The sequence below is a fragment of the Mustela nivalis genome (assembly GCF_964662115.1).
Source record: "Mustela nivalis genome assembly, chromosome: 9".
Lineage (NCBI taxonomy): Eukaryota > Metazoa > Chordata > Mammalia > Carnivora > Mustelidae > Mustela > Mustela nivalis.
Window position 1 is genome coordinate 14752977 of NC_139028.1, and position 1066429 is coordinate 15819405.

Genomic DNA, 1066429 nt, shown 5'->3' on the forward strand with positions numbered 1-1066429 from the left:
CTTTGTTTTTTCACATTAACCTTTCCTTGGAATGTTTGATAATTAAAAAGTCACTACCTCACTTCAAGATAAAGTACCACACTCATGATACTGTTGAGAGAGTCCACACATAGATTCATGGAATAGGGTTAGAAAGTTCAAAAATCGACTCAAATAGAATAGGAAACATTTTTAAAATCAATACATTTGCCTTGATTGCACAATGACATGACATAATATTTGGACCACTGAATTAAATATTAAAAATTTTAAAAAGTAAACAGTATCTTTGAATGACACATTACAATAAGATGAATTAATAAATATGAGCAGAATAGTCTATCAAAACACCAAACAGAGGGGCGCCTGGGTGGCTCAGTGGGTTAAGCTTCTGCCTTCAGCTCAGGTCATGATCTGAGGGTCCTGGGATGGAGTCCCACATCCGGCTCTCTGCTCAGCGGGGAGCCTGCTCCCCCCACCCTGCCCCGCCTCTCTGCCTACTTGTGATCTCTGTCAAATAAATAAAATCTTAAAAAAAAAAAAAAAAAACACCAAACACAATACACATTCTTTTCAAGTACCTATGGATCACATGTGAGGCCTTAAAACAAGCATCAGTAAATGTAAGAAAGAGGAGGAGGAAAAGGAGACCTAAATTTCGTCAGGTCCCAGAAGTGCAGTGAGATAGTTATCAAACCATTCTGAACCCCTACAAACTCAACAGGAGATCAAAGAGAAGAGCAGCAATTCTAAGAACAGAAAAGCGACCACTTTCTGGAAGGTAGGATGTGCGGAGACGTGAATCCGAAGCCATGGGAAGAGAGACCGTGGGGGGAGGGGCTGGCTCCCGGCTAGCGGTGGAGCAGCGGAGCACAAAATCAGAACTTTTAGAAGTCTGCTCCACTGAGGGACGTCACTCCAGAGGCTAAATGAAGGGTGGAACCCTCGTGGGGACAGTGTGGTCTCAGGTCCCATGGGGTCACAGAAAGACCAGGGGTGTCTGAGTGTGGCAGAGCTGCCAGGGATCAGAGCGGGGAAGCCACTGCAGAGTTGGAGCTGAGGGGGCTGTCAGCTCAGGGTTACCTTAAACCATGATCTGAGGCACAGTCGGGCCACTGCTCTTCAAGCAGGGACCCCACAAGTGGCAGATCTGGGGAGATCCTCCTCCTTTCTCCTCCGGGAGAATGGGCACAAGAGCGAGTGGCAGGAATCTTCTGGGTTTGGAGACTCCAAATGGGACATGTGTCAGAGACAGAAATGCTCAGTCACAGGTCCGGGGAGCACAAGTGCCGCTGGAGACCAGGGAGATGGGAGGGACTGACGCTTTTCTCTGAGGTGCACTGAGGAGGGGGGCCCTGAGCTTTCGGCTCCTCCGGGCAGGAGACTGGGAAGCCGCCATCTTCATTCCCGTCTTCCAAAGCCGTAGGGAAACCGATCAGGGAACAAAAGCTCCGGAGACTAAAACTGCGCAGATTACTTAGCCCGGCCCCTGGCAAAGGCGGTGCAATTCCTCCTCCAGCAAAGACATTTGAGAATCACTGCAACAGGCCCATGACCCAGAAGATCAGCAAGAACATCCAGCCAAGACCAAGTTCCCCAATCAATGAGAATGGCAAAACTTCAGAGATCAGGGAATATTGCACTTAGAATTCATGGCTTTTTCCCACGATTCTTTAGTCTTTCCAAGTTAAATTTTTTCAATTTTTTATCCTATTCTTTTTAATTTTTCTCTTTTCCTATTTTAACCTCTTTAACTATTTTATCTTATCAAAACCTTTTTAAAAATTTTTTAAATTTTCATTGTTATAGTCATATTCTATTTCTTCATTGTATTTAACCTTATTTTTTGTATACAGAAAACTTTTTCTTTAAAATTTTGGGATACAGTTTCTTCTAACAGAACAAAATATACCCTAAATCTAGCATATGGCTTTGTTCTAGTCTCCAGCGTGATCACATTCTTTTTTTCTTTTTTCAACCAACTTATCAATTCCTTTTTATAATCTTTTTCTTTTAAAGGTTTTTTTAATTTATTTATTTGACAGACACAGATCACAAGTAGGCAGAGAGGCAGGCAGAGAGAGAGGGAGAAGCAGGCTCACCGCTGAGCAGAGAGCCCGATGCGGGGCTTGATCCCAGGACCCTGGGATCATGACCTGAGCCAAAGGCAGAGGCTTTAACCCACTGAGCCACCCGGGCGCCCCTAAAATCTTTTTAAATTTGCATCTTTACAGTCATATTCCATCCCTTCATCATGTTCACCCATATTTTTGTATATATGTAAGTTTTTCTTTCTTTAAAGGCATTTTCTTCTAACAGACTAAACTACACCCAAAATCAAGTGTGTGACTCTTCTCTATTCATCAGTCTAATCATAATACATATGTACATTTTATATATATGTATATACACATACATATATGTGTGTATATGTATATATGTATATACACACATATATGTATGTGTATATATGTATGTGTTTATATACACACATATATGTATACATACATACATACATATATATGTATATATACATACATATATACATATACATGCATATAAACACATACATATATTTTTTTTCTCCTTTTCCTCCCAGTTTCAGGTCTCTTCTGATTTGGTTAGTGCATATTTTTCTGGGGTTGTTGCTATCCTTTTGGTATTTTGTTCTCTCATTCATCTATTCTAATCTGGATAAAATGACATGATGGGAAAACTCACCTCAGAAAAAAGAACAACACACAGTACCAATGGCTAGGGATGTAATCAATATGGACATTAGTAAGATGTTAAAACTAGAGCTCAAAATAATGATTATAAAGATGCTAGCTTGGAATAAAAAAAAGTATAGAAGATACTTAGAGAATCCCTTTCTGGAGAAATAAAAGAACTAAAATCTAACCAAGTTGAAATAAAAATGCTACTAATGTAGGTGCAATAAAAAAATGGAGGCTCTTACTGCTAGGATGAACGAGGCAGAAAAGAGAATCAGGGATATATAACACCAAATGATGGAGAATAAAGGAGGTGAGAAAAAGAGACCCAAACAACTACTGGACCAGGAGGGGAGAATTTGAGAGATAAGTGATACCATGAGACAAAACAATATTAGAATAATTGGGATCCCAGAAGAAGAAAAAAAGGGGGGGGGCAGAAGGTATACTGGAGCAAATTATAGTAGAGAACTTTCCTAATTTGGAGAAGGGAACAAGCAACAAAATACAGGAGGCACAGAGAACCCCCTCAAAATCAATAAAAATAGGTCAACAACCTGTCATCTACTAGTAAAGCTTACAAGTCTCAGTGACAAAGAGAAAATCCTGAATGCAGCCTGGGACAAGAGGTCTGTAACATAAAACAGTAGAAATATTATGTTGGCAGCAGACCAATCCGCAGAGAGCTGGCAGGCCAGAAAGGACTGGCATGATATATTCAGAGCACTAGATGAGAAAAATATGCAATCAAGAATACTATATCCAGCTAAGCTGTCATTGAAAATAGAAGGAGAGAGAAAAAGCTTCCGAGACAAACAAAAACTAAAAGAATTTGCAAACACCAAACCAGCCATACAGGAAATATTGAAAGGGGTCCTCTAAGCAAAGAGAGAGCTTAAAAAGTAACAGACAAGAACAGAGACAATAGGGGCGCCTGGGTGGCTCAGTGGGTTAAAGCCTCTGCTTTCAGCTCAGGTCATGATCCCAAGGTCCTGGGATCGAGCCCCACATCGGGCTCTCTGCTTAGCAGGGAGCCTGCTTCCTCCTCTCTCTGACTGCCTCTTTGCCTACTTGTAATCTGTCTGTCAAATAAATAAATAAAATCTTAAGAAAAAAAAAAGAACAGAGACAATATACAGTAACAGTCACCTTACAGGTGATACAACGGCACTAAATTCATATCTTTCAATAGTTACCCTAAATGTAAATGGGCTAAATGCCCCAATCAAAAGACACAGGATGACAGAATGGATTAAAAAACAAGACCCATTGATATGCTGTCTGCAAGAAACTCATTTTAAGATTTTTTAAAAATTTATTTGACAGAGATCACAAGCAGGCAGAGAGGCTGGCAGAGAGAGGAGAGAGAGGAGGAAGAAGGCTCCCCAAGGAGCAGAGAGCCCAATGTAGGGCTCGATCTCAGGACCCTGGGATCATGACCTGAGCTGAAGGCAGAGGCTTCTTCAGGCACCCCCAAGAAACTCATTTTTAGATCCAAAGGCACCTCCAGATTTAAAGTGAGGAGGTGGAAAACTGGTTACCATGCTAATGGACATCAAAACAAAGCTGGGGTGGCAATCCTTACATCAGAAAAATTAAGATTTTAAACCAAAGACTATAATAAGAGATGAGGAAGGACACTGTATCATACCTAAAGGACCTATCCAACAAGAACAATTTTAAATATCTATTCCCCTAACATGAGAGCAGCCAACTATATAAACCAATTAATAACATAATCAAAGAAACACATTGACAATAATAGAATAATAGTAGGGGACTTTAACACCCCCACACTTAAATGAACAGATCATCCAAGCAAAAGATCAACAAGGAAATAAAGGCCTTAAATGACACACTGGACCAAATGGACATCACAGATATATTCAGAACATCCCATCCCAAACAGAATACACATTCTTCTCTAGTGCACATGGAACATTTTCCAGAATAGATCAAATTCTGGTTCACACATCAGGTCTCAACCAGTACCAAAAGATTGGGGTCATTCCCTGCATATTTTCAGACCACAGTGCTCTGAAACTAGAACTCAATCACAAAATACATTATATGTTAATAAAAAAAATTAGCCAAAAAAAGAAAAATGGCAAAAATAATTAATATTACAACTAAATGAACTAGAAGAACAAATGAGTCACATTAGTAGAAAAACTAAAATAAAAAAAAAATCAGAGTTGAAATAATGAAAGAAGAAACTAAAGGAAAACAAATCAATGAAACCAAAGCTGGATATTTGAAATTTAAATAAATTGATAAGTTTTAAGCTAGATTCATGAAGGGAAAAAAAAAGGAAAAAAATCAAAAGTGAAATAATGAAAGAAGAAACTAAAGGAAAATAAATCAATGAAACCAAAGCTGGATATTTGAAATTTAAATAAATTGATAAGTTTTAAGCTAGATTCATGAAGGGGAAAAAAAAAGGAAAAAAATCAGAAGTGAAAGCACAAAAGTAATATTTGACACCATAGAAATAGAAACCATTAGAAGAGACAACTTTGATATATATATACCCGTATATGTATATTTATATATACCAAAATATCCAGTAACAAAAAGGAAGCAAAGGATTACAACAATATCTCCCAAAAAAATAGATGGAAAATCTGAATAGAAAAATTTATAATGAAATTGAAGAGGTAATTAAAAAAAACCCTCAACAAATCCAAGTCCAGGGATTCGTGGATTAAAATGCGAATACAATGAGAAATTCAAGAAGCATTACTTTCTATTCTCAAGCTATTCTAAAAAATAAAAAAATATTCCAAACACATCCTTAAAAAGAAAAATTACCCAAGGCCAAAACCAGTTATTATAATAAAAGGAACTATTATAATAATATAACTTAATATCCAGATAAACACACATAAAGTACCTCCATAAAATATTAATTAACGACATTCAGAATTATGTTAAAATAATCACTCAACACGAACAATTCTTTATTCCAAGAAATACGAGGATGTTAGTAGAAAATAAATAAATAATACACCACATTAACAAAATGAAAGATAACAGTAAGGCAAATGTCTCCATAGATACAAAAATAGCAATGTCAACACTCCGCATGAGTTGATCACAAAAACTCAAAAAAGTGGGTTTCCAGGGAACATACCTCAGCATAATAAAAGCCATGTGTGACAAAGACACTGGCATCATGTCCAGTGGTGAAAAATCTAGTACAGAAGGACAATGTTCACTTTCAGCACTTTGATCCAAAGTAGTATCAAGTCCTAGCCACAACAACCCCACAAGGAGAAGAAATAAAAGGCATCCAGATTGCTGAGGAAGAAAACCATCACTTTTTGCAGATGACACTATACTATACCTAGAAAACCCTAAGGACTCCTCCGAAAGGACATTAGAAGATGTGAATTCAAGAAAGTGGCAGGATGCAAGATTCATACAGAGAAATCTCTTGCATTTCTATATACTAATCACCAAGTAGCTGATAGAATAATGAAGGAAATTATTTCAGATCCAAAGCATCAAATAGAATACCTAGGCATCAACTCAACCAAGAAGGTTAAAGACCTGTACTCTGAAATCTACAAAACACACACAAAGGAAACTGAAGAGAACACAAACGAATGGAAAGATATGCCATGCTCGTGGAATAGAAGAATTTTGTTCCAAGGTCCATCCTCCCAAAAGCAACCTACAGATTCCAACTCATCTGTATCAAAACACCAATAGCATTCCTTAAAGGATAAGTAATCCTAAATTTTCCATGGAACCACAAGAGACTCCAAAGAGCCAAAGCAAACAGGAGGAAGAATAAAGAGGCTGGAGATGTCATAGTCCCTGATTCAAGGTTTACTGCAAAACTAACATAGTCGAAACACTATTCTACTGGCACAAAAAGAGAAACATATGTCAATAGAACAGAACCAGCACCCAGAATTAAACTCACACTCATGGTCAATTAACCTAAGACAAAGGAGGCAAGAACATACAACGGGGGAAAGACAGGCTCTACAGTAAATGGCATTGGAGAAACTGGCCAGCCACCTGCAAAAGAAGGAAGCACTCTTACACCATTCACAACAATAAACCCACCATGGATGAAAGATCTAAATGTCAGACCTGAGACCATAAAACTCCTACAAGACATAGGCAGTGATCTCTTAGACATCGGCCCAGCAACATTTTCCGAGACATGTCTCCTCAGGCAAAATAAAAATTAAACACTAAAGCAAAAATAAATGCTAGAGATACACAAAATAAAAAGTTTTTGCACAGCAAAGGAAACCATCAACTCAATGAAAACCAAGTACTGATTGGGGCATGTTTGCCAATGATATAACCCGTGAGGACTTAATATCCAAAATATCAATCAAGAACTGATACAATTCCATACCAACCAACCAACCAATAAATGATCTGATGGAAAACCAAGCAGAGGGCCCAAACAGACATTTTCTAAAGAAGACATGCAGATGGCCAACAGACACATGAAGAGACACTCAACATCACTCATCAGGGAAATGCAGTTGAGAAATACACGGAGATATCACCTTCCGCCTGTCAGAATGGCTGATATCAAAAGCGTGAAATTAACAAGTGTTGGCCAGAACGTGGAGAAAAGGGAATCATTGTGCACAGTGGGTGGGAAAGTCAATTCGTATAGACACCATGGAAGACCGTATGGAGGTCCCTCCAAAAATCCCATAGAAGGAGAAGAAGAATCCCATAAAAGGAGATATCCCATACCATCCAGTAATTTTACTGTTGTGTATTTATCAAACATAACAAAAGTACTAATTCAAAACCATGTACCTCCCTATATGTTTATTACATCAGTATTTACGCTAGCCAATTAGGGAAGAAACCTGTGACCATCGATAAATGGTTAAAAAACATTGGTATATGTATCGTGGAACATTACTCAGCCATAAAGAAGGGTAAAGTCTTGCCTTTCTTGGCGACATGCACACACCTCCAGGGAACTAGGCTGAAGTGGAATTTGTCATCCAGAAATAGACAAATCCCAGAGAAGATCACAGATACGTGCGATCTGAGTAACAAACCACCACAAACAGACTTCCAAACACCGAGAACAAACCGCGACTGCCAGGCTGGGGGTGTGATGGTGGGATCAGCAAACTAGGTGAAGGGGATGAAGAGGTATTTACTTCCAGTTCTAGAATAAGTCCCAGTGATACAAAGTATTGCCTAGGAATATAGTCAACGATATCATAACCATGTTTCAGAGGGACCGAAGGCAACTTGTGCTGCTGACCACTGCATAGTGTCTAGAACTGTGGAGTGTCCTGGGCACCCGAAATGAACAGAGCATTGTAGGTCAGCCCTACCTCAATAACAGGCGTTCTAAAAATCGCATTGCCAGTATTCGCTGGGACATGCCTCATTCTCTGGAGCAATTACCACCCTCTGACTTAACATGTGGTTGATTTACTGCTCATCTCCCTGGGTTAGAACATAGACTCCATTAAGGCAGGGAGGGATTTACTTCAATCTCAGTACATAGGCGATGAACCAATGGACAAATTTCCCCTGTGGCCGCATTCCAGGCGTCACTTTCAAATGTGTCTAGGTCTGGCTGAGGGAGCACAGCTTGGGCAGGGGCCGGGATCCAGGCTCCACACACCTGCACACACTCTAGGTCTCAGGGCAATGGGTCCTAACTCGGCTCTAAGGCCATGAGCCGCTTGGGTACCCAGTTCTTCCCCAGGACCCTCCACTGCCTCCTCCTCAGGCAGCAAGAAGCAGAAAGAGCATAGATTGGTGGCAGAGCCTTGGGGCCTGGTTAGGAAAGGGGTCATGGCCCCGTACCCTCGTGTCAGATGTAGGAATTAGAAGGGTATCCCCAGAGAGGACAAGGGGCACAATCAGGACCTGGAATGTGCCGTCCAATGTCTCCCAACAGAGCACAGACAAGCAGGCATCAGGGCCTGCTTAACACACAGCCAAGGTTATCACGAGGACAGCCCGGCCCCCACAGCCGCCGCCTGGAGAAACAGGCAGATTCTACTCCCAGACACGGTTGGTCACCTCACACTCAGGCTCAGGACACGGGGACCCCAGAGTCAACGTTCGATGATCTGAGGATAAGCCATGTGTCTCGGGACCATCCCCACACTCCAGGCACTTCCCTGTCTCCCCCAGAGCTCTCCCTCAACCTCCTGGCTGACTTCAGGACAAGGCCAGAGCCTGAGGGAAAGCAGACAATGGGAGGGGAGAGAGCAGCGAGGCCGGCTGTGGGGGGTAGCTTCCCTGGAGGACAGGGGGCAATTCCCGGTTCTACGGTGAGGGCGCGCCGGCCTCCTCCCTGGCCCCAAGCACAGCAGTGGGATGAAGAAACCAGAGACGAGTGTTCCGTCAGGCCAGGGGGGACGTTGTTCATCAGAGTGGATACCAGAGCTCTTTGGCTTTGCCTGTAGGGCACCTTCTGGAACAAGCCACTTGGGGCGAGGAGAGTAGGCCGCCCCAGAACGGTGTACAACGAACATTGCTGAGTTCATTTCAGCCAAAAGGAACCAAAATGAGGTTTTGAGCCGCTACTGACTTGATCTGGGGAGAACGAATTTAAGTCCAGAAAGGTTAAACGAGTTGCCCCAAGCCACAGAGGAGAAAATGGTGGAGCTGGACTTCAAGGAAGGCTCATTTCAGAGCCCTGGGGACATCCACTGTGAGGTCAGAGAGGAGAGGAACTGGGTGGTCGCCTTCTCCTTGGTCTAACCACAACCCCAGGAATGTCACAGTGAGGGGCAGGGACGAGAGGTTTGGGTGCACACGCCTCCTCCCAGAGGCACCCGAGGTCTGGGGGCAGGGAGAAGCATGCTGGACGAGCAGCCCTTCCCTTAGGCCGGGGAGGGGGTACCATACCCAGCTCAGCCCCTTCCTCCTCTGCCACCAAACCATAACCTGCTCATGTCTGTGTGTCCTTCCTTTCCTGTCACTGGGCCCCCTCGAGGGCACAGGCGGCGGCCCTTAGTCCTGTGTGGCCATCTCCCTGCACAGGTGTCACCCTGGGGGGAGGAGGACATGGCTCCTGTGTACCAGGAACACCCCCGCCCCGTGTGGGTGGAGGGTGCCCAGTCGTGCCACTGTGGACACTGGGCCTGGGAGCTCCTTCATCCTGCCCACCGGTGCCCAACCATGGGAAATACGTCCAGACACGGCCAACATCCTGGAGCGGGGAGAGGGGGGTCTGGGGTGGGGTGGCTGGGGAGGGTAGGGGAGTCCAACTGCTGACAGGGGCAACAGGAAGGGCCACATGGGTGAGGAAGGAAGGAAAAGGGCAGGTGCAGCCTGAGCAGAGGCCCAGAGGCCGGACAGCGGGTGGGTGTGTGTGTGTGTGACAGGGGGACGGCTGTGCGCGAGTCAACAAGGCAGATGGGGAAAAGTGATTTTTATGAATTCCTGAGTTTTTAAGTAGGAGAAACCAGACACTAAAGAATTCACATGCTGCATGTCTGCATTTCTGTAAAGTACTAAGGGGTAAAGCTTCTCTCCCGGTTAGAATTGTGCAGCGGCACTCACCTGAAGAAGGGGGTCTGGGGCCTGGGAAAAGCCAGCGACACTCTGGGGCTCACATATTTTCCCCCCTGGTTTTACGTTCATTGCACGGGTACATTCAGGTTTTTGAATTCTTCAGCCTGGGCGCTAATAGGCGCACGTTGGTATCTCCTGGTCGGTGAAAAGTTTTCAAACGGCAGCCGCTCCCGCAAGACTGCGAAGCCGGGGTTCAAGGCCGCCGGTGCCCGGGCCTCTCCGAGCGTGTTTTGAACCTGGCCTTCTCCGCCTGACGTCCGGCCGCCGCCGAATCCCCCCACGTCCTACTTGGAACCGAGCGGAGGATAGTTTACACCCGCGGGAGCCTCCCCGAGGCCCCGGTGAGAGCGGACACTGATGTTCGGAGCTGCTCCCGCCGGCCGGGAAGGTCCGGGCTCCGGCCGCCGCAGGACGCGACTCCGCTGCCAGAACAACCGGTTCCAGACTCGCGGGCAGGAAAGGGGCCGCCTTCAACACGCCGCGCGCTCCCCGCGTCCGGAAACGGGGCCCCGGCCCCGCAGGCGCCCCGGGGAGTTGATCCGAGGTACGAACCCCGGAGCCCCGCGCCTGCCCGGGCGTCCGAAGGTGCGGGAGCGGAGCCGGCGTCGGCGCTTTAACACGGCCCGCAGGTGCGGGGCCGCAGGCGAGCGCGGGGATCCCAGCTACCGCGCATCAGCCCGGGCGGCGGCGAGAGCGCTCGGGCGGGGCGACCCTGCGTCCCGGCCGCGCCAGAGCCACCCTCGGACACGCTGAGCGAGCTTCCCGCAGAGAGCACAACCCAAAGTGGGGAGGGGAGGGGGGACGAGCCCCAGGTACCGCGCTCCTCTCCGAGCGCACTCATCCCACCCGTCTGGAGAGGAACAGGTGGGCGAGACGCAGGCGGATCCGCTGAGCGCAGCGCGCGGCCCACGGAGGGAGACGGTCCTTAACGCACTGCGCTGTGGCCGCCAGTGACTGGAAGGAGCCAGCCTTTCTCCCTGTCGGCTGCTACGTCCCGTCAGCTTTGCGAGAGCAGGACCCAAGGGCCCCACGGAGCCCTTCATGGTAGGGGTGGGCGGTTCGCGAAGAAGGTGGCGTTTGCTTCCTACCTGTCTGTCCCAAGGACACGTGTCAGCTGCCATCCTGCTGCTCTCCGCAGAACAGCCGGAGAAGAGAGCCAGCCGGCGGCATGTGCAAAGTGAGAGCCGAGGCTCACAGGTGGTCCGAGGGGCGGTGCTTGGACTGGCCTTTCCCCTTCCTAACTATCTCCTGCCTCTCAGTGGCCCATTTTTGCCATCCCCACCGCCTTCGCCTGGATCACTGAAGGGATGCCCCCCCCCTTCCATTGGCCCAAGGAGGAGAGGCTCGAATAACAGAAGGGCTCTCAGAAACTACTCAGGGCAAACACTGCACTTTGCAGCAGACGAATGGGGTGCGGAAGACTGGAGAGACACAGCCGGGCCCTGACACCCCATCAGAGGTCCTGCCGGCTGTGCCCAGGTGTGAGACCAGAGGCGGGTGCTCCCGCAGCCTCCAGGGCGCTGGGGACAAGCCTGTGCAGCGTGGGCTACACCGCAGGCTCTGGGGCAGGGCTTATCTGTTAACCCCCTACCACCCGAAGCAACTGATAATTTGTCTTTTTAAACACCCTTCTCCCCCCCGACCCCAAGGTCCTGGCCAGACTCCATGTGTAAGAAGGTCTGTGCGGTCTTCTTTCGCGGGAATTCACGGTGGGAGGCGCAGCCCACACTGTGCCTTCTCTACCCTCGGTCTCCAGGCCACAAGTGCCCGGGAGTCTGTTACAAGGTGGAGACCAGCCGCATTATCTGATCAGCCATTCCCCACCCGGACTGCAGGATTTCCTCGGGCGCTCAGGCCCTGTGGTTTTAATCCAGAAAAAGTTGTTTTTCAAATGCTGACCTAAGACCGGCCTGTCGGCCCCACCGCAGGCCAGGTGCTGAACAGTTTCACCTTTTACCTGGATTTCCGTTCATCATTGAAGAAGGGACAGAGAAATAGCAATTTGATGAGAAAACCACAACAATGTATGTGATTCTCTTTTAAGTTCTAAAAATGCCTGAGAACCAAAGATTTCAAATGAACCATGAGACCTCTTGGGAACAAAGTCTCCTCGTATGACAAACAGCAATACCCCTGCCAAATAAGGAAGTTATTTGCTCACGTGTCCCCTTTAGGAGGACACTGTTTCTGAAACAATTTAGTACCTTTGAAAAACATCAGGAACAGATGCAAAATTCAGTATCATAGAGCGTGCTTTGTGGGTATGTGTTTCCTGAAAAGCTTTAAGAGGTAACTGTGCACCCGCAGGTGTCCGTCCTATCATTGTAGCCCCAGACTTTCTTGGAGGGACTGTTGACAAAGCTCAGAAGGCAAACGGTCACCTGATCTTCTGAGCCTCATGCCTTGGACCTTTGAGATACCCCAGAGCACCAGGACTGGTGCCCCTTAGTGACATAACACCACTTCCTATCCCAGCTCTGCCACCAGGACCCTCAAGCCTCTTTCTCCAAACACTGGGTGACTCCACACCTAACGCTTGGTGAGATCAGCAAGACCGAGAACCGGACCCCGCGGCCTTCTGTGGGGATGCACAGACAAGTGGAAAGGAATGCCCCAGGCTGATGTTAGAACGTATTTATTGCTACATGTATATACAATTATACAAACAGCCCAGACAGGAAAGGGGGTGCTGCATGGAGTTTTCTGGATCCCACAGATGAACACAAGTACACAGAGCTGTATGCCACAAAGTTTGCTCTCCGTTCAAAGCCCAAAATAAGTCATATACGTTTTTTGAAAAAGTGGAAAATTCTTGGAAATTCTCTCCCTAGATCCCTCCTTACAAGCTAGTCATGCAGAAAGAAAGTGGGTTCTCAGAAGCTAATGCCTTCAGGCATCTCTTTAAGGGGTGGTGCCTTGAAGATGGGGGGCAGGGGCTGCGGGCTTGGGGCTGCAGAGAGCAGGGCCAAAACCCCAAGTCCTGGCCCACCTTTCTAAGGTCTGTCCCTAGGAAAGGCAATCAAGAAGGGTTTGGACAGAGACAGAATAGCCAAGAAAGGGAAAACCAACAGTAAACTGAGACGTGAAGAGAACCACAGCCAGAGCCCGGGTGGAAGGAAGGCTTGTCCGGCAGGTTCCCGCGGAGGCTGTGGATTCGGGACAGCAGGCGGCCTCGGTGTGTCCTTATCCTACAGCTCGCTGTGTGTCAGACGCCAGGGACCTGTGTGCAGACAGACAGCCAACAGGAAGGTTAGGCAGGAAAGAAGACAACACTTTAATAGGACCACACTAGGGCTGAAAAGGACACAGCCCCAGACGTCCCCCCCCCCCCCCCGCGTGTCTCGGGTGACCCTTGGCCATCGTGGAGTGTGCTGCGGGATCGGGCAGCGGGGACTGAGTGCTCAGGGGGTGCGGGGAAATGCGGGCTGCACCAAAACACGGGGGGTTCTGCGGAGCCTCCACTCAGCCCCGATACTGTCCTGATCCCAGAGAGGATCTAACAGGGGATCTTGCGGTGCTCAGACAAAGGACTGTGAAGTGGCTCTGAGACCATGGTAGAAACCCACCCCCTTTCGCGTCACGGTTCCATAAACCGCTGCGCCGGGAATCACAGGAGAGCCAGCTGAGTGGCCCGTGGGGCAGGCGCGCAAGCCCCCAGCGCCCCTCATCTCTAGCAGCTATGCCTTCCCTCCTCAGGCCTCTTCCCGCTCAGGATCCAGCCAGGGAGGGAGGGTCTTCAGATCAAGTCTAACACAGCCTCTGAGGCTCAAATGGCCTGGCACATCAGGGAAAGGACAAGGCCTGAAGGATGAGAGCAAGAAATCTGGGAGTCGGAACACTTTGCCTTTGGGAATAGTGGGCAAAGCGATCCCTGAAACCCGAGGCTGCGGGGCCTCTATCCCTGAAGAACCCGGTTGGCTCTCACTTGTCCATGACTATAGATGTGCCTCTAATTCCTCATCACCATAATCCCACAGGCTGACTTCTGCTAGAGAAACCCCTAAGGACGGTGGGAGAAGGGCCGGAAACCACTCGGAAGTCCGTGTCCTTCCTCTTGGGTCAGCAGCATTGTAATCAGCCAGAGAGGGGCCCCGGAGTTCTTCCAAGGCCGCCAGTTTGGTGGTGACATTTCTAGCTGAGGGATGTGGTGCTTGCCAGCTCCTTTGATCCTATAATAAATTCATCTCTGGATAAATCAAGAATCTCTGTCATTTGATCTTGACTTTTCTGGTGAGTCATGCAGAAACTTTCTTTTCCTACTTCTATGACAAGAGCATACCGTTAAACTCACTCAAAGGATTCACTCTAAAAAGCAAAAACATGTACAGGTGACAACCCATGAGGAAGCACTGCAAAACACCAGGTAAATTTTGATTGGGGGGTTTTCACCCATCACCTAACAAAATGGAAAAGAGTGACATAAATTCCTGTGTTGGAAGAAATGGCTTAAAGTCAAGTAACTGGGAAGAGTGCAATTTGTAGCTATGTACAGAATGTTAAGAACAGGTTTGAAGTATGGATTTTAGCTTGGATCCCAGCAGTAGGACAAACAGGACTCTCCCATTTTATGACAGCTATACTGCTTTCACGATGACAGATGTGTCACACGCCCTTCACATGGCCTTTGACGCAGTAGCAATGTATTGGTGATGTCATGGAATGTCAGAGATGCTTGCAGAACCTTAAACTCATTGCAAAGCAATCTAAAATTCAAGGCCAGGGGAGCCTGGGTGGCTCAGTTGTTGAGCCTCTGCCTTCGGTTCAGATCGCGATCCTGGGATCCTGGGACTGAGCCCCGCATCGGGCTCTCTGCTCAGTGAGGAGCCTGCCTCTCCCTCTCCCTCTGCTTGTGTTCCCTCTCTCAGTGTCTGTCAAATAGATAGATAAAATCTTTTAAAAAAATAAAATAAAATAAAATTCAAGGCCAAAGAAGCAAATCACTTCTAAAAATTCCCACCCAGAGTTGAACATATATGATCATTTTTAAAGTCACTTTTTTAAAAAAAAAATCTAAAAGATAATATCGTTATTACAGACATTTATTCACATTTTAAAGTATTACCTCAAACACATTCTCATCCAGCTAGAAGTAAGTTTATAGAACTTGGAGCAGATTAATCAGCAATTTGGGAGAACTCAAATATATCATTCAAGATATAATGGTATCTTATACCATCATATGGTAAACAAGGTAAACATCAATGCTTTGGTTTTACTTAGAAATGGGATGGGTCAGAACAGTCTCTGCCAAAGAAATTAGGGGCACCTGAGTGGCTCAGTGGGTGAAAGTCTCTGCCTTTGGCTCAGGTCATGATCTCAGAGTCCTGGGATCGAGCCCCACATTGGGCTCTCTGCTCAGTGGGGAGTCTGCTTCCCCCCACCCCTCTCTCTACCTACCTCTCTGCCTACTTGTGATCTCTGTCAAATAAATAAATAAAATCTTTAAAAAATTTTTTTTCAAAATAACCTGCTTCAAGGTAATCATGTTGATCCATGATTGTTGGTCCATGATGTTAAAGTATTTCCAAACTGAGATCAATGTGGAACACCAACCTGGCTAATGAACCAATTCTAGATTTCCTCATATATATATATATATATATATATATGTATATATACATATATATATAAAATATATGTACATACACACACATATATCTCCCTTCATTTTTAAATATATCTGAATTTTTTTAAGATAAGACAAAAAGTCTTCCAGCACCACGTGGTGTCCTATGTGGGGACTTGCACTGTAACACTCCACGTCACCAAAGAGAACAGTCTACAGTAGCACGTCCCATCGGTTCACATAGTTCACAGGTAAAATCTCATTTCATCTGACATCAAAATTATTACACGGGAGGAAGATGTTCCTGATTGGCCGAAAGCCCAAGAGAGTTAAACAACCGAGAAAGCACGGGGAGCGGTGGAACTAGGACCTGTAATGGCAGAGGCTGCTATGGGGGGCTCCTTTGGGAATTCACTCCAGGAGATTAAAGGCTCTGGGCTGTGGATGCACAGGTTTGGGTTTTATGGGGTCCTGGCAGGGGAGAGGCGTGGCAGGCCTCACGGAGAGGTGGGCTGGCTGCCGCAGCCAGTTGTACTTACCCAGCGAGGGAGGGAGCCTTCTTCCTAACCGTTACATTTGCTTTATACTGCTTTGGCAAGAACGCATCTGGAACAATGCATACAGTTTGGGTCCCCACCTTTCAAAAGAGACATCAAGGGGTTAGGAAACACTCAGCAAAAGAACACAGAAGGAAGTCAGACAGCACGGAATGACAGGAGCACCCTCATCACCCTGGATCCGGGAGGGCCAACGGGGCAGCCAACAAGCCAAAGTGATCTTCTCAAATTTTAACTTTTTTTTTTTTTTTCCTAATCCAATCTTGAATCTGCACTATGATAATGTGGAAATGAGGATAACTTGACATCTCCCTTTCAGATGGATGCTAGAATTCTAATTGTTGTTGCAACCCCATGCAAACAAGTTGGTTTTACACCAATACTGATGGATCTCAAAATCATACACACCCAAATTTTGTTAAGTATTAGAATAACACTGAAGACTCTCTCCTGATTCATCTAGGTACTCTTAAAATGTCCTTTGGGCACCAACCATTTATAGGCCCAAAACACTTGATGGTACTTCCTTTGAGATCAATAGTTGCTGTCTCTCTCTCTCTCTCTTTTTTTTTTTTTTTTTTTTTTTAAGATTTATTTATTTGAGAGAAAGAGAGCAGGGGGTAGGGGAAAGGGAAAGTCCCAAGTGGACTCTATGCTAAGCACAGAGCCCGAGCTGGACTCAAATCTCATGACTCTGAGACCACAACCTGAGCTGAAAACAAGAGTCAGTCGCTTAAGTAGTGAGCCCTCCAGGGGCCATGTTCCTGTCTTTGATTAAGCAAATTCTCAACAGGCTACACCTGCCTGCTCAAAGCCTGGGCTGGGTTAAGACCAAGGAACAGTAAAAACCACCTCCGCCCTAGCCACAGGGCCCTCCAGTGGTTAAAGAGGTCAGTGTCAGCCCTACTGTTTCAGGTCTGTTTCACCTGCCAAGCACGGGGTAGCCCTCGGAGACACCAAAAATGAGATCACAATGAACTCTACAAAGAAACCACTAACCCAGCCAAGCTTATCCACGCGTGAGGTCCCTGACTGGGGAGAATGCTGAGGACAGTAGTTTCTAAGCTGTGGTTTAAGCAGCTGGAAATGCAGGTAGTGGATGGCTCTGCCTTACTGATCAGTTATGTGCCCACAGAGCATCTGTGGGGGGCTGTTTCCCAGGGAGATGAACCGTAGTGCAGTTTAGCCCATGAAAAACTGAGGCTTTGCAGTAAAATATAGTAGAAACCCCACATTTGTCGGGTGCCTGGGTGGCTCAGTGGGTTAAAGCCTCTGCCTTCGGCTCAGGTCCTGATCCCAGGGTCCTGAGATCGAGCCCCACATCCGGCTCTCTGCTCAGCAGGGAGTCTCTTCCTCCTCTCTCTCTGCCTGCCTCTCTGCCTGCTTGTGATCTCTCTCTCTGTCAAATAAATAAATAAAAATCTTTTTAAAAGATTTTTAAAATCTTTTTAAAATCTTTTTAAAAGATTTTATTTTATTTGACAGAGAGAGAGATCACAAGCAGGCAGAGAGAGAAGGGAAGCAGGCTCCCCGCTGAGCAGGGAGCCCGATGTGGGACTCAGTCTCAGGACCCTGAGATCATGACCTGAGCCAGAGGCAGAGGCAGAGGCCTAACCCATTGAGCCACCCAGCCGTCCCTAAAATAAATAAAATCTTAAAAAAGAAAAAGAAATCCCAAATTTGTCAAAGCTGGCAGTAAAGGAACAGAAACAATGAAACTTACTAACAGTTTTAAAAATATTTTAAATTTTTCTGTAATACTTCATGTTAAACTGGGCAAAATCAATTCAATGATTAAGTAGTACTTGAAATTTGAGAATGTTTTTAAAGGGGACCTTAAGTATTTTCAAGGACTTTGAGAGTTAGCAGAGCTGTAACATTATTGGATCAGATTTCATTAAAAAGTATGTGCTGCATTTTTTCCCCTTAGTCACCAGCATCACTGTTACCACGAGTAACAGTAAGTGAGGTAGATTTACACTCATAAAAGAAGAAAACTAAGGAAGGAAAAGATTATTTGCATGAGTATATTGAGGAAGTATGGAAGAACCAGTGAAAAGGATGATGGGGGAGCAAATGGGAGAAATATAAAGGACGAGGAAGAAAACAGAATTAAATGACGGGTGTCAATGTAAACAGAAGAAACTATATCCATGTATTTCCCTGAAAGATACAGGAAGATAATCAAAGCCAGAAATTTCAAAGAACGCCACCAGGTGGCACCATGAGCTTAAAAAGAACTTGGTAGAAGACCGCAACCCTTGAAGGGGAAGGGGGGGTGTCGATACCTATGGAGGGGCAGCAATATTAAAAAAGACACTCTAGCAAAATAGGCATATGTATATAAAAGGAAGTTTCATTAACCCCATAAAAAACATGAGCTAAAGCTCTAGAGCAAACACATAGCAGCAAATGTTAGAAATGTTAGCATTCCTCTTAAATCAGAAATGAGATGTCACTTAGGCACAACATTGTACTGAAATTTCAATCAAGTCAGCTCAGTAAGATAAGACTAAGAAATCCACATTATAGGGATTGAGAAGACAGATTTAGAACTGACATTATTGGCAGGTGGCCATTTCTATAGAAAGCCCCCAAAACGTCACAAATTATTAGAAACAATAAGAACTAAGCAAAGTTCCTGAATATAGGGACAGCAAACAAAAATCCATTTTATTTCTGTATACCACCCACAAATAGTTTTAAAATGCAACTTTTAGAAGATGGTAAAAATGAAGGTGCTTAGTAATAAATCCAAAAGATATGTAGGATCTTAGGGCAAAAATGTACACTTTGCCGAAAGGCATTAAGGAAGATATCAATAAATGGAGAACTAGAACAAGTTCCTAAGGATATTTAATATTGTACAGATGTAACTTTTCCCTGAATTAATCTAATTAATATCAATTATTATTAATACACTTCCAAACAAAAGGTTTTTCCTCCCATATAATTTAATTTTTTTTAATTTAAAATTTATTTATTTTAAGGACAGAGAGAGTGCTCAGTAGGGAGTGGTCGAAGGAGAGGGAGGGAGAGTCTTAAGCAGACTCTGTGCTTAGCACTGAGCCTAAGGCAGGGCTCTAACTCACGACCTGGGATCAGGACCTGAGCAGAAACCAAGAGTTGGACACTTAACCAACCTTGTCACCCAGGTGCTCCCAATTTAAATGATTTCTAAAATTAATGTGGTACAAGGGGTGTCTGGCTGGCACGTGATTCTGGATCTCAGTGTTGTGAGTGTCAGCCCCATGTGGTGTGTGGAGACGACTTAGAATACAGTAAAATTTATGTAATAGAACAAAGGCCCAAAACTAGTCAAGAGTTTATTATTAAAACAAGGTAGAGAAAAAAAGAAAGCTTTACAGGATATTATGACTTGTTATAAAGCTAAGGCTAAAATTAAGAGAGAATGGTATTGACCCCTGGAACAGAACACAGACTGTATGTGTGTATCCTTGATGTAGGGAAGAAGTGGGGATGCATCAGTGGGAGAGGGATGGACTGTCCAAGCATTAAGACAACTGGTCATCTAGCTAGAAAACAAACAAACAAAAAAACGAATCCATACTTCATACCACACAAAAAGTTATTTCTAGCTGGACTAAAGACACAAATGTAAAAATAACCAAACATTTAGAGAAAATTTTAAAACTCAAAACATTTAGAAAAAAATGCAGAATACCTTCATGACCTCAAGGAAAGGAAGAATTTCTTAACCAAGATACACACACACACACACAAAAAAAAAAAACCTGCCAGAAAATCATAAGAAAAAAGATTTTTAACTTAAGCTACACTAAAATTTAAAATTTTATTGATCAAAAAATCATAAAAAAGTGAAAAGATGAGTTACAACTTGGAAGGAGATATCTGTAAAACATTTGTCAAATGATTAATAACCAAAATATAAAGAAATTCTTTGAAGCAATTAGACCAAGATCAAGAAGGTGATAGAAAACAAGCATTAAAAAAAAAAAAAGGTAATTTCAAGGAAGAGGAGACATGAAAGTCACATAAATATGAGGGAAAAAAACCTCTTAATTATATTAGTAATCAAGAACATGCAAATTACAAACACATTATGATACCATTTTAAACCCATCAAATTGTCACAAGTTTAAAAACTATGAAGTATTCCTGAAATAAATTGAGAAGACACAAAGAAGTGGAAAAGCGTTCCATGCTCATGGATTGGAAGAACAAATATTATGGAAATGTCTATGCTACCTAAACTAATCTACACATTTGATGCAATCCCTATCAAAATACCATCCATTTTTTTTTCAAAGAAATATAACAAGTAATCCTAAAATTTATATAGAACCAGAAAAGAACCCGAATAGCCAGAGGAATGTTAAAAAAGAACGCCAAAGTTGGTGGCATCACAATTCCACACTTCAAGATCTATTACAAAGCTGTCATCATCAAGACAGTATGGCACTGGCATAAAAACAGACACTGAGATCAATGGAACAGAATTGAGAGCCCAGAAATGGCCCTCAACTCTATGGTCAACTCATCTTCGACAAAGCAGGAATGCATGTCCAATGGAATAAACAAACGGTGTTGGGAAAATTGGACAGCCACATGCAGAAGAATGAAACTGGACCATTTACTTATACCACACACAAAAATAGACTCTAAATGGATGAAAGACCTCAGTGTGAGACAGGAATCCATCAAAATCCTTGAGGAGAACACAGGCAGCACTTCTTTGACCTCAGCTGCACCAACTTCTTCCTAGACACAACGCCAAAGGCAAGAGAAGCAAGGGCAAAAATGAACTACTGGGACTTCATCAGATCAAAAGCTTTTGCACAGCAAAGGAAAGAGTCAACAAAACCAAAAGACAACAGACAGAATGGGAGAAGATATTCACAAATGACATATCAGATAAAGGGCTAGTATCCAAAATCTAGAAAGAACTTATCCAACTTAACACCCAAAGAGCAAATAATCCAATCAAGAAATGGGCAGAGGACATGAACAGATATTTCTACAAAGAAGACATCCAGATGGCCAACAGACACATGAAAAAGTGCTCCACATCACTCAGTATCAGGGAAATACAAATCAAAACCACAGAGAGATACCATCTCATACTGGTCAGAATGGCTAAAATTAACAAGTCAAGAAACGACAGATGTTGGTGAGGATGCGGAGAAAGGGGAACCCTTCTACACTGTGGGTGGGAATGCAAGCTGGTGCAGCCACTCTGGAAAACAGCATGGAGGTTCCTCAAAAAGTTGAAAATAGAACTACCCTACGACCCCGCAATTGCACTACTGGGTATTTACCCTAAAGATACAAATGTAGCGATCCGAAGGGGCACGTGCACCTGAATGTTTATAGCAGCAATGTCCGCAATAGCCAAACTATGGAAAGAACCTAGATGTCCATCAACAGATGAATGGATAAAGAAGATGTGGTGTATATATATATAATGGATACTATGCAGCCATCAAAAGAAATGAAATCTTGCCATTTGCAACCACGTGGGCAGAACTAGAAGGTATTATGCTGAGTGAAATAAGTCAATCAGAGAAAGACAATTATCATACGATCTCCCTGAAATGAGGACTTTGAGTGGCAGAGTGGGGCATTTGGGGGGTAGGGAAGGGAAAAATGAAACAAGATGGGATCCAGACAGAGACAAACCATGTAAGAGACTCTTAATCTCACAAAACAAACTGAGGGTTGCTGGGGGGGGTGTGTGGAGAGGGTGGTTGGGTTATGGACGTTGGGGAGGGTACGTGCTGTGGTGAGTGCTGTGGAGTGTGTAAGCTTGGCAACTCACAGACCTGTACCCCCTGGGGCAAATTACACATTGTATGTTAATAAAAATAATTTTTAAAAATTTTTTAAAAATTCTAGTACTATCACATGTAGTAAAGGTGTGAATGTATCTTTACTTTAAAAAATAATTTGATGGCTACAGAGTCAAGTTGAAAATGGGTGTACCCTGTAACTGAATAATTCCCCTGCCTAGGTCTCAGGCTCACAATCACTAGATATATGCACAAAAATATGGCTGTACTGTTTGAAAATAAAAAATACTAGAAACAAGACAGATGTCCCTCATCAGGGGAATGGATAAATGGCAGTACATTCATAAAGTAAACACAATCACACAGTGCCAATGAGCCATGGCTATAGTCATCCAAACGGATGTGTTTGTCCATGTGGTGAAACTACATGAAGCTCGTATTCATGCAAACCTAGGCATCACATAAACCAGACATCATATCACTTGTGGATACAAACTTTGTAAAACCGGCAAGGCTGATGTGATAGAGAAGGGCTATAGAATGTCAAAGTTACTGGCAATGTACTATTTTTAAAACTGATATATGAGAGGCACCTAGGTGGCTCAATCTGTTAAGCATTTGACTCTTGATTTTTGGCTCAGGTCACGATCTCAGGGTGGTGGGATCAAGCCTTGCATCAGGCTCTGCACTGGGTGCGGAGTCTGTTTAAGATTCCCTCTCTCCTTCTCCTTCTGTCCCTCCCCAACCTAAAAAACAAAAAACAAAACAAAAAACCCAACACGTGAGTTTCTATTTTATATATACACAGACCCTTGAACAACAGGGGTTTGAACTGTGCAGGTCTACTTACAGGAGGAGTTTTTTTATAGTCTAGTATTATAAATGTATTTTCCTTCCTCATGATGTTTCTTCTTTCTAGCTGATTTTACTGCAAGAACACAGTATATAATATACATAACATATAAAATATGTGTTAAATGATGGTTTTTGGTAAGGCTTCCACTCAACAGTAGACTCTTAGTAGTTAAGTTTGGGGGAGTTAGAAGTTACAGATGGATTTTCAGCTGAGCAGTGGTTGGGCACCCTGAGCCCCCATGTAGTACAGGGGTCAACTGTGTAATATTATAATAGAAACATGTGTTAATACTTTAATAATATATATGAGAATATACATATGCACACACATATAAACATATGTGTGTGTGTGTGTGTGTGTGTGTGTTTCTCCTAGGCGTATTTCTTTCCCTAACACTGGGATAAAACATTCTCTAGTTTTTAAGTGTTCAAAAAAGTCAGAGATTAATGAAGGAAAAATACTACAACAGATAGCGAAGTTATAGATTTGGTACCAATTATATATATATTTTAAAGAGTTTATTAGTTTGACACAGAGAGAGAGAGAGAGAGAGACAGAGAGACAGAGGGAAAGAGCACAAGCAGGGGAAGCAGCAGAGGGAAGCAGCAGAGGGAGAGGGAGAAGCAGGCTCCCCGCTAAGCAGGGAGCCTGATATGAGGCTCGATCCCAGGACCCTGGGATCATGACCTGAGCCAAAGGCAGACGCTTAACCAACTGAGCCACCCAGGCACCTCATCAATCATCTTTGTTAAACCATTCGAGTTTTGAAGGTCTCACAGAAACCATCTTGGTAGAAAAGTCGATAGTTACTCTAAGGACACTGAGTAAAAGCAACCACGTTATTCCCAGGGTTGGACATTCTCAGCCCTGAAGTCAGTGGCTTCTCCTGAATGGTCCCAGCACAGCAGCATCAGCCTCACCTGCTAAAAATGCAAGTTCCTGGGCCCCATGTGGACTCACTGACTCAAACACTTGGGTGGGGGGGAGCCTGCAATCAGCATTTTAAACAAACTCTCCAAGTGAGATGTAGGCTAGTGAGAGCCACTGCTGAAAGTTTTTTAAATGTGTAAAAAAACCAAAAACAACAAAACCCTTTTCATTCTAGCAACATAAGACCTCTCTGTGATCAAACAAAATTCCAGACAGCCAGGAAAACCATACCACGGGCCTTTGGAGAACATGACTGATTCTCAAATCCTTTCATTTCAGGGGTCATCAAACCACGGCTCATGGACCAAATTCAGCCCTCCCCCACCCCCATTTTGGAAGAAACCATGATTTTAACACACATTTTTTAAATCAAAAGAAGAATATTTCACAATACATACAAATTAAATGAAATTCAGATTACAGTGTCCATACATAAAGTTCTTTCTTAAAAAGATTTTTTAATTATTTGAGGGAGAGAGGGAGAGCGTGCATACATGCAGGGGGAGGAGCAGATGGGGAGGGAGAGGGACAAGCAGACCCCACGCTGAGCACAGAGACCCACAGGAGCTTGATCTCAGGACCCTGCGGTCATGACCTCAAGGAAATCAAGTTTTAAGCTCAACAGACTAAACCACCTAGGCATGCCATACATAGTTTTTTCCAAAGGCAGCCTTGCTCATTCATTTACACATGCCTATATACAGCACTTTCTCACAACAGCATAGATGTGTCACTGATAGCAACTATTTGGCTGGGTGGCTCACATGGCTAAGCATCTGTCTTCAGCTCAGGTCATGATCTCAGGGTCCTGGGATCAAGTCCCTCATGGGTCTCCTTGCTCAGTGGGGAGTCTGCTTCTTCCTTCCCCTCTGCCTGCCCCTCCCCCTCCTTGTGCTCTTTCTCTCTCTCTCTCCCCCTGACAAATGAATAAAATCTTTAAAAAAAAAGAAAAGAAAAGAAAAGAAAAAAACTAGTTGGCACGTAAAGTCAAGACTGTTTAGTTTCTGGACCTGTACAGACAGAGTTTGCCAATTTCTACTTTTATTTGATAACTAGAATCTACCAATCTGAAAACAAAATATAGGCAATCACAGTGATTTCTTTTAAAAATGCAATTTTCATTTTTAATTCTGCAGGCAAAGATCTAGCAGCTCAAAGAATCCTAAGGAAATTTAAATCAGATCCACTTTTATCTATAAAGTATATCAAATAACACATTGAGGGGCGCCTGGGTGGCTCAGTGGGTTAAGCCATTGCCTTCGGCTCAGATCATGATCCTGGGATCGAGCCCTACATCGGGCTCTCTGCTCAGCAGGGAGCCTGCTTCCCTCTCTCTCTCTCTGCCTGCCTCTCTGCCTGCTTGTCATTTCTCTCTGTCAAATAAATAAATAAAATCTTTAAAAAAAAAATAACCCACATTGAGCATCTGGAAATTGTTACTAATGATGCTACTTCCTCTCTTTGAATATTCTAGTAAGTGACAAAGAAGCGACTGGTAAATTTTAATGAAACACTCTCTCACGCCCCACCCGTTCTGAAAGCTACTTTAGCAACCCCCGCTGGCTGACCTTCACTCAGGTGGCAAACTTTGCCTGTCTTTGCCTGAATGCTGCTCATGGTTTGCATTTCTCGGGCTTTCCACCGCAGCCGCCTTCCCCTCTTCCTCCGACGACTCTCCGGGCAAGAGCCTTCTTCCCTCTGATCTCCAACCCCTTGAATGTCTTCCAGGCTGAGTTCAGCTCTTATCACTCAGGACCTGCTCACCGGGATCCTGAAACTTTTATTCAATGCCCAGTGCGTGGCTGAAGCCTATTCTGTCCACATTCATCTTCACTTCTCTGATCCACTTGTATCTAAATGTCTGAGGACCCTTGAGTACAGACAGATCCTTCTTTTAATTTCCAAGGCTTTAACACTCAATAGAAAGAAAAGGATGCTTTCTCACCCCCACAAGAGTAAAACATGTAGTTCAGCTTTAAGTGATATTCAACTTATCTTGAAAATGGGAGCACCAAACTCTTGGCAGGTTGCTGTTAGTAGCCCACATGGAACAGCTGAATAAATAAGTCTGGTCTTCAACTTTGTGGGGTTTGATCTTCAGGTCACTGTTTCTCTGTATTCAACTTCACATTTAAAGCACTCTTCTTTGGCTTTTAAATTAATGGACACATCCTCTTTGAGCCATGCAGACAAGAATATCCACCAAGGGGCAGTGTCACATAAACCTCCCTCTCTTGGTGTTTTGTAGTTATAAGGATTGGGACCTCCAAAGAAAACCAAACACAAATGCAGACCATGGCACTGCGGTTCCATTTAGGCAGCTGACTCGACTGTGCAATGGAGTCACATACCTACCTTCAAGGACACCTGGGACATTTAGGACATCTTTGTGTGAATGAGGGAAAGTCTCCTTTCCTCCAGACAGCTGTGCCTGTGTGGCCCCAGGGTATGCGCTGGTTGAGTTGTGTGCACCCTGAATTTACACCTGCACTTGTGCCCTGGCTCCTCTCCAGCTTCATCTCATACAACACTTTCCTCTGGGCTCACTGAGCTCTGGACCTAGACTGCCCTCCAACAAGTCAAGCCCTTTCTTGCCTCTTGTCTTCACACAGGCTGTTCCCTCTATCTAGAATGCTTTAAAACAAGGATTGGAAATTGGTGTCCAGGGGGCCACTTTTGGCAAACAGATACACTGTCTGGTTTACAAAACATTTTCTAGGGGCACTTGGGTGGCTCAGTGGGTTAAGTGTCTGCCTTCGCTCAGGTCATGATCCCAGCGTCCTGGGATTGAGCCCCACATCGGGCTCCCTGCTCAGCAGGGAGTCTGCTTCTCCCTCTGCTCCCAGCTAGTCCTTGCTCTAGCTCTCTCAAATAAAATCAAATCTTAAAAAAAATTTTTTTTCTGAAATTTTTGATACAGCGGACATGTAAAACGTAGAAAATTTCACATAAAAATTATATTTCAGGGGCTCCTGGGTGGCTCAGCGGGTTAAAGCCTCTGCCTTCGGCTCAGGTCATGATCCTAGAGTTCTGGGATAGAGCCCCGCATTGGGCTCTCTGCTCAGCAGGGAGCCTGCTTCCTGCTCTCTCTCTCTGCCTGCCTCTCCGCCTACTTGTGATTTCTGTCAAATAAATAAATAAAATCTTTTAAAAAAATTATATTTCAACTTAATTATCTCAAGCATCATTCTTTGAATGTTCTTTTAAAAAAAAAAAAACTGTTTTCTGGCTTATCTTGGAAAACCAGAAGGTACAGCAACAGTGGGCTTCCTGCATCTGAGACGCGGCGGGGCTCCTTAGAACAGATTTCTGGTGACACACCAGCCCCACCAGGCCCAGGGCACTGCTCTGACCCCTCCCGTGCTGGCACTCGCCCCCGCCCCATGTAAATAAAAGGGAGAAGGCAGCCTTCTCTTCTTTCAGGGGGCAACTTACATACCGCCTTCTGCAGAGGCTTTTTCAGACTTTCCTAACCCCAGTTATCCTCATATTTTCCCCAACATAGTCACTTGTTTTTTTTTTTTCATAGTGTTGATACAAATCTGCTGCTTTTATAGGTCAAAGATGGTTGGATACTGGCAATTTCACAACTCAGACTATTTCACAAACTTTTAATTACTCAGCCTGTGTTTCCTGTATTTCTGTAGAAAGTAAGTCTGTTAGGATAATGATCTGGTCTTACTGACTCTTACATTCTCAATGACCAATATGTACACTGTGCCTCGAGGGGAGTAGGTACTAAAATATCTGGGTGAATAAATGCAAGGACTCCTCCCACCAAAAGTTCCTTAGCAGCTCCAGAACATACACAAAATCCTGAGGTCTCTAGAATTAGCCCAAGTTCGAAGTGGACTTTTCTAATCCACACCCCAGGGCAGTCCTACCACTACTCAGCAGTGCCCCCTATTGGGTTCTAGAGCTGGCTTTGGTCCCGGACTTCAGTCTCTGCCCATAGCTAACACCCCTAGCTCTAGCATTAGAAATGACGTGGAAGGTGGGACCTTCCTGTGCAGAGCATTGAGACCACCACCCGACATCCACTGAGATGTTCCTTCAGCCTTAAAAGGAAGCGGGACGGGGTTGGGGAAGGGTGCTTGTTCCGGAGGTAACTGCTGGCGATCTCCACAGCGTCCGTAGGTTTGCAGATGTCTCCAGCAGGCTGGCTACTGCCCAGATGTTTGTACGTGTTCTCTTGTTTACTTGTCTCTTTGTCACACTGTTTAACTCCTCTGTTTCCTTCTCTAGACTATGAATTTTTGAAAGGATCTGTGAATCCGCAAGCTTCTTCAAGTATTTAACAAACATTTAATGTAGGTTCAGTCATTCAGGTGCTACACGGAGCATCCCCAGAAGGTAGACCTGGAGACAGACGTTCATTTGCCAGACATCATCTCATGGACTTGAGCAGGGGTGCCGGGTGGGGTCCTCATCAGTGTCCGCGTCAGATGTCTGGAGGTGACGGAGGACGCTGCCAGGAAGAGCATTTTCCTGCATATGCAGAAGTTTGTGGGAATAAGTTCCAGAAGACACTGTACTGGTAAGTGAAAAAAGAAAACACTTCTAATTGCAGGGCAAGTCCTCTTCTCAATTACCTTCCTGTTGGAAAACCAGTGTCCACTTGAAATGCTGCGACAGATGTTTTTTCCTAGGACGCCAGCAGCCACCTGCATCGCTGTCGTGGAGGGGCTGTGTGGCGCTCTCCGGGGGGCCATCCCCCCTCTTCCTGCTTCGGCAGTGCTCGAATGCCTTACTCTCATCAAGGTTCTGTACGAAAGGCAGAGGTCTCTCTCCTTACATTCTACCTTGGCAGATTTCACTGGACATTCCATCCGCATTCCAAACTGCAGCTGTCCAAAAAGAAACGTCAGGGGCACAGACGTGACTGCTTCCCCTCATGATTTTCTAGGTTGCCTGACACCACTTTCCGAATCTCGAACTTCATGCTTCTCGACCGTAAACAAACAATCCCACCACAATCACTCCTGTTGTGCCTCATGTATTTGTGTAGGGAGTTCCTGCTGTCCGGAGAGTCTTCCTGTCTTTGTCCCCCTGATTAGGAATCACCCGATTCTTAACAACTTGGCTCAGGGATCGTCTCTCGCCCAGAGCCCTCCGGCAGGATGAGGGCCTTTCCTCCAGAGCGCCCACACTGTGCCCTGTTCACTCGGCAGCAACACCAAGCACGGCCCGTGCCAGTCATGGCTCTGGGCCCGGAGGCCGGAGGGCTGCACCACATGCCTGTCTTCGGGGAGCTCAAGTTCTGGGGGAGAAGGCTGGCAATAAATGCTGCAGACATTTCAGTGATGTGAAAATGCTACACATTCAGCAGAAACCGGCCTTCAAAATGTGAGTTCTGTAGGCTAGCGTTGCGCAACACCACACCTCCCGGTCAGCCACACCATCCCCAAGGTCAGCAACCCATACACTGACGACCGTTCTGTACCCAACTATTCTGTCTCTGCTTCATATAGCCTTCAGCCAATTACACGAGTCAACACTGGAGTACCACGTAGGCTTTGTGGTACACGATTTTGCCCGACTGCAGGCTCCTGTAAGAATTCTGAACCTGTCTGAGGTCAGCCCGGGGAAGCTAGGATGTTGGGCAAGTTAGGTGTATTAAATGCATTTTCCACTCCGGGTACTTTCAACTTACAATAGGCTTATCAGATGTAACCCCATATAAGCTGAGCAAGATCCACATACAAACATAAACATATAGTACACTAGATGGTAAGTGCTATAGAGAAAGATAACAGAAAGACATGTGTAGGAAATACTGAGAAAGGTGCAATTTTAAATAAAGTGGTAAGGGAAGGCCACAGTGAGGGGACATTTAAGCAAAATCCTGGAGATCACCTGGAAGTAAGTTAAATAAATATCTAGGGGGGAAAAGGCATATCAAGCTAAGGTAGTAAGAGCCCTGAGGTAGTTTAAAGATTAAGAAGGCAGCCAGTAGACTTCCATTTATGAGGAGAGGAAATCAATGAGGTCCAAAAGCAACAAGGGACCGGATCTCGGGCTCTGGATGCCACTGAGATTACGGCTTTTACTCTGAGATGGAAAGCCCCGAGAATTTTGAGCAGAAGTGGTAGGATCTGACTTACCTTTTAAGGCTGCTGTCTTAAAAAGAAACTGTAGTCTAGCAAGATAGGAATCAAGAAAACCCATCAGAAGGCTCTAGCAACAACCCACGCAACCCTGGAGTAGGAATCGGGGGCCAGCTGGGGAGGATGCACAAAATGGTCATATTCTGGACACATTATGCACTTTGAAGATTGGGCCAACAGGTTTGTGGTTGGGTTGGATGCAGGTATGAAAAAAAAAGAAGAGTAATAGATACGGTCAAGGTTTGGGCCTGATTCACTGAAAGAATGGACTTGCCCTCCACTGACTGGGTAAAGGACAGAGACAGGAGCAAGCAGATTGTAGCAGGAAGAGCCATGGAAAATGGCGACCACTATGGACTTCCGGGCCTTCCCGAGAAATCAGCCTAGAATTCACTGTGAGTCTCCTGGAAAAAGGGGAAGAAAGGGAGACCACAAGCCATGAAAGTCAAGGTTTCTTCTATCTCATTAACATGAAATATCATTAGCACTTTTGAACATCTAGCCTACATGCCCCGCTCCCAATTATTTGTGGCCCAAGAAAATCATTTAAGAACTAGGTCAAAGTTTAAAGGCACAAGAGCAATATTGGATCTAAAAAGAAAGTTCTGATATCAAAGTACATTTTCTTAACTTCAGAAAGACCACATTAGCACACTGAATTAAGAGAAGACGCACAAACACTGTAGCTTAGAAGTGTTTTTGAACAGGTTCAAAAAACCACTAAGTTGACCTACGTTCTTAAAACTAGAAAAAAAAAAAAAAAGAAACCCTCACAGAATCAAATTGCCTGTAATACTTTTTCTATTATTGTTTGGTGTCCTGGTAAAGTACCTTAGATCACTAAGTGTTTTACGAGGACCTGAGCTTGTTGTTGCTGTTTTAACAGAAATAGGCAAAAGCAGACTCAAACCCCTGAGGATATGGTGGCAATCAAAGGAAATCAAGAACCAAAAAGCCACCAACATACATTTAGAAAACCCTACCCTACTGACTGTTTTTTAAGTAACATTTTCTGACTACAGAATTTGAAGAAGTCAGAGAAGTTTTAGTTATCAGCAGATCTTTCTCACTTGGGCCCCAAAAGTGAAATGTTAAAACCATTATAGCTGGGTCACCTACCTTTGAAGTAAACCTAATACACAGAAATTCAATTAAGAGAGAGGAGAAATGTCTATTTTCCTATTAAAGGTGCTTCCATAAGCACATATTACTATTTAAATTTGTTAAATGTCAAAAGTACACCCACATTTAAATAAAACATAATCTCATAATTTTGGAATACCTAAAATACACAAAAGATATTGTCGACTTACCTCATGCCCTAGACTGTAACACAATTTCTTGGAATAAAACACAAGCAGTATTTGTGCAAGAATACGTAACAGTATTGTTTACCACAGCAAAGGGTTGGTAAAAACAAGAACGTTTCCTAGCAGTGATGTAGCAGCTGTACAATGAAATGCTACAGGAGTTTTGGACAATAGGTGATGATTTCCAAAACACACTGTGCAGTGAGAAGTGCACAACCATGCGTCCAGAAGGCTTGGGTGAACATGAGCCACAGTAAGTCCGTACGACACACACGCTTGGATACAGGTTACCTCCAACAGGAGGCACGGGTGGGAAACAACAGTGACCTCTGGGAGGAGCTGGAGATCAGCGGATGGAGAAAGAAGGCTTTTTTGAGTGCTATTCTAGTCTAGCTATTGACTTGTTCCATGTTTCAGAGATCACTTATTTTTTAAAAATTCTAGTGATTTAACATTTTAAAATAAGGCTTTAGCCACAGTAGCTAAACAGCACCTAAAGTGCAGAGTACTCTTAGAATTCGGCAACTTCAACACATGATAAGCTAACACTGGAAGCCAATGAAAAACACAGTTTTCCTAAAAACACTTGTAATTTAATACCTGCTTTCCTAGTTTTGTTTTTTTTTTTAACATTTTATTTATTTGAGAGAAAATGAGAGAGAGAGAAAGCAAGCGCACATGAGATGGGGGAGGGTCAGAGGGAGAAGCAGACTCCCCACTGAGCTGGGAGCCTGATGAGGGACTAGATCCTGGGACTCCAGGATCATGACCTGAGCCGGAGGCAGTCGCTTAACCAACTGAGTCACCCAGCACCCTCTTTTTTTTCTTTTTTAAACAATTTTCTTTAAGCACGGTGAAAAGTTTATTTTTGTTGTTTTTTAATAGAATAGGAAGGAATTGACAATAACTGGGCCATGTTAGTGTTTAAAAGTCTCCAAAGAAAAATTACCAAAAAATCTTGAAATACCTGTTTTCTGGGGGCACCTGTGTGGCTCAGTTGGTTGAGCGGCTGCCTTTGGCTCAGATCATGGTCCTAAAGTCCCGGGACCGGGTCCTGTGTTGGGCTCCCTATTCAGCAGGGGGGCTGCTTCTCCCTCTGACCCTCCCCTCCTTATACTCTCTCAAATAAATAAATAAAATCTTTTTTAAAAAAACCGTTTTCCCATGCTTTGTTATAAGCCATTATCATTATAAATTTACAAAACTCAACACAATTAACAAGGGTTTCAGAAGAAAACCCTACCTGTACTGCTGTACTGCTGAGGGAATATACATCCTAATATTTACTTAAGGTTAAAAAAAAAAAAGGTTTTGTAGTAAAAACTGCTAAACTTAATAGCAAGTTAAAACCAATAGAATGAAAACGTTCATTAATATTAAATTATGTGTCAATACTGGCTATCCTAATATAAACCATTATTAATAAGATGGCTTATATTAAATAAACTGTTGTAAGAAAATCAGACACATTTATGTTGGATGTTAAGGAATATGCAACTCCTCAGTGGCAGAGAAGCAAGTTAACAAATCTAAAATATTAGCTAGCCTGCCTAGTGATGAATTTATAAACTTCACTGCTCCCCAAGCTGCTGTCATTTTATAAATGAAGAAAACACTTCCCGGCCAGATCACTCAAGTTGGTATCATGCTTCTTATTTACTAATTAGGACCTAGTAAGCAACCTCTAACTTAACTCCCAACTAACTTTCCAACATTTTATTGCACCTTTACTTCTGCTATTTACTACTTGACTTTCTACATCTCAGTTTGGGTCCATGGCTCAACTCCGTGAGGGCCTCAGCCAACCCCTAACTGTGCGTTGCACAAACAGCAATTGCTCTGCAAATCCCTGGCAGAATGAATGTGCAAGTACATATGTAATAGTCTTATCACTTTATGGAAAAAAGCCATGCCTCCTTTGTCTCCCACGCAGCATTCCCTTCGTAACACCACTGAACTGAAAGACTTTTAAATTTCTCATGTCTAAAGCCTAAAGCACAATGGCTCAAAAATAAAAGGTGGTAGAGAACATTTTCTTACCTGAAAGCATCAGACCAGTAATCGAGAAGATACATTCACTTCCAGTGAATACTTATACTATAAGCTGATATGTATAATATAATGTGGCCCAGCATATAATACTAGACTATACAGTATACAGATGATTAGGTTCTAGGTTCTCATTCTATGGTTTATTAAAAACACTGTTTGATACCACATTTGCAAATACTATTTAGAAAGTAAAGAGACCTTGGAATTATTTCCTTTTACATACACTGAAATATTTTATGTGAAAGTACAGAAAGTACTTTTATTTATTTTCTTTTTTCAAAGATTTTATTTATTTATTTGTCAGAGAGAGCGAGTGAGCGAGCACAGGCAGACAGAGTGGAAGCAGAGACAGAGACAGAAGCAGGCTCCCCACTGAGCAAGGAGCCCCATGTGGGACTCGATCCTAGGACAACAGGATCATGACCTGAGCCGAAGGCAGCCACTTAACCAACTGAGCCACCCAGGTGTCCCTGAAAGTACTTTTAAAACACAAATTAAGGGGCACCTGGGTGGCTCAGTTGGTTAAGCATCTCCCTTCAACTCAGGTCCTGGTCCCAGGGTCCTGGGATCAAGCCCCACATTGGGCTCCCTGCTCCTCGGGAGACCGGTTTCTCCCTCTTCCACTCCCCCTGCTGTGTTTCCTCTCTCGCTGTCTCTCTCTCTGTAAAATAAATGAATAAATAAAATCTTTTAAATAAATAAATAAATAAAATAAAACACAAATTAAAAAGTTGTAACATTCTACATTCAAGCTACAATGGTAAGGTATTGTATCTTAAAGTTAGTGGAAAAGAAAACCATCCACTTGCAACTTAGATTACCAAAAGACTATACTTCCTTATGTCCAAAAACTTTTATGGCCTAAAAATTAATTAGTAAAGTATATTAGGAATTATCTGGGGAAAACAAAAAGTAAGAAAAACCCTAATGTATTATTTGGGCATAAACAGATGAATCAAATCCTACCTCTAGCAAAAGCCACACAGATGAAGCATAATCAAATCTTAACTTTTAAAACCTCAACTTTTAGAGTGCTTGGGTAGCTCAGTTGGTTAAATGTCTGCCCTCAGCTTAGGTCATGATCCCAGGGTTCTGGGATCGAGTCCCGTATCAGGCTCCCTGCTGAGTGGGGAGTCTGTTTCTCCCTCTGCTTGCCACTCCCCCCTGCTTGTGCTCTCTTTCTTTCTTGGGCAAATAAAAGCAAAAAAAAAAGAGCGGGGGGGGGGGTAAAATCTCAACTTTTAAAAACCTACAGAAATTTCCAAAGTTGTTCAAAGCTGTCACAGCCAGTGAATAATTTCATATGTATATTCTGAAATAATCAACAATCTGAGTTGTTTGGTAAGTAATTTGACCCGTTCATACTGATCTGAAAGGACTATTTTTCTAAGTCCTTAAAACCTATTTAAAAAAATCCTCTTTCTTCCAGTCACTACATCATCAGGACCAATGGGAAGCAGAAACGACACTGACGCCACGATTGCTGTAAACGCACTCTGTGTTAATAGTTTTTTTTTTTTTTTAAGACTTTATTTATTTGAGAGAGAGGAAGACAGAGAGATAAGAGAATGAGCCAGAGGAGAAGCAGAGGGAGAAGGAGTCTCTCCGCTGAGCAGGGAGCCCAATGTAGGGCTCGATCCATTAGGTTCGATCCCAGGACTCTTGAGATCATGACCTGAGCCAAAGGCAGACGATTAACTGTCTGAATTACCCAGGTGCACCTGCATTAAGAGTTTTCTTATGTTTCTTGTTTATAACAAGTATTAGTGATTCAAAATACATGGATATTAACCTTGGTCAGGCATTACATCAAAGTGTCTGAATCAGATTCCAGAGAAATATGCTGAAACAGACCATCAACTTTAGAACTCTGTAACTGCTAATAAAAACTGGAGTACAGGGGCACCTGGGTGGCCCAGTAAGTTAAGCGTCTGACTCTTGGTTTTGGTTCAGGTGGTGATCACGGGATTATGAGATTAAGCCCAGCACAGAGTCTGTTTAAGACTCTCCCTTTCCCTCTGCACCCCCAACCACTGCATTGTCTCTGTAAAATAATAAGTAAACCTTAAAAAACAAAACAAAACAAAACTGGGAGAGTGTAAGACCTGGTATTAGAACTCAGAATCCAATCCATTTGTTCTTGAACGTCTTTCAATTTTTATTCTTTTTGTGCCACTGAAGAAACTCTCCAAAAGGTCACAGATAAAAGAATGAAAACAGAGGTTTCAACTGTCCTCAAAGAGATCATGTGGAAAATAAGCAGAAGAAAAAATATTAATTACACATAGCAAATATGAGAATAAATTACATCTAGATATTTCCTTTAAATTCTCAGACGGCAGTAATACAATTCTTTACCATGACCACAGCCTTTCTTCAGGCTAATTACTGGATATGAAGTTCTTTACTAAGCTTTCCTTACATATCCACACTCTCTAGTATTATATCTTACTCAGCAGCACGAATTCTCCTCTGGAGCAAAGTTTAGTTATTGTTCCCTTAGTAACTGTGTTCCCAAAAAGCACCAGATGTCTTCAAATCAAACTAAACCACCTCAGCACAGGAGTCAAGGCTCCATAAACTCCTGGCCTAGCCCACCCTGACCTCACCATCCTGCTGTCTGTGCACAGTGAAATCACATTTCCTACCTGTCAAGACAGCCTACTCTTTATAGACTCGAACCACTGTACAAAACCATCCTCTGCTTTACACCTTTTCAGGAACACTTTAGTCAAAAGATGTTTTTCTCCTTAAAAAACATGCACAACAAAAGAAAACATACATTGACTTCATTAAAATTACATGCTTTTGTGCAACAAAGAAAACACTATCAAAAATGTGAAAAGACAACCCAAAGAATGGAAGAAAATACTTGCAACTCCTCTATCTAGCAAGGAATTATTTACAACTCATATTATCTGACAAGGGATTAAAATCCAGAATACATAAAACCAAAAAACCCCCTCAATTTTAAAGTAGACAAAACATGAATAAATGCTTCCACAAAGAAAGTATATATCTGGGTGAATAAGCACATGAAAAGATGTTCAGTATCAGAGAACTGCATCAAAGGGAAATGATCAAAACTGCAATGAGATACCACTTCACCCATTAGGATGGCCATTCTCCAAAACAAAACAAAACAAAACAAAACAAAAAACAAAAAATAACAGTTGTTGGTGAGGATGTGGAGAAACTGAACCCTTATGCATTTGCTGATGGGACTGTAAAATGGAGCAGTGGCTGCACAGATAACATGGCAATTCCTCAAAAAATTAAATATAAGATGATCATGATTCAGCAATTCTACTTCTGAATATGTACCCCAAAGAACTGAAAACAGGGGCTAGAAGAGATATTTGTGTACCAATGTACACAGCAGCACTGTTCATAAGTCAAATGTGGACACAATCTAAATGTCCACTGACAGATTTTTTAAAAAACATGGCGCATATATATATATATACATATATATATATATATATATATATGTATACACACACACACACACACACACACACACACACACACACACTGGGATATTAACCAGCCTTTGGAAAGAGTGAAATTCTGATACATATAACATGGATTAACCTTGAAAACATTATGCTAAGTGAAGGACGTCAGACACAAAAGGACAAACGTGAGTAACTAAAGCAGTCACTTTCAGAGGACAGAAAGTATGAAAGTGGCAGTAACCAGGGACTGGGAAGATGGAGGGATGGAATGAGTGTTTGGTACAGATTCTATTTGGCATGATGAGAAAGTTCTGGAGATGAACAGCTGGCGACAGCTGTACAACATGAATGTAGTTAATGTCACTGAACAGTACATACTTGAAAACAACTAAAATGGTAAATTTTATGTTTTATATATTTTAACAACTAAAAAAATGAAGATTCAACTGAAAACTGACTCCATGAAACTTCTAACATTTAACACAAATATTAAGAATTACTATGCTTGACTGGTGTGTCAGTAGGATACAAAACGAGTTTTACTACAAAGATAGAAAAACTTTTGCAATTAGGCACTTTTTAAAAGATATCTTTAAATACAGTGTTTAGGGTGCCTGGGTGGCTCAGTGGGTTGAGCGGCTGCCTTCGGCTCGGGTCATGATCTCAGGGTCCTGGGATTGAGCCCCGCGTCGGACTCTGCTCAGCAGGGAGCCTGCTTTCCTCTCTCTCTCTCTCTCTGCCTGCCTCTCCATCTACTTGTGGTCTCTCTCTCTCTCAAATTAAAAAAAAAAAAAGCTTTAAATACAGTGTTTAAAATTCGACTGATGCAATAAAAATTAAGTAATTCATCCGGGAATAAGCAAACTTGAAAAACTCGACTCTGCATTCTTATTCTCACCCTTATTCATTAATTTCTTCTACTGACCTTCTTTATGCTATAGTTTCTTTCATCATACAACTGTATCTTTTATCCAAAACAGCTAAAATTTTAAAGTAAACAATGACATAAATGGAGTCATAGTACAGGATTCCAGTGCTAGACTTGAATTACAGAGACTTTTCAGTTTAAACCAAAAGAAAGGGAGGGAGGAGGTATTGCCTTCTAAGTCTAAAATACACATGCATTTCTAGGTCTAACACATAAGTTAAGACATTTTAACTTGAAAAAAAAAAATTAAAAGGGTTATCATAGCATATGCTGTAACACAACAAAGAATTCCACATAATGAATCCACATTTTATCAAAAGGAATTTTTCCAAGGACCATCACCTAAATTTCAGAGATTCTGATGCCGTATTATCAGTAGGAAGACAGACATTAGCTCTTTAGATTCAGTCAACAGTACTGAAAACCAGTTTAACTACTTTTAGGAGTAAACTAAATGACATGCATAAATATCAAAGTGAATCTTAATTTTTTAAAATGATCATTAAATAAAAGTGAACAACTGAAACCAAGTAATAAAAATAATAAATTACATGGATGGAAGCAACTGACTTCATATAAGCATGGAGGAATCTGGGCATACAAACACCACGAATCAACAAAATGATGCTGCCATCTTAAGAGAAATCTAGTATTTTATCAGATTAATGCAAATGATCTAAGAGGTAAGAGAAATTAGAATTGAAACTTTCACATTGTAAGACAGTCCAAAACAGAATCACCATCATTCTAATCTTGCTGCCATATGTAGAGTATAGCATATAAAAATATAACAGCTAAATTAAGGTCTTTAAATTAGAATCTGGAAAACTCCAGAGCCAAACATAAACCTGAATTTAAAAGATGTGTCATTGGGTAATTATCTCAGTCATAACTTTTTACCTTAAAATTCTGTCATTAAATAATGGCTACTCCAACTCCTAAAGCAATATATGTAATCTGAAATCAGGTAACTCTTGTATCACAGAGTTTAAGGGAAGTCAAAATACTGAGGCAACAAAGCAAGGAGTCAGGATCTTTCTGGAAGGAAAATGGCAGCTCTTAAAATCTTGAAAGATGGATGTATTAAGAGGTAGGTCCAGTAGGAAAAAATGGGAGTTAAGATTTTTTCTTAAAAGAAGAAAAGTCAAGGATGAGAATGTGATAAGCTTTAATATGTGGAATATGGGAAATACTTTAATATGTGAAATACTATATGAGCCAAGGTCTCCTCACCACCAGTGTTGAATGTGAGGATTGCCTTGACATTTTATGAAGTTATGGGAACATCTGCAGAATCCACTGAACTTTTCAAATGTACTAGAATGTTGCCCTTTTACATAAGAAACCACAATAGTGTATTTGATAGATTATCTTCTAATTACAAAAATGAAGTGCAGAAAAAAAAAAATGCTTGAGTTCTGCTCATCTAAAAAACTTAAAAGAGGGGACGCCTGGGTGGCTCAGTTGGGTGGACGACTGCCTTTGGCTCAGGTCATGATCCCAAAGTCTCGGGATCAAGTCCCGCATCGGGCTCCCAGCTCCACAGGGAGTCTGCTTCTCTCTCTGACCTTCTCCTCACTCAGCTCTCTCTGTCTTTCTCTCAAATAAATAAATAAAATCTTAACAACAACAACAAAAAAAAACAACTTAAAAGAGGAAGGGGTCCCCAAAAAAAAAAAAAAAGGGATCTACGAGTATAGCTAGCTCCCTATTAAAAAGATTCCCTTGTCCTTAAGGATATCTAAATTTTGGTTTATTAATCAGTTCAGCAAATTAATGATAAAGGCTAGAATTCCTTAAACTTAAAACTTGAAGCTTAACAGTTTACAGCTTTAGATTAAAAACAAAAAAACAGACCTATTGTTTTTCTCATACATACATAGAATGGGATGTTTCTGAATCTAAAAAACTTTCACTTTCATTTCTACAAATGTCACTAATCAACAAAGTAATAAAAATTGAGACAGAAACTAGGGACATTTTTTATTTTTAATCCTAACACTAATACTGAAATTCTTCTCTAATAATCACTAGGAATGAGAATTCTAATATAGTCTAAGACAACTTTGTAAGTGGTAATTGTAGTTCTTAAAGAAAAACTGTAGATATAAAGCAATCCTATAAAATTCCCCTTTCTTTTCTGAAAAGACTGGAATAAAGAAATCACTACCTGACTTTGAGAAAAAAATAATCAAGTGACAGTTAACAGTTCAGTTTACTATGAACTGAGCAGACTCTCAGCTTTTCCTTTTAGAACAGATTTATGACTTAAGAAGAATAATCTTTATGTTAGAAATCAGGAAGAAGCTTTTAAAGACAATAACCTTCTAGATTCATGGTAACTGTGCTGTAATGTCACTTAAAAATACAAATATGTATTTAAATAAATGCACTTGGTATATAGTTCTTTAAAGAACATTTGTATTTTAATAGCAAGATTAATCAATGACAATCAAACTATATCTTCTTTAGGAAAAATAAACTATAAACAATATACAATTAAAGCAATGACTGGAAATCCTAAATGATTTCTGTTATCAAGAGAGTTAACAATTTAATTTTTCACAAAATTAATAATCACTATTACTTCCATACCAAAAGAGGTATAATTTGGCGGAAGATAAATCTGTGAGGATTTTGCAATTTTTCCCTATCCATTTCTCACTTTTAAGATGTGATGATTCATGGGTCTTATAGAGAATCTAATTTTGAGAAATATAAAAAAAATCCATGTTAAATAACAACAGTGGACCTTGAAGCCATGAGCTTTTGTCACTTTATTGTTAACCAATGAATGTTATCCAAAATTATAGATGTAATTGTAACTTAATTGTACAACACAAAATTATGCTAATGGTAAAAGTCTGTTGGAATTTACCAAATACTCATTAATATATTTTACATTGCTATATGAACATGTGCTCTCAACTGCTAATAAGAGTTATAACTGGTTTAATCACTATGAAACCATATTGCAAATAGTTGTTCCTGTTTAGAAAAATTCACACAGCTTTAAAAATGGATTAAATCCATTTTAATCCTAATCTACAAATAGATTATAAACAGCAAATATAACTGGTAGTTTTCCAACACTGATATCAAACTGATGTAGCAATGGTAGTGCACACAATTCAAAATGTAGAAAATTAATAAAAATCCAATGGAAGTCCAAGTTTCCACTTATTATGGCAATGGCCCTGATGCTTTGGAACAGTGAACACTTATGCTTTAAAGCATGAAGAGCAGAGTTCACCGTCTATTCCTCTAATGTGCTGCAAGGAGAAATATTTTCTTCTGCAGTGTTTTGAAGCATGTGCACAACTACCATACAACAGTCACTTCAAGGTTATTAACCAGTTATCTTTTGTCCTACAAAGTCCAAAAAAAATATATTAAGCGAAGCCTTTCCTTTTCATGTCTGCCCAGATTAATCCTTTTATAGTTAGCAAAATCAAAAAAGCACAAGAGATATTTTCAGACACAACTTGAATCTACTGTGCATGAAAAAATGCTTAACAAAATGGCAATTTTAATAGATAAATGTAAATTTGAGTGCATAATACCAAATGAAAAGTAGCTGAACCACACAGAGAAAACAAGGCTTTCCTTATCTCCAAGTCTAGATGTTTTACAATAAAGAAAATACCAGAACATGTAAATATTAGAACATCTTTCAACTGGAAAGATTTCTTAAGACATAACTGAACTCAATATAACCTAAAATTATAATTTCTAAAGTAGGATTAACAAACCAAATTTACGTATTTTTAGCTAGAGAATGAAAAAAATAAGCACAATGATTTAGAAACCAAATCTGCTGAAATGATTATGTAACAATTATATCAAGAAATGAAGGTACAGACATTCATATGCTACAAGGGCAAATCTCTCACTCACACACACACACATACATACACACACATACTCTCTCCCCCTCTCTCTCTCTCTTCCTTGGACATACAACATCCCTCCAAGAGAGCTGGTCCTGCAATTAAGCTCAACAAAGGCAGTTAAAAATTTAGCACTCTAAGATATTCTGAAGGAAATCTCAGAAATACTCCTTGCATGATTGAAAGTACTGGTATGTATTTTAGAACACAGAGCTTACACACTCCACTGGGTTGGAACAAAGAATCACCACAGGTGTAGGAGTGAGGTAGTATTACTGTCCCCTCCTTGGAACTGATGTTTTCATGTGCTGCCCTTCCAGAAAGGTCCAGGGTTGGTTTTTGTTTTTGTTTTTTATGATTATAATAAGTTACCAACAAATGATTTTTTTTAATTAAACACCTGTTTGTCTAAATCAGTGTATGAAAGAACAGACTTCTTAATCTTTCAGAGACAATTACTATTTGCAGGTAGTGTTTCATCAATAAATTCTCCCAGGGAACTACTACCTGCTGTCTACACCTTTGTGAACAGTAAGCAAAGAAAACCAAAAGACGAAAGGAGATGAAACCCCAATCAATTCGGCTGTCGAAGATGACTGTAATTAAGTAGGCAAATATCAAATATCCAATAATATAGCTGGGACTTAAAACATTAACCATCCTACACTATTAAACATTCTAATCCTTTTCATGATTCATAGCTGTCTTCTACACAATTATCAAAGACTGTCTACCCTGTTGCCTACCTTCATTTTAGCCATGCCGATGACCTGTATGATGGCAGAATGATGGCTATCAGCACAGCAAGGAGAAGGGCACGCTGGGGAAATATGAGTGAGACAGAATGTGGAAATACACATAGGCAAAATATGGAAGGGGCAAAAGAAAACAGGGCGCTCCAGCTAACCACTCATAAAGTCACCATCATCCTTTGAACTGTACAAAGTGCTGAAATCACGCATACACATTTGTCAGACATGATCCTTAGTGTTAATCTCCAACAGAAAAAAAAAAACAATGGAAACTGAAAATGTGACAGGAGGCGATGGAACGCTGTCCTCCACTCCCTGGGCCAAAAGGAAAAGAAAATCAAGCATGACATTACACTGCCTTAATGCTGAAGAGCTCCCCTCAAGTATGTCTTTAGCCACCACAGTCAATTGGTGTAAGTGCTTTGGCAAGGTGGGATGCGTTCCATCACATCTGCAAAGGCCTGCTTTTCTCTGTTGGTGGTTCAGCTTATGAAGAACACGTATGCAAAATAACAGCTCTCACATGGCTTCAAACTCATCAATCCGCTGCTTGGTGTTGCCTTGTCGAATCTGCCGCAGAGTCTTGTACTTATCGCGGCCGGCTTTAACATTCTCAGCGTGAAGAACATCATTTTGTGTTTTCTTGGTTTCATCCCTGGCTTGGGCCAATTCTGAACTTAGTGCCTATAGGTAAGAAAGAAAAAAATGACTTATTTTTTTGGTAGGTTTTAGAAAGATTATGAAAAAGTTTTAAAGACAAAAATACACAAGTCACAAATCTTACATTTTCCCATAGTCAAATTCCCCTTGTCACAAAACTGTTTTGCTTGTAGTCACAGCACAGGTAGAGGTGAGGGAAGAGTACCCTCCTTGCATTTCATTTCTCCACTCATCAACCATGATGACTTTGTGTACTATTGTACATTTCCTTAACTTTCTCATACAATACTTGAAATAACTTACAAAAAAAGAGTTCAATGGAAATATTACAGAATGCTATTTTAAGATCTGAAATGTATGCCGTCAGAGAAACGTTCTCCAAAGTCTTTATTAAAACTCTCCGATCACTTTTTATTACTATTTAAAGATTTCACCAATTAAAAATTTAGAGAACTTATATGGAAAAAAGGTCTAATAAAGTTAAAATTTCCTATTTTGGTTTAATTATGTGCTTTTAATAAACTGATCTTTTGCCATTATAAAATGTGAACAAATAATTCAGATTATGTAATGTCATACAGGTAGTCTATTATATGTTTTTAATGCAAACTTCACTGGTTAAAAACTAAATTTATTTGTCTTTTAAAATTAGCATTAAGGGGTGCCTGGGTGGCTCAGTGGTTGGTTCCCTGCTTTCAGCTCAGGTCATGATCTCAGAGTCCTCGGATCGAGCCCCGCATTGGGCTCTCTGCTGAGCAGGGAGACTGTTTCCCCTCTCTCTCTGCCTGCTTGTGATCTCTCTCTGTCAAATAAATAAATAAAATCTTAAAAAAAAAAAAAAGACAGCATTAAAATACTTCCTACCTTTTAACGTTGAGTCAAGCTGTAATTAAAGAATAACTTACCAGTTAAGGGTTAATCACCCAAGGCTAACGAACATTTGCTACAATGGAAAAAATAAAACAAGGTAACTACAGGCCAACCACTCACAAACCAACCACAAGGCCAGCTAGTGGTAAAGGCTTAAAAAAAAAAAAAAAAAACACCAAATGTTCTTCTGTAAAGAACTTCCCAAATTCAACACCCAAAAAATAAATAACCGGTCGATAAATGTGCAGAAGACATGAAGAGACATTTCTCCAAAGAAGACATACAAATGGGCAACAAGCACATAAAAAAATGTTCAACATCACTGGCCATCAGGGAAATACAAATCAAAACCATGATGAGATACCACCTTATATCAGTCAGAAAGGCTAAAATTAACAACACAGGAAATGACAAATGTTGGCAAGGGAATGGAGAAAGGGGAGCCCTCTTACACTGTTGGTGGGAATGCAAGCTTGAACAGCTACTCTGGAAAACAGTGTGGAGGGTCCCCAAGATGTTAAAAATAGAGCTACCCTATGATGCAGCAATTGCACTCCTGGGTATTTACCCCAAAGATAAAAATGTAATGAAAAAAAAGGGGCACATGCACCCCATTGTTCATAGCAGCAATGTCCACAATAGTCAAATCGCGGAAAGAGCCGAGATGCCCCTCAAAAGGTGAATGGATAAAGATGATGTGGTCCATATATACAATGGAGTATTACTCAGCCATCAGAAAGGATGAATACCCATCACTGGCATCAACATGGATGGAACTGGAGGGGATTATGCTGAGCGAAGTAAGTCAAACAGAGAAGTCACTTATATGGATTCACTCATATGTGGAACATAAGGAATATAAATAGTAACATAAATAGTGTGGAGGGCCACAGGGGAAGGGAGGGAAAACTGAATGGGAAGACAAACTGAGAGGGAGACAAACCATGAGAGATTCTGGACTCCGAGAAACAAACTGAAGGTTACAGAAGGGAGTGGGGAGAGGGATGGGGTAACTGGGTGATGGGTATTAAGGGGATGTGTGGTGATGAGCACTGAGTGTTATAAGCAACTAATGAATCGCTGAACACTGTATCAAAAAATAATGAGATAAGTTGGCTAATTGAACATGATAAAAAAATATATATATATAAAACTTTAAAAAAATAAAATGTTCCCATTTAATAAGTTTAGCTCAATAAACGGGGGAAATGCTACCCATATTATTAATGTGCATTCAACTGCAAATTTTAAATACCTGGAGTTGCTTCTTAACACGCTCATTTTTTTGAGTTTCTGTTACACGTTCCTCTTCACTCCGATGGTTCATCACTCCATCATTTGATAACTCAGCACTAGCCTCAGCATTATTCTCATCATGCTCATCATGCTCGTTTTCTGTTGGAGGAACGACTGGTGGTGGTGGAGGTGGAGGGGGGGCAGACATCACAGTTTTTAGTTCTTCTTTGGTCTTTTCCAAATCTTCCTGGGCTGCAAAAGCCTGAACATTAACAATAAGCTTATCAGCAACCTCCTTTTGAAAATTGGTAATTAAAAGCATCAAGTTATCCTTCCTTCCTAAAAGAAAATATATTTCAGGGTAATGAAAATAAGCCTTACTGATGAAAGCTCTGTTTTTATTTTTTATTTTATTTATTTTTTTATTTTTTTAAAAGATTTTATTTATTTATTTGACAGAGAGAAATCACAAGTAGATGGAGAGGCAGGCAGAGAGAGAGAGAGGGAAGCAGGCTCCTTGCTGAGCAGAGAGCCTGATGCGGGACTCGATCCCAGGACCCTGAGATCATGACCTGAGCCGAAGGCAGCGGCTTAACCCACTGAGCCACCCAGGCGCCCTGAAAGCTCTGTTTTTATAGAGAATGCCAGCAAGGAGAAGTGACAGAATTAAATTACATAACTTTGCAAAACCTACTAAAATTGTTAATACTGGCAAGAATGATCAAATGCTGCAAAAACTGTTATACAAATGGTTGATGAGAAATGGTACTAGTAAAATGCCAAAGAATGCCATGTCTAAGAGATCACATTTTAGCCACAAGGGGAAGCAAGTCACCGTAAATGGAGGAATCAGACCACCATTACTCTAATCCAGTGATCAATTAAAATCACTCATGGTAGGTTAACCAGATACTAAGTGTTCTTCTGAGATGATGCAATAGGAAGTATCCAACATACCAACTGCTTGGGTGGTATACTGTGTTGTTCTGTCTTAAAAAGTCCGGCTTTACACTGTTGTCATTGTATAATTATTAATAATAACACCTTTCACTCTAAAATACATTCTAATTTGGATGATAAATTATATGGTGGTCTCACCTAAGAGGCATCATAGCCAAAAACTTCTTAACTTGAATCCTTCAAGTTTTAAGGTCTGTTTTCCAATTTACAGGAAATACTGATACAAGGACAAGCTGAATAACACCATGAGGAAACAACTAGACAAAAAAAAAAGGGACAATCTGCAGGTCCTTCCAATAACTCAGTATCATAAAATGGCCTGTCCTCCAAGCAAGCACACACAATGCAAAGTCCTAATTTGGACCCTGGCCTGGCAAATCAGCTATAAAAGATTCTGGATCAATTTTGAATGCAGTCTGCCCAGGAATAAACCCACACAAACATAATTAATTTATAATGAAGCAGCCAAGAATATGCAACAGGGGCAATGACACCAGACCACTATCTTACACCATACAAAATTATCAACCCTAAATAATCAGATTTGAACAAAAGACCTAAAACCGTAAGACTCCTAAAAGAAAACACAGAACAAGCTCTTTGACATTGGTCTTGGTAATGATTTGTTGGATCTGACACCAAAAGTAAAGTTAAAAAGCAAAAATATGCAAGTGGGACTACATCAAACTGAAAAGCTTCTGCACAGCAAAGGAAACCATGAAAAAGAAAATGAAAAGTCAACCTGCCGAATGGGAGAAAATATTTACAAATCATATACCCAAATTATAAGGAACTCATACAACTTAACAGTTAAAAAACAATCTGACTAAAAAATGGCAAGGGGATCTGAATGGGTCTTTTTCCATACAAGACATACAGATGGCCAACAGGTACATGAAGAGGTGCTCAACATCACTAATCAACACAGAAATGCAAATATAAACCATAATGAGCTACCACCTCACACCACTCAAGATGGTTATTATCAAAAAGATAAGAAATAGCAAGTGTTGTCGAACATATGCAGGAAAGGGAACCTGTGTGCACCATTACTGAGTACGTAAATTCGTGCAGCCATTATGCCAAACGCTACAGAGGTTCTTCAAAAAATTAAAAATGGAAATACCATTATGATCTAACAATTTCCCTTTTAAGTAGTTATCCCCCACCATGAAAACCCTAACTCAAAAAGATATATACTGTCATGTTCACTGCAGCCTTACTTATAACAGCCAAGATATGAAGCAACCTAAGGATCCACTGACAGATGAATAGGTAAAGAAAAGTGCTGTATACACACACGTGAATACTATTTTGCCATAAAAAAGAAAATCTAGCTATCTGTGTCTGAACTGATGGAACTTGAGGCCACTATGCAAAGTGAAATAAATCAAAGACAAATACCATATGATCTCAATTATAAGTAAACGTAAAAAAAAAATCAAACAGAGCTCATGGATACAGAGAACAAAGTCCTGGTTACCAGAAGTGAGAGGTGGCAGGGAGGGTGAGCAAATGGGAGAAGTGTTTAAAAAATACCAACTCCCAGGGTGCCTGCCTGGGTGGCTCAGTCAGTTAAGCATCTGACTTTGATTCAAGTCATGATCTCTGGGTCCTGGGATCAAGCCCCACATCAGGCTCTGTGCTTAATGGGGAGTCTGCTAGAGATTTTCTCCCTCTCCCTCTGGCCCACCCCCTAAATCATGCTTGCTCTCTCTCAAATAAATAAAATCTTATTAAAAAAAAAAAAAGTACAGACTCCCAGCTATAAGATAAATAAGTCATGGGGATGTAATATACAAATAGCATGGAGACTCCAGTTAATAATACTGTATTGTATATTTGAAAGTTGCAAGTTGCTAAGAGAGTAAATCTTAAAAGTTTTCATGACAAGAAAAAAATTTTCTTGTGATGGGTGTTAACTCATTTCACAATATATACAAGTATCAAACAACAAAGTCATATACCTGAAATTAATAGGTTATACATCAATTATATCTGAATTTTAAAATTTAATGAATATAGTCTAATACAGGTGAGATGAGAAGTTGACTAAAATGGGAGCATATGTACAGTATGACCTCATTCTGAACACATAAGTGTGTATGTATATATACACGCAAACAGGAAAAGATCCTAGAAGGATCTGCACTAAGGTGTTAAAACAGTGATCCTGGCTTCTGGGAATGTGATTTTTCTCGTGTCACTTCCTCATTTCTATAATCCACAGGATTTGCCTCCCTGGTATTAATTCTAAAAAAGTTTATGTGTCTCAGAAATTCTAATAAAGAAAGTGGTCCAGGGGCGCCTGGGTGGCTTAGTGGGTTAAAGTCTCTGCCTTCGGCTCAGGTCATGATCCCAGCGTCCTGGGATCGAGCCCCGCATCAGGCTTTCTGCTCCGCGGGGAGCCTGCTTCCTCCTCTCTCTGCCTGCCTCTCTGCTTACTTGTGATTTCTCTCTGTCAAATAAATAAATAAAATCTTAAAAAAAAAAAAAGTGGTCCAATGGGTTAACCAAGTTCTATTGCTTTGAGAGTTACATATATACACATATACACATATACATAATTCTCACTATCAAAATTTCCCTATGAAATTTAAATTGCTACAAAGAGAATTTAAGAGGCAAAGAAAACTGTATTCACATTTATTGCAAAAAAGTCATAAAACTATATACCTGCGGGTGTTAAAAATTATTTTAGTTGCATTGAAGAGTTAACATTTAAAGTTTGAATTAAACTCTGATTTTTCATTTGTGTACTATTTCAGACAGCAGTGGCTTCATCTACTAAGAAACTTACATTAGAAATCTTAACTATGGGACGCCTAGGTGCCTCCTAGGTTGGTTAAGCATTGGCCTTCGGTTCAAGTCAAGATCCCAAGGTCCTGGGGTCGAGTCCTGTGCTGGGCCCCCAAACTGACTTTATTATTTAAGATCCCACTTAAAACTTACAAGAGTCTCCCCAACACCTGCTTCATTCCCACAGAAAGTAATCACCTCTTCCATTCTTAGCTTGCATCAACAGATTAGTAATTATGACAATACACACACATTCATACACACACGTATCTTTTCCCTCTAAATTGTGACAGTATCTTATATACCTCTACAAACTCGGCAGACTGCTGGGTACAAAAATAGATATTTAATAAATGATACTGAGTGGAAAACAAATGATCACCTTGTGTTGCCACTCAGTAGCTTCCTCTTCCTTTTTCTTCTTGGCTTCTTCCAGCAGTGCAATCTTGGCAGTGAATTCAGCAAGTTCTGCTGCCTAAAATAAAGAAAATAATTACCAATAATAAAATTTTTTTTTCAAAAATATTCTGTCTTTAAAGCTTTAATGTATATGCTTAGACTTTCTATGATTCTCTTAGTCTTTCATTTTTAAAAAGTTAGTATTTAAGATCATAAGCATCTTATTTATAGTAGGTCTAATCTACTAGTAAGAAGACAGTGAAAGCAGTTTTATTATTTTATGGATAAGCAGTTCTTCCCATTTCAGTAGCAGGAACTTAAAAAACAGCACCTGAATTGCACATTTTAACTTTGATCAATAAAGTACTTGCTAAACCCCGCAAAAGAAAAAAACTGCATTTTATATAATGCTTTATAACTTAAAGAGTATGCTGCCAAATAAGCTCATTAGATTCCCCAACAATCCTATTTGGTGCCTTTATTCCTTTTTTCAAAGGGAAGGATCTGGGGCTCAGAAAGACCCAAGGCCACATATCAAGTAAATGTTTGAACCAATATTTAATTCCAGGATCTACCTGGAATGTAGATCATGCCCACTCAATATCTGCAGTCCACTACACAAACAAACACCCAATAAATTATGGCCTATAGTTATCTTTTAAGAAGGTATCAGAACATACTGTCAATTTATCTAAAGTAAAACACACTAATGGCTTATGCAAAGTTTAAGTGAATCAGAAATCTTTTGTTAGCAATAGACTCTATTGACATCTCATTGTTTTATCTTTAGGTTTTTTGGGTTCTTTTTTTCATGCAGAAATAAAATTTTTAGGTTTATTTCCACACTTTGTGATTAGGTTACTTGTATCTTTGGTTTACTTTCCAGAAGATCTAATATACTTAGTTTTACAAGCTTTGCTTCATGCTTTTGTCTAAATTTTTCTTTCTCTCTGAGATAGAACCAAGACAGGTTCCTGACCAGCTGTTCCTGATTCTTCATCTGGTCGGCAGCTTGTTTTGCAATAGCGGACTTGGCTTCTTCAGCAGCTCGACGCTCCTTTTCAAGTCTTTCTGCTTCTTCCTTTGCTCGTTTTCGTTCCTGGTCCAGTTCCAGAGCTTTTCGAGTCTGTTCTTCTAGTTCTGTCAAATATATGTACACCCCCACAACAAAGGTTAATTCCAATTATTCTCATTATCAAAAGAAGAAGCCAAAATGGTTAACGAAGCATCTATCTTAAAATTAGCACACCTGCAAATGAACATATACTTTGTTTTTAACTTGGCAAAAGCCTAATAAATATTTTTAAGTACTACACAATTAAAAAACTTGAAGAAATGAAAATACTTTGTAATTTAACTCACATCATAAGGCTGGAAGTCATCTTTAGTTTTAAAAAATATGATCTCCAAAGTTTGACCTACAGAACTTGTCATCTGTTTCAAAACTATAAAACAATACACTTTAAAACTTACATATAATGTTTTACTTATTTAAGTATCAGATGAGTAAACCCAAGGCATTAAGACTGAAAACAATACTAATTCAGAAGAGGAATTCTGATGTGAATCACATGAATTACTATAACTTTTGAGTTATTGGTATATATCCATTCTTCAGGCATGAAGACAAAGTAAATACCTGGAGATAAATGACATCAATTTTGATCTTGCAGTGTACAGATCATAAAGTTAATTGTTCTCTTTTTCAGTGAGTTGAATAAGAAAGGAAAATATTATTAGCACAAATATTACTAGCACTTAAATTAATTAAAACTACTAATTTTAAACATTATTCTGAGAACTCTTATTTAAAAACAAGGACCTCACAAAACAAACTGAGGGTTGCTGGGGGGAGGGGGTTTGGGAGAAGGGGGTGGGATTATGGACATTGGGGAGGGTATGTGCTTTGGTGAGTGCTGTGAAGTGTGTAAACCTGGTGATTCACAGACCTATACCCCTGGGGATAAAAATATATGTTTATAAAAAATAAAAAATTAAAAAATATATATATATATATAAAAAAAATAAAATAAAATAAAATAAAAACAAGGACATTTTGTGACAAAAGATAATAGAACGTCACCTATTAAGAGGGTGCAATGTCCTACAAAAAAATGATTCTCCCTTTCTCTATACTCCAGAGAGGAGAAAAAACTAAAAATCTGTATGTCTGTGATAAGGTTTGAAAGCTAGCTGTAACATACACGCTTCTTACCACTCTCAATTTTGTTGCTCTTGGTCAGAATTAATTTAGTTAATTGCAGTTAAAATCTGCAAGGCTTAGAGAGGGGTAGGACGAAAAATGGTTAAATTTTAAATTCCCAATAAAATAATGTAAAAATTTTATGTGGCTCTTCGGCTATAAGGGTGAACAATGTATGTAACACTGAATGTTGTCACAACTAAATTCTAGGATTATTCATTTTAGAATTTGCCTTCTAAAACTGGGACATCAAGCTAACTTATTAAACTTTTCTTAGGATCATTCTTTCCAACTTGTTGATTTGATTAATATATAAAATAAAGCACACAATACTCAAGGTTGTATCATTCATCAAAACAAGCAAACAAAAAACAAAAGAAAATAACACTGCTTCTTTTCTCATAATAAAAATTTCTTCTGTACAATAAAGGAAGAAAGAAAAAGTAAGTTTGGCTTTTAAAGTTAAATCTTCAATTAAATATTCCCAATATTCATTATTTTCTATCAACTTGTTTCAATAAATATCATTTTCAAGAACATAGACAAGGCAATGGCTCTTTTGTGATTAAGAATTATACAAAAGTGTGGGCGCCTGGGTGGCTCAGTGGGTTAAGCCGCTGCCTTCGGCTCAGGTCATGATCTCAGGGTCCTGGGATCGAGTCCCGCATCGGGCTCTCTGCTCAGCAGGGAGCCTGTTTCTTCCTCTCTCTCTCTGCCTGCCTCTCTGCCTACTTGTGATCTCTCTCTGTCAAATAAATAAATAAAATCTTTAAAAAAAAAAAAAGAATTATACAAAAGTGTCAATTATTTTAAATGTTGAAAATAAATCGGAAAACTTCAAATCTACTCTAGTCTCTTCTAGAAAGGAAGGTTTTGAAATGACTTACTTATTTCCTCCCCAGTTAAAAGAGTTAGAACAGAGACTGGAAAACTATGGCCCACTAACCCAATGCCTTGTTTTTGTAAGTAAAGTTTCACAGGCACGCATACCCTCACTCAGTTCAATACCGTCACGTGTTTATGTACAGTACAAGACCGCTTACATTCTGCAACAGCAGAGCTGACAGTTGCACCAGGAACCGTGTGGCCTGCTGAGCCTGAAGTATTACTATCTGGCCCTGTGCAGAAAGGTTTACAAATCCACCTATTAGAATATTTTTATGAAACAAACACGCCTCTAAGGACCTTGGATCCCCTTGGAACACCTGCAGGGAAGGATTAGCTAAGATAAAGAACATCAACATTTTGCCTCTCTGGTTCATAAAAATCTAGGACCTACAATTTCTGAGGTCTGACACATGCTAAGAGGGTACCAAGGAATATGGCTTCTTTTAGAAGATCTGCTCTTTCAGGATAAAGATTAAGGTTTTAAGAATAAGCTGCTTCTCTCATTAACAGTATTGCATTGATATAGATGGATATGGTATTTAGAACCAAGAAGTTAAGCTCAAGCTAATAAAATTTGGGGAAGTCTCTTTCTCAGTCGGGCTTGAACATAAATTTGATTTCTGACAGGTCTAGGGCTTTGTAAGCCAAATGATCTCTTATGGGCAAAGCTTAGAAACTATGTAACTACACAAGAATTAGTAAAAAATAAATTAATGAATTAAATATCCCAAAAGTTGTAGAGTTTTCTTCCTTTGCTCAGTCTAAGGTAATAGTTTATGAAGTATCACATTTTTTTCCATAGGAAAAGAATATTGTTGTTAAAAAAAAGCAAAGAAGTTCCACTGTCATTAATTTTTAGAATTCACAGAATTAAGAATTTACTTACCAATTACTCACTAAAAATGCAATTATAAAATATCTATCCTAAATCTAAGCAATGGAGTGTTATACCATCATACAAAAAAAGTAAGAAAGATCTCTTTGTGAGTATACACATAGGACATTCAAGTGTGCATTAACTGAAAACAGCAAGGTACAGAAGGATACGTGCAGGATACTACATTTTATTTAAGAAAGAAGAGGAAACAAGAATATGGTTCATGAGGATACTGTGTATTTGCTTACTTTGTACACAAAAAACAGACAAAACAGAACAGCATTTAATATTCTCAGCGGAGCGGAATAAAAGTGAACCAGCACACAGCAGCCCTAGGCCTACAATACTAAGTCAGACTAAAAAGACACAGCTTGCAATTTGGGGGCTATCAAGGCATCCAAGGCTTGGGAGATCAAGATCCTTAAAAGGAGTAAATAGAAAGGTAGGCTCTAAAATCTGCATGCTATTTCCCCCCAAGAGGTTTGCCAACTCCTAAAATGTACACATATGAGGTAGAAAACTAGGGAAACAAACAAAAAACAGCTATAACTGGCTACAGAATAGCAGGAAGATCAACACTGTCGTGCAGCCAGGGGTCAACGGCTGGCATTGAGGGGCCTAGTCAATGAGCAGTCCTTCAGAAGACACCCTGAAGGGTCTACAGACTAGCAGGGAGGGAAAAAACACAAAGAGACCAACCTTAACAAAGCCTGAAACCTTGGTCAACTCCACCAGTGACCTGCACATATTCTGCCTGGCAAAAAAAAAAAAAACCAAATCCTCTCTAAAGTTAAATAACATCATTCTAGGGCTCCCTAATGTTTCAAACTCAACATTGGGAAAGCAACCAAAATTACAAGGCATACTGGGAAGACGGGACCAAATGACCCTTCCAACACCCCTAAAATCCCCCACTACTGTGTGGGCCCAAAGATTATCCAGGTAGTGCAGTTAGCAAACAAGGATGTTAACGTAACTATGAAAGATACTGCTTACCTAGGAAAACTGAAGAAAAAGCAAAGAACGAGGAGAGATGCAAAATCCAGAGAAACACTGACAACACTGCAGAAGCAGATCTTTAGGCATCCTACAAACCCTCTGCAGAGATGTCAAGGGCCAGAGTCCCCTTTATAATCCTGGAAGTTCAAGTTATTAATATTTTCCTTATGGTTATGCTATCTTCTAGAAACTTCATTCTCCCTTCAACATTTAGGTTCACATGCATAGCACCCATAAAGAAACAGGAGGACTTTGAGAGGGACACGGATACACTACTAATTTTATTTTAGCAAAATCCTGAGTGAGTACAATCATGTACTGAAGCACCATCCCCCCAAAAGATAAAATATTTATCACCACTAACCAACCAGTAAAACTGCAAATTTGAAGAGCATGTGAAGTTCCTCTTGCTGCTTAGAACAAATACTAAGGAAAGAAACTCTGAAAAGGCAAGGCTTCTAGGGGGCTGGGGGGAGTGGGGAGCCCAACAGAAAAGCTAAAAATAAATGTCAACTTGGTAGATCAGAGTACTAGAGCTTGTCACCACATTCAGCCACTATTACCAAATCCTCAACCCACAGAAGTGTGCAGCCAAGACATCCCAGTAGCTAATAACTTTCCTCTCTAGGACTATCCATCTCCAGAACTTCCTTTCCAGAGGCTCTCTATTCAGAAGAGGATTATGAATAGGAGATGGGAGGAGAGGAAAAGCACAGTTAGTATGGCAAACAGAAAGAGAAATTACCAACCCAGGAATGATCAGGAGGTGCATCACCTTACAATACCACAGAAGAGTTTGTGCTGTGAGATATGCAGAACATCCAGACTGCTGACTCCCACCGAAAGGTCAGTCTTGTCATATAATAAACTCTTCTGAAGCTCTAGTCTGTCCTGTTATAAACTTAATCGCTCCCTATAATAACTTTTTCAAGTTAATTGTTTTCCTTTTCTCAACTTCAGAATAATTTATACAAGTATGCAATGTGTAACCATTAACAACTAAAGTCATAAAAGATAATGTAAAATCTAAATAATCTGGAAGCCTAAGAACTTGCCCTTGTCTTTGAAACGTGCTTCCCACTATACAACATATACTTTCTTGTACGCCTATGATGCACTTATAAGGTATGTCAGTTTCAAGTTTTTCTAGATACAACTGGTGATTGAACAGTGTCCACTGACAATAAAATCAACTAATAGCTGAGTGGAACAGAATAGTCTGGAAGTAGACCTACATACATATTGTATTCTGGATTTGTGACAAAGGTGATGAATGTAGCTAAATGGGGAAAGAACATTCCTTGTAATAAAGGTTCTGGGTCAACTGAAAATACATATGGGAAGAAATAACACTGACTCCTACAAAAATCAGTTACATATGGATTATGGACCTAAACGAGAAAGGTAAAGCAGTATCCACAAAGTTGTAAAAAATAATATATTCACAACCATAAGAGAAAGAGTGATAAATGGAACTTAAAGAACTTCTCTTCATTAAAAGAAACTTACACTGAGAGAGAAAAAAGGCAAACCATAGAAAGATTTTCTTTTAACAAAATATGAGAAGAACTATAGATCAATAAGAAAAAAAAAGAAAATCCAATTTTTAAAAATAGGTGAAACTCATGAAAAGGCACTTTATGGATGCTATAAGCATTTGCAAAAGTGCTTAAAATCAAATCATCAGTCATCAAGAAAATGCACTGTACTAACTGTCCTCACCAGAATGGCTAAACTAACAAACAAAGAACGCAAGAGGAAACCCTGACAGTAAAACAAATCATCAAGTAATGAAGATACAGTGCAAATCAACTTTCATTCACTACTGGTAAGAATGAGCACTGATACAATCACTTTGTAGAAACAGTGGCAGTATCTACGATAAACTGTAGCAGTGACCCAGCAATTCCACTCTGGGGTACAGATACCTCCCCTAAATTAATACCCAGGGACTACACTTAAGAATGTTCACAGTAGCCTTATTTTATAATAGCCAGAACCAGAACTATCCCAAATGTCTATCATCAGTACAATTTGCTATCTACATGCAACAGAATATTACACTACCATGTAAAACAACAAACTACAACTCCAGGCACAAGTTTTGAACAAAAAGAAGCCAAGCAGAAGAGTACATGAATTCATTTACATGCAGTTCAAAAACAAGCAAGACTGTTCTTGGGCACGATACCAAATGCACAAGCAAAAAATAAATAAACTGAACTCCAGGGCCGTAGGTGGTGTAGTCAGTTATGCCTCTGACTCTTGGTTTTGGCTCAGGTCGTGATGTTAGGGTCATAAGATCATGCCCCACATCAGACTCCATGCTGAGTACAAAGTCTGCTTAAGATTCTTACTCTCCTCCTCCCCCCTGTGCACTCCCTCTCTCTCTCCAAATGAATAAATAGATCTTAAAAAGAAAAAAAACAAAACAAAACTGGACTTCATCCAAATTTAAAGCACTGGGCTTCAAAGAATATCATCCTCAAAGTGAAGGTAACCCACAGAATGGGAGAAAATATCTGCAGATCATATGTCTGGTACGTCATAAGACATCTGTACCGAGATACAGAAAGAACTCTTAACACCTCAACAACAAAAAGACAACACAGTTGAAAAATGGAAGAAAATGCAAAAATACACCTTTCCAAAGAAGATTATATATAAATGGCCAATAAACATATGGAAAGATGCTCAACATCATTAGCCACTTGGAAAATGCAAATCAAAACCACAGTAGCACTTCACACCCACTAGGATGACCACACTCCGAAAGACTAACATTAGTAAGTGCTGGGAGGTTAGGGGTCATCCAAATGATCCACTGATAGTGGGAATGTAAAATGGTACAGTCATTTTAGATACCAGTTAGGCAGTTTGTCAAAAAGTTGAACATAAACTTACCATATGACCCAGTAATCTACTCCCAGGTATAACTCAAAAGAAATGAAAACAATAACCAGTACACAGATGTTCATAGCAACATAGTCACAATAGTCAGATGGTGGGAACAACCCAAATGCTCACCAACTAATGAATAAAATGTAGTGTGTGTGTGTATGTATGTATGTATATATGTGTGTGTACGTGTAGATCATATGTATATAACATCTACATCTATCTATATATATATACATATATCTATATATCCACAGAATGAAACATTATTCAGCCATAAAAAAGAATGAGTGCCCGGTGCCTGGGTGGCTCAGTGGGTTAAGCCGCTGCCTTCGGCTCAGGTCATGATCTCAGGGTCCTGGGATCGAGTCCCGCATCGGGCTCTCTGCTCAGCAGGGAGCCTGCTTCCCTTCCTCTCTCTCTACCTGCCTCTCCGTCTACTTGTGATTTCTCTCTGTCAAATAAATAAATAAAATCTTAAAAAAAAAAAAATAAATAAAATAAAAAGAATGAGTGCCTGATACAAGCTCCAACACAATGACCTTTAAAAACATTATGCTCCATGAAAGACAGTTACTAAAGACCATATTCTACACAATTCCATTCATAAGAAATGACCAGCACATGTAGTCTACAGAGCTAGAAGTAGATTAGTAGTTGCCTAGGACTGGGGGAGGGAGGACTCAGAAAAATTTGAAGTGACTGCTAATGGGTATGGGATTTCTTTCTGGGGTGATGTAATTGTTCTAAAATTGTGGCATCAAGTGGCAAAACTCTGAATATACTAGAAACCGTTAAAATAAACACTTTCGATCATTAACTGTGTGGTATTGTGATTCATACCTCAACAGAACTATTAAAAATAAGACTAAACTCTATGATGAGGGTGCCCAGGTGGCTCAGTCGGTTAACACCTGCTTTCGGCTCAGGTCATGATCCCAGAGTCCTAGTCCTGAGATCAGGTCCCAGATCCCTGGAAGGGATCTTCCTGCTCAGGAGGAAGTCTGCTTCTCCCTCTGCCCCTCCCCCTGCTCATGCACATGTGCTCTCTCTCTTGCAAAAATAAATCTTTAAAAAAGTAATAAACTCTATGATGATATACATCAGAATGATATAAGTCATATTTGGGGTGAAAAAATGGGAAGGGATACAATGGAGAGTTCCTTAGTGCAGGTAATGTTCTGCACCTTGTTCTAGGTAGTCACAGGAATAAATTCACTTGGCAAAAATTCATTAAGCCTGATACCTAAGAGGCATGCACATTATTATATACATGCTATACTTCAAACACATTTTTTAAAAAAACTTTCCAAAAAATCTCAGAAAATTAAATTAGGGATTATCTACTTCCATTCTAGAAATTAGGAATCTAAGGAAATTGAGAGGTTAAAATGACTTGCTAAAGGTATTCTAAGTTAATGACAGAATTAAAGCTTGACTGTTTAATTCCAATATAAACAATGTATACATAAAACTGACAAGCCCCCCTATTCCCTACAAGAGCTTTCATCACACTATCATGCTTACCCCCCCCCAAGCACTTAAAACATAAAATGATCTTGATTATCTCTTAATTTTATTACTCTGTCTTTCCTCAATAAAATGTAAGCCACATGAGAGCAGGGACCTTATCTGTTCAGCATCGTATTCCCAATGCCTACAATGCCTCGTACACACTAGGTGCTTAATAAGTACAGAGGAAGCATGAGATCACTACTGGGATTTCACTTTGATATTTGCCAGGACAGTAAGTGAATCCCAGTCTGGCTCTCAAATAAACCTTCAGAGCTGGTTTAAAAATCATAAAAGTAAGTGAACCATGGAAATGTAAACGGTAGAATAGTCCTATTTAATAATTCATAACTCATTTCAAATAATAATGACTTCAAAAAAGTTCTTAATGAAATATAGAAAAGTTTCTTCTCAAACAAGAACTTAAAGGTTTATCTACTATATATTATGACTTAGATATGACCAGAGTTACTGCATTTGAGTGAGAATTTAGCATAAATTACAAGACAATCATGCATATTTCAGGACAGCCTGGCAACGCTTTATTATTAGAAAAAAAAAACCTCAAGAAACAAATCAGATGTCCTTTGTCATAAGATGACTGATTTGAAATTTTCTTGACAGGGATACTCTACATTCTTTCTTATGTTCTATCTTCCTTATATTCTTTAGTGCTTCTTGACTTGAGTAGTTTTCTGTGTGTAAATCATTAATATTTTTATTATGCACCCTAAATAAATAAGATTGAAAGGTTTAATAGGTAGCTGTTCTCTCAGAAAGATATATGTAAGTTAAAAAAACTTTATCACTCAATTTTTTTCTTTAAAATATACCAGTATCATAAATTTCTTTAAACTTTTTAAAGAAACACACATTCCATTTTTTTACAGCATTCTGCCTCTAAAAGTATTGCTTATTGTATTCACATGGCATTTACATTACCTCACTTTACATTTTTATGAATTTATCTTATTTCTGCCAACCACACAGTCTTCCCTCCCATGCATCCGATTTATTTGTATTCCTAAAATGCAGCACAAAGTAGGCACTTCATAAAGGTCTACTTTAATTGATGAAAAAGGCATCTGGAGTAGTAGAAACAGGATGAAGCTGAAATTCAGAAAACAAGTTCTGCCTTGGTGTTATAGTCTGCAAGCACATCTGTTTAATACCTCTGACCCCTGAACTAAGTAATTTTCTAGGTCTTTTCTAGCTCTGGGAAGTGAGGCTTCTAAGGTCAGAATAAAGCCTAGTGTGTATGTTTTCCTATTTCTTCTCTCAGAAATATTATTTCCAATCCTCTTGAAATTAGAATGATCTACCAGTTTGTGGGTTTATAGCAATCTCCATGACTTCCCCCTCTAGTTACCCATTTGCAAATTATTCTCCCCACTGCTCAAGAGCATCTCCCCACTATGGTAGCCTGATGTAAGGAATGAAAATAACCTTAAATAAGGTTATTATTTAATAAACTTTAAGGTTATTATTCTACTTAGAATAATAAAACTAATGGCTGCTTCTACTAGTTATCAGGAAAGCAGGTATTAATTCTAGTTTTACAAATAGTATATATTTCATATTATATCCCCCCCACGAACCTCTACTGCTTAAGAAGGAAAAAAAATCTTATTTTGCTCAATACCTTTTTTCTTCTGTTCTTCCTACTATTTGTTGTTTGAAAGCAGCATATCCTAGAGTTATTTACTGTAAACCACTCTGGAAACCAAATGTACCCTTTCTATACACTGTAGCATTTTGGTTACACTCTTCACAGGAAGTAGGTTCTGACCAAGGTGTTACCAAAAACCAACCCACTTCTATGTGTTGTGTATTTTTTTTAATACACCAAAATAAAATTTAGAGACTGAGTTCCGAAAGAGTTTATTATAGTCAGAATAGCTTAAAATGCCTTTAAATATTCAGATGCTTTGAAATATTTACATACCCATAAAGCATCAAATAGAATGGCTTTTGTTTAAATGCTGGTGAGTACTAAACCTGCCTGTTTGTTTATGAAACCCTGAACCGTAAGAGGAATAAATTAATATCTACAGTCATTTCACATGAAAACACCTGTGTATTTAAGTAAATGAGAGAGAAACTAGCACATGAATGTTGCGTGTCCCTTAAACATGTTTATGATGTGATTCCATTAAGTATTAAAGTGACAATTAAGTGCAATTATTGTACAGGACAAATGAGATTATCCAGCAGTGAGGAAGTATCGGACAAAGAGGAACAAGGGTGAACACAATGTCAAAAGGAAACTGCTACCTTTCTGGGCTTTCACCGTCTGCTCTTCGATTTGCCGCAGCCGCTCCATCAGCTCCTCTTTTTCCCGCTCTATCCTTTCCTTCTCCTTTTCTGCTATCTCCCTCTTCTTCTTTTCGTTCTCTAGTTGTGCCCTGAAGAGGAATTAGAATTGCTCTGTTACAAATGAATACACAGAAATATTTACATGAAACCCAAGTACTGTTGAGTCCACTAAAAAGAAACGTAGTATAAATATTTTAAGAATCTCCATTATATTCAGCTGGGCTTTAAAAAAAAAACCCATCCAGTTAAAAATACAGGACTGCCCTGTTACATGCACGTACACTGGAATACAATGCATTTCTTTTTGTGGGGTCACGGAATATGTATTCTAGGATTGTTTCAAAAGTTAAAAGGGGCACCTGGTTGGTTAAGCATCTGCCTTCAGGTCAGGTCATGATCTCAGGGTCCTGAGATAGAGCCCCTCGTTGGGCTCCCTGCTCAGAGGGGAGTCTGCTTCTTCCACTCCCTAGGCCCCTCCGCCAACTAGTGCTCTCTCCCTCTCTCAAAATAAATAAAATCTTAAAAAAAAAAAAAAGATAGTAAAAACTTAAGACATTTTGGAAATATTTTCAAGCAATAAAAAAAAGTAAAACTTTTGAAAGTAAAACTGTCAAATACACCCCTTATGTGCAAAGCATGTTTTTTAGGCAGACTTGAATGTGGGAAAAAATTAGATGAGATTTATCACGTGTATCCTTGATGAATTCTGACAATAAATCACAGGCCAGCACAAAAGCAGTTAACTACACATTTCCCACTGAGAGAAGTAAGAAAGGCTTGGAAGGGAGCCTAATTTTACTTTAGGCAGTTTAAGTCAAGTAACCTGGGAGGATAAGAATTTTCGATCACTAACATGAATTGACACATTATTAATTCCTAAGGTAGTACCAATTTAATCTTATATACAAATGGCAAACCAGTTTTATCTCCTTTGACAATTCCATTAGAATGACAGTAGATGTCAAACGCTGCTTAAGACAGATCAACCTGAGAGCTCACGGGAAAGACCACCTCCCTCCCTCAGCGGCAACCGCCAGGGGCCTAAAGAGATTGTTCCTTTTTTTTTTAAAGAATTTATTTATTTATTTGACAGAGAGACATCACAAGTAGACAGAGAGGCAGGCAGAGAGAGAGAGGAGGAAGCAGGCTCCCTGCTGAGCAGAGAGCCCGATGCGGGACTCCATCCCAGGACACTGGGATCATGAGCCGAAGGCAGTGGCTTAACCCACTGAGCCACCCAGGCGCCCCAGAGATTGTTTCTTTTAAATATAGCCAGACTCTCATCACTAACTACCAAGAGCCTACCATTGCAGACTCTATAAAGACTCTATATTTATAAAGAAATATAAAGACGAGTAAGAATTAGATGAAGCACTACCAGGTAATAAATTTAATCAATATTCAATATTCCCTTTGTTTTAATGGGAATAACTTTTTAGCTTAAAAAAATCAGTTATGATTTCATCTCTGATACTCATCTGAGTACATCTAAATATTCCCCAAAAATGACATCACTGCCATCTGAATTTCAGGCACAAAGACCATGTAGTCTGAGCATAAATAACATATTAATAAACTATGAATTCCCTGGACTAACATGCAGAAAATGTTTTAGGATATCTTACTTTTTAAAGAATATCAGATGAACCCAAATATATTTTTCTTAAGTGAAAATTAAAAGCTAATTTATATTCAGCTTCTAATCAGACTATGCATTAATGATATTAAGAAATATTATACGAGGTACTATTTATTAAACACCAGGTGCTTTGCAAACTTTTTAGTAACTTTTCACTTGAGTTCTACAGTGTCAACGACACTTTTAAAGCAAAATATCAGCGGAGCACCCAGGTGGCTCAGGCAGACGAGTGTCCAACTCTTGATTTCAGCTCAGGTCATAGTGGTGAGATCAAGTCCTACATCAGGCTCCACAATCAGCGCCAAGTCTTCTTTTCCTCCTCCCTCCCCTGCTTGTGCATGTGCACTCTCTCTCTCAACAAATAAATAAAATACTTTTTAAAAAATAAACAAAAATAAGGCAGATTTTTTTATTCAAGCAATTCTTACTCTGAAAGATTAAGTAAAAGTCACAAGCAGAACAAACTTGAAAAATCCCAAACTACTAGAGTACCCAAACCGAGGTCAATCAGTGAAAAGCAAGCATGTTTAAAAAATAAAGCACATCTATGAATTCATAAAAAGCTACTTTCTCAAAAATACCAAAGATTTCCAATTTGAAAAGTAAAACATTTTAAGAGTATAAGCATAACACTCAATTTTAATACGATGAAAACAATGTAAAAATGTAAACTCAGAGTATGTTAAAGAAATAGCATTCTTTTTAAATGAAACAAGATGGGATCAGGAGGGAGACATAAACCATAAGAGACTCTAAATCTCACAAAACAAACTGAGGGTTGCTGGGGGTAGGGGGGGTAGGGAGAGGGTGGTGAGGTTATGGACACTGGGAGGGTACACGCTATGGTGAGTGCTGTGAAGTGTGTCAGCCTGACGATTCACTGACCTGTATCCCTGGGGCTAATAATACATTATATGTTAATGAAAAAATAAATAAATTTAAAAAAAAAAGTAATAAAAATGTGACAAAAAAAAAAAAGAAACAGCATTCTTAAATTTTAAACCACCTACTCAATTAGGAATCAAAACCTTAAATTCCATACCTTTCCAACTGCTTCTGATGTTTCTCCTCCCTCGCCTGAGCCTTCATCTGCTGCACTTCAATGGTATCAGGCTTTCTTCTTCGCATGTATAGTTCATGGTTTCCCATACATAAAGCCAAAATCCGTTTATTGATTCTCAGACGAGGAGCATAAAAAACAAAATCCTAAACATAAAGTTTCCGAATTTAAAATCTTCCTGAAGGACAGCCTCTCTCACAATAATCTCTACTAAATTTCAATATGCGGTATGAATTCGAATGTCATATTACATAGTTTAGAAGTCACAGAATTTCCTAATTCCTAGTAAGTATGCCATATTTGCACATAGCTGTAAAGGCTACCAACAAACAAGTGTTTTTAACTGCTTCTTAGGAATGGTGATTATTTTCAATCACCTCCTAATAAACATCAATCACCTTACAGCTGAATCTCAATTAAAGTAAAACTAATATGCGCATGTTATAAAAATATCAAAACCTTCTATTTTTAGTAATTCATTATTTTATCAGCAGGAAAGTTAAACTATGAAAAGGGAATGTTTCTCAGGAGCAAATCAATAAACGAACAAGGCCACTCTTCAAATGGTATCACAGCAAAATGGTGGAAATTTTTAAAAAGTTAATACAGAAAACACTTATAACAGAATTTTACTTACAGGTGCCTTTTTGTCGATTGGCTTTATAACAAATTTTTTGTCATTAAATGAAATATTTCTGATTTCACTCCAGGGAAAACCAATTTTTGGTGTTAACCTTAAAAAAATGAAAGCATTCCTTTAATTAAAAGCAAAAAACAAAACACAAAATGTGCAAAACATTCTGGGGCCAAATTAGCTAAATGACCAGTCTTAAGAGAGCTAGATTTTCAAATGCATCAGCTTACTGATACTATTGACATTATTATCTTTTAAGGGGAAATTTGATCAATTAAGCCACATAAAACTATCAAAAAATTTCATGATGTGTCATGAGCCTTGAAAGCATTACATTTATTTTCTTAAAATTACCTAGAAAACACTAGCAACCTAAGGTGTAGAATTGAACTTCCCTTGGGGCTCTGTACTAGCTCTTCACAGATTCAAGCTACTACAAATATTATTTTAAATGTGTTTAAGAAGGGAGAGAGAGGAAAAGTCTTGGTAAGTTTTCATGTGAATTATGGACATGTTACTAAATACTAAATTTATTTCCTTCCTCTGTTTAGCTTAAAAATGAGTATTTGTAACATTAAAAGCACTAATTCTATGGTATATGAGTTGTATCTCAACAGAAAAAAATTAAGACATTCTCATACACAAATGTATGGATAAATGGAAGAGCTGGATTTCCAACTCTAAGAAATATAAGTTACCACCACTTTGCCACACTGCACACAAAAATTCAAGGAACCAGAATGGAACAGTAATTTTGTTTTTGTTTTTCATGAATTTTACTGTTTCAGACCACCCATCAAATGTGTCACTGTTATCCAATAACCAGTGTGCAAAATGATTATGATACCCATGCTAGCCAAAAGGTATCTTTCTAGTTAGTCTTCCAAGAACAAAGTATGAATTTCTACCTATTAATAGTCCTTTTAAGTCTTAAGATTATCAACTGCAGCTCACCAAGTAATTTTTCTACATAAAGCTTTCTTTACTCAATAGTTATGCGTTATACTGCCCCCTATTGGCTCTTCAGATGTCATTGTTATCAGTTTAAAAAGGAGCCTGCTGGAACATAGCATTTTTTTTTTTAAGATTTTATTTATTTATTTGACAGAGATCACAAGTAGGCAGAGAGGCAGGCAGAAAGAGAGAGGAGGAAACAGGCTCCCTGCTGAGCAGAGAGCCCGATGCGGGACTCGATCCCAGGACCCTGAGATCATGACCTGAGCCGAAGGAGCGGCTTAACCCACTGAGCCACCCAGGCGCCCTGGAACATAGCATTTTTAAGGTAATGCTATACTACATTTACATGTTACTTTGAAAATTCTAAAGCAATTTCCTCATGTAATTCTCACAACAATCTTGTAAAGTAAGCTTGGCAGTTATATGAATTTCAGAGGGTTAATAACTTGACCAGGATCACAAAGTAGCAGAGCTGGTAAAAGAACCTGAGCTTTTAAAGTTGTACCCTACTTTTTTGGTTTTTTTTTAATCTTTTGGAAATATAATAGATTTTAATTATTTTTAAAAAGTGAACCAGTAAAGGGGTGCCTGGGTGGCTCAGTGGGTAAAGCCTCTGCCTTCGGCTCGAGTCATGATCTCAGTGTCTTGGGATCGAGCCCCACATCGGGCTCTCTGCTCAGCAGGGAGCCTGCTTCCCCCCTCTCTGCCTACTTATGCTCTCTCTCTGTGTCAAATAAATTAAGGGGGAAAAAAAAAAAGGGGGAACCAGTAGAGATAAGACCAATCTCCCGTATCAGTCCCTCCCATTCTGAGCTAATCCCCTCTCTTTCATATTCCCCATCTTTACCTGTAATGTATCTATAATGGGTACTCTGATAGAAATTCAATAATTTTTAAAAGAAAGTAAAAAAAGGATTTGGTCCACAAAAATTAGTCTCTAAGTCCTTTTTGCTTTTCAAAAATTTCAAAATATTTTCTTCTTAATGATAGAGCGTTGTTAACTTGCTTTGTAAATAAAAAATACATAGCAGAGTAAAATAATTAAAATGCTCTCTTTTGGACTTAGTATATAGTGTTAGAAAAGTGTATCTTATTAGATATTTGTAATAATGAAACTAAAATTCTAGAATTTTAGAAGAGAAATGCCTTAGAAGGCGGCATTACTGGCATAGCAAATAAAGAAAGTATAAAGCATTCCTAAAGTACTATGAGAGTCTGACATATTCCATATTAACATATATCTTAATATAATATAAAAATTAACACCTGGTTAATTTTGAAACAAAATAACACTGTCCATTATTCTTAATACAGTGATATTCTACTTTACTGATGTCTGAAAATATTCAAAATCCCTATAAATGTCTTTAAAAAGTTACAAATATAATAAATCATATATCTATTAATTTCATTGTCTCATTGCTATTTCTTATACATGTTAATTTCAATTTCACCCCAAATGACAGACATATTTAAACAATCATTCTTCACCTATAAAGGGAATAAGTTTCAATTAAATTACCAGACAGAACTCACGAGATAGCAAATCCTGTCTGATAAATACGCTGAGCAGAATGCTAAAGCTACAGGTGTTGCAAAAATGTAAACATGACATCTAAAAACTTTGTCTCATTAACTAATCTTTTAAGTAGGGAGAAAAAAGAAGCAGCAAGAGTAATCAAGCCAAAAAAGAACTTTACAAACACAGTGTAAGATTAAAGCCATATAGATCACTGATTAATGACCAGTTCACTGTGCAACTAAATTTACTCACTTGTCATCATGCTCATAAATATTCAGACCCAAAGCATCAACACCTAGCCACAATTCAGTTCCCTTTTTATTTTTTATTTCAAAATAGTTGACTCCATACATTTCTAGATCTTGGGCAATCTTCAGGTACTCCATCATAGAATCTTCCCTGTTAAAAGAAAGCTTACTGTAACATAACTTAAGTAAAAGTAATACCAAACAAATTACAAAAATACTTTGGATTAAAATTTAGTGCTTTATATTTATTCATAAAAAGTGAATGATCTTTGGGGGATAATGTGATGTACTAGTAAGTGTTAGGATATAAAAATACTTGAAAGAAAAACACGAAGACAACAGCCACCCAAGTACCTCAGCATTCCTCTGTGTTCCTCATGCCAGTTCTGTATTCTTTCTTCCCACTGTTCTTTTGTCAGTTTGTGTTGTTCCAAAACACTGTAAGAAAAAAAAATATGAAAATGTTTCTATGATTCAAAATTAATATTTATTTAAAAGTACAGAATCATTCAATATCTTAACTGTAATGGCTGTCATAAAAACCTATATACACGATAAAATTGCATAGAACCGTAAACACATATACATACACAAATGACTGCATATAAAACCGATGCAATCTGAATCAGGTTGGTGGACTCTATCAATATCTTGGTTGTGACACGGTACTAGTTATACAAGATGTTACCATTAGGGACGGCTGGAGAAGGATACACAGAATCCCTCTATTTTTTACAATTGCATGTGAATCCATAATTATCTCAACAAGTTTCTAGGATCCTGAGATTATTTTAAAGATTACATGTTTTTAAGACAGTTATACAGACAGTTTATGGGAATTAAACTGTTTCAAGCAAATAAGCCACTGGACCAAAAAAAGGAAAATGACTTTCTTCATTATTAATAGAAAAAATTAGAGAAGAGAGAGAAAATCAAAATTCTGGAGCCTTAATTTCTTCTTTTACTCTACATATTTACTTTTCTTGGTGTCACATTTTATTTTCTATAGGCAATATATTTTTTAAAGATTTTATTTATTTATTTGACACAGAAAGAGAGGTCACAAGTAGGCAGAGAGGCAGTCAGAGAGAGAGGAGGAAGCAGGCTCCCTGCTGAGCAGAGAGCCCAAAGCGGGACTCGATCCCAGGACCCTGAGATCATGACCTGAGCCGAAGGCAGCGGCTTAACCCACTGAGACACCCAGGTGTCCCTCTATAGGCAATATTTTATATAAAATTATACAAGTGGGGGGTGCCTGGGTGGCTCAGTGGGTTAAAGCTTCTGCCTTCAGCTCAGGTCATGATCTCAGGGTCCTGGGATCGAGCCCTGCATCGGGCTCTCTGCTCCGAGGGGAGCCTGCTTCCTTTCCTCGCTCTCTCTGCCTGCCTCTCTGCCTACTTGTGATCTCTGTCAAATAAATAAAATCTTTTTTAAAAAATTAATAAAATCATACAAGTGGAAAGTTACACTTTTTACCACCCCATGTCCTCCAAATAATCTTTCATTGGTTTCTCTTTTATCCTCCCAGTGATCCTCATGCAAATGTAACCAAACATATTTTCTCTACTATTGATATTTTAACATCAAATCAGCAAATTCAACATATACACAATTTACCTGCTCTACACACTACAGATTATTTACTTGTTCTCTTTGGGTCATATAATGATTATTATATATTTTGCTTTGTTGTTCAAACCTCAGATCCTACATTACTACTAATAAAAACTGTGGCATTAAAATATTATTGTTTATGGGGCACTTAGGTGGCTCAGTTGGTTAAGTGTCTGCTTTCAGCTCAGGTCACAATCCCAGAGTCCTCGGATCAAGCCCCATGTCTGGGCCCCTGCTCAGCAGGGAGCCTGCTTCTCCCCCTCCTACCTGACCGTGTACTCTCTCGTTATTTCTGTCTCTCTCAAATAAATAAAATCTTTTTAAAAAAGTATTACTGTTTAGCTGTATAAAAATTCTACATGAAACCTAGGAATGTCTTGGTAGTATAAAGGAATCTCAGAATGTAATCTTTCCTTGCACAAGTTACTATTTAGAATAGATTCCTTAATGAGGTCTCAGACACACTATTACATTCTTACTATGCCCTGCTCCTTTTTCAGTATATCCTCTTTTAAGCTCTTGGGTTTTTTGGGAGAGGAATTCTGTCTTCCCTTATATGACTTAAGTTTCCACATTTTTCTTATTTTTATATTTTTTGCTGCCTGGCCTTGGGTGCTCACCAAAAGGAATGCCATCAGCCTTGAGAGCATAATGAGTGCAGCCAATTGCTGGTACCATGACATTAACTAAATCTGGAGATATGGATTAATTCAATTGGATGCCACTAAGATTTATATAAGTTCTAGCTTTTTACATCCAGCATTTCAAATCTCGTTTGTTTGCATTTTACATAATGTACTTGTACTATTCATCTGCATGACCTGTTTGCAAGTATTCAAAAATGCCTACCCTCTCTTTCCTCTGTCCAGAAAAGAGTCTTCCTTCATGGCCAAGGCCAATCCCTTCTACTTGGCTTTAAATCTGTCTGTCTGCACCTTTACAGGGCTCCTCCCCTCACTTTCTCCAGATCTATATTCCACCACTGATGATGGGGACATATTTACTGTCTCTTGCATACATGTATATATTATCATATCTACTTCTTTGTGTTACAGAGAGCAAAGACCACACCATATTGCTCACCACTATATGCCCAGTGCCAGTACTGAAGAGCTACTCAAATATTTGCAGAAAGAATAAAGGATTAAGTCAGTTCTTTCCCATTTTTAAAGAACACATCTATGAACTCATGGTTCCCTAGGTTTTTTGTTTTTGTTTTTTCCTCTTTCACAGCCAAACCTCTTTCGAGAGCTATCCCTATTCAATATCTTTCATTTCCAAAACCTCACATCGACCGCCTCTAGTCCACCATGATCTGGCTGCAACCACCAACATCACACTGAAGCTGTTTTCACTAAGGTCACTGCCAATCTCCTTACTGTTAAACCCAACAGACACACTACTCCCTCAGACTCAACCTCTTTGTTACTATTTGACACTGCTCATCAGTTTCTCCTTAAAGTTTCCTTGCACCTCGGCTTTCATGGTTAACAGTCCTCTGGTATTATTCTTCACTCTCTGGCCATTTTTTCTCAGTTTGCTTTACAGGAGCCTCTTCCCCTGTACTTTTAACTAAGTTCAAACAAAATCTGTCCTGGGTCCTTTGCCCACTCTATATGTACTTTCAGGTCCACCTCTTTCATTCCCATGGGATAATTATCTATTTGCTGCTTATTCCCAAAACTGTATGTATAGTTCTGCTCTCCATGGTCCAGATCCAGGCCTACCAATGAATACTGGCTATCTTCCTTGGTTATGCTGCAGAGGTTTCAAACCCAATGGATTCAAAAGTGAAATCTTCTCCAAAATGTATCTCTTCTTCCCTTTATCTTGGAAAAAGGTTCTCCAAACCCCAGCTACCTATATGTCCAAGTGAGAAACCTGGCACATAAAAACTCATGTCTATCTAGCTCTTTTCCAAGAAGAGAGCAATGTTATCTGGTGGAACTGATAATGTACACCACCAGACAGGACAGCTAAATGTACTGTGGGAGAACAGACTGCTTATCTGGACTTTTCTATATAATAAATTTTTTTTTTCCTCTACAAGAATTAAAAGCATCCATCAAAATCATCAAATTGTATGTCATTTATGGCCACCAAATAACCTGATTACTAATTCCAGGCTCAGGTACTTAAGATCGTGAGAGAAAGTATGCTATACCACATACACAGAATAAGTAAATCACTATGAAGGTCTTTCCTCCATTCTAAATAGAAAAATTAGTATTCTGATTTTATGAGTAAGCTTAGATAGCTTGAAATAGTTCTCCAAAGGCTACCAATTTGAAGAACACCTATTTCGATCTTCAAAATTAAAGACTAAATCTTAAAGAGCATGTGCTATCTTTCTTCTTTTTAAACAAAGTGGGTTACAGCACACATGCATTTAAATTAAAGAAATTTAATTGTGCTTAAGTGTGATACCAGTATTTAAAGTATTTTTTAAAATCACATAACTATTAAAAGTAAGCCAATTACTTCATGCTCAACCAGACAGCAATCTAATCTCACATTCAAAGAACCACCATCTGTGTTATACCTGAGACAAGACACGCCTATTCTTTTATGAACCATTAGGAAATTTCAAGGGCAATTTTGATTATATATAATATTTACCTTATATGCTGATTTAAAACCTAACCTGCTGTGCCTTTTACAAATTATATCTCAATTTTGGTACAGAGCTATGGACTGTACTGTACACTTGAAACTAATGTAACATCGTGTGCCAATTATACTTTAATAAAAAATAAAAATATATAAAAAATTAAACCTCAAGTAAGATAGAAACTAATCCTTATCTGAAACGAAAGTCTACTATGCCAGTAACCAGCTTTAATTCAATTCTTAAAACAAAATCTGAGACCAAGAGTTTGGAGTTGGAATAAGAATCAAAATTAAACCTTAGAGGCTAACAGGTGTCTCATATTCCTGATTCTTTGGTGAACAGTATGCATTATTTTACCTTCCAAGAAAACTATCATTGCAACAGCATTACAGTGTAACAGTAATAAACAGTGTAACATTTAATCATCAAATATTAAAGCTACTGTGCTTAATGATACCTTATAAAGCATATATTAACTCAACTTACTCCACAAAAATAAACATTAATGCCCACAACCAAATGGAATAAAAGTGGACATGAAGTAGTCTCCCTTTTTCACATTTATGACCTATGAAAAAGAAACTACCATCTAACAGCTTAAATACTGTTAAGTATTGCAACTGTGAAATTTAGGTTACTAATACACAATTTTGCATTTGAACAGAAATTTTAAAATTCAGGAATTCTGACTAAGAGAGGAACACTTTCTTCCCAGGTTCTAAAAAGATCTCCATGTACATTCTAGTGTGCAATTCTAATTATGAATTGAGATATTTTAAAGTAACATTTGATGCTGTACTTCTCAGATCTCATAAATACTACTACCAACCAACACTTGTACCACACTTTACGGTTAAAACTATAAACCAATCAGTTCTTGTTCCATAGTCATAAACCGTAAGGTAGGATAGCAGGATTACTATCCCCACTTCGCATACTCAGATACAGAGGCTGAGATTTCAGATTATGCACGTAAGGTCACCTAAGTAGTAAAGGGCAGAACTAACATTCAAACTCTAGGTCTTCTGCCTAATGATTTCTTCCTATGCCATGCTATTTTAAAGTGACGATTACAGAAGCAGCAATATACTGCATATGAGGACAGAGCACTAGACTAGGAGTCTGAAAACTGAGTTTAGAACACCTTTTAAGGGTGCCTGGTTGGTTCAGTTGGAGTAAAATGAGACTCTTGATCTCAGCGCTGTGAATATGAGCCCATGTTGGGTGTAGAGACTACTTAATTAAACATTAAAAACAAAACAAAAACAAACTTTTAAAAAGCTGGAAACTGAATTCTAACTCTACAGAGGAAATAGAGCATGGCACTTCTCCCGTCTGATTTTTTTTCCCCCTTCCTCCTCCAGCTTTATTGGATAGTTTAAAATTACATTTCTGGGGGCACCTGAGTGGCTCAGTTGGGTTAAGCCTCTGCCTTCGGCTCAGGTCATGATCTCAGGGTCCTGGGATCGAGTCCTACATTGGGCTCCTTGCTCAGCAGGGAGTCTGCTTCACCCTCTCTCTCTCTGCCTGCTTGTGATTTCTGTCTGTCAAATAAATAAATAAAATCTTTTTAAAAAATATTACTATTTTCTAGGACTTTAGTTGCTTTTTTCATCTGACTTTCTATTTTTCCCAAGCATGGCACTTCTTACAAAGCATTTAAGAACCATCTATCTGCCTGTTTTAGTGAGAATTTTTATCAAGCAACAATAGTCACATCCTCCCCCAAACCCAAATTACCACTACCTCCATTTATCGCTTATCCGTGGCAATGAGGAGAAGAGGTAGAAACTTTGAATAATTACAGCATATAGAAATCTATGCAGCTACAGGTCATGGCTTCTAAAAGAATATACTCTAACAATTTAAAAAATTGTCCTAATCTATTTATAAATTTCTTTTTCAGACAATTTAACGTAAAAAACAATTTTCACTTACCGCTGGGGTAGGAGTCTATCATTAGCCAGGTATCCTGGTTTATGCATCTCTTTATTATAATCTCCATACTTGGCTTGGACAGCATAGGAAGCCAAAAGAACTGCAGTTTCTGGTGGACAATATATCTCATCATTTAAGATAGCTTCCTTAACTTGCAAGAAGAAAAGTCTCTGGGTTATTTCTTGAATTAATTCCTCAGAAACATCTTCAGGAAAGAATTTAGCTCTAAATTTGAACTGTAAAGGATTCTCTTTTTTAACATCTTGCTGTGTCACCTGGAACAGTAATTTCAAGCATAATCGACAAAAATCCTAAATTCACATCAAATTCTTTTTTAGAAGAAAGTAGCATGTAAAACCCAAATAAGATTCTAAATCCATAACTAAGACTCTAGTGTGTAAGATTCTCAACTTATTGGATATGTGAAAAAAAAAAAAGATTCTATGCGCTAATGAACGTGATCTGTAACTCACAGGTCCTGTCTAATAACCAAGTTGAAACTTTCCCTAAGAAGTTTACCCTGTAATGTTTGAGCCAAAATCAAAGTACTCAGTTACACCTCATATTTATTATGTGTTAAGTTTTCAAACAGGAAAAATGAATGAACATTTCTCTAAGATGAGTTAATGGTAACTTACTGAATTAAAAGACATGAAACGTTTAATAATTGAGATAATTGTAAAAGGAGGTCTGACTGAATTCAGACAGACCCTGAGCTTTTCTAATACAAATTCATGATCACAATAACTTCAAAGTAATTTAATTATCAGCTGAATTTTATATGTATTTTTACCTTTTTATTTAGCTTAAGCCATGTAGAATAACCTTTGCTGTCCACATACTGCAGCCCAAAAAACCAAACTTCACGCAAACCAACTGTTTTCACCACCTTAAAAAAAAGAAGTTCAATTTCAGGTCAACATTCACAGTGAAAGTAAATGGTACTATATTTCAAAAGAAAAACAAAACTACATAGGTATTATAGGTATATTTCTTTGCTCTAGATATCTTTCTTAAATTTAATAATTTAATATTATTATTGCTAATAATAATTTAATTTAATTAATGACAGGGATGTTTCTAAAAACTTAAATTCAGGTTTTGTATATATTATATTTTGTAGTGTCATTTCAATCTTGTTTGATCCACACTTTTTTTTATACCACTTTTTCTTCCTCATCTCCCATCATGACCCCAACAGATAACAAGTCTGGGAAGCAGATACAAAGCTGTCATAATCCCACTTTCCTATTTCAGTGTACCCCCACAACTAATCCCACTTTCCTATTTCAGTGTGACTACACAACTGGGTAGGCAAGGCAAATAGTATCCGTTTGGTGATAAGAGTCTCTGAGGACATTTAAAAGCCATACCAGGTTATCCAACTGGTGATTTCACACCCACTTCTACCCTTCACTATTAAATATTCTGTTCTTCCCTCACTGAACAAGAAACCATTCTTGGAACATGCCCAAATTTTATCCTTACAGCTCTGTTCATGCCTTTTCTTTTGCCTAGAATGTTTCTTTTGTATTTTTACCACCCATTGAAAAATTTATTCCTCAAGCCCCAGTTCAACTAACATGCTTTCTGTGAATAAAGCTATCCTATTATATAGATAAAATTAATCACTCATTCCTTGATGTTCCCATAGTATTCTATCTATACTACTAGAACATTTACTCTATACTACTAGAACATTTACTTTAGTAGTGTTTTTATTTACCCTCCTTCACTGCTTAAAACTAAGAACAGAGATTACTGGGTCACCTGGGTGGCTCAGTGGGTTAAAGCCGCTGCCTTCAGCTCAGGTCATGATCCCAGAGTCCTGGGTTCAAGCCCCATATCCGACTCTCTGCTCAGCAGGGTGCCTGCTTCCCTTCCTCTCTCTCTGCCTGCCTCTCTGCCTACTTGTGATCTCTGTCAAATAAATAAAAAAATCTTAAAAAAAAAAAAAGAACAGAGATTACTGCTTTAGTCGTCTTAATCATGCCCTTTTAAAGAACCATTAGCCTGTGGCAGGTACTCGAAAGTAGCAGAATAAATAAAGCTAGGACCCACCCAAGAATGTACCAGCGCTTGGAAAGCTTATTTTTTTCTAGATCTATATTAAAACAAAATGAGGGAAGTGAGCGAGGAGAGGTGAGAGTTTTTAATATTTTTAAAGCTTTACATAAAGATTCAACATTAGTTTTTTTAAAAATAAAGTTCTGTAAGATTTTATTACTTATTTCTTTTTAAAGATTTATTAACTTATTTGACAGAGAGAGACACAGCGAAAGAGGGAACACAAGCAGGGAGAGTGGGGAGAGGGAGAAGCAAGCTTCCAGCTGAGCAGGGAACCGATGTGGGGCTCAATCCCAGGACTCTGGGATCATGAAGTAAGCTGAAGGCAGAGGCTTAACGACTGAGCCACTCAGGAGCCCCTATTTATTTACTTTAGAGAGAGAATGAGAAAGCATGTGAGGAGCGGTGGGGGAGCATCTCAAGCCAACTCCGTACTGAGCATGGAGCCCAATGATGGGCTCTATCTCACCACCTCGAGATCATGACCGGAGCTGAAACCAAGAGGTGGACGATTAACCGACTGAGCCCCCTAGGTGCTCCCTCAACATTAGTTTTAAAGTGATAAATATTCTCGGGGAGCCTGGGTGGCTCAGTGGTTTAGGCCTCTGCCTTCGGCTCGGGTCATGATCTCGGGGTCCTGGGATGGAGCCCCACATCGGGCTCTCTGCTCAGTGGGGAGGCTGCTTCCCCCCCCCTCTGCCTGCCTTCTGCCTACTTGTCATCTCTATCAAATAAATAAATAAAAATCTTTTAAAAAAATTAAAAAAAAATAAAGTGATAAATATTCTTGGCTTTTTTTTTTAAATATCTAAGGAAACTTATCAGGCATTTGATTTCAAGATAGCATACAGAACCTTTCAGAAAGTTTATTTTCCTTCTCTTGAAAAATTTTACTGAAATTACAGACACCAAAATAATTAAGAATAAAAAACCATTTAGCTGTGCTAGGAAAAGTTACCACCAAAAAAACAAAAAGTGAGAAATTTCTGGATGATACATCATCAGGACTCCCAACTGATACAAAAACTGATCAAAACCAAACCACCAACTCCGTAATGTAGACAAAGAAGATCCCAAATAATTTAACTTTGGCAAAAGACAGGCTGTCTCAGCCGAAGAGCCACAGAAAAGATTCCAGCTCAGAGTGGTAGAGTAGGAAATTTTCACAGGTCAGGAGCAAGTAAGAGAAGTGTCAAAGTTTCTAGCCTGTTTTTGCTTCTAGGTTGTGTGTGATTCATGATGCTGGCGAACTAAAAGTGGGATCTGCCATAGTGGGCACACGGGATAGTACCCTAACTAGCTTGAGACCATCACAACAAACACCAGGAACAAGAGAGCTCAGCTGTGAAACTCTTTCCCTACTACTTCTGGCAATGTTCTCAGAAACTTTCAATCACATATTTTTATAAATAAAAATATACTTGGGCATTAACGACAAAATATGTATTTTTACCTATAAATTACACACATGCTATATCACACATACATTAGAAAGCATTTACTTTTAAAGTAACTTTAAAAAGATAAAAATATAAACCAACATTTTAATATTTTTTTCCTTGCATCCTTTTTTTAAAGATTTTTTTTTTTTTAATTTATTGGAGAGAGCAAGAAAGTGCAGAGAGCGCGCGAGCGAGCGAGGGAGTGCAGAGGAGCAGCGGGAGGGGCAAAGGGAGAGGGAGAGCAGGTTCCCTGAGTAGGGAGCTGGATGCGGGACTCAGTCCGAGGACTCAGGGATCATGACCTGAGCTGAAGACAGATGCTTAACTGACTGAGCCACCCAGGAGCCCCTTTTTCTTGCATCCTAACAGATCATGTTGAATACTTCTTAGGGGTAAGAATACTCTCTAATCCCACAGGTAGAAGCTGGAAGAGGATGACAGTGTAGAAGAATCAGGGAGCAAACCAAAGGACCTCCAGCCCTCAAACAGAGCCCCCTACACACAGCAGCTAGCCTCAAGGGCATCGTGATCAGAAGTGAGGCTTTGCTACAGTTGGACTCATGTTGCTATGTACCCTCATTTGAGAGGACTCCTGAGTCTAGTCTGCTCCTGGCCTTAACCCTGAACCTACCTACCTGCCAATGCACTCCATATACTCCCTATACCCAAGGTAAAGCCTGCTTTAAGATCCTTTGATTTGGGCTCAAGAGAAGCTGTCAGGGAAAAACAGTGACTTTAAGAATTAACTGCTCAGAGAGCACATTACAGATACTACTCCCTAATCTAGAACTTCATCTACACTACGAAATGCTGTGTTGTGTGCATCAAATGCTGTCCTCTGTACTTAACACAGATTCTCATTTAGTTCTCACAACAACCCTCTAAGGGAAGAATACTATCATCATCCTAACCGTACAAGTGAAAAAAATAAGGCAAAGAGTAATTTGTTCCAAGTCAAACAGCTAGAGCGGGGACTCTGATGCAGGCAGTGTGGCTCTAGAACCCACACTTTTAACTACTACACAATACTGCACTTAATAAATGAGGCTTCCTTTCTCCTGGTGTCTAAACTAAAGCAATTCTACTTGATAAAAAGCTATTTATTTCTCAGTTCATAATACCAAAGAAGCCCACTTGCTGATTAGTTTTTGACCACCAAAAACATTTCACTCACTATAAGTAAGATTTCAACTTGTTAAGAAGTAAGTACAATGAATGCTAACTCCGTTCACATTTATATTCAATAAGATAGATGATATATTTACAAACAGGAAGCCTAGAGAAATCGACAGAACTAGCTCACAGTTCACAAGGTAAAATATGTACAAGGTATGCATGGTGCTTGTAGCTGCTTATGATTTTAAGAATTTGCTCACTCTACCAAAAACCTTTCATCTTATAAAAAGACTTTCTCAGGGCTTTCAAGATAATCAATTAACTTATCAGGAAGATTACGTATACTATTTTTTCAAGAAAAGAAACAACTTACCAGGAATTTTAAAATTTGGTGTATTTTAGATCTATGTGAGATACCTAAATAAACCCAAAATATCTACTAGGTAATTTACTGCTGTGTACTAGAAACTCTGCCTCCTGTTCTGTCCTCTTAAGGTCGAGGAGGTCTGACCATAGACTCCTTACTCTTCTGCCCAAATGTAAGTCCCTCTAAACATCCTCCCCTAAGTCTCACCCCCAATCACCCTCATTCCACTTGTAATCATCAAGTCACCTTCCTAATCACTTGGCCTCAGGGCACCAATCTCTCTCCTTCCCTTCCAAATAAAACATCACCTACAACATTACTTACTACTTTACCTGGGGAGCTTAAATAAACAAATAAGATATTAATGATTTCCAGTAGGACCCAGAGAATTTGAAATCAGAGTATCTGGATGTAGTCTGTAAGCACTACCCTTATTCTCTTTCAAAAGCCCCACAGGTGACTCAAATGTGCACTCAAGAGTGAGAAAAAGACAGCACCAGCAGTCCAAATTCCTCAACATGACACCCATGTTAGCTTATCATGGGGCTATGACATGGAACTGCTGTCAGGTGCCTACTTGTAGACTGTAATTCCCTGGGCCTTGCTCCTGACATCCCCTCTATCTAGGATTTTCAACCATCCCGCTAGGGACACTTTCTTTTCATTTCTTTGAGTCCTCATCACAGTGCTTTACTTAGAGGATGTTAAAGAAATATCTGTTGATAATTACCTTTTAAAAGTCCTCTCTTTCCCATCTAGAAATGAGAAAGAATAATAGCTCTATAGCTTTCCAGATAACTGAAAAGATACCATGAAAAATTCCAAGTGCAACACTGTTGCAATAGCAGTAAAGTTAGAGGAAAACATACAAAGAAGTTGCAACAGCTTCCACATTGTATGCTGTCAAAAGCTGCATACTTCCTGTGGCTAAATGATACCTGGTCAAAAAGCTGTTTGCCGGTGGTATTGGGCTGGATGGCAAATTCCAGCTCTGCATCCATGGTGGTCACTCGTACGTTGATCTACAATAAAAACAGAAGGGAAAATCACTAGGAAAGAAAATATACTTAGCAGCAATATTTTTATCTGATTTATAAAATAAAGTAAATACGTAGGCAGTGAAAAACTACACCATATTTGTACCTAAGATTTTCTTCATTAAAGTGATAATGTTTGATTTTAATCACAGGAAATCTTAAATCTGTTTTAAAAAGAAAGAGCTTACAAAGTCCTCTTTTAAAAACATTTATTGAATACTTGGCATACACTAGGCACTAGGCCATGAGCTTTCCATGTTTTCATTAAGCCACTGTGACAATACTAGGAAATATGTCATGTCTACAGAAACTAAAAGAGTTCCCCATTACTTACCCAAGGGCACAGGGATATCAAAGCAGAGCAGGTATTTCAGGAGAAACATTAACTACAAATTCTTTGAATGGCATTCACTATTCCATATTTTTCAACACAAAATTCAGATACTCAGTTTTATCCTATTGCAAAAATATTCATTTTATAAAAAGAATTCATCAATTGACCTATATTTGTTAGATTCTATTTTAAATTCTTTTTTTTATATAAATACCTTTGTAGCTGGACATTTCACCAAAAACTTGGCATGCCTTAACTAAAGTAATTTTAACTAAAGTAATTTTAAAGCATCTTCACTTAGAATTCACCATCATATGGTACAAATCGATCTTCTTAACTTTAATTCACATGAATTCTAAATCTGACTTATTTCTCCTTTCTATTTTTTCTTTTCTTTTTCTTTTTTTCTTTTTTTTTTTTTTAAAGATTTTATTTATTTATTTGATAGAGAGAAATCACAAGTAGATGGAGAGGCAGACAGAGAGAGAGAGGGGAAGCAGGCTCCCTGCCGAGCAGAGAGCCCGACGCGGGACTCGACCCCAGGACCCTGAGATCATGACCCGAGCCGAAGGCAGCGGCTCAACCCACTGAGCCACCCAGGTGCCCATTCTTTTTCTTTTTTTAAAAAATATTTTATTTATTTGACAGACAGAGATCACAAGTAGACAGAGAGGCAGGCAGAGAAAGAGGAGGAAGCAGGCTCCCTGTGGAGCAGAGAACCCGATGCAGGGCTCGATCCCAGAACCCTGGGATCATGACCTGAGCCACCCAGGCACCCCTCCTTTCTATTTTCTTACTCATTGTAACAACCATGGCTCTGCACATGTAGCTTTTATCTGAAATACAATCTCTAATCAAACAAGTCTTAGAGATCACAAAACCTTTTGTGATATAATAAATATATATTTGGTCTTCATTCTGTTTCCTGGCAGAGAGCACCTAAAACCTTTAGAATTTCCTCCGTGATAGAAATAAGTGGAGCCTTTTGTTATTCATAATAATCCCCTTTCAACCGTACCTCAGTTTATACTAGTAACTCCTAATAACCCATGATGGACCCCTCTGGACCTTCAGGATGGAGGTAGGTAGCCAGAAGAACCAACCATGTGATGAGAGCCCCACCCTAACCTCCAAAGAGAGGAGAAGCGGAAGAGAGTTAATCATCAACGGCCAAGTTTAATCCATCATGCCTACATAACGGAAACTTCATTAAAAGCCTTAACAAAGGAGTTCATAGAGCCTCCAAGGTGGTGAATGCATCCACATTCAAAGAGAAAGGTGGACTGCAAACTCTACAAGGACAGAAGCTCCTGTGCTCAGGACCTTTCTGGACTTTGCCCTACGTACCTCCTCTTCGTCTTTATCTTTCATTAGTACCCCTAATATCCCTTGTATTAACCAGTAACAAAAAGTGTTTTCCCGAGTTCTGTGAGCTGTTACAGGGAATTACAGTACCCGAGGAGGGAATCATGGGAATCTCCAATGCATAGCCAAGTTAGAAATGTGGGTAACATGGGGACCCGCTACTTGTGATTGGTGTTTGAAGAGGACAGCGGTCTTGAGGGTCTGAGCCCCTACCTGCAGCGTCTGTGCTAATCTGGGTGGCTGGTGTCAGAATGAGTTAAATTGCAGAATACAATACTGAGGTCTACATAGAAGTAGAGAAACGCTTGATGTGGAAAACTTAACACAGAAACTTTGAGTACAGAGAAAGTTTTGTTACCCATAAATCTACCATTCAAATTATTAACTAGAAATGGCAAATAATGCTATAGATCCCAATGTATATCTTGTGAATTTGTCTGTCCCAATCTCCCACAGGTAAGCACTAACCCGAATTCTCTATTTGTCATTCCTTTTTTTAAAAGAATAGTTTCAGCACAGATGTAGGTATCTCCATGTAAAGTAGCTTTTCTTGATTTTTAGGTGTATTAAAATTGTACAGTACTGGCTAAGAAAGTCTTCTTTCTTGATGTGGGCAATGATTACATGATTATATTTATTTTATGAAAACTCATCAACTACACAACTACATTCATCTCCGTATGTATACTCTATTTCAATAAAAAATTTAAACAGAAATTATACCACATGGCAGTTTGCTTTTTCACCATTTCTAAGCTTCACTGATTTTTCTGTGAATCGTTGAAATTCATTTAATTTTACTGCTATACAATTACTGCTGAACAATAATTTACCCATTTTCTTGTCAATGGATATTAAATTATTTTTAATCTTTTGGCTATCAAGAACAATACTGTTATGAACACTCTTGTGTATGTCTCCTAGTGACATACATCTGAGTTTCTCTAGAAGTACAGACACAGACAAACTCCTAGGTGATAAAGCACGAAAGCCTGCACCTCTACCACGTAAAAGTGAACTGGGCTCCCATGTGTCTGTACCCACTTACACTCCACCAATAGTTCACAAGCATTCCTGCGGGGCTAATTTTCACCAACAGTGGGTATTATCAGATTTTTAAAAAATATTTACAGTCTAGTGGATGTAAAATGGTATCTCAATATGGTCTTACTGAGCAGAGATCTGATTCCTAAAGAGGCTGAGACATAGTATGCAGAATTCTAAGACAGCCCCAAGGATCTCCATCCCCTAGTGTTACTCTTTTGATTATGTTACATCACAAGACAAAAGGGATTTTGCAAATATACTTAAGGTTTCTAATCAGTAGACCTCAAAATTGAGAGGATCCTGTGAGTGGAATCAAGCTATTCACAAGAGTCTTTTAAAAGCAAAGTGTTTTGGCTCAGTGGGTTAAGCCTCTGCCTTCAGCTCAGATCATGATCTCGGGGTCCTGGGATTGAGCCCCACATCGGGCTCTCTGCTCAGTGGGGAGGCTGCTTCCCCCCCCCCCCGCCTGCTTGTGATTTCTGTCAAATAAATAAATAAAATCTTAAAAAAAAAAAAAAAAAGCAAAGTGTTTTCTCTAACTGGTTGAAGAAGTCAGAGAAATTCAAAGTGTGAAGGAATCTGACCTAAGAGAGTTCTCCTTACTGAGCTGGAGGAGCCGGGGAGCAAGGACCCAGCACCAGCCTCTAGGAGCAAAGACCGACCCCTGGCCAGTAACTAGTTAAAAAAAAAAAGTAGGGGGGGGACTTCATCCTCCAGTAAAGAAGGATAGATAATTTTTGCAAAAAAATGAATTCTGCCAATAGGAGTAAGTTTGAAAGAGAACCCCAAGCTCCAGGTGAAAATAGATGGGCTAAACCTTGATTTCAGGCTGGTGGGACCCTGAGCAGAGAACCCAGTTACATCATCCCATATTCCTAACCTACAAAAACTGTGAGATAATAAATGTGGATTGTTTTAAGCTACTAAATTTGTGGTAATTTGTTACAGATTAACAGAAAACTAAATGGTACATTTATTGACCATTCAGTCTCCCCACCTTTGGAAATATCTGTTAACATCTATTGCTTATTTTTCTTTTTCTTTTTTTTTTTTTTTTATTGCTTATTTTTCTATTAGACTGTTTGTCTTTTTCTTTTTAGGAAATCTTTATATATTCTAGATACTAATCCTTTGTCTTTTTTTTTTTTAAGATTTTTTTTTATTTATTTGACAGATAGAGATCACAGGTAGGCAGAGAGAGAGAGAGAGAGAGAGAGGAGGAAGCAAGTTCCCTGCTGAGCAGAGAGCCCGATGTAGGGCTCGATCCCAGGACCCTGGGACCATGACCCACGCCGAAGGCAGAGGCTTTAACCCATCGAGCCACCCAGGCGCCCCCCTTTGTCAGTTATTTAAATCACAAAAAAATCTTTTCCCAGTTTATAGTTCGTCATTCTACATCTTCTTTATGGTAAACTTTAATATTTTATTTATTTATTTGAGAGACAGCAAAAGATAACATAAGATGGGGGAGGGGCAGACAGAGAAGGGGAAGCAGGCTCCCAACTGTGAAGGGAGCCTGACACTGGGCTCAACCCCAGGACCCCGGGATCATGACCTGAGCTGAAGGCAGACTCTTAACCACCCAGGCACCCTATGGTGAACATATTCTTAACTTTAACATTGACTTTATCAACGTTTTACATACAGGTATCAAATTTTTTTGCCGTATTTAAGAAAACCTTCTCTACTCTGGAGAAATAAAGATGTTCTTAAATTTCATCCTAAAGTTGTTTTTCTTAATTTGTCTTCAATGATTTTTGCTTATGATTTAAGGTAGAGTTCCAATCTCATTTTTAAATCTCTATAAGATAATGATATGGGGATTTAAAATATCTAAATGATGGGACGCCTGGGTGGCTCAGTTGGTTAAGCAGCTGCCTTTGGCTCAGGTCATGATCCCAGCATCCTGGGATCGAGTCCCACATCGGGCTCCTTGCTCAGCAGGGAGCCCGCTTCTCCCTCTGCCTCTGCCTGCCACTCTATCTGCCTATGCTCGCTTTCTCCCTCTCCCTCTGATAAATAAATAAAAATCTTTAAAAAAAAAATAAAATAAAATATCTAAATGATGTATAATGATTAGTTAATTAGCTTCCCAAAGACAATTATGTCACAGATCCAGTGTTCATGAGGTATGATTTCTGAATTTGTGTTCTCTATTCTGTTGCACTGGTTGACTGTTCTGTCAAAACCACACTGTCTTAATCACAACATTTTTATTTTTTTTTTTAAAGATTTTATTTATTTATTTGACAGAGAGAAATCACAAGTAGATGGAGAGGCAGGCAGAGAGAGAGAGAGGGAAACAGGCTCTCTGCTGAGCAAAGAGCCCGATGCGGGACTCCCTGAGATCATGACCTGAGCTGAAGGCAGCGGCTTAACCCACTGAGCCACCCAGGCGCCCTATCACAACATTTTTAAATAAGTCTTGGTAAATGGTAGGGAAAGTCTCCTCTCATTATCTTCAAAACTTGTGAGCTATTCTTGGTTCTTTGTTCTTGTCCCTGACTTCACACAAAATCATAAACTTTCTAAATTACCCCACCATAGGGTGCCTGGGTGGCTCAGCCGGTTAAGTGGCTGCCTTCAGCTCAGGTCATGGTCTCAGGGTCCTAAGATCAAGCCCCACATGGGGCTCTCAGGTCTGCTTCTCTCTCCCTCTGCCCCTTCCCACCACTCATGCACACACTTTCTCTCTCAAATAAATAAAAATTTAAAAAATATTTTTAAAAACCCATTATGGGGCGCCTGGGTGGCTCAGTGGTTAAGCCGCTGCCTTCGGCTCAGGTCATGATCTCAGGGTCCTGGGATCGAGTCCCGCATCGGGTTCTCTGCTCAGCAGGGAGCCTGCTTCCCTCTCTCTCTCTCTGCCTGCCTCTCTGTCTATTGTGATCTCTCTCTGTCAAATAAATAAATAATCTTTAAAAAAAAAAATTGCTTTAAAAAAAAAAAAACCCATTATGATTTAAATTGGAACTACACTAAATTCATCAGTCCCTTCAGGTGAGAAATAATAGCTTCTCAATAATGACTATTCTTATCCATGACTGTGGTTCTCTCTGTGCATTTATGTCTTCTTTAGCATCTTTCAAAACAGTGTTTATAATTTTCTACATAAAAATCATATTAATCAGAGCACCTGGCTGGCTCAGTCAAGAGAACATGGAACTCTTGATCTCAAGGTTTTAAGTTCGAGTCCTCTGCTGAGTGCAGAGATTACTTAAAAAAAAAAAAAAAAAGAAAATCTTAATAAAAATCATACTAATGATTTGTTAGAGAACTTTCTCATAAATCACTATCATAAATTCAAGTCCACAATCACTTGACATCCCAAAAGCATCAAAATCAAGGTTATAACCTTATATAAGCAAAACTTTAACATGAAGTGATGTGAGACTATTTGTTGGATTAATTTATCCAATTTCAAATGAATAGTCACACAATGACCTATAAAAATATTAATGTTTTTAGATGACACACCAAACCTTGAGGGAAGCTCCATGACAGAATGACATATGACATATGTATATTCACTTTTCTAAAATCCAAAAAATTCCAAATATTGAAACTCATCTAGCTTAAAGGGTTTCAAACAGAGAATTGTGAATTTGATGAAGTAGCTTTCCAAAATTGTTTTGCCTTTGTAGAAAAGCAAGGGATTTCTATATTGATCATTTTATCAGTTCCCTTGCTGATTGTTATAATGAACCCATAAATCCTTGTGTTTACATAATTCAGAGGTCAGAAAATGTTTCCTGTGCAGGGTCAAACTGTAAATATTTTAGGTTTTACAGGCTATACAGACTGTTTCATCTACTCAACTATGCTATTAGAGCATAATACAGATAATAAACAAGCATACCACATTCCAATAAAACTAGTCATTGAAATTTGAATTTCATATAATTTTCACAGGTAAAATATTATTCTTGTAGTTTTTTTAATGCATTGAAAATGTTAAAATCATTATTAGCATGTATGCTGTACAAAAACAGGTGGTGAGCTGAATTTGGCCTATGGGCCATAATTTGCCAATTCTTGGTACAACAAAGAATCTTAACATCTTCAAATAGTGTTTCTTCTAGTCCTTCAGCTTTTTTTTTTCTTCTGTGCAGGTTTCCCTGTTCAGTGCTGAATCAGCAACAATGATAGCATCTTTTGTCTTGTTCTTGATTTTTCTTTTTTTAAAAAAGCTCCCACTGTTAAGAAGAGCTTTTGCAATTACGGTTTCTTCTATACCTAGCTTAAGAAGTGTTGGGTTGTTTTTTGTTTTGTTTTGTTTTGTTTTAAATCATGAATAGTTGTTCAATCTTAGAACTCCTCTTTCTGAATTTTTCATATGATTTATCTCCTTTTAACCATTAAGTGTGGTAGAGACTGCTTGCTGTTTGACCCCCAAATTCTAACAGAATTACAGTTGGGTATATGGCTACAGAGCTGTAAACATTTCTCAAGGTCTCCTGCAATTAGATATGGCTCTATGACTAGGTTCTCACCCACAGAGCAGACAGAAGAGACAAGGCCACTCCTGAGCCTCGGCATAAAGCAGTGAGCATGCTTCTCTATGCTTTTTCCTCCCTTGTTGCTGGCTGACACCCAGACAAAGCAGTTAATTCCAAAGTATTTTATGACTTTGATGCTGTTACAAATTGATTTTTTTACTTCATTTTTCAAATTTTGCTACTAGTATGTAAGAAAGACTACTGATTTTTAAAAATACAACCTTGTGTCCAACAATCTTGCTAAGTTCAGTTATAGTTCTCGTAGCTGTTTTTCAGATTCCTGAAGATTTTCTACATAAACAATTATGCCACAGACTAATAGAAAAATTTACTTCTTCCTTTCTGATGTTTATGCCTTTTGTTTATTCTTCTTCTCTTCCTCCAACAATGCAAATTCACCGTTTGTTACCTTAACCTGCTCAGTCTTTAAAGTATTCCCAAAGAGATATTCATGCCAGAAAACTTCAATAGCTATAACCAATAATTTTCTTAAAAGATAACTGGGCAAAAGGAACATTGAAAAAAAAAAAAAACCCAATATTGTTAGATGAAATTTTAAAAAATTTCAGAACTATGTAATTATAAAGCTAAGGAAAATCATATACACTCTCTTGAATTAAAAAAAAAAAAAGACTATATAATATCAACATCAGTTATCACTAGCATCAAAGCTAGAATTATGAGAAAATTAATGCATTGGTCCTTCCAACCTCTCATTGCTTCCTCCTGTAACAAGAAGTTACTGTATACTGAGCAGTGAATATGTACGAAGTTCAACCAATTCTCACCAAACTCCCTTAAGTAACTAACCGTCTCCATTTTTTTTATAGGAGGAAATTAAGAATTGGAGAGTCTGAAGTAACCAATCGAAAGTCACGGGGCAGGGGGTAGGGATGGCGCCTGGGTGGCTCAGTGGGTTAAAGCCTTTGCCTTTGGCTCAGGTCATGATCTCAGGGTCCTGGGATCAACTCCTGCATTGGGCTCTCTGCTCAGCGGGGAGCCTGCTTCCTCCTCTCTTTCTGTCTGCTTCTCTGCCTACTTGTGATCTCTGTCAAATAAATAAATAAAATCTTAAAAAAAAAAAAGTCACAGAGGGGAAGCAGCAGAGCCAGGATATGAACTAAGACAGTTTGGCTCCAGAACCCACGAATTCCCATCTTCACTGCAATGTTGCCTCTACCTCTTCTTCACTGGCTCAGAGTACTTCATTGTAGCCACATTACTCTGAAACAAGCAATAGAGGTATCAGTGCCTTTTTCTTCCCAACAACTCTACCATGACATTTTGCCTTGTTTCAAAAGGAAATTAATGCTACTGATGTTTCATTAACTACGTAGTGGTAAAAGTAAAATACACTTACTGGTTTCGGCATTTTCCTTCTCTTTTTATCACCTTCTTTAAAAAAATTCACTTTTATGAATTCTGATGTCACCTGCAGTAACAGAAAAAAGAAAGCATAATATATCTATTACTTTTATATAATATCTTGATGTTAATAATTTGTATAGAATAAAAATTAAAACATTTTAAATTGTGAGTTTAACACAGAGCTCTCTAAAAATAAAAAATTTTAAAAAAGAACTGTCTTATTCTAATTTTCAATGTCTTTTACTATCATTTCACCTTTTCTAAAAATATTTATAGCTGTGATTTAAAAGAGCACATATCTCACACAACATAATCTAAAGCCTACCGATCACCAACCCAAAATTTCAATTTACTCAGAGACTACACATAGCAACGAATCAAGACTGCTAAGGACCCAAATGCTGTCTCTGTCTGTGTCCAGTTCACCTCTACATCCAGCCTGGGAGAGGAGAGGAACAGTAAAGGGGGAGATACAGATTCAAGTTCAAAAGAGATGAACTCAAGAATACTTTTCAACCTTTCTTCTGTACTGACAAAGACAAAAGGAAATTCTGATTAACATAAACTCTAAAAAGATAACCTTTTAAAAAAATTATTTTTCTTCTTGAAAGTTTAAAAACCCACATTAAAATAAACTGAGTAGTTTATTTACCTAAGGTGTATTAAACAGCCAAAGAGTACACACTAGCAATCTACATGCTACTCACCAGCAAACTGATGGCCTTCACTGAAATTTAGAGTTGTCCTTGAGGCCAATGTCAAATTTTATCTTCTCCCTGTAGAGCAAAACAAGTGAGTCCTAATCCAAGAAATCCATCATGCTATATTGTCTTAGGGTAAATGTTCTTAAAGACAGCTAACAAACCAACCGAAGGATCTAACATTCTTAATCTTTACTAGTTTGTTCAAAAAAAATGACCCATCATTTCAATTCGAAAACCTTCAGTAAGGTATATTACTACTTGAAAATCAGCTTTTGCTGATAATATCTCTGCCAAGAAAATTCATCCATTATACTAGCATCAACTAAATTAATATATAATTGTTCTAAAACTTCAGTGTCAATTGCTTTTTAATGTTACAATAAACCAGAAAATTCTCCAAATTAAAAAAAAAGTGAAACATCATTTCCCTACATTTTACTCAATCATGTGCCAAAGAGACCTCTCTTTAAAAGAAACTTTCACCTGAGATATTTATCTAATAATTGAGCTATGAAATTCATTTCCTTAAGTCTTAGCTAGGAAATCTTAACACTCCCTCCTACAGTCAGTCACCTGCTTTCATGAACCTAAACTGTACTTGAGACCTATCTTCTCTTTCTGTATCTTCTTTTCATCCCACTACTGTCTTAATTCATCCTTATCATCTCAGGTCTTAAAAACATCCTCAAAACTGACCTTTTCACATCATTTATAAGTTAGTAATTCTCAAATCTGTATTTCTAGAATTTGCTTGGCTAACTTGCCTTGCTCAATGTCTAGATTATCTCAAATGTAACATGGCCAAAACAGCTATAGCAAAATCTGGTTTTCTACAAGTCTTGGTGACGTTATTTCTAGAAAGTTTCATAGTATTTCCTCATGACGTTTGTATTTACTATGTTGGCAGTCACAATCTTCTATTAGTATTCCTAATACTATTAAATTTTCCCTTGCCTTCTGCCTGATTAATCTTGCCAGAAGTTTGCTTAGTTTATTGGTCTAAAGGCCAGCTTTTAGTTTCCTTGATCTTCTGTTTCTTTTATTGTTCTTTTTTTGTTAATTTCTTTTTCCTCATGACTTTTCTTTTTGTTAGTTGGCTTTACTCTGTGGCTCATTTTCTAAGCCCTTAAATTTAAACTTTAAGTAATTCCCATTTTTTTTCTTTTCTAGTATGTGCATAAAGGTCATAGATATGTCCAAGTATCAGGCAGTTTCATACACAAAGTATCCCCCCATATTGTCCAGAACATTTTAAAATAACTTTTATCATTTGAATATATCAAGGATGTAGGTATAACATTCGTATACTTAAATATTAAAAAACATGATCTTTATAACATATTGAAACAATACTTTTTCCTTCATCTATTTCACAGAACACAGAAGTTCTTTAAACTTGTCACACAAATGAGACAGATCATACAAGTACTTTTTATAAGTATTTTATATATTATAAAATATAAAATGATATAATATTATTACTAAAAGTCTACCCCAAAACACACTATTCATTCATATAAAACACTGGGATTTTTTTTTTCCTATTTGTACTGTTAGAATGTATTTTAATATCTATAGTGTAACCACTGTATTTTTCTTTTAATCCAGATCTGTTCTAGATTTGCCTTTTTTTTTTTTTTTAAATAAATGCTTAAACCACTACCAAATGAGCTCTCTAAGTTTTCCAAACTCACATGTTCCAAAGGCATTTCAGGTCAATGTGCCTGTTTTAGAACAAAGCAACAACAGAGTTCCTAAAAACACAAATATAAATCTCCTTTTCCAGGATTATTTTTCAAAATGTCTCGCCTTATATTTAAAACCATAACATTTTTCTGAGTGAAATAAGCCAATCAGAGAAAGACAATTATCACATGATTTCACCCATGTGGAATTTAAGAAAAATAGAGGATCATAGGGCAAGGGAGGGAAAAATAAAGTAAGACAAAATCAAAGAGGGTGAGAAACCCCAAGAGATTTTTAACTCTAGGAAACAAACTGAGGGTTGCCAGAGGGGAGGTGGGTGGAGGGATGGAGTAACTGGGTGATGGGCATGAAGGGGGGCACATGATGTGATGAGCACTGGGTGTTTTATCCAACTGATGAATCACTGATCTCTTCTTCTGAAACTAATAATCTACTGTATGTTAATTAACTGAATTAAAATAAAATAAATATCATTTTTCTAAATATCACTTTAGTGGTCCCCCCCCCCAGGTTTTTATATACAGTTTTTTCATTGGCTCTGCACATTTCCCTTTCCAGTTTTGATCTCTAATCATGACTAAGAAACTTTTTTTAACTTTCAAATGGTCTGGGAACAAAGTGTTTTTTATTATTTATTTCTAACTTTACTATACCATAGCCGAAGAGTTCATTCAGACTTCCTTTATGTTTAGTACATAATTTCATTTCTAACTTTCTGCCTATAAACGACAATAATGTATGTTTTGTGTTTGATAAATTAGATCAAGCCAGACCAAGTACTTAATGTTTTGTTTATAGTTTCCCTACTGTTGCTCATTTTAGTCTACTTAAGCAACTTGAGAAAAAAATGTATTAAAATTTTCCCAGGTAGGACTGTGCATGTTAATTTCTTCTTATACATTGTCACTTTTTAATTTATATTTTTTAAGGCTATGCTATTAGGTGAGTACAGGCTTAGAACTGTTATATTTCTCCAGTGAATACTTCCCTCCTCCATAAGGTAATGATTCAACTGCATGCAGAACTCTTAAATTGATTGTTGCTCCCTCAGGATTTGGAGGACATGATTTTTCTGGCATCTGTTACTGCTGATGTGTTATCTACAGTTAATCTAACTCAGTTCTCTGAGATAATCTGCCTTTGCTCTCTGCTTTCAGGAACTTTCTGGGAGGCATTCTTCGGATTTGCTTTTATTTATCTTGTTCAGGATTTGGTAAGCTTTTCCTTATTCTGAAGATGTATGCTTTTCTCAAATTCTGGAAAATTATTAGCCATTGTCTCTCTCTCTCTCTTTTCATTCAGCAATTCTCACTGGTCACATAATACATATTTTATTCTCTAGTCCAAACCTACTTTTTTATATTTTCCAGCTCTTTATCTCTCTCTGCAACATTCCTCGAATCACTAATTCTCTCCAGTTGTTTTTAATGTTTTATCTCTTCAGTAGTTCAGCATTTTGGTAATTATATATTTTTACTTCTAGAAATTTTTTCAGCTTTGTAAAAAAAATTTAATAATGCTATGCTATTTTATAATTTGTTTTAAATCTTCCTTTGATCCCTATGTTTATTTTTTTTTAAAGGTTTTATTTATTTTATTTGACAGAGAGAGAAATCAAAGTAGGCAGAGAGGCAGGCAGAGAGAGAGGAGGAAGCAGGGTTCCCACTGAGCAGAGAGCCCAATGCGGGGCTTGATCCCAGGATCCTGAGATCAGGACCTGGGCTGAAGGCAGAGGCTTAACCCACTGAGCCACCCAGGTGCCCCCTTATGTTTATTTTTTGTCACCACAAAATTTTCCTTTTTTCAGTTCATTATGGTTTATTTCTTTATAGAGTTTGTAATTTTGGACAGAAAACTCATGTCCCTAACCCACTAACCAATGAAGTAGTCCTGCAAGCCCTGAGTTTTATACATGTAGCCTACAAAACTAATTCAGGTTTGCTCATACCAGAGTATCAGGAATTTTTTTTTAAGTCATTTTTAATTTTTTTAAAAGATTTTATTTATTCATTTAAGAGAGAGAAAGAGAGCGCGTGCACAAGCAGGGGGAGCAGCAGAGGGAGAGGAAGAAGCAGGCTCCCTGCCGAGCAGGCTCCATCCCAGGACCTGGAGATCATGACCTGAGCAGAAGGTAGATGCTTAACCGTCTTGAGACACCAGGTGCCCCTAAATTTTTTTTTTCTTGATTTGGGGTGATGGGTTCAAGCCCCACACTGGATGCAGAGATTACTTTAATTAATTGATTGATTTTTTTTAAGAGTTTTAATTGCCCTCAGCTAATTTTTACCTTAACTTCTCATTCTGTATTGCATTACCATATCTGATCCCAAAGCTACACACTAAAGAAGTTTGATGACACTCAGGAGAGCCTGCACAGGCACCGATCATGTTATTTATTAAATCACGTGCCTGTTGCATCCTTCCTGTGCAATCTCATCAGTAAGGAAGAACAAGGGAAAGAAAGCAAGAACTAACGCCAGAGTATGTAAACAAAGTTAAAGCACTCAAGTTATAGAAAAAGTAGTTAGCAAACACAGGGTAAATAAATATCAAGTATGTAGATTTGCAGAAATTCTGAAGTTATAGGTTAATTTAATACTGGAATGAAACAGAGGTAGGTTTTTCTTTTTTTCCCTTTCCTTTAAAAAATGATTTATCCAAGTTTTCAATACTAGAGTTACTTCAAGTTGTGCTCTTTATAAAACGGACCAGACCCTTTCAAGAAAAAAAATTAAAGCTTTAGGTTTAAGAAGAGAGCTCTGAAGACATAAAAGAATAAAGGTATCATAGGCCAACACCCACAAAACCAGGTTTTTTACACTTGTGAACTAAGCTTTCAAAATCTCCAATAAACCTGAGGCGTCTGGGTGGCTCAGTGGGTTAAGTCTCTGCCTTTGGCTCAGGTCATGGTCTTAGGGTCCTAGGATCGAGTCCTGAACTGGGCTCTCTGCTCAGCATGGACTCGGCTTCCCTCTCTCTCCCTGCTTGTGATCTGTGTGTCCAAAAAAAAAAAAAAAATCCAACAAACCTAACCCAACCGAAACTGTGGGGAGTTGCGGGGGTGGGGGTGGCTAACAAAAGCCTCCATCCATAAGGATGTGGTGGATATCTAAAAATTCATGTTTTTATGTTTCTGTTTCTCAGAGAATACTGTTTCTCTCTTAAAAATCAGATTAATCTCCACCTTGTTTTGTTCTGTTTTTAAAGATTTATTTGACAGAGAAGAGTTTCAGTGAGCACAAGCAGGGAGTATGGGGGAGGGAGAAGCAGGCTCCTTGCTGAGCATGGAGCTAGAGCAGGGCTCGATCTCAGGACCCTGGGATCATGACCTGAGCTGAAGGAAGACACTTAACCAACTGAGTTGAGTAACAATGCGCTGTACTTAGAGAAGACTCCACAGTTGTATGCTCCTATACATTAATTCTCTACTAACAAAAATCCGAGAAGACCAAACAAGTCACATTATGGCTATTTTATAGTTAAGAAACAAGGACAACTGCACGAAGATTTCTTGTTCTCAGTCACGCGGGTAATCACTGGCCAAAGAGTCTTTTGACACCTATCCTAGAGTCCAGAGGACTACTATATACTCACCTGTCTTCCCCTATTTGATATTTAAAAAGTACTTGTGGAAATTTACCCAAAGAAAATAATAAATGTGTACAACGATAGAGCTGCAAAGATTCTAGTTACAGTGTTATTTATACAAGTGTATATAATACTGAGATATTAGTTAAGTGAACCATGGTATACCTATAGGTTCTGCTAGACTTCGATGCAACCCATCAAAACGTTACAGAAAAATATTAAATGAGATGGGAACATACCCACAAACTACTAAAAAGGCAGGTTATAAAACCACATGTACAGTATCATCACATTTCTTTTTTTACAGTATTAATGTAAAGACTAGTATGATTATACCCAAAATATCAAGTCTCTATGAATTAAAATGAATCTGTAAATTTCTAAAATAAAAAAGTAGAGCTTTTGTAATAAGAAAAACACTTTCTTTAAAATGAAAGAACAAAATTATTCCAATAAACTGAAGTCAGACCTAGAAATTCACCATAATATTTAATAAAATCTAAGTAGATGAATCTTTTTTCAAAAAGAGATTTTAAAAATTCAAATTTTTGAGGAAAATAATGACTAAGATACATACCTTATGATGAAAACAGATTAATATATTTTATTTAAAATCCTTAGACCCATAGAACAAAATAAATAGCAAAATAAAAGTAATGGAACAGAAAAATATCCAATAGTCACTACAAAAAGTTACTAAGGAAAGTAAATAAATATATATAAAAATATCACTACAAACAAACAAAAAAACAAACAAAGATATCACTCAGACCCCACTCAGTAAATGGTTAAAACACAAACTCTCTACAAACTCTTTACAAAATAAATGCACAACTGTGCTGATTTAAATCACAAATCAAAATGGCTTTAAGGTATTACTGATTATATCTCATTAAACTAGCAAAATAATTATTAATTACACATCCCAATATTGATGAAGCAGTATTGCTAAAAAAGTAGATAAATACTGCTGGTAGCACCATAAACTGGCTTAGTGTTTCTAAGAAATAAGTTGTCAATATTAACAGAAGCTCAATTTTTTTTTCTGAAAAGGAACTTCTCCTTCTGGAATATATCCCAAAGAAATAAAGAAATACAAAAGAAAGTAATCTGTAGCAAGATATTCTCAGCAGTACTCATGATAAAAGCCAATGATTAAAATTACAATGTTGAAACTCTGATAACATGATGGACTCTTACAGGTTTTCTCTGTATTATGACAAATTGTATAAACATTTACATTAGGATAAGTGATTATGTAACCATTCATTTTAATTATGTAAAACACAGGTATCCTTACAAATATCTTGAAAAACAAACTGGCCACTTAATAATCAGGGTCTTATTTTCTAAATTGGTTATATCTCAGTTTATGAGCTTATATGACATATATAAGAATCCCACTTTAAATCTTTTTAGGATCCTGCTGTGTTTTTAGTTATTACTGAAAAATATATATTTTAGTATGTATGTGTATTATGTATATGTATATGTAAATATGTATTTAGTTATTACTGAAAAATATATAACACTTAACACTAAAATAATATTTAACCTCAGTAATACATTTCTAATCTTTGCACAATTGCATTAGTTATGTTTTTTCTTTTTTCCTAAAACTAGCCATTTGTTAGTACCAAAATGGACAATTTAATAAAATGTCACATAAAGAGCTAAGATACCAAGACAACCGAGATACGTCTTTGGTTTCCATCTTTAACTGATTCATCTTGAAATCACTGTCTTTCAGAGTCTTCCTTTCTTTCTTTTCTTAAAAAAAAAATAAGATAACATATAATCACCTAAACCATTGTATATCAGCAACACTTAATACCAATCAATTCTTCTCCCATCTGCCCTCATAATACATAATTACTGAGAAAAAATTTACTCCCGCCTCCCTACTCTTCCTAAATTTTTTAAAGTGGTCTTACCCTAAATCTCTCTGCTATACTGACTCCCCCAGAAGCAAGGAAGCACAATCAAGGCAAAGACATACTCAACAAGTAGTTTTAAAAGACGCTAAGAGCATACACATTCCCCATTGCCAGAAAATTAACTGTATGGTTATGTACTCTAAATACAATGTTTAGAGGTGCCTGGGTGGCTCTGTTGGTCAATCATCTGCCTTCCACTTAGGTGGCGATCCCAGGGTCCTCGGATGGAGCCCCACATCTGGCTCTTGGTTCAGCAGGGAGCCTGCTTTTCCCTGTTCCAGTCACTCCCCCTGCTTGTACTCTCTGTCAAATAAATTAAAATCTTAAAAAAATACACACAATGTTTACAGATAAAGAATTTATATGAAACATTCTCTTCTTTGTCCTTTAACTCTGAGGGTGACCCTCAAGCCTCCTCTCTACCACAAACAATGGAAAAACAGCCTCATGCTAAACACCCTGAGCTCTATTAAGTCAGTGGCACAACAGGCTCTTCCCACCTGCCAGGTGGTAAAACAGGTGTTAAGTCTAATCCATACTGGCCTATACTGAAGCTTCAATAATTTATACCACAACGCCTAATCTTACTCTTAAGATCTCCTTTTCCTCCATGCCTAACTATAAATTTTTTCCTGTCTTTTGAGACACAGAAGCAATCTCTGAACCAACTCTGATTTCTCCACAGACCAAAAAGTTACAAAAGAATTCCTTTGCCAATTTACTGGGGAATTAGGAAGCAGTGTGACAAAGAGAAATATAAACTAAATTAATAAGGTAACTCTGGAAGTCAAAAACCAACACAATAACAACATCTACAATAAAAAAGTTCTTAATCACTTTTCCCCTGGACGGGCACTTCGGTGAAGCTTGTGAAGCCTTTCCTAGAAAAGCATTTTAAAAATGTGCAAAATAAAATACATTAACATTGCATAATTCCAATTATATTGGAATTCAATTATCGAAATATTAAAATCACACATTTATGGCACAGTAATATCTGTGCTTAATTAATCTTTAAATAAAAGTATTTACAAGTGGATCTAATGATTAAACTCCTAAGTAATGATGAGTTTATTTCTCTAACAGTAACAGACTATGAAAATATCTACAATTTCTATTGGTAGTACTGCTAATACTACCAGTTCCCTACACTAATAATGGAAGAAAACATGTTAAAAAGATGCAACATTTTTCCCTATCCAAGTTCAGACACAGGTTTAAAACCTCTACAATACACAGAACTATATTGTATTTTCAGCTCAGTGTTAATACTGAATTTAATAGCAATATTAATGCACCTTTAGCTACATAATGCCATGTCATTCCCGAAGTGAAGCAAAAAGGGCAAAAAAAATTTTAGCTCCATTATGCAAATGAAGGGCAAAACTAAGAAGGCTCGTGAATGAAAAAGTATCCGTAGAATACTCGCTCTCCAGACACTTTTACATCTATTACCTAATCTTCATAATAACTGCTCTCTTCCCTCTGCCCAAGATAGGATCCCTCATTCTTTTAATAAGGAATTTAATATTCAGATAAATGACCTGCCCAAAGTAATAAAGCTAGTTAACCATCAGAAGTCCTTTTAAACCCTAGTCCTAGGGCTCTTCTGGCTTTCCTATTCTGCCTTTTTTCTGACATTCTAGCTAAGCTCATCTCAAACAATTTTAAGAGCTTTTCAAAAAGCTAAAGCTCATTCTTCTGTTGTTTTCGGGTCAAAAGACTACCTCTAAAAACATTATAAGGTACAGGTTAATATTGGTATAATCACAGTGCACCTGAGTGGCTCACTTGGTTAAGTGTCCAACTCTAGACTTCAGCTCAGGTCTTGATCTCAGGGTTTGAGTTCAAGCCCACACCCAGCAAGGAGCCGACTTAAAAAATAATACTGGTATAATCACCTCTGTAAATGGGTTTCCTGTAAGGGTGATATGCAGTTCCAAATAAGGTATTAAGTACTTGCTTATGTAGAAAGTGATTTTTGTTCAAAGATATTTTCAAGGAAATGAAATATTCAATATTTTTGAGCAATTTTTACATGCTACTGAAAATGCAAAGCAAATTTCTAAAACTTAAAATATAAAGCAGAATTGCAGTATTAAAAACAAAAGCTTTGGGGTACCTGGGTGGCTCAGGTAGTGATCTCAGGGTCCTAGGATTGGGCCCCCGCATTCGGCTCTCTGCTCAGCAGGAAGCCTGCTTCCTCCTCTCTCTCTCTCTGCCTGCCTCTCTGCCTACCTGTGATCTCTCTCTCCATCAAATAAATAAAATCTTAAAAAAAAAAAAGCTTCACACTGAATTCAGATTCTCTTCTAAAAGAAATCTGTAAATTCAAAGGAACACCTTATCAATATTGTTCCCAAGGTGGGTAGAAAAACAATACATTACCATTTGCATTGATAAATTTTAAACGCTAAAAGCTAAGAAAGCTAAATCCAGTCCAAGTACTTCATTTAACACTTACGAAAACACCAAAAACTAATATAGTAAGTTTTCAAAGATGTAAAAACAGATTCATGTAAGTCACCTTAGCAGCAGGAAAGAAGCAAAGTTCCAAAATGATCTGAATTCTCACATGTAATTCTACGCTTTATAGGTTTCCAAACACCGGACTTTAAAGCAGCTTATTTTCAAGACGAAATAAAGTAATTATGTTTCTTAAATATCTCTTAAATTGGACAAAACTCTTTCATGCAGTCAATAAGGTTATATGCCAGTTCTATCATTAAATATCAAGAGTCCAGATGATGGCTAACAAAGTTTAATCTGCCCTACACACTCAGTAAAAGCCAACCGGTTCCAGATTCAATTAAGCATGGCTGACATTTCCTGTACCCCCATTCTCCCTTTTATTTGTTGCACTCATGTGCCCACTCATTCCATACACTAGCCAGGATTTTTGGTTATAAACAACACCTACTCAACTTATTGAAAGTTACTAGTTAACGTACACAAACAATAGGAAAATTTTAAAAATAAAGTAGGAAACAACACTCAAATCTCACATCACAGAAGACTCTGCTTAGAACACTGATGCACTAAATATTAACTCCCGTTCCTACATACAAGAGCATGTAGGCAGTGACCACACTTCATGGTACAGCACATCTATATTACCATTAGTGTGAAGTTCTCAATATCTTACTCCCCAAATACAGAGAGTATTTGGCACAGAAGTATATATGTACCTTTGTTATCTTAAAGTCTGCAAACTTTTTCCCTAAAGGGCTAGGTAAAGGGGCTCTTGGGTGGCTCAGTCTCATAAGCATCTGCCTTCAGCTCAGCTGATGATCTCAGTTCTGGAATCAAGCCCTGCATCAGGCTCCTTGCTCAACAGGGAACCTGCTTCTCCCTCTCCCTCTGCTGCTCCCCCTGCTGGTGCTCTCTCTCTGCTCTCTCAAATAAATAAATAAAAATCTTTTTTAAAAGGGACGGGCAAGTAAATAAACTTCTTAGGTTTTCCAAGGCCATATGGTCTCTATTGCAATGACTCTGGGGTTGTAGCATGAAAGCAGCCATAGATAATATGTAAACAAATGTACTACCGTGTTCAAATAAATTTTTATTTATAAAAATGGAATAGGCTGCATTTGGCTAACAGGCCACAGTTTGTCAACCCCTGCCTTCGAAGTATTTTAGCAGAAATCAATGCTTTTCATTTCTTAATTTAAATAAATGTAGTACCCAAGAAGTTAGGAACTGACATATTCATGCCAGATTATGTATAACAGATCAATACTGGATGTGACTTTGGCTGGGGAGAAAGAAAGAATTCAAAACACTTGGTATATGAATAAGGAAAACAATCTAGTAAGAGGAGAATCATAAGAAAGGGCAATCCCAAGGGGCTCCTGGGTGGCTCAGTGGGTTAAAGCTTCTGCCTTCAGTTCAGGTCATGATCTCAGAGTCCTGGAATCGAGCTGCATCCTCTCTGCTCAGCGGGGAGCCTGCTTCCTCCTCTCTCTCTGCCTGCCTCTCTGCCTACTTGTGATCTCTCTGTCAAACAAATAAATAAAATCTTTAAAAAAAAAAAAAAGAAAGAAAGAAAAAAGGGCAATCCCACTACCCTTACCAGTGACTAGCTAGGTATGGAATAATATATCCCAATCCCAGCCTATGCAACTAAGAAGACATCTGTTGGGGGGCTTCTGGAAAGGGGAGTCCTTCTCATTCCTCTGAGCACTGCAGTATGGATGGCATGCGAGTGCTGCTGAGCCAGACTGTAACAAGACGAAACAGTCTTACTATAAAGGTTAAGGGGGAACACCACAGAGCAGAGAACTGTAAAGAGTAGTCCTTGATGTCACTGAGCTATTCTTGAACCTCCAGACTTCATTATATAAGATCATACATTTCCTCAGTATTTAAGCCAGGTTGAGAATTTTCTATTATTGAGGCCAAAGTATCTTACGTGACAGAAGTCCTTGAAAAAAGATTGCTCACTTCAGTTTCATTGCAGCTAGTCTTATTTAACTTCAATTTTCCACAAATTAAAGAAAAATTTAAGGTCCCAAAAGCCCATAGAAACTACCTACAACTCAGAAAAAACTATCTGTTACACTTACTGATACTAAAATTTTGTAACTTTACAAATTCTATAATCATGGGGGGAAAACAAAACAATGTGCTGCTACCTCCTTCTTTGATACTGTACCTAAGACACTCCTTCAACAAGGTTTCTTTCCTCTGAATCAGTGGTTGGCAAACTTTTTCTGTAAAGGGCCAGAGAATGAAAACTTTAGGTTTTGCAAAATATATGGCCTCTGATGTTACAGCTCACAAAAGCAGTCATATATAGTATGTAACCAAATGGGATTTCTGTGGGATTTTGTAAACTTCATTTACAAAATCAGGAAAGCAGGCCACATCTGGCCTGCCAACTAGTTCGTTGACCTCTCCTCTAAATGACTAAAGCAAAGACAGTATCTTTCTCAAACAAATCAACTTGACTAAAACTCAAAAACAGTTTACTTCAAATGTATATAAATTAGGTAGAAAAGTAACCCAGCATGTCTTGAGCATTCTACTCAAATATATTAGAGTGCTTGATGTTAAAAAAAAAAAAAAAGTCATTACCTTACTTTAAATATAACATCTGCAAAATGCAATTTAGAATTGTTATAGAGTAATACATATTATAACAGAAAAACAATACAAAACATGCATATGCAAATTTATAACATCTACCTATTGAATAAAACTAAGTATTTTAAATTAGTAAATCTGCAAGTATTTCTACACTGGTTATTCAAAGAAAAAAACTATACAACTTGTAACCTGACCGAACCCTTCTTTTCCAGGAAGCTGAAGCTAGAATTCAGTATTAAATGCAATGAGGAAAGAAGTAAATCCTATGGACTATTTTTCCTTTCCAATCAGTTCCTAATATAAAGACACGTATTTTCAAAGGACACCACTTTCCACTACCAATCATATGCCATACTCTAGGGAGAAAACAAAAAATAAATTTCACCTTCAATCATTAAGCAAGAAAATTTGCACAAACACGTAAACACACTTTGAGATTATAGGAAATCAAACTGCGTGATTTCATATAGGAAATCCCATTGTGTGATTTCATTCAACTGATAAGAATCTGAGAAACATTAATGTTTAACACAGTAATAAACAAATACCCTTTCAAAGTCTGTTACAAAATAACCTTGTTTTTATAGACTTTAAAAATCACAAATACGAAATAAAGTATAGGTTAAAGTATAGGTTCATCCTTGCGTAAGTATTGTCATTTTCCGTACAGAAGGAAGTGCTAATATCAATTATCACTTACGAAAAACATGATGGAAACAGGTCGGGGGGTAGTTCTGGGGAGTAAGAGATTTTATTTTCCCTTTACATCTTTCTAGATTTTTAACGTTTGTCATAAAGTGTATTACTTTTATAGTCTTTAAAAATGGTTTAATATTTATGTTCAACAGAAATTAAAATAAAGAAATATACCAAGAACTAAATAAGTAAGAAAAGCAGGAGTCTGTGAAAGAGGCTAAAAACTAAGGAACTCTCTGGTCAGACTGGACACTTCGATCATGGAAGAGGTGAGCTTCACAGATTGCAAAAATAAGGGACCATCTGGAAGAACCTCGGCCATGAGTAACAACACTGCAAGGCTTAAAATAACCTTGTAAGAGGGGAGTCCACAACAACTTAACCCAGGTCCCCTGAGTCCATCACCCCATGGGTACCATCGGGGTAGTTACCAAGTGTCCATTAGCTTTTGGTCTGCTGGAGGCGCAACCCTTCGAAGACAGGGTGCCTTCCTTGAGTTCCCAGATTCACAGAAGTAGAATAAAATTATGTTAGTTTTACCCTATCAGGTATGCTCCACTGGCACAGCTCAGTCTCTCAGTCTTCGCAATCTTCACAGGACACATTTTTTTTAGGCTTTGGTCTTTGGGAAACATTGGTTAAAATTTGCCATTTTTAAATGGCCTAAGTTAAAATGCATTAAATTAAAAATGGATGAAAAAACAAGATTCCCACCGTCACTCCACATTGGAGACTCTAATTAGACTCTACACAAATTATATTAAAAGATTAAGAACTGAAATTAAAATAAAAATATATAAAGACTTCATTTCAACAAAATGCCAAAGATAAAAATGAATAAAATCCAATTCTACTCTTCCTAATGGTAAAGCAATCAACAAGAAACAACCCTTGCTCCCCTCCCTGAGACTACTGACAGGGAGAGAAGAGCCAAGTCTGTCATCTCTTACCACCAGGAAAAAGAATAATCAGTTTAAGTTCCAGTTAAGCAATGACAAAGTCTAAAAACAAAAGACAGACTCAACATACTTTACCCACACCAAAATTAATTATCTTTTTCTACAAATATTTCTGAGTCTCTCCTACACAATCTTCCATGTGTAGGGCTACAGGCAGGAACAAAACAATGTATAATCCACAAGAGCAAGAATTTAACATTTCTAAATGTCATAATCAAATTTTGCCTCATTGAAATAAAACTGTAAAGAACTGCAATGCGTATCTATTCATTCCTTAATAATAATATATCAACTGCTCGTTAAATTCCATCCTACATAAAAAAGTGATTAAGCAAAGAAATAAAGTCAGGACAATCCTTTTTTAAAGCATTATTATTAACTTCAAAAGGAGTGTTCTACCCTTTGTCATTTGTCACATTTTTATCCTATTAGTCTCCGAAAGATAAAACACACCGGAGTTCTGAAAAAAAAAATTTTTTTAAGTGCAATCCTGAATAGTAATCTCTTCTCAAATCTAATAATGCTGTTTTGCGGAATGGATTAGGCCATTATTTATTTACCCAGCCAAATGAACGGGGCAATTGTTTATTCAGAGCTCCGTCTGAAATATAAAAGAGTATTTAGTGTTCTAAAAAATGTATGCTTCCGAAACAATAGATTGCAATGTGGATGTCCAAGTACTCCTGTATCAAATAAACCCTGATTATCCTCGACTTTTACATTTGCATCATGCCAGCCTTAGGGCCACAGGACTGATTAAAACGTCCTCTACACATTCTCAACTCTATTTTTAAATTTATCTCTGGTGAAACTGACTTCACATTCCCAATCTCATTAATCACCACCACTCCTTGGGGTGGGGGGTGGGGGGGGGTAACCAAATGCTGGGAAGGGCTGAAGAATCCTGCCGTACCTGTACGGGAAGCGAGGCGCCTCACTGAACCGACAGAACCCAGCGCCCCTCTTTCGGAGGGAGCCCGGAAATGAAGTTGAGAAGCCGTCCCGGGAGGGGGGGACCGTGAGGTCCTCAACTTGGGTGGTGAGGTCTGAGACCCCAGGCCGGGCTGCCCGCAGGGCCGGGCAAAGTTGGGCGGCTCCGAGGCCGCCGCAGCCCCAGCAGCAGCAGCAGGTAGAGCGAGCGGGCCGGCCGGGAGCCGCGGGCCTGCGCTTGCGGGTGCGGATGCCCGGAGCCGCTCCGCGCCCCAAACCCCGGAATGCAACATCCCTCTTGCCACTAGGGAGAACGCACGCTCTCTAGTAATTCAACACCCTTACTTTCAAACTGGAGGCCGGGGGGGGGGGCGGTGGGTTGGGGAAGAAGTTCTAATAAATCCCCCCACACAGCCTGCAAAACGTAATTCTACCCGCGCGGGCTGGATTTTCAGAGTCCCCTGAAGGCACCGGCCAGGCCGCGCTGGGGCCGCGCCCAGGAGGCGGGAAGCCGCGGCTCCCGCGGGGCTGGGGGGTCCAGGGCCCACCCCGAGGGCGGCCCGCGCGCCCGAGCGGAGCAGAAACGCGCGGCGGCTGCTTCGGGCCGCGCCCCGCCGCTCTCGCCGGCCCCGAGGTTCGGCCGGGCCCGCCGGGCCGTTAGAGCGGCGGCGCCGCGGCCCGCGGGGCGCGAACAGAGAGACGCGCGAGGCCCTCGCGGCGCGGCCGCCGGACAGCGCGGGCCCCGCAACTTCTCGCCGCCACCTCAGCGTCTCCGGCGCCGCCTGGGGAACAGGAGTGGGGGAAGGGAGGGCGCCGGCGGCTTACCCTGAGAGCGAGCGGCTCCTTCCCGCCCCGAGCGCGGCTGGGGCGCTGCGCGGCGGCGCCGGGCGTCGCGGCGGCGGCAGGAGGGACAGGCGGCGGTGGGAAGCGCTGGGCCGCCGGAGACGAGAGGCGCCGCCACCGCCGCAGACAGCTCCGCAATATGGCCGCCCGGCGGCTCCTCGGGGGGAAAGGCGGGGCTGCCCCGCGCCCCCCGCCTCCCCCTGCCGGCCGGCCGGCCTCGCGCCGCGGCCTGAGCGCCAACGCCGCCGCCGCCGCCGCCGTGAGGGCCGCCCGCGCCCCGCCCCCCGCGCTCGCTCCGGACCGCCGCACGCCGCGTCGCCGGGGGTCGCGGAGCGGGGTGGGGACGCGCGAGGGTGGGCCTCCTACGGGGAGCGCAGCGGGAAGCCCTTCCTGGCGGGACTGGGCTGGAGGGACGCGGGCTGTGAGGGCGCCCGCCGCACCCCACCCCACCCCCCCCACCCCCCGCCAGTGGAAACTTGAAACTCCCGCTGGTGCCAGAAAACTCGCCCAGGGCGTTTCCATCGCCCCCGAGGAGGGACTCCTCTTCCCGGAGGGGATCCTGAACTGATCGGGCATGACTTGGCCGCTCAGCTGGAGAATCCAGGACCAGGAGACGGAAACCGACCTATCTTAGAGAAATTTGTGTCTAATGATTGTAGCAGTTTTTACCCAACTAGGAAAACTTGCTTTTTCGGATAACTCCACCAAAACCTCGATGGTTATGTCCCCAGTCGCGAGTGCAGATTTTTATCCTTTAGACAAGGATATTTGATCATTTTTTATTACCACGAACATTTTTGGGGGGGAGTTGACCAAGAAGGAAAAACTGGAACTGAGGCCCCCCAAAAGCAGCCAAACCTAAATTATCCTAAAATTAGAGGCTAGACAGTTGGTCCTCGCCTAACCCCAGGCCGCTCTCTTTAGTCAGTGGCTGGGACTAGACAGACTCTTCCTAGTCCCTGTTCTCCCATCCTCTCTGTGTCTTCTCCTGGGATTCAAAGAGCAACACCTGCTAGGAGTAAACATGAACGGTAGTGCACAAAACCAGATCGGTCCAGCTTGCCCCGTTTGCAGTCTTCCTGTAGTTTACCTTTTATGAACAAATTTGAGATTCAAATAAAATCTCAAGAGTGTACTTAATTTTTATAGAACAAATAATTCCTATCCTTCCTGCGTTAGCATTTGTCTTCCCTGAGAGGGTAGCGTTTCCAGAAACTCTTTCACTTAGGTTCACTAAGCTCCATCCCAGCTTCAGTGAGTCTCCCCCATTGCCCTCTGCGACCTCTCTGAACAATTAAAAACCCTTGGAGTTAAAGGTCTTTAGATGGCAAATTCCTCAAGGATGGGAACCAGGTGTGTGCTTTTTCTTAACTAAAAGATTACTCCCTGACTTTATCCCCAGGGTGCAAGGATCAGCCAGGTAATTGTTCAACCTTCCACAATCAAGTTGCATGAGTAAAGATAGTCAAAGTATTAGGTAAATTCCTGGAGAGTACACTAATCAAGCAAAAGTATGCAACATACATACTTAGCAGAAGTTGCTACACTTTTACATACTTTTGCAATAAAAACAAAGGATTCCCTATTGTTTGTCACATGCTAGGCACTAGAGCAACAGGCTTTTCACATGAGCATCTCTTTTGATAATTACAACAACCCTGTGTTTGGGGTCAATATTAACATTGACCCCTTTTTTTAAAAAAATCATCGAATAAAGAGCCTCAAAGGAGTTAAGTAATCTGTAACTCAGCCAGGAAGTGGCAGAGCAATGACCAAACCTAGTTATATTTGACTCCAGAGCCTTGATTTTATCCTAAACTCTACAAACAGACCAGAAAATGTGACATTTCAGTTGGCTATCATATTAGTAAATATTTAAGTAAAAGATAACATTCAAGGGTGGTGAGATAAAAAGGGTACTCTCAGACATTGTGAGTGGGAGTGTAAACTGAAACAACCTATTTAGAAAGCAATTTGGCACAGTGATTCAACCTATAAAAATGTGCATCCTCTTGTAACCCATAATCCCATATCTGGAATTCTTCCTGAATGAAGTCATCCGAAATAGAGCAAAAGCTTTATTCATAAACTGTAGATCACAATAGTATTTATAAGATGCAAAAATTAAACACAGAAACGAAGTCTCTTTTTGTTTGTTTGTTTTGGAAACGAAGTATCTTAAAGGTAGCCATATATGCTCTGTAACATTTTGGGTGAGGACTTTAAATGTTTATGTGATGTATATCACATGCGTATTTTTTGTAGTATTAAAGGGAGGAAACAAGTTACAAAACTATCCATGCATTATGATCACATATATGTTTAAAAGAAACATCAAAGAGGGGTCTGGGTGGCTCACTTAGTTGGGTGTCCAACTCTTGTTTTAGGCTCAGGTCATGATCTCAGGGTTTTTAGGCTCTGTGCTCAGTGGGGAGTCTGCCTGAGCCTCTGTCTCTGCCTCCGTCCCTGCCTCTCTCCCCATGCCCGTGCCCACACACTCTCTCAAAACAAAACAAAACAAAACAAAAACAAAACAGTATGAAGTGTTAGGAAAACGAAAAAGATTGAAACCCAGGGTTGGCTGCACAGTTTTCTATGGATTTTTTTTTCCTTTATTCTATTCTTCAGGGTTTTTTTTTCTTACTTTTACGGTATAAAAAAATTATTTAAGTTTAGTTTTACTATAGTGTGGATCATCAATGACACAAAAGCAGCATAGCCCCTGTTTCCTAAGTGTGAGGTTATTCTGTGAAAAACTAATGAACTGAACCGGCAGAACTTTATAGTCAGGGGTCAGTGTAACTGTCATCTATACACATCATTGTTTTCTTTTGTTCCTTACATCAAATATATGCATCTTTAATGAAATATGAGTGACTTAATTGAAAATTTCTTTCTCAGTTTTATCCCAACATTTCAGATTTCAAGGGGGAAGGTTCACATATTTGCTGAAACTACATTCATTCAGAAAAACAATCTGATGATATTATGAGTAGTTACAAAAAAATTCATATAACCCCTACCTAATATGCATGAAAAAGACAGACCAGGGGCACCTGGGTGGTGCGTTCAATTCTTGGTTTCAGCTCAGGTCATGATCTCAGAGTCCTGAGAGCACCCCTCTCTCAAATAAATAAATCTTAAAAAAAAAAAAAAGACCGAAAGCAATCTATTTCAATCTATTACTAACTCTTCTATGCTACAATCTGATTGCACTCCACCATAACATACTAATTCTGGATTCTAGAAGTCCAATGATAGTTACAAAGCATTTGTCTCACTAGCACATATAAAATTCCTTCTTGAAGAAAACTCCTTTTTGCAAGTGTGGTTTGTAAATGGAAGGTTTTCCCATCTAGAATAAACACTGAGTTCCATGCTGCTTGGTAGTTTGAGTAAGACTAGTCTCTGGCCCTCTGGATTCTGTAATGAGAAAGGCAAACAAACAGTTGCGCCATATGAACTGTAATAAAGATAGACACATCGTATCAAGTGAGACAGAAAAGAAGGGTGGTTCACTTTGCCTGGAGAAGAGAAAGTCCCTCAGAGGAAGGGCGGGGTGGGGTGTAGGGGGTGGGGGGTGGGGGGGTGGTTTGAACCCGTGAGTAGAGGGATCCCTAAGGGGGAAGAGGGGAAAAAGCAATCAACTCTGAAGACTGCATAGCAAGATGGGGTTGATATTGAGATAAGGATGTTTATGACCAGAAAGGTAAGTTGAGATTTGCTTGTGAAGATCAGAATTTGCCCTTCATCCTTAAGGAAGTAGGAATCCATATAAGGTAGTCAGAAGGGGAATAATGGGTTCCCCTTTGTGTTAGTAAAGTAACAGGCAGCCACGCGGATGACTTGGAAGAGTGGTTCTGTGTCTCAGTGATCGGTAAGATCGTCCGGGACTCCTTAGTTTTGCTGTAAAAGTCCAGGCCAGAGAGGACTCTCTGCCTACTTGTGATCTCCGTCTGTCAAATAAATAAATAAAATCTTTTAAAAAATTTTTTGGAGATAGGCTTCAAGAAGTAAGAGAAAAGAATATGTGAAAATGATGTCAGGGTTTCCAATGGGTACCATTAAGATAAATAGGAAGTATAAAAAAGTAGAAGGGAGCAGTGAAGATAATTAGGCAAGTTACAGAAATGCTGATTTGAAGTCTCTATGGGTAATCTAGGAGCAAGCATATATTCAGTAACTGGAAATCAGAGCTATAGCGAATGAGACATCCAATAAATTCTCACTGAATAAATGAACATCAGTAACATCTTTAAAACAGGCCTTTTATTTCTAGCTGCATCTTCAGAAAATACAGTTTTGTTCAAATCAAGGATTTGAATATTAAATATTAGATATTAAGTTAATCTAAGCATCATTATATACTGATGTATTTTTCCATTAAAAATTTATTCACTATTTTTTAAAAGCTATAAAGATGTAAAATCACAAAATAGACTTTTCTATTATGAACTGTGGTATTTCATACCCGATTCCACTATCCTGCATATTTAAGTACATATTCACAGTGTGGTCTCCAGTATAATGGCCCTCAGTAAAAAGAGACAAAGTAAATAAAACTGTCTTATCATCTGCTTTGTATGCCTAGTAGGCCATACAAATTTAATTGCTGATATAAGCTATAAAATTTCAGTACAGTCAACAGAGGTTTGATGGGTAACGTACCGAAAGGAAGACTCGGGAAACCGCAGGTCTGCTCCTGCCTTTATTCTCTATCAAAGATCAAATTACGTAAGTACATAATTCATAATGTGTTTGCAGATATGAGCATATTACTCTTCAACGATGACAAGGTAAAAGTTGTTACTTAATCCCTTCTGCTTGTATAACAGAAAAGCCAGTTAGTTTGTGATAAAAGGCAATAGAATTTCAGAGGTAAGCAACCAGAGTGGAGAGTCTAAATGAGGGAGTTCCTAACCTTGGCTTTAGTCCCAATTCCTACAAACAAGTTGCTAAATGACCTTGGAAGATGCGATGAGCTAGTCTGTAACTTACTTGCAGAGAGTGTTAAAGGAGAATGTGACCCCTATTGTAGGATAATGTTGACCCTCTTGCCTAGAGCTTGTCTGAAGGCCTCAGGGATTTTCAGGACCAGAAGAAGACCTCAAAGAGCATTGACTCCCCTCTCCAATATTATTGGGAAATGGCCACCCCATCAAAAGTGGTTTCCACTCACTAACTGTGTGAGAGCTCTAGGGAAAAAAAAAAAAACAATTTTTAAAAAAATTTCTATCAACTCCCAGTTTTCTCTACTATTAAATGGGGAGCTGGATTAGACTGACCATCTGTATACTTTCTTCAAGCTCTAAAATTCTTCAACTCTGATTCAGATTCTGACTCACCCGTAAAATATTTGGTTCTCATATATAACAAGTAATTTCTAGAATTTATTATGTATCTAATGACCTATACAGAAAGTAATTGTGTACAGAGAATCACTTCATAGTGTTTCATAATACTTGACCCAAATATCCATTTGTTTATGACTCAGTAAGCTTTGTCCTTCTCTCATGACAGAGATATAAGTATTTTTTTTTAAGATTTTATTTATTTGACTGAGATTACAAGCAAGCAGAGAGGCAGGCACAGAGAGAGGAGGAAGCAGGCTCCCCTCTGAGCAGAGGAGCCCTATGCAGGGCTTGATCCAAGGACCCTGAGATCATGTCCCGAGCCAAAAGCAGAGGCTCAACCCACTGAGCCACCCAGTGCCCCAACATATAAGTAAATAAGTGAATAAATATTCACCCTTTAGAACTTTAGCACTGAATATTCTAGACAGCTGTTTTCTACTTTGTAACCCTTTAGTTGTATTTTAATTTAGTTAAATGTAATACCACAGTTATTATTTATTATTGGAGGAAAGGTGTCCGGCCCTCATGAAGGGTCTTGTGTAGGAGACTTAAAGCTCTTCTGTGGTGGTTCTCACATACATCCGTGGGCTCCCTGATACCCCTCCCTGCAGAGGTGGGACCTGGTTCCCCTCCTCCACGAGGGTGGGCTAGATGGTGACTTGCTTCTAACAAACAGAAAAGTAGAATGTTGGTATGTGACCCCTGAAACAAGATCCTAAAAGGCACTGCAGCTTCCTCATTGGCTCTCTCTGGGATCCCCTGCTTTGGGGCAAACCAGAGGCCCCATCACCAGGAAGCTCAAGCAGTTTCTGGAGATGATCCATGGTAGGAACTGGAGGCCTCCTGCCGGGAGCCAGTGTGGACCTGAGGCCTTCCTCGAACAGCCGCGTGAGTAAGCCACTGTGGAACCCGATGACTCTTCCAGCCCCGGCAAACGGTCAGGCGACTGCAGCCCCTGCCAAGAACCTGAATGCCACCTCTTGAAAGACCCCCCACACCAGAACCACCCAGCTCAGCAGCTCCGGACTCCCTGACCCACAGAAATCATGAGGTAACGTTGTTTTAAGTCACTAAGGCTTGGGCACTATTTTTATGTAACGACAGATTACTAAAGCATTGATCTATGAGGATTTCCACTCAAGTTGGGGCATCTTTAGTTTCAAAAAGCGATTGAATTCTGGAATACAGTCAAATAGTTTTGAATCTGGACAGGACTTCAAAGAAGAGTCTGCCCCTCACTTCGCAGAAGCAGAAATGAGGATCTGCAGAGTTTGTGAGCTCACAGTCTGGGAGCTTCCATTATTCCGTCTTGACAAGAAATACAGGAGCCCTCCTTAACACTGCCCTCTCCTTCACCTCCTTCATGCCCAACCTATTCCTTAATCCTACGGCTCTTACCTCCTCTTGCCTCAGTCTCATCTTTCCCATCTCTACCACCTCCAACCAGATCACACGATGGTTCTCTCCTGGACCAGCAATAGGCTGGCAACTGGTCTTCTCATGTCAGCTCACGTGCCCCCTACAATTATTTCCCAATATTGAACCCAGCATTAATGCGCTGAAACGTAGTTATGACTATCTCACATCGGCTTCCCATTTCCTCTCCCCAGACCCATTGGTTGACCTCCTAACATTGGTCATTGGTTTGCGTTTATTCTCCAAGCTCAAGCCATTCTGACCATGCATAATTCCTAGAATATGCCAGTCCTCTCTCAGGGCCACTAGGAGTTTGCATATACAGCTCCCTCTGCCCCACTGATCTAGTTGACACCGGATAATCCTTCAGCTCTCAATCCCAGTCAAGCCTGCACGGGCCACCTGCCACCCTGGCACAACCTTCATGTGACTTGTCTTTGTAGGACTTCATAACAGTTGTATTGTTAATTCACGGATTTTTAAAAAGTTGATGTCTGTCCTATTAGACCACCAGTCTATAAATGTGGATACAATGTCAATTTCTTTTCACTCTTGTGTCTTAGCACTTAGCACGATGCATTATATGATATTCAATAAATATTTGCTGAATGAATGAAATGACCCAAGAAGTTAGTGTGAGACTAAAATCTAGATTTCCTGACTCCAAATCTCATGTTAATTACAATCTGCTGCTCTCAATTTGGTGTACTCAAGTCTGAGTCCCAACACAATGCATTAATTAAGTGCAGAGAAAATCACTCATACTTTTTGAATATTGCTTTTGGTAACACCAATGGTTTATAATGTCTAGGTATGGTTACTGTAGTAAAATAATGAAGTCCTCGCACGGGTTTGTTTACTTTGGGACTTGGCCACTTATTTCCTGAAATACATCTGTGATCGTTAAGTTTATTTGTCAATTTGACTGGTTTAAGGGGTACCCAGATAACTGGTTAAAAATGTTTCGGGGGGCGGGCACCTGGGTGGCTCAGTGGGTTAAGCCTCTGCCTCCGGCTCAGGTCATGATCCCAGGGGCTAGGATTGAGTCCCGCATCGGGCTCTCTGCTCAGTGGGAAGCCTGCTTCTCCTCATCTCTCTCTGTCTGTCTTTCTGCCTACTTGTGATCTCTCTCTCTGTCAAATAAATAAATAAAACCTTTAAAAAAAAATATTTCGAGGGGCATGTCTGTGAAGGTGTTTCTGGAAGAGGTTAACATTTGGCTCCAGGTACTGAGGGAAGAGAGCTGCCTCCACCAGTGTAGGCGGGTCTCACACAATCTCTTGGGGGTCCAAATGGAACAAAAGGTGAAGGAAAGGCTAATTCTCTTTCTTGTTGAGTTGGAACATCCATCTTCTCTTCTTGCACTCTTCTTGAGTTCTTGGTTCCCAGGCCGCCAGACTCCAGGACTTACGCCAGCAGCCCCTTTGTTCAGGCTTGGACTGGGAGACAGACCACTGTACTCCGAGTCTCAGGCCTTCAGACGCAGACTAAAGGATACCACTGGCTCCCCTCGCTCTCCAGCTGGCAGACCTCAGATCATGGGACTTCTTGGCCTCCATAACTGCCTGAGCCAATTCCTATAATACATCTTCTCATATATTTCTCTATTGGTTCTGTTTTTCTCTGGAGAGCCTCAAAGCGTACAACCCACCATTACTCAAAACAGTTCAAAAGCAACTTTTACTATAAATTGCTTTTACACAACATGAGAATTAATGACTTAGTTACTGCGGTCCGTCCTCATCCCTGCCAGGCAGCCTGTGGCCTGCCAGTTTCATTCATGGACAGAGCATTCTAGAAGCCTCACCCAGAGATGAGCAAGACTTCAGTGGGCTCGTGCTGGGGGAGCTTCTATATACTTCAGGAAAAGAAAAGAAAAAAAAATAAGTTAGAAATTGAATGTATGAATACTTTTCTCATCAAGAAGATAATAACATCTACGTAATGATGACAGAAAAGCTGGAGATGGTCTGAATCAGAATTGGCTATTCCCAGGAAATCCTTTGCTGTTACTGATAACTACGGGTGATGAAAGGGGGGGAAGAGGACAAACTGTAGGCCCTTTGCAAATCTGCTTGGGTCCTGGATTTAGTCCACTTATTAGTCTTGGGAATATTTTCCAAATCACTGGGCTGTGCCTCTGTTCCTGTCCTCAAAACTCCTTCTTTGGGCACAACGATCTGACTTGAAAAGAGGGTGACCAGGTGGCCCTGACACATGCGGTGGTGACAATCCACTGCTCTGACCTCCTCTCAGTTCTCCGTGAGTTGGTGCTTCCAGGCGCATTGCTAGATGCTATGGACAATTCTTCAGGGGGAAAAAAACCCCAAAAGAACAATTTTCCCAACTAGTGAAGGACCTTTTGGTCCAAAGGTATGCTATCAGCTTCTTTGGAATTTGAAAGGTGTTTTTCTCTTTTTTCCTGTGGCCATAACTGAAGGGTGGCTCTGTGCTGAGGCCAGCCTGCAGAAGCTCATGAAAACACAATGGACCCCATCCATGGTACTCTGCAGCCAACCGAGCTCTGTAAACATGTTTCCATTCGAACATATATGGAGTCGCAACTTGAAATGACAAAAATGTGTAACTTTTTGATGGATTGAAATTCATTCATTCATTTATTTTACTGCCAATCACTGCCCCAACATTCATAGAGCATTGACTATGTTGTAGGCTCAGTTCTAAGTTCCAGGAATACAAGATTAGCAAGGCTATTCCTCCCCCACAAAACTCAGTCTACTGGGAAGCACAACGTCACAAACAAAACATTACAAAATCATTCCAAAAGTGTTCTAACCAAGCCTTCTCCCCGAGATCCAGGCTCGTCTGTTCATTTCTTGTTTCCATCTCTCCTTGGTGCCCAGGGATAACTCACATTCAACATGCCCAGGGTGGGACCCATCATCTTCTCTACCTTCTCTGCTAAGCCTCATCCTCCCCCCTTCCTTCTCCTTTTCTTCCTTCGTGTGTGTTCCCTCTCAATTTGTGAAGCCATCTCCTAGCCAGACCTCCATCCTAGAAACCTGAGAATAATTCTGAACCCCTTCAGCCCCTGCTTCCGTCAGTCATAAAGTCCTGTGAATATCATCTCTTAAGGAGACTTACAGCCCACCTCCTCCTCCCTAACTTGGCTACTGTCTTAGCCAGGATGCTGGTAAACTTCTCAACTGGAATCCCAGGCCAGTGCTCTGACCCTCTCAGACATATCCTTCAAAGAGCGTGGTTGCCTGGGTTTTCTATTTGGAGAGCTCAGCACAGAGCCTGACCCACAGTAAATACTACTGCGACTAATACCAAACATTAACATAGATGAGAAGCGGGACGCTTGGGTGGCTCAGTGGGTTAAACTGCTGCCTTCGGCTCAGGTCGTGATCTCAGGGTTCTGGGATGGAGCCCTGCATCAGGCTCTCTGCTCAGCAGGGAGCCTGCTTCCTCCTCTCTCTCTGCCTTCCTCTCTGCCTGCTTGTGATCTCTGTCTGTCAAATAAATAAATAAAATCTTAAAAAAAAAAAAACCACATAGATGAGAAGCACTGACAGGTCAGCTTTCTGGATGGAGAGTGTTTTGTTTGCTTTTTGCTAGTCTGGAATGTCAGTATTCTGTTATCTCAAAGGTGACCAAGTCACTGGGCATCTGGCTCGCATACCCTCAATTTAGAAGAGATGATAGAATGTGATGTTGGTAAAAACACTGACGTCTGGATCCAGTGCCGCTGTTCCATGCTTCTGAACTCACACCTGATGATGTTTTTTCTCCCTTTCCCTTCATTTCATTCGTATGGAAGGCCAATTTTCTAGTTGAATAGTTAGGATTCAGCTTAGCAGAGGGTGACAGAAAACCCCACATAATAGTCTTCTAAAAAGATAGAAACTTTTCTTTCTCAAAATCATATCCAGATAGTCAGTCTAGACCTGGTGTGCTGCCTGCCCATTCCGCAGCGACCCCAGCTCCTGTTGTCTTTGCGCTCTGCCGTCCTCAACATACGGCTTCTACTTCGTGGCCAGAAGGGCTGCCCTAGCTCCAGCCATCATGCTCACATCAAAACCAGGAGGGGAAAAAAAAAAAAAGAGAAAAGCCTATCTACTCTTAGGGGTGCCTGGGTGGCTCATTGGTTAGATGTCTGTCTTCTGCTCAGGTCATGATCTCAGGGTCCTGGGATCGAGCCCTGCCTTGGGCTCCACACTCAGCAGGGTCTGCTTCTCCCTCTGGTCCTCCCCCTGCTCATGCTCTGAGAAAGATAAGGGCATGTCCATTCTTTTAAGGACCCTTTCCACAACAGGGAAACCTCAGCAAGGGGAGTCAGCCCGCAAATGGCACAGGTCCTGAGGGGCGTGACCATCACATGGCATCTGCGTGAAGTCAGAAGACGGGCAGAGCTGGTACACTCCAGCAGCAGCTGGGCCCAGACAAGAGACCAAAGTCTGAGACAGAGGAGGCTGAAAGATCTCAAGCATCGCCTAAGAGATGTTTGATGCAAAAAACATCTAGCAGTCTCCACCATACTCCACCGAGTTTGGATGACCCTCTCCCCGACAAAGCCAGTGTGGCCCTGGGTACTCAGCGCCCAATCCCGAGATACTCGCACAACTGTGTCAGTAGAAGCAACGACGGCATTGAGCAAACACCTGCTCCAGGCCAGGGGATCCGTGAAGAGCTTCAGAGGCCCAGTCACTGGATCCTCCCAACAAATGTGGCTAGAAGGTTGTACTTCTCCTTCTCCTTCCTCTTCTACCTCTGCTCCTTTTTCTCCTTCTTCTTCTTTTATGTTTTTATTTTATGTAATCCAGGAGATCGGGATTTCCCCTCAGGAAACCACCCAGGCCTTACGTGCTGCTGTGCCGCAGGGCATGATAATGAGAAAGTTGCCAAATCAGTGTGGGATTTTAAAAAGATTCTTTGGGGAAAGTAAACTTCATGATCTTTTTTTTATTTTATTTTATTTTTATTTATTTGACAGAGAACACAAGTAGGCAGAAAGGCAGGCAGAGAGAGAGAGAGAGAAGCAGGCTCTGCACTGAGCAGAGAGCCCAATGCGGGGCTCCATCCCAGGGTCCTGGGATCATGACCTGGGCCGAAGGCAGAGGCTTTAACCCGCTGAGCCACCCAGGTACCCCTAAATAAAAATCAACTTCATGATCTTAAAGAACGTGTCAGTATCTGATGATTTTTTTCTTCTCCGCTGTTGAGTGCCACCCGTCGTTCCTGCCTGGGAACGTGCAGTGCCTTCGGTGGCCAGCTTCTCCTGCATGTGCAGATGGCTGGGGACAGGTCTCCTTGCCAAGCCAGTTCCCTTTTTCATCCTTTTCTCCCAGATCCAGGTGGGACCCTGGCTTTCTTCTAGCACCACCCTGCACTCCCCAGTTGAGCTTTCTTCTCTTTTCAGCCCTGAACGCAGTGTCATTGTTTCTCCCGCCTTCTTCCTCTCTGCGCCAGAAAACGACTCCAAGTGTTTCTGAGGAATTTTACAGCTTTCAAAAGAAGAAAAGCATATACGGGGTTGAAATAACATCACAGAGAAATTTCAAACTTAGAAGCAGCCTTAAGAGTGTGACCGTTCCACCACTTACTCATTTTTCCTGGGAAAATGCAAATGTAACTAGGTCAGACTGTCTAAGGTTCCTTCTTTCTCTGGCCCATCATTTTGGTAAAAACTGGATCCAGACAACCCGGCTGACCTCTCATCTCCTCGCAGGGCCAGCACCTCTGAGACCTGCTTCCTTTGATGCAGAAGGCATCGTTCTCCCCACTCTCTCCGGATGCCTGCGTGGGGAAAAGTACGGACACGGACGGATACTGACGTAGAGACCCTAGGAAGCCTCAAGTCAGAGTTATTTAAATTACAAAGAAAACTCAAGATTGCTCCTCTTTACTGCCCTCAAGCCATTCTTCATGCCCAAGGTCATGTCATGTCAGGTGGTTCTGACAGTAACTTCCCCGTCCAAGTGTCTTTCCTGGGTCGCGGCTTTACTCTCCACCTGTTTTCTTGACTCCAAGCTAACAGCCACCTCCACCTGCAAACATCCAGGCACCGGCTGGAACAGATGTGCACGTAGCCTCTCCCTACCACTTGTCATCATCTCAACACAGTTTGATAACATCCTGCAATATCCAGCGAATATGCATTATTGATCTTTAAATCACCTTTAATCACAGCCTCTGGACAGGCCTGTAGGCCTCATTCACAGCACACTGAACCCCTCGTTGGCTTCAAACAGTACAACTTTTTGTCTGCTTCTTTACCACTTTTCTTCTTGAATATACCCACTGAAAGCTGATTTAACATTGACCCCTAGATGTTGGCCCTGCCCGAATTATCTTGAGGGCCAAGGGCCCTACTGCCTCACAGGCTATCTGAGGCTAGACCACTCATTGGTGCTAGACCAGCAGGAGCACATCAGTCATTTGGTTAAAGGCCAGAATCATCAAAGAAAGACCAGAAGACTCAGCATTCTGTAGAACTCACGAAAATAGAAAGACCCTAGCACTTAACCTGTGTCTTAGTTTTGTCTCTGATATAACACAATTAAAAAACAGGGAACCTATTTTTTAGATTTATCTAAATATAGATGTATCTAAAAATCTATTTACAGGGCACCTGGATGGCTCAGTTGGTTAAGTGTCTGCCTTCGGCTTGCGTTGTGATCCCAAGGTCCTGGAATCAAGTCCCATATCAGGCTTCCTGCTCAGTGGGGAGTCTGCTTTTCCCTCTCCCTCTGCTGCTCCCCTGCTTGTGCTCTCGCTCTCTGTCAAATAAATAAATAAAATATTTAAAAAACATATCTATTTACAAGAGGGATCTAAACAGGCTGTAGATCCTAGAATAAGTCTTCGGTTTTAACTATTCAGTCTATAAAATTATACTTGATATTTGTTTTTTTCTTTTTAAAGATTTTATTTATTTATTTGACAGAGAGAAATCACAAATAGATAGAGAAGCAGGCAGAGAGAGAGAGAGGGGGAAGCAGGCTCCCTGCTGAGCAGAGAGCCCGATGTGGGACTCGATCCCAGGACCCTGAGATCATGACCTGAGCCAAAGGCAGCGGCTTAACCCACTGAGCCACCCAGGCGCCCTATACTTGATATTTGTAGCTAAGTAATTGTCACTTCTTACCAGGTAACAGTTTCTACTGGAGACCTATCATTAAGTGAAAAAGAAATAAGCCAAACACATTACATGAGAAAGAAAGAAGAATTCACCATTTCACAAACCGGGCCTTAAAAATCTTTTAAGGGGGCCTAGGTGGCTCAGACAATTGAGCCTCTGACTTTTGATGTCAGCTCAGGTCTTGATCTCAGGGTCGTAAGTTTGATGCTGACTCCATGCTGTGTATGGTATGATGCCTACTTAAAAAAATAAATCTTAAAAATTTTTATGTGATCATGGATCAGAATCAGAGACTATTTAGAGCAGGTAATTTGTATATTAGCAAAAGAAAAATTGTGAGATTGACAAGCATTGTAATGCAATGTTAATGAATGTTAATTCCACTACTCATCTCATAAAAGTGATGCACTGGTTTTTACTTTTCTGAAAAGCTGACTCATATATTTTAAGAAGGATGTCATACGAAAATAATAAGTTCCTTCAAGGAATTTCCTTGTTTCCTTAACAATGAGAGGGGGAGAATGGTGTTAAAATATAAAAGCACTGTAAGATTCAACACCTTGGAGAATATAGTAAGATAAGCTCTCTCATATACTGTTATATATTTCCAGTGAAGATGAAGTTGGTACCATGTTGCTGAAAGCCAGTTGGACACCTTGTCAGGAGTCCTCAATATAGTCTTGCTCTTTAGTCATTAATCCATTTCTAAGAGCTTATACTGAAAAATAAGGAAATGGTTTAACACACACACACACACACACACACACACATACACACACAGATGTTTACACAGCCAAATACATACTACTGCAATCCTGGGGACAACATAAATGTCCCCAAACAAGGAAAGTTAAAGAAATTGTGGCATACCCATTACAATGTAATGTTTATTACATAAGAGAAAAAAATTGCATTTTGACAATTACATGTAAAAATGTTTGTAATATAATGCTACATACAGAACATGACATGCAATATAATCCCAATTAAAAGAAATTATTATGTTTATATATATGCATGAAAAAGTCTGAAAACAAAAATAGCAGCTGTTACTCCTAAGTGGTAAGAGATATACGTAATACTTAAAAAATATTTTCCACATTTTCTGAAGTAACTTTTAATAAGAATCATTAAACCACATTTTGACACCTTAAATATCATTTTAACTTAACAATGTAACTATCATTTAACTACTGAAAGCATAGAATTTTGAAATGTTGGGGGAAGCGATGCAAGTCTGGATTGCTAACATGGTTTTATTCATAAGCAAACTGGGCAGAATAAAAAGAACAGTGTTTAACAAAGCATTATTTTTTGTTTTATTGACACAATTTCCATGTGATAAACTGCATATGTATAAGATATAAAATGTGATGAGTTTTGACATATTTATACTCTCATGAAACCATCACCACAATGTGGATGAGGAATGTTAACACTATCATCCCCAAATGTTTCTTTGTGCCTTTTCTCCCTTCCCCCAACTCACCTTCAGGCAATGACTGGAAATTTTGTTGCTATATATTAGTTTGCATCTCCTAGAGTTTATGTAAACTTATGAAATTTATGTAAATGAACTCAGCAGAAACTTTTTTTTTTGGCCATGCTTTTTTCACCTTAGAATAATTACTTTGAGATTCATTCGTGCTGTTACGTATTTCCCATATGAACATATCACAATTTGTTTATCCATCCAATTTTGATGGACATTTGAGTTGCTTAAAGTTTTGGCTATTGTAGATAAAGCTGCCATGAACATTTGTACATAAATCTTTGTGTAGAACGTACTTTTGTTTCTCTTGAGTAGAGTGGTTGGGGCAGGAGTGGAAAGGTGGGGTCAAATTATAGGAACAACTAATGAAGAAACTGCCAAGTGGGTTTTCACAGTGGTTGGACCCCTTTGCACTTCCATCAGCAGCATGTAAGAATTCTAGTTGCTTCCTATTCTCACTAACACTTGATATTGTCGGTCTTTTTATCTTTTTTTTTTTTTTCCCCAAGATTTTATTTATTTGACACAGAGAGAGAGCACAAGTAGGCAGAGTGGCAGGCAGAGGAAGAGGGCGATGCAGGCTCTCCACTGGGCAGGGAGTCCAATGCAGGGCTCCATCCCAGGACCCTGGATGATGACCTGAGCCATTCAGACGCTTAAACGACTGAACCACGCAGGCACCCTGTCAGTCTTTTTAATTGTTGCCACTCTAGTGGTTGTGTAAGATATCTCATTACAATTTTAATTTGTATTTCTTTAATGGCTCACAATGACCTTTTCATGTGTGGTCATATATCTTTTTTGCTTAAGTGTCTATTCAATTATTTTGCACATTTTAAAGATTTTTTTAAAAATTTTTATTTATTTGACAGAGAAAGACACAGCGAGTGAGGGAACACATGCAGAGGGAGTGGGAGAAGGAGAATCAGGCTTCCTGGTAAGCAGAGAAGCCCAATGTGGGGCTTGATCCCAGAACTCTGGGGTGAGGACCTGAGCCCAAGGCATCCGCTTAATGACTGAGCCACCCAGGCACCCCTGTTTTGCACATTTTAAGTAAGGGTTCTCTTCTGACTAGTTAACAAGAGATATTTTGATATACTAGATAAGGTACTTTGTATGATAAAGGTTTTCTGAGGATTTTCTTCCAGTTTGTGTCTTCTTGTTTCACTTTCAGGGCAGTCTTTTAAAGAGCAAAATCTTTTTATTTTGACGAAGTACAACTTACTAATTTGTTTTCTTTTTCACTTCATGCTTTTTGTATTGTTTTTAAGAGCTCTTCAACAAACCAAAGGTCATCAAGATCTTCTCCTATATTTTCTTCTAGAATTACTGTAAGATTAATTTTACACTTAGGTCTGTAATACAGTTCAAGTTAATTTTTGCCTAAGATGTGAAGTAGGTATGAAGTTCATTTTTTTTTTAAGATTTTATTTATTTATTTGACAGAGAGAAATCACAAGTAGACAGAGAGGCAGGCAGAGAGAGAGGGAAGCAGGCTCCCTGCTGAGCAGAGAGCCCGATGCGGGACTCGATCCCAGGACCCTGAGATCATGACCTGAGCTGAAGGCAGCGGCTTAACCCACTGAGCCACCCAGGCACCCCTGAGGTTCATTTCTGAGGGGTATGGTTATCCAATTATTCCAGTACTATTTATTAAGAAAATTTTTCCTTTCTTCACTGAATTATCTTGGCACTTTGTGGAAAACCAATTGCATCTATTTCTGGACACTCTCTTCTTAAATGTTTACTTTATGCCAATTCCACACAACTTTGATTACTGCAGATTTATAATAATTTTGAAACCAAATGGTGTATATCTATCAACTTTATTCCTTGTTTTGACTATCCCAGGTAGTTTGCATTTTTATATGAATTTTAGAATCAACTTATGAACTACTGCAGAAAAAAGGAATCCTGATTTTGATTGGGATTTCACTGAATTTAAAGATCAATTTCAGAAGACTTGATATTTTAATACTTATTCTTCTATTTTATGAAAGCACTTCATGTCTCCAATAATTTAAGACCCCCCTAATTTATCTCAGCAACTTATTTATTTATTTATTTGACACAGAGAGACAGATCACAAGAGAGGCAGGCAGAGAAAGATGGGGAAGCAGGCTCCCTGCTGAGCAGAGAGCCCGATGCAGGACTCGATCCCAGGACCCTGAGATCATGACCTGAGCCGAAGGCAGAGGCTTAACCCACTGAGCCACCCAGGCACCCCTCAGTAATGTTTTACGCTGTTTGACATATAGGTCTTAACATGTCTGGTCAGATTTATCCCTAAATGTTTAATATTTTTGATGCTTTATTAAAGAAGGCATTGATTTTTTTTAAAATTTCAAGTTGAGATTGTTCTTCACTAGTATATAGAAATATACTTGACTTTTATATATTAATCTTGTATCTGTAACATTGCTACACTTAATTATTAATTTTAGCAACTTTTCTTATCATTCCATAGGATTTTCTATAGGTAACCATATGTTGCCTGCGAATATAAATAGCCTTACTTCTTCTTTTTTGATCTGTGTGCCTTTTATTTATTTTTCCTGCTTTATTGCAAAGCTGAAGATCTCTAGTACTATCTTAAATAGAAGTACTCAGAACAGATATTGTCGTCTCATTCCCAGTGTTAGGGGAAAAGCACTCAGTCTTCACCATTAAATATGATGATGTTAGCTGTAGGTTGTCCTTTATGAGGTTGAAGGAATTCCTTTCTATTTGTATTTTGCTGAGAGTTTTGTTAGGAATGTTGGATTTTTAAACATTTTGAGCATTATTTAAAGTTTGAGCAATTAATGGGGCATCTGGCTGGTTCAGTTGGGGTCCTGAGTTCAAGCTCCCATTGGGCGTAGAGCCTACTTAAATAAATAAGCAAGTAAATAAACAAATAAAACAACTAAATAAACAAAGTTTGAGCAATTACTTTAATATAACCTTAAATTTTGTACCAAATACATATAAGAGTAAATCATGTCTTAATTTTTCTGCAAATATCTTTTTAAGATTCTATCAATTCATTTGTCGATACTAAACAAGCAGGGGGAGCAGCAGACAGAGAGAAAAGTAGGCTCCCCACTGAGCAAGGAACTTGACGTGGGTCTTGATCTCAGAACTCTGCGATCATGACCTGAGCTGAAGGGCCAACGTTTCACTGACTGAAAATTTACCCTTTCCGTAAATTTTTCAATGGATTTATAGTATCTCCAACTAGTAAAAATGAATATTCTTCCTAGTATTAAAAAACAAATTCACAGCTCTATGGAAGCTTTAATAATAAATAGAATCTTAAGTGATTTGAGTTTGAGGATCATTTTCTCCCCACAACAAACAAAATTTTAGCTTGGGTATATTTTGACAAGAAGAGAAGTTAATTAGGCAGCAATTATTGCAATGTGCTAATAAATACAGATATTTGGTTTCAAAGACACGTGTGTGGGAACCTCAGGTTCTGCGGGTAGCAGCACTGTCTCTCCTTCGCACACCTCTCTGAGTGGAGGCCAATCCGCCACAGAGGCATTGCGGCAATCTTACTGTGCTCGTGCTGATGCGGCATCACAGTGGATGTACTTTAAGGGACTTGGACTAAGGTACATTCAGCCTTGAGGTAGACTAATGAAGTCAAAAGAACCACTGAGAATAAAACTCCACAAACATCCAGAATAAAAAAGCTGATACCAAAGACCCATTGTTTCTTATCATAGGTGCATTATGTACCATTTAATGAAAATATACAAAGATAGTATCATAACTTCTGGGCAGATTGCCAGGAAATCCTCTTTAAAAAAAAAAAAGAAAGAAAGAAAGAAAGAAGACAGCCACACCTAATTTAATATTATTTGAAAAAGTCCATTGGTTTGTGCGATTTACCCTAAAATAGACTGATTATCCACCTGGCCAGGAGCCAAGCCATTCTTCTGCGAACTCTGAGATAGTGGACCTTCATTGTTCTGTTTGTTATCGTTGCCGATTCCTGTCAGATTGGTTTTTAGCAGTTACGTGGGCTTCTGCCATTTATCAAGTCTGAGGCTTAAACGTCTCTCTCTCCTTGTCCAAAACGACAACTCATTTGTGTGGTAAACACACATTTGATAAAATTTGCAAGGTTCACACATAATTGGTAAGCGTCTGCTATTTGTAAACAGAGGAAAATATTACAATTTTCCTTCAGGTGGAATGGTTTTACAAAACCGTAGAACAGTAAGGTCAGCTTCATTTTCTTTGGTGGCGACATTTCCTCCCCTTTTTAATTTGGCAATGAATCATTTTAGATTTCACTAAAATATGAATTATTATTATTTAAAGGAAGTCATATTTAGTTAAAACGTAAAATAACAGTCTAGCACACAGAGTTGGTGACAGTGTTACAAAATTATAGAACCTTAAAGCAAAAAGGGACCTGAGAAGTTCTTGCAGAAGTCCTTCGCCAGCTTCGGTCTTCTCAAGATGAAGATTTCATTGTGTCCTGTGCTCTTTGGACCATGTAAGTTCTGTACTACCAGGCTCAGGAAGTTCTTTTGCCAAAATTTCTCTTTGCATTTTAATCACAAAATCCTCCAGTTCTGCCCTTTTTAGGACTAGGAATGATTTTCTCAGTGAGACTCTAACCCACGAAACTGCATCTTCACAATCTCTAAATGTGGGTTTATAAAACAATGATAACATCAGCGTGCAGATTATCCCATATATACTTGTAAGTGGGTTTCCTTTTGATCTGGGTGCATAAATCTCCATTACAAACTAGACTGCAAAGGAGAACAATGAAAATAGGAAGACAAATAAAGCTTGCGATCAGTTCCTAAATTCCCTTTGGAAAGCTTCTGAAAAGTGAGCACAGAAATGAAAAGTAACGAAGGGAAAGACAGGAAGTAGGAACATAAGTATTTACATATTAGTCACAGAAAATAATAATAAATTTTTGTTCATGTCATACTTCACTTGCTTATTTTCTGCAGAAGAGATTAAGGGAAGACAATACATAAAATCTTAACGCAAAGGAAGAAAATGTATTTTTTTCTAAAGCTAGGAACAGACTTCTGAAATGTCCCTTAAACTTGTGCAAGTGGCCGTGTGTCCCTCTTGCGTATCAGGGCACTCTCCACCAGTGAGAACTTTCTCTGGCTTCCTCCAAGCTCTTAAACATCCCAGGAGGTCACAGTTCTGAGTCCGCTGTTCTCTTCAAGGCTGTTGTGTCCCCGACCTCACTCCCTGGGGAAGAGGAGGAGGAAAGGCAGGGCCGGAACCAGGACTGGGATCACATGAGAGGGTCTGGTCACGAGGCCAACAGCCTGAACAACTGTGGGCCCCGCTTTTCAGTGAGCCACTGCCCCCGGGTGGGTGCCCTCAGACGGGTCACCTACCTTCACATGCTTCCGGAAACCTTGCAGCTGAACATGAGGGACGAACCTTATTGTGGTGATCATTTCTCCATATACACTTGTATCAAATTACCGTGCTGTACTCTTTAACCTTACAGATGTGATAAAGCAATCGTACCTCAATAAAGTCGGAACAAAATAAAGGCACAGAAGACTGTTTATTACGGGGGCCGTTCTCAGATATGACGACAGGATTTCCTGTGAGAGAAGACAGATGCTGTTCTTTAGAATAATAAACATTCCACAATTCCACAGAGGCCATCCTTTGTTTGTTTCTCCTGCCCCAACAATGGCAAGTCACAGGCCCCGTGCCCAAGGCCACGGTGCAGGCGCAGACTTCCAGGGAAAGCGCAAAGGAAAGGTAGAAATCCCTAGGAAGGAAGGTAGGTCCCACAGCCCCGGACCCCTCTCTGTCCCACTTCCTTGCTTTGCTCTCAGCCGCAGGCTCCCTGCTCTACGGCCACGGCCACGGTGGCCACCGTGTGGCCTCCAACGCATTGCCAATGTTTAGCCTGATTGAGGTGTGGGAAATCAGTTTCCCCTTGGTTCAGCTGGGACTTGGTTGGAATTAAAAATGAAAACAAAACAAAAGGCTGAAGGAAAAGAAAGCAAACAGAAGAGCAGAGAAAGGGATAGGTTTACATCGATGTTTTCCAATCTCACTGAGGTCCAGGCTGGTTGGCTTGGCTCTGCTGGCGGGGTTCGCTGAGGTCTGGTGCAGTTTCCTGGCCTCCACACTGTCTGGCCAGATAGGGGAGAGGCTGGCCTGAGCTCCTCAGATTTCTGGCCCAAAGTTACTTTGTTGTTTTGCTACCCCCCCCCCCCCCAACAATGATACTTTGGAACAAATGATCTCCAGTGAAATCTCAGGAAGGATTTTTGGTTCCTTCTGGAGCTTGGTTCTGTGTCCGTTTTCTGCGATGGGCCCTGGGCTTGTCAGCTCCAGCCTGAGGCTCCACTGATTTTCTCTCTCACCCCACCCGCACCTTCCCCAGATTCTACTGGTCCAGCTTTGCTTCTCTTTCTAAGCAGTAAAAGCATTTCCCTCCCTGACCCGTGAGGACCCTGCCCCTGGTTTTCAGATGGTCATGTGCAGCACCGCCTCCCCAGTCAATCTTTATGACTCTGGGCCTTGCAAGTCCTGCTCTGCTCTGTCCTTTCTGCTTAGTTGATTGGTCTCGAGTGGGTTGTTAGGCTTTACCTTTTGGGTGAAATATAGCCCAGTTTCTAAATTTTACTCTAAGTCACCATCTGTGGAGCATTCTCAACATATCAATATGGTCAAGTTGGGTGGTGGCTCTGTTCAGATTGTCTGTATCGTCACCTGATTTTCTGTCTAGTTGTTCTATCGATTACGGTGAGAAGAACACTGAAATCTCCAGTGGCAGCTGTTCGAATTGTCTATTTCTACCCCACTTCTGTCAGTTTTCGCTTCACACATTTTGGGGCTGTTTTTAGATATTATCCTTTTACAGTGTTACATCATGATTCACTTATCAACCCAAGGGCACGAGAAATACATAAGAAATACATAAATACATTTCTTAAGGCATATTTTGACTGATCTATCCAGTCGGCTACCAAATCGTTCGCTTGCATTATGTATCTCTTCCCACTCTTCTGCTTTCCACCTGTTTGACTCTTTGAACATGAAGTGTCACAAAGTTGCCCACACCAAGACGGAGACAAAGAGAAAAGCTTCTGTAAGTTTTCCTTCCTCAAGAGTTTCTTCTTGCCTGGGCATAGACGTCTTCCTGTTTATCCTATTTAAGATTAGTTGAGCTTCTTGGATCTGCAGGTTAATGTTTTTCATCAAATTTGAGAAGTTTTTGGCCATTATATCTTCAAATATCTTTTTCTGCTCCATTCAGTCTTTCATGTCTTTCTGGAATTCCTATTAGATATTTGATGTTATCTCATTGGTCTTTGAGACTCTCTTTGTTTTCCTTTAATCTGTTTTCCCTCTGTTCTTCAGACGGAATAATTTCTGTTGCTCTCTTCGGAGCTCGCTGATATCTCCTTCTGCAATCTTCAGGTCAGGTGTTGAGCCCAGTTAGTGAGTTTTTCAAAACGTCAGTGTGGTGTTTTCCAACTCTAGAATGTGAGTGTATGTGTGTGTGTGTGTGTGTGTGTGTTGGTGTTCCCATTTCTCTGTTGATATCCTTGAGTAGTTGTATTGTTGTCATAATATTTCCTTTACTTATACGAATGTATTTGTTATAGTTGCTTCAAAATCTTTTCCTGATAAAGCCTACATTGGGCTCACTAAAAGTCAGTTTCTATCAACTATTTTTCTCTCTCAAGGATGAGTCACACTTTCCTGTTTCTTTGCACATCTCTTTTTTTTGGTATTTTAGCTAATACGTTGTAGCAACTGTAAATTTTGACAATTTTTTTTTAGTGCTACAGAATTTCTTTTCCCCAGAGTATGCAGCTGCTGACATGTCTGCTGAGATTTTAATTGTAATTTTCATTTCTTTCAGCCTAACTCCCTAGGGTTTATTGGAGATCTGCATAGCCGAGGAGTCAGCCAGCAAACTGGGCAGAGGTTGCTGTCAAACTGCCCAAGGCTGTGAGGCTCCCACACTCTGCTGATCTGTCCGTGGTGGGTCAGGAGAACAATCGAAGCTAGGCCGGTTGTCCTGTGTCCCCTGGATTTGCTTTCCACTGAGCCCTCTCTGGTCGTCTCTGTGCCTCTGTGTAGTTCCCCAGTCAGTCAGGGGACAGCTTACGTGGCACATCGCAGATGAGTAATGCTTCAATGTCCCACTCAGATGCAAAAAGAAGTAAAAACCACAGACACATGAGACACTGAGAGAATTGCAAAAAAGTGTCTTGGGAGAGTAAAAGCTGAAGAAATGACTTATTAAATATAACTGGAAAGGAAACCACTATGAGGCCACTTACTCAGGTCCTCCCAAGGTGGTTCGTGGGTGTCTTAAAATGTGATGCTTACCTTATTATATTGTGACCCGATGGTCCTACACATAAAGGCCAACTTTTTAATACGGCATCAAATGTCCTTTAATGTTTAGTACAAACTCTTCCGATCAGCCTTATTTTTCACTCTACATCCACAGTCACCCCTTCATGCGGTCCCATGAATCATCTCCGGTGTTTCTAAAACTTCCCTCCACATGTCCTTACCTGCCTGAACACTTCAGAAAATGAGAGAAAATGTTGCATGTTTTATGATCCCATTTCTGATTTCTGCAGGCAAAGTACACTCAGCTCCCTTGTGTGTGACAAACAAGAGAGAAACAGGGGACGCAGAATAAATGATGCATCTTTGGCTGGCTCCGGCACAGACTGCGGTTCAACCTGGAGCCTCATCTCCCTTCACACAACAAAATAAGTATTTAATGAGCTAAAGATGAAGTTTTAAAAAGTGAAGTACAGGAAAAAAAAAAAAAGAGGGGTTTTGGTTAAACATGATAGACTGAACAAAAGAAAGGACTTATGGCTTTTCTCCTGAGCATGCAGTCAAATCGTTTAAATGCCTACAGGGAGAAGGTAAAAAGAAGTGAAATAGATTCTGCCCTTGAGTTCCAGAAAGATCCAGGCGTGCAGTCTTCAGCAACATTTGAAGGCAGGGGTGTGGCCCTGGGCTGACAGCAGGAGAGCTGGAAGAAAGGCGCAGGTGGAACAGCCACATCTGGTCCTCTCCCCTGGGACCCCTCCCTCACCTCTGCATAAGATGGGGGTGTAATTCACTCTCTGGAGAAACTGAACCAGATAGGCCTTGAACTCTGGAACACGAGGCATAGCTGAAAGTGGGGGTGACCCACCACATGCTGAAAAATGCATGTTTTGGGGGGGTCAAGTTGAAGTCTCAACAATAATTAGTGGGATTGCCCAGAATTTGCAGAGGCAGGCTTATCATATACCCTTCAGACAGAGACTGGAGGATTTCCAGTCTGCGAAACTGACCAGCTCTAAGCACAGGACTTCCACCCGCCGATGTGGGGGGGCTGCCCAGAGACACAGTGGCACCCCTACTTGTGCTGAGGCCCGTCCATTGACAATCTGGCCTCAGCACGAAGGGTTTCCAATCAGCTTTTCTTGTTTCTTCTTTTTTCCTCCCCAGCTGACTTCTAGAAGTTATTCTTCATTCAGTAAGTCTTTAAAATGTTAAGGAAAAGAATATTAATTTTAGTGTTGACCAGAGCCTGGGCCTTGGGGCGTTATTCAGCCTGTCTCCCCTCCTGAAGGGGTTCAGTGAAGAAACACTGCTTACCAAGCCTCTCTCCTCTGGGCAGACTGCTTCAGATCTTGTTAGCTGAGAAGAGCCCATGCTTCCGAAGAGTCGAATAGATGACGTGTCTTTGCAGTAGAGAGCCTCTCATCAGAATTATTATTCCAAGTTGCCTCATTTGTGATCTAAGTGTTTCCAGTACATAATTTACTTGTAATAAATCATAGTTCCCTATGCAGAAATGTCATCATCCAGTATGAGAAAAACCCTCCAACTTGAACACTCTCACCTTCCTCTTAGAAAAGGCACACAGGGGCGCCTGGGTGGCTCAGTGGGTTAAAGCCTCCTCCTTCGGCTCAGGTCATGATCTCAGGGTCCTGGGATCGAGTCCCGCATTGGGCTCTCTGCTCAGCAGGGAGCCTGCTTCCTCTTTTCTCTCTCTCACTGCCTGCCTCTCTGCCTACTTGTAAAATAAATCAAATATTTAAAAAAAAATGAAAAGGGACACGGAGGTTATTCTACTTCTCAATTATTTGGGGAAAAAAACAGGCAACAGACAGCAAAGGCCGCAGAGATGACAGTGCAGCCTGGTGACAGACCTGTCTTTGGCAGGTGGGTGGAATGGAGTAAGTCTTTCCTTTTGCTCAGTCTATCATATTTAACCAAAACCCCTCTTTTTATTTATTTCTGTACTTCACTTTTTAAAACTTCACCTTTAGCTCACAAAATATTTATTTTGTTGTGTGAAGGGAGATGAGGCTCTAAGGTGAACCGCAGTCTGTGCCGGAGCCAGGTGGGGACTGCTGCCGAGGGGATGGTGGCAGATGTGATCACTGTGGAGCTGGCGGAGCTGATGTGACAGGTGGTGACACGGCATCTCCTTGTGATAACTCCAGGAGCGACAGCGGCTGAGGTGGCTGCAGCCCAAGGACAACAGACCTCATCAGTATGGGACATGCAGCAGCTGTAAGAGGCTACAACAAAGTGGCTGTGACTCCAAGAATTGGACATGAGCCGTGAGAGCCCTTCTCTCACTTCCCACGGGAACACTGCTGCGGGTAGAGAGAAACTCCTGCCATCTGCAGGCAGAGCTGTTTCTGGTGGTTGTGAGCTGGGGACTAAGCTCTTCTCAAAGTTCAAGGTAAATGGTCTGTTCAGCTCTATGGGGTTTACAGGTGAACAACCTTGTCTGAGGCCCAGAGAGCTGGAAAATGAGGAGGGACGAGGGACTGGTAGTTAGAGACAGGAATCACAGGTCTGTGCGGGAACTCAGTAGTCCGAGCTTGGAGCTTTGCATTCCCTTTCATGGTTAATCTGGAGGACAGCCCACCATTCTGAACACTTGTGGGTCGAACCGGCATTGCTGACCACTCGGGGCCAGAGGTGGAGTGAGAGCCGGAGGGAAGGTTGGTAGGGGTGGAGACTGCACGAGCAGGGGTCTATAGACTCAGCAAAGCTGGCTTCTTCTGTGTCCTCTAACCCCGTGACACTCTTTTCTGTGTCACTGACCAATTGCCCAGTAAATGGCGGTAAATCAGGTCTGGCCAGATACTTTTTTGTCTTTCAATCACCCAAGGTCACAAATCTTCAGAACATATTCTCAGGCTCTTCCCAGACACTGTGCCCTTCATCCACACATGTGTGTGCAACCAGAATATTCTGGCTCCAGAAAAACTGCTTCACTTCAACCCTAATCCTCCTTTCCGTATTTGTGTCAGTGTCAGCGGGGGCTTTCCGCACGGCTGACCTAGTCCTGCTCTTGAAAATGAATTTTTTGAAGTTGAAAATCCAAATCAAGTTTGTTTATTGAAATGGTCTGTATATGTATTTATTGACAATGAGCCGTGGAGGCAGGAGATAGCGATGGTGACTTGAAGCCAGGTAGCTGAGGGCCACTGTGGTCTGTGCCATATGTTTTTGACCCAGGATCAAATCAGGAAGAAAAGCCTGTCAGGAAATAACGGAGTCACAGTGAGCCAGACTGGAGGGCCCTGGCTGGTGATATTCCGGACCTTCAGAAAAGAAAAGAGCCAGTGTCCGGGCAGCGGATAACCGTGGGCCATTAGATCAGAGCCACCCCCTCTCCAGATAGTCCTACAAACTCCCAACCTCTTCCCGTTCAGGAACAGACATCACTTTCTCCTCCTCTTTCCTACTCCCCACAGACGGCCATTCCTCTCCCACAGCGCGTCAACCAACACAGCACGGAGTGAATGTCTGGGACCTGAGGCTGAGACGCGAGAAGCCTCCCAGACTCCACTTGCCAGGTTGGAGGAGGGAGGGAATGGAGAGAACTGAGCATTTACTTCATATCCGCATCCCCACAACCTCTGGCTTATCCCACATTTGAGAACGTTCCCTAATAGGAAATAAAATCTGGGATCGAGCCCCGCATGGGGCTCTCTGGTTAGTAGGGAGCCTGCTTCCTCCTCTCTCTCCCTGCCTACTTGTGATCTCTGTCTGTCAAATAAATAAGTGAAATCTTTAAAAAAAAAAAAAAAGCATTTTTTGATGGTAAAGGAGGTGTATCCCCCTCCCAGGGTGGGATGGAAAGAACCAGCTGGAAGCTTCCCCATGCACTGGGCTAGCGTGGGTAGATAACCCTGGCATTTGTGGAGGCCAGACCTGGGCAGTCACGGCACCTCTCCCCTTCCACACACAAACAAGTGACTGGACTCCTGAGCTCTGACCTGTTAGGCTCTCAGTCACTTTTTGTTGTTGTTGTTATGGACGGATGTTTGTGTCCTCCTTCTCCCAACCATGTGTTGAAATGTGCTTCCTGCTGTGGGGGTCTTGGGACGTAGGGCCTTTGGGAGCTGCTTGGAATTAGATGAGGTCCCAAGTGTGGAGCCCTCGTGAGTGGAAACAGTGCCCTCATAGAGTTCACGAGAAAATCTGCTTCCTCTCCCGGCCCTGCCACACAGTGAGAAGGCAGCCGTGGGCCACCCAGAAGAGGACTCCCTCCAGAGCCACGCTGGCACGCCCACCTTCTACCTCCAGCCTCCTGAACTGTGAGAAATAACTGCTTAATTTTTATGTGCCACCCAGTGGGCGGTATTCTGTGATCGAAGCCTGGGCAAGACATCGTCAGAAGTCGTGGCTGGATCAGACTGGAGACGGGGCTCAGGAGCTAGGACTTGGAGCACAGGCCATCTGAGAACTCTGTGTAGGACACTGGCCTTTCTGACACAGATCCCCCAAAATGGAGACAAAGAAATAAAAATTCACTTTAAATCTGGACAGCTCCTTGGACCATTAATTCAGGACATGGATATTTTAAAATACATAGATACCTTTTCTGACAAATATTATTACTTTTGAAGTAAGACTGATGACTTATGTGGAGACACACAAAAGCAACACGAAAATAAACCACAAAACCCAAATAAATGCAAAAGGATGTGAATTCTATATTTGCAAACACTGTACCATAACAATTATGGCCTGTAAGGAGCTACTTTCTCTCTCAAATATATTCCAAGGAAGCAAATCTGCCATCTGCCAAAGAATGAGGGAACACGAGGCTGACAAGGACCTACTTCTGGGTCTCCATTAGAGACACCGCTGCATTCTCCTTGTATCGTACTTTCTAGAGGCAGTTCACATAACAAGTGTTATAAGTTTGGGAATAATGTTGAAATATCTCAGTTGCTAAATATCTAACAATAGATCTTGGGACTTTCAGGACTTTAAAATTACTCTGCCTTGTTTAACTGACTTTTAATTTAGCACATAGGCCATTTTAATGGAATTTGGCATCAACATGTAAATAGGCCACAAATGGCGATCTAAGCAGTACAGTCAAAATACGTGTTCCGAGTAATTTGTACACTCAGTTTGTGACAGTAATGACATGTCCAAAAGAGTTAAAGTTTGAACTTTGGAAAGGCCAGAATATAGATATTTTGACATACACAACTATGACCATACAAAAGAGCTCTCTGAAGAGGAGAAATGGTCAGCTACGCAGTGCGCCAGCTCATGTACACACACATTAAAAAGGAGCAACTTGGATATCAATTCTTGTCTTTTACGGACCTTGACAAACGGTCTCTGGGACAATGTAAGGTTTTCCTTATACAATTTTAGGAAAATATTTTTATGGACTTTAGAAAGATACTATTTTGTACTCAGATCTGCACAAAGAAATGAAGACCTCTGGTATATGTGAAGGTAAATATAAAAATCTTTTTTTTCCTTATCTTAACTTCTCTAAAAGATAACTGATTATATAAAACAAAGATCAGTTGTATCAACATATTTTGTTTTTGCAACATATGTGGAAGTTCAACGTATGCTAACTATAGCCCAAAGGATGGAAGAATAGAATTGGAAATACACTGTTGTAAGGCCCTTATACAATATATGAAGTCCTATAACAGTATTTGAAAGTGGCCACTTATGAATTAGACATGCATATTTAAATCCTAGAGTAAGCACTAACATTTTTTGAAGAGGAGGTAAAAACTAGTAAGTCTGTAGTAGTTTTAAAATGAAGCTCCCCCAAATGCAACACTCAAGGAATCCAAAAGAAGGCAAAAAGAGATGGAATGAACAAAAGTGGAATGAACAAAACAACTACAAATGGCAAATTTTAATTCCCATATCATAATTACATTAAATGCAAATGGCCTAAACACACTTATTAAAATCACAAAAATTGGATAAAATGAAAAGATTAGACAGAAAAACAATACCCAAGAATACCACGAATATACTATCTACAAGAAACTTAACTTAAACATAAAGACATAGGTTAAAAAAATGAAGTCTAGCTTAATCCCCTCTGTATGTTTGAGGGCAGATGGAAAGTCTAATGATAGTCAGGCATGATTCCCATCACTTCTCCACAGACAATCAGATCGCACAAAAATGTAAGAACCTGTAGGTCCAGGAGGCCTAGCCCTTAGTCTACACAGTTGCCAGAGCTACACTTACTCCTTCTACTACTACATGATGCCATTTTCAGTTGCTCCTCAGTTGTCTCCAAGCATTCAATGGGTAGACAGATACCTTTATGATGAACTTCTTTATTAACCACAGACTTAGCTATAGACGATCCTATCTTCACTCTCCGGACTGCGGCACTTGGTAACACAGATAACACCCCTCTGAGGTCCTGCCCCTCTGAGGCACTGGGTTGGAGCCACTTGAGGCCCCACTCTTTGTAGGATCTAATGGTTTCCCATTCTTCCCAATCTTGGGACTCTTTATCTTTCCTCATATTAGATCCCTCCCTTTTCTTAAATAATTCAGCTCTAGCCTCCAATTAGCCTATGTTAAAAAATAAAACATCTTAGCTCTTTCATGGTGACCAAGAGGTCCTAAGCTTCTGCTTACAAAGCCTGTAAAGGGGGCTGTGATGTGGTGAGGCAGCACCCATGTACTTATGTTCACTGGTAAACAACAGGAAAACCACCTATAGACACTTGAAAGACAGAAGCTTATTTTTCTCACTTAACAAGAAGTGCTGGCCTTGGTTCTCTAAGTTGGTGATGTCAGGTTGATGTATTTGATTCTTTTGACCTTTCTCTCCTGGTTACATGATGACACTGAAGGTCTAGCCATCAATTCTACACTCAAGAGAGAATTTCTCTTATCACCCCCTCTCCCTTGACTAGCAGCCCCAGGTGTGCCCCATGGGCCAGAACCGGGTCGCAGGGCCTCTCTGGATGCAAGGAAAGATGGAAAGCAAGGATGCTGCCTTTCAGGCTGTCGAATGAGAGGCACAAATAGACAGGAGGTTTTGGAGAGGCTTTTCAGGAGCCACTTACCATTATCTTCCATAACCTGTCATCTTTCCTGAGGAGTAGGAAGCGAGGCAGAGTGACCTTCTCGGACACAGCATCCGGGTCTTTGGGCCGTGTTATGACATAAATGGGATGTCCAGGCCCTGCGAGTCAGCCTCCCGCTACACTGGCAGGCTACAGAAAAAAAAGAGCAGAACATTCTGTGCCTCAGAATTTGGGGGCAGGAGTCCAGAGAAGAGTGGGGTTTAGAGGGCTGGGAGTGAAACAGGGCACGGTCACAGGGACACTGAGCTAGAGAAGCTCACAGAGGGCCACTGAAGGTGCACATCAGAGGCGGAAAGAGGGGGACTGAGAGATGTTGTGCTCTAGCCACAGGCCTCCCCAGAACAGACGGAATGGAGGCCTGCTGTGGGCCAAGTCAGAGTGGTGCTGTTTGATACGGTCCTTCTGACCTTCTCGTGTGCCCAGACTGCAGGGGGAAAACGGAAGTGACACAATCAAATCTGATATGTCAGTAAAGTTGTACCTGACGAATACAGTTTTTTCATAGTCTTTAAGAAAAGATACTTTGACATAAATATGAACTATCTGACAGTTGAGAGGTCACTAAGATTAAAAACACAGAAGGCTGAGAAACTTAGGTAATTCTCCATGTGACTGTGTCCCAATTCCATACATTTCAATTCTGTTCATGCTATTAACTGCGTTCCTTTCCTTCACAGACGCCCAAATCACGGACTTGTACCTGGGCGTGAGTACATATGAATTCACTCAGAAGAACCTGCTTTCTTGCTCCCTTTTCTCTTACCAACTAATTTATCAATTCAACGTCTAGAGCACCTTCTCTCTCCTTAAACCTCTCCTGCTTGCCTCACTTTAGACCTGCGGGAGTCGTGAGGAGAATGGCAGGTGGTAGTCTGGGCTGAGGAGACAGGAAACATATCCACTCCGGACAGAGACGCAGAAGCTTCTCTCCCTCTCTGCCTCTACCTCAGGGCCTGGAGGCAGAGATCGGTAATAAATGAGGAGGATCAATGACATGTCTAGTTGGCCGCTATCATGCCGGGTATGTCACAAGACTTCTCTCTGTTTCACGGCTTTTTCACCAAGACAAAAGTGCCATTATTGCTTTCCGCTCCCGCTCTTTTCATCTCTCTTGTCCAACTACCTACCAGATCTGTCACACAGATAAATGGGATACTGCTGGTCACATTTCTTTGGGAAAAAGTAAAACCAAATTATACATGAAAAACATTTCTCTTCAATAGAGCTTTTATGTTTACCCCCCGCGGGTCAGCTCAGAAGGAGGGTGTGCTACCGTCTTGAGACTATCAGAGAACTCTGATATCCACCCTAGCGCGGTGGCCTCTTCTGTTTAGAAATGCTCTCCAGAATGCGCATCCACCTTGTTCCCTGATGCCTCACTCTGTGTTCTGTCCACGTATGCTACCTTATCATCCCCTGCAATTTGCCTTTTTACCATCATTACATTCATTCATGCAACCTAGATGTGAAGAATCCCTCCAGTGTGCCAGACACTCATCGTTCCAGGCAGCGGGGATACGAAAGTGAATAAGACAAAACTTCCTGTGCTTTTGAGTCTTACATCCTAACAGAGACACAAAATAAACACACACACGACAAGCACATATATATGCGCACATGTGTGCGCACACACACACACAACACACACAAAGTGAGGGGGTGATAAGAACCAGAGAGAAAACAAAGTATGTCAAGAGGGTTGACAGAAAGAGATGGGGAGGGAGTGCTGTTTGAGTAGTTTAATTTAATAACAAGGAAAGTCCTCTCTGAAAGTTGACATTTGAACAGAGACATGCATGAACTGAACTAAAGAAAAGAGCCATCGTGATGTCTAGGTGAGCAACATCCTAGCGGACGGAAGCAAATGCCGAGATCCCAAAGTAGGAATGTACAGAGCAAACTCCAGAATACCCAGAAGAGTAGGAGGGAAGGTGAGCAGGGAGGCAGGTAAAGACCAGATCACGTAAAGCCTTACATGCCGTGGTAGGGATTTTACCCAAATGTGACGGGAAGCCATCAAAAGGATATACACAAGGAAATGATATAATCAAACCTATGTTTTACAAGGTTCTCTCTGACTGCTGTACAGAGATTAGAACAAGAGTGGAATCAAAGAGGTCAGGTGGGAATTCACTAGAATGATCCAGATGATAGAAAATGGTGTCTTGGAGTAAGAGAGTGGTGATGAGGGCAGTGGGAGATGGTGAAACTGTGTTATAGGATGAAAGAAAATCCAACAGGAGCTTTTGTTAAGTTGAATGAGGAGGAGGAAAGAAAAAGAAAGCTATGGACAATTCCAAGATTTTTGGCCTAATCACTGAATGCATAGGAGTTCTGTCTAGCAAAATAGTGAGCACTAGGGAAGAGGTAGGTTTGTGTGGAGTAGAAAAGGGGATTCAGGGATTCAGTTTGCGGCACGTTTAGTTTGAGATGCTAATACGCATCTGAGAAGGAATGCCGAGTAGGCAGTTAGACATATGGGTGTCAAATTTAGAAAAATGACCAGGGTTGTAACTGAATGTGGGACTCATGAATGAATTTAGAGATTACAAATTTTAGAGTATAACTGGAATTGGAAATCAACTGAAGAAATGTATATAAAAGGAGGGGGTGATCAACTATATCAAATACTTTTGAGAAGCTCAGTAAGACTGACCTCCATCCAAATGGATTCAGTTTCCTAGTGGGATCAAAACTCTCAGAGTTTTGATTAGACATGTTTGAGAGTTTTGATCAGACATTTATTATATGAAGACTTGTTATGTCCATCTTTCCAGCTGGAGTATAAATTTCATTAATGTAAGGATGAAGCCACTTTCAGGCACCATTTCATCTGCAGTGTTTGGCTCACTGCCTGGCACACAGCGAGCACCAGAGATATTTGTGGTGGATCCCATTCTGTTCAGATTATTGTAAATCAATTGATTACTAGAGATTCCACTAAGGCTGTAGACTGCGTGAAGATTTGTCGGTGATTGTGAAGAGGTGGGGAGGGCTGATGAAGCCATTAGAGGACTCCTCTTTCAACGTGACAAATACTGACTTTCTAAGTTCAAAATGGCGAACGTGCTTCAGGAGTACACGATGACAAGAGAGGCCTGGTGTGTGGTAATGTGAGATTAAAAGTGCACGTTTTCACTATCATTTGGTGTGTAAAGTAAAAAACTAACCCCGAGAGAAGTCATGAGGGGCAAACAGAATTTCTCCTTGGGTTATTTTCCTCGGAGAGGAAAACAGAGCAAATTTCAGTGTTCAGAGAGCCAGGTCTGTGTCTTTGAGCACATTTTCTTTACATGCTCACTGAATTAGGCCACATCAGTGCTTTGAGAACTGGTAAGATCTAAGATCATCCATTTATTCATATTAGCTCAGATCCTCCCTTTGACTAACTTCCTGGAAACAAATCAAATGCTATGAGAAGCTCGGCAATTTTTTTTCTCAGATCACTAAGGAACATTTGGTAAATTACTCCTTTAGTACATAAAATCACTTCTCCTATCCCAAAAGCTTTAATGTAGCTCCCCATTGGTACCTAATTTGCTCTGAGTTTGTGGAATGAAAATCCGACTCAGTGAGTCACTACCCCGAGCAGAAAGCTGGATGTGAGTAGTCCCATGCCCGGCAGAAATCATCATTCAAATTAGACAGGCCAACCAGATACAAAAATGACTGAAATACACTCAGGGAAAAATAAGGACCACTTGGAGAAATCACAAGACTTCTGCCATGGTCAGTACACCCCAACAACGATGGTGGGTTAAAATGGGCCCCTTGGAAAAAACCGCCTTTGAGAAGAAAGAAGGAAGGTGGAGCTTTCCCAGAACTGTACATGCTCTTAATACACAGTGCGTTTACAAACAGATTATCATACCTCGGGAAAATGTTAGGGGGAGGAAGAAGTCAATCACTGAGTGATGGAAGTCTGGAATGCAGACGCAAACCGTGACCTACACCAACAATACGGAACTCCTCCAAGCCTTCATGGTCACAGAAGCTGCCAATCCTGAAAAATGCACTGGAGTTCCCTGTTGTGTTTCTACAACTTCTTCTTACCCTTTAACCAGGAGAGGACAGGCACGTGGTCAGAGTCAAAGCTGGCAAAAGGCCAACTGGTTGTTACCAGTTGTCTTTTTGGACCCACAGGCCCGGAAGCCAACCTAACCTTTCCCCCTTAAATATTGGGTCTGAAAAATAGTTACATTTTACATGCTCTAGAGAATAGAATGAATTCTGGCTCTTTCTAAGTGCTTCAGTATCTCAGTTTTAGTTCTTTAAGGTAGAATCAATTTAGAGAAATACTTGTTCCATTTAAGAGTCTGTGGCTGAGGGGTGCCTGGGTGGCTCAGTGGGTTAAGCGTCCAACTCTTGGTTTGGGTACAGGTCATGATCTCAGGGTTATGACACTGAGCCCTGGGTGGGGTTTGCACTCAGCTTGGAGCAACCTGGCCGGGCCCCGCCCTGCTCCTCTGCTCTCTCCTCCTCTCAAATAAACAAATAAATAAAATCATAAACATAAATAAATAAATAAATAAATAAAGTCTGGGCTAGAAGCCTATTCATTCTCAGCCTGCCCCAACACTGACTATTCAGCCATGTACTTCTCAAGTACCGTTGAGCACCTACTATATGCTCTTCTTGGTGCCAAACCCTGGGGTTTTAGTGGTAAATCTGGTAAGCGGAGACAAACACGAATCCACAATGCCACAATGTTCTAGGTACTTCTGAGCAAAGTAGGAAGGACGCCATTAGTTCCATGGGGCATCTACTCACGAGGCTTCAAGGAGGCCTGCTGGGCTGAACCCCAAAGTACCTCAGTACTAGATGAGCAGCCATGGAAGGAGAAGGGGGGTACGAGCACAAGATGTGTGTATAAAGACGGAACTCATGTGGCCAACTGAGAGGCCACATAGCAAAGTATTGTGGGGCAAGGAGAGAGAGCTCTCGGGGCCCAGAGGCAGGGGTTGAACGAGGTTGGAGAGAGAGAGCAAGATGAAAAGTTGCAGGTGGTATGAATTCCCCTGCAGAACCACTCATAACCAAAAAAAAAAAAAAAAGGTCTTCCTCTTTGAACCTCAAGCAGATTTTGTGGTTAAAATGGAAATACACTGACGTGTTAGTTAATCTACTTCCTGGGATTCATAAGCCAAAATACATTCATACTATCTTGAAAAAACAAAACTGATCTTTTGCCTTCTGTCTGTTTTTTAGCTGGTCGGGGCTCTTTCCTCATTGGAGTGACCCAAATTTTCATTCCCAAGGGACCTGTGCCCCGCTATGTGGCGTTCTAAGCATGTCCTGTTGGCTTGTTACACTGCCGTGGGATCATGACGGGGTGTGTCGGGGGATTACTATTTGCTACAGTACCTCTCCTTCCCTTTATAATCAGAATTAATCACCGAGCCTACACTTGAACTTTCTTTTCTGTGTGCCAAAAAAAATGGCAAGATAAGAACTTAATTTTCCAATTCAGGGGAATCATGAATGAGTTCCTTGACTGAAGCCTTTGTCCCCTTGGATTCTAAACTCTAAGGCCATTGCTCTTTCCAGGAAGGTGGGCAAGACGATGCCCTTAGAGTTTTTTGTTTGTTTTTTAAGAATACCGTTTTTCTTTCTTTTCTTACAATCGATTCATTTTTGAAGGAATCTCATGACCCGAGATCAAGAGTCATACACTCCACTGACCGAGCCTCCCCTGCACTGCTTGGAGTGTTAACCGTGGGAAGATGTTCCTGCCCATTGTCCTTCAAGGCCCTCCCTATGTGGACCCACAGCAGTAGCTGCACTAGTGCGGGTGTCTCAGGTAAGATCCAGTCTTGAACACTTTCTTCTCTCGTCAGCAAGTCACGGGGTGTTCCCCCCACACACCCCTCCTCAAAGCCATGACGCTTGGGCTGGAAGAGGACCTATGGCCCCCAGCTCCTGCAGGAGGAGGAGGCGTATCTGTCACACCAGGACTACTCGCAGTGAGGAGCCTCGTGTCAGGCTTAAAGGCCCCTTCCCTTAAGAAATCATAAAAACATTCATCAAAGAGTTTTCAGTGCTTTGTGATTTTTAAAACATTTAAATCCTTATTTCAATTGGAAGTTCAAGGCAGAGATCCAGCTTTATTCTTTTCCCAAATGACTAGCCATGATGTCTGGTCTGAGTAACACATTTCTTTTCACCACTTTGTGCTATAACCAAATCCTGTTCCTGTTTGGATCTGCTCCTGTGCTCAGCATTTTGGTTGATCGATCATCTACCTGTCCCTAAAGCAGTATATGTCAGCGGTAAATACTGCAGTTTCAATGACTGCCAAAGTCCTCCAGAAAGTCCTTGTGTTTGGATCTTCCTTATATGTTTTTATTCTTCCAAACTCCAAAACTGCTTTGCCAAGTTCCAAAAAGATTCCACTAGAGTTTTTATTGGGCTATAATAAATTTGTAGGTTGGTTTTAGGAAAAAGGGACATCTTTACAATGTGTGTCTTCCAAGCCAAGAATAGGACATGGCTCTTTATTTATGGAAGTGATCTCTCTCACTGGACACTGAGTCTTAGGGGTATGAACTAGTTTCTTCTCAAGAGACTAGTTTTTTGTTTCGTTATCAGTCCTGCTGTAAGACGCGAGTTCAACAAAATGTAATCATTTTTTGTTGGGTCACCGAGTATTCCTGACAGCATAAACACAAGGGTGTATTGTTGAAAACTGTCTTGTGATGATTAACTATCCAAGAGTGCAGGTTGGGATTTTTTTTTTTTTTGAACTGAATATAGAGGGATGACCAGTTGAAAAAAACTGATTGGAAAATTCAAAACATCCAGAAACCACCAATGTGTAATTTTGTTATTTGTCTATGAAGGATTTCTTTTACTGAAAGGTTGCATCCTTATTCCAGAGCAGGAATGAAGGTTGTAATGTTATTATCTTGGCCACATATTTGTGGCCCATCTGAGACTGTTTGCATAAATGCATTGGTTAAAAGACACATCTCCTGGTCCAAAACCCATTCGAATATCGGTAAGACAGTAAAGAAAAATGGTTATTTAACAAAGCTTGCCAAGAAAGGCAGGAAAGCCAGCTTTCCTTTTCCACTGTTTACTCAATGTCTGGTATACAGTTGGTGCCTAACTATTTACCAAAGGAATGAATAGAATCTCTAGAAAGGATTTATTTATATATATGCTTTTTTTTTTTTAAAGATTTTTTAAAGTGATCTCTATACCCAGTGTGGGGCTTGAACTCAAAACTCTGAGGTCAAGAGTCACTCGCTCCACCAACAGAGCCAGCCAGGCACGCCCTGTGTATGCTTTTTAAGATAAAAACCTGAAGAGTGTAATCTGGCTGGCTGCTGTGGCAGAAGCAACAGCTTCTGGATTGGTAGCTGAGACTGGTGAGCCCTCCTGCCTGTGCCTCATCTCATCTTCCCCACGGCCAGCCTGCGATGCTCAGTCAATTCCCCCCAGTCTACCGTCCATCCCACTGGGGGTTGTTCCCTAAGAGCTGACTTCTGTTTCCTTCCCACCCAGCCTTCTGTTGCCAAAGATCCTTCGTGCCTCATACCAGCCAAGTCACAAACCTCGGACAACCACACTAACATTCTGCTGTTGGCACTAGAATCAGAGAGAACCACGTTACAATCTGAGTGTTGGAACAACGCGTTAACAACAGACTCTTGCCTGCTCTTTTCAGGATGAGTAGGCTGATGGGCTAAAATGACTCCGTCAGAGCCAGAATGGGGCAATGAAAGTAATTTTTAGCCTCGGTTGCAGATATGGGCTTATGAATGGGAACAATGTTAGGTCAAAGAGAATGCAGCATGAAAGAGAATCACGTCCATCCTAGGTAATCAAAGCCTGGAGTCTCTGCAACTGGTATTAGGAGCTGGAACAGAATGCCAAGAGATCGGAGACCAGAGAATGTTTAAGGAAAGAGCCAAGCCAGCTACAGCCAACAGTTGAGCTTTTTGTTCGCTCTCAGAGCTACATGGCCGCCTGAATTTATTTAAATGTCCTAGAATAGAGCAGACATAATGGAGAATGATCATAAAAAATGTAGATGTAAGTGTTAGGAGGCTGTTGCGTCTCAGCGAGAATTATCGAAAGAGTAGGGGAGTCAGGGTGTGAGCAGAGAGGCCGGGAACAGATTCTAAAGTCACGTCAGAAACAGGATTAGTGGGAATGAACGGCAGCACAGCCGTAAGTCATGAATTCTAGAAGTGTTCATTGACGCAGGGATAAAGTACAAACAGATAAGACTCAAATGGTACAACAGGATCCATAAAGACCAATAAGCATTGAGAAGATTTGGATAGTGCATGAATCACTCTCAAGGGTCTTTAAAAAACCGACTGTTCAGAACACATTGTCATCACTGCCCATGACAGTTCTGTACCAGTGACATCCTTTAGAATTGCCTCCGTCTTAACAGTTCTGTGAGTGTGACTCAACCAGGTTTACACAGAAGCTTGGAGGCGTATCTGTAAGAACTCAGGGCTTTGGATTTCCAAGTCCGACTCCCGGAGTCCACTCCTATTTGCAGTTCAGCTCTCACAGTGCTAAGGTCCAACCCCAATTTACACACACACACACACACACACGCACATGCGCACACACAAGCACACACATACACTTACTCCAAAATTTTAAGTATGACTTCTGAGACTAAAATTAGAGTAATTTCTCTATTTTTTTTATTTTAAAGAATTTTTTTTAAAGATTTTATTTATTTATCGGGTGGGGGGGAGAGAGCGAGCACAGGCAGACAGAATGGCAGGCAGAGGCAGAGGGAGAAGCAGGCTCCCCGCCGAGCAAGGAGCCTGATGTGGGACTCGATCCCAGGACGCTGGGATCATGACCTGAGCCGAAGGCAGCTGCTTAACCAACTGAGCCACCCAGGCGTCCCGAGTGATTTCTCTATTATCCATACTTCCAGATACAGGTAAGTAGATAGATTAAAAAATATAAATACCATAAATAGCTTTGGAACTAGGAAGGTGACCTCACTGTTACACCATTTTCCAGAAACTCTAGTGTGACAAGACCACGGATTCCTCCCTTTCCTCCTTCTTCCTTCCAACTTTTTTCCAGCAAACACTCATGGAGTGAGAACAATGTTCAGCTCACCCTGGGCTCTGAGAGCTACACAAATACAAAGATGGGGACTCCTAATGCCCAGGGCAGGGGAAGTCAAATTTGCATGAGGCCCCTCAGGGACAAGTTTAGGGTGCTTGGGGAGGATTTGAATGCTGAAGAGCCAGCACCCAGACCCCAAGATGAAGAAGGATAAGGACCCTCTCAGCCTTCCCAATCATGGCCGGAGATGCCTAGCATGGGTGGGTGGGGGGCAGTGGATGGCATGTGCGTCCTCCTCACGGGACACAGGGTGAGTGAGGAGGGACAAGAGGCTTGTGCGACACAGATGGGCAGGCACGCCCACCCCACCTCCTCTCCAGCACACGAGGGCTGTGAACTTGAAAGAATCAAGTGACTCCCGTTGGCAGGCACCAAAAGAGACGCATCCGTTTGGAGGCCATATCATCTGAAACCGGCTGAGAGGGCTGTCCTACTTAGGAGGAGAACCTTTCTCTTGGTTGTGGAAAAGCTGCGCATCGGGCCGTGGGGTCAGAGGAGGATTTTTCCCGTGTGGTTCACAAAGTGCTGGGTATAGACGCTGGGCAGCAGGGAATAACAAAGTGGCAAGACCCAGATTTCTGTCTTGTCTCCACTGCTTATTAGCTGAGCAAACAATTCCTATGAGCTCTAGTTTCTTCCCCTGTAAAAATCCCAAATAATAACGAGTAGTCCCATTTATTGAATTAGGTGGGTTTTTAATCTTTACAACAACCCTATGAAACAATCATTACTGTTCCCATAACAGAGAGGAGAGAAATGAGGCTGAGGGAGGTTGAGAACATTTTCAAAATCTATATATCTAGTAAAGGGCAGAGCTGGGACTTAAACTCATATCTTGATTGAAAACCTTGTCTTCTTAACCATTTATATCTTCGGCCTCTCATCTGTGGGTTTGTGTGAAGGGTAAAAAGAAAGCAAGTTTTACTGAAATGTTGGTAATTAACGTGACTATTAAATGCCTAATTGTTCTGATAGCTTTCAAACATAGTTTTATTTACAGCATAGATTTGAGTATTTACATTATTTTTAAGTATAATTACTTAAAATTTTTTTCATTCATTTTTTTACATTTTTGTTGTTCAGTTTGTTATACAGTTGCTGCTTGAGGAAAGGAACTTTTTAAAAAAAAGATTGTATTTATTTATTTGACAGAGAGAGAGAAAGAGAGTTTGCATAAGCAGGAGGAGCAGCAGAGGGCAGAGGGAGAAGCAGACTCACCACTGAGCAGAGAGCCCCACACAGGGCTCCAACCCCAGGACGCTGGGATCCTGACCTGAGCCGAAGGCAGACACTCAACCTACAGAGCCATCCAGGTGCCCGGAGGAAAGGAACATCTTTTTGAATATTACGAGAATGGTTAAAAAAAATTAGCATACTCAAGTCAGGGCAGTATATACCTTTACTAACTGTGATTATCCATAAATGGCCATTTATTTCTTGCTTTGGCAGTGACATGGAAACGGATATAAACTGGGAATCTGGGACCGGCTTTTAACCCTGGGTCTGGGTTCACTGTCCTGTGTTTATCTTAGCCCAAGTATGTTCTTTGGCTAATATTGCTTCATGTTTAAAACAAGGGAATTAAAACACGAGGTGGCTGGTAACCCTTTGCAGCATGAAGAGCCTATGATTCCTTATAATTTTAGAAGAGGATGTAGCTCAGAAAAATATACTTTTAGTTCAAATTCTACTGTAAGACTTAACATATGCAGGGGTTCTAAGCAAGTGACAGATGAGAAAATGAAACTGTGAATGAAAGCAATTTGGATAGTTTCTAAGTTCTTTCCATTTTTGAAGGTCTATCATCCAAATGATAATGACATTGTAATTTTTTTAAAAGATTTTATTTATTCATTTGACAGAGAGAGATCACAAGTAGATGGAGAGGCAGGCAGAGAGAGAGAGAGAGGGGGGGGGAAGCAGGCTCCCTGCTGAGCAGAGAGCCCGATGCGGGACTCGATCCCAGGACCCTGAGATCATGACCCGAGCTGAAGGCAGCGGCTCAACCCACTGAGCCACCCAGGCGCCCAACATTGTAATCTTTCAGTGCGTGGCGTAATATTTCAAAGGTCTTTCCTTTGATCGATCCTTTCTGACCCTCACACCAACAACGTGAAGCAGTGAGGAGAGTATTTTATCCACTCTCCACACAGGAAGGAACTAAGATGAAGTGCTGGCCAGGTCACCAGGCTGCTTGGGGACAGAGCAGGGTAAGACAGACTTTCTGTCCTCTACGCCACTGCATTCCACGGCTCAATAAATAAATATTAACTATGGCATCTTATTCTGCTTTGACAGAGGACTAATCCTCAGTGATGAATTCCTGTTTTTGAAAGTTCAAAGTCCTTAGTTCATCAGTTTTCGAGCCATTTGTAGGATCAACAGGGATAGGACACATGATACTGGTAACTTTTTCCAAATTCACAGTTAGAAAAGATGGAGAGTGGGTTTTACTTTTTCAACTTAAAAAAGTCAAGTAGGGGGCACCTGGGTGGCTCAGTGGGTTAAAGCCTTTGCCTTTGGCTCAGGTCATGATCTCAGGGTCCTGGGATCAAGTCCTGCATCCAGCTCTCTGCTCAGCGGGGAGCCTGCTTCCTCCTCTCTCTCTGCCTGCCTCTCTGCATACTGGTGATCTCTCTGTCAAATAAATAAATAAATTTGTAAAAAAAAAAGTCAAGTAGCTAATATGTGAAGCTCTCTTTGACGTGAGACACTTTTCCTTACAAACCGCGACCCTTTGTAAACATTTAGCAATGGTGACTAAGCAACTCCTCTTTGAATTACATATGCTGTGTTAAATATTATTGCTGTGTTTGTGGAAAAGATTCATTTAGGCTTTTTCCACTCTTTGAAAAATGATTGTATCTACTATTCTTGAAGTAGCTCGATGCTAGTTTATAGTTTTATATGCATGTAATAAGAAAACAATGTTATCGGTACAGAAGAGTCTAAAATAAATGTGACCTCTATACCCTGTAGCCCAGGCTGACGCTCTCCACACGGGCATTGTTAACAGCTACTGTACCCGTCACTACTATAATTTAAAAGAATATGCTTATAGTTCTGTTTCTCCATTTATCAGCTTTAGAAAGTGTCTACTGATTTCTGTCTGAGAGATAAGGAAGAATATTTACTTCCAACTTCTCTAGCTCCTAATTTGTTTTATTTTTTAAAAATTTTACTTGAGAGAGAGCAATAGAGAGACAGAGATAGCACGGGGGGGAGGGGCAGAGGGTGAAGCAGTCTCAAAGCTGGGCAGGGAGCCCAATGTGGGGCTCCACCCGAGGACTCTGGGCTCATGCCCTGAGCCCAAGGTAGACGCTTAGCTGACTGAGCCACGCATGCGCGCCTCTACCTAACTTGTGTTAGTTCTACTATTTATAATTCAGTTGTATTTCTAATTTCTCTAAAAACTGTATTTTAAATTATTCTTTGTAACTTTAAATAATACCCAAACTTCTTCTGGATTTATTTAGTTAGACAAGATGCTCTTATTCCTAGTCACTTGAGAGGTCTACTTTTTTTTTTTTTTTAAAGATTTTTATTTATTTATTTGAGAGTGAGAGAGAGAGCGAGCATGAGAGGGGAGAAGGTCAGAGGGACAAGTAGACTCCCCATGGAGCTGGGAGCCCGATGCGGGACTCGATCCCGGGACTCCGGCATCATGACCTGATCCGAAGGCAGTCGCTTAACCAACTGAGCCACCCAGGCACCCAAGAGGTCTACTTTTAAGTCTTTGTTTTATGGATAGATTTACACACAGACATCTCTCCATATATACGTGGTCATGGTTTACTATATTTATACTTGGCTCTGTTATTATAATTAAGTCTTCGGAAGATTAAAAGAGTTAATCCATATAAAGCACTCAGCACAGTGCCAGGCACATAGGTCCTCTGTTATGAAAAACTGAGTAGTGTGGATGAACCTCCATTGAGAAGGAAATGTAATGTTATTCAATTGCAATTCTGCAGCTTAAATGAGAGTCTTCTGAACTTTAAGAACTAAGAGATCCTTTCTCCCTCCTGTCCTTTCCTCCTCTTCCTGCTTTCTTCACTTCCTTTGGGTCATACTCAGATGGCATCCTTCCTGTTTTCTTTCTTGGATTACAATTTGTTGGATTACTTCTTTGAGCTTTAGTTTTGTTTCGTAAGGAATCTTGAATGTCTCAAAATGGTCTTCTTTGAGCTTTGGTTTTGTTTGGTAAGGAATCTTGAATGTCTCAAAATGGCCTCAAATTTGATTAGAAGTTTGGCAAAATTTAGAATTCAAAGATCTGTTTGTACCCCCTTAGAACCTGGAAAACATTCTGGTAACGACCCACCAGGGAAGGACTTTGGTCTCTGGTTCCCGATACATCATCACAAGGACCTGGAACAGTGTCTAGCCCACAGTATTCACTCAATATACATGAGTTTTATAAATGATCTGGTGACTCATATTGCTGAGAAGAAATTGCAATCACAGTCTGATTATTTACCCCCCTCTTTGGAAGCATTCAGGGTTTTCTTTTTGTTCTTAAAATTCTAAAATTTTTCCATGCTGCCTACATGTACTTTTGTTTCTTCACTTTTCCTGCTCTGTAATGAGTGGGTTTTGTCAATCTAGAAACTCTTGTGTGTACAGGAAATTTATTTCATTATTTTCTTGACAATTTCATTTTCTCCATGGTCCCCTATACCTTCTGGAATCACCTTTAGAGAAGTATTAGATTTCTTAGAGCTAACTTCCATGCATCTTATTTTTTTCTCATATTTCCTGTCATTTTACTTCAACTTCCGGTAACCAACTGGATCTTCTATTGTATTTATATTACCACTTAGAAATCCCATTGAAATTTTGATTTTTACTTTCCAAGAACTCTTTCATGCTGTCGGATGCAAACTATAATTGTCTTAAAAGTATGCAGATTATAAATTCTTCTGATATGAATTGGCATTTTTATTGCTCTTACTGAAATGGTTTTAAATAGTAATTGTATTAACTGGCTGACACAGGTGTTAAGAATGTGAGTGATCTACACGTGCATCATTCACTAGGGTTATTTTTATTGTTTTATTCTTTAACTGCTTGGATTATCTTTTTCCTCCAGCTTCAGTTATTTATTTTTCTAAGGCTTTCCCTTTTGTATTGTTTTTTCTCCCAAGTCTGAGGTTCCCTGCTGTCCTTTTATACAAATGAATGAGGAACTACACAAACACCTTAATTTAGTATCAGTAGCTGATGTGGGTTTCCTCCTGGGGGGGTTTACATTTGTTTCTCTAAGCTATTTCACTCCAACAGAACACAGCAGTTTCTAAGTAGGTGGAGTTTGTGGACCGGAGGGCTTCCGGCAGGGTTTCCTGTGGGCAAAGCACATCCCCAGATCCCAGAACCCAGAGGTTTCCAGGTTGGGGGGTGGAGGTGCATTTGAAGTCTGGTGATTTCCAGGCTGAGTTTACTACAGAGATGCAGAATTTCTTGGGGAGCCTGGGTGGCTCAGTCATTAAGCATCTGCCTTCGGCTCAGGTCATGGTCCCGGGGTCCAGGGGTCCCGGGGTCCCAGGGCCCTGTGATCGAGCCCCACAAGGGGCTCCCTGCTCGGCAGGAAGCCCGCTTCCCCCTCTCCAACTCCCCTGCTTGTGTTCCCTCTCTCGCTGTGTCTCTCTCTCTTGTCAAATAATAAATAAAATCTTAAAAAAATAATAATAATTTCTTCGGTATCCCCTCCAGACCACACAACCCTCACCAAGAAGGCTCTGTGAGCTGATAGCTTGCCTTCTGGAGGACAGCGCCGGCTTTTAGCCTGAGGGCAAAGTCTCAGCTGTGAAGCTCTGTTTACACAGGTCAGAGAAAGGGGCCCAGCTGTGCAGAGGGCTGTATCCCACTCCTTAATGAGGCCACTGCCACTGATGATGGCCCCACAGCCCATCATCATATCTTCGTCCTGTCCTCTGGGCAGGCACTCCCTCTGGGGCTCCCTTGGGAAGACACGTGCTCAGTTCTTGTGCCCAGGCCTACAGTTTTCTACACTTTCTCATCAGTCATCTATCTGACTTTTCCCTTTCAGAAATTTCTCAAGACTTCTGGTTTGCTGATGACGCTTTTTCTTGTTTCCTGTGCTGTTATCTCATTCTTCAAAGAATCTTTTCTGTTACTCTGATGGGGATGTGGAAGGTCGGAGAGGTATTCTCTCTCTCTCTCTCTCTCTCTCTCTCTCTCTCTCACACACACACACACACACTTAAAAAGATACAATAACACATCCAGTCAATCCTTTGGGGGAAGGTGCAGTTCTATAAATCACCAGAATACAATCCCTGAATTCTTTAGTTGGTCTCAGTGTTTTGCCCAGTTTATGCTTATTAAAAAAAACTTACTACTGAACAATGTGTCAGGAATTACAATTATAAAACCTGAAAACAAAAAAGTTTAAAAATCTGTATCCATAATGGAATATTTGCTCACCGATGCTTTTCCAGTTCTCCCATCCTTGGATTTCGACTTTAATACCCCAACTCCATAGTGCATATGAGGGGCCGCTTTACTTTTTTTTTTAAGTAGGCTCCACAGCCAGTGTGGAAACCAATGCAGGGCTTGAATTCACAATCCTGAGGATAAGACGTGAGCTGCTTAAGTGACCGAACCACCCAGGCGCTCCCTCAAGGCATTGTTTCAGGCATAATGCTGAAAGAAGGGCTGTTCTACTCTTCTATTCTCCAGGTATATCAGTGTCATTTGGAGTCTCCTGATTCAGATTCCTTTCCTTAGAAATTCTTTAAGCAAGTGTTAAAGTGAAAAAAAATTTTTTTTTATTAAAAAGAAACAGGGACACCTGGGTGGTTCAGTTGGTTAATCATCTGCCTTTGGCTCAGGTCATGATCCCAAGGTCCTGGAATCGAGTCCCGCATTAGGCTCTCTGCTCAGTGGGGAGCCTGCTCCGCCCTCTGCTTGCTGCTCCCCCTGCTTGTGCTCTCTCTCTCTCTGTTAAATAAATAAGTAAATTCTTAAGCATGCGCATGCGCATGCGCGCACACACACACACCCCACACACACCACAAACAAACCAAAAAAAGCCAAATAGACCCCAAACTCTGAAATTAGCAATATGCTTCCCAGTAGTAAATCCAAGTTTGAATCTGGTGTCTACCAGGCACTAATCCTGCCTTCCAGGCAAATGCCTTCAAACTTTCTAAGTCTTAATTTTCTGAACTTGTAAATGACCATAAAAATAGTACCTGTACCAACACAGCCTGGGTTTGAGAATTAAGATAATGTACACAATTCCCTTAGCACAGTTCCTGACACTTAGTAAGGCTTCAGCTGATATTAGCAATTAACATTTCACAAATAATTCACATCTATATTATGGAACAGTTCTGTAATAAAGATTTATTTGAGAGAGAGAGAGAGAGATAAAGGGGGGAGGGGAAGAGGGAAATGGAGACAGAGAATCCCTCGCAGACTCTCTGCTGGGCATGGAGTCTGACCTCACAACCCTGAGATCATGACCTGAGTCAAAACCAAGAGTGGGAAACTCAACTCACTCAGGTGCCCTGAGAACAGTTCTGTAATAGATAATCAACCCGGTCTTGTTAAGATATTGGTAAAATAAAGAAAAGTATTAATTCCTTGTTCCATCTGGTTGGTCTTTCGGCATGGGCTTTTTTATCATAATAAAATATATAATAACATAACATTTACCATTTTTATGTGTACCGGTCCCTGGCATCAAGTACAACCACACTGTAGTGCAACCATCCCACCATGGTCTCCAGAACTGAGACTCTGAACCCATTAAACAACACCCTATTTACCCCTGTCCCTGGCAATTACCATTCCATTTTCTGTCTCTACATGATTACTCTGGATACCTCAGATCGATGGAATCCTACAGTATTTGTCCTTCTGTGACAGCCTTATTTCGTGTAATATCCTCAAGGTTCACTGCAGTATGTGTTAATTTCATTCCTTTTTAAGACTGAATTCTATTCCAGGGCGCCTGGTCGGCTCAGTCAGAACACCATGCAACTCTTGATCTCAGGGTCATTGACTTTGTGGAGTGCAGAGATTACTTAAATAAATAAAAAAACTTAAAAAAAAAAAAGACTGACTACTATTCCATTGTATGCCTAGCCCACATTCTGCTTATCTGCTTATCTGCAGGTGAACACTGGTGACTTGCACTTTTCGGCTGTTACGAACGATGTGGCTATGAACGTGGTGTACACATCCATCCGAGTCCCAGCTTTCCTTCCTTCTGGGTGTGTATATTCAGAAGTGAAAGGGCGGGGTCATGTGGCAGCTGAGGTTTTTCTTCACTCTTCTCATTTGGTAACCCATGTCCGTTTGCTTTCTTGTGTTTGAGAGATTTAGGTCATATAACTAGATTTGTTTTCTTTGTGTCACAAAAATGCTGATGCATCTTTTCAAAGAGGGGAGACAGGGCCCTTTCCTGGGAGAGAGTCTACCTGCGTTGTACCGCCATGAAAACTCACTCGGCAGATCCACTCACTAGCGCCCAGGGCTCGTCTGGGGATGGGGGTCATCTCCATGGCCCTGTTTACGTAGGACAGAACACCCTTTCTCCTGGTCACCAGAAACAGTTCTACAAGGCCTAGTCCTCAGTGGCTCCATGAGTAAGAAATTGGTTAGGCAGACTCTGACTTCTCTGTGCAAATTCACTGCCAGTTAACAGTGCTGCAAATGGCTTCCGGACACCTGCAATGAGCCAGACACATGCTAGGTAATGAGGTACGGGGTGCTTGAGGCTTGGCCTCCCAGTTTGGTGGGGAGTTTACGGGGACCGCACCCCCAGCCCCCTCAATGCATAAGAGCTAGGCTGTTTCACACAAGGATAGCAAAAAAGTCGTCCAAGAGTATTTTGGTGTGCTTTGCCAGTGGGAGATCTGGGTTTGGTAGGTTCTGTAACGGGGTCATTTCTGGGCCCTGTAATTCCAAATCATGAATTTGAGTGGGATACAACATTTTGAAAGGGATCAGTGTTAGTGAGGGGCAGGCCTTGAAGTCTAAGTTTTATCAGCTTCACAGTAAACCTGCTTCTGGATTTGGGGAGGATTACAAAGATCCTTTACCTCTCAAGCTCTGCTTCAAGAGTCCCATTCTCTGGCATTATTTTCATTCCACAGTTAAGACACTGAAGAGCTTGGTGAGACCAGAAGTGTCTGGATACCCAAGGCCCCACCATCTCCAGCTTCCCAGGGCCCGAGGACGCTGACAGCAAGGAGGAGAAACAGGTCTTGAAAAAACCCATGCTCATTGGAGGCCATCTGGGAAGGTACCAAGTGAAAAACAATTCACTTACTAACTGCCCTGTTACCCAGAGATAAGTCATTGTCCACATTCATGGCCAGAATTCTCTCTCCAGCCTGCTTCACATCCCCTCAGACTGGTAACCTGCTTTTTGAACACAATGCTCAGGAACATTTCCAAAGTCATGGATTTTATAAATGTAATAGACATTTTAAGAATTTTTTTCTTACGAAAAGGAAAAGTAAGACATCCAACCACTATTGCCGACCTGATCCTCCAGGCTCCGCAGACTGATGGTGTCCGCTAAAACGCAGATGCTGCCACCTATAGGAAGAAGCTACAAATACTGCGATGACATTTTAAGAGGCTGCTTGAGATGGCACACTGTGATGTGAAGGGGGCTAATCACGTTGTTTTAAATTTTCCTTCCTCTTGCCAGACTGGTTTTCCTCCTCCCTTTAAAAAGTCATTCAAGGAGCTCCTGGCTGGCTCTGTTGGTGAAGCCTCTGCCTTCGTCTCAGGTCCTGATCTCAGGGTCCTGGAATCAAGCTCCACGTCAGGCTCCCTTCTCAGTGGGGAGCCTGCTTCTTCCTCTTCCTCTGCCATTGCCCCTGCTCCTGCGCTCGCACTCGGTCTGTCTCTCTCAAATGAATGAATTTTAAAAACCTTTTAAAAAAATGAAAAGTAGTAACTAGATATCATTTTAGAGAAGCTGCCTCTGCTCACTTTGGATTCTGGAGAGTGTGCATGGAGAAGAGAGTCCCCTCCCCAGAATCACTCCCGGGCTGATGAGAACACCCACGCCTCAGGCAGCAGGATGAGACAGTCGAGGCACCAGCTTACCTTATGGCTACGCCCCTACGCGGCAAGCTAGGACTCTATCACACTTCCCAGGGACCAAGGCCTGGCTGGTCCTCAACATGAACCTAAGAAACAAGGGCAACGTGTTCACGTTTTCACCCCATTTTGGCTACACCTCGAGGCAGTTAGCCAATTGCCTCCCGGGGGGCTTCTGTGCAGACTATGGCTGAGGATTTTCCCGTCATGGCCTTCTTTCCACTTATTTAAGGAAAATTTGGAGTATGCCAGGGTAATTGTTTTGCGTTAAAGCACCGTAATTCAGCTCCTTTCTGGACTTTGAAAACATGAAAGTATGAGTCACTTTCTATATAGCAGTGCTAGGAGATGCAAACCGAGTATTATTTCTAAAAATTTGCGATTTCAAGCTGGGTCTTTTTTTGTATTCGCTTGTTAGTTTCCGTCTTAATTGTGACACTCATATTATTGATGGAATGAGAGAATTTGAATCACATTTTGTCCTGAGCACTAATGTCACAAGCTGCTTCCCTATTTCACATGATTTCTTTTACATGTGGGTCATTATTGCTCAGTCTTGCTCTCTTCCACTCCTGAATGCCTGTCTCCCACCCACATATACACTTCCATCTCAGGATCCCAGATCCTTCTTTACGGGTGATCTGGATGTTTTTACATTCTACTTTGTTACTTCTCATACCTTCTATGTGTCCCTCTTTGTATAAGTGTGACTACCTTACACTTGTCCAACACTGGATCCTCCTTCTTGGAATGATATATTCAGTCTAATTTTTTGCCTTTTCTTGAGTGTGCCCAGAGAGTGAAGAAAGGAGCAGGTCAGCTGGAAGGAAGCATGAGTTGTGGACAAAGAAGGAGAGGAAGAGGTAGAAAGAGAAGAGCCTACGCCGTCTCCTCTAAATTTGCATCCAGTCTCAGAAAGCATACTTCGCTTTGAACTCTATGCAGTGCCTGGCACACGAGCTAAGGTCGGATTGCAAAACTGAGTGCTGCGGGCAATTGCCTGGCGTCTCCTACTTTACCCCCTTGGCTCTCCTGTGGAAACTTTACTGTAACACACTACCGCTTGCTTTACAAAATGTTTGTTTATGAAAGTTCTGAGGTGCCAGCAGAGATTTTAGAATCGGAAAGACTTGGTTTTAATTCTCAGCTTTGCTATGGGACCTTGGACAAAGTATACGCCCTCCTGAAGATTCAGTTTTTCCACAGTAAATGTTTCTCTCATGAGAGAAAAGGGAGAAAACGTATGTGAAAACCTGGGCAAAGTGCTTGGCACTTCATACAACCCAGAATTCCAGTTAATCTGTTTACTAGATATTTCCCGAATGTTTGCCACTTGCAGAGGCCTGTCTGCAGGGTGCTGAGCACACGGTGGGGGACGGTTAGGTCTGGTGCCCGTGGATGCAGGACTTACATTCCAGCAGGAAAAGCAGATAATAATCATGGAAACAAAGTGTAATTACAGAGGTTGGTTAGCCCAGGAGTAAATAAGCGGGATGCATGGCTCGGGGGTCGCAGGAGGACCTCTCTCTGCGAGGAAAGGCCGCGGAAGGCTTCACTGCCACCCGAAGCATGAGAATGAGCAAGCGGAGCCAAGAGCTGTTCAAGGCAGAGGCACGAACATCGTCGGCTTTGAAAGAGACTGTCCACCTCCCTGGTCAACTGACTGGCGACGGGCGCCAGCCCTAGGTGGCCGCCTAATGGGCTCTGGGGCTGGAATCCACAGAGGAATCCCACTTTCAAATCCCTCTTTGTGCGGTTTCGCAACCCGCTAGACTGCTTCCTTTCTACTCTGGCTCCATCTACTGAACGAAAACGACCAGTGCTGCCTAAATTTGTCTTACAGCTTTGTCCACAATCTTCAATGAAGTGGAAACAGAATACACTTTCCCTGAACATGGTACTTAGTTTTGACTCTGTTAAGCTCTATTTCCCAGCAGAACGAGTTTAAAGGGATTCTGATCATTCCTTCTGAACACATTTGCTTTTTTTTTTTTTTCCAGTGTCCCTTAATAGTAATTAATTACGTTGGCTAGTGTGGCTTATAGAAGCTGCAACCTTCCATTTTGTTTAAAAGAAAACCACAGGTTTGAAAGGAAGTCACTTATGGGGTGCCTGGCTGGCCCAGGCAGTAGAGCATGTGACTCTTGATTTTAGGGTCGTGAGTTTGAGCCCCACATGGATGTAGAGATTACTTAAAAATAAAATCTTAATAAAAAATGGAGTCAGTTAAGGGTTCCATGTGAATAAGCTAACTGCAGTTTCAACCCCCAGGCATGTACCCTTTCTTGGCCAACATGAATTTCCTGGTCAGTACTAGGAAATTTACTGATAGAGCTTCTGCTCCCCTTAGGAGGGGTACATTGCCTGAAACAATGTATCCTTTGCTAGTATTTTCCTCTTTTAAAAACCTTTTCTTTTCCCCAGCTCAAAAGAGCTCCTTTCTATTTGCTAGATGGTCTACTGTCCCACTCATGAATCATTCAATAAAGTCAATTTGATCTTTTAAACTACTCAGTTAAATTTTTTTTTTTTACTCAGTTAAATTTTTGTTGTTTTAACGATTTTCACTGATCCTCAATTACTGTTTTCAATATGCAAAAGTTGCCTTTCTGGCAAACTGCCATTGATAATTATTACCACTATTAGAATCCCAGGGGCTGACCTGGGTCTTGCACATAGCTTATGTGGCTTTCTGGTCCCTGGGACCTCTTTATTCCAGGGACATCGGGTCCACCAGGCTCTCCACATATTTCTAACACTTGGATTTGCATTTCTGGGTGTTTCCCTTTACTTCTACCCTCAAGTCTAGGGGTGAGCTTTTTCAGTTCATTAATCCTTTCAACTAATATTTATTAAATGCTTCCTATGGGCAAACGTTGATTTATTTAAATCAGAGGATTTACTCCACTCTTACTGGGAGTACATTAAAGTTGCTAACCTTCTGAAGAGTATGTTCTGGAAGGTGGGGGAAGGGTAGATATGGAGACAGACAATAAGGAAATAAGTATAAAATGTGTGAGATGGGGGCGCCCCGTGACTCAGTTGGTGGAGTGTCTGCCTTGGGCTCAGGTCATGATCCCGGGATCCTGGGATCGAGCCCCTAGCCTGCTTCTCCCTCCCCTTGCTCCTGTGCTCTCGCTTGCTCTCTCCCCTTCTCAAATACATGAATAAAATCTTTAAAAGAAAATGTGTGAGACAGCCAATAAATGCTGTACAGCACAGGAAAGCAGGGAAGAGGACATAGGGAAGGGGGGTGGGCAGTTGCTATTTATGGTTTGCAAAGGCCTCACTAAAAAAAGTAACCTTTGAAAAGACATCTAAAGAAAGTGAGGGAAGGAGGCATGTAGCTGTCTGGAGGGAAAGCCTGATTTCAGGCAGAGGGAAGAGCTGATGAAAAGGGGCAGGAAAGAAATAGGTGAGAGGTAGGAAGTGCAGTCAGGGAGGTACAACGGACAGGTCCTACCGGGTCTCGTAAGCCATCGTATCTTACTTTTGCACTGAATGAGCTGGGAAGCCATTCATGTACTCTGAGCAGAGGAACTGTAACTGAACCAACAGGATTTAGCTCGTTGGTGAGTCACATATAGAAACTACACCAGATGGAGTTGTTGGACAAAGAAAAATATTTGCAGCAAGTAAGGGGATCCGGGGAAGAATTTCCAAAGCCGTGACTCCCCGTGACTCCTTTTATGTAGGGTTAGGAGGAGTATTTCCTGGAGCCCAGTCATTGTGTAGGGAGAAGTGTGTGAGGTCACACAAGGACCTTAAGGACACAGGCCTAGAAGTCGCATAAATTGTAGGTTATATAAATGAGGCTTGTGTTCCTCCTTGGGTGGAGATTTCAGTATGGTAATGAGGTAAAAAGTACTGTCCATCTCTCCGTGGTCCATCTGGGCAGGTGTGAGTCTGGTGTCGAGCCCAAACTGGTCTGGGTGATCTGGGCTGCTGGAGTGCTCCCTCCAGGGAGGAGTTACTGCTGAAGGGATAGTTGTGATTTCCATCAGGGTTGCTTTGGTGGGGAGGGGAGTCTGGGGGGGGTCCTCAGTTTGAGGTAAGAGATACATTATGCTGGGAAGAGTTTAAGGAATAATGTGGGACAAAAGTGGGTGGAGATGAGAAGTAAAGGTGAGGCCTTGGGGTCTAGCTGGGGACAGAATGACATAATCTGATAAATTTTTAATAAAATTTGTGTTGAGAACAACAGGGAGAACAGATGCAGAAGCAGAGAGGTTCAATGGGGGGCCAACTGCAACAATCCAGGCAAGAAAAGATGGTGGTTTGCCTCTAGGGTGGTAGCAGATGGAGGGTTAGAAGTAGCCTAATTTTAATACATCCTAGGGGTAGAAATGATGGGATTTACTGACTACATGACAGGATGTGGGATGAGAGATTAAGCAAGGCCCCAAGGATAACTGCAAGGTTTTCAGCTTAAGAAAACTAGAGGACTGAGCTGGATATAAATTTACGCTTTAGCTGTATATAGGTAAATAAATTTTAAAGCCAGAAGCCTGCATGGGATCTCCCAGCAGAAAGAGGGGAAAATAGAAGGTTTGAGGACCAGTCCTTAAACTGATTTGGGACATTTAGATTTGGGCATATGAGGATAAACCAGCAAAGGAGACAGAAGGACCAGAACCAAGAAACGTGTTCTTGAAAACAAGAGAAGGAAGCATTTGCAGAAGAATATTGACATGACAAATGCTGCTTGCTGACCCTGAAGTAAGAGGACTGAAACTTGACAGTGAGAAGGTCACTGTGGAGGTCAGTGATGACCTTGACTCATGAAGTGATGGAGTGGAAGTCTGACTTTAATAATAATAATCCCTCCAAACACACTCAAAAAAACCCTCAAAATGGAACAGAGACCTAAATGTGAGACCTGAAATCATAAAATTTCTAGAAGAAAACATAGGCAGTAATATCTCGACATTAGCTGTAGAAACATTTTCCTAGATATGTCTCCTTTGGCAAAGGAAATGAAAACAAAATTAAGTTACTGGGACTACACCAAAATAAAAAGTGTTCACACAGTGAGGAAATCATCAACAACTAAAAGAGAGCATACTGAATGGGAGAGGATATCTTCTAATGATTTATCAAATAATGGGTTAATATCCGATATATATAAAGAACGTACACAACTCAACACCAAAAAACCAAGTAATCCAATTACAAAATGGGCAGGGGACCAGACCAGACATTTTCCCAAAGACTTACAGATGGCCAATAACACATGAAATGATGCTCAACATTACTCATCATTAGGGAAATGCAAATCAAAACCACAATGAGATATCACCCTTCACCTGTCAGAATGGCTAAAATAAAAAATACAAGAAACAACAGGTGTGGGCGAGGATGCAGAGAAAGAGGAACCCTCATGCATTGTTGGTGGGAATGCAAACTGGTGCAGCCACTGTGGAAATCAGTATGAAGGTTCCTCATAGATTAAAAATAGAACTACCGTAAGATGCAGTAATTCCACTACTAGGTATTTATCCAAAGGAAATGAAAACACTAACTCAGAAAGTTATATACACCCCTATATTTACTGCAACACTATTTTTAGTAGCCAAGATATGGAAACAGTCCAAGTATTCATCCATAGATAAATGGATAAAGAAAATGTAGTGATCGGGGTGCCTGGGTGGCTCAGTCATTAAATGTCTGCCTTTCACTTGAGTTGTGATCCCAGGGTCCTGGGATCCAGCCCTGCATCGGACTTGCTGCTCAGCGGGGAGCCTGCTTCTCCCTCTCCGACTCCCCTGCTTGTGTTCCCTCTCTTGCTGTCTTCCTCTGTCAAATAAATAAATCAATCTTAAAAAAAAAGGAAATGTAGTGTATATATAGTGTATATAAATATATATGTGTGTATATACATATATATAACAGAATATTACTTGGCTGCACAATCATTTTAAGATGATTTTAAACATACAAATGTTTATATGTATATTTATATACTATATACCATATAGGTACATAGTTGATATATTACTGTGTTATATAAAAATTATATATACATAATCATAGTATTACATATAAACATAATTATATATAACATATAATTATATATAATACTATAGTATATAGAATAGAGTATATATGTATAAAATTATATACAGATATAATAATTCATATTCGAGTATTACATAATTTATGTTATTATAATATATATTATATATTTATATATCTGAATGAAGTTGGTTTCCTTATGTGAGGAAAATCTTTTCTAACCACCAAATAGACATCAAGGAATATGTTAGTATACACAAAATAATTTTTATATATATATATATATATATATATATATATATATATAAAGTCTTCTTTTTTTTTTTTTTAAAGATTTTATTTATTTATTGACAGAGAGAAATCACAAGTAGATGGAGAGGCAGGCAGAGAGGGAGAGAAAGAGAGGGAAGCAGGCTCCCTGCTGAGCAGAGAGTCCGATGCGGGACTCGATCCCAGGACCCTGAGATCATGACCTGAGCTGAAGGCAGCGGCTTAACCTACTGAGCCACCCAGGCGCCCCATAAATAAAGCCTTCTATATATATATATATATTTATATTTATATATTTATTTATTTATATAGTATAAACATATATTTATATATTTATTTATATATTATAAATATATATTATATGTATATATAATATATATTTATATATATATATAATATATATATATATAAAGAAGACTTTATTTCTTTGAAAGGGTGAGAAAGAGAGAGAACACAAACTGGAGGAGAGGCAGAGGGAGAAGCAGACTCCTCGCTGAGCAGGGAGTCTGACGTGGAGCTTGATTCCAAAGGCACAAGCTTAACCGACTGAGTCACCCAGGTATCCCCAAATAATTAATATTTATTTATAATCTGTTAGATCCGGTGATGACACCAAAATCATATCTGATTGCACATATGAGATTTTTTTCTCTTCTCCATCCAAACACACTGGGCTATTACCTTTTCTTTGGTGTGCAAAGGTTCATATTGACTGATTTGCACATCAAAGCAGGAAAAACTGGTATAGTTAGAGGAAAATCAAGTACATGGAATTTATGAATTATTTAGGGATGGAAAGAGCATGAGATTTCATGTAAGAAAACCTAGACTGAATTCTTGACCCATCGCTTGCAGCCTCTGTGTCCTTGGGCAAGGAACTCAACCATTCTCACCCACCTCAGATTTCCATCAGTAAAATAAAAGCAATGATGACGATGACACTCAGGGAGCACATATTAGGTGCCAGGCTAAGTCCTTTACATGTGTTACGTCATCTACTCTTCACATCAACCCTCCGAGGTGAGGACGGCTGTATTCCCAACCTATGGATGAGGAAACCGAGACCTGAGAAGTACTTTGTCCAAGATCGCACAGCAAGTAAGAAATGAGCAGAGCCTGAAAGTCTAACTCCAGAGCCCGTGATCTTAACTACTACACTATAGTACTTTATGATCATATAATGGGATGGTCAAAGCACTTAATATATATTCAAATGCTCAGAGCACTTGACACGCGTTTTTACTGCATCAGAAAGGGAATCACTGTGGGGTGCCTGGGTGGCTCAGCGGGTTAAAGCCTCTGCCTTCGGCCCGAGTCTTGATCCCAGGGTCCTGGGATCGAGCCCCGAATCGGGCTCTCTGCTCAGTGCAGAGCCTGCTTCTCTCTCTCTCTCTGCCTGCCTCTCTGCCTACTTGTGTTCTCTGTCAAATAAATAAATAAAATCTTAAAAAAAAAAAAAAAGAAAGGGAATCACTGTAATTAATAGACAGCATCGCAATGTAAAGACAGAAGTACTGACATTGTTCATTAGGGGTCCAGAGAGTCTCGTCCCAGTTTCTCCATAAATTAGCTGAGTGACTGTGACAAGTCACTTAACATCTGGGGTCCAAGTTTTCTCAATGTATACAGATGTTTAAGTACCATTTAGATCCTGCTGGCTAGGAAATGATGCTGTTTTGCCCTTTTAAGCTCTTCTGGATCCAGCTTTCTTTAATGTGCTGGCTCTGAATTTTTTCTCACAGGAAAAATGTTGCATTTTTCTCCTTGTTCCGGCTTCTGAATGCTTTGAGTTCATATACAAGATTATCAAAAAGTGTAACATGCTCAGAAAAATCAGTGAACCATGGAAAGAGGACTCTTGTTTTCTTTTCAAAGATTTGCTTACTTTGTTTTACCCTGTTTTGAGTAGGTAACGCACTGGCATTGTCCAGAAGTTAAAACCCTATCACGAGGCACACACTGAGGAGTCTTGCTCCCTTTCCTTGACCCTGTCAACCCTATCCCTACTGTCTGCTTCTTTTTTTCTTATTTATCCTTCTGGGGTTTATCTATACAAGTTCAAGCCATACGAATGCAAATACTTACCCCCTTTTTTAAAGGGGGAAGCAGGCTCCCTGCTGAGCAGAGAGCCCAATGCAGGGCTCGATCCCAGGACCCTGAGATCATGATCTGAGTCGAAGTCAGAGGCTTTAACCCACTGAGCCACCCAGGCGCCCCTTTTCTCCTCTTTCTTAGACAAAAGATGATACATTATATTCACTCTGTTTTTTTCACTTCACAATACATCTTGGAAATCACTGTGCCTCAGTACACAAAGAGCTTCATTTACTTTTTTTCAGCTGCGTATTATTCCATTGCAGGGTAGCAGCATAGTTCATTTAATTTTTGAATGAAGGACACTTTTTCTATTTTTCTAATACAGACAGTGATGCTAATAAGTAACACTGTGCACACATCATTTTATATTATATAGCTACACACACAGGACAAACTCCCATGAGTGGGATTCATGGGTTAAAGGGTAAACGATTTTTGTAATATTATGAATATTATCATATTGCCCTCCACAGAAGTCAGACCATTTTACACAGTGACCAGGAGCATAGCAGAGTGTCTGTGCCCCATGGATTCACCAACATTGTGTTGTCAAGTGTTGAATTTTTTTTTAATTAATTTTTTAAAAAGATTTTTATTTATTTATTTGACAGGCAGAGATCACAAGTAGGCAGAGAGGCAGGCAGAGAGAGAGGGGGAACAGGTTCCCTGCTGAGCAGAGAGCCCGATGTGGGGCTCGATCCCAGGACCCTGGGATCATGACCTGAGCCGAAACAGAGGCTTTAACCCACTGAGCCACCCAGGCGCCCCAAGTGTTGAATTTTTATTTAACAGACCATTTATCTGTTACAGAAAATGGGAGGCAGAGTGATTTTAATCTGCTCAAAGATGAAGCTTTTAAAATGAGTTGGGAAGTTGAAAAGCTGGTCAAAATTTAAAGCAAGGTTTGATGGAAATGGATTCTTCACAGCAGACCCCAATCTGAGGCTAGACAGCACAGTAATTTTCAGAAACTCCTGTTAAGTGATGACTGACATTGGAAGAGAATAAAAATTTTTAGTAACCCAAAGCTGTAAGTCAATTATCTAAGGAAATTTGGCAATTGCTTTCCAGTTACTCAATCTTAATCCAAAGAAATCACTTGCTGCCCTACTGGAGCCTAGCTTTAACCTATCCCACAATACTGTTAACTGATTTTTTTTTTTAACTCTTGTTTTTTATTCTAGTCTGGTCTGTGCAGAAACGAAGGGCAAGCCAGCCCCAAATATGCCATTGTGGCATGCCAATTATTTCAAGCTTCTTCATTAAAAGACTCAGGATGAAATTTTACCGTCTAAAAGAATTTAGATCGTGAACCTGCTCTAGGAAGAGAACCATCACCATAGATACTCACGTTGCCATATGAACAGGGTATGGTTGGCAGGAAGCAGCCTAGCAAGGTCTGTTTGATCAAAGTCCTCTCTTTGTCTCATTGTTATTGAATGGCCTTGGAAAAACATTTGTTCCCCCCAAATTTACTCTTTCTCATCTTCTGGTGGATTGCTTTATTTGCCTCTGAAATTCCAGACCCCTTACTCCCTTTTCCTTAGTTCAGGAGGACATATATATATATCTCACTTGACTGTCTTTGGAATCTTATGTCTTTGTGGATTCCCTGTAAAACAAAATTCAACTTGACTTTTTCCTGTTGATCTGTTGCATGTCAGTTTAACTCTTAGATCAGTCAGAAGAACCTTGATAGATAGAGTAAAATCTTTCTTCCCCAACACTAGCATATTAACAACTCCAAATTAATATCTGCATATTAATTCTAAGGGTGAAATACACATTTAATGTTCTGAACAGGCATCACAGAGCAAAAATGGTAGGAACAAGATAAAAAAGAACCGAAGAAACCCCTTTCTACACTGAGTCACTCTCTCTCTTCACACATAATCATGTACACAGGCATGCGCACGCACACACACATACACACACACACACACACACACACGCTGGCATGTGCATTTCTTTCAGATTCAAAGAAAAGAAAATGTGTAGATTCCATTCTATTTTTTCTCTCAGATCTAAAGGTGAATATGTTCATTTTTGACCGAACATAATATAAAATACGTGGTACACTTTCTGTATTTGTATATTTTAAAAACCACTATACTAAAGGCTATCTGGTATCATTTCTTTTGATAACACCCTAAACCTTCATTTAATTTAAGTGGAAACTTCAAGAAACTTCATTCCTCAGTAAAATGGTAATGATGCTGATACCCACCTCACAGGGCTTTTGTGAAGGTTAAATAACTCAAAACATGTGAAGCACCTAGAAAAGTATTGGAATAGAGTAAGCACTCAATAAATGTTAGCTATTACCATATTTATTCTCTTGTAATACATTCTAGTGACTGCAAAATCTTTGATAGGCACAATGGTAGGCATAATACGTCTTACTTCTTTATGTTGAAGAAAATCTTGAAACCTTAATTAATGAACAGTGATCAGAATCAGCCCAGAAATTAGGAGTGGTGATGGAAAGGCTCCTCCAGTGGTTAAAGTTAATGCTGAAATTGTTTGATATTTAAACTCAAATGTGGGAGCAAAATAATGGTCCATCTATATGGCCACTCCCTAAATCTTGGAAACCTGCGAATCTGTTACCTTATATGGCAAAAGGGATTTTTCAGATGTGATTAGAGTTAGGGACCTTGAGAATGGAGGTTATCTTGGATCATCCAGATGGCCCCCAACAAATCACATGAGTTGTTAAAAGCGAAAATTTCTCCTATGATAAAGAAAGTTCAGGGAGGGGCACCTGTCTCAGTCGGAAGAGCATGCAACTCTTGATCTTGGGTCCTGAGTTCAATCTCCATGTTGGGGATAGAGATAACTTAAAATAAATAAATAAATGTTTTAAAAAGTAAAGAAAGATTCAAGGGATTTGATGATATCGGGACTCAACCAGCTGATCAGATATTGACTGGTTTCTTGAAGAAGTGAGCCCAAGAATGTAAGTGGGATTTTTTTTTTTTTTTAAAGGTGCCTGGGTGGCTCAGTAGGCTAAGCACCTGCCTTCAGCTCAGGTGATGATCCCAGGATCCTGGGATGGAATCCTGTGACAGGATCTCTGCTGAGCAGGGACTCTGCTTCTCCCTCTGCTCCTCCCTCTGGTCATGCTCACTCTCTCACTCTCACCCTCTCTCAAATAAAGGCGGGGGCGGGGGGGAACAACTCCAGGTGGCTCCCTAGAAGCCAGAAAAGACAAGGAAAAGATTCTCTCCTGCAGATTCTATAAAGGAATGTGGCCCTGGGAGTCCCATTTCAAATCTGACCTACAGAATAGTAACATAATCATTTTGATATGGCTGCAAAAGATTACATCAAGGTAGCAATCTTTTGCAAAGACATAGAACTTTTGGCCATTTACTGAGTGTTTTGTACTAAAAAATTTAAAGTGACACATTGTGAATGAACAGTTCCATAAACCATATATTCTCCTGACTTGGACCCTATGCACAATACGCCAATCTGCTGTTCTACAAACATTTACGATGACTTAGTCCAGGCCTGAGGCTAAAGAAGACTTTTGAGCTATTGGCAAATCAAATGATCTTTGATTTGAGCTATTGGAAAATCAAGTCACTGGTATCACTCAAGGGCAATGCTCAATCTGTCTCTGCTTCACACAGAGGTGTATAAGTGCACTGAGGGACTTTCATGCCTTGTGAAACTAGATCTTTGGAAACTATTTTGGCAAGAAGTAGTTTGGCCCAAATTTCAGAAATTAAAAACATCCTTCACTGCATTTTTTAAAACTGTAGAGTTGAAAAAATTTCTGGCCATTTTCTCCAACTTAAAACTGAATGAAAATGAATTAACATTGTGCAGTGAGTCTTTTTCAGTAATAACAGTGTGATTAAAGCACTACCAGTCTATGTTACTGACCGCTACTACAGTATAGTCCTGAAAACAAAATATGCCAACACTGAAGTATCAGAAGTCTGTAAATATCTCAGGGTAGTTAACATATATGTAAATCCAATTAGAAACTTTCTATCTCTTCATATAGATAAAAAGATGTATCTTTATTTATATAATACTTTTATTATGTAAATATACCTATATTCATAATATATGCTATGTTGTTAGATACTTGTAAGTTTAGAGTTTCTAGACATTCCAAATTGATTTAAATGCTTAGTATTTTTTTAGTGACCATGTTTATCCTTTATAATGCATTTTCCCTGGTCTATTTAATTGGATTTAAATATGTCCCTTTAATTTGACAGCAATAGGGCAAACTATCTTTTGATTGTATTTTTTTATCCTTTTATATATTTTATAATTTTGATAAATTTCTTCCAAATGTCATAGAATCAGAATATCCGCATCCTCGACGAAAGTCTACTTCTTCATTGGTGTATTTCATCCATTTACTTCTGATATATTGGGACTTATTTTCAAGATTTCATTTTATTCTTAAAAAAAAACATGCTTTAAATGATTTTCTCCCTTCTTTCATTCTTTCTTTTGGAACTTTAAGGATGTATTTGTCAGGATCAAGGCTACGCTGCAGTAACAAGAATTCTTCAAGTAAGTATCTTACGCGGCATCGGTGTTACGTTCTCTCCCGTGCTCTCCCGTGAAGCGTTTCAGGAGTGGGCTGGGCTCGCAGTGCAGGGGCTGCAGCACCGATGCTGGGAGGCAACTCTGCCACACACGGTCTCAGGGAACCCAGGCTGGCAGACCTGCTCTGACCGTCTGTCATCTCTAAGATTTAGCTTCTGTGTTTGCATCTCACGTGATCACCCAGGTTGTTGCCATTTTGCAGCCAGTGGGAGAGGAAAATGGACAGAAGGGAAAACACAGAGCTTCCCCTTAAAAAGGCTACCTGGTTGCACACATCACTTCTACCTGCAGGGTTTTAGCAAAAGCTGTTACAGGGACACACGCACCTGCACGAGCAGCTGGGAAGTGCGGCCTCTGGCTTGTGAGACATGTGTTCAGCTAAAACACAAGATATCCTGTTACCAAAAAGAAAGGGAGAGAAGATTGCGTCGGTAACACTTTTGGTCTTATTGCTGATTAGATGCCGGTTCAATAACGAATTCTACCTTGCTCTTATTTTTCTCTTCTCATGAGACCATAGTTGGTGTTATTATTTTTTACAACCAGTTATTACTTAAGACTGCTAATTTTCTGCTTATCATTTCTTCTTGCCTCTTAGTCCTTCCTTTTGGTTTCAAGTTCACGGTTCTCGAAGAACACTATATTAGCTGTCTATTGCTGCCTAACAAATTGCTCCAAAGTGGAATGAACAGGAACCACATTTATTTTCTGTTTCTGGATCTGGAGCGGCTGGGCTGGGCCCTCTGCTTCAGAGCCTCAGAGGCCATGGTTGAGGTGCTGGGTGGGTACACAGTCATATGAAGCCTCCGCTGAGGAAGGAGCTGCCTCCCAGCTCCCGCAAATGGCTGCTGACAGGATTCCCGTCTTTACGACTGGATAACTGGATGAAGGTCTCAGTTCCTTGCTGGCTGTTGGCTAGAGGCTGTGGTCAGTTCTTTGCCATGTGAGTGTCCCCAACATGGCAGCTTCTTCACCAAAGGAAGGCAACAGAGGAAGAGAACCAGCAAGACACAATTCACAGTCTCTGGAAACACAAGGCACAAAGGACACTGCATCATTTCTGCTGTGTTCTATTTGTCAGAAGCGATCACTAGGTCTGGCCCATGCTCTGGGGCGGGGGTGGGCGGTGGGGCGGTGGGGAGGGTCGTCACACCTCCGTGAGAACGCCGGCAGGTGGGGTCGCAGAGCCCTGTCGGAAGCTGCCTACTAAACAGCCTCCTTGTAGCAGTTCAGGGAGTCTGACAGCAGGAGCTCTATTAATTTTTGTTGGTGTAAAAAGGTCTTAAACATCTTCGTTTCAGTCTCATTCTCTCCTCTGGGAATCCAGACAGAAGTGTGTTAGACCATGTGATATCATCCAACAGCCCAATGATGCCATGGTCTTATGGTATTCTAGTCTTTTTTATCTTTGAATGTCATTCTGGAAACTTTCTATTGCTGTGTTTTCAGGTTCACTGATCTTTGCTTCTGCGGTGTTACTGACCTCTGACCTTTGTATATTTACACATTTATGACACTTCCACATGGCTCACCATCAGAGGAAAAATAGCATGGAAATCTGATAATATTTAAACCAAGTAATACAGAAAATATCACGTTTCAAACTCTTTGACACAACCAAACACACTACTTAGAGGAAACTTAAATACGTCGAGAAATTAAATACTTCTTACAAAAACTAAACTGAAAATTAATAAAGTAACTATCTAGATGAAGAAGTTAGAAAAAGAAAAAACAGGTAAATCCCAAGAATGCAGAAAGAAAGAAATCATAAAGATAAATGAATAAGGGCCCCTGGAAGTCTCAGTAGGTTAAGTAAGTGATTCTTGATCTCGGATTTGAGCTTCACGCTGGGTGTAGAGACCACTTAAAAATAAAGGATAAGATTAGAAAACAAAGATATAGCACAGGACAATCAGGCCAAAGCTGTTATCTGAGAAGACCAATAAACAAACTCTTGCTATGATTATTCAAAGAGAAAAGACTCAGAAAATAATATAAGAAATACAAAAGACTCAGAAAATAATATAAAAATTACGAAATGTAGTTATAGCAGAAAAATTTTTAAAAGATAACACTAGGGAAAAAGTTTATGCCAACAGATTTTGAAAATTTTGGTGAAATATACTATTTATTAGAAAATTATAACTTTTTTAAAAGTGGGGAGGGAAGGGGCGCCTGGGTGGCTCAGTGGGTTAATAAGCCTCTGCCTTCGGCTCAGGTCATGATCTCAGGGTCCTGGAATCAAGCCCCGTATCAGGCTCTCTGCTCAGTGGGGAGTCTGCTTCTTCCTCTCTCTCTGCCTGCCTCTCTGCCTACTTGTGATCTCTGTCTGTCAAATAAATACATAAAATCTTGGGGTGCCTGGGTGGCTCAGTAGGTTGGAGCCTCTGCCTTCGCCTCAGGTCATGATCTCAGGGTCCTGGGATTGAGCCCCGCATCGGGCTCTCTGCTCAGTGGGGAACCTGCTTCCTCCTCTCTCTCTCTGCCTGCCTCTCTGACTACTTGTAATCTGTCTGTCAAATAAATAGAATCTTTAAAAACAATAACTACATAAAATCTTTAAAAGAAAATAAATAAAGTGGGGAGGGCAGAGAAAGAATCTTAAGCAGGTTCCATGCCCAGTGTGGAGCCGGACAAGTGGCTCAATCTCACAGCCCTAAGATCGTGATTTTGAGCTGAAATCAAGAGTTAGATGCTTAACAAACTGAGCCACCCAGGTGCCCCAAAAGATTGTAACTTTTTAAAACAAGCTTTTGAATAAAGAGAGAACATGAATAAACTCTAAGTATAGCAGATGAATAAAGGGAAACATTAAAGTATTTATCCTGTGTTTCCCATACAGGTTCTACTTCAGATCTGTCTGTAGGAGTATGAAGGCCAATCTGTCTATAGGAGTAGGATGGGTGATCAATGGAGAAGGAATGACAGGATTAGAACACCTGTATTTTGCAACCCCACGTGAATTATTCATCACGAGCGGCTAAAAGACCAAAAAAAAAAAAAAGAAAAAAAAGACAACCAACTATTAACATTTGAAGGACATATTAAAAAGTTAAAAAGTATATAAAAAGTAATCTTAACAAAGAAACAGGACCGGAAACTGACCGAGTCACTTGATCCAAGCCTTACTTGCAGATAACAGTTAAAGTTGAAGCTGTGACAGAGGGATTTCTAGTGTGTAAGGCTCCCAAAGGCACCTATGTCAGAGAATGGTTCCTCCAAGGATTGGAGTCCTGGAGGCCAGCTCTAAGTCAGCCGGGTTCAGGCAGCCAACAGAACCTGCGGGGAAGAAGGACACAATGCGGGACCGATAGGCAGTAGAAGGCAGAGGTTGAGGGGAGTTGTGTGTCCAGCTGAGCAGTTTGTTTTAGTCTGTTAATAGATGGGGATGAATTGTCATTCAAGGATTTTCATTAAGAAAGTAACACAATCATATCAGTATCATTTTAACCATTTTATTTATTTGTCAGAGCGAGAGTGCGAGTGCACAAGCAGGGGGAGTGGCAGAGGGAGAGGGAGAAGCAGGGTGTGATATGGGGCTCCATCCCAGGACTCTGGGATCACAACATGAGCCAAAGGCAGATACTTGACCAACTGAGCCACCCAGGTGTTACAATCAGTATTTTAATGGCATCAGCCTCGGAGCAGTACACAGGATGTTTTAGAGCAAGACAAGACTACAGACAGGAGGTCAATTAATTTAAATACCAATTATATCTTTAAATTTAGGAAACACACCAATATCATCAACCTTAGCAATAAATACCTGGGGGTAGAGTAATTACTTGGGGTGAAATATACTCAGGTCGCATTTTCCTTCTAAAAAATTCAGAGAACTGCTGACCTTATCCCTAAATTATGTGGACCGTGTAGAATCTTAAGCATCTACTATTGAATACAGTCACATTTACATATGACATGTAAATACATATTAATGACATAAGATAAGTGGGGCACCTGGGTGGCTCAGTCAGTTAACTGTCTGACTCCGGATTTTGGCTCAGGTCATGATCTCAGGGTTATGAGATCAAGCCTCATGTCGGGCTCTGCACTAGGTATGGAGCCTGCTTGAGATTCTCTGTCTTTCTCTGCCCCTCACTCTCGCTGTCCCTCTCTCTCTGTCTCAAAAAAAGAACACACACACACACACAATAAAATTATATATGTGAATATTTAATAAAATATAATAAAATAAAAATATCATTTTTTGTGTTTATGCCCTGGACTTGGGAAGAGGAAGCAGGAAGACCTAGATTTAAACTTTGGATCTACAACTCACTAGCAGTATGATTCCAAGAAAGCCACCACTGGGCACCTCAGTTTCGTCTGTAAAATAAGAGGGCAGGGATGATTTTATTCACTGCTGTGTGTCTAGTACTAGCTTGGTGGTCAATGCACTGCTTATGTCAATAAATAGTTTCTGATCAAAGGCACTTATTGATTAAAGGCATGTCTACGCTACAGGGTTGCTGTGATCAGGAAATGAGATACACACTGTAAAAGTTCCTAATACTCTTAACGGGGACATTATTAAATGGCTGCTTTGTGCCCAGCAATGGGCCGGGTGCTGGGAATATGAAGATGACTAAGACAGCATCCTGACTTTGGGGGGGGACTTCTGTTTAGAGGGGCTCCATAAAGTATGTGCAATGGGGCACACGGTACCACGAAGTGCAGAACAGGTACTCAACAAACACCGAATCTGAATTTTTATGACACGTTTCAGTTTGCGAAGCCCCCTCATGAACGTTATTCTATTTGAAATAACAGGTACTGTCAGTTTTACAAGAACAGACAGAGGGCTTAGGCAACATTATCTGTTGGGATAAACAGGCACAACTTCATGGGAAAAACAGAATTTGAAAAGAGTTTCAAAATTATGACAGGAGTGAAAGATGGCAGGATGCAAGGTTCTTTTGTTTTGTCTCGTTTTGTTTTTTAAATAGACTCCATGCCCAAGGTGGTGCTTGAACTCATGACCCTGAGATTAGGAGTCATCTGCTCTAAAGACTGAGCCAGCCAGGTGCCCGGGGGGAATGGGAGTTTTCTTTTAATTTATATTTATTTGAGAGAAAGAGAGAGCAAGCAAGCATGGGTGAAGGATGGGAGAGGGAGAAATAGACTCCCCACCGAGCAGGGAGCCAGACGCAAGGCTCAATCCCAGGACCCCAGGATCATGAGCCGAAGGCAGATGCCCAACTAACTGAGCCACCCAGGAATCCCAGGAGTTTTATAAGATGGACAAATACATAAGCAAAAGCTCTTCCTCAGTAATTCCATATTGCTTTTTAAATCTGTGTTCAGAGACCACATGTTTATAAATCCCCTCTATAATCCTGCTGAATAGCTATTTGTAATCTTTGGGATCAAGACTTACCCATCTTTGAAAATCTGGAGAACGTTATTTCCATCTTTAATTTTCATGTAACTGCTTCATGAATTGTCATGATGGTACTAACAGAAGTTACACAACAACATTCACTTATTCACAAATATTTACTGCCCACTTGATATGCTCCAGGCCCTGTGGCTGGTAGCATGGGGGTTACTAAGAGGAACAACGTATACACACTACCACATGTGCCATAACCCAGCTGAACTGGATTTCTTGGCAGAAGAATATCTGTGCTCCCCGCCCCTCCCATTTTCTTCCTACAGATGAATTCATCTCAGTCTGAAGATTTGCTCTTATATACAAAAAAAACCTTAACTGTTCTTTTAAAACCTTCTCTTTCTGGGACGCCTGGGTGGCTCAGTTGGTTAAGCAGCTGCCTTCGGCTCAGGTCATGATCCCAGCGTCCTGGGATTGAGTCCCACATGGGGCTCCTTGCTCAGCGGGGAACCTGCTTCTCCCTCTGCCTCTGTCTGCCTGTGCTCGCTCTCTCCCCCGCCTCTCTCTGATAAATAAATAAAATCTTTAAAAAAAAAAAATAAAAAAAAATAAAACCTTCTCTTTCCGACTAACTTGTCTGGGTTTGTGGTCCCTTTCCAGCCTGAAAATTTCTCTCTTTATGGGAAGATTTAGGCAATTTGGGAGCCAAATGACTGCCTTCGCTCTGCCATCAGGTTCAAGGCCCAGCACACAGTGTCTCGAGAAACTTTACTCAAGTCTAGACTTCCTTGTTCTGAATAGTTTTTAAAGAAAGTATTTTAAAATATTTAATAACTATTTAATTCATTTAATTAATTTTTAAAGTATCTTTTATTGTGTGTAGCACATCCGCAATATCCGCTTGACTTTGACCTTTGGCATCTTTAAAGATGGCTTTAGGGAGGGGGGCCCAGGAAGCTGTCACATTAAAATTGGTGACGCATTTTGCCATTCCTTGTACTTTTTTTTTTTTTTTTTTTTCTGTAACCCTCAGAATGGCCCTGAAGACTGGAACATCTTATCAGTGTTTAAGTGTTTTGGTGGGAACTCTGATCCTTGACAATAATTCCCCCAAGGTCTCAGAGCTCAGGAGTGGCAGACCTTGGATTTGAACATCGCTATTTCTGACCTCAAAGCCCACGTTCTTTCCACCACAACGTATCAATCATGATAACGGGTATTTTTAAGTTCATCTTCCTTGCATTTTGTAGAAGCCCTTAAAAAAAACACAGTTCATCAAAAGGTTTCCAAACTCGTGGATTTCATGGGCTGAACGAGCATTTATTGACCCTGAATTAATACCGGCTTTCTCCAGTATCCCTTTATAATCATAACTGTTCCTCTGTGTATCACGTCTGCTGGCATTGTGAAATTTCCTACTGTCCTCGTTTGACAATGCCCAGAATTCCCTTTTTTCCCTAACCTGAACTCCAGGATGATAATCGCCCACACTGGGTTTTGTTCTGTTTTGAACGGGGAGAGGGCGAGAGAAGGGCGAAACAGCAGCGGTGGCTTCCTTACCTGCCGGTCCTTCTACGGTACCTTCCCGTGCGACGTCGCCGGCCTCTCCCAGCTCCGGCTTCCGGCGCGCCCACCGCCGTAGGAGCCGCTAGGTGCAGGCCAACCTGGTCGGGAGGGGCGCCGCCCCCGCGCTCAGCCCCGCCCCCGACAGGCCACACCCGCCTGGGAGGCGTGGGAACGGGCAGGGGGAGGCGCTGCACTCGGGGTGCCGCCGGGTTTATAGGTCACCCGGAAGGCGCGCGCAGCCCGCGGCCGCCGCACCGAGCAGGCCCTCGCCGGGACCCCAGCCGCCGCGCTCCTCCCCGCGGATCCCCGGGCGGCCGGCGCCGGCGCGGCGGCCTGTTCGCACTCGCCGAGCCGACCGCTGCCGTCGCTTCCGGTCGTTACGTGACCACCGGCTATGGCCGCCGCGGGGGGCGCCCGGCTCCTGCGCGCCGCCTCCGCGGCCCTGGGCAGCGCGGCCCGTCGCTGGCTGCTCGTCGCCGGACCCCGCGCGGCCCCCGGCTGGGGCGGCAGCGCGGGGGGGCTGCCCCGGACGCTGAGCGTGTCGACGCCGGCGCGGAGCAGGTGAGACGCGGCGTGCGCATGCGGGCGGGGGTCCCGGGCGCCGCGGCGGGGCAGCGTGGGCTTCCTCGTTCCGCTGCTTCTGCTCGGGCGCCAGCGTCCCGGGCCCTGTCCGCGATCGCTCGAGGTTCGGCCCTCCCGGCCCGTAGCGCTTCTGCGGGCCTGTCTCCCCTGTGTCCCGCTGACGCCTGCGGGAATAGGGGCCGCGGGACCCAGGCTCTCCCGCTCCCCGCACCTCCCGGGGTCCTCCAGAAAGCCGTGCGCTTTGCCGCGGCCCGCTCCCGGCGTTTGGCTGGGCGCTGACCTTTGATATGACCGGAGCCAGCAGTGACCTTCATAAGATGCTCCCCACGGATGTCCTGGCCAGCAGTTTTCGTCCTGGGCCTTTCCCCCGCCCTGTTGGGACATTGTGTTTCGGTTCTCTGGCAGAGAAATGAATGTCTGTTTGGAAAACACCCACTCTGTTCCCGGTACTGCCCTGACTGCTCTCTCCGAGCTGGTTCCGGGCTAAAAGGCTCTGCCTTGGGGTTGGCAAGGCAGGGTTTTAAACTGGCCTTAATGCCTAACTTCCTTCATCACTGTAGGCCTCAGTTTCCCCATTTATAAATGGGGCATAGCACTAGTGTAGGCGTCGTACAGTTATTTGAAGACTAAGTCAGGTATACAGGTAGTTTTGTGCCTCGCAAACTGGGGAGGGCTCAGGGGAGGCCCCCCGTGAACTGTAGCTACTGAGGCCCACAGTGTTGTGTTGTGTATTATATGTTGAAGTGACAAAATTTCCCCCAAATATGGTGAAGTTTTATATTCTTGGGCATGTTGGTTTTTCAAAGACACAGCCCCCTGCAATGTCCTAGAATTAAAATGTACTCATCATTTCAGAGTGCAGCAGTGTGGTGGGGCCGTGTGTGAGGCAGGTCCTTGCTGTCCCCCAGCAGGATGCAAGAACTGGAGGCAGAGTGTTGTCCACTGCCTTATCTGGTTTCTTTCTTTCTTTCTTTTTTTTTTTTTTAAAGATTTTATTTATTTATTTGACAGACAGAGATCACAAGTAGGCAGAGAGGCAGGCAGAGAGAGAGAGGAGGAAGCAGGCTCCCCACTTGAGCAGAGAGCCCGATGCGGGGCTCGATCCCTGGACCCTGGAATCATGACCTGAGCCGAAGGCAGAGGCTTTAATCCACTGAGTCACCCAGGCACCCCTATCTGGTTTCTTCTTGATAAGGTCCTGGAGAACAGAGACCAGGACTTAATCATCTTGCCCCCTTATTCCTGTTAGATAGAGTGTGCTCAATAAATTTTTGTTTCGTGGACTGTGGGGGAGATAATGGAGAAGGCAAGCCAGATTACTTTGTCCCTGTTTCCTTGACCTCTCTACATGTGTGTGTCTTGCTTTCTGCTATGGATGCATTCTTGAAAAATCGTGTATAAATTGGGACATATATCGAACATATTTGCAAAACCAGTATTTCAAGGGAACACGAGTGCTTTTGTAAGTGGGAATTATCTCCCCTAAACTTACTAAGTTTGAACTTGCTTAGACAAATTGTCTTAGAAGGAAGCACATCTGTTCTGTTCCCTCATAATCCTCCTTTCCCCACCTTGGCCCTGTTTCATTGGATGGCCTTGTGCCTCATATTGCAGACTTTGGAGCTACAGCTAGATTTTCCAAGTCTTGCTATCTGAGGCTTGTGTTTTCCAGTTTGGATATGACTAACCACATGTGGCTCTTTAAGATAACTTACATTAAATTCAGTGAAAAGATTCAGCATTCCAGTTGCACTGGCCACATGTCAAGTACTCAGCAGCTGCGTGGGGCCAGCAGCTACTGTATTGGACGCCGCAGGTACAGAACATCTCTGCTGGTGCAGATCTGTTCCACTGGACAGAGCAGCCTAGAGGCTGTAGTTCCGTCTTGGGAAGTTGCGCGTGTAGCTAAGTTATCAATAACAGAGTTGAAAAACTCCTCTTGCTCCAAAATACCCCGACACAATACTTTATATTTTGTTGTGATTTTGGTTCCAAAGGGCTATCACAAAACTTGTACTTCACTCTCAAGAAAATCCTGGGAGGTAGGTGGGGTGGGGGATACAAATTCATGTTAAGTAGCTGGCAAACTAGGTGTTTAGCAAACACCATAAGAATTGAGAAATCTTTAGCCCAAGGAGTCATTTGGAAGAGTTAGGGTGGCTATGGAAGTAGGGGCTCTTTCCCGGGACCAAATGCCCCAATCCCGCCCCCCCCCCATGGTAAAAAGGTGGGCAGCAGCCAATCACTTCCCTCTCTAGGAGAAGTCTGTCACGACCTTACCATGGCCACCCCTCACAGTTTCCTTAAAACATCTGTGGCCGAGCAGAATAAATGGCAGTAGGAAAAGGTAACAAATGAAGAAAAGAGGTGCGTGTGGTGCTGACTGACTAATTGACGATGGTAGAAGATTTAGAAGGACCATATTTCTCAGTGCGTGAATTCTTACCCTGAGGAACAGCTGAGGGCTTTTGGCGAGTTCTTAGAATTGGGGGGAAAATATAAAACCCACCAATACCAATGACTAATAGCAGACGGAAAGAGGTATTTGGGTAACGTACATGTGTATGGTGCTTTAAGGACCAGAGTTTCCACAGACTTTCCTTGAATGGTCTCAGCTGCTTGCTGAAGTCACTATTGCCTGCATCTCCCTGTCCCTGAGCAAGGAAGTGGGCGGCTTCCCACGGTCATCTCACGCGCGTGTGTCAGAGCCGCAGAGGTAGCCTACATCTGATTCTTGGGTTCCAGGCTCTGTCAACTGCAGATTACCCTTCCTCTCCCATTTCTGCTTCCTTTCCGAGCCTTTAGCAGACCTTTCATTGCTCTCACTCTGCGGTTTTTTCTGTGCACTGTATGCCTTTAGTACATGGCCCTTCAGGCTTTTCAGCAACAAAAGGACTGAGGTCTTAAAGTTGTGAATCTGTGTTTGTTGAGCACTCCTCTGTGTTAGGTATTTTGCCTCCGTTGTTAAAACTGGAATCTACATGTTATCCTGATTTTATAGAAGAGGAGTCTGATGTCACATTTCCGTGCTGTAAGCTTAGCTGTAGAATGCTTCAGAAGAGCAGCAGTGGTAAAACCTTGGCTTACAGTGGTGCACGTCGGGGATGGGATTGTTGCTATTGTCCTTCCTGCAGCCTTTAGCTCCCGGGCATCTGTCCTTCTCAGATCCCTAGACTGCGGTGCTGGGCTCAGACCCGTATTTCCATCTGGCTTCTGGACAGTCTTCTCTGGTTCTTTTCTTTTAGCTCAATTAAAACAGGTGTAGACTTGACCTCATTTCCATCTTCCCCAAGGCTGCTCCACCACTGTGAACTCTGGGTTAAACCAGAGCCCTCCTTTTCTGAGCTGCAGATCTTAACATTGTTTCTTCCGTCTTTCTCAGTCTTCCTTGTACAGATGGTCAACAGAACCTTCTCATTCCGTGTCCTGAGTATCTCTGAGGTCAGTTCTCCTACATTCTTTCTTTGTCTGTGTTCTTGGATTAACCCCAAGAGTCCGCCCTGTATCCTCATTCGCAGCCACTCTGCCTTGGGGAGGTGGAGGTTACCTAGTTCAAAATCAGGACTAATGTTCAGGAGTACTTCAAAAGTACTTTCTGACTGTGAAGAGAAGTTGGAGAGCACTGGCCCTTTTGGAGGGACATTCTCTCTCTCTCTCTCTCTCTCTCTCTTGGACACACATACATACACAGGTGATAATTTTTAATTCATACAATTCTCTTTTTTCAGCATTGAATTATCAGGGAGGGCATTATCTGAAAGGGGCTTTCAGTTGCCTCATGTGTTAAATAAGATCATTGGACTTGAAAATAAATGAAACAAGATGGGATTGGGAGGGAGACAAACCATAAGTGACTCTTAATCTCACAAAACAAACTGAGGGTTCCTGGGGGGAGGGGGTTTGGGAGAAGGGGTGGGATTATGGACATTGGGGAGGGTATGTGCTTTGGTGAGTGCTGTGAAGTATGTAAACCTGGTGATTCACAGACCTGTACCCCTGGGGATAAAAATATATGTTTATAAAAAATAAAAAATTATATTTAAAAAAAATAATAATAAGCTATGTATTTTTAAAATAAAAAAAAATTTGGGATTCTATAATTCTAGGGTTTTTCTTACATAAAAGTTTTCTTTGATGGATTATTACCATCTATTGGCGGTAGTGAAAATTGCAACTAATTCTTTTCAGCTGAAGTACATGTTTTCATTTGTGAGGCAGAAATTAAAAAATGACCGGCGGTGGATGACAGGCTTCTAGTTCTAACAGAATTTCTTCTCCCAGATTGTTCAGTGATGTTTGTGAGAAGTGAAAGTGCTTTAAGTCAGTCAGCTAACTCTGGTGGGTACCATAATATCCTGTAATGAAACGCGTAAGGAGCATTTTATTTATCCTCTCATGGATTCAAACACACACAGATCTACACTAGTCCCTTTGATTTTTGAGTACATGGTGAGGATGTTTAAATGCTCAGGAAACAGTTGGACTGCTGCCTCACAGCCACAGGGCCTACCAGACACCTGCGTGACAGGTGTCGTACTGACCCCAGAACGAAGGGCCTTTTTCCAGTGCTCCACGACCAAGCTCTCATCTTTTAGGGATGTTACATAGAGACATTGCTTTTAAGAGGGCTGTGGGAGAGCAACATAGATTTAATGACTGATGAGGATTGCTAAATGTTGTCATGTGACTGTGACCTATGACCATGACCCTTGGGGTGACACAACATGTGGCCTTAATAGAAATGTGGTTGCTCTATCCTTTAAGGTGGTGGGTAGAGCTTCCTCTCTGGTAGGTGGAGAGATAGACATACCTCAGCTTTGTGATGTCTTTTTCTCAAATAAGCTGTGGAAAGGAAAGAAAATACTATAGAAAACATATTTGTGAGCGTGGGTGCACCTCCATGGACGCACACCCTATTTTCTTTGGCCTTACAGGCTCTGAAAACAATGTTTTTTAAAAAAAAGATTTAATTTATTTATTTGACAGAGAGAGCACAAGCAAGGGGAACAGCAGGCAGAGGGAGAGGGAGAAGTAGTTGTCTCCTTGAGGAGCAGGGAGCCCAATGCAGGGCTTGATCCCAGGACCCGGGGTCATGACCTGAGCCGCAGGCAACCGCTTAACCGACTGAGCCACACAGGTGGCCCTGAAAACAATATTTTAAAGATTTTATTTATTTATTTGACAGACAGAGATCACAAGTAGGCAGAGTGGCAGAGAGAGAGAGGGGGAAGCAGACTCCCTTCGGAGCAGAGAGCCCGATGTGGGGCTGGATCCCAGGACCCTGGGATCATGACCCGAGCTGAAGGCAGAGGCTTAACCCACTGAGCCACTCAGGCGCCCCTGAAAACAATATTTTAAAGTATCCCTTGAAATGACTAAAAGTAATAAAGGACTGCTTCCTTTTCCAGCTCAGAAGATAAAATAACAGTTCACTTTGTAAACCGTGACGGCGAGACATTAACAGCCAAAGGAAAAGTTGGTGACTCTCTCCTGGATGTTGTGATCGAAAATAATCTAGATATTGATGGTTTTGGTGAGTATGGGACATTCCTTAAAATTTACAAGTGAAACCATTAAATGGGTTTCAACTTTTGGGGGCTTTTTTGTAGAATTTTAACCTTTACCATGCTAAGTAAAATACTAAAATTCATGACATGTTAGTGTTAAATTCTCATTTATAAAGAATATGAGTGATACTGCATTTTTCTTCTTTGTACATTGAATTAACCATGTGTCCCGAAGTCTGTTGCCTCATTCCCTTACTGATGATGACTTGTGTGCCACTAAGCTGGGGGTAGCAACTGGAGTTGAAAGACACTAGGTTAGAGGTCATGAATGTCATATCACAGAGGAGTAGTTTTGACTTATTCTTTTGGTTTTAACTTTATATTTGGAAATACCTTCAACTTAGAATTTTTCTATATAATCCTCACTAAGCTTCCCCTAATGTTAAAGTTTACATTACTGTGGTATAGTAATCAAAACGCAAAAGTTAATGTTGACTCAGTTACTCAAAAACTTGAGATTTAATAGAATTTTCCTTTTTTTTCCCAACTGTCTTTCGTTTTGGGATTCAATCTAGGAGGCCATGTTGCATTTAGGTATTATATGTCCATATTCCCTTCAGTCTGTGACATTTCTTTCGTCCTTTCTTATTTTTCACAACCTTGTACTTTTGAAAAGCACTGGTACATTATTTTATAAAATGTGTCCCTCAGTTTGGGTTTGACTGCTGCTCTCTTGTATTGATAGAGCTAATGCATTATTTTAAGTGAGTTAAGGAGTTACTTCTTTTTTAAATTTTATTTTTACTGTGCTATAATTGCCATTTAACTTTATATTCGTTTTAGGTGTGTCACATACTGTTTTAATATTTGTATGTATTACGAAATAGTCACCGCAACACGTCCAGCTAACCTGCATCACCACATGGTCTTGAATGTCTGTTCCCCTGCCTGGAAGGGCAGTTTATCTACCTCTTGTTAGAGAAGGAAATGTTTTAGTTAGAAAGTTTTTATGTCTTGCTCTGACTGTATTCTTTACCAGATGTTCCAGATGTTCCAGAAACTGCCTTCAAAGCAGATGTTCCAGAAACTGCCTTCCTATGGCTCAGGGACACACAGTTCTTTCACCTGGCAGTTTTGCTCAAGCGCTGTCTCTCTCTCTCTCTCTCTCTCTCTGGAGAGATGGTTCTCAAAGGGGGTTCCTTTTACCATTAGCTTCATGTCACTTGGGAAATGCAGATCCTTAGGCCCCGTGCTAGACCTTCTGAATCAGAAAGGCTGCGGTAGAGCCCAGCAATGTGTTTTCACAGTCCTCTGTGTGATTTTGATGTATGTTAAAGTTTGTGAACCACTGGCCCACAGGAAAGGCCCAAGGAGTATATCTGACTATGACTCATTCAAGGCATTGTTCACTCTGCACTTTTAAGAGCCCTTCCAGATCAGAATTATGTCTCCTCCATTTTCCCTTCGTGTAATAAATATGCCTGTATTAATACTCATCACGGTTTTCCTCTTTAGGGAGGATTCCCCTCTCCCGTATGAGATTACGAGCTCTTGCTCAGGTGCCTCACAGAGTAGATTTTGTCCAGAGTTGACAGTGCGTCGCATTTGCTGAATTCTTACATCTAACATCAGTTCAGGTTAATCATAACAACAGCCATTTGAGTGCAAACAACATTCCAGCATACGTTTTCTGTTCTTGTAACAAGTCTAAGAAGTAGACTTGTCTTTTAAAACCTTCTATGTTATAGATGAAGAAAATGAGGTTCGGGGAAATTAATTTTTCTGGGGTCATACATGGAGCAGTTAGGAGGTCTAGGACTCAAGTCTCTCACCCCCAAACCTCTGCTTTTCCCTTTCCTTTTGCCTTTCTACCATTTTCCCTAAGAGATGTCCTTCCTGAGTGAATACCTGCCCCAAAAAGAATTGATACAGTTCTAATTTTAAGGAGTTTTTTAGTTGAATGCTCTGGTTCTTGGCTGGGACTGAGTTTCAGAACCTCTACAGAACTTTAAAAAATGCAGACGTCTGCCTTCCATTCTAAGTAGTACAGGGAGAGGCAAAGTTGTGTAGGTAGACTTGTAAATAGTTGCACAGGGTTCAGATCTACACTGTGGTTAAGAATGACTAATTTAACAGAAAGGGAAATTAGAGAGTCGATTCTATTTACTATAGTACCAAGAACCATAAGATACCTGGGAATAAACCTAACCAAAGAGGTAAAGGATCTGTACTCAAGAAACTACAGAACACTCATGAAAGAAATTGAAGAAGACGGAAAAAGATGGAAGACCATCCCATGCTCTTGGATCAGAAGAATAAACATTGTTAAAATGTATATACTACCTAGAGCAATCTATACTTTTAATGCCATTCAGATCAAAATTCCACCAATATTTTTCAAAGAGCTGGAGCAAATAATCCTAAAATTTGTATGGAATCAGAAGAGACCCCAAATTGCTAAGGAAATGTTGAAAAACAAAAATAAAACTGGGGGCCATCGCGTTACCTGATTTCAAGCTTTACTACAAAGCTGTGATTATCACCAAGACAGGATGGTACTGGCATAAAAACAGACACATAGACCAGTGGAACAGAGAAGAGAGCCCAGATACGGACCCTCAACTCTGTGGTCAAATAATCTTCGACAAAGCAGGAAAAAATATACAGTGGAAAAAAGACAGTCTCTTCAATAAATGGTGCTGGGAAAATTGGACAGTTATATGTAGAAGAATGAAACTTGACCATTCTCTTACGCTGTACACAAAGATAAACTAGAAATGGATAAAGACCTCAGCGTGAGACAGGAATCCATAAGAATCCTAGAGGAGAACATAGGCAGTAACCTCTTCGATATCAGCCATAGCAACTTCTTTCAAGATATGTCTCCAAACAACAGACGAATGGATAAGGAAGATGTGGTCCATATACACTTTGGAGTATTATACCTCCATCAGAAAGGATGAATACCCTTTGCACTACTGGGTATTTACCCCAAAGATACAGATATAGTGAAAAGAAGGGCCATCTGTACCCCAATGTTTATAGCAGCAATGGCCACGGTCGCCAAACTGTGGAAAGAACCAAGATGCTCTTCAATGGACGAATGGATAAGGAAGATGTGGTCCATATATACTATGGAATATTATGCCTCCATCAGGAAGGGTGAATACCCAACTTTTGTAGCAACATGGACGGGACTGGAAGAGATTATGCTAAGTGAAATAAGTCAAGCAGAGAGAGTCAGTTTTCATATGGTTTCACTTATTTGTGGAGCATAACAAATAGCATGGAGGACATGGGGAGTTAGGAGAAGGGAGTTGGGGGAAATTGGAAGGGGAGGTGAACCATGAGAGACTATGGACTCTGAAAAACAATCTGAGGGTTTTGAAGGGGCGGGGAGGTTGGGGGAACCAGGTAGTGGGTATTAGGGAGGGCACGGATTGCATGGAGCACTGGGTGTGGTGCAAAAACAATGAATACTGTTATGCTGAAAAGAAATTAAAAAAAAAAGAATGACTAATTTAGGGAAAGAACTCATTGGTAATTTATGTAAAATATATATTCTATAAAATTTATAATTCGCCTTCCTCATGAGTTTATTCAGTAACATCTTTAAAAAATTTTTTTTCTTTTTTTCTTTTTTTTAAGTAGGCTTCACATAGGCTCCACATTCAGCATATGGAGGCCAACACAGAGCTTGAACTTGCGACCTTGAGATCATAACCTGAGCTGATATCAGGAGTCAGATGCTTAAATGACTGAGCAACCCCAGGCACCCCCGCATTCAGCTATGCTTTTAACTCAACTTAGTTTCTCTGATTTTTTCTCTCACAAATGAAAAGTGGTACAGCACACAGTGATTGAGAATAGACTGGGGAATCAGTTTATGGTTCACAAACCAGCACTAAGACATCTCTTACTGGCCGTGAGACTTGGAGCAAGCCACTCAAAAATCTGTATGCCCCAATTTCCTCTTCTGTGAGAAAGGATTATAAAGGTTCTGGCCTCACGGGGCTGTTGAGGATTCAACGGGCTATCGGAAGTGAAGTGCTGAGCCGAGCGCTGACCTTGGTAAGAATAGTAGCATTTGTGGCATTTTAACTTGGCCTTTCCTCATCCTCTCCCCACTCCTGCAGTCACTTTAAGACTCCGCAGCTTCAGAACTACAGGAGCTGTGAAGCCCAGCAGCCTCGCAGCCGCCGGGCGGATGGGATTTGGATTCCTCGGGAAGTCCCATCTCCAGAACGCGGTCACGAGTCCTACAGCTTCCCGGGAAAGCTCCATCCCAGGGCATTGTTCTTTGGCCTGCCTCCGAGACTGCTCTGTGCAGGGAGCTCTGTCCCTGTGCCTTTAGTCTGAAACATCACCTACAGCTGTTTCACACACCAGCTGGGCAAGCGCGAGCCTGGCCAAACATTTAGAAGGAAGATGTGGGGAACAAGATGTCCATAGCGGGCTTTGAAATGCCCTGGGGATCTGGAAGGGCCATGAACTCGTGCAGGACCCTGCTCGTGCCCAAGAAGGACGTGACAGCAGCCTAGCCTCTCACCCTGGCTCCCCGTCAGGTCCCACACGGTGAGGGCTGAGACAGACATGTAGGCTAGTTGAATGTCAAGGGAGCACACCACACACACACACCAAGCTTGTCAGCAAAGGGTAGAAGACTCACTGGTCCAAGCTCTGAAGGACACCCTGCTTGGGCATCTGGCTGACCACTAAGCTAACTGAGCAGAGACCTCAGTGGTGCACACAACCAGGAAGACAGACTTGAGAGAATTAGAACAGGAAAGTCCCCAGGAGCAACAGCAAACCTGGGGCACAGGGTGGAGACCTTCATTTCCACAGTTGCTACATCATGTTATCTCCAGTGTCCACTTTCAGTAAAAAAAGTTCAAGCACCAAAAGAAATGGGAGAGTGTGGCCCACACTCCAAGCTCCCCCCAAGGAGGCCGAGGCGGTAGACTTACCGGACAAAGACGTTACACCAGCTGTTACAGAAGTTCAGAATGCTGAGGGAAACGACATGGAGGTTTTCTGGCATCTTCACATCAGAATGTGTGGAGGCCATTGCTGCTCTGAGTGGGGACACATAAATGAAATGATGGACGTTCGTGCCCTTGAGAAAGCTGAACTTTTGAGAGCTCTGAGAAAGCTAATGTGGAGCCTGTGATCTGTAAATTGATTTTTATAAATTTCTCCACAAATTTGATCATATGCACTAGGCCTATATACTGGGCTATTACTGCAGAGATACTTGTAACAGCAAAAGATTTGAAACAACCAAATGCCCAACAATAGAGGGCTGGTGTGTAAGTTATACAGTGGGATATTATATATTCTTTCTAAGAAAAGAAGTCTCTGGAAGGAGTCTTAAAACCAAATATCCGTGCTTATCTGTTGGTAGGAGGAAGATTTTAATTCTACAACTTTTTTTCTTTTTAGGATTTTATTTATTTACTTGAGAAAGAAAGGGAGTGAGTGAGTGAGTGAGTGAGAGAGAGAGAGAGTACTCACAAGCCAGGGGAAGGGGTAGAGGGAGAAGCAGGCTCCCCACTGAGCAGGGAGCCCAATGTGGGGCTCCATCCCAGCACCCCGAGATCATGACTTGAGCTGAAGGCAGATGCTTAACTCACTGAACCATCTAGGTGTCCCTCATTCTACAACTTTTTATGCTTTCTGAGTTTTGGACAGTGTGAATGGGTTATGTGTCTTAAAAATGTCTGTAAGAAAAAACTTAGAGGAGACAACCTAATGATCTAACAACAGGAACTTTGTAAGTCTGCAATGACATTTCTAAAGTACAGTATGTGTCTGTTAGAAGTAGCATTTACAGTGTATAATCACATAGGTAGATGCTTATCAGTGGAAAACACAATGTTTTTAGTTGCTTTTGATTCTTCAGAATGCACTGCAAAAGGTCCTAGAGGATGTTCAGCCAGACAGTGTGGCTGTCGCTTCTGGATCTGATGGTGAGGTTCTCATCTTTATTCTACTTCTCTCTATTTTAACTGCTCCAAGTAAATGCAGTGATTTACTTTACTACCTGTGACTTGAGTAAGTCACTAGTGTTCCTGTGCCTCACTTTCATTAAAAATCAAATGAGGGCAATAATAGTATTCCCCTCATAGGACTTTCATAATGCTTAAGTCAATATTATGTCTTCAGAATATTATGACATTAGGGAAGTGTTAAAAATATTTGCACTAGTCTATTTTATTATATAAAAATCTGTGTATGTGATGAGGATACCACTTCAGGGCCATCAGTATGACTTCTGTCAGGAGAAGGGGAGAAGAACAGGTGTTGGCAGGGAGAAGGAGAAAGTGGGGGTCTGCTGCGGGGCTGCTGGGAACGCGGGACGGTGCAGCCGCTGTGGACGGCAGTTTGGCCGGTCCTCAGGGAAACAGAGTTACTGTGTGATCCAGCTGTGCTATTCTAGGGCATCCCCAGAAGAATTGCAAGCAGAGACTCAGATCCTGGTACACCAGTATTCACAGTGGTCGAAAGATGGAAACGACTCACATGTCCACCAGCAGATGAGTGGATAAACAAAATGTGGTATATATGTGGACTGGACTGTTCTTTAGGCATAAGAAGTGCTGAAGTTCTGATATCAGCTGCAACAGGATGAGCCGTGAGAACATTGTGCTAAGTGCGTGAGCCGGACACAAAAGGACAAGTGCTCTGGGACTCCCCGTACGTGAGCTACCCAGAGGGGGCAAATTCAGAGAGGCGGGGGAGAACAGAAGTTGCTGGAGACCAATGGGAGGAGAGAATCTGAGCTGAAGAATATCTTCTGGAAATAGCTGGTGGCGATGGTGGCGATGGTCGTACAACTTAATGAAGTACTTAGTGCCACTGACCCGTATACTTAAACATGGCTAAGGATGGTAGATTTTTTATGTTATGTATATTTTACTACAATTAAAAAATTGGGGTAAGAAAGAAAATCTGTGTAAACACAGAAAATTACATTTTTTTTTCTGATTAAAGAATCAGTGCATTTTCACTGTAGAAAATGTTGGAAAATTTAATAAGCATGTAAAATAGAAAATACACCCATTATTCTAATCTCTGCAACCACTAATGACATTACTATGCTTTTTAAAACCTGTATTGTGGTTACATTTTTTGCAGACATGAATTAGATAAAATAAGAGCAATATGAAACTATTGAGGTTTCGTACTCGACACAGTGTTTGAAATTGTGTGACTGTCTCCACATTTTTAAGATTCACTTAATTTGGGACACCGGGGTGGCTCAGTGGGTTAAAGCCTCTGCCTTTGGCTCAGGTCATGATCCCAGGGTCCTGGGATCGAGCCCCGCATCAGGCTCTCTGCTCGGCAGGGAGCCTGCTTCCTCCTCTCTCTCTGCCTGCCTCTCTGCCTGCCTCTCTGCCTACTTGTGATCTCTGACTGTCAAATAAATAAATAAAATCTTAAATTAAAAAAAAAGATTCACTTAATTGAAAAACTGACAGTCGTGGTGAATTATAACCCGTCTCTGTGCTAAAGCCACGAGGGGCTGCCGCGTGAGCAGGTAAACAGAAGCGTTTCCTGATCTTTGACAGCAGCACTGAGACTTGGTACTGTTAGACTGTTGAAAAAAAATGGAAATCAGAATATCCCGCAGCAGTGCTCACTAACTCACCAGGTGACGGCGTGGTGCTGGAATCCACCCCCAGGCTGGATACTGTGGGATGGAAGCTGAACGTGACCTAATGCCTAAGATGGTCAACAATCGCCCTGGCCTTCTGTGCCGTTAGTCAAGGAGTAAAGACTGTATAAGCCAAAGTGCTTGGAAAATAGGATTTTAAAAAGAAAAAATATATATATATATATTTTTAAAGATTTTATTTTTTTATTTATTTGACAGAGAGAAATCACAAGTAGAAAAATCTCTTGGAAATCAGGAGGTGTGAGAGCGGTGGGCGTGCCGCTGGGTGTGCCATGCGGCATCTGCAGCAGGTGTTGCTGGTCGGCTGAGTGACTGGCCCCCCTGCCCTGCCGCTCCTGGCCTTCATTTCTCTGAGAAAGTTAGTCTCGGCTGGATTTTTGAGTTCTATGCCTCCCTTGCATAAAAAAAGATGATTGGTTCTAAACGCGTTGGGTTTCTCCTCATTGCATATTCTATGAGAAAATATCTGACATTAAGTGTTCTTTTGTAAACATTGTTCGAAAGTTTGGGGGCACCTGGGTGGTGCCGTCTGTTGGGTGTCCGACTCGTGGTTTTGGCTCAAGTCATGATCTTGGGGTCGTGGGATTGAGCCCCGCATCTGGGCTCTGTACTCATTGGAGAGTCTGCTTGGGATTATCTCCCTCCCTCTCCCTGCCCCTCCGCATCTGTGCACACTCTCTCTCAAAAAAATAAGTAAATCTTAAAAAAATAAATACAATGCATATTTTTCTATTATATGGATATGACATGACTTATCCATCTCTTTCTTTGGACATTTAGGTGGCTTCCGATTTTCAACTATTCAAAATAAACTTAAGGTGAACATCCTCAGAAATACTTTTTATGTATATGTTTTATAATCTCACAATAAATTCTAGGGATAGAATTGCCTAGTAGAGTTTGTTTTATAAATGGCTCAAATTATTTGCCTGTTTTCTGATGAGGTATTGTGTGTTTTCTTGGTTAGCAAAAAAAATCATAAAAAAAGAAAACTAAACATTTACTTAAATGAGTTTCAACGTCTGTTACTTGAAGCCACATCTTTTCTCAAAGCATTATAAATGTTTTATTTGCAGTAGATAATTTTCTTGAGTTGCTTTCCATTAATTCCTTCTTTTTTTTTTTTTTAAAAGATTTTATTTATTTATTTGACAGAGAGAGATCACAGTAGGCAGAGAGGCAGGCAGAGAGAGAGGAAGGGAAGCAGGCCCCCTGCTGAGCAGAGAGCCCGATGTGGGACTCCATCCCAGGACCCTGAGATCATGACCTGAGCTGAAGGCAGCGGCTTAACCCACTGAGCCATCCAGGTGCCCTCCATTAATTCCTTCTAAATCAAAGCAAGCATAAGTATTGTAAAGATAAGTAAAAACATAAGTATTTAAAAGATACTTCAAGGTATCTTTTAAAATTTTGAAGATCTTTTAAAAAACGGGGAGGGGGGCACCTGGGTGGCTCAGTGGGTCAAAGCCTCTGCCTTCGGCTTGGGTTGTGATCCCAGGGTCCTGGGATTGAGCACCGCATCGGGGTCTCTGCTCAGCAGGGAGCCTGTTTCCTTCTCTCTCTGCCTGCCTCTCTGCCTACTTGTGATCTCTCTTTCTCTCAAATAAATAAATAAAATCTTTAAAAAAATTAAAAATTTGAAGATATATCATTATTATTGACCATGTGTTGCAGTATGCTGATTTTCAAACTGCAGGTTGCAAGTATTAGTGGATCGTGAAACCAATTTAGTAGCTCCCAACAAGCATTTTAAGGAAATCAGAAAGAACAGAATATATAAAAACACAAGATCTTTTGCAAAGGTATATTATTTCATGAACTGTTTGTTGAGCTATTTTACAAAGTATATGGTGTAGAATGAAGTTCACACTGAGTCACAATAAAAAAAAAAATTGTTTTTCAAGGCCATTAGTTGGTTGGGTAAGAATAGAATCTTTGTGCATAGGTTTGATTCTCAGCTCTGCCAAGTAACCTGCTTTGTGACCCAGGGTTAGGTACGTAACCTCTTGTTTTACTGAGGGTAGAGTGGGAATAATGTTAGTATCTACCTCATGAGACTTCTGGAAAGATCAAATGAGCTAATCAAAGCAAGTGCTTAAAGTAAACATTAGCTACTGTAGTTAGCGTGGTTATTAATATAGGTTCATTGTTCATTACAGAGCACTTCAAGAATACATTGAAAAAGGTTTCCCTGGATGCCTGGGTGGCTTGGTCAGTTAAGTGTCTGCCTTCAGCTCAGATCATGAGGGATTGAGCCCCAAATCGTGCTCCCTGCTCAACGGGGAGCCTGCTTCTCCCTCTACCCATTCTTCCACTGTGGTCCCTCTCTCTCAAATACATAAAATCTTAAAAAAAAAAAAAAAAAGTTTCCCACCCCGCTGAGGTAACCACTGAAGAATCTTCCCTCTTGCTACTCTAGGAATATAGAAAATTTAATGCCACAGTCTTTAGTAGTTTGATGGGAATTCTGCATTCACTTATGTGGTCTCTGGAGAGAAACTTTAAAGATCCATGACCTGATCATGTCCAGAAATTTGGGCATGTAAATACAAACTTATGGTAAGCTAAACCAGGTTCACTAAAGATAGAGTTAAGCCTAAGCCACTTTCTAGAATAAAGATGAAGGAAATGAGGTCAGGAAGTCTGGGGCAGCCATTTGGTTGATTCCTAACGTAGAATAAGGAGATTTTTTTCAGTGTTGCCCTTGTAGTTCAACTCAGGGGAGGCTGACCAAGTACACAGTCCTTTTTACAGTTTCTCCCTGGGTGATTTCATCCCTTCTGTGACCCTAAATCCCATGTTGATGTCCATAAATTCTTGCATTTACCTTGTTAGCTCCCCCTCCACTGAGCCTGGAACTTACAGAGCCACCTTTCTACCTTACATCTCTTCTTGGAAATTGCACAGGCCTTTTAAAGTCAGCATACCTAAATAGCATTTGATTTTTTTCTTCCCCACCGAAACTAGTTCTTCCTCAGGTCTCACCTGCCATCCAAACTGGAGAGTGTCTTTGGCTCTTCCTTCTCCCCTGCCCCCTGCCTCCGGTGTTGTCAGCAGCCACTGTCCGCTGTGCCTCCAACATACGCCTACCCGCCTCCCCGCGGTCACTGGCTTGGGGCTGGCCGGCCGCTGCCCGCTGGGAACTGTGCGGACCTGCTCCTGCTCTTGAGCCCTGCACTTGGGGTGACCAGGCACGTCCCCTGACGGCAAAGCATGAGTAACTTCCGTGTCACATAGGATACAAATCACATTCCTCACCCCAGCCTAGGAAGCCCCACTACCCTTCTTCCTTTCCCGAATTTCTCACTATTCTTTCTCTCACTGCAGCCACACTGGCCTTTTCTCAAGAGCTGACCTCACCCAGAAATTTTGCTTTGAGACATCATACACACTTTACATGTTTCTCTTGCCTGGGACACCCCGTCTCTCCTCTCTCCTGTACACGGGATTTTCATCTGCCTTGGCTCAGCTTTTACGTCACTTCCTCAGTGATGCTCTGCGCAACCACCCAGGCCGAAGTCGGACTCCTCTCTCTGCCCTGAGCCCTTTATTCTCTGCCACAGCATCTTCTGTCTTTCATTGCATGTATCACAACCTGTTAAGTGTCTGTTCCTTCATTTGCTTCCTCCTCAAAGCCTGTGATGGAGGATAAAATCATTCCTGTTTTATTCCTCACTGTATGAAGTAATGAGCATATATGAGTAAAAAGAAAAAAATGGTAAATTTTGGAAGTAACACACTTATAAGCATGTGTATTTTCAACTTTTTTTTGTTAATTCCAACTTTTATATTGATCTATATTTCTTGGAGGATTGGTTTTCAGAGTATATTATATTTCGTCACTAGGGGGCAGCTATACCTCTCTGATCAAATAGACCTAGTTTATTACCTCAAACCTTGGTTTTTTTTCCCCCCCTGCTATATCATCTATTTCCTTCATGTCTCTTTTGAGGGAAATTATTCAAATTGGGAGATCCTGATCATGTTCACATAAATCTATATGTATTCCTATCATGTTTTTTGATTCCCGTTGTTATACTGCATTACTGGTTATGCCAGATCAAACTTTACTCTGGAAAATTAGATTTTATACTTACATATTTTTATTTTACTATAATATTATATATATTAATATAATATTTTTAATATATAATATCATATTTTTAGTATATAATAGTACAGTTATCCTCTGGAAATTTGGGGGAAAGGGATTAGGTTGAATGGGCAGTCTTTCTTGTTAGCATCATCTCTCCACAAAATAGTCTTCATTTAAGCTACATTTGTGTGCACATGTACGCAAAATGATCTTTTTCCTATTGGCAAACACACAAATTACATGAAAAAAAAGGAACAATAGTCTGTAGATCTCTTTTTTCTGGGAGTTAATATTATGGCAAGAATTTTGTTAAATAAATAATCAAGCCAGGGGTACCTGGGTGACCCAGTCAGTTAAGTGTCTGACTCTTCATTTCAGCTCAGGTCATGTTCTCAGGATTGTGGGATTGAGCCCTGTGTTGGGCTTCACGCTGGGCCTGGAGCCTGCTTAAGACCCCCCCCCCCCACACACACCCGCTTAAAACCAAACAAAACCCAAACTCAGTCTGGAGAAATTTTATTTATTACCAATCTTGAGATTAGCCAATAGCCATACTTACTTATTCTTAAGGTAATTTTGAAATTATGTGAATTTGAAATGAAATTTTGTAGATTAACGGTGTTAAGGGTCTTACTCTAGTAAAATCAGAATTACTGTGAAAACCGAAAGTTTGTCAAGAATCCCATAGTTTCCAGGAGCGAGGCTGTGTCAGCTGTTAATTTTACATTTGTTATTGTAGCTAAAGTGATGCCATCTTCAGTCACTATCATGTAGACTGCTGTTTGTAGAAATCAGAATGTTGGTGTGGTTTTGTTGACAATATATAGTGGTGATGTTTTAAATTCTAGTTATAATTTAATATTTCTTAAAGCCTATAACGGTTTCAACCAAGCATTCATTAAGTGCTAGTGCTGAAAAATGCATCTGAAAATCAGTTATTTTGGAATAGAATTTAGATGTGACAAAAAGGTATGATAAAAGCCAAAAATCTGTCATGATACGTATTACTATTAATTTAGGAGAACTCTTAATCAGTAGCCAGAGTGCCACCAAAATAAAAGCAGCACTGAAGTGTGCATACTTTGAAGTTCATGAAAATTGTTATATAACCAGGCAAGGATGACTGATAAAGTGCTGGTGCCAGGGGCTAATACCAGTATGGCTATAATGTGTCCCTAAGTCTGATTATCATCTATGATAATCATATTTTAAGTATATTTATATATATTTTTTAATATATCATATTTTCGATTATTTGAAAGGTGGACATAGTAATGTAAAAAGTTTTATTTGAAATGTTTGTTCACCTAAGTGTATTTTATTATTATTATTTTTAAAAAAGCTTATTTTGGAGAGAGCACTTTTTTGGGAAAGTCTTTGTCTTTCTTTCATTTCTGAAGGACAGCTTTGTCAGAATGTTTTGGTTGGAGTTTTTCTTGTCAGCATGTTGTATATGTCATCTTGGTGCCTCCTGGCCTCTATAGTTTCTTTTCTTTCTTTCTTTCTTTTTTTTTTTTTTTTTTTTAAGATTTTATCCATTTATTTGACACAGAGAAAGGGAGTGCACACAGCAGGCAGAACGGCAGGAGAGGGAGAGGGAGCAGGAGAAGCAGGCTCCCCACTGAGCAGAGAGCCCGACATGGGGCTCCATCCCAGGACCCTGGAATCATGACCTGAGCTAAAGGCAGACACTCAACTGACTGAGCCACAGGCACCCCACCTCTACAGTTTCTGCTGAGAAATCCACTCCTAGCCTTATGTGGATTTCCTTGAAAATTACAAGCTTTTCTGTTGTTGCTTTTAAGATTCCTTCTTTGTCTTTGATTTTTGGCAGTTTTATTATATTGTTTCTTGAAAAAGATCTCTTGAAGTTGAGTTTGTTTGGGGACCTATGAGCTTCATGAAGTTGCATGTCCAACTCCACCAAATTTTGGAAGTTTCTCAGCCATTACTTCTTAAAATAAGCTTTTTGCCATCTTTTCCTTCTCTTCTCCATTGGGGACCCCAGGAATTTGTGGATTGTTTGTTTTGATGTTCAAAACACCAGCAGATCACATAGGCTTTCTTACTCTTTTCCATTCTTTTTTTCCATTTTTCCTTCTGGATAGTTTCAAAGGTCCTATCTTCTAATCTGCGGTCTTTCTTCTGCCTGGGCCATTGTGTCGTGGATGGTCTCTGTCGCATTTTCCGTTTCCATTTCTTTCACTGTGCTCTTCAGCTCCAGAATTCCTGTTTGGTTCTCTTTTATGATTTCTGGCTCTTTGTTATACTTAACCATGTTCATGCGTCATTTTCCCGATTTCACTGATGGTCTTTCTATGTTTCTTTGTAGCTCATTTAATTTCCTTGAAACAGTTATTAGGAATTCTTTATCAGGTAAATAGCAGACGTTCTTGTCTTTTGGGTCAGTTACTTGAAAATTAGTGTTCTCTTGGTGGCATTGTGTTTCCTTGATTTTTCATGTTCCTCAAAGTCTCGTGGTGTTGTCTTCACATCTGCAGTGGCTCACCTCCTCTACTCTTCGTGGACCGACTTTGGGAGGGAAGTTTTTGTCAGCCCTGCTAGGGATTCTCAGGCTTTGGGGAGCCTTCAGTCGATTTACCTGCACGCTTGCTTCCTCCTGTGGCACAGTCGTAAACTTCTGTGCCTTCTCTGGATTTTCCAGAGCCAGCTTGTGTGCTCACAACTTCCCTTTTCCAAGGGCGGCCTGTCCCAGGCCCACAGATGCAGGCTGGCTTCATGAAAATGTTTCCTGGTCATCTGCACAAGCTCACTCTTGATGCCCTTGGGAGTGTGCTTGGGGAGTTGGCCACAGGGTCAGAAGGAAGATGTATGGGTGAGACATGTGGACTGCTTGAGGTATCTATGCATGAGCTGGGTAGATCTGGGGGTGAGGCATCCCCAGTGTTCAGTGGGCCTCCTGCTAGAGCACATGTCATAGTTAGTAAGAGTCACATCCCTCTGATACATTCCGAGCCCTGACTGCTGACGTCCTTGCCACGTGCTGCCCTCCAGCGTTCAGCTCAAACTCAGCACGCTGGATGAGGTGAGGGAAGCAGGCCTGTTTGGCAGCATCTTCTTGAAACAACTCCTCATCCTCAGGCTGCACTGGAGTGTCAGCCCCACCTGGATCCCACAGCTCCCACAGAGGCACTTTGTGGACAGTGCCAAGTTGTTGTTGTGGAGGGTGGGGTGTGACCGAGGCCCATCTTTGTTGTCCATTTTGCTGCACTCAGTCCCTCACCACAGTTAATTTTAAAAACATTTTCATTATTCCAAATGGAAAGTCTATCTATACCCTTTAGCTATGACTCCCCAAACCCCCATTTCCGGTCCCTTAAACTATCACATCTTTTTCTATCTATAGATTTGCCTATTCTGGATATTACATGTAAGTGGAATCAGAAGTTGTCTTTTGTAACTGACTTTTTCTTTTTTTTTTTCTTTTTCTTTTTCTTTTTTTTTTTTTTTTGTAACTGACTTTTTCTGATTAGTATCCTATTTTTAAGGTTCATCTCTGTGGTAGCATATATCAGTGCTTCATTCCTTTTTAGGGCCAAATAATACTCATATTCCATTTTATGGATATTCTACTTTTTGTTTACACTTTCATCCCTTGAGGGATATTTGGATTGTTTCCAGTTTGTAGCTATGGCCAAGGTATGAAAGCAATTAATGAAGAGAGGATGTTCTTTTCTTTCTTTTTTTTTTAAGAGATTTTATTTATTTGACAGAGAGAGCATAAGCAGGGGGAATGGCAGGAAAAAAACACACTGGTGGGTAACTCACATGCTCAGGTAACCAACTGTCTTTCATGGTAGCTGCCACAGAGATGCGAGTGGCGAAGGGGCTATGGACACCTGTCTATCCACCTGTCCTCGCCCACGTCCAGCCCCTGGAGAGATGGTGGTTGCGAACCTCTGCAATGGGTTACGGGAAGCTGCTAAAGGATTTTGAGCAGGAAGGTGATGCAGCATGTCTTATTTTGGACCGATCTCACTGGTGGCTGTATGAAGGAGGGATTTGAGATGGGGACGACAGAAGCAGAAACCATGGGATTTCACCAGGGGGAGGGTAAGAAGATGGAAGAAAGTAGAGAGAGCCGAGAAGAGATCCCGTCCTAGAAAGGGAGTGAAAATAAGAATGTTTCAAATGGTAGAGAGCGCGCCAGAAAGGTGCAATGTGAGAAAAGCCCAGGGAAGAGGAGGGTGCGTACATATGGTCTCAGTCATCTTGGAAAGGAGAGAAAAGTTCATATACCCAGTAAATCCCTCTGGAAAAACTGGGACATTCCTTTTTGCACCACCTGGTCAAATGAAACGAAGAGTCACCAGCCATGTTCCAGCTCTTCATACATACACTTTCAACTCTTTTCCCTAGGAAACTTGAATTCTTTTAACCTTCTCTTAAAGATTTTATTTTCATTCTCTAGTATAATTTTCATTGCCCTCTCGGGAAACTTGCCAATTGTTTCCACATCTTGCTTAAGTTGCCAAACTCAGAGCTGAAGAGGATTCTAACAAGCATTTGACAAACGTTGAGTATATGCAGAAGATTAAACTTTAGGTTCCTGCAAGCTAAGTTCCTATAATACATTCTAGTCCCATATTTACTCTTTATGTCAATGCACTATATTCGTGATCACCCCATATTTTACAGTCCCTTCCAAACTTTGTCTGTCAACAGGTGTGCTTTTCTTATTCCTTGGGCTGGGAGGAAATCAAATATAACAGACACTCTTAGACGCAGAATGAAATCAACTCAGCCTGTTTAAGACGGCTAACATTGTACTAAACAGAATGGTCATATTGTGCTCTAAGTGTCACTTTTGAAAAAAAATTCTGCATCTATAATTCACAAGACCTCATGAATCACGATTAGAAGAAACAATCCTTTAAGACCCCCAAGATAATAAGACAATCTGAGGAGGTTTTTTTTTAGATTTAAAAATCTGTCCTATTTAAAAAAAAAAAAACAGGAAGACCTTACAGAAACTAGTGAAGATATGTCTCTGAAAAAAGTACTTCGTGGGAAAATACACATCTTTTTAAAAAGAGCCTAGAACTGTGAGAACAACAAGAGGCTATTTCAGAAAAGTTACTCCTTTCTTTTGTTCTTTTCTCAGCTCATAGAAAAAATATTTCATGATGTTTATTTCTTCCAATTTAGTAGGTTCTTGGTCTTGTAGTTAAAGGTAGTCCCCCAACTAGTAAGCACCTGACTTTTGCCTTTTTGGGAAACACCTGTATGAATTTTAACACAGTATAAGTTTGTGTAACCACCACCACAATCACCATACAGAACAGTTTCATCACCCCCAAAATTCCTTTGGGCTGCTCCTTTGGGGTCACACCCTCACCCATCCCTAACCCTTGGTAACCACTGGTGGAGTCTCCATCCTATAGTTTAGTCTTTTCAGAATGTTGTCTAAATATAAACTTACAGTACGTAACCTTTGAGACTGGCTTCTCTCACTCAGTATAAGGCCTGAGATTCATCCAAGTGGTCTCGTGCCCATAATTCATTCCTGCTTACTGCTGACAAGCATCCCGTTGTGTGGACGTAGCATAGTTTGTTTCTAGTGCGCATATCGTGGTATTGTATTGTGGTTTTCACCAGCGTTTTCTCCAAAAATTGAAGATGTTGAATATCTGGGGATTTTTTCGGGGGGAGGGATCGCCATCATTTTTTCCAAAGTCATCTGGGAGAATGGCCTAATTTTTCTCTTGTACAACTCGAAGAAACCTCTGAATGGCCCAGAGTTGTGCATATATACACATTTAAGTCCAGCTGCCCTTGAATATATTTTTATGTGCTTATTTGTCATCTCTGTATTCTCTTTGGTGAAGCATCTGTTCATATCTATTACCTGTTTTTTAATTGGGTTGTTTGCTTTTTCTTCTAGCATGAGTTTTGAGAGTTCCTTACATATTAGGGATCCTAGTCCTTTACTGGACATTATCCCACTCTGTAGCTTGTCTTTTCATTCTCTTGACCATGTCATCAGCAGAGTACAAGTTTTTAATTTTAATGAATTTCAACATATATGTTTTTTCTTTTACAGATTGTGCTTTTGAATTTGAGATACAGATAAAGATCTCTATATCTCTCCTGTCCCCATTTAAGTAAAATATATCCATTTACATTTTGTGTGAAATGTTCCAAATTTACACAAAAATAGAAAAGTCAATTACTTGCTCAAATAACCAATTTGTGTGTGTGTGTGTGTGTTTATATTGAGAGAGAGAGAGAGCATGCACGCGCATGTGGAGAGGAGGGGCAGAGGGAAAGAGAAACTCAAACAGACTCCATGCAGAGCATGGAGCCTGGCACGGGGCTTGATCCCGCAACCCGGAGATCCTGACCTGAGCTGAAACCAAGAGTTGGATGCCCAGCTGACTAAGCCACCCAGGCACCCCTGTATTTATGTTTATTAGATTATATATACTTAGTATTTAAGTAAGGTGACTTAGGTTATGGAGTCACAGGAACTAGTTATCTTCAACATTGGGAAACTTACTTGAAGCCGTGACTCATCTCTAACTAGCAATATGATCTTTAGTCTATTCATTTAACTTCTTGGGTTTAATTCCTATTGTATTTAAAAAGGAAGTTGAGTTATTTAAGATTCCTTATAACTTCCATAATAGTATTAATACATAACAATATTAATACAAGATTAATAATAATAACAGTAACAGTGTACTTACCTATATGTCATGGTTGCAAGGACGTATATTAAGTAAACACTCACATGTAATTCTTGCAACTGCCGTGTGAGGCTGGTAGGGTCACTCCTGAGGGAACTGAGGTGTGGCAGGTAAAGTAGCTCAAAGTGATGCAGGGATGCAAGCCTGAGAGCCTGGCTCCAGAGCCCGCCTGGGACTCCCGGGCTTCACTGTGTGGTCTCCTACTCAGTCCTGTTACTGCTTTAAATCAGATTTAGTAGAAATGAACATTTAAGGAAGTCTCTCATTTCCTTCTTGATTTTTTTTTTTTTGATAATAAAGTGTGAATGACAAATGTTTAAGTTATGAGGGAACAACTCTTGTTAAAATTATTAAGTCATTCAAGGGAAAATAAAGCAGGTTACGCGTTACTGATAATAGTTACATGTTTTATGTATTGTTTATTGACCAAAGAGAATCTAAATCAAACTGAACTTACTCCTAGGACCCTATAATCTTTACGGTTGTGTAAAGGCTTTAAAATTATTTAAAAAACAAGCAAGAATAATATTTTCAGGTGGATTTTAACCAGAACATGCTCCTGCATGGTTCCGTTTCATCACATCCTCCTTTGGACTCCCCATTTTTGGAAGATAAGCTCGGCCAGACCTGGGGTGGGATTTAGAGTATTAGTATGTGAGTCAAACTTGAAGTAGCTAAGCTTGGAGAGGGAAGAGCAGTCTCGAATATATGGAAAGCTATTGTTTAGCAGAAAGATTTAGTAAATAAACTGTTCATGAAATTCTCACAGAGAGTAGAAAAGTGGGTGCCAGGAGTTGGGGAAGTAGGGAGAGGTTGGTGAAGGGACACAGACTTGCAGCTGTACGTGACTAAGGTGTGAGGGGTTCACGTGTAACGTGGTGACTGTAACTGATGTATAATGTGTCATAGAACTGACATTTGCTAAGACCATAGAACTGAACTGTTCTCACCAAAAAAAAAGTGATAACTATATGAGAGATGGGTGTATTAATGACTTAGGTGGGGGGAATCCTTCCAAGTTGTGTACTTGGAGCTGATCCCGCGATGCACACTTCCGTAGCTTAAGTTTGGTCAGTTGCGCTTCAACATAGCTAAGGCGAGAAAAGAAGGCCGGGACTGTGTGGGCTCGACCTGGGTCAGCGGCAGAAGTTATCGCGTGACCGACCTGCTTACGCAGCGTGGCTTTACTGGGAGGCCATCCTGCAGACGCTAGGGAACCCGTGGGACCGGCATGCTGCGGAGCAGAGCCAGTCATGGTTTCCTCGGATCGCGTGACTCTTCAGTTCCCTTTCACAGTGCCTGGCATATAAGAGGCACTCAGAAACTAACTGTCAAATTCATGACTTTAAAAAAAACAGGATGGGAGAAATAGTCTTATCTCATTATTTTAAAACCAACATGATTCTTAAAATGACTTACTTGATTCTATCTTGGTTTTAAAGAGTGATCGAGAGAGAGGAATATTTAATTTGATTTAGACGTGGGTTTACTTGCTTTCTCATTCCTCTCATATAGCATAAGGCTTCATAAATTTGTGTTGAGTTCTCCAGAATAAAGGTAAATAACTTCGATAGCTATTATATAAATTACTACGTAAATTTAAAAATGCACACGTTGTTGTATGTGTGCATGTCTGAGTTTATTAATTTGTAAGCTCTTTGATATTAAGATTGTGGATTTTTGTGTTTCCCCTCACAGCACTTAGCCCAGAACCTTTTGGAAAGCGTATGTGAAAGATTTCAAATTATGTGTGTGTGCACCTGGGTCAGAGGGGATGGGAAAGGGAAAGGGTTGTCTCTAAATCTCATTATTATTCAGAAATAAGATCCTATCATTTCTGTATGCTAATGCTGATTCTAAAATTTAGACATAATCAGTTAAAGCTAGATCTGAATTGTGTGTAATATAGGGGAGTGTGTTCAATGTCTGTTGCTTTCTTAGGTGCATGTGAGGGAACCCTGGCTTGCTCGACCTGTCACCTCATCTTTGAAGAGCACATATTTGAGAAGCTAGAAGCAGTCACGGATGAGGAAAATGACATGCTCGATCTGGCCTACGGACTAACAGATAGGTAAGAGTATAGGACTACTTCAGCCATACTAATAATCTGGGAAGTTAAAGTTTTTAGTAGTTTGTATCTATCTGAGACCAGACGCACACATGTAATAGTGATCTCCAGGCACAGATAGATAACGGCCACAAACTCTGAATATCAAATATGTGACATTTCTTTTTGTTCTCACTCTTAAAATTTTCGCCTTTATGAAACTTTCCTTTCTGCTAAAGTAAAAAAAAAAAAAAAAAAATCCATTCAAGGTATAGGAGGTATAAGTTCTAGATCCTAATAAATCTCCTTTCATCTATTTTTATGCCAGGGATTAATATTTATCACAACTTAATGAGTTGGGATTCAATTTAATGCTTTTTATGGTGTTCTTGAAGGACAGATTTGATAATTGGATGAAATTATCATGGGAAGTTTAACCTACTTGAAAGAACAGAAGTTTTAAAGAAACAATATATAATGGTAACTATATTAAAAAGAATAGTTCTGTTTCTAAGTGTATTTTAATACACTTCGATTTAATTAGAGCTTGTTCTTGATATTAACAATAGGTAGAATTCCTCTTTAAAGTAGTCAGATTTATAGTAATAAGTGATATTGAGTGATACTTGATTTTCAGAAATTACCTAGCCTTTGAGTTGGAGTTAGAGGAGCTAGCTAGTTACGTTATTGTTTCAGGGGGGCAAGATCATAAAGGATTACTCAATTAAGGTGGCCTTTGGTTTTAACTATAATTTGGTGACCCTCATGAAAAATCACTGTTTAAGAAATTAAAAATAATAGTAATAATAATAGCCATAAATTGTATATATTATATAACCATAATTTTGTAAAATCCTTAATGTCAACCATATTATTTAATCCTCACAAAAATGTTTAGGTCACTGGTATTTATTTAGAGGTGATGAATCCCTTTATTCCCTTTGGTGGTTCATTTCCCTGCTGGTGGCAGTGAGACTGATTCCCAACAGGAGAAGCCGGGAAGACAGGGTCTCTTCAGAGCAAAGTGTCCGGTAGCTGCCCCATCCCCATCCCCCTTCACATCTTTAGGTGCCATCTTCTCTGTCGACCCCTGTTTTTGCTGGGGAGTAGCGCACAGAAGGCACACAGTGACTGTTGCGGGGAAAGAGAACAATGCTTCTCACAGGTAGCAGTTATAAGACACTGGGGCACCTCCGGAATGAAAATAATTTTGCTCACAGCCAGTAGCCACATGTAAACAATTTCGGGGGTACCACATGTTCCAAAACAAACAAGGAAATTCTTTCGGTTCCTGTATGTATTTTAAAGTTAAGTGCTGTGTAAATGTCTTTATTTCTTAAGATAAAACGCCGTTGTTTTAATGTTTATTATAGAGTCTTCTTCACTGTGATCACTGCTGGACTGGTGATACATGGGCTCATAGAGCACTTACTGTAATGGTTACCGGTCGCTTTTTTCCTGTATCTCCAGGGCCTGATTCACCATAGGGCATCACTCAACTAGTTGTGGAATTAATGGTCGATAGAAAGAGAAATTCAGGAATTACCTGTGGGTCCATATTTGGTGATAGTCATTGCTTGGTGCCACCAATTTCCAGGGGTAGTGGACACAGAGGCCTCAGTGTCTGTAGTTGGAAGATGAAGATAATAATCGTACCTGCCACACTGGGTTGTTGTGTGATGCTCTTAGAACAGTGTCTGGTGGAGAAAGCAGTCATTAGATAGTTTTTAGCATTGTAATTGTAAAAATATCAATTTATGTGCTGGGTACTTAATATCATGCCTAGGTACTTGACAATGATTTTTCTGACCTCCAGGGTTAGGCAGTATCATCACCATTTTGTAGGCAGGAAAATAAGGTGTAATTACGAGATTTGCTTAAGGCTGCGCACACATCTAGAGAATGATAGAGCCTTGATTTGCATCAGTTATATTGGGCCCCAAAGTTGTTGATCTTATACTTCTTTGAACTGAAGACCAACCCTTAGGAGTAAAGTAAACACACCCTCTAGTGTATTTCCACTGTCACGTATATATGGCAAAGGGGACTGGAGAACATACCATCAAGGTTTGTGCAGTGTCAGAATTTTGTGGAACTTTGGGTGAAATCAAGGCCACTGTGCAGTTAGTCTCCTGGTCTGGAGGTATAGATATTTTGTCCACTGGGTAGACCTAGAGCAAGAAGGTAGAGGAGAGAGGGGAGAAAACAGCTGCAGGCACCAGTGCCTTGTCTTCATGGAGCCACCATCCCTGGGTCTCCATAACACACTTCTGTCCTTTTACTGCGCTTCCCGTAAGCTGCCCCTTTTCACTGACAGCTGTTTCCATCTCTGTCTTGCTTACTAAATTAAAAGTGCCTTGGAGACTAGCATTATCTTGTCTGTATGTGAACACTGGGAATAACCAGCAGTCTCTCTAGGACTCGCCACAGTCAGACGAATTGGTCTGCATTGGCTTGACACATTTTCTGCCCTGCAGACAGAGCTCAAGGCATAATTGAGTACGGTCAAGGCTATTTGTAATCAGCAAATATGAGTTATTGGCAGAAGGGGATTATTGCTATCAGAAGTCAGTATTTCCTCTGGTTAAACTTACTCCCTTGCTCAGAAACTTCCCAGTGGTCCCTTATTGCTCACTAGTTAAAGCCTAAACTCTTGGTGTTCAAAGCTCTCTGTGGCCTGGTGGCTGTTTTAGCCCATCACCCTCCCTGCATAGTAGCCAAGCCAGGCTGCAAACCCATATGGCCTCAAATATGCCTTGAATCCCTTTACCTTTGCCTCAAATGACTTTATCTTTTATTAAGTATTACATTCTCCCCATCCTTCAAAGCCCATTCTAAGTGCCATCTCTTCTGGCCAGAAGTAAGTGCTTTCTTCTTTCTTCTCAGACCTTCTGGCTTTCTCTCTCTGTGGCATCGGTCACGATCTCACATGTTAATTATCTGTAAATGTGTCTCATCTCTTCTGTTTGATTGAAAGTTCACTATTTCATACTGACACTGGTAGTTGAGTCCCAGAGCAGTTCTGTGAGGACCCTGCTTATTCTTCATCTTTAGGATTAGGTTAGGAGACTAACGTCTGGCATTAGGAAACGGGCCATGTGCCGTGCTGGATTCTGGACCCCTGCCTGGTTGGCTCTAACCCGATGCTGCCTCCTTACAGCCCCCGGCACGTCAGCGTGTTCAGTGAGGGACGTGAGGTGCTCTTCCTTGCACACCCACTGACATCCAGTGGGTGCCTTTAGATGCTCAGGAAGTGCTGGATGGATACAGGAATGAGACCAAGACCTGCATGCCGAATTCCATCACAGTGTAGACAGTTTGACTGGATCACTAATACATTGTTTTTATGTGCCTCACAGAGAAAAACACTGCTGATTAAAATACTGGTATAAAGTTATCACTTGATATTTTGTGCATATTAAAAGAGCTATTTATACTTATTTAGACATATATTTGTAGGTCACTGTTTAAAAAAGTAAAATATAAATAAAATTGGTAGTAATTCTGAAGAAAAAAAAAGGAAAATGGAATTATATTCTTCCAGTGACAAATATTTGCTTTACTAATGCCAAATTTATGTCCTCCTATGTATGTTTCTTAACTTTCATAGTCTCTTTGGACTTATTTTGAATGGTAGTTAAGTTCACACCTGTAGTATGAACACCCTTCCCACAACTCAGTTGAAAAGACGCCCATCAAACAGTGTCACTGAGCCCACAGCTCCAATGTGACTGCCGCCTCCCAGTGCAGCTGTGATTGTAAGATGCTGTTGATTTTAAGACCCATGTCCGGGATGCCTGGGTGGCTCAGTTGGTTAAGCAGCTGCCTTCGGCTGAGGTCATGATCCCAGCGTCCTGGGATTGAGTCCCACATCGGGCTCCTTGCTCCGCAGGGAGCCTGCTTCTCCCTCTGCCTCTGCCTGCCACTCTGTCTGCCTGTGCTCACTCTCTCCCCTTCTCTCTCTGATAAATAAATAAAATCTTAAAAAAAAAAAAGACTCATGTCCATTTCAGAGATATTAAAAATGTGGCAAAAAAATGCATCTGATAATTGATGACTTAAGTCCATGTATTTATTTCAAATTTGTTTTAAAGGTTTTAAAAAGGGTACCTTTCTTTTGTCGTCCATATGGTTTCGAGGACGGTGGTGGGGGGGGGAATTGATGAATCGTTCTCTTGGTGTTGCTCAAACCTCTGTTCTCTTTCCCACTGTCGTGCCTTCTGATATTTTCATTGCTTGTCAGCCCTTTCAGTGAAACACAGTAGTTGTAGGAGATGCTAGAAACTGAAGACGAACATGCTTTGGCACACTGCTTTTTGTTCCGTCTCACGCTTGTATTTCCGTGTAGCCTCTAGTTTTGAAAGGGTTGGGTATGTCTTTCGATGTAATGGAGATTTCAAAGGTAAGTAAATCCTTCACTGCTTTGGGTAGGAAAATGTCTGGTCGACTGCATTGCCTTATGAATAGTAACACACTTGGTCCTAAACCATAACTTCTCCCTCTTATGCAGATCTCGATTGGGCTGCCAAATCTATTTGACAAAGGCTATGGACAATATGACAGTTCGAGTACCTGACGCTGTGGCCGATGCCAGACAAGCCGTGGATGCGAGCAAGAACTCTTAAGCCAGAAAGAATTGGAATATTTTCACAAAATTTTACCTATTTTTATAATTATTATTTCTTAATGTAATCACATGAGAACATGGGTGAAGGGGTTTGTTATTATAATTAGCTTTACCACTTTAATTGACCCTACATAACTGTTGCATTTTGTAGTTCTGAAAGTATGCAACTGTTATTTTGGTTCACTTACAAAAAGCAAATCAAATATTAGAAAATAGTTAGTATTATAGAACCTTACATATTTTACCTTATGTTTGTCTAACAACTTTAGCAAGATATTTTCACCTTAATCTTATTCCTAATTACATGTAAGATTGGTTTAAAAAAGGTATTATTTTTCCCTTTTAGATGCGGGTGAAGACAGAGATCAAAAATGGCTTGTCTAGAGCCATAGGACAAATGAGAAAATACGTACTAGAACTCGTATCTTCTTACTACACGTTTCGTGTTCAGACTGAAACTAGAGAAATTAGGAGTATCTTATCAACAGCAATAATTAAATGAACAAAACTAATTGCTCAGTAAACCACTTAATTTCAAAGACTATCGCTGCCTCTCAATAAAGATTTCAGAATTGTGATCCAGTGAAAGTGTCTGGACTTCCTCACAGCTGGGGCCTGGTTTCCGAGAGCCAGCACCCTGCGGGGCTGCTCAGGGGCCAGGCAGAAGCTGCATCCTGTCTGTGACTAGTTCTGGAAGTCACACAGCACCACTTCTGCCTCTCTTCTCATGAGCAATGAGGCACTGAGTCTGGCCCCTCGTTTGAAGAGAGTGTGTCAGAGAACTTGCAGACGTGGTTTAAAGCCACCACAGTAACCATTACTTTGAGGTTAGCTTCTGGCACGTTACTGCCTGAGAAGACTGGCCTTCTGAGTGTTCTGAACGTTTCAAGAAGGCCTGGAATTTGCTCTTACGTTGATTTTGAAAGATTCTTCTGTATTCTTTATTATGATGGTTCATTGGTTTTCTTCTCTAACTCCCAATAGTTTTCTTCCTGACAGTTGGTTAAAATCAGAGAGAATAATGGTGGGTTCCCTTTCAATTCTGTGTAATTTTAGTTAACATTTCTCTGCATTTTGCCATCAAGAAAGGCAGCTTCCTTTGGCATAATAGTATGTATAATTGTTGGTTACATGCTAACACTTAATATTGTATTTCGTTTTCACAAATAAAACCAACCTGTAATTACATATGTAATTCAGAGCTACTGAATTAGTTTTCCACGTGAATGATTCGAAGAATTTTGAAAACCTTTTGCCTAACTTTCACTGTGAAAAAATTTTCTAATTTTTGTCTTAAAGGACAACTTTCTTATTTTCTTAATGACTATTTTAATATTATGGTGATCTGTGTAGTTTCTATCCTAGTCATTTAGCATTTATCAGAATAATTACATTTCGCTTAAAAAATTGTTTTCTTAGGGGGAACTTAGATTCATTATATGTTTTCTCATCTTTTTCTTCTTGTTTTACAATTCTTTTAATTGCTTTTCCTGCTCCTAAACTCCCTGAAGTTTTGTGGCAAACCACATTTTGGATCAGAATTTGTTAGGTGGATTTCTTATTTATAGGCTAAGTTACCACTCTATAAAAACTAGAAATAATGTGTTTTATGCACATTCTAAAAATAGTACATGAAACTTTATTCTAAGTATAAACTGTTCAAAGGTATTCAAACATTATACACAAACTTTGATTCCTATTAGAGAAATATTTAAGAATAGAAATATGATCTTGGTTAAGCAACAACAGGATTCCTTTCATGTGTCAACACATCGCATGATATCAAGTTGTTTTTATCAGATTTTCTTTTGTTTATAAGTTTCTAGAAACTTAAAAATTAGAAAACCAGCTGGCAGGAGGAAGACATGATCACTTGCAGACACAGAGTGGTTATTACAGAACAGAAACGGGGTTAAAAGACCATTTAAATCTACCAGAGGCCATTGAGAAGTGGAGTGGATGGGAAAGGTCTCTGTAGTGAGACCCGTTACTCCTGTGGAAACTTAGTAAGAAATCATCTAATCATTGTCCTCATTCCTCTTTTCCTTTGACTCTCATCTGCCCATCTTACCACCTGGATGTAGGATTTGTCATTTACTTTTTAGACATGGTTTGATGTTAAAAAATTAAGCAGAGCCTTCACACCTTTCTGCTTCCCTCTGTCTATGAGCCGCTGCTGAAACCATGACCCCTCAGCGTGGTTCACCCAGTAGTCTTTACCCTCCCTCACCTGCCCGAGGCGAGGCCTCAGACTGCCCTTTACAGCATTTCCTGCATTTGGCATTACGTAGCCTTATTACATGCAGCACTTACTACATTTGTCACCTGATAAGACAAAGCTTTTTCAGAATAAGGACTGGATTGTGTTCATCTTGGTAACTGCGGTTCTACGGTGGTATTTGCCCCATAGTAGGTATATCATAAATACTTGAGTTAAACAAAATACTTGGTCTTCTAAGGAGTGTCTTGCTCTGTGGCAATCTCCCGTTACGGATGAGACCACATGAGCTCAATATGGGCCTGTGTCCCAAGCCTGCCTCTTAACTCCAACTTGAACAGAAATCAGGACACACCGGTTTTCCTGAGAGATCAGATAATTTCCACTGTATGAAGAAGGACTGTTCAACTCATCATCTTTTTTAAACATACCTTGAATGAAAAAGCTTTTGACTGGGCTAAAGTCAGGTCTCTCTGCTGGTCTTGGATCTTGCAGGTAGGTAGTTCTTGAAATACAAGTGCTGAGATCCTGTAGGCAGTACATGGTCTCCGGCCCCTTGAGTCACGTGACACCATCATGACGAAGCCTCCAGATGGGCGCTTCTCCATCTGGGGAGTGTCTGCCATCATGTATTTCGCAAAGCCTCAGTGATTTCCCATCAGCGTCAGGCTTTCCGTTGGTCCTAATGAGGATTCCTTAAGACAGTGAAAAGGGATAGTTAGTTCACAGACTATTTTCCCAAACCAAGCAAACCAAAGACTGAGGAAAATTGAGAAACACATTCTTCTTAATATTTTTATTTTAATGTCCTATCTTTAATAGAGTCTTAACTTGGTTTCTTTTTTTTTTTTTAAGATTTTATTTATTTATTTGACAGAAATCACAAGTAGGCAGAGAGGCAGGCAGAGAGAGAGAGAGGAAGAAGCAGGCTCCCTGCTGAGCAGAGAGCCCGATGCGGGACTCAATCCCAGGACCCTGAGATCATGACCTGAGCCGAAGGCAGCGGCTTAACCACTGAGCCACCCAGGCGCCCCTTAACTTGGTTTCTTGACTGAACTCCAAAGACTGAGTGTGCCTCAAAGAGATAGCAAGGTAGCTCTCCTTTGCCTTGAGGGAAAAGCATGGGGTTTATTGTTTGAAGACCTGGGGACTGTTTAAAAAAACCTATCTAAACCTTGAAAATAAAGCAAAAAGATTACTACTGCAGTTCACTTTAAAGTGGTACTTGGAGGATGTCTAACTGGGCACCAAGGATCACCTGATGCTCTGAGACAGGGGCATTAGCAGACTGTCCTGTAGGTCAAATCCAGCCCACCTGCTTTAGGTCACTCAGCCTTACTGGCGCGCGGCCCAGCTCATCTCTTACTTAGTGCCGCGGGCTGCTTTCATCTGATAGTAGCAGAGTTGAGCAGTTATGACAGAGACAGGTGACTTACAACACCTAAAATATTTGTTGTCTGGCCTTACACAGAAAGTTTGCTGACCCTGGCTCCAGGGAAGATAACTTTGACTTAGTACTTACTCGCGATTAGGACCCAGTCCCTCTAAAGTTAGACTATTTTTTAAAAAGGTTTATTTGTTTGAGAGAGAAAGAGAGTGCCCACGTGCACACAAGCAGGGGGAGGGGCAAACAGAGAGGGAGAGAAGCAGGGAGCCATCCAAGGGCTCTGAGATCATGACCTGAGCCAAAATCAAGAGTCAGACTCTAAACGACTGAGCCCTGTGGTGCCCCATCTGAAGTTAGATGTTAATTACCTTAGAGAAGATTGTTAAGTTGCAAAGGTTTTTTTGTTTTGTTTTTTGGTAGAAAAGTAACTGAGAGTTATGGTGTCTTGCCTTGTAGGGTCTCATCCTGTCCTCCGGCTGCCTGGGCAGTCTCCTCCAGCACTCTTTCCCGCTGCGTGTATGTGTGTGTGTTTGCTTTTCAGGTCCTTCTTTGATCCAGCTTTGTCATTCTGCTGGTCCCCTCATTAATGAGTTAAATAAATCTTTGATATGTGCTCACCGTGTATTTGTATGAGAATCCTTTATAATTCATAGGATATGATACAATTTTATTACAAAATTATATAATACCAAGACCTCTTGAGGCAGTCAAGCCTCTGGTTACACAGCTGGTAGTAGAGCTAATTACGCCCAGTACCTCAGCCGAGCTACTCTCTTGTCCATGTAATGAGATCCACTGGACAATGTTGTGTAGTTACTTAAAAGATGATGCATGTAAACATTTTTAACTATAAAGCACTGTGTGGAGTGTCACAGAAAGTGTTAGTAAAACTGTGATTGTTGATGATCACTTCTCGACAAAATCGTGACTGTGGGTAATGAACCAGAGGTGGAATTCTTATTACGTAGGAATGGCAGTCTGGGGCTCGATTCTTTGACTTACCCATTTAGAAGTTATTTTTAAGAAGTAGATGTATACAGGGAGTAATCTTAAGCCTAACTACCCATCCGATGAATGCACTCAAATGAAAGTGCTTTATTATAATCGTTTACATTAGAGAAACAGTCCACGGCTAAGTCCTTGAGAAGTAGCGACAAGTTGAAAATTTCTAGCCTGCAATAACTACAAAAGGAAGCAGATAACAATACAGCTATGAATGTGGGCTGGAGATAACTCAATGCCTTTTTATTGAAAGAAAAAAAACAAAGAGCAGTTCTCACAAAAGTAAAAGAAGTACCTGTCGCTGAAAATGGAAATATAAATTGTTTACTTTTTAGAGCAACATCAGTTCTTTCAAACCACACAACTCCTTGTAATACTCCAAAACACACTGCCACATGGAAGCCTGTTCTGAATGGGAGAATAGCACTCTATATCAGCTTACCTGTCTCCTACTAAATTGAGATTTAATATATTAATCAAGCTCAGAAAAAATTTTTTTACTTATTTCTTGGTAGCCCAATCTGACTTTTTCCAAGTATGGTCATTGGCTATATTTTGCATGAGAGAGAAACCATTTCTTCAGCATGAGAGAGAACACTTTGAAGAAAGTTTTAATAATCCCATAAGGGTTCCATTTAACATAATTCTGCTCTGGGGAAGTAGCATCCTCTGGCTACTCGGTTTTGAGCTGTGTCCTGTACAACCAAGTGAAAGGACTCGTGTATTCAGGAATTTCAACTGATATAGTTTACCTAAGATCAGATTTGAATTACAAAATCAAAAGTGACAGCTCCTCCCTCTTATTAAAATCCAATCTCTTTTATTCATGTTATATTCCAAATGCCTTGAGGAGTATCTGGCACATAGTAGGTGGTCAGTCAATATTAGTTGAATTTTTTTTTAAAGATTTTATTTATTTTTCAGAGACAGAGGGAGAGAGCGCGAGCGAGCACAGGCAGACAGAGAGGCAGGCAGAGGCAGAGGGAGAAGCAGGCTCCCTGCGGAGCAAGGAGTCCAATGTGGGACTCGATCCCAGGACCCTGGGATCATGACCTGAGCCGAAGGCAGCTGCTTAACCAACTGAGCCACCCAGGCGTCCCTAGTTGAATTTTTTTAATGACTCTCCTACAAAAAGGCTTTCTGGCTTGCCCACCACTGTTTCCCCGAAAGGTTTCTGGGATAAAATAGCAGGGGCTCCTGAGAGGAGAAAATCCCGGGGTTAGAGCTTTGGATTAATAAGCGTAATTATGTTAAATGAGACACTAAACTAAATAAAGCAAAGCAGATAGATAGGTTCTATACCATCGACAGCTTCCAAGGTTAAAGTCCTATTAGGTTATAGTTCCTGTCAGGATGATGAGGAGACAAACTTTCAAGTGTTTTTAAGTCTTTGTTACTTTTGCCAGATAGTTGAACTCTGCAGAAGGGCAAGATGATTATTTCTTGTGAGACTGCTGCCCAGTATCACGAAACCGAAAATCAAGTGTTCATGTACCCAGCGGGGGGGTGGGCATGCTTTGACCCGGTGCCCGCCTCTCCCGATTTCTGCTTGTGTGTCCTGCATGGTGTAGTGCTCAATGACCAGACCTTCAGAGTACTGAGGTTTCTTTTTTATTGTGCAGGGCAAAGAGAGCGTGGCCCTAGAAAGCAGACTTTCCTGGTTTTCTCTTACTCTACCAGCAACGAAAATGTTCATCTGACTGTTGCACCAGCTCTCAGCCAACCAGCTGGTTGCACTTGTGGGGGAATCACGCACGGCCCTGGAGCTCTGCCGGAGCCCCCGAGAAACCCTGTCCTTGGGGGGTCGGAGCCTCATCTTGATGTGGCTCATGGGCACACCTCAAAATACCCATTTTCAAGCCCAGAATACATGCCAAGCAGCAGGATAACAGAACTTACCACAAGGCATTCGATTATGAAACCACCTGTTGGCACTCATGTGGGTCTCCATTATTACACAACGTTTTTTATGCCGCAAGTCCAACTCTAAACCCACGAGTCTTCCAAACCAAAAGTTGTTTGGAGAGAGAGCAAAGGAAAAGCTAAACAGGAAATAAGTAAGCCAACAGTCATCACCTAATGCAACTGCACAGAAAAGTTGAAAAATATTTTAAGTGTTCTCAAAATGTTTGTAGATATCAAAGAGCCAAACCATCTGGGTGAAACATTCCATTACTCTTCACTTTTTTGTAGTTTGGAACTAGAAAAAGCTCACCCCTGCCCAAGGTAACATACTTTGCACTTAACACCTCATTCAAAACTTCCAAGCATGTTAAGTTCTAATTAGTAATAAAATTTAGAAGTGCGTGGCTATGAATGTTTTTCTTTTAAACACTTGTCCCTGAGGCTTGAAATGGAGAGGGAGTCTCTCCCTACTGGACTCACAGGGCCTGCCAAGACGTTAATTCCGTTCTAGCTCCTCCCCCTGCCCTGCCCTGCCCCCTCTCACATTTTACATTTACACATCTCCTTCAAGTCTTGTGGTCTTGAAGGAGCTGGGTAATATTAAGCAGAATTCTGATTCTCAGGGGTGCTCGGCCTCCCCTAATTCCTCACCTGACCCTGCCCTTTCCTCTGTCGGCCCCCTTTTGTAGTACCTGTATGTCCCTCTTCTCCAAGATGCCTTCCACATCCAGCCAAACACTATCACTGAGTAATTAACAGGAGAGAGTTTATTGGAACTTGTTAGTCTTGAAAGAATTTGCTAATTCGGTCATCTGATAAACCAGCCTGGAGAGGCGGGGCTATGATTTTGGATGAGGAATGCTTCTGGTCACCTAGGCAAGCCCCATGTAGGGACTGGCATATGAAGGCATGTCCGGTCCAGGGGGGAACAGAGACCCGGGGTGTGGGGTGGGCAGCAGCTGCTGTTTCTCTCCAGCCAGTTGTTGCCAAATAGGAAGGCAGGCTGGTGTTTTCAGATTTTTTTCCCCCAAGAGAAGCTGGGACCCAAGTTCTTATGTGAAATCTCCTGATTGTTACCTGTTTGTGAGGATTTAAAGTTTGGTTTATTTTTCATGTTGTATGGGATGAATGAAGCCATGAGCAGAAGAGTGGATTCTCATTTCACAAACTCTGGTCTAGAGAGCCCGAGAAGTGGGCTGGCTGAGTCCTAGATGATTAACACTTTATACTTAGAATGCTCGGACATGTCCACATAGGTCTCCTTCAGTGGATTTGATGTTCAAGTTACTTAACAACTCGTATCTGGGCTTTGGAGCCTGGCCAGACCTGGGGTGAGCCTCTACACTGACCATGGACTGGAGTAGATGGCCCAGCTTCTCTCGGGTGTCTGCCTGATTTTAAGATGGCCTCCAGGCTGCAAGGCTTCCTGAAGGGTCTACATCCTTTCCTGTCCCCAAGTGGAAAGAGCCTGGAATGTCATCCAAGAGCTCACCAAATCTTGTTTTAATAGTTGTAAGAAACCTTTAACAAGCCTGGATTAGAACCATCCTCCACTAGGATGATCAATCGGACAACATGTGATCTTTCACATTCCACGAGGGAAGTCCAAGCCCCTTCCTACAGCAAGAAGAGATCCTGAGATCCTGGTCTGGTAACACAAAATCCTTGTGGTTCCCTGGATACCTCATGCAGTTTTGTAACTCGGCATTTGCTTAACCTGGTCTCTGGAGCACATCCTGCCTCTGCTTGGCTTAGCTAACTCTTCGTGCTCTTTTAGACCTGTCTGGGATGTGCTCTGAACTTCCAATGGGGGCCGCCAGGAAATGGTTCCCTCTTAGCATTTACCATATTAGAGCATACTGAGATTGGCTGGTGGCTTTTGCCCTGCCACCGAGCTGTAGCTATAAGCATGTCCCAAGGATCATTCTGCCCAGAGTACGGTGCCTAAAACATACTAGTCAGTCAGTAGATGCTGGTACTGAAATGCGGGAAAGTAGGTGTCTTTGTGCTCAGCGTACAAGCCATGTGAACACACACATGCGCAGTGAACATATATTCCAAACTCAGGAAGGAGTAAGAGTGTGGCTAAAGGGGCCCCAGTAACATTACTCGTCCCTGGTTTGGACATTTTTTTTTTTTTTTTTTTTTGGTCTTGGAGTCCTTTAAATGTGTTTCATGGTCCCTTACAGTTTTTTCTTTTCTTTCTTTTCTTTTTTTTTTTTTTCCCCCCATACTTTGGAAGGGCAGAGACTTCTGATTTAATAAAGTGTGTGACCTTGGAAGAGGAAGGAAGGGAAGAAGGTAATATCCACCTATTTATTTAACAGATTTTCATTGAGCATCTACTAGGTACTGGGGATTCAGCAAAGACAAAACAAAACAATTAAATCACTGTCTTTACAGTTTACTTTCCAGTGGGAGAAATGGAAAACACATGAACGTATAGGGTTTTTTCAATGGTGAGTGCTTTAGAGAGGATAACACAGAGAAGATGGATAAAGGTGCTGACTGGGGCAGAGCGAGGGGTTAGGGCCTGATTTTTTTTTTTTTTTTTTTTAAGACTTTAGTTATTTATTTCACAGAGTGTAAGAGAGAGCACAAGCAGAGAGAGAGACAGAAGAAGAAGCAGGGTCCCCACCGAGCAGAGAGCCCAACTTGGGGCTCGATCCCAGGACCCTGAGAACATGACCTGAGCCAAAGGCAGAGATTAACCCACTGAGCCACCCAGGGGCCCCAAGGACCTTGTTTTAAGTAGGGTGGTTTCTGAAATGAAACGTGACAGGGAAGACAAGGCCGAGGGAGTGGGCAGAGACCGGGGAGGCCTAGGTCAGAAAGGTTAATGAGTGGAGAAGGGGAGTTTCCAGGTGGTGTAGGCCTTGTAGGCCATGGTAAGGATTTGGTTTTTCCCTGTGGAATGGAAGCTGCTGGAGGGTTTTGAGATAAACAATTCTGACTTGCCTACCAAACACCCAGCACTGTGCTAGGTGTTCACATAAGCTACCTCATTTATCTTGTACAGTACCCTGCAAGGTGTGGTATTCTCATCAGTTCTCATCAGTGGGTATGGACTTACATGACCTTCTCCAAGGTCAAATAAGCAGTAAGTTGGGGGGCCAGAAAGACTTAACCTCTGTAAGCCCTGGCTTCATCGTGTCTAAGGTAGGGATGCCTATAAACCCTATACAATTATTATGAAACTCAAATGATAGTCTACACAATAAAACTCAATAAATGTTAATTTCCTTCTTTGTCCCAAGGTCACACACATAATGAAGAGTAAAGGGAACACTAGGGGTGCTTGGGTGGCTCAGTTGGCTTAGCATCCCACCCTTGATTTTGGCTCAGGTCATGATCTCAGGGCCGTGAGATTAAGCCCCCTCATGGGTTCCACACTCAGTGTGGAGTCTGCCTGAGACTCTTTCCCCTTGTCTCTCCCCGCACTCATGTGCCCCCTGCCCCGTCTCAAATGCATAAATGAACCTAAAGAAAAGGCACCACTAGATAGGAGGCCTCACCGAGCAGCACATCCTTCTCTCTCCTTTCCTCTCTCCTGTCTCTGGTTCAGTCTCATCTTTAGACTGAGCCTGTGGGACTGTTCTCTCAGGCAATCTCTGGAAAGTACCTTCTTCGTTCTCCTTTGTCTTGGACGTTTGTTCTACCCTCTAAATGGCCCATGGAAGGTTGTGCCCATGTGGAGGAGGGTTCTGAAAGCCCAATGGGTGATTTCGGAGGTTAAATGCCACTGTCACATTCAAGTTTGATCGGGTCAGGGGTCTTGCCAGAAGGGCATGGTCCAGGGAATGTGTCAGGGAAGGTCTTGCAGTTCCTGAAGATGAATTTAAAGTACAGAAACGTCACAGCTCAATGCTGGAGGGATCCTGCCTCAAGAATGTCAGCTTCTTACTTCATAATTACCTTCTGACCTTCACTGACTCTGACAGTTGTGAATCTTTTAAAAAAGGATTCAAGAATATTACCATTATGCAGTTGCCTGGAAACAGGGCCTAAAATACATCTGGCTTTAATAGAAGAGCTAAAATGAGTTTTCATTTTTTGGCAGTGTCTCTCTTTCTCTTTTCTCTCTCCGTTCCTCCCTCCACCCCCCTTTTTTTTGTATCAACCACGAATTGCAGTGAAATTCCCCTCTAATCCTTTCTGAACTGTCCGAGGCCAAAATACTTAACAGAGGGAGCATTTTTCCATCACTGGGAGCTTTAGCAACACTGACTTGGCATTCTGAACCCTCATCCTTGGCCCACGTACACGCAGCCTGTATAGAATCTGTGTTGTCAAACCCTCACCAGCCTCCCAGAAGAAGCTTTTGCCAGTACTCCTGGGAACGCTGGGAAGGAGACCATACTCGTCTCCGCCAAGAGCCAGGTTCGACTGCAGGTTGCCAGATGGCTGCAAACACCAGTTTTCTGACCCGTACAAACTTCTGTTCACCCCTCCCCGCCTCCAGGCTCATTCTCGCTTCCCCTTCTACCCGCTCAGCTCACCCCTGCGCTGGGCAGTGCAGAGCTGGTGGTGCGCATCGTAAGCACAAGCCCTTGTAGCCTCAGAAAAAGGGAAAAATAAAACGTGAGCGAGAAGGAGACACAGAAAGTCGTCCCTTTCTTCCGTTGTCCAACATCACCTCCGGGCTATTTTTCTTCAAATTTGCCTTATCCTGAGAGTCACCTGAGGGTTTGTGAAAGCGGCTCATTCGAAGCCTGTCCTCCGGAGACCGAGGCAGTAGGCCTGGTGTAGGACTTGGAAAGCAGCTTCCAGCCGTCACCCTGGGAAGCACACAGGCCAGCGGGGCAGAGCCTGGGCACCTCAGAACTGCAGACGAAGCTCTCTGTGACCTTGCTCTGGACTGCGCCATCTCTTGCTCACATGTTAGGCTCCAGACATACCCCACCCCACGCACCACCCCACTGCACGACCCCAGACCTCGAGTGTGCCTGCTGCACGCGACCCTACAGACTGCACATCCTCATCACCAGGCTTCCTGTGCCTGAAGACTCAGTTGAGGTGTCCCTGCGTTGCTTTCTGAAGCACCTGCCCTGGACTCTACCACAGGAACAGCACCTACCAAAATGTCTCGTGGTTCCTGGCTCGCCTACCACTACCCCACATCCTGCTTTCTCCAGCTCACTGCTACCTTGGACTCCTCCTTTGAATGAGAGAGAACTTGCATGGCCCACATTCTTGAATGCCCCGGTCGAGACTCCTGCCAGAGAGCTGGGCACGTGGTGGGTGCTCCCTCTTTGTCGATTAGCCTCTTTGTCTGGGACTGGAATCTCCTGGACGGCGGGGTCTTTGACCCCTGCAACCCTAGCACCTCATTCTGTGTCCACCACTTCGATGTCAGGTGACTAAATTATTGAGAAGCTTGTCTTTATAACCAGATGTGGGTCCGCTCAGGGCTCTTAGAGGAGGGGGCATTAAGCCGATGCAACTTTGCAAGGGAATAAAGGGGCCAAGTAGGAGTAAACCATAGAAACATGTAAAAGGGCAGAGGGGAAAAAGACTTATAGAAGGAGAAGAGAAAGGCTAAGAATACGGGCTTTGGGAGGACAGACGTGTGATCTGGAGATGCAGCTCTACTGCTTCCTAGATATGTGACCTCAGGCAGGTTACTGAGCTCTCTAAGCATCACATCCTCAAGTGCGAAGTGGGGATAATGGCAGCTGTTTATTGAGCACTTACTATGTGCTGAGTACTTTGCACCCATTGGCTTGTTTGAGCCTGACGGCCATTCTATAAGAATACAGTTTCCACAAATACCAGCTCGTAGTGATCACTGCTTCATCTCTCTCCCCGCCATCCCTCTGCTCCCCCTACTCCACCCCCTGGTTCTTAAAAAAAATTTTTTTTTATTAACACATAATGTATTATTTGCCCCAGGGGTACAGGTCTGTGAATCATCAGGCTTACACACTTTACAGCACTCACCATAGCACATACCCTCCCCAGTGTCCATAACCCAACCACCCTCTCCATATCCCCCCAACCCATCAACCCCCAGTTGGTTTCCTGAGATGAAGAGTGTCTTATGGTTTGTCTCCCTCCCAATCCTATCTCGTTTCATTTTTTCCTTCCCTGCCCCCCCAATCCCCCCCTCTGCCTCTCAAAGACCTCATATCAGGGAGAGCATATGATAATTGTCTTTCTTTGATCGACTTATTCCACTCAGCATAATACCCTCTAATTCCATCCACATTGTTGCAAATGGCAAGATTTCGTTTCTTTTGATGGCTGCGTAGTACTCCATTGTATATTTTTACCACATCTTCTTTATCCATCTGTTGAAGGACATCTAGGTTCTTCCCATAGTTTGGCGGTTGTGGACATTGCTGCTATAAACATTCGCCACCCCCTGCTTCTTGTCAAGCAAACCCCAGATAGAATATCACTTCATCTGTCAATATATTTTATAAGGTTTTGGCAGCTTCACCTGCAGCTATTCTAATAAATAAACAAAAACTGGTTCTGGAAAGAAACACAGTGGAACGCCTTTCTTATTGTTGCCATTCTTGTCTTTCAACTTCTGAACCACCTTTCTTAGCCCACCGATGAGCTGATACCCTGCTCAGCAGGCGACCCTGGGGTGGGGCAGTGAGCGGAGGTACCCTGGTCACCGCCTAAGAAGGCTGGGCCAGTGGACAACATTATAGGACATTCTTTTGCCCTGGCCGTTTGTAGATCGACTGGGTCAGGATGCCTGCCATGATTACCACAGGCCACAGCCAAGCCTGGCCGTCTCCGAACATTCGTTGCCATGGCCACCACTGTCTTCCTGCCACCCAGCCACTGTGGCTCAGCAGAAAGCAGCATGCTCTTCTGGGCACTCTTCTGACACCACCGAGACCCCTTCAGGACTGGTCTCCTTTAGCAATAAGGAACTTCGGCAGCTAGACAGAACCGCAAAGCCGTCTTGACTGCCTTGTTGCTTGATCCTGTGACATCAGGCTATCGTTTTTAGCTAAGTTGTCAAAAGTTCTTTGCATCCTAAAACTGAAAGAATTCTAAAATACCTGAGTTCTAAGGTGAGCAGACTACCGTCCTGAGTATTTTTCCTTCTTTTCGGCATGGATGCCTTTTCCACTCTGAGACTAATGTGCTCTTCAAGGGTTCCTTTTCTTCTTTTCTCCCAGAGCTTATGTTGCTTCCTAAGCAACTGGTTCTAAAGAGATTGGGTCACCACTGCTCCAAGAAGAGAGCAATCTTGTCAAGCTGCAACTTCCAAATTCTCTCCGTAGATGAATATTGGTTCCACTTGAAGAGGACCCCGACCCTGACGGAGTCTCCTAATGTGTTCTTTGGGATGCTGTGAGGCAAATCTTGGTGAGCATGGAGCCAGGGGGAGCTTTACTCTTTTACTTATTTTTGGTAGCGTCGCTGATATTCCTATCACGCTCTAATTTCTGAGGGAGACCGTATTATGTCACCCTGCTTCAGATAAACACCACCTCCAGTCTTTCTGCTGCAGGAAGGCTGCTCTCTCCTCCTTGGCAGTGGGCTGGAGGTTGTCCGTGGTGAGCAGGCAAGTGCCACACTTTCTCTCTGTGACAGAAAGGTTTTGATGCCACCCCTTGGCGTGAATGGGAAACCAGTATGCCTGCCTATCTGGGCTCTGCCTGGGGACCAGCAGAGGTTTCTACCCCGCCATATCTGCACTCCAAAGCATGGCGAATCTTTAGAGGGATTGCTGAAACTCCTGTTTCTTTTTATTTTTTCCTCAAAGATTTTATTTATTTATTTGAGAGACAGAGAGATTGAGAGAGAACACGAGCAAGAGGAAGACGGCATGAGCAGGGGGAGGGGCTGCAGGAGAGGGAGAGCAGACTCCCCTCTGAGCAGGGAGCCCCACTTGGGACTCCATCCCAGGACCCTAAGCCGAAGACTTAACTGACTGAGCCACCCAGGCGCCCCTGAAATGCTTTTTGAAGATATCATTAACCTACTCACAGAAAGGCTGCTTCCACTACCTCTGGATATAGTTGTTTGGGTGGTGTCTGTGAGCTCAGTGTCATTTTTAGTTCAGAAAAATCTAAGGCAAGGGCGCCGGGGTGGCTCAGTTAGTTGAGCAACTGCCTTCAGCTCAGGTCATGATCCCGGGCTTCCAGGATCGAGTCCTGCATCGGGCTCCCAGCTGCTTGGGGAGTCTGCTTCTCCCTCTGATCTTCTCCTCTCTCATGTTCTCTCTCACTCATTCTCCCTCAAATAAATAAATAAAATCTTAAAGAAGGAAAAAAAAAAAAAAAGAAAGAAAAATCTAAGGCAAAAGGGTGACCCTGCTGGCTCCCTGCAGTTTAGTTAGCAGCACCTGACGACTGACAGCCCGACTGGTCCTGATGCAGCCTTACACCAAGAGACTGCTTCTCACTCGCATTAGGAATCTGGACTACACTGACAAAATTAATGGCAGCTGCCCTAACAGACAAACCGTAAACCTCAGTGACTTAACACAAAAAGGTTTCTTTCTCATTTCCATGAAGTGCAGTGTGGGTCTGGCTGCCCCTCTGTCCTGCAGCAGGGCCACTGGAAACAAGGGGATCCCAAGCCAAGAAGAAGAGGGAGGAGGAACCCGGCTCATTGTCCATTGGCCAGAATCAGTCACATGACCCCAACTTAACTTCAGGGGAGTCTGGGAAACAAATATTGGGTGAGCACTGGTTTTTTCCTGTCACATTGACTATCTAACTCCATGATTTTCTGTTTTCCGGCAAGTCACTGACACAAATGTTGAATAAGTTGAAGTCAGGACAACAGCCCTAAATTAACTCATGTGTTTTGGTTCAGAAAGCACCAGGTCTGCACTCCAAGTATCCAGCTCCACTGTGGGCTTCAGGTTAAGCTCTGGATCCTGGCAGGGGGACGGTCAAGGAATGCCACAGCACCTGTCCTAAAGGAAGGCTATTCTGCACAAGACTCAGGGCAAGAAGAAAGCTTTCCTTTTCAAGTACGCAAAACCATTCCTAGAAGAAAGGGACTAAAATGAAGATAGGCTAGGATAGTTCTCTTTTTGGTGGCTGATGGGTCTATATGCTCATTTTTGCTCCTCTCTTGAGGTTGGGTTCAAATTCCTCACTGGAGGATAAATTTTCTCATTCTGTGGCTCTGTGGCTAATGGACACAAGGAAGGTAGTAGCTATAGAAATTTCCTCACAAGGCAAAGGAATTACCAAAAATAAAATAGAATTCTTGTCCTATGTGTACCCTGGCTGAGAATGAGGCTGGCCACATAAAAAAGTACAGACAGGGAAAAATTTAGCAACTGTCAGAAGTCAAATAGTCCTCTCTACAGTTTGAGAAGCAAGCTGGTGCAACTCTGTGTGAATGGTAAGTGAGAGAAGTGTACCCTCCAAGGGTATACCACCATTATCTTGGAAGGATGATGGTTAGGGGAATGCAAGATTTTTATGTCAATCGATGTATCAGAAAGGGACCTGAATTTAAAAAGAAAGAGGAGTCTCTAGGTGGCTCAGTCAGTTATGCATCTGACTTGATTTTTGGCTCAGGTCATGATCTCAGGGTCATGAGATCAGGTCCCACATTAGAGAACCTGCTTAGGGTTCTCTCCCCCTCTCTCTCTGCCCCTTCCTCAGCTCATGTTCTTCATCTCTCTAAAATAAATAAATAAATAAATAAATAAATGGAAAGAAAAATGGGAGGAGGAAAAAAGACAAAGTCTTCCATTACTTCATAGTTAGCAAGCTTTCAAACCTAAGTGCACATGTATCATTGCTTGATAGGAAACTGAGCTGTGATCCAATGGTATAAAGCCTCATTTCATGTGGAGAAATCAGAAAACAGATTTTCTGAAGTGTGATGGCTAGATTTTTATCACCTGTCATTCCAGATCTGAGGTGACATGGTGAGGGGGCTTTCTTTCTTGTGGAAGAGGTTTTAAGTCTATGACCCCAATGTCACTAGGAACATTTCTGGCCCTTGAGATCTAGGTAATATCTTTCTATAACATGATGACATACTAACACAACCTAATAACTTCTGTTTTGCTGCCTGTGGAGCTCCACTGCTTCCCATAGTCCTATGCTTTTGGCTCTATGCATGTTGCTTTGGCCCTTATCATGTTAATCAAAACATGAAACTTAGCCTTCTCAACACTTTACAAACACACACACACACACATATACACACATCACAAAACATTTGCAAGCATATATTTATAACTTTGAGACTTTACTGAAAAACTGGGTACTGAAGTGAAGGCATACCAGTAACACTTAAAAATCTGTTTTGTGGAGAGATATACACCATATTGTTAAAATACCAATTCTTCCCAAATTGATGTATGGGTTTAACACACTGCTAGTCAAAATTCTAGGAGGCTTTGGCTTTTTTCGTTTGTTTTGTAGAAATTCACAAAAGCTGATTCTAACATCATATGGAAATGCAAGGATCTAGAATAGCCGAAACAATTTGAAGAAGAACTTACAATTTCTTAGTTCAAGATGTATTATAAATCTAAAGTAATCAAGACATTGTGATACTGGTATAAAGATAGCCATATGGATCAATGAAATAGAGTTCAGAGACAGACTCACATATATACGGTGAATTGATTTTGATAAAAAAGACAAAGGCAATTTGGTGGGAGAAGGATGATTTTTCTTTTCTTTTCTTTTTTTTTTAAGATTTTATTTATTTGTCAGAGAGAGAGAGGGAGAGAGAGCGAGCACAGGCAGACAGCACAGGCAGAGGCAGAGGGAGAAGCAGGCTCCCTGCTGAGCAAGGAGCCCGATGTGGGACTCGATCCCAGGACGCTGGGATCATGACCTGAGCTGAAGGCAGCTGCTTAACCAACTGAGCCACCCAGGCATCCCAGGATGATTTTTCAACCAATGATGCTGGATCCATACTTGCTCTGTGTGCAAATGAATTCAAAATGGATCATAAATTTAAAAGTAGGTGTAAAACCTAGAATTGTAAAACTTGTAGAAGAATAGGAGAATACTTTTGTGACCCTGAGTTAGGCAAAGATTTTTTCAGCCATGACACCAAAAGAATGATTTACAGAAGAAAATAATAAATTGTACTACACCAAAATTAAGAACTTCTGCTTCAAAAGATAACAGTGAATAGAATGAAAAGTCAAGCCATAGGCTGGAAGAAAGCATTTGCAAATCACATATCTGATAAGGGACTTATATCCAAATTTATAAATAACCCAAAACTCAATAAAACAATTCAATAAGAAAAATAGGGAAATATATTAGTGGACACTTAAGAAAGATACATGGATGGTTAATAAATGCATGAAGAGATACTCAACTAACTTTATTAGAAAAATGTCAATCAAAATAAATATTACTACATTTCAAATGTTAAAAATTTAAAAGACTGACAACACATGTGTTGGCAAGGATGTGGAAGGATTGGAATTCTGGTTTCTGGTACAACCACTTTGGAAAACAATTTCTAAAAAAGTTAAACCTAAAATAGGACCCTGCCATTTCACTAGTGGAATGAAAGCATATTCCCATACAAAGAACTGAACAGGGATATTCGGAGTAGCTTTATGTGTAATAATCCCAAACTGGAAACAACTTGAATGTTCATCAACAGGTGAGTGATAAAAAATTTCATGTATCAATACAATGCAATACTTCTAAGAAATAAAAAGGAATAAAATATTGATATGCCTTGAAACATGGATGAATCTCAAAATAACTATACTGAAAGATACCAGACAGAAAAAAGAGTGCATACTGTGTGATTTCATTTACATGAGATTCTAGAAAATGCAAACTAATCTATAGTGATAGATAGAAGATCCACGGTTGCCTAGGTTGGTGGGGATTATAGAAGGTTTTGGAGTGATGGGTCCATTCACCATCTTGCCTGTGGTGATAGTTTCAACTTTTCAAATGGTATGATTTAAATATGTACAGTTTACATCAATTTTATCTCATTAAAGCTGTTGCTAAAAACCCACTGTAGATACTCCTGTTCTTCAAAGTCCTACATTATGCTTCCGCACAACTGGGAAGTTCTCTTGGCCTTTCCCACATCATTCTTTGACCCTTTCCCCCTCCCCTCCGTTCTTTCTCCCCATCCACTTTCTTTTTCCTCAACCATGAATTTCTCTCCCTGTCTCATGCTGAACACTCTGCCCTCATCCCTGAACTCTGAACCTATGAGTCCAGCTCAGACCTGAGCCCTTGGCCTTGCCCATCCATCTCATGGAAGTCCAGACCTCAAGTTCTGGAGTCAGAGCATGTTGATTTACAAATTCTGCTTTCCTGCTTCCTAGCTGGGAACTCCAACAGGTTACTCACCGTGTCTACTTCCAAGTGTCCTTACCTGCAAAACAGCAGTGAAGTCAGCAGTACTCTTCTTGTAAGATTTGCTGTGAGGATCAAATGAGTTAATACATACAGGACACTTACAGAGTGTCCACTGTTACACTTACAATACTTGGCATCTAGTCACTATTCAATACATGTCAGCTGTTAGTATTACTTCTAGGACTTAAAATCACTTTTCTAAGTTCAGACAATTCTTTTTTTTTTTTAAGATTTTATTTATTTATTTGACAGAGAGAGAACACAAGTAGGCAGAGAGGCAGGCAGAGAGAGAGAGGAGGAAGCAGGCTCCCTGCTGAGCAGATAGCCCAATGCGGGACTCGACCCCAGGACCCTGGGATCATGACCCGAGCTGAAGGCAGCGGCTTAACCCACTGAGCCACCCAGGCGCCCAGTTCAGATAATTCTTAAGAGGAATTATGACAACAAAGAAGTAGTTTAACTATGGTCTATCCACTCAGCGGAATATCACATGTACCTTTAAAAATTATCTTTCCTATGAGTCTATAACAATTTGGGGAAAATGTTCGTTAAATAAAAAGCAAAGTAGGCTTCACAATCCTTTATGCAGTGTCATCTCAACTATACTCAAATGAAATTCATGCAGAGAGTAAGGAATGTAAGGAATTATACAGAAACGTTAAGTGTTATCTTTCATCATAGAAAAAAATGTTTTTTTTTTTAAAAGAATCCTCCAGTTATTAATGAATACCTCTGTTGGGGGGAGCTGTGTACACTATATACTTTAATTACATAGCCTCTTATCTAGCCACACCCTGAGCAGGAAGTGGTGCCAGGCAACCCAGGGTGGAGGGATATGTCAGAATGGGAAGGAAGAGGGTAAGAGAAGAGATACACGAAAGAGGAAAGAGGACACTGTAGGGAAGATGGGAAATGCCAAGGAAATGTTTGCTTTCCCCTTGTGCCTGCAGCCAGCAGCATTCACTGCCATGCCCACCCTCCTGCTGGTGAGGTCAACCAACCTACTGCTGAACCCCAGTGCCACCCTATGTGGAGACCCGGTTTGCCATGGGGCCCGCTCCCATATTTCTCTTTGGCTTGAGGTCTCCCACCACGGGAAAGGATATTGCTCATTCATGATGCTAACCGTCAAGGTCACGATTACATTATTAATAAGCCGCTCAAATCATTTCCTGATCTTCCATCCCAAGCAGAAATTCAGCTTTTGTCACACTGACAAAATTTTAATCCTAGTTCATGCATTAGTTATACATATTTAATTGCAGGGAGAGCACAAGTTTCTCTTTTCTCCTTTCCTGATCTTCTCTTACTTAGTCTGTGATTTTCTGGGGTGAGTAATTTGTTTCTATGATCACATACAACTCATGGGATGAGGCAATGCAAGCAGTTATCTAAGTTCCTGGGTGCTGGGTTCACGGTCTTCTGGAGGATTTGGTAATTTTAGCTGGATGCCTCCCTTCATCATACTAATTAGACCCTCAGCACTGTGGGCGGGGCGCATAGGTCATGAACTAATGTCCACAGAGTTCTACCAGGGACTCTGGATGTCAAATTTCTGTCTGCCCACTGCACCTTCAAGGCTAGGAAACTGGAGACAGCCCTAATGTGCATGGGCATGCATTCACTTTGGCTCAAGAAATCAAGAAAATAGAGCTACCATTATATAGGCTGTAGGCTGGGAAATGTGGCCTCACTCTATGAGGGAGCCAACTGATAAAAAATATTTGGAGCATTCCCTTGGGGGGAGTCTAGCAATAAACCCTCCAAAGAACCTTGGCAGCCAGCCTGAGATATGCCTATCTTGTCTGCCCAGCTGGAGTGAGAAGGTCCAGGTTACGGAGAGGGTGCTCCTGGTCCCCAGTGTGCCACCGCACTGAAGAGAAGTCTTCACTGAGGGCAATCTGAAATGGCACGTTTCTAAACAACGTTATTTTAATTTTGCCCTCTTGTTAAAACATGAAGGCACATGGAATTGGAAAATAAAGAAAGAAATCATAAAACAATATTTTGAGTATTTTCTTTTAATATTTCATTGCCCCCTTTTTATACAGTCGAGAACATACAATGTATCTGACTCTTACATCCTGCTTTTGTTGTTTTCCATGTGTATTTTTCTATAGTATTGAGAATACTTTGCAACCATTAGTTTTAATGGTTGTTTAGTATTCTCTCCTCCTCTGGTTTCTTTAGCCATTCTTCTATGGCTGGACATTCAGATTATTTCCTGTTTTTCAATATTACGAATAGTATAGCAATGAACACCTTTGATGATACAACTTTTTCATATTTCAGACTATTTTGTGAGCACAGAATACCAAAGAGAAAGCTAGGACTGGAGATAATAAAATGCGTAAGTGCCAGGCACTTTATGTTCATCAGATCATTTCATTCACATAATCCTATAGGATCTATATTATTATTTTCATTTTACAGATGAAAGAAGGCTTTGAGATTCACATACTTTCTCAGTGGCAAAATTGAGATTCAAATGCTGGTTGGTTTAATTCTAAAATGTATTTCTGATGGCTAATTTTATGTGTCAGTTTGGCTTGGGCCCCAGTGCCTAGGTATTTGATCAAACATTTTTCCGGATGGTTCTTTGGGGGTGTTTTTGCATAAGATTTACATTTAAATTGGTGGACTCTGAGTAAAGCAGACTGTCCTCCATAATGTGGGTGGGTCACATCCAAGCAGTTGAAGGCCTGAGTAGGGGAGGAAGGAAAGACTGGACCTTCCAAGCAAGAGAATTTTGTAGCAGATGGCTTCTGACTTGAATTGCAACCCCTGGCTCTTTCCTGGGTCTGCACACTGATGACCACTGATGACCTTTGAACCGGAACTGCAGCATTGACTCTTTTGTGGGTTTCCAGCCTGTTGGCCCACTACAGACTTTGGACTAACCAGCCCCCACAATTGTGTGGGTCAATCCTTAAAATAAATCTCTTTATGTGTGTAAACACACACACACACACACACACACACACACACACTTTCTATCAACTTTCTGGAGAACCCTAATAGGACATTCTCTCTCTAGAATATTTTTAAAGTTTTTGATAGTTATTTTCAAAGTAACTAAAAAAGGCTTAGCAGTGAATACTCCCCCCCAGCCATGTACGAGAGGGCATGAATTGACAGTTCACAAAGAGGACGAATACAGTGTGTGAACACCCGTCTCACCATACCACTGGGCATTCATCTTTTTAAAAAATCCCATTAATATACTATATGAAAAAGGACATTTCAGTTGTCAAATTCACACGTTCTTTCCTGAATAATGTAGTCAAGCACTTCTTTACAATTTTTTGAACAGATGAATATTTACATATACTTTTTTTCTGGTTTTCTTTTTTAAGGATTGAGTTTTGTTTTTTTTTCTTTTTTTTTACACTGAAGTTGCTGGAGTTTATTTTGGTGTAGAGCACACGATGAGGATCTGATTTGTTTCTTCCAAAATGGCTCATCTATGGATCTAATGCCTCATGTTGTCTAATCCACTGGACTGTGGTTTTCCCATCTACACAACGAGAAGACAGGCCTAGAAGTGGTCTGCAACTCTTACTGCACATTAGAATCATGGGGTACTTTTTAAAAGCAAAGTTGCTTGGGCAACTAGAGTTTTTGTTTCAGCTGGTCTGGGGTCTGAATTGGAGATATTTGTTCTCTTTTCTGGTGTCTTACATTATTGAGTGTGTAGCCAGGTTTGAGAATGACTGAGCCACAAAACCATGAGGTCATTCCACCTCTAAAATCCAGATGCCATGGGACACCACTGTGACACTAGGTGCCCCTGCTCTCCAGGCTGGCAGAATTTGGAGAATGTGGCGGGGAGGTGGGGACATGCCCTTTCCCTCTTCCCTGCTCCCTGTGTACACCTTCCGGAGCCTGCTGGTCCATGAAGACACTGGCCCAACTCTGCTCCCTGTGAGGACTTCCAAGCATAGAACCCAGTGATTCCTCAGACTCGGATTTCTCCAAAAATGTTGCCACAAGGAAATCAGGAGCAGAGCAAACCCGTGTATGTTTTCTGTAGGGAAAAATCAGGCTCCGGTTGATTTTGCTGATTTTTGGCTCATCGCCTGTCCTAGTCCTCCTCTGTAATCCAGGTGGTGTCCCTGGTCCAGTATTTCTGCCATCCCTCACCCTCACTCATCCCAACTGAGACACAGTCTCCTTGGGAACTGGTTCGCAAGCTTGGCTGCACATCAGACCCCCTAGGAATCTGTAAAAAATAGTGATGCTTGGGCCCTCTCCCTGTCGATGCTGAAGTTACTAGTTTGCAGAAGGCTCAAAGCATCAGTGTTTTGTAGTATTTCTCAGGTGTAGTCAGATTTGAGATCCACTGCCTGGCAGGTGGTGGTTGAACTCAGGCTGCATCTAGAAAAATATTCTTGCGAAAGAAAATCCTAGTCAAATTCATTGCTGTTTTTGGCAATAAGGGGAAAGGGAGGTGAAGCAGATGGCGTGGTGTGGACAACCCGTAGCAAAGGGCCAGCCTGAGTCGGCCAGCAGCAGGGCATGAGCTCCATCCCCTCCGCATGTCAGGAGCATCTCCCCTGTGCCTCTCTGCTCTGGGATACGGGGGGCAGGTCCAGGAAGACAGATCAGGTCTGCGGTTCATATACTGTGGGAGCAGGGTCTGGAAGTGGGGAGTGGGGGCACAATTTCTGCCAGATTACTGCTCCCCCTAATCTTTGGGGTGGGCTCATGGTCATAGTCACCCCTCGCTTCTCTCAGCCCCCCAGCTTCTGTCCATGAGAGTGACCCCTTGCAAAGAGTTCCTGAAAGGGAAGTGTCTGGTGTTACCAGTTCGGACATTCATAAAAGAGGTCTGCAAACCTTCAAAGAGACAGAATTTTCCTTCAAATGCATACAAAAAGCTTTTCTAATGTCTTGATAACAGTTTGCATCTTAGCCAAATACTTCAAGGATTGCCTTTGCAACTTGGAAGAGGATTTCCTTAATTTTAGAAAAGCTGGAATGAGCTATTGCCAAGGCAACCAATAGGCAACCCTAATATTTGGCCTCAGCCACATTAACCATGCCCAAGTCAATTGGAGGGGTCACAGGGAGGACGGAATTAGCCCTTCTAAGTAGCTCATCTTTGTTTCCATCCTACCCCTTCCTTCTGCTCTTCAAGTAAAGGCCATTTATTTCATCTGACAGCTGACTTTGCAGCTGTGGCGCAAACAGGCCATTTCCTCTTTCATCTCCTGGTCTGAGACGGCTCCCTTATTAACTACATGCTGGATTCAGGGAAAGGGAGCTTGGAGACAGGATTTCAGGGAAGTTCAGAGAAATCAATCTTTCCCGTCAGCTTTTCCTGGAGAATGAAACAGCCTTTTGACTGGTTCTCTTCTTCCGTGTTTACTCTTTTACAAGCCAGGCTCTTCACGGCTCAACCAGTGAAGTTTTCAAATAATAATCATGTTTAATTTCCATTAGTGGTTTTAAAAATCTCGATCAGGATAATATACAAGCTTCTTATGAGGGAGGCCCATGGGGTCCAGTGACCTCAGGCTTCACTAAGGCCCTCAGCCTTAGCCCTCACCACTCCCCCCAACTAGCCCACTCATACCTTCCTTTCTGTTCCTGGTGATCCTGGTTTGACCGTTTCATCCAGTTCTTCCTGGCTCCCCTGACCTGAGTGCTGGTGATGCTGCCACCACCTCACGCTCTTCTCTAAACAGATTAACTCTTAGGAAAATTCTTAGGTACTTCATGGAAAAATCCAACACCAAGAGACACGCCCACGTCTGTAAGATGACACAAAATATGACCTTACCATTAGATCATCTGGTCCTGGGAAAGAAGGGAAAAGAAAATAGGGAGAGAAAATGGAAGGCTTGGGGGAGAGGAAAGTGCAGAAACTGGGTGCACATAAGATATGAGAAGAGTTGCTGATAATATAATATTGTTGTAAGATTTAGTCACTATGTATGAAATGGTAGATTAATTCTGGATAGACTGTGATGAGAAGCCATATTTTATTCCCTACGTCAACTACTTAAATATATACAACAAAGAAACACTGGTGAAAAATCAACAGAGGAAATAAAATGGAATAAAAAATATTATATTAATTAAAAATTAAAAAGACAGGAAAGGAGGAAAAAGAAAGAACAGATGGGAAATCAAGAAACAAAAACCAAGATGGCAGACCCAAACTCAACTGTATCAATAATTATAATAAATCTGATGTTAGTTTCCTAGCACTACCATAACAAATGACCACAAATTAGGTGGCCTAAAATAACAGAAATTTACTCTGCCACGGGTTAGGTGGCCAGAAGTACAAAATCAAGGTGCTGAGCACCATTGGCTCCTTCGGGACACTCTGGGGGAAAAGCTGTCCCATGCCTCTCTCCCTGTTTCTGGTGATTGCTGGTGATTCTTAATGTTCCTCAGCTTGTATCTGTGCCAATCTGATCTCTTCACATGGTCTTCCTCTCTCTGTGTCTCTGTGTGTGTCCACTCCTTTTCTTAGAAGGATACCAGGGCCTGTTCTGATTTGGAATAATCTCATCTTAACTACCATCTGCAAAAATCACAATTTCTTTTTGTGTGTGTGTGTTGGATTGCTTTTTAGTTTTTAGTTTTTAATTTTTTATTAACATATAATGTATTATCAGCCCCAGAGGTACAGGTCTGTGAATCGCCAGGTTTACACACTTCTCAGAAAATCACAATTTCCAAATAAGGTCACATTTCGAGGTTCTAGGTGGACATGAATTTTGTGGGGACACTATTCAACCCACATAAATATTAATGGATTAAACACTCTGATTAAAAGTCAGAGACTATAAGGATTAGAAAAAAACAAGACTCCCCTATTTGGCATTTATAAGAGAGATACTTTAAACATAAAGACAGATTAAAAGTTAAAAAAAAAATGGAAAGAATACCATGCAAATTGATGTAACAACTTAAAAAAAAACTCATCAAAGTAAGGAATATGACTAGAGATAAAGAGGGATATTTCATAATGACAAAAGGCCAATGTCTTCATCAAGAAGACATAAAAGTACTCAAAGTGTGTGCACCTCAAAACAAAGCTCCAAAATATGTAAAATAAAAATAGATGGAACTGAAGAAAATAGAACCATCCATAACTGTAGTTGGATATTTCAGTCTTTCTCTCTTAGCACATGATAGAAGTAGATGAATAAACCAGCTATGATATGGAAGATTTGAACAAAAGCATCAACCAACTTGTTCTAACTGTCATCTATAGAACTTTATATTCAACAACTGAAAAATCTAAATCTTTTCAAGTGCACATGGAACATTTACTAGTGGACCTGGGCCATAAAACAAGTCTCTTTGTTTTTAATATGTATTTTTTGATGACTAGTAAAACTCAACAGCTTTTCATATGACTTTGACTATATTTTCTGGAAAACTGTATTTTTGTGCCCCTTTGCAAGTTTTTTTTTTTTTTAAATTGGGTTCAAACTGCATTAGCCATTTGACTTTGAGCTTGTCACTTTGTCTGAACCTCAATTCTTTTTTCTATATAAATTGTAGGCTCATTCATTCATTCTTCATCCCTGCATCTGGCAAATATGTACCAATATGTGCTTCTATTCTAGATGCTGAAAAAACAACAGTGATCAAGGCATAAACATCCTTTTTCTCATTAAGCTGACATTCTGATGGGAAAAATCACTGCCTATCTCATAGGGTGATGTTATGTACATGAACGCACTTCTGCACTATAGAGAAAAAACACAAGTGGTTATGACGGTTACTATTTTATCTTTCAACAATGGCGTGATTAGGAGGACACTAAAATATCCTCTGTGTCTCGAAATAGCAACTCCAATCTTCCTGCCTTGGACTTTATGTTACTGATGTCTTTATGCCAGATCATTTTATATAAGAGGAATGAATAACATTTATTAAGATTACTAGCTTATTAAATGAACCAGTCATCAACAGGACTCTCAATGTACTTAGGCATCTGTTGAGTTTAATTTTTATGTCATGAGACGGGTCAAAAAAGGCAAGAACAGGGGGGAATTGCCAGTGGAGGCCAAGCTGAAATTTGAGGCAACACCCATCCCCTGTGCTGGGAACTGGGACTGAAGGGAAAAAAGAAGACAGAAGTCTTTATCCTCAAAAAGCCAAAAACCTTCACTGGACCCTCCAGTCAGACTGCAGGCCTAACGAAGGAACAACGTGGAGCTGGGTGTATTGTATTCCCAGCACCAGACAGGGTGCCTCTGGCATACAGCACTCACTTAACAAATATTTGAAGCATTATATAAGTGCCTCCATTCCAGGTGTTATAGTTCAGCTTTAGCAGAAATCCCCCCAGGGCGCTAAGGAGTGGAGAACAAATAGGACTTCGTATCAGACTCCAGAAGACTGCACATGTGAGCCAGATAACCAGCCTTTCTGGAAAAGCATAGAAACTACAAACTATCTTTAAAAGGCCTTTATTTTAGGGTCAAGTGTCTGAGGAGGAAATAAACTCCCAGAGACCCAGTGACATCAGAGATAGAACGAAGTAGGACCGCAGGACCCAGAAATTGAGTTTAAGGATGTATCTCAGAGCAATGCAGTTTTGGGATGGTTCAGTTCCATTAAGGTTCTATTTACCGCATAAACACATGCATCAGGAATACTCAGGAAGAGAGAATGCACGTTTTGTTGTTCACATTTTAGTGAGAAAAATTGCCATTCGAAAGTTGTTAGCCACTTTTCTTCATTAGTAAAGATAAATCACCTTGGAAAGAACCACTTGAACTTCCTTTAAATTATTCAGTTAAAAACTATCATGGGTAGGGAGGCAAACTTTCCTGTTAAGTCAACAAAGTCTGTCCTGAAAGCGTCTAGGGAGTGAGTGGGCAAATTTGCATAAGAGCCAAGGAGCCCTTGGGAGAAATAATTAGAAAACTTCACCCCCCTCTTTTTTATGTAACAGCTTTATTGAGGTAGACTTCACATATCATAACATTCATTTTTTTTAAGATTTTATTTATTTATTTGACACAGAGAGAGAGAGAGAGAGATCGCAAGTAGGCAGAGAGGCAGGCAGAGAGAGGGGGAAGCAGGCTCCCCGCCGAGCAGAGAGTCCGATGTGGGGCTCAATCCCAGGACCCTGGGATCATGACCTGAGCCGAAGGCAGAGGCTTAACCCACTGAGCCACCCAGGCACCCCACATTCATGTTTTTAAAGTATAATATTCAGTGGCTTTTTGTATATTCATAGAGTTGTGCAACCATCATCATCACAGCCTAATTCTGGAATATTTTCAATACACCAGGAACCCTATACTATTAGCAATCCCTCCTCACTCCTCCTTGCTCTAGCACACGGTACCACAAATCTATTTTCTCGACTTATAGACTTGTCTATTCTGGACATTGCATATAAATGGAATCATACAAAATGTGGTCTTTTGTTTGCTTGCTTCTTCAACTTAGTATGTTCATCCATGTTGTGGAATGTATTGGTACTTTCTTTTTTATAATAGTAGGATAGGGACTATATTCCCTAGAAAATATTGTTCTATTTTGCCCATTTTTTTATTGTGGTAAAATATACATAACTTTAAAATGACTATTTAAAGTGTGCAGTTCAGGGGCATTAAGCACATTCACATTATTATGGAACTATCACCACTATTCATATCCTAGAACTTGTTCATCCTCCCATACTGAAATTCTCTACCCATTTTTTTTTATAGAGTCTGACTCAGCATATTTAACTGTTCTAGGTACCTCATATAAGTGGAATCATATGATATCTATACATTTCTGTTTAGATTAGTTCATTTAGTATGTCTTCAAGGTTCATTCATGTTGTAACATGTATCAGAATTTCCTTCTTAAGACTGAAAAATATTCCATTATGTGAATATACCATATTTTGTTTACCATTTATCCATTGACAGGCATTTGGATTAATTCCATATTTTGGCTATTAAGAATAATGCTCTTATGAACATTGGTATACAAATATCTGTTAGTATCCCTGCTTTCAGTTCTGTTGGGGATAGATAGATAGGTGGAATTGCTGCAAAATAGTCAATTTTATGCTTAAATTTTTGAGGAACCACCATGTTTTCATAGCTGCTTTACCATTTTACATTTCCACCAGCAACACACTCCACACCCTCACCAATACTTGATATTTTCTGATTATTTTATAGTAACCATCTAATGGGTGTGAAGAAGTATCTCATTGTGGCTTTGATTTTCATTCTCTTAATGGTTACTGTTGTTGAGCATATTTTCACACGTGTTCAATGTGATCATTGGCCATTTGTAGATCTTCTGTGGAGAAATGTCTATCCAAGTCCTTTCATCATTTTTGAACAGGGTTGTTTTGCTGTTGTTGAGTTGCAAGGGTTCTCTACATATTCTGGATAACAATTCCTTATCAGATATGTGATTTTCAAATATTTTCTCACATTCTGTGGGTTGCCTTTTTGATAATATCTCTAATGATAGTGTCCGTTGATGCACAAAAGTTTTTAGTTTTGATGAAGTGCAATTTCTGTACTTTTTCACTTGTTGCCTTTGGTGTCATAGCCAGGAAATCACTGCCAGATCCAATGTCATGAAATTTTTCTTGAACTAATTTTGCAAAGTCTGTGTCTTTGTCATATGCAGTCACTGAATACTCTGCTCAGTTGCTTTAGTGCTCAGCTAATGATTGGGCAAGTGATTTCCTTAAATGCCCCCTTTGTTGAGTGGTTTTGCATGTACGTTGGGGCACACCTTCAATGATTAGGCAGGAAATTTACAACTCTGCCTTAGCCTTTACTTCCTGCTTCACAAAGCCTCAAGTCCAGCTCTGTGTGAGAGAGTAGGGTCCTCTCAGATCTTTGTTGAGTAAGTTCATAGCCCTGAACGTGTGTATGGCCTTCTAGATTCTTAGGAATGTGTTGGAGCTTTTCAGAGGCTGCTGCAGACATCTCGCTCACCAGTTTTTCCCTTTGAGATTTTTGCTTAGGGTCTGGTTAGTCCCAACTGGTATCATCTCCTCAGGTAAGTACAGTGTTAAATAACTGCTCCTGATTTTTGGGGGGTGGGGTGGGGTGGGGACAACTGGCAAGGGATATGACTGTTTCAGAGAGAAAAGTCTGAGTCAGGTCAAATATAGACGAACTCTGAGGATGGAGTGTTTTTGGAAGCTGCCAGACAAGTCAAATAATGACAATTTTCTGGGAATGGAGTTTCTGGGACGTCTCAAACCCCCCTTTCCCTCTCAAGTGACCACAAGGTGGTTGCTTTGAGCAACTGTGGTTGTTACAAGTGCATCGGTTTTCAAGATTGAGTAGCTGGGAGGCAGAAGGTGGGAATAGGGCTAGTTAGAATGCCACAAACCTCACTGTTCTTACCGCAATCCCCCTACCCTTTTTTCCTGAAATAAATTCTCCTTGGAGTGTTGCAAAACCTCAATTAATTTCTAGAGTCCTGGATGGGTTGCTTTTGCACAATTTTTGCCAGTGTTTTGGTTTTAATGGAGGATATTTTTTTCAGAGGCCCTTACTCTTTCTATGCATGCTTCAGCCCCTCCAGTTTTTAGCTTTAATACAACGCTGAGTGAAGAAAGCCATTATGAAACCACTTAAGGATGCTTCCAAGGGGAAGAGGAAAGTTTGAACCAGTGGTAGAGACTTAACTCCAGGGTGTCACCGATGCTAGAGTCCCTCTGGCTCTGGGCACTGTTGAAGACAACTGGATGTGTAAACATTGGAGTCTGGTGCTGTCGGGATTTCGAGTAATGGACCCCAGCCCGCAGGGGAGAAGGAAACCATCTGAAGGCCAGTGTATATAGGCCATGTTTAGCTCATTTCCGTAACATCCAGGGAGCTTGTATGATCCCTGGAATCAGGTCAACATAATACGCCCATAGAAACCCATCCACAGGGACGCCTGGGTGGCTCAGTGGGTTAAGCCGCTGCCTTCGGCTCAGGTCATGATCTCAGGGTCCTGGGATCGAGTCCCGCATCGGGCTCTCTGCTCAGCAGGGAGTCTGCTTCCCTCTCTCTCTCTCTCTCTGCCTGCCTCTCCATCTACTTGTGATTTCTCTCTGTCAAATAAATAAATAAAATCTTAAAAAAAAAAAAAAAAAGAAACCCATCCACAGCAGAATCAGCCTTGTCAGGCAGGGCACCTGAGGATAGGAAATGAGTCTCTTAAGATGGCCATTAAAAATGTAGAACTAAATCAATAATTCTAAGCAGAAATCCAATAAATTTAAACTGTTTTAGTCAGAGCCCTGCCAGTGAAGAGTCAACAGATAACAAATAATCATAGTGCTTAGAAGACTCTTGTTTCCTCTCTCCGTGTGTTTGCTTGGTGACACTTTACAGAGTCCTGGAGCCTCTCCGGAGCTGACCAACGCCATGGAGGTGTGGTGGTGGCTTGAGCTTGGGCATGGGCGGGGGACTCGTGATCACAGCAGTTACCATCCGCTTGACCTTCCTCTGTTGCAGACGCTGTGCTCCTCACAGCAGGATCTGGGATCAGTGCTGATCCATAATCTGCTTGTTAATGGCTCCCAACAGGAAATACAGGAATCAACAACAAGTATTTAAACATTTCTGTACCAGTTTGACCCTGCTTCCATTTCCAAGTATGTGATCATTGTTTAAGCGTTTAAGGAAGTATCAGTCTAGGTTTGAAAAAAAAAAAAAAAAAAAAAGAAAAGTCCAAAACTGGTCCTTCATTTCAGGTAGTTGAGAAGCACTGTTCTATAATGTTGTTTGCATTGCATAGATGAGGAAACAGAGAAGCTCAGAGAGATGAATTGCTTGCCCCAGGGGACACAGTTAGCAGGTGCTGGGATTTGAACCCACTTGACTTGCCGTCAAGGCTGCGGTCTCAGGTGCAGGGCTGTGAGCCCCAGGATGCTGCACTTTGCCCCATTGACAATGGTAATTGTTCGGCCGCAGGTTGTAGCTGCAGCAGCCCTTCTCAGGGCCCTTCCATTTCATGCGTCCAAAGCCCCGTACAGACCTTGAGCTCACCCATCATGGGGCATGAGGTAAGCAGGGGCTGCCCGCGGGGCCTGGACGCTTGAGTGGAAGGCCAGGGCACAGGTATTTGTGTTATTAATCACTTGTGGCCAGGAAGCCTAGGTTTTCAGCCACAGAAATGTGGGTCTAAGCACTTCACACTAATTACCATGGTTTCACAGCTGTGATCAATTCACGTTTTCTCACTCTGGGCTCAAGCCGGGTCTGGGGGGACTGACGCGAAGAGGTGTAAAAATAAGTTCTGTTTCCAGCCAGATTAATTACGGGCTCTGCTGAGGCCCCAGTGTGACTGCCTGGGCTGCAAGACTGATTGACTCGGCCCCGGTCCAGCTGCGGGAGGGCCACGCTGGCCTGAAGGGGGCTGTCCGAGGAGGAGGAACGGGGAGTTGAGCCGTGGCTGGTCCTGCTAGGCACCCAGTCTTGGCTCTCTCTGGGCTGCCTCCACGAGAGGGCCCTTCCTCCCCTTCCCCACCCACCCAGCTGACTCATGTGCTGCGAAGAAGAAAAGGAGGCAGATCCGTAGAATGCCAAGGCCAGGATGTGGAATGTAGGGGATATGCTCCGCAAAGTCGGGTGTTATAATTATTAGTGTTATTTGTTTTTACAAATAACATCTGTCTCCTCCTAAACTCAGAGTTCCTTGAAGGCAAGGACTGTTTCTTATTTTCTTTTATTGCAGGGGCCCAGCAGGGTGCTAGGCGTGCAGTTGGATATTCTATAACTGCTTGTTGAATGAATAAATTACTTGATTAAATTGACTCCAATTAGCGTTATTTCCTCCTGATACCTAATTCATTTCCATCGTTACTGGCTTCCTTCCCCGTAATATCCATATCCTGCAAGTAACTAATTTCCAGATAGGCTTGCCCTACAATTCATAGAGAGCCAGCCCTGAGTCTGTTGCTTAAGAAGACATCGTGCAGTTCCGTGGTGGTCCCCCTACCCTTTTATAATTCATTCACACACATCAATTCAATCCATAAACATTGAGAGCCCGTTGGGATTGGGCACTGGGTTAACCCCAGGGAGGACAGCTGGGAAGGGCACACAGTCCCAGACATCAAGTTGTGTATCGACTGGGGTGAGCACATGGGAGGGACCTGAACGGAGGCTTGAGGGGCTGAGGAAGAGGTCCTGAGCAGAGGATGGCTCTGCTGAGTGTTGCTGGGTGAACTGGAAGAGGTGAGTGGGGCTGGGGAAGAAAGCAAGAGCAACAAAGGCCTTTGTAAGTCTTGATAGGGAAGCTGAATTTCATTTGGAGACACTGTGGAAAGCTGGAGGGCTGAGGATGGGGTGGGAGGGAGGTGGGAGCTTTGCAGTCTTGGATTGGCGGTGTAGACAGCTCAATTTCACCACAGAATAAGGGCTGGACTAAAAGGGAGAAAGCCTGGAGAGGAGATGCAAGTTTTTACTAGGCTGGGTTTGCTTCCATAGAAAGCCTAAAAATCCAGCACCCTCTTTGTTGCCGTGGCCTGAATTCTGACAGGCTCTTTTTATTGAACAAACAGCTGCACAAACCCTGATCCAATTCACAAAAGGCTTAAATACATTATGTATGTCAGTACTCCGAAAACAAGCAATACGGCACTGTGTATTTCATGAGGCGGTGAGTGAAGGGGGGTTAGGGTCATCACACTGTGTGTGTGTGTGTGTGCACGTAGACACACATGTCTACAGAGGTGGGGGGTCTCCTTTTGTGAAGGAAGTAGACAAATCTTGGAGACAATGGAATTTTTTGAGTGAAATCTGGAGAAGGGGCAGGCAAAAGTGACGGAAGTTTATCAAGCTAGCTAAGGACGCCCTGAAGACTGGAGCTTTCTGTGACATGGAGGGCACTGGCGTGCTGTGAAGTCAGGGGGGTAGGCAGGCGCTGGGTGTGTGCTGCGGGCAGAGCACAACTCACTGTGTACTCTGGATAAATGATTTTCAAGCTGCTAACTGAGTTATGAAGTTAAGAAATGACACCTCTGAGAAACAGCTAATCAGAGTTGTGCACTCTGCCTAGACTCAGCAGAAGTCGCAGGTGGTGGGTGAGGGGTGAGGCTGAGGGATATCTACGGTCTCGTGTGCAAAGGAACAACTGTGGGCGACAGATGTAAATGTTTTCTATGCCTGCTAACAGTGGGGGGATCAATGCACCGAAAATGCAATTGTTGGAATGAAATGTTTTTGCTGAAACAAAGTCTTCCTAGGAATTTGTGAGGTTGTCCCAAGTGAGCAGCTTTCTGAGAGCAAGGGTCCCGGCCCTGCTGGGAAGGAACCCAGCAGGACTGGTGGCCACAAACCCTGTCTGAGTGGTCAGAATGGTCCAGATGGCCTTGCAACAACATGGTCCCACCAGAGCCTGCAGGAAAACAGCAGCCATTGTCAGAGAAGGGGGCAGGACGCCTCCGAACAAAGGTCTGAGCTAACCAAGAATGGGAACCACTATGATGACGAAGACGGACTGAGCACCAGCTGTGGGCCAAACACTGGACTAAACATCTGCCCTACCTGATTTTGTTAATTCCTCGGAAGAACCTCTTGTGGTCAGTCCTAAGGACATCCCCGTTTTGCATATGAGCGAGCTGAGGCTGAGATAAGGTAAGTGGTTATTTGGTGTCACTGAAGGAAATAGATTCTGGGAATTTTGTAGCCCTAGGCCTCAATTTCCTCCTCTTCACAGCACATGGAGAGATGCTTTGATGGAGGAGGGTGGGGCTACATTTTCTGCAGCAACCACTCTGCCCATGTCATCGGTCTCAGGGGCCACTCTGGCTCTTGTCCTGATATCCTAGCCACTGTGCGACACAATACAGTTCCTTCCAGCTGGAGTTAGCCAGAATTGGCCGCTGGTGACATAATCATAGGCTGGCAGAGCATGGGGATTTGGGCCCAGGCCACCTGGCTCCAGAACTCGGCCCCCCAGCTGCTCCAGACTGTGCCTGTGGGCAGTGGCAGGCACAGAGCCGTGACTACGGCACACACAGCATGGACATTAGACACTCTGGAGGAGGCAATGAGGCCTGCTGAGAGGTGACAAGGAACCACAGCTTCTCTGCCCAGCAGAGCGCATCAGGAGCTAAGATTCCATGTTCCCAAGTTAGGTACTCACCATTTTCTGAGAGAAGTGCAGGCATGGGGATGTTGGTTCTGTGTCCTGATGCTGGGGGAGTGCTCAGGCCGGGAGTTCAGCTCCCAGGGTTGTCTGTGGAAGCCACAGCCGCAGCCCGTCTCTTCACCCCTCTTGAGTCTCACTAGCCTGGTCACAGAGTCCTTCAGCTTCTTTGCTTTCTCCCTCACGCTTCCTGAAAGGCCTGATACCAGCCATGCAAGCTGGGGAGAGGCCCCTTCCATGGCCATTCTTTCCTCTCTGCAAATCTGTCCCGGAAAGAAAGGTTTCGTTCCTGGGTAAAGACGCTTCAGGAGGTAGGTGAGTGAGACTGGGTGGGGCTGGGAGCTGATCCCGCTTGTCCGGGAGGGTTTGGCCCACGCCTCCCTCACGACGGGTAACCTCCAAGCAATTGGTCTCCACTGATCTTGGCTTCCTTCTATGGTTCCCCTGAAGATTGTTCTGCCTCATTGGCCAGATCTGCCACATAGGCAAGCCAGGAAAATGCCAGCCTGATCGTTTTCCAGTCTGTTGTGTTTCCTTGCCCAGCCACGGCTTCTTCCATCTGACTGCATTTTTTCCTATTTTTCCTGGCTTGTTACATGGCTTTCTGGCCCATCTCTTGGGCATCAGGCCTCCTAGAGTCCTGTGTTCAGCGCCCTGGGAAGTCAGTGAGGAGGCCCTGGGGAGAAAATGGGGCTTTTAAAAATACTTCTGTACTTTAAGAGAGAAAAAGGCACAGAATTTTTGAGTCAGTGAACTTACTCAACAATGTGGAAGAGATTAGTTTTTAATTACTTTAAACTTGAAAAGCAAAATAAATACTAATAGACCAAAGCAATCACTTCATTAATCTTATAATGCCATTTCTTTTCACCTGATATAATTGATTACATTCTCATCATTTTTACTTCATTTTTGAATAGGTGATATATGCACATGGTTCACAAACTAGTAAGTATAAAAACTTACACAGAGATACGTTTCCTTCCCAACCTTGGTCCTCATGTGCCTATACCCATCAATAACCACTACTTGGAATGTTTTTAAATGACTGAAATCTATCTTGGAAGCCAGTATTATCCTCCCCTAGGTTTAGTTTATACTTAATATAAAAAATATGTTGGATAAAATTACCTTTTGAGATGATCATTTCTTTAAAAAAATACATGTTATATAACTAAGACTGTGTTGCCACCTTTAAAATTCTTCTCTCTCTTTCTTTTTTCTTTTACAAAAAAAAACTTCAGGTGATCTGATCAGAGTTTTTGTGTCTCAAAATCCCAGAAAGATTTGTTGAGTGTGAACTTGAGTCTTAAGATAGTAAAGTTAAGATAGTAAATGATCAATACCATGGGGAAACTTATTCAGAGTGGCATCTGAATGTTAAAAACCCTAAGAAAGAATCTCTGGCTAGGCATGCCCCTTGTCCGCCCAAGGCCTCAAACTGTCAGTAGGAGTGTGTTCTGTTAGACCAGACAGAAAGATGTCCGGGGTGATGGTCTCCTTGGGAAATGCCTTCAACTCAGATCAACAAGTCCAGGCTCCATGCCAGGTATGGTGAAGGGAGAAAAAAACCATGATTTTGAGGTAGTTTGACAGTTGGGTATTTTGGCTTGAGGTGGTCATGTAGAGAAAGAGAGAGAATGTTAGAACAAGAACAACAGAAGAAACAATGTCCAACACTGGCCACATCTTAGAGTTGCCAAGAGGAGATTTTTAAAAACCATTGGTCCCCGAGCCTCACATCCTAGATTTCTGATTTATCTAACTTGGAGTGGAGCCCAGGTATGACTGCGGTGTTTTGTTTTTGTTGTTGTTGTTGTTGTTTTGTCTTTCCAATGCACTTTTAAAAAAATTTATTTTCTCACCCTAGCACATACCCTCTCCAATGTCCATCCCGCAGTTAACCCATCCTTCTCTCCTACCCTCCCCTCCAGCAACCCTCCAGGAACCTTCCTGAGATTAAGGGTCTGTTATGGTTTGAAGCTTCTCTAGGTGAGTCTACTGTGTAACCAGCAGACAAGCCACTACTCTAAGGTCATTCGAGTCCAATATATTCACCTTGAATTGCATTGAGATACAAAAGCATGTGAATACCATTTGTATAATGCAAGTGTCCTATTAAAGACCTTAATTTACTTTGCTATAAAAGAATAAAAGTGAACAATAAAAATGGTTCTCCCCTGAGGTAGCTGGGCAAAGCTATCTACTATCTATTTGAACTTGACTGTATACTCTGGAGCCACAGTTCAAACTAAATCAAGCCATGCAGGACCCAGCACCTTTACAGTTGGGCATCATAGGGGTAGCCCTGAGCTTCGTGGTTCCTTGTCTTACCTCTGCATGTCTCTCCCTGCTCTTCTCTTTAAAACGATCACTGCCTTCTTCTCTTTCCTTCTGAAAACAAAAAATTTTCTGTTCAGAGTTCTGAGCAGCACAGGTAGGATGCTACTTCCTAAATTGGTCCCAAGGTCACATGACCTTACTCTGTGCATAGCTCTGAGGAGATAAAGTGTGTGACTTTGTTTCATCCAGTGTTTCCCAAGCTTATTTGACCACAGAACATTTTTTGTGTTCAAGAAAGTGAGATGTTTCAGACACCCAAGCTTGCATCTTGAATGAAGCACTTACTAGTAGGTTAGTAGTCTCCAAGATGGCCCTCAGTGATTCTCACTTGTGATATTTATGCCCTGTGTTGCCCCTCCCATGCTGTGTGACCAAGGTGATAATGAGCAAGTAGTAGTGTGTGACTTTCCAGGCTAGCTAACAAAGGAGGTTGTAGCTTCTGCCTTGTTTTCTTGGACAGCTCACCCTGGTTGGAGCCAGTCACCATGTTGTGAGGACATTCAAGCAGCTCTGTGTAGGGTCCATATGGGAGGGAACTGAGGCCCATAAACAACCAGCACCAGCTTGTGGGTCAGCCACCTTGGAAGTGGATCCTGTAGTCACAGTCAACAGTGACTCCAGTAGATGGTAGCCCTGACTGACATCTTGACTACAACCTCATAAGAGATGCTGAGCCAGAAGTACCCCCTAAAATGCTCCGAAATTCCTGTCTCACAAAAACTGTGAGAAGGAAAAGATTTTTGTTGTTTTAAGCCACCATGTTTTGAGGTTATTTGTTATTCAGAATTAATAACTAATACAATTAGGGGACTTTACCCTTGGGTACCAGTTTCTTAATCTGTAAAGCAGAAATTATAACATCTTCTTCATACAGTGATTATGCCAATTTTTAAAGGAGAAAATGCTTGACTGACAGTATATGATCAATAATTGGGTGCTATTTTTTATTAACTAAAAATATTCTTTTTAGTTTCTATCCCCTTAAAATCTCACTATATCATTTCATTTTGCTATTTATACTTATATTAGCTCTTCCAAACAGATGGAAAGCTCCTCATATTTTATTTCTTTTGTCTCACCTGACAACAATTTGAAGGTGGTCCTTCACATTCACAATATCAGCAATTATAGGTGGCTTCCCAAAGCCTGTTGTGTCCTGAAAGTGTCTCCTTTGGAGATTGTTAAGAGCCACTACCCTGTTACATTCACCCTACAGCCACGTGTGGAGACTAGTCAGCTGTTTATAACCATTAAACCACAGGACAACCTGGTTCATAGCCTCGGGGATCCCCTCTTGCCAGGTGGGATAGGTCAGTGGGACCAGACAGATAGATATCAGAATCGACACTGCTAATGTAGAGCTTTAGGAGACTTACTACTCAAATACTCTAGTTCCCACTTCTGCAAAAGACCTCAGATCCCTCCACTGCTGTCTGCTCTCACAGCTGCCACCCTAGGCCAGGTGATTATCTTGCCTGAACTATCACAATGGCTTCATCCTACCTGGTCTTTCAGCTTCCAGGACCGTCCCTCTCTCCCTGCCCCAATCTTGCAGTTAGAATAATCTTTTTAAAGTTTACATTTGATTATGTCACTTTCCTGCTCCAAACTCTTTAATATGATTTATAAGACTTTGCAAGATCTGGTTCCTATCTACCCTTCCTTTTCCACCTCCTCACACGCATCTATTTGCAGTTCCTGAATGTGCTAACTTCTTTCTAGTCTGCTGAGCTTTGTATATAATTTTTTCTCTGCTCCAGGTCATGTGACATTTGAAGTTCTAGAAGGTACCTCCAAAACACCACCACCACCCAAAATACACAGATCTCTCATTTCAGACATGCTGTAGCTACTCCATAAAATCCTACCAAGAGTTTAAAAGACATTTCCTTCTGTTAGATGGTGGGTAAGTGGCATGGGCAAGTGGGTGGGGGTTGTAGAGTGTCACATGAGGTTGGTTTCTAGGCATTAAAAGCTATACTGTCCACGTGATTCCCAAAATCATTCTAATTGACTGGGATCTATGGAAGATTGGTATTGGTGGGTGAGAGTGGTTAGAAGTGAATGGAAAGCAGACAAGGTTAGAATTCTGGGATGCCTGGGCCAATGCAAGGACTGGACAATTTTTCTGAGTTCTAGACCTAAAAAAAATTGCCAATGGAACCTGTCTACTTGCTTGTCCTACAGGCACCTCAAACTGCACATGTCCCTGACCAGACTTATCATGGGCTTTCCCAAATCTTCTGCTCTTCTGGCATTTCCTTTCTCTGTGAATTAATGGTGCCATTAATTATCTGTTCCCTGAGCCAGAAAACCTGGGTGTAAGCATGTCCTAACCTCAGACAAGTCACTCAGGATGTCCTGTGTATTCTGTGTGTTAAATATCCCTTCTTCGTTGGTCTTCCTTTTTCCCCACGATTGCTATATCCTTGGTGCTAAGGATTCTCATCTCTTTCTCAGACTATTGTTACAAGAGTTTCCCAAGAGATTTTCTGCTCCCAGTTGTGTCTTCCTCCATACATTCCCAGAATGATCTCTGGAAAAGGCAAATCTCCTGTGGTTTAAAGTCCTCAGTGACTCCTTTATTCCATAAGATTGAGTCCCGGATCCTTGTCATTACACACAGGGACCTTGACGATGTGCTCAGGATTCCTCTCCAGCCTCCCCTTTGACCTGCACCCTGCTCCTATCCTGCACTCTGGCTGTGATGACCTCCACGTTGTTCTACTTTTCCTGGGCCAGACTGTGAGGGCTCACCTCTGCCCAGGGCCTCTCTCACGCTCTCTGCCTGGAAAGTCTGCTCTCACTCAGTCTACCCACCCAACAGACACCTCCCTGTGAGGTACCTTCTTAGAAGAAAGAAGTCTTAGAAGAAAGTCTTGAAAGATCTCTTAAGATGCAGCACAAGCACCAGAGGCTTCCTGACATCTTTCCCGACCACCACTCTGTCTTCCCCTCAGAGGAGTAGTTAACATGGTGGGTGTTCCCCATTTTAGCAGCAACTGGCTGACCGGGGGAGGGCGTGTGGGGGATGGAGTTCAAGTCTGTTAGGCAATGGTATGAGAAATTCGCTCATCAGAAACCATCAGTGGGAGGAAGGGGGATCCAGGATTAACTCGACTTTGGATTTGGCAACGACATTTTGGCCCTCGGCCTGCGTGAAACTGGAGTGGGCTTGGAGGATATGAGGCTGCTGGCTGGAAGAAATCAGTCTACGGGACAGCAAAGGATGGCAGACATCCTCTCTGGCCCCTCAAAACCTTCGTGCTTCTTGTTTGGGTATTGGAGGAGATCACAATGTGAGTGTATGTGTGTTGGTGGGGAGGGGAGGATGAGGTAGGCAGCAGAGAGAAAGGAAGAAAGAAGAGAGAGTCTTGAACACATCTCGGCCAAAGGCTTGGAGGAGTGGCCCTCAGGGGGAAGGAAGGAAGGACTCTGGGGTGGGTAAGGCAGAGGGCGAGTGCCATCCCATTTGACGGCTCTTTACCAGGCCTCTTGACATTCACGTTTGCAGCTCCTGATACTCCCAAACCAGAGTTCTGCTTCCAGGTTGCCTTAGAAAAGCCAAGGTGTGTGTATGGTTGGGGTGGGGGTGGTGCACGGGCCACCTTCCTGCCTCCAGCCACTTACCCAATACGCTACGGCCACAGGATCCCATTCCGCCACAGCAGACACCCTGATCTTGTAAATGGGGGAAAGTGAGCATGCAGAATGAAAGCTGCTGGGTACACTCCCGCTGCTGGCTCGGAGGGAGTCCCGTGGGGACCCTTGGCAGGGGCTGCCCTTGTTCCATTCCACTGGGACTTCCTCATGAAGTGACTGGTGCTTTCCTCCAGGAACACGGAGCTTTTACTTAACCGGTTCAAAAGGAAGTTAACTTTTCCCGAAGCTTCACATAATTGGAAACATGCATTCTGGCAAAGGGGAATGGAGAAATTCTTGGTACGCGTCCAGCAGAAGGGCCGATCTCTCACCCGCTGGGCCTGACAGGGGCTGGCCTGCCGGAGCCTGGCGAGTCTGGACGGGAGACAGAGCCCCGCGCCTGGTGTGTCCGCTGGGTCGCTGCATGAGAGGAGCTGCTCGGCTGCACGGAAAGGCAGGGGGGAGCTTTATCAAGAAAAGATGGGGGAGGACTGAGAGCGCGGAGCCATCCTCCCTGAAGCCCTGGTGTAGCTCTGACTGGTGACGTGCCAGCCCCTGAGTGTGACTATGACAAGCAGGTTGGGGGGGGTGGCCATGTGCTGTAGGGAAAGGAGGGGGTTCAGTATGCTACTTAGTAATACATTTCTCAGCTCTTCTAAACCTGTTTCCTCATAGGTAAATTGGGGAACATCGAGGCCTGACCATAGAGCTGTTACTAAGGTTGAAAAAGTACTTATAAAATATGCATAATACAGTCACTGGCATTGCGTATTAATGATGAGTCACTTGACATGATTTCCTCCACTGAGGATCAGGTCTTGTTGGCTAGCTAATGAAGGGAAAGGAGACACCACCAGAGCGAGTGTAGAAGGTCCCTGGATGTATGTAGGTGCCTGTATGGCCCTCAGCTCATCACCGACTCCCCGTGTGAAGCCCCCGCGACAGTAGCTCTACTTGGCTTGGCCCTTTGCTGCTCCAGACTTCACTCTCGGGGCTCTGGCCCAGCCTGCATGGGACTCAGAAGCCCACATCAGTGCTCACTGTGCTTCTCTCCTGACCCTGATCAGACTTCTCTCAGCTCCCAAGGCCACGGATGTCTTTATTCTCCCTTCTGCGACAGCTTCCTTTCCTGCTCCAAGACACTTCCAGGAATCATTACAATGATGGATGGCAGCCCGTCTTCTCCAGAACGACCTCATTCCTGGATTTGAGAGAGTTTCTCAGGGGCGGAAGGACAGTCTTTGGAGCACCTGGGCCTGAATTCTAATTCTGGCTCAGTTATATAGCCGCTGTGTGACTTTGGGCAAGTTGCTTAGCGTCACTGAACGTCGGTTTCTTTAACTGTAAAGTAAGAATAGTAATAGCAGCCTCATAGTGATATTATGAAGATCTAATTAGGATCCGGCCCTTGGGAAATGTTGGATAAATGGTAGTTTTAAGAATGGTTATGCTTACAGCTGTATACAGAGTGTAAGTCGGCATCATCCCTAAACTCTGCATCTCCGCCTGAATTCGTCTTTAGCCCTGGGGCCACAGAAGGGGAGCACACTCCTTACAGACCAGTTACTCAAGTGGGACCTGGCTCCTAATTCTGGCACTGTCTCTAATTAGCTGCATGGCCCTCCAGAAGTCACTCCCAGAGCATTTCCTCTGGGCACTTTGCTGAGGTCTGAGCATGAAGCGGGCACTCCCTCCAAACTGGGACAAAAGTGCTGGTGGACATGCACTAAGGAACCAGGTCCTAATAGGGTTTTCGAGCTGTTAAGACTGAGTTGTAGGAGAGAATGGAGAGGGGCTCTGATTCTCTTTCTCCTCCTCCAGCCTCTTCCCCAGATGCTCCTCTGGCTACAGCAGCCATGCAGGCTGCAGGGCACAGTTTTCTCCAGCCTCCGGCGGCCTCTCCCCTCCCTGAGCCAGAGGCTGCTGCAGAGCTCAGCCTGATTGTTTTCCTGGAGTCCCTGAACTTCTCCTTTGTGCCAGGTAACAGCAGCCTGTGTGGAAGCCTGCCGTGTGCTATGAAGGGGCTTTTACCCCCTGGATCTGGCCCTGGCGGGTGTCATAAAACCCTGGTGTTGCATATGGAGACTCCTGTTCTGACACATGGGCAGAATGCTTGAAAATCAGGTCCCTGAAAAGCTGGGAGTAAGATAGAGCCGAGATGCAGGGACCGTGGGTCCAGAAGCACAGGAAAAGAGCCAGAGGAAGGAGCTCAGAGACATCAAGATCCCCACCCGCCCCGCATAGCACTCCTTTAACACTTCACACGTATTTGTGCCTCGTTTATATTTCTGCAACAACTATGAAATAGCCCTATTACCAGTCCCTTGTTAGAGATAAAGAAGGTAAGGCTGAGAGTGGTCACCCAGCTTGTCAGTCACAATGTCAGGGTTTGAATCTAGGTGTTTCTCACACCACAGCACAATCCCTGAGCCACTGAGCCTACAGGAGCCATACATAAGGGGAGTTCATTTTAGAACTAAGACCCAGACTTCCCTAAGATTTGCAGCAGGGATCTGAACTTTGGTCAATCTCACGCCATAGCCTGTGTGAGACCAGTACCTTCCCCATCTCTCCAGCTGACGAGGAGAGCGGGTTTAGGTTCCTTCTGAACGCGGCAGACGCAAGTGGACTTATGGGGCCCCTGCTTCACTGAAGACTTTAAATTATTTTCAATATCACTGACCATTTTTGCCAATTTAGTAAAAGAAGTTTAACATCAAGAGGAAGCATAAAATTTGTGAGGGATTTGTTTAATCTGGTACCGTATTTTAAGAGTCATTTCAACTCACCCAAAGTATGAAAAGCATTTTGCATTTAAGCAAACAAGTCTTGTAAGTCCACTGATAATTATGCAATCCCAAATTTATGGTTCCTAGCTCTCATTGGATGACATGTGAAGTAGAAGAATAAACTTGTCAGATTATGACAAATTAAGAGAGGAATGTCAGATATTTATTAAAGCAACAGGCATTAATGAAATAGCTTGGGGCCTGATACTTGAGGAGGAGAATAAAAATCCTGAGAAAATGCCAATATTTCTGCAAAAGCAATATTCATCAACATCTGCTACAAACAGTCAAGGGACCCAGAAAATTTGCATAAAAACAATTAACAAATGGGGGGGGCGGGGCGTTGAGCTGGGAAACCAGGTAGCTGAAGAAGTGTGAAATGCCTTTAGAATGGCTGGAATTCTCCCTTTTCATATGTGTAGGCCAAGAGGTTCCCAGTTTAAAGGTGACCTGAGCCTATTTCTCAAGTGAACCTCACAATATGCCATAGTGCAGACCCTGAACTGATCAGATGGGATTTTACCAGCCCCCTTTTGAGAGTGGTGGTGAGTGGAACCGCTGACAAGCCTGTGTGGGTATCTACATTGTATCCCCCTCACCATTAAACAAACACAATTCTGGATCTTTTAGGCAAACACTATCTTTTTTTTTTTTAAGATTTTATTTATTTATTTGACAGAGAGAGATCACAGTAGACAGAGAGGCAGGCAGATAGAGAGGAAGGGAAGCAGGCCCCCTGCTGAGCAAAGAGCCAATGTGGGACTCGATCCCAGGACCCTGAGATCATGACCTGAGCCGAAGGCAGAGGCTTAACCCACTGAGCCACCCAGGCGCCCTAGGCAAACACTATCTTTTAACATGTATGTTTTCAATAAACTGAGGCTCACCTGGACTAATCCTGGGACTCTGAGAAGCAGTCCCAGCTGCCTGGGCCTCGCCTGCAGACTTCCAGGAGCAGAGAGCAGCCTCCTGAGCTGAGCCTGTCCATATTTCTGACCTGTGTAAACATGACAGGTCCGTGTGCTGTGCCGCTCGGTCTGGGTGCTTTGTTCTACAGCCAGAGATAAACCAGAACACGATGGAGTCTCCTACATTTTCAAGGCAACAGCTAATTCAAGACTGAAAAAACAACATCAGAGATACAATTATGCCAGTGAACAGTGTGCAGACCACGTGCAATTGCTCAACCCATCTCAGGAGACACTAATCTGAGACTTCGGCCTAGAGAGATTATAAATGGTAGGTGGTTGGTGACAACAGAGAACCAGGAGAGGGGACAGAGACGGCTTCAGGAAGAGGCAGTGGGCTCAGTGTTCGGTTTATATATTTATAATATAATTATAATTATATAAAAATATAATAACATAATATAATTATAAAATATAAATATAAAATAAAATATAAATACAAAATATAATTATATAATAATATATAATATTATATATAATAAATATATATTTATAATATTTGGTTTATATATTTATTATAGCAGTTTCTAAACAATTAATATTAAAGAGCTGAGAGCGCTCACTAAGAGGCCAGAGATCTTTAATACACCTGGAACATACTGGCTTCTCCCACACCCATTTCTTTTCTTTTCTTTTCTTTTTTTAAAGATTTTATTTATTTATTTGAGAGAGAGAGAGTGAGAGAGAGCATGAGAAGGGAGAGGGTCAGAGGGAGAAGCAGACTCCCCATGAAGCTGGGAGCCCAATGCGGGACTCGAACCTGGGACTCTGGGATCATGACCTGAGCTGAAGGCAGTTGCTTAACCAACTGAGCCACCCAGGTACCCTCCTGCACCATATCCTCAGGCTTCTCCGGATCCACACAAAAACCCCACTAATGGATATTTTTAATGCGCAAATACCAAGTATTTGTTTTCTGCAGAGAACCTCAGTCTGGAGGCTCTCATTTGTTTCTCCCTTACTTGGGAGCGGCCAAGGGCTGTGTTTTCCCAGGTTGAGTTGGGAGAAAACACTGTGCTAGACCAGGCAGGGGCCAATGCCAGAAGGATACGAGGCCATTGCAAACAGAATCCGTGCAAATAAGGCTGCTTAGACCCAGGGAGATCTGTGACAAAGTCTGGCACACACCAGCCCCGTTCATCTGCTGAGTAGCTTGTTCTCCGTCACCCTGGGACTGTGAAACCAGTTTATATGAGATTGCTGGGCATGGCAAGAGCTTATGATCCAGGCTTCTTATTTTATCGACTGGGAAATCAATACCCAGAGAGGGAGAAGGACCTGTTCAAGGTCACACAGCCAGTTAGTTAAAAAATTGGAACTGAAACTCCGCTTCCCTGACTTCTGTTGGGTAACCAACTTATTTTCTTAGACTTTCACAAGCTTTCTCTTTGACTTCATCTGAAGGTCTTCGGAGTATAGTTTGTATGTTTCTTCATGATTTCAATAATGCATGAAGAGAATATAGTTTTCTTTGAAGCTTGAATTTTTCTAAGCCACAACGTCATGCTCACTTTCATACTGTACCAACTGTGTACGAACGTCACAGATATATTTTATGTTGCCTTCCCAGCTTTCATGGTCACTGTTGAAGGGGATGCCCTTATGTGGCCATATTTGGGCCACAGGACCCTGTTTCCAACTCCTTTCTAATTCATAACTTAATTGACTTGAGGAAAGGTGGTCCGTCAGCTGGGCCAAAACAAGGGCTCTCTCTCTCTCTCTAAACTTGTCCCCAAGAGACTCAGAAACCAGAGAGAAGATAATGAGCATTTGAATGAAAAGGTTATACAGAGTCATAGGCATTAGAGAGAAGTCTGCACTGTGAAGTGGGTGAAGGAGAGCACAGCTGCCTGGGGCCCTGGGCTCCCTGAGGCAGTTGTGCACCCACAGGGCCTGGCAGATCACCTCTGTACTTGCACCAGCTGGCCCGAGAGTGAGCTGACCATCTGACATCGCGCCTTCCCTCAGCAGCCTCACAACACAACGGTGGGGATAAAATACATAACTGAGTAGCTGTAGATTCTATTTTGGTGAGTCTGGAAAGGAACTGGATGTTCTATTTCAGAAGATCTCCACAATCCTGAAGACGAGCCAAGATCAAGAGCACTGACTGCCTGAAGAATGAAGTCTTAGTCCTTTGCAGGTTCACATTCCCTTCTACGCCTTGGCCACTGCCCACCTTTTGACCAGTATCTGTTTCCCATTCCTGCTTCAGAATTTCGGCTTAGCACCTAGACCCTGCTTCTAAACATTTCCCTCTTTGGAGAGAGATTTTCGGTAAAATATGGGGGTACGGAGAGAAAATTTCTCTAAAATACAAGGGTACGCAGGGTGGCACACCCTCATGGGCGTCTTCAGAGGGAGACTCAGTCCTGCTGCCCCCTGCATGGGGTCTTCTCCTCCTGTCACGGCTCTCAGCGCCGTTTCTCCCCTCGGTGGGAAACCCTCCCTTCTCATATACAGGCTATCCTTTCAGGGCCCCAAGACCACCTCTGCTAGCAGAGATGAGTTTCCTCAAAGGGGCTGGGACAAAAGGGAAGGAATTCTAGTCCAGAGGGGGAGGAGGTCACCATCTTGTTTTCACACCCTGGACTTCCCTTGGGCCCCAAGGGACAGCATGGGCGTAATTAGGTCTTCCTCAAGGACCACTCCGCGTCTTCCCCTTCCTCTCTGCTCCTTTCTTCAGTCTGGTTCTCTGAGAAGCTCCCCTCACCTCCTCTGCCGTCCTCACTCTTCAGGACCTCCTGCCCCTGCTCTCCATGTGTCTCCCCAGATCTGAGCTGGTTAGGTTGTTTAGGTTTGGAGGAGGGTCTGGGCCTCTGGAGGACAGAGGGCTCTGCTGACAGAGCTGTGTGAGGCAGTAAGGAGGTGAGGCTAGTGCTCCTGGATGTGTCCTTCATATCCAGTTTTCTCTGGGACTGAAGGTTCACTTATTTTTATTTCTGTGGGTTTTTTTTTTCTTTTCTTTTTTTTTTGGAGCCTGATAGTTGACAGAAACACCTATATCAAGAATGGATATTTTTTAGGGAAGCTGGCTAGTACCATCTTAAGCTAAAATGAGAAAGCGTTTCCTTAATTAGCAAGACACCTTCTATTTCCTCAGAGCCGAGAGCTCCTGTTAGGGGAAAGAAACCACTCAGCATGTGGTTTCTTCCCACTCATCACTGGTGGCTTCCGTAACAATGAAGAAGCCACAGCATGCATCTGGGTTACTCTCCGTGATACCAGGAAGGGCGTCCCACTCACATTTCTGATTCTTGGATTATCCCACTTTTCCAGACTCCTTGTTCCTCCTCTTGCCTTTGTTCTAGCAGTTCCTACTGCCTTCAGAGTTCTTGTCCGTTAAGTCTTTACTACACTGACTCTTGTCTAGTCTCCTGAACATGACTAAATATTCTTATTTCCCATACAGAACTTTAGTAGTCACTACTTAGTAAGAGAAAATTCGAATGTCTGAGGTAGCATGTCCCCCCCGAAGCATTTCCTGCCATCCTCCTCCCTCCAAGTGCTTCCCCTCTGCTCTTACAGATTCCACAACTGCCTCTGTGATGCACTGATCAGAGGTCAGTTCAAGGGCTTGATGATGGCAGAGTCATGTCTTAGCAGAAGCCTAGAGCAAAAAGTATCAGGGCCAAAGCATGATAGTGGGGAGGCTCCAGCATGATTCTAGATGCCATGCAGCGAGCAGAGGAGCAACAGAGAAGTGGAGAACAAGGGACAGGGTGAGAGCAGAGAGGGAGGAGCCACAGACTGCACAGTGGGACAGACTGGGAAGGAGAAGGACTTCCCCATAAGGATAGAGTGGGCACAGAAACTGTGAAGAGAGGAGGAGGAGAAGGAGGAGTGCCAAGTGGATGTCTTCAGTTTTACTGGCCTGGGACTTGCAAATTTTTTGAACTATTAGTTGCATTTTTAAAAAAGATTTTATTTATTTATTTGACAGAGATTACAAGTAGGCAGAGAGACAGGCAGAGAGAGAGTGAGGGGGAATCAGGCTCCCCGCTGAGCAGAGAGCCCGATGCGGGACTCGATCCCAAGACCCTGGGATCATGACCTGAGCCAAAGGCAGAGGCTTTAACCCACTGAGCCACCCAGGCACCCCAAATTATTAGTTGTATTAAGACAAAAATTTTACTTCACAACCCAGCAGACATATGTCATATCCTACCTGGGATAAGTTTCACAGAACATGCATGAGAGGCACTAATATTTTCTTTTCTATCCTACTCCATTCCATTCCATCTTAGCCCATCCTGCCCCACCCCATCCTGTCCTATCCCAACCATCCCCCTCCCATGACGCCCCACCCCATCCTGTCCTACTCCACGCCATCCCAGCTTTTCCCACCCCATCGCATCCCATTCTCTTTCATTACAAAAATGTGGATAGACTCTCTAAATGGATCCTATAACCCAGTAACAGGTCAAAGGCACAGTTTGCATAGATATGTGTGTGTATGTGTGTTCTTTTCCAACATTTTATTTTGAAAAAGTTAAATCCAGAGAAAATTTTAAAAGAGTAGAGCAAGAACATAAATATACTCATCTAGATTCATAAATTACCATTTTGTGACATCTGTGCACCCTTTTTGCAGGTGAAAATAACATCTGTATGTATGCATATAAATATATGTATGTGATTATGTACAATCTACTTCCCTTATCTACTGTAGTTATATTCTATAAAGTTGCAGCAAACACTGAATAAGCAAATACTCAACCATTGCTCCTAGAGGAAATGTAAGGTTAGGTTCCTACAAGCCTCTGATCAATCACATTTTCATTAAACTTGTTTTATGCATGTTTCTGTTTAAAGACATGTTATTAAACATACATGTTGTTGATACATCAACACTGAACTCACAGACAACAGCACTATATAACTCATGCCTGAACAAAGCTTATCGAACACATGAATTTTCTCCGTACAGCCCGTTACAGCCTTCTTAAACTGAATCACTAGACAGCATGTGAGCACTATGCTGGGCACCATTTAAAAAAGGAAAATCTAAAAACAACAACAACAGCAACAACAAAAAACTCCAAAATACAACCCACAGCCCCACAACAATATGGAAAACATGGCCCTAACTAAACTGTGAAAGGGATCCTTGTTTTTAGCATGAAACAAGTGAAATGAAGACGGAGTGTCACCTTGTTCGACCTCTACTGGGAATGTGCTGCTTGTGGGACTCAAAGCTTTCACATGTCTGCAGGGGGCCACAGAGGCACCATAGGTATTGACTTGGGGGTTACAAAACAATCTCAGCCAGCAGGCAGATTTGCAAATATGGGATCTGTGAGTACTGTGGATTGACTGTAAGTGTGCTTGAAGGTTGCAGACGCTGCATCTCTTCACCTGTGCAGCTCTGCAGAGTAAGGACGTTCTACGGGGCAAATCGATTCCCATTATGTGCTTTGGGAAAACTAACTGCCATCCAATAACATCATCTGATATTCAGATGTCTCCAATTCTCCTATAGGGTTTTTAAGGACAGTTTTGGGGGACCAGAAGCCAATCACGGTTTGCCCCCACATTGCATTTAGTTATGTCTCTTTAGTCTCCTTTAATCTAAAAAGTCTCACACCCTTTTGTTTTAAAATGGAAATGACACTTCTGCAGAACTCAAGCCAGTTGTCTCTCCGAATATCCCACATTCTAGAGTTGCTGATCGGTTCCTTGGGATTCCACCCTCGTGACCACTGCCTAGGTGACTCTGTGTACTTCTTTCTGCACACCAGGAGAGGGCTCCTGACGTCAATTTGTTCCTCTGCTGGTGAGGCTGAATTGGATTTCCTGGTTAAGGTGATGACTCCTGGTGGTTTGAAGCACAGCTCTTGGGGCACCTGGGTGGCTCAGTTGGTTAAGCAACTGCCTTCAGCTCAGGTCATGATCCTGGAGTCCCAGGATGGAGTCCCATATCGGGCTCCCAGCTCTGTGGAGAGTCTGCTTCTCCCTCTGAACTTCTCCGTCTCATGCTCACTCTCTCTCTCTCAAATAAATAAAATCTTAAAAAAGAAAGAAAGAAAGGAAAAAAGCACAGCTCTTGGTGAGCTGGAGGCTGTGCTGTCCTCTGCAGGAGACGGGAGCTTGAGGGCCCAAAGTTAGGAGACAAGGCCGGGAATTACTGTGTGATGAATGGCACAGGACAGCCCGTGGCTGAGCCCCGGCACAGAAGAGCTGCAGTCTCCCTCTGAGGGCAGAGGGCCTGCATTGGCTGAGGAGCCTTTTGGTTGCCAAGAGCATGAAAGAAACACACTGTCAGTGTTTGGGGACTGAGTTTTAATTTCCAGTGAAATTGGGGCAAAGTTCCTTTAGGCTAGATATAATTCCTTTTTAAGCCTTGGGTTCAAAGCCTTGGAGCATTCTAAATGCTTGGGAAATTGTTATGGGTAGCAACGAAAGACAGACTAGCTAGCACCTGATGTACTGTGTTTCTATGCCAGTGCCACTAGATGATTTAATATTTAATATGATTATGGTCAAACCAAGTCTGAATAGAGCAAGCCCGAAGCATTTCTGGAGCTGTAGCCAAGTGGCCAGAAGCCTCAAATGATACAGCTGTGGTTCACTCACCAGCCTTGAGAGTAACCTTTGGGGCTGGTTGAACTCTCAGACACAGCTTGGTATTTCCTAACAATGATCTGTAATGGATTGGGGAAGCCTGTTTGAATCATCCAGTTAGACTGTGTTTACAAGGGGCTCTGGTAGGGCCAAGCAGAGTTCCCCTCTCTTTATAAGGCAGCTTCCTCTCTCCATCCCTCAACTGATTCTCACAACAGCCCTGTATAGGACCCCAGGCCAATGTGACTGTCCCCATGTGCAGACAAGGAAACTGAAGCTAAATGAAGTTAAAGGACTTGGGCGTATCACAAAATCATTGAATGGCTGCCATGAATAGAGGCCTTGACTTTCCAGCTAGGCATCCTTCCTACTGTGGCTTTGGGAGTTAAGCAGAAGTGACAGGCCATTTATTGGTTGGGAATTGCCCCTGTGAGCCACTGTCAGCTTGTGTTCCCATACTGGATTCCAGCAGTCCTTGACTCATCACAGAGAGAATCTGTGTGTTCAGAAGTGGTGAGAAGGGACCCACTAAAACCCTACTGATTTTCTACAAGGTCAGGAGGGCTCACTCCCGTTGTGCTACTTAAAGTGGTTCGTTCCATAACTCGGGGTTAAGGCCAGAGGCTTAGAGTCAGACCAAGATCGGAATCCTAGCTCTGACTCTTACGACTGTGTGAACTTGAGCAAGTTATATAACCTTGCTTAGCATTAGTCTTCTCTGTAAAATGTGGGTAATAGGACCTCTCTCTTGGTCTTATTATTGATGAAGACTGAGCTATTACATGTAAAGCACTTAGATCAGCAGTGAGTGCTCTATAGTTATTAACTGTTATTATGTAATATGTTCAATAAGCACTTAAATAATAGACATTGGGTGGCAGAGGAACATTTTCATCAATAGTGGTTGCTATTTGCAGACATTACTGAGCACGGGGTGTATTTTGCAACATGGCTCAAAGAGGCTAGAGAAGCCTCACCAAGCACAGAAGCCTGCGATTTACACTTACTTATGATGTGCCTCATGATGTGATTTTCCAGCTTATCAACAGCACGCACCAAGGTAAATGCCGTAAATACCGACAAACAGAGATAAAAGATGTCTTGCCTGCCCTCAGAGTTCTTCCAGTTTGGCCTGCGGGGGAAGTGTGCAAAGATTCATGCATTAAAAATAAAAGCCAGGTAAGGTAATGTTTGACCACGTGGAGAGGGTTGGGTCTCCTTAGAGACCCCTTGGGAGAATGTAGGAGACAAGAGCCGGGGCATCAGAGCAAGATCTGACAGAGGAAGTAGACTACAGCAGGGGTCCTGAGTTTGTATGAGGTCATTCCCATACCCTCTCACTGACCAGGGATGAGCGAGCCAATTCTTAGTGACAGGTCCTGAATTGGTGTGACCTTAGAGGACCTTGCAGGGGTAGTTACCTTGTAGTCAGCTCAGAGGGTCTAGGCTGGTGTGGTTGTCAGAGTCAGGGTCGGTCCACACGTGGGTCAGGGCAACTGTGCTCCTCTCTTTATCTGTGTGTCCGTCTCTTTGTCCGTTCACCCAGTTATCCATCTGCTTGTCCATCCTTCCATCCATCCATGTGTTTGTTCATTTGTCTGTCCGTCTCTTCCCCCGTATACCTGTGTATGTTCATGCATCACCCATCAGTAATCCTCCATCTATCTACCATCTTTCTGGGCATCTACCTGTCATTATTCCCATATTTCTATTTCCCATCTCATTCCAAGACAGATCTGCAGTGGATCACAAAAAGCTCATACCACAGTAAAAAACAAGCCAACAAAAACACACACGGGGAAGAGGAAGGAAAGAGAACAGGAAAATGTTGGAAGGACATAATTGGCTGCTGCTGTAGGTGAGCTACAGATTTGTTACTACTTATTTTTATGGCTATCCTCAGTCACTGAAGTACAGGTAATGCACCATGTGTTCAAGGGAATAAAGCCGCTTCTTTTTCTCAGTTCAAAAAATACTTGATCTCACGAGGTTTCCTTCAGTTTCCAGGAAGAGGCAGCAGTCTAGGTCTGGTGGCTCCAAACAGTGACTTCTAAATCAGACAGGTCTGAGTTCAAGTCCTCCATCACTAAACAACTGTGTGACCCTAGGCAAGTCACCGAGTCTCTCTGAACCTAACTTTCCTCATCTGTAAGAATGGGATAAGTGTAGTGCCTGGCCTCAAAGAACTGCAGTCCGGATTGAATAAGATTGTGCATGTGTGTGCATGCGTGTGTGTGTGTGTGTGTGTGTGTGTGTGGTAAAGGACACATAGTTAGCCTTCAGTACAAGGCAGCCATTGTTACTACCGAACAATCAATCTGTTGAATGTGGTTGGGAATTGGCATTCACTCAACTTCTGCATGTAGAAATCCTGGGGAGAGTCAAGGCCTGAGCACCTGTGACCGGGGCAGTGCTTGCTAGCCCTGGGTGGGTGGGAGAGACGCTCATTCCCACCCCCCAGCTTCTCCTGTCTGTTAGCAATCTGCTTTTCCCCAGCCCCCAAAGGTCCAGACAAGGTAGAGGGCCTGGTCAAATTGCTCTGACCCCATGGCCCCAGCTGGAAAGCAGAGACTTAGCAAGCTGCTGAGACTCACCTAATCTTTCCAGCAGCCATTCCCTTTGCACTTACAGATGATTAATTGCGTAGAAGAGAAGGTTTCCCTCCCTCTCCTTGGCTAGGATTCCCTCCCTCTATCCCTCAAGCCCCTCATGGCTGATAGTAATTCACTCTTAACCTTGCAGTCTGCCTGGACCTAATTTGCATCTACAAAGTCCCTATATCCCAAGTAGGAGCTGAACTGTCTCCCCTTAGAGACAAGGGGTGGGAGGCAGGGACAAGGAGGAGGTGATATGGCTTGTTCTGTTTGATAGCAAAAGCCCATGACTCAGTTGTGTGTGTATGTGTATGGGAGGGAGGACAGGGTGAGAGTAGAACCTTTTCATTCTGTTTTTGCTTCTAAGTATCATACAAATGGTCTCTGGAATCCTCTGGCAGCTGGTGGACTTTGGTTCAGCAAGCAATGAATTATATCCTCCAGTCGTGAGTAAAATTACAAATATCTTCAAGATGTTCAGTGCTCTGGGAAAGGGCAACCAAGCCTTGTTGGCTCTGTGGGTTGCCTCCTGTTGGAGGAGCAAAATGCAGCCCCTCTCTCTCTCAAGAAGGGAAAAAGGAGCATGGGGAGTAATGTGGGAGCAGGCACCTGTAACAGAGAGACCAGAGAGGAGTGTGGTTTCAGGACATAGTCCTGTATGGGGTAGGATGGAAGGAAAAGCCTGAGTGAAGCCCCATGGACCTCCTTCAGCTCTGCAGGTGATATGCACTCAGATGAGTGTCTGTGCTCACCAGCTCGGGTGGTAGACTGCACGCTCACTGACAAGGCCTCCTTCGTTGCAGCAGCAACTACTTACCAGGTCCCCCCATGTACTTAGGATCTGTAGTCACTAGAGCAAAACAAAGACATATAGTGGCTCAAAAAAAGGTCAATTATTCACTCAACATAGATTTTCTAAAAAAAAGATACCTAATTATAAGCTAATACAGAATAATTCATTCCATTTCTATATTTGAAAACTAATACAGCCAAGGCATATGCCACAGGGCACCCAGGACCCCTGCTGAACACCAATTGCGTTGAGACTGAAGGTAGTCTGATGGCTGAGGCTGGGTCTTCCCCACTAGCCTGTGAAAAATACAAGGGCAACGACTGGGGTTTTATCTATCAGGCATTATAATGGCATCTCCTCTCTTTAACACTTTTCTTGGCTTGGTAACTAGTAGCATTTAACCAAGTTTGCTAAACGAGTGAGATGAAGTTAACCTTCTCTTGTCTCTGTTGATGGAGTCAAGTGGAGACAAAGATAAAGCAAAGAGCACTCACCTTTTAAATAACTTCCCTGCAGGGGAGTTCTGGCCCTGTCCCAGCTCTCCACTGTGGCCAATCTCTGCTGCAATGCACCAAACCCAGTGCCTGGGAACTGACCCCTGGGATTTCCATCTTAAATAATATAGCTACTGAACACCTGTAAAGAACAGATATTGAGATTTTTCTGGGATTTCAAAAATAACTTATTGACTTAATGAGTATGTGATTTCTAAAAGCATTGAAATTTCATCATCAATGTAAGAAATGGATATTCAATAATTTATTATCTGAAAGAGGGGGAAGTTGCCCAGGTATGCCTGTACACATGCAGACACACACAAACATACTTCAGTGATCCAGACTTCTCCCTGCCAATCCACTCAGTGGTTACAGACCTATGAGCAGGTGGGAAAAGAAAATATGTCCTTCCTTCAGGTGGTCCCAGTTTTTATGAACCTTACAGAGAGGGAGTGCTTTGTTACTTCACTGTGGAAAGGTTTTTTGTTTGTGTTTGTGTGTTTAACATGACCCATCTACTCCCATTTCATACTCAGCTGAAGAAACAGATCTGTTATAACCATGAAGGAAACCATAGCCCTGTTGAACTTATTGGAGATGCGGTCTCCAACATGGTACTGTCCTCAGGAATTTCCAAGACTATTTTTAATCATTTGTGATTGTGTAAGTTCAGTTTTAGATGCATAAAATAGGAAACTCAAGTGACTTAAGCAAGATGATTTCATTCCAAACAAAAGAGGGGCCACAGATAAAGGTGGACTGGTGACTCCCATTTATGGCTGTTAGGAACAGTTTTTGGGGGGCTCTATTAGTACTGGCACACATTTCCAACTCAAGGTCACCTCATGACCCAGGATGACTACAGAAACATTTCAGAGGCCACAATCCAGGCAAGGAGGAGGAAGGGGGTGGAGGGAATACCAAAAAGGTTACATTTCCAGCCAGGTAAATCCATCTAAAGTGCTTTCCCAACAGCTCTGTACAATGACTATAACTTACCTATCACTGGCCAAACCCAACTTTAAGGGAAATATAATCCTATAGCGATGCATACTGTTACCCAGAATACAATTGGGGTTCTACTAATATGAAAGAAGAGAAGAGTGATTATTCGGGAGGCAATCAGCCTTTCTGCCACAGTGAGTTTCTGCTTAAGAGTTGACTTCAAAACCCAACTTTCATGGATGGTAAATCTCCAGTGCTAAGTCAGAGCCTTTAAGGTCCTCCTACATGGTTTCCAACTTGCTGGTTCCTGGAGGGCAGATGTGCTGACCTGTGCTAACCCAGAGGGCACCAGGTACCAGCCTGCCACGGTGTGAGTTTGCTCTGCTCTTTGGTTGGAGAGATGCTAGCCTTGAGGACAAAAAGCAGGTTTCTTTATCCTCATTTCACAGAGAGAAAAACACCTGTGGCAGTAGTAGGGTCTCAGGGGAAAGGGTTAGAATCAGGATGGGCAAGTTTGAGGGGAGCACAGGCAGGACTTTTTTCACCAGAGGTGGGGGTGGAGGGAGGACATTTAGCACTCAGATGACCAGTGGTGAGTTTGGGGTCTGTTGTTGAGGGTGTGTGAGGGTGTGTAGGAGTGTCCACTTACAGGGTGAGAATTACACCAGTCAAGACTTGCTGTTGGCTCTGCCCATCTACAAAATACACCCTTGTTGCGTCTAAGCTGGAGTTGGCCAGCTTTCTCTTACCCAGCTTGCAACTCTAGTCTGACTTGGGTCTGACAGTTCCTCAGAATTATTTGAAAACAAAAACAAAAATTAAAAAAAAATCCTGAGAAGATAGTAGAAAGGTACATAGGGTCTGATGGACAAGGATGTTCAATGCAGCATTGTTCATAAGAGTAAAACACTGGACACAACCTAAATGTTCTAAGTGTTCATTAAAAGGGTATCAGTTAAATTATGAAAGAACCATCTGAAGAATGTTATGCGGTCATTAAAGAAGATAATAGTTATATGTTCATCGGGATAAGATGAGCTCTGTGACAAAAAGAGTGATAAAAAGATCACAAACCCCAGGGCGCCTGGGTGGCTCAGTCAGTTAGGTGTCCAACTCTTAATCTCAGCTCAGGTCTTAATCTCAGAGTGGTGAGTTGGGCTCCACATTAAGCCCAGCATGTAGCCTACCAAAAAAAAAAAAAAAAATCACAACCCCTGGAACCTCTATTTATAGTAGGATTCCACTGATACACAATGTTACATATATAATATATGAAGAACAATAACAAAAGATGTTTTCCAAGGTGTCTGAAGTGGTGACATTTTAAATAATCTTTAACTTCTTTTTAATGTTTTGCTATAGTGATTGAACATACCAACTGTGTGTTGTTTTTAGAATCAGAAATTTTATGAAAAATGCACATAAGTAAAAAATTGGAAGAAAACTCACAAATGATCACATTTTTTTGGGAGGGGGGAATCCTAGAAGTCTTCTTTTTCTCTTTTCTTTTCCCCAGATTTTCTGTGGGGTGCTTATGCTATTTATGATAGGAAAAATAAAGTCCTAAGAGAATAATACTAATAATTGTAAATCGTTTTGCCCTTACAATCGTAGAGCCATATAACTCAACAACTGTTTGATCAAGCCAACAAATATGTGGAAAGGGAATGGGGAATGACTATAAGGGATGTTCATTTCCAGCAAATAACTAGCTACAAAAGCCTTGCCTGAAATTATAAACCAGGGAGTTGAGAGGGACTCTCTAGCTCGTCTCATCTATTTCCTATTGATGCAGGGTTCCCTTCCTTTATATTCTACCAGGGGGGATTCAATCTCACCTTGAGCACCTGCCGTGGTCAGTGAGCTCATCACCATGGAGGTCTGTTAAATCCACTGTTGAATGACTCTATTAGGAGGTCCCTAATCATACTGATCTCAACTCTTATTTCCTTGACCTCCTGCTCATTGCCTCTAGTTCTAGTCTGTGGGGTAACAAGAGGCAGGTCTTGACAGTGACTTCCAGACTGTCTTCTGTGAAAGCTGGGTTTCATAAGGCTGTCTCTTCTAACCATGCAAGAAAAGCAAGGCAGGAACTGAGGATTTCAGCTCATACCTGGGCTGATCCCCTCAGACCTACTAGGAACAATGTTTCTCTTGTCCTGAACCTGGACCTCTGTTTACAAATGGGGTTCACACTCCAACATTCCTGCTGCTAGATCTCTCCTGGGGTTCCTACTGCCTAGGTCAGACAGGTTTTTGCCCATTTTTGAACCTGGTTCTGTAGCCTTCCTGCCAACTTTCTGAGCACAGATGACTTTCTAATAAATGCTTTTGCTTTGTAAATCAGCTAAAATCTGTTTCTGTTGTTGTGGTCAAAGAGCCCTGTCTGATACAGAGGTCATTCACCTCTTTATTACAAAGAGAGCCCATTGATGGCTCCCACTGAGATTCTGGTCATCCAAACTTCCCCAGACTCCTCTATACCAAAGCTGCCTTACCTAAGCTAGATTTCTCCATCTTGGGCATGTGAAGGTGAACTTTATCCTTTCATCAATTTCCATTAAGCTTAACTTTGTTGGTTTGGTCAATTTCCATTGAGATTATTTTTAATGTGGATGCCTGACTCAGTTGGGGTATTTGGGGACCCAATTTTCCAATGTGTGTGTGGGGGTTCCCCACTCCCACAAGCAATTCCCTGACATCCTGTTGGTGTCCAAGAATTCAACTCTTTCTGACATTATCTACCCCGAGATAACATCGGATTCCACAGATTAAGGGCTCAGTCCTAGGAGACAACTGCCTCCATGTCCCAACTTCAGACGCCAATTGCAAGCTTAGGTTGCTACCCCTGCTTCTCACCGACCAGTTCTAGATTAGGGGTTCCCATGAACCCTTCCCTAGGTTCAGTTAATTTACTAGAGTGGCTTGTAGAACTTTGAGAAACATTTTACTTACTAGATAACCAGTTTGTTATAAACGGATAGAACAGCCAGATGGAAGAGATACATTGGGCCAGGTATATAGGAAGGGTGTGGAGCTTCCCTGTCTACTCTCTAGGAATGTCAGTCTCAGAACTTCCATGTGTTCACCAATCTGGAAACTCTCCAGACCCAGTGCTTTTGGGTTTTCATGGAGGCTTCATTACATAGGCATACTTACTTAAATCATTGCTCATTGGCAATTGATTTATGCTCCATCTAGTCTCTCTATCCTCCCCAGAAGTCAGGGTGTAGGACTGAAAGTTCCATCCCTCAATGCAGTGATGGTTCCACAAGTCCCTTCATTAACATAATAAAAGACACCTTCATCCTTCTCATCACTTAGGAAATTCCAAGGGCTTTAGGAAATCTGTGAGGGGAATGGGTTGAAGGCCAAATACCTATTTCTTAGTATAAATCACAATATCACACTGGCACTCACTTGTCTTGCTTCTCTAAGTTTTGTGTTATTTGCAGACACCATCACTGAGAATCCTAAATCTCTGTCCAAGCAACTGTTGAAAGCAGGCAGTCATAATAACAACTTAATTTTAATTATGGAATATTTTGCAAGTACAGAGGAGTATAGAAAATAACACAACACATCCATATACCTACCATCCAAATTTTGCCATATTTGCTTCTGAATTTGATAGTGGCAAGTGCTGGTGAGAATGTGGGAGTATAAACTGATACCATCACTTAGAGGAGAGACTGTAAGCAATTCAGAGTTAAAGATGGAGGCACCCATGCCCTACAACTGAGTAATCTCACTTCTAGGTACATACCCTAAATAAAGTCACACAACACTCGGAGTTAAATATATAGGAATGTACGTTGTAATAACAAAACACTGGAAATGACATAAATATCCATCAATCTAGTATATTCATAAAATGAAATACTGCTATTAAAATAGGTAGGTAAAATTTATCAACAATGGACAAATCTCAGATATATAATGTTGGATGAAAAATAGCAAGTTGTAAAAGGATACACCTGGTAAGTACTCATGTGAGTTTTGAAAAAGAAAGAAAAAGATACCACTGTTATTAAAGTACTTGGTGTTGCAGATGACCTCTGGGGTCACACTGACCTGAGTTAAATCCTGGCTTCAAACTTTATAACCACAGGCAAGTTGTATCGACTCCCTGAACATCAGTTTCCTCATCTAGTAGGTGGGAACAATAATAATAGCTATTTTATAGACTTGCTGTGAGGATTGGATTATATTATGTATGTAAATTGTTCAGCACAGTGCCCAGTATGTAATAAATGCTGAATTAAAAATCTTGGTTCCTCTACTCTTGCTGAGGCCAGTGAAATATAAATAGACATGGGTAGGAGTAGAAAATGGTAGGCAGGGGAGGGAAGGGAGGAAGTTAAATCAGAGCTGTATTCACAACTGGTGCTGGGAATAGCGTCCTGGGAGAGAAGAATGCCCCACCACTGGGAAAGTGCATAAAAGAAGGCAGGGAGCAATGCAGCTGCAGCTGGAAGTGTTCAGGGGAAAACAACCCAACACAGCAGGTAACTCAATCCAGTGGAATGAGCTGGGAAGTGTGGCAAACTGGTGACCAAGAGAGAAAAACCATTTGATTTCTTGGAAGGAAATGCAGTAGAAAAATAACACCCCTTTCCCCTGACCCAGACTGGGGGTAAGCAGGCTTGCCCTGGGTCCAGGCCTGACCCCAAGGGCTTCTCAGCCCTGTGTCCACCTTCCATGGGTTACACCCTCCTTAATGCTCAACTTTACTTAGGTTTCAGTCTGGAAACTGATGGAATAAAATTGTCCCTGCACTTCTCTGGAAACAACCTTCACCTCCCCTACCTGTACTTTCTGTGATGACCTTACAAAGTCTAATACTGATTAAAACCCCTCAAATGATGGTGTGAGTGCTTTCAAAGATGATTCACTCCTTCAGGTGGAGAACAAAGACTCCTCAGGGTAACACTCTTTTCTTTTTACCTTGAAAACTGCTTTCTATTCACCAAAAACACTTTTCTCATCTCCTGTCCCTTCTCACCCAGTGGCTTTCAGGGTCATTTTTCTGAGACGGAGTTCAAAAATTTACCATTCCTTTGTTTATAGCATTAAATAGCTTCCCTTTTGTTTGCAAAATTTAAGACCAATTCTTGGTTCATCCTTCAGAGAACCACCATACTTCTATTTAAACCCATTTTCCTAATTGTTTCAATTAGTTTTCTCTTGTGTTCATCTGCCAGCCTTCCTCCCAGGCTGATTGCTACCTCACCGTGTCCTTCCTGTCCTCCATCCACACTGTTTTCTCATCTTTGCTTCTTTCATCACACTGTCCACTTCATCCAAGGAAGGTCATTTCCTCCCGTTGCTACCTGTTCATATTTTCCCCATCTTTCACTCTACTTCATGCCATTTGTTTTCTAGAGTCTTCCTGGACTCACTTTCCTTCCTCCTGTGCTGGATATAACTATTCAGTTCAATTTTATTTAAGACACAGTTACTGACAGCCACCTTACAGGCAATACAATGGCACTAAATTTATATCTCTCAATAGTTACCCTGAATGTTAATGGGCTAAATGCCCCTGTCAAAAGACACAGGGTATCAGAATAGATACAAAAACAAAACCCATCTATATGTTGCCTCCAAGAAACTCATTTTAAGCCCGAAGACACCTCCAGATTTAAAGTGAGGGGGTGGAAAAGAATTTACCATGCTAATGGACATCAGAAGAAAGCAGGAGTGGCAATCCTTATATCAGATCAATTAGATTTTAAGCCAAAGACTATAATAAGAGATGAGGAAGGACACTATATCATACTCAAACGGTCTGTCCAACAAGAAGATTTAACAATTTTAAATATCTATGCCCCCAACGTGGGAGCAGCCAACTATATAAACCAATTAATAACAAAATCAAAGAAACACATCAACAATAATACAATAATAGTAGGGGACTTTAACACTCCCCTCACTGAAATGGACAGATCATCCAAGCAAAAGATCAGCAAGGAAATAAAGGCCTTAAATGACACACTGGACCAGATGGACATCACAGATATATTCAGAACATTTCATCCCAAAGCAACAGAATACACATTCTTCTCTAGTGCACATGGAACATTCTCCAGAATAGATCACATCCTCGGTCCTAAATCAGGACTCAACCGGTATCAAAAGATTGGGATCATTCCCTGCATATTTTCAGACCACAATGCTCTAAAGCTAGAACTCAACCACAAAAGGAAGTTTGAAAAGACCCCAAATACATGGAGACTAAACAGCATCCTTCTAAAAAATGAATGGGTCAACCGGGAAATTAAAGAAGAATTGAAAAAAATCATGGAAACAAATGATAATGAAAATACAACGGTTCAAAATCTGTGGGACACAACAAAGGCAGTCCTGAGAGGAAAATATATAGCGATACAAGCCTTTCTCAAGAAACAAGAAAGGTCTCAGGTATACAACCTAACCCTACACCTAAAGGAGCTGGAGAAAGAACAAGAAAGAAACCCTAAGCCCAGCAGGAGAAGAGAAATCATAAAGATCAGAGCAGAAATCAATGAAATAGAAACCAAAAAAACAATAGAACAAATCAACGAAAGTAGGAGCTGGTTCTTTGAAAGAATTAATAAAATTGATAAACCCCTGGCCCGACTTATCAAAAAGAAAAGAGAAAGGACCCAAATAAATAAAATCATGAATGAAAGAGGAGAGATCACAACTAACACCAAAGAAATACAAACTATTATAAGAACATACTATGAGCAACTCTACGCCAACAAATTTGACAATCTGGATGAAATGGATGCATTCCTAGAAACATATAAACTACCACAACTGAACCAGGAAGAAGTAGAAAGCCTAAACAGACCCATAACCAGTAAGGAGATTGAAACAGTCATTAAAAATCTCCAAACAAACAAAAGCCCAGGGCCAGACGGCTTCCCGGGGGAATTCTACCAAACATTTAAAGAAGAACTAATTCCTATTCTCCTGAAACTGTTCCAAAAAATAGCAATGGAAGGAAAACTTCCAAACTCATTTTATGAGGCCAGCATCACCTTGATCCCAAAACCAGACAAGGATCCCATCAAAAAAGAGAGCTATAGACCAATATCCTTGATGAACACAGATGCGAAAATACTCAACAAAATACTAGCCAATAGGATTCAACAGTACATTAAAAGGATTATTCACCATGACCAAGTGAGATTTATTCCAGGGCTGCAAGGTTGGTTCAGCATCTGCAAATCAGTCAATGTGATACAACACATCAATAAAAGAAAGAGCAAGAACCATATGATACTCTCAATAGATGCTGAAAAAGCATTTGACAAAGTACAGCATCCCTTCCTGATCAAAACTCTTCAAAGTGTAGGGATAGAGGGCACATACCTCAATATCATCAAAGCCATCTATGAAAAACCCACCGCAAATATCATTCTCAATGGAGAAAAACTGAAAGCTTTTCCGCTAAGGTCAGGAACACGGCAGGGATGTCCATTATCACCACTGCTATTCAACATAGTACTAGAGGTCCTAGCCTCAGCAATCAGACAACAAAAGGAAACTAAAGGCATCCAAATCGGCAAAGAAGAAGTCAAATTATCACTCTTCGCAGATGATATGATACTATATGTGGAAAACCCAAAAGACTCCACTCCAAAACTGCTAGAATTTGTACAGGAATTCAGTAAAGTGTCAGGATATAAAATCAATGCACAGAAATCAGTTGCATTTCTCTACACCAACAGCAAGACAGAAGAAAGAGAAATTAAGGAGTCAATCCCATTTACAATTGCACCCAAAACCATAAGATACCTAGGAATAAACCTAACCAAAGAGGCACAGAATCTATACTCAGAAAACTATAAAGTACTCATAAAAGAAATTGAGGAAGACACAAAGAAATGGAAAAATGTTCCATGCTCCTGGATTGGAAGAATAAATATTGTGAAAATGTCTATGCTACCTAAAGCAATCTACACATTTAATGCAATTCCTATCAAAGTACCATCCATCTTTTTCAAAGAAATGGAACAAATAATTCTAAAATTTATATGGAACCAGAAAAGACCTCGAATAGCCAAAGGGATATTGAAAAAGAAAGCCAACGTTGGTGGCATCACAATTCCGGACTTCAAGCTCTATTACAAAGCTGTCATCATCAAGACAGCATGGTACTGGCACAAAAACAGACACATAGATCAATGGAACAGAATAGAGAGCCCAGAAATAGACCCTCAACTCTATGGTCAACTAATCTTCGACAAAGCAGGAAAGAATGTCCAATGGAAAAAAGACAGCCTCTTCAATAAATGGTGCTGGGAAAATTGGACAGCCACATGCAGAAAAATGAAATTGGACCATTTTCTTACACCACACACAAAAATAGACTCAAAATGGATGAAGGACCTCAATGTGAGAAAGGAATTCATCAAAATCCTTGAGGAGAACACAGGCAGCAACCTCTTCGACCTCAGCCGCAGCAACATCTTCCTAGGAATAACGCCAAAGGCAAGGGAAGCAAGGGAAAAAATGAACTATTGGGATTTCATCAAGATCAAAAGCTTTTGCACAGCAAAGGAAACAGTTAACAAAATCAAAAGACAACTGACAGAATGGGAGAAGATATTTGCAAACGACATATCAGATAAAGGACTAGTGTCCAGAATCTATAAAGAACTTAGCAAACTCAACACCCAAAGAACAAATAATCCAATCAAGAAATGGGTAGAGGACATGAACAGACATTTCTGCAAAGAAGACATCCAGATGGCCAACAGACACATGAAAAAGTGCTCCATATCACTCGGCATCAGGGAAATACAAATCAAAGCCACAATGAGATATCACCTCACACCAGTCAGAATGGCTAAAATCAACAAGTCAGGAAATGACAGATGCTGGCGAGGATGTGGAGAAAGGGGAACCCTCCTACACTGTTGGTGGGAATGCAAGCTGGTGCAGCCACTCTGGAAAACAGCATGGAGGCTCCTCAAAATGTTGAAAATAGAATTGCCCTATGACCCAGCAATTGCACTATTGGGTATTTACCCTAAAGATACAAACGTAGTGATCCAAAGGGGCACATGCACCCGAATGTTTATAGCAGCAATGTTCACAATAGCCAAACTATGGAAAGAACCTAGATGTTCATCAACAGATGAATGGATCAAGAAGAGTGGTATATATACACAATGGAATACTATGCAGCCATCAAAAGAAATGAAATCTTGCCATTTGCGACAACATGGATGGAACTAGAGCGTATCATGCTTAGCGAAATAAGTCAAGCAGAGAAAGACAACTATCATATGATCTCCCTGATATGAGGAAGTGGTGAAGCAACATGGGGGCTTAAGTGGGTACGAGAAGAATCAATGAAACAAGATGGGATTGGGAGGGAGACAAACCATAAGAGACTCTTAATCTCACAAAACAAACTGAGGGTTGCTGGGGGGAGGGGTTTTGGGAGAAGGGGCATCAAGGACATTGGGGAGGGTATGTGCTTTGGTGAGTGCTGTGAAGTGTGTAAACCTGGTGATTCACAGACCTGTACCCCTGGGGATAAAAATATATGTTTATAAAAAATAAAAAAATTATATTAAAAAAAAATTAAAAATTAAAAAAAAAAAGAAACAGTTACTGAGCTATGTAGGTGTGAGGCAGAAAAAAAACAGATGGTCCATCTCTTCCATCAGCAGCCATCTAGTCAGGAAGGCAGGCACAAAACAGACCCTAAACCACATAATAAATGAGACAACAGCAAAGTGAACAGGACTTGCAGGGCTGCCAACGAGTTCCATTCTCTCATGTCTCCTAACTTGTCTCTCTAGTTCTTCTCTTGCCTAACCCCCCTTATATTTTGCAAGTACATTTGCAAGTACCGCCCTTATCTTAGATTTCCTTCTCCACACAACTGTTAGAATCATCATTTCAAAAGTCCATCAGATATGCCTTCCCCCTACTTAAAGCCCTCCAGAGTCTTGCTGTTGTATTTGAAATAAAATCCAAACTCCTCACTCTGATTTACAACGCCATTCAAACACCAAAGTGGCCCCTTTCCACCTCTGGGCCTTCCCTCTGCTATCTGCCTCTCCCCCTTTGCTGCACTGCACTAATCTTTGGTTCCCTAAACAAGGCAAAGTGTTTTCCTTCTTAAGACTTTGCCCCAGCTTTCCCCTTTCCTTTATCTGCACTATCCCTCCCTGCTTACTCTTAGCATTTTAGGTAGCCTTTTCAGTATCATCTGGCTGGTGAGAACTTCTGTGACCCACCCAGCTTAAATCAGCTCTCCAACTGCTCTTACAGCTTGTCTGCCATTTTCCCTGGTTGGCTGGCTATCATGGGAGTGTCCCACGAGTACCAGCTGTGAGAGAGGGAGGCTGTGCTCTGTGCTGCATTGTCCACAAGGTCTGGTGTAGGGATGGCACTCGGTAAATATCTGCTGAATGAATGAATGAGAGGATTTCATAGGAGCAGACAGTGGAAATTCACAGTACAGCAAAGGACATTTTGAGCAAAGGGAACAGCACGCATGAAAAGGAATGATGAAGGGGAGTGACTGAGACAGCCTCTGTACTTCCCAGGTATAGCACTTAAACACGTCCATGGAATTGCTTCCTGATTGGCTGTTTCCCCCAAAGACTCTTACATTTCTGGGGGCAGAGGCCTTATCTCTTTGCGGGCCATTGTACTTGCAGTGTCCCAGCCCATCTTGGGTTCCCCGTGGTCACTGAAGGAATAAATGAAGGTTCTAAAAGGAGGAGCAATAGGAAAGGAGGCTCATTGTTAAAAACCTTGAATGTTGAACAAAGGAGTTTCTATTTTGTTCTGTGAAACATGGGGAACATTGAAGTTTTTTTTTGTTTTTTACTTTTTAAATTCATCTATTTACTTTTTAACTTCAAATTTTGAAACAATCATAGATTCCCATGAGGTTGTATAGACAGGTCCAGGGAGGTCCCATGCACCCTTCCCCTGGCCTCCACTAATGTGAAGATCTTATCCATCCATAGCACAAAACCAAGGACCTGACATTCACACATCCATTGAGCTTATTCAGGTCTCACCAGTTTGCACGCACTGATCTGTGTGTGCATGTGCGCAGCTCTGTGCAACTACCTCATGCACGGCTTTGAGTAACTACCATCATAATCGAGAAACTCCGCTGTGCCATCACCACAAGCCTCCCCGGTATCCCTGCGTTAGAGCCATACCAGCCCTCATACTTGGCAACCACCAATCTATACTTCATCTATGTTATTTCATGATTGTTACATAAATGGAATCGAGCAATACGTAGCCTTTGAGAATAGCATTCTTTTTTTCAGTCAGCAGTATTTCCTTCAGATTCATTCAAGTTGTGTCATACATCAAGAGTCTGTTTCTTTTCACAGCTGGGTAGTACTCCATGAGTTTAACCACTCACCATTTAATGGACATTTGGATAATTTCCAGACTTTTTTAACCAAGGGGATAACATGCTGAAGTTTGTCTCTTAAGACAATAATTTTAATGGTGGAAGACAAGAATTAGACTGATATGAGGTAAGCATAAAGAAAAGGAGAGAAATAGGAGGTCATTTCAGTAACAGGGGAGAGAGGACAGCTGGAACCAAGGAAGTGGCAGTGAGGATGGAGAGGAGGTAATGAACTCAAGAGACGTTTCTGAGGTGGGGTTGACAGAAAGGAGTTTGTGATGGATGTGAAGTATAACGTAATGGAGGAAGATGTCAAATATGGCTCAAGTGCTTGCAAGATCAGCAGTAAAATGAACTGTGAAATGGTATTCAAGAAGCAGCAGTGTTCCGAGAGAGGATAACGAGTCCTATTTCGGACACCAAGAGTGTGTGATGCTCAGCAAGACCCGAGTGGAAATGTGCAGTGGCTCAGGATAGCATTCTGTGCAGGAGACTGAGTGGAGAAGCTATTAGAGCACAAGTGGCAGGAAGGTGAGCAGAGGACCGAGGATATAACCTTCAGGGACACCCATAGTTAATGCTACCAAGACATCTATCACAAGGCCGGGGGTTGGGGGGAGGTACTCTGCTGGCCCATAGGTGGTCACTGTGTGTCCTCTGCCGGAGCAGGTCTGTAGACAGAAGCATGGTGGGTCAGGTGAGAAGTGAAACCGTGGAGGCAAGAAGGATAATGTAAGCTTTTAAGGAGCTTAGCAACAAAGTTCGAGAGAGAGCTGGACGGGACAGGATCTGTACGTACTCATCCAGAAACCCAAGATGCTTGGTGCTTTCTGCGACCATAGGTAGTCACATAATAACTCATCAGATCTGTATTTCCTGTGAGTCCACACATGATGCCCTCAGGAAGGTCCGACCACCCATTGATCCAACTAGCTCTTGACTAAAACCTATGTGCCATCTTGGGGCTAGCCATGGAACATTGCTTTAGGACTCTAAGGAGTGAACACAGCTGTGAATTTCAAACAGGCCAAAGAACAAGGAGAGAAAAGGTAGGGAGCATGGGGACTGGCAGGGATGTTGGAGGAAGGCCTCTGAGTCTGGGGAAGAACATAAGTGGAAAGAATTTTTCCTTTTTCTGAGTCAGAAAGTAATCCAGTAAGAGTAGAAAGAGGTGATGGTAGTTGGGATGTGCAGAGGAGGGAGGCTGAGGGAGATCACTGTAGTCAGCAGTAAGAGAAGAGGGATCATTCGCTTGAAGGGAGAAAGATCCAGTCAGTACCAGTCGCCAACTGACATGCTCTATCTGTTCGCCTAGCCTACATTCCCAGGGTTTGGAACAGTGCCTGAGACATAATAGAGCTCAATGAATATTTATTAAATGGATGAAAGAATACATGAGGAGAACCAAAATGACTGGTGAGCCTCCTGGAGGCTCTGCTGAGATTGGAAATAACCCTCCCTCTCTGGATGTGGCCCTCTCACCTGTGCGGTCTCTTGCTGCCCTGCATCTGCGCTACCTAGAGTCACTGTGTCGTCTGTTCCTCAGTGAACATCTTTCAGAGCCAGTCTGTTGTGTGGGTCCAGCACAGTAGGGACTCAAAAATTATAGGCTGAATGAATGGTTATATGAATGGAATGCTAAGCAGCTCTGGTTGTTGCAAAGGTCCTTTTTAGGCTGCATCAAAATCCAGCTTCTTGTGACTGCTATGCATTGGTTGAAATTTTGCCATTTGGAGACATAAATGCTATTTCTACTTTCTTTACATAGATCTTAAAGTATGTGGCACCTTCCCATACTCTTTCCAGAATAAAGCCACAGGATTCTTGCATTTATTTATTTATTTATTTAAATTCAATTAATTAACATACAGCGTATTATTTGTTTTCTAGGTAGAGTTTAGTGCTTCATCAGTAGGCGTGTGATTCTTGTCCCTCATATGCCTGAGGTCTCTCTGGCTGGGGAACTCCTGGTCCCCATGGGTTATTTAAATACCATTCAACTATCCCTTTGCAGAGAAAGCAAGCATCCTTGCCCTAGAAGCAGATAGGTATGCCCTGCGGCCTCGTTCTTATCATCTCTTCCTAACGTTTTAAAGTGTATCTCTGTGTAAGGTCCAGTGAATCCTGAAATTAGGAATGAGTCTGTCATTGGAGCTGACTCCTGTGCCAACAATGAAATATCTCCCTGCCCAGTATGTAGGGTTACCTTGGGCCTAGTAAACCAGCTGCACTCTGCAGAGACGTACTTTATTCCTTTTGGACAACAGTGAGAAATGACTGGCAAGAGCCTCTGGTATTCGCCCTTTGAGTTTTAACAGATGAAGATAATAAATTAGGGGTCAGTATATCCCTAGCGTGAGGGGCAGAGAGAAACAGCTTTTTCAACACCACTATGCAGAGAGAGAGGCCTTTCCGTGAGAGTTGCTTTGCTGAAACTCTTCATTGCCTTCACCCCTGAGGCCCAGGCTGTTGGGGGAGTTTATTAGCTCAGATCTCAGGTTTCAGTCGGAGGGCAAGAAATTGGCCTCCAAGGAGTAAGGCCATAATCCTTGTGGCTAACACAGCAGGGTCCATTAAAAAAACAATTATTGAGATATGATTAACATCCAATAAAATACATAGATCTTTATAGTTTAGTTAGAAGAGTTTTGACAGTTTTAGACAACCTGTGTAACCACTACTCAAAAGAAGAGAACATTTCCCATACCCTCTAAATTTCCCTTATATCCCTCTCGAATCAATTCTACCACCCTCCTAACCATTTTCTGACTTCTACCACTATAAATTTGTACTTTCTGTTCCACTCAAGTGGCATCATACACTTTGAACTCCTTTGGGTTGGTTTTCTTTTACTCAACACAAAGTGTTCGCTATTCTACCATTTTGCTGTAGGAATCTGCCATTAATCCCTCTTCAGTGATGAGTAGTAATCCACTTCATGAACATGCCATAACTTACTTATCCATTATTCTATCACCAAACACTTAGGTTGTTTACTGGTTTGGGCTATTAGGAATAAAAATTGCAGTGAATATTTATGTAGAACTCTTTGTATGGACACACCTTTGCTGCTGTTATTATTATGAAGTATCTAGAGTGAAGGTGTGTTTAACCTTGTAAGACATTGGCAGCTTTCCAAAGCGGTTATACCATTTGATACATGCTGCCAGCCATGGAGGAGAGTTCTGGGTGCTCCACATCCTTCAGTGACATCACTTTAAAAATTTTTTAGCCATTCTCATGGGTGTGCATTGGTAAGTCATTGTAGTTTGGGTTTGCATTTTCTTCTGACTGATGATGTGGAGTTTTTCACATGCTTGTTGGCCATTTGTCTATCTCCTTTGGTTAAGTATCCTTTCAGGTCTTTTGCCCATTTAATAAATGCATTGTCCTTCTACTCTTGATTTGTAGGCTTTCTTTATATATCCTGGATTTGTCAGGTATTGGCTGTGTATATTTTTTCTCTCAGTCTGTGGACTATCCGTTTATTTTCTTAATGATGTCTTTTTAGGAGACATGCTTAATTTTGATGTTATTAAATTCTTTTTTTTTTTTAAATCACTAGGTAGGCTAATTTTCCTGAGAGATATTGTATTCAGCCACGAAGCACAGTAGGTCTAGAAGCCCCAGAAGAATCTAGGATAATTGGGAGTGGGGTGGAAGTGGTAAAACCTTTATCTTTTAAGTGTACAACAGCTCTGCAGCTTGGTATTTTGAAAAGACGTAAGGTTAATGAGTAATTGGGAGGTCTAGATTCAAGCTCTGGCTGGGTCATTTACTCATTGAGTAACCAATTCAGTCATCTGTAAAATGGGTAATCACGGTTGCTTCCAAGACATCTTAATGGGTGTTGGATAATGGGATTTTAAAAAATGCCTGAAATTCACAGCTATTCAACAAGCCATCAGGAGTATTATAGTGACACCACTACTACTATCACTAGCCCTATTCCAGTCTGCTCTCCTGCTTGTGGTATCTCATCCCTCCTCCTCTCCCCTCAATCCTCATTACTAAGCATCCTTACATCTTTCTTGGGGCACAGGCAGAAAGGAAACACTGTGAAACTTAAATCCATCTCTTATTATTTGTGTTTCCAGAAAAAAGTCCTTGAAGTGTGCCAGTTCCCAGGGGACTGTGTGTGGGTCTCAGAGCTCTGAGTCATGGGACGGCCACAGGCTGTCAGGGTGTCTCCCCTTTTCCCTCTGATGGCTCCTTTTGTTATGGCTCCCAGCACATCCCAGTTTCTAACATACTTCTCCACCCAAATAACCTCTCACTTTTATGATTTTAAGTAGTTTGTCAGGAGACAGACTTTTACTACAACCTGAGGTAGGACTAAAAGTAAAGGGTGTTGCTGCTATTGTCATTAGCCAGTGCGATTTTATAATGGGCTTTTCTTAATGTTGAAAGTGATGTGGTTACCTCCATTCCCACCTCGGAGAGGCCCAAGCAGGTGGGGGCCCCTGACAGGGAACTTCTGTTCACTGCAGACAGTGTCTTTGAAAAAAAAGGTACGTATGTGGAGGGCGATTTTTTCTTGCTTCAAAGCACAGCCCTCTTTCTTGGAAGGAGCAAAGGAAGCAGGCAGGGAATCTTCTTTATAAATTGTCAATTGGTGATGGAAACGACCCGTTTTCCAAGTTTGGGGTACTTGGGAAACATCTGCAGCTGGTGGTTTTGGACTCCTTGGCATGCAATGTCAAGATGGGTCATTCATATCAGAGCTCATCACACCCACTGGCCAAACCTGAGGGGCCCACCAGGTTATGGTAACCCGAGAAACTGGCCCATAAATGGAAACAGCACCTTTTCTGGGCTTGACCTGATAGCACAATGCTCTTTGTTATCTTCCTCCACAGGAAGCTGACAAAGTATAAAATCTACTTAAGGAAGTCAACAGTCTTGCTTTTCACACCTCTTTAATTTACTGAGGAGCCACAAAACTCCAAATCAAATATTTAATTCTAGGTTCTGTCCCTGTTTTGAGATGGGGCTCCAGGGTCTACTAGGGCACACAGCCTGTCTGAGTAAGATACCTGATAAAGGCAGGCATTGAGGGGTTGGTTTATGGTCCTCACCTGGCTAGAGCATCACTAAACAGTGAGTCCAGCAAACAGAGGGTGTTAAGGGAAGTGACAGGGTCCTTATGGCTTCAAAGCAGGAGTGGTCTGTGTTCTCTCTGGGGATCTGAGAGGGGAGAGCTGGGAGGTGAGGGAAAGCAGCAAAGATAAGAAGCAGCTGGGTGTCATATTACAAAGCTGAAAGGAAGAAGTAGAGAAACCAAGAACATGCAAAAGAAAGATCACAGAGAGTTATTATTATGCAATATGCCCACTGCAGACAGATAGGCGGCACTGGCCTTTCATCTTTCTTAACCTCAGATTCCAGAAAGCCTTTGCTGTAGCCTGGTCGGTCACACACAGGCACAGGCTGGGGTGAATGTCAAAGTCCTGGCAAATTCCAGCCTGGACAAGAGGGTAAACTTGAGAAACATCTGAGTCTTTATCAGTGGACTGACATACTCAGTCCCCATCCCAGTTATCAGCTTCCCAAACTTAGCTCCCTTCTGTTGCCTCCACCCTCTACGTCAAGCGAGTCAGACCACTAAAAGGCAGTGGGAAAATGGGTCTGTTGCCAACACCACAGACAGCAACTCATGCAGGGCCCCCACCTTCCCACCTACTTGGCAGGCACCACACTAGACACATGCCAACTTGTGCTGAGTGAAAAGTGAAAACCCAATCCACCAAAGAGTTGTTTTGTCTACATGACACTGCACCAACCAGTTGTTTACATTGGTGCCACATGGCACCAAGGGCTGTTCTGACCGACATCATGCATAGTTCACGGCCTGCATCTGACACCATGTGGAGGAAGGTAGAGCCATATGTAAGAGAATTCCTCGGACGCAGACTGGGTCTGGGCCCTGTTTTTGTATGCTTGCTCTTAAAGGATCAAGTGCTGTTTTGTCCACTGCCACCACTCTGAGTGTAAGCATGGCATCCGAACGGAAAATTTTGCAGAGGCTAAAAACCTGAAGGATGCCGTGCTGTGCTTGCAACTAAGAGAATTAGAAACCAGAGCTGAAAAGAAACAAAAGGTCAGCTAAGAAAGTATTTGGCATTTGGAAAAATGGCTTAGAGAAGTTAGTCTCCAGGTCACAGCCCGGACTTGGCTTAACCCAGTCGTGGGTCCTCAGCGAGTCTCAAATGACCAGCTTCCCAGGTAGGCAAATGCAGGGATGAATGTGGACCACGGAGAGAGCACTGAGGAACGCTCTGCCACTTCCTAACTGTGGAGCCTGGGCCAGATGTGACTTCTCTGGGGAACATTTGAGGTTGGCCTGCTGATGTCTTAGGTCACTTCAAATGGCTCTGATTCTAGGTAATAATCTTTGAAAAAAAGCTAGAGAAAAGAGAAGGAAAAAGACCATAACATACCTAGGACATCAGATTATTTCTCCCTCACCTGCACACATATACAATACTTTGAACTTTTTGTGTTTTCTCACTCACCACATTACCGGTCATGCTCTAGCCCTAGATATCCACAAAGCTCACTGCCTGGCTCCCCTCACTCTCTTCAACTTGTTAGGTAAACGTGCCTTCTCAGAAGCCTTCACTGGACAGCTGATTGAAAATTTCACCTGCCACTCCCATCTCTCTTCCCTGCTTTATTCTCTCTTTAGCACTTACCGTCATATAATACACTAAATATTTCGTTGTTTGACAGTTTATCGTCTGCCCTCCACATTAGAATGTAAATTCCACGAGGGCCAGAGTTGTTTCCCTAGCACACGGCTTGCTCACTGTTGTACCCAGCTAGGACAGCACCTGGCACATAGTGAGTGATTAATATGTATTTGTTGAACGAGCTAGCAATTCTTTTCTGTCCTTTAAGTAGAGCAAATACCTTTCATGAATACGCCAGGACATTGAGGCCAAGTTTTTCTAGGTCTCTGACTCCCAGCTTTTTGGAAAAACAAAACATTTCTAAGACCAGGCTTTTGCTCCCCCTGCCCCCACCTCAGGTGAGACAGGAAGGCTGGGGGGGACTGGAGTTGGGTATCACCCCACTGCCTCCATCTCAGCATGGAAGGCTAGAGTGGGCTGGAATTGAGTACAACCATTCCCTTTTGTTGGTTAGGCTCTGGTAAAACAGTTTTCCTTGAGGGCGGGCCTTGTTAAAAAGAACAGAGTGCTTCAGGCATATTTTAAAATGGCTGTTTTTCTCTTCTTGCTGGAAGCAGGACATTTTTTCCCCCTCTTCTCTTTCTTTCCCTCCCTCCCTCCGCCTCCTCTCTTTTCTTTCCTTTCTTTTCTTTTTCTCTTTCTCTATTCCTTTCCAGAAAGAGCAAATACTAAGAGTTTTTGGGTTTGTTTTTTGACCGATAGAACACATAAAACCAAGCAGAGAAGTCCCTAAGGAAATGATGGTTATATTTCATTGTTGTTTGCCCTTTGGTCCTTTGTCTTCTAAGCATTTATTATATTTTCTTATAAAGATAATAGACACTTATTTTTATCACAAATGCAACCCAAGTGTGAATAAACACATGTATTATCTTCTAACATCTATCCGTTCCTGCCACATTCCTTTAAATAGAAAAAATAGCTGAGTGCCCCTTCAGAGCCTATTTGGCCATAGCTATTCCACCTACGGTTTTAAAAACAGACTGTGACTTATCTTCTCAAATTCCCTCTTAAACTACATACAGCTCATTGTGTTAAAGAAATCCTGGGAAAGAAGTCCTCTTGGTATTGCTGATAGCCTCCAAAAAGGGAGGATGGTAGCCGGGCTGAAGGGTCTTCTGCAAACGGAGGACACTGGGAAATGTGCAGAGGTGAATCTTGTTGGCAAGATCCCAGCTCCTTGAGTCGAAGCTAGGAGAATGCCACCCATCATGGCTGACCCAACCACGGCCACTGGTCCATTCCTTACTGCCAGTATGGCTCCTATTACGGCACCACTTGTGATGGAGGTCTAGGGATCTTCTTTCCCTCTGACTTGAACCATACTGCAGTCAACTATGGAAAATAAAACTCCCCAAACTGCAAAGCTACCCCCCCAAGTGCAGAACCCTGGTTTTAATAGCTGTCAAACTCCCTCATAGTCTGTGGTTTACTCCCACTGGAGAATTGCAAAAACCTTTGACTGCCTGAGAGGTCACCTATGGTCCCCATCTGAAAGGCCCCACCACAATCATCTACAATTCGCCGAGGGCAAGGCTGTCAGGTGCACTCCTCCATCCTGACTCCACCTGTGCGAGAGATCTTTTTTCTGATCTTTATCATGACAACTCTATGGGGCTCCTGTTAGTAAAACTCACAAAAATGTGTCTAAGACTGGGCATCCTGGAGATTTTCACTCTCAAACGTGTCTACACTGAGTCTCCAACAATATAATATGTCAATTAGAATGTAAGTTGGCCAATTTGGGGTTGGTTCTAGCAAGGGTTTCTGTTTCTGGGCTTCTGCTCTGGTAAGCTGTCGTTCTCTGTATCCACTTGTCTACCTCTCTAAATTTGGGGGCAGCAGTTTTCCCTAGGATCTCCATTCTTTACTGGATCTGAGAAGAATGGCTGATTTTGTTTGTTCAGCTCTTTTCTTGGTGTGCAGAAAATTTTCAAACTCTTTACGTGCCAGACCAGATTAAAAAAACAAAACAAACAAAAAAAAAACTACTGTTGAGTTTTGAGAGTTCATATATTTTAGATACTAGTTCTTTGTCAAATATATGGCTTGCAAATATTTTCTCCCAGCCTATAGCTTCACATCCTCTTCACATGTTCTTTCAAAGCAAGTTTTTTTTTTTTTTTTTTGAACTCTGGTGAGGTTCAATTTAGTTTTATTTTTATGAGGTCCAATTCTTTCTTTCTATAGATCCTGCTTTTAATGTCAAATCCAAGAACTTTATACCTATCCCTGGACCCTAAAGATCTTCACATTTTTAAAGGTTGTATATTTTAAAATTTACATTTAAGTCCACGATCCATTTGTAAAGGAAGTGAAGTTTAGTTGAGGTTCTAGTTTTTTTTTTTTTTAAAGATTTTTATTTATTTATTTGAGAGAGAGAGAGAGTGAGAGAGAGAGCATGAGAGGGGAGAAGATCAGAGAGGGAGAAGCGGATTTCCCGCTGAGCAGGGAGCCCGATGCGGGACTCGATCCCAGGACTCCAGGATCATGACCTGATCCTGGCAGTTACTCAACCAACTGAGCCACCCAGATCCCTTTCTTTTTCCTTTTTAAAGACTTCATTTATTTATTTATTTGAGAGAGAGAGAGAGAGAGAGCATGAGATGGGGGAGGATCAGAGGGAGAAGCAGACTCCCCACTGAGCAGGGAGCCCAAAAGAGGTTCTAGTTTTTTGCCTTTGGATGTCCAAAGCTCCAGGACTGTTTGTAGAAAAGGGTACCCTGTCTCTACTGAATTTCTTTTGTACCTTTGTTGAGAATCGGTTGACTAAATTCGTGTAGGTCTACTCTGTTCCACTGGCCTGTCTTTCCAGCAATACCACACTGTCTTGATTGCTGTCGTTATATAGTAAGTCTTCATATTGGATGGAGTGATCCCTCTCACTTTATTCTTCTTTGTTGAAAATATTTTAGCTATTCTATGGCCTCTGCCTTTTCATATGTTTCAGAAGAAGTTTGTCTATGTCTACAGAAGTCCTTTCTGGGATTTTGGTTGAGACTGCATTAAACCTATATATCAATTTAAGAAGAGATGACATTTTACTATGTTGAGTCTTCCAACCATGAACACTGCATCTCTCCATTTGTTTAGGTCTTCTTTGATTTCTTTCACCAGAATTTCATCAACATTTTATAATTTTCAGAATACATATCCAGTGCATGTTCCATTAGATTTTCATCTATTTAAATTTATTTGGGGTGATTATGAATGATACTGCTTTTAACTTTATTTTCTGCATATTTATTTTTTTAAAGATAATATTTATTTATCAGAGAGAGAGAAAGCACAAGCAAGGGAGAGGGAGAAGCAGGCTCCCAGCCAAGCAAAGAGCCCGAGGAAGGGCTCGATCCCAGGACTCTGGGATTACAACCTGAGCAAAAGGCAACTGAGCCACCCAGGTGCCCCTATTTTCTGCATATTTATAGCATATACAAGTGAAAATGATTTTTGCGTGTTGATCTTCTATTCTGTGACACTGCTAAATTTAGTTATTAGTTCTAGGAGGGTCCTTATGTTTTGTTTTTTTTTTTTTCCCTTGGTAGATTCCTTGGGATATTCTATATGGACAATCACATCATCTGCAAATAGTTTTATTTCTTTGTTTTCAATCTGGGTATCTTTAAAAAAATCTTTCTTGCCCTATCCCAGTGACTATGCCTTATAGTAGTATGATGAACAAGAGGAGTAGGAGCAGATATCCTTGTTGTTTGTTCCCCAAAAAGCAAGCAATCTTTCATCATTATGATGTTAGCTGTAGATTTTTTTTTTGTAGATGTTGAGATAATTTTCTTCTAATTTGTTGAATTTCAAAATACACAAACGGGTGATAAATTTTGTCAAATATTTTCTGTCAACTGATATATTGTGATTTTTCCATCTTTATCTTGTTGATATAGATTACACGGATTTATTTTCAAATGTTAAACTATGCCACACACCTGGAAAGCAATTCTACTTGGTTATATTGTAGAATTCTTTTTATACACTGTTGGATTTGGTTTGCTAATTTTTTCATTTTTGGCATCTAAGCTCATGAGTGACATGAGTCAGTAGTTTTCTGTTTTTGTACTGGCTTTGTTTGGTTTCCTTATCAGGGCAATACTGGCTTCATAAATGAATTTGAAGTGTTCCAGTCTTTCTGTTTTCTTGAAGACATGATGTAAATTGATGTTAATTCTTCTTTAAATGTTTGTTAGAATTCTCTGGTGGAACCATCTAGGCCTAGAGATTTTTCTTTAGGAGCTTGTTTATGTAGTTATTTATTATTATTTTCAGTAGCTTTTAAATTGTGAATTCAATTTATTTAATAATTATAAGAATGTTCAGATTATTTGATCTTGGCCAGAGCTTGGTAATTTATGGTTTTTGAGGAACTTTTCCATCTAAGTTGTCAAATTTATGAATGTAAAAATGACTTGGGGTATTCTTTTTATTATCCTCTTAATGACTACAGGATCAATGATGATATCCTGTTTTAGTTCTGATACTGGTGCTTCATATTCTTTTTAAAGAATTTTTTGCCATCAGTCTCAGTCAGGTTTATCAAGTCAGGTTTATCAGTTTTATTAATTCTCCAATGAACTTGTTTTATTGATTTTCTCTATTGTTTTCTATATTCCATTTTACAGTCTATTCTAATCCTTCTCACTTCCTTCTGCTTGTCTTGGGTTTATTTTACTCTTTTTTTTCTAGTTTCTTGAAGTAGGAAGTTAGCTTATTAAGATCTTTCCTTTTATGATGTAAGCATTCAGTGTTATAAATTTTTCTCAACACTGCTTTAACAGTAACCCACATATATATGATAGGCATTTTCATTTAGTTCTAGGATTTCGAAAATTTTCCTTGAAGTGTCTTTTTTTTTTTTTCTTTACCAATAGATTATTTATGTTTTTAGGTTTCCAAGTACTTGAAGATTTTCCTGGTATCGTTCTTGTATTGATTTCTAGTTTGATAGCACTGTGTTCAGAAAACATACTCTGCATAATTTTAATTCTTTTAAAAAGTTGATGTTTATTTTATGGTTTTATTTTATGTTCCCTGGGCAATTGCAGAGAATGTGTATTTTGCTATTGTTGGGTGAAGTATTCTATAAATGCCAATTATAACCTTTTAGGTTCATGGCACTGGTAAGTTCTTTATCATTGCTGAGAGAGAAGCATGGAAGTTTTCAACTGTTTTTATTTCTGCTTTTAGTTAAGTCAGCTTGTTTTACATATTTTGAAGTTTTATTGTTTGTGCACATACATTTTAGGCTTGTGATGTCTTCTTGGTGGATTGTTATATAATGTCCCTTTCTGTCTCTGGTAATTTTCTTTGCTCTAAAGTCTATCTTACTCAATTTTAATATAGCCACCCTTGCTTTTTCTTTTTTAAATTTCTTTTTTTTTAATTTGATCGATGTTTGCATGGTATATTTTTCTCATTGTTTACTTTCAACCTACCCATATCATTGCATTTGAAATTTCTTATAGATAGGATATAGTTAAGTAGTTTATTTTTTAATGCATTCTGTCGATCTTTGTCTTTTGACTGGTATATGTAGATCATTTGTAAATAATGTAATTTTTTATATGTTAGACCTAAAGTGTGCCACTCTATTATTTGTTTTATTTTGAGGTTTTTTTTCCCACTCTGGTTCTTGTTTTTCTCGTTCTATTTGCCTTCCTGTGGGTTAAATACTTTTTAGAATTTCATTGTGATTTATTTGTGGTATTTTAGAGAGATACGCTTTCCAAAAATACAGTTTTTGTAGTTGCTTTAAGTATTACAATATACACATATATAGTATTCCATTTCATTAATATCAATACTTTACAACATTGAGTGAAGTATGAGAAACTCATTTCCATGTCGGTCCTTTTATTTTTTCCACTTTTAAATATCATTGTCTTAACTATCAAATGATGCTGTAATTTTTGTTTCAAGCACAAATATGACTTATAAAACTCATGAGAATAGTGTATCATTAAGAATTCTTATTTCTGCTTTCCATTGTCCTTTCCTCCTTCCTGATTTTCCATATTTCCTTCTTTTAGCATTTACTTCTTATTTAAAGAACTAGCTAAACTTTGAGACTATACCAACTGTTAGTGACAAATTCTTAAAAGTCTCCCTTCATCTAAGACTGTCCTTATTTCCCCTTCATTCATCAGGGATAGTTCAATGGAAATGGAATTCTGGGTGGACAGTTCTTTAACACTTGTACAATATGCCACTTTCTTCTGTTCCCTGTGGTTTGAAATGATAAATCTGAAAATTGGTGTTCCCTTATAGGTAAGGTGTTATTTTTGTCTGCTTTCAAGATCTTTCTTCTTGTCTTTAGTATCTAAACATTTAAGATGTACTTTTCACTTTTATCTACTTTGGATTTTACTCAGCTTCCTGAATATGCAGATTTGTGTCTTTCACCAGCCATTTTCAGCAACCATTTCTCTGAATACTGTTTTTAGCTTAACTGTCTCTCTGTTTTGAACTCCAATGATACAATGTTGGGTCTTTTGTTATTACCCCCCAGATCCTGACCTAAAGTCAGGGGTTGTGGGCCCATGGGCCATTTAATTTTCAGAGACTCTGTGGTGCTATTTTGCTCTGTTCTCAGCCAGAGAAGCCTCTTGGTCTCACAGACCTTAGATTTCCTTGGCTCAGTATTTTTTTTTGTGATAGAGGCCTCCTGTCCCTGCTGTCTGGCTATCTCAGAGTCTGTGTGTGTGTGTCAGGAGGGAGTCTTACACCTGTTGGGACAAAGATGTTTCCCAGGCTGAGCTGCTTGTTCTGACTGGGTCCCTCTTTCTGTTGTAGCCTGACCATTTTGGTATCTCCCAGTAAGGGAGTGGGGGATTTCAGGCTTAGCAGGAAAAGGATAACTCTCCCCTTGGCCACTTATTATTAGTGGAACATTCATCTATCCCACTTGCTGGTGATGTCTAGCTTACCTGAAGGTGTCAGAGAGACTCTGACTGATGGGGAGAGGGTGAAATGCACATATCTGGGCTGTCTTCTGTTGCTAGGTTGAGAAAGGTCAGGCCTTAGTCACTTTTTCTATTGGATGAAGGAGTATTAGATAGTTATTGTGTTGTTTCTCTAGTCCTAGAGTTCTGAACCAATTCGCCTTCCTATTACCACCATTTAGAATTCTCCTTTGGTTGTCTTTTGTATTATTTCCAGGATTTGTAGTTGTACTTAGTGGGGAGGAGATGGGAGACACAAGTCTATACCACTTCATCTGGAACAAATTTTTAGGCCATTTATTTTTATATTTGTCATGGCTTTCTGAATTATTTCCAATATTGGATTATTATTTTTTTATACTAACTTAGTAGAGTTTGGATTGGTTTTCATGTATATAAGTTTTGTCTGTTTTATTATGGGTGGAGTTTTATTATCATCCCTATTTTAAGGTGAAAAGCCGAGAAAAAAGAGCCAGAATCAGAATGAAACTCTAGCTGAATATACCCACCATATAGGGCTACTGTGAGCATTAATGAAATAATACATACTGAGAGTACATATTACTGATTGATACAATTGAATATAATTAATAATACATATTGTTAATATATTAGGAAAGCATGGAAATGCCCAGTGAATATTAATGTTAACTTTCTTCTACACAGTCCAATTTTTTCCTTAGCTGTTCCTGGGAGAGAAACAATCTGTTTGTTGTTACCTTGTATCCCTAGGATCTAGAATGATACCTGGTAATAAAAATTAAATGGCCTAAATAGCATTTATATAATTTGTAACACCTTCATCTCCCCAAAATACGCTCTTTTCCTCTTTTCAATTTTCTTTGACCTCCTTGTGATTTCAGTTTCTTGCTTGAATTGGCTAGCTCATCTATAGATTTTCTTGTCCTCTATGCATTTGCTGTGCCTACAAGCAGTATGCATCTCTGAATTCATGTATTTTGATAATTCTCAGTCATTTCATTCTTGCACAAAGACATAAAATGTTTCTTTTCCTCCTAAAAATTTTAGGCAGTAACAATCTCAGCCCCTGTGATTTGGAGGAGTATTTCTCTATACCATCCAATTTACTTACTTAGAAATGGGTCTACCTCCTAAGTACAGGTTCTTAGCCAACTTATTCACTCTTCCTAGCAGATCAAGAAGCTGCAAGGAGTTCTAAATTTGATTCCAAGTTATTGTAATTTAAAATCAAACCTATATGTAAATAATTAATATTTAAATCTTAATGTCTCCAAAATCTGCAATTTATATAGCCATTTAAAATAAAACCAAACTCCAGAAAACGTATTTACTTTGCCCTAACTAATTAAATAGGTGAGAAAAACACTTTGAACTCTATAAGTATATACATCTGTCCCTGATGCATGATGCAAAATGAGAACATGTCCTGTACAAAGTTAGGAACAAAGTATATCTGGTTCCGCCGTTTGTGTATGTTTCCTTGGGACTCCAAGATTTTCCCAATTATATACCTTCAGCAAATTCTACTATACACTTGACATTATGGAGAACTGAAACTCAAGGAGTTCACTATATTAAAAAAAAAAAAAACAAAAACAACCCACAAACAGTAAGGATGAAGGATTTATACTCACAGGTGGCTCAGAAAATGAGTAGGACTTCTACTTGGGGCAGACAGCACAGAACTCAAGAGAACTCTTCTTCTCAGCAGGAAACTTAGCTTATGAGATATGCTGATAACTAGAATAGACATTAAAGAAAGTTAACATTTTACCTGACTTTATTATTCATTTTTTTCTTTGTACCGAAATATGCAGTTTTCTTTGTATTGAAATATGGGGTTTCCAAAGACTTCCTCCCAAACATGACCAGTAGGAAAATATCAGCTAAACACTGCCATAACTTTGATTAAGATACATAATATTCTTAGAGTTTCTTTTCAACAGACAAAATATGCCAGTGGTTCAAGGATACATTAGAGCCTTTCAATTCAATGTCATGCCATGAAAGACAGAAAAACACAATGTGAGAAAATTCCTTGAATCTAGTGTTTTTAGTCGGTTTAGACTCCTTTTTAGCAGCAAAATTATCTTTGTATTTCTGTAAAATTTAGAAAGACATTAACATCAGTGTCTCTGTACATTGCCTAAATATAATCAGTGACATTTCTGACAGTGGGGTTGCTAGTCTTCAGTATTCTATTAAAGCAAATCATTTTTTCTGGACTAAGCTAGTTTTTATTTTTGAGTTTCTTTGAAATGGTTGTTAAACTTACACAGAGTGAAACCTCAGTGGATTTTGAAAAGGCAAATAAGCAGCAGCCATGAAAAATCAGTAACATTTAGTGAGTTTAGATGACCTTACAAGTATTGATGTGTTGGGGTATCTGAATCCATATATCTTGGAATGGCTGGATGTGTCTGGGATCAACTGGGTATTCTGGTACTCTGACTCAAATTTAGATAAGAAAATCATACAATCAATCAAACAGAGTTAATGGTTCTCCTGATATGAGAATATAGACTATATCTGATTCTAGGAGCAAAACGAAATCATAATGTCTAATAAAATGAAGACTATGTGTCTAAAGCATGACTTGTTTGGTAAATGATAAGATTAGGAAAATACAGAAGAAAAAAAAGCCCTCTTTTTCTAGAGAGAATCACCATGATCTACGACTAAAAGTTCAAAGTTCCAATTCAATATTAAATACATTTTATAAAATTTTCAATGTTAAGCAAAGACTGGGTTTATTAACTAAAACAATTCTACAAAAGGGCAATATTGCTCTGATGGGATCATTAATTCTACAGATTTTTTTTATTTAATAGACAGCATGGACTTCATACATATCCATTTTCAGTGCTTTGAAAACCAAACAACTTTAAAAGTTAGCAGCAGTCTGCAAGTACAAAAATACACATTTATTACATTACATATGGTAGTAAAATTTGTCAAGATATATTATACAAACTCAAAGCATTTTAGATAAAGCATCAGTCTAATATATTATAGATTGACAGAGTATAATAAAATGACATGTCGTCTTTCTTCCAATCATACAATATAATATATTACAGCAATATTAACAAACTATTCACATTAAGTATTACAGGAGCATCTAGGGGAACACAGAGAAGAAGAATGGTTATGGAAAACCTCAGCATCTATTTTCTTCTATGCTTCAAACTGGGTGAATAATTTTCTACCCACCCAGATGAAAGAAAAAAGGAGAGAACTATTATTTTGTTAAGTGGAGAAACAACTTCTTCCAGAACGACACTCCAAGCCGTAAGAACTTTATTCACATCTTGCAGTTCTGACAGTAGTATGCCCGAAGGGTAAGGGGAGGAACTTCCTGTTACCTTTATATATTAAATCACAAAAGATGCATATGGGCACTCAGGAATCTAAGCATAGAGTGGCTGTTTATAAGGTAAAACTGACTTCACATCTGTGACTGAGATGACCAGTGTCATGAAGGAGCTCTTGGAACACAGAGTTCTGAGAGTTAATTACAATGCGTAGGGCCAACACGGCCATGTTCCTTAGAGGTAGGTAGCACCTGTAGCTAATACTGAAAGGACTTCTACTCTACAGAAAACATTATTATTATTATTTTTTCTATAACTCAGAAATTCAACCTTTAGGACAACAGGGAAAGAACATTTGACACGAAAGTTTCCTGGTGGCTAAGAAAAATAATTTGGTATAAATTAGTGGGAGAAAGGACGGTGAACTAAAGAGGCCAAATTGTTTCTAAGCAACTTCTTCCAAGTAAGTAGTTAAAATGAAGGAAGATGCACATCCTTTCCTGATTCTATTCCTTCTCACTGGCTGGTGAGGCCTAATCATCCATGGAGATAACTCAGGGGATGTAGTGGTATAACCTTTAAGGCAAGGGAGGGGAGAAAAATTCATGGATTGCAGACAAACTAATGAGATATAAACCATGAATCATCTGGGACAAAAATACGTAAAACTTCCAGAGGTGAGAAAATCCAAAGCCAACGATGGTCTGAGAAGGCCTGACTGCTGATTGGTGGGCGTTTCATTCTGTGACTCTTTTATAACCTGCCAACTTTAAAATTACTCTTTCAACTGCCAATGACAATTAGAAAAGGGACGATTTATCAGTAATTTTTTTCTGGCTGGGTAATCTAAGAGACAGTGCTGTAGAAAAACATTTTTTTTTTTCAACAAAGACGAGCCATACTTTGGTCACATGTTGGCAACAACTTCATGTAATAGAGATAGAGAGAGGACTGGTGTTGCAATCCTTTCCTCTACACCAGGAGAGTCAATGCTGTCAGGAGGTCACCTTCTAATAGCAAAAGTTGCATTTCTGGAGAATGCTCTTAGCACAGGCACCTCTGAAAAGGATACTGAAATAAGCAACATTTTCTTCTCTCTCCTCACAGATCTACTTCCTGGAGCCTTTGTATAGTAGTGGAACACCAATGGAAAAATCAATCAATGAATACAACCAACGAATAAACTATGATACTCATGGCTCTTGAATTATTCTAGTCTACGCCACTGTAGCTGCATCGATGGGCTGATTCCTGGAATCTTCCTGTGAAGGCACATGACTACAGAACATCACAGAAATACCTACTGGCTTGGATTCAGAGGAATGTTTTACATGATTTCCTTCATTACTGGACATGCTTTCTCTTTTTAAAAGATACTTTGATTAGTGGCATTTTTCTTGCGTAGTTATTAAAAACATTCTATGGAATGTGGCTGTTTCTCTACACCCACCCCGCCTCTCCACAATCCTTATTCTTCACTTAGGATATCCTGGCCTTTTCAGTGTACTAATCTCATATAAAGCATGTTTTCTCTACAGAAGATGTTTTCTCTGGCTCTCTGCTAGTCATCTCCAAAAACATGGGAGAGGACAAATCCCTTGCTTTAATAAGGAAAAGCCTCCCAAACAGATGATGAAATTTTTTAGTCTAAGCTTTCTGCCAAATGGTCTCAGTAAAGAAAATTACTTTGTTGTCCTAAGTATTAGCAGTGATTATCCTTATGCTACCCATCCCATGTATTTATACAAAGGGGTCATAATAATCTTGTCTTTATATTATTATTAGCCCAGTTTCTGTTCTTGTAGACATCAGATTCTTAGACTTGTCTCTCTTCTTGTACACATCACATTCTTACTGTGGTTAAATGTCTTTGGCTAATTGTTGGTCCCCAGTATCACAAACCACTGTAGGCCCTGAGTCTGGGCTAGACAGATCATCCACAGACAAAGAGCCGGGTAAGGATCTCTTACAACGCAAAGTACCAGGGGAGCACTGCTCACTATTCTCTCCGTCCTGGTGGGACTTCACACAAAGCTTGAGTCCGTCCTCCACTAGGCTGAATGGAGAGCTACAGTGTCTCCCTGAGTCCTGGCTGGAGTAAGAACTGTACCACTGGGCTGTTTGCACAGTTCCAAGTTCTTCAGGTGCCCTTTGGGGCATGTCTTTCTGTCTCTCTTGTAGTGGGTTGGCTTCTGAAATACCAGCAGCATGTGGAGGTGGCTCTGTGGGTCCTTTTAGAGAACTTACTTTCTTTTCTTCTGGTCTGGATGCTCTTGCCTTCTTTTTGAGGGACCAGTTTTTCAAACTGGCCACACCATTTCTCAACCATGTGCTTGGATGAAGAGTTACAGAGTGTATCTGTGAATGCCATTCTACAGTATCCTTTTTCGTATAAGCCAGGTGGCTGCTGGCCTGCCCTGATGAGGGACCAGGAGTTGCAGAAATGAGGCTGGAATTGCTAAAATCAGAAGAAAGCTCGTCTTGTTTTCTTTGAGCTTGAAAAGTGCAATCTATTGGAGAGGAAGTTTCAGTGGGGGTAAACACAGAGTGTTCAGAAATCTGAGAAAAAGCGCTGTCTTGGGAGCTCACTGATGAGCCAGATGGGGAAGTGCCTGGAGAGGACAGGCTGGAATAGCTAGTCCTTGGGCAGATGTTTAATCTTGGGGGTAAACCCTTCTCTGTGTTTTGGTTTGTGCCACTACTCTTGCCCACTTCAATCCCCATGACCAAACTCTGATTAATGAGCTTTTGCCCCTCCATTTGCAATGACTTGTGCCGCTGGAGATAATCTTCCTCTCCATGCAAGAGACCAGCTTCATAGCTAGTTTTATGTTGTTTCTTTGAATACATTCCCCTGAGATAGGTCAGTTTGCAGTGCTGGTCATCCATGTTGGGCTCTGAGCAGCGCCGGTGCCTCCTCGAAGTCTTGAGGGCATCTGCTGTGTGTGGTGGGGAGTATCCTGATGTATCTGCACCAAAGGGCTGGTTCCCGGTATGATCCTGTGAGGACATGTGACTACAAGATGCCACAGAAATGGCCACTGGCTTGGATTTAGAAAAAAGTTTCACATGATTTCCTTCATTCCCAGGTAAGCTTTTCTTCTTAACATTTTTATTAGTGGCATTTTTCTTGCTCTCAGTGCCTTCGACTAAACCATGTTTAAAATATGTCTTACCCTCTTCCTGGAGGGGTTGATTCTGCTTCAGATAATCCTCATCTTTTTGTGAGAGAATTGCATCACAGCTGGACTTGCGTAGCTTTTTCTGATAAAATTCCCTGAGATAGGAAAGCTTAGAATCTAGATAATCGATGCTAGGCTCTGAGCAGCGCCGGTGTCGCCTCAGGCTTTTTGGAACATCTGCTGCAGCTGTGGACAGGTAGCTGGGTGTGCTCAGGCCAGATGCAGCCCTGGCATGGTCACGCAGCGGGACCTTTGCATACACTACTGCCACATTTGCTGGCTTGGATTCAAGAGGCCGTTCCATTTGAATGTCTTCATCTTTAGAACGGTCCAAGTCAAAGTCGCTTAGGGTTAAAAGGCCTTCCACCTCAGGCTGGTCGAGGTCATAGTCACTGAGGGTTAATACGGAGTCCATGCTTCTGCTACCCTGACCAAGTTTCTTTACCAAGTCACTACAGGGAGCATCGACGTCCTCATTTAGCTCATTTTCCAAGCTGTCATAGGAGGAGTCATTCAGTTGGAAGCAAGAGATATCTGTCAAAAAATCAAACCACAATTAACATTTTTACTTACCAAAAATACATGCTGCCTTAAAAAAAAATCTCTAGTACTTAGTTTAATTTTCTTTTCATAAAGATTGTTCAGATTCCTACTCTTAGAAAGGATCTTTCAGTCTCCCCAGAATTAAAAAAAAAAATGTTGAGTATACCGAATTTATCTCAGTTCTTGAAGAAAAAGGCTTTCTTAATTAAGGTCTCTTCAAAGCAATGAGGACATGTTAATATCAAGAAATGGTCCAAAATATAAAGGAACGAATGCCAGGAATATGCAGGTTCATGACTGCGGGTGAGCAGTTTGATCTCAGAGGAACCATTTATGAACCCAAGCTCTTCAATGTTTGCTACTTTAATCTCTACAACAATAATAAAAGTGAGACATTATGTTACCCACATTTATTGATTAAGATAATCATGTTCAGGGGCATAGAATGGTTATATGAAACCACAAATAACGAATCACTGAAAACTACACCAAAAACTAATGATGAGCTAATTGAATTAAAAAAAAAAAAAAAAGAAGAATTGGTCAAAGAAAACTAGTAATTGGTGGTCCAGGAATCTGTATTCTGGAAGGCTGATTGGTTTCAAAGTCCCCCCTGGCCCCATAGTACTAGTGGTTTCTACACTGTTCCACAGCATGAAGTATCTTGAGGGCCACTCAGAGGAAGGAGAGTGGGGAGAAGCCCAGGCCTGCCCCCACCTCTTTAGGACATCTTACTCTAATTTCAGCCACAGCAGTTCTACTACACATGTTAGGGATCTCTGTAAAGATATTTTTAAAAGAAGTTTAAAAACATAACATAAGATGCTTCTGGAAGTTCTGGACCTCATCTTACATATTTCTTAACCCCACCACACTGTTAACATAACCTGACCTATTAGCAGGTCTTGCAAGGAGGAGCAGAAACCCTAGGCCCATGACTGAGGTCAGAGGCTTCCTTCACTGAGCTGCGGCAGGCCCCAGGACACTGTCCCAGCATCTTCACTCACACATGCCTGTTTCTCACAAAAACCAATCCAATTATTATTCACAATACCTGAGGCATTCTCTCTAGTATCACATCTCACTGAAACCTGTCCCAAGAGGGAAGTGATTTCTTCTCCAAATATCCTACAGCAATTTTCAATCAGAAATTGTATAAGCAGAGAAACCTGCATGAAAAAGGACAGAAAGAAAGTGCTACTTTTCATATAGTCTCTAAAGCACATTTCATATATAAATCCTGATCTTACTAAAAGTGAAAAAGAATCTTGAGAAAAATTCATGTATGCTTTAAAAATACACAAAACAGTTCCTCCTAAAAAAACCATGATACTTGCAAGAGTAGTTTGGGTGTAGAAATCAATTTTATTTGGTACACTAAAGTTCCCTGTGGCCTTAGCTCAATGTTAATATTTTTATACTAATGCTACATCTTTAAAATTAGGGTAACTTGGGGCCCCTGGGTGGTGCAGTTGGTTAATAAGCACCCGACTCTTGATTTTGGCACCAGTCATGAACTCAGGGCTGTGAGGCTGAGCCCCACACTGTGCTCTTCACTCAGCATGAAGTCTGCTTAAGATTCTCTCTCTCCCTCTGTCCCTCTCCCTGTTCTCTTTTAAATACATAAAATTTAAAAACATAAAATAAAATTAGGTTAACTTAAAGAATTCTCTCTAGGGCATTTGGGGTAAAGAAATAAACTTGCTTATTAAAATTCATGAGGTATCATTAGATAAAGACTTATGACATATATTTCACATGTAAAAGGCAGTTGTCATAAGTGTGGGAAGTGGGCATCCTCTGTGGGTTCCCCTGTGAAGTAGGGAATAGAGCTAGAGATAAAACTTGCATTTTGCCTCATTGTCTTTACCTATGCAGTTCCTTCCCTTAGACTCCCTGGAAAAGGTGGGGTTGGAGGTAAGATTTTACAAGAAAGCTCCGTGCCTCCACTGAGATGTATTGAGATGTGTCCTTGGTTTCCTTGCCCCAGCAGCTGAGGCGAAGGAACAGGCAGAGTGTTGGGAGGTGTGAGAACTAATATCCCTAAGCCCCATATTAGCTAGCAGGCTCTAGAAGGGTGTGATTTCAAGTAACCACTGCCTGAAGTAGGTATCAACACCACCTCCATTTTTTTTAAAAGACTTTATTTATTTATTTGACAGACAGAGATCACAAGTAGGCAGAGAAGCAGGTAGAGAGAGAGGAGGAAGCAGGCTCCCTGCTGAGCAGAGAGCCCGATGTGGGGCTCGATCCCATGACCCTGGGATCATGACCTGAGCCGAAGTCATAGGCTTTAACTCACTGAGCCACCCAGGCATCCCACCACCTCCATTTTTTAGATGAGGAAACTGGATCAACAGAACTAATTTTATCCAAGATTGTACATCTGGCAAGTTTGGAGCTGAAGAATGATCCTTGGCTTGTCTAAGTCCAAAGTCCTTCTTTTTTATTTAAATCATATCATTTTCTTTCGTGTAACTCTAAGGTTTAAGTCAGCCATAGTGTTTTGCCTCCTTGAAGGGAGAAGAGAAGTAACCCAGAACTGCTATCACTGTTTTGCTCAAGAAAGTACCTTTCTATAATCTACCAGGGTAGGATAAACTCAATACACTCAAATTTCTAAGGAGGTATATTTAAGTTATTCCAGAAAACGTCTTTCAGAATTAATACCCTGAATTTAAGGTTCAAAATGGGGACTCAGTCCCCCAGGGCATAAAAATGAAAAACTTCATTACCTTTTTTGTAAATTCATTTTCTAGTTCTGGGCTGGAGGAAGTAGGAGGCCAAAGAATGCTTGGAGCAATGCACACGGCCAAATTAAATGCAGTCATCTGATTGGACGAGGAATGCTGCTCAATGTTGTATAATATCCCAAAAAGATACCTTAGGAGAACAACGTTGGCTCTTGGAAGTTGGTCTAATAGCCTAAAGACAGAAAAATGCACTCTTTAAGAAAGACATTTCATAAAAAACTTGTGTAGATAAGCAACACTTGCTTTTCATGGGAAACCATGCAAAGAAAGAACACAGTTCAGATATGCAAGAATTTCAGTTACTATGGTACATGCAACTTAGGCACTGCCTTACAGAAAGAATGGAAACATGGATGGGGGATTTACTTATTTATTTTGTACACTGTCTTCACAACCCAATGAAGATGAAAAATAATGCAGAAAAATGGCTTGTAAAAAACTGCTGACTGCCTGAAATATATACCTGAAATTAATGCAATGTGTTTTAACTTAGGCCAATCCTGTAATGTTTCAGAATATTCTCAACCAAGCCTCCCCCAAAAAGCTTTTTGATGAAATTAAACAATAATTAAATTTTAGTGGTTCTTTATTTCTCAGTAGCAATACAGGAATTCTATCTCTTGGTGAGAACCCAAACCTCAACTATTAAGACTTTTAGGTCCATTCTGAGAGCTTATGTTCTGCTCTATCACCTTGGGGTCAATTTTGTCCCAAACTTCTTTTTCTTGCTGGTATCACTCTCATATATAAGTCAAGCTTACAACAGTACATTTCCTACTGTTCCTATTTTGTAATTGATAGGGGATTTAAAAATTATTATTCATTGAAAATTATATGAGCTACTATCCAGAAAAAAGACATATACGTTGATGATCATGGTTGTTTCTTTTCAACAAAAGTCTGCAACCTGGGAGGGAAAATAAGGTAACGTGACTCTTGCTGCATAAACAGCACAAAGGCACTTATTCAGTGTGATGGACTGACACTGTTTCATAAGGTTTCATAAGGACAAATTATAAGAGATATTGAAATAAACTAAGAGATTACTGAGTGTGTTTAATGGAAAGTAAGGTGCTGTCTAGCATATTCTTCTGGGTTATCTGATTCCCTAGGGGCCCTATTATCTTTGAGCTATTCTACATCTCTGTAAATTGCAGACTACTGATAGCACTACATTTAACACTTGTCCATAGATGTGAAAATTCTGTCTGGTGGAGAGACATGATTTACTGCTCCCCTTCATGCTCCAGTAAAAAAAGCCAGTTTTGTGTCTATGTGTAAAATCATTTCAGCATTTCTGAAGCAACTATGGATGTTGTAGTAGTTTGAAGTCTCCTTCGAACTGGTGGTAACATCCAACTGGTTCTCTCATTAATTAGAGATTTAAATAAAAATTTTGTATTGTTCATTTTATATTTGAATGAGTCTTAATTTTACTTTTTTTTTTTTTTTTAAATCATCCTTTAACAGTTTGTAGGATACACAGTTTTAGACAATGAGCAACAACACAGAGAAGCTGGCTTCTACCTAATCATAATGGAAGCACAGATAGTATGTGTGACTTGGCTTTGATTTCTGGTGTCTTCAACGGTTGTAATATATTTTATCTAGTGTATAGATAATAATTCATATTTGAAATTTGCTCAAGAAAAAAATTGTACTAAACAAGCCTATGCAGATAAATGATACTAGGATTCTTGGGTTTTTACAGAACTGGGAGTACTGCCTTTTGTTAATGGACACTTCTTTCCAGTTCTCGTATAATGCAGGAAACAGTGAATTGGGTGGTGAGTTCTGCCAGCAATCTCCATTTGCATGAGAATAGACAATGCATTCTTTGTGATAGGACAGGCTTTTTCCTTGACACTTTTCAATAGTTAAACTGTCTCTCTGCAGTACCTCCTCCATATCTCTTTCGTAGCACTGATCTGCTATACCTATAATCCTTGGTTAATCTATCTACTCTACTAAGACAGTCAGTTCCTGAAGGGGAGGGAATTTTCTCTGTTTGAATTTAGTTGCTAAATGAGATAGACAAAGAGCTGTAGGTTTAGTTAAGTATTTACCAAAATTAAGATCATAAATTGTAGATTGAGTCTAGTTATTAGTTTAATGAGTTTCAGCTCCTATCAGATTCAGATATACAGGAGGTGTACAATGCTCAAGTATTCCACGTTAATAAGATTAGGGAAAAACAATAATAACAATGATAGTAGCTAGCATAAATCTATTTTTATTTTTTATTTTTTCTTAATTTTTCATAAATCTATTTTTAAACTGGTCTTCATGGATATGGCTTTGTGAGAGTCATCATTACTTGAGTCGACAAGCTTATAAAAGTTTTTTTTTTAAGTATTTTTGAGACATGACTAAATTAGAATAATTACCTTTGAACTGTATTTATTTTCTCTTCATCATTTCCTTGATCCATGACACAGACCCAATGGTCATAGAGATCTGATGAAAAAATACTTCCTGGAATATTTCGTAGAAAATCCTTTTACAGAAGGAAAATAAATATTTTAAGTCATTATTCTCATGCTATATATGTACTGGGGAAATAAAAAAGCAAACATTTTGTTGAAAAGTTAAGTCCTCCTTTTTTTGGAATACATGAAGCTCTGTGCCAACTTCCACTGTTGTGCGCACATAGAAACACAGGCTTTGATTTTTTTCTAACAAAAACCAGAGGGAAACTGGAGTCTGGGGTACAATGGGAAAGATAACGACAACCTCTTTGGGCTGGAATTTCGTTTGTGTAGGTTTTAACCAACTAGTACAACATGACAGGGTCTAGCAAACCAACCCAAGTCCTTTTTTTCTGCTCTCCAATCACCCATTCAAAGAAACACACTAAGACATTTGTGAGGTTCCTAATGTAATAGTCACTCATTTGGTCATTCTACACATAATTGCTCTAATATGCCAGGGACGGTTGAGGGGCTGGGGACAGAGAAGTGAGTAAAACAAAGTCCCTGTCATTTTGGAACTTTATATTCCAGTGGCATTGGTGAAAACTCCATCCAGAGGTGAAACTCAGAGTTTCTCCTGGCATTCCCCTCATATAATGGGGATGGGGGAGGAAGCATTCAAGGCTATGTATGTCTGGGCTCTGGGGGTCTGGGACAGCACCAACATGCCTGACACACACTTAACAGTATGCCCGGTACATTATCCCCTGAGACCCTAGTCTGTTGAGACTGCTGGTGGGGCTGGGTGTGGGGAAACCAGACCATATCACAAATAGGATATGATCAAGGGTATTTGATTTTTGTTTATAAAAAGCATAAAAACAAATTAAATTTGGTCCTGGTCCTATATTCATTTGTGATCTAGGCCAACTCTCTCTGTTGCTTAGGCTTGGTGCTAACAAGGCCAGGCTTGCAAAGGCTAATCTCTACCTCAGTGACGATTAGGCAGGAAAAAACTCAATCTCAGGTCTAAGCACTGTACTCATGGTCTTGCAAGTTCTTGCTTACAACATGGAGGCAGGTGAAAGTCTGCAGTTGCTCAGTTTTAACTCTTGCTGGAGAACCCAGTCAACAACTTTACCTATGTGCCTTACAGACGGCAACACACAACCCGTTAGTCTTGTGTTCTGTCTCTATCACTACTCGGGAAGCTGTGGCATCTGACTGTTAGGCTCTGCTGACTAGTTGTGCATCTTCTCCAGTATGAGCTCCCCCAGGGCAGGGACAGAACCCACCTTCTTCTCTGTACACCTGAATGCCACACACAGTCCCAGACAAAGTTGGCAGAGGTCATTACTGAACTGGTGCTATTTTTTCCATGGCCACACACTGATGAGGAACAAGGTAAGGCCAACGAACGATAACTGAGATTTTTAAGATAACTTAAAACACCTCTTTGTAGTCATGTCACCTGTTACCATAAATTTTTTTTAGAGCAGTTAACAAGTAGGAAGAGATTGCTTCAAAGTCTCTCTCTGTTCTATTATTTCTTCTGTAGAAATGTACCTGGATACTTGTAATTGAGATGTGTCATCACAAAAGTCATCTACTTTTGGGTAGCGCTATTACATTTTCATAATTCTGAACTAATTTTAGTTGCTGCACCTACTTTAAAAGTCAGATTTAGAAGAGGCAAAATTTGTTATTTCGAAGTGGGACAATGACAATAGTTCTCTTTTTAAATCTCAGTGGGAAACATACTTATGATCTGTCTTGAAGAAAAACATCATTAAATCTTAAACCTACACTTGAAAGATAATAACTCGTAACATCTCAATGAACTCTCCACAGCTGGAATAACAAGTTACGAAATACAACCACCATCACAGCTGAGAAAGGATGTGAGCTCTGGTTCTGAATTACAATCACCAGCTCACAGCACTCAACTGAAAGCCTCTTCCCCTTCAAGAGCAGAGCCCAGGTCATCAGCAGAACTCCCAAATTAATTTGAGATGAGATTCCTGTAGGATCAAAAATGAACTTTTCCTTAAAAGTCTAATGGATCAAAGTTACAGTGTCTCAAGCAATTTTCTTCCCATAACAGTTTGAAGAGTTAGGCTTGTATTTAAGCAAAACCAGCATAAGTAAAAAAATTAAAGGAAAACTTAAGTACCACTTCCAGATAGTCTTAAACACAAGAAACAAAACAAACCAGAAGCTCAAAATCTTTTGGCAAAAAGTATCTTCTTTCCTGCAACCACTGGGAAGAAATGAGAGTAACACACAGTTACATGATTACAAAACTTCAATTATTTGAAACCCATTTAACCAGATTTTTCAATCATTTGTCTTTTGATATTTTTGGACCAGTGATATTTCTGCAATTTGAAATATAATTTGACTCCTCTAGAACCATGTTTCTTGATAATAATCTCAAAAATTTAGTATAAAATTTTAAATGTGGTGCTATGAAGAATAGCATAGTAAGGAAAATTTTCTATAATGTAGGCTTTTAACTTTTTAAATTAAGAGATAGGAAAAAGCCTAATTATAAAATTAAGAGATAGGAAAAAGCCTAATTATATAAAGAAAAAAGGGAAAATTCATTATGCATATATATACTAGACATACATTTGGCTAAGCACACTGTACATATCTTTCTTGTATTTCAGGACAGAAGAGTAGTCACAAATCCTTTGCAAAACAGATAAAATGAGCCTAGCTCCAGCTCTCTGATTGTTTTTGACTGATACACTATTGCAAAAGTCTACAGCAGGGGTTAAGAGCAGAAGTGGCTCATTTGCCAGGAAACATCTGATTATCCATTAAGTCATGAAGGAAGATTCTGTAAGTGGCTGAACAGGAGGAGGGACACGGAAGGGTCATCTCCACCACGTTTTCCTCCACCTCTTGCCCTGGTGCTTTCCAGCTGGGCTGGGAGATGGGAGCCTGAGACCGGTCTGAGAAGCTATAGCTGGGGTGGTACTGACTCTAGATTTTTAAAACATGTGAGGCATCTGCAAGAATGTGGGGAGGAAAACATTTTAGAGGAGTTCAAACTCAACAATGGGTGTGAGTTAAGTAACCAAGGGGCAAAGGGTAAGTAAAAACCATAAAAAAGTGCCAAATGCGGTAAGGGTTTTATAAAAGACCCAGATGCTGGAGTCATTCCTACTCTGCTTTTACTTTAGAAAGGCACCAGGGGACAGGGGAAGGCATGATGATTGTATAAGTGAATGGAATTTTCAGTGATCTCTGTGAGCAATTTTTTGTTTTAGTTGTTAGGCAAATGTTTATTATGGTAAACTCTGTTTCAAAGTTTAATACAAGTTTATTTTGAAAATTTGCCTTTATTAGGAAGGATGTTTATTTTGGTAAATATGCAGTGCGTGCTTTGACTATTTGTAATTTAATTTAATTTTTTTTTTTTTTTTGGTATGAGGTGGCAGAATGAAGATGAGAGTGGTGTGGGACGAAAAAATTCAAAAAGCATTTCTGACTTGCCATATCGTTGGCAAGGACTTTTAAAGACCTATGTTGATTTTGTGAAGTGATTTTTGATTTTTTTTTTTTAACACTTTTTAGATTCTAAATCCATTATGGTTCTTTGCAGCTGGTAAAAATGTTGAAATGAGAGAAACCAGTTGTCTCCTCCCAGAGCTACACTGTGGGGTAGATGAAGGGAGAACCTTTCCTACCTTCAAGACAGATGCTATCACAAAAACAGATTCACAGTCTAGGTGTACTTCAACTCCAGAATTCAGTTTTTCTTTTAGCTCTCTGCAGGATTTCACATTGGCCGATTGTCTGAAGATCCCTTTTGTGAGGGGTCCTTTTTGATTAAGAAAGAAAAGCATATCCTATAAGGAAGCAAAGGAAAAAACCAAAATGGCACTTCACAGATACAAGCAGGGGAAGACACACTTGCCCTCTCTGGCCACCAGCGGCTAGGGTGTCCCAGGGGAAAAGCACTGGAGGAGGGGCTGTTACTTGGACTGAAGTCAGTTTGTGTTTTGGTATCTCTAAATCTCTTCCCCTACTTATTCTTGCTATATTCAGCATCTAAAACATTTTACTTTAATGAGATTATCTTTTGTGTTTAAAATCATATTTCTCTGACTGTTTTAAGGTCCCTATAAACTTGCCTCCCTCCTTCCCTTACTCCTCTTTTCCTATTATTCTCTAATGTGGACTCTTTCCATCAAATATGGACTCTTTCCTCCAAATATGGAAATATTCTTGCCAGACTCATTCTCCATTTGCTTGTCTTTCTTTTTATGTGACTCCATAACACATTCTATTTCCTGCATTTACTTCATTCTTTGAAAATCAGGCTAAAAAAAATCACCTCTTCCAGGAAGTTTTCTCTGCTGCATTGTGATCAGTCTTTCATTTAGTTTTCTTTCTAGCAAAGAAATGTCCTTTGCTTGTGGTGTAGGAAGGAGAATGGGTGTTGGGGAGCAACCCATGTGATCTGAAACCTGGTTATGGCATATATTTACTCTGTGACCTCTAGTAAACTTGAGACTTTTAAAATTTGTAAAGTAGGGCTGATGGTAGTGATAAGTGCTCAGTGTACTGTGGAGGGTGAGCACAACGATGGTGAGGCCAGTGGGCAGCCCATGTCACAGCACGATGTAGGTCAAGTCCCGCACGTCCCGTACATCCAGCACAGTGCTTGTGGGATGTAGGGCACTCAATGAATGCCGCTGAACAGTGATCATTCCATATATCAAGGACATAGTACAGACTCAGTGGTTTCATCTGAACCACTCTATTTATAAAAGGGAACTGAATGCCAGAGGATGTACATGTGTAGGCACCTGAAATACATCTAAGACATGTCAGATTTTAAAAAATTATAAGAATGAGTGGTTTCTGCTGCTAGAATGATTAAAGGAGGCTTACAGAACAACACAGGGTTCTGGAAAGGCCATGAGAGAAAAATGGGGGATAACGGGACTCCAGAGTGGACTCTGCCTACAGAGCCAAACTCTGATTTATCCGAGCAGGTTTACATGGCTCCTTCCTGAAACCAGCAGCCTCCATGATCTCTCCCCTTTATGTCTCTCTTAGGATTCTACAATAGCTTAATCGGATTTTTTTTCCTTAGAAGTAACAATAAAATTCTCAGCCAAAGCCAAAGCTGTGTCTATAGTTTTCCCATTTAAGAAGAGATTTCCCTCCCAGGGTTCTCCATTCCCATTAGTGTCACAGGCCCTAACGAGACTCACCAGGACAGGTTTGGGCAGATTGTCATTTTCACAAATACTTGGCAGAGAGACCCCGAAGAGCTGCCCTGGCACAGGCGATGTTGGTGACACCGGTAAGTTATCCAGGTGAGTGCTGGACCCACGCCAGAAGGCCCAGTTTATGATAGACCTTCTCCTTTTAAATGTCTTCTGACCTGAGTCTAAGGAAGAAGTGAGATTATTAGGAAAACTATTTTAACTCACTTAGTCTTATTTTGACAGTTTCCAACTTATAAGATGATGTTCATTTCTATGGTTCAATGAGAAAAATGCTTATAGATATCCTTTGTTACTGACAATTTAATCTAAGAAATTACATGGTAATATTTTATAAATTAAGGAAAAATCAAATATTTGGATTATTCTCTATCCCATCTTTGGAACATCACTTGTCTGTTTACTTGAGTTTTGTCACTGAATTTTCAAAGGCAAAGAAAAGCCTCTCTTTACTATAACAACTTAAGGCAAAAGGTGTTTCATACTGACACACATATCTTATTTTAAAATGAGACGAGGCATACAAAGAAGTTGAAGATTAAATCAGACCACAATTAAATGGTGAGAAACAGAAGGAAAGAGGCAGGAAAAAGAGGAGGGAGAAAGAGAAGGGGAAAAAGAAGAGGAAAAGGAAGAGGAATGAAAAACACCAAGAGTTATCTTTTATTAGGATGTTCTCTAGAAATAAATTAATGCTTTATTATTTTATGTCCCTCTCTATTGCTGAAAACAAAGACAGGAAGCTAATGTTCTACATTTCCACCCCTCATCCTTCTTTTGACTGCAAAGACTTTTTTAAAGGTATCTTTTTGGTTCTGGACTTTAAAAAGCATGTTTAAGGTAGCATAGATGTGTGCAAACATGAATGAGACTTGTTCTTGCCATCATGAACCTTAAAAGGGGAAATAGGTCTGGTGATGGTGGGGAGAGAAGCAAGGGAAGGGCAAAGTACCCAAGACATTCAGAAGAATGGTAAAGCGCATCTACCTATTAAGAGGGAGGGAACGAACCTGGAGGAACATGCATTTGATCTGGATTCTGAATGAATAAAATTTTAACAGAGCACCTGACATGGTGTCTTGCACCTTGTAAATACTCAGTAAATCATTCTCAAGTAGTAACTGAATTGAGGAGAGATTTAGATGGAAAGGGACAGCATGAACAAAATAGGCAGAAGAAAGGTCGACAGTGAATCATGATTTTGTGAGGTCATAGTGCTAAACAGTTTTGATGTCATCTGTATCTAATTTTAACTTGAAAGTTGATGGATTTGCACAGGATTTGATACATAAAAAGACAGCTCTCTAAAGTTCTTTGGGCCTGTTCACGCCATCCTCCAACCCCCAGCACATACACACAGATAAGAAATTAAACTCGAAATGAAATTTAAGAATACAATAGCCTACTTAAAGGCACCAAAAAGTGGCTGGAAGAAGGTGGGTACTGGAGGTAAAAGTCTGATACTTGCAACAGGGAATGGCACAGCACAGGGGAAGTTTCCCCTTCTTACAGCTTTTAGTCTGAGGATAGGCTCCAGGGTGGTAGGGTCACTACAACCTCGGCAAGTTTGCACTCTCGCTGGCTTGAAAATCTGCAGAATGGAGATGGAGGTAACCACAGCAGCTGGAAAATGTGTGTGTGTGCATGTGTGTGCACACATGAGCATGCGCATGTGTGTGTGTAATCCCAGAAAGAAGAAAAAAAATGCATATGGGAGCCCCAGATATTGTGTATGAATTTTGCCTCAATCTCTGGCTGGACCACCAAGCACATGTGTGAGGCAGATTCAAAACGCCCCGTGATTAAGACTAACGGAACTGAGATCGGAGGTGGTATGACATTCAGGAGGTGCCCACACAGGATCAAATGCTATTTTCTCCATTGACAATGTGTGGGACTTAGTCACCAACTCTACCGTGTGGCACTGACGGCTCACCAAGCTACCACAGGTGACGTTCAGCTGGTCAATAGTCCTAACAATGGGACACTGAAGGAGATGATCTTTTCAGGGTGGAAATGGTCATCAATGTCAAATGTCAATTTTTTATATATAAAATTCTATAAAGAATTTTAAAGAAGTGTTTTACACTGTTTGGTTCCAATGTCCCTTAGCATTTTATTTCCTCAGCATAAACATCTTAAACCAAACACCACAAACACCAAGTTGTGGGGAGACAATCAAATAAATAACATCTTGTCTTCCACCTCTGGCTTCCTCTGAATACAGTGAGTGCCTCGCCAGTGTACGTACATCCAGGTATAAAGCTCTGGGATCAGGAGCTCAGTTGGACTCCTGGTTCAGACACTTATGTGGGCAAGTTACTTCACCTGTTCTGCCAGCCTTAAAGTAGAAGTATGACCTATACCTCAAAGCCTTATTAAGAGGATTAAAAAGGATAATGTATGTTAAAGTATTGCTTTGCAAGGCTGTGGGTCCCAGCATTCTTCCCTAAAGCTGCGAAGAAACCCATCTCCTCCCCACAGAGAGGACCCGCTCCTCAAATCCATTCTCCGTTTAGTGAAACATCCTTTAGAAAGTGTGCAGACAGAAAGGAATACCAGACTGCTTAACCAGAGTGCTTCCTGCACTGACATTCCCAATCTTTGCCATTTTAAAAGACAGAGAAGGAAACGAAACCCATTCTTAAACCCAGGAGGGAGGTTCCTGTGTTTACCAATGTCAATCTGCAAATGTTCGTTTAATATGTGTGCTGAGCAGTTGTACTCAGTCTAGGTTCCTTGCATTTAACCTGGTTTCACTGTTTCTAAAACTATCAGATTTATTTGACTTTTTAGCTTTCACATACTTCTTAGGAAAAATGCCTCATCATAAAGTTATATGCCCGCTATCCTATGAGTGTTGACAGAGGAGCAAGTAGAAATCGAGGCCTGCACTTTATCAGAAACACTTTCAGCTGCAGCCATGCCTTTTGTTATGCACAACACTCACGTTTAGAGTTCAAGTTCACTCTGGGACTGAAAGAAAAAAAATTTCATTAAAGTTATTTTCTTACAGAGCTTTCAATGTATAGCTCTTACTTTCTAAATGTCAAAGGCGGATGAGAGAATATGCTATTACTATATAAAAAAAGGGAGATGCAATTGTAGGGGAAATTAAATTTATAAAAATCTAGCTTTACTAAATAATCCTGGCAAGATTCCAGTTAGTGTTTCTTCATGCTTAAATTAGGGATTTGAATGTTAAAAAGTTACCATTCTTAAAAGTTTGTGTTTATAAATGATCTTAGAAAAATAGTTTAAAAACCTTAATTAGAAATTCTAGCATGATGTAACTTGACATCAGGGAAATACAAATCAAAACCACAATGAGATTCCACCTCACATCAGTCGGAATGGCTAAAATCAACAAGACAGGAAACAACTAACATTGGTGAGGACGTGGAGAAAGGGGAACCCTCCTACGCTGTTAGTGGGAATGCAAACTGGTGCAGCCACTCTGGAAAACAGTATGGAGGTTCCTCAAAAAGTTAAAAATAGAGCTATCCTACAATTCAAATGTAGTGATCTGAAGGGGCACCTGCACCTCAAACTATGGAAAGAGCCCAGATGTCCATTGACAGATGAATGGATAAAGAAGATGTGGTATATATATACCATGGACTATACTCAGTCATAAGCCATATACTTACCACTTACATATTTTTAAAAATTTATTTATTTGACAGAAAGAGAGAGGGATCACAAATAGGCAGAGGGAGAGAGGGGGAAGCAGGCTCCCCACTGAGCAGAGAGCTCAATGTGGGGCTCAGTCCCACAACCCTGAGATCATGACCTGAGCCGAAGGTAGAGGCTTTAACCCACTGAGCCACCCAGGCGCTGTCTCTCCCAGCAGGACAGAAATGTAGGAAGATCCTGAACTCCTCTCCTTCCATAGACACACCTAGTCTACAGCTATATATGGAACCACTTCTAAAAAACCCTAAAAACTGGTGGAGCAACACCTTCACACTGGGCAAGCGAGAGGGAAATACCAAAGTGGGTAGGAAGGACTGAGACACAATCTCACCATAAAATCCACCCTGACATGTGATCCACAATTAGGAAGAAATTCAAAACCTGGAGTTTCTCCCTGAGGAGTGATGAGTTTGTAGCCCACATTAAACACCCCAACTTGTAAGACTGGCTGGCACCTGAGAGATCAGTCCCTAAACATATGGTTTTGATGACCACCGGGGTCATCAGCCATGAGACCCAGAGGGTTGTGCCAAACTGGAATGGTTCTTGAAAGGCCCATATGCAGACTCTCGGACCCCACAGCCCAGTATAGAAGCAGCTCTTTGAAAAGCACCCAGACTTTATGTGAAAGAGACTCATTTCCTAATTTTAAAGCATTGGTCTGAGGGGTAGAGATCCACTGGGATACTCTCTGGGAATGAAAGCTTCCTGGTCTCTGTTTGCCTTGCTAAAGCTAACAAGTATGTATATTATATACATATATTTTATAATTTTATACACACACACACACACACACACACACACACACACACACACACACTCCCAGCCAGCAGGTGTCATCTTTATGCTCCAGCTGGTGGGCACCATCTTCTACACTCTCCCTATGCCTAACTAAAGCTGGCAGGTACCATATTTTTTTCTTTTTAAATTTTTCTTTTTATTTCCCTTTACCTTTTTCTTTTTTCTTTCTTTCTTATTTTTCCTTTTCTTCCATCTTTATGGGCAAGTGCCATCTGTGCACTCCCCCTCTGCCTTGCTCCAACCAGTGGATACTATCTGCTCTCCTTCTGCTTGCTCAAGGTCTAGTATCTCCCAGAGATACCCACTTCTGGTGAACAGTCTTTGTGGCTGTCATGCTGGGGATGCCCAGTAATTGCGTGGTACTAAAGGCCAAGGGGGACCTGCAATTCTGGGTGACATGAAATTATAATAGGCAGAGACAAGTTCTTGGCAAACTACCATACCCTGGGTACTGCAGGCAGCAAATTGAAACATACCCCCATGATTTCTGTGAAAGAGACCCACTTTCCAGTCCTGGAAATTCAGCTTTAGGGGCTGGCTTCAGATTTGGCATACATCTAGAGGCTATGAAGTTATTCTCAAGGACCATAGGATAGGAGACACCATCTCTGCTCTTCCCCTCTGCTTCCCTGCAGGTCACCACTATCTCCCTGAAAGAAGCTTATACATGCATCTGGAGCCCTGACTTTTGCTATTGCTGCCCAGGGGACACCTTCAGATGGCCTAGCTCTAGGGACCAGCAGGGTGTATGCCTGTGGTCCCACAGCACTGTATATATTTGCATTCTTTAAAAGCTGCTGCTTGGGGATCTGGTTTCCAATCAGCTTAAATCTGGGTGCTGAATGAGATCCTTCTTTTTGGAATACTGACTGATCTTGGCATACCCTCGATTACTGGGAGACATTAACAATAACAATGAAATAAGCTTCTTGGACAATCACAAAGGTTTAAGAGACAACCAACAACCAGGGCAGGGATGAATGTTAAGGTTCATCTCCTACACAAGGTCAGCCCTTCAAAACTGGGACAGGTAACTATTTCATTTAATGTACAGAAAATTGTACAGAGAATTAAGCAAAATGAAGAAACACAGCAATATATTAAAAACAAAAGAAAAAACTTCAAAAAAAAACCTTAATGAAGTGGAGATAAGTAATGATAAAGAGTTTGGGGTGCCTGGGTGACTCAGTGGGTTAAGCCTCTGCCTTCTGCTCAGGTCATGATCTTGGCGTCCTGGGATCGAGCCCCGCATCAGGCACTCTACTTGGCAGGGAGCCTGCTTCCTCCTCTCTCTCTGCCTGCCTCTCTGCCTACTTGTAATCTCTGTCTGTCAAATAAATAAATAAAATCTTAAAAAAAAAGTAATGATAAAGAGTTCAAAGTAATGGTCATTAAGATGCTCACTGAAATCAGGAAAACAATGGATAAATACAGAACTTCAAAAAAAAAGACAGAAAATACAGGAAAGTTCTAAGCAGAAATCACAGAGCTGGAGAGTATAGAAAGTCAACCAAAAAAACCACACACACACACACACACACACACAAACACCACACACAGTAGAAGAGTTCAAAAGCAGAATAGAGAAAGTAGAAGAAAGGATCAGTGAACCTGAAAACCAGGTGGAGGAACTTACCTGATCTGAGCAGCAAAAAGAAACAGAAACAAAAAAAGAGTAAAGACAGTTAAAGGGGGTTATGGGGCAATATCAAGATGACCAAAATTTGCATTTTAGGATTCCCAAAAGGAGAAGAAAGAGAGAAAAAGGCAGAAAACTTTTGTGAAGAAATAATGGCTAAAAACTTCCCTAAGCTGTGGAAAGAAAGAGATATCCAAATCCAGGAATCCCAGAGAGTTCCACATAAGATGAATCCAAACAATCCCATACAAAGGCATATTATAATTAAAATGCAAAATGCTCTAAGTTAAAGACAAGGGGGGTGGAATCTTAAAAACATCAAGAGAAAAACCACTTGCTACATAAAGGGAACCCCCTTAAAAGTATTTGATTTTTAAGCAGAGATTCTGTAGCCTAGAAGTAGCATAATATATTTGAAATGCTGGAAAAAAAAAAGTTTCTAAGGAAGAAGAAGAATACACTACATAGCAAAGTTATCATTCAGAATTAAAGAAGAGATAAAGAGTTTTCCAGAAAAGCAAGAGCTAAAGGAGTTGATCACTACTACGCCAGCCTTACAAGAAATGTTAAAGGGACTTCTTCAAGCTGAAAAGAAAGGGTGCTAATTAGTGATAACTAATTAGTAACAAAGAAAAATATAACTCTCAGTGGTAATGGAAAACAATAAGATAGTGAATTAATCACTTATACAGCTAAAATGAAGGTTAAAAGACAAAAGTAGTAAGAATGACCAACTGCAATAATTAGTTAAGGGTTACACATGATAAAAAGATGTAAAATGTCACAACAAAAACATAAAACACAGCAGGGGTAGAGTAAAAATGTAGAGCTTCAGAAAGTATCCAAACTTGTATCAACTTAAACTAGAATGTTATAAATTTGTTCTATGTAAGCCTCATGATAACCACCCAACAAAAATCCAGAGTAGGTACACAAAAGATAAATGAGAAAGGAATCGAAGTATCCCACTAAAGAAAATCATCAAACCACAAAGGAAGAGAGCCTGAAAAGAAGAAAAAAACAGAGGAACTAAAAAACAGCCAGAAAAAAATAACAAAATGCCAAGAAGCACATAGATCAATTATTACTTTAAATGCAAATGGACTACAAGTTCCAATTAGAGTAGAAAACATAGAGTGGCTGAATGGATTAAAAAAAAATTCACGAGTCATCCATTTGTGACATCTAAGAGACTCACTTCAGACTTAAGGACAAACACAGATGAAAATGAAGGGATAGAAAAAGATATTCCATGCAAATGGAAACCAAATGAGAGCTGAAGAAGCTATATTTATATCACGTTGGACAAAACAGATTATAAAACAAAGTCTGTAATAAGTGACAAAGAAGGGTATCATGTAATGATAAAGAGGTCAATCCACTAAAGGATATAACACTTGTAAATATTTATACACCCAAAACAGGAGCATATAAATATATAAAGAAAATATTAACAGACCTAAAGGAATGAAGTAGATGGCAATATACTAACAGTAAGGAACTTTGATACCCCACTTAAATCAATGGACAGATCATCCAGATCAAAAATCAATAAGGAAATACTGGCCTTAAATAACATGGTAGACTAGAGGGGCTTAACATATACAGAGCACTCCATCCAAACAGAACAGCATAAGCACATTCTTCTCATGTGCAAATGGAAAAATTCTCTAGGAGAGATCTTATATTAGGCCACAAAAGTGGTCTTAACAAATTTAAAAAGGTGAAGTCATACCAAGAATGTTTTCTGACCATGATGGACTGAAACTAGAAATTAATTACAAAAAGAAAACTGGAAAATTCATAAACATGTGGAGATTAAACAACCAGTGAAAAACTAATAGGACAAAAAATTTTATTTATTTATTTTTTATTTTTTTTAGGACAAAAAATTTTAAAATAAAAATCAAAAATACCTTGAGACAAATAAAAATGCAAATACAACATACCAAAACTTACAGGACATAGCAGAAGCAGGTCTAAGATGCAAGTTCATAGAAATAAATGCCTATCCAAGAAATAGGACAAATCTAAAGTAAACCACCTAACTTTATACTTCAAGGAACTAGAAAAAGAATAAACAAAGTCCAAAGTTAGTAGAAGGAAGGAAATAACAAAGATCAGAGGAGCAGTAAAGGAAACAGAGACTAAAGTGACTAGAGAAAAAATCAATGAAACCAAGAGCTGCTTCTTTGAAAAGATAAAAAAAAAATTGGCAAATCTTAAGCTAGCTCACCAAGAAAAAGAGAAGGCTCAAATAAATAAAATCAGAAAGGAAAGAGGAGACATTACAGCTGATACTACAGAAATACAGAATATAATAAGAGATTTCCAGAAACAATTATACACCAACAAATTGGACAACCTAGAAGAAATGGATAACTCCCTAAAAACATATAACCTTACAAACCTGAAAAATGGAAGAAATAGAAAATCTAAACAGACCAATTACTAGTAAGGAGATTGAATCTGTAATTAATATCCTCCCTACAAACAAAAGTCCAGGACCAAATGGCTTAACTGGGAAATTCTACCAAATATGTAAAGAGGAATTAATACAAATCTTTCTCTATCTCCAAAAGATAGGAGGAAGGAACACTATCAAATTCATTTTAAAGGCCAACACTGGGCTCCTGGGTGGCTAAGTTGGTTAAACGACTGGATTAGACTCAGGTCATGATCCTGGAGTCCCAGGATCGGGCTCCCTGCTTCGGGTTCCCTGCTTAATGAGTCTGCTTCTCCTTCTGACCCTACCCCTTCTTGTACTTTGTCTCACTATCTCTCTCTTTCAAATAAATTAAAAAAATAATGAAAATAAAAGGCCAGCACTACCCGGATATCAAAACCAGACAAAGACACAAGAAAGAAAATTACAGGCCAATGTTCCTAATGAACAGAGATGCAAAAATATCATAAATATATTAGCAAACCAAATTCAACAATATATCAGAAGGATCACACACACGTTCAATTTCTTGCAGGGATCCAAGGATGGTTCATCATTGGCTAATCAATCAATGTGATACACCACATTCCCAAAATGAAGGATAAAAATCATATGATCATTTCAATAGACACAGTAAAAGCATTTGATAAAATTCCACATCTGAAGGAGGCAAACTATGCTCCATGGGCCAAATCTGGCCTGCCACCTCTCTTTGGATAGTCTGGAAAGTTTATGTTTTTTAAAGGTTGAAAAGAATCAAAAGAAGAATATTCTGACACACGAAAATTACATGAAATTCAAATTTGACCACTACCTATAACAGTCTTGCTGGAACACAACTGCGTTCATTCACTTATGCAGTCCTGTCCGTGGCTGCTTCCACTTCATGCTCCGCGGCAGAGCTGAGCGGTCCTGACAACGACCAGCAGTGGTGCTCTCACTGCTTTGCACTGCTGTCCACTACAGCAAACTACAGCGACACATTTATATCTGGATAGTGTTCTGAGTGCCTTGTATATCCTGATACTGTAAAATATTAATGTTTTATTACCTGTCATGTCTAGTGTTGAGCTTTTAAGGACAGAGCAGTGTGGATGACTTTGTTGTTGTAATAAATGACAGAGCATTGTGTTAATCATGCAATAATATGACAACTGTGCTACAAGAATACAATATATGCTGACATCATCATACTAAGAACTCATCACAATAGTCCCAACTCAGAAGAAAGTACTGATTATAAGAATTCAGGGTATTTAAAATGGAACATTCAGCACTATGGAATTTCTCCCCCTCCCCCAAAAGAACAACAACAAAAAACCCCCAAAAAACAAATAAAAATGAGGTTCCAATAAAAGTCAGTTTCTGAGTGGCTAATTACTAGTAATGCAAGGAAAGCCATTTACCAATTAGGAGTTGCTTATTTTGTGCACTTGCAATAGATGAAGAGATGTGTACAGAAAAACTAGACTTAAGACTATTAGCCTTCTGGGGCGCCTGGAGGGCTCAGTCAGTTGAGCATCTGATCCTGGTTTTGACTCCGGTTTTGTGGGACTGAGCCCCACATCTGGCTCCACACTCAGCAGGAAGTCGGCTTGAAGATTCTGACCCTCTCTATCCCTCCCCCAACTTGTGCATGTGCACACACTCTCTAATAAAGAAATAAATATTAAAAAAAAAGACTATTAGCCTTATGGTGAGAACTGTTGCTTGAATAGTCGAGGACATTCCCAGTAATATCAATAGGAATCTAAAAAAACCAAGATACTATTTCAAACCACTATCCTTGGTTCTTGATGAGTTGGCAGATGTTACCAATACATTCTACTCAGTTGTTTATTCAAGAAGTCAGTGCTTTGTTTGAAGTGACTGAGGTATTAGCCTTGACTAGTCTGCATGGAACAACTATAGGTGAGAATAATTTTAAAAAATTGGAGAAACTGTAATATTTCAGTATAGCCTGAGGTGGAATTTGCTATGGTAGTCAAAGTGTGTGGAGCAGAAAAGGATGTAATTTAACAAATGTACAATGTCTGTGAAAATGTAGTGTTTAATGCTTATTCATCAGTGGTACTGTGCGGGAAGTATTTGCATCTATCAGGTGTTACTGGATCAGTAGTGTCCAGGTAAACTTCATTCACTCTCTTGGACTTACTCGCTGCCAATTCTGTAAATTTCTTTCAGAAACAGAAGCTGAAGAGCCTGACCTGTGCTATCACATGGCAGCTCAGTGGCTAAAGAGGAGGTAAAGTTTTATAGTGATCTTTGAACTCAGGGCTGAGATTGAAATTTTTATGAATGAGAAGAACTTTCTTTGTGGTGAATGGCTTTGGAAATTAGTTTTTACTGCAAATTTGAGGATGTTTCTTAATGAATTCAACCTAAATTACAAGGCAAAAAATGCTTACATAAAAAAAACTTTTGAAAGGTACATTTTGAAACAACTGACATTTAATCACAAGAAACGTTGAACTATTTTTACACTTCTCATGCTGTCAAAAGTAAAAGCAGCAAGATTTCCATTCTTACACAAATTTGTAGCAGTCATTTTACCCCACTCCCATTACCTGCATGATACTATTTCCTATACAGTCTCACTTTCAGACTGAGGTTAGATTAAAGCTCACTGGGGTTAGGGTAAATAATAGTCCTCTTATGTTCAATATCATTTTTATCATTCTAGAGTCTTTATTATGGAGTACATAAAAGAGATGGCTATATTCACAGAGAATTCAGATTAGATTAGTAGACCAAGGAGAGATGTCTATGGGAATCATCTTAATTTTCCCAGACTTATCCATACTAAGATCCACACACGGCATCACAGTGTCCGGACACCCGATATGGACAGGCTCCTGCTTACAGTGTGACCACTGAGGGGAACACACAGTGCAATGTATCACAGCACAAAGAAGACATTAAAACACCTGCAGCATGGCTCAGCGCCTTGGACGTGGCAGTGAGCACAAGGTTAAAGGGGAAGGAAGAGGGAAAAAAGAAGAAACAGATGGTACTACTACTCGCTGCTGACTCCAAGTCAGTCATGTCTACTGATCATTTATAAAATTATCTTCTGTATATTTTTTCCTGTTTTGTCGAAGATTATTTGCCCATAGAGTCGAGGGTCCATATCTGGGCTCTCTACTCTGTTCCACTGGTCTGTGTGTCTGTTTTTATGCCAGTACCATGCTGTCTTGGTGATCACAGCTTTGTAGTAAAGCTTGAAATCAGGTAATGTGATGCCCCCTGTTTTATTTTTGTTTTTCAACATGTCCTTAGTGATTCGGGGTCTCTTCCGATTCCGTACAAATTTTTGGATTATTTGCTCCAGCTCTTTGAAGAATACTGGTGGAATTTTGATCGGAATGGCATTAAAAGTATAGATTGCTCTAGGCAGTATAGACATTTTAACAATGTTTATTCTTCCGATCCAAGAGCATGGAATAGTCTTCCATCTTTTTGTGTCTTCTTCATTTCTTTCATGAGTGAAATTACCTCTTTGGTTAGATTTATTTAATGTATCTTATGGTTCTTGGTGCTATAGTAAATGGAATCGATTCTCTAATTTCCCTTTCTGTATTTTCATTGTTAGTGTATAAGAAAGCCACTGATAAAACAGGAAAAAATATACAGTGGAAAAAAGACAGTCTCTTCAACAAATGGTGCTGGGAAAACTGGACAGCTATATGTAGAAGAATGAAACTCGACCATTCTCTTACACCGTACACAAAGATAAACTCAAAATGGATAAAAGACCTCAACGTGAGACAGGAATCCATCAGAATCCTAGAAGGGAACATAGGCAGTAATTTCTTCGATATCAGCAACAGCAACTTCTTTCAAGATATGTCTCCAAAGGCAAAGGAAACAAAAGCGAAAATGAATTTTTGGGACGTCATCAAAATCAAAAGCTTCTGCACAGCAAAGGAAATAGTCAACAAAACAAAGAGGCAACCCACGGAATGGGAGAAGATATTTGCAAATGACAGTACAGACAAAAGGTTGATACCCAGGATCTATAAAGAACTCCTCAAACTCAACACACACAAAACAGCTAATCATATCAAAAAATGGGCAGAAGATATGAACAGACACTTCTCCAATGAAGACATACAAATGGCTATCAGACACATGAAAAAATGTTCATCATCACTAGCCATCAGGGAGATTCAAATTAAAACCACATTGAGATATCACCTTACACCAGTTAGAATAGCCAAAATTAGCAAGACAGGAAGCAACATGTGTTGGAGGGGATGTGGAGAAAGGGGAACCCTCTTACACTGTTGGTGGGAATGCAATTTGGTGCAGCCACTTTAGAAAACAGTGTGGAGATTCCTTAAGAAATTAAAAATAGAGCTTCCCTATGACCCTGCCATTGCACTCCTGGGTATTTACCCCAAAGATACAGATGGAGTGAAAAGAAGGGCCATCTGTACCCCAATGTTTATAGCAGCAATGGCCATGGTCGCCAAACTGTGGAAAGAACCAAGGTGCCCTTCAATGGACGAATGGATAAGATGTGGTCCATATACACTATGGAGTATTATGTCTCCATCAGAAAGGATGAATACCCAACTTTTGTAGCAACATGGACGGGACTGGAAGAGATTATGTTGAGTGAAATAAGTCAAGCAAAGAGAGTCAATTATCATATGGTTTCACTTATCTGTGGAGCATAACAAATAGCATGGAGGACATGGGGAGTTAGAGAGAAGGGAGTTGAGGGAAATTGGAAGGGAAGGTAAACCATCAGAGACTATGGACTCTGAAAAACAATCTGAGGGGTTTGAAGCAGCGGGGGGTAGGAGATTGGGGGAACCAGGTGGTGGGTATTAGTGGGTGTGGTGCACAAATAATGAATACTGTTATGCTGAAAATAAATAAATAAATAAAAATAAAATTATCTTCTAAAACTCCCATCTTTTCCTTCAAAACACTCAGAAAATTAAAAAGAAGAAAAGACCTCATCTGGCTAAAGGTTGGGGGCTATGCATTTGTACTAACTTTGTTTCCAAGAATAAAACTTGTTGTTCAGTCTCCACAAAGGAGGAGAAGCCACTCACCACTGAGCTGCTGGGCCACGGCCAGGCGGCTGGGCCGCAAGGTGAATTGGCACTGTGTCTCCCGGGGCAGCTGCTCCATGAGGAGGGACTCCTGAAGGTTGGAAGGCGTGCCAGAATCCTTCGATCCCTGTGTCAGGAGCAGAGTGTCTCGAAGATGGCTCATTTTAATTCCATAGGGATATTCATGCCCTACACAGAGAAAAATCTAAATGTAGACGTTAGGCTGACCAGCCCCACGAGCATGTGAGCTAAATATGAGAATGCACTGTTGTTCGTTCCTAAAACTTTGGGAGTGAAGAGGTCTGCGCGATCACTGCGTGCTCCCACACTTGCAGACCCCACACGACACAGGTGGCCCCTTCAATGTAGTTTTAAGCAGGTGATGGTTGGGTGGGGGGAGTCAGAAAAAAGCAAAAGGAAAAAAAAATCCTTAAAGAGTATCTTCTTTGGAATGCACAGATTCGTCTATGAGCTGCAGGATGTTGACTTTTCCTATGTTTGCAGGATTATTTAAGGTACTCTAGTTCTCTTTTGACACTATATCTATAAATCTTCAGCAAGTCCTTGACATCTCTCATGGTTTAAAACATTGACTCTACTTATCACACAGTGATAAAGATCAAGTAAGTGAACTTTATAATAAAATTTAAATAGTAAGGGCAAAGAACTATGTATTTCAAGCATCACTATTCAACACAAGATGTCTGTCTGAAAAAGACATTTCATTACTTCTTATTAGTTAGGTCATCAGAGTTACTCCAGAGAATCAGGACTAGTTTGATTCATGCTTCTTTCCCTCTGCTGCCCTTTGAAGGTGGTGTTCACAGGCAATAATCAGAAGGAAGACTGCAGCAGGGCACGTGAAACACAGAAACAAGATTCAAAAAAGTAATCTACAAACTAGAACTAAACCCAAGACGTCTGACTGCAATATGACTTTCTGTTTTTTAATATTTTCAGTGATTGCATTTTCTTAACTTAAATCTTCAAGTACTCTTGTGCTGTAAGTCTGCCTTTTTTTCTTTTTCTTTTAAGTACAGAGAGTAAGTTCTGTTCTACTCCTCATCTATCACTGAATGTAACCCTGTGAACTCTTCCCTTCCCTTTCCATCCAGCACAGGTACACAATATCAACATTCCAATAATATTGAGCATTAAGGGATTAAGGCCAAAAAAAAAAATAGCTTGTAGCTAAACTTGAGTTGAAGTTTCCAAGGCACACTACTTAAATACACAATAGACAACTGCTGCTAAATCATGTCCCATGGTTATTCTCTTTTTTTAGTGAGTTATCAATGAAGCTTGAAGCTGTTTTAAGTCTGAAAGCTGACATCTAAATAGTTCTAATTAATATATTTTATGAAAATAATTATGTTAAGTATTTATTTGATTTTTATAATAACTTGGTTATTCAAGAATTTTTATGAAAATGACATTAAAAAAAGAATCTAGAAATGCAGTGAATTTGGGCCCCAGCTATGTACATGACAGCTTACTTTAAGTGTGAGAATGCATATTCTATAGAAAGGTTTAGTTTGAGATTATGCAGATCACTTGAAACACCCTGAATTACAAAGTAGTGCTCTCCCAGGTAAATGAAAGGATTACATGAGATAATGCACATGATATGCTTTGCACAATATGTGGCAGATAATGAGCATTTAAAAATTATCAGCAGAAATCATCCTCTTCATCATTATTACTGTCATTATTTCAAGATCTGCTACAGATACTGTCCTTTATTTCAATTGCTCTACTTCTGTTAACTACATGGAGTGACCTTACTGATCAAGAAGTATTTTTTTAGCTGAATAATTTAAACAAGGTGAGATGTAATCTATTAACCAATTAATTCCTCAGAACAAATGCTGGAAAATCCATCTAGAGAAATAGCAAAGTCGAGAAATAATAACCAGCTGATAAGTCAGTGAATATTTTTAGGACTCTAAATGGGTTAATCTCATTGTCATTATGATGCCCACGGCAGGTTTTGAACAGCACTGATCAATTAAGAGGCATGACAGGAGTATAGAAAGTCTTCCCCAAAGGCAATGTCGTAGGGAGGAAAGGGAATAGGAAATTCAAGAATTGAATGTGAAAAATAAATGTATAGGGAAAAGGAATACCAATACATATTGGTTTCTTATAGAAAAAAAATTTAAAAAGATTTGCAAAATAGCAGTTTATAAAGTGAAAAAATAGAAAGAGAAATTGACATTTCTCTTCTTAACTAACTATACTGCTAGCTGTTTGAGTGAAGGGACAGCATTTGCCTAGGACTTAGGAAATGGCTGTTAGGTATGTATCAAATGAATAAACAGATATATGAGATTTAATATTTGATCGTGCTTAACATTTAGGACTACCTGACCAATTCTTTGAGACATTTAGAATCATAATCTCATCTTAGATTTTTTTTTTTTAATATTTTATTTATTTATTTATCAGAGAGAGAGAGGGGGAGAGAGCGAGCACAGGCAGACAGAATGGCAGGCAGAGGCAGAGGGAGAAGCAGGCTCCCCGCTGAGCAAGGAGCCCGATGTGGGACTCAATCCCAGGACGCCGGGATCATGACCTGAGCCGAAGGCAGCTGCTTAACCAACTGAGCCACCCAGGCGTCCCTCATCTTAGATTTTTGAAGAAACTTACCAATAAGTGGGTACGGCGCTTCTTCTCTGCCAGAATTGACCCATAACTGGTAATCTCTCTCAGAGCCCTTGGGGATAAAAGAAGTAATGATAATTCTTTCATGTTTGGTAATTAAATAAGGAGACTTTTGGGGGTCATATTTATGTTTTGAAAAAAAGTGGGGTTGCTGTAAATGCTATTCAGGTTCATTGGGGTGGATACAATTTCTGAAGATGGCAATGTTAATTGCTACAACCTATCTTCTCCTGTCTCATCCCTAGCAGAGGACTCAGGACTTCTGCCCCTTTTCCCTAGTGATGACAAGGGGTCCACAGACTACAATGGAAGCAGGCCCTCACAATTATGGATAGCCCACAGAACATAAAATTACAGACCTCTTTACAAAGCAAAAAGAAATGTTCTGGTTTTCTACAAGGTTAATCTCTTCTTTAGAGTCCTAACTTCTGCTATGTCTCTGGACTTCTCAGAGAATACAGGACTTAATCTCCAGCAAGCCCTTGCAAAGACATCCTTGGTATTCAGAAAGCCAAAACCTTGCTGGGCCTGAGACGAAAATCTAAAATCTCAAAGGCTGAGTATTAGTTCAGCTATTTCTGAGCAGAAGGAGAATGACCAAGAGGCTCTGAGGAGATAGGTAGGTGGCACAGTCAACACTGATTTTTTTTTGGGCAAGTCCAGTCCTGGGAACAGCAAGGACAAAAATTCTGTCTAGAGAATTGGCCCAGTCATAGAAAACAATGAAATTGTTCACTAGCAGAATTATAGTCCAGCAATACTAAAAAATCTTATTTGGAAGACATAATACTAAATTATGTAGACTTTGCTGTATCCTTTAGGAGGGGATAGAGTAAAAATGTTTTAAGTGGGACTAGAAGAGATTGGCAATATTCAATATTCTTGCTTTTATTTTTTGATTAAAAATCATGGTCTTGACCTTATCATGGAAGGTTCTGGCTGTGGAGAACAGCCTCTGGCCCCCTCCTGTACTCTGTCACTTCCTGTCCCCGTCTTCTAATCATAAAATTTTATTGCAAATAGGGAGAACAAGCAATCTAATGAAAATCCTTTTTTTCTGGTAGTATATGAAAACATTGTAATAATCCTTTAGAATAGAAGAGTATAACCAAATAGCCTCGATTCTTAATTATAATGAATAGAAATATTTTTGGTCTCAGGAGATGGATCACTTTTTTCAAAGGAAAAGCATAAATAAAATAAGTCATGTCATTAATTAATTTCCTTTCCTTTCTCTTAAACTACTCCCTTTCTTCCCAGTGTATATAAATCTAATCATATCTTACATCTTTACAACCTTTACCAAAAGAAATCAGATTTCTAAAAAAAAAAAAATCAGATTTCTTACCCTAAAGTCTGATTTCTCTGAGTGCTTATGGGCTTATGATAGTACCGTGTCTGAGTAAATCCAAATGTAACTTAGCAGACTATGGCATACCCCAAACATGTGACATGTTACATCATAGTAACTACGCTTTCATATTTAGAGAGAATGTGACTCAAGAAATGGCATTATTCACGTGCTTCCTTTAGTTTCCAACCTTCTGAAAGTCACTTCTTGTAATGTAAGACCCACTGTGTGGTGCTTATCTACTGATAAGGGGGAGATGAGAACTTTCCAGTGTTCTCCCTACCTCATCCTCAAACACGCCAATCTTCTCCATTAATAGAATTTCAAAAACTTACCTTGGCCCCCAAACCAGAAAGAAGCAGAAGCTAAATGCAAAACAGGGGAACAGGTGGTATGCACACTAAAGCTCTCTAACTTCACAATCTAACTCAAAGCTTGTTTTTTTAATTTACCAATTCATTAGAGTTACCAGCCATCTCACCTTCTGGATCTACAGCCAGTGAATATAGATTCTAGCTATGGGTTCTTCATGTATACATTCTACTACAGAGCAAATCCTTCAGAATTCATCATCCTAAGATGGATGGAATCTTGGGATCATAGAAGAATAATTAGGTAAAGGAGAAGAATCAGAAAAGGAGATAGAGGTAGAGGGAAAGGACAGTCAGAGAGAGACAAGTAGGAAGGAGGTTAGAACTTTCTCATTAGAATCTTAGACCATGAAACCCCTCCATCTGTATACGTATATGGCATATACAGTAAAAATACACATTATTATCACTCTAACATTATAGCCTTATCATATTATGCTTTTGAGTTCACGTAAGTCTCATGTCAATAAGAAGTAGCATCTAATATTAAAGTTTTACTGTCCTTATTTTCTCCATTTTTAGGAATAAAACATGAATTTGGTATCACTAGTAATTAGCTGTCTTATGATGAAAGGGATAATATTTTATGACTCTAAAGTATCAAAGTTTGTTTTTAATTGAGAATATCTAGTAGAGTAACTTACAGTTATCCCTAGCATTGGTAGTGACATGTTGATAACTTCATTTGCTGTATCTGAATTTGTTACTGTTATAGTTTTAGACTGTAGGAAAAAAGAAATAAGAAATGTAGTTATAAATAAAGAGTATTAAATCAGGTGAATAAATAATTATTATGAAATGATTACCCAAAGGCAAATTTGATTTCAAGTGTTAACAGTGTAAAGCACATGACTTAAGTAGAACAACAAGCCCTTGATGATAATTTACTTTCATTCCATTATACCTTATGCCTTTTGATAAAACATCTATTTCTCTTAATATAAATAATGTGTAGCTCACAAAATATAAAACCTTCAGCAATTTCTTCCAACTTGTCACGTCTTAAGTAGAAGGTGGTTTTAGATAGTTCTTCATTCTATGACTCTATCTTCATTCTATGAATTTTTAGGAATTGAATCCCTTGGGTTAACAAATGGATGAGCTAGGAGAGAGGACATTTTTAAGGGATCAGCATGTTTCTGCCTCACAGTTTTTATCATATTGGTCAAATAACAATTAAGCCTATTTAGCCTTAGTTATTATGTATAATTTGATGACTAGAAATATAGAAAAAATGCCAAGACGTTATCAATGATGAACAAAATGGAAACTTATGGATGTTTTTATGATACTATACATTGCCATACTTCGCAACCGCTCTGGGTCACACTGGAAAAAACATAACAAAACAGTTATGTTTCGGCCAAAAGCAAAAGTTATGCAAATGTTCTGACATGAGTGCCAGATGTTACTGCTTGGGGGAAATACTCAAATTTTTATGGTGTGAAACTACAAAGATCTTACTGTAGCAAAGGGGCACGTGCACCCGAATGTTTATAGCAGCAATGTCCACAATAGCCAAACTATGGAAAGAACCTAGATGTCCATTAACAGATGAATGGATCAAGAAGAGGTGGTATATATACACAATGGAATACTATGCAGCCATCAAAAGAAATGAAATCTTGCCATTTGCGACAACATGGATGGAACTAGAGCGTATCATGCTTAGCGAAATAAGTCAAGCAGAGAAAGACAACTATCATATGATCTCCCTGATATGAGGAAGTGGTGATGCAACATGGGGGCTTAAGTGGGTAGGAGAAGAATAAATGAAACAAGATGGGATTGGGAGGGAGACAAACCATAAGTGACTCTTAATCTCACAAAACAAACTGAGGGTTGCTGGGGGGAGGGGGTTTGGGAGAAGGGGGTGGGATTATGGACATTGGGGAGGGTATGTGCTTTGGTGAGTGCTGTGAAGTGTGTAAACCTGGTGATTCACAGACCTGTACCCCTGGGGATAAAAATATATGTTTATAAAAAATAAAAAATTAAAAAAAAAAAACCTTCAGCAAGAAAGAAAAGGATTAACCACACATGAGAGAGAGAGTACATGGACCACCCTCCCAAACCACCTCCCCCACATCTAGTGCAGCCAGCGCTCCCTATCATCTCATAATTGTAAATTGTATTTCCGTAATGAGAGAGCACTCGATCACTTTCTCCTTGTTCCTGAGCACTGTTTCACAGTGTGGGTTTCGCAGTCATTTCTTTGGATGGTAAGAAGCTGAGGTAAAATCAGAATAAAAACTGGCTACAAAAAGACATTTAAAGTTTAGAATTTTTAAAAAACCACTATTTATGGAGCACTATGTCAAACACTGTGGCTACCGAGGTTTTCAGTGTTGAAATGTGCAGATACCTGAAAACCAGTGAATCTGGCAAACAGACTGAGAATTTTAGAAACCTTAATTCTGTTGCCAACTCTGCTATTGAATAGATCTCTGATAGCTCTGTGCTAAACAACATTTAGAAATTAATACTTAAAAACAGTTTGCAACAAACAAAAAAGGGATTAACAAGATTTGGGGGTATCTATATAGAGTTCACTGAATTCTAAGACATTTAAATGTAAGACAACGCTACCCTATCAAAAAAGAAGGATTTACTATGCAGAGAGGTTTTACATATTCTAATTACCAGATAAATCAGCAATTAGGGCTGTGTCCCTGATAGGACTTAAATGGCATAAATAAGTAGTATAGGCAGAAACAAAATGATATAAAAACAAAAATGTTGTACGAATAATGTTAAGTGAAATCCACTGACCATTCACCCCTTATCTTTCCATTACAGTATTTTTTTCCCTCTATGAGCTGATTATTTGACATGACCAATTGCCTCTTAAACTTGTTTGCTAATTGATTTCAAATTGTGCTCTTGAACTCCAAAGATAATGCAAAAGTCTCTCAGAAGCCAACAGGCAGGGCTTAGAGCACCCACCCCAGTGTCTGTATTCTACCAGAGTGGCACAGATGTTTTATATGTTGGGCTTTAATTTTATTAAAGGCATCTGCTTTTTTTTTTTTTTAAAGTCTGAAAACCTATCCTTAAATTAAATTTTTTTAAAAATAATTTTTTATTTTTTATAAACATATATTTTTATCCCCAGGGGTACAGGTCTGTGAATCACCAGGTTTAAACACTTCACAGCACTCACCAAAGCACATACCCTCCCTTAAATTAAATTTTAAAGAAATTCTCTTATGAGTCTTTTGTAAAATGAAGAATCTTTCCTGTAATACCAATAGTCACCTAATATATCTGGATTCTAAGACAGTGATTTTTCTTAATATTAGACACATACATTCAAAACTAATTATAGGTGTGTGTTTTTCCTTGCATGCCTTCCTGGCAGACTAAACAAATGAATTTCTGCAGATAGTATTCTTTGGCTAGTAAACAAATAAAGCAAACAGACAAAAATGAAAATGTGCCCCCCCCCCCGCCATGTTAGCAGAATTCATGGATAGGCTGCGTATAACTAAAGGCCAAGGATAAAGAATGCTTTCCATGCATACATACATTCCTGTTTTTGGGGGGGGATCACTCTTTCTGGAAGCAGAGCTCCCTGAAAGGAGACTCTTCTCATGATGGAACTTCAGAGAGCTAAGGGCAGTGTGTCCTATCATTGCTGAGTTAACCAGGGTACTAGTGATAAAAACAGAGTGTCCAACCTGACCACATCTCTTGTCTTCTCTTCCAAAGAGAATGGAATTCTGGGTCTTTCTCAAACACACACTTACAATGTTTAAAAAAAAATTCAAGGGGGTTTCCATGAATATCCCAATTATAACCAATTGCCACAACAACTGAAATCAAAGCTGGCAGCAAAATAGAGGTGGGTTTTTTTTTTTTTTTTTGTTAGTTTGTATTTTGCTACTTTGCTACAGTAAGATCTTTGTAGTTAAACACCATAAAAATTTGAGTATTTCCCCCAAGCAGTAACATCTGGCACTCATGTCAGAACATTTGCATAACTTTTGCTTTTGGCCGAAACATAACTGTTTTGTTTTTTCCAGTGTGACCCAGAGCGGTTGCGAAGTATGGCAATGTATAGTATCATAAAAACATCCATAAGTTTCCATTTTGTTCATCATTGATAACGTCTTGGCATTTTTTCTATATTTCTAGTCATCAAATTATACATAATAACTAAGGCTAAATAGGCTTAATTGTTATTTGACCAATATGATAAAAACTGTGAGGCAGAAACATGCTGATCCCTTAAAAATGTCCTCTCTCCTAGCTCATCCATTTGTTAACCCAAGGGATTCAATTCCTAAAAATTCATAGAATGAAGATAGAGTCATAGAATGAAGAACTATCTAAAACCACCTTCTACTTAAGACGTGACAAGTTGGAAGAAATTGCTTCATACCAATAGGAACTATATCCTTGTGAAAATGGCTTTACTTCAATCCTCTGCAGCTGCTTTTGAAAGGCTCCAGAGAAACATTAATGCCAGAGGGAGGAAAGAGACATCAGACAAGCAATATTCTTTCTGAGGATTAGTATGAAATACTGTAGTTCATGTGAATTTCTCTTGTATCATTTTCTCTAGGGTTTACTTTTCGCATATGCAAAGACATACATAGACCCAGGAAAATGCATTTTCCCACAATGGTATTTCTAAATGCTTGCCTTCTGTAGCACATCCACAGTCTGTCTGTCTGTCTGCCTGCCTGTCTCTTTTCATCCATGGTGCTCTGCTTTATGCAGGGACTTGGAATTTAATTTTCTGGCTTAGAAACACTTACATAGGCACAATTCCCAATGTCCTTGGCGAAGATTTTGAGGGGAATGCTCTTCGGGTAGTCCTTCTCTTTCTCTAGATTGATGTATCTAATCAAATGCAACAACAACCCAAAACAACACTGAGTCAGATGGATTTTGCTAATGGTTTATTTTAAAATCAATTTATTTTGCTAATATTTTCAATATACTTATATGCTACGTTTTAAAAGACAGATGGAAAGACTCAGCAAAATTGGATTACATTATGGGTTGGAAGAGAATCAAATTCTCAGGACATCAGGTAAGGGCACGAAAACAAATAGGAGATCTATTCCCAGTGAGGTCTGAGAAGCACAGTCAGGTTTAGGCACCTGTGGGTGGCATTTTGTCTTCCAAGCTTTCCCCCTTTCCCTGGACAGGCCTGGACACTTACTGACAAGTACAGAAGCATATATAATATTTTATTACACCAAACCAAGATAGTGTCCTTTTACTTCTCATTTAGCTCTTGGGTAGAGTGTAAATCTTCCCTGAGAAAGGTAGCAAGGGGAGGCAGGAGGAAAGGGTTATGGAAATAAGAGAGAAAACTCGATTCACCATTTAGTCTGTATATTCAAAGGTGAGGGAAATAATTGATTTTTGCTTGGCAGAAAACCTTCCATATATGGACACCTAATACATGTTTCTGAGGAAACTGTTTGCTCCAAATGGTAGGTTGGAGACATGGAAATGGGAGAGATTACTGACTAATTTCTGTCTAACCATAGCTCAATGTTCTCCTTCCTAGAAAGTAAGGAATACATGTACCAAAGAGAACACTGTTTACAGGAAGTAGTAGCTGGTCTACAGTTCAAACGGTATTTTATTTTGAGGACAGATGAGTAATTTCTACTAAAGAAAAGAGGAATAGTTTGGGGCACATCTCTGCATAGAAGAATTTAATTCTTTTAACTACAGATTGAAGATTAAGAATATGTTATACTGAAAAAAAATACCTCTGAAGGAGAGAGAGCCATTTGTCCTTTTGTTCTGGAGAACTGCAATCAAAGAAAACAGGAGAAAGAAATTAAACACGTAACACATTTATGCTAACGTATCCGAGACTGTCAATCCAGACAAAATATTAGGGGTTGTTACTGAGGAAGCGGCACACCAGGGCAGCTCCGGCCTAACTGTGCTCTGGAGAATCGCAGGGGAAAACCCCATCACGGAAAACCATACAGTCAAGTACAGTCAAACCACACCGTCTAGTCAAACCTCCAAATGGATCCAAGACTGGGACATTTTCTTACTTTATGGCTCTTTGATAAGTATAACCGTTACGGCGGAATGAGTATTTGATCTGGAATCTAAACACCTGGCTTCAAAAATATACGCAAAGCTACCTGATCATGAGTGAATCACTTCACATCTCTACGCTCGTTTCCACGTCTATAAAACTGGGCTAACTGTGGCTTTAATTGCCATATAAACAGAAAATGTGCTCAATTTGAGATTAGAGATTAAAGAGAAATTTGGCATGTTGATGGAAATATCTTGGCCCAGAAACCAATTTTCCTGTCAGGAAAAGAAATATTTACATATAGCAGAGTTTTAATTTAGTGAATTAGTTCACAGAAAAGCTATTCTTAATTACTACAGTCTTTTAAGATCAACTCATTTACAACTAAATCACTAGTGATAATTTTTCTGAAGTTATGGCTACATTTAATTCTTAAACTTGAAAATATTTCAGTATTTATTTCTATATGGTCTTGAACTCAGTTTTAAACCATATTTCTAATCTCAACAAGATGGAAATTCTTATTATTTTCTTGTTCCAGAAAAATACACTTAATAAGTATTTGTAATTTGTTTCTAAGTCTGTTGCTTAGCAATTTTCCCCAGACACAACTCCCAGGATTGGGCATCTGAAAGTACACTACATCTCTTTTACTAACCATCCAATTTTCACCTTCCACAGTTCCTTATAAACTTCTAATATATTCACCCTTCCCAAACAGAAAATTTTCTAGGTTCATTTGTATCAAATCTTGGATTTATTTGGCAAAAAACTGTGTTGAAAAATAGGTGAGTTTTCTTTGGACCTGTGAACTTTCTTCAAAGCAGTTAAAGAAATTGGCTCTTTAAAACACTTAATATTTTTTAAACTTTTTATTGACATGTAAGATACACAGAAAAGTTGTATAATGCTTAAGTGTACAGCCTGAGCATTTTTCACAAATTGAACACACCCATGTGACTAAAGCTCAGGTTATGAAACAGAAAATCACCTTGGAAGGACTGCTTGTGCTCCTTTTCAGGCACTAATTCCCACTATCCTGACTTCTTTGTCTTTTTTTTTTTTTTTAAAGATTTTATTTATTTATTTGACAGACAGAGATCACAAGTAGGCAGAGAGGCAGGCAGAGAGAGAGGGGGAAGCAGGCTCCCCGCTGAGCAGAGAGCCCAATGCGGAACTTGATTCCAGGACCCTGGGATCATGACCTGAGCCGAAGGCAGAGGCTTTAACCCACTGAGCCACCCAGCACCCCCACTATCCTGACTTCTAACAGAACAGGATGGTTATGTTTTCTTTATTATAAATGTAACCAGACAGTATGTACTATTTTGTGTCTGGCTTCTTTCATCCAACACTATGTTTATGAGACTTCCCCATATTACTGTATGTGGTTTTAGACTGTTCATTCTCATTGCTGTATAGTGTTCTATTGTTTGAATAAACAGCATGCATTCCTTTGAAAATAAACTTATGAAGTGTGTCAGGTTAACCCATTGAGACTGATCTATGTAGTCTCTTATGTTTTCCCCTCAACACAATCGGGAATTTCTCACTGACTGTGACAGTTTTCAGTCTTAGATTTCAAAGCTATTAGTCCTTTACATTTTTGGTTTCTTTATAGATATTGTAGTGACTGGCTAGGAGAACCTGCTTCTTAAGCTGCTATCCTGATGGCATTTTAAACTGATTGTGGCCTAGATTTTTCTTAATGTTGACTGATATATACCATTTCTGATGTTCTTCAACCCGTCCTTCCTTAAAAAACCTGTCTGCTTTTTTTTCTTTTTTCTGGGGGGGGGGGTAGCAAATTTCTGATGGAATAAATTCTTAGAGTTTAAAAAATCTTTATTTAATTTTAATTATTGAAGGCTATCTTTGCTGGATATAGTAGTCTAAGTTCAAAGTTTTTTTCTTTTAACACTTTTAAATAAAGATGCCATTCCACTATCTTCTGAAATTGCCATAGTTTCTGATGAAAAAGCCATGATGATACAAATCATTGTTCTCCTATATGTAATGTGCTGTTTTTCTCTGGCTACTTTTAAGATTTTCTCTTATCTTTGGTTTATAGCATTTGTAACACGACTAAGTGAAATTTTCTTCATACTCTTATTTGGAGTTCACTGAGCTTACTAAATCTATACATGTAAATCACTAAGCTTGGGAGATTTTCAGACTATTATTTCTTCAAAAATTCTGTCCTATTCCCTCTCTCTCCACTTCTGGAGTTCTAGTTACATGTATATTATATCTTTTGGTATTTTCTAACAAGTCTCTGATGCATTTTGAATTAAAGTTGTCTGTTTTGAGGTGCCTGGGTCACTTCGTTAAGCATCTGACTCTTAATTTTGAAAATTTTGGCTCAGGTATCAGGGTCATGAGATCAAGCCATACGCTGGGCTCTGTGCTGGTTGTGGGACCTGTTTAAGATGATCTCTCTCACTCTTCCTCTGCCTCTCTCTCTCTCAAATAGAGAAGTACATAAATTAAAAAAAAAGTCTGTTTTCTCTATTCTTCTGATTGGATAATCTGTATTGATCTATCTTCAAATTCACTGACTCCTTCATCTTTCATTTCCATTCTGCAATTAAAGAGCTATATATATATATATATAGAGAGAGAGAGAGAGAGAGAGAGTCAGATAAAATTTAAGATACTGCAGTTTTCAGTTCTAATATTTTCATTTGGGCTTTTTAAAATATCTTCTATTTCTCTACTGAGATAGCTTTCCATTCATTTCAGTTGGCTTTTCCTTTTACCTAGTGAGCACGATTAAAAAAGTTGGTTTAAAGTTCTTTTCTAAGAGTTCCAACAGGATTGGCCTCTATTGATTATCTTTTCTGGTTCTTTGTATGTGAGGAGATTTTAGATTGTATTCTGGACATTGTGAATATTTTGTTTGCAGACTGAGTGCTGTTACATTTGCAGGGTCAACATTTTTGCTTCAGTTCCTTTAGTGTTAGCTTCAAGTTGCTTTGAGTCTACTCCATGCAATCAGTCTCCAGCAATCAGTCTCACATGTGGGTAGAATCTATATACAAAATCTGGGGTTTCCCTCCTCTGATACTCTCCTTTTCTGATATTTCCCCCCTAACTTTCCTGTGGCTGTGGTTGACTCAGACCCTGCAGTCTGGTTGTTTGGCCAGAAAGACTGGGGGTTTCTGTCAGTTTAGCTGCCCTGCACAATGATATGACTGTAGCCTGCCCTTGGGCCAATGGCTTAAACACAGGAAACTCACCTCTGCTGGTGTCTCTGTCCAAGTCTCAATTCCTCTCCAAAATCTGCCAACTTGTGTTCACTTTGTAGAACCTTTATGTGGTTGTTGTTGTTTGAATTTTGTTCAGAGTTTACACTTGTTATCTATATGGTGCTTAGTCTGTTAAGGCCTTACTCTGCCATACCAAAACTCTTCAGCACAACTTTGTTTTTTCAAATAATCTTTTAAATGTGAAGTAAGTTGAGACTTTCAGGAATTTGCTAAGATAATATAGAGAGCTCTGGTATACCTTTTACCTTCCTGAAATAATCCTCTTACAATGGCACACTTGTCAAACTAAGAAGTCAATATTGGTACATTACTATTAATCACATTCTTGACTCTTCAGACTTTTGCGTTTTTCCATTAATGTCCTTTTTCTATCCTAGATTCCAACCCAGGATAACACATTGCCTTGAGTTATCATGTCTCTTTAGAGATTGGTCTAGAACAGTTTCTAAGTCTTTTCCTGTTTTGTTTTTCTTTTCTTTTTTTTTTTTTTTTTTAAACCATGATAATCTGGAGGAGTACTGGTCAGTTTAACCTATAGAATATCCTTTAGTTTGGGTTTGTTTGAAGTTTCTCTCATGTTTGGACTGGGGTTATGGGTTTTGAGGAGGAATAACACAAAGGTGCTCTTCTCACATTCTATTGAGGGGTATAATTAACCTTAATCATCTGGTTAGAGTACTATTTTTTTAAAGAATACAATGTGTGTAAAACTTCTTTCCACATCGTTTTCACTTCTTAAAACAAGTTAAATGGAAACTCCTTAATTAAAGATATCAGACTCAGGTAGTTAAATGCCTCAGGTGGTTAAGTACTGATTTCGGCTCAATTCATGATTTTAGGGTTGTGAGATCCAGCCCTGCATCAGGTTCCACACTCAGCAGGGATTCTGCTACAGGATTCTCTCTTTCCCTCCCCACACGGCCCCTCCTGCCATTCTCCCACTAAAGAAAAGACAAATAATAAAGGACATCATGTGGTTTTGCCCCTTACTTCCTTTCACCTGTAACGCCAAGGAGATCAAGCAACAGAAAATGATATTATCTGGAGAAATCTGTCATGGAAAATGAGATATGCAGAGAACAATACAAAAATATAGTTCTTCCAAACAAGTTCTTAAAATCTTGTGGTGGGCCAATAATGCATAATAGAATTTAATGATATGCCTGTTTTTATTAGAAGATTAATAGTTTGGGGGTGCCTGGGTGGCTCAGTGCGTTAAGCCTCTACCTTCGGCTCAGGTCATGATCCCTGTTCTCTGCTCAGCGCGGAGCCTGCTTCCCTCTCTCTGCCTGACTCTCTGCCTACTTGTGATCTCTGTCTGTCAAATAAATTTTAAAAAATCTTAAAAAACAATAAGAAGATTAATAGTTTGGAAAATTTGGGTTATTTAGAAAAATTTGGTTATTTAGTTACTTAGAATGATGCCTGAGGTGTCTAGTGGTAGTGGGGAAGCAGAAATTGAAAGAAAAACATGTGCATGTGAACTCCCAACTCCTTAAGTGTAAAACAAACATTGGACTTGAGCATGTACCTGTTCAAAATCACAAGTGTAAATTTTGATATGCTCATCCTGACCTGAGAAGTGCCAAATTAGCATGTTCAGGATAAGAGTCTCTATGAAACCCTGATGTTCAGTTCAGGCACCCCATTATTTTATGGCATTAACTTTATGTCTATATTTAAAAACTACTTCTTTAGGAAATTTGGGAGTTTAGGGGTGCCTTGGTGGCTCAGTTGATTAAGTGTCTGGCTTTTGATTTTGGCTTGGGTCATGATATCAGGGTCATGGAATGCGGACCCACATTGGGTGGGGGCAGGGGGCAGGTATCTCCATGCTCAGCAGGGAGTCTGCGTGGGAGTCTTTTCTCCCTCTCCCTCTGCTCCCCCCTCCTCTTGTTCTGGCTCTCAAATAAATAAATAGATAATCTAAAAAAATTTCGGGGAGTATAAAACAGTTATTTAAACTTAATTGGACTATTTTATAAAATTTTTCAGTAAAAGTCTATTTCATTGGGTTGAAAAGACCAATTTGAAAGCTCACTAGGTAAAGCGGTATGTGAACATGAGGGAAGGGGAGGCTTGAAAGGGTGGTGGCCCCAGAGCTTTGACCACCCCATTCCTCTTCCACAGGCCCTAGGTGCTTTAGCAGAGCCCCTTTAAAAATTACTGGTCAGACCAAGATAAACAACTCCAACGTTCTCAGTATTTACCATTACTCTCCACATACTTTAATGAGAAGTTCCTGGGGAGAAACAAGGCCTATTGGGGTATGTTGAAAGATGAGTTACTGATTTCAGAATAACTCAATCAGAATATAATATTTTCCTTTAAAAAATCAGAACAAGATTTGATTGACCTTTTTCTTTCCATCCTAGAAATCACCTGGTTGACTGTATTTAACATGTCAATGCAGGCACAGCTCTGGTTCTTACCTGAAAGTGGCCACGAAGTTCACAGTGGGCCAGCCCAAGACAAAGGATTTCAGGGCATTGGTGTTGCCTTCTCCCACTTCATCCACACAACTTGCTGTCCACATGTCACTTAGTTTTATTTTATTTTTTATTTTAAAGTTGTTGTTATATCTAAAAAGATAAAAACCAGATAGGACTTCTTGTTATTTTGTTTCTGAAATTTTATGAGAGCTTCTGTACTTGTGATAAAGGACAGTTTCCACTAATAATGGGCCAAGAATGTCTTATTCATTGTTTGTAACTTCAGTGCTTACTACAGGAAACTGTAGGTCGATTGGTTACCTTTGGCCCAAAATGGCCTTTGATACATTTGGTGTATTAGTCCTCACGCTTGTGTCTATGGGCAGCAAATAGCCATACAACGCCTACTTTATTTTTCTATGTTGAGCATTGTATTTGGAATTTACAATTATAATAAATTTTAAATTTACTGCTGCTCTAAAAATTTCATTTATTATTTTTAATGTACCTACTCCAAAAAAGTTTGAGTGGCTGAACAAAAGATTAAAGTACACATTATTTATGAAAATATTTATAAAATTTTCACCTTAAGAGAGATAGATGCACTTAAAAAAATATTTTCTGGAATTAATTAGAGAAATTTTCAATGTATTTCCCACTGAATGGGTACAACATTTTCTTGTCTTTACAAGCAAAGTTTTAATTTCCTTTCTTAAGACTTTGTTCATATCATTTTCTCTTATATTCTGACTACAATTAAAAACTATAGCCAAAAAACAGACCCTAACCTAGACTGGGGAAAAAAAAACCAACAGAAAGTATTATACTTCAGTGGAGTTAACACACTTAATATTTATCTCCAAGGACCCAGAGGGTGACCAACTTTAAGTTGGCAATGAAATTGCTTTTTGACAATTTCTACCTAATCTCCCTTAGAACCCGATATTGAAACCACCATTATCCCTTGACCTAAATTCACAGATTTAATGCTCACAATGGATCCGAGAGTGAGTGAGTTAGAAGGCACTGGGAAAGATAAAGAGAATGCTCAGGGAAACTTGCACACTTCCTACCATTCAGAATCATTTGTGGAAACAGAAAAAGCTAACATGAAATCAAAGATAATTCATATGGCAGTAGTCTTAAACTCCTTCATGGAATATTTAAAGTCAGAACTCTTTAGAAGGATCTATAAAATGAAAAAGGATCATGCAGGAACTACACAGGAAGGATAGTCTAGATTCGAAGCTTCATTTATACTTCCTGTAGGGCACACTTACTGTTTAAGTGTGATAGGAAAGAGCCTTGTGGCTCTAAAGATGTCTAGGTTTCTTTCAATTATTTTTCATCCTGTTGCTATGAATCTTTAGATTTTTCAAAATGAAACAGACTCAATTGAAGATAAAATTTTATTCCTTTGTATTTTTTGGTTAAAAAATCTTATTTTTTGAAAGTGCCTATTTAGGTAATATAAAACAGAAACTACAAATCTTTTGGAAAGAAAGGTATGTTCCCATTTCTCTTTTTACACAGTTTGTGTTTCCTAATGTGGGTCTCTCTCTGTATCAGATACTTCACATAACAGGTGGGAACTTCTCACATTTACTGCCCTGGAAAGAAGTCACTGCAATGATTCTTTCCCTAGATCAATGAAGCATCAAGATCATTCATCTCCTGATACAAGAAGTTAATTTCAATGTGTAAACAATCACTTTGCTTGTATTGGCTCATATTTACTAAGAACTTCCCATGTGCCAGTCAGTCATTGTGGTAAACACTTTACAGACATTATTTAGTTTAATCCTTACTTTATAGATAAAGAAATGGAGCCATGGAGAGATGTAGCTAAGCAACTTGCCAAGACTCAAACCACTGAGCTAGCATAGCTAGACTCTAACTTGAACAGTGTTGAATTCTGAGCTTATTTCATGCTCTGAACTACTGCATGTCTGTAAAAAGCACTGGATATTGTCAGTCTTGTACAGCATCTGGATGGAAGCATCTTACCAAGAAGTTCCCTTCAGTTTTTCTATTTCCAGCCTTATTTAAGTTTTATTTATGTAATTTCTACCCAACATGGGGCTCGAACTCCTGACCCTGGAGATCAAAAGTTGGATGCCCTTCTGACTGAGTCGGCCAGGTGCCCCCAGTCTTACTTTTCTCTCTCTGCACCTATAAGGCTTTCTGATGAAACTGTTTACTATGCAGGTGGACAGGAACCTCACAAACACTTATGCCCACAAAGATAAATGGAGTAGCTTCAAAATACTTGAAACCAGTATTAAATAAAATTTTACATTTAGTCCTGGTATCATAGTGTGTTTCTTCATATTTTTCACACAACTCCTAATAGTATTAGACTATTCTAACAGAAATTTAAAAGTTTGAATCTAACGTGAACTGGCTGAAAAAAGAAACAAAAATAACAACCCAAAAAGTAATTCTTTATTTCCACAATGTAGTTCCTTACTACAAATTTGTTAAGATGAGGATATATTTCCTTGTTTTCCTATGTTCCCATCATTATACTAGAAGGAATCCCAGTGAACTGTTGAAATATACAGGATTCTAGGGAGATTTCCCTGCACTTGAAGACAGAGATGTTTTACTAAGTATGTTTGAAGTAGTATATTCCACAAGCGTTTGATGGTAATTCTACTAATAATGAATAGTCATTTCCTTTCAGTAAATTACAAATGGTTGCTCTATAATTACTGATAGAATACTAATTTCTTTCTAAATACTTTAAAGTTTTAAAACATTATTTTGAAAGATGAAAAGCCATACTTCTACTGGAAAAATAGCCTTTTATTTAGCTTTCTAGTGAATATCAAAATTGGTCACAAAGTTCCCATTCAGTTGTAATACTTATTCTAATGAAATATGGAAAAGAAGGACAATAAACGCAACAGAATTTTAGGTAAACACTGTCAACTTAAGCGCAAAGTGAGTAAGATACCTTAGCCAATAAAAGCCAAAAATTGAAAACCTTTTGTACTAGCTCACTCACTAAAATCCCCTTAGTTTCACTAAATAAATATGGGACAGCTAGTAATTTGTTATCCCACTTGAATTTATTTCTATGCCATCAGACTGAAAGCAGTTTCTAAATGGAGCCTGAAGGTGAGCCAAAGAAATATTGAACTTAGTGCAGTGAATCTGTTCACCAAGTACATGATTAAGCTCTCACATCATTTCAACAAATTAACGGTCAAGGGTACAACCCAATCCTCTATCAAAGGGTGAGAAGTGATAGGGAAGACATTACAGGGAACTAGTTCTCCTGAAACATGTTTAAAGCTTTGCCTGATTTTGAGTTTCATTCCATTGTGGTTGGAAAAGATTTCAATCTTACCAATGCTGTTAAAACTTAAGATCTCACTTCACACTGTCAGAATGGCTGTTATTTTAAAAAAGAACCCCCAAACAGAGCAAAAAAGCCAAAAAGGCAACGAGTATTGGTAAGGACATAGAGGAATTGGAGCCCTTGCACACTGTTGGTGCGAATGTAAAATGGGGCAGCCACTAGGACAACAATATGGAGGTTTCTCAAAAAACTAAAAACAGAGGGGCATCTGGGTGGCTCGGCCACTGAGCGTCTGCCTTAGCTCGGGTCATGATCCCAGTGTCTTGGATCAAGACCTGCACTGGGCTTCCTTCTTGGCAGGAAGCCTGCTTCTCTCTCTCCCACTCCCCATGCTTGTGTTCCCTCTCTTGCTGTGTCTCTTTCTGCAAAATGAATAAATAAAATCTTTTAAAAAATTAAGAACAGAAATATTATATAATCCAGAAATCCCACTTCTGGGTATTTATTAAAGAACTGAAATACTAAGGGCACCTGGGTGGCTCAGTGGGCTAAAGCCTCTGCCTTCGGCTCAGGTCATGATCCCAGGGTCCTAGGATCAAGCCCCGCATTGGGCTCTCTGCTCAGCGAGGAGCCTGCTTCCTTCTCTCTCTCTGCCTGCCTCTCTGCCTACTTGTGATCTCTGTCTGTCAAATAAATAAATAAACAAATCTTTAAAAAATTTTAAAAAAGAACTGAAATACTGTTTCTTATTAGTTAAGAACTTCTACTCATCGCACAAGACTATACTGTTATAAAAGAAAACAAATACTTCCTGTGGAGGAATTTTCTGTGAAATCCTTTGGAAAAGGGGTAACAGAGACAGCAGATTTTGAAGTAAGATGAACCCATGTTCAAATGTGGGCTCAACTAATGACTACCTTTGGGATCTTAGTCAAATAATTTAACTTCTCTGAGTATCAATTTCTTCTGTAACAAGAGAAAAATAGTATCTGCCTGATAGAACAGCTATGCAGGTTAGTCTCTAGAAAAATACTTAAAATACAATAAGATCCAAATAACTGTGAGGTCTTTACCATTATTCACCCCAGTCATACTAAATTTATACTGCTTTGCAAAATTAGAATTTAGCTGTGGCCATGTCTTATTTATGGCATGGTATGACTTAGGTGTGTGAGTGAAGATAGCCGAAAAAAGTATTTACTATTCTCTAGTGATTAAAAATCCCTTTGATGGTACTGGATTTATTAAAATACTTTTATCTTCTACTGGGTTTGATAAACCATGAGAGTGGGGGGATGGAACAAGGAGCAACCACCATGTTCTAAGCAGAGAGTTAAATACATAGGCATTTAGTACTGAGAGGAAAGTAAATTCTTTTGGTTACCTCTCAAGTATATTCCAAATATGTGTGTCTCCTTCACTGAACTGCCCCTTCCCCAGATAAAGCCCTCATTGTGTTTCACTGGGACTACTCTACCCTCCTGCCCAGTCTCCTTGTTTCTCTACTCTTGCCTATTCTCTAATCCATTACCTCTCAGAGCAAGAAACAAGATCTTAAAAATATGAACTTCATTACAGTATTCCCCTAATTAAAATCTCTTTGAATAAAATCCCAACTCCTTAACATAGCCTCTGCTGTACTTGGCCTCCAAGACGGCCCCCAGCGATCTCCTGATATTTGCACCCTTGCATAGTTGTCTTCCCTGCTGCACTAAGGCTGGTCCGGGCGGCCAATAGCATATGTCAGAAATGATGGTATGCCGTCTGCAAAATCAGGTTACAAAGGGCTGTGGCTTCTGTCTGGGGTGTTCTCTCGCCTGCCTATGCTCCATCTCACATTCTTGGATCTTCCAGTTTGGAGGAAGCAATCCCATGTTATGAGCAGCCCTGGGAAGACACCCCTGTGGGGAGGAGCCACCAGGTCTGGCCAACAGCCAGGGAGGGACGGAGGCCTGCCAGCGTCCACATGAGGGAGCAGAGAGGTGAATTCGCGAGCGTCAGTCAAGCTGTAAGATGATTACAACCTGGTCAACAGCTTGACTGCAGCCTCACGAGCAGTCAGAACCATGGCAAAGCCACTTCTCAGCATGAGATTCCTCCGTACGGATGCATGTTCCTGTGTATGAGATGTTTGCAGTTATAAACTGTGGTTTTGGGGTAATTTGTTACATGGGAATAGATTACACAGCTGACAAGGTCCTGGTAACCTGAAACTTGTCTATTTCTCCAACCTCAATTCATATTCCTCTCCTGCTCATTATGCTCCAGTTACAGAAGCTTTCCTTTAGCTCCTTCAAAGGACCAAGCTTTCCTACCACCTTTGGGTCTGCTCTTCCCTCTGCCTAGAATGCTCACCCTCCTAATATCTGAATGGCTGGTTGCTTTTCAGTCTTCAATGATTTTTCCTCCTCAACTACGGCTACCTAACATATATCCCATATTTTATTTCACCCTGCCCCCAATTTTCTTCATAGCACTAATCACAATCTGTAATTTCTCCCACATGTTAAAATAAAGAGGCCAAAAAAGCAGGGACAATACCCATCACATCCTGTACTGTATCCCCTATATGTATTCAGAACATGGCCAGAGTGGGACCTAAATGAACACTTATTGAATAAAAAAACAACCGAAACTTTTTTTTTTATTTTTGCAAAAATAAAACAAAACAAAACTATTAAACTTACTTCAGATACTAGTTATGGTAACAGAGGCCAGACATTCTTTACAGTAAGCACTGAGCAGAAGGGTTATCTTTGTTAGTGGGAATGCAATTTTATAACCTGGGAGAGGGTTTACAGTATACTTACTTGATTTTGGCCACAACAAACAGATCATTGAACAGGAAAAGATGCCGCTCCTGCCTCTGCAGGCCTCTTTTGAGTTCTACCCGGCCATCAATTAGCAGAGTCCTACTGGAGCACACAAATGAGGACAGAAATGTACATGTATCCAAACTGGCAGAAGGACTTTCCCTGTAACAGATGAAACACAACAGATTTTTAGTCAAATGATCAAATATAGGATCGAGTTCTATAAAATTATAGCTTCTAGTTGGCCAAGAAATATAAAGCTCTCTGTATCTTTTTTAATGCAATAGCATAGTTTCCTAATTGGTACCTCAGTCTTTCTCTACACTGTGGTCTTTTACATCTCATTATGAAAATTTTCAAATACAGAACCAAGTTGTACGTTTTATAATAAACACATGTATACCCCAACCTGGATTTTACCATTAAAATTTCACTGCACTCACTTTATCATATATGCATCCAACTATCTGTCCTTCTATCTATTCAATAATCCATTCCATTTTTGGCATTTCAGTGTAAACTGTATATAGCAGTTCATTTCACCTTAAATACTTTGCCATGAACATCATTAACTAAAGTTCAATATTTGCTTATAATTTAAAAAAATGAGTGTACAATGAAATGCAGAAATCTTAGGTGTATATTCACTGAGTTTTAACAAATACTTTACCTGCACAGTCTTAAACTTTATCAAACTAGGAACATTATCATCACACCAAAGTATTTCCTCTGGTCCCTTCTCAGTTGTGTATTTTAGCTGAAGATGGCTTCTAAGTATTGGCTCTGGGTTGTTTATTTCGTCATCACTGGCTGAGACCAACAGCTCAAAAGTATATTGGAAGGGGAGATGAACCATGAGAGACTATGGACTCTGAAAAACAACCTGAGGGTTCTGAAGGGGCGGGGGGTGGGAGGTTGGGGGAGCCAGGTGGTGGGTATTATGGAGGGCACGTATTGCATGGAGCACTGGGTGTAGTGCAAAAACAATGAATTCTGTTACGCTGAAAAGAAATTAAAAAAAAAAAGTATATTGGCCCCAAACTCTCCCGATTATTTAAAAAAAATAGCTGAGCAGATTTTTAGCCATTTGTAGCTGGACTGTTTTGCATATGCCCCATAACTATTCCCGATCTAGCCTTGATAAGATAGAGCCTAGTGATGATAAGACTTCTAGTCACTGCTGCCCATCAGAGTTCTCCAACCCAGAGATTCCCCATGGTGCTACTGAACTCTATCCTGTAGACCTATGAGCTCCAGGGATACCCTCTCTAATCCTTCTCACCTCAGGAGTTCCCTTGCCCTCTTCCCCTTCTGGTTGGTGGTCCTTTGACCACAAGCCTCAAGATGGTCTCATGCCATGAGGGAATTCCTTTCTCCTGCAACCCTGCCCAATGATGTCTTTTTCCTTGTTCAATCCCTAAATCCCTCAATATTCCTTACAATAGTCAATCCCCATCCCATCATCCTTAAGGCAACCACTATTCTGACCTTTTTTCCACTGAAGTCTAGTTTTGCCTGTTCTACAATTTCACATAAGTGGAGCTGCCATATGTACTTCTTTGTGGAAGCTATTTTTTAGTCAGTATTTATCAGTAATCCATTTCTTTATGCTGCTGAATAGTATTCCACTACATAAATATATCAAACTTGATATATTTATCAAATGTTTATTCATTCTCCTATTGATGGACCTGGGCTCTTTCTAGTTTTAAGCTATTATGAATAAAACAACTACAAATATTGTACTGGTCTTTTTGTGACCTATGTTTTAACTTATCTTAATTAAGTATCTAAGAATGGAACTGTTGGATCACAGAGTAGGTAGATGTTTAATTTAAAAAAACCCCTGCCAGTTAGTTTTCTAAAGTGGTTGTACCAATTTTTATTCCCAACAATATTGCGGGACAGTGCCAGTTGCTCCATAACCTTGCCAACACTTGGTGTTGTTAGTCTTTTAAATTTTGACCATTCCATGGTTATATGGTAACATCTCATTACGATTTTAATTTATACTTCTCTGATGACTAATGATGTTGAACACTCTTGTCCTCTTTGGTCGTTTGTATAACTTCATTTGTGAATCATCTTAAAATCTTTTGCCTATGTAGAACAATTGGTTATATATCTTTTCACATGTATCTTGCTGAAGTTTGAGAACCACTGCTGTCCAAGACTCTATAACATCTTCTGGTCTAACATTCTAAAAGTCTACAATTCTGTATTCGAAGTGAGCGGAAGTAGCATGTATTTCTACTTCAGGTAAGGTGAACTTCTGAGAGCTGTTCTATCACTTCCTGTAATTTTGGGCTATAGTTACCTCTCCAAGGAAGTGAATTCCATTATGCTCACTAATTACTAATTAAGCACATACTATGCGTAATTTAAAGAGATGTGTAAGTTAGGAACAACGACAGGAAACCGGAGTCCTTGAAAGAAAAGGGAGTTCCTCTGTTTAATACTGCATATTAAAAGTAGGTAGTGAGAGCAATGGCCACGGTTGCCAAACTGTGGAAAGAACCAAGATGCCCTTCAATGGACGAATGGATAAGGAAGATGTGGTCCATACACTATGGAGTGTTATGTCTCCATCAGAAAGGATGAATACCCAACTTTTGTAGCAACATGGACGGGACTGGAAGAGATTATGCTGAGTGAAATAAGTCAAGCAGAGAAAGTCAATTATCATATGGTTTCACTTATTTGTGGAGCATAACAAATAACATGGAGGACATGGGGAGATGGAGAGGAGATGGGAGTTGAGGGAAATTGGAAGGGGAGGAGAACCATGAGAGACTATGGACTCTGAAAAACAACCTGAGGGTTTTGAAGGGGCGGGGGTGGGAGGTTGGGGGAACCAGGTGGTGGGTATTGCGGAGGGCATGTATTGCATGGAGCACTGGGTAAGGTGCAAAAACAATGAATACTGTTACACTGAAAAGAAATAAAAAAAAAAATGTCTAAAAAAAAAGTAGGCAGTGAGAAAAAGCCCATCATAGAGAAAAATCATTTCTATTTCAAATTCTTTGGGGATGGGGAGTGAGAGGAGGCGAAATGGCATCTTCTTTATGTAGTGATTTTCAAATTTATAGAAAAAAAGAAAAATTTCACTTGCAGTTATGAAAATTGATCAAGGACAAGGCTAGCAAGCAATGAGTAGATGAAGGAATGGTTAACATAGATAGCATCTTACACAGCTTTAGTTTCTCCATCTCCAGACAGAAAAGCTTTTGCAAAGAGAAAAGTCATCTTTTGCATTTTAGTTTTAGGTTCATTAAGTAAATGCTTTTTATTATAATTATAAACCATCAGATAGGGGCAGCTGGGTGGCTCAGTCAGTTAAGTGTATGCCTTGAGCTCAGGTCATAATCTCAGGGTCCTGGAATCAAGTCCCGCATTACGTTCCCTGCTCAGCGGGGAGCCTGCTTCTCCCTCTGCCTCTGCCACTCCCTCTGTACTTTTTGTCTCTCTCTCACACATACTCTCTCTCTCTCAAATAAATTTTATTTTAAATAAACCATTAGAAAGCAGTATGGCTTAAAATACGGATCCTCAAACTATTACGCAAATGTTGCAACGCTAAGTAGTTCAGGCTTTGTGGGCCATCTGGTCTCTTCTGTCAACTACTCAGCTCTGTTGCTATGTCTCAAAATCAGCCACAGATCATACCTAAATGAACAGGTGTGGCTGTGAGCCAATCAAACTTTATTTGCAAAAACAGGCTGCTTGTCTGGGTCATAGTTTGATGACCCCTGGTTTAAACAATAGTTCTATATCATTTAAATGCTCATAAATAAAGGCTAATCTGAAACAATTAGGGAATTAGAATTTTTTGTTTGTTTGGGGCTAGTGTAGGCCAAAATTTAATTAAGTTATTGTTTAAAAAATTTTTGCATTTTAAAACAACTCCAAAGGATTTTCATACATAATAACTCATTTTCTACCTCATAATAATATTTTCAAATAAGATTTGAGGGTGGTGTGGGGGAGAATCCACAACGAAGTTAAAATATTTCTTTTTCAGGGGCACCTGGGTGGCTCAGTGGGTTAAGCCTCTGCCTTGGGCTTAGGTCATGATCCCAGGGTTCTGGGATGGAGCCCCACCTCAGGCTTTCTGCTCAGCAGGGAGCCTGCTTCCCCCCATCTCTCTGCCTACTTGTGACCTCTGTCAAATAAATAAAAAAAATTAAAAAAAAATTTCTTTTTCAGTGTGGATTTATCAATGTACAAGTCTGCAGTTTGTCATTTTGAAGATCCACATGTAAGTATGGCAAGAGATACCTCACGACTTTAGCAAGCTAAGCATTGGTTAAAGAAAAAAAATATAACCAATATTTATGCAGTAGTCTGGAGTAAAGATAAACATCTCAGGACTCACATAATTTAAAATGAAAAAAATCTTTCCTAGAAGGAAACAAAAGTACAAATAACCTTTGTGTTTTTAAAACTACAATCTTAATCAGTGTTTCCTACTTAAAAATGTATTTCTCAATTATGTGACTCTGAAGTGTTTATTTTTATTCTGAGTGTAATGTAGATGTGTTTATTTTAGTCTTTTAGAGTATGGAAATGTGGAGAAGGGCAAGATTGTAACCTTCTATTTAGCCTCTTAATATAGCCTGATTAGCATTTACAAGTTATAATTAACAGAGCTCTAAAACGATCTAACAAATACAAGCTGAGTCTAAGTATTAACCTGCTGCCAGCTTCTTATATATTAACATTCCATTTTCAAATAGGTTTGTGAAGCCATTTCTAAAAGGCAAAAAGGAATTTTAGAAACTTAGTAATTTTTTACTAAAATTAGACAATAGCTTTCATGAAACTTGGCCACAGTAATACCTCTTAATATTTATTACTAAGTCTCACTTAGTAACTGACACAGACACTGTAAAAGTGAGTTTACTTTTAAGTACAGTTTTAGAGGTGGTGTTCCTTCATCTAAAATCACAGAAAAAAAGAAACTAAAATTCAGAATACATTTTGAAAACTTCTCTGTTTATAAGTGATAATTAATTACTAATTATGATAAGAAGTACTAGGTAGGATTTTGATAACCTCAAAGTCTAGCACATGGTCACCACTCATCCCAAATATCATCTCTTCCATAAAATTTTTCTTTCAATTGAACTCTGATTGGTATCTCTTATCTGATATCTAGCACTTAGATCCTGCCTGGTACCTCTGAAATATTCTAATTAAACATGTATTGAGTCTATAATAATAAATTAATTCTTTGCTATAGTGATAAGGGTTGCCTTTGATGTGTGCCTGCCATGTACCAGGTGCTGGAGACAGTCGTGGTCCTTAGTGTCAAGAAGTTAGTGTGACAGGTGTATCAGACAAGTGAGTTAAGTGCAGTAGGATAACTTCAGAGGACTGGGGGCACAGAGAGGGGCAACAGTAGGAGCCCGTATCTGTGACTGGGTTGGGTAGAATAGCTTCTTGGAGGAATCAGAGTCTTAAAGGTTGGGCTGACCACTGAAGACTGAGGGCAGTCTGAGTAGGAAGAAGAGTACAGCAAACATGCCTGGTGTGCTGCAGCAACTGTGGGGGGTTCATAAAGACTGGAGGGACAAAGGCCTGAGCAGGGGAGCAGCACGTGAGGAAGGGGCCGTATTATGGCTGTTTTTCCCATCACATTCAGACTTTATGTGAAAGTACTACCAGATTTTAAGCAAGACAGGGTGTTTTGTAATTTGGAGAAGAAAATAGATGAGGGCAAGCTTAGAGGAAAAGAGACCTTTAGGAATTTACTGTAATAATCTTAGGCAAGAAAGGTCACGAACCTGAGCTGGCAGTGAGAAAGGGACACAAGATACAGAGGAAAAAAACTATCAGAGAGTTAGCAAAAATACAAACTATGAAAATCTGCAAACTGATTAGTTATGGGTTGAGATAAGAGATAGAACTAAGAAAAAGGATATAAACTCAGGGTCCAACCTTTATTTATTTACTTTTACGTTTCATCCAACACATATCTGCTAAACAGATATGGCGTAAGCAACTTAGATTTATCCTCTACTCTTGTAAAACTGAGTCTAGCTCTACTGTCAGCTATGGTTCTTGACATCACCCACCGTTTTTGCTCCATTTGTAGCAGAGGTTGAAAACCACAGGCCACAATCATTTTATTTAGCCCACCCAGAGGTTTCAAAAACATTTGGTTTTAAACATCCGATTCACTACATTTCCCCTCTTACCATTTTTTTTTTTTCTGTTTACTGCACCTCCCAGGGGCCTGAAAGAATTTAAGTCTGTGATTCAAGCCTTAGTGTTACTGTCTTTTAATTTTTTTTAGTATCATTATAAAATATACATAAAATAAAATTTGCCACTTGAATAATTATAAAAGTGTAATTCAGTGGTATTTAGTATATTAACAGTGTTGTGCAACCATCACCACTGTCTAGTACCCAATAGTCTCACCATCCCTAAGGGAATACCTGTACCTGTTAAGTAGGTACTACCTGTTGCCCACTCTCCCCAGTCCCTGGCAGTGACAAACTTCTTCCTGTCTCTATGGATTTGTCTATTCCAGATATTTCAGATCCCATCATATGTGGCCTTTTGTGTCTGGTTCCTTCACTTGGCATGTTTTTGAGGTTCATCCATATTGTAGAATCTATCAGAAATTCATTCCTTTTCATTGCTGAATAATATTCCATAGTTTGGATGGACCACATTTGTTGATCCATTCATTAGTTGATGGTCATTTGGGCTTTTCTACCTTATGATTCTTGTGAATGGTGATGCTTTAAAAATTCATGTACATATTTTATTTGAACATTTTTTTTTAAGTATATACTCAGGAATGGAATATCTGGATCATACAGTAATTCTATGTTTAAGTTAATAAGAAACTGCCAAACTCTTTTCCACAGTGGCTATATGATTACACATTCCCATCAGCAATGTATGAGGGCCCATACTTTGACCCTTCTCTCTTTGGTCTCCACATATAATCACATTTTATCTTTTAAGGATATTCAAAATTAAAAATAAAATCTCCTTGAGTCTAGACACTCTCAACCTCTCCTATGGTTTGTAAAATTCCTGACTGGACTCTACTTCCTTGCTCTCCCTTCTTCAATCTGTACTACTCATTTCTTCCTTCTATTTCATCAATCTCCCTTATGCACATTGTCAGTGATTGGGGCATGTGCACTGTTTGAAGAGTCAGCCCAACATATTAACCTAGTTTTCAAGTTCTAACACCTGTTTTAACCTAACTGGTTGATGAAATCTCAGATTGGACCTCTCCATACTACCTGTGTAGAGGTAAAACTTGTGAGTCTTTTTTTTTTTTTTTAAGATTTTATTTATTTATTTGAGAGAGAGACAGTGAGAGAGAGCATGAGCGAGGAGAAGGTCAGAGGGAGAAGCAGACTCCCCATGAAGCTGGGAGCCCGATGCGGGACTCGATCCCGGGACTCCGGGATCATGACCTGAGCCGAAGGCAGTCGTCCAACCAACTGAGCCACCCAGGCGTCCCAAAACTTGTGAGTCTTAAGAGAATTAGTTCAGGAGTAATTTAGAACAAAAAGAGAGAACTACTGAAATGAAGCCCCAAACCCACTAATAACATCAAAATTTTATCTTATTCAGCAATAAAAATTTGTCAATTAGATATTCATCTCAAACAGTCAACACTAAAAACACATTTTCAGAAAATCTAGTCTAAAGCAATTATCTGTCTTATTGACAGAATAAAATATGGAAAGCCTGTTACTATATTTCAACAGTTTTTATTCAGAAAAAAATCACATTCAAATTACTGAAGAAAATTTGAATTTTCTTCATACATCACATTATCACGTGATGTGGCTGTACGCAATTTGTGCTACCGTGTCCACCCAAATTCACATCCGTGCTGCACCCTGTAGCTCTTATTACACAGTCTGAACCCTGACTTTGTTGTAGAAGAGAGCCTAGTGATGATGTGGATAATCAAGATCAAAGTGAACAAAGTTAGGATAAGGGTTTGTAGAGTACACAGAAAAATGGTTGGATAAACAGTGTGAGCAAAGCCTTAAAGCAAGAAATACAAAAAGGAGAACTTTTAAATTATCAAAATTCTGATCAGAACAGGCAGCATAAGTGATATAATGAGACCAACAATCTTACGTCAACAATGCTAATGTTTAAAGAACCAGGAAAACATAAACATTACAAAAGCAAAGACATAACAGCAATACGGAAGAAGGGAGTGGAGGACGTGGAAGGGCACTGATAAACACTTATACTAACAACACACAATCATACACAAAGAGATATTACTTCCAAAAAAGGGACCAAACTACATAACTTCTTTTTTTTTTTTTTTTTAACTTTTTATTTTTTATAAACATATATTTTTATCCCCAGGGGTACAGGTCTGTGAATCACCAGGAGCTTTTGATCTTGAGGAAGTCCCAAAAGTTCATCTTCACTTTTGTTTGCTTTGCCTTTGGAGACATATCTTGAAAGAAATTGCTGTGGCTGATATGGAAGAGGTTATTGCCTATGTTCTCCTCTAGGATTCTGATGGATTCCTATCTCATGTTGAGGTCTTTTATCCCTTTTGAGTTTATCTTTGTGTATGGTGTAAGAGAATGGTCGAGTTTCATTCTTCTACATATAGCTGTCCAGTTTCCCCATCACCATTTATTGAAGAGACTGTCTTTTTTCCACTGTATATTTTTTCCTGTTTTGTCGAAGATTATTTGCCTATAGAGATGGGGGTCCGTATCTGTGTTCCACTAGTCTATGTGTCTGTTTTTATGCCAGTACCATGCTGTCTTGGTGATCACAGCTTTATAGTAAATCTTGAAATCAGGTAACATGATGCCCCCAATTTTATTTTTGTTTTTCAACATTTCCTTAGAAATTCAGGGTCTCTTCTGATTCCATACAAATTTTAGGATTATTTGCTCCAGCTCTTTGAAAAATACCGGTGGAATTTTGATCAGAATGGCATTAAAAGTATAGATTGCTCTAGGTAGTATAGACATTTTAACAATGTTTATTCTTCTGATCCAAGAGCATAGAATGGTCTTCCATCTTTTTGTGTCTTCTTCAATTTCTTTCATGAGTGTTCTATAGTTCCTCGAGTACAGATCCTTTACCTCTTTGGTTAGGTTTATTTAATGTATCTTATGGTTCTTGGTGCTATAGTAATATAATTTCCCTTTCTGTATTTTCATTGTTAGTGTATAAGAAAGCCATTGATTTCTGTACATTGACTTTGCATCCTGCCACATTACTGAATTGCTGTATGAGTTCTAGTAGTTTGAGGGTGGAGTCTTTTGGGTTTTCCATATAAAGAATCATGTCATCTGTGAAGAGAGAGAGTTTGACTTCTTCATTGCCAATTTGGATAACTTTTTTTTCTCTTTGCTGTCTGATTGCTGTTGCTAGGACTTCTAATACTATGTTGAACAAGAGTGATGAGAGTAGGCATCCTTGTCATGTTCCTGATCTCAACGGGAAGGCTGCAAACTTTTTCCCATTGAGGATGATATTTGCTCTGGGTCTTTCATAGATAGATTTTTGAAGTTCAGGAATGTTCCCTATACTTTGAAGTGTTTTAATCAGGAACAGATGCTGGATTTTGTCAAATGCTTTTTCTGCATCAATTGAGAGGACCATGTCTCCAAAGGCAAAGGAAACAAAAGCGAAGATGAACTTTTGGGACTTCATCAAGATCAAAAGCTTCTGCACAGCAAAGGAAACAGTCAACAAAACAAAGAGGCAACCCAATGAATGGGAGAAGATATTTGCAAATGACAGTACAGACAAAAGGTTGATACCCAGGATCTATAAAGAACTCCTCAAACTCAACACACACAAAACAAATAATCATATCAAAAAATGGGCAGAAGATATGAACAGACACTTCTCCAATGAAGGCATACAAATGGTTATCAGACACATGAAAAAATGTTCATCACCACTAGCCATCAGGGAGATTCAAATTAAAACCACATTGAGATACCACCTTACACCAGTTAGAATGGCCAAAATTAGCAAGACAGGAAACAACATGTGTTGGAGAGGATGTGGAGAAAGGGGAACCCTCTTACGCTGTTAGTGAGAATGCAAGTTGGTGCAGCCACTTTGGAAAACAGTGTGGAGATTCCTCAGGAAATTAAAAATAGAGCTTCCCTATGACCCTCAATTGCACTACTGGGTATTTACCCCAAAGATGCAGATGTAGTGAAAAAAAGGGCCATCTGTACCCCAATGTTTATAGCAGCAATGGCCACGTTCGCCAAACTGTGGAAGGAACCAAGATGCTCTTCAATGGACGAATGGATAAGGAAGATGTGGTCCATATACAATATGGAGTATTATGCCTCCATCAGAAGGGATGAATACCCAACTTTTGTAGCAACATGGACAGGACTGGAACAGATTATGCTGAGTGAAGTAAGTCAAGCAGAGAAAGTCAATTATCATATGGTTTCACTTATCTGTGGAGCATAACAAATAGCATGGAGGACAAGGGGAGATGGAGAGGAGAAGGAAGTTGAGGGAAATTGGAAGGGGAGGTGAACCATGAGAGACTACAGACTCTGAAGAACAATCTGAGAGTTTTGAAGAGGCGGGGGAACCAGGTAGTGGGTATTGGAGAGGGCATGGATTGCATGGAGCACTGGGTGTGGTGCAAAAATAATGAATACTGTTACATTGAAAAAAAAAAAAAAAAGGAATTCACTTTGTACAAAGCACTTGAGAAGACATTACAAGAAGAAAGGGGAGAACGAGATGACAGGAGCTTTGTCTCTGAGAGCTTAAAACAACACCAACAAAACAACCCAGTTGTGTATCATACAAATGATACACAATGATGTAAACCAAGTAGACAATAACCTGAGCTTTAGAACACTGAATGCTCCAGTGAAAATAGCAACTCTGTGAAAACAATCTTATTTGATTATGAAATAATCAGCAGGAACAGAGAGATTCCAACTAAGGACTGGAGACTTGAAAGCAATTTAGTCATTTATATGGCCTGATGACTAAAAATACTGTGTATCTTAATTATCAACTAAAATGAGTTTGGGTCATCTTCTTGAATCAGATGAGAATGCTAACCATATTTAAGCTACTCAAGGAAATTTAAATTTCTATGTGTAGTGATTATAATGTGATATGGTTCTATGTTAGCTTGTTTAATTATTCAACAATGAATCAAACACCAATATGCTGGTTGGGCACTCCAGTACTTTGACTGATTTGGTTCAGTTAATAATAATGGTACACTGAAAGGAACAAAAGAATCACACTTGATTAAAGGTAGCTCTAACTACAGTTTCTGGATCTGCTAAAGCTAGAAAATATCACTAGATAATTTTTAGTTAGAAAATTAAGAGGGGCACCTAGGTGGCTCAGTTGTTAAGCATCTGCCTTCAGCTCAGGTCATGATCCCAGGGTCCTGGGATTGAGCCCACACCAGGTTCCCTCTTTCCCACATCCCCTGCTTGTGTTTCCTCTCTCTCTCTCACAAATAAATAAAATCTTAAAAAAAAAAGAAAATTAAGAAATATATTATATACCTGTGAACTAGAAAGTCATCAAGGCAGTACACTAAAGGCAAGGATTTAAGTTATTTGCTACTTCCAGCTCACTTCGGCCAAAATGTTAATATTCATGTTGATGCATAAGTGAGGTGAATCAATTAGTTAGTTTGTAATAGAGAAGAGTTGCCTTTGAAAGGAAACTTTAACTACAATTTTATCAAAATACCTACGTAATGTTTTTCAGAGTAAGAAAAAACCACACAATAGATACTTACTTTAAGCCTTTTTTTTTTTTTTTTAAGAAAATCACAGCAGTGAGTTGAAGTCTCTTAAAGAAAAAATTGAGAGGCTTTGAAATAAATTTTTGAGCACCTTCTTGGTCTTGATAAGTTTATTTCAAATTAAGTCAATTTGGGAAATAAAAAATAATTCTTTTAGTGAATGCTAGATAGAAAGTTCAATATTAAAGGAATATTTTAATCCAATGTATTTTCATCCAATTTTAATCCAAGGAATATTTTAATCTATATTGAGATAATTAAGCTATTTGATGAAGTTTAACCTTTATTTTTTAAATCCCAAATCATATTTCATGTTTACAAATAATTCATTTAGTCACATATTTATGACTGCCTACCATGAATTAAGCACCATTCAAGACACTAAGGATATAAGTTAGTGCAGCTGCCAGAGGCCATGAAGGTATTCCCTTTATTCTGAGTGAGACAGGAAGAGGGGATGGTTTGAACAGAGAAGTGGCAGGACCTATATGGTGAACAGAATGGAGGAAGACAAAAGTGGAAGCATGTATTTACATCAGGAAAATGTAAAAGAATTAGTAGTTATAGTTGGCTAAAGTTCCTTAAGTAAAAACTCAGAGGCTTTCTGAAAAGTAGTAACTTAGAAATCATGGTGGTTGGTAGTTATGGAAGTGGTTGGATATATTTCAAAGGTAGACCTTAATAGGATTAGATGATAGGCTGGTTTCTGGTGTAAAGAACCAGAGGAGGTGTGGGGATAAGGAATTTGGTTTTGGATTTGTTAAGTTTGAAACACCTATTAGATGTCAAAGTGGAGATTGTAAAGCTATGAAAGAGATCAAACCATCTAAGGAGTTAGTATAGACAACTGGCTCAGTTACTGAACCCTGAGGACAGCTAACATTTAGAAGTTTGCAAAGGAGAACTAGCAAAGCAGAATGAGCTGGCTGTCAGTAAACAGAACCAAGAAGCCTGGGGAAGGAAGAAGGGAGAGACTGGAGTGTCCAAGGCCAATGTCAAGGAAGATGATTTAACATTGGACCTAGCATTATGGCATTCACCAGTGACCCAGTCAAGAACAATTCTGGTAGGCACTCATCAGGAAAGGATTCCAATCAGGTTAACAGCAAATTTTGGTAATTGATGATTCTGCAGAGTCACTCTCTAACTTGTTCAAAAGAACATTCAAGTTTTGGAAGTAAAATTTTTTAAAAAGATACCAAACAAAGTTGGAAGCTCACAATAGTAGTATCTATACCCACAGAAGTGCTAATAAAATGGCTTTGGTCATTAGTTGGGAGGGCTATTACAAAGCTCCAACAGTGTTCTCTCATTATAAGCAAAAAAGCAACTAAGTTGAATAGAACATAAAAGCTATCTCTTAATTACATATGTTCTAGAAATTTCTCCCTCACAGTGCTAAGAAGTACTTTCCCTCAGAGAACGCAAAACATACTTTCTTATGCTTTGCAGCAGTAATTTCTGTCAAACACTAGCAGTTTTTCATAAAATCGGTGTTTAAGTCAAGAATTATTTAATATGTTATAAAAAGATGTCAGAACTTTCTTTGACAGACACTTAAGTTTTCAAGAAGAATATCATTTAAAACTACTTTTCATGTAAATGTACTTGAGTACCAAAAAGCCTAGATGCTGTCTCATTCAACCTTTGGGACTGAACAACTTTTCTGCCTACCAAACTCAGTCATATAGGTGACTGAGTCCTTGAAAACTGGATTTAGAAATTGTTAAGGACACCAGTAATTATAATTCCAGAAAAAGAAATGGTCTTATAAGTTCCATGCCATGAGACAAAATGCTTCTTATTTTTAAATTTTTTTTAATTACATTTATTTATTTTCAGCATAACAGTATTCATTATTTTTGCACCACACCCAGTGCTCCATGCAATCTGTGCCCTCTATAATACCCACCACCTGGTACCCCAACCTCCCACCCCCCCACCACTTCATTCCCCTCGGATTGTTTTTCAGAGTCCATAGTCTCTCATGGTTCACCTCCCCTTCCAATTTCCCCCAACTCCCTTCTCCTCTCCAACTCCCCATGTCCTCCATATTTGTTATGCTCCACAAGTAAGTGAAACCATATGATAATTGACTCTCTCTGCTTGACTTATTTCACTCAGCATAATCTTTTCCAGTCCCATCCATGTTGCTACAAAAGTTGGATATTCATCCTTTCTGATGGAGGCATACTACTCCATAGTGTATATGGTTATTTTTAAAATTTTGATTTATTTTTGAAAGAGAGGGTGCATGGTGGTGAGGAGGGGCAGAGAGAGAGAGGGAAAGAGAGAATCTTCAGCAGGCATGCTCAGCATGGAGCCTGATGTGGGGGCTCAATCCCATAACCCTGAGATCATGACCTAGGCCAAAATTAAGAGTCAGATGCTTAATTGACTGAGCCACCCAGGCACCCCCAAATGTTTTTAAATAAATAAATCTCTGGTGTGGCTTGCAACAAAATATTCTCATTTGTCTCATTTTTTTTTTTAAGATTTTATTTATTTAACAGACAGAGATCACAAGTAGGCAGAGAAGCAGGCAGAGAAAGAGGGAGGAGGAAGTAGGCTCCCCGCTGAGCAGAGAGCCTGATGCGGGGCTCAATCCCAGGACCCTGGGATCATGACCTGAGCCGAAGGCAGTGGCTTTAACCCACTGAGCCACCCAGGCTCCCCCTCATTTGTCTCCTTTTGATAAAAGTACTCAAAGTTTAAGTAACTGAGCTTTCCAGATAACCTGGTTGTTTATTTTACTGTATCAAATTCACTTATTATAGAATAAAAGCAGTAATATATTAAAAAGATATGTTATAATTTGTTTGAGTTAGGGCTGACTTATTATATCTCAAATGTTTCATGCAAGCCTATGTTGGGAAATCTAATGTTGACATTAGATTTTTAAAGCATTCAAATTCCAACACACCTTCCAATTTCAAACAAAAATAAACCCACGCCATAAAATAAAAGTTTTGTGTAGAACACATACAATACCTACTGTCAACAAACGTGGTAACATTTTTCAACAGTAAAAAACAAAAACTAGAACAAAAACAAAAACAACCCAAGTTTTATATTTACTACTGCATAAGAAACTATTTACCAGTTACTAATCCTTTTCACCTGGGACTGTCACCATTGGTGCAAGTATCTGCATGAAATTACGATGTAACGTAGCACTTGAAAAGTCTGGTATTTTAAATAACTTCTTTTATCTAGTACAATTTTAACATCTATTACCACAAGAAATGAAACACAAAAAATCCTCTAAATTGACAGGCATGTGTTGATTGGCATCTAGATGTGTTGAAAACAGTGTATGTAGATATAAAAAAGATATACGGTCACAGAAAAGAGATGGAGCCCCAAACTGAGGGAGTTTAGGTGTCAGAAAGTGTCCTTCAAGACGACGAGGTAGTGAAGTGAGAAGAGAGCGATGGGCCAGAAGGAAGATGAGAGATCAGAAAAAGTTTCTCAGAGGAGTCAGCATTTGACTTGAGTCCTTTGGAGAATTATGTTTTGGACAATCGAGAACAACCTCAGCACAAAAAGATCAGGTGGTTTGCTAAAGGTCACAAAACTGCTCACTGCACAGTCAAGTCTGCAACAATGGCTTCTCAATGCCCAAAGCAAGTAGGCTTTGGATTCGGCATTACATTTGTGACAGAAGCAGCAGTTTGGGCAGTACTCTTCATACAGTTTTTCTCATAATAAATGACTTCTATTTTTCTATTTTTCTGGCTAAACTAGGTCACAATTAAAAAGATATTAGCAAATATTTAGCAAAAGGACATGGAGAACAGGAAGAATGTCACTTTATGTTTAAATAACTTACAGAATATTTCTTCTTTTCATACACAGAAACCGTATGAAATCTTTTTCTAAAAATGTCAGTATCCTGGTATATCAGCAGTATTTGACTCATGAGAGGTATTATAACTATTTGCTGACAGAATGTACTACAGATGTGCTACGTGGCACTTGATTACACATCACTTTTTATGTCTTCTACTGATGTTGTGTCTGTACACCATGTTTCCCAGGGAGAACTTCACACTGTACATCGATGTGGGATCCATGTTTTATTTCTAATCCTGCGTCTAGAACTGTGATGAGTACAGAGGCCTCACATGTTTGCAGAATAAACTGCTATAACAGAACCTTAGTTTTTTCTCCACCCACAAAAAAAGTCAAGGGGAGAAATCCCTCAATTTATCCGGATCATTCAGAGACAAAAACCAAATCCCAAAGCCACTTTGTGATGGTACTAATACTTTCTAGCTGAAGTAGGGCAGGGATGGCTTCGGACTGATGATTACCACTGTTCTAACAGCCAGGGGAGCAGTGTTTGGAGAAAAGAACGAACTCCCTTCAGGGGAGGAAGACATATTTGATTATTTGCTCCTGTTCTCTACCTTACTTTATGGTTGTAGTTGCACCTTGACATCTATGCCACTCTATTTCTGGAATCCTTTTCCATCACTGCTCCTAAATAAAAATAAAAGAGGAGGGAAGAAGAATGCCAGAAAGATGAATATTTGACTTCACACAATTTAGTTCATAGTGGCAGGGCTTTTTTCAAGCGATCAAAGCATTCCAAAAAGTGGGAAAAAGCTAAAAGCTATTAGAAATAACCTAAGCCAACTGTCTCTCTTGCCCAAGCTAACAGACCCTAACTGAAACTCACCCTCTCAAAGATCTGGGCTGTGTGCACGTGTACAAAAGCATGTACTGGGATGCCCAGCATGGTTTTGAAATTCTAACCCCTGACGCAAGGGCAAATCTTTCAATTTTGCTCCTTACAAAATACAAAGTTTGGCATATACTCAACAAATGTTTGCTGAACTGAAACCCAAACTAAAGAAACACAAGAAACATTAATGTACTCTCCAAACAGATCCCAGCCATGGGGAACCACCTTATTAAAATCATATTTAAAAATCCTTTCATCATTCCCCCCCAAATTTTTTCCCTCATGTTCAAGTTATCAAGAGTGTAATTACAATGATCATAAATTAATGCTAAGTAACAAATGTTTAGTTTCTTTTCTCCTCTAAGTCTTGAAAAATGTTATTAATGAATGGGATACTTACCAATAACTGCTGGTGCATGTTAACATGTGAAACCCACATATTTAAAGCTAGACAAAATAAAAATTGACAGCTCAACTAAAACTAAAACACATTTTAAGTCATTTTTCACATAGCTAAAATGACATCATTGCCTTAACAAAGCAAAAAGCACGCATTGCATCTGTGTTGGTAGAGCTGAGCAAATACACATGTGGCCTGATTTATTTCCAGACTGTGAAAATTTTAATGTACTGCTTTGAGGTGCTTTCTCTGACCATTCGGCACCAGTGCTTAAAGCAATATGCCCTGTCATAGAGGCCTTGCTGGGAGGAGAGATTAGTGATAAAGTGCTCTACTGTTTCTATCATTTCCAATAAAATTACATTGGAAATAAACTCCAGAGATTTCTGAATCTGGGTTTGGAGAAGATTTGAGAATAAATCTTTAATCAGAACATGACCAAATTCCAATGGAAGTGTCATTCTCCTGATTCTTCAGAAAAAGCCTCTCCACTGACCTCAACTCTGGATAGCTACATGAAGTGTTAGGATTCCACAAAATCAGAGCCAAATTTGCTACATTTGAGCTACCTAAACTCTATTCTCCTTTTTATAATCAGGAAGCTAAGTAGATTTGACATTTGGAGAGAGAAGAAAACAAAAGGGTGGTGATGGTAGTGGGGGAAGGGAGGGGACAAGACATCTCTTCTAGAACCAGACCTTAATGTGTCCCAAATATCCAAAACAAAATCAGGGTCCCTGCCTTCCTTGAGGACAAGGGTTTCTGTCTGTCTTGCTCACTGCTGTGTTACTAGCAGTGCCTGGCTACAGGAAATACTCAATAAAATACCTGCTAAATGAATTATGATAAATTCTTATCTTATTATGACTATTACAGTCATGAGTCTTTTTTGAAGGTGGCAGGTCCTGTCAGGGTTAGTGACATGGGAAGAGGCAGGTCTCCGAAGTGGGTAAGGGTGATCAGATGTCTTCTCACTCTTTCTTTGATCTGGTGCTTTATAAAAGAGCACCTTGGGATTGGCACTGAGATGACCCAAAAGAAAGGGAGGAAAGAACAAGTCCTAATTTACAAATGATATTTCTGATGGTATGTTACTGTCTTTATTTCCTGTAGGGCCCAGCATTTCCCTAAGTATCTTCCCTGGGATGTTAATATCAATCCAGCTCAGAGAAGACTGCCCTGACTATCCTCCCTAGTCACTCCCTCTCTAGCTGTCCCATTTTATCATCTCATACTAGGTAATCCTCCTTTTATTATTTATTTTGAAAATATATTTCATATAATGTATAATACATAAATATTATATATTATATATTTTATATATATTTATTTTTAAGAAGATTTTATTTATCAGAGAGCAAGAGAGAGAGACAGAGAGAGAGAAGGAGTACATGAGTGGTAGGAGTAGCAGAGGGAGAGAGAGAGGAGCAGGCTCCCCACTGAGCAGGGAGCCTGATGCAGGGCTCAATCCCAGGACCCCGGGATCATGACCTAAGCCGAAGGCAGATGCTTAGCCGGCTGAGTCACCCAGGAGCCCCTATTATTTATTTAAGTAACCCTTACACTCAACATGGGGCTTGAACCCACGACCCTGAGATCAAAACTCACTTGCTCTACTGACTGAGCCAGCCAGGTGGCCCCCAGGTAATACTTTCTTTTTTCTTTCTTTCTTTCTTTTTTTTTTTTTTTTAAGATTTTATTTATATATTTGACAGGCAGAGATCACAAGTAGGCAGAGAGGCAGGCAAAGAGAGAGGAGGAAGCAGGCTCCCCGCTGAGCAGGGAGCCCGATGTGGGGCTTGATCCCATGACCCTGGGATCATGACCTGAGCCGAAGGCAGTGGCTTTAACCCACTGAGCCACCCAGGTGCCCCAGGTACTACTTTCTAATACTCTCATTTGTTGGTGTGTTTTGCTATCCATGTCCCCCACTAGAATGTAAACTCCATGAAAGCCGGGACCTTACAGCTATCTACCCAAATGTCTAGAAAAGAGTCTGATATATAGAAGTCATTTAAATATTTGTGGAATAAATTAACAGTTGCTAGGCAATGTTCTGAGTGATGAGACCCACAAAATGCCTGTACTGTTTATGTTTCATGATGACATAATATATATCATGAGGAAAAAGAAACCTGAGGGGAAAACCAGATTGAAGGGGCTTCTTTACTTCCCTATTTTACAAAGCTTTTACTATGCTATAAACACAGTGAAAACTGATGAAAAACCTTTCTTCCCCACAACTGAACATCTGACAGCAGTAATGTTTCTCATTTACACGGACACACTGAGGAATGCAGTCTCATGTCTTACTTAGGTAATCCCAGTTAGTCTCCCTTGTCTGTGAGGCTGGCACTAAGGGAAAATCACTGTATTTACACTGGGCCAGAGTCTTAAATTCACAGTGTAGTGATATCAGTGATACCTGGAGAGAGCTCCTCCATGGTGTTCCGGAGACAAGGGATAAGACTGAGTTGAGAGCTGTGGCCTTTCCTCCCTGCCTGAATACAGTGCAGGATGATCTGGGTTTTATTTATTCAGTTTGAGAGTTTCTGAGCACCTTCATTAATTTAGTAAAATTCTTGACCATAATCTTCAAATATTTTTTGTCTCATTTTTCTCTCTCTTCTTCTTGGACCGAATTACATGTATGTTAGACCACACACAGTTCCTGGATGCTTCATCGTTTTCTCTGTTGTATTTTACTTTGGAAAATTCCTATTAATTGATCTTTATGTTTACTGATTCTTTCCTTAGCTGTGTCATGTCTGCACATAAACCTATTGAAAAAATTCTTCATCTTTGATACCATGTTTATCTCCAAGATTTCCATTTGACTCTTTTTTAGTTTTCATCTCTCTGCTAAAATATCCCAACAGTTCATGAATGCAGTTCATCTTTTCCACTAAATCCTTTACACATTAAAAAAAAAAAAGTGATCTCTAAATTGGAGCTTGAATTCACAGCCCCAAGGTCAACAGTCCCATGCTCCACCAACTGAGCCACCCAGGTGCTACTAGATCCTTTATGTATTAATCACAGTTGTTTAAATGTTTCTGCCTGAAAGTTCCAACATATAGTTCATTTCAGTCTGGTTGACTGCTTTACCTTTTTTTTTTGGTTTGTTTTGTTTGTTTTTGATGTTTAAAAATAACATTTTAAAAAAGTTTTTATTTTTTGGGGCACCTGGGTGGCTCAGTGGTTTGGGCTGCTGCCTTCGGCTCGGGTCATGATCTCAGGGTCCTGGGATCGAACCCCGCATCGGGCTCCCTGCTCCGCAGGAAGCCTGCTTCCCTCTCTCTCTCTCTCTCTCTCTCTCTCTCTGCCTGCCTCTCTGCCTACTTGTGATCTCTGTCTTTCAAATAAATAAATAAAATCTTAAAAAAAAAGTTTTTATTTTTAGTTAACATACAAGTTTATATTCATTTCAGGTGTATAATATAGTGATTTAACAATTACATTCATCACCCAGTGCCCACCACAAGTGCACTACTAAATCCCCATGACCTATTTAACCCATCCCCCTGCCCACTCCCCTCTCGTAACCATTAGGTTTGTTCTCCATAGTTATGAGTCTGTTTCTCAATTTCTCTCTCTCTTTTTTTCCCTCCCCTTGCTCATTTGTTTTGTTTCTTAAATTCCACATAAGTAAAATCAAATGGTATTCCACAAATAGTATTTGTCTCTGATTTATTTTGCTTAGCGTTATACCCTCTAGCTCCATCCATGTTGCAAATGGCAAGATTTCATCCTTTTTTATGGCTGAATAATACTTCTGTGTGTGTGTGTGTGTGTACATTTTTTATCCATTCATCAATCAATGGACACTTGGGCTGCTTCCATATCTTGGCTACCTTAAATAATGCTGCTATAAACATAGGGGTACATGTATCCATTTGAATTAGTGTTTTTCTATTCTGTGGGTAAATATCAAGTAGTGTGTTTGTTGGATTGTAGGGTAGTTCTATTTTAAATTTTTGAATAACCTCCATACTGCTTTCTACTAACTCACCAGTTTGCATTCCCACCAACAGTGGGTTGAGGGTTCCTTTTTCTCCACATCCTCCTCAACATATTGTTTCTTGTGTCATTGATTTTAGTCATCTGACAGGTATGAGGTGATATCTCATTGCAGATTTGATTTGCATTTCCCTGATGGTAAGGGATGATGAATATCTTTTCATGTATCTGTTGGTCATCTTTGGAGAAACATATGTTCATGCCTTCTGCCCATTTTTAATTTAGATTATTTTCTGGGTGTTGAGTTGTACAAGTTCTTTATATATTCTGGAAACTAAACTTTTATTGGATATGTCATTTGCAAATATCTTCTCCCATTAAACAGGTTGCCTCTTAGTTTTGTTGACTGTTTCTTATATTGTGCAGAATACTTTTATTTTGATATAGTCCCAAAAGTTTACTTTAGCTTTTGTTTCCTTTGTCTCAGGATATATATCTAAAAAAAGTTCCATAGCTGACGTCAAAGAAGTTAGTCCCTGTATTCTCTTCTAGGATTTTTATGGCTTCAGGTTTCACATTCAGGTCTATAATCCATTTTGAGTTTATTTTTGTGTGTGGTGTAAGAAAGTGGTCCAGTTTCATTCTTTTGCATGTTGCTTTCCAGTTTCCCCAACACCATTTGTTGAAGAGACTGTCTTTTTACCACTGGATACATAAACTGTGGGTTTATTTCTGGGTATTCTACTCTGTCCTACTGATCTATGTGTCTCTTTTTATCCTAGTACTTTATTGTTTTGATCAACACAGTTTTATAATATAACTTGAAGTCTGGAATTGTGATGCCTCCAGTTTTGCATTTCAAGATTGTTCTGCTATTCAAGGTTTTTGTGTTCCATACAAATTGTAGAATTATCGGCTCTAGTTCTGTGAAACTTGTTGTTGGCATTCTGATATGGGAGGCTTTAAAAGTGTAGATTGCGGGGCGCCTGGGTGGCTCAGTGGATTAAGCCGCTGCCTTCGGCTCAGGTAGTGATCTCGGGATCCTGGGATCGAGTCCCGCATCGGGCTCTCTGCTCAGCAGGGGCCCTGCTTCCCTTCCTCTCTCTGCCTGCCTCTCTGCCTACTTGTGATCTCTCTCTATCAAATGAATAAATAAAGTCTTTAAAAAAATGTGTAGATTGCTTTGAGTAGTACAGATATTTTAACAATAATTTAAAAATTTAAAAAAGATTATTTATTTGACACAGAGAGAGAGAGAGAGCGAGCACAAATGGGGTAGCAGCAAGCAGAGGGAGAGGGGGAAGCAGTCTCCCCACCTAGTGGGGAGCAGGGGCTCGATCCCAGGATCCTGGGATCATGACCTGAGCTGAAGGCAGGAGCTTAACAACTGAGCCACCCGGGTACCTCTTTTTTTTTAAAAAATATTTTGAGAGGGAAAGAGAGTGAGCAAGAGAGAAGCAAGGGTAGAGGGAGAAGCAGACTCCCAGCTGAGCAGGGAGCCCAACAAAGGGCTTGATCCCAGGACCCGGGGGATCACGGCCTGAGTTAAAGGCAGTTACTTAACTGATCGAGCCACCCAGGTGCCCCACAATATTTAGTCTTTCAATCCGTAAGCATGGAATGTCTTTCCATTTCTTTGTATTACCTTCAGTTTCTTTCATCAGTGTTTTACAGTTTTCAGAGTATAGGTCTTTCACCTCTTTGTTAAACTTATTCTTTACGTATCTTATTATTTTGGGTATAACTATAAATGTTTTAACTTCTCTTTCAACTGCTTCCTTGTTGGTGTATATAAACCAACAGATTTCTCTACATTGATTTTATATCCTGTGACTTTACTGAATTTATCAGTTTTAGCAGTGTTTTGTGGAGTTTTCTATATAGAGTATCAGGTTATTTGCTAAAAGGGTTAAGTCTGACTTCTTCCTTACTAATTTGGATGCCTTGTATTTCTTTTTGTTCTCTGATTGCTGTGGCTAGAACCTCCCATACTATGTTGAATAAAGGGGTAAGAGTGGACATCCTTGTCTTGTTCCTGGTCTTAGGGGGAAAAGCTCTGTTTTTCTTTATTAAGGATCGTGTTAGCTATGGTTTTTTCATAAATGGCCTTTATTATTTTGAGGTAAATAATCTACTTTGTTGAAGGTTTTCATTATGAATGGATGCTGTACTTGGTCAACTGCTTTTTAACATCTACTGAAATGATTCTGTTGTTCTTATCCTTTCCTTATTGATGTGATGTGTCATGTTGATTGATTTGCAAATATTGAACCACCCTTGCAACTTAGGAATAAATCCCTCTTGATTGTGGTGGATATATTTTTTCTAATGTATTGTTGGATTCGTTCTGTTAGTAATTGACCAAAAACTTCCGCATCTGTGCTTTTCAGAGATGAACATCAGAGATACTGGCCTATAGTTCTCTTTTTTCGAAATGTCTCTATCTGGTTTTGGTATCAGGGTACTGCTGGCCTCAGAGAATAAATTTGGAAATTTTCCTCCTTTTCCTACATTTTTGGAATATTTTGAGAAAAACAGGTATTAACTCTTCTTTAAATGTTAGGTAGAATTCACCTGTAAAGTCATTTGGTTCTGTACTTTTGTTTATTGGGAAGTTTTTGATTATTGATTCAATTTCTTCACTGGTAATCAGTCTGTTCAAATTTTCTATTTCCTCCTGTTTCAGTTTTGGTAGTTTAATATTTCAGGAATTTATCCATTTCTTCTAGGTTGTCCAATTTATTGGCATATAGTTTTTCATTATATTCTCTTATAATTGTGTTTCTGTGGTATTGGTTGTTATTTCTCCTCTTTTATTCATGGTTTTATTTATTTCAATCCTTTCTCTTTTTTACTTGATAAGTCTGGTTGGAGGTTTGTTGGTTTTATTGATTTTTTTAAAAAAACCAGTTCTTGGTTTCATTGATTTTTTTTTTTTTAAGATTTTATTTATTTGAGAGAGAACAACAGGGAGCACTTGAGAGAGAGCAAGCATGAGCTGGGGTGGGGAGGGCAAAGGGGGAGGGAGAAGCAGGATCCCCACTCAACAGGGATCCCTCAACCCCAGGAGGGATCACAACCTGAGCTGAAGGCAGATGCTTAACTGAATGAGTCACCAGGTACCCTCCATTTTTAGTTTGTGTATCATTTATTTTTACTCCAATCTTTACCATTTGCTTCCTTTTGCTAGTTTTAGGTTTTGATTGTTGTTCTTTTTCTAGCTCTTTTAGGCATAAGGTTAGGTTGTTCTTGCTTCTTCAGGTAGGTCTGTATTGCTATAAACTTCCATCTTAGAACAACCTTTATTGTATCCCAAAGGTTCTGGACCATTGTGTTTTCATTTTCATGTTTCCATGAAACATGAAATACTCCTTTTATTTCCTGGTTGACCCATTCATTGTTTAGTAGCACGTTATTTAACCTCCATGTATTTGTGGTTTTTACAGACTTTTTCTGGTGGTTGAATTCTAGTTTTATATCACTGTGGTCAGAAAGGATGTGTGGTATGGCTTCAATCCTCTTGAATTTGTTGAGGATTGTTGACCTAATATGTGATCTATTCTGGAGAATATCCATATGCACTTGAAAAAAATGTGCATTTTGCTGTTTCAGGATGGAATGTTCTGACTATGTCTGTTACATTCATCTGTTCCAGTGTATCATTCAAAGCCACTGTTTTCTTGTTGGTCTTCTGTTTAGATGATCTGTCTACTGACTTAAGTGGGGTATTCAAGTCCCTTAGTATTACTATATTATTATCAATCAGTTCCTTTATGTTTGTTAACTGTTTAAAGTACTTGGTATTCTTATGTTGGGTGCATAAATATTTATAATTGCTATCTATAGCTTCTTGTTGGACTGTCCCTTTTATTATTATATAGTGTCTTATTTGTCTCTTGTTACAGTCTTTGTTTTAAAGTTCATTTTGTTTGATACAAGTATTGCTTCTCCAGCTTCTTTTTGACACCCATTTGCATGATAGATGTTTCTTCATCCCCTCACTTTCAATCTGCTGGTGTCTTTAGGTCTAAAAATGAGTCTTCTATAGGCAGAATTTGGATGGGTCTTTTTAAATTTTTAACCCATTTTGACATCCTATGCCTTTTGATTGGAGCATTTAGTCCATTTACATTCAAAATAATAATTAAAAATATGTATTTATTATTTTATTATATGTTCTGTGATTGTATCTGAAAATTTTCTCTGATCATTTATTGTCTTTCTCTCTTTGATGCTTTGTGGTATTTATTAGTGTTTTGTGATATACAGGTACCATTTGTTTGGTATATAGTATCTTCTATATATAGCAGTCTATATTAAGTTGATGGTTGTTTTAAGTTTGAATCCATTCTTTATTCTGCTACTCCCTGTGTTTTATGCATATGTTGTCTTTTTAATAAGATGTATTTATTTGATAGAGAGACAGAGAGTGCACACGAGTGTGGGTGGGGAGAAGGGAGGGAGAGCAGACTCTGTACTGAGCATGAAGTCTGATGCAGGACTTGACCTCAGGACCCTGAGATCATGAACTGAGCTGAAACCAAGAGTTGGATGTTAACTGACAGTGCCACTCAGGTACCCCAATGTTGTCATATTTTACATCGTTTTACCTTATGGATTACTTGACTGATTTCTTTTTACAGAAAACTTAATTTTTACTGCTTTTTTGTTCCCCTTTATACTGTCACTTGTCTCTCCTTTCCATTCAAAGAGTTCCCTTTAATATATCTTGCAGGGCTGGTTTAGTGGTCATGAACTTCTTTAGTTTTTGTTTGTCTGAAAAACTCTTTATCCAATGATAGCCTTGCTGGATAGAGTCTTCTTGGCTGCAGGTTCTTCCATTCTACATTTTGAATATATCATGCCATTCTCTTCAGGCTTAGAAAATTTCTGCTGAAGAATTCTCTGCTAGCCTTGTGGGTTTTCCCTTCTATGTTACTGTCTTCTTTTGTTTTTCTGCTTTTAAATTGTCTTCTTTTAATGGTATTTTGCCAATTTAATTACAATATGTCCTAGGGTGTCTCTGCTTTTGTTGACTTTGATGGGAATTCTCTGTGTCTTCTGGATCTGGATATATTTCCTTCCCCAGATTAGGGAAGTTCTCGCTGTTATTTCATCAAATAAATTTTCTGCTCCCCTCTTTTTCTTCTTCCGGGACTCCTGTAATATCAATGTTATTATGTGTGATGGAGTCATTGAGTTCCCTAAGTTGATTCTTGTTTTGCATAATTCTTTTTCTCTCTTTTGTTCAGCTCAATTGATTTCCATTACCTTGTCTTTTAGGTCATTAATTCATTCCTCTGCTCCCTCTAGCCTGTTGTTCATTCTGTCAAGCATGTTTTCACTACACTTATTGAGCTCTTTATCTCTGCTATGTTGTTCCTTATCTCTCTGTTAAGGGTCTTGCCCGTATCTTCTACTCTTTTAAGGATACTCAGTGAGTATCCTTATGACCATTACTTTAAATTCTCTATCAAGCATATTACTTATATCTGTTTTGCTTAGATCTCTGGCCATGGCCTTGTCCTGTTTTTTTAATCTGGGTTCAATTTCTCTGCCTTCTCATTTTGTCTGCTTGTCTGTCTCTGTTTCTCTGTTCTAAGAGGGTCAGCTATGTTTTCTCTTGAAAGTAGTGACTTTATGAAGAGGTCCTGGAGTGCCCTGGTCCTGCAGTGTCCCCTTTTCAACAGGACCTGGCACTTGGGTGTGCTGTTTACACCCTGATGTTTTGTCACTTTTCCTCTCAGTGCAGTCATCTGTACTGACTCTCTGCTTCTTGTGTTTGCTTTCTGTGGGGTTAGTGGGACCCAAGCAGGCCTGCTTTGTGGAAGCAGTGTGCTTGCCAGGGAACTTGGGAGTGGGCAGTGGTGTTAGCAAAATTTGTAGTGTGCCACTAGTTCTATGCCAGATTCTGTGAAGTGCTGCAGCAGGTAGGGGCTAGATGCCAGGGCAGCCAGGGGTGTGAGGCTGGGCATGGTGGGTGAGCATTGAGGGTCCATGGATTTAACAAAATCTGTCTTGAGCCCAGGGCAGAGGCTAGCAGCCCTGGGAGTGGGCACGTCCTCAGGAGAACTCGTGGGTATGGCGCACTGCTACCAGGTTAGGTGACAAGAGTCTGTGCAGTCCTGCCTTCCCCAGATGGCCTTGTGTTTATACTGGGAGGTGGGGGAAGAAAATGGTACCTGCCAGTTCTCTTGTTTTCACAGAAGTCCCCCAACACACTCCAAAATCATTATAAGAGATCTGTCTCCCATTTGTCCCTGATGTTGTATAAATTGCCATTTTTGTGTTGCCTTCCCATGCAGGTTGATGCCTCTTTAAGGGCAGCAGCCCAGCTATCACTGGCCTTCCCAGTTTGCCCAGTCATTTGACTCTTGAGGCTCCAGGTTTTAAGTCCCACGGGTATACAACCTCATTGAATTCAGCCCTTCTGATTTTCAAAGCCAAATGTTATGGGAATTAGTTTTGCTTATGTGAGTTCCCCTGTACAAGGGTCCATTTTTCTTCCCTCTCTGTGTGCAAGTTCCTTCCCTCCCACAGGCAGCTTCCCTCTACCTTTCTGACCTTCCTAACCTTTCAGATGTTGCTTTTGCTCTATATTTAGTTGTGGAGTTTGTTCTGCCAGCCTTTGGGTAGTTCTCTGGTTTATTTACTTGGATGTGGATGATACTTACTGTAAATGTGGGACAGGGTGAGCTCAGGGTTCTCTCACCCGGATATCTTTCCAAACTCTTCCTGACTTCTTTATCTTTTAACAGTGGGTTTCCTTCTTGCTACATGATGTGTTGTAAAATTTTTCATTGAAACAGGGCATTGTGATAGAACAACAATGGGGACTGATGTAAATAGTATTTACTCATGGAAATGGGCATGGCTCTTTCTGTTAGGACATTAGCAAGAGAGGTTGAGTCATTTCAGTCAGTCACAGAGTTGGGCTTGCATTTTGTTGTTGCTATTTTTAACCTCAGTGTACTATAGACTTCAGATTCTTCCAGTGATAGATTACTGTTGCCTTGTACTTAGTGTGAGGCTTAGAGATTTTCTCACCATCCCTGCTCCACTCTTAGTTTTAACAGTCTCTGAATGCCTGTACTATGTGAGGGAGAAGGGGGGTCTCTTGCTAGCTCTTGCTCTAGCAGTAGAATCCTAGTGCTTGTTACTTAGCATTAGGCTCTTTGTGGGGAGGGGCATGTGAGATTCTCAGTCCCCCTGCTCTGCCTCAGTTTTAGGCAGTGTCTGTGTACCCGGGCCTCTAAAGTGGGGTTTTATACTTCTCCCCCTCCTCAATCTCCATGACGACCAACTTCTGCTTTGAATCTGTGACAGCTCTTAGGCAGAAGAGAGTTTCTAGCTTCTCCCCAGTGGGAGCACACCTCTAGCTTTTATTGGTGCAAAATCCTGGGACCAAGGGGTTTTTCTGTTCCTCCTGTAAGGGCAGAAGGTCCAGGAGCAGGAGGTATTTGTGAGTTGTGTAAGTGAGGAAGAAGTTCCTCTCCAAGAAGCAGATGGGTTTTGCTTCTTCCCCTCCTCAGGAGGCAGTGTACCTTCACTTGGATCCTGGGAGTGAGAGGATTTGCTGAGCCTTCATTGGTGGCTAAAGGCTTTTGCTTAATAAGAAAGAAGATTCTGACAAAGGCAGAGTTTCATGCCTGTCTTCTGCGGGCAACCGATCAAGTTTTGCAAGCCTGTGCCACTCAGGTGGGCTCTTTTCTCTCTCTTGACCTACCTCCAATCTTCTTGTGAGAAAACCAATGGAGGCCCATGAAAAAATAGCCTGCAGGTGAATGTAAACTCTCATCGTGTTCTGAAGGTCAAACAATCTGTGTGTCCCATCTCTTCTTAGAGGGGCTAGTCACTCTTGGAATTTAGTTCACTTGGTTGTCTTACAACCTCAGTTTTCACAGTGGGTTTAAGAACAGTTACAATTTTGAAGATTACATGTTTTTACTCATTGTTATGAATGATGGTTTCCTGAGTATTTGTTTTATTAAGGAAAGCAGCAGTTATCAGATACTTAGTACTTTTTTTTAACCCTTAGTCCTTGAAGATATGAATTAAACCATTTTTGTTGTTGTTAAGTCCATTCCAGTCTTAATTTTGTAAGATTCTGAGACTATCATAGAAGGGAAACATAAATGAAGGCTGGAGCTATGCGGAAAGAAAATAAGAAACTAAATGTGGCTATGAGGTAGTCACCGGCCATTCAGAGAGACAGATACCTAGAAAATGATCATTTTGCAGTATGTGGTGAGAAAGATACAACATAGCTTAAATGGAGAATCATGATGGGAATTTAGTGTGAGGACCTGAGGTGGCTGAAGAGGAAAGACCGGAAGATCTGGCCAGGAAAGCAATCATAAAGGTATAAATTGAACTGAGTCTTGAAGTAGTTCTCTAGGTAGAAGAGCAGAAGAGAAGTATATGCAAGGAAAAGAGAGGCAAATAAAGCAGGAGGGTTTAGGGCTGATGGTGTGGGAAGGGAGTGCCAGGAGGTGAGGATAAGAACAGCACTTGTGGATTCAGACAGATCTGAGTTTGAAACCTGGTCTGCTGCTTCAAGACTTTGCAACTCTGGACAGAAGGTTAATCCCTAAAACTGCATTTTACCACCTGTCATACTAAAGTAGTAATGCTTACCTCTCAGGTTTGTTATGAGGATTAAATGAGATAATGCACCTAAGGTCTAGCTAAGCACAGTACACACAGCTGTGACCACTGGCCACCATGGCTCTCCATCACAGAGCAGAGGCATCACACACCCTTTGCAGCTCTAGTTCCCTGGGACTTCTTGAGAAATCATAAGAAGCCCAGAGGGTCACCTGCTTTAGGAAAACAATTGCCTCTGGGGGGACTAAGTATAATCCTCTTCTTCCTTAAGATATTACAGTTCCTATCTCTTCCTTGGCACAAAAACCAGAATATATATTTTAAAGTAGCTCAGAGACCCTCCTACTAGAAACAGCAAGTAACAATTTATGCCTGGCAAGTAGGAAGAACTACTAATTTAATCTGTTTCACTATGTCTATGTAGGAGGGAAAACAGATTTTAAAAAGTATGTGCTCAAAAACCATTCTTATTTACAGGGCAGAATTAAACCCAGGTTCGCATAATGCAAACATAGTGAAACACAGATACACAGTTCAGCAATGACTCTATTTCTCTACTGAGAACTAAGGGTTAGAGCCCATGCACAGGACATCTGACATCCGAGGCTCAGGCTATTGTTTATTGTTTGTTTGCTTTTGTCTTGGGCTACCAGAGCCTGAGGCAGCTCTCTCCAAACATTTAGTAATCTTGAAGAGGTCTGGAAATTGCCTCCCTAGTGTTGCTAAGAATTAACTATAGTGCATACATTTCATTCCTTGTGCTATGCTACCTGGTATGGAAATCACATCTGAGAATCAGACTTCACGGAGAGAATGCCCTAGGACTGCACTTTTCCAAATTTTAGGCTGTATCTGAATTATATGTAGGGCTTGTTAAAACAGGGGCCCTAGTCCTAGACTTTTTGATTCATTATGGAGTGGGGCCTCTAATTGATATTTCTAATCTATTCCTAGGTGATGGTAATGCTCAGGGCCTCAAGATCACCGTTGGAGGACCCCTACCCTCAGAGGTTTTTGTTTTCACAGAATGGTGTACCATCTACTTACCTGAGGTGTGTGTTAGAAGAACCCACTGTCACTGGCTTATAGAGGGAACTGTGAGAATGGGAGAGACAGTGAATAAACAGCAACAGGGTAAGGCAAGGGCAGAAAGGAAAGAGGCATAAACAGTTCTTCCATCAGTTTTTAAAAAGGGCTGAAGCCTGGGGCTTAACTTGGGAGTCTGTGGAGTGTTGGCAGGTCAGCCTTTATATAAATATATATGGGAGTCCATGGAGTGTTGACCTGGGAGCAAAAAAACAATATATCCAAACCTATCAACAATAGCTCCATCCTACTTATTACACCAAGGTTCAGTGGACAGTCTCAGAAACACAATCGCCAAGGACAATTATCCTGATCTTTCCGCAAAGGTCATTCTTCTCAGAACTAAGAGAGTTTACTCACATTTCTGGGTGCCTATTTTCAATGCCTTAGAAAACAAGTAGGCACTTTTGTTTTCCTCTTTATGACTGTCCCGCACTTGAATTTGTGGGACTCTTTTATACCCACTTTCCTATTGCTAAGGCTAGATAGGAAAGAAAAATTGAGACTAGGCTGAGGACAGTGAAAGCCTGGTTCCTAGCCCTAGCCCCAGCCCTAGTTCTAACACTCCCTCACTGGGTAAACGTAGGCATGCAATCTCTCTTACTCTCAGGTTCTTTATTCATAAAATAAAAGACTAGTGGAAAGAGCTACATGATTATTTTAGAAAAGTCTTTCCAATTCTAAAACCCCATGATTTCTAAGATTCCACATTTCCTTCCTAGTATGAAAAGAGGAATATTTGTATCTGAAATGAAGAGGCACAATAAAGGAACAATGAATTCTACCTGACTTTGTAATGACCCTTTATAGTCGCCTGGCTCAATGCAGTAGCTTCTAGCCACAGAGAGAACACTTTTACTTTCATAAAAAGTACCATCTGTCCCCACTTCTTTGGAAGTCTAATCACAAAAGAGTACATGGTTTTCTTTCTTTTTCCACTGAGGCACATTTCTTCTCTCTCCATTCCCTCTACCCCACCAACAAAACTCTGTCTGGAATCACCTTAAGTATTTGCCTTAATCTTAACTTTATGTTATAACTATAACTATGCATCAGATATATGTAACTTTATAACAAAATTCTATTTCTAGAATAGATGATTAGAAATGAGTTCTTTAGTAGTACAATAGGCTCAAGAAATTCTTAACATAGCACAGCTTCTCATCTGCCTAGAACAGTTTAGCTATGATTTTGTACATATCATAAATATATATCTGTATGTATGTTTGTATATTGTATGTATGATTACATTGTGCCTGTAATGTCATATGGCTGAAACACAGATAACAACCTTCATAACTTACTCCTCATACTTCTTGGTTCCTACCTGTATATTCAAGAGACTTCCTTTTTACATCATGTATAAAATTTTGGGTACGTCTCCCTTTCTTTCTATAAGCAGTACTGCCAATAACATGGGCTCTAGAGTCAGACATACCTGAGTTTTAATATCGGCACTGTCATTTACTAGTTGTGTGCCTTACCATTTATATCTAGGAGCTTAGAATTTTCTATAAATGGTGATAACTAAGAGTAACATAGCACTGTGAAAGTCAAAATGATGAAATGTATTTAAAAGCATTTAGATAACAAACACACAAAAAAGTTAGTTACTGCTATTAAAGATCACATGGAAGTCAAATTCTTTCCCAAAGAACAAGACATCTAGTGAACTATTAAACAATCAACTCAAAGACTACTTTCTAATTGCACCTTTATAAACGATATCAGATCACCTTGGCCACATATGACAACCTGACATTATGTACCTCCTGAAGCGAAGAATATGAAATACATATGAAGCAGTCTTCTTGCACACAGTGATGACTTGAGTACAATCAAGCAGTTAGAAACAACTTCCAGTTTATAAGAAATAAGGGAGCAATAAAGGAACAAATTAAATGACTACACACAAAAAAATGAGACAAATTCAGAACACAGGCTATAGAGGCCAGCCTCTAAGTTAGCATGACAGGATAGCTGCCTACTGGTATTCATACTCCTTCATCCCTCCTACACTGTATTAGTGTTGGGACTTATGACCAAGATAATATGGCATATTATCATATGACATATTGTCACTTCCAAGATTACATCATAAAAATAATCTAGATTTCATCTTGGTCACTGTGTATGTGCACCCACAGTATATGTATGTGTGCGTATCTTTTTCTTGGATTGCTCACTGTGGATGAAGTTGGCTGCCATTTTGTTAGCAACCCTATGGACATACCCACACGGTAAAAAAATGAGGCTTCTTGGCAATAGTCTACTGAGTGAATATTACTTGTAGTGGATCCCACAATATCAGTCAAGCCATCAGATGACCACAGTGCCAACTGATATCTTGATGACAACCTCATGAGGGATTCTGAGCCAGACCTACCCAGCTAAACTGCTTCTAGATTTCTCATGCTCCAAAACTGTGTAAAATAATGTTTGTTGTTTGAAAATTCTAAGTTTGGAATAACATGTTACAAAGAAACAATAAGTCAGCTATTCCACAGATAAAACCAAGATTTAGGACTAGTCTCTTATAAAAGTTAATAAATAAAAACTTAGGGATACCTGAGTGGATCAGTCAGTTATGCGGCCAACTCCTGATTTTTGGCTCAGGTCATGGTCCTGAGATTGAGCCCCATATTAAGTTCCATGCTCAGTGGGGAGCCTGCTTGAAATTCTCTCTCTCCTTCTCCCTCTACCCCTAACACCTATGCTCTCTTTCTAAAATAAATACATCTTTTTTTTTAAAGGTTTTTTTTTTTTTTTTAATTTGGCAGAGAGCCTAAGCAGTGGGAACAGCAGAGGGAGAGGGAGAAGCAGGCTCCCACATCTGCCTGATGTGGCATTTGATCTCATGACCCTGGGATTATGACCAGAGCTGAAGGCAGACACTTAACCAACTGAGCCACTCAGGTGCCCCAGTAAGTACATCTTCCAAAAAAACCCCCCCAAAAAACAAAAAACCAAACCAATTAAAAAGGATGTTTCAGGAACTGTTCTATATTACAACAGAATAAAGAGACATAACAAACAAATCTGTTTTAAAAAATAGTAGTTATTAAAAAAAGTGTAGGGCATTTTTTTGTCCAAAATGTTGGACAGTTTGAATATAAACATGTATTAGATGACATCATGGAAATTTTAATTTTCTTGGGTGTAATAATGATTTTGTTTTTGTATAGAGGAATGCTCTATTTTTAAGAGTTTTATGCTGAATTATCTTGCTGAAATCACTATGTCTACAATTTAATTTCAGATACTTCACAGAAAATATAGATATAGATAGAACTAGATGAAGACAGATGAAACAACAAATGTCAGCAATTACAGATAAAATACAGGTGGTGGGTATGTAAGTGTTCACTGTACTATTCTATAAACTTTTCTTTATGTTTACAATTCTTCCCTATTAAAAATGTTAAACTATGGAATATACCCCTCCAAATCAGAGTTACCTATAATTTTCACTAGATTAAAAAGATTTAAACCAATGAGAACTGAGTCCAGATTTCTATACCCAAGATTCAGTTCAGGAGTTTGCACAATTCCAAAAGAATTGTACCAGAGGACTATTATTGAACCAGTAGTTCCACTGAAAAGTTGATCCTATCTGTCCAATGTTTGCTGGTGGTTAAAAAATACAAATTTGGTACTGATTCCTCAGTCTTCTTTTCCTGTTTTCATCTTATTTTCTTTTTCATAAAAAGTACACAATTACTAAATCCAAGAGGAATTAGGCCGTTCCAGTATCCAGGTGCATAAACTTAACCATAAGCTCATTTTTATATAATAAATAAAGAAATTATGTGCTTATCCAAAACACAGGAGAGATAACATAGCAGGGGGAAAAAGAAGCAGGCAGACAAGGAATTCACATACAGAAGTTAACTGAAAAAAGTATTTTAAAACAAATCAATTAATTTGCAAGTTAAACAAAATTTTACTTCTTACTGTAATACCAATAGGAAAATATTATCTGGGTGTAAATTCTCAGTTTAAGAAAAATTCAGTGACACTCTCATCATTAACACAACAGAATTATGCTTTAAAAAAACAGACATAGGTAATTTATAGTCAAAACAATACCTTAGCATTTATTTTTATGTAAAAAACATTTTTATATTTTATATTTCTAAATTGTGAGTTTTGTTTTTATATCATGCATTTCCAATTATGCTTACATAGCAGAGTAAATATTTAAAAATTTACATTTATTTAGTATAACATATAATTTTAATATGTAAGTTTTACTTAACACCAGTAGATAATTAAATTAAAGCTACCCTGAACATTATATCAGTATACTCTTGTTAGTGAGGCTGTGGTGAGAACCGGAACTCTTCTGCACCAGCAGAGTGAAAAGAAATGGCACAACTTTTATAAAGGGAAAATGTGGCAGTATTTAGCAAAATTATATATGGCTATCCCACTTCAGATAAGTTCAAGATTTTCACTGCTGGTTTCTTTACAGTAAAAGAATGGAAAAAAAACAATTGGTCATTCATTAGTAAGGGACTGCCTTATGGTACATATAAACAATAGATTACCAGGAACTCTAAAAAGGAACGAAAATATCTCTATATACAGGTACAAAGTGATCATACAGATACACTGCTATCTAAATGAAGTGTGGTAGAAAGTATAGAGTGCACTATTGTTTCAGAAAGAGAAGAAATACATACATATTTGTATTGCTTATAAGAAATTGAGTTTTATCAAAGTTACTAATGGCAAAAGGGGAAAAAAAACGAAGTTGAGAAGACAGAAATAGAAACACAGCTTATTTGAATATAATTTGTTTTAATAGATTCAATATATACTATGTAAATATTTATATCACTATAAAATTTTATAAAGCTATACAGATTTAGTTTTTATACAAAACTATAAAATTACAATTTATGAAATGATAAATATTTTATAAAATTTTATAATTTTTAAGTGTTTTCCAGCTTTATTGCAATATAATTGACAAAATTTTATATATATATGTAAAGTGTACAACATGACGACTTGATATAAACATTGTGGAATGATCATCACAGTCAAGTTAATTAACACACCTGTCAATCCACATAGTTACATTTGTGTATGTGTGATGACAATACTTAAAATTTGTCTCTTAGCAAATTTCAAGTATATAATACAGTTATTATTTACTATAGTCTCCATGCTATGATTACTCTCTAAACAACATCTTGCTATTTTTTCCACTACCTAGTCCCTGGCAACTACCATTCTACCATCTGATTCTCTGAATTCGACTTTTTTTTTAGATTCCATATAAAAGTGAAATTGTATGGTATTTGTCTTTCTCCATTTGACTTCTTTCCTTTCTTGTCTGACTTATTTCTTTTCTCTGACATTCACTTAGCATAATACCCTCAAGGTCTATCTGTGATGTCACACGGGGCAAGATTTTCTTCTTTCTCACGGATGAATAATGTTCCATTATATATATCACATCATTTTATCCATTCATCTGCAGATAGACACTTAGGTTGTTTCTGTATCTTGACAACTGTAAATAATGCTGCAATGAATATCACCTGGGCTTCTGACTAACAGGTTATAGACTGGAGGTTCCTAGACCTCCTTGAGTTCCATTAATTTGCTAGAGTGGCTCACATACCTCAGGAAACCCATTTAGTCACTAGATTCCTAATTTACTATAAAAAAGATATAACTCAGGAACAACAAAGAGATGCACAGGGCAAGAAGGTATGGGAAAAGAATGAGAAGCTTCCATGCCCTTTCCTAGTTCACAACTCCCCGAATCTCCATATGTCCACCAACCTGGAAGCTCTCCAAACCTTGTCCTTTTGGGGTTTTATGAAGTCTTCATTACATAAGCATAATGGATTAAGTCATTGGCCACTGGCTATTGATTTAACTTCCAAACCCTCTCCACTCCCATGGAGGTCAGTGGGGTAGGACTGAAAGTTCCAGCCCTCTAACCAGCTAAGTTGGTCCCTTCTTCTAGAAGTACTGTCATTAACATAACAAGAGACAACTTTAGTGCCCTCCTCACTCAGGAAATTCCAAGGGTTTTAGAAGCTCTGCCCCAGAAATGGGATAAAGGCCAAATAAACATTTCTTATTATAATAACAATGAGAGACCTGAATAGACATTTCTCCAAAGAAGAAATGCAAATGGCCAACAGGTACATGAAACACTCAACATTACTAATCATCAGGAAAATGCAAATCAAAACCACAGTGAGGTATCTCCTCATATATGTTAGAACACCTATCATCAAAAAGACAAGAAAGGTGTTGGAAAGGATGTGGAGAAAATTTTATAATTTTATTCACACAATAGAATTATATGAAATCAGAAAAAATAAAATTAAAACAAATTAGCCAAAATAACCACCTAGAGAAAAACTATTCCAAGTGATTTTATAAAAAAACAGTAATATAACTAACTATCACTGCTGGGATATGCCATGAAGATAAGGATAATTGCTTAAAAAAAATCAAACTATTTTCAGTAATCATTTGTGGTAGTAATATTGATAATGTTATTCTGAAAGTGTTATTATGTATATATTTCAAGATAAGAGGAGTAATTATTTGGTATTCTACTTCCTATATTCCCAGAGTCACTGGGAATGCCATTCCCAGCATGAAAGAAAGAAAACATAAATATTAACATAGACTATGTTAAGTAAAATACCTGTAGTCTCAAATCTGAGTTGGAAATCAATTTATATTCAGTTATGACATATTTTGTCTCTAAAGAAGTCACAGTCTTCTTAGGATATTCACTGAAAAAAACTAAAAATGATGACCAACATAGAAGCAATGAATGCCCCAACTGCCCAGATTCTAGTCTCGAAGAAATACCTGATTCCAGGTCTGAGGCAGGAAATACACAAAATATACCTAGAAGATCTTATCATACTGAAAACTACACTTTTAAACAACCCATTTATCAAAGAGGAAATTAAAAAGAAAATTAGAAAGTGTTTTCAACAGAAAAGGAAAACATTACATACCAGAATTTGTGGATTCCACTGAAGTAGCACTTAGGGAGGAATTTTTGCTGTTCAATGCTTATGTTAGAAGAGAAGAAAGATCTTAGAACAACTATTTCAACTTCTACCTTAAGAAACTTAATAGCAAATTAAACCCTAAAAAAGAAGAAACGAATACTCAAGATCAAAGAGGAAATCACTGACATGGGAAATAGAAAACAGACAAAGTTAATGAAATAAAAAATGGTTCTTTGAGAATACTGATAAAAATTGTTAAACTTGGGACTCCTGAATGGCTCAGTCGGTTGAGCGTCTGTCTTGTGTTCAGGTCATAAACTCTAGGTTCTGGGATCTAGCCCTGAGTTGGGCTCCCTGCTCAGTGGAGAGTCTGCTTCCCTTTCCTCTGCCCCTCCAGCTGTTCATGCTCTCTCTCTCTCAAATAAATAAGTAAAATAAAATATTTTAAAAAACTGTTAAACCTCTGGTAGACTGACCAAACATAAAAGATAAAAGACACTAACGTTACTATTATATAATATAATAATACTAGAATTACTAGTATCAAAAATTTGTGACAAAATATGACTACAAATTCTACAGATGTTAACAGGACAATAAGGAAGTATTATGAAGAATTATATGGCTATAAATTTGACAATATAGGTGAAATGGAAAAAATCCTTAACCTATGTAATCTATCCTTAACCTATGTAATCTATCACAGTTTACTAAAAAAGAAACAAATAACCTAAATAGTCATATTAGGGACATTGAGTATATAGTTAAAGCCTTCCCACAAAATAAAACTCAATGCCCATAGAGTTATCACAGGTGAATTCTAAAACAGGAAGGAAAGAAGGAAGGAAGGAAGGGAAGAAAGGAAAGAAAGAAGGGAAGAAAGGAAGAAAGAAAGAAAGAAAGACTAACCTTACATAAACTGTTCCATAAAACTAAAGGGAAGAAACACCAACTCATTCATAGAAGCTAGCATTAACCTGATTACCAGAGCTAGACAAAGACATTATAAGAAAAGAAAACTACAGACCAGTATCCCTCATGAACACAGATGCCAAAATTCTAAAAATACTCTTTGGCAAATTGAATTCAACAATACATGAAAAAAGATGTTATATCATGACCGAGTGGGGTTGATCTCAAGAATGTAGTGTTGCTTTAACATTCTAAAATCAATCAAAGTAATTCACATATTAACAGATTAAAAATTAAAAATCTTATGGTTTTTTCAATTGACGGTGAAAAAACATGACAAAATTCAATATTCATGATAAAAGTCAGCAGTCTAGTAATAAAAGGAAATTTCCTCTTTCCTCCTAACATCAAGAATAATACAAAGATGTTTACCATCACCACTTCTTTTCCACAATATATTTAGGCTTCAGACAGAGAAATCAGGAAATTAGGAAAAAAGGAAATAAAGGGAATCTAGATTGGAAGGAAGAAATACAACTGTACTTATTTATAGACAACGATCATCTGTGTAGAAAGTTCAATAGAACAAACAAAAAAACTACTAAAACTAATAAGTGAAAATAGCAAAGCTGCAGGATAGACAATGTATAATGTACAACAATCAGCTATATTTCTACATACATGTAACAAACACCTAAAAAAAACCCACTGTTTACAAAAAGCAATAAATATGAAATACTTAGGGATAAATATGATAAAATATGTAAAATATGAGTACACCAAAAAAGAAAAAACACTGCTGAAGAATAATAAGGAAGACCTAAATAAATGAAAAATACATTTTGTTCATGTTGAGTTGGAAGACAGTATTATTAAAATATCAGTTCTACCCTGATTGTCCTACAGATTCAGAATCCTAGTAATTTGAAGAAATCATACAGAGTATGTTTTCTAATTACATGAGTATTAAAATAGCAATAAATAATAGAGAAACATTGGGAAAGTCCAGAAATTTTTGAAAATTAAATAGTACAATATAATAACCATGGGTATAAGAAAAAATTACAGGGAAAGCGAAAAACACTTTGAATTAAAGGAGAATGAAAATACAACATATCCAAATTTGTGAAATGCAGCTACAACAGTGCTCAGAAAAAATATCATGCTAAAGATGGAAGTTTCAAAAACACTAATTCAAGTTTCCATTTTAAGAAGTTTGGAAAAGAAGAACAAAAAAATATAAAATAAGTGAAAGGAAGGAAATAATAAAGACAAGAGGAAAAGTCATTAAGAGATTTGTGTTTTCAACCATGCTAGAAAGACTTATACAACTAAGAAAAGTAGAGGAAAGAAAGAAAAAGGAAAAGAAAGAGAGAGGAAGGGAGGAAAGAAGGAAGAAGCAACCATTTCAGAACTGGACAACGGAAGCACAGAACAGTGACTTCTAAGAGAAGAGAAACAAATGAGGTGTGCTCTAAGATTGCCCTAGAACACTGAGTAGATTGTACTCCACAGCTCAGGGAAGAGGAAGCCAAAAAGAGCCCATCTTGAGGAGACAGTTAAGAATTCAAGGAAGCCAGAGTAGCTAAAATTCACAAAGCAGAATAACCAATGAGGAAAGAGCTATCCAGAGACGGGCCTCAGAGACCTCCTGAGGGTTCTGCTCAAGTTTTCATCTAACAAATGACCAATGCATGTGTGAGGAAGTGACCAGAGGCCAGGGAAATAACCGCCAAGGAAAAAGCAGGCAGAACTAACACAGGGTAGAAATAGTTCATGCTCCCAATGGCCAAAGAGGAGAAACCTCATTAATATAAGGGGCATTGAATGAAACATGATGTGATTGTGAATGCAGAAAGTCCTAATGACTCTACTAAAAAATGCTATTGGAGCTAACAGTAAATTTAATAAAGTTGCCAGATACAATTGCTATGTGATTTTTCTATATATTAGCAGTGAAAAATTGGAAATTAAAAAGTTTAAACTGTACCACTTATATTAGCATGAAACAATTACCCTGGGTTAAATCTGACAAAATATATATAAGTCACTGAAAACTGTAAAATACTGTCGAGAGAAATAAAAGCAGACTAAAATAAATGAAGAAATATTGTGTTCATGCATGGCAAGTCTCAATATTGCTAAAATGTCAACTTTACTCACAGTGATGTCAATAAAATGTGGTTATCATCAACATTCTTACAGAAATTGTCAAACTGATTAAAAAAATTCTAAGGAAGCTTAGATGATTTTGAAAAGTAAGAACAAAGACTCTCACCACCTGATTTAAAAACATATTTTAAAGCCACAGTTATCAAGAAAGCGTGATACTAGCATGAAGAACAGAATAGTGTCCAGAACTGGACACACACTTGTACAGCCAAATGATAATGTGACAATGGTGCAGAGATAATTAAGCAGGGACAGAAAAATCTTTTCAAAAACAGTGCTGAAACAACTGGATAGCTGTATGCAGTGTAAGTATCAACACTGATCTCATATGATATACAAAAATTAACTCAAAATGTACCAGAGCCCTAAATGTAAAACCAGAAACTATAAAAATTCTACCACAAGGCACAAGAAGAGGTGCTGACCTTGGGTCTAGAAAAAAAATTTAATAGTATATAGAATGCACAAAAGTATAAAAGAAAAATAATTTAAAACTTGGCTCTTGGAAAGACACTGTTAATTGTAATGAAAAGGTAAGCTATATACTGGAAAAAATATTCACAAAACACATGGCTCAATAAGGGACTTCTATTTAGAACTATACTGACAAGTGAATTTTCTGAAATTATGGAAATACTTTCTGTCTGCACTAATAGTTAGCTGCTATTCGTATGTGACTAAATGAGCACTTGAAATGTAGCTATTGTGATTAGGGAACTGCATTTATTCAATTTAAAATGAACTTTTGGGATAAAAAGATTCTGCACAGCAAGGGGAATAGTCAACAAAACTAAGAGGCAATCCTCAGAATAGGAGATATTTGCAAATGATATTATGGGTAAAGAACTCATATCCAAGATCTATAAAGAACTTCTCAAACTCAACACCCCAAAAAACAAATAATCCAGTCGATAAATGTGTGGAAGACATGATTGGACACTTCTCCAAAGATGACATACAAATGACTAAAAGACACATGAAAAAATGTTCCAACATCACTAGGGAAATGAAAATCAAAAGCAAATTGAAATACCACATTACACCAGTTAGAATGACTAAAATTAGTAAGACCGTAAACAACAAGTGTTGGTGAGGATGCGGAGAAAGGAGAACCCTCTTACACTGTTGGTAGGAATGTAAGCTAGTACAGCCACTCTGGAAAACAGTATGGAAGTTCCTTAAGATGTTAAAAAAGAGCTACCCTATGACCTAGCAATTGCACTATTAGGTATTGACTCTAAAGATACAGATGTGGTGAAAAGAAGGGGCACATGCACCTCAGTGTTCATAGTAGCAATGTCCTTGATAGCCAAACTGTAGAAGGAATCGAGTTGTCTTTCAACAGATGAATGGATACAGATGTGGTTCATATATACAATGAAATATTACTTAGCCATAAGAAAGGATGAATACCTACCATTTGCACTGATGTGGATGGAACTGGAGGGGATTATGCTAAGTGAAATAAGTCAGTCAGAAAGACATTTATCATATGTTTTCACTCATATGTGGAACATAAGGAATAGGGCAGAGGACAATAGGGAAGGTAGGAAAAACTGAAGGGCAAAGAAATCAGAGAGGGAGACAAACCATGAAAGACTCTGAACTCTGGGAAACAAACCAAGGGTTACAGAAGGGAGGGGGCTGAGGGAGGGGAATGGGTGATGGGTATTAAGGAGCACACATGTGGTGATGAGCACCGGGTGTTATACACAACTAATGAATTGTTGAGCATTATATCAAAAACTAATGGGGTATCAAATGTTGGCTAATTGAACATAATAAAATTAACTGAAATTTAAATTTCCAGTGGTTCCTGGCTACCATGATGGGCAGCTTCGATCCAGAATTTATAAAGAATACTTAAAATTCAACAGTAAGAAAAAAAAACAAGCCCTCAAAATGTACAAGTGATGTGGACTGACACTTTACCAAAGATGACATATGGATGCCAAATAAACCCAAGAAAAGATGCTCAACTTCATTAGTAATCAGGAAAATACAAATTAAAACCACAAAGAGGTATAACACAGGTACAAGAATGACTAAAAATTTTAAAAGATGACCATACTCTGTGTTGGTGAAGATGTGGAACTGTGACTTTCATATATTGCTACTAGGAATATGAAATGGTGAAAACACTTGGGCAGTTTCTTAATATATCTACCATACAGCCCAGACATTCTAATTCTTGGCACTTACCAAAAAATAAAAACATATGAAGTAAAAGTACACACAAATGCTGTACATGAATGTACAAAGCAGCTTTATTTTTAATCTTGAAATTGTCAAAAACCCTACCAGTAGGTAAAAGGGATAAACAAATTCTGGTATACCCACACAGTATAATACTGCTCAGCAATAAAAAGTAACATGGCATATTTATATGAAATTCTCAGAAATGCAAACTAACCTATAGTGACATCAAACAGATCACTGATCACCTGAGAACAGGCTGGTAGGGTAGCAGGAAAGAAAATCACAAAAGCACACAAGGAAACTTATAGAGGTTATGAAAATGTTCATTATTTTGATTGTAGTGGTGGTTTCATGGACATAATGCATAAAAATTAATCAAACTGCATACTTTAAATATGAATACTTTACTGTCCATAATTATACTATAATAAATCCTTAAAAAAACAAAAAAAGATCAATGAAATTGACAAAACCAAAAGCTAGTTCTTTGAAGAGATAAACTGATCTGGGAAAAAAAATCCAGAAATTACTACTATCAAGAATAAAAGAAATCACTATAATGACAGTTCCCACAGATATTAAAAACATAAAAAATATAATGAATAACTGTGTTGATTAAGTTGACAACTGCGATGAAGTGCACACATTCTCTGAAATAAAAAAATTACCAACACTAATTCAAGAAGGAACATTTTATTTCTGTTAAAGAATTAGAATCATAATTTAAAACCTTTTCAGAAAAGAAACTCCTCAAACCCTTAATAACTTTACTAGTGAATTCAGCTAAGCATTTTAGGAGGAAATACTGGCATTCCCTTATATATCCTTCTGGAAAGAGGAGGGAACACTGCCCAGCTCATTTTATGAGTCCACCATTATCCTGGTGCCAAGACCAGATAAAGACAGTACAGGAAAACTGCAGCCCTATCCCTAATATACATGGACTGAAAAATACTTTATAAACCTATACATAACCCTGTTCTAACTGTAAGAAAACATCAGACAAACCCAAAATGAAAGACATTCTACTAAATGCCTCAAAATTGTCAAGGTCATAAAAAATATGAAGAGCTGTCTTAGTCTAGAGGAGCTTAAGGAAGATATAATGACTAAATCTAATATTGTATTTGGGATGAGAAAAAGGACATTAGGTAAAAATCTGGTAAGTACAGCCTTCAGTCAATAACAATGTATTAATGCTGGTTCATTAGTGGTAACAAATGTATTACGGTATTTCAAGATGTTAAAAAGGTACACTGGTTGATGGCACTCAGAAACTCTGTAAACATCTTGCAACTTTCCTGTAAATCTGAATCTATTTTTTAACATTTATTTTTATTTTTATTTATTTATTTGACAGACAGATCACAGGTAGGCAGAGAGCCAGGAAGGGGAGTAGGCTCCCTGATAAGCAGAGAGCCCGATGTTGGGCTTGATCCCAGGACCCTGAGATCATGACCGGTGCCGAAGCAGAGGCTTTAACCCACTGAGCCACCCAGGCGCCCCAAACCTGAATGTATTTTAAAATAAGTTTATTTAAAAAGAAATCACTGTAATTCACTATAGTAAGACTAAAAAAAAGAAAGCAACAGCAATATACAATCATTTCAAAGTTGCAAGAGAAGTATTTGACAAAATTCAACACCCATACTTGAAAAAACATTAAAAAACTAAAAAGATAATTCCTCAATTTAATACTGGACATCTACAAAAAGACTCTATAGCCAGCTAATATGTTGTGGTGAAAGACTATTTTCCTGCCTAAACTGAGGAACAAAAAATGTTAAGTCTGTTCACACCACTTCTATTAAACAATATACTAGAGTTCTAGCTAGTACATTGAAGTAAGAAAAGAAAAATTGAACATTTCAGAATGGAAGAAGTAAAACTGTCTTTATTCATAAAGGAAATGAATTTGTACATAGAATATTCTGAGAAATCTACATTAAAGCTAATAGAGTTTTTTTTTAAAAACCTAAAAATAAGTGAATTTAGTAAGATCAAAAATTAAAGGTCAATAAACAAAGACTCAACTGTATTTCTATATATTAGCAATGATCAAATGAATCACATGATAAAAAGTTACAATATCAACAAAAACCATGGAAATCTTATTAGAAAGTTCAGTAAGGAAGATATGATATTAGCAAGAATAGACAGAGTGATTGAAAAGAATGGAGTTCAGAAGTAGACCTATACAAATATGGTGAGCGGGTTTTTGACAAAGTTTCCAGAAGGAAAACAGGTCCTATTTTCCCAATTGGCAAAAGAAACTCTTTATAGTCATTGGTATTGCAGCAACTGGATATCTGCAAGGAAAAACAATAACCTCTACCTTTACTTTATATAGTATGCAAAAATTAAATCACCTTTATGATAGGCCTAGCATAGAAGAAAACAGGATACTATCTTTGAGACTTTCAACTATTCAAATATTCCTTAGAGAAGACACAGACATATAAGCTATAAAAAACTTGTTGAATTAGACTTCATCATAATTAAAAATTTTTGCTCCTCAAAAAGGAGTATTAAAGAAAATAAAAAGACAAGACAGATTTAGAGGAAATATTTTCACTATATACATCTGACAAAGGACCTATATATCCGGAATATATAAAGAACTCTTATAATTCCCTAGGTTTACAAATTAAAGAAACACACAAAAGTTCACTTCACAAAGGAATATGGGCAATAGTTACATGAGATGATGCCCAATATCTTAGTCTTCAGGAAAATGCCAATTAAAACTACACTGAGATACCACTATATACCCAGTAGAATGCTAAGCATTTTAAAATTGTCATTTATTTACTAAGTTTTGGCCAGGATGTGGAACAACTGAAGATCTCTTGCATTGTTGGTGGGTATGTAAAATAGTACAAACACTTTAGAATACTGTCTGACAGTATTCTGTGTGTGACACACACACAGAAACACTTATATATGACCCAGTAATTTAACTCTGTAGCATTTACCCACAGAGTGAAAACAAAAGCCTTGCATGCAAACATTCACAGCGGTTTCCTTCATAACAGCCCCAAAGTGCTGACAACTCAAATGTCTATTGACAGGTGAATGAAGAAGCTCACTGTGGTATATCCACAAATGGAATACTGCTTGGAAATAAAAAGGAGCAAACTTCTGATGTATTGAACAGGGAAGAATCTCAGACACATTCTGCTGAGGCAAAAGAGACAGAGACGAAAACAAAACAAAACAAATTGGACAAAGGAAAGATGTTTCCACTTGATAAAAGACAGAACTATTCTGAGTTTTATGGACCTCACAATATAGGTTTCAAACTAATAGAATAACAAGAAGAAACTGACATGTCCACAACTGAAGTGGAAAACACTACACTGGCTCTCTTAGTGAGTGACAGAAGAAGAGGACAAAATATTAGGAAGGACTGATGACTCACATAACTGGTAACATCCTTTTCAACATACATGTCATACTTCCAAATATCTGATTTTGCAACAAGTCTTAAAGAAAAGTTAGAAATAATATACCATGCAATCATATTCTCTGGCATAGGCTAGAAACTTAGATGTTAACATATAAAAAATATATGTAAAAAATATAGTAAAAAGTGAAAATATACCCAAGTACTACGAAATGCAATATACAACATTTCAACGTCCCTGCTTTATACTAGAAAATACCCAGAGTTAAGTAAATAATTACATTAAACAATGTAATTTAAAGGAATTTTTAGCTTCTTTGAGCTGGAGATAAAAGTAGCAGAAACATTTCAGAGCCATTCTATCATTTTCATTTGAAGTGATGATCTCTTGTCTGTCATGTACAACTACATCAGAGATAATCTAATGGCCACAAAGAGATTATAAGAGTACATTGAAGTTTCATAAACCTAGCTTCTAGAAATGTTCTTTATCTTATGAGATAGGAAATTCTCAAAACTGAAATGATTTTACTGAGGTAGTGTATAGTATGTTGGGTAAGGTCACAAAATTTAACATCACAGAGAATTAACTGAGGGTTTTGGGTGGGAGGGGGGTAGAGTGTTGGGTGAGCCTGGTGGTGGGTACTAAGGAGGACATTATTGCATGGAGCACTGGGTGTGGTGCTCCACATAAACAATGAATCTTGGAACGTGAAAAAAAGAAAATAAAATTAAGATGTATATATATGTATGTATGTGTATACACACACACACACACACACACACACACACACAAAATACTTAACTAGGAACCTGGTAAATGGTAAGCATTCAATTTAAATTGTAGCTTTTAAAATTAATTATTTTTATTAACATACAATGTTTATTTGCCCCAGGGGTACAGGTCTGTGAATCATCAGGCTTACACACTTCACAGCACTCACCATAGCACATACCCTCCCCAATGTCCATAACTCAACCACCCTCTCCACCTCCCACCCCGGAAACCCTCAGTATGTTTTGTGAGATTCAGAGTCTCTTATGGTTTGTCTCCCTCCCGATCCCATCTTGTTTCTAAATTGTAGCTTTTATTAGTATTTTATTAGTATTGCTAATACTAACACTTTGTCCTATACCATTAAAATTATCCATGTTGAAAATTTGCTCAATGGGCCAATCTGTTAATGTCACCACATTTATCCAGTCTTCAAAAGCTAGAAACTTCATTCTTAATTTCTTCTGTCTTATATCCACATCTAATTCTCCCTCTAAATTTTTCCCCTTCACCATGCAAGCTCTTCATTAACATGTGCCTGAATTTTTTTCAACTGTCTCCTAAATAGCCTACCTGCCTTGACCATCTCTCTTCCAGTCAATTCTCTGATAGAGCTGTCTTTCAAAAACAAAAATTACATCACATCATTAACTCTGATTTTCTACTATCCTGAAATCCAAAGTCCTGAGGCTGACGAAGGCGATTCCCAGTCTGGTCTTTGTTTTGCTATCCTCATCACCTGTCACTCCTTCCTTTGAACTTTGAACATTAGAATAGTGCACTGTGTCACCTGTTCCCTCTGCTAAGAAACTCCTACTAATCCATCAAACCCCAGCATCGACAGTATCACCTCTACGACACTCTCCCTCAAGGCCTAAGGCATTCGCTTTGTTGTTTTATTTCTACCTCCATTATAGCACTTGTAGTCTATTAAAGTAATTTATTTCTTTTTTTTTTTTTTTTTTTTTTTTTTTTTTTTTAGTAATTTATTTCTGACATTTTTTTCCTTAACTACTTGTTTGTGAGCTCCCTGAAGGCTAGTATAGAAAAACTCTTTATCTAGTAAGAGTGTCTCCCTCATGGTGGGCAGTCTTTGAATAAATAAATGACAACATTTTTGTAGGAAAAAGCTGAAATGTCAGAAATAAAACATATATACTGTTACAACTTCCAAAAGCTTAACATATTTATTCTTTAACTCCATTCTTCATGTTATAAGTTTAAGTAAATCCATTGAATTTTATTTATTTTTAATATATGTACATACATGATCTATAAATACAGTAAAGAATATTCCTACCGTGCACAGCATCATACATGATGGTGATTTGATCATAAAATTATGTACATAAACTTTGAAGCCAAGTGACAGTAAAAGGTATCAAGAAAGATACCCATGAATACAGACTAAAATTTCATTTTGTCCCTGTATTTTTTGTGAGAAAAATGCACATATTTAACTCTCTAACAACTATGTATTTAAAGAACAAACAAGAAAATAGATACTCCAGAAAGCCATGGTTATCAAAAAGTTTAAGATTATTAAATATCTTAATTTATAGAGTATGAATCACAGAAATCTGCTAAAGGACCATGCTTATAGAAATTATTTTTTTCCCCCAAAACAGAAGGGTTAGTTTCAATGAAGGAGAAAAAAAAGCAACCAAAGATACATAAATGCAAAATGAAGTGGACAACTGAAGCTTGGTTGGTCTTCAATTATCCAGATGTTTGAAGCTCAAGTGGTTTGGGGACCTCACAAGCCTCAAATTAGTGCCACAATCCTGTGCTTTGCCTTGTGTATATACGCACATAATGTTAAGAATACTGTTTGGCCACACATAAACAACTCTTTCAACTCATTAATAAAAAGACAAATAACCCAATTAAAAATGCTTTAAGTTTTAAATAGAACCTTTCCCCCAAAAGATACAACTGGCAGGTAAACACATGAAAAGATGATCAATGGCATAACGAAATGAGAAGCAGAAGAGGCGCCTCTTCATGCTGGCTGAGGCAGCTATAGTCAAAAAGCCAAAAAATAACGAGGGTTGTTAAGGGCGTGGAAAAAGCAGAGCCCTTACATGTTGCTGGCGGGAGTGTACGATGGTGCAGCTGTGCTGGAAAACAGTTTGGCAGCTTCTTAAAGAGCTAAACATAGAATTATCACACGACCCAACAATTCCACCCTAGGTATATCTCCAAGAGCAATGAAACACATGTTCACACAAAACCTGTATGTGAATTTTCACAGCAGCATTATTCGTAATAGCTAAAAAGTGGAAATTATCCAAACATCCATGAACTGATCAGCAAATAAACAAAATGTGGTGTACTTACCACCTAATGACATTGTATTTCACAACTGAAAGTAATGAAGTATAAGTATAAGGTACAACACGGAAGAACCTTGAACACATCACGCTAACTGGAAGAAGCCAGCCAAAAAAGACCACACAGAGCATGACTGCATTTATACGAAATGTCTAGAAGAGGTGAAGCTATAGGAAATGAAAAGAGATGAGTGGCTGCTCAGAACTGTAGACAGGGAAAAAGGGACATGGGAGATAAAGAGGAAGGACAGCTAATGGCTATGGCGTTTCTTCTAGGAGGGATGAGAACACTCTAAGTCTATGGTAACGGGGGTGCCTCCATGGCTTCAGTTAGTTAAATGTCCGACTCTTGGTTTCGGCTCAGGTCATGATCTTGCAGTCCCGGGGTGGAGCCCTGTGTCGTGTTAGGCTCCCTGTCAGCAGGAAGTCTGCTTCAGACCCTCTCTCCCTCTCCCTCTGCTCCTCCTATCACTTTACTTACTTATAAACAAATAAGTAAAATTAATTATATAAAAATATTTTATATTTATAATATATATTTTATGTTATAAATTAAATAAAATAAATAAAATCTTAAAAGAAGATGACTGTGGTAATACTTGCACAATTCTGTGACTATATTAAAAAGAACCGGATTGTATACTTTAAATAATTTTTTAAAGATTTTATTTATTTGACAGAGAGAGAGAGATCACAAGCAGACAGAGAGGCAGGCAGAGAGAGGGAGGAGGAAGCAGGATCCCCGCTGAGCAGAGAGCCTGATGAGGGGCTCGATCCCAGGACCCTGAGACCATGACCTGAGCCGAAGGCAGAGGCTTAAGCCACTGGGCCACCCGGTGCCCCGAATTGTATACTTTAAATGGATGAATTGTATGATATAAACTGTATCTCAATAAAGCTGTTTAAAGAAAGAAAGAGTGTCATCTGGCCTCCTTTCCAACAAATTACATGATCTGGAAAGTGACCATTTTCATTTATAAATGGCAACTGTATGTATTTCCATCTTTCCACCTCTACCTATAAGAATACATAAAAGGCACATGGGAGAAACATTCTAGAAAGCTAGTTTAATAAAGTGAAGATGACTACTCATTATCTATTGATGCCTTACAAACTACCCCAAACATAGCAGCTTAAAACAAGCATTTATCACCTCACTCATTCTCTACTGGTCAGGAACCAGGGAGTGGCTTAGCTGCCTGGGTCTGGCTGAGATTGCTTCTGAGGCTGAGTCCGGCTGGGGCTGTGATCTCTGAAAACTTGACTGGGGCTGGAAAATCTGATTCCAAGCTCACTCATACAGCTGTAGCTGGAGGCTTCAGTTCCTCCCCTATCGGCCTCTCCATAGGACTGTTCAGAACATGGTTTCCCACCGAACAAGAGATCAGAGAGACAGAGAGAGTATGATAACAAGACAGAAGCTTGGCCTTAATCTTAAAAGTGATACACCATCATTTTTGCAATATTGTGCTTGTTATACAGATCACTTCTGATCAGAGTGGGAGGGGACTAGACAAGAGTGTGAACACCAGGAGGTGGGAATTCCTGCGGTCATTATGGAGGCCAGCTACCAAAATGACATTATAACAATAAACAGACCAAAATCCCACACAAGTGAATGCTTGACCTTTGCAATGAAGGAGGACAGCCAGGATACATAGTTCTTAGCAGCACCACAGACATATTCCTGGGGATGCAAGAGTTGTGATAAAAAGGTTTGCAAGGAACAGTCATACCATTTTCTGTTCTCTATGTGATGAAGCTACAATTAGTATAAAGAAACAAAACTGTGAAGTTGAGGGCTGGTGGAAGAAGTACATAAATGATTTAGTCAACCTTACTCTCCCCTCCTTCCTACCACTGACAGATGAGCAAACAGTCCTTGTTGCAGAAAGGTTAAGTGACTCTACCGAGGTCATGTAGTGATTGAGGAGGAATAAGACCCCATTCTCTGTGTCTTCTCAATACACCAGGAGCTACACATCAGAGAACTAATGGCAGTGACTCATAGCACAGATGCAAGCATTACATCGCATCTATTAAACAGCCAGTCACTCCAGAAGTGATACTTCTTTCTGTGGTTTTCTGATGCTGGCTGTGTTACTTTCTCAGGCAGTAGTGGACTCTTACCCTTCTTTCCATTTCAACTGAGAGCTGTCCTACTTATCTGGAAGAGGAAGGACTCACTCATTCAGCTCAGTGAATATTACAGAGTCTCTCTTCCATACCCACCACTGAACACGGAGATGTGAAGAACGAAGACGTGGTCCCTTCACTCACAAAGCAGATAGACAAGTTGAGAAAACAAGTCCTAAACATGGAACACTAGGAAATTATACACCATGTGACAGGGTGGAGCAAGGATTTATGTATTTTCAACAGTTTTATTTAATAAAGAAAACTTACATAATACTTACAGTGTGCCAGATGCATTATAGTATCAACTCTCTGAATCCCCTATGAGGTCATCCTCGTTTTATAGATGAGGAAAGCGAGGCCTTAAGAGGTTAAGGAACTTGTCCAAAGTTCTTTCTCTTGGTAAGAAGCAGGGCCAGGTTCTACCCAGGTAGGATGGCTGCAAGGTCCACACTTTCTTAACCACCATTCTATGAAGCTTCTTGATAGTAGTGACAATTATTCTTCCACCTCCCTCCAAGTCCTTTTTTCAGGGTTCTGAAGGAAAGTCAGTAATGGAACTTTAAAGCTCCTCTGAGGAATCCTAGCTTTCAAACTGCACAGGGGAAGGGAAGACATAGTCCAGTAGAGTAAGAATGTCTCAGGACAGTCGCCAGCCCCATGAGAGGGGTGTGAATGGGGAGTAAATATCACTAATGAGGCAGTCAGTGCTTTCCTGGTGCCCATATGAAAGATAAAATTAAATCGTAACTGCAGTGAGCAAATTAAGCTATAGTTAGGAAGAAGAAATTAAATGGATGCACTGTTCTGCAAGGGCAAAAATAAATTAATTTGACTCTCAAATTGCACTAGAATGTGGAGACACTTAATATAATCTTCTGATGATGTCCTCCCAGCATCATGCCATAGGAAAACAGCACAACACACCAGGAACAGATGTCTTTGGTTATTTTTGAAAGAAGATGAAAAGTAGTTTGAAAAGAATAAGGTGATCTGTGGGTCTGGAAAGTCTTTTTCTTTTAATAAAGCAATGAGTTCCATTTTGGTAAAAATTTGCCAACTTTGCCACTTTATAAAGCAATAGCTGTCTCTTTCCTTTACAACCAAATCTTACAACTTTGGAAAATGTTCCTCACAAGGAAAGAGGGATCCTGCAGGCCGCTGGCAATCTTCAAGTATCTAAATCCTACTTGGTGTTGTTCTGATCACACACCTTGAATTATCTATGTGTCTTTCAATGAAAACCAATGGATGCATGTCCCAAACTCTAAGAAGAGGCCTCCTGCAGAGCCAGCTGGCACAGAGTGCAAGGTAGCACAATGATGAGTATCCGGCACAGGTTTTCTTCTAAGATAATGTGTCTATGTAGTTTTTTTGTGATTTTGAAAAGGTATTAAGGATTTTTAAAAAGTTCCTCTAAAATTCAATATCTTATTTCAAAGTCTTGTACTAAGAAACTGTATCTAGATAGGGAAGGTATACAGAGTTCCAAAAGAAAGTCTAGTAACTCACCTTTCTGGTAAATTATATTTAACTGTCACCACAACTATCCTAGGGTTTTCAGTATGAGAATGGCCTTTATGAGGCCATTCAATTCATTCCAGTTACCATATCTGGAAAGTTCACACTGAACAATCACAAGTGGAGGTAGTTTTTCATTCTGCGATGAAAGTAGACTTGGCCACACTCCTTAGTAAACCACCCCAGAGTACAAATGTACTCCTTGCATATTAAAGGATGATGTGTTATCATCTACTTTAGATAAGTATTAAAGTTATAATGCTAACATAACAGAGAAAAAAAGGAAATGGGGTAATGAGAAATTTGTAGAACACAATGGGGGATATCCTAGGTAAGGTAATGTTAGTGTGCATGTGTGTGTGTGTGTGTGTGTGTGTGCGCGCGCATGTATGTGTAGTCATGCACAACAGGAATGAACTGACCAAAAGGAAGCAGAAGCCAGCCAACAAACAGCTGCTGTCCTAGTTCTCCAGCACCTTCTGATGTGGCTCGCTCATCCTAGCATCCCTATCTCAGACTGGCCAGTTCTGTATATGTCTCATCTTGATTCATAGTTCGGCACATATGGCTCTCCTCAAGACCCTTCATCTGGAGGGGCCAAGCAAACCATGTCAATTCTCCTTGTCTTAGGACCTTATTTCCCAGAATCATTCTAGGCATACTTTGAACTTCTGCTTAGGGAGACCTCAAGAGTTGTCAGGGTCTACCAAGAATAAATACCAAATGTTCTGAGTTAATCCTGCATCAGGCCAGATCCAGAAATATAATTGTCTTGTAAAATGAATTTAGTATTAGAGACCAGTTAGCTTCTAGACTGCATCTTTTCCCCCTTTTTATTTCTAATCTGCTGTGGTGCTCAGGGAGTTTTTCTATGAGCATTCTGTATACTTCTACTTCTGTTGTTACTACTGTTACTGCTAGTACTACTACTACTACTACTAACAATAACCTTCAGACATACAGCACTGATTACAGGCTGGTGATTACATTAAGGAATTTACATATGTAAGACCCATTTAGTCTTCTTTACAATCTTATAAGATAGGTTATTATCCCTGGTTTAAAAACTTACCCAACATCATAAAGCTAGTAAGGACCAGTATCAGGAGTCACACCTGGCAATCTGGCTCAAGAATCCATGCTCTTAGACGCTATATCATAGCCCTTTGTTTGACTGATGCAAAGAAAATACCATCAAAACCAGAGACCTGCCACTTCCAATCCCGTCTCTTAAGTCTATAATCAACTGTTGACCTAGGGCAAATGTTTGACTCAATTTCCACCACATAAGGATCCAGGCTCAATGAGTTACTTCTGGTTATACAATGCTATAATGATGAAGTGGGATTTTTCACTAACAAATTTGACTTTGCTGGATGAGTCAGGAGGTTTAAAGCTTGAAAATGAAATACATCTAAGGGAAGGAAAGAGGCAACTAATAATAATCAAGTCAATTTTCTAAGAATTTTCACACTTCATATTTTGTGATGAAAGCATTAGATTTATACTTTACAGAGGAAAACACTGACACTCAGAGAATAAGTGATTTTTCCAAGGTCACACCGAAAGTCAGGATGGACAGCTGGCATGGGAATGCAGCTAAAGCCCCAGCCCTTCCTGTGGCATCACAGTGCTGCCCGGCCTGTCCTCTCAGCAGCAGGGAGCAGAGATTGAAAAGGGAACCTATGTAAAGTCCCTAACACGAAGTCTTGCAAACAGCACAAACACAGTAAATTAATTCGGATGTGGGGATGGAAATAGGTGAATATCAACTGAAAAGTGTTAACAGATTGTAACTAAAAACAAAAGTGGGTACATTTTTCCATAACTTCTACAGGGTGGTACCTATCAAAACAAGTGAATTTCTGGAGGGAAACTCTCTATGACTTGAAACTCTGTGTGACTTGAATCTGTATGACTTGAACTCTCCCTGAGTAAACAATGAAGAAATACCATGAGAATGCCAATAAATGTGGTACTTCTAGATCAGATACATGAGTTTGTGGGGTATTTTGCTGCATGAGAAAACTTCCTAACAATAACTCAGAGTCACTTTGTCAAAAACAATCTGCCTTTCTTCCTAGCTAGAATTTCACCAATAATACTGACGAACAAGGAAAGTCTCTCGTGTGTTGACTACCTACGGGAGGGCAGGAAAGGCAGAAATTTAAGAAACTACTAAACTGGGGAGGAGTCAAGATGGCGGAGAAGTAGCAAGCTGAGACTGCTTCAGCTAGCCGGAGATCAGCTAGATAGCTTATCTAAAGATTGCAAACACCTGAAAATCCATCGGCAGATCGAAGAGAAGAAGAACAGCAATTCTGGAAACAGAAAAACAACCACTTTCTGAAAGGTAGGACCGGTGGAGAAGTGAATCCAAAGCGACGGGAAGATAGACCCCTGGGGGAGGGGCCGGCTCCCGGCAAGCAGCGGAGCAACTGCGCACAAAATCAGGACATTTAAAAGTTTGTTCCGCTGAGGGACATCACTCCAGAGGCTAAACAGGGGCGAAGCCCACGCGGGGTTAGCGTGGCCTCAGGTCCCGCAGGGTCACAGAAGGATCGGGGGTGTCTGAGTGTCACAGAGCTTGCGGGTATTGGAACGGGAAAGCCGGCTGCAGAGACAGAGCCGACAGTAAGCTCACAGCTCGGTGTTACCTTGAACCGGTCGCAGGCTCGGTGAGCTCGGAGCGTGGCCGGAGGTCGGGCAGACGGGAGTGACTGGGCGCTGTTCTCTGAGGGCGCACTGAGGAGTGGGGCCCTGGGCTCTCGGCTCCTCCGGGCCGGAGACCAGGAGGCCGCCATTTGTATTCCCGTCCTCCGGAACTCTACAGAAAGTGCTCAGGGAACAAAAGCTCCTGAAAGCAAACCCGAGCGGATTACTCACCCCGGCCCCGGGTAAGGGTGGTGTAATTCCGCCTGGGGCAAAGACACTTGAGAATCACTACAACAGGCCCCTCCCCCAGAAGATCAACAAGAAATCCAGCCGAGACCAAGTTCACCTACCAAGGAGTGCGGTTTCAATACCAAGGAGAGCAGCAGAATTCCAGAGGAGGAGAAAGCCAAGCACGGAACTCATGGCTTTTTTCCTGTGATTTTTTTTAGTCTTGCAGTTAATTTAATTTTTTCTTTTTCATTTTTTGTTTTTTGTTTTTTTTTTTTTTCTTCTCGCCTTCGGGTAAAATTTTTTTTTTAACTGTTACCTTTTTCTTTTTTAACGATTTTTTACTAGTTTATCTAATATATATATTTTTTCTTTTTTACATTTTTCTCAGGTGTTTTCTTTTTTTAAAAAATTTTTTTCTTTTCTTTTTTTTTTTTTTCTTTTCTTTGTTCTTTTTTTTTCCCTTTCTTCCTTTTTGAACGTCTTTTTATCCCCTTTCTCCCCACTCACGATTTTGGATCTCTTCTAATTTGGTTAAAGCATATTTTCCTGGGGTTGTTGCCACTCTTTTAGTATTTTACTTGCGCCTTCATTTACTCTTATCTGGCCAAAATGACAAGACGTAAAAATTCAACACAAAAAAAGGAACAAGAGGCAGTACCGAAGGCTAGGGACCTAATCAATACAGACATTGGTAATATGTCAGATCTAGAGTTCAGAATGACAATTCTCAAGGCTCTAGCCGGGCTCGAAAAAGGCATGGAAGATATTAGAGAAACCCTCTCAGGAGATATAAAAGCCCTTTCTGGAGAAATAAAAGAACTAAAATCTAACCAAGTTGAAATCAAAAAAGCTATTAATGAGGTGCAATCAAAAATGGAGGCTCTAACTGCTAGGATAAATGAGGCAGAAGAAAGAATTAGTGATATAGAAGACCAAATGACAGAGAATAAAGAAGCTGAGCAAAAGAGGGACAAACAGCTACTGGACCACGAGGGGAGAATTCGAGAGATAAGTGACACCATAAGACGAAACAACATTAGAATAATTGGGATTCCAGAAGAAGAAGAAAGAGACAAGGAGCAGAAGGTATACTGGAGAGAATTATTGGGGAGAATTTCCCCAATATGGCAAAGGGAACGAGCATCAAAATTCAGGAGGTTCAGAGAACGCCCCTCAAAATCAATAAGAATAGGCCCACAACCCGTCACCTAATAGTAAAATTTACAAGTCTCAGTGACAAAGAGAAAATCCTGAAAGCAGCCCGGGAAAAGAAGTCTGTAACATACAATGGTAAAAATATTAGATTGGCAGCTGACTTATCCACAGAGACCTGGCAGGCCAGAAAGAGCTGGCATGATATTTTTAGAGCACTAAACGAGAAAAACATGCAGCCCAGAATACTATATCCAGCTAGGCTATCATTGAAAATAGAAGGAGAGATTAAAAGCTTCCAGGACAAACAACAACTGAAAGAATTTGCAAATACCAAACCAGCTCTACAGGAAATCTTGAAAGGGGTCCTCTAAGCAAAGAGAGAGCCTACAAGTGGTAGATCAGAAAGGAACAGAGACCATATACAGTAACAGTCACCTTACAGGCAATACAATGGCACTAAATTCATATCTCTCAATAGTTACCCTGAATGTGAATGGGCTAAATGCCCCTGTCAAAAGACACAGGGTATCAGAAAGGATAAAAAAACAAAACCCATCTATATGTTGCCTCCAAGAAACTCATTTTAAGCCCGAAGACACCTCCAGATTTAAAGTGAGGGGGTGGAAAAGAATTTACCATGCTAATGGACATCAGAAGAAAGCAGGAGTGGCAATCCTTATATCAGATCAATTAGATTTTAAGCCAAAGACTATAATAAGAGATGAGGAAGGACACTATATCATACTCAAAGGGTCTGTCCAACAAGAAGATTTAACAATTTTAAATATCTATGCCCCCAACGTGGGAGCTGCCAACTATATAAACCAATTAATAACAAAATCAAAGAAACACATCAACAACAATACAATAATAGTAGGGGACTTTAACACTCCCCTCACTGAAATGGACAGGTCATCCAAGCAAAAGATCAGCAAGGAAATAAAGGCCTTAAACGACACACTGGACCAGATGGACATCACAGATATATTCAGAACATTTCATCCCAAAGCAACAGAATACACATTCTTCTCTAGTGCACATGGAACATTCTCCAGAATAGATCACATCCTCGGTCCTAAATCAGGACTCAACCGGTATCAAAAGATTGGGATCATTCCCTGCATATTTTCAGACCACATGCTCTAAAGCTAGAACTCAACCACAAAAGGAAGTTTGGAAAGAACCCAAATACATGGAGACTAAACAGCATCCTTCTAAAGAATGAATGGGTCAACCGGGAAATTAAAGAAGAATTGAAAAAAATCATGGAAACAAATGATAATGAAAATACAACGGTTCAAAATCTGTGGGACACAATAAAGGCAGTCCTGAGAGGAAAATATATAGCGGTACAAGCCTTTCTCAAGAAACAAGAAAGGTCTCAGGTACACAACCTAACCCTACACCTAAAGGAGCTGGAGAAAGAACAAGAAAGAAACCCTAAGCCCAGCAGGAAAAGAGAAATCATAAAGATCAGAGCAGAAATCAATGAAATAGAAACCAAAAAGACAATAGAGCAAATCAACGAAAGTAGGAGCTGGTTCTTTGAAAGAATTAATAAAATTGATAAACCCCTGGCCCGACTTATCAAAAAGAAAAGAGAAAGGACCCAAATAAATAAAATCATGAATGAAAGAGGAGAGATCACAACTAACACCAAAGAAATACAAACTATTATAAGAACATACTATGAGCAACTCTACGCCAACAAATTTGACAATCTGGAAGAAATGGATGCATTCCTAGAAACATATAAACTACCACAACTGAACCAGGAAGAAGTAGAAAGCCTGAACAGACCCATAACCAGTAAGGAGATTGAAACAGTCATTAAAAATCTCCAAACAAACAAAAGCCCAGGGCCAGACGGCTTCCCGGGGGAATTCTACCAAACATTTAAAGAAGAACTAATTCCTGTTCTCCTGAAACTGTTCCAAAAAATAGAAATGGAAGGAAAACTTCCAAACTCATTTTATGAGGCCAGCATCACCTTGATCCCAAAACCAGACAAGGATCCCACCAAAAAAGAGAGCTATAGACCGATATCCTTGATGAACACAGATGCGAAAATACTCAACAAAATACTAGCCAACAGTACATTAAAAAGATTATTCACCACGACCAAGTGGGATTTATTCCAGGGCTGCAAGGTTGGTTCAACATCCGCAAATCAGTCAATGTGATACAACACATCAATAAAAGAAAGAACAAGAACCATATGATACTCTCAATAGATGCTGAAAAAGCATTTGACAAAGTACAGCATCCCTTCCTGATCAAAACTCTTCAAAGTGTAGGGATAGAGGGCACATACCTCAATATCATCAAAGCCATCTATGAAAAACCCACCGCAAATATCATTCTCAATGGAGAAAAACTGAAAGCTTTTCCACTAAGGTCAGGAACACGGCAGGGATGTCCATTATCACCACTGCTATTCAACATAGTACTAGAGGTCCTAGCCTCAGCAATCAGACAACAAAAGGAAACTAAAGGCATCCAAATTGGCAAAGAAGAAGTCAAATTATCACTCTTCACAGATGATATGATACTATATGTGGAAAACCCAAAAGACTCCACTCCAAAACTGCTAGAACTTATACAGGAATTCAGTAAAGTGTCAGGATATAAAATCAATGCACAGAAATCAGTTGCATTTCTCTACACCAACAGCAAGACAGAAGAAAGAGATATTAAGGAGTCAATCCCATTTACAATTGCATCCAAAACCATAAGATACCTAGGAATAAACCTAACCAAAGAGACACAGAATCTATACTCAGAAAACTATAAAGTACTCATGAAAGAAATTGAGGAAGACACAAAGAAATGGAAAAATGTTCCATGCTCCTGGATTGGAAGAATAAATATTGTGAAAATGTCTATGCTACCTAAAGCAATCTACACATTTAATGCAATTCCTATCAAAGTACCATCCATCTTTTTCAAAGAAATGGAACAAATAATTCTAAAATTTATATGGAACCAGAAAAGACCTCGAATAGCCAAAGGGATATTGAAAAAGAAAGCCAACGTTGGTGGCATCACAATTCTGGACTTCAAGCTCTATTACAAAGCTGTCATCATCAAGACAGCATGGTACTGGCACAAAAACAGACACATAGATCAATGGAACAGAATAGAGAGCCCAGAAATAGACCCTCAAATCTATGGTCAACTCATCTTGGACAAAGCAGGAAAGAATGTCCAATGGAAAAAAGACAGCCTCTTCAATAAATGGTGCTGGGAAAACTGGACAGCCACATGCAGGAAAATGAAATTGGACCATTTCCTTACACCACACACAAAAATAGACTCAAAATGGATGAAGGACCTCAATGTGCGAAAGGAATCCATCAAAATCCTTGAGGAGAACACAGGCAGCAACCTCTTCGACCTCTGCCGCAGCAACATCTTCCTAGGAACAACGCCAAAGGCAAGGGAAGCAAGGGCAAAAATGAACTATTGGGATTTCATCAAAATCAAAAGCTTTTGCACAGCAAAGGAAACAGTTAACAAAATCAAAAGACAATTGACAGAATGGGAGAAGATATTTGCAAACGATATATCAGATAAAGGACTAGTGTCCAGAATCTATAAAGAACTTAGCAAACTCAACACCCAAAGAACAAATAATCCAATCAAGAAATGGGCAGAGGGCATGAACAGACATTTCGGCAAAGAAGACATCCAGATGGCCAACAGACACATGAAAAAGTGCTCCATATCACTCGGCATCAGGGAAATACAAATCAAAACCACAATGAGATATCACCTCACACCAGTCAGAATGGCTAAAATAAACAAGTCAGGAAATGACAGATGCTGGTGAGGATGTGGAGAAAGGGGAACCCTCCTACACTGTTGGTGGGAATGCAAGCTGGTGCAGCCACTCTGGAAAACAGCATGGAGGTTCCTCAGAATGTTGAAAATAGAACTGCCCTATGACCCAGCAATTGCACTATTGGGTATTTACCCTAAAGATACAAATGTAGTGATCCAAAGGGGCACATGCACCCGAATGTTTATAGCAGCAATGTCCACAATAGCCAAACTATGGAAAGAACCTAGATGTCCATCAACAGATGAATGGATCAAGAAGATGTGGTATATATACACAATGGAATACTATGCAGCCATCAAAAGAAATGAAATCTTGCCATTTGCGACAACATGGATGGAACTAGAGCGAATCATGCTTAGCGAAATTAGTCAAGCAGAGAAAGACAACTATCATATGATCTCCCTGATATGAGGAAGTGGTGATGCAACATGGAGGCTTAAGTGGGTAGGAGAAGAATAAAAGAAACAAGATGGGATTGGGAGGGAGACAAACCATAAGTGACTCTTAATCTCACAAAACAAACTGAGGGTTGCTGGGGGGAGGGGGTTTGGGAGAAGAGGGTGGGATTATGGACATTGGGGAGGGTATGTGCTTTGGTGAGTGCTGTGAAGTGTGTAAACCTGGTGATTCACAGACCTGTACCCCTGGGGATAAAAATATATGTTTATAAAAAATAAAAAATTAAAAAAAAATGTGTTAATGATAAAAAAAAAAAAAAGAAACTACTAAACTGCGCAAACTTACTAAGTTCTGTTCTGGTTTGGAAATGGAGTCACTTACTCACTCACCAATTCAGCCAACAAATAATAATTGAACACAAGTTATGTACAAAATGGCAGGTATGTCCCTGCATGGGACAGAAAGGGCAGAATGTCCCATTTTAAATGTCAGTGACTTTCAAGGGAGCATGACATAGATGGTGATGCCAAAGCAGGGGCAGGAATGCTTAGGATGAAAAGCTCCAGAAGTGTTAATGTTATCTCTAATGGGTTAGAGGCACGCCTGAAGGAAGTGACACCTGAGCCAATGTGAGAGCACAATATGCCGAGGGTACTGCAAGTAGTAAGAATGACTAGAATTCAGAGTACGCATAAGGAAGTCTTCTGACTGAATTTCACAAATCTTTATTATACAGCCATAGAACTAGAGGTAGAAGGGTTTCATGAGAAAGTAAGTTCTATACAGTCTCAGTTTACATTTAAGGAAACTAAGTCCTCTAATTAGGTGCCCAGAATGTCCCCATGAGGACGCTACATGAGGTGAGGCTGTTCTCAAATACAGAACTGAATGCTGCTAAGTTGAGAGTAAAAACAGCTGAATGCAGCCACGTGGGAGAACCACTATGACACTTACTAACATAATTACTTAGAGAAATCTCCTCTAGCTGATCTGAATGATATCCACCTACAAAAAAGAAAAGCTAAAGATCTATAAACCACCCCTTCTTATGTACTATAAAGGCTGATCCAAGAACACAGGAAATAAAACTTCAACATAGTTAACTCACCAATTAACCCAAGTGTTCCCTCTCTTTTAAAACTAGCTGGTGGTGGGTATTAAGGAGGGCACATATTGCACAGAGCACTAGGTATGATGCATGAACAATGAATATTGGAACACTGAAAAAATAAAATAAAGCCAAAAAATTTTAAATAAAAAAATAAATAAAGATACTATCTTATTAAAATAAATAAATAAATAATAAATAAATAAATACAATTCTTATTCATTAAATTCAATAAAAATTGAGGTGCAACAGCTATTAAATGAAATGATTCTTATAAATCCCCTGCAGATGTTTGCTAAACTTTGGACAAAACTTTTACTGTCATTAATTACTAAGCAACACATTACTGGGAAACCACAGTAAAAACAGTAAAATTCTGTCACAATGCCAAAATTCAGTAAGGGTGACTGTGTATTTAATTCAAGAAATATGAAGTGCTACAGTACTCTATTTCTTTTACAGTTTAGTTCCCATGATATTACATGTAAAGAAATAATAAAGATTCTTTATTCTTTTTAGGTACTAGATCTTATTGTATAAAGTTCTAATTGAAGCAAATATGCTATCAGCTTGGCCTTTAGAAGGTTTTCATGTTTCCTGGGTGCAACTAATAGTAAGCAAAATTCTTTTTTTTAAAGATTATTTTATTTATTTATTTGAAAGAAAGAGAGAGAGTAAGCACATATGTACAGGGGTGGGGAGGTGCAGAAGAAGAGACAGGATCTCACGCAGACTCGGTGCAGAGCATGGAGCCCAACATGGGGCTGGATCTCACAACCCTGAGTTGAAATCAAGAGTCGGACACTTAACTGACCAAGCCACCCAGCTTTCCCTAAAACCACTCTTTTAAAAAAGGGATTCTTTTGGGACGCCTGCGTGGCTCAGTTGGTTAAGCAACTGCCTTCGGCTCAGGTCATGATCCCAGCGTCCTGGGATCGAGTCCCACATCGGGCTCCTTGCTCGGCAGGGAGCCTGCGTCTCCCTCTGCCTCTGCCTGCCATTCTGTCTGCCTGTGCTCGCTCTCTCCCCCCCTCTCTCTCTGATAAATAAAATATTTAAAAAAGGGATTCTTTTGTAGCTTACCATAGTGGTTCTCCACCAAGGGTATATTGGAACCAACCATGAGGAGTTTGTGACAATTTTGCAGCTGTCTGGATCCCACTGTAGAACACTAACTAGAAAGTTTTGGAAACCACCAAACTAGAAGACCTTTATAGTTCCTTCCAATCCAGAGATTATATTACCTACAAAAACCTGTACACATTCAATACCCAACAGCTTTCTTTTTGTACACACTGACTGCCCAATGTTGCACAGAGTAAAAGGACTATTTCCGTACAACAGATGAAGACCCTATTCCCCTGCGCTATTCACTCACTTTATTGACCTGGAGAGGCTCATAAGAAATAAATTGAAGACTAAAACATATACAACTTCAACTTAAATAGCTTTTTTCCTGTGGTTATCTTTATACAAGTCCACCATATTCCATTATTTCTGAGGCAGAATTTTGGGGAACTGACTCTAAAGTAAGCCCTAATTATTGCAGAGGTGATGGGAAGGCCAGAATGGGGAAGGACATGGCTGTGTATTAGCGCACTGGTTCTCTAACTCACAATTCCAGTAAGGTGGGTTTTAAGTGTTGTCAGTGTATATGACCCGGTATTTCATCTGCCTCTTCCTTCTCAACCTTATTAGACCCAGTTTCCTAATGTGATACCAACATCTATGTGTATGTATTCATTTCCATTCCTCCTTTTCTATCATGAAATGAAATTTGCAGATATTTAACAGAATTTCAAAAGTATCAATGTAATGCCCTAACAGTAATACAAAAGGAAAATAGAATAATAGTAATTAATAATAAATTATGTATTTCAATAGGTACATGCTCTTGCAGGACTGTACTAAAAGACAATGAAGTGCTCAGATGCTTATACTATGTACAGTTCATATATTTAAATTTAAGAAAAGTCAGATGGTAAGATACCATAACACACAAGTACAGGAAAATGAAGTCAAATGATTTTTTGAAATGGTCCCAAAATATTATAAAGTACAATTATCTTTTGATACGTGAGGTAGTGGCATTTCTGGAAAATTTAGTGTTTATTAAAACAAAAGCATACCTTGTCTTTTTATGTAAAATAAAGTTATAGGCAGAGATAAGTATAAAGTTGTTCAGCTCCCTTCACAAACATGCCATGCATGGGACCCTCAAAGCCACAGAGGTACCCCACAATTCTATGATTTGCATGATAACCTGTGCATTACATGATGCCTACCATCTCTGGCCATTGCCCACTAAATTGCTGAGATAAACTCAAATGCTCCCCACTAAATTGCTGAGATAAACTCAAATGCTCCACAAAATTCCAAACTTCCAAACACAAACTAAGTATCTACATGTATACTATTACAGATTCTCACAAGCTTAGGAGTAAGTAGGCCACTACTGACCACTACAGGCCACTACTGACCTGATCTTGGGCTGAAGATTCTCTGATATTTATATCAGTTACTTATATCAGATTATAAACTATATATTGTATATTATAATTGAAAAGCCTAAGACACCTCTATCCTAGAAGCTTCCAATAAGAAATTACACCTAAAACTGTTTTCAAAAGTAGGTAATAAAGCTATTTTTATATGTATAATATATCCATATATACAGTTGTACTAATAATTCTGCTTCCTCTCTCTGCCTCCCCCCAAAAATACTTACTCCTGAGTTTTCTAGATAATCAAGGTCAAACTGTAAAAATATTACCATTATCTTTTTCCCACACTAAGGCAAAGATAAATTAATGCAAATAATCCAGAAGTCATTTATATAGGCACTGAAAATTATTATTTATTTGGAAGAAGAGTATCTTCCCAATTACATTTTGATTAGGCTTCTATTAAAAGTAATTTACATTTCCTGATCAACCCATGCCTAATGTATCTTCTAGGGACAGGTGGGGGAACTGCCGGAGTCTGAGAACATGCTGAGTACTAAGAGAGTGACCACAGTACTCTGGAAGTTTCACTGATTGGGATTTGGTTCTGTAATTTATTTTTGGCACTGAAAAAAAACCCGCCATGCCTTCATACAGATTTTATGTTAAATTAGCACATCATTCATAGAAATACTAGGTATTCTCTCATTTTAAGTAAAGGGGATAAAGATTTCACTTTATATAAAAGGATTACAGATTAGAGGAAAATAATCACAGGATTCCTTTGAACATAAAAACTGCTCCTGGTTAAAATGCCATTTAAAAATTAATAAATAAGTTAATGACTGAATACTCATTCAATTTCTGCGTATTATGAAAGACTTGCTTAAAATGTCTATTGAAATGGTATTTAATCTTAATGGGTGAAATGGTCATTTCCACAGTAAGCTAGCCTGTTTTTCTACTTCAAATTCGACCGGTTAATTCACTAATTAATTTAATAACACATATAGGAAGTCAGCATTCCATTTTTATAATCTCAATTTGGTTATCTTTCTTCATACCTAAAATTGGTAAAATTTTACCTCATACCCAGGCACAAGTATCACCTTATGATAAAAAATGAGCTAAAGTTTGTGCATAATCAAGATATGTGGGTGGTTAAAATAACTCATCTTTTTGTATTCTGATTGCTACTTGTTTCTATAAATAAACTTCAACAATATGCAGAGCCTGCACATTTGTGTACTAAGAGATGAAGATTTTTAAATTAGTTTTAAAGCAACTGATCATATAGACCAGCTCTAAAAGGTTTTATGAGTCACATAAAATACACACTTTATCAAATAACAGCACAGAAGTCGTGTCTTCTATTATTAAACAGAGAATTTTGGTGCTGATAAAAAACAAAAAACCTTATATAAAAAACAACAGCACATACCAAATGTGTAAAACAAGGCTATTCACTTACTTGGTACTGGGCCTTTTTTGTAGGGCTTTATCCAGGATAAGAGATGGGGCACTCCTCCTCCTTTCTGCAAGTGTTTTCATTTTCTGTTGAGAAAAAAAATAAATAAGCAAAATGAAGACCATGTGACTTGTAAAGCAAGTAAGTGCCAATTTTGAAACCAATTCAGCAAATTTTGTATTGCCTGCCCTTGCCTCTCAGAGTCTGCAATCTCACTGTAGAGATAACATAAAATTGTAATTAGGACAGTAAGTGTCAGAAAGTGGTAAGGCTTTAAATATTTTTTATGGCCATAGAGTGAGGAAGTTAAATGTTGATCAGAGTATTTGGGAAAAGTAGCCATTAGCATCCTATTAGCATCAACTGTAGCTAATAGATAAATTGCTTACTATGTTCCAGCCCCTCTGCCAGAGGCAGGACTGGACAATCTCATTTATACTCCAAAATGCCATCTGAGTAGCTCTATTGTCTCTTTTTCATAGGCAGGACAGGCCCCAAACTAGGCCTCAAGGAAAGTCAGGATTTGAAGAGATCAAGTAAAGGGAGAAAAAGGAAAAAAATAAAACCATTACAGCAAAAGAAACTAGATTCTTACACATTTAATACACTTAAATATTTACACATTTAGGGATCCCATCTTTCAAACAGATTTTTTTTTTGGCTGTAACTTAAAAAAAAAAAAGACAAAAAGACCATTTTTGTTTCCTTATTCTTAGTGGTATATAAACATAGGCTTAACTATAATTCAAGAACTTTGTTTCAGACAGTATTTATATAATTTTTGGTAAATGGAGAATTATTCAACTCAGATGATCCAGATAATCACTCTCTACATTCAGTCTTACATATTTAACAATTCTAGACAGAGTCAGTGGGCCTGCCGCTGGAAACTAATGAGTGAAACCAGCAATTTGCTCCTTAACGGGCAGGAGTGATGTCCAGGCTGTGGCCGTCCTTCCTGCTCTATTCTCTCACCTAATCCTGGCCAGAGGTCTCCCCTGCCTCCCCTGCCGCCGGAGGGCCTAGGCCAGCCATCCGGGGAACTGGGTGCTGCTTTAGGAGGAGGCACAGAAAACTAACTGGTTCAGGATCAGTATACCTCATTACATTATTCATAAAGGGACTATTTCTAGTAAAATCAAACCTAGATCCTAGCACAGGAACAGGGGAATAATCATCTAGTGAGAAAGGGATACTGGACTTCTTTGGTACAATTCCTATCCCCCCGATTCACCATGTCCTCAGGATCTTTCCACAGTTACCGTCCTGCCTCAGTGTTGCTGTCCCCACCTTAATCTTTAGGCTCACATGTGGAAACTATATGCTCAAACCTCCTTAGTATCGCTCAGAGAGCAATGGACACAATTACATAAACCATGAATAAAAGATAGGAAGTAAATGGGTGGGAAATAGACAATACCATACTTCTCAAACAGGAATAATTCACCAGGAATAAGTTTTAGGGAAGGTTAAATTGTATACCTTTCTTGTTTACACGATGGGTCCTTATGCCTTCTTTCTGGAGAGAAATCCCATAGTTTTAATCAGATTCCCAGAAAAGTCTGTGATTTTGGTAATCTACGTTCTATATTACAGATTGCCAGCTCCTTGCCACTGCTGCCATTACTCACATCTCTCGGGAACATAACTCTCCTGATCCACCATTCTGAGGCTAGTGTGAGTGACTGCAGAGGGGGCAGGGGGAGGAAGGAAAATCTGGGAGACAAGTCTTGCACTGCAAGGTCCAGTGGCCTGTCCCCATGTGAAGAGTCTCAACAGTGAAAGACTGATTTTCCTCAGAAGGATGGCGATTTGTTCACAGGGACATATTCGGAGGATTCTGTTTCACTTTTGGATCTGGGCTAGATTCCTACCTCCAATCCTTTGAACTCCCTTTTTTCAGCATCTATTTACTATGCTTTGAACTTTGAAAGGTGCTGAATCCTTTAAGTCTTACCGGGCTCCTTATCCTCCATTTTGAGCTAGACTAGGGTGTGCCTAGTCTACCTTAGTGGAACCACATTCCTGGATCTATCTCAGCAGCCTTGCTTCTGTGGCCTCTAACCCTCTGATACCAAGCACCTCACTGAAGCTTCATTCATACAGGATTTCCAATTCTGCACTCCTCGCCTTTCAGGTTTGCAAAGAATTTAGAAATGTTCAAAAGAAATGTTCAAAATAGGGTTGAAAGTGTTGGGGAAAGAAGAGTCTGTGAGAAAAGTTAGTATGATCTGAAGTTCTTCATTTGGAAGGAGAAATAATCTTCAAATTAATGCCAGGTCATAATATGGATGATAGAAAGTGTCTTCCAAGGAAGAGAACACAAAAAGAATTGTTGCTAAAATGTAGACTGAGAAACCACATTGATCTTGGGTAGTGGTTCTCTGAAAAATCTTAAAAAGCTGTGAATTACATTGCACACATAATTCCAAGGGGTTCAGAGACCTGCATAACATGGATTCCTTAGGGATTCATGGGTTGAAACCTTTGACATAAAGAAATCTTCCTGAGAGCCTTGGCTGTTAAACATGAGAATGAATGATCAAATAAGGGTGACCAATCTTCTTCTGTAAAAGTGATTTTAAAATAGGAGCTTCTCATGGACACCTAATGCAGGGGTCCATATCCACATTAATTAGACCATGTTTCCTTAGTTACAAAATTATCAGACGTACGAGGAGTCAAATGTAGAGTGCATCTACCTCATCTAGAGGATTCACGGGCAACAGAATGTAATCAAACAACTGGAAGAATGTTATTTTTATTTGAGATCCTACTCTTTGTAGTAAGTCTCACCACTATTGAGATATGCAACCCAATGCAGTTCAGTCACTTCTCTGGACTTTCATTTTCTAATCTAGAAAATTAGAAAATTTGGACTGCACAGTCTCTTACATCCCTTCTATTTCTGATAGTCTCATGTTAAATGTCCACCAAAGATTTACCCTAGATATGCAAAAAAATAAACATTATATGTGCCAATTTAATATTCACAGGATTCATTCTTCTTGTAAGTAATTAGAAGTCATAGCAGCACCTGGGTGGTTTGGTGGTTAAGCTTCAGACTCTTGATTTCAGCTCAGGTCATGATCTCAGGGTGGTGAGATCAAGCCCTGTGCTGGGCTCCCTACCGGGTGTGGAGCCGGCTTAAGATTCTGTCTCTGCCTCTACCCCTGCTTCCACTCCTCCCCCCAGTGCTTTTTGTCTCTCTCTCTCTCAAAAAAAAAAAAAGAAAGAAAGAAAAGAAAAGAAAAAGAAATAGAAGTATTAAGCATGGGCAATATAATAGGAGCTTAATAACAGATTTAGGTGTCAATTCATTAAAATTATTCAGAACTCTTTCTTTTGTTCAAAAGCATAGCAAAACAAAGGGGCAATGGTGAGTTCAAAACAAATTCACGAATCTATCAAAGAATCTGTTCTCAGGCAATAAAGACTTGGATTTTCATTTTTGTTTATAACAACTATGTGAAATACAATACCTGAAAATAGAAAGAGACTATTGATTCCTCTACAAATAGATTACCATGTAAGCTTGTCAGGGCAGGTTGAGGCTATGCCTATACTAGCACCAACACATTTCAGTTGTTCAATGACAGTAAAAACTATGATTCTTTGCCTCACAGGGAACAGAGGCTAGGTTTAAAACAGTGTTTTTTTGTTGTTGTTGTTGTTGTTAGCTTAAAAATCACAACGTACAGTATGAATTTTCAGAATGCCCACATACTTGACATACTTGATGTTCACAGCTAGATGACCCCACAAATACTAGATGCCATTCTAGAATTGAATATTTTTAAAGAGGTCATCTATTTTTCTTCTTCTTTTTTCTTTTTCTTTTTTTTTTTTTAAGAGAGGGAAAGAGGAGGAAGAAAAGGGAGAGGGGCAAAGGGAAAGGGAGAGAGAGAACCTCAAGCAGGCTCCATGCTTAGTGCGGAACCCGATGCAGGGCTCGATCACACAACCCTGAGACCATGACCTGAGCCAATCAAGAATGCAATGCTTAACTGAGCCACCCAGGTGCCCTAGTAATCTATTTTTTCCTAAATTGACAAACTACATAATAGGTTAGATAATTAATTGCATTAAACTTTAGGTAATGATTTTCTTGATATTGCACCACTTACCTAGTCTTCAAGGGCCCAAAAAACTAAACAAGAATTTTATATGAGCTAAAAACAAACATGAAGTAGCATTTATTCACCCCTCCATTTCCAATTGGGAAAGATAAAGAGGACCCTGGAAGAAGTTGTAAAAGGGAATAAATGTGATTACATTTTTAAAATGGCTGTGTTTTTACTAACACAGGTTAGTTTATTAGGGAAGTATAAGATGAACAGAAGAAAGTCATTAGATCTTGGATTTTCTAAGCTGTCTCTTCTGTAGTTACATTCAGTAATAAAGGCAAAGTCCTATTCTGCCAAGAAGTAAAACAGAGGTCATAATTGAAAATGAGAACCGAATGCCTGTAATTAATTTTTAAAAAATATTTCAATAATGGCAAAATTGCTGGAATATTACCAGCTAATTCCCAAGTTGCTTTCCACTTTGACTCTTCTTTAATCAGTTATATTCATTATATGTTCAATTCCCTGTGTTCCAAACTTGCTTCGCATATTATGGCTCAGTTATAGCATTTCATATTATATTATTTATCTATCTGCTCATTTCTGAAGAGCAGGGACTGTAACTTCTTTCCAACTTTCTCCAGTCCTTTAACAGTTATTTACTGGAATTCTGCTCTATAGTAAGCATCTCTTTGTATTCCCAAAGCCTAGTACGATGCCCGGTACAAACTATATACTCAGTAAGTGAAGGTGTATGTGAATTTTAAAATCCACTATCCTCCATATCTGTATCACTGTCCCCATACAAACCTTTCAGGGGCTCCACTGGAATGCTGTTATTAAGGAAATGTAAGCATTGCTATGGAACTGGATGGGGAAGAGTCATCCTTGTATACTGCAGACTACGTCTTCTAACATAGTGCTCATTTACCACTTTGAACTACAGGTAAACATTTGACGATTAAAGTTAATTACCTGCCAACAAATGGTGCAGGGACACCTGTATATCAACATGCAAAAGAATGAAGTTGTACTCCTATCTCATACCATATATAAAAATTAACTCAACATGAATCAAAGATTTAAAAGCAAGATCTGAAATTTAAAAAAAATTAGAAAAAAAAACCACAGGCAGACCATTTGTGACCTTGGAGTAGGCAGTGGTTTCTTAGATATGACACCAAAAGCACAAGCAACAAAAGAAAAACATATAAATTGGGGACGCCTGGGTGGCTCAGTTGGTTAAGCAGCTGCCTTCAGCTCAGGTCATGATCCCAGCGTCCTGGGATCGAGTCCCACATCAGGCTCCTTGCTCCGCAGGGAGCCTGCTTCTCCCTCTGACTCTGCCTTCCACTCTGTCTGCCTGTGCTCGGTCTCACTCACTCTCTCTTTGACAAATAAATAAATAAAATCTTTAAAAAAAAAAAAAGAAAAACATATAAATTGGACTCAGTCAAGATTAAAAACTTCTATGCTTCAAAGGGTGCTATTAGGAAAGTAAAAAGAAAACCCACAGAATAGAAGAAAATTCCTGTAAATCATCGATCTGATAAAATATTTGTACAGAAAGAATTACTGTTGAATTGTCGCAATTAAATAAAGATAAATAAGCCAGATTTTAAATGGGCAAAGGCTCTGAATGGACAGTTCTCTAAAGAAGACATACAGGTGGCCAATAGGCACAAGAGAAGATCATTAGCCATCAGGGAAATGCAAACCACAACCAGGAAATGTGACTTTATACTCATCAGGATGACGATAATAAAAAAGACACAGGAAGTGCCAGCAAAGACGCAGATTGACTCAACTCTCATAAACTGCTAGTGGGAATGTCGAATGGTGCTGTCACTTTGGGACCTAGTTCAGAAGTTCTGCAAATTACTAAACACAGAGTTACATAGGATCCTACATTCCCTCCCAGGTACATAAACAAGAAAAATGAACACATGTCCAGAGAAAAACATGCACGTGAATGTTCACAGCAGCATGATTTATAAGAGTTAAAAAGTAGAAAACAAGCCCAATGTCCATCAACTGATGAATGAACAAACACATTGTGGTATATCCAGACAATGGAGAATTACTTGGCCATAAAAGACACACTGACATGTGTAACAACACTGATGAATCTTGAAAACATTGTGCTTATTAAAAGAAGTCAGTCCCAAAGGACTGCATGTTATTATGGTCCCATTTACATAAAACATTCAGAGTGAACAAGTCTACAGAAACTTAAAGCAGATTAGTGTTTGCCCAGAGTTTGGGGTGATAAGGTGACTGGGACATGATAATGAAGGGGTGTGGCATTTCTTTTTGGGTAATGAAAATATTCTGAAATTGACTGTGACAACAGATGCACAAGTCTCTGAATATACCATGCCATGTGAATTATATCTCAGTAAAGCTGTGAAAAAGAAAAATAAAGAGCTAAATACCAAACTACAAAACCACTGGGTTCCATCCCAGCAAACTGGCTCATAGCCAAGAGTCATAATTTTCTTTATGTGTATAATAATCATCATGGTACAATACAAGTAAATGAAAATTATTTGCTTTTTGTCAATGATGTTTTTGTATGAATGTGTGTGTGGCTCCCCATTTGAATTCCTCAGAGGTCTGGGTAATATCCCCATCAATCCTCGCCTGTGTCCTAGACTCACCATTTTCACACAGTAAATTTTCAGTAGTAGTGGATTAAGTCAGTGAATTAAAACTGCTCATATCTGAGAGTTTAAGGTGGTGATACGAGTGTGCCTATGTAGGAAAACGAAACTGTAGACAGGTAACTGAAGAAAAATATTTTTTGTCTTGTATTTTCAACTCAGAAAACACTGTTTACATAACAACCTGTAGGTAGTCTCTCATTAGAAATTAACTTCATATTACCCAAGAGATACAGTACTATTTTTGGAACCTCTGAATCTCTCTGTATCTGGTCATTCCTAATTTTAAGAGATTATAGGAAATGAGTGCCTATCAAATGAAAGGAAAAGCATAAAAGATTTAAGTCAGGTGCACTGCAATTTTTCATACTTTCTTCTGTTACAATCACTTCATGAAGAAAAACATCTAAGCATTTCAGCTGAATTTAAATAAACTGTACTGAAGTCACTTCCAAACATTTAAAATTAGAATAGCATTAAAATGAGTTTTTTGAGGAAAGCTTTTATAGAATTCAAGTTTCAAGGCTAGAAAAAAAATTAATCAAATTTACAAATTAGCTTATTCAAATTTAACCGTTAATCCTTTTGTGGCTAGTCTATACAATTTTGTAAGCAATAAGCTGTTTCTTTCTTGTCTTCCTGAAACATCTGCAGTATTTAATTTGTGGAGACATACTTCAGGGACACTGGCTCTGCAAGGAAACAAGAAAATTAGTTTTAGCCTTGCACCTTCCTTCTGCACCCTATTGTCACAACCAAGTTTCAGCCACCGGGTGAGCTGAAGCTTCTCACTACTGTCACTTTGGTCTGGGATATGTCTGATCTTCTATTTCCTCACAATCGTCCCATCCAGAATCAATTTGGGCATTTCATTAACCCAAATGTCATCACACCAGACTGTACTAGAAGGATATAAATTCTTTTCTGAGATTAAGAAAGAAATATTTTTACTTTTGTCTTTCTTCTAGAAGATAACCGTTTTGAAATAAAACAATAAACACAAGAATCTATGTAACATAGGAGAACGGGCACTGGGCTAGGAGGCCCTGGACCTAAATTCTGCACCCTGGTTCTAGCACTTCACTTCTGAACCCTCTCTGTGAGATGACAAAGCCATCCGACCTAGCTCAAAGAACAGAGTAAGATTATGTGGAAAACACCACAGTAGTGTGACATATGGAGTGAGGCTCTGGAACGCATAAGTACGGACCACAAACAAACACGAGGAGAGCAGACTTGCCCTTATACGTTATGCTTTGTTCCTCTGTCTCCACCTGACCTGCGCAGGCTTCTGGAGTATCACTGTGGGCCTTGAAGTTGGCTGGACTTCCTTCTTTGGCAAAGTGCCCAGTTTCAATGTCTGGTCACGATTCCTTTTCAGCAGCACCCTGGAGTAGACAGGGACAATCACCAACGCCCTGTCTCTAATTATCCCTTACAAGGTGGGGCTTCATAACATTACTCTCATCATGGCCTAGACAAGGCGATGGGATTTACACATCCATGGCACACTCTGCTAAACAGAGGCTCTCTGGCTGCCCTGGTAGCTGCCTACCTGCCTAGCAGCTGAGGGGGTGACTGTAGCAGAGACATCTCTAATGGTTGGGAAGCTCTGCCTTGCAGCACCCTCTCGCCTTCCTCATGCAGAGGGGAAGGGTATGATCATCAAACTCAGGAGCCATAAGGGTAAAAACCAATGTATGAAATGGGAATGCAAAACAGGCCCACATCTATCCCGATTCAGATGTAGTCCAACCTAGCAAAGACTACTGCCAAAACTGAGGTTTCAGAGGGTCAATGTAGGGGTAGAAGAGGAAATACAGATTCTCTCCTAGGTATAAATTAGGATCCAGGTACACAAGGAAAGCAAAAGGCCACAGAGCAGCTGGGTTTTCCACATCTTTGAAATGTGAGCTGATGTGGGCACACACGAGTTCCATTTTCAGAGTCCGCACACAAGTGACCAAACATCCAGAAATAGGTTTTACCTTTCAGTTGTGCCATGTGACAGCTGTCTGTCAAAAAGAGGTCAAGGCTGCTCAGCACGCCACCAACACACAGTGCTGATAGGACTGTTTCTGCTGTTGGTCGGATGTTCCTAATCTAAACTTGTCCTAGATAAAGAAATTCAGACTGAAACAAAATTATAAAATAAACTGGGCTGTGTTGCCTGCAAGCCCCGTTATTGGTGGCTGACAGAAGGCAGTTTCCTCTGCTCCCTTTCAAGCCTCCCACACTGAAGCTAAATTCTCTGTAAGTAAACAAAGGCTAACCCTCACCCCCATCCAAAGCTGCTTCAGAAATGGCTGCCGTTGCCAGTACCAAACTGAGCATCTAGCCTGCGGGCTCTGTGCGCACAGGCCCTGAGATCTCCGACATTTAGGATACCAAGTGGGACAGCAAGCTTTCCCCTCGATGAAACTGTCTTTCAGAGGTAGTGCGCCCCGGCTACCATAAGAAACAGACTGTGCAAACCAAACCACAGACATCTAGACACCTGGTATTCACAGTTTTGGAGGCTGGCAAGTCCAAAGTTAAGGTGGCAGCAGATTCAGTTCTTGGTGAGACCCTCTTTCGCATCTGTAGCCAGCTGCCTGCCAGCTGTATCCTCCTCACATGGGGGATAGAGACAGAAGAGCAAGTATGCTCTCTGGTCTCTTTTAAGGGCACTAATCTGACCATGGGGATTCTGCCCTCATGACCTCATCTAACCCAGGGCATCAGGACTTCAGCATGAGTTTGCAGAGAGGGCACATTCAGTCCATAACAGAGGTTTTTGCCAAATGCTCTGGGGATGAGAGAGGTACTAGTCATGAAACTCCAATGAATCACAGTAACAAAATACACATACATTTCTTCAAGCACTGTGTATACAAGTGTATGTACGTGTAAGTGCGTATACATAGACATACATAAACTTTGTGTTAGTTATATATCCATTTATTTCTGTAATATTTTAGTTTACAGACCTTATTAGTGGCCATTTAAATTGAAATCTAGTATATTTTCAGCTTCTAATACCTTCTAGGAAGGCAAGCTTTATAATCACATATTTTTGTTGAGTTGTTCTAAAGATGTCTTTACTTTGAAAAGAACAGCCACAAGTCCTGGATGGCAAGATAAGAACTTTGAAAAGATTCAGACACCTCAGTTACTGAAGTCTCCTTTACTGTAGGTGCCATCAAGCTGTGTCACCTCTCCCAGTCTACGGAACACTGTGGGGGAGGGGAGGCAGGAACTGCCTTCTGAATATGGTCCACCTTTTGTCCTGCAGACCTTTCCTTGAGTCATAACCTGGGACAATGGCGAAATCAGAGAGACAGATTGTTTCACAGACATCTTCACTTGGAACCAAGAGCAACAAGTGCACTATTTAGTATCTGTGACTTGTGAATTTTCAGTCTCTAAGTTGCAGTTCTCTATTTTAACTATTTTACTTTAAATTGATAATTAATTTTTATACAAATGTGTAAAAATAAGGTTGTCCTTAAGTTTTGTTTTATAAAAAATACAATTTAGGGGTTCCTGGTGGCTCAGTTGTTAAGCGTTTGCCTTCAGCTCTGGTCATGATCCCAGGGTCCTAGGATGGAGCCCCACATTGGGCTCCCTGCTCCACGGAAAGCCTGCTTCTCCTTCTCTCACTCCCCCTGCTTATGTTCCCTCTCTCAGTGTATCTCTCTGTCAAATAAATAAGATTAAAAAAATTATTCTAACACATGAATGTTAGAGTCATAAATTAATTTTTCTTTTGCCATGTTAAGACGCACTGTTGTGTTCACATTGTAAGTAAAAATAACTATGGAAACAAGAGTTTTTCCCTACACTCAGGATTCATGACATAAAATGTTTTCTGAATTGAGAGAGTTTCAATGGGGTGTGCCAAACATGTGACTGTCCAGAGAGCACAGAATTCAATGCACCCACATGTAACTTTGAAATACAATTCTGTAAGTTTGTAGAAGATGCTGAGCTTTCTGACAGCAGCCTTTCTGACATATCAGCCTGGAAAGCAGACCTCGCTAAGGAACTCCAGAAGTATGATGAGTGCCTTATATAAAAGTTCTGAAAATGACAGATACTAAGGCATAAAAGTCACACATTTCCAAGGTAATCAGACCAATTATTGTGTCATTTATTGTCACTATTAGTTAATATTTACTGTGATGATTAATTTTATTGATCAACATGGCTGTCCACAGGTGCCCAGATTAAACATTTCTAGGTGTGTCTGTGAGGTATTTCTGGATGACATTACCATTTATATCACTGGATTTAATAAGGCAGATGGTCCTCCCCAAAGCGGGTAGGCATCAGTCAATCTCTTGAGGGCCTTCACAGAACAGAGTGGAGGAAGGAGAAATTTGCCCCTTTTTTCCTGCCTCACTGTTGAGCTGGGACATCTCATCTCATCTTTCCTCAGGAAAAGCTGGGGGTGAACTGAATGACCAGCTTTCCTGGGTCTTCAACTTACAGATGACAGATCACAGGACTGTCATTGATCTGTTTCTCTGAAGAACCCTGACTAAGGCAGTTACCTAAAATTTACCTAATGGCAGCTGTGAACCTATCATTCAATGGTAGATGGAGAAAGTAGAGATTCTGCTCTCCAAAGAAGAAAATTACCTCTCAGGAGAAAAACCTCTCAAATGTGCTTTTCTCAGCTGGTTATATGGAATTCAATCCTACTCTCTATTATACCTTATGTTATAAATAGTAACAAAGCATCTATAATCTAGTTAGAAAAAGAAATAGAGTTGGAAGATCTGGTCAAAATTCTAGCTTTACTGTTTATTACATGTGGCCTTCACAGGGCTCAGTCCCTTTTCTGTAGAAATAACTTAATAATACTTACCTCATATAACTGATGTATATTATATATAGTTAGGTATTCACTTAAAGAGGTTTTAAAATTTATTTTTATTATCCTGTAAATTATAAACATTGAATTCTTATTTTTCTGTTCAAGTTTCTATCTTATTTGGTATTTATTACCTTCAAGGATGACTACTTTGAAGCACAGTATTATGGACTGATGTCTATGCCCCCCAAATTCATATGCTGAAGGTCTAATTTCCAATGCATGGTATTAGGAGGTGGGGGTCTTTGGGAGGTGATTTAGGTTTGCATGAGGTCATGAGAGTGAGGCCCCTATGATGAGATTAGTGCCTTTATAAGAGAACAGAAGTATCTAGCTCCATCTCTACCTCTCTACCTCTCTCCCTCTCTTCTCCTTTTCCTGCTTCTCCTCCGACTCCCATAGAGACACAGAAAGAAGACACCAACCACAAGCCAAGTGAGCCCTCAAGCAGAAACTGAACTGGCTGGCAGCCCCGATCATAGGAATCCACAGCCTCCAGAACTGTAAGACATCAATGTCTGATGTTTAAACCATCCAATTTAGGGCATTCTGTTATGGCAGCCTGAGCTGAATGAGACAGACAGCATCCATTCATTTGCATGTAAATGTTCTCTTATCAAATTCAAAGAAATAAAACTCTTTACTGCTTTACACCTCCTTTCACCTGGTAAAAGATAACTAATTGGCTTCTGTACCTATGAGTGCAGAATATACTTTGTTCTTCTGACCCATAAGAAACAACTTGTGAATTATACAAGATATGGATTATCACCACCATTTTACAGACAAAGAAACAAAGTACACTCACAAGTTTGGGGATCACACCAGTGATAACAGAGGAGATTTCTGATGAATCTAATTCAGATTTTGGTAATTTCAGACTCCTCTGAGACAAAACAAATAATGTACCTGATTTTATCAATTCACTTTGTGAATAACACAAGGAAAGAATCCAGGAAAATATTGGTTTATCCACAGGCATAATATTTTCCCAGTATTCTAGAGTAAAACTAAAGCTTACTCACCAAGATGTTTCATTCAAACCCCAGCATAAGACACACAAGATGTGGCCAAAGTTGACTCTTGGGGGTGATCTACCATGAGCTGCTATAAACAGATTTGGACCCAGAGAATGCAGAAAGACAAGACAGAATGAAGTGTTCAACAACAGCTGCTACATTTTAATGTTGGAGCTATTTTAAAATCCCATTTCTGTGCCTGTAAGTCTTTCTTCCCTACCCCAACAACCATCTTATTCAAGAAGTTTTCAACTAGTATGGAGACCAAAGGGTCAGAGTGCTTGAGTATGACACAAATGATCCCTAATCGAAATTACTATAATATGTGCTTCCATTTCATTTTATAAAAATTCTTCTATCCAAATGTGGATATCCTCAAGGATGCATTAACCAGAAGGATTAATCCAGAATTCTCTCCAGCATCACCCAGAAGCATTATCTATATGCTCCTATTATCTTTTAGAACCACATTTTTAGAAATTACTATATAAACCTATTGTATATTATTCTGAAGAGCCTAAGTGACAGAAAATCCTGATTTCTAGAAATAATCAAATCATCTGACTAGCGAATAAATGTGGATGAACCAGGTAGGTGATTCTGTTTCAGGTTAAAATACTAAATGTGGCTACAAAATAAAGAGAATAGCTTCTTAGACAGCCTCTACGCACTGGCTCCTCCAACATATCATGTTCTCTCTTACCACAGGATCTTTGAATAATTGTTCCTACTTCTTGAAATCTTTTTATAGCATCTTGTTTTCACTCATAAAAGAGTAAAAGCCTCACTTAGAAGAGGCCTTCCCTGAAACCTTAATGCCAGAGTGGCCTAACTCCATCTCCATGTTTGTTTTTTTAATAATAGTTATCACCATTTATTAATCCTTGTTATTATTGCTTTTGTCTCTTTCTCTCAACCTGTACTGTCTAGTATAGTATCCAATAGACACGTGTGGCAACTTAAATTTATATTCAAATAAACTATAATGAAGTAAAATTACAGGAAAAAAATGATGAATTGGATTTCATCAAAATTGAGAACTCTGCTCCTTGAAAAACACTGTTAAAAGAATAAAATGAGCAGCCACGTAATGGGAGAAAACATTTGTAAACCATGTATATGATAAAGAACTTGAATCAGAATACATAAATAACTCTCAAAACTCAATAATATAAAAACTAATAATCCAACTAAATTTGGGCAAAATATTTGAATAGGAACTTCACTAAACATAACACATGGACGATAAGCACATAAAAAGATGCTCAACATCACGAGTCATTAGGAAAATGCAAATCAAAGCCACAGTGAAATACCATATTATTCCCTCTAAGATGGCTAGAATCAAAAAGATAATAAGTGTGGGTGAAGATGTGGAGAAATTGGACTCTTATACACTGTTGGTAAGCATGTAAAACCACTTTGGAAAACAACTGGGTAGTTTCTTAAAAAGTTAAATTTACGGCTAAAATAGGACCCAGCCATTCAACCTCTAAGTGTTTACCCAAAAGATATGAAAGCAAAGGTCCATACAAAGACTTATACATGAATGTTCACAGCAACTTTATGTGTAGTAGCCAAAACCTGGAAACAACCCAAATATCCACTAATAGGTGAATGGATAAACAAACTGTGGCTTCTCTGCATGATGGAATACTACTCAGCTATGAAATGAACCACTGATGGATGCAAAAACATGAATGAATCTTAAAATAATTATATTGAATTAAAGATGTTAGAAAAAAATACATAGTATGATTCTATTGATACATAATTCTTGAGAATGCAAAATAATCTACAGTGACAGAAAACAGACGAATGGTTGACTAGGAATGGGGAATAAACCAAGCGATTCGCAAGGGACATAAACTTTGGGAGATTATAAGTATGTTCATTCTCTTGACTGCGATGGTTTCGTAAGTGTATACATGTGCCAAAGCTTACAGATTTCTAGACCTCAAATATATACAGTTTCCTGCATGTCAATTATACCTCAGTGGAGCTGTTCAAAATGTTTTTGTTCCTCACTTATACAGCCACATGACAAGGGCTCAACAGCCACATGTAGCTAGTGGTTATCAGACTGGACATTGTAGATAAAGAGCAGTACCATCAGCACAGAAAGTTCTAGTAAGCAGCAATGCTCTAAACTAGGGTGTAAGCAAACTATATGCCAGGGACCACACTGCCTATTTTTCTAAATCCAGTTTTACTGGAACACAGTTATGCCCGTCATTTACATACTGTCAGTGGTTGGTACAGCTACTAGGGCAAAGTAGGTAGTTGCAATAGAGACCTTATGGTCTACAAACCTAGATTATTTACTATCTGGCCCTTTTGCTGATTCTGGTCTAAATCAAGCACTCTGAACACAGACTATATCTGTCCTGTTCACTGCTATATAACCAAACCAGTGTTTATTGAGTACCTCACATATGCACTGTCTTAAGCACTAGAGAGGCAGCCTTCAACAATACAGAAGATAAGATCCCAATTCTCATGGTTTTCACAATCTGCCAAAGGGTTCAGCTCGCATGAGAAGTAAATAAAAAAAAGAGGCAAGGATGAATGCTAAGATGAAAATAAAACAGAGGTATGGAGCATGACTGAGGGCAGCAATTTCCATTTCGGTAGTCAGGACAGCCCTCTGAGAGGACCAGACATCTGAACATGAGTGAGACAACACTGCAAAGACCTGTGGCAGAAGCCGAGGGAAGAGCAACACCCAAGGCCTCAGAATAGGAGTGAATCAGAAGACCCAAGGCCCATGTGGCTGGAGAATACACAAGGTGGGAAAGGTAGATAAGATGGGAGAAATAGAGAAGGCTAAGAAAAGGCATCTGAATTTTATCTAAGTATGACAGAAAGTCACTATAGGATTTTAAGGAAGACAGCAATATGATCAGTTTACATTTTTACAGATCACTCTGGTGCTGCTAAGTGGAAACTGGGCCAGGGAAGAGCAAGAAAAGTGTTAGCAAGTTAGGGAGTTTCTGGAAAGTTACAAGTGAGAGATGGTGGTGGGCTGGCTTAGGCTACAGTGGCAGCAGTAGAGAGGAAGTGGAGAAATTAAAGTTATGTTGTGAATAGTTGACCGGCCTTTCTGACAGTTGTGGTAGAGTGAAGAAATGAAGGAGTCAAAAATGAATCCCAGATTTTAGCTTGAACAAGTGGAACAACAGTATGAACCACAAATATGGGAGAAACTACTAACAGTAAGAGCTAATACTTACTGAGTGCATATTATATGTCGGTATTCACTCAATTTCACATTTAGTACTCCCAACAATCTTGAATAGATAGGTACTACTATTACATTCATTTTAGAAATAGGAAACTGAAGGTTAAGGTTATGGTCAGAAAAATAGGACCAACACAGTGAAGATTTGAACATGGGTCATTGCACTCCAAATTTCACCACATTGCATGCAATTGCCTCTTTAACAGTAATTTCTGGGAATATGAACTACAGTAGAGGCAATGGTGGTACCACTGGATTAACAGTCTCTCAGCATGACTAGCTTGAAAGATGCTACTGTTTTGCTTTTCTTTTTTTTTTAATTAAGGATCACCTTGTTTCATAGAATGAAAGAAGTAATGGTCATCTATATACTTTTCAAAGCACTTTCTGCAGCATTATCCCTCTGATTCCCATTTTACAAATGAGGAAACTGAAACAGGTCAAGTGATTTCCTCAAGATCATCAAGACAGTAATAGAACTGGAACTAAAAGCCAGATGAACTGACTCCATATAGTGATCTGGCCAATAAACTTGTCTTTAAAAATTCAGATCATTCAGAAAAAAAAAAACACGTTTTATATCACTACCAAAATACATATATGAAACAGATAAAAAGAAGTAATACAAAATTGTTCTCACTATTACTCATTTGCTAGGATTTATTTTTCTATTTATTTTTTTTATAATTTTGATTGTAACTGGCAATTTAAACAACATTGATCTATACCTTGGTAATTAACACTATAACACACAGTACAATCACACAGTAGACTTTTTAAGAAATAAGTCTCATGACTCAGTAAAACTACCAAACACCAAAAGGGCAAAACAGAACATAAAGATGAGTCTGTTGAGTATTTGGCTTACCTGAAGACTAGTGTCCGTAAAAGTGTAAATGGCAATGATTCCATGAACTACAGTTTGGAAATATTTTTTATTATAATTACTTTCTATTCCTAATATGGAGGTCTGAAATCAAGGCATGCCTGCTAATATTTAAAATGAGAGAGATGCACTTTTATCTAAAAAAATATTAAAAGAAAGCAGTTCTTCAACCTCGTCTTTGCCCCAAAGGTAGTAAAAAGCTACAGAATGCCCAGATTGGCAAAATCTATTTCCTTTGAAAAGAAAGAAAGAAAGAGATAAAGAGAAGGGAAGGAAGGAAGGTGGGAAAGAAGAGAGGGAGGAAGGAAGGAAAAGACTTGATAATGTGACAGCCCATTAAGATGTATAATGAAGGACAGCATCTTAAGGACAATGGCTTAAGATGGGAGGCAATCTTTCATTTATTGGACAAGTACTACTTGATAAATGATCAAGCTACTCAAATGTCCTTTGCCAGCATGCTTAATTTCCTTTAGTAAGAGAACTGCCCAGGAATATCAATCTTTGATTTTTCCCAATTCCTTAAGTTTACAGGAATAGAAAAATGCTTTCAAGTCTGTGTCAATTACTCTGAACATTCATTTACCTTCCCGAATGTGGCGCTAGCTGGATGAATTCTCTCTCTCTCGCTTGCTCGCACACACACACACACACACACACACGCACGCACGCACACACACACAGAGCTATCCCTGCATCTCATCTCAGAAGGGAAAAAGTGACAAGGACACACCACAGCCTCAATACATCAATGGCCGGCCAGTACTTCAGCCCATCTATCACCAGTGCACGGGCACCCCTAGGTGGCCCCGCGCGACAGGGTCAAGATCCCGTGGAGCGCCCATTCCCTTCTGTACTCCAAGCACCATCTCACCTCTCCTCAAATGACCTCTCGCCAACCCAGGATCCTGGTGCGCAGAAGCATGAAAGGCTGTGAGGTCTGGACCATCATCAGGTTCTCAGGACACAAACGCGGCGCCTCCAGACATTTCTTAGGGAAGAGTTCGGTGATCCCTCTAATCCCAATTTGTTTCCAGAGAAACTGGAGGGGCACCACCAGGACATAGGGCCAAAAAAAAAAAAAAAGGGGGCCAAATAGCAGAAGGTCAGGGGGTGGGTGGGTGAATGGGTGGAGGAGGAGTGGACACGGCCAGAAAGCCCCAAATGCCGCCGGCAGACAGCAGGACTGCAGAGGCCGGCGGCTCTCGGCCACGTGCACTTGCCTAGAGGACCCTTTCCAAGACGCCCGGCCCGGTCCGCACCAGCACGCCGCACCGCGGCCGTGTGCACCCGGACGGAACGCTACAAGTTGTCGCCAGCGTCCCCGCTCCCGGCTCTGACAGGTCACGCTCGGCGCCCCATCCCCCACGCCCGGGCCCCTCTCCGACCCCGCCGCGGCCTGGGGGGACCAGGGGACCCCGCAGGGCGAAGGCTCCTGTGCCCGGCCCCCGCGACCCTCCACCGCAGTCCACGGCCCCGCCCAGCCCGGTTCCAGCTCCACCAAACCTCCCTGCCCCTGCGGGATGGACCGTGAGCATCCCGAGCACACCTGCGAGGCTGACCGCCGCCTCCTAGCCCCCGGAGTAGTGGCGGAAGCGCCCAGTCGGCGCAGGAACCTCCCCCGCCCCACCCCACCAGAAAAAAACCGCGGAGCGGCCGCGCCTCAGCGTCCAGGTGCGAGGCCGAGCGCCGCAGCCCGCCCGCCCGCCTACCTTTCTCAGCGCGGGGTGCCGGTCCCGACCGACGCCACGGGCCCTGACGACTGGGAGGTGACCCTGTCCGCAGACGGTGAGCACCCGGGGGTCCTCGGGGGGGACCCAAGGGCCGAGCCCTCGGGGGAGGGGGTGCCGGGGAAAGACGAGGCCCCAGTGTCCGCCCGCGCGCCCCGACTGAAGGAGGAGCCCGGCCGCCGGTCCCGCGGCGGATGAAGACAGGGAGAGGGAGCCTGTGGGGGCCTCTCCGAGAGCGTTTGCAACTCTGGACGCGAAACCCGGGGGTCTCGGGGTGACTTGGGGGACCGCGGCGCCGTAAGGGCGGGGAAGGCGGGAACGTCCCAGAACTCGCCTGCGGGCCGCGAGCCTCGAGCGTTAATCCCCGAGGCAGCCGGCTCGTGCGCGGCGGTGGCGGCGCGGAGGGCGCGCGCGGGGAGTGGGGCGGCTGCGGCGGGCGCAGGGCGCCGCTCAACGTCCTCACCTTTTTGGTGCCGGGGCCTCCCGCGATCCGAGACACGCCTGTCAGAGAAGAGGAGCGCCCCGGCTGCCCCCCTAGAGTCTCCTGCTGGGGGGACATCGCTTCCATGAAGAAGACTTTCCCTCAAATCCCAGCCCAGGAGGAGGCTACGCGGTCATGTCCGCGGGACGCCTGCCGGAGGGGCGAGGACGCGTGGGCCCGAGGCGGCTGTCGCGCTCAGGCAGGGAGCCGGGCTGCCGGCGCGCCTCCCGTCGGGGCCATGCACCGCAGCTGTGCTCAGCACCGCGGGCTGCAGGCGATTGCGGCGGCGACTGCCCGTCCGCGCCTCGGCCCGCCCCGCCTCGGGCCCGCCCCCTCCGCGCCAGGCGCCCCGCGCCGGGACCCGCCCCCGGCCGCCGTCCTCGGGCCGCGGCGCTCCTAGCGGTTTCCTCGGACTGCGGCGCGCAGGGCCCGCCGTATTTCTCAGCTTGCAGAGATCTGCTGGGGAACAGGCGACCGACTGACCTTGCCAGCCTGCGACTCCGGGCAGGCAGGCCCAGCCCGCAGGAGCTCACCGGCCCGTGTCACGAACGGGGGCCTCTAGGGCATGGTCGCGCGCCTCTCCAGCCGCCCAGCCCACGCGCACCCGGCCGCATCCCTGCCAGCGCTGCGCCCGTGGGGGACGGCGACGCGGCAGCGCGTGCGGCGGCGCAGTCGCGGCGACCTCAGCCGGAACCGGGTAGTTGCGGCGATTCCTGCCTCGCTTTCAGTGGACTGCAGAGGGGTCCCGCCGACCCCGGACCGCGTTCCCACTCCCCACCCCCGGCCCCTAAGCCCCCACTCCCGAGGTCTCGGGTTGGAGCTGCACATCGCAGGGTGCCGCGGCTGTGCACATTGGGAAGCCTCCAGCACCGCCTGACCTCTTGAGCAATCCTGAACGTTAGCGTGTTGGGGTAGCCCTCCTTGGCTTCTGCAGCCGCAGGTCAGCAGCCTCGGCACAATTTGCACCAGCAGTTTCCGCTGTCTGCGGCTGCAAAGACACGGGCATTCCAAACGTCAAAGAGCAATTAAGGAAAATGCAGGCAAGAGAGAGGACCCTGAAATTTGGCTTTGCCATTGAGAAGGCTACAATATGTGGAAGTGTTTATCAGATATCTGCACCGAGAGCATAACTTCCTGACAGCCCAAATAGTGGCAAATTTTTTTAAAGCCAGAGAATAATCACAGGGAGGGGATTTGGAGCCAACCCCGGGCGAGTCGAGGGTTGCACTTTGCAGGACCGACTGACTGGTGCGGATGATTCGGTAGGTGGCATTCTTCCCTTGGAGTCAGGACTACACGAAGGGTGGATTAGCGAGGAAGGACACACCATTCCATGATACTATGTTGTTGAAGGAGGTTTGTTTGTTTTTGTGATTTTTCTTTTTTTAATTGAGGTTCCTGTGGGGTTGGGCTGTTATCAAGACAGGTTGTAGAAGAATAGGGCTCTGGCTGGCTCTGTTCCAAGCAGGAGATGCTATCCAAAACACACACACACACACACACACACACACACACACACATTTACATACACCCCACCCCCAAACACTGGCATTGTTTATTATGGAAGTAATGGGGAGAAAATGTCTCAGCCCATTTTAAGCCTTGTCCATATCACATTGTTCAAAACAAACTTACATAGGCTGTAAAAATCTTGGTTTATATAATATATATACACACATATTTATAAATTGTTCATATATATATATATATATGTATGGGTGCACAGATGCAATTTTTCAGGGGTAGCTCTCTTTCTGAAGCTTAGACCCATGTGTCATGAGAGGACTTTGTACCCACTATAGAGTTTACCAAGGATTTTGTACTGCAGACAGCTTTGCAGTTCCTTTCATCTGTGCTGAAATCATGGTATTATTATGTTTCCTATCATGAATGGACAATCCCAGTTTCCTTACACTGGTTCATTTTTTAAATTTCAATAATACTTATCTCCTTTTAATATTTCATGTAATTAACTTATTATCTTTAGTGTTTATTATCTGCCTATCTTCCAGTGGTCAGAAATCTTATTGTTATTGTTGTTTACTGTTGTATCTCAGGTGTCTAGAGCAGTGTCTGGCACAATAAATGTTGATTAAATGAATGAACGAGACACAAAAAGGATATGAGATTAGTCCAGAAGGGCCAGGCTTGGATTGTTATTTTATGCTGAGAGTCTCGTGGATTATCAGGTGTTTCTTTCTGAGATGATATCTCATGCTCTAATCACATGTGAAAAACTCACTTTCACTTTAGAATTTGTAAGTGTTCTTATTTAAAATTCCGTTAGTTTTGATTTGCATAGAAAACCATCCTCTCTTGTAAGGAGTTTTGAGGGAGATCTCACTTCCTAAAGAACATTGTGTTTGCTCAGATTAATATTATCACCAGAGTAATGTTGTAAAATACACAAATAAGATCACAGTCACTCCCGAACTTAAAACCTTCCTTGGCTCATATGTCCATGGAATAAATAGCAAATGCTCAGTGTGATATACAAGGCTGTCTACATTTTGTCTTATCTTCTGCTCTACTTCAACTCTAGCCCTGTTCTCCCTCACACTGAACTATGTGCACTTCCAAGAACGCCTTGACCTCTCACATCTTCATGGCTTTGAACTTGCTGTTCTTGTTGCCTAGGAAGTTTTCCTTCCCTGTTTTACATGTATTCCTCTAGGGCCTGGTGCAGAGCAAATACCTGGTAAGTATTTGTTGAGGAAAGAAATCTTTAGGACTTATATCTGTAAGTACCTCAAGAAAATCTTTCTTTCTTTTTACCTAGCTACTGCCACACACCAACCATACACATAAGGTTAAGTGCACCTTTTGTAGTAGTAACATAACATTTATTGAGTTACTTTATACCAGGTACTAGTTAATCTAAGAATTTTACCCATTTTAATTCATTTAAATCTTAACTACAATCTAGATTCCCTTACACCCATTTTACGCACGGGAAAACCCAAGTCATAATGATGTTAGGTAACTTCTTCAAACAGCTGGTAAGTAGAGAAGCCAAATTTGGAACCTGGGAGTCTGCTCCAGAATCAATGCTCTTAACCACTTGTCCATCCTGCCTCTCCTGTGTGCTTCCTTCTCCTTGCAGCACACATTGTACTAGGCTGTTTCCGTCTGTTTTACTTGACTGTAAGCTTCTTGAAATTAAAGGTCATTTTTTGTCTTCTCTTTTTTTGTGTGCCAAGCACAGAGTTATACTCTGGATAATTTTTCCCCCAATGGCTTAGCTTTGAATGAATGAGTGAAATAGTAAAAATAACCATTTTCATTCTCTATACACTTTAAGGAAGATGCTTTGATGTGGGAGAAATAAATGGTAGATTGGTCCTCTCATTCCTTAGACAGTAAAAGCATTTTCCCTGCACTGGGAATGTTACCTTGTAGTAAGTGTGAAGCCAGAAAACAATACTGATGACAAGGCAATTGAAGGAGTGTGATGACCAGGTCTGACACAAGCAGGATGCATCCAACATATTTTGAAATAAACTGTAAAGCAAAGTACTAAGAATAGCATAGTTTAACAGCTGGGAAACACCAATAGCAGACCTTTAACAGGAACTAGTCTAAGAATGAAACCAAAATGTTTGGCCAACCATTAGATTGAGTAACAGTGAATAAATTTAACTGTGAAAGGGGATGTCTGCACGACTCATTTATCCAATATATATTTATTGTGTGTCTGCCATGTGCCAGACACTGTGCCAGGCACTTCGAATATAGTCAGTTCCACAGGCGTCATTTTTGTAAGCCCTAAAATGGACATTAGAATCATTGGCAGTGCTATCTGAATATCCCAGAGCAGAGACTGCGACCTGATGGACCACAGAGTGAATTCAGGCATGTTTTTCAGCATAGTGCATTTTTCTTTTTCAAACTTGTTACCAACCTTAAAAATCAAGATATTTCACATGGAAATCTGGGCTAAATTTCTCCAAGACAACAGCTAAAACTGAGTTGTAGCTGTTATTACATTTAATGCTCATGGTTGTCATAATCTCCCCTGTCTCTAGTGCTGGGGAACTACTAACAGCTAAGGTAGTGGCAGATGAAATACTGACAAGAGAGATAATGAGGCCAGAGAAGAATGACAAATACCAAGTGTGTGTGTGTGTGTGTGTGTGTGTGTGAGAGAGAGAGAGAGAGAAAGAGAGAGAGAGAGAGGGAGAGAAATTAATAGAATTTTTCTGGAAGAGAAAAAGTTGATAGTGTCTCCACTGTTGTAAGAGATCAAGCCCTCCCCAAGATGACTATGAACCTTGATATAAGAGAGGTTATAACCTAATTACCAAGATCAGACATTGGGACTTTCTTATCCTTTGGTTAGAATCTCAAGGGGGCTATTTCCTTATCAGAATCCCAGTTCTAAGAGTGGAAGGTTATGAAGTAGGAGACAGAGGAGTTAGGAAAAGCAGAGGAGGAAGAAAGGAAGAAGCAGAGTATAGAAGGAGAATGTTAAGAACTGAGGTTGGAGAAAGAGCTTGGCCAGACTAGAAGGACCTTGGATTCTATTGTAAAAATTTAGATATTATTCTTTAGGGAAAGTGATAAAAATGACTGGCATCTGTTGAATGCCTCTCATGTACTGGATATACATTACATGTATTATCTCATTTAACCTCTACCATCACCAAAGACATTTGTATTATTATACTCATTTTAAATTTGAAAATGAGGGGTGCCTAGGTGGCTTAGTTGGTTGAGCATCTGACTCTTGATTTTGACTCAGGTCTTGATCTCAGGATCATGAGATTGAGCCCTGCATCAGACTCTACACTGGATGTAGAGCCTCCTTAAGATCTTCTATCTCTCTCTCTCTCTCCCCAAAATAAATAAATAAACAAAAAGAAAGTTTAAAAATAAATGAATAAATGAATAAAAAGATGAAAGAGAAAAACAACTTTCCAAGGTCATTAATCAAAAGGTGGTGGTGCCAGAACTTGAACCCAGATCTGATGGAATCCAAAGGCCATATGCTTATGATGTCACAGTATTATATTAATAATAGGTATCACTTATTGAGAGTTAACTTTGAAGGATATGGAGAAAAGGATTTGTAGTCAAAACACTAAGCTAAGCACTTCACACACTATCATAATCCTTGAGACAAGCTTAATGTTTTGTATTTTTATGTCCACTACATAAATGAAGAGCTCAGAGATATTAAAGTACTTATCAGAGATTGTATGGCTATGAGTGGAAGAGCCAGAATCAAACCCAGGACACCCAAGATTCATATTCATAACCACTACACCTGATGGTATGGTCTTCTTTTTGTTCCCTGTGGCTGAAGAACATCCTCAATTATGTTCCATTCGTTTCATGTGAGATCAAACTAGATATGCCCCTAAACCCTTCCACTTAGTCCATGGTAAGCTTGCTTGCTGGTGAGAGGCTTAGCTTAGTTATTTTTAAAGTATATTTTACAAAGCAACCTGATATTTTAATAAGAAACAGCTAAAAGGAGAGATGTCTATTTTTCATCAAAGTTTAGGTTGCTCTGTGAGCCAGATTAAATTAATTAACTGATTATCATTTGTTGTCTGTCACATGCCTAATGTTCTTCCCCATTCTTCAAGGGTAAGGACAGTCTGTGACACCTCTCCCCACAAAGCGCTTCAGGTTTCTTTTTTCTCATTGTTTTTCCTAGGCATTTCAACTGACTGCATGTTGTTAGCTCTGTCAACATGTTCATGTTATAATCCTCCCTGAGCACTTGTGGAAATTAGCCCTTTTAATTTTGCTCCTGTTTCACGGCTATATCTGCAACACAGTTGATTATTGTCTGTGCTGATATTGTAGAGATAAGGGAGCAGAGTGCATGAGTAGGATTGGTAAGTTGTGCAAAATTGCTCAGCTAATCAGTAGGGCAACAGCATTTCAGTCCAGTTCTGATTCTTAAAAGTATGAAACTTAAATCGTTTCCCTTAAATCCTATTTAAATTATAAATGAAAATCAATTGTTGCATATTTGCAATGAAAAATCACAGAAGATGGTATGGTAATAAAAATGTGTTTACTGCAGCATTTTTTAGAATAACCAAATTATGGAAAGAATTCAATGTCCATCAATAGACGAATGGATAAAGAAAATGTAGAATATATATGCAATGGAGTATTACTCAGTCATAAAAAAGAGTGAATTCTTGATGCTTGCAATAACATGGATAGATCTAGAGAGTATAATGTTAAGCAAAATAAGTCAGATAAGGACAAATACCTTATGAGTTCACTCATATGTGGAATTTAAGAAGCAAAACAAATGAACAAAGAAAAAAGGACAAGAACCCTTAGACTCTCAAATGTAGAGAAAAAACTATTGGCTTCCAGAGGGGTGGTGGGTGTTTTTAATTTACCCAAAACACTGGATGTTCTTTAGATCTTAAAGTTAAGTTTTGTATCTAGTTTACTTATTTGCTCTGTAATGACATTGGTTTGGGTCCTCATTTTAAACTTGCAGCCCTCTTTTCATCTGTTATTTCATCTTTGAGCAAAGAATGAGCAAGATGAAACAAAGTGATGTGGCAGTGATGCAGAAATACTATAGCACAACATGAAATCATGCACTGCATGCAAAAAATAGAGTCCAACCAAATGAAAATATAAACTAAAGGAACAGAAAATAACTCATAAATGCTGCATTCTCTGGAGCTTAATGAGAACCAGTATTCAATGGGTAAGAGCTTAAAGATGAAATAACAAATTAAAAAACAGATTGCAAGCTTAAAATGAGGACCCAAATCAATATGATATTGTTAGTGCCTAGAATGCTGTTGAGCAAGTTGAGGTGCCCAGTAAGTATCTGTTGAATGAATGAAAGGATGAAGAAAGATTTCTTCACTTATTCAGGCATGAAAACCAACTTATCTAATTTCTGGCTCCTATAAAGGAAGGTTGGAAGTCACCACTAGAGCTTAAAAACACATAAAAAGCTGAACAGACTGAAATATTTACCACTCTTTTTGGATCTATAGGTGGGGAACACACAAGGCAAAGTGCTGCACACAACACTGGAGAGACAGGAAAATAAAGGGAGCCAGGGATTCCTGATGCAGACACTCACAAGCAGAAGCTGCTGCTGTGCCAGTGTAGGAAAACCTGACTGTAATTGATGAATAGCTATAGGCTCAGTGTGAACAATTCAGAAAGTTAAAGTCTCCAAGGGGACCTAGACATGGTAGTGTTGGGTAGGGGGGTCCCACAACACTGTAAGATTGTTAGGATACTAAGTATCAGAGAAAAATTCCTGAGGGCTTTCAACTGAGAGAGGGGGAGAAAGAGCCATTTTTAAAAAATATTTTATTTATTTATTTGTCAGAGAGATACCCAGTGCAAGTGAAGGGCAGGGGGAGTGGGAGGCAGAGGTAGAAGCAGGGTCCCTACTGAGCAAGGAGCCTGATATGGGACTCGATCTCAGGACTCTGGGGTCATGACCTGAGCCAAAGGCAAACTCTTAACTGAGTGAGCCACCCAGGTGTCCCAAAAAGGAACCATTTTGAAATACACCAGAGCATTCTGTTTTCTTAGTAACACCTGCCTTTCAGGGAAATTTAGTTAACCAGAGCCTTACCTGGTTTATATTAGAACTTAAGTAACCTGGGGAAATGAAATACCCATTCCAGCCCTCCTTAGCCATCCTGTTCCACCTAAGAGGGGAGAGAAAAAACCCCCAAGAAACACTTGTGAAGTTCACAGTCCAGAAGCATAGGCTCACTAAAACACAGACCTAATAATAGGACTATAGAATGTTTTTCCTTCCCAACACCTCACCAGCACATTATTAAAGGCCTATTTACCGCAGTTCCTTTTATCCAGTACAGCGTGTCTAGCTATCAAGATAGAGTTATAAGGCATAACAAAAAGGGAACAAAACAACACTCCCTCCCCCCAACACACACAATTTGAGGAGACAGAGTATGTATCACATCCAGACATGGTAGGGACATTGGAATTGTCAGACTGGGAATTTAAAATGGCTATGAGTTATATACAAAGAGCTCTACTGGGTAAAGTAGACAATGCAAGAATAGATGGGCAATGTAAGCAGAAAGATGGAAATCCTAAGAAAGAACCCAAAAGAAATGCTAGAGGTAAAAAAAAGAGAGAGAGAGGAAAAAAAAGTAACAGAAAGGATGTCTTTGATGGGCTCATTAGATTAGACATGGCTGAAGAAAGACTCTCTGAGCTAAAGAATATATTCACAGAATACCTGAAAACCAAAAAGGAAAGAGAACGGAGGCTGAAGCAGAATGTAGTCTCTAAGGTCTATGGGACAACTATAAAAGTGTAACATACACATAATGAGGATACCCATTGGAATACCCAGTGGGAAGGAGAAGAGAAAGAGAAAGGAACAGAAGAAATGTTTGAAACAATAATGACTGAGAATTTCCCCCAAATACTGTCATACATGAAACCACAGATCCAGGAAGCTAAACAACACCAAGTAAGAGAAATACCAACAGACTACACCTAAGTGTATCCTCAAATTACAGAAAATAAAAGATGAAGAAAAAATAGTAAACAAAGCCAGAGGTAAAAGACTCCTTACCTAAAGAGAAGCAAAGATAATTACATGTGACTTCTCAGAAACCATGCTAACAAGACGACAGTGGAGTGAAGTATTTAAGGTATTGAGAGAAAAAAAAAATGCCAACCTAAAATTCTGCACCCTGAAATTTTTTTATTAAAAAGTGAAGGAGAAATAAAAACTTAGACAAAGAAAAATTAAGGGAATTTTTTGCCAATAGACTTGCCTTACAAGAAATGTTAAAGGAAATTCTTTAGAAAGAAGGAATATAACACAGATCAGAAACTCACAGCTATATAAGAAAAGGAAAAACATCAAAGAGAATAAGTGAAGATAAAATAAAACCTTTTTTCTTACTTTTAACTAATGTGACATAATAATTTGTTAAAAAATAATAGTAGTGATGTATTCAGTTATGTATGCTTATGTATATGTGAGATATATATGTGCATATACATATATGCATACCCACACACATATACAGTTAACATCATACTTAATGGTGAGAAACTCAAAGCTCCCACTAAGATCAGGTAAAAGACAAAGATGTTCCCTCTCACTACACCTTTCAACATCATACTGGAAGTCTTTGCTAATGCATAAGGCAGGAAAAGGAAAAAGGTATACAAATTGGAAGGAAAACATAAAAATTTCTTTCTTTCTTTCTCTCTCTCTCTCTCTCTCTGTCTCGTTCTCTCTTTCTTTCTTTTCAAGTGGAACAATCATCTATGTAGAACATTGAAAAAAAAGTCAGCTAACTCCTGGACGCAATAAGTAATTATAGAAAGGGTGTAAAATATACAGTTTATATATAAAAGTCAGTTGCTTTCCTATGTCCCAACAATGAACATGTGGAATTTTTAAATAGAAACACAGTAACTGGGGGAGGAGTCAAGATGGCGGAGAAGTAGCAGGCTAAGACTACATCAGCTAGCAGGAGATCAGCTAGATAGCTTATCTAAAGATTGCAAACACCTGAAAATCCATCGGCAGATCGAAGAGAAGAAGAACAGCAATTCTGGAAACAGAAAAACAACCACTTTCTGAAAGGTAGGACCGGCAGAGAAGTGAATCCAAAGCGATGGGAAGATAGAACCCGGGGGGAGGGGCTGGCTCCCAGCAAGCGGTGAAGCAACGGAGCACAAAATCAGGACTTTTAAAAGTCTGTTCCACTGAGGGACATCACTCCAGCGGCTAAACCGGGGCGAAGCCCACACAAGGTCAGCGTGGCCTCAGGTCCCGCAGGGTCACAGAAGGATCGGGGGTGTCTGAGTGTCTCAGAGCTTGCGGGTATTGGAACGGGAAAGCCGGCTACAGAGACAGAGCCGACAGTAAGCTCACAGCTCGGGCTTACCTTGAACTAGCCTCAGGCTCGGTGAGCTCGGAGCGCGACTGGAGGTCAGGCAGACAGGAGTAACTGGGCACTGTTCTCTGAGGGCGCACTGAGGAGTGGGGTCCCGGGCCCTCGGCTCCTATGGGCCAGAGACCAGGAGGCCGCCATTTGTAAACCTGTCCTCCGGAACTCTACAGAAAGTGCTCAGGGAACAAAAGCTCCTGAAAGCAAACCCGAGTGGATTACTCAGCCTGACCCCTGGTAAGGGTGGTGCAATTCCGCCTGGGGCAAAGACACCAGGCCCCTCCCCAAGAAGATCAACAAGAAATCCAGCCAAGACCAAGTTCACCTACCAAGGAGTGTGGCTTCAATACCAAGGAGAGCAGCAGAATTCCAGAGGAGGAGAAGGCAAAGCACGGAACTCATGGTTTTCTCCCAGTGATTTTTTTTAGTCTTGCAGGTAATTTAATTTTTTTATTTTTCATTTTCTTTTCGCCTTCTGGTAAAATTTCTTTTTAACTTTTACCCTTTTCTTTTTTAACATTTTTTAACTAGTTTAATATATATATTTTTCTTTATTGTTTTCTTTTTTTAAATTCTTTTCTTTTTTCCTTTTTTTTCCTTTCTTCCTTTTTGAACCTCTTTTTATCTCCTTTCTCCCCCGTCACGATTTGGGATCTCTTCTGATTTTGTTAAAGCATATTTTCCTGTGGTTGTTGCCACCCTTTTAGTATTTTACTTGCTCCTTCATATACTCTTATCTGGAGAAAATGACAAGACGGAAAAATTCACCACAAAAAAAAAGAACAAGAGGCGGTACCGAAGACTAGGGACCTAATCAATACAGACATTGGTAATATGTCAGATCTAGAGTTTAGAATGACAATTCTCAAGGTTCTAGCCGGGCTCAAAAAAGGCATGGAAGATATTAGAGAAACCCTCTCGGGAGATATAAAAGATCTTTCTGGAGAAATGAAAGAACTAAAATCTAACCAAGTTGAAATCAAAAAAGCTATTAATGAGGTGCAATAAAAAATGGAGGCTCTCACTGCTAGGATAAATGAGGCAGAAAAAAGAATTAGTGATATCGAAGACCAAATGACAGAGAATAAAGAAGCTGAGCAAAAGAGGGACAAACAGCTACTGGACCACGAGGGGAGAATTCGAGAGATAAGTGACACCATAAGACGAAACAACATTAGAATAATTGGGATTCCAGAAGAAGAAGAAAGAGACAGAGGAGCAGAAGGTATACTAGAGAGAATTATTGGGGAGAATTTCCCCAATATGGCAAAGGGAATGAGCATCAAAATTCAGGAGGTTCAGAGAACGCCCCTCAAAATCAATAAGAATAGGCCCACACCCCATCACCTAATAGTAAAATTTACAAGCCTCAGTGACAAAGAGAAAATCCTGAAAGCAGCCCGGGAAAAGAAGTCTGTAACATACAATGGTAAAAATATTAGATTGGCAGCTGACTTATCCACAGAGACCTGGCAGGCCAGAAAGAGCTGGCATGATATTTTCAGAGCACTAAATGAGAAAAACATGCAGCCCAGAATACTATATCCAGCTAGGCTATCATTGAAAATAGAAGGAGAGATTAAAAGCTTCCAGGACAAACAACAACTGAAAGAATTTGCAAACACCAAACCAGCTCTACAGAAAATCTTGAAAGGGGTTCTCTAAGCAAAGAGAGAGCCTACAAGTGGTATATCAGAAAGGAGCAGAGACCATATACAGTAACAGTCACCTTACAGGCAATACAATGGCCCTAAATTCATATCTCTCAATAGTTACCCAGAATGTTAATGGGCTAAATGCCCCTGTCAAAATACACAGGGTATCAAAATGGATAAAAAAACAAAACACATCTATATGTTACCTCCAAGAAACTCATTTTAAGCCCGAAGACACCTCCAGATTTAAAGTGAGGGGGTGGAAAAGAATTTACCATGCTAATGGACATCAGAAGAAAGCAGGAGTGGCAATCCTTAGATAAAATCAATTCGTTTTTAAGCCAAAGTCTATAATAAGAGATGAGGAAGGACACTATATCATACTCAAAGGGTCTGTCCAACAAGAAGATCTAACAGTTTTAAATATCTATGCCGCCAACGTGGGAGCAGCCAACTATATAAACCAATTAATAACAAAATCAAAGAAACACATCAACAATAATACAATAATAGTAGGAGACTTTAACACTCTCCTCATTGAAATGGACAGATCATCCAAGCAAAAGATCAACAAGGAAATAAAGGCCTTAAACGACACACTGGACTAGATGGACATCACAGATATATTCAGAACATTTCATCCCAAAACAACAGAATACACATTCTTCTCTAGTGCACATGGAACATTCTCCAGAATAGATCACATCCTCGGTCCTAAATCAGGACTCAACTGGTATCAAAAGATTAGGATCATTCCCTGCATATTTTCAGACCACAATGCTCTAAAGCTAGAACTCAACCACAAAAGGAAGTTTGAAAAGAACCCAAATACATGGAGACTAAACAGCATCCTTCTAAAGAATGACTGGGTCAACCGGGAAATTAAAGCAGAATTGAAAAAAATCATGGAAACAAATGATAATGAAAATACAACGGTTCAAAATCTGTGGGACACAACAAAGGCAGTCCTGAGAGGAAAATATATAGCGGTACAAGCTTTTCTCAAGAAACAAGAAAGGTCTCAGGACACAACCTAACCCTACACCTAAAGGAGCTGGAGAAAGAACAAGAAAGAAACCCTAAGCCCAGCAGGAAAAGAGAAATCATAAAGATCAGAGCAGAAATCAGTGAAATAGAAACCAAAAAAACAATAGAGCAAATCAACGAAACTAGGAGCTGGTTCTTTGAAAGAATTAATAAAATTGATAAACCCCTGGCCCGACTTATCAAAAAGAAAAGTGAAAGGACCCAAATAAATAAAATCATGAATGAAAGAGGAGAGATCACAACTAACACCAAAGAAATACAAACTATTATAAGAACATACTATGAGCAACTCTACGCCAACAAATTTGACAATCTGGAAGAAATGGATGCATTCCTAGAAAGATATAAACTACCACAACTGAACCAGGAAGAAGTAGAAAGCCTGAACAGACCCATAACCAGTAAGGAGATTGAAACAGTCATTAAAAATCTCCAAACAAACAAAAGCCCAGGGCCAGACGGCTTCCCGGGGGAATTCTACCAAACATTTAAAGAAGAACTAATTCCTATTCTCCTGAAACTGTTCCAAAAAATAGAAATGGAAGGAAAACTTCCAAACTCATTTTATGAGGCCAGCATCACCTTGATCCCAAAACCAGACAAGGATCCCATCATATCCTTGATGAACACAGATGCAAAAATACTCAACAAAATACTAGCCAATAGGATTCAACAGTACATTAAAAGGATTATTCACCATGACCAAGTGGGATTTATTCCAGGGCTGCAAGGTTGGTTCAACATCCGCAAATCAGTCAATGTGATACAACACATCAATAAAAGAAAGAACAAGAACCATATGATACTCTCAATAGATGCTGAAAAAGCATTTGACAAAGTACAGCATCCCTTCCTGATCAAAACTCTTCAAAGTGTAGGGATAGAGGGGACATACCTCAATATCATCAAAGCCATCTATGAAAAACCCACCGCAAATATCATTCTCAATGTAGAAAAACTGAAAGCTTTTCCGCTAAGGTCAGGAACACGGCAGGGATGTCCATTATCACCACTGCTATTCAACATAGTACTAGAGGTCCTAGCCTCAACAATCAGACAACAAAAGGAAATTAAAGGCATCCAAATCAGCAAAGAAGAAGTCAAATTATCAAATTATCAAATTATCACTCTTCGCAGATGATATGATACTATATGTGGAAAACCCAAAAGACTGCACTCCAAAACTGCTAGAACTTGTACAGGAATTCAGTAAAGTGTCAGGATATAAAATCAATGGACAGAAATTAGTTGCATTTCTCTACACCAACAGCAAGACAGAAGAAAGAGAAATTACGGAGTCAATCCCATTTACAATTGCACCCAAAACCATAAGATACCTAGTAATAAACATAACCAAGGAGGCACAGAATCTATACTCAGAAAACTATAAAGTACTCATAAAAGAAATTGAGGAAGACACAAAGAAATGGAAAAATATTCCATGCTCCTGGATTGGAAGAATAAATATTGTGAAAATGTCTATGCTACCTAAAGCAATCTACACATTTAATGCAATTCCTATCAAAGTGCCATCCATCTTTTTCAAAGAAATGGAACAAATAATTCTAAAATTTATATGGAACCAGAAAAGACCTCGAATAGCCAAAGGGATATTGAAAAAGAAAGCCAACGTTGGTGGCATCACAATTCCGGACTTCAAGCTCTATTACAAAGCTGTCATCATCAAGACAGCATGGTACTGGCACAAAAACAGACCCATAGATCAATGGAACAGAATAGAGAGCCCAGAAATAGACCCTCAACTCTATGGTCAACTAATCTTCGAAAAGCTAGAAAGAATGTCCAATGGAAAAAAGACAGCCTCTTTAATAAATGGTGCTGGGAAAATTGGAGAGCCACATGCAGAAAAATGAAATTGGACCATTTCCTTACACCACACACAAAAATAGACTCAAAATGGATGAAGGACCTCAATGTGCAAAAGGAATCCATCAAAATCCTTGAGGAGAACACAGGCAGCAACCTCTTTGACCTCAGCTGCAGCAACATCTTCTAGGAACATCGCCAAAGGCAAGGGAAGCAAGGGCAAAAATGAACTATTGGGATTTCATCAAGATCAAAAGCTTTTGCACAGCAAAGGAAACAGTTAACAAAATCAAAAGACAACTGACAGAATGGGAGAAGATATTTGCAAACGACATATCAGATAAAGGACTAGTGTCCATAATCTATAAAGAACTTAGCAAACTCAAGACCCAAAGAACAATAATCCAATGAAGAAATGGGCAGAGGACATGAACAGACATTTCTGCAAAGAAGACATCCAGATGGCCAACAGACACATGAAAAAGTGCTCCATATCACTCGGCATCAGGAAACTACAAATCAAAACCACAATGAGATATCACCTCACACCAGTCAGAATGGCTAAAATCAACAAGTCAGGAAATGACAGATGCTGGCGAGGATGCGGAGAAAGGGGAACCCTCCTACACTGTTGGTGGGAATGCAAGCTGGTGCAGCCACTCTGGAAAATAGCACGGAGGTTCCTCAAAATGTTGAAAATAGAACTGCTCTATGACCCAGCAATTGCACTACTGGGTATTTACCCTAAAGATACAAACGTAGTGATCCAAAGGGGCACGTGCACCCGAATGTTAATAGCAGCAATGTCCACAGTAGCCATACTATGGAAAGAACCTAGATGTCCATCAACAGATGAATGGATCAAGAAGATGTGGTATATATACACAATGGAATACTATGTAGCCATCAAAAGAAATGAAATCTTGCCATTTGCGACAACATGGATGGAACTAGAGCGTATCATGCTTAGCGAAATAAGTCAAGCAGAGAAAGACAACTATCATATGATCTCCCTGATATGAGGAAATGGTGATGCAACATGGGGGCTTAAGTGGGTAGAAGAAGAATCAATGAAACAAGATGGAATTGGGAGGGAGACAAACAAACTGAGGTTTGCTGGGGGGAGAGGGGTTGGGAGAAGGGTGTGGGATTATGGACATTGGGGAGGGTATGTGCTTTGGTGAGTGCTGTGAAGTGTGTAAACCTGGTGATTCAGAGACCTGTAACCCTGGGGATAGAAATATATGTTTATAAAAAATAAAAAATTAAATAAATAAATAAGTACTTCATAGAAAGGGAACATTGAAAGGTCAATAAACGTTTGATTAAAAAAAAAAAAGAAACACAGTAACTTTTCCATTACCATCCAAAGAAAAATGAAATACTTAGGTATAGGTATATCAAAATAAATACAAGATCCATATGAGGAAAACTGTAAATTTTTGATAAGTGATATTAAAGGGGAGCTAACTGAATGAAGTGATATTCCTTATTAATTGATAGGAAGACTTAATATTGTCAAGGTTCAGTTATCCCCAATTTGATCTGTGGATTCAGTGCAATCCCAATCAAAATTCCAGCAATTTATTTTATGAATATTGATAAACTTATTCTAACGTTTATACAGAGAGGAAAAAGAGCCAGAAGACCCAACACAATATTGATTGTGAAGAATAAAGTTGGAGGACTGATGTTACCTGATTTCAAGACTTACTATAAAGATTCAGTAATCAAGACAGGGTAATATATATTTTTTAAAGATTTTATTTATTTATTTGACAGAGAGGGATCACAAGTAGATGGAGAGGCAGGTAGAGAGAGAGAGAGTGAAGCAGGCTCCCTGCTGAGCAGAGAGCCCGATGCGGGACTCGATCCCAGGACCCTGAGATCATGACCTGAGCCGAAGGCTGCGGCTTAACCCACTGAGCCACCCAGGCGCCCAAGACAGGGTAATATTGGTGAAAAAATAGACAGATTAATGGAACAGAATACAGATCCCAGAAGCAGATCGTTGTGAATACAGTCAACTGATCTTTGATCAAAGTGCAAAGGCAGTATACTGGAGCAAAGATTGTTTCTTTAGCAAATGGTGTTGGAAAAACTAAACATGTATCATGAACATGTATCCTGCCACTGGCCCCCACCCAAAAAATAAATGTAAACAGAGATCTTACATTCTTCACAAAAATTAGCTCAAAATGGGTTATAGGCCTAAATGTGGAATGCAAAACTATGAAGCTCCTAGAAGATGACATTGGAGAAAATCTGGATGACTTTGGGTATGGTGATGCATTTTTAGGTAAACATCAAAGCCATGGTCCATTAAAAAATTTGATAAATTTAAAACTTGGGCTATGCAAAAACAATATTAAGAGAATGAGAAGAGAATACACAGATTGGGAGAAAATTTTTGCAAAAGACACGTCTGATAGAAGACTGTTATCCAAATTATACAAAGAACTCTTAAAACTTTACAGTAAGAAAATAAACTGATTAAAATATGGGACCAGTGACCTTAAATACACCTATCAAAGAAGATATACAGATGGAAAATAAGCATAAGAAAAGATTCTTCACTTGTCATTAGGCTAATGTAAATGAAAACAATGAGATGCTACAACATACCAATTAGAATGGCCAAAATTGGGAATAGTGACAATTGCTGACAAGCATATAGAACAACAGAAACTCATTCATTGCTGACGGGGGATGCAAAATGATATAGCCACTTTGAAAGACAGTCTGGTATTTTCTTACAAAATTGAATATACTTACCATTGGATCCACTAATTGTGCTCCTTGGTATTTACTTAAGGAGCTGAAACCATATGTCCACATAAAAACTTGCATGCTGACATTACAGCCGCTCTATCCATAATCGCCAAACCTTGAAAGCAACTAAAATGTCCTGCATTCTGAATGGGTAAACAAACTGTGGAGCAACTGGATAATGAAGTATTATTCAGCACCAAAAAGTAATGAGCTATATCAGGCCATGAAAAGGCATGGAGTAACTTAAGCGCATATTACTAAGTGAAAAGTCAATCTGAGAAAACTACATATTATATGATCCAATTATATGATATTCTAGAAAATATGGAACTAGGGACAAATTGAAAAGATCAGTGATTTCCAGTGAGGGTGGGAGAGAAGGGATAAATAGGCAGATAACAGAGGAGTTTTAGGGCTGTGAAAGTACCCTATATGATATTATAAAGATGGATATATGTCATTATTCATTTGTCTAAACCCATTGTACATACAACATCAAGAGTGAGCCCTTAGGGGAACTTTGGACTTTGTGTGATCATGACATGTCAATATAGACTGACAAAGATTCATCTTTGGTCAGAAGAGAAAATATGCTATTTTGGTGAGTGATGTTGATAATGGGGGAGGGTATGTATGTTGGAGCGCAGAAAGTATATGAAAAAAAATCTCTGTATCTTCCTCTGAATTTTACTGTAAACCTGAAATTACTCTAAAGAAATAAAACCTTAAAAAAAAAAAAAGCAAATTACATAGGGAAAAGGGTTGAGGCTGCCTTCAGGCTTCTCCACAGCTAGAAGAAAACACACTAATATTTATAAATATTTATAATATTTATAAAGTTTTGAGAGGAAAAGTGGCTCAACATTTATACCCAGCCATACTGATGCTCTGGTGTAAAAGCACTAATGTATAAGAACTAAGTCCTTATACATTATCTCATTTAGTCTTAACAATAAACCTATGAGAGAGGCATTGTTATGATTTCTGTTTTTTTAAAAAAAAAGAGAAGTCTGAGGTTCTGCAACATTAAATCACTTATAGGATTGTGTGAGTCAGGAATCTAATCTCAGTAGTATGATTTCAAACGCCTTTATATTTAATTCTCTCATTTAATCCTTATAATAATTCTGTGGTTTCCCACCCCCAGATTTAAAAAAAATTAAGTTTTAAAAGATGAAATAATTTTCCCAAAGACATTACAATGTTGGGATTCAATTCAGGATTATATAATTCTGCCAATCATGGGCTTTCCAGTGTGCCAACCTTTAGTAGTGTGTGTGTGTGTGTGTGTGTGTGTGTGTGTGTGTGTGTCTGTATGTGTGTAGGTTTAATTATTAATTTCATCTGATTCTATCTGTTTTCTATCCCCTCTTCACCTTTTCTTGGAAAATACAAATACAAATACAGAGAAGCCTTAATTCCTAAGACTTTCACCTAGCCCAATTTTATGATCTAGTAAATAAGCTCTTGGGCAATTTTTATTCAAGATCAGAACTGAACTTGGTGACTACAGAGCTTGCGGTTCTAGATGTGCTTTAGAAGCCAAATAAATTGGAAAAGGGCAGACAGCAGTGAGATTCTCACAATATAACTCAATATTATTGTTCTACTTAATTCCTTAGCCTAGAAACAAATTTTTCCTGAGGAAAATGAAACAAAACAAGTCTATAAGCTCTGATTTCTCTGCCTGTTCAGATAGTTCCTATCTAAGGACAGAAAGATAGTTCCTATCTTCTAAGGACAGAAACTACTTGTCCTTTCTTTTCTCTTTTCATTTTTTCCCCTTTTCTTCTTCCTTCTTCCTTCATTCATTCTCCTCCTCCTTCCCCTACCCTTCTTCTTCTTCTTCTTCTTCTTCTTCTTCTTCTTCTTCTTCTTCTTCTTCTTCTTCTTCTACTTCTTCAGGACTGTCAGTTTGCTTCAGGGATGAGCAAGTCAATGAATATATGTTTTATTTTAATGTTACAGACCAACATATCTTTTTGTAATTTAGTCCTGATTTTATTCTACTGTGTTATGAACTCACACTCCGGGGTGGTAGGCTATGGACAGAAACCTCTACCATGCTTTGAATTGAGTTTTTAGTTTCTTAAATGGAATGGTATGTATGCCCTATAAGAATCATAGAATTGTGGATGAAAAAAAATTCATAGATGCTCCTCTGAAAATTTAAAAACATACAACTTTTATTAAAAGTTCTTTAAGCAGAATAGTAAATTTTATATTGTCAAGTAATAGATCCAAAACGTAGATAATCCCAAACCACAAATGAGCCAGAAAGTAATTTACAACCAGTTTAAGAACATGTTAATTTTGTTTGGCAATACTAGTAGTGTGTGTATATGTATGTGTGCGTGCATACACACTAATTATACCATTTTTAGGTTAATGGTAAAATTGATCTGATTCCTAGAATAGTAAATGTTGACTGGTGGATTCAGGGAGGCAACTGGTCTAGGATTATAGCTTTGTAAATATATCTGTCTCTGTGTAAGGAACACTTAAATAGCAATTAACCTTGAATCTGTTCACTTCATTCCTTTCATGCCTAGGGTGGGCTAACAAAATCATTTTATGAAGTGGCCATTTGACTCTTCAAATTTTATAGTTGATTTAAAGTATGAATCTTAAAAGCTGTTTTATTCCAAAAGAAATCAAGAAGACCTGCAATATTTATTCTAGGGAAGAACAAGTAGCTGTTGCATAAAAATATTTTTTAATCTCCCCAAGCATATTTACATTATTTTTTGCACTCACTAGATGTTCCTAACATTTTCAGGTACAATGTATACATCCGATAACTTGACTACTAACATTTTATTTAAACTAGGAACTAATTTATCCTTTTAAAAATTTATTTATTTATTTATTCATTTGACAGAGATCACTAGTAGGCAAAGAGGTATGCAGAGAGAGAGGGGGGCGGTAAGCAGGCTCTCTCCCAGCACTCTGGGATCATGACCTGAGCCGAAGGCAGAGGCTCTAACCCACTGAGCCACCCAGGTGCCCCGGAACTAATTTATTCTTAAAAGTAGAAACTATAGGGTGGCTCAGTTGGTTAAGCAGCTGCTTTCGGCTCAGGTCATGATCTCAGCGTCCTGGGATCGAGTCCCACATCAGGCTCCTTGCTCAGCGGGGAGCCTGCTTCTCCCTCTGCCTCTGCCTGCCATTCTGTCTGCCTGTGCTCGCTCTCTCCCCTTCTCTCTCTCTGATAAATAAATAAAATCTTTTAAAAAAAATAGAAACTATATTGTTGCAAATGGCAAGATTTCATTTCTTTTGATGGCTGCATAGTATTCCATTGTGTATATATACCACATCTTCTTCATCCATTCATCTGTTGATGGACATCTAGGTTCTTTCCATAGTTTGGCTATTGTGGACATTGCTGCTATAAACATTCGGGTGCACGTGCCCCTTTGGATCACTACGTTTGTATCTTTAGGGTAAATACCCAGTAGTGCAATTGCTGGCGAAATAAGTCAAGCGGAGAAAGACAACTATCATATGATCTCCCTGATATGAGGAAGTGGTGATGCAACATGGGGGCTTAAGTGGGTAGAAGAAGAATCAATGAAACAAGATGGAATTGGGAGGGAGACAAACCATAAGTGACTCTTAATCTCACAAAACAAACTGAGGGTTGCTGGGGGGAGGGGGGTTGGGAGAAGGGGGTGGGATTATGGACATTGGGGAGGGTATGTGCTTTGGTGAGTGCTGTGAAGTGTATAAACCTGGTGATTCACAGACCTGTACCCCTGGGGATAAAAATATATGTTTTTAAAAAATAAAAAATAAAAAAAAAATAGAAACTATAGAAACACCATAAGAGGGGTGAAAATGGTGAAAAGGTACAAACTTCCAGTTATAAAATATTAAATCCTAGGGATGTAAAATACAGCATGGTGATTATTAAAACTGTAATGTATATTTGAAAGTTGCTTAGAGAGTCCTAACAGTTCTCATCACAAGAAAATAATTATGTCTATGGTGATGGATATTAGCTATGCTTATTGTCATTTCCATTTTGCAATATACACTTATGTTGTATTCTTATACATGATATTAATATGTTATATGTCAATTAAATCTCAATTTAAAAAAATAACAAAAAATCTTACCTAAATTTATGAATTTGCTGCTGATATTTCCCTTAAGAATCATTAAGCATGGAATTAAGCAGAGAAATTCCATTTGGAGTCAGAGATTTTTTTTCTTGGCTCTGCTTCCCAACTGTGTATACATGAGCAAACTCTGAACTTCAGTTCAGATAAATTTAACACTTACCTCAAGGGTTTGTTGCCTTGGCATCTATGAGATGTAGGTAAAAACACGTTGAATAATGTAAAAGCACTACAGAAGTGATAGTTGTTGTTCTCTTTAGTTTAGTTCAGACATGAGTTTCCCTGAACCTTCGCTCTAAGGCGAGAGCCTTGGGTTAATTTTGGAGTTTCCTGACTCTGAGCCTTATGACAGTCACTGGCTGTGTTCCTGAGAGGACAGAGAAGGGGGAGAGGAGAAATGTTCCTTCCATTCATCTTTCCCAAGTCATGCAAAAAGGCTTTGTAAACTAGAGACTATGCAAATAAGAATGAAACAGTAAGAATTCACTCCCCTGTAAATTAAACTTGAGACGTTTTCTTTTGTGTGTGAGCTGATCTTGAAGGCCCTGAAAGCTGTTTCCAGAGCTCCCATGATAAAATACTTCAATGTTAAATTACTGAAGGATGCCATAACTCAGAATGGAGCCGGAAGAGAGAGTGATGAGAAAAGAGAATGCTTCTGTTGACACACAGAAATGCTTGAGTAATCAGTAAGGAATGGAAAGGAATAAAGTACACATGAATGTTTTGTGGGGTTTTTCGGCAATTAAATTTTGCAGAAATGTGCTTTAAGCATGTGGCATTGCTTAACGGCTGGCCCCTTCAGGTCAGGCGATCAGTCTTTTGTTTGCACACTGTGTGGCAGGGAAGGGAGAGAAACACATATTCATTTTCTGAGGAATATGTGATAGCTGCATTGGAGCAGTGAACCATCTTTTACGTCTTTTGGTTAGCAGGAATTATCAGGCAGCACCTACCTTGGGTCCAAGGACAAGGTGAGAAAATAATGCTTTCTAGAAAGAAAACAACAAGGAAAGTTATTCCCAGTGTATCACAGACTGTGTTGCTAAAGGCATTCTGTTACTCTGTAGGGGGATATCAAGAGGGGACAAGATAAAATTACAGCTGATACTGCATTTTTATGTTATCTTGGCAAGAACAGCAGCAAGGCTTAGCTTAACAAAATATTAACACTCTTCCCAAATGCTAATGAAATACAAGTAGAGAAATTGGGGGGAATTCTGAATTTAAGTATTTTATTGGCTGATGCTTTTACATATTTATCTTTTGTCTCATTTACAGAATTAGAGATGAGTGTCTCCATGGCTCACACAAACACATTTCGTTAACTGTTATCCTCAACTCATTGACCTTCAAACACCCAGGTCTATGGTTTGGGAAAGAAGGGGAGAGAGAGGCGAAGGAAGGGAGAGGGAGAGAGAGGGGGAGACAGAGAGATAAGGAGGAAGGAGGAACGAAGAAAAGAAGAAAGGGAAGGAAAAGAAAAAAAAAATGATAAGTTGTGTGCTAACAAATACTGATTTACCAAATCTTTAAGAAGTATGTGAAAGACTTATATAAGACTGAGAGGTTGAAAAAGATTAGGCCTTTAATTGCACCAGTTAGCAATAGCCTGTGGGGGAGAAGAAACACACCCAGGCTCTTCAAACCTCCTGTCCAATACCTTGTGAAAATTGATTAGAATACCTTTTGTAACTACTGTGGCCACATTTCCTAAGGAAGGAAATCTGTTGCAGATAAATAGCTTAATGTCCTAAAAGAGCATATAAGAGAAGGGCTCAACATAATACATTTCAAAAACCGCCTTTTCCCAAACTTTGGGGTGGACTGAGGAAAGTAATTCATACCAGAATAGGCTGACTGACTCCAACGGGCTCCAACTTTTCACATAGACTGATCTGTTTGTATGCCTCCAATAGTTCTGTGCTCTTGAAAAGTCCATTTTTTTTTTCCCTCTGCCAAATAAAGACATTCTACTTTGACATCAGAAAAATATATATTTTTATGAATCCATTAAAGTTATGGTCTTACTTACTTTATAAGTCTCTCTACCTGGTAGGTTGTACAAATAGTACCAGCCCACTTTATTTATTTTAAAAAAGATTTATTTATTCATTTATTTGAGAGAAAGAAAGAACCTATATGGGAGAGTGTGAGTTGGGGGGAAGGGGCAAAGGGAGGGAATCTCAGTCAAAACCCCTCTTTCTCTCAGTGGTGTTACCTGTCAGTCACCAAAGGTTAAAACCTGACTTGTATCCAGAACATGTAAATCTCCATCTCCATTTGGGATTTCTGTGTGGATTGAAGAAGGTCCACACACATTAGGAAGGGCAATTTGCTTTAATCAGTCTACAGATTTCAATGTTATTCTCATCCAAAAACACCTTCACAGAAATATCTAGAATATTATCTTGCCAAATAGTCAGGTACACAGTGGCCTAGTTAAGTAGACATGAAATGAATGAAATGAATGATTACACCAAGTCTTTTTTATATTTTATGAGACTGACGCGCTGCCTACTGCGCTAAGGAGGCAGGTTCTTTTTTGTATTTTAAATTTAGGTTTTTAATCTTTTTATTATTGGTTTGTACCAGTTTTACATATTCTGGATAAAAGTGCCAATCATAAAGTCCTATATATACATATATCAACTGAAGTATATGACTTATTTTTAAATCCTCTAATGATGTTTATTTAGAGAAAAAGTTTTATATTTTCATGAACTTTTTTTTAAAAAAAGCTCTGTTACAGTTAGTGCTTTTGCATTCTAGGAACTCCAGTTATATCAAGTTGCGAAAATAATGCCCTATGTTTTCTTCTGGAAGCTTTTTAATTTTAGCTTTTAGATGTAGGTAGATGATTTATCTCTAATTGTTTCTTTCTAAAGATTTACTAATTTAGTGAGTGAGAGATAAAGAGAGAGAGAGAGAGAGCACAAGTGGGGGAGAGGCAGAGGGAGAGAATCTTCAAATAGACTCCCGACTGAGTGTGGGAACCATCACAGGGCTTGATCTCACGATCCATGAGGTCACAATCTGAGGTGAAACCAAGAGTCAGACACTTAGCTGACTGAGCCACCCAGGCATCCCTGAAATTAATTCTGTATATGGTATAAGATAGAGGAATTAAGGTTGGTTTTTAAAAAAAAATATGTGGTTATCCAATTTTGTGGAAGATTTCCCCCTTTTAAACTGCATTAATATTTTTGCTAAAAATAAATTATTATGTATATGTGGCCTTATTACTGGATTCTTTAATTTGTTACATTGATCTTTCTCTATCTTTATGCCAATAGAATTTCTCTATCTTTATGCCAATAGAACATTATCTTGATTACTCTGTCTTTATAGTAAGTTTTAAAGTCTTATAGATAAGTCTTTCAGTGTTGACTATTTCCAAGATTACTTAAAAATTTTTTTTTTTATTTATTTGAGAGAGAGAGAGAATATAAGTGGGAGGAGGAGCAGCAAGAGAGAACTCCCATTGAGCAGGGAGCCCAACACAGGACTCAGTCCTATTACCCATGAGATCATGACTCAAGCTGAAACCAAGATTTGGAGGCCTAGGCAACAGAGCCACCCAGGTGCCCCATTTTCAAGATTGTTTTAACTATTCAAAAGTCTTTTGAATTTCCACAAAATTTAATAATTAGCTTTTAATTTTCTTTTTTTTTAAATAATTGGCAGCTTTTTTCTTTTTTTAAAGATTTTATTTATTTGACAGACAGAGATCACAAGTAGGCAGAGTGGCAGGCCAAGAGAGAGGGGGGAGCGGGCTCCTGGCAGAGCAGAGAGCCTGATGTGGGCCTCAATCCGAGGACCCTGGGATCATGACCTGAGCCAAAGGCAGAGGCTTTAACCCATTGAGCCACCCAGGCACCCCTAGCTTTTAATTTTCTAAGAAACAAATAAACCCTCCTTTGATTTTAATTAAGATTGCATTGGACCTATAGATTAATTAAAGAGATTGGAAATGATCTTTTAATAATCTCGATTCTTTCAATCCATGAATGTGGCATATCTTTACCTTTAATTCTTATTTCATTTTACCTAGAACATTTACGTTTTTTTTTTTTTTTTTTTTTTAATTTCAGTATATCTAACATATAGTATTATATTAAGTTTCAGGTATACAATATAGTGAATTAACATTTCTTAAAGATTTATTTATTTATTTTAGAGAGACAGAGACAAAGAGAGAGCAGGAGGGAGAATCTGAGGCAGACTCCACACTGCTCTCTTTTTTTTATTGTTGACTTTTTTTGTGCAAAAGCACAAAACTTTTCATTTTGTTGTAGTTCCATAGTTTATTTTTGCTTTTGTTTTCTTTGCCTCAAGAGACATATCTAGAAAAATGTTGCTATGGCTGATGTCAGAGAAATATTGCCTGTACTCTCTTCTAGTATTTTTATGGTTTTATGTCTCACATTTGGGTACTTAATCCGTTTTGAATTTATTTTTGTGTATGGTACAAGAAAGTGGTCTGGTTTAATTCTTCTGCATGTTGTGTTCCAGTTTTATCAATACCATTTGTTGAAGAGACTATGTTTTTCCCATTACATATTCTTTCCTCCCATGTTGAAGATTAATTAACCATATAATTGTGGTTTTATTTCTTGGATTTCTATTCTGTTCCACTGATCTATGTGTCTATTTCTGTGCAAGTACCATACTATTTTGATTACTACAGCTTTGTAATATAACTTGAAAACTGAGATTGTGATACATCCAGCATTGTTCTTCTTTTTTAAGATAGCTTTGGCTATTTGGAATCTCTGTGGTCCCATACAAATTTTAATATTGTTTGTTCTAGTTCTTTGAAAAGTGTTGCTGGCATTTTGATAGGGATTGAATTAAAATGTGTAGATTGCTTTGGGTAGTATAGACATTTTAACAATATTTCTTCTTTCAATCCATGAGCATGGAATGTTTTTACATTTCTTTGTGTTGTCTTTAATTTCTTTCATTAGTGTTTTATAGTTTTCAGAGTATAGGTTTTCACACCCTTGGTTAGGTATCTTATTGTTTTTGGTGCAATTGTAAATTTTTCTCAATTTCTCTTTCTGCTGCTTGATTATTGGTGTATATTCAAATGGAACAGATTTCTGTACATTGATTTTGTATCCTGCACCTTTACCTGAATTCTTTTATTGGATGTAGCAGTTCTTGGTGGAGTCTTTCAGGTTTTTTATATAGAGTATCATGTCATCTGCAAATAGTGAAAGTTTGACTTCTTCTTTTAGATGCCTTTTATTTATTTTTGTTGTGTGATTGCTGTGGCTAGGACTTCCAGTAATATGTTGAAGAGAAGTGGTGAGTCCTTGTCTTATTCCTGACCTTATGGGAAAAGCTCTCAGTTTTTCCCCATTAAGGATTTTTCATAAATGGCCTTTATTATGTTGAGGTATGTTCCTTCTTAACCTACTTTGTTGAGGATTTTTATCATGAAAGGATGTTGTGCTCTGTCAAATGCTTTTTTAGCGTCTATTGAAATGATGATATTATCCTTTCTCTAACTGATGTGATGTATCACATCAAATGATTTGTGAATATTGAACCACTCTTGCCACTTAGGAATAAATCCCATTTGATTGTGGTGGATTATTTTTTTAATGTATTGTTGGATTTGGTTTGCTAGTATTTTGTTGAGGATTTTTTCATACATGCTCATCAGGGATATTGGCATATAGTTCTCTTTTTTAGTGCTATTTTTATCTGGTTTTGGTATCAGGGTAATGTTGGCTTCATAGAATGAATTTGGAAATTTTTCTTCCTTTGCTATTTTTTGGAACAGTTTGAGAAAAATAGGTATTAACTCTTCTTTAAGTGTTTGGTAGAATTCACCTATGAATCTATCTGGTCCTAGACGTTTCTTTGTTGCAACTTTTTGAATACTGGTTTAATTTCTTTTCTGGTTGTTGGTCTATTCAAGTTTTCTACTTCTTCCTGCTTCAGTTTTGGTAGGTTATATGTGCCTAGAAATTTATCCATTTTTTTCTAGGTTGTCTGGTTTTTTAGCTTGTAAGTTTTCACAATCTCTTACAATTGTTTGTATATTTGTGGTGTTGGCTATTATTTTTCCTAGTAATTTTATTTATTTGAGTCCTCTGTCTCTCTGTATCTATCACTTTCTCTCCCCTCCCCCGCCCAGCGCTTTTTAAAAAAATGAGTCTGGCTAGAGGTTGATCATTTTTGTTAACCTTTTCAGAGAACCAGCTCCTGGTTTCATTGATCTGTTTTATTATGTTTTTTAGTTTCTTTGTCATTTATTTCTAATCTAATCTTTATTATTTCCTTCCTTTTCCTGGGTTTGGATTTTGTTTGTTATTGTTGTTGTTTTTCTAGCTCCTTTAGTTGTAAAGTGAGGTTGTTTATTTGAGATTTTCCTTATTTCTTGAGGTAGGACTACATTGTTATAAACTCACATCTCAGAATCACTTTTTCTGAATCCCAAAGATTTTGGACTGCTGTGTTTTCATTTTTATTAGTTTCCATGTAATTTTTAGCTTCTTTTTTTATTTCTTTGTCAACCTCTTCATTATTGAGTAGCATATTATTTAACCTCCATGCATTTATAATTTTTCCAGACTTTTTCTAGTGGTTAATTTTTATTTTTATTTATTTTTTTCTTTTTAAAATTTTATTATTTTTTTTCAGTGTTCCAAAATTCATTGTTTATGTACCACACCCAGTGCTTCATATGATACATGACTTCCTCCATAATACTCATCACCAGGCTCACCCCACCTCCCACACCCCCACTTCCAAAACTCTGTTTCTCAGGGTTCACAGTCTCTCATGGTTTGTCTCCCCCTCCAATTTCCTCCATCTCCCTTCTTCTCCATCTCCCATTGTTTTCCATGTTATTCCTTATGCTCCACATGTAAGTGAAACCATATGATAATTGACTCTCTCTGCTTGACTTATTTCACTAGCATAATCTCTTCCAGTCTCGTCCATGTTGATACAAAAGTTGGATGGAGGCATAATACTCCATTGTATATATGGACTATATCTTCTTTATCCATTCATCTATTGAAGGGCATCTTGGTTCTTTCCACAGTTTGGCAACTGTGCTATTGCTGCTATGAACATTGAGGTACAGGTGCCACTTCTTTTCACTACATCTGTATCTTTGGGGTATTTTTAGTTTCATGGCATCATGCTCAGAAAAGATGCATGGTATTACTTTGATATTTTTTAATACATTGACACTTGTTTTGTGGCCTAGTATGTCATCTCTTCTGGAGAATATTCTATGTGCCCTTGAAAAGAATGTTTATTCCACTGTTTTAGGAAGGAAAGTTCTGAATATATCTATTAAATACATCTGGTCCAATGTGTCATTGCTACTTTTTCCTTATTGATTTATTGTCTAGATGATCTATTCACTGATATAAGTACAGTAAAGTTCCTTACTATTTCTATTAGTTCCTTTATGTTTGTCATTAGCTATTTTGGTGCTCTTGTGTTGAGTGCATAAATATTTACAGTTGTTACATCTTCTTTTTAAAAAATATTTTATTTATTTATTTGACACAGAGAGATCACAAGTAGGCAGAGAGATAGGCAGAGAGAGAGGGGGGAACCAGGCTCCCTGCTGAGCAGAGAGCCTGATGCTGGACTTGATCCCAGGACCCTGAGATCATGACCTGAGCCGAAGGCAGAGGCCCAACCCACTGAACCACCTAGGTGCCCTTGCTACATCTTCTTGTTGGATTGTCCCCTCTGTTACCATATAGCGTCCTTCTATGTCTCTTATTACAGTCTTTATTTTAAAATCTACTTTGTCCAATATATGTTTTAGTATGCCTGCTTTCTTTTGACATCCATTTGCATGACAAATGTTTCTTCATCCCCTCACTTTCAATCTCCCAGTGTCTTTTGGTCTGATAAGTCTCTTGTAGGCAGCATATAGATGGATCTTGTTTGTTTGTTTGTGTTTTTCATCTACTCTGTCACTGTATGTCTTTTGATTGGGATATTTAGTCCACTTACATTCAAAGTAATTATTACATTCATGTATCTGTCTTCATAAAAATAATCTTAAATTTCTCCTCAATAAAATGGATACACACATACACACGCAAAAGTAATTATTGATAGATATGTTTACATCTATTTATTTATATCATATTGATATATTTTAATCATATTTTTTCTATGATAGATAGCTTATTGCCATCTTGTTATTTTTTTATGATTGTTTTTGTAGTTTTTCTGTGATCTTTTTTTCTCTTTCTCTACTTCATGGTTTGCTGGCTTTATATACTTGAATTCCTGTCTCTTTATTTTTTGCATGTTTCTTATTGGTTTTTGATTTGTGGTAACTATTTGACTGGTATATCACATCTTCTGTATATAGCAGTGTGTACAGAGTTGATGGTTGAACCCATTCTTTACTCCTCTCCTCCCCACTTTTTAGGTATACGGCATGATATTTTACATCTTTTTTTTTTAAATATAATTTTTTATTTTTTATAAACATATATTTTTATCCCCAGGGGTACAGGTCTGTGAATCACCAGGTTTACATACTTCACAGCACTCACCAAAGCACATACCCTCCCCAATGTCCATAATCCCACCCCCTTCACCCAAACCCCCTCCCCCCAGCAACCCTCAGTTTCTTTTGTGAGATTAAGAGTCACTTATGGTTTGTCTCCCTCCCAATCCCATCTTGTTTCATTTATTCTTCTCGTACCCACTTAAGCCCGCATGTTGCATCACTATTTCCTCATATCAGGGAGATCATATGATAGTTGTCTTTCTCTGCTTGACTTATTTCGCTAAGCATGATACGCTCTAGTTCCATCCATGTTGTCGCAAATGGCAAGATTTCATTTCTTTTGATGGCTGCATAGTATTCCATTGTGTATATATACCACATCTTCTTGATCCATTCATCTGTTGATGGACATCTAGGTTCTTTCCATAGTTTGGCTATTGTGGACATTGCTGCTATAAACATTCGGGTGCACGTGCCCCTTTGGATCACTACGTTTGTATCTTTAGGGTAAATACCCAATATTGCAATTGCTGGGTCATAGGGCAGTTCTATTTTCAACATTTTGAGGAACATCCATACTGTTTTCCAGAGTGGCTGCACCAGCTTGCATTCCCACCAGCAGTGTAGGAGGGTTCCCCTTTCTCCGCATCCTCGCCAGCATCTGTCATTTCCTGACTTGTTGATTTTAGCCATTCTGACTGGTGTGAGGTGATATCTCATTGTGGTTTTGATTTGTATTTCCCTGATGCTGAGTGATATGGAGCACTTTTTCATGTGTCTGTTGGCCATCTGGATGTCTTCTTTGCAGAAATGTCTGTTCATGTCCTCTGCCCATTTCTTGATTGGATTATTTGTTCTTTGGGTGTTGAGTTTGCTAAGTTCTTTATAGATTCTGGACACTAGTCCTTTATCTGATATGTCATTTGCAAATATCTTCTCCCATTCTGTCAGTTGTCTTTTGATTTTGTTAACTGTTTCCTTTGCTGTGCAAAAGCTTTTGATCTTGATGAAATCCCAATAGTTCATTTTTGCCCTTGCTTCCCTTGCCTTTGGCGTTGTTCCTAGGAAGATGTTGCTGCGGCTGAGGTCGAAGAGGTTGCTGCCTGTGTTCTCCTCAAGGATTTTGATGGATTCCTTTCGCACATTGAGGTCCTTCATCCATTTTGAGTCTATTTTTGTGTGTGGTGTAAGGAAATGGTCCAATTTCATTTTTCTGCATGTGGCTCTCCAATTTTCCCAGCACCATTTATTGAAGCGGCTGTCTTTTTTCCATTGGACATTCTTTCCTGCTTTGTCGAAGATTAGTTGACCATAGAGTAGAGGGTTTATTTCTGGGCTCTCTATTCTGTTCCATTGATCTATGGGTCTGTTTTTGTGCCAGTACCATGCTGTCTTGATGATGACAGCTTTGTAATAGAGCTTGAAGTCCGGAATTGTGATGCCACCAACGTTGGCTTTCTTTTTCAATATCCCTTTGGCTATTCAAAGTCTTTTCTGGTTCCATATAAATTTTAGAATTATTTGTTCCATTTCTTTGAAAAAGATGGATGGTACTTTGATAGGAATTGCATTAAATGTGTAGATTGCTTTAGGTAGCATAGACATTTTCACAATATTTATTCTTCCAATCCACGAGCATGGAACAGTTTTCCATTTCTTTGTGTCTTCCTCAATTTCTTTCATGAGTACTTTATAGTTTTCTGAGTATAGATACTGTGTCTCTTTGGTTAGGTTTATTCCTAGGTATCTTATGGTTTTGGGTGCAATTGTAAATGGGATTGACTCCTTAATTTCCGTTTCTTCTGTCTTGCTGTTGGTTTGGAGAAATGCAACTGATTTCTGTGCATTGATTTTATATCCTGACACTTTACTGAATTCCTGTATAAGTTCTAGCAGTTTTGGAGTGGAGTCTTTTGGGTTTTCCACATATATTATCATATCATCTGCGAAGAGTGACACTTTGACTTCTTCTTTGCCAATTTGGATGCCTTTAATTTCCTTTTGTTGTCTGATTGCTGAGGCTAGGACCTCTAGTACTATGTTGAATAGCAGTGGTGATAATGGACATCCCTGCCGTGTTCCTGACCTTAGCGGAAAAGCTTTCAGTTTTTCTACATTGAGAATGATATTTGCGGTGGGTTTTTCATAGATGGCTTTGATGATATTGAGGTATGTGCCCTCTATCCCTACACTTTGAAGAGTTTTGATCAGGAAGGGATGCTGTACTTTGTCAGATGCTTTTTCAGCATCTATTGAGAGTATCATATGGTTATTGTTCTTTCTTTTATTGATGTGTTGTATCACATTGACTGATTTGCGGATGTTGAACCAACCTTGCAGCCCTGGAATAAATCCCACTTGGTCATGGTGAATAATCCTTTTAATGTACTGTTGAATCCTATTGGCTAGTATTTTGTTGAGTATTTTCGCATCTGTGTTCATCAAGGATATGATGGGATCCTTGTCTGGTTTTGGGATCAAGGTGATGCTGGCCTCATAAAATGAGTTTGGAAGTTTTCCTTCCATTTCTATTTTTTGGAACAGTTTCAGGAGAATAGGAATTAGTTCTTCTTTAAATGTTTGGTAGAATTCCCCCGGGAAGCCATCTGGCCCTGGGCTTTTGTTTGTTTGGAGATTTTTAATGACTGTTTCAATCTCCTTACTGGTTATGGGTCTGTTCAGGCTTTCTACTTCTTCCTGGTTCAGTTGTGGTAGTTTATATGTTTCTAGGAATGCATCCATTTCTTCCAGATTGTCAAATTTGTTGGCGTAGAGTTGCTCATAGTATGTTCTTATAATAGTTTGTATTTCTTTGGTGTTAGTTGTGATCTCTCCTCTTTCATTCATGATTTTATTTATTTGGGTCCTTTCTCTTTTCTTTTTGATAAGTCGGGCCAGGGGTTTATCAATTTTATTAATTCTTTCAAAGAACCAGCTCCTAGTTTCGTTGATTTGCTCTATTGTTTTTTTGGTTTCTATTTCATTGATTTCTGCTCTGATCTTTATGATTTCTCTTCTCCTGCTGGGCTTAGGGTTTCTTTCTTGTTCTTTCTCCAGCTCCTTTAGGTGTAGGGTTAGGTTGTGTACCTGAGACCTTTCTTGTTTCTTGAGAAAAGCTTGTACCGCTATATATTTTCCTCTCAGGACTACCTTTGTTGTGTCCCACAGATTTTGAACCGTTGTATTTTCATTATCATTTGTTTCCATGATTTTTTTCAATTCTGCTTTAATTTCCCAGTTGACCCAGTCATTCTTTAGAAGGATGCTGTTTAGTCTCCATGTATTTGGGTTCTTTTCAAACTTCCTTTTGTGGTTGAGTTCTAGCTTTAGAGCATTGTGGTCTGAAAATATGCAGGGAATGATCCTAATCTTTTGATACCAGTTGAGTCCTGATTTAGGACCGAGGATATGATCTATTCTGGAGAATGTTCCATGTGCACTAGAGAAGAATGTGTATTCTGTTGCTTTGGGGTGAAATGTTCTGAATATATCTGTGATGTCCATCTGGTCCAGTGTGTCGTTTAAGGCCTTTATTTCCTTGCTGATCTTTTGCTTGGATGATCTGTCCATTTCAGTGAGGGGAGTGTTAAAGTCCCCTACTATTATTGTATTATTGTTGATGTGTTTCTTTGATTTTGTTATTAATTGGTTTATATAGTTGGCTGCTCCCACGTTGGGGGCATAGACATTTAAAATTGTTAAATCTTCTTGTTGGACAGACCCTTTGAGTATGATATAGTGTCCTTCCCCATCTCTTATTATAGTCTTTGGCTTAAAATCTAATTGATCTGATATAAGGATTGCCACTCCTGCTTTCTTCTGATGTCCATTAGCATGGTAAATTCTTTTCCACCCCCTCACTTTAAATCTGGAGGTGTCTTCGGGCTTAAAATGAGTTTCTTGGAGGCAACATATAGATGGGTTTTGTTTTTTTATCCATTCTGATACCCTGTGTCTTTTGACAGGGGCATTAAGCCCATTAACATTCAGGGTAACTATTGAGAGATATGAATTTAGGGCCATTGTATTGCCTGTAAGGTGACTGTTACTGTATATGGTTTCTGTTCCTTTCTGATCTACCACTTGTAGGCTCTCTCTTTGCTTAGAGGACCCCTTTCAATATTTCCTGTAGAGCTGGTTTGGTGTTTGCAAATTCTTTCAGTTGTTGTTTGTCCTGGAAGCTTTTAATCTCTCCTTCTATTTTCAATGATAGCCTAGCTGGATATAGTATTCTGGGCTGCATGTTTTTCTCATTTAGTGCTCTGAAAATATCATGCCAGCTCTTTTTGGCCTGCCAGGTCTCTGTGGATAAGTCAGCTGCCAATCTAATATTTTTACCATTGTATGTTACAGACTTCTTTTCCCGGGCTGCTTTCAGGATTTTCTCTTTGTCACTGAGGCTTGTAAATTTTACTATTAGGTGATGGGGTGTGGGCCTATTCTTATTGATTTTGAGGGGCGTTCTCTGAACCTCCTGAATTTTGATGCTCATTCCCTTTGCCATATTGGGGAAATTCTCCCCAATAATTCTCTCTAGTATACCTTCTGCTCCTCTGTCTCTTTCTTCTTCTTCTGGAATCCCAATTATTCTAATGTTGTTTCGTCTTATGGTGTCACTTATCTCTCGAATTCTCCCCTCGTGGTCCAGTAGCTGTTTGTCCCTCTTTTGCTCAGCTTCTTTATTCTCTGTCATTTGGTCTTTGATATCACTAATTCTTTTTTCTGCCTCATTTATCCTAGCAGTGAGAGCCTCCATTTTTTATTGCACCTCATTAATAGCTTTTTTGATTTCAACTTGGTTAGATTTTAGTTCTTTCATTTCTCCAGAAAGATCTTTTATATCTCCCGAGAGGGTTTCTCTAATATCTTCCATGCCTTTTTTGAGCCCGGCTAGAACCTTGATCATTGTCATTCTGAACTCTAGATCTGACATATTACCAATGTCTGTATTGATTAGGTCCCTAGCCTTCGGTACTGCCTCTTGTTCTTTTTTTTGTGTTGAATTTTTTCGTCTTGTCATTTTGTCCAGATAAGAGTATATGAAGGGGCAAGTAAAATACTAAAAGGGTGGCAACAGCCCCAGGAAAATATGCTTTAACCAAATCAGAAGAGGTCCCAAATCATGAGGGGGGAGAAAGGGGATAAAAAGAGGTTCAAAAAGGAAGAAAGAAAAAATAGAAAAAAAGAAAAGAAAAGAATTTAACAAAAGAAAACAAATAAGAAAAATATAAAAAAGAAAAAATATATATATTAGATAAACTAGTAAAAAATTGTTTAAAAAGAAAAAGGTAACAGTTAAAAAAAAAATTTTACCCGAAGGGAAAAAAAAAAAAACAAAAAACGAAAAAGAAAAAAATTAAATTAACTGCAAGAGTAAAAAAAAAAATCTCAGGGAAAAAGCCATGAGTTCCATGCTTGGCTTTCTCCTCCTCCGGAATTCTGCTGCTCTCCTTGGTATTGAAACCGCACTCCTTGGTAGGTGAACTTGGTCTCGGCTGGATTTCTTGTTCATCTTCTGGGGGAGGGGCCTGTTGTAGTGATTCTCAAGTGTCTTTGCCCCAGGCGGAATTGCACCGCCCCTTATCTGAGCTCACCGAGCCTGCGACCGTTTCAAGGTCATCCCGAGCTGCTGCGAGCTTACTGTCGGCTCTGTCTCTGTCTCCCGTTCCAATACCCGCAAGCTCTGCGACACTCAGACACCCCCGATCCTTCTGTGACCCTGCGGGACCTGAGGCCATGCTGACCCCGCGTGGGCTTCGCCCTGGTTTAGCCTCTGGAGCGATGTCCCTCAGCGGAACAGACTTTTAAAAGTCCTGTTCCCGGTTGCTCCACCGCTTGCCGGGAGCCGGCCCCTCCCCCCGGGGTCTATCTTCCCGTCGCTTTGGATTCACTTCTCCGCCGGTCCTACCTTTCAGAAAGTGGTTGTTTTTCTGTTTCCAGAATTGCTGTTCTTCTCTTCGATCTGCCGATGGATTTTCAGGTGTTTGCAATCATTAGATAAGCTATCTAGCTGATCTCGGGCTAGCTGAAGTAGTCTCAGCCTGCTACTTCTCCGCCATCTTGACTCCTCCCCCTATTTTACATCTTTTTATTTTGTGAATCCCTTGACTGATTTTTGCACATATACTTATTTTTATTGCCTTTGTGTTTCCTGCTTTTTACATGCTTACTTATTGTCTTTCGTTTCCATTTCAGGAGTTCCCTTTAACATTTTTTTGAGCTGGTTTAGTCATCATGTACACCTTTAGTTTTTATTTGAGAAACTCTTTATCTTTCCTTCTATCCCGAATGATAGCCTTGCATGATAGAGTATTCTTGGCTGCAAATTTTTCCTTTCAGCACTTTGAATATGTCTTGCCATTCCTTCTGGCCTTCAAACTTTCTAATGAAAAAATCCACTTATAGCCTTATGGGGTTTGCCTTGTATGTAACTGTCTTCTTTTCTCTTTCTACTCTAAAAATTTTTTTCTTTATCACCACTTTTAGCCTTTTAAATTGCCCTGTGCCTTGGTTTGGACCTCCTTGGGTTGAATCTTTTAGAGCATCTCTGTCCTTCCTGGATGTAGGTATTTGTTTCCTTCCCCAGATTAGGGAAACTTTCAGGTATTATTTCTTCAAATACATTTTCTGCCCCCTTTCTCTCTCTTCTTCTGGGATTCCTGTAATATGAATGTTATTACACTTGATGGAGTCACTGAATTCCCTAAGTTTTTCTCATTTTGCATAATTCTTTTTTCTTTCATTGTTCAGTTTGATTACTTTCTGTTACTCTGTCTTCCAGGTCATTAATTGTTCCTCTGCTTCCTCTAACCTGCTATTGTTTTCTATTGAGTGTATTTTTAATTTCATTTATTGTGTTCTTCATCTCAGATTGGTTCTTTTTTAAGGGTCTTGTAGTTGTTCTCCACTCTTTTACTTCACTGAGTAACTTTATGATCATTACTTTAAATTCTCTTTTGGTCATATTCTTTATATCCATTTTGTTTAGGTCTCTTGCCGTGGTTTTTGCCCTATTCTTTCATCTTGGATAAATTCCTCTGTCTCCTCATTTTGTTTGGCTGTCCATGTCTCTTTCTGTGTGTAGGAAAGTCAGTTTTGTCTCCTGCTCCTGACAGTAATGGCCTTATGAAGAAGAGGTGCTGCAGTGCCCTGCAGTGCTGTGCTTCTGTTCCCCAGGACCTGGCACTTTAGTGGGAGGTTTCTTCTATGTTTGTGGCATTTCATCTGCTAGTGTTTCCTGATCACTTTTTCCTTCAGTCTGGTCATCTGCAGAGGCTATCTTTGCCTGTTGTGGGCAGTGTTTGATCCCTGGCTGGGGAGGTGTGCGTAGTTTGAACAAGGGGCTTGCTGGGCTGCTTGTGAAATGAGAGCAGCCAGGACTGGGGCTGTGTGGACCGGACAGGAGTTTTAGCATGGTGCACCTCAGACTTCTATGGGGCCTACTGCCACCTCTGCCACCCCTAGACAAAGGCCCCACAAAACGCAGGGGTGGGGAGAGACAGTTTTGGCCAGGTTTATGTGGGTCTTCTGGGGGAAGGGTCCTGCAGCTCTGACTGAGGCAACAGTGACTGGAAAGCATGGATCTGCCAAAGAGGGGATGGAGGTTGGTATAAGCCAGTTAGATAGTAAGTACCTGCACAGTGCTGGTTCCTGTAGGTGGCCAGGTGTTTATGCTGAGGGGCAGGGGTGGGAAGTGGCACCTGCTAACTCCTGTGTTCCTGCAGGTTCTCCCTGGGATCCTTGCCTCTGGGAATATGCTCTTAGATGAATACATGTCTCTATCTCCTGTATGCCTCAGGCATTTTTCAAACTGCTGTTTTCATCCTGGGTCTCCAAGGGCTGTTTGTCATCCTGCCTCCTTTCAGAGCCCACCCCTCTGGTTTTTAAAATTCTAGACTTTAGGACCTGCTGGTTGTAAGGAATGATGAAATTTGGCTGCTCTTGCTTCCAAAGTCAAATGTTATGATGATTTTTCTTCACAGTGTGGGCTCCCAGTGTACTAGTCTGTTTATCTCTCCCCTCCCTGCCCCTGGCTCTCTCCTGGCTGTAGACATCTGGGGCTCTTTTAGCTCCCCAGAGTGTCTCCACCCTTCCTTCCCCCTTCCATGTGGCCTGTTTCTACCTTTAGCTGTGGAGTTTGCTCTGCCAGTCTTCAGGTTGTATTCTGGGTAATTTATGCTGACGTGAGTGTTATCTAGTTGTTTCTATGGGATGAGGTGAGCTTTGAGTCCTCCTACTCTGCCATCTTCTCAGGCTTCCTCTAGAACATGTAGTTTTTATTCTTCAGGTCTTATAATATTTTGTTAAATTTATCTCTAAGTATTTCATATTTTTAGAGCTATTGTAAATGATAATTTTTTATTACTTTTAAATTGATTGCTGCTAGCATATAGAAATGCAATTTGTTTTTGTGTTTTGACCTTGTATACTGCGACATTATTGAACTTAGTCATCAGTTCTGGTGGCTATTTTTAAGATTTTTTTGGATTGTCTATATACCTAATCATCTATGAATTACCTTATATGTCTTCATTTTTAACATTTATGCCTTTATTTTATTGCCTATTTCACTGGCTAGGATCTCTAAAACAATGTTGACTGAAAGTGGTAAGAGAAAATATTCTTTACTTTGTCTTGATCATAGGAGAAAAGGATTTGATATTTCATCATTTATTGTGGCATTATCTGTAGATTGTTTCATAGATGCCCCTATCAGATTGAGAACATTTCTTTCTATTTCTAGTTTGAAGAAAGTTTTATTTTTAAATCATGAGTAGATAGTGAATTTCAACAAATGCTTCTGGTATTTTCATCTTTTGAGATGATTACATAATTTCCTCCTTTATCTTTTTTGTGGTAAATTATAGTTATTTTTTCTACCAACAGTAATCTAGTCTTGTTTTCCTAAGATAAATCTCACTTCATCATGATTTATTATCTTATGTCTTATTGCGTATTTTTAAATGAACATTTCATATTTCCCTCAACTATGATTCAAGGCAATAAACCATAGTAATATTAGCAATACTTGTAGTATATTCACCAGTGAAAATGAGATATTTAATATCTTATTGTAGTTACAAATATCTTCGATATTGTTTATACTCAGTATTGCATTGATATTATAGCTGGTGGTTATTAGGCCTTCTGCTATGTCACATTACTTAAATTAGTTAAAAAAGAAGTACCTTTTATTGCAATATAATAAATATTTTTATATTTGATAACTGAACTTCAAAATTTATTTTTTGTAATACTCTGTATTTTATCTTATACATTTATTAGAACTAAATAGAACTAAAAATGTCAAAGTCTCTATCTTAAAACATTTGGGACTAGATGGGATCACCTAGGGAGTTTACAGAGAGGATTAGAGAGTGGAGGACAGAATCCTACGCCAAGGAAATAAAATTTCAAAATTATGTATTTGCCTTGCCTTCAACATTTGGTATAGTTTTCTTCCTTTTAGATTTTTTTATTGTGGTAAAATACATACACCATAAAATTTATCATTTTAATGATTTTAAGTGTATGTTTAATGGTATTAAGTGCATTTATGTTGATGTGCAAACATCACACGATTCATTTCCAGAGCTCTTTTCAACTTCAACTGAGACTGTATACTTATTCCTCCCTTCTTCAGCAACCAGCGTAGCTTTCAAGTAATTATTCCTAAAAATAAACAAGATAAATTGGTACAAAGATCACGTAATCAAATAACCAAAAATTGTCCATTTTTTAGTCTTGTCCTGTGGACATCTGGCTATGTTACTTTGTTATATTTGGATTTGAAGGTTGGATCCTAACTCTTTTCAGTTCCTATATTTGCTTTCTCTTCTAGATTCAAGTTGCCTATGAATTGTTGTTGTTAGTGGCAATAGTCGTGGTGGTTGATGTGTATATTTTGGTCATCTATACATTGGTAACTTGGGCTGAAGAAATGCCCAGGGAGTGTTCCCTGAGATCCTTTGTAGTAAGAATCACACAAGCTTGAGGTCCTCAGTAAAGCCAATACTCATAAGTTGGTTTTGGAAGGAATGCCTCAAGGATTGCTGGTCTCCCAGCAGATATCACAAACTCTAATGAAAGAAGAAGCATCAGCTTGCTTGAAGGCAGTATAATCATTTTATTCTTTTCATGTCCCTGGAGGCGCTTTGCACAATGCCTGGCCTATGCTTGATGTTCAGAAGCATGTTAAGTCAAAATGAATTAAACACACTCTAGGGACAATAGCTGTTAGCTCTTTGGAAAAGCATGGTAACTTTCTCAGATTTGTTTTGTATTTCCTTATAGCAATAGTACTCAAAACTCTTAAAACAAGAGATAATAGAAGAAATAACAAGAGAACAGTGAAATTGCATTTCACTCTTTAGCCAGTATTGAATGAAGAAGAATATCAAGGAAGAAGTGAATGCTGGTAGAGTTTAAATTGGTAGGTCAAAAAGATGAAAAAATATAGGAAACTAGTAGGATTAGACAAGTTGCTAAGAACATATCCTCTAATTGTTCTTATTCAGACGATGATAAATATGTTGAAGGGGCAGGGCCTTAGCCCTAGAGCCAGCCACTAGAAATCTCCTTCAAAGTAAGATGCTGAAGCATTAATCAATCTCCTTCAAGTGGGCCTCCTTAATCTTATTTTTAAGGTTATGAGACCTTCTGAAATAACCTGCTGTTTTCCAGATTTGCCATGTTTTTGACACTGTTCCCACATATTCTGTTTTAAAACTTTAGGGGTGCCTGGGTGGCTCAGTGTGTTAAAGCCTCTGCCTTTGGATCGGGACATGATCCCAGGGTCCTCAGATCGAGCCCCACATCAGGCTCTCTGCACAGAAGGGAGCCTGCTCCCTTCCCCTGCCCACCCTGTCTGTCTCTCTGCCTACTTGTGATCTCTGTCTGTCAAATAAATAAGTAGAATCTTATAAAAACAAACAAACAAACTTTAATTGGTATATTTAGAAATCTTTACCCAGCCATTAGTGAGTATGTATGGTCGATTTTTGTTATTGGTGGTAGTTATGGTCTATGACATCACAGCAGCACTTTTTCTCTTCTACCATTTTTTAAAAAAGTTACTGAAATATAATTGACCACAGTGTTGTATTAGTTTCAGGTATGCAACATACTGATTTGACAATTCTGTACGTTATTCAGTGATCACCACTGTAAGTTTTGTCATCATCTGTCACCATAAAATGTTATTAAAATATTATTGATCATATTCCCGATGCTGTATTTTCACCTCTGTGATTTATTTATGTTATAACTGGAAGTTTGTATCTATTAATCTCCTTTATCTATTTTGTCTCCCACTCTCTGCCTCCACTCAAAAACATGTAGTGAATACCGAATCATTGGTTCAGGGAGAAATATAAGGATAAGTTCCTGTAAGCTTCCGATCATGATATTTTTATCAACTGATCAACAGTATGTAAGCTCATTTTATGTGTATTCTGTTTAAATTCACCTTATTCAATATAAACGGTTGATTCATTAACACTGGGCTTAGTGCCAAAAGCACTATAACTCATATTTGAGTTACACTCTGGCACACAAGAGAGCACTTGGGGGCACTATGGTTGGAAGCCATTTTAGATAGAAAAACCACCATCAGAAAGCACAAAATTGCAAAATGTGACACAAATTGCAAAAATGTGACACAAAATTGCAAAAATGTGATATCTAAAAAAGATATCTATGTAGTATATGAGAGCTGAAACAAAAAGGCTGGCTATCAACTTGTTCAACCTCAATTGCGAATGTGCACATTGGGCAGTTCAGAGTTTTCACTGCTATGTGAGTGTCCACAAATGACTGCAAAAGCACCATGAGTATTGATTTTGGCATTTCAAATAAATTTTAGTGAGTAGGTGAATTCACAGATATGAAATCTACAAATAATGAGGATCAACTAAGCTTTTCTGAAGCACACAAGAAGAATTTACAAATATTGAGCACATTCTAGGCAGAAGAAACCAACCCTCAACTATCAAGGGATCAGGATCCTACAGATTATACCATATGTCTACACCATAATTGAAGTATAAACTAATCTTTCCCTCCAAAAAACTTAAAAAAATACTTAGAACTAAATAGTGATAAAATAATATGATTCAAAATGTGTGATATAGCTAAAAGAGTGGATATTAAGAATTTTGTAGCTTTGAATGTTTTTATCAAAAAAGGAGAAAGAGTGAAATTTAATGAGCTAATGGTAAAACTGAAGTTAGAAAAGGAACAATAGAACCAATCTAAGAAAATAAAAGTAATGAGATAATAAAAGCAGAAAGTAGGAAACAGAAAATAAAAATGCCATTATTTAGATCAATGTTGCCAAAAATTAACAGACACACCTTTGTGAAACTGATCATGAAAAAAGGTAAAAGAAACTCGTAGGAATGAAAAGTATTCATAATACATTACTGCAGAGTTAGCTAGAGAATAATATCTTTACATTTTGCCCATAAAATTTAAACATATACAAAATGAACATATTCCTCAAGGAGAAATAGAAAACTTAAAAAGTCCTATAATTAAAAAAAAAAAAAAACCTCCATCAGTAATTGACTTTCTTTCTAAAATAAAAAGAGTTTGAAATGATTTTATAGGTGATTTCCACCAAACTCTAAGGAACAGATCATTTCAGTCTTATAGAAAATCTTCCAAACAGTGGTGAAAAAAACAACAGAAAAAATTTCCCAACTCATTTTATAATGTTAAATAACCTTTATGATCATAATAACCAACTCTGGACAAAGAGAATAAATTAAATAAAAGACTATTAAATAAATTGAATAAATAAAATATTAATCCACTTTCTTTCCCCTCTAGAAAATTAGAATTCTGTTTACCTTTACTTCTTATATCTGCTAAGACCCTTTCTTTACTTTAGAGTTCACTAGTATTGATATAGTGATTTTTGCCTGCAAGATTTCTGAGTTCCTTGGTTTTAATCCACTGGGGAACTTGAACTCACTGGGAGTGGCAGATGATTCCTTGCAATCTCTATATCTACCTCACCCATTTTATTCTATCCTTTTCAACATGGAGATAATTTTCCATGAAAAGGCAGAAGTAAAACAGAAATTGCACACTATTTTTCCTTTGTTATTCATTAACATTACACCATCATTCTTAAGTTAATGCCTGAAATTATTATTATTATTAATAACCCATAACTTAATAAATTCCAAAGTGTGATCACATACTTGGCATGGAATAGTTATTGCAATTTAGCAAAGAAATATCCTGGATAAAACTTGAACCAAAACCAAATAGGACAGATGGTTTCACTCATTTATTCAACAACTATTTATTGATTATCTGTTATATGTCAGGAATTATGCTAGGCGCTATGGACAAAAAGTTGTATGGTCCTGACCTAGAAGAGCTCACAATTTAGGAGGTGGGAAGGGGGTGGGACAAGGAGTTGGAGAGGTGGGATAATCATTAGGCATTTTAATACCAGAACAGAAAGTGGTGATTGTCAGGAGGCAGAATGAATCATAAAATAAGGACTTACTTTCCTTCAATGTGGACCAGGGAGTAGTATACAGAGACTATATCTCAATTTTAACAAAACTCCCTGTTTTTTTTCTTACCTAACACAGCTCCTCAGTTAAATATTCTGGTGAGCAAAACTGAAAAACATGGACTGACTGATAGCACAGTGAGGTAAAATTTAGAGTTCGTTCCATTTCAAAAGGGTATTTAATAACTAGGTATTAACATGAAATGGTGTCTTTCATGGTGCTGTGGGATCCTGTTCATGACTGTCCTCTTCAGTACACCTAGAGAAGATGTGGAAGGCATGCTCATTGAATCTACAGAAGATGCCAACCTTGCTGGGGGGAGCTAGGGTGAGCAAGGACACTTAGATTTAAAGCCATCCTAAAAAGTTAAAACAATGTGCTTAAAGCAGATGAAGTATTATGCAGAAAAAAAAAACACATAAAAATTTGATTGCATGTTATAGGAAGAAGAAGACTTGAATAAACAGTAGTTCCTAGGACAAAATCTGGAAGTTTTAGTTGACCAGAATCTCAGTTTTAGCCAGTAGTTTGATATAGCTAGTAAAAAGTGCATGCATTCTTATGCTATGCTGGAAAAGTATACTGTGAAGATATGCTTGTATATACTGCTAATTTAGCTAACACCATGCTATATTAAAATGATTTGTTTAGTGTTTTTCCCACTAGATTGTGAAATATTTGGACATAGGGATTGTAAATTGTTTATTTATATATTCCCAGGATTTAGCTCAATTCTTGGAATATAGCGAATGTTCAGGAAATAGCTGTTGAATGACTAATGAATAATTATGTGTAGAGGCTTCCCTGAGCATTTTAATGTAATTAACTCATTTTATCCTCCCAATACACCTATTGAAGAAAGTTGTCTTATTATTTCCATTTTGTAGACGAGGAACCTGAGGCCTCAGTATGTGGTTTATGAAAAATAGCAGCCATGGAAAAGCAATACACAAAATCTTTCAAAATCCCAGTATAGAAAGTAATTCCAAAATTTCTTTTCAAGGTTTTTTTCAAGAAACAACTTGTTCACGGTCACATGCCTGTGAGTGGTAGAGCTGAGGGTTATGTAGTGTCTACATAATGGTATGCTATTCGACTGCATAGCTTAGAGCATAATAAGGTCCAAGGGTTTATGTAGATACTTGTCCTTCTTCCCTTCTTCTTTCATTCCCTCCCTTTCCTTACCCTCTTATGAAAAAAAAAAAAAAGGATTTAAAGTGGCTTATAAAAATAAATGTAACAAAATGGAAAAAAAAAAAAAAAGGAGAAATTCCAGCTAAGAGAAAAGAAGGGTAGGTAAATAAGTTGGAGCCATGGTAAGGCTAGGACACAAAACACATATAATGAGGTCCTATCTCTATGAACTTTGTGACTATCTTTATAGCTCCCTTCTTTTACCTTCTGTTGCATTTCTTGTCTACATGATGCATTTGGCACTTAATCATGGACTTCTAGCAATTGTATGAGTACAACTTTTACTCCTCAGTAAGATTGTATACATCTAGAGGTAAGGACCTGGTCATTTTATCTTTAATATTCATTTGGCCCCTATATAATGCTAGTTTCATAGTAGATTCTGTATAAGTAAACTCTGCGTTGAAAGAATTTTCCATTGTTGGGATTAATACCTACTTCTGAACTTTTCTCAAATCCTTTCTTCCTTTCTTTCTCTTTTTCTTTCTGGAACCCCAGGCAGAATTAACCGTTCTTCCTCAGTGTTCCTGCAAAAGGCAATTTTCTTTATATATCTACTCTAAAATTTTGATTTACTATTTATATGTTGCCAACTGTAGATTGTGATCTATTTCTGGACATCACTTATGCTCATTTTCCACTCTGAAGTCAATTACTTGTCAGTATTAAGATTTAGTAAATAAATATGGGGAGGAAGGAAGGAAGAGAGGAAAAGAGGAAGGGTTTTTTTTTTTCCTCTCCCTTTTGTCCATTTGACTGCTTGCTGGTTATTACCAGAAACACAGTAGGAGAAAAGACTTAGGTGACAAAACTTCATCTTGAAAGAGTCTTACTTGTGGAGAAAATAGTTGAAATTACTTGCCATAATGAGATTTAGGAATTTGTCTTTTGCTTTTCCATGCTTCCTTTCTATGAATAAAGAACCTAGTAGTTATGAGTCTGAAACCATACTATTTGGATTCAGATGCTAGCACTACTACTGCTTAGCTGTATGACCTTGGGAAAGGAATTTATTTCTCTGTTTCCCAGCCTCATCACGTGTAGAATGGGTTTAATAAAAATACCTACCTCATAGTGTTGTAGTTTGAATTGACTGAATTTGTATAGCTAGAAATAATTTAGAGTGGTGCCAGAAGTATATATATATAGTATGTATATATATATACATAGTATATATATATAGTACTAAGGAAATGTTTGCTATTATTATGATCTCTGCTTTTGTAAGACTGTATTTCTTGTCTGGTATTGCAAAGTTTGGAGTACCAGCTACTACTAAAGCATCAGTGGCCTTTTAGTAGTGGACACACTCCAGGACTCACGCTTAGCCAGGGCACTCTATTCCCCAGAACAATGCTGGCTACAAAAGCAATGCTCACAGAAGATAATGAAGTACCATATGATTGCAAAGTCAAGAATGTGTAACCCCCAGAAACACTCGAAGAAACTTGGTTTAGATTTTTCCTATGCTCAAGGGCATAATTGATATGTAGCAGGCAAAGGTCCAACTAATGGGTGGCCCCAGATATAGAGAGGAGATCCTGGGGATGAGAGGATGGTCCCACCAAACACCCTGACTCAGCTGTGACATTGCTGACAGCTGGACTTAGGAACTGAATCCAGGATATGAATCCAAGTTTACAAATTCCTTAAATTAAAAGACATGGAACAGAGGCAACTGAAGCTGGCGGCATTTTTATTCTTAGAACAATAGCTTTACATGGCATAGTCTTTTGAAGTCTGCAAAATCAAACATTATCTCATTAATTCACCTGTGAGAAATAAAGGGCAGATATCTTTACTAAAAATGTGTAATATAAAAATAAGTATTAAGGGGAAGATACAAATTCACTTATCAGTTCCAAAGTCATTTCTAATCTTTCTTTTCCTATCCATTGGAGTACAGTTTTCTTAAAGAGAGAACACCCTGGGTCCAGAAGTAGAGAAACAAATTTGAGCAAATGGAATTACTGAAAAGATCTTCTTGGAGTGTCATCTAGGAAAGAAGAGCATTAGTGGTATCAGAAACATGGCTCAAATGTTTGAATTTGACTATATACACTCAGCCTAGCCAGAAGGTCATGAGAGACACAACTCTTCCAATCCTATGGTTTGCTGCTTCAACTTTACCTAAACTCTGATTAAAATCTACTCCATGCTGTGAAGTGTGTAAACCTGGTGATTCACAGACCTGTACCCCTGGGGATAAAAATATATGTTTATAAAAAATAAAAAATTAAAAAAAAATCTACTCCAGATTGCCATTTGCCCAAGCTGTCCAGCTTTGCTCAATCTAGATACTCCCAGTAGGAAGTGGTAGCTGATGGGCAAATAGGGCAGTTAAATTCAGTTCAACAATTATTTATCGAGCCCCTAATAATACAAATTACATGAATGTGCTAATCTATGTGAATGAACTATGTTCGGGAAATACAAAGACATTAAGGTATTCCTGCCTTCAAAGAGCTCACAATTTAATGAGACACACTTACATAAAACTATGTATAAGGGCTAGGCTGTGGGGCATCTAATAGGAGACATTAAAAAAATGGATTATGAGGGCACAGAAGAAAGTGTTTATTTTTGGTGAGACAAGACAAATGCCCTGACATATAGTATCTCATTTAATCCCGTGAAGTCGCCAACATGGAAACTGATTATCCTCATTTGAGAGATGGAGTAAGTAACGGAGCCTGGACAAGTTGCCCAAAAAGTTACACAGGAAATAAGTGAGCACTTAGACTGGAAGTCATGTCTTCAGGAGCTGACACTTGTATTCTGTTCAGCATGTTTCGCTGATGATACTAATCTGACTGGGGACTTGTAAGCTCCTGTTGTAGGGCTCCTGAAACCCCCCTGTTCCATGGGAAGCCAACGTCCAGTTCTCAGACGGGTCAGGCCTACCCTGATGTTACTTATTATGGTGGGAATTGCGACATCTCGGTGGACTCCTACAGCTGATTAGTAAGGCCATAGAAGGGAACGATACATCTGTAATTGGAACACACTTGATAAGAAAGAGGCATAGAATCCCAGAAATCAGTCCAGGAGTGGGTTCTATTTCTTGCTCTCAAGTAGCGTTTCTGTATCTGCAAGTGCTGGGGAGACCCCCAGCACTGCGGCAGCCTGAGAAATGCTTCTCTCAGTGAGAACAAAGGAGTGCCGCTGAACTGTGCGCCTGTTCCAGAACCATCATTCTGCACACTCTTTATTTGCAACACTCACCTTGGGAAGCTAATGCTTCTAAGTGATGCCTAGGCAGGCTGCCAGTTGTTTTTGCTGATCATTAATGTGTCCTTCTGATCTGGTTACCATGGTTACAGGAAACTCCAGAGTTAGCTTTCACTCAAATCAGGAGACCCATCTTTTATCCATGGTGAATGCTGCACTCTGATCTAGCATTCCAGTCCGGTTCCATCTGTGCAGGGGCCCACTTCCCTGTGCATTGTAGTGTACAAGAGCAGGGCTTTTCAGTAAGGGAGCCTTTTTTTTTTTTTTTAATGTTCTATAGTATGCTTTTGTAATTAAATAAAACGCTACTACCTGGAAGGAAAGCAGAATATTTACTCCTCATAGGAGCTGAGGATCTGCCTCAGCTAAGGGCTATTTGCCTCAAATGAGCACATTATCTCCATGGGGAGAGTTAGTTTTCTTTGCATTTCTCCTCCCAAATAATCAGAATTCAACAGAATTACTCTTCTTCATCACTATATAGTGGGGGATCCCAAATGTCATGATTGGTCTTAATTTTGTCTGTGATTCCCTAAGGCAGAATCACCACCAGCCTGTGAAATTACTTCCCATGTTAGCAGGTTGACCTTTGGAATGGCTAGTCTACAGAAAAGTGCCTGGAGGAGCCTTAGCCCATTCTCCTGTTCTGTTGCCCAACTGCCTCTGCCTGTAATAAATTAGACATTCAGAGGGCACCAGCTAAGATGCATGAACTTTAGAACAGGCATACGCTTCATGCATCTAGAATCAGCTACCCCCTTCGCCCCCCTCTGTTTGAGCTACTCAGACAGGAAGTTGGAGGTTGTTGGTAGAGCCACTAATGTACTCCCTGCCACCTTTCAAATATGCCCTTGGCATTAATTTTTCAGTGATTTCATCTGCACACACGTGTTGGGCAGGGCAGGTGAAGGAGCCACTTAGAATGGTTGGTCCTAGCCCTTACCACCGACCTTTTGGCTACAAAAGATAGCAAAATCTTTATCATTGTACATATTATTTTGATTCATCACTGTTTGCAGTGGCTTCATTTTGTTCTTTCTGGAAAGGATTACAGAGAATTCTTTTACTCTGGGTCTTTAAAATAGGAACCCTTTATTCGGCTCCCCTAAAACCCAGGCAGCAGGCAGTTCTGGCAGTCCCCCAGAGCAAATAATGACTCGGTATTTCAATATTCATTCTGAGCACTGTCTATTCCCCTGAGCAGCCAGGCACATGGCCCTCTGGAAATCAAACAGCAATAAAATCCAGTTTGAGCTGGTCAAAGTTAAGACATTTCAGGGAATTTGGGTTTGTTTTTTCTACAAGCATAAATCTGACCACACCGCTGTCTGTATCTTCTCCTCAAGGACAACAAGTAAAGTTGCATATTCAGAAAGGGATCTGACTTAAGAAAAAGGGTTCAAATTAACTGTCTGCTTGCTTAACAACCATAGCCAGAGTCACAGTAAGGATACCTAATCAATTCTTATTTGCCTGCAGCTTGACTTCAGTTGGGGAAAGTTTTAATTTAGTGCTTATGTGGGTGGGCATGTGCAAATTTGCAGAATAACTCGCATTAACTGTTTATTTACTTGTCCTTTGGAATTTGGCTTGCAGCCTGGCAGCCAGTCACTAGCCAACACTTAGCAAAAGTAGGGAATAAGGAAAGTTTATTTTAGACTACCCTACTGCCTCATTCTCCTCCTTCTTTCCACATCTGTGGCATCCCCTCCCTCAGATGCCTGAGCTATTATGTTCTCTCCACACCTCTCCTCTCCCCCCTGCCAAAAAATTTGCTTTGGAAAGAATCTGAATAACTCATTTGTTCTAAGTTATGAGACATCCTCTCAGTGGGACAATAATGTATTTATTATTCAGCAATATTAGAACATGAGGCATAAATAGAATATGTACCTAAATAAAATTTCCAGATAAATGAAAATTATATGTTTAAGTGCCAATTAAAAAAAATGAATTGCCTTGGGTGGAAGCATTTAAAAATGCATTAAGTGTATCCCTGCTTTCATATGCTGAAGGCGTTACAAATAATTGACTAATTGTGCAGCATTTTACACCTTACATAGTGCTTTCAAATACTTTTTCTCATTGATTTTTAGAATTTTTAAAGGAAGACATTGAGCTCATGTTTGTAGTGTGGCAGTCATTGTCTCAAGCACAAGTTACTATACTGTAATTCATACTACAGTGTGATACAATGATGCCTTTCATGCCCATTTACGAGTGTACATCAAGTGCCCCTTCTTAAGGTCTTCATTTGTCTGCAACCCTTTCTGGGTCTTTGTGCCTCCCACCTCTGCAGACACGGCTCCTATTTCTCACTGCTGGAGAAGCTGTATCCAGCAGTTTGAACCATCCAATCTGGTTTACTGTTCTTCCTTTAAATAACTGCTTCTAACCTCTCGTGGGCTGGAAAACCAGATGATTAGCCTTTTAGAATAGTGTATTCTTTATAGATTCTGGACAAGTAAGACACTCGACAGACAATCCATTCTTTTATGTCATTTTTGCTTTCAGAATGACTTTATTTCTGAGATAGAAAGCTTTAGAATTCTCCTGTCTTACCACATTTTCTGAGACTACAACCCTACTCTGCTTATTCAGATTGGATCTCACTGTGAGCCAAGTCTAGGACGCTTTCCTTAGGATCCCCACGTTTCTTCACTTCTGAGGAAGTCTGGTGATCAGTTTCCTCCCATCCTACCCTTAGGCTGCTGAACATTCCCAGAGAAATTCAGGAAAACAAGTTGGATAGCACATTATGATTTTTAAAAATTATTATTTATTTTAGAGAGACAGAGTGGGAGAGAGAGTGTGGAGGGGCAGAGGAAGAGGGAGAGAGTCTTCAAGCAGATTCCCCGCTGAGCACAGCATCTGACTTGGGGTATGATGCCACGACCCTGAGATCATGACCTGATCCTAAACCAGTCACTTACCTGGTTGAGCCACCCAGGCACCCTACATATTATAATTTTAAAACTTTGTAAAAGTAATACATTATTTATAGAAATTTAGAAGATGGATTTTGAAATGGTCCCTTCCTCAGTAAAGGAGATAAGTCACTAACCACCCACAATCTTGTTCTCTAACTCAAGCTCTGTCTGCCAGTTTGGTGTGTTTCTCTCTAGCCCTTTTTCTGGGCGTGTATGCACAAATGAGTTTGTGGGCATGTAGATCATACTTTTAATTTCACATTCTTAGTACACTTCTGCTTATATCATTGGCATGTTCCGTTGTTACTGTATACTTTTTGCAGCCATAATATTTAATGATCATGGAATATTGTGTGAAATCATTGTATCATAAATATTTTCAATTTTTTAAATATTTATTTAATTTTTTGAGAGAGAAGGAGAGTGTGGGGCAGAGGGGCAGAGGGAGAGAGAGAGTCTTAGACTCCATGCTGAATGCAGATCCTGATTCAGGGTTCAATCTTACAACCTTGAGATCTCAACCTGAGATGAAACCAAAAGTCCGATGTTTAACTGACTGTGTCACACCAGCACCCCACAGATTTTCAGTGTTAGTCATGATTCTGCCATTAGATATTTGGCTTCTTTTCCTTATTATGATTTATGATATTGTAACACTGCAAAAAAAAAAAAAACCACCTTTTATATTTACTAATTTTCTCTCATTCTTTAAGATTATTTCCTAATTAATTCCTAGAGTTAGAATTACTGATCAAATGGAAAGAGCATTTTCCATTCTTTCCTTCTTCACTTACATTACCTTTTTCTATTAACTATGCTCACTACTCAAGCACTTATCTTGTGTCTACTTTGTGTCAGGCATTGGGAGACCCAGAGGAATAAGACATGGTCCCTAGCCTCAAGGCAACCTCAGTTCAGTTATTCTGTGGTTGGTGCCACAATGTGGTATTTACTTGGTGTACTAGTGATACATAGGAGAGAATGACTAACTCTTGGCAGAGGAGACCAGATGTTTGCATTAAATTTTGAAGAGAGAGCAGGAATTCTCCAGACAAGGGCATAGATCCCAGAGAAGCATGTTGTGCTCAGAAAACTGCAAGTAGTTTGTTTTCATTTGAACATAGTGGGGTACTGATAAAATAACACCTGCTACAATTTATTGTAAGCTAGGTATCAAGTACTTGTTGATTGTTTTTTAGTGCGGTCTGTATTATTAGCCCCATTTTGCGGAGGAAGATTACTTCCTCACCCATTACTGGTAAGTATTGGCATGTGTGTTTGAATGCTGATCCTCCTGACTGCATAGCCAGTGTCCCTAATCCTTGTGTTTTACTGTCAGCTAAATACAAAGCAGAGTATTATGGGAGCCAAGATAAGGAGAGACCAGCTCATAGAGGTCTTTTTAATTTATGCTGAAGACTATGGCTTTTTATTTTCAATGGATCTGGACTGGAAATTCCCTCTTGTGTGCTCATGTCAGACCTATATATACTTTTATCATAGCACTTTTATACTTAATTGTAGTGTTTGTTTGCAAGAATGTATTCTCCATTAACCTGAAGACTGTCTCTTATTTATATTTGTCTTCTCAATAACCAGCTCAGTGCCCAGCAAAACGCAGAGATGAAATCAGTGTGAATGGATTTGGGAATTTTTAAGTTTGATCTTTGATATGCTGCAGCAGGCTCTTTCTGGCTTGCAATTGCTAATATTTATGTTTTCAGGAATTATCTGAGCTTGTTAAGCACACAATTATTAAAAATTAAAGCATATAAATTTACAACTAAATGCATAATATCAAAACAAAGTTCATAAATTGTCAAAACCCATAATTTCTTAATTATTTTATAGTATTTTACTATTACATATGGTCTTGAGGTTATTTCATCTCTTCCCTCTGAATGGAAATCTTCTGTAGCAGTGAGCTTCTCTTCCAACTCTGCATTCACATCAGTGACTGAAAATTGGTCGTGGCGCTGACCTCCTCTTCTTTTATGAAACTCCTCCTTAGCTTTTGTGATATTCATTGTGCAAATTTCCCCGTTTCTCTGCCTGTTTTCTTTCTTTTGCTTGTTCCTATCTTCCTGTCTTTTAGAAGTTCTTTCTTTGGCCCTCTTAAATCAGAGTTTTAGTAATTTCACCTACTTCTCTGTAGAAAAGACTTTCTCGTTTCTATCTCCAGCCTGAGCTTCTCCTTTGGACTCTGAATGCATATCTCATTTCCAACTACCTGCTGGTATCTTGACCTAGATATTCTAGAATAAGTCACAAACTGCACCCATTACATTCCTGAGACATGTCCACCCCAACTCCTTCTCGTGGCCATTCTGATTTCCATGATTATGTTGAGGGCAACTCCTTCATTTTATTTAGTTACTGGGGCTTGAGTACTTAAAGTTGTCTTTGTTTGCTTCCTCTCGTTTCCCCTGACATTTTTCTTAAAATTTTTACCTGATAGTAGTCTTCTTTGTGTCTCCTTCCCACTGATAGTTGTATAATGGAGATAGCTTGATAATGTCCTGCTTTGTACTACACTTATTTATGTGCTTGTCTTATACTTCTTAGATAGCGAGTCTTTTAAAAGGCAGGAACTAATTTTTAGGCTTCTTGGCATTTTCTTAGAGCATCTAGTAGTGTTATATATAGTAAATGTTTTATCTTTATTCATTGAACTTAATTGAGTGAAAGCCTGAGGGAATTCTCTTATGAATAAATTGTATGGACTTTATGAATATATTTTGGTGCCTTAAAGGATTTTGTTTTGTTTTTTTTTTACTAAATTCAAGTTCTCTCCTAAAGCTTGAATAATTGAGATTGACAGAGAAAGAACTTCAGAGTCAGAGTTTGTAAGTAGAGTAGGCTGAATTGTGCTTCCTCCCAAAGATGTTTACATCCTAATCCCCAGAACATATTCCCTTATGTGGGTAAAGGAGAATTTAGAAATGTGATGTTAAAGATCTTGAGATGGGGAGGTTACCCTGGGTTATCAGTGTATCCAATATGATCACAGGAGGTCCAGAGTCAGAGAAGGAGATCTGATGACAGAAGCAGAAGTTGAGGTAATGTGGAGGCAGGAGCCAGGGAATGCAGGGATCTTCCAGAAGCTGCAAAAGACAAGAAGGCAGATTCCCCCCTAGAGCCTGCAGAAGGAACACAGTTGGCTGACACCTTGATTTTAACACACCGAGACTAATTTTGGACTTTCAGACTTTTAGACCTTAAGATAATAGAGTTGTGTGGTTTTAAGCCTGTAACTTTGTGGTAATTTCTTTCGGGAGCAATAGGAAATTAATACAGGGGATTTTGCTGGAATGTACATTTTAATATTAGACAAAGCAAGGAATCAATTCTTAATTGTGGAATTTCAAGCATCTGTAAGCTGGTTGGAGGAGGTAGGCTTTGGCCAATACATCAAGAGATTATGAGACTGTTTGGCCCCATCACATGCAAGCACTAGTGAGGCCTCCAAGGCAGAGAGTTTTGAATGTACACTGGTGTTCAGATCAGGGAAAAAGACATCATAACCCCAGGGATCAAATTAGCCTTCAGAGAATGAGAAATCAGAGAGCTAGAGGCTTCCCAGAAAGTATAGTTTACTTTAGGGATGAAAACAGCAGAGACTAAAGTGTGTGAAGTTAGGACTCTGATGGAACCCCCATGACTGATCTGGTCTGGCCAGAGGTCACATTGCTTCTGTCCTCATTCAGCTTTCTTTCCTCTCTCCTACATCTGAGTCACCCATACATTCAAACCATTGGTGAAAAATTTCATCTTCCATTCTTAAACAGGATTTTGGGCTAATATGATCATGTGCATTAGTTATCTGTTACTGAGTAACAACTACCCCAAAACCTAGTGACTCAATTTATTATTTCTCATAATTTATTATTATGAGAACACATTTATTATTTCTCATAATTCCATCAGTCAGAACTCAGACGTGGTTTGGATTATTGTGCCTGGCTCATAGTCTTCCATGTCACAGACAAGGTGTTGGCTGGGTGCACAGTCATCTGAATGCTGATTGGGGCTAGACCACCCACTTTCAAGATTGAACTTGGTACTGGCTGTTGGTGTGAGGCCTCTGTTCTCTCCTTAGGGCTGCTTGAGTATCCTTATAACATGGTGGCAGGTTTCTCCTAGATCATGAAATCCAAGAGAAAGAGAGCAATAGGCAAAAGCCTTCCTTTTTGTTAGTCTAGACTCAGAATTTGCATAGCATGACTTCCATTGTATTTGATCTATTAGAAGTGATTCACCAAGTCTGGCTTGCATTCAAGGGGTGTAGGTCTAGATTGCACCTTTTAAGGGAAGAGTGTCAAGGAATTTTTGGACATATTTTAAGACTACTGCATCATGCCTCAAAAGCATAATAGCTAGAGCAATTGTCAATAAACGTATTCATGGCATTTAGCATTTCATGATGAATTTTTTATACGCTATCTCATTTATCCTCAAGAAGCTTTGCAAAGCAGGTATTATATTTAGTGGCCCAATTTTATAGAGAACAAAAGTGAAATTTAGAGACCTTAAGAAGCTTACCAAATCTAGTCTTTGTAGCTTCAAAACAAATGCTCCATTTTATCTTCCACTATGACTTTTTGTTTCCCAGTACCAGTGGGTCCTTAAGGAGTAAACATAAGAAGGATATAGAATATGTCTCTTTTTATTCACATACTTTTATATCTCATTAAGAAGAAGCATATATTAAAATGTAATACTTTCTGTGAAAAGGTCAACATACATTTTAACCTTCAGTCCACTTCCCAACTTTACTTTCTTTTGTTCTCCTGACCTTCAGTGAATAGACAGTCCAGTGTCATCATCATGCAGAGTCTTGCAACAGCTGTCAACTGCTGTCTTCATCCCAAAAGTAAAGAATACTTTCTGGGAAGTGTCTAGCTCTCTGATTTCTCATTCTCTGAAGGCCATTTTGACTGTTTTGCTCAGAGCTGCCAGAAGACAAGGAGTATAATAATTAAAAGGGCTGAGGCTCAATGTGAGAAAGGAATCCATCAAAATCCTTGAGGAGAACACAGGCAGCAACCTCTTTGACCTCAGCCACAGCAACTTCTTCCTGGAAACGTCACCAAAGACAAAGGAAGCAAGGGCAAAAATGAACTATTGGGATTTCATCAAGATCAAAAGAAACAGTAAACAAAACCAAAAGACAACTGACAGAATGGGAGAAGATATTTGCAAATGACATATCAGATAAAGGGATAGTATCCAAAATCTATAAAGAGCTTAGCAAACTCAACACCCAAAGAACAAATAATCCAATCAAGAAATGTGTAGAAGACATGAACAGACATTTCTGCAAAGAAGACATCCAGATGGCCAACAGACACATGAAAAAATGCTTCACATCACTCGGCATCAGGAATATACAAATCAAAACCACAATGAGATACCACCTCACACCAGTCAGAATGGCTAAAATTAATAAGTCAAGAAATGACAGATGCTGGCGAAGATGCAGAGAGAGGGGAACCCTCCTACACTGTTGGTGGGAATGCAAACTGGTGCAATCACTCTGGAAAACAGCATGGAGGTTCCTCAAAAAGTTGAAAATAGAGCTACCCTATGACCCAGCAATTGCACTACTGGGTATTTACCTTAAAGATACAAACGTAGTGATCCAAAGGGGCATGTGCACCCGAATGTTTATAGCAGCAATGTCCACAATAGCCAAACTATGGAAAGAACCTAGATGTCCATCAACAGATGAATGGATAAAGAAGATGTGGTATATATACACAATGGAATACTATGCAGCCATCAAAAAATGAAATCTTGCCATTTGCAACGACGTGGGTGGAACTAGAGGGCATTATGCTTAGCGAAACAAGTCAATCGGAGAAAGACAACTATCATATGATCTCCGTGATATGAGGAAGTGGAGATGCAATGTGGGGGGGTTGGGGGGTAGGAAAAGAATAAATGAAACAAGAGGGATCGGGAGGGAGACAAACCATAAGTGACTCTTAATCTCACAAAACAAACTGAGGGTTGCTGGGGGAGGGAGCTGGGAGAGGGGAGTGGGGTTATGGACATTGGGGAGGGTATGTGCTATGGTGAGTGCTGTGAAGTGTGTAAACCTGGCGATTCACAGACCTGTACCCTGGGGATAAAAATACATTATATGTTTATAAAAAAATAAAAAAAATTAATTAAAAAAAAAGGGCAGAGGCTTCCTTCCTCCAGTGCACAGACATGCCTGCTGAGAAATAGATGTTGCCGCCATTTTAATTTATATCATCATCTGCGTCTTCTTAAGTCCAGTGACTTTACCAAGGGTGAAGAAAGAAAAAGCAATGTTCATTGATCATCTGATACATCCCAGATATGTTGCTAATTAGTTTAAATACTGGTGAGCTCCCTGAGGGTGAGACTTATTTACCTTTGTCTCTTCCTTCTCTTCTCCCCAATTCTAAACAGTGGAGTCCTACAGGGCTTGTTTTTTGTACTTCTTCTCTTCATGTATATTGACTCATGGGTGATCTCATTCTGTTATGGCTTTATATGTCACCTCTATCCTGAAAGCTCCCACGTTTATATCACTAGCCTTGATCTTTCCCTACAAGTCCATGTGCACATACCCAGATGCCTACTGCACATCTCTGTTTGGTGTCTTAAACCCACCATGTACAAAACAGACCTGTTGGTTTCTTTGCCCTTACCAGTCACAGTGAACTGTGCAAATATTTACCTGGTTGCTCAAACCAAAAACCTTGGAGTCCTTCCTGACTTTTGTGGGGTCCTCTCACACTCACATCCAATGCATCAGTAAACTCTCCTAATTTTATCTTCAAAATCTGTCTCAGACTCAATCAGTTCTCAGCATGTCTGTCACTACCTCCCAGTCCCAGTCATTATCCCCCCTACTAACCTGTCGCAGCTTTTCCTGCCTCTGTTCTCATCTGTCTTCTTCCAGCCTGTTCTCCCTGCAATTTTGAAGTGATCCCTTGGCAATATAAATCCCTATCTAGTCACTCCCCTAGCCAGAATCCTCTGGCAGCTTCTTACAACACTCAGCTTCTTCCCAGCGTCTCCAAGACCCAGTCTGGCCCTGCCACACTCACCCTTGCCTGCTTTGCTTCAACCGCAGGGGGAGCCAAAATTTGTTTGAACATGCCAAGCATGCTCCCGCCATCAGGCTTATATCTTCTCTCCTCTGTGCTGGAATGCCCTTCTACAAGATAGCTCTTGGGTTTGTTGCTTTACCTCATTCAGCTTCTGCTTACATGTCCTCTCTTCAGAGAGGTCTTCCCTGGCCACTCCATTTAGAGCAGGCCTACACTTCCCCCCCTCAGTCTCTGTCCCTGCTCTATTTTTGTTTATAGCATGGATTAACTGTGCTATAAACACATTGTGCATATTTATGGGCTTAAGGGTGGTTTTTTTTTTTTTTTTTTTTTTTACTTATATCCTTCAACAGAACATAAGTAGGATTTTTGTTTTGTTCATTAGGCTAATAGTAGGTACTCAGTAAACATTTTCTGAATGAGTGAGTGAGTGAATGAATGAATCAATTAATCCTTCTATCCTTAGAATCTAATTGCAAACAGGGACATAAGAGCTGCTTAATAATGTCTACCTGAATTATCTCAATTAGTTCTCCTAACTAGAGATGTAAATAATTTTCTCATTTTATAGAGACATTATGTAATTGGTCTTAGGACACCCCACTGAACAGAAATTTGATTCCTGGTCTCTACAACTTTAGAGTTTCTGCCATTTCTACTTTCCCCTAGAGTTTCCACTTCCTTTTGCTCCCTCTGAAGTATCAGAATGGCTTAGATGAAAATGAAAATTCCTTTGCATTGTGTTCATCTGAGAAAGGTTAGGGGAACTCCAAGTGTACGGCATCTGGGTCTCCAGCGTAACCCGGAGAAATACCGTTAGCAGATGCCAAGTAACATGTTTTCTCATAGGTGAGGGCAGCAGTATTCTTGCCCCTTCCCTCCTCAGACACCTGTTCCAGAGTGCAGCTTGTTAGTTTTTCCTGGGAAGTCAACAAAATACCCCCGAACAGTGGTCTCAGGGCAAGTCTAGAAATCTTCAGAGCCCACATCCTGTTGCAGTTCTCTTCAGGTCTCAGGAGAGGAAATGGTAGAGAGGAGATGGTAGAGTATGACACTCTGCATACCATATGTACCTGTTTTAGAATCCTTAGGAAACTGTGGGTAGGAGCAATTGTGGCTCTTCCTATTTATAGGAAGCATTGGTGACCCAAATCAGTTACTCTTTCAAAGGTCTACATGTCAGTAAGCCTTACAAATAAGGAAATTTAGTATAGCTGTCATTTACTGTGTAGCTACTGCTCTGAGGCTACTCACTCTCATGGGCTATTTTATCCAAAAAAACTACCTTTAGTTACTGCAGCCCAAATTAATCAATCCATCACTGGCCTTGGGTTTTATAATTTGTCCTTCAGTTATAAAGTTCTTTGACATGGTTCGTGATTCTTTCACAGTGCATGGCTTGGTCCCCTAATGGAATTCTTAGCTCCTTGAGGGCCAAGCACACAAAGCTCTGCCTTCACAGAGTGCTTTTCTTCCACTCTCTTAGTCTCTGTAATCAGTGAAGAAGCTCATCTCTGTGGAGGTTTCTGAAATAGTCCAGGCCAAGGTAAAGAATATGTTAGGAGACTTCTTCCCCCACTCTCCTATATCCCATATCAACCAGGTTTTGTAGTCTAGAATTTATGGTGCTACATTGACCTGTGAATAACATGTCTGGAAGGAACTGTAGGCACTTGCCCATTTAGCCATAGTCTTCCTTGAAGGCCTTCTGCACAGGCTCTATCAGAACACTCAGGCATATGCTTCCATTTCTTGCTCAACAGTCCATTTTCCCACTGGGGCTGCATCCCCTTCCTGAAGGCTGCTGCAGTTTGACAAAATGTGGAATCCTTGGCCAGGCTGGACTCTTGTTTTCTGTGTCACCCAACTTCTGAATGCAATTCAGAATTGATAGAGCTGTTGTGTTCCTATGACTTCTTCCTGTACTCCCCTGACCCTAGGTCCATCCAGTGCTTTGGCTCTGGAGGACCTTGTAGTTTTGAACACGGGCATTTAGTCAATGAAGTCTGAGCCTCAGGGATGAGTTACCTCAGTCCTGCTGTCAGTTTTCCACTTTTCTCATTGACCCGTGTGGCTGAGTTCCTTGTATGCCTTTCAGACAAGCTCACAGCATTTAAGGTTGCAAGGGAGTAGGTACTCAAGAGTACTGAGAATGAAGAACACACATTTGTCTCTCAAATCTTTTGCCATAACAAGAAATATCAGCAATAGAATATTAGCTTCATTCAACAGAAGAGAAACTAAAGCTTTCCTTTTTTTAAATTTATTTTTTATTTTCAGCATAACAGTATTCATTATTTTTGCACCACACCCAGTGCTCCATGCAATCAGTGCCCTCTATAATACCCACCACCTGGTACCCCGACCTCCCACCCCCCACCCCTTCAAAACCCTCAGATTGGTTTTCAGAGTCCATAGTCTCTCATGGTTCACCTCCCCTTCCAATTTCCCCCAACTCCCTTCTCCTCTTTTAGCAAGAAAGAAGAATGCCAGAGCAATCAGGAGCCTTGCCATGCTTCCTGGTATCCTGCTTCTGTCAAGTTCATCCATACTTCCAAACCCTTCAATGCCTCAGACTTAAGGCCCTTTGAGCTCACCTATCAAGGTTCTTTAGATCTCTGGAGCCTCAAGTGTCATAGAACAATTAAGATTAGATAGTATGTTTTGTATTCACTTAGCAGCGTTCCTCAGAACACACCACCATTTAAAGCCATTTGCTGGAGTATTAAGTGATGACCATTTTCCTATATAAAAAAGGACAGCTTGAAAAGTTCACATTTATGTACCAAAATGGTACTCCTGACATTAACAGAATACATATTTAGAGTTCCTTCTCCAGGAATGGAGAGAAATCTGTGCTCAACTGCATCGTCTCATCCTGTAGTCTAGGGTTAGTGAGAAAAGGATTTGTTGTTATAGGACTTTGGCTTGCAGTCCAGTTCTCTTACTTACTGACCCTATAAATTTTGGCAAGTCATTGTACCTCTCTTCCGGTCTCAGTTTTCTCTATCATTTGGGGGTGTTTATGCAGATGATGATGCTGTGTATCATAAAGGAATTAAATATAAATTTGCTTACTATATTTTTAGATATTTGTAAAGAAATAACAATAACCGATTAATAAGATAGCAAGATGTGGTCATACAGTGGAGTTTGGAATTTGTGCAAAGCCAGCTGGCTTGTCTGGGCATTCATCCATAACTTTGCACAGAGGACAACTCTCCATGTGGGCTTTTCTCCAGAACTAATTCCTAAGATGAGGATTCAAGTTCAAATGCTGTATTAGGGAGAGGATCCCATGAAACACCAACAGGGGAAAGAAGAAGTGATAGGGGAAAGGGAAGGCAGTGTAGAAGGGGGTGTGTTATTAAGTCAGCTATGAAGGGGGATGACTGAAACTTATTCTTGTGGGAAAACCCTAGGAAAAGTATAAAACACATGCCTCAGAATTATCCCACCTGAGGGCTGAGGGAGCTGAGGGAGCTCATTCCCATTATTGCTTCACGGCTGCTAGGAGTGGGGTTATACTACCAGCCTGCTGTGTGGCGGGTGGGGACAGTATTGTATGTGGCGTTAAGTGCAGGCTTCTGGGGAAAAAACTACAGACCCCTATGTGACAGTGATACTGTAATTTATAATAAGAAATATATATTTGGTCTTCTTTCCTATTTCCATTGGAAATTGGAATTCCTAATTCCATTTTAATTTCCTAAGTACTGAGAGTGATAGAAATGCTTTTGTTATGTCGGTGAGGTGACTTTTGAACTGCACCTAGGTAACCAAAGTATGGAACTGATCACTAGTGGATCCAACTACATGATTAGAGAGAATTTTTAGTCCCACCCTCCGACCTTCTCTGGAAGGTGGTGGGGAAGCTGGATGTTGAATCAATCACCAATGGCCAATAATTTAGTTAATCATGCCTATGTGATGAAGCACCCATAAAAACCTAAAAGGATGAGGTTTGGAGAGCTGTTCCTGAGTTATATCTTTTCATAATGAGCCAGTGATGCAGTAAGTAAAATGTTTCTCTGAATTCTGTGAATGGCTCTAGCAAATTAATTGAACCAAAGGAAGGAATTATTGGAACTTTCAGTCTATAGTTGGCCAATCAAAAGCAGAGTTGACAACCTGAAATTGTGACTGGCATCCAAAGTGCAGGGAGTTCGAAGGTGGGAAAAGTCTTGCAGAACAGAGCCTTTAACCTGTGGGATCTGATGCCCTCTCTGGGTAGATAGTGTTAGATAGAGTCGGACTGAAGGACACCCAGACTGGAGTCTGAGAATTGCTTGGTGATGTGGAGAAAATTTCCTCCCCGCCCACACTTTGCAACTGGGAGCAGTGTTCTTATCAGAGGTTGTGGCGAGTACACAGGCAGGATACTGACAGAATAAAGTTCATTTGTGGTGCTTGAATTACCTGCCAAGCACCAAATTCAGTATTTTCAGATATAGCACTCCAAATTGCTGATGAAGAACACATGGCTCAGAGGGGTCATATCTAGTTTTGTCCTGAAATGTAATCCTTTTGAGGTGAGGGATTATGCCCGCTCTCTCCTAACTCCCCCTGCCAGGCTTTGGTCTCCATACCTACCCTGTGCTCCTTAAATGTCGGAACTCGATAATCATGATGATAATTTACACAAGGTCAAGTGGTTAATGAAAGGACCATTTTTATATCCATTATTTATATTTGCATTTCATAATAACTTTATGAGTTATTAATGAGCAGGTATTATTATCATTAGCCAAATTCTATAGATGAGAAGCCTGGCACCAAGTTATGAGGTAGAAAAATTTGTTTAAAAGGCAGAAATTAAAGAATTAATTCTTTTGGTCTAGAATGCAGTGCATAATTCACAGTAAACTCATAGTAATGATAAAAATTAACAGGTAGTTATTTAAAGGATAATATAGTCAAACAATGCCAGGAAATTAGAAGCAAAACTCCTTTTTATTTAGTAAAGGGCATTTAATATAAACTTCAAAACATGGTTATATGTGTTCTAATTGTTCTTAAATTATTTTTGTAAAACTTTTGCCAGCATTTTTATGGAAACTTGAAGGGAAAAAATTACTCTGTGAACTTTTTCTTTCTTTCTTTTTTTTTTTAAACTAAGGCAAATAAATAAATAACGATGAAACTTTCTGCATGCCTCTGAAACCCAGATAAGGGTTCTTTTGTGACTCTCACTAAGATAGAAAACTCTATTTAAATTTTCTCACTTCCCCTTTCCTTTCAAACCTGATCCAGTTAGCCTTGGCTCCCACCCCCTCTTTCCCCAGTTATAAAACCAAACGGAATGTTTGTACTGAAGGGACAAGTCTGTGCAGTGACTCAGAGGAAACAAGCGTTTATAAACCATGTTTCCCTAAAGCCTCAGCACAAACATGGTTGTGGCCCAATTCCAGACTGTCCAGGGGAAAACTCAGTAGAGTGGCCCCAGCAAAGCCGAGTGTCGGAGGGGCCTAGCTAGAAACAGGACCTGAGCTGCACATGGCCTTGAGGCAGCACCACACCTTGGAGATTTCTCATCTCTAAGAGTCAACACAAGAGTGGTGGAAATAAAGTCAGACAAAGAGATGTATGTAGTACCTTTGCCCTAAGGCCTAGGCTGATCATATCTGCCTGGAATACATATAAGGACAGTTTGGTTTTAGTTCTGAAGTCAGTCAGATCTAGTTTTGAATCCCACCTCACTGTTTCATAGTTTCACTTGACACATATTTATTAAGGACTTATTTTGTACCAAGCATGGTTCTAAGTGCTGAGAATATAGGAACCAGCAGGATAGACAGGGACCCTGTTCCCCTTTCCATTCTAATTGGAGGAAATAGGGAAAAACAAAGACAAAAATAGATGATTTCAGAGTGATGGCAATAGTGCCGTGAAAATAAATTAGGGAGGTTGATGGGATGACCACGGAAGGCCTCCACAGGGTGGTGAAGAGGATGATTCTATGAAGAAGTGACGCTTAAGTGGAGATCTGAATGACAAAAGAAGGGACCAAGAGGATAAAATCAGTCCTGGCATAGGCACACACAAAGTCCTGAAAGAGGAATAACCTTGGCCTATTTGAGGAACAGAAAGAAAGCCTGTGTGGGTGGAGCACTGTGAGTGAGAGAAGAGTAGGCCAGGAGAGGCTGGAGGGTGTGGAAGGTCAAACAAGGATGGCCGCCCATTCCCTAGGATGCTACCGTAAGAGAAGGTGATCTCGGACCAGCTTAGCTGCCCTCTGAATACTGCTACATGACTCCTGTTAATGCCTCATGAAACAAAAGAACCATCCAGCAAAGACTTGCCTGAAGTCCTGACACACAAAATCATGAGATATAATTTTATCTCATAATTAAAAAAAATATTTATTTGTTTATTTGAGAGAGAGAGAGAGCATGTGCGTGTTGAGTGGACATGTGCACATGGTGGGGAGGGGCAGCAGGAGAGGGAGAGAGAGAGAGAGAATCTCAAACAGACTCCTGGCTGAGCATGGAGCCAGATGTGGGACCTGATCTCACGACCCTGAGATCATGACCTGAGCCAAAATTAAGAGTTGGATTCTTAACCGACTGAGCCACCCAGGTGCCCCTCTCATAAATTTTAAGCCACAAAATTTGGGGGTAGTTTGTGTCTTAACAAAAAATATCCAGAACAAAAAGGTAGGCTGGAGTCTGATTACTTTGACCTTGAGCCAGGAACAAGTGTTCGACTTGAGGTGGTTGCAGTATCACAGGAGGGCTTACACAAGAGGTGTAGAGGCTTATAGGAGCTACATTTTAAAACTTAGCATGACTGCTATTTGTCTCTGGGTCCTAGTTCTTTGCCTTGTACAGGTAAATGAAACTCTCCTTGGTTTCTTTAACTGTAAAATGAAAAGAAGAGTACCTACATCGTAAGGTTGTTTGGGGACTGAATAGTATTAAATGACTAACGTAGAGCCTAGCAGCAGGCTAAGGGCCCAGCGAAAGGTAATTGCAATTGTCACTATTTTTCTAACTCAGCGTCCCATCTGGAGAACTGAGGTGCTTTTAGCTTGTTCCTCTCACTTAGTTCAGGAAGCCCTAAGGGGAATTGTGCATATTCACTTACAAAGCCCTTTGACATTCCAGTTGGTGTCTCTCACATCCATCAGAATTGGCCACCAAAACTGACATTTGTATCCTGTCACCTCCTCTCCTCCTCTTACATGGGTCCCATGGATCCTCCAAGATGGCAAGCCATGTTAGCTGACTGGTCCAGCCTCTGTGGCTGCTTTGTCCCCTCCAGCCTGGGCTGTGCCAGGCTGCTGCCTCTCAGGCTGTCAGTTGGTGGACTCCAGCCGTTATCCTGGTCAAACAGCCTCACTCCCTCCCCCTTGAAGAAGAAACTGACAAAATTGTGATTTCTTGACCTCCTGGATGCGTGTAGAACTTTCAGTGATAAAAGTATATTATATTAATATTTTGCTATGTTCTCTATTTCACTAACACCTATTATGAGCTGACCTAGTCTCTCCACAAACTGACTGTGCATGGGCTTGCTCACTGACCCTCCAGATAACCTACCTGCTTGGCATCTGCTGCCCTTCCCCTCACTGTGACTCTGCTCTCCTTGCCCAGACTCTGCTTCTCTAGTTTGTCCATTAAATTTGTTTTTCTCAAACCTGTGCTGGGAAGCTTTAGTTCATCTCATCGGACATGCTCTGTAAAGAGACAAGTGTTCTCAGTTACATAACTGCTCCTTTCCACCTCTCCATTTCTGAGACTTGGGGTACACTGCTGTGTGTTAAGACTTGGAGATACACTCCAGCAAGAAACTCTGTTTCACTGGGCTTAAGTCAGTATTCCGTAAACCTGTTTAATCATGGAACTGTATGTTTGAAAGATGCTGCATTTGTTTCTTTCCCCCCTTCCAGGGACTGTAAGTCTTTTTTTTTTTTTTCCCTTTAGGTTTTACCCTGCCTCTTTCCATTATAATAAATGCCAAGTACTAGAACTTTTTCTTCTTCTGGGTGTTAGTTCTATTGCGTGGTGAAGCTTCTGTTGCCTGGGTTTGAGTCCCGAGTCCTTTGCTTACAAACAGTGTAACTTTGGGCAAATTAATCTGTCTGTGCCTCAGTTTCCTTATATGTAAAAGGTACTTAATGATAGTACTTTCCTTAGTGGCTGCTGTGGGGATTATTTATGAACTCATGCGTAAAGAGTGAGTTATACATTTTCTGTTCAAAAACGATAGCTATATAATTAATATAATATAATTAATGTAATACATTATTACTACTACCATTATTATTTAAAACAGAAGTCAACAGTAAGCGTCTATAGATCTTTCTTTTATATAGATTCTTCTGGCTTGAACTGGTGTCATCCCGTTCTTTTTTTTTTTTAATCTTTTTTTTTAAATTTTTTTTTTTTTAAAGATTTTATTTATTTGCCAGAGAGAGAGAGGTACACACAAGCAGGCAGAGGCAACGAGAGAAGCAGGCTCCCTGCCAAGCAAGGAGCCCCATGTGGGACTCAATCCCAGGACCCTGGGATCAAGACCTGAGCCGAAGACAGCAGCTTAACCAATTTAGCCACCCAGACGTCCCCATCCTGTTGTTTTTTGAATCACCTGTGCTATATAGCAGCATCTGACCTTAGGACAGGTGTTCACAGGTAACTATATCACCGACATCAATAGGAGACAAGTGTTAACTAATTTTTTTTTCTCCCACTCCTAAATCTGTGTAATACTTTGTAATAATTACATTTGCTGTTTTATTAGCACTAGTGGTATATAGGAAAACCCAACATTGATAATACCATTTAAAATGTAGTGATATGTCTTCAGTATATTTCAGCCACTACACATCAAATATCCCTGAAAGAAACATTATTGGGAGGGAGGCAAACCATAAGTGACTCTTAATCTCACAAAACAAACTGAGGGTTGCTGGGGGGAGGGGGTTTGGGAGAAGGGGGTGGGATTATGGACATTGGGGAGGGTATGTGCTTTGGTGAGTGCTGTGAAGTGTGTAAACCTGGTGATTCACAGACCTGTACCCCTGGGGATAAAAATATATGTTTATAAAAAAAAAAAAAAAAAAAGAATGGGACCAGCAGCCCCTTTGATTCTAGTCTCTAGGGAGGGGGTCCCAAACGGTATCTATTAAGTTCATAAGGAAAAGTTAAGGCCAGTGTTTTCTCTTTGAAGTGAAGTAGGGGAAGATGGGGGTTGAAATGAATGGCGATAACTACAGTTTATCATAAACTAAGTTTAGTGATTAGAAGAAGCCCTATGTTATATAGGTTCCTTCAGTCTCGCTCTCTGAAACAGTCTTTCTTAAATTATATATGTGCTGTCATTAGGGAAAAGTGGGTTAGATGCTCTGTTCAGCTTCCCATTCCTTGCCCTGTAAACAGCTGCCCCGATAAGGATTCTGTATGTGGGAAAATATTCTATAAGGCCACCCTTGAAAACCTGAACTTACACTAATAGTGACTGTACATAGTACATTCAATAAGCAGCTTGAAACCTCCTGACTTAGAAGCAGTAAGCTTTCAGACACATCTTTTGACTAATATAATGACAGAAATGATATTATAATGTAAAACACAAGCATTACCTACAGAATTATTATTAACATTTTTCCAGAGGCTTTCTTGCTTGCATTCTCTCTGTCCTTGAATAGAACATGATTTTCTTATGATCGGGAAGAGTGAGAGTCCTGAGAGGATCACTCACTCTCCAGACAGCAGGGCTGTGCCCATCCCGTTAGGCATGGTATCTCCAGGACTCAATAGGAGCCTGGCACCGGGGGTCCAGGGAACATTTGTTGGGTGAATGGGTGGAGTAAACTATTTAGAGTTCAAATTACTGGATACATTTTTTAGTTCTCCAGTCTGTTCTGGTGTGCTTTTTAAAAAGTCAAAAATCAAATTGGTACCCCTTTAAAGAGCAATGCATTCTAGAATCCAAAATACTGAGGCAAATAAAAAAAGATCACTCCTTTCCTATCCATTGCTGTCTTCAAGACAATTTCATATGTTGCCAAAAGCAAGAAGACAAATATCTCTCAAATGCAATGCAGACAAATTACCTACTGTTATTTAATGAAAAGGAAACAAAATTGATCTTACTTTGTACTTTTATACAAATAAAAATATTTTTTAAACCCTTAGGCCAGAAAATTTCCCTAGAGTAATACTGTATGATTGCTTGGCATTTATTTCTTTATAAAAATACTAATAACAACTCTCTAGTAAATGGATTTTATCTTATTTTGGGAAAAATCAAACCATAGAATAATTGTTAACAAATATACATAACCTATTTTTGCTGAAGATCATCTAAAAAACTTGTACTCTAAGATATATCTCAAAGTGAATAAAAATGAAGTTATACAAATATTTCTATTGGCAATATATTTTTTTCCTGCTGTTTCACAGGACCAAAAGAGTGAGAAAAAAAGATTCACTGAGAATGCATATGCTAGTAATTTACGCATACAGTGTCTTGGAATATTTTTCTTACAAATGACTTTATATTGAGGACGAATCTTCTTACAGTTTCTAATTCAAACCAAGTGTTCTGGATTTGATATTAGGATTCAGTCTTAACCATCTTGCTTGAAGTACAGGGGGCAGATCAGGGATCTCTCTAATAAAAATGCAATAATTATGAAAAGAAGAACTAAAACCAAGAGAAAGATGTTGCTGTAGACTTCAACAGCCATCAAATTGGTATTATTAGGCTTTTTGCCTGGAATGCCTATGAATTCAGGTTATAATGTTCACTCTGAGAAAGAAAGAATCCTTTAAAACTCTGAGAAAAACATTATTTCCCAGGTTTTTTGTATTGTTTGTTTAATTTTTGTTGTTGTTGTTTTGCTTTGTCATTACTGGCATCCAGAATACAAGTCACTCATTAACTTTCAAGACCAAGTCTTGCTCTTCCCATCTTGGGGTGTGTGTGTGTGTGTGTGTGTGTGTGTGTGTGTGTGTATGTGTGTGTGTGTATTCTTTCCAAAGCAAATTAATGATGCTACTGCTGTGCAAAAGAGAAAACACATAAAGTTGAGGGTCCGTATCTGGGCTCTCTACTCTGTTTCACTGGTCTATGTGTCTGTTTTTGTGCCAGTACCATGCTGTCTTGGTGATCACAGCTTTGTAGTAAAGCTTGAAATCAGGCAATGTGATGCCCCCAGTTTTGTTTTCCTCTTTCAGCATTTCCTTAGCAATTCGGGGGCTCTTCTGGTTCCATATAAATTTTAGGATTGTTTGATCCAGCTCTTTGAAAAATGCCAGTGGAATTTTGATCAGAATGAGATTGAAAGTATAGATTGCTCTAGGCAGTATAGACATATTAACAATGTTTATTCTTCTGATCCATGCACATTGGATGGTCTGAATCTTTTTTTGTCTTCTTCAATTTCTTTCATGAGTGTTTTGTAGTTCCTTGAGTACAGATCCTTTACCTCTTTGGTTAGGTTTATTCCCAGGTATCTTACGGTTCTTGGTGCTATAGTAAATGGAATCAATTGTCTAATGTCCCTTTCTGTATTTCCATTGTTAGTGTATAAGAAAGCAACTGATCTCTGTACACTGATTTTGTATCCTGCCATAATACTGAATGGTTGTATGAGTTCTAGTAGTTTGGGGGTGGAGTCTTTTGGGTTTTCCATATAAAGTATCATGTCATCTATGAAGAGAGAGAGTTTGACTTCTTCATTGTCAATTTGAATACCTTTTATTTCTCTTTGTTGTCTGATTGCTGTTGTGAGGACTTCTAGTACTATGTTGAATAAGAGTGGCGAGAGGGCATGGATTGCATGGAGCACTGGGTGTGGTGCAAAAATAATGAATACTGTTATGCTGAAAATAAGTAAAAAATTAAAAATTAAAAAAAAAAAAGAGTGGCTAGAGTCGGCATCCTTGTCATGTTCCTGATCTCAAAGGAAAGTCTTTTAGCTTTTCCCCACTGAGGATGATATTTGCTGTGGGTTTTTCATAGATAGATTTTATGAAGTTGAGGAATGTTCCCTCTATCTCTATACTTTGAAGATTTTTAATCCAGAGAGAGAGAGAGAGAGATTGAGAGGAAACACAGAACTTATGGAAAGAATGGCAAAGTTTGTGGGAAAACATACTGGTTTCCACATACCAATGATCTTGTTAATTTAAAGCAATTTTCTGTCCAGGTATTTTTCTATTCCCCACCCTCTCATCTGGAAAACGTAGGCAAACCTTCCTGAAAAACATGCCAGCAACTCATTTACTGAACCCACATTGTGGATCCAGCACTGTTGGGCTCTGCAAGATCTCTGTGAGATCCTGGCACTCAAAGACCTCATGGTCTACAAAATAATGATATCTCTTTACTTAAGTGGTAGGCTGGCAAATTGAAAACAGCCTGACTTGGCATCAGAAGATGTGAGTCAACTATCCTTTCTTTCATTTAAAGTAGCTGTGTGATTCTGGGAAAATCCTTAATATGTGGGTCTCAGTTTCTCCATCTGTGAAACAGAGGAAAAATTCTGATTTCAAGCTTCTTCCAGCTCTAACATTCTAGGATTCGTTTGGTCTCTTATCCAACAGGAAAGCACTATGGTTTCCAATGGCTATGGGAGGGTTAATTTTATACAATTAAGACATCTCTGCCATTGACTAGCTATGTGAAATTAAACTCTTTTAATCACTTAAGCTCTTCCTTGGTTTACTCACTTGTAAGGTAGAGATAATCATAACTACTGTGCAAGAATTTAAAAAGATAATTTATGAGAAAGACCTTTGTGAACTTCAATATACTGTACAACTATCCTTGGACATCTGCTACTCAAACATAAAATGCTACTTTTTGATATAAACAATCTGAAACTATCAAGGATGACCATTCTCATTATTCTTTCTGTACTGGTTTTTAAAATTATTCATTATTACATGAATTTTTATAAATATGTGATAATACATGTATAACACATGTTTACATTTTGAAGCATAATAATAAATGAACCTCTGCACGGCCACCACCCATTCTAGGTACCAGAACATTCTCAACATCATTGAAACAGCCCTGTATGATTTTCTCTGACTAAACTATGCTTTCTCTTTAGAGTTTGTGTTTTTAGTTTTTTAAAAAGATTTATTTATTTATTTTAGAGAGAGAGAGCGAGCGAGCATTAGCAAGAGGGGCCGAGGGAGAGAGACTCTCAAGCAGACTGCACGCTCAGCAGAGCTCAACCTGGGGCTCCATTTACTGAAATCACAAACTGAGCTGAAACCAAGAGTTGGATGTTTAACATTAATGTTAGTATTATAATATTAATATTATTAGATTATAATCTTAAATTTTAATTACATATAACTTACATATTACTACATAAATCACCTGCAATTTATATAATAGTTAGATAACATATATTTATGTAATTTGTTATATTTACACAAAATTATATTAGTAAGATTTATTATAAATATATAAATATATAGTCAAACACATGATTAATTACAACTAATGATGTATTATTGTAATTAATATATAAGTTACATATAAACTATAATGACTATAATGTTATAATATTCATTAATTATAATATTAATGTAATAGCTTATAAATATAGATCATTTGTTCTACTATTATAGAATAGTACATTCTATGAATATGCCACACATTATCCATTTTCATGAAAATGAATATTTGGGTTGTTTGCAGTGGTTTTGCTATTAAAACCACAAAGCATCCATGTCTTATATTCTCCTGATGTATGTAATAAGAAGCTGTCCCTCTTCCATCCATGCTTAATTTTTCTCCTTAGTATTTATCACTGGCTTGTATTATGCGGGTGTGTGCGCATGTGCGTGCATACACATGCACACACATGTATGTGTCTTAATAATTACCTGGATTCTTGACTGGAATAGAAAATTCTGTTTTTTTCATCCCATAGCCTCCATACCTTAAAAAGTGCATATAGGGAGGGCTCAGAAAATAATTGTTGAATGAGTGAGTGAATAAATGAATAGGGTTTTGTTGCTTGTTTGTTAAGTAAATTCCCCTGCCTGGATTCCCTATTGATGCAGAAATCAGCATGGAATATTGAGAAGACTATTCTGGATTCTGATTCCAGATCTGCCACTAACAAGCTACGAAACTTTTGGACAAGTTACTCAACTTTTTTGATTCTGAGTATCAACATTTATACGAAGGGAGTAATAATGATCTCCAGGTGTTATGTGATGCTTATGCAAACGTCTTATAAACCATGAATTCACAAATATATGCTAGCTCTCGTTTCTTTTGGTAAAAATTCCATGTGTTTTTGTGGAGATTGAAGCAAAAATGAGTAAAAGATAAAATTACTTGTTTTGTATTGAGAATTTATGAGGTTGGACAGGGGGCCTGAAAGCAAGTAACAGATTAGAAAGGGCGAGGAAGACCAGTGCTGGGGCACAGTCAGGTACCTTTCCTATGGTGGATTGTGCTAACAAGATTTCACTGCAAATGAAGCTATTTTTAACCTCAAGAAAGCATAAAGAATCTCTTTTTAAGTAGGGCAACCAAGATAGTGTGTTACCCTTTTCAACCAGCCTGCCTAAATTAAATATTCATTTTTGTGTCAAAATAACAAGCTATATATAGTTGGGCACTAAGAAGGGATAGAGTTGTCTGAAGGTAAATCCTTAAAAAGTCCTGGATATAAAATAGCTGTAACATCCATTTATACGGAAACATTTATACTGAAACATCCATTTATACTGAATCAAGATCCTATATTCTGGAGAAACGATATTTCTTTTTTTCTTCTATCTTGGTCTCACATGCATAGGGAAAGGCAGAGGTTGATGCCTTGGGGAGCTTTTCATCCACCTGGGTCCAGAGTGTCATACCGGAAAAGATGCCTGGATTTGGAGTTGCTTTGTCTCTGTGTTGTCCAAAATTAATAGCATTGGCTCCTGTTTTATCTATAAAATGGAGTTAATAACAATATTGTCTCACTTCAATGGTTGTAAGAATTAAGCCTGATGAAGCCTTTGTAACCTGTAAATTAGATGTTGATATTATCAGATTTGAGTTATGAGGTTTAGTGTCATGAGGCTGGAACCTAAGGCAAAAATGTTTGTGTAATGAGATCTAGGCAAAAACGTGAAGCGAGCAGTTTGATTTTGTCCTCTTCCTGTCATCCCCCAAAGTTTACAAGGTGTTCATTCTTCCTTCCTAACCTTGTCTTTCTCATGGGCTCCCAGCGTTCATACTCAGACACTGCTGAGCGTCTCCTACACCCAGAACTGGAACCAGACGTCCCTCCACCCTCCACATCCATCCTGCGTCCCCTTCGCTTCCATTTAGGCTTGGCTCCCCTTCCTAAAATAGTTCCAAGGTTTAGAAGAATGGCAGAAAAAAAGCATTATTTGGCTTTTGGCAAATTATTTGGCACCTGGAGCCTCAAGTCCTGAGTTTTGATCTGATCTCTGGATGAAGTTTGTTTGGTCACAGAGATCCACTGACAAGAGTGAGGGCTAAAAGGTCCACTGGGAAGCTTTAGTTTTTCTGTGACTTGCCTAAAGGTGTTTTGACAGTCTTACATATACCAGGAACACCCTGGAAAAAGCACAGACCTCTCTCAACCTTTGACAAGGTCTGGGTGACACAGTTAATATGAGATCATTGTTAATAAATGCTCATGGAATGGTGTCTATGGTTTTAATTCTGTTTCATATCCACAACACAAATTTAAATGAGTTAGTTAGAAAAAAACTTAGTGATTACCTTAAAGAAAAAAGGAATAATTTACAATTTTTTAAAAAATTAAATATATAACTATGCATGGATTGGAAAACCATAGAGTCTTTTTCACCTCCTGTCTCTCTCTTGGCCTATTACATAGCTGCTCTCTTGTCTGCTTCTCTCCACATTTTTCTTCATTCCCTTCTCATTCTTTCCTGGTCAAACCCCAGAGGAATTTAACTTGGCTAGATTGGTCCCCGTTAATTATGGTGCTGGGTGAGGCGCTGAGTTAATTCACCTAATGTGTCTCTGGTCCACTTCACCTACCCTTGACTCAGTTAGCAGCCAGTGCTCTGCAGAGAACAGCCTGACTCTTCCTCCCTGGGCAGGTCTGTGGCTTTCCGGTAGAAGAGAAATATGACTGACAGGTCCAGGACTCCTACGTGTCATGTGTGGGAGCCTGGGGGACCGAAGTTGTTTTGAGCAGATCGCTGTCTTAGCTTGGGAGGCCCCCTCCAGTTTCATAGTTGCTCAACATGCTCATCCTTTCACCTCTGCTACGATCGAGCTTGTTTCTCTCTTCCATCCCTCTCGCTCTCATATATGTATCCAGTTTCTCAAAGACTCCAGAAGGGAGTAGGCAAAGAATTCTGGTCTTTAAGGTGAGTCGAAAAGGCTCCTAAGGGCAAAACATTTGAAAAGATTTCTCTTATGATTGTTGGAATTGGAGGCCAGTGTTGACTTTCATTTCCCGTCTCAAATCCCAGATCCCGTTCTCCCAGTTACCAGCTGTGAGACCTTGACAAAGTGATCTCATCTGTATGATGGGCGTGATGCTGCACTACATCTGCCTCCGCACTTGGTGAGGACAAGGTAGCACATGTGAAGTACTTAACCCCATTCCAGGCACACAGTAGAGGCCCAGTGTGCTGTAGCTATTTTTTTTTTTAAGATTATTTATTTATTTATTTGAGAGAAAGAGAGAGAATGAGAGAGCATGAGGGGGGAGGTCAGAGGGAGAAGCAGATTCCCCATGGAGCTGGAAGCCTCCAGCTCCTCTCCTGGGACTCGATCCCAGGACTCCGGGATCATGACCTGAACCGAAGGCAGTCACTTAACCAGCTGAGCCACCCAGGTGCCCTGTTGTAGCTATTTTTTATTGTGATTGCTTCACTTATTAATTGGCCAAACATGCCACTTAATCTACATTTATTCAGAACTTATCCCATGTGAGACAGTTCACCAACGCACTTAAGGCACCCAAAATAATTTAAAATGTTAAACATTAAAGTGATTTAAGAGCTTTAACAACCATCTAACACTGTTAATTTTTTGAGCGAAGCCCCTACAAATGCACAATCTTACAGTATCAGTGAATTTGGGTATTGTCTTAAGCTACAGACTAAAGAAATTCTTTTTAAAAAGTTCGTGATGGTGAATCTATATGATTGAGCTGGAATTTTTCTCGAAAGTAAATTTTCAAATAATGACTAAAGTTCATAGTATTTAAATAGACTGGGAAATTATGCAAAAGAGACATGGTTGAGCTTCAGAAACCACACTTTGCTTAAAAGTTTTGAATCTGTATAATTTTTTACATGACATTTCTTCTCAAAACAAACATTTTTTTCCTTGAATGAAAAATTCTGTGCTAAGTCATATCCTCCCCAAACACTCCTTGCCCTGCATTAACTTATCAGTGTGTGCACAGGATGGAAAAAAAAGCCAAGGAAGTAGTTTTCAGTTTCAAGTTTCCAAAGGGTCATTATAAATAACAACTACTATGTTTAAACAATGGTGTTTTCTAGTTAATATAATTTTTTGCTTACTTGGGAATTAACTCTAATACTCTTTTCATTTTGATCCATGTTAAAATTTACTGTAAGATGGTGAACGTAAACGAATTTTTCTTACATAATTCCGCATGCTGGGTCAGGGGCAAGAATGTTAATTCTCATAGGAGGTATTCAAGAAACATTTGTTGAGTATGTTAAACTGTAGAGATACACAGTTACAGAAGACTGGGCAGAAGATTTCTTAACTCTAAGATGTGCTCTAGGGGCTTTCAAACCATTTTATAGCAACCCACAGTAAAGAACACATTTTATATTGCAAACCATTACCAATACACACACACCACACACACATCCATATAAATACTTAAAAGAAAAATTTTGCAAAACTATACTTACTAGCTACAATGCACTCTGATTATTTTTAGCATAATCTATTCTCTTTCCCGTTTAAAAAGAATGTTACTGAGTTTTAAGGCCTGTCAATGAACTAACTATGAGTTGTAATTTGAAATTTTGTTTTGAAAAACAGATCTCTTATATTGGCCTGTTTTGTTGTCATTTGCGTAATTCACCTAAACATAAAACTCAGGTGGAAAAAGTTTTCCTAGTTATTTCTTTTAACATTAGAAAAATTGAACCCTATTTCTTGTTTAATACTACCCTTTAAATTTAGATTATTGTAGCTTTTGGTTCCTGTTACTTAAGTGACAGCCTCTTCTGAAGATTTGACCTAAAAAAATTGCTAAATCTCATTTGTCAAAGTATCCAAACAGGAGAGAATTAAATGATTAATGAAAGCCTTTGAAAATAAGAAATCCTAAAAGATTATAGTAAAATAACACCTTAAAGTACTTGATGTGAAGTTCAGATTTAAAAATAACATAAGAAAGGACATGTCATCAAGCCAGGGAATTAGCTGGATGTGCTCTAGAGTCCTTTCTTCCATGGCCTACTCATCCGTGCTTTTTACTGGCATCAGAAGTCATTACTGTAGTATCCTGGCATGTTTCCTGTTCAAGGGTAGGCAGTGAATATGTTCTTCAAAATAGTTTTTTAACAAGGGTGCCTGGGTAGTTCAGTCACTTAAGTGTTTGACTCGATTTGGCTCAGGTCATAGGATCGATCCCCATGTTGGGCTCCATGCTCCGTGTGGAGTCTGCTTGAGAGTCTCTCTCTCCCCCATGGCCTCTCCACCAGCTTGCTCATTCACTCTCTCTAAATAAATAAATTAAATAGTTTTTTTTTTTTTTAATCACAAAGAAACTTAGTATGTATATCCTTAAGACTTGGAGAACTTCAAACCTCAGATTAGGATAAAAATAGCTTCTTCCACTTTTGGGGGCTCTTTGATTAAAGCTTCATTCGTCAGACTTGGGGATGAAAATGATGGAGAGGAGGAGCAGAGGTGGTTTTCACAAGCAGGGATTTGGCTAGTTGTCAAGGTCAGGAGTGCTCTGTCACGTAGGCAAGTTCCCAGGTATTTATCGAGTGCCAACGAGATTCTTAGCCAGCCCTGTCCTACTAGAACCATTAAGTGTTAAAATGTCATGGTACACATTGCAAAACCTCAAATTTCTTTTCCCGTGGCTGCCATGTGGCTCTTTATATAGCCCAAGTGGCGTGTTGTGCAACCAAATCTGGACACTCCAGGCACAGGATGTTTCTGGTGCCAGAGGAAGTGGGGGGACAGATCTGAAGGATCACGGGAAGCAAATATCCAGTCCATATTTATTCCCAGGCTTGACCCAAAAGGGCTATGTGATTTGAGGAATTACCCCAGTCGTGCTTCCCTCTTCCCAGAGAGTAAAACCACAGGGCAGTTTGGGCTGATGTGTTTGCACCTGCCTGGTGTCTGCCCCATTGTTACTGTCACCCTGAGTCATGGGGCCTCAGCGACTGTCTTGTGGGCCACAACAGTGTAGGGAGGGGTCAATCCTCTAGGGCTGAGTGGGTAGATTTCAGTTTGTATTTCAATTGTGTGACGCTATACCCAGCCTTCACTTCAGTCCTCCAAGCACTATCTGATTCCCTATCTGTAAGATGGGGACAATAGTACCTACCAAGTAAGGTTGTTGAGAAGATTAAAGAAAATAAAAATAAAGAAAATAAAAAAAATAATATCTGTCAAGCGCTTATTATGGTCCAGGCACAGTTCTGAGCACTTTCTCCATTCCACATATGGACCCATGTAATACCGAGCACAACCCTATGGGGTGGGGGTCATTTCCCTTTCCCAGAGGAGACTTGAGGCTGAATTGTGGTGGGTGGTGCAGGTCAGAAGCGGCGCAGTGGGCATTTGAATGCGGGCAGCCTGACTCCAGAATCTGCACTCTTCACACAGAGGGTTTCTGTAGGGCAGTAGGAACGTCAAACTCTTTCAAAACTGCTCTGCTGTCCTCCAGATTCACTCAGTGAAAAGTCAAAGAACTTGTTTCAGGGTCAGTCGCGTGTGAAGCCCTGTGCTAGGTGCTGTGGGAAAGCAAACACAGGACACTGTTGTCAGATATCATAGGGAAGGAAAAGCTACTAGCTTTGCTTTAATGGGGAGAGATATATGGAGACTGCTGTAGGAACCTGTGGGATGAGCAGGGACTGGGAATTCACACTGTCAGCTGCTGATCAGCTGAAGGTGAGTGGAAGGAGGGGAGAGCTCAGAGAAGCTGCTGAGGGGTCAGGTCAGAGGTTAAGAGAACTATGATCCTGCTGACAGTGTGAGGGGTGCAGAGGAGCTGGTGGGAGGTGGTGCTGCTGATGGTAAGCTTCCCTCTGGGGACCCCAAAGTACATCATCTAGGCGGTTTTGTCTTCAAACTGAGCGTGCAGGTTGTTCCTCATGAATTCACTCCACAAATGTTTAACAAGCATCTATTTTCCTCATGGGCTCTTAGGCAGGCTCTGAGGGCCTTCCTATCCCAGAGCTCATGTTTATTATGAATTTGGAACAAAAGGCTTTAAATCTGTTAGTCCTTTATGTGTTACCTTCTCCTCTCTGAATTTTATTTGCTGTCTCTGTCTTTACTGCTTGCTCACATGAGTATCTGGGGTGAGACCATGAATAGAGACTATGAATAGAGGTCTAGTTACTATATATGTCTTAATGTTTAAAGTTATAATCAGGATACCAACCTAAATAAAGGATGTTCTATCTTCCTACTTACACAAAAATATCATATAAGCACTTGAAGGGCCGGGTTTGAGTTTACCATTGTCTCTCAGCTTGGAGCTCTGCCCTGGAACAGGGCAGTTTGCAGAGAGCACTGTCTATGGCCCATCTTGTCCCTGTCTCACATCCCATTAAGGGACCTTGGGAGCATGCCTGGGGACATCCTGCCTGCATGTTTCAGCTTTGTTCACCTGCCACACACCACCAGTAGCTACTTCTTGGCCATCCTTTGGGCCCAGCCCAGTCTGCTCTCAGGAGAACTGGCCCAAGAAAGAGCTGTAGTTGATCCCAGAGGTGGGATTGAGGTCATTTGTGTAGGAAATTCGAGAGTTCCAAGAACATGGAAATAGTGACACAGGCTCTGTGGACTTTCTGCATTATGAGGAGGAGCAGATTGGGGAGGTCTGAACATAGACTTTAAAGTGTGGAGCGGAAGACAGGACCCCACTTGTTTTATGTGTTGGAGTATTATTTCCCTGTTGGAATCTGTTTTTTTGTGTGTGCCTTTATAATTCTCTAGTAAACCGCACGTATGTGCTCCTACAAGATTAGTGTGAGCCCTGATCTAACTTTTGGTACTGTCATAAATTAAAGATTTCAAATATTTATTTTTGTAGACTTTGTTAAAAAAAAAAAAGAAATGGAAATAGAGAAAGAAAAAAGGAAAAGCAAAAGTACTCATGATTCTGGTCTTACTGAGGACACCTGCTATAAAGATTCCCAGATATTTAACAATCAAGCCGAACTGAAGCAGGTGCTACTCACTTTACTGTAAATTCTGCAGGCATTGTCTTTCCATGTAAATTCAGGGCAACCCTGATTTGCATTGTTGCAGTTTTTATTTTACTTCAACTTACTTCTCTCATGATTCCTCCTCATAATTAACTTCCCACATTATAGTTTGTTGTCACTTCTCAGAGCTGCTTCACGGCACCTCATTGTCGGCACGGGTTCTCAGTTTGAAAATCAGAAAACCTCACCTTTTAAATGGTATGAATGAAGACTTTGTTCAGTTCATTTCAAAACCATGCATTCCACCCATTGTACCGAGTACTGGGTTTGCCCCTAGAAGGATCTGAATGACGAGGACATGGTTACTCCCCTTTACGGGCTCACAGCCTGGTGGTTGAGACAGCTGTATAAGCACATGAGTTACAGTAACACACAGCAAATGTCACTGTGGAAGCTCTGTGAGAAGAGAGGACTGCAACATTGACAATGGACCTGGGGGGCCTCTGAGACGATCTCACTGAGGAGTGGGCATTTCCACTGGGTCTTGAAGATGAGTAGGAATGTGCCAAAATGGGTGAGATGATCATTATTGTCCATTTTCCTTTTGAATTATTTTTTTCTACTTGTATATAATTCATGAGATGTCTGGATCTTCTGATGCCATTGCTCATGAATTTAGATTTTTCTGTGTTTTCTTTTTGTTCAGCCATTGTCTCACATATGGAATAGTTTTATATGTAAGTGTCAGTGTTACCATCTATAAAATGGGAACTAATAAAACCTACTTAATAAAGTTGTTTTGAGGATCCAAAAAAATACAGTGTCTAAATGCTTAGCACTGTGTCTGTGTATGAGTTAGACTTGTGTTTGGTCATGTGTCCTAAAGCTCCAACAATCATGGCTTCACCAAGTTGGGGGTTGTTTTCCTGGGATATCAGGAAGGCCTGAGGGAAGCAGTAGAGGTGCAGAGACTAGATGGTGCCCATATCCTGGACTCCTGAGAACTTTCTGCTCTGCCTTCCTTATATGGCTTTCTTTTTGATGCTTGTTAATTCATGATAACAAGATGGCCACTCTACCTCCAGCCTCATGTCCTATTCAAGAAAGAAGAAGAAGGAAAGGGTAATGTTTTTATCAGGGAAGCCAGAACTTGCTCAGAAACCTCTGTGAGACTTCTGTTTGTGTGTCAGAGGCCAGAACTTATCTTGTGGGCCCCCCTGACTGTAAGGGAATCTGAGAGGGCAGATATTTCAAGCAACCATTTTGGCATCATAAGCAAGACTGAGGTTTTCATGGTTAGGAGAAGCAACATGGATATTATGCAAGTAGCCAGCAGTCTATGCTATATCCAGCACACAATAAACCCTCCACAGATAGTATTAGCTTGCAGAAGACATTCAATAAGTGTTCAGTTGGATTCATCCATCATGATGCCTTTCTGTTCCAGGTCACCTCATCTCTTGCTACAGGAAGAACCACCTAACTGATCTTCCTGCCTCCGTTTTCGCCTGTCTACAAGTCCATTTCCCACTGGGGCCAATGTGATCTTTAAAAAATGTAAGTTGGCCTCAGTGTAAGAGCCAAAGCTATAAAATTCCTAGAAGAAAACATAGGATTAAAGCCTCATGACCTTGGACTTGGCAGTGATTTCTTGGACATGGCAATAAGAGCATAGGCAACAAAAGAGAAAAAAAAAACAGATAATTTGGACTACCACTAAAATTATAAGCTTATGCATCAAAGGGCATAACTGAGTAAAAGGCAATTACAGAATGGGAGAAACTATTTGAAAGTGGTATATCTGATAAGGGGTTAATATCCAGAATATACAAAAAGCTTCTACAAGTCAACAACCAAAACCCAAACAATCCAGTTGAAAAATGGGCAAAGGATTTAAAAAGATATATCTCCAAAGGTGATATACAAATGGACAAGCACATAAAAAGCTGCTCAACATCATTAAACATTATGGAAATGCAAAGAAAAACCACAACGTGCTATCAATTTATATCCATTAGGATGAGTGTGAAAAACAGCCAATGTCCAGTGTGATGAGGATGTGGAGAGATTATGCACTGTTGCTGGGAATGTAAAATCATGCAGCCACCATGAGAAACAGTATGGCAGTCCTCAAAAATTAGAACTATAATTACCTATGATTTAGCAATCCCACTTCTGAGTATATAATCCAAAGAGTTGAAAGTAGGATCTTGAAGAGATATTTGTACACCCATGTTCATATCAACATTATTCACAGTAGCTGAAAGGTAGAAACACCTTAGGTGTTCATCAGTAGATAAATAGATAAAGTGTGGTGTATGCACACAGTGAAATATCATTTAGCCCTAAAAAGGAGAAAAATTCTGACACAGACTTAAGCTACAACATGGATGAACCTTGAAGACATTATGCTAAGTGATAAGTCAATCACAAAAGGACAAATTCAGTACGATTCTACTTATATGAGAGATCTAACGGAGTCAAATTCATAGAGACAGAAAGTAGAATGGTGGTTCCCAGGGGCAAAGGGAGGGGGAAATGAAGAGTAGTTTAGTGGGTATAGTTTCAGTTCTGTGATATGAAGAAAGTTCTGGAGATTGATTACACAACAATTGTACACTTAAAAATTAAGATGATAAGTTTTGTGTTATGCATATTTTACCATAAAAAAGTCAGGTTACATCATTCAGATGCAGAGTCCTCTAGTAGCTTCTCGTTGCACCAGAATAAAATTCAAATGACCCCTTATGAGCTTTAGGCTCCACTGATTTGTCAGTTGTCTCCTCCATGACCTCATATGATAGTAATGTTCCAGTGTCACTGCTCGTATCCACTGGACCTGCTAACCTCTTTCTACCTTTTGCTCTTGGCTTGGAACATTGCTCTCTATTTTCACACAATTGGTTCTTATTGTCCAGATATAAGGTCAAATATTTCCTCTTCAAAGAGATTCTTCTCTAATCCTGTCTAAGGGAGCCCTCTGTCATACCTTGGTCACCATCTATCACATTGCCTCATTTAATTTATTCATAACCCTATCACTATGTGAGATTATCTAATTTGTTTATGACTTCATTCAGCAGAATCTAAGTTGGATGAGAGCAAAAACTTTGTTTGTTCAGTTGGATATGCTCAAGGTTGACACATATATGTGCTGAATAAATATTAGCTAAAAAATAATTGAATTCATTAATATTTACTGGGTTCTCATTATGTTCCAGACAATGTACTAGGCATCAAACATAAACAGACATGATGTGATCAACTTCATAAATGATCTAGTAGTAGGTTATAGCCTTTCCCAAGAATGGAATCCAAAGAGCCATCACTTGTCAGAGACCTGCCTTAGAGGGGAAACAGACCTAGGTGATGTAGGGTGACCCCGATGACTCTGTTGAGCCCCTGCTTCAAGCTTCACTCATGGTTAGTGGTCTCTTAGATTTTTAATTTATTTTATTTTAAAAGATTTTATTTATCTGACACAGAGAGAAGGAGCATAAGCAGGAAGAGCAGCAGGTAGAGGGAGAGGGAGAAGGAGGCTCACCACTGAGCAGGGACCCCGATTTGGGACTCAATCCCAGGACCGTGGGATCATGACCTCAACCAAAGGCAGATGCTTAACCAACTGAGCCACCTAGGGACCCGGACTCTTAGGTTTTGTTTGTTTGTTTGTTTGTTTTTATCATAGTTCTCTTGTATGCTTATGCTGGTTTGATCTGGGTCTCTGCCCCTTGCAATCCAAAGAGTCCTAACCCATAAAGATGCAGCAGAGTTGCAAAGAGTCATGGACTCTTCATGCATTGTGGATGGACATGGACATGTGTAAGGAGATGGAGAAAATGGGATTTCCAATTCCTCTTAGGCAAGCCACAGCATTTACCTGAGAGGGAGAGAACTGAGATGGCTGGGTATAAGTCAAATTTCTCTACATGTGAAAGGGAAGAATCCTCTTTTTAATCCAGTGGGAGAAGGAAGAAGAAAGGAGGGAAGAGGTGATGTAGGAGGGCATGAGAGGCCAACATTCACTCAGCCTCACAATCCCCAAATCATTAGGAAAGTCTGCAGACTTTCACAGTGCTTGGGCACAGGTGGGTTTGTATGTTTGGGGGGTCAGGGAGCTGTGGTGCAGGGCCTGGATTCTGTGCCTGGGTGGACAGGATATGAAACTGAGGCAATACTGATAGAGAGGCAGAGTAAGGCCTGAGAAAGGATGGCCCTGAAGTTATAGAAAGTGGGGAGGAGACATTGGATTCTCCCCCGACTGTGGATTTGGGCTCACGTCGTGTTGCTCCAGATCTCCCAAGAACAAGAGGCCCAAGATGATAGCTGGTCTGTATAGATGTTTTTTGCTTCTATTAAATATATGCTCAGTGCATAACATTTCATTCATGTGCTAACATGCTTAAATAGTTTTGCATATACATATTATAGTCTTTGACTTTATATATCATTTTTAAAAAGCTTACACAGAACTTTTTTTCCAAAGCCTTTAAGGCTCTTTTAGAAGTATTTTATAAATTTCAACCTATTTTAGAAGTTCTATCCTTATGTTCTGTAATTGTCATGGGGTTGCTATGATCATCCCACTTTGAATGCTTTACAGGAATTTGTTTTTCTTCTAAAAACATGGCCCAGGGCCAGAACCTGATTATAGATATCTGAGCCAGTGGTCAGTGTCAACTCCAGAAAGAAATGTTATGAATTTTCAACATATTGTATAATCCGGGCTTTCTGAAATGACTGATGCTATTTTAAAAGCAAGAAGTAATCACAGTGCGTGCTGTGCTCAGTGACTCGTCACCACTGTGGATCAGAAGTCAGACACTGGCCAGATCTTCTACCTTAGACCGAGTCAAACAGGACCGGAGCAGAGAACAAGAGGCCCATATGTCCTCTGTGCAGAGAGGCCCTCAGCCTGGAGGATGGCAGTGCCTAGAGATGCAGGTGGTAATGGTTTCACATCCTCGTCATTCAGTCCTTTGGCATTTACTGTGTGCTGCACAGCAGAAAGAGGTGGAGGCAGGAAGAGCAGTTAAAGACACAGGCTTTGGTTCAATCCTAGTTTCCTCTATGTTAGGCCTCTCTCTTTTTCGGGCACCTGGGTGGCTCAGTCAGTTAAGTGTTTGCCTTTGGCTCAGTTCATAGTCTCAGGGATTGAGCCCCGCATCAGACTCCCTGCTTGGTGGGAAGTCTGCTTCTCCCTCTTCAGCTCCCTCTGGTTGTGTCTCTCTTCCTCTATCAAATAAGTCAATCTTAAAAAAAAAAAAAAATCAAGCCTCTTTCCTCTTGAAGGCTCAGGTTCTTCATCTGTAAAATGGTGATAATTAACACCTATTTCGCAGAATTGTTGTGAGGATAAAGTGCAGATACTGTACAAAGCATTTAACCTGGGGTTAGTATGCAGACACCTCACAACAAGGGAAGCTGTTACGTGTTATTACTATTATCAGTGCATCAATGAAATTATTCACTGCTGTGAAGAGACAAACATGGAAATAGTAAGCAAGAGGCTGCAGTAAAAACAAACAGCAGAATCATCTACGCAAAAACTACTTGCATCATGCAGACTATGTAAATGTTTTTGATTTTTATGTTACTGGTACATCTGTAGTGATTCAGCTATCTAGAAGATGAAATGAAAAGTATTTGAAAAATTAAATTCTCTTGGGGCACCTGGGTGGCTCATTCTTTAAGCATCTACCTTCAGCTCAGGTCAGGATCCAAGGGTCCTGAGATTGAGTCCCCCTTTGGGCTCCCTGCTCAACCGGAAAGCCTGGTTCTCCCTCTCCCACTCCCCCTGCTTGTGTTCCCTCTTTCATTGTCTCTCATTCTGTCAAATAAATAAGTAAAATCTTTTTTTAAAAAACTGCATTAAAAAAGAATAATTAAATACTCCCAGTTCCTTAGTTAAGCTCTGAAAGGTCACCATGCTACAGGTACGTCAGTGTGCTTGCCCAGCGTGACCTGACACTTTACCCTGCCCCTTCTCACCTGCACTTCCCGTGTGCTGCCTGCCCCAACCCCTTCTCTTCTCTCTGCCTCATGGGAGGCAGTGCATAATGTTGGGATTGATACTGTGGGCTTTCCAGTTAGAGTGACCATAGGCGATTGCTAAACTTTCTGAATCTTTTTCCTCAAAAATGGGATACTCAGAGGTGCCTGGGTGGCTCAATTGGTTAAGCATCTGCCTTCGACTCAGGTCATGATCTCAGGGTCCTGGGATCGAGCCCCGTATTAGGCTTCCTGCTTGGTGGCAGTCTGCTTCTCCTTCTCCTCCCCACCCATGCCCCATGCTCTCTCTTACTATCTCTGCCTGTCTCTCTCTCAAATAAATAAAATCTTTTTTAAAAAATGAGATACTCCAGGGGTGCTTGGGTGGCCAGTCAGTTAAGCATCTGACTCTTGGTTTCAGCTTAGGTCATGATCTCAGGGTGGCGAGATTGAGCCCCATGTCAGGTTCTGCACTCATTGTGGAATCTGCTTGAGATTCTCTCTCCCTCTGTCCCCTTCTCCATTTTCTCTCTAAAGTAAAGAAATACATATATTTTTTTTTTAAAAATGGGATACTTCAGCTCACAGTGTTGTAGGAATTTAGTACAAAAATACCTCAAGTTCTCAGTGAAGGGTCTACTATGTGCACGGTAGTTAATAAATGGTTGTTATTTTTTCAATGACTGAAAATTTTTGCTGCATGCTGATGATTGACAACATTCTAGCTTTTTTACTGGCTTAGTAAAAGCCACCCAGGGGCACCTGGGTGGCTCAGTCAGTTAAGTGTCCTGCCCTCAGCTCAGGTCCTGATCCCGGTGTTCTGGGATTGAACCCCCCATAGGGCTCCCTGCTCAGTGGGGAATCTGCTTCTCCCTCTCCCTTTGCCCCTCCCCCTGCTCATGCTCTCTCTCTCTTTCAAATAAATAAATAAATAATCTTTAAAAACTAAACAAATAAATAATGTACTCAAACATCTTGAAAGTATTGCTATTATCATGCAGTTTATAAACTACAGAAGTTTACAAACTGGACAATGGTTAGATCAGTATTTCTCAAAACATGGTCCAGGGATTCCTGGGGGTCCCAGATATTCTTTTAGCAAAGTCCCCAAGACAATTTTATGGGATTTCTAAGATTACATTCTCTTTCTAACAGTACTGTGACATCATTTGCCCTTTTTACTCTCATTCTGTCACCAGTGTTTTAGAGGTTACACAATATGTTATATCACCAAAAGATTGAATGAAGAAGGAGATACAGGAAATCAGCTGTCTTCTTTTAAGGCAGGCTTTAGAGACATTTGCAAAAATGTATAATAATGTTATTCTTCTCACTATAACTTTTTTGTTTTGGAAATATAGTTATTTTTCATGAGTGTTATTTGAGATAACATGTAATTGGTTTATTACTAGCATCTTAAGATGAATTAATAAAATATTTTAAAATTTTCATAGTTCTGATATGGTAAATGTTGATAGTTATAACCCACATAATCAAAAACTCTTGAGTTATCAGTAATTTTTAAGAGCATAAGGAGTCCTTAGTCCAAAATGTGTGAAAATCACTGGATTTGGTACATGCAATATAAAGTATTATGCAGTCATCAAAAAATCACAGAAATGTATTTGTTGAAAAGGAAAAATATTCGTAATATATTAAGTGGCAAAAGGTTATAAAATGGTGTGCTATGTTACTCTATTCTTATTTAAAATGTATGTGCATATGAATAAAAGATGATTCTGACTACTTTATTTTGCTTGTCTACATTTTCTGTCTTTAATGTGTGATTAACATGGATTACTTCAGTAATAAGAAAAATAAAATTGATTTTGAAAAAAATTCAGTTTACTAAGGCATTCATGGTTGCCTTATAGCAAATAATCTTGACCAAAATGCATATTTCTTCCATCATCTGACTGCAGTAGAGCAAATGGTTCGAAAACAGTACAAGCTAAATTCTGGGAAATTCTGCATTTTCTTGGGATGATGATTTGCAATGTTTTGAAATAACAGATAACAGTGTTCACCTAAAATGACCTAGAAACTTGACAAAGCATTTAAAAATGGACTGAACCAAATTTTAATGTTCTGGAAATGCACAGCATTATGAGGCTGGAACAAGTTGTTCACAGATTAGTTTCATGTCCTGCTCTGGGTCTTTATCTTCTTTCTTTCTTTCTTTCTTTCTTTGCACTTAGTACTACAAGATGGTAGCCTGTATTATTCTCTAATGGTATACTGTATCTCCATTTTGTCATCAGAATGAGACTGTGTTATCTTTCAGAGCAAGGACTAGGTCTTAAAGTTCTTTTGCAACAATTATCATGGTACCCAACTGAGAGAGTTCAATATGGAGGAGGCACTAAGTAAACCCTTGAAAGATTGAAATGTTTCATCTTTCTTTCAGACTTACTGTTTGACTAATTCATTCTTATTTCACATGAAAATCCTAAAAGGTCTTCTTTACTATATTATAAGTGTAGAAGGAGCTGGAGAATTCTTAATATCAGAATGTTTAGTTTTTCCTGCAGCTTAAGAAAGCTAAGCTTCTCTTCTGCAATCAGACATAGATGTTTATTACTTAAAAACAGAACAAAAATTTCTCACTGATTTAGTGTCTGACTGGTTGTCACACTCTATGGTGCTAATTTCCTTATTTATGTATTTTTTTTTCCATTTGAAACAGAAGTACCAAAGCACATGTATGACCCTACTGAAGGATGGCTGATTTTCTGTATTAGCTGCCATGCTCTGATGACGTCTAGAAGAGAGGGGAGTGAGGCAGAGGCTTCTGGACTATCTCCCACAGGTACAGCCCATGTTCTGACAAGGCATTGATAGTGGACATGAGAGGTGGGGCCAGTTTCCAAGTCTGGATGGTGTTTTTTGGTTGGAAAAACAGAGTTTGTTGATGGCTTGGTGTGAGGAAGAAGGAGCATTTGACGGTGAAACAAAGATTTCTAGCTTGGGGACAGGAGATTAGAAAGGCCATCTATAGAGTCAATGACAGTAGGCCTGATGAGAATCTTGATAAAATGGATTCAGGTAAAGACACATTGAATGTGAGTTCAGTCTGAGACTTCTGTTGTATGTGAGTACCTCATTTCTTTGAGTTTTCTCTAAGGATAATATCCTTCTCCAGGCATTCCGCACGCTCAGTGTCCCTTGAACGTATTTACTCGGCTGGAGTGTCTACTTTCTTCATCTCTGAAACCTATTAGGAAGGTTCCAAATTATCTCCAGCTTCTTCCTATGGACATTGTCTTAGAAATAATATTAGAACATCTGTTTTTCCAACCCAGCATATGATTGGAGTATCTTCTATTTCCATCCATATCAAAAGGGTTTAGATTGTGCTGAGATTATGACCACTCTGAAGGCAGGAAACTCTCTCTCCTGACAATCCGTTTGAAAAACTTGAAAGCAAATAGATTCATATTCCAAATGAGGAGAGCTCTGTGTTGCTCTTGAGAACCTGGGGTGTGAGGATAAGCTCCTGTTGTGATGGGCAGAACCCCAGAGTGAGGCTCTAAATAATCTGATTCATTGCAGTCGCTCTTCCCCTCATTAGCTGTGTAAATCCCTTAATATCTCCATGTCGCACTTCACTCAATTATAAAATTAAGGAGCAAGATAATCTCAAAAAAAACCTCCTAAAATGATGCTTATAATAATCACCATAGTTAATATGTATATTGATTCCTTACTACATGATAGGTATGGTGCTAAGCATATACATTATCTCACTTTCTAATCAGCTCTCCTTTGAGGTGGGCACTAGTTTCACTCCCAATTTACAGACAAGAAAACGGAGGCTCAGAGAATTTAAGCAAGGTGTCCAGGTTCAAAAGCTAGTACGTGGTGCATCTAAATTCAAATCCAGATCCGCCAAACTCCCAAGCCTTTGCCCTTATCCACTGGAGCACTGTTTCTCATTCTTTCTAAAATTTTCAAATTTGAAACAACAACAAAATTATAGTAAGTAGGACCATGGTGATGTCTTTTCCCCTTTCAAAATTGAACAAGACTGCTAGAGAGCCAAAGAGTCTTTAACAATGTGAACAAGGCCAATTATTCATTTTAAGTGACCTTCTAACATGTTGGAAGCCTAGTCCTGTACCAAGGGGAAGATGGACTCTGCTCATGTTCTTGTTAGCACTGAGGACAGGCCAGGAATTGTAAAGGTGTTTATTGGGCTCTTTATGGTGATCAGCTGCCACCGTCCTTGCCTCCAGCTAGAGCTCATGATTCATACAGAAGAAAGTACTGTGGACATGATGTAGACATCATGGCCCTGTTGGGAAGCTTGGGAGGATGCACTGATGACTGAGAGCTATTGCCTTGAGAACATTCCTGAAGTGGGTCTAAGACATTGCTTGTAGTTAGTCGTCGGATGTTGGTTAATGACACCTGCTAGGGTGGAAGAGTCTAATGTCTGTGTCAGATCAGTAAATTTAGAACTACAATACTCTCCCCCTCAATTAATTTAATCTCTAAGCACCTCCTAGGGGCCAGTCACAGCACTAGGTATTGAGGACGCGAAGCTGTACTAGACATTGAATGTGAACCTCAGGAGCTGTGGGGAGGAGAAAGACACACCAAAAATACAGCTCTGCTGGGGGAAGCACAGTGCACTGAGCACACTGAGTAGGCTGAACCTAAAATAATATCAAGGAGGAGTTAAGTTTATGGTTGAAGGTCCCTAAATAGAGGTTCTGCGTTCCTTTTCTGGATACTCATCACTGAACTAGATACAAATCCAGCATAGCAATTTTTAGGCTGCTATCTAACAGAGAAGCTGATGGACAGACGCAGCTGGAAAATGAAATTATGCCATCAAAACAGGGAAGACCCTTCAGGATCTTATGAGAATCAATTGAAGGCCTTCTTATTAAGAGCTATGTATTTTCAGAAATTAGGTTACAAAAATTTGGGATTTTTAATATAACCAGACTGTAGAAATAGAATGCAGCAGGATTGCACTACCTTGGACTTGTTATTCAGTCTGCTACAACGTGTAGCAGTCCCAGACAGTTCCAGGTAGGCCAGAGGACTTGGCTCTGCAAATCAGTTAGGGACCCAGGTTCATGGAGGTTCCACCATCTTTAATACATAGTTTCCATCATTGCTCCAGACATAGACCTCTAGCCAGGGTGAGGGGAAAGAGCCCAGAGAATATTATATAAGAAGATTTTATAGGGTAGGCTGTCTAGAAAGTGGTACATATCACCTCTGGACATATTTAGTCTCTGGGGTATTGCTAAGAGGCCACAGGCAGCTGGGAAAGGCAATTCAGCTGTGACTCCAGGAAGAAGAGGAGATGGTTTGGTAAATAGTGAACAGTTTTTCCCACAGCCATAGATGGGGATGGGACAAGTAAGCCAAACATGTCTTCTGGAGACCCAACCTGAAAGAATAAAAAGTTGGAAGGAAGAGAACAAGATAATCTCTACTGAAACAGTTTAAGTTCAGTTTAAGTTCTCCTACACCTCTCACATAAGGCTAAGTCACAAAGCAGCAGACACATCCAGATTTTCCAATTGGATTTCACAGAGTGAAGTCAGCTAGCTATGTGTGTGTCTATATGCAGATTTATGTGAGAACTATGAGTATTATTCTGATTATTATACTCCATATTATGACATCTTATGCAAATGTTATTCATCTCTGAATAATAATAATAATAATAATAATTATATAATTATATATATATACTCCCTCCCCCCAGCAAACCTCAGTTTGTTTTGTGAGACTATGAGTCACTTATGGTTTGTCTCCCTCCCAATCCCATCTTGTTTCATTTATTCTTCTCCTACCCCCTTAACCCCCTATGTTGCATCTCCACTTCCTCATATCATGGAGATCGTATGATAGTTGTCTTTCTCCGATTGACTTACTTCGCTAAGCATGATACCCTCTAGTTCCATCCACGTCATCGCAAATGGCAAGATTTCATTTCTTTTGATGGCTGCATAGTGTTCCATTGTGTATATATACCACATCTTCTTTAGCCGTTCATCTGTTAATGGACATCTAGGTTCTTTCCATAGTTTGGCTATTGTAGACATTGCCGCTATAAACATTCGGGTGCATGTGCCCCTTTGGATCACTACATTTGTATCTTTAGGGTAAATACCCAGTAGTGCAATTGCTGGGTCATAGGGTAGTTCTATTTTCAACATTGTGAGGAACCTTCATGCTGTTTTCCACAGTGGTTGCACCAGCTTGCATTTCCACCAACAGTGTAGGAGGGTTCCCCTTTCTCCATATCCTCGCCAGTATCTGTCTTTTCCTGACTTGTTAATTTTAGTCATTCTGACTGGTGTTGATGATGCTATTTAAATTAGCATGTTTGTTCCCTGGCACAGAGGGCACTTATTAAATATTGCTGAATGAAGACATAAAAGAGTAATTCAAACCCAGTTATAAGTTAGCAAGAGGTAGAGCTTGTATTCCAGGTGTTCTTTCTTATGTTAAAAGCAGTTTGTGATCATCTACTATGAAATCCATAGGCATTGAGTACACACTGTCAGTTGGACCCAGCAGCGATGTTTTCAGAGACTGAAGACAAGAACTTGATAGATTTCAGCTCTCATTAGTGACCTCTGGTAAGGATGCCCCATTTGTGGTTTTGTCATTTGTGACCGTCTACACAACCTTCCAAGTCTGAGTTTCTCTGTCTATGAAAAGGGGTAAAATTCCACTTACCTCATTTTGTTCTTGTGAGGATTAAATGAGATAAGCATGTGAAAACTTCTCTGGAGACTCTAAAACATGATATGAAGATCTATTTTTGCATGAAAGGAAAAGAAATACTTGTTTTCTTTCTCAGTCCTTTCTGTGGAGTGTTGTATATAGCAGGAAGTAGTGGTGGGTGGAGGGGCAGGTGGAAGGTGAGGCCCTGAGCTCTGTTTGGCCAGCTGGCACAATGATATTCCCCACCTTCACACTGAGGATGGGATAAAAGTGTTCAAGTGAAAATTACTTTCTCTGAGAACATGACCCCACCAGTGATTCACTCTGTAGTTGGAAGAGGCCTCCATGTCCCAGAGTGCAGACATAATCACCCTCGATGGGGCTATGTGATGGGGAGTGTAGATAATTGCATTCTGTGGCACCAGCTTCCAGTTTACCACCTCACAGTTTCAAGTGAGTTTACAGCAGCAGTAATGGCATTACAGGGTGGATGGGATTTTGCCAGATTTCTCTAGCGATTTTCTGAAGAGTTCGGTATACCGAATTGTCTTTGCTACTCTTTTTCAAGTTTGAGAATACACAAGCAAGATAATTAATCTCTGCTTTAAATAGATGCCTAGCATGTTTTCCTGTGTGTTGAGGAGGAGCGGGCAGTGCCCTTAGTGATTTTGTCCAATTGCTCATTCTACAAAGGACACAATGAGGTGCTTATCTAAGCTCAGGAAGCTCTTTTATGGCAGAATTGGGACTAAACCTCAAGTCCTCTGACTCTCAGAGTAGTGCTCTGGCCACAACATACATTCAACTAAATAAATGTTGGAAAACAGTTACTTTTTGATCTTTGGACTTGTTCCCTTATTTGTCCCATGTTACATGCTACTCTGCGGTTTAACACCTGCTAGAAAGGATACAGATCTCTGTCTTGTAAGCCCCTGTGTTGTTCTCTTTCTCAAAATCATCACAGATAGAGAGGTTTGCCTGAGGAAAGGTCCAGAAGTCTTTGGGAGCTATTGAAGAGCTGGGAAGCGTGGAATCTAAGTGGGAAATATTCTCAGTCTCTTCTAGAAGAGCTTTTCAGCTAAAAGAAGACATTGCATTTTAAAGACTGACTTCATATCTTGAGTTAATAGAATTTCTAAATTATTTACTGTGTAGACCCTTTTCTCCCTCATGAATTAAGAAGCTAGTAAATTTTTTCAATTAAAAAATTTTAATTACGGTAAAATACACATAACATAAAATTAACCATTTGAAGTTTACAATTCAGTAGGGCTAATTATATTCACATTGTTGTGCAACCAACCTCCAGAATGCCTTCTTATTGCAAAATTGAAACTCCATACCTATTAAATGGTATGGAGTGAGTTTACAGCAGCAGTAATGGCACTTTCCCCTCTCCCCAGCCCCTGGCAACGACCATTCTACTGTCTCCATGAATTTGACTGCTCTAGGTACTTCATTTAAGTGGAGTCATATAGTAGTTGTCCTTTTGAACTAGCTTATTTCACTTAACATGACTTTAAGATTCATGTATGTCATAGCACTTGACAGAATTACCTCCCTAAAACTGGATAATATTCCATTGTCTGTATATAATACATTTTATTTATCCATTCATTTATTGATGGATACTTGGGTTCCTTTCACCTCCTGACTGTTGTAAATAATGGCTTCTATGAATGTGTGTGTGTGAATATCTCTTCAAGATATATACTTGGGTATTTACTCAGAAGTGGAATTGTGGGGTCATAGTTAACTATTTTGTTTTTTTGAGGAACTGTTATACTGTTTCCCACAGTGGCTGTACCACTTCACATTCCCAGCAGTGCACAAGGGTTCCGATTTCTCCACATCCCTACAATACTTATTTTATGGTTTTTTGTTTGTTTGTTTGTTTTGTTTTGTTTTTGCAAGTAGACATCATAAGAGTATGAGGTATCTCACTGTGGTTCTTACTGTATTTCCCTAAGGATTACTGGTGCTGAACATCTTCTCATATGCTTGTTGGCCATTTGTGTATCATACTAGAGAAACACAACTAGAGTCTTTTGATCTTGATGAAGTCCCAAAAGTTCATTTTCACTTTTGTTTCCTTTGCCTTTGGAGACATGTCTTGAAAGATGTTGCTGTGGCCGATGCCAAAGAGGTTACTGCCTATGTTCTCCTCTAGGATTCTGATGGATTCCTGCCTCACGTTGAGGTCTTCTTTCCATTTTGAGTTTATCTTTGTGTATGGTGTAAGGGAATGGTCAAGTTTCATTCTTCTATACATAGTTGTCCAATTTTCCCAGCACCATTTATTGAAGAGACTGTCTTTTCTCCACTGTGTATCTTTTCCTGCTTTGTCGAAGATTATTTGACCATAAAGTTGAGGGTCCATATCTGGGCTCTCTACTCTGTTCCACTGGTCTATGTGTCTGTTTTTATGCCAGTACCATTCTGTTTTGGTGATCACAGCTTTGTAGTAAAGCTTGGAATCAGGCAATGTGATGCCCCCAGTTTTGTTTTTCTCTTTCAGCATTTTCTTAGCAATTCAGGGGCTCTTCTGGTTCCATACAAATTTTAGGATTGTTTGCTCCAGCTCTTTGAAAAACACCAGTGGAATTTTGATCAGAATGCCATTGAAAGTATAGATTGCTCTAGGCAATATAGATATTTTAACAATGTTTATTCTTCCGATCCATGAGCATGGAATGGTCTTGAATCTTTTTGTGTCTTCTTCAGTTTCTTTCATGAGTGTTCTGTAGTTCCTCGAGTACAGATCCTTTACCTCTTTGGTTACGTTTATTCCAAGGTATCTTACGGTTCTTGGTGCTATAGTGAATGGAATTGATTCACTGATGTCCCTTTCTGTTTTTTCATTGTTAGTGCATAAGAAAGCAACTGATTTCTGTACATTGATTTTGTATCCTGCCATAATACTGAATTGTTGTATGAGTTCTAGTAGTTTGGGGTGGAGTGTTTTGAGTTTTTCATATAAAGTATCATGTCATCTGTGAAGAAAGAGTTTGACTTCTTCATTGTCAATTTGAATACCATTTATTTCTTTTTGTTTTTTGATTGTTATTGCTTGGACTTCTAGTTCTACATTGAACAAGAGTGGTGAGAGTGGGCATCCTTGTCATGTTCGTGATCTCAGAGGGAAGGTTGTCAGCTTTTCCCCATTGAGGATGATATTTGCTGTGGGTTTTTCATAGATAGATTTTATGAAGTTGAGGAATGTTCCCCCTATCTTTATACTTTGAAACTTTTTAATCAGGAATGGATGTTGTATCTTGACCAGTCTTTGAATGGCTCTACGCATAGGCTTAACCAATATCTGTATCCCTATAACGTATTTTCCATTGCTCCTGTTTATTCTCTGTACTCTGTTCAAACAGGTGTGGAGCTGGAATTTTGGGTCATTTTACATGTGGAATTTAAACAACACTGAAAGCGTCTCTTTCTTGGCATAGTGATGCATAGAACATACAACCCATCCATACAAATTGTACAAATAGTAGCTGCCTGGCAAGTTAGAAAAATTCAATGAAAAGAAGAAAAATAAATCAGTAATAAACACAAAATACCACAAGGCCAAAAACAACACCTCAATCACCAGAAAATGTGCTTTTTCACCGCAAATATTTTAAAAGGGCCTGTTTTCTACCCAACTACAAAGATGGGGAACCCTATATGTAATCCCCAGAGAAGACCAAAGCCATGGATGGTGAACATCAAACATAGTGGTTAACGGAGCCAAAGGGAGAAAGAGAAGTCCTATGTGGGTAGTAATTATGCTGAGTTGCCTGTCCTTCTGGGGTCAGTGGTGCAAGCAGAATGAGAGGTACCCTTCATAGGAGAGATATCTTGGGTGACTATCTTTTTATTTTATTTTTTTTATTTTTATTTTTTTTTAAAGATTTATTTATTTTATTTATTTGACAGAGAGAAATCACAAGTAGACAGAGAGGCAGCCAGAGAGAGAGAGAGAGGGAAGCAGGCTCCCCGCTGAGCAGAGAGCCCGATGCGGGACTCGATCCCAGGACCCTAAGATCATGACCTGAGCCGAAGGCAGCGGCTTAATCCACTGAGCCACCCAGGCGCCCCAGGGTGACTATCTTTTTAAAAGCAGAGGATTCTCCCTACCTTCAGTAGGAGGAAAAGTATATGCTTAGTGAGAAATAATTAGCCATACCAAATATAGGACCTACTATACAAATGCTTGTACCTAAGAATATCTGTCTACAGACTGAATGTACATTAAATATAACCATTAAAATGAAGTATAGAAATAGAGACAATAAGTGGCTATATATTAAGTATAGTTTAAGAAGTTTACTTCCTTGAGCAATCTAGCTCTTAGAGCTAGAGGGGAAATGTTTGCATTCCAGCACCAGTTCTTTAAATTAACTTTTGACCCATAAATCTGTTCTGAGGATTGTTTTAATAGTTAGCATCTATGAGCCAATATCTTTATACCATCCCACTTAATCCACAGCCCTAAAAGGTAATATATTAATTTTCTCATTTTATAGGTATGGGAACTAGAGTTTTATGAAATTAAGCAGATTACTCTGGTTCACACAATCAGCAAGTGGCAGAACAAGACTTTGAGTTCAGGTTAGTGACTCAGAATTCAGGCTGGGATTTCCTTCCACATCCAATTGTTGAATGAGTAGGGGACGCAACAGGGAGGAAATGTGGTGGACACTGCCTCTCTTGTAAGGACAAACTTGGATCTGAATGAAGTGGCATCTGAAAGAAGGCTTGATGGACAAATAGAAATGAGAAAAAAAAATCAGTCCTGGTGGGAGCTAGAAGACAGAAGACAGGAAGAGATGCTCTAGTCAGAGGGAACAATATGTGTGAAGACCTGGAGGAAGGAGAATGTATGTGGCAGCATGATAGGTCTGTGTAGATGGAGCATGTGTGAGGCTGGGGAGTAGAGAGGAGCAATGTGACAGACTGTACTTTCCAAAGATGGAGCGCCTCCTGTCCTATGTGCTCTCCTATTACTTTTCCACACACACCCCCAATACCAAATGGGGTCTCATTCCCTCCCTCAGAATATGGTGGGCCTATGACTCCCTTGTAACTGGTAGTGAGGGAAGTGACAAGAAGTGATTTCTGTGGTTAAGTGAGGGAAGTGACAAGAAGTGATTTCTGTGGTTAAGTGAGGGAAGTGACAAGAAGTGATTTCTGTGGTTAAGTTCCAAAATGTGATGTGGCCTCTCCATTGTTAGCAAGGACATCCACCCTTGGAGCCCTGAACTGCTCTGTAGGAAGACCAGTGGCCCTAAGGTTTCCATGCTGTGAGGAAGTCTGGGCCCAGAGAGAAGCCATTTGTAGGTATTCTGACTGACAGACCCAAATGAGATCCCAGCCAACAGACATGTGACATCATGACTGCTATCCACCACCAGACATATGAGTGGAGATACTTCCAGATGATTCCATTCTTCAGCTGTAAATCCCTCCCAAGTCCTCCCAGAGGAAGCCCCAGACATCATATGGCAGAAACAACAATCTTTTCTGTACTCTAAGTTCCTGACCCAACCAATAGTTGTTCTATGCCACTAAGTTTAGGAATGGCTTGTTATGCAGCCATGGTAACTGAAACAAGTGGTTGTATTGTGCAAGGAGCTGGCTAAATATGTCTGCAGTTCAGAAGAGAGATGCAGGCTAGAAATGTAGCCCTCTGAGTTTTCTGCATTGTGGATGATGGCAGAAGCCCTAAGAAGACATGGGGTAATCCAGGGCAGCATGCAGAATTACAAGAGAAGAGCGTTAGGAATGTCACTCTGGGACATGGCAACATTGAATGTTGAAGGACAAGGAAAAAGGAAGAATCCAAAAGGAGGCATCAGAGGAAGGAGCAACACCATGAGAGAGAGTGCTTAAGAAAGGCAAAGGAAGAGCAGATTTCAGAAGACATGCAGGGATCGGCACTCTCAGCTGCTGAGAGTGGAGAGAGCATGGCAGCTAGTTTAACAATAAACAGGTGTCCTCCTCTCAGATCATTTCTGGAGGGAAGAGAGGATGAACAGTGGACTGAGGTGTGGTGAAGAGCCGTAGCTTGGATGGTAGTTACTTAAGAAAGATTTGTTGAATGAATCTGAAGTGGAATGCAGTAGAGACACACTGGTTATGCTGGAAGAAGAGAGAAGTAGCTGACAGAGCATGGAGATCCAGTGAGTCTTGGTGAGCAGGAGGGGAAGAGAAGATAGTTCAGCATTTGTGATGGAACTGCAGCACAGGGCTCTTGCAGCAGCTGTCCCTTGCTGCCCTTGACCCTCATCAGCCGCTGGGGTGACCCTTGTCTGGAGCCTGTAGCTCATACCCCACAGTGGCCAGAGCTGCTCTCAAGCTCCAAGCGGGGGCTCTTTCCACCACATGGCAGCACAGCCTGGATGACGGTGGCATGGCCATGTTGCCAACACTTCCCAGAATATGCAAGTCTTTTGTTTAATAAGTGGATGGAGGGTGGGGGAGGGAGAGAGCAGTCAGCCAACAGCAAAACAGGTCATAAACTGTAGACTTCTATACAAGTGCCATGGAAAAAGTTAAGAACATCTTTTATCCTGACAGCACCTTCATTCTTCCAAAAGCCCGTAACACTTTATAATTCAGATTTGTTCCCCAGATCACCCAATCCAGCAGAAACATGCCATTTCCTTTGTGAGTCTACTGAAGGGGTCAGGAGAAGGGAGAAGGGAGACAGGATAGTCTTTCCAGACAATTAATATTCTGATTTTTTGCTTACACCCAGGTGTAACCAAAGACCTAGCTGTTTCGCCACAGTAGAAAGGCTTTTCACTCACTTTATAGTTTCTGTTTTACATTGTCAATTTAAGCTGGTTTTGAGATAAATTTGCCTGCCACAGGTTCTTGACAAGTGGTTTAGGGATGAGTTATGCCAAAAATCTGCTATTTACTAAGTGGGGAGAATCTTTGTCTAAATGTACATTGTAATACGGCATTAAAGGGATAGTACGGTTGACCCATGAACAATGTAAGGGAAGGGGATGCCACCTCTGCTTGTGCCCTCAAAAATTTACATATAACATCTGACTTCCCCAAAACTTAATTACTAATAGCCTACTGTGACCAGCAGTCTTACTGACAACATAAAGAGTTAATTAACACACGTTGTGTTATGTGTACTATTATATAATGTGTTCTTATAGTAAAGTGAGCTAGAGAAAAGGAAATGTTAAGAAAATCATAAGGAAGAGAAAATACATTTATAGTACTCTATTGTATTTATCGAAAAAATTAAAACCCATGTGTAAGTGGACCTGCGCGGTTCAAACCTGTGTTTTCCAGGCATCAACTGTATTTCAATTCTGCGGCCATTCAGGCCCCCCTGGTTCTCTGTTGGGCTGAGATCTGTCCTGAGATGGAGAAATTCTAGGTCAATGGTAAATTATGATTGCTTGAAGCAAGTTGGGAAAATGAGTGAATCATGGATCTTTGCCAACTCATGCACCTAAGAGGCCAACTCAGACTAACCAGGACAGCAAAAATCCTCTAAAAATGATCATTAAAGTACTCCTGCCTTACATTTCCTTGCCAGATATTGCAGGGGGATAGACTCCTTTGGGCTCTTAAATTCTGAAGTAGCTTCTTAGGAGAAATGGTTAGAATTTCCACTAACATCAAATAATCAGCTATAGGAGAATCAGCCTTTGAGTCTTCTCTGTGTTCTGGGATCTTGTTTGCAGATGAATGCTTACAACTGGTGTTGTCTGATTATGCCATTGAAGCCAAATCAAGAAGCTGTCAAGAGCATGTGTTTCTCCTGCCGAATGAGACATAAATGTTTCCAAATTTGCTTCTCTCCCAAATTTAATAACCAAAGAACAAAAGAGCAAAGGAACCAAAGAGCAGAAATACTTCAGAATGCTTTTTTTATCTTTTCTTTTTTTCCTCTATTTTTAAATTTAAATTCAATTAGCCAACATATAGTACCTCATTAGTTTTGATATAATGTTCAATGATTCATTAGTTGAGTATAATATCCAGTGTTGATCACATCATGTACCCTCCTTAATGTCCATCACCCAGTTACCCCATCTCCCCACCTACCTCCTTTTCCACAACCCTCAGTTTGTTTCCTGGAGTCAAGAGTCTCTCATGGTTTGTCTCCCTTTCTTATTTCTTCCCATTCAGTTTTCCCTCCCTTCCACTATGATCCTCTGCACTATTTCTTATATTCTACATATGGGAGAAACTGCACGATAATTGTCTTTCTATGATTGGTTCATTTCACTCAGCATAATACCCTACAGTTCATCCATGTCAGTGTAAATGGTAGGCATTCATCCTTTCTGATGGCTGAGTAATATTCCACTATATATGTAAACCACCTTCTTTATCCATTCATCTGTTGAAGGATATCTTGGCTCTTTCCATATTTTGGCTATTGTGGACATTGCTGTTATGAATGTTGGGGTGCAGGTGACTCTTCTTTTCACTACATCTATATCTTTGGGGTAAATACCCAGGAGTGCAATTGCTGGGTCATAAGGTAGCTCTATTTTTAACTTCTTGAGGAACCTCCATACTGTTTTCCAGAGTGGCTGTACCAGCTTTCATTCCCACCAACAGTGTAAGAGGATTCTACTTTCTCCACATCTTTGCCAACATTTGTTTTTCCCTGTCTTATTAATTTTAACCATTCTGACTGGTGTGAGGTGGTATCTCATTGTCATTAAATTGATTTGTATCTCCCTCAACTCTATGGTCAACTAATCTTCAACAAAGCAGGAAAGAATATCCAATGGAAAAAAGACAGTCTCTTTTTTTCCATCCTTGCCATATTTCTTCCCATATGGACAATGGCTTCATTCAAGAAGAATATTAAAGTCAAGTCTAGGAGTTGTCACACTGGCCTCATCTATAGAATGTTTGGCTCCAGAATGGGCTCTGTTAGTTGCTCTGATGGGCTCAAATGGGCTTTAATTAGTTGCACGTGTCAACTTGACTGAGCCATGGGGTGCCTACATACCTGGTTAAACATTATTCTGGGGTGTCTCTGTAGAAGTGTTTCTGGATGAGATCAACATTTGAATCAATAGTGAGTAAAGCAGATTGTTGTCCTGTATGTGGGTTGAGGCCCTCTGAAGGCATGAATACAACAAAAAGGCAGAGTAAGAGAAAATTCACTTTCTCTGCTTGAGGGTCTCTAAACTGGGACAATAGTCATCTCCTGACTTTGGACTAAGACTCAGATTAGGAGTTACCTCATCAGCTCTCCTGGTTCTCAGGACTTTGAACTGAAGATCCTGGGAATTCTCAGCCTCTATAATCATGTGAAACAGTTCCTTAAAATAAGTAAGTAAGTGAGTAGATAAATAAATATCTTCTATTAGTTTTGTTTCTCTAGAGAAACCTCATTGATACTGGCCTCTTGTCATGATTTTCCCAGTCCCAGTATTCAGGTCCCAATAAAAGACAGGATGGATATCCTGACAAAGTTATGGTCTGTAACTGTGCATTGTGACCCAGTGTCTCACTCACAGTGAGGCCCTTTCTCACTGCACTGAGTGGGGGTTTCAATACTGTCACTCAGATGGTAAAAATGGCAGGGGCCTTTGCATGCTAACGTGATCACCTCCCCTCTTCCCTCCAACCTTTCTTGGGTTGTTTGGTATGGAAGATCATTTATAGGGAGTTTCTTGTTTAGAGAAGATAACAGTAGAGAGCAGATGATCAAGAAATATTTCTTCAAAACAGTTGTGAATTCTTGACCATCCTGGATCCGATTGTCTAGTTTGCCAATTGTTTAGGCTCTTTAATACTGGTATCTCCAGTGGTTCATCTGCTTGCAGGGTATTTTAGGACTAGTTGACACCTCAACTTAAAGATGGTCATGGGACAGGGAAAACAATGAAAATAGAAGCAATTCATGTTATGGCTTTCCTTCTTTCTGGTTTTATGGGGTAAGACTAAGGTGTAGTGATTATACCTGGGGGTTTTGGTGCCTTTCACTGGGGGAAAAAGTAGAATATGCCCCATCTCAGAATATCAGTTCCCACTCCTGTGCTGTCAGTTTGGGAAGTATGTGTGTCAGCAAGTTTATTTAAAATGCAGCTGATAATTTTGCATATCCAAGAAGAGCTTGAGGAGAGAGCCTTGCATGAGCCTTCAAAGGAAGGATACAGTTAAAAAAAAATATGACTCAGACACTCAAGCATTTGCTTAAAATTTATGTGGGACATATGAAATATTTCCATAAGAAAATTCAAATAAGCCTCATAATAATGATTAGATTGGTACAGACTGATGAAGTGGGAAGAAATCACAATGAGGAACTGGGAAGATAGGACCGTGGTCTTATTTTTGCTGCAAGCTTACTGTATGATCTCAGGCACATCACATCACCCCTCTAGGCTCAAATTGTCATGATATCACATGAATAGAATGAGGAGATGTATGGTTTTCAAACTTTATGTCATGGTGTCTTGCTGTCTGCAGAAGTGTGGAAAACCTGAGTAGGGGCTCCCAGCCTCTACTGGGAGAAGCTCCATTTTGCTTAATTTCTTATACATGTGTGGCTTACATGCAAGATTTCATTGGAGGAAAAGTGTTCATATCTAAAAAGAGAAAAAAAACAAGAGCTTTCAAATATTGACTACTCTAATTGTCCTCTCAGTCATACATTTTTGTCTAATTATTTCCGTGCTCTTCACCAAGAGCGCAGTCCCTGATTTGTCCATGGGGCAGGAAGAGGGGTGGGAGAGACACACCTAAGTGCTTAAAATGGCTATTTTTTTGTGTGTGTGTCCACTCACTCACCACACTTTGTTCATCACTGGCCCTACTTCCAGCTTTATTCCCTCTCTAGAAATTACCACTGCAGTTTAAAAAGTTTCTTTGAGGGACACATGGGTGGCTCAGTCATGAAACATCTGACTCTTCATCTCAGCTCAGGTCTTGTTCTCATTCATGGTTGTGATTTAAAAAAAAATCACAAAAACTACTTTAAAAAAAAGTTCCTCTAAGAACCAAATGCTTAAATGTATCATGCATTTTTCTTCATGATATTTATCCCTTTTATACTTCCTTAAATGTTTGATTTTTATTTTGTAGTCTCCAAAATGCCCAGATTAGATATTATTTCATTCAGAGAAAATATCCCAAAGATCCTGATGTCAAAGGTAAATGTTTTGTTTTGTTTTGTTTTCTTCACCATTTAGCATGCTAGCTAGCACAAATGGGAGACAATTCATGGAAACTTAACTACAGAACCTAAAATCACATTTTGTACTTTATATCTCATTGGGGATAGCTCAGAATCCTCAGAAGCTTTCTCTTCTCCAGGTGGAGTTAATCAAAGTGCTAGGTCTTACTGAAGGCCAGAAATCTAAATCTTATCTTGTCTGATGTTTTCTCTCCATTTTTTTTTTTTTTTTGCCATAAAAATATGTTAAGATGTTTTAACAAATCCAGATTTTTTTTTTTTTAATTCTTGGTGCCTCAACCAGTCTTAATTCTATTGGAGTTTGTTTCTTTTAATCTAAATACCATCTGTTAAAGAAAATGGTTATTTTTTAGAGTCTGTTAATCCAGATCTGTGTTTTCAAAAGGTGCCTTGAGATATGTACTGCCAAATGACACCACTACCTATGAAGTAAGAAGTAGCTTTTTTTTTTAGGATTTTATTCATTTTTTTTTGTCAGAGACAGAGAGGGAGTAAGAGCATGAGTACGGGGAGGGGCCGAGGAAGAGGGAGAAGCAGGCTCCCACTGAGCAGGGAGCCTGATGTAGGGGTCAGTCCCAGGAGCCTGGGACCATGATTGGAGCCAAAGGCAAACCTTTAACTGACTGAATCACCCAGGCATCAAGAATCAGCCTTTTTATTATGGTTGTTGTTATTGTTGTTGTTTTTAAAGTACCTTAGGAAAAACTCATAAGGTAAAAATACTAGACTTCGTTCTCTAGTCTATTAAATGATTTCCCTTTCTACATCCAAGATTCTATGATACTGTCCTCACTAACCAGGGAAGTGGGACAGATTCCCTTATCTGTAGTTAGGGAACCACATTTTAATCTGCTTGCAGTAAAGTTTTAAGAACTCTTCTGGCAAATAGAGAAATGACATTGCAAGTACTTAGTCAAGCATGGCTGTTGACAAACCTATTCTTCTGGGTGAACCTCTCAATTTCCATTCGCACAGCTGCATCCATTGTCATGGAAGGAGTGGAGAGCAAAGCTTTATTTGCAAAGGCTACTCATTAGCAAAATCAATCTAAGAGAAGCCATTCCCTTTCTGTATTCCTATCTCTATCTCTATCTACAGCCGTACTTGCACCTGCATCTGCATCCACACCTATGATCTCTATCTCTATCAGTTTCCACATCTATCTCTCCCTCCATCCATCCAGCCATCTACCTATGTACCTCTGTATAGATCTAACCAGCTATCCACTCCACTGGAAGCCCCATAAGTACAGGGACAGTATTGACTCATCTCCATGTGTCCCCCAACACTTCAACCAGAGAAATCAGACAATATTTGAAGAACTGAATCACATAGCATCATTTTCCACATGTCGAAAGACCAAAGTCCAAGATACAGAGAGTTAGATAGTAGACTCCTAAACCCCACTGTCACAATTTCTGATCAGATAAATGAAAATACATTCCCAAGAAATTATAGCAATAATAACAAACTACAATTTATACAGGTTGCTGCAGTTTTTTAAAAAGTGGGACAGCAGACTTTATCCTTTGATCTTCCTACTATAGTGTGAACATCACCCTGGTCAGCTTACAGATGAGGAGTCTGTAAGAAAGATTCCATGTCTGGTCTTAGATGACACGTCTTGTGAGTGCTTAAGTCAGGATCATCTGCAGACTGTATGCTCCTAATCTGCATGTTGCCTTGCCTAAATGAGATTAGGGGAAAACAATTCCGTCAGTGTCTTTTATGGTCCCAAATGCATAAGAGATCTAGATAATGCTTCCTTCTAGAAGTCTGGGCATCAGAAAACCAACCAGTTTTTCTGAAGCTGATAGACTGCTCTGTGAACATAGACATTTGTGTGGGAATCTGTGGCTTTGCAATAATTCTTCACTCATGAGTTTCTGTCTGACAACATCTTAGGACTTGGCACATTGCAACCTCTCTACTCAGTCCCATTTCTCTCCGTTTGGAATTCTGTTAGCATTTGCAGCAACTGGAACCTGATTGAGAGAGGTTTGGGCTCTGGCAGAAGTATCTGGAAGAGACTTGCTTCCTGGAATCTGGACCACATGGCTCTACAAATGTTACACATTCCAAACTTCTATTAGGACAAAACAAACAAACAAATAAAGACACAGTTTCTGAGTAGAGGACTGATTCTCCTGACTTTAAGGAGGTAAGTGGCTACCAAAAATATTAGACCAGTAGCTACTAAACAAGAAAAAACAACACACAAAAGTATGTCACTCCAAGAGAAGAGAAGCTAGCCCCTATCCCTCCCCACCCCACCATAGCTGTGGAGCCAGATGGCTCTCAGGAGTTTTGACTGTAGTATTGTGATACCTATTACTGTCTAGGTTCCTCATTGAATTACTGCATTTTCAATATTGTCCCTTAAGTTTTGGCACCAGTGGACTAAACTGGCCAGTTGACTGAATTTTTAACTGACACTGACCTTTACTTTTCAAGACTGAGGCACAAAGACAAAGGGAGAATAGATCTGGGGTGGATCTTCTTGGGGTGACTTGACTTGTTTAAGGTCTAGCAAACGTCAAAGCCTTTCAGCAGCCACATCTTCCATAAAACAACATTCTTCTTCCATATGGTCTATGCTCTCTGCTTTGGAGGATTCATCTCTCTAAATATATCCTTTGACAGAACTGCACTGGTACTTCACGGCCCCCAGAATAAAAGACAAATTCCCTCACAGAGCATTTCAGGCATTTCCAGGACTCACCTTACCTACTACCTTATTCTCCTTCCTATAGTCATATTCCAAACGGAAGAGTGAGTTGTTCCCCACACATGCACTCCCAACCCTACACATACCATGTGTCTGTGTGCCTTTGTTGTATTGTTCATTTTCCTGAAAATACCATCCTCCCTATCTTTATATTTCTAGATTCTACCTTTAAGCCCCAGCCACCATGCTTCTAGATGAAGGCTTCCCTTCTTCCCAGGCTCACACTAAGCCACCTACCCACTTATAATTTGGAAATTCTCTTCCCCATCTGGATTCTATTATTTATGTCCATGTTTTATCTTTCCGGGCTGGTTCTCTCTTTGCATCACCCCAGCCTTCACCTAGACGCACCTTGTTCCGTGCTCTGGGATTCTCATCCTTCGACACATTTTCAGCTGCTCCCTTGTCTGCTGGCTTCCATTTGACTTCAGTTTGTGGGAGGTACCAGTAGGAAGATCAAAGCTGGGGAGGAGAGACCTTCCCTCTCTGTCCCTACTTTAGCACTGCTTCTCTGCTGGTAGCTGCCTCCCTCTGAGATTGTAGCCTCTGCCACACGGCCCTTCTTTGACTCTTCAGCTCTCATCAGGCTCCAGTTACACTCCTTCCTCCCCTTGTTACTTCAGGCATAGAACTAGTAATGGCTCACCATTTGTTGCTGCTGTCTGGATGCCTCCACAGCCCTTGTTAATTCCTGTAACACAGTCACACTTCTGTACGTGGTCCTTTCATTAAAGTCTTCATATGTACCATCTAGAGCGAGTTGTGTTTCCTCCTGAGACCCGACTGATAAGCTCCCTTCCCTGCTGTCCATCTTGAAGGCATTGTTTACCTGGCACAGGGAAGGACAAGGGGGTGAGGTGTTTTGAGCTGTGGTCCAGCCCTGCCTCTTGCCACCTGTAGAATTTGGGCCTTCCCTCCCCTTCTTTGCTCCACTTTCATAATTTGTGAAATTATGGGGCTCAAGTGAAATTGTTTTGGGGCTCAAATGAGATCATATGCCAGAAAGCACTTTGTATGTCTATGTACAGGATTTGGTGCTATTATGATTCATCTTTTAATCTTCCATGATGTAATAAGTGCTCAGTAAATGAGCTGTTTCATATAGAGCGGCAGGATGACGGGATGGAAAAGATCATTTCCCACGTATTTCTGAGTCAGCTCCTCAAAAGGGTAGGAAGCAGGGGATCCACTTAGTAAAGGTTTAGAGTAACAGAAGACCAGCATGTATTTCACACAGTCAGCAGAGACCCTAGTGGGGAGTTTTCTGTCAAAAATCCATTCTGTCCAGATGTTCTATAACTGTACTGGTTTTTAATCTATTTGTTCTAATGATTACCAAGAAAAAAAAAGTGTTGGAGAGATCTGTTTTGAACTTCAATAGTGATGAAATGGTAGGAAGGAAGAGGCCTCTGAATGTTGACTTGGGACTGCGATGAAACTAAACATGGCTGTGGAGAAGTCTTCACCTTCACCCAGACTTTGACAGAATCCAGATCCATTAGGGAAACTCTGTTGCTCCCTACAGATAGCTCTCAGCTACCCTGTCCCAGTCTTAGAGCCACCAGCACCTCTAGCTGCTTTTATCTGCAAAGATTGAACACACCTCTCTCCATGAACATGCAGAGCCAGCTGTGGCAATCTGGTACCCAGTCTGCCTCACGTTTAAAATGCACATTTGACACCAGTTGTGAGCATGAGAGGGTGAGAATCAGTTGTGTATTAAGAGTTTTCGTTAGAATGTGGGGTGTAGCGAGTTGAATGGTGGCCCCCAAAGAGATATGTCCATGTTCTAGTAGCCAGATACTGTGCATGTTGCCTTTTTGGAAAAAGGATATTTGCAGGTAAAATTATGTTAAAGATCTTGAGGTGAGATCATCATACATTATCTGAATGGGACCTAAGTCCAGTGACAAGTGTCCTTAAGAGAGAGAAGAGGAGAAGAATCACATGAAGAAGAGGAGGCCTGTAGGCAAAGACTGGAAGCTAAAGGCTGCCAACAGTCCCCGAAAGCTGGAAGAAGTAAGGCGGGTTTCTCCCCAGAGCCCTCAGGGGGTGTATGGTCCTGCCGGCACCTTCTGTACATCTGGGCTTCACAACTGTGAGACAATAAATATCTGTTGTTTTGAGCCACCAAGCATATGGTAATTTGTTTGTAACTGTAGGAAACTAATACACAGAGTAAATGTTTGCAAAAATCCCGGGGGAAAACCTACCAGTAGACATTGTCCTCAGTGAGGCCAGGTATATTGGAACAACTTAGACTGTGAAGAGTGCTGTTTTATGACCTCCTCAAGGACTCCAGAAACTTCAGAGGGTAACTGCTTCCCTCGATCCCTTGGGCAAACAGGAGGAAGTCAACCCAATTCTCTCAGCGTGGAAGACTACCAAAACAGTGAAGGACCCAGGGAGTTGAGAGTCCAGTAAACCCTGCTGCCAGAGGGCTTTGGAGAAGTGACAGTTCTGTCATTTGGTAAAGGTGGCTTTATGAACTACTTATTTGAACATGATTAATTGTAAAATAAATAGGCTTAGGAACTAAATGGCCCCACTGAGAAGAGGTGAAGCCTGTGAGGAATGTCCGAGGCGAGGGGCCAGAATGGCTCTTTCCCAGAATGAAGCAGTCTTTAAGGAGTCTGGAGGAGAATGTCACACGAAATTCGGGGTGGCTCTGTTCAAGGACAGGAAGTATTAAAATAATGCCTAGTAAACCCTGCAGCCAGAGACTTGGCAATTTATCATTTGTGTGAAAAAAAAAAAAAAAAATCCTGGGCACATTCCATTGAACGTCTTTATGAAGGTGTTCTGTGGTTTGGAAGCACTGCAGTTTCTGTGCACGATTTCTGACTTCCAGTGGAGAGCTAAGGGACTGTCCATCATTTATACCTCTTCAGTCTCCTGCTCATAAGCCAAGGATAATGCCTAAGGGGATTGCATCCATTCCCCCCAAAATCATTTATCTTTTGAGACCTCAAATATTGCTTTGATTGAAGAGCCATGCTCTGTGACAAATCTGCATCTGTCCAAATCTCTTCTATTAAGACTTCTCAGTATTGGCCGATCCATGAATGGAAGCCTTTCTTCTTTCTTTCTTACCTTCTCTTTAAAATTCCTGGTCTTCTGGGGCACCTGGGTGGCTCAGTGAGTTAAGCGGCTGCCTTCGGCTTAGGTCATGATCTCAGGGTCCTGGGATCAAGCCCTGCATTGGGCTCCTTGCTCAGTGGGGAGCCTGCTTCTCTCTCTGCCTCTGCCTGCCTCTCTGCCTTCTTGTGCTCTCTCTCTCTCTCTGTCAAGTAAATAAATAAATAAAATCTTTTTAAAAAGTAAAATAAAATTCCTGGTCTCCTGAATTCATAGTCAAAACATCATTTTTATTGTGTTCTTACTATTAAACACACTGGAAATATGACAGCTTCTGAAGTATATTAGGATTGGGGCCAGTAAACTTGATTTCCTCCCTTGTAGGGGACTGAATCAGGCAAGATCCCCAAGACCAAAACTGGTTTTAAGGACTCTGGTCACCCAGATGTAGATCTGAGTAGAAGCTGATGTAAAATTCTGCTTAAGAGAAGAATAGAAGATTTAAATTCAGAAAAGCCATTCCAGGCATTCATTCTGAAATATGAGAGCAGAGCAAGGGTTCAGGTTCTGTGAGAGGGCCTGGATAGGATAGGAGCTTGAAGCAAGAAAATGGCATCTAGGACTCATTTTTATTGGGTGGTAGCCATGTGGTACTATGAACAAACTCAGAGCTAATAGGAACAGATTTGGGCAGTGTTCTAGCCTGCCTGTGTTCAAGTTTCACCCAGTGAGAAACGATGCTCCTTCTTTTTTAAATTCACTAGAGCACTTAACTGTATCAAAGATTGATTAAATAATATTAATTAATTGACTTTTAAACATTAAACAGTAGATGACACCTGGTTTGGGGACTAAGATAATAGAATTCATTTTAATTTTTGTGAATTAATAATCTGCATGGTATCATTCAATTAAGGACACAGAATTAATCAGAACTACCTGAGTGACACCATTTACTTTTCAGACTAGATCATAGGTGTCCGTTAATTGTTATTTTTACAATAGTACCCTTTAAAAGTTCTTTTCATTTCACTTTTTGCATCGATCCTTTTTGAGTTCTAGGTAATGGTCAATGACTTTTAGCTGAAATTTTTTTTAAAGCGCAAAATCTCTTTCAAACCCCCAGCCAAAAATGCTTTGTGTTATACTAAAGGGCTCCTTTACTGTTGCTATTGTTACCTTTGCCAGATGTTGTGGCCATGATTTTCTGAGTACCTTTGAAATGTGATCACCTCTGACATATCAGAAAAATAAAAGATCGGAAGACATCTCATCTATGCAGCCTGATTCCCCAAAGATTCCCCGGAGACACTGAGCATGCCTCGATCCAGATGGGGCTATCTGAACTGCTGGTAAGGCCAGGAATTAATAGATCAAGCAGCAAAGAGAAGGCAGCTAAGCAAAATGATGCATGACGTATCATAGAGAGAAGGCCTCAGCGGGAGGGCAGTCAGGCGCTCACCCTTACTGTTAGAAGCTGTCGTGCAGACGACAGTTAATAATACACAGCAAGTGTTGGACCACATTTACTTCTGTACCCTCAACTGTACCACAAGCACAAATGAAAGACAAAAACAAAACCTTGTTCCAGGGTGGAGGTGGGTAGGTCACACTCTGAGTTACAGAACTATCTTTGCAAGAAAAATTTAATGAAAAAGAAATCCTCAGGAGCTTAGTTGTACTTGGGAGGATCTCGCACAGAGACACCTGCAGCAAAAAGCTCCCAGATATTTGTCCAGATTTTGTATTCTAAGGTCCAGATGCCTTTCATTTGAGTTAGGTCCTGAGTCTTAAGAAATCTGTTTAATACCCAGTAGTGTGATTGCTGGGTCATAGCCCTATTTTTAACTTTTTGAGGAGCTTCTATACTGTTCCAGAATGTTTGCTCTGGTTTGCATTCCCACCAACAGTGTAAGAGAGTTCTTCTTTCTTTGCATCCAGTACTAGGTATTTATCCAAAGGATACAAACAGTGATCCAAAGGGGTACATGCACCCCAATGTTTATAGCAGCAGTGTCTACAATAGCCAAAATATGGAAAGAGCCCAGATGTCTATTGACAGATGAATGGTAAAGAAGACGTACACACACACACACAGGAAAATTACTCAGCCATCAAAAAGAATGAAATCTTGCCATTTGCAACAATGTGGATGGAACTAGGGAGTATTATGCTAAGTGAAATAAGTCAGTCAGAGAAAGACAATTAGCACATGATCTCACTCATAGGAGGCATTTAAGAAACAAAACAGATGAAAGGGAAGGAAAAATGAAATAAGATGAAACTTGAGAGGGAGGCAAACCATGAGAGACACTGAGTTCTAGGGAAAATACAGGCTTGCTGGAGGGGCCGTGGGTGGGGGATGGGGTAACTGGGTGATGGGCATTACGGAGAGCACGTGATGTCCTGAGCACTGGGTGTTGTATGCAGCTGATGAATCACTGGATTCTACCTCTGAAACTAATTTTAAAAAATCTATTAAATAGAGGACCCATCACTTGGGAGGACACGCTTGCATAGCGTTTATTACAGTAATGCCGGAGATAGGGGCTCTTTTGTGAATAGTGTAGACAGTGTGGTATTCTTATAGAAATATTCAGTATGCATCATTGAATGCCTGCTGTGCACCAAGCCCTGGGCTAGACCTTGGGAATAAGGCATTGGAGAAGCTTGTGGTCTGGAGCAGAAGAAAGAGAACAGGTTATTCCAGGGAGACTGACTTATCTGAAGAGGAGATACAGCGTGGATAATAAAAAAGCAGACAGCTAAGCTATATTCATGGGTTTGCATCTGGGGCAAAGATGGGGGAGCACAGCACTTTGTCACGTGGGTATCAGGGAGGGCTTCCTCCCAAAGAATGACATCTCAGTTGAGAGCAAAGGGAGGAGGGGTTAGTGGGCAGGGGGGCTGTTTGGAGCCTGGGGAAAGAAGGGGACACGTGTAAATTTGGAGACAGGAGTAATGTTGGCACACATCCCCCCAAATAATTTAATGTTCTCATGTTGCCTGATTCATTTGGCAAGAAACACAGGTTCACAAGTTTGCTGCCTTCACCAGATGACAGATTATCATTTCTCCAACACCTCTTCTGTGAATTGTCCCTGATAGATTTGGTTAGCTGCTCTCCTTGCTGTGTTTCCATATCCCTTAGTGACACTAGTCACATGACCCCATACTTGGTTACTTGTGTGTCTCCTCAGTCAGGCTGTCAGCTCCAGAATGGCTGGATTTGCTTTTTTCTCCTCTATCCTGGTGCTCCTAACACCTAAAGCAAGATCAGGTTTGTAAGAGGAGCTCAGGAAAAGCGTGCTAAACAAACAATGTAGCTTGGGACAGAATAGAGGCTCCCTCCCAAGTGCTCCTTTTTCTCATCTTGTAGGCCTTCCTCACTCTCAGTTTTTCTCCTTCCAAATGTTCTATGGTTTTCAGATAGAGAATTATAACAGCTACAAACATGTGGGAACAACTTTTCCCTTCAAAATTAAGCAACTAATTTTTTGCTGCAATGAGGTAAGCATTATGAAAGTAAAACAATGAACAAAATATACTTAATATCCACAGATGTCAAAATCCCGAGGAGCTAGCCATATGTGAGGAAATTCTCACTATATAGCTACAATCAAAAGTAAACCCCATGCTGAAGCCTTTTGCTAACTTTGACATCAAATTAGGAATCATTCCCTCAGCATTTCTTAGATTATCTCAATTAATTTCTGCATTTTGCATAAAAATGCATTTATGCGTTTTTGAGGGCCTGTGGAAGAAGTCCATGGACAACTCACTGGTGGGCATTTGTCTTCTTGGTCCGTCTCTTTCCTCCCTCTTCTTGAGGCTGAAGTTTGGGAGTTTCAGCATGCATAGCACTGCTAGCCAAAGGACATTTTTCTCCTCACTCAGAACCACTCAGCATCTTTACATGGTTCCCAGAGAGATCATCTGAAGTGCAGAGGCATCCCTAATGCATACTTTCAAAGGCTATTTCCACATCATAAATACCAGATCTTGTGAAATGGGAGCAAGACACATATTTGGCTTATTGACTTATTGCACATGCACTGAATCAGAACAGGAAAAGACCCTCTAAGGTCTTGGAAGGGGAGGCTTGGAGACAGGGAAGTCATGTTGTCATTGCACACGTGGAGGATGCCTCAGACCTGCTGTGGCCATGGCCTTGAAGAATGCGACGAGCTCCATGGCATGCATAAGAATTACTGATTCACTCAACAAGGATTTACTGAGTATGCACTCTGTGCCAGACATTGAGGGTACAGCCTGTGCAGGGTAGATAAGGGCTCTGTCCTCATGCAGTTTACATTATCATGGGGAGAGACAGACAACAAACAAATATGGAGATAAGCAAGATAATCCCAGATAGTGTGAATGATTTGGCTTGGGAGGTCAAGGGAGCCTCTCTGTGGAAATGACATTTTAGTTGAGGTAGAATGTTGAGAAGAACATATGAAGATCTGGGCAGGAGAAGAACATTTCTGGCAGAAGTTGGTGACAGATCAAGGGCCAGTTCTCTGGTTTCCCTATTCTTGCAAGACTCACCAGTCACACTAAGAAGGAGAAGGAGAAGGAGAAGGGAGGGAAGATAGGAGGAAGGAAGGAAGGAAAAAAAAAAAAGGATAACTCAGCCATTTCCAGAAGACCTAGGGCCTCTGTGTGACTCAAGTCAGGTGGCACCATGTGCATCACATTCTGATGCCTCTTCCTCCTTTCAAGAAAGGTGTCAGAGTAGAAGGTCTGAGATGGGAATGACCACCCCATTGCAAGGCAGAAAAGAGGGCTGTTGTGGCTGGAGCAGAGCAAAGAGGAGGAAGAGCAGTTTGATTTGATTTTTCTTGTTAGAACATAGCACATAATAAAACTAGCTGACATTGTTACATCTGATTCTTCAGAGTTCATCGTCATATTTGTCACCACAAGCTCTACAAAGTAAGTGCTATTATATCCTCCTTTTGTAGATGAGGAAACTGAAGCTTAACAGAACTAGGTAGTTGGCCCCAAGTTGCATAGCTGGCAAGTGGTGGAGTCACATCCACGTGTGTCCCTTCCAGAACCCAGGCTTACAGGTGTTAGGTCATACTTTGCTTTTGAGAAGGGCTGGCTCCCGACCATCCAGAGGAGCCTGATGAACAAGTGAATGTCACCAGGGATCTGGTTGTTTTCATTTTCCCTCTGACCCTTCTAGAAGAGGAAGAACAAGCAAAGTGATTTTTAGCATGACTTTTCCTTGTCAATGGAAAGAATGAAAGGGTCTCCAAAGACCTATAGCAACAAAATAAAAAGTAGCATTTAGGGAGCAAAAATGGCAAGACCATGAAGAAGCTGTTGAGAATCAGAGAAATAGTAAGAGTCCTACTTGCCCTTTTATTCTGAGTTTCTGGATATTCTTTACTTCTCTTAGAAGGACTTTCCCTTAACTAATCCTCTTAATCTTGTAGCATGAGAGGGAGTCAGGATAGATAACTGTTTGACTTCATGGCACTGACTCAATGAAGTAGAGCAGGCATTTTGGGGAAGGCAGTCTGGTTCTAGAATCCAGCCAGTCATCACCATTGTAAGTGGCTTCTCAACATCATGCTCTCTCTGCTCTACCACCAGTTTGACACTGTGCCTCTCCTAGAGTATCTGGAGTGTACTATGACTTTCCCACACAACATCGTTTTACCATCTCTGAACTCCCTCAGTAACTGCTACAATGACATCGACAATGATACACTTCATTCAACTAGGAAACTATGCTCAGAGAAAATAGAAAACTCTCTCTATATGATCCTGCATAGTGAAATTCATGTCACTTCACTAAAAGTCATGGTGTGATGGGAACGAACTCCCAACTGATCTTTGAAAGAGCTGGTTTTTCTCTGTGTCATTTATTCATCTTTTTTTTTTTTTTTTTTTTTTGTATAATGTGGGACCTTATCTTGGGAGCTGCAGTTCTCCTCAACCCCAAGGTTTCTTTTTACTTAAAGAGAGTTTCAATTATAAGAAAAGACCACACTCTGGTCTCCTAGAGCCTGTGGACTATGTACCAAGGCCTAACCTCATGGTAGAAGGATCTGGAGATCTCTGGTGGGGTCTGGAACAAGAAAACAACAAGAAGATGCCTTGATAAAGCTCAATAATTACTCATTCATATTAAACCTCTGAGGAAAGGAAAGCATTTCAGGTAACCAAAAGGCTGGCCAAACTCTGCCCTTAACTTAGGATAAAGGCATTCTGCTGTTGGCCCTTTTTCCTGTAGTGCTTTTGCCCCAACAAAGGGGAAAGTGAACTTCAAAGAGCGGTATGCAAGAATTTTATCAGGAGGAAATGCCATAAAAAGTGCTTCTTCTCTTTTTTACATTTGTAATCACTAATCATGCACGTTTTCATTAGAGGTCCTCTTCCCTTAACTTACCAGAGCTACAGGAGCATTAAAAAACAGAAATGAAAGCTTTAAGTCCTTAAAACAACATATATAATATTGAATTTAACCATAGTCCGATTCTAGAGCAAATGAAAAATTTTATTTTAATTCAAGATAAATACACTTTCTTATATGAGTAAACTAATTTACCTAGAAATTATTTTCTGCCTTCAAACATTGATTAACTTAAAATGATTTTTTTTCTATTTATATAGCACATTTTACTCATTTCCCCCAGAATGCCTCACGTGTAATAGGAAATTCTCAATAGAAAGGGAAAGTTAAAAATGAGTCCTAATGCCAGAGTGATGTGCTTTTTGAAGCTGCAAAACTGGATACATATTTGTATTTATTAAATTATATAAACTAACTCATTTAGTTTCATAGCTACTTTATGGCATGAGGTTCTTGAACCCATTTTATGGATGAAGACACAGAGGTCAGGTGGGTTCCATAATTTCCCCAATGTCCCGCAGCCAGTAAGTGGTAGAGCAGGCATTTTGGGGGAGACAGTCTGGCTCTAGAACCCAGCCAGTCATCACCATTGTAAGAGGCTTCTCGACATCATGCTCTCTCTGCTCTACCACCAGTTTGACACTGTGCCTCTCCTAGATTATCTGGAGTGTACTGCCCACACTACTGAAATCCCCACTTTAAAGTAACTATTACCATAAATTAGCTGTTCTTTCTTTTGTTGAAACATTTTTTTATCCTACAAAAGTAATACACTTTTATATAAATGTGTATGTTCATGAAATAATGAAGGTGTGTTAAACAGAAAAGATAAGGGCCACAGTCCGATTTTTTTTTAATTTTTAATTTTTTTATTTTATTTATTTATTTTTTTTTTATTAATTACTTTTTTCTTTGTTCAACTTGATGCCTTTCTTTTTTTTTTTTATTTTTTTTTAACTTTTTATTTTTTATAAACATATATTTTTATCCCCAGGGGTACAGGTCTGTGAATCACCAGGTTTACACACTTCACAGCACTCACCAAAGCACATACCCTCCCCAATGTCTATAATCCCACCCTCTTCTCCCAAACCCCCTCCCCCAGCAACCCTCAGTTTCTTTTGTGAGATTAAGAGTCACTTATGGTTTGTCTCCCTCCCAATCCCATCTTGTTTCATTTATTCTTCTCCTATCCACGTAAGCCCCCATGTTGCATCACCACTTCCTCATATCAGGGAGATCATATGATAGTTGTCTTTCTCTGCTTGACTTATTTCGCTAAGCATGATACGCTCTAGTTCCATCCATGTTGTCGCAAATGGCAAGATTTCATTTCTTTTGATGGCTGCATAGTATTCCATTGTGTATATATACCACATCTTCTTGATCCATTCATCTGTTGATGGACATCTAAGTTCTTTCCATAGTTTGGCTATTGTGGACATTGCTGCTATAAACATTTGGGTGCATGTGCCCCTTTGGATCACTACATTTGTATCTTTAGGGTAAATACCCAATAGTGCAATTGCTGGGTCATAGGGCAGTTCTATTTTCAACATTCTGAGGAACCTCCATGCTGTTTTCCAGAGTGGCTGCACCAGCTTGCATTCCCACCAACAGTGTAGGAGGGTTCCCCTTTCTCCGCATCCTCACCAGCATCTGTCATTTCCTGACTTGTTGATTTTAGCCATTCTGACTGGTGTGAGGTGATATCTCATTGTGGTTTCGATTTGTATTTCGTGATGCCGAGTGATATGGAGCACTTTTTCATGTGTCTGTTGGCCATCTGGATGTCTTCTTTGCAGAAATGTCTGTTCATGTCCTCTGCCCATTTCTTGATTGGATTATTTGTTCTTTGGGTGTTGAGTTTGCTAAGTTCTTTATAGATTCTGGACACTAGTCCTTTATCTGATATGTCATTTGCAAATATCTTCTCCCATTCTGTCAGTTGTCTTTTGATTTTGTTAACTGTTTCCTTTGCTGTGCAAAAGCTTTTGATCTTGATGAAATCCCAATAGTTCATTTTTTCCCTTGCTTCCCTTGCCTTTTGCGTTGTTCCTAGGAAGATGTTGCTGCGGCAGAGGTCGAAGAGGTTGCTGCCTGTGTTCTCCTCAAGGATTTTGATGGATTCCTTTCGCACATTGAGGTCCTTCATCCATTTTGAATCTATTTTTGTGTGTGGTGTAAGGAAATGGTCCAATTTCATTTTTCTGCATGTGGCTGTCCAATTTTCCCAGCACCATTTATTGAAGAGGCTGTCTTTTTTCCATTGGACATTCTTTCCTGCTTTGTCGAAGATTAGTTGACCATAGATTTGAGGGTCTATTTCTGGGCTCTCTATTCTGTTCCATTGATCTATGTGTCTGTTTTTGTGCCAGTACCAAGCTGTCTTGATGATGACAGCTTTGTAATAGAGCTTGAAGTCCGGAATTGTGATGCCACTAACGTTGGCTTTCTTTTTCAATATCCCTTTGGCTATTCGAGGTCTTTTCTGGTTCCATATAAATTTTAGCATTATTTGTTCCATTTCTTTGAAAAAGATGGATGGTACTTTGATAGGAATTGCATTAAATGTGTAGATTGCTTTAGGTAGCATAGACATTTTCACAATATTTATTCTTCCAATCCAGGAGCATGGAACATTTTTCCATTTCTTTGTGTCTTCCTCAATTTCTTTCATGAGTACTTTATAGTTTTCTGAGTATAGATTCTGTGTCTCTTTGGTTAGGTTTATTCCTAGATATCTTATGGTTTTGGGTGCAATTGTAAATGGGATTGACTCCTTAATATCTCTTTCTTCTGTCTTGCTGTTGGTGTAGAGAAATGCAACTGATTTCTGTGCATTGATTTTATATCCTGACACTTTACTGAATTCCTGCATAAGTTCTAGCAGTTTTGGAGTGGAGTCTTTTGGGTTTTCCACATATAGTATCATATCATCTGCGAAGAGTGATAATTTGACTTCTTCTTTGCCGATTTGGATGCCTTTAATTTCCTTTTGTTGTCTGATTGCTGAGGCTAGGACCTCTAGTACTATGTTGAATAGCAGTGGTGATAATGGACATCCCTGCCGTGTTCCTGACCTTAGCGGAAAAGCTTTCAGTTTTTCTCCATTGAGAATGATATTTGCGGTGGGTTTTTCATAGATGGCTTTGATGATATTGAGGTATGTGCCCTCTATCCCTACACTTTGAAGAGTTTTGATCAGGAAGGGATGCTGTACTTTGTCAAATGCTTTTTCAGCATCTATTGAAAGTATCATATGGTTCTTGTTCTTTCTTTTATTGATGTGTTGTATCACATTGACTGATTTGCGGATGTTGAACCAACCTTGCAGCCCTGGAATAAATCCCACTTGGTCGTGGTGAATAATCTTTTTAATGTACTGTTGAATCCTATTGGCTAGTATTTTGTTGAGTATTTTCGCATCTGTGTTCATCAAGGATATCGGTCTATAGCTCTCTTTTTTGGTGGGATCCTTGTCTGGTTTTGGGATCAAGGTGATGCTGGCCTCATAAAATGAGTTTGGAAGTTTTCCTTCCATTTCTAATTTTGGAACAGTTTCAGGAGAATAGGAATTAGTTCTTCTTTAAATGTTTGGTAGAATTCCCCTGGGAAGCCATCTGGCCCTGGGCTTTTGTTTGTTTGGAGATTTTTAATGACTGTTTCAATCTCCTTACTGGTTATGGGTCTGTTCAGGCTTTCTATTTCTTCCTGGTTCAGTTGTGGTAGTTTATATGTTTCTAGGAATGCATCCATTTCTTCCAGATTGTCAAATTTATTGCCGTAGAGTTGCTCATAGTATGTTCTTATAATAGTTTGTATTTCTTTGGTGTTAGTTGTGATCTCTCCTCTTTCATTCATGATTTTATTTATTTGGGTCCTTTCTCTTTTCTTTTTGATAAGTCAGGCCAGGGGTTTATCAATTTTATTAATTCTTTCAAAGAACCAGCTCCTAGTTTCGTTGATTTGTTCTATTGTCTTTTTGGTTTCTATTTCATTGATTTCTGCTCTGATCTTTATGATTTCTCTTCTCCTGCTGGGCTTAGGGTTTCTTTCTTGTTCTTTCTCCAGCTCCTTTAGGTGTAGGGTTAGGTTGTGTACCTGAGACCTTTCTTGTTTCTTGAGAAAGGCTTGTACCGCTATATATTTTCCTCTCAGGACTGCCTTTGTTGTGTCCCACTGATTTTGAACCGTTGTATTTTCATTATCATTTGTTTCCATGGTTTTTTTCAATTCTTCTTTAATTTCCCGGTTGACCCATTCATTCTTTAGAAGGATACTGTTTAGTCTCCATGTATTTGGGTTCTTTCCAAACTTCCTTTTGTGGTTGAGTTCTAGCTTTAGAGCATTGTGGTCTGAAAATATGCAGGGAATGATCCCAATCTTTTGATACCGGTTGAGTCCTGATTTAGGACCGAGGATGTGATCTATTCTGGAGAATGTTCCATGTGCACTAGAGAAGAATGTGTATTCTGTTGCTTTGGGATGAAATGTTCTGAATATATCTGTGATGTCCATCTGGTCCAGTGTGTCATTTAAGGCCTTTATTTCCTTGCTGATCTTTTGCTTGGATGACCTGTCCATTTCAGTGAGGGGAGTGTTAAAGTCCCCTACTATTATTGTATTGTTGTTGATGTGTTTCTTTGATTTTGTTATTAATTGGTTTATATAGTTGGCTGCTCCCACGTTGGGGGCATAGATATTTAAAATTGTTAAATCTTCTTGTTGGACAGACCCTTTGAGTATGATATAGTGTCCTTCCTCATCTCTTATTATAGTCTTTGGCTTAAAATCTAATTGATCTGATATAAGGATTGCCACTCCTGCTTTCTTCTGATGTCCATTAGCATGGTAAATTCTTTTCCACCCCCTCACTTTAAATCTGGAGGTGTCTTCGGGCTTAAAATGAGTTTCTTGGAGGCAACATATAGATGGGTTTTGTTTTTTTATCCATTCTGATATCCTGTGTCTTTTGACAGGGGCATTTAGCCTATTCACATTCAGGGTAACTATTGAGAGATATGAATTTAGTGCCATTGTATTGCCTGTAAGGTGACTGTTATTGTATATGGTCTCTGTTCCTTTCTGATCTACCACTTGTAGGCTCTCTCTTTGCTTAGAGGACCCCTTTCAATATTTCCTGTAGAGCTGGTTTGGTATTTGCAAATTCTTTCAGTTGTTGTTTGTCCTGGAAGCTTTTAATCTCTCCTTCTATTTTCAATGATAGCCTAGCTGGATATAGTATTCTGGGCTGCATGTTTTTCTCATTTAGTGCTCTAAAAATATCATGCCAGCTCTTTCTGGCCTGCCAGGTCTCTGTGGATAAGTCAGCTGCCAATCTAATATTTTTACCATTGTATGTTACAGACTTCTTTTCCCGGGCTGCTTTCAGGATTTTCTCTTTGTCACTGAGACTTGTAAATTTTACTATTAGGTGACGGGGTGTGGGCCTATTCTTATTGATTTTGAGGGGCGTTCTCTGAACCTCCTGAATTTTGATGTTCGTTCCCTTTGCCATATTGGGGAAATTCTCCCCAATAATTCTCTCCAGTATACCTTCTGCTCCCCTCTCTCTTTCCACAGTCCGATTTTTAAAGGACTTTATAGGTGATGGATTCGATTGCTCCTTTTATCTACCTCTTGTTATTCATTCCCAGTGATTCTCAGACGGCCTTGCTGCCCTTCAGCCCTTCCTAACCCCCACCGCCCCGTCCTCCACCACTGACCCTCCCTGGCTGGACGGCTCTCTGCAGCCACCTGAGATTCCCTGCTCTTGCACTGACTGGATGTGCTCTCTTTCTCACCCTTATTTTGGAAGGTTCCTGAAAACTGAAGACCATATGGGTGTTCTCTACACTGTGGATGTTTCCTTACCACGTAGAGACAAAAGCTAAACAGAGTGGCACATACGATAAGACTGTATCCAAGGACCAAACCTATCTAAGCAGACAGAGTTTGCTTTTGATTGACATTTTGATGAATCTGTGGGAAAGTTTTGGTATTTTAGAGATGTTCAGGAGACATCTCATAGATAACCTAATCCAAAAACCATTATTTTACACGCAAGAAAACACACACTCAAAGAAATGCTGAGGAGTGAACACATACTTTGGCATCAGACAGACAAAAATTTGAATCCAGGCTCTGCGTGCAAGCGGCTGGCTGTGCAGGCTTGCCAATCTCCCTGAAGCGTTCCGTGCTGTAGTTTTCTGTGAAACGGTTCAGGCCACTGCTGCAGGCCTCTATCATTCTATCTAATCTAAATCCCCATAATCCCTTGCGTGGTTTCCGAAGGGCGTCCTGGTTTTTACTCCTTGTAATCTGGTCTCCACTCAGCAACCAAAGCAGACTTTCCTAAAACGTAAATCAGATCAGCCTTCTTTTCACTAGTTCTAGGATAAAACCCCACAAAGCCTAGTATGAGCTGCCCCTGCCTTACTGGGCTTGCTTCTCTTCGTGGCTGCCCTCCAGCCACACGGACTTCTCTTCCTGGAACATGCAAAGCTCTTTCTGGCTTGAGAGCCTCTGCCTTAGCTGTTTCCACATTTGGGGCACTGCTGGCACGGTGGTTCTTACCCCGATAGCTCCATCAGCCCCCCGACTGTGCTCACTCTATACAAAAAGGCCCACATGTTGGCCTTTCAATATCATATAACCACTTTCACATCCCCCCATAGCATTTCTCATTATCTGTAATTACCTGGCATTTATTTATTTATATTTGTGATTTGATTTAATTTTATTGCTTATTATACTTGGTCAAAGTTGCATTTATTTTCAGTGTTTTGTTGAAAACTGCAAGTGTTGATATGTTTGTAAATATGAAAACAGTACAGAAGTACAAGAAATGAAACATGTGAGTCCTCCTTACTGTCCAGCAGTAGCCAAGGTTAACAGTTTTGTGTCTATTTGTCAAGACTAACTACACACATAAACACATTCACACACACAGACACGCACAGGTTTTTATTTAGCCAAAAGGCAATTTTACTGTATGTACTGTCTCCACTTTGTTCTTTCTTTCTTTTTTTTTCTTTTTCTTTTTTTTTTTTTTTTTTTACTGCTTAGCTTATCTGTACATGTAGATCTATGTAATTTTTTAACATCTTAATCATATTGTTTCCCTAGATCATGATTTATTTAAACCATTCCCTTACTGATGGATACTGGGCTGTTTGTTCCTTTTGTGCCTTTACCAACAATGCCACAGGGAACATCCATGTACACATATATATGTGTCTGGGCCACAGAACAGTCTAGAGGAGAGCGAATAACAGGATTTTGGGGGTAGAGAAGAACAGGAATTTTAAATTTGAAGAGATACTGTCAAATTGCCTTTTTGTGTAATTACCTTGCTTTTAAAGGAAAATGGATTAAGCTTAAATTGTCTGTATATATTCCCAAAACACAAGATCTTTGTGAACAAAGCCCTTATTTTACTAGAGCAGCTTCCGACACACAGGAATACTTCTCAAATGATAGATTTTTTTTAAAAAGATTTTATTTATTTATTTGACAGAGGGAGACACAGCAAGAGAGGGAACACAAGCAGGGTGAGTAGGAGAGGGAGAAGCCGACTTCCCATGGAGCAGGGAGCCGGATATGGGGCTTGATCCCAGGACCCTGGGATCATGACCTAAGCCAAAGGCAGCTGCTTAATGGCTGAGCCACTCAGGTGTCCCAATAGATAATTTTATTAGTAATAATACTTAGCACACCTACCTATTGGATGCGAAACCACAAAGAGTAGCAACTTGTTGCCATGAGATTTCCTTGGGGCTAGCAGAGACAGATTCTATGCTTTTTTTTTTTTTTTTCCCCTTTAATGTCCCTAGTGTTGGGTGAACCAATGCAGGGTAAAGAGGTGGAAATTCTGGACCAGAAGATAGATGAAAGTAGCCTGAAGAAGTATGATGGGCAGAGCCAGAGCCCAGAGGGTCAACGGTAGTAATGTGAGTACTGCCAGGGTCTGGAGTCAGAATTGTGCTCAAACACTGCCTCATCCCCAACTCTGCTCCCAGGAGAACACCTTAGGATGGGGATTGCTGGGTATAACCATCTGGGGCTCTCAGGTACCAGGTATTTTGACTTTGGCTGGAAGAAAGTACAAACATCTGCTTTGGGCCCCGTTAGACCCTGAGGCCCATCACCAAATCAGCCATGAAATTTGTCAAAAAAGTAGGAATTAAAAGGAGTTGTCCCAAAATAACACAGTCACAGAATACAAGAGCTTTTGAATTACCCTCTCGTGCTTTGGTAACCCATTTGCAGGTCCTTGTTCAAGCCTGAACTCTTCCTGCTCAAGGCAGGTGTGAGAAAGCAGTTAGTAAAGGCGGGGAAGAACTTCTCAACACAGGGCAAAGGCTGACAACACCAGGATCCCAAGGTGGGCAGCAAGGAGGTGCCTTTTTGGCAGGAGGGTGGCCTCTTCCACACCTTTAGGTTGGACACATTCCCCCCACCCCCAAGCCCAGTTCTATGGAGCTACAATTGACATTTAATACCATGTAAGTTTAAGGTGTAGAGCATGATGATTTAGTATATGTATATATTGCAAAATGATTGCTACAATACACCTAGTTGACATCCATCACCACACATAGTTACAAGTTTTGTGTGGATATGTATGATGAGAACACTGAAGATTTACTCTCTAAGCAACTTTCAAATATGCACTACAGTGTGGTGACTCTAGTCATCATGTCATATGTTACATCCCAGAACTTCTTTATATTATAACTGGAAGTTTGTACCCTTTGACTACCTTCACCCATTTTGCCCACCACCATCCTCCACCTCCAGCAATCACTAATCTGTTCTCTGCATTTATGACTTCATTCTGTTTGTTTAGATTTCACATATAAATGAGATTACATGGTATTTTTCTTCCTCTGTCTGACTTACTTCAATTAGCATAATGCTTTCAAGGTCCATCCAGGTTGTTGCAAATGGCAGGATTTCCTTCCTTTTTTTATGACTGTGTGTGTGTGTGTATATACAGGATAAATATTTATGTTTATATCAATCAATCATGTCTTCTTTATCCGTTCATCTGTTGATGGATGCTTAGGTGGTTTCATACTTTGACTATTGTAAATAATGCTGCCATTATCACGGAGTTGCAGACATCTCTTTGGGAGAGTGATTGTGAGTGGAATTTCTGGATCCTATGGTATTTTTATTCTTCATTTTTTTAGCCACCTCTGTACTGTTTCCCATAGTGTCTGTACCAGTTTACATTCTCACCAATAGTGCACATCCTCACCAACATGTGTTGGCTCTTAATTTTTTATGACAAATTCATCTCACCACTCTTAATAATTAAACTCATTTCTTGGCTCCAAAGCTCAGGGGTTAGAGCACTGGTCTTGTAAACTCATTTATTGGGCTCTTTCTGATCAGTATCACTAAAGAGGATCTAGACTTAACATCAGACATTATTATTTCTGATTAGGAGCTCAGAGGGTAGAGGCTTCTCTCCTCGTTCCTACCTCACCTTGGATTATCCTAACTATTCCCACCTTATTTAATCAAATGAATTTTAAGCAGAGAATGAAAGAAGGGACATTCTGTGATGGAACATGAGTTACCATATTCTCCTTTCAATAATGGATGAGGTCAGTACTACAAAAAGGTATCTTCCAAGGATGACCTGGGCTTAGACCTTCCTACATCCATTAAGATCATGATTTAGGAGGGCACTAGGAATTGGCACATAAAGTCACCTATGGATGATAATGGAAAAAGATAAAAGCAAATAAACACACATGAGTTCAGTGGCAACACTGGGGATGGAGCATCTGGGCAGTATCTGGGACTAGAGAGGGGAGATGCTTAGGGAAAAATTTACCTATGGCTTCCTTTTTCCTTAAGTGGAATCCAAAGGAGAATAGGCCGGGTGCAGAAAGGGAAGCGTGGAGGCATGTCAGCCTTGCCAAATGGGAGAGGACTGTTGGGCAAGTGATTTCTGCTGTAATCCTAGCTCTGCCATCTTTCATCTTGGTCCCCATTTTGTGAAGAGATGTCAGTAACCTTTATGATATCCTGCACTTAGAACTGTTCTCGAATCTCTCTTCTCTCCATTGAAATATAACTGTCTCAGAGACCTCATTGTTGCTAGAAGGTAATGCATGCTACTGACTTATCAAAAAATCTACCAAACATAAAATAATTCAGACTATTACCCTTCTCCCTCGTACATTCAAAGAATGCTTAAGCCTTTGGAAGGCTCACAGGTGAGGCACCAAGGTCAGGGATTCCATTGATCATGACATGCCGTGAGAAGGTAGATCTTAATAGTCAGGCTTATTTGTGTTTCTCTATTAACAAAGTAAGCTCTCAGTAAGAGTTAGAATGGCAGCTAATACTTTGAACACCAAGTACTAGGCATGCTAGTAGTCAGATAGTCACAACAACTTTTTTGAGGTAGGTCTTCTTATTCACATTTTCCAATAACAAAAACAGAGGCTCAGAGATGTTAACCAAACTTACACAGTTAATATGTGGTCATGCCAGGGCTTCATTCCAGGTCATTTGGCTGTCTCTTGTGGAGGACACCAAAAATACTTCTGCCCAGGCTGGACCAGAAGTGCTCAAGGCCTTGCTGCTCTTGATTCAAGTAAATGTTTCTGGTTAAGAGCAAGTCTAATTTTAGTAACATCTTTAATTTCTGGAGAACTGACAGAGGAAAATGGGGGTGCTTTATTGCAAGGTTAACTTAGATTTCTACATCTAAAATCCAAAGGGCTTGGTGTATCCAAGACCACATAAGGATATCCTGGATGTACTCTTGAGTGTTTCTATCTAATTTAATGTCAGTTTCAGAAGAAATAATTCCCCAATAGCTTCAAAATAAAAGTTCTCTTGCCTTTCTAGGGAGAACATTTCAATTGGAGTTAGTTCACCTTAGAATCACATCATTCCTCAAGTACTTAAATGTGACTTTCCAATACCAATCTTCAGTACTGTTTCATTTCTTTTTATCTAGATAAAGTTGGCTGTAGCTCCTTGATACTTTCATCTCCAAGGTGAAAAATAAGACAAGTAAAAAAAAAAAAAAAATCACTCTGTAGTTTACCAGCTTTTTTCCAGGCTTGTTTCTCAGCAAAATTCACATTCTACAAATCTCACTTTCTAACTAGTTTTTTTTTTTTTTTAAATGTTTGGTTTTTATTCTGGGGGGAGAGGGAGAGGCATTTTTTACAGTTGTGTAATACAGGGACCTCTCTGTACTATTTTTGCAACTTCCTCTGAATCTATAATCATTTCAAAATGATTTTTTAAAAAACTTGTGAAATGCACACATAATAAGGGAATATGTATGGCTTAAAGTAAACACCGATGTGCCTGCCACCTCAGCTAAAAAATACAATATCCCCATTGCACTAGAAGCTCACCTCCCATGGTACCAGGTTCTCTTTTCCAGTTGTATTCCCTTGTTTCCTCCCCAGAAGGTACTACCTTCCTGACTTTTATGTTTATCATACTTTTTCTTCTTTACTGACCTACTAAAAATGTTCATATCTCTAGATAATTGTGCATGTTTATTAGCTTCTATCAGTGGAATTGTTCTGCATTGTAGGAACTTCTCTAAGGTTTTTTTGTTCCTGAGATTTATCCATTTTATTGATGTGATTGGGGAAGTTATCAAGGGGACATGTTTCACCATTCCTGAAGCAAGAGCTATTTTCAAGGACCTGTTCTTGAGAGAATAAGGTGTTATTGTACCCATCTGTATAGTACATGAGACCAAATCCCATTAAGACCTCTATATAAACTATATAAGTTCCCTTGCTTATTAAGCTTTCTGCCCACTGACCTGAAGTGTTTGGCTTCTTTCTTAGGTCACTCCTTGCCCTCCATGAGCAGGGGCCAGTTTGTGAACAGTCATTTCTTTCTTTTCAGTGCTGTATACTATTCCAATTGTAGAATTGTTCCATGGTTCAGCCGATCTACTTATGATTGATGTCTAGGTTGTTCCCATTGTTTACAATGCACTTTAAATATTCTTGTAAATATTTTTAAAATATTCTTTAAGTATTTTTAAATGCACACAAACAGAATTTTCTCTAGTGCATTTAACTAGAATAGAATTAGTGGATCATAACATAAGCACATATTCTACTTTGCCAGGTGATACCAAATGGAAATTCAAAAAACAGTCATACCCATCTTCTCCCCCCAGTACTGAATGAGAGTTTCCCTTGTCCTACAATCTCACCAACACTTGATATTGCCACAATAATTTTTACTCTGTCTGAGGCATGTGTAATAATGTCTTATTTTTGTGCTAATATATTCATCTGGTTACTGACAAAGTTGAGCATATTTTCAAGAATTTATTGGCTATTTGAGTTTCTCTGTTATTGAGGGATCATTCAAGTCTTTTGCCCATTTTTTCTACTGGAGTTTTGCCCCTTACTAATTTGAAAGGTTTCTTTTTGTGTGGCTTGATATTAGTAAATTATTGATTATACATGTTGCAAAAATTTTCTCTGTTTATGGTGTAACTTTCATCCTCTTTATGGTATCTTTTTAAGAATAGATGCTATTAATTTTAATGTTAAATTTTCTTTTCTTACTCTATTTGTGCTTTTATATTTCAAGAAATCCTCATAACTTGAGGTTGTGAAAATATTTTCCTGTATTACCTTCTGAAAAGTCTATAGTTTTTTTTTTTCATGGGTATATTTTCAATCCACATAGAATTGACTTTTGTGGATGATAGAAAGTAGAGGTCAAGTTTCATTTTTTTCTTCTGTGCATAAACAGTTATCCAGTAACTCTCTTGGAAAAGTTGAAAAGTTTGTCCTGTTCTCATTGCTTTGACTTCTGTCATTGGTTAAGTATACATCTATGTGTGGGTCTTATTGTGGAGTCTTGATTGTGTCCCATCAATTTTTTTTTCCTTTGCTAAGTCAACAGTATCTTAATTACTGTATCTTTATAATATATCTTAAATGACAGTTTCCTCACCTTTGTTCATCTTTGAGTGATTTGCTTTTCTTGGCTCTTTGAATTGTTAGAATCAGATTATCAAGTTCTATTTAAACTATTTAGAAGAACTGATGTGCTTTTGATTATTGAGTTTTGTAATCCAGTCCTTGAATTTGGTCATCTTTTTATTAATTTGAGGATTCTTTAGTGTCTGTAATGGACAGGATAGCCAGGTTATGTGGTGGAGTTACTGCCAACCTTGAAAGCTCAGTGACTTAACCCAAAGTCTATTTCTTGGCTATGCTACATGTCCATTATAGGTCAGCTGGGGATCCACTCTGTGTCATCCTTACCCAAGAACCTGGGCTGATGAAGCATCAACACCTGGTTGTAGGGGCAGTGGGGAAGAAGGATTTCTGAATAGCATGCTTGTTCTTAAAGGTTCCACTCATCCTTCTTCATTCAAACCAACTCATGTTGGTCACACCAGGAGCAGGAAAGTATATAGGATGGAAGAAAACCAAACATAATTGTGAACACCAAAACACCTTTCAGTCAAGAAACTTTTATACTTTTCTTTATAACTATCTTGTTATATTTATTCCTAGATGTTTCATATGTTTGATCACATTGTAAATGGTTACAACATTTACTTTTCTGTTTGCTCCTGGAATAGGAAATGCAGTTTATTTCAGTACACTGATTTTTATTCAGCAACTTTGCTAAACCGTCTTATTAATTTTAATAATTTATCTATAGTTTATTTAGGATTTTTCATTTATTGGATCAAATAATTTGTGAGTAATAATGCTTTGTTTCTTTATTTCTATACCTGTTATTTTCTTTTCTTGTCTAACCATTCTAGCTAGACTCTCTAATACTATGTTGAGTAAAAATAATGATAGCAGGCATCATTGTCTTCTTCCAGATCTCAAAGACAAAGCTTTTCATTTTTCATCATTTTAGTATGATGCTTCTTGAAGTTTTGTTTGTTTTTGGTAGAAACTCTTTTAATGGATTTCCTACTGTACCTAGTTTTTTTCTGTTGTTGTTTTTTACATCCCCATGACTTATTTATTTTATAATTGGACATTTGAACCTTTTGATCCCTTTTATCCATTTCTTCTGCACCACCACCCCCCCCAGCTTCTTCTCTGGCAACCACCAATCTGTTCTCTGTATCCATTGGCATAGACCAATTTATGGATGGAGGGACTAATGATAAATGACTTGTCCAAGGCCTTACAACTGCTAAGTGCCAAAGCCAGGAATCAACCTAAGCCTGTTTGGCTCCCCCAAACCTTGAACTTAACATCTGCATTATATGGTCTGTCACACCTCAGCTCACACACTATGAACAGTAGAGGGTCTCATTCAATGGATGGCTCAATTCCAACTCCAAATCTTCTGATTTGGACAGAAGCTCCAAGGTAATCAGTTTTTGTTTCTTTTGAGCCTTAACTCTAGACTCAGTTTTGACCAGAACTTAAAAATGGAATAGCTAGGAGTAGAGAACTGGTTAGTTCAAGAGCCAGACCTCTCTAGAGCCATGTACTTTTATCTGGGAGATGCTAAGAAGAACCGCAGTGAGCAGGCAGTCTGAACCTCTCAGTTTTATGTTTGGATTTAATTCCCTTACTAAGCTTCTTTTATGCAGCAGGTAATTTCATGCTCAATGCCTTTTCTTCTCTTACCTCTAACAGACATTCCACCGTAGATACTTGCCTGTGATGAGGGTGTGTGTAGATGGTTGGTAGGTGTCCTAGATTTCAGTCAGTTTGAAAATTAGTTCAGTCATTAGCCATCAACTTTGCCTGGGTGTGAAGGAATCTTTTAACAGAAAAGAAGTAGTTGGGATTGATAAAACTGTGTGCCCTTTTTCCTTAGAACGTTTGTAGTTCTAAGTACTGGAGTTCTAAATAGAACAAGAGTTCTCTGCTTTTCCTGTATTTGCATCATGAGTTTTATCTAATGATTCCGGACATCAGAGAGGACACTATGATTCTGAATGTTGTCTCCTCATATTAAGAAGTTGGAGTGCCTTGATTCTAGTGGGAGATTGTTTATTATCTCCACCCTTATAAAAGGCCCGTGAAGATAGCCCTCTCCTCCTCCTGCCCCAGGATGAGCTATTCGAATCTGTGGTAAGAGATACATATAGAAACTCAATCATTTTATCTCCTCTCTCATCCCTCAGCTGCTTTCCATGAGAAGTGGGTCATTGTAGAGACTGTGAGATAGGCCAGTGGTGGGGCTAACCCAGGAGGGGCTGCTGAAAATAAATAAGAGCATAAGTCTTAAACACCTGGGCTTGAGATAGCACATTGTATGTGCTATTGGTGGGAATCATGAAACGAGTAAAATTTCTGAGGATTCTTTTTACCAGGTTGGTGTCTGTATTCAATAGATTATTCCATAATCCCAAGTCAAAGCTGTCATGGCACGTGTGTGTGTGTGTCTGTGTGTGTGTGTGTGCGTGTGTGTGTGTGTGTGTATGGAGGAGAGACAGAGAACACACATTCCTATGATAATACATGAATGGATTTGAAGAGAATTTCAACCAATCAGGAATATCTTAATCTACTTTTGTAATAGATCATTATTTATACCAATGTTAGAGATAACAAAGGAACAAAGACCAAGATGTCTCTAATGGATGTATCTCTCCAAATCTTGCTTCTCAGAAGAGTCTTCAGTGAACTTGCATTAGTAAAAGAATAGGTGTCTTCCATGGATGGACCTGGGTTATCCAGACCCACAGAGCTCTGAAAGGGTGTCAGGATCTTCCTCTTGTAATTTCACAGTGGGAATCATTCCTGAAGGTGTCCCACTCTAAAGGCAGGACAAATAGGCATATCAATAGAAATGATTATGGGGCTCATCCTCATTTCTCCACGTTGGGCCAATGTCCTAACACATAGCTTATAATTATCATTAAAGATAATGTACATCTGAGCTGCTTTCACCCTCAACATGTTTTTGAAAGTTATCCTTTTACCTGTTCAAAGCAGTTGAATTGTACATCCTTTTGATTAGTGAGTGAGAATTTATATGAGATGAAGCTGGCAGAAGAATTTGGGTCTGAATCCTGAAAGGTCTACAGCATCTACTTGAGAGTCATTATAGGTTCTGGAGAAAAGGGGCAGTTGGTCATAGTGTACCTTAGGAAGCTTAATGTGGCATAGATACGAGGGGAAATGGGAGGTGGAGAGCCTAGCTAGGGTGCTATTAGAATAACTTAGGGAGAGGATTAAAAGGGTTTCAGTTGGACCAATGGGAATAAGAGAGTAAACATGAGAAATATTAAGAAATAGAAGAGGCAGAAATTGGAGAGGTGGGGAGTGTAGTGGACCCAGTATTTAATTTCTATTTATTTCTTTCTAGTGAATTCCTGATTTGGAATGTACCTCTCCTCCACATAGTCCTGGACTTCAGGGAAAGGAAGCTGACTCCATCCATCCCATGCACCAGTGAGTATACCCTGATTTACCTATAATTATTTCCCAGGGGTTGATTTAGAGGTGGGCACACATCCAGGTCTAACCAGAGTGGTGTGAGGTAAGCTGTCCTCAGGCTGTGGAAAATGTTGTATTTGCTTGTAAGAAAGAAACACCATTAGACCTGTCCCACTTTCTTTCCCTGGACGTTGTTGTGTTTGGATGTGGTGTCTGAATCTGTGAGTTGCCATCTTGTTATCAGGCAAAGCTCAGAGGAGAGCAGAGCCATGGGAAGTCGGAGAATTGAAGGTGGAGCCTTGAAGATGAATCTTTGAATTTCTCATTATGTGTGATAATACATTTCCCTATTGTTTGAGTTCCCTGGAGTCAGGACTTCCTGTGGCTGGCAGCTGAGGCCATCCTGATGCAGTAAGAGAGATGAGAAGTTTAAAGTGAGGATAAGGTTTCATCCCTGGAGACTAGGAGAATGGTGATCCCTTCATCTTGCGGTCATAGTTCTTGGACTAGATTTTTTCAGATCTGGGCACAAACTGCTGTTCTTCTGCTTTTATCTGCAACTTTGGAGAAATTGCCTAACTCCTGTTAGCATGTTTTCTCTTTTGGAAGTATAATAATTGCGCATGTCCTCACAGGGTTATTGTGAAGACTTAGTGATGTAATGCACATGAATGCCTGTCACCAGTAGGCACTCAGTAAATTCTGGTTTCCTATTTCCCCAATTCCACATCTGCCATGTGGTTTTAGAAGATTAGTTTCTTCCTCAACCAAACCTACCAGTCTGTTGTCATGGACCCCAGCCCTAGTTACACAAAGTCTCACTGATAAGTGATCAGTGAGGACCGAACTGAAATGAACCAGAGGTTAGGGAGCAGAGAAGGATGAAGTTCATGGTTTTAGCAGGGAGAGGATTGGTGGGCTGGGCTAGGGAGTAGTGCTGAGCACAGTTTTGCAAATCTTTAGTTTAACAAGATGATAAATATCAAATGATGGGTAATAACCAGGCAGTTTCAAAAGGCCAAAATAGAGTCAACCACCTGTTTTTTTTTGTTTTTCTGTTACGACAGCCCCATATTTGAGTGGTTTTAATATTAATTTCAGTTTTAAGCATACGGGAGGGAGCCAAGGGAGTGCTAAACCTTGACATTTTTTTAGTTGGTACAATAAGGGATTAAGAGACTTGGGATTTGAGTTCTAACAACCTCTAAATCTGCCACTTAATGAAAAGCAAACTCATTTAATTATTTAGCATCCCATAAGAAAAGAAAGTTAAGGGCGCCTGGGTGGCACAGTGAGCTAAAGCCTCTGCCTTTGGCTTGGGTCATGATCCCAGAGTCCTGGGATTAAACCCCGAATTGGACTCTCTGCTCAGCAGGGAGCCCGCTTCCCTTCCTCTCTCTCTGCCTGCCTCTCTGCCTACTTGTGATCTGTCAAATAAATAAAATAAAATCTCTAAAAAAAAGAAAGAAAGAAAGAAAGAAAGTTAACATCCTTGTTCAGCTGGATGGTCGGCTTTGGCATCGCACAGAACCAACATCACTCCCCTTCTGCTGCAGAAATGCAGTTCGCAGCCCTAAATGACATGTGACAGGTCGACACCTGGGGACCAGGAGAGAGGCTCTCCGTGTGGCAGGAAGCAGAGACCTGGGGAGGCCTTGAATTTGTGTTTGTGGTTAAAGCCCTCGTGTTCAGACTTTTCATGGCCCATCTCAATGCCCAGAGGGGCCACAAGTACATATATTGTACATCCACTGTAACTGCAGTACATATGAACTGATTGCATTTGCTCACGGCTTGGGTGGAGAATGTGTGGATGCAGGAGGACAGAATGAATACTAAAACAAATTAAATGACAATTTCGAATGCTGTAATCATACTTCCTGGTTACAAGGGCTTGGGTGGTTTTTCTGCCAACTGAATAATTCTCATTGGAAAAACACAGATGTATGTTGGCAGGTCCTATGCTATCCCAAACATACTGTGAGAAACTCAAATATAGTTACTTAAATTACCGGATGAAAGCACGAGTCCTCACCCAGCTCAGCTGTTGTAAATGCTCACAAGGCCAGAGCGCTTGGCTTGGGTCTTGGATCACAATTCGAGATGGAGGTGAGAGGAGAGTTAGAGGAGTTAAAGGTCTGGGAAGCCAGGTATATGTGTCAGTGCTTCTGCCCGTCTCTTTTCTCCTCACTTCTTCAGTAATAAAAAGAGATGTTGGGTAATTTCCACCCTGGGATGGGGCCTGGTGTCTTTACAAAACCATGGCAAGCCCCCAAAGCAATCCTCTCTTTGCAGAGACCAAGAAACCTCCCACTTCCGACTGGAAGTGTAACTACCATATATCAAGCGCTTGCTAAGTACTAGTCACCGTGCTCTATCACATCTAATCCCGAAAAAACACTGGGAGGGGGAACTGGCTGTCATCAATGTCACAGAAGAGGAAGCAAAGTTGAAGAGATGGGAAGTCACTGGTCCAGCTGGACATGGCCCGTTAAATGGCAGAACGGAGACTTGAACCCTCACTCAGGGTTTCCTTAGGTTCCAAAGCCAACATTCTTAACCCTAGACTAAATTGTCCCAAGCCTACTGCCTGTGAGAGTGTAGTGTTGTAAAACCAAGGATGGCCAGGAATTCTGAGGCTCTTGGGAATTCCTCAGGGCTTGTAGATGGACAGCTGGGATAGAGCCACGTGGCTTTCCAAGTAAGAGAGCTATAGTTCCAGGGTTAGCTACATAAAAAGGTTGTCTTTCATCCCTTACACAGGAATAATGAAATAATATGGGCTATGAAAGCTCCTAACCTGCTTGTCAAAAAATCCCTACAGAGTTAGGAAACCTTAGGTGGTTTGGACTTGAATGAGGCACAGGAAACAATCCTAAGCCTTTGTCCAGTGCAGGGCTAGCTCTTGGCACAGCCCTGCTCATGCTCAGGACCCAATATATTTTCCTTCCCAACCTTTGTTTTTCCTCTGGTCGGGCACTGTGTTGGGTTCTGTTCCTACCTAAACTACAATAGAGAATATTTGGGTTCTTTCCTTCTGACAACTAATGGTTTCCTTTTGCTCATTCTTAAAAAGAAAGGAAAGAAGGAAAGAAGGAAGGAAGGAAGGAAGGAAGGAAAAGAAAGAAAGAAAGGAAGAAAGAAAGAAAGAAAGAAAGAAAGAAAGAAAGAAAGAAAGAAAGAAAAAAAAATATATATCCATATAAAGAAATCTTGCAGAGATCCTTTAGCCATCCTAGATTGGGTACTTTTGCCTTACACACCCTTCAGAAAAGGAGGTTCTGTCATTTTCCTCGTCTTCCATGCTGTGGTCAGCATTCTTTCTGAATCCCAGCCTCAGTTAGTCTTCCTGTGGTTTGAGCTCTTTCCTTCTTGTCCCTCTTGCATTATTATTTGGAAACTCGGGTGGCTGGAAGAGATGGAGTGGCTTTGTGAGTATACTGAATCCTGACCCAAGCTCAGCTTTGTAGACGTTGACAGCCACTCTGCTTATTAAAGAGAATATATTCCTTGTGTGTCTATTTTTATATCCTCGGAGCACTAGGAAGCCTTCACTGGAAGGGAGGCGATCTCTCTCCAGAGACTGAACGACTTGGAAAATAACGGGCTTTCAAGCATTTCAGGTGCCTAGAAATTGCTCTCTTTTAGAAACGACCTTTATGCTTTTGAAACAGCTAATTGAATAGCGTTTACATTCATAACACTACAAGAAATCATCCAACCCCTTGTGCAGTTGTGACAGCTGGAAAGTATTTTTCAGTCATCTTGATGCATCAGACCTCATGGAACCTTCGTTGCCCCCTTCCCCTCTCCCTACAAGCCTATAGAATACATTTTCTTCTGCTGACACTGCAGCATGAACTCTCCATAGCAACTTATTCCCACACCACCTGTTAATAATGCCAAGAGTAATGTATTTAACTCCCTGCATACTGTGCCAAAATGTTTACACAATTCAGCTTATTTCAGACTTTAAAGAGCAGACATAAATCCTCAACTAGCCGTGTCCCTTCCAAGTACTCAGGGAGTTGGTTGCAACATTTTTGTGGGTAGAATTGGGCAGATTTTTCCCAACTATTTTTTAATAAAAAGTAAGGTCCTCCTTTGGGGCTACTTTGCTGTTATGGGGGTACTCAGAAATGAACTGTTCTGCAGAATACTGTCAAATGTAAGAGTGCATCTTTTCAGTTAAATATCCGCCTTATTGGCAAGGTCCTTAAAATAAGAACTTAACCTTCTAAAAAAAAAAAAAAAAAAAAAAAAAAAAAAATTTGTTAATATAACTATCTATTGATGATTTTTATAATGCATCACTCAAATTAATGATAATGCGGATTAACATTTATTTTGTATTTTACTGTTATACTTTTAATTTCTGTTTACTACTACTCTTATGAAAATTCTGTACTATACTGATCAAAATCTACATTTTACACTGACAGACCTGAGACTCATACTAGGAAGCGGTTTGCCTAAGATCATATGGCAAGTAGGAGATGGAGCTGGGATTTACCCTCTGTTCTGTTTACTCTAAAACCTAGACTTTGCACTACGTGAAAACTTTCTAAAATGGGTTTCTAGAAACATCTCACGAAGAGATATTAAGAGACATGTTTCTAAAAGACTGTCCTGTGGTTAAGGTACCTTTGAAAACTTGATGCTATAATCTTCTTTTTGGAAATGCACAATGTACAAGTACACTTAAGGCTCTGATAGGTTCTGAAGTAAAGAAACCTGCTTAGTTCTGCACAAGCTAGCAGTTTCCAGACTTACCTGAGCATGATGCACTTTTCCCGGGCACATCTCTTCACACTCAAAGGAACATGGTCTGTGGAACTAACACAGTGTTAGAAACACTGCTCTCTGCCAGCCTACTTCCTAGTCAATTGAATGCCCCAGGGACCAGCTCCCCTATCCTCTTCATTTAGTTTCCAAATGCCTCTGAAGTGCCTCTTCAAAAGGACGTGTATAAAACTGTACTACATTTCGCTCCTCAGCCATTCTTTACTCTTTCATTCAGGGCCTCTCCCTCTGGGTGATACTTTAATTCAACTTCCTAAAAGGGATAATTTTTCCACATCTTTTGAAACAAATAACAAAATAAGGCCTGGGTTAAACAAAGCTCCGCTGGTTTATTCAGATCCCCAGAGAGTGAAACATCTCATTTTCATCTGAAAACCTTTATTCAGCCCTGCAGAACTCTGTGCTTGAGCAAACATGTTCATGAGACCCCACATAATGACAGACCCAAAAAGTTCCTTCAAAAAGCATTTGACCTGTCTGAGGGTTTTGAAGGGGTGGGGGGTGGGAGGTTGGGGTACTAGGTGGTGGGTATTATAAAGGGCACGAATTGCATGGAGCACTGGGTGTGGTGAAAAATAATGAATACTGTTATGCTGAAAATAAAAAATAAATTAAAAAAAAAAAAAAAAAAAGCATTTGATATCATGTACACATAGTCAAAAGCCAGAATGATGTCACTGCTGGGTAAATGGCCAGTAATTCCCAACATTGTGAATAAAAACTTTTTTCATGAGACACTATTGTCCACTAAATACCCAGCACTTAAAACTAAGCAACAACAACAACACCCCCAAAACCTTGCTTACAATTAATCTAAGTATTTGAAAACCCCTCAAGTTCTAATTGGAACGTTCAGTTTTCTTCCAAATGCCCAGCATTGCATAGATAGAGCCAGGAATTTTGAACCATTGGCTCATTTATCCCTTTCTGTTCTATAACTCCTTTACTTCATATAGTACTAATCTGGTGCTTTCTATTATGTTGACAGACTTATTATTGTTAGTTGGCTCTAAGATGGGACCTTTACCTTTATAATTAACCTTTATAATTTACCTTTATAATTAACATTTATCTCTTTATTTGCAAATGTATAAAGTGACAATTCCAGGAAGAAATCATGTTCCTCCTGAAAGAAATCTGAAGCTAAAATTCACAGAAGGATGCAAATTTCTGTCTCCTTGGTCTTTTCACTATTAGCCATCTAAAGCTATAATGTGTGTTTCTAGATTCCAAAATCTTTGGAACCACAGTTTGGAATAGGTGACACAGAAAAATCAGCAGAACCTGTAGACCCCATGTGACAAGGACAATTTGAAACCATCAAGGGGAGAAATAATCTGGCAAAAGAAGACATCAAAGAATTTGGATCCCGAGTCACAGATGCAGATGTCAAAAGCTTGCAGCTAAGGGTGAAGTAAGGAATTAAATAAAATGTTGCTCCTCTGGATTGGATTCACTCCAGGTCAACAACACTGGGTCATTAAGAAAAACTCGAGTCCAAGAGTCCCCAGTTGCCAGTGACAGGCCTCTGCTCCCCAGATGGGGTTAGTCTGCTGCCCTTGCCAACAGCCCTGACTCACCCACCTCCACAGGCCGTGCACGCCAACTCCGAGGAGCAGAAGCAGAAACTGGCTGCATCCAGTTGTGCTCCTGGTCAGCTTGCATGGTCAGCCTCAGAGTGAGGGGCCCTGATTCAAGTGTGAACATCTCCTTTCAGTTCAGTTCATCCAGAGTGTGTGTAGAGGCCCAAATGCAGCAGCATCACGCTGAGGATTTTCTTATACCAAGAACAAAATTAAATGTTGTCTGTCAGCTGGACTAGGGGGAAAAAAGTGATCCAAGCCACATGATATGCTATTAGCATAAGTGCGTGCTATGATAATCACCATGATCATCTCAGCACCCGGACTGTAATGACTGTGGAGTAATGATGAGGTGGTACGAGGCTGGCCATACTCTTTGGGCTGATCAGAGTGATCGCCCTTGTGATGAAGGGCATTATAGAACTTGCTTTCATTGGGTAGACCTGCGTTTGCCCTCTCTTTGGAGAGAATGGCATCTGTGAATATGCTTTTCCTTTTCCGTGGGGGTCTGTCTTACTTTTTTGATGCACAACTTACAGCAGTCTGCTGTCCTAGACTCCCAGAGCCAGCAAGTCCCTGAGGGTCCCTGAGGTTGATGTGCACGCTGCACACAACAGGGTCAGTACGGTCACATCTGGCCGTTGCAGCAATTTATACAGCTGGGATCCAGAAACATCAGTTCCACTGTGCATGCTGTGCCAAGCACCCCATAGAACCCCGGCCTCCAGGAGATCTGTCCACAGCGCTGGATTCTACACACACAGGCTGCTCATGGGTGGACCAGATGATGCTGTGTGTTATGATCTGGGAGGAATCAGCCCTTGTGCCCTCAGAGTCTCCCCATCTGCTGGCATTTTGCCCAAATGCCTAATCAATACAGTTCCTCCTTTGGGTGAAGGCAGTCATTCCCTACCTCTTTTTTTTTCTTTATACAAAGAACCCTTTTTACCATCAAGAAACATTACAGATATCCCACATTGTTAATAGCTATGTTTTCAGTTTCTGATGAGTGCAAAAAAGGTGCAAAACAAGCCACTAAAATCCCATGGTGCTTTTACACAGATTCATACTTAATAGATTGCAATAACACCTTAATATATTTGACAAATAGTCACCCATGTATCTGAAAGCCCTGTTTATTAAGTTTAGGGATAATGCTTTGCAAACCTATGTATTCATGGATACGCAGGTCTGTATTTTTACTCCCTCCTTTCTCACGGCACACACCCCATGCTTTATCATCAAGATTTACATGCCTTTGAATGGGGCCAGTGAGTTAACCAGCATATTATAAGTGCGTGTTCTCTGGAACATTGTTTCATAGTGTTCAAAATAAATATGCAAACAAAAAATTTGGTAAAACCTGGGTTATATGAAGTTAAGAGGTTTTCTTGACTGCAGGACTTCTCAGAGACTTGATTGTTGACATGCACTTGAATTACTACAAAGGAAGCAGAGATTTTAGAATTCACTGAACTTCTTGACCCATGGATCCTTTTTCCAGGCATACCTATTGACATGCTTGGCAAAAGTGTTCTGAAGAACACCACTTTGGGTTAAAACATTATTTCTCGAAGATCTCTGTTGAATATAAACATCTAACTCAAAAGAGGGAAACCAGTAAGCCTTTGTCTCCATTAGGGTATTACCAAGATTAGTTCCTAAGAAAGGTTGTTGAATTGCCAAGGGAAATGTCTTGAAGGAATAGCTTCTCAGACATCTCTCCTCTAAGGAGCCTGAAACATGTGAACAGCATAGCTTCTTGTTTCAAGTGACATTTATAGCTATACTTAATATCTCATTAGCTTCCTCCCTCTCTTATAAAAATTGTAGAGCCCATGGGAGCAAATAGCTGAGAGTCTGTCAGAAAATCACATAGTACAATACATGAAAACATTTTGGTACCACAGAGATGAATGTTCTCTGGGCATTAAAACAGAAAGTCACAGGGGTACCTGGCTGGCACAGTCGGTTAGGCGTCCAACTCTTGGTTTCAGCTCAGGTCATGATCTCAGGGTTCTGAGATCGAGCCCTGAGTTGGCCTCCCTGTTGAGCATAGAGCCTGCCAGAAATTCTCTCTCCCTCTCCTTCTGTCCTTCCCCCTGCTCTCCTTCTCTGTCTCTAAAATAAATAATTAAATCTTAAGAAAAAAAAAAAGAAAATCGTATGCTAAATTTTTGTCTTTAACTGAATACAGGTTATTTTTGCTTTGTGGGGCATGTAAGACTCACTTAAGTGACACGGAGGAGAGGCCTAGCTCTGTTAGAGCCTTGTGTGTCCTCAGTGGAAACATAATTTTGTTTTATAGCCCTTTCACACGACATCATGTTGATCAGTTAATAATTTATCAAGAACCTCTAGCCAAATATTAAAACAAATGTGCACCATAACACATCACTAGATCTTTCTTTTGAACCGTTCAGAGGGATAGCTATAAAATTAAATCACAAAGATGTATGTGGGCTGGATACTGCCTTCTGCCTTCCAAGTGTCCCCAAGCCTGAACCCACTGTGATGATCTACCTTCTCTCACCTCTGACCCTTACATGAGCTGAGCCCCAAATTGTACCTAATCAGTGCTTCACACACTTTACACTTAAGATTTGGACTCCTGTTGAAATTCTGTGTTCCCTGGAAAAGGTAAAAATTTAAATGCATTAGTCTTTCTCAACCTTAGTGTGACATAGAAAATGGGATTGGGGAGACTGGAGTTGTGTGTGGAAAGTGGAGAGCATTAGGGTACTGGGGACAGCCCACTGGAGCCACCTAGGGGGGCCGTCTCTTGATAGAGACCCAAGGGACTCTGGAGGGAGCCTGTGTTGCCCCAGTTAAATGGCAAAGCTGAAACAGCCAAATCACTGGAGGTAAAACAAAGGGCAGACCATCTGTGCTTGTAGACGCAGCTAAACCAACGTGAGGGAGAAAATAAGAGCAATTACTTAGAAATTTGAAAGCCTCAAGAAATGCCTCCTCAATCAAGTGAATATATCAGGTTAAAGTGATTTTTGGACTTGAGGTTACTAGCAGAATTGTTTCAATTTGTCATTCTCCATTCATGTGTAGACACCGTTAATAAGCACATCTTTGCCTCTCACTTATCTCAGTGGAAACATAATTTTGTTTTATAGCCCTTTCACACGACATCATGTTGATCAGTTAATAATTTATCAAGAACCTCTAGCCAAATATTAAAACAAATGTGCACCATAACACATCACTAGATCTTTCTTTTGAACCGTTCAGAGGGACAGCTATAAAATTAAATCACAAAACATCTGTGCTTCTTCATATTCTTGTAATAGCATGATTTAACTTTCCATGCAATTAGTACGAAAACCATCCCAATGAGAAGGTTTGAACCAATGTGGTGTTCCTATTAAGGTGTTAAAACATTCATTCTGTCAAATAGGGAAAAAAATTGGTTCCCTTTGAGATTTTCTCCATTAAACTAGTTTCCTAATTGCTACATGCTATTTTAAATAGCTTTGACTGCACTTATCTCAAATGATACAGTTCAATTAGCCTGCAAAAAAATGTAGGTCTCCAGTGAAAAGAAATACCACCAAAAAATCCAGTCTATAGCAAAGGACACATATCTATTAAAATATTCTTGGTAAATGCCACCTTTTCTTATGATCTCCATCTCAATTCCATTCTATTTTCTGAATATGAGCTATTATGATCAATATTAATAGCAGTGTCACTTATAATTTATTAAACATCTACTAGGTACCAAGCACATTGCATACATTAATGTATTTAGTTATTTTTAACAATAGTCCTACAATACAAATATCTTATGTATTCTACAGATGAGAAAATGAGATGGAGAAATAATTAGAAAGCTTTTTTTTCTTACATAATGAGTGTCCAAAGTGATTTTTAAACCCAGATCTTTATTATCAGAGTTCTTATTCTTAATCAGAGGGCCTATCCTAATCTTTGTTTGCTCTTTAAAAAGATTCACTCAATATCATTATTCTTTTCTTTAGTTAATTAAACAGCTAATGTAGGATTAAAGTACAACTGTTCTTTATGTCACGTTTTAAAAAATATATACATAAAACTAGACAGAATCATATAATGGATATATATGTATACATACGTTTCTTTTTCAGGAGTATTTAAGGGCCCATCCAGCCATCCTGCCATCCATGAACATTGCAGGATGCATCTCTGTCTGGAGACATTTTCCGACACAGCCACCATGCAATTCTCATGCCAAACAAAGTTATTATCTAAACATGTAGTCTGCATGAGTCAGGGTCCTGGTAGGAAAACAGATGGCTTATTCAAAAGAGGTAATTGAAGAGATGTTAATAAAGGGACTATTTACCAAGCTGTGGCCAGGGTTCAAGAAAATCAAGGGATGGTGCAGGGCCTGAAGGTTGGCAGTCACGAGAAGCTGTTATCACCTGTCAGCCCAAAGAAGCAAGGGGAGGAAGTTTCTGGAAGTTGAAGAGAATAGCCTGCTAGAAAGGAGAGAGATGGAGGAATAAATACTTGCATCTCCTTCCTTTCACCCTCAGAGCTCTTCTTGGGGTCTCTTCCATTGGCCCCACCCAGTTGAAATTTAGAGGACAAGGGATCCCAACTAATTAATACAGGGGTCGGTAAATATTTTTTCTGTAAAGGGCCAGGCAGTTACTATTTTTGGCTGGGTGGGCCACATGCGGTCTCTCTCCCATATTCTTTGTTTTCTTCTGTACACCGCCCCCCCCAGCTTTATTGAAGTATAGTTTACAAATGAAGTTACAAGATTTTTAACATATACAACATAAGGATCTGATATGCAAAAATATGGGGAAAGGGACTGAACCCACTGAGTTAACATATCCATCACTGCACACATTTACCTGTTTTTGTTTGTTCTCTTGTTTTGTGGAGAACATTTAAATTCTCATTTCTTAGCAAGTTTCAATTATATAATACAGTGTGAACTATAGTCACTGTATTAAACAATAGATCCTCAGATCTTACTCATTTTATAACTTCAAGTTTATACCCTTTTACCGGCCACTCCCCATTTCCCCCAACCCTCACCTCCTGGCAGCCAATGTTCTACTCTGTTTCTTTCTTTTTTTTTTTTTTTCAGAAATGAGATAGGGCATATTATTACAGTCTTCACAGACATCAAATATCATTCTCAATGGAGAAAAACTGAAAGCTTTTCCACTAAGGTCAGGAACACGGCAGGGATGTCCATTATCACCACTGCTATTCTACTCTGTTTCTATGAGTTCATTTTATTTGCAGATTCCACATATATATGATGCCATGTAGTATTTGCCTGGTTTATTTCACATAGCATGATGCCCTCCAGATTCATCCATGTCATTATAAAGGACAGGATTTCTTTCTTTAAGGGTGAATAATTTTCCATTATTATATGTTATATACATATATGCATCATATACATTACATACGTATATAATATGTGTTTATATACACATTATATAAATACATTTTTATTTTTAGCTCACCAGCTGTACATAAACGGGCCAGTGGTGAGATTTGGCCCACAGGTCATGGTTTGCTGACCCCTCTTAGTTCATAAAGACTAATAACCTGGGGCACAGACAGAGTCAAGTAAGGTGTTTCTGGAAAAGCAAATGCAAAATATCTAGACACAGTCATTCAAAGAGGGTTTGTTCAAATGAAGATCCTAATGATATCTACATATTTAGTGGTATTTAGTAGCTATGTCTCTTTATTCTATAAACTCTTCCCTCCCTTTTGGATAAATGCTACTGATTTTAGGGGGAAACAAGTTCTTTGGTCTTGTAGACAAACGATTCGGCTAATTGCTTTTCCTGAGTATCCTTCAACATGTTTCTCTGTATTTCCTGTAAACTGTTAGATTGTGAGGCTTGATTAGATTCAGGTTCAAATGTTTAAGAAACAGTGGGATTCAAAGTTGGTACTATCTACTTCCAGTTACATCATTTCAGGAGGATTATGATATTTCTGACTGTCCCCCCTTGAGTGATGTCATTAAACTGATACCTACTGCTTTACAACACCCATTGATGATTGTTTCCTGTACCCAGTATGTCATAATGACTTCAGAAAATAGTATTTAGTTTTAATTCCATAATTCTTTTTACATTTATTAGCTAGAATTCTTCTGTAATGGTTTTCTTTACCTTATTAACTATTTGATTACTCTGAAATATAGTTCATACTGGGAATGCAAGATAAACACGTCATTCTTCTCTTTACCAATTTTAACTTGGTGCCCTAGTCATCTCCAGTAGTGATATAAAAAAGTACTATTTTGAAATTTTAAAATATATTATATATGTATATAATACATAGAAATATCCATAAACTTAAAATAAGAAGACACACATAGAGTGTATCAATCTATTGCAAAAATTCTTCTTTGTGTTCCTGACATTATCACGTTTTAGGCAAATGGGCACTGTGTGTGTGGGGGGGGGGGTGGGGAGGTGGGGGTGTGGCTTAAAAAAACAAAAATTAATTTTCTCATAGTTCTTAAGTCCAGAAGTTAACATATGGGCTCTGCTGTATTATCCCTAGAGGCTCTGGGGGAGATTGCATTCCTTGTCTTGTCCAGTTTCTGGTAGCTGTTGGTGTTCTTGGGCTTACGGATACATCACTCTAATCTTGGTAAAGTTTCTGGTAGCTGTTGGTGTTTTTGGGCTTACGGATACATCACTCTAATCTGTCTTGATAAGGCCTTCTTTATGTGTCTCTGTTATCATATGGATGTGTGTCATTGGATTTAGGGCCCACCTGGAACATGCTGAGATTTTTTAGCTTACTTATATCCGCAAACTCTCTTTTTTCCAAGTAATATCACATTCAAAAGTTCAGAGGATTAAAATGTGGACATACGTTTTTGAGAGCTACTGTGCAGTCCACTGCCAGTATCTTTGTGATTTTGTGACGAATGATCTGTGTTTTTTGAGGCCAGGAATGTATTATAGTCTATAATATTGCAAATACAGAATCACTGATTGACATCGTGTTTTACATCAACATGACACATAGTAAAAGTTTACCTGTGACTTATGAAATATAAAATTATCAAATCAGTGGTAATAAAACAGAAAAAGTAGGAAAAAATACATTATTTTTGCCAGTACAATTATTTGGTTTTCTTTGGTTCTCTATGTGTATTTTTGTGCTATGGAAGAAGGAAGTAGAGTCAGAGGTTAAAAAATAAAAGAATGCATTTTGGGGTTCTGCTCCCATTTGATCACAGACACTCAATAGGCTTGTCAGGTCTCTGAGGATTTCTTTGAATCTCCATTGTAAGTTTCCTATCCCAATGCCATTCCTAACACTTTTGTATGGGAGTAGAGTGACTTACCCATTCTGCAGTATCACAAAAGAGTTGGAAGATACAGAAGCATAAGATGCATTTTTGGAAAAGAAAGAGGTAGAAAAAAAGTTGATTTTTTTTGGTTTGAAATTTATGTGCCTTTGTTTCAAAGAATTGCTGTTTCTAAGAGAGAACTCTTGCATGCATTCATACAGAGGCACCTTATGCTGCCAGAAATCTACAGATTATCTCTCAGTGTCACCTTGCTGACTGCAGCGTGAGCTCCTGTGTCCTTTTGGGAGCTTTCTTCCTTCCTTGCCTGGCAAAATATCTCAGGCTCATCCTATACATTTTCTGCCCTCCATCTGGAATCATCATCTCTTCCTCCCAGCAAATCCTGTTTCTTTAGTATGAAATGATCTTGGTGCTGGAAAGCATTCCCTTGTTGGGTTATCATTGTTTTCCAGGTTTATTTTCCTTAAAAATTAGGTGTCTCTTCTTTATTTTCTGTATAATTGGGTGAATTTACATCTCATTTGGCCAGAGTCAGTCTGGGTTTACATCTATTCACCCAACACTGTCAAGGGTACTACTTAAAAGTATCCCAGTTAGGATAAGTTATATGACCACCCTACTGAGAAATGACTTAATCTCCGTGCCTGGCTGGTTAAGTTGGTAGAACGTGTGACTCTTAATCTTAGAGGTGTGGGTTGGAGCCCCATATTGGGTGTAGAGATGACTCAAAAGAAAATCTTTAGGAAACAAACAGACAAATGTCATCTGTTTAATAAAAACTGCCCAAAATATGTTTCCTTTATTTTTAAATCCTGTAGTTTCACAGGAATATGTCTTGGTGTGTCTCTCAGGGTCAGTTTTTTCAAAGAAATATATGGTGTACACTTTTCAAAATGTAGGCTTGAGTCTTCTTTTATTTCAAGAAAACTATCTTGTCTTATAGTTTAGAGGGATAATTCTGTGCCATGGTTTTGGATTTTTCTTGGAAGATTTTAATCATACACACTGAATTTTCCTTATCCATATTCTCTCTATTGTTTTCTTTCGTATAGTCTTAGTTTTCATTGATTTCTTCATGTTCTTCTTTCTGCCTTCCATTTTTCTTACTATCCACTCTCTCTGTTACTGGGTCTTTCATGTTTCCTTTAGTTTTACACTTCATTTTGAAGTGGGTTCCTTTTTTCTTTATTTTCACAGTTTTTTTTTCGTGAACCCTGACAGAACTTTTTCATATCCTGTTGGCTTTCACACCATTTCTGATATTTTCTACTTGTAAATTATGCTAAGTTTTCATAGTTCCCATACTGTTCTTATCTGTGTCTTAGCCCTTTTTTAGTATTAAGCTATGGTTTTCATTAGCCTCATGGTCATATTTTTCTGTATGCCTTTTTAACGGTGGTTAATTTTTCCCTTTATATGGGGTTGAGTCATGATCCTTTTCATTTTCTCTTGTTTACTTGAGATGCCCTTCCTTTTTTTCATGAGAAGGAGATTCCTGTCAGATCAGGGTGGTTTCCTCGGAAAGTGGTTCTAAGTTTCTGCACTGTTGTTGCTTTGAAGTATTAAAAAATACAGTGTTTTAGTTCAATAGTTCTGCTTCCTCTGGAGCCCCTTTTCCTCATAGGAGTTGAATCTTCTTTGTTTTTCACCATTGCTTCTACACTACTGCTTTTATTTTGATTTTTTCCCACTGTATGCATAGCAATTTGTCTCTGAGTTGTTCTCTCTTCCCCCAGAAGGATATGTCTGAGGCCCTCGAGAGATGAGGCTGCGCAGGTCCTTGCGATTTCTTCATGGGTCACCCATCTGCTCACGACAGCCCATGGAGTTCTTCCCCAGTATTACCAATCGGTTGTTGCCTGGCTTGCTTGCTGAGGATTCCACTGAGAGGGAGCTCCTGTCACTTTGGGAATGAGCATGTGAGGCACTTTCTGGGTTCCATGTCTCTTGAGACCATTGGAACTCTCTTCTCTCCACGAGTGCCAGCCCCACACGTGGCTGGAGCAGGCTCTGCTGTTGATGGTGGTTTGGCAGTAACCACTTATGATCTGGAGCTCTGGGGAACTCCTTGGCATCTCATTTTGCTGAAGATGCTGTCCCTTTTATTTTTAAATTTTACTATTCTGGTTTACCTATCTGTTTTGTTTTATTTTATGAGAAGGTTTAGGGATATTTAAACAGTACACTGTCATAACCATTTTGTTCTGCCTGGAAATTTGAGGTCACTTTTAAAAAAAAAACTGACCTGACATAGTTAAGTTTGGAAGCATAGAAAATAAGACAGGACCTCATAGAATTCAACCCCATGCCACGTGGGGAAAACTTCAACCTGAATCAGGAATGAGCTTCCCATTACCAGCCCCCACTGTCTGCAGCTGCCATCAGGGCTTCGGGAAAAATGGCAAGGAGGACGCGGTTTATTTCTGGCTGCTTCCTCCTACCTCACTCACCATTGTGTCTGGGCTAGTGGGCACAGGGACTGGAGTCTTCTGAGCCTGGCTGGTGTGGGTCATTAGCAGGCAGACCTTAGGGGATGTGCATCATGCATTCAGAGTCAGGCCATGTCAGGCTAAGTCAGAGAAGTTGGAATTGGATGAACGTAGAGAGGGATACCATCTGTGAGCCAAGGTACAGGCCAAGGAGTCCACAGGCAAAGCCCATGATTGCTTTGGAAGGGCTAAAGAAGCAGGTGCCCTGACAGGCAGCTACCCAGGCTGAGGCCACCCGTCTCCTATTTACTCCTGTGTCTGGGGCCAGATTGGCTGCACTGAAAATGTTCGCTCACTGACTATGTTCCTGGACAATGCTGGGGAACATAGTGAAGCATCTTCTCCGTTTGGAGCCTTAGAAACTGGTCAGAGGTTTTCTCTCTGCCAGTGGAGCTGCCATTCTTACTGCAGTAATTTTCTCACACACAACACTATTATAATTTGAAAATTCTCATGCTCAGTATCTGAGGGCAGATCAAAACCATTGAAAACAAGTACCCTTGATGACCTTCTCCTTTCCTCAGAAGGACTCCATCTCTTCATAACCTTTCGTCCCTGTTGGATCAGAGAAAAAACCAGGTTTCTTTCTCACCAAAGCTAAAGTGTTCTGGAGAAAAAATGTCCAGGAGATGTTCACTGGGAAAACATTGGTACCATTTGCTAAATGCTTATTACTTGTGAGGTCCCATGCCATGCGTGCCAGTCACATTATCTTACATACAGTTTTCACCAAAAGTTGCATCGCTGGAGTATCAGTTAAGGTTTTGTTGCAGGTAACATAAGCCACCCTCACTATTCTAAGTAAGAAGAGATTTAAAAGAAGGAATTCAGTGCTTAGGAAACCATGGAGAGTATTAGAGAAGCAGGCTCTAAGCTAGTCCTTCAGCAATGAGTCCCAGAAAACCACACAGACCTGACCATCCAACCAGATGCCTCCAGTTGGCAGAATATAAATTACAATAGAAATCCTTGCTGAAAGGGAGCCAGGGACATGCAGTTTTTGGCTTTCTGGCCTCAATAATACAGAGAGGCAGCACCAGGACGGCTCTGACCCATTCACTGATGAGGAAATGGAACTGGCTCCGACCAGAAGAACCAGTCATGTGACTGGAAACAGAAGAGCCAGCCTGAGCCCAGATGTAAACTCACGTGCTCAAGCCCACCACTCTTCTGCCTGCCCCAAGAGGCATCTGTGGTCAAGGAGTGGAAAGGCCAGTTTATCAGCATGATCAGGGCTTTCTTTATCAACAAACCTCTTTCTTTGACTGTGCCACTTTCCCCCTCTCCCCTCAAACTGCTCCAATGTGGGAGGAATTTTCTAGGATCTCACAACTTATGAAAACGAATGTCCCGGCTTCCAGTCTGCTGTGCGTGGACAGGTCCATACTTTGACTTGTTATTCTGAACTATCGCTAAAGGCGGCAGTCACACTGCTTCAGTTTTTCGTGGGAAATTAGTTACTCACATGAGTATAAATTAAGTTTGACTTGAGATGGAATAAAACAGAAGTACTGGTTCCTGCTGTAAATGGACCTCAGAAAGTTCTACCATTTATCAAAATGCTCCAGGCCATTCAGTCATCCATTATGTCTTGACATCCTCATTTGTTGGCCATTTATTTGCTGAGTGTCCATTATGTGCCAGGAAGACGGTGGTATGTAGACATGTGTTGTTCCTGCCCTCATGGTACTAATAGTCTACACATGAGGACAGACATTAAATCACTGTGTAAAGATGTTTGGCACAAGAGAGGATTGGTTCTATGGGAGTAACAGCTGGAGGGTGAGCACATGCCTCCCGGGAGGAGTTTTATCTAAGCTGAAACATGAAGGATGTGTAGAGGTTAGCAAGGCAAAGGAAGAAGGGATGGGTGTTCTCCTCAGAAAGGGGCTTCATAGCCAAAGTCCTGGAAAAGAGAGGGAACAGGTGCATTTGTGCTAGTGAATGAGGAGCAGAGTGATTGGAATGTGGGATCGGAAGGACTGTGGACCAAAGTGAGCTGTAAGTATGGGCGTGGGAGTTCATTTGCAAACTTGTAGGTTGGTAGGTTGAGTTAGTAGAATGAAACCCACCATTCTATTCAGTGTGGTCATTTGAAGTTGCTGCTAAGCCAGAAGGAAACACATGCTAAAACAGTAACGATCTATAAGTTAAAAGGTTCCTGTCAGTAAAGAGAAGATGCTACTGGACCAAATATGCAATTAAGAGATCTTTTTTTAAATGTATATTTGTCCTTCTGTAATACAGAGGTAAGAGATGATAAATATTGACAAATATGTACTCTTTGTAACTCTGTTTCTGATGTTTAAGAGCTATTTAGAGCAATGACAGAAAATTATCATTTTTTAAATCTGCTTTTTTTAAAATTTATTTTTTATTTATTTTCAGCATAACAGTATTTATTATTTTTGCACCACACCCAGTACGCCATGCAATCCATGCCTTCTATAATACCCACCACCTGGTTCCCCCAACCTCCTACCCCCCTGCCACTTCAAACCCCTCAGTTTGTTTTTCAGAGTCCATAGTCTCTCATGGCTCACCTCCCTTTCCAATTTCCCCCAACTCCCTTCTCCTCTCCATCTCCCCTTGTCCTCCATGCTTTTTGTTATGCTCCACAAATAAGTGAAACCATATGATAATTGATGCTCTCTGCTTGACTTATTTCAGTCAGCATAATCTCTCTGTTTGACTTATTTCACTCAGTATAATCTCTTCTAGTCCCATCCATGTTGCTACAAAAGTTGGGTATTCATCCTTTCTGATGGAGGCATAATACTCCATAGTGTATATGGACCACATCTTCCTTATCCATTCGTCCGTTGAAGGACATCTTGGTTCTTTCCACAGTTTGGCGACAGGGGACACCTGAGTGGCTCACTCGTTTAAGTGTCTGCCTTTGGCTCAGGTCATTATCCCAGGATCCCGGGATTGAGCCCCACATCAGGCTCCCTGCTCAGTTGGGAGCCTGCTTCTCCCTCTCCCTCTACTGCTGCTGCTCTTCTACTTGTACTCTCTATCTCTGTGTCAAATAAATAAAGTGTTTAAAAAAATACTTTTTCAGTATGCCAAAAATCAGGAATTGTTCAATTATAGAGAATAGATATTTCAATTGTAAATAGTTAAATTTTGTCTTTCATGTTTGCCCCAAGATTTCCTATATTGTTAATGAAAGGTGGATTATTTCATAATAATTTATTACAATGTTTCCCTTTCCCCAAAGTTTTGAGTTTTAGGATATTTTGGCAGTGGGGCAAGTGCTGGTAACTGGGGATATGATGGAGGTGGTCCCAGCTGGAGGCAGTGGGACAGCTGGAAGGAGACTGCACCCAGGGGGTGAGGAATATTAGGAGAGTGTGCTGGCTTCACAGGAGACAGTAGCAGACTGCCGCTGGCATCTGCAGAGCCTGTAGTATCATTGGGCCATGGCGGGGCATGGAGAGGGGCTTGACCTATTACTGGTGTAACCTTGAGGTTACTTCTGTGATTACCTGGCTCCTATCAGTATGCATGTGACACCAGAGCAGGTTAGATGACTTCAAAGTGCACAATAGCTTCACTTTCACACGTGTAAGAATGAAATGAGTGACAGTTGAGTGGTGGCAGATCCAACACACAATGAACCGGCTGTAGGCGAAGTCTGCCTCTGCCTTCCAGGGATTGCGTCAACTTCTGCTGCTCTCTTTTCCATCCCAGTTCACTCCTCCTCTCAGAAAATGTCCAGTGAGGCCCTACTGGTGCCAGGCTCTCTAGTAGGTATTGGACCAAAAGCAGTTTCTTAAATCATTCAACTCAACACTTATTTATTGACTATCAGTTATGTGCCAGGCAATGGTCCGATCACTGGTAAACAAGACAGATAAGGATTCTGCGTTCACAGAGTTTTTGCATTCAATGGATATTTGAGATGTAGAAATGTAGAAAAGTGCTAAACAGAGAATTTAAAATCAGGTAAATAATTTTAACATGGTGGCTACTTTAGTTTGATTTGTGGGAAAGTCTTCCTGGAGGAGGTGACATACGTGCTGAGATCTGAATGGTAAGAAGAGTACTCCTCTGAAAACCAGGGAGAAGAGAATTCCATACAGGAGAACAGCTGATAGAAAGGCTCTATATCAGGAGTGAGTTTTGCATGCTGGAGGAAAATACAAGTTCCTGTCACTGAAGCTTAATGAGAGAGAGAGAGAAAGAGCGCACTACAAGAAAGCCTGGAGAGATGGAGAAAGATATTTGAGGCCTCCTAAGTGAGAGTAAGATGCTTCATTTTTCTAAATGCATTGGAAAGCCACTGGAATTTTTTTTTCAAAATTATATGATCTATATTTATCTATCTCTGTAGAAAATATGGTGCTTGTTACTGCATACATGATATGTTGCTGTAGGTATCATTCTGCACCTTTTTCACTTAACAACATGCCTTGAAAATCTAAGCCACTGGGGATTTTGAAGCAGGGAAATGACATTATATGATTTAGATTTTTAAAAATATGATTCTGGCAGCTGGGGAAAAATGAATGATATGTGTTTTTGTTTCAGCTCTTGTAACAAAACACAATAAACTGGATGTTTAAAACAAACAAACAAACAAACAAACAAACATTTCTTTCTCACATTTCTGGAGACTGGGAAGTCTGCAATCAAGGTGCCTTCAAATTTGGTGTCTGGTGAGAACCTGCTTTCCCGGTTTATGGATGGCTCTTCTCGTTGTGTCCTCATATGGGGGACCAGACAAGGGAGTCTCTGAGGTCCCCTTTATGAGGATACTAATCCTACACATGAGGTTCCTGTCTCATGACCTAATTGTCTCCCAAAGACCCCCATCTCCAAATGCCATCACATCAGGAATTAGGTTTCAGTGTGTGAATTTGGGAGACATAATCATTCAGGTCATTGCTGTATGATGATAAGATTGTATGGGGTATGGAGAATAGAGAGTGAGTAAGTAGGGCCCAGCCTTCAAAGGGCTCAGTCTCTGCTCAGCACATTTGTTCTTAGGGTCAATCTAGTGGCCTGTGTATTTGTCCTTGGTCTCTCACATTCAACTGTGGGATCCCTGGAGCCAAGCCAATGTCTTTTCTTGTTGATCTCTATGTCTCAAGTATCTAAACAGGTGCCTGACACTATAGTAGATGCTCAGTGAACGGTTGTTGGATGGGTGAGTTAATAAGGCTAAACAGTTTTATCAACAATTCACCTTACCCTGAATAGCATGCTTTTCTTCCCATGAATGGGCAATGTTTTTGGTGGACTGTCCATTCTGAGTGTCTTAGTGAGAGGCCTTTCTGTGATACAAGATGGAAACCAGTGGTTAGAGTTTTGTTATCACTTTGGGACGATGGACAATCTTCAGGCTGGTGAAAAGCCCAGAAACGAATTCATATAAAATAACTAAAAATACTAGGGGTGTTGATGCTGGAAAAAATTTAGAGAAATGTGGCAACTGCCTTCAAATATGTAAGGAACGGTTATGTGGAAGAGCAGTGTACTTATTTTATATTGCTCAAGGGAAAAAGGCAGGAGCACAAGATACCCATCTCAAATAAAGGAAAACAATTTTCTACAGCTACCCAGTAATAGAATAGGTTCTCTTTTGAGGTAATGAGCACATTGTCTCCAGAGATATTCTAACAGAAATTAGATATTAATTTGTCAGGGATGCTGCAGAAGTGACCCCTGAATTTTGTGTAATGACAATAATAGCTGCCTTTTATTTAGCACTTTACCCTGCTCCAGATGCTCTGCCAAGAGTTTTACAGATGTTATCTCATTTAATTTTCATAACAACTCTATGTGGTAGGAATTATCTTTTTTTTTTTTTTTTAGATGAAGAAACTTAGGCTTAAAGAAGTGAAGTGATTTTTACAAGAGCATACAATTAGTAAGTGGAAGAGGCAGGAATGCATCCAGGTCTCTCTGACTCTAAATTCTTTGTTCTTTATCATACTGAGCTCAGGCATACCCAGAGGATTTCTAAACCATGGCCTCTTTCTCAGTCCTCTTCAGAGTTATGCCACAGCATTTCATTCCTCTCCATCACTAAGGATAAATGGCGCTCAAAGGCAGGGACATTTCTTAGCTATTACTGGTGGGTGTTCAAGGCTAAATGTGGTGGGAAGAGCCCTTCTGTTACTTCTATGAAGCTGGAGGGACAGAATTCTGAGATAGCTCTTCCTGAGATTTCTCTGATTTCTCTATTTCTTCTATTTCTCTATGCCTTCCTCAAATTCTTTCTCATTCTTGTTTCTAAAAGACCAGTAGCTAGGTTTGATCCACCAGTCCTGCCTGACAGGGCCAGCGCTGGGTCGATTTCCTTTCGGGATCTCACAGGAGAGACAGCTTGTCAATGGCAGGATTCAGATACTCATGACCCCCCAGTCAGAGGAGTCCTGACCTTATTCCAACACCTTCAACATATCCTGCATCCTCTGGGAGTTGAGTTTCTTCCATTCTAAGATGTTGATATTCTAATACTCTTGGAGTAAAAGACGACTTCTGTTGAAGATTCAGAATGGGGGTGACAGTGTTAGAGACTGATTGTGTTTCCCCCAAATTCATATGTTGAAGCCCTACCCCCAATGTGGTGGTATTTGGAGATGGGGCCTTCAGAGGGTAATTAGGTTTAGATGAGGTTGTGAGGTTGGAGTCCCCATGGTAGGATTAGTGTCCTTATAAGAAGAAGAGATGAGACCTTTCTTGCTCTAGCTCTCTCTGCTTTGTAAGGAACAGAGAAAGAAGGCACTGCCTACATGCCAGGAAGTAGGCTTTCATGAGACTCCGAATCTGCCAGCACCTTGGTCTTGGACTTACCAGCCTCTAGAATTGTGAGTGATAAATATTTGTTGTTGAAGCCACCCAATCTATGACATTTTGTTAGAGCAGCCCAGACTGAAGAAGACAGACAGGAAGTGGTTTCTGTTTTGTTTTATTTGCATTTGTGGAAGGGAATTGTTGAGTGAAAGGACTTTTGTTTAGTTTTGTTTGGTTTGGCCTCTGTGGAGGAGAATGTAATGTCTGTGAACTTCACAAAGCTGAGGAGACATCATGCTTGGATCTCTGATGAAGCAGCTATCTGAAACGCCTGTCTCATATTCATGCATCGACAACCTGGTGACAAAATCAGCATCCCTTTCTTTCCCACGCTGTCCAGAGCCCCACATGGCCAACACTCTTTCCCCGGGAAGCTCTGGTGGAAACTCCAGCAGAGAAGTGCTTCACCTATGAGTCCTGGAATGGATAATCCCTCTAGCCAGTGAAAAACCACATAACTAGTTTCCCTCAGTCTAAAGAGAACCCTGCCCTCTGTACACCAGCGAAAATACCACCTACTCATGTACCTAAGGAAAAAAAAAATCTATGGTTTTTCCCAAAGAACTTTTAGAAAGTAGAGATGTATGGATTACTGTGCGAGATCAGGGAAAGGAGAACGTAATTTTTATTGAGTGGCTACTCAGTGTCAGGCATTTTACAGGGTCAGACATCGTAAACTCCCATAACAACCCTGTGAGGATGTGATGTTCTTTATTCAACAAAAGGGTAATGGGCACAAACTATGTGTTTGGTTCCACTGAGAACACAGTTGTAAGTAAAATCCACAAAGACCCTGCTCTCCAAAAGCTTACCTTCTTAAGGATATGATAATAATGCTAATATTTATTGAATAACCTAGAGTCAGATGTATTTTATGTGCTTTATGCTCACTATTTTATTTAATTATTTCAAAACCTCACAAGCATGGGAGTCTGATCTTTCCCCAGTTCGTCACTGAGGAGACTAATCACAGACAGGAGGATTAACTCGCCCCAGTCCATAGCTAGTCCATGATAGAACTACTATTCTAACCTAACCCAAGGTGTCTGGCATCAAAGCTCATGCTCATGACCTTGTCCTTTTCTGCCTTTAGGATAGGAATATGCTCCAGATGAAGAGGGTGGGGTTCACATGGCCAGCGATTGGCCAGAGTGGGCCTTGAACTCAGGTCTGTCTGACTTTCAAGCCCATGCATTTTTTTTTTGTAAAGATTTTTTTTTTTTTTTTTTTTTGACAGACAGAGATTACAAGTAGGCAGAGAGGCAGGCAGAGAGAGAGAGAGAGGAGGAAGCAGGCTCCCTGCTGAGTAGAGAGCCCAATGCGGGGCTCAATCCCAGGAGCCTGGGATCATGACTTGAGCTGAAGGCAGAGGCTTTAACCCACTGAGCCAACCAGACACCCCAAGCCCATGCATCTTTATCAGACTCCTGACCGACAGCCGTGAATCTACGCATCACGGCGATAACGTACCCTTCCTGCCTTCCCTCACCCCTCCTCCCTTCCAACAAGCATGTAATGAATAACTTCCGATTATCACGGACTGTGCGAAATTCTGCATTCCTAATGTAGATTAAAAGTCTCTTTAGAAACTTTGTTTTTGGTTATTAAGGGTTGAGTAAGCAGAAGACAAAAAGTTACTCACTAGTCAGTGATTTAATCTGTATACATTCAGTAAGTTTGAAAAATTTTCTTGGACATTCAGAAAAGATGGTTCTGTTTTCTTCAATAGCAGTTATTTTTAAATTGACACATGTTACTTTTCTCTTTCTTTTTTCTCTCTCTTGACTGAGAATGTGCACAAGTCAGCAGAATTTAGGTTGCTTTCCTTTTCTATTCTCAGAGAGGTCTTACCCTAGAGCGCAGGGCCTGGCATCGCTGGCCCAAAGATTCCCCACTTAGCACGTGTTTCTTCAGCTGGTCCTGTCACTGCTGAGCACACAGCCACAGAGCGCCCGGCCCCAACCCGGTGTCAGCCGTGTTTTCCCTCTTATCATATTTCCCATGCTCAAGTGCACAAGGAAATGGAGAGCCTTTCAGCCAGCATGGTGGGTACCCCATGAAAACAAGGACCTAGGAGATGAAGAAGTAAGGAGGCAGCTAGTCTGAGAAGCCGTAGGCCTCACAGATAAGGACACAGCTCAGGACTGACAATCCTGTGGAGGAGAAAAGCCGTGAGCACATCCTGTCCTGTCAGAACGGGCACCCTTACATACACCACACTCCTTCTCCTAGTGCTTCTGGGAAGATCTGGAATAGGATGGGGATTCTCTTCATGGACTTGCATTAACCTGTTTGAGAAACCTACAACAGTGGTCTGCCGGCTGTTCCCTATGACTGCCCAGCTCTGTGAGATTTAGCGCCTTGCTCAGGAGGCCGGCCGATCTGGAAAGCCCTTCTGTTCTCTGTCACTGAGGTACATCTTGACTTTTTGAGGTCCTGACCCCTCTCCCTGTAAAACCACAAGCCACTTGGAGTTGCTGTCTGTCCTAGCCACTGGTTAGAGGTCCCAGCCTCTGCTCACAAATTCCACAGTTTTGTTTTATAACCACAAGTACTTTCCTTGATTCTGAGCCCTCACGTCTCCCTCCAGCAAAGAATCTGTTTTACAGATATGTGGCTATCTTCAGTCCGGTTGAGTGCCTTTGTACAGTCTCGTTAGGCTACTGGTTCCTCGGTCCCTATTTAGGTTCCCAAAGACCAGTTAGTCTTTCCTTCTGAATCATTCTTCAGGTCAGATCTCTGTCTGAACCATCTCCCCCTCCCTGTTCTGGGCTGGGCAAAAGCCTGTTCACAGCTGCAATAAAGCTGGGCAAAGGCAGGTCACATCCGAGGGCTGGTCAGGCCTTGGTGACAGTTTGAATGTGGAACTTAAGGGGAAGGAGGAGTCAGAGGTGGCTCCTAGACTTGGATCCCAGATGGCCTGGGAATGATGTTTCCATGCATAAACACAAAGGGCAGATCACAGACACATGTAAGAGGAAGAAGAGCTGGTTTATGAAATGAATACCTGTTATGTGTCACATTTGGTACTTGATGAATTTGAAATGTGGGCCAATAGGACTGCAGGCCTGAGGTTCAGGGGAGATAAGAAATACAGATTTGGGGTTCATCACCCAAACATGCTGGTGGATGCTATTGGATTTGGGCATCATAGAGAGGAATTGCTGAGAGAAGAGAGTCAAGTCCAGCTTGGAGTAGCAGCCCAGGGGGGAATAAGAGAAGACTGGAGAGGCTGGAAATGAGCCAGGGTAGCACCAGGTCACTGAAGACAGGAGAGGAGAACTTCAGAACATCCAGATCGACTGTAAACATGGACATTTTGTGATGCCTTCTGTCTTAGCAGAAGAACAAAGAAGATATTTTAAATATACACATGAAAGAATGATAGCAAGAGAGAAGCTCTGGAACTCTTGTGACCTTAGATGGCTCTACGTGAACCCAGTGCAGGTCACAACTCAAGTGAGCTTGATGGATAACCACGCAGTGATACTAGGTCACACACATGTTAACGGGACACGATATGGTTACAGAACATGTGTGGGGAACATGGCAGTTAGGTCGGCCTTATTCAGAGGAGCCACAGCTCACAGGCAGGACAAGGAAGATGGTCACCCAGCAGGATCATGTATCGCAGACATCTCTCTGACAGCATCACAGAACATGTTGATCAAGCCTTCAGTTCACAAAGCAGAGCAAACCTGAAATTTCTCATTTAAGGGAGCCAATGATATATTATTATTTCTAAGTACAGCTTGAATTGACATTCCTGTCATTTGCAATTGAATGATACCTATCTGATACATCTTTTTACTTGGTCTTTCTGGTTTTAATTCTCTGGCCTACTGCAAGGTTCCGAGTGTTTTCTTTCTAAACTATACATGTAACCATATCAGCACCTTGCTTATACCCCTCTGAGGGCTACTTGGCAACGGCTGGAGAATGTCCAGACGTCCTTGGGTATTATAAAAAATCTGTTATCTGGTTCCAGATGACTGGTCTATAAAAAATCTGTTATCTGGTTCCAGATGACTGGTCTCTTACCACTTCTTTCCACCTCTCTCAGATTACCATTTAAATGACTGAACGCTTTTATTTTGAAGCATTCTAGTTGGTTCTTCTCCAGACTCATCTGTTTTATCATGCTGTTATGATCTTGCATCTTTAGCACTTTGTTTCAGCCTCCAGTTTGTAATTTTGCAGAGTGCCTTGACGGCGGCAGGAAAGGTTTCCTCTGGGAGTCCCATATCTGCTAGGCTGTAGACACTTCCTTCAGGATGGTTGTGTGTCATCCTCTTCCAGCGTCTTGAGGAATCTATCAGCCTAGGACCAGATTTTTGGTTAACCTCTTTGCTTAGGGTCTTGCACAGTGAGGACAATTAGAAGTTTGGGCCACATCTATTCATGAAGCACAAAGTTGGGGTTTCTTCTCTTGAGAATGATTCTTTTCTGCCAAGGTACTGTCTTGGATGGGCAGAATATTTCCTTTTCACTTCCCTAGGCTTGTGGGGTAGGGATGGTATTAGTTTGTCCTGAACAGTTAGGCAGTCCTTTGAAGCTCTATTTTTATGCAGGGATTTCTGTTCAATCCTTCCCCTACCCCTGTAGGTGGGTGGGCCGAGACCATGTTTCCTGTTCCCTCTTAGGCATTAATACCTTGAATCTCAGGGACTAGAGCCAATATACCTGTCTGATACCCTGAGGACTATAGCAATATTGGAGCTCTTTAATTCTCCAGATCTGAGTTCCCTCTTTATTTCTAACATATGAAATTCCCTTGATTTCTTTTTCTTCTCCTTCCTCTTCCTCCTTCTTCATAGCATGCTTGTTTCTTTGAATTTTTTTTCTGGATTTTGTATATTTAACTAATATTGTGATTTATTTACATTTCTCATGTAAGTACTTTCTTACCGTATCCTACCTCTTTTATGTGTGTGTGTGTGTGTGTGTGTGTGTGTGTATTCATATATTACCTCTTTAGCCAGGCAAAAGAGGCTCACTGTTTTCCCTAATACGCTACTTGCACTGTTCATTCATTCACCACACAAATATTTTTTGGTTGTGTACTTTGTGCCAGGCACTGTTTTAGCTACTTGGGATATAACATTGAAAAAAAATTAGAAAAAGATTGCTGAGCTCTTGAAGCTTACCTTTAGACAGGAAGAAATGGAAATGTGATGAATTAGAGATGCATGGATGAATATGAATGAATATTAAAAACAACTGTACAGGGGCACCTGGGTGGCTCAGTGGGTTAAGCCTCTGCCTTTGGCTCATGATCTCAGGGTCCTGGGGTCAAGCCCTGCATCGGGTGCTCTGCTCAGCGGGGAGTCTGCTTCCCCCTCTCTCTCTGCCTACCTCTCTGCCTACTTGTGATATCTCTCTGTGACAAATAAATAAAATCTTAAAAAAAATACCACTGTATAAAAAGTAAGCTTCAAAATAACATGTACGGTACAATATCCATTTTATAATATTAAATATGCATAATATTTCTGAGTACATCATAGCCAGTAAACTCAAAGTATGCAAAGGAAGGGGACTGATCATTTTCAGGTGGTTACCTCTGGAAGAAAGGGAGGGAAAAGAGTGGACCCAGCAAGGACTATGCAGGAAGCATCATCTGCTTAGGTTTTGTTCTGTTTTAAGATTTTATTTGTAAGTAATCTCTACACCCAACATGGGGCTTGAACTTAACCAACTCGAGTTCAAGAATCTCAAGCTCTACCAACTGGGACAGCTAGGTGCCCCTCTAATCTTTCAAATATATTTTTTTAATTATATATGTGAAGCAAAAGTAACAAAATGTTCAGATTTAACAAAACTGGGTTGTGGTTACACATATGGTTATTATAATATGTTCTGCATTTTCTGTATGACTGAAATAGTTCATAATAAAACCAGAATGCAGGCAGCAACCTCTTTGACCTTGGCCATAACAACTTCTTAGGAGACATGTCTCTGGAAGCCAGGGAAACAAAAGCAAAAATGGACTCCCAGGACTTCATCAGGTTAAAAACTTCTGCACAACAAAGGAAACAATCAACAAAACTAAAAGAGAACCGACAGGGTGGGAGAAGACATTTGTAATTGACATAGCAGATAAAGGGTTCCTATTCAAAATCTATAAAGAACTTTTCAAACTCAACACCCCCCAAAATAAATAATCCAGTTAAGACATGGGTAGAAGGGGGCGCCTGGGTGACTCAGCGGGTTAAAGCCTCTGCCTTCGGCTCAGATCATGATCCCAGAGTTCTGGGATCGAGCCCCACATCGGGATCTCTGCTTAGCAGGGAGCCTGCTTCCTGCTCTCTCTCTCTCTGCCTGCCTTTCTGCCTACTTGTGATTTCTGTCAAATAAATAAATAAAATTTAAAAAAAAAAAAAGAAAGAAATGGGTAGAAGGCATGAACAGTCATTTCTCCAAAGAAAACATAAAAATAGTCAACAGACACATGGAAAAATGCTCAGCATCACTCATCATCAGGGAAATCCAAATCAAAACCACAGTGAGACACCACCTCACACCAGTCAGAATGACTAAAATTAACAAGTCAGGAAATGACAAATGTTGGTGAGCATGGGGAGAAAGGAGAGCCCTCCTACACTGCTGGTGGGAATGCAACCTGGAGTAGCCACTCTGGAAAATAGCATGGAGGTTCCTTGAAAAGTTAAAAATAGAGCTACCCTATGACCCAGCAATTGCACTACTGGGTATTTACCCCCAAAATACAGATGTAGCGGAAAGAAAGGACACTTGCACCCCAATGTTTATAGCAGCAGTGTCCACAATAGCCAAACTGTGGAAGGAGCCAAGATGACCATTAACAGATGAATGGATAAAGATGTGGTTCATATATACTATGGAATATTACTCAGCCACCAAATAGAATGAAATTTACTATTTACATTGACATGAATAGAACTAGAGGGTATTATGCTAAGTGAAATAAGTCAGTCAGAGAAAGAAATACCATATGATTTCATTCATATGTGGCATTTAAGAAACAAAACAGATGAACATAGGGGAAAGGAAGGAAAAATAAAATAAGATAAAAACAGAGAGGGAGGCAAACCAGTCAAGATACTCTTAACTGCAGAGAACAAACTGAGGGTTGCTGGAGGGAAGATGGGGAATGGGTTAAATGGGTGATAGGAATGAAGGAGGGCACTTCAGATGTGATGTGCTGAGCACTGGGTGTTATATGTAAGTGATGGATCACTAAATTCTATTCCTGAAACTAATAATACACTATATTTTTTTGTTTTTGTTTTTTACTCTTATGTTCAGTTAGCACATAGTACATCATTAGTTTTTGATGTAGTGTTCGACGATTCATTAGTTACTTATTTAACTAACTGGAATTTAAATAAAATCTTGAAAGAAAAATAAAATGAGAATGCTAAGTGACTTTTAAAATGAGACATAAAAAGTTGATAATCAAAATTATAAATAAATAAGTAAGTAAATAAATAAATAAATGGTGTTTTGGAAGATGGTAATTTATATGGAAAAAGAAGAGGACAAGTACAGGAGGTGAGGGGTACCAGGAGGGCTGCAGGTGGGGAAGAGGCTGAGCTTCTGGACTAGGGTGGCCAGTGTAGTGTTCACTGAGGAGGAAATTTGGGGTAATTGTGAGAAGATTTTGGTGGAGAGATGACTCCTGCCTATCTTAGAATAATTTGCTCTGCTGAAGCCAAGGCGGTAGCCCTGGGGGAAGCTGTGAGAGTGTGTTAGAGCAGTCAAACCAGCAGGACCCAGTGACAGAGGAGCAGGGACAGTCTGGAGGGCATGGCTGGTGAGCAGTGTGTGTTGCTACATTACAGTGAGACCGGTGATGGGGGAAGACACATTCTAGAGGAAAGATAATGAGGTCTTCAGTTGTCTAGAGGAAGCAGAGTTTCTCCTGGAACTTAGGTCAAAAGGAAATTATTCTTGGTGTTCTTAACATAGGGAACAAGAAGCTATATGTGGGACATTTTCAATCATATTTTTCCAATCCATGCATATGGTTTATTTTTATGGATTATCCCTTGTGTAACTTGAGAACATAATAGAAACTAGTATCTGTGAAAGTAATTCTGTACGGATCCAAGACCATGTCATGCAAATAATTAGTTTTCAGCTACCTCTCCTGATCTAGGGTTATGTTTTTGAGTATTTAGGCTTGAGGCCAGGATCATAAACTAAGTTCAGTTATGCCAGTTAATGTCGCTTTGATTTCCCCCATTCCACCCAGTCCTCCTCCGTCACTCTACTCCCTACCTATGTCTCTCTCAGAAGTCTCATGGGCTAAGTATGATCCATCTTCATACAGCAACTTTTAAGTATCTGAAGACAGTTACCATAATTTCCCAAGTCTCTTCTCCTGTGTGTAAAAGGAATTAGTTCAAACTAATCTTCATTATGAGCCATGGCGCGTTTTTCAGAGACAACCAAATCACCCCCGTGCTACCCTCTAGCAAAGATATTTTGTGTGTCATGGTCTGTTTTAAATTCCAGATGTGTGGGGCACCTGGGTGGCTCAGGTCATGATCCTGGGGTCCTGGGATCGAGTCCCACAATGTGCTCTCTGTCAAATGAATAAATGAAATTCATAAATAAGTAAAATCTTTAAAAAAAAATCCCAGATGTGATCAGACAGCACAAAATATGGTGATCCTATTGCTATCAATGCAGCCCAAGGCTATATTAATATTTCGATTAACGCCAGTGTGCAGTTTTCACATGGACAGCTACAATGCCTAAGTGCATATCCCAAAGTTCACTATTATCCAGGTCACATTTGCATCTCGTTTGCCAAAAGTATGAAAGAATCTATCAAATGTTTCACTTAAGTCAAGAAACAGTACATTTACATCGTTCCCCCAATCTACTGGAATCATTTTCATAAAGCAGATAGAACAGTTTTGGATGTCTCACTCTTAATAATCCATGCTGACTTCATATAACAATCCTTGCTTTTCTAAAGGCTCACATACCACATATTTTAAAATCCATTCTACGAATAGATTCAGATTGATGTCATATTTAATGATCTATAGTTTCTGGAATTTATTTATCCTCCCTTTTTGAGTTCAAAAATAAATTTTTTCCAAGTTTCACGAGTGCAGCATGATGGCAGGTGTAGAAGGAAGGGCCGTGTCCTGGCAGCCAAGGGGCTCTGGGTTTAGACCAGCTCTGCTCCTAGCTAGCTGTGTGACCTTGAGCATATTGCTTGACTCACTTCTGAAAATTAAAGGTGTGGACTGTAGCCACTCACCCTGCCTCTTGCTTGGTGTCTTTAACATATTTACCTCTTTTTAAAAAAGATTTTATTTATTTATTTGAGAGAGAAAGAGAGCACGAGTGGGGTAGCGAGGGGCAGAGGGAGAAGCAGACTCCCCGGCAAGCAGGGAGCCTGATGCAGGGCTTAATCCCAGGACCATGGGACCATGACCTGAGCCAAAGGTAGACGCTTAAATGACTGAGCCACGCAAGCACTCCCATATTTACCCTTTTGATAAGAAATTACCTATATTCTTCTGATTTCAGTATATAGTCTTAGAGTGATTTGTCTCCCCTTGTTAATAATGGCTGTGCCACACTGAAGAAGAGTTCAATATTCAGGTTGATTTGTTTCCTTTTTTTCCAAAAAATATCTTTATTGAAATATAATTTATATACCATAAAATTCATCCATGGAAAGGGTACCATCTTATTGTTCTTGGCTTATTTACAGAATTGTACATCACCCCAGTCTGAGTTTAGAACATTTCAACCCTTGTTCTTAAGTGGACTCGAGTGAGAACTCAGCCAAGCATCTGTTCATGTTGGGGTGACAGACTAAGATCAAGAAGTCAGACCCTTTTTCAATTGTTATCCCCTTTCCTGGATTGTGTTTCCTTGTTCAGAAGCATAGCTGGTGCTTAGAACAGCATTGGTTTGTGTAGTATGGAGGAAAACTTTGGGAAATGCTTGTGCACCTTTTCATGGGTCCACTAAATGTTTATTCCCTGCATTTTCCCAGGGTTTAGAAATTACATGACTATTTCAATAGCCTAAAGAAATGGACTCTTAGAACCACAGGGACCTTCTCCCTTTGCTTATTCATCAAAACACACTGAAGTCTCTCAATTCATTAAAAAATATTCCTTGAAGCTGCCATGTACCACATTCTGGACATTCAGGGCTCTAGAGATTCAGGGGTGAATCAGATAGCTGTTGTTGGAGGATACTTGGGAAACATTGATTCAATCTACACAATTTTGGATAGAGATAAGATTATATATAGTCACCATAACAGTTACAGGAGTGACAAAAACATCTGTTGAAAAGGAAGTTTGTAGGAGGCAAAGGGCCAATTGCTTGATACTCAAAAATAGGAATATGAAAGACTGGCCTCCTAATGGAGAAATCTCCTAGGTCAAGAAGGCGGCTCTCAAGGGCTCTAGCCCCTCTTGCAGACAAAGAAATGCAAGTGCAGAAGCTGTCTGTACACTGAACACAGCTTTCTACTGGAGAACACGTATGGGCTATTCTGTCACTCTGGGTCCATGGAACAAAAAGCTTGCCAGCTATAGTCTCTCCCTGCTCTGGGAGAGCTCTGAGTGCAGTGTGTAAGTCAAGTTCTAACGGGACACAAATAGATGACATACACATGGGTCATTTGAGGACTCTTGACCCACTGTTTTTTAAGGCAGGGAGGGGAAACCACCAGAGATAGCAGATAGTGAAGGGACCTGAGGCTAGTCACAGATGGGTGCCATTATTACTCCCAGGATGAAAAATAGCCTTGAGGGTAGAGGACCCTTTCAGGAGACGTGCCCTTTGCTCTCCCCAGGAGGGAGGGATTAGATAGCTTCCTTGCTCTTCCCACTGTTCTCTGCTGACTGAACTCAGCTGGAAGCAGGAAAGCAAGGGTGCTCTTTGGGGTGATCCTTGCAGGTCAGTCTTCCAGAACACAGAGCAGGGTGGAGAGTGGATTTAGAGGGGGACAAAGGGAAGACATCCAGTGCATTGGGGAAATAGGGCCTCTCCCTACACAAACTCCTCTTCTTTCCCTGCCCCCCAATTCCTAATCTAGGTACTTGGTATATTATAAAAGGAAAAGCAAGGGCAGCAGAGGTCTGGAGCCCAGTATTCAAGGATTCAAAATCTCTGAGCTCCTTATGATATATAAGACACTGAACTTCTCTGAATCTGTGTCCTTTGTGGGCTGGTTAAGAGTGTGGGCTATCTGAGAGCAGATCTTATCTCTGCAACTTATCCTGTAATTCTCTCTCTCTCTCTCTCTCTTTTTCTTCATGTGTCATTCAATTCCATTTAAGAACAAAGTGCTTGAAGAGTACTCAGTGTTAGTAGTTTCTGTCTGCAGATGGGAACTATCTTACCTATTTCTTAGCGCTGTTGGGAGACTTAAGATGATGTGTACTGAAGGATCTCCAAGGTATACAGCATGATATAACAACACCAAGGCCACAGTCCTCCACTTTTCCTTTTTCTATCCTCTCTCGTGCCTTCTTTCTTTCCTATCCATTGAGCAAATGATTATGAAGCCAGACACTGTCCTGGGCACTGAGGAGCCAGTGGGGAACAAGTCAGTAAGGTCCTTGCAATCCCCAAACACACATCCAAGGGGGCATGTGGGTGATAAGTGAAGAACGAAATCAGTGAGCAAGGCAATGTCAGGTGGGATCAAGGGCCTTCAAGAAAGCAGAGCAGGCACCTAGGTTAGGGAGTAAGAATGGGCCTTTGGGTACAGGGCCTACTTAGTGTGGTCAGGAAGGTCTGCCTGTAGGGGGAAATTGAGCTGTGAATGAATAGAAAATTCTGGCATGGGAAGATTGTGGGGTCAGGTGGTAGAAGGATCTAGGCTGAGGAAACGGAAGTACAAAGTCCCTAACATAGGAGAAAGCTTGATGTTTTCAAGGGTGTAGGGGGGCGCCTGGGTGGCTCAGTGGGTTGAGCCGCTGCCTTCGGCTCGGGTCATGATCTCAGGGTCCTGGGATCGAGTCCCGCATCGGGCTCTCTGCTGAGTGGAGAGCCTGCTTTCATCTCTCTCTCTCTCTGCCTGTCTCTCTGTCTACTTGTGCTCTCTCTCTGTCAAATAAATAAATAAAATCTTTAAAAAAAAAAAAAAAAAAAGGAAAAGGGTGTAGGAAGAAGGCCAGAGTGCACTGCGGGACGAGGCTGGAGAGGTGGGCATGATCCAAATCTGTTTCTTCATCTTAGACACTGTCAAGGTAGGTGTGAGGCTTAAGGTGGCTCAGAGAAGACATGGAGCATTGCTCTGAGAAGAGAACCACCTGGAGGGCTGAAACAATAGGGGAACTGCTTTCCGAGAAGGGGGCACTGAAGCCTTGCCTTGAACCATGGAAGATGACCAACACAGAAAGCTGGAGGCAGGAAGTTCTTAGCCAGGGGTGGGGAGCACTTGGACACACAGAGGGGAATACACAGAAAGCTTTTGCAGGACAGGAAGAGAAATAATCTGGGCTGATTATTTCAGCGCTGAGGGCAAGTGCTTGGATTTGGTTCTCAGATCCACGGGGCATGTTTGAGGGGCTGAGTGTGAGAGCCACACCCTTGCCCTATCTTTCATCGCACCAGTGACCCACAGGTTCGGCCGAGATCTTAGACTATGGGACAGAGCCTGTTTACGTGCCCACCGGGCCTTGTGACTTCTCTCACACCCTCAGCTGATTCCCAGGCACCAGTCACCATCCAGAAAAGGACAAATCATCATATTTTCAAAGCAAATGAGGATATTAACTGGGGTCAGATGGTGGAAAGGGCTCTGGAATATGAAACTAGTTCTGCCCCTTTATTTATTTTTTTCACCTTTCGCAAACCACTTAATTTCTCTAAGTCACAGTTGCCTCATTTGTAAAATGGAGGCATTGCTTCCTCCCCGGTACGGCTGGAAGCATTCAGTGACATGAAGTATAAGAAGCTGTATTTCCACTCGCTCTGCCTCCAGCCCCCTGTGGCCAACAACCCTCTGCAAGTAGATTCCGAAGCTTCTTGGATATCCTGTGCTTGTCACTCAGAGAAACAATGCCAGAGAAGGTATCTGAAGAGCAGGCTTCCTCTGGGTTAAACCTGGCCAGCCCAATAAGCCCTCAGCCTGGTTTCCTTCCTGCCAGGTCAGATATCCAAAAGCAACGTGCTTGTTCTCCAAGACAACAGCAGATGCTTCTAGCAACAGAAGGGAGAGGGTCAGGCATTTTAAAATAGAAAGCAAGGTCAAAAAGCCCCATTTGGCTGGTAAATACTGACCTCTTGCAAACATTTTTAGAACCCCAAGTATAGTGCTGGCTCATTTCCATCAACCCTGTTTCAGAGTCTACAGATCTGTTTCCCTGCCTGAGTAGCTAGGCCTCGTGCCCCCAAGAGCTTATGAACGGGTCGGACCTGTGATCTCCATGCAGGAAAATGGTCTATGCATTTAGATGGAATATTTTGTAGTCTAGTAGTCTCTATTTGAATATTTGAGTGGATTCTTGCTGCACAAAATGTTTCGTTCCAACTCCAGCTCAGTGGGTTGCTAAGGTGAAAGCGCTTGTGATTAATTCTGTTCATAAACACACTGGAAAGAAGAAGAAGAAGAAGAAGAAGAAGAAGAAGAAGAAGAAGAAAAAGGCCCTGGTGTCTATTAGCATTTTAAACACTGTGACTTGGATTCAGTTTAATTATTTCCTCCCCATGGCTTTAAAATTGAAGGGCTTCAAAATCAGGAGTTACTGCTCATAAAGTTAATGACTTTCCCCTGGTAAAAGAGAAAGAGCTTGGAAATTAAAGGGCCCCAATGTGGTGGCTGTGTGAGGACAGAAAGAGAGCAAAGGGCACTGGATGGGGCCTCAGGAGTCCCAGGTTCTCCCAGCCCGCTCGGCTTCTCCTGGGTGTTTCCAAGTCATCATTACCAAAAACAGGGCCAACAGTCTCTAAAGCCTTTTCCAGGCCTGAAAGGATATGTTCTACCACTGTGGCAGTGATAATGCGGAGATTGTTGCTCTTGCCCAGGACCATAAATCCTGTAGAGCTCTGGAGTGCCAGAAGGAGCAGTTGCCTTGGTGTATTCACCACTTACTGACCATGATCTTGGGGAACAGAGGGCACCTCCTCCCTGAACGGCAGGAATCATTATACATTCTTAACCCCATCTCTGTCCGCCTCTCAGAACTGTTGTAAGGCCCGAAAATCACAGTCAGCTGATGAATGCAAAAACAGCTAAGCTAGAAGTGCTCCAAAGAGTTTGGGATGGTGAGATGTCTGGATAGGAGTGTGAGGTTAGGGCTAGGAGTGAAGGTGGTGAGGGTAACTGGTAAGTTGGAGAGGATGTGAGACAGACTGGAAAATGCTGCTCTCCCTCCCCTGCAGGTGGCAAGGGCTCGGGGGGAGCTAGCCTCCAGAGACAGACTGTTGTTCCCCGTGTTGTCTAGTGTGAGCCCAGAGCAGAGCAGACTTGGCCTCACATCTCTGCACACAGGAGGTGGCGCATGTGTGGGCCTAGGGGAGGTGGCATGGACAAATTGTCCTAGCTTCCCTGACAGCCTTATAGAACAGAAGATTCCGAGGAGCTTCTACATGGAGATGGAAGTTGTGCATGTGGTCGACACCTGCAGTCTGTCCTCAAGGGCCAGTCAGACTTTTTTAGACTTCTCCCTCCACTCCATAACCTTCCCCTCTGCCCCCAGGTGTATATAGGTGACAGGAGTTTAATGACAATGGAAGGCATCCTGGGGGGAGACTTCTCAATAGATCAAAGAAGAATGTGAAGGGTGTTTAAAGAGGAAAGGGTCTCATTTTTTCAACCATTCCGCACCTTTTCTTTCCATTTGCTTTGAAAGTATGATGATTTGTCCTTCTCTGGATAGTGACTGCTGCCTCCTGGAAATCAGCTGAGAGTATGAGAGAAGTCACAGGACCCAGTGGGCCTACAACTGGGCCCTGTCCCAAGGCCTGAGAGCTCTTTGCTCTGTATATTGATTTTTCGTGTTGTAATGTGGGGATGCTGTGTTTCCTTTGGATGAACTATAAGACTAGACATATTCCTGTAAGCAGGAGTAGGAGGCTCTGACGTGGGGGTGCTCAGCCTTATTTTCTTGGGTCCAGGTCACTGGGATTCTAGAGTAGCTTGAGAGCTTCACTCAGGGCAGTGCTAAGACCAACTGTCCTTCCTCTGTTCCCTCTGGATATAGAGATATTTGTTGTGGGAGTGAAGGGTTCCTTACCCTTTTTGATCTGTTTTTCTATCCCACTAATGACACTTTCCTGAGTCAAGGCTTCATCTGTCATCCGGGAGGACACCGGGTGGCAAGAATAAAAAGTCAGGTGTTGACCATTTTCTTTCTTTTGTCCATAATCATCATCATTGACACAGACACTGTTGGTTACCTGCTCAGCCTGAATTCCCTACTCTTCTGGGATGGCAGAGCCTGGATTTTGTTCTGCTGTCTCTCCTCTGTATAGCCACACACCCGGAGCAGGTGGTCCTATCTCCCTCTCAAAGACAATTCCTGATTAGTTACGGAATTCCATTCTTCTTATCAGTGATTGGTTTATTCACAGGTTGTGACCCAATCCTGGCCAATAAGATATGGGTACTTTCCCAGGAATACTCCTGGGAAAGATTTTCTGTGTTCTTCTGTCAGACTTTGCCACATCTGCACGTACTCTCTGGCACTGCAGCAGCCATCTTGTGACGAGCAAGAGAACTGCCCCAAGGGCAAAGCTGATGTGTTAAGGATGACAGAGTGGAAGGCTAGAGAGAACTTGGGAATTAGGGTTGTATTCAAGCCCCTGAAATATCTAACCATGAAGCCACACTACCTTGGAATATCTGATTTCTAAAGTTAGGCACGTGAGGGTACTCTTATTTGTAGCCAAAAGAATTGGACTTATAGGGAAATTGGCCCCAAGAGAGGTTGCACACAGCAAGGAAGTGGGGGACTGTGGGATCAGTTAGTTACCTGGCCAAAGGCACTGTACCAGGTATATGAGGTAGTGGGACTTGAGTAAATCATGGCATGGAGTTAATTATGAGTTAATTATTAGCTGCAGTCACCTGAAATGGAGTGAAGATAAGGTTTGGGAGTGTGGGGACAAAGTGGCAGCTCCCATATAGTTTTATAGAAAGCTTGAAAAAATCATATTCTGTAACAGAATGATTGCTTCTATTTGAGCTGGACAACTTAACAGGGAGAATGTCAAGTTCAAATTTCTAATTCAGATATAAGCTGAAAATCAGGAATTACCGAAGTCTAATTATGTAAGTTTGAAAGACTAAAACAAAACACCACAGTTTGCTCCTGCAAACTGCTGAATTACAAAGTTGTTAATATTGCTACTTTACTAAGTGTCCTATGTGAAAGTGAGGATATGCCTCGGAAAAGAGGTTTCACTTATTTGTGGAGCATAACAAATAGCATGGAGGACATGGGGAGTTAGAGAGGGGAAGGGAGTTGGGGGAAATTGGAATGGGAGGTGAACCATGAGAGACTATGGACTCTGAAAAACAATCTGAGGGGTTTGAAGTGGCGGGTGGGGGAGGTCGGGGTACCAGGTGGTGGGTATTATGGAGGGCATGGATTGCATGGAGCACTGGGTGTGGTGAAAAAATAATGAATACTGTTATGCCGAAAGTAAATAAAATATAAATTAAAAAAAAAAAAGAGGTGAGCCCCCAGGAGAAACAGATACCAATGGGAAGAGCTGGATGATGTATTAGTCTGGGTAGTCTCTCTCTCTCTCTTTCTCTCTCTGTCTCTCTTTACTTAGAGAGTAAAAGAAAGAGATTGATCTATTGTCAGGAACTGTCTCACGTGATTTGGAGGCTGAGACGTCCTAAGCTCTGTAGTCAGCAAGTTGGAGGCCCAAGAGAGCCAATGGTTTATGTTCTAGTCTGACTGAGAAAGGAGACAATCAATTTCCTACTTCAAAGACAGGTTGAGAGAGCGAACTCTCCCTTACTTTCTTACAAAAAAAGGCTTTTTGTTCTAATGGGAACTTCAGTGGGTCTGAAGAGGCTCACCCACATTAGGGGGAGCAATCTGCTTGACTCAGTGTACTGACTCAAATGCTAATGCTGTCTAGAAACACTCTCACAGGCACACTGTGGACTCACGTCTGACTGGACTCACGCCTGGACTCATATCTGGGCATCCTATGGCCCAGTCAAGGTGACATACAACGTTAGCCATCATAGGTGGCTTAGGGTCCTCTAAGCTCTCCCTTTCCCCGAACCTTCCTTGCTATGCAAAGCAGCTCTTTCCCCCACCCGATGAAGCTGTTTTCCTTACTAAAAGCTTTGCAATAACTGACTAAGGAGACAGCTCTCCTTTTTCTCAACTGCACCCGTGTCCCCAACCCCTGCCAGCATCTTTATCTAGAGCCATATCCCAGAGTATATCAGGGAACCAATTATACAATTAAACCCAAGAGGAGATTATTTTCACACCAAATGGTATTATAAGAATTTTCTAATTATCTCAGCAAAATTCTAGTAAAGGTTAACAGGAAAGAATTCTGAACATACAAGACCAAGGAAAGAGGAACACAATTATAAATGCAACTGAATTTGTTAATATGTGAGAACCAACCAGAGATTCTGAATAAAGTGTGTTGGTTCAGTATATTCTACCAATTTGATTAATTGCCTAAGACCTAGAAATAATAGTGGGCATTGCTAAATGAAAATAGTTGCCAGAACTTTCTTGTTATAATGAAGAGGAAGGAATTCAGAGGCCTAGGGAGGTGATAGTTTTAGGATGGATTTGTCCAGTAAGTTTCACTAAACCACACCTTAACTGCACGTCCCCTGATAAGGCCCAAAAGACACTCTCTTCACCAAAGCTTTGGGAATACTTTGGTTAGGGGAATACTTGCATCTTTTAAAAGCTATATAGTGAATGATCTCTGTGGGGCCAGGATGCTACCTTCTATTTTCCCCATGATGTTGGATGTGAAATCATATACTGAAACTTAACTTGGAATATATAGCAATCAGTTTAGAGAACTTACAGATGAATATAGTCACTGGGGGAAAAGAGGTACGTAGATTATTAGAATTATATGAAATAATGTAGCAATACCAGGGGCCTGGTTGGTGTTGGAAAATATGAATGTTCGTGGCCTTAGTCCACTTGGTCTTGTGTGCATGCCTGCAGGTAATGCACTCCTAGGAGCGGCCAGCAAGCCAGTTATAGGAGCAGAGAATGAGAGTGCTTAGATTTGTCTGTGGCTGGTACTTTTACAGATATGTACCAGAAAATGACAAGAGGGTGAAGGAGTTAATGGCATGGAAAGGGTCAAGCGTTAGGCCTTGGGGACTAGGCTCTAGGAAAGGAGGATGGAGGAGAGAGCGGTCAGGAGGAAGAAGGATTCAAGGATTATAGATCTCCATGAGGCTGAAAATGGAAGATTAGGTGTGATAAGAGGATGGCAGAGATTGACTAGCCACTTATCAAACCTGTTTGTTTTTGCTTCCTTCCCACAGATAGATTATTTCTCCCTGTCTTTCTTGTGAACACATGTCTGAGTTCTGGCCGGTGGACTCTCCTGCACCTGTTCTAGGTCTGGTCCACAGAACCTTCCATGTGCAACCCACCCTGCACTTCCCTTTCTTCATCAGCCTCGAAAGCCATGAGCTGGAGATGTTGGAGGCACCAGCTGGAAGGAGCCTGCATCCTTGAGTTGCTGCTTGGATGAGAACTGCCTACAAATCAGGGGCATCAGCCTGGGACTTTAATCGGGTAAGAAATAAATTTATATTGTGGTAAGAGGCCGAGATTGTATGTGTAATCTACTGCAGCAGCCAGAATTCTCTAACTAATACAGCTGTTTAAAAAAAAAAAAAACAAACAGGAGGGAAGTTTTGATTCTCCATTAGGATATTTTAGAAATGATACAGTTCCTGTTGATAACCAGCTGAGGAGTAGTGGTGTGTCTGATGTAAAGAGCAGGTGGATGCCAATGGAAGGAAAAAGTTACAAGTGTAGAAAATTAGAGTGCTGGATGTCAGCTTAGATATAAATGTTGTCCAAGAGGATGATGGGATCAATGGAGAAGAGTTGACTATGAATTAGAATAATCTGATATCAGTAGTACTGATTGGGTGCTGCGCATTTTGCCTTTAATCCTTAGAACCACCAGATGTGGTAGGCATTTCCATTAGCCTCTTTCATAAACGGCACCTAAGCCTTAGAGGGATTGAACTGGAATTCAGTCTTCAAATCTGCATACTTAAGTACTATATTAAAGATTCCCTGAAAAATATGGATTTAAAAAAAAAATCCTTCAATGTCCTAGACCAAAGGATTTCAAAATTTTAGAGCAAAAATCTCAGTCAAATATTAATGTCAAGATTCCTAAACAAGGTACATAGCTTAGACCCCCAGAGCCATAGTACTCTCTGAGAGTTGCCTTTATGCTATCATCGAGTCTTTTTGGTATTTTACTAAAGACTCTTCATTGAATTTCTTTGGATGACCACATCATCTCGTCCTCTGAGCTCCTCTACAGGGTCAGAGAGATGACGTGACTTATACCAAGCCTAGGTTGACCTAGTCAGGTCTTCTGATCCCAGCCCTGTACTTTCTATCTATGGGAGTTAGATAAGAGGTTAACATTTTTTTAAAGCTCTTACAAAGGCTTTTTCTTAAAATAAAAATGTGTTTGGAAACCAGTATATACAATGGATAGAAACAATTATGTATTATCCTCTATACTTGTTTGCATGCCAGTAGTATTTCCTAATAGAAAAACTGCTCTGCTTGGATGAACAAGGGTAGGCAGGATATCCCGTTTTATCTACCCTCTTCCTACACTAGCCCTAGAGACACCTCCCTGCTTCAAAACCTCTCTCAGCAGAGCACAGTTGACAGTGAGTGTAGCTTTGAGTTCTCGAGTGACCAGTGTGAAGAAGAAGGATGACTATTTAAAAGAGTAACAAAACTGACATGGTAAAACCAATCCATTGATTAAGAGAAACACAATAGAAGATTATTCCAAATATTCTGATTATAGTCCTTCATAAATATATACACACACACACACACACACACATACATATACATATATATACACACACATATATATATATATCCTGAAAACTTTCTATAAATAAGTACATACATGTATATAATGTATGTATAGAATATTTATTTGTTTTTAGCCCAGAAACTATAGTCTAAAGTATATATCCCAAAGAAACTATTCCATATACATTATAAGACTGTCAAGAGCATCGTTGTTCTCCATAACTCCTAAAAGGAGATTACGTACATACCTAGCAAATGTAGAATGGATAAGTATACTGCGGTACTTTGAGACATGGGAAAAATACAGAACTCTGAAAATGAAGAAACTACAGGAACATGAATGAATCTTACATGATATTGATATATATACAATATATTAGAGAGTATGTGTGTTTAGAAACTGTATTTCTGAGGAAATACACACAGGTTTAAGATTATAAAGGAAAGCAAGAAAGTGATTATAGTAAGAGTTAAGATGATAGTTGTCTTCCAGGGGCAGGGAGAGTATTAAGAAGGGAGGAAGAGAGGGGTGCTTGACCTGGATGGGGCTTCACAAGATTGTTCATCTGCCAAACTCTGCTATTTTATGCATTTTTCAGAAATTATGCTCTTCAATTAAAATTTTTTGAACCTCATACACACACTCGCACACAGACATACACATATTCTTTTTTTTTAAGATTTTATTTATTTATTTATTTATTTATTTAAATTTTTTATTTTTTATAAACATATATTTTTATCCCCAGGAGTACAGGTCTGTGAATTACCAGGTTTACACACTTCACAGCACTCACCATACACATATTCTTAAGGAGAGAAATCTTTGGTGGGTTTCCCTACAAAAGACACTGTGCACTGTGATGAATATCAAATATCATCAATATCACCTTCATATTCAACATAGCATGTTTTTTTCAGGACTGCTTTTTACACTGGTTCTGCAGGAATCACACCAAAGCATATCTGGTGGCTTGTCTGGTTTAAACTAAGATTAAATTCACAGAACCTAGAGGAAGCGATTACCAGATTAATTCTCTTTAGGAATAACCTGAGCCTTTCAAAGGTTTTCTGACCATGTTTTCAAGATGGGCTCTCCTGATAGGTTGCTGGGATGGGCCTGCTCTCAGTGCTAAGCATGAGAGAGAATCAGCCTCCCCCTCTGAGAATTGAAACATCATTAAAAAAAAAAAAAAAAATCTGCTTGAATGGAAGGCTGTTTCCGGTTTTGATTTAAGAGAGCTAGAAAGTCCCTGCCACCAGGCCCAGGATTTCATCTGGAAAGTAATTTTGAGTCTGCTTCAATTTATAGAAAAATGAAAAGTTGAGACTCCAGTTCTTTGCCATAAAGCATGGCTGTGATTATTTGAGCCTACACAAGCACCCAAACAAGGCCCAGATTTGATAAATTTAGCTTCTTGGAATACTTTTCAAGACAAAATAGGTATGAAATGTCCTTTGAGATACAGCAATGCAGCTAATTGCTCTGGGGTTACTGGCTCTGTTAGGCATCTTCCTAAAATAGCTTTAGTTTTAGGACAGTGGATTCAAAGCCTCTCTTAATGGTGATAATTAAAATTTGGGGTCAGGTGTCTATTAAAACCACTGTTCATAATAGTTCATAATGATAAAGTCCTGTCCGTGGCATCTAAGAGAATTCCTAACTTTCTGTTTCTTGGTGAAGATATATGTTCATCTAGCTCATTCCAAAAAAGATCAAGTTCTTAATGGGCACATTAAAAAGAAGGGGGAACCAGAGCTTATCTTTCTTTTATATCAATAAGAATTATCTGATCAATCAAATCAATTCCACTTCCATCTATAAGTCTCAAAGTTGTAGACTGGTGTAACTTTATTATGCATATCTATAACTGGGAGTATTAACAGCCAGTAGCATGTGACGAGTACATGCCGCTTAGTCCATAACTGAGTCTTCCCTACAGAGTCGAAGGCTATTGGAGCATCTCTTCATACGGAGCACTCACAGCATGGTATCTCAGGCTTTGGCAGTGATGGCCCTATGTGAAGTCATCTCCCCAAAGAGCATGGCCCCAGGCATTCTGCAGTTCTAAAACATCTGCTTCACCTAAAACCACCAGGAACTTTTCTTTGAATCTTCAGTTTTTCTACTTCAGAATGCTCTTTTCTCATCTGTCAACTCCACTGTTTCAAATGGAGCCAATTCTGCCTGTTCCAAATGTTGGGAAGGTCAGGAAGGCAAGACTGGGTAAAACCCTCATATGAATAACCCACATATTTCTCTGCATCCCTATTGAACTGTGGTTCCCAGGCCCCATTTCCCGGAGGGTTTGAGTTCTGGGGCTTTGCTCTAGTTCCTGGCATCTATCTCATGCCCCCCTTCTTATCATTTCTGGTTTAGACTCACTTCCCTGGCTTACCAACCCATGGCCTCCCATTCAGCAAATCTTGGCACTTTCTCTTGGTCTTGACCCTTGCTCTATGCTTCTGTAGCCGATCTGGGCCCACCCACATCAGCTGGACCATGCTCACCCACCCATTGAGGGAGAGTGATCAATGAACCATACATCTACAGTAGCATTTATCACTGTGTTTTAATATTTACATTGTGTTGTAGCTTTAATAGACTATGAGCTTCCAAGGGCAGGCATTATTATATGATCTCTGATTCTTCTACCACAATTCATGGCACAGAAGACAAAGCTCATTTTGTGAACAGTCCTGGCCACTTTGGGAAAAGGGCATGATGTTATTTATATTATTATTTATATTACTTATACTTTTATTATTTATACTTATATATATAAGTATATATATATATATACTTATATACTTATATTTAGTTCACTTATCAGTTGGCAGAGAAGGTCATTGGGGTTGTTATTTTATTCAGTTATTAATATTATGTGCTTATTATGTGCAAAGAAGTAAGTATAATACAGGAAAATACTTTCTTTTTGTTTCATAAAAATAAAAAATCATTTTCTATTGACTGTAATCCCAACTGGGCCAAAGAAGAAAAAAGAATGAAAGAAAGTCCAGTATATGTGTGTGTAGGAGGAGGGGTGGCCTGTGGGCTAGGAGTGTGCTCTCCCTGTCTAGCATTCCTCCTTGAGGTCCCTCCCCTCCTCCAGCTCCTGTCCCTAGTCCCCCAACCCCTAGTCTTCTACGATCAGCCTCCAACCATCTTTTCCTCAAGCCAGTGGAGACTCTCAACCTTTAGATGGTAGACTAGAGAAGATCACCTTTAAGGATTCTCCTAACCAGGAGATTTTCTAATTCTGTGAGGAAGTAATTTTTTGTCTGATTTTCTAGAGCAGCCTAAAACTACTACTGCCCTCCATTCCAACAAACATTGGTAATAAAGGCTTTCAGTGCTTGGGTAACAATTCCTTTAGAGGTACTGTGTTATCAGGGTGCCTAGGTAGCTCAAGATAATTAAGTATCCAACTCTTGATTTCAGCTCAAGTCACGATTTCAGGGTTGTGAGATCCAGGCCCATATCAGACATTGCACTGGGCCTGGAGCCTTGCTTGAGATTCTCTCTCTTCCTCTCCTTCTATCGCTTCCCTACTGCTCTCTCTCTTTTTTTTTTTTAAGATTTTATTTATTTATTTGACACAGAGAGATTCCAAGTAGGCAGAGAGAAAGGGGAAAGCAGACTCCCCATTGAGCAAATAGTCCAATGCGGGGCTCGATCCCAGGACCCTGAGATCATGACCCAAGCTGAAGGCAGAGGCTTAACCCACTGAGCCGCCCAGGTGCTCCCCTCTCTCTCTATCTTAAAAAAAAAAAAGAAAAGAAAGAAAAGTGTCTCATTCTCAAAAGCTCTTATGCCCCAAAGAGCCCCCACACATGAAGCCAAGCTCCTCTTGGGATAGTGCCTTTGAAACACCTATGCTAAAAGGCCTAGAATACCTGTACAGTGATTTGACTCTTTAATCATTGTGAGTTACTTACTAACCATTAGCTTTCCATCTAGATGAAGAGTCTCTTGGGATAAGGGCACAGTGAGTGGGAATTTCAAATTCTCCATCTTGTTTTTTTTCTGTTTTCTGTCCTCAGCAGTCAGTGCAATATTTGGTGCTGGGTGGGCACCACGCAGCCCTCTGTTGGCTAAGTGTATGTGTTTTAACTTTAGGGATATGACCCCTAATTAGTCAGCTAAGGACTAGCTCCTGTTCACATGACTTAATGAATCAGTGGTGGTTATATGAGCAGGGATTGTTGTAGGAAATGCCAGTCAATAATATAATTAGCACACATGGAAAGCAGCCCAAGCAGAAGACTGGCCTGATGAGAAATGTTAACTTCTGAAGCCAAACTAAGGATGTGGGTTAATAAGGAATTTTTGAGCTGCTTTCATAGGCAAGATGAAATTTGCACAAGAACTCCTTTCTCTTCCTACTCCTGCACATGAAGATTGACTTCTGTGTCTCCCACCTAACTTCCGTTCCCTCCCATTACCGCAGAGGAACCATTCCTGCTCCTTGTCCAAATCTGGTCCCTTCATCCATGTCTGGGTTTTCATTTCCCCAGCTTCTCACAAATGCATGCTATTGTCTCTTGTGTATTGGAGCTGTTCTTTTATTTTTCAAACATGTTCAGTTCTCATTTGCAAAAACAAGACACAGCTTTCTTTATCCCGTGATCTCCTCAACCTCCTTCCACTTTGCTGCCAGATTTCTAAAAGCTGTCCCTTGGTATTCTCACCTCCACCTCTGTCCTCAGCATCATCTGGCTTCTGACTCTTATCATACCAACAGACAGCTCCTGCAAAGGTTGACATTGACCTCCCTGTGACTGGTCCCAAAGGATGCTTTCAGGCCTTACCCATTTCACTCAGATTCATTCAGCACTGCTGACTGACAACTGCTTCCTTTTCCTCTTAACTTTTGTGACTCAACAGTCTCCTAATTTTCCCACGTATCTCCTGGCCATTCCTTCTTTGTCTCCTTCGCAGCTTCTTTCTCCTCCACCAGGCTATTAAATATCAGAATTCTCAACTCTTCTTTCTAGTGACTTCTCATTTGCTGCTCTGTTTTCTCTCCAGGCTGGTGGTGCTCAAACGTGGGTAGCCTTAAAAAAATAAGTGATTCTGGGATCTACCAGAGATCATTATTTCATTAGTTTTGTGGACAGCCTGGCCATTGAGATTTTTAAAAGCCTCCCAGAAGATTCTAAAGTGCAGCCCAAGAATCCCATCTCTTGGTTATGTCATCCTCACCCAGGACTTTTATGACAACCTTGATTCAGATGACTCAGCAATTTTCATTTCTATCCCAGAAATCCCCTTGAGTTCCTGACCTGTACAATCCACTGTTTATTTGACATTTTCACTTTGGTGCTTCAAAGGAGCCTTTCCACCTCCCCAGGCTCACTGCACATCACACTGTCCCTTGTCACTTGTTCTCCTTCTAGGCCCTGACCTTTCCATGCCCCAGATTCTCTGCGCTGCCTCCTCATCCTCTTCTTCATCTAGCTCACTTTCACTGTTTCTGCAGTTCTTAGTCTTCAGACCATTGCCACTTCCTCCGAGAAACCTTTCCTAGTTCCCCAGTGATCTCTCACAGCACCATGTACCATCCTTTCAAAGCACCAATCACAGCTATTATTGTAACTTTGTTTGCATGACTCTTTATTCAGCCTGTCTTCATTACTGGGCTAAAGCTGCACATTTTTGGTTTACCGTTTTACCATGTTTTGTGAAATCTAAAATGCAAACTGTAAGATGCATTATTATTTTATATATTTTATATAATAAAGTATTATATATTATCTTTAAATGTGTTATATGTTATACTTAATATTTTGTATAATAACAAAAAAGCACTGACAAGTTTAAGATAGCCATCTATTTTAAGAGAAATACAGATTTTAGATTTTACAAAATAAAAAAGAAATGTTAGAGAGATAGGAAGAAGACAGCTTAGATGATTCAAAATACGTGAAATGTAAACCTAAATGCAGATATTTTGACAGTAAGATATTATATAGAGTTTAGAAAGTTCATAAAACTGTTAGATATTCATTCTCTTCTTAAGATTTCTACACTTTATTAAGAATTTAGAGATTTATCAGGGGGTGGGGGGCAGCTGGGTGGCTCAGTCGGTTAAGCGTCTGCCTTCAGGTCAGGTCATGATCTCAAGGTCCTGGGATGGAACCCTGCATGGAGCTCTCTGCTCAGCGGGGAGTCTGCTTCTCCCTCTACCTCTGCCTGCCACTCCCCCTGCTTCTGCCTGCTCTCTCTCTATCTCTCTCACTCACTCTAATAAATAAATGAATAAAATATTTTTTTAAAAAAAGAAAAAAAAAAAAGAAATGTTATCAGTGAAATACCATATTACTGGAGCATCACCCAATGATTAGTCCTAATAGGTACTTACAATATTTCTTTAAAAATTAAATGGGCAGCATGGTACTGGCACAAAAACAGACCCATAGATCAATGGAACAGAATAGAGAGCCCAGAAATAGACCCTCAAATCTATGGTCAACTCATCTTTGACAAAGCAGGAAAGAATGTCCAATGGAAAAAAGACAGCCTCTTCAATAAATGGTGCTGGGAAAATTGGACAGCCACATGTAGAAAAATGAAATTGGACCATTTCCTTACACCACACACAAAAATAGACTCAAAATGGATGAAGGACCTCAATGTGCAAAAGGAATCCATCAAAATCCTTGAGGAGAACACAGGCAGCAACCTCTTCGACCTCTGCCGCAGCAACATCTTCCTAGGAACAACGCAAAAGGCAAGGGAAGCAAGGGAAAAAATGAACTATTGGGATTTCATCAAGATCAAAAGCTTTTGCACAGCAAAGGAAACAGTTAACAAAATCAAAAGACAACTGACAGAATGGGAGAAGATATTTGCAAACAACATATCAGATAAAGGACTAGTGTCCAGAATCTATAAAGAACTTAGCAAACTCAACACCCAAAGAACAAATAATCCAATCAAGAAATGGGCAGAGGACATGAACAGACATTTCTGCAAAGAAGACATCCAGATGGCCAACAGACACATGAAAAAGTGCTCCATATCACTCGGCATCAGGGAAATACAAATCAAAACCACAATGCGATATCACCTCACACCAGTCAGAATGGCTAAAATCAACAAGTCAGGAAATGACAGATGCTGGCGAGGATGTGGAGAAAGGGGAACCCTCCTACACTGTTGGTGGGAATGCAAGCTGGTGCAGCCACTCTGGAAAACAGCATGGAGGTTCCTCAGAATGTTGAAAATAGAACTGCCCTATGACCCAGCAATTGCACTATTGGGTATTTACCCTAAAGATACAAATGTAGTGATCCAAAGGGGCACATGCACCCGAATGTTTATAGCAGCAATGTCCACAATAGCCAAACTATGGAAAGAACCTAGATGTCCATCCACAGATGAATGGATCAAGAAGATGTGGTATATATACACAATGGAATACTATGCAGCCATCAAAAGGAATGAAATCTTGCCATTTGCGACAACATGGATGGAACTAGAGCGTATCATGCTTAGCGAAATAAGTCAAGCAGAGAAAGACAACTATCATATGATCTCCCTGATATGAGGAAGTGGTGATGCAACATGGAGGCTTAAGTGGGTAGGAGAAGAATAAATGAAACAAGATGGGGTTGGGAGGGAGACAAACCATAAGTGACTCTTAATCTCACAAAACAAACTGAGGGTTGCTGGGGGGAGGGGGTTTGGGAGAAGGGGGTGGGATTATGGACATTGGGGAGGGTATGTGCTTTGGTGAGTGCTGTGAAGTGTGTAAACCTGGTGATTCACAGACCTGTACCCCTGGGGATAAAAATATATGTTTATAAAAAATAAAAAGTTAAAAAAAAAAAAATTAAATGGAGAATTTGTGGGGGTGGAGCTTCTAGTATGTTTGAAAGTTTTATGGAATTAGGGGAAAAATACTTCAAAGTTGAGAAACCTGGTTTTTGGAAGCAAAGAAGACTCAAAGGTAAAGGTAGCTCATAATCTAAGATGGCACTTGTTTAACGGACTTTATTTTGGAGAGCAGTTCTATATTCATTGCAAAATTGAGCAGAAAGTGAAAAAACTTCCCATGTTCCTCTGCCCCCCCTCCCAACCACATGCATAACCTCCCCATTACCAGCATCCTCCACTGGAGTGGAACATTTGTTACAACCTGTGAGCCCACACCAACCCAGCATCATCACCCATGGTCCACAGTTTACACTCTGGTTCACTCCTGATGTTAGGTATTCTTAGGTTTTGTCAAATGTACAATGATACGTGTCTGCCATTATAGTATCATGCAGAATAGTTTCACTGCCTCAAAATTTCTCTATGTTTTATTTCTTCTTCCTCCTGAATCCCTGAAAACCATTGGCCTAATTACTGTCTCCATGATTTTGCCTTTTCCAGAATGTTATGTAGTTGGAACCATACCATATTAGCCTTGTCACATTAGCCTCTTTCACTTAGTTATATGCATTTAAGATTCTTTCATGTATTTTCATGGCCTGATAGCGCCCCCCTCCTTTTTTTTTTTTAGCTCTCAGTTCTGTTCCATCCTGTGGAGGAACATAGTTAATCCTTTCACCTATATTGAAAGTCTAACTATAGTACTATAGTTAATCCTTTCACCTCCGAAGGATATATTGGTTTGGCAATTATGAAGAAGCTACTATTAACATTGGCATGCAGGCTTTTGCACAACTCCTTTGGGTAAAAAAATACCAAGCAGCATGATTGCAGGATCACATAGTAAGAGTATGTTTAGTTTTGTAAGAAACTGTCAGACTGTCTTTCAAAGTGGCAGCACCATTCCTACTAGCAAAGAATGAGAGGTCCTGTTGCTTCACATCTTCAGCAGAATTTTGTGGTGTTTGTGTTTTGGATTTGGCCATTCTAATAGGTGTATAGTGGTGGCTCCTGTTGTTTTAATTTGCAGTTCAGTAAGAACGTATGATGAGGAATATCTTTTCATATGCTTATTTGTCATTTGTATATCTTCTTTGGTGAGGTGTTTGTTCAGATCTTTTGCTCAGTCTTTAACTGGGTTGTTCATGTTTTTGGTTTTGGTTTTTGCTTGAGTTCTTTGTATATTTTGAATAACACTTCTTTATCAGGTATGAATTTTGTGAATATTTTTTCCTAGTCTGTGTCTTGTCTTCTCCACATTTTTGGCCTCCTTGTGCAAGTTCTTCAGAGGCAATTTCTGGAGGCCAAATGAGAGAAGCATCAACCTTGCTTTTTGTTCAGTATCTCCAAAAGAAGAAGGATTGCCCCTGTGAGATGTCTACTTGTGTCCACGTGTTCTTTTTCCACTTGCAAGATGCAGATCAACTGTCAATTTTGTATTCTGATTTAAATAAGGAGGCATCTTTTATGTCTGGGTCAAGAAGGGCAACCCCTCAAAAGAAGTAATTTAATACAAATGAGAGTGGCCCAGGAACTCAGTCGAGTCCCACACCTTCCTGAAAGGCCTTGCCTATTCATTCCAGAAACTGCACATTTCCAAGTGCACAGGCCAGGACTGACTGATGTCCTAAAACAGCCCATCTCTGAGCTACGATTCCTCCGGGGTTCTCCTGCTCAGTTTCTCTGTAATAGCAGCCTTCATGGTTAACATTATCATTTATTTTCTTTTAATTTCAACCTATAACTCAGCAAAAATTGTAAAGAGAGGAGACTTGAGGCTCCCTCTCTTTTAAAACAAATGATACCTTGTTCCCAGCAAGGTGCAAGTCGAATGGGAGACATTTTTCAAAAGAAAAAAAGCAATTCCATCTCCTCGGGGACCTTCAGGGAAAAAAGATCTGTGAGTTAATATCTTTCCTCTGGAGTGAATGAAACAGGATAGACAATGAGGAAATTAGGTACTTCTGGGTGAAGTCTTCTGTGTGATTTCATTAGTCATGTTGAAATGAATTACCAGGATTTGGGGCATCCACCTATTCAAATATAAATATGAAAGCAAAATACTAGGTAAATTGTGTTTGGGGTTTTTGTTTTTGTTTTTGTTTTTTGTCCTTTAATGTCCCTTGCTAACACCTTCTTCACTGAGGATAACAAATGGGAGTTTCTTCTAGGAGTTCTGGTAAATGGACCACTTGGTGAATGAATCACATGGATAAAAAGGCCCATGTTACCTCTTTATACAATAAATAATGCATATTATGTACTTTACAAGGGAATGAATGAATACCTTCTAAATAATTGATTTCTGTTTCTTCCTTTTTCCCTTTGGTCTATCTCTCCTTCCTTCTTTCCCCCTTCCCTTCCTCCCTCTCTCCCTTCTCTCTTTCCTTTTTTTTTTCTTTTCTTCTCTAGAAAATTAGGACTTCCTATGCATATTTGATGGGTTTCCTTTCAAATATAAAAGAAACATGAATATGATAACTGAACATAATTTTTTAAAAAAGAAAGATTTAAAGATAAACAAAGGCAGCTTAGTGAAAGAAAAGAGAGAGAGAAGTCTGATTTTCAGGTAGCCTTTGCAGGCATTTGAGACATGCAGAAAAGGCAAAAATTAAATGTGGAGACTTGAGTTAGCTGGTGGGAGGACAGCCTGATTTAAGCAAGCTCCCAATGTGCTCTGTTTTCTATCACTTGTGAGAAATTCTGCTCGTATTTCCTTCTTTCTTCTGCTTTGAGAGAAAGAAGGTTGGCCAATCAGTGGGTTTTTTCCCCTTCTACTAACACTCAGTTTTTTATCACATAATTTCTTTGATGGGAATAGGGAATATGTCATGGAAATTAAAGTTCCTTTTTTGCCTCATCTATTGTCTTGGGATTGCAGCACACTTTGTATTTGCAAAGCTGTTCATCAGAGCCCTGTGATGCGGATGGATGATTTCCACCTGCATCAGCCCTGAAGAGCTGGGTCGTGCTCTGGAAATTAATAACCCTGATTCTCACTATCTTAAAATAGCACGGATTATTGCTTATGGTCCATACCCACCTCAGACTAGTAAGGTGAACTTCTTATTATAGATACCCAGGGCAGGCCGACAGAAACTCCAGCTTATCATGTACTTTCATGACAGCAGAGGCAGGGAAAGACCTGAGGGCAGGGCCGTGGTGTCCGCTCACTTTCAATTGGTCAAAGCGAATCATAGGGACAAATCTGATATGATTAAGGTGGGGAATTATAAATACTTCACAAAATATTTGTCAACAACTACACCATCCTCCATGAGACCTTACAGGCAAGAAACCTAAAGCTCAAAGAGACTAGGACCCTGGCACTGGGTCACCTGGGTGATGAGAGAGACATGTCTTCTGAGTTCCGTGTTGGGTATCACTGGCCCTTAGTACTTGACCTGTATTTGCAGACCTCCCCATTGCCTTCTAGAAGATACAGGAGACATTACTGACTTCTTGAGTATCACTTACATCTTGTGGTTTATCAAACCCTATCATTTCAATGTTAAAATCTTGTATGTTTTTAAACTCCATGTCACACAAGGGTCATGCAGTTATCTGGCTTCATGGTGATGAGACCAGTGGCTCCAGAGTTATGTAACTGAGTAGACAGCCGTCTGGTCTAATTTCAGAGAGCTGAAAAGACTCCAGAAGTACTCGCCAACCACTGCTCCTCAATGCCGGAAACTCCCCTAATAACTCCTACTATTAATAGCTCTCATTAACTGAGGGGCTTATGTGTCAGGAATTGTGCTAAGTGTTTTACTTTTACAATTTCACTTAATCCAACAAAGTGAGGAACATCAATGTCCCACTTAACAGACAAGGAATTCACGGCCCTTGAACTTTCCCCAAGTTGTGCCGTGAGTGAACGGTAAGCAATGTTCTTTCTGATTGCCAAATCTATGCTTTTGACCTCCCTGCTTCATTGCTTCCTTGACAGAGGATAATACTTTTTGTGCCACAATGACATAAAATTTCAATGCAGATACCTCTGGGAGGGGGACGATGCCTTGATACAGTACAAGTGAAGCTCCTTTGAGGATAATCCGGTTTTAAAAGGGGAAGCTTTAAACAAAATAGAGGAAGGCTAGAGGAGGCATGCCATGGGATGGGGGTAGGAAATGGGAAGTTCCCTGTATTAATTTCCTAACAGAGAACAAAGTACTACAAACTGGGGGGCTTAAACAATAGATGTTTTTTGTTTCACAGTTCTGTTGACCAGAAGTCCAAGGTCAAGATGTCTATAGGATTGGTTCCTTCTGTAGGCTATGACAAGGAATCTGTCCCATGCCTTGTCTCTAACTCCTGGTAGCCTCAGGCAGTCATTCTTTGGCTCATAGATGGTGTTCTCTCTGTGTCTCTTCATACTGTCTTCCCTTGATATGTGTAAATGTGTCCAGATTTTCCCATTTTATTACAACTCCAGACGTATTGGATTAGGGACCCAGCCTACTCTAGTATGATCTTACTGAACTAATCACATCCACAACTGCATTTCTAAATAAGGTCAGGTTCTGAGGTGGGAGGGAGGGGAGGTTGTTAGGAAGTCAACATCTGAAGGGAGAGCAGTTCAACCCAGAACAATCCCCAGTGAGAGACCCTCATACCTTTTTATTACTGGAATAGGTCACTGCTACTAGGGCTTCCCCACAGGCTGCCTGGGAAGGCAGGTAACCAACCCAGGAGAAATGAGGCGTTGCTGGTGCCTGGTGAGGTGGATTCTGACCAGGAGGAGGTATAGAATTGGAGGCCTCTGATTCCATGGTCTTGGGAGCAGCACAAGTCATCAAAGAATCCCATGGTCCTGAAAGCCAGGCAAGTGTGTGCATCTGGAGAAGAAAACAAATGCGCACAACAAGCTTCCACAGAGTCCTCCCATCCAACCCCACTGAGCTCCACCTCCGTCTCTTTCTCTCCCTGCTTTGCTCCCCCAGGGTTACCTTCCTGTATGAGGCCACAGCTCATAAAATTTCCCTCAGGCTCTGTTTCCTATAGGAACCCAGGGTCAGTAGTCTGCACTGTAGGAGAAAAGGCACTTCTAATCTAGAACATTCTCCTGTTTTTTAATAGCCATTTAATATCTTTGTGAAAACCCACCCCCACCTTTCCACCCCCAAAGCATGATCTCTCATTCCCAAAATAATCACTTTTACATTTTATTTTGGATAATTCACTAGGAGGAAATTGAAGATACAATATTTAGGCAATAAGTTTGTATTCATGGAAGTGCTTTTTTATGTTTCTCATTACTGGATATGTTTTCTGCTGAAAATCTTCTGTCATGCTCCCCAAAGGTGGCATTATCTTAAAGCTGCAGCGAATAAAGAACTGAAAAAAAAAAAATTTATGAGCAGGTTTGCACACCGCCATTTTCTTCTCAATCTTGGTCACTCAGATGCCTTCCAGAAATGTCAGAGACTTAGGGACAGATCACCCAAAGAGAAATGTACCTAATCCCTTTCATATCAAGAGATTTCTTAGAGAAATGGGATGTGTCAAAAAAAATCACAGGTATTTTCTCAGATGGGGTAACTACATAAAAGTGGATGCGTGTCTAACTTTCATGCCCCAGTGCTAGGGATGGGACTTAGCCATTCTCACTGAGGCAGGTTTATCACTGATGGGGGGCAGGGCTGTGCAGGACTGGACCCGATTTCTGGAGACCTCAGTCAGGCTCTACCTTTCCTGTAATGGGATGTGACCATGGCCAACGGCTTCATCTCCAGGCCTCACGTTCTTCATCCTGCATGGGGGGGGGAGGAAGGACATGGACGGGCCTTCAAGGCACTTTCTGGTACTAGCACTCTGCATATTTTGGTTCACCTCAATTACAAACATAATCAAATTGCTGATTCACCAAATGAGGAAAAACAATCATTCTTAGTTTATGTGTAACTGGATATTCTGCTCACAACTTTTCTGAGAACAGATTTATGAAGACCAGCAAGGAAATTCTTATTGTCTAACTTGGTTTAAGCAGCCAGTTTAGCCAGAGGGGGTCCTCTTCCTGGGGCTGAGGTGTCTCTCCATTAATAAAGACTGCAGAGCTGGCTGCTTGGACCAGTCACAAAGGGGAATCATAGCCAGACCTCCAAAGGGTTACGTGAGAAGGAGGCCATTTCTGCCAGGGATCTTTGCCAGGAGCCTGCTGGAGCTGAAAGTATGAAGCCCAGTTGTTTCAGCATTGGGGAGTATCTGGGTGCTTGGTACCCAGGCCATCAAAGAGCATGGCCCCGGCTGTGGACAGGAAAGGCACCCACCCCTCCCCCCAGCACACCCAGAAGGCTTCCAAAGATGGAAAGGGGGGTAAGGTAGTTCTCTGAAACAGTGGACCTTAAAAAACAAAAACAAAAACCCTTATAAATGTTTAGATTAAATTAAAATTAAACCCCTCTGGACACTTATCTAATTTTCTCTTCTCTGTTACCATCAGATGAGGCTTTGAATGGGGACCCAAATAGCTACAGATCAAATAAAGAAACTGCCTTTTCCTTGTGCATCTAAGTTGTGCTATCAATTTTTTAAGCTCTGAACTTGAGGAACACCACCATATATAAAAAAGGTAAACCGAGGGGACACTCTGCAAGGAGTGATGGCTAGCCTGAGCCCTGTTTCTCTCAGACCTTCCAGTGTCCCAAGGTACCTCTGAAGGACAAAGTGTGAAACCATTAGTATTAGGGTATGTAGCCCTCAGGCCCCTGGTGTCAGTCCTAGCTTTCCTACTTACTAGCCCTGTGGCCAAGGACATGTCCCCTAAGCTCTCTGGCAAGATGATTATGTGGCTTCCATGAGAGAAGGAATGTATTTAAAGCATCAGCAGGAGGCTCTACATACAGGGGTGCTACCTAAGCAAGGGGATGACAGAACCATGTTGGGAATGATGGGAAATTCCATGGTTGGTGCTTCCAAAAATTGTCTTTTGTTCACCTTGGGAACTCACTAGCTCGTAACTGATACAACCAAATAGTGAAACTGTGGGGAAATCAATTTCTCCCATTCAAAAGTCTCAACGTTCGGTCCTCCAAAAGGTTTCGTTTCAAAAGAGAAATGAATCTCACTATGCTAAATTTATAATCAGCAAGTATTACTGTAGCCTTTCAAATGGCAAGGTTTGGAAATATTTTCCCTGCCACTTCATTTCATGCTTTATCACTTCACAGGAGTGAATGAGATGATAATCTCCTATACCACCACTGAAGTCTAATTTTCACCTTGGCAGAATTGTTCTTACACCTTCATTCAAAAAATTTCTCAAGAGTTACTCAGGCTACCAGTAAAAATACCTCAATGTTCAGGCATAGAAGAAATACTTAAGGAAGTTAAACAGTTGGATTTCTAAGTAATTTACTACTACTCAGTGGAGGGTGTCATGTTATGGTGGACAGAACCCAAGGGTGTAATAAACATCTTGGCTTGGCTCATCCATTAACATGTGGCAACGGGAACAAGCTCCCTTCTTGTCATTCATAAAACGGATTGCAATATCAACTCCACAGGTATTTGCGTCATAGTTATGTGATACTTTTTAGTATCTAAGAAAGGAGGTTACAGATTGTAAGGCTCTGTTAATTTTTATTGTATGGGCCATGGTGATAGTCATTAATAGTGCATGATGCTTCAACACTGTTGCTAGTTGGGATCTAAAGTGAATTTCCTAGTAAACCCATCTATTCAAGACACTTTTCCACCCTACAGCTCAGTCATGATTACTTACAGCAGGGATCAGCCCAGCTGCACCTGTCTGGACCTACATACCTTAAGAGGAGTACAGAGGGGGACCCAGAATGCACAAGATGCAAGTAGTTGTAGTTTTGGGGGGAGAAAGGCTCTGTGCTGCCTGCCATCTTCAGTACTACTCATTGCAAATGGTCCTTTGATGTGTTTTCTCATTCTGTAACTAGGCCTAAGATGCTTTCATTAAAATTAGTTTGTATATTGAAAGTTAAGAGGGACAGAATGCGTTTTGGCCATCACTCTATTTGGCAGCATTGTCGTCCCTAGCACAGAAGAGGTGTCAAAAACATACCTGCCAAATGAATAAAAAAAAGAAGGTCAAAAATTTCTTTACAGCATATCAAGTTGCCATTCATCACTACAACATACCAGCTTCATGCTTCTTTCCTTAAATAGCCTGCTTCTTTCTTCTTGCATATTCATCCTCAATATCCCAAACACACACTTGGGCTTTTTCCCCTCAACCCTTAGAGGAGCTATGACCTACCACAGGTACAGCTCTGTCATAGGCCCTTACACCCTAGAGTGAAAAACCCTATGTTTAATTTTGTTACCAGGCCATAATTGCTCACTTAAAAATACCTGCTTTCTTTTTCAGAATAGCACCTTGTGAAATATTGATTTTCACTATTTTCACAGTAACAAAAGAGAAACCAAATCTCTCTTTGGATCCGCACCGCCACATTCCAGCAGACCAGCTCTTGGTCCAGGGGTAGGAGGCAAGGTGTGTTCATGCCGAGCCGCCGGCCTGGGCCCGCCGTCTGCTCCCTGAGCTTAGGCTCCTTTGTGCACTTCCACTCCTCCCTTTACTCCGTGACATGAAGTGAAATCTGAGTGTTCAGTTCTCTCATGAGATTTGGCTTAAAAATAATAAAAACATGGCTGGTGCCACAATTAATAATTTGAGCATTTACTCAGAAAGTCATGGGGAGAGACTACAAGAGAAAGAACAACAGACAGAGAAACCAAGCTATCTCTTTTATGGACTTAGTGGAGAAAACATGCTTTTAGGATTGTGCGTTAAGTAGGGGGTTTTCTTGTTGTTGTTTTTGTAGACTTTGTCTTAAACTTAGCTTCGTCTCTCTCCCCAACTTTTTTTTTTTTTTTTTAAGTAAAGGGGCAAATTTGGGAACTGGGTTGCTGGGATCCCCTGCCCCACTGGTCCTCCAGGGAAAGTCAGAGGCTGGAGACCAGGCTGACCTGCAGACCGTGGGGAAGCCTTACTGAGTGTATGATGCATACGGACTCACGGGAGGAGGCAGCTGGAGCTCTCTGGCTTAGCTCAAAGGGCTCAGCTCTGACAAAAGCTCAGAAAGTGACCTCTCTTATCTGTTTCACAGCACATCTGTCCCCAGTCCCTCTCAGAACAGAAGGGGAGGGGGTATGAGTAGGTTAGCTGTGGGTAACAGTAGCTTTAACTGGGGAGATGGAAAGAACAAATCTGCAGGTGTGGCCCTATTAAGACTCAAGGGTCTGAACAGGTGAACCTACCTTTGCTTGTGGGTTTCTAAGCATCTCGGAATAAGTAGCATCAACCTGTTAGCCCTGGAAAATTCTCTAGAGGGATTTGAGCTCTCTGCACATCCTCATACCAAGACTTTGCTTGGTTCCCTATATTTATTCCATGTTCAACAGCGAAGGATAAAAGTTGTAAGATTCTTTTTTTAAAAAAAATTTTTTTTTAAAGATTTTATTTATTTATTTGACAGACAGATCACAAGTAGGCAGAGAGGCAGGCAGAGAGAGAGAAAGAGGAGGAAGCAGGCTCCCTGCTGAGCAGAGAGCCCGATGCGGGGCTCAATCCCAGGACCCTGAGACCATGACCTGAGCCGAAAGCAGAGGCTTTAACCCACTGAGCCACCCAGGCACCCCAAGTTGTAAGATTCTTGACCTGGACTATACAGTTATGCGCAAATCAAGAAAGGAGACTGTAAGCACCTCTGTGATGAAAGGATCTGTAGACTATCACCAGATGGCAAAGTCGATAGTCCAGAAACCAAAGGAGCAAGAATTGTAAGCCAAGGTAAATTTGAAATAGCCCCTGACTACATACTCTTGGCCTTCTGGCTCCCTCTGTTTCCAGCTGGTCTCTGTCTTCCCATATCCATTGACTTCTTCCATTTGGCCATCAGATTCTCAAGGATAAGGGCTATCCCTGAAAGTATATGATGGCCATATCCATCAACTTTTGAAGTTGGGCCTCTCACTAGAATCTCCTCTCCCAAGGGGCCATGTCTTACTCATGACTGCATCCCCAGAGCCAGGCACAGAGCTATCGTCAGGATTCTTTTTTTTAAATGAACAAACTGATGCATTTCTGTCTTTTGGCACAGTGCCCGATATTCAGTAGACTCTTGGTAAAGGTTAAACTGAACTTGTAGACATTTCTCACTCCTTTGCATGACCTGTCTCCAGTTTGTGAACCAGAGAATAAGGCTAATTAGGAAAAGGACAAGGGCTGGGGTGCCAGTCACTGGACTGAGCCGATCAAAATGAAATTTCTCCAAGCTTTCGCACTGTCAATTCTTAAAAATCGACTTTGACATCGTCAGAGTCTTTTTTCCCTTCACTCATCAAATTTATGTCAGACAGAGCCACCAACTGCTTTTAAATCAATTTCCATTTTCACACAAACTCTGTTATATAATCAGAAGTCAGGAACCATCATCCACACAAATTACTTCTCTCTGCTCTTCAAAAAGAAACAACATTCATCGCAATAAAACGATGACTACCAGCTCAGTTCTGTGCTTTCCCCTGATCTTTGGAATATATACAATGGAGCACTAGCAGTGCAGCACTGGAGGAGATAAGAGAGCATTTAGATCCTATTGCCAGTGACACCCCATTAGGTCTCAAGTACTCATTAAGACTCTGGTTCAATAGATGATAAGAAAAATGCTTATGCCCTATTATAACTCTAAGTAGTCTTAGTCATTTTATTTCTGATTCATTTTATCTCTGATTTGAAAGGGCGGGTTGAAAAATTGCAGTAATTCGAGAGAATTTGGGCATAAATCTTGCTTGGGAATCTCTGAAATTGCTATTTACCTAAAGCCTAAAACCAGGCTATTATTGAAAAGGGCTTTAGTTAGCAGATAGAATTATGCATCTGTTGAGACTCTGATCAGTAGAGCAATAAGTGAGAAGTCCTGAATATCAATATGGAATGTTGTCCTCATTTATTTTTTCTGGAAAGAAAAAAATTACATAAGGACTTATTGATCAATGAAATAGCTGTCTGATGGTTGAACTTCTTAGTTCTCCAGAGAAAGAAATGTATGTCATGGAATTGAAATGTAAAATAATGACAAAAGGTGACTTCTATCCTCAACTGACACATTTTATCCCTCAAAAATAAAAAACTTATCATAAAATTATCAACATTTCTTTCACTTTTAAGGGACTCCTCAGAGCAAGAATTGTCCTATGGCCATTGGCTTAATGCAGACCTAGCTCATTCATGAATTCCCCCAAGGCTCCCAGCTCCCGGGGCTGGGGACTGAATGTGTCCTATTCATCGATAGCTCCCCAGCACCAAGTTGAGTGCTTAGCCCAAAGTGGGTGCTGTGGCTGAATGAATGATTTTTCATGCTTGTTCATATAACCCCCTTGACCTTTCTACCAACCAAATTCAGTCATTTCCTAATTTAATGCAGATTCTTCTGCAGATTCTTTCTAGGTAAAATTCTGTTCCCCCTTATTGTATCCTCATTATTACTTCATGGAAAACTCAGTCTTGTGAAGAACTTTAGGCCTTGATTCTCTTCACTGTCAAACATTGTCTTCCAATTGCTTTCTCCCAACTCAACTGCAAATTCTCTGAAGACCGAAGACATTTATTATTTTTCTACCCTTATAGAGCCTAACATGATGTAGGGAATGTTAATGACAACAAGTCTTCTGACAAATCTGGTGAATTTGGTAATAAATGGGTCCATAATCCCTTTAACTAGATTCCCTCCCTCATCCTAGCCCACAAATCACTACTTGCTTTTTGCTTTATCTTTTAAATCAGTAGGCCCTGATGTTTTAGTAATGAGAACGTGGTTTTGTCGATCCTGGGCTCTATAACCTTGTTCACAGGGTTGTGAGCCAATTCTCTGTCTAGTATGACTCCCTGGGGGGCTCCAGATTCCAGTGGAAGGTTGCCCTGAAGTTACGAAACAACGAGAACTCAGCTTTAAGTGCTTTATAGTCAAGTTCTGAACACATGAAGTACCATTTATAGGAAAGTTATTTTTTTGTGTGTGGATGTAAAAGTTTGAATATCTGTGATGAAACAGAATTATTCTAATCTTTCCTTTAAATGTAAATCTTACAAGAGAAAATCTTATGGACCTGATCTTAGGGGACCTGATGAAGATGAGTAGTCTTATTTTTGATGACAGTTTGGGAGACTTGTCTTGGCCTGGGTTCTCCCCCAAAGCAGAACCTGAGAGAGGCTTGTGTGCAGGTAGTTGACTTAGAAAGTGATCCCAGGGGACAGAAAGGAGGGACAAGGGAGCAAAACAGAGAAGGAGGAAAATCAAAAGGATGGATATTGAATTGACCACTGTGAACCTTAACCCTATGGGACATTCTGAGGAAATTATAATCACCCAGGAATGGGGCGGCAGTTGTTCATTAGTTCCTGTCCTCTGTGTCTCCACATTTCCAGAGATGCTGTAGGCAGCAAGGTTGGGTGGGTGCTGGCAGGTGAAGCCTGCATGAAGTTGGTTGAAGCCTCATTGGAATGGGTTCCCATATCAGGGCTAGCGGAAGAAGACGGCTAAGAAAATCTGGAGCCGTGCACAAGGACCGCTCTACACAGGAATGTTCTCTTTGGCACTAACACCTCCAGTGTGTAGGAAGGACCCTGATGGTCCAGAGGGGCCTGACCTCTGTCATGCTGACTGTCCTGTGCTGTACAAGGCTTCAACCAAATATGGTCCAGACACGGAGCCTGTTCAATTTTACATGCATTCAGTTTGCTAAAACAAGCCCCCCCCCCCACAAACTAAGGCAACACCCCAGCTTACAAAGGAGTGATGCAGCATTGCTTACTAAGCAGCCTGACTCCCATGCGACTTTGACAGAATTTGTTATCACATCTCCTTGGAAACCATCCCAGTGTGTGAGCATCAGAACACCCAGGCAGCCCGCGTATCTCAAAGACAGGTGTTAAGGATAAGGTAGGACGGAAATCAGAGGCTCTCCTTCAAGTGGTACTTCAATACTCGGCCCACTAAAAGTTTTAGTATTTATTGATTTTTCCCCATAATTTATCAATTGCCAATTCAATTATGTCCATCCACTCAAAATTAATTTTAAGAAACCTGTCTAGTCTTTTGATAATAGGCAACCTCGTGACAAATTTATATTTTAATCAATACTATTTAAAGTAAAACAAATCCACCTTCCAGGCCAGTAACTAGGAAAAATGACCATTGTCAACTAACATCTAGAATTCATTATTCTTAACCACTCAATAGTAGTCAAGTGAGTCCCAGGTGCAGAATATTAAAAATTGTATGCACAGGACTTTGCTCTGTTTCCCTTCCCAGATTTTAGGATAATCATACTTGGAACCAAAAAGTGAGGACCATTACTCAAAGCTGTACCAGCCAGTGGGAGGATAATCACTTCCTTAAAATAACTCAGTCAGAATACTAATAGGTGATACTAAATGGTGAAAACACTGATCAACAGCAATGTTGTTTAAAGCTTTTCAGACTTTGAGCCACACACATATGTCCATGGCAGGCAGTTTCTGCTCCTATGACGTCGGAGCTGAAATGTTTTCCGTCCTTGTGGAGATCTGGTTCTCCAGCTTTATCTTTGATGTTGTGAGTTGTCCTTACAACCACCACTGTGTTCTCCCAGGACATTTTATTTGAGCCATTTGGTTTCTATTGTTTGCTCCTTTATAGACAAGCAAGTCCGTGTTTACTGGTCACTGATACTTCCCAAAGCAAACTCCAGTACAATACTGAGGTAAATGGTAAGAAGCTTACTGAGAAGCCACCTGTGCTCTGAGAACATTGTCTGATTTGAAATCTAGTACACATTTTTGGTTTGTTTGCACTGCTGAAGAAATGCTTCTTAGCTAAAATGCTATAATACCAAGCAGCTACTCTTTACTCCAAGGGTTTGGCTAAATATTAGCTAATTTAATTTTATAGTAACCCTGCCAAGTAAAGCAGGGTTCGTTTTTAAGACTTCAGTTTTTTTTTTTTTAGAGAAATTTAAAGTTTATAGCAATATAGCAATATTATAGCAATATTGAGGGGAAGAAACAGGGGTTTCACGTACACTCCCCATACACAGCCTCTCCCATTATCTAAAGCCTTCCACTAGACTGGTACATTTGTTATAACTGACGAACCTAGGACACATTGTAATCTCCCAAAGTCCATAATTTACATTATGGCTCACTCTTCAGTGTTATTTATTTATTCTGTGGGTTTGTTCAAAAGCAGAATTACATGTATCCATCATTATGGTATCATACAGAGTATTTTCCTTGTCCTAAAATTCCTCTAGGCTCCACCTATTCATCCCATCTACTGTCCCTCCAGACCGCTGGAAAGTAGTGCTCACTTTGCTGTGTCCATAGTTTGTCCCCAAAATGTTACATAGTTAGAATCATACTGTATGTCCTCTTTTCAGATTGGCTTCTTTCACTTAATAATATGTGCTTAACGTTCCTTCATGTCTTTCTATGGCTTGATAGCTCACTTCTTTTTAGTGCTAAATAATATTCCATTGTCTGGAGGTACCACAGTTCATTTATGGGTTCCCTTACTGAGAGACTTTTCATTGCTTCCAAGTTCTGGCAATAATAAATAAAGCTTCTATAAACATTGGTGTGTAGATGCTTGGGGTCTGAGATGGCTTTTGCTCACTCGCTCTTTCTTTCTTTCTGGCTTTTTTAGTCTGTTTTTGGCTTTCGTCTTTCTAATCCCACCCCAAAGTTTTCCCCTAGTCCCAAACCACTTGCCAATAAGGAGTGATGTCGGAATCTAAAAGATGTGAACTTTATTTCAGTTTGTGACCCGCTTAGAGAAAACCAGATTGTACAGTTTGTATGTCACTTATAATATTTACATGCTTGCACAGATCAGAAACACTAGGACACAGAAGAACCAGTTAGGGGTTGTTCTGTCTCCTTATGCTTCTTCTCTGCTATGCCTCCTCCTTCCTACTGATAATAATGTATGTTGGTGGAATAAAATCCTTTATCTTGAAAGGAACTGAAAAGAGCTTCATATCTATCGCCATCCAGCAGTGATAATAACGACTCCCCGTCCACTTGGGTTTCAAAAAAGGGCGCTACTTTATTTCATATGGCCATCGCTTATATAGGGGAGCTAAGCCAATCAGCATAGACAGCGATATGCATCCACCAATCTTAAGCTTGTTACCAAGTACCCACAGCATAGCAATAATTCAACAGCCAATAGGTAGTACTTCCTGTTTATGATCAGTCACTCTAGACACACCTTCTGGCAAATTGCCAGGCGCCATTTTGCAAAGCTCTGCGGTTGACGGATCTCCGGGCCCCTGGAGCATCCGCCCTCGACAGTTCCCCCTTTTTGTTTTATGGTAGAAGGAAAGACTCAGCAGGGGTCGTGCCTGTCTTAGGTTGTCGCAAGGCCAAGAATATCCTTACCTGTTATTGGATCATGATGCTTATAGGATCATGTCCTGTTTTAGGTTGGTATATTCTGCCTACGATCTTACCCGTCTTTGACTACCGATCCAGCATACTGAGCCATACCTGGGGTGACTGTCCGGACTCGATGGATAACAGAGCTTGTTTGATGACAATGGTGTCTCTTTTACGAATCCTCATCATGGGGCAAATGCACCATAAGCAACACACCACAGCAAATATCAGCAATCCACCCATGGATATGAACCCAAACCATTGCTTCCCCCATCCTACAACATTTTTCATAAAGGCAACAAATTGAGATACTGAAGCTACTTCTACCTTACTGGCATTAACGTTAACAATATTAGCACGAAGCTGTATTGTTAGATTCTCGAATCTGGCACTCCAGTTGCCTGTAAGCATCTTGGATAGTTCCCTGGAATAATTAGCTGCTCGAGTGAGGTTATCATATGCAACTGGAGTAATGCAGAGTCCAGTATCTGAGCGAAGGCATCCTACAGTAGTTGTATTACAATGTCCATTTGTTCTTGTAGCAAGTCAATCCGCTGATTAGCAAAAAGAATACCCGCACTGAGATGACCATTAATTTCACTCTGGGTTTGTAGAGCTTCTGCGGTATTCGTAGACAGTTGATTAATCTCCTTGGCTGTAGGAATAGCAATGGCAAGTGCAGTAGCAGCGGCAGCGACGGCAGCAGCGGAGGCGGCAACAGCTGTCACCACGGCAGCGGTGATACCAAAGTCTCTTATGTCTGAGCAAAACTGGAAGGTCTCCCTCTGGGACAGAGACGGGCATAGGCAAAAACACTGAAATACGCATTATCATAGCAAATGAAAAGCCTGTAGCATTCCAACATTGTGTAAGGAAGCAAGTGTTCAGCGTACAATTCAACTTATTAGAAATGGTTGTACTGTTACTGACAAGAAACATAAAAGGGGGGTGAATACAAACAGGAGTAGGCAAAAACGCGACACTTCCAGAACAAGTCTGCACTTCAACACTTGCTTCAAACACCTGGGAAAAGTTGTGCTTATAAGAGGAGTTACATAATAAATTAGTAGTTAAGAGTGTGGGGTAAGTAGCAGCTGGATAACTTTTGACAATTGACCCTGTAAATCACCTGTGCCTTGTATGGTTTTCCACACCCTAGCGGCAGCAGTAGCAATTTGCAAATACACTGCAGGTGGAAAATTGATCTGATTTTGATTTCCCGAAAACTGTCCTGTACCAGTCAGCATTTCTAAATTCCAAGCTCCATTCCCAGCTCCCGCACCACGGCGAGCAGCCTCCGCATAGCCATCCTGATCTGCCATCCTCCACACAAGATATTGCCCTCCAGACAAGGAAGCTTGCGCCAGACCACTCCAGTCCAAAGGCGCCAGGCCTTGCCCCACGACCCCAGGGCACGCAAGAACGCCCAAGCAGCCCCCATTCCCAAAGGAGCTCCACCCGCCTCCAGCAACTCCCGCAGAGGCCCCTCCACACACACTCTGGAGACCTCCGAACCCACAGTATATCAGAAATAAATAGTCAAGAAGCAAAGAAAAGACTAGTCTGCTATCGTCACTAAAACAGTGAGCTTACTCTGCTATTGTCACTAAAACAGTGAGCGTTGCAATCGTCACTATAATCAGTGAACTTTCCTAAAACTTCTCTGGCCAGAATTTTCTTCTAAATAAATTCCTCACATACCTCAGTGCACTGTTAGAAACGGAGAAAGGGGGATCCCCATACGGGCCACCATTTTATCGCCGTCCAGCAGCGATAATAACGACTCCCCGTCCACTTGGGTTTCAAAAAAGGGCGCTACTTTAGTTCATATGGCCATCGCTTATATAGGGGAGCTAAGCCAATCAGCATAGACAGCGATATGCATCCACCAATCTTTTTTTTTTTTTTTTTTTGCATCCACCAATCTTAAGCTTGTTACCAAGTTCCCACAGCATAGCAATAGTTCAACAGCCAATAGGTAGTACTTCCTGTTTACGATCAGTCACTCTAGACACACCTTCTGGCAAATTGCCAGGCGCCATTTTGCAAAGCTCTGCGGTTGACGGATCTCCGGGCCCCTGGAGCATCCGCCCTCGACACATATCTTCACATGTTTAAAGGCATTATTATTCCTCTTTGACCAACAAGGTCCCTTGAGCCTGGGGGGTATGCATAAAGCCACTAAGTGGTGGAGTAGACTGAACTCTTCATGTAAAATCTTTGTCTTTGGTCATTTCCGTATGTTGTCAGTCCCTTTTCAAGGGCCTAGCTTTTGAGTTGGAGGAGACTAAAAATAAGCTGGGCACACCTGTTTTCAGACTGCATAAAAGCTGGCCCGTGTCAGTGAGCACTTGGGTAAGCTGGGCCCGGAGAGAGTGTTGGGAATCTCATGGGAATGAGGCCGACCGGTGCCGACTGCACAGACGCAGGGCCCGTGGGCTAAGGGGTTGCAGGCACATGCAGTTACTGCCCTGCACCGGGTGCCCGATACAGGAAGTTCAGGGTGATCCAGGCCCCAGAGGAAGATCTTGTATCCCTGATCTGCTTTGGGGGAAGAGAGAGCATGTGACACGTAATCCACATCTTAGCGGTATCCGTCTTAGACTTAAAGAATAAATGCATTCTGTTCAGTGAAGAAGAGAATTTTGTGAAGGAGAGATTTGGGGGAAAAGTTATTTTAGGAAGAGGATAGAACATGTGTAAGACCCAGAGATGAGAGAGAGCAAAGAGAGTTGTGGAAACAAAGCAAGGATGTTTAACGTAGAGGGCAAAATAACGTATCATTTTATTAGGTTCCCATAAAAGTATGAGTCCTCTCTGAATGACTCTCTAGACCACAGAACCAAGAACACAGCATTAAAAATGTCCACAGATGGTCGCTTGAGTGGCTCAGTCATTAGGCGTCTGCCTTCAGCTCAGGTAATGATCTTGGGGTTCAGGGATCAAGCCCGCATCAGGCTCCCTGCTCATCGGGAAGTCTGCTTCTCCCTCACCTACTCCCCCTGCTTGTGTTCCCTGTCTCACTGTGTGTCTCTCTGTCAAGTAATAAAAATATTAAAAAAAAAAAAAAAAAAGCCTTTTGTGAGCTGGGTCTGGCTGGCCAAAACCCACTCCAGGAGCCTGGCAGAATCAGCCACAAGTCTGGTGCTGAGGCCCAAAGGCTCTCTTTGCCTGTGTTGGTCCCCACAGCGCAGCAAAACCCCGGCCATCCTGACCAGTCTAATTAGTCTACAACTAATTAGAGTCTTCTCAGGCTTGCTAATTGCCTGAGAACCATTTTAGTAGACCACAGCTGAGAGGGGCACTTAAAATTGCTTTTCCATTGACCCAGCAGAAGTAATCTGAACCTTTCATATCTGAAGAAATAGTCAAGAAACACTTAGCTCTCTTGATTTTCTGGAAGTAATGTATTTGGGATTCCAGGGAGGAAACATAGTTTTCAGACTTTTATTCTGGGCATGAAATCACTTTTTCTGGAATGAGGACTCTGGAATAAAGTGTTGAGTCCTTCTAATGGCAGCTTTGCAGGAACTGCTAACAGGGGAAGTGCGTGCATTCTCCTGGCACCATCTGATGGACTGTCTTACAAAATCAGGACCTGCCAGCACGTACATCTCTAGGGCAAGGAGCAGACTGGCCTCTTGATGGTCACACTCACATTGCATCTTGCACTTACAAACATGAACCAAACCAAACAAACCCACAGCACAAATCCAAACATGCTTGTATTGTAAATATCTGCTCTTTTACATAAGGGGAAATTTTCCCGATTGGCCAGTTGGCCCCATTTCCCCTCATTGACTCTTAGGGAACTCGATTTCAAATTGATATCTTGCCCAGTGCTCTATGACACAGAATAAAATGAACAAACAAAACTGAAGAACTATTTTTGAGCACTTAATATACGCCAGGCACTAAGCACTTTTATCTTCACTGTCATTTAATCTCCAGAGTAACACCATGGGGTAGATAGATATTCTTTCCCCCTTCTACAGAAGAGGAAGCTGAGGAACAGAGAGGTCAAATGATTTACCTTCCGTCACAGCTGGAGGGAGTCAGAGGCAGGCCGGACACAGAGCCCATCTGCTTTCAAAACCCTCTCTGGTTTTCACGATATCACATTGCCTCCAGGAGGGAGGCACACCGTACTTCAGGAGCAGTCGCTTCGGGAAGACTTAAGGCTTCTGTTGGCAAACTGATAAAAAAAAATAGAGGAAATTAGACAATTTAAGTTTAAGAGGGGGAAAAAAAAAAAAAAAAACCAAACCTCCCCTTGCCTCTTAAGGAGGGAAAATCTGGTTCCAAAACATACCTTAAAAAATAAATGAGTAACTAGCATCTCCTCCTGGAAATAGTTGCCACTGATTTCAAAGAATCTTTACTCTGAGCACATGTCATTGCTGCAGAAGGTGACAGCCCCCAGAGTCTGAAGCCACAGTGCCGAGTCAGCCCCACTCCTGACTGCATGGCAGGGCTCCAGGGGCTGGGGAAAAGGGCGTTTGTTGGCACACGGGCCCAGCGCCCCTTCCTTTCTGGCAGAATGAACTGAGCCTGTGCAATGTGATTCAAGGCATCAGAGACCAGGCCAAAACATCTAGGGCTTTAGTTACTTTGAAGACAAAGATCACCCACACTTGTGTATTAGAACACACTGACCACTCAGTTCTACTAAAATGGCAGATCCAGGAAGTCCTGTTTAAAAACAATGACTAAAAAAATAAATAAAATAAAATAAAATAAAATAAAAACAATGATGAACATAGCACTGGAGCCTGGGGATCCCTAAGACCCAGTGCCTTCAGGCCAGCTGCATCCACTCAGCAAGCAAATGCCAATAAACTTGAGGTCCTGCTTTCTCCCCAAATTTTGGCCTTCACTCCCACCTTTGAATTCACTCTTTCTGTTCTGGGCAGTGCCCAGTTCTGAGAGGGGAAACCACACAGACTCGTTTAACTTGTATCCCAGCCAGATGCCCAGGACCGCTGTGCGTGAGGTTCATATGTGTGCTTTTCTTCCCTGGCCATGCTCCCAACCCGAGTGCTGGTACCACTACTGTGGTTCCTTTATGTTATAGACATAACGAGGACAGTTCAACATCTTTTCCTCTTCAAAGAATTGTCACATACATAAAAAATAATAAAATTGCCTCATTTGACATAGACGAGGCAAACTCCACTAAAGTGGTGGTGATATTCGTAGGATATCCTTTGCTGCTTGGTCTTCAGCAGCTGACCATCTCCCCTCACCTCCCCTCTCTTCCCTTCCCCCAGCACTTCTCTCCCTACACCACCTACTTCTGGCTTTTTGTTAGTTCTGTTGTTTTGAGGTTGCCACCTTTATCATTTTATTAGGTTCCCATAAAAGTATGAGTCCTCTCTGAGTGAGCACATTAACTTATTTTAGAGTTTCCTTGTTTATGTTTGCACTTGTGCCATCCTGGTTTTATTATTACAGCTTGTAGCATGATCATAGAAGATGCAAGTTTTCTTTCTTCTCTACGATCCTCTTTTTATCCAAGTTGACTTAGCTGTTTACGGAAGAATATAGTCTTCCTCACATATTTTTCCCATCTTTATTGAGGTATAATTGATAAATAAAAACTATATATCTAAAGGGTGATGCCTTCAGCTTTGTTCTTCTTAATCAAGATTGCTCTGGTTATTTGGGGGTCTTTTGTGTTTTCATATGACTTTTAGGACAGATTTTTAATTTACAAGAAAAATGACATTGGAATGTGGATAGGGCTTGTGTTGTGTCTGTAGATCACTTTGGGTAGTATGGACATTTTTACAATATTAATTCTTGCAGTCCCTGGACACAAAATGTTTTTCCAGTTATGTGTCTCCTTTCACTTCCTTCATTAATGTTTTACAGTTTCCAGTGTACTTCTTCTAGGAGTTTTATGGTTTCATGTTTTACTTTCACATCTTGGATCCATTTGAGTTGACTTTTGCTTATAGTGTGAGATAAGGGTCTAACTTCCTTCTTCTGCATGTAGACATCCACTTTGCTGCATGTCACTATCAGTTTTACAAGTCTTTAACCTCTTGGATAAATTTATTACTCGATATTTTATTCTTTTTGTTGCTATTGTGAATTGTTTTTCTTAATTTCCTTCTTGGATAGCTCACAGTTTGTACGCAGAAATGCTACTATTATTTGTATTTTGATTTTGTATCTGGCAACTTTACTGAATTTGTTTATTAGTTTTAGCCTTTTTTTTTTTTTTTTTGGTGCAGATAGAGAAAATTCTGCCTCTTCCTTCCAATTTTTCCTAATTTCTTTTTCTTATCTAATTTCTCTGGCTAGGATTTTCAGTACTATATTGGATTGAAGTGATGAGAGCAGGCATCCTTGTTGAGAGAGAGAGAGAGAGAGAGTGTGTGTGTGTGTGTGTGTGTGTGAGAGAGAGAGAGTGTGTATGTGTGTGAGTATGGGGGTTGGGGGAAGGACATGCTCTTGCTGTAGGGAGTGCTGCAGCAGGTGTTCTGAGCAGCTCCATCAGCTGGAGTCAGCATCAGCAAAAACAACAGAAGTCCTTACTGTCAAAACTCTAGTTGTCCCTGGTGGCAGCAAGGGCTGCTGAGGTCTTCTGTTCTCCTTGTCCCTGGTGGTGGTAGGTCATGGCCAAAGGGATTTCTCTTGACACCAAGCCAAGCAAGTTGAGAGGTGAAATTACATAGGTAAAATGATTTGTGTGCTTTTCTAGGTATCTGTCTTCAGTGTTTGTACTCCTTTGGATCGCTGAAGCTTCTTAATCATACTCTGGAGTTCTCTTACAGAGATTTTCGTTGGTGTCTGGTTGTTAAAATTACGTTTTTGTAATGGGCAACAAAGGCTGAGACCCCCTAATCTGTCATCTTCTGAGGTCACTTCACATACATTTTAAAATAACTTGATCACATTCCTCAAAATAATCTAGCTGGAATTTTGATTGGTATTGTATTAAATATATATTAAATTTATAGATTAATTTCAATAAGGATGGACCATTTTTACTGAACTAAATTATCTCATCCAAGAGAATGAACTATCTCTTTATTTAATCAGGATTCTCTTCTATTCCTTAACATAGTATGGAGATTTTTGACATTCTTCATTAATTACTGTGTACTTTATAACTTTTGCTACTATGATGAGTGCTGATTTCATTATATTTTATAGTTGTATATTGCTGCTATTGAGATATGCTATTGGTTTTTGTGAGTTGATCTTGTATTTGGCAACCTGTTGATCTCTAATTAGTTAAGTATCACTTATTAGAGGTAGAATTTCATTTCTGCCTGCTCTAGCTAGGTTTGGTTCTACTTGTCTTTGTGGTGGGAATGTCTTATAGTCCAGGCGTTATTTTTTCCTAAAGTATATATTATTGCACTTAGACCTTCTCTGTGCAAATGTAAAAATCCAGAAGGAAGACTGGAGGGAAGCTGGGCAGATGGATAACAGTTTCTTTATGGCCAAGGAATATGCAAATACTAGAGCATAAAAACTATTAAAAAGAAAACCATGGACCCAAAATGGAGTCGTTTAGTTCAAGTCACCAAACAAGGGTGTAATACTTAACTAATTGCAGTTTCAACCTGCAATGTAGTCCTAACTGGTAGGTCAGATGTATTCTGGTCAGCACTAATGAGGTAATCTGTCACAAAAGCCCTCTCTATTCCCTCAAAGGAAGATGAGGTAATCTTCCTAATAAGAACCTCTGTCCTTTTCCTTGAGGGAAGGTGACCTTGCCTGAAACAATCCTTTCTTTTCTTTTGCTAAATGTCCTGCCCCATTTCGGCCTATAAAACCCTTCCATTTTGTATAGCTCTTTGGGGTTCCTTTCTGTTTGCTAGATAAGATGCTGATCAATTATTGAATTGCTTGATAATGCCAACTAGATCTTCAAACTTACTCAGTTTATTTTCGTATTTTAACAAACCAAAAGTCACCCACTGGTCCAGAGCTAATACTCAGAGAGTGAATGATAATCATTCCTATAAATCACCTAATTCCTTAAGTTTCTTCAAGTGTGCCCTTCCTCACTTCCTCATTTCTAAAAGAGTTGGGGCCACAACCTGAAGTGAAAAGAGCCAGGTCAGCCACGAGTCCAGATCAGCGGCAAATACTCTAGAAATCAGGCTGGGAACACTCTATCTTCTGGCTCTTCCCGGGATGTCAAAGAAAGAAGCACTAGTGCAGGGGCTGCGAACCTGGCAGCAGGAGGGGGTTTTCCTTTGGGAAAATCACCAAGCATTCTTTGTGCCACTGAGTTATGAATGGTGTCTATATGGGCAGAATGAAGGGGAGAGTTATGGAGGACACAGGAGAGTTAAGTGATTTGCCCAGACTCACAGGATGGGGGACATCTGAGCTCTCATCTTGGAATCTGACCCATGTGAAGAGAGTCCAGCAAGGCTGTGCTACTCCTTCTCTATTTCCACAGTAGATTTTTTTAACCTGAGTCATCCAGACAATTTTTTTTTTTGCTGTATTTTGTTTGTACAAGTAGTCTTCAAGGTGATGTAAAGATGAAAACAAAAGGTCCACTAGCTCTATGAAGCCGTTTTTCTCCTACAGGGCCTTCAATGGCCACCACTGGTAAGCACATTTCCAGCGTCTGGATACCAGCCCTGCACTCAGTGCTTCCAGTAATAATTTGTTTCAGATAATTTTGCCAGTGGGGCGTGTTTTGAGATAGGTGCTCTGACACCCCAGAAGGCAAATTCCAAACTCTTCTGGAAATAATTTTGTAAAAGAGAAACAGTCTCGAGGAAGGATTACCAAGAGAACTTTTGGAAGCTGGCCACCCAATTAGGCAACTTTTCTTCTCCAAGGACCTGTAACTTGTGCTCACAGTTTCAGTATTTATACGGACACAGCCCTTGAACTCTGACATTTTTAAAAGAAATTAAGCTGCATCAGAAATCTGGGATCCGTGACAGCCACGTTGGTCTCCTTGGAAAGCAAAAGTGCTCTCAGGAAAATACAAGGGATTCACCCCTTAATCATAGCCACCAGTCACTCCTCCTAAGTAAGATTTGCAAATGAGTAGGAAAACACTTTTAAGAGACTAAGGAGGACAGGAGGGAGGGGAGGTAAAGGGGAGGCATGAGGGGAGGGAGAGGAGGGATAGAAGGAGGTTTCTGACTGAAAATTCACTGAGGGAGAAAGATAAATATTGCTGAAAGGAGAGGAATGTTCATGCAGAATCCACAGCCAAAGGGCTCAAAGAGTGGAACATCAGGCAGATAACCAGAGAGGAGAGACCACTGCTTTTTCAAAGCACATCTGACACTGGCCTCAGTCTTGTGAATGTAACAAAGTCTTTAGAAGCAGAAACACTTCAGTGCGAATTCCGACAGAACTGCCTCCTAGCTGAGTGTGCTGCCGGGCTTGTTACTTAACCTCTGTGGAACTCCATTTACTATTCTGTAAAATGAGATTAATACCACCTACTTATAATGCTGTCAGAGGGATTCAAAGTAAAGTGTATAAAGATTCTTACACACTATAGCTCGTGTACTATGGTTTCCTGGTCAAAAACAAATGCTTGGTCTTTCTTCACACTGGTTAGCCTGGAATGTTCTGAGGCTGAGCTGCTGTGTTCTTATGTAATTTAATTATCTTGATGAAAGCACGAGGATAATACCACACCCCTTGGAGTGGGGGTGGAGCTTTCCTTGAGGACAATGAACATCACCACTGACATCTTTTCTTAGATGAAGTCAAGGTCAATCCTGGAAGAGCAAATCAGACAGTGGAGGTGGGTAGGGATCCAAAGGGGCAATTCTTCCTCTCTGGAGGTGGTTGGCTCTGGGCTTTTCTTCAGGAGACCCACTATAGGGTATTCTCCCTGGAGAGAAGAAAGATGATCCCTTCAAGACTGTGGTCCTTGGGAACACATCAAGAAGATCTGCCTGAGAGTCTCGTATGCCTAGCAGCCCCAAACGTCGCCACAACTGTCTGTCTTATCATTTCCTTCTGGCAGCCCTTTGAGAAATGGGCTTAAGTGGAGGATGAAGGGGTACTGGTGAGAGTGACTAAGGCCTCAGAGCTGCTCATCTCCAGATGCAAGTGAAGAACAGATAGATGCTCACAGGAGGGGAGGTGCCGTATCCCAGAGACTGAGCTGCAAATGACAGGAAGAGGGGCCTGCAGAAGATATGCTTGCCTGCTCTCGGAACACCCAGCGCGTGGGGAGGACGCTCTGAGAATGGCGGGACTTTACACAGCCGAGTGAGGAGGGGCATTCAAAAGGAAGTATAATTCTTTCTAATGAATACATTTCTGAATTACTGCTAGCTCCAGTTTAGAATTAAGATCTTAGTTATCTTCCACCAAAAGATTAAAAGATCTATATATTCCACATGACTGGATTCTGACATGAAAAACTTGGTGCCACGGTGGTCAGCTTTTTCCAGCCCCCCCAGGTGTTCTGGGAAATGGCCAGCCACAGAAAACCTTCATCTCTTGAAATGTCCCCCAGCTGCTCACTTGTCCCTTTGCAGCTGACCATGGACTGCCAAATGTATGGAATACCACTTAGAAAATGTCCCCGGTTTCCACACCCCACCTTAGTAGAAAGCCTGGCACTCAGAATCTAATCTCAGTATTTTGTTTTACTCTGTACAACCTGCTATCTTTTCTGACACCTTGGAGGCCCTGCTGGAGTGAACATGATGACACATGGGGTTTCCTTGATGCAGGTTGGTGAATAAAGAGCCTGTGTCAATTTCATCTTGGATTTTGCCTGTCTTTGCAGGTGGAAAGTCATACCAAAGAAATATGGCATTTACCAAACAAGAAAATTTGGAATAGAGACCCTAGGGAGGTAAAGAGTTTCTATTGTTTGTTGTTCCCTGGTAAGAAGGGCACTTAGGGGAAAAGGGACAGGAAGAAATGGTAAGGGCACTTGTAACTATGAGGCTTGGTGTATGTGTACCCCAAGGAAAGCTCATGCCTTTCACATCTCCTTCCTGTGACACTGGTACAGGCCTTCGTAGGAGAGGCATGGGGCCTCCCTATGGGTTAACAGGCAAGGGGTCCCCTTAATGACTCAATAACTAGAGAGGCAGAAAGGAAAGTGCTTAGGGAAAAAGGATGTCACTTGTCCTCATGGGTATAAGGCTTAATATAATTACAAAATTATGTGCACTAGATTTACACATTAAATCAAAGCAAATTAATAGGTGTTAAACATCTTCCATGTTCAGGGTTCAATACATAACTGCTAATAAACACTGTTTGATGGGAATTTAATTGAGTTAAAGTGACTCTGGCCTCCCTAGAGTTCTTACTGAAGAATCCGGAGTCTAATTTTAGGATTTGAACAAATCCTCATGGCAGCACATTGGGATAGGATAAGGGATGTTCTCTGAGATAGAGCTGGAAGGTTCCATCTAATGAAGACTGTCTTAACTGAGGAAGTTTTAGGCCCACTTTCTTCACTCTAGATAGGATATCTTATACCATTCCCTGTGTCACTAATTGTGTCCAGGTCTCAGGAAAGTGTAGGCACACATGAGTTTTTGCTGACACTAATGCCCAGATGCTGATGGCTTTCAGCCCTGGTGGCAGCACCCAGGACCGCCACACCCTCCCTTCCCCAGTCTTCCTGTTGTTACTCTTGAGCTTTCTAGGGAGTTGTCCAGCCCTGTAGCTGATGCCCTTCCCAAGGACTTGCTCTCCTGCAGATAGCCTCCTCTGGTGCTCGCTGTTCTGGGCAAAGCTGGTTAAAGACTCAGCATGGGGGCCAGGAGAAGAGCTGCACTTCTCTGCTTTGAAGCCCTGACTTTCTCTGTAAAATCCTGCCTGGGTGCTGAGACCTACAGCCTCTGAGAACTCATATTCTGGAATGCCTCTTACCTGTGGGGTTCATGGCCAGTCCCTCAGGCCCCTGTGGGATCCAAAGGGAACAGAAACCATGTCAAACCAAACAACCCACTCCTTCCTTACTCTTTTGCTCTTTCATTCATTCTCTCCTGCATAAAATCTCCCTCCCCTTTTCTTCAGCAAAATACAAGCCCCCAGTAGAATCTATAGCCAGAGAGGTCACCAACAACTGTTTTCTTAAACAGCCACATTGAATCTCAGCTTGACCTTGCTGGGGACACACCAGATGCTCTTAATTTAAACTGAGCCTCTGAACTCCAGTCTTCAGAAGAAGGGTGGTTAAATTCCCTACTTGATGCTAATCAGCCTGCAGGTCTAGGACTGATAGAAGGGCAACTCTTGGATGGATGTGCGAGGGTAGCACATGGGTTGGTGGCTGCCCAGAGTTCTGATAGTGGCTGGGTGAGGGAACGTGATGTAACATAGCATTTTTCAGAACCGAGGCACCATTTGAACCTCCTGACTTCTCTCTAGAAAGCCTTTCTTGATCCTACTAAGTAAACATAACCTCTCAGTTCCAACTCACCATAGTTCGATGAACCTTCCAAATAGTTCACACCTCACTCTGGTTTAGGGTTTTTATAGTCTTTTTTTTTTTTTTAATGTAGTTTATACAGTGGGAATCTGTTCCCCTTGTCAGGGCTTTGCTTCTGGCAAATGTTGAACAGTATTTGCTTGTTTGAATTAAATTTTGCTTAATTAGATTAGGCCCATTGATGGCCAATGCTTCCTAGAATGTGACAGGAAAAATTAAGCTTCCCCCACAGCACCTTGGCCATGCCCCACAGCAAGTGCCAGTATAAACTTGCCCTCAAATTCTGGATGGGCTGTCTCAATTCTTCTGGACACAAGACTAGCCCTCATTCTCCTGTTCCATTATCCTCTTGGAAATGCCTTTAACCTCCCAGTATAGCTCCTGGCTGCCCTTCCAAGTCCCTGTGCTGAAGGTTCTTCCCTCCACCCAGCCTTTTCCCTTTAAGGATGAAATTTCTCTCCAGGAGCTTTCTGAAAGCTTCTGAAGGGGGAAAAAAAAAAAAAAAAAAAAAAAAAAAAAGCAATCGTTGCTTTCTGAAGGAAAGGTAAGAAATGCCCAAGTAAATCATCAGAGACTCTCAAATTGGCAAATGCTTTTACTTTTTTAATTAAAATACCTAGTTTGGAGGTTACATGCTCTGCTTGTGGGAGGGTAAGTTATTCCATCACTTCTGGAAGACAATTTGGCTAGATGTCAAGCACATTTAAAATGTTCACATCTTTTAATCCAGCAATTTTACTTAGAGCAAGTTTCTTGCAATTCACAGAAAAAAAGCAAGCAAGCAAGAAATTTAAAAAGGCATTCAACCTCACCAGTAATAAAGAAAATGCAAATCAAAACACCAAAATGGATAGTTTTATATACATCCCTTATGAACCAGTAATCCTAATTATAGAAACTATTCTAAAGAGATAAAAGCATCAGTATATGAAAGCACATAGGGAGGGGCACCTTGCTGGCTCAGTCGGTTGGGCATCAGACTCTTGATTTCATCTCAGGTCATGATCTCAGGGTCCTGGGATCCGAGCTCCACATTGGACTCTGCACTCAGCACGGAGTCTGCTTGACAGTCTCTCTTCCTCTCCCTCTGCCTCCCTTCCCATCCCCCCCTTAAAATAAGTAAATCTTTAAAAAAAAAAAAAGAAAAAATATGTGTGGATATTTAATGCAACATCAATAGTAACTCCCTAAATCAGTAAATATACATGCTGATTTATGGGAAATGGCTTAATAAATTACAGTGTATCCATATCATGGATTATTTATACAGTTATTTTTTAAATAATTACATCTGTATGTTGTAAGTTTCTTGAGATGAAAAGTGAAAATAATAATTTAAGTGAAACAATGTATGGTAAGGCTTCATTTTCATTTTTTTTTTAAATATTTTATTTATTTATTTGACAGATGGAAATCACAAGTAGGCAGAGAGGCAGGCAGAGAGAGAAGAGGAAGCAAGCTCTCTGCTGAGCAGAGAGCCCAACTCAGGGCTCGATTCCAGGACGCTGGGATCATGACTGGAGCCAAAGGCAGAGGCTTTAACCCACTGAGCCACCTAGGCACCTCTCATTTTCATTTTTAAAAAGTATTCAATGATTCATTTATTCTTTTAACAAATGTTTAGCTAGCTCTGTGCCAGGGATGAAATGGTGAAAATCACATGATTTCTGCCTTTCCGTGTGCTATTTTAGCATAGAAAACACATGGAAAGGAAACGAACCTCAAGAAATCAGTGCAGGGAGAGAAAGGAGGATGTAGATTTTTAATTTACATCCATGCATTGTCTCAGTTATTTTTTGAGCCTGTATCACTTTTGCAATCAAACTAAAAGAATTTATGCACACAAAAACAAAACAAAACAAAAAAAAACCCAAATTATCTTAGTGAAATAATCAGAAAGACACCTGTGGGTTTATGTACAAGGAGGTACCATACAGTGGTTATGAGCTTGGCTTTGGAGTCAGACAGACCTGTGGGTATTTCCACCTCTGCCACTGACCAATGCTGTGATCCTGAGTAAGTTAGGTGACTTGTCTGTGTCTCAGTGTCCTTCTCAACAGAATGGATATTATAATAATATTCATCTTGAAAGATCATTACAAGGATTAAATGATGTATGTCAAGCATTTAACACAGTGTTTGGCACATAGTAGATATTTAAAAAGTGGTAGCTAGGAAAACAGTAAGGATTTTTACCTTCATATTATTTAAAATTACAACAAAAAACTTAACTCTCCAACAATTGCCATATGAGTAATGGACATTCTTATGATGGAATATTGTGAAGTCATTAAAATCACAATTTTGAAGATGTTTCATGAAGTGAGAAAATATAATTTGGTGGTGAGCATGAACCTATATATTCACTATAATTCCCATTTTGAAAAAACATGTATCTGTATGTGTGTGTATATATATGTGTGTATTTATATATACACATATATACATATGTGTATACATGTGTATGCATATATATACACATACGTATATAAAAATATGTATATTTATACACACACACACACACACACACATATATATATATATATATATATATATATATATATATATATATGAAAAATCACTGGAAGGAGGTGTCTAGAATATTAACAAGTTGGTCAAAGTGTTTGTCACTTGCTCTGGTCAGTTTTCCAAATAACAAGCAGAAAAATCTCCTAACATAAAAAGGGGCTGTGTGTTTGCCTCTAAGCTTGGTAGATGAGAAAGGAGGGTTGTTCAATGTCATTCCCCTTTATTTAGTAGAAGAGGAGAATCCCAAGTCATTGTGAGAATTGTGGCAGTGTTAAATTGGGAAAGAAAGCAGACTAATTCTCTGAAGACCAGAGACCTCCCTCTGCTGGGACTCAGAGGGGTCTACATGAAAAGGTGGAGATGCTGTTTTAGGAATTAAAATTTTTGAGCCGGAAGGGAATCTGGTGATTGTCGAATTCCTTGTTTCTCCATGTGGTTTACGGATCTCTCCAGAACTTGTGGGATGCATAACTTCCTCAGATCTACTAAATCAGGTTCTGCATTTTAACAAGATTCCCAGGGGATTCTTTTGCACATTGTAGTGTGAGGAACAAATGGCATCTCCATGAGACTTTTAAGAGGTAGAATGATAGATTCAAGGTCACAAATGGGGTTTTTTGTGGCAGAGGCAGGTCTCTGGACCCCTGTTCCATTGTTTCCTCATCATATTTGCTGCCCTCACTGTGTTCTTCCTCACTGCATCCTATTTGGTATACATTATCCAATAACTCCTCCCCAGGTCTTTTCTTATTCTAGTAACCTTTATAGGTATGGTGTTTTATTATTAGATATATATTGCACTCAGACATGTTATTCTTGCTGTATGGCAGTGGGTGAGTTCAAGGTCAGCTTCAAGTGCCTGCATTATTGACAGGGGCTTTGTAATATCCACTGGGGCTCAGGGGCTTTGTAATATCCACTGAGATTAGTCCCTAGTTCCCTATAAACTTGCTGCCACCAAGCCAAGTGAAAGCATGGTCCAAAGGACAACTGAAAGTCTAGGAATTTCTGATCACTGTCTCGACACAAACATCTTTCCTACCCTTACCTTTGTTCTCTGTGTTCTACCTGGGTTCTGCTCCCACCCTCTCTCACTTTCATCAAAGGTTTAATTATCCTCCTGGATTCTGATCACGGATTTATTAAATGTTTAACTCTATGTCCCTTGAATGATAGTTTCTCAGTAATGAGGTGTGTTCAGGAGGAGAAGAGCAGGTCAAGCATGAGTGTAATTTGGAAGAGTTTGACATGAGCCATTTCATCTCTGTCAGTGTGAATCACCGCTTTGGTTTCTCAAGCCTGGGGCCTGCTGGACTGGGCCTGCCAAGGTCAGCTGAGGTGCCCCAAATTAATTTTAAAGACATATGGTGGCTTGGAGCTCACGAGTTATCAACTCACAATATTAAAAAAAAAAAAAAGACTCATTTGATTTCCCCTCAAATTATGAACCAAAATATAAATTACCTTGAAATGGCTAGAAAATAATATGGCATTGTCCTATAGAATTAGAGATTGCTGCATTTACAGTTCAAAGCAAATTCTTAGAAAGAATCTACCTTTTTGAAGACAACACATAGGACATGCTGGAAGAATTGCTAAGTATTGAGTTGACCCTAGTCAGTAAAGATTTGCCAGGTATTTCTTCTGTATAATATACCATTTTAGATGTTGGGTTTTTGTTGATGGGGTGTGGGGGGGGGGGGTGGAGGGTGTCCAATAATGGCTCCTTGATAGAGTTACAATGTAAGTAAGATGAAGAGAAATAGGCACCATCTATCGCCCCAGAATATCAGAATCATAAGAGAAGTCCATGTTCTGTGGGTGTTTTCACAGAGCACCCATGTGTAGGTAGGGGACCCAGAAAGGCCAGAAATGGTAGTATTTGAGATGGACTCTTGAATATAGAATTCAAAAAATCTTTCTTCTTCATTTATAAACTTAAAAATTTACAAGGATGGCATGTGGGTTTTCGAGAATAAGTCATTTAGAGGTATATAAAGAAAACATTGTCTACCATTTTCACTACTTAGGGCCCCCCTTCCCTAGCCCCAAAGTAACCAGTGTTCACACTTTGGTATATCCTTACTCACCTACACCTTGCTACATATATATAGCTGGCTAAAACTTAGCTTTGTAGTTATTGTTGTTGTTTTGCAAATTAAGATATTATGTACATTATTCTGCAATGCTTTTTAATTTAATAAAATCCTGAATATTTTCTCAGTTTAATGCATATCAGTACAACTCATTCCTTTTAATAGATGCACAGTGTTCTATACGATGACTGTTCCAGAATTTGATTCACTGTTTCCATAGTGATAGACCTTCAGGTGGTTTCCAGGATTTTGTTATTTCACATTGAATCAAATATTGACAGGAAGAAATGGAATCAAAGAATCAAAAGGCCAGAAATATAACTTTGGGTTAAATAATTCGTAGTCCAATAATTTCTCACCACAGTAATTGCATTATTAGCAGCTGGGTCAGTAGGGACCTCTGCTTAGTCGCCTCTGGGTTCTGAGCTCTTCAGTTATCACTGACAATACTCACACCTTACTATAGTTCATGTTTTGCTGGACTTTCAGTCATTTATTACTCTAATCATGGCTTCCATGTTCCCACACTCTGTTCAGAACCTATCCACACCTCCTCCTCAGAGAGCAGAGATCCATGAGGCAAGTCACCTGCCTCTGTGGTCACCACTGATGGAATTGTGGTGACCATCTGATTCACGCTGGGCTCATCAGATTCTGTCTTCTGAGAATTTACAGGTGGGACTTAGAGACATGGTAAGGACTGGGTGAGATGCTTGAACTCAGTGACGGACAATAGAGGTGGGAGATTGTACCTGAGTCAAGTACTTGCTCAAATGGAGAAGGTCAAGTGCATGGAAAGGGCAAAGGATGAAAAGATGTGTAGAGTGAGTATGGGGAAGGGAGAGAGAGAGAATGAGAACCTGATTGACTTGCTACTGACTAGTTTCTGGTTCTAGCCCCTTTTGAGGACTGATTGTACTTTCTGACCTTAGGTTCCATTAGATACCTGTATCTCCTTCTAAATTCCTTTTGTCTGGACAAGACAGAGAGAGGATGATTTTTAATTTGTAATGAAGTGATTTTGAACTAAGACTTTGACCGAGAGTGGGGTTAAGAGGAAGATATTCTTTTCCACCAATTTGAAGCTAGAGAGAGAAAGAGAGCATAATGATCTCCCTGGGAGGTATGAGAGCCTACTCTCTACCAGTGTAGAAAGAGATATAGATTGTGTGATTTATTAATACAGGATTTTATGTGACAATAGATAAAATACTTAGGGGAAAAACAAATGCTTCATTCAGTGAAGTTACTCAAGGTTGTACCTCCAGTGGGAAGTGAGTCATAAGACTGAGGGCATTCACCCAGATATCCTGAAGAGGATTGGGAATGGCTGGCTTGGGTTCCACCACATCTGTGTTGTATGACACTGGAAACTGGAACCTCATTTTCTCTTCTGTAAACTGAAGACAATATGTAATATTTTTCAGGGGATGGAATAAAATCATGGATGTAATGCCTGACATCATACCTGGCACATGATAGGCCCTCAACAGCCTTAGTTCCATCCATCTCTCTTTCCTCTCTTACCCCTGGCTCTTCCTCTCGCCACTGTTTAGGAGTCCAAGTTCCTTTGATCCCTATCTTCTCTAAGGTTGAAGCTGCTCCGTCCTCCTCCTGGTGCCACAGAGTGAGGAATGGAGAGAAGCGCATGAGAGGCATGGAGCTCCAGCCAGATTGAAAGATACTGGTGGGAAACGACAGGGTCCTGGAGGAGTGTGGGGAGAAGGGAAGAGCCGCATGTGTACCAGAAATCCGTGTACATATGGCTGAATTAGAAGCTATTAAACAAAACAAGTTAGAACCAACCATTGCATACTTTTTTACTGCCACAAAGACCTGCTCCAGCAAATAATCACAGTGCCAGGTGTTTGGAAACAGCAATAGATAATGTCATATAGCTGATATCTGAGCAGTTTGTTCATTAGCTAATGGCTGTTCCCAAACTGTTCTAAAGTGACAGCATTTGTTACTTCTAATTTAATGTTGATTAATATGGCCATGTGCTGGAATCATGTGAATATATTATAAAGATTGGCCAGTCCTCTCTTTGAAGAGCTCACAAACTAGAATGTATGTATAAATACATTTACACATATACTTGGGGAATAGTAAAGGAAAGAAATTTTTGAAAATTAGGCCATGAATAAAATTTCTGATTCAGAGCAAACCATTATGAGGTGCTTAGCATCACTGGTCTCTGTGTAGAACAAATGAAGGACATTTTTTTTTTATTTCAAGAATTTCCATTCTAAAAAGAACAAAAATCTTTCTAGAAGGACTAATACTGTCTGGGTTTGTGTAGGTAGGAAGTAGAAAGACATAAGAACCCTTTGCTAGGGTTGTCTGGGTGGCTCAGTGGGTTAAGCCTCTGCCTTCAGCTCAGGTCATGATCTCAGGTTCCTAGGATTGAGCCCGGAACTGGGCTCTCTGCTCAGCGGGGCGCCTGCTTCCCCCTCTCTCTCTCTGCCTGCCTCTCTGCCTACTTGTGATCTCTGCCTCTCTTTCTGTCAAATAAATAAAATCTTAAAAAAAAAAAAAAGAACCCTTTGCCACACTCACGTGTCCTGCTGGACAGAGTCACCCTCAATAATATGGTTGACAGACTGATATTGCTGCCTTTTTTCATGCAGCAACAGCATTGTACCTATTTACCAGGCACCAGGAATAAAAAGAATAGGAAATTATAAGTTTTCTTACCCATAGGAGCTCTCAGACTTATGGGGAAGACAAACATATGGACAGATAAATTATGCTAAAATTTTGAGTTATTATAGAAATGTAACTGTGCTCAGAGTGAACCTCTAAGGCAAAGCTGTTCCATCTGTGTAGGGGGATTGGAAGACTTGAGAGCTAACAGTATCATTTTACATGTCTGGAATTGCATAGACAAGTGTGTATGTGCAAATGGTTATGTATGCATGTGCATGTACCCCTATGCACACACAATACACATGATGATGGCTGCTTTCCAGCCCCTTAGTGCATGTACCAATAGAGTGAAAAATGGAGTCCTTTGAGGGGGGGAGGTGGAAATAAAAATACATCTATAATGGAGGTTCAGACACAGATTTTGGGGAGACCACATGCATGTGTGGGTGGATTCTCCTAGAGGCTAAATCTAAGAGCAATGATAGGATTCTGGAGGAGTCGCCAGAAGGAAAAGAGCAAGACATGAGCAGCCAGGCTCCATGACAATCCTGAGGGTTGGAGGGGAGCAAGCCATGGTTCCTGGAGGCTTCTTGGAAATGTGTCCTAGTCTGGGTATTCTGGAGACATGGGGGCACACTGGGGAGAAGAAAGATGTGTGTGGACAGAACAAGCTGCCTTACTGAATTCTTAACACATTGAAACTCAAGTGACCATGCTTTGGGAACCTCTTAAGTCTTTGTGACAGAGGGATAGAGCTTTCTACTTCTTACTTCACACCACACCACACACACACACACACACACACACACACACACACACACACACACAGGCTGTCATGGAACCATGAAGTAAGAACATTGATGTTCATGGAAGATCAGCAAAAAGTTTCCCTGAATGGCTCCTTTAAAATGCAAGATTCCAATTGCATGGAGCACTGGGTGTGGTGAAAAATAATGAATACTGTTATGCTGAAAATAAAAAATAAATTTAAAAAAAAATAAAATAAAAAATAAAATGCAAGATTCCCTTCTGCACCCAGGAAAGCTCCCTTCATTCAGCCTCTGATAAGTGACATGCCAGTGACACTCAGTGTTTAAAAACATCTGTTAGCCACTTTCTTCGGTGGAAGCAAAGGGCCCTTCTGAAATGAAGGACACAAAGAGGCTAAAATAGCACAGGTGGGGTCCTTCCTCATTCAATGAGATGGGAACAGGCTGGGAATGGGGAAGAAATGATTTCTGTGGAGGAAGATCTGGAATCGTTGTAAATGGACGGGGCTGCCGGGTAAGAACCACTCTCCCTCATGCAACTGGAGCAGTAAGACAGGCAGGAATGTGGGGACGCTGAGGAAGGGATGTTCTCCAGGGGACTAAATGAGGTAACAGAGAGTCATAGTGCAGTGGGTTAACCCCACACTTCTGGTATCAGACCACCTGGACCTGAATTCCAGCCCTGACACTTACTTTGGGTTGACGACTTCACCTAGCACTGCCTCAGTTCCCTCACCTCTAAAATGGGGATGCCAATTGTTGTACCTGAAGTGTTTTAGAAGGATGAAATGATTGTTGGCACGTGGTTATCAGATGTTTCCAGGGGAATGCAGTTTCTTTTTACATCCCATCCCCAAGCTGTCGATACAAAACATTTCAAATTTATGAGTGTTGTGTTTTGTCACCCAGATCCCCCATTCAGAACTGAAGTCAGTCAGTCAGTCATTTGAAATCCTGGGTTGGACCCAGAGGGAGGAACAGCCCTGCCCCCTCACCCTTACAGGGGTTAACCAGGAGGGGCCATCCCAGCTCCAAACTCCCAGAAGGATCAGCTCAGCTGAGTCCTTGTGTTTGCAGCCCAGTCCAATTCCTTCCTCTGCCCAAATCTGCTTCCTTCCTTCCTCCAACAGTGATGATCTCGAGAGCTTTCCCTAATAAACCCCCCCACACTAACCTCCATCTCAGAGTTGGCCTCCCGGAGAACTCAACTGGTAGTAGTAGTAAAGTTGAAAGAACAATAAAACCTCATAGGTCCTCCCCTTAGATTTAATCACAAATTCTTAACATTTTGCCAGAGTTGTTGCTTCCTCTCTCCCAATCCCTTTCCTTGGGGAACCTCCTTTTCCCTTGAATCATTTTCAAAGTTAAGTTGCAAAGAACATGACACTTAACTCCTAAATATTTGGGCATGCATTTCCAAAGAATAAGGACATTTTCCTCAAAATCACGGGCCATTATCATCCCTAAGGAAATTCCCAGTAATGATCTGATATCCAGTCATGTTCATATTTTCCCAGCAGTCCAAGAATGTGTATAATAGCTATTCATTTTCCAACCAACTATTTATTTGCAACCAAGATTCAATCAAGGCTCATAAGCTATGTTGGTTGTTGGGAGGTTTTAGTCTCTTTTAATATAGAATTTTTTCTTTTTGACATGATGTTGAATTTCTGGAGTCAGTTTTCTTATAGAATGTCCCACACTCTGGATTTTCCTGATTGTGTCCTATGTATCATTTCATCTCTTCTTATATCCTCCATGTTTCCTATCATTGAAGCACCTTCCCAGGTGCTGTTTTGTGTTTCGTGTTGCATGTCTGCAGGCTCACCTACCATAAATGATGCCCACCCGGGATCTGTGGGTAAGGTAGCAGCTACCTGGTCATTCCATCATAAAGATCTACTGTCCTTCTTGGAATTAGTAATTAAAATGTAGACTGATACTTGGCACTAGCCTAACAGTCTGTTCCCCTACATCTTTGACTCTTTGGGGTCCATGGTCTTTACCTGAAACTGTTATCCTATTAAGGATGTAAAACAACAATTTTCCATTTCTGGGATTCATCCCACATTTATTTATCTGGCATTCTCCTGTAAAAGAGGGCTTTCCTCCCTGTCCTATGATGCTCCTTCTTTCTTTCTTTGTGTTGACTAATATTATGGACATGGATTTTTTTTTTAATTGATTTGGCCAGTGTGGGTCCCGTGAGCTGGTTTTCGAATATTTTTGGCATGAGCATCTCAGTCTCCGAGCACTTCCTGGCTCTGTGGTACCACGACAAGGTTTCATAGGCTTGTAAGTCCACCTGTGCTTTTACTTCCCTAGTCCCCGAATTGGTATTTTTGTTTTTGTTTTGTTGTATTGTGTTTTTTTGTGGTGATTGTTTGCTTTTTTAAGTGAGGTATGATCTTTTTAGTGGGAAATGATATTTAGAATCCAGGACTCAAGGACTGGCCATGCCCATTGCTACTGATAAAAGAGCACCTTTTAGAAACTGGAATCTTTCCCAAAAACTCAAAAAGACATAAAGAAGTGAGACTTTTGATTTGGAATTGGGAGGTCTAACCCTGGAAGTCCAGCAGAGAAGGAATAAACAGAAAGGAACAATTTCTGCTTCTTAAAATATAAACTTTTTTTCAGGAGAGATCAATGCCCCACAGCTTAAAAATGAATGTTCCATTATTGCGCTCCAGGGATCAGAGAACTTTTGCTTTCATCCAGAATAGAAAGCATTTATTGTCATCAAAATTGATGAATGCCAACTTGAACAGTAGAGAGATTTCAATTAAGAGGTTTCTGTACGTGGAAAATTCTTCTGAATTTGAAAAAGTCATAGACATCAACCATCCAATTTTTCCTTTGTTTTAATATTTTTTTTTTCTTTCCTTGGTTAAGGGAGGTATTGGTGTTTGTATGCAGAAAAAGAGCTCCATATTGATTTTTATGCATGAATTATTTTTTTCATCAGGATACAAAAGAGAATATATTGTAACAGTGAGAAGGATGTTATTCTTCTCCTGATAATTAGGTCTCCTTAAATATAAGAAATTATACCCTGTTCTCTTGTGATGAGAAGCAGGGCACCAGGACTCCCATTTTTGCTTTACTTAGAAGCATTAAGACATATGAATGGACTTTTTATTAGCAACAATTAAGCTGTGAGGCTGTAATGGAGAAAGGAAAAGGCAAGGAGTACCAACAGTATAGAAAGGGTTTCCTTTGGACCATTGAAATCCTTTGTAGTGACGTTCTAAAAAATGCCTAGAGTCATCTATGGGGAGAGGTGGTCACTATTTTAAAGGTGGCTTGAAATACATGGGCTTAATTAGAAAGAGAGAAATCTAGATCCAGCTAAGACTGTGATCAGGAAAGAGTCAACAGTCACTCCTGTTAGCCAGGAAGGGGGCGATGTTTGATCATTTCATAGATGTTCATGTTTTGTGTTCAGACATAGTTATGAAGCGGCCTGTTCTTGTCTTGGTCCTGCCTGGTCCCACAGTGGCTTCTTCTGATGCTGACACTCGTGAAATGATTCATGTTCAACAGGAGAACACCAAGGCCTCGCTGTGTCAGGTGAGTCTGGACGGCTCAGGTCACATGCTGTCTCTTGCCCGAGCACCAGCTCACCCTGGACTCCTCATGGTCCATACAGGATGCATAGGTTCATCTTCTGCCACAATGTTCATAGTTCTAGAGCCCAGACCTCAGATGCAAAAGCAATTGAATGCAGGTGGTTGCTTCATACTTCTCTCTTTTTCTGCTTCTTTGTTTATGGGCCAAATAACACCATTCCTCATCTCCCACATCTGTGTGTCCTTAGTTGAAGTGAGCATCTGATATTGACTAGCTGCTCTGAACCCTTACTCTGAAACCCCCTGGTGAGAGAATGTGATTCACCTCTTTAGGTCAGGTGACCACACCTGCGGTCAGTGACTTTTGACCAGGAGGGAAGGATTGTGGAAGAGCAATGTCATTCCCCAGGCCCATCTCTAAAGGAGATCAATCCTTAGGGAAGGGGGTCATATGCCTAACACAGGGACTACTTACCCAGGTTCCATGTTAGTGACCTCAGCAACACGGTAGAATGATAATGAAGCTAATACCTTGCATGGCTTCCATGCTTTACAGAAGCAAAGCCTTTTCATCATCATCGTTAATCCTTCCAACCACCTCATGAAATGAGGATGATTTATTTCCACTTTAAAGGAAATATGGTGAGAATCAGAGGAGCTTTGAGATCATCTCAAGCCTATACATCCTGTTATTCTAGAACTGAGACTGAAACACAGACTTCACGATTCCTGGATTGCCAGAACAGCTCTCCCTCCGTAATGAGTGTGGGACATTTCCCCAGATCTGGAGATGCGTTGACGGTGGGTCAAGGAGAATTTGCACGAGGTGAAATAACTAGTACGAAAGCTGGGCCAGGTGTCAGTCTCAGCGGTCTGACTCAGAGCCTGGTATGGAAGTAGCAGAAGGCTCGCAGAATGGGAGGAGTGGGAGATCTCAGAGAGAATGAATGGTTTCTCCTCTCCAAGAAGTGAGAGCTGGTAGAAAAGGGATGTGAGGATAGGCAGCTTTTCTGACACAGGGCAGGTTTTTTTTTTTTTTAAGATTTTATTTATTTATTTGACAGAGAGAAATCACAAGTAGACAGAGAGGCAGGCAGAGAGAGGGAAGCAGGCTCCCCGCTGAGCAGAGAGCCCGATGCGGGACTCGATCCCAAGATCCTGAGATCATGACCTGAGCCGAAGGCAGCGGCTTAACCCACTGAGCCACCCAGGTGCCCACACAGGGCAGGTTTTGATAAAGCACAGGAACTCTCACTGAGGACAGAGACACCAACTAAGGGACTCCCATGGAGACCTGGGGACCAAGGGATCGGAATAGTGGGGAAGTGTGCGGACATGATGGGGGTCAGTTCAGAGTCATGGCAACAGTGGTGCTGTTTCTTCTACCATCTTGTCTTTTACTGAGAGATTAAAGTGACTCTCTTACATAGGGGAGTAGGGAGAATAATGGAAGTAGGGCTGAAGTTCCCTCCAGCCCTCAGCAAAGTGATGTATGAATTTAATAAGCTCCACAATGCCAGGAGACCCTATAAAATTGTCTCTGGAGCTGCAGCTCTCTCCGGTCCCCAGTGGCAGGAGCAGTTTTGCATTGAACTATTTTTGTATTTTACGGGTTTGGTTTTTTCTGATTTAATTGAGCTATTTCTTGGAGAAAATGCCCGAGTAGCTCAGCCCTGCCTGCAGAGCCTGGCATGGTGGCCATTAGTACGATGGATGTCCTAGATGTCCCGGGGGCTCACACTGTCATCATCTAGATTCTAAGCAGAGGCATGCTTTGCCCTGGGCCCCAGGAGAATTTTTAAAGTCCCTGCGTTGTCTCCCAGTGGATGTTCAGAGGAATGCGGAGCTGGTTAGACCATCCTAGGGACACAGCAGGTAGAATTCGAAAGGATACATGGGCTTTTAGGGAAGATTGGCTCAAGAAGGTAAGAGCCCCCAGTAAGATGAGGACAAATTTAGTGGTTCTCGGGGAATTTGTTTTTCCTCTTCAGGTTTCCATTAAAAAAAAAAAAAGGGGGGAGGCAATTTGTTGTTTTTTGGTTTCTCACTCTGGGAGCTGGAGCTGATTTTAAAGGATTAGTAAATTAATCAGTTCAGTTCTGGCCTTCATCTCAGGGCACAGATGTTCCCTCTCTGCAGGGGGAGAGTCTCTGGCTTGGTGGGTGGGAGGGATTCGGGAAGGGGAGGATTCCAGCGCTCAGACAAAGACCCACAGCCTCCTCTGTTGTCTGAAAGAGTCAGGGGAGGGGCTCACAGGGGCCAGTCCTTGCTGGGGGAGGCAGCCCCGCGCATTGTGGTCTGGGGTCTGTGTGTGCAGTGTCTCTGACCCAGCACAGGCATGATCAGTGAATGGACAGCTCCACTCGGTTGATGCCCCTTCCTAGCCCATGGCATTCGAATACCAAATGTTGACGCCTGTTCAGTTTGTCTCTGGCACCCATCATCCCCCCTTCCGTCTCCCCTCAGTGGCCCACTCCAATCACAGGATGACCCAAACCCAGCCCCCAGCCCCTGCCTGCTGTAACTTACTCACATCCCATGTCCCTGTTGCCCCCATCCACTCCCTTCCAGTTCCAGTCCTTCTCCCTAACGTCATGCAGGCACCGTAGTGGACTTGGAAAGGCAGGACCAGAAACCCCGTCCCTGGAGCTCAGTTGCATGACAGTCTTCTCCGCTGACCTGGAGTCAGGTCTCTCAGTGCTTCATCTGTCAAGACCTGGGTTGACCCTTTTCTGCCTGCACTTCACGGTTTTCAATCTACTCAGTTTGTTCCTTTCTCCTTCCACAAATCTGCGGCTCAGTTCATTTGCTGGAAGTCAAAAGCTAAATGTCTGTGGTGTGAGGAGACTCCAACCCTCACGCTGTTGGGTAGCTTTCAGACTCCCAGGCTGGAGTTCATGGCCATTCCAGGCAACGAGAGGAGCTTTAATACTACAAAGCTTCTCTTAGACATCCGCCTAACTTCTTTCCATCCTGGCTGAAACCCAGCCAACCCGAGAACTCTGCTACAGGGCTCCTGGCCCAACCTTCTCCCTGGTGCCTTGTGCCACCTCTGACTCGTCCGGGACTTAGGGACAGGCCCTGGGAAGGCAGCGCCTACACTCATTCATTCGTGAAGCAATCTTATTTATTTCTGGAATGCTTTTCCACAGCCCTCAGAAGAGCTGCTTCCTAAATAGAACTGCAGTTTTTCTGTCAAAGGGATTAAAATTAGACGACTTTGTGCTCTAGTCTCATTTCTTGCCTTAAGTATGCAAAGATATAGATGGAGGTTGTCACTTTCTCCATCCCACATTGGCCATAGAAACAGTATTTGCCTCATTAATTTTTCTTTTAGCACATGGAATAAAACATATCTGTCTCTATCAACATTTCAGGTTTTAGGTTTCTGCAGCCTTACAACAAACAGATGTGCTACAGCCTATAAAAAGGACAAGCGTAGAGGCCGTGTATGTGTATATATGTGTGTGTGTCCTCATTCTCTTGTCACAGCCATAAAACTTCCTGGAATTATGAAAGGAAGGGCTCAGCTTTCAAAGTACGGAAAGACGACCTTGCCTGGTTCTGTCTAGTGACCCTGAAGATAATTCAGATCGTGTGTATTTAGTGGCACCGGGGAGTGAAGAGGATAAAGGCTGTGGGATTAGTGATGGAAACGCCTCTGGAAGGCAGAGGCAAGGAGAAGATGCTTGGTATTAGGGCTCTGGGTCCTTCTTCTGCCCCCATCTTGAAAAGGTTTTCAGACCTGAACTTTAGGATCACATTCTGGTGTCCCATTACTTCCCATAACCCAAGTTCCTCAAAGATGGTTGTCGGGGACACAGCTTTTCAGCAGAGTGCTGAATTTATGAGAGAGCAGAAGGCAAAAGTTATTTTGATTGTCAAGCTAAGTAAATGTGAGGTACAATCCCCTGCAGCCAGGCCAGTTACGGAGCCGCTCTTCCTTTACTCTTCTCATGGTCAGCCATGCTTTCGTAATGCTAACCTAACAATCCTCTGAATCGGCCACTTAACATGCGCGAGGTGCCATATTCTTTGATGAATCTCTGGTCTTTTTCTGTATTGCAGGTGGACACTGTCTTCTCTTCAGCTGGGATCCACTGGTATTTATCATTTGTTTGAAAGAATAAAAACCCTAAACTATGAAACCCGATTACCATGTAGGCAAAGACGGCTAGACGGGGCTAGTGAGGAAAGAGTGATTCCGTCCGTCACACATCTCACTGGTGCAGTGGCCGTGGGGTCTGAATTCAGAACACTTATACCTTGGAAAAGCCCTCTTAAGTATCTAGTGAGTCGATAATTGAGGAAGAGCTGGTGTCGAACCAAGGCAGTAAATTCTACTCTAAGGCATATGAGAAATCTTCCTGGTTGGAAGAATTTAGGAGGATGTGGGGGTAGGGCATGCAGGACTGTTAGGGGGATTGAGCTTGTGAGTTGTTCTGATCTACTTTTCAGGGCTCAAATTGACTCCAGACCGTTTTCTGCCCACTCCAGCATTCTAAAATATGTAATATTATATATATATATATATATATATATAATATAAAACCATCAGTCCTGCTCTTAATATGAAAACAAAATACCATTTCACCAATTCCCCAGCCCTGGTTATATTTCAAGATTTGATTAATTTTTGATTTTTCATTGTTCTCCTTTTGAGTAATCACCGCATTACTCAAAACATTTCCCAGGGCAAGATGCCCTGCCTGCCTCTAGTTTTGGCAGAAAGCTGGGAAGGTGAGCTGGTGGTGCAGGAGGCGGTGGCCTCTTACCCAGGCCCGGGGCTCAGGCAGATGCCCCTGTGCTGAGAGGAGAGACTGCTAAGCCCTTGACTTCCTGCTGCAGACACTGACAGGGGAGCCTGCTTTCGTCCCATGCAGCAGGATTCAGTAGCTGGTCCTGAAACCCTAGAAAAAGTAAGGGTTTCCTAGCACTCCGGAGCCCCTGAAAAATACCTTTAGGTTGTCACAGTCAGAACCTATCTACGTGGAGCAGTGTTTCTCAAGTGCATTGGAGAGAATCCATGCCCCACATGATGTCCTGAAGCAAAGGGTTTCTGTACCACAAGGGTGGGACATGCTGTATCTGATAATCCCTCTGGGTCATTTGTCATATGAAGAACACACCAGTGGCTCTGAGACGTCCTGCGCAGAAACGTTGGTCTGGTTTTATTTCACCCAGAACTTCTGAAAGCAATTTGGTCATGCTTCTTGACAAGTCTCCTGCCACTGTGTCACAAGCAGGCCTGTCCCAGGCACACCAACCTCTGGTTACTTCCAAGCAGAAACTCCTATCTCTCAGACCTGAGCCATTGCTGGTGCTGTCTCCTCTGCCTGGCAAGATGATCCCTCCCTTCCCTTTCCTGTCACCTGCCTCGCTGATTTTTACAACTTCTCTCAGATTCAGTGTGAGGGTCACCCTTTCTAGGAAGTCCTCCCTGATCCCTGATCTGACCGCAGCCCTCTTCTCTGGACTCTCAGAGCACACGTATCCCTCTGCTAGCACCCAGAACACTGCCCTGTGTATGCCTTCCACGAGGCCTTCTCAAGGGCAAGGGGCACAGCTTCTCTTTCTTTTTTCAGAATCCAGCATAGCATTGGGGTGAAGGTCACGGTAATGGAATGCAAGAATGAGAATTAATGAGATCATGTGTGTGAAGCAAGGGAGTCCACCTTTCCAGTGCCTTTTCTGCCTTGGGCAGGAAGGGATTACCTCAGTCACCCAGGGATTCACCCTCTTTCCACAGGGCTCCCCCAGGATATCCTCTGTCTCTGGGCTGGCAGAAGCTTGCATAAGAAGGCTCATTGTCATCTCTTGTCAACAAAAGCTCCCAGAAACTTGATCTACTGACAAACTGACCACATCAGAACCAGTATTTTTAAATAAGATCCTTAGCGATTTGCCTGCAATTAAAGATGGAGAAATATTGCTCTCAGGCACCACAGGACTGTGTAAGTCATTGCCAGTTAGGGCCCATCTCCAAAGACTTGAACGGAAGGACCCTGGAGGTTTTAAGATAAATAAGTAAATAAACATCTAAGAAAGTAGGTTAAGTGAATTTGAAGGTAGTAAATATAAAGAGTCATTGTTCTGGGTGCTCTTGTATGTTTTAACTAATTTAGTTTCCCTATTATCTCCCCAAATATAAAGAGTGAAATACACAGGGTTGCCACCCCGTTTTTGGCCTAACCTATTTTTTAAAAATAAGTTTTAATTTTGAAACAATTATAGACTCAGAGAAATTGCAAGAACAGTACAGAGAGGTCCAGTGTACCCTTCACCTGATTTCCCCCAAAGAGCATTTTATGTAACTTTGGTACAATTTCGAAGCCGGGAAGCTGACATTGGTACATCTACAGACCTCATTCAGATTTCTCCAGTTTTTATGTCTACGTCTGTGTGTGTGTGAGTGCACTAGCTCCATATAATTTCTCCATGTGTAGAGATCAGAGGATCTAGTCCTGCACATGCTCGGAACTATTCGTCACCACGGAGGTACTCCCTCACGCTGCACCTTTATGAGACTGGCCCATTTTCGGAAGGGCAGTTGGCAGCTGCCGCAAATCCTTAGGTTAACCACTGATGGCCATCACATCGCCTGGACCTGGCCTGTGGTGCTGTGTGACCGTCCCCAGGGTTCAGGACATAGCACCGAGAGTTAGCACAACCTCCCCAAGTGTCTCTACCAAGCATGTGCAGAGTTTCCCTGTCACGACAGTGTGAGTAAAAGCAACACATGTCAAAAGCCCAGGGGGGCACTTCCATCAGTTCAGGAAGTAGCCAGATTTCTGCCCTCTGACCCTTTCTCCTAGGGACCCTCCTGTCCCCTTACACCCTGGGACCACAAAGAACAACATCCCATGTTGGTGAAAAGCTTTTCTCTACGAGCAGTCTGCACGGACAGGAAATAATCCACCCTGAGTCCTACTGAATCAAACTTGGCCACAAGTGTTGCTCAGGTAGTTGCCCTCCTCGCTTGTTCAGACCAACAACTGAAGGACACTGGCCAGGAGGAGTCAGTCTCCAGGGCACTGAGCACGTGGAGGCCGCATCCCCCAGCCTGGTGCCTGGCACACAGAGATCACCATAATAGCTTCTGGTAATCGAGCACAATCTGTGTGTTGGGTATTGTACTACGCATCTTATTTCATTGTCCCATTGACTCCTCAAATCCAGGCAGTCTCCATCTTAGGTCTGTGGTCCCCAACCCTCTCCCCCACTGTCACTTCAGTCACTCTGTGACTGGGAATTCTTCATCGTCACAATTATCGAGTATATCGCTTTCATAATCCTAAAGCCCACGTTGATCTCTCTTCCCCTTTCACGTCACCTTCTGGGCACATCCTATCATACGCGACAACTGCTAGCATTTCTGAACCCCAGCTGTACTTACTTATTCTTTTGGTCCCCATAGAAGATTACGACCAGAGGTCAGTCTTGAGCAAGTTTGGAAGCAAGGTGGCCTTTGTAAGGAGCTGCAGTGCGGTCCTTCACACTTGCTCGCCCTCCGTGTGTTTACAGAGCACTTTCACCAGCAGACCCATCAACTCCTTAAAAAAGCCCAGAGATGTAGGCGTGACGAGGGGACTCCTATCCGAGGAAGTCTGGTGTCAGCGAGGAAGGTGTCTGGCTCCAGCCTCACTCTGCTCAAGGCAGCCCAGTTTGCAGGTGGCTTTAAAGAGGATGAGGAGGAGTAACAGTATTGAAAGCCGTGCCCACCTACAAACTTACACCTTCCATAGCACTGAATTTGAAAATAGTTATTTTTAGTTAATCTGAGGCAAAACATCCTCTGCTGTTTACACTAGTTGTTTCCGTTTTATGACACGTGCCCTACAGACTGTCCTAAGACAGTGTCAGTGCATCTCACCTACTTAGCAATCTTGGAAAAGAGGTGGGGCAGAGGAGTGAGCGGTCATATAATTTATCATCAAGAGCAGGACACTTCTGAGAGGAACAGGAGGCCCTGTCCCTGATTACAACGGGGCAGCAGGCATAATTCTGGGCTGTCCCTGGGCGAGCTGGGACACTTGAACACTCTGCACATGGGAAAATTGAAATCCAGAGTGCAGGGAACTCGTCCCATCACATGACGGCTAAGTGGTGGTGTGTGGATTTAGGCTCAAACTGATCCCAGGGCCCTAAGCTGCCCTACTGGGCCTAATGGCCTCTCCTGGCCATCGCGGGAGAAGCAGGATTGCACAGGAACTCGGTTGCATGAAATATCCATGAAGTATGCTGGCACCAACCCCACCTTGTACCTGGGATTGTTAGCTGGTGTGGGAGGCTGCCAACATGGAAGCAGCTCCTCAGCCTTCTGCCTGCCCTCCCACTAGTTATAAAGTGATTCTGGGTAAATGATGTCAGGTTTCATGGATGATGCCGTGGATAAGGTGTTTGTTTGTTTGTTTGTTTTAAACTCCTTGGTGAAGCACAATAATTTCCCACCTTTTAAGTGAGACAATCTATAGACAAGGGCACTTCGTGAAATGTCAAGTGTCAGGCGGATCATTCATTCACCCATCATTCATTCATTTGTCCCTCACAACTCATGGTTCTCCTGACAACGTCGGGAGCCCTGCATATCATAATCAGGTTCCCCATGACTTGCCTGAGGCCCCGACTTCTTGGAGGACACTCCCATTTTCAGCCCTGTTTCCCTTCACATTCACTTCTCTAGCTTGCTCAGGGCTCTGGCCACACTGAAGTCTTGTGCTGTCTCCCTCCCTGGCCTTGGTGTAGGCTGTTACTACTGCCAGCATCATCTCCTTTGTACAGAGTTTCACTGAGTCTGGAAAATGATTCATCCTTTAGCTCGAAGGTCACTTCCTCTACAAGCCTTCCCTGCCCTCTCTAGGCAGAACTAAGTGTGTTTCCTCTCCGTGCATCCAGAGTATCTTGCTGACACCTCTAACACAGCCCTAAGTTGTTGCCATCCTTTGTTTGTAAGTGTACTTTATCCACTGGACCATGGACTTGGAGGACAGGGACTAAGCTCTGGTCATCTTGACACCCTGAGACTTAGCAGACAAAAGGCACTTGAGAAGTGTGTGTCTAATGAATGAATATTGTGCCCACCAGATATGGTGGCATTTTCCAGACTTACCATCATTCTCCTTCAATGCCTCATAGGCAAAAGGTGCTGTAACTATATTTGGAATTCACAGGAGACCAGATCATAAAAACCTAGGCTGTACTAGTGTTATGGACTTCATTATCAACAGGAAGGAGGAAAATTACCTACTGAGTGCACCAGCTGTGCACAATTCCTGGTGAGATCTCAGTAAATGTTCATCTAATGAGCGAATTATCTAGACACCAGTTTGGAGAGATAGGTGGTAATAATGCCATTTTACAGATGACAGACACCCACAAGAAAAGGTAGTAAGGGATGGAGCTGGATTTGAACTCAGATCTTTCTGGCTCTAAAGCCTGTGTGCTTCCTCCAAGTCTAAAGAAAAAGAAGGCAGCTCTGGTTGCCAGCCCCTGTCCTTGAAGGCAGGAGGTGACGCATAAATGGGAGTGATCTGGGGTGAGTCTTTCACTCTAATGGTAACAATGTACTGGCACTTGCCAAGTACCGACAGTGTGCTTGGCACCTCACAGCTCACCTAATCCTTCAGTGACCACGAAGCAGGCACAATTAGTTTACCCACTGCTCAGATGGGAACACTGAGGTCCAGAGATGTCAAATAACTTTTTCCAGCAAATGAATGGTTTGTGACCCAAGACACATTAGTATCTAATGTATGAGGCTACTGGTCCATCTTCCACTCGCAACCCTCTGTTATTATTTATAATTGCTCTACTTAGAACTACCCGGTCATTTTCTTGATCGGTCCCTCCCTCCTTTCCCTTCCCACTCCCCTACAAAACATATACTTAGTGATGGCAGGATCTGCTCTGTCATATTCACTGATATGGCATCCCTAGAGCAATGCTCTGCTCACAGTAGGCCCTCAGGACAGATTTAAATGAAAATGGCAGAATTGATATTTGAAAACAAGTCTGGGTTGCCTGAACCTTTTTGCTTCTCTGCAAAATGGAGGTAATGACACCCAGTTTTCCTGGCACTGATAGTGTTCACAAATGCCCTCGTGCCTTGCCTGGCACTTTGACATCATCCTCCATTGGTGGCCAATGTGATTGTCCCTCTTCCTTGGACGCGTGCTCTACTTGGCAATGCAGACTCGAGGCAAAGCAAGACTGGCCCTGACTGGGTCAGCCTTAAATAGGTCATTCCAAGAGGGATTTTCATAAGAAACGAAAACATGGGGCTTCTATCTAATTCTGGGAACACCCAGAATTCTACGAACTTATTAGAGTTTAAGCCAACTGTGAGGCTTGTGCCTAGGTCTTGGTGTCAGGGACTTGCCTGTTTTCGGTTTAGCATACAGTGTGAGTGTGTGTACATGGCCCAAGAGAGAGCTACAGCCAAGAGGCCACATGTACCACCCACCCATCTCCTCCAAGACCAGATGGAGCAGCCTTACCTGGAGCTTGCCCAGCCTGCTATTCCCCAGCCCACGGGCATGTTTGTCCCCAATAGCCAGACTCTGTCAGATTCCAAAGTTATCAGGAGTACTATTTGGGTCCCTAAGTCACCAGCTTAACCCATTTAAAAGAGAAAACATTATTTGCCAGCATCCCTTCTTTGCCCTACACTTGACTGATCTTAACTGAATTTTTTGACTTAGGAATGAATTATCTCTGCTAACTTTGACTTTTAAAGAGCTACCTCTCTGGAGATTGAACCATGTAGGAGGTGTTTTAACTCTATGAGGTTATAGGAGAGCTTTTACCATTCAGTAGCTGTCCTGTTCATCCAGCTGATGCCAGACCAGCCATGCCAAAGCCTGAACTCTATTTTCGGGCCAGCCCAGAAGTCTCTAGAAAGGCAGAGGGGGGAAAATGCTCAGAGTAAGGGAGACAGGACTATATACACACTGACCACTTAGGAATTTTGGCTATGAAGACATGAGACTATGTCTTAGGATGTAGCTTCTTTTCTGAAGGAGAACCAGTGGGTCAATTTAAGAACAACCAAGCCAACAAACAAGACAGTTTAGTGTGGGTACCACAAATCCATTGACATGAGAGAACAGGGATGCCACTGTGAACTGGAATGACTGAGGGAGGTTTCACAGAGGGGGCAGATCTCATGAGAAGCATTGGAGGCTGAGGATTTTGGATAAATAAAGAAGAGCAAGGACAGTTCAGATGGGAAGATCAGCATAGGGAAAGACTCCAAGATTGTGGAGAAGGAGGAAGGGAACAGTGCTTGTAATTAGGGAGATAGGAAAGACTTGGAAAATTCTCCTCTGGAACAGAGGTGAGGAAAAAAATGAAGGAAGGATACAGCTGTTTGGCATATGACTCAGTAACATTTACTTAACCTAGTTTGTTGCCCCTTGAAGGAGAGATGGAATTTTCTTATTTATTCAGGTCACAAGTGAAAGGTTTTGAAACCATACTTAGGTTCAGGGAAGGAAACCCATTCTCCTCTGCTGTTCATGCTTTTGCTTGCCCCTTAAATATTGGTGTCCCCCAGGAATCAAACCTTCCTTGACTTCTTCTGTTTCTGAACATCCTTCTGAGACAGCTGCATTTACTCTCTTGCCTTCAACCATCCATATACTGCCTGGGTATATGCCTTCAACCACCCATATACTGCATGGGTATACTGTACTCACATCTGTACCTGCCCCTTGTCTTTCTCCTGGACTCCAGCCCCTAAAACCATCTGTTTGCTAATCATCTCAGCATCTCTAGAATTGAACATTATTTAATTTTTTAAAATGAGGTCTTCCTGCCAAGGCCTCCTTTTCTCCCGTATTCCCTACCTCTCTTAAAGGCCCTTTCTTCCCTTCCTTCCTATATCCCTTCCTTCTTCCCTATATAAAGATTAATCAAACACTTGTGATATGCTAGATACCATGTGAAATGTCCTCTTGCTTGTGAGGTCTCCAGGGTATAGTGGAAGAGGTAGATGAGTCCAATAACTCATTTTCATTCACTTAACTATTTATAGAAAACTACTTATAGGGACATCTGGGTGGTCCAGTCAGTTGAGTGTCTGGTTCTTGATGTCAGCTCAGGTCTTGATCACATGGCTGTGAGTTCAAGCCTCATGTTGGGCTATATGCCCATTGTGGAGCCTACTTAAAACAAAACTACTTATATAATGTTGGGATAAATAGGGGTATGTAAATAGTTCTTGAGGAATCTAAAAACTTTACCCAGGATGGTAAGCTCAAGAAAGGCCTCTTTGATTAAATGAAATATGAGTTGAGTCTTAAATCTGAAATCTTGAGAAATTAGTTAGATAAAGAGGAGATGACAGGAGAAATAGATGTGATAGAACACAAAGGTGAGCAAGGAATATTTTCAAAACGGTGTCCATAATGGTAAAAGTAATAGCAAACATTTATTTAACCCTCACTATGTACCAGTTACCCTGCTAAGCACCTTACATGTGTTTTTGTTTTGTTTTGTTTCTCATTATAATCTCAGAAATATGTTGTGAAAGCCAATCCATTTTGTAGTTGATGAAACTGCTGTCCAGATGAACAAACTTGCCCTTGAACTTTTGTGAAGAAGTAGTTGAGCTGGAAACCTAAGCTTCTCTGACTCAAAAGTCTGGCAGCTGGGGTGGTGCAGGAGGGGCCATGCGCAGAAGCAATTTTCTCAAGGGCTCCGCATCCTCAAGGAGGGGTTTGGGTTTTATCTCAAAAGAAACAAGGAGCTGTTTCAGGCTTCTAATCTGAAAAGTTACCTGAAGTAGATCTTCATTTAGCAGATTCACTTTTGGAGGGGAGTCAAAGATGAATTTGAGAGCAGGTGCAAGACTAGAAGCAGATGGACCCATTAGGGGCTGTTGCCATAGCCCAGGTCAGTTTTAGGAGGCCCAAGAGAAAGGAGCAAAGTCAAGATTTGGATGTAAGGGGTGAGGGTAGGTTAAAAACAATGCTCAGGATTTGAAAAATAATTTGCTTTTTCAAAAATAACTATCATTTGATAATTCAGTCAACAAACATTCTTGAGCCTCTGCCTTATATCATGGACCATTCTAGGTCCTAGGGATAAAATGGGTCCATAGGACATAGCCCCTGTCTTTTCCTTATTGCATTTTCTTGCCCCGTTTGTCATAGATTAATTGAGCATATAATTAGGGGCTTATTTCTGGGGTATCTGTTCTGTTCTAGGTACCAATGGGTCTATTTTTGTGCCAGGACCATACTGTTTTGATTACTACAGCTTTGTAGTATATCTTGAAGCCCGGCATTATCATACGTCCAGCACTGGTTTACATGAGAAACAGAGACAACAGGCATCTAAATGATATAGTCAGAAATAATACTGCAAGACTTAATCCAAATAACACCACCAGTCCTCAGATTTTTACATTCTGCAGCTCTTGACAAAATTCTTAGCCTCCCTAGGAGCAAATGGATGAATACGACTGTGAGGCAGATTTTACCTTGTTAGAACACAGAAACCCCCTCCCATGCTGCCATGGCCAAGACCACTGTGAGGCCAGAGTGGCATTGTTTATCCCCTCAAGGTCTAAGTCCAAATAGAGGAAGTAGGCAGGGGGTGTCTGATAAGCCCCATGCTGCTGGCGCCATTCACTCTGGCTGGACTGCATATGATGGGAACAGCTTGTAATGTTCTTGTGATAAAGACTGAGAGATTTAATGGGATGTTTCTACTGAGCACAGCTTGGAACATTTCACACAGTTCTGCCATCCTCCAGGGGTGCTTAGTCTTTGTGGAAAGGCACAGCTCTCAGCAGAAGGTTTGAGATTAACAAAGAGGGAAAACTTAGTGGTAAAGACGATTCTGCAGATAACAGGATGACCCAGAGAGAGATGTTTCCCACATAACCCACCACAGGACCTTGTACCTACCATGCTCTGCATAAATGCTCACTGAATGAACAGGGAGGGTGGGACTGACAGCAAGGAGGCTGGAAGCTCTGGGGTAGAGAGAGGCTGCGGCACCCATTAGCTTTTCAGGAAGGTGCACTGCCCCTTCAACTGCACACCCCTTTATTTGGCTCACGGGTATTTTAAATGCCTGAATATCCTAGGGAAGGAGAAAGAACAGAGCCTGACAAGTCCTAATTGGCCCCATTCGATTCTGAGATCAATACACTGGGGAACTTCTGCCAAGTTTGTACTCCCTGTGGAGCGATGAGAGAGCCAAGCAGCTGCAGGTTTCTGGGGAGAGTTCCTGCCACTGATCTAGACTTCAGAGCTCGTATTCCCAGTGTTGTGCTGGAGAAGAGAGGTGACAGGAGGACAATTTCCAAACCTAAGATCCCATGTGGCCCTCCCCTAACCCCAAGACCCTCAAATCCAACCCAGCTACCCACAATGTAGCATAGACCTTGGAAAGTGTTGCCTGAAAGCTGCTGCCCCATGTAAGAAAAGAAACCCGTCTCTACATCTACTGAGAGACATGATCTCTAGCCGACTCATTGAACCATTGAATGAAACCCAACTGGAAACGTGTATTGAGTTTCCAACACTGAAGCATTTTTATATTTCTCTTTTCATTTAATATTTCTCATTCTTTGGCTGAGTCTGTAGCCAAAAGTCAAAGCACAAACTTGCCCTGAGAAAGTGAATCCTTGACTCGAACACCCATTCTGAAAGAGAAAACACTTTTCTTTCATGAGTGATCTTGTTCTCACAAGTTAGATACTTTAGATAAATCTCTGGGGTTTGGAAGAATTTGGAAAATTGCAGGGTCACTGAACAAACTAATCGTTTAACCTCGAAAACTCTGCCCAATTCTCACCGCAGTTGGAAAATGGGAGCTTCACTTGCAGATGAAAAGGTCCCGGGGTCATGGGGTGGTGGTTAGAACAGACTCCATGGCATGAGCAGGGCCCGAAAACAACATTTCGGTTGGAAAGATATGAGTGCTGACAAGAAAGTCACTGTGAAAGTTTACAAGTGAAACACGCGGGCAAAGGCCAAACCACCTCCGTCTCATGAGTGTTTCTGAGACCATTTCCCTGCTCCAGGGGTGCCCCATGTCTAGGGGCTGTTTTGGTAAGGGATCTCATTACAATGGGGTCACCTGTGTGGCCATTGGGATGGAGTACCTGGCAGCCATTACCTCCTAGCCCATCTCATGGGACCTCCCCTGTACCCTATACCAGCTTCTTCCAAGTGCCCTTTAGCCTCTGCTGCTCAACCAGAGAGGGCAGAGGCAGAGAGGGTCGGGGAATCCCCTGTGCTCAGGAGTGATGTAAGCTGTGAGGGTACCCGATCCAGGCTCACACACAGGTTGGATTCAGCAGAACCTTCTCCTGCTTTTTCTGTCTGTTAAGTGATTTTGACTTCACCTGTTTTTAGTTTGACTGCTGTTACTTAGCTGACACTGCATTTGCTCTGGTTGACGTGAGATAGAATTTTAATTCCTAAGATGATGTTCTAGAATGTAGGATACATTCATAATATATTTATAAGAATATTGATATACTTCTTACGAATATAGTATTCCTACATCAATGGACTCTACAGAATTAGATAGTAGGGGCATTATATTTTGATTGAAAAAAGAGATCCACTATTGCTCAAACCACCCCTGAAGTTTTTTTTTAAAAATTTTATTTTATTTTTTCAGTGTTCCAAGATCCATTGTTTATGCACTACACCCAGTGCTCCATGCAATCTGTGCCCTCCTTAATACCCACTACCAGACTCATCCAACCTCCGACCCCCTCCCCTCCAAAACAGTTTGTTTCTCAGAGTCCATCTCCCTCCAGTTTATCCCAAGTCACTTTTCCTTTTGACATGACTGCATGGAGACTTAAAACAGTGAAGACCACTTCCATATGTGAGGAAGTGCTATTAGAAATCTGTCAAAGTAATGTAATATTTACCTCAATAAGTTTTGATTAGTTTTTAAAATGACACACATAGACACCAAAAAACCCCTAAACAAAACAATATCCCAAGCTAAACTCAGTAAAGTTTTATGAGGTTAGCCCAACTTCACGGGTCAGATGACATTTTGCAACCATTTCTTTCTTGTTCTAGAACTTTCTCAGGTTATTTCATTCAGGATATTCTTTGTGTTTAAATGTTTCTAAATTTTTTCAGTCAAGAACTAATTTTCCCCTATGGCAGGAAGGAAAGCAGGAGAAAGGGAAGGAAAGAGGAAAGGCAAAGGAAAGGAAGGGAAGGGAATGAAGGGAGGAAAGAAGGTCAGGTTTTCACTCTGGTATTTCTAGTTGTTTTGTGTCATCCAGGTTTCAGGGATACAATGTGTAACATTTTATCAGAAACAGAAGTTTGCGTTTTGATTTTTTTTAAAGCTCTGTCCATTTGATACTTTAGTAAGTTAAAAAATAAAATGAAAGTCACAAAAATATTTAAAAGAAGAGGGTGAGAAATTTGGCAGAGAGATAGCAAGTCTTGGGAACATCACCAGCTGAGCACATGTGGTTCCAACAAACTGTCCAGCATTACTGGAAGGTCAAGTACAAGGATGTGAGAGAGAGCTGGAGGCTGGTGCCGCCGGGCCGTTTGTGAAGGGCGGGCTCACTGAATCTGAGTCTCTGTGTGACCGGGTTCTACTTAAGGGACGGAAGAAGGTGTGTGTCTCAGAAAGCTCATTGTGTCTAGAGAGGCCTGGGGGACAGGTGGTGCTGTAACCCAGACAAGGGAAACTGCCTTTAACTAGGGCATGAATACACGAGTAAGGACGGGGAGGGATGGAATCCAGAAACACTTAGCAGGGGCAGAAGAAAGGACACATGCCAGAAACACTGAATTGGGTAAACTCAGTGATTTGGTGAGGAGTCAAGAATGTTCCCTGGCTTCTCCTGCAAGGAACTGAATGCATGAGTACCCCAGAAATGGGGAGATCTGAGAACCAAGAGAAAGCTTCCAAAGGGGAATGATTGAGCTTTGTTTTGAATGTGTCCACATAATAAGATTAAGTTGGGGCACAGTCAGTTGACCTTGATGACCTCTGGATTTTGCTCAGGTTCCACACCTCAGTTTGAATTCTGTGCCCCGGGTTGGAAGAACTGCTTTAACTTGGGCCTGGACCCTCCACTCTGAATATTTCTTTCCTTAGGGAATCAGTTTGGTGGCTACAGTTTGTGAATGTGTCTTTCCCCGGCCTGGTGGTTTGTGGCAAAGACATCTTCCCTGCTTTGTGGTGGAAATCCCTGTGCACAACCAACCGAGATGTGTCAGTCCCCACAGGATGCCCAGGGTGTTTCCAAACTGCTTCTTTAAAGAGGAATTCAGGAGAGAAGAGAATGGATCAGGCTGTTGTGCTGGGAAACTGGTGGGCTCCCTTGGTTAGTCATATGAAAGTCATGCCATTGTCTTTTCAGTAAATGGTGATGAGGAGCCTCCTGGGCAGCAGGAACTGGGAATTCAGCCATGGCTGAGATAAGCCTATCCGCGCCTCCTCTACTCTCACCAGTGAGTAGGAATAATACACAAACAGGCGGATCTAGAAGAATAAATTCTCTTCCCCTTTTTCTACCCTTTCTGGGTTTGCTCTAAACAGGATCTAATAAATCGTGTACCAAATGCCTTCCTTGTGTATAGATTAAATAAGAAGGGGCTAAGCCTGAGAATTTAACTGGACCCAGGATTTAAAAGCAGAATACAGACCTCTAGTTTTTATTTTTTATTTCCTTCTCCGTGTTTCTGTAGCCGAAGGTGGTTGGTTGGGGTAGGGCGTACCATTGCTGGGGGGACTTGGTAATGGGCTGGTAGGCCTTGAGGTGGATGGTTCACACGGGAAGTGGACCTCTGGGACTGCCCCTCAGAATGCTCTCTCCAAAGTGGGCTCGGAGGGGAGGAGCGTTTCCAGGTGCTGTTTTTCTCTTTCCTAGACTATGCTCTCAAAATTTCCGAGCGTGTCAGTATGTGTGAGCGTGTGGCTGGTGCCATGTGGACACATTCTCTCCGGACATACCCACAGAAACCCAGAATAGTGGGAGAGATAGTGGAGAGGCCTCCGAGGGGTCTTCCCATGGAGGACCCTCTGCTGAAGCCCACATTCCCCGACTCTACCCACCCCACCCCAGTGTGCCTGGGCTTTCCCGGAAGAATAGCTCAGGCCATGAGACACATTGCTGACCATGATTTTGTCCTGGGGATTGGCCCAGGGGTAAGGGAAAGGGCAGATTCTCCTATCCAAGCAGAGCTTAACTGAATACTTTCAGGGAAAAAAAGAAACAGTGTGGCACCAAGCAAGCTTCTTGGGCTCCTCTGTCAGCACCCCTGAGAGCCAAATCTACAGTTTTGAAGACAAAGCAGCCCTCACTGCTCTGCACCTCCCGAAATGCAGGGCAAACCACTTGTTGTTGAGGGGACAATTTCCTGCTCCAGAAAATCCCGCACCCCAAATAGTTATCACCAACAAAAGTCTCAATTTAAGGGAAAGTAAGGGAGGAAGAGCAAAAGAGGAATTTAGTTCTAATCAAAGAGAAAGAATTAGAGAGAGGGGGGCTCTTCTGATGCCGGAGTGTGTGGGTTTAAAGACGGTACTAACCTAACAGATATGGCCACCTGCGTGGGAACTTGCTGGCACCCTCTGGAAGGCTGGGGAGGGCTGTGCTACCTTGTGGGATGGCTACCGGCATCTTTGAGTTGAGCACCCACTCGAGAAGCTGGCACCCAGCCATGTGACTTTAGGCAAGCTATTCAACCTCACTGTGCCTCAGTTGTCTCATTTGTCAAATGGGAAGAATAGAATCACCTATTGCAGAGAGGGATGTTCTTTTTTTTTTTTTAATTCAAGATAATTAACATAGTTTTATATTAGTTTCAGGTGCATAATATAATGGTTCAAAATCCCATACATTTCTCCATGCTTATGGAGATAAGTGTACCCTTGAAACGAGTTAATGTAAAGTGCTTAAAATCAATAGTGCCTGGCACAGCACACTGAGGGAGTGTTAGTTTGAAAGTGGGCTGAAGTCCCTCCCAAGCAAAGCCATGTGCTGCAGGAGAGGGCAGCGGGGTTGGACGTCCTGCACCTCCAGATCCGCCTGTGGTCAGACTCTGTAATGCCGGGGGCCCTCACGCGGCATGCGTCTGGGAGGAGGGAAGTGATGTCAGCATCAAAGGTCCGTGCATTCTTGCTGCAGAGTGGGTGCAGGGAAGGAGGGTGAGGGCTGAGAGGGCCCCAGGGCTTGTCACCCAGTTTGCAAAGATGAGGTTGGAAGATGCGAAGGAGCCCCAGGCTGGTACATTCCTCCCATTCTGAGATCATCTCCTGGCCCAGGAGTTCCTCCAAGAGCGAGCTTGAGCCACCGTTTTTCCTTCCAGAGAAGAGAGGTTTCTTCTCTTTCAGCGCCATAAACATCCCTCTGGTTTTATAGCCGCTTTCCTTGCCAGCCAGCTCAGCTAGGTGCCGGTGAATACTCGTGGAGTAACGGGTTCCCGCTAGAAGGATCCTCATGCCTTGCTATCTCTCTGTAATCTCTCTCTGGCATAGGTGCTTCGCTCAGATAAAATAGCTGTGGCTCCAGCGTCACATCCCGTACCTATATCTACTTGTGATTAACCTGTTTAGAATCTAGCAGTGACTGTCAGCGAGGTCCCCTGAAACCTTGAAAGGGCTAATCCCACAACAGGTGTCCCTTAGCCAAAATAGCTCTCCTTCCCAGCGCGGACATGCGGCAGGGCGGAGGCGGTCTGCATAAATGCTGGTCAAGTGACGGATGGGATCCCAGCCCCTCATTTTCACATGCACATGGAAGAGTGGGATGATTTTTGGTCCCCAGACTCCATCTGTTCTAGAAGTTAAAAATAAAATGAGAATTCAATTAAAACTGTGCACACAATCCACTGAAAGTTGTGCCAGATTTTCCGATAATACCCTACTTTCTAGCCTATGAGACATTGAAGTGTGTGTGTGCCATCAAAGAAAATACCTGAGAATGTCAAATTGCTTTAATTAAATAATAGATACATCAGTGTATATGCAAACTAGCAAAGTGGGTTTTTTTGTTGTTTGTTTTTTAAGGAGCATATCTTGCCTTAAAGCTTCTTGCTTCTATTTTTCTACAGAGGGAAGATCTGCAAAAGATGTAAGGAATTTAGCCACTTAGTCCATTTGTTTCTTTTGAGGATGGTCAAGGTCAGCAGATGGGGGTTAGCAGTCACTTAGCTTGTATCTGTGGTGCTCATCCTGGAGTTAGTTCAGTTAACAAGGGCCATGGGGAGCTCAGTCCACAGCTCTTGTCTGGAATGAAACCTCTAAGGGGTGGACCCTAAACTCATGGGTCCCTTTCTAATCCCAGTTTTGCTGAGGATTCAGAAGAAACCCTTTCCTTAGGATGTGGATTATTTTTACATGTCTCCATGGAATGGATTTTAGTTTTGACTAAAGGAACCCATTACATGAGCTGATCCATGATTCCCATTACCGTGTCATTTCTCATCTGTGAGATCCAGATTCTGAGAACTGATGCTACAAACAGGGTGTTGAGAGCTTCTAACGGCACGGCTCATCTCTTCCCAATTCTGTGCCTGGAACAGAAGTATTGCAAACAAGCTCCACCCCTGCAAGTTCCCAGAAGGGTAGGTGCCCACCTGAGAGTACTGGGGGAGGCAGAATGGGGAGAATATTGAAGACGGGGTCCAGATATCCCCAGAGAGGCAAGCAGATGACCTCTGGATATACTTCCTCTTCTGAGGCTCTAAGTCATCTTTGTTATTCCTTGAAATACTTAATGGATAGGTGGTTGCCAGAGGCAGGTAGCTGGTGGGTAAAATGGGTAAAAATCGGGGAGGAGTCAAGATGGCGGAGAAGTAGCAGGCTGAGACTACTTCAGCTAGCCGGAGATCAGCTAGATAGCTTATCTAAAGATTGCAAACACTTGAAAATCTATCGGCAGATCGAAGAGAAGAAGAACAGCAATTCTGGAAACAGAAAAACAACCACTTTCTGAAAGGTAGGACCTGGGGAGAAGTGAATCCAAAGCGACGGGAAGATAGAGTCCGGGGGGAGGGGCCGGCTCCTGGAAAGCAGCGGAGCAACGGTGCACAAAATCAGGACTTTTAAAAGTCTGTTCCGCTGAGGGACATCGTTCCAGAGGCTAAACCGGGGCAAAGCCCACGCGGGGTCAGCGTGGCCTCAGGTCCCGCAGGGTCACAGAAGGATCGGGGGTGTCTGAGTGTCGCAGACCTTGCGGGTATTGGAACGGGAAAGCCGGCTACAGAGACAGAGCCGACAGTAAGCTCGCAGCTCGGGGTGACCTTGAACCGGTCGCAGGCTCGGTGAGCTCGGAGCGCGGCCGGAGGTCAGGCAGACGGGAGTAACTGGGCGCTATTCTCTGAGGGTGCAATGAGGAGTGGGGCCCTGGGCTTTCGGCTCCTCTGGGCCGGAGACCAGGAGGCCGCCATTTGTATTCCCGTCCTCCGGAACTCTACGGAAAGCGCTCAGGGAACAAAAGCTCCTGAAAGCAAACCTGAGCGGATTACTCACCCCGGCCCTGGGTAAGGGCGGTGCAATTCTGCCTGGGGCAAAGACACTTGAGAATCATTACAACAGGCCCCTCCCCCAGAAGATCAACAAGAAATCCAGCCGAGACCAAGTTCACCTACCAAGGAGTGTGGTTTCAATATCAAGGAGAGCAGCAGAATTCCAAAGGAGGAGAAAGCCAAGCACGGAACTCATGGCTTTTTCCCTGTGATTTTTTTTAGTCTTGCAGTTAATTTAATTTTTTTCTTTTTCATTTTTTGTTTTTTTCTCGCCTTTTGGTAAATTATTTTTTATACTTTTACCTTTTTCTTTTTTAACGTTTTTTAACTAGTTTATCCAATATATATATTTTTTCTTTTTTATATTTTTCTTATTTGTTTCTTTTTTTAAATTCTTTTCTTATCTTTTTTTTTTCTTTCTTCCTTTTTGAACCTCTTTTTATCCCCTTTCACCCCCCTCACGATTTGGGATCTCTTCTAATTTGGTTAAAGCATATTTTCCTGGGGTTGTTGCCACACTTTTAATATTGTACTTGCTCCTTCATATACTCTTATCTGGACAAAATGACAAGACGGAAAAATTCAACACAAAAAAAAGAACAAGAGGCAGTACCGAAGGCTAGGGACCTAATCAATACAGACATTGGTAATATGTCAGATCTAGAGTTCAGAATGACAATTCTCAAGGTTTTAGCCGGGCTCGAAAAAGGCATGGAAGATATTAGAGAAACCCTCTCGAGAGATATAAAAGATCTTTCTGGAGAAATAAAAGAACTAAAATCTAACCAAGTTGAAATCAAAAAAGCTATTAATGAGGTGCAATCACAAATGGAGGCACTCACTGCTAGGATAAATGAGGCAGAAGAAAGAATTAGTGATATAGAAGACCAAATGACAGAGAATAAAGAAGCTGAGCAAAAGAGGGACAAACAGCTACTGGACCACGAGGGGAGAATTCGAGAGATAAGTGACACCATAAGACGAAACAACATTAGAATAATTGGGATTCCAGAAGAAGAAGAAAGAGAGAGGGGAGCAGAAGGTATACTGGAGAGAATTATTGGGGAGAATTTCCCCAATATGGCAAAGGGAATGAGCATCAAAATTCAGGAGGTTCAGAGAACGCCCCTCAAAATCAATAAGAATAGGCCCACACCCTGCCACCTAATAGTAAAATTTACAAGTCTCAGTGACAAAGAGAAAATCCTGAAAGCAGCCCAGAAAAAGAAGTCTGTAACATACAATGGTAAAAATATTAGATTGGCAGCTGACTTATCCACAGAGACCTGGCAGGCCAGAAAGAGCTGGCATGATATTTTCAGAGCACTCAATGAGAAAAACATGCAGCCCAGAATACTATATCCAGCTAGGCTATCATTGAAAATAGAAGGAGAGATTAAAAGCTTCCAGGACAAACAAAAACTAAAAGAATTTGCAAACACCAAACCAGCTCTACAGGAAATCTTGAAAGGGGTCCTCTAAGCAAAGAGAGAGCCTACAAGTGGTAGATCAGAAAGGAACAGAGACCATATACAGTAACAGTCACCTTACAGGCAATACAATGGCACTAAATTCATATCTCTCAATAGGTACCCTGAATGTTAATGGGCTAAATGCCCTTGTCAAAAGACACAGGGTATCAGAATGGATAAAAAAACAAAACCCATCTATATGTCTCCTCCAAGAAACTCATTTTAAGCCCGAAGACACCTCCAGATTTAAAGTGAGGGGGTGGAAAAGAATTTACCATGCTAATGGACATCAGAAGAAAGCAGGAGTGGCAATCCTTATATCAGATCAATTAGATTTTTAGCCAAAGACTATAATAAGAGATGAGGAAGGACACTATATCATACTCAAAGGGTCTGTCCAACAAGAAGATTTAACAATTTTAAATATATATGCCGCCAACGTGGGAGCAGCCAACTATATAAACCAATTAATAACAAAATCAAAGAAACACATCAACAATAATACAATAATAGTAGGGGACTTTAACACTCCCCTCACTGAAATGGACAGATCATCCAAGCAAAAGATCAGCAAGGAAATAAAGGCCTTAAACGACACACTGGACCAGATGGACATCACAGATATATTCAGAACATTTCATCCCAAAGCAACAGAATACACATTCTTCTCTAGTGCACATGGAATATTCTCCAGAATAGATCATCCTTGGTCCTAAATCAGGACTCAACCGGTATCAAAAGATTGGGATCATTCCCTGCATATTTTCAGACCACAATGCTCTAAAGCTAGAAATCAACCACAAAAGGAAGTTTGAAAAGAACCCAAATACATGGAGACTAAACAGCATCCTTCTAAAGAATGAATGGGTCAACGGGAAATTAAAGATTTGAAAAAAATCATGGAAACAAATGACAATGAAAATACAATGGTTCAAAATCTGTGGTACACAACAAAGGCAGTCCTGAGAGGAAAATATATAGCGGTACAAGCCTTTCTAAATAAACAAGAAAGGTTGGGGCGCCTGGGTGGCTCAGTGGGTTAAGCCGCTGCCTTCGGCTCGGGTCGTGATCTCAGGGTCCTGGGATCGAGTCCCACATCGGGCTCTCTGCTGAGCAGGGAGCCTGCTTCCTCCTCTATCTCTGCCTGCCTCTCTGCCTACTTGTGATCTCTGTCTGTCAAATAAATAAATATAATCTTTAAAAAAGAAAAAAAGAAACAAGAAAGGTCTCAGGTACACAACCTAACCCTACACCTAAAGGAGCTGGAGAAAGAACAAAAAAGAAACCCTAAGCCAAGCAGGAGAAGAGAAATCATAAAGATCAGAGCAGAAATCAATGAAATAGAAACCAAAAAGACAATAGAGTAAATCAACAAAACTAGGAGCTGGTTCTTTGAAAGAATTAATAAAATTGATAAAACCCTGGCCTGACTTATCAAAAAGAAAAGAGAAACGACCCAAATAAATAAAATCATGAATGAAAGAGGAGAGATCACAACTAACACCAAAGAAATACAAACTATTATAAGAACATACTATGAGCAACTCTACGCCAACAAATTTGACAATCTGGAAGAAATGGATGCATTCCTAGAAACATATAAACTACCACAACTGAACCAGGAAGAAGTAGAAAGCCTGAAGAGACCCATAACCAGTAAGGAGATTGAAACAGTCATAAAAAATCTCCAAACAAACAAAAGCCCAGGGCCAGATGGCTTCCCGGGGGAATTCTACCAAACATTTAAAGAAGAACTAATTCCTATTCTCCTGAAACTGTTCCAAAAAATAGAAATGGAAGGAAAACTTCCAAACTCATTTTATGAGGCCAGCATCACCTTGATCCCAAAACCAGACAAGGATCCCATCAAAAAAGAGAGCTATAGACCAATATCCTTGATGAACACAGATGCGAAAATACTCAACAAAATACTAGCCAATAGGGTTCAACAGTACATTAAAAAGATTATTCACCACGACCAAGTGGGATTTATTCCAGGGCTGCAAGGTTGGTTCAACATCCGCAAATCAGTCAATGTGATACAACACATCAATAAAAGAAAGAACAAGAACCATATGATACTCTCAATAGATGCTGAAAAAGCATTTGACAAAATACAGCATCCCTTCCTGATCAAAACTCTTCAAAGTGTAGGGATAGAGGGCACATACCTCAATATCATCAAAGCCATCTATGAAAAACCCACCACAAATATCATTCTCAATAGAGAAAAACTGAAAGCTTTTCCACTAAGGTCAGGAACAGGGCAGGGATGTCCATTATCACCACTGCTATTCAACATAGTACTAGAGGTCCTAGCCTCAGCAATCAGACAACAAAAGGAAATTAAAGGTATCCAAATCGGCAAAGAAGAAGTCAAATTATCACTCTTCGCAGATGATATGATACTATATGTGGAAAACCCAAAAGACTCCACTCCAAAACTGCTAGAACTTATACAGGAATTCAGTAAAGTGTCAGGATATAAAATCAATGCACAGAAATCAGTTGCATTTCTCTACACCAACAGCAAGACAGAAGAAAGGGAAATTAAGGAGTCCATCCCATTTACAATTGCACCCAAAACCATAAGATACCTAGGAATAAGCCTAACCAAAGAGGCACAGAATCTATACTCAGAAAACTATAAAGTACTCATGAAAGAAATTGAGGAAGACACAAAGAAATGGAAAAATGTTCCATGCTCCTGGATTGGAAGAATAAATATTGTGAAAATGTCTATGCTACCTAAAGCAATCTACACATTTAATGCAATTCCTATCAAAGTACCATCCATCTTTTTCAAAGAAATGGAACAAATAATTCTAAAATTTATATGGAACCAGAAAAGACCTCGAATAGCCAAAGGGATATTGAAAAAGAAAGCCAACGTTGGTGATATCACAATTCCGGACTTCAAGCTCTATTACAAAGCTGTCATCATCAAGACAGCATGGTACTGGCACAAAAACAGACACATAGATCAATGGAACAGAATAGAGAGCCCGGGAATAGACCCTCAACTCTACAGTCAACTAATCTTCAACAAAGCAAGAAAGAATGTCCAATGGAAAAAAGACAGCCTCTTCAATAAATGGTGCTGGGAAAATTGGACAGCCACATGCAGAAAAATGAAATTGGACCATTTCCTTACACCACACACAAAAATAGACTCAAAATGGATGAAGGACCTCAATGTGCGAAAGGAATCCATCAAAATCCTTGAGGAGAACACAGGCAGCAACCTCTTCGACCTCAGCCGCAGCAACATCTTCCTAGGAACAACGCCAAAGGCAAGGGAAGCAAGGGCAAAATGAACTATTGGGATTTCATCAAGATCAAAAGCTTTTGCACAGCAAAGGAAACAGTTAACAAAATCAAAAGACAACTGACAGAATGGGAGAAGATATTTGCAAACGATATATCAGATAAAGGACCAGTGTCCAGAATCTATAAAGAACTTAGCAAACTCAACACCCAATGAACAAATAATCCAATCAAGAAATGGGCAGAGGGCATGAACAGACATTTCGGCAAAGAAGACATCCAGATGGCCAATAGACACATGAAAAAGTGCTCCATATCACTCGGCATTAGGGAAATACAAATCAAAACCACAATGAGATATCACCTCACACCAGTCAGAATGGCTAAAATCATCAAGTCAGGAAATGACAGATGCTGGCAAGGATGCGGAGAAAGGGGAACCCTCCTACACTGTTGGTGGGAATGCAAGCTGGTGCAGCCACTCTGGAAAACAACATGGAGGTTCCTCAAAATGTTGAAAATAGAACTGCCCTATGACCCAGCAATTGCACTATTGGGTATTTACCCTAAAGATACAAACGTAGTGATCCAAAGGGGCACGTGCACCCGAATGTTTATAGCAGCAATGTCCACAATAGCCAAACTATGGAAAGAACCTAGATGTCCATCAACAGATGAATGGATCAAGTAGATGTGGTATATATACACAATGGAATACTATGCAGCCATCAAAAGAAATGAAATCTTGCCATTTGAGACAACATGGATGGAACTAGAGAGTATCATGTTTAGTGAAATAAGTCAAGCAGAGAAAGACAACTATCATATGATCTCCCTGATATGAGGAAGTGGTGATGCAACATGGGGGCTTACGTGGATAGGAGAAGAATAAATGAAACAAGATGGGATTGGGAGGGAGACAAACCATAAGTGACTCTTAATCTCACAAAACAAACTGAGGGTTGCTGGGGGGAGGGTGTTTGGGAGAAGGGGGTGGGATCATGGACATTGGGGAGGGTATGTGCTTTGGTGAGTGCTGTGAAGTGTGTAAACCTGGTGATTCCCACATCTGTACCCCTGGGGATAAAAATATATGTTTATAAAAAATTAAAAATTAAAAAATATATATATATATATTTATAAAAAATAAAAAATTTTTTAAAAATGGGTAAAAATCATCAAAAAGTATAAATTTCCAATTACAAAATAAAGAAGCCCTGGGCACTAACAGACAGCATGGTGACTACAGTTAATAAGCACCTGGGTGGCTCAGCGGGTTAAACACCTGACTCTTGGTTTCAGCTCAGGTCAGGATCTCATGGGTTGTGGGACTGAGGCCAACATCAGTCTGCTCGCTCAGCGGGGAGTCTGCTTGAAAGATTCTCTCCCTCTGCCCCCACCCCCACGGACACTCTCTCTTTCTAAAAATAAATAAATCTTTAAAAAATATTGTATTGTCTATTTTAAAGTTGCTACCAGAAGAGATCTTAAAAGTTCTCATCAACAAGAAAGAAAAATTGTAACCGCGTGTGATGATAGATGCTAGCTAGACTTCGATGTTGACCATATTGAATATATGTGATACACACTGAGTATTTTTTAATACACCAGATGCTTATATTGTATATCTTAAAACTAGTACAATGTCATACATCAGTTATATCTCAGGAGAACTGGGAGAAAAAATGGCAGGTGCAGAAACTGCTCCCTGTTCCCCTTTCCTCCCTTTGCTCCTCTTAGTAATAGAAACTCCAGTGTTTCCAGGGGGCAGTGGATGTTCAGCTAGACACTGCGCGTGCCAGCCCCCTTTGTAGTTAGGGGTGGTGTCCAGTAAGTTCAGGTCAATAGGATATGTGAGAAAGCTGTTCTTGCAATTTCTGGGCTATACCCTTAAACGGAACCTTCTTGTTAGCTATGATAGTTGTTATTACCTCTACTTCTGGAGATGACCTTTCACTACTCCCTGAACCCCAGGCCAAATGCATCTGCGCACAGTGTCTTATCACTTATCTCACTTTGTGCTAAGAAACTTCTTTATCTTCCAGGCTTTCTGTGGAGCTCATCGAGTTCTTAGTCACGTTTGCCTCCCCAGCACTGAGTAGCAGCCCCTATTCTTGCCGCATTAGAGACTTCCCATAAATGTTTGCTAAACAAATGAAATTAAGGAGTACCCTGCACTACATCAGGTCTTCATGCTGATTAGGGTCTGCTTACAAGATGTTGCAAGGATCACAGAAAGCATCTCATTTGTTTTTGCTGGTAACTCAAAATAGTGATTGTCATCAATTGTATTTCAAGAATTGACCCCTCTTCTCATCCCACCACCCTATACACATTAGAGAATGCACCCAAGCCTTCCTATTTCCACCATTTATAAGATGTCCAAATATCTAGCCAACAAGGATGTTTTATTTTTAGGAAACATTTTTTAGTGCATTCTTGCATTAATTTGGTTGGTGGTTAAATGTCAGTGTCAGATAACACGGTCACTACTTTCCAGGAAAATCAGCTTTAAAAAGAGGCTGATCAAGTATGTCTTTCTAAATATATAAAGTTGGTCTGCCGGCGACCAGAGGAGGGACCTTGCCTTGTGGCAGACAGTAAAGTAACATTGGCCTGTGTCAAGAAAATCAAGTAACATGCTGGAGGGAAAAAACCACCATAGCTCTGCACTAAATATGTTTACGGTTTGGCTGAACATTCACTTGGATATAGTAAATACAAAAGAGACATTTCTTGCCTTCTCTATTTTCTTCCAGTCGGTATTATTTTCTAAAAAATTCTGTATCTTCCACGTGGAGGTCATCTGCTGGTACAAGCCGGATTGCACCATCTGAGGCAAATTATGTGACTGGCATCCATCTTTCACACCTTAATAAAAAACAGACCAAAGTTGATTCAAGTCAGAGAGGAGAGCAAAGTGAAATCCCTACTCTCTCATACTTCGTAGCACCAAAGTTCACATTTCTTCAGACATAGGACTTCTAGTCAGTCTATGATTTTAGGGCTGTGAGGAGCCATCTTGTGGATGGAAATGCTGCATTGCAGAGACACCAACCAGCAGCTGAGAGCATGAGAGCTTGGGTTCAACCAAGGCCTCCAAGCCCAGTCAGCTTCCGCCACAGAACACTCTTTAGTAAATACCAGGGACTATTACTTGAAACAAGCCACATCAAAATAAATAAATAACTAAATAAATAGTAAGAAGAAACTAACCCAGTTCTTTGGAAGATGAAAACCATCATGGAAGTCAGTCACTTGATTTGTTTCAATTACAGATGCCTCACCAGGGGAGGAGAGGGGTGGCCATCTGGACTAATACACATTTTGCCTTTAACAGGAATGAATAGTACAAGCTGACCAGAGGGGTCTGTTTAGCATAGTTCATTTTCTCTTTGCTTTTTGATAGAATGCTGTGAATTCTAGATGCTCGTGTATGAGTAAAACATTCCTATCATGTCCCGTGCAATATTACTTTCACAATTGATTCGAATGACCTAAGGGAAAAAGTGGTCATAGGGATTGAAATCTGCCAGAAGAGATGACAAATTGAGTGTAGGGTGAGGTTTCCCAGGACCGGGTCTCAAGATACTCACCAAGGGTGGGGAGGCTGCTCTGCCAACCGTGTATGTGGTGCCACACTGAGGTGACCCGGACTGGCCCAGAGACACAGAAGTAGGTATATCTGAGGATGGACAGACCCAAACACATTAGAAATAGAATTTTAAAAATTCTTTGAAAAGCAGTTGACTTGCCATTGATGAAGGAAGGGCTTAATAATAACAATAGTGACCACAATAGTAACTAGAAATAAAACCTTTCATGCGGCTTACGGGCACCCGCCAGTCCCTCTATGCTGCTTGCCTAACCTTCTCTTTGTTCCAGCCAGGTTTCGTCTACTTCTCAGAATGCCCTGACTCTGGGTGTTTGCACATGTTCCTCCTTCTTCGGGGAATGTGGTTCCCCATTTCCGCCACCCTTCCTTCCACCTGACGAGTTCCGACTTCCCCCTTGGCTCTCAGATGAAACAAGTATTCCTCGGGGAGACTTGCCCTGATTCCCTGAGAGGAATTGAGCCTCCCCGACCCCCGCCGTCTTATGTTCTCATGACAGCTGATAGCTTCTCATAGCAATCCTGATTATCTTAGTGCTCATTCAGTGCATCTTCTGTAAGACCCTTAATTCTGTGAGGCCAGAACTGTGTCTGTATTCCCAGCTCCCAGCACAGTGCTGGGCTCAAGGGTGTTCAGCAAATACTGTTGAGTGAATTACTATCAAACAAAATAACATCTGGATGGTGTTTTCTGGTGAATAAAATATGTTCACTTCATAGGGAACGGGGGCTAATTTAGTAGCTCCCTGAAACTACCAGAAATCTTTTCTATCCAGCGAATTCGCATTTATCTCAGGATAATCCAGAGCACTGAAGAATGACCTGCGACCCTTATGGAGGTTTACCTTGATGTAAGATGAACCTCCACTACTGCATCTCACAGGGGTTAACAGGGGAGGCAGGGGAGAGGCAGGCGAAGGGAAAGCTATGGAGACAGACTTTTGAAGCTCCCTGGGCAGGGTGCTGGTCACACAGCCCTATGTGAGGAAAAGCCCTTCCCAGCTGGACAGACTCCAGGCCCCCTCCACCTTGACACTGACTATCTCTGTGAGGCTGGCACTATGGGGCTCTACTCCTGTGTCCAGTGCAACATGCTCTGTAAACTTTTCTGCCAGCAGAATGCCAAATGAACCCCTCTTTGGCCTGTAGTTTTAATCTGTCTTATGTCTCCTCCCTTTAGAAAAAAACAATTAAGTGTGTCACTGGATTGTGCTTAGCTTTTAAGAAATAGTGAGGTGAAATGTCACTTCTACATTAACGAGGCCAACGAGCTGTTATATAGAAAATTGACTAACTGGCACCCAAGTCATCAAAGCTGTTAATATAGCAAAAACACTAAGTTCCTATCTGCTTGTTGCTCTTTCAAACTTCCACCACCTTTCAAATGAGCCTGAGCTGGGGGAGACCGAGTTGGGAGAGGCGTCAGTCAACCCATTTGTCCCAGACAAGGCTATCATAAGCCAACAACCCCACCAGCTGACCACTAGCCCGTGAGACCAGCCAGGCCTGGCCCAGACTAGAAGACTGTCCATGTGAGCTCAGTGGACAGAATTGTGAGGTAAACAACGGCTGTTGTTTCAAGCCCCTCAATTTTAGGATCGTTTGTCCCCCAGCAATTGCCAGCAAGCCCAAGGGCACTTGAGCAGCCTCATCCCTGCATATATCGTTCCGGGATAGGTGCGTTAAAATCCCAAGCAGACGAGAGCTTCTATAATATGGTTCTCATGGAGCAGCTGTGATAGAACATGCTGGAGACCGTTTATGAGGCTATGGGTTCCCCAGCTTCCTGGTAGCATGGTTTGTTGTATGGACATTGGATAGATGTGTCCCAATCAGTACTGAATAATCCAGTTGCTCTTCGCTCTCTCTGGTCAAGTCACATTGGCTTACCCTTTCCTCTCCCAAGACTCAGCCCAAGGGAACCACTTGTGGGCCAACATGGCCACTTCATCATCCCCACTGTAGGTCTGTGGAAAACTATACATCTGTCAAAATCATCTTAGGCCACATATTAGAAAGATCATCTAGAAATTGTTCAGGGTTTTGATTTCACAATCCCCCAGGGAGGGTGTTATTTTCTGTATAATGACTAGCCGTTGATGTTCCTGGCAGGATGCTGTAATTGAAATTATTGACACAAGATTCTGTTGTCTCACTGTAGTGTAAATTCTTGAAAGTCAGGGATTATACCTTACTTATCTTTGAAATCTCCATGCTTAGCATGAACCCTTGCACGTAATAAATTCTTGGTATATTATAAAGGATGAGTAAATAAATTGATGAATCAATGAGCCGTGTTCTTTGGGCAGGCCCAGTGTCATACAGATTCATTGATAGGCCCAAATGGGAGCATGTTGGGTTCTTTTTTGAGCAGCAGATTTCTGCCTTTTGAGCCCTTTGAAACATGAGGGGTGTCCCTGGTTTCTTTCAGCTTATAAGATTTTTGCCTTCTGGCTCACTTTGTTTTGTGGAGTCTTAATTTACATGTAATAAAATCCAATGTAGAATTTTTTAAATTTACTTCGTTACTTCTACAAAAACAAAAATTAATGATTGATGGAAAGTAAGCTGAGAGAAACATCTGAAGACCTCTGGGCATAGGTGAAGGGAAACCTGTGGTTCTTATAAGGAGTCTTGGCTTGCGTGTAACTTTTTCCATGAAATCAGTGCTTAACCCCCCACATAAAACAACCAATTGCTATGCTAACTTCTAGCAGCCCAAATTCTGCTGCTTCTGCTCTAGTTTTTAAAAAGTATTTATTGTCTTCAGAAATACCATAATAATGCTTGGCAAATTGTAGGCGCTCAAAAAAAATTGTTATTTTATAAATGAATATATCTCCGGCCTTTGTGGTAGGCAGAATTCTAAGATAACCTCCAAGGTTCTCAATTCCAGATAATGATACTCTGTGTAATCACCCCCACTTGAGTGTGGGCAGACCTGTGGATATGATAGGATGTCCCTCCCTACTCTCATGATTAGGTTATGCTCTATGGCAAACTTGAAGGGATTTTACAGGCCCTAAACTAATCAGAAGAGATTATCCTAGGTGGGCCTGACCTAATCAGAAACTATACTCTTTCAACAGCCAGTGAGCTCTCAAGAGAAGTTAAATCTCAGATAAGATTGTGGTCTCAGTGGTACCTTCACTGCAGCCTTTTGAGACCCTGAGTAGGGGACCCACTTAGGCTGTGCCTGGACTCCTGACCCCCAGGAACTCTTAGATAATAAGTGTATGTTCTTTTAAACCTATCAATAATTGCTTTATTTTTTTAAATTGAAGCATAATTAACATACAGTATTAAATTTAGTAGTATATTATTATTGATATAAGTAATAGTAATATTATAGTTAATTATATTAATTTCAAGTATATAATATGAATATGACAATGCATTATTCAGTTATCATTATGAGAAGTGTCATGCTGTGTTAAGTGCTACATTTGTAATTTGTTATGTAGCATTCGAGCTCACCAAGTGTTGAAGAGAGGGTCAAGAGATGCCAAGCAACTCATGGGACTTTTCTCCCAGGTAAGAAACCTGTATCCCAGGGTCTCAATCCCCGGTCTTTGTGTCCTTTTTCTTCTCTTTGTGTCTTTAATCTGATCTTCACCAGTAGTTATTTTACTTCAACCTGCAAAGAGACCTCCCAAATCAAGAAGTCAGTGGGCTACCAGGCACAGATCCTCCTGAATGTCTGGTGGGCAACTGCAGTATAACCCATTCAAAATGGTATCCACCAGGAGCTACTCCCTACCTGCATCTACCTCCCCAGACCTGTTATACTCCTCATCTAATATATAAAAACACCCAATTTAAAAACCTTTTCTCATAAGCAGAAGTTCTTATAGATGACTATTAATTCTCACTATTATTAAGGTCACAATAACATTTTTCTAGTAATGGAAACGTAAGCTGAGGCACTAAGCTGATGATATTGACAACCTAAATTGCATTATATAGGTAACTTCAAACTCTGCAATTACACTAATAAAATATAAAATTTCTAAAGTGACCAGAAACTTGGAAAGAGCTCACAAATCAGCTCTCTCACCGCTGGATGTTGGTGCTCAGTTATTATGAAAATTATCTCAAATTGGTGGTAACACTCACCATGGTTTCAAAAAATCACTATTATATGAAGGGATATTTTTCAATATAAAAATGTACTTTGATATAATAAAATAGTACACTGAGTCACTCTAAGCAGAAACATGTAAAATCAGAGTTTACCTCCTGGGCTTAAGCTCCGTGCTCTCTGAGAGCAAGACGCTCACATAGTTCGCTCTGCACACTGTCCCCAGCACCTAATACAGTGCCTGGTGCATAATCAGTATTCAGTAAATACCCACTGAATTAACAAATCAGTGTGAGAACTTGATGTAATAGTTAGGGTAGGTCACCAAACTGTGGAAAGAACCAAGATGCCCTTCAATGGACGAATGGATAAGGCAGATGTGGTCCATATACACTATGGAATATTATGCCTCCTTCAGAAAGGATGAATACCCAACTGTTGTATCAACATGGATGGGACTGGAGGAGATTATGCTGAGTGAAATAAGTCGAGCAGAGAGAATCAATTATCATGTGGTTTCACTTACTTGTGGAGCATAAGGAATAACATGGAGGACATTGGGAGATGGAGAGGAGAAGGGAGTTGGGGGAAATTGGAAGGGGAGGTGAACCATGAGAGACTATGGACTCTGAGAAACAATCTGAGGGTTTTGAAGGGGCGGGGGGTGGGTATTAGGGAGGGCACATATTGCATGGAGCACTGGATGTGGTGCAAAAACAATGAATACTGTTACGCTGAAAAGAAATTAAAAAAAAAAAGTTAGGGTAGAGTAAGCTCTGTAACAAACAGATGCCCACTGATGCTTATTTGTAACTCCTATAACGATACTGAGTAGGCAGAAAGCCGCTGCAATGTCACCCTGGGGACCTGGACTATTGGAGGTTCCATAACCTTCACCTTGTAGCTTTGATTAATGCCACGGAAGTTGCCTCCCTTCCAACCAGCCAGAGGAGGAGCCGGAGTGTGTAGGAATGCCTCATGAGGTTTATGGGCCAAGCTTGAAGTCAGTGTATATCACTTTTGCTCACGTGCCAGTGGCTAGAACCCAATCACAGGCCACATGTTACTGTAACGGAAGCTGGGACATGAAGTCCAGCCATATGCCCAGGAAGAAGAGAAGGTCATGAATTTTGGTAATCACTCCGGCATGTGTAATGTCCTACACGTTTGAGCAAGCTGGAACCAGACACCAGAAAGACAAATACCTTTGCCCACATAAAAATATTAGGTGTATACTCTCTCTTGCATTTATATGAACAAAAACATGTCATGTCAAAAGAACGTGTATATAACAAGGAATGAAGTAATTTTTCATATCAATTATGGTATGGCCACTTAGCCCATCTTCACAATTGACTCTTGCTGCCATCATCAAGACCTTCCTCCCACTCATCTGACATCCTCCCATCTGCTCTGTCATTGAATATCCTATTCCACCTCAGCATTAAGACTTACTTCCAGCTTCTTCTCTCTAACTCTGTTGTTTACCCCTTCTTCCAAGACCAGACCCTTAACTTTAAGAGATACAATGGCTAGCGAAATGGCCTTGTTCCAAAGTCTCCTGAGTGCAACTGATTAAACATCTTTCTTCCGTTGAATGTGTATTACTAAAAACAAAACCACTATGTTCCATCCCAGGTTAATAAAGAAAAACAAGCAAAACAACAAAAACTTTTCCTGGCCTTCCTGGAATTCACAGATAAAATCCAAACTCTCTAGTTTAGCCTGAAGGCTATCATCCAAGTGCCTTCCTAGACTGACTCCATCTGTCATTCTATCCTGTAGCTTAAGTTCCTGCCATCAAGTCCTTCTTGTCAAATCCCAGCCCATGTTAGGCTCTATGCCACATCAATTTCTGACCCTGTGCCTTCTTTGTACAAGCTTTGCATCTAAAATCTCTCCCCTTCTCACTTCCTGAGTTATCTTTATTATAAGAAACCAGTTGAAGTATATTACCTCTTCTATGAAACCTTCTTGTGACTTTTTGTGAGTTGGCTAATCTGCCCTCTGTCATCTGCAGTACTTTGCTCAATTTTCTGTAATGGCCCTCACCACATTGGATTGTACCATGGGCTGCCCACACACAGGTTTTTTACCCCCATAAGACTGTCAACTCAATTCAGGAATGGTCATGTCTTACCTGATTTGGTATCCCGAACATTTACAATAGCTTGTAATATCTCATGGGTGCCCATTTATTTTTTCCAAGTGAATAAAAATTCAAAGTGAGATAAATGTCCATGTAAAGCTTTCTCTTGGGGGTAGAGGACCATACCAAAATTGAGAAAATGGAAAGTTTTCTAGAACCTGAATGCATACTTTTTTCTTTATGGTTCTCAAGAAGTCATCATCACCACCATCGTCATCTTCATCCAGCCAGCTTCAGCCCACCCTCCCCACACATGCATACCCTAGTACTCTTGCTGCTTACTTTGCCTCAGGAATTCAGCAACCAGACAACCCAACAGGATTATCTCATTTCTTACGAAGTTCACCAAGTGTTCCAAAACTTCCTGCCAGAGGAACGTATGTTTCATCTCTGGGCCTTTTAGCCAATTTGGTCATGACACAAAGCCACATATGAGTCTCGCTGAGACTCCTCTAAACCAGACGAGGTCAGGATGCCACAGAGCTCAAGAGTAATGTTGCTGTATCATACCAGGACTTGCCCCCGGTGAGCAATAACACTTCTAAACGCTGATTCTCAGCTCTGACTCAGAAGCAAGGGCTCTACTCTGGGGATAGGAGTGAGGGAGACGTGAGGGCTTGTTTTTCACAAACATTTCCTACTTCCTGCGCATCTGATAAGTTGTTCAGTACATGTTCATGTTCAGACTGTCTGATGGTCTGATCTCTGCTTTTCCTTCCCACTTAAGCCCTTGATCTCTTCCCCGTCTATGCGGCCATCAGCCCTTCTGGAAACCCAAGACTCTCCTAACCTAGAAACCATGATTTAAAAACTTTCTAGTGAAACACAGATGATTTTCTTTTAGGAAGCTCTTTTGGGACCATTAAACTACCTTAAGTTTTATTTCCTTTCTAGATGTGATGAAGCATGCATGGGCGCTTTACACATTTTATTTCTAAGCTTAATGTGTTCAGTGTCAAGACTATAATTTACAAAGGAGGAAACCAAGGCTGAAAAGTCTCATTCCCAAGACCACACAGCCAAGGGCTAAGTGAGCCGTTGTGCCCAGAATCCAAAGCCAGTTCCGTAGAACTGGAAACCTTGGCATTCTGCGAAGGGCTCGTGCTATTTTCACATTACCATTTTGCCAGGGATACTTTGATGGGATTCACAGGCTGAGGAAGAGGGCAAGCCTTAGGCATAGGGTCAGGGATACATCAAGGATTTCTTTTGAGAACATTATTAAGTAATAAAAAGCAGTGTTTTGATAATTTGATATGCCACTTTAATAGGGCTCCATCAAAATGCTTGGCTTTGTTTTGCTAATCCCCTACCATCTGAATCATAGGGCACACACAATAACAAAGCTGGAAAGGCCCATTTGGAAATGATTTATTTCAGGCCCTTCCTGCTACTGCTGAGAAGAGCAGAGAAAGGGGTCTGCCAAAGGTCACAAGTGCAGTTAGTGAAGGAGCGGAGACAAGAGCCTGACTTCCTGATACACCCGCTCAGGACTCAAGACTCACACCCTACCCCACACACAGAGCCCTGCCCAGCTCCGTCCACCCACTCTGCACCTTGAAGTGGCTGGGCAGAAACCATCTCCAGAAACATGTCCTAGGATTCATGCTCCACTAGGCCTTTTTCCCTGATTTAGGCAAGAGTTGATCTTAAAGTCTTAAAAAGGCATAGCCACGTTTAGTTCATCACCTTTACTAATAAAATTAAATTGAAGTTGGGGACATGGTAGAGAGGAATAAAAGAGGAAGCAAACTTAGAAAAATGAAGTGGAATGTAAAACCATCTTTAAAAGTTTAATTAAAAGATCATAAAAAAAGAGTAATAATAAATAAAAAGTATTAAGGATAATGACTATTAAAACATTTTAGAAATGTGAAAATGATTAATAGACAAAATTTCTAAGGGTACAAATATAGTAAGTTATTAAAACCAGAATATTAAAGATTTAAAAAATGCAAAATAGGTACTTGGGTAAATTCTTGAGCTGAAAATCCTGAGCTAAGAACAAACTTGGTCAACATGCTTTAGGCAGAGGGCTAAGGGGTACAGAAATGAATCCCTTTTCTTACGATGTACCAGGAATTCTAGAGGCTTCCAAAAATCCAGTGCTGACCGTACCCATGCCCAACTCTGGAAGTCAGTTCTCTGCAGTCAGACCCTGGCTGATTTCCTCTGCTGGAGAGCATTCCCTTATCACCGCAGAAATTGTAGGTGTGTTCTAATGAACCAAATGATGACTGTACGCTATGGCTTTGAGTTAGGAAAAGAGTTCTGCTGTGTCAAGTTTCTAATCCTACACTACATCTTATTACTGTATCTTCCAATGCCCCAGTTGTCTTCTGAACAAAATGGTCATAGTAAGTGTGTCTAGCTCATTGTGGCTGATTGTGAAAACCAAAGGAGATTACTTCAGTAGAACACTTAGTATGATACCTGATCCATAGTCAGGGGCTGGGCATTTTAGCTGTGTACTTGTTTTGGTGGGATGAGTGAGAACCAAGCCCCGCCCCCCCCAACAGGAGCCCTACATATATTGTGTTCACTCTTATGAACAGCAAGTGCAGTGTTGGACCCATAGTGGGAGTTCAGATATTCACTGTATAAGTTAATGTACTAATCTCTCCATTACTTCTTATTTCCTTTCTCTTCTTTATCTTATTGTAAAAAACACACATTTATTTAGTAATCACTATGTGTCAGACACTTGAAGAATCAACAAATAAGAATACAACAAAGGGTTTTAAGCAGAAGTGAGATTTGGTCAGGTGTATTTGAGGTTATTGCAGAGAGCGGGTCAAAAAGCAGCAAACTTGGGTTTAAGCAAGTTTCAGAGATGGTGCTGACCACAGTAATGACCCTGGACATAAGGAAAAGTGAATGAAAAATGGACTCTTGATGGTTTGAGGCTTCAGGATGAAGCTCCAGGCCTGAACTGAATACAAGGAATGAGAGCGCAGAGGTCTCCTCTCTTAACGTACAACTCACTGTCCATGTGATTGATGTACTTTGTGGAGAGCCTTCCACCTCCCCCAGCTTTCGCCTGAACATCCACTGCTCTATTCTTCCTTTGTGTCTGCTACTGGACTTCATATCTTAGCAGATATGAAGAAGTTGTATTACGTTAAGTGAAGTAGAATTGAAAGCTAAAAAACCCAACACACACAGAGGTTTTTTCAGTTAGTTTTGAAACAAAAAATGAATCACATCTACTATCTCTAAAACAACGACAACACAGAAATAAGGAAAGAAAGACAGAAGGAAGGAAAAATAGTAAAAGGAAGAAAGTGAACCGTACACTTTGAAGTGGGCTTCACACCACAAACCACAGGCAACCTGCCTATTTCTCTTTAAGATGGAATGACCTAGATTAATAAATCAAATACACATTTGATATTTGATGATTACAGTCAGTTAACAGAGTATTTGCAGAGAAAAAGGGTGAATTCTTCCCCCTGGCATAATAAAAAAAAGAGAAATATATATATGAAAAATGAAAAGTATACTAAGACTGTACAGAATTGTTACTATATTTTTCAACTTGTCTTAAACAATTTTTTTTGCTAATTCTAAGAACTTGTTGAAAATCTACACCAAGTTTACTTATTACTGCAAGCGGACATTTGACAGCTTCTACGATGCCGCTTCTACTCTTCCAAGATAAGAAGTTTCAAGGAAAATGTTCATAAAAGAGCTGCTCTCCTTTTAAAGATATGTAAGTCTGTATCTTCCCCACTAAATTCTTGAGATGTGTCCATGAAATCTCCCAGATTTAAATAGCCAATTCAAAGCCTTTTTTTTTTTGAAGGATGAGGGTTATAACATAATTTTAATAGATTTTTATAGTAAACAATTTGGATTCCATTACAGTGTAGGCAATAGTGTATTGGTTTTTTAAAAATCCTTATTTTGAATTGTAGTCAGTTAGTGAACATTGGGATCCAATTCAACGCATGTAAACCCATTATAATAAATGCAAGCGAATATCTCTTCAATGTGCAGACAGCAAGTAACTATTCACTTGTAACCTCACCCTTTGCTAAACTGTTTCTTAAGAAGAAGAGCAAAGACATTTTTGTGCAATCAAAAAAACAGTTTATCACTGAAAGAGTCTCACTGGGGGAACTTCTAAAGACTGAATCACAGGAAGAAGAAATTTTGATGATAAGAATGGAAGTGAAACACCAGAAAGAACAGTAAGCAATGGAACTAGTACCAATGTGGAAAAGTCTGTTCAGATACTGACTTAAACAACACAATGACAGTACCTAATTTGAGGGTATAGAAATGATGTAGCAAATGACATAAAAGAGGAGAGTGAGTGGAATTACGATTTCTAAGATCTTTGTGTTTTTCTGGCAAGAAGGTAAAGATTTAGTTAAAGGTGATTTTTAAGGAAATAGAATAGATGGCTTCCAAATGTCTTGAAGAAAACATTAACCAAAAATATTTTCTTCAATCCAAATAAAAGTAGAATATGCAAAGCAGGATGAATAATAATATAATATTATAAGATGAATAATATTATAATATTATTATAATAATATTATAAGATGAATAAGCAGGATGAATAATAATATAAGCACAAATTAAGATGATGGAGATGAATTCATATACTTCCATAATCACAGTCAGAGTAAATGAAATAAAATTTTGTTGAAAAAAAGGATGTTGGTTTGTCAGCTACATGATGTTTACAAGAAACACACTTAAAATATGAGGATACAGACTTGTTCAAAGTCCAACTGCAGATTAAGTTACCCCAGTGGCTCCATTAACATCAGAAAGAAATAGATCCTAAGGCAAAAATAATTGTAAGGGATAAAGAAAGGTCATGATGTGATGATAAATGGATCGATTTATCACAAAGAGACAGTATTTATAAACTTGTATGCATCTAACAGAATAGCTCCAAAATACACAAAACAAGAAGTAGTTTATAAAGCCTAACTGCTTCCGATAGAAAATGATGTACATGGTCGTTTACCCACATCTTAGAAATCATTTATTCTCAGCATAAATTTTTATTGCAATACCAGTTGGTATTCAGTCTGTAACACACTCAGTGAACAGGTTTTAAAATACAGAATAAGTTCAAAAATTTATTTATGCATCAGGTAGATCAATTGACCTCAGGAAAAACAAGACAAGAACCAACACAGAGGAGCTCTCCTTTGAGCCAGCCTTGTTGCCAGCGTCTGCCTCCCTTCTCTCTTGTCCTTGCTGAGGCTCCCCGCAGGTCCAGCCCCACCCACGCTTCCAGGATCAAGTCAGACTTCATGCAGAAAATGCTGAGCCTTTCCGGTCAGCCGGCTCCTACTCTTGCTGCCAAACCTCCCTCCCAAGGCCTGAATATTGGTCCCTGAATCATACTTACAGTAACCAGCGGCTGGACTCAAGAGCAATGCTGGACCTGTGGTCAGTGTACTCTGCCTGTCGGGTGAGGCATAGCTCATTCCTTCAGCTCCTCTATTCCCTTATCAGTGAACAGTTACCATCATGTCCCTTTGGAATGACACCTGTTGGACAAACAGAGCTAACTCTTTCAGCATTGCAGCAGAGGCAGTGCCCTGGCTTCTGTCCTCTTCCCGTGGGGGTGCATCTAGTTTCAGGGGCAGGCCAAATACCTGAGTGTCCCTTCTGATTCCCATGCCTGGTAGTTGCCACGCCAGCCTTCTATTATTCTAGTTCCAGATCCTCATCGACTCTGATGTGTAATTCTCGCCTCCCCTACCTCTACTGTCTGAGCTGCCACTCAGTGGAAGTCATTCAAGTCCATTAAGTCTCTAACACTTAAAGAATGTCTACCCCCGCCACACTTGACCTAGATACCACTGGAGATAAGAAGAGGTATAAAACTCTCCCAACGCCCAGAGCCTAGAATAGAAGGGACGTAAGTCCAGTACATGGGAAAGAATCTAAAGGGGGCTCATGTCATTGTTGGTCACAATGTCCAGGTCTGTGAGCACACAGGATTTGGTGGACACCCGATGAAGGCTTTCATGACTCGCTCAGATATTTGTCCCACACTGAACCCCCATAGCTGACCCGACATTTTTGATCCATATACCATTGTATATTGCTTTTCTTCTTCATCATCCATTGTTTAATTTGTGAGGAATTTTCCTGTTGAAATAGAGAAAGTTGAAGGGAAATACAAAAATGACACTGCTGCTAGACCCACAGATAGTTTTCACAGTTCTTGTATCAGACATCAGGAGGTCACTGTAGATTAACAGTGTTTAAAATACAAAAGATAGCTGTGATTATATGCAGTTCGACTTTCCATCTATTGAGAATAAAGCCTCTCCACAGCTGCAATGTGTTGTTTGTGGAGAAACGCTTGCAAATGAAAGCCTGGAACTGTCTCTCTCATCTTGTAATTTAGAAACAAAACCTGAAAATTATATATATCTAAAAATGGATACCAGTTGATTTTTTTTGTAAGTTCAAAAAAACCACATTTCAACCATCAACTTGTGAAAGCAATTGTTGGTTCTAGAATATATAGTTAGACTTCATTTCATTTTAATATATTTTTTGTCCCTAAGTCAAATATGATATAAAGTCATATTAAAATTTATTTGTCCATAAATCATTCCTTTTCATATAGAATTAAGTTAAAAATAAATCAGAGAGTGTATATCACCTGATAAGTGAAAATGTTGTAAAAATTTCCTCTTCAAATAATTACTAGACTATTAAAAATGAAATACTGGTATAATATTTTCTTATGATCGAATACTTAGAGAATACCAAAAAGTAGACAATAATGTAATAAATACCCATATTCTCAGCACCTAGCTTAAGAATTCAGAACGTAGATCTAAAATATGTCTATAAATTTAAAATAACACTTTAATAAATGTCATGTAAAAATGATAAAATAATTGATAAACTTCTTAAGAGGGTTTGCAAGATTTTACTTTATAAAAGGAGATAGCAAGTTAGAAAACATTAGTGTTGGGTCCGTAATCAAAGGAGCGAGACTGATACAAAGCAAAGGTCAAGCAAAGCTTTATTTTGCACCAAGCATCAAGAACCAAACTGACCCGCCAGTGCTGTCTCTTGCAAAGAGGCAACCCCTTTCTGCCTTATAGACTAGCTTTTAAGGGCAAAGGCCATGTGGTTGGGCCTGGCCACGCACAGGTGGCCAATGAGATTGTAACACACAGAGAAAGCTGCATAGTCATGCTAGGTCACACATAAGTGACCAACTGAATCACAATTTACCCTATAGTAGATATTTGAACTAGCCTATCACCTTGGTCAGAATTGGCGCCCAAAAGGCACCCAAAGGGAGGGACCCATACTCCTTGATAACTAGGGAGACAGTAGAGACAGTATGTGCCCCCACTGATTGGATACCTCCACCTGGCCTGACCCACCCTTGTATTTGGGCTTTGTTACCTGGGACTGGTTTCTGGGACTTGTTTTTAAGTAAGTCCCCTGGAGGAAGAGGGGCATGGACAGTTTAAGTTTTACTGTATAAACAACAAAATCACTGTTTAACCAGATGGAGCTGCTCTGGCTAAATAGGCCCTTACACTGAGGAAATGCTGCTTTACGCATTCACTAAAATCATGAGGTGCATTTTACCTGTGGGTGTTGTGACACCAAATTTCCTGGCTGACCCTCTCCAGAGTCACCTAAGAAGCTCAATAAAAAACAAAGAGTAAATGAGTTTTGAATATTTTTTTAAATACCATTTTATATTCTTAAGTCTAGAGTGAAGAACACAAAAAATTTCCTTCCTTTCAACATTCTCTACATTCTGAGCCAGTCTGTGTTGTCAGAACAGAGCCAAAGGCTGGAGGAGAGGTAGTTGGAAGCCATGACCATGTTAGACTCCACATCAGACACATTATGTGCCTTTGTTTCTCTAACTCATATAACCATCCCTTGAAATGTGCATTACTGTGGTGGCCATTTTGCACATGAGGAAACCAAAGGCTGAAGAGATTAGGAGTCTAGCCCAAGGCCAGCAGTGTTGGAACCACTGCTAAGACATACTGGCGTCTGACTCCAAAGTCCATGCTTAGAGACTTCAAGGTTTCAAACAAACAGCAGCATGTGATAGAACATCACAAATGAAAGCACACTGTGTTCACCCCATCAAGGTGAGTATAGTACACCTTTCCTTCTTGGGGGAGGAGGATGGCAGAGTCAAACTCAGGCAGAAGCTCTGAGAACTTGCCAAGCTTTCCTGTCTCATTCTGTCCCTGGTAAACCATGGGGGTTAGGGAGGGGCACCTGACCGGGGGTGGGGCACCTGACCTCAGCAGCTGCTGATTTCCTTCACTCCTGGGGGTAGAAGGGAAGCTCGCTCGCCAAGGCAACTAGTGGCCTAGGAAACACATTAAGAACACACGCGGTCCTGACTGCCAGCTGGCCAGGGCCTTTGCAATCATCAGTGACCAAAACCCCCAGTGTGTTTCTGAGATCATTTGCCTGTTTCTTGATCCTCTAACTTCCCTGTGAGCCCACGTGCCCTTCCGACATCATTCCCACTCTCTGTCTGCACTGGGCCTCACCTGTGGAACTCAACACTCTTGTTTAACATTCACTAAACCAATGCAAAATTCAAACTATGCACCTTTGTTACTTTAGGAAGAGAAAAACGGTGAGGTGGAAGAGGCAGAGAAAGGAGCAAGAGGAGCAGCAGAAGGAAGAGAATAATCCAGAGAAGGACATGGTCTCTCCAGACGTCATACTGCTGGTCTGTTAAAGGAGGATGCAGCACCAAGTAAGTTATTATTAAAATTTTCTGGATGTAGAATTTATGAAGAAAGCTGCGGGCTGAGTTCTAAGGGGCATGTGCATACACACACACACACACACAGTATATCTTGCCCACAATTCCAAGTATGCAGTTGGATCTTGATTTCTATGGTTCCTTCCAAGTCTATATGAGCAACCCTACTATAAATTTAAATCAAGCCTCTTTTATTGCTATCGAATTCTGGTTCTAAATCAAGGGTGTGGTAGAAAAAGAATAATAATGATAGTTGTTTGCTTAGCAACCTACAGGTGAAAATCCAACTCATGTTGAATGATATTGAGGATAGCATCATGATTCTAGGAACTTTATTTATGTATTTGGCTTCTGGGTTTTTGTTATGTTTTAATTTTTTTTTTTTTTTTTTTTTTTTTTTTTAGTATGGCTGACACGCAGAGTGACATTGGTTTCAGGTATACAACATAGTGATTCCACTTCTGTGTTATGCTGTGCTCGCCACAAGTGCAGCTCTGGTCCGTGCAGGCGATGCTATTGGAATATCAGTCACTGTATTCCCTGAGCTGGGCCTTTCATCCCCATGATGCCTTTCATTCCATAAGAGGAACTGGAATTGGGTGCCTGGGTGGCTCAGTGGGTTAAGTCGCTGCCTTCGGCTCAGGTCATGATCTCAGGGTCCTGGGATCGAGTCCCACATCAGGCTCTCTGCTCAGCGGGGAGCCTGCTTCCTCCTCTCTCTCTCTGCCTGCCTCTCTGCCTACCTGTGATCTCTCTCTGTCAAATAAATAAATAAAATCTTTAAAAAAAAAAAAAGAGGAACTGGAATTTCTCCCACTCCCCTTCACCCATTTTGCCCATCGTCCCACTCCCCTTCTTCTGGCAGCCATCAGTTTGTTCTCTGTACGTATGGGTCTGATTCTGCTTTTTTGTTTGTTTGTTCATTTTTTTTATTCTACATATGAGTGAAAACATTGGCATTTGTCTTTCTTAGTCTGACTTATTTCATTTACCATAATACCCTCTAGGTCCATCCATAATGTTCCAAATGGCATGATCTCATCATTTTTTAGGGCTGCATATTATATATATATTATACACACATGCATGCGCGCACACACACACACACACACACATCACATCACATCTTTCTTATCTGTTCACCTATCAGAGGACACTTAGGCCGCTTCCACATGTTGGCTATTGTAAATCCTGCTGCAATAAACATAAGGGTGCCTGCCTATATCTTTTCCAGGTGGTGGGTTTTTGTTTTTGTTTTTGGTTAAATGCCCAGTAGTGGAATTATTGGATTGTATAATATTTCTGTTTTTAATACTGTTTTCCACAGTGACTGTACCAATTACATTCCCACCAATAGTGAACAAGAGTTCCTTCTTCCCCGCATCCTCTCTAGTACATGTTCTATCTTGTCCCTTTGGTTTTAACCATTCTGACAGGTGTAAGGTAATATCTTGTGGTTTTGATTTGCATTTTCTTCATCATTAGCAATGTTGAGCATCCTTTCATGTGTCTGTTGGCCATCTGTCTTCTTTGGAAAAGTGTCTATTGAAGTCCTCTGCCCATTTTTTAAATGAGATTATTTTTTGTTGTTGGTATAAGTTCTTTATATATTTTGGGTATTAACCCCCTTATTGGATATATCATTTGCAAATATCCTCTCCCATTCAGTAGGTTGCCTTTTGTTTTGTTGATAGATTCCTTCATTGTGAGAAAACTTTTTTTTTTAAGATTTGTCTATTTTAGAGAGAGTGTGTGTGAGTGGGGGGAGGGGCAGAGGGAGAGAATCTCAAGCAGACTCCCCGCTGAGCAGAGCACCCAATTCAGGGCTCAATCCCAGGACCCATGAGATCATGACCTGAGCTGAAACCAAGAGTCAGAGCCTTGACCAGCTGAGCCACCCGGGTGCCCCGGTGTGAAAGCTTTTTATTTTGACATAGTCCCAATAGTTTATTTTTGCTTTTGTTTCCCTTGCCTCAGAAGACATATCTAGAAAAATGTTGCTATGGCCAATGTCAGAGACATTACTACCTGTGCTCTCTTCTAGGATTTTTATGGTTTCATGTCTTAAATGTAGGTCTTCAATCCATTTTGAGTTTGTTCTTGTGTATGGTGTAAGAAAGTGGTCCAATTTCATGCTTTTTGCATGTAGCTGTCCAGTCTTCCCAGCACCATCTATTGAAGATTCTATCTTTTCCCTGTTGTATATTCTTGTTTCCTTTGTCACAGATTAATTTACCACATAAGCATGGGTTTGTTTCTGGCTCTCTGTTCTGTTCCATTGATTTATGTGTCTATGTTTGTGCCTGTTTTGATTACTGTTTTGATTATTGCAGCTTTGCAGAATATCTTGAAATCTGGGATTGTGATACCTCTAGGTTTCTTCTTTTTCAAGAATGCTTTGACTGTTTGGGGTCCTTTGTGGTTCCATACAAATTTGAGAATTATTTGTTCTAACTCTGTGAAAAATACTAGGGTATTTTGATAGGAATTGTACTGAATCTGCAGATTGCTTTAAGTGGTATGAATATTTTAATAGTGTTTGTTCTTCCCATCCATGCACATGGGATATCTTTCCATTTGTTTATGTCATCTTTAATTTTCTTCATTAATGTTTTATAGTTTTCAGAGTATAGGTCGTTCACCTCCTTGGTAAATTTATTCCTAAGTATTTTATTCTCTAGGGGGCAATTGTAAATTATTTCAGGTATGGTAATATACTGCAAGTAAATCTCAATTCCTCAAACAGAGTAGAGGCTGGTAAAACTTTAAGCTGCCACAGCAGGTCCTGGCCAGACTCCTCCTTCCCACCCCACCCTTGCCCCCTCCACCCCAACACCAAACTTTCAGAGAAATTGCTGGGAGCTTCTTTGTTCTAAAGAAAAAGGCTGAACGGCAACATGAAATGGGCAATGAAATTTTCTGGGTGTTTTTCCTATTCTATTTTCTATTCTATTCTTTCACAGTTTGAATGATAATCACAGAGGAAGTTCCCTTGGCAGTGTTGTGTTTCCATGGTGACAGGAGAGGTCAAGGTTAACAAACTCGGGTGCTGGGAACCGTCTGCTGCCGAGTGGATGCAAGGGAAGGGCTGGCAGTCCAAGTGTCACCAGGGGAGCCATTTTCACAGCCTCATCCTTTGAATGGGCCACAGAGCCTGACTTGTGCCTTTCTGAATGGACAAACCAGGGATGTCTTGAAAGTAATAATAGCTCCATCACTTCCCCCTATGAAGAAATGTGCTGTGCCCTTCCTCCCAAAGGCCAGGACTGGTGCCTCTCACTAACAACAATCCACGGATTGTTGGAATATGTATGTGCTCTTTGTATTGGCACCAGAAGCTCAGAGATGCCAAGTTTTAGAAACCAAATGTACTTTAGAAAAGCAATTTGATCTTTGGGAACAAGGGAACCTAAATAAGTCCTGACCATGTCAGGGCAAGCTAAAAGATGAATTAATTAAAAGGAGAGTAGGAAGCATACAGTTTAAATTAAATATCAGATAACCCAAATAAATCCCCTTAAAACATAACTCAGCTATTTTGCCTGAAACCAAAGGTCCTCATTTTCCTCTTTTGGATTCTCCATTTATGCTTTTATGTGGGTAGATAATGTCACAAAATTTGTATAGATTTCTCCAGATCAGAAATAAAGGGGAAGAATGATGGACTCAAGGTAAGCTCTATGGGTAAAGTAATTGATTCAAAACTGTGATGTCTTTGAGAGGAGGCAAATGGTTCTACATATGATGAAAGACACAGATGCTCTTCAGGTCCTAGATATGGAACAAAATAGGCTTTGTGGATCACAAGGCTGTGGTGAAAAGGACTGACACATGGAACAGTTGTCTCCATTTTAAGCAGTACTAACAGAGGCTTGGGAGATCTGCTACCAAGAAGTCTTGAGCATTCCATACACACATTGTCTCCCATAACCATCTGTATGCTAATGACTCAAACCTCAGTCTGAGGTCCAGATCCATATACCCAGAGGCATGTTAGGTTCTCTGTTTGAGTGTCTACCAGACACACTAAACCTAACAGGAGTGAAACTGAACCCCTTGTTTTCACCTCTTCATCTGTTTCTCCTCTTTCCCTCACTAGCCACTTGTACAAGTCCAGCCAGAGATCTGGGGTTACCCTCACCTCCACTTTTTTCCACACCCTGAGCAACAATTATAGAGTCTCGAGTATGTTCTCTTGGAAATACCTCTCAGATTCATTTCCTTCTTTCTGTCTTCATTTCTACTCTTCTTGCCTAGGCTACAGTTGCCTCTTCCGAGGATTATCACATCCTCCCATGCTGGACATCCTACCTCCAACTTGCCCACATCCATGAATTCATTCTTTACTCCATGGTCAGAGTGAGCTTTCTGAGATTCAAATATGATCATGATTCCTCTGCTTAAAAGCAGTCAGTGGTTCTCTACTGCCCTTGAGATAACCCAAATTCTGTTGCAAGTATTCCAAGACTTGGTGGGATCAAGTAGCCTTCCTACTTCTCCAGCTTCATCTGTGGGATCAAGTAGCCTTCCTACTTCTCTAGCTTCATCTGTGGATACTCCACCCTTCTGCCTCCACACACATGGTAATATATAAATTCCAGCTTGGGTGAACTACTCGGTTTCCTTAATGCACTTCTTTCTGTTGACTCTGAGTCATTGTCTTAGAACACTGCTCACAGTTGTACCACTCTTTTCTTCCCTGGCCGCTTGTCTTGCTGGGCTAGGACCTGCTCATGCTTTAGATGTCAGTTCAGTTGTCATTGCTTAAAGGATGTGTTCCCTGCACCCCCTGCGCTCCAATTTACCCTGTTTGGTCTCAGAGAACTGTGTACTTCCTTCATCAAAACGCTTTCACATCATAGCTGTTATTATGTGAGATCATATTATGGTAATTCCCTCTTTATCTTTTTGTTTCTCTATTTTCAGCTCCATGAGGGCAGGACTGTGTTGTTCACCAGTATGTTTGCAGAGCTCCACAAAGTGCTTAAAAATATTTATGGAATATTCTTAAAGAATCTCCATGACCAAATAAGCATCTGATGGAATTCTAGATTATGCTTTAAAAAAAAAAAAAAAAGAGTTGGGGGCAGAGGAAGAAGAAAAGAGACAATCTTAAGCTGGTTCCATGCCCAGGGTAGAGCCTGACACAGGGCTTCACTTCACAATCCTGAGATCATGACCTGAGCTGAAATCAAGAGTAAGATGCTTAACAAGCTGAGCCACCCAGATTTCCACCCCTGGAAATCTAGATTATGTAAACTCTGGAATCCTCATGACTTTTTGACTATGAATCTTCAACATGGACGTATAAAGTGTCAAATACTTCATAATACATTTGTGGTATTTAGTATTTTTTGTGGGTAATATTCTCCCTCCTCTTTAATATTCTATGACTTCAATTTACATTCAATACCTACCATGGGTTCCCACCAGAATTATATTCTAAGAGAATTTGGCAATACATCTTTTCTGAGAAAATTCCTGTGGATTAAAATTTGGCTCATGTAGAAACTAAATAACCAGCCCTTCCAAAAGACATGGGTGGGGTGCCTTTTCCCAAACATTTTTGGCATTTTTTTTCCAAGACAGGGAATAATTTGGATGGAAGAGAGGATTAAAGATTATCTCCTTTGGAAATAGCTTATAGAGAAAGAAGAGTTTGCCAATTGTCTAAATATTTTCACCATGATGTCTTGGGCCACTTGGTAATCTCTGTAATTTCTAACAAATGTAGAATGTTTTTGTGGAATTACAATGTTTGAGAAGACTTCTGGCAGTTATTTGGCCTTTTCTGGCACTTTCAATCCAGACATTCACCTTTCTAAAAGTCACTTTCTAAAAGGTAACTTTTACAAAGTCACCTTTCTAAAAACCAGCATCAATAATAACACCTTCCTTTGCAAAAGCCTTTGTTGATTACCCCAATGGGTAGAGAAACAAAACTCAGTCTCATCTGTGTGGCTCACAATACCCTGTACTGAACCATCCTACCTCTCCGAGAGTTCATCTTTTCGGCTCCCTCCATGTACCTACCATCTGGTCACACTGTATGAATTCTCATTCTCCAAACGCACCTTGCCCTTCAAGCTTCCATATTTTTGCCTATCTCTGCCCTGTACCTAAATTCCCTTTTTAACCATCTTTGCCAAGGCAGTTTTACTTATCCTCCAATGCCCAGCATTCTAGTGTCTGTAATTCTTGAATAACTAATGGGGACCTGATTGTCCATGGTTCTAAATACCAGACAAAGGCAGTTGAACTTGGCCCCACGGGAGTGAGACTGAAGAATTCTGAGTAGGTGGATGGTGCACACAAAATTGTGTTCCGTGAGCAAATGAGAACAAGCCAAAAGTCCCAGGAACCCGATAGTGTTGATGTTCACAGAGTGTATAGCCAATTAGAAGGAAAAACCATCTCTTCTAACGTTCCTGGAGATGGAATGCAGATATTCCCCTTCTTTCCTCCTAGTCCAGTATGATCTTTTGCTCTTAACGTGGTGTTCTGCTCGCCACACTACTGGCCAGCTGTAGATTTCTATTGGACACACCAATCCAGGGAAACAAATAGATGTGACCCTTACATCATGAGGCCCTTCCTCTATCAGCTTTGATTTCAGGCTGCCACATTCATGACTTCTGTCTAGATTTCCCAGTCGGCCACCTGCTAATGAGCTTCATGCTGAAAATGAAGATGAGATGAAGGCAGGCTTACTCAATGTCACAGAGCAAGGGATCTTTCTAGTTTGTCTCCAACTTCTTAGAGTTTCTGTGAATGGAAAAATAGGAGAATGGAAAAACAAAAATGAAATGACTTGAAAAAGTTCAGCTTAAACTTGAAAATTCCTCATGCTTGACATCATTGACACTGAGAAATGGAAGCCAGGAATTTCCAACTGACAACATAATCGGAAACCATACATTAAAGAACAGAACATAGCGGTGCCTGGGTGGCTCAGTGGGTTAAGCCTCTGCTTTCAGCTCAGGTCATGATCTCAGGGTCCTGGGATCGAGTCCCACATCAGGTTCTTTGCTTCCCTCTCTCTCTCTGCCTGCCTCTCTGCCTACCTGTGATTTCTCTGTCAAATAAATAAATAAAATTTTTAAGGAAAAAAAAAAGGTTAAAGAACAGAACATGAAATGGGTACGGGTGTTTTAAATAGATGTGAAAAGATCTTACTCGTTGTAAAAGAAACACACACACACATACACACAGAGCTTTTCAATTAAGAGCACTTTTCAATTCAAGAGAACCAAGTTGCTTTGAAGTTCAAGTAGGTGTCCCCACAGTGAATTCAACCTAAATGGATGTACTTCGCTCATTCCATGTGGTTTGCAATGAAATTCAGAGTTTCCTTCCCTGTCCTCTCCTTTCACAAATCAGCACTGTCTGTCCTCAAGGAAAAGATGTTTGTCTTCTACAGAAGCTAAGAGCTTTCTTCCTGGCCCTTGGCTTTCATTACCCCTACTGGGGGAAGAAATTTTTTTTATTTTTCTGTTAGTTCCCTTAGACAATTAAACACAACTTTTTAAAAAGTTAAGAAAAAATAGGGGTGCCTCGGTGACTCAGTCATTAAGTATCTGCCTTCTTCTCAGGTCCTGATCCCAGGTCCTGGGATTGAAACCCACATCAGACTCCCTGCTCAGCGGGAAACCTGCTTCTCCCTCTTGCACTCCCCCTGCTTGTGCTCCCTCTGTGTGTGTGTCTCTCTCTCCCTGTCAAATAAATGAATAAATTTTTTTTAAAAAAAGGTTAATAAAAAATAATACTTAAATTTAGTCTAACAGTTATACACTTACTGACTTCCCCTTGCCACCTTCTCCCCCAGATACGGGGTGCTTTGGTTGACTCTAGTTGGGGTTTTCATGAACTGTTTTGTGTGCGTGGATCCTGTATGAGAGAGACTACCTGTGACTGATTTAGTAAAAATATTTGTTTACCAAAACAAATAGCACCTCCCTATTTTTCTTCTCCAGCTCCCACAAAGATTAGCAGGTACATCTGCATTTCTTTACTGATCTTTTAAGAATTTAATTTGCACTTTGTTTTTATTTATTTATTTATTTAAAGATTTTATTTATTTATTTGACAGACAGAGGTCACAAGTAGGCAGAGAGGCAGGCAGAGAGAGAGAAAGGAGGAGGCAGGCTCCCTGCTGAGCAGAGAGCCCCACGAGGGGCTTGATCCCAGGACCCTGGGACCATGACCTGAGCTGAAGGCAGAGGCTTTAACCCACTGAGCCACCCAGGCACCCCTGTTTTTATTTTTAAATTTTATAATTTCATGTGACTTATCATCTCAAGACACTCCACCCCGACATTTTCAGTAAGTCGTATGTGCATATCAGAATGTTGAGAAATAGTAGCATCTCACTTGGGAATGTCCTAAAAGATTTCCAAGTGGAGTTCTCAGCTCTCAGTGAGGAGGGCAGGGGGAAGAGGAGTAGTTGACAGCCGGTTTGCTGGGGGATTCCACAAGATTTCCTGCTTCTAGTTTTCTGGTCCCATTAGGCTTGCTTGAGACCTCCTCTGGTTAAAAACCAACTTCCTGCAAACATTCAAAGGAGATTTCAATAGGTTGACATCCACCACCTGAAGGGAGAAGGCAACAGAGATCAAGACAGAAAATCGTCCCTTGAGACTGTGGTTTTGACAGTAGTAGGCAAAGGGCTTCCTGCCATAGAGGGAGTTGTGACCCAGGCTCTTCTTCTTGTGAGGGGGGCATGGTCAAGGTTTGTCAAAACAAAGCCACACAGAACACCCTAATGCCAAGTGGGCAGAAGCTCTGGCCTGTTGCACATGAAGTCATTAGGAATTCCTTTGGAACAAGAGTTAAGCTAAGCAAATGCAGATGTCTAACTGTGCCCCTTATTATCTCCCCGAGGCAATGGCTTAGAACCTGCCACGTCCCTTTGCAAAATCTTTAAGGTTGCCCCCCTTCTTGAACGAAGTCCAAAATCTTCAACCACCATTTTAAAGCCTTCCTCAGTTTTGTTCTATGTAATTTTCCAATCTCAAGTCACGAGACTCCAAACAGGCAGATGTCCTAGTAGTAGCTCTGGGTTTTTGCTCTCGCAGTAACTCCTGTCTGGATGATACCTCCCTTGGGGCGGAAGATCTGCATTTTCTTCAGGGTCCCACTCAGTGCCAGGGTTTCCCCTCTTATAGCCAGCCTCTTCCACTCACTCTGTTAGAGCTCTGCTACAGCATTTCTAATAGTATTTCCAGGGAAAATTAGAATTTCAGACTTTGACATTAAATACATCTGCCAGCTTGGCAGTTTACTGTGATGTTAAGCAAGATACAAATCTTGCCTAAACCTTAATTTTTTCCTCTGATAAATGGAAATTATTCTAAAATATGGTAGTTGTGAGGATTGCATCAGAAAACAGCAGGAGAAAAGCAGTTAGAATACTTCCCGGCATCACATACAACTTGGCTATTTTTGTTTCTTTCAATCAACTGTGCTATAATAGGGCCACATCTTATGTGACCTGTGCTCTCAGAAGTGCTGTGATGTCTACCTGGCAGGTGCTAAACAGCTCTTTATTGAATTAAGATATTTACTGAGCAGATTCATGGTAAGAAGCCAGAAAAATCACACCAAACAATGCAACTGTGTTAGCTCTCTGTGCATAGCCCACCCCTGGCCCACTGCTGGAAGCTTCTCAGCAAGGTGCCCTGTGGGCGAACACCTATTGGCTTACTGTCACAGTGAAAAAAAAAATGGGATAAACAAATCCCAAATAGCCCCCCTAAAGATAATGACATAATTTTTTCCTTTAAAAGCCAGATGGGAAAAAATTGTCAAGAGGTGGCCTACAGAAGTGGTTCTCAAACTTTTGGTCTCAGGATCTCTTTCTATTCTTGAAATGATTGAGGACCTCCAAACACTTCTGTTTATGTAGATTATGCATAGCTCTATTTCATTGTATTAGAAATAAAGACAGAAAAATTTAAAGTATCTGTTAATTTATGTAAAAATTATAAACACACAACATGCTAACATAATACATACTAGGAAAATAACTGTGTTTCTAAAATAGACCAACAAAACAGTGAGAGAAGTAACTTTCTAGTGTTTTATTTTTCTACATTTTTGCAAATTCCTTCAATGTCTGGTTTTGTAGAAAACAGTTGGATTCCCATAACTGGTAGTGAGATGTTAACTTGAAGAAAATTGGCCCCACAATAAGTAGTGGGAAAGGGGAGGACTCAACAGAGGGTAGCTTCTTAGAGGTCTTTGCCATGTGGAATCTGAGTCATATCAGTGAAACTTCCTTACCTGTTATATTAAAATCTACTTGTCTGTCTTGCATTTTAAATGGATCTTTCTGCATGCATGAAAATACTGCTTCACTGAGTTATGCAGACCTTCAAAATTTTAATTAATTTTATTGCACAGCATATAAAACTGCCATTAATATCACTTCCAACCTCATCAGAGAAGTCTTTAAATATTGGAAAGCTGCCAAGTTCTTGGTGAAAGATAGGAGTTTATAATTTTTGGTTGGAAGTTCAAACTTTTACCATTGGCAATGCATGCTCTTATTTTTCTTGAAATGACAGGCTCACTTGGTTCATTTTGAGAAAATACCCAAGTCTGAATAACCATAGTTAATTTAATAGTTATTCTTCCAAGTGGCTATAATATTTCATTAAAAAGAGACCAGTTTTGCTCACTATGCCAAAAACTGCTTTACCTAGAAACAACTATTATATGTAGGCTGATGTACAATGGAATTCTTTTATGTGTACTTCCCATTTCACAACACAAAATAATAAAAAGATAAGTAATCAAAGGTTAAATTATTTTAAAACAATGTATTAATTTGTTAAAATTAATTATAATTAGTTATAAAAATTATTTTCTAATGAATTTTCCTTTATAGTTTATAAATTCGTTATTATAAAATAGTTGAGTGTTTGTTAGTAATTTATTAATTATCTAAAAATTACTAGTTTTTACTGCTTCATCAAAGTTATCCTTAAGTCAGACTGGCATTTTCTTGTTACTCTAAGTGTGTACCTGGCAATGAGAGACACAGTGATGCTATTCCACGGCTGATAGTGTTCAGCAGATGAAAGGCTGAGAAGCTAGGGAGGCTGCCATCAATGAAAACATATTTAAAAGGTACAATCATAAGTAAAGATAAATTTCTTCCCATAACACTGAGCATAGCACAGGCCTTTTCCCTTGTTCTTCCCCGAGTTTCTTCCTGAGAGGACCTGCCTTGTCTCTTTAGGACAGGATTAAGATCAGAAAGACTGGTGTTACCTGTAGAGCAGTCCTGCCCAGCCTTTGCCATCTGATACTTTTCTTTAACTGTGATCACTCTGCAAAGGATATGAGCTGTGTGTCAGAAGGACTGAAGCAAGATCATTAAAAGTTTGAATAAATTCCAGAAGGTTGTCTCTAATGTTCTAGTGCTCCCAGTCAAAATATTAGAACTACATTACAGTGTTTAATTTTCTAATCCAATCAATAAAATTTCTTTTTGCTTTCTTATTAATTTGTTATTTGCAATATATACTTTATCAACTAACACTGGGCTTGTTAGAGCCAGTGATAAATCTAATGATCTTGGGAAAGGGCTAATAATAACAAGAAACCAGAGGTTACTCTCTGTTCAGAGAGCAAAGACCTCAGAAGGTGGCCTTCTTGAGAAATTTGTAGTCTTCAGCTTTTGGCAACTCAGGGTCAATATGACTCATCAAAACATTGGAAAAGTAGGTAGAGAAATGCAGAAAGGTAACTTGTTTCCAATGGGTTAGGATTGGGCAGATTCCAAGGTTACACTTACTTGAAACATTGGAAGGATTCTTAAAGAAATCATATACAAGTGAAATGGTAAATGGATAATCTGATCTAAATTCATCCCGACCAAATTTCATCCCGAGCATACAGATTTTATCTGTTCTAGAGAGGCCTCGGTCATCAGACCTAATCATTTTGTTAAAATGAGAGAATATTAATGACTAAGAGGAAGCAGTACATTTTCTTCTATTCATTTAGACCAAATAATATTTTCTATATCTTTAACCCTTTAGCAATGAAAGCAGTCCCAAGTCTTTCTTTTTATAGTGGAAATATCTTTGAATCAGGACACAGGGGACATGAGTTCTTTTTTGACTTCAAACATTGCCGGGGGTGACATCAGCAAGTTTCTCTGTCTTTTATGGTGTGAAATGATCACCAGATAGTTCAACTCCCTTAATTCACAGATATTATACCTTTACAGTCTCATTCTCGTGCATCATAAAGACAGAGTTCACCTGAGTAAGGTAGATTGTCCTTTAGCTCTAGCTAAATAAAAATGCCAGAACATACACTACCTGCTTCCAGTTTCAAGGCCTGTGTGATTTTGGGGGGTATTTGGGTTCTCTTGGCACTTCTACCTATTAAGATCTTTGTTCCCTTACATGCTGGTACTACCTTTGCAACTGATGGGGATCTTTGCTTTACATACACCTCAAGTCTAACTTTCTATTATACATTTGAGTTCTTAGTAAAAGTTAGTAAATACTAATGAAGGTGCCAGGGACAGGTAGAGTCAGAGATTAGACATTTTTTTGGTTCCTGTCTTAATAAGTCATGGGTTAGAATTCTGGTCTATCACTTATTAGTTGGATAATCCTGGGTAATTTACTTAATCTTTCTGAGTCTTAAAAGTCACGTGAAAGACATTACCTCCATTATAGGATTGCCATCAGAATAAATGAGATCATGCATACTCAACTCAGGTTTCTGAAAGACTTCCAGCCTTCCAAGGCCACCCTCTAAAAACAGATATAAATAAAAGCAATATTGAGATGTCCACATCTGGGAATATGGAATAAATTTAATACTCCTCCCACTGAGTACAAGTAAAACCCCTGGTCATTATATTTAAAACAAGCTTAAGAAGACTAAGAGGTAAAGAGAGGAAGGCTGAGCAGCCAGGAATCTTAGAATATGAGGGAAGACACAGTGGTGAGTTCTCTGGGTTTTCTTTTTGCCTTATATATTCTGTTTTGGAGCTGAAGAAACCAGCAACTAGTAAACTGCAATAGGCAAAGACAATAAGAGCCCCAATAAGGACTTGGTCCCTAAAAAGACACTGGTCCCCCAATAAAGCCATCAGATCAGGAAAAGGGCAGCGTAGGAGAAAATGTTTAGAAAATAACTTCTCTATTCCATCTACATAGCACCTCCACACATACCAGCAAAAGAACAGTGAGAAAGCTAGACTTCCGCCCTTACAAGGCTTAAATGAGGTGCCCTAATACCCCTTCAGGGTCATATCCAGAAAAGGTCAAATGGGAAACCAGGAATTTCACCCTCAACCCATAATGAGGTCACTTGCATCCCAGTGTTAGTGGAGACAACATGAGGAGTTAGAATCCACACTCTCATGTAGCAGTAATGAGGTGGTATGCCCTTTTACTCTGCTGGAGCAGTGTCGGGCGGGGGCGGGGCGAGCTAAACTGGAAGGTTTAAATAAGATTCATTATCTCATGACATAAAATGAAAATGTCCAGGTTTAAATCAAATATCATACCAAAAGCCAAGAATATTGCAAACTAATGAGAAAAGACCATAAATACCAATGCCAAGATGATGGAGATCCCAAAGTGATCTGATAAAGATTTTAATGAGTCTATTGTAAAGATGGCTCTATGAGTAATTATGAACACTCCTGAAAAAAAAAAAGAAAAAATAAATTGAAAGTCTCATCAAGACAAGAGAAGACATAAAGTAGAATCAAATGGAAATTTTAGAATTGGAAAAATAATAACTGTACTAAAACAATGGGCTCAACATAAGAATGAAGAAGACAGAGGAAAGAAACCAGTGACCTAGAACATGGAGTAGTAGAAATTACCCAGTCCAAACAACAGAGTGGAGACTGGAAAAAAAAAAAAGAAGTAAACATAGCTTCAGAGACATGCAGGACTCTAATAAAAGATCTAACATTCATGTTACCAGGACTCTATAAAAGGAGGAGAAAGAGGGAGGGCTGAAAAAGTACTCAAAGAAATCGTGGCTGAAATCTTCCCAAATCTGACTAGAGATATAAATATGCAAATTCAAGGAGCTGAACAAACCCCAACCAGAATAAAAACTAAAGAAGACTATCATAATTAAGCTTCTGAAGACTAAAGACAAAGAGGAAAATAAAAACATCAAAAGCAGCCAGAAAACAAACAAAACAAAACAAAAACCTTACCTGCACAAGAAAGACAATTCTAATATGGGTGGATTTCTCATCAGAAACTCTGGGGGCCAGAAGGAAGTAACATAATACTTTGTTAAGTACTGAACAACAACAACAAAACCCCATCAACCCCGAATTTCATGCTGCCAAAAATAACCTTTCAGAGTGAAGGGGAAAACTTTGAGCTTCTGGGGAAGAAGGCAGAGGAGGAGGATCTATAGGAGTTTACCTTGTCCCGAAGATGCACCCAGAAGACACCCACCGTAAATAACCCAGAAAATGACCAAAGACTCACAGAAAAGACTCTCCACAGCTAACTGTAGAAAGGAAGGCCACATCGAAAACCCTAGGAAGGGCAGATACATGGTTAGGAAACAAATTAACCTGGGAGAGACGAAGGCTGGGGGGAGAAGCGGGGTGTTGGACACTGCAAGTCTGAAGAAGGGAGAGGACCAGAACCCACACCAGCCACCCCAGGCACGAGGCACCCACTGGGAAGATGTATCCCCTTAACATTTGGCTTTGAAAACTAGAGGGGCTTAACTATATCAGTTTTTATAGTCACTGGAGCTTAACACCTGGAACTTTAAAAATCACCAGGCTCAGCTCTGGGAGAGCTGGAGGGCAATAAGAACTGAGTCCCTGCCTTTAAAGAGACAGAATAACAAAAAGCCCCCGCTGAGAATCAGCAGTTTGAAAAATGGAGTATATGGAAAGGAGATATACTTACTAATTTCAGAACTTGTACAGGAGGGTCAGGGATATTTACCAGCACTTCTCGAAGAAGAAAGGAGCTGGCTAGTGCCATAGTTTCTCCCCTGCCTCCCAGCCTAGATATACAGACACCTGCAGGAAACAACAGAAACCAGCACAAACGTTTGCCAGCTTGTTTTACTAAGAGTGTGCCCTCCCCTGCATTCTCCTACAGATCCATCCCATCCAACCCACTCCACTCCACAAAATGTGGCATTATGCCAAGAGTTCCCAGTGGCCAGCACCACTCCAAAGTGACTCCTGCCCGGGGAGAAGGGAATAAACAGTAGACTAAAGGAAGCAGAAAAATGAAACAGTGAGCTGGAAGACAGAGAAATGGAAAACAACCAAACCAAACAGGAAAAAGAAAAAAGAATAATAAAAAGTGAGACTAGATGCAGAGAATTCAGCAGCACCATCAAGCATAATAACATTTGAATTATAGGGACCACTATCAAGTGGTGTTTATTTCTGAGATGCAAGTGTGGTTCAAAATTTACAAATCAATCAATGTGATACATCATATCAACAAGAGAAAGGATAAAAACCATATGATCATTTTAGTAGAAGTAGTATAAGCAACTGAAAAGTACATTAATTCATGATAAAAACCCTCAACAAAGTAGGTTTAGAGGAAACATACCTCAACATAATAAAATCTGTATAGGAAAAACCGATGGCTAACATCATTCTCAATGATGAAAACTGAGAGCTCTTCCCCAAGATCAGGAAGAAGACAAGGCTGTCCACTCTCACCACTTTTATTCAGCATAGTACTGAAAGTCCCAACCACAAGCAATCAGACAACAAAAAGATATAAAAGGCATCCAAATTGGTAAAGAAGAAGTAAAACTCCTATTATTTGCAGATGATATTATACTCTATACAGAAAATGCTAAAGACCCGCAGAAAAGTTATTGGAACTGATAAATTCAGGTAAGTCATGGGATACAAAATCAATGTACAGAAATTTGTTGCATTTCTATACACTAATAATGAAGTAATAGAAAGAGAAATTAAGAAAATAATCCCATTTACAACTGCACCAAAAATAATAAAATGATTAGAAATAAATTTAACTGAGAAGCTGAAGGACTATACTATACTCTGAAAACTATAAAACACTGATAAAAGAATCAGAAAATGATATGAACAAATGGAAACATAGTCTATGCTCATGGATTGGAAGAATGAATACTGTTAAAATGTCCATACTACCCAGAGCAATCTATAGATTTAATTCAATCCTTATCAAAATACCAATGGCGTTTTTCATAGAACTAGAACAAATAATCCTAAAATTTGTATGGAACCACAAAAGACCCCAAATAGTCAAAACAATATTGAAAAGGAAGAATAAAAGTGGAGGTATCACAACAGTACAGTATTTCAGATTTAAAGATAAACTACATAGTTATAGTATACAAAACAGTATGGTACTGTCACAAAAAGATACACATAGATCAATAGAACAGAATAGAGAGCCCAGAAATAAATCCATGCTTATATGGTCAGTTAATCTATGAGAAATGAGCCAAGAATATGCAATGGGAAAAAGACAGTCTTTTCAACAAATGGTGTTGAGAAAACTGGACAACTACATGCAAAAGAATGAAACTGGACTATTTTCTAACACCATACATAAAAATAAACTCATATATGGAATTTAAGAAATAAAACAGATGAACAAGGGAAAGGAAGGAAAAATAAAATAAGAGGAAAACAAAGAGGAAGGAAAACTGTAAGAAACCCTTAACAATAGGGAACAAACTGAGGATTGCTGGGGAAGTTGATTATGAGAGGCTGGGGTAACTGGGTGATGGGCATTAAGAAGGGCACTGGAAGTAATGGACACTGGGTGTTGTATGCAACTGATGAATCACTGAATTTTACTTCTGAAACCAATAATAAAGTATATTTTAATGAAATTGAATTTAAATTTAAAAATTAAAGAAAAAATTCAAAAGGGAATAAAGACCCAAAAGTGAGACCTGAAAGTATATAAGTCCTAGAAAAGAGCACAGACAGTAATTTCTCTGATGTTCAGAGCAACATTTTTCTAGTTATGTCTCCTGAGATAAGGGAAGGAAAGCAAAAATTAACAATTGGGACTACATCAAAATGAAAGCTTTTGCACAAAAAAAGAAACAATTAAAAGAAATACAGCCTACTGAATGGGAGAAGATATTTGCAAATGATATATCCAATAAAGTGTCAGTATCCAAAATACACAAAGAACTTATATATCTCAACATCAAAACCATCCAATAATCTAATTAAAATGGGCAGAACACATGAACATTTTTCAAAAAAAGACATGAAGATGGCCAACACACTCACAAACAGATTTTCAGCATCACTCATCATCAGGGAAATGTAAATCAAAACCATAACGAGATACCACCTCACACCTGTTCAGAATGGCTAAAATCAAAACACAAGAAACAACAAGTGTTGGCAAGGATGCCAAGAAAAAGGAATTCTTGTGCACTGTTGGTGGGAATGCAAGCTGGTGCAGCCACTATGGAAAACAGTATGGAAGTTGCTCAATAATTTAAAAATAGAATCACGTTATGATTCAGTAATTCCACTACTGGGTACTTACCCAAAGAATATGAAAACACTAATTTGAAAAGATATATGCACCCCTATGTTTATTGCAGCATTATTTACAATAGTCAAATTATGAAAGCAGTTGAGCATTCATTGATAGATAAGTGGATAAAAAGTTGTGGTATATGTGTGCACACACACACACACACACACACACACACACAGACACAATGGAATACTACTTAGCCATAAAAAAGAATGGATTCTTGCCACCTGCAACAAAAATGGATAGATCTATAGGGTATAATGCTAAGTGAACTAAGTCAGAGAATGATAAATACCATATGATTTCACTTATATGTAGAATTTAAGAAACAAACCTAATGAACAAAGAAAAAAGAAACAAACAAACAAACAAACAAACAAAACCAGACTCTTAACTAAATGCAACAAACTGGTGGTTGCCAGAGTGGGGATGGATGGGGGAATGGATGAAGTAAGTGAAGGGGATTAAGAGTACACTTATTAAAAAAAAAAAAAAGAGTACACTTATTATGATGAACACTGAGTAATATATAGAATCGTTGAATCAGTATATTGTACACCTCAAGCTAATATAACACTGTATGTTTATTATCCTGGAATTTAAAAGAAAAAATGAAGAGAAAATATAGAGATTTTCATATGAAGGAAAACAAAGAATTTGTTGCCAGAAGTTCTACTCTAAAAGAACGGTTAGGGAAAACTCTCTAAACAGAAAGGAAACAATAGGAAAGGAACTCTGAAATATCAGGAAGAAACAAAAATCATGGTAAGAAAAGACATAAATAGGGACGCCTTGGGTGGCTCAGTTGGTTGGACGACTGCCTTCGGCTCAGGTCATAATCCCGGAGTCCCGGGATCGAGTCCCACATCAGGCTCCCAGCTGCACGGGGAGTCTGCGTCTCCCTCTGACCTTCTCCTTGCTCATGCTCTGTCTCTCTCTCTCAAATAAATAAAAAATGTTTAAAAAAAAGAAAAGAAAAAGAAAAGACATGAATAAATACAACAGACTTTACCTCTCCTCTTGAATTTTCTAAATTATGTTTAATGTGGAAACAGAATTATAACACCAACTGATGTTGTTCTAAATGTACGAGGGAATTATATTATATATAAAAAAGGATAAAGGGACATAAAGCAGGGGGAAGACTCCCATTTGACACTAATACTGGTAAAATGATGATACTAGTAGATTATTGATAAGTTGCATATCAGTAGTTGCATATAATGTAGTGACAATAGCTTCACCAAAAAAAAAAAAAAGAAGAAGAAAAGAAATAACAAAAAAATGCTATATATAAATGAAAATCAAATTTAAAAAAAATTGTCTAAGTAATCTCAGGAAAGCAGGAAAAAGAAAATAGAGAAACAAAAACAGAATAGTCAGGAAACAAAAAATATAATCAGATATAATCAGATTTAAATCCTTATGTATCAATATTTATACTGAATGTAAATGGTCTAAATACACCAGTTAAAAAACAGAGATTGGTAGAGTGGATTAAAAGCACATGACCCAACTATATATTGTCCACAGAAAATTCAGTTTAAATACAATGACTAAGGCAAGTTGAAAGCCAAAGCATAGATAAGATTTTGTATGATTCCATGTATATAATATTCATGAAATGATGAAATTTTAGTTAGCAGAACAAAGTAGTGCTGCCAGGTGTGAAGGATGGGGTGGGGGCAGAAAAGAAATGGCTGTAGCTACAAAGAGGCAACTTGTGGAGTTCTGAACACTGTGGGTAGTTTCTGGGGCATTAAAGTATATTTGCTTCTAATTTAAGGAAATCCATCAGTCTTTTCTTTTATGGATTCTACCTTTCTTAGAAAATATTGCACGCACCAAAATTTCATAGTGAGAGTCATTTTATTTTCTCCTAGCCCTTTTACAGTTTCATTTTCTACTCTCAGCTCAATTTCTCTGTAAATTAGGAGGGGCCAGGGGATAGTGTGCCCCATAGTAATTTTTTTTCAAAATTCAGACTCAGTCGAATCCTTCATCTACTGATTCAGAATATCATTTTAATTATTCAAAAAAATTTCTTACATTCACTTGTACTACCTATATCTAGCCTTTTATATCTGTCCCTTTTGATGTTTTATTTTTCCCTTTGCCTATGAATCACCATTATAAAACATTTAAGCTCCAGAAGATGTGCATAGTCATCTATCTCTATCATCAAGCACTTACTAGCTGGGTAAACTTTGGTAAGTAAAGTTCTTTAAACTGGGTTTCTGTCTGTAAAGTAAAACTAAATATCCCTCTCTGTATTATATTAGCATGTCAAGGTCCTCCCACTTTGAAAGCCTACTAATGCAGGATTCTGTAAGTTCTGCTTACCTGGTTTAGCACCTTTGTGCCCTAGAATCTTGTTTAAAACAGTCTTAAAAAATAAGCTTTTTTAATTTTGAGATGGTTTTAAATTAACAGAAGACATGCAAACATAGTTTACAGAATTCCCACATACCCTTCGCTCAGCTTCTTCTTACATCAGCATCTTATACAACCATGGTACGGTTATCGAAACCAATGTGTACGATAGCCCATACACAGAACTAAAAGCACCCTTTAATAGTGATCATTCTTACTGGAGGAGATGATTATGCCAGAGTCTCAACTCCTATTATTTGTGCATTTTGGTTCCTAAATGCCAAAATAAAAAGGTAGATGAAAAGCCTCAAGTTGTTTCCTAAAATTAAAAAAAAAGAAGAACAAGTAGAAAAAGAAGGAAAATGATGTAACCCTTTGTTACTCTCCTCCCACACAACTGGAAAGGGTTAGCTTAGCTTAGAATCATGAAAGTCAGAGTAAAACCTCCACACTCTCCCTAATTCCACACATTATGCATGGTTACTGTTAGCACACATGCTTCCAATCACCCCCTGTCTTAAGAACAGTGCAAAAGTGGGTGCTAAGAGAATTGAAACTGCCAAACATATTTGACATCACAATGCCCTTGAAAGAGCTATCAGCTAAACCCAGATATATATGTACATCTCAGCAGTTCCATTTTATTAAACTCACAACATTTCCACCCAATTTAAACCCACTGTGATAGCACACGTCGTGACGGATTTGGGTGGTGGTTTCCTTTCCAGTTGGCTCAAAGAACATCATATGAAGCCAAACCACAGTTCAATGCCAAGTCCATGATTAGCGTTCTCTTTCCACTTGGGTCTCTTTTGTTTTTTAAGCAGATATGCAGCGTTGGCTACAACCACTTAGGGATGGGGTGAGAACAAGACCCGTTCAAGAAATGTGACAATAGCTGTGAAAATTCATTTTAAGAGCAGCAACTCTTGTTACTTTAAGTGTCAGCTATGAATTTCTAGCTAAGGGTGTATTTCTGTAACAGGGATTGCAAATTGGTGGCCCCTGGGCCAAATATGGCTCACAGATGTGTTTTATTTGGCCAGTTGAATGTTATAAAATCATCTGAAATTTGTGGCCAACATTTACATATTAAGAGATTCTACACAAAAATCTGGATTTTTGGAGTCTCATGAAAAACTTGATGCAGCTACATTGGGCCTACTTCTCCACATGGCAACAATTGGCTGGGGCTGAGCTGCAGCTGCTCTTTGAGACGGCGTATGTCCCATCTGGTTAGCATAATCTCTATCCAGCTCACTTCTCCTATTTATGTAACTTGCCTCATCTCTGTGGCTGTTTGGATTTTCAACACTGGTTTATAATCAAAGATCAAGAGAACTTCAGTTATTTAAGCTTCTGGTTCTACCAAGGTGAGAAAAACTATGATGAGAAAAGATGGCCTGAGTGTTAGTCTGGGTTCCTTCAGAAATAGATCTTGAGATTAGGATTGAAGTGTAATTTATTTGGGAGGCAATCCCGGGAAACACTGGAAGGATAGTGGGGAAATGTGTCAGAGAAAAGAAGCCAACCAATAAATAATGTGTTATCAGTTAAGTGACTGGTGTGGTCAGCTGGAACTTAACCTCACTGGGGAATTCGAGAAGGCAGTGTCAAGTATGATCCTCTGAGTTACCCCAACCGAGACGCAAGAGAGCAGTTCTTCCCATCAGTTACTTACCAATGGATGCTCCCAGAAGCAGGGAATCCTAAACATTTCCAGAATGCCATTCCTACGGGCAGATCATTCCTGGAGGTCAGAGAAAACCCCCAGGCAAAAAGAGGCAGAGGCCAAAAGTGGGAAATTAGTGCCCTAGACACTGAAATGTAAGGCCGGAGAGGACATGTACAGGGCACCAGAGCCTCAGCCACACTGTGCCTCTGTGGCTAACTCAAAGAGATGGGCACAGCAAGGATTTTGTCTCTCAGAGTAGAGAAGGCACTTGGTATTTGCTGACCAGCCACACAAACTTTCTCTCCCTCATGAGAGCTGCTCATCCTTTGAACCAACTTCTAAAGTTCTCCATGCTGGCCTTCACTTCCTGCTGCACATTCTGAGCCCGTAGATAAAGGTGGGATAAACTGAACCACCCAAAGCAAGAGAATTGTGAGGACACCAAACTAGAGTATCTTTTGCAAATGACATGGGCTTTGGTCCCTTTGGTCCTCTCAGTGTGTATTTATTCCAAAGTAAGGGAACTGAAGCACTTTCTGTAGTTAGCCCATGCTCAGAATCCAGATGTGAGTAGGCCAGACTCATGTTTTTACTGTCCACAGCAGTGAGTCATAGAAGAATTGGATGTGACTCAAGCATGACCTTGGCGCACGTGAATGCGTTAGTCATATTGCTCTTTCCTTTAGTGAGAATCCTCGTAATGTCCAAGCACCGTGATTTGTTTATGGTGGCTTAGAACTAGAATGGTACAGAATTATAAATTATGTAATTATTTACATTGAGTTCCAATCACTAATAGAGGCAGTCCTGCAATTGGCACTTACCCAATGGAAATTGACTATAATCTCCTAGGTGGAAGGGGCAACATCAATAGCCCTTGAGCAAAATCTGCCCCTATGTAGCAGGCATTTGCTGGGTCATACTAAGTGCTCACCAACTGTATATTCTCTCCACTTTTTTTTTTTTAAAGATTTTTATTTATTTATTTATTTACTTGACAGAGAGAGAGAGGGATCACAAGTAGGCTGAGAGGCAGGCAGAGAGAGAGAGGCAGGAAAGCAGGCTCCCTGCTGAGCAGGGAGCCCGATGTGAGGCTCGATCCCAGGACTCTGAGATCATGTCCTGAGCCAAAGGCAGAGGCTTAACCACTGAGCCACCCAGGTGCCCCTTCTCTCCACCTTTTTATTGCTCCCTCCCTCTCTTCTTTCCTTCCTTTTTTCCCCCTCCCTCTTTGCTCAGTTCATCAACTAGAAGTGGGATGGGACTGATAAAAGAACATTTTGGAAATTATAAGATAGATGTACAGAAAGATAAAATGGGGTAGGATAGAGCTAATTCTTTGAACAGCAGGAAGATATTTTATTTAGGTCTGGTATGTTTTCCTCAGCCAAGAGCAGACTTTTAATGATGACAAACCAGGTTGGACATAATTCCACTTCAAGCCCAGAGAAGCCATACTGTTGTGTATTGACTCTTATGAAAGTTTTTGTCAAGTTGATTTTCTCATTGGGGAATCTTCCTTAATGTGGTTAGAGTGGATTTAAGCTAGAAAGTACAGAAAATTATTGAATACATATAATTACATTCAGATTCAATTACTTAACAGGACCCTAAAAAATCAGTCCACATTGATGACATTGTTGATTATCATCTTGGATAATTACTCAGGAAAAGCTCACACATTTAGCAAGGGACCAGGTGAAACACCTAGAATGGCAGCTCCCAAGTAGGTATGGAAGATGAGATGCCACTGCGTGTGTATGTACGTGTGGCTGAATATATCAGAATTGCCAGGACACACACACACACACACGCACACACATGCACACATGGATGAACATTCATACACACGACATCATTATTCCTTCTACCTCTCTCTTTCTAGATAAACCCAATATTAAATTATATGTCTTTGGTTGAGTCATGTTTTTCTGAGGCATAAAGTAATGTCTGAGGCATAAAGTGCCTCTTGGACAGAAGCCCAGCTTCTCTGTCTCCCTGAGAGAGAAGTTGAGGGCTGCCAGGGACACTGTTACAGACACCTGGTCCTTCATTTAGGTTGCCCAAGGCACCAGAACTGTGAGATCATTTGACAACTCCAAATCATCCAGACTTCACAATAGGAGCAAATCCTATGGCTTCTTTGATCAGTCTCATCTAAATGATCATTGGATCTCCAGCGACTAGAGAGTATATTTTTCTCATGACTTCCAAAATTCACAGTATGTGGGCTCCAGGCACACAGCTATCAAAACACCTGAACACAGTCCTCCAGGCTTTATGATGTGTGTGAGCGTGTGTGTAGATGAGAGAGAGACATTGTGTGTATGTGAGACAATGTATGTGTGAGAGACAATGTGTGAGCAAGAGAGACACTGTATGAGAGGCCGTGTGTAAGAAATAGTGCATGGGTGAGACAGAGTGAGAGAGAGATAGTATGTGGATGAGAGAGACAGTGTGTGCATGTAAGAGTATGAGAGTGAGAGAGAGACAGTGTGTGTGTATGAGAGACTATGTGTGTGTGTGTGTGAGAGAGAGAGAGAGAGAGAGAGACTGACTGTGTGTGCGGGGGTGATGAAAGAGAGAGACAGAGAGAAGAGAACATGGTTCCCTGCTGTGATCAGACTCCAGGCAGGAAATCTAGGGTTAACATTCCTACTGTCAGCAGTCACATAGGAGACGGGGCCTCAATCTCAGCATTCCTGGGCTGTCGTCAGTCTGCCTCACGATCTCAGTGTGCCTCGGTGTCTGTTTTGTATTTAACTCTGCCCCACATGCAACACCACATGAGACCTGTCGCGGTTTTGCTAGTAGAGGATGTTAATATCTGTGGAGGGCGGGTACCGTTCCCAAGCACCCCCAGGAGAGGTGTGGACCTGCAAAGATAATGATCAGTTTTGTGGAGAAAGCCATGCAGGCACAAGCCCCAGAAACTGATATTTAAACCCCAGATCCCTAAGGGACCCTACGTTTTCCCATTAGCCCGCCCAGTCTGTTTCCCCTCATCAGCAAACATATGTCCTCCACAGAAGCTGCCCAGCCTGCCTGAACTGGTTGCTGTTTCTGTAAGAAGGCAGAGAGTCAGGGGAAGGCAGGAGGATTTTTGCATTGCAGTCCTCTGCGGAGTTTTGAATGTCTACAGAAAGCTGCAGGTCCCTGTTGGCAGGAACGATCCAGAAAGACAACAGTGCCTCTCTGAGCCCATGCGTCTCTCACTGTGCACTCAGTGTGATGCTTACGTGCTGGGGTGGGCTCTGGGAGCAGAGAGACGTGGGTTTGAACCCCAGCTCTGCAACATGGTACTGTATGACCTTGAGAAACAGTTGACCTCCATGTTCCAACTTCAGCTATCCACTCAGACCATCGTCTTCTATTCTTCCAATTCCCTGCCTTGATCAACTCCATCAACATGCTGGCCCTTATCAGGACCGCTGGTCCAGAGATCCACGGGCATGAGTCCCTCACCACGTTCAAGGCCTTTGTTCACTCATACCCTTGTCAGAATCCCACTGTCATTCAGTAATCATTCCTTACATATATCTTTAATTTCTGTGCCCTCCCTCGCTTTGGGCATCCTTGCTTGATGAAGCCACAAACCCAGTTCTGTACTCCTCGCCTGTCCCGCACTTCCCTGCCACATTCCCTATCTACTTTCCTGTCTGTGTCCACTCTCTGCACACCTCCTTTCCCATCTTCCCTTGCAGTCACTGGCCTTGCTTCCTCCTCTCCTGAGAAAAACTAAGGCATCAAAAAGAGAACTGGCACAGGCCCCACCTTTACACCACACCCATCTACCTGTTGCGTCATTTCTGTCACTGCAGACAAGCTGTCTGCTCTCGGCTAAACAAATCTCGACACCTTTTCTCTCCAGGGTCAACAACAGCACTTCCCTCTCTCCTTGAACCATTCCCATCCCAGCATGCAGCAATCTCACTTTAAGACAAGCCCCCTTCGACCTCCTGTTTTCTTCTGTAACCACAAACCCCCGCTCCTCCTCTTTCCTTTTGTGGCAAAACTCTGTGAAATAGTAGTTTCTATCATGGTCACTATCTCCAAAAAATTTATTCGTCGTCCTTGAACCCACTCCAATCAGGTTTTCCCTCCAGTGAAAGCACTCTTACTAAGACCACCAGTAACTGCCGTGTTGCTAAACTGAATGGTAGGTGCTCCACAGATATTTACTGGATGAATGAATGAAGCATTCTAAATGTCATTCTCTTCATGTGTAAAATGAGTCCATAGTAACTACTTCTAAGGTTTGTTGTGAGGATTAGTTGGTACAGCACTTAGCAGAGTTACTAATGCTAAATCACATTTTGAGCAAAGGGATTTTGCTACATTTTAAGAGGAAATATTTACCTGTAAAGCATATGTGGCTTCCCTCAATACAGGTCTTAAAATAAAGGTCTTGGTCATACAAGGTAAGTACCCCTTGCTCTTGTGGAAAGATTTCTTCCGGTTCCTGTAAAGAGGAGGAATTGTTTTTTCCTTAGCTGGATATTAAATATTTCTATTCACTGATGCGTTGAAAGGTGAGAAATAATATCATTTGTTAATGAGAGTGTAGGGCTTTTCTCCAGACAGTACAAGAGTTAGGTATCAGAGTGGAAGACCTATCAGTACACTGAATTTTTTTATGAAATAGATCCCAGGATAAGTGGGAAACTGATAATAATTGGTATCTGAGAGAGAGAGAGACCAAGCAATGCAAAAAGAGTGGCCAGGAACTGCATACTGGGCCTGGTTGGTTGAAGATATTAAAAGGATGGGGTGGCCAAGCCAATCTTACAGGCAAGTCGGTGAGCCAGGGAAGGATTCTAGGGGACTCAGAGTTTCTCTACAAGGTACCCATCATTAACTTGCTGGAAGGAATATATGTACCTGAAACCTTGGAAAGCAATTTGACAAGGTGTATTAAGAAGGTTTGAAACAAACATGTCCTTTGATCTTGTCACTCCATTTCTAGAAACTCATCCTAAGGGAATAATGATGGATGTGCACAGAGATTAAATTGCAAGGCAGTTTCCTACAGCACAGTCTATTGTATGGTTTAAAAAAAGCCTAAGTGTCTACCAATAAGGCATTGGTTAAGTAAATTATTCTATATAATGTCATTCAACCCAGCCATTATAGAATAACCTGAAGGTTATGCTTCTTGATGTTGAAATATGTTCACAATATATTAAGTAAAATGATCAGCTCCAAAACAGTATGTAGAGAAGGAGTTACATTTTTGTAAATTTATAGGGACAAAATTAGAAAAAACAAATAAGATATTAATAATTGTGGGATTACTAGTGCTTTCCATTTTCTTTCTTTTATTTACTCATGTTTTATAACTTTTCTACAACCGTTCATTATTTATACAATAAACGTAAAGTCCACAAAGCAAAATTATCTCATAAGTTACCATAGGATTCATCATTCCTTTTTCTATTTCTCATGGTCCCTAATGTCCATATGTAAATAATATATGAACAAGGAAGCATATATAAATTAATAAGCATACAGCAGGAGGGGAGTGATCAGAGATATTTTAGAAGAATGTCCATCCATTCATTCCCACATATTTATGAGTGTGAACCATGTTCTTGGCACTATATAATTATCCCCAAGAATGAGGCTAGTGGGGCCCCTGCAAGTAATTACATCAGGATGAACATCATTACAAAAGAAAAATTCAGGTGTTGGAGGAGCACATAAGAGGATATAGCCCAGACTGAGAGGAGAGGGAAGGAAGGAATTGAGCTCTCAGCGAGAAACCAGCATAAGTGAAGGTGCTGAGTGAACAGTGAAACAGAGCCCATCTGAGACAGTGAGAGGAAACCAGAGCATTGAGAACACACAAGTAGGTGTGGGAGGTGTGTCTCCAGGCAGAGGCACAGGTCCAGGCACAGGTCCCAGAGTGTGCAGTGAGAACTCTGGCAGGCCCCCTTGGGAAGCACAGTAGGAACTCAAGGGAATAGATGAACCAAATCTAAACCAGAGTTCCCTCTGGTCCTGCTGACTCTCATGGGTGTTGGTCCTACCCAATACCCTTTTATGACTGCAGCTCAGCTATAGAGCTGTTGTGTTGTGGTGGCCATCCAGATTCTAGTTTTCATGGGGTTTCTTGCCGTGGGCATATGCCTATGTTCCTTAATGTCCACATAACTGACATCACATAAAACCACATGGCAGGAGGAAGGAACATTTTCTGCAAGAAAAATCAGAGTATTCCTACCAACGTAAAAAGAAAGGGAATCTGGACAAGCCTGAGCAACCATTGTCCTCTACTCAAAACTCAGATGCCACATAAAAAGATCCCTGTTGTGAAGATTATATTAACTGTGAGCAACTCTTCTAACTGTAAGACAATAAAAAATGCAAAAGTTGATATTTTTTCTTTTATACTTTAAAAATCAGTACTAGATTTTAAGGGATTTCTGCCTTAAAATGTTAGTGTTTACTCTCTTTTCTTCTCTGAAGTCAGTTAAAAATGACAAAAAGAGTGAAAAGCAGAGAAGTAAACGTCATCTTCAAAAAAACTATGGGCGGAAAAATCATCCATTAAGTTCCCAAACAAAAATGTTTAAGAAAAATGAAACTTTCCCAGGAAAACCACATAACTTTATAAGTCATGTGTAGGATACAGAATTCTCAAACAGTAGTTGGTACACAAAGGTCCATCTAATGACTGAGGACACAGATTTCCAATGCCAGTGGGTGTGAGCGGACCCCAGTAGCATCCCCAAATCTCCATTCCACATTTCAGACTGGCAGCAGGAACAGGGAAGGATGGATGGCACGGATGAGTCACCTGCGAGGGATAGAAGTACCGCAGGCAGAGGAGAAAGAACAAGCAACAGTGGGTTTGCAGCTCTTGATCAAAGTCACCTCAAACAATATAAATGGCTACAGAGAACACCTGTTACACAAAGGGCTTCATTGTACAGCTTTCTTATCTTATTCTGACCCTAAAGGATCAACACCAAAAGCTGAATAGCTGTATTCGTAGGCAGGGAAGGGAGCATACTGAGAAGGCTTTGTGAGGCAAGGCACCTGAATTCAGGCTGCCAACCAGCCCACCCCCAGCACCGTTCTCTGGTCAGTGGTTCTCCCAGGTGGACTGGCCCCCATCCGTGGTGAGTGATCACCAGAAACAAGCCAGGGTGAGATCGATACTTAGATAACAATGGGGAAAAGAGAAAGGAGGAAGAGAAGAAGCATCAGTTGATCAAAAACAGAGATAAAGAAATAGAATTATCCACATCTTCCAAATCAAATAATCCCATCAAGTGGGAAAATTTCAGAAAAGTAAGTTTCTATTGGCATCAATAAATAAATAAATAAATAAATAGCCAACTCTTGGAATAGACACCAACTGAAAAGCATCAAGAAAAGGAGGACGGACTTGAAACAAAAACATGCAAGTCCAAAATATTAACAAATCATGAGTTGAAAGCAATTAGAATGTAAATTACTGGTATGTCAGTGAAAGATGGACTAATAAAAAGATTGGATTCTTGACCTGGTGTTAGAGAAAAATGAGACAATAACATTAGAAGGAAGAAAATATTCAGGCGTACCTAAGAAGAGAGTTTTCCTGAAGTAAAAGAAATCTAGAGTCCATACAGATGTAAATGGTGTATTATAATCTGAGAAAAACATTATATACAGAACAACAAACTCTAATATATATTCCAATGAAGTTGGCAGATTTCAAGAATAAAGAAGACATTTAGGAAAATCTAGCATCCCTTACCTCCCACAGAAAAGTCACCTACACGGGAAAAGTGGTGGGTCCTCAATATCCAGTGTTAGAAAGTAATGAGTGACCCAACTTACTTTCAAATGGAAAAACAGCAGATAGACTTTTTCAAATATGCCAGATTTTATGGAATAAGCACTCATGCATTCTTCTTTGTAAAGTAAGTGTAACAATGTGGTGACTCCAAAAATAATTTCGAAGAGTCAAAGTATAAAATGACAAAAAATATAGTAGAAAATATCTCACTCATAATTCCTATTAAAAAGAAAATACCAGGGCACCCGGGTAGCTCTTTCAGGTAAGCGCCTGACTCTTGATTTCAGCTCAGCTCATGATCTCAGAGTTGTGAGGCCGAGCCTCGTATCAGGCTCTGCACTGGGCATAGAGCCTGCTTAAGAGTCTCTCTCCCTATTCTGGGCTGCATGTTTTTCTCGTTTAGTGCTCTAAAAATATCATGCCAGCTCTTTCTGGCCTGCCAGGTCTCTGTGGATAAGTCAGCTGCCAATCTAATATTGTGTGTAAACCTGGTGATTCACAGACCTGTACCCCTGGGGATAAAAATATATGTTTATAAAAAATAAAAATTTAAAAAAAAAAAGAGTCTCTCTCCCTCTCTCTCCCTCTCCCCCACTCCTCTCCTCCTCTCAAAAGGAAAAAAAGACAAAATATTTAGAAATAAACAAATATGCTAGACACACAAGGAAAACCTGTAAGAAGTCTCTGTTGAGAAGAAACTTTAAATAAATAAGTCCTATTTTCTATAGGAATGCTTAATATTTTAAGGATATAATGCTTCTTAAATTAACATGTAACTGTAATTCAGGTGCAATCAGAATACTAACAGGAGGGTTTTTTAAACCTGCAAACCTGCAACCCGCAAACTGATGCTAACTTTCATAAAGAAAAACTTAGTTAGCATGGAGAATTACCCAGAAAATTCATTAAAAAGCACAATAAATTTTGGAGGATGTCCCTAAATTACTGTAATCTAGAAAATACAACACTGCCACAGTATAGATAAGCAGATCAGTGGGTGGAATAGTCTAGAAACAGACACAAACGCATTTGTAAAGGAAACACGTTCACGATGTTGAGATGACTGGCTGGCTATTTGGAGAACATAAATCTGAATTTCTACCTCACTTCTTTCACCAAAAATAAGTTTCTGATTAGTCAAAGATTTAAGCTTCGAAAACAAAACTGGGAAATAACTGAGGAAAATAGATAGAATATTTAAAATACAATCCTGAGTAATAATATTCTAAGTATGACATAAAAAACAGAATCTGTAACTATCACTTGATACAGATTTTATGCTTTATATGACAAAACCTGTCACCAACAAACTCAGAAGACAAATGACAAATTAGGGGAATATTTACAATACATATCCCTGACAGAGGGTGAATTTTCTTAACATCCAGAGGTTGACAAGAAAATTGACTTAAGAGTAGGAAGAAGCAGTGTATACGTATCGAAAGTAGAACAACAGCTCCCTTGGGGACCCTGTCTGGCTCAGTGGGAAAAGCATGTGACGCTTGATTTTTTTTTTTTTTTTTTTTTGATCTCAGAGTTGTGAGGCCGAGCCTCGTGTCAGGCTCGGTGTCCTGAGTTCGAATCCCACATTGGGGTTTAAATTTTTTAAAAAAATTCCCTTTTAAAACACAAAAGTTTAATTATATTGCTCAGAGTTGAAGAAGTAAATTTGTAATTACAGTGAGACATCATTTTCCCCTATAGGACTGGACAGTATTAAAGCAACAGATGGTCTGTACTGTCAGCAAGGTTGTGAATGCACAGCTTGCCCCGATGTGCTGGGTGGGAATGTGAGAGGTCAGTCTGGTGATCCCGATGGTAGAAAATTACAGGCATGAGCTTGTTCTTTGCCATGGTCTTTTTCGTAACAAAATTTTGCAAACAAACTAGACGCGCATTAAAAGGACATTGGCTAAAGTTTGATAAACACAGACAGAAGAGTTTTGTATGGCTGTTAAAAGAATAAGGTGCTGAAAAGCAAGTATCTCCCACCTAGATTGATTGTTACATTTAAGAAAAGGAGATGTAGAACAGCACGTATGACATGAACTCAGTTGTGTACAATAAAAAGGGATGTTTAAGACACCCACTTTTCTCCTTAAATGCTTACACATGCACGGAGTCTCTGGAAGGTTACACCAAAACTGTTGCCAACTTTGATCTGTGGTGGGTGGGCTGAGGACATGGGATAGGATAGCCCTTTGCATTTAAAACAAAGTGCCAAGTATGTGCAAGTGTCAATTTTATAATTTAAATAACCACTTAAAAAAGGAATAGAATGGGAGAAAATGTATTCTTACACGGAAAACAATGTTTTTATGTATGTCTTAATAGTAGATCATGCTAGCATCTTTCCTTGCTCTCAGAGGACATTGACTCCATTCATTTTCATCTTAACAGATGCATTTGGCAGCAACAGGGATTTTTTAGGCCACTGACCGGAGAAGGTCAGAGGAGGCCACATAGACAAAGGGAAGGAGTGAGGAAGACGTTTTACACTTAACCAAGTTATAAAAATTAGCACCTTGATTTTTTTTCTTCATAAAATAACATGGGAAATAAGTTCATACATATTATCAGAATTAAACACTCGAAGTCGCCCGTAGAAGAGCAAGAGACCAGTCTGAATGTACCTTCATCCTCAAGCAAGCTGTGCTGGGCTCTGGGTTAGGGAGAAGAGTAGAACATATTCCCTGTGGCACCTGGGTGGCTCAGTCGTTAAGCGTCTGCTTTTGGCTCAGGTCATGATCCCAGAGTCCTGGGATCAAGCCCTGCATCAGGCTCCCTGCTCAGTGGCGAGCCTGCTTCTCCCTCTCCCACTGCTGCTCTGCCTGCTTGTGCTCTCTCGCTTTCTCTGTCAAATAAATAAATAAAATCTTAAAAAAAAAAAAAAAAGAAACCATATTTCCTCTCTGCAAGCCATTCTGAGCCTGGTGGGAAAGGCAGGGAAGTGAACAAATAATTTGCAAATGATTCAGTAAGTGTGATGGTGGGTGAGTTGTGCTCAAAGCATGAAATAGTGTGCCGAGTAGAATAAAGGCTCCTTAGATCACCATACGGGTATGGGGGCGAGCTTTCTCCTCTCCTCTCTATCTACTTTCAACAGAAGCTAAGAGAAGGGGACGAACAGGCCCACAGTTTATTTTACTGACTAACCCGTGATCCCTGTCCTTAGAATTTCTTTCTAAGCACAGTATGTTCCATGAAGGAAAAAAAAAGTAATACCCCTTGTTTAGCAGTTTGTTTTATTTTTTTTTTCTAGGAAGAGAATCTCCTCTATATCCTTCACAAGAAATTTTAGAATAAGTTTCTGCCTATACCAGAGCTTTTAAATCCAAGCATGCGACACCCGACATGCAACTAAGCAGAAAACGTAGGGACCAATATGAATTTTCTTCATCTATCATTGATTGGCCTAGAGACCCCCTTTCCCCCCAAATAATGAGAGTTTTAGTTTATAGAACTCTCATGTATGATCTATTGCAAAACCTGTAAGCTGGGTGTTACCTGCATTCTCCATCTTACAGGAAGTTCAAGTACATGAAGGACTGAAGTACCTATGTTACGTCATTTGAAGCTCGAAACCCGCTAGAAGCTAGTGTTGTTAATCATTTTCTGTCATAGAGAAGGATATGGGCTAAGTGTTGGAACCACACTGCCTGAGTTCGGTTCCCTGTTTCACTACTTGGTGACCGTCTTCCCTTGAGAGAATCGTACAACCTTTCTGTGCCTGAGCAGCTGTGTCTGTAAAAATGAGAGGATGGCACTTCTTGAGGTTGTTGTAAGGGTGAAGAGAGTTTATCTATGAAGCTCTCCAGACAGGGCCTGGTCCGTGGGAATCACTGCATGATGAGGTCTTTCTCCAATTCCTGAGACCTGTTGTTCATTTCGAGCTCTTGTTTCTAGAGTCCTGTCCTCTTGTTCCCTCAAGTGTGCTCGGGAAGCGCTATTAGGTTTTACGTGGAGAAAATCATCAAGGGAGGAGTCTTATTGTCAGATACGTTCAGAAACTACTGCCTTAAAGATGAAGAGCTCTCTTCTCTGCTGTACTTTCCAGAGCATTTAAAATACTTACACGGACTAGAAATCTCCTTACAGGGTTTCCCACCCAGATAGCAGTGCTAGAGCCCTTCCTTCCTCCCTCTCTTTGCCTCTTTGGCTGCTAAGACTGTGTGAAGGTAGGGGGCTTATAAGTGTCCTTGACCTTTGAAAAAGAAGGGGCGTCCACCAGGCAGTTTCACCAGGACATGGCCATGTCCTGTGGCCTTGGCTGGCCTTTGGCTACTGGTGATCCCTAAGCTAAAATCAGGCAGCCTGTGGTTCTCAGAGATGAGATAAAAAGCCAGCTGGGCTCCTCCACCTGGTGAAGTGTGGCATTCCCTACATTCGCAGGGAAGGATTGGCATTCCACGTTCAACTGTCCAATGGCTTCCTTGCTTCCTGGGAGGTGCCAAGGGTGGTCCTGACCCTCTCCTCCAGCCTTGTAGAGGGGAGGGACAGAGGGCAGCTGGATTTCTTGTTCTTCCTCTAATCTGTCACCAGTTCAAGTGACCTAAAGGATTGTAAGCTTCAGTAAGGGGTCAGTTGGGGGGACAATTTTGAATGCTATGTGACAGCGAGCAAGCCTTGGTAGATGGGGGGGGTGAGAAGGGGGAGGGAGGGAAGGTGAGATAATCAAAAATTTTTAAAAATGCAGTCAACCTTTATGTCGTTCTTAACAGTCGGCAATCACTTCCTTCGCAGTCTTTCCTGAGTCTCTGAGCGCTGCGGTGTTAGGTGCTGATGGCGCCCGCTTTATCGAGGAGAAAATGAAGGCCTACTTGGTAGCGAGTAATTGGCAGGTAGTAATCGCCAGGGCTGGGAGCTAAACCATGTTCTGCCACTCCGGGGCCATTAGCCTTTGCCCCACTTGGTGGTATCAGGCATGAGAGCTGAGGGTTCCCCGAGGAGAGCAGAGAGAGGCAGGAGCAGATGAGAAACCACGAAACAAAAGTGGCAAAGGCATTGTTTCTTTGTAGCATTGCCCTAGGCTGGGCTCTGAGCAGAGCTGCCAGCCCCCCATGTCTGACAAGACAAAATCTGCTGGGAATGAAAATCTATCCTGCTGAGAAGTTTGAAAAATAATTTTGAGCTGGAAATTGCATTTTATCTTTTCATCCCCTGAAGTTCAGACTTCAACTCCCCACAGTTCCCCTGATTTAAAAAAAAAAAAAAAAAAAAAAAAGATTCTAGCACCATCACTAGATACGCATTGAGTCAGAAGTCCCCGTGCCTCCGTGCTGAAAATGGCCGGTGGAATCGGCTTGTGCTGGCAGAGGGGACAGGCAAACTGCACCAGGTCTCAGAGCCCATTGCCATCATGTGTCATTACTGAAGAGATCTGTGCTCGTGTGCGGACAGTGGCTAATACTAGTTGTTATCGTCAGAAACACAGAGACTGGGAGACTCTATTTATTAGTTGTTTTCTGGAACGTAGTGTTTTCTAAATCTAAGGGCCAGGAAGACAAAGATCGTGGCCAATGAGATTTTCTAAGCTCCTGCTGGAGGAGTGACCTAATCAGAGAGAGGCAGTAAAGCTTTTGTCAGTCAGATCTGAGTTTCTGCCCCTCCCTCATTTCATTCATAAGCCATGTGACCTTTGGCAAAATATTTCTTTTCCCTGAGCTCTGATTTACGTACTTCCTAGGTTTCATTGTGAGGGTCAGACAAAATAGCCTGTACAATCAGCAGTGGCTAAAATTCTGTGCTCAGTCAATTGCAGTTACTTTAATCAACCATCATAATTCAATAGGAAATGAGAGAACTTGATTAGGGCAAAAAAACCCAGTCATCCTACCAAGAGACGTTCTTTTTTTTTTTTTTTTTTAAAGATTTTATTTATTTGACAGAGAGAGATCACAAGTAGGCAGAGAGGCAGACACAGAGAGAGAGAGAGAAGGAAGCAGGCTCCCCGCTGAGCAGAGAGCCCAATACGGGACTCGATCCCAGGACTCCGAGATCATGACCTGAGCCGAAGGCAGCGGCTTAACCCACCGAGCCACCCAGGCGCCCACCAAGAGACGTTCTGATCAGAAACACAGAAGCTGATGAAGGTCAGAAATGGGCAGAAGTTAGATTGGCACCTAAGATCATTAGTGTTCTCCTCCTATGGGTTCGAGAAGGTAAGGTCTGGAGAGCTGGGGTGGGGGATGGGGGGAGCCTCTGATTCATAGCTGGCCACATGCCAGCTCCAGCAGAGGAAACCGGTCAAGGAGACAGGCCAGACAATAATACCTTTTCTCTCCTGGGGCCTGCCAAAAACATGTCCTAGAATGCTGCCAGGCCGGGGGCCCAGAATGCCTAGCAGGAGCCTGTTGCCAAGGATGTGAAAACTAGAAGCAAAACAAAGAGGCAGCCTGGGGATGGGCTGCTGTAGATTGGAGAAAATACTCTTCTGAATCTCATCCAGGAGCAGTCCAAGGGGAGAAGGTGACTGAGGGCCCTTCCTGAGGGCCTCTTTCCACAAAGAAACGCTCCTGGTGCTGCCAGGATTGGGCCCATTACGTGATCACTGATATTATAAAACACCTCTGTGACCAGCCAGGGTTAGAAGTGTAGTAGATAGAGGGGCTCATTCTCTCCAATAATTTGGCTCTGTAGCAACAGAAACAATTTCTCTGAGTTATGGTCTCATGTTAGCTCTTATTGAGAGGCTAAGAAAAGAAGTCTGGAAAAAGTCTGCTTCCTGTAGTGTCCATTATGTCATTCAGTAGTCTTAAAAAAAAAATGCTTCATTCAGCAAATTCTTTTTTGACAGGTACAGTAGAAAGGCCATAGATTTTTTTGAGTAAAGAGACCTGGACCTGAACACTGGCTTTTTCATATACTAACGATACTCTGACCAATGATGTGGCTTTATTCCTTAAGCAGAGGTAGTGACACCTGCCTGGGGGGGTGTTTTAGGAATTACAGGTGCTAGCTATTAGATGTTTTCCATGTGCAAGACACTTCGCTACAGCCTTATAAGCATCTCCCTGAGTTCTGACAGCAAACTGATGAATGGGGGATCATCATCATCTTGTTTGCAGGTAAGGGATGACCTGCCTGACACAGGAGGGGAATCGCCCAATGTCCCACAGCCTGGTGGAAGGCAAAGGTAACATACGTGAAAGGTCTTGACATTTATGGAGTGGGCGCCCAACAGATATTAGCTTCTTGTCCTGCTTCTGTCAAAGCACTATTCCCCTTTTAATGACAGAAAGACTGAGTGCTCATCTTTTGAAATGTTTTTCCTCTTTTGCTCATGAGAAATTCAATGTAATGTTCAAAACCAGTAACTGTTTCATGAATATTTTATCCCCAACTTGTTCATGGATTTGAATTTCCTATTTTAAAAGCTCTATTATAAACATGCTTACGGTAAGTCATACTACATTCTTTTGGAAGCAGATAGGTCATAAATCCAGGATCCTTAGGTGGGCAACTAGCTGTAGGATGACAACAGTCCTTCCTGATTATTATGCAGGTTATTTTTTTAATTCAAATATATTAGAATGCCTGATTCCAAGTAAGAGTTTCCCTTTAAAAGGGAAAGCTCTAGGGGCTAAGGCACAATTCAATGATAAATAATTCAGAACACTCAAATGACTCCTCTTTGGGAATGACCTTTAATATCTGTGACATAATTTTTCATCCTTAAAAATGATGGCAAATTCATGTTGAAGTTGAGGGGGTTAATTTTTGGAAACATAACAGTCAGAGCTAAAACTATTGAGTAAGATGAGTGATTCAAAGCCAGATGACTATTGAAAACACAAGACTGATTAGCTTTCTCAGAGGCTTATTATGAATTGGCTGTGAAGACTTCGTCAAGGCCTAACCAGCAGAAACTTCAGAAGAATTTGTGTGGGAAGCTATCAAAAAGAAGGTAGTCACTTGGGAAGGAGGGACTGAACTTGTGGCAGGAGTGAGGACTTGGAGAGACAGTGAGGGAGACCAGGAGCGCTCACATGCCAGCCACGGGAAGAGGGCACAGTGTGGCCAGAGAGCATCTGAATGTGGTGTCTCAGAAGCATGGAGAGGCTGATGCCAACAGCCACAGGTCCTGCTTCTTTGGTTAGTATACATCAGATTGCTATGGAAAGAAACTTTAGGGACTCTCACCTAAAGGGCCAGGCTTTGGGGAAAGCCATCAAAGAGGAAGAAAATTCAACATCATGGCAGGAAATGCAAAGACAATGAGGAAGAACCTCAGGCCGATCTCAGGAGGGTCATCGGTCCCTGAACAAAGTGTCACGGCGCTTCCTGCCTTATGATTCTGAGACACTCAGGTTATCACACCCACATCTAGTTGAGCAGGAATTCTCATTGTTCAAGTAACATTTATGTCCTTGTTTCAGTGAATCCTCACCACATCCTTGTGAAGTGGGGGAGATAGTAATGTTATGGAACCCACGTAGTAGTAAGAAGGCCAAGACTCAGATAGATGAATTTACTATTTGCTCAAAGTCCTTCAACTTGGGGGTCTGGCCTCGTGGGTCAGTCATTTAAGTGTCTGCCTTTGGCTTGGGTCATGATCTCAGTGTCCTGGGATTAAGCAGAGAGCGTGCTTTTCCCTCTCCACTCCCCACTTGTGCTCTCTCTCTTTAATAAATTAATAAAATCTTTAAAAAATAAGTCACTCAACTTAGTAGTGACTGGTCTGTCACTAGAACCTTGATCTGCTGTCCCCAGCTTCTGAATTTAACTATTTGATTTCTATTGTCTTTATCAGCAAAGACATAGGAATTCTGGCTATTTTCTACAAAGAAATGATTACAGTGATTTCAGCAGTTTTTATTAACATCTCAGAATAATATAACATAGCTTTGAAAATTAGAGAAGCCTCACCTGATCACTTGTGTCTAAAAACCCATTACATTTCACACACATGTTGAATTGGCTGTTACTGCCTTCCTCTTGAAGGAAGCTAACGGGGCAAGATAACATTTCCTGGAGATTGTAAGCATCACCTCCTTTTCATAGATACTCACAAATTCTAATGAGCCACCAGTGATTCTTAGTAAAGCCTACACCCTACACCAGTGATTCTTATTAAAACCTACAGTCAGATATGACTCCATGAGTCATATTTGTCAGCCTGTCCTAGTGAATCATTGCAAATACCAGAGCAGCAGTCGCGCTCAAGCTCGCCCAACTCCCGTTATTGCTCGCCTCTCAGCAGGCCATACAGGAGCTCAGCAAGGTTTGAGCTCCAACAGCCTCGAAACTCAACACTAGCAGTTTTACTGATAAGTCGGAGTTTGAGCCAAATACCTCAAAATGCGTGGAAAGGCCAACGTGTATCCTCCTTAAGGATACACAAGAAATTCTCATGAATTCTCGTGAATTTCTTTGTCCTCAGCATTGGTGTGATATCTGTAACATAGGTGGTATTAAGGAAGACCTGGAAATGGATGAAGGAGAGGGAAAGGGACAGATAAAAGGAAGGAGGGGGAAGGAGCGAGGAAGGAAAGGACAGAGAAGAGGAAGGAGGGAGTGGAGGAGAGAAGGAGAGGGACTCGGAAGGGAAACCTGAATCCCTCACCCCGCTGGCCCAACCAAGCCTCAGCCCCTGCTCCCCGGCCTTCTGGCAAGATGAAGGAGTGAGCTCCCTCAGCAACAACGTCAGCGGCAGGCTGCTCTCTTGTTTTCAGCCCTCAATGATTTTAATGAAGAACAGTTATAAAAATACGTGAATTGTGTTCCTAAAAACTGCCAAGAAACAGAGACAAATGAAGACAGGGAGTTGACTCTACCCAGAGGCATTTTTTGCCAGTAATTCTTGGCTTGCTCTCTCTCTGTGAGCTCTGCCCACCTCAGGAGATTTCATCTGGACAGCCTTGAGATATAAAGAAAAGATACGCCTACCAGACGTTGTGGAGACTGATTGCAAATTGAACTCCGTCTTCTGGGCTCATGTGTTCCCTGAGGAGATGGTGGCGGTCACAGTTCTTCCAGGGGCACTCTGTACTGTCTTCTACCTGTCTGCCCCCATGACTACGCTGACACAGTCAACCGTAGCCAACCAGATCCGGGGAGGGAATTTCTGTGCTATGACTTCTATTAGTTTTTGCCTCATACATTCATTTTACAAGTACTTCCTGATTGTCAACTGTGTGTCAGGCACTGCGTGTTATTTCCCATCCCTTCCTGCCCAGCAGGACCACGGAAAAAAGCACAAGTTTTTGACTATGGTGATACCTCCAATGGCCTTTTGCTCCTTTAGAACCTCCTGGACTCCTTCAAGCAGCAGGATCCTTGTACCCACTGGGAGCAATATCTATAATGGCGGCTCCTCTTACCAACACACAAAGGTAGGACTCCTTCACCTGACTCTCAAGACTGGCATCCCTCAGGTGCACCAGAGCAGCCTCTCCCTTGTGGCACAAGTGTGCCAACCACCTCTTAGCCTTCCGTACCTCCTTTCCTGTCAGGGTCACTGCACGTCCATATCATGTATCTATGCAAATCAGAAAAAAGTGTGTATTCCCAAAGACACTTTCCTTCCATCAGATAGAAGATCATTCAGAACATACTAATTTTGTTAGGAAAAAAACACTTTAATCTTGCAGAAAGTGTCCCGCTAATATACAAACTGTGCTCTTTGCACAGTGAATGTGCCTCTTCAGCTCAGTCATCTTCTTGCGCGTGTGACCGTGTGCAGTGGTGCTGATGTCCTCCCACCCAAGTGGTTCCCTTTCTCATGACTTCTCTACACTCTACCTCATGTCTGCGCTCATACCTACATATCTACACTCATATCTCAAACCCTCCACAGCCATTTCCAAAACCACATATTCATACATCCCATACTTGTTATCTGGACACTTACTACGTGCCAGGCTCTATTCTCAGCACCAGGAATGCAGTGGTAAACAAGATGGCCAAGGACACTGCTCTCATAGAGACCAAGTATACCCAGGTGAAACCAATAAGTATAGACATGGCAAGAAAATAAAAGAGTGATTGACTAGCAAGCCATAGGGGCATGTCTTAAGATAGTATGCTTAGGAAAGTTCACTCCAAAGAGCCGATATTTGAGTCAGCCACGCAAGGGTTCGGGAATGAGTCTTTTTGGTAGAAAGAACAGCGAGGACGAAGGCTATAAGGCAGGTCTGTGTTTGACATGTCCAGGGGTCAGGAAGGATAACTCCCAAGGGCACAGCGGCAAAACTGGTAGGAAATAAAGTCAAAAGAAGTAAGGCAGGGCCTATGGCATATGAGGTCTTATAGCTGTGTTAAGGAGTTTGGATTTTATTCTAGGATTTTAAACAGCATATAAAACAAGTGAGTTATATAACATGATTTCAGTGTTTTAGAAATTCCTCTGAATTGTAGGAGTTAGAATGGACTAGGAACGCTGGTTGGGTGTGGGACAGTTAGTCTAATGTCTGAGGCTTCCTTCCAACTCTGACATTCTGTGATTCTGCCTTACCAACAGGCCCCACCGTGCATATGGTTCTGTGTTCCTAGTTGCAAATGGCAGGCTCCATTTTAAGCAGAAGAGGGATTAATTTGAGATTTTAGGTAATCCATAGGATTGAGGAAGAGGCTGGAGAAACAGCCATAAGACCAGGCTTCCAGGAGGCCTGCCCCAAACCACCAGACAGGACCAGCTGGAAAAGGACACTGCAGAAGCTATTCTGCTGAGTTATAAATGCTGGAAACTCAGCTCATCTTTAGTCGCTAGCTGTGAGGTCACTCCTGCATCAGAACAGGACAGAGCTGTCCCTGCTTCTTCCTTTCCGCCACCAGGAGCCCAGTGGCTTCAAGTAGGAATTGGTCTCCACCAGGGCCTGAGCTGGAGCTCGTACTTTCTTCCCAAGACTTTAGAAAGTCTTAGGGACCAGAGGTAAAAGGTCAGCCAGAGGCTGTGTAAGATAGCAGGGGTCCAAATACCATGATGAAGGCTGGAGGCAAAGACCAAAGGAACCAGAGGTATGGAACAAGTCTGGGGTCACAACCCTAAGTAATTGGGCTGAGAATATAAGACAAATGGACAGAAAGCTAGGAACCTGAGGGAAAAGCAATTTAGCATTCATTTGCATAGTGACAAATGATCAATGCCTGTCTTCCGTATTCGACAACAAGCTCTGTGAAGGCAGGGACTGGGCTGTGTTTGTTTGCTCACCATAAAATAGCTGCAGAATGCAATATGACACTTTTGGGGTTTATTCAGAGTCAATGTAAAAAACAGCCATAGAAGACAGTTTCTATGATTTCTTTAGCTTACAATTTCTCTTGTATTATATTCCTTACTTTAAAAACTACCTGAGGGACACCTGGGTGGCTCAGTTGGTTAAGCCTCTACCTTCAGCTCAGGTCAGGATCCCAGGGTTTTGGGATCGAGTCCCATATCGGGCTCCTTGCTCGGCAGGGAGCCTGCTTTTCTCACTGCCTCTGCCTGCCTCTCTGCCTGCTTGTGTGTACTCTCTCTCTCTATCTCTGGCAAAAAAAAAAAAAAAAAATTAAAAACTACCTGACAAATTCTCTTAAAATTTAGGGGTAGCTAACAACATCTGATTCCTTGATCTGATGGTGGCTTCAGGAGTATACTTGTTTGTGTAAATTTGTTCAGTTGCATACTTATGATTTAGGTCTATGAGCCAGCAGCTCTGACAATGCTAAAGATACCATGATGCATATGGATGCTGTCGGAGCCTCTGGCATGTTCCAGCAGGAGACTCATGGAACCCTACAGTTGTGGAGCAGAGCCATCCATTTGTGTCAGAGAGTTAGCTAGTTCTGTCAGGCCACAGAGCCGTGGTGTATTGGGGACAACTCATCATGATCTGGGATTATCAGATCTACCATAAGGTTGAGTGAACACCCTAGTACACATTGGAAATGGTAAACTCAGGATTGGGCCTGGGATTGTTTAAAGAGCACAAGAAATGTCTCAAGCAAGTAGACCCATATTCCCATACACCTTCCTCTGTCTAACTTATACCTGTGTCCTCACAGGGGGTTCCTTGTGACCAGCTGGTCAAGGAGGAAAAATATTGGGCTGATTTGCACACAAGTAGGCTTATTATGTTGATGTCAACTGAAAGAGAATACTGTTGCATTTTAGCTACACTCTGAGATGGCTCTAACAGACAAGTAGCAAAGGGAAATCCTATCAGTGGGTAGAGATGTAAGCAGTACAGTTGGTCATTCACTTTATATAGAGGGAGAAGTGGGCTGAGGTTGGGGTATACATGGTAAATGACTTGGTTGAGCATCTGGGAGGAGCAAGCTTAAAAAATGGAAGATAAGGAATTCTGGGGAAAAAACCTGTGACTGGATCACTAGAAGTGAGTACAAAGCATGTAGACCTTTGTTGCCTCAAATTAATGCCCACCAGAAAGGAGACATTCAACAACCAGTTGGACAGTCAGCCAGGACATCTTGTCCCATGGATGTTACCCATCCCATTGCTTGCAAAATGGGCAGTTATGGATGAAGGTTATACTGACAACACAGACTCCTTCTTACCAAGGCTGATCTAGCAACTGACACAGCTGAGTGCCCAAGCTGCCAGTAGAAGAGACTATGCTAAACCCTCGACCTGGCATCATCCCGTGATGAAACCAGCCACTGGAGGAGGATGGATTCTATTACAGGATTTTACCCTGCAAAGAGCAGTCATTCATCCTAATGGAACTCATCATGTTACTCTGGCTCTGTGTTCACACTTCCTGCCCTTAGTACCTCTGCCAGCACTATACTCAATGGCCTAAGGCCTGATTTATCAGCGTGGGATCTCACACAATGTTGCTTCAGACCATGGGACCACATTTTTAGCCAAGAGGGTCTAACAGCAGGCACGTGATCACATGACCTTCTTTTATCTCAGACCCTCCTCACCAGAATCTAGCTGACCTGGAATGATGGAATGGCCTATTAAAGAGTTAGCTAAGGCACCGGCTGTAGGACCACTGTCCACAGTGTTTGAGGGCTGTCCTCCAACATGCAGCATATGTATTGAACCACCAGCTAATACATGGTGCTGGGTACCCAACTGTGGAAGGCACAATGCACATGTCATGGGATCAAGAGGTGAATATAAGATTGACTCTTCTTACCATCACTCCTAGGGACCCACTTAGGGAATTTTGGGTCTCTATTCCCACACACTTGGATTTTGCCAGATTAGATGTCCTGGGTGTTGGGATGGATGGTGGGAAGGAACACTTCCACCAAGAGACTTTTAAGGGTCCCAGTTATGATTGCTATCTTCTCTTTTTGGGTTTCTCACACTGGTGGGTCAATGAGAAAAGATAAGAATATTGGTGAGAACATGGATCCTGATTATCTTGAGAAGCTGGAGTTCTGCTACACAATGGATACAGGGAACTCAAGAAATACTTGGCAGATGAGAAAACTGACATTTAGGAAAGTTAAGTGATGTTCTCAAGGTCTCCTGGCACAGCCAGGGCTTGAACTCAAGTTCTGCTACAAGGGTTTTCTCATGATATTAATCCTCCTTATTTTGTAATGGTCTGATATCCTGTGTGTCTCTTATAGGCATGGATGGTTTTCTGACCCCTCAAAACTAGTCATTTTCTCACACAGGCCCGATGTCAGGACACAGAAAACTCAGAAAATGATGTTTGCCTTCACCTGTGCATAATAGTCTTTCTCTGTGCTTAACCCAGTTCAGCACATCAGTTTACAATTATTAGGCTAAGAAAGCCTGAAATCAGGTAACAATCAGAAGGGCCAATGATGAAGAACTTAGTTGACTCATGGAGTTCATCCCTCCTGACACATCAGCCCGTTTTCATGAGCACCACCAGCTCCCAACTGTTAAGTGAAAAATCAGAAAGAAAAGTTTACTTCTGTCAAAGGCCCAATTTATGCTTTGAGGTCCACATAGTCTGGAATACCTGTTAACTAGGAAGCTGAACTGTTTTGGCCTATACTTAGTAAAAACCAAAGAAGCATATGGAATCAAAATGTTTATCTGATTTTGTTTTAATGAGAAATATGTGCTTTGGAACCAAAAACAAGTTTTTAAAATACTGACTCAGAGAAAGGAGGAAGAACAAGAAATATGCAAACACCATTTGGTGAAACTATTTCCAAGCATATAACCTTAGAAATAACATTCGGCTTAACAATATTTATTAAGCGCCAGCTACTTGGTAGTTGACTGGGTAGAGATTGAGCTAGACCCTAGGATAATTGAGACATGACCTCAGCTCTCAGCACAGTCCTATAGTGACTCCATCCCTCCCCGGCTAGTGCAACATCTCATTAAAGCCAATAGTTACTTCTTCCTCTAGCCCCTCTTATATCCTTATATATTTCCATTTACTCCTCAGTTGTTTCTTATTTGGCCAGCTAGAGTCAGTTTTTTGGGTTTTTTGTTTGTTTGTTTGTTTGTTTTCTAAGAAAGTAAGGCACTCTTTCCTCTTGATTCAAGTTTACAAAAACAGTCTGTTATCAGTGCCATTGTATTCATTCCCCAAACCTTTCTCTGGCTCTCCACCCGATCTTATCATGACCACTCATTCCTAAATCCAAATGTACCCCCCCAACCTGATTGCACCCTCCTCTTCTCTTTTCCACCATCTTTATGAACCTAAACCAAATGTGCTTGTATGTGACTTGGTTTTCTTCTTCCATTAGCAACGCCAGCTCTTTCCTTTTGCACTACCAAAGTCTGGAATTACTGCATATCCCACATCACACAGACTTCTTTTCTCTGCTTCAGAGCCTCTTCCCTGCAGTCAAGAAGGGAGAAACTACTGGGGCTCATGGACACCTCAATTGGTTAAGTGTCTGACTCTTGATTTCGGCTCAGGTCATGATCTCAGCATTGTGAGATTGAACACTGCATCGGGCTCCATACTAGAGCCTGTTTAAGCTTCTCTGTCCTGCCCCTCCCCACACTCTCTCTGTCCCTCTCTGAAAAATAAAGTGGGGGAAGAATTATTCATCACCCGAATCTCAGAGAGAACTGATTTGAAAGGTAAATACCTCCAAGCAAACCAAACCATTTTAAGGGCTGGATCCAGCCAAGGGGTAAACGCCTATTCATCAATCCTGCTTCTAAAATCAGGCATGTGACTCAAAGTACACAGGCTTTCCTTCTCTCTGTTGTAGCATCTGTATTCTCCCAGCCATACCTACCACTGACTATGAAGAGATTGCAGCAGCAGAACAGAATTTCTTAGGATGTGCTCACACCCAATCTTCAAGAAAGCCAAGGACTTTGAAATTCTTCCCACACAGCTCTGAGAGGGTATAGCCTCCCAGAGGCCTGTGCTTTGCCTGGCACATGCCTGCCCCTCATCTTCCCTACTTTTCTCACCTGCTCTGGGCCACAGTAATGATGACTTTGGTTCCTGCCCGTGAGAAAGGAACAGCTATGCTAATGGCTTCTGTGAGCCTGGTCAGGGCCTCTGCCACAGCCAACAGCTGTGCAGGGGTGGCCTTTGTGCCAGAGGCCCTGGTGCTCTGCCATTGGCCATGGAAAATGTTGCTGCTGATGTCAGCAGAGGGAGCTGATTCTCATCAGTGTCTACTCTGCATCTGCTAACCATCCACTCTTCAACATTCCCCAGCTCACACCAGCAAGAGTGCCATTTCCTATTTGTGCCAGGCCTGTTCTGCTACTGCCTCGGGCTCTCGTAGCTTATCAAAAATCTAGAAAACCAGTCCTTTTAGCTTTTATTTATTTGTGATTGTGATTTGTGATTATTTGTAATTTATTTTGTAATACTCAGATATGATTCCATCGTTGGTGGACCATTGGACAAAAGATTCATAAGCACTTGACTTTAGACTGCACCCACCCAATGTGCCCCTTAGCTACACGCTTGCTCAGTGCTCCCTTCCTTAGAGTGAGTTCTGCCTCTTGTGCGGATAGACCTTCAGCAGGCTTATCCTGCCAGTCCTAGCAACATGTCTGAAGGGAAAAGTCCACCAAAATGTTCAGGAGGCAGCCGAGGTCTGAATGAGTGACCAACAATCAGAGAATTAGGTCCAGAAGAAGCTCCCTGGGACCACCTACCATGTGCAGAAAACTCAACACCATGATTCTCAAATGATGAGCTGCTGCAGAAGAAAAGAAATTAGAAAAGTCAGCAATGAGAATTCTGTTTATTCTCCCAGCCATTTGTTTCTTCTGAATGAGAGCTTTATCCCTTAATTATAGCTCTTAGTAATTGTCTATGACTGACGATTGACTGTTGCACAATTTCTTAGAATTCACTCTCTCATGATTGTAAACAGTCAATATTTCCACAGAATCTAAGTTCTTGATCCCATGCAGGGGATTATTTAAAATTAATGACTGACCTTCACAACAGCACCACAAGCTCAAGTCCACAGACCTCCTTCTTTGAGCCTGTTCTCCCAGTTAGATCTTTACAGGAGAGACAAAACCCATGTCTTATGAAAGTATGATTCCTCCACGGTGCTGACCTACCAGGTTCATTCGAATGCTGCATCGTCTTTTTCCTAGGAAAACTGAACTCCCCTAAACATTCTCTCATAAACTGAATGTCTTTCTTTCGAAGAGCCCTGTTGTTTATGTAAACCATCCACTTTTCTTTGGTCAAGCTGTGGTAAAACAGGAGATGTCTGTTTCTAATTGTTTTCTTACTCTTGGCTTTGAACTTCACACACTTTCAGCCTGTACACTCCCTAAATCCCTTTTTTCCCTGGACATGTAGCACTGTTAATGCAAACCATGGTCAGCCCCCTGGGCCATGTTTTATCTGAGCAGGAATATCTTGATCAGAGATTGAAGTTCCTATATCCTGCTTGGATATGATTTGATTTGATTCTATTAGATCAACTTCATGATAGACTATCTTCTCTTTCTATGCTACGCTGATTTTATTACACTTTTTATATGCCAGTGGTTCTCAGCACCACCACACTTAACCTTTCCTCTGAGAACATCCCTTCAGTAATTTGTCATGAATTGCACACTGAGCTGAGCTTGGGTATAGTCGATCCTGCTTTCTCTTTACCACAATTTCTGCCCCATTCTGCAGCTATTGAAACCACAAGGGCAAATAAATAGGGGGGAAGGCATAACACTAGGAATTAGGAGTCATATATAAATACTCTTTATGAGGAAGAATTTAGGGTAAATTCAGTTTTCCTAAAAAATTTTATTTGTATGTATTATGAAATTTTACATTTCTATCACTTAACTAGTCCTGTCTTTGAGCAGGCTCTTAATTTCTCTGTGCTTCAGCTCTGTACTATGCAAAATCAGAATAATATTGTCTGTCCTATGATCTCATAGGGGCTACAATCATATGAGATGACTGCATGAGATGATTTCAAAATATATAGAATATATAGAATACCACTCACTTGTAATTTGATAATGTGGTCTCTAGACGAACAGAAATAACATCTCTAGAAAAATAAGTAATTTACTCCTTAAATGATATCCTCTTAACTCTCAGGTTGGCCTTCTGATAAACGGGATAGACAGTTTCTGTGTGGTGAAATTCCAAGAGATATGGAAAGCATCTTTAACCCCCAAAAATGCCTTTGCCACCTGCCCATGATATTTAAAATATGATCAATTACCAAGGACATGTTTGTTAGAAACAAGTCTGGCAAAGAGAAACTTCTGAAGGAGGAAACAGCTGACGTAGGTTTAAATCTATGGTGTAAATTAAAAACTGGTTTTAAATTTTAATTTTATTTAATTTTAATTTGGTGGTGGGATAGTTTGGATGTTAAGGAGTGGGCTGACCCTTACTTGGTACACCAGTCTTCTAAAGGATATATTTCTTGGCTTTCTCCTAGCAGTTTCTCACCTCTTGGTCATCAGTTCATTATAAAAATGGCAGGAAAAATGTGGTAAAGCAGCATTAACCTTCCGTGATAACAGCTAACCACCCCATATAGGGAACTGCTGGTTGAGTCCATGGGCTGGGATATTCAAGGCCCCGAAGAGCAGAAGGCCTTTTGTGAAAGGAGCCCCTATGGCTTCCTTTCTCTCCACTCATCTCTTTATGCACAACTCGAGGATAAACACACAAACACCATCCATCTCTGTCAGAAAGAGCCAGGGCATAGCACCGTGCACACAGCACCAAGAAATATTTTTCCCCACCCACCCCACCACCAAATAAACAAAAGGAAATGTGCAAAGACATTGCTATAAAACATACAGAGGAGTTTACATTAACTAAAAGAACCCAGCTCCTCTCCTGAAAGCCTTAGCATTAAGAAAACTGTCAAGTCAGTGCAGTGAGTCAGGCCTCGGTTTACATTTCTGCAGCCAAAGGGCCTGTTCTGTTGATTCTGCCTGAGCAAAGGAGTAGGCTTCCCCAAGAAGTACTGAGTCTAACCTAGAAGTACTAGTCTAACCTAGCAAGACAATCAACTTCTGGCAGCTTTAGACTGAAATGTTTCAGCCTCTACCTATAGTACTTGCAAAAAATCTTGGGGCTGAATTTTAGTCCACTTATTTTGGGATATATCCATGATGATTTCAAGACATAAAGAAATGGCAAAGAAAACTCACAGAATGGAAGAAAACATTTGTAAATTATATATCTGATAAGGGACTTGTATTCAGACTTTATAAAGAACTTTTGCAACTCAATGATAGAAAGATAAATGGCCAAATTTAAAAGCGGGCAAAGGATCAGAATAGATATTACTTCAAGAAAAGTATTCAAATGGCCAATAAGCACAAGATGCTGCCCATCAGTAGCCATCAGGGAAATGCAAATAAAAACCATAGGAATGTACTGCTTCATTCCCATTAGGATGGCTACAGTGAGAAAGAGGGTAACAAGTGTCAGTGTGGATGAGGAGAAGGCACCCACCCAGTGTGCCTCTTACACACACTGGTGGAAATGTCGGCTGGTACAGTCTCTTTCCAAAGCAGGTTGTCAGTTCTTCAAAATGTGAAACACAGACTTACCATATGACTAACAATTCCACTCCTCGGTATTTTGCCCAAGAGAAATGAAAACCTGTGCCATATAATATCTCGGATATGAAGATTTCTAGTAGCATTTTTCATAATAGCCAACAGTGGAAACAATGTAAATGAGTGTCAACTAATGAACAGTTATAGAAAATGAGTTCTACCCACACAATGAAACATTATTCAGTAATAAAAAGGACTGAAATATTGACACATACTATGGGTACGGGTGTTCGTGGATGAACCTTGGAAACAGGGTGTTAAGTGAAAGTAGCACAAAAGATCACCTATCTGAGGATTCCAGTAATAAGAAATATTTAGAATAGGAAGAAGAGGGAGTGATTGCTAATGGGTACGGGGTTTCTTTTGGGGGTGATGGTTGTACAATCCTGCAAATATGCTACAAATCACTGAATAATACACTCTGGGTGAATTGTACAACATGTGAATTATAGCTGAAAGTCCTACTTAAAATGCATTTTTTTTTTTTTAAATAGAGAGTGTGACATGTGCTTGACTCAATGCCACAGAGTACTTGGTGGCATAACCAGGTTGGGTCCTCCCAATTCCCATTCATAAATAACTAGTAAGGTCTGAGGTAGAATTGGTATAGATATATATAGGAACTGAGATACAGACATAGACATGGGTTTCAAAATTATTATTAAACATTATTGTTATTATTACTGTCATCTATATTTAAAGAGTTCAACTCAAAAAACCTTGCAAAATAGTACAGAGAACTCACATATACCCTTCTCCTAGCTTCCCCCCAATGGTAATATCTCATACAACTATAGTTTGTTAAAGGAACACATTTTAAATCCTAGTGCTCTTCCCCGGCTCTTTGTAACACAATTCTTTGTGGTTGAGAATCAACCATCTGTTTTGTCCCTACCCTTAATTTTGCCAAAACAGGACACCTCCTTCACTACCAATACCACAAACTCAACATTGCTTAAAATTGCTGAGTTTGTCTCTGATGCCCATAAAAGGTAAGGTGTGCCGTGATATCCCAGCCTCCTTGGAAATGACCTTCAGGAGGACTCAGGCCTGTGGCCAGATGCACCAGAGGCTGTAGAGCACAGCCTCAGGCTGAGGGGCCCAAACCAGAGACATCCTGGGCCCACCACTGACATCTGAGCTGGGAGCCTGAAGAAGTAAGGGGGAGAGAGAGCAAGTGTGAATGAGAGTGTGAAAAGCTGCACATGCACATGTATCCCAAGGGTGGGAAGTGAGAAATGAGGCTGATGAAATGTCAAGTAAAGAAATAGCAAGTCAAAGCAATGGATGGGCCATGGCCGCCAAACCAGATCTTGGGAGCAAGCAGGGACAGAATGCAACCTTCCAATGGCTGAAGACAGACATGAGAAAAATAAGAAAAACCCTGGTTCAGTGCCAAGAGGAACAGCCAACCAGTTCTAACTGCAAAGCAATGTGCATAAAATGCAAGGAAATATTGAGTCACTCAAGTTGCTTTGAATAGAAGAATGCAAACTGAGTGGCCTCCTCCAAGGGAATTTGCAGGACTCTCTTGCCAAGTTCTCCTGGGGCCACTTGAAGATGCCATCATCTTATAGATGCCTTTAAAATTTGGCTAAAACTCAGACAACCCAACGCATTGACTAAACCAGGCTTTCAAGTCAAATGAACACGTGTCCCACCTATTCTAGCTGCACAGTCTTAAACAAGTTACTTACTCCCTATGAGCCTCAGCTTCCCCATCTATAAAATGAAAGTACTAGCAAAAATTAAGAATAGCACCTAAGTAATAATAGCACAACAAAGTGGTTGTGAAGATATGTGCAAATAGCATAGAGAGCACTCAGCATAGTACTAGCTTAAAAAAAAAAAATGTACCCAGTGAGGAGTGGCTGTAATTAATCCAGGAGCATTGCTTGTCTGTGAAGAACCTAGAACATGCATGGTCTTAGAGAATCTCAGTTCTTCCAGGCGAGGATTCCCAGTATCCCCCATGAACCCACCTTGATTGCTCTCTTACTGTGTCATTGAGACAAGAAGAGTGCACCAGGCTCAGCAACCTTCACCTCTCTACTGATACATCCCCACCTATTTCTGGATGATAAAGGGCAGTTAAAAGTGTCTTTAAAGGCATTTGCAAGTCTAACAGCCTGGATGGAAACTGCTGGGATCCAGAGAAAATAGAGACCATTTCCCTTACTGTCACCCCGTCTGCCTTGGAAGCAGCCACGAGGAGATGTCTGGGACTGTGTGAATAGAATGCAGTGGAGGTGACATCGCAGTGGAGGTGACATTTCACGTGGCCAGTGGAGAGAGACTTCTGCAAACCAGTCTGAGAAATGCAGAGACTTCAGCTTCAAACCAGAGAATGGAAAGAGCAGGGGCTTGACCTTTAGTTATGTGGTCTCTCTAACCCTCTGAGCTATTGCCTCATTTCTTCATACTCTTTCCAGAAAGTAAACTCCTTCATTCCATTTATATTAAATATCCAGAAGAGATAACTCCATAGAGACAGAGGCAGATCTGTGGTTGCTACAGGGCAGGAGAGAGTGGGGAATGGAGAGAAGTGTTTAATGGGTACATGATTATATTCCTAGGTGAGAGGAATATTTTAGAACTAGCTAGAGGTGTTTACACAATATTGTAACACTGGATTGTTCACTCTAAAATGGTTAATTTTATGTTATGTGAATTTCACTTCAATAAAAAAAAAAAAAAAAAAAAAAACCAACTCCCTGGGAAGATGTCTCTGATGTTCTGCTCTAATTGTTTGTCTCTCACTTTCTTTGGACCTCACACAGACCAGGTTCTCACCTCCACTGTTCCACCCAAACTGCTATTGTTAATGCCATTGTGACATCCCTAGACCTCATGGTCACTTGTAGCCGCTTGTGGTTTCAAGGAAGTTGGAAAGTGTGCTCTTTAGGCAGCTACATCTCAAATAAAATCAGCCTGTTACTAAATAGAAGGGGGGATTGGGCATTAAAAGATGACTAGCAGCCTCTGCTAGTCTTCTTAGGGAAAACCATTTAAGCCCTAGAAACAGAATGTATAGCCTCCAAATTTGAGGGGGGGAGTTGGAGGGAGAGGTGTATTTAAAAGAAAAAATTTTTAGATTAATTCAACAGAAGATGAGAAAGAAAAAGACAAGGAAAAATTTTGATAGGAAACACAAAGTACAGAAATAATGCAAATATATAAATAATCATAATATTATGAAAGAATAAACTTACTAAAATGCAGAGTATCAAATAATTGGTCCATTTCATCTGAATTACCAAATTTATGGGCAAAGAATTGTTCATTATATTCCATTACTATCCTTTTAATGTCCATGAGATCAATAGTGATGGCTTCTCTTCCATTCTGTAACTAATTTGCATCTTGTCTTTTCTTAGCCTGACTAGAAGCATATCAATTTCATTGATCTTTTCAAAGAAGTGGACTTTGGTTTCATTGATTTTATTGTTTTCCTCTTCCTTATTTCATTGGTTTATACTCTGATTTTTTAATTATTTCTTTATCTTTTTTCTTTTCTTTTTGCCTGAATTTTATTTAATTTGTTCTTTTTTCTACGTTCCTAAAAGGAACCTTAGATTATTGATTTTAGAACTTTCTTCTTTTCTAACATATGCATCAGTACTATAAATTTCCCTCCCGCTACTGCTTTTGCTGCATACAGATTTTTATAAGCTGTATTTTCATTTTCATTGAATTAAAAATATTTTCTAATTTCTCTGAATGTTCTTTCTTTCACCTATGTATTATATAACTGTGTGTTGTTTAATGTTCATATTTGGGGACTTGCCAGCCCCCTTTCTGTCATTCTATTCTTTTAAACTTATTAAGGTATGTTTTTATAGCTTGAGATTTGGTCTATGTTGGTGAATGTTTCATGTGAACTTAAGAATTTGAATTCTCCTGTTGAATGAAATAATCCATGAATGTTAATTGGATTCAGTTGATTGGTACCACTGTTCATTTCAATTACATCCTTACTGACTTTCTGACTGCTGTATCTGTCAGTTACTGATTGATAGAGTGGGATTGGTGTCTACCTATACAGTTGTCTATTTCTCCTTGTAGGTTTATCAGTTTTTACCTCACATATTTTGATGTCCTGTTGTTAAGTGCATACATATTAAGGATTAAAATATGTTCCTGGAGAAATTACCCCTTTGTCATTATGTAGTGGCCCTCTTTATCCCTGATGATTCTCCTTGTTCTGAAGTCTGCTTTAAGACAGAGGTCTTTAGATTAGATACAAAAGCAAGATAAAGTTCTTTGCTGTTTTTAAAGAATCAACTAAAGAAAATTTTTACACAGAAAGACTGAAAAGACAAATGGTAAAAAGGCAAAACTGACCAAAAAGATCAGGTACAAATATAAAGTATAATTCAGTAGAATTTTAAAAATTAACAACTTTAATTAACAAAATGTAATTTAACCTAAATAAAGAGTGATATTACATAGTAATAAATATTATATTCTCCAAAAGAAATAACAAGCATAAATATTTAGACACTTAGCAACTTAACCATAAAATACCTAACATAAAAATTGACTTGATTACAAGGAGAAATTGATAAATCTACAAGCATTGTGGAAGATTTTAACATATTCTTCTAGAAGGAGGAAGCAGATAAGAAAGTTGTAAGAATATATAAATTTGAACAATATAATTAATTTATTTAATTATAAATAATTAAATTTAATTATTTATCCTCAAGGATATATGTATATGTCCTTGAGATAGATAGATAAATATCCCTGTACTTACAAATAAAGAGCATGTTTTTATTTCTCAAAAAGACATGAATCAGGGGCGCCTGGGTGGCTCAGTGGGTTAAAAAGCCTCTGCCTTCAGCTCGGGTCATGATCCCAGGGTCCTGGGATGGAGCCCAACATCGGGCTCTCTGCTCAGCAGGGAGCCTGCTTCCCCACTCTCTCTCTGCCTGCTTGTCATCTCTGTCAAATAAACAAATAAAATATTAAAAAAAAAAAAGACATGAATCAGTTATATAAAATGACCACACACTAGTACTTGTTTTTCTGTTCAGAGACTATTAGACTCTAGAATGCTGCTTCTGTGACTCCACAATATCTTCTCTTAAATTGGAACAGGTAGATTCCTTGCAGGAGTACAAATGAAGTTAGTCAAATTTAAGCATCCAAAGCTGCTCATAGAGGTTGTCTGAAGGGAACACAGACTCAGAAATAAAGCCTCTAAAAGAAGTATCAACCTTTTCTGAAGAATTAATATAATTTAAAACGTGTTCTCTGATAATGCAATTAAATAAGGAACATTAAAAATGTTTTTAAGCTCTAACATTTCATTTAAAAACAACACAAATCACAGTTCTTCTCACCACTCTCCGGAAATACGGAAATACGGAAATACGTTTTTAAGTCACTTTGATCCACAAGAATAATCCTTTTAACAATTCAAATATCCATTCCCCCAGTCATAATCATTTACCTCCATATTCTTATGCATTTTAAAACTTTCACTCTTCTTTCGATTCAGCCAGGAAATTGCCAAAGAAGCAGCAGGAAAGAGCTGACTTTTCTCTCCTTCTACACCTTGTTTGCTCTTCCTGTCTCTGCTTTCCTCCAGCTTGCCTCTGGGTATGCAGAGTTGGAGGTGGGGAGGAAGGAATGAGGGAGTCATAGTGAAACCCAGAAGACTTAATTATTATTTAAAGTTATACAACCAAAAATAAATAAGTAAATAAAGGTAGACAGCTGGTTCTTAGCACAGGAGAACTTGAACTCCTGCCCTCTCTCCAGGATATGACAGACGCCCTAGGCTGCCGGCATAGGAGGCCCACACAGTTTTAGCTTCTTCTTACCAAGAAGTTGAGATGGAGTAGATTTTCAGAAGGCAAATTCTGAAAGAGCAGGCTGAACACTCCAGCTAATAAAGCCTATCATTCAGGTCAAGAAGTTCCACTAGGTGATCACATATACGTTTGGAGCTGTATATTGCACAGTCTCTTAGATCTATGGTTTTCTAGGAATACATTTATCATGTCTGGAATCCTAGCTTGTTTCTGACACTGGAGATAAGTCTCAGAAAATATTGGTCTAATAAGGAAGAAGTAGTAAGCAAAAAGCTCCAGATAGGGAGTGCTCCAAGTTGGGCTGGACACAACTTTTGATTACTTTGCGATTTATCACGTGTTAAATTTTCAAAATAAATTAAAATATTTTTCCTGAATTTCCTGGCCCAGAGTCTTGTTACTTAAGGAATCTCCTTACTGCTGGGAGCTGTTGGGAACAAGTAAGTGACCTCACCTGAGAGTGAGGGAAAGAATGCAGGATGGCATCACCCCTGTGGGATGAGACACCCTCCCCCCCGCTCCCCGATGTGTCCCTAATAAATAGTTTTGTCAGAGGATGCATTCATGTGATGTGTAAGGCAGGTATCGGGGTTATTGCTGCTGGCTTCTTCAGCCTGGATCTGTTACCAGCTGTTAGGCCAATGACAACCTGGAATCCGCAGCCGAAGCAACAGGGCTTCTAGCTATCTTATTGTGATTGTGCTTCTGTGTTTTATCAGAAAAGAAATCCATTTTGTATATGCAACTTAATTCCAATTAGAGGAAGGGAAATCTATGAATCTGTGTGGGAAACCACTCTTTTAAAGTTTCAGCTGCCCAGACCATGATCATTTATACAATACCTCCAAGTAAAAATAAATGAGAGGCAGTTTGATCTCACAAGGATTCAGGGAACTGATGCAGGCCCAACAAACACGAGCTGGAAGCAATGAAGTGAATGGCTCAGGAATGCGAATTCCAAGTACCGAGCAACACAGACACAGCCTGAGATTAAGCAGCTTAGGTTGTATCAAGGCTCAGGAGACTTTCTCTCCATGCCTCAGTTGTCCCGTCTGCAAAATGGGACTGAAATGGGGATGAAAAAGCACAGAAACCAATCAACTGTTTCATAAGGTTTCCTCAAAAGGTTACAATTATGATCTCGTAATATTCTGTCCGTGAAATTCCCTGAATGAACTGAGGGAGAGAAAGGGGCAGGTATCTGGATCTTGTAAGAGGCAGTGGCTCTCATAGGAGAGCTGCCTGGGTATGATGGAGGTGCCGCCACTCTCTGGACATGTGACGTGGTCAGAGAGATCGCTTACTCTCCTCTGCCTCAGGTTTAGTATCTGTAGAGCCTCACAGGGTTGTTATAAAGACCAAAAACGTTCATGTGTACAGTGTTAGAACAGAGCGTGATACAGAACAAGTACTCAGCAAGAATGAGCTGTTACTGCTCTTCTTATGGATGTAGGGGAGCATAGATACTCTTAACCTGGGGGAACATATTCAAGATGGTGGCAGAAGGAAGGCCTGGGCAGCACAGTGGAATCTGGACTGTAAAAGTGAATCTCAGTTATATCTAAATATTTAGTTGAGGAAAAAATCAGTATTTGATGCCCTATGACACCCAGACACTGTGCTGGGCACTGTTGTGCATTATCTTTGATGTTCTCAGCAATACTGCAGGGTAGATAGTAAGTAAGACAGTTACTACTCTGCTCATTTTGCAGGCAAGGAAAGTGAAGTTAGAGTAAGTTGTCCAAATCCACATGGTAAGCAACAAAACCAGTTTTGCACCCAAGTCCGTTGAAGCTCCAGAGAGCCAGGGTCATTGCTCAAATGAGCTGCCTATCCCCTCATCCCTGAAGGGCTGCATGGGGCCAGGCACTGTGCTGGACCCTTGTCCCTCACCTGCACCTCTGCACCCTACAGGGTGGACATTACCATCTCTACTTCTCCTCCCAGAGAGCTAAACAGAGCCTTTTCCTTGACACTACAGTGTGCTCACTGGCGACAGTGGGTGGGAAGCATCTGACATTTTTCAGAGTAGGAGCTGTAATGACAGTGCTGAAACACTCGGATATATTTATTTCCAACCACTCCAACTGGCACTCCAGCACCTCCTTTTGAATAATGAGCCTCATTCAAGCTGGAAGGATGACTCATCGCCTGTCAGTGCTACCCAGTGAGGCTTGTCCACTGCAGCCTGAGGCTCCTGGAGACGGTCCCAGGACCCTCTCTCCTTAATGCCAGGGAGCCATCCACCCCCTCTCCCCACATGAATGTGTCTCAGGGCTTAGATAAGCTACCCCACCATTTCCAGCCACCAGCCCACTCCACCTCAAGAAGGCAACACGCTAGAGAGGCACACACGGCCTAATTACCCTAACTAATGGCCTGTCACAGCACAAGAGACCATGAAATCTTTACCTAGAGGGGAGGCCCAGGCTTGCATGTTTATTTTTAATTATAACATCTCATAAATTTATAAGAGGTTAGTATTTGCCTTGCTGTGATATTTAGGCATCCCAAATCCCCTTGTGTTCTATTTATTTTGAGTGAGTCTTCTCATTAGGCATGCTCTGCAGCGGGGCTGACCATTTGTGGTCATCACACACGTCTTGTTGGCTTGGCTGCAGCGAGAGGCACCAGGTGTAATTATGGGTTGTTTGCATCTGTTTGGAAGGTTTGAAGGCAACGAGTGTTACTGCAGGTCAACCTGCTTGCGAACGTGTGTGGTCCTTGCACTTCCCCGGCTTCCACCTTTCAGATGTGGTTTTCAGGTGATGGCTAAAATGGATGATTTTTAAGGATGTTGAGATAATCTAATCTATCTTCTGGCTCTAGAAACATCCACACCTGAGACTTGCCAAGGGAGGCTCTTCCGTTTAAAATCCTGCAGAGAGAAATATTTCCCAGCCCCTCCCTTCCTGGGGCCTTTCCTAGTTAAGACATTCCTGGAGTTGACAAGCTTTCTCATAATCGAGGTGCTTTCTTAAACACTCTCTTTTTAACACCCTTTCTATAGCATTATCTGTGGTTTTCACAAAGTCTGAGCCTACTTATCATCATAAACCTGTCCCTCTGGGTTTTCTTCTCCTGCAGCTCTCCCCACTTTAGCTTTCTTCTAGCTTGAAGTCAGCTTTGTTACTTGCTCATATATGTTCTCTTTGGTCCAGAAGATACTTAAGCCTTGTTTCTCTTAAAAGGCTGCCCTGTGGTGAGTTAAATGGAACATTTCTCAAAGAGCGTTCCATGGAACACCAGTTACCATGAATATGAAGTGCTTGCTTTGAGAAAGAACTCCATGGTAAAAGGCATTTTGGAAGTGCTAGGCTGAATAGAATAAAAGAAGCAACTCTAGCCTAAGATGCTGAGATCCCCTTTTTTGCCTCTTTGAGCTGTGGGGACTATAGGATCAGGAAACCAAGGGCAGGAGAATTGCCTGTCCCTGCACTGTTACCTCACCTTACACATGAGAGAGGAGGTGAGGAAGACATTTTCTCCATCTCCCCTCCGGGGCCAAACCCCACCTCATGCAGGAGACATCGTGGAGGAATGGACACATTCAAAGACTTCGGAGGTATACAGACCGAGGTTCAATTCCCAGTCTTGCACTTTCTCTTTGTGTGGTATTAAGTGAATTCTTCCTCCAAGTTCTGTAACCTCATCAATGGACTAAAGATAAAAATACTTGCCTTGCAGGGTTGTGGTGAAGAATAACTGAGAAAAACATAAATAAGGGAACTAGGATTACTCAGGAAATGCCAAATACTATCAGAACTGAAATCTAAGCCCCCTCATGACCAACCAGGTCTCCGTTCCCCACTGAAGATGGGGTTGACTCCACCCTTCTCAGGCACAACCCCTCCCATCCCCACTTCCTACCAGAGGTGGTAGTGTCCAGACTCCCAGCCAGACATGCCCATTTGAGGGACGCAAAGTCTGACTTTGGATGGCATTGACTCCCAATCCCTAACAGGGGCAGGAAATTCTGTGGCTGGGCAGCTTATCAGGAGACTTCAAGTCCATGGAGACTGTGGAAGTGGAAGACGATGGTGTGCTCTAGAGAGTGGAAAGGGAAGTGCCCCCATTTCTGAGGTTGGCGGACAGAACTGCAGCAGCCCTCTCGGCTCTGGGAGAAATGGGTTCTCCTCTGGGGACCAGTCAACAAATCATTCACGCCCTCCAGTCTCTAAACGAGATGGAAACTGACAACCCTCAAATTTGTTTTACTTGGCTTCCTCAGTGGTTTTGAAAGTTCATATTAGTTGCCAGAAGTTTAAAATTTAGAAAATACACATAAAAATTCAGGTCTATGGTGTGTTTGTTTGTTTGTTTGTTTGTTTTTAGTCTAAGTATTCCTGCATAACAGCAATTGCCCAGGGTAGATGCAGCCTCTTAAGAGATGTCCAGGAGTCCCGTTCTCCCACCTTCACCCTTCCCCCCTGTTATATTTTGTCTTCTGAATGTGTGCCTCAGTGGCTCTGCCAGGTACCTGAGTTTGAGCCTGATTCATTTCACAAAGGCTGTACCAGGGACTGTGCTAAATGCTAGGGTACCAAACTATCAAATGAGGGAGAAAGATAGGCACACATCAGTAAGAGCAACTAGGTGCTATGACATTTACAGACAAAGGACTGTGGAAATCCAGAGGTGGGAAAGGCTAATTACCTAACAATAAAAACACCTATGATTTATTTCATACTTACTGTATGCCTAGCACTTGGCCTGCCTCAGGAGTCAGGGATGCCTCTCAGAAAGTTTAGTCTTCAAGAATAAAATTGTCAGCTAGAGAAAAACATTTGGGACAGAACTGTATTACCCAAAGGCTTGTGAACTAGCCAGGAGAGTTCAGTGAACAAGTAAAAATTCTTACATGACTACAGTCTGAGCTTCACAAGGCTCTGGCATGAAGGAAGAGCCAGAAACATCATCTGGGGCAGGAGGGGGCATGAATTCTATCCTGCCGCCCATGGGAAGGTATCTGAATTTTTTTTAATTTTTTAAAAAAAATTTTATTATTAATTATTGTTATTAACATATAATTTATTATTTGCCCCAGGGATACATGTTTGCGAATCATCAGGCTTACACACTTCACAGCACTCACCATATCACAAACCCTCCCCAACATCCATAAACCAACCACCCTCCCCAAGGTCCATAACCCAACCACCCTCCCCACACCCCCTCTTCCCACCAGGAACCCTCAGTTTGTTTTGTGAGATTAAGAGTCTCCTGCGGTTTGTCTCCCTCCCAATCCCATCTTGTTTCATTTTTCCTTCCCTACCCCCCAATCTCCCACCTTTGCCTCTCAAATTCCTCATATCAGGGAGATCATATGGTCATTGACTTTCTCTGATTTACTTATTCCACTGAACATAATACCCTCTAGTTCATCTATGTCATTACAAATGGAAAGATTTTATTTCTTTTGATGGCCACATAGTATTCCATTATATATATGAACCACATCTTCCTTAACCATTCATCTGTTGATGGACAACTTGGTTCTTTCCATAGTTTGGCTATTGTGGACTCTGCTACTGTAAATATTTGGGTGCATGTGCCACTTTGGATCACTACATTTGTATCTTTGGGTAAATACCCAGTAGTGCGATTCCTGGGTTGTAGGGTAGCTCTATTTTCAACTTTTTGAGGAGCCTCCATGCTGTTTTTGGAGTGGCTGCACCAGCTTTCATTCCCACCAACAGTGTGGGAGGGTTCCCCTTTCTCCACATCCTTGCCAACATCTGTCGTTTCCTGAGTTGTTAATTTTAGCCTTTCTGACTGTTGTGAGGTGGCATCTCATTGTGGTTTTGATTTTTATTCCTCTAATGCCTAGTGATGTGGAACACTTTTTCATATGTCTGTTGGCCATCTGGATGTCTTCTTTGCAGAAATGTCTGTTCATGTCCTCTGCCCATTTCTTGATTAGATTATTTGCTCTTTAGGTGTTAAGGTTGATAAGTTCTTTACAGATTTTGGATACTAGGCCTTTATCTAATATGTCATTTGCAAATATCTTCTCCCATTCTGTCAGTTGTCTTTGGTTTTATTGACTGTTTCCTTTGCTGTGCAAAACCTTTTGATCTTGATGAAATCCCAATAGTTCATTTTTGCCCTTGCTTCCCTTGCCTTTGGCAATGTTTCTAGGAAGAAGTTGCTGCAGCTGAGGTTGAAGAGGTTGCTGCCTGTGTTCTCCTCAAGAATTTTGATGGATTCCTTTCTCACATTGAGATCTTTCATCCACTTGGAGTCTATTTTTGTGTGTGGTGTAAGGAAATGGTTCGGTTTCATTCTTCTGCATGTGGCTGTCCAATTTTCCCATCACCATTTGTTGAAGAGACTGTCTTTTTTCCATTAGACATTCCTTCCTGCTTTGTCAAAGGTTAGTTGACCATAGAGTTGAGGGCCTATTTCTGGGCTCTTTATTCTGTTCAATATATATATATATATATATATATATATATATATATATATATATGGATCAATATACACACACACATACACACACACATACACACACACACACACACACACACACATACACATACAGATATATATCTGTTTTTGTGCCAGTACCATACTGTCTTGATTACAGCTCTGTAATAGAGCTTGAAGTCTGGAATTATGATGCCACCAACTTTGACTTTCTTTTTCAACATTCCTCTAGCTATTCTGAGTCTTTTCTGGTTCCATATAAATTTTAGGATTATTTGTTCCATTTCTTTGAAAAAAACGGATGGTACTTTGGTAGGAATTGCATTAAATGTGTAGACTGGTTTAGGGAGCATAGACATTTTCACAATATTTGTTCTTAAAATCCAAGTGTATGGAACGTTTTTCCATTTCTTTATGTCTTCCTCAGTTTCTTTCATGAGTACTTTGTAGTTTTCTGAGTAGAGATTCTTAGCCTCTTTGGTTAGGTTTATTCCTAGGTATCTTATGGTTTGGGGTACAATTGTAAATGGGATTGACTCCTTAACTTCTCTTTCTTCTGTCTTGCTGTTGGAGTATAGAAATGCAACTGATTTCTGTGTATTGATTTTATATCCTGACACTTTACTGAATTCCTGTATGAGTTCTAGCAGTTTTGGAGTGGAGTCTTGTGCGTTTTCTACATAAAGTATCGTATCATCTGCAAAGACTAAGAGTTTGACTTCTTCTTTGCTGATTCGGATGCCTTTTATTACTTTTTGTTGTCTGATTGCCGAGGCTAGGACTTCTTATACTATGTTGAATATCAGTGGTGATAGTTGACCTCCCTGCCATGTTCCTTAGGGGACCTTAGGGGAAAAGGTCTCAATTTTTTCCTATTGAGAATGATATTTGCTAAGGGTTTTTCATAGATGGCTTTGATGATATTGAGGTATGTACCCTCTATCCCTACACTTTGAAGAGTTTTGATCAACAAAGGATGCTCTACTTTGTCAAATGCTTTTTCAGTATCTGTTGAGAGTGTCATATGGTTCTTGTTCTTTCTTTTATTAATGTAGTTTATCACAATAATTGATTTGCAGGTGTTGAACCAGCCTTGCAGCCGAAGAACAAATCCCACTTGGTCATGGTGAATAATCCTTTTAATGTACTTTTGGATCCTATTGGCTAGTATTTTGGTGAGAACTTTCGCATCTATGTTCATCCAGAATATTGGTCTGTAATTCCTTTTTGGTGGGGTCTTTGGTTTGGGGATCAAGGTAATGCTGGTCTCATAAAATGAGTTTGAAAGTTTTCCTTCCATTTCTATTTTTTGGAACAGTTTCAGAATAGGTATTAATTCTTCTTTAAATGTTTGGTAGAATTCCCCCGGGAAGCTGTCTGGCCCTGGGCTCTTGTTTTATGGGAGATTTCTGATGACTGCTTCTATCTCCTTACTGGTTATGGGTCTATTCAGGTTTTCTCTTCCTTCCTGGTTCAATTTTGGTAGTTTCTATATTTCTAGGAATGCACCCATTTCTTCCAGATTGTCAAGTTGGCTGGCATATAGTTGCTCATAATAGGTTCTTATAATTGTTTGTATTTCTTTGGTGTTGGTTGTGATTTCTCCTCTTTCATTTATGGTTTTATTTATTTGGGTCCTTTCTCTTTTATTTTTAATAAATGTGGCGAGGGGGTTATCAATCTTACTATTTCTTTCAACAAATCAGCTCCTAGTTTCATTAATCTGTTCTATAGTTCTTTTAGTTTTGATTTCACTGATTTCTGCTCTGATCTTTATTATTTCTCTTCTCCTGCTGGGTTTAGGCTTTCTTTATTATTCTTTCTCCAGCTCCTTGAGGTGTAGGGTTAGGTTGTGTACTGGAGACCTTTCTTGTTTCTTGAGAAAGGCTAGTGTTTCTATATACTTCCCTCTCAGGACCACCTTTGCTGTGTCCCACAGATTTTGAACAGTTGTGTTTTCATTTTCATTTGTTTCCATTAATTTTTTTCAATTTTTCTTTAATTTCCTGGTTCACCCATTCATTCTTTAGTAGGATGATCTTTAGCCTCCATGTACTTGAGTTCTTTCCAACATTCCTCTTGTTGTTGAATTCTGGTTTTGAAGCATTGTGGTCTGAAAATATACAAGGAATGAACCCAATCTTTTGGTACCCATTGAGACCTAATTAGTGACCCAGGATATGATCTATTCTGGAGAATGTTCCATGTGCACTAGAGAAGAATGTATATTCTGTTGCTTTGGGATAGAATGTTCTGAATATTTCTGTGATTTCCATCTGGTGCAGTGTGTTATTTAAAGCCTTTATTTCCTTTTTGATCTTTTGCTTGGATGATCTGTCCATTTCAGTGAGGGGGTATTAAAGTCCCCTACTATTACTGTATTATTGTCAATGTGTTTCTTTGATTTTGTTATTGCTTGGTTTATATGGTTGGCTGCTCCCATATTAGGGGCATAGATATTTAAAATTGGTAGATCTTCTTGTTGGACAGACCCTTTAAGTATGATATAGTGTCTTTCCTCATCTCTTATTATAGTCTTTGGCTTAAAATCTAATTTATCTGATATAAGGATTGCCACTCCAGCTTTCTTTTGATGTCCATTAGCATGATAAATGGTTTTCCACCCCCTCACTTTAAATCTGGAGGTGTCTTTGGGCCTAAAATGAGTTTCTTATAGACAGCGTATTGATGGATTTTGTTTGTTTGTTTGTTTGTTTGTTTTTTAATTTTTATTTTTTATAAACATATATTTTTATCCCCAGGGGTACAGGTCTGTGAATCACCAGGTTTACACACTTCACAGCACTCACCAAAGCACATACCCTCCCCAATGTCCATAATCCCACCCTCTTCTCCCAAACCCCCTCCCCCCAGCAACCCTCAGTTTGTTTTGTGAGATTAAGAGTCACTTATGGTTTGTCTCCCTCCCAATCCCATCTTGTTTCATTTATTCTTCTCCTACCCACTTAAGCCTCCATGTTGCATCACCACTTCCTCATGTTTTTTTTTATCCATTCTGATACCCTGTGTCTTTTGATTGGGGCATTTATCCCATTTACATCAGGGTAACTATTGAAAGATGTGAATTTAGTTCCATCATACTGCCTGTAAGGTGACTGTTACTGTATATTGTCTCTGTTCCTTTCTGGTCTACCACTTTTAGGCTCTCTCTTTGCTTAGAGGACCCCTTTCAATATTTCCTGTAGGGCTGGTTTGGTGTTTGCAAATTCTTTTAATTTTAGTTTGTCCTGGAAGCTTTTTCTCCCTCTTTCTATTTTCAATGATAGCCTAGCTGGATATAGTATTCTTGACTGCATATTTTTCTCATTTAGTGCTCTGAATATATCATGCCAGTTCTTTCTGGCTTGTCAGGTCTCTGTGGATAAGTCTGCTGCCAGTCTAATATTGCTACCATTATATGTTACAGACTTCTTGTCCTGAACTGCTTTCAGGATTTTCTCTCTCTCAGACAACGGGGCATGGACCTACTTTTATTGATTTTGAGGGGGGTTTCTCTGTGCCTCCTAGATTTTGATGCTTGTTTTCTTTTTTTCTTAAGGAAATTCTCTACTATAATTTGCTCCATTATATCTTCTGCTCCTCTCTCTCTCTTCTTCTTCTGGAATCACAATTATTCTAATATTGTTTTGTCTTATGGTATCACTTATCTCTTGAATTCTCCCCTCATTGTCCAGTAGTTTTGTTTGTCTCTCTTTTACTCAGCTTCTTATTCTTTGTCATTTGGTCTTCTATATCATTAATTCTCTCTTCTGTCTCATTTATCCTATCAGTAAGAGCTTCCATTTTTTATTGCCTCATTAATAGCCTTTTTGGTTTCAACTTGGTTAGATTTTAGTTCTTTTATTTCTCCAGAAAGGGATTTTATTTCTCCAGAAAGTATTTCTCTAATATCTTCCATGCTTTGTTTGAGCCCAGCTAACACCTTGAGAATGATCATTCTGAACTCTAGTTCTGACATATTACCAATGTCCATACTGATTTGGTCCCTAGCCATCAGTACTGCCTCTTGTTCTTTTTTTGTGTGTTGAGTTTTTCCACCTTGTCATTTTATCCAGATAAGAATCTATGAACTAGAGAATAAAATACTAAAAGGGTGGCAAAGACCCCAGAAAAATGTACACTAACCAAATCAGAAGAGATCCAAAACCAGGGGGAGAAAAACGGGGGGGAGAAATAAATTTTTTTTAAAATTTTATATATATATATTTTATATATATATAATATATATATTTATTTATATATATTTTATTATTATATATATTTTTAAAATTATATATATACACACACGTATGTGTGTGTGTGTGTGTGTGTGTGTGTGTGTATTAGACTGGTGAATAGAATGGAGCCACCCACTTGATTTTGAGTGTATTTTGGTCTTTTAGAAGAAATTATCTCCCAAAATTTTAAAGAAAGAATATATATATACATATACAAATACAAATATATATATATACAAATATATATATCTATATATATACAAAAGTAAGGGTAAACATGATGAAGGGATAGAATATGGCTGTAAAGATGAAAATTTTTTTAAAAAATTCTAAAAAAAGAATTGATAAGATAAATTGGTTGGAAAAAGAAAAAGAAAAAAGAGAAGGGACTGTGCTCAGGCTGGAGTCTAGAACAGAGCCATGTGCTAGTTTAGAGTATATTTTGATCTATTATAAGAAATTGTATCCCAAGCTTTAGGGAGAAAAAAAACCCTATATGTATACAAAAATAAGTTAAATACAATGAAGGGATAAAATATGACTATAACAATGAAGGTTCAAAAAGATTTTTTTTAGACAGTTATTGTTAAGATAAACTAGTTAAAATAGTCAAAAGAGGAAAGAGGAAAAGTTAAAAAAATAGAATAAGAAAAAAATAAAATTTGAAAAAATTTAACCTTGCAAGACTAAAGGATCATGGGGGGAAAGCCATGAATTCTATGCATTGTTTTCCCCTAGCTCTGGAGTTCCACTGTTCTTCTTGATAGGTGACCTTGGTCTTGGCTGGATGTTCTTACTGATCTTCTGCAGGAGGGGCCTGTTGCTGTGATTCTCAAATGTCTTTGCCCAAGGTGGAATTGCATCACCCTTGCAGGGATCAGGCTAAGTAATCTGCTCAGGTTCACTCTCTGAGCTTTTGTTCCCTGAACACTTTCCGTACCACTTTGGAGGATGGAAACAAAAATGGTGACCTCCCAATCTCCGGCCCAGAGGAGCTAATCAGGGCCCCACTCCTCAGTGCACTCTCAGAGATAAGCAGTCAATCCCTCCCATCTCCCTGGTCTCCGGCCATGCTCCAAGCTCACCCAGCCTGTGATGGAGCATTTCTGTCTCTGGTGCACAGCCCCATTTGGAGTTGCTATTCTTCTTCTCTTCTATGTCCTGTTGTAGGTGTTCAGAATAGTTTGATACCTATTTAGCTGAACTCCTGGGATTCGATGTCATTTCAGTCTGCTACTCTGCCATCTTGCCTCTCACACCAAGGCATCTGAATTTTAAGGGGCTTCTCCACTAAGTCCTTTCTGGGCTCCAGCTTAGAGAAAGGTAAAGGGTCAAGAGTCCTGAAAAGGACGGACAGGGGATGGAGTCACTGCTCTTTCCGGACCTTTGGGCAGGGAGATGCTGGGGTGCCTTAGCCTAGGGTGGTCCCCTCTATCCTTCACCTAACCTCCTGTAGGATAAGTTCAGGGAATTCAAAGTCACATATGGATTAGTCCAAGTCCAACACAATGAGAAAGGTAATGCCAGACGTACTGACAATGCCTTTGAAACCCAGGTGTGCTTCTGTTGGTCATTCTCCTGCCCCACAGAAGAGAGGTTTGAGTCTCCCATAATGCCTATGAACAGACAGCTTTCCTCTCAAAGCCAGGCACAAGTACCTTCATGAATATATGCTCTCATTATTGCTCCATCCAGCACCTCTACTTTTCATTAAATACTCCTTCTTTGTGAATGATTTCTTTTTTGGCAACACCAAAATATTACACTAATATTCAGAGGGATCATAGGACAGGTCTGGGGCTACTTTGCCATGCAGATTATTTAGAAGAAGCAACACGAGAGTCCTTTGGGAAATTCTCACATGGAACTAAATCAGAAAGTAATATCCTGTTTTGTCTGCACTCTGCACTAGTCCTCGTGTGTCCTGGAGAGGAATCCTGGAGTTTCTCCCCACTGGCTGAAAGATAAACAAAACCCTGGCTCCCAGCCCTGCCCTAGAGCCATTCTAAGGAATTACACTGAAAACAAAGTATCCTCAAAATCAAACCAAAAGATGGGGAAAAAAATCTTAAAAGTTCTCACTAGGTGCTGATTTCAATTCTCGGTGCAGAAATTTCGATATTTTTTCATGAAGGACAAACATATATATCAAGATTAGTCAACTCCCAACTTTTCCTTTAAGAGGGTCCCCTTTTTAAAGTTGAATAATTTCAAGAACTCTTCAGAATACCATTAGTATAAAGCAGTTGAGGAAAAAAAAATACAATAAAAATCTAGTACTAATTCAGTAAGAGTTTTTAGAGGAAGTTTAATTTTATTGATTATAACTGTGCATTTAACTGCCCATTGAAAGAAGGCAGTATGCAGAAATGAGAGGCATGGCTCTTCTGTTCAGTCTTGAGTATCGTCAGCAGTTACTTGGAAAGCATATTAACTAGGGAGGACTTTGCAAGAATTCTTTCCTACACTCCATCCCCATTGGGGGTCATCCACCTGCAGATTGAAAATCATGGAGAGTCAGATACAACAGCAAGAGTGCAGGGTTTTGTGTTTCTTTTAGGTTTGTTTTATATTTTATAAAAGAACAAAATTCATTGTGTTATCTGTAGAAAATGGTGTTTGGTGGAGGTACTATTCACTGTGCTCTCTGTCTGCCTTCCTTCTGTTTGAATTATCCACTGTCTCCTCCAATGGTTGGCCCTTTGAAGGTCTCTCCTATCATTTACTCCATCAGGGGATAATCTTGTCGAGTCTGTAGCTGCATGCTTCGTACCCAAAGTGAGTACTACAATTTCTCCTCCAAGAGCTAAATCCTCCAAAAAGAACCAGGTTTATCTGGACTTAACACGAGAAGAGACACAGTAATGAGGCTGGAGAGGGCAACCCAGGCCATCAAGGTTCCAGAATTCCATAAAGAACGTAGCAAAAAATGGCAGTCATTATTTTATCATGTGTTGATGTGCATCATGTGTAATAAGTGAGGCAGAAATAAAAACTCTGGCCTCGAGGGTGTGTGACACATGATGTGGAGGTGTTTTGAGCTCACTCCAGAGCTGTGGAGGCACAGAGACCTAAGTGAGAAAGTCTCCCTGAAAGACATAGATGAAGGGTCACTGAAGTTCAGAGAAGGGGAGATGGTCCTCCTCATGGGGGAGATCTGAGGAGGTTTTCAAAGGAAACAATGTTTTTTTTTTAATTTTTTTTAAAGATGTTTATTTATTTATCAGAGAAGGGGGGGAGAGAGCGAGCACAGGCAGACAGAGGCAGAGGGAGAAGCAGGCTCCCTGCTGAGCAAGGAGCCCGATGTGGGACTTGATCCCAGGATGCTGGGATCATGACCTGAGCCGAAGGCAGCTGCTCAACCAACTGAGCCACTCAGGCGTCCCAAAGGAAGCAATGTTTTGAGTTGGGCCTTCAAAGATGAAGAAACTGGACACCATACACACACACACACACACACACACACACACACACATATATGTATACACACATATGTATGTGCATAATATTTTTGGATATTTATTAAATATTTTAAAAATATTTTTCTTTTTTTAATATTTTACTTATTCCTTTGAGAGCAAGAAAGAGAGAGCACAAGCCGGGCAGGTAGGAAAGGTAAGAGGGCAAAGGAGAAGCAGACTCTACACTGAGCAGGCAGTCTGATGTGGGGCTTAATCCCAGGACCCCAAGGCCTGAACAGAAGGCAGACACTTAACCAGTTGAGCCACCCAGGTGCCCCTGGACAATTCTCTAAATTTAAAATCTTAATTATTTAAATTTAAAACTTAAATTCTTTAAATTTTTGTGGTTTGGATCCAGAAATTGGAGTTTTGGGGAAATAGTCACTTAACTTTAACTTAATCAGGAAAGGCTTTTCAGTAGAAAATAGGGAAGGAATCTTTTACCAGCCAAAGCAATTAATAAACTTCTGGATTGTATGGGCTAGTCACAGAGATTCAGGTTCTAGTAAATCAGAAGGCATAACTTTCCTGGTTAGAGGCTAAGGGGTGCCCCTTCAAATTCATATGCTGGAGTTCTAACCCTGCATACTTTAGAATGATACTATATTCAGAGACAGGGTCTTTCAAGAGGTAATGAAAGGTAAAACCAGGTCATACAGCTGGACCCTAATCAAAGGTGACCAGTGTCTTTATGACAGACATAGAGGGAAGACACGGGAGAACACAGGGACAAGATAGCCATCTACTAACCAAGGGGAGAGGTCTCAGAAAAATCCAGCCCTGCCAACATCTTGATCTTGGGCTTCTAGCCTCCAGGACTGTGAGGAAATAAGTCTCTATGGTTGAAACTCCCTAGCCTGTGACACTTGGTTATGGTGGCCCAATCAGACTAACACATTCCCTGTCTTACAGTTGACTGGTCTTAGACTTAGAACGCATTTTTATTACAATTCCTTAAACCAAAACCACTGGCATTTTACATCAAGCCCCTTTCTGGCTGCATCTTTCACAATCCATCCCTGCTTTCCACCCCTACCAGAGGCTCTCCTGACTTTCACATTTCACACACTCACTCACAGCACCCAGTCCCCTGGAGAGTCCTGCACTGTCCTCGTGCTCTCTTATTTATTTGGGGAGTTCTCTCTCCTCCTTCAAAACTCAGCTCAGAAGCATGACCTCTGAGTAGACTTCTTCCTTGGCCTCCTCTGTCCAATACTTAATCACTTCCTTTGCTATATTCTGAACATACCTATTACATTCCCAAATACTGAGCTCCTCTGTAGACTGTGTCTAACCCATCTTTGTAGGCCCAGCACGCAGCACAGACTCTGGCACACAGCAAGTACTTAATAGATGCTTATTGAATTGAACATGTAATTGGCTGGGTGTCATCAAATAAATTCACATTTTCACAAGCATTGCGTATGCAGCAAACTCTTTATCATGTGTTGATGTGCATCATGTGTAATAAGTGAGGCAGAAATAAAAACTCTGGCCTCGAGGGTGTGTGACACATGATGTGGAGGTGTTTTGAGCTCACTCCAGAGCTGTGGAGGCACAGAGACCTAAGTGAGAAAGTCTCCCTGAAAGACATAGATGAAGGGTCACTGAAGTTCAGAGAAGGGGAGATGGTCCTCCTCATGGGGGAGATCTGAGGAGGTTTTCAAAGGAAACAATGTTTTTTTTTTTAATTTTTTTTAAAGATGTTTATTTATTTATCAGAGAAGGGGGGGAGAGAGCGAGTTTTGAAGGAGGAGAGAGAACTCCCCAAATAAATAAGAGAGCACGAGGACAGTGCAGGACTCTCCAGGGGACTGGGTGCTGTGAGTGAGTGTGTGAAATGTGAAAGTCAGGAGAGCCTCTGGTAGGGGTGGAAAGCAGGGATGGATTGTGAAAGATGCAGCCAGAAAGGGGCTTGATGTAAAATGCCAGTGGTTTTGGTTTAAGGAATTGTAATAAAAATGCGTTCTAAGTCTAAGACCAGTCAACTGTAAGACAGGGAATGTGTTAGTCTGATTGGGCCACCATAACCAAGTGTCACAGGCTAGGGAGTTTCAACCATAGAGACTTATTTCCTCCCTGTGTTCTCCCGTGTCTTCCCTCTATGTCTGTCATATATGTTGGAACACAAACATGAGTCTTTTCATTGAAAATTACATTGATACAGCATGTTTAACTACTTACCAGACACTTTCACTATTATCAATTATATATGGCAGGCACTGAAAGTGACCTTAGATCCTGGATCAAGCATCTTTGTAAAGGAGAAAACTAACTGAAGAAATGTATCCAAAGTCCCATAGCCAGTCAAATGGGAAAGTCTAGTCAAGAACTTGAACACAGATACTCTACCATCTGACCCAATGATCTCCAACTTACCCAGATTCTCATTATTGCTTCAGGCCTAGGTCAGATCTCAGCTCCTTTATGGAGCTGTTTCTGATTGCTCCACTCCACACTAATGTCCCCTTTCTCTGAAGTTACCATGAGTCAGACTTATGTTGGCTCTACACACACACACACACACACACACACACACACACACACAAGCATGCACACTGACCCTGAATCAACTTGGGTGCAGAATTCCATGAGAAGAGATTTCTGGCATGATGATCTCTCCATTCTGTCATTCTAATCCTGAACTAGTTCTTTTCTCCAGATGGGTAAATACAGGTTTTAATATGCATCCCTCTGATGGAGCACAAGGCCCAACATTCTCAAAAGTAGGATCCACTGGAAAGAATATTCGAGTGCTCTTGGAAATTAACACCTTTCAGGTCCATCTCTCCCACTTAAAAGTGGAGCAGCTGGCCAAGGCTTTTTTCTCCATGCGTCTAGGCAAGTGTCCCATATTGGGAATTGATTCACAGGGGCAGTTCAAGTGGGGAATCTCCTGTTTTTTCCATTCCACCAACAAACCCACATCATATGTCTTACTCTGGAGACTTTCCAGATCACCCCATCTTCCAGGAACACTGAAGAACCCTGCTCTTAGAGGGACAAAGTGAGGTATCCTTCTCATTGTTGTCCACCACTTTCTGAAAGAAGAAGTGAGAACCTGCAGGACAGATTCCATCTTCAGGCAAGATTTCTTATAAAAATCTATGCTCAGGGAAAGAAGTTTGATTAATCAGTCCATCGTAACTTAAGCAAAAGAATTTTGCATGGGCAGTTCAACAACTAGAAATATTTGTTTTCCAAGAACTGTATTTAGTATAGGTAGAAATAAATGTGAAAGTAGCTTGAAGTTTACATAGATAAATTGTCATTGGTTTTAAATAAACAAATATTAATTCTCTCATTCTTCCCTTAATATCTTGAGTGGAGGACAGGAATGATTACTGATGTTGTCTTCATACCTTTAGCATACACACACTTTATAGAGAACATTTGGCCCTCAAAAACCATCTGTTGGAGGAAAAAAATATGAATAAATTTATCCATGAATTTTGTTAAGTTGCTCTTGCTTCTAGCATCTCTCTTTATATTAATTTCATGTTCATCACAAAACAATTTCCTAAGTTGTAGATCAACTGTTCTGAAATGCAGCACTTAGAATTTCCCTGGTGGATCCATGAGCAACACCAGTCTACTTATCCCAGTCTTAGCTTTGCTTCTGAGTGTGTTTGATGTTCGACACTACTAATCTGTTTTAAGACTTCTGGGCATAAGGGAGCCTGTGTGGGAAAGTCGGTTAAGTGACAGACTCTTGGTTTCAGCCCAGGTCATGATCTCAGGGTCTTGAGATTGAGCCCCCATGTGGGGCTGCATGCTCAGCAGAGAGTCTGCTTGGGATTCTCTCTCTCTGTCCCCTCCCCCTGAGTTTGCTATCTCTCTCTCAAATAAATAAATGTTAAAAAAAAAAAAAGAAAGAAAAGACTGCTGGGTATTACTCCAATGATAATAATGATGAGTTAGCATTAATACAGCCTCAGATGCTGTGTGCCAGACACTATGATGGTCATTTTACATCTAGTATTTTATTTAATTTTCCATAAGCTCTTATAAGGTAGGTGCTCTTATTTTCTCCTTCTTAATCTTAAGGCCAAAGATGTTAAATTACTAACTAGCGAGTGAAAAAGCCTTCCCTTGAACTCAGAGATCTTATGTTCCCTCTCTCTCTCCTTCTCCCTCTCACTCTCTGATTCTAAAATTTAAGCTCTTGTTCATTGTGCTATACCCATCTCAGTAACAGGGTAAAATATAGGTTCACAGACATAATGTCCTACGTGTACAAAGTATATTCTGTATAGACCCACCTTCAAAAACCCTACACTTTATGTGTAATTATTTAATAGCACTTATGGCCTTTGGCCAAGCCACATACACTTCTTTGCCTACTTGTCGTTTTGATTCATGGTCCATGCTCATTTATTAGGAGGAACGTAACCCTGCCCTATAAACCTCAGTGATACATTAACTTAGCTCCTGTGTTCAGTATGGATCACCAACTCATCTAATCCTAAGAACTCTATCTTCTAAAAAGAATTGCCGAACCCCATTACCAAGGATATCTTCTGGTCTAAAGCCATTATTAATTACTTCTGGAAAATACTCAAGAAATTTAAACCAGGACTTTGTAGGAAAAAGAATTGATGTTGTGTCTCATGGGTGACATCCATTTTAATGTGGTGAGTCTCCTTATTACATTCCGTCTTGATCCCACACCAAGTAAGAAGTTCCAGATGAGCTTCCAGGTGTCCTCAAAAGAAAGGGTTACAGAAACTTTCTGGTGTTTGTTGTTGTTCTTTTTCCCTTTCAAATACAGTAGACAAGGCTGATAAGCTTCGTTGTTATTGAACAGCATTGTTTTCATCATTGATTATCATTTCTCTGAAAGTGCTAAGTTCTAGAATTTAGAGAGAGAGCTCTTAATTGTGAATAGAGCAGTGACAAATTATAGATGACACCAGTTGTTTTCCATTCTCTCTGGCCAATTTTTCTTTGCTGAGAGCCAACTACTACCAGTGGAGGAGTCTACAACTTTATATCCTGTCATTTTCCCAGATGAAATTAATTCCTGGTCTAGAAGCTGAAGGATAATAAAATGTCCTAAAGAGGACTTTTTTGTTTAAGGACATTTTTTTTAAAAAAGATTTTTTGTTTAAAAAAGGAACTGGAGGGACACCTGTGTGGCTCAGTCAGTTAAGTGTCTTCCTTTGGCGTGATCTCGAGATCCTGGGATCAAGTCCCACGTCAGGCTCCCTATTCAGCGGGGAGTCTGCCTCTCCCTCTCCCTCCAACCCTCTCCCCATAATGCTCTCTCTGTGTCTTTCTCTCTCTTAAATAAATAAATAAATAAAATTTTTTTAAAGGAACTGGAATGTCAGTGGTCACTGAGAGCTGACTGCCACAAAACAACAGGAATTGAATACTAGAGGGTGATATTTCAAAAATGCACAGAAATCCCAGTTCTCCTGAGAGTGCTAAGATTGAATCTTACAGATCAAATGAATTTCTCTAGAAATGCTCAAGCATAAGAGAGAATTATGATTAATATTCAAGTAGCATAAAAATAGCACTGTCTTTTCTGCCTGGATTCTTTCTGAAATGCATTGTTGTGTAAGATCCAGGGAGCTGGCTGCCCAGGCTGTATCCACACACGCTGTAGCCTCAGGCTGGATCCCTGGGCACAATTACTTGCCCTCTTTCTCAGTACTGGAGGAGGGAAGGACCTGAACCAAAACAGAGGCTGCCCAGTCATGCAGGGCCCGGTGGGGGCAAGTCCTGCTGGGGGACTGAGGGCCCCATCCCCTTGCAAATGCGTTGCCAGTGGAAGACCTCTGCTCTCTCTACATTTCTCTCCTTCCTCTCTGAAATCCCTTTATTGAACTATTGCTCTTCATCCTCTAGATAAAAAGGCAAAATGAACAAAATGAAGGAACATTGGGAAAATGACACATATTCTAGAATTTTATACAGAATTTTATACTATATATAAATTTTATACAGAATTTTATACTATATATAAAACTATATATAGTTTTAATTTCCCAGCTTCCATTTTCAAAGCATATTCAAAACGTGCTCAGTAACCTATTTCAGATCAGTCATAGACCAGTTGTTCGATATTAGGCACATAGCTGCCGGCAGGCAATTCATGGTGGGTCTCTTGCATCTCGGCACATCTTGCAAGCAGAGACATTGACTGTCCTTTGTTCTGGGCTGCCTTTTAAAGGCTCTGTGTGCACCAACCAGCCCAGGAGAAGTGTCTCTTTCCAGAGAAAATGGCAAGAATGCTTACTGCTCATTAAAATAGATGCTGCTTTAAAAAAATAATAAAACAAAGTAAATAAAATAAAATAAGATACTGCTCATGAAGGAAAAAGAAACTCTAACTCTTTGTGGTGACCAATGTTAACTAGTTGTTGCTGTGATCATTTCCCAATATATACAAATATCAGCTCACTATGTTGTATACCTTGAACTCATATGTTTTATGTCAATTATATATCAAAATGAGTTGAGAAAAACTCCTCAGAAGGCCCTTGGGGGCTCCACAGGAGCCTAGTGAGACACAGTCATGGGAGATGGGGAGGGAATACAAGGTCGGGGCTTTCCTCTGAGCCTGCATCTTGCAGATTTTAGTTATTCAAGTGTGATATCTTTTTCTTGTTTAAATTTTATTTTTTCAGTGTTCCAAGATTCATTGTTTATGCACTACACCCAGTGCTTGATGCAATCTCTACCCTCCTTAATACCCACCACCAGGCTCACCCAAAACCTCAATTTGTTTCTCAGAGTCCACAGTCTCTCATGGTTCATCTCCCCCTCCGATTTCCCCCAACTCACTTCTCCTCTCCATCTCCCAATGTCCTCCATGTTATTCCTTATGCTCCACAAGTAAGTGAAACCATATGATAATTGACTTTCTGTGCTTGACTTATTTCACTCAGCATAATCTCCAGTCCCGTCAATGTTAATACAAAAGTTGGGTATTCATCCTTTCTGATGGAGGCGTAATACTCCATAGTATATATGGACCACATCTTCCTTATCCATTCATCCATTGAAGGATATCTTGGCTCTTTCCACAGTTCAGCATCTGTGATATCTTTAAAACACTTTTGTTATTTAAAAAATAAGACATGGGCTCCTTAGCTTCAGGGCCCTCCCTGTAGGGAAACGTGTAGGCATCTGTTTGGCCCCATCTGCATTGACCCCTTCCAACTTGAGTGGGGGAAACAAAGCTCATGCCTCTTGCTGGGCCATCCCTCACCCCTCACTCCTTTTGGGCCCTTGCTGGGCCTCCCTTTCCGCCTCCTACCAGTGCCCAGGAAACCTGCAGGCTGACTCGATAGGGTAAAATCTCAGACCTTTCGCTGTTCCTGGCAATAACCTGCAGATGGGATGCAGGGTCTGCTAGATAAATTGTGGCCTCCTTGCGTCAGCTGCCCTCCTGTGAGTCCTGGTGGGGGCTGCTATTTCTAGAGTCTGCTTCCCAATCAGTCTCCCAGTATGGTTCTTTCCTCTCCTCCCTGCCCTGCAGGCTGGTCCTTTGGGTCTTTTGAGTTAAGGAAGACCATTGCTTCTTGAATCCCTCAAGTTTCATCCACTTTGCAGGATCTCTTGCCTTCCACAGGCTTCTCAGGCTTTGCCTATTGGAAGTCCTGTCATCATGTCTAGTGCCATCCACATCTGGTCCCCAAAGAGTCTTTCCTCTGGTTTTCAGCTACTCTGCCTTCCATGTGGCCTGTTCTTCTGCCCCAGATCCAGGAGGAACATTCCAGTTAGCCATGCCACCGGAGGCCTGTGGTGCCATAAGAGCAAGCCTGTGGCTCAGAGGCTGTTCTCCCCCTGTTACAGCTTGCATTAAATACTGTCCCTTACTTTCGTTGTCCTCTGTATTATTTGCTGCCTAATATGTCTTTCCCATTGGCCCATAAGCAATTTGGAGAGCAGGATGTTACGCTCCTTTATACATACCCCTCATGTGTGCTTTTACAAATAATAGTTACTAATTAAAGGGAGTTTGAATCTTATACATAAAATTAGTGCAGGCATATAAGGTCATGAATATCTTTGACCTTCACAAGGGCAAGAGGAGGGCCATTCTGCCACACAGGGCTTTTTGTCTCCCTCACTCTTTCTTGCATTGCTGTTGCAATTTTTATCTCCCCTGCTGCATTCACTACTTTGCCAAGAGCTAGAGAAGACGGCTTGGTGCCCTAGGCACTGCGGGAAATGACTCAGAAACAGGAATGGAGTTACTGATGAGCATGTTGGGAGGTCTGAGCAGCCCTGGAGAAAGTCCGCTGGTTGTTGGAGGAAAGCAGGGAATCGAGGCTGGCTGGGGGCCCCCAGGGAAGAGTTCTCAACCCAACACATGTGGGTATGCAGACAGCGGGACAGACTTTAAGTGACAAAGAAGGCTCCAGGGGTCATATTAAATTTCTGTGGGTCAAGGGCAATGGGACAATTGCAGACAAAGGAAGACCTAACTTAATCTAGCTTTTAGAAAGTTTCTCTAGGGCTGCTCAGGGCAGAAGAATGACCCTGGACGGAAGCGTCTCAGGAAACCCGAGTGCCCTCTGGTCTGCTCCCACCCTTTCCCCGCTCTTGGCCTTCCAAGTAGGTTCTCCAGGCCAACCAAGCCCAAGCCCTCTCTTTCCCACCTTCTCTCCAAGAAAGTGTCACTGCAAGAGAGAAGGAAGTCCTCGGGAGAGCAGCTGCTCCTTCCCCTGCACCATTTCCCACGTGTTGGAGATGAAGACACAGGGCATGCACGGCCTCTTCATTTTATTTTCTGATGTGCCTGGCACAAATGCCAAAGACAGCTACAGGTAATTGCTCTCCAAGCTCCAGTGAACTAGAACATCTTCATTTAAATCATGCATGGCTTGGGGTTTTTTTTAAAGAAGAGAAAGATGACTTTATGTGTTGCTAGGCAGCCAGGTGCCCGGGAACTCAGACGTACACACAGCTTCACAGAATCTCAGCAGGAAGGCTCACTGTCCTCCCCACAAAGCTCTCCTTGTGCAGCATTCGAAAGCTTCCACCAGATCCAAAAATAGAAGCTCCTCTTGTAGTTAACTACCCACTACTCGCACACCCCATGAATCAGTGATAAACCAGATGATCTGTGTTACTTGCTCTCCAAGCCCACTGACTGGTGAGATGCGGCCCAGTCTTTGGGCAACATTCTGGTGAAAGTATAGGAAGAAATGGCTTTTTAAAGTATCTCACTTCTTGTCTTACGTGCACATGGAGAAATTTTGGAAAATGCAGAGAAGCATAAGGCAATTAATAAAAAAAATATGATAATCCCACAACTCAGAAAAATCAATGGTAATTATGGTGATGTTTCCTTCTACAAAGGTATATAGCAAAACTGACATCACTAAATACTCAGGATTTAACACAATGCCTAAAAAAATAGTTGGCACTTGCACCAGCAAATAATTTTAATGAATGATTTTATGTCAATTTTTTCAATGAATATTATATATAGGAGTATTTTTATGGTATTAAAGTTTTTTTTTTAATAACGATTTTATTTATTTATTTGGCAGACAGAGATCACAAGTAGGCAGAGAGGCAGGCAGAGAGAGGAGGAAGCAGGCTCCCCGCTGAGCAGAAAGCCCAATGCGGGACTCGATCCCAGGACCCCGAGACCACGACCTGAGCCGAAGGCAGAGGCCCCAACCACTGAACCACCCAGGCGCCCCTATGGTATTAAAGATTTTTAATGTTTGGTTAATATTTTGTCATATATCTGTATTATAAATCATCTACTTTCATCTTGTCTACTCTTATTAGGTATTTAATTTTTTTCCTAAATTTTAGCTAGTTTAAACAATGCTGTTATGAAAAGCCTTTACATAATTTTTTGCCCATTTTCTAGGTTTCTTTAGAATGGATTCCTGAAAGTAGAGTTACTTGACCAAAAGGCATGAATTGTATTTAATTTCTCAATAGTTAATCAAGGTGTTTTCAAAGACCTTGGTAATAAATTATGTTTCCATCACAGGTTATGATCATTCCTGTCCCACTGTACTTTAATTAGGATAGTAATTAGTATATTGCCATTTTTTTAATCTGTCGATTTTGTTCACATTCTATTTTATAAAGATATAATTTGCTATTGGAAATCGATACCTTATCTTGACATGATACTAAATATTTTTTTACAGTTCGTGGCCATTTACATTTATTTCTTTGTGAATGGTGAATTAACAGCCTTCAGGGACTCCTGAAGGCAGGGACACCCAGGGGCAAGGATTATAAGGCCACCTTCAAGCCTGTCTGACACAGTCAGCACAAAGTCAGCTTGAGATTTACTGAAGCTTTAGGAGTCCTTGAATAGTCTAGCTCGAGAGATAAATGTACTGACATCTAAAAAGCCAAGAGGAAGGATTTGTTTTCAGAAACTTGTAACATGCTTGGGGCTCCCCATTTCACCACCCCTATGAATGGAACAGGGACACAAAGGGTTTTATCACTTTCCACCAAGTGAAAGTGAGAGCCCCATGCACAGCACTCCAAGAACCAGACACGTGTCTCCTGGCATTTGGAGAGTACAGGTTCTGAGAAGCAAATCTTACCAATGAGATGGGGCCATGGGGTGAGGTCCTGGCTCCTGCCCGAGACAACCACTTGGAGAGGTGATGGAAGGGGTGGAAAGGGTGGTTGCCAGATGCCCAGGGGCTGAGAGAGAACTGGAAGTGCTTCCAGAGGAAAACCATGGCATGTGCTAAGAACCTTCCATCTGAGAGCTCCCCGAGAAAGAGACCATCAGCCCTGGAGACAGAGAATCAGCACGGCTGGCTGGTAATCGTCCCTGCTGGCAGCAAGACTAGTCCTCTTCCCCATCTCTTCTCCATCACCCCCTTTAGCCCCAGCAGAGCCAGAGCACAAGGTAAATCAAAGCGTAGAGGAGCAAGATCCCGAGCAGCTAGGAAGCCTATGGCTTTCTCTGTCTCTATTACTGTAACTCTCTGGTTGGTCCTGGTTGAGAGAGAAGAAAGGATATAATTGTAAATGAAACTTCCAGTTTTAAGTGAACACTACATTGGATGTTATAATAATCACTAAGATGAGGGTGTTTTTGTCATTAAAGTAACTAAAATGCATTTTTAAAAATCCAAAGGTAACTAGAAACTTCCAAAACCCTCCCATGTTTTCATCCAAGGGATAGAAAAGAAAGGGTCCTCAAGGCCAGGGGTCAAAGGTCAACAGTGAGGAAGACTAAGGTTATTTTCAGCCTGTGCTCTATCAAGTCGACTTCAGTCAAGTATGTGGCAAAAGGAGAACCCCAGGCATTTCTCTCCCCTTTAAAAAACAAGTTCATAGCTATTCTGATATGTTTCTTTTTTAGATTAAATTTCTTATAAAATTCCTAATTAGGATTTTTATTAGAGTAGGCCAAGACTTTTAATTTAGAGAGAATTTACTTCCCTACAATATACATGTTACCATCGGGAATACTGTATCTCTCCTTTTATTCAATTATTTTTGGATTCCAGTAAAATTTAATATTAATCATCCCCCTTAGATCCTACAAAATTTTTGTTGGCATTAATCCCATGATTTTTATGGTTTGTTTATATTAATGTTTCTGTTGTTGCTACTACTGATGCAGTATTTTTTCTCTCATATCTCAAAACTGGCTATTGAGTTTTGAATTAAATATAGCAATTTGTACATTTAAATTGTGACCAACCACTTTACTAAATTTACATTAATTTTAAGAATGCTTTAGTTGAGTATTCAACCTTTCTGATGAAGGCATAATACTCCATTGTATATATGGACCATATCTTCTTTATCCATTCGTCTGTTGCAGGGCATCTTGGTTCTTTCCATAGTTTGGTGACTGTGGCCATTGCAGCTATGATCACTGGGGTGCAGATGGCCCTTCTTTTCACTACATCTGTATCTTTGGGGTAAATACCTAGTAGTGCAATTGCAGGGTCATAGGATAACTCTATTTCTAATTTCTTAAGGAATCTCCACACTGTTTTCCAAAGAGGCTGAACCAACTTGCATTCCCACCAACAAAAGTAGGAGGGTTCCCCTTTCTCCACATCCTCTCCAACACATGCTGTTTACCGTCTTTTTGATTTTGGCCTTTCGAACTGGTGCAAGGTAGTATCTCAATGTGGTTTTGATTTGAATCTCCCTGATGGCTAATGATGATGAAGCCTTTTTTGTTTCTGTGAGCCATTTGTATATCTTCATGGAGAAGTGTCTGCTCATGTTTTCTGCCCATTTTTTGACGTGATTATCTATTTTGTGTTTTTTTTAATAAAATTTTTTATTTTTTATAAACATATATTTTTATCCCCAGGGGTACAGGTCTGTGAATCACCAGGTTTACACACTTCACAGCACTCACCAAAGCACATACCCTCCCCAATGTCCATAATCCCACCCCCTTCTCCCAAACCCCCTCCCCCCAGCAACCCTCAGTTTGTTTTGTGAGATTAAGAGTCACTTATGGTTTGTCTCCCTCCCAATCCCATCTTCTTTCATTTATTCTTCTCCTACCCACTTAAGCCCCCATGTTGCATCACCACTTCCTCATATCAGGGAGATCATATGATAGTTGTCTTTCTCTGCTTGACTTATTTCGCTAAGCATGATACGCTCTAGTTCCATCCATGTTGTGGCAAATGGCAAGATTTCATTTCTTTTGATGGCTGCATAGTATTCCATTGTGTATATATACCACATCTTCTTGATCCATTCATCTGTTGATGGACATCTAGGTTCTTTCCATAGTTTGGCTATTGTGGACATTGCTGCTATTAACATTCGGGTGCACGTGCCCCTTTGGATCACTACGCTTGTATCTTTAGGGTAAATACCCAATAGTGCAATTGCTGGGTCATAGGGCAGTTCTATTTTCAACATTTTGAGGAACCTCCATGCTGTTTTCCAGAGTGGCTGCACCAGCTTGCATTCCCACCAACAGTGTAGGAGGGTTCCCCTTTCTCCACATCCTCGCCAGCATCTGTCATTTCATGACTTGTTGATTTTAGCCATTCTGACTGGTGTGAGGTGATATCGCATTGTGGTTTTGATTTGTATTTCCCTGATGCTGAGTGATATGGAGCACTTTTTCATGTGTCTGTTGGCCATCTGGATGTCTTCTTTGCAGAAATGTCTGTTCATGTCCTCTGCCCATTTCTTGATTGGATTATTTGTTCTTTGGGTGTTGAGTTTGCTAAGTTCTTTATAGATTCTGGACACTAGTCCTTTATCTGATATGTCGTTTGCAAATATCTTCTCCCATTCTGTCAGTTGTCTTTTGATTTTGTTAACTGTTTCCTTTGCTGTGCAAAAGCTTTTGATCTTGATGAAATCCCAATAGTTCATTTTTGCCCTTGCTTCCCTTGCCTTTGGCGTTGTTCCTAGGAAGATGTTGCTGTGGCAGAGGTCGAAGAGGTTGCTGCCTGTGTTCTCCTCAAGGATTTTGATGGATTCCTTTCGCACATTGAGGTCCTTCATCCATTTTGAGTCTATTTTTGTGTGTGGTGTAAGGAAATGGTCCAATTTCATTTTTCTGCATGTGGCTGTCCAATTTTCCCAGCACCATTTATTGAAGAGGCTGTCTTTTTTCCATTGGACATTCTTTCCTGCTTTGTCGAAGATTAGTTGACCATAGAGTTGAGGGTCTATTTCTGGGCTCTCTATTCTGTTCCATTGATCTATGTGTCTGTTTTTGTGCCAGTACCATGCTGTCTTGATGATGACAGCTTTGTAATAGAGCTTGAAGTCCGGAATTGTGATGCCACCAACGTTGGCTTTCTTTTTCAATATCCCTTTGGCTATTCGAGGTCTTTTCTGGTTCCATATAAATTTTAGAATTATTTGTTCCATTTCTTTGAAAAAGATGGATGGTACTTTGATAGGAATTGAATTAAATGTGTAGATTGCTTTAGGTAGCATAGACATTTTCACAATATTTATTCTTCCAATCCAGGAGCATGGAACATTTTTCCATTTCTTTGTGTCTTCCTCAATTTCTTTCATGAGTACTTTATAGTTTTCTGAGTATAGATTCTGTGTCTCTTTGGTTAGGTTTATTCCTAGGTATCTTATGGTTTTGGGTGCAATTGTAAATGGGATTGACTCCTTAATTTCTCTTTCTTCTGTCTTGCTGTTGGTGTAGAGAAATGCAACTGATTTCTGTGCATTGGTTTTATATCCTGACACTTTACTGAATTCCTGTATAAGTTCTAGCAGTTTTGGAGTGGAGTCTTTTGGGTTTTCCACATATAGTATCATATCATCTGCGAAGAGTGATAATTTGACTTCTTCTTTGCCGATTTGGATGCCTTTAATTTCCTTTTGTTGTCTGATTGCTGAGGCTAGGACCTCTAGTACTATGTTGAATAGCAGTGGTGATAATGGACATCCCTGCCGTGTTCCTGACCTTAGCGGAAAAGCTTTCAGTTTTTCTCCATTGAGAATGATATTTGCGGTGGGTTTTTCATAGATGGCTTTGATGATATTGAGGTATGTGCCCTCTATCCCTACACTTTGAAGAGTTTTGATCAGGAAGGGATGCTGTACTTTGTCAAATGCTTTTTCAGCATCTATTGAGAGTATCATATGGTTCTTGTTATTTCTTTTATTGATGTGTTGTATCACATTGACTGATTTGCGGATGTTGAACCAACCTTGTAGCCCTGGAATAAATACCACTTGGTCGTGGTGAATAATCTTTTTAATGTACTGTTGAATCCTATTGGCTAGTATTTTGTTGAGTATTTTCGCATCTGTGTTCATCAAGGATATTGGTCTATAGCTCTCTTTTTTGGTGGGATCCTTGTCTGGTTTTGGGATCAAGGTGATGCTGGCCTCTCTATTTTGTGTTTGATGAGTTTGAGGAGTTCTTTATAGATCTTGGATATCATCCCTTTGTCTGTAGTGGCATTTGCGAATATCTTCTCCCATTCTGTGGGTTGCCTCTTTGTTTTGTTGACTCTTTCCTTTGCTGTGCAGAAGCATTTGATCTTGATGAAGTCCCAAATGTTCATTTTCACTTTTGTTTCCTTTGCCTTTGGAGACATGTCTTAAAAGAAGTTGCTGTGGGGGGCGCCTGGGTGGCTCAGTGGGTTAAGCCACTGCCTTTGGCTCAGGTCATGATATCCAGGGTCCTGGAATCGAGTCCCGCATCGGGCACTCTGCTCAGCGGGGAGCCTGCTTCCTCCTCTCTCTCTCTCTGCCTGCCTCTATGCCTGCTTGTGATCTCTCTCTGTCAAGTAGATAAATGAAATCTGGAAAAAAAAAAAAAAAGAAGTTGCTGTGGCCAGTATTGAAGAGGTTACCGCCTATGTTCTCTTCTAGGATTTTTTGATAGATTCCCACCTCATGTTGAGGTCTTTTATCCATTTTGGGTTTATCTTTGTGTATGGTGTAAGAGAATGGTCGAGTTTCATTCTTCTACACATAGCTGTCCAGTTTTCCCAGCATCATTTATTGAAGAGACTGTCTAATTTCCAATGTATATTTTGCTCCAGATCTTAGCATGAAAGTGTCTAGTTTCTCACTATTATTTTTAAATATTAAGGCAAAGGTTATATAGTCTTTTTTTAAGTATTTATTTATTTATTTGACAGAGATCACAAGTAGGCAGAGAGGCAGGCAGAGAGAGGGGGGAAGCAGGCTCTCTGCTGAGCAGAGAGCCCGATGTGGGTCTCGATCCCAGGATCCCAAGACCATGACCTGAGCCAAGGGCAGAGGCTTAACCCACTGAGCCATCCAGGCACCCCTAGTTTCCCACTATTAAGTATAAATTTGGAAGTAGGCTTCTTGTAGATATTTTTTTTGCCAAGTTGAACTGTTACCTCTATTCCTAGTATGTTAAAAGCTCTAATTTTGAGTGGGTATTAGACATTGTACAATGCTCTTTAGCTATTTATTAATATGGGCATGTGGGTTTTTTTAATTTAGTCTTCTGATATAATGAATTGCATTAAATGATTTTGGAATGCTCAATCTCACGTAACTGAAATAAATCTATTTAATTGTGATCTATAATTCTTTTTATACACTATTGCATTCAATTTGTATCACTTTTTGAGGATGTTTGCATCTATGTTCATAAGAGACACTGTCATTTTTTATATCATTGTTGGAATTATAGTAGGGTAATGATATCATAGAAGGAATCAGAAGTATTCCAATTCTTTTTATGTCCTGAAAGCAACTGCAGGTAATTAATTTAATCTGTTCTTCCAAAGCTTAATAAAACTCACCAGTGAACCCCCCCCCAAAAAAAAGAATGCTTTGGTTGATTATTTTGCATGGGTTTGTAGTTAAACTGTCTGCAAATAATAGTAGATACATCTTCTCACTTACAGTTTTTGTTTCTGTTTTGCATTTTACTGCATTTAAAAAAAAATAGAAAAACATCAGAGAAGATATGGATCAGATAGGTCATGTTCTTTATTTTAACTGTAATTTTTTCTAGTGTTTTAACCTTGAGAATGATGTTGGCTATTGTCTTTAGAAATATTTCCTTTGTGTGTTAAGGAAGTAAAATGTTATTCCTAGTTTTATAAAAATTAGGTCAAGAATGACTATCTAAACTTTTTGTTAAAGGACTTCAGTTAAAGTTATTTAAGGGCCTCCAGTGAAAAACCTTTCAACACCCAAAATAGCACCTCTTTCCAGTGTTTAAACATTCTGGTTTATGCATAATTTAAGCTTCATATTATAAATTCAGTCTGTAGTTTCTGTTTTGCCTGAAATAAAGATATAAAACATTGTCGGCTTTTACAGATTTTTAAGGCCCACACAGAACTAATAAATTGGCCAACAGGACTCCTAGTCACTGGAGTTGTATATATGTTCACTTTTCAGAATAGGAGAAATGATAGATCTTTTAAAGTTCCATAGCAGCTAACATTTTCAGCACTTGTGGGCATTTATGGGCATTTATTAAAGAATAAGGTACAAGCAGGAGCCCATGTATGTTCACTGAGAATAACACATATCAAATTAGCAACTTTTTTATAAAGTTATAAAATGAGGAATATATGGTAGACAGAGTGAATCTGGTTTTCATAAATTCAACTACCTAGTAAAGCCTCTCTTGATGTTCTTCTTGGTAAAATGGAAAAATATGGATTGTAGTACAGCTTTGCAGCTATTTGAAGTTGAGCTCTTAACAGCGGTTCTGTGTTCCTAAGAGGAATTATCACGAGAGGCTCTTAATCTGCTCATTAAATATTTTTCTCAGTTATTGCGATGAAAGTATAGGAAGCCATGAATACCAAATTCCAAAAGGTCCCAAAGCTGCAAAGGAGAAGAAATCAAAAGGCCAAAAACAAATAAATACATGAATAACTTAAATGATCTTAATAACTTGAAACATAAGGCCAAAATCTAAAGCAAAAACAAATCTTAGAAAAATGAGTACACACAAGTGACAAGTACGAGTATCACACAAGTACCAGAGCATGAAACAACTGGATTGGCAGCTGTTTACACCAAAAACATCAAAAGCAAATTATTTTTTTATGGATTTATTTGCTTATTTTAGAGACAGAGTATGGAACAGAGGGAGAGAGATAATCTCACAAGCAGACTCTGTGCTGAGCACAGAACACGACAAGCAACTCTATCCCAGGACCCCGAGATCAAGACCTGAACCGAAACCAAGAGTTGGACTTTCAACTGAGTGCCGTACTCGGGTGTGCCCCTCACCACCTCAAGCACCTTCAAATGTGAGACTTCTGGTCAACGAAGAGTGGCTTGAGGTGGTGTCCCAGGCTGGCTCCCAGACAGTGGAGCTTAGACACCAGAATGGGTTTCAGGAGTGGCCTTGGAATCAACACTTGTGGAAGGGCAAGGAAAGAAGCAGGAGCAGGTGAAGGGAAAAGCCAAACTGACAAAGGCCCTGTAATGGCCTTGGCCAAGCTCATGAGGAGCTTTATAACCAGAACAGCTCTTCAGAAGTGTCCCAAGTTGGTGCAAGGTGGCCCAGCCTCTGTACTCCCACATTAATTAATCCCTGGATATGGGCCACCCAGGGAAAGGGGCACGACCTTGGACAAGGTGGCTCTCTGCAGCTGAGGCAAACCCTGAAGGGGCTGACAGCTGAAGACTATTGACATACAGCACTGCCAGCAGCTGGGTCAACAAATCCTTCAGGGAAGGGGTTTTGGGGCCACGAATCACAGTGTCCACCACGGTGGGAAATCCCAGTGTCTGCTCCAAGCCAGTAAGAAATGCTGAGGAGAATTTTTTTTAATGTTTTTAATACATGGTGTAACATAAAAAAGCAAGAAAGAGTGCCAAAAGTGAAGAAGGAACTGACAGGCAAATCCTAAAAACCAGATACATGCCTTAGGGGGACATGATTTTAAGCTCACTGAGGAGGAAATTAGAGCATTAGGCTCTATTTCCAATCATCTACCAGAAGGGAAAAGTGCAAACTCCTATCTTGAGTGTTTGGTCCAAATCTGTATTATCCTCAAGAAGAAAGAATCCTAAAAGGAGATATTGACATAAAAATGAATCTAAAAATGGTTCTGTGCACAGAGCCTGGACTGAGACAAATGAAAAACACCCCGTGGATGTCCCCACCCTCAGCATACCGAGGACTCCAGTGGTCAGAGTGTCAGGCAGAGGTGAGCTCACGTGCACAAAGAGGACAGTACAGGTAAAAACCTGTAAGTGCCAGAATCTACAACTTAGAGCATCCCAAAAGAGACTTCAAGATACATGTGCTCGAATGGTCAGAGAAATAGAGGTCAGAGAAAAAGAAGATCAACTGGAGAAAATAACAAATAGAAATTGTAGAAATGATGAGTACAGACATTGAAATTTTTTCTGAAAAGGTCAACTGATGACCCACTCTGCACACCATTAGAGAGAAAAAGGATTAAATTGGAAAACTGATATGCACAGTTTACCTGGAATGCGGCCCAGAAGGATAAGAAATAGAAAATTATAAACTGTCTATTCTGTTCAATTATTAAATACCTAGTCTGTACCAGCTGTTGTGCTAGACAAGAGGAACACCACAGTGAACCAGGAGACACAGTGACTCAGGAGGTTTATGTCGGTGTCATCAAAACATGCTCTACACTTTTCTAATCTATGGCCCTTGCAAAACAAAGTCAAGAAAGTAAATGATGAAAAGCAAGAAGAGCTACCTGGTAATGTGGTCTGGGGCTCCGTCAGCATAGTGAGGAAGAATTTGCCCCACTCCGCTTTGTTACTGGTTAACCAGATCTGGAACAATGCACTCTTTCTGGACCTACAGTTTGAAGCTGGAGGTTGACAAATTATGGAGATTCCAGACACAGGAGACAAAAGTGTCGAACAGCCTAGAACATACATCATTTAAGAAAAAGTTGAAGCGTTCTCCAGCCAGGGAAGAGCACACACGGATGCCAAACCCTGCACAACGTTCCAGGCCCAAAGTATGATCCAGCTTAAGACTTCCGTGGCAGGAATAAACCATTTACCTCTTTCTTTCCTCCAGTTCCACAGCTAAACCATAGTCCCAGCTTTTCCTTGGGTTAGGTGAGGTCATGTGACCAAATTCTAGCCAGTAGACCCAACTAGAAGCCCCGCAGGAGCCTTCTGAAACCTGGACCAGAAAAGCTTCATCTGCACATCCGTGCCCTTTCACTGTCTGTGGACTCGGTGCAGAACACGGGGCTCTTGGAAACAATGTTCAAGGTCGTAAAGCCACAGTGTGGAAGGAGGCAGGGTCCCTGAGTAACTGCATGCAAGAAAGCTTCCCCGATTAGGCATGTTTATTACCAACCTGACATGATTGAGAAATACTCTTAGCCTACTTGAGCATTATGCATTTTGCTTTTACTTAGTTTTTTGCAGTACCTGCTCATATTACCTTAACTAATACAGTTTCTTTAAATAGTATTCCCATCCAGTTTTCACTCTCAATCCCTGCCTGCTTCATTCTAATGGAATTCTATTTATGGCAATTCTGTGTCCTCTTGGGAAGCGCTCTTTCAGGGAGAGAGCTTTGCCTCTACCTTGAATTCTTTTTGTCACAGAGCTTGGTATATCATTTTGTCACTGCTCCAGATTCTCTCAAGGAGAGGGAGGTTTTTACTTATTCTTCTTCTCCAGAAATTAACTCAGACCTCTGCTCCTCAGCCAAACTGAATGACTTGAAACCTGGGACCCCTTCACATTCATGTGCGTATCCTTAAGAACTATCACAATGCTAGGCATGTGGCAGGTAATTTTCGATTAAATCAATAATCAAACAATAGAGGAGTATCACAAATGTGAAGCTATGTTTATGATCTCTGGTTCTTCATGAGAAACTAAACAGAGAATTAGCTAACAAAAAGACACAGAGAGCTATGCACGCAAACCTATATAAAACTATTTCCGTGCAGATTACACACACTTATGTGTATGTTTGTGTACAGAAGAAAACAGGTTGATTTCAAATCAGTTATATTTATGTATAAAACCAGCAGCCTCTTTTGTTTTTGTTCTTTTTAGGCGATCAAGGAAACCTGACTGTGTAGCTATTTTTAAAATGCACTCAAGGCTCCCCCAAGCAAATGGTCTCCCGCTAAATTAGTAAATGAGTAATGGTAATGAGATTACTCTGAGAATAGCACATGTCAGAAAGCTGTAGTGCTTGCAAACACGAAACCAGCAACCAAGCCTTTTAGGAAATCTTACTCTGCTATTGCACAGGCATGTCTGTCCTGCTCAAGGCCAAATATCTAATAGATCTCTGACTTTTATGAACAGAAGTAAAAATTTAGACAATGCTCAAGGGCAATGCATTCTTACCTTTCTCTGGGATCTATGCTGGGAACAGAAATAAGAGAATGAGAAGAAATATGGTGTCTTCCTTGTTTTTAAAGATAAAGAGAAAAAAGGCAGTGCTTGCAAAATAAAAAGTGTCTAATTATGGTGCCAGTCAGTGCTATAAAAACCTAAACCCACTCCTCTTGGGGCCTCTTGCCTCTCTCCTCCTGTATCATGTGGTGCAATAGCTATGAACTCCTGGGTCTGCCTTCTCCTTGCATAAGATTTATGAGGACAAGAATCATTGTTTACCGCACATTTGATCCCAGGGACCTGGGCCATCTGAGGCTTTAGTAAATGTTTATCAAATAATCTTGGATTTTCCTAAAAGCACTAAGTCAATGGTGATAAACTCTCCTGTGGTTAAGGGTACTTACAAGAACAGAGCACAAAAATAATCAATAGCCACACACCCGCTTTTCTGGCCAGAATGTCAATTCTGCAAAAACAGGAAGTTGGTCTTACTCATGGCAGTAACCCCAACATGCACCCCAGAAGCATTTGTTGAGTAAATGTATGGCCTCCCTCATAATCCTTCGAGAAAATTCCACTCAATAACATAGCTTTATCATGATGAATCCTTGACATTATCACTCCCCGAGTTCACTCTGTTTGCTCAAAGTTGGAACGCTGGCTTCCTGCAGTATCTTCATTAGCTATAGATGCCGTAAAGATGACTGTAAATGTTACAGCATAGAACAGTCTTCACTCTCACATGGCTCCATGGTTCCCATATCCAGCTGGGCTCAGAGCCTCTGCTGAAATCACTGTGTCAGCCAGGCTGGAGGCTCTGGGGGGAATCCACTTCCAGGCCCATTCAGGTTGGTGGCAGTTCCATGTGGTATTAAGACTGGGTCCTCGTTTCCTTGCTGGTTGTTGACCAGGGATCACACTCAGCTTCTAAAACCAGCCTCAGTCCCTGGCTCGTAAACCCCTCTATCTTCAAAGCCAACAGTGACAAGCCCTCACACCTCAGATCTCTTTCAGTTCTCTGTCTGCCCTATGTCTCCTGCCTTCTTCTTTTGTCACATCTTTGCCTTACTCTTCTGCTTTTAAGGGTTCATGTGGTCACAGTGGGCCTCTCATAATTGCCCGTCTTAATCCACGTGGGCTGCTATAGTCAAACCATCCTCGACTGACAGGCACAAACAACAAATACTCATTTCTTGCATTTTTGGAGGCTGGAAAACTCAAGATCAAGGCCCCAGGAGATGCCAAGTCTGGGGTGGACCGGCTTCCTGGTTCACAGACAGCAGTCCTCTGGCTGTGTCCCCACAGGGCAGAAAGGGTGAAGGCGCTCTCTGGGGTCTCTTTCGTAATGGCACTAATCCCATCATGAGGGCTCCATTCTTGTGATCTCATCACCGCCCAAAGACCTCCCTCTAACAGCCATCACTCTGAGCAGTAGGATTTCAAATTGTGGATTTGGGGGAGCACATTTAGTTCATAAAATTCCCCATTTTAAGGCCAAGGCCTTAATGATTAGGAACCTTCATTCTAACTGCAAAATCCCTTCACAACAGTACTGAGATCTGTGTTTGAATAACTGTGTGATGGGAATTTGGGAGGACATCTTTAGAACTCTAAGACGCTGGGAGTGAGCAAACAAAGAAAATCCTGCAGGGGCTCCTGCCTGACTCGGTCAGTAGAACATGTGACTCTTTGATCTCAGGGTTGCAAGTTTGAGGCCGATGTTGGACATAGAGATTACTGAAAAGAAAAGGCCACAGACAGAAGCCAGTGTGTATGTAACCTCATCTCAGAAGCAACTTCTCATTTCTTCTGTCATTTTCTATTTGTTAGAAGCAAGCCAGGGAGCCCAGCTCCTGCTCAAGGGTAGGGGACACACAGGCCTTGAGTACTAGTAGGCAGGGATCATTGGGGATCGTCTTGGAGGCTGCTTACCACGGAAGGGGAAAGTAATTACACTTTATTACAGTGCAGCTGTTAAGAGCACTTGTATAATCATAATAATGTGAATACCGAACATACTGGGTAATGTCAATAAATTTATCAATATTATACAGAGAGGAAAAGGTTATACAGTAGATAAATGTGTTTGGTGGGAGCAGAGGGTTGAAAGAAAGCTAAATCCTCATAGTCAATCATGAGGAGTCAATATAAAATAGGTTTAAATGGCAGATCAAGACAAAGCAATAAGTCTGTTATTTAAAGACAAGAAGGTGAAATGCCAAATAATCAGGTGCAAGAAGTGAAAGTGTCTCTGGGATGGTGAACGTGAGCACGAGGGGCTACTCACGGAGAAGCCCTCTAGGCCCCCCTGACTCTACATGTGTGCACTATCACTTCCACTGAAAGAACGGGAACCAGGGGTGGGGGTGATGAGAACAAGAAATGAGCGTGCAGAGCTTTCTCACAGAAAATTATGAAATTATTTGCATCCAGTGAAAACAGTGTAATGCATCGGTAGCTAAGATGGAAAATCTTGGACCCAAGCAACGCTAACCAGGATGCAGAGAATGAAAAGACATGCTGTCCAGCCTGGTGGAGTGCCGGCATCTGCCCCGCTGCGCGCTGAGGCCGGCCTGCCCCACCCTTGAGGCCTCTGACAAGTGGCCAAAAGTCCACCCCAGAACCTGCCTCTGTTTTCTACCACCCTCATTTTCCCGGTCTGGCTCAGCTGCTGCCCGGGCTTGGTTTTATTTCTAGATGTCAGCCCCACTTTTGACTTTGGAATTATTTTGATGTTAATTTTATAGTTTTGGGTTATTGGGGAGACACTTAAGTCTGTTCCTGAGCCAAGCCCCTCACCACTATAGGACTTGCTCTTCTGTAGAAATGCACTCCAGCCACATCTCCTGGCTGCCTCCTCCCTGAGATTCAGGTCTCATCCAAATGTTTCCTTCTCAGAGGCTTTCCCTGACCACCCACACTAAAGGTGCGCTCTGCCACAGCTCCCATCCGTGTTTTTCACCTCTCCTCATTTTGTTTTATTCATAGCATTTGTCAGATAGTGAAATGGCCTTGTTCACTGCTTTTGCCATTTTGTTTTACTTCCCATGGCATCCCTGAAGCCCACAACAAGTATCTGGTATCTACTAGTAATCCAATAGATAATTGTTGAATGGAAAAATGAGTTGTGTAGTGTATTCATCAGTTTTTTTCTGCAATAATGGTATATAATAAATCATCCTAAAATTCAATGTTTTAAAATAACGAGCATTCCTTTCTTGCCCATGGATCTTTGGGTTTGCTTGAGTTCAGCTTGAGTTTTGCTTGATCTTGGATGAGCTCGGCTGGGCTTGGCTCCAAGCTGGGGTTTGTGCACCATGTGATTCTTCATTCTTCTTGGACAAGAAGCTACCTAGGCCATATTCTTCTCTCAGTACACCACTGGGAAACAAGAAGGCGAGCAAAATCATGCCATGCTTCTTGAAGCTTTAGCTGTGATTGGCACCCTATTACTTCTGGACACATTACAACTGGTCACAGCCAGTCCCATGAGCAACTCAACATCAAGGAGGTGGGAAAGTAGACTCTACTTCAATGAGGTGGGAAAGTAGACTGTGCCTGCTATTATTTTGGATCATAACACTAAATTAAAAACAAATTTACAGATAGGAATGTCTGTGCTATTGCTGCCGATTAAGTATTAAGCATGTCACAGAATATTAAAGCTATAAGGAATCTGATCTTGTCCAGCCACTTCATTTTGCCGAAGAGAAAACAGACCCAGAGAAAGGAGAGCAAGCAATACCTCGAGTTCTATTGCAAAGGGGTAGACCTTTAATCCAAGGAAAGGGGAGTGAAGGATTAAGATTAATGATTCAATCCGATCTGAATGAACAAATACAAGAATGAATTTGACTGACAACAGTGAACCAGCAGAGAGAAACTGCAGAAGTGAAAGCAAGGTCTTGGAGAAGGCAGGGGATGATACAATCAAATGTGCCAAAGGAAGGTGGACCTTGGAAAGGAAGGATCCTGCCAGAGGGAGGAGAGAATGGCTAGATGTATAGGCGTATCCCTAGGTCTTTTTTTTTTTTTTTTTAAGATTTTATTTATTTGTTTGACAGACCGAGATCACAAGCAGGCAGAGAGGCAGGCAGAGAGAGAGGAGGAAGCAGGCTCCCTGCCAAGCAGAGAGCCCAATGCGGGGCTCGGCCCCAGGACCCTGAGATCATGACCCAAGTTGAAGGCAGAGGCTTAACCCACTGAGCCACCCAGGCTCCCCATATTCCTAGGTCTTAAGGAAGGAAAAATAAGAGTTGGAAGAGTTTAGGTCTGTGACATAGAGTACAACACTTGACTGCATACTGTTCCATAATGTGCCAGCAATAACACTGTCAGATGTAAGGTCATTGGCAATGGGTTCCCAGATCCCAGAACCCCCAACCAGCTGGCTGCTCCACTTCACAGCATCATGGGAGGTGTTACAGTCTGTAGGACATCAACCTGTACTCAGCACAAAGTCCTTGAGTGTAAGCGTCATTTCACTGGTGTGACCTCATTTTCTGCACTGAAGTAGGTGTTGGAGTCATTTGCTCAGAGTGAAGGCAGCAAGGGTTGGAAATGTGGCTTCTGGTAAATGATGAAGATTTGGAATCCAATCGAGGATTGGATTGGTGTCCAAAATCACCTAAAGAATTGACCACCAACAGAGGGCTGGCTGTACCAAGATGAGCCCACGAATGGAAGCAGAGTCCATGCGCATGGTTGGATGACTTCCTCTAGCACTCCCTCCTTGAGTCATTTACAGAGTGCTTTCTGAAGGCCACGAGAAACAGTTCCTGGTTCCAAACAGATTATCATTTAATCAATACATCTATAAAATGACTTAATGACTAGGGAAAGGGCTCTGTTAAAATGCAGAACTGAAAACTAAAGACTAAAGCATGGATTCATGCAAATGTAACCTTTCCATCTCATCCGCCTGCACCAAATGTCACTGCCATTTGATTTCCTAATAAATTACAGACATATACCACGTTGAAATGCAAAGTTTAATGAAGTCAATAAAATATGAGCATAAAGCAGTAGAATTTAATCTCTATTCCCATCCTTTACTATCTAATTGGGAGATGCATGTCATTTCCCTTGAGAGACTATTTTCACAAACACACTTAGAAGAGTTTCAGCAGTGCTATTCCAAAAGGACCCCTCCCGACCACCAGTATGGATGATAAGCAGGCATCTATACACAGAAACATCTACGTCGTTGCTGCTGCTTAATGGTTAAGTGTCAGTGTCACAGAATAAGGGACCTGTAAAGAACTTTGCTCTAGTCCAACCATCTCATTTATAGAAGAGACAGAAGACATGAGGAAATGAAATGGATTCTTTTTCAGAGGGTACACAACAAATTAGAGGCACAGCAGAAATGAATCTGAAATGTCCTTTTTTCCCCTACTCTGGGGGCATTCTGTGGCACCAGCTGGTTCCTAGCCCGTGCTTGGCACAAAAGTGTTGCAGGGTGCCAACAAAGAAAGAAAAGAAAGGCCCGGAGGACTGGCTGTGCACCCTGTCATTCTCTGTTCACGCCATCAGAGCCCGCGGGGAGCAGCCCCATCACACAGTCTGCTGTGCCAAGTGCATGGTCCCTGCCAGATGGACCCTCTGGAGATCAACAGAAGCAGGGTCATTTGCCGCTCAAAGAGGCTTTCTGGCAAACAGGACGTATCCCCGCTAAAAACTTGAGTGACTATGGTCAGTGTGAGCAGGGCACAAAGTGTCATTTGCCTTACTTTGAAAACTTTCTGAAGTCACTCAGTCCTTAGCTGTAAGACAGGCAGCACGCTGGGAAGAATATAACCATCCAGCCCCTCTTTTTTTTTTTAATTTTTTTTTTATAAACATGTATTTTTATCCCCAGGGGTACAGGTCTGTGAATCACCAGGTTTATACACTTCACAACTGGGACGCAGTCTGGTGAAGGGACACTAGTGGGCTCTTTATCTGATTTCCAACCTCTGCAAACCTCCTGGCTGCTGCTACAATAAAATATTACAGATTAAGTCGCTTATAACAGAAACTTACTTCTCACAGTTGTGGAGGCTGGGAGATCCAGGAACATGGCCCCAGCAGACGTGACCGGTAAAGGGCCCACTTTCTAGTTCACGAACGGCACCTTCTTGCTGTGTCCTCACATGATGGGAGCGAGTTTCTGTCTACTAGTTCACGATGCTCCAACCTCATGCCTATTCCCCTCCCCAAGGCTCCACCTCCTAGTACCCTCACATTGGGCGTTAGGATTTCAACATACAAATTTCTAAACATCAGAGATATTATATAAAAGATAACCATTTCTAAAATGGTATGAAAATGTTATGGGGTGGGGTCATGAGAGGTCTTTTTCGTTTAACTTTAAACAATATTTCTTAACTCTCTGATGGAGAAGACAAGGAAGTTACTGCATTGCCCTTCCTTCCTTTCCTCCCCTCTTCCCACCTCAGTTTTCTTTGATTGTGTGACAAATTACCATATTGTGTTCTGTTATGTCACTCACCATACAGCAACTGTTGGTTTAAACAACAGAAATGTATTCATTCACTGTTCTGGAAGCCAGAAGTCTAAAATCAGTTTCAAAATCCAGTCCCACGTCAAGGGGTCAGTAGGGCCACAGTCTCTGGGAGGGAATCCCTGCCTTGCTTCTTCCAACTTTTGGAGGCTGCCTCCCTTCCCCCGGGACACAATGGCATCATTCCAGTCTCTGTCTCTGGGGTCCCATGGCTTCTCCTCCTCTGCCCTGTGGGTTGAGCCTCCTCCTCTCTCTGTCCTGTAAGAATATATACAACTGCACGCAGGCCCTACCCAGATAATAATGGACGATGATCTCTCCATCCCAACGCCTGTGTGTAATCACATCTAAAAAGTCCTATTGGCCATTTAAGGCAGCAGTTCCAGGTTCCAGAATTCAGATATGGCTAACTTTCCAGGGGCATGGTTCAGCTTAACACTGTTCAGTGATTTCTGCTCCAACAAGTGATGGTTTGTAATAGCTGCATTCTCTTCTGTCATTGCAATCCACACTTTTTCTTAGTTCCACATTTAAGGAGATTGCATGTCCACTCCCAGGCCTTTATCTTTGTTTCTCCATTTCTGAATTCTGAATTTTGATTCATTATGCTACTGTTAGGCTCTGATTCATCGATTTCAGTCCTTATACCCAACATATCTTTCCCCTTTGGTTGTTTCAGTTTGCTCTGTTACTCTTTTTTCCACTTTCTGACACTGTCGATCTCTAGTTTATTTGTTTTCATCTGTGTTGTTTTCTCATAAAAGATTTTTAGAGCTGTAACTTTCACTCAGTACTGCTTTAGCAGGGTCCACAAATTTCACGTGTTTTCATTAGTGCGGTTTTAAGTACCTTGTGATTTCTCTTGTGATTTTCCTCTTTTTCACCAGAGTTATTTCGTAATGCATTTATGTTTTGCTTAATTTAGCAGTTTCTGAAAGGGTTATGTTTAAGTGTGTTGATGTTAAGTGTGGTATTATTTATTTTCTCCCATAGCTCGGTTTGTGGCTTTTACTTTCGCCTATTTTGAAAGGTGCATATATGTTTCTAATTAGCTTCTGGATCTGTGTTCTTTTATGTTGCACTTTTACCCTTATAATATTTTCCCCTTGAATTCCACCTAAATATCGAAATTGCTATCAGGACTTTGTCTAGTTTGTATTGATCCATACATTTATTTTAGAGTTTTCTTTATCTTTCAGTGTTGGTTGTGGTTTTTTTTTTTTTTAATTTTTTTCAGTGTTCCAAAAGTCATTGTTTGTGCACCACACCCAGTGCTTCATGCAATATGTGCCCTCCACAATACCCATCACCAGGATCAACCAAACTCCCATCCCTCCCCAAAACACTCAGTTTGTCTCTCAGAGTCCACAGTCTCTTATGGTTTGTTTCCCCCTCTGGTTTCCCCCAACTCACTTCTCCTCTCCATCTCCCAATGTCCTCTGTGTTATTCCTTATGCTCCACAAGTAAGTGAAACCATTTGATAATTGATTCTGTCTGCCTAACTTATTTCACTCAGCATAATCTCTTCCAGTCCCATCCATGTTGATACAAAAGTTGGGTATTCATCCTTTCTGATGGAGGCATAATGCTCCACTGTATATATGGACCATATCTTCTTTATCCATTGGTCCATGGAAGGGTATCATGGTTCTTTCCATAGTTTGGTGACTATGCCATTGCTGCTATGAACATTGGGGTACAGAAGGCCCTTCTTTTCACTGCATCTATATCTTTGGTGTAAATACCTAGTAGTGCAATTGCAGGGTCATAGGGAAGCTCTATTTTTTATTTCTTAAGGAATTTCCACACTGTTTTCCAAAGCAACTGCACCAACTTGCATTCCCACCAACAAAAGTAAGAGGTAAGTGTAAGAGGATTCCCCTTTCTCCACATCCTCTCCAACACATGCTGTTTACCGTCTTTTTTATTTTGGCCATTCAAACTGGTGCAAGGTGGTATCTCAATGTGGTTTTGATTTAAATCTCCCTGATGGCTAATTATGATGAATATATTTTCATGTGTCTGTGAGCCATTTGTATGTTCATGGAGAAGGGTCTCTTCATGTCTTCTGTCCATTTTTTGACGTGATTATCTGTTTTCTGTGTGTTGAGTTTGAGGAGTTCTTTATAGATCTTGGATATCAGCCCTTTGTCTGTAGTGGCATTTGCGAATATCTTCTCCCATTCTGTGGGTTGCCTCTTTGTTCTGTTGACTCTTTCCTTTGCCTTGCAGATGCTTTTGATCTTGAAGTTCTATAACTTCATTTTCACTTTTGTTTCCTTACCTTTTGGAGACATATCTTGAAAGAAATTGCTGTGCCAATGTTGGAGAGGTTACTGCCTATGTTCTCCTCTAGGATTTTGATAGATTCCTATCTCACGTTGAGGTCTTTTATCCATTTTGAGTTTGTCTTTGTATATGGTGTAAGAGAATGGTCAATTTTCCCAGCACCATTTATTGAAGAGACCTTTTTCCACTGTATATTTTTTCTTGCTTTGTCAAAGATTATTTGACCATACAATTGAGGGTCCATATCTGGCTTCTCTCTGTTCCACTGGTCTATGTGTCTGTTTTTTTGCCAGTATCATGTTGTCTTGGTGATCACAGCTTTGTAGTAAAGCATGAAATAGGCAACATGATGCCCCAGTTTTGTTTTTCTTTTTCAACATTTCCTTAGCAATTCAGGGTCTCTTTTGGTTCCATACAAATTTTGTGATTATTTGTTCCAGCTCTTTTAAAATTCCAGTGGAATTTTTATTGAGATGGCATTGAAAGTATAGATGGGTCTAGGCAATATAGACATTTTGATAGTATTTATTCTTCCAATCCATGAGCATGATCTTCCATCTTTTTGTGTCTTCTTCAACTTCTTTCATGAGTGTTTTGTAGTTCTTTGAGTAAAGATTCTTTACCTCTTTGGTTAGGTTTATTCCCAGGTATCTTATGGCTCTTGGTGCTATAGTAATGGAATCAATTCTCTAATTTCCCTTTGTATTTTTTCATTGTTAGTGTATACAAAAGGAACTGATTTCTGTACATTGATTTTGTATCCTGCCACATTACTGAATTGCTGTATGAGTTCTAGTAGTTGGGGGTGGAGTCTTTTGGGTTTTCCATATAAAGTATCCTCTCATCTATGAAGAGAGAGAGTTTCACTTCTTCTTTGCCAATTTGAATACCTTTTATTTCTTTTTGTTGTCCTGATTGCTGTTGCTAGGACTTCTAGTACTGTGTTGAACAGGAGTGGAGAGGGTGGGCATCCTTGTCATGTTCCTGATCTCAGAGGGAAGGCTGTCAGCTTTTCCCCTTGAGGATGATATTCACTGTGGGTTTTTCATAGATAGATTTTATGAAGTTCAGGAATGTTCCCTCTATCCCTATACTTTGAATCCTTTTAATCAGAAATGGATGCTGTATCTTTTTCTGCATGCTTTTTCTGCATCAATTGAGAGGACCATGTGGTTCTTCTCTCTTCTCTTATTGATTTGTTCTGTCACATTGATTGATTTTTAAATGTTGAACCACCCTTGCATCACATGGATAAATTCCACCTGGTCATGGTGGATAATCTTTTTAATGTACTGTTGGATCCTGTTAGCTAGGATCTTGTTGAGAATCTTGGCATCCATATTCATCTGGGATATTGGTCTGAAATTCTCCTTTTTGGTGGGGTCTTTGCCTGGTTTGGGGGTTGGGGTAATGCTGGCTCATAAAAAGAGTCGGGAAGTTTTCCCTCTGTTTCTATCTTTTCAAACAGCTTCAGGAGGAATACGTATTATTTCTTCTTTGAATGTTTGGTAGAATTCTCCAGGGAATCGGTCAGGTCCTGGGCTCTTGGTTTTTGGGAGGTTTTTGATTGCTGCTTCAATCTCATTACTAGTTATTGGTCTATTTAATTTCTTCCTGATTCAGTTTTGGAAGTTTGTAGGTCTCCAGGAATGCATCCATTTTGTCTAGGTTGCTTAACTTATTGGCATATAACTGTTGATAATAATTTCTAATGTTTCTATTTCCTCGATATTAGGCGTGATCTCTCCATTTTCATTCATAATTTTATTAATTTTGGCCGTCTTTCTTTTCTTTTGGATTAGTTTGGCCAATGGTTTATCAATCTTATTGATTCCTTCAAAAAACTAGCTTCTAGTTTCATTGATGTGTTCTACTGTATCCCTAGTTTCTAGGGATCTAGATCTAGATCTCTGCTCTAATCTTGATTATTTCCCTTCTTGTGTGTGGGGTTGGCTTAATTTATTGTTGATTCTCCTTATCCTTCAGTTTTAAATGTGTTTCCTCTAACAAAGTATATTCATAGAACATACTTTTTAAATGAACCTTTAAAATTCTCTCTTTTGTTCAGTAAGTTAAACCCATTTGCATTTATTATTATTTGTATATTAGAATGTGTTCCCCCACACTTTCCTTATTTTCTATTTACCATACTTTTGTCCTACTTTCTTTTTCTCTTTTCTTGCCCTTCAAAAAATAGAGTTCTCTTCTCCTGATTTGAGAGCTTCACATTCTATTTTTATTATTTAATGGTTATGCCTAATTTAATATCAAAAGTTGTATTTACATTTATCTTCCAATTTCTTAAATTATTGATGTCAACATCCACTACATAAACAAAATAACTACTTTGCAGATATAAATTATTATTAAACATTTAACTTCTTAGGGCCACGAATCCAGTTGTGTGGGGTATAATTTATTCACTTTGTAGTTTTTTGTTTGTTTGTTTGTTTGTTTTGTTTTGTTTTGGTGTCTCCTGTGAGGTGTATTTTCCTGGTTAGTAATATGAAATGAGAGGAGGAGCAAGACTCTCGCTCCTAGTTGGTGTGCCTCTCCTTGTGTGTTTGGAGAAGAAATGGGCATGTGTCACAGTGGGAGACTCTGGATCCACAACTTGATTCTCCTAATCGTTTTCTGCACCACACCTCTCAGCTGCCCCCAAGAGAAGTTTTCTGTCCTGACTTTCATTCCCTAGCCCTAAGCAAACATGAAGGGTGAGGGCTGAACTAAATGCCCAGCACCACCCACCACCCTAGTGTCCGACTACCATGTTCCTCTGCACTGTGAGCACCCACATGGCCCTGATGTTGCCTGTGGACCCAGGCAGCCCTGGGCGGGCACCAAGGAGAGTTTCTGTTTTTGTTTGTTTTTGGCATGGGATTTGTTTTTTAATCCACCAGTGAAGACGCAGGCATAGTTCCTCAAGTGTAAGGTAGGAGGAGAAAGAGAACACAACTGGGAAGCTCCCCAACTCCACCCCTAGATGCTGATGCCTCCTCCAACACACCTGCTGCTCTCTCCCTCTCAGGGAAACAACTGCTCCCTGTCTGCCCAGGGGCAGCCCTGTGTTTCATGTTAAATGTTCAGAGTCATATACTTCCTTGCTACTCCCATGGCATCTCTAAGATTGAGTTCAGAGAAGGAACCGGAAGTAGTTATTCTTCTACCTTCTCCTTTTCATTGTGGGTGAGCTCCCCTAAAGTATATACATGTTCCTTAATGCTGAATTTGGTTATGATTTTTCTGATAATTTTTATTGCATCTGATGTGACTCCTACCTTTAAAAATTTCCCCTTTTCATTTCCATTTTTTTCCTGATTGCTGATAAATGAGTATTTCACATTTTCTGCCATTTTATAATATATCAGGTTTCAAAAGACTGTAATAGAAGTCAAAAGCATAAATTGGTGGATTTGGAAGATGAGTCAGGAAAAGCATTCCCATTCTGGGATCTCATTAAGATTCCCTGGGTTAGGTTAGGAAGAGAGAGTCTGAGAAGTGCAAGATTTGTGTAGAACTTGTTAATGTCTGAAAAAAAGAAGCTTGACAAGCAAATGATAACATTTCTGAACAGGATTCAGGAGTCTGAGAGGAGAACCCAGACCCTAGGAGACACAGAGCCAGAGGAGAAAGTCTGGGCGCTATGTCAGCAAACCCTGGCCCAAGCTGCTTTATACACAGTCCTTGTCCTACTGGCCTGATAGCAGTTGTGAAATCCGGGGTGGCCAAAAGTGGCAGAAGGTTGGCAGGGTCCCGAATGGTCCCTCAGAGGGTCTGGTGGCCTGGCATGGAGCCCAAGCTTCAGATTAAATTCCTGAGAGGGACTTTGAGAGGGAGCAAGGAGATCTAGGAACCTTAACAGTCTTTCCAGTAGGAACAGCGACCGCTAGTCAGCAGCCCGCAGAGACTGATCACCGACAAACACAATATGAATCAGGACTTCCCAAATGTCAGCATCTGTAGAGGACAGGGCCCTCTCCTCATCCACCCCAAGCCCAGAGCTCAGGCACAAATCCAGGGCAAGGGACAGGGCGGCTCAAATCAGATGAAACTGAGTACTACAATCTCAGTGCCACAGAGGCTTGTAATAGAAACTTCTTTCCGTTCCACATACTCAGATTTCTTTCCTGCCCCTTGATTGGTGCTCTGAGATTATTGTATGGGGTCTGGGTATGCGGTCTGCCGCATATGGGAAGCTCTTCCTCACGCCTCAACCAGCTCCCTCTAAAGAGCAGGTAATGGTCTCTCCTGAGCTTGAATTCCGAAGCTTCAGGGATGAAATCCTATTGGTCAAGTGAAGCTTGTGTTTCTTTCTGCATAGCTATCAACATAACTGTACTAGATCCTCCTTGTCAGGCCAAAATAGGAAGAACAAGCCTTTTTAAAAAGTATAATTCAATGCAGAAGTTAAGACAACTGCTAAGGTTCAGTGAAGCCCTCGGACCCCCAATGGAAGAGGAAGGGCTGCGAGGAGGAGGCGGGGCAAACCCGGGATCTCCGGCCGCGGTGGCTGGGAGGGATACGCGGTTGCACATGCTGCTCATTTCATTCCCACCTTAAGTATTATAATGGGTAACATTTGGGGCAGTTATAAAATGTCTGGTATTTTGCATACACTTTGCATACAGTTAATCATTTACTCCTTACACAAACTGTGAGCTATTGACTATGAACCCCATCGACGGCTCAGGAAACTGCCCCGCACAGACAAAGGGACCGATGCAGGTCCAGAAGGGTGTCGATGACCCTCGTAGGTCTGCAGGCCTCCGAAGACTCTTTTCTTAACCATTCAGCTCTTCTGCCAGCCCAGTAGGATTGTTACCCGCCCCCTAGTTCAAATTATCCCAAACAATGCGATGTAAAAGAAAACTATCTGGTTACTCAGGGACACAATCCTTGAAAATGTATTTATAATTCAGGAAGAGGAGGCAGGGGAGGGCATTCTTTCCTAACCATGGTAAGCAATCTGTTCAGTTCCCAAAGCAAGAAGTTTGGTTTTCTTTCTATCTGGTTTTTATGTTCGAGGGAATATAAATGTTAGGAATCAAGCATCCCCTCTGGAGGACAGAGCAATAAATAACTTTGCTACCATTTTGCACAGATGCTGGGACTAAATTAAGACCAGGAAAGATATAAACAACTATAGCAACAGACCGATGATGAATCTATTTTTAAGAGCAACTGTTGAATTAGAAAGATTTGTCCAATTAAAAAACTTAGAAGGAAATCATTTGGGCATCAATTCGAAGAAATTTAAAGGCGATCCAGAGCTGGAGTAAGTGAGCAATCCCCTCCGCCCAGCAGGGCTGAAATCACCTCCCCATGTTAAGCAAAATACTGATTTGTTTTACGGCATAAAGGAGAGTTTATACCTTGGAAAACTTAAAATATTACTGGGAATAGAAGAAAATATTTATGAAATAATAAAAAGTGTATACTCTTGATATTAATAATATAAATAAAAATAAATAAAATATGATATAAAGAATAGTATCACTTATATGTCCTTAAGGAAATTCATACTTAAAACTGAGATAAATTCTAAATTGATTCAATTTTGGGCGCCTGGGTGGCTCAGTTGGTTGGACCACTGCCTTCAGCTCAGGTCATGATCCTGGAGTCCTGGGATCGAGTCCCACATCAGGCTCCCAGCTCCATGGGAAGTCTGCTTCTCCCTCTGACCTTCTCCTTGCTCATGTTCTCTCTCACTGTCTCTCTCTCAAATAAATAAATTAAATCTTTTAAAAAAATAAATTGATTCAATTTTATCAATTTAGCTAATATTTTGAACCACTCCATCATAGTAATACCAATCTCAGGTATTTATCCCAAAGTAAATAGATACCAAAATACCAATAACCACAAATGTTCAGTGAAACATTATTTAGTAATAGCAATATATTGAAAATGGAATCAAAACAAAAGAACTAATGATTTGTTCAGTAACAATTATTTGTCATGCATTATCTGGATACTTTCCTTAGGTTATTATTTTGAACATAATACTCTAAATATGAAATGAACTCAAAGAGGATAAGTTGTATGTGAAAGATAAGACACATGCAGAGGATTTAATATTTAGTTGAAATACACACATCCATAATTGCCTCTATATAATGAATAACATAAAATTATATTTATGAATGGGCATTGAATAGAACATGCAGACCGCTGGTGTTAATTAGAGTAGTGACATCCTGACTGCCTCTCTGTGGCTTTAAAATTTTCCCTATTCATTTATTCAAGAATACTTACCCAATGCCTACATCAACGAGTAAAATAAAATTCCTGTCCTTGTGGAGATTGTATTCCAGTAGAGGAGACAAATAATGGATAAATATATACATACAATGAGTATGTATGTATGAAATCAATTAGTGATAAATATTATGAAGAAAACAAAGTAGGGTGTAAGGACCGAGAGTGACAGGTTACTCTTCTTAGCAACAGTGGTCAAGGAAGGCCTCCTTGATGAGACAGCATTTGTACAGTGAAGTAAAAGGGAATAAGCCATATGGAAATATGGGAGATCATGATAGGCAAGTGCAAAGGCCCTGAGGCTGAACTAGTATACCATTCAGACATTTAAAAGATAAAAGAAAAAGTTCGTATAGTAATGTTAGGTAGAAACAAAGTTCGTGTAGTAATGTTAGGTAGAAATTATAGCCTTTATCTAACAATTATGTTAAAAAGCACACAAAATTGAAAGACATTAAACTGAAAAGTGATGATGAGTTATCTTGGTATAAATGTAGGCTTTGAGCTCTAGATCCAAACTGCCTGGGTTCAAATCTTAGCTTTATGAGCTCAGGAAATTTGCATAGGTTTTCCATGCCTTATCTGTGAAAGTGGGTAATAATAATAGTAGTGCTTGTAGTACTGTAGTGTTGTTGAGAGGTGTGGTGGGTAGAATAATATGCCTATAATGTGTCCACATTCTAATCCCCAGAAACCTAGTGTGTTACCTTATATAGCAGAGGATAATTAAGTTTCAGGTGGAATTAAGGTTGCTAATCAGCTGACCTTCAGATAGGGAGATGATGTGGGGTTATTGAGCTGGGGCCCAGTACAGTCAAGAGGATCCTTAAAAGTGGAAGGTGAAGGTTGAAGAAGGGAGTCAGGAGAAGAGATGTGACAACAGAAGCAGTGGTACAGAGATGCTGTGTGACTGACTTTCAATATGGAGGAAGAGGTCACAAGCCTAGGAACATGGACAGCTCCAGAAACTGGGAAAGGAAAGGAAGCATTCTTTCCTAGAGCTTCTAGAAACAAAGTTCAGCCCCACTGAAACTTGGACTTTAGCCCAATGGGACCACTTGGAACTTTCAAACTACAGAACTGTAAGGTAATAAATCTATGTTGTTTTAATTCACTAAGCTTTTGATAATTTATTATAGCAGCCATAGAAAACTAATACAAGAGGATTACATTAGCTTCTATAAGTAAAATATTTAGAATATCTGGCACGTGGTGAGCATTTTAGAAGCTGTTATAATATTTTGGGTGGTATTTTCTCCTACACTTTTCCATAAACAATAAGCATGTATTGGCTAAATATTATCTTAAAAATAAGTGAGAAAAGACTACTTAAAAGGAGGAGATATTATCAGCAGCATTAATAATACATGGAAAGGAGATTTTTAATTGCAGAAGAACACAACTAATTCAAATATAAAATAGTAATAGGAAAACAGAAAATAAAAAAGCTTTCCTAAATTAAAAAGGCTTTATATGATATGTTCTTCTCTTGCTAACAAAATACTGACAAGCAGCTGGGGCTGGAGCAGATTAAAGAGGTTTCATTTTGGATGTGTGATTTATAGACTATGAGGAAAACCATGAATCCATCTAGAATCCAGATGTAGGTCACTAATCTAAGGCATGGAGTCCAGTAAGTTCCTTTACAGACAAGGATCATAAAAGCTTGGAATTTCACTCCTAGTAAAAGCCTCTAGGAATTTGTGAATTTCATTTTCATTCCAACAGAAAAGTGAGAAATCAAATTGTAGCAAGTCAACAGAGAGCACCCCTTCCCTTAATTCTTGGCTGGGTCAGGTCTCTAGGGCACTCAAAAATTTCAGTTCCATCCAAACATTAGTGAGCATCTCCCATATGTATGGCCAGACCCTGTGTTAAGTAGCTTGAATTTAAATACAGACAGCACATAATCTATAACTTGTATAGTTGAAAAAATACAGGCTCATTATTTTAAAAACTTGAAACATTTACTACTCCTGCTCACCTTTTTATTCAAAAATATTTCTTGAGTGTCCTTCTGAATATAGTTAGGCATCATGAAATACTTTCAAATAGACCGCATAAGAATTATATAACAAGGGGTGCCTGGGTGGCTCATTGGGTTAAGCCTCTGCCTTTGGCTCAGGTCATAATCTCAGGGTCCTGAGATTGAGTCCCACATTGGGCTCTCTGCTCTGTGGGAAGCCTGCTGCCCCCCCCCCCGCCTCTCTGCCTACTTGTGATCTCTATCTGTCAAACAAATAAATAAAATCTTTTTTTAAAAAAAGAATTATATGATATGTTAGTCGAAATGTTGGATTTTAAGATAGTACTTTTTAAGTTTCATTTCATTCTTATTAATCAAAATAATGTACAAAAAATCAGATACTCGCTCTGTCCGTCTTCTTTCCCAATTCCTATCGCCCAAAAACAAACACTTTCTATGTTTTTGGCTATTTGTTCTGGTGGTTGCTTCCACATTTCTAATTGGCTGGTGCAGTTTGCTCTTTTGTTGCGCATCCCGTCGACTGATCGCTAGTGATGGGGCATGAGATTCCACATGCCAGCCACACACCTCGTCCCCTCACACACAACCACGTACGTTCATCTTTTCCTAGTCTTCCAAAAGAGCTCCATCACCCTTTCCAGTTGAGCCAATGTTTATTGTCTACATTTTATGACGATGTAAAAACAAAGCAGAGTAGCTCCAGGTACTGGACTGTAGTTTCATTTCCTTTCCTCCGTAATAATTTGCACCCTGGAATTAACCATTTCCTCAGTTTAGTCCAACTCTTCCATTCAGGGTGCGACTTCACAAACTCATTGCCCAACTCCTTGACAGAGCAGGATTTTGGCATGGCAGGAAACTCGTCAGCCATGGAGTCTCCCTTGCGGACATCCCTGCTGGATGGAGCTCTCTCCCCTGCTGCTCTGAACTGGACCTCTTGCTCTAGAGAGCTGCCACTTATCACTTGTCCTGACTTTTGTCTTGGGTCATGCCTGGGAGTGGCCTTCACCTCATTCCTGTGTCCTCAACCCTGTTTCCAGGACACCTGGCCTACTCTCTTGGCTGATGGCCAGTCCCACGGGAAGCACATCTTTCAAGAGCATCCCTAAAAAAAGATACTTGGGACAGAAACACATTAAGAACTTTCAGGACCCAAAATGTCTTTCTTCAACCTTTGTGCTCAGTTATCAGTTCGACTGTATCTAGAGCTCTGTTTTGTAACTCTTGTCTCTAGCTTCCCATACTGTCTGCAGGAGTCTGATCCTATTCTGATTCCCAACCATTTCTATGGCATCTATCTCCCCATCTGGAGGCTTTGACAATTTTTCTCTATCACTAGCTTCCTAACATTTTTATGATAATCTGCCTTGTTTTGCTTTCTGTTTTTGTTTTTTGTCACTCAGTTTGCTGTCCAATCATGCTGCCTATTCTTTAGAACTTAACTCCTATTGTCTGGGCAATATTTTCAGAATAGGTCTTTAATCATTCTTTATTTCCTTTCATCTCTCTTTGTGAAACCTGTATCACTTCTGTCTTTTGGAACTCCTCAACGGATTCTTTAATTTTCTTGCCTTTTTTCACTACATTTAGGAGACCTATTTTGAAATAGCTTCTCAACTTTGTTTTCCAAGCATTTCACTGGATTTTTAATTTCTGCTATCACATTTTAATACACAAGATCTTTCCTTTTAAAGCAATCTATTATTTTTCATGGACACATTTTCTTCTCTCATTTTTCTGAGAATGTTAAAAAGGTTCAATCCCTTTTTTTTTCCTGTTTGTTCAGTTCGTTATTAAAATATCTGGTGATCTGGGCTTTGATGCAAGAGGATCTAGGGACACAGTCTTGTCTTTTTAAAGGCTCACAAAAAGTAGTCACTGTAACACTTCACTCTTGGACACATCACGTTTCCCAAATACAGATCTTCCACTCTGTATTTAGTTCAGTTTTGGGGAGATGGTTGCAAGCTTCGGCATTAGTACTCAGGAGGCCGAGTGGGGCCAGAAGTGGGAGGTGTCACTTCCATTGTGCAGCTCTTCACCTAACATCCTCTGTTTTCAGAAAGTGTCTTTGTCATACCCTCAGTTGTTTATAACCGCTCCATCTTGAGAACCTGTGTGATTCATCCTCTCTAGACAGTAAACCTCAGACCATTGGCCAGAGTCAGGGAAGGGAAGAGTTGCCCTGAGGAGGGCGTAGGAGGGTCGCTAACTGCTAATTTAAATGAGGATTTTCAGCAATCCACCTATTTTTAGACCCGCCCTTCACCTCCTACTTTTCCAAATCCCTGCTGTCCCAAATCCACATGAGCCTCTGTCAAATTCTGCAGGATGAGTCAGTTGGCTTTTTATTGACTTGCCACATCACAGGCTCATATTTCAGATTTTTCAAGTCAGTTAAGTCAACTATTTCTCATTCTTCCAAATTCCTGCTTCCAAATTTTTTGAAATGCATTGTCAGATATGAATGTGTGCCTTTCTGACCTTGTAAATGTATACCTTTAAGCCCAGAGTCCCTAGAGATACAAGTGGATGTCCACACCCTGTAGGTTTTTCTTTCTGATTGCAAATCCCACTCTATTTTCCCCAACCCCCACCCCAGGCAACTCCAAGCTTCACCTCGATGAAACTGAAATGTAAATGAATTCCTGTTATTTCCAAGTTGTAGGACTCTAAATGACTTTTATAATCTCTCTCTCTTCATAATTTTTTTTTTAGATTTCACATAGGGAACATGTGTTAGTTATTTAATCATAAAAAAATCCCATATATTTTAAAAAATATGTTCTTATCATGCATCTTATATTTTGGCAGTCTTCTCAATAGTCTCTGAAAATTTAATTCAGTAATTATTTTTTAATCTGGTTTCTCAAATTAACATTTAATTTACAAAAAGAGCCAAACTGAAAATAAGCCAAGCTATATATCTTTATAAGTAATAAATCAGTAAAATTGCAGAATGTTAGACCTGGAAAGATCCTCAGCATCATCTAGTCCAATAATTTTTTCAAACTATCTCCATGATTCTTAGGGTTCTAGAGATAAGTCTTGGGGCTACAGTAGAGGATAAGGGGGAGAGGAATTGGTATGGACCCAGATCTTCCACCTTAAAAAAAAAAAAAAAAAGATTTTGTTTATTCATTTGAGAGAGACAGAAAACAAGTCAGGGGTGGGGAAGGGCAGAGGGAGAAGGAGAAGCAGACTCTCCACTGAGCAGGGAGCCTGATGCAGGTCTCCATCCCAGGAGTCTGAGATCATGACCTGAGCCAAAGGCAGGCACTTAACCAACTGAGCCCCCCAGGTGCCCCTCAACAATTCAGTCACAAGACCTCAAGCTAATTATAAGAAAGGGCATTTGTTGTTACCTTTTCATAAGATATTCTTTATGTAGTTTTTTGTATAACTGAATCCTCCTCATCTTTCAAGATTAGACTTAGTTTTAATCTCTGAGAAACCTTCTCCAATAACTTTCACCAAAGTAGTCCACTATCGCAGAGACTGCTGGTTACCTCTTATTATCCTTTCTTCTCTTGAGAGAACCCTTATGTGTAGGCGAGGCTGTTGTCAACGGGATAAAAAACTATATATTATTCACTATATTTTGCACCAGTCTGGTCATGTGACTAAGTTTGGACCACTAAGACATAGGAAGTATTTTGTAAAACTTTTGGAGTTTCCCTGTGGAAATGGGTGGGCCTTCCTCTGCCCCTTCCTCCCTTCTAATTCCTTTATGATGAAGCTTGGATGGATTCAGGCAACCATCTTGGGCAATGGGGCAGCATTCTAACCAGGATGGAGCGTGAACCAGAATAAACCTACGTCTCTGCTAACTTTGTGGTGCCACCATAGTGGACTGGGCTGCTTATCTCAGGATTTCTTGCCTGAGAGAGAAAAAATGAACTTCTAAGATACTTTAATTTTATAAATGGCAATTTAATACAACCTCCTTATTATGCAGATAAGAAAACAAAGACATTATGAATATGTGACCATAAATATGGTAGACCAGGACAGAGTCAGTTCTCTGATCTCTGTCTAGCCCTCATCATATGTGAATATTTCAGGAAAAACAGAAACCAGGCATACTGAATCATTACTGTGTGTGAGGTGCAGAAGTATGAAGCATTCATAGTCTGACTTGTCGTCATACTGACAAATGCCTAAATAATTATGATACAATGTGGTGAGTAGTATAATAATAGAGATGTACATATGCAGGAAAATGAAAAAAAGGGGGTGATTTAATTCTGCCTTACATTATCAGGAAGATAAGAGGTAACATAACAATTAGGCCATGATGGAAGAGTAGGAGTGCTCCAGGTGTAAGAATAGAAGAAGAGTAAGAGAGGTATAGTAGGCAGATGAAAACTAGAGTATAGAAGCATGAAAGGACATGGTGTGTATAATGAATAATCTGAAGAAAGCAAAAAAAGTGACAAATGAGCCTAGAAATTTAGAAATTTAGGCTCGGAGGAGACCCTAAAGTCTTTGTATACAAATACTGGAGTAGAGCCAAAGGCAAAGAAAGTTCACACTATGGTAGTTACTGCATTGGATTTTTTAAAATTTATTTTCTCTTCCCAATAGAAGCATTATTTCTTTTATTGGGATTGAGTCTTTGACAATACCTGTAGACTGATGGGGCCCACCCAAGGTTCCAGTCACCCTTGTCCATGCAGAGCCATGCAACCCAAGCTAAGCCACTTCAACACTCCTGTCTTGTACCCTGAATCTTAAGCAGCAAAAAAGGAGACCAAACATGGTTGTCACTTCAGTCATCAACAAGTCTTTTCCTTCACTATAACATTCCTGCCACGAAACTGTCTTGTGGCCTCCTTAGCCCAGTCTCAACCCAACCCAAGCCCCCAGGGTGGTTTGGCTCTTATTCTTCTTCCTGTCCATTCTGAGAGTCCTCATTCTTCTCTGACATATTTATTTTGCTTAAGTTAAACAAGAGGGTTTCTTAAACAGGACGCTTGAGACAAAGAAATTTAGCACATAAAGTATCCCAATATGAATCACCAAGGTTAGAAGGAAATGTCTCTCTCCAGCTCCATGTTGTTCCAGGGTTGAAACTGGGGTGTCAGAAGTTACACACTCTTATTGGTTCTTCCACTACACTATATTTATCAACCTAGCTTTTTCAGTAAAAGCTTACTAACTTTTTATGTTGTTTCTCAATTGTTTCAGAGTTTAATCAGGGAAGATGGACTATTTATTGGGATTTCTCAAAGGCCTCAACCACCTATACTATCACAGTAAACCTACAGGACAAACCAATGGGGAGAGAATATTATCAATGTCTCCATAAACAGCAAGAAATAGTGTCCAAGTGACAGCCACGGCCAAAACTCTCATTTCCTAACTCAAAATCCCAGTTCTTTCCTAAAAGGGATTGTCCAGCTGGCTTTTGATCCTATTGTTGCTGTCCCAAAACATTTTCTATTTTACAAATTCAGAGGCATTAGTAATGATTTTATCTTTGTCAAGGCAGGAAATTCATGCTTCCCATGAGGAATCTTTTAGGCCTGACCCAGATAAAACTAAATGGCTTTTATCTGGATTCTTGCATTCCTCTGGATTCAAGGAGAAGGGGCAAATGCCGAGAAGGAAGTATGCTTAACACAGCATACAATGGACTTCTGAATCTTCTGTAATTAAAAAGGGATTTTTGAGAATTTATTTTATGAAGATCCTCAGATGATTTAGAGGACACATTTTTTTGAGATAAATGATCATGTTACCAAGAGTAATAGGAGATATTATTAAGGGTTGCATAAATACTTGGAGAGTGACAAAGAATTTAAATGATGCAGGATAGAAAAATTTCCTTCTCCTAAAAAATGAAAGTTCAGATTAATGGAACAACTTGAAAGACATCTCAACTATTTCATCCCAATGCTTCACAAAAATACACAGATGGGTTCTAAGATGGGGTTATGAAAAGGAAAACACATTATCAACCTCTTTTATATTCAACCCTGATTTTTTTTTTTCAACCCTGATTTTAAAGTCAAGTGAAATTCAAGTGAGATGGAGTGTGAAGCTCCTTCCTGGAGTCACCTTTCTAGACTCACACATAAACTCCAAGAGAAGATGCCAGCAGCTCACATTCTCAGCCTTCATGCTACCTTTTTCAGTAAGGTTTTGCTCTTATTTAGGAATTATCTACAGGTTCCCATCTCTGTAAATCATCAAATCATGCATTTCAACATAGATCATCTATTCTAATTACTGCACTTAATCAGCAGATAAACTTACTCCTAGAATGATAAATCAGACACACCCAGGCCCAACTAGCCAGTTAGGGGCAAAGTCCAGACCCATCTTCTACCTACACAGGACCTTGAAGGGAGAAATTAGAAGATTTTTGTCTTTGTTGACACTTGTATATTGGGAACGAGATGGGTGAAAAAGATCACTTGTCCCCATAGTGATACTAAAATTACTTTTGGTAGCTGGCAAAGGAGGAATCGGCTTTATTTGGGAAAATACCTGTGTTATCTCAGCCTGCTATAATAAAACACCATAGACTGGGTGGTTTAAACAACAGAAATGTATCTTCTCACTGTTCTGGAAGGTAGAATCTGAGATCAGGGTGCCAGCGTGGTTGTGGAGGTGGTGATGTGGTGTTGATGGTGATGATGAGGTGGTGGTAGTGAAGACGATGGTGAAGTCATGGTGGTGGTTGTGGTGGTGGTGATTATGGGGATGATGTGGTGGTAATGGTGGTGGTGGTGGTGGTGGTGATGGTGATGATGATAGTACTATGGTGGTGATGACGGCTGGGGTGATGATGGCAATGATGATGATGGTAGTGATGGTGATGATGATGGTGGTGATGTGATGGTGATGGTGGTGATGGTAGTAATGATGATGGTGGTGATGGTGGTGGTGGTGATAGTGTTGATGATAGTGATATGGTAGAGATGATGGCTGTGAATATGATGGTGATGATGATAATGGTGGTGATGGTGATGTGGTGGTTGTTGTGGAGGTGGTAATGTGGTAGTGATGATGGTGGGGAGAGTGATGATGATGGTAGTGGTGGTGGTGGTGATGGACATGATAGTATTGTGAAGAGAGTAAGAAACAACAGAGAAATATGGGAAGCCAAAAGGGGGGCCACCAAGCAGATTTAAGGCTGAGGCACCTGTGATATGAAATGATCACGGAAAATCCCTAGGGTGGGGTACCCAGAGGGCTTCCAGGTACAGGACACCCACCATTCAATTTTAAGTCTGTTTACATTTGTTTTGGAGATAACTCTTTCTCTGATCCTCAACATCCCCAGCTGATGTGATTACATACCGATTATGCCCCGTGAAGTGAGTATTTTTGTGGAAATCAAGGAAGAGTCCTGATTTTATATCTTAGGCTTCTGTAAAGTAGAGGTGGTTATGCCTAATGATTTGTAAGACCCAAAGATGACTAGGAAACTCGTACCCTCTCATAGATCTACAGAAGAGTAGAGCCAATTGTGTCTGATTCTCAAGAAGCAGGGAGACCCCAGCTAACATGGGCTAAACAGGTAAAAGAAATATTGCAGATATTTATTCAATGTGAGGTTTGTTTAGAGATCATCAAAGCCCATTGTTAGAAGCTGTTATGTGGAGAAAGAATCCCCTCGCTGGATATATTAAGGTTATGTCAAGGCCCCAGCTTCCTGCTGAGCACTCCCTAGTGAGGCAGCTGTCCACTCCTTCTCTCTTAGTTAGCAAGAAAGGCTGAGGGGTTCTTTTCTTTTCTTTTTTTAAAGCTAACATACACTTGGAGTGTTTTCTTTGTTTGAGGGTTAGGGGAAAAGGGAAAACCTTTAAGTACATCGTCTTTTCTTTCCCATAAATGATCAAATAGTCTATTCAAGTATTTTCAAAATGGTTATACTTTTGAGGAACTATTGTCTTCCCCCCTCACAACCCTGATGAAAGATGATTCCAAAGGCAATAAAATGGGCTCCAGAGACGTCTGTTTATTTATTCCAAATATTTCAGCTAATGAGAAAACAAATTTGAGCTCCCTGTCCTGGGGGTTTTGCAGCCAAACTCTTTGGCAGTGCTCTCGGCATGGGCACCCACTGCTTGTCTTGCTGCCTCCAAGGCTCCTTGGGGCCCACTGTCTCTCCAAGTTTCTCATTAGTAGGAACTCCATCACTCACGGGACACAGAGGCCTCACCCCTGCTGACACTTTTATTGTGCTGGCCTTGCCAGCCTCTCGTCCCCTCTTGCACCCCAGCCAGCCCTCCCTCTCTGCAGGACTCCCTCCTACTCTCAACCTTCTGTGAGGCTCCTGGCAAGAAACTGCCCTTGATGGATCCCACAGACTCCTGACCTCACTTTGAAGTCTCCACAGCTTAATCAAACACACCCACCTCAAGATTCAACATTGCTCCTTTAACCGGCTTACCAAACTCATTAGGCACCCTGGGGGACCAGTTTGTCTCCTATATGACAGAATAATAAGTAGGTTTGGGGGAAAGAAGGGAAGTGAATGTTGTATTGTTGGACACGCACCACTAAGAAAGCAGAGTGTCCTATTGGAAGGAGGTAGGAGAGCTGCTGCTGACAGCCATCCCTCCTCAAGCTCCCGTGTGGACTACAGAACCAGGCTTTGGGGACAGAGAGATGTGAGTTCAGCACAAGTTTGATCTCAGCTTTGCTGCTGTGGTTGAGCTTGGACAGGCCACTTTGAGCAACACCCCTTAAGGTCACTGTCAAAATTAACTTAAGTACTTTCCACAGTATGTGGTAAATAAAAAAAGTATGATCTCAAAAAAGCAAACTATTATTATTTCCAACGTTCAGCCTCAGTGAAAGGTGAAGGGCTAGCTGGCCAGCTCATGGAGACCCACGTCTGTACTCCCACTGAAGTTGTTAAGGAGGCATGACTTCATGCTGTTTACGATGATCCTGCCTAGTCACATACCATTGGTGATGAGTGCTTCAGGGCCTCAGAGCACAGAATAATCATAATAAAAACCACCATTTAAAAGGCTTCTATCTATTGCCCACTTATCTTGGACCAGATACTGTACTGAATAATTGAAATATAATACTACCATTTTGATTGGTATTATATCCCCATTTGACATTAAGGGAAACTGATAATCTGGAAATTTGCATGCTTTGTTTAAGGGTCTTATATCAGTCAGAGCCCTAAGAGGAAACAATACACCCATCTATAAGACATGGCGAAGCCCCCAGAAACTAACAGAAGTGGAAAGCTGTTATCATCTCTAAGCTTGAAGAGGCTGGGTGGTGGGTAGCAAGGAGGAGTGATGTTATCGTACTCCAGGGAGAGGCAGAGCCATAGAAGAGCCGCCACCCAGCAGGACCAGTAGCCACAGCTGGGAGGCAGGGAAGGACAGGAGTAAGCATTGGGTTAAATTCCCCATTAGCTGAATTCAAGAGGAAGCCAGAAGACAAGCGAGTGGGATGCAGTGGTCTATAGTGGTCAGCCTCTCTGGGCCCAAGGAAGAGCAGAGGATGGTAAAGAATGGATGGCGGGCACAGGGATGCCATGGAGAATAACCAAGTCACTCAGCTGCTCAGTGGAAAACCAAGACCTCGCTCAACTCGTTTGTCCAAGAGCAAGTCGTCTCCACCACCTGGAAGATATTAGTACAGTCTTTTAAGAAAATAAGTGAAGGGAAATTACAGAATGCTATAAAAGAGAATGTTAGAAATAAGTAAATCTTATTTTGAGTCCAGGGTCTACTACTGGAACACTTTGTGGTCTCGGACAAGTTCACTCAGCCTTTTCAAGGCTTGGCTTCCTCATCAGTGAAACTTGGAGAGTAGTCATCCCTGGGGCAGACATCCAGGGTAAGGGGTAAGCAAGATAAAGGAAAGAAAGTGGAGAGACATTGTCATAGCAGCTACGAAAGCAGAATTGGGAGTGAGGCTACCCAGGCTCAAGCCCTCACTATGTTCTCTGAGGCAAGTTCACCTCTCATTGCTCCCACACTTCTCCTCTGTGAAACAGAATGATGATAATACCTCCCATACAGGTGCGCTATGCTGTGACTCAGTCGATGTAAAACTTAAAATTAACCAACAGTTCACAAGAGTTCAGTACATGTTGGGTATTTTTACTCAAATGCTTAGCACACGGCCTGTTGCAGAGTAAGTAGTAACCTAGAGCTCACCTCCAGGTGGGTGGGAGAGGATGAAGAACATTTGCATTCCCATGTCTTTGTTTCTCTTCCCTCCAGAGCACTCGGAACCCATGCCAAACTGAGCTTCAAACATCAGTTTAAAGAAATACGTGCACCCCTATGCTTACTGCAGCACTGTTTACAATAGCCAAGCTATGGAAGCAGCCCAGGTGTCCATTGAGAGATGACTGGATCAGAGGTGGGGAATACATATACAATGGAATACTATGCAGCCATAAAAAAGGATGAGATCTTTCCATTTGCAACAACATGGGTGAACCTAGAAGGAGTTATGCTAAGTGGAATAGCCAGAGGGAGAAAGAAAAATACCATATATTTCTCTTATATGTGGAATCTAAAAGACAAAACAGACAACCAGCCAGGACAGAAACAGACACATAGATACAACAAACAAGCTGTTGGTTAGCAGAGGGAGGTGGAGGGGGCAGGGGAATAGGTGAGATCTGAGAGAGGAGGAGGAAGGTGCTACTTAGGCTGACATAAGAAATGATGAATTTTGGTTTTTGTTGTTTTGATCCATTAGAGAACCATGGAGGAGCTGGGATGAGCTCTGAGCTAGAAGTCGCTCCCACAGGTCCACACATGAGATCCCTATGTTGACCCATTTCATGTTCCTCAAGTGCTCAGAGGTGAGTTTTTATGTTGTTCTCCCCACTGCTTGTCTCCTGCCTTCTCCCTGAGGGACCCTTGTATATCATGTGGATTCTTCCCCACAATAAGCTTATCTAATTATTCTCCTTTGCTATTTTCCTTGAGATCTGAAATGATAACAGTTCCCAGTTTCTGTCTCCAGATTTTGGCCAAAAGAGATTTTTTGCTATATTGACTCATCTAGTTTCTACTTGTTTTGAAACATGACAGCTGAAAATTAAATGAGGAGATTCTGCATATCATCTTCAGGAAAGTTGCTTTATTAACATTTTCAAGTAAGCAATAAAGAGTTTTCTCTTGTTTTTTTTAAAAGATTTTATTTATTTATTTGATAGAGAGAGATCACAAGTAGACAGAGAGGCAGGCAGAGAGAGAGAGAGAGAGAGGGAAGCAGGCTCCCTGACGAGTAGAGAGCCCGATGTGGGACTCCATCCCAGGACCCTGAGATCATGACCTGAGCCGAAGGCAGTGGCTTAACCCACTGAGCCACCCAGGTGCCCGAGTTTTCTCTTGTTAACAACAGATGGTAATGTAGTTTTATAGTTATGGAAGTCGGTGCTCCACACCTCAATGACTCCCCCTCAGCACTCAAATGCTTTAGTGTTTTATTGTGGGCTTTGTTGAACACAAGAGAGTGATCATTTGGTATTTCAATCATGCCCAGTGCTTGGCACATAGTAGGCACTCTGTGAATACTGTCTGAATAACTGAAGGAATTAATCAATTGACCAAAGCTCAAAGAATTTTTTTTCACACAGCACATGTCAAAAATACAGAGACTAGGCCACAAACATCTTTTGAATGGATTATGAATAAAACCACTGAAAGCAGAGTTTCGAGAATTCTCCTTCTGGATCCAGGTCAGGACAGCACATAAGTTGCCCTCCTTCTTGTTGCTGCTGTCTGTCAAGGACAAGTAGTGCTATTTCAGAACCACTCACCTCAGTCAAGGTCATTAAGTTTTAGCCACTGCGTGGTCACTTCATGAGCCCCCAACTCTAGCACACCAATTAGAGCCCATGTAATTGGACCCCACTTCTTGACAGCTACTTTTTTCGTGGCTAAATATTCTCCCTACCTATTTGTTGATGTGTCGCAGGTACATATACAACAGGTAGCACAGAAATGAGGTGTAACACCTCTACACCCATGCAGCATCAATGAAGTGGACAGTCGAGGCCGCACAACTTGGATGTGGCAGCCCAACACACTGACACGTGATTATTCAAGAGGTTGTAGTATGCATTGCCTCTCCACGGAAGTTATCAGAATGAAAAATAAAACACTGGGGAACCTTTCATAGAATGTGTTTTTACAGCATCATGAAAGTAAGAAATGATTATTATAATAATATAAGCAACAAAATATATGTTATATACAAAGTAAAGACCACCCCTTGGCTCTTACCCTCCCCCTCTGCCCTTCCCAATTCAAATAACCACCAAGCTTACCAAGATCAACAGATTTTGATTATCCTTTTGTTCATTTTTCTATGCACATACTTTCTTTTTATACAACTAGACTATACTATACATTTCCTGCAACTTGCTGTGTTTGTTTAACAGACATCATTCCAAGTCAGTATGGAGAGATATGCCTTTTCCTCCTTGGGTTTCACATGTGGCATTGTAGGTTGATTCTAGTTGCTTGTTGTTGTTTGGGAGGTTTGTTTGTTTTTTACTGTTAAAAACAGTACATCATGATCATTTGTGTACATACTTCTTTGTATGTTTATTTGTAGGATACATTTCCAGCAGTGGAATTGCTGGGTTAGAGGGTAGGCACATTCCAAATTTGGACTGATACTGCCAATAGCCCCCACTAACCGGTCATACCAACTTATACTCTCAGGAACTCTATTACTTTGTATTTTTTTCCTAAAAATGAGGGTGGAAAAGATGGAGAATGAATGCCAGGGATTTTGACTAGGGAGGAAAAGAAACCCCAAGATCCAGGGTGAGTCGCTTCAGCACTGAGCCTCTGGCTGAGTCTTCTGGCCCTGACACACCACCCAAGGAGAGAAATGAAAGAAGGAGCTGCTGATGAACACCTCCCACCATGTCAGGACACGAGAGCCGGTTTCTGTCCATTACAGCAAACTTCAGAAAACAAAGAAGGAAAGGCTCAGAGAACATCTTCTCATCTACCTGTCTGGTTTTGTTCAAGGCTCTCTGTACTTCAATCTAGGGGATGATAGTTGTCTTTCTCCGCTTGATGAGAGGCCTTTTGGACAAGACTCTCTGTCAAAAGCAACGAGTACAAAATAAATGGTGGAAATTTAATTCCAACAGCCTTTCACAGTTCCCAGAAGAAACACCATCCAGTGCAGTGGGTGATTGAATCATTCAGGCGAAATGGGGTTAAGGGGACTGACATCGATAAATTGGCTTTTTTGGGGCCTGCCCTGGATACATTAATAAAAATCTCATGGAACATCTTCACCCTATGCTTGTCAAGCTCTGAAGCAATCCACTGCTCTTTCTCAGCTTGGATTTTTCTCTGAGCGGAACAAAATGCTATCTGATCCCAAGATAAAATCCCACAAGTACCATCACCTGCTGCCAAGAAACTTTCTCCTTGAAAAGTAGGAATAAAAATTAAGTTTGTAAAGGAAAAACAAATGCCAGAAACAGGCAGCCTTGCCACTGGAATGTTCTCAAAAGAATCACCTTCAATTTTTGGAAAAACTGGCGAGTCCATTGGCATCCCTTCTCCTGTTTCTAGTATCATGGTCTGCCAGCTTTTTCCCTCTTTTGAAAAAAGTGCTTTAGTAAATCTATCTCTGTGACCCAGCGTGGTCCATACCAGCATGATGAATTGACTGTCACAATCCTAGAAGCGAGAAAGTCTACGAGATAGAAGTTGATTCTCATTATGCACAGTAGTTAAAGTCACAGTGAACCTTAAATTTGAGAACACGGAGTCACGGCTCTGAGGGGAAATGCACATGAGGTTCCTGTGAGCCGCAAGCTCATTTCTATCAATGGATCAATACATAAGCATGTTGGATATGTGTTTCTGTTTAAAGATGCATTATTATGTATGGAATTGATTATGTATTATGTTATAGCGATCCTATATACATTGGAGAGGTAATTGCTGTAGATGAATATGGTTGCTCGTCAACATTGGATTCATGGCCAACGACATGACTAATTCATGGCTGAGCAAAGCGTGGCACGCATCTTGGCTCTACGGGGCGCATCACAGCCTTCCTGTGTTTAGCAATATGAGGCTGCACTCAACGCTGCAGTTTGGGGCCATTTCAAAAAATGAAATTACCGACAAAAAGTACAAAAATGTGAAAAACATGGCACTTACTCCACCACAAGGAGGATGCTCATCTGCTGTAGGATAGCTAAAGCAAACAGGCAGAGCATGGCCCTGCTCTCCCTTGGTGGCATAGGTGTATGTCAGTTGACTCAAAAGTTTTGCTGCCTTGTGCGCATCCATGAATGATGACCGAGTGCCACAAGTATTGATTTGGGCTTACAAATAAATGTTTTCCGGCATGTGACGGTGCAAACATGGAAATTGTGTATTCTGTACACAGGATTGAGTGTATTTCATGCTCAAGCCAGAGCAGCAGATCAGACTTCCCACCACCACCACCAGGCATCTGCCCCCTTGTCTTCCCTAACTCCTCTGGGTTGGCTTAGTTTGGTTTGGATGACTCCCACAGACGGAGCCCCTTCATGAAGGCGCTGAAGAGAGGAGGGGCCAGGTTGTGCAAATAGTCCTCTCTCCCCGCAGCTGCTTACCATCTGCTGGGGGTGGGGGAAGAAGCTCACACATAATGATGGTTTCAGACCTAGTCTGGTAAGTGACCTTCCCAACTAATGAGGCGAGAGAGACTGTGCATTAAGAAAGTGGACAAGTACTTCTTACAGTTTGCCTTTGTATTCTTTATTCTTAATCAAATCCTCTTTTACAGCACAAAAATAATAATTCTTTCAGGGGGGTGCCTGGGTGGCTCAGTCATTTAAGGGTCTGTCTTCGGCTCAAGTCATGATCTCAAGGTCCTGGGATAGAGCCCTGCATCTGGGTCCCTGCTCAGCAAGGAGCCTGCTTCTCCCTCTCCCTCTTCCCTGGCCCCCACCACCTCTGCTCGTGTTCTCTTGATCTCTCTCTCTCTCTTTCAAATAAATGAATAAATTCTCTTAAAAAATTATTTCAAAGGGAATACCAGAAATAGGATTGCCAGATTCAGCAAATAATAATACAGGACAGTTAAATTTGGATTTCAGTTAAATAATAAATGATTTTTTTTTAGCCTAAGTATGTCCTGTGTTTACACTAAATACTTCATGCTTATATGTTAGTGTAATTGTGTCCACTGCCATGAGAAAGGCAAATAGCTGAGGAGGGGGTGAGTCTGGGCTGTGGGTGATGCATGGGAGTCAGGGGAAAGACAAGAGGAGAGAAGGTCTTTCCTGCTCCCCTAAATTCCTACCTTAAAGTCATTTCAATTTTGCTGAACTTCATTTTCTTTATCTTTTCCTTGGGGATAGTTTCTTCTTCCTCGTAGAGATTAGGTTAACCAACTGTGATAATGTATGTAAGTCTCCTTTCTGGTGCCCCAAATAAGCCATTGTCTTTACTCATATTATTCCTGCCTAAGGCAAGAGACAGAACCAGTACTTCCATGACCATTGGGTGTTTCATTTCATTTTCATTCCCAAGGCTGCTGTGGCCCAGAAAAGGTCACCATAGAAAGGCATCATCAATTGCCCCTTTTTTTTTTCAACCTAAGAGAAAGGAGCTTGTTTTACAGTGGCTCTAATTTCCTTAAGGCTGAGTCTCAGCATAAAAAGTAAAAATGTCAATTCAATATCTGCTTGTATCACATCTCATCCAATATCTGGATGTTTGGAAATGTCTAAACATCAGTTTTTCCAATTTGAAGACAGACACTTGTTGATTTTGTAATATATGGCTGTGAAACTCCATTTGGGTTACTTTGTACCTTTACTAGCATTCCTAAAGTGACTTTCCACACATCTGATTGATTTCTGGCCTATTCCCCTTTCAAGACCTAGCAACACAGGGTTTGAATGATGAAGGGTTCAAATCAGGAATCCTGGAAGCTCGCTCTATAACTTCTCTGAAATGGAATTGGTGCCTTTGGTTGCTTTTCTTAGTTAACTTTCACACCTTGAGAACTTAGTGGTGGCAGCAAAGTTTTTCAGCAAAAACAGTGGGATTCATTCGTTCATGCAGCTGGTATTTTTATAGCGTGTGACTCCAGTGGGTCAATCACGGCGCTAGGCACTGGAGAAATATAATAAACAACAAAAATAGAAATCTCTGTTCTTTTTGAGCTTACAGTCAAGGAGGATGGACAACAAAGACTGATAAATAGATACTAGCAATTGACCTTGGTTAAATGTTTGTAATACATGACCGGTCCTCTGTCAGCCAAGGAGCTTAGATGGAACAGGTTAGGAACGTTGGCATACGCCTGCCCACAGGTGTCCTCCACCGGAATAGTATAGATCGCATAGACTTCATCTTTAGACCACATACGAACAGGCAATGGGATTGGGCTGAGCCAGTCAGGCTATCAGAAGAATGCAGGCAGGCCAGAGGCAGGACTAGAAAATGTGGCAGTAGGGATGAGCATCTCAACCCTGGGTGGTGTGCAGAGCACTTCTACTCCCCTCCACCCCCCAGGTAAGCCAGGCAGAAGAGAGATCCTGTCTTAAATGGAATGGGGAAGAGAGGTCACCTGGGGTCATGACAGAGGCCCAGGTCCTACTGTGAACTATGAGATAGACAGCCTGACCTAGGGGCCAGGTGTTCATTCATTCTAGAAATATTTATTAGGCACTCATTCATGTGCACACACTGTTCTTAAGTCCTGGAATGCAGCAGGCAAAGCTCTCTTCCTTGTGAGGTTTGCACTAAGAGGTAGAAAATAAACACAATAGATAAATGAAACAAAGAAGGAAGGTAGGGAACACTGAGAAGATGTAACAATTTTAAATAAAGTGGTCAGGGTAGGACTTACCTAGATGATAGCTGTGACTATCATAAAGATAAAGGAGGAAGGGGGTTGACTAAATGGGAGGATGGGTGCAGGTGGGGGAAGCAGCATATGCAAAGACCCTGAGGCAGGCGGGGGCCTCAGAAACAGGGGAAGATCAGGTGGCTGACGTGAAGAAAGCTAGAGGAAGAGTAGAAGTGGCTGAGGCCAGAGAGGCAACAGGTGGGTAGATGTGTGGAGTAGAGGGAAAAGGAGGAGCTACAGAAGTTAGGAAGAGGACTTTTGCTTTTCCCATCAGTGAAATGCTGGAGGGTTCTGAGCAGAGGACCTCCATGGTCTAACTTAGGTGGAAGCAAGCTCACTTTGGCTGCTGTGTAGGAAGTCGATGGCAGAGGGACCAGCACACTTTCTACAGCGGGAGACATTAGGTAGGTCACTGCTGCCTGGTACATTCCTTTGTCTAAGAAAGAGATGCACCACAGAGGCCCAGGCAAGGCAGTGGCCATGGGATCTGGGGCCAAAGCCACCTCAGCTGTGGGAGAATCAGGCTGAGAAGCTAGGGGTCATTGAGCTTGGTGGCTCTCCATCTCAGCTTTGTACACATCGCCTCAGGCAGCTTCTGAAAATACCGCGGAAGACCCACTTACTTATTCCTGGGTGGTGTGTTTTTATTAAGCCGTCCAGATACTAACGTGCATCTAAGTGGCTGAGCGCCACTGATGGGGACCATCACAGGCTGACACCAGAAAGAGTAGTATGTGGTCACACATCCACACTTCATACATTTCTTAAATATTTCTTATGCCCAGCTGGGAGCCCCTCTGCCCAGCACATAGGAAGTGTTCAGGAAATGTTGTGTGCTATGGGTATTAACAAGAGGGAGGTCAAAGGCCCTTACCCTAGTGGGTGACATCATCATATCTATGCTTTGGCAATTTTATCTGACAGTGGTGGGTAAAATAACCATGGCTAGGAAGAGGACCCAGCAAAGGGGAGAACGCTCAGAGCGATGGTTCTCCGTCTTTAGTGAGCATCAGAATCACTGGTAGGACTTGTTAAATCAGCCGTCACTGCCCCCCACCCCAATCTCTGGAGGAGGTCTGGAGAGAGGCCTGAGCATTTGCATTCCTCACGAGGTCCCAGGTAGTGCTGATGCGGCTGGTCTGAAGACCAGAATTCGAGAACCACACTGCATTAGGCTTGCCTGTAGCAAATGGTCAGGTGAGAGGCTGGAGAGAGAACAGGTGGAGGGATGCACAGGTCAATTCAATAAGGCTATTGCAGTCGATTGGCTGGAGAGAGGGCTGGGGGCGGGCCCACCAGAGGAGCAGCTCCAATCAGACATGGAGGTCCAGGTGAGCGTGAGCAGCTCCTCTTTTTTAAGGCATTTATCTTCGTTTTTTTGTTAAAAGTGAAAGAGGAGCTTTGTTTTCTCTGTACAAGTTTTTGCTTTGTTTTTCCCTACCAAATAGTACACTGAACTCCACTGCCTTGTTTTATCCAATAGAAGAATGCCTGCCAATATCTGTTAGGCTAACATTATAGCTCAATTGTAGAACATCTTGTAGTGGTTAATTTCTAACAGGTTCTGGAATCTGCATTTAGGATACTCAGTGCCTTCACCAACCCACATTTGAAAATGAATCGCTGTACACCAGCTTATCAAGGTTATTATGCCTGCCGAGTAATTTAGAGCAGATGCGGGGGGTGGGGGGGTGGGGTTCTGATCCTGCAATTATCTCAGTCATCTATAAACTCACAGGCTGGTGATAGAGCAAGAAATGCTGTAAAAAGTTTCTATTTTTGACGGACTTTTCTGGTAGATGAAGCAATATAAACAGTTTAAACTGAGTTCCTCGTGAATGGATAAGATGTTGAAAGACCTTGTGATTTTAAAAAGCTAGTATCGTGTTGAAGAGCTTTTTAGCCAATTTAATAGTCTGTAGTTTGCATAAATGGTACAGATGAGATGTCGTAGATAATCAAGCATGGCGTTCAGACCACCTACTGATAAATTGCCCTTTCCTGGGCCTCACCTCAGACTTTCTCAACATCCTGGTTGTGACCTCAGAATCTGCATTTACACTAAGGCCCACAGGTGTAAGAGCTGCTCGGAAGAGGAATACTTTGGGTTCAAGCAGCAGGCGATCTATGCTAGACATTAGAGCAAAGACGCTTCACAACACGGGGCGGGGGGACGGGGTCCCATAATTCTATGTCTTCACACAGTTAGTATCCATAATCCTCATATTTCAGAGCAGAAAACAGAGGTTCACCCAGCCCAACACCAGCAGCTTTTCTCTAATGTGTCAGAAGGAACTCCACCCAGAAATTGGGTCATCCTTCTCTTAAGTCAGTACCATTTTTACCACATCTAATGGGACATTTATGTACTTCATCATTTGTTTTTGTGGCTGTCACCATACCAAAGACTTTATGGTTATCATACAATTTAACTTGCTTGCCAGTCACAAATTATATATTTGCTAGCTAAAAATAGAGCTGAAACAGTTTGAGCAGAGAGTATGAAACCCTTAGGGTTCTTTCTGCACATACTGTGGGACCTCCCATACATATCTTCTGAAACACATTCTGTCTTTTCCTGAAGGATGATCCCTTTGTTTTAGGTTTTATTCAGCTTGAGACATAATTGACATACGATAAACTGCACATACCTAAAGTGTGCAACTTGATTACTGGAGTCATATGACTATGTCATAATCGAGAATTTAACACCCCAAAAGTTTCCTGGTGCCGTCTATAATTCCATCTTCCCCTTCCTGTCCACCCTTGTCACCAGAAACCATTGAATTCTTTTCTGTCACAATAGATTTGCTCCTATTTTCTAGTTTTAAATATATCATGTAACAGAGACTCCTTTTTCTGGTTCTTCATGAAAGAATTGTAAAGTGATAGCAATTTTGAGGTTCATTCACGTCGTTGTGTGTACAAACAGTTCTTTTCTTTTCATTGCTAAGTAGTATTCCCCTGGGTAGATCTACCATAATTTAGGCAGCCATTCATTTACTGGACAGTCTGCTGTGTCTGGTTGCTATAAGTAAAGCAACTGTGAACCTTTGCACACAGGTTTTGTCTGCACATCTACAGCTATGTTAGCTACGTACCTGGGTCATTTGGTTACTATATGTTTGACTTTTTAGGAAAGTGCCAAACTGTTCTTCGAGGCTTTCCATATTCATCCTTTTCCCATATCTGCATCAGGTGTATGAGCATCGGTCATGCCAAATCCTCAGCGACACTGGACACAGGCAGGCTTTCTCCCTGTGACCGATACAGTGTGTGTTGGCAAGGACCTCGCTGTGGCTTCCGTGCGCATCTTCTAATAACCAGAGCTTCCGACTGGCAAATGTTACTCTGGTTTTCAAAGAGAAGGAATGAAAGGGCTATAAATAGAAGCCAGTAGAGTCAATACCAGTCCCTGTCAAGACTCTAGAACAATTAATCAACCAAGTCGTTAATAACATTTAGAAGACTGGAAGTATCACTAGCTACCCACCTAGGCATAATATTAACAATTCCTACTTAGTGAAGATCATTAGTATTTTGATAAGACATTATTCAGACCAGCAGATTAGAGAGATAATATAGGCACTAATCACCAGATACAGTCATTAAAACATAACAGTTAATTTTCATTATGGAAAATACTTATGTGTTCCCAGGTTTTCAGATCACGGGTCCTTCTGTGCCCTCCTCTGTCGGCAGCCTCATGTGCGCCTTCACTTTCACTCTGCCGCAGGGTCTCCTCACTTGTTGTTGGATTAAATCCAATTCCCTCCACAGCCCCATGTTTGATGACGCTCATTTCTGTTCAGTGTGTACTTTTCCATTTACGCTGGCCCTCTTCCAATCTCCTACATGTTTTTCCATTTAATCTAGTTGTCAGCTCAGAATATTTTAGGGAAAAAATCACTTGTACATTTCTTTCCTGTAAATTGTTATAATTTTCTAACTGGATGGCCTAAACAGAATGGTCTATCATATATGCTTATTCATTACACTATCTACAGAATGTTCAGTTTGGGGGCAATCTGGTTATTCTGGTCCAAAGGTCCATATCTGCTAATACATAATGATTGTCTTTATCCCTTTAATACCATGGATATTAAACTTGATCTCAATTTTAGTCTTATTTTCAATTTTACTTCAAATTAATCCTAAAGCAGTTCTGAATTTAAGCAGATCATAATCTACATAGAATCTCTTATTATTAAAGTTGAACAGCTTTCCAAATCTGTTTCAGTTGTCAGCAGGAAGCAAATTAGAGATTTTTCCTAAGTGGGGGGAGGAAAAAAATCTCCTTATGGATAAGGGGTGATCATGGGATTTTTTTCCCCCCAGAATGTTCCCAAGGTGCTCCCAGAAATCACAGGACACTGTGCCCTGCTGCATGTTTCTAGTAGTTTCTAGAGGAGAAAACAATATTTTAGCAGGGTCAAAATGAGTAAATTTTTATCTTCTCAGCCAACAGAGAAAAGTAGAAAAATTGCTCACTACTCTCTCTTTCCTAAACCAAGAAACTAACAACAAGAAACAAGACAGCCCCCTCCTATAGTGGAAGGGATCAGTAAGAATAATCTGTGAAGTCACTGAGCCTGATGTTTATTAAAAGAGGAATGCCTAGCAGTTAAAAAAAAAAAAAGCTTTATTTATCCAAAAGATACAATAATGGTGATTCAAAAAGGCATATGAACCCCAATGTTTATAGCAGCATACCAACAATAGCCAAAATGTGGAAAGAGCCCAGATGTCCATGGACAGCTAAAGATGTGGTATATATATACACAGACACATAAACATACATACCTTCTTTTTTTATTTACCTTTTATTTATTTTCAGTATAACAGTATTCATTATTTTTGCACCACACCCAGTGTTCCATGCAATCCATGCCTTCTCTAATACCCACCACCTGGTTCCTCCAACCTCCCACCCCCTGTCTCTTCAAAACCCTCAGGTTGTTTTTTAGAGTCCATAGTGTCTCATGGTTCACCTCCTCTTCCAATTTCCCTCAACTCCCTTCTCTTCTTCATATCCCCATGTCCTCCATGTTATTTGTTATGCTCCACAGATAAGTGAAACCGTATGATACTTGACTCTCTCTGCTTGACGTATTTCACTCAGCATGCATACATTCTTACACACATGCAATGGAATATTACTCAGTCTTCAAAAAGAATGAAATTTTGCCATTTGCAATGACATGGATGGAACTAGAGGGTATTGTGCTAAGTGAAGTAAGTCACTCAAAGACCAATACCATATGATTTCATTCATATGTGGAATTTAAGAAACAAAACGTATGAACATATGGGAAGGGAAGTAAAAATAAAATAAGATAAAAACAGAGGGACACCATCCATAAGAGATTCCTAACTATATAAAACAAACAGGGTTGCTGGAGGGGAGGTGTGTGTGTGGGGGGGGGAGGGGGGGTAACTGTGCAAAGGGAATTAAGCAGGGCATGTGATGTAATGAGCACTGAGTGTTATATGCAACTGATGAATCACTAAATTCTATCCCTGAAAGTAATAATATGCTATATGTTAAGTTAATTGAATTTATATTAAAAAATAAATAAAAAATTTAAAACTAAGCCTAAATAAATAAATAAAAATTAAGCCTTTATATGGGTATGAAAACAAGGCTAGCTTGGAGACTGTGTAGCTAGAAATGTAAGAAAATTATGTTTCTCATACCTTCTGTGATAGTTTTTTCCCTTGGATTATATTAACACATTTTTTAATGTTCTAAATGTATTTAAGAAGTGAATTTGCAATCCCTGAAAAACAAGATCACATCTACATAAGTCTACAGGTATACCAGTTGTCCATTCCCAGCCCAGGAGGCAGAAAGTTTTTGGATTTGGTTTCTTTGTTTATTAAAACCCTATAATTTGAATTCTTACAGTGTACAGCAGTGTTTCTCAAAATACACTTTTAGTATCATAAGAAGCTGAGGGGGTTGTTAAATGTAGATTCTTGGGTTCCCTCCAGACCTTTTGAATATCTGGGGTTGGAGCGTAGGAAATGTGTGGTTTTACACACATGTTTTTACCAAGCATCCAGGTGATTCATGTGCTTGAAGTTTGAAACCTTCAAAGAAGATATACTGTAGGTCCAGTTTGGTGCTAAGAGATCAGAGCATTACATTTACTAGAATAAGCTGAATATTTTTTAGTTTGGAATCAAGTTGTAGTTTGTAAATCTGCTGATCTATTATCTTATACCTACTTATAGCCTGGGAACCCCCTATAGATGATTGGAGATTTTATTAAGCTGAACTTCCACTATACATTATGGAAATCCCACCAGGTTCAATTGCTTGCATATGAATAGCTACATTATGCTTTGTCTTTATACTTTGGTGCTTTGTGAGCATAACTTTGATAGGGTTATGGGACTAATTTATCTTAAACTTAAGCTGAAAACTTTCTGGGACAATATGCCTGGTATACTACCTGACATATAATAAGCACTCTGTAAATATTTACTTAATGAAGAAATAAGTGAATAAATGTTTGTTCGTTTCATGTTTTCTACCCCTTCTTGCCCTTCAGTGTATCTTACAGTAATTAATATTGTCATCCACCCAGATTTCCTGGCTAAAGATGGGAGAATTACCCATGGAGCTACCTTCTCATTTACATATGATTAGTTACTAAATCCCCTCATATTTGTACTATCTAGAATTTTCTCACTTCCCTGGTATTTTCCTAGTCGAGTTATGTGAGATGTTATATATTAGTAAAAGGAATGATAAATCAAATGTATAATGATAATGAGCATATACGTGCCCAAGAATATAGCCTATAAATATATTAGCATTGTCCTACAGAGGCCAAATCAATTAATTGAAGATTTTAACACAACCCTTCCAAAAACTTTTAAATCAAGTAAAAACAAACAAACAAACAAAAAAAACCAAACAAGCAAAAGATTATGGACTTGAATAACACTATTGATAAGTTCAAACCAATAGGCATATAGAATTTTATATCCAATGGAGAATATGTATTGTTTTTGAGCAAACATGGAATATTTACAAAACCCTGTGTTAAATTGAAAAAATCAGTATCACACAGACTATAGTCTCTGCTCATCATGCAATAAAATTACAATGCAATGACAAAAGACCTTTTTTTTAACCTCCTATGCCTGGAAACTAAGTAACATACTATTAAATAACCCTTGGGTTAAAAAGAATACCATAAGGAAAATTACAAAATACTCATAACTGAAAAACAAGGAAATACTACATGCCAAGATTTTTGGAACACAGTTAAACTAGTACTTAATGGGAAATTTCTCGTGGCAAATAAAGAATACTGAAAACAAATATCAAGCATTCAACTCAAGAATCTGGAAAAAGGAGCAAAAAGCACACAACCCCAAAGGACCAAAAAAGGAAAGAGTAAAGAGAGGAGGGAGAAATTGGTGAAAAAACAAAAGAGAAGTAGAGAAGACAAACTGCCTGAAAGTGCTTCTGTAAAGAAATGTGTAACAGAAACAAACCATTGGTAGAGAGGGTAGGATTGTGGGGGGTGAGGGGGAACAGGATAAAGAGAGGGGCCACTCAGTGCAAAGATAAGTAACTATAGAATGAAAGAGAGTAGTAACTATACATACTGTAATACATATAACAGCATTTAATTTCCAGTTATCGTTAATGTATATTATTACACATATCTTTCTATTATATATTGTGCTTATGTATTGTAATTGAATGGGTATATAGAAGCATATAGTATCATACGTGATACAGTGTATTTTTACCTTGTGTGTAATATATATCATATATTGTGTATATGTTATATGTAGTGTCTCATATACTGTTGTGTATATATGTCATATACTATCCTCTAATTCTTAAATGTATTATATATTATATACTGTATAAATACCCAAACAAATTATTACATTATGGAAAAGAGAACAGCTGGATGTGGGGGCAATCTATCTGCAACATCTGTCACCCCACTGATCTGGCTGGCTAGGCAGCTGTCTCCTCCGCCCGCTGAAGCAGAAGCTCCAAGAGGATGACCTTCCCCGACAGAGGAGACTGTTATGAGTAGCTATGCTCCCCGCGCTGGATCCTCCAAACAAGCTCTGGACAACAGCTGCAAAAGGAACTAAAGAAATAACAGTTACACAGTAACTAATTAGACTACATATACAAAATTAAAAATATAACATGGTCAGAATTGGTTCAAAAAGAAATTAAAAACCCAAATAAACAAATTATTTAAAAAGTGAAATGGTAGTGAGGTTCTCTACACAACAAAATCTCAAGGCTCGAGATAATTTTATAAATAAATTATATCATATATTCAAAGAACATGTCCTTATTTTGCATGTCATTATAAAATGTAGAAAAATAAGAAACACTGTTCAACTCATTTTATGAGTCTAGTTTATCCTTGATTCCCAAAGTAGGTGAGAACAGGGTACAGAAGGAAAATTACAGGGCTACGCAGGAGCATTGGTAAAAGATCCTAAACAAAAATATTTGCTGAGCAAACCCAAAGTGTATTAAAAATACTACAATGTGCTTAAGTGGGCTTTATTCCAGAAACCCAAAGTTGGTTCAACATCAGAAATATGTCAGTATAATTCACCCTATGAGTAAACTGAAGGACATAAATCATAAGATTATTTCAACTGATACAGATAAAATAATTTGATAAAATTGAATAACTATATATCATTTTAAAACACTTCTCAAAGAACTGGGAATAATGAAGGGAGATTTCCTTAACTTAATAAAGATCAAGTACCAAAAACCTAAAGCAAACAGCATTCTTAGCAGAAAAACTTTAAAACTTTCCATTAAGACTGGAAACAATCTAAAAATTGTAAACTTCAGTAATTTTAAAAATGTTTGGTTATTTAGAAAATGTACTTATGCAAAATACTTCATTTTCTAATTATGTAGCTAAGTAAGGTACAACTTCCTCCCCATTTTTACTTATTGTTTGTGGCACTTGGGTCAGTTTTCAGTGTCAGTTTGAATTATGTGATTTAGAGTTGTACTCAGCGTGAGTTGAAGTTTGCAAATTAAGTGTCATAAGACATTATTGAGTAAATATTTCTTTGAAGCCCAATTATATTATATAATCTGAATTCCTAATTTCTGCAGCTTTGACAGGCCAGACGAGGAGGCAGAAGTGAGAAGAGTGATTCATGACTGACTTACGTCTTAGCTTCATTTCCTCTGATTTTACCCCTCCTTGAAACAGCCCTGTCTTACCCTTGACAGGAAGAAAAGTATAATATTCCTACAGTTAAATAAACACAAACAAATAGTGGACTTAGAATCTGTTTGGAATCCTTCTGATTTATTGGCTGTGATATTTTTCTACTGTCACAGGATGTTGGAACCAACCTGTTGGCAGACTGTAGGAACTGGGCAGCTATCTGTTGAGTCCAGAGAGAGAAACAGGGGTAACTAATCAAGCCATCAAGGAGCAAAGCTGATTTCAACGACTGAAGGTAATTTCCATGCTCTAAAAAGGAGGAAATAGGATTTGATAAATATTCCCCCAATACTGCTACAGTTATAAAAAGCCTCAGAGAGAAGCAACTTCGAAGTCATTTCCTCATCCCCAATCATGCATGTTCTTTTGGTTTTCATTCTCTTAACTGTTCTGTTTGCCTAAAGAGGTTGGCATCATGCCTGTAGGGTGATGTTTCACAGCTGGTATTCACTGATTCCAAGTTCTACACACAGTGACTTTGGTCCTAAGCAAAAGGTAAGGTTTTGTGTGTACACCCTTTAGGATAAGACACTTTTCCAGGTAATGCTGCTTAAGAGAAGTCACACTGACTTTGCTAATTTCTGGATGGCCCCACCTGCCATCTTGTGTCTCAGAATTCCAGAGCAGAGCTTTAGCTGGCACCACTGAGCCTCTAGTTGAAATTCATTTTCTAAAAACCATGTCTTAATATCTTCCTATAGCCAAAATGGATGGTTCATTGTTGAACATAATTATAAACACTCTTTTGGTTGTAAATGATAGAAATCCAACTTTGACTAGTTTGAGCAAGAGACTAGGGTTATTGTTTCAGCATTCATGAAAGATTGAGGCAAGGGAAGACCTTTGAAATAGCATATACCCAGATGGTTTCAGGGACTATTGAAATTAACAACCCTGATGGCACCCCACCTACCTCTTCCCGATACCCCTCATCTCAGCTAAGTTTTCTTCTCTCTCACAAAAGATATCTCTTTCACATAATGGGAAACATAGGCACCAAAATCTCCTAGGTACTTTTTATAACTTCTAGCACAAAATAAGGACTGACCCTTTTAGTTCTAACCAGAGTCTGAAAAAAAAAAAAAGATACTGGCTCAGTTTGGGGTCAGATGCTTACCCACAGGGCTGGGGTCATTTGAGAACAAAGCAGCTCTTACAATAGCCATATAGATAGTGATACAGAACAGAAAATACCACAGCTGTTCACTTCACAGAGCATCAATATTAAAGGTATTAGGATAAAATAAGGGTAATATGGCTTTCTATAAACGTTATTGAGTATCACAAAATATTTTAGTTCAGCCCAAGAAAAACCCAGTAGATCTAGAAAAGCTATAGAGAAAGATAACAAATAGAAAATTAAGGCAAAAAGCATTGCTGCAACTAGAGGGTCCTTTCACAATAGCAAAAGATTTTCTTTAATAGGAAGAAATAAAAATTCTCAATACATACATAGCTACTAATTTTACATGAAAACATATAAAGCAAAAGCGACACATGGAAAAGTAGACACATCTACATATTTTACAGTATCTTCTTGAAATACATCAGTTTTGTCCAGATTACCTAGATCATCACTGCTAGAAGCAAACATTTCACATGAGGTTTCTTAAGAGCTTAGGCTTCTGTGGCTGGTAGATAATGCCCAGGAATTCCTGTCTCTGGCACAGAGGAACGACCTATAGCATGCAACATGTTAAGGGCACTTGGTTTTTGATCCACAATAACTATCACTAAACCTACTATCAGATATCATCTAGTGACTGGGTGGTTAAAAAGCAATGTGGCAAAGAGATCTCTGCCTCTCCTTTCTGAGATAAATCCAAGCAGTTATATGGCCTGTGCAAAAGCATAGCTTCTTATGGAAACACTGGTTACAGAAACACAAAGGTGGCTTCAAAGACCTGACAGGGCTTTCAAAAGTCAAGAGAAAGCAAGTCATTTCTTTTTTTTTTTTTTTTTTAGGATTTTAATAATATTTTAAAAACATGAATGTCAAGAAAGAGAAAATTTGTGGAATATTACTTTAAGTGTTATACTTAACAAATCAGCCCTTTTAACACGTGGTTAAGACAATATCTAAAACTATAAAGTGGTGGATCTTGGCAAATTTGAGGTCCAGGCTGAATGCCCCCACACGACTCCTCACCCCTGGGGAGGGATTACTCCCCTTCCCAGAACCAAGCCGCATAAGAGGCCCCAGGACACATGCACAAACTACTTTGATTTAAATCCCACAGACTTAATGCATTGGTCTTGAGAATTAAGTGTACTGTGATCATATCTTGCTCAGATTAAGATCCACACCATTTTCTTAAAATGTTAAATCCTTTGTCTAAGATCAGATAATTCCCAAGAATCTCAGTAGAATGATTACTGAGGGGTAGCTTCCTAATCAAAATACTTTCTTAAACATAAAATTTGAACCTATAGTGAAACTTCCCTGGGACTGAGCCAATTTTGCATATTCATAATGTTAAAAGGGTATAGAATTAGCAGGCAATAAAGGAAGATAATTAGCAGAGGCCAAGGAACCAACTCTGATGATCAAAATGCATTTTTATTTAAAATGTTTCACAGATGAAGAAACCAGCTTTGGGAAGATGTCATCCATCCACATTCCCACAGCTAGTAAAAAGTAGGATGCATTTATATTCCTGTCTGTCCTATTCCAAGACCCACACTAGTGGGTATTAACATAGTAGGCATTTTTCTGGATTCAAATATGTTTACTAAATTCATTATTTGTTTTTTTTCCTACAATCTTACATTTGATAAATTTATATGAACACCTAACAAGAAAGGCATTATGCTAGGTCTAGAGAAACATCAAGGAACACAAAGAAATTATTGTCCTCATAAACATACAGTCTAATGAAGAAGACCTAATACAATGTAAAAAAAAAAAAAAACTAATATATTTGGGCAAACAAGACTTGAAGGGGGGTTGTTCATATAAGCACTATCTATAAGAAAGTAAGTGTTTTAGCAATAGAAGCAAAGCAAACAGTGTTAAAACAAGAGTAAGATAGTCATAGTTGGCCTGGTTCCTAATATAATCTTATTATACTTATATAATTTTGTAAATGATTTCATCCCACTTCATTGAGTAGATAGATGGGTAAGTAGCTAGATGATAGAGGCACCCATTCCTGGATACATACATGGATGGTAGATAGATGGTGATAGGAGTGGAGAATGAAGAAAACCCATAACTTGGACAGAAAAAGGAAGAATCTTACCTTTGGACCACATTTCTCCTGAAATGCCCTAAATTTTGCTTTCAAAGTATTTGCAGAAACCATTCCTACTTTGAGAGCGAGATGATCTAAGACACTCAGCTACCCCTGTGCTAGCTCTCAGGGAGCCACGCTAATGTCCCCACCTTGGCATTCTTTCCTATTCTGTGCTGATCGAAGTGGGAGGTGACCTCTGCCAGAACTGGGATGGGCCAGGAGCCTCAAGGGCCATGGATGCCCCTGTTGCTACTTGTTCTCTGTTTGTTTTTGGTGTTCCTGCTTAAGCTTTGCCATGATTTCAGACTGACTTTCTGTCCACTGGTCTTAATTAAGTGAAACTGAGCATTTTATAAGCAGTCGAATGGAATCCATCATCCCTTAAAACATGCCACATTCCTTATGTGGGGGTAAGGGTGCACTTGGATAAACAGGACTGGGGTGAGCACAGACTGCTCCCCCCGTGGGGTGTTCCTTCATGGCCTTCACAGGACAGAAATCTTGACCCAAATAGGCCCATGATTCTCTTTACCATCTAACACCTGAGAAAAATATACATCTAAGACATAGATCTCTTACATCCTCAGGCTTCTTGATCCTGAACACTTTTTTAAAATTAAAAGAAACTTGATTTAGGGGCACCTGGGTGGCTCAGTCAGTTAAGCATCTGACTCTTGATTTTGGCTCAGGTCACGATCTGTCATGAGGTCAAGCCTGACATCAGGCTCTGGTTAACATTCTCTCTCACTCTCTCTCTGCCTCTGCCCCTCCCCTCACTCTCCCTCTCTCTCCAAAAAAAAAAAAAAAAAAAATTTGATTTCTTCATTAATCTCCTCATAAATCCTTTCAGTCAACACTTGTCAAGCATCTGCTTTGGTCACAGCGCTAGTGGAGAGCTGGGAAGACAAAAAATCAGTGAGGCTCTGGCCTGGAGCAGTCCTGTTCACGAGCCAGCTCCTGGGTGAGCTCAGGCAGAAAGACATGTCTTTTTACCAAGTATTTTGTAATAGTCCTGTCCTTCTATGCAGAATTGTTTATTTAACTTTCTTGTGTAGCTGCATACTCCAGGTGTCTAGCTTTGTCCAGGCATAGGTTTCCAGAATTCACATGAATTTTCATAGTTTTACTTTTGTATAGCTTCCCAAATGTAACTCTCTTGTATGAAATGAAAACATAGAAGCACCCAGAAAAACAATGGGTCACGTCTTTGAAATCTATAAGAAAGTGAAATAGCAGTAGGGGAAAATGGCCTTCTTAATGCCAATTATGCTATGTCAGCTCTATCTTAAATAAATGGAAGTGGGGACTAGGGAGTAAATTTGGTTTTTCAGAAACAGATGTTCCTATCACCCGGGTACTAGAGTTTGATGCTGCTTTCTAATGCACCAAACAGTGATATCTAATTACCTTATGAAGCCAACACTTCTTGATACTATGTGCCAGGAGCAGGGTCAGGCCCCAGTGATACGTGGATAAAGATGACACAGTTTCTGTTTTCAAAGAACTTGGCTTATCAGAGTGAATCCTCAGAGTTGGTACAGACAACTATTCAAAACTGTGTCTCCCCAAATGACATCTTTGGGATGGTCACACATCTCTGCCTTAAGCCAAAGAATAAAACTCAAGAGATCACCAAAATTTTGGGATAGTTCTAAGCAGGCAGGTGCAAACATCGCACAGCAGGCTCTAATGGAGTCCAGAGGAAATGTCACCTGCTGCCCGATCTGGAAAACAAACACAGGTTGCACACACTTAAAGAAGAAATACTTACGTGTGGTTCTAAAGGAAAGTGATGAACAAAAGGTGACTTTGAGGGTAGTGAGGAGGCTTGGGGAGTGACAGGTCATACCGTCCTCACAAGATGTCAGGACATGCAGACCCACCACCCTAACATACGTGCCCTGTGGAGCCTGGAGAACAGAGTGCAGTCACTCAACTCTGTCAGCACCCTGTGCATCCTATTCAACAAGCTTCCTACCATCCTCAAATAACCCTGGTCGGAGAAGCCTGTGGTGTAAGGAGAGTTGGAAAAGAGCATCGGTAGCACGCTGTCTGTCCAAATACTTGGATCTTGTTCCTTAAGCCTCCAGGTCTGCAGTTTCCTAACCTATAAAATGGGGATAATTTCATTTGGATTGAATTACATAATGAGTGTTGAACACCTAGATGATGCATGCGGGGCACACTGCCCGGATCAATAAATGTCGGCTTCCTGGAGAGAAGGTTCTAGAAGATTCCCACAGCACATGCCTGGGGATATATTTGTAAAGGTTATATTTGTATTTATAATTATTATACTTACAGCAGCCAGGATATTCTGGGAAAAGAGTAAAGAACAAATCTGTAAAGCCTTAATACTGAAGACTGGAACATAAGCTAAGGGTCTGGGTGACTGGCAAAGGTCCAGCAAAAAGACTAGCACATTGTATGGAACTCAGTGCCCCCTAGGAGAGAGCTCTGTGAGTCCCTTGGAAGTAGGGAAACTGTCGAAATAGGCAGGCATTCAGCTTATGCATCAAACACAAATGGAGTGTCTACATTGTGCCTACGCCGAGTGGCATTCTCTTAAGAAATGGAAAGAGAAGGAGGTTACAGTCAACAGAATATGGAAGAGACCCCACGATAGAGCGCACTTAAAGTTTGGGCCGCTGGGTAGACTCCCACAGGAGTAGATCTCCTCCTCCACAGAGCCCCCGCCTCACTGATGGATCGTCTTACCCTCCCAGGAGAGCAGTCAGTTACAAGTTAGGGAACAGCCACTCTGAGTGATGGAGGAATTGCTGACTGCCTAACTACAAACAGGTTTGGGCAGTGCAGACTTGCACTTCTGAAAGCTTAGCAGCTCGAACCCCGGGCCAGGAAGGGCGCAGCCTACTACAGGACTCGGAGGAGGGAGAATTTGCTTTCAGCTGGGCATGTGTTGCCTCCTTGCAGGAACAATTTACAGATATATACTGTTGTCTTGGGCTTGAAAAGCAGTATGGAATGTAACCTGAGTCATATACATATATAGGTTAATATTGTATCAAGAGCTAGGTTCTGAATGTAATGCCATTCTAACCATTGAGCTACAATAAAGAAAGCCTTTACAAGCTAACAAAAAAACATTAAATAACCCGCCAATCATACCACCTACCAATGAAAGAAATTGCTTTCGAGGTGCTGCTGAAATAGGGTGAAAGGAGCAAGTGGGACTTTATTGTAAGCTCACAGCTCAGTTTGTTCCCAGCAATGTTAACTCTGAGCCGTAACAACCTGTGCTCGCTAGTTCCCAGCTGTGGCTTTTCTCTAACCAGGTCTTTGTGCTGGAGGGGAGGACAGAGGTTATCACCATTAATTAAAATCAGCTATGTAAAAGGAATTAGAAAACAAAGACCCTTTTCATATTAGATAAGGGGAAACAAGTTGTAGAGAGTCGATTGACACTTTCCTTAGGAAAACCATTCTGCACAAGAAATGGGAAGAAAACAAGTGTAATGATCACACCAAATGCAGGCTTTTTAAGAGAGACTTTGGGGTCTCTTGTGGGAAGGGTTTGTTTCAATGCTGTCAACATTCTTGTGAATGTATGGGAGTTTTAGACCCTTCCACTACTTCTTTTAGTAAGACTTTCCAGAGTATGAATTGACCTTTACACAGGATCGTGACGCACTTCCTTTGATTTACCTACACAACAACCAGGTGTGTAAGAGAGTTTGGGCTTCTGGGTAGACAGTCCTGGACACTGGAGAACATAGGCTTTCCATGTTGGCACTCAGCTGCCCATGTTCTCGTGGGACTCTTGCCCTTGTGTCCACAAAACTAACAAAAAGCAAAGAGGGTTTCACTCTGAGAAATGTCCATGCTCCCCCCCCCCCCGCAAGGACCTCCCCCACCAGACTGGAGTTCTCCAGGCTGACCTAGCCACATCAGGTAAAACAGCCATTTCCCTGACCTCCACCAGGTGGAACAGTAAAATGCACAGACATTAGCTCCTTTATTAGCTTGATGAGTTTGAACCTGTGCACTCACACAGGTACTGTCCACGCCCCTCAGACTGCGGAACTGTTTCATCACTAGAAAGTTCCCTGCGCTCCTTCAGGGTAAACCCCTTGACTGTCCCTCCAGGCAGGAACCCACTGGTTTGATTTCTATCCCTCGAGAGGGGGTTTGTGTCTGTTCAGAGCTTCGTATAGATACACTTTGGGTGTGGCTTCTTTCACTCAGCAAAATGTGCTCGAGCTCCGTCTATGTTGTTGAGACCGTCTGTCATTTCTTCCTTTTCATTGCTGAGTAGTGGGCATTGTATAAACGCCCTTGATTCTACTGATCCCTCCTCCTGATAGTGGACATTTGAGTTGTTTCCAGTTTTGGGCTATTAACATTTGTGTGCCAAGCTTGCTGTGTACTTACTCGTTTCTCTTCGTCAACACCTAGAAGTGGAATTGCAAGGATAAAGGATAGGCATGGGTTTAACTTAATGAGAAAATGGCAGACCACTTTTCAAAATAGGTGTGCACCCCCACAGCTCCACATCCTGGCCAACACTGGATCTTGTCAGTCTTCTTAATTGTATGATTATGCGGCATGTGGTGCTTCATTGCATTTCTCTAATGACTAATGATATTGAGCATTATTTTCACGTGCATACTGACTTTTCAGATCTCTTCCTTTGCGAACTAAGTCTTTTGCTCACTAGTAAATTGAGTTATCTCTTTTTTTTAATTTTTTCAATTTATGTATTTTCAGAAAAACAATATCATTATTTTTTCACCACACCCAGTGCTCCATGCAATCTGTGCCCTCTATAATACCCACCACCTGGTACCCCAACCTCCCACACCCCCGCCACTTCAATCTTCTCTTTATTATTGAATTGTTGTTCTTCATATGTTCCGTTTATAAGTCCTGTGTTAGCTATCTATTACAAATATTTTCTCCAGAACTCTTTCTCCAAGGAGTTCTCTGTTCATCTTCTTAGCATTTTCTTAACTTTCTCTGTTCATGTCAGATCTTAACAGGTCTAACCTTTTGGCAATCAGAAGTGTGTAATTTGATAAAAACCTATTTTTCATTGTTTTTTACCTTTATGAGTAGTGCTCTCTGGAGCCATCTAAGCAATTCTTGCCTAACCAAAAGTTACAAAAAGTTACAAAAATATTTTATGCTTTCTTCTAGAACAAAGTTTTCTGACCTTTTTTTATATTATCTTCCCCCGTAGGAGTTTCCTAAGGCTGCCATGACAAAGTAACAAACGGGGGGCTTCACACGACAGAAACGTAGTGTTTTGCAGTTCTAAAGGCTAGAAGTCCAAAATCAAGGTGTTGGCAGAGCCGTGCTCTCGTTGACAGCCTTGGGGAGATCCTTCCTTGCCTCTGGCTAGCTTCTGACAGTTTGTAGGAATCTTTGGCATTCCTTGGCTTGTAACACTTCATTGCAATCTCTGCTCTGTCTTCACTTGGCCTTCACCCCTGTGTGTCTGTTTCTGTGTCTCTTCTCTTCTTCTTATAAGGACACTAGTCATATTGTATTAGGGACCTACACTATTCCAGTGTGACCTCATCTTAGCTTCTTAATTACATCTACAAAGACTCTATTTCCCCACAAGATCACTTTGACAGGTACCAGGGGTTATGACCTCAACATAAGTTTTGGAGAAACATGATTCATACCAACAATATTTCCACAGGAGTCTTTTTAGATATTTTCTTTCTAATCAGCCCCGTCCCCTAACATGAAATGTGTTAATACCCACAGATAAAATGTATATCTCTTCGTGTACCATGACCTTTTGGAGGGCCAGCAACTGTTGTAATATCCAAGATTTTTTTACCCTCCAAGGGGCTGATTTTCATCCCCTTCCACATTCAAATAAATTAAACATCTCTAATTCATTTTTGTGTATAGTGTGAGGTATAGGTTGGAGGTCACCTCTCTATATGGATATCCAGTGGTTCCATATATAGCCTTTAACAAAGGCTTTTGTTAAAAGCCTTTCATTTTGTCACTGAATTGCTTTGATACCATACTTTCAAGGTGTAGTTTTATTTCTGAACTCTTACTGAGCTGTGTGTCTTTACACCAATAGCACACACTATGTGTATATAATGCAATTAATATTGAAACTCTTCTTTTTAAGGATTATGTTAGCAATTCTACATTCCTTGAATGTCTAAATAAATTTTAGGAATGACCTGCTAATTTCTGTGTACACACACACACACATACACACACAAAGCCTACTGTGTTTTGACTGGAATCATGTTGAATGTGTAGATTAATTTGAGAATCATCATTCCAGCAATATTGAGTCTTCCAATCATGGTATAACTCATTTAATTTATCATGGTATAACTCATTTAATTTAGATCTCCATTAATGTCTCTCAGCAATATTTTTATATGTTTGTTTTGTCAGTATACAGATTTTACACATCTTTTGTTAATTTTACATGCTATTCTAAATGATATTGAAGTTCATTTTACAGAAATTTATTACCAGCATATAGAAGTGCAATTGCTTTTAGTATATTGACTTTAAATCCTACAACCTTACTGAATTCACTTACTCATTCTAGTGGTTTCATGTAGATTCTCTAGAGCTGTCTTATATATAAAACATGTTGCCTATGAACAAAGACACTTTTTTCATCCTTTTTCAGTCTACATGCCCTTTATTTCTTTTACTTGATATAGTATTCTGTGTAAGACCACCCATGTAATGTCAAGTAGAAATAGAGAGGATGTCTCTGCTTTGTTTCTAATCTTAGGGGGAAATTTTTCAGATTTCACCACTAAGGAATATGTTAGCTGTAGGTGTTTTGTAGATGCCCTTTATCAGACTGAAAATGTTTCTTTTTTCTTTCTTTTTTTTTTAATTTCTTTTCAGTGTAACAGAATGCATTGTTTATGCACCACAGCCAGTGCTCCATGCAATACGTGCCCTCCATAATACCCACCACCAGGCTCACCCAGCCTACCACCCCCTGCCCCTTCAGAACCTTCAGATTGTTTTTCAGAGTCCATAGTCTCTCATGGTTCATCTCCCTCTCCAATTTCCCTCAATCCCTTCTCCTCTCCATCTCCCCATGTCCTCTGTGTTATTTCTTATGCTACACAAATAAATGAAATCATATGATAATTGACTTTCTCTGCTTGACTTATTTCTCTCAGCATAATCTTTTCCAGTCCCATCCATGTTGCTACAAAAGTTGGGTATTCATCCTTTCCTATGGAGGCATAATACTCCATACTGTATATGGACCACATCTTCCTTATCCATTCGTCCAGTGAACGACATCTTGGTTCTTTCCACAGTTTTGTGACCGTGGCCATTGCTGCCATGAACATTGGGGTACAGATGGCCCTTCTTTTCATAACATCTGTATCTTTGGCATAAATACCCAGTGGTGCAATTGCAGGGTCTTAGGGAAGCTCTATATTTAATTTCCTAAGGAATCTCCACATTGTTCTCCAAATTGGCTGCACCAACTTGCATTCTCACCAATAGTGTAAGAGGGTTCCCCTTTTTCCACATCCTCTCCAACACACTTTGTTTCCTGTCTTGCTTATTTTGGCCATTCTAACTGGCGTAAGGTAGTATCTCAATGTGGTTTTAATTTGAATCTCCCTGATGGCTAGTGATGATGAACATTTTTTTCATGTGTCTGATAGCCATATGTATGTCTTCATTGGAGAAGTGTCTGTTCATAACTTCTGCCCATTTTTTGAAATGACTATCTGTTTTGTATGTATTGAGTTTGAGAAGTTCTTTATAGATCCTGGATATCAGCCTTTTGTCTGTACTGTCATTTGCAAATATCTTCTCCCATTCTGTGGGTTGCCCCTGTGTTTTGTCGACTGTTTCCTTCACTGTGCAGAAGCTTTTTATCTTGATGAAGTTCTAAAAGTTCCTTTTTCGCTTTTGTTTCTTTTGCCTTTGGAGACGTGTCTTGAAAGAAGTTGCTGTGGCCAGTGTTAAAGAGGTTACTGCCTGTGTTCTCCTCTAGAGATTCCTGTGTCACATTGAGGTCTTTCATCCATTTTGGATTTATCTTTGTGTTTGGTACAAGAGAATGGCTGAGTTTTGTTCTCCTATATATAGCTGTCCAATTTTCCCTGCACAATTTATTGAAAAGAGGGTCTTTTTTCCATTGGATATTTTTTCCTGCTTTGTCAAAGATTATTTGACCATAGAATTGAAAGTCCATATCTGGGCTTTCTACTCTGCCCCATTGATCTATGTGTCTATTTTTGTGCCAGTAGTATGCTATCTTGGTGATCACAGCTTTGTAATAATGTTTGAAATCAGGCAACGTGGTGCCCCCAGCTTTGTTGTTGTTGTTGTTGTTTCAACATTTCCTTGGTGATTCAGGGTCTTTTCTGGTTCCATACGAATTTTAGGACTGTTAGTTCCAGCACTTTGAAAAATGCCTATGGTATTTTGATCAGGATGGCATTGAAACTATAGATGGCTCTGGGCAGCATAGACATTTTAACAATGTTTATTCTTCTGATCTGTTACTAATTTCTTTTTTTTTAAAGATTTTATTTATTTGACAGAGAGAGAGATCACAAGCAGGCAGAGAGGCAGGCAGAGGGGGAGGGGGAAGCAGGCTCCCCACTGAGCAGAGAGCAAGATCCCAGGACCCTGAGATCATGACCTGAGCCAAAGGCAGAGGCTTAATACACTGAGCCACCCAGGCTCCCCTAATTTCTTTTTTTTTTTTTAAGATTTTATTTATTTATTTATTTGACAGAAAGAGAGATCACAAGGAGGCAGAGAGGCAGGCAGAGAGAGAGGGGGAGGCAGGCTCCCTGCTGAGAAGAGAGCCCAATGTGGGTCTTGATCCCAGGACCCTGAGAACATAACCTGAGCTGAAGGCAGAGGCTTAGCCTACTGAGCCACCCAGGTGCCCCTGATCTGTTATTAGTTTCCATTTTAATTCTATCATAGTCTGTAAGATTTCTCTTTTTCCTTCTTTTAAAAATTTATTAAGGCTCATCGTATGGCCCAACATATGATCTATATTGGTGAATGTTCCATATACATTTAAGAATGAGTATTCTGTAGCTTTTGCAGATAATGTTCTATGAAGGATAATTAGGTCAAGTTGTTCATTTATATTCTTCTGTTCTCTTTTATATCCTTTCTGATTTTCTGTCTAGTTTTTTTTTTCTCAATTACTGAAAGAATGTTGAAATCTCCAAATACAGGTCTAGATTTGTCTATTTTTCCTTTAAGTTTTATTAGCATTACTGTCATTTTGTTTTGTAGCTTGTAATTAGGTGCACATGCGTTGAAGATTGTTATCTTCACACTATTACCACAGTATCTTAGATACTGTAGCTTTATAATAAATCTTGAAGTCAGTACTATACTTATACCAACTTTCCTTTTGTCCTTTCAAAGTTATTTGGGTATTCTAGGTTCATTGCATTTCAAAATGAATTTTAAAATCAAATTCTACAAAAATTCTGCTGGGATTTTTGATTGAGATAACTTTGAATCTATTAATCAGTTAGGGTAGAATTGATATCTTAACAGCATTGAGTCTTCAAGTTTATGAATGCGATATATAGATTGCATTTATACATATTCATATATAGATATATAGATCGATATATATTGATATCGATCTATATATCTATCAGTATATATAGATAGATCTATATATCGCATTCATATATTTTCATTTTTTTTCATTTCTTTCAGAAATGTTACTTGGTTTTTAATTACAGGTCTTGCATGTTACCTACTAGATTTATCTACTAGATTTGTCTCTTTATATTTATCTATAAATATTTCCTATTTTGATATGATTTTAAATGATAAGGTTTTTTTTTCTGTTTCTGATTGTTCATTGTTAGTGTAAAGAAATGCAATTGATTTTTGTACGTTGATCTTATATCACACTCATTTATAAGTTCTAGTGTCTTCTTATAGATTCCTAAGATTTTTCCATATAGATGATCAAGTACCTATGAATACAGGCAGTTTTATTTCTCCCTTTACAGGCTATATGTCTTTTATATCTTTTCTTTGCTGCATTACATCCCTAGAACCTTCAGTACAATGTTGAATAGAAGTGGTGAGAGCAGTCATCCTTGTTTTAGAGGAAAAGTATTTAACATTTCATCATTAAATGTGATGTTAGCTCCAGATGCCCTTGATCAAACTGAAAGAGTGGTCCCCTAGTCCTAAGTGGCTGAGAGTTTTTGGGAAGGATGAATGATAAATTTTATCGGATACTTTTTTGCTTTTATTAAGACAATCAGACAATTTCCCTTTTCTTTCTTTTCCTCTTTTTCCCCCTGGTCTATCATGGTGAATCATATTGATTGATTTTCAGAGTTATTATTAACCTGGCATTCTTGTGATAATTCTTACTTGGTCATGATATATTTTTGTATGTATGTTGTTGGATTTGATTTTATAAAATTTTATTAAGCAATTCTTCAACTATGCGTTTTCTTTTCTTGTGATTTTCATGCCTTGTCTTAAAATGTTTTAGCTTACACCAAAGTAAGGTTAGCCTCATAGAATAAATTGGGAAATATTTCCTTCCTTTCAATTTTTTGAAGATTTTATAGAGAATTGCAGTTACTGATTCTATAAATATTTGGTATAATTCATCAGTGAAGCCATTTGGGCTTAGATTTTGAATCTAAGCAGGACAATTTTTAACCTCAAATTTCATTTCTCTAATAGATAAATTTTGTTTGGGTTACCTCTTTGCTCTTGAATTAACCTTGATAGTTTGTATCTTTTATGAAGTTGGTTCTTCTTGTTTAAGTTGTCAAATTTATTGGTAGAGCATGTTTGTAATATTCTTTCATTACCTTTTTAATATCTGTAGAATTCTTACTGATGACACCTCTCTCATTCCTGATATTGGTAATTTGTGCTTTTTCTTTTTCATTCCTGATCAGTGTGGTTTGAATTTCATTGGTTATATTCAGTCTTTTTCAAAGAACTAACTTTGGCTTTCCTTGATTTTTTTCTATTGTTTTCAACTTCACTGATTTCTATTCTGCTCTTTATTATTCCCTTTCTTTTCCATATTTTGGATTTGTTTGCTTTTCTTCCCCCAAGTTTTGTAATGTGTAAACTGAGGTCACAGATTTAAAAAACATTTTCTTTTCTCCTATAGGTGTTTAGTGCTATGAATTTCCCTCAAAGTAGCAGTTTAATAGCATCCCACAAATTGTAATATGATATAGTTTCATTTTTATTCAGTTCAAAATACTCTCTTTCCCTTATATTTCTCCTTTGACCCATGGGATATTAAGATATATAAATGATAAATAAGCATATGAAAAGTTGCACATATTCATACACAGACTTGTATGCAAATGTTCATAGCAGTTTTATTTGTAATAGAGAATTGGGAATGATCTAAATGTACATCAACAAGTATATGGATTTTTTGAAAAACCAGAAGTGTTCTCATAGTGGTACACTTCTCAGTAGTAAAAAGGAATAACTAGTGATACATGCAACAACATGAATGAACCTCAAAATTATGCTGGATGAGGAAGGAGAGATAAGAAGAGCATGCACTGTATGGTTCCACTAATATAACATTCTAGAAAATGCCAGCAACTTTATACTGGCACAAAGCAGATGATTTGCAAGGGAAAGCGGGAGAAGACGGAAAGACAGGAGAGAAGGATTCCCAAGGGGCAAGAGGAAACTTCTGGAAGAAATGGACATGTTTATTATCTTGATAGTGATGATGATTTCACAGGTGCCTACATGTGTCAAAATCTATCAGATTTTACACATTAGATGCATGTCATTTACTGCATGTGAACTCTACCTCAACACAGCCCTTAAAGAAAAATGCGAGCCAGAAAGGAAACAGAGGCTCATCACTGCTCAGAGCACTGTGGCAACTCCAGTGACTAGGTTATCTTGTCAGAGGATCACTCTTTCCTTACTTCAGGGGTTTTGCAGTCTTTGACTCAGTTTCTCTGTCTTCTTGTTCCTCTCCTACCCTCTGTTTCACTTCCCTGTGTGTGTATCTGTGTGTGTGGTATTAAAACTTCCTAAGAGAAGACCACGATATTCATGAAGGAGCCTGCCTACCTCAGAGGTCACAAGACCTCATTGTTCTGGAATGAATGGCTGCCCTTGTTAGATTAGTGTGCACAGTGTCTTGTTCAGTCTGTTGTCATCAGGGTGCCATGAAGGAAAGCAAAGTACCCTGGGTGACTGGAAGTCCTTTGGCTGCTTCCTTGAGAGAAGTCTGTGACTGAGGGGGTTTCTCAGGCTCATTTCCTCCTCCCTGGCATAACTAGGGCCAGATCTCCAGATCAAGCATGTTCACATGGGCCCCTAGGAGCTCAGGCAACCCTCTATATACCAGGTCCCTGAAGTGGGCGTACCAGGTCCCTGAAGTGGGCTTACCAGCTCCCTGCAGCCCTTCTCCTCAGAGGCAGGCGCTCCTAAGGTAGTGAGCACTCTGCTGGGCAAGAACAGCAGGAAGAAATGGACACATTGCTGAGCTATCTCCAAAGCACAAATGGTTCTCAACCACAATACATTCCATAAACAGAAAATGTTCCTGTATTCTCCCTGTGGTCAGCTCCTGGATTGCAGAGAAGTTGAAGGGTATAATATATGTGCAGATCTGAAGTCTTACACAAATGTGTGACAATGAAGAGGGAAGGGGAATCATTGTTCAAAAACGGAGCTTGTGCTTTATTGTATCCAAATATGGCATGCTGAAGGAGAAGGTCCCACTCAGAGAGAGTCCCACTCAGAAAGAGGCTCTCCCTGGTCAGACCCAGATCTCGTCATCTCAGCTGTTTTCTCCAGGGTCCAGGAACAACATCACCCTGGGGTGTGAGTTTGTTTTAGTTCTTTGAGTTGCTGTTTCTGCCAAGAAACTCTTTGCCACCTCTTTGTCCTGCCTGCTTGTGATTCCCACGGTCATTTCCATGTAAAGACTCGAGAGCCCATTGTTGAGCGGAAGGGAGATGGGGTAGCATGAAAGTTTGTTATCGTTAAGCTCACTCATGTCCTTCTGAAATGTGTGGCACATGTGTAAAAGGACAGACACAGGAGATGGATGTTCTAGCCGAAGAAAATTCTCCAACACAAAGGCAGTGGGTCCCCAGCTTTGCAGTAAAGCCCATTGTCTTTCTTTTTTTATCCCCCTTTCAAAGATTTTGTTTTTCACTGACTATTCCAGAACAAGTAATGTGACATGAAATGGATATTACAAAGTGAGGGGCAAAGGTAAGGCTGAAAAATGGGAACAAATGTAAATTAAAGAATAATCTCCCGGCCGACCCCCACAAGCACACCAGTCGGCCCTGCTGTCACTGGAACAACATACAGACGGGGGACTAATGAACAGCAGCAACTTTGTTCTCTTAGTTCTGGAGGCCGGAACTCCAGATCAGGGAGCCAGCATGATTGGCCGAGAGCCCTGTTCTGGGTCACAGACTTCTTACATCCTCACAGGACAGAAAGGCAAGGGAGCTCTCTTGAGCCTATTTTATTCAGACACTGATCTGATCTTATTCATGAGGGTTCTGCCCTCAAGACCTAGTCACCTCCCAAAGGCCCCACCTCCCACTGTCATTCGCTTGGGCATTAGAATTTCAGCATATGAATTATGGGAAAACATAAATGTTCAGACTATAGCCATAGCCATCTCTAAAAACTGGGGTAATACACCACACATACACACACACACACACACACACACACACAGAAGACAGAAATCAAAAGTGACAAAATGCACAGAATTTAGAATCGCCTGACTGGGGCCATGACTCAGCCTTGCCACTTACCAGTTCTGAACAAGTCTCTTCAGACTCCAAGTTGCATCAGCAAATGGGGCTAACAACACTCATTTCTGGAGGATATTTTAAGAATAACATTATAGGGGCACCTGGTTGGCTCCATTGACTAAGCATCAGCCTTCAGCTCAGGCCATGATCCCAAGGTCCTGGGATGGAGCCCCACATGGGGCTCCCTGCTCGACAGGAAGTCTGCTTCTCTCTCTGCCCTCCATGCTGCTGTCTCTCTCTCTCTCTCTCAAATAAATACATGAAATCTTAAAAAAAAAAAAAAAAGAATATCACGTAGCTACCGTATGCCATAATGTTTTTCACCTATGTAATTCTCCGAAATAGCAACCCTCTTTCAATGAGGGAGGAGTTTCCCTTATTCACCCATTCAAGAACCATTTATTGAGTGCATACTATGTGCCAGACATTCCTCTTCTTCCTTGACAATTGTCCTTTCAGTTTTCCAGATTTCTGCTTAAATAGGATTTCGTTGCTTCTACCTCTTCCCTGAAACTTCTATATATATAAACTTCAAAAGAAGCTGTGTATGCATAAAACACACAGTCAGAGAGAAAAAAAATCATGTCAAAGTCCCTGACAAAGGCAGGTCCCCAGCAGGCCAAGATAAAAATGAAAATGTAAGAATAACGGTGACTTACTCAGAAAAATGAGACAGTAAAGGATTTTAGGAAAAGAAACTGCAGATCGTAGTTCCTGGCAACTTCATATTCTGTGCTCTGAAAAGGAAAAACAGAGTTTTAACCTTTGTCATCATTATTTTATCAGAACTGTCAAGCCATCGCGATCTGTCATCCCACACTGTAAACTTCTTCCTGATCTCCCACATTCGGAAATACTTTCCATTTTAAGGCTCTTGGTCCTCCAAATGTGTGATCCTGCTCCTCATGTCAAGGAGGTACTAAGTCAATATCTAAGTCAGTATCTAAGCTCAAGAAGACAAAAAGGAGAGGCCAGAACCAAACTTAAGCTTGGAGTCCCTAGTCTGCTTCATCTTGCATTTTCCTTTTTTTCAGTAGTTGAAAAAATTGTGGATGCCCTGCTGAAAGTGCTTCATGAATAAACAGTAAAAACTTCTTTCCAAAATTGGAGGATGATTTAAGATCCACGTGTTTCCTCCTGTATAATTTAGAGTTTGAATAAATAGACAAATTAGTTTTAATAAATAGACAAAACAAAATAATCACCTCTTTAGCTTCACATATTCATTATATGACTTAAAGTAAAAAATTTTTTTTAATTTATTTTTTCCCACCATATTTCCCAATGTCCATCACCCAGCCACCCCATCCCTCCCACTGCTCTCCCCTGCTTTCCTGACATTAAGACTCTCTTATGGTTCGTTTCCCTCTCCAGTTTCATCTTGTTTCATTTTTCCCTCCCTTCCCCTATGGTCCTCTGTCTTGTTTCTCAAATTCCTCATATCAGTGAGATCATGTGATAATTGTCTTTCTCTGATTGACTTATTTTGCTTAGCACAATACACTCTACTTTCATACACATCTTCAAAAGGCAAGATTTCAGCTTTTTGATGCCTTCATAGTATTCCTTTGTGTATATATACACCACATCTTCTTTATCCATTCATCTGTTGATGGACATCTAAGCTCTTACCTTAGTTTGGCTATTGTGGACATTGCTGCTATTAACATTGTGGTGCATATGCCACTTCGGATCACTACATTTGTATCTTTAGGGTAAACACCCAGTAGTGCAATTGTAGGGTCCTAGGGTAGCTCTGTTTTCAAATTTTTGAGGAAACTCCATGCTGTTTTGCATTCCCACCAACAGCATAGGAGGGTTACCATTTCTCCACATCTTTGCCAACTCTTGTTGTTTCCTGACTGGCTAATTTTAGCCATTCTGATCTGTGTGAGGTGGTACCATACTGTGGTTTTGATTTGTATTCTCCTAATGCCGAGTGATGTTGAGCACTTTTCCTTGTGTCTGTTGGCCATTTGGATGTCTTCTTTGCAGAAATGTCTGTTCATGTCTTCTGCCCATTTCTCGATTGGATTATCTGTTCTTTAGGTGTTAAGTCTGATAGGTTCTTTATAGATTGTGAATACTAGCCCTTTATCTATTATGTCATTTGTGAATAATCTTCTCCAATTCTGTTGGTTTCCTTTTGGTTTTGTCCACTGTTTGCTTTGCTGTGCAAAAGGTTTTGATCTGGATGAAATCCCAATAGTTCATTTTTGCCCTTGCTTCCCTTGCCTTCGGCAATGTTTCTAGGAAGAAGTTGCTGCGGCTGAGGTCAAACAGGTTGCTGCCTGTGTTCTTCTCACGGATTTTGATGGATTCCTGTCTCACATTGAGGTCTTTATCCATTTGGAGTCTATTTTTGTGTGTGGTGTAAGGAAATTGTCCAGTTTCATTCTTCTGCATGTGGCTGTCCAATTTCCCCAGAACTGTTTTTGAAGAGAGTGTCTTTTTTCCATTAGACATTCTTTCCTCCTTTGCTGAAGATAAGTTGACCATAGAGTTGAGGGTCCATGTCTGGGCTCTCTATTCTGTTCCATTGATCTCTGTGTCTGTTTTTGTGCCAGTACCATACTGTCTTGATGATTGCAGCTTTATAATAGAGCTTAAAGTCTGGAATTGGGATGCCACCAACTTTGGTTTTCTTTTTCAACATTCCTCTGGCTATTCTGAGTCTTTTCTGGTTCCATATAAATTTTAGGATTATTTGTTTCATTTCTTTGAAAAAAAAGTTGCCAGTATTTTGATAGAGATTGCATTAAATGTGTAGATTGCTTTAGGGAGCATAGACATTTTCATAATATTTTTTCTTCCAATCCATGAGCATGGAGCATTTTTCCATTTCTTTGTGTCTTCCTCAATTTCTTTCATGAGTACTTTAGTTTTCTGAGTACAGATTCTTTGCCTCTTTGGTTAGATTTATCCCTAGGTATCTTGTGATTTTGGGTGCAGTTATAAATGGGATCAACTCCTTAATTTCTCTTTCTTCTATCTTGTTGGTATATAGAAATGCAACTAATTTCTGTGCATTGGTTTTGCATCTTGACACTTTACTGAATTCTTGTATGAGTTCTGGCAGTTTGGAAGTGCAGTCTTTTGGGTTTATAAATTTTTTAAAAATATATACTATAATATTTTGGTTGTTCTTTTATGTTCCTCCTTAAACCTTCTAGGGAATGGCTTCTTTCCTTTTAAAGTGCTTGATAGAACCTCTTGTTTACATTTTTATGTATCTGTTCTTTGCAGATTAGGAAAATGATAAAACAATAAAATAACTTGAATAGACATTGGCAAAGCTGATCCACGCGGCAGATGGAATCTGATTTGTCAGACCAGTGAGGGGTGACTGTAGCAGTCACGAAACTGCTTTATGCCCACCCAGAGTTGGAGCCACATCTCCTACTCCATCCTTTCCTTTTGGGGCAGAAGTGCAGGGATCCACCCCTCCTGTAGGCACCTGTGGCTGCTCTGCCTGCAGCCTGACCCTTGTCCATGCTGCCTTCCCATCCCTGCCACTCCTGTGGCTCTCCCCTGCGAAGACTGGGATTGAATGGAAAATTCTCCTGTGCTGAAAGAATGCTTTGTTTCTCCAGCACCCAGGATGTTCTTTGAATACCTGGAAGAATGGCAGGAAAGACTGGGCTGATGAAGCCTCTGACTGTCAAATCAGAGAAAGGGCTCCCAGGACAGTTTTGGGAAGGCAGGAGGTTATGGCTGAACCCAGCCTCCCCTGTGCTGACTCAGCTCCAGGCACACGTCGGTCCACCAGACACTAATCTATCTTCTCCTTACCGGTGTCATTGGAAACTTGCATCCTCCCACAGTACAGGCCTAGTCTGTGTCCACTTCTCTCATGCCCCACTGACCAGCATCAGTCTCTCCCCATTTTGGTAAAAGGCAGAGTTCATCTCAGCGGCTTATAAAGCCAGCGTCACTGCGTCCTCTTTTCACCCAGCAAGCCACAAGAGGAAGGGACCGGAAGGGTGGTTATGGATGCATCACACTGGCGGAGCAGAACCAGTTGTTTTTTACAAGGAGGAGCCATGTGGGAGAAAGAAGGAGAAAGGGCAAGATTTGTACAGCATTTTCCAGTCTGAATTCTTTGTTATTAGTGCAAATAAATAACCCTGAAAAAATGGCTCAGTCTTCTGACCCTTGGATATCTGGGACTATGAATGATTAGAAGATGACTTTTGGTGGATTGCAAGTAAGAAGAAATTTTTTAAAAAGGTAATCACATCACAAAAATGTTAAGAACTGGATTCTGGTCTTGAGCTTTAAACCTCTCACTTTAAAAATGGCAAAAGAAAGCTCATGCCAACATAGCTTATCTGAGATGATATCGGCGTAGACCATTTCTTCTCTGCATCCTGTGTCTTTATCCTGAGCAGATCCTTCTCTGACTTGGATCACCCTGACCCAACCTCCCATTATCTACCCAGGAACAAGAAGAAATAACAAAACTGTTTTCTGTGATGATGGTTATGATTTGGTTTTTATAATGAGCCTAGAGAGAGCTGATTCTGTTTTGTGTTCAAAGTTGTAAATCTTTTATAAATGCTCAAAAGGCCTTGAACTGGGAATCTGGCTCTCAAGAATTAATTACGATGGAGCATTATTAAAATGCCTCATTTGGAATGTGTCTTGCATCTTGCGCTTTCTTTTAAATGCATATCAGAAGTTATACTAACAAAGTAAGCTTGGCTTATATCTGGAGGACAATACAGCTCACAGTGGCTGTAAATGCAGGTAACTTGTGCCCACTTTCTGACCCAAGAGACCACATGAATTTCTGGACATTCCTCAAAATGTGAAGAATTGAGCTATGATATTACCTATAAACGATGTTTAGTGAGAAATCTTCACAGTATTTTTACATCAGATTTATAGTCAATAGCATCTTATGTAAAACAGCAATAAAAATTTAAAAAACAAAAACAAAACATAACCCAAAAAAGTAAGCTTAAAAAAAATCTTCAAAGCAGTCTCTGTTGTTAGTTGTTAGACTATTAGTTGTTTTCCTAGTATGTATTCCTTTCTTCTTCCTTTGAATAAACGCACAGCTCTCCATCACTGAGTGTGGCAACTTGCCCAACTATAAAACTACATTTCTAAGCATCCCTTAGAGACGGTAAGATACGGGCGGAAGTCACTGCATGCAGTCTCGTGGACAAGGGGTTGATTCAAGTGGGTGGCAGAACGGGAAAGCTATAGCTGCTCCACCATCTTGTGAACAGCCGGTTGCCCTGAAAATGAAAGCTGTTGACTACAGGTGGTAGAACAGAAGGAAGGAGACTGGGTCCTCAGGGACCATGGAGTCACCATACTTAGCACCTTATTAGCCTACTTCTAGATTTCTCTTGTTACAAAAAAAAAAAAAAAAAAAAAACACCTCTGATTTATTTTAATTACTTTTGCTTTGGATCTTTCCTACTAGCAGCCTAATCTTGTCTCCCTATTCCCTTCCCAAATTATTTTGGGCACATATAATGATGGAGTATTAACCTAAATTATTGAAATTTAACTTAGATGATTCCGACTAAGGGGACATAGAATCCATCGTTCTTAAGCATGTCCATGTCAGTGAGGAATAATCTTGGGAGTACAAGAGAGGCATAGAAAGAAATCACTTACAAGAGACTAAGAACCCTTCCATGTCTCAGTTATCCAAATTAAAAACAAAAAGACCCGTTATAAAAAGTAAACTGTAGACACTGACCTTCAGAAGGGGAGAGTCGTACACACAGTGTGATTAAAAACAAACAAACAAACAAACAAACGACCAGGTACGACAGAGAGGCAAAGGAGAAATGTTTGTGTGTGTATTTAATTACACACATTAATTACACATTTAATTATACACATTAATTAATTTAATCAAAGGGGATAAGTGAAATTTTTTTTTTTGCTTTTCTTTTTTTTTTTTTAAAGTGGTATGGGCAATAAGGAAAAAAATCAATAGCAATAAGGAAAAAATCTTCTAAGAAGACACACAGATGGCCAAACACATGAAAGGATGCTCCACATCACTCATCACCAGGGAAATGCAAATCAAAACCACAGTGAGGTATCATCTCCATCTGTCAGAATGGCTAAAATAAAAAAACACAAGAAACAACAAGTGCTGACGAGGATGTGGAGAGAAAGGAACCCTAGTGTACTGTCGGGAATGCAAACTGCAGCAGCCACTGTGGAAAACAGTGTGGAGATGCGTCAAAAAATTAAAAATAGAACTACCTTACAATCCAGTAGTCAAACTACTGGGTATTTACCCAAAGAATACAAAAACACCAATTCAGAAGGATAGATGCACCCCTCTGTTTACTGCAGCATTATTTACAATAACCAAATTTTGAAAGCAGCCCAAGTGTCCATCAATAGATGAACGGACAAGGAAGATAGATAGATAGATAGATAGATAGATGATAGATAGATAGATATAGGTATAGATAGATAGATAGATATAGATATTTATTCAGCCATAAAAAAGAATTAAATCTTGCCATTTGTGACAAGATGGATGGATCTAAAGGGTATAATGCTAGGCAGAATAAGTCAGAGAAAGACAGATGCCATCTGATTTCATTCATATGTGGAATTTAAGAAACAAAACAAATGAATAAAGGAAAAAGAGAGAAACTAAGAAATATTCTTAACTATAGAGAACAAACTGATGGTTGGGGGGGTTGTGAAATAGGTGATGGGAACTAAGAGTATACTGACCATGATGAACACTAAGTAATGCACAGAATTATTGAATAATTATATTGTACACCTGCAAATAATAGAACACTGTATGTTAACTAGAATGAAAATTTAAAAAATAAAAATTAAAAAACAAACCTTAAATTTTTAAAAAAGAAAGAGAAAAATCTTCTGAAATGGGAATTTGAGACTTGCAGAATTATAGGGTGGATATCATGTTCAGCAGGAACATTTAAACTTAGCAGAATGAATTAAATTCTGGGTCCTGGAAAGCCAGGCTCATGGCTAAACTTCCAGGAACAAGGCTCAGACCACCCGGCAGAACTGGCCTGTTGAGGCAGTCACTGACCTTTCCCAGCCACCCCAGAACAATCCATGCTACTCGACTGAAGGTCCCACCAGTGCTCCTGTCCGTACATTGAAGCTGACCTCAGCAGTACCACCAGGTCTGAAACAAAGCCTATTCCCCGACAACATTCTGCTCTTATGGTTGTCATGTAAAAAAAAAAAAGCCTGGAGATTTGAGTATTGACTTCTACTTTAGGAGTCGAGACTTATAACAAAGGCATTTCCCTCAAATACACAGAAAAACTTGTCAAAATACGATGGGGAGCTATGAATAGGATAAATGTGGGCCACACAACTGCTAAAGGATGAAGAATTCAGGACATTCTGAATGTTAAAACAAGGAGAGAAAGCAACTGGTTACAGGATTCAGGCAGTTGGTAGAGGTGCAGTTTCAGGCTGAAATGAGTGCCAGCCCCGAGACTAAGCTGAGAAGGTCATGGTGTCCAAGGTGACCCAGAGCTGCCGGTGTCCTCCCAGTTAGCAAATGGTTACTGATGCAAATACATGCTGGAGCCTGGAGATGAATGGTAAACTGCTGAAGACCCATACAAGTCTTCACTGCTGTGAAGCGTGCATTTCCCTGATACAACAAATAGGACGTGGAAGGCTGGATACAGGAATCCACTCCTGTATACCTGCGATTTTTCCAGGCTTATCAAGCTGCATTTCCTAATTCCTTTCCCAGTATCTCCCAAAGTAAGCTTTGCCAACTTTGTGCTTCAAGAATGAAAGGGGCTTGGTGATCAAATGCATTTGGGAAATGACAAGGAGACAAGAGTAAACATGTTTGTCAGAGGCAGCATTTCTCCGAGGTTTTAATATACTTAATATATTCCAGTATGTGCATCGGAAATCTCCCAGAAGGGGATGGAATGAGTCTGTATGCCATGTGTCCAAAGTTATGGGACCACAGAACCTTTTTTGTGTGAAGCATTTTTAGACAACTAGAGTACCCAGGAACATTTTATTTTTTTATTAACATATATTCTTTGTTTCAGGGTTATACAGGTCTGTGGTTCATCAATCTTATGCAATTCATAGCACTCACCATTGCACATACCCTCCCCAATGTCCATCACCCAGCCACCCTATCCCTCCCACTCACCTCACCTCTAGCAACCTTCAGTTTGTTCCCTGAGATTAAGAATCTCTTATGGTTTGTCTCTCTCCCAATCCCATCTTGTTTCATTTTTCCCTCCCTTCCCTATGATCCTCTGTCTTGTTTCTCAAATTCCTCATCTCAGTGAGATCATGTGATAATTGTCTTTTTCTGACTGACTTATTTTTCTCAGCATAATACCCTCTAGCTCTACCCATGCCATTGCAAATGGCAAGATTTTGGTTTATTATGGTGGCATAGTATTCCATTGTATATATACCCCACATCTTCTTTATCCATTCATCTGTTGATGGACATCTAGGTTCTTTCCATAGTTTGGCTACTGCGGACATTGCTGCTATAAACACGTGCCCCTTTGGATCACTACATTTGTACCTTTAGGATAAATACCCCGTAGTGCAATTGTGGGGTCATAGGGTAGCTCTATTTTCAACTTTTTGAGGAACCGCCATACTGTTTTCCAGAGTGGCTGCACCAGTTTGCATTCCCACCAACAGTGTAAGAGGGTTCACCCAGGAACACTTTAGAAAATTCTTCCTTACTCTGTAACAAAGTTGATTTTACTCTCTTGAAATAACTGCCAGAAGAAATGGAGAATGTGGCCCTTAGAACAGCAGTGAAGCACTGGGTTCATCTCCAAAAAGAACACTTCTTACTTTCCAGGTGAAAACAGGGGAGGATGAGGCCATGCATATGAAAATGCTGTTTTAGGAGATCCTAGGCAGTTTTCACAACAGAGAATTAGGTTAAGTAGAAAATAAAGAAAATCCTGGTTGAGTTGAGACGGGAATCCAACCATAGGCAAATATATAAAACATGGGTAACGAACATCCTATATTCTATTAAGGGGCCTTATTCACAGAAAAAAAAAAAAGTAAAGATCATCTATAAAACAAACTTTTTCTCTCTTACTGGGAGAACAAAATGTACAATCCGTATGCTTTTGAAATTACCAACATGGTATTGAAAGCAGTAATTTTAATCCCTTTCTTCACCAAACCTTTCATTACAACCGTGAAAAAAAAAAATCAAATAGCTCTAATTTTAATATGACTTGTCCATATCCTTGTGGGGTGCTGGTGAGTAGGTGAAAAATCAGAGCACAGCTCGCACACGCAGAGCGATGGAAGAAACATAAGGAAAGTGGGTAACACTGTAGGGTAGAGAAGAAAGCCTTTAGATCATTGGCAGGTCACAGGAACGCCTAAAGGGAATAATGAGAAGTCTAACCATAAAAGGCCAATGTAGGGAAATATTTTTGAAAGATTATGTGACTCTTACATCTTCCCCAGAGGCCGAAGTCAGAGAAAATGGATCAACATTTTGAACTCAAAGAGCCTTTCTCCATCTCTGAAGACCCTGACTTAGAATATCAGAGGCAGGGCAAAGTTCCCATCCCTGCATCCCATGTCCATGTATGATGACCAATCAGTTTTGAAAGTCCGCTGAAAGTGGACGTGGTACCCAAGCCACTAGGGTTGGGAAATTAGTTTATTTTCTAAACCTCAAGAGTATTTTTACAGGATTCAGTGCAAAATAATAAGGCTTGAAATACACAAACAAAATCATTTCTGTTTGGAAAAATCTCCCTAGACACCCTCCTCTCTGCATTACTGGCTTTCATTGGATACTGTATGTCTGAACGAGCTTGTGAATCCTGAGGCCATACTGACAAAACCAAATTTCAAAAATTACTGTGGAACAAATTCTATGGTCTCAAAATTATGTTGGTTTTTATGAGAGACATATTACTGAAGTAACTGGCATACTCTTGCCTCAGGAGTTGATAAATCCTCTTGAGGAGATGAGATTATCTATGGAGAAACAAATAAGATTTGTTACAAATGAGGCCCCAAGTGGGAGTAAGCCTTGATCCTAGCCTAGAGCAATGGGAGAAAAGAGCCAGCTTCACAAAAGGCAAGAATCAGTTTGACATATGGCTTTGGAGTGTACTTCAGAGAAGCCAGAGAGGGACAGAGTGAAACGGAGCAGAAGTGCAGGCCCCTTTCCAAGAGCCAAAGCTGAAGAGAAGCAGAAAGAGAAAGAGATTATTGAGAGTCAAAAGCCAAGGTGAAGGAGCATTTGTGGGTAGACCGAGATTCTCCTCCACGTGGGATGAAGCATTCACCCACTCTGCCGATTTAACGATTCTACTCACCACAAAGCATTGCAATCACTTGCTGCGTCTTTTCCTTGCTAGACAATTAATTCCTCCCGGTCAGGGGCTAGGTCATAGTCAGCTTGGAAGCATATACCACAACAGTAGAGCCAAGTGGGCACCTAACTGGGTGTTGTGTTTTGTTTTTTTCACTGACACAGCTGCAGAGGAACCATCTAGCCACCTGGAGATAGGAAGGCGATGGAAGTCTCCCAGAAGCGAAAAATCTGGTGGGTCTAGGAATCCGGTCGGAGGGCTGGGTGGGTAAGTCTAAAATCCATACGAGAGAAGCCAGGAAGAAGAAGGCAAAATCCAAGTTCCATTTCATTTTCATTCCCTTTTGTCTGCTAAAATTGATGTTTCTGCACAATTGCCTCCTTTAAAATTTTTTTTTAAAAATGGCTTAGAAGTGCAGCCTTCCTTGGACATCAGCCAGATTTTTCTAGCAAATATATTACAGTCTTCTTCCAAAGAGACTAGCAGAAGTATTTGGAATTGTTGAATAGATCACTAATTATTTTCAATTCTTGCCAAAAGAGGAAAAGGGAAGAAAGTGATTCATTTGTTACTTGACCATAAAGTCTTGATCCAAACCACAGTAATTAGTTAGGACTGGTGTGGTAAAGCCAAGGCCTGCTGGAACGAGGAGCCCTGAGACCCCTCACCTAGGTATGCTGGGACCCTCCTTGTTCTGCAGTGTGCAGCCCCGGCATGTGGACTTTGCCTCCAAGCTTTGCTGTTGAAGATAGAGGGCATGGCTGGCTCTCTGGCTGTGTAGTCACAGCTTCACGGGCTCTGCCCGAGTCGGGACTGCCTGCTCATTTTGTGATCCAGCAGCTTGGCAAGGCAGAGCCTGTACAGTTCACCTCTTCACGACCTAAGAACTATGATTCTCTTGTCCGTGGTAGTGAAAAATGCAAACCAATGTCTTTATGATTTACCAAAACCACACAGTAACAATGACAGGTCTTCAAGAAGATAAAGAAATAGACATTAGAATGGCAAGTGATTTTTAAAATCTGGAACTCATTGTCAATTTTTTTTCTTCATTGTGTCTTAATAAATTACTGTGTTCATTTGCATGGAAAAAGAAGAAATAGACATTAGACACAGAAACAGAGACAACGAATCATTTTCAAGAGGCAAAGACTTACTCAATGGTAGAGTATACATTTAAAGAAATTTAAATGGCAGATAAGATCAGTTGATGCTAAGACTGTGAATTAGGTACAATCAATGAAACAAGATGGGATCAGGAAAGAAACAAACCATAAGAGATTCTGAATCTCACAAAACAAACTGAGGGTTACCGGGGGCAGGAGGTAAGGAGAGGGTGGTTGGATTATGAGCATTGGGGACAGTATGTGCTGTGGTGAGTGCTGTGAATTGTATAAACCTAATGATTCACAGACCTGTACCCCTGGGGCTAATAATACATTATACGTTAATAAAAAAAGAAAAAAATTATTTAAAAAAAAATGAAAATGAATCACATCTGGCCTCCTGTGCCTTTCCGAATCCCTGGGACAACTACCAGTCTGCTTGTCTCTCTCTCTTGCTGGACTACAAGCTGCCCGGGAGAGCTTGGGCTCTCATCGGCTGCCTCTGATCATCTCCTACCAGACCCGCAACAACTGGCTTCTCCCGTCGAGGAGTTTCTGAAAGAGTACTGGGGGTGAGAGTGAGGGGCAGCTTATGGTATAATATCTATAATACAAGAGAGAAAGTAATACATTTTCTAAAGAAAGTTAAAAATAAAGGACAGCCGATTCTCACTATTTGCAGCAGTGATGCTCTCTAAAGTCACTCTGGACACCAAGTTAGCAAATACTGAGCCATCTATGGCTTCTAGGGGAAATACGGATTAGCTTCCTGCAAGCTGCAGATCACATTTTCATCAAGGAAACATATTTGCATCATATAGGTTTGTTTGCCAACTTTCTTATAAAATAAGCAGGGATCAGCAGCACAGAAGACCTGCTCTTCGCATTTCCCCTTTCCTGTGCAACACTTAGCAGGTATCTTCTTAATTGTTCTACAGCCTCCCGACCAGCAGAACCTGGCTGGCCTGCAGGTTTAATGCCGTCCTTGACATACTGCCTTTTGGGACATGTGGAGCAGCCAAGAGGACCCCAAGATGAAGGGTATAAAGCTTGACCCCAGGTAACGTGACCACACGTCTCTTTGGCTTTCAGGGTCCCCACAGTGAGGCCCACTATGTTTTCATAAGGTCCTCATCTCACGAAGCGACAAATTGACCCGCTTTTCCTTCTTATCCATAACTTCATCACACACCAAGAAGTGTCCTGTAGCACTTTCTCAGGCAGCCTCGTGTATAGATCGGTGAATGTCCCCATTTTTTCCTGGATGGACTGCAGTGGTGATGCATTAATGTTGAACTCACAGGCACCCACTTATGCCTGGATGAAGCTTATCTAACACATATGTGTCGTCTGTTGGGCACGTCACATCCCTGTGGCACTTAGGAACACGGGAGAGCACTTCAGCACTCTTCTTCGGGCCATTTATAAACCACGAAGTTACTAATGAGATACGCACAAAAATGCAAAAAATTGCATGGCACTAAATAGACTGAGAAAAGGAACTTGTTTATAGTATGAAAGCTGAAACCTGAAACAAGAGGGCAGACTCCTCCTTGCTTGACCTCAGCTGGGAGGTGCGTGTGTCAAGTGGTTTGAATTTTTCTCCACTCTGAACATGTCGAAGAATGACCCGATAAGAATCAGTATTGGTTATGGGATTAGAAGTAAAAGTGAGTGGGGGGATTTGCAAACAAGAAATCCCAAACAGGAAGAACTACGGGACTGTGGGGATGAGGTCCAGATGAGGGACCTACAAGTTTGCCCTACAGTTAGTAGCACATGCTAACCCTATGGTTAGCAGTCAATAAATTCGTATTCTCTGACTGGTAAGATGAGGTCTCACCTCAGAAAGGAGGTAAATTTGGGGTGCCTGGGTGGCTCAGTGGGTTAAGTCTCATTTCGAGACTTAAATGAGACAATTCAGGGTGCCTGGGCGACTCAGTCAACGAAGCGCCTGCCTTTGGTTCAGGTCGTGAGCCCAGGGTCCTGAGATGGATTCCTACATCAGGCTCCTTGCTTGGATGGGGGTGGGGGGGGCCTTCTCCCTCTGCCTGCTGCTCCCCCTGCTTGCACTTGCTTGCTCTCTCTCTCTCTCTCAAATAAATGAAATCTTTTTTAAAAAATATAAAAAATAAATGAAATAATCCATATAGGAAGTTCAGCACAATGCCCTACAGTTAGTAGCACATGCTAACCCTATGGTTAGCAGTCAATAAATTCATATTCTCTGACTGGTAAGATGAGGTCTCACCTCAGAAAGGAGGTAAATTCGGGGTGCCTGGGTGGCTCAGTGGGTTAAGCTGCTGCCTTCAGCTCAGGTCATAATCTCGGGGTCCTGGGATCGAGCCCCACATCAGGCTCCTTTCTCAGTGGGGAGCCTGCTTCTCTCTCTGCCCTGCTTGCCTCTCTGCCTGCTTGTGATCTCCATCTCTCTCTCTCTCTCTCTGTCAACTAAATAAATAAATAAATAAATCTTAAAAAAAAAAAAAAGAAAGGAGGTAAATTTGGAGCTGGCCCCTGAAAGATAGAGATGGTCAAACATAGATGCGCAGAGAGAACAGGCAAAGAGTCGGGACATTAAAAAGTCAGGAACTTGGCAAGGAAGAATTTGAAAAGAGAGGTCAATTGATAGAGTCCCTGACGTTCCAGGCTGAGGAATCTGACTGTAATTCTCCATTCAGCGAAGCTGCCCTGTTATTCTTTGGTCAGGAAAATAGTGACGAGAGCTGAATTTCCAGACGAATAAGCTGGTGATGTGTACAAAATGAATGGTGGGTTGAGAGCAGCAACCCAAGTAACCATTCAGAAAGAGAGCATCGTTGATGGCATTGAACTAGTCGTAATGTGATTTTAGAGAAATTTAATAGGAATTTTTTTTTTAAAGGAAGAAGGGAGCTGCTTCAAAGTGATATGTTTGCTTGAACTTCTTGATGAATAAAATTACTTGAGGTTCTCATTAATAACACAAATTCCTGGCACCCAACCCATCTCTGTGAAATCAGAACTTCCAAGATGGTGGTCTGGGGAAGCCATCTATCTTCCAGGCATTTCCTGTTAGTCTTCTATCAGCAAGTTTGGGAAACATCATCTCCAAGCTGTGGTAACTGATAACAGCTGCTCTGTTGCTCTAGGTGGGATCAACACCCCCCTTCCAACCCTAGATGTCATCCACAAGGGCATATTTGAGACAGAGACTAAATGCCCAGTTCCCGCCATCACCACCGTTGACTGGTTTTGTCAAGCAAGTCTCTCTACATCCTAAAGAAAGAAGCATAACGAACTATCATGGAGTCGACCATCCAGTGAGGGTGTGCAAATGGTTTCATGAGTAAGTCTACCTCTGAGAGGAATTTTATTAAAAAACAGGGACAACGGACTGTATTAATTTGAAATAAGTTTTGCACTTTCTAAACTCTGAGGACAAACTCCTTAATTTATAATTCTTTTTAAAATTTGACTTGTATAAGTTTATGAATAGTATGAACTCCAACTTCTAATTCTAAAGCAGGAATATAAAGTATATATTTCTATGCTTACACTTAAGTAAACAGGTATGAAGAAAGTAAAAGTCTGTTTGAAATGATTTGGAGTCTACTAATAATCTATGAAGATCTTTTTTATGATCCTTGACTTAACCAATTATATGGAACATGAAAAGAACAAAAAGAAAGAATGAAAATTTTCTATTAGTAGATATTACATATGGTTAGAAAGTCACCAGAATCCAGTGTATTTTTATGGATGTTATTACCACATTAGTTGAATAGATTACACTATACTTAAGAAGGCTGTGGAAAATAGACCAGAGATTCAAAACTACTTTGAGGACTAAATTAGAATTAATATATCTTTTTAAAGTTTTCCCTGATATTATTCATGTACTATTTATTCCTCCCCCAAAAAATGTTAAAAGTCACATATCATTAGTACCTCAAAATTTAAAGATAATCTAGTCTAATCTCATGTTCTAATTAAGGAAAATGGGACCCAGACAAATTAAATGACCCATGATTACATAATTAGTTAATCCGGAGTAAGAATTTTAGTCTACTGCACCACCTTGCCTATTAGCAAAAGGTAAGAAATCCTGATTGCCACTATACACAATCCCATTTGTATCTTAAGATAAAATGAGTTAAAAATAAATAGACAATGTCTTATAATAATTAATAGCAGCCATCACTATAATGAATGAATGAGAGACAACAATGGATGTTTGTGTTCAAAACTTAGCAATATCACGGACCACTGATCAAAACTTTGTTTTGTGAGCAATATTACAATCAAATATATTCTCGGTGCATGAGTTTTTAGAGACTATCAATCACAGATCCCTGGTACTCACAGACTCCTAGGGGGTCCAAAATCCAAATAAAGAAATACCCCCAGAAATTCCCCATACCTACAGGATACTGACACATTCCCAGCCACCAGTTAAGGACTGTGGTCTGCATGAAAGATCTGTGCACAGCCCGCAGGGAAGCTGGAGGTCTCACACATCCCCGAGACAACATCTGGCAAGCTATGGGTATCTGGAGTCTCCACTGAGAGGTCCCAGTCCATCTTCTGGAGTTAGCGGCCAGTGGCACACACATACCCACCCCATAAATCTATTTCCCATCCTGAGTTTACATGGAAACTAGCAGCCTCACTGTAGCAAACGCTTAACAGTGTCCAGGACTGGAGTTCGGCTGTTCACAATGGATCAGCATCTAAGACGCAACGGAGAGCACTGAAGAGGAAGGAATTGAAAATGTGCAGGCAGAGCAGATCAACAACAAGGCCTGGCAGGTCAAGACTCAGATGCTGGCTGAGTCTTGAACGTTTCTTACCCACTGTCCCAGCAGTATGTTGGCCCTAGAGATAACAGCACCTCACATGGGAACGGGAAGGCCCGTGACACCAAACCCTGCGACACGAGAGCACATCCTGCCCCGAGGAAGTACAAGACAGAACAGGGGCCTTTCCTGCCCCATGCCAGGGGTGGTTGACAGCACTCATGGCTAGGATGAACCAGCAGGATCTGGGCCTAACTGGGGTGGAAGCCTATGCAGGATGAACAAAACCAGCCGTAATCACAGGGGCTCTAATAGGTGTGGCAGAGTTAACTAAGAGTGACCAGACACATGGTGCTGGTGAGACACCCCCTAGGGATCTGCAGAAATACTTGAGAGAAGGGTTTTTAATTTTTTTTTTATTTTATTTTTTTTTTGACAGACAGAGATCACAAGTAGGCAGAGAGGCAGGCAGAGAGGGGGGGGGGAATAGGCTCCCTGCTGAGCAGAGAGCCTGATGTGGGGCTCGATCCCAGGACCCTGAGATCATGACCTGTGATGAAGGCAGAGGCCTCAACCCACTGAGCCATCCAGGTGCCCCAAGAGAATGGTTTTTAACATCAGCAAGGACTCAGCCTGACTGTGTGTGTGTGTGTGTGTGTGTGTGTGTGTGTGTGTGTATGTGTGTGTGTAAATTGTAAGTGAGCAATCACAAATCCTCTCTGCTCTCTTGGTTCTTTTTTTGGTCCAAACTCTTCCTCCTGGTTCCATTCTTGCCAGCCTCCTAGTCCAAGACACATAAGAGTCTTGAGCCAGTATTCTGGACTTGAATCCCAACTCTGACAAGCAGTGCTGTGACACTTCTGCAATTGTGTTAACTTTCTGTGCTTCATTATTCCAGCATTAATGTCAGTATGATCCCATTCATAAACACCCACCCTGAAGACTTGGGGCATTCAAGAAATAGATGTGATACAAAAGCTAGAGTCAGAGTCACATATGTGCAAAGAAGAAAGAGCCATTTTGCAGAAATTGAGAAGAGTGATGTTGGTGGAGCCCGGGAGGTGCGGGGGGAGAGGAGGCTGACTGCGCCTCTTACCCTTGGTTCAGGGAGGTACTCCTGTATCTTTTCAGTGATGTTCGAATGTACCTAGGCTGACCACATGGCATTCTGATTCTTGGAAGCTGTCTCAATCTGTTCGGCCCACTGTAACAGGAGTATTATGGGCTGGGCGGTTTAAACAATACACTATTATTTCTCATAGTTCTGGAAGCTGGGAAGTCCAAGACCAAGGTGCCAGCAGATTCCGTGTCTGGTGAGGGCCCACTGCCTGGTTCATAGATGGCCGTCTGCCCACTGTGCCCTCACATGGATTTGACGGACCTCTCCGGGGTCTCTTTTTTTTTTTTTTTTTTTTTTCACTCTTTTGACACTTTAATGAAATGAGGATTCTTCCATTCTGCCCAAAAAAGAGTAGGCACTGACCCAAATAAGTCGAAAGCTCTAGGTCTTTTTTTTTTTTTTTTTTTTTTTTTTTTTACTTCATAGGAAAACTTTTAATCCGGGGTCTCTTTTATAAGCTCACTAACCCCATTCAGGTGTGTTCCACTCTCATGACATGATCACCTCCCAAAGGCCCCACCCCTAATACCATCATATTGGAGGTTAACTCTCAACATATCAATTGTGGAAGGACACCAAAGTCATAGTACCGAGCAAACCCCACATGGGAGCAGACAGGTTAGTGCCTCTCCAAGGGTCATCCTTAAACAAGTTGTGACCACAGTCAAAACCAGAAGCCAGACCGCAGATGTCCCAACTTCTCACACTGTTGCTACTGAAATAGTATGAAGTTGGAAGTTCCAGATTACCTCAGGGGGCCAGTAGGTAAAAGTCATATTGTTCTCTAGTTCAGACTGAAGAGCCTCTGGACGGTCTTCAGGGTGACCCTGTACATCATCAGACCAAATTACCCAAGCCCTTCCATTCGTTTGTATTTTTTTTTTAAGATTTTTATTTATTTATTTATTTATTTATTTATTTTACAGACAGAGATCACAAGTAGGCAGACAGGCAGGCAGAGAGAGAGGAGGAAACAGGCTCCCTGCTGAGCAGAGAGCCCGATGCCGGGCTTGATCCCAGGACCCTAGGATCATGACCTGAGCCAAAGGCAGAGGCTTTAACCCACTGAGCCACCCAGGCACCCCTTTTCCTTTGTATTTTAAAGCTAGCTCTTAATGATCTGGGTTTTTTTTTAAAGAATTTATTTATTTATTTGACAGAGAGAGATCACAAGTAGGCAGAGAGGCAGGCAGAGAGAGAAAGGAGGAAGCAGGCCCCCCGCTGAGCAGAGAGCCCAATGCGGGACTCGATCCCAGGACTCTGGGATCATGACCCGAGCCGAAGGCAGTGGCTTAACCCACTGAGCCACCCAGGCGCCCCTTAATGATCTGTTTTAAAGTGTATTGTAAATAGCTACAACCAAAATTACCACATTTCAGAATTCTTATTTTTAATCTATATTTAGCTTTAAGCTAAAAAAATCTATAGATGAGAAAAAATATCAAAGCAAGTGTGATGACACATTGTTCCTATTTTGGCTTCCCAGGGTAACATCAGGATGCTGTTACTGGAAATGGGAGGGTTTCTTCAAAGGCAATATCCTGGTGTGCCCTTTACCGGCTGTGTGTCGGGGAAGGGGGAGCATGCATGTGTGCATATGTGTGTGCACATGAGCATGTGTATGCATGTCTGTATGTGGGCGTGTGTATACATATTTACATGAGTGTGTATGCGTGTGTGTTTATGAGCATGCGTGTGTGCATGCATGTGTGTATGAATTACATGTGTGGGTATGTGAGCATGTGTGCACGCATGTGTGCACACGAGCATGTATATGCATAGTGTGTGTGATCGTGTGTGTGCATACGTGTGTACATGTGTGTGTGCAAAAGCATGAATGTGTGTACATGTGTGTACAGGAGCATGCATGGGTGCATACATGTGTGTGCATGAGGCTCAGAGGCAGTGTTCTGGGTTCTAATCCACATAGGCCTATGACTTTGGGCAATTGTTTTAACTTTTCTGTGCCTCAATTTTCTCATCCATTAAAAGCGGATACCAATACTTTACCTACTTCATAGTTTTGTCAAGATAAAATGATATGAGACCATTAGAACCATGCTTAGTACTGAATAAATACTCAAAAATTCTAAGTGTTATTGTTATTAATCATACCCTTTATTTGTCAGAAAATAGTTTCTTCTTTGACTGAATCCCAGATAAACGCCTCAATTTCAGGTTGAAACTGCTCTGTTTATTCGTGAAATCCTGGCTCAGTAAACCCAGATTTAACATAAGATTTTCTGGTATTAAGCCCTGCTTTAAGGATCTGTCAGCTCCTAGGGGGTCATCATCTCAGGGATGCCCTCACTTTTAAGATTTTACAGGTTGGCCTCTGCCTCATGTAAGCCCCAGCATTCCAGATTATCTACCTTTTCTCTCAAGAGCTTTATCTTCTCTTCTTCTGACACCCCACAAGCTACTTTACATCTTCATCATCCTAGAGACTCCCCTCTCTCCTAGAACAGATTCTCTCTGCTTCTACAAGGAGTAAGTCAGCACATTCCAGGTTCATGCCCCAATTATACAACCTATTCTAGCTTATCCTCCCTCTTGCTAGGACAGAGTATTCATGAGGTCCCACTCTGATAATGACCAGGCCTATTATCTTGGGTTACACTTCAATCCACACAGTTTATTGGGAAATTTGAAGACATGATGTCACGTGCAAGAATGGACTGTTCGGGAAACAGCAGAAGTTTTGGCATGACTGGGGCATAGCCTGTGTGGGAAGGGTGATAGGAAGAGCTGAAGATGGGGAAAGGTCTTAGTGGATCAGGTCAAGGAGCTCAACATTTGTCTGATTGTCACTAAGGAGGCATGGAAGAATGTTAAGCAGGATGGAGTCATCATCACATCCGCATTTGAGAACTAGAACTCTGATTGGAACAGAGAAGAGGGATAAGAACAAAAGTGACCACATATATGGAGGACAGGTGAAAGAAAATTTTCAGAACCACCTTTGAGAAACGGTAAGGAAGTGGCTTTAAGGATAGAGAAGAGGGACAGCTGTGAGAAGTTGGATACACTCAACAGTATTTGAATTTTAAGATTCTGAAGGTGATGAGTGGGAGGAATATGTCTAAGATGACTCTAAAGCTTCTGGCTTCAGCGACTAGAATAGAGATGACATGCCTTTGACTAAAGTGAGCAATATGGGAGAAAAACAAATGACATGAAAACAAGTTCAGTTTTAGATGATCACAGACATCTAAGTGAACATGTCTACTAGGCACTTTGAAGTTCAGGTCTGGCATTCAAGAGAAAGATCTGGAGACACAAATTAATATAATATGCCAATATAGATATTAGCATAAAGATAGAAGTTTGAACCCCTGGGAGTAATGAGATCAACCCAATACATAATCAAATCGGGCAGATAGCATAAGAAAAGAAGGTAGTCAAATATGGAACCCTAAGGAAGACCAGTAGTTCAGGAATGCGCAAAAAAAATATGGATACTGGGAGAGAATGCCAGAATGGTTGGAAGACAATCAAGAGAGAATAGTAGCTTGGAAGTTTAAGAGATGAACAAGTTCAGGAAGGAGCTGGTCAGAAGTGTGAAATGCTACCAGTCAAGTAAAATGAGTAGAGCAAAGACTAGAGGGAGAAATGGCCATGGGATTTGGAAATTACATGAGAAAATTGGAAACCTTAGATGGTGAGTCTCAATAGTGATCCTCTCTTGAAGTGGGGAGTGGGTGGGTGTTTGGATTCTCAGTTGTTTGAGTTAATTTCAACATTAGCTTGTTACGGATGACATTTGATAATTAGAGACTTTAGAATGTGTGTGTGTGTGTGTGTGTGTGTGTGTGTGTGTGTGTGTGTAAAATGTCACAGAGCAAAAACCTTAACTTCAATATCTGCTGTGATGCCAGGCAAGTCTCAGCCCTGGAAGGAGTCCAGTGAGCTCAGGATTTAGTTGGATTGGTGCTAACATAAGGTCTTCAGAGTCAAAAATTCTAAATATAAGGAATAATGACTACCTCTAACCAAAAAAAAAAAAAAAAAAATGTGGGTGTTATACTAGATGAACTCACTCTGAAAGGAGAGAAATTGGAACACCACAGCAAGAAGATTGTCCATTTTTAGTATGAAACAAAGGCACATGTTTAAAAGGTGAGAAGTAGAGTGGAATATACCAAGAGCAAGTCAAATACAAGACCTCAACAGCCTGGAGACAAATAATAAATTTGTGTGCATGGCTCCAGGAGCAGTGCCCTGAACATCAATGGACAGGAGACTTATTCTTTATATCTAGATGGCAATAACCAGAAGAGACAACATCTAGGACACCAAAATCAATGAGAGTAAAAATCACATGAGACAAGCGTTGTTGAAAATGAGGACTAGAAAGTCAGTTACAATGGAGTTACAGTGATACACTGTGAACTCAAAAAGATCTCTGATAGGGCACCTGGGTGGCTCAGTGGGTTAAGCCGCTGCCTTCGGCTCAGGTCATGATCTCGGGGTCCTGGGATCGAGTCCCACATCGGGCTCTCTGCTCAGCAGGGAGCCTGCTTCCCTCTATCTCCCTCTCTGCCTGCCTCTCCATCTGCTTGTGATCTCTCTCTGTCAAATAAATAAATAAAATCTTAAAAAAAAAAAAAAAAGATCTCTGATAAAACTGTGACTCTCCCCTCATGGACTGTGAGAGGAGCAAGTGATTTTTGTGGCGACGACTGTGATTTAGATATACTATGAATATAACTGTCTTCATTAACTCAGCATCAGGCTGCTGTTATCCAGGCAAATGTGTGTCATCTATATAAATATATACTCCTCCATTCAGCGAACTTGAGCCACGCGAGGAGCTGAGTGCTATGGGACAGACTCTGAGTTCTATGAGGCACAAAGGATAATCTGTGTTACCTGCCTTACTATTCTAAGAACAGTGCCCTGTATATAGCCTCTGATGTCAAGGGGCTAAGATTTGGTCAGAAGTAAAGTCTGTGTGGATGCAAAGAGAGAGGTAGAAGGAAGTATAATTGGTGGCTCAGATTTTCATTGGAGAGATAAGAATTGAACAATTCTGGGGTGCTCAGGTGGCTCAGTGGGTTAAGTGTCAGACTCTTGACTTCGGCTCAGGTCATGATCTCAAGGTTGTGAGATGGAGCCTGTGTTAGACTGCATAGAGCGTGTAGCCTGCTTAAGGCTCACTCTCTCTCTCTCTCTCTCATTCTCTCTCTCTCTCCCTCTCCTGCTCTTCTTCCCTCTCTTTAATAAAAAAAGGAAAGAAAGTGTTGCATAATGCATGAAAAGAGAGAACATTGAATAAAAAGAGAGGACATCATAAAGCACGTGCTGTACCTGGCACATAGTAAACACTCAATAAATGATTGCTATTCCTAACATTAGACAGTGGGTTCATTTTAGGCAACTCCTCTGAAAATAAGGTATTTTGGGGAAATCCTAAAGCTTTCAGATAGATTTGTAACCAGTCACGAATTTGGCTTTGGATACAGTTTCAACCTCCCTAATAGAGGATAATGTAGTCTCTTCAGATGAGCAGAGTGTTTTTAAGACAGATGGTTTAGATCAGTTGCCTTATTATTCAAAAGTCTGCCCCTCAACAGGAATCCAGAGAAGTTTAAACTGAAGATGAGTGGTCATTCTCAGCTAGAGTCATCCCCCACCTTGAGAAATACCTCTTCCCTTATGTTTTGGTTACACTTTCCTTTGATGGACAAATAGCTCCAGCTGTTTCAACCCTTCAAGTGCCTCAAGCCGTTCTGGGCAGGCTTTGTATCCCACTCTTCCTATGGAGACAAGGGGATCTGCATTCAGCCCCTGAGGAGTAGAAAGGACCAACGTTTTCCCTCTGATCTTAGCCTAATTATTTTTGTAAATGTAAGTACTACCCCTTAGACTGTCCTCTGTGGCTCTAGTTCACCCAGCAAAAGGAAACACCCTGGATTTGAGTACTGAGTACAGTCCCAAGAAGAAAAAAATCGGGAATTTTAACACACTAGTTGTTGAATATGCAAGTGTTCTCAGGTGAATAGAGGAAAGTTTGCCAATAGCTGGGGCTTTTTCTAAATTCATACTGACAAACATTCCAGCGTATGATCAAATCATTAATGTCAATTTCATTTGATTTTCTTTCACACACAGTGTTCTGGGTTTTTAAGGTGGTTATGCTTTTTTTTAGCCTTCTGGCCTTGGTTTGTATAAGATCAGGACCAGTTTGTAACCCAAAAAGCAAGTGAGAATTGATTCCCTCCTCAGGGAAGGACAGTATGTTTCGAACATCATAATAAAGACAGATCTGATGCGACAAACAGCAAGACAAAACTACCTTCGAATGAAAAGCCAGTCACTGCAGTTCTCATCCTATGGAATGTGGTAGCCTCCATTTTGTAGTTAGATCCTTATATTTCATTCACCCATTTGATGATTAAGATGAAAGACTCAGATTGAAAAATATATTGTCCATTAGCCATGAACCTGATAGATAGACCTTGGTTCCTTTTATTCAGGTGGAACTATGTGCTGCCTCCTAAGATGTCCAACAGCTCGTACCAACTGTGTCTGCGACATTCCTGGAGAAAAGTGCATTTTTCTTGCCAACAGCAGTTCTACTGGAGCCAGCTTTCTGGCTTGGGTAAAAATAGCTGTTTTCATCAGTCGTCACACTTCCTGCTCAGCTTTTTTATACATACAATTTCTACAAATGGAAATAATGTGGGGAAGTGGGGCTTTCGATGTTATGAAATTCATAGGCTACATCTGTATTGAAGTAGAGTTTATGGCAGAAATTGTAAGGGAATAAAAAAGAGCAAGGACTTTTCAAAAATGTCAAAAAGACTGCCAATTGCAGATGCTTCTCCTGATTGGGGAAGAGACCAGCTCTCACAGGTGCAATGAGATATGTACATCCTGCTCATCACCACCTTGTGATCTCCATCAACAGACATCACTGTTAGGGAAAGAATATGTAGAAATAAAGTATGTTGAGTTCTGATAGCTGCTTTGAGACAGCTAATGAGAATAAAAACAAAAGTGAGAACTCTAAGATGTGGTAAGATGTGGTTACTCAGGGTTATTCCCTCACCCCCCCCAGGGAAAACACTTCTATACTGAGGATGTTTCTCCTTGGTACATCCCATAAAGTTACCAAGATGTCATTGTTTTTAGATAACCTTTTTATTGAGATATGATTTAAATATAGAGCAATGCATGAACCTTAAGTGTACAGTTGAAAGAGTTTTATTGTTTTAATTGAATACATACAGTATTACATTAGTTTCAGGTGTACAACATGGTAATTCAATATTAATGTATATTATGAAATGCTCACCATTATAAGTGTGGTTACCATATGTCACCATAAAAAATTATTGCAATATTATCGACTAAATTCCCTTGCTGTACTTTACCTCTCTGTGACTTATTTCTTTTATACCAGAAATGTGTAATTCTTAATCCCTTTCCCCTATTTTACCCATCCCCACCCCCACTCCAACCACCAGTTTATTCCCTATATCTATGAGTCTGTTTCTGTTTCGTTTTTTTTCCCTTGCTTTGTTTTCTTTTTTAGATTCCACATATAACTGAAATCATATGGTATTTATCTTTTTTTCTTCTGACTTATTTCACTTAGCATAATAACCTCTAGGTCCATCATTGTTGCAAATGGCAAGATTTCATTATTTTTTATGGCTGTTTTTCACAGTGGCTGCATCAATCTACATTCTCACAGCAGCCCACTTGAAGGTTCCCTTTTCCTCACCAACATGTGTTGTTTCTTACCTTTTTTATACAGGCCAGTCAGACAGATATGAAGAAGCATCTCATTGTAGTTTTGATTTGCATTCCCCTGATGATGAGTGATGTTGAGCATCTTTTCATGGAGTCAAGATGTCCTTTTTTAATGTCCTAAAATTACCTAGATATATAATAAAGGTAATAAAGGCAGTTCACACATTTCTGAAACATAGACTTCCTTTACTATCTAGTTTACTTGTCAACCTTTGACTTAAAACAACAACAACAACAACAAACCTGAACAGTTCAGGACGAAATGATCAGACTAGTTGTGTATTTAACAAAAACATATTTCACCCCCAGTTCATGAGGCTAGATGTTAAAATCATGGGACATCAGAGCTGGGGAGGACCTCAGAAGGTTTGAAAAGACTGAAGGTTTGAGAAGCACAGTTGATTCCGACATGCATCTGAGTTTGAGAAAGTGTTCCAAATTAGATCTCAAATTTTAATGGGCAAATAAATTACTTGAGGATCTTGTTGAGGTACAGATTCTGACTCAGTAGATATGGAGTAAGGCCAAAATTCTGTATTTCTAACAAATTCCGAGGTGAAGCTGATGTTATCCATAATCACAGAGTGTTATCCATGATCACACTCTGGGCAGTGGAGTCTTGGAGATCTCCCAGCCTAGAGGTTGCCAAACTGTGTTCTCAGAACTCTAGGACTCTGTAGAGAGTGCTGGGCAATTTCTGCAATCTCAGATTGCATTTGCTAGATGAGGCTCATCTAAGCTCGAATCTCTCATCCATTCTCCACCATCACAATTCGCATCTCTCATCTGTTCTCGATCATCACCTCTTCCAATTTAAATTGTCTTTTAATGTCATTGTCTTTGACTGCCTTTAAAATGTGTAAATATTATAAATGTGAACAGAAAATATATAGAGACATAGTTTACATACAACATTTTGTTTGACAAGAACGCACACTGCTAAAAAGTACTTCTCTGGTTCCTTCCATTATACAGATAAGGAAACTAAGACCCAGAGGAGACAACTGACCTCATGGAAATCACATCACACTTAAATATAGCCAACACAATTCCCTGTCTCAGCACCTAGTTTCCTTGTATAATTTAAGAGAGACCCATCTAACGAGGCCAATGCAGTGGGAATGCAATCTGAGTTGCATGTCTGCCTGTTTATATGCCAGTGTTTATGCCAAGGAAGCAAAGAAACTCGGGAATGCCGACATAGCCCTTGGGCATGCTGGGTACAGTTTGAAGGATGGTTCCAACCAGGGCTGGGTTGAAAATGGAAGGAAAACATAGATATGCATCTATTCTTTGGAATTTGTGTTTTTGTATCCTTTGGGTAAATACCAGTAGCGTGATTACTGGACCATTTGGTAATTTTATTTTTAATTTCTTAAGGAACCATCATACTATTTTCCACAATGGCTCCAACAGTTTGCATTCCCATCAACAGTGCAAGAGGATTCCTTTCTCTCCGTGAGCTCTCCAACACCTGTTGTTTCTTGTGTTTTTGATACTAGCCATTCTGACAAGTGTGAAGTGTTATCTCATTGTGGTTTGATTTGCATTTCCCTGATGATGAGTGATGTTGAGCATCTTTTCATGTGCCTATTGGCCATCTGGATGTCTTCTTTGAAAAAATGTCTATTCGAGTACCCATTTTTTAATTGAATGACTTAGAAGATTTTGGTGTTGAGTTGTATAAATTCTTTATACATTTTAGATGCTGACCCTTTATCAGATATGTTGTCTGCAAATATCTTCTCCCATTCAGTAGGCTGCCTTTTAGTTTTGTTGATAGTTTTCTTCACTGTGCAGAAGCTTTTTATTTTGATGTAGTCCTGACATTTTATTTTTGCTTTTGTTTTCCTTGCTTCCAGAGACACATCTAGAAAAAATGTTGTTATAGCCTATGTCAGAGAAACTAATGCCTGCACTCTCTTCTAGGATCTTTATGATTTCATGTCTCACATTTAGGCCCTTAATCCATCGTGAGTTTATTTTTGTGTATGGTGTAAGAATGTGGTCCAATTTCATTCCCTTGTGGTAGCTGTCCAGTTTTTCCAACACGGTTTGTTGAAGATACTATCTTTTCCCCATGGCATATTCTTGCCTCTTGTCAAAGATTAACTGTCCCTAAAGATGGGTTTATTTCTGGACTTTCTTTTCTGTCCTATTATCTATGTGTCTATTTTTTTTCTAGTAACACACTGTTTTGATTACTAAAGCTTTGTGGTATAACTTGAAATCTGAAATTGTGGTATCTCAAGTTTTGTTTTTCTTTTTCAAGATTGCTTTGGCTATTCAAGGTCTTTTGTGGATCCGTACAAGTTTTAAGATTATTCTTGTTCTGTGAAAATGCTCTTGGTGTTTTGATAGGGATTGCATTAAATCTGTAGATTGTTTTGGATAGTATAGGCAAAGAATATAAAAACACTAATTGGAAAAGATATGCCACCCCCATGTTTTTTGCAGCATTATTTACAATAGCCAAATTCTGGAAACTGCCCTAGTGTCTACTTGGGTAGATGAATGAATAAAAGGATAAAAAATTATATATACATGTATATAATTTTAAAAAGAAAATAGAAGGAAAACCAAGAATGACTCCTCCAGAGTTCTGTGACCAAGAAGGAATTTGCGGAAGCAGAGGCCTGACTGCTCAGAGGGCTGTAGAGACCACACCTTTGGCTTGGAACCAGACTAGACTTGGGGGTAAGGCCTTGATTATTCAGACATGGAAACAATAAAGACAGTACTCCAGTTCTCATCTGGTGAACATACTAAAGGTGAATCCAATTTAAAACCACAGGTGCCATTAAAGATCTGATTGTTGCATTCACTTGTGCAAGTTTGCCATGATTACATATCATAACTTTATATTCTTTTATCCTAGGATCTACTTAGAGTTTTTGCATTCTAAGTGGCTGACTGTGAGTGAGCTATAGCACAAGGAACCCTGGGGACAGGCAGCACATGGCTAGTGAAGTGAAATGCAAAGGCACAAATTAAGGGGGTAGAATTCTAGGAAAGTCCCCTGTCATTTGTCTGATAGCAAAAAGAATCATTTGGAGAACTTTCTATTTGGGAGCTCCGTAGAGGTTTTCATTGTTCTTACAATGCTAAACATTAAACCTAATGAAAGATATCTTAAGGTCAAAGCATGTGATATAGATAGGTAGATAGAGATAGAGAGATGGAACATATATGTAACACATATGTGTGTGTTTCTTTTTTATTTATCCGTTTCCCCAGAAGGAAGCAGATGGCACGCTCAAACAGGATAACCGAGGAGACTTTAGTGAAGGACTATCCACAAAGAAGGCCACAGGGTCGAGAGAAACCAGGATTAGTGAGGACCTTGGAGCTGGCAATAGCAGAGAGCTGCCCCTAGGTCTGATCAGGGAAGGAGAACACGCCTTTATAGAAATTCAGTGAGACCTACAGCTGAAGACGAGGGCTTCCCAGGGCAATAGCAGCCTTGACCTCTGGTCGAGCCAGTGCCAGCCCACAGCCCAGCAACAGGGGCTTCCACGGGAATAAATACCTTGATCTTTTTTTTCTTCCACCCAACTTTCTGTTGCGCGTTACTGGTACTCTCATTGGCCGAACGTGATGCCAAAGGACAAGGGAGCTTAGTTGATTCAGCCCAGGGAGGCAACCTCTTCGGACACAGAGTGAGGCAGTAAGTGAATCTGGAGCACCCAGAGACCTTGCTGTTATGTCTGGACACCTGGTCATCACCGTGTCCCTCCCCTTCCCCAGCACATACCCCCCCCACCCCTTTGTCTCCGTGCTGGAGTACCCTGTTGCCACCTCTTCTGTGGATCTACATCCTCTCAACCTTAAAGGCTCTGGCTATACAGGTGATTTGCACAGTAAACCTTCTGTCTTGGGTACAACTGTGATGTCCCCTCAAATGACAGTAGGGTTTGGGAAGGCCAGGACCATGACCGTCTCTAGCAGAGAAGGCCTATTTCCAGCAACTTCCTCAACAAAAACCATCATGTGACCCTCATGGCCCAGGGCTGATCCGTTGCAGACAATCAGCATACCATGGAATCAGAGAGAGGGGCAGCATGCCCATGAGAACCCATAGCTGCCTGTTACATTTTTTGTCCCACCTGCTTGTCCCTTATGCCCCCCGCCCCAACCCCAGTCCCAGGATCCTTGACCATGATGGTATCAATCCAGCCTGCATAGGGACTTATAGTCTCTACAATGCATTAACACTTGTCAATTAGCTGCCGTCATTTAAAATTCAGGAGATGCCACGTAATCTTGGTGTACTGTTTTTTTTAGAAAATGGGACAGTTTGGCAACACTGATTCCCAGTCTCTCGTGATGACAGCCAGCTGGAGCAGCACAGTGATGCTCCTTCAGAATGAGCACATGCTGTCCAGTCCATTCATTATACTCCCCATCTAGCCTGCCTTCCTCCCTGACAGTAGCTGACCTTTCCTCCAATTATGCAAGTTTGCAAGCCCTGCTTTATGGGCATCTCACTGCTATAATTCCCCCTCCCACTCCAAGCCTTCCGCCTAATCCTTTCTGATTAATTCTATAAAGCCCTCACCCTACTATAAACAAGCTCATCTCTTCCCTCAGCCCAATTTCACAATGTCTCTTCCATTCCCTTCTATTGTGGGTTGAATTTTGTTCCCCCAAAAGATATGTTGTAGTCTGAATCCCCACATATGTGAATGTGACCTTATTTGGAAATAGGGTCTCTGCAAAGATAATTATACTAAGATGAGGACATACTGGATTAGGGTGGCCCTTATAAGGAGAGAGAGGTTTGAAGACATGGAGGATACACAGAGAAGGTCATATGAAGTTGGAGGCAGAGACTGGAGTTATGGTGCCGTGAGCCAGGGAATGCCAAGGATTGCCCATAACCGCCAAAAGCTAAAAGAAGCCAGGAAGATTCTTCTGGAGCCTTCAGGGGGATCATGGCCTTGCTGACACATTCATTCATACTTCTCGCCTCCAGAACTTAGAAGGAATAAATTTCTGTTGTTTTAAGCCACTGTGTTCGTAGTACAGTTGACCCTTAAGCAACACAGGTTTGATCTGCTCGGATCCACTTACACGTGGATGATTTTCATGAACTATAAGATAGTACTATAAATGTATTTTCTCTTCTTTATGGTTTTCTTAACATTTTCTTTAGCTTAATTTATTGTAAGAATACAGTATATAATACATGTGATATAACAAAGTATGTGTTCATCTGCTGTTTGTGTTATTAGTAAGTCTCTGGTCAACAGTAGGCTATTAGTAGTTGAGTTATGGAGAAGCTCAAGTGTTATCCACATATTTTCGACTGCATGGGGGTGGGAATCAGTGCTCCCCCATGTTGTTCAAGGTCAAGTGTGTTTTGTTGTGGCAGCCCTAAGAAACCATTACTCCTCTTCCTAACTGGAGGTGGGATTTCCTCTTGAGATTCTCACAAGGGTGCTTCAAGGATTGACATTCTCTTGGTGCCAGGGGTCTGAAGGTAAATAATGTGAAAGTATTTCTTGCTCCTTGGTCTCAGACTTTAACCAGAGAAGACTGCTGGAAGCACTAGGGCACTGTGAGAAGACCAGGAAGTCGGTTCTCTGCACAGATACATTTCGGTGTAGAACTGAAGCTTGAAAGCAGACATTCATGAGAGCTACAGTTCTGCTCTGTCTCCAGCATTTCTAGAGTGCTGACATAGAGTCAACATCTACTGAATTTTTGTTGAATGAATGAATGGGTCTTCGCAATTAAGGCCTTTGAAGAGCATGCCATTCTGGCTAAGTCTCTAGGCCTTGCATACTGACCAACTTGACCCAAAAGTGTGAGCTAGATGCATGGTTACTCCAGTTGAAAAATGTCATTTCTTTGAAACATTGTAAATGAAAAAACAGTTTCATGATAGAAATATAGGAAAATTAAAGGGTAGAACTGAAGCTTAATTGGACTAAGACCTACAGTTCTCAAATGATGGTTCTCTAATTTCTTATAATAGTTTTTATTAAACCAATGTTTGAATATTTAAATAAATATTTAAATACACATTTAAGTATTTAAATAGATGCAGTTACAAAAAATGTGTTATCTGAGTCTGGGGAAAGGCAGCAGACATTCAAGACAAGAGGCCACATGGTGACAGGCAAAATGTGGGAACAAGATGTGCCTTTCCATCACCTGATGTGACATGGGGCACTGGGCCAAATGGGTTCCAGTCTTAACTCCTTGTCTAAAGTCAATCTTGGCAAATTGGAAGTCTCCACTAATTACCAAGAAATTACAAGTACTCTATTGATTTAGAAGGTTTGTGATTTGGCTATTTTTCAAATGCCTACAATTGCTTTGCTGTTACAAATTTGACACAACACAACAGCAGAAACCTTATTTTTTCACCAGCACCAAATTTTGGTAAAATGTATAAAATTTGATTTTCTTATAAACATCGAGTACTCCTAGTAACAGATGTTCCCCAAATACAGACCTTCAATTGTAGATTAATGTGTGTAAAGTAAACACACTCTACTTTAAGCAGTATTCGAAGACAAACAATCTCTGGGTCACTCAGAACTGATGTTTGCATAGAATGTAATCCCAGTGGAAAGCCATGTTTAAATAATAAAAATATTTTCCTGTGAAGTTTCTGATAAAGGCTCAACTCAAAACAAAATAACTCATATTTATATAGCTAAAACAGAAATACTTTTTAAATTCTTTTTGGGGGAGCATCTTAGTGAATTTTATTTCTAAATTCCAAATTCCTTTTGTGAACCCTCTCTAAAAGCAGAGATTATCAATTGCTTCTGACTGAGGCTCTGGGTGTAGATAGCTGGGTCTCTTAGGGGATAGAAAGCATAGGAAGTGTTGGCTCAGCAAAGGCACCATATTTAAGGTCCCACACATGAGGAAGAGCAACAGGCCTAGACACTCTCCCAGGAGCTGGGGAGGACCATCAGGGGAGGATCATCCCACTACACAGGCTTCTACCCTCCTCTAAAAGATCCTGCCATGTTTCATACCTGTTATCCCCCAAATCTCATCTCCATCCTGTTCCCTCTATGACTAATTCTAACCAAATTTTTTAGCCCAGTCCTTGGATCTTCCAGTCAACAATCAGCAAACTCCCCTGTGTCTTCCACTTCTTTTCTTGCCTTAAATGAGTACCTGGCTGTGTCCTAATGAAACTGTCTGGCCCCCAGCCCTCTCAGCCCTCCAGAAGTAGACCCACGTTCCTCTGGTGGCTGGTGCCCCCCCGTGACCTGGTGCCCCCCTCAGACCACTTTTCCCATATCCTTGGTCCTGAGACGTTCCTGACACCTTCTCCCTCTCCTCACTGTTAACGTCTCCTCGACTTGTAGTCACTTCCTCATTTTTTGAAGAATTCGACTTCTAGCCATGGAAACCTTTGCCACCCCCCACCGCAGCTCATTATCATTCCCTGTTGTCTCATATGAGCTTTAACACACGGAGGAGGCAAGAATATACGGTCAGCTGTTCAATGTGACTAATAGTCAAACAAATGCAAACAAAACCCATCAGTTTCAACACTGTGGGGTTGGCAACATTTTTGATATGAATAGCCTGCTACTATTGAGTGTGTTGAAGATGAGGATACAGGACAATCTTCGCACACTGAGGAGACCATACATTGGTGCAGCCACAGTAGGAGTCATTTTGTACTAAAAGCCAGGTTGGAGATCAACAAACCCAGAAATAATGCCTCTAGATACATGTGCATGGAAACAAACATTGCAAAGTTGATTTCATTATTGTTTATACCAATATGACAACCCAAATGCCATCAACAGATGGATAGAGGGTTAACTCAGCGTATTCGTACACTGGAATAGTACATAGAGGTTAAAATACACACACAAAACAATCAACACAGAAACTTGGGTGGAGGTTATCTCTGCGGTAAGAAACGAGATAGTGTGGCTGGGGAAGCATACAATTGGGTCTTTATCTATACCTATTATATTTTATTCATTATATTTAAAAAGAGGAGAGAAACATGAAACAGTTTAAGCTGAGGAACAAGCAAATTTTTTTAAATGAGAGAAAATGTCCGTCAATTCCTCTTGGCAACAAGATTGAAGACCTTAGATGACTTAAGAATTTAGAATAATCGCTCAGCAATACAAATGCTTTCCACAGAGGAAGAAAGAAAGATGTTTGGCTGTTATTCAGCTAATTGTATCAGTGTTAGACATCTAAGCTTAAAATCTGCATGAAATTAATTCATGTGAGGAATCCCTTATTCTTGGGTATTTAATATTGATCGCAATTACCAAAGAGCAGTCAAACCCCCACCACACTTTGTACTATATGGAAACAATCTTATGCAAGTACAAATCTCTGAAAGGGTTCAGGGGGAAAAAAAGTAATTTGTTTCTACACCTGGCCTTACTTAAGGAGAGCAATGCTTTATTTATTCAACATCATTGTGAAATGAAGTGTTTCAAATAATTTTACGCCTTTAAGTGCCAAGACTTTTTTTTTTGTTCTTAATAATTTTAACCACTTGGATTGAAATCACTTTTAGAAAGCTGTTACACATGGGGATGATTTTTCTCCCCTTTTTTAATACAGAAGACAGAATATGCTTAAGGTTTTCATGTTAACCTAGGGTCAAGATCAGTTAGGCTTCCTAATCCCATTTTGTCATATAATCCCAGAGCCCCCTTGTCCACCATTGTCTCCCAGAAATACACATGGTAGTGGCCCCTGGGGATGCCCCATGGTGGGAGCGAGTTTTCTCCAGAAAATTGCTCATGTTCATAAGCACTGAAGCCATGACTTTGGTTATCTTCCCTGTGCCTGAGTCACATCTATTCATAAACACACAGATATCAATACCCCTTGATGCCCAGGATGCTTCTGACGTATCTTGTCCATATTTCATAATTATCATCACCAAAATCAATAGCAGCCATCTGTGTGTAAGGACGGTTGATCCCGGCAGTAAATGACTATAGGGCTGGGGGTCTGAGTTGTTGTATCTGTTTTAAGCTCATGTCCTCCTTTTCTTGCAGCCTCCAGCAACGGCCTCTCACCCCCCTTTCCTAAGTTGCTGATTTTCATCCATCCAGGACTAAGAAATTAGGTAATGTATTCTAAAAGAACAAAGCCAATCCTGACAGGGTAGAGTCTTTCCTCTGAGGGAAGTGTGCAAGCCTGGGTGTGTGTGTGTCTATTTCTCACTGCATGTTATCATTTTGTCTCTGATATTGAAGTGAGAGAAGAGATAGAAAATACCTTTAAAGTACTTGTTCTATTCAGAGTAAGACATAACCAATGTTAGAGCCACGATTTGGGAAAATTGCAAGGCCTGAGGAATGGCTGGTAATTAAAAGGCTATAATGTTACTAAGGAAATCTGAAGTATATACTTTTAAAGAGAACAAAACAGAAACATTATTTGGAACTACTCACATTGTATTTGCGTTATATCTATAAAACATTAAGAAAAGGAAATTCAGCATAATTCCTTCCTAAGTGTGGCACCAGTAACATAATTCCTTCCTAAGTGTGGCACCAGTAACACCATAACATTTATAATTTTTATACTTGATGATACATTTCAAGTATTTACATGTTAGAAATACTTGCAGTGTTTGAGCATACATGATTTGACCCATGCTAACCCAGTGCATGAAATAACTATTTAAATGCTATACGAAAATAAATAAATAAATAAATAAATAAATAAATAAATAAATAAATGCTATACGAGTTCTAATGTATTTATGTGTTGGACACATGTGTTCAATAGGCCCATTTAGTGGGATTTCACTGAAACTCAACTTTATTTTTATCTCCCCAAGGCCCTTTGAAACTATTCAGTGAATGAAGTTTTGCCCCTGCACTAGATAAAAACTCAGCAGGTCACCTGAGTTTTGTATTCATTCTAAGGTAACAGACACTGCCATAGTCACTTTAACAAAATACAGTCAAATTTCAAAAGTAAGAGTCCAGGTCAGGACATTAACCAATACTCAATCTCCACTCAAGCTTACACGTGTACCTTATACTCATCTAGTCCCTCCTAAGGACGGTACTGTGATTCCACCTAAAAAATGAAAAGCTACAATAATCAAAACAGCATGGTGCTAGTGAAGGAACAAGAACATAAAGATCAGAACAGAATGGCAAGTCCAGAAATAGACCCAAACAAATGTAGTCAACTGATCTCTGAAATACAAGCAGCAGTTCAATAGAAAGAGAATAGTCTTTTCAACAAATGGCACTGGAACCATTAGATGTACACGCACGCGCACGCACGCACGCACACACACACACATGTACACACACCCACTCACACATGCACAAGGCATGCACAGACCTTTTATCTTTTACTCAGACCTAGACACAGACCTCCCGTCTTTTACAAAAATTGACTCAAGAATAGACCTAAACGTAAAATGGCAAAATACAGAATTTCTGGAAGAAAACAGTAGAAAATCTAGATGACCCTGAGTTTGGCAATGAATTTTTAAATACTGAATCCAAAGCAAAAATCCATGAAAGAAGAACTTGATGATAAGTTAGAACTTACTAAACCTAAAAACTTTTGCTCTGTGAAAGACACTCTTAAGAGAATGAAAAGAGAAGCCAAAGATTGTGGAAAACAAATCTCTGCAAACACTATCAGATAAAAACTTTGTGTTCAAAATAGAAAAAAAAAAATCTTAAAACTCAACAATGAGAAAACAAACAATCCAAGTAAAAAATGGGCAAAATATCTGAGCAGACACCTTACCAAGAAGACATATGGATAAAAAATAAGCATAGGAGTTCAACTTTCTTTGTCATGAGGAAATTGCAAATTAAAATAATGAGATTTAACCAAACATCTATTAAAATGGCTAAAATCCAAAAAACTGACAATACCAATTGCTGACAAGGATGCAGAACAATAACAACACTTATTCATTGTTGGTGAGAATGCAAAATTGTAGAGCCACATGGGAAGACAGTTTGGCAGTTTCTTAGAAAGCTAAATATAGTTTTTTTTCATACACTTACATATTTACCCAACTGATTGGAGAAATGTACGTCTACACAAAGATCTGCACACAAATGTTTATAGCACTTTTTTTTAAAGGTTTTATTTATTTATTTGACAGACAAAGATCACAAGTAGGCAGAAAAGCAGGCAGAGAGAGAGGGAGGAAGCAGGCTCCCAGCTGAGCAGAGAGCCCGATGTGGGGCTCGATCCCAGGACCCTGACATCATGACCTGAGCCGAAGGCAGAGGCTTAACCCACTGAGCTACCCAGGTGCCCCGTTTATAGCACTTTCATTTATAATTGTAAAAATCGAAAGTAACCAAGATGTCCTTCCATAGGTAAATGGATAACTAAACTTTGTAACATCTATACAATGGAATACTATTCAATGATAAGAAAAAATGAGCTATCAAGACACAAAAAGACATGGGAGAATCTTAAATGCATATAACTAAGTGAAAAAAGCCAGTGTGAAAAGGTTATATTCTGCCTGACTCCAGTTACATATTTTTTTCTCATATCTCATTCTGGTAAACAGCATTTTGTATTTTAATGCCTTCGTAGAAACTTCAATGTTAATGTCCTGCTATCAATTTATGTAAGAACTTATTCATAGGCCAAGAAATATTTATCCATAAGATAATTCTAAACATAAACCTGCTAACTTTATATGTTTACATGAGCCAGATTACAGTTGACCCTTGAACAACCCAGGTTTTATCTGTATCCACCACGTATCCACTTACACGCAGATTTTTTATGGTACGGTATTATAAATCTATTTTCCTTATGATTTTCTTAACATTTTCTTTTCTGTAGCTTCACTTATTGTAAAAATGTCATATATAATACATGTAACAAAATAGGTGTTAATTGACTGTTTATGTTATCGGTAAGGCTTCTGGTCCACAGCAGGTGATTAGTGGTTAAATTTGGGAGGAGTCAAATTTATACCAAATTCTCTGCTGGGCAGGGGTCGATGCCTCTAACCCCATGTTGTTCAAGGGTCAACTGTAAAAGCTCCTCAAGGGCTGTAATCACATCTTCTACTACTTTGTAGCATACATACATACACAAACACATTCTTGCATGAAGAAATGTCCTTTTTATCCCAAAATCGACTCAATAAATCCTGGTACCTGACTTGTTGATGATATTTCTGTGTATACTTAATTCTGCAAAAGCAATCAAGCCTGAGTCTGTCATTGGGACACATAATTTGAAGCCAGAGCTTGAATTTCTGAGTTGCCAGCTAAATCACAGGTTGATTACTTGAAAAGCTGGCATTGGCTAATACAACTTTTGTTAACAGAAAGACCCAGATCAGACAGTCAACGCTGAAGATCAACAGGATGACCAATGCCACAGTCAGAGTCAAGTGAACGTGCAAAGAACTATCATAAGACCCAGGTAAGATATTATCTATAAAATATAATCTGTAACATTACCATTTTTAGTTGAGAGTTTAGCCCCTCTAGAATTAGCAGACATGGAACTTAAAACTCAGGTGAAATGCATTATTTTTACTCACAAGCTAGCAAACCAGCTCAGCTCATCTTGAAGTATCCATAAGATAATTCTAAACATAAACCTGTTTATGTTTAGTGGAACTTCGGTCTTGGTTTCCTTGGGTCAAAGGGAGCTCCAACAGGTTCTAAACAGTTCCTCTTCCGTGGGGGATGAAGTTTTCCCTTTATAACCCCTTCTCTCACAAGGTGTCCCAAATTCTTCACCTTCTGTTCACAAGGCTTGCAGGATGCAGGACTGTGGGACCACCGGCTGTGCATAAGCAGTGGGCGGATTCATGGATGACAAGGACCAACCATTGGCTCCCTCCAGAATGCTCCCCAAACCTGGGTGTCTTCCCCTCCCCCTTTCAAACACGTCTAACTCTCTAATCTGCCTAGTCCCTCCACCTCCTCTTCCCTTTCCTCTGCCTCCAGGCTTACTTTGCCTTTTGGGGGTGGAAACTCTAGCTAAATATAAGTTTGCAGGGGAGTCTCCTCTTCCTAAAATAGGCCAGCAGCTCTTTTAATCTTTGTTTCTGCTTCTGTGTGGGAGGGGGAGGGGAAGACAGCCCCCTGGGCACCAGTGAGAGAGCAGAGGGAAAAAGATATACTGAATTTATATCAGAAAACACAGATTTAACACTGTGAGATCTAGCCCTGCCATAAATGCTTTCCGACTAGTGTCCTTTCCTTTTCCCAAAGTCCGCTGTCCCTAGTCACCTCCCGTGCTGTGTCCTTAAACAGCAAAATGGGTTGAAAACAAACCGTGACAGTGTGAAAATATTTCACCAAGGCAGACAGCAGAGCCTAACAGGCAGAGCAAAGGTCTCGGCCTAACAGGGGTATTTAGTAAGTTAGGCTAAGTTGAGGTTATGGTCAGGGGCAATGAGAAGGGGAATCTTAGTCTAGCAGAACTCAAGTCAAAACTGATGGCCAATGACCAGGCAAGGAAAGCCTCATAGGCTGAGAGAAGGCATGCCGAGTGTCCAGGCAAAAGTGATGACCAACACAAGGTAGGTGCCTTTTTCCTGACTTGGTCGCGAGGGTTAAGGGATGGTTACTCAAGTTTTGTAGCAATCATTAGTCCTAAGAGAACAAATTGAAACTCTAGATCCTGAGTATTTGGACTGAACCAATCCAAATGGATGTAGATTCTAGAATAACTCCGGAGATGTTCTGATAATGTAAGCCTGCTCTGAGGAATGTTTAACTGACATGAGTTTCAGAAGCTTGGTGGGTGCTGAGCCTACTCTAACAAGAGAAGTTCAGGCCAATAATCCCTTTTTTTTTTTTAATTGCAGTACCGTTGACACACAATCAATAATCCTTAATCCTAACCCTCAACTCTTACCTTAAAGTGTGTGGAAATCTATTAAGACCTGGAGACTGTCTTCCCCTCCCCAACCAAGTGGCCTTTTATAATTTGCTTTTGATTAAGATATTGATGCTAGGAAAGCTTTGTGTCTTATAACCGAAACTTTTGTCGTTTCCTGCTAATAAAGGAATCTCTAAATATTTGTCTTAGAGATGCCTCTATCTCTATCTCTTTTAGGACAAACCATTTCTAAAGGGCTTGTAATTAGTATATTACTCTGTCTCCTCAACTCTAACCTCAAACTGATTTGCATATCACATCTCCGCCCATCAGCATGGTTTTAACCTGAGACCCAAGGTGAGGGCCTGGGAAACACTAAGCCGCCTTCTCGGGCCCTCCAGGGCATGGCCTCTCCAGTATGCTGGCAGGAGGGAGGCGGAGAAAGGGGTCTGTCATTGAACTGGTCTCGGTGCTTCCTCTCCTCAAAGGCTGTTCCTTTTCTTGGGGTGACACCCACTAGCTGTAGACACCCCCCATGTGGTTGGTCTTCAAACCCCTGCTCTTCAAAAAGCCCATGTGGGAGCTCTGGCTGCTCTGACTAGGGAGACCCGACCCTACCTCCACCTCTTCCCCCCGCCTCTTTTCTCCCTCATCCCCACCCCTGCCACCCACAGCTTGCACATGCAGAGGACGAGCAGACCCTGTCACAGTGCCATGCACCCCTCTCAGAGGCAGCTCTTTTAAGTGACGCAAGCACGCTTGCCTTCCAGGGTGTTCTCCAGGCCCACAGGAGGCACGTGTGTCCTCACCACGGCCATACGTCTCAGCACCCGCATCTCCCAATCCTTGTTCCGCTGTTCCAGTGAGATCAGATGGGACAAGCCAGTGCACATCAGCAAGTCACCCGCTTGGAGACCAGGATGCCCACCTCCCCTTCTCCAGCTCCTACAGGTAATTTCCTGGGCACCTCCGTGTCACTGGGCTTGAGGAGGGGAGTGGCATACAAGTCCTCCTTCCCTTGCCCAGAGAACAGAGAGGAAATCACTTCTCAACACAAATACTGCCCAGCTATGGCTTCTGTTCTCTCTTTCTTCACTTCTTAGTGTTCTTGTATAGATGTGGGTACAGGAGGTGGGAGGTGCAGGGCAAGTGGCTGTTGGTGGAGGGACTATTCATTGCTTCCTAGTAAGCCTAGAGGAGCTGGCTTCCAGGGGCTTCCAGGAGTTGGTGCCTCTCTCCACAATGGCGGATAGTTCTCACCTGTTGTTGTCAGCTATGGGTCCTAGTTCCCATGCGGGGTATCAGCAAAAAGATCGCTCACAGACTTCAGCAGCCTTCAACAGAAAAATGCACAGGCTTTAAAACAAAAAACAAACAAACAAAACACACACAATATTTTCAGCACAGAATCCAAGGCACAAATCTGTCTGTCAAGGATGAGAGGGACAGTGCATCTTTTTCGTGTAAGCGCAGAAATCCTCTCTTACCTGAACAGTCATTGTCTTGCGAGCCAGTCAGGAAGGAAGGACTGTGTGCCCAGCTGAAGAAGCCGAACAGCTGCTTGGCAACGGAACAGACCCCCAGGGCTTCAGGATCCTCCCGTGCCTCCTCTGATACCTGAGGGAGGTCATGCTCAGAATTCCTGAGCCCTTGGAGAATTCAATCTTTCCTCAAACTCCAGTCCCCACTTAAACCCAAATTCGGTGGATAAGCCACTAATTGGATGACAAATCCGAAGGACATAAAACACAGACAATTCAGATAAGTCTGAGGTAAGGAGAATCATTATCAATAGAGAACAGGATATTCCCTCTGTGATTTTCAGAGTAGACCCCTGAGGCGATGTGGGTCTTATCTTACAGTCCGACAGAGAGAAGAAAGGGCTGGTGTGTCAGAGGCCGGTCCTCTCCCTTTGCAGCTCCACATCCCCACGGTCACCCAAAGCACGAATGACACTGATGATGGCTTTGCTTTCCCTGCTGTTCACTAGGAGCAGAGGGCGGCTAGAAGACACACACTCCAGGAATGGTGTCCCAACAGCTAGAAAACACATTAGCCGGTATGTGGCCGAAAGAGCCATTGAATAAATGTTTTTAAAGAAACTGACTTCAAAAGTTTTATATCAACCAGAGGTCCCAAAAATGTGAAGGAAAATACCAACCTAGATACACAATAGTCACAGAGAGAAGTGCCCAGGGCTGGCTGACAGGGGCAGGAGGACCATCCTTGAGCTGGAGCCGTGGCCCATGGTCTGGGCGCTCTGCCTCCAAGGGCACAGACAACCAGAAGCTCAAGAGCAAACAAGCAGGCTCACTGTCTTCCACCAGCCCGGCGCTCAGAGGTAGGGCTCGCCCAGCCCTGGGAGCGGGAGGCTCACCAAAGTCCCCTCTTGGAGAAAAGACTAGAAAAGATCTCTCACCAGAGCCAGCAAGTTGGCAGATCGAAGCTACCAAAAACTGAAGTTTGCTTGGTTTGATCTAGTACCTAACCAGACAGTGTTAATAAAGAAAAGCTACAGTACCGCAGTGTCACAGTCCTGCAGCAGGTCGCTCTCTTTATCCCCATTTTATAGATGAGCAGACTGAGGCAGGGAGAAGTTACATGACTTGCCTGTGTTTACATTGTTTATAAGTGGAGTCAGGTCTAAATCTGATCCAATAAATGTAGAGCCCGTGCTCTTAACCACTTGGTTTTGCTGTCTCTCCTGAACAAGGGAAGAGTTCCCACCCTGGGGACCACCCAAAGAAAGAGGGCTCCTCCTGAATATGATATTTCCTACTCCCATTAGCCCCAAAGGGCAGGTGGAATGAGTCGAGGGGTAAAGACGGAGAAGTTGGGAAATGGTCTCCTTCTTCCAGGCAGTCGTGGAAGGAATATATGGGTTGACTTCCAGGGTTTTCAGGAAGAAAAGAATAGCATTCCTTCCATCTCCCCGCAGTTGCCCACCCCTCCACCCCCCAAAATCCTTGCTCATAAACCCAGCTAGAGCCAGCCCTTCGGTGAGTGACTGATAGGGTTGAAGCACCACCTAGTGGCGTAAACTGAAAATACCCCCAAAGGATGTCCCTTGAGAACCAGAGGCAAGGAGGAACACCGTGATCTGTCCCAGGAAGGAAAAGGGAACTAGAAAGCAAAAACTACCACCGCTCAAAGACTTTCTGCCTTCCCTGTAGCCCATAGCCATACATCATTAAAAGGCAATGTTTTGCCAGCCTGTGCAAGGGTTTACCCAGCATATTGGGAAAAAAGAAAGAGCTAGAATCCAGGAGACCTAAACCCCAGACCTTGGCCATTTACTGTCCAACAAATGGGAAAACCGAGTCTCCTAAGATCTCTCCCCAAGACCGTGGCCCCCTGCATATCTGTGGGTCGCATTCAGCATCTGGGGGAGACTCAGTAGAGAGGTTAGTGACAATGAAGGAGCTGGGAAAGAAAGGGAACATGGGAAAGAGAAGGTTCTTTCTTCTCAAAGAAGAGCTTCTGCCGAGTTTATGCAGAAAGCTCCAAGTCACAGATGGGAGGAAACCTCCAAGTGACAGACGGGAAAGCAGAAGACACTACTGTAGGAGGGACCCTCCTTCCTTGTCATTCCAGGACTTGTTAGTGGGTGTCCATCCCTTGTCCCTTACTTCGCACATGTTAAGGAGCCTTCCAAAGGGAACAGACCAAGTGGGAGCATGTTGCCCACACGCCCCTGCAGGAGAGGGTTTGGCAGGTCAGCTCAATGCCCCCAGCAGAGCTCTAGTGTAGATCAGGTTCGTGGAAAGAAGGGACAACTAGGAGGTCCGGTCTGAGGGAACGGGATATAGGGACATCTTCTAGAGCGCTGAGCAGTGTTCATGCCAATTTGGTGCCTGGTACAGCGGAGGCTGACAACTGGTGAAATCAGTGCGGAGAGGTAGGGCCCTGGCCCAGGAAACCAGCCTGGTGACTGGGCTCCCTCCACCCTGCCTCTAGAAACTTAGGGGATGGAGAAATTCGAAGCAAAGGATCAGACAGGAGAGGTCTGCACAGACCACAGGAAGCAGCCGAATGCAGTGTCTGTCAATGCCAGGTTCAGCCATGGTCCGTCTACACAGATTAGTCCCAAGGCCATTTAGGTTAGCGTTGAGCTTGGTATAATAGACTCTTTGACTCATAGGACCTAAGGTTCTGGTACATTTTCTCAGGATGAGCCTCCAAATGATCATTTTACTCCCTGGGCTTTATTATATATACCTACTCTCAGGTACCCCAGGACAAGCCCAAGACTCACACCTAAGCAGAGGATAATATTTCCCTTATTTGAGCCTTGAAAGTTCTTGCCCTTTGGCACAGCTGAACTGGCATCATCCAACCCTTCACCTTCCTGTTAATCTCTCTGCTGGAGTTCCTGAAGCTCCAGGCTCCCCGACTCCATTCTCTCTCATCTATTTTGGTTCACCTTTATTTTCATCTTTCAGTGTTGTTTCTATCACTTGGGTGAAGCGTGGCTTCTTCACCTGCTGTTCTAAGCTGAGTTCAGGGTTAGTCTCACCAGTGGTCCTGTGGCCTTACTGGTCAGGGATGTCCCCTCGGGAGCCTCTCCCATCTCCATCTAACCCCTCCCACAGCTGCCAGACCACCATCTCTCCCTATTGCAAAGGCTGAGACAACCAAAGAGCTCCCTAAACTCATTCCAACCTGAGAAGTCACCCCAAGGCCATCGTCTGTTTGTCCTGCAGAGCTGGTTTGCATGCCCTGAGATCAGCGAATGGATGAGACTTGCTCTGTAGGGGTCGATGGCATCACCTACTTGTATATGTTCCCCCCTGGATTTGTGTGAAAGACTAAAGTGCTGTAGAAAAGATCTTGAATTCCACTGGCTTAAAAATCAAGTTCACTTCTCTTTCTTGTTACAGTTCAGAAAAGTGGCGAGCCGTTTGCTGCACACAGTCATTTGAGGACTCTTCTAATTTATTTCTTCCCCATGTTTTTGAGAATTCTTACAGATTCAATAAGTATTTGAGCACTTGCTACTTAAAAGGTGCTGGGTTACATTCTGCAGGAGACACAGTGTGAGCCTCAGAACTCATGATCTAATGAGATGACGAAGCTAGTCAATGAAGAAGTGTGTTCAGAAAAGAGAAACTGTAGAATCTGTAGAATCTGTAGAATCTGTAGGAGTGAAAGGAGGGAGGAATCACGTTCCAATCAGAGCAACAGGAAATCCTTCACTGAGGAAGCCTACAGGCTTGAGATTAGAAGGACATACAAAATCTCAGGAGATAAAGAAAAAGAGAACAAAATGTTACCAGGGGAAGAACAGGGGGAGACAAAGCTCAAACGTAATGAAACATGGAAAAACCAGGAAGCAGTGAGCATGAGAGTTTAAGGTCAAAGCCTAACAAGATTCCAAGGGGGAGGGCAGAGCCCCTGCAGAAGACCAGATGAGGAACCTGTCCTACATTGGTGGGCTATTAGGTATCTTTTGGGATTTGAGGCTGGGGATGAATGAGCGTAACTCTGAGGTTGGTTGAAATCAATGGAGTGAAGGGGTAAGCTATGGGTGGAGAAACACCCAGAAAGCCAACACAACAGCCAGGGAGGAGAAAATGGGCTAAAACAGGCTAACAGTACAGAGAAGGAGCCTGAAGGGAACCCACAAAGGAGGCGGGACTGACAAGACCTGGCAACTGGTTGAACGCACAGGGCACAGTGTCAATGACACACAAAATCGTGGAGTGTCTTATAGTCACCAGTGCTTAGCTTCAGTGAAATAAGATACTTTGTCCAGATAGATGCAAAGACCTTCTCGACGCTGCAGGCTATCTATCAGGAACTCCCATGACCCCACCCTTGGATTTACTAATTTGCTAGAAAGGTTCACAGAACCCAGTACGTGCCATTCCTGATTTATTGTAAGGATGCAACTGTGGAACGGTCAGATGGAACAGGTGCATGAGCCGAGGAGTGGGGAGGGTTTGTGCCTGCTCTGCGGTCCCCTCCTCCGGGCACCTCTATGTGTTCACCGGCCCTTCAGCTTCCCGGACCACGTAAGTTAGGGATTTCCATGGAGACATCATTATGTGAGCAAGATGGGTTATTAACTCAGTCTCCAGTCCCTCTCCCCTGCCCAGAGGATGGAGTGTGGAGCTGAAAATTCCAAGCTTCTCATCATGTCTTGGTCTTCCCAGTGACCAGTCCCCATCCTGAGAATATGCAGGAGGCTACCAGGTATCACCTCGAGTAGAGCAAAAGATGTTCCTGTCATCCAGCAAATTCCAAGGGATTTAGGAGCTCTAGGCCAGGAACTGCAGTCAAAGACCAATATTAGAAAAAAGCAAAATGCTCCTAGCACCCCTGTCAGTCAGGAAATAACAAAGGTTTGAGGAATTCTGTGTTAGAACCCAGGGCAGAGACCAAATACATATTTCGCGTTATGTCACAGTACCATTTTTTTTCCCTCCATTTAAGAAGCATGTGTTGCTGGCACATTTCTCCTCTGTCTCCCAGTAGAAGCCTCCCTGGCCCCTGTAATAAAGGGGCCCCTGGGCTCCTATGCTTTATGTCAATGGAGCTCGAACACTGAATCACCTGCTCCCTTCAACCATCCCTCAAAGAAAGGCCAGAGAAATAGGGAAGTCCTGAAATAAAGGGAACAGGGGGTGCCTTGGTCCCCACTCTGGCCTGCCTGCTCCGGGGTCCCTCACACCTGCCACATACACCCACCAGAGCTACCTTATAGCAAATTTATCAGCAAAGTCCCTGCCAAGTTGTCAGGAGCTACCCAACCACACAGCAGGTGCCCAGCCCTGGAGTGAATAAAAAAGCTGATACAGAAACATTGTGGTTGGAATATCTGAGGGGTGTTCCCGATACAAGATAAAGGAGACAAATACTAATCGTGCCTGTGCTATGTGGATTTGTGTTTATTCTACCAAAACATACCCTTGTTTCACCCCCCTTAGCGGGCCACCCCCAGACCATCATCAGACCTCGCTTGGACCCAACAACCTGCTTCTGTCCGTGCCATGTTTCTGAAGCCACCAGCAACTGAAGCAAACACAGAAAAAGCTTATCGCCAACCCACACCCTTCCAGTAACAACCATCCACTCCCATCTGCAAAGACTTGTTTCCTCGGAATAAGAAAACAACCTCTCTGGGAACTTTCTAAAAAGTGTGTTTAATTCTATGTAAACAGTTCTGGAGTTGTATGCAAATACAGTAAGCATCCAAAATAAAGGGTATTTTAAAGCAGAAGCAAGTATCTGTTGCAAAAGAAAGCATTCTAGCTTTTCCAATGACATCTAATATCTGAAATGCCACTGCAGGATTCTGCACATTTCTACATGAACTTTGCTCTAGAAAATCATTATGTTGTTGAGTTATGAGTATGGGACCCCCTACAGGGAGATGTTTACAAACTCCAGCGGTGTGTTCAGCTCATGGAAAAAGAGAAGTGACATTTCTTTACCGTGCAAAATAAGGGGATCCCCTCTGATATACTTTATGTTTTTTGTCTTGCTGCTTGTCCCCAGAAACTGTTGTTTCTGATGGATTTTACAACCAGGTTCTGCATGGCCGAGACCTACCATAGCGGCAATCTACCCTTGCAACCAGTCACCGTCTACACAGCTGAGTGCCGTGGGGATATGGAGAAGAAGAGAAAGACGGCCTGGTCGGGGATGAAGGAGGAATATGCAAACCACTAACTGGCATGGAAAGCAGCATGAAATCAGTGCCATTAGAGAGATTCAAGCGAGAAGCACCATGACATGAGCCGTTAAATCCATCTTGGCAAAGGTAGCCTTGGTGTTGAATCTTGAAAAATTTGTAGAATTTCAATCACACAAAGTGAGGGAAGGGTGCTTGGATTTGAGAGAATATACCATGAGCAAAGGTAGACAAATGGAAATGCCGATGACTTATTTGAACACCGACCATTATAGTGAGAGCAGGGGTCCCCAACCTTCAGTATTTATGAAGAATCGCATGGGGGCAGGGAGCTCGCTTAACATGAAGGATGGCCCGGCCTGATCGTCAGATATTCCAACTCAGCAAATCTAGGAGAGACTAGATTTTCTAAGCGTTGCAGGTGATTTTGAGGCAGGTGGCCCAAGATCTTCATGGAGCACTGGGGTAGAGACTGTGAGGAATGCAGACGTGATAGATACAACAAAATGTAGGCTGGACCCGGCTCCTAGGAAGCCTCAAATGCTGTGCTGAGAAGGTTGGGCTCTATCAGCAATGCGTGTTGTAGCCGTGTTTGAAAATGGTTCCATCCTACTCGAAAGGTTTAAAATCTTCCAGTGCAATGTTGACAAGAATCAGCATGCTTGGGAAATTGATTGCAGAAATAGTAGAGTTCACTTAAGAGTGTTTACTTTATTTTACTATGTTACTATGGAGCTATTCAGTTAGAGGAGTAAGAAAGAATGAGTTGGTGACCCCTGCCTGGAAAAGAATGCAAATCGCGGGGCTGTAGGATCATGTGGCAATGGCTCTTCCTCGTCTCATTCACTTAAAGGAGTAAAGGAAACAGGTGCTAGACACTGGGGAATTGAGACAGATTTTGTCCTTTTGGTTTTGTTTTAGAAATAGAGACCCCGAGAGGTGTATTCTGTCCATAAGAGAAGCACAGATACAAAGTTCAGATCTCTGTATTAGAACACTCTAGAAACTCATTTATACTACAGGTGCTCTTCTAAAGGATGTGGTCTCAAACCATGTGGTCTCGGAACTCCTTTACTCTCTTACAAATAATTGAAGACCCTGCTTTTTTAAAGTATGACTTATATCCATATCCATATATATATATATATATATGAATAGTAAATATATATATGTATATTTATATTTATATATCTTATATTGGAAATTTAAGCATTAAGAAAAGATATTTACTATTCATTTAAAGTAACAATAATGAACCATTACATGTTGATGTAAAAAAAACCATTTTAATTAAAAATAACTATGCTTCCCAAACAAACAAATTTATTGAGAAGAGTGGCATTATCTTATGATTTGGCAAATCCCTCCTGAAAGTCTGGCTTCACAGAAAACAGCTAGACTCTCACATCTGTTCTTCCATTCATATATACCAAGTCACCTCACCCCTAGAAAACTCTTCCGTACATTCATGAGAGAATGAGAGAGTAAAAGGCAAAAAAGTTATTAGTTTCTGAAATTGGTTTACACTTCACAGACCTCCTGAGTGCCCTGGACCACTGGGGACCTCCAGATCCTAGTGATCCGAAATGGGGTAAGAGCCTGTGAGGCAGAGCCAGGGCGGAGAACCACAGGCAATAGCGATTGCAAGTCCCAGACCAACCCAGACTGAACTAACTGTTCAGGACTGGGAGACAGAACCAAAGTTAGGTTAAGCAGCAATTCTAGGTCCTTGAAGATGAATAAGGGAAGTGTCAGAAAGTACCTAAAGTTTGCTTGTTTGGGGTTTTGGGGTTTTGTCTTTGGTTTTGCTTTGGTTTTTTGTTTTGTTTTGGTTTTTGGTTTTTTTTACTCTAAAGGAGTTCATGACACTGAATATTCCTCAAAAAGACTGTTTTTTAAAAAGATTAATAAGGGGTTTTTTATTTTATTTTTAGAGGGGGAGGAGCAGAGTGAAAGGGAAAGGGAGAATCTTTTTTTTAATTTGAAATCAATTTAATTAACATATCATGGATTATTAGTTTCTGAGGTAGAACCTGGCGATTCATCGGTCGCATGTAACACCCAGAGCTCATTCCATCAAGTGGCCTCCTTAACGCCCATCACCCAGTGACCCCATTTCCCCACCTACCTCGCCTCCGTCGATCTTCAGTTTCTTTCTTACAGTTAAGACTTTCTTATCGTTTGTCTCCCTTTCTGATTTCATCTTATGAGAGGGAGAATCTCATGCTGGGCAGGGAGCCTTATGTGGGGCTCAATCCCATGACCCTGAGATCATGACCTGAGCCAAACCAAGAGTCAGATGCTCAGCTGACTAAGCCACCCAGGTGTCCCAGTATCTCAGAAACTTCTGAATTAGAATTGGCTGGGGCCAGGCATAGGTATTTTTATCACATCCACTGCTAATTCTGAGGTACTTCCAGGTTTAGGAGCCTCTGGTTTAGATCAGATGTTTATGTTTTATAGATAACAAGAAGGTTATCCAACTGTATTACAATGTATTCATTTTGTATTCATTTTGATTTTTTTCTTCCTAGAATTCTTTCTATATCTGAAAGATACATAGCTTTTAAAAAATTATATACCCACAATCTGCGAATTACAGGCATAGAACCTATATTTCCTACCAGGATGTAAAAGCTTTCTCATATGCACTATTTTTTTTAAACCTAGCTCTAAATTAAAGAAATAGAAAATGCCACTGCTATTCACAAAACAAATAATGGATTCCTTGTTTCCATAATAAACTTTTAAGAGAGTCTGTTCCTAATGGAAACTCATTGTTACTAAATAAAAATCTTCTTGGAGAGGAAAAAAGTACCTTATATATAATCTACATCGGGGATGCAAATTGTAGAGAAACAGACACCAGAGGATTTGCATGTAATCAAATCTAAAGCAAGTCATTAGAGAAGCATCACAACCATGTACAGAAGCCTTTCCCATCAGGATCAGGCTTACCTGACCAGAGACCAGGATCCCTTATCACGGAGAACACGACATTCACATACGACATCGCCGCTAAGAAGGAAATTCACCAGAACCATCCAGAATGGAAAGTGGTGAGTCAATGTCAATTATTACAATGTTTAAAAAAATTTCATAGTCCTTGTGTTTATTTTTGACATCACAAAGTCATAACGTGAAGCAAAGAACAAGAACAAATACCCCTAAAATCTGGCTAGAACATGCAGAACTATAAAAACACAGACCAGAGACTGACAATTTAGGACTCTTGGTAACATTTTCATAATTCTAGTCTCTTTGAATTACTAATTGTTGGGTTCAACTCTACAGAATGTTGTTTTTATAAAACAGAAACTTGGGTATTGCAGCATTCCTTTCCATGATGGTGAAATGTGTGAAATGGAACTTCTGGAAAGCTCTCAATTATAAGAGAAGTGCAGGAGAAGAATATATATAAATGTAGAACCTGAAATACCTTTTATTCATGCATCTTGTTTTAGGTTCTTAGTTTAAGAATGAAGGATTTCCCACGTGCCTGGGATAAGGAAGAGCTTCGGCTGTCATTTCACAAAATTCATAGAATTTCATGTCTATAGATCTTTTCCAATTTGTTCACTTTGAGGATACAGGTTTTAGCATGGACATAGAGTAAAACCCACCCCTTTAGGAACAAATTTGAGATAAAGAAAATGAGAATTTTCAGTGTGAATAAATAATGACCGAATATTTCAAAAATGCCTTGTAAAGGAACTTGAAAGAAAAATTAATATTTTTTAAAATGCCCCAGCTCTTCAAAGTCTGATCTCGAAAAATAAGACACTAGAGCCATCACATAAGAGCCCTGCGGCCTGGAGTGAGTAAATGACAGAAGTGCTAAGTTTTGGATCCAGGTGTGAGACTTCAGGTGGGGGGAGGGTAGCCCTGGCGGGGGTGGGGGGGTGCGTTGTGGGTGCCTGCAGCGAGCCAACGAAACCCCCACAGAATCCTAACACACTTAACTAACTTGACCTCACTTTAAAAAGTTTAATCTTTCCAGTGGAAACTTTCATAAATAGTATATATTATTTTCTGCTTAGTAATTAATATTTGCACATTTTATTATTAATCGTGGAACTTGCCTTTCCTGGTATTCTCCTGGAGGTCTCCCATACTGAAACTAGTAGGACTTCTACCCCACAGGTCAGAAGTGGAACCACAAACACCAAGCCTCTAGCAGGTGCAGATCGAGCACTTTGTATTCCTATGGGGGCAACTGCCTCCCTTCTCATCCCCAGCAAGGCAGGCTGAGCTGGTCAGCAGGGCAGAGAGGGGCCCTTGGGCGAGAGGGGGGGTAAGCCAACACACCATATTGACACCTGACCATCTGGGACCTCATTCTTGGCCCTTCCCTGACAGGCCAAGACATGGAACAAACATGAACACTGCCCATCAATAGCCCGTCATTCAGGATTTTATTCTAATCCGTCTTGAGTGGGAATGTGTGAATCCATACCATGAGGGACTACAATTCAGAGAGACATCACCTATTATCTTACTTTTTCCATTGTCAAATGATGCAACTCAAAACATGAATTGCTCTTTCCTAAAGTTGTGGGAGAGTTTTCGGTTCTATTCTCTTTTTGTTTCAAGCTCTCTCCTTTCCCTTACCGTAGATAGCAAGCACCCTCTTAGGAAATGCAAGGAAGTGTATTTGAATTTAATAACTAGAAACAGTTGATGAATCGCCCACATTTTAAATATTTCAGGGGCGCCTGGGTGGCTCAGTGGTTAAAAGCCTCTGCCTCTGCCTTCGGCTCAGGTCATGATCTCAGGGTACTGGGATCAAGCCCCGCACTGGGCTCTCTGCTCATTGGGGAGCCTGCTTCCTCCTCTCTCTCTCTGCCTGCCTCTCTGCCTACTTGTGATCTCTGTCTGTCAAATAAATAAATAAAATGTTTTAAAGAATATTCTATTTCAGAACATATGGGTTTGCTGTGATGGATAAAATATCTAATTTTCAAAAGCAATAGAGCAACAGCACTCTTAAGCATACGATGGGCTAAATTCTTTATCAAAATAAACAGTGGAAAGGAGAGGATGTGAATGAGACAGTTCTCTGAGTGTACATAGTCACAATACGGCAGTACAAAATTTTTTCCCAAATTCTAAAGGATAAGTTAATTCTTCTTAATAAATTTGCTTGTGCTTTCTCTCCGGAAACACAGGTCTTTGTTTTCTCAACAACTGATCAGAATGCAAGTTTGTATCTAGAGTATTTGAATAAAAACTCTTAAGCAGCTCCTGGTTTATGCAGGTGTGGGTTCTTCAAATAGACACAATGCGCAGGCGGAAAGAAATGTTTGGGGAAAGGAATACTAGTAGAATTTTTAACTCCTCTCTATAAAGGGAGGACAGGACAGGTTAAAGAACTTTCAGATTTCTCAAAGCATGAAGAATACTCTGGGTGATAGTTTAAAGAAATTGTACCAGGCTCCATTGCTTAATTAAAACGTGCTTGGGATTCATTTTTCGTGCTGTGTCAAATGTAAGGACTTGCTTTTTTTGTAGCTTTGTAGCTCTGCTTCAGAGCAGGACACTGACGTCCCTGTGTCCCCATCTCCTTACCACCCACACCCTCGTGAAGCCCTAGAGAAAGGATTTCATCCATCCCTCTTATGAAAATGCTGTGCCCCACATTCTGAGTATCTCCACCTTTCCAAACCCTATAGTCTTTCTGTGCCTTCATTTTCCTGTAAGTCATTTTATTTACTCCACAAGTATTTATCAAGCATGTACAAGGGGCTGGATTCTTGACAACATCAATAATTCCTTTCTCTATGCTGCCTTTCTGCACTTCCGTGATGCTAATGCTAACCTCCATTTCTTTTTTTTTAAGATTTTATTTATTTATTTGAAAGATGGAGATTACAAGTAGGCAGAGAGAAAGGGGCGGGGGGTAGCAGACTCCCTGCTGAGCAGAGAGCCCGATGCGGGGCTTGATCCCAAGACCCCGAGACCATGACATCAGTCAGAGGCAGAGGCTTAACCCACTGAGCCACCCAGGTGCCCCCATACCTCCATTTCCGACCTCTTATCCCTGCTCCCACCTTCCCAGTCCACCTTCCCCTGGGCATCAGAACTGTAGCGGCTTCCAAGGCTCCCTGCTTGGATGTCTAACTTTCTATTGCCACAAAGTCTTCCTTAGAGAACTTTATTTTTATAATTCTATTTACAGTAGTTTAAAAGGAGTTTCATAGAAGTGCTGGTCAGAGCCCCTATCTTTTTTTTTTTTTTTTTTAAGATTTTTTATTTATTTTGACAGACAGAAATCACAGGCAGGCAGAGAGGCAGAGAGAGAGGAAAGGAAGCAGGCTCCCTGCTGAGCAGAGAGCACGATGCGGGGCTCGATCCCCAGACCCCGGGATCATGACCTGAGCCGAAGGCAGCGGCTTTAACCCACTGAGCCACCCAGGTGCCCCCAGGGCTCCTATCTTGTCGGTAGGGTATTTGAGTCTGATAACGCCCCCCACAATCTCAAAGCCAACACGTTCGAAACCGAACTCCTATTTCCACATGAAAACTGACTCTCTTCCCTGTCTTGACTTTTTTTCTTAATCCTGGAGGTCATTTTTATTGTGTGTATGGGTGTGTGTATGTATGTGTACGTGTATGTGTGTTTTCTTTTGAAAGTTCTCTTAAATCTGTGCTTTCCTGGTCATTTCCACTGTTTCTGGTTAGCCTCTGTTTTACTTTTCCCATCCTCCCCACTTCTTCATCCCCAACCCTTCCTAGGACTTCAGCCCCAGATTAATCTTCTGAAACAGTACTTTAAGCCTTCCCCAAAAGGACAAAGACACAGTACTCTCCTCTTCAAAATGTTTAGTTAAAAAATCATAACTTTCACCCTCTGGTGTTTAATCTTCAGCATGTGCATTAATCTCAACCCCCCCACACACACACACAAAAGGATGCTTTCAACAAATAATTACGAGAGCCTACTATACACCAGGTCCCATTCTAGGCATTGGCACTTGAGATGTCTCAGTGAGTGAAAACAAGCAAATATTCCCACCCTCATAGAGCTTACATTCTAGCAAGGAGCAGACAGACAGCAAGCAATGAAACTTAATAAGGAAATTATATAGGTCATTATGAAGTGACAAGTGCTATGTAGAAAGAAAAAGTAAAATGGGGTGAGGGGAATTAGGAATGTTTTATGGGAAATATGCAACTTTAAATATGTTTGACATTTGAGCCAAGACAGGAAGGGGGCAAGGGCACGTAGCCCTGTGTATAACTGGGGGCAGAACAATCCAGATGGAGCAGACGGCCAGTGCAAAGGTCCAAAAGCAGAAGCGGTGTGCTTGGTGCGTTTCAGAGACTAGTGGGAGTACCATGAGCAAGGGGAGGTGAGCTCGGCAGGATCACGGATCATTCTAGGGAGTTTGACTTTGACCCTGAGCGAAATAGGGAGTCATTGTATTGTTTTGAGAGGAAAAGTGACACAGTTGTGATTTCCTGTCTGGCTGCTGGGCTGACCAGAGACCGGGTCGAGACTGAAGGGGGCTGAAGACTGCTGCAGTAATCTACATGACAGATGACCCGGGATCGAGACTCGAAACTAGCAGTGGATGGGGAGGAGAGTCAGCAGCTTCTGGATCTATTTTGTTGGTAGCCCCATCACGAATTCCTAAAGAATAGTTTGCGAAGCGGGACGGAAAGAGAAAACCCAGGATGATGCTTATAGCTTTGTGACCGAGCACCTAGAAGGGTAGAGATGCCACCAACTGAGAGCAGGGAGGTTTCCAGATAAAGAAAACGTGGAGAGGAGAATAGAGTTCGGGTTTGGACATGAGGAGTTTTCCATGTCTCCTAGACATGGGAGTGAAGATGAATATCTAAGCCTAAAGTCTGGGCTATAGGATATCGATTTGACATTCATGTACGTGGTAGATGGCATTTTTAAGCCCATTAACTCCATTTATACTTGTTCCTTCCCTTTCCGCATGTGCCTTGTTCCTTCCCACCTCTGCATTTGTTCATGCCATGCCCAATGTCTGCAAGACCTTTGTCCCTGCTCCTAACACATCTACATCCTCCTGCGTCCAACCTGAATCCCATCCGTTCCCACAAAACTGACACCGACCACCCAAAGTGTGCTCTTCCCCTCCCCTCCCCTTTCACATGTGAACATCTCATTTCTCTCCTGAAAACAGGATCTCTTTGAGGACATCTGCTATATGTTCTCATTTATTTTGCATCCCCTGTGGCATTTGGCCCATACTTTGTACCAAGTTGGTGCCAACTGGTACATAAGACTGATTGTTGATGACAAAACTTCAGAAGTTTTGATCTGGTTATTTGCCGTCTCATAAACTTTATCCCTCTATCAGTTACCATGTGGTTATTTGTTAAACTTATTTAAAATAGGTATATTTCTCCTAGGCTTCTTGGCATGCACACAAAGTATGAATGGATGAATCAGATTGAAATCTTCAACTCAAAAGCCCTTCGGGGGAAAAGTGAAGCCGAGCCTGTCTGGAGACAGACAAGGGATCCGGGCTGGACCTCTTCAGCTCCCCCACCTTTCTCTCTCTCAGACCTGTACCCATGCCCACCGTCAATCACCAGCCGTTCCCACTTTTCACTCCACCAGGAATACCCACGTTAGAGTTGGCCCCCACCTGAACAGGAACCCTATGAAGTCCTCCCTGTTATGTGTACCTGTGGTTCTCAAACTTCAGAAAACACTAGAATCACCTGGAGGGCTTATTAAACTATGGTTTGCTGAGCCCCAGCCCTGACGATTCTGATTGAGTACATCTGGAGTAAGGCGTGAGACTCTGCCCATCTAGCAAGTTCCTAGCAGTGCTGGTGCTACTGGTCCAGGGATCACGCTGTGAGGATACCTGGGGTGCCTTCTCTCTTTGACCTCTCTCTCTGGCTTTGCCACCTGTCTTATTCTATTAGTGCTTGAGTCACTCTCCTATCTAGGTTGCTTCCAGGCACACGGGAGCTGTCTCAGCCATGAATCAGGCCACCTGGCCACCACGGATCTCTGGTCTTTATCCTCATCTCAGGGACCGAGAGCCAACCTATGCCCTTGCCGCCAATTTCTTGCTTTATCTTCAGCTTCCTTCCCTCAAACTCTCCCCTTTCCTAAATCTTTAATTCCTTCCTCTGACCTGTTCAAATATCCTCAAGTCCCTGCCATCCATAAATTGAGAGACATAAAAATATAAGCAAACCTCTCTGACCCTGTAGCTCTCTCCAATTATCATCCAATACCTGCTTCCCTTTCTCATTCAAGCATCAAGAAGAAATCTCTATCCCTGTCTTGACCCTTGACCTGGCTTCTAGCTACACTTCCAAAGTTTCTCTTGCTAAAGTTGACATCAACCACTGAACTGAAAGCAGTGGAAGTTCTGCTGTCCTTATCTTCCTGGACCACTCGCTCCTGCCTTTCATGCTTTTCCCTTCTTTCTTGAAATCTCTTCCCCTGAATTCTGTGGAAGCCTTATTCCGCTGGGTTTTCCTGGTGCTTCTCCAACTGTTTCTTCACATTATCTTCTTCATTTCTCTCTTCCTCCTCTGACAATGCTTCAAATGTGGATGTTGCCCAGGCTTTCATCTGTAACTTCCATCTTTACCCCAGAGCTTCCCCAACCAGTGTGTTGGGAGTTGGCGTTAGAGGAGTTCCCAAGATGTCGATCCGCTGGGGCCTTGGGAACAGCCTGGCCTGCTTCTCCCAGTGTACGAGACACCTGGTATTGTTCCTATGTGTGCCATCATGTGACCAACCTTTACTCCCCCAGGTAATTCTATCCTCTTTCCTGGTTTCACTACCAGCACATCATGTTGGCTCCAAAACTTACATACCCAGACCAATTCCATGGGGGAAAATTCGAGAATCACCCTTGAATCTTCCCTTTTCTTTCTCTCCCACACAGAAATAACTTTCAAATGTCTGCTGCTTGCCCTCCTGTCTCCCACTACTCAGAACCCATTATCTCCTGCAGTGGGGAGGGTTCAGTGGCTCAGTCGGTTAAGCATCAGACTCTTGATTTCAGCTCAGGTCATGATCCCAGGGTCATGAGACTGAGCCCCATATTGAGCTCTGTGCTCAGCATGGAGTTTGCTTAAGATTCTCTCTCTCCCTCATCTCCCATCCCTCCCTCTCTAAAAAAACAAAAAACAAAACAAAGATGACAACAAAAATGAACCTATTATCTCTTGCATGAATTCTTCTAGAACCCTCCTGACTGATCTCCCTGTGGCTTTGTGATTCGTAAATCCACCCCCTACACAGCTGCCAGAAAAGTCTATCTAAAATGCAAATCGAACCACACTAGAGACTTAAAAGCTTCCAGTGACTCATTACCCACAGGATGAAGTCCAAACTCCTTTGCCCACCAGAAACTCCACGACTGAGCCTATTTGTTTCCTCTTTCAGCCTCACTTCCTCCATCACACATCTTGCTTGATTTCTGCCTTCAGGACTTTGCCCCTGAGGTCCTCGATGCCTAGAATGTTCTTGCCCACTTTACCATCAGCCTCCCCAGTCCCTCCCCACCCTCACAGGGAATTGACACGTCTATGTTTTCCAGAATGTCCTAGGCATAATTCTGTTGTTGCCCTGAGCACCCTTGCATTGAAATTATCTCCTAAGTTTCTATCTCCCACTAGATAGCAAATTCTTTCATATCCCCAGTTCGGACGCCATGCCTGACACATAGAAAATACTTCGATAGGGCGCCTGGGTGGCTCAGTGGGTTAAGCCGCTGCCTTCGGCTCAGGTCATGATCTCAGGGTCCTGGGATCAAGTCCCGCATCGGGCTCTCTGCTCAGCAGGGAGCCTGCTTCCCTCTCTCTCTCTGCCTGCCTCTCCGACTACTTGTGATTTCTCTCTGTCAAATAAATAAATAAAATCTTTAAAAAAAAAAAAAGAAAAGAAAATACTTCGATAAATCACCAATGGGTAAATGTGGCCTTAGGCTTCTCCAAAAAGGAAAGTATCCCATACATTCTAGAGGCAGCACCTAGATTCCTTCAGAACAAACATAAAGTCCTCAAGCTTTAAACTGGAGGCCAATTTGAAAGAATTGGCCTTTCATTAAAAGATATTTCATTCTTTCATTAAAAGATATTTAGACCAAAATTAGGTCCTGTTGAACTTAGACCCGAGGGACCATTCAAATAACTTTATTTTTGTGAAATCAGGTTTCTATGTGGCTTTATTTGAGCTAAATAATACGTTGCCTTGGAACCTCCATTTTTTCCCCCCTCTTTCATTTTATCCAGGCATCTTGTATAAAACTTGGTAGTTCAGGATATTTTCACATGGCCATCTTAAAAATCTCTCACATGGCTGCAGAGAGATTTTATGGACAAAAAAGCTGGGTCTAAGAGGTTGTGGTCCTCTCCTATCCATGCACAGAGGAACACATGGTCATGGAGGCACTGACCACTGAGCCTCCTCCCTCCAATGGGTTCCTCGGCCTCAGGTTTGGGCTGTGTTTCTTTCCTTTCTTCCTGCCTTTTATTCTCTTTGTAGTGAAGTTTGACTCAGAAGCCAAATATATCCTAGAATATCCACAAATTTAACCAGATCTAAGAATTTTTTTGGTAACATGCCCACGCATATACGTGTGACTACCTTTCGCCATGCGTACTGATGTTGAATTCTGTACCAGCTGAAATCGCTAGTGGGTACAACAGCTCAGTTAAAATGAACTGAAACCATCCAACCTACTATGGAACCATGATCTCAGAGTTAGAAAGTATCTTCTAGTTCCTGCCGTTCAGCTGCAATTCAGTGCTTGAATGCTTCTGTAGTTGTCCAAACAGAAGGTTCCCCTGTTGTTGCTTGACTGTCCTCCGTGACAAGGAGTGCACCATCCCTAAGAGCAGTGTTGCCAATTTCAGAATCTTGGGGGAAATTTCTTCTCTATAGTCTGTTATCGCTCTGTTAATTTCATCACTGTCAAAATAGCAAATGTTCCCAGTTATTAGAGCTACAATCCAACCTAAATCTGGATCCCAACTTCATTGCTTATTAGCAGCTATGAGACAATGGCAAATAATTCAGCCCCAGACCTCAGTCTCTTCATTCATAAAATGGATCAAATGAAATAATACAGGTAAATTAAGGAGCATACTAGTATGTTTGCTAAGTACTCAATAAATATTTGTTAAGTCATGAATGTCTCTTCCCTTATCCTTAGGCTAGTTTCAAAGCAGCAACTCTCCGTGTTGAAAGACTGTATTTTCAGGCGCCTGGGTGGGTTAAAGCCTCTGCCTTCAGCTCAGGTCATGATCCCAGAGTCCTGGGATCGAGCCCCACATTGGGCTCTCTGCTCAGCAGGGGACCTCCTTCCCCCTCTCTCTCTGCCTGCCTTTCTGCCTACTTGTGATCTCTGTCAAATAAATAAATAAAATCTTTTAAAAAGAAAGACTGTATTTTCAATAATAAAAACTGCTTAATTTGGTGCAGTAAACAGAAACAGCTGGCTTTCCTCTTAGGAACATAATCTTAACGCAGTCTGGTTGACCAGCACACCCTCATCAGTCTGGTTGACCAGCTCACCCGCATCAGGTAGGAATATGATATGGCAGGAATGCTGTCACTCTGTAAACTGAATCATGCAAATCGAACTTTTGCATCAGGTAGTAAGAAGCATTATTTCAAGGTGCATCCGATTCCTCATCTTGCAACTGAAGCATAAACTGTAAGCCTTCCTGGAATAAATCTTGACAAATCAGGATACAAAAACAGAGACATCTGAAGAGTTGTTGTGTAGAAGGTGGAAGGGGGTGGGGGTGTTCCAGGTAAGTAGAGCTTGGCCAAGTTTCTATCAAAGAAAGTGACTAAGTGACTTCTACTGAAGCCTCTTCAGATTCAAGAAGTCTGTCATTCTTATGAGCAAACCGCACCACAATGATGAGTCCTTGAATACATCCCCTGGGGAGGTTAACCTATCATTTCATCCACCTTTGATCATTGGTTCCATTTGCTTAAGTCCCAGGAGACTACAGCAAACGTGTGTATCAAGGCGTACGAGTGAAGCACACAGTCAAAGATCTACTGGCAGAAAAACGATCCAGGCAGACAAGTAACTCAAGATTCAATGTAAGTCTCAATTTAATTCATTCTAAAGTCTTTGAGAGCCGAAGTCCTCTTTCAAGGTTAGTTATTCCCCTCTCCCTTCTCTAGACACCGGGTCTCCCTTCTCCAGTCTGATGTTAAGTGTCATCGACATGTTATTCTAGATCTGGTAGAGACAGCTTAGAAAAAGCCTCTCTGCAGCATGCAGAATCGGATTAAAACATTCTAGTTGCAGAGTTAGAAAGGATCTTCTAGTTCCTGAAGCCTCTGCCTACCCTCCATGTCTTCCTGAATAGCTCCGCCCTGCTTCAGATGTTTCAGGAGTTGCACCCAGATCTCCAAAACTGAATCTAGAGTGGGAGTAGTGGTTGGCTACCAAGATGGGTTTGTGATTGCTTAGTCTGTTGATAACATGTAGCCACATGAACGTCATGTGTCGTCGCGTGTTGCTGGGTGCAGGACACAAGAGCAAACATGGTAAGCATGTACAGCATCGAGAACAGGGGCTGGCATAGAAGGCAATGATTCTTGGGGGCAGGCGGCTCTGCTCAAAATGTGGGCTCACGGTTCAACACCGCTCCACAATCAAACTGCCGGGATGCATTTCAAGTGAACCAACTCCAGATTTTATTTCCTCCCACCCAAGAACTTTTATTGCACATCTTCTGTCTTCCTTTATTTTTTTTTAAGTTTTTATTTATTTATTTGACAGACAGAGATCACAGGTAAGAAGAGAGGCAGGCAGAGAGAGGAAGGGAAGCAGGCTCCCTGCTGAACAGAGAGCCCGATGCGGGGTTCGATCCCAGGACCCTGGGATCACGACCTGAGCCGAGGGCAGAGGCTTTAACCCACTGAGCCACCCAGGTGCTCCTGTCTTCCTTTATTTTAAAGCACCTCCTCTCTTCTAGTTCAACAAATGAGTTGATAAAAATACAATTGGAGTAATTTGCTCCTTGTCTGTTTCTAGCGCAGTGTTTCTTCTGTCCGCTCAGAAGTCATGGGGGTGTGCGTTTCAAATATCCATACCAATTTGGTCTCTTGAGGGAGAGAAAGGAGGGGATTCAAACTTATTTTTTTAGATTTTATTTATTTATTTGAGAGAGAGAGCATGAGCAGAGGGGGGAAGGGCAGAGGCAGAGGGAGAAGGAGACTCCCCGCTGAGCAGGGATTGATCCCAGGACCCTGAGGTCGTGATCCAAACCAAAGGCAGATGCTTAACCACCTGAGCCACCCAGGCACCTGAGAGAGGGAATTCAGAGGCTATTCCAAAGGAACCACAGCTCTGTGGAAGTAACGTGGATTGGCCACAGCTACAGCCAAAATTGTGAGATCTAAGTACGTTCCAGTCATGGTGTCAATGGGGAAGGCAAGAATCACAGATCAAAGTCGTAGTCAAGGAACAGATATTGTATCTGCCCAGTGTGAGTGAGCTCTCACTCACCCCTTGGCATCATTGTCAATACATCATTCAGTGACAAGGCACAAGGCCAAACAGAATTACAGAAAAAGACAAGAAAGCATAGTATTTCTAAATGGGAGCCATAACTATATTCTTCTTTGAAAAATTACCTAACATCTTTTGCTTAAGATCTGTGACTATCACATAATATGTGTTCATTATTTTTTTTGACATTTCACTCTTTCAGAGATGTAACAATATAAACATAATTCATAATAGGCCATATTGTTTATTTTTTTTTTAATTGCAGATTCTAGGTCTCTGTCCCATGTCTTATTAATGTAGAGATTTTGAATGGGAGCCAGAGAATGATCATTTTTAACCTACTCCTTGGGTGATTCCTTTGCACATCTGAGTTTGAGAACTTGACCAGAGAGCGAAGAACAGAGGTTTAAGCCTCACACAGCCAGCATTCTTATCTCTACCCGGATCACAGTTTGTTGAGCTACTGTTGTGGGCCCAGTGACACTGACAATGTTAAAGTGAAAAGGAGACCAAAATCTGTGTTCAAAAAATACAAGACCGCATAACAAACTCTAGACTAAAGACAAAGGACCAGGCAGCACAGCCATGTGATATGGGGAGTATGGTACTATTTGCATAAAGACAGTTTAAAGTGCACTTCCCTGTGTTGTCACATTGGATGGACACACTAGTCCTGTGAAATTGATATTTACACGGTTTCCCATTTTACAGATGGAAACATTGAGAAGAAGAAGAGGCAGGAAGTGATGGTTCTCAGGTTGCACAGTTAGCAGGTGGCAGGTCTTCTGGCTCCCAATTCAATATTCCTTTAAAAGGGACAGATTGATGCGGACTGTGTCGAACAATCTGTGATTCATGCTGCCTTAGTCCCTTTGGGCGCTATAACAAAATACCACAGATGGGGTGGCTTCTAAGAAGCGAGCATTTATCTCTCACAGCTCCGGAAGCTGGAAGTCCAAGTTCTGGGGGCCAACATGGCCAGATTCTGATGAGGACCCTCTTCTGGGTTGCAGACTGCTGACTTCTGATTACACCCCTACTTGGAGGAAGGGCCTAAGGAGCTCTCTCAGGGCTCTTTCATAAGAGCACTAATACCATTCATGATGGTTCCCCCTCATGACCTACTCAGCTCCCAGAGTCTCCAGCTCCTAATATCATCATGCTCCGGGTTTGGATTTCAACATGGATTTTGGAAAGACATGAACATTCAGACCGTAGCCCATGCAAACAAGGAAATTAAAACACAGGAAAATATATCGTGTAGAAAGAACTTGCAGAATAAGAAAGGTACAAACCCACCCTAACTATGGTACTCATTCTCGGGAACCAAGTGCATGGGCAACATGAACTTAACTTTGTCTACAGGTTCATATATATTACCTGAGATCTCAACACTCATGTCTTACTCTCAGCCTTGCTCCAATGCCCTGTTAAACTCAGGTAATTAAATGCATATTTTCCCAAAATATGGTTATTTGGGCTCACGGTGTCTCCATTATAAATTGATTTTACCATCCACCTGTTAACCATTATTCTAGAAGATCTAAATATCTCAAGAAGGACACCATATTCCTAGGAAGACCTGTTTCCATCCTTGTGCAAGTGCAACCTGGTGAGCAGAAATCATGGAGAATCAGGTTGCTGGGGGGCACTCGGGGTTCTAATCACATGGGTAATACTGAACCTCCCTTCTCTTTTTCATGCCAGTGTCCAGGCAACAGTGAGTTGAATGTCTTAAACAAGTTCAGATGGGAAGCAATCCTTAGGCATTTAAACTTTGCTACTGACAGCTCGGGTAATAACAAATGAGAGGCCACCTTGAGAAGACTGGAGACCCAGAGCTGTATGGTAATACAGCTCTGTCATATAGAGCATTCTAGGCCAAGGGCCCAAATCCTGGAACCTGTACATGTTCCTTTCTATGGCAAAGTCGATGATTCAGCTAAGGAACTTCAGAGGAGGGACCTACCCTAGTTTATCCAAGGAGATACTACCTTGCCTTACGTTGAATGCTAGCACCTGCCCCTCATGAGAGAGGCTTTGAGAGAGAGACATAAATGGCACAGAGGAGAAGACACACAAAACAGCAAGGGGCAGGGAAGTCAGGAGGCAGAGGTTGGAGTCACACAGACACAAGCCCAGGAATGCGGGCAGCCACAGAAAGCCGGAGGATGCAAAGGGAGCCCAGCCCTTGAGTCCCACAGGGAGCCCAGCCCTGCCAACACGGTCACTTGGGCTCCCGGCTCCCAGAACCATACAGATAGATATTTCAGTTTCTTTAAGCCACCCGGATTGTGGCAATGTCTCACAGGAGACCTAGGAAGTCAACACACATATATGATGGAAAGTAAGTCCCTCCGGATACGTCTTCTTGAGGAAGTATCTACTGATGCCCAAGTTGGTGCTCTACTCTCTGTGACAACACTTCGACAAGCTTACACAGGCTGTGCTAATGCATCTTTACCACACTTTCCTTCCAGAACATCTGTTTTTGATACCATGAAATATTTTTCACATCTTTGCAGTAGGAATCAAAAGGAGAGAAATCCCTTTCACCGAAGAGATTTTCACCAAAGACTGGACTTAAAACCACTTCTGTACATCCTCGCCATGAGCCTGTGGTTTCACACTATTACTGTGGACATCTGGTTTTAAGTCGTGGTTTTTCTCTTCCTTTTTCAGCTTTTTCTGTGTTATTCTTTACCATACTACTCGATCTTCAATCAGAATATTTAAAATATGAGCCATTCACCCACAGCTAGTACCAAAAATATATATGTGTATATACCTAATAGACTTTTGATGTAGATTTTTGTTACATGCTTTTTTTCAATTACATGATTTCAGGTGGGCTTCATAAAAGCAAATCATTGAAAAAGTCTAATAACATCACAAAATTCAGTGAACTCTCGGTTATCTATAGTAAAAAACAAAAAGGGATAACAAGAGGAAGCAATGAGGCTAATAGCCACAATTTTTTCATTTTTCTTTGAAATTGAGTGAATGATTTGCAGGCTCTTGAGCTTTCTAATCAAGTTTTTCTTAAGCTATCATAAAGATTCGTTTAAAATCATTGAGTACACAACAGCTGGCATGAGGGTAGAAATTTTAACTTACAAAGTAGGAAATAGAGATCAGTCTGGAGTAAAAATTATTATCAGCACAGGGGTTTACAGGGCACTGTGGAGGACATACCGATGAGCCTGGGATCAGCGTCTGTTGTTCAGTTTCTTTGATTGGTTTATGGGCATGCTAATAACTATTGCCCATTCATCAAAATGCTATAGTGAGGAACAATAAGGAATAGACAGGAAAGTTATTTGAGATTAATATTCTACATAAACATGAAGGAAAATACCTGAAGTTTTCTAGGTTGTTTGGGAAGGCCTGAACTGAAGAACATGTTAAGACAAGACAGCCCAAGTGGGAAATATGTTTGGATTATATCAGTCTTAAATTATAAATATTATATACACGTACAGACCGAAAGTTAGCTGTTTCCGTTGTCATGATTCTTTTACATCAACCTCGATTGTTTGCTTTCCAAGTCATAACGACTTTCCTCTTCTCTATTTTCCTAAATCATTACACTTAAATTAGCTGCTGAAATCTCCATGCCAAGAACACATAAAATAGAGCCATATTGTCAGCTGGGTTGTCTTGGTTAATAATATTTCCTAATTATTTCTGGAAGGAAAACATTGTAAACACAGAAAGAAGCATGACAACAGTAACTATTGATGGAAGAATTTGGAGGAACAGCAGGCAAATGGGTGCCATATAGTGCATTTATGGCCTAGAGTAATTGAAAGTGTTTGATCTTTTGTTGAGAGATGGCGAAACTCTGTAAGGCAGATGTGTGTTGCCAAGCTCCGTCCGTAACTGTCTGCCTCTCTATCAACACTGCTGGCTACAGGTCTGTTTGTTACATACCCAGCTGCTGTTTTGCAGCTCCAATTAATAGGCACACGTCAGTCACCACCGAGTGCAAACACGGTGATGTCCGTATCTGCAGTTTGCATTTGGATTTCTCGTGAAGCGTTTAAAAGAAGTAAGGCAATTGGCAACTATATATTATAGCAGCTCAAGGTGCTCTGATTCCTCTGAAGCTTTGAAAAACACATGCAAGACATCTTTTCTGCACCAAAAGTAAAGGCTCCTTTCTCAGTCTGTTTTAACCCTTCCTTCTGGCTCGAAGTGATCATGGGCAGCTCCTTTCTTCTCACTGGGCCTCAGAGCCCTTGTGAATAGAAGCAGAGAGTTAGGTTCTTCCCATCTCAGGGCTCAGTTTGCCTTGATAGCTTTTCCTGACCTCAGAACATGTTCCACCCACTGCCAACCCTATCCCCAACTTCCAAGGCCAAGCTGAAGCCCTCTCTGTTCTGAGAAAGATGAGTCACCTTTCCGCTAGTTCAAATAGAACTTTGCAGATTGAGTTTTCAAGGGAAATGAGGAGCAGAGAAATCACAGAAAGCACGAGGCCGATTATGGAGAGCACAAATGTTCTGACACTAACTTAATGTCTAGTCGAAGATGGTATGGGTGGCACCACAGAGATGACTTCGAAGCCTGGGTCTCCTCCTGTCACCTCAGTTCTCTCTGGGATAGATAAGAATTCTTACTAATGATAGTTATCATTTATCGTTAGGCTCTGATAGAGGGACTTAAGAGTTTTCATTTATATACTTTACAACATACGCCATTTGTCAACAGGAAGCACAGCGGACTTGAGAGGGTTGTTAAGAGGACTTGAGAGAATCCATTGTGCTATCTGAAAAATAGCTATTTTTCAGATGAGGAAAATAAATATCAGGTAGAAAGCAGTGGAGTGTAGATTTGACCCAGGTTTGCTGGATTGCCTTTGTTTTGCCTTCTTAATTTACATCTCTGGTCCAAGGAAGGACTAGCACTGGAATAACCACTTTGTCTCAGGCCCTCCACTCAGTGCTATTGTGACCCTTCAGGTTCCAGGCATGATGGTGAGTCATGACCTTTGACCTCATCCCTCCTGTCCCTGCAGTGGTTCTTGTAGGTTGTTTACAGGATGCCACACCCAGTCTCAGTTAGAACCATTACCCTCTGTGTCTGTGATGCCCAGACATCCTTAGAAGAACTAGACACAAAAAGTTCTTGATGTCCTTCTAGAACCTATCTCTAGCTCTGTCCTAGAACTTGCTTCCAGACTGTCGTTCCTCTCTGTCATTCCGCACCACTCCTGGACCTCTGATCTCTTGGGCTCACCATGGCACCTGGCCTCTCTATCAAAAGAGGAAAACACTTCCTGAACCAGAGTCATACCACACCACACTGACCTTGCAGACTCTTCTCTGCTGCTCTCCTAGAGATCTCAAGGATCTACCTCACCCAGCCTACTGCTCACTGCCCTTTTCCTCTTGCCTGTAGCTTCCTCTCCTGTGTCTTTTGATAAAGTATGTTTTCATTTTTTAATATTACCTAACTACCTGAGAAGCTGGTATCCCATGGCTCACTCCATGGGAATGGATATAGAACGTCACTTCGCCCTTAAGAAGGCAGAGAGCATATCGGCTCCCTTTCAAGGGCTGGAAGAGACAGAACCCTGAGCCCAGAGAATGCAGAGTTTATTAGGTCAGGTGACCTGCTATCTCTGTTGATTCACCTCTTATATGCTCTCCTAGTCTCCATGGTGTCCAGCATTCTCTCATAACTTCACATACTATCAGACTCATATGTATATTCCTGATACATATAACAGCCACTAAGGAAAGGAAGAGTAATTTCCTTATGCTCTTAACTTCTCATGAAATATTGGGAAAAGATGAAACAAGGTAGACCACCAATGGTCTCATTTCCTAGACACTAAGCCAATTTTTAGTGTTCAATGCTAATTCTGATGCTAATGTGGATATCAAAAGCAGTCTTTACTGATTTTAATCAAGATATTACCCCCCCAAAACCTGCTGAAACTTGGACAATGTATAGGTTGTGCTACTTCTCTTTGGTATTCTAATGGTGGTAACTTAATAATGAAGAGGCTAAAAGAAGAAGACTATAAAATGATTATCCATGCTTTAAATTTAGGGAGTCAGCCATACCTTCCTTTTTCAAGGAAGAAATCCCAGCCGTTGTAGCCATGACTGTCTTGTCAAATCGAAGAACAAAGGACTTGTAAGTGAAATTGAATCCACAGTTAGAAGAAGGATAAGATTTGGGCAGTGGTCCCAAGCTCTGAAGATATACAAGTGCAAAAATGCCTGTACAACCATTACAAGAAATACCCACGATCTTCTCTGATTTCTTAAAATTTGCTATAAAGATCACTTTTTGCCTCAACTCTCATAAACTGAACCCACCCTACCATGTGATTTGGCTTTATAATGATTTTCCTGGTTGCCTGGACTCAATCGATTGACCCAGTGTGTGTCTTCCTGCTTTGCTAGTGTTTTGTTTTTCTTATTTTTTCAGAAGTAACTGTCCCTCTGTGTTTGATTGCTAAATCTCTTAGGAAAACTGTTATTTTTCTTTAATAAGTACATGTTACTTTTTTTTCTGAATTGCCGGCTGAAGGATCCTACTTATTTGTAATGTTTTCAAGGGAATCAGTGTCTACCCTGGGAGTGTCTCCCCCACATCTTTTGCTCCCTCTTATATTTCAGGGCTTTGCATATCCTTTTTAAGGTTGCCAGCTAACCCCCTTTATGAGCCCAGAAAGAATTAAAAAAGAAAAAAAAATGTTTTCTGAGCAGGCAATGCCTTGTCAACTCAAAATGCCCATGTTTGAATACAGAGGTACATATTATGTCCTTGGCATTCATTTGAATGGACGCTTTATCTATGCCTTTCAAAATCGCCCATTGTCTGACTTTAATTAGCCCACTATCCTGCCTTGTTTATAGAATTGAACCACATTTCCAGGGCTTTCCAAGTTCCCCACCCAACCACCTGCTCTTTCACAATTCCAGAAAATTTTTAAAATAATAATAATAAAGGCGAACCTTTTGCAAGCAACTTATTTTTTCAGCTGTTCTAGTAGTTCTGTAGGTTGTTTTTTTTTTTAATACCACGAAATCTAAAATATTTCCTGGTGGTGAATTCTTTCCCGCAGCTTGCAAAAATCATCAAGCTCTGCAGTAAAACAGCCACGGCGAGTCCACGTGGCCAGGCTGAACTTTCTGCATATTCTGTTCCAGCTGTAGTACACAGGACCATTTGTCCCCAAGTAGCTAGTGGCTCCTGTTGTCCTTACATGTATTTCTGTATTTCTTACAGAAATACAAATAGCATTCCAAAGGCACACCCAGGGTAAAAGAAATTCATTTCACTTTGTAACTTAGGCAACAGAAATCACTTTCTCACAGAGACAGCCTGGACGTCATTTCATGCCAAGCAGGAGAGTTTTAACAGTAAAATGTCAAGAAACTGTCAGAAAGTTGGAATTCTGTAATTGTGTTAGCTTTCCAAAGGACATAAAATAGTTCATACACCAGAAATGTAAGACACTGGAATCATAGTTTGTTGTTTTTTTTTTTTTAATTTTGAGATTTACCATAAAGATATGCCCTAAATTCTATTTTTTTAACTTTTATTAAGGAGCTGTTTTAATTACCAAAGAATGCATAGTAAAATTGCATAGTAAAATGCTTACTCATCCCCTCGTCCTACTTTCCCAGGGTCACAACACTGAGTTCCATGTACAATCTTCCAGAATTTTGCTATGACATTTTATTAAAAAGAAATTATGTTGTTGTACCAACAAGTCAATGAACATCAAAATCTATGTTCAATATTTACCCGTACTATTACAAACATGCATAAATTCACATTCTCGTGGTAAATTCCCTTTCCCCAAGAGAGAGTCTAAAGACTTGAGGTCTTCAGTTTTAGCTCTATACATTTGAGGGCTGTAAACAAATGATTTAACCCTTTTATGTCTCTGTTTTATATCAACTGTGTAGTACTTACTTTGCCAGAGGCTGGTGATAATGAAAACCAAGGGCACAGAACCAGATGAGCGATGTCTTTGTGAGATAAATCCTGGGCAATCTAGGGCTTTGCAGACAAAAGGCAAATGTTTTCAAGCATAGATGTGTCAATATTCCTTCCTCACAAATGCTTATTGGACCTATACAATATACTATTAAACCATTTTAGAATGTAGGGGTTTTTTCTTTATAAATAGTATAATCTGAGGGAGACATACCAGTCCCCTCTTCACACGCAAGCATCAGCGGGGACGTTGGTGATAAAGAAGAAAAGACAGAAAGAGCCCTGGGAATTGGTACATCTGGAACAGGTAGCCCCCAGCCCTTAGCAGCACTCACACAGCAAGTGTCAGCCCTTGGCAGGCTCTAAAACAAAGCCACCTCAAATTTGATATAAATGTTACATGCTGACCTCCTGACACTCTGCCCCAAGGACAGCCCATCAGACCCCCTCATCACTGGATCTCTGTTCAGTTGCAACAGCCCCTACACTCATCCATCATCCATTCCTGACCCACCATATTCAGCACCAGATTCAATTTGCTAGAATGCCAATACAACTGTGTCCACACGGCTAATGAGTTTCTAAAAGACCATTGCCTGCTATAGGGCAAAGTCCAAGCTCCTCAGCATGGCTCATAAAAACCCTTTATAACCCGGCTCCTACACCCTCCACCACTTCTCTTCAGCCTTCTGCCTGCATGCTTCCTGCCATTTTCATGTCCATGACACACTGGCCACACATTCCAGCCTTTGCTTTTCTCCTCAAATACAATGGCCCATATCCTGTCTGCTTCCTGATTTCCTCTCATCCTTCAAAACCAGACTCATATCTCTCCCACAATAGAGTGTGTTCAGCCGCCTTCCCCCAGTCCCTCCTCGCACCTGGGAGCCTCCTTTCTCTTGCCTGCATTCCTTCATCCTTCAGTGTCCATTTTAAGCCATCTATACCTCAGTTTCCCCCCTTGTCTGACTTCCAGAGTGTGTAGAGCGTGGGCCACACTCTAGTGCATGGGTGCATGGACTCCAGTATCACCCCCTGTATGATATGCTCAGTTGCCTCCCCCCAGGCAGCAACTCACTGCATCCCACCCCCACTATACAATCTAGCCTGCGCCTCCACCATACGATCTAGCCTGCACTGGAGTTCATGAGCTCTGCACTGTGAGAGACTTTGTCCTGGGTGCGTCTGCACCAGTTACTTGCTGCTGCGTGAGAACCCACCCTAACCTTAGTAGGTGACAATAACTATTACCTATATTTCTCACAGTTCTGTGGGCTGGGTGGATGTTTGGCTGATGGTTTCCCCGTGGCTCAGTCGTAAAATGGCCCTTAGCTGGAGGTTCATCTATGCTGGGAGTCCAAGATGGCCTCCTTCACATGTCTGGCAGTTGGTACTCGCCGTCAGAAGGAGCCCTAGAATTCACTTCCACAGTCACTCATCCTCCAGAATTTGAGACTGACTTCCTTAAGAGATGATAAGGCGGGTGAACAGATGATAAGAGATTTCAAGCAGGAGAAGGTGAATGTTACACGTCCTCTTGAGGCCTAGACTCTGAAGTACACACCACATCACTTCTGTTACATTCTGTTAGAGCAAGTGACAAAACCATCCTAGACTCAGGAGGTAGAGGGACAGACTCCACTTCTGGGTGGGAGAGGCTGCAAGCAAGGTGGCCATAGTTAATCTACCACAGACGTCTTGTCTCCCAAAGTAGATCCCAATCTAAGCTCTGGAGTTGCATTTCGTCTCGAACTTGCAACACTCAGCCCCACGCCTCGCCCATCAGAGGTGCCCAGGAAGTGACGTAACTTGCTTGTTACATCACTGAGGAGCAGAAATTCGGTAGTCAGAGACTCTGGGTTGAAATCTGATTCTGGAATTTACTAGAAGGGCAATATTGAGCATAGTACTTAACTTCTCTGATGCTTGGCTTTGGTTTCCTTGTTCATAAACCTATTGATAATATCTAGTTTATAATAAGATAACCTCATATAAAGGACCTGACACATGGTAGATAGATGCTTCCAACTGTAGTTCCTATTCATCATGAACTGTTTTTCTTATTTATGGTTAAATTACTATGCAGCTCAGATAAGTGGCCCATAAATCAAAACCTGCCTCAAACATTGCAAAATGAATAAAATTTGGCATTGTTCATTCATAGTATAAGATTTCACACCAGTCAGAATGTCCCTGCTTCTACCACATACTTTAACATTAACAGAGGCATCTGATTCTCCATGCCCATTTTCTTCTGGAAAAAGGTATTCCAACCTAACATGGATAACCATGGACTCACTGTGTTACCTCCAGCATTGACTTCATATTCATTTCAAAGTTGAAGGAAAACTACATGACCTATGGTGGGTCTAAATCCAGATCTTAAAACCTGATTTTAGGGGCGCCGGTGTGACTCATTGGTTAAACGTCTGAACTCTTGGTTTTTGGCTCAGGTCATGATCTCGCACTCGTGGGACCCAGACCCGCGTCAGGCTCTGCACTCAGTGTGTAGTCTGCTTCAGACTCTTTCTTCTTTCCCTTCTGCTCATTCCCTCCCTCTCTCTCTCTCTCAAATAAATATATAAATCTAAAACAAACAAACATGGCTCTAGAATGTTGAGTATAGTATCACCAGCTTGACCCATCTCTCGACTATAGGTGTAATGACAATGAGATATTAAATATATAAAGTGCTACGGATTCCTTTAAAAGGGAGCCCAGCTATTCATAAGGGTCTATGATTGTTATTTTAGCATTAGTAGCAAAAATTAAAGAGACGCTTTCTAAGCTATGTCATTAGAATTTAAAAATACACCATATACCAGGATGAAAAACCTTACACCAGTCAGGATCTTTTCCTTAGTACATTACAAGATATTTCTTTAAATAGGCTGGCACCCAAAATATTATAGGGTCATAAAAATGATGATAAATATAGTCAAGGTGAAACTCCTAATCTTATCACTTTACTACCTTGGTGACCCATTAGTTCAAATTAACTCATTTTCATGGAGGGGCTTTGGGGCAGCTGTGAGGCTGCTGTGTAAGCTACAGGAAGTTGCAGATTGGCAAATTTCATTCAAATATAAACCTCTGAATTTGGCTACCTGGCATTGCAGGATCCTGTTGTTTGCAGTATGCAAAATAAAAATTATATACCATCTTGCTTGGTCAAAAGTTATGGGTTCTTCAATATTATTCCTGAAGGATTCATAGAATAAGAAGTAAATGTATGAACATAATATATTGGACAAGGAAGAAAGGAATGTAAGTTTTCCCTTCGTATGTGCAACGACAATTAGTGACATGCTAAAGACTCATATTTTAGGCTCTTCTCTCTCAACCTATAAAATCTGAGAATGAGATGGAATGAGCACCAGCTCTGAAATCTTTCCAGTGAAGTCCTTCCCAGTCCCTACCCAGGGCCTTTAGAACTCAATTCTTTGTTGTTCTGTGAGGCAAACTGACATGATGCATTATCATTGCCTTTTATATTTACCCCCCTTAATATTTCCCAGGCCACCAGAGAGAGGGCAGGTCGCATAAGAGCTAATAATTTGATGAAAATATTTTATGTCATAATTATAGTAATGGGTCATAGGAGTCTATCAAAGTTTGTCAAAGTTTATCAAATTGTATGTTTAAAATTTGGGAATTTAATTATATGTAAATTGTACCTCAATAAGCTGATCCCCCAAAATAGTATATTCATAAATATGTGTGTGTGTGTGTGTGTGTGTGTGTGTGTGTGTGTGACAGGAGAGTATCAATCTCACTAAGTCTTCTTGTCCCTAAGTCTCACGTATACCAAAAAAAATGTTAAACTATATATGATATGTTCATATTTTTGTTTTTGAGATATTAAAATGCATGGGAGACAGCATGGTGCTTTAGTTAAGAAATGAGTTCTGAAATTCCAAAGATGCTTATTGGATCTCACCCACCACTATCACTGTCAGGTCCACCTACTAAATAACGTGGGTTATTTCTCTGTTCTCTAGTCCTTCATCATTAAGATGAGAATAATATTACCTATCTTTGGGGATTGTGGTGATTATTAAATGAAATAATATGTATAATACATGTGGGTGTGTGGTTAACAGTTTGCTTATGAAATAACAAGTATGGGTTTATGAATTATTTCTATTATAATTTAAATCCCTATGAGAGAATTCAGAAATTATGAGAAAATAGAATCTTATGCTAGAAAGATATCTACATATAGTTGCAATATTTAGCTATTCAATTGTTTTGGTCAGACTAGATGGTCTGGAGGTAGGAAGATCTCACCCACAACAAAACTGGGTACTGCATAAAACACATTTTAATCAGTTGTTGACCTGGCAGGAAATAAGGGAAATCTCTGAAGCAAGGGGGACACTGGGGGAGAAGTGTTGGCATGGGAGTCTAGAGAAAAGTTTGATCAGAAATTAAGCCATTGAGTGATGAGAAGGTGATCACACCAAAAAGGCAAGTTCCCCTGAGAACGGGTGTCCAAATCAGCCTTATGCATGAACTGGTCCTTGAACAGTAACCAAGTTTGGGGAGCTGAACTTGGGACTCCAGGATCAACCTGGGGAAACTGGAAGGGAACTGGCTCCCTAGAAATATAAACATAAATCTTCTAGGGGAAGCAGTCTCAAATTAGGACCCCAGATTTTTACAGATTAAGGTTTATCAGATATAAACTTCAACCAAAGACCACCAAATGCATAAGGAAGCAAACCATTATGAGTGAGAGTCAGCATAAATAGTAAACAAATTAAAATTCCTAGAACTTTTAGATAGTAGAATTACCAAATACAAAATATACAGTAACTTAATAAATAGGAAACAGTCAACTAGAGACTATCAAAAATTGCCAATCAGGTTTTTTAAAAATCAAATGGAATTTATAGAAACGAAAAAATATGTATTCATTGACCATTTTTAAATGCAGTGTATGAGTAAACAACCAACTAACTACATTGAAGAAAGAATTAGTGAACTGGATGTAGATCTGAAGAAGTCTGTAGCCATTTATAGCAAAATACAGAACAGAGACTCATGGATATAGAGAAAAATATTGGGAAGTTTGGGATGAAGAGGATAAAGGTAAAAGGTTTAACATATATCTAAACAGAGTGCTGGAAGGAGAGAATCGTGATGATACAGACAAGGCTATATCTAAAGAGAGGTAAGTTGAAAATTTGCAGAGATAAAAGGTTAATTTGAAGAAAACTGAAGACAAAGGGAGTATATTAAAAAGTCGAGATTTTTAAAAATGGGCAGAAGACCTGATTGGAATCTTTTTTCCAAAGAAAATACTACAGATGGCCATTAGACACATGAAAAGATTCTCAACATCACTTATCATCAGAGAAATGTAAATCAAAACCACAATGAGATACCAGCTCACACCTGTCAGAATGGCTACAATCAAAAACACAAAACAACAAGTGTTGGCGAGGATGTGGAGAGAAGGGAACCGTCGTGCACCATTGGTGGGAATGCAAGCTGGTGCAGCCCCTGTGAAAGACAGTATGGAGCTTCCTCAAAAAGTTAAAAATAGAGCTACCCTATGGTCCAGTAATTCCATGACTGGGTCTTTATCCAAAGAATACGAAAACACTAGTTCAGAGACATACATGCTACAATAGCCAGTTTATGACAGGATTATTTACAGTAGTCAACTTATGGAAGCATCCCAAGAGTCCTTCAGTAGATGAATGGATAAAGAAGATGTGGTGTATATATATACAGTGGACTATTACTCAGCTGTAAGAGGATAAAATCTTGCCATTTCCAGCAACATGGATGGAGCTAGAGGGTATAAAGTAACAAACAGACTCTTAAATACTGAGAACAAACGGGTGGTTGCCATGGGGGAATGGGTAAAATGGGTAAAGAAGATTAAGAGGTACAAACCTCCAGCAACAACATAAATATCACAGCGATGGAAAGCACAGTACAGGAAACACGGTCAACAATCTCGTAGTTACATTGTATGATGACAGATGGTGACTGCACTCACCACAGTTGAGCACTGAGTGATGTACAGAACTGACAAATCACCAGATTGTACATCTAACCAGTAATAACATCGTGTGTCAACTACACCTCCATAACAATTTTCTTAAAAAAGCAGTCAGAAAGGAAAAAAAAATTGTCCAAAGTGTAACCGCAAGGTCAACAGCAATCTTGGAAGCCGAAAGACAGTGAGGGGGTACCTTTGAAATAGGGAAAGAGGGAGCCCCTGGGTGGCTCAGTGGGTTAAGGCTCTGCCTTTGGCTCAGGTCATGATCTCAGGGTCCTGGGATTGAGTCCCGCATCGGGCTCTCTGCTCAGTGGGGAGCCTGCTTCCTCCTCTCTCTCTGCCTGCCTCTCTGCCTACTTGTGATCTCTGTCCGTCAAATAAATAAATAAAATCTTAATTAAAAATATTTTAAAAAAGAAATGGGGAAAGAGGAATGGCTATAAAGTTACAATTGTGGACCTAGCAGTATTATCTTTCAAGTATAAAAGAAAAAGACACGATGTTTTCAGACAAATGGAAACTAAAACATTTTACCACCAACATCACCTACAGGAAAGGAATTTTCTGAAGGATTACTTTAAGAAGATGGAAAATGAATCTTTAAAAAAAAGTTTTGAAGAAGAGTAAGCAAAGAAAATGATAAACATATGAGTAAATCTAATACAGACTTACTTCATAAGATGGTGACAATTATGACATCTAACTTGGGAAGATATAATATAAAGAAACAAGCTAAAATATAAGAGAACACATTCTCATGTAGGTTAGGAGATGCATAGTGAAGGTTAACGTTCTAAGGATTTCGTCAGAGTAAAGACTGAATGCCAGTTTAGTGCTATGAACTGAATGTCTGTGTCCCCTCAGAATTCATGATAAGGATGCCTGAGTGGTTCAGTTGGTCGACCTTCAGCTCAGGTCATGATCCCGGGGTCCTGGGATCGAGCATCACATGGGGCTCCCTGCTCAGTGGGAAGCCTGCTTCTCCTTCTTCCTCTGCCTGCTGGTCAGCCTGCTTGTGCTCTGTCAAGTCAACAAATAAAATCTCAAAAAAACAAACAAACAAACAATCAACAACAAAAAAACACCCTTCTTTTAAAAAAAAAAAAGCATTCATGTGTAAAGCCCTAAGGCCCATGGTGTTTGGAAATGGGGCCTTTGGGAGTGAATTAGGTTGTGAGGGTGGAGCCCTGGTGAATGGGATTAGTGCCCTCCGAGGAGCAGACACAGAGAGAGATGATCTCTCTTTCTCCCACATGAAGACAGAATGGGAAGCCAGCCATGTGTAAAGCAGGAACAGGGTCCCCACCCAGACCCCGACCACACGGGCACCTTTTCAGCCTCCCGCACTGGGAGAAATGTTTCCTGTTCAAGCCACCCAGTCTACAGCATCTGGCATAGCAGCCCAAACTGATGAAGACATTTAGGGAAATAATGGGCTCTCTTCAAATATTTGAAGAGCCATATATGGAAGAAGGGATGAACCCAATTGTGTATGGACCAAAAAAGATGAGAAAGAAGAAGGTGATTCTTTTCTGCCTGCTTTGTGATAGTCAGAAGTGCCCAGAGAAGAAGTGGGCTTTCAGAGTGGGCACTGGGCTCCGCAGCCCTGCAAGCTAGCTGCACCCAGTGTTAATAAAGTGGGCTTTGGATTTTGGCCCCGGTGGGAGGTTGCACGAAGCTCTCTATAAAATCTCTTCCAAGGGGCGCCTGGGTAGCTCAATGGGTTAAGCCTCTGCCTTCAGCTCAGGTCATGATCTCAGGGTCCTGGGATCGAGTCCCACATCAGGCTCTCTGCTCAGTGGGGAGCTTGCTTCCTCGTCTCTCTCTGCCTGTCTCTCTGCCTTCTTGTGTTCTCTGTCAAATAAATAAATTAAATGTTTTTAAAAAAATCTCTTCCAACTTTTAAGAATCTATAGCTCTGTGAGGGTCAGGAGCGCAGATCCAAAGAACCAGATGTTGAGGACTCTTAATTTCTGCAACAGCTTTTTTCCCTATATCACTTTGTTCCTGGGCATCATGGAGCTAGAATTTGCAACTGTGTATTTTAGGACTCAGCACACCTGGATACCCTTCCTCCAGAGGTCAGCTTCGGCAACATCTCCCCTTCCCCGCCCCAGGATGTGTTCCCTACCCCACTAATCCCAGCTTAGGTGCCCTGCTCACTCCGTCTTTCCCCAACTCCAACACTTCCCACACGACACTGCTGTGACTGCCTCATCATCAGTAACTTGACAGTTACAGTAGGTTTCCTAGGGCTGCAGTAACAAGTGCCCCAAATGGAGGGTGGGGCTCTTAAAGTGATGGAAAGGTATTGTTGCACCATCTGGAGATTAGAAGTCCAAAATCAAGGTGTCAGCAGGGCCAGCTCTCTCCGAAGTCTTCAGGGGGACATACCACCCCCCTCTTCCAGCCGCCCGTGGTTGCTGGTTCGTAACTGGAGGTCGTGTCCCTCAGGCCTCTGCTGCTATCTCCATGTAGCCTTCTACCTTCTGTGTCTGTGCCTCTGTGTGTCTTTCTCCTCTGCTTAGAAGGACACCAGTCATGTTGGATTTAGGGTCCCCCCCCAATTCAGTATGACCTCATCTTAATGTGGTTATATTTTCAAAGGTCCTGTATGTATATAAATCACTTGATCTACATTTGATAATGCCATGAACAATAAAAAACAGAAGACAGATTAGTCCATTTCACCTAGCCTGTGCTTTTTGGCATGTTTACCAGACTCTAACTTTGGTTTCTCTCATCTCTTGTAAAACTTGGTTCCCTGATACTTGAATTTTTTTTTAAGATTTATTTATTTGAGAGAGTGAGCAAGCACGCTAGCAGGAGGAGATGCAGACGGAGTGGGAGAATCCCGAGCACACTCCCCCTGCCCTCCGCCAAGTGCCTGAGATCAGGACCTGAATGGAATTCAAGAGCTGGACCCTCAGCTGAGCCCCCCAGGCACCTCGGGACACTTGAATTCTGATTCCCACTCGCCCTCCCAATTTAACCCCCAAATAATCTTAGTATCAGAAAATAAAGCAAATAAAATGTATCCCTAATCTTTTTTTTTTTTTTAATTCAAACTTAACAACTAAAGAAAACACTTGCATTCTCTTTGCCTTTTGCCTTCCAGAGCGGTGCCAGCAACCCCCAGTCTCCGTTCACTCAGATGCCCGGTGAGTACTTGAGCTCAAGGAGCAGGTGGTTAATTTCCGTTTGCGTTCAAGTCAGGCTCTGGGGTTTCCGTTCTTTTATAACTGCCTTATGGCACTTTGGAAATTTTACTTTTTCAAACTAGGCATTTTTAAAATGTAAAATCAGTGAAGACAGACATAATTCAGCCATTCCTGAATTCAGAGTTCATTCTGTCTTGAAGGCAGCCTTTCCATTCCTTGCCCAGCAGAAGCTTACTGAGCAGAAACAATAACCATTAGGCCCTTGATACAATTTTAAAATGTATAAAATCCCAGCACCGTGATCTGACAGATTGTGCACCTGCTTTAAAACAGGAGAGAGGCGGGTGGGCAGATGGAGGAACTACCATTTATTGGGTGCTCTCTAGAGGTCAGGCGCTTAGGTAAGCATCTGGTCTTCATTTCAGGGCATATGTCTCATTACGTCCTCCCACAGGGATGGGAAAGGGGCATTCTCGTTCTTAGTGACAGGGTTGGGGACTCCCATGAACATGCGTGCACACTCACACACATACACACACATACTCCTTTCAGAAGTGGCCCAGGTTTTCTCAGCAATCTCCGTAAGCTTCAGAGCTGGGTAAGAAGAGGAATGAGAACCACAGGAGATGCCGCTTATCTGACTGTCTCGTTTTGTGTTTCCCAATCATGGTTACCATCCCTGGAATCTGCTCCCTTCTATAGAAGGACATTTTTGCAGCTTTTCTTACTATCTCAAAGTATCCTTCCCCTTTAAGGAGAAAAAAATATATGCTGAAGAGAGCACAGGGTTTTTTGTTTTGTTTTGGTTTGGTTTTTTCTTGGTGGTTGTTTTTATTCGGAAATTGGCAGCGAAGACGTGAGATCCTGGAAGCCTCATTTACCTATTCTTCATTCTCTCCTCAGCCTTAATGAGTCCCATGGATATAAATTCATGACACGAAACAGAATTTTTTCTATTGATACTAATTTTCCACGTGCACATGTTTTTTTCTTCTGTGAAACTATGCTTATGATGAAATCCCTAACCGCAGCTTTCCAATTCACGAGCAGATTAGAAGTTTGGGCTTAGGGAATTTAAGAGGAGAGTAGAAGGGTAGAATTTGATGTAAGTTTCTACACGGAGTTTTTATTTCCTCTGAGTGAATGAATAGATTTACATATAATTGCTGAACCCAGTATTATCCTCCTGGATTTGCAGCAAATGTACGAGACACAAGCTCTGCCCCATGGAGGTAGCAGATGGTTTAGAAAGAGGGCCGTAACTCCGGTGCGGGAGTAGTGAGCACAACACCCAGTACCACACCGCGTGGCAAGGGCCAAAGAGTCGTGCGGGTAGAGTGATGTGTGACTATGTCCCAGCAACCTGGGAGAAGGGTCTTCTCTCCCTGTGGACGAGAGAGCAGAGTGGGCGGGGACAGAGTCCGCAAGTGGCCCGCTCTGTTTGGGGGAAGGTCAGAAAGCCACCTGCATCCTCTTCCAGCTCAGCCTTTCTGTGATCTCGGGGTGCAGATCCCAGCGAATCAGACCACATCCACCACCAGCTGGAATAATCAAACCATCCACTTGACAGAGCTAGAGTCTATGTCCCTGAACATGTTCTAAATGGTCATGTGTTTCCTGCTACAGCCGAGCCGCTGGGCTGGAAGACTGCGGCAAACACCTCTCCCTTTATGGGACAATTCCACTGGCCTTGCCATAAACGAGATTCTTCTTAGCTTCCACTCCTTCCCCTGTTTTCACCAAGGGAACCTTTCCGTGCGAGGTATTCTTTTCCCCAACTCTCCCAGGGCCCAGGTGAACTGAGTCAGGGACTCGGCATGGACACAAGAGGGCAGCAAATAACATGAGACTCTTCGAAGCCAGAAAACACATTTTTTGAAGTCCTCCGATTCGGTGGCACAGATGCTCACCATCCCAAAGCAGGTGAGCCATCATGCTGCCTGCCGGGTACAAGACACATGTCAGAAGGTCAGTACACAAAGGAGTAGGAGCTACTCTGATGTGGCGTGGGGTTACAGCACCACCGGGTTACAGCACCACCAGGTTACAGACGCCCAGAAGCAGCCTGTTGTTAACAGTCCTGTGATACGGGGACAGAGCTCAGACACTGAGAAAAAGACATTTTCTTTTCCCTTTAGGGCCAGACTTTTCCTAGAGCAGTAACTGGAACACAGGAAATGCACAGTGTGTTGAGTGAGTGAGTGAGAAGAGTTTCCGCACCGCGCCCAATGAACTGCTCTCCGAAGGCAAAGTGAAGCTGAAACACATTGGTTATTTGGGCTGGACGGGTTAGAAGAGGCAATGCAGCACTATTTAATGCTTTTCAAGACCTCTCTCTCTGTTTCAGAGTTTGCCCTGGTATCCGGCCCACGTTAGAAAGACCATTTCCCTCGTGGAGAGTCTCAGCGGCCACAGATAGGCCCAGACTTCCCATGGGGACATTTTTGACCGTTTGTTTTCCGTTTGGCAACAGGTTCACCGGTAACGTCGGGTTACTACGGGGTCAGAAGATCGTTCCTCTCTGAGACGGACTTCCACAACACCAGACAGCTCGCAAACGAGGTCTGCAGCTCAGGCCCAGCGGCCAAGCCCTTTGCCTGCGAGGCCCCCACAGGGCAGAGCCACCCGGGCCTCCTGGATTCCTACTTCCCGGAGCCCTACGGAGACCACCGGCCCCCCGGCCTGACCCCCAGCACCGGCTCTCTGTTTGGCGCCTCGCCCCTGCCGCCGCTCCTGCCGCCACCCTTCGCCGGGGACCCCAGCACGCACTTCGTGCTTGTGAGTATGCCCGTGGTTCACGGTTTGGGGGCAAGGCGAGGCCCAGAATCGCGCACATCTGGCCAGTCCCTGCGCCTAGGAACGGGGTGGAAGCAAGCTCTGGTTCGTCCCGCGCACCCCTGAGGCTGCTGGGCCAGGACATTCTCCGAGGGGCCTCCCTCAAAGGTCCACCCACCGTGATGGCGAGCGGGTCCATCCTGGGGCTCGGGAGGGGACGACCACATGGCAGGATCTCTACCCACTTTGTTAGTACTTTGCTAATCTTGCCAGATGTTGGCCCATCCTCCTCCCGCACACAAGGAAAGAGCACTGAGGTCCCATCTCCCACAGACCAGGCTGTACCCCGTCAGGGTGGCATATCAGGCCATTTTCCCTCCCAGGCGCCAGGCCACCCCTCCCACGATCTTTCTACCCTGTAGAATCTTGTTCTTCCTCAATCCTAACCAAGAGGGAAGTTCATAGAGATGTGAAGAATACTAACACCCATCTTAGAGAAAGCTCTAAAGTCTTCAACTACAGGAATGAATCTCTAAAAAATGGGACCAAATGGGGCAAGGGGGGTGGTAATTAACACGATCATCAAATACCTGCTCTAGCCAGGAACTTCCATGTGCCTCTGTTCATGGAACACTTGCAACAACTCCGGATAGACTTACTGAAGCCCCATTTTACAGATGAACAAAGTGAGGTACTCAAAGTCAGGAACGGAGTAATGGGCACAGTCAGGGACGGAACCCAAACCTTTCTAGCTCCAAGCCTATGGAAGCTCCTACCTCTTGGTAGGAGCAAAAGCCCACCACATGGTTCAGAGCCCCCCCCCTCGTGGAGGAGGGCCTCCCCAGGGTGGAAAGAGCATTAGGAGCCCATGTATTGTGAGGCTCTAAAGGAATGCAAGACATGGAATGTTGGAAATGGTAAAATGCTGTATAAATGTTCATTCTGTTGTTCTCTCATTTTACTCATTTAATGTTGTTTTCTGGGGAAAGCGACTGTAATAGATCTAGGGGGTCCAATGAGTCAGTCACTGCTGGTGTCAAACCCCAGAGGGAAGAACTGCCTGGTAAGGAGGCCGGAACAGCAGAGAGGGGACACCGAGTCTGCCCTGGAAGCCGCGTCTGCTGGCAGCCAGTGTTGGTGAGGAAATCTGTCAGCATCCGAGTGTCCCCTGGTGACTAACCCCAGGCACCTTTCCATTCTCCTCAGAGGGACTCGTGGGAGCAAACAGTGCCCGATGGTCTCAGCCAGCCCGACCCTGTGCCCACCGACACCCTGCAGACCCTGTCACCCAGCGTGAGTTGCTTCTCCCAGCTGGAGTCGGGGAGCACCACCTCGCATAGGAGCTCCAGCTGGGGGGCCCCCCTGGCCGGGGCTCAGCCCTACTCACTGCACGCGCTAGAGGATCTGTACCACGTGCCGGGGTACCCCACACCACCCCCCTATCCCTTCACCCCTCTCGTGACCATGTCCAACGACCTACCCCACAAGGTGGTGCCCCTCTCCCCGGATGAGGGGGCAGACACGGCCGGCCTTCAGGACCCTTCTTCATGGACCAAGGAAGACGGGAGCATGGCGTGGGGGTCGTACGAATGCCGTAGAGCTTACTGAGGCGTGTGCCACGGGACTCCGGCTGTGCTGTTCTCTGAGCTGGCTTCTGGATTTCGCAGATCGTTTTCAGGGTCTTTGCAGCTCATTTGGAACTGGATGTCCAGAACAGGCCCTCGTGCCACCCTTTGTAGAGGGACCACGGCATTTATTCGTCATCCTCCCTCCCACAGCCCCACTGAGATACAGCCTCACGTTAATTCAGGATATCAGGGACTATATTCTAGTGAGACACAGGCTACACGTGTGGCGTTGGAACTGTAGTTACCCATCACATTTCCGAATTTCTGTTACCTTTGAATATCATCATTAGCACTCATATTTTTCTCAAATTACATTAAAAAGTTTGTGCAGATCATGAAATAAACTGTTCAGTTTTTCTTAATTATGAACTAAGTGTGTTCTATAGTAAGAGAGAAAGCATAGGACATAATACAGATTAGGGCACATATAACAAAACTCATTTTATGCCATGTGATTTTTAAAGAGGAAAGTATTGGAGCACCTGGGTGGCTCAGTTAGTTGAGCAACTAACTCTTGATTTTGGCTCAGGTCGTGATCTCAAGGTCGTGGAATCGAGCCCCACATCAGGCTCTGTACTCAGTTCTCTCCCTCTTCCTCTGCCCCTCCCCGCTTTCTAAATAAGTAAATGATAATAAATAAATGATAAATAATAAATAATCTTCTTTTTAAGAATTTTAAAAAGAAAAATATTATATACATTTCTTCCTTAGTGACTTGTGAAGGCCCTGTAAAAATATAGCACCACATACAAATGTTTTATTGTCTTTAAAACAGGATGAGAGCAGGAGACTATGGCTTCATAGATACATAGCTTTGATTCTGCCCTAAAGTCTGGGATGTCCAAAAATGAGTCTCATCCAAAAAATGATATGAGCCCAAAACTTTCTTTGATCTGCAGTAGCCTTAATCAAGCCAGACATTGTTTCTCGGGTGGAAAAAACTATAGTCATCAGAGTGGATTCATAAAATGGACATCCTGTAATCAAGTAAGAATAAATAAGGAAAATAGTGAGAGCAGAACTGGGCTGCTGGCAAGAAACAACAGACCACAAAACACCAAGATGTACAGGGGTCTTGGAGAAGGACATATGGCCAGGTGTGCACCAGCGGCATGATACACAACACATACCATTTGAAGGAAGACCTTGCTGATGGCTCATTGGTCCAAAATGTTCAGCTCTTACCATATATAAATGAAGAAATACATCTGACACCTCCTTCTGTCTCATGTAAGTTTGATCGGGGTACATTGCTTCACCAACTGGTGTTCACAAAGTAATTCCAAGCCGTGGGCCTGGCTGCAGGCCAAGCCAGTCATAAAAGCCTCACACACACTTTGACTTTGCAAAGTGTGAGTCGAGGCCCACAGGTCCCACCCCCACTCCTTCTACTACTTTCCTGACACCTTCCTTTCTATATTCTCTTATCACATTTTCCTGGCCCCTCTGGTGCCTCTTGGCCCAACACCTTTTTCTTCCATCTCTTGGGGGCCCTTTGCTCTCATTTCCACCGGTTGTCTAAAGCCACTCAATACAGTTTCCATCACACCCTCTGTTAGTGTCCCATGCTCTACCATCAAACAAGGACATTGATTCACATTTAGAAGTGACTGATACTCTACCTTCTCCGTGCCTTCATGTCTATTTTCTGGTTAAGCAATTACACTTCCAACTTATGGAGTGCCTACAGAAATGCTTGGGTACGGAGCCTCCCACGAGAAAGCATCCCGGACGGAGCAGATCAGGAAGGAGCACTGACAGTCCCCACACGCTGGGCTGCCCTCTCCTGGGTCCCCTGCCCTACTTCCTCCCTCCCGCCACACGGTGTCACAGCCTGATCTTTACTTTTCTCCATATTAGCTCTTCACTAGAAAGGGGCAACTCCTACTGTGGCCAACAAAGTTGCTCTTTCTTAAGTCCAGTGAGACTTGAGGCCTCAGTCCTGGTCCTGGGATCTTCGGCAGAGCCATTGGTCATCCAGGTCCCTGCACCTGAAAGAAGATATCAAGAGCCATTTCTCTACATGGGTTGCATACACTTCATAATAGTTGCAGCCACCTGCTGCTGATCGTTGTTACAGAGTAGCACACAGCACAATACCAGCGGGTAGACCATCAGAATGTCTTTATTGGCTTTAACTTGGGTTTGGTCGTAAAGCTAAATGTTAGACATGCTCACTTCCCTTGGTCTGCACTTGTCTTCTCACAAATTATGTTCATCTCACAACCTAAGGACGCACTGGCCCTCAGGTAAGGAAAGCTTAGCAGCCATTCCCTCATTTCCTGGAGGGAAATGCAGGAAATGCACTGCAATGCACATTCTTCTTAAAGCACCTCAGCCCTTTCACGATGCTTCGCAAAACTGATTTACAAGAAAGGAGACATACACGGGCCCGTACGGCATCTAGTACCCATTTCAGCTACCTGGTCTAAAGGGGATAGAGGTGTGGGAGGTGATGTTCGTAATTCCAAGCAGTAAATGATTTTTAGGCATTCTAGTTAGTTTGACAATGTGTTTCTATATTATTACATATATTTCGATTTGGTTCTGGTTTACTGTTCTGGGGATTGACAATACTTTGTCAAAAAGTGAAACCAAGCTACAAAATTATGACACGGAACTGAATCCCATTATTCTATCCCATTTCCCACTCGAGTGTGCTCTCTGTCCCTCTGCACCTCGGAGACTTACTGCATCTGGGCACAATAATCCACAATGTCAGCATCAGAAAAAAAATATATATATATATCCTCTCTCCCTCTGCTTCTTTAAACCTGCTATCCTCAAGCTCATAACTTTGCTGGGGAAAGCAGGGAAAATCAGAGAACTCAGGTTCAAAACACTATCTCTTTTAGGTCCTTTAAGGTTGAAAGTAAGCAGAGATGATGATGGCAAGTTCAAGTCACCCAAGAAAGCTAGCTAGATAATAATGTCAAGAAGAACCAGAAAGTGAATTTTCTCCCTGCAAAAACTGTGATACACAGTCCTCCCCAAAATCACTGGAAATGGACATTAACAGCGTGTAGTTGAGAATGTTTGTGTTCCTCTTGTAATGGTATGCAAACCCCAAAGAATGAAAGAAAACCACATCTTTACTTTGTTTGTTTTATAAATGCTCTTACATGAGCAGTATGATTTGCTACAGCTCAGTTAATAATGGGATATAATGGTACTCTTGTGGGAGGTCAGGAAATACTCTAGTACTCTGAAGTACTAGCATTCTCAACATGAAACCCCACAAAGGGAGAATTCCTAACCCTTAAAGTAAAATACACATGTACCCACATACAGATGTGTACACACACACTCACGCACACACATAAATATGTATTACTATTTGAGCACCTGGGTAGCTCAGTCAGTTAAGCGTCTGCCTTTGGCTGAGGTCAGGATCCCGGTGTCCTAGGATAGAGCCCTGCATCTGGCTTCCTGCTTCTCCCTCTACCCTTCCTCCTGCTCGGGTTTGTGCTCTCTCAATCTCACCCTCCCTTTCTCTCTCACACACAAAAATAAAATCTTTTTGAAAAGGAGTATTACTAGCATCTTTGTGCTCCTTTCTTTAATATGTCAATCTAAATAATATATTCACAAGAAATAAAACATCAGTAACCCTTAAAAAACTGAAATGACTACAATGGCTGGATCCAAGGTTAAAGTCGCCTTAACATTAGAGCAATTCTACCAACCCTACACCAAAATCATACTTTCTTTAGGTCCTATCTTTGGGTTCTGTCTCAAGTATCCTTTGTGTTAAAAAAACAAAACAAACAAACAAAAAAAAAAACTACACTGTTCCTTTACGGGCCATATTCAGTAAGTACTGACTCTAGAGAGCCTAAATGCAAAATCAGCCACTGTAGCTAAAAAGTGAGTCTCTGACCGGACTCATCCAGTCAGGACTTAGGAATGGCTCAGCCCTGGGTCCCCAGAGCCCAGCTTAGAGCCCAGCATGTTCTAGGTGCTCAGCAAAATCTTTGTTAAATTGAACTTAAAATTATACCACAAAAAAGATTCACTCTTTAGACCTTGACTCTATGGGTGACATCTCTCTGGGACTGATACGTGGGAAAACCCTACAACGTTTAGTGTTTCACATTAGACATCGTCTCTGCGAAAGCTGATAGTAGCAGTGGTAATATATTTAAGATGATTGGCTTAGTATTTTTAAATATCTCCAAAAAGGAATACTACTGAACTTCGACGTAGGTTATATATAACCATATAAAAATGGTTATATATTCATTTAGTAGCTACATGTACTATAATAGGTTGTTAAGAAATCTTACAAATAAAAGATATTCAAAGTTGGGTGTTATCTCTGCTGGAATTAAGACAAATAGGACAAATAGATACGGAGCCAGAATCCCTGAAGATAAGGTTAAAGAAATAATAAGGAAATCTTCTAATATTATCTGTAAGTGATAACAAGATGTTATCTTTGATCTTTGCTACAGAAATGTCCTCTGCTCTTAACCTCTGATAAATAAGATGTGTGGGTTTGCAATTGGCATTATCATTGTTAGCGTATTACAGGCCAAAAGAGGAGGACAGTAAAAAATCTTCACAAGTTCCAAAGGGAAGAAAATGTGGACAAAACAAATAATATTTAAGAAGGAACTCTTCTGCATTAGGAAAACTGATAAATATCCCTACTGACCTTCTTCCTAATGAAATATCTTGAGTGGAATCATCCAAAAGTTTAATGCTCAATAAATTAAGTTAGGCTTAAATGAAAGGTCACTTTCTTTTCTTTTCTTTCTTAACCTTGGTAATATATTCATATTCATATATTCATATTCATAGGCTTTTATCACAGGCATCTTTATATATTTTTATATATCTCAAATATTGCACAAGAAAATATCTTAAGTTCAAGGTGAACTTGTCAAGCAGTATCTGACAGTATTTTCCTTATTTGAATGATAAATTATCAAATGCTTCTTCCCTACAGAAGCTTCTTGAGGGAAAGTAAAAACTTCAGATGTTTTATGGGACGAGACTGAGTTACCACAAATCATTAAACAACCTCCAGCTGTGAGTCTTCCTGGTCATTTTCCTATGGACTAAACATTCTCTCTGGGCCCAGGAAGGACTTGCTTCTGCCATGTTTCTGGAACTTGATATTCCTCTCAAGGTTTGGTAACACTGTCCTAAAGTCAAAATGACAATGGAACTTTGCATTAATAAAGAGAATTTTAGAGCCGTAGTCAAATTTGGAGGAAATAAACTCCCCCTTTCTCCTTAGACTGAAAATCTTTTCATATAAATGAAATCTTCTACTTCAGGGGAGAAAACACAATGCTCTGCGGTGTCACTTGCATGGAAAGCCTGCCCCCAAAATTCAGTTAAATATTCCATTTAAAACTTTCAAAATAAATGTATTCTCTTCCCATTATTCTGGGTGCTCGGTAACTCTAAGAAGGTCAGTGACAAACTAGAGAGTTTCTGAGCTCAGTGCTTCAGAGACCTGGAAAACTATAATAAGTGAGAAATTAGAGAAACTACAGATAATGAGCTTCAAAAAGAAATGGCTCAGGGCAGAGGCGGAGCTTGGGCAAGACCTCTTTAGGCTCAGTACGTACGGGGCCTGGCCAGAGCAGGTGATCTGTATATGCTGTTAAAAGAGTGAATCAGTGAATGAACCAGACAAACCCACAGTGGAGAAAGAGTGGAATGGAAGGGGGAAGACAGGTATCCCAAGTTATTTACAGAGCAGTTGATGGCAGAAGCCAGGATGCTTGATATCATGCTCAATACATAGTATTTGCACAATTAATACCTCATTGGGTTTTGACTCAATCAGTGATCATTATATTTAAATGGCGGAATGGGGTCCCTTATGAAGACAGAGCTCCCATTTCCTCCATGTATGTCCCCCATGGGCCAGGAGCTCAGCCAAGCAGTGGAGGGAGCCAGAGGCTAGAATGTTGGGAGAAGAATCGAAGTCTCTCTCACACCTCAAAGGTCCCTTTCAACATCCAAACATCAGGACCCTGTGTTATGTTTTGAAGCAAGTGAGCCTGTTCAGACCTGTTGAAAGCTCATAATATTTTTCTTTTTTCCGTCTTTTATTAAAACCCCAGATTGATTATCAGGATTTCAGGGCAGACACCTTGGAGGTGACAATGTCCTCAGCGAGAGGGAAGAGTCCCTAGTCTGAGAAGCAGAAACTGTAATTAATTACCTTAATGAGCAGTTCACCCTCTCCTCCAGCCGGGCTCCCCTTCAGGGGTTCTGGTGCCCCTGTCTCTACAGAATCCTTCCACATCAGTACACCGCCCTGCCTCGGTCTCCTCGCACGCCCTGACAGAAACACCAAGAACACTTCGAAACACTTCCACATGCACCGTGGGGGCAAGTGTGCATGCCTGTCTCACAGAATTTTTCCAGTGCTGGTCACAACTCATTCGTGGCTCAGCAAATGATCTTCCTGACTCCCAGCATAGATTTCTCACAAATATATTTTTCACAAATAGAATGAAATGGAAAAGATAGGATAGAGTATGTCAGAATACCTCGTATACGTAGATGTACATTGTTGCATGAGGAACTTGTTAAATAAGCATGTGAATGTTGTTACATAGTATATGAACATATAAAATGGATTTATTATCGTGGGTTGAAGTCCAAAAAGTTTGCAAGCCTCTGTTATAAAGGATCAGGAAGACAACACTGAGAGTTAAGAGAAAGAGAGTGTTAGCCTCAGATTTACCAGAGTTTGAGACCCAATCCTGCCATTTATGTGCTCAAGAATCTTGGGCGCATCGCTTAACCCTCCGAGCCTCATCTGTGAAATGCGGAGACCGTACAAGACAGTGCCTCATGTCCAATAAACACTCACTAAATGACACCTTTAAAAAAAAAATAGTCTCCTGGGAGGACCATCCAACTCCATGGGGTCCTGGGATAGAGCTGGTTGCTCCAGGCCTCGTGACACACGGGGATCTGGCGGTAAGACTGATGGGACTTTCTAGAAAGGACTCTCCCTTTCACCCACAAGTGTGATGATTGGATCTTAAATATCTGTGCTGGGGTTTTGCAATTATACAAATTATAGCAACCCAAACTCCTTTATATAGAGGTAAAAACTGGGAGACGCATTTCTCAAAACAGAGCTGAGGCACGAGGAAACCCAGTTTTCTGAAATTGCTGGCTAGTGCTGGCGCTCGAACATCCCTCCCAACACAGAAACCCCCAGAAAGGCTGCCATGGTCCAGGCAGAGGCTTCTTAAGGAAGGGGCAGCGTTCCTCACGGTCTCTACAGACCCTGTGACTTCCAAGGATCTCGTGTCTTGCGGCCGCCAACCTCTGGCTGCCTTCAGCAAATACCGCGTAGCTGAACCTCAGCCTCAGCCTCAGGGATGTCGCCGAGGGAACTCAGCGGCCTCCTAGCACCGCTGCCCATCTCCAAGCAAAACGAGAGGTTAGTGAGGAAAGGAAGCCCAAAAACATGAGAAAGCTCCCCAGAATAGACTCGGGGCCAGGGAGAAAAACAGCAATGCAGGCAAGAAATGGAGGAAGGCAGTGACAAAAAGTGAGAAAGAAAAAAGGAAGGAAGAGGGGACGGGAGGAAGCGAGGAAGGAAGTTGGAAAAAAGCAAATAGGAAGTCCAAAAGGAAGATCTTAAAAAGCAAACCAAAAGGTGGAAAACAAAAAGGAGGAAGGCAAAAGAGAAAAGAAACAATGAACGAAGCTTTGAGGACAAGAGCCCCTCCCCCGTCCCCAGGTTTGTTCACTCTTCCATCAGAAGGAGCAGTGCCCAGACGGGGCCCGGCAGGGAGACAGGAAACAGGGGCTCTCTGAACAACCAGGGTCCTTCCCCTCCTCACGAGTCTGGTCCCCAGGCCTGACGCCCAACAGGGAGACACGATCCAGGCTCAAAGGCCTCTGTGGAAAGAGACTGCAGAGGCTGACAGAGTCCAGAGGGACTAGAGACAGACACACCCCATCCTGCCCTCCAGGGCCAGGTGCCATCTCAAGTGCTCCCAGCCCAGATCCCCTGCCAAGCCTAGCTCCTCCCCATCCCAGACTCCCAGTGCCTCGTCACCTCGGAGACCCCCATTCCTACCGTCCAGTGGACACACTCAAGGGAATTCAGATTATTTTTCTGGTGGCCTACGGGGCTCAGCCCCACTCCTGGCATTGCAGAGAACTCAGGGAACAGGGCGCATAACCATCGCCTGGACTGGCATCCTGGGAGTGTCTTGGCTTATTTGCAGAGGGAACCCCCTCCTGACTCTCTGTCTTCTGGGGCTTCTCTCTTCCCCCCAGGGGCTAGAAGGGGATCTGGTCTGGCACTGACTTCCTCTCTGGACACCACTCCTGTTTCCCTGAGCTTCCAAATCACACACAAGAGACACAACACGTGCTTGGAGAACATAACCCAGCACAGTTAAGTCATTTGGGAAGGGCTCAGCTTCCCCAGCCCGGCAGCCCCGTGTCTGGAATCTCCCACCTCTCATGCAGAGTGTGAAGGCCTGAACACAAAGCCATGTCCTTTCAGCTAAAATGAGGAAGAACCAAGATCAAGGTTTCTCAACCCATACTCGTGCAGCAAAAAGGGCAGGGATGGCTCGAGCCAGAGCCAGAGGAGAGCGGGGGGGACTTCCCAGGGCAAGAAACGCCAGCCTCAGAAAATCTCAAGGGTGAGGCTGCACAGACATCCCAGCTCCTGGTGGACAAGCAAAGGGTCTTACTGGGCAGGCATTCTGTTTTGAACCAGCAGGGTCTGGGGCCCAGTCAGAGAGCTGGCCAAAGGCAAGCAAGCAAGCCGCTGGTGGCCAGGCGGGGCCAGGAGGAGAGGAGGCACGAGGCAGAGGCCTCTGCGGGGCCTGCGGCCTGCAACCTGGGGCCAGGGGACTCCCTGCTGTGTGGTACCTACTGGCTGCCAAGGTCACTCCCCAAAACCTGAGATTTTCCCTTAAATTGAAGACTAGGGATCCAGGAATCAGTCTGGTGGGCCAGCCTGGCTCCAGGGGTCAAGAAGGGCCCCCTAAATCACTCAGGGCTCCCAGAGCTGCCTTTGAGGCAGAAATACAGAGCATCTTTGAGGACTCCTGCTCTGTCTGTGGAAAGGTGGGCAAAATGTTTAAAATACAATAAAAGCAAGGCCCGGGACACAAAGGGGTCTCAATCCCTGTTTCTTTGGGCTGTCTGTGGGGTGTCTGTGTGCAGGATTTCTGCAGAAGATAGTCCATTTTGTTAAGCCTTTGAATATTCAAATTGAAAGTATCGCGCAATCATTGATTGTCAAATCATGGGTTTCTAGAGGTTTTAAATACTTGGCATGAGGGGGGAAAAACTCAAACCTATACCCGAAGGTATAAAACATTAATTCTGTTTGTCTCCTGCTCCGGGAATCTGGGTGCAGCTGGATGCTTTGTGAAACTTTAAAAATGTTGCATCTCTGCTTCTCTCCCTGCACAGGGGCCCTGGGAGGCGCCGAGTGCCTGGAGCTCCAGCACCCAGCCAGCGCCCCAGCTGCTGCTGACCACGATGTCGGGTAACTGGGCTGCTTCTCCTGGGGTCGGGTCACGCGAGCCAGGGGCCTTGCGATCCGGGTGCCTTTCCACAGCTTTTCCTGCATAGAACAGAGAGGCACAAAGTCAGGTATTGCCAAGTAGGAGCCGGGGATCCCGAGAGGGCACGGGCCACGCTGTGGCCGCTCCCAGCTCGGGGCCTGCTCCCCAGGGCAGAGGCCCAGAGGCCGGCCTGGCCTCTGTGGACGTCCGCGTACCCCGATCCCCCAGCCGCCCTTCCCCTTGGCCACGGTTGTGACCCTGAGATGTGGCGCTGCGGACTCGGTGTGCCCAGAAGCGGCGGCGGGGGGAGCTAGAGGCTCACGGTGAGCCCGGGATGCGGGCCGCACGCACCGCGGGCAGCGCAGGGGTGGGCGGTGGCAGCCCCTCTGTGGCCCCGGGGCCGCGCCCCCTGCCCTCCGAGCCGCGAGCCGCTCGGGGAGCGCGGGTGGGAGAAACGGCACCGCCAAGAGGGCGCGGAGGCCAGGCCCGGCGGGCCAGGCGCGGGGCTCCCCGGGTCTGAGCGCCGAACAGCGCCGCCTCCTTTCCCCCGCAGACCCCCTCGCTCCCCCGACCCGGCGCGGGGGCTCCCTGCTGCCCGGCTGCGCTCTCCGCAGTGGCCAGGCGCGGCGCTGGCGGCCCTCCACTGGGGCCAGGCGCCGGGGCAGCCCGCGCGGCCGCGGGGAGCCGCGGGGCCCGGCCCCTCCCGCCCGATCGCCCCGGCGCTCACTCCAGGGTCGAGGTCAGGGCCGGAGCCGCCGGCGCGCCCGCGGCCACCCCAGATGGCGAGAGCTCGCCGGCCCGGCCTCGCGTGGCCCAGCAGCCCGCCGAGTCTCACCTGCTCACTGCGGCTCCGCCGGGTCGGCCCGGGGCTGCGGCCGCCCGCTCCCGGCGCGCCCGGACTCCCTCCCCGCCGACCCTCCGGCGCCGCTCGGCCTCCCCGCGAGCCGGGCAGTGCGGCCGAGCCCCGCCAGCCCCGAGGGTGGCCTCCCCGTCGGCTGCACCGTCCCCGGAGGCTCGGCGCGCCGCCGAGAGCCGCCTGCACCAGAAAGGGAGGGGGTGGGGAGCGGCGGGAAGGGAGAGCAGGAGCGGGGGCCCGAGGAGGGAGGAGGAAAAAGATGGAGAGCGGGAAAGGCGGAGAAAGGGGGCGACGGTGACAGGCAGAAGAGAAGTTCGGAGGGTGGGAGTGCCCCGGGCATGGTCCCTTCCCTGTGGTCGGTCTAGCAAGTTCCTCAGCGGCCCGAGGACAGGGCTCTCCAACGCGCACCCCCACCCACCCTGTCCGCCGCTCTCTCCGGGGCTGGCTTCCAGACCAAGGGCATGTAGAGGTTAGAGCCTCCCCAGAAGCCTGCATGGCCTGGTGAAGCCGGGACGCAGAGCTTCTTCCGCAAGGTGGGGGCATCACGGTGGGGTGGGGTGGGCTATCAGGGGCTCCTGCTTGCCCCGTGGGCCCCTTCCGGGCCCGTAATACCCCCTCCCACAAGGCAGGCTGGTCCCAGAGCCCGTGGTTCCCCTAATTGAGCCAAGGTGGTGAGCTTCCCTAGGCTGCTGTCCACATTCCGGAGCAGAAAAACCTGTGTGCTATTGGTCTAGCGATAGGGCCTAGCTGGGATGGGTGGCCCCACAGATACCCATAGGTTCTGTTCCCACTAAGGCCCTGAAACCTGCCCAGCTTCTCCTCATCCTTTGAAGTTGGAGAAATGTGGGGTTCCTTCCCACCTGTCTTTCAGCATTCTCTTTGCATTCTTCAAACCTAGAAACCTGGTCCCTGCGTCATAGCCTATAACGAGGACCCCTCCCCCACATCCCAGTCTGACATCCAAACCTACCGTCGGACCACTGACTCAGTCGCTTTTCCCCCAGAAAAACCGAAGGTGTATCAAGGTGTCCGGGTCAAGATCACGGTGAAGGAGCTGCTGCAGCAGAGAAGGGCGCACCAGGCGGCCTCAGGGGGAACCGTAAGCATCAACCCTTCCCCGGGCTCCCCACCTTGCCTTCGGCCTCATTTAACCCTGTGTCTTGAAAGGTGTTGGAGGCCACACTAAGCGCAGTCACCATCCCCAGACCTGGCCTTCCTCAGCGTCTTTATAACTTTTCTGCCCCTTACCCCCCACCCCCCCACTGGAAGTCCCAAAGAACAGGTAGAGAATGTCATGGGGTTCAGGATTTGGCGGGGAGCTCGTCCCTCACTGATCATAGTTGACTATAAACAGCTTGTTGGCCTGGTGCTGGGAGAGGAGCCCCCCGCAGCTAATGAGGTTGTTACGCTGGTAGGCAGACAGTGTGTGGGCCCTCACACGTGAAAAGAGAGTCTCTCGTGCAAAGAAAGTTTCTCCGTTATGTCATTTTAGCGAGCCCTTCAAGGAGACAATCTCCGTGCAAATGCCCCCTGCTTCTCATTCATATGAAACCCAGCCTCTGAGGTCATTTATCTGTAAGTCACCAGGCATAGAAGGTTCCCAGAAGAAATGGGCCATGTGTCTGCAGAAGAGACAGCTTGGGGTATAAAATCACCTCCTTCGAATGAAGCCTTAAGCTGGTCCCGGTTATCGGGAGGTGATGTGGGCAGTCCTAAGGGTGCCCTGCCACTTTTTGTACTTTCTCAAGCAGACGGAGCTGCCACGAGTGCTCAGGGCAGCAGCAGAACCAAATAAACTAGGCGGGGTTCTCCTCCAACAGAGGGTAATTCATTGCTGAAAGCCCTTGATCGTACCTCTGCCAGTGGGTTGCTTGTGCGCCTGCAGGATACTACAGCGGAGCCCGTACCACCAGCGTTAGGACCCGTCCCGTCTCCAGCTTATTGGCGTCCTCCCTGCAGTGGTTTTGGAGCCTGGTGCTGTTTGTGCACGATATTCGACTTTCTGAAATGAGTCTTTGTGGGAAGAGGCCAATGATACAGGGGTGGGGAGCACAGGTTCTAGAACCAGTGGCCTGGGTTTAGATCTCAGCTCCTCTGTGGTACGTGTGGATCCTGGAGCAATTACTCAGGGTCATCACCTGTGTCCACATCTTTCAGCTGGAGACGATAGGATTTTAGGAGGGTTAGATGAATTATGGCATATAAGGCACTTGTCCAAGTGCTTTCCATTTAGCAAGTACTCCATAAATGAGAGCTGTCAGTATCATGATTTGTGAAAAGCAACTAAAATTACAACCAAGAACCGAAAACCAGCTCCCCAGTCATGTCCATTCACTCCCTTTGCCCAGAGTTTCAAGTTCAGGTGCAAGCGTGCTGTGGTTCAGCCTGTACAGCACAACTTTTACATTCATTGGAGAAATTAGTACGTAACTTTAGCTAACATAAAGCTTCCTTCCATTTGCAGAAGGTTTGTGCAGTGGTTAAAAGACAGCACTTTTGCACACTCCTTATCTCATTTAGTTCTTATAACAACCAAGTGAGGTAGACAGATGGGGATCTGCATGCTTCTAGTCCAGCTGAAGTTCAAAGTCTTAGAGTCACTTTAAAGGCAGAGCTAAAAACATGGCTAGGTTCTTCTTAACTCTTCGTGTAAAAACAAAAACACATTCCCACCTATTGGTTCCCTAAATTCATCCTTCTGGTAGTCTCAACCATTAATTCCTTCAGTTCAGAGATGGTTATAAAATTAATAAAACCAGGAACAAGAGAACTGGGAAATGTCTCTGATGCCAAAAAAAAAAAAAAAAAAAAAAAAAAAAAACACAGGATGTTCATAACAAAGTATAATCTTTCATTAAGGAGCCAAAGCTGCTCAAAAGTAAATGGTAGAATTCTGCTTCGATGCACCTGGAGAAGTCCCACTTGGGCATGATGATTTTATGGCTGTTGGCCTCTCGCAGGTTGGTTTGGCCACCGTCCCCCTGCGAGCTAACTGCAGGAATGAAAGCAAAGGATAAAACGTTTCACTTGTGTATCTGACCAGTATCCGTTTCCTGGAGCTGTGTGATTTATCTAAGTTTTTTTTCTGAGAGCTATCAGCCCCTCCCCACCACCCCCAAGAACTAATAAAGCAGTCCTTCTGAACCAATGCCTTTTGGGGACACCTACAGCAAGGCTCACCCTTCTCGGCTTCCTGGAAGATTATATCAGCCCAAGTGCCCTCACAGGCGCAGGGAAGTAACACTGATGATTGAATCATGAGAACCAGCTATAAAACCCCTCACTCGGAACCATCAGAAGGATCTGGGATTCTAGGAAAGCGGTAAGGGTATACGCGCCAGGCAAGGACGGCGGCTGTCAGGGGACGGTGTATGCCTGCTTCCCGGTAGAGACCCCTTGGTGTAGCAGAGATGATCTCCAATTTGTTCAATGATCAAAGGACACCTCTAAGGAAGCTTCAAGGCAAGGAGAGGGTTAATGATATCAGCTATATAAAGCAGGAAAGTATTTATCTTAATTTGTTATAGTCACAGCTGTACCCACCATTTGAAATCTTGAAGGCAATCAGGAAGGGAAGTCATAGATTGAAGGGAATGGCAGGTGACAGTGCCAGGAGAAAGATGTGCATGTCAGGTTTTTAAATTTGATTTAAAAAAATAACTTATTTCGGCCAGATCAGTTTGTAAACAACCCTACACACACACACACACACACACACACACACACACACTCTTTTACCTTTAGGAGAAAGGGAAACTTGAGTTAGTATTTATGAAAGGATATTCGTTACCCTTCTTTAACCATTCCCCCCCCCCTTTTTTTTAGCAGCCTGGATGTGTTTTTATAAATTGTAGAGTGGATTTTTTGTGCCGTTTTGAAACCTAAGAGAAAGGTGCCTTTCTTTGTATTCTTGGGGTGAAGGAGAAAGTGAACCCATGACTGGAGAGATAATATCGAGCAGGAGACTGTAAACAGACCTGAGGGAGATAACGCGGGTAGGCAGACACACAGACCATTCCCGGAGAGGAATGGGGTTAATGTGAGCTCAGCCATAAAGCAGATTTTTTAAAAACCCACTCCTTCCAAGTCCTTCAGCTCAAGGTGCAGCCAAATATTTGCATAAAGAGCTGGTGAAGGATTCCAGCTTCCTGGTTCATGACATTACGGCATGGATCATTTTCAAAATTAACACCACCTCCTGCTTCAGCAGCGGCCGACAGCCCCAGAGGCACGCTGTATGGGAGTAAGTATGCCTGTAATCCGAGAGAGAGAGGTGCGGTGAACTTGGCTTCCCAGCACAGAGCACGGAGCAGTGCTGGTCCCTTTAAACTTTAAAGGCACCATCTGAAATTATTTTTTAAAGTCCTAAATTACTCAGTACAATTACCAGTTCAATTGGAAGGTACAGGCTGCTTTACTTTAAATAGTTAAAAGGGATAATCTCTTAAATTTCATTAAATCTCAGGTATTCGGGTAGAATAGTAAAAAAAAAAAAGCAACTCATACAGAGTTGAAAGACTGAGCATTACCTAGAATGTAGATAGGCTTCAGCTCACGGACGACAGCTTTAAGGACATATTTTCTATCATTAACATTTCATAGCTAGTAAGCATGTGTGCCTACTTTTAGCTACCCGGGATTAGCAAAGTTAGGAATTGTGTCCTTTTGGGAGAACAAATTCCTAGGCTAAGCCTCCAGAGAGTATATGAAGATTTTGAAGAGAAGGATGGACTAAGTCACAGAGGGTTGGGATTAAATAAGTTTAGCTCTTATTACTTTTAAATTAAATTGTCTAATAGAAAGGCTGTTTACTGGGCATACTCGAACTATTCCATTCCTCTGCAATCTACAAATCATTTGAATTCATTTTTATCTACACTTAAATTTAAAATTTAAGTGGGAAAATCTATTGGGGGGGGAACCCAAGCAAACATAAAAACTGAATGGAAATAAAGTTGGTTGTATGTAATGACAACCACCTTTTTTTAGAAAAAAGAATCTGGCTTACCTTAGAGCAGAAGGCACCAAAGTACATGGAAATGGGAAATGTTCATGGGAAAATGTCTTCACTTTCTCCTGAGAGCACTGAGTCCATGGTCATGTTCTTGCTTTGGCAGCTGCCGGGAGGCAACGGCGTCCACCTTTCAGACCCAGCCCCGCCATCTTCGGCAGGTCAGTGCAACGCGTGTCACGGTTCCCTCAAAACCTCTTTCAAAAGTCCATCTCAGAAACGTCTCTCAGTGCTTGATTCAGGGGTAAAGGTAGACACCACCATTTAATTGGAATCCAACCAATCAGAAGGGGAACGGGGCATAGTGAGTCCAGGTCAAGCCCAGCAAGACAACAAGGGCACACTTTTGTCCTTCTTTCCCGAAATGTCTATTTGCTGCTACCTATGCTGTCCCGAGAGTTAGTTCTCTACATTTGCTCCAGTTTCTCATCGCCCAGTCACTGAACTTGACTAACAGATCGGAATTGTGTTCAGAAACTTGTTGTCCTTTTTATGGGACTGTTAGATGGAATACAGGACACCCTCAGGTTCTCGAATAATGCCTTTGCTCCTGTTGATTTAGTGTGTAGCCACCGGCAGGGGCTTCCCTCCCCTTCCTCCCTCTCTCCCCGGGAAGCAACTCAAACAACTGCACATTTTCTCAGCCCCGTTCGAGTAACTGTATTACCTACGCCAGCCAGGAGGTAGGTGTTTCAGGAGCTCGCACACAAGGAAACCTGTGCTTGTGGTGCTCACCCCTGAACGTGCCACTTTCTCTTAACCTTAAGGAACCTTGAGACTTCAAGGTTCAAGTGTTCTAGTGTCATCTAATGGATACACTCTAAACCTATCTTCTCTGAGCCTTTAAGGCTGGCGATCAGAAATCGAACCTATTCACAATAAAACAGAAGAGGAGTCTCGTTTTCAGCATTCTGCATGATGGCTAGCTCACTTATTTTAGCTCCGTTAGCATGTGAAAATATTTCCTAAGGACACATCTTTGCTTTTTGTATTTTATAGCAAGCACTACTGATTCACTTTACATTCTTGGCTTCTATTTTTATCATTTGTGTTGTCATTTGTATCACTTCTCAAAATTTAAGTTACTGAGAAAGTATGAAAAGGTTAGCAAAGCTACAAACCTAAATCAAGAGACTTGTTTCCCATGACCTCAGATGTTTTCCTAAAGCCTTCCTTCTGAGAGGTGAGACTTATTTGAACCACAGATGGGATGTTGATGCCTTATAGTACAAGAAAGTAGAGTCTTGAGCCATTATTTGACTGTGACAATTAGACACAGGTTGGACTGTCATTCTTTTATTTGTGCCCTCGTCATATTTATAGCCACTTTCCACATTATTAACCAGATTTGAGCAACTGGGACTCAAATTCACTAGAGCAACAAAAAAAATCCAATTGCCTGCCTGTTTACTTCTCTAGAACTTCTTAAGCCCCTAACATGGTAAAATATTCAGAATACAGTATTCTATTCAAAGTCGTAAGTGTAACTTTTAAACAAACAAACAAACAAAATCTCTCTTTTTCCCTTTCTCTTCTAGGGCTGTATTTGGAGTCTGAACCGGTTTCTTCCACATCCAATTCCTTTCAACCCCGAGAATTTTCCAGTTGTGTTTCCTGTGAAGAAAATATGAGCTGTATCGACCAGGTGTTTGAGTCCTACCTTCAGACAGAGACACACCTGGACCCCTTGCTCAATCCCACGCAGAGCACGTCACCCTATTTCCCTGACAGCTTCCAAGCTGCCCCTTTCTGCTTTAACCAGAGCCTGGTAATTTATCTCTGTTCTTTGCAAAACCTGATTTTTGCCTCCTCCGGGGTAGTAAGGCTTTGTAAAGAGGGTTTCATCATCTCATGAGAAATCACACAGACCCTGTCAACTAAGAAGTCATCCAGGAAACAGCCCAGAAGCCACTTAAAACTCAGTGGGGGTCGGAGTAACCACACATGGCACGGGGCAAACCTTTGGGTACACACGATTATGATCTCCCAAGGCAGCTACACCCGAGTAAAGTGGTGTGAGCCCATAAAAAGGTTTCCTGGCAATATTCGTTGAATGTTTTCAAACTGTAGTGAAGGCATCTGTGAATTGGAAATCATTGACTTAAGTGATGGTCCTTGGATCTTCGAGTTCTAGAAAAGGACATTAAGGCTTTGTCAACATAGTACCAAACTGTCATCCCGATAAGCGGTTTTTGTTTCATTTTGGCACTGAGCTGGTCCCACTAACTGGTGTTTTGGGTCTGGTATAGTCATGAGAACTCATCTGAGTCTGAGACTGCTAATAAAAAAAGAAGCCCTCTTACTTCAGAGAATTTGGATTCTCTATTCTTGGTGAACCTCACGTGTTTGAAAATGTGGTATCATTTAAACGCAGTAAGATTTCCATTAGTAAACACCAGTTGTTTGAGATGTCTTTTAGATACTCCTGTAGTTTTTTAAACCATAAAAAGTAAGTTTTTTTTAAAATGTACATAATTTTTTCTTTTGGTTTGTCAAAAGTCCACGTAGGTATCAGACTAAATTTTTAGGATATGAGAAACTAACTCCAAGAAAATACACACCAGACCCCAGTCACCCAGCTCCCTTCTGGCTTCCAAAGAAGGCTTTCTCTGTAATAATTGTAGACCAGCTTAAGAGAAAGTGGAGGTACATTTCTCCTCTGGGGATAAGACTTCAGTGAGAGTTGTTGTGCGTCTTGGAGTCTGCCAGACACGGGCGCACTGAAGAGCCCAGTGGTACCTGAGTCTGGTTCTCTTTCCTCTCCACGGTTAAAGGTGTGGAGGAACATCCAAGGTGCCACCTGCAGCTTCTACTGTGGCCCACAGCAAGATTTGATGTGCAGGTGACTTGAAGCAGAATGGGGTTTTGTGGTTTAAGAACAAAGCGTCCTCTAAAGTAGGGTTACAACAAAGGAAGCCAGTGAAGCAAGGCGATTTATTGTTGGGGAAGAAAAAGGCAAATATAGACTAAGTTGTCCTGAAATCATGCAGTCAGCAAATAAAATTACTTCTGCAGCCCTGGGTTGGGCTGGGTGTTTTGTTATGTTGCACTGTCCCCTCCCTACTGTTCTTACTCTTGAGTTAATAAATCCTCTCTATTCAGCTTTTTGAATCCTGTCTAACTAATCAAGCTCTTTGTTCCCTGGCTTTTTCTAGACCCCAGGATCGTCTTCGGATTCCTCCACTCTGTCTGGTTCCTTAGACTACAGTTACTCACTGGCTCAGCTACCTGCGTGTGCCCCGGAGAATTACAATTCTTCCCCTTCTCTGGACCCCAGAAACTGTGGCTATTCCTCAGAAGAGTACTCCTACTCGCACTTGCCCTCGTACACTCAGTACGACTGCTTCCCCTCTGCCGGCCCCTCGGTCTGCTACTGCGCGTCCTGTGAGGCAGAACACGTAGACACCCTCAGAGCGGCGGAGTGCTTTTCCTACCCCAGCACAGACTATGTGAACTTGGCCCCCTCCGCAGCTGTGGCCAGCGAGTTCTATAAAAGGGGAACAAACTGGGACATCTGCTATAGTTAATAGCAATTACATTACATTGGAACACGACGTGAGTATCTCAGTCCTTCGGCCACACCAAATGACAACTCGAAATGCAGCCTGTTAACAAAGTATCACAAAGCCCCGTTCCTGTGTCACATTTCCAATGTTCTGATGCTCGCTTAGGCATTAGTACCAAGTCGTCAGATCTGGTCTTCGTGCCACTCCTACTTTGTATGCTGACAGTTAAAATTGTTGTAGGGAGTGTTCAGCTTTCCTTTTCTATGTAACGAACAAATTCTAATTTTTTTAACTAATAAATTTTGTATTATTAAACGTTGGCTTATTTTTTTTTAATTTTCTGATGAGAGTTTCCTGTTGCTTTGACTAATGCCAATTAATTCTGGAAATCACCAGTTACTTCTCAATATTTTAATCTCACTAGTTCATGAATTTTAAATTACTTTAATTTGGCGAGTTGCCTGGGCTGTCATAGGGACGGAGGGTAGACACAGCTGTGATGGCCGAAAGGGAAAGGCAGCCTCACCTCCAAACGAGGGTGTACATCTTGGAGCCACATCAGAGAAAGACATTTATGAATCATTAGCTTCTTGTATCTAACATTAGTCAACGAAATGTTAATATGTCCAAAAGGCACATCTTGCCTACAGCAATATTAACCCATAGATCATTCTTTTTCATGTCCAAAGTGTTGTTTTGTAAACTTTCTGGGCAAATACTTGATCTTTTTTTCTCTTGAGAACCGCCATGCTGTTGTTGATGGACCACAAAGTCTGGAATTCGTTGTTACCTCAGATTTCCAAACTTCCACGGTAACACCTTAAACACGCACCGTTACTCGTTTTTGACAGGTTGGTTGAGACCGTCGACCACATTGTTCGTGACTGAATTTCAGAGTTGACTGCCTCTGATGAATCCATTTGAACGAGCCCAACCATCGTTCAGGGTAAAGAGGAGTTACTTAAGTCAGAGTATACTGTTCCATCCTGTTTGCTGAGAGCATGGAAGCAGAGGACCTAATCCCTGCAGTGAGTCCCTGCAGTCAGGGGGGCGTTTTCCGTGTCCCAAGCTTCCACACGATGGCGGCCATACTGGTACCATTGGTCCCGGCCATGGCTACCATTTTCCGAGCCCTCCCTGAGCACCAGAGTTGCCTTCAGGTTTTCTCAGTTCTCTCTCCTCTCACACAAGCTCCACAACAAAACTGATGGCAAAATCAGGAGTCTGAGACTCAGAGAAGTCAAGTCACCCACCTGATGTTACCCAGTCAGGAAGTACCCAGGCTTGGGTCTGAAGAACACCGGAGTTGTGCTTTGTACTCACTCTCTGGAGGTGAAAATTCTGAGCCGTCACTGGTGGAAGACTGCTCTGGAACCTGTGAAATCACCCCCCACCCCATGAAACTCCCAATTCCTCCTACAAACACAGGTGTGTCCCCCACACAGCCAGTCAGAGCTCTCCTGAAGGGCCAACTGTCCATAGATATGAAGGTGCCAAGCATGAGAGCTGAGGCCCCCACTCTGGGGACTGAGGGAGAGAAGCTGACAAACCACCACCTCTGTGGGCCTTGTTCTGTCAGGAAGCAGATAGGCTTTCAAAATGACATGCCTAATTGTCACCTCCCTGGGGACTCCACGAAGGCTCGGGCAAACAGAACAAGTTGCAACCTGCCTCCTGAGATAGTTGTGCCCAGGAAATAAAACAATCGCTGCCTTTCTGAGATGCCAATAAAATGAAATTTTTTTTAAGAGTTTCCAACTAAATGGAAACGGGCCTGGCATCGAGAAACATCTGTTGGGACAGACAGAAACCGCGGCATACCATCTGCCCCACCCCACCCCAGCTGTCCCCAGGGACAAAGAGCAGAGAACCCAAAAATGACCAAGGGTTGACACAAAAAATCCTTTTCCTGTTGCCTGCCTTTCTCTCTCTTTCTTTCTTTCTTTCTTCCTTCTTTTTCTCTGCTTCTGTCTTGCGCCTTCCAGATCCGGTATCTTGCAGATCTCACAGGGACTGCTTGCTCCGAGCTTCTTGTTCTTTCTTTGTATGTCCCTTAGTGTTGGCCTAAATCTAGTTCGGAAAAAGATTCAAAAAAGACTGTGACACACGGGCTAACATAGCTCACGACACCTTAAACTGGTCCTGAAGAACTGGCCAGATATTTGGGCCAACAGGTCGACCGCACACAGGAGGAGGTGAATGAACACGGCCCGCCGGTCTTCCAGGCACTACCGCTCACACCGAGCAGCTTGGAGCCCTACAGCAGCAGAGAGAGCGTCGCCTGCAGTGCTGGCACAAGGCGGAGGGGCTCTCATCACCGTGTATCCAGGAGGCTGCAGAAAATCCGTGTACACAGGCACGCCTGTGCCTCAGAGTCAGAAAGGAGGATTCAGTAAGTCTGTGTCCAGTAGGATTTCTTTAACTCTTTATTTTGAAATTTTAGGAGATTACAAAAATAATGCATAACCTTTATCCAGCTTCTCTCAGTGGTGACTGGGCCTCGAATAACTATCGTCTAATATCAATACCAGGAGGGTGACATTAGTACGATGCTAACCAGACCATGGATATCATTTTCTTTACAGCATGCATTTATATGTTGTCGATGTCTGGAAGTTTCTATGAATAAGCATCAGTATTTTTTAAACTACCCTCCCCCAGAAGAGCCTAATACACAGCCAGGGCTGAGAACCAGTGGTTTTGTCCAATCGACCCTTATTCCACCAGCGAGGAAATGGAGCCCAGAGTACCTAAGTGACTTGTCCAAGGACACCACTGTCTCTCAGCAGGGAAGGCAGTGAACTTTCTCAGTCCAAAGATCTTTACCGTACGTGCAGTTGTTACAAGTCAACAAAGTGTTATAAAAAAGAGCAGATTGTCTTAGGGTTGAAGCAAGAGAGGAAGGGGCATGTGCCTCATTTTTGAGGTCACTTTAAGGGACACACACAAAACACAACCTTGGGTAGCTCTTCCAACCTCATCAGGTTGTTGACAGGCAATTGTTTCAAAATTCCACAAAAGCATGGGTCTCGGACAATAGTCCACATCCCCCCACATTCATTATGGGTGGGGGGGACTGCAGGGTGGTGTCACATGGGCATTCTTCGACTTTCTCTCTGCGTGCCTCCTCCTTTCTTCGTGCTGCAAAGGGACTTTGCATGTTTGGGGACACACGCCAGACTTAAAGCCACTTCTTTTCTGTCTCTGTCCTCTGTCCCTGAGCTGGACAGGTGGGAGAGATTGCCTACTTTCTGCGGCCCTTGGTGTCTCCACTTTGAGTGTTTTTTGGCCTGAATATGGCACAAAGATGTTTCCTCCTTTGCCCGCTGCCTGCTCCCACGCGGTGAGCCTCCAACTGCTCCCTGTGTCCCACGCGGCACACTCTGCGAGCAGAAGCAGACGAGCCCTTCCGGAGGTCTCCCTGCGGCTGCTTTCAGTCTCTCGTATGAGGGTTCTAAGCGCTCCTCGCAGCCGAGCTTTGTGAATGAGAAGATGAAGAGGATGAGGTCTGTCCCCCGACGTTCCTCAGGGGCCAAAGGAAGGAGCAAAGCTACAATGGGCTTGCTTGCCCTTTTCGGACACTTGTCTTCTTTCTCGTGGAAATGACTAGAGAAGCAAGTGCTCCACAGTGAACTGGAGAGGGGTCATCTGCAGAGCACGTAAGTGAGCCGTCCCCTCTGGTCCGCCACGGGCAGCCCGAGGCCCGCCCATTCCACGGTGGGGGGAAGGCGCAGCCCCTTCCTGCAGCCCAAAGGGGAGGAGTAGGAGTCCCACATCCCAGACACTGACCCCATCGTCTCCACACAAATCAGGAGAGCCCAGACTTCAGAGCCCTCGAGCCAGACAGACCTGGGTTTGAATCCTGATTCCGCCACTTACTTACTCTGTAATGTTGGACAAGGACCTTAACCTCTTTGGGCTACAATTTAGTGCCCAAAATGCACAAATCACTGGGAATGAAACCTACTCTCGTTTTTGTACTGGGGATAACTGGTGGAATGTTACTCTCCTTGGTCACAAGAGGCTCACACCACAGGCATCATCCAGGGAGTCCAGTGACGTGGCATGGCCAGGCCCTCCAAGACCTTTCCAAATCCTCTAAGTTACTGACACAAGGGCCATCCCGTCTTGGATAGAATGGGGATTCTAGGAACACCGTCAAAGGCACAGATGTCTACGAAGGGTCATCTTCAACCCTTTGGGAAAGCCTCTCCTGCCTTTCTGACTTTTATGTTTTCTCTGCACTTTAGAAGAAAATCATGCTTCTGCTGACATCAGTGGGTCACAACTACAGATGGGGTTCCCCAGCTACTTTGGGTCCACCAGACCACCCCTCTGCCCCTGTCTCACTTGGCCCCCCCTCATCAACCAACAGACTGAGTATTGTTAATTCCATTTTATAGACAAGAAAACTGAAATCCAGAGTTGGAGTCAAGTGCCCAAATCAGTAAGTGAGAAGACCATAATTCAAGCACAATCCGTCTAATCCCACAGTTTATGTCCTTGTCCCCCAGGGGAGGTCCTAGATGCTCCTAGAGCAGAATTCTCCTGAGTGGGGAGTTTGCACTGCTGACCCTGTTTCAGGTGTCCAAGACGATGATCTCCATCCATGTTCAGCATTGTCCATCAGCAGAATGAGGACATCTTTGATTCTGGCAACAAAATGCTGAATTGGAAACATGCAGAACGGAATAGCAACCGAGACTTTGGTCAGATTACCGGGGCCTCTACGGGGAAACGGCTCCAGTATAGCTCCGTTTCACATGATCCTCGGAACTGTTATTTTAAATGTCCTAAAGCGCAATCAGAAGGCCCCTTTAGGAAGCATTCTCGAGAAGAGCCTGGAGTCGCTCTTCCACATTCCAAAGACATTAATTGTGCAGCTACTGTGTGTAAAATGCTGCCCCAGGCTCTCCGCAGGAGGAAAGGCCATGAAGACACCCGTCCCTGTCAACAAAACCTCCCAATGCTGTGTGAAATTCTCTTCCAGAAAATAAGCCAGAAGAGACGCAATCATGGAAGTGCCAATCAAAAACATAACAGAAATACAAGTGCCGCGGACTGGCAGGAGAAGCATTTAGTGACAGCCGGCCGTCTTCCTTCTTCCCCGCGGTGATTGCGCGCAGGTGGCTAAAGGCGTTTGTTGAGCTCTGCACGTTCGAGGACCTCTTCCAGGGAAGTGACTCGGGAAAGGCCAAGACTGAGAACAGGGGAAGCTCAGTGGGCGAGATACTTGAAATGTGCCCTGGGATTTGGTTTCAGCTCGATTTACTATTGGAAGGAGGCGTAGAAGACAGGACCAGCCATCCAGGGCGGCGACAAGCAGCCATCAGCTGTGGAAGGTACCCCAGCAGCAGCTTGAGCCACAGCCAAGGAGAGCAGCCCAGAGGTGGGGGGAGGACAGCGGGGTCCCTGCCTTGATCTCCGCAGCACGGGCACAGGCCACAAAGGACACGGCCTCACTGAGAACAAGGCTGACACCTGCCTCTAGAAAGTCCCTGCATGTGCCCGGTGGGGTGCGAGTTCAGACATGGTCCCTAGCCTCGCGGAGCCCACAGTTTTGTCAAGGAGGCAAGTTGTCAAGGGTAGGGACCAAAATCAATGCCTAGAAAGGGGGAGAGCTGGGGACAGAGAAGCTAGAAAAAAGGGAAATAGAGGAGGCAGAGGAAGTTGAAGAAAGGAAGGGAGAGAGAAAGAGAAAGCGGATGAGGGAAGGGAGGGAAAGAAGAAAAAGGGTACGGAGCCTATTCCGAGAACGGGTCCCGAATACAGACCGGACAGAAAGGGCGGACGTGGGGACACTGGAGCGCCCGCTGGAGGGTGCACCCTGACGCCTCCAGGGAAAGGAACCCCTCCCACCGCATGAGAAAGGGGGGGCGTGCAGTAGCCCCCTCCTCCGCAGGGGACCTTGACACCGCAGGTGGGGGGACCCAGGTGCACTCAGAGGGACTTGATGCGTTTTGGCAGCTTGTGCTAGGAAGGGCAGGCCTGGTTCCCTGTCCCCTTTTTTTTTCTTTCTGCTTAAACTTTAATGAGCATATGAATCACCTGAGGGGAGAGCTTGTTAAAAATGATTGTTCATTAAATAGGTTTGGGGTAGGGACTGAGCCGCTGCATTTCTGTTTTTCTTGAGGTGTAATTGACACATAACAGACCCATTTCAGGCGTCCAAGGTGATGATTCTGTATTTGTATATGTTGCAGAACAATCACCATGATAAGTCTAGTTAATATCCACAGCACACAGTTACCAAAAAAAAATTTTCTTGGGTGAGAACTGTTAAGATCCACTCTCTTAGCAAATTTCAAATATGGGAGTATCGTTAAACAGAGTCACCATGCCGGGCACTGCAACCCCAGGACTTATTTCTCCTGTAACTGGAAATTTGTACCTTCTGATGGGCCACCTCTCCTTAAAGGAAGGCTTTGAGAAATTCTTTTTGTCCTCTACTCCGTCTACTTGCGCCTGTGAAGGTCAGGGGGATGACACCCCCGTCAGGGCTGGAGGGTTGGAACGAAGAGCCAGCCAGCTCCCGAGCCCCAGCTGGATGCTTCCGAGAGTGCCAATCCCACCACCGAGTTTCCAGCTCTGGACCTAATTCATGTGACCGTCCCCTGCCTCACCCTCTCCCCGACCTCCTCTCGCAGAGGGGTGCAGGACTTTCCGTGGCTCTCCGGGCTGGCTGCTGGGCAAGGAAAGAGTAAGCCGAGGTCTCAGACTTCCACGAGGCCTGATTGCAGGAATCTGCCCCTCCTGGTCCCATGCGGTCCACTAGGAGGCCCTTGCTCTCTGGCAGACCTCACCACAATCAGTTTCCAAGTGCTTGTGCGGACAAGTGCAAGGCCAACGGGAGGAAACAGTGCGAAGTTTGGTTTTTAGAAGCCACAGCTTCTCCAGACACACTGACTTTTTTCTCCGTTTGCTGGAGAAAAATTCGATCCACTAGACCACCAAGTGGAAGGGGTCAGTCCGCTTTTTGAAACTCAGAGGAGGACCACGAATGAACCAGAGCTAGCCGCCCCCCACTCCCCCCCCCCCGTCTCCCACCCAACCCTGTGTTGTGTGCACCTGACTAGGGCTTTGGAGCTGCAGGCTGGCCAGCCAGGGATTTGGGAATAAAGTTGATTTCAGGCTGAACTGATCAAAATCAAACCCCCAGGCCAGTGAAGACTGTTCTTTAGAGACTCTCCCTAAAGCCAGACCCACCCTCCCAAAAAATGTCTCCATAAAAACATCACACAGTCCCTTGAGGGTTTTTTGTTTTGTTTTGTTTTGTTTTGGGCAATAACTGTCCAGAGAAGTTTTACAACCCTCTGAAATCGTCAAGGCACCCTCTCTGCTCCACGGCAGGAGACCAGGGGTGCCTCATATAATTAGTCAACTTCTCATAAAACGTCGGACTTTTGGCCTGAGATTGTTCTCAGAGATACACTATGCAAATATCCAGCTGGTATCACCTGAGAACAGGAATTTAGTTTGGAAAAACACAGTGATTAGGAAGCCCAAGGATGGGCTCAGGGTCTCCACTGGCCCAGAACATCTTCGCGAGGGTCCCAGGGGTCCTGGCTGAGGTTTGCAACACAGGAGGCTCCATCCCAATGTGACACTTTGTTCTCACGCTGGGTTTCTTGGAAGTGATCTTGGGCAAGTGCCCTAAGCGGACTGAGTTCCTTTGCTCGCTGGGATAATAATGCTAATGACGCCAACCTAATCGTGCTCCTACAAATGCCAAGGGGAAAGGAGGGGTCAAGGGACGCAGGCCTCCTAGCGTGAACAAGGCTCAAAGAGTGGGGAGGGGCGTCTGGGTGGCTCAGTGGGTTAAGGCCTCTGTCTCTGGCTCAGGTCATGATCTCAGCGTCCTGGGATGGAGCCCCGCATCCGATTCTCTGCTCACTAGGGAGCCTGCTTCCTCCTCTCTCTCTGCCTGCCTCTCTGCCTGCTTGCGATCTCTCTCTGTCAAGTGGATAAATAAAATCTTTAAAAAAAAAAAAAAAAACGAATGGGGAAGGAACCTGCCCAAGATCCCACAGTGGCGAGTTGCATTTAAATTCAGGGGGGCCACACACACCGAGTTCTCTCCACTAAGCCCTGGATACGATGGGCAAGAATCACCCACCGGCATCTTCACTTGTTGGTTGCTACGGTTCCCAGCTGGGTCGTATGTGTGAGCTAAACCCCCTCTCGAGCCCCATGTCAGCCCAGCGGTGACCTCTCAGGGGTGAAGCTGCGTCACAGACACACGGCCTGTCTGAGCAATTCGGTAAAGCACAGAATTTCCACCTGTTCAGACTCGGCACACAGTGCTTTTTGGGCAGCTGTGGACCTGGAGTTGGGGCTCCTCCAAGCATGAATGAGGCAGATAGCATCAAGCCCCCAGCACACTCTCCTACTCATCCCTGCATCCTCCTCTCTGAGCACTGTTTGAGAGCTCGGAACTCTCACTCTTCGAGAAGCAACTGAAACCACTGAAAATGGTGATTATTAATTTTATGGAGCATGTGGCAACTAGGTCAGGCTCTAGAATATTTGATACTCAAATGAAACTAAAGATCAATAACTTTTATCCGTCCCATTTTATGGTAAGGAACAGGAGGCCTCAGGAGTCGAGGTGACGTGCCCAAGGACATACAACGGGGGAAGATGGGCAGGATTCAAATCCAGGTCCTCTTACAGCAGAACCAGGTTTGTCCCAGGAGGCCCAAAGCCCGGTTGGTGCTACAGAGCAAGCAGCCGCCAAGGCATCACCCCGAGCACGCCAGCCACCCCTGCAGCCAGGCCAAATTCTCAAAAATGCAAACTCGAAGGATGGGCAGGATGCAAATGTGTATGTACACAGCTCCAAGTGGATCAGCTCTGACTGAGACACCCCAGGTGGCCACTTGGCCGTGGAATGTGCCCAGCCTGATAAGAAGGCAAATGCCTGGCACCTCGTGGGCCCAGGGCGCGAGTCAGGTTTCACCGCTGGGCTGTGGCAAGGCAAGAGTCACCCGTGGTCTCCACCTGCCCGGACTGGTTGGCACTGATGCCCACAGCCGTCAGGCATGACAAGACCAGTGGTGGGTCCCCAGGGGGCCTCCTTGAGCCTTAGGCAGCATTCTCAAGGGCTTCCTAGTGAGGAATACTTCCACAGCCCAGAAGGCAGCAAACCAAGCCTCCACCTCTCTGAACCCCACCCCTCCTTCGAGGTCAGCTCAAGCCTGCCCTCCATGATACAGACTCCAGTGCCAACCAGCCACTTCTGGCCATGTACCCTCGGACAGGTCATTCCATGCCTCTGAGCCTCGGTGCCTTTTTATGAATAAAGCAGGAGTGAACATGTTCACCTCCCAGGGCTCTGATAGGGACAGAGCAGTCCAGCCCTATGGAGCCTGGCGCATAGTAAGTGCTCAGTAAAGGAGAAGTGTTTCCTCCCTTCTCCTGGGGACACTTCTTCCCTGCATTTCCATTCCTCTCATCACCTTACCATTCTGTCACACACTGGCTGGGCTCTGTCATCTTTCTCCAGTCCTAGGTAAGTCTTGTCTCTCCCAGACTGCCTTAGAGCCAAAAACAAAAAAACCCACAAAAAGAAAAAAAAAACACAAAAACACACACACAAAAAACGAAAAGAAGCAACCAAAACCAACCTTTCTCTTATGTCTGCTCCCACAGTACAACCCACCATTTTCCTGGTGGGTTGGGGCTGCTGTTGGTCAGTAACACATCCGACGAAGGATTAAGCACTACGTGAGAGTCTGTAAGTACGGTGTATTGTACTGTGTGGTGGGAATTTCATCCTGGCAAAGTGAAACAGGCGCTCTTCTATTCCGTCTTACCGGTAACTGAGTTATCTGTAGGTTCGGGGCGTTTAAATGAAACGCCCAGAGTCACAAGGACTGAAAGAGGGAAAAATCAGGATGTGAATCCAGAGCACATGCTCTTAACTATTATCTTAATTAAAATTAGGTACAGTCTATTCTGTTGGACCAGAGTGTCCCACAAAGAAACCCACAGGAATGGAAGGAAAAATAGACCAAAGGAAGAACTAAAATGAGTTCTAGGGGAGCCCCAGAGTTGCCTGGCATTTTCCTCTCTGGTCCAAGATGGACCCAACTATCAACCAAGCAACAGCCCCCAACCCACTCGTGGTAAACCCACACACAGAAAACAAAGTGTCATATCCAAAAGCAGTGGGGAAAAATCCTCTTACTTAGAATTTTCTCTTTGTTTTCTTCTTTTTTTTTTTTTTAAAGATTTTATTTATTTATTTGACAGAGATCACAAGTAGGCATAGAGGCATAGAGGCAGGCAGAGAGAGAGAGGAGGAAGCAGGCTCCCCACCAAGCAGAGAGCCCGATGTGGGACTCGATCCCAGGACCCTGAGATCATGACCTGAGCCGAAGGCAGCAGCTTAACCCACTGAGCCACCCAGGCACCCCTCTTTGTTTTCTTCTTTAACCCCTAAAAGGACCTAACTGCCTAAAGGGACCACAGGATGGAGGAGACTCAAATGATTTCTACAGGGAAAAAATAATCTTGCTTTTTAGTGATCAGCTTTATGGCAGGAGCTGCCAAGGAAGTGCAGGCTCTGGAGTGTTAATTCCACCTGTCTGTTACACCTCAAATTAAAACCATTTGCATATTGGCTAGAGGGCTTTGGAATTCAGAAATTCGTGTGCTGTGACTTGAAAGCCAAAATAAATCAATCAAAGCCAGCCAGGACATGTTCCCAGGGGAGAGAACTGAAATGCACAAGAATCCATCCACCCCAGCGGGTACGGGGTGACTTCCCTGCACAGGGACTGTCACCGCTGGCTGGGTCTCAGCCAAGTCTGGCATCCCCTCTCCAGAGTGCTGGACGGGGACCCTGGCCTGGCTTTGTCAGTCACTCTATGCCCAAGCTCTAAGCATGGGGCCAGTCGAAGGGGCTTTGGGCCCTCTTCGATGCTTGTAGGCTCAGGGACAATGGCAGATAAGGTAGATAAGGTAGCTGCAGGACCAACGTCTTCCTCAGACAAGGAGTGATTCCAAGGTGAGACAGGAGGAATGCACTCTTGTTCTAGACCACGACCTCTGACATATGGGAGCACCTTTAACTGAACCAGCAAGCAGCTCCAAGATCTGTAATATTATCCCTGTTTTATAGATGAAGGAACTGAGTCTTAGAGAAGTAAAGCAATTTGACCAGTATCACAAAGTTAGTAATCGGAGTCAGGATTTGCACTCAGGGCTGCCAGCCCTAGGGCTCACTTCCTTGCACTGGGTCATTTGCCCCGCAGGGGCCAGCTCGAGCAGCCTGCAGAGATGTGAGTGGGGGCCTTATCTGCACATACCACAACCCAGCAGCTCGGTTGCCCCCTCCTGGGTGGAAAGTCAGATGGGATGATAACTGGGGCTGAAGGTCAAGTGAGAAGGTCCCAGGGATCACTGTCTGACCGGTTCCACCTCTTCATGAGGGTGCTTGGCGCCTGGCAGCAGAGACAGGGGCTGGGTGCAGGCTAAGGCCACAGTCTGACAAAGGACAGGCTCCTAAAGGCACCCAGAGCCCCCCAGCCCCTATCTGCCTGCTGGCTACAGGGCCCCGGGCTTTATAGGTCAGCCCCAAGCCCTGTTCTCTCTCTCCAGCTCCTGGCCTGTCCAGGGCTCAGCCCCAGTCTGGCTTGGCGACACACAGAGGCCTGCAGGAGCACCCCCCCATGGTCGCCAGTCCCCTGCCACCCTCCAACACACATATAGTACGTGCTCCTCTGGCTCAAAATCCATTTTGGGGACAGAGGGATCAGATTCAAAGGGTGATAGCTGCGGCCACATGCTTCATTTTTAATAACAAGACAGCAAAGAGAAAGAATCATCAGCTACAGAGCATCTCCTCTCTGCCAGCCACCATGCACATTCATGCCTTTTTTGAACCTCTCGAAAATTCAACAGGGGAACAAATACAGTAACAGCCTCCCCGTACCCAAGGCCACAGACGATAGCAGTTAGGGGCATAGGCTCTGAAGAAGAGTTTGCTTAGGTCGAAGTTTTGGCTCCACTGACGTCTGCCCTTGGGCCAGTTACTGCACCCCTCTGTGCCTCAGTTTCCATTCTCATTCGTCCTTCCCTGGTCTCCAGCCCGCTGGCCCATGCTCCCTTCATCACATGAGACAATTCCTTACAATAAATCCTGCCCTTACCCCACGTCCTTCTGGAAAGCATGAGCCCTTCTGCTTCCTCTCGAGCTGGGGACAGCCAATACGGGTACCATCGACCCAGCCCAGAGTTCACTCCTCAGAAGAGCTGGCCCAGCCCTGGCACTTGGGGTCAAGCATTGCTCTCATGGTTGTATTTATCTTGGTTGTCACAAAGGCCTTTATCTCCCTGACTTCCAGCCCAATAACCAGGGTGCCACCTGGTAGGGGCATCATGGCTGGGGGGCTTGCTCTCACACCAAGATCCCGTGGGCTGTTTCTGGAGTCTTGTATATCAGTCCATTATCCTTCTCTACAAAATTTCCCGAGTCACCGAGACACTCGGTCACTTTCCCAAGGCTCCATGGCCAGTGGATTTCAACCCAGATTTGTCTCCAGGGACCACCTCCTACTTCTACTTATTGTGAGCATTAAATTAGGTAATAAACCAATAACACATATAAAGGGATTAATAAGCACTACGTATGGCACATTTTAACTGTTCCTAAGCACTGGCTTCTCTCATGGGCATTTTTGTCATCCAGCTTTTACAAAGGATGGAGACTTAAAGCTTTCCATGGTTTTCCCAACGTTACTCATATCAAGTGAGGGTCAGAGCCAAGACTGTGCCATGTTGATAGAAAAGTGAAACCCACCAAATGAAAGCATGACGACTACACTGGCAGTCCCTCGATGGCCTGCACATTTGCCACACAAAATGTGAAAGAAGTTAGGGTTAAAAAGCTATTTCAAAGTATTTCAAAGGCAAAAAGAACAAAAAAGTATTTCAAAGGCCAAAGTTGACAACTCAAAAGCACAGGAGCATTTCTTGTAAATGTCTAGTTGGCATAAAAAGATGATGAATGTCCACGCTATATGGCCTTCCCCCTCTCCAAGGCTGGCCTGTCAAGGTTGAGGTCATGGCTTGTGACTTCTAGCTCTGCTCTGACATTGACTGGTCATTCACAGCCCGTCATCCAGTCTTCTGCCTCCAGGAGATGGCGCCTGGGTCCAGACCAGGTGTGAGCTCGCTGTACTTAAGGATTTTCCAGGAAAGACCGCTCTGAGTGCCCCCAGTCATCATTTCTTTCCCATGTAGCTAATGATCATTGTCATCCATTCTTCACAGGTACATGACCATACGCTATGAGCTTTTCATATATCCTCTCAATTAATCCTCACAACAGCCCTCTGAACTAGTGAGATTGTTGGCTCCATTTTGCAGATGTGAACACTGAGACTCAGAGTGGCTGTCATCTCCCCAGCTTTGAGGCTGTGAAGCCACAGCGCTATCACTTATGGCCTGCTGCCCATTTGGGCTGTTTCCACTAAAGCCCATTTTCTCTTGCACTATCCTCCTGGAGAGATGGTACTTTTCCCCAACATGGGTGTAACCATGTTAAAAAACAATTTATTGGTGCGACCACTTTGGAGAATCATTTGTCAGTATCAACTAAAGTTTTAAATTTGCATACTTTAGCAGACAGCTGTTCTCCTTTGTCTGCCATAGAAAAATACTCAACAAAAGCACACCAGGAGCCATGTCCACGGATTTGGGATAAAACATCGCGATGATGGAAATTCGGCAACAACGTAAATAAATGTTCACCAACTGTGGAATGACAAACAACACAGAAACCAGACAACAAAGGCATGTATCCGTAATAGGAAATTCTAGGCAGTGGCAGACAGCAGTGAACGAATCCGCCCTGCTTACCTGGAAAGAGGGTCAAGACATGAAGTGAAGGAGGGTCCAAAATGCTGGTTATGAGCCCAGCTCTGTGTAATGACAAGTACCGAGCAATGCTGACGATTTCTATGCATGTACTCACGTGACTGTGAGTAGGAAAAGCCCTGATATTACATGAGCCAAACTGAGAATAATGACCACTTGAGGAGGGGAAAGTGACAAAATCTAGGGGATATTGAGCGAATGGGATTCCTGCCTTATCTGAGCAGTTTTAACTTGTTCACAAGAATTCTGTATTCCTGAGCTACTTGTGCAATTATAGTAAATTGAAAATAAAGTTGCTATAAATATTCACATGAGGAACAGTAGCATATAGTGTTAAAGGCTGCAGTGTAGACTCAGACAGACCCTAGCTTCCAGGAGGACTTGACCACTCGTAGCTGTGTGGCCTTCAGTAAGTTTACTGAACTTCTCTCTGTCTCATTAGCCTCATCTATAAGATGAAACTGGTAATAGCACGTCGCTCAGAGCTGTAGTGAGGAAATCAATGATGTAAAGGAGAAAGCACTTTACGCCCAGAGCCTATAAGCTCAGTCATTATTGGCAGCTCGTGTTGCTCCTAAAGTCCTGTGTGACTTGTGCCATGGAGCTGTGGGGGTCTCCTGGGGAGCAGTAGACGTCCCAACACCACTGCAGGATTTCTACCAGGGAGCTCTGGACAGCTCATTCTGCAACCCCCCTCCCCAACACACACACACACACACACACACACATGGAGTGAAGACACAGAAGGGCAAGGGATAGCCGACAGGGGAGCTGGGTGGAAAACGGGAGTGACAGTTCTTGTCCGTTGAGATTAGAGGATGTTCATGGAAGCAGGTCCTGGGACTTGGGACTCATCGACCATCCTATCCCTGGCATGGCTGAGCCCCTCAGCTCTTAGGGCAGGAGATTCCCCGGCGGGGAGACCAAATCCCTAGTATAAGTCATTTGGAAATAGAAAGGAGGAGAAATGCTTCCTGTAAGTCCCCCACTCAGCTGACCCGGGGAGAGCTGGCTGAGCAGGAAAGCGGGACAGGGCAGACCCGGATAAAAATGGGGGGCGGTGGGGAGGTCCAGTGAAGAGGACGAGAAGGACATCTCCTAGAAAGGAAGGGCTAGAGCCGCAGGCTCTATCCCGCCCAGCCCAGCCCAGCGCAGCCCAGCTCAGGCCAGACGCAGACTGGTTCTGGGAAAGAGGCTGCTTCATCTCCATCCAAATCCCCATGACTGCCTTTGGGAAAATCAGTTCGGTCATCTTGCCCTTAAAGCGAGGGCACTCTCCTTGGCACTTAGCCAGGGTTCACAAACACAGGTCCCCGGCGTTGCTTTACACAGCCAATCCTGTGTGGCCTGGCTGAATGCTGGTGATAGTGCTACTGCCTTATCTCGACTACGCGCCGCCCTGGTCCCCAAGGAGCCGTGCAGGGTGGAATTCGCCTCCACACTGAACACCAAGAACTCTTTTATGAGCCCATCTCTGCAAAGAAACTGCTCTCAAATACATAAAATCCAAATGCGTACACGGACAAAATCAGTTTTCCGACCGTTAAACCCGAAATAAAAGGTCTCCTTCAGCCATCTGGGTCTGGGAAGTGAATGACAGGAATGTCACCTGCGGGACTTAATAAATCACTCATTAACTTTCTCTGCCACGGGTGACCTGGGGTGGGGGAGGGGTCGTGAAGGGTCTGACAGGCGGGATCCCTGTTCCCTGTGCCTGAGGCTGCTGACCATGCAGCCCGCCCCACCCAGGGGCCCGGGGCCCAGGGCCTGCTGGGTCTGACCCAGGGTCAGAGCGCCAGACCGGAAGTGACGTTTTGAGGGGGCAAAGGTTATCCTTGATCTGGGCTTGTCAAGTCCAGCCAGGGCAAGCAGACTATTCCAGAACCTGGGCCTCTTCGCCGTGTCTCCCTGGAACATCCCAGACCCCTGCTTAGGACTCCTGCCTCTCCCTACCCAGCCCGCTGCCGGGGCGAGATCTCCCTGCGATGATCTCCCGGGAGATGAGGAGGGGCGAGCCCAGGGATCCCATCGATCCCCGCCCTCGGTCTTCTGTGGACGGAGGCCGTCGGGCGCCCCCTCACAAGGAGGCTAAGGACGGTGGGCGCTCGTAACCCCCCCAAGCGGGGGCCCTGCTCTGCAGGGGTGAGCCAGAGGGCGCTCTCCCCCCTCACCCACGCCCAGCCCCCCAGAGAAGTGTGTCCAACCGGAAGCACGAACGCGCGCGACGGAGTGTTCAGTCGCGCGGCGTCCTGAGACGCTTCCGGTCGCAGCGCAGATTCACGGCCGTCCCCCGCCCGCTTCGCCCCTCCGCCCCTCCGCGGGCGGCAGGTCGCTTAGGGATGGAGTCCGGGGTGCAGTGAGAGAGGGGACGTGGGTCTCTAGAACCCTGAAGATGGAATTCGGTTCACGGGAGAATGTTTCTGGTGATCCCATGAGAGGAGCCCATGGGCGACAGAGAGGGAGTTCTGAGAGACGGGGTTTTCCTCACACTTCTCGGTGCCGGCAGTCACTCGAGACACCAGGCCCCAGGCTAAGAGCCTTGCGCATATTGCATCATCTCCTCTAATCTTCGTGGCAATCCTTTCAGAACCGCCTTTACAGATGGGGGAGCTAGGGCGGAGAGGCACCAAGCCACTGGCCCTTGGTCACAGGGCTACGAAGGGACAGAATCTGGATTTGAAACTGGATCCACCCGGCCCCATAGAACCTGGTCTCAGCCAACCAGCCGGCACGACTGCGGCGGTTACGAGAATATGAAACTAGTGAATAACCGTGAAGTTCTTAGAGCAGAGCCTAGAACAGAGTGCGCACGTGCGAGCGCTTATTAATTAACAACAAGTCTTGTGGGACCACGGGAGAAGATGACCTTGAGCATCCGTGTGGGCAGGACAGAGCCACAAGTGCAGGAGTCATGGGACTGGAGCCAAGAGCCTCCCAGCTCTCTCTGCCCGGTTCAGACTCCCGCCTGTACCCACAGCCCGACGTGGGGAGGAGGAGGTGAGAGTCGCTCCCAGCACCATCCCCACCCCTGACACAGGAAGTTCCACTTATACTTTACTGTCCCTGGGGCTGGAAAGGGCAAGAGTGATCCCCCACCAGAGCTCCCAGCAATGGCACCATCAGCCCCCCCACCCTGAGCCTGGGACGTTACTACAGCTGGAGTTCGTTTGCATCGGGATTGCAGCTCCCTTCGGGAGCTAAGTCTGCATTATGCAAATGACTTGTGCCAGGACTCTCCAGAAATTACCGAGCCACGAGCCACGGGGGATTGCCTGACTGCTTCACCCTTTCCATCCAGCTCCAGACTGAAAACAGATACCGTTGGTCAATGCACACTTTCAGGACTTGACAAGCCAGGTGAGCAGAGGAGGACCGCTCAGGACGGGTGTAACGGGTGCACACTCATCCCCTCCGTTTGCATGGTTTGCCCTGCAGCTGCTTTGAAGGCCAAACTCTGCCTTCCTACACCTCTTGAAAGGGAATGTTTTTCCTCCAGGGGACCCTTGGGGATCACCTCCATTTGGAGGATTCCTACAGTGGGCTCTAGGGGCTCAGAGTCATTTACTCTGACTGACAAAGCTGGGGCAGTCCTCAGAGAGGGTGGTATTTGAACTGGGCATGGGAAGTGAGTCAACAGAGAGAAAGGGCATGTCAAGGACACAGAAGCAGAAGGGTCTACAGTTTAAGAACAGCAAGTGACCGAAGTGAAGTGGACTGGGAGGCAAACAAAGGTAGAGTGCATTTTTTTATTATAGAAATCACTGTAAAGCTAGGAATATTTAAAAGAATCACAAGCTCATGTCCATGAGTTATATAATTCACCACTTGTGCAAATTACTAACAAACAAACAAACAATTGTTTACATTCCCTAGGCAGATTTCCTTCACCAGGCAGGCATGTGGGCATTGGAGGTTTCAAAGCAAAAGATGAGGTCGGCACAAACTCAAGCTCATAACTGGTATTTGCATAGCCGAGCTCCCCAGTCCAGCTGGAGCAGACAAGCCCCAGGAGGACCAACAGCTTGGCCACCTGTGGCTTAGTTTGCCAGGTGAGAAGTAAGGAAAGGCTCCTTCAGAGAAGGTCAGGCTCCACCTGTGAGGGGCAGCTAGAGACATCAGCTTTTCTGATGGCTTCCACAAGGAGGAGTCAGAGAATCTTAGAGCAGGCAAGAGACCAAGCAGAGAGCATCTGATCCCTCCCTCTATCTCCAGGCCAAGCTGTACTACATATAACAAAATGCAAACACACAGACACTCCTCAAATGTATCTTGGAACCGTGAGGCTCACAGCCCAGACCGCCTCTGAGGCCCAGAGATCTTAATGATTCCATTCACCGTATGGTGACCACATCTCACTGCCTTTATAACCAAAAGCTTTTTCTTTAGAGTCAGCCTGGAGCCTTGGAGAGGAACTGTGGGCATCCGTGTCTTTAGATGTTAGAAAATGGACCACGTCTTCAGTATAGGCTTCCTACATTTGCCCTTGCTTATCACCAGGCATGCCACACTGGATTTTTCCAATTCTCCTTCCACTTCGTCTACAAGAAAAGCATGTCATAGCAGCCAAGAGTCAGGAATCCAGTTCTGTTTCTACTCACTGACCACCATTGCTCTTAGGAAAGTCACTTAATTCCTGCCGACTCAGTTTCATCTCTGTAAAATGCAGGTAACAGCATCATTTTCCCTGTAAGACTGCTGTGGAGATCAAAGGAGAACGTAAAAGCTGAATCCACTCAGAAATAAGGCAGTATAAATATAAAATGCTATAGTATTAGTTCTCCTTACAAAGGAGGGTAAATACTGAGCAAACGGTAAGCACAAAGGGGCTGAAGTGGTTATATTAACATGAAATAAAGTAGACTTCAAAACAAACAGTATGACCAGAGACAAAGAGGGATGTTTTATAATGATAAAAGAATCTTTTTACAAAGAAGGCATGACAACCATAGATGTGTGTGCGCCTAATAACAGAAATTCAAAATACACGAAACAAAAGTCAACAGGACTAAACACAGAAATAAATAAACTCACAGTCATGCAGATTTCAACACCCCCTCTTGCAGCAGTTGATAAAATTGGGCAAAAATAACCAGTAAAAACATAGATTATATTCTCTCACAATAGAGTTAAAAGGCAAACCAGTAATATTATGATCTCTGGAAAATGCCAAAATACTTGGAAAGCAAACAGAACATATCCACATACACATGGGCCAAGGAAGAAATCACAAGGAAAATTAGGAAATATCCCTGATTTAATCGTAATGAAAATGCAATTTATAAAAATTGCAAAACACAGCTAAGGTAGTGTTAAAGGAAAATTTATAGAGAAATATATATATATATCTATATATATATATATTTAAAAAGGCATTAAAAGAAAACTCAATGACTTTAGGATATGCCTCTAAAATATAGATTAAATATAATTCTCAACGTGGAGTGATTTTATTCCCTAAGGGTTATTTGGCAATGTCTGGAGACATTTTTGGTGTCACAGCTGGGTGAGGGAGAGCTGTTAGCATCTAATGGACAGATGATAGTTTTGGCCTTAACCATCCTGCAAAACATCAAACAGCTTCCCACCACAAAGAATTATCTAGTCAAAAATGTCAATGGTGCCAGAGTTGAGAAACCTCAATTAAATATGGCATCAAAAACATTTCCACAAAGAAAGCTATAGGCCCAGGTAATTTCACTGGTAAATTGTAGTACACATTTCAGGTGAAATGAACACCAATCTTACACAAACTATAATAGATTATGGAAAGAAAACACTTCCCAGTTCATGTTCTGGGGCTAGCATAACCTGATATCAAACCTGATAAAGAGAGTGCATAAAAACTACAGGCCAATAGCCCTCATAAATATAGACGAAGACTTTTACTAAAAAAGTTACATTTTGGCGAGATTTATTCCAAGGAAATAAATAAATAAATCTTTTTAAAAAAAAACCTACATCCAATATCATACATAATGGTAAATATTGAATGGTTTCTAAGATACTCAATTAATTTCAACAAAAATGTCAGACAAATCTGGTGGAAAAAAGAAAGGCTTTTCAACAAATGGTATTAGAAAAAAACCTTGATTCCTATCTTATACCCCACCAAAAAATGGATCTTAGATTTCAATATAAAGCATTAAACTACCAAGCTTCCAGAAGAAAATAGGATATCTTAACAGCTTGGGATGGCGGGGGGTTAGGCAAAAATTTCTTAGATAAGACACAGAAATAAATACCCATAAAAGAAAATTCTGAGGGGTGCGTGGGTGGCTCAATGGGCTAAAGCCTCTGCCTAAGATCATGGCTAAGGTCATGATCCCAGGGTCCTGGGATGGAAACCCCACACGGTATGGGGCTCTCTCAGAGAGCCTGCTTCCTCCTCTCTCTGTGTGCCTCTCTGCTTACTTGTGATCTCTGTCTGTCAAATAAATAAATAAATAAATAATCTTTTTTAAAAAATTCTGCATCAAATTTAAGAGCTTATACTCATCAAAAGTTAGTAATAGAAAAATTAATACAGAAGTTACAGCTGGGAGAAAATATTCACAAAACATATATCGGGCAAAAGATTTGTATTCAGAATACATAAAGATCTTATAATTTAGTAAGAAGACAAATACCTTTTGAAAAATGAGCAAAAGATTTGAACAGACATTTCACAAAGGAAGATGAACAATAAATACGTGTCAGACAGTGCCCAACATCATTACTTATTAAAGAAATGCAATTTTTTTCAAGATTTTATTCATTTATTTGACAGACAGAGATCACAAGTAGGCAGAGAGGCAGGCAGAGAGAGAGGGGAACGCAGGCTCCCCGCTGAGCAGAGAGCCCAACGCAGGGCTCAATCCCAGGACCCTGAGATCATGACCTGAGCTGAAAGCAGAGGCTTAACCCACTGAGCCACCCAGGAGCCCCAAGAAATGCAAATTAAGACCAAAGAGAAGTACACCAAATATTAGCAAGGATGTGGGATAAAATGGCACAACCACTTTAGAAAAAGATCTGGCAGCTTTCTTCTGAAACTAAACATATACATACTGTATGATACAGTAGTTTCATTCTTGGGTACTTACCCAAAATCAATAAGAGCGTATGTGTACACACACAGACATACACAAAGTAAACCAACTTGTACAAGAATATTTTTAGCCAGTGTATTCTTAAGAGGCAGAAACTGGAAAGAGCCCAGGGGTCAATCAATAGGGAAATGGATAAACAAATTGTGGTATGTTCTTGCAATGGAATACTAACTACTCCGTAATTCAAAGAAACAAGCTGCGTACATGTGCAACAATGTAGATGAATGTAAGTGCATCCTGCTGAGTGACTGGAGAGTTACCCAAGGGAGCCTCCGCTGTGTGACCCCGCTCATATGAATTCTGCAACAGGCAACACTAATCTATGCCGAAAAATGATTGGTGGTTTCCTCCCGGGAAGTGGCAGCAGAGACAGGCAGGAGGGAATTGGGGAGTGATAATAACGTTTTTTATCTTGATAGAGATTCTGATGAATCTGCGTCATGGCACTGAACTTTTCCAGAATAATGTACCACGTTTCCGGTAAGTCTTTGCATATATTTTAATTTTAAATACTGGGTTCACCAGTATGATTAGGGTTATGACAACTACATTCTTTAAGTACATGAAAGATACTCTCACGTCAGACCTAAAACTGATGATAAGCAACTGCTGTAAACAGCAAGGTAAATTATTTTGTAGCCAGGAGTTTCTGTTTTAATATCAGCTAGAAGAAAGCTAATTTACCTTTAAATTTTGTTTATGAAGTATGCCTAGCATACCTGTGAGCTGTATTAAAATGCTAAGTGTGAGATGAAAGATGGTCTTCTCACCTTCTACTCAGGAGGAATGAACATTTATGAAAGGCTTCTGATAGAAATGTCAGACATTACGATGGGTACTTAATTATATTATTACATATATTATACCCATTCCAACCTAGTTTTGTCTGCTCTAGACTGTTCTTTTCACTATGTACCACTGCCTCACATGAGATTACAGTGGCTTTCCATGTGTGAAAAAGAGTTTCTTATTCCATTTCGAAAGTGCATCTAATCAGAACACAGCCCTGAATGCAGAGACTCAGAACTTGAGTTGTTGCTGAGTCATCGAGGTGAGCTGGCAGGTTAGCTCAAAAGCCCCTTCAGCATCATGGGAATCTCCTCTCTGCCTCCTTGTCTTCAAGTTCATAGACCAGCGCCAGTGTTCCCCCCGGGGTCAAGAGGGCCAACTGCTGCAACTCGATAAAAATCTTTATCCTGACTTGCTTCCCTAAGCAGAAAGACAGAAATACAAGTCTGCCATGGCGAGTGGGCAGTGTTAATGTGTCTTTCCCCAAAGCCCTTGTGCTCTTTCTGGGCTTTTCCGTTTAGTAAACTGGCATGTAGATTTCTGTTTCAAAGGGGAAATGTGGATATGTAAGTCCAAAACAAAACAGAATCCCCTTCACCAAAAGGGAAATCCCTCTTTTGAATGATCTCATAAAAACGCCATACCGACCACGTCTTTCTTCCCTTTGAAATGCATTTTTTAAAATCAAATCTACAGGATAGGGTACTCATAATTTGTAAGAACTGAATTCTATGTTGAAATTGACCAAGGTGTTTAATACATTTAATTTCAGCCTCTTAGATATTCTGATTTATGTTAACTATGCCAGGAAACAAAAAAGAAAGGCAAGAAATTCTTGATTTATCAAGTTACTCACTACAATACTGTGATTTAAAAAAAACCAAACAAACAGAAATTCAGCCTTCATCCTATCCACAGCACGATGCTCCCCAAACCCTTGGAATTTCCTGAGTGAGCGGGATAAGGTGTTTTTTGTTTTGTTAATGAAGCGATTTAGGAACGCTCCCTAGGTAACCTGAGGAGGGGCTTGTTGAGGGAGGAACTGACCTGTGATTGGCCGCTAGAACCTCCTGAAAGGGAAGAGGGCAGGAAGTTGGATTGATCACCGGGAGGGATGATTTTGTTGATCAGTGACTCTTTAAGGAGCCTCCACAAAAAGACAAAAGCGTGGGGGCGCCTTCGGTTAAAGCGTCTGTCTGGGGCTCCTGTCAGATCTCCGGGTCCTGGGATCTCGCCCCTCCCCCATCAGTCTTCTTGCTCCTTGGGGGCCTTGTTCTCCCTTTGCACTCCCCTAAATAATTCTTTTTAAAAAGGTGGGGTTCGGAGAGCTTCTGGATTGCTGAACACTTGCAGGTTTGGGGAGAAGGGTGAGCCCCCCCATTTGTTTTGTGCACCTCTTCCAACTGCCGGTTAAGTTAAATACGCTGGACTCCAAACTAGAGCTCCTGGGGTCAGAATTTAGGACTGGCATCTGAAGTGGGTGGGGGAGCATTCTTGTGGGACTGAGCCCTCAATCGGTGGGATCCAAGCTATCTCCAGGTAGATAGTGTCAAACTTGAGTAACGGGATCGAGCCCTCTAGAGCACCTGTTGAATGGGTGAAAACTCTATCAAAACGAATGCAAAAAGGAGCATAATGAATATGAACCATCATAGCGTCCTTCGCTTTGGGAAAGCACCACGCAGAAGCTTGTGTAGAGGGCTTGCGGCCACAACCTACTAATTTTCAGAATTCCTCACCCTAAGAAATGATACTCCCCTAGACTGAGAGAGGAAGCAAAACAAGATTCGGAAGACTCCGAATCTTGACGGCAACTTTGACATTCAAGACCCCTGAGAAACAGCGTCTGCGAGCCCCATGTTGCCCCTCCGCGGACACACCCCTCGGACTTAGGTCAGTTGAAGGACGAAGTTTCGTGGAGCCAACAGAAGTACGAAACGGTAAGTATTCTGGCTTGGGTCTGTGTAACCCGTGAAATATATTTAGTTCTGTAAGTCTGCATCCATTCATTTATCTATCTATATCGTGTATGTACCACACATCCAAAATGGTGTTTATCTCATTTCATAGCAAAAAGCCACAGGGTTTGGATAGTAGCACAGAGACAAGATGGGACGGGGAGGGAGACAAACCAAAAGAGACTCTTAATCTCAGGAAACCAACTGAGGGTTGCTGGGGGGTGGGGAGAGCAGTAGGAAGAGAGTGGTGGGGTTATGGACACTGGGGAAGTTATTTGCTACGTGAGTGCTGTGAAGTGTGTAAGCCTGACAGTTCACAGACCTGTACCCCCGGGGCAAATAGTACATTAGGTGTTAATTTTAAAAAAGTACCCAGGTGAGATAGATGGAGAAGGCTCCAAACATTCTACTCTTGCCTTTATGTTTCATTCTTGCATTTGCTTAGGGGTCTACAAACAGAGAAAGTCTCCAGCTGTCAAATAATTGACATTTAAGATGGCCTTAGCTGCTCTCATTGGAGCCTTTCCACTCGAGAAGGCTGCTGTACTGGTAAGACCTTTGGGCTTTCCCTATCTAATGAAGAGCTTATGCAGTACGACCCGTAACACTGCCTGGTTTGGTAGAAACCCGGCTCCGATTAAATAGAAGAGCATAGGGGCGCCCGGGTGGCTCAGTGGTTAAGCACCAGGGTCTGGGGATCGAGCCCCCTGCTCAGCGGGAAGCCTGCTTCTCCCTCTCCCACTCGCCCTGCTTGTGTTCCCTCTGTCAAATAAAATCTTTAAAAAATAAGAATAAATAAATAGAAGAGCGTTGGTCCTAGGTGTCACACACACGTTGCAGCTGAGATCTGCTTTTCAGCATTCAGACAAGAGAATTAACCCCAAACCACTGGAGGGTAAAAGCTAGATGAGCCACGGTTCTCAGGTCTGGCGCCATGTTGGAATCACCTGGAGAGCTTTAAAAACTCCTGAGGTCTGGTGCCCACTTCGAACAATTGTTTGAGTTAGGCAGAGTCTCAGTCTGATGCAGGGATTTTTAACCCCCCTCAGGTGGTTCTAATGTGAAGTCTCAGAAATGATATGTATTTTTTAAAAATATAATCATACTAAATTTTCTGTTCTTTTGTGGTTAATGAGTTGACTGCCCAAAATAAGTTACCTGCAGATTTATTTTATTTTTTTTATTTTAAGATTTTATTTATTTATTTGACAGAGAGAGACCACAAGTAGGCAGAGAGGCAGGCAGAGAGAGGAAGGGAAGCAGCTCCCTGCTGAGCAGAGAGCCCAATGCAGGGCTTGATCCCAGGACCCTGAGATCATAACCTGAGCCAAAGGCAGACGTTCAACCAACTGTGCCACCCAGGTGCCCCTCCATGAATTTTTTCAATTCTTCTTTAATTTCCTGGCTGACCCATTCATTTTTTAGTAGGATGCTCTTTAGCCACCACGTATTTGCGTTCTTTCCAACTTTCTTGTGATTGAATTCTAGCTTCAGAGCATTGTGATCTGAAAATATGCAGCGAATGATCCCCGTCTTTTGGTACCAGTTGAGACCTGATTTGTAACCCAGGACGTGATCTATTCTGGAGAATGTTCCATGGGCACTAAAGAAGAACGTGTATTCTATTACTTTGGGATAAAATGTTCTGAATATATCTGTGATGTCCATCTGGTCCAGTGTGTCATTTAAAGTCTTATCTCCTTGTTGATCTTTTGCTTGGATTATCTTGTCCATTTCAGTGAGGGAGTGTTAAAGTTCCCTACTATTATTGATTGTATTATTGTTGATGTGTTTCTTTGATTTTGTTATTCATTGGCTTATGTAGTTGGCTGCTCCCATGTTAGGGCATAGATAATTAAAATTGTTAGATTTTCTTGTTGGACAGACCCTTTAAGTATGATATAGTGTCCTTCCTCATCCCTTCTTATAGTCTTTGGCTTCAAATCTAATTTGTCTGATATAAGGATTGCCATCCAAGCTTTCTTTAATGTCCATTAGCATGGTAAATGGTTTTCCACCCTTCACTTTAAATCTGGAGGTGTCTTTCGGTCTAAAATGAGTTTCTTGCAGACATCATATTGATGGGTATTGTTTTTGGTTTTTTACCCATTCTGATACCCTATGTCTTTTGATTGGGGCATTTAGCCCATTTACATTCAGGGTGACAATTGAAAGATATGAATTTAGTGCCATTATATTGTCAGTAAGATGACTTTTACTATATATTGTCTCTGTTCCTTTCTGGCCTGTTACTTTTAGACTCTCTCTTTGCTTAGAGGACCCCTTTCAATATTTCCTGTAGGGCTAGTTTGGTGTTTGCAAAGTCTTTGTTTGTCCTAGAAGCTTCTTCTCTCTCCATTTTCAGTGATAGCCTAGCTGGATATAGTATTCTTGGCTGCATATTTTTCTCATTTAATACTCTGAATATATCATGCCAATCCTTTCTGGCCTGCCAGGCCTCTGTGGATAAGTCCGCTGCCAATCTAATACTTCTGCCATTATATATTATAGACCTCTTGTCCCGAGCTGCTTTCAGGATTTTCTCTTTGTCACTGAGACTTGTAAGGTTTACTGTTACATGATGGGGTGTTGACTTATTTATGATTTAGGGGGATTCTCTGTGCCTCCTGGATTTTGATGCTTGGTCCCTTCCGCAAATTAGGAAACTCTCTACTATAATTTGGTCCAGTATACCTTATTCCTCTTTCTTTCTTCTTCTTCTGGGATTCCAATTATTCTAATATTGTTTCATCTTACGGTATCACTTACCTCTTGAACTCTGCCCTCGTGGTTCAGTAGTTGTTTGTCTCTCTCTTTCTCAGTTTCTTTATTCTCCATCCTTTGGTCTTCTATATCACTAAATCTCTCTTCTGCCTCATTTATCCTGCAGTAACAGCCTCCATTTTTTATTGCACCTCATTAATAGCTTTTCTGATTTCAACTTAGTTAAATTTTAGTTGTTTTATTTCTCCAGAAAGGGATTTTATTTCTCCAGAATGGGATTCTCCATGCTTTTTTCAAGCCCAGCTAGTACCTTGATAATTGTCATTCTGAACTCTTTTTTTTTTTTTTTAAAGATTTATTTATTTATTTGATAGACAAATCATAAGGAGGCAGAGAGGCCGGCAGAGAGAGGAGGAAGCAGGCTCCCTGCTGAGCAGAGAGCCCAATGCGGGACTCGATCCCAGGACCCTGGGATCATGACCTGAGCCGAAGGCAGAGGCTTTAACCCACTGAGCCACCCAGGCGTCCCTCATTCTGAACTCTTAATCTGACATATTAACAATGTCGGTATTGATTAGGTCCCTAGACATCAGTACTGCCTCTTGGTTTGTTTTTGTTTTTGTTTTTGAGGTGAGTTTTTCTGCCTTGTCATTGTATCCAGATATATGTATATATAGTCTAGATGAATATATACATATATATATATAGAATATATATATAATATAAATAGAATATGTGTGTGTGTGTGTGTATATATATATGTACATAGAATAGATGAATGAGAGAAAAAATACTAAAAGGGTAGCAACAAGAGAAAAGAATGTTATCAGGCTGGAGACTAGAACAAAGCCATATGCTAGATTTAGGGTATATTTTCATCTGTTAGAAGAAACTGTATCTGAAAATTTTAAAGAAAGAAAAACCTATATATATATACACAAAAAATAAGGTTAAATGCAATGAAGGAATAGAATATGACTATAACAATGAAAATTTTAAAAGATTTTTAAAAGGTATTGATAAGATAACAGTTAAAAAACATTAAAATAGAGGAAAATTTTAAAAAAATAGAATAAAAAAATAAATTTTAAAAATTTAACTTTGAAAGACTAAAGAATCATGGGGGGAAAGCCATGAATTCTATGTACTCTATTCCCCTAGTGCTAGAGTTCTGTAGTTCTCATTAATCTGTGAACTTGGTCTTGGCTGGATGTTCTTGTTGATGTTCTGGGAGCGAGGCCTGTTGCAGTGATTCTCAAATGTCTTTGCTGGAGGTGGAATTGCACCGCCCTTGCCAGGGGCCGGGCTAAGTAATCTGCGCAGTTTTGGTCTCGGAAGCTTTTGTTCCCTGATTGCTTTCCATATGGCTTTGGAGGACAGGAATGAAGATGGCGGCTGCCCAGTCTCTACCCTGGGGGCGCCGAGAGCTCAGGATCCCCCTCCTCAGTGCGCCCTCAGAGAAAAGCCATCAGTCCCTCCCGTCTCCCTGGTCTCCGGTGGCGCTCCAAGCTCACCTGGCCTGTGACCGAGCATTTCTGTCTCTGCCGCTGGCCCTGTTTGGAGTCTCCAAACCCAGCGGATTCCTACAGTACCCTCCCGTGCGGCTTCTCCCAGAGGAGGAAGGTGAGTCTCCCCAGATCTGCCACTTGTGGGTTCCCTGTTCCAAGACCAGTGGCCTGACTGTGCCTCGGATCATGGTTTAAGGTAACCCCGAGCTGAGAACCCCTTCTTGGCTCCATCTCTGCAGCCGGCTTCCCTTATCCGATACCTGGGAGCTCTGCCACCCTCAGACACCCCCAGTCTTTCTGTGACCCCTGCAGGTCCTGAGACCACACTGTCCCCATGAGAGTACTCCACCTACTCCCCCCGCTTAGCCACTGCAGTGATGTCCCTCAGTGAAGCAGACTTCTAAAAGTTCCGATTCTGTGCTCTGCTGCTCTACCCCTTGCTGGGAGCCAGCCCCTCCCCCGCATCTCTCTTCCCATATGTCCCCTCGGATTCACTTCTCCGCACGTCCTACCTTCCAGAAAGTGGTTGCTTTTCTGTTCCTAGAAATGCTGCTCCTCTTCTCTTCCATCTCCTGTTGACTTTGTTGGTGTTCAGAATGGTATGATAACTGATGAGGGAACAGGAGGCTGGCTGAGGACAAAGCAAAAACTGGCACCTTGCACCCCCTCTCCACCCGCTCCCCTCAGTAATGTGTGTGACATTCCTCAGGCACCCCTGGCTGCCCTAAAAGAAAAACAAATAGTTAACTTGCTGAAATCACAATCCTGCAAGACAGGAGTCTCCCTCAGTTTACAAATGGTCCCAGTGCTAAATCTCACTAACAAGGATGCTTGATATGAGGAATGTGACATTCCACTAGGAAACTCCCAATTGTCTTCATGTTAGTACCTCATTAGAGGGAAAGACGGCCTTGGCTTGATAATGACCAGGCCTTCAATATCCTGACAGTCTCTTTACCCTGATAGCCCTTCTGAACACTCCCTTTGTCCTCACCTACCCAACTCCTGTGTATATAATCAGCTACTCCTCAGGATAGCAGGGCAGCAGCTCTTTCTGCCCATGGGTCCTGTCCCCATCCTTTAATAAACCACCATTTTACACCAAAAATGTCTCAAGAATTCTTTCTTGGTTATTGGCTCTGGACCTCACCCCACCAAACCTCACTTAGGTTCTAAAACTTCATCAATAACTATCTCGCTGAACTCCTGGGACGTGATGATATTTAATCTCCTGCTCCTCCGCCATCTTGCCCCTCCCCCTTCACTTCTTTTTATTAAGTACAAGCAGATTGTTTGAGCTTGTTTAAGAACGTTCCAGATAAAGATTTTGAGTAGTTTTATTTCCGTGTGTTAAAAATACGAAAAGGCAATATCTTCAATGAGTTTGTCTGTCTAGTTAATGTCAACTAAGATGGCGTTTCACTCTTCAGATTAAAAGTAAAACTGCGGTGCTTCGGTGGCTCAGTCGTTATGCATCTGCCTTTGGCTCGGATCATGATCCCAGGGTCCTGGGATTGAGCCCTGCATGGGGCCCTGTGCTCAGCGGGGAGCCTGCTTCTCCCTCTCCCTCTGCCTGCCATTCCCCTGGCTTGTGCTCTCTCTCTTTCAGTATCTTGCTCACTCTTTGTCAGTTAAATAAATAAAATCTTAAAAAAACAAAAATAAAAAAATATTTTGCAAAACCAAAGCAAGGAGTTAAGAAATGATTTTTATAATTCATTTATCACAGCCAACAATATACTATTTTTATTTGGATCTCAGGATCTTTGCACAGTATCTTTTTCAGTTATGACATCCACTCAAAGTACTTAAGTCAGTTGAACTTAGACCCAGATCTTCAAATTCGAGTATCGCAAAGATGTAAAAAATCAATTTAGACATATTCAACAGTACTTCTCCTTCTAAATATAGTTAATGAGGTTAAAAGAACTTTTATACCTGTAATAAATGAAAATAATTAAAATATTATCTATTTTATATTTACTTCATGTTTAAAATTTCTGTTATTGTGACCATTTTATAGCAGATACTCATAGACTAATGGAGAGATATAATTGATCAATAACTATATATACATGTGTAGGAATGGACATGCATACCAAAAAGAGATCACTGGTCTTGTCAACTACTTCAGAGTAGACATTTACAACAATTCATGATGACTACCTAACCCAGAGTTGCAACTCAACATGGATTCAGTGAGTGAGTAAATGAAGAACCCCTTTATCAGTGTTGTCATGTATTGTAGGATTGCCCTTTTTAAGGCTGAATAATACCCACTGTATGTATATGCCGGTTCTCTTTCTCCAGAACATTATGCTAAATGAAATGAGCCAGTCACAGAAGGACAAACACTGTAGGATTCTACTTATAGGTTGTTTTTTTTTTTTTTCCTATATTATTCAAACTCCTAGAAGCAAAGAATAGAATGGTGGTTGCCAACGGTTAGGCAGAGGGGGTAAAGGGAGTTGCTAATCAGTGGGTATAAATTTAAGTTATGCAAGATGAGTAAGTTCTAGAGATCTGTTCTGTAACATTGTGCCTGTAGATTACAATACTGTATGATATGCTTGGAAGTATGTTGAGTATTCTTAATGAAATTAATTTAATGAAAAATTTTAAAGCCCTTCCACAGAAACCATAGTGGTACATGGAAGAACTAACAAATAGATTAAGAACACCAGCTTCTGAAAGTTTCTACGCAAGCATTCGGGGGGGAAAAAGGCATCTGAGACGCATCACATGTCTGTGAGTCTAAGAAAGGAGGCTTCACTGTAATCCACTGTCTAATCCATATCCGTATTCCTTCAACGGAATGTCATTAATTCAATTCAGTGAGGAACTACTGAGTGCCTCAGATTTGACTCACAAAGGAAGTTACTACAAAATAAGTTATCTATGATTCCTGATTTTACGAAATTCCTGTTTAAAAAAAAAATCATGTTTAGCTTTAGAATAAGTCTCTCACTTTTACTTAGAGGAAGGACCAGAGAATTTGAGCCTCTTGGGGATGTTATTTGGTAGGTGACCAGCTTCTTTTTCCTAGCACATACTCATCCTCTCCTTGTTGTCTCTTTCCGGCTAGAAATGGGCAGCTTCGTGGAACACTGTCTGGCAGAGCTCCCACCAAGACCAAGCTAGACTCATCTTCCGTACTGCAGATCAAGTGGCTCACACTTCAATCATGAAAGCTGGTAAGAAATGCAAAATGCATTTTTAAAAGATCCTCCTTGGTAAAACTGGGGGGGGACCCTAAAAGTACCCTACTTTCATGTCTTTTTTCTGGATTATGATCTACACAGAGAGTAAGAAAGAAGACAACCATGAAGATAATCTAAAGTGAGCTAAGTAGCTAGATGTACTATTATCCCCCAAAATTTGGAAACAAGATACATGGCAAAATAAAGTAGACTACTGGGGCACCTGGGTGGCTCAGTAAGTTAAGTGTCTGTCTTCAGCTCAGGTCATGATCTCAGGGTCCTGGGATCAAGCTCCGCATCAGGCTCCTTTCACAGTGGGGAGTCTGCTTCTCCTTCTGCCCCTAGTCCCACACCCAGCTTGTTCATTCTCTCTCTCCCTCAAATAAAATATATTTTTTAAAAAAAGCAAACTATTTAAAAAAAAAAAAAGGAATGAACATTGAAGGTAGTGAACTCAGAAGTTGTTAGTAACTCAGAAAATCACAGGAAAGGAGATCTTTCCAAACTGTTACTCACTGCAAGGACTCACGTCAGAGGGGACGGCCAGGTTTCTTGAATTTCCATTTCACTGTGATGACTGGCCCTGCGAGACAGCTTCCTTTGGGCATAGGGCTCTGCACCATGTCCCAGGCCCCTAGGTTCTGACGGAAACACCAGTGGTTGAGCTGCCCTCTGGACACCCAGCATCATGGGACTTTACACATGTAACAGGAATAGCACCAAGGGCAATAGTTTTAGAAGTTTTCCTTCATTGCCTCAGATCCCTGCTGTCCTGGAGACCCAGCCTCCTGGCCGCATGTGTTCTGCCCCAGGAACCGAACAGTGGGCAAGTGGGGCCGGTTCCATCTTCCCTTGCCGTAAATCAAGTTGCAAAGTCAACAAGACTCCTGTAGGCTCCTGCCTACACTACCCTTGCCTGATGTGGGACTGAAAGCTAAGAGGGATTATTTTGATAAGAAATAATACACTCCAGCAAAGAAAAGTCTGAGCGAATCTTTATTAAAATGTTTCTATCTTAGCAGGAAAAACCAGAAAGAAACCTAGAGAAACTATTACAACCAAGACCTTGTACCCCAAGCTAAGGAGGGAAAAAAAAGTCATCATATAAATCTTAGCAAATACTTAAAGTACTTTATTTCTATGCTAGTTTGTCCCACCTGAGACTCCCTCATGGAGATCACTTCTGTTATCTCAAACTCTCAAACAATAAGCTGAAAAATCTTGGATAGTGTTTTCTCTAGGAAACGAAATGGGCCTGAGGCCTCCTCTTCTCTGTCTACTCAACATCACTACTAACAAAGATGTAAATATGGTATTGAAAATTTTAACCTTTTAAATCTAAATATTAAGTCCAAATACAAACAATTCAAGATATTTGTAATAGGATTTTAAAAGGCAGATGCTGAGAAATGTGGGTCCCAATAATCCCAAAGCAGAAAAAAAATCCAATAAAAGGCAACTTTCTGGAGTTTTTACTGAAGATGGGAAAGGAAATGTGCCCATGAAGCCATCATTTCTGAGAAAAGTTTGTCACTTGGACATGGACTCCACCAACTAGCGTGTTTGCCTGACACTCACACTGGTATTGGCAGATGGATGTGCTGGATCTCAAAGCACAGCACCCGTCAGCAGCCCTGTAGCCCCAGCAACACCTGTGCCCAAGCACCTGCAGATCTGCAATTCCCCAGCAAAACAATAAAAATCTAAATGAAACCTAGCGGTTCTTCCAGCTGAGGCTCTAGAAGGCCCCAGGAAGGACGGTGCTTAGGAAGGAGGCCAAGGCTCCACATTGTGGTGGCTTATGGAGTTTTTTTTTAGACACACAAGAAGCACAGTGAGGCAGCAAGGACGCAGTCACCCCTGGGCTTTGGTGGGTCTTGGCTCCCCACCCAGCAAGCACCACAGAGGGTCTGCCCATAGGAGGAGGCAGTCAGACCTGTGCATCCTGGTTACAGGAGCCCAGCTTTCCTTGCAGGTGTCCTCAAGGACAGCAGCAAAACTGTCCATTAAACCAATATTTTTGTTGAGTTTATTCTACTTAATAACCAGTAATCTGGGGTTAAATGGGTCCTCAGCCTCTTCTTTCAACTCAACCCAGCCCTGCCCTCCACCCCCATATACACACACCTTATTCCCCTCCCTCCTCTGTCCCTTGACCCAGCCCCGACCCACTCTGACGTTCCCTTTTCTCTCAGGACCACCACCCCTCCACCTCCCAGAGCCCCAGGCCTTGAGACTCTGCTGCCTGAGACTGTAAGTCTGGCCAGCCCTGAAAACCGCAAACGAAGGAGCAACTATGGGAATGGACAACTCAAGGACTCTGGCGGGGGTCTGCCCGTGGAGGTACGGTAGGACACCCCTTCCACCTCCAAGTGACAGAGGGCAGGGCAGGGCTTCACAGGCCTGAGGACAGCTCAGCCAGGCTGCTGCTTGCTCCAGTGAATGAAATGAGGCAAAAAAAAAAAAAAAAAAAAAGCACCTGGGTCATAGGTTTGCAACAGTGGCATCAATATCATCACTAAAATCCCTGTAATTCCTTCTCCAAAAGGAACAGAAATGGATAAAGAAATGAGGAAGGATAGAAGGGAGGGATGGAGGGAGAGAGGAAGGGAAAAGGAAGAAAGGAAGGAAGGGAAGGTCTCTCACTCTAGTTGGGGGTGCCAAGGACTGTCATAACGTGACCATTCCAAACAGATGTGAATCCTGTTCCCTGATTTGAATCCTGTTTTAAATCCCAGCATCAGGAGTATACCCTAAAAGCCCTCCACGGAGAGCGTGTGGTTGAGTGCGTAGGCGTCACCATCCTCTTCCTCCAAAAGCAGCTTGTCGATGGTCAGGGAATTCATGGCTCTCCTGGGGTCCTCCATGTCCTGAAGGACTGGCTCGGGGATGGAGATGGGCAGCTGTACGAACTGGGGCCCAGGCAGGGCTGGGGCCGGAGGCTGGTACTGCAGGGTCGAGGTGGGCAGCGTGGACAGGGGCTGAGGCCACGGGAAATAGGTGAGAGGTGCCTGGTGCTCCGGGCCGTCCAGCTGGGGCCCCACTGTGGGCGCAGCTGCGCTTCTTGTCTGTGACGGGGAAGACACAGGACCGAGGGTTAGCAAAGTGGGGGCACCCACTTATCCTTGTCTGTCTTTGTCCTCATGGGGGTCTCTCCATGCCCCTTGCCTGCTGTCTCCCTCCAGGGGCTCTGTCTCCACCCGCTCAGAGTCTCCCCCAAGGGAGAAGCCACACACAGTTCAGCTGGGTCCCTGACTCTGTCCCTCACTAGCTATGTCCTTGCTCATGCTACCTCCCCAAGCATCCATTTTCTCCTCTGTAAAGAGAGTTATGAATAAGACTGATGCCATAGGGCCGAGCTGATTAGAGACACTTTTCCAGATTTTATTGAATACACATTCCATCCCAACTTCAGGTATACTAAAATGTGGGTCGGGGGACATGTACATCTTAAAAATCAGTGAAAACGAGCCTGTCCTATGGCATAGTAGCTGCGTCCCAAAAGTGGTCACTGTCCTGCCTAGACACAAAGACAGTCCTGGCCCCATACGGCAGCTCTGATATCCTGGAGTCCACCTGGGCCAACACAGCTCCACGCCCCTCCTTTGTGCTCTGAGCCAGACCTGGGTGCTGGGGAAGCACCACTCCGTTAGTAGACAAGACTTTCCTTAGAGCTTCTAGCACCTTCTATGTCCTCATCCTCCTCCGTCTCTGAGCTGGGCACCCCCTGGTTATCCCAGGGCCATCTTCTCAGGTGCCCTGCAAATAGTGCCTCTCCCCTGTGCAGCAACCTGAGGTCAAGCCTGCATGAGAGGCAGGGCCTGGATTCCTACTGTCTCCTACAGCTGAGGAAGCAGGTGGAAGAGGAAGGTCCCTGCATGAAATGATGTGAGCGAGGCCCAGATCTCCCCCTGCTGCCCCTAGTTCCCACTGTCCAGTTGCCGCTGTGTTCTGAGAACAAACCATTAGAGTTCACTTTAATGGGATGAGCTTATTTCAGTTTCCTGGGAATCTTGTGACAATGCAGATTTTGGTCCAGGAGGTCTGGAATAGGGCCTGGGACTCTGCATGTCCAGTCAGATTCTTGGTGATGCCAGTGTGGCTGGTCCACGGGCTGCGGTGTGAGTAGCAAGTCTCTAGCAAGTCTCTAGGGTGTTTTCCTAGAGAATGCTGGAGCTGGAAAGCATCTCCAAGGTCTTCCAGCCTCCTGACAAAGCCTTACTGTTTCTAGTACTTCAAAAATGCACAGGGCAATCCTTTTTTTGAGTCATAAACCCATGCAGGTCACTGCAGCAGCACGGTTTCTTGGCTCAGAGATGGAATTCCGTCAACCCAGTGCTGCACAAGGTCTTATCTCCTGCTCATCACGAGTGCTGACTGGTAGCTTGAACCAGCTTTGATGAATTCGTTTACAAAGCAGTAAAACAAATAAATTATTTCTTAATAAATAGAGATACGTAGAGCCTTTCACAGTAGGAGTTGGGGCTAATGAAAGATAAATAATGAAATCCTTGAGATCCTTGGGACTGAAATGACTGGGACCAGTTAGATGGCGCCTACCACCCCCACCCAAGGCTCCTGATATGGAAATGAGTTGCTTGGGAACTGTGTTGAATTCACTCCTTCCTAACCAGCATCTGTAGGCCCTACAACTGGTTTACTGAGTAGCCAGGGGGCATGGGGTAGGAGGGCTTCTGGGGGCCCTTGCCTGGATGGTGATGAAAAGGCAGGAGCGTCAGAATGATGCTGAGCCCTTGAAGGAGATGGGTGGGAGGCAGGGAACCCAAGCAAGCTCCCGCGTCAATGTGGGCTTTGCAGCTACTCCTGAGTCTGCCTGCCCCAGTCTTCCCTGAACTGAAGCTGGATACAGCTGTCTTCTCCTCTCAACACTTGGGGGATTCCCATTCCTTTGATCAAACAGGTACCACTCATGTAAAAGTATCTCTCGTGCTTTCTTCATTCCTTTCCCATCTGGCACTTGGAGGCTGCCCTCGGTTAATGTTGCTGCCTGACCTTAGCCGATGATAGTAACATTTATGGAATGTTATCTGTATGCCAGGGATGATGCTAAGTCCTCCATAAGTATCATCCCAGCTGATCCTGACATCAGCCCTCTTGTTAGTATTCCCAACTCACAGATGAGGACACCAAGGCTCAGAGAAATTAAGTCACTCAGTCTCGGGTCTCATAGCTCCTAAGTGAAGGCACAGTGATACAAACCCAGGCAATCTGTAGCTAGAGGCAGCACTCAAAACGTTGCCCTGCGGGTGGGTCTGACTTCATCAGCAGTAGTTTTCTTTGGGGTCCCTGGGTGTCTCAGTTGGTTGAGCATCCAACTCAGTTTTGGCTCAGGTCTTGACCTCAGGGTCATAAGATCAAGCCCCACTGAGCTCTGTGCTCCGCGAGGAGTCTGCTTGAGGACTCTCTCCCTCTACCCTTCCCTCCACTCACATGTGCAATCTCTCTCTGTCTCTAAAAATCTTTTTTTTTTCCCTGAAGATTTTATTTATTTATTTGAGAGAGAGGGACACAGTAAGAGAGGGAACATAGCAGGGGGAATGGGAGAGGGAAAAGGGAAAAGCAGGCTTCCCGCCAAGTAGGGAGCCCAATGCAGGGCTCAATCCCAGAACCCTGTGATCATGACCTGAGCCGAAGGCAGACGCTTAGCGTCTGAGCCACCCAGGAGCCCCCCTAAAAATAATCTTTAAAAAAAGTAGTTTTCTGAAAAGTTGTATCACCTGTTACTTAGCCTCAAGCTCACCTGGAAAATCGCATTGCTGAGTGAACAATTGCCCCCCCCCCCAAGCTACCTGAATAGAAAGAGAACGTGGACTCTAGTCCAAGGCCCCATGCACACCTCCCTGATACCGCATTCACTGAAAACTTGAACTTCTAACCAAGACTTGCTGCTTTGGGGGCAGCAGAGGAGATAAAGGGCAGAATAGCTGGAGAACACCCCAACCCTGCAGTGCCTGAGGGATGACGGGGTGGCCCTGAGTTTTCTTTGTGGCAGCTCTTGTAGGCCACTGGGAACAGGAGCTGGCCTCCCTGCAGGACGGGGTGGGCTTGACAACCCCATTATCCTGCAGGTCAGTAGCAGGAATGATTGGGGTCAGGAAGTCAGCCCGTGTTCCACAGGGGCCCTTAGCCTGGGTTGGTGCAGCTCTGCCCTTGTCAGACGTACCGTGACATTGGTGATGAGTGGCTGGGACGCGTAGGTCAGCACGGAGGAGGGCCCCACCACCGTGTAGCTCGGGCACATGGGCTGCACGTACATGTCCGCTGAGTAGGGGCAGCTGACAGCTTCGTGGGACACGTATTCCGTGTAGGGTGTCCACGGGGCCAGGGGTTGGAGGGTTGCCGGGGCAGGCTGGGAGAGCCAGCCGGCACACAGGGCCCCCTCCTCGGTCACCGTGGAAGCAGAGACCTCCATGTCAAGGCAGGAAGGACCTGTGAGAAGAAGGAAATAGCAGAGCTGCAGGTGTCACCCAGATGGGCCTGTGGGGCGTCCCCAGGGCTGCGGGAGCGCTTACCCACTGTGGTGTAGGTCGCCAGGGGCTGATGGGGCAGCACCACCTAGAGGGAGAAGGGAAGACACCGATTAGAGCTCAGCTGTCTCCAACCCGCCCTCCTCGGAAAACTTGCCTCGAGGAGCAAAACCCACCCACCAACTGTCACCCCCATACTTCGGGGGATTCGTGTTTCCATTTAGCAAGAACCTGTGCACTTAGGGAACTGGCAGGGTCCTCTTACCGTGGGAAGCCACCAGCTCAGGCCAGGACTGTGGGAGTTCTCCCCCCCACCCCCCCCTGCCCCCCGCTGAGCCAGCCAGCCCCTCCCCTTCTTCCTACTTTTACGGGGATCCCTGACTCGTTCCACCCCGGGTCTGTTCTTCATCAGCCACACCATGGTAATGTGTCAGCTGCCTGGCCTCAGAGAGCATCCCATAGCGCAGGGTAACACGCTCCCATCCCCATCCCACCCTGTGGGGCACGAAGCCGCACACGCATGTGCACACACACACTGGCCGCGGTGGCCCGCTCACCGCCGTAGGTGTGACAGCCGCCCCACTGCTGGCGTGGCCACGTTTCCTCCGGAGCAGTTCCTTCACCGGCTCCTTCACGCGGACGCCCTGGTATGGCCGGGGCGGGGCTGGGGCTTGTTCTGGAGCTGTGGCTGTGAAAAGCAATGTCACTGGTGCTCATGTCCCTCTGGGGCAAACCCCCACCCTAGGGCGCCCGCTGCCCTCAGCTGTGCCTGAACACAGAGGACCCGCCAGACTTCCTGGACAGTTTCCCCGAGTATCACCCCTCCTCCTGCCCCAAACCTTCTATGGCTCCTTTTCATCCCACCGATTAAGGCCTGCAAACTTCATGTGCAATGGAAAGTCCTGGGCTGTGTTAGCTTAACCCATTTTCTAACCAGTTTGCACACGAAGTGCTACATACACCCTGACTCTGGCCGGACATGAACCCCGACTTCTCTTCGTGTTCCTTGTGTTCTCATGTCCTTGTCTTTTTTTTTTTTTTTTTTAAGATTTTATTTATCTGATAGCGACCACAAGTAGGCAGAGAGGCAGGCAGAGAGAGAGGGGGAAGCAGACTCCCAGCTGAGTAGAGGATCTGATGTGGGGCTCAATCCGAGGACCCTGAGATCATGACCTGAGCCAAAGACAGAGGCTTAACCCACTGAGCCACCCAGGCGCCCCTCATATCCTCGTCTTTACTTGAGATTTCCCATGGTCAGGATTCCTGCTTACACTTCTCAGCTTCCTGACCAGTCCTGGCTGAAGACCTAGCACAACCCTCCTGGGTGCCCACGGCTGCCCACAGAAGTGGCTTCCTCCTCCAATCTCTTAGACCCGTGTGGAGGTCTGCATAGGGGGCTCTAGAGGCTGGCCTAAGAGCAGACACTCTGAGTCCCTATGGTACAGGCCTTGAGGTCTGCCCCTGCCACGTTCTAGCTGTGTGACTCCATCAAGTTACTAACCCTCTCTGCAATTTCCTATAAAGGAATGTCATAAGGAGTCACTGGCCTAGTAAATGGGAAGCATAGTAGGTGTTTAGTATAAAATCAGGTGCAGAGTGAGCATTTAATAAGTTTGCAGTCTGCTGTATAATAACGAGTAACCCTTTGGTTATAAATTTCTTATGCCCCTAACTAGATTATGAACTTGTCAAGGTGAGCTATTATACCTTCTTTCTCGATAACCTCCCAGGTAGCATGTCCATAGCAATCTCAGTAAGGTCTTTGTTGATTAGCGGGTTGGATGGTGATTTGAAATGTGCTGCCCTTTAGAATGTGCCCAGACCTTTAGAATGGGCTATGGTGAATGGTTCCTGGGGTTCTCTGTAGCCCACAGGCCAGAGGACACATACCCGATGCTGAGCCACATACTTGGGACCAGAAGGTATCCAGCCTTGCGGCTGTGAGAAGGTTCGCTGTGCCTTTTGTCATCAAAGCTGGGAGGCCAAAGCACTGGGCTGGAACAGGGCACCTCCTGGCCAGGGAGAGCAAGCCAGCAGCGGTCATGGCTGGGCAGTGACCGTCTACCCATCCAGATGGCCCACAGTCTAGGGCCCCGGGCCTTTAAAGGGCAGGCTTGGGTCAGCCAAGAAGAGTGAGTACCACTGGCCCAGGGGACTCACACAGGGAGTCCCTTATCATCCAGCGATAAGGGCCCCAGGGACCTGGGCTCTGATCAAAAGCTTGAAAGCCTGGGTACCTATTAAACCCGGAACCACAGTGCGGCTCTGGCTGAACTTTGCTCAGTAAATACCCAGCTGATAAGAACCCAGGCCTGACCTAGCACCAGACCCCCAGCCATGCTCCAGGCGCACACACAGCCTGACCTGGAAGCCTAGCAGGCAGAGACAGGCAGCAGGAGGAGGGAAAGAGGGTGTGCAGAGCCCTAGAGAAACACGATGAGAGAACCCCTGACTCAGATGCGTGCAAGGCAGCTTCCTGACCTGGGCGAGCAGCAGACCTGACCGGGAAGGCATGCACAATGCGGTTGGTTACCCAGGCTTCCAGAGAGTTCTCATTCTGGGGGATGTTGACGTGGCCTCGGAATCTATATTTTCAAAGTCCTTCAGATTCTGAAGCTTTGCTGGGTTAGAACCACTGATGATTCATCTCCGATCTCATACAAGAATCCCCCTCTAACATCCTAATAGATTGATTATCCATCCTCTTCTTGATTTCCCCCATTGTAAGGGATCTCTACCGATACTCAATCATTCTCTCAACTATCCTAGGGCACTAAGAACACATTATTGAACGGCACCACAGTGGGCCCTGCCTGCATGCCTCTTGCCTCTACTGGGGGAGACAGCAATGGAACAGTTGTGAGGGTGCTTGAAATGGACACGGACGCCGGAATGTGGAGCTGAGAGACCCAGCCTGGGGCCAGAGCCCCAGGACCACCTGTGAGCAGGTATTCCTACAAGCAGCATTAACTATGGACTCGAGAGCCTAAAATAGCCTGTATTCAAATCAGGCCGTCATTTACAGATAGAGAGGTCTCAGATGATTTTTTAATACCCCTGGGCTTCGCTCATTCATGTCCTACAGTGGTGGTGTGGACTCACTGCCATAACACAGGGGGTGCTTCCAAAGCCACGTCCACCTATGTTACAGATTCTCGTCTTTCCCCGCCCCCAGCCACTTCCGCCTTCCTCTGCGGAGTGACACCATCTGGAAGCTCTTCTGTGGACTTGACCTGCCACATGGTAACAAACACCATTCTTCCTTGCATTTGCCTTCTGATGGCGCTCGCCATTCATAATCTGTCTGCGGCCTTCTCGTCTGCACAGGGAGGATCCTAAAGGTACGTGCCGGTTAGAGTAAATGCTTAACACAGAGCTTGCACTGAGGACGCATTAAATAAATGCGAGCTAGTATTATCATTCATGTTGGTAGTAGTATCCCTGTCCAGCATCTGGAGACAGATACCAGGTCTCCTGTAGAGTCTGAATGAACATCCCATCCTTCCTGCTATTTCTTAATGACATGTTCTGAATCCTTGTAACTCTCTTTCTGGGTGCCTCACCCCTGCACATGTTCCATGTGCCACTTCCCCTCCTGATCGTGGATGCCCAGCGTTGGCCCCAGAGCCCACCCAGGTGGGGCCTGATGGCCCAGAGAACAGGGCGACCTGCCCTCCCACACTCTGCTCACTCATTCTCAGTCGTGCACAGCCACATTGGCGTCGTTCACACCTGTATCACTCCAGCTGTGTGCCTGCGATTGGGGCACAGCCTGAGGCTGTACTTGGGAGAAACTCGGGAACAGGGTTATATGGGGGTCTCCGCAGTGTGGTCACACTGCTGATTCAGCTGGGGGACAAGAAAGGCTCGATCCCACAGGCAAGCACCTCAGACCAGCTCAAAGACAAGTACGAGGCTAACCCCCTCTGATTTGCATGTACACTTCTGGGGAAGGGCCACAGGACTCCCGAGCCCACTCCCTCCCATGAAGTGGATACATCAAACACTCGGCTGCCAAGGGCCCAGCTGGGCATTTCCAGGATCTTGTCAAGTGTCAGCTTCCTGCCTCCTGTTGTTTTCGAATCAATGAACAAAGAGGGCTTGGGGGAGGTGCTGCAAGCAGAGGGTATCGGCCTCTGATGTCTGGACTTCCTCAGAACCCACAGTGTCAACAGGTGTGCCCAGCACAACAGCCATATGGAGACTAGTTTCTAAGTCCCCACCTCTTCCTGCTGCAGTCACAAAACTCCCACAGCTCTCAAGGATCTCCTGCCTCCCCACCTGTGAGTGCACAACCCGCCATCAGGGAATCCTGCAGCTGACAGCAAGTGTGCAGGCCAGAGCAAGGGTGCTTCTGACAGTGTCTTTGCAAAGTGGCCATAACCCATTGGAATCAGAAGCCTCAGGACAATTCCCAAAGGACCCCCATGGCCAAGTGTATTTGCAAAGCCAAAACTTGGAATCAGTGCCTTGCACACCGACCTTTGGGAAGCAACAATAAATGTTTCTAATTCTACAGTAAACACTGTATTCCCTACCACCACCAGTCCACAGATACACATTTGGAATAGGAAAAGAACTTTGTCTGAAATGATGATTGCTTTGCCTCGGGGCTTCTGGATCCCTGAGCTGAGCTAGCTTACAGAAAACTAAACTAGGATATTTCAAAGAAAAATTTAAGATTCTTAAAATAACTTCTCAAAGTAATAATAAGAGGCAAAGAAAATAAACCAGAAGGCCAAAGTGGTAATACACGCACAGAGAGGATGAAAGCCCAGTATCCCAGAGCAGAGTTGACCAGAGGTTTTAACAGCCCCTCATCAAACTGCAGCACCAGGTAGCATGTCCTCCAAGACTGATGCCTCCTCACCATTTCTCCTGTGGTATGAAGGTCGTTAAGTCTCCCGGGAACATCCAGGTGTCCGCCAAGTGTCCGCCACTGAGAAAAAGTCTTTCCACCTAAACATGAGCCTTGCTAGGAATCTCCTTTATCACAGTGAGAAGTTCAGCCACATTACCTTCCCACCACTGGAAGTCAGTCACCAGTGGAGTTTGGGTGAAAAACAACAAAAAAGACTCGTTTACAGAAAAACCTATAAATTTGGCCCCAGTGAGGGCTTCCCTTTTCCAAAACGAGCGATGAAAAAATCTGAAGGTATAAAAAGTCAGCAGAAGACATTTCAGTTCCCCCTGCCACACACCCAGACATGCTCCACATCACAAAAATAAGAGTCCAACAGCTGTTGTTCTTCTGGAGAGCACAGACCATGACAGACCAAGCCAACTGGTCACTCTGCTTTTGCGTCTTTGCACCAAGCTGAGGGAATGCATGGATTCTACTGATTTAAATAAACGTGGCCCTCCAGTTCCTTGAAGAAGATATAACAAATATCACCGAGCACATATGCAAAATTGTCTGCACTTGTTTATTTAATGACCCCATGCAAACCACATTCACACCACAGTGAGGGAGCTACTCAGCTAAGGACGTATGTCCCTCCTAATGGCTCCTAGTGGAGCCAACACTCGGGCATTTTCACTGTAACTTCTCCGGGCAGCTTTCAGAGAGCCTCTTCAGATGGGTGTTACCTAGAACAGCCTCCAAGATCCTCTGGAAAGAAGACCCTTCTCCCAGTCGCTGTCCTTTTGCAGATTTCCCATGAACCACCAGGGCCCGGCAGTAAGTTGAACACCAGTTAAGATCTCTGCTCTAGGGGCGCCTGGGTGGCTCAGTGAGTTAAGCCTCTGCCTCCGGCTTAGGTCATGATCTCAGAGTCCTGGGGTCGAGCCCCGCATTGGGCTCTCTGCTCAGCAGGGAGCCTGCTTCCTCTCTCTCTGCCTGCCTCTCCACCTACTTGTGATCTCTGTCTGTCAAATAAATAAATAAAATAAAGTAAAATAAAATAAAATAAAATCCCTGCTCTAAAGGCTAGTTGGGATTCAGGGTACAACCTGCATTTCTCTCCTCAGGGAGCCAGGAAGAGGCACCCATGTCACCCATCTTGACAATCTAGCTCACTGAAAGGGCTTTCCATTTATAACTGACTGGGTGAGCTCAAGCCTGAAGCCACACAAGACCATTTTGAAAGACAAAACCTTCCTATAGCCCAGAAGGACACATGACACACTGTGGATTCCTCCACATAACCACAGTAATTATTATTCTCTTTTGCTGCTGAAACTTCAGTATTATTTAAAAAAAAAAAAAAAGACTCTAAGGAGAAAAACAAATAATTTTCTCTTTACGTGTAGCAAAACCAAAAACAAATAATTGAACAATAGGAATTCAAGCCTAGGGCTAACAAACTTGTCCTAGCTTCTAACTGAAAGCAAAGTCATAAAAGTTGCTGACACTTTTCACTTTAATGTAAAGAAATCTGTTTGTGTTCTCGGCCCAAGAAAGTTGAGGGCTCCTGGGAAAGTTTAGCTCAGGTCGGCCAAAGGATTATCCACATCCTTAACTGAAAAACTGATGTGAGCATTTGTCTTCTGCTAAAGATCTCAGAGTTTTCAAATTTGTTCTTTGCATTTGTGGACAATGGCTGATTTTTTTTCCAGACAGGAAGAAAGAACTTGGGCTTTGGCCAAAGACCGGACTTGACACGCTACAGAAAGTTCTCCCGTCCAATTTACACTAGATTGCAGTTTACTTTTTTTTTTTTAATGGAGGCCAACAAAGAGATCTCGTATGCATGTAAATGCAGGCTTTCCATCCAGTAATGTTTGAGCTGCAAAGGCTCTGCGGCCAGGAAGTATCACCACGTCACTCATATATTCTAGCAATCTGGATAACACGCAGGGCAGAGTGGAAAAAGATAGATCAACAAGAAAGTGCCTTTAAATGTGTTCAGAGGAATGGTGCCTGGGTGACTTGTCGGTTAAAGGTCTGATTCTTATTTTTGGTTCGTGTTGTGATCTCATGGGTCTTGAGATCGAGCCCCTGGACATTTCCATGCTCAGTAGGAAGTCTGCTTGAAGATTCCCTCCTCTGCCAATCTCCCCTCTTGTACACGCACACTGGTGCATGCACACTCTCTCTATCAGATAAATAAATCTTAAAAAAAGATAAGGGTGTTCAGAAGATACAAGAAAGTGGAACCTCAACTGAATTACAACTTGATGTTGCTTGTAACATTGCTGGGGCAGCCAAAAAGGAACAAGCCACGAGGTCTTGATATGTAGACTAGTATGTCCATCAGGAGAGCTCCAAGATGGCGGGTGATCCCAGACTTTCTGGTCTGATCAGAGAAGAGAAGGGGAAAGTAGTGACATTTCCCCTCTTTGGCCCCATCCTAAGAGGCACGTTCCTGTCAACCCCAAGGAGCTCAGTGTCAACCATCATTTGATCAATCATCATTTGATTAGAACCATCCAAGTGACTGACCTGCCATGATCCCAAGTGGTCACTGGGAATGGATAGAGAAGCGCTACAGACCTGGGTGGGCCTGAAGGGAACAGCCTGAGAAAGAAGAGGTAGGGGAGGATCCTAAAGTACATCTGATGTGACCACAGAGGCTTGTTCAGTCTTAGAACCACAGAGCCACAGAGCACAGGGTCTAGGAGCCAGTGATCCCTGTTTAAGGGAAGTCCCAGCTGGCCTGGAATGGCCACCCAGGGTGGTCACACACTCCTCTCGGATTATGTTGGGCTTAAATAGCCAATTTGCTTATACCCCACTTGCATCCACCAAGTTTCCACTCCACAGCCTCAGGATTGCCTGGATTAATTGAGTGAGGTCAGCCAAAAGACCACTAGAACCAGAGCCTTCAGACTGTCTTCATGGGTGCTGCTGCTGAGACAGCCTTCCCCCCAGGAGCTCTCAGTGCATTCCGCACCATGTGTCCCAACTCCCTCCAGACTTCCTGCAGAGCGAGCAGGGCACACAAGGCTCTTGGATTCCTCTCTGCACTCCCGGGGACAGTGTCCGTGTTCTGCCTCTTCTTCGTGAAGACTCAGGCACAGTGAATGCATGCACGCTGAAGGTCCCCGTGTTTCCTTGGTCACAACCTTAACCCCCAGGAACTCAGTTTGGCACAGTTTTCTATGACTGACCTGAATGATTTCGTCTGAGGCCTCACCACAACTTCTGAAATTGGCAGGGGAGGTCTTCACCCTCCTTTCCACCGATGAGGAGCACGATGCCCAGAGACATTAAGTGACTTACCCAAGTCCATACTCGTAAACAAGTGTATCATCAGCTAAACCCAAGACCTCTGATTCCAAGTTCAGTTCCTCACCACCTGCTTGACGCCGGCCTGGGCAAGTCCCTTTGTTTCTCTGGATAACCCCAGAGATCAGTCAACAAATGTCCCCTGCCCCATTCTGACCCTCATTCCTCATGTCAGAGTCCGGGCTTGGACCACCCTGATCCTGTCTCCCTTGACTGCCAGTTTCCCCAAGAAATAGTATTTCCCATCTGAGAGAGGAAAAAGAAGTCACTGAGAAGGTTACCAGCAGTCTGCTCACATGAGTGACGAGAACTGAGAGACCTGAGCAATTCCCCGCAAAGTTTTATTTTTGGTACTTTTGACTGAAATGACAGTGGATAGGTCCACCTGAGAAACCAGCTGCATCTGCCCTTCTCTTACAGAAACTGGGGTCACTGGAGCAGAAAAGGCTCCCATCTGAGATACACTGACTCCCAGACGAGGGGACAAGACTCAGAGAGCCCTGGCAGAACGTGCCCTGAACAAATACTGGCTAAGCAGAGTCAACCAGGTCCCTGCCATCGTGGAGCTCACCGTCTAGTCGAATGGGAGATAGACATTAATTAAATAAATGCATCAGCAGACCTAGAATCACAAACTGTGACAGAGCTCTCTCTGCCTCATGGCTCAAGGGTCCTGGCAGGTTGGGCTGATTTCCACCTCCACTTGATTCAGTGAGACTTACATGAGTTAGCAAGCAGGGGTTCCCCAGTCTGTGGGGGCTTCATAAAGAGGAGAGTGCACGAGGCACGGTCACCCCACCCCCAATGCAGGGAGTCTGGTCTGGGGGAGGCTCAACCCACACCGTGAATATAAGTCTTGCCCAACACATACAAAGCACTCCCAGCCTAGGGATCCTAAATGAACCCCAAAGTTGTTTCACCAACTGGTCCTTTCCTATCTTGGCCAATTAGCCCACTAGAGGAAGACCAGCCCTAGGAACTCCAAATCCAAGATGGAAATCGGCTGTCACCAGGAGTTCTATACTGTCTCAAATCTAACTTCCTGAGATTCATATTTGTAGGAGCGTTTGAATCAGGCTACAACTGCTCTCAGGGAAGTAAGAACCTACCTCCATCTAAGGGTGGACTTATTTCAACTGGGAGTGGGGAGAAGCATCTAATGGAACCCTAAAATCATTGGCATTGAAAAGTGGTATGATGTTGTTGGGACTCAAGCAGATCTAGTTTGGAAAGCCTACTATGTAGCTTACCACTGTGTGACCCCTGGCAAATCGCTTAGCATGTATGTGCCTCAGTTTCCCTGTTTACTAAATGAGAGTAATGATATCCATCTCACAGGATGATTGTGAGGATTTTTTTTTTTAACTAACATAGTTAAGCACTTAGTACATAATAGGTACTCAGCAAACAGGTGTATTTCCTAGGATCTCAGCCTATCATTCATCAGAGAAGTAGCTAGCCCTGGTGGGGCTCTAACTCACCCTTGTCCTGCTATATCCTGATACTGAATTCCCTATCAGCAAACCCAGAGCCTTCTGCTGCCAGCAAGGCCTGTCTCAGCCTTCTTTCATTGTGCTCTTAGAAGTCATCCCTCAGGCCTGGGCCTGGTGTCCCCAAGCAGCAGGACAGCCATGTTTAGGAAACAGGGGGCCCATGTTGGTGCAGAGAAACTAGTCAAGGACCTCATTTGCAAACAAGACAAGCCTGAACAGGAGACATCAGAATCCTAGCACTGGTGTCTTACAGAGATATCATGAACTGAACAGAAGGACTTCTTTCTTTAGAAGCCAGCAGAGGAGTAGGCTTGGGGTAGAGTTAAGTTTTTAAAGGGCAACTCCAAGAAGGAGAAACTTAGAGATTTTTGTGAGGCAGAGTAAGATGGCATGCCTTTGTCCCTGACCTCAGATGTAGCCCCTCAGGGGACTTTTATGTATCTCCCAAAGGACAGGGACAGAGCGATGACTGAGGCCATAGTCATGGTACTTCTCCAAAGGCCTAGAAACCTAAGAGCACATATCCCATATGGGATGGAACATGGCAGTATACACAGGAAGGCTCTTTGGCAGTGAGGGAGGGAATTTTTATCGCCCATCCGAGTAAGGCAGAATTCTGGCTGATATATTGGGCATTGGCTTTACTTTATCAGGAGCAACAGGGATCAGAATGGGGAAAGAGACAGACTACACTAAGAGCAAAAGACCTTATTGGGGGTGAGCCCACCCTAAGGTGCCCACCCAAATTCTATAGCAAGTTAGCACCAGGGTGAGGACACTGAGCAGAGGAGATAGAATATCTTTCCTTATTAGATTAAGACCCAGAGCCTGAATCTAGAATTGCCAGTCTGATCGAGAACAGGAAAAACCTATGGTTAGGCAGCTGAAGGAGAAGAAACGCACTTGTTTGTTCCTTGATTTAAACAATAACTAGTTTGGGATTTCATACCAAAGAGATTATTAGTAAAGAAATCAACTTTTCCTGGTACCAATTCCTCGGAGGACCCAGCACCAGCTCTATATTCAGGGTCAGATCTAAGTGCTCCAGCCCTAAGGTTTGTGGCGACCTGGGCATAGACTATGAGTGAAGTCAGCCCTCGTAAGTGATTCATGATGTGAGATAAACTGCCAATCAAGATGAGCTTTTTTGCCAAGTCTCTGCGTACTAGCCAGTGGTCTCAGGATGTGGAGACATTTCCCCATGAAGGACCGTGAAGAAGTTATCAGACTAGCAAGCCTGGGAAAGGAGTCACCAGGTCAATCTTTGAGGAACATACTCCTTTCTTTGTTCACAAGATACTGACATAGACTAAAAACATGACCTTCACAGCTTCGTAGCTTTATGGAGCCCAATACGACATGCTTCACAGTGACTCACTTTGCTCCAGGAGTGTGGTCTTGACCCCAGAAGCACTTAAACCAAGGACCTGTGACCGGCTATCAGGGATCTGGCTGAAGGAGTAGAGGACTGGCCCGAGTCACAGTTGTCAAGCTGTGATCTAAAAACCCTGGAATACAGTGGAGGCACCTGTACTTGCCAATGAAGAGAAGGAAGCAGGGGAGTCTGGATGTCAGTGAGCAATCAGAGCTTCAGAATCCTCCCAAAACTCTTCCATTTTTATTTTCGTATTGGAGTTCTACAGCAGGTTTGGCTTGAACAAAGACATTTGTGTCAAAAAATATTGTAAACACGAGCCTAGACATCCTTGGGTTTCCTTCCCAATGCTCGTATGTTATGTCCTAACATGCCTCTTCGTCTCCCAAGATCTAAGCAAGAAGTCTAACTATCATTTATTCTTGAGTGTCTATATCCAATGCCATATGCTCCGGGAGACCATCCCTGATTACATCTTCCCCTTCCTCCCACTGAAGATAATGTATCTCACTGCTTGATTTCTCTACTAAGAATAATTCCATTATCAGGTCATTGCACACATGCATGGGACAAGAAAGGGATGATCGATTTTCTTTCTATGTCTTTCTCTCCTGAATCAGTGTTGCCTTCATCCAGCATTAAAACTTGCTCCTGCTTTCAACTCTCCTTCCTCCCTTTTTTTCCTCTTTTCTGTCTCCCCAACATTTAGCAGTCCTAGGGAAGTGGTAGAAATCTTTGTACACTTCCTATCTTCCTGTTAAATCTAAGAGTCTTTCTAGAGGATTAAAAAGTAATTCAGCTTTTCTTAAGGGTGGTCAAATCCTTTTTGGTCCCAACACCTGGTCTAAGAATGACTCTGGTTTATCATTCTTTGGCTGCCGGTGCTTCCCAGAAAGTGATACTAATGAAACCATTACTAAGAAAGGCAGCACATTGCTGTTTCAGTTTTCAGTATCATTTGTGCTATTTCTTACAAAATTCAAGGGTCAGTCTCCTGACAGCTAGATTATAAACCTCAAGTCCAATCTTGTGAATTAAAAGAAAACAAACACAGTTTGTCAGTCAGTACAAGCCTGCTGCCTTATGAGGCGTGGTAGAAAATGGCCCAGGTTCCCGGTTTGGTCCCAGAATGGCCATCTCAGCCATCAGCCTTAGCCCTGATCACGAACCCCACCACAAGTTACAAGACTGGAAATGTGTGCCGTGCTGTTTCACAAGAAATGCAGAACTCAGAGGCCACACGAATCACCATCTATAATTAGCTGCATAAGTTTTATTCTCAGAGGTAGAGAGAGAGAGAGAGCGGGAAAATAAGAATAGTAACTAATATTTATTATTGAGCCTTGACTTCATGCGAAGAGCCGTAGTAAACACCTACCATAGCCCCATGAAGCAAAGAAGTAAGAACCGTGGTCCTGTTACATATTTAGGAAGTGGCAGCAGAGTGAGACAGAAGGGCTGTTGGGACCCTGTGACCAGTGAGGCCTGGGTCTAGGATTCAGACTTGGATCCGCCTCCCCCAGAGGCTAAGCTTTAAACCACTAACAGCACAGAGAGAACAGAGATGTCACTTTCTGGTTCCAAATAAACCCCTGTTCTCTATATGTTGCTTTCCACACCACACCACTCACATGCACACACCTGGGCACATGTGTGAAGGGATAGTCTGACTCTTCCAAAGTCTAGATGCTTTAGGAGGAAGGAAGCACCACGGAGGCAGAAGCCTGGAGGGGTCCCAGCTCAGGCTGCCAGATGGGCTGGGTTTGGGGGGAAAGAGTCTAGATTGCTCTCTCGCCTTCAGGCCCTCCCACTACAGCTGAAAAATCTGTGAAAGAGCCCAGTAGAGGAGGTATAGACGCAGAGACCTTATTCCTTGCAGTAAGCAACGTGAAATGTCAGACCAAGTCTGCGAAGGAGGCCCCGGAACCCACCACCTGGCCGCTTCATTGTTGCCGTTGGGTTTCTGCTCCTTTACCTGCCGTGGAAGGCCTGTGCCTTCACCCAGAGCACCCTCCCACTCCTCGGGGTGAGCCAAGGCCCACAGCAGAGATACGGCACAGCTTTGTAAGACGATATTCAGGCTGACTTACTAACCTAATCTCCAAGCTTCCATCTTGCCATCTGTGAAATGGAGCTTAGCCCAGAACCTACCTCGTGGAGCTTCTGTGAGGATTAAAGGAGAGAATCCATCCCAAGTGTGGTACACACTGGCAGCTGCTGCACCCCGCATCAGCCCTCACCTCTCTTACTACCGTGCCCCACGGTACGGGGGTGGATGTCCGTGTGCCCACGACACAATGACACGATCCTCCCTTGTAGATCCAAGCGGCCGTTAGGTGTCGGCAGTCGTGGTGGGGTGGCAGGAGGTGTGACCTCCTTGCCTTTCTTTGCTCTTCTTTTTCCTTGTCCAAAACATGGATGTGGTGGCTGGAGCTAAAGTGGCATCTGCGAGACAACTTGGAGAGCAAGATCCCCGTGCCTAGGACAGCCGACCAGAAAGACAGAAGTCTGCATGCAGTCCCACCCGGCTTACTGGAGACTTCGGTGTGAGAGAACGTGCACCACTGTCTTGTTTAAATCCATCTTGTTTCAGGTCTCTTCACTAGCAACCAAATGCTGTTAAACCGATGCAACAGATCACTCGGTGCCCTGTGGAGTGCCAAGTGAGTGCTCGTGCCCCACAGCTGGGATTGTCCCCATGGAAAGGATAGAAAGGGCTGGGCGCATAGGTAAACCATTCAAAGGTATATTAGAAGCCCTTCCCTGCAACTTCTAGGTCAGTAGTTCTCACCTTGGCTGCTCATTCAGATTGCCTGGGAAGACTGGAAAATCTAATGCCCAGGGCATTTTAATGAGAACCTCTGGGTTGGGACCTGGACTTTCGTATTTTTTGAATTTCTCAGAGGACTCCGACCTGTCGCCACGGTTGAAAAGCACTTCTCTGTGCAGTGGGAGGAATGCTTTCTGTTAGACTAAAGACTAGTGTTTGAAACTTGGATTTATTTTGTATAAGCCTTCATGAAAGCCCAGCAGTTATAGCTGGAAAAGAACTTGGGTCAAGTTCAATCTCCCTGCCTCTTAGCCACGTAAAGGCAATTCCCTTTTTACAGCCAGGATGCTGAGACCCAGAGTGACTAGGTGGTTTGCTGGGAGCCCCGCACCTAATAACATTGGAAAGTAAACTCCATATCTCCTGCCTCCAACAACAATGTTTTGTCCGTAGCATTACACAACCAGGACAAGAAGTTTCCAGTAAAGGCCTCTCCATCCCTGGCAGGCCCGCTCGTATCATACAATTGTTCTACAAAAATGAGAAAACTAGAACATCGATAAGTATTTCATAATTGTGAAACTTACATTGATAATCAGCCAACTTTGGATGGATCAAAGTCAGAAATTGGTGGACATAGTAGGAAAATAAACTTCTTTAGAAAGAAGTCAGAGTGGGGGGAAAGAACCTCATACCTTTATTTTGTAATGGAAAGGTTTAAAAGCAAAAATCCAGAGAACTTCTAAACAAATTAAATGAGCAGATTTTTAGCCAGTAAGTGTAGACCACCTTAGTTCTTCTTTGTTCCTCACCACAGAACGGATTTGCAGATATGAACTGGAAGAAAGACTTCCAAACCTCTGACTTGCGGAGAAAAACAAAGTCGGAGATAAGAAAAAAACAAAGTTGGCATTTTCCTTTAATAAATACAAGGAGAAGGACGTAAAGGGTCCACTTTGAAAATTACTGCTCTTTTACCAACTAATCTGTGTGCCTGGTAGATGTTTGTCCCTTATTTCACTTTCTTCTGGGCTTATGAGTCTGTGTCTGTCCTTTAGACTTGACTTGTTCTTATCAGCAAGAACTACTGAGTCAGTAAATAAACTTGGTGAAAAGTAAAGATGCTTACAAAGGGGACAAAGGTTGTGACACACAACAGAAATGTGAGCAGTGCTCCACAAAACCTGTATTACTTTTTCCTGAGTTTCTGCAATAGATGCGGTTTCAGATATTACAGGGTTATTACAGGTTTTCCTTAGGTTTAACTGGTTTTTTAGCTTCCCTACAGAAATCGGCTATTCACTGGAACCCTGGAGTAAATCCAGAGTTCTACATTCATGAGAATTTTGAGACTGTAATTTGTCTGTCTGGGAACCTCTACTCCATTGACATCTGGGAGCAAAGGCACATCTGTGCTGTGAGAGTTCAACAGTTACTGTTTCGTGTTCCTGTTGTGCCTCCCTCCCCGCACACTGGAGCCACATCTACGGGACATCAAGACAAGCGGCCAGTTCAGAGAAAATCAGTCAGCCCGCCTTTCATGATCACATTACGTCTTTCCCTTACACAAATAACAACAATAAAAAGCAAAGTGTGATTCATTCATTTTCTAACAAATGTTAGAAATGTGTTGAGTTTATTGTACACAGTTTCATAGCTATTACAGAAGAAGTCCATCAGATCAAATTTTGGCTTTATGCAAATCATTTAATCAATGGACTGCAGGTTTTATCTCCCACTGGTGTTGGCCCTGTGCACAGGATACAGAGAAACCTAAGGAAATAGCATGTAAAGTATGACCCAAATCATTTAGCCCAGAGGACAGCAAACTTTTTCCTCTAATGGACCAGATAGTGAATATTCTTGGCTTTGTAGTCCATATATATATTCTCTGTAGCACCTACTCAGTGCTTCTGACGTAGGAAAACCAGCCCTGGGCAATATTCAAACAAAGAGAGATGGCCAAGTCCCAATACTATTTTATTTGCAAAAACGGGTGATGGGGCCAATTTGGCACTCAGACTGTGGTCTGCAGACCTCTGATTTAGACCCTTGGAACACCGTTTGAAAGATTCTATCACTCAAGAATATTTTGATCAGGCCTTTTTAACGGCTCCAGTCAAAGTGTTTGGAAAAGCACAGCCTGGAAGGAAGTTAGCAGAACTCTGATCCCTCCAGATGGGCACAGGAGACGTGTCGGATGATGGAAGGTGCACCCTCCCCACTCTCCAAAGACTTGATGACACTACCACATTCCCTACTTTCACTCCAAATAAAACCTCATAAGGCAGGCATGAAAACCCCCATTTTGCAGATTTTTCAGAATCAGCAAAGGTTGAATGAGCTGCAGAGCCAGCTTTCAAACCCAGACCTGTCTCACTCCCTCGCTCCTGCCGCTCCTACTGCACTGTGACAAGTTGGCCTGAACAAGGGCCTCTGGTTGGAGCGGCTATGCCTTCACATCTACGCAGGGCCTCCAGGACCAAGTCCTGGACCCAGAAGGAGAATCTGCCGGCCAGTGAAGCAAAGCTCAGAACCATGAATGGGGCTTGCAGATTTCCACTTCTGTGTGCCAGCAGGTCTGAGCTGCTCTGAATCACCGTGTTCACGTTTAGTCCACAAACAGGGATCCTGGGCCAGGTAGGGAGGAGGCAGCATTTACAAAGTGGGTGTTTTCTTAACCCTTTCCAGAACGCCATAGTACAGTCATTTCAGATCATGGCCCGAGGGTGTTTTCTCAAAAAAGAAAGTGCCTTTTCAGCACTCTTGGCGTCTGATTTCAAACTGTGCCCTTCCATCAGGTGATTCTAAGTGGGCTGATGATGCTTCCTTTTTTTACTGGTTCCCCACAGGATCCAGGCACCCAGGTCCCCTCAGTGCCCCTGGCCAAGGGTTTTACTTGGAGGGGTAAGGGGATGGGTCCAGTGCCTGGGCCCTTTCCTAATTTCCTTTGAGGTGCCAAAGGACAATTAAAGAGGATTTTGACAGTGTGCATCTGAATGTGTAGAACTATTCACCCCACTTATTCCACAGATGAGCTTACAACGTGGTCTCCCAAGGATGGAGTTTTGCTGGACGCGACTGGCGTCCAGGGTGTGAGCAGGAAACATGCCTCCAGCATCTCTTTCGAAAAAAAACAAAACAAAACAAAAAACTGCTACTCTCTTCAGAGGAATTAAGGAAGGAAGAATGTAGTGCATAACCAAGAGTGGGGAACACGGTAGCTCATGAAGGCAGGAACGTAGCTGGTATATCTTAGACACTGAGGGAAACCAAAGCCGTCCATACCATGGTGGAGGCATCTCAGCTTACCAAGGTAAGCGTGGCTCTGAGGAATGAGTATAATTTTTACCCCACTTTACTCATGTGAAACCTAAAGATTTAAAAAAAATAAAAATAAAAAAGGAAAGTGACTTGCTCTGAATAAGTAGTAACCAAGGCAAAAGTTCCTCAAGAGCTCACATAAAACCCACCATTATTCAGCGCTAAGGGTAAGGGCATATGGACCCTCATCAGCTTCCAGTAAAGACAGGAGTGCCCATCTGCTTTCAGCCCCAACTTCCCTGGGGCTGGCTGCTGTTCCCCTCTCCTTCAGTAGCCGTGCACACTGCCCGTGTCAGCGTATCTCTGATTCTCTTGGAAGGAGCCCATAGCTCTCAAGCCCAAATTAAAGTTCATCTCTTTTTATGAAAAAAAAAAAAAAAATGCATCTTGCCAGTATCAAACAAAGAGACTTCACAGTCGGAGAAATTTTGAAATCGCTCCTCGGAATTATATATTAACAAGCTTAATTCCAGAGAATTTACACAAGAAATAAAGGAAACAATGAGTTGGTGATAAAGAGGCTGTAAGTTATGTTTTAATCAGTGAAAGTATATTTTTAGAACTTGAAGGCCCCCAAGAGAATATCTGTTACTAAAATAAACACTCCCCAATTTATCTTTTTCTGTAAATCTACATTCTTTTTCATTAAGTTTGCTTGAAGCAGGGTGTACATAAACTCATTAAAAGGCATTTTAAAGAGCTAAGCCCCTTTGAAGAGACAGAGCAATTTTTTGGTAATATTTCATTCTCGAGGAAGTACAGAACCGAGCCCCCCAAACGTTCGACTCTCATGAGGCTGTTGAGTTGACTTTGTTATTTTAAGAAAGGAATGTTGTAGATACTCACTGTATGCTTTCAATTATTAATAACACGAGTCTCTTTGATCCCACATAATGGAAAATAAAGTTCACGGTTGTTCCATCCAACCCCAGGGATAAACACGGAGGTTAAAGATAAACCCGCTGCCCCCTTACACGGGGACACACCAGCCTTGCCACAGAGCACAAAGAAGAATGACAAGAGGCAGGGCCGTGGAGCGAGCCAAGACATGCCTGGCGAAGCCAACTTTCCAGACGGTCCCAGGGCACTCACAGCAGCCAATCATGCCCTCAGCAGAAAGCCAAGCAACCCAGAGAGAAACGGGCCCAAGGAGTGGCACCTCGAGTTCAAGAGCAGCTGTTTGCGAAAAATAAAGCCAGTCATGGAAAGGACTCCATGGCTTCCCCCTCTCGGCCCCAAACCAGTGTCACATTTGGCTTTTCACTGTGTGAATCATGAGCTGGTCTTTCCTCCGCACGGTGATTCATGCCTCACGGCGGAGACACGATGAGCTGTCCCACCTTGGAACACTCGTTCGTTCCCCTCCAGCCTGGAAACTTAGCATCACCTCTGACAGGTCGGTTTCTCCATCGGGCTCCGTCGCCCACCTCACCCCTGAGCTGCCCCTCCCTGGCTGGGGACCCAGAACCCAGTGGCCTCCATCACGACCACATCCTCTCCGAGAAGTCCCAGGCTCGCTGGGGAGCTCCCGGCGCCTACCTGTGCTGACAGGGCTCTGACAGCCACGGCCGAACCACTTACGTTTTTGCCAGAGCATGGCCTGTGACAGGATGTTGCCCTTTCTCTTTGAAGCAGACAGTTTGGCTTCTTGAATGTGAGGCCTGGGTGTGCTTTCCTCCAGTGTAGCCACGGCTTTGCTCACAGCCTGTTTCCTCAGCTTTTTAAAGGCCCGAGTTCCCGCTGCGCGGGGGCCACCGCGTCATCACATCCTCCCACCTCAGGCACGGGCGCACTTTTTCTTCAGCAAGGCTGCCTGTCACCCCACTGTGTGCGCCCTCAGAGGCCCCCTGGCTACAGACCGCTGGACTCACGGAGCCAGCCAGCTGGATCCGAACAACAGCTCAACGCAGGAGGCCCTGGCCATCCAGACACGGCCCCAGAGTGCGATGTGATCGTGTGTGGGGAGGGTGAGCGTGTCTGTGGGCGTGAGCTGTGCGAGCACGCGTGTCAGGTCTCAGGGCCCTCCACACTCATGAGGAGCCCAAAAGACCCCTGGACACCTTTGTGTTTCCTGTGGTGCCCATTCAGCCTTCTCTGCCACAGGCAGGTCAGCAGGACTCAATCCGCCATGGGCCCTGCTCAACAGGAAATGCAATTCCCAGGGGTCACTGGTTCTCAACACAGGAGGAAACACCTGTCGTCTCTTCAAGCCTCACTAAACAACCTCTTCATTCTTTTAATACTGCTTTTCTGTTTATTCCATTTTGAAACACAGTAGTCCCTCCCTTGTACCCCAGCCACTACCAAAATGGCAAAGCTTAATCATGCCTAAATATGGGGGATGCTGGTTCCAGCTGTCCATACGCCCATGGAGAAAGAGGCCAACTCACTCAGGGAAGAGAGGAGGAGACACCCGTGCTCTTTAATGATACAATATGAACAGGGCCTCCTTCCTAGTACCCAACCACCTGCTAGCACGAAGCTTCTCAAAGGAAAAGTAGTGAAGCTCACCACTTTATAGCGAATGGGGGTTAGACTCCCTCCCAGTTTGGAAGCTTTCTGCCACTGCAGGTCTGAATCCACATGCTCAGGCCCCAGTGACCCAATCATCTGACCCCCTGACTATGGCCCCCTAGCGCAGGCCCCCTTGCCGCTCTGCCCCCCACACTGCTTCAGAGACGTCTGACGCAACTCTGACCACTAGAAACCAAGGCACACCCATCCACCCTGGCTCGGTCATAGGAGGGGTGAGTTCCCAGCAAGGCTGTGCCACTCACTGGCTGTGTCCTCTTCACCAAGTCCTGTAACTCTGAGTTTCTGTTTCCTTGTTTATAAAATGAAGAAGCAGTTCTCTGAATGTCTCATAGGGTTCTTAAGAGGATATGCAACTCACTGGTCCTGCCTCACGTTGTTCTGCGTTTTGTCCTATTTCTCCAAGTTTTACGAAATTAATAAGTTTTTCTTATTTATCTTGGTCTCTTCTCATGGCCTTGCATAATAATTTCCATAAAGCAGTAACAACTACTTACTAGGCACCAAGCACTGTGTGAAGCCTTGACTACATCATCTGATTGAGTTACCACAACTCTGTGAGGAAACTTCTGTCCATATGGTTCAGAGAAACAAATGCCCAGGAAATTTAACTGGCCCAATGTCACGGGGCTCTTAGGTGATAGGCCGGCTGTCAGACTACCCAGAGCTTAAAAGAATCACACTGACAGATACTTGTTAAGTTGAAGGCAATGAAAGCCAAATGTCAGCCATGTTTAAAACCTAGAACAGATCAATGGAAAATCTGGGATAATTCTCTGTCCTCTGGAAAGAAGAGAGGAAGAAGACAAATCTAGAGGTATACTGACAAATCAGATCTTATACAGCAGCAGGTAAAAAACAAAGGTCAGGAGATAAGCCCACTGACATGCCCAACTCTAAGCCCTGTGGCCTCTGACAGCTTTGAAGCTCAGGAACCAGATACCAGCTCAGTGCTTCCAGCAAAGACTCTGGATATCAATGACTACATAGAAGCAGGTCTTTGGGAACCGAGACTTGGTCGAAATACCCAATACTTGTTGGGAAGACATTTTGGGTTGCTGAGAATCCAAATCCAAACTGCATGACGTAGTTCAAAAGGGAAGGAGGTGTCCATGTGTATGCAATGCTTCAAGAAATTGAAGAAAACATTCTTTCAATGCCTCTGGATGTCTCAAATTGAGGTGTGCTTACATTTTTTTAAAAAACTTTCAAATATCAAAACCAAAACATCTAAAATAATTCATTAAAGAGCACTGTTTCATACTGCAAAAGAATCCTTAGCTTTGCAAAAAGGATTTACGACAGACTTCATTCCTTCCTTCATTCAGCATTTATCTACTTGTACTCACTATGTGCCATCATCCAGACTAGGCCTTATTTTCCCCCTTTCCGTTTGGGCCTTCATCATCCTTTTCAGCCATGGCATTTTATCACCATGGGTATCTTATTCTTTCATTCACTCATTCACTCACTCATTCATTCATTCATTCATTCCCTACCCACATCTTCCATACCTAGTCTTTCTCTTGTCACCACTCTACTCCATCACATGCCAGTCAAAGCAGGTTTTCATCTGGTTGATGTCAATCCCTTTATTTGTAGACATTTGTACCTGTCCTCACAAAATGTGTACTGTTTTGCATGCACGGATTTTTTTATTCATGTTGATTTATAAGCACTTGCACTGTTCCCGAGCTTGTCATTCAGCACCATGTTTAAGGTCCATCCACTTTGCTGGGTAGACATCCCATCTGTCTCTTCTGATGTCTTCACAGAAGCCCATTGAATGCACACACGGCATTTTACTTAATCAGATTGTCTCCTGCTTCTCCCTTCACAATCAAAGTATCGATGACTAGTTTGATGCATCATTTTACAGATGTGAATGCTTTTGTGGGTTATATGCCCAGAGGTAGAATTACTATGTCTGCACATATTTAAGCTGACAAAATACAACCAGATTATTCTCCAGGACTCCCACCAGCTTCATGGTTTTCCATGTCTCAAACAAATTTGGCACCATCCAGCTTCCCAATTTTTGCTGACCTAATAGGTGTAGTGATAGCTCATTGTGGATTTGTTCTCCATTACTAATACTAATATGTAGTAATACATACTTGTTCTCTTCATATGCTTGTTTCATATGCTTGTTTACCTTATGAACTTCCTCCTCTCTAAAATGACTCTTTATTCCTTTGCGAATTTCTCCAGTGGGGTTGCTGTCATTTTCTTGTTGTCTAGGAATTCTTTGTATATTCTACATGTAAAATTCTAGATATTATCTGTTTTACTCAATATAGATTTCTTCTTCTAATCTGGCATCTCTCTCTCTCTTTTTATTTTTAAGGTTTTTTTTTTTTGTTAATTTGACAGAGATCACAAGTAGGCAGAGAGACAGGTGGGGCGGTGGGTAGAGCGGGGGGGCAAAGCAGGCTCCCTGCTGAGCAGAGAGCCCCATTCGGGGCTCCATCCCAGGACCCTGGGATCATGACCTGAGCCAAAGGCAGAGGCTTTAACCCACTGAGGCACCCAGGCGCCCTGGCATCTCTTAACTTTATTTGTGTTGTCCTTTTTTTTAATAGAAATACCTAATTTATATATATGGATCTGTCTTTAAATTCCATTGTACATCATTGATCTCATTGTCTGTTCTTGTCCTAATGCTTGAAAGTTTTCATTATTATTTATTATAGCATATCTTAGAATAAGTTTATCAAGTTCCTCCAAAAAAATATAAACTGGAATTTTTATTGGTTGTTCATTGAATTTATAGAATGCTTTGAGAAGGACTGATATCATTATAAGATTAATTTGGCCCAGCTAAGCAGGGGATAGCTCTCCATCCATGGAGATCATATTCCATATCCTTTATTACTAGATTTTTAAAATTTTCTCCATGGAATTCTGGTGTGTTCTTAGCTAAGTTTATTCCTACTTGCTTCGTAACTCCTATTGACATTGTGAATGGCATCTTACTTTCTGTTGTATTTTTGAGTTGGCCATTGATGTTAGTGAAACATAATATTTGTGAGTTTATCTTACCTCTAGCAACCTTGCTAAAGTCTTGTACTGGTTCTAAAAGTTTGTCTCTCTTGGTTATGATGGTCTTTCTAGGTAGATTATCATTTCTTCAGGTAACAATAGTAGTTTTCTTTTTACCCTTCCAATCCTTACATCTCTCTCTCTCTTCTTTAATGAAAGATTTTATTTATTTATTTATTTATTTATTTGAGAGAGAGCGCGCAAGCAGGGGGAGCAGTAGAGGGAGAGGAAGAAGCAGACTCCCTGTCAGGTGGGAAACCCAACAGAGGACTTGATCCCAGGACCCCAGGATTATGACCCGAGTCAAAGGCAGATGCTTAACCAACTGAGCTACCTAGGCACCCTCAATCTTTACATCTCGTTCCTTTCCTTATAGGGTTAGCGAATACCATGATGAATAGAAATGGTGATAGTGGTTATTCTTGTCTCATCCTTGTCTTGAGTATGATGATAAATTCCTAAAATTTAAAAGAAATTATGAAAGATCTAAGATGGAAAGACTAATGGACAAACCATAGAGGTGAGGACAAACTAATACCTGGACTCATTATAAGGAAGTTTAAAAACAATTTATGCAAAGAGGAAAATCTAAAAACCTATGGAAAAAAAGTATATTAACAGCTGAGGAACAAGAATCATATTAATAGTATTCTTCTCAGCAGCAAAACGAGATGCAAACAATGAAGAAATATTTTTACAGTATCAAAGAAAAGAGCATGGAACCTGTAATTTTAAACCCAGCCAAACTATCAGTTAAATATTGTTGCATAACAAAAACATCCCCAGATAGACAAGGCCTCACATTAAAATAGCTCGTTAAGGAAGCACTCAAATAAAAAGGGCAACTGGAAGAATTTCAAGAAATACAAGAGCAAAAGGTGATCAAATCCATGGTTAAAGTTGATGATAGGAATTTTCTTTAAGTTGAAAAGAAGGAGAAAATACATCCCAAACTACCCAGAGCAAAAAATCTAAAAAATATCAGCATGATTGCTCAACTGCAAAGGACATCATTCACTAATTTGCAGAGGCATGTAATGTGTCGCCCTGGAGAAATTAAAGAGAAATTAAAGAGATCAAAGATAAATTAAAATATGCTAATGTCTTTGTTTTACAGAAGGGAAAATATAAGTATTGACAAATTTAAGAAATTGACAGGGGAAAATATAAACCCAAGTATGGATTAGAAGTAAGGAGTGATGGACACTTTTGTTCTTACTATAAGAACAGATATAGAATGTCACATTTTTATTTTATTTTATTTAAGATTTTTATTTATTTATTTGACAGAGAGAGATCACAAGTAGGCAGAGAGGCAGGCAGAGAGAGAGGGGGAAGCAGGCTCCCTGCTGAGCAGAGAGCCCAATGCAGGGCTCAATCCCAGGACCCCGGGATCATGACCTGAGCCAAAGGCAGAGGCTTGACCCACTGAGCCACCCAGGTGCCCCAGAATGTCACATTTTTAAACCAGCTGAAGAAAACTGGATCTTTCTGTGTAAAACAGGAAGGGGGTATTAAAAAAAAAAAAATACAGTGAATGGAAAATAGAAACAGGCTAGCAGGATAAGTTCTAATAGCATAGAATTACAGTGAATATAAAACGCAGTAAACTCACCCATAAAAAGATACAGACTCATTTATTGAATTAAATTCTAAAAAAAAAAAAAAAAAAAAACAAATAAACCGACACTATGTTGTCTCTCAGAAAGAATCAAAACAAAAAAGTCATGAGTAGCTTGAAAATAAAAGGCTGATGTAATTCTTGACTTTGAAATGAGAGAAGTGAATACAAGGAAAGACTACAGGCCTGTTACTTGTGAACAGAGGTTCAAAAACCCCAAGTAACATTTTGGTTTGCTGGTACATGATGGTGATAGAATAATAATAATAACAGCACATTATGACTAAGTAAGATTTATTCCGGGAATACAAGGATGGTTTGTTCTTAGAACCTTTCTCAGTGTAATTTGCCACATTAATAAACTCTAAGAGAAAAATTATGAAATTACCCCACTCAATGTCTAAATCTTTTTTAAAGATTTTATTTATTTGGCAGACAGAGATCACAAGCAGGCAGAGAGGCAGGCAGAGAGAGAGGGGGAAGCAGACTCCCCACTGAGCAGAGAGCCCGATGTGGGACTTGATCCCTGGACCCCGAGACCATGACCCGAGCTGAAGACAGAGACTTTAACCCGCTCAGCCACCCAGGCTCCCAAGTGTCCAATTCTTTTTTTTTTTTTTTTAAGATTTTATTTATTTATTTGATAGAGATCACAAGTAGGTAGAGAGGCAGGCAGAGAGAGAGAGAGGGAAGCAGGCTCCCCACCGAGCAGAGAGCCCAATATGGGACTCGATCCCAGGACCCTGAGATCATGACCCGAGCCGAAGGCAGCGGCTTAACCCACTGAGCCACCCAGGCGCCCCCCAACTGTCCAATTCTTGATTTCAGCTCAGGTCATGATCTCACGGTGGTGAGACTGAGCCCCATATGGAGCCCCCTATGGGCTCTGCACTGAGCATGGATCCTGCTTAAGATTCTCTCTCTTTCTCCCTCTACCCCTACCCTCCCAATGCAACCATGCGCATGCCCACATTCTTTAAAAAAAAAAAAAAAAAAAAAAAAAAAGTTTTCCTATTAGATGTATGTGGTTAACTTCCAAACATTTTCACACAAAATTTTTTTTTAATATTTATTTATTTATTTATTTGAAAGAGACTTATTGAGAGAGATCACAAGCAGGCAGAGAGGCAGGCAGAGAGAGAGGAGGAAGCAGGCTCCCCGCCGAGCCAAGAGCCGGATGCGGGGCTCGATCCGAGGACTCGGAGTTCATGACCTGAGCCGAAGGCAGCGGCCTAACCCACTGAGCCACCCAGGTGCCCCACACACAACAATTTTTAAAGATGTGTATTCAACCCAAAAATAAAATATACAGATTACATCATGTAATTATGCTGAGAATTGTTCTAGGCTTCAGGGATACAGCAATGAATAAAACAGAGAAATTGTCAGCATCGTATAGCCAGATATGTGGTGTTGCATAGACAGAAAAAATTCATATGACCTTCCAGTGAATGATTTATCATCAGTGGATAGATAAATAGGATAGATAGGACTAGAAATAGAAAAAATTGATGGCCTACAGGTTGAGCAGTCCCTAGACTATGAAAATTTTCTGTGGCCCAGAAAATCAGAGCAATTTATAAGTCATATCTAGAGAAAGATTTCCTGACCTTAGGGGTAAAGTGGGAGAGGAGAGGGGGCCGGTGTTTTTAAAGTGGGGGGTCTTATGTGCATAAATACATTTTCCTTGGGAGACAGTCTGTAGAGCTCATGAGAATTCCCAGGTTAAGAATCACCATTTATTTCAGAGAAATACTATGATATTAAAAATTTAAATACATGAAAAGGTACATTGCCTAAGTCCAGCTAAAACAATAATGGACCCCCAAGTGAAACGGGTAATCCATGGATATAGTATCAAAGTTCATTTCTACCTACAGAATCCCCCATGTTTCCTTTACACACTGAATCAGCTAAGCCCCTTTCTCATTTCTCCTGCAAACAAGAATCATTCCATTCTTCCATAGAATTTGCCTCTGGGCAAGACAGCAGAGCATAGTGAAGAGATCATTTAATTTAGTCAAGAATCCTGACATGGAATCTAGCTGCATTGCTAGCCAGGTGGCCTTGGATAAGGTGTTTCACCTCTCCTAGCTCCAGTGTCCTCTTCCAAATCAAGAGAATAGGAATAGTAATAATAAGGGTAACAATTGTTATTGCCATAATGAAATGCAATAGTAGTGTAAAGTCTCTGCATTCACTAGTTTTCATTGTTTTCTTCTGACCAAGAGACTACATAACTGAATTCCTTTTCATGGTTTTGTTCTCAACCTTCATGCACACTAGTGACCCTCCAAGCTTCAACAGTCTGCACTTTTCCAAGGTAAGAGCAGTTTGGGCTACCTCTGCCGAAGAAGCAGTGGGATTCAGACTGCACCTCGTCAACCCCAGCTTCCAGCCATTATTGACAAATAGGGCTGACAGCTGCATGGCAGGCTCTTATCTGGGAGTAGCATTAATGGTTGGGATTTCCAGGTTTATTATGCCTTAAATAATTAGATGTTATGACTAGGTACAATTAAAAAGGAAATCACATTCATTCTGATCAAATAGAGACTGCCTAGACCCAAGGCAAAGTGGCCTGGATGTATGCCAGTATTCAGAAGTGAGGACTTTCTTGTATATAGCAGCCGGGGGTTCATGAGAAATTGGAGGGTGCCCCGCTCTTTTTATGGCTCTCCTGAATGCCCCCCGATACTAAACAGATGGCCCCCGGTCCTACTGATGTCTCTTTGACAAAAGAAGCTGGCAAGTGTCCATGCCCCCATTTTGCAGATGAGAAAACCAAGGACCAGGTGGCTTTAATTATTATCTGTGGCTGAAGACTGCCATAAACAATCCAGGAAGGTAGTCAAGAAAGCTGGGTGTTTATTACCTTTGATTTGATTTGCTTGTTACCCTGGAGCTTTAAAAATAGCCTTTGCAAAAGAGAAAGTCTCTAGGCTATTCTACCCACCCGTGGTTCTTTCAAGGCAAAGGGAATTTTTTTTTTTTTTTTTTTTTGTGATTTACCATTACTTGACTAATAGGTTCAGGTTGATAGTTTCATCTCTGAGTCAACAGTACCCTCCCCCACACTCTGCACAGTTGATGGCCACCGTTGAGAAACAGCTCCCATAATGCTTCTACAAATGCTTTTTGAGCACTAACTCTATACGTGGAATCATGCTAGACATTACAAATTCTGTCTAGGAAAGACACAGACCCTGTGCCCAAGCAATTATCATTGATATGAAAAATCAGATTTTTTTAAATGAAAAGTCTTACAAGAATTCCTAAAGAGTGGCTTCCATCCAAATTATGCAGGATAATTATTATAGAGAAATATCCTGGGGCCCCACCCTCAGAAAACCTGACTCAGTAGGTCTAGGAATGGTCTATGACCCTGTTGGCTGTTTTTTGTTGTTGTTTTATTTTGTTTTGTTCAAATTTCAGGAATTCAGGTGACAATCCTTTGGGATTTAGGAAACACTAACTTAGGCAATCAAAACCTAGTCCTTCCTGAGGCTCAGAACCCCCTGCCAGCAGCCTCTGCCCTCACTGCTCTGTCCAGGCACAGCCGCACATGACTGACCCCATTCCAGGGAGGATTTTAATTGACTGGACTTCACACATGTGCAGTGGGTCCTGCCCGGTCCTTTTTTTCTTACTTGAGATGCAATTGCCTGGGGTGGCTATTGTCTCTGATTGGTGACCTCTTTGACCATTTGCAGCTCAAGGCACTCTAGCAGTATCTCTTTTGGGTCACCTTCTCCCCTCACCCTCCTGGGCCCAACAACCCCAAGCATCTCCCACTTGAGTGTGATGAGAGAAAGCAGCCTTGTCAACTTCCAGATCTCTTTTACCATTAAGTGTGCTCTCCATTGTAGGTTTTATTAAAGATGCAATTTACCAGATTATGGAAGTTCCCTTCTGTTCTGGTATAGTGAGAAAGTACATGATGATAGAATGTTGTGTTCTGTCCTGTCCCTTTCCTGCATCTACTGAGATAGTCACACTGTTTTTCTTACTCTGTTAATATGAATACCATTCAACGTTAGAATTTAAAAACACTAGTCCTTCCTTTTTTCTCAAGATCTCTTTTCCTATCTATCCTCTTTCAAACTCTTACTCATTGGAATGCCCCTAGAAAGCCCTGATTAAGAAAAAACAAAAAAACAAAAACCTCCAGCTCAAGTGTATTGTGGAAGATCCTTTGTCCAGGGAAGCACAAACCGTTGTTTCCCATGCACAGAGAAGAGCTTGGCACCATGAAAGCTGTGCATCCAGAGAAAACCCCTTTCCTTTACTCCCCCCACCAAGGAATAGTATCAGGTGGCCCTGTGACCTGGCACTCAGTCGGCATGCCTGTGACTTAGACCACTCAGTCTCACTGGTTTTCTGTGCACTGTTGAAAGGCTCCCAAGTGACCAGAGCTCCCCAGGCAACAGACATCAGGGACGCCATTGGTCCCTGTTCCCCTTGAGCTAACAGCTCAAAAGAGTAAAGGGAAGGGGGTTTGTCCAATGATGCTTGTCAATCGTTTTTCCTTCTCAAGTGCATTAAAAAAAAAAATCTCTTCTAGTTCCTTGTCCTGTAACACCAAGCCCTCTGGTGAGTCACGATTTTCACCAGGTATAGTTCATGATTTGTGCACAAACACTATGGAAATCGGAACTACAATAAATTCTGTTTCCTTGTGAATCAGAGGTTTAGTTTACTACAAAAGGAAAAGGCTGCAGCATGCCGGGACAAGTCTATTTGCATATGTGCCATGCTCTTGGGCAATTGCCGGTCGTGGGGGAGCTGTCATGCAGGCAGCTGTAGTCTGGTGGGAGAGTGACTTGAATGAAAGAATGAATGAATGAATGAAGAGATGGAAGTTGAGAAGGAGATAGAAATGTGAGTGGAGATAGAAGAGAAAGAGGAAAAGGATAAGACAGAAAGACAACTCAAAATTTTTAGACATCTCAAAGGTCCAAGGCAGAAAAAAAAAAAAAAAAAAAGACCTGCCTTCAAAGACAGAGCTATTAATTCAGTCAGGCAGTAAGTGTGCGAGGTACGTGTGGCCACAGTGTGACCAGGAGAGACTAGTGAACCAAGCAAGCTAAGTGTGTGCTCAGTGAACCCAGAGACAAAGTCAGACCTGAAGTCAACATCTACACATCGTCGTCCCTGGTCCAGGCCAAAGTGTACAATGCCCAGCACATACTAAAAGTCCATGAATGGTGGTCGTTATTGTTTATAATATTTGTTGTTGTTGTTGATAATATTTTTAATATGAAATATTTTAATTAATATGAACACTTTTGATTCGAGCCCAATATCTCTGTCATTACCTGTGAGAGCAAATACAGAAAATAAAAACGCAAATGGTTAGAAATGTAACGGGAACACAGTAAATATAAATTGATTGACATGAGTATATTTAAAAAAAGAAAAACCTTCCTTAGTTAATATGTTCCACAAATAGACACAGTCACACCATGAAACAATAAATAAAAATGGTGGGGAGGCAGAGATCAACTGTTCCTCCCAGTTGCAAAGCCAATGATAGCCAAGATTTCTGGACATTTACTCTATGCCAGGACCTGTTCTAAATACTCTGCACATATTATTTCATTTAATCCTCATAACAATGCTTTGAAGTATCCGCCTCATTTTACAGATGAGAAAACAGACAGAATGAGGTTAAGAAACTTGGCTAAAATCCGCAACTGCTAAGAAGAGCCTGGGTTCCCACCTGGGCACTTGGATTCCATAACTCTTCTTTTTATTTTTTCTCTCTTCTCTTTCTTCTTTTCTTTTCTTTTCTTTTTTTCTTACTTGAGATGCAATTGACATATCAAATGATTTGACGTAAATATATACTGCAACAATGGTCAGTACCTTGTCTTGTGACCATCCACCCCCATACAGAGTTAGACGTCTTTTTCTTGTGATGAGAACAGCTCAGAGAGTTAAGTTTCAAACAGCCAGTCATTCATCTGTCTGTTCATTCAGCAAATATTTGTTGACCATCATTCTACTGCTCTGCAGGCTGTGTTTAGGACTGAGGATATAGTAGTAAGCAAAGAAAGTCCCTGACTTCAGAGAACTTGCATTCTCGTGGGCGTTGGGGTTGGCGGGAGGCAGAGGAGAGAACCACACAAACATCCTCACACTAGAACAAGGAAAACAGTGGGTCAGAAAGCATCTCCCCCAAATAAACATATTTCCACAGAAATATGCACATGCAGAAAAGCACTTTTTAAAAAACCCAACTAAGGGAGACAGATAAAAATCACCAATGACATTAAATCCAGATACTCTACCCTCAACAAATTCAGCAAATGTCCACTGAGCCCCACCACTGCCCTCACAATGGCCAAGGAGAGACTCAGTTCAAGGAGGCTGAAGGTCAGCCAGTTAGTGGGACGGGGGCAAGGGCTCTGGTGGGCTTTCCACTCTGCCACAGGTAGCTAGAGGAGTCTTACCAGGGGACGGATGCTGAGCCTAGAAGCCAAAAGTCTAATCAGCCCCAAGTATCTTTGCCTTCCCTCTTCGTGCAGAGGGTGCCAGTCCTGCTTGCTGAACCGAAGATGCTACTCAGACCACATCTATCTCTGCAACAGGGCAACCGTTTTGGCACAAGAGAGGAGGCCTTCATAGGCCGGTGCACAGACTCTTGAGCAAGGTATAGACAGACGGCTAGGCAGTCCCAAAGCCGCCTCGGCTAGAGTGTGGATGGCCCAACGCATTGATGGCACCAAGCTCTGGAATGCAAAAACCGTAGCAGACCACCTCTTCTGGTACAAGAGCGGGTTCCTTAAGGAAGCATCTTGGGTTTCTTTTGTATCCAGAAAACTTGACATGATGCCAGTGACAGAGGGTGTGCTCAGAAAAGTTTCATGGATGGGTTGATCACCGACCATTTATCTTTGTTCAGAGTGTGTGACAACCACGTGGAGAGCAGTAGGGGCCCTGAAGTTGGAGAGCGAACCTCCCCAGCCCATCAAGGCCAACCCCTGTCACAAGCACCGGGAACTTTACTCAAGTACAGCGTCTCACAATAGACTCAAATTTGTGCTACTGACGGTGTTCCTGAGTCTTGAACCAACACATCCACCAATCTTGGGCAAGTTACCTTCTCTGAGCACAGAGATTTTAACATTTTTGTAGGGATTAGATTAGTTAATAAGTGCAAAACACTACAAGTGCCTGGCAAGTCTCTAAAAGGGATAGCGGTGACTCTGCCAGGGTTGTGGCTAGACTGCACTTGGGCCCCAAGGGGAGTCCTCTGGACTCCCTGCCTCACAGGGAGGCATGAGGACATGGAACAGAGTGACAGTAGGTGACATGATACAGTCACCTGGAGTCACAAACATCCATACCAGTGAGTGGCTGGATGCACAGAGATCACTGGGCCGAACCTATGTAGGATCTCCCCGTGGCCTCCTCCAACTCCATGGTGGCCAGGGAGCTCTCTGTTCTTTCTCTGGGTTGAGGAGCCAGGTTACTAAATCAGTTTATAAATGACAGTGAGTCACATAATGTAATCTAGATAGCCCTCTGCTCTCACCTGCCCGAGACCGGGATGCCTGCTTGGACTGATTAGATCAGCCAGAGCAGTTGGCTGGCATCAAAGATTTGAACACCTGCCCTTGTCCGGCCCTCCAAATGCCCCCAGGCAGCCTGGGCAGCTGCCTGTGGCTCTCAGTCCCCATGAGAAGTACATGCTGAACCCGGACTGTAGCAGAGTGCGCGTCCCTGGGAATGCGCCCTCTGGTCGCCTGGAGATCTGTATACCTGGAGATCTACTTCAGTTCTAAATTTCAGTTGCACCTCCTGAGCTTTGGGGGACCACTGGGCAGGGGTTACAGAAAGCTGTGGGGGTTACTAACCTAAAAACAGAGTCTAAGCTGCAGCGTGGGAAGGAAATGCGCTCGGAGGGAAGGTGAATGACCAAGGGATGCAGCCCACACCCCAGGACCCGCCTCACACTTGCAACGCTGTCCTCCCAGGAGCTCTGCCACCCTCAAGACCTCCCTCCGAGCTTAAATCAAACTCCGCCCCGCCCCCTTGACTCAGCACAGTGGCTGGTGCTGACCAGAGGATCCCACAACAAAAAGCAGTGAAGAATTTGATCTCTGGAATTAGAGAGGTCCCAGTTCCAGTTCCAGCTCTGCCCCGCAAAACTGTAATCTTAAGCAGGTCACCTAACACTCTCTGCCTCCATTTCCTTGTCTGTAAAACACAGATAATAATTCCTTGCCAGGCTTCTGTGAGGATCAAATCAAAGACTGCATGAAAAGGAGCCCCGCAGAGCTGGAAACAGTAGATGCCCCGTGAAGGTTGGCCATTATATTACTAAGCACCACCCGAGAGAGAGACTATGGTGGGAAGGAGCCCAGAGCACAGCAGGCTTGCTGAAGAAACTATGCCAACCAAGCCCACCTTCCAAAACTTGCCACAGTCAGCTCATTTGCATGGCTCGCGGGTCTTGCCTTTTCCATACGTGGTGTTCAAATGGATGCCATGGTGGGGCTCGTCTCTGTGGCCTCCTCACTTCTATTCAACCCCATGCGGACCCACACTGGCTCCCTCCTCCCGGCCCAGGCCTGGTCTGAGCAGCAGGCCTCCTCCCCACGTGAGTGACACCAGGAACTGTGTCTCCTTGTGATCCCATCACTCCCACTCACCAGGAAGAGACACCCGTGTTGGCTCATAGTCTCAATGCAGTGGGAGAGACCCAGGAGGCCCATCAGATGCTGATGAGAGCCTAGGAGGTGTCCTGGCCCCACCGCACCCTTCCCTCTTAGAAGTGGTTACATTAGATCTTAGTTTCCCCACTCAGGGAATGCCTCCCACATGGTGAGGCCGTGACGTGGCTGCGGGAGAAGGCTGAGCAACCTGAACGCAACGGGGAACGCTTCCCGGAGCAGTGGCAGGGACGGGGACAGAGCCAGTCCTCGAGCAAGGACCAGGAAGTAAGGAATCTGCTCGGCCCGGTGGGCTGGGGCAGGCGTCCCAGCAACCGCAGCCTCAGGGTGCCCAGGGCTCTGCCGCAGGTGCGCTCAGGAGATGTGCCAGGGGAGGCTGGCTCAGGGTCCCCTGTGGCTTCCTGCCTGGACAAACACGCCTCCGCAGCCCCGGCCGACTGTCCCCTCCACCGAGCCCCTCCGGGCAGCACTCAACACTGGCCCATTGTTCTTCCTGCTGGCAGCTCTCCGGCTCTTGCTCCCCGTCCCTGCCGCCCCCCACCCCCGCCCCAGCGACCCCAGCACATGGCCGGTTGGTCCATGCTGAGCAGTTCCGGGGCTCAGTGCACCTCACAGAGTCGAGGTGCTCAGCAAGTACTTTCCCTATTTTGAGGGTCTGCCTTCAAGCAGGAACCCAAACCAAATATGATGGAAAGGCCGGTCGATGGACAAAGATTTTCAATGGATTTGTCATCAGAATCCTTTTTTTTTTTTTTTCCAACTCAGTTATTAAGCAGATCTTGAAGTAGGAAACAGGTAGAAGAGGACTGGCTCTAAGCAGAGTGAGGTCCAGAGGCTCTTTGGGGTCTCCCACTCCTTTGCTTCTCTGGCCCTCGGGCAGCGCAAGCATCTCCAGAGAGCACACACGTCTGGAGAAGTCCTGCCCCGTGACACTCGCCCTCAGACTCACCTTGCAGATGGATGTCTTCTAGCCAGACCTTGAGACACATTCCCCGCACCGCCCCCCATCTCACCCAGGTGTCTCCCAGTGGCACGCCTGTCCTCTCTCAGCCTGGCCTGTGGGGTCCTCTGCCGCTCCAGGCCAGTTCCAATCCGTCTACCCTTCCATGTCCTCCCCACATGCTGCCCAAGGTGGTGGCGGGTGGCCATCAAGTAGCAACTTGTAGTGGGGCTTGAGGGCAACTCAGAGCCAAGTCAACCCTTTGCAATGACGGAACTCAGTATGGGAGCAGATTGTCACAGCACTCAGGGCAAAGAGCTGCGTGGGCTTCCTGGCGGCTGTGACTTGAGAAATATCTCCTCTTGTGATAGGGAACTTCAACTGTCCTGGCCCTAGGTAAGATTCGGAAAAGCCGAGTGGGCTTTCTGGGGTGGCCAGTCAGAGTCAGGGAAGGCGCCCTGCCCTCCCCTGCACCAGGGCTGGCCACTACGCCCCGCCCTCCCCACACCTGCTCCCAGTGGACCGCATGTGCCTTTCCAGACCCTGCTGCAGTTCCAGCAGGGGTGGCCGAGAAATGACCACTACTTACAACGGGAACATTGACTGCTCCCTTATTCTCGGCCAGAAGCTAGTGTGCTTTTATGTCTGAGGCCCAGCCGGCTTTCCCTGAAAATTAAGACAAGAAAATTAAGATCCTATCTCAACGCCCATCGCTCCCCGCACCCCCCACCTCCCCAGCTCATCTGTCTGCCCACCAGGAGCCTTCCAAGCCTTGTTCAAAGCCCTGGACCTACATCTTCCACAAAATTGCTGCTTCTCTTCCTCCTTTTAGATCATTAATGATTCCACCCTCACTTTTGGATAATAACACATAGCTTGAATTTTCATTGAACATTTAAATGGCTTTATTTCCATAACTCAGCCGTTAATTTCTTGGGGGCAAAGACCAAGGGTTCCTGGGATTCCCCCATGGTGTCCAGCCCCATGTTTTATATTGTGATTTGCAAGAGGCTAGTGTTCAGTTAGTGTCCGTTGACTTCCCCGGCTAGGAACCCCGTATGCTGAATGTGTCTTGACTCCGAAGGTAGCTGCTGTAGGTGTTTCATCCAAAGGACAAGGCCCAGGCTGAGAAAGAACACAAGAGGAAATACATTTTAATCTCACAATTTCTTAGTTCATTTCGTACTTTTCCTAGGCAAACAATCAGAGTTTAGTCCGTGTAATAGACAGCTCCTGCCTCCCAGTACCATTGCTCCCCTGGCCAATCCACTTTCCAAAGTGCGGCCAAGAGATTTATTTTTCATGCAAATCTATCATCTTTCTCCACTGCTTTAAACCCCTCTGTGGTTTCCAGTTGCCCTTAGGCCCTAGTCCAAATCCTTCCTCTGACTTCCTAGGCCCTTGAGGATCCAGATTTGCTGCCTTTCCAACCTCATTTCCATCCCATGCCCTGAGCTCTCCACGGCCCTGCATACTCAGCTTGCAGCTCTTAAAACTTCCACACCAGGCTCTCCTTTGACCCTCCAGGCCTTCATGCCATCTTTTCCTCCTTCTAGAATGTTCTTTTCCCCACTCTTTTCTTCCTTTTCCTGCATCCCTTCACCTGGCTGATTCCTGTTCAACCCAGTTGAGCTTACCGACCCAGAGAGGACTTACCTGAGGCTCAGAGAGCAGATCAGAGAAAGTACCAGATGCTCGGCTCCTTCTTATATCTCCTCTTCATTGGGGTCACCAGCTTATTTCCCGCCTAGATCTTGGGTTAGGGACAGTGACCCTTCTGCTCAATGTTCATCACCCTAGTTCTAAAAATCGTGCTCATTGAATAGAAAAATCAAAATGTCCCCGCATTGCAGCCAAATGTTTAGGACATCTACCCCACATACAGTGCTGCAGGCCATGAAAACATTACCCTTCAAAGCGAGGGCTTTAGGATTAAATTTATAATTAAAGAAGTAATAACTTACAGTGCAAAAGAGTTCCATGACCTCAAATTCAGTTCAGTTCAGCTTACCAAATCAAATTATTTACTTCCCCTACCACAACCTTATTCTCTGCCTCTGCCCTGTCCACCAGCCTCACTTGTGGTCTGTGGCTTGTGGGACACAAGAGGAAGGAAGGGGGGAGTCATGACCACCGACATAAACACCACCAGTTAATACTCTCACCCAGTATACTGTTGCCACTTTAAGTGAAGCTGTCCTTCCTACTGGAAGAAAAGCTTCCCACACCACTAATGATCTGCAAATCTGAGACAGCCTCAGTCAGTGGACAGCGAACCAGCGATGGCATTGTGCATACAAAGACAAGACAACAATTTGTGGAACATGGTCTCAGGGGCACCTTATGACCTCCATCCATTTTTCGCCACTCCTGACTCAAATGTTCCAGTTAGACCTTTGTCCTTTTGCTCAAAGCAGTGGTTCTCAAACTTTACCATGCATCAGAATCACCTGGGAAGACTTCATAAAGCAAAGATTGTGGGAGCCTCATCCCCATATTTTCTGATTCAGGAAGTCTGACTCAGGCCCCAAAATTTGCATTCCTAAGTCCCTAGGTGATGCTGAAGCTACTGGTCCAGGGACCACACACTAAAAACCTCTACTTCAACTAGGAATGGTTGCAAAACAGACGCTCAGAAAGTATGTGTTGAATGAATGAATGAATGCGGAAGTAAGTGAACAATGATATTCTAGACTTTGTACAAAGATAGTTTGACTTTTGGAACATACAATCTAAGAAGTTGTATTTACAATATTTTTTCACTCACATATCAATATATTTACATTTTTATTATAGATTTCATATAAATCTGAGAAATTTAAGATTCACATATAAAATCTAATTTTTCATGTATATGAAAAATACAGGTGCTTATACATAGAATCAAAGAGAGCTAAATCAGCCTATCCAAGGAAAAGTGAAATTTGTACCAGTATGGATTTTTGCTCTTTTTTGTTTGCTGCTGTATTCCTGCACCTAGAAGAGATTTGGCATTAGCTGACACTCCGTAAATATTTGTTCAGTGGATGAATGGATCAAGCCTCATGTACAAGCCAAGGGGATGCCTTCCAGTTCCTTTTGGGTGAGTGTGTAGGCAGAGGGGTTGCTGCAGAGAAGCCCTCAGTCTCCCAGCCTTGAGGCAAGTTGGCATGGGCTGTGTTTGTGCTAAGTGTTCCCCTGACATTACCTCAGACGTCCTCCCACTCTGCCTTCCATGGCTTTTCAGAATCCGCATTGTGCACAAAGGTCTGAGTGTGTTTTCATCCAGGGCGAAAAAAGAAATCCCACATCGGAAGTGTCTGTACACACTCATTTCCACATTGCAATCTGTGTTGACTCGGTGAAGAAATCCAACGGAACTGAACACCCTTTGCAGAGTAGAACTTCTCAGGAGAGCCCCCACCCCAAGCAAAAATGTCCACAAGAGCCCCTTTGCCCTTGTGAATCACCAAAGAGACATCTCTCTAGAGAAGGGTTTCTCTTTTGGGGGCCCCAAGGGGTGTTCTGTCCATCTTTGTACAAGCTCTTAACCAGAGCATGACTCTGGACATAGCAAAGGTAATTTCTCAACTTCAGAAAGCCTCAAAGTAGAGCCCTGGGTTACAAAGATGAAACACAATTGTGTACACAAAAATCTGTCTGTGAAGCCAAAGGTAATTAACTCTGCTTTTTAGGCTTCAGAATCCCAACCTCAAACATTTCTGTTGTTCTCCTCCAGGCACTCTCTTATTAGAGACTAAAATTGAAATGATCTTCTCTTTATCATGACACTTTAATTAATGGGGAAAAGGCAAATGATTTTAGTGGGCTAAGGTCTCCTTGACCTGCCCTGTTACCACTGTTATTCATGGGAAAACAGGAAGGACTCTGGGGAAGAATTTTTCTCTGGGAAAGACCTAGCAGCTGCAGAAAAGGTAATCTGAGGGACATCCAAAGGACCATCCAACCAAAAGGAATGCCCTCGTTGTCCCACCATAGGGACTAAAATTGTCAGGATGGATTTCCAGCAAGTTACTCTCTTGCCTCAGAGATATCATCTGAGTGGGGTGACAAATGAAGCTGTCGCCATGCTGGGAGAGCACAGTATTAATCAGATTAGCCAGACAGTCGAAGAAAAAGGTCCTAAGGGAATGGGATATGGGAGGTACTGGTTAGATGAAGACGGTGATGATGACAATGAAGATGGCAAAGATCGTGATGCTGTCCCTGGTGATGGTGGTGAAGAGGTACATGTGAGGTACATGGGCAGTAGAGCTATAACAACAGAAAGGTGTCATGTGTCAGTGACTATTGTAAGTGCTCTGTAGGAATCATTCCAGTTCCTCCTCAAGTTCACATTTATATATCCATGTTATAGACGAGAATAACTACAGCTGAAAAAGATTAAGCGACTTGACTGAAGCCACCTGGCTAGGAGAAAGGACTGAAACCCACCAAGGATTTAAGATGGTGCCATCACTGGAACAGCCCCAGTTTCCAGGGTAGGAAGCGTTCCGGGATCCCTGGGAGGTAAGAGCACAAAAAAGAAGGAGTAGAGGGCAGGCCATCTACAGACTTAACCCTTGGCCTCAAGTCCTCTCTGCTCACAGCACTAGGACAGTTATTGCTCAGGGACAGTAGTCAAATTGCCTTCTCTTCCAGCTCTATCGAAGAAATATGTAGGAAGGGACAGAGACATGGCTGGATGAACATGGAGGGAGTTGCTGCATGAAAAATGTTCTTTGCAAGGAATTTTTTTTCTTCTCTGGCAAAGGAAGACGGGTCACCTCTGCTGGGGACAGTGTCCCTAAGAAAATTCAGAACTTTGAGGAAGAAAAAAAAAAAAACGCAAAAAAACAGGACATGAAGGAGGACATGATTAGCAACGTGTTCCATTCACCTCCCACAGTTGGCAAGACTGAACAATTTTGTGTGTTATCACATTGTTACCTGACGGTATTGTCTTGTCATCTTAATCTGTTCTTTCCTCTGTTTGATCTTTCCAACTCAGCTTCTGACTTTTCTTGGAGACCATAAATAATCCTGTTTCTTTTTTTTTTTTTTGAAGATTTTATTTATTTATTTGGCAGAGAGAAATCACAAGTACACGGAGAGGCAGGCAGAGAGAGAGAGGGGGAAGCAGGCTCCCTGCTGAGCAGAGAGCCCGATGCGGGACCCGATCCCAGGACCCTGAGATCATGACCTGAGCCGAAGGCAGCGGCTTAAACCACTGAGCCACCCAGGTGCCCCAATAATCCTGTTTCTTGAATGCGTCCTGCCCCCTGGTCCCTGCACCATGGGGGCGTGATGTCAGTGCCTAATGAATTTTTGTGACCTGCTTTGCTGAGGCATCTCCCCTGCTGCCAGAGGCAGTTTCCAGGGACTCTGATGGACACCGAGGTGTCAGAGCACTGAGGACCCCGACAGTTGGGAGAGATTATATGGTCTTCCTACAAGAACCAAGATGACCCTCTTGATCTATTCCTGCAAGCATCAGGCAAGCTTTCCCAGGTTTGGACTCTGAAGAGACTCAAGACCTTCCTCCAGGAAATAGATTCAGCTCAGTATGAAGAATAGCCCGATTTCCTCTGTGCCAAAGAGAGGAGCAGAGAGGATTATCTGAGGTGATGGACCGAGATTTGCGCCACTGCTGCGCATGCGCAGAGTCCTCTTACCCGCATGGCCCTTAAGAACCCCGACTGAGCCAAATCACCTGCATTGGGGTACCAGCTGTGCTACTTACTAGCTGTGTGACTCTGGACAACTTGCTTACCCTCTCTCTGCCTCAGTTTTTCATCTGTAAAATGAATATGATACGCCTACTTATCTCATATTATGAGCTGTGTGTAGGTTAGATGTTATTTCTGCTATTATCTTTATTTATCATCATTACTATTAAAACATTTGCAGATAGAAGATGTCTTCACCACTCTTCACAACACACAATGTTTCCCTTTCTCCCAACAAACCCATGAGACAGATTTTATTACTATCCTCACCATAGGTAAGAGGAAATTTAAGATCAGAAGACATCAGTGGCTTGATAACCATCTGTGCACCATCCTGCAAGCCAGAGGAAGAGACCCCGAGACCCTGTACCAAAGGGCGCCCCAGCAAGCAGTGGAGGGAGGCTCCTCAAGTAGGGAAGGAAAGAAGACGAGCAGATGTGAGCAGGTCTGATTGTTGTCTGGTAGGAAGATATAACCAGGCCCTTCTGAAAGCCCGGCACAGGTGGCTCTGAACCCACTTCAGAACATGAGTCCTTCTGACCTTACCGCGGGACACGTGCTGAGGTGGCCCCGGCCACGACGTGCTGCCCCGCTCTGGGCACTGTGCCTTCCCCCCGCTCTGCTAGCAACCACGCTGTGCTAGCCTTCTGTTCTGCGTTCAGAGAAATGTCAGTGTGGGAGCAAACCGAGAGCAAATGTGTCTTTCATTTGCCAGTTAGTCATGTACCACTTGTAACTGTTCTTGTGTGTGATGTGTGTGTGCTATGCATTATTTAACTTTTCCTTTATTTCTAGTTAGTGCCCCCCACTCAAGTTATATGAAGTTCCACATGTGCCAGGACTGTCTTCTATTTGATTGGCATCCCCAGAGAATGAGGCAGACACACCACGGATTGCATAAGCATCTGGGGGTGGAGGGGACCTCTTCTAGAGGAGGAAAGCAGCCCGGCCTCTCCTAGGTCAGTGGAAACAGCAGATGGGGTGGTGGTCACCAGTCCTGATCCCAATGTGCGCTGGCCCCCACAAGGACCCTGAAGGTCGCTTCCTTGCCCAGTCATGCCTCCCTGTCCAGGACCGAGGGAATCCCTGCCATACCTCACCCTCCCCTCTGCCTTCATGAGAAATGGCAGCCCCACCGCACGTGGGCGTGTGGTGTGAAGACACTAGGTGAGGTTCTCATCTGGGCAACTGTTCTGCTGTGTTGTTTTCTTGCCCCTTCCTGAGGAGATAAGATCTGGGCAGGCTTGTGGTTCTCCCAGCGACCCTCAAAAGCAACACACAAGCCAAGTTCCCATTTCTCAGACGCCTCCCCAAAGTCACACCCCATTTCAATATCTGTACTGAGATCCGGGTCATTTGAAAGCAGCGGCAGAGAAAAACACAGAGCAAGATCAATGCTTCTGAGCTTCCCTTTCTTCTCAGAAGGTCTCCAGGCAATAGTGATTTGCATGGGCTGCCAACTCAGTACCTCACAGAAGGAGACTCAAGCCTGAGGTTGCTAGAGGAGCTGCCACTTTCCCCAGCCCTAAGGGGTGGGGGGAAATGAGTGCTTAAAGGAGAGTAGAGTGAAGTGTGCAAGTCTTCCAGGGTCCCGAGGAGAGGGGAGCAGACTGCTCTGGAAAGGCGAGAGAATGGAAAGTCACATATCCTCAGAGAAAAAGCTAAAAAGCATACAGGGCCATGCTCACGAACCCGTGGGTCAGGGGCTCCGAAATGGGATTCCAGTTGCAAGATACCCTAAGATATGGACTGACTCCTCTCCAGCTCCTCTGGACATAGAGGTGGTAGCAACCCGCACTGCCCAGAGCTCAGTGCAGATTGAGCCCCACTCAGTAAAACCCCGTGAGTAGTTCACTGACGACCAGCATGTTCCACTAGCCCGAGAGGAGAGAAGCCTCATTCTGATCACTCCTTCCCTCCTGGCTTCTTTTCTACCTCCATTCCTCTTCAGGCTCCCTTTACTTTGTAAGCTGGTAATACCAGACCCTAGGATGCTGACGTTTATGAGAGTCAGGGAGCGTGGGCCTAAAAGTGCTGCAGACGGCTTGAAAGGTCGGGGGTAAAAGAATTAGAAATTTCTCCTTTATTTTAACAAGAATCATGCCCTCCTGACTTTAGGTCCCAGAGATCAGGCCAGGGAGGGTACAAAGAGATGGGGGTGTGGAGGGAGCAGGGGAGAAGAAGACAGAGGAGGAAAGAAAGAAGGAGGGAGAGTGGGAGATTGGAAGAGAGAGAGAAGGAGGCGGGGGATCAGATTCTCGTGTGTCTCCTGGTATTCAAAATAGAAGTTGTTCAAAAAGGAAGCAAGTATCTCTTGAGGTCCCATGTGATTTAGAAATGGCCTGAGTGGCCAGCCCAAGATGCATTCACATTAAACAAGGAAGACATCTGGCCTCCAGCATGAGGTCCACCTGGTGGCAGAGCTGGAAGGGGTGCATGTGGCAATCCTGGGGGCTGAGGGTAGGGGTGGGGGTAGAGGACATAGAGATGAGCGAGAGGCCCAAAGGTTCAAAATGCGGTGGAATGGAGCAGCTCCGAGTTGCTAAGTTTCAGGATATTTTTCATTCTGGGCAACCTGGAATGTCCAGCTGTTAAGAGGCCTTAGAGCATGTGGGGAAGGGTTAGCTGGGGCGTTACTGATCGTGTAGCCTGGTTGCGGGAATGGGCTTGTATAGTCTGAGCCTACAGAGTCTTCATCAGTTCCTTTCTTGGAACCCGGAGGGAAAGACCTGTGAACTCTTCTTGGGTATATTATTACATTTAATCCCAGATAACATGTGCCCTTCACTTGTGGTTTCCATGCAGACACACCCCAGGCCTCAGAGGACTCTGCCTTCCCAAGGTCAGGTCAGAAGAATAGATTTGAGAAGCCATCTACCATGCCAATGGGATGGAATAATTTGGGACCCTTGAGGTCCTCAGGTAAACCCAGAGCATGCCCTAGTTCTAACTGAATATTCATGCCCCCTTCCAAGTACAGCCTGGAACCCCCAGAAGGCATAGAAGGTACCTTCCCAGGGCAGGACAGGATGGCCCTTAAGGACACAGGCTTTGGGCTCAGAGCTCCTGGATTTGCATTCTGGCTCCACCATGAACTTTGTGACCTTGAGAAAGCCATTTGACTTCTCTGGGTCTCATTTTCTTAAATGTGGAAAGGGATTAATAATGATCCTTGATAGGACTAAAGGAAACACCGTCTATGCCTAGCACAACATCTATCTGAGCTGCTTAAAGGCTCAATAAATAATAGTCATTCTTATTATTTTTATCATCCTTATGATTGTTTTTTCCCCAGATCAGTAGCCTCACTGGGCCTCTCAGAGTAGGCTTTTGGGGAAGCCAGTGCCCCAACCCTTCCCAAGCCCCCAAGAGCCCTTGAGGGCATCAGAGTGCACGTGGTTTGGCCTCTGTTAGTTTAGCCTTGAGGGGACCCAAACCCAGCGCAGCTGGAGTGTGGGCCTACGTTTTAGACACAGTTTGGTGACCCCAACTTATCTGCCTTGTGTCCTTGAGTGCGAACCAGTTTTTTGGTTTTGGGAGGGGGGTTATTTTGTTTTGTTTTGGCTTTTTTACAGACAGAGAGATTAACAACAAGGACTGGCCCTTGTCAGAGCTTTCCTGACTCTGACTGAGGGTTAAAAATGATGCTCACCAACCGTTCTGCCTCGGTTTCTGCCAGTCACCGCTTCGCATGGCTGCCTCTGCTTCTCTTCCTCTTCCTCTTCCTGTCCTCTCTTTGCTGATCTGGACTCAGCCTGGTATTCTTGTCACAAGATCATCTCCCAGGTGAGCTCAGCTCTGCGTGAAACAAAACAGCTCATCGGAAGGCACCACACTGCAGAGGGTTGGGGGACGGTCCTCCATGCTCTCCGGTCCCCTTACCCATGGGGTCGTCCGGTTCCATATTGCAAAGCGAGGTAGGAAGGGTTTTAATCTAAGTTCTTGGAACCCTTGGACTGGGAACGGGAGCAGCCCCAGATCTGGGTGGCTGGGTGGTCTGCGCTGGCTAGGGGTCAACCACTCAGCCTTAAAAGATGTCTGGGCACAGTTTGTTTTCAAAAGGCTTGTATGTTTGTTATTTTCTCAGCTTCGGTTTTAGATCCATTTGGGTGTTCTCCAAAGGAGAGAGCCACGCGGACCTGGCGTAGGAGCTGCCTCTTTCCCACGCTGTCCTCCCTGCGCTCCAGCATCAGGGCTCCCAGCCACACCAGCTGCCGCTCCATGCGTGCGTCTGGGGCGTTTTCGTGTTCTTGGGCCACGGCACGTATTTTATAAACACACGGTCAGTTTACACTGCCTGGGAACTTAGGGGCTTTCCTTTCTCTGGGAAACAGCTGTGAGGAGCTTGACCAACCTTGGCTTTGTGCAGAGTAAGACGTCATCTCTGATCATGCACGTGGGGCAGGTGTACTGGCTGGGTTCCTGTTGTTACGCCTGAGGATGCGCCTAGAAATGCTAAGGAGGGAAGCTCATTACGCTCTCCTCCCCCACTTGCAGTTTAATTGCTCATAAATGACTTTGCATACTACAAAACCCCGTATCTGCTCATCTGCCTGTTGTACCTTCCCCTCCCTGACGGCCGTGGGCCTCTGAGGTCACAGAATCATGGAGTCAGAAAGCTGGAGGGAACTTGGATAATGTCATTCACCCAGCTAACTAGATAAGCACTTACTATGTGCAAAGCATGGGCTGACTGCATGAGTGAAGGAAGGTGAACAAGACCTAGTCTCTGCCTTCCTAGAGCACCAGACTTTCTGCTCTGCCATCACCTCCATGAAGCCTTCTGTGACCTCCTGAGGCAACCTCAGGTTGTCTTCCTTGTGGCCCCGTGTCCCTCTGCTGACCACTGTTGTGGCACCGGCCATGCTGCAGTGACATGGTCGTCATGACTTTCTTCCCCAGGGAACATGAGCTTCCACAGAGCAGGACCAGCCACGCTGGGCGACACTCAGATTCTGCAGTTCGTCTCACAAGGAGAAACAACAGAAGAAGAGAAATGCTTTATTAATTAGCCGCCACTGATGATAATTATTTGGTTAACCCCCAACAAGACGAGGTTGGTGGCTGCCTAACAAAGAAAGAACTGGAAAAGGCAGAGGGATACCAGCCCTCCTGAGATCCCAAGGAAAAATGGTCAAAATGGGATCGTCTAATCAATCGACTGCTCCCTTGGCCCTTCTGGAAACCTCTGCTGTTGCTGGAGGAGGTCCTATTAATAGGAGTTTGCTTGGGCTGCCATAACAAAGTACCACAGACCAGATAGTTTAGACAACAGAAGCTTGTTTTCCCACAGTGGTGGATGCTGGAATCTCAGACCAAGATGTTGGTAAGGTTGGTTTCTACTGAGGGCTACTCTCTTGGCCTGTAGATGACCGCCTTCCCCTCTTTGTCCTCATACAGCCTTTTCTCCATGGCTGTCTGTGTCCTAATGAATTAGGACTCATCTAGATGACCTCATTTTACCTTAATTACCTTTATAAAGTTTCAATTTCCAAATACAGACATATTCTGAGGTGACTGTGACCTCACTGTATGAACTGGTATTGGTAGGGGGGAACAATTCAGCCCATAACAGACAGCAACACTGATGCTCAAAGATGTCCCAGAGAGTTCCTAACAAAGGCCACAGCCAATTGATCTAGGGGCCAAGAAATGGGCCTATGACTACCTCCCTCCTTGGATGCCCTACAACCCTGGACATTCAAAGCTTCGTCTATCACTGATAATGTAAACAATTGGTTACCCTCCCCTATATGTGCCCCCTCAGCCCTTCCCCTCCTCATTGGTGCTACCCACATTTCTGTATTTGAGCCAAGGGCAAGAGCAGTGTCAATGAGGAGAAAATAGAGAGACGGACTCTGCTTGGGACTAGGATGGAAAATGACAGCGACAGAGACAATTTGCAAGGAAGCCGACTGGCTCGCTTTCCCAGCTCATAAGCAGAACTGGAAAAAAGGTCCAGACACCCTGGCTAGATGGAGGAGAGCCAAGCCAGCAACAAGCACCAGCGGCGGCTTGCTGACTGCGAGCCAGAGCCATGCGCTGCTGGACAGGAACCAAGACTGAGCAGAGCAAAAGTCCTGGCGGCAGGACAACCGTCCGCTCCTCAACATGGCCCTTGCTGTTGGCTTGTGCAAGGTCCTAAGTCCTCAGCAGCCTCGGTTCTCAGGGCTGTTCCTTACTGTTGGTTGCCGTTGGCTAAACTCGTGCTGGAGAGGAGTGAGTACAGGATATGAGCCTCCCGGTGAACGGACGCATTGTAACCAGATTTGGCCTAGCGGGGCTGCGCAATGCCAAAACAGCGGGGTTGGGGAGGGTGGATGCTGATTCAGCACAGGGGAGTGAGGGCGGGTGGGGGCTGGAGCAGGCCCCTACCCACAGCGAGTGTGGCCTCGAGGCTCTCAGAGCTTTGCAGAGCCACAGTCCAGTTCTCTGGAGGAAGGGAAGTCCACAGGCAGGCTTTCCGGCCACCCCTGGGCCAGGTCTCAAGGTGCAGAGTTCTGGAGGACTTGCAGACGTGGAGTTCTTCAGGAGACATTAAACTTCTTCCAAAACCATCCCACTGCTCCAGACGACCTGCTCCTTGTCTCATCCCGAAATTGCATCGAGCACAGGGTCGACCAAGCTACGAAGCCCCAGCTCGGACACTGTCAGGAGATAAAGGCCAGCAATCTTCCAAAGGCCATGTAGCATTCTGGGGATAAAGCCACATTTTTCACACCAAAGCTAAGAATCGGGAGAAAGAAGGCAGTGGGCGTGGGAGGGAGTGGACCCTAACTTAGCAGAGACTTTGGGGGAGATGCAACAGGAGGGGGTGTGACCAGTGACCATCTGACAAGAACCAAGCCTCAAAGCTCACCGGAGCTGCAGGTAGAACTACTTAGCCCCCCTTGGGCTCTCCCCTTCCGCAGACTAGAACAGGAAACAGCAGCCACCCAACCTGAGACCGGAGTCTGTCTGCCAGGAGGTGGGAGACATTGCACCAGCGACCTGTGAGCCCGTTTATTCACTCATTCAGCCCTTCTTTGTTGCGTATCCGACTTCTGCCAGCTGTGATGGGTGGTAAACCCCCAGGCACTGCCCTCCTGAGGCTCCCATTCTACAAGAGGGAAAAGAGGAGACTCAGTCGCACAACTCAAAGTACTGTGGCAAATTGTGACAAATGTGACCAAGAGCTTTAAGGATGATGCCAGAGCCCAGACCGGGCAGTCCGGAAGGCTTCCTTGGAAGTGACAGCTCGGCTGAGCTCTGAAGGGCATGTGGGAATTGCCTAGATGAAAGGATGGGGTTCGGGTAGGGCAGAGAAGGCCAGGAGAATAAGGAGCAGCATATGTGAAGGCCTTGAGGTTGGAAAGAGCACTCAGGCCTGCTCTCTCAATAATGACTTGACCTTGTGGTGGGTCCCTCACGATCCGAAAACTCTGATCTGGACCATTCAGGTGTTACTCTGCTTCCAGTGAGCAGAGCCAACCAACTGATTCTGCAAGGCTCAAGTTTAGGTTCACACTTGTGTGTGCAGAAGGCCAGGACGTCCCACCAACGGTGGCCGTGCATTAAATGGCTCCAGAACACTCGGCTTGCAAGACAGAGAAAGTGAGCTGCCTTCTCCACAGTGCTACACACTGAGGCCTGCCGAGGTGGGCGGTGTGGCAGCTCATAGTCGCTTTTCTATTATGGTACCACAGAGGCCAAGCTCACTGACAGAGCGTAGAAGCTGCTGGGGGTCAGCCTCTTTCCGTCTCTGTAACTTGGTGGTTCACTGTAAATTTCATCACAAATAGGAAGATGGACCCTTTTCCACCCACCCAAAGGGAATCTCTAATCCCTCCATCTGGTAGGATTCCCCCTAAACTGTCCCAAGCTAGCCTTGTCTCTGACCCCAAGCAGGAGGGATACAGGGACGGATACTTCCAAGCCCAGAGACCATCAGAGAAAAAGTCCAACAAATCTCTTCCCGACCTCCCTTCCCTCCTTATCGTCCCTGGCACCCCTGTCTCAGTCTCGATCAATGTCCAAGGCTCCGAGACTGTCTCAGAGTCACCTGGAAGTGCAGAGCGATTCTGGGTGAGTCCACACTGCCTCAGTTCTGCGTGGCTTCCTCTGCATTTGCCCAGGAGGAATGGTTCCCGGGGGCAGCCCCTCGTATCTCCCAGCCCGCCCCCCCCACCCCGCTCCAAAGCCTAGATTCACGCCACACAGTCTCAGCTCACACACATGCAACCTGACACAACCCCAGCCTCACCCTCGGGCTTCCCAGGACCCCCTCTAGCGTGGAACAGAGATGGAGAAATGGCTGCGGCCTCCTGCAAGAGGGAAAAGGCAAGTCCCAGCCAAGCTTCAGACCTGCAGGAGGTGGACGTCCACGCTGCCCACCCCCACCACTTGGAGCCCCTCAGGCACACACGTGCACGCAAGCATCTGTCCCTCTAAATGCTCACGACCACCGGGGGCGGGGGGAGGCACTGGGAGGGACATCTACCTTCTCTACTCTTCTTCCTAGTCTGAGGCTGGGGCCCGGGAAGGAAGACAGCCAGCCTGAGTCAAGGGCTTGTTACCACTTGGAAAGATTCTCATTTGGAGCCTTCCTGCCTTTGGGCGCGGCGATCACCCAGGACCAGCTCTGCGAGGACCGCTCTGGGAGCATCGACACAGGCACCCACACAGGGCGTGCTCAGGAACTCCAGACCCTGCATTGGGTCCCCCCGCAGCCGGTCCCCACCAGCGGCCCTGTGCGAGGGAGCGGGGGCAGCGCTAGCAGGCAGGTGCAGGGCAGCGTCTGTCTTGGGGAAGCCACAACCCTCCGTCTCTTCCTCACGAAGACACTGTAAGTTGGGATATTTGTGCATTTTGTGTGTGTGTTTAACTCAAAGCATGTTTGCAACCCCTGGGCACTAGGCACAGTGGATTTCCATTTCTTTCGCAGCTGAGGCTCCTGCAGCCCGCAGTTCTTGACCTTGCTCCTCCTCAGCGGGTGTCTACAGAAGAGAGCGCCTCCCTCGGACCCCTGGACAGACCCTCACCCTGGGTGCCACAAGAGGAGGCAGCACAGTGACAGAGCTCCCCCTACTGACAGCTGGCCATGCTGACCCACCCAGGAAGGCCTGTGCGATGTCTCTCCCCCAGTCACCATTTTGTGAATTAGACTCCAGGAGTATCTTCCAGCACCCCCTCAATCCTCCACCCCCAAATTACGGGGGCTTTATCCGACAGATCCACAGGGGCAGGCCCTTGTGTCACCGCCCAGGTCCTGCAGACAACACGGAGCTTCAAGCAGAACCTGACATGACACCCAGGACAGGCCTTTAACCCAGTACAGGGCCAGACTGGTGGGATGTATTCCAGAGACCTCAACGGTGCCAACTTCAAAGAGTCATGTGTGCCAGGCGACTCCATTCAGTGCCCACACTGACTGCCACCCAGGGGGCTGGTCAAGGCCTTCCCAAAGGAATTCTTAGACTCTGCTCACGTCTCCCAGCACCGGCAGCTAAACGGAAGCCCTACCCCTTCTAAGGGACTGTGGATGACCACGGAGTGAGTGAGAGTATAACACACTTGGTTCTCGGAGATCCTGGACGTTTCATTCCGTCATTTAACCCTCACAGTGTCTCTGCCACCTTCCCCTCATAAAGCGGATGCCTCCTGGACACTGAGACGTAGAGAGATGAGGTGACCCGCCAGGATAAAAGCTCAGCTCCTCCCCTAGGCTGTCACTTTCATGAGGGGCTAAGGGCTGTGAACCCTGAGGAGGAGGGATACCGGAACCACAAGCCTCTGAGGCAGGGGCTTCTCCCCCGCCCCTCGCCGGGCACTGAGGTCACCAGAGTGACCCTCCGCAGATCTTCACAATCTAGAACCACCAAAGCTAGTGAGACGGAGGCTTACTGGAGAAGCAAAGCAGGTGAAGGGAATGAGCCCAGGCACAGGGACTTGATGGGTGTCTTCTGCCTGATCGCCACTAGGAAGTGCCTCTTGGAAGGGATCAGGAGCCCAGCCAGCGGAGGGAAGGCGAAGGTCCCCGTGGGTGCAGCTTCAGACATCGCCCTCCCACGGCCCCAGTTTCCGTAGCCCAGTGCCTCACGACTTAGCATGGGATTCGCCTTGATGTACTTGTTCTGTAAGACAATAAATGCTAATTTGTTTGCATTTATTAGAGTTAATCAACCCCCAGCGGTGGTTGCATAAACGAATGCTAATTGGCCCCAGAGTCATTCATCATCAGTAAAGCTGTAAGACTGGGTGGTTATTAATCAAATAGGCTTGCAGATAAGATATACGAATTCACGTATTAATTTAGTACAGTTCACTTCATAAGTCCAGAGGAAGACACTGTATAAGGGGCCTGAAAAGATGAATAAGAAAGATCCTCAAGTAGCTCAAACCTTAGTAAAGAAAGACACGAGAAGACCTCAAATAAAGGCATTTCAGAGAGGGGTTGATTGTGTCTCTCTGGGGAATCACAGAGGGAGGGCTTTATAAGGAGGTGAGATTTGAGTTGGGCCTTGGAAAGTGGGTAGGAGTAGAACAAAGAGAGACTGTACGGCATTCGTTGCACAGAGCATACGAGCCATGGCAAAGGTGGGGAAAATGAAAAGTATTCTTGGAAGCACTGAGGGTTCCTGGTGGGCAGCAGCCTTTGTGTGCAGGGAAGAAGTTTACAAGCATTGCTGAGGTCTTGCTGCATGCCCGGGCCTACATGCTACCTGGAGGCTCTGTGCCGAGCATGGGGAACCAGCAGTAGACAAAGAACACCAGGTCCCTGACCTTACCGCTTAGAGTCCCTCCAAGAATAAGGCCCAGAAGGAGACTAGAGAATCCCTAGTGTTGCCCTTCTAAATCGTTGGAGGATTTTCAGGTTGCAACTGGGGAGTTAGTGACAGTTTGTAATGCTGCAAGTTTATGATGAGAGCCTTTGGGTATAGGAATCTAGCCCCGGAGTTTAAAGCAAATTTAAGAAGAAAGAGAAAAAAATTGAAAGTCCAGCCTAGATAAGAAATGATCAACACCAGGGCAACAGGTAGGAAGGAGAGTAAGGGCACGAGCGGAACCACACTCAGTTTGGGAACTGAGTGGCTATACAAGTGGAGCAAGAAAAGCCCCGGACTCCCCTGGGATGGGCAAGCCCGGGTGACATAGAGAATGGTGGGGCCATCATCCAATGCCAGGGAGTCAACAGAGGAATGTTGGGATGGGAAAGAAATGGCGAGTGGGTGTGAGTTATGCCCCAAACACTGCCCACCGAAGAGGCAAAGAGTGTTCTGTGCAGAAAGAGGTGAGAGGAGCCAAGAATCCATGAAGGAAGGGCTCGTGGGAAGGACAGGTAAATGAGAAATAGTGGTGGTGGGGGGTCTAGCTCATAAGCAGTCATGTCTCCTCAAGTCTTAGCACCTCCTCTTCTCCTTTGAGGTCACCAAAGCTCTTTGGAAAAACACTTTCTCTTCTAAAAGCTATAGTCTCTCTCCCAGGAGACCGTGCATTAGAGAATGTACCAGAAATACGGGTGACATATGTGGTAGGACCATCAAAGGGGGCTTGAATTCTAGTGGTGATGGGTGAACAGTGTCTCCATCTTCAGTGTCCCTTGTGGGCTCTAATATGTTATCGTGGTTTCTCCTCTGACAGGGATTCTCCTCCATGCTCAAGAGACCCCAGTTCCTGGTCTAGAGATCCTGATTCATTAGTTTTCCCACGACCCCAAGAGCCCAGGCTGGCCTGAATTCCAGATGATGACCACCACCGACATCAGAGGGACCAGATCAGAAGTCACCCTGCTGGCCAGCACCCAGGGCTTCTTACCTGCCTCCCCTGTCTCACACTATTGCAGAGGCAGGCAGGCCCAGCCAGGTCTGGCACAGAAGTTCCCAGGTTGGGGTAAGAAAGCTGACCTCTTCTCCAAGTGCACGTGCTCTAATGGAGCATGTCCTCTGGGACCTCATGAGGACTCTGAGTGGTACAATCAGGACATTTCTTGGGCTTGCAGCAGCCAAAGGCAAACATCTTCAATTTGCAATCCTACCACCAAAGTCTCAAAAGCAGAATGTAAATCAATTTCCTGCAAAGGAGTGGATTTCCTTGGCAACCTAGAATTTCCTCAGTGGTGGAGTTTCTCCATCAATGCCTAAGGAAAGCCACTGCTGCTTCGATTTTTCCATTGGAACATCTCTTTTCTCTCATAATGCCATTAAATAAACCCCAGCAAGAGGAGGTACAAAACTGGAAAAGAATTACCAAATGGTCAGTTCTCTACTCGTCTCTAGCCCTGGAGTTTAGAAGAAAGGTGAGATCCAAGCACAGAAAGGTGATCCTCTTTCTGGAGAAAGCCAGACACACCGTAGAGCTCTACAAGCTATGAAACTGAGCAGAAACCTCCAAGAGAGGCCAAGAGAGAGATAGATGGTCCACGGCGGGCAAGAAGGATCATCATCGCTCACCTTGGCATTGCCAATACTGCAGAAGCCAGGCCTCTGCTCCTCGCTCACAAAGGGCTGCACTTATCTCACCCAGGCAATATATGGCTAATTCCACAAAAAGGACAGAAGAATAAAAAGGATTTTTTTCTAATAAATATTCTCTTGCAGCTAATCCACCCTTTGTAACTGTCAGGCTCCACGGGGCTGGCAGCCAGCCCATCAGACAAGAAATGCAGCTGTGCCCTGGAAACATGAGAAGAGGAACAGATTAATAAAGAGGAAAAACATGTTTGGTAACTATGTCTGAGGGGAGTTCTCAGAGGGAGACCCTGGCAGCTCGGGGACCCCAAAACCAATGCCACCCAGAAGCCACGGTTATGCTACGGGGATGGAGCCAGACATGTGAGCCCTGAGAGCAGCCTGCGGAGCCTGCTTTCCTGAGCCTCCCTCAGTCGGCTCAATGGAAAATGGCAACAGAGTGACAGAGGTGTCCCATCAGGAGGCACGCGCTTTCTGTGTCCCCCACCACCCAGCACGAGGCTGAGGACACACGAGCTCTGCAGGGAGGCAGCCCATGTCTGCAGTGGGCTTCCCTCCGGCTCTGTGACAGTTCCCTGGCAGGCCGCCCCGTGTGACGATGACACTGTATGGGGAGGGGTTTCACAGCACCTGTGGCCCCGCAAGTCTGTGGGTAAGATGGGGATATCAGGACAGGAGACATCCTGGTTAGGCTGTCCTGGAAACCGTGGGTTTGGATAAACGACACGGTACATATGGAAACGCCAGTGTTCCGGGCTCAGCCATCCAGCGAGGACTGTTACACAGACGGAAGAGGAAGGACACCTCCCCCACCTTTCTCCAGTTTCCCTGCATCATCACCTACAATTATATTCTAAAGAGAGATCGCCCCCAAACCAGCCCCCAAGATTTTTTTCAAACCTTCCCACGTGCTTCCTGCCTCTTCTCTCTGCACACCTGTCCTATGAGCCTCAGCTTACCAGAGCCCCCAACCAGAGGGGAAGGGGCTGGGGACTGCAGGCTCAGGTTCCACTGTCACCACACAGGGGACAGCAGACCAGAGTGGGAGCCTGGGGGGAATAGTCAGGCAAGATTAATCTTTGGCTCCAGGGCCCAGAGCCCTGGGACACAAAGTCTTAACATTACATCCTTCGTTTTGACTCCCCTCAGCGATCTGGTCACTCTGGCCTATGGGGCTGCACCTAGCCCCCAGCCATCAGCTGTCTGGAGAAATTCAGGAGAAGGGGGAGTGCAGGCATATACTCTGTTCCTGAGCCAGTGTGAGGGACACCAGCCTGAGAGACAGAATCAGCTCTGTGACAGACCCCTATGTCACTAAGCAAAATCAGAGTCACTGAATCAGACCACTCGCTGTGTTCCAAGGACCGTTCTCAACTCTGCCCATCACAAATAATCCCATCTTCACATCAACCTCCTTTTTATTGAGGTACAAGTCACATTTCACATTGAGGTAAAAGTCACCATTTTAACTACATTAAAGCATACCATTATGTGACTTCACATTCCTAGTGTTGTATCATCATCACCCCATTTGATCCAGAAAACTTTTATCACCCAGAAAGAAACCCTATACCCTTGAAGCCATTACAAGAGCAGACTTCTGAGGGAGCCGCCCTCTACTGACGATGTCTGACGTCATGCTTTTGAGGGAGACATGCCTACAGTCTAGCCAGTGTTGGAGAGCAGGTCCCAGGAGATGCACTGGTTGCAAACAGGTGCATTCCTGAAAGTTTGTACATGAGCAAACAGAGCACAGAGACTGAGGAACCTGCTCCAGCTCAGGTGTGACTGGTGAAGTCCAGCTCTCTGGCTCCAGAATGAAGCAGACACCTCTGTCTAGAACATAGAACCTGAGAAGAAAGACACTTCATGGATTTTTTTTTTTAAGATTTTATTTATTTATGTGACAGAGATCACAAATAGGCAGAGAGGCAGTCAGGCGGAGGGGGAAGGCAGGCTCCCCGCTGAGCAGAGAGCCTGATGTGGGGCTCGATCCCAGGACCCCAGGACCATGACCTGAGCCGAAGGTAGAGGCTTTAACCCACGGAGCCCCAACTTCATGGATTTTTGATGATAAATAGTACTAATAAGGTTCCCCTGAAATTGCTGACCAAATGTGAAGGTATTAGGAAAAAGGGACATTGATGGAGCTTTGACCCAGGAAATTCAACGGAAGCGTTCCAGGAGGCAGTAAGCCTACGAAGTGGGTTTACTGGGAGAGACACAAACCCACCTGCTCAGACGAAGGATTTCAGTAGCAAACAATAAGCATTTGCTGAACCAAGTGCCATGAGAAAGAAGCACAGTGGAGGATACAAAGAAGCGACTGTCCAACTTCAAGTGTCCTTCAGCTGGTCGCACTTACTGCCTCAGCTCTTCCCTGATTACTGTCTCAGTTCCAGTCCTGACGGACATCCTGTAGTCTTCCCTTCCCCATCCCTTACACATGAGTCTTTACCGGCTCTGAGCCATTGTTGTTTTGCGAGTCTTTGTTAACATGTTGTTTGTCGCTGTGCATTGTTGTTGCTTGTTTTATGTCTACAGAGTACTCTCCCCTCCCTCTAACTGTCTAAATTTTGACCCTGCAGATTAGCAGCGGCCTCGATGTGCTCTCTTCTTCCCCGGATGCAGAATACATCGTCACAACAGTCCCACTCAGGGAGCCGTGCTGTGCGGTGCTGAGCACGGGTCAGTGCACGCCCTCATTCCATCCTCCCCAGAAAACCCAGAGGAGGAGGAGGTCCAGAAAGGTCACGTAGCTCACTCCAGGCCACACAGAACCGAGATTAGAGTCCTGGTCCTTGTGATTCCAGAACCTAATCTCTTAACCGCCATATGTACTAATGGACCTCTCAGGTGAGACTGCTCCTCACAAAGTAGCCCTTCATCCTCTGAAGTGGGTGTTGTTTCCTACTTATTCCACACACACTGGCCTTTCCTTTCCACCAGATTACAAGCACCCTGAAGGCAGACACCTTGAGATAAGAAGCAGCTCTCCCCGGGGCCTCTCACCTTCTTCACCTCTGTGCTCCCACAGCATCCACGTCAACCATGAAACCGTTCCATCTCCAGAAACAGAAATTAATGGACTTCTCTGGAAGGAAAACTGATCCTGGTGCCTTCACTGGGGGAGCAGAGGACTGCGGTTTCACTGTAGTCTTCAGAGGTGAGCCGGGGATGGAAAAGTACAGGGCAAGAACTGCACATGTCTTGGTGGCCAGGCCTGGAGTCCCAAGTTCAGTATTAATGTCAGCCTGCTCATAATAACAAAAACTCCCATTTTTAGAGCCTCTGAAACATGTCAGTCTCTGCACGAAACACTGAATTTATAGTATCTCACGAGTCCACATACTGAGCTTATAAGGTAAGGACTGGTATTATCACAGCTTTATCGAGGGAATCAAGACTCGGAGTGGTAACTTTCCTAAAGGTTCATAGATGCTAAATGACAGAGTTGGAATCTGAACCCACAGCTTTCTGATTCCAAAACCAGAGGGGAGGGCAGAACCCCCAAAGCCTATTTAGGGAAGAGCACCTCTCACCTAAGTGACCTATTCAAACTTTTCATATTACCAAATATACCTGACTTATAAACACATGTTAATTGATTTGTAAAAGATATGGCCCCTGCTATCCAGAGGCTAATAATTTAGACAGGGTGACAGATGAAAGGAAAGAAGTGGGATGAAGGACAGCCACCAGGGCTGGCCAACAATGGAATGGGCTGTCTCTTGATGGGAGTAGAGAAGAATCACTGGGGAGCTAGGTGAAGGGGACTGCCAAGGTTAGGTTAGGGGACTGCCAAGTTTCCTTCTAACATGATACTCCGTGATTCCATTCATTAGCCCACACTCAGCTGGAGGGGGAAGCGTCTGAACTTAGCGAAGTTCAGAGCTTAGGACACATCGTTGGTGCCATCAGCACAAGGAGGGGCCGGGATTCCCAGTGGAAGACGCACAGAGGGAACAGAGCGCAAGCCGGAGGACGGAGCAAAAAGGAACACAGAGGAACACAATCAAGGAGACTGTGTCAGAGAGCTAAGAAGGAACATGTATCACCGAGTCAGTCAGAGGGTTGCTGCAAGACAGAGCGGCTCAGAGTAAACCACTGACAAGTCCCTACTCTTCATCCCTCTGATGTTCTGTTCATTCAACAAACATTCATTGAGTATTACTGGAGCCAAGCACTGGTCCTGCAGGGAGAGGGAAGGCAGTGGCAGTGAACACCCAGCTAAATCCTGGCTCCCCATGTGCTAAGGGTCTTGGAGAATGCTTGAGTAAGACATTTCATTTCCTTGTGGGGTGATATGAAAGGATGTCCTCTGTCCAGATCACTTGGAGCTGGGCTGTGGATGCTGAGCAAACACACAGCAATCCGCACTGCAGTCCCGTACTTAAGTAAGATACAAGGAGAATAACAGACAGGAGAGAAACTGGCAAGTCAAATTCAGTTTTGTTCCACCAGACAGAAGAGATATGACCATGCTTGGAGGCAGGGAGATGTCTTAGCCAAATGCAATGATATTTAAGTATCACATTATTTAGAAACTTAAACTTTCATAATCTTCAGAAGTGGAATCTGATTGCCACTGCGTCTCAAGCAAGATACCTGTCCCTCTGAGAAGTAGTTCTAGAAGCCCTTGTCATCACAGCTGGGCCAGGCCAGGCAGACTCTGCCCAGGCCGGGAGACAGGAAAGAGAGGATGCCTCGAAGGCATTCATAAATGAGCCCTTATTGTTGGCAGTGGGCCACAGATAGAAAATGGTCCTAAAATGCACATCACATTATTCCAGAGAATCCCCTGGAAGGCATTCCATCAGACATTCCAACTCTGGGTGCAGAAGAAGAGGACCTCACCTGGCAGATCTCTCAAGTTCAGACCTCACTGGTCCTGGGACTCTCCAGCGAAATACCATTCAGAAAGTCTGGTGCAGGTTCCCCCAGGCCTGCCTGGTTCTGACCAGAACTCTGAAGTAGAGCAGCACAAGCCTTGGAGTTTCCAAAACCCCTCTTAGGTTCTCAAAGCACAGACGAGGGCACCCGGCCACAAGCGATGGCAAAAGACCTCTTTGGTTGTTCTCTGCTGGAACGTTCCAGCCAGTGCTGGGCCAGAAAGCCAGCCACCCAGCCCCAGCCTCCACTGGGTATAAGAAAAGCTCCCAGCCCTACTCTGCTCCCAAGAGCTCCAGACCTAGAATGAGAAAAACATTCAAGGGTCATGTTGGGGAACACAGGGCCTCCTCAGGGGTGGTGGGGAAGGCCCACTACTACTCCGGTGGGAAGGGGAAGAAGGACTCATATTTCCCTGGAGGCTGCACCCTGCCCTGGGGAGAGCAGCTCCCCAGAAATGACACTTGAGGACCTGGCTTAGGGCCACAAGAGCAGACAGCTTGGGGTTTATTTCCCCTTTATAATGGAGGCAGGCGAGGAAAGGAATTCTTTGACTAAGTAACATAATACTTCTGGGTCCAGCCCACCAGGCTGGGCCCTGGGAAGAGCAAACAAGCCGCCCGCCCTGTCCCAACAGGTTTGTGGACACTGGCCGCAGCTGCCACTCACTGTGCTCAGGCGTGGATGCTGGGGGAAGGGGAGGGACGCTGATGCCCAGGACAGCAAGGATGTTGGGAAAGATCTCTAATCCAGTCTCAACCCTGCCAAGGCCCGAGTCCAACACTTTGTGCCCCTGAGCCATCAGATTTAACTCTGTACCCCAGCCCCTGCCTCATGCCGCCTTGGTTCCCACTTCCCCACCTGCCCAAGCCCCTGAACCCAGATGAAAGTCCAGGCTTCGTCCCCATAAGCTGAGGGACATCCTAGATGCCACCTGCCCAGGCTGGAGGTCTCCCCCCTTGATGCATACGTGCTCCGCGTGTCACAAGGGCAAGCACTCGTGATCTGGTGGGTCAACCACACAAGTAACATGTCAGTAACAATCAGCATCTGTGCAGTATTCTGCAGTTTGCAAAGCTTCAACCTCCAAACAACTCTTCTCAGTTAGGCATTACCATCTACCCATTTTACAGAAAGGAAAGCAGGAGGCTCAGAGAGGTATTCCACAGAGTGGCAAAGCCAGGCCCTGAACCCAAACTGTTTAACTCCACATCTCCTGCTGTAAACCCCAGGGCGGGACCACGGGTACTGGTGATCTGCAGAATGGGTTCTATCCAACCCCCCGCTTTGCAGCCCCCAGCTCTTCGAACCTGACCGCTGCATGACGGAGACACCGTCACCCGACTGCCCAACCCTGCCCTGCTGGGCAGCCGGCCCAGGACGCAGAGAGTCCCCAGGGCCACCCTGCCCCTGGCAGGTGCCCTCTCACCTCGCCCGCCCGCCCTCCCCACCGCACTCCAGGCCGGGGCCCTCCTCGAGTTGTTTGTTTTGCTGCGGGTTTCCGTTGGCTGGCGTGTGGGTGTTTGTTGTATTCCTCCTGCAGATGGCAGGCAGCGCGCCCTCCCCACCGTCACCCCCCCCCCCACACGGGCAGCCGGGAGAGCCGTCGCGGCAGAGCAGAACAAAAGCCTAGCAGGTGAACAGCCCCGTCTGCCGGTGTCTTTTATCCAACCCAGGTCCAGACAATATCTTCACAAAATTCTTTTCAACTCCCCCATCATCTGGGGCTCTTCCTGCCTGGCTTCCTGCCTGGATCCCCCAGTGCCTCCCCCACCCTCCCAGAAACATCTGCTCCTCTAATGGGGCAAAGGACCCATAGTTCCAAAGAGCAGTTTGGTTTGAGTTTCTTCTTTGAGGGTGAGGTGGAGGGATTCTTCCATCCTTTACACCCCCTCAGAACCCAGGGACCCCACGGTCCCAGAAACTTCCGGCAAAAGGAAAGGACCGTGCGTTGTGGATAGTAGATGGAAACTCCCATCCTCCAAGCTCAGCTCTCCCCTCAGCAGGGGGGGCGCAGTGACCCTCGGCTTCTTACTGGCCCTGAGAGGCCTCTCAGGAGGCACCTGCTCTGATGGGGATGGAGTGGAGGGTGCTGGAAAAGAATGGGTATCTGTTTTCAAAGCTAATGTTGCTCATTCCCAAATCTCAATGCTTCCATCTGGCCCCAGGAGCTGTGCTTGACCAAGGACCGATGCCTTTCCCTCTAGAAATACCACTAGAGGCTGGCTAAAATGCACATCAGGCCTCCGAGTGTCCTGGCTGCCCGTGATGAGGTTGGACTTCCGATGGTGTGTGCCTGCTGCCGTGCCTTGCTCCCCTTACCACCGTTCAGCAACGCGGGAAGGTAGGCGGGGCATCCCCGTTCTCATCCTGTGCTCTCCTACTGCTTCTACCATGCTATTCAGGTTTTCGATTGGTGGCTTGGCCACCCACCCTTCTTGGGTTTTCTTTTCAGCTTTGTTCATGTTCTCAGGAGATCTTTCTTGGCAACACCTCTATGAGGAGCCCAGGGCTTATCTCACTCTCTCTTCATGCTCAGCTCAGACCTGCAGGACCGCAGCCAGGCCCATAGCCACCCAGAGGGTGGGAACTAATGACTCTCACCTCTGACCCCAGCTGGGAAGCATTTTATGACCACCTGGAAGACAGCCCCAGAGATGTCCAAGCTCACTGTGCTATCGAGGACCTAGAAGCAACTGAAGATGCCGCTCAGGGGGAAAGTCAAAGGAGGAGAATGCTGGGGCACCCACAGAACCGTCAACAGGTAGAACACAGAAATCTCTGGGGCATCTGTTCCAAAGATGCTGACACAGGGTCCTGACTCCCTGCACAGGTGTGTGGGTTTGACTGCCGGCTCCAATATGTTTAGGCTGAATTGTAGCACAAACAGAGCTGGGGCCCAGTATGCAGAAGCTGCTTGGGCCAGTTCTAGGAACACAGTGTAACTCCGTGCACGCTGGCAGTGTGCACCCCACGCTTTCCAACACGAGTTGGCTTGTGCGGCCCTTCGCCCCTTACCCGCCCTGGCCTCCAGACCTCCAAGGGCTTGGCTCTTGGAAGCCTTCCCTGATTCCTTCCTAACTGAAGTCAAGCACTCTCTCAGGGCCTTTTTTCCAGCACTTACCAAATTCCCTCAGGTATTTTAGTTATCTGGGTACACATCTTATCTGTAAACTCCTGAACAACAGAGCTATCTTATTCATCTCTGTTCTTACCAACCGCTCACCACACCCCACCCTCTACACCTCGCCGTGTAGCTCTTGCACAGAGCAAACACTACACATTTTCTGCATCAATAAATCCAGGATAATCCCAAGTCCTTCTGATTGGCCACTAGGGATTCTGGGTAGGGGCGGACAGAGAAAAGAAGGAAAGAAAGAAAACCAAAATATGTCCCCATCTTCTCGGCAACCATATATATGACTCTAAGTTTCAAAAGAGAGAATGCTAGAGGATGCCCACAGGTGTGATGGTCAGAGGGACCCTGACAACAAGAACATCCCCCAACTTCACGGGACGGTGCCCTGAATTTCCGGTGATACCTCCCCAGTCGCACTTCTGTCCCTACACATGTATCCAACCATCAGAAACCTCTGTATGACACATGAAACAAAACCCTAATTTCCTGAACTTAAGGGAGAACAGGCTTCCCTGTGCGGAGTGTTGGGTGCGCCCACCAGAGCACGTGACCACCCCCTCTCCTGCCCACTCCTGCCCTGGGAGGGCAGCTAAGCCTCTGTGGTTGGGGCTCCAGGGAGGCCTCCCGGTGATTTGCATGTAATCACACACAATACCAGGCACAACAAAGCCACTCCGCATGGCGGAGCCCGCTCAGCTGAGTTTAAGGCTTAATCTCCTTAATACAAAAGTTTCTGCTTTGCTTCGGACAAGTTCTGGGACTCTTGCTAATGATGCTAAACAAATAATCAGCCTTTATCCCCTGCTGGACGCTTGGCCCTGTGCATTGTGGCAGCACGGGCCCCTGTTGTGGTTTACAGACCGGGTGCACACCTGCAGCGTCCGAGTGAGATCACCAGCGCCCAGCAGCGCTCTTTGCTGGGACCCGAGCAATGCCGCAGGCAGAGCCAGGGGAAGGCGCTGGCCCCAGAGCTGCCTAAACGCCCCAGGCCAGACACCAGCTCAGGGCTTCCCAGACTCCCTGAGCCCCTGCTCTCCCCCTCGGCGAGCACTCAGCCCCACGGCCCCTACCAAAACCCAGTCCCTTCTTTGCCAGTCCTCCGAGTCCGTCCTCCCCCAGTGCTCAGCCCCGCCCTCTCGTGCTTCCCCTCCTCCCAGGCTCACCCGGCCTCTCCGGTTAGGCACCCTTTGCTCCCACAACCAGGTCCTTCAAGGTCCGTCTTCCTATTTACTTCAGCGCTTGTCCCTTAGGTCTCATAGGGCTAGCCCAAGCGAAGTGCCTCGGGGGCGCCATTTCGCAGAGAGGCTCAGTACCTGTAACTCTGCCTTTAGCCCCTCTGCCCAGCCATTCTGAGAATGAACGATGAGCTCTCGTCTCTTATAGTAATGCAGGATTTGGAAGTTGATAAGAAGACAGGTGGCCTTGATGCAGGCACCCTGGCTGTGTCGGTCATCTGTGGCTGTGTAACAAACGCCGCGAAGCCGAGAAGCACAAAACAGGTATCGTTTTCATTCCATCTCGCCACGCTGTAGTGTAGAAGTGCGTGGAGGCTCCACGGGCAATTCTTCTGTTCTGGGCGTTTCCGGGGGGGTTACTCTCTGGCATTCAGCTGACGGATAGGTGGGTCTTCGAGAATAATGAGACTTCACTACTCTCAGGTCTTAGCTGAAGTAGGTGTGGCTGGAAGCCTTGGCTGGGCTGGGACTGTTGACCACAGGGCCTCCACGTGGCCTCTCTGGATGGCAGTCTCAGGGTGGTGGGACTCTTTACAGAGCAGATCGAGGCTCCCAGATAGAATATTCCCAAAAAAACTGCACTGAAGCCGCAGGGCTCAGAAATCCCAGAACCTCACTTCCGCCACGTTTCGTGGGTCACGCAAATTCAAGAGGAGGACATCTGCAGACACCTTTAATGCCTCCGCCAGGAGACTCCAGCCCCACCAGGAACAGTGTCCTAGGCCCGAAGGCTACGCTAGATGCTGGCATCATTCTCGTTCTTTCCCCCCAGAGACTCAGACACACGTCCTACTCCGGGCCCAGGGCAGCGTCCCCAGCTGACCTCCTGCTTAGACCGCCTTCCACCTGTCTGGGCTGCTGGCAGGACCTTTGGTTTTTCTTGGCTGCTGCCGGATCTAGAGCTGCTCTTTTCAGGTTTTTGTTCACAGACGGCTTTAGATGGGAGATAAGGAAGTGTGAGTCCATTTTTGCAGAGGCGAAGATGCTGCCGTCCGGTGCGGGGGGAGGGGGCAATAATTCTCCAGACTTCAAGTCCCCCCTGGCTCTTTTAGATTGGCTCCAGCAGCAAGTCGCTGCTGCAGGAAAGGGTTTTCTCTATGCCGTGGCTCTAAGGCTCTTGGGGATTCCGAGGTGGGCCTCAGCCATGAGACGGACGAGGGCGATGGGAGGAAGAGGCCATGCTCTATCTGCCGCACCACCTAGATGCTGAGTCACATCAACACCAAGCAACACCTGGTCAGACAGGCTCCCACACTCCCATCTGGCCCAAACCAGATGCTCCTTCCCCGGCTCTGGGCTGGGAGTGGCAGGTGTCTGGTGGGTCAGTCTCTGCTTCGGGAGCCAGGGTGCAGGGTCACGTAGACGAAGGCCATGTGCACATCTTTCCCCTTTTCTTCAGTAATGGGTTTCAAATGTGATTATGAAATGTTTAAGCCGCACAAAAAGGAATGAGGAATACAAAAACAAGCCCCCTACACACACACAAGCAAGCAAGTTTGGTTCTCATTCCAAACTATTTGTTTTTTTGTTAAGAAAAAAAAATGTGACCAATATTGCTGAAGTTCTCTGTGCCACGTATACTCTCAGGACTCTGGAGAGTTGGGCAGAGCAGCGGGTCTGCTCGTTCTCTCTGTGGGCTTTGGGAAGCAGCCATGCGGACCCTCCTGCTCCTGACAAAGCCTATTAAGGCATCTGGATGGGTTTTAAACAGAATGAGTGTGTAACAGTTGACAGACATATTCTTCCTTCTTTGTAAACTGGCATTAAATGAGAAAGCAAAAATCACACACACACACACACACACACACACACAAACACTCACACACGTACACCAAACAAGCAAGGGGAGAAGCATTGATGGAGAAGAGAGAAGCTCAGTATCAGAGATTGCTGCTCCGTCCAAAGAAGGACCACTTCCTGGGACCCCAGTCAAGGTACATTGGATCAGAGTCTGCAAATAGGCCATAGAGAACGTCGACCCTTCTTGCTTCTTTCCACTCTGAGCGCAGAGACTTCCCAGATCCCATAGTCTGCACGGGTCACTAGGCCCTTAGAAATTGGCTTCACGTCTCTGTGGACATCTGTCTCCCACACTTGACTGTAAACCCCATGACTGTACATTATTCCTTGTCGATCTCCCACGAAGTTCCCGTGCAGAGACAGGACTCTATTACTGCCTAGAATTTATGATTCATTTTTAGGAAATCCCCATGATCACTGAGCAGAAGACAGGAGACCTGACAGAAAGGGAAAGGGAAAGTGGCTGAAACGTAAGAGACCAGAGCACGCGGAGCTCCCAGACGTTGGTTCCTAATTCCACTCTTTCCCAACAGGATCCAGAGCTCCTGGGAGAGATGGCTGATGCTGAGACCAGGGAGGAGATGTACAAGATGAGCCCAGGGCATCTGCTCATGCCAGAGAGTAAGGAAATGCTTTTTTAAGAATAAAACCCACAATGATGAGTTATGTCAAAGAACTCAGGAGCCAACTGAAACAACTCCCTATGACTAACATTGGGTCATTTGAAGGAAAAAAAAAAAAACTTTCAATATTCACGAGTCTATTCTGATAAGTAAGTAATTGAATGAATAAATGGGGAAGAAAAACAAATCTCTCGTGCAGAAGAATCTCATATACTTTCTGTAGATCCTCCACCATTAGGGGTTGGAGCATAGGACTTTCTTTCCCCCCAAAAAAGCACACTAGGGAAAGGAGAAAAATAGGAACAACTTTTCCATGGAGAAAACCTGACAAACATGACCTCAGCCTGGTGGCTGAGGTCAACAATGAAACATCATGGAGATAGTACACACTCTGGATGTGAGGTGGCATACACAATGCTTTATCTCTGTGGTCTTCCTCCTCCAAACCCATGGTTCCAGTCTAACTATTAGAAAAACATCAGACACATCCCAGTGGAGGGACACACTATGATAGACCTGACACATCCTCCTCAAAACTGCCAGGATCATCAAAAAGCAGGGAAAGTTTTGAGAAACCGTCAAAACAGAGAGGAGTTTAAGGAGATGTGACAATAAAATGTACTATGGGATGTGGAACAGAAAAGGGCATCTGGTAAAAACTAAAGACATACGTGCAAAGTATGGACTTTAGTTAATAATGGTACATTGGTATCTTAATTCTGACAAATACATCAACTTAATGTAGGATGTTAATAATAGCGGAAACCAGGTGTGAGGTGTATGAGAATTCTTTGTAGTGTCTTTGCAATTTTTCTATAAGTCTAAAACCATTCTTAAAAAATTACCAAGAAAAAAATCAACTATGTTTGGGGGAGGGGGGCGGGAACTTATGTAGAATTAGAAAAATAGAAGGAAAAAAAAAAAAAAGAGACTGAAAGGGGTTCAGAATCATGGAAGTTAAGAAGTCCCTAACCTGTCAGAAGCAATGAAGAATCAGGGAAGATCAGAAGTAAAATCTAGGAAGATCTAGACCAGCCCAGGGGACACTGCCCTTGGAGAGGACAGTTTTAAGAGACAGTGAATAGGGAAGTCAGAGTTCAGGGACATAGTATAAGAACCTGGAAGCAACAAAAGTAGACAAACTATCAGAGAGTGTGGTCTTTAGGGATACACAGAAACCCCAAGATGGGTCATGAGCCTCAAGGATTGTACTCATCAGAGCTCCTCACAAAACTTGGCTACCTAAAGCATGATAACCACAGACTTAGTTTAGCTGGTTAGAATTGCAGAATCCCAGGCCACACCCCAGATCACCTATAGTACTGAATGATAATCTCCCTTTCAGGAGCACAAACATTCAATACCAAGACAATAAATCATCTAATTTAAAAATGGGCAAAGAACCTGAATGGTCATTTCCCAAAAAGAAAACAGATTAGTGAAAAGATTGCTCCACATCACCCATCAGCAGGGAAATGCAAATCAAAGCCACAATGAGAGATCCCCTCACACCTGTTACAATGGCCATCATCAAAAAGACAAAAGATAAGTGTTATCAAGGATGTGGAGAAAAGAGAACCTTTGTGCACGGTTGGTGGGAATGTAAATTGATCCAGGCATTATGGAAAACAGAAAGGCCTTTTTCTCAAAGAACTTAGGATAGAACTACCATATGAGTAGTCCTGGGTCCTGCTCCTGGGTATTTATCCAAAGGAAATGAAATCAGTATGTTGAAGGGACATCCGCAGTCCTGTGTTCGCTATAGCATTGGTCATAGTAGCCAAGACGTGGGAACAACCCAAGTGTCCCTCAACGGATGAATGGATAAAGAAGACGTGGTAAGTGCATATAATGGAAGATTACTCAGTCATGAATGAGAAGGGAAATCCTGATGTTTGTGACAACACTGGTGAATCTGGAGGACATTTAGCTAAGTGAAAGGAGCTAGACAGAGAAAGACAAATACCATTATTATCTCATTTATACATGGGATCTAAAAAACAAGGTTGAACTCAGAAGCAGAGAGCAGAAGTGTGGAGACAGGGCAGGAAGGTGGGGGAGAATGGTAGGTTTGGGCAACAGGGGTACAAAGTTGCAATAACATAAGATGAAGAAGCCTAGGGATCTAACTTACAGCCTAGTGACTATGTCAGGAACACCATATTCCATATTGGAAACAGAGGCTAATAGAGCTGATTTTAGGTGCTCTCATCACACACGAAGAACCAGTAACAATGTAAGGAAATGATATGCTAAATAGCTTGACAATAGTAATCTTGTCACAAGCCACATGTATCAAATCATCACATTGTACACATCAAATACATACAATTTATATATATATGCAAAAAATGAATTAAATTACTTTAAAATTAAAAAATCCCTGAGTGATTGGCAGAAATAGTAAAATGTTTGGAGAATTATAACATGACCAAGATGTTCATCTTCATCTCCACCAAAATAATTAAGGTGCTGATACTGGCACACACACACACACACACACGTGTACGCATGTACACACATGCGCGTGCGTGCACACAGACACACACACACACAGACACACACACTCACACACACACATTCTCCTTTACAACTGCCATTTCCTCTTAACACCACGGCCACCACCAGCACCATTTCCCGCAAGATCACAGTGCCACCTTCTGGAAAGCCAAGGGCAGGATGCCTGAGCACCTCAGGAGAACAAAGCAGGTGACAGAGGTGAGAAGTGGCTTCTCCAGGCAACGGCACCTTGTGCCGTCCAGCGGTCAGCAGCCATGTAGGGCCACTGAGCACCTGACCTGTGGCCAGTCCTCCCTGAGATCTGCCGTAATTATAAAATGGATTTCAAAGACAGTATAAAAGAAGAATGTGAAATACCTTGTTATTAATTTTTATATCGACTAGGTGTTGAGGTACTACATTAGGTTAAATAAAATATGTAATTAATTTCTCTTCTTTCTTTTCAGTTTTGTAACACAGCTCCTAGAAAATTTGATGTTCCGTCTATGATCGTGTCATGTTTTTATTGGCCAGCCCAGATGTAAGCTATGCTTCACAGAATATAGATTCCCAGGGATCTGAATGTCTTGCCCTCGAGTATGTCTCGGCAAGGTGTCTCTAATTCCGCAGCTCTGCAATTCCCCTCCTGACCTCAGCGCCGCAATCCGCCTCCAGTGCCTCAGGCACCGGCAGCTCCGGCTGGTACATCGTAAGCACACTGTGAGTCCATGTGGAACGGGCCACTAACTGAATGAGCAAGTGAAGTCCCGTCAGATAGAGGGGACACCTTGTCCTGAACAGGGGGATCTCTTTTTAGAAGCAACCCAGTCACCAGTCGTTTGGGGAATTAGATACAACAAATCAAGTCAGAGCTACATTCACTGTTCTCAAAACAAAGCCTGATTACAATGTCATGAAACAGACTTTCTTAAGGCCCTCCTGACCCAGGACTATTCAAACTTGGAGGCAGAGATCTCATTTACAGGTCGTAAGTGGAGATTGTAAGCCAGGTGGCCTTGAAAGTCCCCGAGTCCCACTTCCGTGTCTTGGGCAGCCACAGCTCCCCTGTGAGACCTCGCCTCTGCAGGCACCTGATGGCTCCGCAGGCACTTCCTCACCTGTTAGCTGGATCGATTTTCACATATGCTCTTAAAGAAAGCCAAGCAATATTATTTATTATCACCTCTTTATGAGTGAGAAGTTAACTGATTATCTAATATCGCAGGATAGTCACCAGCGAGGCCAGGCCTCCGCCCTTGCTCTCCACCACCTGCCGCTGCTCCTGCGTTGCCGCACGTGGGCATTTCAAGCGTTCCCTGGCAGCCGGGTGGTTTCCAGAGCTCGTGGAAGCATGTTCTTGAAGAGTGTTTGACCCGTTGTGTGACTCTGTTAAAACTCTCCGTCTTATTGGCCTCAGTCTTCTCATCTGTAAATTGGGAGGAGAGAATGAAATCATCTCTAAAGTCTTTCCTGATGCTAAAATCCTGCGCATCTCTGAAACTTGGCTGAATGTGCACCAAGGACGGAAGCCTGCGTCTCATTCTCCTCATTCCCCCCGTGTCTCTGCTGCAGGATTTTGGACAGAGAGATAGGCTTTGCCTGGCACATGGCAGAAGCTAGAATGTCCCATGGTCTCACTGAGCCCAGTTCTACACACACACACACACACACACACACACACACACACACACCCCGCCGGCTGCGCTAGGAAGGAAATGGTGTAGGGCCCTATCCGAGTTGTCTGGGCCAAGGTCACCTGGAGGATACGTCTCTCAGATGTCACCTTCATGAAGTATTCAGCACGTGCTCCTGGGAGCTTGCATGAGTGACAAGAGGCTGCCCTTCCTGGCGTTTCTCTCTGCGTGCAGATCTCTGTGCCCAGATCTCTCTGTACCTCTCCCATCCCTATCTCATCCTCTCCGGGGGCTGCTGTCACTGGGTCTCTGCCTTTTGCTCTTCCCTTTCCATCGACGACCCCAGAGGTCTTGTCCATCCTCTGCCAACCTGCATGTGGGCCCCTCTCCCTGCCGCTGTTGCCCCCGCCCAGGAAGCGAGGGCTCTACCCTTCAGAGGCATCCCCGGGACATGGGCCTGTCTAGCCCTCTTCTGCTCTACCTTGCAGAGAGCCGTGTGCCTGGGCAGAGACACTCCTCAGGACTGTGGGAGCCAGACGCCTTGTGCGGAAGAGCTGCACCTACCAGGGTGCCCAGAGGGTAGGATCTGGGGCTGAATTTGCACAGAGGAGTTGGGGATAAAGCGAAGGGGTGGGCAAGACAAACAGCCCAGGGGACAAACACCTGGGCTGGTGGGGTCAGAAGCCCCTGAGCTGGGGGAGGGAATAGTCTGGCGTGTACTAGGGCCTCGGGGTTGGGGGGGGATCACCTGGGGACCGGCAGCTCCCGGAAGCTGAGTCTCAGTCCTAACTGTTGTGCACCCGTCATTCTACAGGTAGGCTCTGCTCTCGCTCACCGCCTCCTCCCTGTCCTCCTGGAACCTTCCTCACCAGAGCTGGTCCCCATGACACCCCCCTCTGCCTCCTCTGCCCTCGAGGATTCTTCAACCATTGGCCTGGCCAGGATGCCTGTTTTCCCTGTGGTTCCGGGGCCACCCAGCCGGAGGAGGGCAAGGACACTTGTGTCTGCCTGGGGCCTGGCCGAGTGTTCCAGGTATGTCCTCTGGCAGTGGGACCCAAGGACAGGCTGACTTTCCAGGACTGTTTTTGGTCAAGTTCGGCTCAGATGTAACCTGACCGGGCTTAGCTCGGGTTTCCAAGTGACACAGGGATAAGATTGCCAGATAAAATACAGGGTGCCCAGTTAAACCTGAACTTCAGATCAGTTACAGATCATTGTTTAGCATAAGTCTGTCTCAAATACTTAATGAGACAGACTTATGCTGAAAACATTTCTTGCTTATCCAACATTCAAATTTAACATTTTTACTTGCTAAATCAAGCAACGCTACTCAGAAGAAAAGGCAATCAGCTCTTCTCCACCATGACCACTCCCAAAATACACTCTGCCCCAAACCCTTCCAATTCGAACTTTCCCTATAAGCCAACAATTAGGCATGTGAATCCTTCCTTTCCTGAAATTCCCAGGTCTTGTTGGCTAAAAAGCTAGCACCGCCTCGACCCTAACCAGCATGTGCTGGTCACCTTCCCCTCTCTTCGGACCCCTCTCCAGACCTGTTGAACTTTGACCTCCCCTCCCCCACCTCTCTCTTCTGGCCCATCTCGGGCAGGGTCACAGCAAAAGCTGTAGTTCCTCATCAACCAGCGAATCTTCAACTGAACTTCTTCCCTCCTCACCCCCCAGCCCAGTGATGGGCAGTGCCCCTGCCTCCCAGGCTACCAAGATGTTGGAGAGCCGTGGGGCTGTGTCCAGCAGGAACACAGGAGCTGCAAGGATGGGGCCACCTGGAACCAGGAGGGGCTGTGTTTGACCAAGGATCAGTGGAGTGACCACTGTGCCCAGGAGGTAGGAGGTGTCTCCATAGTGCAGCCCTGGCCCTCTGCCCGACACCCACCCCCTCGCCCTCGCTGGAAACAAGGAGCTCTGTGCTCTATACTCTGAAGCTGGAGAGAGTCAGGGACAGCCTCCCCTGGAGAGGTGTCCCTAAGATGTTTGAGTCTCCGTGCAGGTGTGTGCCACTCCAGGAGATGCCCGTGGCTATGACCCAGGCCTGGGGCTCTGTCTGTGCTGGGGACAAGGCTCAAGTGGAACGTGTGGTCCCCTATGCCCCGAGGGAGAGAGACACGTCCTGCAGCTCAGCTGCTCTGAGGGCGTCCCACAGATCTCCGTCCCTGAAGGCACTGGGAGCCAGGTACAGTGTCTGAACTTCAACCCCTGGCTGGGCTGGGGCCCCCTGCACCTGGGGCCTCTGCCTCCCGAGAAGAAGGCATGACATGCCTGTGTGTGGCGTCCGGGCCCCAACTCGCCGACCCACATCATAGGCACAGGCTCTAGGACAGAGGAAAGGCCTGCCTGTTGATTTAATTTCATCCTGTAAAACTCCTTGAAGAAGTGATTTGCTCATTAAAGAGGCAGAAATTGTCTTGTAAAACTTCCCACGTGAGCAAAGCATGGCGCCCGGAGTTATGACTCCTGGTTACCCCTCCCTGTGAAGTTCTTAGACGATAGGTACCACCACTCCCCTGCATCCTTACCAGGACACTCAGACAGGGCTCAAGGGAAGCCCCATGCTCTCTCCGCCTCCCTGCGGGGCAGATGTGCTACTTACTCACCATGTCTTAAGGGAAAGAGCTGACCCTGGACCTCTTCTTTCCCAGGAATTCTACCTTCTGGACAAGCCTTCCTCACCACGTGCCGTAGGCCATCCCTGCAACTCAGACCAAGGGCATAAGCCTGTCCCTCTGTATGTGGTCAGGATGGATGGTAAGACAGCGGGACAGAGGGAAGCCACAGGCGGACCCACCGCTCAGGACCACACATGGGAAAGCCTGGACCTTTCTGTGGCATGAGCGTGGCCTCTTCAGGCAGAAGCTAGATGGTGATGGGCGGAGCCCCATGAAGGGACCCGTCGATTTTTAGAAAGTTGAATCCCGCCATGTGCAAATCAGAAACAGACAGCTTCTGCTGTGTCCATGCACCAGGCCCCTGCCAGTTGAGGGAGATCCCTGTCTTGTTCCAGGCTTTGGGTTCCTGGGCCTGATCAGACCAGGACACGAGCTGCTGCACGCCCTTGGCCTGCTCTTCGGGGATCCCAGGGCCCCAGGCCACGACACCGGTGAGCATCCAGGGGACAGCTGTTGTCTCTCCTCTCCCACCGCCACCAGCAAGAATCTGTCTAAAGGTCTCTGTTCCTCATGTTCTGTATCTCGCTTGCCCAGGAAAGTCGAGCGAAGGACATCTGACCTCCCCTTGGTCAGGGAGCCCCAACTCCACGCGCCCTGGGCATCTGTTGCCCCCAGAGCCTGGCATCCGCAACCCCACAGTCTGCCTCCAAGTCAACGATACGCTTGCCTTCCTGGTCACCCGTGAGCATTACCCGGAGTATGACCTGTGAGTGCCCGGAGGACATGGCCTGCCACCGTCGAGGCGCTGGACAAAAGACACCCTGGTGCCTGTGGGCACCCGCAGGAGACAACACACCCCTCCTTTCTCTGTCCCCAGGGGCCACTTCTATAACACACTGCCGGGATTTGACTGGGGACGCTTCCGGGCCCTCCCTGAGGAGTCCCAGCTCCACGATCGAGAGCCCTACCTCTTCCTGCAGCAGTTCCAGCAGCCCGGGGTGTATGTCTTCCGTCTGAGCAGCAACAAGCATCGGAAGATGGTTTGTCCGTGACGGTTGGCCTCGTTCAACACACCCACCCATCATGTCCCCCTCGCCTTAGACGACACTGCCTCATAACCATCCTAGACGGAACTCCAAGGAGGGAGACACTCAGGGCATCCCTATCAAAGTTTTGGGCTCCACACTCCTAACAGACAGTTGCTGGGGGTTTCCAGGGTTCCTCCAACATGTGGTGTATAGAGAAGGGAAGACTGTGGGGGTAAAAATAGCAGGTGTGTCTAAGGACCTCACGGTGTCCGGACATCGCTCATGGCCCTCTGCTTCATTACCCGCTTTTGCCCCACTCCCTCTCTCACCTTGAAGGCTCACACCCCAAGGTCATCTGCACAGGCTTGTATCCATGTGACCTGCTTGTGATGCCTCCACTGACCCAGGTGCAGTGTCAGGGTCACACACGGGATTTAGCTCCTCACCCCACCTGCACAGCGTCGAGGAGGCTGTGCCGACCTCGCCCCAGAACAGGCAAACAGCTGCTCTGTTACTCGATGTGAATTTGTTTCCCTGGGGAAAACCCAGATTCTGCTCCCCCAAGGTGTGCACAAAGGTCTGGGCTATTTGGTTCGTGCCGACAGGCCCAGGGTCCCACTCTGTCCCCTTGCTGGTCTCTGGCAGACCGTGAGAGAAAGGCTGAACAGATTTCTTTCCCCCCAGTACCTCCGCACCCTGCCGCCCGGGGGCCGGTGCTTTGGAGAAGGGCCCTTTGCCTCCACGACTCCCAGGTATCTCATCCAAACCGGCATTGCCAAGATCCCCAAGCCCCCGAAGAGGTCTGACTGGCCAGAAGTCCTGGGGGAGATGGTCCTGCTGCTGGGGTTCTGCCTGCTTCTGTTGGTGAGTAAAGCCGGACAAGGGACATCGTAACCTCCACGTAAGACCGCCTCTCCAAACCCGTGTAAATGGGCTGTCCTGGCCCATTTGCAGCAGGCATTACAATAGTTGCTAAGATGCGAAAGTGACAAAGGTACAGCCTCGGGCCTCCGGTGATAAAAGCTCAGCAGGCAGAATATAGACAAGGAAACAAACAAACGTCCAGCAACATTAGGGGACTCTGGCGAAAGCTTGTCCAGGGTGTCTGGCTGCATCAGGAAGGAGCTGACTGCCCCCCACCCCAGGTGGGTCAGGACAGACTTCTGTGAGGAGGTGATCCCGAAAGATCACCCGAAAGAGGTCTGAGATATGAGCCATGGGGGCATGTGTCCCCTATACTAACGAAGGGGTTGGCGAGTTGGGGGCTGGGAGGTACTGGGCTTGGGAGGAAGGTGCGGATGAGATAGGGGGTACTATGTGTAAGGGTACGGAGGCATGAAACAGCATTCATCTGCTCAGGGAACCAAATATGGGGGTGCAGACACAGAGCTGAGAGACAAAATCACTATGATCCCATGGGCCCCGCTTTATCCTCTATGCAGTGAGGGATCCAGTAAAACCTTTCAGCCAAGGGCAGCTGGGTGGCTCAGTCGTTAAGCGTCTGCCTTCAGCTCAGGTCATGATCCCAGAGTTCTGGGATCGAGCCCCACAAGGAACTCCCTGCTCAGCAAGGAGCCTGATTCTCCCTCTCCCACTCCCCCTGCTTGTGTTCCCTCTCTCACTGTCTCTCTGCCAATTAAATAAACAAAATCTTAAAAAACAAATAAATAAAACCTTTGAACAAAACAAAACAAAAAACTTTCAAGCAAGAGAGAGAAACCCTGGTAAGAATTTTATTTTTACTCTAGCAATAGGGTAGAAGAAAGGATGGATGGAGGGTGGGGGCACAAGGAGATAGGCAGTGGGAATGGTCCAAACAAGAAGACGAGGTTCTCCCTCTCTTCAGCTGAGCAGGGCTCTTCCTCCGGCTGGTCTTCAAAGAAGATGCTTCCCCCTGTCCCTCACATTGCCACATTATGTACCGTGTAGATTCAGTGTCACAGCCTGAGCTGGGCCCGGAAGGCCACTCCCAACCCCACCTTCCGGAAGCATCAGCAAGGATACAACCTGGATGCCTACACCTCCCCAAGGCCTGGGATGACGTCAGTGAGGAGAGGTCGATCACACCAAGATTCTGATACGCCCAGGGTTGAGGGAGATCACGGTGAGTGACAGACTCAGGTTAGAATCCCAGAGGGGTCCCCAAATCCAACTGGCCACCCCCCGCTTCCCTTTCTCATGTTCCCAGATTACTCATGGTTCTGTTCTTCCGCATTTCATTTATTCATTTGTTCAGTAAATATGTATTGGATGGCCACGGTATGCCAGACACTGCCTGGTTCTAGAAGTACATGCTGAGGGGGATAGAGACATCTAAATAAAAACTTTTCAAGGGGCACCTGGGTGGTTCAGTTGGCTAAGCATCTGCCTTTGGCTCAGGTCATGATCCCAGGGTCTTAGGATCAAGCCCCGAATCGGGCTCCCTATTCAGTGGGGAAGTCTGCTTCTCCCTCTCCATCTGCCTCTCCCTCTGCTCATGCTCTCTTTCAAATAAATAAGTAAAATCTTAAAAAAAAAAAAAAAAAAAAAAAAAAACTTTCCAAAAGAAAAGTAATATAACCATGTACAAAGTACCCACCCGAGTCAGGAGATGTCCAGCACTAGCTAGAGGAGCAGCTCCCAGAAGGCACTCCTGTGTCACACCAAGTGACCTTCTACCCTTGTTCCTCAAAGTACACTCTTCAGATAAGAGCACCCCAACTTAAATGTGATGGTGAATTACATGGGGACCTTCTGCAATGGGTCAGAGGTAGAATCTAGAATTCTGTGTTTCTAATGAGGTCCTCATCAGGGCTGTTACAAGCAAGACTGTGTCTTGACCATTGAGGATCCACAGGAAGAAGGTTCAGGGAAGATCAGCAGGGAGGCTTATCTTTGCATTTCGGGAGGCTAATCCTGCTTCCTGCCCCCTGACAGGTGGGTGCTGGGAGGCCGAGGAGCAGGTAGACCTGGAGTGGTTTGACCCAGAATGCTTCTTTGCAATCCTGCTCAGACAGTCTCTGTCTGTGACAACAAAACTCAGCCAGACCAAGGAAGAGGTAAGTGGAGAAGCTGGAGAAGTGAATGGGGTTGGAAGCGGGTTCATCGCAAAACGCAGCTGGTTACAGGATAGAGAACCTGAAGAAATCCTTCATCTACTCATCAGAACCAGGGAAAAGGAAAGTATATGGGAGTGGGGATAGAAGATTTCAGATTAAATTTAGGGCTAATTTTCAGAACTTTGGACCTCAGATCAGTGATAGGAAATCTATTAAGACCCCCCTCTGGAGTCTTCAGATCCCCATTCCTGGTCCTCAGTAGCCCCACTGGAATGTATAAATTCAGGCCAGTAGGTGACAGGCCTTGGGAGGGGGGTAAAAACCACGCACACACTAGAAGTCCAAGTAGGGAAGCTGGGTCAGGGGGCTGTGGCGTCCCTCCACTGACGGGCAGCAGAGGGCGCTGTGATCAAAGCAACGAGTGGGGCCGCGAGGCCGCGGCGCGCGGTTGCAGGTGCGCGGCTCGCGGTCACAGGTGCACGCCGCGCTCTCCCGCAGCTCAAACTCCTCTGCCTCAGACTCATGAGTGAAGCCCGTTCTCTGCGGCAGCTGTGGGGCGCTGAGCGTCGCACCCCGGCTTCTGCGGGCCAGCGTCTGGGGAGTCCCCCGAAGGAGCTGCAACAGGTCGGCCTGAGTTCACACCTTTCCACCTGGTCCCTGTGCCTAAATGGGGCTCGGAGGGGCCCCTGAGCCCGGCACCCCCACCCCGTCCCCCGTGGCCCCTCTCCCACGGTTCCATCTCCCAGGGCCCAGGGCTCCTAGCCCCTCCGCCCACCCCCGGGGATTTCTCATCCCCTTGCCGCTGCTGCTAGGCCTGCCGCAGAATGTTCTGGAGCTTCCTGCCGGGTCTCGCATGGTGCGTGGCCCTTGGGCTGCTGCGGGCCGTCGGGCGTCTGCAGCCCCGCGGGCGGGCTGGCAGGCAGCGCTGTCTCTGACCTCAGGCTGCTGAGGCCGCTGCCAGCGCCGCGGAGGAGGAGGCCGGGCGCAGGGGGCGTCTGGCGGGCCAGTATGCGGCCAGCCTCGGTCACCAGCTGAGGCTCCTCCGCCAAGACCTCGGGGCCCGCCAGGAGCAGTGGGCGTCTTTCTGCTCCGAGCTGATGGCGGCCCGGCGGCTGCTGAAGGCCCAGGTGGGCTCCGGGCCCGCGAAGTCCTCCCGGACCCGGCCGAAGCCAGAAGGGTGTGTAGCTGGTGCCTCTGAGTCAGGCTTGCTGACATGTGGCCTAGGGTAGGAGCGAGTGTGGCTTCCCCAGGTCCAGAACGGGCCACAGCAGAGGGTCCTTTACCCATGCCTCACAGCGTGGCCCCTGATCCGGCCTCTCTCTTGTCCCCCCGGCTCCCCGCAGGGAAGTGCCCCCCCTGGATGCTGCTCTGAGCCGCCTGTCCCAGGCTGTGCTGCAGGAGGGCCACCGCCTGAAGGCCTGGGGCGTCCTGGGTTCCGGCACCGGGGCGGAACTGCTGCGGCCAGGTGGGTTCTGCTCCCCCTTGCCGCCCCCCCAAACCTGGCCCGGCAGAGTTCAGGTACACAGGGCCCGCAGATTCTTGCCCCACCCCCAGGACACCTTGCAGGGGAGGAGAAGGACAGAGCAAAGTGGAAACCCCCAAAGCTGGGAAGGCCTTCCTGGGCAGTGTGTGGGCCAACAGCTGTGTTGCTGAAGAGGGAGCCTGCAAACTGGAAAGAACAGGGGAGGAACTGAGCCAAACTGCCCCAAAGCATGGCTTTATACCTAAGGGAACATTTTCTGAGAGCAAAAGCCCAACGGATGAGTACAAAAGGCCTATTTGGAGAATGCTGGACTTGCCTGGAAATGAAGAGTGGGAGAAGGATCCTCTTGGGTTCTCTGTGGGAATTCTGAGTACACGGAGTCCCCAGCCCCATCAGGTGACTGATAGGCTGTCACCATTTTTTCCCAAAGTCTTTCCAGCCCCTGCCAGCCTGGACTGTGATGATATCACAGTGTTGTGTCTTGCAGGGGGGGTCAAGCCCTGTGCTCAGCAAAAAACAAGATGCTCTGCCCTCAGGGAGCACTTGCTACTGGGGTTGGGCTGGGGTTCTTCCAGCTCCTTCCAGGCACCAGCCCAGGGAGCCCCTAGCCTGGCCCGTCCACCTCACATGCAGAGCTGAGCCATAATTTGCTTTCCAGCAGCCTCAGCAGACCCTAATGGGGGCATCCCGGACATCAGCGTGAATCCCGTTACCAAGCTGATGGTCCCTGGCCCCAACTGTGCAATGCTTCCAGCCAGTGGCCATGCAGGATCCGTACCCCCTGGCTACTTCATCCACCCCAACACTGGGAAGGTGCTGCCTGAAGCTGGAAATCTGGGGTACGATCTGCAGGGAGCTACCCTGGTGCCCACCACTGACTTCAGTTCCGGTGAGACCCTGACCACGAAGGAGCTCCCGCCCTGCCAGAGTCTGCTGGGATCCTCTGGGAGGATCTCCCCGGGAGCCCAAGGCAGGGAGCAGGGCTCTGTCCTTGCACTGTGGGGTATGATGATGAGCAGAGAAGCAAACACCTTCTCCTCCTCCTCACTTTAACATTCTTGCTGCAGAGGGTGAGGCCGGGGAGAGCCACTGGGTACAAGAAGGCTCTGCGGGGCCAGGTGGGAGGCTGACGGACCAACAGTGCTAACACTCCCTGTCTCCCTGTCTCCTTGTCTCTGCCCGTCCAGGTGGCATCCGAACGTCAGAAGCCGCCATCCTCCCCTATGTGCCCTACCCAACCTGCCCGGCCACAGGCTCCCCTCCCGCCACCCACCTGCCCATCCTGCAGCCCAGACGGACGTCACAGCTGGGGGCGCTCATGACCGACCCCACAACCGGCATCGAGGTGCCTGTGCTGGCTGTGACTCTTCATCCTCAAACCAGGCAGTGGCTCACTCTTGGGGGCACATACTGCAATCCTCTCACCAAGACCTTGGCCCCCCTCGAGTTGGGGGGCCCCATGGAGGACCCAGTCACGGGAAGCATCTCGCCAATCCTGGGAGTCGGGTTGGATGAAAACACAGGTATCCGCCGTCCCCAGTGCTGGGCTTCCCCGCCCTCCTCTCTGCCCAGCTTGGCTTTTCCAGTCCCCCAGTCCCTTACATGCCCCATATTCTGGTCCAGGCTGAAATCACCCCAAAGCCACCTTTCCACCCTTTATCCCCACTCTGCTATTACACCACCTGCATCCTCGGTCCTGGCTTCCCTGTCCCCTTCCCCTCACTTCCAGTCCCCCACCCCTGTGCTCACCCAGTCTGCAGGCCCTGGTCCTCCTTTATGCATCATCTCCCTGCATCTCTGTTCAGCCCCTTCCTACCTCACCCTCTTGGGTTCCGCTGCCAGGTCAGGTGTTTGCCCTGGGGGGGCTGCGAGACGCCTCGGGGAGCCTTATGCTGCCTGGTGACTGCTTCGAGGAGCCTCTGAGCGGGAAGACGGTCCGGCTGCAGGGAGCTTCTCGGCGGGAGGGCCAGACAGTGCCCCACATGGGAGGATCACAGGCCCTGCTGGACGCCAACGTGTTGATGGCCCAGAGACGAGCGGTTGCCATGCTCCAGAGCTACCGGGAGAGGCCGGGGTCGAGGACACAGAGGCTTCTGGAGACTACCATCAAGGACACGAGACAGGCACTGGGCTTGAGTCTGCACCATGCCCTGCAGCAGGCTCGGAGACTGGAGCGGCAGCTGGGGACAGCAGAGGCCATCATGGCCAGTGGTGGGAGAATAGGTACCTACTGACTGAGACCTGGGCTTTTGGGCCCCTGGCATCCCAAGCCCTGAATGACCCGGTGCCTCTGTACCCTCAGCTCATAAGCTCGAGGACAGGACTGCAGCCCCACGGGTCACACACACACGCACACGGAACAGAGGGAAGAGAGGAGTGTGGTGGCTTCATGCCCGACCCCGCGAATGCTGGGCTTGAACTCTGTTCTCTTGCCAATCCTGCAGGGTCTTACATGTCACGATCGTGAAATATATGTTCTCCTGTTATTTCAGAGCGTCCCCAACAGTGTAACGTGTTATGAAACCCGTTTTACACCTCCACTAATACAAGGATGGGTGAGGAGAGGAAGTAGGAGGGGCACCTTCCTGGAGCTTACCTCAGTCATTCTCTCTAGAAGCTTCCGCCCATAATGTGACAAAAAAGAACCAGGGTTTGGGGTCAGAACTGATTCGAGTTTGAATCCCTGTCCCACTATTTAATGACTCTTAGACGTTGGGCAAGTTACTAGACTTCACTCTGTTTTAACATCTTTAAAATGAGGATAAAAACAGTATATACTTTAGGTTCCATTGTAGGGCCAAATAAAATGTAATTTGTAAGAAGTTCCCAAGCTCAGACTTTTGGTACATGGTGGGTACCCAAGAATATTTGATACTTTTCTTTTTACCTTTTTAGTGTGGCCTAGAAATTGTTCTCAGCCTCCCAGAGACCCCAAGGCCACTCAGTACCTTCCTCCTGAATTCAAAAGGCCAAGCAAGGCCCCAGAGGAAACAAATGCAGTCTTTGCAGGGAAGCCTCTCGGGTCAGGGATTAGCCCTTTGAGCCTGGCACTTAGCCTTCAACCACTCTTCTCTCTGCTAACTCCCCCTTGTATTAGGGATGATGTGCTATCCTGGGACAGAGCTGTGGGTCCCGGTCCTATACGGGATGGAGATCCCAGACCCTGAGGGCTCAGGGCTCATGGTGCCCATCCTGGGCATGGAGACTGATGGGAATTCAGGTGATGCCACACCCCTGGCAGGTTCAATGGAAGATGCTGATGGCAAAGGTAGGAGGGAACTGGGGACCTGTGAAAGTCCCAGGGGGATTAGGGTTGTGACTTAGCCCTGGGTGAGAAAGCCCTGGAAAGTGCTTTCCAGGAAGGGTATCCCCACTCCATTTACTCTTGAGTCATAGGATGGGGTCCTTCTGACACCTCCGCTAGGGCTGCTGAGATTCCAGAATCAGAGGACCACAGGTCATTTATCCCCCATTGAGAAAAGTGGGTCTTTTCAAAAACCAGCACTTCAGAACTTCACCTTCAGGGTCAATGGCCTCCGAGAATCCCTCCAATCCAGCTCAGAACCCCTCGAAGGGCAAAAGGGGTTCTCAGGGGTCCTTCAGCTCCCTTCCACCATGTTTGCGTCTTTCCATGACCACCCCTTCCTTCTTTCTCTCTTGCTTTCCCACAGGTCTTATCCCAATCTCGATTGGGGCTCAGGCCATAGACCCCTTCACCGGGGAACCTGGTCCCGTCATTGGTGCTCAGACAGACCCCTCTACTGGACTGGTGGTGCCCATCGTCCAAGGGCTGGAGGCCCTGCCTCGGGGAGTGAGAGACCCTGGTCTGGTTCGTAGAAGCCATTCATACTGTTCCTTTTCCCAATTCATCCAGCAGCTGCACACTGAGTACCCTCTAGGTTCCAGGCACTGTGTTAGGTGTTGAGATGCAGAAGAACTAGACGGGGCTCCTGTCGGCCAAGGATTCCAATCAGGATCATGGTTTATAAGGGCGTTAAGGGAGCACAGGGGAGGGACATCCAAATCACATGCAGGAAAGCTCAAGGAAGGCTTCCCTAAAGAGGTAACACCTGGGCTGAGTCCAGAAGATGCCTCGAGGGGTCAGCACGGCCAAAGGTGGGGAGCGTGATACCACGGCTGTCCTGGGAGGGTGAAGGGTGGCCAGCAAGGAAGGCAGGAAACCAATCACGAACAGCTTCGGGTGCCTGGCTGAGGCCTGGAAATGTGGCTTACTGTGAAAGCCATGGGGAGCCACTGAAGGATTCTAAGTAGACATGTGATATGATCAGATAGGAATATTTTTAAGACTCTTAAATTTGGAAAACTTGGCACAATACAAAAAGAAAATAAATTACTTATAATCCTACATGTCTTAACGTATGTAAATGAAGAAGCGCAAGGTCCCTCCTCCCCATCGCTCTCCCCCATCTGCCGTCAGCAGCTCCCCCATGCAGACACCACTCACCTCGCCCCCAGTCTCCCACCAGTGCAGCCACTATTAACAGGTTGGCACATCTCCTTCCAGACATTTTTGTGTGTGCGCATGTGGATATGTCATCAGCATTCTAGAAAGTTCTCTCTGGCAGCCTTGCAGAGGATGGATGGGAGCAGGGCCAGCCTGGAGAAGGAAGGCCTGTCAGGAGGTTATTGCAATAATTCAGCCCTTGGCAGGTCTCCATGGAAATGGAAATGACTTCGGGTCCTCCCATACATTCTCGGCCTGGTTCATTTCAGGAACAAAGATGGATGTGTTGTAAGAGATTCTCGTTAGCAGCCAAGACACTTTAATTCTTGCCCTGACTCACAGTTTCACAGAGGCGTCTGAAGGGGTGAGATGAGGGGACAAGAACAGCTTCCCGCTGCCGCACGCCCCCCTGCCCCGGCCTCCCAAGAGGAAGGTGGGGGCAGGGGGCCAGGTGGCTCCACAGAGGCCGGGCTTTAGAGGGAGGGAGAAGGGGGCTGCGGTCTGGAGGCGGGGTCACAGTTATTACGATCAAGCCAACAGCCTCACCAGCATAGTCCTGGACGCCGGAGAGTGACGGAGGCCCCTGTCTAGAGGAGAGGCCCTGGGGACCTTTGATGAGTCCCCAGGTTGTGAGGAGAAGCGTAGGAGCCGCAAACCGGTCGGATGTTGCAGCTGGACACCTTGGAGAAGGAGCTGATAGCCCGGGAGCAGTACTGGCAGTGCCAGGAGCAGGAAGAGCTGCATCTAGCCGAACGCCTGGGGCAGCTGAGTGTCGAGCTGCTCTCCGTTTCTGGCAAAGACGCCCGGAGGCAGGTGAGGCCCAGAGGCCCCACCTCACAGCCCCCCCCACACCACCCCCCCTCCAGGCTGCACAGGCATCTCCTGTAAGTGCGGACCCTTTGTCTCCCCCGCTGACTGCAGAAGTGGGACCTGTCTCAGGGCAGACACCTGGCTCCAGGCCCTAGACTCTGGCCATCCCGGAGAGTCTAAGGGTGGAGGCGGAAGGATAGCCCTGAGACGGCCTAGCCCACGGCTCCTGCCTTCCTTTGTGTTTCCTGTCCTGTGCAGCTGGGGGCTGCTGAGGAGGCCCGGGCAGTGCTGGAGGCCAGGCGCCTGCAGGAGACTGAGAGGCGAGCCAGGGCCCTGAGCACCCAGCGTGGGCCCGAGCGGAGCCTGCTCTCTCAAGGTGGGGCCCAGATCCCAAGAGCAGAAATCTCCCGGGAGTAGGGATGCCTCCCACAGCTGCCTGGTGGGGAGTCCGTCCGTCCCTCTGAACGCTCACCAGCAGGCTCACCCGCCCCACCGGGCTCCGTCCCCATGGAGTCCCATAAACCCTGTCTTTTCTTCTTCTCCCTCTCCCCTAGGGTGGCTGCTCTCACGTGGCCCCTTTCTCTGCCCCTTGCAGCAGACAGAGAGGAGTGGGAGCAGGAGGCACAGATGATGCTAGGCGTGCAGAAAGTTCTGCGGACTTTAGCACAGACAGCAGAGAAGCTCAGGCAGGCGGGCGGCCGGCTGCGGGGCCAGGAGCAGGAGACGTGGCTGCAGCAGCATAGTAGTCCGAGCCCGGACGTCTGGAACCGTCCCTGGAAGGTGAGGCGTGGAGGCTGATAAGCAGACCCACGCGGGAGGAGCACGTGCTCCCGGGTTGTCAGTGTGGTTCTTCAGAGCAGCGTGACAGTCAGGAATGAATGGGCCCAAGGGGCAGCAGATAGGTTGGGAGGGGAGTGGGAGGAGAGACGGAAGCTCCCTTTTCATGTGGGCCTTTCACTTCCTGTGCTCTAGGTGGCTGAGCGTCTCTCTGAGGAGTGTCGGGAGGTGGTAAGGCACAGACAGAACTTTCTGGATAGGGCCCTCGGCCTCCTGCAGTACCAGCGGGAGCTGAGCCGCCTCCACCTCTTCCACACCCAGGTACGGCCTTGGACGTGGCCATGGAGATCTGCATGTCCAGTTCAGTGGGGGCTTCGGAGGGTAGTTCCCAAAGCAGCCCCGTGAGAGAGGTGGGAGCCACATGTGGAACCGAGTTCTATTTTGTCCTAGATCATTGCGTCAGGCTCCCCTGCATGTTTGGAGAATTACCCTGGAGACAGATTCTATGGAAAGTTCACCCCTTCTCTCAGGGACCCGGCTGCTGCTTGCCCGCTCCTGATCCCCTTCCTGAAGAGCATCACTGCGGTGCTACAGGGAGCTCAAGGTCGTGGCCCAGGCCTGGGGGACCAGGGGCCTGCAACAGGTAAGGCTGGTCACCAGCACAGCATTCTCTGCTGCCGCCAATGCTGATCATGTTTGATAAGTTCTAAGACGATGGTCAGGGCTCCCAGCTCTCTAACTGTGTGGCCATGGAAGGTTCTTCAGGTAAAACATAGAGAACATAGAGAAACTCATCGTACTCATTTTCTGTTGCTATGTAACAAACTATCTGAAAATTCGATAGCTTAACACTACAAACTGATTATCTCAGTTTGTGCAGGTCAGGAATGTGGTGCCGCTTGGGGGAGCCGGGTGCCTGTGGCTCAGAGTCTCCTACAGGCTCCACCGAGATGTTGGGCTAAGGCTGCTGTCACTTTAAGGTTTGCCTGGGGAATCAATGTCCCGTCCTGTGGTTGTTGGCCAGAGACCTCCGTTCTTGCTGACTGTGGACTTCATGGAGGAGCTCACAGCATGGCAGCCGGCTTCCTTCAGAGCAAGCGAGAAGGGACGAAGGAAAATGGAAGCAACCGTCTTGTATCCTGATCTCATCACCTGTACCATATGCTGCTCATTAGAAATTAGTTACTAGATGCAACCCACTCTCAAGGAGAGGGGATGATACAGGGTGTCGATACACATCAGAGGACCCTGGGCCTGTCTTTCCAGCCATCTGTCACATCTGATACTACCTCTGGCTCTTCTTACTTTAGCCACAGCCCTGGGCCCTTACTCCAACAACTGTCTTCTTCTCTGTTCAGATGCAGATAAAGCTGACATCATGTGGACCTCACCACTCCTTTCTGCCCTGAAGAAAGTAGACATCTGGTCCCAAGCCCGCAAGGAGGAAGCTGAACTACAGGGACAGATGCGTCACCAGCTAGGTAAGCTCCTTTCCCTGCAGCCCCTTTTGGAGCTATCATGGCGCACTGAAGGCATTTGATGGTGTGACCGCTGGGCACTGGGAATGTCAGAATCTGGATCTACCAATCATCCCTTTCTGCCCACCCCCAACCTAAGATTCCCAAGGGCCCTTTCCACTAAGGAATAAGAAATAGGAATCAAAGTCTCACTGCAAAAATAACTTGGCCAATTTCAAAGGGGAAGTCCTAAAGACCTCCATCTTCCCACTGAATACTGAATCTAAATCTCGGGATTTTAATCCCTACTGGCCAGCCACATGTTACAAGGACTTAATAGAAGAGGGTGAGACAAAAGGAGATAGGCGGAGGAGATAACGAATAGGAAGCCCGCGCCCCAAAAAGGGACTCCAGATCACTTTCCCAATACCACCCCTTGACAGTGGAACTCAAGCAAGGATCTGGCTGGCCTTGCCCTGAAGATTCACATCTATTTCAACCCACTTACCTGCCAAGTGGAAGAGGATGAAAAGGAAACAATGTGCCTTTCAGTTGACCGCAGTGCAGGCCGCTAGCAGTACAATTCCATAATCGTCCTTGAATTTGACCACAGGTCAGCCAACTGTGGCCCACGGGCCACCTCCAGTGAGCTGTTTCTATGTGGCCCACAAGCTAAGCAGAGTTTTCCATTTGTAAGTTATTGGTTGGGTGAGGGGATTCAAAAGAAGAGTGACATTCTTGCAGAGTGCTTTGCACTCTGCTGTGTGCTATTCTCAGACATTGGACACATCAGCTGTTCAATCTTTATAACAACACAGTAAAGTAGGTACTTTTACTCATAGAGAAACTGAAGCATCTGACTAGGTCAAAGAAGTAGTCAGAAATCATGCTGCTAGCAAGGAGTTCAGCTGGAATCCAGTCCCAGAGTCTGTGCCCTTAACCTGCTCACCCATATGAAAAATGACCCAGCACCATAAGGGCAGTGCCTAAAGGGGGATGCAGGCTCTTGTGGTGAGTTCCCAGGAGGACAGATCACTGTGTGTCAGAGAAGCAAGAGAAGGCCCTGAGGGGGAGTGAGACTACGCTTCCACCGTGAAGGTGGGACAACTGAATTTGAACCCCAGTTTTGCCTCTCAGCAGGCAAAGCCTCAAATATTTACTTTCTGACCCTTTACAGACAAAGTTTTGCTGACCCCAGAACTTAACCAATTGTAGTATTAATTGGGCGTCCCTTTGGGGGAAACTAAGAAGAGGGTGGGCAGAAAGTGGGTTCTCACCACCACTTCAACCTCTATTGTCTTACAATGGTATTGACTTTATTTATTTTTTTTAAAGATTTTTATTTATTTATTTGACAGAGAGAGATCACAAGTAGGCAGAGAGGCAGGCAGAGAGAGAGAGAGAGAGGGAAGCAGGCTCCCTGCTGAGCAGAGAGCCCGATGCGGAACTCGATCCCAGGACCCTGAGATCATGACCTTAGCCGAAGGCAGCGGCTTAACCCACTGAGCCACCCAGGCGCCCCTGGTATTGACTTTATAATGTTGAAAGTAATTTTGGGGTACCTGGGTGGGTTAGTCGGTTAAGCATCTGCCTTTGGCTCATGTCATGATCCGGTGGTCCTGGGATCAAGCCCCACATCAGGCTCCCTGCTCCACAGGGAGTCTGTTTCTCGCTCTCCCTCTGTCCCTCCCCCTGCTTGTGCGCACGGTCTCTCTCTCAAATAAATAAATAAAAATCTTTAAAACAAAAAAAGAAAGCAATTTTATATACACTGCCATGTTTATGCCTGGTCACCCAAACTTTAATTCTGTAAG

The 1066429-nt window shown here is 41.8% G+C and overlaps 8 protein-coding genes, 12 long non-coding RNA genes and 1 pseudogene across 44 annotated transcripts in view; 11 read left to right on the forward strand and 10 right to left on the reverse strand.

Annotated features, from left to right (window-relative positions):
* Positions 1–12848: 12848 nt before the first annotated feature.
* On the reverse strand, positions 12849–104495 carry RDX (radixin). Its single transcript, XM_082684296.1, has 17 exons — positions 104323–104495; positions 88596–88664; positions 87881–87952; positions 79177–79260; positions 74040–74135; positions 73247–73521; positions 67438–67521; positions 67088–67234; positions 64360–64456; positions 63705–63868; positions 60982–61112; positions 50310–50470; positions 49314–49406; positions 45192–45434; positions 42930–43090; positions 16335–16432; positions 12849–13449 (listed from the first exon to the last, which is right to left on the reverse strand). The coding sequence occupies exons 3-16, from the start codon at positions 87890–87892 to the stop codon at positions 16366–16368; spliced, it is 1815 nt and encodes a 604-aa protein (XP_082540422.1). The 5' UTR covers positions 87893–87952; positions 88596–88664; positions 104323–104495; the 3' UTR covers positions 12849–13449; positions 16335–16365.
* Positions 104496–113704: 9209 nt separating this feature from the next.
* On the reverse strand, positions 113705–174255 carry LOC309841406. Of its 2 annotated transcripts, none has more exons than XR_014299113.1 (5): positions 174137–174255; positions 135061–135210; positions 117706–117853; positions 116678–116870; positions 113705–116578 (listed from the first exon to the last, which is right to left on the reverse strand). It is a non-coding gene; the product is annotated as an uncharacterized lncRNA (long non-coding RNA). The 2 variants fall into 2 exon arrangements; XR_014299114.1 differs by having other exon boundaries at positions 116678–117121.
* Positions 128467–131659, forward strand: LOC309841411. The gene is made up of 3 exons (XR_014299121.1): positions 128467–128936; positions 128986–130427; positions 131452–131659. It is a non-coding gene; the product is annotated as an uncharacterized lncRNA (long non-coding RNA).
* LOC309841414 lies at positions 146200–157205 on the forward strand. 2 transcript variants are annotated; one of them, XR_014299124.1, is made up of 4 exons: positions 146200–146402; positions 152338–152505; positions 153321–153469; positions 155069–157205. It is a non-coding gene; the product is annotated as an uncharacterized lncRNA (long non-coding RNA). The 2 variants fall into 2 exon arrangements; XR_014299125.1 differs by having other exon boundaries at positions 152338–152435.
* A 74-nt stretch (positions 174256–174329) lies between the features above and the next one.
* On the forward strand, positions 174330–206584 carry FDX1 (ferredoxin 1). The gene is made up of 4 exons (XM_082684304.1): positions 174330–174703; positions 180133–180257; positions 200657–200786; positions 205273–206584. Exons 1-4 carry the CDS (start codon positions 174537–174539, stop codon positions 205385–205387), a joined length of 537 nt encoding a protein of 178 aa, XP_082540430.1. The 5' UTR covers positions 174330–174536; the 3' UTR covers positions 205388–206584.
* Positions 206585–280299: 73715 nt separating this feature from the next.
* Positions 280300–281175, reverse strand: LOC309841226 (mitochondrial import inner membrane translocase subunit Tim17-A pseudogene; annotated as a pseudogene). Its single transcript has 2 exons — positions 281152–281175; positions 280300–281050 (listed from the first exon to the last, which is right to left on the reverse strand). The product of its transcript is annotated as a mitochondrial import inner membrane translocase subunit Tim17-A pseudogene (transcript).
* Positions 281176–289170: 7995 nt separating this feature from the next.
* Positions 289171–425667, reverse strand: ARHGAP20 (Rho GTPase activating protein 20). 4 transcript variants are annotated; one of them, XM_082684284.1, is made up of 16 exons: positions 424506–424920; positions 423668–423835; positions 406063–406145; positions 339773–339937; positions 333656–333805; positions 327668–327709; positions 326696–326780; positions 322577–322654; positions 320196–320262; positions 317547–317735; positions 303884–304062; positions 302348–302509; positions 298626–298735; positions 296221–296410; positions 294540–294654; positions 289171–293476 (listed from the first exon to the last, which is right to left on the reverse strand). In XM_082684284.1, the coding sequence occupies exons 3-16, from the start codon at positions 406140–406142 to the stop codon at positions 291621–291623; spliced, it is 3468 nt and encodes a 1155-aa protein (XP_082540410.1). In that variant the 5' UTR covers positions 406143–406145; positions 423668–423835; positions 424506–424920; the 3' UTR covers positions 289171–291620. The 4 variants fall into 4 exon arrangements, with proteins under 4 accessions (XP_082540410.1, XP_082540409.1, XP_082540408.1 ...); XM_082684283.1 differs by lacking the exons at positions 423668–423835; positions 424506–424920 and adding an exon at positions 425488–425667; XM_082684282.1 differs by lacking the exons at positions 423668–423835; positions 424506–424920 and adding an exon at positions 424987–425323.
* On the forward strand, positions 423871–868439 carry LOC309841405. 6 transcript variants are annotated; one of them, XR_014299107.1, is made up of 14 exons: positions 423871–424581; positions 556558–556643; positions 598092–598347; positions 646815–646939; positions 680234–680303; positions 686571–686711; positions 691607–691742; positions 809002–809143; positions 809489–809594; positions 824994–825115; positions 852393–852461; positions 854273–854394; positions 856466–856662; positions 868374–868439. It is a non-coding gene; the product is annotated as an uncharacterized lncRNA (long non-coding RNA). The 6 variants fall into 6 exon arrangements; XR_014299110.1 differs by lacking the exons at positions 686571–686711; positions 809002–809143; positions 809489–809594; ... (3 more) ...; positions 856466–856662; positions 868374–868439 and adding exons at positions 512861–512983; positions 692156–692546 and having other exon boundaries at positions 424492–424581; XR_014299109.1 differs by lacking the exons at positions 686571–686711; positions 809002–809143; positions 809489–809594; ... (3 more) ...; positions 856466–856662; positions 868374–868439 and adding an exon at positions 692156–692546 and having other exon boundaries at positions 598227–598347.
* LOC309840431 lies at positions 622562–627631 on the reverse strand. The gene is made up of 3 exons (XR_014298594.1): positions 627223–627631; positions 626944–627105; positions 622562–623695 (listed from the first exon to the last, which is right to left on the reverse strand). It is a non-coding gene; the product is annotated as an uncharacterized lncRNA (long non-coding RNA).
* On the reverse strand, positions 675954–680337 carry LOC309841416. The gene is made up of 3 exons (XR_014299127.1): positions 680247–680337; positions 676753–676841; positions 675954–676027 (listed from the first exon to the last, which is right to left on the reverse strand). It is a non-coding gene; the product is annotated as an uncharacterized lncRNA (long non-coding RNA).
* Positions 868440–876004: 7565 nt separating the features above from the next.
* POU2AF2 (POU class 2 homeobox associating factor 2) lies at positions 876005–925068 on the forward strand. 2 transcript variants are annotated; one of them, XM_082748997.1, is made up of 9 exons: positions 876005–876078; positions 879295–879392; positions 881576–881756; positions 888306–888570; positions 891388–891500; positions 901404–901513; positions 920033–920075; positions 922549–922853; positions 924057–925068. In XM_082748997.1, the coding sequence occupies exons 5-9, from the start codon at positions 891491–891493 to the stop codon at positions 924456–924458; spliced, it is 870 nt and encodes a 289-aa protein (XP_082605123.1). In that variant the 5' UTR covers positions 876005–876078; positions 879295–879392; positions 881576–881756; positions 888306–888570; positions 891388–891490; the 3' UTR covers positions 924459–925068. The 2 variants fall into 2 exon arrangements, with proteins under 2 accessions (XP_082605123.1, XP_082605124.1); XM_082748998.1 differs by lacking the exons at positions 876005–876078; positions 879295–879392; positions 881576–881756; ... (2 more) ...; positions 901404–901513; positions 920033–920075 and adding an exon at positions 922022–922043.
* A 1108-nt stretch (positions 925069–926176) lies between these two features.
* On the reverse strand, positions 926177–940076 carry LOC309840619. 3 transcript variants are annotated; one of them, XR_014298713.1, is made up of 5 exons: positions 939864–940076; positions 936710–937847; positions 931745–934058; positions 930663–930781; positions 929204–929628 (listed from the first exon to the last, which is right to left on the reverse strand). It is a non-coding gene; the product is annotated as an uncharacterized lncRNA (long non-coding RNA). The 3 variants fall into 3 exon arrangements; XR_014298712.1 differs by lacking the exons at positions 929204–929628; positions 936710–937847; positions 939864–940076 and adding exons at positions 926177–926469; positions 934835–934966; XR_014298714.1 differs by lacking the exons at positions 936710–937847; positions 939864–940076 and adding an exon at positions 934835–934966.
* POU2AF3 (POU class 2 homeobox associating factor 3) lies at positions 933853–943687 on the forward strand (the record flags this gene model as incomplete). 7 transcript variants are annotated; one of them, XM_082682828.1, is made up of 5 exons in its annotated part: positions 933853–933980; positions 935860–935954; positions 939845–940027; positions 941405–941634; positions 943022–943687. In XM_082682828.1, 5 exons carry the CDS (start codon positions 933853–933855, stop codon positions 943391–943393), a joined length of 1008 nt encoding a protein of 335 aa, XP_082538954.1. In that variant the 3' UTR covers positions 943394–943687. The 7 variants fall into 7 exon arrangements, with proteins under 7 accessions (XP_082538954.1, XP_082538956.1, XP_082538958.1 ...); XM_082682830.1 differs by having other exon boundaries at positions 933909–933980; positions 939973–940027; XM_082682832.1 differs by lacking the exon at positions 933853–933980 and adding an exon at positions 935226–935388 and having other exon boundaries at positions 939973–940027.
* A 31819-nt stretch (positions 943688–975506) lies between these two features.
* On the reverse strand, positions 975507–1000288 carry POU2AF1 (POU class 2 homeobox associating factor 1). Of its 2 annotated transcripts, none has more exons than XM_082684300.1 (5): positions 999725–1000288; positions 981569–981699; positions 981057–981099; positions 980708–980973; positions 975507–977591 (listed from the first exon to the last, which is right to left on the reverse strand). In XM_082684300.1, the coding sequence occupies exons 1-5, from the start codon at positions 999738–999740 to the stop codon at positions 977277–977279; spliced, it is 771 nt and encodes a 256-aa protein (XP_082540426.1). In that variant the 5' UTR covers positions 999741–1000288; the 3' UTR covers positions 975507–977276. The 2 variants fall into 2 exon arrangements, with proteins under 2 accessions (XP_082540426.1, XP_082540425.1); XM_082684299.1 differs by lacking the exon at positions 999725–1000288 and adding an exon at positions 982902–983190.
* On the forward strand, positions 984226–993128 carry LOC309841409. Its single transcript, XR_014299120.1, has 2 exons — positions 984226–984352; positions 989602–993128. It is a non-coding gene; the product is annotated as an uncharacterized lncRNA (long non-coding RNA).
* A 10434-nt stretch (positions 1000289–1010722) lies between the features above and the next one.
* LOC309841415 lies at positions 1010723–1014608 on the reverse strand. Its single transcript, XR_014299126.1, has 2 exons — positions 1013999–1014608; positions 1010723–1011480 (listed from the first exon to the last, which is right to left on the reverse strand). It is a non-coding gene; the product is annotated as an uncharacterized lncRNA (long non-coding RNA).
* A 1232-nt stretch (positions 1014609–1015840) lies between these two features.
* Positions 1015841–1039425, reverse strand: LOC309841408. Of its 3 annotated transcripts, XR_014299117.1 has the most exons (5): positions 1037971–1039425; positions 1033096–1033317; positions 1024320–1025122; positions 1016616–1016761; positions 1015841–1016084 (listed from the first exon to the last, which is right to left on the reverse strand). It is a non-coding gene; the product is annotated as an uncharacterized lncRNA (long non-coding RNA). The 3 variants fall into 3 exon arrangements; XR_014299118.1 differs by lacking the exons at positions 1033096–1033317; positions 1037971–1039425 and having other exon boundaries at positions 1024320–1024465; positions 1025022–1025329; XR_014299119.1 differs by lacking the exons at positions 1033096–1033317; positions 1037971–1039425 and having other exon boundaries at positions 1024320–1025329.
* Positions 1024914–1033236, forward strand: LOC309841412. Its single transcript, XR_014299122.1, has 2 exons — positions 1024914–1024949; positions 1032287–1033236. It is a non-coding gene; the product is annotated as an uncharacterized lncRNA (long non-coding RNA).
* On the forward strand, positions 1033983–1037234 carry LOC309841407. Of its 2 annotated transcripts, XR_014299116.1 has the most exons (3): positions 1033983–1035969; positions 1036063–1036279; positions 1036959–1037234. It is a non-coding gene; the product is annotated as an uncharacterized lncRNA (long non-coding RNA). The 2 variants fall into 2 exon arrangements; XR_014299115.1 differs by having other exon boundaries at positions 1033983–1036279.
* Positions 1039426–1039829: 404 nt separating the features above from the next.
* LOC309841227 (uncharacterized protein) lies at positions 1039830–1044818 on the forward strand (the record flags this gene model as incomplete). The annotated part of the gene is made up of 3 exons (XM_082684155.1): positions 1039830–1040347; positions 1040620–1040767; positions 1044711–1044818. The coding sequence occupies exons 1-3, from the start codon at positions 1040235–1040237 to the stop codon at positions 1044816–1044818; spliced, it is 369 nt and encodes a 122-aa protein (XP_082540281.1). The 5' UTR covers positions 1039830–1040234.
* An 11330-nt stretch (positions 1044819–1056148) lies between these two features.
* The window catches only part of LOC309841228 (uncharacterized protein), a gene marked incomplete at its 3' end in the record, with an annotated part of 13921 nt that continues 3640 nt past the window's right edge, over positions 1056149–1066429 (forward strand). Inside the window, exons 1-13 of the mRNA XM_082684156.1 lie at positions 1056149–1056257; positions 1056967–1057088; positions 1057765–1057995; positions 1058294–1058629; positions 1058949–1059329; positions 1060204–1060374; positions 1060778–1060935; positions 1062244–1062384; positions 1062640–1062757; positions 1062977–1063161; positions 1063354–1063479; positions 1063609–1063801; positions 1064517–1064639. Coding sequence (XP_082540282.1) covers positions 1057827–1057995; positions 1058294–1058629; positions 1058949–1059329; positions 1060204–1060374; positions 1060778–1060935; positions 1062244–1062384; positions 1062640–1062757; positions 1062977–1063161; positions 1063354–1063479; positions 1063609–1063801; positions 1064517–1064639 — 2101 coding nt within the window. The 5' untranslated portion in view covers positions 1056149–1056257; positions 1056967–1057088; positions 1057765–1057826. The remainder of the gene's footprint in view (positions 1056258–1056966; positions 1057089–1057764; positions 1057996–1058293; positions 1058630–1058948; positions 1059330–1060203; positions 1060375–1060777; positions 1060936–1062243; positions 1062385–1062639; positions 1062758–1062976; positions 1063162–1063353; positions 1063480–1063608; positions 1063802–1064516; positions 1064640–1066429) is intronic.

Bases quoted from the DNA above. Each gene is read 5' to 3' on its own strand.
- ARHGAP20 (XM_082684282.1), bottom strand. From the start codon at position 425,091: ATGGAAGCGATGTCCCCCCAGCAGGAGACTCTAGGGGGGCAGCCGGGG. The intron at 333,806-339,772 runs GTAAGTATACTG...TTATCTTTTTAG, and splicing joins TTTGTTGTGGCCAAAATCAA to ATATAACAACAACTTTAAAA. The intron at 294,655-296,220 runs GTAATGAAGTTT...TTTTTCATGCAG, and splicing joins AAAATGAATTTACAAAAAAG to GTTTCTCTGCTTATACAATT.
- FDX1 (XM_082684304.1), top strand. From the start codon at position 174,537: ATGGCCGCCGCGGGGGGCGCCCGGCTCCTGCGCGCCGCCTCCGCGGCC. The intron at 180,258-200,656 runs GTGAGTATGGGA...TTGCTTTCTTAG, and splicing joins TCTAGATATTGATGGTTTTG to GTGCATGTGAGGGAACCCTG. The intron at 200,787-205,272 runs GTAAGAGTATAG...CCTCTTATGCAG, and splicing joins GCCTACGGACTAACAGATAG to ATCTCGATTGGGCTGCCAAA.
- RDX (XM_082684296.1), bottom strand. The intron at 74,136-79,176 runs GTATCATTTAGC...CTTTTTTTTAAG, and splicing joins GCAAACAGCTTTTTGACCAG to GTGGTGAAAACAGTTGGTTT. The intron at 43,091-45,191 runs GTATTTAAAATT...TCTTACCTATAG, and splicing joins GTGTTAAGAAGCAACTCCAG to GCACTAAGTTCAGAATTGGC.
- POU2AF2 (XM_082748997.1), top strand. The intron at 920,076-922,548 runs GTGAGTACTTGA...GTTTGGCAACAG, and splicing joins TCCGTTCACTCAGATGCCCG to GTTCACCGGTAACGTCGGGT. The intron at 922,854-924,056 runs GTGAGTATGCCC...CATTCTCCTCAG, and splicing joins CCAGCACGCACTTCGTGCTT to AGGGACTCGTGGGAGCAAAC.
- POU2AF1 (XM_082684299.1), bottom strand. From the start codon at position 983,055: ATGACCGCTGCTGGCTTGCTCTCCCTGGCCAGGAGGTGCCCTGTTCCA. The intron at 981,100-981,568 runs GTGAGCGGGCCA...TTCTCCCTCTAG, and splicing joins CGGCTGTCACACCTACGGCG to GTGGTGCTGCCCCATCAGCC. The intron at 977,592-980,707 runs GTACGTCTGACA...TCCCCGTCACAG, and splicing joins CACTCATCACCAATGTCACG to ACAAGAAGCGCAGCTGCGCC.